At 43.4% G+C, this 1,153,433-nt stretch overlaps 1 protein-coding gene, 1 long non-coding RNA gene and 1 other non-coding gene across 3 annotated transcripts; 1 reads left to right on the forward strand and 2 right to left on the reverse strand.

Annotated features, from left to right (window-relative positions):
• Positions 1-21,839: 21,839 nt before the first annotated feature.
• LOC126175698 (uncharacterized) lies at positions 21,840-430,124 on the reverse strand. The gene is made up of 3 exons (XR_007535604.1): positions 426,063-430,124; positions 223,504-223,750; positions 21,840-27,058 (listed from the first exon to the last, which is right to left on the reverse strand). It is a non-coding gene; the product is annotated as an uncharacterized LOC126175698 (long non-coding RNA).
• Positions 430,125-434,611: 4,487 nt separating this feature from the next.
• Positions 434,612-844,886, reverse strand: LOC126178891 (protein doublesex-like). Its single transcript, XM_049924570.1, has 4 exons — positions 844,700-844,886; positions 715,476-715,511; positions 439,195-439,338; positions 434,612-439,075 (listed from the first exon to the last, which is right to left on the reverse strand). Exons 1-4 carry the CDS (start codon positions 844,884-844,886, stop codon positions 438,945-438,947), a joined length of 498 nt encoding a protein of 165 aa, XP_049780527.1. The 3' UTR covers positions 434,612-438,944.
• On the forward strand, positions 442,793-442,876 carry Trnas-gga (transfer RNA serine (anticodon GGA)). Its single transcript is given in 2 exon segments — positions 442,793-442,832; positions 442,842-442,876. It is a non-coding gene; the product is annotated as a tRNA-Ser (tRNA).
• Positions 844,887-1,153,433: the final 308,547 nt, after the last annotated feature.

Here is a 1,153,433-nt window from a genome sequence, read left to right on the forward strand (position 1 = left end):
TGATCCAGGGAGCACTGTCTGTGGCTCACTCCGTTTTATTTGAACAAGTTGTCATAATTGTTTAAAATTTACCCTATTGTTTTAACATGTTATTGCCTTCCCCACTTGTAATTCCGGCCTTCAGCCGTTAATTGTTTGTAACACTGCTTGTGGCCTTCAGCCGACAAATTATTTTCAATTTTCTCTTAATAAGGCCTGCAGCCGTCACTATGGCCTGTTATAATTCGTTAAGAGTGTTTTGAAAAGGTTTTAGTATTTTAACATGCAACTGCCTTCCTTACTTGTAATTCAGGCCTTCAGGCGTTGAGTATTCTGAAAATTGCTTGTAGCCTTCAGCCCCCAATAATTTTGAATCCTTTCTTAATCAGGCCTTCAGCTGTCAATTGTTTGTAACATCGCTTGTGGCCTTACCCCGACAAATAATTTTCAATCCTGTTTTAGTGAGGCCTTCAGCCGTCACTATAGCTTGTCACAAGTTATTAAGATTATTAGAAAGGGTTTTAGTATTTTTAAGGTGTAATTGTCCACCTTATTTGTAATTCAGGTCTTCAACCCTTGTGTATTCTGAAATTGCTTGTGGCCTTCAGCCCACGGAATAATTTTCAACCTCATCACACACATCCATGCCCGAGGCAGGATTCGAACCTGCGACCGTAGCAATCACGCGGTTCCAGACTGAAGCGTCTAGAACCGCACGGCCTCCCCGGCCGGCGTGTGTGATGTCCTTAGGTTAGTTAGGTTTAAGTAGTTCTAAGTTCTAGGGGACTGATGACCACAGATGTTAAGTCCCATAGCGCTCAGAGCCATTTGAACCATTTTTTTGAACATCACACACATCCATGCACGAGCCTGTGACCGTAGCAGCCGCGTGGTTCCGAACTGAAGCGCCTAGAACTGCTCGGTCACAACGGCCGGCTCGTTTCTTTAGTTATACGGTGTTGAAAAATGTATGACAGTGAAATGTTTGTGAAAAAGTGAAGTTTAATGTACCTTCATGATAGAATAAATTAAATACTAAACAAAATCAAGGGCGGGAAAGACTCTGGTGTACTGAGACAGCTCACAAGAAGAGTTTGCGACTGTTGGTACCAGACGTGTCGCGGACGCCCGTCCTCAGCAGGAACGTCGCTGTTAGCAAACCAGTCACGCTGCCCCCAGGAGCGGCAGCGCCATCACGAAGAGAGATGCGCCCTTACGTAAGCGTGCACCAGCAGAATTTGTCAGTTGCAAGTTGTAAATCAGTCCGAGTCTTGCTAAGGGAGTTCCCACAGAACGTTCGTCGTGTCTTCAAGTCGTCGAGTGAGAAACAAACGCCGGCCGTATACGATTTTCTGTGCTTTCTCGAACGTCTAGCGGTTATATTATATATATTCACCGAGTATATGCATTATAAAGGCGTACCTTTGACCATATCAGTTTCACATATCTTATGCTTTACGGTTTTATTCATCGACGGGAACAAAAAAAAGACAAAACGTAAAGAACAGATGCACATCACTAGAGGATGATATCTGGTGCCTGCACATAGCCTGCTCCTACCGAGTAGCATCAGGAAGCCATGTTAACATCTTGGTCCAAGGGACAGACCGTCATCAACAGTGCTGTACCTCTTCACTTCATGAGTGACTGCACAGGGGAACTCTGCAAGCGGAAACGTCTTTCTCCTAGCCCACTAATTCCCACTGATCAAAGATTGTTCTTAACCCGAGGTTCAAATCGACCACCTACATGACACATGTCATCCCTCACCTTCATCTAGTAGTGACCCTCTACAGGAGTGACTCACAGTCTGCTACAGTAAACTGCCAAATTATTTGTTTTTTTTCTGAGCTAATAGAAATGACAAGGAGCTCTCTTATGGAGCTGATAGAATACCTCAATTGATTTATTATAAATAAATTAAGAGAAAACTTTATTTTTACTGGTATTGCACTTACGGACGCCCTCTTAGTTTGTGAATACTATTTTCATTCCTTATTCAATTCCTGGACACCAGCTTCTGACGCGGTCCTCCCAGTATAGAGCCTTAATTCTACCTAATCAGGTAAATTACAGTGCATGCAATGCCGTTGGGACAAGACTTGAACAACTTTAAAATAATATAGTACTGCATTAATGTATATACAGTCCTACGGGTTACAGAGAGAAGGAAAAAAATTTTTATCTATTTGTCGAAGTGGTATTTGTTCATTTCTCTGTGCAGGATTTACGCACAGTCCATATTTTTCTTTCTTTCTGATTTCAATTCTTCATTAATATTTACAGTAAAAGAAATGTAGTGAAATACATCCTCTGTGGTTTCTTGTCAAGAAATTTGCACTAGAGAAGTTAAGTACACCTGCAAAAATTTAAACTTTTTTCCTAAATTTTATTAATTGGTTAATTAAAACTCTTGTTACAGAACATTATTCCACAGATATGTTCAGGTCTCCTTTATTTTGCACTATATTCCAACGACAACAGCAGATTCCTCGAGAAGCATCCGTTTTACAATCGTGGTTCTTTTCAGTCGGTTACCAGGCGATCTCGTAGTGGAATTCGGGAAAGTATTTGCATGGACATGAACTTAAAAAACGAGTTATTAGGGACTCTGGGGAACGCAAAAAAGGCGTACCGTAATTAGACAATAAAACACGGAGAAATCCTGGAGAAACGGAGTGTCTGGTAACCCTAGTGTCGATTTGCGAGCCATTATTTGCAGATTTTCATATTAACAATGTCGAACCTCGCAGTCTATATTTGTTTCATGAAATCCGATTAATGTTTTTATAGTGTAATACAAAAAATTTTACTGCAATATACGACATGTTGACACTGTGCACCGCCAACAAACGTATGTGCTCGCCAACAAAGGCTCTGGGCCGGAAGACAACTAACGCAGGTAACCAAATGCGTTTTTTTTATTTTTTTTTTTACTGTAGCAGACTAATATAATAAAGATGAGAATATATTAATACGTATTTCAATTTTCTGCTCTTGTTATGGACGTTATAATGCTGCCTCAAATTCTGATTTAATTACTTCTCAGAAGAACGCAACACCAGTACTTCAATTTAATTTCTGTTCCTCCTTTTATTTCATAGAGACGAAATTGCACTATATCATCTAAAAATTATATTTACCTACCCTTTTATCTGTGTATCTTGTACATTATTCTCCTTCCACTTTGCTAAACTGAAAACTTGTTTGTCGATAATTCTTGATGTGAAGATACTTAATTTCAGTCATTCTTATTCAAAAGGTGCTCATATTTCACCAAGTAGTTTTCGGTGTTTTAGGGATTTAATTTAATTTGTTGATAGTCAGTACCCTAACATACTATCCTCTAAATTCATGCATGGATATACTACCACGTAAAATAGCGCTACAAAATACAGTCAACGGCTACCTTCATATGAAAAATATGTGCTTGGTTCATCAGGCAGCTTCAAATTTCAGTACCAGCATACAGGACAGTTGAGGCTGGAAATTCAGGAGCATACTGATTAACCAACTTCCTATTAATGCCACCAGAGCTCTAGCTCTGTTAATAGATTTTTATGCATACTTGACGTTTACTGCAGTATCCTCCTGTCTACCACTTTTGTTTCCCGTAGTCAAAGTCCGATTAAAAGATTTTGCAATGAATGATTGAGATAATGTATGTAATCTTTCAACAGATATACTTTGCTAGCCAACATTACTGTTCTCCTGTTATACTTCTTCTAAATTTTGAACGGCCAGTGTCGGTTGGTCACAGTCAGTGTGCTCCCTGCCGCCGTTGGATAAGCAGCTGCAGCAGCAAGTCGTATACTCCTAGCTCACTCATTTGTTACATAGTTTAATTCTTAATTTCTTTGCGTGTTTTTGGTACTTGCATAGTTTAATTCATAAATTTTGGGCGTATTATAGTATTTGATAGTTGTAGCATGGTGTTTTAGTACCTGAATAGTGTAAAATCACGTAGTCTCCTTCCGCCGCCGAGCAGTGTGTCAGCAGTGCGCAAGTAACAGCATTACTGCATTTACTAGGCAATCTTGTATTTTAATAACCGTTTAAATTTTGTGTCGATTTGTTTGCGCTCTCTGTAGATTAGTTCATACGGTCTTTGCACAACAGTTTTTAGCATGGATAGGAACTGCAACTGCTGTGCTCGGATGCAGGCTGAGTTGGCATCCCTTCGCTCCCAGCTTTAGGCAGTGTTGGCTTCGGTCACACAGCATGAGGCTGTTGCCAATGGGCATCACTGTGGGGGTCAGGATGGGGGTTTGTGGGGGACGGCCAGCTCGTCCCACGCATCCCCCGATCGAACTACGACTGTGGTTGCCCGGGATACTGCTCGCATTGAGGCTGATCCCTCACCTGTGGTAGAGTGGGAGGTCGTCTCAAGGTGTGGCAGGGGGCGAAAGACATTCCGGAGGGCTGAACGGAAGGCCTCTCCAGTTTGTCTGACGAATCAGTTTCAGGCTCTGTCTCGGGCTGATACTGATCTTCGGCCTGACATGGCTGCTTGTCCTGTTCCAGAGGTTGCCCCTCGGTCTGCAAGATCCGGGCGGTCGCAGAGGGTGGACTTACTGGTAGTTGGGAGCTCCAACGTCAGGCGCCTAATGGGGCCCCTTAGGGATATGGCAGCAAGAGAGGGGAAGAAAACCAATGTGCACTCCGTGTGCATACCGGGGGGAGTCATGCCAGATGTGGAAAGGGTCTTTCCGGATGCCATGAAGGGTACAGGGTGCACCCATCTGCAGGTGGTCGCTCATGTCGGCACCAATGATGTGTGTCGCTATGGATCGGAGGAAATCCTCTCTGGCTTCCGGTGGCTATCTGATTTGGTGAAGACTGCCAGTCTCGCTAGCGGGATGAAAGCAGAGCTCACCATCTGCAGCATCGTCGACAGGACTGACTGTGGACCTTTGGTACAGAGCCGAGTGGAGGGTCTGAATCAGAGGCTGAGATGGTTCTGCGACCGTGTGGGCTGCAGATTCCTCGACTTGCGTCATAGGGTGGTGGGGTTTCGGGTTGCGCTGGATAATTCAGGAGTCCACTACACGCAACAAGCGGCTACACGGGTAGCAGGGGTTGTGTGGCGTGGGCTGGGCGGTTTTTTAGGTTAGATGGCCTTGGGAAAGTACAGAAAGGGCAACAGCCTCAACGGGTGCGGGGCAAAGTCAGGACATGCGGGGACCAAGCAGCAATCGGTATTGTAATTGTAAACTGTCGAAGCTGAGTTGGTAAAGTACCGGAACTTCAAGCGCTGATAGAAAGCACCGAAGCTGAAATCGTTATAGGTACAGAAAGCTGGCTGAAGCCAGAGATAAATTCTGCCGAAATTTTTACAAAGGTACAGACTGTGTTTGGAAAGGATAGATTGCATGCAACCGGTGGTGGAGTGTTCGTCGCTGTTAGTAGTAGTTTATCCTGTAGTGAAGTAGAAGTGGATAGTTCCTGTGAATTATTATGTGTGGAAGTTACTCTCAACAACCGAGCTAGGTTAATAATTGTCTCCTTTTACCGACCTCCCGACTCAGCAGCATTAGTGGCATAACAACTGAGAGAAAATTTGGAATACATTTCACATAAATTTTCTCAGCATGTTATAGTCTTAGGTGGAGATTTCAATTTACCAGATATAGACTGGGACACTCAGATGTTTAGGACGGGTGGTAGGGACAGAGCATCGAGTGACATTATACTGAGTGCACTATCCGAAAATTACCTCGAGCAATTAAATAGAGAACCGACTCGTGGAGATAACATCTTGGACCTACTGATAACAAACAGACCCGAACTTTTCGACTCTGTATGTGCAGAACAGGGAATCAGTGATCATAAGGCCGTTGCAGCATCCCTGAATATGGAAGTTAATAGGAATATAAAAAAGGGAGGAAGGTTTATCCGTTTAGCAAGAGTAATAGAAGGCAGATTTCAGGCTACCTAACAGATCAAAACGAAAATTTCTGTTCCGACACTGACAATGTTGAGTGTTTATGGAAAAAGTTCAAGGCAATCGTAAAATGCGTTTTAGACAGGTACGTGCCGAGTAAAACTGCGAGGGACGGGAAAAACCCACCGTGGTACAACAACAAAGTTAGGAAACTACTGCAAAAGCAAAGAGAGCTTCACTCCAAATTTAAACGCAGCCAAAACCTCTCAGACAAACAGAAGCTAAACGATGTCAAAGTTAGCGTAAGGAGGGCTATGCGTGAAGCGTTCAGTGAATTCGAAAGTAAAATTCTATGTACCGACTTGACAGAAAATCCTAGGAAGTTCTGGTCTTACGTTAAATCAGTAAGTGGCTCGAAACAGCATATCCAGACACTCCGGGATGATGAAGGCATTGAAACAGAGGATGACACGCGTAAAGCTGAAATACTAAACACCTTTTTCCAAAGCTGTTTCACAGAGGAAGACCGCACTGCAGTTCCTTCTCTGAATCCTCGCACAAGCGAAAAAATGGCTGACATCTAAATAAGTGTCCAAGGAATAGAGAAGCAACTGGAATCACTCAACAGAGGAAAGTCCACTGGACCTGACGGGATACCAATTCGATTCTACACAGAGTACGCGAAAGAACTTGCCCCCCTTCTAACAGTCGTGTACCGCAAGTCTCTAGAGGAACGGAAGGTTCCAAATGATTGGAAAAGAGCACAGGTAGTCCCAGTCTTCAAGAAGGGTCGTCGAGCAGATGCGCAAAACTATAGACCTATATCTCTGACGTCGATCTGTTGTAGAATTTTAGAACATGTTTTTTGCTCGAGTATCATGTCGGTTTTGGAAACCCAGAATCTACTATGTAGGAATCAACATGGATTCCGGAAACAGCGATCGTGTGAGACCCAACTCGCGTTATTTGTTCATGAGACCCAGAAAATATTAGATACAGGCTCCCAGGTAGATGCTATTTTCCTTGACTTCCGGAAGGCGTTCGATACAGTTCCGCACTGTCGCCTGATAAACAAAGTAAGAGCCTACGGAATATCAGACCAGCTGTGTGGCTGGATTGAAGAGTTTTTAGCAAACAGAACACAGCATGTTGTTATCAATGGAGAGACGTCTACAGACGTTAAAGTAACCTCTGGCGTGCCACAGGGGAGTGTTATGGGACCATTGCTTTTCACGATATATATAAATGACCTAGTAGATAGTGTCGGAAGTTCCATGCGGCTTTTCGCGGATGATGCTGTAGTATACAGAGAAGTTGCAGCATTAGAAAATTGTAGCGAAATGCAGGAAGATCTGCAGCGGATAGACGCTTGGTGCAGGGAGTGGCAACTGACCCTTAACATAGACAAATGTAATGTATTGCGAATACATAGAAAGAAGGATCCTTTATTGTATGATTATATGATAGCGGAACAAACACTGGTAGCAGTTACTTCTGTAAAATATCTGGGAGTATGCGTGCGGAACGATTTGAAGTGGAATGATCATATAAAATTAATTGTTGGTAAGGTGGGTACCAGGTTGAGATTCATTGGGAGAGTCCTTAGAAAATGTAGTCCATCAACAAAGGAGGTGGCTTACAAAACACTCGTTCGACCTATACTTGAGTATTGCTCATCAGTGTGGGATCCGTACCAGATCGGGTTGACGGAGGAGATAGAGAAGATCCAAAGAAGAGCGGCGGGTTTCGTCACAGGGTTATTTGGTAACCGTGATAGCGTTACGGAGATGTTTAACAAACTCGAGTGGCAGACTCTGCAAGAGAGGCGCTCTGCATCGCGGTGTAGCTTGCTCGCCAGGTTTCGAGAGGGTGCGTTTCTGGATGAGGTATCGAATATATTGCTTCCCCCTACTTATACCTCCCGAGGAGATCACGAATGTAAAATTAGAGAGATTAGAGCGCGCACGGAGGCTTTCAGACAGTCGTTCTTCCCGCGAACCATACGCGACTGGAACAGGAAAGGGAGGTAATGACAGTGGCACGTAAAGTGCCCTCCGCCACACACCGTTGGGTGGCTTGCGGAGTATAAATGTAGATGTAGATGTAGATGTACTTTGCCGTTTCGATATATCTTCTTCTTATTTTACCTTGAAAGCGAAGTCTTTTTCCACTTCACTTTCCTCTTTGCCAGACGATTTTTTTTTTCTTTTTTGCCCCAGAACTTCTCAGTTTTAAGTCTCTTGCCTCAGTATTCTATCAGGCACTTATTTCTCAAATGCAATTTTTTTATTATTTCCGTGCTTTCCTTCCACTTTATGAACTCTATTATTTTTCTGAATAAGTCAACACCCACAGCCGGCCGCGGTGGTCTAGCGGTTCTAGGCGCTCAGTCCGGAACCGCGCGACTGCTACGGTCGCAGGTTGGAATCCTGCCTCGGGCATGGATGTGTGTGATGTCCTTACGTTAGTTAGGTTTAAGTAGTTCTAAGTTCTAGTGGACTGATGACCACAGCTGTTTAGTCCCATAGTGCTCAGAGCCATTTGATCCATTTTTTCAACACCCAAAACTGTAGTACAGTCAGCTCATATACAGCCAGGTGAAAAAACACTGCTTATTTCTCAATTGTAGTAGACTATAAAAATATACGCTGACTGGCCAGAACATTATGACCACTGCCCACCCCGAAACTGAACGCCGTCTGTTTGAACTGCGGTCACGTGACGCGTTAAGGAACGTATATAAGCGGGCAGATTGGAATGCGGAAGCATTGCAGTGACAAAAGTGGAAATCTACTGACAAGAGCGACTTCCATAAAGCGAAGGAGCCCACTGCTCGTGGTCTAATGGCTAGCGTTGCTACCTCTGGATCGTGGGGCCCCGAGTTCGATTCCCGGCTGGATTGGGGATTTTCTCTGCCCAGGTACTAGGTGTTTGTGTTGTCCTCATCATTTCATCACCATCATTATTCATGAATGTGGCTAGATCGGACTGTGTAAAAAAAATTGGTCTGTGTAAAATTTGGGACTTCGTACGGGCGCTGACGACCGCGCATTTGAGTGCTCCACAAACCAAACATCATCATCGTCAAAAAATGTTGTTGGCCTTGCGCCTGTGGACGAGCATTTCGGAAACGGCGTAGGTGATCGCCTGTTCATGTGCATCTGCCGCGGGCGACTAGGTGTTGGACATCAACGCCTCATCACAGATCTTGGAGATTGCAGATTTCTAGGAGCGTGACAGTGACTTCTGAAATCTTGGCCACCAAAGTCGCCTTATCTGTACTTGATGAAGCACATCTGCGGTGATACCGGGCGCTAGCTTCGCATACAGAAACCACCAGCCCATAATTTATGGGCACTGCGTGATCTGTGCACAGATACTTAGGACCACACATCCTCGGATTCGTGTCAAAGAGTTGTTGTTTTCAAGCCATGCAGAATTGCTGCTGTGTTGCGCTCCAAAGGTGGGGCAACACGCTATCAAGCGGGTGGTTGTCAAGCTTTGGCTCACCGGCGTATGCTGTCTTATAGTCTTCATTATCTTCCGTGGAACCTGCTATCCTTTCCACAGTCTAAAGAATTGTTTACACTCCGCTCATTTCATTACTTCGTCTTTTAAAACTTGAATGCGAACACGTTTTGTGGTATTTTGTTGAAAATTTACATGGTGAGACGCCGACTGTGTGAAAATACAGGTTAGTTCTTGCAATGAAGTAAACACTAGATCATCGATGGTAAAACCACCTCACTTTTACACAAAGAAAATCAGTCAACATCACATGTTTACCACGAAATATGTTTAATTTTTAACGTGACTAATGCATTATTAACAGTGGCTGAGTGCTGTCTTTACTTGAGGGCAATATTTAACCTGTGTGAACACCTTGCATGGTACAGTCCTTTACCTTGGCTGCCACCTAAAAGGCGAAAATCAATTTTCTGCAGATTGTTCAATGTGTGTCCTTATAAGGTACATAACGACAGTATTCTTTATATATAAGTCTAATAAAAAGCAAAATAATCTCAGAATTTCCTCGCGAACCTGCATTATTTGCTGATATTAGCTCTCCTTGTGCTCCCACACCTCATTTTCAGTCAAATAAAAATATCTCAATAATATCTTCCTCATTTTCGTTTATATTTTCAAGGTCTACGTAATTTGTCTAACTTTCCTCTTCGACTCCCACAGGGTGACAGTTATTTATCTATACAAAAAAACGAAATTGGTTATAAACTACGGCGTCCACAAACTTTATTCAGTATGCAAACGTCACTACAGATATTCAGATTAAGGTTACGACATGTTCGATATTGCTGCCATCATTGACGATGATTTGGCACAGATGAATAGCGAAATTCTGCATGACCCGCTGAAGTGTCGGTACATCGATGCAGCCGATAACCTCCTCAGGGGTTGTTTTCAGCTGGGGTACCCCAGAGCCAGAATGCGGTACCCAGAGTGGTCCTCCAGTACATAAAACACTCTCCTGCTTCGATGGGGTCGAGTTCCGTCTTCCATGAACCACATATTGTCGATATGAGGGTCACTTTGGATGATGGGAATGAGATCATCTTCCAAAACCTTCACATACTGTTCGTTGGTCACCGTGCCGTCAAGGAATATCGCACCGATTACTCCGTGAGTCCCAATTGCACACCACACAGTCATCCGTTTGATGGTGAAAAGACTTCTCGATCGCGAAATGCGGACTCTCAGTTCCATAAATGCGCCAATTTCGCTTATTGACGAACCCATCCAAATGACAGTGGGCTTCGTCACTAAACCAATCCATATCACGCATACTAATTCCTATACTGCCCCGCGGCCGCAGTCTTAATGCAAACCGTTCAGAATTTCCGACGATTTTATTTCATACAGTTGAATGATGGCCGGGGTAAAATACAGGGAGCGAAAGGCTATTTACAATTTTTACCGAAACCAGATGGCAATTATAAGAGTCGAGGGGAGTGAAAGGAATGTTGTGGTTGGGAAGGGATTGAGACAGGGTTGTAGCCTATCCATGATGTTATTCAATCTGGATACTGAGCAAGCAGTAAAGGAAACAAAAGAAAAATTCGGAGTAGGAATTAAAATACATGGAGAAGAAATAAAAACTTTGAGGCACGCCGATGACATTGTAATTCTGTCAGAGACAACAAAGGACCTGGAAGAGCAGCTGAACGGAATGGACAGTGTCTTGAAAGGAGGATATAAGATGAACATCAACAAAAGCAAAACGAGGATAATGGAGTGTAGTCGAATTAAGTCGGGTCATGCTGAGGGAATTAGATTAGGAAATGACACACTTAAAGTAGTAGATGAATTTTTTCTATTTGGGGAGCAAAATAACTGATGATGATCGAAGTAGAGAGGATATATAATGTAAAGTGGCAATGGCAAGGAAAGTGTTTCTGAGGAAGAGAAATTGGTTAACATCGAGTATAGATTTAAGTGTCAGGAAGTCGTTTCTGAAAGTATTTGTATGGAGTATAGCGATGTATGGAAGTGAAACGTGGACGATAAATAGTTTAGACAAGAAGAGAATAGAAGCCTTCGAAATGTGGTGCTACAGAAGAGTATTGAAGATTAGATGGGTAGATCACATAACTAATGAGGAGGTATTGAACAGAATTGGGGAGAAGAGAAATTTGTGGCGCAACTTGACTAGAAGAAGGAATCGATTGGTAGGACATATTCTGAGGCATCAAGGGATCACCAATTTAATATTGGAGGGCAACGTGGAGGGTAAAAATCGTAGAGGGAGACCAAGAGGTGAATACACTAAGCAGATTCAGAAGGAAGTAGGTTGCAGTAGGTACTGGGAGATGAAGAAGCTTGCACAGAGTAGAGTAGCATGGAGAGCTGCATCAAACTAGTTTCTGGACTGAAGACCACAACAGCAACAGTTCAATAATTGTCACCCTGTGTACACCCCTATTTATTGCTTCATTATCTTCACAGACCCACAGTGCGATCTAGTAAATCTCTTCACTCTAATCTTGAAACGCTCCCACAGCCCCTTCTCTGTCTCTTTGAACCGGTCAATATCCGGGTTTCCCATTCAGGCTATACTTACAAAGCAGCTCTTCTCAAGCTTAGGCGCTCATTTGGTTTCTCAATTTCGCCTCAGACCGAAGCTCAGATGCAACACTCGAGAAGTTTACTTCTGCATGCACTGCCTATCCATTGTCTTTTTGGAAACTTCCACCTCTTATTCGACCTCGAAAACAGCCTCTACTTTGTAAATAGGCATTCATATTCTATTGTTTCCTTTTTGTTTTCATTTTGGTGTCTCTACATATACTTTATGCTCTTTACATTCCACAACCTTCCCTGCTGTCAGAACTTCTTTTGCCTCTTTATTATTTTCCTAATAGTGCTTCAGGTTCCGATGCATTAGCAGCTACTCTTTCCAGTCGCATTAATGCGACCACCCGTCAAAACCCTGAATAACCAACCGTATACCGCAGCGAGGACCGCTGCGAGATGTGCAGAAAGAGAACTGATGAGATTCTGAAAGGCACCGACAGGGATGTGCAGCCATATCGACTCCAGCCAGCTGCGCTACGTTTCTCGGTTGGGGATCGATGGCGCGTAGAGCACGATCGAGTTCGTCCCACAAATTCTCGATAGGTTGTAAATCTGCTGAGTTTGGTGGCCAGGGGAGCACGGTAAACTCATCTCAGTACTCTTCGAACCAACGACTGCAACCTATGTGACAGGTTGCATTGTGTTGCTGGAAGATGTCACCGTGACGAAGGAAAACAAACAGCATGTAGGGTCCCCAAGGATAGATGCATACTTATGTTGATCTATTGTGCCTTCCAGAATGACGAGATCCTCAGGCAAAGCCACGAATACATTCCCCAGGCCATAACACTCTCTCCTCCAACCGGTACCCTTTCGACGATTGCTGTAGGGTGTTTTCTTTCAGTCCGATCAAGCATAAAACGAGCTTCATCTGAAAATGACATCTACCGGCACTCAGTGGACGTTCAGTTGCCGATGAACAGCGTGCCCTGTTGGTAGCCCCTTGGTTCATCTGGGCGTTCAGTTGCTAAATAGTAGCACGACTGTTCACCTATACACATCTCTGCATCCCATCGCTCGCCTGCGTGATTCGTGGCCCGTGGTGCAACAGAATTGCCTCGGCACCAGTTTTGGATAGCAGCATTTTGCCATGCACGTTATACTTTAACCATGTCGGCACACGAACAGTTTACATCCTTAGCCGTTTCGGAAATGCTACCACTCTTGATCCGAAAGCCAATGTTAACGACCTTTTGGACGTCAGATACACTCATGCTCATAAATTAAGGATAATGCTGATACATGGTGAAACAACACTCTGGTGGGTGGTTTGCGGGTGTAAATAACCTCGAGGTATGACCATGCGGTGCATTTGACCTGTGGTCGTCGCACGGTGGCGCTGACAGCAGTCCACTTATGCAGAGGTGTGTTGGTGCATGCCACAGTACGGTGCAGCGAGTAAGTGTGCAGACGTTTTCAGTCGTGCTAATGGTGACTGTGTGCTGAAAATGGCTCAAAGAACCCATATTGATGACGTTATGAGGGGTAGAATACTAGGGCGACTGGAGGCTGGTCAGACACAGCAGGTCGTAGCACGGACCCTCCGTGTGCCACAAAGTGTGATCTCAAGATTATGGCAACGATTCCAGCAGACAGGAAACGTGTCCAGGCGCTACACTACGGGACGTCCACAATATACAACACCACAAGAAGACCGATATCTCACCATCAGTGCTCACAGACGGCCAAGGAGAACTGCCGGTAGCCTTGCTCGGGACCTTATCGCTGCCATTGGAACAGTTGTATCCAGACACACAGTCTACAGACGACTGAACAGACATGGTTTATTCGCCCAGAGACCTGCAAGGTGCATTCCACAGACCTCTGGTCTCAGGAGAGCCCGTAAAGCCTGGTGTCAAGAACACAGCACATGGTCATTGGAACATTGGTCCCAAGTTATGTTCACGGACGAGTCCAATAGTAGTCTGAACGGTGATCCTCGCCGGGTTTTCATCTGGCGTGAACCAGGAACCAGATATCAACCCCTAAATGTCCTTGAAAGATACCTGTACGGAGATCGTGGTTTGATGGTGTGGGGTGGGATAAAGATTGGTGCACGTACACCCCTGCATGTCTTTGACAGAGGAACTGTAACAAAAAATTCAAATGGCTCTGAGCACTATGGGACTTAACATCTGAGGTCATCAGTCCCCTAGAACTTAGAACTACTTAAACCTAACTAACCTAACGACATCACACACATCCATGCCCGAGGCAGGATTCGAACCTGCGACCGTAGCGGTTGCGCGGTTCCAGACTGAAGCGCCTAGAAACGCTCGGCCACATCGGCCGGCGGAACTGTAACAGGCCAGGTGTATCGGGACGTCATTTTGCACCACTATGTCCGACTTTTCAGTGGTGCAGTGGGTCCCACCTTGCTCCTGACCGATGATAAAGCACGGCCCCACCGAACTGCCATCGTGGAGGAGTACCTTGAAACAGAAGATATCAGGCGAATAGAGTGGCCTGCCCGTTCTCCAGACCTAAACCCCATCGAGCACGTCTGGGATGCTCTCGGTCGACGTATCGCTGCATGTCTTCAAACCCCTAGGACACTCCAGGAGCTCCGACAGAAACTGGTGCAAGAATGGGAGGCTATACCCCAGTAGCTGCTCGAGCACCTGATCCAGAGTATGCCAACCTGTTGTGCGGCCTGTATACGTGTGCATAGTGATCATATCCCATATTGATGTCGGGGTACATGCACAGGGAACTGTCGCGTTTTGTAGCACATGTGTTTCGGGACGGTTTTCTCAACTCATCACTAATCTGTGTCGTATGTGTTCCCTATGTGCTTATGCTATTAGCGCCAGTTTTGTGTAGTGCCACACTGTGTGGCACCACATTCTGCAATTATGCTTAATTTATGAGCATGAGTGTAGATCGCTTCGTTTTCGCATTACGACAACGACTGTATTGTTTCCCACGTCCCCCTGTCACGCTTTGTGCACCCTCCACTGCTAGTGCTGCCACTCGCCGTCTGTGACGTTTATTGTACATTGACGTCGAACGTAATCCGTGGTCACATTAATGTGACTGGTCTTTGTAGATGGCAGTGACACTAGCAGCAGCCATAGCTTAAGGTTTGTGCTTTGCGCTTAATTTAGTGTTTCTTAAGTGCTTTTGTTGGGAAATAGCCAGCGAATAGCTTTTGTTCGTTCCAGTTTGAGTCAGCAGAGTATTTAGAAGCACCATAAGCCCCACTATCGGCCGATTCATTATGAAACAGCTGTATTTAGATTCCGAATCATCAGCACTAGTTGGCAGCGACAACTGCAGCAAATGCGACTAGAATGTTCGTGCCATGCGCTTAGCTTAGTTTTGATGTACACGCAATCTTGTTTTGGACTTAATATGAGGGGCAGTCAAATGAAAATGAGACATGGAAAAAAGTGAGTTAACTATTCATTATTTCAAAAGTGTTGGGCGTAACTGTTAATACATTTTTTCCCACTGTGAGACAAGACCGTAAACGCCTTCATGGATAAATGTTTGCGGTTACCTACGGAACCGTGATTGTACCCAGGCGTGGACCTTTTCCTCCTAAGCAAAACAACAGCTGTAAATGTATCTCTTCAGGACTCTTAAATTATGAAAATCGCATGGGAAGAGGTTGGAGCTATACGGAAGATATGTAAGGGCTTCTCAGCGAAACTTCTGCAGCGTACTCGAAACGAGAGAGAAAATTTTATGCAACGGAATGAGGCCCTCTGTCAACAACGGGCATTTGGACTGTATGCTTCAATTTTTGCAAAGCGTCCACGTACAGCTTGCATTAATTTTGGTTCCGTGTTCCGAGAAGTCAGTGAGCAATGGGTTGACAGACGACATCGTTCTGTTATAGGATAATGCCCGCTGACATGTTGTCGAGGTTGCTTCGACTACGTTGCAAAAGTTTCACTGGGAAGCCGTAACACATCTTAGAGTCCCGTCTTTCTCCATCCGATTTCCATATTTTCGGAGCCCTGAGGAAATACATTCGTAGCCATCGATTTGCTTCGGACGAAGAGGTGCACGCCTAGATACGATCAGGGTTCCTTAGGGAACAGCAAACCTTTTCTCATAAAGGTGTTCACCATCTTGTCCCACACTGACCTAAATGTATTAACGGTTATGGGGATTACTTTTGAGCTAATGAACAGTTTACTTACTTTTTTCCATCTGTATCATTTTCATTTGACGGCTCCATGTACTATGTCTTTTAGTCTTTGAAACAGATATGTTTGGCAGGATATAGGGCTAGGGACTGTGGCTGTAGCGGGTTAAAAAAATGGGTCAAATGGCTCTGAGCACTATGGGACTTAACAGCTGAGATCATCAGTCCTCAGAACTTAGAACTACTTAAACTTAACTAACCTAAGGACATTATACACATTCATGCCCGAGGCAGGGCTCGAACCTGCGACCGTGGCGGTCGCGCGGTTCCGGACTGAAGCGCCTAGAACCGCTCGGCCACTCTGTAGCGGGTTATTTAATTAGTTTATTAGTTAGTTAGTTACTTGTTCCATGGATCATTTTGTACGATAGATCGTAATGATGTGGAACGAGTCATTTTACATTCACATCGCAAAATTAGTTTGTTCACACGGTTACATTCCGAACATTTCTAATATTTTTGTTTCTTTTGCTTTTTTTAAAAAAACAGAAAAACGATATACAGATGTGAGTTAATATTTCCTACCCACCACCTTTTACACCTTACGGTGGCAGAAATTGTTGTACGGAATACAAGGAGCTGTCAAGAAGGAACTTTCTCAGTTTGGTTTAAAATTTTTCTTTGCTGTCTCTCAGACATTTTATATCACTGAATAATGATCAAATTTTTTTGTTGCAGCATTCTGCGCCCTTTTTTGTGCTAAAGATAACATTAAAGTGGAGTAATGAACGTCGTTTTTCCTTCGGGTATTGTAATTACGTACATCATTGTTCACTCTGGACTGTAGTGGATTATTTATAACAAATTTCATGAGGAACTAAATATTCTGTGAAGCAGTAGTCAGAACGTCCAACTCCTTAAAAAGATGTCTATCGTGATGAAAACGGCAGATTCCGTTAAGCACTGGCAACTTCCGACCCGCGTCATATACTGCAGTTGCTAGGTATTGCGAGGGTAATGGAGTGACAGAACGTCCTGTGTTGCACATACGCCTCGGACCTTGCTGGCTGTCCTAGTTGCTCGCATGTTCCACAGAGAGCCCTGCTCTCGCACCAAGCAGTGACACGACACTGGCTGGAAGGCCGTTCCCGGATATGGAGACGTTTTGTTTGGAAGGCTGTATGTGGCCCATATGTAGTATCTTCGCAGATATGCGACTGCCTCGACGAATATTATAATAACAGAACCCTGTAAGGCGAACGATCAACAGAAACGAAAGTAACATCAAGTGTTTGCGAAGGAACATCGTAACGAAATGCATACTGACAAGTACAAAAGTTCGATTGTTGGCAATGAGTCGGCAAATTTCTTTAAATTTAGATAAATATAACTCCCACGACAAAGAGAGAGAACTTGATAGCATCTGATTATTTGATCAGTGGCGAACGTTTGGAACATGCTTCATCAAATACACATAAATGGGTAATAGTAAGAAGTGGCATGAAATGGAACGAACACGTAAAATAAATTAGGGGAAGCGAATTGAAGACTTGGATTTGGCGTAGGATTCGGAGAAAGCGCAGGGCGTCTAGAAGACGAAACGTGTACCAGGCGCTAGTGCGACTTATTCTGGAGTAATGTTCAAAAATGTGTGTGAAATCTTATGGGACTTAACTGCTAAGGCCATCAGTCCCTAAGCTTACACACTACTTAACCTAAATTATCCTAAGGACAAATACACACACCCATGCACGAGGGAGGACTCGAACCTCCGCCGGGACGAGCCGCACAGTCCATTCATTACTGCAGCGCCTAGACCGCTCGGCTAATCCCGCGCGGCCTGGAGTAATCATCCAACATTTGGAGTCCTTATCGTCGTGGTGGCAACAAACGTGGAACTTATGTAGAGTCACATTGCTATAATGTTAACAAGTCTTTATAGCCTACACAAAACTGTAGTCGAGATATTCGCAAAACTTCAATGGGAATCTTTGAAAGAAAAACGACGTGGTTCTAGCAAGACCCTGTATGGTAAATTTGGAGAACAGCGCCGCCATCCTGCTGTGGCCACTGTATGTCTCACGTATAAATCATGAAAAGAAAGTTTAGGGCACGTACAGAGTCATTTAGACAGCCATTTTTTTCTCAGTACGTGAGTGGAATAGGATATGAGATGGTTAATACTGATGCAAAGTGCCCTCCGCCAAGCAGAGCACAGTGGCCTTAGGAGTAAATACACTAAAAAATAAAGTCCGACGCACCGCGAAGGAATCTGAAAGGGACGGAAGTCGGTAGAAATGATGTACATGTGCATACAAACAAATTATTACAATGTGAGAAGAATTGGACGATTTGTTCAAGAGAAAGAGCGTCACAAATTGAGCAAGTAAACAACACGCTGGTCCACCCTGGCAGTTATTAGACTTGGCATTGATTGACAGAGTTGTTGAATGTCCCCCTAAGGGATATCGTGCCAAATTCCGTCCAATGACGCGTTGGTTCGACAAAATCCCGAGCTGGTAGGAGGGCACTGCCCGTGATGCTCCAAACTTCCTCAATTGGGGAGTGGTCGGTCGATGGCCAACATTGCATTTGGAAAGCACGAAGACAAGCAGTAGCAACTCTCACCTTGCCCGGGCGAGCGTTATCTTGCTGAAATATAAACCCAGGATGGCTTCCCATTTTCAAACATGTCTCGCTGGTCATAGGTACGCATTTCGAAGCAGGACTAATCACTGAAGACAATTATACTCCAATCAATCGGATTCCAGGCCGAGATGCGTCTGGAGAAGTCCCATACGGCGGTTGGATACCAACCTGAGTGTCGCCCGCCATACGGCCCGATAACCACAAGTGACGGTCTGAAGTACTATTTCTTTTCATAGCTCACCCCTTTGATTGTCATCCGAGCCACCCTCACAGCTCCGCGTACGTAGACGATATTCTACGCCGCCTTTTGTTGCCCTTCATGGCAAGCCATCCTGAGCTTACATTTCAGCAAAATAATACCCGCTCGCACACGGCGAGAGTTCCTACTCCTTATCTTCGTGTTTGCCAAACCCTGCCTTGGCCAGCAAGGTCGCTACATCTCTCCTCAACCAAGAATATTGTAGCATTATGAGCAGGGTCCTCTAATCGTCTCGGTAGTTCGAGGATCTAACACGCCTGCTGTACAAAATCTGCCACAGTATCCCTCAGGAAGACATCCGACAACTTTGTCAATTAGTGCCAAGCCGAATAACTGCCAAGGTGCACCGACGCATTATTTACTTGCTCAATTTGTAGCGCTCTTTCTCTTGAATAAATCGCCCAATTTTTCTAAAGTTGTACTCATTTGTTTGCCTGTACATGTACATCACACCTACTGATTTCCGTCCTATTCGGATGATTCCTTTGTGGTGCTTCGTCTTTTTTTGTTTTTGTTTTAGAGTGTATGTATGTAGAACCAAATGATGAAACTATCTACAATCCTCCTACAAAATCGAGGGCAGCTACATCATAGTATGTAAATGAAACGAAAAATTTTATTTTTGGAGTTTTTTTACATTCAGTATGGAATCATGGAAACTATTTCCCAAATCATTTGTTTTCCCAAAATTATTCTAGGTACCTCCCTCCAGATTCCAGTACACTGCCCCATATGTACATGATTTCATGGATCTCCTAATGTGGTCCCTGTAACAAATGGCTGCTAACAATAAGATTATTTTTCTTTGTATGATCAGTAGGGGAACACACCTCAGACATACACTGATAAATTATAGTTTTGTATGTCCATGTTGATAAAATTTACAGTACTTCTTATAACTGATTAATGTACCATCATGTATTTATATGCATTGGCATATGTTTCATGTTTGTGATCTGTTACATTATCTTTTAAAATGCTATGTTCAGTTTTCATTCTCCTTTACAAACCACCCCTTTTATAAAGCTGATAAGCTAACTTGTTTTCACCATCAAAAATGTGACACTATATGCACTACCATCTTAATGGAAGACTTCTTAACTGCAACTCAGATTCTGTTGGAACATTACTTGGTGTTACCTTCCCTAAGACTAGTTCATCCTATAATAGTCTATTTATTTTGTATTAAGTTGCTCCTTTTACATCCTGCCCCCAAAATACTATATTTTACTTTCTAGCAGTACTTTATTATTGATTAATAAGTGAAATTTTGATAATAACCACCAATCTTTAATCTAATAAATCACAATTTAGTTTCTACGCTGTATGATTTACTGATAGTTTGTTCTTTTATGCAACAATTTTTCAGTCAAACTGCACTGAAAAAACTTATTTTGTTGCAGACCTGAATAACCTCTATCTTAAAAGCTTGTTTCTGTTCATATTCCCATTCTTATTCAACCAATTTGTGGCACTTAATTTAAAGTGGATTTATTTCATTGTAGCATAAAATTTATATTTAAAATTTATTTCACATTTTATGGATACCTTTTCATTGATACAACCCTTGTCCCAGTATTCTTCTGAAATTTATGCTTAAAATATCTGTTGAATATAAACTACAAGAATAAGGCATCTAAATTCACTGTTTCTGACCCTCATCATCACTGCCATTTACACTAGCATTAGTGCCTTATTCATCAATGTCCATTTTCCTGAAAATTTTCGCTACTTCAGTTTTAATATAGAATCCTTGGAACTTCTGTCATCAATGGGCCTTGACAAATATCCATTGACAGACATGCTAAATATCAAGGATACTATTCCTGAAAATTACATTCCTCCATTTTCATTACTGCCTAATCCTTTAGTCATCAGTACTCAGCATATCAGTATGCATTTTACATGTGAGAGGTGTCCATCCCACAGGTTACTGATATCTACATATCCATACTGGTTTGGACTAAAGGATAAAACATTATTCAGTGAAATCGATAGCCAGTTGGAGCAGGAAAGCAAATTTGAAAGAATGTAAGTCAGTAAGAAGAATTTGAAACAACAAGTGCTCACTAAATTATTACTACATCGAGAGAAATCCGGCCATAGGCGCATATATACTCCGTTAGTTTATGTAAAACGATTTCTCACTATTTTAGGATGGCTTGTAGGTACTAGGAATATGCTGCCTGATTCAGCAACTGTCCACACTTCTGTTATTAAAAATGCTGTTGTAGTCAAAAGATATTAACATTTACATTAGAATGGTCTTTTGGGCACAAATGTGGAGGACAGAAGAATTCTTCTAAATGCCAAGAAATTTGAGTTGTGCCATATATGAAGGACTGCATGACCAGTATCTAGTACCACAGTTTTTTGTGCACTCATTGGCGCCAACAATGTTGTTGTTTATCTAAGCTGAGTGAAATTATCTCTGAAACTGACTTTGATTCTTGTCACTAGAAAATTATGTGTGAAAATAGTGCAGCATCGTCTTTTATCACCTTGACTGACATTCTGTTTCACCATATATGACCCTTATTGAAATTTCTTGGGAAGTGACACTGAGTCACTCAGCATGGTGATCACATGTAGCACTAGACATATTCTATGGTTCATTAAAATTCATCAGGTAAATGCTGTATGTGTGCTGAAATGAGTATGGTAGACTGTCATGATCCAGTAATTATTCACATACTTTACTGCCACAGTTATCAGAGAAACTCAGTGTACTACATGGTTATTACTCAAAATATCTTATAAGATGATACTTAAATTAAGTCACTTCCTTCATTTTTGATTCTCTGTTCAAATCTCAGTGATAAGCACTGTTACTATTATGTATAGTCAATGGACATATACAATGTTATTAAAACATATTCATGACAATGTAACTGCTGCTATCTACTTGTAATGTACATGGGCTAAAGGACAGGTATGCACAATCCTATTCTTGGTGCTTATGTATACTGCTATTAGTCAAAGAAAAATTTAGTACTCATTATGATGAAAGGACTGTCATTTTTATAGTTCTCAAGTTATCATTAATGCTTTTATTATGAGGGTGTTCCTTATTGCAGAATTATGAATAGCCTGACATCCGTTGTTACTTTTAGTGTGACACTGTTTCTTTACAGAACTTCATGAACAATGTTTTATTGAAGTAAGAATATGGCTAGAAGATATAATTCTAAAAACATAAAGTAACAGCGTGTCACTACTTACACCAAGCTGTTTGTAGTACTTTACTCTGTACGTAACTCACACATTGTTTTCCCTGAGTTTTTAGATACTTGCAGACAACAGTTATTGATGGTCAAATTTAAAATTAAGAACAAAAATACAGTCAAAATGTTATTATATATAATGTTAGACAACACTCTCATTTCTTTGCTTGTTGTGTAAATATTTGACGATTTTTTTTATTTCACAATGTAAAGAGTATAAAGTACCTTTCAAAAACTGGTAACGGTTCTGTTTGCTACTCTTTCTGCTCAGTGGAAAGTATGGGCCTAGTTTCATTTTTTAAATGGCAAATATTGAAGTATTTCCAGTTTAAAATGTGTGCTGGACCTAGTTTTGCTGCTAAGATGTTTAGATTATAAATCTCACGTGCCATGAATACTAAAATTCTTTAGTATACTTGTCTTTATTTATTGTGCATGAATGTATGACACTTCTCTGCCTAAATTTGTGACTGGACCAACTACGATAGTGACTGCTATTATTTGCATCATTAAAAAATCACTTCATTTCTTAATTACTGTTGTAATCTTGTATGTATTAGGCAACAATACTCACAGTGATTTTGGGCTCACTCTGTTGCTAGTAGTGATACCTTAAGTTCTTGTGCTGCATAATACATATGCTGCAACAAAAGTGAGATAATATATGGCTCTTGGTGAAGGATCCACATGATCCATATAATTTTACTCTTTTGTAAGGGTTCTGGATGTCATTTGCTGTTCAAGTAAGAATGAATAACCCATGAAAAAGGGAAGCCCCAACAACACATGTTGACCAATCAGTTTCCCATAACTTTCTGTTACAGTGCTCCAACAATGTGTTGTGTGCAACATAAATTAAAGCCCAAACATTATAAATAACTAAACCATTGAAGTATAACGATTTAAGCATTCCTTTTTTCTGCAGATATTTTTTGTCTCTTGTAAAAGAAAGTTGTCATTTCTACAGTTGGACAGATATAAGTCTTAACCATATCTCTCATGAGAGTTGTTTTGAAAACTATTTCTAACTTCTTCTGTATAGATTTTGTTAATTATTTGATTCATCAGGATAATAAGCTAAGTCAGTTGTAGTTACTCTATTGTTATACTTAGTGTTTTATGTCATTTGCACATGACCTCCCACATCATGTTATACTACTGAAAATAGCATTTAGAAATAGAAACCATTAACAATTTGAACTGTTTAAACAGTGATATTAGACTTTAAGAAGCTAAGCAGTATTTCTTACTAACTATTATTTGGTTATTATTCATAACTAAAATAAAACTCCATCTTTTGTTGGTATGTCGTAAAGTGTCTAAATGATGTAACAAATATCATAGTAATTTTGTTTGCAATGGGCCCGCAGCTTGATATAAGTACTAACATTAATAAATATCTTTCTTTGGTGGAAAATAGATGTAAAAGCTCAAAGCAATCGTATTTTCATTCTCTTTTATGTTTCATTCCTCAAAAACTCTCTATGCTCTGAGAGTATGCTTTATGAATTGTAATTTATGAGTGGTTCAATTATGGAATGGTATCTCTTAGTATTATTTGATGAAGAGTTTGAGAATTATAAAGATAATTATCACTTACTTTACCTCTCTATTATTCAAGTATTCATTACAAAGTATTTTATATCACATTCTTACAGATTTGTCATTTAAGTATTTTGTACTGGTATGGCAGGTCACAGTAATGGGGTAGTGTAAAATGAAATCGATTATTAATAAAAGAAGCTAAATAATATATTTGAAAATATTTTAATTAATAGCTACTAGTTTCATTAATATTACAACTGTAATAGCAGTTACAAAATATGTAGGAGGTCATAGCACATAAATAGGAGGGAATAAGATATCACAAATCCTCCAAGCAATCTGTGTTAAAACAAACATTCATTCCCAACTAAGACTTTTCAACATAAAGTTGGTTTTGAACCAGACAACAACACTATATATTTTGAATTAGGTAGGTAATACTACATGCACAAATTTGAAGCATTTACATACAACTTAGCCTTTTACACACTGCATCAGCGTACATATTAATATTTCACACTACCACATATACCATTGACATATAACATTAATAAGTACATTATAATAATTAATTCGGATGGGTGTTCTGATGTGTCATTGACAATTTTGGTTTTAATGGAAGGTCCTCTTCATCATTACTTTGTGAATACTTTTAAATTCTTATAGCTATTGGCTTCAAGAAACTATAATATTTTTCAAAAGTTTGCGTTTCTAAAGTACAACAGTACAAAAATCAATTCTTTTAAAAAAGTATAAGGACCATGATTGGCATGCTGTGTACATTATAAAAAATATTCTGATAATATTTTTACAGCAAATGGACGCAATAGAAGAATTGAAGTCTTGTGAACAGAAAGAGAATGGTACTCAATGCTTTAGAAACTTCTTTGATTTGATCATAATGGCTATTATGGTTATAGCCTCTCATTACATTTTTCATAAAAGCATTCACATTTTATTTCCCTCAATTAAAACATCTAGAAAACATAATTGTTTATATAAATATCTCTGAAGATTCAATTATTAATTTATATTTGATTCTGATAGATAACCATCTTCTTCCATTAAATGTGCCATTCAAAGCCTGTGTGAATAATTTAGGGAAATATTATACACACACAGAAGTTTATTAGTAACTGTGTTGTTACTAAAATAGTAGATTTTCGGCGATATAATACTAATTACATAATTATATATAGAATATAATTTTATTATAAAACACTGAAGCTAAATTTCTTCTTTAAACATTGACATCAATAGAAATTTCATATTAAAGAGTGTTGTATACACCAGTATATAAAGTGACTGCTAAATATGGACAAATACGATCTATTTATATTGAATTTGTGGGAAATATATTTATGAATTCATTATATGTCATCAAAACTATGTGTTTTCTACACCTAATTTAACATCATTACATCTAACATCAAGTAAACGTACTTCTTTATGTAGTTGAAAGTAAAACTGTTTTACATGCTCACACAGTTTTATATTGATGTAGATGATCTATATATTGAGAAACAGTAAATGTATATCAACTTGGAGTAAGTCATATTTAAATTTGTGTACATATGTGGAGGAATTTTGATGAAGTAGACTACAAAACACAATCATTTTTGTTTTACTTTCTCACAAGTGAACATCAAAAAGAAACTCAATGGGCAGTCATTACCAATTTGTTATGTAAATCAGGGAGAATTTTGAGTACAGAAAAGAATATTTCGAAATGTGCCTTTAGACCTTAGTATTAATCCAACACATGTGATGAACACCCCTTTGCAGAGAGGTTAATTATCTTTTTCTGCTCTTGCAGATCACTAAAATTACTTTATTTGCTTTATAGGAGCTGTTCAGTACCAAATAATTTACAACTGCAGGCTGGCTGGCTATAAAAATTAACAAAAAGTTATTTATTAATTTCTGATTTTGGAACAAGTAAAACACATTGGCACCTGCCCTCTATATATTCTCTCTCTTGGTTTACTGTATCAAGTCTATGCAGTGTTTTGAGATGTCAAACATAAAGCTCCTAAAGAGATGAGAAAATATAATTGTTTTAAAGGTCCATTTACAGCACCAGTTTCTGTTCTCAGTTAATAACAATGACAGTATAGCCATATTAATGTATATAGGACAGCTGTAGTAACAATAGAAAAACTCTCAACAATCTAGAATAATAATAGCAGATGACAACAATAAATTATATACATGAGTTCACATCATAGTTTGTCCAAAGTAAACAATCACATATTAACATACAGAGTGGCAAATAGATATGAATAATAATGTGTCCAAACGAAAAAGTGATTGACACTTATTTTTCGATTGAATTTCCAGTTGAAACTATTACCACCATAAAAAGTTAGAAATAAGGATGATGTTCCATATTTTTATCCTGTTCCAAATTTCAAAAATGTCATTATTTAATATTACAAAATATTCTTTTTATAGGAAAAATAAACAGGTATAGTTCAGGCTCTCCAATAAACATTCATTCCAAACTATTTCACAATATCATATTGTTTTAAAACTGCATAAAAATGCCTGACACTATAGGAAGTTTACAAGGTGGCTATACAAACACATTTAACTTTTTCCTCTGTGGGTATGTGTGTGTGTGAGTGTGTGTGTGTGTGCACTGAAATTACAGCATGTACTGCTCCTTCCATGAACTCCAAGATGACGCTGGAAGTGTCTATTAAGGATATTTTTCCACTGAATATGCTGAAGAAACTGAATGTAGTGCGCATCCCAGAGATTAGAAGCATTTTGTTTTCATTTCAGACATGACAGCAGAAGTCACATGTTGGTTGCATTCACATCGACACAGCTGCGCCAAATTTGTAGATCTGGAGACCTAATTTCTACCATCATTATGAGATCTTTGGATTATTAGCACTTTACTTCATACACAGCACAATATTTACTTATTACTGCTACATCAAAAAAGTCATTTGTGGCACCCTTAACATGGTGGAAGCTGCACAGCACCTTACTACATCTTACCACTAGTCTGGTACAGTTCGGTTATATTTTTTATCTTTAGTCTCTTACTCCTTACACAACCATGTTTTCACTTTTCCTCCTGCGTAACATATTACATATTAAAATTTGAATGATCACGAAAATAGCAAGTTCATAATGCTCACTACCAATATCCACTCTCCATCTTCTTCCAGGATATGTCGCCCCACACGACCGACAGAGGGCAGGCGGACCGGACGCCTGGGCTGTCCCCAAGACCTCGCGACGCCTCGATGGTGGTGATCACTCAGCAAGTCGTCGGCTCCAGAGCACTTACTGGCTGGCAACATTCGGTCGACGACAACCTAAAAGGAATCAAGCACATGTTCGTTATATAGTGTCACGCTTTGGTAACATTTGACGATTCACCGCTCCAGCAGAAGCAGTGACGTTAGAGGATGAGCGTTTTGACAAGATGGGTTGGAAATCATATCAAAGAAATTTGGCTTAAGCAGCATGACAAGATCAAGTGACGTAAGAGCAATATGAGAAGTTTACAGTCTCTTAATAACTAGAATTTTCTGTTGCTCCTGATGAGAGCTTCCACACAGCATGAAACATACACAGATGTATATGTAATGTTTAAACTAACCTTAGCAATTCACTGAGCTCTAATAAATGTAGGGAAGAGTTTTCCCTGCGTTCTCTTAGATACTGAACACAATTAAAAATGACGGACAGGAGTGCGCAGGACGTTATATTCTAGTGAGAACGAAAATAAAAATTCTGAAGATTTAAACAGACGATTACATCTGATCGACCAAACATTAAGTAATAAACAGATATTTCCCTAGTCTGGCTATAAGTTCATTTTATCAGTAAGAAGAAAAACTAGTCCCTATACTCCTCTAGGATCTGGACTGTCACTTTTTTAGTTCTAACACAGATATTTTTTCAGTTAATACGCTGTCGAAACAAATTTCGTTTTCTGTTCAATATTTCAGCAGGTAATGTAGTTCTCTTCGCCAGAAGCTGCGACCGATCATTGCAAGCGCGTTTGCTGTCTGGAATTCAGCGTTAATATAAGTACCTTTGGCCAATGTACCGCTATTAACCCTTGATCTTGGCGCCCGCAACATCATTTGTTTTACGTTTATTCTCTCGCATCTGCTGCACCGACCAGAAAAATGTACATTACATTTTTTCTGTATTATGTGGAGTCAGATACTTTAGCATGAGTTCAACGAAATAGATGCGATTGTCCAAAGGCTCCCTTATACAGGCAGGTCTGTCCCTTTCAGTTACGTTTTCCAATACAGTTATTTCCTGGTCTGCTTGATTACTTGATCCTAGACTGTTGGATCTTCCGTCACGATACCCGTGATGTTCGTAGCCCATTTTACGATCATACTCTACTGGTAACACCGGAAGAGGATTTAGTCTGTCGTATCCTTCCAAGCAAACAGTGGGCATGTCCTTCACCTCCATCTCAGTAATACCACTCATAAAGACTGAAAACGCATCGAGCGAGGTGTCGCGATGGCACTCAACTAACATTCGAGAGGGAAGGAGTTTCATCCGGCCTTTCACATTCAGGTTTTTCTTGGTTTCCCTTATGAGCGTAAGACAAATGACGAGTTAGTGGCTTATAAAGGAGACGGTCGATTTCCTTTCGCATTCTTCTCCAACCCGATGTCGTGTGCGGATAATCCCGTCGTCGGCGGGACGATAGACTATTTTCTTCCTTCCTTTCCTTCCGTCACAACGCAAAGCAATTTCCTGGAAAAAATACCTGGTATTTGACCGCGTCGTTACGTTGCATTATAGGCTAAAGTAACGTCCACTTGCAACAGGGGCCGAAAGAGTGTTGTCTTCAGGGCGAGCCCAAACTCAACCGACAGAATTTCAGATTTTGGTCAGAAATCTTTTCTGAGTATTTTGGTATAACGGAGCAGTGGTCTCTGCTGGCTCGTCTAATTTAAGTAAGGTCATTATGATTCATTCGGCTTGTTCACCCAGGTGAAGGTGATTAAAGGTTACTGCGGAAACAGCTCATAATACCGTTATTGCATCGCTCGTCCAATCCATTCATTGAACCTATACACGAGGTGCACTTTGGCCAACTTTTCGCCAGTAAAGATATCGATAATTGCTGTGTACCGCTGCTGAGACACAACTAACGCAAGTAGGAAAACAAACTCGAGACAGTACTGAATACAAACTTGAGGGCAAAGCGTACAGTCAACAGCAATTACTGCGAACGAATGGGACAGATTTGCTTCCAAACGGGGTTGGATAGTTGATTTGGAGGAGGGTACAAAACAGCGAGGTCATCGGTCCCATCGGATTAGGGAAGGATGGGGAAGGAAGTCGGCCGTATCCTTTTCAAAGCAACCCCCCCGGTATTTCCCTGAAGCGATTTAGGGAAATCACGGAAAACCCGACACTTTCTGTCTACTATAATATTCAGTGATGAAGTGAAGTTTACCAGGAACACAGTGCAGAATTTTCACAACACTTACGTGTGAGCGGAAGAGTATAGTTTTGGAAACAAGACATCAACAGCAGTTTAGCAGTAGTATCACAGGAGACAGGTTAATTGGATGCTCTTTCTCCATGGCACATCACTAGTGACAAAGCACAAAAAGCTTTTCTGGACTGAAAACATTTTTTAATAAGACCTTGCACCCTCTGAACATGGTATGGATGAAACAGTTGACTCTTGACACTTTCTGTACTGTCACGTGCCTAACATTCACCGTTTATGCGGTTTCTCTGGTGTTGCTGGCGCTGTTGTTCGCTAAACTAAACTCCGTCCGAAAAGACCATGAAGGTCCAACGGTCCCGACCGGCCGCCGTATCTGCCTCAGCGCACAGGCGTCACTGGATGCGGATATGGAGAGGCATGTGGTCAGCATACCGCTCTCCCGGCCGTATGCGAATTTATGATACCGGAGCCGCTACTTCCCGATCAAGTGGCTCCTCAGTTTGCCTCACGAGGGCGCAGTGCAGCCCGCTGGCCAATAGCTTTCGGCAGACAGGACGGTTACCCATCCAACTGCTAGCCCAGCCCGACAGCGCGTAACTTCGGTGATCTGGCGGGAACCAGTGTTATCACTGCGGCATTGCTCTCACTATAACGAATTACTCGACCTTCTAAATCAGGTGTTCTAGTCTTCCACAATGAAATTACTTTTTTTCAATAGAGCCTTTTCTCCACAAGACATTCATATGTTGTTGGAAAGGTCTTATTGTTTGGTATACGTCTATTAGGAAATCTTTCAGTATGCAAACATGTGGTTTCAGATGCATTCCAATGTCCAAATCAATACATCAGGTACTTGTCCGTCTTGGGCTGATTACGATACATTTCAGCCGAAAATATACACCACACACTAGCGCAATAAGAATATGGTCGAGTAGGCGTCACGCCCGTTGCTGGAAGTCAGAAGCAAGACGTCGCTCTCCAGCTGAAGTCGCTAATGCATGTTTGTTCGTTGGTGACCATTTCGGAAATAGCCGATTCGATACATGGTGAAGACAGAATGTTCAGTACACACTGAACACCAGTCCAATAAGAACTGTAGCGTAATCTTCCACTACAGATTTTGTTCTCAATACCAAAAGGATTTGTTTCATTATTAGCACTGTGGCAACTAAGATACGTATACGAAGTCTTTGACTTAACAGTCCCGAAAATTAAAAAAAAAACATTTATAACGATAAAAGATACCTGTAGAACCAAGCTGGAAACCTGGAAACAAAAACACAGGAACGAAGCAAACATGTAACAACGAAGTGATTGTAACTAATAAAATTTAAAAAAAAATACTTGATCGTATGTGTACTGAAACTTTTTGCATGTTTTTGAGTCTGCTATGTATTCCCCACAGGTGACGCACATATTAGTTAAAACATGTATAAAAGCACAAAGCAGTCATAAGAAGTCACCAGTTACTGGTAAGATCGTGTTTTTACTTGTATTTTAAAGGGATGGTTGCGGATACACCCTAATAAATATGTGTACGTCTTACCCTAACTATTGCTTCCTTTTTTCTGCCTATTATTACTGCGCCAACTATACTTTGTTATTATCTTCACTAGGAGAAGTGGTCTGAAGCAGCTCTCCATGCCACTCTATCTTGTGCAAGCCTCTTCATCTCTCGGTAACTACTGCAACGCACATACATTTGAACCTGCTCGCTACACTCAGTAGGTAGTCTTTAGTCAAGCCTTGATCTCCTTCTACAGTTTTTATGCTCCACGTTTCGCTTCATTACCAAAATGACAATTTCTTGATGCCTTAGGGTGCGGCCTATCAATCGATCTGTTCTTGTAGGCGAATTAAGATATAAATTTTTCGAGCGACCTTGCTGCAGTGTATAGTGTAACATGGTGTGAGTTTATGTCAGTCCTTTTGTTAGGAGAACTTAATGAAGGTTCAAGTATTACAGAACGCGATATAAGCAGCGGTACCAATGCCAATATACCAATTTACCCAAAAAATCTAGGAGAAATTCCCCATATTTGGGAAGGAAAACTTCCCGATTCCCTGCAAATTCCCCACATAATAGGATATTTGAGTTTTTTCTGGTAGTCGTCTTGAATTAATTACTGATTACATTATTTCACTCTCATAATAGGCTTTTATTCTCCATAAATTTAAGTATTTAAACGAAAAGCAGAATTTCAAGTATTTCGAGAGGCCACAAAAACGTTTTTTATATGGCGTGATGCTTCGCTCTATGCGTGCACTCAACAGCTTTTTCTCGCGTGCGCTCAGCTATTGTTTGTTCAGCCTCGCTTAAGTAATATCTATGTATAAAAGAGTATTTATCTACCTTTTTATATTTTATTGCCTGAAATCTTATCTATGAAACTCATTCCGAACTTAAAGTCTTGAAAATCATTAGAACAACACCAGCAACAAACGCACCAATCATCAAATTGTCGATGTATCAACTACGTGATATTAATAACCAGTAAATCGTTAAAATCCCTACATATTCCCCGTATAATGCCAATCGCACAAAATCCCCAACTGAATTGACATTCCCCACAGTTTAGGGGCTTCCCCACAAATTGGCAACTCTGGATGTAAGATCTAATTTATTTGTTCAACGGACTTTGTTGAACTGACTACGAAAAGTTTTTCAGACTGCGAGAGCGAGGTAGATGTCCTGTAGCCGTAGTATCACTTTCCTTTGGAGAGCAAATCTCGAAATGAACATACGAGCACGCAACAATGTGGTTCGATGACTCAACGAGTACGGTCGTGTGTATTGATTAGCAGCAGTTTGCACTATGCCATTACTACCTGTCGTCATTCAATGCCAGTTTTTCGGGACAGTATCTGGTCAGTGATATTTCTGTTTAAATCAGTGTAATGTTTTCAAGAAAACAGAGCAGCAAAAGTTTAAGGTACATAGAGCATTTTTTACTCATCCGCAAGTGACGGATATGAATGTGCACATCAATGTGCCATTGGATATTCGATTTCTGAATATTTCCCGGCGAGTCTGCAAGCACCGTCACTTCATTGGGAGAATTAATAACCCATTGATATTTTGTGGAAATCACATCCGTGAGTCAGTTCAGTACTATAACTGTACCAGTACAGGCTCCGAAGATTCTGTGTGTGAGGGTAAATGCAATGCGGAGTTTCAGACGATCGTACTACAATATTTAGTGGAGCTAATCGACAAGATCTTCAAGGACAGAGCAGCCACTTCTGGAAATTCTCCGAAATTTTGTGAGCTATACAGAATCCACTGAATTCACGGCATTGCTAATAAGTTAAATTAACAACAGATAAATAACAGGAAAACTTGCACTTGACGAAATAAGGTTGTTGATAATAATAAGATTACCCAAACAAAAATTATGAACTAAAAATCAATTTCTTAGTTAAAAAACGTAAGGTGACAAATGATAAAACCAGTTCCCGTCAGATGATAGAAATTAAGCGCTGTCGGGTTCGGCTAGCACGTGGATGGGTGACCGCCCGGGTCTGCCGAGGGCTGTTGCCAAGCGACGTACACTCAGCCCTTGCGAGGGCAGTTGAAGAGCTACTTGACTGTGAAGCAGCGGTTCCGGTCACGAAAACTGACGACATGCAGTAATACTGTACCAACAGCCATTAGTGTGACTGTTTTGTTAGGCAACCGATTCGACGTTCGAACCACGCCACCTTGAGGCCTGTCGCAAGAATGACACGAAGTAAGACTGGTGCAACTTTCTGTCACTTGTGTGGCGGTGTGACGATCACACAGGTTTATAAAGTTCGGAGATCTAGGTCAGGGATATCCAAACTACGGCCCGCGGGCCGAAACCGGCCCGCGAGGGCCGGCAAACCGGCCTGCGTTAGTTGGCCGGACATCCCCGGTATCCGGCCCGTAAATTATTTGAGGTGGTACCTATACTGCCAACAATTGAGTTTCGAAGCCTATCGGGACCAATACACCGCGACATTGGCTCTGCTACTCGCTACAAGACTACATAACTAAACTTATTGTTGCACCGCTTGAAATAGCAATGCGTTGACATACTCTACCTCTGTTACGTCTTGCAGTAATAGTGTTGCTAACAATGATTTTGAGATTGCGTTAACTTTGCAGGACGCTTTCATGAAGAATGTGCAGTGACATACTTTTTTGTCGGTGAAATTCGCCAGAATAAAATACGCCAGAATTTCGGCCAATTACGTCCACCAATCAAAATTATGTGATTAAATAAAAATCGTAGTTCGTTTCAGCACTAGCTATTCCAACAACCTTAGATTTTTGTGATTTCATCTTTCCTTTAGCTTACATTACGGTGATCGTGGAGTGCTAGCGTACTTTAATCCCACTAGGAAGATTTTGGCCCTTATGACTTCGTAGACAAGTCAATGTGGCCTGAGGACTAAAAAGTTTGGAGACCCCTGATCTAGAGAACCAGATACGATTATTGGTGCCTTGTCGTGTACATACACGAGTGGTTCTTAGTGTCACTCATGCGACAGGTCTGACGATGACGTGACTGGAACGTCGAAACTGGTAGCCAAATAAAACAATCAAAATGGCGCCTGTTGGTACAGTGTTATTACATTTGATCGACGAGCTACTGTCCCATACTCCTGACCCCAGGATGGAGTTACTTTACAAAACTGATAATGGCCGGAAGGGCGGTCTGCCGACCACGCACCCCCCCCCCCCCCCCATCCTATCGCCTAAGACACGGCGATCGGTCGGTACCGTTGGGATTTCAGAGGCCTATTCGGCCGTAATGACGTAAACTCCTTTACTGTCCAATTTGATTTTCTACTTCTTCACCAATAATCCGATCTATCCACTTAATCTTCAGCACTCATCTTACTACCATTACTGCACCAACTATTCCAGGAACAGTTCTCCCTATTCATTGCGGGTAAATTATAATGCGTTGGCAGTACTGGGTGATCAAAAAGTCAGTATAAATTTGAAAACTTAATAAACCACGGAATAATGTAGACAGAGAGGTAAAAATTGACACACATGCTTGGAATGACATGGGATTTTATTACAACAAAAAAAAAGTTCACAAAATGTTCGACAGATGGCGCTGGACTGCTACCGTGATGGGTGAGAGGTACGCCGATATGCTACAGGATCGCATCATCCCCAGCCTGGCTGATAAACACCTGCTGGAACGTACGATGTTTATGCAGGATGGCGCTCCACCCCACATTGCTAGACGCGTGAAAGATCTCTCGCGCGCGTCGTTTGGTGATGATCGTGTGCTCAGCCGCCACTTTCGTCATGCTTGGCCTCCCAGGTTCCCAGACCTCAGTCCGTGCGATTATTGGCTTTGGGGTTCCTGAAGTCGCAAGTGTATCGTGATCGACCGACATCTCTAGGGATGCTGAAAGACAACATCCGACGCCAATGCCTCACCATAACTCCGGACATGCTTTACAGTGCTGTTCACAACATTATTCCTCGACTACAGCTATTGTTGAGGAATGATGGAGGCCATATTGAGCATTTCCTGTAAAGAACATTATCTTTGCTTTGTCTTACTTTGTTGTGCTAATTATTGTTATTCTGATTAGATGAAGCGCCATCTGTCGGACATTTTTTGAACTTTTGTATTTTTTTGGTTCTAATAAAACCTCATGTCATTCCAAGCATGTGTGTGAATTTGTACCTCTCTATCTACATTATTCCGTGATTTGTTCAGTTTTCAAATTTATACTGACTTTTTGATCACCCGGTATATCAGAATTTTGGATACGGCCTCGGAAATGCCCTTTCTCTTTCATTGCAGGAGATTTCTTCTGTGATGAAAGGATGCGTTTACTCGTCCTCATAACGATACGCTGGTCGTTGCCGTTCCGATCGACTCGCGTTCTCAGATGGAGATGAATAAGAAGCGTCTTAGAGACGAGCGCAGTATGCTGCTTCGTGCTACGTTAATTCTCTCCCAAAAAAAAAAGTCGCATGGCTTGCGCGACAGGACAGTAAGGGAAGTTGATGAGGGGAAGAGGTGTGGAGGGGCGAGGGCGGAAGGGGCAGAAAACGTCGGGAGGAGGGGAAGGAGAGAGAGGAGGGGAGATAGAGGGGGGGGGGGCGAGCCTTCCGTTTTCCTCTTTCATCTTAACATAGAGGATGTTCCTTTGGCTGGGCAAGAGCGAGAGTAATGCCAGCGACGACGGTTGGTGGAGGGGGGCAGGGAGGGGAAAGGAGTGAGGGGGAGAGAAAGAGTTGAACCCCGCCCAATTGCCCCCTCCTGGCTGCCGCCCCTCCCGGCTCTCGGTACACATAACTCCGGCCAACTAGCCCCGAGCACTTCAAAGTGCCCCTCGGACGGAAAAATCGATGCAGCAGCAGCAGCAGCTACGGAGCGGCGGGTGGGCGCTGCAGATGAATCAGCCGCGGGCTGGCGGCCTAATTCGCTTATCTCGGGCCCAGGCGGGCTCCGGTCCCGGCCGGGACTCGCTGCGGGCCCGCTGCGCCCGGGACGCCGCCGCCAGGGGGAGCGGGCGGTGGGGGTGGCGCGGAGAGGCGTTCAGAAACTGCCGCGGGGCGCGCGCGCTCAATTGCGATGACCAGCTGGAGAAGAAGTTGGTATCGACGCTGCTTTTACACACTGCTCGCAGCGCAGCGCCGGAATATGCAAGCGTAGCTCACTCGCAGCTGCGCTGACAGCCGAAGGGCGGCCGTTTGCTCTCTCGAATGACGCGCAAATGACGCCTTTGAAACGAGGGCGCTCTGCCCGCTGCGATCCAGTCTCCTATCCTCCCGCCTCACACACGTGATCCAAAAATAAAATTACGACTTCAGGACTCTGGCATAATATGCGGTAGACTGTACAATGGCGAACCTGTCTTTCTACTCCATCCGGCATGCGGTTAACGGCACATGTTGGCGAAAATCGGAACTAAACTTTTTCCAGCGTAAATAGATACCTCATTAACATATCTACCTAGTTTTGCTGCCATAAGATAATTACAGCAACACTGGACTGCCTTGGGTAGCGGCACTTTAATTATAAACACCCAGTATAACAGCTATTCAGCTGAATCCTTATTTCCTTGCCGCAGTGGATACACCGGTTCCCGTCAGATCACCGAAGTTAAGCGCTGTCGGGCGTGGCCGGCACTTGGATGGGTGGCCATCCACGCCGCCATGCGCTGTTGCCATTTTTCGGGGTGCACTCAGCCTCGTGATGGCAAATGAGGAGCTACTCGACCGAATAGTAGCGGCTCCGGTCAAAGAAATCTGTCACAACGACGGCGAGTGCGGTGTGCTAACCACACGCCCCTCCTATCCGCATCCTCCTCTGAGGATGACACGGCGGTCGGATGGTCCCGGTAGGCCACTCGTGCCCTGAAGACGGAGTGCTTTATTTCCTAATAATTTATTGAGTCACGTTGGCTTTTCTGTATTGCTGCTGTAATCAAATTATTAGTTTTATATATAAATGATTGGATACAGTCGCTGTTTTGTTCGGGTATTCTACATGAACAAAAAACATGTGGATTAAAAAAAATTGCCATTCTGGAAGCGGTGTCAGATGGGGTGTATACAGCCTTTCGAGGCATTAAGAAAGGAATGGCGCCTAGGGATGATGGTGTTTCAATACAAATAATTGAAGCTGGTGGCAAACTAACGCAAACGGAACGTGCAACATCGCTTACGAAGTGTTCAAATGGTTCAAATGGCTCTGAGCACTATGGGACTTAACTTCTGAGGTCATCAGACCCCTAGAACTTAGAACTACTTAAAGCTAACTAACCCAAGGACATCACACTCACCCATGCCCGAGGCAGGATTCGAATCTGCGACCGTAGCGGCCGCGCGGTTCCAGACTGTAGCGCCTATAATCCATCGGCCACCTCGGCCGGCGCTTACGAAGTGTACGGGGAGGACAACAATTACCGGAAAGTTCATATACGTTGTATTTAACTTCACAAAAAGGAGACAAACGAGACAAACTGTAGGCGTCTCCGCCTCTCCTCCGTAATGTATAAGGTATTCATTAATAACAACCACTAACCGTATTGTGCCGGTAGAGAAACGGCGCCCAGTCCTCCGCCGCAATATCTCGATTGCAGGTGTGCAGGTGCCCTGGTCCCCGACAACCACCTATCTCGGGGTCCAGATGGACCACAAGTTGCTCTTCCACTGTCATGCGGAGTATGTCACCAACAAGGGGCAAAAGCTAACCAGGGCTTTGTATCCGCTCTTTCGCAGTAGGGAACTTAACCTACATACCAAGCTCCGCATTTACCGAACAGTTATCCTGCCTGCCCTCACGTATGGATCTGCTGCATGGGCCACGATTAGTGTCACCAGGATGCGGACATTGCAGCGCCTACAGAACAAGGTGCTCAGGTGGAGTCTGCACGCCCCGACACTCACGAGAATTGTCACTCTCCACGAGGAAGCTGATATCGTCCCCCTAAAGACGACCATACGCAACAACGCGCGGCGGCTCTATGAGAAAGTGGATGCCTTGCGGGACACTGTCCATGGGTTACGCCACGTTGGGACCACACTTCCACGCCGCTGGCATCGACATCCGGTTCCCCTAACCATCCTAGAGGAATCGGATTCCGACCATGGCTAACGATAGGTCTGGCACGCCCATCACGGACGCATCATTTGGCGGGACTAGCCCCCCTTCTACGTCCAATACTTTCCAATCATACCTGCCCACGTTAGGCTAAATTTTTCTGCCTGACTCATGTAGTACTGTCACCGTCAGAGGGTGGTACGGGACTACAAGTCCCACCGCCACACCTCCAAAGTGAATTGCAGTGACGCAGTCACTGCCCTGTGGATAAATTTACTGCCTCACCAACACAGTTAGACCGCAATAGACCGGTGATGCTGTATTGTAACATATCACTATATATATATATATATATATATATATATATCAATTCATCATTCTAATAAAAATAATATAAACATTGCACTTCCCTGTAAGTGCAGTTTCACCGTTAACTCATCATAACACAGCCTATATTCCGATTAAAATTACTTGATAGTTGACGTCTGTCACTTGTCGCTGCAGTGTTGCTGCCACACTGCCGCCGGATACCCCTCGACCATAGGCGACGCTCAAAACATAGCGAGTCACTTAACAAACGCTGTTAATGTCTAACGCGCAGCAATGTTGGAAGCGGCCGTCAGGACATACAGGTGTCACGGACATGGGACATGCTCTGTCGGTAGTTGATTTTAAGTGACCAGTGACAGAACTGCGGCGCACGACGCGTTCTGTAGCCCTGAATTTAAACTCAAGTCCTAAGTTACCAACAAATTCGTGATTTACAATGTGTCCGGGAAATCGGCGATCAACAATGTGCGGCAGAACTGAAGTCACGATAGCTTTGTTCACGGCGTTTAAGGCTAACATATACGACAAACTCAAGACAGAAAAATTTCATAATATGTTTGTTGGCATAGCAATCTTCAGCAGCAAAATTTCAGTTTCAGCGGTGTAAGCAAACTCTAATTTCTCGGCTGTCGTTGGTTACCTGATATTGTCCCGATACTGACTGCACGGAATGCCGCGTTATTAACCAATGAGCAGTCCTGGTTGGCACTTGATTGCAGATTATAGACGACACAAGCAGATTCCAAACGAAAAAAAGAATGATAAGAAAGATAATAAGAGCAAATAAAAACATGTTGAAATGACACGGTACAGTATTTTAAATAGAAAAATTACCTTTAAACCAGTTAACTGAATAAAAATGATTATCAAAGTCTTTTAATTAGATATGGAAAAACAATAATTTCGTTTCACTTGATGAAATTCGAACCTCCACCCTTCTAAACTCCACGTTTATACGTTAACCACTACGCTCTGCCGCTACAGCACAAAATGCGTTGTATTTACGACGGTCATTGAATAATTGAAGAGACAAATTGATCTAGGGAAAAACTGTTAGTAGGACAAGTTTGGTACTTTTATGGCCTTAAGTTGGCATCACTGGGATGAGCCCTGATCAGTTGATGTATCAACATTATTTTATTTATAACCTCAAAAATACATTTCAAGATGGCGAGTCCGCTTGGAGCGTCCACGTTAGTTGAACAACATTCTGTTATTCGTTTTTTACTTGCTGAAGGCGAGAAACCAGTGTACTGTAAAATGTCTAAAGTTTATGGTGAAGGTTGTATGAATAGTGCAAATTTTTACAAGTGGGTAGAGCAGTTCAAAAATGGACGCGACTCAGTGACTGACAAACACTGTTCTGGCCGACCAGTTGCAGTTTCAACTCCCTCACTTGGAAGTCTAATCGATGACATTATTCGTGCCGACCACCGTGTGACTGTGGAAATGATATTTGATAAGGTTCAAGTTAGTACTGGTACAGTTTGTAACATTACCTGTAACAAGCTGAAGTAGCGCAAAAGATGTGCAAGATGGGTCCCAAAGGAGTTGACGCGGCTACACAAGGAAAGAAGGTTGAGAGTGTGCACAGAGCTAAAGGAACGTTATGCAAAATGTGAGCAATTCCTCAACAAAATTTCAACTTGTGATGAAACTTGGGTTCACTCTTATGAGCCAGAATCAAAAAGACAAAGCATGGAGTGGAAGCACACCAACTCAGCTCTCAAGAAAAAATTCAAAACCCAAGTATCAGCAGGAAAAGTCAGGTTGACGGTGTTTGGGATGCTGAAGGTCCAGTTTTTTGTGATTATCTCGAAGAGCAGCGTACAATGAACAGCCAACACTACTCGCATTTGCTTTTAAACATGGCAAAGTCAGCCATGAGAGAGAGACGCCGTGGATCTCAGAGGAGAGGTGTGATCCTCCAGCAAGACAACGCACGTCCTCATATTGCTCAACTAACCCGTGGAACCATCGACAAAATGGGCTCGGAAGTACTGTCTCATCCCCCTTGCAATCATGATTTAGCACCTAGTGATTTGCATTTGTTTGGTGCACTGAAGGAGGCATTACATGGGATGAGGTTCCAGGACAACTAGGAAGTGAAAATGTTTGTGGGAAATTGGTTCAAACATCGAGGTAAAGAGTTCTTTGCAGCCGGAATGAAAAAGTTTGTAGCCCGTTGCAATAAGTGCATAAATGTTCAAGGGGATTATGTTGAAAAGTGGAAAAAGTATTGTTTTATAAAAATAAACGCTTTCTTCTCCAGACCACTTTGTCTCTAATTGTTGAATGACTCTCGTATGACTCTGATACCCCAGTCGCAACGATTAACTGGCAGCAGTCAAAAATTCGGCGTGACACAATGTCGTCCGAAGCTTATCTAATGTAAGCGATCAAGCAGATCTATGTGATTATTGCGCGGAAGGGTTCAGTAGTGCTTGGTTAGCCTATGTATGAAACGTGTGTATTTCGTTAGCATAGTTTTGTGTGTGCGTGTGTGTGTGTGTGTGTGTGTGTGTGTGTGTGTGTGTGTGTGTTGTTATCATGGATGATGAAAAATGAAATACAAGGGTCAGACACAGGATTCGGGATCCCGACACATCACGAAAGAAAGCCGGACAAGGAATTGGAAGCGTGGCAATATGGCATCGGCGTTGAGCGCTCTGACTGGAGGAAACCAGTGCAGAGTCAACTATCAAACATTTTTAATCGAACTACAATAATGCAGGGTGTCCCAGGTGGAATGTTCAGTGTTCAAGGATATGACAGGCACATTCATTTAAAGCAAAAAGCTTCACATAGACGTAAGCCCTATCCGAATGATTTCCGAGATAGAACACGTTTAAAATATTACACATTTGTTTCTGGGCTAGCGGCGTGCATTTATGCGTCCTACGTACGCACCACTTCGACGTTTTTTTCTTCATCCCTACTTACCTCTTTGCTTTCAACCCCTTTGATCGGGTTGTCTTTCTGTCATTCAAAATGGTTCAAATGGCTCTGAGCACTATGGGACTTAACATCTTAGGTCATCAGTCCCCTAGAACGTAGAACTACGTAAACCTAACTAACCTAAGGACATCACACACATCCATGCCCGAGGCAGGATTCGAACCTGCGACCGTAGCAGTCCCGCGGCTCCGGACTGAAGCGCCTAGAACCGCACGACCACCGCGGCCGGCTTTCTATCATTAAAACAGCCCTTTGGACGTGCAGTTGTCCACCGTGTATCGCGAGATGAAGTAGTGTAGAGGTTGAAAAGTGTACCAGAAAGAAGCATCGCTTAACAGTGCTTGCACACGTGCTACCTAAAATACCACACAGCTACAGTAATGAAGAATATGCAGGGCGCTGATACCCTCGCAGCTGAGCGTCCCTCAAACCAAATATCATCATCATCGTCAGAAGATTATGCAGATATGGTGTATACTTACGGTTCCTGCGACGCTTGTGCTTCTTCCGCAGTTAAAGAATAAGGTCGGCGCTTTCCTACATGTCGAATTCCTACTCGTAGAGTGTTTACCAGAGCTTTCAGCACATTACATGAAACTTGTATTCTTCCAAGTTCCCATTTTTCTTTTGAACGTGTAGTTCAGCAACCTGTCCAGAAACAGTAGCACCGTGCCGAAATGGTGCAGTGTAGTCCTACAGCCAGCACACAACTGACACTTTTTATAATGCTTGTTTACTAATGGTTGCACGCGGGTAGACGTGTAAACCTGAATATACATTGCATAATACAGAAAATAAATAACAATTTATATTAAACGTCTTCATATGTGCATATGAATATTTTGCTTCATGTGAACTTTCCTGTCATATCCTTCAATATTGACCCTTCTTCCTGGGACACCCGGGTATACTGAAGGAGTCGGAGGCGGCGTTCTGCGTAACCCTAGACAAGGGTGCGAGAAGATTAGGATCTTACACGAAATGTTGAACTTGCCGATACTATCCGTCCACTTGACCCATAGCGTCATAAGCAAGCGGAAATACACCACTCATCTAAATCCAACACACGCCCTGCGTACTATAAGAAGAAATATGGTTACTCTCATAACACTACCAATGTTAGTTTCGTCAACTCACAATCTTGCATTGCAGAATGGTTGGTCACAATAAATTATAACACGAAAAATAATACAGAAGCAAAATAATTAAACTTCCTGGGAGATTAAAACTATAAGCCGGGTCGTGGGACTCGGACGTGAGAGCTGCCCACGAAAGACAAAGTCCTAGGTTCGAGACCTAAAAGTTTATCATTGGTTAAATCGACATTACAGATTTGTAAAAGGGCAGGTGGATGACCGTGATTGCAACCCTCGGTATTTGATTAGTATGATCAGAAGCAAGGGAAGTGTATTCTGCAGTCGCTTCGTTGCTCTCTTAGTAGGAAAGGAACGATTAATAGATAGAATCCGAGACTTGATACATAACTCCCGGTATAGTAGCTTAATAGAAGCAAAAAATCTATTATTTGCTTTGGCTTCCACGCGAAGAATCAAGTAAGTGACGAATATAATGGGTGGACTTTAAATTCAAGCGATTTCGTACGTTCTTCATTCAACTCTTAGAAAAGGACAAACAAAAAACACTTCCCTCATTCGATCTGGATACAGTTCAGTACCTTGATAAATAGTAAATGTTATCGCCAAGCAAAATTTTGTGTATTTTTACTCTCAAGAACGGATTAAGAATCCCAAACCTCATTCTGTGGCACAACACGAGAAGGTGTCTTGTATGAGGATATCATAATTCACAATGTGTATTACACAGTTTTCGATATCTACTTAGAGGGAGTTTTCTCGTTCTGTTCTATAGGAAGCATTTTAGAATGATAGAATGAAGTTTAAAATCTCTAAACCAGTCATGTGAGTAAAACTATGCTAAATGAAAAACATTAGTCGCCAACAAGCACTGTTCTGACGAACAGGACCTTGAAGTCCAAGACTTGTTGTTCTGGCAGCCTTAAAGTGAGCTCGATGAAAACCGCAAAAAGGGAAAATCTCTTCACTTGTGCTTCCGGCATGCCTCGAAAATCATTCTGGACTCTGTTGACAGTTGAACCACTTTAGTCGGAAACAATAGTAAAAGTCAGATGCTCCTAACGAGGACTAACCCGGAAAACATAATTCACACCCTTTCGGGATCATGGAAAGGATAGCAAACTTTAACGTTGTCATTCATCTGTCTGACAACACTGTACGTGCCCTGTAACCACGACACACCAAGGAGAGTTTGACGTTCAACTCTGAAGTCTGGCGCTTAGTTCGGTGAGTAGAGAATGTGAAAAGAAAGACCGTGAAGGAGAAAATCACCGATAGACAAAAGTGTGAAATACAATGACCGGCTGCTGTGACCGAGCGGTTCTAGGCGCTTCCGTCTGGAACCGCGCCACCGCTACGGTCACAGGTTCGAATCCTGCCTCGGGCATGGATGTGTGTGATATCCTTAGGTTAGTTAGGTTTAAGTAGTTCTAAGTTCTAGGGGACTGATGACCTCAGAAGTTAAGTCCCATAGTGCTCAGAGCCATTTGAACCATTTGTTAAGTCCCCTAGTGCTCAGAGCCATTTGAACCATTTGAAATAAATGCTGTTGACGACACTAGAAAGCAAGCAGAACTGAAACGATTATCACTGGACAGCAAGAAGTGGCCCACAGAATGAAACCACTATTACTTACAAACTTGTTGAAACAAACACTCAACTTTTGAACCCTCTTCGACTTCACTGAGGCCATCACGATTACTGTTTGAAGCATCGTAGTGTTTTATGAAAGTCTGGAAAGAGGGGGAGGCGTCACGTACAAGAAAAAGTGGAATGCACTCTTTGAAATTCTGAAAGTAATAGGGATAAAATACAGGAAGCAAAATGTTATTTAAAACTTGTACAGGAATCAAACTGCAGTTATATGAGCGGGAGGACACGAAATAAAAGCAGTTGTTGAGAAGGAAGTGGGGGAGGGTTGTGACATATCACTCTTGTTATTCCATCTATACGTTGAGCAAGCAGCAAAGGAAATCACAGAGAAATATTGAAAGGAAAAAAAGTTCAGGAGGTAAAAATAAAAATTTTAAGACTAGTCGATTAAATTATAATAGTGGAAGAGGTGACAAAGGAATTAGATCAGTTGAGTGGCATGGATAGTATCTTGAAATGAGGTTATAAGATGAATATCAACGAAGAAGAATAAGCGTAATGGAATGTAGTCGAATCAAATGAGGTGATGCGGGAATTTGACAAGGAAATGAAACAGTTAAAGTAGTAGATGAGTTTTCCCATTTGAGCAGTAAAATCAGCGACGATGATTTACGTACACAGCGTATAAAATGGATTCTTTTTGTCATTGGACATTAATTTAAATGTTGTCCACCCCCGGTAGCTGAATGGTCAGCATGACGGATTGTCAGTCCTCTGGGCCCGGGTTCGATTCCCAGCTGGGTCGGGGAATTTTCTCTGCCAGGGACTGGGTGTTGTGCTGTCCTCATCATCATCCTAACATCCTCGTCGACTGCCGGTCGCCGAAGTGGCGTCAAATTGAAAGACCGGCACCCGGCGAACGGTCTGCCTGACGCGGGGGCCCTAGCCATACGAGTAAATAAATAAAATAAATTTAAATGTTACGAATTCTTGAATTTATTTATCTTGAATATAGCAGTTACGGAAGCGAAACGTGGATGATAAATTTTTCAGACAAGAAGAGAACAAAAGATTTTAAAATGTGGTGCTCGAGAAGAAAACTGAAGGTCAGATAGGTTGATCGAATAACGAATGACGAGATGCTCAATCAATTATGGAGAAAAGAAACGTGTAATCGAGATTGACTACAAAGGTATCGATTGAGGCATGAAGGAATGAACAGTTTGATAACGCTAGGAAGTGGGGAGGACGTAAAAAGTGTAAAGGAAGACCAAGTCTCGAATACAGTAAACAGGTTAAAATGGATGTTGGTTGCAGTAGCAACCCAAGTAAGAAGAGAGTTTCACAGGCGTCAGAGCTGCATCGAACCAGTCTTCGTACTGAAGACCACAACAGCAGCTCGAGGAAACAATTACAAACGCGCTAATGGGAATCGCAAGAACTAATGGAGATGAAGCTCTCCTGGCTGCGATTCGCGTGCAGAGCCAGCTTCCCACACGTGGTGTTCGCGGCCGAGCGTGTCGCGAGCGGTATTCGCAACGCGTCCCGCAGTAAAACAGTTCGGTGCGAGACGCCAGCTATCCGGGCGGACAGGCCGTCGTAAACAGGGCGCACGTGCGCCATTAGCATAGCTCTGTCCGACTCCCACACCAGCTGTGCCGTAGCCGACTGGTGCCGTGCCTGCTCTGCGCGGGAAGCCCTTCCAGCCGCCTTCGCAGTGCTGTTCATCTCGCCCTAAGCTCTCCTTTACGGACGATTTAACTCTGCTCCTTTGCCCGTGACGCTATGAAGGGCTAGCCACCGGTGACGTATGAGCAGAACATGAGCCGTACATGAATATGGCCACAAAGTCTTTCGTGATGGATAAAAGGTTCTCGGTTAACTTGCTGTGCCAAATCTGGATAAAATCCCAAGTTTTCGACGACAGCCTCCATTATCGTATTTGGAGACTATGTCTGATTTGGAACTGAGAAGGCTTCCACTTAAAGAAGGTATCTGAATGGCTGGCTTACGTCATCAGGTCGTCATGGAGATGGTGATTGCTGAGATTATCCATACAGTACCGCATGTACGCTAATTATCGATCGTGTGGCCTATCAAGCGACGTTTGTGACTGGATCTACATCTAAATCTACATCTGTATCTGCATGAATATTCTGCAGTGCACACTTAAGTTCCTGGCAGAGAGTTCTTCGAACCACTTTCAGACTATTTCTCTACCATTCCACTCTCTGACAGCGCTTGGGAAAAATGAACACTTAAATCTTTCTGTACGAGCTCTGATTTCTATTATTGTATTGTGATGATCCTTTCTCTGTATGTAAGTTGACGACAGTAAAATATTTTCACACGCAGATGAGAAAGTTGGTAACTGAAATTGATGGAAAAAATATCGTCGCAACGAAAAACACCTTTGCTTCAACTTGCTTATCATATCTGAGACACTCTCTCAGCTATTTCGCGATAATACTAATCGAGCTGCCCTTTTTGAGCTATTTTGATATCCTCCGTCAGTTTTATCCGGTAAAGATTCCATACATCATAGCAATACTCTAGCAGAGAATGAACAAGCGTAGTTTCTTTAGTTCAAATGGTTCAAATGGCTCTGAGCACTATGGGACTCATCTGCTGTGGTCATCAGTCGCCTAGAACTTAGAACTACTTAAACCTAACTAACCTAAGGACATCACACACACCCATGCCCGAGGCAGGATTCGAACCTGCGACCGTAGCAGCAGCGCGGCTCCGGACTGGAGCGCCTAGAACCGCACGGCCACCGCGGCCGGCTTTCTTTAGTACATCTGTTGCATCTTCTAAGTGTTCTGCCAATAAAACTTAAGCTTTGGGTAGCCTCCCCATAACATTATCTATGTGATGGTTCCAACTTAAGTTGATCGTAATTGCAATTAGTAGGCATTTAGTCGAATTGATAACACTTAACTCCTGCCGGAGGTTCGAGTCCTCCCTCGGACATGGGTGTTTGTGTTGTTCTTAGCATAAGTTAGTTTAAGTAGCGTGTAAGTCTAGGGAGCGATGACCTAAGTAGTTTGGTCCCTTAGGAAGTCACTCACGTTTGAACACTTGATAGCCCTCAAATTTGTGTGACTTGGCGTGTAATCGAAATTGAACGGACTTCTTTTTTGACTCATGTAGATGAGTTCATACGTTTCATTGGTTCAAATGGCTCTGAGCACTATGGGACTTAACATCTGAGGTCATCAGTCACCTAGACTTAGAACTACTTAAACCTAACTAAACTAAGGACATCACATACATCCATGCCCGAGGCAGGATTCGAACCTGCGACCGTAGCAGCAGCGCGGTTCCGGACTGAAGCGTCTAGAACCGCTCGGCCACAGCAGCCGACTAAATTTCATTATTGAGACAAAATTGCCACTTTTGGCACCATTCACATCCCGTATCTGAGACATTTCGCAATTGGTTTTAATCTTCTGATGACTTTCCAGAATGAGATTTTCACTCTGCAACGGAGTGTGCGCTGATAGGAAACTTTTCTGATGACTTTATTAGACAGTAAACGTCAGCATTATTAGCAAATAATCTAAGTGGGCTGGTCAGATTATCTCCTAAATCCTTGATGTAGACTGGGAACAGCAGACGGTCTATAACATTTTGTTAGGGGACGGCGGATATCGTTTCCATTTCACTCGATGATTTTCCGTCGGTTATTACGTACTGTGACCTTTCTGAGAGGAAATCACGGATCCAGTCGCACAACTGAAGCGATAGGCACGTAATTCGATTAGAAGTCTCTTGCGAGCAACAGTGTGAAAAGTTTCCTCGAAATCTGCAAATACTGAATCAGTTTTGATGTTCTTACGATTTCTTCCTAAGGGGGACGCAGCACCTCGTATTGGATGGACTGTCATTGACAAATGTACAAATAACATCGGGTTTGCCCCAGTCAAGAGTGTTGGGAATCTTGCTGTTCACGTCGTTTATTAATGATCTGACAGCAGTATTATAATAGTCTCGGGCTTCTCCCAGATTCCTTGCAGCCAGTCATTTATCTGCGGCGTTCGCACAACAAGCTATGTCGGTAGGCTATAATGCATTTGCTTTTAGTGCGTTCGACACTAGTCACTTTTCTAGTCTTCCACCAATCACTTGCATCGCTACAACGAAGAATCCCATTTTGTATGATCAATCCATTCAAGGCGAGCACCGTTTACCGTGATAATGATACCGCCGATCTGAACAAAGTTGTGTCAATCTTGCGAGGTATACGCATTACTTTATCAAGTCGGAGATGCCCTGAAGCGATTGCCAAGTGCTTCTACGTTGTTGCAGGGACAGAGAGAAAAATCATCTCGTGAATATTGCATTACTTTTGACTGCCCGCTACTCCACCGGCATTCGTGCTTATGTTGAAATACGCATGGTTATCGTCAAAAATTATTTATGAACTGCCATTCTTTTTAAACGTTAATGTGGCGTGTTTTCCTCTATCATTATTAAAAATCAAATGTACTGTCAGCAAGTGGCGTTGATAAAGTGTGCTTCGTGCAATCATGTAACACGTTTCTGAAGTTTTTAAGGTCGATAATCCCCTTACCCGGCCGGATAACGGCCCGCGTTAACGCTCCGCATCCGGGATTCGGGGAGACGCGCCGGCCCCGGGTCGAATCCACCTGGCGGATTAACTATGAAGGCGGCTGTGCAGGCTAGGCTCGATGTGGTTTTCAAGTTTTTGTCACATCCAGGTAGATGAGTACTGGACTGCTACCTATGCTCTTGCCCAGGTTACACGATTAGGAAATATTTCGAAAATGTTCTCACTCATGGAGACACTGGACGCATACAGATGGGATAAGGAAATTCCTTCCCACAGGGGAAGGGGTGATAACAGGAAGAGCAACATTACCAAATCGAGATTAATATTCCATGAACACACGGGGTAAGGCCACGAAAAAGAATAACTTCACAGATACCACCATAAATGCTGTCGATCTCCAATGACGACGAAAAATCGTTAGTCTTTCATATGTGCATGAATGTCATGATTCTGTATTATGCCTCGACACCAATATATCACTTTGATTATCATTACTATTATCATTAACATTATTCTCTTCCGACGAAACATGACTCGTTGTAACTATTTGTTTTGCTGCAAGATTACAAATGCAGTACCGCAAAACCTCTGGATCACGGGGTCCGCGGTTCGATTCCCGGCCGGATTGGAGATTTTCTCTGCCCGAGGACTGGGTTTTTGTGTTCTTCTCATCCTTTCATTATCATCCTCATCATTTGTGACAGTGTCTAGGTTGGACTGTGAAAAAAAATGGACACTGAAAAAATTGGGACTTTGTACGGGCGCTGATGACCTCGCAGTTGAGCGCCCCAAAAGCCAAACATCATCATCATCAGTACCGCAGACAGCCAGTTATACGAACAGCGTTGTTTGATGGTTGGCGTTCTTGTACCACACTCAACAGGCAGCTATAACTTTGAACCTTCATTTCTCAAAAACGCTTAAGAAGTGCATCGAACTGGAGCAGCTCTTGCTGCATCTAACAACGAAAGGTCACTATGGGTGGGATCGACCTTGTGAAACAGTCTATAAGGTTACGTGTTTGGGGTTCCAGATATCACATCCTGCGACCATTCAGAAAGTGGGACCTGGTTTGCGAGTAATAGCCGAAAAAGGATTTCGCGTAATACTTTGTATTACAAGTATTATTTTACAGAGCAGTGGTGTTGGATAGTGGTCAAGATACGTTTCTGACGAACAGAAGGGTTGGGTCCAAGTCCTGATGGGTGTTTTCAATTTTTATTTTCAAATATTTTCGAAATTATTTTAATTTATTATATTTATTCAATTAAGTGCTTTAAATGAAATTCTTTTATTTTTAATCTTTTTCATGATCGTATTAACATTCTCATTTGCTCTAATTTTTCTTCCTACCCTTTTTAAATGTGGAATCTTCGTGGTTTTAATTATTTTTATTCATAGAATTCGATTTAAGTTCCTCCGTTTTTTATCATTTTATATTTTCGTCCATGTTATTAGATTCATTATTTATATATCTCATTTTGCTTTAATTTAGTTTTATTTATAATCCCTTCTTTCGTTTAAATCTTCATCTGCGTTGTCTTGTCCATTGCCCAACAAGAATTTAAGTTTTTAATGTTTGTATGACGATTACTGTACAAAAAAGTACATTTTATAACGAAAAATACATTTTTGACACCATTGCACAGCCGATATAAATAGATTGTTTCGTCTTTTTTTTCTTTAACCGTAGATTGGTATTTTCAAATATTTAAATATTGTGATAGATAAATAAAAATAAATAAAATTACATGCAGAAAGATTCCAGATGAGATAAGAATGAGAGGAAGAAAAAATTATAACAAATATAAAAGTCAACATGATGATCAAAATGACGCAGCAAAGGATTAGAAGCCGGCCGTGGTGGCCGAGCGGTTCTAGGCGCTTCAGTCCGGAACCGCGAAACCGCTGCGGTCGCAGGTTTGAATCCTGCCTCGGGCATGGATGTGTGTGATGTCCTTAGGTTAGTTAGGTTTAAGTAATTCTAAGTTCTAGGGGACTGATGACCTCAGATGTTAAGTCCCATAGTGCTCAGAGCTAAGGAATTAGAAACATAAAAGAATACATTGAAACCAATTAAGAGAATTAAAATAATTATCAAAGTCATTTCAATGGAATTTCAACGAAAATTATAAGTACCTGACGAGTTTCGAAAAACCGATGCACATTAGAGATGCATTCTAACCATTACATTACATAACCACTCCACTATGCTTAAGAGAGGTCACTGGGAAATCTCTTTTGGCGATTACCCGTAAACTGGGACCAATTTTGATAGATGACTGCCTGATGTGATTCCTGACATCCTAGCCTACACCACCTTGTATATAGTTTCAAAGTATCGATCCAACCTTGGGGGTCTCCCCTTGTAAGCACGTGTGGATGATGAGCAACGTCGGTGATCCGTTGGACGAATGGTTCCCGTGTAAACGCCTTTTAACAGTGTGTCAATTGTGTCGCGCTTCATACCATTTGTTTTCCGCGCCGGAATCTCAGGTAGGCAGGCCGCGGTGTATTGTGTTTTTGGTCAGCGAGGGGGCAGCGATCCTCGACTGGCGACCGCGGGTCGTGCGGGAGTCGCCGCAGCGGTGTCACCACGTCCGTTGTTTGCGCTGGCGAGTGGAGCGCAGAGGCACGTTTTCCGGCGATTATCGCGGGCGTTGGGCGTTCGCTTTGCGGCAAGGCCGGCGCGCTCTGCAACCCCCCACCTCCACCAGCGACGCACAATACGCTGAGTACCGCTTCCGGCTTGATCTGCAAAGCGCTTGCACGGCGGCTGCAAACAAAACAGTATCCGAGCGACCGCTATCGCCTTTCCCGCGTCTGGCGTGGTGCCTGCGGTCCAACACGAGACCATCCCCTGTCACTTGTACAAGCGATCTTTCGCAGGAGAAAGCCGTGCAGGATCGTACGGTCATGCCTTGAGTCAGGAAACGGGCTTATTTCGAAACTAATTAAGTATTAGTTAGATCCCTTTTTCGCTATCGCTATTAAAAATCAAATGCATGCTATCAGAAAGTGTCATTCACAAGGTTTTGGGCGTGCGGGGTAGTCGTGCGGTCTAAGGCGTCTTGTCACGGCAGGCGAAATACCCTCAGACTTCAAGAAGAATATAATAATTCCAATCCCAAAGAAAGCAGGTGTTGACAGATGTGAAAATTACCGAACAATCAGTTTAATAAGCCACAGCTGCGAAATACTAACACGAATTCTTTACAGACGAATGGAAAAACTAGTAGAAGCTGACCTCGGGGATGATCAGTTTGGATTCCGTAGAAATGTTGGAACACGTGAGGCAATACTGACCTTACGACTTATCTTAGAACAAAGATTAAGGAAAGGCAAATCTACGTTTCTAGCATTTGTAGGCTTAGCGAAAGCTTTTGACAATGTTGACTGGAATACTCTCTTTCAAATTCTAAAGGTGGCAGGGGTAAAATACAGGGAGCGAAAGGCTATTTACAATTTGTACAGAAACCAGATGGCAGTTATAAGAGTCGAGGGACATGAAAGGGAAGCAGTGGTTGGGAAGGGAGTAAGACAGGGTTGTAGCCTATCCCCGATGTTATTCAATCTGTATATTGAGCAAGCAGTAAAGGAGACAAAAGAAAAATTCGGAGTAGGTATTAAAATCCATGGAGAAGAAATAAAAACGTTCAGGTTCGCCGATGACATTGTAATTCTGTCAGAGACAGCAAAGGACTTGGAAGAGCCGTTGAACGTTATGGATGGTGTCTTGAAGGGAGGATATAAGATGAACATCAACAAAGCAAAACGAGGATAATGGAATGTAGTCGAATTACGTCGGGTGATGTTGAGGGTATTAGATTAGGAAATGAGACACTTAAAGTAGTAAAGGAGTTTTGCTTTTTGGGGACCAAAATAACTGATGATGGTCGAAGTAGAGAGGATATAAAATGTAGACTGGCAATGGCAAGGAAAGCGTGTCTGAAGAAGAGAAATTTGTTAACATCGAGTATAGATTTAAGTGTCAGGAAGTCATTTCTGAAAGTATTTGTATGGAGTGTAGCCATGTATGGAAGTGAAACATGGATGGTAAATAGTTTGGACAAGAAGAGAATAGAAGCTTTCGAAATGTGGTACTACAGAAGAATGCTGAAGATTAGATGGGTAGAACACATAACTAACGAGGAAGTATTGAATAGGATTGGGGAGAAGAGAAGTTTGTGGCACAACTTGACCAGAAGAAGGGATCGGTTGGTAGGACATGTTCTGAGGCATGAAGGGATCACCAATTTAGTATTGGAGGGCAGCGTGGAAGGTAAAAATCGTAGGGGGAGACCAAGAGATGAATACACTAAGCAGATTCAGAAGGAAGTAGGTTGCAGTAGGTACTGGGGGATGAAGAAGCTTGCACAGGATAGAGTAGCATGGAGAGCTGCATCAAACCAGTCTCAGGACTGAAGACCACAACAACAACATTGACGTCTGCCGGGTCACTCATGGTTCGCATATCGAATGTTTGTAAAAAAACTTCCAGAGTATCTCTTAAAAAGGCAATATGTATGACATCTGTACAATGTTTAGTTCTTGTGCAATAAATAATTGGAAGTGTTACTTCCCGCAGTTTCTCAAGGAGTGTGGACATGCGAAACCGTTGTGGTGATCTGTCTGTCGGATGGTAACGTTAAGGACGGCGGCACACTTGGTGTTATCCGAGAAGAGACATCGGGTTTCACCCTGCATTATTTCTTTCTCGTTACTTCCAACGACTCAAACACGATACTGTACTCTTGTCTCCTTTGATCAAGGGCTCCCGCACGAGGTAGTTAATACACGAAAGGAAGGTGCTAATGTGTACAAAGGAAATATAGAAATCCGAGTTAGATAGCTATCGGATTCAATTTGCTTTTATCTGTAGCAAGCATGTCAATTTTATGTCCACTAAGTTAGCTTTAACTACTGCTTAGACTTCTTCCTTTTTTAACTTGCGTCATTTGCGATTCTTCTTCGTTGTTGATGTCCGTTTTTTACGGCACCAATAATATATTGTTTCAGAAAAGACGGAAATATCATTGCTGCCAGAGTGCGAAACACTCGAAACAGTTGAACGGTAAAACGTTCCGGGAGATTATCTGTACAGATGTAAACGGTGGCAGTTGCTGTACTGACGCTTTGGGGGCATTAGTCATGGTAATAACAGGCGGCTATACTTATACTTATACTACACGCAAATGACATTATCATACACATTTCCTAGGCTATACGCGGAATACACGTGAATGAAGAAGTGGAAGTTACTGCTTGGTTCGCCTTGGAGGCAGATGGAAAGAAAGCGTTTCCTTGATTCCCTTGAACTGGAGGTTTCATATGTTTCAGAAAATTAGTTTCAGTTTTCATCTAAGTTTCAAAAAATTTGTTCTTAATTCTCACTATTATTGTACATTTTATATCAAAACATTTCATGTTATCGACTGCCTGGTCTCTTGGTGGGCAGTATCAAGACATGCACAACAATCATATTTCACTTCCATTAAGTACACGTAATTCGTCAGAGGCAGCAAAGGACCTGGAAGAGCAGTTGAACGGAATGGACAGTGCATTGAAAGGAGGACGTAAGATGATCACCAACAAAAGAAAAACGAGGATAATGGAATGTAGTCGAATTAAATCAGGTGGTGATGAGGGAACTAGGTTAGCAAATGAGAAACATCTGGTAGTAGATGTGTTTTGCTCTTTTGGGAGTAAAATAACAGATGATTGTCGAAGTAGAGAGGACATAAAATTTAGACTGTCTATTGGAAAGGAAAGCGTTTCTGAAGAAGAGAATTTTTTTAACATGGAGTATAGATTTAAGTGTCAGGAAGCCTTTTCTGAAAGTGTTTGTATGGAGTGTAGCCATGTATGGAAGTGAAACATGGACGATAAATAGTATAGAGAAGAAGAGAATAGAAGCTTTCGAAATGTGGTGCTACAGAAGAATTCTGAATATTATATGGGTAGATAACGTAACTGATGAGGAGGTACTGAAAAGAATTAGGAACAAGGGGAATTTATGACACAACTTGACTCGAAGAAGGGATCTGCTGGTAAGACATGTTCTGAGGCATCAAAGGATCACAAAGTTAGTATTGGAGGGCAGCGTGGAGGGTAAAAATCCTAGAGGATGACCAAGAGACAGATTCAGAAGGATACAGGTTGCAATAGATACTTGGAGATGAAGAAGCTTGCACAGGGTAGAGTAGCATAGAGAGCTGCATCAAACCAGCCTCTGGACTGAAAACCACAATAAAAACAAGACTGTTTGAATTTCATTGTTGTTATTGTTGCTATTATGGCCGATATAGAGTTCGTTGTGACGCTTTCCTAAACCACATATTTTTACTGATTTTGTTCTTCCTCTAATTTCATATTCGAAAACATCATCGATTTCACATAACTACATCTTAATATGTCGTTTGTCCAAAGACTTTCAGCAACATCATTCAACTTTCCCTCTTGTTAGGAGCACAATGATTAGAAACGCAAAAGTAATTGACTAACGGAAGTAGAAAAAAGAAGAGAAGATGCAAAAGATAGTTAAAAACATTTGCAGATGGCCTGAAGATAATTCTGAAACAACAAGTTTCCATATATTGATGGAATACCAGCGGAACTTTTAAGAACCTCACAACAACTGCACGTGCTCGAAAATGAAATTAATGAAACAGTCAGTTTCATATCACGTTAAAAATACTTTCAAGAGTACTCCACCGAAGAATGGAGTGAAAGTAGATTCGGAGAGAACCTCTTAGGGTTTACGTGAAGCAGGGGAATCCGAATAGCAATTTGAGCTCTGCGGTTAATAATAGAGGGTAGATTTAGGAGAAGCAAGGAAATATATAGTGCATTTGCAGAACGTTGTTAACAATTTGGACAGGGTTAAAATGTTCTTATGACATTTGGCATCAGTTACTGGGGGAGAAGGGTAATCCATTTTCTTTAGGCAAAGCAGATCAAAACAGTCAGCACGGAGGAAATAGCACAAGAAACCGAAATCAAGAAAAACGTAACGCCAAATATAATGTTTTTACCTCTTGTATTCTGAAAAGCAGTAAAAAGCAAAGGACTAGTTCAATCTTACAGGAATCAAAACTCGTTTTTACCGACGTCGGCTTCTATCAGTTTTTTCTTTCTTCTGTAGGGAATTCGTGTTAGTATATTGCAACTGTGATTTATTAAACAGATAGTTCGGTAGTTTTCACACCAGTCATCACTTAATTTGTTTGGAATTGGAATTATTATATTCTTCTTGAAGTCAAGTTATTTCTTCTGTCTCATACATCTTGTACAGCAGATATAAGAGTTTTACCATGACTGGCTTCCCCAAGGCTATCAGCAATTCTAACGGGATGTCGCCTACTCCCGTGGCCTTGAATCAACAAAGGTCTTTCAGTGTTCTGTCAAATTTCTCTCACAGTATTATATCTCTCGTCTCACAGTCATTTACGTCCTCTCCCATTTTTATATACTGCTTTTCAGTTCATCTCCGTTGAATAGACCCTTTATATACTCCTTGAATCTTTCAGTTTTCCCTTCTATATCCTATGGATGCAATATCGACGAGCCACTGAAACTGGTCAGCTGACACAAATAACAAGATGTAATAATTGGTACGGAAGTGGAACGGAACGATGACATAGGCTCAGTCGTACGTAAAGCAAGTGGCAGATTTCGGTTCATTTGTAGAGTACTAGGTCAATGCAGTCAGTTTACAAAGGAGATTGCTAACACAAAACGTGTGCGATCTATTGCTCAACTGTATGGGACCCATACCAAACAGAACTAACAGGGGATATTGAAGGATAGAGATAACTAATAGAGATAACTAAAGTACAAATGGCCACAGGTTTGTCTGGCTCATAGTAGGGTACCATGGATTTGAAAAAACTGAAATGGCAGCCGTTTGATGACAGAGGCAATCTATCCGGGAGAAAGCTTACTTACAGAGTTTCAGGAACCAGCTTCAAGTGACGAACCTAGGGATATACTAAAACCACTTAAGTATCGCTCCCATACGGATCACAATAAATAACTTTCCAGCCGATTAACAGACGGCATAACTATATACGATTGCATTAAGGCAGTGATAGTTGTTCTTGATACAACTCTCTTGGTACCTCAAATTTCCAAAGATCTTTTCATACGCTTTTCCTCTTTAAATCCCGGTAGTTGAAAACAGATTCCTCGTAGTTGAAAACAAATTCTTCACTAAGCGTTGGGATATGTTTTTTTATGCCATCTATGAATTTTTGGGCCGATTCCGCATCGTCAAGTTGACGCTTTGTTTGAAATATTGTATTACGTCTTCCAATTCTGTAGCGCTGTTTGGAGTTACGCAACCGTCCACTGCTTCCCCTGATGTCATTGTAATCTATGTCGCGCGCAATTTGATGCGCATGACGCAGTAGGTCACTACTATGCATACCCTGTAAACTGAAACCAGTTTTTGTAATAAGTGCGCGTCGTTCTCCCTTGAATATCTGTAGTTTTTCTTACGAACAATACCGTCATATTGCTGCGGACTTATTCGAAATCTGTTCATACCTTTTTTTTTTTTTTGCTGCTGATGGTCCCCGGATGATCTTCCACGTACGTAAATATATAATAGTACCCGCTCCTTGGACAACGATAGTCCATTACTACGTTTCACTTGAGACGGGATTTGCGGCTCCCTGTCTCACAAGGATGATGAACTACACGGCTCGACGCCTGTTTCAGTATTACTTTCACTGTTAAGGATGTGACATCGTCATCGTACTCCTCATGTACATTGTCCGCACACTCGAGCGTCTACGACACTACACATCCCACTGACTCAGCTCGCAGAAACGCTAATATTTCATCTGCCAATCCTTTCTCGCTCTGCGAAATTCCTTGGGTTCCTTTTTGACGAAATGTCAAATTCTGTAACTGCTATTGTATATATAACTCAATAACTGCTTTGTTTATCTTGACCATGGCTCTGCCCTGTATCAGCACCACTAGCAATGTCAACTTAGCACCTCAACTACGCTCCGTAGCTTCATGCTGTGCTCAACGCTGGATACATTCAGTCCCGCTCCCTGCTGCCATTAGCAGCCAACATTGTGGTTACATGGTAGACAATATGTGGGGCATGGAAAGCCGTAAACATCATTGGCCGTAGCACCCACGCACTCAAGGGGTTCCTTGTAAGAAAAGTATAACAACACCTTGGTCCTCTGGACGCATTCGGTACGAGTGTCGCTGTAGTTCATGTTGCCACATTTACCGCACGCACTTCCGCAAGACACGAAAGCCACACTGATTCCTTGCCTCCATGGAGGCACTGATATACCCGCACAGATTTCATTTATTCATTCATGTAAGGAAACAAAAGTAATTAATTCTAGTTGTCCAAACTTCGCAGCATGATCAGTTGAATCTACTAACTGAGCCACAGAAAGAAAGCACTTCTTTGTTTCCTACCCTCGTTTCAGACTGCTTGGATAATGGTTTGTTGATATTATGGTATCGGACGGTAACAGGACAACAATAACAGGGGCTGACATTTTCCTTATTATTTTCTAAACTTCCAGATTGTTTGTATTCTTTTTGAACCGCATGACAAGTGACTTTCAATTCAGAAAACAAAAATTACACATTACATAGTTCGTTTCTAGGAAGGCTATTGTATTTATAATACTGTATTAATAATAGTTTGTTAGCTTAGTCATATTATATAAACCTAGCAAACGAAATAATCCGAAACTTACCATCGCATGAACTATTACTGCTCAATTTACTACATGAATTTCTGCATGTAATTCCAATGTCGACCCCTTCCCACGAGTACCACGTTTGTTACGCTTTTAATGACAGACTGGAAAACCGTAGATCAAACATGAAGTCTTAGTTAATCCTAATTCCACTTCGTTACTCAAATCAACTATCTGTGCTAGTAACAAGATTATTCGAAAAATAAAATATAAATGTACAAATAAACAGAAAATGCGTTGCATTCTACCGATTCATATACGTTGAAAACAAGTGGTGGTAATGAAAATGGCATGAACATCATTCACCGATCACGTGCACTGACAAGTTATGGATTTTCTCCTTTAACCATAAGCCCGGTCATCACGTATAAAGTTAAACTTGCAATGAATTCGAGCACATGACCGTTCTTTACTTTCTTTCCAGCGACTGAACGCAAAGGCTTAAGAGAAACAAATATCAGTGAACGCCATCACGGGATGACTCTCTGGGTATTTTCATCATTTCCCACAGTCGTTTTGTCTAAAGCTTACAACTGCTGTGTGGAAACCCTTTTAACGTTATATGGAGCACTAGTAAATACGATATTTTATGCATGCGTTCTTCAGTAGTTCGTTCTCTGGGTTCATCGCGAATAAATTACGTACAAGCGATACAGAACTTAATTTCAAGCAACGAGAAAGATATTTATTGCTGGTGAAATCGCTAAGTACAACGCGATTAGTAATCAGAAACAGTACGTCAAGCATCACGAAGTATTTAATGATCACATAAATCAATATGATCACAGTATACTAATTTTACATTGCTTAATATTTGCGTACATTTCGATAAAAGGAAAGTACCCTCTTAATCTCAAATCAGCTAATTAAAATTAATAGCATTAGCATCCCTGCAGTTAGTCAAACGCTGCATCAGGTTCGCGAGCTGTCCGCAGGCAGCAGCACCATCGGCAGCGCGATGCGTTTCAGCTAATACCCGGCAGAGCGCAGAACGCTACCACCGGTACATTTGGCGCATCTGTTGAATCTTATGCACTCAACAGCGATTTGCTCACCGCTTTCTTCGTGGATTCTGATAATCTTTGACAGTCTTTATTTTCATATTTAGGGGTTATCTCTTTTTTTATGCGTAACATTATTTATTTCTGCTAGTAGTACGCGATTTTGTCAAACACTTCTTGATAATCGTCTCCCACAAAGAATGTCGTTAGTGAAAGAAGTGCAAGGGGGAGATGTTTTAAATAAGTATGCCCCTGTCCCACTGTAGGGGATATCAACATTTTCTATTCAACTGTCATCTGGTCAGTCCCCTAAAGATTAGTTCTCTTTAAGAAAAAGCGAAGCTGTGCTCTCCAAACTATGCGTGGTGCTTGGAAGGCACTACTCGTGGTGGTCGGAAAATACTCGATATACGTAAGGAAGATTGGTTTAATGCCTCGTCCACGTCGAGGTCATTAGAGACGGAGCACAAGCTCGGATTATGTCAAAGACGGGGAAGGAAATCGGCCGTACCCTTTCAAAGCAACCATCGCCTGAGGCGATTCAGGGAAATCATGGAAAACCTAAATCTGGATGGCTCGATGCGGGTTTAAACCGTCGTCTTCCCGAATGCGAGTCCAGTGTGCTAGCCACTGCGTCACCTCGCTCGGTCCGACTTACGTAACTAGTAAGTATTGCGGGGGTACATATTGGCTGAAAACAGTCAGAACAGTGACGGTGAGAAACTTCTTAGGGGAGGAAATACAGATGTGCAAAGTGGATTCACGGCAAAATAGAGTGGTACAAATACGAAAAATCCAGTAGGGTATATATCTTCTTTTCCAACATCACGCAGCGACGGATGATGAAATTGTCAGTCTCACCGGGGCATAATTAATTTCTTAACCGGCCATGGGCCATACGCCACGCATTTGCATGAAAATCTCACGTCAACTTTTCAATTCAGAGAATATACACAATTATAAGGGGTAACATTTTGTGTTACATACATAATCCCGAGTATAGACACTATTAACGCGTCCACGAATCTTCATGACCACTCTAAAATGAACTGAGCTGAAACACACAGGATTCACCAGTTTGGAACAAGTGTTCTCTACGCACATGTCGAAATCTCTGCAACACCTATAAAGTTGATATTATTGCCTTGAATACGTATCTATATAAAAACTTTCACACGCACGAGCGAGCAAGAAATTAATCGTTTGCGGAATGAAGCTAACAAGCTGAAGTTAACCGACAGGAGTTCTCTTAGCGATCGCATAAATCAAGAGGCTGTTCAAAGGAAAGTACAAACAATGTCGTCTTTCGTCTGCAGTATAAGTGAAGATTGAGTGACATTTAATGTATACAATATACCAATAAAATGTCATTTTTTTCACGATCCGTCAAAACGTTAATACTATTTTCGTGTAGACTTTTTATCTGTCTGTCTGTCCGTCCGTCCCTCTGAAGACTACACAAGCTTGGCATATTTATGATTAAAATAAAGTGTTTTTAACCATTTAGTTAAATACACTTTACACATAAAACATAATTTTATTAAAGTGTTTTTAATCAATGTTTAACATAAATTAATAAAAACATCATTTTACGTATTTTTGCCAGACTAGGGGTAAATGTCACGTGAGTGGGAAGGGGGTCCCACCACATCTCACCAACGGTGAAGGGGGGGGGGAGAGGACCAGATTTTAAAGAAAAGCCCTCACGTGTTTAATGGACGTCCCCTAACTTCGGTCAGGAAGCTGACTGTGCCTCTGGAGAGGGACTCCACAACACGTACTTCCATATTGTGACCGTTGGTCGCAGGAAGTAAGGACGTCTAGCACACACGAAGACATAACACAATCACTTAGTAACCAGACCTTGTGGACCGATCTCAACGACTACTCAGACAAAATATCTCAGTTCGGTTAAATTACATGATAGCTGACTCTCCGCACGTTGTAGCTGCTTTCCTCCGATAAGAGCGCTCAACGTCACGTCCCCATCGTTCGCCATTGCGAAGTTGCCACAGCAGTTACTTCACTTCCAATTCCTTGTCCGGTTTTCTTTCTTGATGTGTTTGGATCCCGAATCCTAGGTCTGGCCCTTTTATTTCGTATTTCACCCCATTTTTCCTTATTTCTAATAATAATGATTATTATTATTACAGGATTAATAAATACAAAGATTAATTAATAACAACATCTTCTTGTATTCCTGTTATTCTCTGCCAAGCCTCTTTATCAAGCGCATTTTTCTTGTCGGTGCTACGATGTTTCATTACTCCATTTATGTGGCCTGTCCAAGAACGTCGTGATCTTCCGCGACTACGCTTGCCGGATGTTTTCCGTTCACAAACCTTCTCTGGCCACCGATGATCTGGCATTCTCATCATATGTCCGTACCATTTTAATGATTTTATTTCAATTCCATCCATCACGGTATCTAGCTCTTACTTCCTCATTAGTTTTTCTTTCGGTTCTTGATATTCTGGCACTCCCATGCAAATAATTCATTTCCACAGCTATTAGACTTCTTTTGAGATAAGCATTTATGATCCATAGTTCTGACCCATAGCATAGCACTGATTCAATCATTATATTACCTACTCTTTTCTTATTGCCGTTGAAAATATTCTTATCCCACCAAAGAGAATTGGTTCAAATGGCTCTGAGCACTATGGGACTTAACAGCTATGGTCATCAGTCCCCTGGAACTTAGAACTACTTAAACCTAACTAACCTAAGGACATCACACAACACCCAGTCATCACGAGGCAGAGAAAATCCCTGACCCCGGCGGGAATCAAACCCGGCAACCCGGGCGTGGGAAGCGAGAACGCTACCGCACGACCACGAGCTGCGGACCCCAAAGAGAGTTCATATACCCTAACACTTTTCTGCTTTGCTGTATTCTACGTTTTATTTCTGTATGGCCCAATCCATTTTTATCAATATGTGCCCCGAGATATTTAAATTTCTCTACCTGTCTCATAACTGCTTTGTCATTGATGTGTACTTCAAATTTAGCATGACTATTCAAAAATGGCTCTGAGCACTATGGGACTTAACATCTATGGTCATCAGTCCCCTAGAACTTAGAACTACTTAAACCTAACTAACCTAAGGACATCACACAACACCCAGTCATCACGAGGCAGAGAAAATCCCTGACCCCGGCGGGAATCGAACCCGGCAACCCGGGCGTGGGAAGCGAGAACGCTACCGCACGACCATGAGCTGCGGACTAGCATTACTCTTCACCACAACATACTCTGTCTTTGTTACAGTTATTTGTAGTCCCCATCTGTTGTAATCCTGATATAAGCGTTGTATCGTGAAGTTAAAGTCATAATCATCTTCTGCTATAATAGCTTGATCGTCAGCAAAACTTAATGAAAATATCTGTAAATCGTTGACAGTGACTCCTATTTCTCTGCAGCTGCTCTTCCAATTTCGGAGAGCCACTTCTACACATAAATTGGACAAGATGGGTGATATACTGCAACCTATTTCTAAAACTTTTCCGCTTTATTTTCATCATTGTATTGACTCTTTTTATTTGCTGTTATTTTTCTCCCAATCATTCTTTTTCGGTTGGAATCTACTTGCGTCACCTGTAATCTGCAACCAAGTGCCAATGAGCACTGTTCATCGGCTGGTAACCAAGTGAGGAAAGTTTCTGGTAACCAGTGACAACGACAAATATTTTGAGCTGCAACTATGTTAAGCTTTACTAAGTAGAAAAAGAACTTCTTAGCCGAGATAGCTACAAATTTTTTTTATTGTAGATAACCGGTTTTGGTAAAACTAAGATACCATCTTCAGATATGTATTAAAATTTCAAGAAGTCCTGCAAACTGTTATACGAATAATGCAACATTAGCTTAGAAGAACCAAATGATAACACATCTTCATAAACGTTATTACAAACATTTTTTGGTAGCTACACACAAAATCTTTCCATTGAATTTCCAGGTACATAGAACATGAGATGAGCGATGCGTTGGCACGTCAAAATTAAAATTGCTATTCGCCAAAGCATCGTTCACGTATCATAACACGTCAAGCCTATCAGAGTGACACTAGACTGTCAACAGCCGACGCATGAAACGAGCTGACCACAATTTCTGACAGAATTTATTATATTTGTGCATTTGGACCCATGATTTAAATTACATAATTGACTTTTATTGACAGAATTTATGTACCGCAGCGACATCTGATGCGCTTGAGACATACATAGTAATTTTAATATCGACGTGCCAACGCATCACTCATTTCATGTTTTATGTACCTGTGATTTCAATAGAAAGATTTTGTGTGTAGCTGGCACAGGATGTTTGTAATAACCTTTATGAAGGTATTTTGTCATTTGTTTCGTCTATGGGTTAAAGTTGTTTTATTTGTATGACAGTCTGTTCACTTCGTGTCATTTTATTACAGATGTGAAGGTGATAACATAGTTTTATCGAAAACCAGTCATCTACATAAAGTTTTTATAGTGTTCCTGGCTAAGAATTTCTTACTCTCACAAGTAATCACTACAGATTGCCCCTTCGTGATCAAGTAAACTAATAAGTTGTCAAGATTTGTTAACTCATTATATTCCAGAATTTCATTGTTTTATTTTTCCAGCCTTTTTTGACGTTAGCTTGATACTCTGATTCATAAACGAATGAAAAATCTGTTTTGAAAAAAAAAAATGCGGTATATTAGCACAAAAACTTTAGACGGTGCCATTTTTGGGACATTGGCGACATTAGCTACCAAAATAAACAGTGTCAATGCCAATACAGAAAACTATAAGAAACGTCGTGAACAAAATAAAAACACTGTTTTAGCATTATTGAGTGTCTATTCAGTATGAAATCAAACAAGCCACTTATCAAGTACACCAATCTTGCACCTATCACACATTTGTCTTTTTTTCTTGCAGTATACACATCTCTTCTGTGTTTTATTCAGCACAAAGCAGTTTCCTGGATCGAATCATACATCTTTACTCACCCGTCCTCCCAACGCTTTGCTTCTTGGTGGTCCTGTATTTCGGTGTTTATCTTGTTTTCTTCGAAAGGCACATCAGTATTCTCCTCCGCACATACAAACGTAAGAGCTTCTCAGTTGCTCTTACCTGGTTCATTATTGTTTGCTTAGGTTGATTTATATTTCTGGCTTTTACATTTGTGTTGCTTTTTTGTGTCCATGTCCTAATGCTTTCCTTCGCTTAGCTTCTGGAGGTAAAACCATAACATCAGCTTCATCCCCTCTGTTATAAGTTCTAAAGTATCTGAAACTTCCTGACAGATTAAAACTGTGTGCCGGACCGAAACTCGAATTCGGGACCTTTGCCTTTTGCAGGCAAGTGCTCAACCATCTGAGCCACCCTAGCACGAATCACGCCCCGTCCTCACAGATTTACTTCTGCCAGTACCTCGTCTCTTACCTTCCAAACTTTCTAAAGTATCTGTTACATCTTGTGCAATATAGCCATTTTCAATGCATTTTCTTCAATGTATTCTTCATCTATTATTCCATCTACATTGGGTGGAGTAACCACAATTTTACGTCATCAGCATTGTCTTCACTCATTGTATAACTCTTCAGTTCTTCAATTGTAAGTCCACGAGACATATTTTTTCCAACTGGAATCGTAAAATTTGATAGGGAATATTTCATTCTACTACCTACCCTGGAGAAACTCTCAAACGACGCAAAGAAAGAAGAACTCAACAACTGAAATAGAACTTTTTGTGTACAAGATGAGTACAAACAGGCACAAGGAAAGAGAGTGGTAATGTAAAATGCCATTGTCCCTTTATTGGGACGCATAAAATAATTTGATATTGCACTTACTTCAGGAAATTTCAAATACACAGAATGTTATATGGACATCCGTATATTTATAACAGACACACCCAGACACTAAATCACAATTCATTGTTGTGCAGAAATTACCATCCCGCATACAGTGCACCCATTTGCGAAAACAGAAAATAGGAATATTAACTCCTTCACTAAAATAAGCTAATTGGAAAAAAAATTCTTTTCAGTTGGCAGGCTTTACAGCAGTCAGTTCAACCTTTAGGTACAATAATCAAAAAGTTCCATTGCTTAAGGAGAAATAAATAATATATTTACATCTCAAAAAAGTTACCTAGAAAGGGACAATTGTAAATAATGGTTTAAAATAGTAAGAAATCAAAGGAGATTCATATTCTATATATGCGTAATTTAATATTGCAAAAACATAACACGTCCTAGTAACTAGTGGGCATGTCATTCATCTGTAAATGGCAGCAAATAAAATAAAAAAAATATAATTAATGTACTCTCCAAATCACTCAAAAATTAGCAGCATTATGTGCATTTTACTATAAATCGTGTTAAGATTTCTTGCAGTATTATTCACAGATTTTCTGTGGAAAGACAATTATCTGTATGACTTTGTGCGGGCTATTTGCCTTATTTTATCTTCACTGTCAAAATGCCAGCGATTTTAGGTGCTTACAGAAGATTCATAGGATCTTCTCTGTAGAACGGTTCATGAAATTTTTTAAGGTCGTTTTTCACGGGGTAGTAAACGTCTTTCTCCAAATGCCTGGATGTCTGCCAGTTCTGACTTAAATGCCTGGACATACGCCAGTTCTGACTTGGCTACATTTACACAGACCCCCGATAAGCAAATTATATTAGTAGATTGTTACTCAAAAATGGCTCTAAGCAAAATGTTCAAATGTGTGTGAAATCTTATGGGACTTAACTCCTAAGGTCATCAGTCCCTAAGTTTTCACACTACTTAACCTAAATTATCCTAAGGACAAACACACACACCCATGCCCGAGGGAGGACTCGAATCGCCGCCGGGACCAGCCGCACAGTCCATGACTGCAGCGCCTGAGACCGCTCGGCTAATCCCGCGCGGCTCGCTCTGAGCACTATGGGACTTAACATCTGAGGTCATAAGTCCCCTAGATTTAGAACTACTTAAACCTAATTAACCTAAGGACATCACACACATCCATGCCCGAGGCAGGATTCGAACCTGCGACCGCAGCGGTCGCGCGGTTCCCGACTGAAGCGCCTAGAACCGCTCGGCCAGCACGGCCGGTGCGATTTGAAATGGAACGATGCCATAAAATTAATTACGAGTAAGGCAGATGCCAGACTCACGGGAAGAATTCTCAGGAAATGTAACCGATCAATGAAGGAAGTAGCTTATAATGCACACGGTCGATCAGTACTTGAATATTTTTCGTCAGGATGGGTTCCTAACAGACGGTAGTAATAGAGAAAATGGAGAAGATCCTAAGAACAACAGCACGTTTCGTTACAGGTTCATTTTATAAACGAGAAAGCGTCACTGATATTCTCACTTAACTTCATTGGCAGACGCTGTAAGAGAGGCGTTATGCGTCACGTAATGGCCTACCGAGAGTAGGGTCAACCAACATATTGTTTACTCCTTTCTCGCGGAAAGACCATCAAGACAAAATTAGAGAGATTAGAACCAACACGGAGGGTTATACCAGCAATCGTTCTTCCTGCGAACCATACGCGACTGAAACAGAGAAAAGGGGGAAGTAACACTGGTAAGGTGGCTTGCGGAGTATAGGTGTATATGTCAATGAAAATGAGACCACTACCACGTATGGCCTCGCGTATAAATAGAGTGACTTTCTTGTAGGTGATGGCGCCTAACTGAGGAGACAGAACCGAAGCTCTCGTTAGGTTAGTTAGGTTTAAGTAGTTCTAAGTTCTAGGGGCTGATGACCTCAGATGTTAAGTCCCATAGTGCTCAGAGCCATTTCAACCATTTTTTTTCCGAGTCCCTCCGTACGAATATTCCAAGGAATTTTATGGGAGTAACTACTTCCAGAGATTGTTCTGCAAGATTGTAGTCATACAATAAAGGGACTTTCTTTCTGTGTATTCCCAATATGTTCAATTTGTTTATATTGAGAGCCAGCTGTCACTCCCTGCACCAAGCGTCGACCCTTTGCACGACCGACTTCTCTGGATACAACAGCATCGATATCCCGGCCAATAAATGCCACACGATCATTTCATTTCATCCGCGAAATGCCTCATGGATTACCGACGTTATCTGTTACGTTGTTCATATATATTATGAAAAGTAATGCTCATATAAAACTGCCCCTGGGCACGCGCGCAGTTACTTTGCGGCTAAAGACATTTCTGCAAGAGCAGCACTCAAATCATCGTCTGAAGATCAAAATGGCTCAAATGGCTCTCAGCACTATGGGACTTAACATCTGAGGTCATCAGTCCCCTAGAACTTAGAACTACTTAAACCTAACTAACCTAAGGACATCACACACATCCATGCCCAAGGCAGGATTCGAACCTGCGACCGTAGCAGTCGCGCGGTTCCGGACTGAAGCGCCTAGAACCGCTCGGCCACCGCGGCCGCCATCGTCTGAAGACTGGGAATTAGATTTTTGTGGTTTGCTAAAGCAATGTACGAAAATGAGGGGATGGGTTATCTACAAAACGATGTAGATGTGGTTCTTCCATTCATAGTTATCCATTTGGTCCCTAGATTTCCGTGATTTCCCTAAATCGCTTCAGGAAAAGGTCGGGATGGTTCCTGCGAAAGGGCACTTCTGATTTCCTTCCCCATCCTTCCCTAATCCAAGCTTGTGCTCCGTCTCTAATGACCTAGTTGTTGACGGGACGTTAAACACTAATCTCCTCCTCCTCCTCCCCCTCCTCCTCCGGTATCGATGTCGGCGGATCGATAAATTCCCACTTCAATTTTCTTTAAATTTCTGATTTTTCTGTCTATCAAGATTCCCCTTACCTCCTTTGATTATATTACCACAATTGTATATTTTCACTACATCCTCTCACTGTTTGCCTTCAACATAGCCGATCACCTGTACTTTGCTTATTAAATGCGTATGTATATTCACATATCTCTATGTATGTTTTTCACGTATTAAGCTGAGAGATCTTACACCATTGTAAAATCCTTGACGAGTAATTTACCACCATTACTATATCTTATTTTGCATCCAGTTCTGGTACTATAAACGTATTACGAACGTTTTGTAGCTCACAAATTTAAGTGAATCTCAAGGGAATATCCAGTCATTATGCGATGAGTTTCTGTTGCACGTGCATATTTCCTTTCTTTTTATGAACGTGGTTAAAATATCTAATTTCATTTTCATTTATTCAACTCCCGCTTACATTCACACTCATTCGTTCAATACTCTAATTGTTTGCCAAACCTTGTGCACTATAAGAATCCAATTAGACTAAAACACTAACAACTAAAAAGGGAAAATTGGGTTTAATGTGCGGTGGACTAGATCCTTAGAAACGGAACGTAGTCTCAGGGTGGAGAACTACAGGGAAGAAAATTGGCCGTAGGTTTTTCAGTGGGACCGTCTCACCATTCTCATTAGCTGATTTCAAGAATCTTCGGAAAGTTTGTTCCTTCCATGGTGCTTGCTTATGGGGATTTTAGGTGCATTTTTTAAATTTTTTTCTGGAGCGCAGGGGTTGTTTTCATAGTAATCTTCCATTCTGCTGTGTTTGTAGTTCACTTTATTTGCCATCGAGAACGAAGCCTTTTATGGTTTCACCTTCCTGTATTTAGGCACATTTATCGAAATCTAATGTGCTTGCAAGCTTATTTTGTCGTTGTAGCCGGCCGCTGTGGCCGAGCTGTTCTAGGCGCTTCAGTCCGGAACCGCGCGACTGCTACGGTCGCAGGTTCGAACGTGCCCCGGTCGTGGATGTGTGTCATGTCCTTAGGTTAGTTAGGTTTAAGTAGTTCTAAGTTCTAGGGGACTGATGACCTCAGATGTTAAGTCCCATAGTGCTCACAGCCATTTGAAACATTTGTTGCTTTAACACAGTATGCTTTAATGTTGTAAACATGTTCTTATTGCGATAACTTACAACTAGCCTGTGTACACATAAATAAGATCTCGGTAAACGTAAATCAGGATAGCTGAACGGGTTTTTGAATCCATCTAAAACAAGTGCATCAGAAAACTTTGCCTGTCTGATAAAACGCTTAAAAGTGTAGATGAGGGCTGGACACTCTGTTGCTAGAGTAAGGATTATCAAGTTCTAACATTTTCTTCCATATCTGTCTATGTACCTCCCTACCTACATAATTATCTATCCACCTATCTGTCTACCTATAGTTATCTCTGTCTATATCTATTTACGTCTACCTTTAATACGAAACTTCATCATGTGCTACCCTAAATCTATTTTTAGGCACCCGTATCTGTGGACCTTCTGAAACCGCTCGATTAATTCACCTCGAAGGAAGCTAACATCAACTATTTTCTGCACAAACCGTCCGAGACGTCTATTTAACATAAGTAATGTGGACGCAAGGTTGTTGCAAGCAATAATGTGATACATCGTTTTTATTTACCTAAGTACACGTTGGCTTAATGCGGCGTGCGGTAAATTTGCGGTAAACAGCTGCACGCAGAGAAGTATTGGCAAAACGATTTGCAAGATCTGCTACGAAAAGTGAAATTTCGCAAGCGCGCTAGAAAACCGGCCTGCGGTTTCACACAGGCCAGCTTTCTCTACGCTCAGTTCTAGGACACTTCTCCAGCTGCCTAGGCGAGAGGAGTACCCGCATCGCCTATCGAATAATGAATATAAAATGAGGTGCTGCGTCGCTGTAAATCGTAAGTATTTTCAAAATTATCTTTCAATTTGTTCACATTTTGTCCCTCATGTTTTTCTGTTTTGCTCGATAGCTGCAGTTTTCCGACGTTAATATAACTGAGGCAAACGAGAGAGTGGTAAATGTGTTACCGTAGGCGTCCGCAACGGAATTAGTGGGGGGGGGGGGGGAAGGATGGGAGTAAGAGAGTATCTTGGCGAGCGATGGTGGGTAGGGGGGAGGGGGAGAGGGAAGGGACAGACTGTTCATTCATTTCCGTATTCTGGCGTATTCCTAGAAATTACAATGATTCTAAAACAACATATTTAGCAGTGGCGAGCGCCAAGCAAATGATGTTCGACCGGTTGTCACGCTGTTGAGGGGCAATTTCCTCCTCCCCTTGCTCGTGCAGCCTTGTCGGGCTGCGGGAAAGGATCGGTCAGACACGCAGCACAGGGCCCGTCGCCGGTTGTTGACACACATCCATAACACCACCGATGCGCACACACAGCTGTAATATGCTTCACTGACAGCTATCCCCAAAGGGCACCCGCTTCGCGTTCTGCACAACTTAATCACGACAGTAGTTAACTTTTATCCACGGACAACCAATAGCCCTGACGGCTTGCTGAAACTGCATCTACTTTTATAGTTTAGAGGAGCTGCAATAAGCAGGCAAGCAGGCAAAGCTCCGCGTCCTGGTCGTGATGGGTCAATCGGGACCGACCAACCGCCCTGCCATCCTCTGCCAGTGGAGTTATTGGATGCGGTCTGGAGGGGCGTTGAGTCAGCACACCGATCTGCTGACCTTTGTCGGCTTTTTTCACCTCGTAGCCGCTGCTTCTCACTCAAGTGGCTTCTCAGTCGGCACTAAAGAAGTTGAGTGCATATTGATCCAGTTCTCACAACATGGAAAATTCCCTGGTGGTAACGGGAATCGAACCAAGGTTCTCCGCATAGTAGCTAGGTATGCTAGGTATTTAGGTATTTACAGTAGCGAGACAATTGTAGTAAGTCCCGAAAAAAAATTGTCTCCCTACTGTAAAGCAGTGTCCAGCATACCTGGCTACTATGCGGAGGACCCTGGTTCGATTCCCGTTATCGCCAGGGATTTTTCCATGTTGTGATAACTGGAACGATATGTACTCAACTTCTTTTGTGCTGACTGAGAAGCCACTTGAGTGACTAGTAGCGTCTACGAGGTGAGAAAAAAAAGCCGACAACGATATATACAGGGCGATCAAAAAGTCAGTATAAATTTGAAAACTTAATAAACCACAGAATAATGTAGATAGAGAGGTAAAAATTGACACACATGCTTGGAATGACATGGGGTTTTATTACAACAAAAAATGAAAATAAAGTTTACAAAATGTCCGACAGATGGCGCGTGAAAGATCTCTTGCGCGCGTGGTTTGGTGATGATCGTGTGCTCAGCCGCCACTTTCGTCGTGCTTGGCCTCCCAGGTCCCCAGACATCAGTCCGTGCTATTATTGGCTTTGGGGTTACCTGAAGTCGCAGGTGTATCGTGATCGACCGACATTTCTGGGGATGCTGAAAGACAACATCCGACGCCAATGCCTCACCATAACTCCGGACATGCTTTACAGCGCTGTTCACAACATTATTCCTCGACTACATCTATGGTTGAGGAATGATCGTGGACATATTGAGCATTTCCTGTAACGAACATTATCTTTGCTTTGTCTTACTTTGTTATGCTAATTATTGCTATTCTGATCAGATGAAGCGCCATTTCTCGGACATTTTTTGAACTTTTGTATTTTTTTTTTTTTGGTTCTAATAAAACCCCATGTCATTCCAAGCATGTGTGTCAATTTTTACCTCACTATCTACATTATTCCGTGATTTATTCAAATTTATACTGACTTTTTGATCACCCGGTATATACTTCGTTCATCTCGGCAATCAAGAATTTCGACGATTTCCACTGTCGCCGATTACGATATTGGCAGGGTATCAAAGCATGTGACACAAAAGGCCGTATCGTTTGATTCAATTGTCTTAGAAGCTTCAGGATTTTTCACCGCCATAGGACCGTAGAACTTAGTATGCTACATAAATTTCAACTTGATAACTTAGTATGCTACATAAATTTCAACTTGATAAGTTTGCCCGCACCTGAGGAAAAGGGTTTTTAACAATCGAACACACAGGCAGACAGACGGATGGTCAAAAAAGTTATCCTATAAGGGTCCCTTTTTTACGATTGAGATACAGAATCCTAAAAATGGCCTTAGTTCTACTCATAAATGCTTTATCTGTCGAAATAAATGCAAAACATGAAAAGAGACAATGCTGTTTTCTGCTTTATGAAAGATTAAAAAGCGTAATATTTTGAGATAAAAATGATGTTGTTACGGAGCTACGTAGTCCACAACCAAGTTGGCTCGATGCTTACTTATGCTTACTTATGCTTCCAGGTGGGGAGGCGGAACTCTTAGGATCCTAGGCTGTTCCATTCTGTTCTACAGTCTAACCTGAAACTAATTGAGTCGGATTTCCACATTCATCAACTTGAATGTTAAGCCTGGGATGCACTTTTCACGAACAAATCTAAATAATGCAGCTTCCTTTAACTTCAATTATCTCCGTCGATATTAAAAAAGACAAGTACGAAAGTAATGCAAAAAGAAACGCATTGAAATGGTCAGGTGTGAAGCTTCATAAGCGAACAATATTATAGATGGTATCAAACTAAATAAGGTATTTTTTTATTATTCTTAAAGGTTATATGCTGTAGCTCTACTTTGAGAAGTTTTGCTGAATGGTATTTTTTCTTTGTTATATGTATTGAATTTCTCACTTTTGCTTTTTTCAGTTTCAGTTTTTTGACTTTCACTGACAACCTAACATTACTGATACATTGTGAATACTTATTTTGAATCTTTATCTTGTAACTCGTCCGATGCAACTGACTTACTCATAAATGGATGTAATTTAGGACCATAGCTCAAAAATAAAAATGGGATCCATAATGAAATTAATAACATAGAAATATGCAGTTTGTGCACTCTAATGAAACATGCATAGGTGGTAGAAACGAAGCCAACGGCCTTGCCGCAGTGGTAACACCAGTTCCTATCAGATCACCGAAATTTAGCGTGGTCGGGTTTGGCAAGCACTTGGATAGGTGACCGTCCGGGTTTGCCGAGCGCTGTTGGCAAGCAAGGTTCACCCAGCCCTTGTGAGACATATCGAGGAGCTACTTGATTGAGAAGTAGCAGCTCTGGTCTTGAAAACTGACGTACGGCCGGGAGAGCGGTGTGCTGACCACATGCCCCTACATATCCGCATGCAGTTATGTTGAGGATGACACGGCGGTCGGTCGGTTCCGTTGAGCCTTCAAGCCCCGTTAAGATTTTAATTTATTGGGAATGACAGCAGTCTATCTTCAAAAAAGAAAGTATGGACACCTATAACTGCTTCCATACACAAAACGACGTCTTCAAATTAGCGGAATCAGCTATATCAATAACAGCAATTTTAGAATCTTGCCCTCTCCTGGATAAGTTTTTGCGGACGCCCGCGAATGTTACCCCAAACTACCGCGAATGAAATACTGACATAAACAGATGGCCTGACTGAATTGAAATTAAGAATTGGTATTTGCATAGAAAACCCAAAAAGATTCTGGTCATACATAAATCACACCAGTGGCAAGACGTAATCATTACATCAACTGCGCGATAACAACGGTGAAGTCACTGATGGCAGTGCCACTAAAGCAGAGTCATTAAACACGGCTTTCCGAAACTCCTTCACCAAAGAAGACGAAGTAAATATTCCTGAATTCCAATCAAGAGCAACTGCCAAGATGAGAAACATAGCAGCGTAGCAGTGGATATCCTCGGTGTAGCAAAGCAGCTTAAATTACTTAATAAAGGCAAGGTCTCCGGCGCAGACTGTATACCAGTCACGTTACCTTCAGAGTATGCTGATACAATAGCTCCATATTTAGCAATTATATACAATCTCTCGCTCACCGAAAGATCCGTACCTAAAGATTGGAAAGTTGCTCAAGTCACACCAATACCCAAAAAAGGAAGTAGGTGCAATCCGCTGAATTACAGGCCCATACCACTAAGGTCGATTTGCAGTAGGGTTTTGGAATATATACTGTGTTCGAACATTATGAAGTACCTCGAAGTAAATGATTTACTGTCACATAGCACGGATTCAGAAAATATCGTTCTTGCGAAACACAACTAGCTACTCCTGAAGCAATGAGTGCTATCGACAGGGGATGTCAAATTGATTCCATATTTTTAGATTTCCAGAAGGCTTTCGACACTGTTCCTCACAAGCGTCTTCTAACCAAACTGCTTGCCTGTGGAGTATCGCCTCAGTTGTGCGACTGGATTCGTGATTTCCTGTCAGAAAGGTCACAGTTCGTAGTAATAGACGAAAACTCATCGAGTGAAACAGAAGTAATCTCCGGTGTTCCCCAAGGAATTGTTACAGGCCCTCTATTGTTCCTGATCTGTATTAAAGACATAGGAGACAATGTCAGTAGCCCTCTTAAATTGTTTGCAGATGCCTCTTAATGTCTTCAGATGACCAAAACGAATTGCAAAATGATTTAGATAAGATAGCTGTATGGTGCGAAAGTGGCAATTGACTCTGAATACAGAGAAGTGTGAAGTTATTCACATGAGAACTAAAAGAAATTCGCTAAATTTCGATTATGCGATAAGTCACACAAATCTGATGGCTGTAAATTCAACTAAATACTTAGGGATTATAATTACAAATAAACTAAACTGGAACGATCACATAGATATTATTGTGGGTAGAACAAACCAAAGACTGCGATTCAGTGGCAGAATACTTAGAAGGTGCAACAGGTCTACTAAAGAGACTGCTTAGTCCGCCCTAGTCTGGAGTGATGCTGTGCGGTGTGGGATCCGCATCAGATGGGACTGATGAATGACATTGAAAAAGTTCAAAGAAGGGCAGCACGTTTTGTATTATCGTGAAATAGGGGAGATAGCGCCACAGACATGATACGTGAATTGGAGTGGCAATCATTAAAACAAAGACGTTTTTCGTTGCGACGGGATCTTCTCATGAAATTTCAATCACCAGTTTTCTCCTCTGATTACGAAAATATTCTGCTGGCACCCACCTACATAGGGAGAAATGATCATCACGATGAAACAAGAGAAATCAGGACTCGCATAGAAAAATTTAACTGCTCGTTTTCCCCACGCGCCTTTCGAGAGTGGAACGGTAGAGAGACAGCTTGAAGGTGGTTCATTGAGCCCTCTGCCAGGCACTTAATAAAGTGAATAGCACAGTAATCACGTAGATATAGTAGATGTAACTAACAAGAGGCAAATACGGGTGAAAACCAAACTGAATCCGCCGCCAGTAATTAATGATCATATTAATATTTTGCCACTTTTTGAAGTTTTTGGCCCTAGTCTTCAGGTAATTTAAGTCTGAAATTACAAAATGTCAGTATTTTTAAAATTCAGAGCGATCAAGGTGGCTCCAAAGCCAAAATTCTAACATAAACAGTTGTCTTTCATTGCGAGACGCGCCCAGACGCCCAATAAGCCAACTTTTTGCTTCCACTTTCCCACTCTTCTGAAAAAATCGCGTCGCCCTTAAGTGAAAGTGTAATGAACTGCTACAAAGGGCAGCAAGAATCTCCGCTTAACCGATGTATGTCAACACAACCACTTTATGGTATGGGTTAAAACTCCGAAACTAGTCGTACTATAGAAAGAAAATCATTTGTCATAGGTTGGTGATTTTATAGTCTCGTTTTACTTTGTCATTGTAGGTAGAACCTCAAAATGTTTGCTTTCAAAGAAACAAATGAATAAATTAACTTCGTCCTATAAGACGTTATGCAGCCACGTATGAAAATAGTGGAAGCGAATCTTTTATCCTAAAAAGAGCTTTCTAGGAAAAAAATATAAATAAGTATTTTCAGAGATTTTTATTATTCTAGCTATGGGCGCCTTGCTAAGGTACTTATTAATGGTCATTTATCATTCAAACAGAATTTATACTATTAAAACAACAAATATAAGTTTTCAGGGTGTGTCTCTCTCCAATATGTAGTTTAAGGCGCTAACTTCAAAAGTAATTCGCAGTAGAGGCTTTCCAAGTGAGTCAAATACCGTAAGGAACTATTCGAATCGATTAGAATAATTGTACAGTCATAACGTGATTCACGAAGCTCACCTTTTCTTGCTCTTTGTATGATTTGCGTTAATTACACTAACTTCTCATGTACCACGTCTCAAAAATGAATGAAAATGATAGATTAGATTCTGTAACTAGACTGAAGTTAGTTATTTGCTTACACAACGTTTATTTTACCGAAACTCTGACTTTTAATAAAAGTACACTACTATTTAGAACACCAAGATATTGTCTGCAGAGGTAAATAAAGCTGCGATCTAACTTTGGCTGTTGGATCAGACATAATGGGTGATTATCTTTAAGGCAAGTACAGCATGACATAGTTGGCTTTCACTTTATATGGCCGTGGTAATGTGAAACAGGTTACCGATCGTAATTAAAAAACGTTACTTGTAATTGGTTGCAACAACTTCCCTCATTGTTACAAATAACAGCTAAGTGCTTCTCGTAAATCACGTTTAATAAACTTAGTAGAAGAAAGAGCGGTGAAATATTTGATATTTGTCCGACGTGTTTTCCCTGCGATTGTACACAATGACTTTACCTGAGTTTTCGTTGTTATTGCAACACCTATTCCGCTTAACGTGTTTGTGATGTACCTAACATATGAAAACACCTGTGCCACACCAGTCCGAAACTTGTCCGCAACATGCCTTCTTTATTTTGGTACTACAGGTCGATATTAACCTTGGCTTTTCATAAGCATGTCGTATTAACCACTGGTCTTGTAGTGAATAATTTTAGTGAAGCTATATAAAGGCTTTGAAGAAAGTTGGTTTATTACTATAAAATAATCCTTGCTATTGTCAAAAGTCTTTGCTTAATTTCATGAGAGTCATCGTTGTAATGGGTCTTGATCGATCCCAGATATTTAAACAGTTCAGTCTTCTTAAATTCCGAACCATGTATAGTTACTGACATCAGCATGTTCCCGTATGTATTCTGTCAGAAGACACGTATTTAGCCTTATTGATACTCAATCCCATATTCCTACTGACCTGGTTTTATATAATAAAGAACTTCTTCATTGTTATGACTGTAATGTCGAATCTTTTGTTAATCCTATGCTATATCTTGCCATGGCACGATTTCAAATAATGTCTACCAATAACTGTCGAAAGCAATTGCAATATAACATTTCCTGTGTATGAATGACTGTATGGGACATTTTGAAAACAAATAAATAAATAAAAAACCTCCTTCGTTGCCCTCTGAAATCTTGGAACTAAATCCGTGTACTACGCGCAGGTTAATATTTGTGCATTATCACCCCATGCTGAGCAGAATGGCTTCCCTTACCACACTGCCAAGAACGTAGCCAGGATTTTGCAAAAGCGGGGGTCGGATTTGTTGAAGAGGACCTTACAAAGATTCATGTTTTTCATTCATTCTGAAAATTTCCATAAAGGACCATAAACCGTTTTATTCGAAAATGATCTCAGAGTTTTCACCATGCGGAAATATAATATCGTTATTTAGGAGTACTGTATCTTGACTAAGAAGCAGTCATGTTCCAATTTCCCTTCAGCCTCCAAGATCGTTTTACATTTTCTTCTTTGAGTCTGAATCTGAGCTGAAGAAGTGTCCAGGAATGAACGAGTGCTAATTTTTTCGGACGCTGCGGTTATTACCAGCAGGGCTTTTGGAATAAAGAAATCTCTGTTCTGCACAGAAGCTAGAATGATTTTTGAGGTGGCGAAAATGCAAAGGAACTGGAATTATTCATCTTAAACTTCTCCAGATTCTCTCATTTAAGTATGCATTTGTCACTTCTTGCATTGTAAGAAAGAACATTGTCTGCATGAAGAAATGTCCCAGCAGACAAACGCATGAGCCTGCGGCTTAAGACGCAGAGCTACCCCAAGCCAGTGGAGAAGCTGGAGAAACTGGTTGTTGTACGTTGTTTTAAAACGTACAGTGGAACGACTTTGTGCTCTAAAATCATGAGAGCTGAAACATGTGCTATACAATATGGACGTGGCCTCATATGGCTTTTGCGTGTATGGACATGTGAATGAAAATTCGTGTTGTGCGAAGTTGGTAGATCACTTAGAGATAAAACAGATGGAGAAATCTGCTTAGATGTGGAACTGGAAAAGTTTTCAGCAGAGGCTGTCAACGAGAATATGGGCATTTGGACTAAGTGAATCTTTAGGTTGTGGGTCAATATAAGAAAAAGAAACGAAGAATCCATGAATTCCATAAGCACTCTTGTAAAAATTTCTACAGTAAAATTAATTTTACTTAACTGATTTTTCTGCTATGTAAAGTGCGGTGTTTTGTCTTGTTATTCGCTCTGTCTTGAACCTTGTGGCGGTGGTTAGCACACTGGACTTGCATTCGGGAGGACGACGGTTCAAATTCGTGTCCGGCCATCCAGATTTAGGTTTTCTGTGATTTTCCTAAATTACTTAAGGCAAATTCCGGGATGGTTTCTTCGAAAGGACACGGCCGAGTCCTTCACACATCCTTGACACAATTCTTGCTTGTGCTCCGTCCCTAATGACCTCGATATCGATGGGACGTTAAACCCAATATTCCTTCCTTCCTTTGAACTGTGTAACTCATTTTCGTGCGATACAGTGATGTAGTATGGGGGCCACCTCTCCTAGCAATAGTTTAGTGTGCGTCTGTAGTGTGGATGACGGCGGTGAGTGTTTTGCAACGTATTGTTCTCTTCGTGTTGGTATGGATTCATATGAAAATGGAGGATAGGCAAAGTGAAGGTCGATGTTGGCACTTTAACTCCCCGAATAGCAACTAAAAAATAAACGGATGAGGTAAATGACGGAAGTCACGTTTTTGCATGATTTATTTATATGCAAAAGTACACTGGAATATAATTATCAGATTGAAGTGGCTTTTTCTGTGAGTTTCAAAGGATTTTCAACGGGTAACCGGCTGGTAACATGATGTTAAATGTCGCTTGAGGTGCCGTGGAATGAAAACGTATTGTCTGGATGAAAAGCGTGGCTTGCCATAATTGCAGGGGAGGTATTCCAATGGGGGAAGAAGAAATTTATCGTCCTGGATGATGAGATTTAAATTGGCCACGGAGATGCCATTAAAATACGCAACGTCGTTGTCAACACGACAGCAATCCAGCTAAGTTCGACAGTGTTTTGTGAAGTGCAGTTTCTCTATCACTCTTTGCGATCATATTTTGGAATCTGAAACTTAAATAAGATGTAGATAACTTGCTTTTTGTATTGACTGTTTTACAGTTCATGACCATATAGTTATATCGATTCTTAGTTGAAGTTTGGTACTAAAATAAAAAGTCGCTTCATAAACGTCCTTCACAGCCATCGCTGCATCGTTTAATTATGTTAACATCAACGATTTTTAGTGTATGATAAGTAATGTAGTTGCAAGAATGTGCATGAGTGAGTTTTTAAATTATTATGACGCCATATTACGAGATCCGTGCTGAAAAGTAATGCCTCTTTATTTTTTTGTGAAAATACTTTAAGCTTTTTAAATAAAACAAACGTTATTGACATTTTACATCTTTATTTTTCACCTCTACATATTCGCAGCCTTGTGCCACTAGAGAGCTCCGAACCGTACCGTCTAAGACGACAGTGTGTAACATAACTATGTCGCTGGATAAGAAACAACATGCTGTAATTGAATTTCGACTTTGAAGAGTTCGTCCATAGCTCCAAGACAACGCCAGACCACACACGAGTGGCTGTCATCGATCATCCTCCATACGGTCCCAACTTGGCTCCACCTGATTTTCATCTGTTTCCAAAATTTAAAGAACACCTACGAAGACATCACTTTGATAGCGATGAAGCGGTGCAAGCAAATGTGAGGTTGTGGCTCCGTCAGCAAAGTCAAACATTCTACTGTGACGGTATCGACAAACTGGACTTTCGTTGGGAGAAATGTGTTCGTTGGCAGCGTGACTATTTTGAGAAATAACTATATCGACATGAAGAATAAAGATGTAGAATGTTAGTAACGTTTGTTTTATTTAAAAGGCTTAGAGTTTTCACATAAAAGATTCGGAGGCATTACTTTTCAGCACGCCCTTGTGTTAATGATTCAGTCGTTCAGTATATTACATCATTAGCAATGCCTACACCAACCTTCCAATTATCGTCAACATTTTCTATCTTTTTTTTAATTTCAAGTTATCAGTTCGTGGAGGTGAAAGTAAAATATTATACCGGTCGTGCTTAAACTTTTCTTATAACATGGCGTTGGTTAGTCCGACGCATTCACAATCAGATTTCGTAATGAAGCAAGATAATTAAATAATAATTTCAGACGGCCGCCTTACAAGTTCCACTGGAAATAGTAACGTGGAAGAAAGCTGGAGACAGATTTGAATCTGTGACGCCGATTCCTCTAGTCTTGCAGCTGGACAACCACGTCAGCAGAGCAATGCAAAAGTAACGATCTGTGAACGAATGCCGTTTCGGTGCACTGTGGGTTCAAAACTGACGCATTCCTTTGCAGAGTAAAAGAGGTAGTCTTGATAGGATTTACTCATTCATGGCGTAAGTTTAAGTAAATTAGATTGTTAAAACACCGCTCTTCCTCAGTGGTGTAATGAGCTCGTAAATCAGTGAGTGTGAAATAGCCGTATTAACAATAAAATGTTTTGAGATTATGTATTTGTATACCTGAAGATGAGCAGAGAGCTCAGTAACGTGTAGGGTCATATAAGCAAATGGTACAGTAGTTACTGGATGTGATTCATTTCGTCCATCTTTTGATCTTTTACTCTCCCCTCATTTGAAAAACACTGCTACACCTCGAGCAGTGGAAAGCCATTTGACACCCCATTTATCAGGCGAAGTTGTTGTCGACCATCTTAATGTGTCATTGTCTGGCAATTAGTCTCACTGAAGCGAATGCGTCGCTCCGCTCGCGTTGTGTCACTGAGAGTTGCTGGGATGGGGAGGGAGATGGGAGTGGGGGAGGGAGAGGGAGGGGGGGAGAGAAGAGGAGTGGGCGGTCGACGCCCCCTCCACTCCCCCTCCGCCGCTGGCCTGTTGCCTGAGCCGCCAAGATATTTCCAGATCTGCCTTTATCTCCGTCCTCTTCTAGCCGACACGTGTGCATTTTTACAGACTGCCTCTCGACCGCGGCGGATAAAAAAAAATTGGCGTTTATAGGTACAAAGTATAAGTTGGCAAGCGTGATACAGCCAGCTAAGCCGTACAGCTCTCTCCATAGGCCGCTGGCACACGGTGCAGCATTCCCGCCTTGTCTCGCAACAAGAGCTGTTGCGTTCCTTGCACGCTCCGCTGTACGTGTTATCAGCACAGGATGCTCTCGTTACAAGGAGCTGTTTGCTTCCGTAGCCAAGCCGTTGCTGTGGCAACAACTATATTGACATATCATTTACTTTGGCAGCTTTAACTACACAGAGCACTGACGTCAACTTTGCTCCTGTGGTGTTATTTCTCGTGAAATGTGATACATATCGCAAGCTTGTACGACACTAGCTGAGACTGAAATAAGCACGTCTGCGAAGGTCGACACACTGATGGATGGGCAGAAAGAGGAAGGGGAAAGGTAATCTTCAGTTCCGAGTTTCAGAAGGAAATGATCCCGCCTTTTAACATACAACTGTTGTCGGCTGACTTTGTGATCCATATGTATTGCGAGGAATGATTCGGGCTCCAGACGAACTATCAAGCAATGGCCGACCGACCGAGAAATGTTCTGGGTTCTTCACTTCGTACAAGAGCCGGAACTGCTACTTCTTCAGTTCTTGAATTTTATTTGAGCGGCTACAGAAATGATTTTGTATACATAACGAGTGTCTTTTCACTATGTACTGTCAAATTTTAAGATGCTGTTCTAATTTAGAAACTAAATAGGATATCTAGGCTCTTACGAGCAAATATGAATCTGGGGTTAGGTGGGATGTTGCCAGTGGGCTTCAATAAGTGCTTGGAACGAAGTATTTCATTTTGTGTAAACGTTATTCGCCCGTCTCTTCTATCCTGTGGAAAATTTTGCATATTTAAAGCTCAGTGCAAACAAGTTGCGAATGAATCTATATCGATTCATTTCGATCTCCCCAGCTTTTGTACCTGATATTGACGACCAAATTTCAGAACTGTATATAATTACTTGGAAATTAAATTGACAGGTAATAAGTTTAGTCTTGATATTTAAGCTTTTTGTCTCTTATTTGATATACTAGACTAGCTCCTTTACAGCGAATATACTCAATGTGTTTCTTAAACGTTAGTTCTAAGACTAATAATGGAGACCAAAGCGTGTTTGTTATTTTTACAGCAAGATCTATCATTTTACAGTCCGCCCCCGGTAGCTCAATGGTCAGCGTGACGGATTGTCAGTCCTCTGGGCCCGGGTTCGATTCCCGGCTGGGTGAGGCAATTTTCTCCGCCCAGGGAGTGGGTGTTGTGCTGTTCTCATCATCATCCTATCATCCTCATCGACTGCAGGTCGCCGAAATGGCGTCAAATTGAATGACCGGTACCCGGCGAACGGTCTGCCCGACGGGGGAAAAGGGGGGGGGGGGGGGAGAGGGACCGTAGCCATACGAATAAATATAATTTTACACATTTTTATTAGGTCACTTTTTTTGTCTATCTGTCCGTTCAGTACAAATTTTGAAATTGGTTTTAAACAAACTTCCCGATGAGCTACGGATTTGAAACTTTCAAAACAGCTCAGGATTGGATGGCAATGCAATAGTAACTCATTTTCATGTCTGTTGTATGGCGGATGGTACTTTGCGTACCACTGTCACTGCCCCCTTTTCCTGTTCGCGAGTGTTTCGCTGCAAGAACGTTTGCTGATAAGCCTCCGTGTGTGTTCGATTCTTTCTAATTTTTACCTTCACGGTCTTTTCTCACAATATCTCAAATTTTTTCTTTCTCTTCTTGAGTCACCAGTCTTCTGTGCCAACCTTTCCATCTCAGAGTAGCACTTGCAACTTGCATCCTTAAATATTTGGTGGATATATACCAATCTCCGTCTTCCTCTACAGTTTTTACTCTCTACAGCTTCCGTGGAATTTACTCCCTGATGTCTTAACCCATGTCCCATCATTCTGTCCCTTTGTCTTGTCAGTGTTTTCCATATATTCCTTTCCTCGTCAATTCTACGAAGAACCTCTCCATTCCTAACCCTGTCTACATGATTTTCAACATTATTTTGTAGTATCACATCTCAAATCCTTCGACTCTCTTCCGTTCCGGTTTTCCCACTGTCCGTGATATATTTACGAAGAAGCAATATCTCGGATGACTCAAGTAAAGAGAAACTGAGATAAATCAAAAATTTTGCACGCCTCTCTATTGTAATCTTTGCAAATCGTTCAAAATCGCTGAAAATTTTCAGAGACACGTGGCTAAAAAGCAGAAAAAATTATGTAAATAAAAAACTTTTTAATATAATACGACTTTAAAATGGACTAAAAAGTATACGGTAATTTCTCCAAGTTCTATTCAGATTCCAAACCCATACAGATGGCCCTGAAACTGTGTGCGTTTCTAGTAGCTATGACAATACTTGTAAAATTTAAGCCGAAAAACGTGAGACGCGTGCAATGGAGAATAGTAAGTAATAGAAGAATTTTGGAGAGTGGCTGCGGTTGAGAAAAAGCATATCATTTGCAGTCCAATAAAATAGTTCGTGAGAACTATTCAAGTATCAAGTGTCTATTGCATGCTCCCCGCGTTTTTCGTGGACTACAACCCACGATGAGAAGATCTTTAGAACAGACTTCTACGATAAGAGGCAGGCAGGCCCTAGGAATACCCAACGCAAGAATCACTAGACAATTCGTAAGGTCTGGGTGGAGTAGTAATGTTGGGCAATGGAAGACAACACGGTAGAACCGGAGGTTATATAGCTAAACAGTGGGACATTTATATCCGCGGTAATTTCATGTGTGCAAAATGTTGAATAGTAAAAGAATTCCGCTCTCTTAAACATTGGAACAAGAATAAACTGAACCGGTTGCCAGTATAATTATGATCTTCAGTCATCTTCTAAAAATATTTTCTTGTACAAAAATATTATCTTGCATAATTCGTTGTAGCTTCCGTGAAAACGTTACTGGAGTCACCGAACTGTAACCTGTATAAGGAATTAACTTCTTATGGCGCAAGCAGATCCTAATCTTTTATTTGAACGCTCCTTGAAGATGTCCACACCTTGTCTATTCTGACGAGGCACACTGTGCTGTGACACAATGCTGAAACTTATTCTGAGTATATCATTCTGGGGATTATGTTGTCTTTATTGTGTGAGTGTATGCATGGTGTAATGGGTACAAGTGCAGACATTTTTAGATGTGTTAGCTTAATGTGTACACAAGTCAGTATGTTAGTCGTTCCTTCTCTACGTCAAACAGTCTTCCCACAAACACTTGACGAAGTTAATGACTTGATGTTTTCTGCACAGTTGCAACTGCACCACTAAGTGGACTACAATTGTCAGTATGGAGTTAGGGTTTTGTATCCACTCCAGACTTCAAAAAAATGGTTCAAATGGATCTGAACACTTTGGGACTTAACTGCTGAGGTCATCAGTCCCCTAGAACTTAGAACTACTTAAACCTAACCAACCTAAGGACATCACAAACATCCATGCCCGAGGCAGGATTCGAACCTGCGACCGTAGCGGTCGCGTGGTTCCAGACTGTAGCGCCTAGAACCGCGAGGCCACACCGGCCGACCGTCCAGACTTCGATACATGACCTGCCGCCCAGGGGAAATCAACATTAATGGCGTGCTCTTCCCACATGTGAAAGGTGCTAATCGACCTAAAAACATACTAGTCCTAATAGCTACAATTATCTGTCTGTAAATGAAGTAAATACTGATGTAATGTTGTTCAGTATACTGTCCTCAGACATTTAAAATAACTGTCTTTATACCTGTTAAACCCTGTATGATAGTGATGGTCCACCTGAAATTTACTTCAACGCAGATTTACACTCCAAGCATTTGTATCATTTTGCTACATTCGTTTCCCGGTAACCGTTCTTCTTGCTGATATGCTACATTCGTTTAGTCGGCCTGTCTTTCGCTGTCGCCGATATACCACACGCCTTTTTATGAGTTGGTGATCACTCACGGACCATCGGATAGAATCCTGCTGGCGGATGAATCACTCATCGCCAATATCTGGCCGGCAAGAGGACGCTAGGAGGCAGCACATACGCCATCGGCAACAGCATTTGCGCCAGTAACGTAGGTTCAGTTCGAAACAGCACCTCAGTGTCTCTATGAGGTCAAGTGACAGTAGGCAAGTGATCTGTCTCCCTTGTTGCTACTGGAAAGAAGTAGGCCATGCGTCAGGATTAGGTTTCAACCTCTCCCTCCTATCTCACTTTCATGATGAATATAAATTTGTCACTTCATTCTACACGCAAACATCACAGTCAGCTATACTGGACAGATGCACTCCAAGACATAGCTCTCCCACACTATGAAGGAAAGGTACTGTTGTGTTCGTAGAAGAAAAACCTGTCCAATTACGCAACTGACCCTTCCCCTCGTTGTCTGCTAACAAACAGTGCCGTGCGACTTTACTTTCACTGAGAGGATGGAGCGACGCCATGGTTAAGCGGAATTCGAGAAGCGATCTTTTTAAAATTATTTCGGTTGAATGTGTAGGTGCTGGTCGTTACACGTGGTTGGGTTTTGGTAAAAGAAATGGCTGTGAGATAAATTAAACTGCCTGCCCTTGATTTCCAACTAGCTAGAACACTTGGTCTTACCTGCTGATCGGCCGGTCGGGGTGGCCGAGTGGTTCTAGGCGCTACAGTCTGGAACCGCGCTACCGCTGCGGTCGCAGGTTCGAATCCTGCCTCGGGAATGGATGTGTGTGATGTCCTTAGGTTAGTTAGGTTTAAGTAGTTCTAGGGGACTGATGAGCTCAGATGTTAAGTCCCATAGTGCTCAGAGCCATTTGAACCATTTTTTTATCTGCTGATCTGCTGTTGTCTCGCAGAGGTTTCTGATAGCTAAACAGAACTTTTTACACGAGCCAATAGGGGAATACTACAGACTAGAAGAAAGACATATATGACAAAAACTCGAATATATTGATCTAAAACACAAGAAATGCGAGGTAACCTGTTACATTCTAATAACGACTTAACCTCCTGCAACTAAGCTAATGTTGCGCCTCTGATTACTCTGAGGTCATTGCGACATTAAACCCCTTTCTTCGATCTCCTGTGTTCCAGTCGAATTCAGTTATTGATTTATTTTATGCGTCCAGTGGTGCACACAGTAAACAAAATGGAAGGAGAACAGCAGGCAGCAGAAGCAGGAAGACGTGGCTTATAAAAAGCTCTATTTGGTACTAGAAAAGAATGTTACACACACGGAAAAGTCGAGATACACTGAAACTTTTACGGGTATAATGATTGCAGCAATCTCTGATTGCTAACGGTATGGAGACATGCATCATAGAGTGACACATTCAACAACGAACTGTGACAGAGGTTGTACCCAAAAACTATGATGGAATGTATCCTAAGAGTATGAACTGGTGCTAATATACGGACGCTATTCGTAATACACCCCATGAATGGTTACGTAACAGTTTACACAATTTATCAAAAACTACGTTAACGCAATTAATGATTTTATTATATATATCGCACTGAAACAAACCAAATACTGAAAATTTGTAGGACGAATATAAGTATAATCTTTGCTTGATACTTACTTGCTTTTTTTTCGTAATCACTTAAATTATTTCAGAAAACGTTATATATAAACTATAACTGCTGTATTGTCCACTCTTTAGCCACAATATAAAAACGTTGTGTACAGGGTTATTACAAATGATTGAACCGATTTCATAAATTCATTGTAGCTCCATTCATTGACATATGGTCACGACACACTACAGATACGTAGAAAAACTCATAAAGTTTTGTTCGGTTGAAGCCGCACTTCAGGTTTCTGCCGCCAGAGCGCTCGAGAGCGCAGTGAGACAAAATGGCGACAGGAACCGAGAAAGCGTATGTCGTGCTTGAAATGCACTCACATCAGTCAGTCATAACAGTGCAACGACACTTCAGGACGAAGTTCAACAAAGATCCACCAACTGCTAACTCCATTCGGCGATGGTATGCGCAGTGTAAAGCTTCTGGATGCCTCTGTAAGGGGAAATCAACGGGTCGGCCTGCAGTGAGCGAAGAAACGGTTGAACGCGTGCGGGCAAGTTTCACGCGTAGCCCGCGGAAGTCGACGAATAAAGCAAGCAGGGAGCTAAACGTACCACAGCCGACGGTTTGGAAAATCTTACGGAAAAGGCTAAAGCAGAAGCCTTACCGTTTACAATTGCTACAAACCGATGGTGGAGATCATGATCAGCAATTCATTTCATGGCCTCCACGCTCTCCCGACTTAACCCCATGCGGTTGCTTTCTGTGGAGTTATGTGAAAGATTCAGTGTTTAAACCTCCTCTACCAAGAAACGTGCCAGAACTGCGAGCTTGCATCAACGATGCTTTCGAACTCATTGATGGGGACATGCTGCGCCGAGTGTGGGAGGAACTTGATTATCGGCTTGATGTCTGCCGAATCACTAAAGGGGCACATATCGAACATTTGTGAATGCCTAAAAAACTTTTTTGAGTTTTTGTATGTGTGTGCAAAGCATTGTGAAAATATCTCAAACAATAAAGTTATTGTAGAGCTGTGAAATCGCTTCAGTCATTTGTAATAACCCTGTATATCTTCTGTGCGTCACACCTTTATCTGGCAATTTAATTCTCTCGAATTGTCAAATTACAACGGTGACTTCACTTCCATCAGGCTATAGACAAAATTAAAATTTTTTCTTCTCTCCAGAGTCAGTGTTCCACTGTCCCCCTCAAGAGCCCAGACGATATCGTGAATCCAGCAGCATTTCCGTTTCGGAAAACTGCTGCACGCTACAACTACTGTATTAATTATACGATACCTGTCATTCCGTGAAGGCGTCTCACTCCGGAGCGCCGTCAGCTTACTCGTGTTTAAGTGGCAGCTGTTAGAATGGCTCTGTGTGGTTTGCAGTGTTACTACTCTCTTCTGTGAGAGGCGGTGGTGCTCAGGCACTCAGACCCGTCTTCGGCAGAGCGGTTAAGAGCCGCGATTTCTAGGCAGACTACCGGTTACCTCGTATGTCTAGTGTCTCACAGTAGGTGCAACACGACTTCAACGGCTGACTAGCCAGAGCCCGTAATGTACAGTAGAAGTAAGCAGTTCCTGGGCGCTGTCGTCGCCGGGTACAATATATTGCGGAACGAACGGACATGCATTAATCTCGCCACCGTTCACGTTGAGGATGTTTACTGGGGGGGGGGGGGGGGGGGGACCGAAAGAAAAGTTGAAACTGTCGGAAATCTGGAACGAGGCCTCTGCTGTGACTTGACACGGTACACCCTTGAGTCGCGGTATCTATAAGAAGATTACGAAGCGCATATACACTACTGGCCATTAAAATTGCTACACGACGAAGATGACGTGCTACGGCCGTGAAATTTAACCGACAGGAAGAAGATGCTGTGATATGTAAATGATTAGCTTTTCAGAGCATTCACACAAGGTTGGCGCCGGTGGCGACACCTTCAACGTGCTGACATGAGGAAATTTTCCAACCGATTTCTCATACACAAACAGCAGTTGACCGGCGTTGCCTGGTGAAACGTTGTTGTGTTGCCTTGTGTAAGGAGGAGAAATGCGTACCATCACGTTTCCGGCTTTCATAAAGGTCGGATTGCAGCCTATCATGATTGCGGTTTATCGTATCGCGACATTGCTGCTCGCGTTGGTCGAGATCCAATGACTGTTAGCAGAATATGGAATCGGTGGGTCCTGGAGGGTAATACGGAACGCCGTGCTGGATCCCAGCGGCCTCGTATCACTACAAGTCGAGATGACAGGCATCTTATCCGCATGGCTGTAACGGATCGTGCAGCCACATATCGATCCCTGAGTCAACAGATGGGGACGTTTGCAAGACAACAACTATCTGCACGAACAGTTCTACGACGCTAGCAGCAGCATGGACTACCAGCCCGGAGACCATGGCTGCGGTTACCCTTGACGCTGCGTCACAGACAGGAGCGCCTGCGGTGGTGTACTCAACGACGAACCTGGGTGCACGAATGGTAAAACGTCATTTTTTCGGATGAATCCAGGTTCTGTTTACAGTATCGTGATGGTCGCATCCGTGTCTGGCGACATCGCGGTGAACGCACATTGGAAGCGTGTATTCGTCATCGCCATACCGCCGTATCACCCGGCGTGATGGTACTGGGTGCCATTGGTTACACGACTCGGTCACCTCTTGTTCGCACTGACGGCACTTTGAACAGTGGACGTTACATTTCAGATGTGTTACGACCCGTGACTACCCTTCATTCGATCCCTGCGGAATCCTACATTTCTGCAGGATAATGCACGACCGCATTTTGCAGGTCTTGTACGGGCATTTCTGGATACCGAAAATGTTCGACTGCTGCCCTGGCCAGCACATTCTCCAGATCTCTCACCAATTGAAAACGCTTGTTCAAAGGTGGCCAAGCAACTGGCTCGTGACAATACGCCTGTCACTACTCTTGAACTGTGGTATCGTGTTGAAGCTGCATGGGCAGCTGTACCTGTACACGCCATCCAAGCTCTGTTTGACTCAATGCCCAGGCGTATCGAGGCCGTTATTACGGCCGAGATGGTTGTTCTGGGTACTGATTTCTCAGGATCTATGCACCCAAATTGCGTGAAAATGTAATCGCATATCAGTTCTAGTATAATTATATTTGTCCAATGAATACCCGTTTATCATCTACATTTCTTCTTGGTGTAGCAATTTAAAGGCCAGTAGTGTACATTCCTCTACGTTTCCGTTTCCGTTTCGTAACTACCAAATAATTCCATTATTGAATAGACAATGTGTAAGTAACTTCCTGGCAGATTAAAACTGTGTGCCCGACCGAGACTCGAAATCGGGACCTTTGCCTTTCGCGGGCAAGTGCTCTACCAACTGAGCTACCGAAGCACGACTCACGCCCGGTACTCACAGCTTTACTTCTGCCAGTACCTCGTCTCCTACCTTCTCGGTCGGGCACACAGTTTTAATCTGCCAGGAAGTTTCATATCAGCGCACACTCCGCTGCAGAGTGAAAATCTCATTCTGGAATGTGTAAGTAGTTGTAATAAGAAAAAAATCATAGGCAAGTGTGAGACTGTCTATTTTCGGCATCTTCGAATCAGTGACAGTACTACCACACAGACAGACCACCTATTTTAAGCACACTTAAATGTGTCGTAGGACTTCTCGCAAGCAAGGAGCAGATGGAACTATCAACAACAGTGTAAAGTTCATAGGAACAATTATAAGCGTGACAGCAGAACTGGAATTCAGCGGAAGTGTTGGCAGAGAAATAAACCAGTCAGCACAAGGAGCAGACTCAGATTCGATCGGGTTTATATTGCTACCATTCTGCAACTATTTTTCAATTGTTATTTTAATTCTGCCTTTATTAAAACTAAATGACACATCCAATCGAAGGTTGCTCGGATAACACAGTGCATTATGAGGCATGGCCGTATTGGAGATGGCAGTCCATTGCCTCTCCCTTATCATCTACACTTTAACGGGTAAATCGTACTAGAAAGAAAGGTATCGTATTTACTTAGGCGTAATATTTCTAAAGAAGGAATTTTCATTTTCTAGTGTTATTGTGACATTTTCATTGTAACAGGTTCAACTTTCCATCGATATTGGCTTAATGCAAGGTTACCTTTAGTCGGAAGTGATGTCAAATGGCTGATGGTGATGATGATTTACGAACACAGGATCATATTAGGTTATTTCGTGCAGTAATTTCTGTATTTTAATTGAGGAGAAAAGTAATTTGTGACATAGCTTGTCTAATCAAATCAGTCTTCGGAGTTGAGACGACAACAACAGCTTTTCATTCCGTAATTTCTATAGCACAGAATTACCCAAGTTTCGCTAAACTAGGATTGGAAATATTATTCGAAAATAAATTTACGTGTGACGAAAATATTGATGATGTGAGGGCATAATTGAGAGAATAATTACTAAAATGCTTGCCCAAGACGAACTATTAATTAGCTGCCACTGAAAGTCCTATCATGGGCCGAAACATTGTAATATTGACAGTAATATCTTTTCAGGTTACCGAATTATTAACTTCCGTCCAGTTTCGCGGTGCTACCTCCCACTTTCCTGTGGGACAGCACAACATGCCCGACCGTCAAGCCCATTAGAACTTTTAGCACCACATTTTCAAAATCGTGTAGGCCCCGCTAATCCGTATGCATACTATCTCTCCAAAGATTTGAAGCATCGTCTCAAACGCGAAGTGCACCTGTGTGATGGAGAATATAAATGTCATGATGATGAATTATTCTAAACAGTTATGATAAGGTTCATGTTGGTATTTATTTATTTATTTATTTATGCATTTATTTTACCTGGCAAGATTAGGGCCTTCAGGCCCTCTCTTACACCTAACCAGGCATACTCAGATTCAACAAATTTCAATTTCTACAGAACATTAAGGGCATATAACGTGTTATACAGTATTAATGTTAAAGAAAAAAATAGAGATTATAAAAGTAGTACAATGATAATTATAACAATCAAAAAAATAATTATAACAATCAAGAATAATAATAATAATAATAATGACTATGTATATGAAAGTAAACATATTTTTCTTTTATGAATGTCAGTCCTATTGCTAGTTGGGAATTTTCTCGTTATATTCTCGCAGCTTGTGAGTTATTCTCATCAAGCAGAGACATAAGACGATAGAATGGGGTGAAAGAGATATAGAAGAGGTAGATAGGTTAGAGGAAGAGAAATAGAATGGTAAAATTCGAAGCTATGATGGAGAGGAGAAAGAAAAAGATGAGAGGGGCACAACAATGGTGGCTATACCGTCCCTAATATGTAAGTCTTGAGTTCCCTCTTGAATGTTAAGTGGTTCTGAATAAGACGCAGATCACAGGGGAGCGCGTTCCATAGTCGTATGGCTGAGATGGAAAATGACATGGAGAAAGATTTTGTGTTATGTAAAGGTACAGCCAAGATGCTAGACGTATCCGATCTGGTATTGCGGTTGTGGAATGATGATAGGTGTTTAATGTGAGAAGATAAGTATTGGGGGCACCAGTGGCTAAGAAATCGATGAAGTAAGCACATCGTGTGGAGATCGCGTGCCTTATGTGGGCGTATCCAACCTAGCTGGGAGTATGAAGGACTGATATGACCATACAACCGTATATTGCATACGTATCTAACGCAAGCATTCATCACTAGCTCCCTTTCCTCGAACTTTAACTCAATAAATAACATCACTGTCACGTTTTAAAATGATACACGTTCTAATTTAGCAAAAGATGAACGGAAAAGATTATGAACGAGACTAATTATGCCCATTAGAACTTTTAGCACCACATTTTCAAAATCGTGTAGGCCCCGCTAATCCGTATGCATACTATCTCTCCAAAGATTTGAAGCATCGTCTCAAACGCGAAGTGCACCTGTGTGATGGAGAATATAAATGTCATGACGATGAATTATTCTAAACAGTTATGATAAGGGTCATGTTGGGATTCCCTTTCCTCGAAGATTAATAAAGGAACTGCAGTTTTTGATCATGCGAACTTTAACTCAATAAATAACATCTCTGTCACGTTTTAAAATGACACACGATCTAATTTAGCAAAAGATGTACGGAAAAGATTATGAACGAGACTAATGAAACGTGAAAATTACGACAGAAACTAGTAACATGAACTACGATTAGGATCCAAGACTTACGGAAATTATTATCGTTTCGTAAAGAGAAAATCTACGCTGAGAACAATGAGAAGAATTTTATAGGATGATCTTGAAGTGAAAGAAAAGTCTTAGAACAGCTCACGGTTACAATAATATATCTACATCAGATGTTTAAAGGAGCTGGTAATCGACATAATGTGGATGCCCTACACCAGGGGTTTACAGACATACTAACATCACGGGCAGCGAACTGCTCATTGTGATTATGTAAGGGCCACAAGGGAGAAACAAATTAGTTCGTATAATTTGTTTCACAAATAGTCATGTTATTGAACAAATGTAATTACAAAACGTGACACTACATTCCTTTCAAAATTGCTTTGATGTCTGACTCAATTTTCGTCGTAGACAAGCGAAAAGTTGACTAAATTATCATTCGTCAAGTGGTTCCTATTTTTCTGATATTTTCATTTTCATTATGGGAAAAGTTTTCACATGAATAAGTTGACCCAAAGAGGCTACTGCATTTTAATGCATTATCTACCAATAACTTGAAATTGTTTCTATTGTTACAATGATAGAAAATCGACAGATTTGCTTAATCGACTTTAATTCACAATGTCTCACAGTTCTGCACTGCGTTGCGTTCCAGTTGCACCCTTTCTGGTGCATTTTTAGACGAAATGGCAAAAGGGAATAAGAACCAGTGAGGGACTAACAGTGGCGGGCCTCGGTTTGTGCATCCCTGACATACGCTAATGACTAACGATATTCCTTACATCACAAACCACAATGAACTGTGAATCCAATGTGAATAAAACTCGGGAGCACTGGCACGCAGAGCTTGTCCCAAGCTGCACAAGAGCAGCCTTCATTTTTCTCACGTATTGCCCTTGAAGATGGGGAGGATGATTCCTTCCGCAGGGAAGCGTTCGATTCCCTTACCCATCTTACAGAAACTGAGTTACTGCTCCATCTCTAGTTACTTGAGGTCTTCCCTCAAAAGAAAAGGAAGCATCTACGACACAACGTCGTCTTCCTACTAAATTCTATTGCTTTGATACCGTCGATACATGTTAGCCGCTTGCTAATAGTTACGAACAGACCTGTCCATTATGCACTATTTTTTAATCTAGTATAATTACTGGCATAAAAGTTTCTTTCTACTTTACGCGCGTTGGTAAAAATAGTGTTCTTGTAAACAAGACTTCTAGTTGCCACACCATCTTGCCAGTCCTTACTTCTCTGTATAAAGGATTACTTGAAGTGTATCATACGCGGTGGACTGGCGCTTATTTCTTGGCTGAGCGCTCAAGAATTCGTCAGATGTTGGCGGCGGCCCAGTGGAATTTAGCTAGGAAGCTTATGTTGGCCTGTGTACACGAACGATATCTCTTTTCAGAGAAGAACAGCTGTATCTCGTGTCCAGACCCACAATTAATTATGTTAGGGAGGGGTCTGTGATGTAGATTTAGTTCTTCTCTCCTGCATTTACCTCCTGCAAGCAGAGACGTGCCTATTTAGGTTTTGACATTGAAAGAGCTACTTAAAGCTCTGTCTTCTTAAATGTTTCGCGTTTTTCGTCTCAGTATATAGCAAGTCCTCTTCACAGTCAGGGTACCTCTCGAAGTTAACGTTTATCTTGTAAAATTTTCTGTGCTCTATAAAATAGACATATCTGCATCAAAAAGCTTCTGTAAAAAACACCACTAACCGCATACAATGACAAACAATACACAACTGTATAGTATTGGACATAAACGGGGAGAAAGACCCATAATTTTATAACTACACGATTGCAGAAGGATCACTGGAATCAGTTACCTCCAAAAATAGACAGAAGCTTCTGCGTGCTCACGGGGGCCCTAAACCATATTAGGCAAGTGTGTCAATTTCTTTGGCTCTTCAGTGTATGATGGGCTTCCTGTTTGGGAACTTGCCCGTGGGCTGAGCGAGCGGGATGGGAAGGCAATCGACGTCTGACCGGGCTCATCTCCGTCCGGCCGTAGCTTGCCCCGCATGAAATCCGAGGCGTCCTCGGTGAAAATAGGTGTCAGTGGAATTACTCCCACGCACCTGTGAAGAAAGAGGCATGCAACTGCAAGAGCGTCTCTCTACTTGCGTGTGGGGCAAAATACCGCCGCACGGCGAGACTAGCCGCTAGGCGCACAGGTAAACGCTGAGGCGTTGCGGTGCCTACCTGTGTCTGAAAACGTCAGAGGGCATTATACTGCTCATATTTTGCAGACACGCTGGTGGACGCCTTTTCTTTAGAAACAGGGAGCGAACAATGCAGAAAGACCCTCTAGGTAATAAATTTGAGCCTTCAACAGCGCTCAGAAGGCCGAAAGGACGCGGAAACTTTCTTCGCTCCTTAGAAATGGTGTTTCGGGACTGATAACGTCTTTCCCTGAGTCTTGCGAAAGCATAGAGCGCTTGGAATTAGATATTTGGCTTTTGACTTGCACTGTTGTGGGGAGGTACTTGGCACCTCCGTGAGAGGCTGGGGGCGTTAGTTCGGACACGCATATGCTTCAGATGGGAGTATGTTCGATTGGCTCTTACGTACCGACTATGCTTGTGGGAGCTAAATATCATTGTCAGTTCTTTTGACTGATAGCTGTGTCTCACGTCTGCCTCACGACAGGTCGTGGGGACGGGAAGGGCGCACTGCTCTGATCTCAGGTGGCGAGCCACGGAGAGCAACACAGTCTTATTCCGTGGTGAGATGTCTGAGAGTACTTTCTGGTTTACAGAGAGCAGTGGCTCGTAATGGAAGCTAGGAAGTTTTCGGTGAGCAACAGCTTGCTTTGATTCTAAACAATCTTCCATCCTGCACTGGACGTTGCCTAGGACTTGGACCATCAGCGTTGATGACTTGCGGAGGTATTCTAGGGTGGCAGCTTCTCTGTGCACGTCAGTCACAAACGAAGCGAGGATGCGACTGGCGGCAGCGCTGTGTCATCTGCAGCCATAATCACCGAACCAGCTGTGGTGAGAACAGCGTGCAATGTAAAGTTTTGAGTGAACATCGAGTTAGTTTTCGGGTTAGGCAACGTGGGCATTAGATTAATAGCAATATGTGTCGGCACGGACCGCAGAACTAAAGCCGGGTAGATAATTAACATTTGATCTTTTGTACTGTTTGAATCGAATTATCACTCACCTTAATACACTACTGGCCACAAAATTGCTACACCAAGAAGAAATGCAAATGATAAACGGGTATTCATTGCACAAATATATTATACTAGAACTGACATGTGATTACATTTTCACGTAATTTCGGTGCATAGATCCTGAGAAATCAGTACCCAGAACAAGCACCTCTGGCCGTAATAACGGCCTTGATACGCCTGGGCATTGAGTCAAACAGAGCTTGGATAGCGTGTACACGTACAGCTGCCAATGCAGCTTCAACACGATGCCACAGTTCAAGAGTAGTGACAGGCGTATTGACACGAGCCAGTTGCTTGGCCACCTTTGAACAAGCGTTTTCAATTGGTGAGAGATCTGGAGAACGTGCTGGTCAGGGCAGCAGTCGATCATTTTCTGTATCCAGGAAGGCCCGTACAGGACCTGCAACATGCGGTCGTGCATTATCCTGCTAAAATGTAGGGTTTCGCAGGGATCGAATGAAGGGTAGAGCCACGGGTCGTAACACGTCTGAAATGTAAGTGCCGTCAATGCGGACAAGAGGTGACCGAGACGTGTAACCAGGGGCACCCCATACCATCACGCCGGGTGATACGCCAGTATGGCGATGACGAATACACGCTTCCAATGTGCGTTCACCGCAATGTCGCCAAACACGGATGCAACCATCATGATGCTGTAAACAGAACCTGGATTCATCCGAAAAAATGACTTTTTGCCATTCTGGCACCCAGGTTCGTTGCTGAGTACACCATCGCAGGCGCTCCTGTCTGTGATGCAGCGTCAGGGGTAACCGCAGCCATGGTCTCCGAGCTGATGATAGTCCATGCTGCTGCAAACGCCGTCGAACTGTTTGTGCAGATGGTTGTTGTCTTGCAAACGTCCCCATCTGTTGACTCAGGGATCGATATGTGGCTGCACGATCCGTTACAGCCATGCGGATAAGATGCCTATAATCTCGACTGCTAGTCATACGAGGCCGTTGGGATCCAGCACGGCGTTCTGTATTACCCTCCTGAACCCACCGATTCCATATTCTGATAACATTCGTTGGACCAATGCGAGCAACAATGTCGCGATACGGTAAACCGCAATCATGATAGGCTACAATCCGACCTTTATCAAAGTCGGAAACGTGATGGTAAGCACTTCTCCTCCTTACACGAGACATCACAACAACGTTTCACTAGGCAACGCCGGTCAACTGCTGTTTGTGTATGGGAAATCGGTTGCCAACCTTGTGTGAATGCTCTGAAAAGCTAATCATTTGCATATCACAGCATCTTCTTCTGTCAGTTAAATTTCGCGTCTGTAACACGTCATGTTCGTGGTGTAGGAATTTAAATGGCCAGTAGTGTAGATAAACTCGAGGGGATACATGTTGTTGAATCATGAGAGAGATAATTATATTCGTGTCCTTCACCATAACCGCCATGATCTTTCCACAGATTTCAGATAAATATTGAGTTACCTGTTACTCGTTATTAATACTGTGTCATTACTTACATTAGAGAGTACAACATAGTTATTCTTTTCAAGCTTGTTTGATACATGTGGTGACTATTTTTCTAGTACTTGTATAAATGAATTAATATTACTGGATCTTTAATTTTCATTTAGTAAATTGTGTGACTACCTTAATTAGTGTATTAGCGAAGCCACGACCACAGTTGTTATGCCCCTTTCTTAAATTGTTTATTGTTTGTCAAGCAGCGATATAGTAGCGTTTCATAATCTTGTGCTGCAGTTTTGTAACGACTATTTTCACGGAGCTTCCTGCAGCACTAGGTCCAGATTGTCAGGGACCAATATGAATTTTGAAAACTGCCATATTACCTTGAAGTGGTGGTAAAATTCTTTATTTGCACATACAGTTTCAGACGTCTGAAAATCATCAGGTTCATAAAAGTATACACCGCATCATGATAGATGACATATAAAATAATTATCATCAGACGATGATACCACGAATTATACACTGTTATCATTCACGAGCACCGAGACAGGTGGCGCAGTGGTTAGCACACTGGACTCCTATTCGGGAGGACGTAAGTTCAAACCTGCGTCCTGCCATCCTGATTTAGGTTTTCCGTAATTTCGCTAAATCGCTTCAGGCAAATGGTTCATTTGAAAGGTCACGGCTAATTTCTTTCCCCATCCTTCCCTAATCTGACGGGACCGATGAGTTCACCATTAGATACCCTCCCCCAAATCAACCAGTCAAGCAACCATTCATGGGTACACTACCTAGCACAGTTTATGTTTTGTTTTGTAGATTCACGATGTAATTCATATTACGATATTATAACAGTGTACTCGTATAATTCGTGGTTGTATGTTGTAAATACTTTTAAGAGCCTCATGATGTGCACGTAAAGAATTTTACCAACAGCTCGAGGTAGTAGTACGACACTTTTAAAATGTACCGACTGTTTCAACTGCCCTAAAGCCGTCATTTTATGCAGACCACAATGTTGCAGTAGAGTATAGCTAACTACGTCGTTAACATTACTGAAGTAGACGAGCCCATGTGGGTAATAAACGAAAAAACAACTTGTCTAAACGTTACACTGAAAGTAATTACATTGACAGTTCGATTCAAACTTAACCCTTGCAAGCACTGGAGTTTCGTTGTCTGCTGTTAAAATTCACAAAATTGCTAGGTAAAATTTACATAAACGTCACTTTCACAATCTGAAAGTGTTCGACTAACTCGGTAGTGTATTATGGCCAACTGATGAAGACCAAAAGAGATCGAATATGGGAAACAATTCGTGCAGTCGTAAACATTTTTACAGTGGTAGAAGAGAGTGCCATGAACAACATACCAGAAATCCTCACTGGAGGGGCCTGAGTATGGTGATTTTCTTCAAAAAGGTCCTTTTCAATTTTTCTGTAGAACTAATGGTTTGCTCGTAGCGAGCGAGAGAATATGAAAATTTCACGTGTGGTTTATGATGACCAGTATAGAACATTGTGGGTTGCGACAGCGGTAGGGGCAGCTGTAGCTGGGGCACCACCTCCTGAAAACATACTGGGTGTTCAAAAAATGGTTCTGAGCAATATGGGACTTAACATCTGTGGTCATCAGTCCCCTAGAACTTAGAACTACTTAAACCTAACTAACCTAAGGACATCACACACATCCATGCCCGAGGCAGGATTCGAACCGGCGACCGTAACGGTTGCGCGGTTCCAGACTGAAGCGCCTAGAACCGCTCGGCCACACCGGCCGGCTTGTGGTCAATACCTCCTCCACCAAAACTATAGAAATCAAGGACCTTGTAGTAGAAGATATCTTCTTCACAGTGTTAAACATGAAGAACTGCGCGTATCTCTTAAGATTTGTGCTTTAGTGCCCTTGTTTTTATAGATTTTTTTTCTTGTGTTGACGTAATGAACCTATATGTATTTTTGGGACACCCTGTACTACGAACTTTGCTTCGTCAGACCAGGTGAGATTCTCGCACGATATATTACGTAATGTGTAACTCGTCTCGGTGTCGGTAGCCTATGTGTATCTTCTTGGTGGTCCACCCACTGCCAGAGAATAAGCCGAGAAACGGACTCAAACAAATGGCGTGACGGACCTACAGCAATAGCAAAGAGCCCAAGAGCTGCACTAAATGTTTGCCATCGCTCAGCCCTTTGGCTAGCTGGAAGAACTGCAGCGGCCATGCCAGTCGCTGGCCTTCTGGAAATCGGAAACAGCGGCGCAGTTGCATGCCCGTTAATGACCAGAGGGCCGAGCAGAAATTTTTACTGCCCCCGTTAATCACGTGTTCCGCAGGCACTTTAATGCGCCGCTGCGGAAGGTGGACGTCGTAAAGCACCGCTCGCGAGATTACTTGTTGCGGTTTATGGGCGACCAGCGGTCCCGCCGGCGGCGCCTGCGCCGGAGCGGAATGTCCAGCTGCCGCGAGCTGGCGAGGCCCAGGGCGTAACGTCAGTGCTGTTGTGCCGCACTTAAGAAGGACTGCGCCGCGAAACTGCCGCTCACTCGCCGCCTGCTCTACTTAAGGGGTGCCTGCACGTTCCTTCCTCGTGGCTCATTAGTGACACTTTGCGGGGTAGACGGCTAATAATCCCGAAGTACTACAGGAGAAATTCTTCCTCGCAGCGCTAATGACCCGACTTTGCCAATTATATGGGTTAGCACTCAGTAACCTGTGACACGAAGCGTAAGCACACCAGACAAAACATTTGCCACTCAAGGAGACGTTACGCTAACAGCGCGTAACGTCGCTTCTAGGTTCGATAATGGCCCAAAATCAGCAAGGAAGAAACGTCAACGGGAAAATGGATCAGCGGGTCCAACTCATCGTACGATAAACATCCCTTAAAGCGTCACAGAATCACCTCTGGCCTCATGTACACCCTCCACGCCCTTACTGAGTCATCGGCGTTCTTGACTCCTTGCACCAGTTAAAAAGAGGCAAATTCGCGACTCACCTGCTCTTCAGTTGCTGTGTTATTTGGTCCCCTGAAGACGCACAGCTTTATGCGCAGCTGTAAGTAATGGCCTTTAGCCAGGTATTCGATTTCAAATGTTCACTTCATGCACTTAACATCGTAATGGCCGGCCGGAATCGCCGAGCGGTTCTGGGCGCTACAGTCTGGAAGCGCGCGACCGCTACGGTCGCAGGTTCGAACCCTGCCTCGGGCATGGATCTGTGTGACGTCCTTAGGTTAGATAGGTTTAAGTAGTTATAAGGGACTGACGACCTCAGAAGTTAAGTCCCATAGTGCTCAGAGCCATTTGAACCATTTGAACATCGTAATGTTCGCTCCGAAACTGTATAAGATGGATCTGCATTCAATGATGAAAGTAATCCATTGTGGTTTTAAACAAATTGTCCCTGACAAAGCGTGACGCCCGTTCCCGGTCTCTGTCTGTTTGGATCTTTTTACGACCTGTGTTTCAACAACACGTTACGTGGCTGGGAGTGGTACAGCACTACTTGTAAACACAATGGACAATCCGCGTTGATAAACCAACAAATCGGGCCACTTCATTTACGGTGTGATCATGAGCACGGCCAAGTTCGAAATCTTATTTATGCCACTATCGCGTCTCCACGTCGCCAACGTTACTGCGATGATCCCATATACGACTGACACATGCACAGTGTAAGGTGCCAGGACAGGGACACTTACACGTTAGCTTACCAACATTAGTATTAATAATAAAGGGACTGGCAAGAGCATCAGATCATGACTCTATTGGATTACGATAAATTTCAGGCACTCTCGAGCAGTATTCCCTGTATGTCTGCATGATTAAGTCACTAACTTAAAGTGTTGGTGAAAAGTGTTGGAAGTTGAGAATTGTGGAATATAAAGTCTGCAGCTGGCCGTAGGTCGCCTGGCCGCCGTGGGCGGCAGGTAGCGGTCACCGGAAACGCGGGGCAATACGGCGCTTTTGGGGGTAGCCCGGCATCCGGAGACACCTGTGCTGGGCAACACGTGGCGAAGACAGGATTTTCGTTTGGCTAGGAGCGGTATGACCTACTCGATCATTGGCTTGATCTCAGAAATGTCGTTGGAGGGATTTCGGCGATGATAGAGCGTTCGACATTGGCCGAAACCGGGTATTCTTCCGCCGCGTTTTCGTACCCGTGTGAGACGGGAGAATTGTGGAGAGGTAGACTTCGCTTTCAGCCATCGAGAGGTACTGACTTGCAGACGGCGTCTTGGCTATCTTCTTCGAAGGGAGATATACGGTCTGTATCGCAGCACTGCACCAACGAGTGTTCCGTGCAAAGTTCTGCGGTTAGAGCTCTTTGTGTGCTCAGAAGCGAGATTTTCACCAACGCCTAACCACTTTCAACAACTTAACTAATATTTTCGATCTAGAAGTTATCCTTGCGAGGACCGGAATATTTATCAACGTAGCTGCCGGTAATAGGGGCGCGTAATTGCAAATTGTTAATGTGCCACTCTCAGAAGTGTGTAGGTGGACAAAGAAATTCACATTTTTATTGTAAATTTTGTCAGTTGTAGGGAATATCAAATTACAATCGAATTATCGACCTCATTGTAGCTAGCATTTTCCCTGTCCCAATAAGCTTTACATGTACTCTCGTCACTGCACAGATTGCCCAGACGGGAAGGAAAGAAGGTTTGCCGTCTTCTATGTCAGCGACGGACAAATAAGCATACAACAGCACTTCACTGCCATCACTTACGTCACATGCGGAGGGTCGCATGATCGCCTAATATCAGTTCTACACCGTTCACATAGCTCCCAAGCGACGAGTTATTTTAAGGGCTGATTAACAGTGTGTCTGGTGTTTTTATTTTGTGGTGTTAGTGGGTTTGGTGATTTCATTTTTATGCGTAAAAAGAACAAAATCATTTAACTGTGAGAACGCCACATGAACCATAAACTCAATCAGCTGGAGTACGGCGAGGTACTGAAAAAGAAGAAGTAGCTTTTAATATTTTAGCCCCCATAAAGTACAAATAATTTCAATATAGTTTCAAGGTTACTGCATGGACGTAACTACACTACTGGCCATTAAAATTGCTGCACCAATAAGAAATGCAGATGATAAACGGGTATTCATTGGACAAATATATTATACTAGAACTGACATGTGATTACATTTTCACGTAATTTGGGTATATAGATCATGAGAAATCAGTACCCAGAACAAGCACCTCTGGCCGTAATAACGGCCTTGATATGCCTGGGCATTGAGTCAAACAGAGCTTGGATGGCGTGTACAAGTACAGCTGTCCATGCAGCTTCAACACGATACCACAGTTCATCAAGAGTAGTGACTGGCGTATTGTGACGAGCCAGTTGCTCGGCCACCACTGACCAGACGTTTTCAATTGATGAGAGATCTGGAGAACGTGCTGGCCAGGACAGCAGGCGAACATTTTCTGTATCCAGAATGGCCCGTACAGGACCTGCAACATGCGGTCGTGCACTATCCTGCTGAAATGTAGGGTTTCGCAGGGATCGAATGAAGGGTAGAGCCACGGGTTTAACACATCTGAAATGTAACGTCCAATGTTCAAAGTGCCGTCAGTGCGAACAAGAGGTGACCAATGGCACCCCATACCCTCACGCCGGGTGATACGCCAGTATGGCGATGACGAATACACGCTTCCAATGTGCGTTCACCGCGATGTCGCCAAACACGGATGCAACCATCATGATACTGTAAACAGAACCTGGATTCATCCGAAAAAATGACGTTTTGCCATTCCTGCACCCAGTTTCGTCGTTGAGTACACCATCGCAGGCGCTCCTGTCTGTGATGCAGCGTCAAGGGTAACCGCAGCCATGGTCTCCGAGCTGATAGTCCACGCTGCCGGAAACGTCGTCGAACTGTTCGTGCAGATAGTCGTTGTCTTGCAAACGTCCCCATCTGTTGACTCAGGGATCGAGATGTGGCTTCACGATCCGTTCCAGCCATGCGGATAAGATGCCTATCATCTCGACTGCTAGTGATACGAGGCGTTCCGTATTACCCTCCTGAACCCACCGATTCCATATTCTGCTAACAGTCATTGGATCTGGACCAACATGAGCAGCATTGTCGCGATACGATAAACCGAAATCGCGATAGGCTACAATCCGACCTTTATCGAAGTCGGAAACGTGATGGTACGCGTTTCTGCTCCTTACACGGGGTATCACAACAACGTTTCACCAGGCAACGCCGGTCAACTGCTGTTTGTGTGTGAGAAATCGGTTGGAAACTTTCCTCATGTCAGCACATAGTAGGTGTCGCCACCGGCTCCAACCTTGTGTGAATGCTCTGAAAAGGTAATCATTTACATATCACAGCAACTTCTTCCTGTCGGTTGAATTTCGCGTCTGTAGCACGTGATCTTCGTGGTGTAGTAATTTTAATGGCCAGTAGTGTAGAATGTTTGATGCGCTCAGTATAACTTACGTGTAACAGACGAAACGTATCAGGACGATATGACTCTTCAGCCTTTCCAGCATATCTGCCACCACATCATAGTACTTACTCGTCACAACAATTGCCTTCATCCAGGTATTTGCTGCTGGTTAGTGCCGCTGAAGGAAACTCAGTGGCAGGTCTCTGTTTTGAACGCACCTCCATTACAGACACCTTTTTGGAGGCTACGTATAGCGCTGTCACCTGTCGGAACTTACGAAACAACGGAGGGACATTCCACGACGTCCCACAACAAATTCCAAATTTTTTCTATCGAAACTGGCCGAGAGAAGCAGTGTGTACATTACGCAATGAACGCCCTTCGCACATTTGTATAAGTATACGCTAAACCTCGAAATAATCAAATGAGAACCAACCCGTGAGCTCCCGAAAACACCTCATCTCTGTGCTACGCCCGCGTAGCGTGAACGCAAACCATTTTCGGCCAGTCACCATTCAACGGTGCCGAGCGTGGGAGTGGCGGCCAGGTTGCGGTGGTCAGTGTTTGCGGGCTCTTAGGCGCTGCTGGAGGCGCCCGCGCCGCCGCTGCCATTAGCACGGCCCGCGGCCTTGGCGCGCCCAACTGCAGACGGCCTCGCTGGCGGCTGGACGCGCCACACTGTCGTGGGCGCCAGACGCCGTGGCTGCCGCTGCGACTACAGCCGACACCGACTCAAAGGAAGGCCTCGGCGCTTGTTGGTGACGTCACGTCAGCTAGGCACGGCGAACGCTAGATCTCTTGCAGGCATACTCATAATGGTGGTGTCTCCCTCTCTGACACAGGGAAATGTGAAACTATTGGCAGTAGTTGACCAACACACATTGTTCTGAGATATTTCTGCAATCAATTAATCGTACAATTCATTACACTCCTTAACAAATAGTGTACTCCTGAACTTAAATTTCCACCTGTTTTAAGGATTGACATACAAAAACAACTTCATGGTCCAGCAACAACAGAATTCGTGCTTCTTTACCTTATTTGTAAATCTGAGAAAGTTACGTTTGTACTGGGTTACTTTTACAAGAAACTGTGAACATATTGGTGCTCTTCTTTAGGTATTTTGGTTGACTATGGGGTGAGGAGCACTGAATGTCAATGAAATATCTTGCGATTGTACACGTTGGGGGAGGGGGTGGGGGATAGAAGACGAGGCAAAAGAGAGATACTCGTTTTATTAAATAAAATTTTTTTATCTTATAAAGTTTCTCCTTTCAGTTGCAAGAGAGGAATATTTATCTTTTCTAATGTGCATGTTTAAAAAAGTTTAAGCTTAGCAGTATTTTCGATACATGAAGCTATTTTGTCTCCTGTTTAGAATCCTTTCGTTGAAAACGACTGTAATCTAATGACTGGCAACAGTTGGACATTTACACATCTAAATTAGTTCACATTTCCAGTGACGATGTCAAGCGAAAATAAATAAATAATTAAAAGAAACGAGTTCATTGGAAGACGGTTGGGGTAAATTTTGATAGCAAAATGGATCAAGTGAATATAGTTACTTGAATGTAAAATTTCCGAAGCTTGAAATGGGGCAGAGCATCTTCTCATATTGATTTACGTTTGTTTCGACAGGATTAAGTAATACAGAACTATGATCTTCATTTCTAGCTTTACGATAGTAAGAAAATCTTTCATCTAAATAAAACTGCAGAATCCAAAACAATACCATACATTTTGTCCAAAAATAAGAGATTTATAGTGATACGCACGCCCAGGCGTTTCTGCCTGCTACAGACCTGGCGTTCGCCGTGCCTAGCTGACGTGACGTCACCGACAAGCGCCGAGGCCTTCCTTTGAGTCGGTGTTGCTACAGCCGCCCGCGCCTGCGTAAGCGCTGTAGCGTTCCAGACAGCCCGCATCTACGATATTTCCGAAACAGAGCAAAAGCTTGATTGTGGCGAGCACCCCCTATAAAAAACACTGATTTTTCAAAAGTATGTTTATTTTGCAACACACCTCTTTCTGAAGGGCCTGATACATACACACTGAAGAACCAAAGAAACTGGTACACCTGCCTAATATCGTGTAGAGCCGCCGCGAGCACGCAGAAGTGCCGCAACACGACGTGACATGGATTCTACTAATGTCTGAAGCAGTACTGGGGCGTATTGATACCATGAATCATGCAGGGCTGTCCATAAATCCGTAAGAGTACGATGGAGTGGAGATCTGCTGAATAGCACGTTGCAAGGCATACCAGATAGGCTCAATAACCAAAATGAGATTTTCACTCTGCAGCGGAGTGTGCGCTGATATGAAACTTCCTGACAGATTAAAACTGTGTGCCGGGCCGAGACTCGAACTCGGGACCTTTGCCTTTTGCGGGCAAGTGCTCTACCAACTGAGCTATCCAAGCACGACTCACGCCCCGTCCACACAGCCTCACTTCTGCCAGTACCTCGTCTCCTACCTTCCAAACTTTACAGAAGCTCTCCTGCCAACCTTGCAGAACCAGCACTCCTGAAAGAAAGCATATTGCGGAGACATGAAAGTTTCATATCAGCGCACACTCCGCTGCAGAGTGGAAATCTCGTTCTGGAAACATCCCCCAGGCTGTGGCTAAGCCATGTCTCCGCAATATCCTTTCTTTCAGGAGTGCTAGTTCTGCATGGTTCGCAGGAGAGCTTCTGTAAAGTTTGGAAGGTAAGAGACGAGGTACTGGCAGAAGTAAAGCTGTGAGGACGGGGCGTGAGTCGTGCTTGGGTAGCTCAGATAGTAGAGCACTTGCCGGCGAAAGGCAAAGGTCTCGAGTTCGAGTTTCGGTCCGGCACACAATTTTAATCTGCCAGGAAGTTTCATCAGAAGAGAGTTCCTGGAGCCACTCTGTGTCAATTGTGGACGCGTCGGGTGTCGAATTGTCCTGCTGGATTTTCCCAAGTCCGTCGGAACGCACAATGGACATGAATGGACGCAGGTGATCAGAAAGGGCTCTTACGTATGTGTTACCTGTCAGAGTCGTACCTAGACGTATCAGAGGTCCCATATCACTCCTACTGCACACGTCCCACACTATTACAGAGCCTCCGCCAGCTTGAACAGTTCCCTGCTGACATGCAGCGTCCATGGATTCATGAGGTTGTCTCCTTACCCGTACACGTCCATCCGCTCGATACAATTTGAAACGAGACTTGTCCGACCAGGCAACATGTTTCCGGTCATCTACAGTCCAATTTCGGTGTTGACGGGCCCAGGAGAGGCGTAAAGCTGTGTGTTGTGCAGTCATCAAGACTACACGAGTGGGTCTTCGGATCCGAAAGCCCATATCGATGATGATTCGTTGAATGGCCCAGCATTGAAATCTGCAGCAATTTGCGGAAAGGTTGCACTTGTGTCACGTTGAACGATTCTTTCCAGTCGTTGGTGGTCCCGTTCTTGGAGGATGTTTTACCGGATTCCTGATGTTCAAGGAGACTCGTGAAACGATTGTATGGGAAAATCCGCACTTCATCGGCACGTCCGAGAAAATTAAAATGTTTGGTGATGCTTCTCTTGCTCCCAGTTGGCCGGCTTGACATCCTACCCTACTTAAAATTACTTATTTGTAACTCGCAGGATAAGAACTCTCCAGAAAATTTGCACTTTTTATTGTCTATTGGCTAATAACTTTCTCTTTAATGCAACAAAACTAAATATAGGAAACATAAAACCAGTGAAGACAAGAGACAAGCAAGACAGTACACATTTCTTCAGTCGTCAGCCCTTTTGTCTCTCTAATTTTGCTTCAGCTTTAACGGCGTGCTTTCTTTTATGCGAAAGAATCTATTACCTCATCAAATTTCGACAAACGTTTTACTACACAAAAAATCAAAATGTCGTTGTGTAATACTGAGAAAGCTGTTAATATGAATAGTACCCGAGTTTGGTGTGGTTTCTCGATTAGATTACATCTGTTTTGTCATTGTCTGCTAGATAAAAGGAAACAGGCCTTCATAATATAGCAGTAGTTGTAACACACGCCAAATACGCGAGACTGTTTTGTCACATATGGTCATTTCTGCCCATCACATTTACATAAATAACATGACAAAATGTAATTCACTAAGTACCAATATCGAATGCCTATTAGGTATACTAAAAGCAGAAAGTTTTATGTTAGGAAATAGTTTCACATTTCATTCATACGCTACAGTTTCTCAAGCATGACACTGAAAACTAGTAGTACGAAATCGTCATAGTCTTCCATTAATTTGTGTGATGTCCATGTTTCTTCACCTTTCTCGTTCTAAGAAACAATCTTGTCATCACTAATTCTTTATCTATTCCTACCATTGTCAAAACTTATTCTCTGGTTAACTTCAATGACCCTACCAGAATCAACAGTTTAGTTATCCCGCGTTTATTCTTCTATTAAGACTTATTCCGTGTTCGTACAACGTGTTTTCCGCGCTATTCCGAGAACAGAACTTAAAGTGGCTTCTAACTGAGGTCTGTAAAACTGGCAGAGTAGCGATCTGGCAAAAATTTCCTGTCATGATTTCATTTTCTTGGATACGCCGAGAGCATAATACGTAATCTTTCTTCTCTGTTATTCGTGTTAGTCGTTTATTTCCACTTCGGTAGTCCTAATCTAAGGATTTCGCTGATAATTATAACAACGCTTATCGTTCGCATATCCAATCAACCACATAAACAAACAGCGATTGGCATTCATCCGTTCGAGTTTATTCGGCTCAGCTCGGATAGCCCCGTTCCCTCTTGTCTGCGGGAAAGTTTTTTGTTTGTAGATGTGTCGGGAATTCCCGTGGCAGAGATATCACGTGCACTACTCACACATTAAAAAATCAGCTTGTGATTCGTTCAGAAACCAACTTAGAATGTGTTAAAAATGTTCAAAAGCCAGTGGAGCTGCATTTAAAAATCAAATGAATAATCGATAGATCATGGTACGCTGGATGCTAGGCGCTTTGTGAAACAAGGTTTCTTTCTTCAAGAATATGAATTGGCACCCCCTAAAATTGCCGCCCTAGATCCGGGCCTGATTCCAGACGCTGCAATTTACTGGCGAAATTAAACAGCAGCAACGACGCCACCGGTACTACACTTTCACATCATGCTATTACATGCTTATTCAAGTGGCTACATACACGATGTGCTATAATCTTCTTGCGGGCTTACGGTGATGTATATAGATGCTATTTACGCATATTTCCCGGCGAAAATATAGCCACGCAGCAATGGTGAAGTTTCAGAACCTGACGAATGCCGGTGTTACGTGCTCACTGTATGAAGCAGTAATGAACCCGATGTCTGGCCTCAACGCTGGTATCAGCCGTGTAGTTCGAGCTGTCCTATTGGACGCGACATGCCTGTGACTTCTTCTGAACTGAGGACCTATTGTTGCACCGAACCACTGCGAAACTTTGTATTTTGAAATACACAAGGAGTCGGCAGGATGTCATTTTCAGTGAGAGAAAGAAAAAAAAATGGAGAATTTTTTGGTTTCTATTCCTGGACTTCGGACTTCGATACGCAAATGTGGAGTCTCCAAGTCACACTTGTTGAACATAGCTAGCAACGAAAGAGGCTTCAGAGAAACATACATCAGTGAGGAAACTTCTGCGTTTCAATGGCCGTTACGCAAATGTAACAATGGTCTCAGATATATATCGGTTTACACAACACAAAAATTTTACAGCGTCCACAATTATACATATAAACATAGCAATAACTTTTAACGCATATAATCTCTGGCTCCGAATGACTTATCATGCCGGTGAAGCCTTGTAGACTAAAAGGCGATAATCATATGGGAAGAGGAAACAGCTGTACTACTCGTAATTCGGATCCTTTCTTTTTTCTTCATTTTTCTCTTCAAGCCTCCGTCTGCAGACTGGGGGCTCATCTGCACGCCTTGATAAAGCAGTTAGGAGATCATATTAAAAGAGAAAATAAAGTTTTACTATATGGTGTCCTAGGATGAATCGTGAGTATTCAGGGATATGCCAGGAACGATCATTCGAAGCAAAAACGTGTAGAGCCATAGGTTCTAAAATGCGTACCTTAGGTCTATCAGCACTTCTTCTTCAGAGCTGCGACCACTTGTTCATCTTTCATAATATGAAACACACCTCTTCAGCTGCACAAGTACTCATAGCTCGCACGTTATGCATTGTAGAACCCAAGTTAACTGGACAATTTTTTCTTGCTTAGGTCGATACTATCTCCTTTAAACATATTTAAATCAAAGCGCATCCAGCAGATGAGTGTTGTCTCATAGAGTCGAAGATGAAGGAGTGTTCGTACCTCTTAAGGTATCCATTTTAGACCCCATGTTAGTAGTATTTTTTTACTTCGAATAATCGTTTCTGTCCTATCCCTGCATACTAACCATTCCACATGGGACGCTCTGTATCTGGGACGGAAAAATTGTGTGCCAAATCGGGAATCAAACTAGGATCCCCGCCTTTGGCCGACAGTGCGCTATGAATTGCGACATCCGAACTCGCCTCACTCGTCGACATCGGCTGTTCTCCCTGCCAGAGTCGCACGAACTCTCCCACCGTAGCAGCCAAGACCTCGCAGAGGAAGGATGTAGCAGGGAGTGTAGCTCATCCATACGCTGATCGCTTTCGCCAAGAAAGAAATCTTTCACTCCATCGAGAGCATTTATCTACAACGGTACGGCACTAGCTGTTTGGTTACGACCATTGCATTGCTCAATATCCACAGAGCAAACGATATCATTCTCAAAAAGTTTTAAAATTAATTGACATCATAAATATGAGAATATACCTCCAGAAAAGGAGGGGGATATACCTCAAGAAAAGGATAGGAATGTTTAACGAGCGTCCGATGACGGAGTCGTCAGAGACTGATGACAAGTTTGGGTGGGACAATACAATGATGGACTTGGAAGTAGGTCGCTTCCTTCTCAATGGTATCAAATACCCATTAGCTTTCATCGATTTTCTAGGTTAAGGGGAGCGCATGCTGAAAATTTCACAGGTTTAGCTTTTAGCTTTGGGAATGAAAAGTGAATTAGCCGGCCTCGGTGGCCGAGCGGTTCTAGGGGCTTCAGTCCGGAACCGCGCGACTGCTACGGTCGCAGGTTCGAATCCTGCCTCGGGCATGGATGTATGTGATGTCCTTAGGTTAGTTAGGTTTAAGTAGTTTTAAGATCTAGGGGACTGATGACTTCAGATGTTAAGTCCCATAGTGCTCAGAGCCATTTAAACCATTTGAAAAGCGAATTTTGTACCATGTGGAATTTTAATATATTGTTATGCAACTGTGCAAACATCATGTTTCGTATTCTTGTAACAATTTTTATTTTCAGGTAGAACGTGAGACGACAGAGGCGTGAGATGAGAGAGGAACTAATGCCTTCCACGTCTGTAGACTTACTGGAGGATATGAAGCGTTTGTTTCTCCAGAGAATATCTTCAAGGCACATTCACATTGACAGGTCACTAACACGGTGAAAGAAGTGTCCGCTCCTACAGCTCTATCGAAACCTGGGTGTCTCAAGACTTGTCTTTTCGTCGTTGAAAACGAACTCGCACTAGCCGACCACAATGTCAACAGATTCGACAAGTGGTGATGTGCAGCAACTGTCGAATTTCCACCAAGAGGACACCTAACATACTGCCTATCTCCCAGGAGCGTGTTGGTTTCATTACTAACAGTACACTAGACAGAGGAAGCTCTCAACGAAGTGGGTGCAGGAAAGTTAGAAAATTGAACAGAAAAATGCACCCTTTGAGTCACGTAGATTTGTTTTCATCCATTTTGATGCTACTGTATTACTGAATGAAGACTGAGGATGGAACCTCAGGAAACATTCATAATACCGAAAAACGAGGACAGCAAAAGAATGGTCCCACAGTAGCCCCGATCTAAGAAATTTCGCACCTGTTTTCTGGGGCAAATGCGGTATTGTCTTGATGGACCACCTGTCTAATGTCTGCACTGAAACTGGGGAGCATTACACCACTCTCGTAGATCAACTGAAGGAAAACGAACACTATGGACAGTTGACCAAAGGGAGTCTTACGTAGGAGGAAACTGATCCTTCGCACGGTTCCTAAGCTGTGGCTGCTAAGTTGAAGATAGTGTGTTTGCAGTTGATCGACTATCCCCCTGTCACGACCCTTTCAGGCTGTCGCTACTGAAGAACAAAACACAATGCAGAGACTTATTGGGCTGAGCAAAGATTGGATAATTGTACGGGCGCTGATAACCACGCAGTTGAGCGCCCCACAAACCAAACATCATCATCACAATGCAGAGACCTGTTTTAACGATCGATTATATGATTTACTTTTAATTTGCTAAAAGATCTTCTAGGTCGATGTATCTGACGTATAAGTTATTTCCTTTTTTGTAGGGGGGGATGGAGGATATTATGTTGATTAACCGTATACTTTCAGTGGAAATCCAGGGAGTACTCAAATCCCCTCTCCCCATTCCTTCATGTGGAAGTCCAGCAACAGTAGTACTTCTACTGTAATGGATCACATTATGACAACCACAAATCTGAAGATCGTGGAATAGAACGAATTTGGTTATATTTTACTTGAAGTGCAGCCGTGTTGGAAAATAATCCATTCTTAAACATGAAATGTTACGAATTTCTGCAGCAACGTGTGTTTCTAATGAAACCTTAGTCTGTTTGATGGGATGGGGTTTGAACACCCACGCTTTTGAATGTCCAGTGTCTTAAATAATATGAAACCTCAGCGGCGTATAGTGCCTCTGAAAGGAATATCAGACCTTAAGGTCTGTTCGTCTTCGAGGTTATTACATGCAGAGCAGGAGATCACAAAGAGAAAATTAAGTATACAATCGGTCATACTCTCGTTAAAGGAAATATTCCAACATGATCTAAAACCACTTACGAAAACCGTGAAGTTTAAATCATGATTTCAGAATAAATCTTTAAAGCGGAGTAGGTGCTATTTTGAAACTTACTGGCAGATTAAAAGTATATGCCGAACCGAGACTCGAACGCGGAACCTTGGCTTTGCAAAGTCGGAGAGAGATACTGGTAGGAATAAATCTGTGAAGGTTGGTCGTGAGTCGTTCCCGAATGCTCAGACGGTAAGCGAAATACCCTGAAAAGGTAGGTTCTTGGTTCGAGCCAGCACACAGTTTTAATCTTTCAGGATGTTTTTCAAATCACGCTAATTGGTCAGTGATTTTAGGGCTACACTTCATAAATACAAGCGGAATGTCTGAAATAGGTACAGTATTGTATACTAGACTCTTACCTCGTCACGAAACATACGAGACTATTCGTTTATCTAAGGAACTATTTATTGTGGAATTAAACTCCGCAACTGTTTCTCTAAGTTGAACTATATGCTTTTCCATGGGACTGGTTTCCTTAAAGCCGATCAAGTAAGCGGAAGAGGATTGGCAGTTTACTGTAGGCAATTGCTTACGTACCGATAGAGGTCTGACAATAAATAAACGAAACTAAAACTCCAAAGTTTTTGGACTTTCCAGATGTGCGCAATTAGTGCTGGTCACCTTCAAATTGGGATCCCATTTGATTCCACAAACAGCTGTCCATTACATTTATGAACATCTTCTCCCATGAGGTTGCGCAAGAGATCCACCGTTCTTGCCTTCCAGGACAGCGTAGGACCTTGTCCGTTGTAAACACTTCAGTTCATGAAGCAAGCTCAAACTCGTTAGAGCCTAACAACTTAGTTCATGGTCGAAAAACAATCGTACATCAATGCACCACATCAGATAGTATCTTTATGTACATTGCTCATGACATTAGACAATTGTTTTTACACCGTGGAATAGCTCATAAATAAGTCAGACAACCTGCGATACAGCGTGTGCTCAGCGCTAACATTAGTTTTCCGTGCCGAGGTATGGAGTAGAATTAACGAAATTACTGCTGATAATTCCTTTTTTTGAGTTGGAAGGCTGTGTCATACTCATCTTCAAAACTGTAGAAGATGTTCGACTCTTCAGCTCGAATCTTGTCCACGCTTCGTCGATTGTCCCAGAGCGGCTGAACGTTGAAGGTTTCAACCATCTAGGGACACAACAAGAATCCTGAAGAAGAACACAGCAGAGGGGCCGAAAGGGTCGAGTATTCTAAAGTTCTGAAGCGGAATATGACACTGCCTAGCAACTCAGAAGCTAAACCACCAATGACGGCATCCACGAAAGGACTTAAACAATGAGATTATTGGCCAATTCTTGAAAGACATTTTGCCATTCGGCAATTCAAGTAATCTCTATCCTAGGAATAGGGATGTGAGCTGTGGGCCAAGCCGCAGGACGACATCAAAGCGTATCTCAGAAAAGTTCAACGTACTCGATGATGTTTCGGGATTGCAGCTGGTGCTCGTTCACTATCACGTATTATATCTCGTACTTGCCCTTGCCAGGCACATTCAAGTGGGCAATTTGTATTCGACAGTTCACCTGAAGATGTGCGGCAGGTGCTCAGATAAAATATCATACGCGATAGAGAAGGAAGCGTGGCTACAATCCCGAAACATTGCCGAGTATTCAGTACACTGGAAGAACTTCAAGATTCGAAATACAAGTAATTCAGACATGTACAGTAAGGGAGCGGTTTAGGAGGGGGCACTGACGCCTGTTGTTGTTGTTGTTGTTGTTGTTGTTGTTGTTGTGGTCATCAGTCCTGAGACTGGTTTGATGCAGCTCTCCATGCTAATGTATCTTGTGCAAGCTTCTTCATCTCCCAGTACCTACTGCAACCTACATCCTTCTGAATCTGCTTAGTGTATTCATCTCTTGGTCTCCCTCTACGAGTTTTAACCTCCACGCTGCCCTCCAATGCTAAATTTGTGATCCCTTGATGCCTCAGGACATGTTCTACCAACCGATCCCTTCATCTAGTCAAGTTGTACCACAAACTTCTCTTCTCCCCAATCCTATTCAATACCTCCTCATTAGTTACGTGATCTACCCACCTAATCTTCAGTATTCTTCTGTAGCACAACATTTCAAAAGCTTCTATTCTCTTCTTGTCCAAACTAGTTATCGTCCATGTTTCACTTCGATACATGGGTACACTCCATACAAATACTTTCAGAAATGACTTCCTGACACTTAAATCTATACTCGATGTTAACAAATTTCTCTTCTTCAGAAACTCTTTCCTTGCCATTGCCAGTCTACATTTTATATCCTGTCTACTTCGACCATCATCGGTTATTTTGCTCCCCAAATAGCAAAACTCCTTTACTACTTTAAGTGTCTCATTTCCTAATCTAATTCTCTCAGCATCACCCGACTTAATTCGACTACATTCCATTATCCTTGTTTTGCTTTTGTTGATGTTCATCTTATATCCTCCCTTCAAGACACTGTCCATTCCGTTCAACTGCTCTTCATAGTCCTTTGCTGTCTCTGACAGAATTACAATGTCATCGGCGAACCTCAAAGTTTTTATTTCTTCTCCCTGGATTTTAATACCTACTCACAATTTTTCTTTTGTTTCCTTTACTGCTTGCTCAATAAACAGATTGAATAACATCGGGGACAGGCTACAACCCTGTCTCAGTCCCTTCCCAACCACTGCTTCCCTTTCATGCCCCTCGACTCTTATAACTGCCATCTGGTTTCTGCACAAATTGTAAATAGCCTTTCGCTCCCTGTATTTTACCCCTGCCACCTTTAGAATTTGAAGGAGAGTATTCCAGTCAACATTGTCAAAAGCTTTCTCTAAGTCTTCAAATGCTAGAAACGTAGATTTGCCTTTCCTTAATCTTTCTTCTAAGGTAAGCCGTAGGGTCAGTATTGCCTCACGTGTTCCAACATTTCTACGGAATCCAAACTGATCATCCCCGAGGTCGGCTTCTACCAGTTTTTCCATTCGTCTGTAACTAATTCGTGTTAGTATTTTGCAGCTGTGGCTTATTAAACTGATAGTTCGGTAATTTTCACATCTGTCCACACCTGCTTTCTTTGGGATTGCAATTATTATATTCTTCTTGAAGTCTGAGGGTATTTCGCCTGTTTCATGCATCTTGCTCACCAGATGGTAGAGTTTTGTCAGGACTGGCTCTCCCAAAGCCGTCAGTAGTTCCAATGGAATGTTGTCTACTCCGGGGGCCTTGTTTCGACTCAGGTCTTTCAGTGCTCTGTCAAACTCTTCACGCAGTATCGTATCACCCATTTCATCTTCATCTACATCTTCTTCCATTTCCAGAATATTGTCCTCAAGTACATCGCCCTTGTATTTGATTAGAACTGGGTTTCCATCTAAGCTCTTGATATTCATTGAAGTGGTTCTCTTTTCTCCAAAGATCTCATTAATTTTCCTGTAGGCAGTATCTATCTTACCCCTAGTGAGATAAGCCTCTACATCCTTACATTCGTCCTCTAGCCATCCCTGCTTAGCCATTTTGCACTTCCTGTTGATCTCATTTTTGAGACGTTTGTATTCCTTTTTGACTTCTTCACTTGCTGCATTTTTGTATTTTCTCCTTTCATCAATTAAATTCAGTATCTCTTCTGTTACCCAAGGATTTATACTAGCCCTCAACTTTTTACCTACTTGACCGTCTGCTGCCTTCACTATTTCATTCCTCAAAGCTACCCATTCTTCTTCTACTGTATTTCTTTCTCCCATTTGTGACAATTATTCCCTTATGCTCTGCCTGAAACTCTGTACAACCTCTGGTTTAATCAGTTTGTCCAGGTCCCATCTCCTTAAATTCCCACCTTTCTGCAGTTTCTTCAGTTTTAATCTACAGTTCATAACCAATAGATTGTGGTCAGAGTCCACATCTGCCCCTGGAAATGTCTTACAATTTAATACCTGGTTGCTAAGTCCCTGTCTTACCATTATATAATCTATCTGATACCTTTTAGTATCTCCAGGGTTCTTCCATGTGTACAACCTCCTTTTATGATTCTTGAACCAAGTGTTAGCTATGATTAAGTTATGCTCTGTGCAAAATTCTACCAGACGGCTTCCTCTTTCATTTCTTTCCCCCAATCCATATTCACCTTCTATGTTTCCTTCTCTCCCTTTTCCTACTCTCGAATTCCAGTCACCCATGACTATTAAATTTTCGTCTCCTTTCACTATCTGAATAATTTCTTTTATCTCATCATACATTTCATCAATTTCTTCATCATCTGCAGAGCTAGTTGGCATATAAACTTGTACTACTGTAGTAGGTGTGGGATTCGTGTCTATCTTGGCCACAATATTGCGTTCACTATACTATTTGTAGTAGCTTACCCGCACTCCTATTTTTTATTCATTATTAAACCTACTCCTGCATTGCCCCTATTTGATTTTGTATTTATAACCCTGTATTCACCTGACCAGAAGTCTTGTTCCTCCTGCCACCGAAGTTCACTAATTCCCACTATATCTAACTTTAACCTATCCATTTCCCTTTTTAAATTTTCTAACCTACCTGCCCGATTAAGGGATCTGACATTCCACGCTCCGATCCGTAGAATGCCAGTTTTCTTTCTCCTGATGACGACGTCCTCTTGAGTTTTAGCCCCGCCCGGAGATCCGAATGGGGGACTATTTTACCTACGGAATGTTTTACCCAAGAGGACGCCATCATAATTTAACCATACAGTAAAGCTGCATGCTCTCGGGAAAAATTACGGCTGTAGTTTCCCCTTGCTTTCAGCCGTTCGCAGTACCACAACAGCAAGGCCGTTTTGATTAATGTTACAAGGCCAGATCAGTCAATCATCCAGACTGTTGCCCCTGCAACTACTGAAGAGGCTGCTGCCCCTCTTCAGGAACCACACGTTTGTCTGGCCTCTCAACAGATACCCTCCGTTGTGGTTGCACCTGCGGTACGGCTATCTGTATCGTTGAGGCACGTAAGCCTCCCCACCACGGGAAGGTCCATGGTTCATGAGGGGCACTGACACCTATGCGACGGAAAGAACCGGCAATGGTTCTGGAATAGATCAGAAGATTGGGGCATTTCGACCATATGCCTGCGACCCATTAAAGAATCGTTTCTGATGATGCAAAAAGGATCCTATGTCAGCAGATATTAATAGTTGCCCACACTATCCATTGCAATATGGTAAACTCATCTACCAGCCAGAGCAGACTAAATTAAGTTTCAAGGATCTATTTGAAGCGACGAGACTAAAATAAAAAGTCGACTATCAGATCTCCGACACCTTAAATCTCGAGACAGCAAGGAACTGTAGCAAAGGTACGTAATCCGCCACAGAGACAGTCAGCATAATAAACAGCTGCTCTCGTAAGCATAGTTTTATTTTCCTTAGCAAGTTTCGTAACATTCATCCGTGAAGTAGTCTCTATTAACGTAGCTTACATTGTTGGACGTTTGTAGTCGACCTTGCCTCGTGTCTGCACTTTCGAGGACAGGTAAAGAAAAACATCTTTTACGGGTTCAGATCACAGAGAAAGCGATTAAAATCTGCGAGTCATGTTTATCTCCTGTTACCCTGTGTTTTTAGGTAGAGGTCTCAGGTTGATTAACTGCACTGAGGTTTTTTTATAGAATTAATTGATTATCATTGTTGTCTTCACCATTGGTTCTTGGAGATATTATATATCCAACTATGGAAGTTGTTAGTACTGGTTATTACTGCTACTGCGCGCCTCTGTAGCAACCTACAGTAAGCCGCTAGTTAAGTTCACGCTGCCGGGTGTCGTGAAGTTACAGTCTGGTTATGTTTGCAGAATAATGAGTAAATCGTCCTTTTGAGTTTCCAAGAGGCGCTGAATTAAGCAATTATTATCTGTGCTTCAGTTTGTAACCATTACAACTGATGCTGAGATTAATCACTAACATGTACGACAGTGTCTGAAACCAACACTTGTCGAAACGACTGCATTTACAGTAACACACTATATCTCAGTTTGCCGGCATTACTTATCTTTAATTGCTGTAACGCTGTACTTCCTCAGTAGACGTTCTGGTTTATCGCAAGGGGTGTGAAGGTCGAGAAGAACGCATATTTCATCTGAGAGAGGGTATTTTATTGAGAGAACAGTTAACCGATGATTTCGTCATGAAGGCAGATGGGTACGATGAGGTTTTAATGAGAACAAACTGTGACTAACAGTTTATATTTGTACGTCAGGTGTCAAGCGGAATATTCGTGAAATTCTCGGAATTACTCTGGTCAGAATGGTTCTGCATACAGCTTACATGATAGGACATTCGATAACCTCCAGTATAAAACATTCTCTAATTCCGACGCAGAGCAAAAACCAGTAATTGTCTTCCATAAGTTTCCTGACTTGTTTGAGTCGGTCCCCACGAATTCCTCTTCTATGCTAACCTTTTCATCTCAGAGTAGCTCTTGCACGCTATGTCCTCAATTATTTGTTGTATGTATTCCAATCTCTGTCTTCTCGTAGAGTTTTTAACCCCTACAAATCCCTCTAGTACCATGGAAATAAGCACATGGCCCATCATCCTGTCCTTTCTTATTGTCAATGTTTTCCACATATCTCTACCCTCACCGGCTCTAAGTGTTTAATCTTATCAGTACACGTAATTTTCTCCTTCTATTGAACCACATAGGATAAGCTTCGATTCTCTTGCTCTCAGTTTATGCACGGTCCATAGTACACTACCATAGAATGCTGTGCTCCAGACGCACATTCTCAGACGTTTCTTCCTCGAATTAAGGCCTATATTTGATACTATTACACAGGACCCGGCAATAAAACCTCGCGCGTTTCACGTAGCCGGCGTGCGAGCTGTAGTGAGGATATTAATGTGGAGCCTATTTATTTTGAAAGCGGTGTACGTGCCATTTCAGTGTGTCATGCCGTGTCTTGGTGAGCATCTTGCGTTTCTTGTGGAGGAATTTATGCGCAATGGTGGTTCTGTGATTAGTACTCAGCGAGCGTTTTGGAAACGATTCGTACTCTGACGACATGCTCGTGTCCCTGATAAAAAAAGCTGTTTACCTGTGGGTGTTAAACTTTAGAAAGACAGGTTCAGCACTGAAAAGAAAACCTTCGGTCCGTCCTCGGACTGCAACAACGCCAGAAAATTTAGCGCGTGTGAAAGTGTTCGTGCAACAGTCACCAGTGCGTTCAGCACTTAAGCATGCAGGTGCCCTGGGATTATCCGATAGGAGTGTGAGAAAAATTCTTCATAGAGAACTTCACATGCACCTCTTCAAAATATTGGTTAATCAGGAATTAAGTGAAAAAGAGTTTGAAACTCGCAGAGCTGCGTGTGAGGAAGTTCTTCAAAACATTCAACCTGGCGCTTTGTTATTTCTTCGGATGAAGCCCATTTCCACTTATCAGGAACTGTAAGCAAACAGAATTTCCGCTACTGGGCTGCAGAAAACTCTCGTGAAAGCCATCAGCTACCACTATACAGCCCTCATGTGACAGTTTGGTGCGCCGTTGCTGAATGTTTTTTGTGGGGACCGTATTTTTTCGAAGAAAGTGTCCACACGGTAGGATTAATTCAAACCGTTATTGTCACATGCTAGAGACCTTCCTCCAACCTAGGCTAAACCAGTTTATTGAAGATCATGAAGATCAAAAGTGTGGTTCCAGCAATCCGGAGCAACATCCCACACCTCTCGGCGTTCTATGAAAATGTTGCACGAGATAGTTCCTGGGCATCTTGTCTCTTTGCGGGGAGACATAGAGTGGCCCTCAAGGTTGCCTGATTTATCGCCTTGCGATTCTGTTTTCTTTGGGGACACGTAAAGGCTCTAGTGTACAGACATCGTCCCACAACATTGCAAGCACTTAAAGAGGCCATTACCCAAGAAGCGGCAGCCATTCCAAGAGAAATGACGCGAATATGTATGGAGAACTTTCGGGATAGACTTCGTCGATGTGTCATCAATGGAGGACGTCATTTAGCAAATATAATTTTTAAAACAAAATAACCCTAAATGGCAAGGTATTTATTTTTCATAAATAAAAGTTCAAAAAATGTTCAAATGTGTGTGAAATCTTATGGGACTTAACTGCTAAGGTCATCAGTCCCTAAGCTTACACACTAATTAACCTAAATTATCCTAAGGACAAACACACACACCCATGCCAGAGGGAGGACTCGAACCTCCGCCGGGACCAGCCGCTAAGTAAAAGTAATTTTTCTCTGTCATATTTAGTTTTTGTGCGACAACTTATTAAAATGAGGGAGGTTTTATTGCCGGACACTGTTCTTCTTTCGACCAGGAACGCCCTCTATGTGCTAGTTTGCTTTTCATGTCCTCCCTACTTCATATGTCATATATTATTTTTCTTCTAAGGCAGCACAATTTCTTCACTTCGCCTACTTCGTGATCTCCAGTTTGGATGTTTATTTTATCACTACTTTCTCTTCTGCTACTACTCCTCATTGTTGTCTTTCTTCAGTTTACTCTGTCCATACTCTGTGCTCAGCATACTGTTTCTTTCGTTCGGCATGACTGTAATTCTTTCTTTCTTCCACTGAGGATCAGCGAATCTTATCGTTGATATTTTTTCACCCTGAATTTTAATACTATTCCTGAACCTGTTATTCCCGGCTTTGCTCTCTAAGTGTACAAACTGAACAGTGAGCGGGAAAGGTTGCATCCTTGTCTACACCTTTTCTAAGGTAAGAACATTATTCTTGGTCTTCCATTCACAATCTTTCGTAATCGTTCTCGCTTCTTATACATGTTCTGTATTGTCCTAGAGCTTACATCTGTTTTTCGAGAATTTCATCATGTTACATGATCGAATGTTTTCAGTAGGTCCTGCCCAATGCAGGTGTTTTGCTTTTTCTTAATCTTCTTTCCATAAACTAGCCTCTCTTGTGCTTTTTACCTTTCCTAAAGCCAAAGTGCCCGTTACCTTACAGCTTCTCCGTTTACTTTTCCACTCTTCTGTATATTATTCGTGTCAGCACTTTCATACATAGCTAAGTTGATAGTACGATAGTCTTCGTACTTACATGCCTTTTCTAACTTCGGGAGTGTGTGGAACATATTTTCGCGAAATTTGGGTGGTTTACCTCCAGTTTCACATAATCTACACATTATGCTGAAAAGTCGTTTGGTTGTCGCTTCCCCAAGTGATTTCAGAAGTTCTGAAAGAATGTTATCTATTACTTCCGGCTTATTTGTTTGCAAGTCTTCCAAAGCTCTGTTAAACTTCGATACTAATACTGTATCTCCATGTTTCCCATATATACTCCCATTCCTTCTTATACCATTTCGTAAGACCTTTCCACCCCATAGAAAAGGCCTACAACGAACTCTTTCCACCTCTCTGCTCTCTCTTCTGCATTTAACAATGGAATTCCTCTTGTACGCTTTATGTTGACGCCTTTGCTTTTAATTTGATAGAAATTTGTTTTGGCTGTTCTATATTCTGAATCAGTTCTTCCGACGACCATTTCTTTTATGATTTATTTGCATTTTTCCTGCAGACATTTCGCCTTGACTTCCCCACAATTCTTACTTATTCTATTCCTAAGTAATTCATACTGTTGTATTCCTCTCTTTTTCTGAATATTTTTGTACTTTCTTCATTTATAGCTAAATTGAATAATTTCTGTTACCAAAGTTTCTTCGCTTTTATATTTCTTGTTAAAAATGGTTCAAATGGCTCTGAGCACTATGGGACTTAACATCTGTGGTCATCAGTCCCCTAGAACTTAGAACTACTTAAACCTAACTAACCTAAGGACATCACACACATCCATGCCCGAGGCAGGATTCGAACCTGCGACCGTAGCAGGCGCGCGGTTCCGGACTGAGCGCCTAGAACCGCTAGACCACCGCGACCGGCTATATTTCTTGTACTTAATTTTGTCTATCCACCTTCTGTGATTTCCTTTTTTAGATACGGCCAGTTCTCTTCAACTGAACTGCCGATTGTGGTATTCATCATCACAGTATCAACAACATTAGGAAACTTCAGACGCTGCTCGTCATTCCTCAGTACTTCTTTCTATATGGATTCTTTCGGACGAGTCTCTTAAGTACATTTTTCATCATTACTAAATTGTGACCTCAGTCTATATCTGCTCCTGGGCAGACCTCACTTCAATATCTGGTTTTGGAATCCCCTGCTGACCGTGATGTAATCCAGTTGAATTTCTAAGTATACTTGCTCTTGTTGTTTTTGCACAGTTTATTCCATACTGGAAGCTGAAATTTATTGCAGGACTCGGTTAATCTTTCTACTCTGTTATTCCTGCTACCGGAGCCCATATTCTCACGTCCTCTGTTCCTTGCCCTACTATAGTGTTCCAGTAAACCATTATAATTACATTTTCATCTCCCTTTGCGTACTGTATTACACGTTGCATATATTAATATACTCTGTCTCTTCATCTTTCGTTTATGGTGTGCACTTGAATTATTGTTGCCACATTCGGTGGATAAGTAGTACTCCTACCGATGTGCTATGCTTATTATTTCGGACCTCACATAATATAACGTCACAACGTTACTCATTTAACCCCAGTGAAATCTCGCTTAACATTGTTAGTTGTCTTGCGTTATTCTGTAGAAACACTTTTGCTGTCGATTCTGATGAGAAAAGTCCTACCACTAAACTATTCACAGTAACTAACTCTCTGCCCTACCACCCTATTCATGACGATTTTACCTGGTATTCGTATGGCCAGAAATCCTTCTACTTCACTTCACTGACCCACATTATATCTAGACGGCCTTTGTATCTCCCTTTTCAGACTTTCTAACTTACCTTCCACATTCAGACTTCTAACTCTCCATGCTCCGATTCTTAGAAAGTTAAATTTTTCACTGATTATCCAGTCTTTCTCATGGTCACGTTTCCCTTGGACACCCGAATGTTGTACCAGTCCGAAATCTTTTAACACTGGACAGGTCACGAAACACTTTTCCCATTGCAGCCTCCACGTCCTGTGGGCACACATTATATGTGTTCAATGCAGTGGATTTCCACAGCCTTCTGCTGGTTCATGCATTTGACCATTGCTGATTCTTCTGCCTGTGAGGGAAACCAATGACAAGGATGTGCCCCGAACTTCTGTCTCCTACACTGTCCTCTTTTTACAACGCCGTTGGCAGCACGAGGGTGACCTCCTATAAAGGAAATGATTGGCGGCCTTTACTGATGATTTTTATTCATAATTTAAGCCGTTTCTGGGGTCGAATTCTAGATCCAGGACGCTATCCCATGGTAAATTACGGTGACTACAAAACAATAAAATAACAATTCAGAGACTACAACGTGGCCATGGTATTCTCAACAGTCCCACATTGTAGGAGCTGGTGGGTACTGTATCGCCATCACCACGTATACTGCAGACGAAGTTAACCTATTGCGCTATGCTTGCTGTCTCCACCACAACAACAAGTCCTTTGTGCTTGCACCTCACATCGTTCGGTGAATATGTGGTACTCTCGCCGGCCGGTGTGGCCGTGCGGTTCTAAGCGCGTCAGTTTGGAACCGCGTGACCGCTACGGTCGCAGGTTCGAATCCTGCCTCGGGCATGTATGTGTGTGATGTCCTTAGGTTAGTTAGGTTTAAGTAGTTGTAAGTTCTAGGGGCCTGATGACCTCAGTAGTTAAGTCCCATAGTGCTCAGAGCCATTTGAACCATTTTTTGTGGTACTCTCACCTGAGTGCCGCACTTGCTACTGCGCACCTCACAAACTATAACGACACAGTGCTATCTATATAATCGTTGTGAACTGTCACTATATAGTCTTGCTGTTAGTCTTTTTGCGTTATGGTACAAAACCATTGTCGGTACCATTATGAAAACAGAAATACACTTGGTGATGCAGTGATGGCAGTAACTGTTGAATTACTGCTGAATTTACTCAGCCAAATCGGTTTCGAGAACAATTTAAATTATGTAAAACTTGTAGCAACCAGACGGAATGACGAGCCTATGGTCACTACGATTATTACAATGATATTACGTGGACGAAGATCACTTATTTCAATAGGAGAAGAGGTGCCGAAGAAACAGTTCTGGCATTGCGTTTCGTAATCGAAGGAAGACTGAAGAAAAATAAGAGTATCTTTCTAGTATTTGTAGACATAGATGAAACCGTCGACAAAATAGATTAAATAAGACGGGGTTGAACAATAGGAAGAGGTGAGTAATATACAACATCTGCAAAATCTGTGTATAAGTAATTAAAGTGGTAGATTAAGAAAGGTAAGTTCGTGTTAAGAAATATGTAAAAGCAGAGTGGTATCTTGTCACCGCTGTAGGACAACCTGAAAGTCTTAGAAGCTACGAAGGAAAAATATCGATGTGGGAATGAAAGTCCATGGAGAACGTATACCAACGCTAGGGCTCGAGGATGTCATGGCCGGATGCAATGTACACTCACGGGACCTGCTCAAAGGAGTATACAGCACATTCAGGCGTAGAATATGGGTTAAGTATAAACAAAGCAAAGACGAAACTCACTAGGAGTGACGTAACATAAGGGGAAATAACGACATTCATAACATTCAAATTGGAAATGGAAAAAGTAAAAGAAGGGAATGAGATCTTCTACTAGACGTAAGATTTCGCTGGATGGCTGAATGCAGGAAGACGTCAGATGTAGTGTGACACCAAAGAAGAAAGCTTCCTTCATGAAATAGTTCTGCTGGTATGAGAAGTGGATACAGAAATGAAAAAGTTTTCGGAAGTGTACGACTAAAGCACGACACTGAATAAAAGCGAAACGCCACCATCGGCAATCCAAAGAACAAGAATTGTAGCCGTTTAACGTGTAGTTCTATCGAAAAATGTTAAACACTAAGTGGACAGGATAAAGGACGAAATGAAGAAGTTTTAAAAGCAGAGCCGGCCGAGACAGAAATCTAGGAAGATATAAGGGACAGTATCCGGGAAAAGTTAACTTGGAACTGTAATAAATAACAGACTGAAAAAAAGCAATAGGGACACAAAAAATCTAGAAAATGCAAAACAGATTACAGATGATATTGATGTACTAGGTTCGTAGAGACGAAAAGGTTAGCCCAAGAAAGGAAGAGATAGGGGACAGCATGAATCCAGTGAAGAGACTGATGACTTAAAAAAATTGCATGATATCTGTCTCTGATTTAATTATAGAATGGCGCAAGAACGTGATCCAGACCGTTAGTATGCATTCTCTACGATCGAAAAAACGCTAGGAAACGTGCGTGCCATTGAAGATCGGTGTTGAGTCTGAAACAGGTTTGTCAAGACAAAACCATCAATACCTGCTGTCAGTAACGTAATCAAAACACAGCTGCTGAGTTTTACCTGTTCATCACGGATTAATTAATAATTACGTTAGGCAGCGAGATTTCGTATCAGATCGACGGAGCAGAGGCGGATGAACAACCAGACCCATTTACTTCCTTCAACGTCTGAGAAGTTCAAGACACTACGAGTTACTGCATTCGCGTGTCAAATGAGATTTGTAACCGCCATTCGCTGCACACTCGCAACAGTAAATCTTCCAGCCGGCAATTCCGCAGCTGTATTCATTAAGGTAGGCGCAATGCTCACGTGTTAGCAGAGGCCTGCGAAACCCGGCCTCTCTGTCACGCCACTCAGGTTACAGGGTGGGGCAAATAAAAGTGGTCTGGAGAACAGAGTTCCAAAGTACAAAGAAACACAGCAGGGAAAGGAAATAAAGTATACTAACCGGACTATAGAAGATGTTGAAAGTCACCACCATTCTTGTCTTGGCACTTTTGGGCCCTGGTCAGCAAGTTGCTGAAGACGGATCGAAGCTGGACTGCCGGAATTGCTACAGTCTCTTCCGAAATGTGCTACAGTTCTTGAAGACTATTAGGGTTGTTGCGGTACACCCAAGACTTGAGGGCTCCCCACACAAAGTAGTCGCACACTGACAGATCACGTGACCTAGATGGCCAATCAGAGCCGCGACCAGACTGACCTCTGCTAACGAATCTGTCAGGCGTGAAGATTGTGTAAATGCTCTCCAGTGCTCGGACGGCTGTATAGGCAGTTGCTTCAACCTGTTGGGAGTAACTGTAGGTGTTTTCCTTCAGCTGTAATGCATACGTTCACGTCCAATCATATCCTCTCTTCCGGGCCACTTTAAAAAAAAAATGGTTCAAATGGCTCTAAGCACTATGGGACTTGACATCTGAGGTAATCAGTCTCCTAGACTCAGAACTACTTAAACCTAGCTAACCTAAGGACATCACGCACATCCATGCCCGAGGCAGGATTCGAACCTGCGACCGTAACAGGCGCGCGGTTCCGGACTGAAGCGCCTAGAACCACTCGGCCACAACGGGCGGCTTTTATTTGCCCTGCCCTGTATAATCACGCAGCTTAAGTCACTGGTTATTCTGTAGTAGTGGCTGTGTAGCACGCGTATTAATCTTTCTCCGGAGCGGATCGGAATATCTAAAGGAAACATGAACTAGAAATTTTTGACTACGAAGGAGCAGCGACGTCCCATGGCTTCTTATGTTGAAGTACGCGTTTTTTTAGATATCCGGTTAAAAGACTTTCCAGCATGCCTTTATTTGTATCTGATTTAAAAAATTAAATTTAGCTTTTCCTGCTTACTGAATATTTCTCCGATGAGAAAACGTGAGGCTAACACGCAATTTTGCTCTTGGTTGGTGTGGTAGAAAGCTGAATAACCGCAAAGTGGTACAAAAAATCAAAATTCTCGCAAGATCGAATCTGTGGTGCTGTCAAAATTAGGGGAACTGTATTTTAACATTATTTTGTACAGTTATATACGATGTGGACGATTGTATATGGTCATAGGAGTAAAATATGGCACCAAGACACTCTTGTTTACGTTCACTGCTACAAATTTTAAACCTCTAACACTAAGTTAGAGTTATCAAAAAGCTTTCACGACTTGAACTACACACACTTTTCGTAAAAAGAAAGGACTTAACCACATATCATGCAGTACGACATGCGATACACAGAAAACTAACTTATAATGTTCAATAATGCACATCTGAAAATGAGAAATACTAGCTCTGAATCGGCAACGAAACACTGAATAAAAATAAATAACACAAGATGATATTCACTTGTATGCACATGTCTGCTCTTGATCGAATGTCTGTTTCTGTTAAAGTTGCTGTATACACCAATTTTCTGTATTTTACAGGCATCGGTATCCAGGAACGTGCAGTCTGCGGAGAAGTTGCAAGCTGTAAGAACACTACTGTTCCTGAATGCCAGACGGCAGATGAAACTCCTGGTGTATGTGTGTGTGGGGGGGGGGGGGGCGGGGATGAACCGTGTATTCCAAATCACGCCGTAAATCTAACACTGTTATTGAACTTTGATGGACTTGAGTACCTCGATTCGGAAAATCCACAGCCATCAGTCAAGTGCAATGGCCAACGTCATATTGGTAACAGAAGTAACCGCCACCTAATGAGGGTTGTAAGAGCGAGTAGTTGGACAACAAATCACTCTACAATTCAACGGTGGGCAACAAAAATTTGAGAAGCCATATCTCCCAAAACCATCTCCACGCTATGGGTACGAAAGCCCCCTCTCCAGATGTGCACCTCTATTCAGTGTACGGCACAGAGATTACCATGGCTGCAGGAATACCATAATGTGGAAAAAAGAACACCTGGTCTGATGAGGTGAAACATCCTGCTTACCATGAGGGCACATTTCAGTCTGTTGATGAGGGTACTGTATGGGAGCATTTACTGGGGATAAACAATCCTGCCTGAAGAGTATTCCCAACTGAGCATTACAGCAGAGGTTGAAAATACTGCTTCGGTTGTAAGGTTATTTTTATTTTTCGTGTTCTAACCAATGAAAAATAAAAAGAACCTTACAGCTGAAGTGGTATTTTGAACCTCTGCTACTCGGGATGAAATGGGATCGCTGGTATGACTGCGTGCGTCTCTCAGCCGTGGCCGACACACTAAACAACTGTCCGATCACACGCATCCCACAAACAGTGCAACACGCCGTCACTCACGAACTCTGTCAGAAAGGTTAGGCGTTCGCTCACGGACGTGGTGGTTCCAGCGCGACTTCCCACGTTCACCGACGCCAGTACAGCTGAACACACCTACAGCGCTATCGGGTGTCGCGTGAGTGCCTTGGACGCGGCTCCAGTCTCCGTGATTTACGGTGGACATCTGCGGGCTCACAGACTAGACTGAAGTTGCTCACAAAAATAATATGCAAAATAACTGAACAAATGTGCAAATAATTGTGTAAAACCTCCTTTAAATTTCTTTGCTTAATGCAGTTTAGTTCTTTTCCTTTTTTTCATTCTTATTTTGTTTCATGAGGACACACCAGTAATTACTTGGACTTGAAGAAAATTAGAAAAATAAATCTCACCGTTTTGACAAACTTTGTGGTTCAAACGGCTCTGAGCACTATGGGACTTAACATCTATGGTTATCAGTCCCCTAGAACTTAGAACTACTTAAACCTAACTAACCTAAGGACAGCACACAACACCCAGCCATCACGAGGCAGAGAAAATCCCTGACCCCCGCCGGGAATCGAACCCGGGAACCCGGGCGTGGGAAGCGAGAATGCTACCGCACGACCGCGAGATGCGGGCACAAACTTTGTGACAGATGTTTTTCTATGTGAGTATAGAACAAAACTCTTAAAAGTGGACAGATTTGTAACAAAGATATAACTGCGTGTGTCAAAGCAACAATATGTCAGCCCATCCTTCTAAAAGATGAATTTTACTTTCCCTTAGACATGCCACAATGTTGTCCTGAGATGGGGTTTAATTTTGTAATAATTCTCTATTCTCAGTATCTAATTTGACATAAGAACTTTATTGCTGTCGAAATTAAGAGACAGAAGCTGTAGAATTTAATAAATGTGGACATTAAATATCACAGTACAGATATGAATAAGGTTCTGTTACAAAAAGTGGTAACAGTGTCACAAAGTTGCTCAGTTTTACAATACCATAACCGCCAATCAACTGTGCTCTAGATTCATGCAGTAATAGCACAATGTACACCGCATAACAACACTGCAGCTCATAGTAGTTGTTCAAAGTGACTACCAAAGTAACGACCGCCATGGCAACGGTGCATGAACTCTCTCAAAGATCCCTGGTGTCTGTTGTACCAGGAGACACCCTGCCACCTAACTGTACAGCAGTTGAATTATCATGTCTGCTTTTAATGAATCCTTCAAAACACCAATGGTTGTCTGATATTTCACTTATTTCATTTACTTACCTTGTGTGCAACACTCTGCTTTAAATCCGGAATGAATCTCTCACTTTGCATCGGAATGTGCGCTGTTTGGACTATCCCGTTAGACTAAAGCTGTGTGCCGTAATTAACTTTCACGAAAAATGGTGTTATCGACTGGGTATACTAGGCATGACTCGTCCTCACAACTTTAATCCTGTCAGTGCCATTCTCCTACTTTCCAAACTCCACAAAAGCTGTTATGCGTATTTCGGTAAAGTAGCACATCCATAAGAAAGGAAGAATTCAAATGACCGACCTTATGACAAGAGTGGGGCACGCGTTGCCTTCCCATTTCTCACCAGCTCAGATCGTAGCGGAATCCACTAATAAAGATTTCTGTACCCAGGTCTTGTCTGCAGTGAAACATGCCTGTGTTCTGGCCGTTCACTTTGTCGCTATCCACACCCCAGCAGACAAAGTTGCGACGCCGACCATCGAGAACCCGGAAGTCTATTCGCGGCGCTGATCCGTAAGCAGCAGTAGCCCACGCTTGAATTTCCAAGTCAGCCTCTGCACTCTCCGCCCACGGCCTCTAAATAACGTTAGAAACATAGAAGCCACTGTGGGCCGCTGTCAGATGTCAGCAAAAAGTTTATCATCCGCACGTTTTGCTGCGCTGCTGTCTGTACATACATCAGGTACACATTTATCAGAGGCAAGAAAGGTTACTAATTTCCATACCCGCCAGACGATAAAGGTGTGTCTCACAATTAATTCTGTCCATCTGATTCCATATACACTCCTGGAAATGGAAAAAAGAACACATTGACACCGGTGTGTCAGACCCACCATACTTGCTCCGGACACTGCGAGAGGGCTGTACAAGCAATGATCACACGCACGGCACAGCGGACACACCAGGAACCGCGGTGTTGGCCGTCGAATGGCGCTAGCTGCGCAGCATTTGTGCACCGCCGCCGTCAGTGTCAGCCAGTTTGCCGTGGCATACGGAGCTCCATCGCAGTCTTTAACACTGGTAGCATGCCGCGACAGCGTGGACGTGAACCGTATGTGCAGTTGACGGACTTTGAGCGAGGGCGTATAGTGGGCATGCGGGAGGCCGGGTGGACGTACCGCCGAATTGCTCAACACGTGGGGCGTGAGGTCTCCACAGTACATCGATGTTGTCGCCAGTGGTCGGCGGAAGGTGCACGTGCCCGTCGACCTGGGACCGGACCGCAGCGACGCACGGATGCACGCCAAGACCGTAGGATCCTACGCAGTGCCGTAGGGGACCGCACCGCCACTTCCCAGCAAATTAGGGACACTGTTGCTCCTGGGGTATCGGCGAGGACCATTCGCAACCGTCTCCATGAAGCTGGGCTACGGTCACGCACACCGTTAGGCCGTCTTCCGCTCACGCCCCAACATCGTGCAGCCCGCCTCCAGTGGTGTCGCGACAGGCGTGAATGGAGGGACGAATGGAGACGTGTCGTCTTCAGCGATGAGAGTCGCTTCTGCCTTGGTGCCAATGATGGTCGTATGCGTGTTTGGCGCCGTGCAGGTGAGCGCCACAATCAGGACTGCATACGACCGAGGCACACAGGGCCAACACCCGGCATCATGGTGTGGAGAGCGATCTCCTACACTGGCCGTACACCACTGGTGATCGTCGAGGGGACACTGAATAGTGCACGGTACATCCAAACCGTCATCGAACCCATCGTTCTACCATTCCTAGACCGGCAAGGGAACTTGCTGTTCCAACAGGACAATGCACGTCCGCATGTATCCCGTGCCACCCAACGTGCTCTAGAAGGTGTAAGTCAACTACCCTGGCCAGCAAGATCTCCGGATCTGTCCCCCATTGAGCATGTTTGGGACTGGATGAAGCGTCGTCTCACGCGGTCTGCACGTCCAGCACGAACGCTGGTCCAACTGAGGCGCCAGGTGGAAATGGCATGGCAAGCCGTTCCACAGGACTACATCCAGCATCTCTACGATCGTCTCCATGGGAGAATAGCAGCCTGCGTTGCTGCGAAAGGTGGATATACACTGTACTAGTGCCGACATTGTGCATGCTCTGTTGCCTGTGTCTATGTGCCTGTGGTTCTGTCAGTGTGATCATGTGATGTATCTGACCCCAGGAATGTGTCAATAAAGTTTCCCCTTCCTGGGACAATGAATTCACGGTGTTCTTAATTCAATTTCCAGGAGTGTATTTCGGAAATGAATTTGTTACGAAACCAGACAGATACGATCAAGACTGTGTCCTCTCAACACTAAAGAGTTCCTTCTATTTTTTCTGCGTATAGTCACGCGCGCTGTAATTGGGAATGGACCAGAAAAGGCAGAAAATTCTTTTGTGTGCGAGGAGACGGGAATAAAAAGCTCACTCGCTTAATGTATACCACACTGTATTCAGCCCTCATTTTATAAGTACAAATTGTTCGCAGTTCGAGCTATTGATGGAGTGAGCTAGTCAGTGTGACTAAACCAGTCATCTAACGCCTCACACCTGGCTTACATGCAGCCCGCTTGATGGAATTTTACGGACTAAACCATCTTTAACAAAAATATATGTATGTGTGTACACATGCTTGTATGCATGTTCCACACCTACTCCGAAATCAGTGGATCGATATCAACCACACTTGAAACACGTATCGTTTACTAATCTCCAGAGAAGCACTGTGTGACTAAGAACAACCGATCGTCCATAAGGGCGGAGATGGGGTGACAAAGGGGTAATATAGAAGCATAACTAAGGACTGTGTGTAGCAATTTCAACGAAATTTTGTATGAAAATGAATTATTATTTGCGTTAGTCAAATATAAATCATGAATGGGTAATATATCGCAACCTACCACTGCAAGCGGTGGGTGTAGGAATGAGAAGCCGTCACATGTAATAAAATTAGACAGCCACCAACATTAGTATAGAATGCATAGTTTTTGGAGTCGTTATGCTCAATGGTAACAGTTCTAATGACGTCTCGTCTCTAGGAGGTGTGTGTGTGGGGCGGGGGGGGGGGGGGGGGAGGAGTGCAGAGAGACTGACATAACAGCATCTCTGTAATGCCTGAATCAATTTCTACCAAACTGGGCAACTGGGCAAGCGCATCATTTGCAACCTGGAAAAAATTGCTGTAGCACTAAGCCCGACCTACCACGCGTAGGGCTGAAAGCGGGAATGGAAAAAAGGATAACTCAGGGACGTCAATGAAATTTAGTGCATACATGACTCATTTTTTATATACCCCTACTACCCCTTGGAATAGAGATGAGAGCGGAGTGACTTGTAGTAATCTTCGAAAATGACTTGTCGGTATTTCTTTCCTATATTCAGTTACCTTAGAATAGTTTAAAAATGCGATTTGTCTCTTATTCATGCTGCTCACTGAATGAGGCAGGTCTCAAGAACGAGCCCAGCAGCGAGCCAATAATTTTGTCAGCATGTTTCGAGACCCAAGATGACGTGACACGGCTGAATGTGACAGATAAATTTAACGTCCTCTCTGGAATCATGTAGTGTAAAACAGCAGAGAATCAGATACATACGTACGCAATACATGCCACATGCGCATACATGGTCAAAGCAACGGGAAAGAAGCTAGTCATTAGTAACTGCCGCTTTTCCAGAATGCCGGCCACGGTGGCCGAGCGGTTCTCGGCGCTTCAGTCCGGAACCGCGTGACTGCTACGGTCGCAGGTTCGGATCCTGCCTCGGGCATGGATGTGTGTGATGTCCTTAGGTTAATTAGGTTTAAGTAGTTCTAAGTTCTAGGTGACTTATGACCTCAGCTGTTGAGTCCCATAGTGCTCAGAGCCATTCGAACCATTTTTTTTTCCCAGAACGCAGCCCTTTAAAACAGGAACTGTATTCGTACGACTTGCACTTGAGTTCTGATGTCGATATATAGTCATTGTGAACACTTGAACAGTCAGTAACGAGTAATGTTCTGAAATAATGCGCCGTAAGGAACGCTGGGCGCTACCAAACACCTACTTATTGATTGTCAAGAAGATAAAAGACATCTTCGATCCGCGATTCATCGAAGTTTAGTACCGGTGCAATAAGCAAATGTCGCCTGAGGATGCCTCAGGAAGGTGCCACTGAAGTTAATCAGCGCCGCAGAAGTAGTTACTCATGGTCTATCACCGTAAGTTAATGGACGGCAGGGTGCTTCGGTAGATGGCAAGAGTTATTCTCGTAAGATATATGAATGTCTATCAATGTCTGAATGAAGTAGTCATTGCTGCGTGCGCTGTTGTTACTGCTTCAGTATGGAGGGAGGGGAGAGAGAGAGAGAGAGAGAGAGAGAGAGAAATGTTCGTCGTAAGTGGAAATGAGCATCGGCAATAATGTGTGACGGGCAGAATACAAATATGAATATAACGCGGGTGCTGTAATAAGTGGCCGTTGCTCTACACCGAATGGAGTTTTTAAGTAGTATCCGACATCAATATAGAAAATACGTGATCGAGTTCCCATCTCCGCCTTAGAAACGCATTACACAAAACAGTGAAATTGTAAATCACACGGGAAAACTTTCCTTTCTAGCTTAAGTTAAAGTGAAGCTGTGACGACAGAAATGGTGAGGCAGTAATCATCGCTGAATCTTTCCTGCTTCATTCTCCAGTCTGATCTCGATTTCGCATTAATCAGAACTCGTGTTTATATGAACACTACCAAAATTCTCGAAACCTACAGCGATCCTTGGGATGAATCTAACAAGGCAAAGCCACTACACTCCTATACACATATGCAACTAAACTGGTGTTATCTTAGCGACTTCGTTAAACCCTAGTTCAAAAATGTTCAAATGTGTGTGAAATCTTACGGGACTTAACTGCTAAGGTAATCAGTCCCTAAGCTTACACACTACTTAGCCTAAATTATCCTAAGAACAAACACACACACCCATGCCCGAGGGAGGACTCGAACCTCCGCCGGTACCAACCGCACAGTCCATGACTGCAGCGCCTTAGACCGTTCGGTAAACATTAGTGTTCGGTCCTTCTTCCTTAGTAGCAGCCGGCTGTTACTTGTCCACTTTTAAAACGGCAACGCGTATCACTACTGTTGTGAAACTGATTCCTCCTAAATCAGGCACATCGATTAAGGATCAATAATCTCTCCCTTAGTTCTCGTCGTCTCACGTAATTGTTTCCGTCTAGAACGCTCCCTTCACTTCCAGGTCAACAAAAACTACGACGGTTTAGCAATTCTATACGTCATTATTCTTTCTTTAATAAAATTTTTCAACATTTTTCTTCATCTAATATAGCAAATCCTGATTTAATACTTCATCTCTACACCCTTTTAATGCCCTTCATAACAATACATTGACTTTAAAGCTTCAACTTTTCAATTTTTCTACTACAACCATTCCATTATATTCGTTATCCTGCAGGGCTTACTCAATTTTACGCCAATTTCTATATTCCTATCATTGTCAGTCTGAGGACGATCTGAAGTGTATGACAAATGAAGAAATATTAAAAATCCAAGATCGCTAAAAATGCATTTTATTAGATGATCATCTGATCTTATGTTTATAATTTATTACAACATATTGTCCAACAATGTTGCATGATGCTTCACAGTGTACAAACACTTCACGTTTCATGAAGATCACTGAACGTCGGCACGTCAAGTATTAATATATTTTGCACAAATATAAACATAATTATACTGCGCCCATTAGAAGTGTTTATGTTCACCATCGGCCTGCAACTCCATTTGCCACCTGGTTCGTGGATTCCCGTCAGAGAGGTCACAATTCGTAGTAACTGACGGAAAGCAAAATAGGAGTGATATCCGGTATTCTGCAAGGAAGTGATATGGCCTCTCAGCCGTCCCTGAGCTATATAAATGACTTAGCGAATGATATGAGCATTACTCTATGACTGTTTGCTGATGGTGGCGTTATTCACCGCGTAGTAAAGTTATCAGAAGATCAAAACTAATTGCGAAATGATTTAGACGAAATATCTGTATGATGCGAAATCTGCCAGTTGAGCGTAAATAATGAAAAATATGAATTCATCTACGTCGAAACTAAAAAGGGAAAAAAAACATTAAATTTTGACTGCACAATAAAACACACAAGTATATAGGCTTTCAATTCAAGAAAATACCTAGAATTACGAACACCTTAAATTGGAACGATCATATAGATAATGTTGTGGGGAAGGTGAACCAAAGACTGCATATTATTGGCAGAATACTTACAACATGAAACAAACAGCCAGGATACGGCACTGCGATCGGCAACGCCGATACAAGACAATAAGTGTCTGGCACAGTTATTAGATCGGTTACTGCTGCTACAATTACGGGCTATCAAGATTTAAATGAGTTTGAACGTGGTGTTATAGTCGGCACACGAGCGATGAGATACAGCATCTCCGAGGTAACGATGAAGTGGGTATTTTCCCTTACGACCATTTCACAAGTGTATTGTGAATGTCAGGAATCCTGTAAAACATCACATCTCCGACATATCTGCGGCCAGAAAAGATCCTGCAAGAACGGTACCAACGGCGACTGAAGAGAATCGTTCAGCGTGAAAGAAGGGCAACCCTTCCAGAAATTGCTGTAGGTTTCAATGCTGGGCCAGCAACAAGCGTCAGTGTGCGAAGCATTCAACGAAACATCACCGATATGGGCTTTCGAAGCCGAAGACCCACTCGGGTACCGTTGATGACTGCACGATACCCAAAGAATCCATGGACCTTGCATGTCAGCAGGGGACTGTTCAAGCTGGTGAAGGCTCTGTAATGGCATGGGGCGTGTGAAGCTGGAGTGATATGGATCCCTGATAGATCTAGATACGACTCTGACAGGTACCACGTGCGGAAGTATCCTGTCTGATCACCTGCATCCAATAATTTTCGTTGTGCATTCCGAGGGATTTGGGCGATTCCAGCAGGACTATGCGACACCCCACACGCCCAGAATTATTACAGAGTGGCGGATGCCTTGCAACGTGCTGTTCAGAAGATATCTCCGTCCCTTCGTATTCTTAAGGATTTAAGGACAACCCTGCAGGATTCATTATGCCAATTCCTTCGAGAACTATTTCAGACATTAGTCGAGTCCATGTCATGTCATGCTGCAGCACTTTTGCGTGCTCGCGGTGGCCCTACTCGATATTAGGCAGGTGTACCAGACGTAGAAACAAAGGCATTTTTAGTTGCGACGAAATATTTTCGCGAAATTTCAATCATCAACTGCTTTCTGTTGACACCCGCCTACATAGGGAGAAATGACCACCAGAACTCAACGCTCGAACGGAAAGATACTGTGTGTTCGCTTTTCGAGCGCGGTGTTCGACAGTGGAACGATAGAGAAATAGGGTGAAAGTGATTTGGTAAACCGTCTACTAGGTACTTCTGTGTGAATTGTAGACTAGTCATATAGGCATAATAAGTTTCGAGAATGACAAAATAGCAACGGCTCAAACTACAGAATAGTTTATAAGCAAAACAATGCTCGAAAACCAAAGATATACAGAGGAAAACATAAGGGCCACTCAAAACGTTTCTTCTAACATGGTTGCCACTCGAAAAACAGTTGTATATCTTTGTCGAACGTGAGTCTGATGACACTATTGGAGATGAGAAAACACCGGAAACGAAAGTGTGGTCACACACCGAGAGATCTTTCAATTGGTTTTAGATAGTTCAAACAAGTTCAAGTTTTAGATAGCTCTCGATGACAGATCCAATTCTTTTAACCACTGTAAACTCTCTAAACACCGATTTAACATAAAAAACAAAAATCAGTTTCATGAAGCAGATTCCCCGGTAAGTTGTCTTAAAAAGCCCCGGGATGGCTTCTTACGGAAGGATGCAGCCGTCTTCCTCCTCCACCCTTCCCTTCCCTAATCCATCTCTAAAATACCTCACCATTGACGGGGCGTTGAACCTTGATCTTTTTATTTTATCACTTCACTGAAACCTTATTTTGATTCCCTTAATTGTTTATGAGTAGTGTAGGCGTCTATTTTACTAGGACATCCTTAAAAAGGCTGTAGTAGAAACAACCAGACAAACTTCGAGGAGTTGTAGAGAGTTTTTTGAGGACAGGAAGGCATGTCAGAAAACGTCTTCCAAAGACGCTATGGAGCGACGAGGTTATGGGGGTTAGGCCACTCCTTCGGCAGAAAACGTGAGTTTTCACTCTGACAGATCGCACTCGTAACTTGTTAACTGGCTCTTTCAGAACGTCAGACTGTATCGAGCGCGTCCACACCTGTCACAGTTATGTAGGAACCGCTAATCGCAATCAGCGTACAGGCTCAATATTTTTCTATCGGAACGGTGGCTTAGTGTCAGGCGTTGGTCCATATAACTTAGAAGTTTCCAGAGATGCGAATCTACTTTCAGTTTGTTGCTGAAGACACCCTCTAGAACCACACGAAGTTTATCCGCACGACTTTGTTGTATATACATTAACTGATCAAAAGTAACCGGGCGAAACTGATCACTAGGTGTCGCGGGACACACCCCCGCCAGTATAAAAGGAGGCAGGGAGTAGCTGTGTTGTTGGCAGAGAAGCAGTAACTGCACAATGGGTCGGTCAGGAGAGTTCAGTGAATTCGAATGTGAACTAGTCATAGTCATATAATAAAAGCTTCGAATGTGAACTAGTCACTGTCATATAATAATAGCTTTGAATGTGAGGTAGTCACTGTCATATAATAATAACTTCCAATGTGAACTAGTCACTGTCATATAATAATAGCTTTGAATGTGAACTAGTCACTGTCACATAATAATAACTTCGAACGTGAACTAGTCACTGTCATATAATAATAACTTTGAACATGAACTACTCACTGTCATATAATAATAACTTTGAACATGAACTACTCACTGTCATATAATAATAACTTCGAATGTGGACTAGTCACTGTCATATAATAATACCTTTGAATGTGAACTAGTCACTGTCACATAATAGTAACTTCGAACGGGAACTAGTCACTGTCTTATAATAATAACTTTGAACATGAACTAGTCACGGTCATATAATAATAGCTTCGAATGTGAACTAGTCACTGTCATGTAATAATAGCTTCAAATGTGAACTAGTCACTGTCATATAATAATAACTTCGAATATGAACTAGTCCCTGTCATATAGCACTAGCTTCGAACGTGAACTAGTCACTGTCATATAATGATAGCTTCGAACATGAACTACTCACTGTCATATAATAATAACTTCGAGTATGAACTACTCACTATCATATAATAATAGCTTCGAACATGAACTAGTCAATGTCATATAGCATTAGCTTCGAATGTGAACTAGTCATTGTCATATAATAATAACTTTGAATGTGAACTAGTCACTGTCATGTAATAATAACTACCCACAAAATACTTTACGTTAACATTCCTGAAATAGCTGGCTTGTCCAGAGTCCCGACCTGAACCAGTAGAATACCTTTGGGATGAATCAGAACGTCGATCTCGCTACAGACCCCGTCATCCGACATCACTAGTTTATCTGATTTCGGCTCTTTAGGAAGAGTGGGCTGCCTTTCCTACACTGACATTCAAAAACTAAGAACAAATTCAAGCCATTGTGAATACGAACGGTTGACGCATTCCAGTTAATGTCCACTAGTAGGTGCTAGGATACCACTGATCACATAGTGTATCAGGAATCACGCGACAAGATCGAGCGGGAAAACGAAAAGGGGAAAACTAGTAGCCAAATTAATAAATGAAAAAATAGGAGATTACAGAAGTAAATGGAAAGAGCAAATCAGTAGATTGGAGGACTACTACGAAAAATAGTGTACAGCTAGGAAGCGACAAAAAGAAGAAACACAGGGAGACCCAAAACCAGGTGGGAGTGCTTAATATCTATAAGCAGACGTAACATCCAAAGCCTAATGCATACAGAAGAAGATTATGAATACCGTTTAACTACTTACTAACTTCAAAAAACGATAATCTTATCTTCCAAATGCTTGGTGACTAGCGTCTTGACATCTTCTTCGAATTCTGCTGCTCCTTATCTTATAAGGTTTATATGAGAATATTCACTTAACGCGTCACTCTGTTTGTTAATTAAGAAGAAATTTAATAATTTTAATAACCATTGTTGTTGTAGTCGCCAGTTGGAAGATGGATCTGACGCAGCTCCCCACGCTATTTATCCTGTGCTGGTCTGTGTAACAACTGTAACTTACATCCATTACTACTTGCTTACTGTATTCTAGCCTTAATCCCCTCTACAAGTTCTCCTCCCTTCCTACTCCCTCCCTGCACATGCTCACATACGTACACTTCCCTCCATTATGAAATTAAAGATTCCTTGATGCCTCAGAATGTCTCATTACTTTTTCCTTGTACTCATTTAAACTTCAGCACTCGTCTATTGTATCCCATTTCAAGTTTTCGTGTCTTTTCTTGTTTAAAAAGCCTATTGTCCAGGTTTCACTTCCTTAGAAGGCTATGCTCGAGACAAACGCCTTCATAAAAGACTTGTAAACATTTCAGTTTATATTCGACGTTGGTAACTCTGTTTATTTAAAAAAAATACTTTGTCGCTGTTGTCAGTCTGCATTTTGCATTCTCCCTACTTCGGCCACCATCAGGTATTTTTCTGCCCAAATAGCAAAACTCATCAGCCTCTATCAACGTATCGTTTCCTAATCTAATTCCCTCAGCATCGCCTGGTTTAACTGGACTGCATTCCATTATGCTTGTTTTCCTTTTGTTGGCTTTTAAATATGCTATCTATCCAGTTCAGCTTCTGTTTCAAGCCAAAGAAGAAAGAATTATTGCATACGTATTTGAAATGTTCTGAAGGTGTAACTGTAGTGGAAAGGCACTGGACAGGTATTGGGGAGGAGGGCATTTCTAGCCCTTGTCGGGCATGTAACGTTTCTCGTGATTTCTCTTAATAGCTTAAACCGAATGCCTGGATGGTTCCCTCGAAAAGGTTCGCCCTAATTCTTCCTCTATCCCGAACTTGTGTTCCGTTTCTAATAACGTCGCCATCGATGACACGTTAAACCCTAATCTTCCTTCCTTTTTACGTCTTCCCACACAAGCAAAAAACGCAAATATATACGCTATGTGCTCAAAAGTATCCGGACACCTGGCTGAAAATTCGTGGCGCCCACCATCGGTAATGTTGGAATTCAGTATGATGTTGGCCCACCCTTAGCCATGATGACAGCTTCCACTGTCGCAGGCATACGTTCAATGAGGTTTCTTGGGGAATGGCAGTCCATTCTTCTCGGAATGCTCCACTGAGGAGAGGTATCGATGTCTGTCGGTGAGGCCTGGCACGTCGTGCAACCACTCCGCTACAGGCCGTGCATTATGAACAGGTGCTCGATCGTGTTGAAAAAATGCAATCGCCATCTCCGAATTGCTCTTCAACAGTGGGAAGAAAGGTGCTTAAAACATCAATGTAGGGCCTGTGTTGTGATAGTTCCACGCAAAACAAAAAGAAGTGCAGGCCCCCTCCATGAAAAACACGACCACACCACCGTCCACCGCCTTCGAATTTTACTGTTGGCACTACACAAGCTGGCAGATGACATTCCCCAGGCATCTGCCATACCCACACCCTGCCATCGGATCGCTACATTGTGTACCATGATTTGTCACTCCGCACAACGTTTTTCCACTGTTCAATCGTCCAATGTTTAGGCTCCTTACACCAAGCGAGGCGTGATGTGTGGCTTATGACCAGCCGCTCGACCATGAAATCCAAGTTTTCTCCCCTCCCGCCTAACTGTCATACTACTTGCAGTGGATCCTGATGCCGTTTACAATGTCTGTATGATGGTCTGGATAGATGTCTGCCTATTACACATTACGACCCTCTTCAACTGTCGTCCGTCTCCGTCAGTGAACAGACGAAATCGGCCTGTACGCTTTTGTGCTGTACGTGTCCCTTCACGTTTCCACTTCATTATCACATCGGAAACCAGTGGAGCTACGGATGTTTAGGAGTGTGGAAATCTCGCGTACAGACGTATGACACAGTGACATCAAATCATACCTGGCAGTAGGTGGCAGCACAATGCGCGTGACATGAAAAATGTATGTTTTTGGGGGTGTCCGGATACTTTTAATCACACAGTGTATGTAAGAAATGCTAGAATCAGCAACAATAGAAGCTGTAGTAGCTTGCGTCAGTGACAATTGTGAGGAGACGGGTGGAGACGTTGCCATTAACTGCTGTAAAGGGCAATCTCGCGGCAGAGTCCGCCTGCCAGCAAGTGCACGTGCGGCGACGAAACGCCGCAAACGCGCTACTTGTAAGCGTGAAATGGACGCTCCGCGGGGACACCTGTTCCCGGCGGTAGACAGAAATAGGAGAGGCGCACCGAGACTGCTCCGCGCACGGGAGTCCCGAATAGCGGCTGCCGGTAATGGCTTCCCCTAGTGCGCTGCCAAGTGCTGCGTCGCTAGTGTTTCGTTATACCCTGCACTGTCCGCCGCTGACGCTAATTACTGCCGAGACTTCAGTTGTCGTTAAAAAGGGCACAGTACTTAGTTCCATCAACTTACTTTTGATGCGAATACGGTCCAGGGAACGTCTTCGTGTAGTCTCTAAAGGAGTGGAAGGAAAAGGAAAACGTATGAATAGAGGCGCGGTGAAATGGGTGGGGAGGGGAGAAGAAGGGGAGGGGTATGTGAGGGGCCGAAGGAGGGAGAGCAGTAGTGAGTCAGTCATTACGCGCGAAATGAAGGGAACACGGCTTCGCCAAGCAGCAGAAGTCGAGGAGGCGAACGTTAAAATCGTTGAGCGAGATAGGACACTACCGTAAATTTATTTACGGAGACAGGCGAACCTCTTGTTGCATCGTATAACAAAAGAGACGCGCGCAGGGACAAGGCGAGCTGTACACGAGGAGGGCAAAAAGAAACAAAGGCGGGGGGAAGAAGCGGGCAGCTGGCGGCGAAGGGCGCGCCGTTTATGATTTACAGCCAGCCTTCGCGCATTTTATAGTCCATCAGGACGCGCGGATAATGCCGCCTTAACGACGGGGTGGCGCGATCGTAAAGCGTCGTGGCCGGCCGGCCATCCTCTGCTGTATTCAACTGCGAACGGAACGCGGCGCAGCAGCGCTGGACACTAGCCGTGCCCGTACCGTATAGCAGCAGCGCCTGTGACCGGAAACCAGTAGGCGGAGCAGCACCCTTCGGTTATCGGTCGACAACCAGTTCCATCAAAGTGCGCCAGTGGTTCCTGCAGAAACGGGTCCGCGGAAACGTGGGAAGGCAAAATTTAGGTGGTACACATCGTCAAATGCAAAGTTTCTTTCTTCGAGCGCAGTCGGTCCACATCTGTGGTGCAGTCTCCCCGACTGACACTTCTCTGCCGCTGCCATGTGTAGACCCTATGAAGAATGATTTCTCTCTCTCTCTCTTGATCTAAACCCATACAGGTTCAAGGCGATTCAGTCTGGAGCCGCACGACCGCTACGGTCGCAGGTTAGAATCCTGCCTCGGGCATGGATGTGTGTGATGTCCTTAGGTTAGTTAGGTTTAAGTAGTTCTAAGTTCTAGGGGACTGATGACCTCAGATTTTGAGTCCCATAGTGCTCAGAGCCATTTTTAACCCTATACAGGGGTGACGACCGGTCTCCACGCAGCTCTGCCTTGCGGATGGAGACTAGCTTTCCAAGCTCATACCGATCAAGTTTTTAATCTAGTCCAGAGGTGCTCAACCCGCCCATCGCGATCGACGGTTCGATCACCATGGCTTTAACTTTCGAAACCTTTGTCCGAAATCTTTTTCACTAACCTGTTTTTGTAAAATACCAGTTTGTTGACAACGATTGATTTGCACGGTAGTTGTAGGTGGTAAATCTAGCAACACTGTCTCCACCTCTTTCGTCTCCATTTGCATTTCACTGTCTATAATGCTGGCGCCAAGGAACAGTATTTTTTCCTGCGTGGTGGTTCAAATGGTTCAAATGGTTCAAATGGCTCTGAGCACTATGGGACTTAACATCTGAGGTCATCAGTCCCGTAGAACTTAGAATTACTTAAACCTAACTAACCTAAGGACATCACACACATCGATGCCCGAGGCAGCATTCGAACCTGCGACCGTAGCAGTCGTACGGTTCCGAACTGAAGCGCCTAGAACCGCTCGGCCACCCCGACCGGCGGTTACATTAGGTGTTTGTGAAAAATGAGTATAGATAAACACAGGAAAACATACTACTTCTTTGGTGAATGGAAAGGACACAACAGATATTCGGATTTCGAGGCATTGGAACCGGTTCTTGACTTCACGGCTGATCCCTTCCAAAAAGTGGTAGTGGAACATATTTCAAGTGACATGAGTACTCCTTTCTCTTTTTGTGAGACTGACGTTGAAGAGGAAATAATTCGATTTTAAAATGACATTTCCTTCGTGTCACTGTACCATGAAGATAACTTTCAGAAATCAGCTTGTGTAAAAACCACTCTAACATTGTAAAAATAGCATCGTATATTTTATCGTTTTTTGGATCAAATTATCTACTCTCGGCAGCGTTTGCAACGGTGAACATCGTGAAATCTAAGTATAGAAACAAACTTACTGATCCCACTCTTTCAGACTGTGTAAGACTGGCTCTGACAAATTGTAATAAACAAAGTACAATAAACTTGCCAAAGCCAAGAAACTTCTTTCAACTTTTACGATTATATATGTTAAACTTTCTCACATGTGTAATATCTTGAGAACTGAGTAGTAGGCCTACAACTTTTGATGGAGAGAAAGCTACGTTTTATGTATTTTGTGTAATTTCAGTGGTTGATTTTGGCTACATTATTGTTCCGTACTTAAACCTTTATGAATTTTTAAGGCAGTAGGTTACAGAATTGTATAAATTGCTTGTAGTAGGTGTCATGCTCAAATGGTTTAAACACCCTCTAGCCCCTCCACCGCAAGGGTGCGCGTCCGCTGGATCTTCGGCCATCGACTTTTCCCTCTATCATAATTCTTTCGATAGCGTCTTGGCTTCTGGCGATGTGACCAAAATACACTGACGAGCCAAAGAGACTGGTATACTTGCCCAATATCTTGTAGGGCCCCCGCGACCACGCAGAATTCCCGCAACACGACGTGGCATGGACTCGACTAATGTCTGAAATAGAGCTGGAGGGAATTCTGCAGGCCTGTCCTTAAATCTGTAAGAATACGAGGGGGTGGAGATATCTCCTGAACAGCACGTTGCAAGCCGCCCAAGATATGCTCAACAATGTTTATGTCTGAGGAGTTTGGTGGCCAGCGGAAGTGTTTAAACTGAGGAGAGTGTTCCTGGAGCCACTCTATAACAATTCTGGACGTGTGGGGTGTCGCATCGTCCTGCTGGAATTGCCCATGTCCGTCGGGGTGCACAATGGACATGAATGGATGCGGGTGATCAGATAGGATGCATACGGACGTGTCACTTGCCAGAGTCGCATCTAGACGTATCATCGGTCCCATACCGCTTCAACTAACCACGCCCTAATCATTACAGAGTTTTATATAAGCGTTGCTGACCGCAGCGCCGTATTCTGCCCGTGTACGTATCTCTGTATTTGAATACGCATGTCTATACCAGTTTCTTTGGCGCTTCAGTGTATTTCAACTGATTTTGCTTGACAAGCGTCGAGAGTCTTGCTCTAATGCCCAGCTGCCTCAGTATCAATTCATTAGTTCGAAGTGCTGTCCATGATATTCGAAGTAGTCTTCTGTGCACCACATTTTCAGACCGTCAATCCCTCCGAAGATCCGTCGTCTATACCGACTTAGTTTCTGCCGCATAGGTCGCTGTAGGGAAGACTGGAGTTTGGACGAGTCTGAGCTTTGCATTCGCAGTAATGGAGCTGTTCTTCCAGATGCGAGCCCTGCAGGATTCATGATGCCAATTCCTCCGGATCCTAAATACACGAAGTGACTGACGACCTCGTAACCAGGAATATCTGCGATGTCAGGTCTGTTGTCATCTGGTATCATTAGGGCGATCTACAGTCACGTGTTTGACCTTTGTATTGTTGGTTTCAAGACCATATTCTCTGCTTCGCTCGGCTAACCTTCGCTTGACGGTTTCCAGTTGATGCTCGTCTATTGCAATTATCGAAGTATCATCTCTTCTCTGTACAGATCATCCAACTGCTTGATTTAAACGAATAACCTTCTTCGCTCTCCCTCTCAGGCTGTTCGGTTAACTGTACGCGATAACAATCGACTGCGAGAACACGCGATTACGGTCGACCTAAGTCGTATGACGTTCACGGTAAGCGCTACCGCGCGAATTTCACTTTGTGACTGGCATCTGTAGGTAGACGATCAAATCGTTACTTTGAGTTACTCATTTGAGTCTGTAGATGTGACATACTTTTTGAACACTCCATGCCTGTCATGTTGCACAAAGGTGGTTTTGCGTGCAAGCTATACTGATGAATTTTTCACAATCTGCAACCTTGACGAGGTGTTGGTTGCAACTAGTAAAAAAAAGTGGGCAATGGGCGAATTCAGTATTAGTTAAAAGGAAGCGTATGTGAGAATTCTACCACCTTGACTAAAATCTTCCAGTATTACAGGATGTCTGACAGATGTTTCACTGAAGTTCTTTCTGAAGCAGAGGCAAACGTCACGAAAACGTCTAATTTCAGAGAGACGCAAGTTTTTTTAATTCATCCTCTTAAAAAGTACCTAATGAAGCCATTCTGAATCAAAAGTTGTGCCGTCAAAAACAACATCTAATAATATACTTTGTTATTGAGTGTGCCTTCGGCGTGATGACTAGCAAATGGTGAGTGCTTCAAACACGTTTTGAGACCAACCCCGATTTCACTGATACCATTTGTTAAATGTGTGTACTTGTTGAACAGCATTGCCATGAAAGCAATTAAAGAAGTGAAGCTTCCATTATACAGAGTGTCCCATTAGGAATCACCGAGTGAGGTGACGCAGAACACTGGACTCGCATTCGGTTCAATCGGCTCAATCCCACGTCCGGCCACCCTGCTTTAGGTTTTCCGTGATTCCCCTAAATTGTTCCAGGCAAATGCCGAGATGGTTCCTTTGAAATGGCACGGTCGACTTCCTTCCCCGTCATTCCATAATCCGATGAAACCGATGACCTCGTTGTTTGGTCTCCTCCCCAAGAAACACAACCCAGAAAAAAAAGGTTCAAATGGCTCTGAGCACTATGGGACTTAACAGCTGTGGTCATCAGTCCCCTAGAACTTAGAACTACTTAAACCTAACTAACCTAAGGACATCACACACATCCATGCCCGAGGCAGGATTCGAACCTGCGACCGTAGCAGTCACACGGTCCCTGACTGCGCGCCTAGAACCGCAAGACCACCGCGACCGCACAACCCAGAAAGAATGGTCACTATTTAGGGATATGACAGGAACTATCATTCGAAGTCTAGTCAATATGGGCTCTGAAATGCTCATCTTCGCGTTTCTGAAACACATCTCTTCTAGTGAACAAGTACTTGAAGCTCTTAAAGTATGCGGTGGTACAGAAAAACGCAGAAGATTACATGGGTATGTCGAAAAACTAATGAGGAGGTATTGAGTCGAATTGAAGAAGAAATAAATTTGTGGCACAGCTAGACTAAAACAAAAGATCAGTTGATTGGGAACATCCTAAGGCTTCAGGGAACTGTCTATGATTTGGTAATGGATGGAAGTGTGTGTGTGTGTGTGTGTGTGTGTGTGTGGCGGGGGGTGGGGAGAGGGGAGGAGGAGGAGGAGGGGTAAAACCTGTAAAGAAAGACCTAGGCATGAATACAGTTTGCTATACTTTTTCTGAAATGGATGGGATAGACCAGTGTGGAGAACAGCATCAATGCAGACTGCAGACCACAACAACCACAAAAGCCAGGTGATTGGATGGGAGACAGACTAAGACAGACGGTTCCTGGATTTCAAGAAAGAAGAACAGACCGTGACGACGGCCTAATGGCAGGTGGCCAGATGACAGAAGACATGCTCGAACAACACGGACACGCGTGTCTGACGACGTTAACGCGCGGAGAACTCCAGTGGAAGAGATCTCTATTCAACAGTGGATTACAAATGGTTGAAGATACTAATGTTGACGGAAGGCATGGTGATGAAGCAGCGCATGACTGTGTCTCATAACTCAGCATGCAAATACCAACTGTTACAGTCACAATATGTTTCTCTTAACTGGATTGCTGTTGTGATGCGATTAGAATTACGTATACGTGGGTGTTGAAGCAGACGACTTTATGGATTGGTGGGCGAAGCTTTGCATCGTTTATTTCTAACTAATTTAGTGCCCGCTGCTTTGCTCGCTTAATTGTAAATTTGTGGTAGGTTCTATGGGACCAAACTGTTGAGGCCATCGGTCCCTAAGTTACACACTCCTTAATCTAACTTAAACTAACTTACGCTAAGAACAACACACACACCCATGCTCGAGGGAGGATTCGCTCGCGTAAGCTGTATGGCTTTCAGAGATTATTTAATCGATTTTTTATGCTGTTCACAAATTGTAACGCCTTCTAAGTTTTTCACGTTAATGAAGGCTGGATCATCATGATCGTTTCAGAATGTACCTCTGATCAAAAAGCGATTCTGGTAGCTGGACTCCAAATGTTTTGTTAATCATGCCTTTTGCGCTCTTGTGGAGATGTTTCCATAGCAACTTTTATTCCCTAACAAATGTTTCTTTACATCTAACGGATAATTAAAATACCAATTTTCATAAATTATTTTTTTAATGCAATAAAATATTTTCTTAAAAATTTTCATCCTGTATTGCACTCCCTTAGCGGTTGATTTTTCAGAATCATTGAAACACGTATTTTTGTGTTTCTAACCGAGAAGTCAAATACCAGATGTAGCCTTAAAATCCTTTAGTAGTTTTTTAGCAATTATTTATTAAAAAAAGAAAAACTTTCACCCACAATTTTACTGCCTTAGTGTTTGAATTTCCAAAGGTGCTGAAACACGCATTTTTAATTTTCTGACTGAGGAATCAAATACCAGTTTTCTTAGTTCTAGCTTCAAAATTTCCTCAATAATGGCATACTTTCATAAAGCCTTTCATCTCCTATTTCATCCCCTTAGGGTGGAATTTCGGACAATCCCTTCTTAAACAAAGCCCACAGTAGTATCCATAGCGTCTCCAAACTTCAAGTTCCTGTCCTTAGTGGTCTGGGCTGGGCGATGATGAGTCAGTGAATCAGTCTGACCCTGTTTCACCTCCTTAGGGGTTGACTTCCCAAAAACAGTGAAGCACGTATTTTTTTTATTTGTAACTGAGAAGGCAAATTTAAATTTTGATAGCTTTAGTTTTTAAATGTTTTCATAATAAAATATTTTCATAGAAAGCCTCATCCTCTGTTTCACCCCTTTAGGGGTTCAGTTTCCAAAAACACTGAAACACGTAGCTTTTTATTGGTAACCGGGAAGTCAAATATCATTGTTCACAGCTGGAGCTTTAAATATATTTTAGTAGTTGTTTAATAATAATATTTTATCAGAAAAAGCTTTCACCCGCTGTTTCACACCCACATGGTTAAGTTCCCAAAAATACTGAAATATGTATTTCTTTATTTCCGGCCGTGAAACCAAATACCAGTTTTCGTAAGTCTAGCTTCGAAATTCGCTTACTATTGACATAAAAAAATTTCGAAAAATCTATGTGTAAATGAGGACTGCAGAATGAGGTCCACACCATCTCCAAATTTCAAGCTCCTATCCTTAGCGGTATGGGCTGGGAGATGATCAGACAGTCAGAACATTGTCTTTTATAATGGCTCTGAGCACTATGGGACTTAACATCTCAGGTCATCAGTCCCCTAGAGCTTAGAACTACTTCAACCTAACTAACCTAAGGACATCACACACATCCCTGCCCGAGGCAGGATTCGAACCTGCGTCGCGCGGTTCCAGACTGAAGCGACTAGAACCGCTCGGCCACCAGCGGCCGGCTGTCTTTTATACATAGAGATTAATTTCAATCACATCTCATGACTGAAGTCTGTAATTTGAATGTACAGAAACCAATGCAATTCCTTTTTTCATTTTTAACACACACAGACATATAAATTCCTCGTTAGATTGTTAGATGAGAGCGGAACACAAATCCAGAACCCATGTAAAGATGGCACAGATGGGGCAGTGCTTGCCTTCACCTGGTTTTCTGTGTTTCTTGTGTGTTTCAGCAGAAACGGAGCACCATCGCCAACATGCGATGCTCTTTTCGACACAAAGCTAAGGTAAAAATCTTGAACATTTTTGCAATCCAGTTACAAATCAACGTATGACCGATTTACAGTGCCAAGTCAGATGGCTGAAAAATCCCAAACTCCCCAAAAAAAGTACACAAAAATGTAGGAATACAAAAAAAAAAAAGATTAACTCGTAAGCAGCTACAAAAGAAATTAATTGATAATACGAGATACATATATCTAGCTTAGAACACGGGTATAGAATATAGTTAGTTTACCAATAAGCATTACTGGCGCTGGGAGATATCTTGTGTTCCAGTTAGATATTAGATCATCATAGTCTAGTATTACAATGGAATTTCCTAGTTGTACTCTGTAAACTCTCGATAAATTTAAAAAATTTTCGATAGTTGTATGTTCTTCGTTTCTTAGTTACAGTATAAGACATGAACAACGTCTTTCTAATTGAATGAAACCAGCAAATGTGTTTGGAATCAGAAGACCAGGTCGTGTGAAAACAAAAACATAGACGGAAGTGCATTATCGTAACCAGCAATTACTATGTTTCACCGTGAATATAAACCCAAGTTAATTAAAATGCCTCGAAGCACTATGGGACTTAACATCTGAAGTCATCAGTCCTCTAGACTTAGAACTACTTAAACCTAACTAATCTACGGACATCACACACATCCATGCCCGAAGCAGGGTTCGAACCTGCGACCGTAGCAGCAGCGCGGTTCCGGACTGAAGCGCCTAGAACCGCTCGGCCACAGCGTCAGGCCGTTAATTAAAACTTACAGTTTCTACACGGATGGAAATGGAAACTGTTACCACTCTGAACACCTTGGGCGATGGCTAAAAAGCTAGTACTCGATCGTTTCCAAGACTGTGGGGTATGTTGACTAAAATTATGCCAGCTTGTTTTTAGTACAGACAAAAGGCATTCCTACACATTGTAATGCTACAAGCAATTGGCCATACACGTATAATGTTTATGGTATGGAAGGCTTGATTGAACAGTATGTGGGTGCCTAGCTGCAGCATACTGGCCGGGCAGACCAGAAAGGGAGCGGCAATTGTGGTGAGAGGAAGGTAGAGCAGTGAGCGAATGTCGCCTGGATTTTCCCACTTGGGAGAGGGATAGAACTATGCCACCGCACGGCTATGGAGACCAGCATCCAAGGTTCTGAATGTATCTGGAATTCAAATACATACAACACAAAGAAAGCGTCGAAATGGCAAAAAAGTTTCGATTGCTATAAAATTGCCACCATGTTTCTATCATGCATATTAAATAAGTCATTAACATTTGTATGTGAAGTTGTTTGTAACAACAGTAACAAGAGCTACAGCCCGCATTTCGTGGTCGTGCGGTAGCGTTCTCGCTTCCCACGCCCGGGTTCCCGGGTTCGATTCCCGGCGGGGTCAGGGATTTTCTCTGCCTCGTGATGGCTGGGTGTTGTGTGCTGTCCTTGGGTTAGTTAGGTTTAAGTAGTTCTAAGTTCTAGGGGACTTATGACCACAGCAGTTGAGTCCCACAGTGCTCAAAGCCATTTGAACCACGCTACAGACACGCTACAGACGCGTGCGGAACATCATCTGTTAGCGCTTGAGTCTGCTACAAAATGAGCGGATTTGACCGACACCTGAAGAGACTATTTATTTGATATAAATAATAGTATATGTTAAGCTTTCTGAGTGCCAAAACAGTTCTCCATAGTTACACGAAAAGGTTAGCGACAGCATGAATTGTTTACGGCTTTATACTATTGTTTTTAATATGCGTGTTTATTAAATTAGTAATTTATTAAAAAAACGGAAGCGAGGGTGAGCTTCCGTTAGTAACTGACAATAATTATGAAACATGTTTTTATACTCTTCATGACCTAGGGAATTAATTACGATATTCCAGTAGCATAATGCAAGACACCGCAACGCAGATCACACCAGAAACGCCTTGACTGGTCTGTTCAGTCCACTGATTTATAAATCACCGAGCATGTATGGACTGTGACGGGAAGACGTGTACTTTCATATCAAACCTTCAGCCGGCAGTATTCACGAACTGACACAAATTGGCCGGCCGCGGTGCCCGAGCGGTTGTAGGCGCTTCAGTCCGGAACCGCGCTGCTGCTACGGTCGCAGGTTCGAATCCTGCTTCGGGCATGGATGTGTGTGATGTCCTTAGGTTAGTTAGATTTAAGTAGTTCTAAGTCTAGGGGACTGATGACCTCAGATGTTAAGTCCCATAGTGCTTAGACCCATTTGAACCATTTGACACAAATTGCGTTTGAGATATGGCAAGAAACTGATCTAGATAATAACAAAAATTTCGGCTAGCTCACTGTCCTGGTGCAAGTCCTTCAATTGGACGCCACTTCGGCGATTTGCGTGTCCCTGACCCACCTCAGTTATCTAGTCCCACGTTGTTGAGAGATGAATGCTATATTAAGGCGCATACTGAAAAATGCACAATCCATGGTCCGACCGGGATTCGACCCCGCGACCTCTCTTTCTTTGGTTTGAAACCAAGAACTGTACTGCGCGGCTTTTTTACTATTTGCCGGACTGAGACTCGAACTCGGGACATTCGCCTTTCGCGGGCAAGTGTTCTATTAATATCTTTCGCCCACTTCGTTCCCCAGTGTTCTTGAATATGGTGTGGGCGGAAGTCACATGACACGCCTTTAATCTCATCGTCGAATACTTCGATCAATTTTTTTTTTTTTTTTTCAGAGTTCTCTGACGGAACTCGCTGAGCTAGTGCCGGCAGCGCTAGACCACCCGACCTGATTGTTGATCAACAGGGCATTCGGAGACTGTTTGCGTCCAGGTCATAATGAGTTAGAAGAGTTATTGGTGTCGGTGTTGATGACGGACATCTATTGCCAATGGGCTGAAAGTCTGATCAATTAATATCCGTTGTGCGATGGACATCTTCAGAAATTTCGATAAATATTGGACTGGTGCTTCACGATATAGCGCTTTCCATTGCTGTCAGTGTATTTATTTGACAGAGAAGACTAAAAGGCGAGATATTTCTCAGCAAGGAAGAGTAAGAGCAAGGATAAAAAACAGGTCACTAAAGTTGTACACTTCGCCAATTATCTCGTTAATCTCTCTTCGCCCGCCGAGCGCGCCAAAACGCCGCACTTGAGACTTTCTGTGAGGCCCGGCAGTGACTGACAACGCAGAGACCGTTGGGCCGGCGGGCGGCCAGCAGTGCGTCATGTTTTGTGCAGCGCATTCAGCGAAAGGCATTGGCGGGAGCGCCATAATATCTGGCAGTCGTATGAAAGCTGCGCGGCGTGGTGCGTGCACTGCGCGCTCGGTGCTCTTTGGCCACAGCCTTTGCACAGTGGAGGCTGTGATCCGCGCCAGCCTGGCGGAGTGGTTGGGTCGGGGCGCTAGCCGAGGTTCGCCGAGTGCATTTCCTGAAAGGCCGCCCCGGCTCGCCGCCGCCGCCGCCGCCGCCGCCGCCGCCGCTCGTAAACCGGCCTTCTCATTGGCCGGCCCGCCACGCTTCCGTGACAGCGGCTGCACCTCCTGCACTATTGACGGCCGTCACTCCCGCCAGCCATCTTCCGTTTCCACGCACAAGCCCATTATCTGCGCAAAACATTCCCACTCACCTCTAGTCGAGCAACAGGTTCGTATTTTCACAGAAACTTTCATGGCACAAATAAAAGTATTTTTGCAGAGCAGAAACTTGAACTTCTGTCTGTTGACACCTCACAGCCTCCAAGACTCATCGATTAGTTCTAGCACACTAAATTCCAAGGTAGAGAGATCAGTCTCATAAAGGCAGATCAAAAACTTGTTTGCATAACTAACATATAAGACACCGGAGGAAGCGTCACCCCGCTGTCCACAAAAAAAAAAAAAAAAAAAGATAGCAGCGCCTCCACTACTCCACAAATCGTCAACAGGTTGCACCAAGTGTCTCTTTGGTGACGTAGAGTATCGAGTGCAACCGTTTGGGCTAAGCATTTAGGCTAAGACACTCAGTGATCACTCTCCACAATTCACATCTCCGTAGCCCAGATCGATTCGAGACATGGTCGATAAACAAATTATCACCAACGGTGTCTACAGGATGAGCCATTAGTTTGAGAGCTAAAAGGACTAATGGTCTCCACTGGCTCGTTGCAGAATAATTACATTCCATTTGAATTCTTGCGCCCATTTATCTTTCTGTCTGTATTGCTCTGAAAATATCTGCAAGCAGTGCATATACCGACATTTTGTGCTGTGCTGTGTATCTACACTCCTGCTCATAAATTAAGGATAATTGAAGAATGTGGTGCAAAACAACGTGGTACTATACAAAACTTGCGCTAATAGCATAGGCACATAGGGAAAGCACACGACACAGATCTGTAAGTCCACGGCATTGGTGATAAGTTGAGAAAACCTTCCCGAAACACATGTGCTACAAAACGTCACTGTTTCCTGCGCATGTACCCCTACATCAATATGGGATATGATCACCATGCAAACGTACACAGGCCGCACAACGGGTTGGCGTGCTCTGGATCAGGTGGTCGAGCAGCTGCTGGGGTATAGTCTCCCATTCTTGCACCAGTGCCTGTCGGAGCTCCTGAAGTGTCCTAGCGGTTTGAAGACGTGCACCGATACGTCGACCGATAGCATCCCAGACGTGCTCGATGGGGTTTAGGTCTGGAGAACAAGCAGGACACTCCATTCGCCTCATATCTTCTGTTTCAAGGTACTCCTCCACGATGGCAGCTCGGTTGGGGCCGTGCGTCATCATCGATCAGCAGGAAGGTGGGACCACTGCACCCCTTAAGGGTGCAAAATAACGTCCCGATACGACCGCTACGGTCGCAGGTTCGAATCCTACCTAGGGCATGGATGTGTGTGATGTCCTTAGGTTAGTTAGGTTTAAGTAGTTCTAATTTCTAGGGGACTGATGATCTCAGATGTTGAGTCCCATAGTGCTCAGAGCCATTTGAACCATTTCTTTGTTTATGGAATGAACATCTTGCCATGTTCGAGAGGAGTCCTTTCAGTTAGTTATCGCACTATCAGTAATAATGTACACAACTGACACGTTGAAGATAGTGGCATGACGAATGTAAACAAATCTCCATGGCAACAGAACTTCATCTAGGATACGACGAGTCAAACGGGTGCATAGGAAATTGAAGTTGTTGGGTTGTACGTGGAAGGGCGCTAAACGTAAACTTTCATTCACAACACCAAAACTAAGGATGTTCGGATATACACTCCTGGAAATGGAAAAAAGAACACATTGACACCGGTGTGTCAGACCCACCATACTTGCTCCGGACACTGCGAGAGGGCTGTACAAGCAATGATCACACGCACGGTACAGCGGACACACCAGGAACCGCGGTGTTGGCCGTCGAATGGCGCTAGCTGCGCAGCATTTGTGCACCGCCGCCGTCAGTGTCAGCCAGTTTGCCGTGGCATACGGAGCTCCATCGCAGTCTTTTACACTGGTAGCATGCCGCGACAGCGTGGACGTGAACCGTATGTGCAGTTGACGGACTTTGAGCGAGGGCGTATAGTGGGCATGCGGGAGGCCGGGTGGACGTACCGCCGAATTGCTCAACACGTGGGGCGTGAGGTCTCCACAGTACATCGATGTTGTCGCCAGTGGTCGGCGGAAGGTGCACGTGCCCGTCGACCTGGGACCGGACCGCAGCGACGCACGGATGCACGCCAAGACCGTAGGATCCTACGCAGTGCCGTAGGGGACCGCACCGCCAGTTCCCAGCAAATTAGGGACACTGTTGCTCCTGGGGTATCGGCGAGGACCATTCGCAACCGTCTCCATGAAGCTGGGCTACGGTCCCGCACACCGTTAGGCCGTCTTCCGCTCACGCCCCAACATCGTGCAGCCCGCCTCCAGTGGTGTCGTGACAGGCGCCGTGCAGGTGAGCGCCACAATCAGGACTGCATACGACCGAGGCACACAGGGCCAACACCCGGCATCATGGTGTGGGGAACGATCTCCTACACTGGCCGTACACCACTGGTGATCGTCGAGGGGACACTGAATAGTGCACGGTACATCCAAACCGTCATCGAACCCATCGTTCTACCATTCCTAGACCGGCAAGGGAACTTGCTGTTCCAACAGGACAATGCACGTCCGCATGTATCCCGTGCCACCCAACGTGCTCTAGAAGGTGTAAGTCAACTACCCTGGCCAGCAAGATCTCCGGATCTGTCCCCCATTGAGCATGTTTGGGACTGGATGAAGCGTCGTCTCACGCGGTCTGCACGACCAGCACGAACGCTGGTCCAACTGAGGCGCCAGGTGGAAATGGCATGGCAATCCGTTCCACAGGACTACATCCAGCATCTCTACGATCGTCTCCATGGGAAAATAGCAGCCTGCATTGCTGCGAAAGGTGGATATACACTGTACTAGTGCTGACATTGTGTATGCTCTGTTGCCTGTGTCTATGTGCCTGTGGTTCTGTCAGTGTGATCATGTGATGTATCTGACCCCAGGAATGTGTCAATAAAGTTTCCCCTTCCTGGGACAATGAATTCACGGTGTTCTTATTTCAATTTCGAGGAGTGTATTTGTGCATATGAACTTCTTCTTGTTTTGATGTGAGGAACCTGTCACCAAAGTTTGTAAAAGTATATTAGAAACATACTGTATAATAATAAAATCTTTATTATAATGTTTTTAGTTAAAATAAGTAGTGAGACTTGTATGGCTGACGGCTTGCAAATACATTTCATCTGTCGCCATTTCACTGATGGGTAAGTCAGTTTCAGGTGGTGCGGACAGCAGTAATCTGACCGGGCACACCCGTGTGAAAAGCGTGAACGCTATAATTCACTTAAGAAGGGGGATAATTACGTAGGAACTTCAGAAAGTGAATTTTAAATGTCGTCCCGTGCTAGGATGATAACGCAAGACGAGTGGCGCATCGTTAGAAGTGAGTGCATGCTCCGGCTTTCTTGCAGAGACAGTTGTGCTGTGGCTCTGTTAACAGGGGAATCAGAGTGTGGGAATGAAATGGCGCCACAGCTGGAAACATACTGCAGAGCTGAAGTACGCTGGACAGTACGATTCTTATGGGAAAATCGTCTAAGTTGCGCACAGGTTGACAGCGAAATTCTGGCGTTATATGGACCAAATGTAGTGTTGCGCCCAGCTGTCGTGAAATGGTGCCGACAATTTAACCAAGGCTGCACACACGTGGGTGATCCCAATAGGAAAGGCAGGCCATCAATATCGACCACGGAGGACAATGTCCAGGCAACCGAGGAACTGATTCGCAGCAGTCACAGATTTTCCGACGAAGAGCAAACAGCTGTTCTTCAATGCCTCCGTGACGGAGGAGTGGATTTCTGTCTCCGAGGAATTCAGTGACTGGTAGGACGTTCCGACCGTTGTTTGCAGATACTTGGTGACCGTGTTCAAGAACAGTGTCAAGCGTCTGACTCGCTTTCAGGTATCGTGCAGCATTCAATAAAAGTTACGTGGCCTGCCTTCATAATGGGTAACATACTTTTTGAAGTCCTCCTGTACATTTACGACGTGATTTGGTACATCGCCTAGTTCACTCTGGGGGATACTTCACGAGCAACCTGTGTAGGGCCTTACGCCTGACGATTACCCACCGTGGGTAAACTTTTGCCGAAAGCCTGTTGGACAAACTCCCTATCCGTCGTTCGTTTCTTCAGTTTCGTTTAACACGAAGCAACGTTTGGAAAAAACAGTATAACAAATTTACGCAACTAAAAATAACGCAATCTTTAAAAGTTGGTGACTACAAGAAAATGTCAACAGAAAACGGAAAGAACCCGGTAGTATCCTGTTGCCATATCAGTGGTAAAACTTTTGGAGTCTGCTACGTCTCCTAAAAATGGTCAGGTAATGCTAATGAATGATATGGAAAGATCACGACGTATCAGTTGTAGAGACGTGTAATTGAAGACTTACATTCCGGAGTTCAGAGACTCCAGGGAGCGTAATACGTTTACACGTTGGTATGGCCCATATAAGAGAGATACTCAGACAATTTGAATGGAAACATTAATAAGAAAGGTGGTGTTGTCTTGCAAATTGCTCTTGGCTCAAATTAGGTAATCAGTGTTGGCGGAAAGCTATGCTAGAATTTATTTGCATATTGTATAGGGATAATGAACATAAGATAGAGTGGTTCAGGGCGCATGCGGACACATTCAGACTGTCATGAAAGTAGGCCGAGGCGTGGCCAGTACTAGAATCTACATCTACATCTACATTTATACTCCGCAAGCCACCCAACGGTGTTTGGCGGAAGGCACTTTACGTGCCACTGTCATTACCTCCCTTTCCTGTTCCAGCCGCGTATGGTTCGCGGGAAGAACGACTGCCGGAAAGCCTCCGTGCGCGCTCGAATCTCTCTAATTTTACATTCGTGATCTCCTCTGGAGGTATGAGGAAGCAATATATTCGATACCTCATCCGGAAACGGACCCTCTCGAAACCTGGACAGCAAGCTACACCGCGATGCAGAGCGCCTCTCTTGCAGTCTGCCACTTGAGTTTGCTAAACATCTCCGTAACGCTATCAAGCTTACCAAATAACCCTGTGACGAAACGCGCCGCTCTTCTTTGGATCTTCTCTATCTCCTCTGTCAACCCGACCTGGTACGGATACCACACTGATGAGAAATACTCAAGTATAGGTCAAACGAGTGTTTTGTAAGCCACCTCCTTTGTTGATGGACTACGTTTTCTAAGGACTCTCCCAATGAATCTCAACCTGGCACCCGGCTTACCAACAATTAATTTTATATGATTATTCCACTTCAAATCGTTCCGTAATCATACTCCCAGATATTTTACAGAAGTAACTGCTACCAGTGTTTGTTCCGCTATCATATAATCATACAATAAAGGATCATTGTGCCATGCACTTCGTAATTGTTCTTAAAGTACATGTGTACACAAAAATTTCTGTAACAACATGACATTCCTGTCACAATATTTTCGCTACATCATGACTCTCGGTGGAACGGTGGAGGAAGGAGAGATGCTATCCGATTTGTTTGAGTTGGAGAGTCGACGCGTCTTTTCCTTGGACGGGATTACGGTGCACTCACGCTGGGCAGGGTACTAGGCATTCGGTTGATCATTAATGCGGACCTAGGATGGTTCAAATGACTCTGAGCACTATGCGACTTTACTTCTGAGGTCATCAGTCGCCTAGAACTTAGAACTAATTAAACCTAACTAACCTAAGGACATCACACACATCCATGCCCGAGGCAGGATTAGAACCTGCGACCGTAGCGGTCGCTCGGTTCCAGACTGTAGCGCGGACCTAGGAAGATGAGGATCATCACCTTGTACCACAAACTTGTGCAGTATGTACTATGCTACGGGAAGAAGTTGTATGGAAAATGTAAATGAGGTTATTTGTTTTCTAAGTAATTAATCAGACTGCGTCACAAACGTCTGCGCAAGCTGCGACGCGAAGAAGTACTAACAACTGGGCGGAACAAGAAACATATCTTTATGATTTTGGCGTTTCAAAACGAATCTATAAAAAGTTTTATGGTTAGATTTAAATACAGCAGAAGACAAATAATTGCAACAGAGGTACTTCAAGACCAAAAGTTTTTTCTTTTTTTTTTGCGACTTAGCTATGGTGGCAGCGGGATAGGAAGCGGTGAAGTGCCTGTGGTTTAACCTATCTTTTTATCACTGGGTACTCCGCAAGGTTTTAACGTCTCGGTAATGTGGAGTCATAAAGCGCTCCCACTGACAGTCCTGCGTTTCGACGTAGGTTTATATTACCAGCATTACGGCCTTGTTTTCTTGCCGATCAGTCCAGGTGCAGGAAAACGTGCGCTTTTTGTTTCGCTTTAGTACTTATGGAATCCTTGATGTGCCAGTGGCTGGGAGCGCTGACGACGGTTGCAGCGACCCGTGGCACGCAGCACGGCCCCTGACACTCACGCAGCGGCACGAACGTCAGAGACCGGCCTGCGTACTTGTAATAAAATTTAAATAAGATGGCTTCCACTTAGAGCTTCAGCGAAGTTGTTGCACCGAGTCGTTTTATGCACCACGAATGCAAATTTATTTCACTATAAAACGAGGCACACAGAAAAAAAACGAGTCGGATGCATCCAGCCTTGAACGTATCAAGGAAATAACGACAAACAGATTAAAATAGAAACGGTAGCAAGTTAGTTTCAGAACGAGTTACAAATTTACATAGGGAGTAACTTGAAATGAAAAGCTGTTAGAACTGAAAACACTGTAGTCGACATGCTTTAAACTGCTTGGCTAACTCCATGGTTGATTCCAAAAGAAGTCTGCCTAATACGGTCAAATGTTCTAATGTGAGTGTAAAGCACGGTGGGTGCCTCGCTGAATGCATTCTTTGTAGCGTCAGGTTATGCTGTGTGTTTCAGAGAAGATGATACAAATTTCCGAGGACGGAGGACGGCGACGACTGAATGGAAAGTCACGAAGCCAAATGTGTCGCGACAAAACTTTGCTAGTGCAATACGAGAATCATCCAATCATCACTCGTACGATGCGATACATTGATTTTTTTATGTACGTAGAGGGTATATGAAACAAGTGAAATATGCTCCGCATTCAGGAAGAATGTAATAATCCCATGGTAGATGCTAATAGATGAGAGTACTACCGAACCATCTGTTCAATGAATAATTGCAGCAAAATACTAACGCGAAGTACCTACAGGAGGATGGAACGAGTGACCAGCGGGAACATCGGTTTGGATACCAAGTGCGAGTGTGCAAGGGAAGTAGTAAAGGAAACTGTGAATAAAAATTGAAAGGGCATTAAAATTCAGGGAGAAGAAGTAGAAATTTTAAAACTTTGCACTGACGTTGTATGTCTGACAGATACAATAAAAGTTTTGTAAGATAAGTTAAATGGAATCAGGCCATACAATGAATAGCAACGAAAGTTAATCGAGGTGACGGAGTGTTGTTGTTGTTGTTGTTGTGGTCTTCAGTCCAGAGACTGGTTTGATGCAGCTCTCCATGCTACTCTATGTAGTGAGTGATGTGTATGGAGTGATGTGTATATGCGTGTGGGGAGGGGTGGGGGGGGGGGGGGTGCGGGGAAAGTAAAAAGATACAGGCGACGGCCAAGGCTTCGCTATAACAGACAGATTAAAGTAAGTATAAGTTGCAGCAATTATTCAGAGATGAAGAGTTTGCACAGGGCAGATAAGCGTTTAGAGCTGCATCAAACCAATATCCCGACTGAAGACCACAGCAATAACTACACTTCATAACTTTGCAGGTAAGGCAAACATATCCAACATATGGGGTCACTTAACGAGGGTTAGTATCAGGAAACTTCACTAATGCATTACAGATGACAAAATGTGAACAGTAGTTAGTCACGATATAAAGATCTGCTATTAGACTGTGTGTTCGTGGTAGGATTGCTCGTGCAGCCATCACCAAGGCACATTACTCAGTGACAGAGATATCAGTGAAAGGAATGCGATACAGATCAAACACTGATAGACTATGTAACAGAATTATAGGGCTACGTATCACACCCGCTGGTGTTTCTTTTAAAGTCAACAATGAGCATTCAACAGCCCACGTGTCTCATGGTTCAAATGTGGCTGAATAGTTTGTTAGTTTGGTGCCTTCCTTCTGGATACGAGCTGTTTTTGTTGTAATAAGCGTAGCGGAACTAAAAAAAAATTGTTCAAGTGTGTGTGAATTCCTAAGGGACCAAACTCCTGAGGTCATCTGTCCCTAGACTTACGCGCTACTTAAACTAACTTATCCTAAGAACAACACACACACTCATCCCCGAGGGAGGACTCGAACCTCCGCCGGGACCAACCGCACAGTCCATGACTGCAGCGCCTTACACCGCTCGGCTAATCCCGCGCGGCTACATCGGTTATTAATGTACCAGCATTTCACATTTGGAATGTTTTATCTTGCGCTTACATTAACCTATGATCTTGCAATGTTAATCACTTAAATGTGCTACCTAGACAAATGTAGTCCCGAAATTCCATTACTCTACATTAGCTATTTTTTGATACTGCGTAGTTTCTTATTAATACCAGAAGTGAGAAGATAAAACGTACAACGCACCCACAGGCCCCGATCAGTCCATCGGTACCGACCGACCGCCGTGTCATCGTCTACCAATGGCGTCTTAGTTTGCCCAATGGAGGGGCGTGGGGTTGACACACAGTTTTCCCGAGTGCGGCTGGTACCGGCTGAGGTTCGTGTCCTCCCTCGGGCATGGGTGTGTGTGTTTGTCCTTAGGATCATTTAGGTTAAGTAGTGTGTAAGCTTATGGACTGATGACCTTAGCAGTCCCATAAGATTTCACACACATTTGAACATTTTTGAACAGTTTTCCCGGCCATTGTCAGTTTTCGTGAGCTGGAACCATTACTATTCTGTCAAGCAACTCCTCAGTTGGCCTCACGAGCCTGAGAACACCCAGTTCCAGTCCTCCATGAAGGACCGGTAATCGAACCCGCCTCTCCGACGAGGCAGTCATCAGCGCTGACCACTCAGCTACGGAGGTGGACGCAATGCGGAGGTAGAGTGGCGAAACATTGCGTTTTTCCCCTCACCAAGGCAACGAGTCCATCTACAGCGTAAGTTCCGCCAGAAGTGCGTAAACCTGAGAAACTATCTAGCCAGGTAAGATTTTATTCCATTACCGTGTTTGGCGCCCGTGTCACACCGATATTCTTATTATGGTGCCACAAGAACTAATACCGAAGAACCTCGTAAATCAGTTAGTTCGATGACTTGTTTCAGGGGCGACGCTCATAACTGCCACGCTTTACTGCTTTTTCTGATAAGACAAAGTCGTAAAAGTTCCAATAGAGCGAAGCGAGTTCTTGGCACCACCTCCTTGTATTTTAAACTTCCCAGAGCACGTTCTCGTTAATATCTCACTGGACCGTAACTCAATGCGGCCGCTGCGCCGCTGACGAGGTGCATTCGAAACTACCAGTTAACCAGTTCTTAAGTCTGTGTCCGCGTGCTTCCTACGAAGAGACACTGTCAGTTTCATCCGTCTTTAAGACCCTGTTGTTTACTGGTATCAGTGGTGTGATCTGTTTTGTGCTGTCGCTCTGTCCTCTTAGGTCCTGAGTCCACTCTTCTTCTTTATTACGGCAGTAGTATCGCGTACACAGGAAATAAAAGGGCAGTCCATTGGCGGAGCTTTCATTTGCGCTCAGGCGATTCGACGTGATTATAACCGCACGACGGGAATTAACAGATTTTGAACGCGGAATGGTAGTTGGAGCTAGACGCATGGAAAATTTCATTTCGGTAATGGTTCGGGAATTCAGTATTTCGAGATCCACAGTGTCAAGACTGTACCGAGAATACCAAATTTCAGACATTACTTCTCACTTCGGCCTTCACTTAACGACCGAGAGCAGCGGTGTTTTGCGTAGAATTGTTAGTGCTAACAGACAAGCAACACTGCATGAAACAACCGCAGAAATCAATGTGGAACGTACAACGAAGGTATCCGTTAGAACAGTGTGGTGAAATTTGGCGTGACCGTACCGGTAGGACCCTAGAGCCCTGGAAAACAGCGGTCTTGTCGGATGACCCTCTGTTTCAGTTGGTAAGAGATGATGATAGGTTTCGAGTGTGGCGCAGGCCTCACCAAGCCATGAACCCAAGTTGTCAACAAGGCACTGTGCAAGCTGGTGGTGGTTACGTAATGGTGAGGGCTGTGTTTACATGCAACGGACTGGGTCCTGGCTATTTTCAGCTACTTGGAGACCAGTTGCAGCCATTCATGGACTTCATGTTCTCAAACAAGGTGGGATTTTTGTGGACGACAGCGCCATGTTACCGGGCCACAATTGTTCGCTATTGGTTTGAAGAACATTCTGCAAGGTTCGAGTGAATGATTTGGCCGCCCAGATTTCCCAACATGAATCCCATCGAACCTTTATGGGACGTAATCGAGAGGTGAGTTCATCCAAAAATTGCGACGCCGGCAACACTTTCGCTGTTATGGACGACTATAGAGGCAGCATGGCTCAATATTTCTGCAGGGGACTTCCAACTACATGTTACGCCAGGCAAAATGAGGTCCGACACGATGTTAGGAGGTATCCCACTGTTTATTTTTATTTTTATTTTATTTTTATTTTTTTTTACATCTGTGTACATCGCCTTACTTTGTTGGTGGAGCTACAAACCTCAACTCTGCTAGCACCGCTTCACCACTATCAGAGTGAAGTTCTGGAAGTTATGCTTTAAGTTTTGGAAACGGATTAAAACGGGATGGGGCTATGCCGAGACTGTAAGGAGGATGATCAGTGACAGTGAAACCAAGGCGTTGGATTGTTGCAGGTATCACAGGGCTCGTGTGTGATCTGGCAGTGTCGTGCTGAAAGAGAGGGTGCTCCATGTGTTGACGAACTCTTCGAATTCGCCGGCCGGGGTGGCCGAGCGGTTGTAGGCGCTACAGTCTGGAACCGCACGACCGCTACGGTCGCAGGTTCGAATCCTGCCTCGGGCATGGGTGTGTGTGATGTCCTTAGGTTAGTTAGGTTTAAGTAGTACTAAGTTCTAGGGGACTGATGACCTCAGAAGTTAAGTCCCATAGTGCTCAGAGCCATTTGAAACATTTTTTTCTTCGAATTCGTGCTTTGAGTTTTCTCGATTCCAGCAAGCTGTTTCTCATTCACCGACACAGTTACGTTACACACCGCCGTGTTAAACGATAGTTCTAAGCCCTCTAGTGGCAGAGGGTTGCAACTTGGCGTCAGCGAAGCGGGAAAGCCGACAGAGTAATAAGCAAGACACGTAAAGCCTCAGCTGATACTGAGGAGAGAATAAAAAAATTGGACCTTAATTTTCAGCACGCCTTCGTAAAATCTTCTTCAGTTCGTCCATCATAGGTCTGTCATCACATCAAGACCAATGTTGCAGGTTACGTCACAACAACGGCACTGAAAGGGAGACTTTCATTCAATGGGTCTATTATTTTGGCTAGTTTCGTCCGGATTGGATATTTGCCTCTAAAGGCCATAGTTTTGTTCTTTTGTGTCATGCCCCAAGCAGATGTGTTGAAGTTAACACACAGGTATCTGAAGGTCATCATCAGTTTGTTGAAACAGCATTGTATTTAGGTAAATTCTTTCATTTACTTTAATTCAAAAAAATGTTCAAATGTGTGTGAAATCTTATGGGACTTAACTGCTAAGTTCATCAGTCCCTAAGCTTACACACTACTTAGCCTAAATTATCCTAAGGACAAACACACACAGCCATGGCCGAGGGTGGACTCGAACCTCCGCCGGGACCAGCCGCACAGTCCATGACTGCAGCGCCTTAGACCGCTCGGCTTACTTTAATTCCTGGCCTTGCTTTGAAGTTTCATTTTCTAATTATATTATCTGTGTAAACAGCAAAAACTGTAAGGGATAAATTACAACCCCGACGTTGTTGCTCTTAGTTTATCTAAATTTCTTCAGAAAGCAAGCTTCCTGTCCGCATTATTATTTGTATGCTGTCGCGACAGAGATGCGTTTGGGTCTACATCTCCTAGTATTCTCGTTCAGGAATTCCAGCGACAAAATGTTAGTAATATACATAGGTCGGATAGCCACAAGATCTACCATAAGCGAGAAAGAGAATGAAATAAGGGGCAGGTCGTAGACGCTCAGTTGCATCCATTTGGATCAGCTGATAACTATGTAGACCAACCATTAGGAACAATAGACGACGGACTAAAGCTTGTTCGTGTCGACGTATCTGCCAATGATGAAGATAACTTACAAAGAGCAATGTTCGTTTTAGCTGAATTGTACAGGAAAACACAAACGTTTAGATTATTAAAGAGGAAGAAGAGAGCGGATTAACTATCGTTAACTGACATTTTTGAAATAGCTTGGAGCTGGCCACTTAAAAAAAGTAAGAAAACTCAACGCCAATTTTTGAAAGTAACTGGCAAAACTGCGAGGAATAAATTGTAAGAAACAAATGCATCCCTCTGTTCTACTACAAAAAAAGTGTTCGAAACACATTGAGGTACAGATCGACTACCTACCCAGGCAACCGACCTATGATTGGGTTACAAAGGAGACATCCGAGGGGATACGAGTAGCTGGCTGGTAAACGAAAATGCCATGAATTGTAGACAGAAATGGAAAGAGAGGAGCGCGATCAGAGATACCCACCAGCATTTCGTGTCGGTCGAGCCTATCGACACAACGGACCAGGTGGATAATACCAGTTCTGCAGCTAACAATAAGCCGATTACGTCAACAAGCTGAAAACTGGAGATACAAAAAGGATAAGATAATAGTTACGGACGAAACATTAGTTCACCTGCAGAAGGAACCCATCGTAGGTGCTTAAGGAACCATGCAAGTATTCAGCAACATTGATTCAGGGGTACCATGAAAAACACGTGCTAGGATAATCGTTCGAAGAATGGAAATACTGTTTTTTTAAAGCATGATTGTGCTACCCTAACGAACTAGCCCTACCCCACTCTACTTGTTTAATGAGGAACGAGATTTTATAGCGCCCGATTACAGGTTCAGAGTTGTTCAATCAATTGGCCGGAAACGCAGTTGTAATACTTACAGGACTGCCTACGTGACACACACACTCTCTCTCTCTCTCTCTCTCTCTCTCTCTCTCTCTCTCACACACACACACACACACACACACACACACACACACACACACATACATACCGTTAGCAGAGCCTCTTCTGTTGATGATGCGAATGGTGCGGTCTAAAGTTATGGTGATTCTCGTGTACGACTGTGATGGTGTTATCCTAATGCATTACGTTCCTCCACGGCAGACCGTCAATCCACAATATTACTGTTCGTTTTTGGAGCATCACCTGTGATCAGCTTTGCGAAAGAAACGGCGACACTTTCTGCACAACCCACCCATCGTTTTGCACGACAATGCGCGGGCGCATATAGCGCAAGCTATGACTGCTCTGTTCGGTCGATGGGGCTGGAAAGTACTGTACCAGAGATGTTACAGAGATTCGACGGGCAGTAGACCACTCCGTTCGCACCATCAACACAACAGGCTCTGCTAACGATATACTACGCATTCCACATCACTGGCAACGGGTTCTACACAACGCTGGAAACTACTTTGAAGGACAATAACAGGTGCAAACATGTAACTGTTTTGTATCGGTTGTGAATAAATAGCTGCCACTATTTAAGTTCAAAAAATGGTTCAAATGGCTCTGAGCACTATAGGACTTAACATCTGAGGTCATCAGTCCCCTAGACTTAGAACTACTTAAACCTAACTAACCTAAGGACACACATCAATGCCCGAGGCAGGATTCGAACCTGCGAGCGTTGCAGCAGCGCGGTTCCGGACAGAAGCGCCTAGAACCGCTTGGTCACAACAGTCGGCGCATAGAGACAACAATATTATGCGCCACCTGCATCCCTCCGAGGTTGATACATTGCCCGCCGGCGATTGCATTTAAGGCGCTGCAGTCATGCACCGTGCGGCTAGTCCCGGCGGAGGTTCGAGTCCTCCCTCGGGCATGGGTGTGTGTGTTTGTCCTTAGGATAATTTAGGTTAAGTAGTGTGTAAGCTTAGGGACTCATGACCTTAGCAGTTAAGTCCCACAAGATTCCACACACATTTGAACACTTTGGCGATAGCATCTTCCAACAGGATAACTGTCCGTGTCATACAGACAGAATCGTGGGACTGCAGTTTGGGAAGCACAACAGCGAACGCACGCTGATGTCTGGGAACACCGGATTCGTCCGATGAGAACGCAATGGGACATTGAACCATTTCTCTATGCCAGAGCTGTCATGATTACAACCACAGGTGGATGTCCACCACAAATTAAGACTGCCCCCATTGGCCTGCGTCAGTAGCGTGGTGCCTGTTTCGAGCAGCCGTTTTGTTTGGATGACGGCGTATCTGGACAGGGCCATCGACCTGGTGCATCAAGAGACGCGATTCATGCGACCAGACAAGTTTCCATTGCTCCACGGTTCAGCCATGATGATCCCGTATCCACTACAACCGTAACTCAGGATGGTGTTGGGTCCACATGGGAACATGTAGGGGTCATCTGCTGCGGAGCTCTATGTACGATGAACAGTGTGCACCGAGACTTTCGTGCCTGCGCCACCACTGTACTCAGATCGTCAGATTTGCCACAGATCTGGCTTTACAGAGAAGCCCCGACCTCCACATTCTATAATGAGGTTTGGACGACGAACATCTTGCCGCCTTCCACGGTTTCACCGTCGTTCAGCAACTTCCAACAGTTGCTCACGATAGTACGGGGTAAAATTAGCCTGCCTCCCCTTTGAGTGCGAATGTAGTATTTTGACTTTTGTAGAGTAAACAGCTACAACAATAAGTAGTCTTATCCAATAATCGATTGCTAGCATTCATTTTTCAGAATTTCAGTATATTTCATCAGTAGAGTGAGATGTTTCTCTTTGTCTGCAAAATGACTTTCCCGATGAAAGGAAGAAGTGAAATTGTGGCAGCATATGTGAAAATAGATTCGATTAAGGAAAATCGATAAATTTTCGGAATTAAGTATTCAGGAGAGGACTAACAGCAAAGAGAGCAATATATAGTCTGTATAAAAATTGGTGCACCTACGGATCTGTGCAAAATGTAAAATGACATAGATTTCCTGCAGTTCGCAGCCAGAAGTTATTGCAGACATTCGCCGAGGAATTTTTCACACCCCAAAGAAGTCTGAGGTAAATTAATCCTACAGTAGGAGGAGTTGCCATTGGATATAGAAAAGTATTAATTTGAAGCCATATCGTGTGACGGTTCTGCAGCAATTACGGGGACATGACAGCCAGAAATAATGAGTTTGTTATAACATTGGGCAAGGGAGGACCCTGTGTGTCAGCCATCACTCAATCGGCGTTTGGTGCGGTGTAACAGGAAGGCGCATCATTGGACCGATATTTTTTGACACTGCCCTCAACACGGTTTCACATATGGAAAGTTGTGATCAATTTTGTGCTCAACTCGCTCAATATGAAAGACATTACCGCTTCTTCCAGGAAGATGCGACAAATGCCAGTCGTCTAACATATCCCTGGAACGTGTCCATGGTGTCTTCACTAAGGAACGAACTGTCAGCAAACATTTAGGCCACCTCGTTCGCCGCCGGATCTAACATGTGGCTTTTTCCCTGTCGGGACGCTTGAGAGCAAGGTTCATAATAATCTGCCCTTTGTGAAAGTCGCTTATGTCAATGTATGTCCCCATTTACGGTCCTTATCGTCGCTACAATAATTGCCTGATGTATACACACTTCTGTTCGTGTTATGGTGTGGATGTGTTGTGGCATCTACGACTGTCGATCTGGTCGAAAGCAGGATTCACAGAACTTGCGGCTTTCTTACTGAAAAGTGTATGAATTACAGACGGCATTGTTAAACAGTGTGTTTTAAGAAATAGGGGAGTGCTGTTAGATAACAATTTGGACAGCTATAACCATTGTGATACCTTCAGCTTTGTCAATGTTTGTACTGTTTGTGTGTGATGCGATGGGCACCAGTGGTTTCATAACAAAGACAGTGTGGGCCATGTGGTGATCAACAGTACCTAACAGGAACGATTTAATGTAGCAACCAGCGCTCTTCGCTTATAGCTACGTTGTATGTCCACTCAAGGCACATATCAGTTACTATTTTTATCTTTTGTTTATTTTCAAACATTTTGAATTAACTTTATCCATCACACAAAATTTGACTTACAACTGTGTGTGACTGAAGTTGTGGAGGTTTAGTGTGTGGTAGCATTCAGTCTTAGATTAAGTGTAGCATAACCAATCCACCAACAGTTCGTAAAGTCGTTTCATGTGTCTGCCAACGCCAGAGACTAAAACACTAGTTTTAATTAGGAGAGTTTGATTACTGTTTAACTATTACAATACCATTACAGTAGAGAGACTTTCCTTTACGAAACAGCCATCGAATTTCCTCAAGACGAAGTTGTACTGTTAATTTATATTTAGTCGTCTATTACATAATAAACGCCAGGGTAATAGTGTAAAAATATATAACTATCTAGTCATTACGATATGTATCTTTGGCGGATGCCTTCACGAAATAATCGATAATTGCGCATTTCTGACGATTAAAGCTTGCATGTTTTTCCGCAGCCCTGACTCCATAATCATATATCATTGCCGACCAGTTGGTTGATTTGTAAATTTTGAGTTTTTCGGTCTCACGGGGCTCTTCTGAATGTGCGCCATTATTGAATGTCGTGTATGTTCGGCCGATATTGCATGTATGGCTTCAAATTCTGTTGTTACAGACAAAAAGGTATAAGAATTTGCAAAGTCTTGGTAATTTGAAACCATTAGCTAGTTGTCTTCATTGGGCAGGTAGAGTACATCATTGGCATACAAAAGTTTCCGGGAGGTGAGTTTCCGTATTTTGGCTACCATATAACCCATAAAAATGCGAACAGGGTTGGGAAAGAACTCTGCCTTTGCAGATGCCATTGTATGTACAAAATTCCAATTACGTGCGTGACGTAAACCTCTCTAAAAACCGCAAGAAATGTCTAAACTTGCGGGAAACTGTTTCTCTGGTTAAAATTGGCTAGAATTCTGTGTGATGATCAGCGCTGAAGCAACAGAGCTAATAATACTTGTAGGTACAGCTCTAGTGGCATCGTGAATCATAAGGCCCAATTTCACTGCGGCCTCCGCTTGTTTCATAAATAACAATATAAAGGCGGATGATGTTGACGGTACTGCACAAAAATTTAGTGTGTTTGCTGTTCCGTAAACAATATGAAGCGTGATGCATATATTGCTACTAGAGAGCATCGTACTTCGGGCGTTAAGAGCACTCACAAGCCGACAGTAAACTGGGATAAAGCTTTGAAGTAATTTTTGATGGCCTACTTTACGGATAATATTATCGCTTGCAACGACTCTTAAAATATTTAAGTATTAGTTATTTATGTGAAAACTGAGCATCATCATCATCATCATCATCATCATTTAAGACTGATTATGCCTTTCGGCGTTCAGTCTGGAGCATAGTCCCCCTTATAAAATTCCTCCATGATCCCCCATTCAGAGCTAACATTGGTGCCTCTTCTGATGTAAAGCCTATTATTTCAAAATCATTCTTAACCGAATCCAGGTACCTTCTCCTCGGTCTGCCCCGACTCCTCCTACCCTCTACTGCTGAACCCATGAGTCTCTTGGGTAACCTTGCTTCTCCCATGCGTGTAACATGACCCCACCATCTAAGCCTGTTCGCCCTGACTGCTACATCTATAGAGTTCATTCCCAGTTTTTCTTTGATTTCCTCCTGCCATTGTTCCCATCTACTAGTGCCTGCAATCATCCTATCTACTTTCATATCCGTAACCTCAACCTTGTTGATAAGGTACCCTGAATCCACCCAGCTTTCGCTCCCATACAACAAAGTTGGTCGAAAGATTGAACAATGCACAGATAACTTAATCTTGGTACTGACTTCCTTCTTGCATAAGAGAGTAGATCGTAGCTGAGCACTCACTGCATTAGCTTTGCTACACGTCGCTTCCAGTTCTTTCACTATGTTGCCATCCTGTGAGTATATGCATCCTAAGTACTTGAAACCGTCCACCTGTTCTAACTTTGTTCCTCCTATTTGGCACTCAATGCCTTTATATCTCTTTCCCACTGACATTACTTTCGTTTTGGAGATGCTAATCTTCATACCATAGTCCTTACATTTCTGATCTAGCTCAGAAATATTACTTTGCAAACTTTCAATCGAATCTGCCATCACAACCAAGTCATCCGCATACGCAAGACTGCTTATTTTGTGTTCACATATCTTAATCTCACCCAGCCAGTCTATTGTTTTCAACATATGATCCATAAATAATATGAACAACAGTGGAGACAGGTTGCAGCCTTGTCTTACCCCTGAAACTACTCTGAACCATGAACTCAATTTACCGTCAACTCTAACTGCTGCCTGACTATCCATGTAAAGACCTTTAATTGCTTGCAAAAGTTTGCCTCCTATTCCATAACCTCGTAGAACAGACAATAACTTCCTCCTAGGAACCCGGTCATATGCCTTTTCTAGATCTATAAAGCATAGATACAATTCCCTGTTCCACTCATAACACTTCTCCGTTGTTTGCCGTAAGCTAAAGATCTGATCCTGACAACTTCTAAGAGGCCTTAACCCACACTGACTTTCATCCAATTGGTCCTCAACTAATACTCGCACTTTCCTTTCAACAATAACAGAGAAGATTTTACCCACAACACTGATTAAAGAGATACCTCTGTAGTTGTTACAATCTTTTCTGTCTCCATGTTTAAAGATTGGTGTGATTACTGCTTTTGTCCAGTCTGAAGGAACCTGTCCCGACTCCCAGGCCATTTCATTTATCCTGTGTAGCCATTTAAGACCTGACATTCCACTGTATTTGATGAGTTCCGACTTAATTTCATCCACCCCAGCTGCTTTATTGCCCTGCAATCTATTGACCATTTTCTCCACTTCCTCAATAGTGATCCTATTTCCATCATCATTCCTATCCCATTGTACATCTAAATCTGACACGTTACTGATCATATATTCACCTACATTGAGCAACTCTTCAAAATATTCCCTCCATCTGCCCAAGGAACCCACAGGATTCACCAGCAGTTTTCCTGACCTGTCCAAAATACTTGTCATTTCCTTCTTATCTCCCTTTCGAAGACTGCCAATTACACTCCAGAATGGTTTTCCAGCAGCTTGACCCAAAGTGTCCAACCTGTTTCCAAAGTCTTCCCAAGATTTCTTCTTGGATGCTGCGATTATCCGTTTGGCTTTGTTTCTTTCTTCAACATAACTTTCTGAGTTCTAGTATGCAGCCATTTTTGATACGCCTTCTTTTTCCTTTTACAGGCTGCCTTGACTGTGTCATTCCACCAAGCTGTTTGCTTCATCCTACCTTTACACACTACTGTTCCAAGACATTCTTTAGCTACTTCTAGTACTGTGTCCCTGTACCTTGTCCATTCCTTTTCCAATGACTGTAATTGACTACATTCAACTATCCGGTACCTTTATGAGAACACTGTTATATACTTGTGCCTGATTTCCTTATCCTGAAGTTTCTCCACTCTTATCCTACAACATTTGGACCTGACCTCCTGCACTTTCGGCCTCACAATACCAATTTCACTGCAGTTTAAATAATGATCAGTGTCATCAAAGAAACCCCTGAATACACGTGTGTCCCTCACAGCCTTCCTGAATTCCTGATCTGTTATTATATAGTCAATGACATATCTGGTTCCCCTGATTTCCCGAGTATACCTGTGAATGTTCTTATGTTTAAAAAAGGAGTTTGTGATTACTAAGCCCATACTGGCACAGAAATCCAAGAGTTGTTTCCCGTTCCTGTTGGCCTCCATATCCTCTCCAAATTTACCCATAACCTTTTCATACCCTTCTGTTCGATTTCCAATCCTGGCATTAAAATCACCCATGAGCAGAACACTGTCCTTGTTCTTTACTCTAACAACTACATCACTGAGTGCATCATAAAAACTATCCATCTTATCTTGATCTGTCCCTTCACAATGCGAATACACTAACACGATCCTAATTTTCTTGCTAGACACTGTCAAATCTATCCACATCAGTCGTTCGTTTACATACCTTATTGCAAGTACGCTGGGTTCCATTTCTTTCCTGATGTAAAGCCCTACACCCCATTGTGCTATTCCTGCTTTGACTCCTGACAGGTAGACCTTGTATTCTCCCACTTCCTCTTCTTTCTCACCCCTTACCCGAATGTCACTAATAGCTAAAACGTCCAGCCCCATATTACTTCCAGCCTCTGCCAGCTCTACCTTCTTCCCAGAGTAGCCCCCATTGATATTAATAGCTCCCTATCTCATTACCATTTGTTTGCCAAGTTGTATCTTAGGAGTCACTGGTTTGTCAGTTAGACGTGGTACTCCGGCTCCTCCAAAGGTCCGAGGCATTTTGCTCTGATTGTTGCCAGCATCATATTTAAAGTACCAGGGAAGCAGGTTGCTAGCCTTACTTGCCCCGAGTCCCATTGAGTTTTACCCCTACGGTTGAGGGACTAACCGGTGGATTTGGTAGTCTTTGCCGTATGAGCACGAAGGTGACCACGACTCAGAATATGTCCGAGATGCCCAACCTTATTCCAAAGTAACTGGTATCCCGACTGTCGGAACCACTTACTTGGCCACTCATACGTTGCCCGTGGTTCATGAACTGGGCCATGACTACAGGAAGCCACACCGAAAACTGAGCAAGGAATAAATAACCCGTTTATCACCAGAACAGTGATTACGAGTTTGCGCTATACCGAGCAAAATGAATATGTTTAGCGACAGGATAAAAATCATGGAATAATACTGATAAACTGATCCGATTTTTGAAGGCAGAGACATCACAAGCTACGGTCTCCGGAGGAATGTCGTGGCGTTTATGTAAAACGGGTCGGGAAGCTCCATCTCCCAAGCTGTATGTCCAATTATTCCGGTGAACTACCGGGAATACTGCACTAAAGTCTTTACAACTCGTCAGCCATCGGCCTTAGCCTCATGACATGACCGTCGATGAATAATTTCTTAATCCAAGGACTAGACATAAGGAGATGAGGATCTCATTACCAGAAATGCACTTGCATCTAACCCGGCATCCTCAAATAACGCGTTATAGTTACAGAGGACTATAGAGATCTGGACTGACCAGGTAAGTCGCATATCCAGAAGGCTAGAGAAGGGCTCATTTTTCCCATGGACGCGCGGTCCCAAAATCCATGCCTGGGATCGCACAATCCTGCACTGTAAACATTTGGACTTAGGGAAAAGGCAACGTTACTGACCGTCCAGATCTTAAATATAGGCCATTTGGCTGTCATTGTCAATAAGATTTGGGTAGGCTGCTTCACTATGTGTAAGCGTTGCTCTCTCGTGGCACAGTATCTGTTACTGATCTTCCTTTGGAGAAACAAGCTTGGGTGCCAGTTAGGCACTACACATAGCCTGTTTATGGGATAACGAAATAGGTTGGAACACATAGGGCAAATAGCACTTTAATTTGGATTTATAAATATTTTTTGCAAATTTCAGGTAACGACGTGGCGAAATACTTCTCCTGAAATGAACCTAACAGATCATGCACAGGTAACGTATGAAACAACCTTTTCATTCCCAACGTCTGACACCATCTACTTCACAAGATTCTCAGTTTACTTCTTGAGCACACCTATTACTGCCCTTCGTACAACTAGATGAGGTGCAATATTTACCTATAGCATGCCTTTAGTACTGCTACTTTCCTTTTCTGTCTTTCTCTTCAAAGCTTCAGCTATACTTTTTATAGCTTCGCATATCTACTACCCCGAATATCGTCGATTATCAATTCCACATATTCTAATCTCTCTCTACCCCGACTTTTCCAATCAGGGTCGCTTTAAATGCTCATGTTTGCCTCACTCTATCTCCAAAAAATCTTACAAATTTTTGATAATAAGGTTTACAGAGATCTCTCTCCCCCCCCTCCCCCCTCCAACAAAAAATCTCTCTCTCTCTCTCTCTCTCTCTTTCACTCTCCCTCCCTTTGCCCCTCCCCTTTTGCATCTCGTCACGTGGTACTTTGTGCATTTTTACAACCTTACGGAGGACCAAATTCCGAAAAATTTTAGTTTATAATGCTTCCCACTTTCCGAGTTTCATATGCATCTTCTGACATTTGATTTCAAAAAAATTAAGAGCTTTATCTCAGTAGACACTAGTGAGTTGTGTTATTGAAGATATCTTTCCTCAGTTGTAATAAATTTCTTCTGTTGTTTCATTTATATTACCGAGTGACGCGATGCACAGTAATAAAGACACTGTACTTGCATAAAGGAGAACCAAGTTTCATATCACTATCCGGCGATGGAAGTTTTGCTTTTCCATGGTTTTTGTAAATAGATTGAGGTGAATTCCAGGGTGGTTCCTTATCTGAGAATGTACAGCATTGTGTGATAACGAATCATGGACTGTGGAAAAACCGGAATAAAATAATCGAAGCGTTTGACTCGTGGTACTATAGAAGGTTGTAGAAAATTATGTGGACTGATAAGATAAAGAATGAGAAACGTCTCCACAGAATCGGCCACGAAAGTAATATACGGAAAACATTAACAAGAAGAAGGGACATGACGACAGGACGTAAGTTAAGAAATCAGGGATTACCTTCTATGGTACCAGATGGAGCTGCAGAGGATAAAAACTGTAGAGCAAGACATCCAAGAAATAACTGACGATTTAGGGTACAAATGCTACTCTGAGATGAAGAGGTTGGCTCAGAAGAGGAATGCGTGGCGGGCCACAGCAGAGCAATCAGAAGACTGATCACTCAGAAAAAAAAGTAATCAAAATTCTGTGATCCTTATATTGTCAACCCCAATCAAAAATTCTTCTAAGATATCGTAATTTTCCGCTAATTAGTGGTGGGAAATATTTTGAATCTCATGAACAATTTCTTCTCTCTTCTACTTAATGCTGCAAAATTGAACACATTTCTAACCTAATGACCTCCTCTTCCAGGCCTCGAAGGCCCAAGGGATGTCGACCAGCAGCTGTGTCACCCTCTGTCTTGTGGCGTCATGGGAACACGGTGTGGAGACGCATTTGGGCAGCACACCGCTCGCTCGGCCATTTTGCCGACTGGCCGCCACTTCTGGGATCACACCCTGTACCAGTTCTCCCACCAACGAAAAATGCTTGGCCGTGTGGGGAATCGAATCCGTGTCCTCCGCATGGCAGCCATCTACGCTGAGCACTTAGCTATGGAGGCGGATAATGAATAATTGTGCTGCCCTCATCATTTCATCGTCATTCGTGAAAGTGGTGAGTCTGGACTGCGTAAAGATCGCGAAATTTTACGGGCGCTGATAACCGCGCAGTTGAGCACCCCACAAACCAAATGTCATCGTCATCCAAAATGACTGTCGGCAATTTTAACCGCTGCTTCATTCTGGTGCAGACGTTACTTCCTTCGTTTGTCGTATGCTCGCTTTCCACAGTATCTGTCATCGTGCTAATGGCTTATATAGCCTTGTCTTTCTTACATAACTATAGACACACAAAGAAACACAGGTGTCCATGCCTATGTGGACATCAACATCTACAGTCGCCATCTGTAACACAGGAGATAACACCGAGAATTAACTGTAATCGCATAAAGTATAGCAGCGGGAATGGAACCAGCAACTTGTTGGAAACCTGCCACAGTCTTTGCGCTGTTGCTAATAGCGCCTGATAGCAGTTTTCCCTTGGCACACAAACCAACGTCTACCGTCTCAGTACTGTCGTTTCTGCTATAAAGTTTCTAGTCCACTTTCCATTTCGACACTTGTCTGCTCACGTTGCGAGAGAGTAGAGAAAAATTCTCTAGGCTCCCACGCTTTGTTTCCTAAGAGCATAATGGAATGTGCTCAGGTGGTCCTGAGTAAACTAAGTAATTATAAGTTGAAACACGCTATATGTTGATTCACAGAAATAAACCTACTGAAGCAGCAGCAGCAGTGGAGTCTAAGCCTCGGTTGTGGGGTATTGTGTGATCAGAGTTGTATGAAATTGTAGAACAGTCAAATACGGCTGAATTCCTCTAACGGGTGATGATGACGTCTCAATGTCTTCAATTCACCCATTTAGAAGAGACAAATACGATGGTCACCGATGGGCAGACTGACCGTAGAATGAGTTCGCAAATCATCGAAGGAACTAGAAAAGAATGCAAAACCGGAATACGAACATTGATGCCAGAGAAGAAACTACATTTTTCGTCAGATGCACCTACCTCCAGCCAGCTACTGTGACCGAGCGGTTCTAGGCGCTTCAGTCTGGAACCCGTGCCTGTTGCAGTCGCAGGTTCGAATCCTGCCTCGGGCATGGGTGTGTGTGATGTCTTTAGGTTAGTTAGGTTTAAGTAGTTCTAAGTTCTAGGGGACTGACGACATCAGATGTTAAGTCCCATAGTGCTCAGAACCATTTGAACCACCTACCCCCACCTCTCCCCAACGTACGGGTCAGAATTACAGTCCCAATACACCGAAGTTATATTCAACTGGAATTCGTGAGACTTCCGTCAGAAAATGTGTAAGTATTGCGTTTATTTTGTTAATGATTCAAGGGCAAAATCAAAGATTAAATTCGGTGCAAACATTCAGTTTTCTAGCCTTTGCATGACGGTAATTGAAGCTGACTGAACGGAGATGTGAGGACTGGGGGGATTGACTGGGGGGGGGGGGGGGGTTCTGAAGATGACTAATGCGAGTGGAAGTCACCGATTATACTCTTACGCCATTAAGAGACAGACTGCATCCACGTAAAAACACGGATAGACATGACAGCGTGCGACGCGCCTGCAATCCCTCAAGTAGCGACGTATATTCTCAGGAGCTGTTTTGTACTGAGATACAATTATTTGAAATTAACTCTGTGGTGTCACCGCCAGACACCACACTTGCTAGGTGGTAGCTTTAAATCGGCCGCGGTCCATTAGTACATGTCGGACCCGCGTGTCGCCACTGTCAGTACTTGCAGACCTAGCGCCACCACATGGCAGGTCTAGAAAGACGGACTAGCACTCGCCCCAGTTGTACGACGACTTTGCTAGCGACTACACTGACGAAGCCTTTCTCTCATTTGCCGAGAGACAGTTAGAATAGCCTTCAGCTAAGTCCATGGCTACGACCTAGCAAGGCGCCATTAACCCTATCTGGAGAGAGTCTAATTTGTATTATCAAGAGAGATGTACCACAAGGATGGAATAAAGTTAAGTATTCGAGGAGCTGCATACTTTTCTTATTAGCATTTACTACTTATCCTGTTCCAGAATTCACGCCCGTCTGCGTTAGATAGCGTGCATTTCGGCCTCCTCTATCTACAAGGTGTTGGCACATTTGCCAACACATCAAACTCTTCGCAAAATTTCACAAAAGAGCACCTATACGATACCGAGATACAAAACGTCTGTGGAGATAATAGGAGGTAATAATTAAGGTATTGCTCGTCGACGGTTTGCGTAATCTCATCATAATTCCTTATCTTACTGAACCTGATGGGAGGCAGTAAGATTAATGTTTCACATCTCGTGGAACGGAACGCAATCTCATATGGGGAAAGCAAGTCAGATGTGTCTCCTTTTCGAAGGAACCATCCGAGCATTTGTCTTAAGCCGTTTAAGGAAAACACGGTAGATCTAAATTTGAATGGCAGGATGAGCATTCGAATAACGCTTCTGAGAAGTAGAAGTCCTCTACCTTCATCAACACTTCGGCCGAGCATTGACTTTAAACTGTATAGACAGCAGTAATAATGGATCAAGACAGTTTGTAGCAAACCATTATCACGGGGTCGATGACATAACCTGTATCAAGCATGAAACAGGCACCGCTTATTGAAATAGTAATCTTAGAAACAAGATACAATACAAAATTACGAACACAGTTCAGATTTCTAACCTCTTACGTTTTCCTTAGGAAAAAGTTTCATTTTGATAGCTATCAGTTTTTCTACATTTCAGTAATAGAATTCGAAATACTGCAGAACTTCGTAAAGTCTACAAATTATGGAGATACTCTGTTCTCAGTTTACAACCTGACATTTTATTATTGTTATGGGTATTTTTTTCGGCAATTAACGAATTCTAAAGTTACGTGAATATACATAAAAAATATACAGTTGGTTACCGACTTGTTGGTAGTGTAAATATCAATAGTAGCGAACTCCCGAAATTATTAATGGTGGAAGTCGTCGAAAACTCGGCATTTTACTCAACTTTAACGCGGCAAGAATACCTATAACATTATATTTAACATAAGTAATATTGATTCAAATGATTCGTCTTAGTAGCCCGCATCTCGTGGTCGTGCGGTAGCGTTCTCGCTTCCCACGCCCGGGTTCCCGGGTTCGATTCCCGGCGGGGTCAGGGATTTTCTCTGCCTCGTGATGGCTGGGTGTTGTGTGCTGTCCTTAGGTTAGTTAGGTTTACGTAGTTCTAAGTTCTAGGGGACTTATGACCACAGCAGTTGAGTCCCATAGTGCTCAGAGCCATTTGAACCTTTTTTTTTTGATTCGTCTTAGTAAATAAAATAATCGACGTATAGTAATTAAACAGTTTACGAAAATTTCGTAGCTCTACACCTAACATGGGCGTTGCAAAGAAGGATGAAATCTACGGAAGACTGGGTTGCCTTGGTTGACTACGTGAAATTAGTTGCTCCGAAAAGTAATTCAGCTTCCGGCAGCCTTCATATTCCGTCTGCTGCGCAGATCGGATTACTATCAACAGAGTCGCGCGCAATCACTTGCTAAGGAAGTACCAACCTGCGAATGACTCGAAAACGTCGTCGAACATTCCGTAGATCAGATTCTGTACGTCAGCCTCTCAGCTAGATTCGTGCAAAGACAAAAGTTTTCAATTACTGAGCGGTCTAACTAATTCCGACAGTCCGCAGACCAACACAACCAGGTCGCTTCGTAAGAACGCTTTCATAGAAGTCACACTGTCACTACACGATTGTGTAGCTACTGACTGTCCCCAGCTGCCTTCTACGCGACGTAACATTCATATCTTCTCTTCATATCATCGGGCAAAAGCTTTTTCACACTAGCTCTGTACTGTATGTGTAAACGTCCCCCGGGTTCCCGGGTTCGATTCCCGGCGGAGTCAGGGATTTTCTCTGCCTCGTGATGACTGGGTGTTGTGTGTGATGTCCTTAGGTTGGTTTGGGTTTTAGTAGTTCAAAGTTCTAGGGGATTGATGACCGTAGATGTTAAGTCCCATAGTGCTCAGAGGCATTTGAACCATTTGTAAACGTCCAGTTGCCTTGTCTCGTTCGACTACGCGATTGACATTGCCGTATCAGTTGAAGAAATGTTAGTGACAGTGTCTGGTCGTGTGCCCTTCCTAAACGCCACCCCTTCCCCAGGGACAAAACTCGTGTTCCTCTCTGACTGAGCCTAGAGTAGGGAAGATGTCTAAATGTTCACAAATCGCGTGTCTGAAGCGGAACGTGTGAATCAGCCCGGTACTTATCTAGTTGGGTGTGGGAAACAGTCAAAAGACAAGATGCAGGGTGGCCGGCGCACCGACGTTCGTCGTTAAACCGGAGGGCGGACACGATCGGCGACCGGCGCAGCTATTCCGAAATAGGCGCGTTAACGCACTCGCCTATCCCTCGCGGGTATACAGGAAGCGTCTCCTAATGAACTGTGATTAAACCTCCAGGCTCAGCACTACCTACAACTCTTTCAGCAGAAATTAATTGTTAATAGCATAAGATTATAATTTTCGCCCACACCGTAAAGAGGACCAAAGCCCAGCAAAGCAACAGCGCCACATACTCGTTCTTTGTTTGCAGCTTGTTGCGAAGCCGTCTAATGACTTTACCGCGGTAATCCGAGATTAGGAGCCGCTGTTGGACTTTGTCTCGTGTTTTAACACGGGAACTCCGGTGGACGTCCGAGCGCCTTCGGCGGACAGCAGCAACAATACGTGCTCGATAAGCAGTAAGTCTGGCAAGATCAAAGTGCTGCGCTGCGGGGCGGAGCGGCGTGTTTACATGCCGGCCGTGAGCGGCCAGTGGCGCAGCAAAGCCCGCTAATAAAACGCGCCGCGCCGGACACTGGCCGGAAGGCAAGTGCCGTCAAACAAGGACACAGCCACCAGGACGGACTCCTGCTTCAAGAACCGCAGACAGTTCGACTGTGGGTGAAATTGCCATACAGTGCCATATGCTACGGGACTGTCTCCTACGGCGAGGACTGTAAGGAGAAAAAAATATCCACGACGTAATTAGACTTAGGTCAGGCGCACATTGAGGCACACACGATACAAGGCAGAGCAGTAAAAATGTAAATGTCGTGTGACTAGGGCCTCCCGTCGGGTAGACCGTTCGCCGGGTGCGAGTCTTTCGATTTGACTTGCGCGTCGATGGGAATGAAATGATGATGGTTAGGACAACACAACACCCAGTCCCTGAGCGGAGAAGATCTCCGACCCAGCCGGGAATCGAACCTGGGTCCTTAAAATTGACATTCTGTCGCGTTGTCCACGCAGCTACCGGGGGCGGACGGCACAGCAGTGCGGCGCGTGTTGTTGAGATTCTATAAGACGCCTTCTGGTGTATGGTCGACGGTATCATTTTCCTGTCTATTCACAAATGGTGCGTGGGAACATGGGAAGAACGGCTGTCGGTAGAGCTTGATATGATATCCAGTTTCTCTAATTTGCTCGTCGTGATCATGTCGCGAAACGTCTGCGGGAAGAAGCGGTATGTTGTCGACTCTTTCTCGAACGTATGCTCTCGAAATTTCAGCAGCAGACCTCTCCGTGATACGGACGCCTCTCCTGTAGCGTCTAACGCTGTAACGTCTTGAAAATTTTCACTCGAGTCGAGTGAAAGTTCTCAAGATGTAAGGCGCCGCCTTTCGTTGAATCTTCCCGTTATCTTCTATTAAACTTATTCACAGGCTGATAATCAGTACTCAGGAATCAATCTAACAAGTCTTTTGTACACCACTTCTTTCAAGGATATTTTTTTTTTTTTTTACGGCAGATCTTGTCATTGGAGAATCCTCGTCAGAGAGATCCACCACATGAGCGTCTAGGGAAGTGTTTCCAGTGGTGGTTTCCCGTTACCTTCCACCGCTGATGATGAAATGACTATGAGGACAAACACAGCACCCGGTCCCTGAGCGGAGAATATCTCCGACCCGGCCGGGAATCGAACCCGGTCCCCTTGGCATGACGCGTGAGAGACCACAGCACTGACCACTCACCTATCGGGGCGGACGAGTTAACATTGCCTTAAGATTCTCCCAGTGTGTCTTATCCTGGCATCTGCTATTCCTACTATTTGTTTTATGTACATATTTCACTTTAGGTCACCCCATTTGGTTTCTCCTAGGTACCTGTCTCCAGTGATTTGTCACTTATAGTGTAATCGAACAGTAGTGGATTTCTTCGCCTATTTGTAAGCTCCTAGTTTTTGAGAAAAGAAGTGCTTCGGAAGATCTTCGGTCCGGTTTCTGGATGCAGACTCAGGGGAATGGAGGATCAGACATAAACAAGAGCTTGAGGAACTATACCAGTAGCCCAACATAGCAGGAACTCTCAAAGCCAAACGAATGCAGTGAGCTGGCCATGTGGCCCGGATGGAATATCACAGATGGCCTCGGAACCTCTGGATTTCACACCTACAGGAAAGTAACCACCAGGGAGACCCTAGAAGCGTTGGAGGGATGGCCTCCATGAAGATTTAAACCAAGCATTAACAGATGTAAACAGAAGGCGGATAGCAGCACTGGACAGAATACAATGGAGGAGGAAACTTGTAGCAGCCTGAAGTCTTTTGGGCCTGATCACTTTGAAGAAGAAATGAAGGAGAATAAGAAGAAGAAGAAATTTGTAAGCAATACGTTACATTTATTTTCTTTACTGTTCAACTGACAATCCGTGCACGAATCGTCGATCCTCCGCAGGTCTTCCTGTTTTTCGGTACAGACTTCCGGTGTTGCAACCTTTCTAGAGACATCAGCATCTTCGTGATCAGCCACATTGACCCCCAGTGTTATACACTAGATCAGTGGTTCCCCTCTTTCGTGAGAGTGTTACCACTCACTGCAGTCAGGTATTAGCACTCCACCTCCTTCCCCGACCAGCATCAACATTAGCGTTTAACCTAAATGTAGTATAAAAAAATTATTTTCTTTGAACACTCATTGTTAAAATGACTGTAGATAATGATATTTATTTTTTGTACGTGTTTTGTTAGACCACGAACTAATGAATCAATGAGATAACCAGTACGCATTATTTCTAACAAACTTTTTTATAGAATGATGAATTAATCTTTAGTGCATCTCTTGTTAGAAAATAAGCTAACTGTCCACTTTGAAGGCAGGCACTTGAAACAGGACATGCTTTCACTGCAACACCCCCGCCCCCTCTCTAGCGGCACATCCTATACCCACACCCCATTTAAAATCAACCAAATTAATATGTATGCACTATACTTACGCCAACTGTTTGTAAACCGTTTGATTCCTGAACTCCTTACTTCCAAAATGGCAGAAATTGGAATACAGGTTCTTAATACTTTCTGTCTTACCACTGCCACTAATACAAACCGGAACACCAAAAAAAAAGTAACGTAGAGTAACGAAACTTTGGTAATACATTTGTCTAGGTTGCAAATTCAAGTGACTAACATTGCAAGACCACTGGTTAATGTAAGCCCAAGATAAGCTATTGCAAATGTGAAATACTGTTGGATTAGTAACTGGTATAACCAGCAAACTGTTGAATACAAGGCTGAAAACGTGCATGTATTGTGTTGTATAGGTGTCTGCTATCAGTTTGGGATGAAACTCCATGCCTGTTGCATTTAGTCGGTCAATGCAGGGACGGTTAATGCTGTTTGCGGATGAAAGTGGAGTTATCGTCTGATGATATTCCTTGTGTGCTCGACTGGACGCAGATCTGATGATCGAACAGGCCAAGGAAGCATGACAATGTTGGGTTACAACAGCGGTATATGGGCGAGCGTTATCCTGTTCGAAAACATCCCCTGGTATGCTGTTCATGAATAACAGCACAACAGGTCGAATCACGAGACTGTCGTACCGGGCTCCTTCTGTCATACGAAATCACAACTCCGACCATCACTGGCACCGAGACAGAATCAGCTTTCATCAGGCCTCAACTCCACCCTCCAATGAGCTCTCGCTTGACACCACTGAAGTCGCGAATGGGGTCAGTGGGACGCACACGGGCAACTGGCTCGGAGCTGTCCTTGAAGTGACCGATATGCAACAGTTCGTTGTGTCACTGTGGTGCTATCTGCTACTCATATTGCTGCTGCAGATGCAGGTCGACGCGCCATATGCAGAGGGGGTGACCATCGCTGCCAGCAATCAAGTACAGTGGCTACATTCCTGCCCGCCTTTCTGCAGTATCACAGAAGAAACGTACAGCTTCTCGTCGTCCTATTACACGACTTCATTCATACTCAATGAGGTGTTGATAATGGCGTCTTTGTCGCCTAAAAGGCCTTCTTGACTAACATCAGCTCACCATGTCCAACATCAAATGTAACTAACGCTGACTACCGTTACAGCGTGTATTCAAGTAAACCTGATTCGTATCCTCACAGTGGTGCTACTGGCGCTACTCTTTTACAAATGGCGTGAAATTTGAATAGCATCATCTTTCAGATGTAGACAGTCGGCTACCAACTTTGGCTTATGTCGAACACTTCATTCTTGGTGTTGCGAGTTCTTTCCGTCAGTGTAACGATGTTCAAAATATTAATGATAATACAGTGTGGTTACTGTTGTGTTGTCAATCAGTTAATTTACAATTGCATAGTGAATAATGAAACAGTTTGTAGTCCATTGTGGGATCTACTAACAACTCATAGAAACCATTTTCATGAGATATGTAAGCATGTATGACGTATATGTCGCACGTTTATTGTCACTGATGATTGGTTGAAAGTGCAAAGAATGTGTGTAGCGGGTGGACAACGTGCGGTAGATCTTGTTCATACATTCATTTCACAAGTTTCAGCCTCCGCAACAATGTGTCAGGCGCTAATGTTAGCATTTGAAAAAGTTATAATTGTTGGTAACTTATGTAATTAGTATTACAGTCTTACGAAATAGTGGTAACCATCATGATCTTTAAAATATATTTAGTGTCTGACCGAGGCACAACAGAACCTATTTGATTTTACCCTTCCGAAAGTTACATTTTGCCCCTCAGAGGAGTAATTACGCGCTGGTTGGAAACCACTCCATTAGATCGGTAATACTAATTGCAAATAGTAGAGGCACTATCGCACCTCCTTTTGGTACTCCAGAAACTATCTTTACTCATTTTCCGATTTGGTTCATGGGTTTTTACTTTCGATACAGAACGCGAGTTGGGAAGCAGGGCAAGGCTGCAGAGTACTGCGACTCACGAGGAGAGGAGAACACGGCAAGTAGCGTAACCCGATTTCCCAGGAATTTCGCTCAGTGGAAGAGAGGTCAAAATAAGCGAACACGTGTGTCAACATATCTGTAGATGATCGACCATTTCTGAAAAAACGATGATCAAAGTTTTCGAGGTATCTTCGAGGTACTTCATGTGCCTTTTACCGCATGGTATCTTTAGACGGAATGGTGGCACAATGATAAGCGTGGCGGCTTCTTAATCTTACGCCCCGTATACGAAAACCGATTATTACTTTTATTTTTGTTTTCGGTTATACATCGTTATCAGTAGAAGATTACTACAAGAATGTTTTCCAATGTATATTGACATAACGTTTCCCCTAGTCGTCTACTAACTGTATGTCAGATGAAAAAACAAAAAAAAAAAAAAAAAACAAAAAAAACAGAATGAGAAAATTATTTGAATTTTTTTCGATAGAATTCGCGTTTTGTTTCAAGCGCCAGTTCCCAGAAAAATGATCCTTTATGCATAGATGGCCGCGACATTATTGCCAAAGCACGAAATCCTCAGCAATGTTAACAATACTCCTTTTTCTTTATCCTTTTTTTTTGTCCGTGAGAGATCCATAAGAAGAAATGCCACTGTCGCAAACTTGTCTTGCGTGATGCTTGCAGTGTTCGGAATATCTGTGTTTAGAATGTCTCTACGATCGGTATCATCCAAGGATACGCACCAAATCTTTCTGATGAACAAATGCATGAATGAAGTATTAGAATTAATATAAGAATTGATCTGCGAATGAAATATCAGAATATGAAAATTTAAAGAGATTGTAACCCCTCAACATATCATACACACATATATTATGTAATAAATGTATGACACTTATTGTGAAATCTAGTCGTAATTTTACAATTAATAGAACGCTCTTGTATCCCCTAATCAGGTAAGAAACATTCGTGCTGTAACCTTCTACGAACATGGGTACATAAATGTAAATAATAAAAATAAAATAAAATAAATGAAAACAATCATTGAATTTCGAACATGGGCCAAAGTTAAAAAGCCTCGATGCTAATCACTGAGCCAAGATAGTGTCTGAGCGTGTCGCCCATTAAAAAGCCACATGGAGAACTTTGACTCTACTTCGAAAACTTGGACCGTTGTTTTTCTCGGAAACGAGTATCGACAGATTAACGGAAACACGTGTTCGCTTATTTTGACTCCTCTTCCATTGAGCAAAGTCCCTGAGAAATGGAGTGGTGGCACGTGCCGTTTTCCCCTCGTCACTGTCGGAGATCCAGATTACTGCTTGCATGTCACGTACTTCCGCGTACACAGAGCCTCTCCCCTGGACATTTATAGTTCTCTGGCTCAACTATCCGGAACACTCCGGTTTTACTGCGATATAATTCACTGATACGTCACAAAGTTTTGTTTGACCCACGAAAGATTGTCACTGAGATGCTGAAAGAAATAAAACTGCCAGACTCTTCAAGATAGACTGAAACTATCCCCAGAAAGTCTGCTAATAAAGTTTCAAAAACTGACTTTCAATAACGACTCTAGGAATATACTACGACCCCACATAACGCTTCCACAAGGATCGTGAGGATAAGATTAGAATAATTACAGCACACACAGAGGCATTTAAGTAATAATTTTTTCTCATGCTCCATATGTGAATGCACCGAGGAAATGTCCTAATAATTTGTACAATAGGATGTATGTTCTGCCATGCACTTCACAGTAGTTCGCAAAGTATAGATGTAGGAGACAACGTCCATCCTTGACTCCATGGATATGCCTTCGAATTCAGTTGCTAAACCCCATGCTCAACACATGAACACTGTCAACTGCCCGGGTATGAGAATGACTAAATTTACATTTAGCAAGAAATATGAATAAAACTTACCTAAAGAAAATAGCTAGTTTTTCTTCAGTTCCAAGTGGTATTTGGGCGTTACAAGCTTCCACTCAGGCTCACGAACCTCGTCGAACTGACTTCGATTCAAACAGAAGGTGATAGTAAACTACTTATCAGAAAATTTAGACGTAAAAAAACGAATTCACCGTCAGTTTTCTCTTGATGACATGTCTTCTTTTTTTCATTCTGATTTTTAAGTGTCATGCAATAATATTAGTATGTTCGCTTCCTCATCAGAAACCAGCTCCGAAATACGATCCATGAGGTCTTTCGTTGTTTTGCAAGGAAATATTGCGCGATACCGACTTCTCAGTGGGCGTTCGCACTGCGTCAGCGAAGCTTTTCCTCTGCTGCTCGCTGCTGCCCTGCACTGCGCCTAGATCACACACGACCGTCGACTTTTGCAGTCATTGTCGATAATGTAAAGAGTTATTTGATTCTGTAACCGCGTAGTTCTTGCCAGGATCTTCACCTCCCACGTTTTGGCCTCTTCCTGATGCCTTCTTCTGTGAACTGGCAGCACACAGTGACACCGAAAAGTAAGGAGATTGTATCCCGTGTTTATTATTCTAAACGATCATGATTGGCCATTTAATGAGGTTGTAGCGATTTTTTGAAGTGTTCACTGATGTGCTACTGACTGGACGACGGGGCGCAAGTTGCTTGTATGTTTGCGTACGCCGGTGGAGACATCCCTGAACTGAGAGCAAGCAACCGTGACGTCTCCAGCCCAAAGCCGCTGTCATGATTAAAAGTGTTCGACTACCTCTCTGACTTTCCTCTTACTCGGTCCAATCACATTAGCGTGACCACCTGTCAAATGCTAAAACCTGGACCGCTGAGAGACGTGAAGGAAAAATAAGGTTCTGGAAGGTGCCGACAAAGAAGTCGAGCCGTGACGACTTCACTGCCACGACCAATTGCGCTAGCTTTCTCGTCTGGCGCGAACATCCCGATCGAGGTGATTCCACAGATTCTCAGTTGGATTTAAATCCGAGGAGCTGTGTGGCCAGGGAAGTACGGTAAAATAATCTTGGTGTTCTTCGAATCAAGCACGTACACTGCAAGCTATGTGACACGTTGCATTGTCGTGCTGGTAGATGTCGTCGTGTCGAGGAAAAACAAATTGCATGTGAGGATAATATCCATAACTGTGTTGATAAATAGTCGTTTTAAGAATGATGAGATTACCCAGGAAACACAACGAAAATATTCTCCCAGACAATAATGCACACAGTGTGTTTGGTTTCAGTCTTTTCACAGCATACATCCCAACGACCCTCTGTTTAATGGTGCATAAAAGAGATCGACAGGAATTGCAAAATTGTTAAGCAGGCATGGCTAGAGGACAAATGTAAGGATGTAGAGGTTTATCTCACTACGGGGAAGATAGATACCGCCTACAGGAAAATTAAAGAGACCTTTCGAGAAAAGAGAACCACTTGTATGAATATCAAGAGCTCAGATGGAAACCCAGTTCTAAGTAAAGAAGGGAAAGCAGAAAGGTGGAAGGAGCATATAGAGAGACTATACAAGAGCGATGTACTTGAGGGCAATGTTATAGAAAGGGAAGAGGATGTAGATGAAGATGAAATGGGAGATATGATACTGCGTGAAGAGTTTGATAGAGCATTGAAAGACCTAAGTCGAAACAAGGCCCCGGGAGTAGACAACATTCCATTAGAACTAATGTCAGCCTTGGAAGAGCCAGTCCTGACAAAACTCTACCACCTGGTGAGCAAAATGCATCAGACAGGCGAAATACCCTCAGACTTCAAGGACAGTATAATAATTCCAATCCCAAAAAAAGCAGGCGTTGACAGATGTGAAAATTACCGAACTATCAGTTTAATAAGTCACGGCTGCAAAATACTAACACGAATTCTTAACGAAAGAATGGAAAAACTGGTAGACGCCGACCTCGGGGAAGATCAGTTTGGATTCCGTAGAAATATGGGAACACGTGAGGCAATATTGACCCTACGACTTATTTTAGAAGAAAGATTAAGAAAAGGCAAACATACATTTCTAGCATTTGTACACTTGGAGAAAGCTTTTGACAATGTTGACTGGAACACTCACTTTCAAATTCTGAAGGTGGCAGGCTATTTACAATTTGTATAGAAACCAGATGGCAGTTATAAGAGTCGAGGGACATGAAAGGGAAGCAGTGGTTGGGAAGGGACTGAGACAGGGTTGTAGCCTCTCCCCGATGTTATTCAATCTGTATATTGAGCAAGCAGTAAAGGAAACAAAAGAAAAATTCGGAGTAGGTATTAAAATCCACGGAGAAGAAATAAAAACTTTCAGGTTCGCCGATGACATTGTAATTCTGTCAGAGACAGCAAAGGACTTGGAAGAGCAGTTGAACGGAATGGACAGTGTCTTGAAGGGAGGATATAAGATGAACTTCAACAAAAGCAAAACGAGGATAATGGAATGTAGTCGAGTTAAGTCGGGCGAGGCTGAGGCAATTAGATTAGGAAATGAGACACTGAAAGTAGTAAAGGAGTTTTGCTATTTGGGGAGCAAAGTAACTGATGATGGTCGAAGTAGACAGGATATAAAATGTAGACTGGCAATGGCAAGGAAAGAGTTTCTGAAGAAGAGAAATTTGTTAACATCGAGTATAGATTTAAGTGTCAGGAAGTCGTTTCTGAAAGTATTTGTATGGAGTGTAGCCATGTATGGAAGTGAAACATGGACGATAAATAGTTTGGACAGGAAGAGAATAGAAGCTTTAGAAATGTGGTGCTACAGAAGAATGCTGAAGATTAGATGGGTAGATCACATAACTAATGAGGAGGTACTGAATAGGATTAGGGAGTAGAGGAGTTTGTGGCACAAATTGACTAGAAGAAGGGGTCGGTTGGTGGGACATGTTCTGAGGCATCAAGGGATCACCAATTTAGTATTGGAGGGCAGCGTGGAGGGTAAAAGTTGTGGAGGGAGACCAAGAGATGAATACACTAAGCAGATTCAGAAGGATGTAGGCTGCAGTAAGTACTGGGAGATGAAGAAGCTTACACAGGATAGAATAGCATGGCGATCCGCATCAAACCAGTCTCAGGACTGAAGACCACAACAACAACAACTCGTAAATCATGATTTATCTGAAAACGCCACCTGTCGCCTTTCACTGGATGTCCAGTTGAAGTATTGGTGTGAAAATTCCAGCCTTCGTCGCCGATGAACAGCAGTCAGCATGGGTGCATGAACAAGACGCCCGCTGTGGATGCCCATATAAAGCAACGTTCACAGAACGGTCCTTGAAGAGACACTGTTGGTAACCCCTAGGTTCATCTGGGCAATCAGCTGCTCAACGATTACACGTCTATTCGCCTGTACAGGTCTCCGCAGCCATCTTTCACCTCTGTCATCTATGACTTGTGGTAGACCACACTTGATTCAGCACTGGTTTTGAACAGCGCCATTTTGCCACGCACAGTTTACCCTAACGATGGCGGCACGCGAAAAGTTAACATTCTTGGACGTTTTTGAAATGCTTCCACCCTTCGCCTGGAAACCAGTCATTATGCCTTTCTGGTCGTCAGATAAATCGCTCCGTTTCCGCATTACGACAACGACTACACTGCCTTCCGCGTCCCGTCGACACGCTTTATGTACCCTCCACAGCTAGTGCTGCCATCTTCCGTCTGTGAGTGGTTACTGTATTTCGACGTAGAACATAGGCAGTGGTCACGATAATATGATGGCATTGTGTATATTTATGAGATGCTGTCGTACTCCGTATCTGTTAAGTGATGGAACACTGAAAATAATTAATGAAATGATGATTATAAAATAAATGAAAAACAAGGGTTAAAGTCTTGTCTACGACGAGGTTGTCAGAGGTTCGATTCGTACGAGGGAAGGATAGGGATAGAAATTAAGCGTGTTCTGTTAGAAGCTATTTAGGGAAACCACGGAAAACGTAAATCTGGATGGATGGACAACCATTTGAACCCTGGTACCTCTGAGTGTGAGACCATTTCATTGTAAGCTAAGTGAAAAATAGTAACCGAAGTAGAGAAAAGAAATTCCTGTGGATCAGACAAGGGATCAGTACTAAATAACTGCAGTGATTTGGATCACACACCGCTTATTGAAGAATGACGGACACTACAATATACATAATATCAGCGACGCTCTCTTATGGCTAATATGATGCGACTTGTCATGACGTGACAGAAATGCAGCAGGATGAAGCTACACAGTATGATCGATCTGGCATGTGAAGTACTGATAAACGACTTTCCATCTTTGAAGAATAAATTGTTTATCATTATATGTGTAGCCACTGACTGAAGCTGTAGCCTACTTTACAACGACGTGCTTAAGTAATGTTTCTGCTCGTTGCTGCTTAACAGACGTACCAGCAGTTGAATTAGTCACCTATCTAGTAAGCACGCAGCACCATCACTCGTCCTAATCATGACTGCCGCCAATCACGGTATGGGCTGTACGAGAAGCGGAAAGCGCTGGGGCGCCATCCTCAAACATAGTCGCTCAAGCGCCGCGCTAGGATACCCATGGTGGTTTCTGTGCCATGGAGCATGCGTACACAGATGAGGCGGCAGGTTCTACGCGCCTCGGCGTTTTCAGTGATTTAACTAACCACTCTGTTAGCCATTTAGAAAGATTTCTATCAGTAAGAGAAACATTGGTTTCGAACACAGGTTACCGGCTACCAACCCCTGCTCTGACCACCAAGTTATCTAACCACGTTTGGAACCGAGATCACTTTGATATTTACATTATGAAGATAAAACGTATGTACTCCTACGTGTTTTGGCCGTGCGGTTTTAGGCGCGTCAGTCTGGAACCGCGAGACCGATACGGTCGCAGGTTCAAATCCTGCCTCGGGCATGGATGTGTGTGATGTCCTTAGGTTAGTTAGGTTTAAGTAGTTCTAAGTTCTAGGGGACTGATGACCTCAGCTGTTAAGTCCTATAGTGCTCAGAGCCATTTGAACCAATGGAACCTACATGTTTTACATAAGATAAAGTAGTTCCATAACATTCACACGAACATATATTTTAAGGCTATCAACTTGCTTGCAATCATGTTCAGCAGATCTGCCTTCATAGTTTTATCGCTATACTCTATGTATTCAAGTTCGTTAATTTTGCCGTTTTTATGATGTTTTGATTATAACTATCAGGATTTTTTATTCCTCTTTTATGGTATTCAGGGATTATTTCCTCTTGAAAGTCAGATTCAGAATTCATCTTTTCAGAAAGATGTAACTAAAGTAAAAATATCAACAACGTTACCTGCAAGGAATTGTAGGACTGATAAGAGTTTCGCCATTGATCACATAAGAGCGTTAGTGTAGTTGTTTTGAATAAGGCATTAGTCTGGCCTGATGCCTCTGTTCAAACCATACGGAATTTTCGAAACAGAGTAAATATGACAATATGCAATGGACTGGTGCCCTTTGCAATAAACATTGGTAGATACAACCGTAAAGAACGAGTTCGGCTTCTAACCTCGTTTTCTTAAAAAATGTGACTGATGCGCTTTTCAAAACCACTTATTCATTTCATATACAGGATGATGATTCAATTGCTGGCGCCGATGGGTTTTATGCAAAGCGCAACACCTTCAAATACTGTGCGGAAGATTTTCGAGTTCTCTCGCTCACTACACCAAAAATGAACGGAACTCTGGAATGCTAATGTAACCTATCTTTGTACTGGGATACATTTTGGCTAGAGGCTGCAGTTTTCGAATTATTCATGAAAGACGCACAAAAGTGACCTTCAAACTCGTTTTTCTTGACTAGCTCTAAAACCGTCGCCTCTAGCGAAAACTTAACCCAGCACAAAATTTAATTGCATTAAAACTCTTACAAAAAGGTCGCGTTCATTTTGTCTGAAGAATTAATAGTTTGCACATAGGGAGCAAAAGAACATGAACATCAAGTGCGTGGTTTTCGAAGGCACTGCGGTTTGCATAAAACCCATCTGCAGGGCCGCCTCAATCACTCTGTATAAATGGTTAAGGTCATTGGTTCTTAGGATTCATTAGCTTAGCTGTAGCAGATTTATTCAACAGCAAATAATAATTGCATGAATGCATGCTTTAACATTTTTACAATTACAGTTCGTGTTATGCAGTCCACATTAGATAACGCGACTGTAGGTTTAGTTCGTTAACAACAATAAATAAATAAAAACCACGTAAATTGAACGTCCCATGCATGAGGCACCTACGCTGTGGCCGCGGTCAGATTCTCTAATAACGCCTGTTGAGCCTATTCCTCGTGTGACTGCCATACCGACGTCCATTATTATTCCATACGCCGTGGTGACTAGAACGCCTTCTCTTCAACGCAGCAAGATGCTGCTTTGCTCTTGAGTATTATCTCTTACTGCGTAGAAATACGTTTCGCTTCTTGATCGACTTCATCAGCTGGCAGTAGTCCTACGCGAAGCCAGTGTTATACATTCACTGGCGTACTTACACAACATTGTCTAATCCATGAACTGTTTCTACTAGAATACGAGAATGAAATTTATTCTTTGAACAGTTTTGCAGTGCGGCACTTCTGACGACATTGTGAAACGAAAAGTGTCTGGTGATAGTAAATTGATAATTATTTTTTTACGTATAGTCGATTTACCTACACCCTTCAAAAACTATTACCCTCCCGTCCTCGAAGTACATTGATAAGACAGTGCCTTGGCAGTCAAGTTCAAGTACGTACCTTGTATCAAATACTTCTAGTTGTAACCATAATCGTGTAAGTGGTACAAAGGTTTATAAGATCTTGCTATTGATTATACGGTAGGTAGGAAGTCATCGAAAGAGCGACGTGACAAAACTACCGATAATATTTAATGTACTCGTAACAGGAAACGTAGGTTCGACGGTAGTAGACAGATAACAACCAAATAAATAACTATAATTTCAGGGTGCCAGATTCAAAAATCAGCGTTGTAGCGTGTCAGAAAGGAGTACGATCTGGGGTACAATAAGTCACAGTGAAAGATTACGGATTGGAATCCAAAACAAAATCTGCATTCAGCTTGGCCGTGCGGTGCACTGTTTTCTAATTTTAGGGTGCGTGTAAAGAATTTTACAGGTCCTTCTCATCGCTCTAGACCTCGTCATTCTCTAATAGGAAATTTAAATTTGGTCCGTGATGTTAATTGCTTAAATCTTCGGTAACGTTGGCAAGATAAATATGTGGCCATTATCAAAAACTGATTATACTTATTAATGGAATATTTTCCGCCCTGTTCTTCAACGTTTCCGACTTTAACAGTAGGCTCCAACGCTCCGGTTACGAGTATTTTTTTCTTCCTTTTCTTTCCTGCTACAAACATTAGAGTTACTGAGAATAGGTTAGTACTTGTTGCAGAAACAATCGCTGAGATTATTACACGCAGTACGAAAAAATTAATTTGCTACGTTTACTATTGAAGTCCCGTTCTAGCGGACATGCACGCGATGCGAACACGCACGGCTCAGCAACTTGTTGCAGCCGGGAAGGCAGACTGTGGGAACGTGGACAGCGATATGGAAATATTTGCACAGTGTCGACCGACCGGTTTAAGCTTTCGCAGATCATCCCCTTCCTGTTGGACAACACATACTAAAAAAAAAGAAGTGAAAACTTGATAGGTCTGATGTTCTACGCCGTTACAGTTTATTTCGGTGTACAAACCAAAAGAATTTTCTTTGATAGGTCGTGGTGTTCTCTCTTTACTGTGTTTAATCCGTCCTCGCTACATTGTATGACTATCGCTCATCATTAAATTCCATAACTCATCTGGTAATTATACGACTTAAGGAAAGGCGAAGAGGTAAGTTACAGAAAGGCCAGATTTATTCCTTCTCTCCTAGACAGATGTCAAGCCCACGACCCTTCTAGCTGTGTGTATGTTTCTTGTTTTTTACTCATATTCATTTTGTTCCCAGACTAACCATCACACTGACTACAAGTATTTTCGATCGCGTCGCAAGCAGCCAACCCAGAATTTGCCTTAAGCAAGTTAGGGAACCCAGTGAAAACCTAAATCGGGACTGCGTATTTTGCGTTATAGGTGTTATCGGCCATACGCGAAAAAAGCATAACAAATGCCTTAATTGTGTTACAATAGACGACAAAAAAAATCAGAATGGTTTGGAACAGAAAGAGGGCGTTCACATGCGCTCTTCAGCACACTCATGGACTATGGTTCAAATGGCTCTGAGCACTATGGGACTTAACTTCTGTGGTCTTCAGTCCCCTAGAACTTAGAACTACTTAAACCTAACTAACCTAAGGGCATCACACACATCCATGGACGAGGCAGGATTCGAACCTGCGACCGTAGCGGTCGCGCGGTTCCAGACTTTAGCGCCTAGAACCGCTCGGCCACCCCGGCCGGCACACTCATGGACTATTTTGTAATGAAAATTCGCCAATGGTCAACAAAAGGTGATATGAAAATCATAGCATATGCAGACGATGTGATAATTTGGGAAGACAATGAGCAGAAGTTGAAAAAAAAAACCAACAATACGAAACACGCTTCAGATCAGTCCTCTAAAAGAAACTACGGGCAGAATCAGGCTGAAATGATCTGGTCACCTCAAAAGAACTGATGAAGAAACACAACCAAGAAGAGATCTAGAATGGATAGAGTCTGGGAGAAGACCAACTGAAAGACTACGAAGCAGACTGAGAGACCAAGTGGAGGATGGTGTGAACCGAAGAGGTCGACAGTTGGGGGAAATGCAAACGATAGCTGTAGGGCAAAATAGAAGTTGCAAGAGGCTCTGTAAACGGCCTGCATTAGCTGAAACGTTTCAGGAAGAAGAAGAGAAAGAAGAACTGAGAGCTTGCAGTAAATAAAAAAGAACGGATCATTCCACGCACATTCAGCCCCACCCCGCTCCTCCCACTGTTGACCGAGTCCGGAGTATGAGCAGCGTGAATCCGCACTGCCGTATCCCAGTCTGCCGTTAGACGACTTTACGAGCGACGTTTCAGAATCCGGCAGCCGATAGAAATATTCAATCAACAATATACGTCCACAGTGCACTTAGTTTTCTTCTGGCAGTATTCCAGTGCCGGGGATGGGAATTGCCGGACAGAAAGCCCCACAACTTTCCGCGACCCACTAAAAACCGGCTGACGAGGTGGGACTGGTTCCAGCAGCAAACAGCGGCGCGCCACAAGGACACGTCCGCCATTTGGAGCGTCACGGCGCCCGCTACTTTGTATCAACATTCAGACTGGAACTGCACGGTCCACTAAAAATGTTGTGGAGCAAGCCGCTTTTTTTTCCGCTTTTACTTTTCATTAAAAAAAAATTTGAGAAGCAAGGACGAGGCTTCTTCTTTTTTTTTCTTCTTTAAATGTTGCCTCGAGACTGGCTACAGATCACGAAACAAGGCCCACCGTGGGGAGACGCTGTAAACGGTACAGTCAGGCTGAGTGGCTTCGGGTCCCCTAAAATAGCGGGGCGCGGATGACGGAGCGAAATACGGCCGGACCGATCGCCTGGCAGCCAAGAGCAGCTCCACGACGCGTAAACGTCTCGCGGAACGCCTCTCTTCGCGCCCGGTCCTGCCAGCGGCGTGGGACGCGGGATCCGCGCCGCCAAATAACGCCTCGCCGAGGCAGTCGGTCGCGCTGGACGGCTGGCGGGCCGTAAACTCGGCTGCTTTATGGGGCGGCGGCGACGGGTCCCGCCGTCTCCCACAGTGTCCACTTTTTAACAGCGGCTCGAGTGTGACGCGGACGCCAACAGCGTTCCACAGCCGCGAACGTCACCTCCCAAACACTGCGACAACTACTACGCTTGTCTCTTCTCTCAGCTTAGCACGTTCTCGGAGTATTTCTGCTTTCACCTTCATAAGAGACAGTATCGTCTCACAAGAGGCAGACGGAAGTGTGGCGAGATTCAAAATCAAATGCCTCCAAGCACTATGGGACTTAACATCTGAGGTCATCAGTACCCAAGACTTAGAACTACTTAAACCTAACTAACCTAAGGACATCAAACACATCCGTGCCCGAGGCAGGATTCGAACATGCGACCGTAGCAGCAGCGCGCGGTTCCAGACTGAAGCGCCTAGAACCGCTCGGCCACAGCGGCCGGCTGGTGAGATTCCAACAGATGACAAAAACATATCCCTTACATGGTGACGGAAGAGTAGTACACCATGAACACCTTGATCGTACGCTACCAAACTGAAACTCGAGCTTCCAGCAACGTCTGTTCGTTAAAAACATACGAGCTTTAAACCGAGCACACGTCTGCCATTGTCAAGTGGTGAATGTCGGGTGGTTGCCGCTCCTCTTGTATAGCCTCAGTACTGCAATTGTCCGCAGCTCGTGGTCTAGTGGCTAGCGTTGCTCCCTCTGGATCACGGGGTCGATTCCCGGCTGGTTTGGGGATTTTCTGTCTGGGAACTGGGTGTTTGTGTTACTCTCATCATTCCATCATCATTCATCAAAGTGGCTAGATAGGACCCTGTAAGGATTGGGAATGTGTACGGGCGCTGATGAGAGCGTAGTTGAGCGCCCCACAAACCAAACATCATCATCATCATTTATCTTAGTTTTCCTAGTAGCTTTGGTCAGTTAAGACCGTGTTACCTCTACGTTAGGCGTTACCTTATTTCGTTCGCTTAGTTTGCGTATGCGATAAGTGTCTCACTCTCCCCTTGAAATTGGCAACGGTGAACCGCCCAGAAACTGACTGAAGATTTATGAAGGTCCGCGTAACGTACGGAATATTTTTGTTCTATATACTCATCCTCATATCTGTTACTTAAAAATAAACAGTACTTATAGTAAAATTGAAACTGTCAATGTTTCATTTAGGTTTTTATCGAAAACTGTTCATCTGTAACGTGGACCAGAGGAATGCTGCAGTAAAAATAATAATAATAAAAAAACAGATTTATCAAATTGCAGTACAAAATGGTATTTTCTAAAAAAATTAACGGAAAAGATAGAACAAAATCATAACAAATATCATTTCAGTACTTCGTCGAGCATACATGAAACGTGCTTCTGTTCTTCATAACCGAGCGGTCTGAAGCGCTGCAGTCATGGACTGAGCGGCTGGTACCGGCGGAGGTTCGAGTCCTCCCTCGGGCATGGGTGTGTGTGTTTGTCCTTAGAATAGTTTAGGTTAAGTATTGTGTAAGCTTAGGGACTGATGACCTTAGCAGTTAAGTCCCATAAGATTTCATACACATTTGAACATTTTTTGTTGTTGTTCATAAACAACTTCCGCATTGGCAAGCATAACAGGAGTCTATTGTCTTTCATCATGATGAAAAACGTTCTATAGAGTGCAAAACAACAACATTTTTATATAGGTTTCTTTATCTTTATGCACGTAAATTGCACCTGCGTCAAAAGTAATTGCTTTGGTTACATAAAGCGCACAGGTTACGTGATCAACTAACTTTTATTCCTTATAAATGCAACTTGTGTTTTGCAAGAATCCAAAATACACAATGAACTAACACTGGGCGATGTGCGGTTCTAATTATGTGAAAAACAAATACACAAGAAACAAAGAGAAGTCGGAGGCTCCCAGTTTATGTCACCGATTTATTTGTTTCTTTCCCTGGCAGTGCCCATATTACCCGTAATCTTACCATTTATATGTCATTTATGTCCTGGGCCAAAACCACTAGACAGTAGTTTTGGTAGAGTGCAAGCCTACACTTTACCGTCTGTGACGTCACTGCTATCGGGCAAAGTGCCATTTAAGGGAATGTTTTCGTTGTACTAGAGGAGAGAGAATTGTCAGAGCATGTACTTTAACAAGTGCCGACGTGATAACGAATACCGCTCAATCCGTGATAAGAAGATTTCAGCACTGCATTGATACCAATGGTCATCATTTCGAACACCTTCTGTAAGCGGACGTTCATGCCACCTTTGTGACCTTCGTTGACCTTCAAAGACCTTGCTGTTACACATCATTGGATTCGTCTCAATAGCCCCTATAAGAAAATAAGTACCAAAATATTGCATCCCATTAAAAAAAAGTTGACCTTCATATCTCTGACGCGACTCCACCTAGCAACAAAAAAAAAAAAAAAACGTCATATTATGACCTCCGTTGTCCCATGCAACTTTTGTCCCACAAAGTTTTCAGCTACTATCATACTTTCGGAGTTATTCTTGGTGGCAATAGTTAGTGATTCACCCTGTATACTGGCTTGCCTATAAGCTGCATCTTAATATACAACCAAACATTTCGATCGGATTTGCATCCGGAGACATTCTAGGCTAATCCATCGTGGACACCGCATTGTCTTGTTTCCACGCTGTACAGAGACAGCTGCGATATTTCGGATCATTATCCTATTGAAGCACCCAGTTTGCCTCGTTGAACCAAATAGCTTCTTAACGGACCTGAAGAGACATTTTTGATAAATATCACACAATCTTTCAGTGTTTAAATATTTTGCACTCATTCTGAACTTCGACCGACAACATAAAATATCCAATTCAGCCCGCATCTCGTGGTCGTGCGGTAGCGTTCTCGCTTCCCACGCCCGGGTTCCCGGGTTCGATTCCCGGCGGGGTCAGGGATTTTCTCTGCCTCGTGATGGCTGGGTGTTGTGTGCTGTCCTTAGGTTAGTTAGGTTTAAGTAGTTCTAAGTTCTAGGGGACTGATGACCATAGATGTTAAGTCCCATAGTGCTCAGAGCCATTTGAACCATTTATCCAATTCACGCTGTTTATCTACACACCGTGCAAAAGCGCATTGATTCCAGACCAATACCATAGATGTCGCGGCGGACGTTACATTTAAAATTATCGTGTACACTTTCTTGTGGAAGAGAATATACCAAATCGTAACTTATGTCACGTGTTAAGGTCTATAGTCACTTGGCGTTGTAATAAATGTAACCTTCTAAGTCCATTCAACCAAAAGATACGGCCATTTACGTCAGATAATTTGATATTCCTAAACTCAGCCTTCAAAACCTACAGAGTACTTCCCCGACGCAGTATTAGGAAATTTGGCAAGAAACTACATTTCACTCCACAACCAAGGGAAAAAAATCCGTAAAAGAGTTAATTTGTAATTATATCACGCGAAAAAAACTCCCATTGTCATCAGAATGTCTGACTGCCCGTTTGTCTATTAGCATCCCTGTTTCTTAGGAATGGGTAAACGTATCGATATGAAACTGACGTCACATACTATGGTCTCTTCGCAGTATAATAAATGTTAGCTTCGAAGTAAATGCAACCAAAAGACACGGCCATTTATGTCACATGTTTTGATGCTCTCAAACTTACTCATCAAAACTTACATGCTTGGTCTAGTATCAGGAAACATGGAAAGAAGCAAAGTTTGACACGACAACCACAGGAGGAAATACGAAAATTGTTAATCCGTAATTATATCACACGAAAAAATATTTCTTTTGTCTTCTCTTATCCGACATGAAACTTGAAATTAAAACATTGTCGAAAGTCTCGGAATCCCTGGGGTCGATATCTTGCCAGTATCAAAATCGACAATAGACAAAAATCATCGAGATCCTCGATTTCCGGAATGGAAAAATTGCCTATACACGTAATTAAGGTTGTGCGGAACCCTCAGAGCGCGAATTCCACTTGCACCGGGCCAGTACTTTTCCGAATCTGTGCTTATTTTTTGGAGGAAGCTTGCTTCCTTGTGTGTCCGCGATGGTCACGGAAAATAAAATCAGCGAAAACAAATGAAGAGTTTCCTGTTGAATGTATTTTTGATGAACATGTGAAAGACTTAAGAAAATGGCTCTGAGCACTTTGCGACTTAACTTCCGAGGTCATCAGTCGTCTAGAACTTAGAACTAATTAAACCTAACTAACCTAAGGACATCACACACAACCATGCCCGAGGCAGGATTCGAACCTGCGACCGTAGCGGTCGCTCGGTTCCAGACTGTGGCGCCTAGAGCCGCACGGCCACTCCGGCCGGCCAAGACTTAAGACTATGACATAATAATGTGGGGAAGGATGCAGCACTTGGAGTAGTTGATAGTTTCATGGTCAGCACAGTAACGATGTTGATGTTGACTAAATTGAAGCTCTCACTAATAAACGTAGGTCTGTCTCTGAATCAGAAGATAATTAACCATTGGAATTGGAGCAATGTAAGAAATGAGGAAGAGGGTTCAGTTTTCAGCATGCCACAATTATACACTGAGGTTACAAAAATCATGGGATACCTCCAGTATCGTGTCGGACCTGCTTTTACCCGGCATAGTGCAGAAAATCGACGTGATATAGGCTCAGCAAGATCTCTTGCAGAAAATTGAGCCGTGCAGCCTCTATAGCCGTTTGTAATTGCGGAAATTTTGCCAGTGCAGGATTTTGTGCACAAACTGAGCTCTCGATTATGATTCATAAACGTTCAATGGGATTCATGTCGGGCGATATGGATGGCCAAATCATTCGCTCGAACTGTACAGAATATTCTTCAGACCTATCGCAAGGAACTGTGGCACGGTAGCTGTCATCCATATAAATTCCATCGCTTTTTGGGAACGTAAAGTCCGTGAAACTTCCTGGCAGATTAAAACTGTGTGCCGGACCGGGACTCGAACTCGGCACCATTGCCTTTTGCGGGCAAGTGCTCTACCAATTGAGCTACTCAAGCACGAGTCACGACCAGCCCCCCAGTTTTACTTCCGCCAGTACCTCGTCTCCTACCTTCCAAACTTCACGCAAAATCTCCTGAGAAACTTGCAGAACTAGCATGCCTGGAAGAAAGGATATAGCGAAGACGTGGCTTTGCCACGGCCTTTGGGATGTTTCCAGAATGAGGTAAAGGTCTCGAGTTCGAGTCTCGGTCAGGCACACAGTTTTAATCTGCCAGGAAGTTTCATATCAGCGCACACTCCACTGCAGAGTGAAAATTTCATTCTGGAAACATCCCCCTGGCTGTAGCAAAGCCATGTGTCCGCAATATCCTTTCTTCCAGGAATGCTAGTTCTGCAACTTTCGCAGCAAAGCTTCAGTGAAGTTTGCAGGGTAGGAGACGAGGTACTGGCGGAAGTAAACCTGTGGGAACGGATCGTGACTCGTGCTTGGATGGCTTAGGTGCCGGCACGGTAGCTCAGCGTGTTCGGTCAGAGGGCTGATTGTCCTCAGTAATAAAAAAACCAGAGTGAAGAAATCAACGACTGACTTGAATGAATGTCATGTGACGTCCGCCCAGCACATACAAAACGAACAATGCGGAAAAAGGTGTAAAAAAAAGAAGAAAGGTGGTAGAGCGCTTGCCCGTGAAAGGCAGAGGTCCCGTGTTCGAGTCTCGGTCAGGCCCACTGTTTTAATCGGTCAGGAAGTTTCATATCAGCTCACACTCCGCTGCAAAGTGAAAATTTCATTCTGGATAAAGTCCATGAACTGCTGCAAATTGTACCTAAGTAACGGAAAATAACCATTTCCATATCAACAATAGGTTCAGTTGGACCAGAGGACCCAGTCCAGTGCATGTAAACACAGCCGACACCATTATGTAGGCGCCACCAGCTTGCACAGTGCCTTGTTGATAACTTGGATCCATGGCTTCGTGGCGTCTGCATCACACTCGATTCCTACCATCAGCTCTTACCAACTGAAATCGCGATTCATATGACGAGATCTCGGTTTTTCAGTCGTCTAGGATCAAACTGATGTCGTCACGAGCCCAGGAGAGGCGCTGCAGGCGATGTCGTGCTGTCAGGAAAGGCACTCGCGTCAGTAGTCTGCTGCCATAGCCTATAAACGCCAGATTTCGCCGCACTGTCCGAACGCAAACTTCCGTCGTACGTCGAACATTGATTTCTGCGGTTATTTCACTCCATGTTGCTAGTCTGATAGCACAGACAACTCTACGGGATCGCCGTTGCTCTCGGTCGTTAAGTGAAGACAGCCAGCCACTGCGTTGTTTGCAGCGAGAGGTAATGCCTGCAATTTGTTGTTGTCAGCATACTCTTGACGTTGTAAATCTCAGAATACTTAATTCCCTAACGATTCGAAAAGGAACATCCCATGCGTCTAGCTGCAACTACCATGACGCGTTCAAAGTCTGTTAATTTTTTGAAAGACAACACATTTACGCCAGTGACTGTTAAACTTTTTATTTCCAATACTGCAATTTCAGCCTTAGGCCATTATCAAGTGCAGATGTTTCGGCTTTAAGCCATGTCAACTTTATACACGCTGACACATTTATATGTCGTTGTCATTTGCTGTTATGTACAGTAACGAAAATGACAACAACCAATGGCGACTATTCAGTCTCTACATCTAACCGCCTTACATGTATTTTCGTTTACCGTTAAATGTGTCAGAATCTGGCAACCGCCTCGGTATTCGCCAAATAAAAATTCTAGTAAAATCCTCTACTCTAACTAAAGTTCCATAATTTCAAGTAAATGAAGCTGAACCTCTTCCTCGGTTTACAACTCCGCACTTTTGTGTTCTTAAGTTTGAAATTGCTGACACTTACATTCTTAACTTGGTCGCAGCTAAATAAAACAGGATCTTCTGTCGAAGAAGGCGTTTTATGCGTGTGCAAGGCTGGTTTTTATTGCTTCCAGGCCCCGCCTATCTGTTGTAGTGTATGTCTTGATTTTACGCACTCGGTGTGTCCACTTGTCTCTCGTAAATCACTTGTTCAAGCCTGCGCTTGGTTCTATTTTTCTCGAAGCTTTGTCCTACTGCCCTGTGAGATGCTGTCTGGGCTCATGACTGCATAAATAATACAGTTGTTTCTTCATTTGCCATACTGTTACGAAACCCAAGTACAACTAAATCTTCACAGACAATTTAATGATAAGGTTAAGAAACCTACGCAGAGAAAGATTATGTCGATCCTGCACAACACTAGAATATAAGCATTTGCACTGTTTCGAATGAAGTCGTTACTTCTTTGTTCAACATTCAGCTTTTTGAGCGGCCACTGCACAACGCTAGAAGGTCTTTAGTGCCATTCGACCACTGGACATTTTTAACAGCATGTGGCTAGATAAACACTCAGAAGAATTTCTGTGACACTGTGGAGCTTGTGAGAATTATTTCCCAACTACTGAGCTTATCTCCTCATGGTATAACTGATTTTCAGATAGCGCTAAATATAAAAATTCCTTAACAGCGAAAATAAATCATTCGCGGTCAGTGTTTAGATGAGACGATTTTAGGCACTGAGTGCGTGTCTTCGAAGGAAGGCTGGTAACTAGGGTAATTTGCGGAGCATAGAGCTGGAATAGCAGTAGGTACACAACATCATTAATTCAAACACATTAAGCGCGTAACCATGACAGGCTTAACTGACAAGTGTCTATTTTTTCCTTATGACGTATCGAATCGTGCCCAAAACAACTGTCAGTCTCTTCAGTGTTTTCTCTGCGATACGCATGCGGTAAACGCTGATGCGTAACGCCCCTCTAAAAGATGAGATTTCTTTTTCTTTGTTAATTAGTGGGCATCGCTAATTACGAAAAAGTTCAGAGCCAAGCTCCTTTGCCTCGTCATTTCCCACTTCTCGACGGCCTCGGAGAAGCTAATGGGCATAAACATTCATTAGCACTGTTACTGCAGTGAAGAAAAGTCGTTCTTATCAGACCAACTGATGAGAGAAGATATAATGAGTATCACTAAATACGCCTTTTATGATTCCCCAGCTTTATCCGGCTACCAAAGTACGTCAGGGTTATCCAAGGAGTGCACTGCATACTGGTGAGAAGGTCAGTAAATTTGTAAACTTGAGTATTTCATGATACGAAAAAACTGTAATAGTACTGATTACAGAATGGATGAAATTTAAAATACATCCTACGAACAGCTGGGAGTAACAATTCTTAGGGAAAATTATGTGGAACGCTCATACAGACTCCGTTTCATCAAACCCATTAAACTACGGTTTAGCTTCGATAGAGATTGCTTACAAAGCACTTTTACCGCCTTTACTGTAATACTCTTTAAGTCATTGAATCGACACCAGGTTGGACTATGTTGCTGCATCGAGTGTGTGTAAAGGATGGGATGGCGATGGGTGGTATGCTTCTTTGAAGTGCCGGAAAGCGTGACAGAAATTGTGTAAAATCAGAACCAGTAAGACACTAGGGAAAGTCTAATATTTCGTGAATATATAAGTATAAATGACACAGAAGTTTTCTGAGCTCAGTCTGCAAAGATTTTTCACCTGCATACGGGCTGCATCGAAGGAACCCGTGAAAAAATTACATGAGTAAGAGGTGCACGATGCCGCAACTAAAATTTTTGATCGCTAACCCGGGGAAATAAAATGTCTGACGGACAGAAAAGTAAAATCTCAAAACAAACTGAAAAAGTTTCTCCTTGACAACTCCTTCTATTCCGCAGAAGAATTTCTATTATTGCAATGTGTAAAAGGTGGTGAGTAGGAATATATTCTTTAAAAACCACATAAAAATGTTCAGCATATAGTCATAATCACTAATTACTTTGCGATGTGAATGTAAAGTGACTCGTTCGGGATGGTGCAGCTCGCCGCAGTGATACATCAGTATCACCGCGAGGATCGACTGCGCAGCCGCAGATCTAATTCCATGCATATGACATACCTCTTTGCCGCCGATCAACGTCTCTGGCGCCTTGTGTATCTGTGGCCGCATGCGCAGTGGTTCGGCCGCGGGTTTAAAACGACGGAGCAAGTGCTGGAGCGTCAGTCACCTCGTCTCACTCTGAAGATGGCTGGACGGTATTCAGTCGAAATATTAGAGGAATAAGTTGAATTTATGCGGCTGCACTACCGAAATTTTATGGAACAATTCGAGCATCAGTTGGTAGTACAGCGACACAACGAAGTGTTACAAATCGGTTACTTCAAAGACAGCTCCGAGAGAGGCGTCCTGTAGCGTGGATTCCACTGACCCCAAAGCATCGCTATTTGCGATTTCGGGGGTGTCAAGATAGAGCTCATTGAAGGTCAGGGTGGAGGTCTGCCTAATTTTCTGGTTAGAGATGGTTCTGCCTAGTGCCAGTGATGGCCGTGTGTTGGTTAGAAGGCGGCAGTTAAGGACCAGCAACCGACCTGTCTGCATGCTAGACGCTGCACCTACACCTGGAGTTACGGTGTGGGGTGCGATTTCGTATGACAGAAGGAGCACTCTCGTGGTTATCCCAAGCCCCCTGACTGCAAATCTGTTCGTCAGTCTGGTGATTTGACTTGTTTTGCCGCTATTCATGAACAGCGTTCCAGATGGTATTTTCCAACTGGATAACGCTCACCCATGTATCGCTGTTGTAACCCAACATGCTCTGCAGAGTGTTGACATGTTGTCTTGAGCTGCTCGATCACCAGATCTGTCTCCAGTCGAGCGTACTGGGGACATAGTCGGAGAACAACTCCGACGGCATCTACAAACAGCACTAACCGTCCCTGTATTGACCAACCAAGCACAACAGACGCGGAACTCCATCCCACAAACCGACATCCGGCACGTGTACAACATAATGCATTCAACGTTCTGGCGGTTACACCAGCTGTTAATGTACCAGTATTTCACATTTGTAATAGCTTATCTCACGCTTAGGTTAACCTGCGATCTTGCGATGTTGATTACTTAAATACGTTAGCTAGGCTCTAAATTAATTATTTTTTGGTGTTGCGATTTTTGGCCCGTCGGCACACACTTAAGTAGTTGGCAGTGTAGTTGGTTTGAACATGTCTAGACAGTTTTTCAACCAAATACTTGTCCAGTCCAAAAGTTTGGTGCGTCACAACTTCAAGGCCATTGTCTAAAGGACGATAAACCCTAATTTTCTTTCCTTCCTAGCAAACTTTTATGCCTTGCCGTACTTGCGAGTACAGTGAAGAAGACGTTTAATGTATGACACATTAAGGAAATACCTTCAGCTAAGTGTTTTCACCTATTGTACAGCCTTCTAGCTCTCACCAGGTAGATACATTTCTCCCTGGGAATGCTCGAATGTGTTTCATATACCGTCAGTCACGCCATACAGACTGCACGAAGGCTGCACAATATTCGCGGAATGTCGTACGGAAGTTGGGGACAAGACGACACATTGTGATCCACACCCTCTGGGCGACAGCGATAAAAATGTATAATTAATTAAAGTGAAGCACTTGAGGCTCAATATTAATTTAGACACTACTGTATTTAAAGGTTGGGCAAAACTGTACGTGAGTTTTATGTGCGATAGGAGGGCGAATGAGACATAACTGTATAGAGAGTTCTAGGTACAGAGGCACAGTTCCCCAATTTCAGCGGATAATTAACTAGCTACATTTAAAAGCTGACAATAGCCGAGACAGCGACTTCCATTAAGACTAATAAAACTAAGCTTCTGTACGAACTTGAACGATTTCACGTGCAGGGATACACGTGCAAGATGACGTTAGCCATTAGGCGACGCCAGTGAAGTGAAACTTATCTACATCTTCATCTACGTGATTAGTTTGCAATTCACACTTAAGTGCTGGCAGAAAGTTCAAGGAAACACCTTTCACACTATTTCTCCAGCATTTCGCTCTCAAACAGCGCGCGATAAAAACGAACGCTTAAATCGCTAGGTGCGAGCTCAGGCTTATTACGATGATCATATCCCCGTAAGTAGGTGGGCGTTAGTAAAATATTTTCATATTCTGAGGAGAAAGTAGGAGCTAGAAATTTCGTGAAAAGGTCTAGCAGCATCGACAAACTTTTTTTAATGACTTCCAGGCCAGATCATATATCATATCAGTGACATTATCTCCCCTATTTCGCAACTGCAAAAACTAGCTGTCCGTCTTTGAACTCTTTGGACGTCCACAGTCAGTCGTGTCTGGTGAGTATCCCACAATCCACGGCAACACTCTAGCAGAGGGTGGACAAGCGTAATGTACGCAGTTTTTTTAGTCGATTTGTTCCATCATCTAAGTGATCTGACAATAAAACTCAAACTTTGATTCGCCTTCCACATAACATTATCTATGTGATATTTCCAATTTAAAGCGTTCGTAGTTGTTAACCCTAGGTACTTAATACCATGGGAGTTATTCCTTGATTTCGTAACACATATCCTATCATCAAGTTCCTTCTTCGTGTAACTGTTTTCCATGTGTTCCTTACCTCGCCAGTTTGGCTGGCCATACAAAGTAGTGTCTCTTTGGTTTGTCGTCCGTTTTCCTTCAGAGAAGAGCTTTTACATCGTACCCAAGGTGAGTAGTGGCCTACAACTTCTGGAGAGCTTTGAAGAATTCGATACACACCTGCACCATGTGTAAAATCAGCCTCCGAGTCAGATGAACCATTATTACAGCTGCCATGCTGTAGCAGGATTAGTGAGCACTAGATGTTTACGGAAGGCTGGAGGTTTTAGACGTGCAAACTGTTTAAGCGTCTTGTCATTCGGTAGTAGCAACGACCCAATTAATAAATATTACCATAATGGTTCGAAAGCTCGAAAGTATGACAACAACTGAAGTGCTGAGTCATTCATGATGCCGCTCAGGTAAACCTAATTTCTCGTGCTTACCGAGCAGTAATTGCCGCTACAAAGCTGAACGGTTTAAGCATGCTTTTCTGCTCATTACTGTTATATCACATTAATTGAACTTCTTGTATTTGTAATTGAGGACTTTATTCAATGTATCGGTTTATTTTAGTCCATTTAGGGGTCTTACTCATATTGCTTTGTAATCTCGTCACCTGTCGTTAATTTCTATTACTACCTTGATCACAATCATCAAGAGATACTACACCAATAATAAGTATAAACCATCGCGAGGAAATAATAAATAGGTTGCAAACTACAAGATTTAGGTTTCCGTACTGATTAGAGACATTTTGAAACTCCTAGAAGAACTTAGTACAGCCACGTTTGCACTTAGAACCATTGCAAATCTTGTGGAGAAACAAATCAATAAGTTGACGTATTTTGCATAATTTCATTCAATATTATCAAATGGGATACTGTTATGGTACAACTCATATATTTAGGGAAGAAAGTCTTCAATGCTCACTGATCTGTTGTAAGAAAAATATGTGATGCTCGCCCACGATTATCCTGTAGACATCTGTTTAAGGAGTCAAGCATTTTGACTTCTGTTTCTATGTACATTCAATCTCCCACAAAGTTTATTCTAAATAATCCACTGCAGTTCAAAGCGAACAATTATGTACATAATTACAATACCAGAAGAAATAATGACATTCATTACTCCACATTAAGTTTGTCTATAGCACCAAATGCGATGCACAATGTAGCTACCAAAATTCTTGATAACTTTCCCAGTGATATAAAATGTCCTACAGACAGAAAATTAAATTTAAAAAAAACTGAAAAAGTTTCACCTTGACAATTTCTTCTATTGCGCACAAGAATTTCTGGTACTGTAACGTGTAAAAACAGGTGCATGGGAATTAGTAAGTCACATCTGTGTATTCAAAATAAATAAGAAAACATTGGGCAGTATGTAACCATACTTAAAATGAAATTTGTTATTTCAATTTAGAATAACTCGTTCCACATCATTGCGATTTATCGTGCAAATTATCAGTGGATCATGAAACTAGCAAACTAAACAGACGAGACCATAATCAAAGTGATTAAATAGAGTCCAAGGGCAATTACGCTTTTTTAAGAGGAGGATGATGCTTAGGTCACAAAACAAGAAGCAGTAAGGCAAGCGCCTATTTTAGTATCGGGTAGAGACCCATTACCTCGTAGTTACCATACAAATCAAACAATATTATCAATGTCTTTTCTGTCAGAAGTGTAACTGTTTGTAAAATGATTACCTCATCCAGATTATTTTTACTTTGCAATGTTTAAAAGAACCACTTATTATACGGTACCAACTCGGTAAATTAGTAAATGGGGACTGTCGCATAAGTCGCAATGGCGTAAAAACTATCGAGACGTCTTTCTCGATTGACGTCATGTGACGACCTGTGTATAATGCTTTATTCGTGCTGTACTGTACAGCAGGTCCCTGTTTTATTCACACCGGTGCGAAAGTCGTGCCGTATCTTCAGCTCATCTGCTTTTCCAGGAGAGGAGGCTCCATCCAGCCCGTCCACGCGGCCACGTAGCGACCACCTGTGGCTTACCACGCAAGCGACCCGTGGGAGGGCTTGCCACGCCTTTGGACAAGCGACGCGCTCCGCCTGTTCGCACCGGAAGCCCCAACTCTCAAGTAATTCGTCCAGCCAGTTCTAATTAGTATCCTACTGTGTTTCAAGCTACTACAGTGTTTGTCCATGGGCTGAAAATTACAGTGTGTTCTGAAGCTACTCTTTCACTCTAACACAGGAGGTACAGGACACCAAAACTAATATACACAGGGGTCCAAAAAATGCATCCACTGTTTAAAAGTCCGTAACTTGCAAACTAATTGACGGAGTTGCCTCATTTTTGGTGAAAGTGTAGCTTAAAGTCCAACTTAAAGATATCCCTGTATGTGTTCGAAATGGTCACCATTAACATCCACACACAAACGATGCCGCCGAACTGCAGCACGAACTACTGACTGCAATGTGTTCAATTGGATATTTGGGCAGGAATGTTCGATGGATTCTCGAAGTTCATCCAATGTGCGTGGCTTTTCTCGATAAACGACGTCCTTTAGTGTTCCCCACAGGTAAAAGTCCAGAGGAGCTAGGTCTGGGGAACTTGGTGGATACTCCACAGCACCTCTACGGCCTATCCATCTTCCTGGTAGATTTTCGTCGAGATACGCCCTAACACGATTTTGGTAGTGGGCTGGGGCACCTTCTTGTTGAAAGTAAACTCTTCCGTCCCCATAGAAGTCTCGGATGGGAGGTAAAATGCAAGTCAGAAGCTTCTGAAGGTACACCTCATCGGTAACTGTGCCGTCAAAGAAGAATGGCCCAATCAAGCAACGGTAAGACAACCCACACCACACATTTACTCCTGGCAAATTCACGGCTTTGTATACATGGACGCTCAGATTTCCGGCGGCTCAGTAGACGCAATTGTGGCGATTTACTGTACCACTGAGTTTGAACTGTACCTCAGCAGACCACACAATCAACTCTGCAAACTCTTCATCGTTGTGCAGCATGTTAGTAAACCACTCCATTCTACGATCCGGATCGTCCTCGTTCACTGCGTGTAACAGTCGAGGGATGTAGCACTTCCACCTTGCCGTCTTAAAAAATTTACCGAACACTTGAGCGACTCACTCCAGTTTCACGGGCACACTGTCTCACACATTTCTGTGGTGAGCGAGTGAATTGTTGTAACACACGACGGGAGTTAGCTGGACTTGTTACTGTTACAGGTCATCCAGATCGTTGTTTGTGTACATCTTTAACACAGCCTTCGGTTTCAAATTTGTCTCGAATGCGACGAATCGTTAAACGTGTCGGTGGCTGTTTGATACTCATTTCGCCATTGCCGTTGAACCTCATTAATGTTTTCGTACTTAAAATGCCACTTCAGAACTGACTACCTTTCATCGAATGTAAGCCATGCACCAGCCATGTTTACTCGAGTAACTAGATGCAATTAAGAACAAACCACTGACTATCTGGCGACTGTCATCTGACAAAACAAAACAACGAAATACAACGCTTGTGTGGCGATTGCCGGAACTACAGACTAATACACTACCAAAGATGAGACAACTCCGTCAATTAGTTTGCCAGTTATGGACTTTTAAACAGTGGATACATTGTTTTGGACCCCTCTGTACGAACGTGTGGTCTCTGAAGTCTACTTGTAACATTAGGCAACATTTCGCTAGTCGTGATGACGTAAACTGTTCTGACGGTGTTGTCACTGACTGGGAATGTGTACTGATATTCAAAGCTGCTCTGTGTGCGGATGGCTGGCTCTGCTCTGAGGTGTGCTTGGAAATACGCAGATTCATTTGACAACAACAGTGAACATGGAGCGGTTTACTTGTGGTGAAATGGCTGACATGCACCGGTATACGGGTCTGTGAATGGAAACTGAAGAGCTGCAGTGAGGGAGTATCGACAGCGTTTTGACAGTCGACGGGTTCCACAGCACCAAACATTCGGACATCTGCATAATCTGCTACGTGAAGCAGGCACTTCCTGTGCAAGTATGCATGGTACAGGTCGGAAACGAACAGTGCGAACTGGAAGACGAGATTCTGCCGCATGTTGAATACACTCCATCTACAAGTAACCGACGTACTGCACACATCCTTGGCGTCAGACATAGCCTTGTATGAAATGTGTTACATGACGAACAGCTTCAGCGTGTGGCAAGACTGGTAGAATTTCTCCAACGCGTGCATTTCGCACAGTCGTTTATTACAACAGACTTCCCTGCATCATTTGTTCCCGCCCGTGGTCCCGTACATCGACGAGGCTATGTTTACTAGTGAAGGCTGTTTCAGTATCCGCAATTCGCATGGTTGTGTTCCTGTGAATCCAAGAGGTACTCGGCCTCGTGATCATCAGCAGCAATTCAGTTTTAATGTGTAGACCGACATTCTCTGTGATAGGTTGACTGAACCACGCATTCTTCCATTCCGCCTCAATGGACGGAGATTTCACAGCTTCGTGGAATATCTGTTGCCAGAGCTGTTGAAGGATGTACCTCCGAATGTTAGATATAGGATGTACCTCCAACACGATGGGACGCCAGCGCATTTCAGCATTGCTGTGAGGAATTATTTGACAACCGCTTTCTGGAAACTATGGATCGGCCATGGTGGTCTGGACACCATTATGGAAACAGAAGAAGATATCGTAGCTACAATTGCCGCCGCCACTGGTACCGTTGGAAACATGCCAGGAATCTTCGAACGGACACGATGATGTAGTGCGTGCACGCAGGCCGATGGTGAATGCCATTACTGTAATTAGCATGCTAAACTACCTTCAGTGCAAATCATTCCTAGCATCAGAAACTGCCGTCAGGGAACATGTTTAACATATCTAAATATATTTATTTTGATGTTCTCTACCTCCTGCACTAATTTGAACGAAGAGAATTGGAACACCCTGTATAGTACCGTTTATCCATGATTTGGGTATGATTTTTACGCTTATTTTGTGTCTAAATATCTTTTTTGTTGTCACAGTCTTCTCCTACCAAAAGAGAGCAAAGTCTTTTGCGCTGATTGCGAATTATGTCAGCGCATCCTCTATGTGGTGACACTACATCCTCTTAGTATTGTATTGTTCCATAAAAAACGCACTATTTTTTCCTCCCCCCCCCCCCACCACAGGTTATCACTCTCTCTTTCTCTCTCTCTCTCTCTCTCTCTCTCTCTTTCCCACACACACACTCTCACACACACACACATACTCATTCACACACACACACACACACACACACACACACACACACACACACAAACACAAACACGAGAGACTACAAAGAAAAAAATGTATATTCACAATCGGCAACAGCCGGCCGCTGTGGCCGAGCGGTTCTAGGCACTTCAGTCCGGAACAGCGCTGCTGCTAAGGTCGTAGGTTCGACTCCTGCCTCGGGCATGGATGTGTGTGATGTCCTTAGGTTCGTTAGGTTTAAGTAGTCCTAAGTCTAGGGGAATGATGACCTCAGATGTTAAGTCCCACAGTGCTTAGAGTAATTTGAACCATTTGAATCGGCAACAATCAGAGTATATACAGGAAACAAACGAACAATGATAAAACACTGTGCTGAGCGCGCAACACGTAAAACTGCTGTAGTATTTCTCTAGCGAAGTCTAGCAAAAGGAAGGTGAAGTGGAAAAAACACACGTATGCAGTGGAAGAAAAAGTAACTTCAAAAAATGGCGAAAAACTGCCAAAAGTAAACGTACAACCAAGTTTCTTTCGACCTCAATCCCTTCTAACAACCAAGAGAAAAGCAAAGGTGTGCAGAATATGTAAATCAGAGACAAAAACATCAAAAGTAATTTATTTGCCAGTTTTATAAGGTTTTTAATCCGCGAGGTAAGGTTCCAAAATACGAGCCCTCTTTTTATTATCACTTGTAAATTCATCAAGTTGCTATAAGAAAAACAACTGAAAGTGTCATTATACACCCAAGTATGCTTTCTATATGTGCCAGGGTCAACTTTTGTAATAACTTCATGAAGAATGTAAAAAATAATGATAATACAAAAAAGTGGCATTGATTTATTTATGAGAAAGGTGATTCAAATATGGCCCGTATCTATAAAAGGCACACGAAACTTAGACAGTTGGTAATCAAATCGCAAAACACATAAGAACTTACAAAAATAAGTTAATTCTAGAAAACTAACGAGTATTAAAATTAAAGTATCAAACGAGGAGTGCAAATAAACGCAGTTTTACGTGCGATTCGTCCACCGCATTTTTCACGGCTCCACAAAAAGCACTGTACACACCGAATCCATTTTTGTCCTTGGTTGTACTGCGAATATAGTTTGTAGCACGCTGGGCATTTCATATCTTCACCGCCGTCATTTTCGTCACTGACATCTACTTAATCAGAATTTGAATCTAAATCTTCATCAGCAACAGAATCTTCAGAGGATTCAAAGGAAGAAACTTTTCTTTCCCCCTTCGGTTTATTCAACCTGTCTTCTTTCTCGCAGCTGATTCCTCCTTGTCTTGCTTCCTTTGATGTGCCTCCACAGTAATATTTTTGTGAGGTGAGCTTGTGGTAAGGGTAGCTGAACCTCGACGGGTGGCAGTGCTTGGTTGATGGCAGCCACAGATCGAATTGCTTTAAGTTTTTGTGTGACCAACCTTTTGGCAAGAGTTCTTTGGGACGACGGCCGTTTACTGTCGTGAGAAAATAAAACGCCTACAGCCGTCCTTGTAATTTTATTTATTTTGTTGCAACCAGTTTCGGCGCTTCATACGCCATCCTCACGCGGAACAGGTTGATACGATCGCTATATATATCACATCAGTGGGCAGCATAACTGGATACGTAGACAACCTGAAAACTTATGTATCAACACTATAACCACCAACTCCATAACCTTACGTGACATGATCCGATTATCAACTTCTGGAGCAGGGTCTGGTTCCATAAAATGTAAGTCGAAGATATTTTCATCAATGGGGGAAATTCCTGCCATTGACAGCCATTGACATATTTGCAGCTCTTATGTAAGCACGCCCAGTCAGAGCAGCTGTTTGGTAATGGGTAACAACTCTGTTTTCGTGAGCATCCAACCATTTTCAAATTCTAGGGCATAGTATGATTTCAATGGCAACATAAAAGAAACTTCCAATGGTTGCATTTTATCAGTGCAGTGCGGCGGGAGGCAAACTATGGAAACATCATTATCTCGGCCAAGCAGAATAACGTCGATGCTACGAGTGTGCGTGATGTGGCCATCTAAAATCAGGAGTACTGGATCGTCTTTGGATCGATTGACAATGTTGATGAAGTGCTGGAACCATTTCGTGAACAAGTCCAGCTGTATACATCCAGAAGAATGAGTTGCCCCGATTGTACCTGGAGGAGTTCCGTCTAGTAGTTCAGCTCTGAAGTTCTTGCGTGGGAAGCTCACCAGTACCCTCTGAAGAAGTTTACAGTAATAGCGCATGATTGCGCCATTTGTTGGAGAGTTTATATAGGGTGGCCATATTTAGATAAGGAGCGTTATTCGGTTACCTTACCTGAAAGACCAAAACGTAGGTATATATTATGTCTCTATATTTCCAGCACAACCACAGAAAATGCTTTATCAATAAAAGCGAAACTCTCCTGGTAAAAATATTCTTTAACTGCCACGTGTTCAACAGGCAAAAAAAGAAAAAAAAGCTGACCATAACAGCTGCTGCGTAAGATTGCCACAAAAACAAATATTCGTATATCACTGTGCTCTATGTGTATGGGTAGTAATGATTTAACTGTTCATGTTTCTGTTTTGAGAAGGAAAGAGCCATAACAATGGAATAAACGTTGGCGACTTTATTATACCACAGTAACATTATCCATAGACAAAATTATAAGTGAAAATTCTGATGATGACGATGATACCTTGCTAAGTGGTCTCGGACTGTCCATTTTCATGTTGACGAGGACACTCCTAATTAATTGGTCTCGTGCTGCTTCCCGAAGATATTTAATGATGAGACCAATTGCTTCCCTACTTCCTTCAATTCATCTCGTTCTCGGCCGTTCTATCTCCTTTTGTTCATCGACAGCTTCAAATGTGCATCCTTCCACCAATGGTTTTTATAATGAAAATGGAGAGAGTATAGGTCCGTATCTCCTTTTTTGTCTAGACCTTTCAAAATCATTTTCAGCCAGCTCTTGCGACTCTTGTTCGTCTGGCTACTGGGTCTACATATGCTGCAAACAGAGGGTACTGAGTCCTAGCACTGATCTCACAAGTATCTATAATGCTTGTCTGAAACTTATTTACTTCTCCTCGACGTGGAAAACCGCGGAACGTATTTCTCCTGAGGAAAAAAAATGGTTCAAATGGCTCTGAGCACTATGGGACTCAACTGCTGTGGTCATAAGTCCCCTAGAACTTAGAACTACTTAAACCTAACTAACCTAAGGACATCACACACATCCATGCCCGAGGCAGGATTCGAACCTGCGACCGTAGCGGTCGTGCGGTTCCAGACTGTAGCGCCTTTAACCGCTCGGCCACTCCGGCCGGCTTCTCCTGAGGAAAACTATCAGCCTATCTCCCTGCTTACAGGCCGTAACAAAATCCCGGAACTAACAGACCTCATCACCCAACCCGTAAATTCCTCTCAGACAGAACATCTTGATGTCGAAGCTGTTTGGTTTCAGCGTAGAGAATTCTATAGTTCAGCAATCCTGCTCTTGGATGAGATTATCTGATTGACGAGGGCAAAGAAAGAAAAAGCAGCAGGGGTGTTGCTGGGTACAGAAAAAATATTTGACCGAAGGCTGGTTTTATTTACAAACTAGATCAACCTGGGGGCCCAGAGCACATGATCTGCAGAGTATACTTCTTTCTCACGACGTGTCACTTCTTCGCTGGTGTCATAATAACGAGACTCAAGAACGGAAACGTTCGTCTTACAATTTTGTGTAAACGACTGACGATCGAAAGTAGTAAGGCATCACACATAAGAAAACGTTTTGTATCATCTCGGTTCCGTGAGTTCTGAAACCTGTACAGAAAATTGGGATAGAGCTCAACATAAACATCATTTCCGCCCTTTTTATTGCTCACGAAGACCACACAATGCATGTTGTATCACCATAAAGCAAGACCTTCAAAGGTGGTGGTCCAGATTGCTGTACGCACCGGTACCTCTAATGCCCAGTAGCACGTCCTCTTGCATTGATGCTTGGCTGTGTCCGTCGTGGCATACTATCCATAAGTTCGTCAAGGCACAGTTGGTCCAGATTGTCCCACTCCTAAGCGACGATTTGGCGTAGATCCCTCAGAGAGGTTGGTGGGTCAAGTCGTCTATAAATAGCCCTTTTCAATCCATCCCATGCCTGTTCGATGGTGTTCTTGTCTGAAGAACTTGCTGGCCACCCTAGTCGAGCGATGTCGTTATGCTGAAGGAAGTCATTCACAAGGTGTGCACGATGGGGACGCGTATCGTTAACCATGAAGAAGAATACCTCGCAAATATGCTGCCGATATGGTTGCACTATCGGTCGAAGGATGGCATTCACGTATTGTACAGCCATTACGACGCCTTCCATGATCACCAGCGGCGTACGTCTGCCCCACATAATGCCACCCCAAAACAGCAAGGAACCTGCACCTTGCTGCACTCGCTTGGCATGTGTCTAAGGCGTTCAGCCTGACCAGGTCGCCTTCAAACACGTCTCCGACGTTTGTCTGGTTGAAGGTATACGCGATGCTCATCGGTGAAAAGAACGTGATGCCAATCCTGAGCGGTCGATTTGGCGTGTTGTTGGGCCTATATGTACCGCGCTGCATGGTGTCGTGGTTGCAAAGATGGACCTCGCCATGGACGTCGGGAGTGAAGCTGTCCATCATGCAGCCTCTTGCGCACAGTTTGAGTCGTAACACGACGTCCTATGGCTACACGAAAAGCATTATTCAACGTGGTGGCGTTGCTGTCAGGGCCCCTCAGAGCCATAATCCGTTGTTAGCGGTCATCCACTGCAGTATTAGCCCTTGGGCGGCCTGAGCGAGGCATGTCATCGACAGTTCCTGTCTCTGTGTATCTCCTCCAGTTTCGAACAACATCGCTTTGGTTCACTCCGAGACGCCTGGCGACCGTCCTCGTTGAGAGGCCTTCCTGACACAAAGTAACAATGCGGACGCGATCGAACCGCGGTATTGACCATCTAGACACGAAACTTCACGAAGTTTGGAAGGTAGGAGACGTACTGGCAGATGTAAATCTGTGAGTACCGGGCGTGAGTCGTGCTTCGGTAGCTCAGTTGGTAGAGCACTTGCCCGCGAAAGGCACAGGTCCCGAGTTCGAGTCTCGGTCGGGCACACAGTTTTAATCTGCCAGGAAGTTTTATATCAGCGCACACTCCGCTGCAGAGTGAAAATCTCATTCTGGCATCTAGACACGGTTGAACTACAGACATTTTGAGCCGTGTACCTCCTTCCTGGTGGAATGACTGGAAATGATCGGTTGTCGGACCCTCTCCATCTAATGGACGCTGCTCATGCATGGTTGTTTCCATCTTTGGGCGGGTTTCGTGACATCTCTGAACAGTCAAAAGGGACTGTGTCTGTGATACAATGTCCACAGTCAACGTCTATCTTCAGGAGTTCTCGGAAGCAGAGTGATACAAAACTTTTTTTGATGTGTGTATATGGATGATGTCATTCCAACTTAAGTCGTCCTGCTGTAGTCAGGAAACAAGTGATTCTGACCACGCAGCTAAGAATGGATCTAGAAAGAGCCTCTTTATCACCGTGCAATGACTTTGCTGAGGAGCTGCCGCCGTGTCAGCTAATGCGACTGCAACTGATGGCGCTGCGGGCTACAGCGAGGCCAGATGTTATTTCGCCCAGCTCGGCATCTCCCTCGCATTACCGCTATCTGCCGTCAATCTTAGCCGTAAAGCGACCTGCCGTGCCATAAAACAACCCGCCTAACGATTATCTGCTGCCTAACTGCGCTTCGTGAGAATCGAAAGCCTAATGTACGTTTTATACATTCATTACAGCCACAAAGCTGTTTGTTGGTGGCGCTGTTAACATCACAATATGCACGGTGAAGGTGCAGAGAACGAAAGAAAGTAGGAAAGAGAAATATTTTATTTGTCACAATCAGTCTTGCTCGAAAAGTAATGCCTCCTGTTTTACTGTCTACGAACACGAAATTGCAACTCGAGTGTCATCAAGTAGCTCAAGAGTCTAAACTTTTCCAGCACGAGCTTTCATAGCGATTGCTATCAGAATAAAGAAGGATCGATAAAATGGACTGTGGCACTTAAGCGAATATGACGTCCCATATCGACTTCCCATTCGACCCAAATTCTCTGTCATGTGCAAGTGGCACCCCCATCCGCTAGTTCCACTGCCCATAGCATTCATTACGTTCCAAAGGCGTTCAGAAGACACTGTGCATTTCCACTGAAAGTACCTAGAGCCGTCCTCGCTCATACATATACGAGGGTTATTCGGAAATTAAGGAACGATCGGTCGCGAAATGGAAACCATAGTGAAAATCCGATGACGTTTTGCTCAGGTGTGTTGGGCAGTGTCTCTAGTATGCCCGACGATCGCGTTATGTCGTTTCTTTTAGTTCTGAGCACACAGGGAGCGCATAAAGGTACCTAGAACAATAGTGTCTCCCGCGAAGTACGAGGGCCTGTAGCTATGCAGCCAGCATTACATAACTGTCACGCGGTTTCTTCTTCAAGACAATTCTCAGTCGCATTCTGCAGGGGCAATGAAGATGCTCCTGCATCGTTTTCAATTGGAAATGTTTGATTAGCCACAACACAGCCCGTAATTGCCTCCCTCTGAGTTTAATCTCTGCTCACATGAACCGCTGGCTATGAAGACAACATTTTGGCAGAGACAACGAGCTGTAGGCCAGCGTACAGAATTGACGGAAAGCACTGGCGGGTGCCTTCTATAACTGAGGTATCGGAAAGTTGGTACAACTCTACGACAAACGTCTAAGTCGGATCGGCGACTAGGAAGGTAGCTGGAAGTTGTAGCTAACTATAGCAAATAAAACAGGTTTGATTTTCACTGTGGTTTCCATTTCGCGACCTATCGTTTCTTACTGTCCGGATAGCCTTCGTATATTGATTGTGGTGTCTGTTCTCACAGACATGTCCGATAGAGCAGACATCGCATACCAATATCAATGCGACAGAGAATGTTCCAGGGAGTCTATTACTTGTTCTCGGATGACAGGAGCAGTTGCGAAGGGGTTACAGTGTGCTTGGTGCACAACACAACACGGGGTGGCTCCCTTGTAATGGTCAGACGTGGTCCACCCTAAGCTTCACGATGATACGCCTGCCCTGACGTTCCCACGCAGTCCACCATCACGCCACTGTCACATCAGTTCCTCCACGCATCCCTATAGTGCACGGCATCACCGCATCGTTAACAGTGATCATTCAGCATGTGACGCTGATCACGCCCTTTAAATACCCTATCAGGCATGGTAACGACACTAAAGACGAGCAACACTAATCCATTCTCGTGGCTGGAGGTGTAATGATTCATATACCAGTCAATGGTGCGTATCTACATGTAGATCACCATCATACTCTGCAAGCCACCTAACGGTGTGTGGCGGAGGGTACTCCTGGTACCACTAACTGATCTCCCCCTGCTCTGTTCATTCGCGAATGACGCCTGGGGATAATGATTGTCGGTAAACCTTTTTTCTAGCTCTAATTTCCCGAATATTCTTTTCGTGGTCATTAAATGAGATGTACATGGGAAGAGTAATATTTTGTCCCACTCTTCCTGGAAAATTCTCTTTCGAAATTTCAGCACCAAACCTCTCTAGTGCACAACGCTCCTCTTATAACGACTGCCATTGGAGTTTGCTGAACATCTCTGTAACGCTCTCGCGCTGACTAAACGATTCCGTGACGAAACGTCCCACTCTTAATTGGGTCTTGTCTACCTCTTCTGTTAGTGCAACCCGATAAAGATTCCATATTGATGAACAATACTCTAGAATAGGACGAACAAGCGCCTTATAAGCGACTTCCATCGTGGATGAGTAACAATTCCGTAGGATTCTCCCTACGAATCTCAGTCTGGGTTCTGCTTTTCTTACTATGAGGGCTATTCGGAAAGGAAGGTCCAATGGGGTGCGAAATAGAAGCCATAGTGAAATCCGATGAAGCTTTGCACAGATGCAGTGCCTCTAGTATGCCCGTCGATCGCGTCATGTTCTGAGCCCACAGTGACCACGTAAAGATGCTTAGAACAATAGTATCCACCGCCAAGTACGTGGGCCTGGAGTCAGATTTCGCCTGATGTCATGCAGCTCACAAAACATGGCTGTCATGCGTTTCCTCCAGCATGACAATTCTCGGCCGCACTCTGAAGCGACAATGAAGATGCTGCTGCAGCGTTTTCGATGGGAAGTGTTTGATCAACTACAATAGGTCTCTTTATAGGCTCTCCCAGAGTTTCATCTCTTCTCACATGAACCACTGGCTATGAAGACAATGTTCTGGCACAGACAACGAGCTGTACACCAGCGTACAGAATTGGCAGCAAGCACAGGATGCTGACTTCTATGACGAGGGTATTGGAAAATTGGTACAACGCTACGACATATGTCAAAATCGGAGAGGCAACTATGTAGAGAAGTAGTTGCAAAGTGTAGCTAACTGTTGCAAATAAAACATTTTTGATTTTCACGGTGGTTTCTATTTTGCGACCTATCCGACCTTTCTTTCCGAATAGGCCTCGAATTTGTTGTATATGGTCATTTCACTTAAGATCTCGTAGATTTTTTACGCTAGATACTGTTTCCAGCAAATTGTCATCAGTAGTGTAGCTGTACACTACTGGTTTTCACTTCTATGTACTCACAATACGTTACATTTATTTAGGTTCAGTGTCAACTGCCAGAGCCTGCACCATCAGCGGTGCTCTACAGGTCATTCTGCAAATACGTATTGTCTTCTGGCGTAGACAACTACGTCACCTGCGAAAAGAGTTACAGAGCATACGACTCTTTCTGCTACATCGTTTATATACATCGTAAACAATAACGGTCCTACACAACCTTCCTTGGGTAACTGCGCTAATTACTTTTACAACTGTCGATTTTATTCCGTCAAGAGCGATTCGTCGAGTTCTATCTGCCAGAAAATCTTAAATCCAGTACAAACCTGGTCCGATACTCCATAAGCTTGTAACAGCAGTGCTGGATGGTGTCAAACGCCTTCTTGAAGGAACACGGCATCAGCCTACGGCTCTATGGATCTCATGGAGAAACAGAGAGAGCTGACTTTCGCAGAGTCTCTGTTTGTAGAATCCATGCTGATTTTTACTTATACGAAATAGTATTGACATCCAAGCATGTCCAATGTGTTTGGGAACTACCTCCGTCAGGCAGAGTAGTTCCAGAACCTAGGTTGGGAGCATGATTTTTTGACGATTTCCTTGATTGTCTGATGGACAGTCCTGGAAACCATTCCCCGATTTTCCCCATTGGGAACCACACAGCGCCAGAGCTAGAACGCTGGAATTTGGCTGGGAAGAGCCGAGATCTGTCGTGCACGAAAAGTGGTATAAGTACAGAGTGGGTACTCACTGTGCTGCGCCGGCTGGCTACATGGTGGGCGGTCGCGACTGCGGCGGAGACTCGGGCGACGGCGGCACGGTGAAGGGCAGCGGCGGCCCCATGTGCAGCGGCGGCGGGAAGACGGCGGGCGGCGTGTGCGCCGGGTACATGGCCGTGTGCGGCAGGTACGGGCCCGCCGACAGGTAGTACGACGACGGGTGGTGCAGGTACATGCGCGCCGCCTCGCGGATCGCCATCGAGCGCAGCTCCTCCTGCGCTGTGGGCACGCGGCAGTCAGGGCGCGCTACTCGCGAGTGGCTGAGGCGAGCGTACCTACCGTGGCTCGAGTCCACCTGCTGTCTGGCCGGAACGTGACTTTTGTACTCGAATGTGTGGCGTACCAGAATAGATGTCAGCTGCTCCTTCGTCTGTGCATGTTTTAAGGGCAGCTCTGTACCAAAGTAGCTGTGCAACCGCACCTGTTACGGGTGGTAAAACCTTACGAGTCATCAGGGAGCGACGTACTCCTCTTCAGACTTCTACAGTACTCTACGTTGCGATCCCTCTGCTGATGTCTTCTTTGGGACTCGACTGATGTCCTTTGAAGGCTGAACACTGTCTAAAGACTGTCCTGCGTTTACTTGCGAAAGGCTATTTCACAATGATTTTGCAGAGAAGGGAGTACTGAATAAAAATTTTCAGTCTGTTATTGGTGGGTCGTAACTGGGTAAATATTGGAAGCAGGTACTGAAAGAGAGGGGGAAACCAAAATATATTGTTTTTGTATCAACCAAGGTTATTTCCTGTGGTTGTCTATCTTCCTCTCTCGCCGCGGATAGCTGTTGACTTTCGTGGTAGCAGATACAACTGAGATCACTGGAGGTAAATTTGCTCGAGATATATGCGTCTCCATCGAACTATGCGTGCAGTCGAGTTAATTTAAAACCGAAAAAAAAAATATCCGTACACAGTTACGCAATGCGGAACCTATCACAAGGAGTTACGAAAGTGGGACAGCCCATTATACACTAAGGAGCCAAAGAAATTGGTACACATGCACAATATCGTGTAAGGCCCCCGCGAGCACGCGGAAGTGCCTCAACACGACGTGGCATGGACTCGACTAATACCTGAAGTAGTGCTGGAGGGAACTGACACCATGACTCTTGCAGCGCTGTCCATACATCCGTAACAGTACGACGGGATGGAAATCTCTTCTGAACAGCACGCTGCTAGGCATCCCAGATATGCTCAGTAATGTTCATGTCTAGGGAGTTTGATGGCCAGCGGAAGTGTTTAAATTCAGAAGAGAGCTTCTGGAGCTACTCTGTAGCAATTCTGAAGGTGAGGGGTTTCGCATTGTCCTCCTGGAATTGCCCAAGTCCGTCGGAATGCACAATGGACATGAATGGATGCAGCTGATCACACGGGATGCTTACGTACGAGTCACCTGTCAGAGTCGTATTTAGACGTGTCAGAGCTCCCATATCACTCCTACTGCACACATCCCACGTCATTACAGAGCCTCCACCAGCTTGAACAGCCCCGGCTAGCATGCAGGGTTCATGGATTAATGAAGTTGTCTCCATATGCATACACGTCCGTCCGCATGATACAATTCGAAACGAGACTCGTCCGATCAGGCAACATGTTTCCAGTCACCAACAGGCCATTGTCGTTGTTGACGGGCCCAGGCGAGGCGAAAAGCTTTGAGTCGTGTAGTCATCAAAGGCTCACGACTGGGCCTTCGGCTCCGGAAGCCCATATCGATGATGTTTCGCTTAATGGTTCGCACGCTGACACTTGTTGATGGCCCAGCAATAAAATCTGAAGCAATTTCCTGAAGGGTTGCGGTTCCGTCACGTTGCACGATTCTCGTCGATAGTCTTTGGTCCCGTTCTTGCAGGATCTTTTTTCTGCCGCAACGATGTTGGAGGTGTGATGTTTTACCGGATTCCTGATATCCACGGTACAGTCGTGAAATGGTCGCACGGGAAAATCTCCACTTCGTCGCTAGCTATGAGATTCTGTGTCCCATCGCTCGTGCGCCGATTATAGCACCACGTTCAAACTCACTTAAATCATGATAACCTGCCATTGTAGCAGCAGTAACCGATCTAACAACTGCACCAGACATTTGTTGTCTTACATAGGTGTTGCCGACCGCAGCGCCGTATTCTGCCTGTTTACATATCTCCGTGATTAAATACGCACGTCTATACCACTTTCTTTGGCGCTTCTGTGTAAATGGAGGCGGCGAGCATTAGGGAGAAGTAGCAATAGCAGACTGCGTGGGTCAAGAGAGCTTCGAACGTGGGATAGTCACTGGATGTCAAATGGTTCAAATGGTTCAAATGGCTCTGAGCACTATGGGACTTAACATCTATGGTCATCAGTCCCCTAGAACTTAGAACTACTTAAACCTAACTAACCTAAGGACATCACACTGGATGTCACCTGAGTAACAATCACATAGAGGCACTTCAACGATTCCAAACCTATCAAAGTCCACAGTTTGACGGTGGAATGAATACTTGAAGTATCTAACATAGGTAAACGAAGCCTTATGTCTGGCGTACAGAGACCGTGGAGCACTGCGCAGGCTGGTTGCAAAACATTGCATGAAATCAGTGGAAATAATTACTGGTGAGCTCTAAAGTGCTACCAACAGTCTAGGTAGCACAGTCACTGTGCGTAGGAACTTAGAAAGAATAAGGTACAATGCTTGAGCAGCTCCTTATAAGTCACACATATCTGTAGTAAGTGCGAAACGACGCTTGAAGCACTGTTAGGAGCGACGCCACCCAGTGGGTGACTGCAATGAGCGATTTGGAGCTATGAATCACGCTATACACTGCGGCAATCCGATGGAAGGGTTTGGGTTCGCGAGTTTCTGCAGAACGTTACCTGCCATCTTGTGTAGGGCCAACAGTGACCTACGGAGGACATGGTGTTACGGAATAGAGGTTAGGGTGTGGTCCCCGTATTGCACTTAAGAAGACGCTAAGTGCGGAAGGATATGAATCCATTTTAGAGCATTGTGCAATGCTTACAACAGAGGAACAATTCTGAGTCGATGATGGTTTGTATCAGCATGACAACACACTCGGTCTTAAACAAAATTCTGCCTGGCAGCCGTTTGTGGACTGGCCTGCCCAGAGTCTCGACCGGTACCGTGTGGTAGATATGTAGGATGAGTGGTGCTATAGCTGGCGCACGAGCGATAGGATACATTATGTTCAAGCTAGCGACAAAGTGGGGACTTTTCCGTACGACCATTTCACGAGTGTACCGTGGATATCAGGAATACGGTAAAACATCACATGTCCAACATCGCTGCGGCAGGAAAAAGATCCTGCAAGAGAGGGACCAACAATGATTAAAGAGAATCGTTCAATGTGACAGAAGTGCAACCCTTCCGGAAATTGCTGCAAATTTCAATGCAGGACCATCAACAAGTGTCAGCGTGCGAACTATTCAACAAAACATCATCGATATGGGCTTTCGGAGCCGAAGGCGCACTCGTGTACCCTTGATGATTGCACGACACAAAGCTTTATGTTTCGCCTGGGACCGTCAACACCGACATTGGACTGTTGACGACCAGAAACATGTTGCCTGGTCGGACGAGTCTCGTTTCAGACTGTATCGAGTGGATGGACGTGTACGGGTATGCAGACAACCTCATGAATCCATGAACCCTGCATGTCAGCGGGGGACTGTTCAAGCTGGTGGAGACTCTGTAATTGTGTGCGGCGTGTGCAGTTGGAATGATATGGGAACTCTGACACGTCTAAATACGACTCTGACAGGTGACTCGTACGTAAGCATCCCGTGTGATCAGCTGCATCCATTCATGTCCACTGTGCATTCCGACAGATTTGGGCAATTCCAGCAGGACAATGCGACACCCCACACGTCCAGAATTGCTACAGATTGGCTCTAGAAACACTATTCTTAGTATAAAACACTTCCGCTGGCCATAAAACTCCCTAGGATTGAACATTATTGAGCATATCTGCGATGCATAGCAGCTTGCTGTTCAGAAGAGATCTCCGTCCCCTCGTACTCTTACGGAATTATGGACGGCGCTGCAGACTCCAGAGTCCAACATCACTATCTTTCCTGGTTTCTGCTCTTGCGGAAGAATCGGTTGTAGTTCGTTTACAGACATTCAAACAGCTCGTTGAAACTGTCTCCAGCATAGTAAAGGCGAAGCGTGGACACACTCCATATTTATGTCCACTAATAGGTTTCCGAACCAACGGCCTTGCCGCGGTTGTATCACCGGTTCCCGTCAGATCACCGATGTTAAGCACCCTCGGGCTGGGCTGGCACTTGTATGGGTGACCATTCGGTCTGTCGAGCGCTGTCGGCAAGTGGGGAGCACTCAGCCCTTGTGAGGCAAACTGAGGAGCTACTTGACTGAGAAGTAGCTGCACCGATCACGAAAACTGACGACGCAGGGAGAGCGGTGTGCTGACCACATGGCCCTCCGTATCCATAACCAGTGACGCCCCTTGGCTGTGAGGATGACACGGCGGTGGGTCGGTACCGTTGGGTCTTTAAATGCCTGTCCGGACGGAGAATAGGTGTACAAACAAGAATTTCATGAACGATGTGAGTGGGTTGTTTCGGGCTCTCATTTGTAGCGTGTAACAGCTGACACATTTAGGGAACATTCGAACGAAAGGCATTAAGTATTGCGGAACTAAAAGCCTGTTTCTGGCTTCGCTATATGGATGACACGTTCGTTGTATGGCCACACACTAGGGAGAAACTACATAAAGTTTACTGTTTTCTGTATGTTGATCCGGAAATCAACTTCAGCGTGGAAATGAAGATTGAAGCCGGCCTCATGTTCTCGGTACTGTTGATCTGCAAAAGAGCTGGCAGTAACGTACGGCGGAGAGTTAATATGAAGCCTACCAACACAAATAGGTATTCAAATGCCACCTCGCACCACTGCCAAGCCGAGAAGTACGACAGTCTTAATACCCTTGTATCCGCGACATCAGTGATAATGAGAGTTTGCCATCAGAACTAGATTTTTTTAGGGAAACTCTTGTAGCCAACGGCTATGTTGAGCTATCCATAAACAAAGCTTTCTAACGAGGAGGTAATAACAATACTTTAAACAAGAGTAACGAGGGACCTCTGTAAGGTTATTTTTTGTCACTATAGTAACCAATTGCATAGGCAGAAACCTTCGGAAAAATGATATACAGATTACTTGTTTTAGTCAACAAAAGGTAAAAGACTTCTTCCGGCCTGCGATGGACGTGCGAAGTAACCCTCACGCTGTGGAGGTACATGAAGCGACGTGTGGTTATGCAATGTATAGGCGAAACTCGAAAGTCAACAGAATTACACACTACCTAACACGAATTCCGCACATGTTAAGGACAAAACGTAAAACCAGTGCTAGCAGAGCGCCAGTGAGAATGTGATCAGGTCATGGATATTAAGTACATACGATTGCTACCCATAGAAAGTAATATTTATAGAAAGGCACTCCTTACACGTTGAAATATCGAAGAACAAGTACAATTTCAATACAGTTGACATCTACACGCTTCCGTCCTTGTGGCTTCTTACTATCATAAAAATAAATAACCAGCCACGGAGAGCGGGAAATATCAGAAAGCAACCTAGGTGGTACAGGAACAGTAATATTTTGGTTTCCCCGTCTTTTTCATATCTGCTTTCACTATTTACCCAATGATGACGGCCAGTCAGCAGCAGCCTAAAGGTTTTTTGCCCTGTACAACCACTTCACCGGAAAAAGCGCTGGAAAATAGCATTTTTAATTGGACGTGTTACTGCCTTTCGACCGTGTTCAGTCATCCATTGACTCCAGTGGAGGGGTTGAAATATAGAACATTGAATAAATCTAAAGAGGATTATGACGCGGGTTAATGAGTCAGAAGATTTTATCGTCAATGATAAAGAGTCACGGGAGCCTGTGTTGTTGGGCTCCCGTAACGTCTGCGAAACTTCATGAACACTAGTGCTTACACTGTCTTTGTTTATCTTCAACTCTTCTGCCCTCATACTAGAAGACAGCCGCCTATCATCCGCAAGCATCTGTCGCACTCGTGTCACTGTAAAATAGAGCGCAAAATGGAGGAACGAGTTAATACGAAATTTTGCTTCCAGATAGGAAAAACGACGACGGAGACTCCTGGCATGTTAATGCAAGAGTACGGTGTTGAAGTAGCGAGTAAAAATGTGAGTGTGTTTGTGAAGCTTAAAAGCTTTCGTGACGGAAAGGAAGGTGGCGGGGATCAGCCGTGTTCGTGTCATCATGCACAATCCCAGATGCTTGTAGATAATCGGCGAATAACCTTGAGAATGAGAGCCGAAGAGTTGAAGACCAATAAGGACAGTGTCCACACTATTGTTCACGAACATTCGCAGGCGTTGCACTTATCCAACAACGCGTGACTACGGTGCTTCGAATGATTCCACAAGAAGCGTTTGCTGACAGTTACCAGCAGCCTTACAGCCGATGACAGGATTGTGTTAATGGTGATAACGTTGAAAGCCGGTAAAGGTATTTTGTTTGTAGCTCTTGTTTCCCGTTGCGTGATACGTTTACGTTGTCGTTTTCTTTTGAAACACGTCGTGGAACAAGGCTTTTCGGTTTCCATGTAAAAATGGCGATCAGTTCAATATATTAGGTTAAAATCGAGTGGTTTAAATATTTCATCAGTATAGTGGTTGATAGCTGCTTCGAAATATATCTCACGGCACCCTAAACATGTGCCCTGGCCGGCCGTTGTGGCCGAGTGGTTCTAGGCGCTTCAGTCTGGAACCGCGTGACCGCTACGGTCGCAGATTCGAATCCTGCCTCGGGCATCGCTGTGTGTGATGTCCTTAGGTTAGTTAGGTTTAAGTAGTTCTAAGTTCTAGGGGACTGATGACCTCAGAAGTTAAGTCCCATAGTGCCCAGAGCCATTTGCTCAGAGCCATGTGCCCTGTTCACAAAATATTTTAAAATAAAAAATTTCTTTCAGTCGCTATTTTCTGTAGATTACCGACATATTTAATAATCTAGCAGAATTCCTGAAAACATAGGAAAGAACGTTGACGACTTACTAGAGGTTATTTCAATCCACTGAAGGATTTAGGTCTTTTGTTGTAACGCTGCCACACCACGAAATGAGGAAGTACTTAGTGTTTCCTTCTAAAAAAGTCCTCAGTTGCTATTTATCTGGGGATAGTGAGGATATTTTCAATAATGGGCAACGACTGATTTTGGAGTGTTTCTGCGTCGTCCAGATTCAACTAGAAACACCGTTTTGGTTTTATTTTCCCAAAATGATGTCAAAATAATAATCTGAAGTGATAACTCGACACAGTAGTGTGAAGTTAGTCTGGCACGATATTGAGTTAGGTGAATTAATTGACAGTGCTAGTAAAATACGAAGAAAACTCAGTCCTTAGAACAGCGACTTAGTACTTGTGCTATTTCATGCCGCTCTCTCTTCATGTTTCCACCAGACTGCATCTTTTCACTCACTGTGATGTAATGAACTATCATAGTTGAAAAGAAACCATCAATGTATCTACGAATAACTAAATGAGTTACAGCAAAATTATAACGTAACAGAAAAACAAGCCATTAATTTAATAGCAATGAGACATATTATTCACTACTAAAGAGGAGGACCCGGCAAGTGCCATCACACGATTTCCCAGAAAATTTGCTCAGTGAAAGAGGGGTGAAAACAAGTGACACGTGTCTCGGCTTATCAGCAGATACTCGACCGTTTCTGAGAAAACGACAGTCAAAGTTTTCGAGGTACTTTATCTGTCTTTTAGTGCAAGTTTAACCGAAGCGGTGGTACAGTGACTAGCTTCACGGCATTAGACGCCTGCGCCCCATGTTCGAAACTCGATTACTGTACTGATTTTCTGTTTTCAATTATCTACCCATGTCGCACAAGATTACTATACGAATGTTTTCCAGTGTATGATGAAACACTGTTGTAGTTATTAGTCTACTAATTGTCTGTCTGCTGAACAAATTTAAAAGCTGTAAATGAACGAGAAAATCATTTTAAAGTGTTTACGATGATATCCCTGTAGTGTATCTTGATTCACAATCAAGTACAAGCGCCAGTTTTCGGAAAAATGATCCGTTATGCATGGTTTGCAGGGAAACTATTGTTAAACGTGAAATCTTCAACAACGTTAACGATATTTCTTTCCCGAGTGAGATTCACACGAAGAAATGTCACTGTAAGAAATTTAACTTCGCGCGATACTCATGATGTTAGCAATTTCTGTTTCGAATGTTTGTACGTTCGGTATCAGGGGACACACCAAATCTTCCTGAAGAATAAACATAATAATAATATGTAAGAATTAATATAAGAATTGATATAAGCTTGAACTGTAAGAATATGTGAATTCAAATGCCTTGGACCTTTGGAGGTGACGGAGTCCCACCTCTAACTGACAAACCAGGGACTCCTAAGATACGACTCGGCAAACAAATGGTAATGAGATGGGGAGCTATTAATATCAATGGGGGCTACTCTGGGATGAAGGTAGAGCTGGCAGAGGCTGCAAGTAAGATGGGGCTGGATGTTTTAGCTGTTAGTGACATTCGGGTAAGGGGTGAGAAAGAAGAGGAAGTGGGAGAATACAAGGTCTACGTGTCAGGAGTCAAAGCAGGAATAGCACAATGGGGTGTAGGGCTTTGGCCGGCCGGTGTGGCCGTGCGGTTAAAGGCGCTTCAGTCTGGAACCGCGTGACCGCTACGGTCGCAGGTTCGAATCCTGCCTCGGGCATGGATGTGTGTGATTTCCTTAGGTTAGTTAGGTTTAAGTAGTTCTAAGTTTTTGGGAATGATGACCACAGATGTTAAGTCCCATAGTGCTCAGAGCACCGAATTGGTATTGTGAGGCCGAAAGTGGAGGAGGTTAGGTCCATATGTAGGAGGATAAGAGTGGAGAAACTTCAGGATAAGGAAATCAGGCACAAGTACATAACAGCGATCTCAGAAAGGTACCAGTTAGTTGAATGTATTCAATTGCAGTCATTGGAAAAGGAATGGACAAGGTACAGGGACACAGTACTAGAAGTGGCTAAAGAATGTCTTGGAACAGTAGTGTATAAAGGTAGGATGAAGCAAACAGCTTGGTGTAATGACACAGTCAAGGCAGCCTGTAAAAGGAAGAAGAAGGCGTATCAAAAATGGCTACATACTAGAACTCAGGTGGACAGAGAAAGTTATGTTGAAGAAAAAAACAAAGCCAAACAGATAATTGCAGCATCCAAGAAGATATCTTGGGAAGACTTTGGAAACAGGTTGGTGACGTTGGGTCAAGCTGCTGGAAAACCATTCTGGAGTGTAATTAGCAGTCTTCGAAAGGGAAGTAAGAAGGAAATGTCAAGTATTTTGGACAGGTCAGGAAATCTGCTTGTGAATAATGTGGATTCCTTGGGCAGATGGAGGGAATATTTTGAAGAGTTGCTCAATGTAGGTGAAAATATGATCAGTAATGTTTCAGATTTCGATGTTCAATGGGATAGGAATGAGGATGGAAATAGGATCACATTTGAGGAAGTGGTGAAAATGGTCAATAGATTGCAGTGCAACAAAGCAGCTGGGGTGGATGAAATTAAGTCGGAACTCATCAAATACAGTGGAATGTCAGGTCTTAAATGGCTACACAGGATAATTGAAATGGCCTGGGGATCGGGACAGGTTCCATCAGACTGGACAAAAGCAGAAATCACACCAATCTTTAAACATGGAAACAGAAAAGATTGTAACAACTACAGAGGTATCTCTTTAATCAGTGTTGTGGATAAAATCTTCTCAGGTATTGTTGAAAGGAAATTGCGAGTATTAGCTGAGGACCAATTGGATGAAAATCAGTGTGGGTTAAGGCCTCTTAAAGGTTGTCAGGACCAGATCTTTAGCTTACGGCAATTAGTGGAGAAGTGTTATGAATGGAACAGGGAATTGTATCTATGCTTTATAGATCTAGAAAAGGCATATCACCGGGTTCCTAGGAGGAAGTTATTGTCTGTTCTACGAGATTATGGAATAGGAGGCAAACTTTTGCAAGCAATTAAAGGTAGCAGTTAGAGTTGACGGTAAACTGAGTTCATGGTTCGGAGTAGTTTCAGGGGTAAGACAAGGCTGCAACCTGTCTCCACTGTTGTTCATATTATTTATGGATCATATGTTGAAAACAATAGACTGGCTGGGTGAGATTATGACATGTGAACACAAAATAAGCAGTCTTGCATATGCGGATGACTTAGTTGTGATGGCAGATTCGATTGAAAGTTTGCAAAGTAATATTTCAGAGTTAGATCAGAAATGTAAGGACTATGGTATGATGATTAGCATCTCCAAAACGAAAGTAATGTCAGTGGGAAAGAGATATAAACGGATTGAGTGCCAAATAGGAGGAACAAAGTTAGAACAGGTGGACAGTTTCAAGTACTTAGTATGCATATTCTCACAGGATGGCAACATAGTGAAAGAACTGGAAGCAAGGTGTAGCAAAGCTAATGCAGTGAGTGCTCAGCTACGATCTACTCTCTTCTGCAAGAAGGAAGTCAGTACTAAGACTAAGTTATCTGTGCACCGTTCAATCTTTCGAGCAACTTTGTTGTATGGGAGCGAAAGCTGGGTGGATTCAGGTTACCTTATCAACAAGGTTGAGGTTACGGATATGCAAGTAGCTAGGATGATTGCAGGTACTAGTAGATGGGAACAATGGCAGGAGGGTATCCACAATGAGGAAATCAAAGAAAAACTGGGAATGAACTTTATAGATGTAGCAGTCAGGGCGAACAGGCTTAGATGGTGGGATCATGTTACACGCATGGGAGAAGCAAGGTTACCCAAGAGACTCATGGGTTCAGCAGTACAGGATAGGAGGAGTCGGGTTAGGCCAAGGAGAACGAACCGCTCAGGATTGGCATTACGTTCTCTTCACCGATGAGCGTCGCATATGGTTTCCACCAGACAAACGTCGGAGACGTGTTTGGAGGCAACCCGGTCAGGCTGAACGCCTTAGATGCACTGTCCAGCGAGTGTAGCAAGGTGGAGGTTCCTTGCTGTTTTGGGGTGGCATTATGTGGGGCAGACGTACGCCGCTGGTGATCATGGAAGGCGCCGTGTCGGCTGTACAATACGTGAATTTCATCCTCCGACCGATAGTGCAGCCATATCGGCAGCATATTGGCGAGGCATTCTTCTGCATGGACAACAATTCGCGCCCCCATCGTGCACATCTTGTGAATGACTACCTTCAGGATAACGACATCGCTCGACTAGAGTTGCCACAATGTTCTCCAGACATGAATCCTATCAGACATGCCTGGGATAGATTGAAAAGGGCTATTTATAGACGACGTGACCCACCAACCACTCTGACGGATCTACGCCGAATCGCCGTTGAGGAATGGGACAATCGGGATCAACAGTGCGTTGATGAACTTGTGGATAGTATGCCACGACGAATATAGGCACGCATCATTGCAAGAGGACGTGCTACTGGGTATTAGAGGTACCAGTGTGTTCAGCAATCTGGACCACCACCTCTGAAGGTCTCGCTGTATGGTGGTACGACATTGAATGTGCGGTTTTCATGAGAAATAAAAAGGGTGGAAATGATGTTCTCTATTCCAATTTTCGGTACAGGTTCCGGAACTCTCGGAACCGAGTCGACGCAAAACTTTTTTTGATGTGTTTAGTAGCGTCAAATCGACCAACTTATCAAAGGTAATAGTTGCACCGACTCAGAAATGAATTTACAAATACCTATGAATAACGGGATTAAATTTTTAACGTTATTATTATTGTTCAATGGTTCAAATGGCTCTGAGCACTATGGGACTTAACAGCTATGGTCATCAGTCCCCTAGAACTTAGAACTACTTAAACCTAACTAACCTAAGGACATCACACAACACCCAGTCATCACGAGGCAGAGAAAATCCCTGACCCCGCCGGGAATCGAACCCGGGAACACGGGCGTGGGAAGCGAGAACGCTACCGCATGACCACGAGCTGCGGACTATTGTTATTGTTATGAAACGTTCCACAATACTACTTTTTTTAGGATCTATCATTTCTGTCCTGGTTTATTTACTTTAGTTTTATAAAACTTCTCCTGTCCTGATCCTTTTTTTTTTCTTCCCATAAGATGAAATAGTAACGAAACTAATTCGACCCACATAAAAAAAAATGCTAAGTTTACTCATTTTGATGAACAACTCACGCTTGACCAAAAAGTTGATTATGGCAAAATTGTTTTAACAAGAAAGCACCGAAGATTCTAAGAAAGTTTCCCTGTATCTCCTATGGATTCTCATGTCCCCGTACTGATCCAATTAAAGAAAACAGCCTTTATATTTAGGTTACTCAGGTTCCTGGCCGCGTATCAAGATGAAACGTGTACAAGATCTTAAGTCATACCTCCAAAAATAATGCTGTGAAAGCCACATGCAGTTTCGTGCAGTAGTTTTTGGGTTGTGTGTGCAAACATACGAACAAACAGACAGACAAATATACAAAAATTCTGAAAATAATATTTTGGCTTCTATTGCTGTTATGAAGACCCCTCATATTAAGTTTTCCTAAATATCCCCTATGTGCAGACATCTGACAGTACAATTTTATTGTATGTATAGATGTATGGCACTTATTTTGAAACCGAGCTGTAATTTTACTATAGCACCTTTGCATCACCTGACATGATAAAAAAACATTCGAATAGTAATCTTCTACTGACATGATAGATAAACGAAAAATATAAAGAAATAAATAAAATCAATAATCTAATTCGAACACTGAACGCACAACTGTGAAGCCGCGAAGCTATCCACGTGTACCACCGCTTCAGCTGACCTCGGCGCGTGCTAAAACGCATATAAATTACGGCAGAAACTTTGACCCTCAATTTCTCAGAAACGGCCGAGTATCTACAGATAAGCCGAGACACGTGTTCGCTTATTTTGACCCCTCTTTCTGAGGAATCGGCTGATGGCACTTACCCTGTTCTCCTCGTAAGTCAAGGGCAGAACATTTACTTGTAGAGTGTGGAATTCCTCACCGGCTGCGCCTCTGGTCGGCCTTGTCCATGAAATGTCAGGTTGAGAGGACTTACCCGAGTAGCAGGCTGTAACGTGGCTCACATTCACTTACCTTCCTCCTGTCTCATGTCCACTTACCTCCTTCCCACGACTTCTCGGTCTGTTGGACGTTGGTAGCCATTACCCTCGCGCAGCTACGAGCAGCAGGACGCTTCGCTAGCAGCACAGTGCCTCGAGATCGCGAGCTGACCACTGACTGGCAACAAGCCACAGACGGCGCCGCTCCACTGACGCCAGTAACGACGGCACGAAGCCGGAATAACGAATCACAACTATTTTGGTGACACGCTCGTGATGCAAGTACGGTGACCAACCTTTTTCGAAAACACTGAACTTTGCTAACCGTTAAAACTACAAGACTATAAGGACGGCATGCAGTAAATGACAAACCAGCGTTTGTACTATATGCATAGCTATGCAAATTGTGTGTATTTCAGCGCTACGGCTAAAAGTAAACAGAAATAATGCCGTCCACAGAGAAAGAGTACTCAGAGTGCTGCACGTTAAGAAATCGTGCTTGAGTGTTGGTTTTTTGTGAGATGTCCTCTTACGTCTCGTGTAGGAAGGATAAATATTTTCCAGCACGTTTAGGATCTCAACAGTGGCAGGATAGTTGCCTGCAGGGGCAGCGGTTTATCTTGCAAGGGTGAAACAACTATTAGAGAAAGTCATGCTAGTCTTTTGGACCAAGGAAGTGAAAACATGCGGGAGAAAGGGCCTGGATTTCACAAGAAAAAAGGAAACCTTCGATGCCGTCTCACATTCATACTAAATTAAAAATATTTCAAATTTTTATATACGTAAATAAATACAGGGCTATTACAAATGATTGAAGCGATTTCATAAATTCACCGTAGCTCCATTCATTGACATATGGTCACGGCACACTACAGATACGTAGAAAAACTCATAAAGTTTTGTTCGGCTGAAGCCGCACTTCAGGTTTCTGCCGTCAGAGCGCTCGAGGGCGCAGTGAGACAAAATCGTGACAGGAGCCGAGAAAGCGTATGTCGTGCTTGAAATGCACTCATATCAGTCAATCATAACAGTGCAACGACAATTCAGGACGAAGTTCAACAAAGATCCACCAACTGCTAACTCCATTCGGCGATGGTATGCGCAGTTTAAAGCTTCTGGATGCCTCTGTAAGGGGAAATCAACGGGTCGGCCTGCAGTGAGCGAAGAAACGGTTGAACGCGTGCGGGCAAGTTTCACGCGTAGCCCGCGGAAAATTGGCTCATGCCAGAACTGGAGACCGACAGCGCCGACTTCATCTTTCAACAGGATGGTGCTCCACCGCACTTCCATCATGGTGTTCGGCATTTCTTAAACAGGAGATTGGAAAACCGATGGATCGGTCGTGGTGGAGATCATGATCAGCAATTCATGTCATGGCCTCCACGCTCTCCCGACTTAACCCCATGCGATTTCTTTCTGTGGGGTTATGTGAAAGATTCACTGTTTAAACCTCCTCTACCAAGAAACGTGCCAGAACTGCGAGCTCGCATCAACGATGCTTTCGAACTCATTGATGGGGACATGCTGCGCCGAGTGTGGGAGGAACTTGATTATCGGCTTGATGTCTGCCGAATCACTAAAGGGGCACATATCGAACATTTGTGAATGCCTAAAAAAACTTTTTGAGTTTTTGTATGTGTGTGCAAAGCATTGTGAAAATATCTCAAATAATAAAGTTATTGTAGAGCTGTGAAATCGCTTCAATCATTTGTAATAACCCTGTAGTTAAATACGCCCTGAACTCAGATAAAATTTTATGTAGATGTCTGATAAGAGGAACTGGTACGGAAAAAAAATGTTTGGAAGAATATTGGTATCATCAAGCCACGTAGTCTGTTACACAAACCTTTTTCCCAAAACTGCCCCCATAACTAATGTGAAATCAGAGTTGAAAAGTGTAATCATATCAGAATATTTCATCCCCACTAACTAATGAGATACACATCAGCACCGGTGATTGCAAGTAGCTAATAAACGTAAGCTGCATTTTTATACTATACTGCATGGTTCATATAAGTAAGACGCCACTCTGGAAACATATTTTGTTGAGCTGCGAGTGAGCAGGCGTGATGTTGGCAGATGGAGAGCTCAATCCTCAGACGAGTTCCCGGAAGGACAGATTATGCGCGTGTGTTGCAGAATACTTCCTCAGAGTAGAAGATTCATCAAAACACTGTTTCACTATGAAGACTGGGGACCGAGGTTGAAGTTTGCATGTTGCAAATTCTCTCAAAAAAATTCGTATTGCCGTCAGATTATGCCAGACGAACAGACATAAAGACCATTTCGCAAATAAACATGTAAAAATTAATACTTAAAAGTCCAAAATCAGTAAAAACACAAAATCAGACACGTCATACTTGGCGTCTTATGACGGGATTCTAACCAACAGAAACAGTATGAACAGTTGTAACGTTCCGACGCATCTGCTCTGCAAGGTGTCTTGGGACTGCGAAGGGCGACTAGTTTATAACGGTTCTTAACATCGATCCTATTCATCCGATTCTACGTCATCTCAATTTCTCCTATTGCTGCAACAACATTTCATTGACCTACATCAACTTTCACCTAGCAAACGAAGGTTTTCACCGCCAAGTCAAGAAATTTTTGTTAGGTAAAAGGAAAAAATTAATTTTTATACTACAGTCAATTACGGTGTTATTTTCTGCTAAACTCGGTGCACGTTTTTGAGATCTCGTTGTTATTTACTTGCGACCTGTTTTTAACATAACTGATTTATTTTTGTCTTTATTAGCTGTTTTTCAATCTTATGTTGAAAATAATGACTACTCTCTACATTATATTTATTAATATGACACATTACATTCATTTCCCTCATTAAAATATATAAAATATGTTAAATTAAAGAAAAAATAGTTCCACTACTAAACATTGTACAAAGTTTTCAAAAGAAAGATTTTTCTTAAGTTCTGATCCGAGAGATGCTGCCTCTAAACTTTCAACAACTATACTGTGAATATAGCCGCACAGAAATTATATCGGCTCACGGAGTCAAGCTTCCTTCAGTGAAACATCAACAAATTGTGTGTTACCAAGTTTCGTTGCCCGCAGAAATTTGTCAATGCCCACATTTCGTGTTGACAGGGAAAGTGTTTTTCTATTTATGCAAATTTTAAATGAGTTTAGTTTCATCCCTTTGGAATATTCACACTGCAGAGACAGTCTCCTACGGATATACGTAACAACCGATTGACATTTTAGCACTGATAAAGTAGGTCACTACCAAGCTAGGTCTTCTACTCTGAAATTCAACGGTGATTTTAAGCAAATACGCGAACTTCGGAAAAAAGTCAATATCCCATATGAACATTAAGTTAATTTCAGCCAAAGAGTTTCTACATTTTCGCATTCGAGAGCAGGATTTCGCAGACACCGTCGATTTCGTGTTATGTCTTGAAAGCCCAGCCGCTTTGTGTTATTTTTCGAGTTACCGTTTAGCCGAAATTGTCAAGTGTAACGATACAACCCTCTCGTCCAGCTGATAAAAACACGTTAAAGAAGATAGGCCACTGAATTCTGTGCTTTGGGTTTTGTGTGCTGGGCAGGGAGAGTGCCGCGAACGACTAGCTGTGCAACTTGGAGATCACAGACCACGTATTCCCGGAGATGACCACGCTGAAAGCCAGAACATTGGCGCAGATGGGTTTCCGCGAGTAGAAAGGACACCTAACGATCCTACCAAAGCGAAGATATATTTCAGCAAATCACAGATTACTAGAGAAATACAACAATAATTAAAACTAATGTTTACAAGAGAAAAACTTATGATAGAGAAAAGCCTGACTGAGACAACAAAACCAGAATTTAATACAACCAAGGATTAAAGAGTAACAGCAAAAGTAGACAGAGTGCAGAGTGGGAGTTGTATGGCCAACCCGTGTGTTTGATTGACCCTTCTAAAGAGTACTGACCTACGTATCATCTGCCTACATCTACATCTACATGGATACTCTGCAAATCACATTTAAGTGCCTGGCAGAGCGTTCATCGAACAACCTTCACAATTCTCTATTATTCCAATCTCGTATAGCGCGCGGAAGGAACGAACACCTATATTTTTCCGTACGAGATCTGATTTCCCTTATTTTATCGTGGTGATCGTTTCTCCCTATGTACGTCGGTGTCAATAAAATATTTTCGCATTCGGAGGACAAAGTTGGTGATTGGAATTGCGTGAGAAGATCCCGTCGCAACGAAAAACGCCTTTCTTTTAATGATGTCAAGCACAAATCCTGTATCATTTCAGTGAGACTCCTTCTCATATTTCGCGATAATACAAAACGTTATGTCCTTCTTGAACTTTTTCAAAGTACTCCGTCAGTTGTATCTGGTAAGGATCCCACACCGCGCAGTGTTCTAAAAGAGGACGGACAAGCGTCGTCTAGGCAGTCTCTCTAGTAGATCTGTTACATTTTCTAAGTGTCCTGCAATAAAATATCATCTTTGGTTAGCCTTCCCCGCAACATTTTCTATGTGTTCCTTCCAATTTAAGTTGTTCGTAATTGTAATTCCTAGGTATTTAGTTGAATTTACGACCTCCAGATTTGAGTCACTTATCGTAACCGAAATTTAACGAATTCCTTTAAGCACGCGTGTGACGACCTGACATTTTTCGTTATTTAGGGTCAACTGCCGATTTTCGCACCATTCAGATATGTTTTCTAAATAGTTTTGCAATTTGTTTTGGTCTTCTGATGACTCTATTAGTCGATAAACGACAGCGTCATCTGCAAACAGCCTAAGAGGGCTGCTCAGTTGTCTCCCAAATCGTTTGTATAGATAAGAAACAGCAAAGGGCCTATAACACTACCTTAGGGAACACCATAAATCACTTCTGTTTTACTCAATGACTTTCCATCGGTTACTACGAACTGTGACCTCTCTGACACTAAATCACAAATCCAGTCACATAACTGAGACGATATTCCATAAGCACGCAATTTCACTACAAGCCACTTGTGTCGCACAGTGTCAGAAACATCTCGGAAATCCAGAAATACGGAATCGATTATCTGAAAACCCTTGTCAATAGCACTCAACACTTCATGCGAATAAAGAGCTAGTTGTGATTCACAAGAACGATGTTTCCTAAGCCCATGTCGACTGTGTGTCAACAGATCGTTTTCTTCGAGGTAATTCAAAATGTTCGAAAACAATATATGTTCCAAAATCCTCCTGCATATTGACGTTAATGGTATGGGCCGGTAGTGAAGTGAATTACTCCTAATACCTTTCTTGAATATTGGTGTAGCCTGTGCAACTTTCCAGTCTTTGGGTAAGGATCTTTCGTCGAGCGAACGATTGTATATGATTGTTAAGTATGGAGCTAATGCAACAGCATACTCTGAAAGGAACCTAACTGGCATACAGTGTGGACCAGAAGACCTGCATTTATTAAATGATTCAAGTTGCTTCACTACTTCGAGGATATTTACTTCTACGTTACCCATTTTGGCAGCTGTTCTCGATTCGAATTCTGGAATATTAACTTCTCCTACGTTTCGTCCGCAGCTCGTGGTCTAGTGGCTGGCGTTGCTGCCTCTGGATCACAGGGACCCGAGTTCAATTCCCGACCGGGTTGGGTATTTTCTCTGCCAAAACACTGAGTGTTTGTGTTGTCCACATCAATTCATCGTCATCATTTGTGATAATGGCTAGATCGGATTGCGTAAAAAACTGGACTGTGCAAAAATTGGGACTTTGTACGGGCGCTGATGACCACGCAGTTGAGCGCCCCACCAACCAAACATCATCATCATCATCTACCTAGGTTTTTCTCCCACTTTCCAGGAATTCCAGGTAAAGTTCATAATTGGTGGAGACTTGGGGCTTTGACTTCTCATGTGAATCTGATGGCGTGAGGAAGGCGAATCAGTGTTGAAACTCGTTTCCGTCCTCTAAAACTAAGATACATTGTATGTTTCTGTTACTAGTGTGAAATATTTGTATGTGTAATTTCTTTGAGTCATGTATTAAAACCAGCGACATGTTAGGCGTGTTGACATTTCGAGCGCTACGCTGATGCTTTTCTAAAGGCGTCAGTAACGGGGATGTAATAAACGTTAATGTCTGTAATCAGATGTTTTAAAACGTTTGACAGTCCTGGTGACTCGGTCATAATAGGATTTTTAATGCAAAGCTCACACTTTCAACCAACTTATCACGTTGCGTGTCTGCTTGTGGGGAGAATGGGAAATTGGCGGGGGGAGGGGGGGGGGGGCAAGTAAGATACGCTGATGTGTAAAAGTTAAGGACGAAAGTAGTTTTCCCATGACGTGTCACTGCTAAGTAGCGTAGCTCGATGAAACTTGGACCATACATACGTAATGATATAGTATAGTTCAGAAGGTAACTAAAATAAAAACTGAATGAGTGAAACGAACAGAAATGACACTTTTATTCAAAGACGATAATAGCACAGAAGTCATCGCGACTTACGAAGCTCTCATTGACACTGCAAACGACGGGATATGATTCTTAACAGGGTGTGTGATCGACACGGACGGCAATGGATAGTTTGCAACGTGCTCGTATGCTGGCCACAAGGTTGGTGTTCTTGTGATAGGGCGTTCCATTCCTCCACCACCGAGGGGTACAACAGCCGTACGGTCGCTGGTGCATGTGGACTGGCTGCAGTAAGTCTCCCCAAGGGATCCTATATGTGCTCGATGGGATTTAAGGGAACCCGCGGGACAGTCCATTTGTCAAATATCCTGGTGATGCAAGTGCTCCTCCAGCTGTACTGTTCGATTCGGTCGCACATTATCACACTCAGGATGGCCAGATATAGGCTAAAAAGGTTGCAAGAGTGTTCCAGAGCGGGTTGTGCTGAGTAATAACTGTTTTGAAAAAATCCGTAAGTTACGCCGTTTCCGAGTTAATTAGCATTTAAGTTAGTCAATCAGACCGTTGCGCGTGGAGATTCAAGCGGCCTGCCAGATACAGTTAGTGTCAGTTGAGAACATAGAGTAGATGATAGCGTACGAGACTGCTCAGCCTTACTGCCGTCCCATGTCGAATTTTTGTATCGCATTTTTTGTTCGGTTCTAGGAAACCAAAGGAAAGACACGTTTGGTGACACCGTCTCTGGCGGGTCAATTGTTTTTCGGGCGCAACGGCCTGATTGGCTAACTTCAATTCTGATTAAATCAGAAACGGCGCAAAGTATCAAGTTTATTTTTTAACAATTTTTTCTCAGCACAACCTACCCTGCAACACCCTTACGAAGTATTCACACTGTTTCCGACCACCCTGTATAAACATCAAGCCAAGACTGATAGCATGCCCACCCGAGGTGGCCGAGCGGTTCTAGGCGCTTCAGTATGGAACCTCACGACCGCAACGCTCGCAGGTTCGAATCGTGCCCCGGGCATGGATGTGTGTGATGTTCTTAGGTTAGTTAGGTTTAAGTAGTTCTACGTTCTAGGGGCTGGTAACCTCAGATGTTAAGTCCCATAGTGCTCAGAGCCATTTGAACCATTTTGAACCGATAGCATCGTTTAGGAGACGCACTTAGGGAACGAGTAGAGTGCACATTTATTTCACCGTATTGGTAATATGTTTTTTCACTTTAGCTAACTTGCCCTTAAGTTTTGCAGAGCAGTAAGTAGATGTACTATAGGTTTTCGCCACAAGCTACGTTCTTTTCTACAAGTCACTGCTTTTTAACTTTCATCCCCACAACACACTATTAAAACGTGATTTCGAATACAGGCCGAAGCAATGTTATACAATGGCCAGGATCCGAGGGCGGGGTCTCCTGCTCGCTAGACATTGCGGTGACCACTGAGTTAGCTGCAGCGCGTGGGGTGGCGTAGTGGTTAGAGTGCATTTGGTTAGTGGGCTGGAGGCTCGGGGATTCGCATCCTGGCCTTGGAATAAAATTTAATTCATTGCTTCGGCCTGTACTCATTAGCATAGATAAATTTTAGACTTAATATGTCTCTCGAACATACACTGAAGAGCCAAAGAAACCGGTACACCTGCCTAATATCGTGTAGGGCCCCCGCGAGCAGGCAGAAGCGCCGCAACACAACATGGCATGGACTCCGCTAATGTCTGAAGTAGTGGTGGAGCGAACTGACACCATCAATCCTGCAGGGCTGTCTATAAATCCGTAAGGGTGCGAGGGGTTGGTGATCTCTTCTGAACAGCACGTTGCAAGGCATCCCAGATATGCTTCATAATGTTCATGTCTGGGGAGTTTGCTGGCCAGCGGAAGTGTTTAAACACAGAAGAGTGTTCCTGGAGACACTCTGTAGCAATTGTTGAAGTGTGGGGTGTCGCATTGTCATGCTGGAATTGCCCAAGTCGTCACAATGCTCAATGGACATGAATGGATGCAGGTGATCAGACAGGATTCTTACGTATGTGTGACCTGTCTCAGTCGTATCCAGACATACTACGGGTCCCATATCACTCCAGCTGCACACACCCCACACCATTACGGAGCATCCACCAGCTTGGACAGTCCCCTGCTGACATGCAGGGTCCATGGATTGAGGTTGTTTCCATATCCGCACACGTCCATCCGCTTGATACAGTTTGAAAAGAGACTCGTCCGACCAGACAACATGTTTCCAGTCATCAACAGTCCAATGTCGGTGCTGACGGGCCCAGGCGAGGCGTAAAGCTTTGTGTCGTGCAGTCATCAAGGGTACGCGAGTGGCCTTCGGCTCCGAAAGCCCACATCGGCGATGTTTCGTTCAATGATTCGCACCCTAAAACTTGCTGATGGCCTGGCCTTGAAATCTGCTGCAGTTTGCGGAAGGGTTGCATTTCTGTCACGTTGAACGACTCTCTTCAGTCGTCGCTGAACCCGTTCTTGGAGGATCTTTTTCCGACCGCAGCGATATCGGAGATGTGATGTTTTACCGGATACCTGATATTCGCGGTACTCTCGCGAAATGATCGTACGGGAAAATCTACACTTCATCGCTAACTCGGAAATGCTGTGTCCCATCGCTCGTGCGCCGACTATAACACCACGTTCAGACTTACATAAACCTTGATAACCTGCCATTGGAGCAGCAGTAACCGATCTAACAACTGCGCCAGACACTTGTTTTCTTATATAGGCATTTCCGACGGCAGCGCCGTATTCTTCGTGTTTACATATCTCTGTATTTGCCTACAGCAGTTTCTTTGGCGCTTCAGTCTAAAATATCATATGATTAATAAGGGGTGTTCAAAAAGCCGTATGACTGTTAGGCGCGCGTGCCGTATGATTGTTCGCCTGCCTGCCAGACAAGTCAGTAAGAAAACTCGCCCAGGAAATCGACGTTAGTGTCGGAACTGCCCACAAAGCTGTAAGGAAAAAATTAGAACTTTTCCCATACAATGTGACACTCGTGCAAGAACTGAACATTACTGATCATGGCAAGAGACTGCATTATTGTCAATGGTTCAAAAATTTCGTTCAACAAAATGGAAGGGATATTCTTAATGAAACGTTTTTCACAGATGAGGCGTGGTTTCATTCATCCGGGTGCATGAACTCGCAAAATTCTCGCATGTGGAGCACTGCAAATCCATTGTGTATTCATGAGAAGCCATTTCATTCTGTGAAAATAGGAGTTTGGATTGCAATTTCTAGACGTCGGATTGTGGATCCCATATTTTTGAACGAAACAATAAACTCACAACGATATTGCAGTGATATTCTGTACCCATTCATAGGAGTACTTGTTTTAAGTGAAATACTGAACGGTTATTTTCAACAAGATGGTGCAACTGCGCATACAGCTGGCGTTTCAATGTCACTGCTTGCTGATGTTTTCGGTGATCGCATAATTTCACAGGGACGTTGGCCTTCACGATCGCCTGACCTCATTTTTTTCTTCTGGGGTGCAGTGAAATCAACTGTCTATAAAATCCGTCCAAAATCCATCGATGAATTCTGTTACAGAATAAAATTTACAGCTTGTGTTTGGATACATGATTAGCCGTACTGAATTGTGTATTGAACAACAGCGGGGACACTTTCAACACTTAATGTGAAACTTTGTAAGCAAAAATGGATATTCAATAAAGTGATAACTTAATAAATTTTTCTCGGGCTTCCTGCCGCATCAGGTGGTTAAAATCCCACGAGCTTTCGACCGATCTCTCCTCATCAGTGTCATGTGGTAAGAATGACTGCTGTGTCGCCGTGTCCACGTCCTTATATAGCCGCACTGCTGGCTGTGACGTCACTAGTGCTCTGTTCCTCGCCATATATGGCAATGTTTTCATCCCGCGTCCGTCGCACCCGTTTTAACCTCGCGATGGCCGGATCCCAGGCTGTGCTGAGCTGCAAACCGCCGTCCTTGTTGATGGTGTTTTCAGAGGTTTTTATTTCAATAGCTTCTTTTATGACGCTATCGCAAAACCCCTTCGTCCTCATGACAGATGTTTCGTCGAATAGAATTCGGTGTCTATTTTCTATGGCGTGTTCTGCCACGGCTGATTTTTCTGGATAGCGTAGGCGTAAGCACCTCTCGTGTTCCGTCCGGCGTTGCTCCACAGTGCGTACTGTTTGGCCGACGTAGTGCAAATGGTTCAAATGGCTCTGAGCACTATGGGACTTAACTGCTGAGGTCATCAGTCCCCTAGAACTTAGAACTACGTAAACGTAACTAAACTAAGGACATCACACACCTTCATGCCCGAGGCAGGATTCGAACCGTAGCGGTCGCGCGGTTCCAGACTGTAGCGCCTAGAACCGCTCGGCCACTCAGGCTGGCTGGCCGACGTAGCAACAGCCACACTGACGTGATATCTTGTACACTCCAGGCTTTCTAAGCCCTAGATCATCCTTCACAGACCTCATGAGTTGTCGAATTTTTGATGGGTGCCCGAATACCGATTAAATATCTCTTCAGGAGCTGGCTAATCTTTCCCGACACTGTACCACAGAAAGGCAAAAACACAAGTTTCTTGCTTTCTTCTTCGGTGGTGTTCTCTTCTCTGTTGGTGTGTTTCTTGCGTGTCACACCAGATATAGCCTGTGACACCTGTCCGTGACTGTACCCGTTTTCCCGGAAGACATTTCGGAGGTGGTTCAGTTCTAGTGGCCGACTTTCAGCATCTGAGACGACTTTAGAACGATGGACGAGGGTAACACCACCAACAAGGACGGCGGTCTGCATCTCAGTACAGCCTGGGATCCGGCCATAGCGAAGTTAAAACGCGCGTCATGGCCGCGAGATGAAACATTGAAACGTCTCCTTAGAAAAATTATAAATGACTGTGCTTAAACTGACACACAATATTTTTAGCGCAACGCAATCTGGCTTTCAAAAATCCCTACAAAATAATGGCCCTGACTAACTTTAACCTATACCTTTCACGAATCACTTACCTCACAAAAATCTTCGTTACTCAAACTACTGGAATACAGCGAGCGCCAATACTGCCAGCTGAATAAATGATTCTAACTACTGAAGGCACTAACTACTGATAAGCATAGTTAGCAAATGTAAGATTTTGATACAGAACAAACAATGTATTTAGCCGACCGTGGTGGCCGTGTGGTTCTAGGCGCTGCAGTCCGGAACCGCGAGACTGCTAAAGTCGCAGGTTCGAATCCTGCCTCGGGCATGGATGTGTGTGATGTCCTTAGGTTTGTTAGGTTTAAGTAGTTCTATGTTCTATCTGGGCCCACTAATCATATAAGGTAGTGCGTTAAAATTGTATAATTATTAAGATTTGGAAATAAAAATTTTAAAAACAAATTCTAGTGAGCTGATGACCTCAGATGTTAAGTCTCTTAGTGCTCATAGCCATTTGAAACCAACAGTGTATTTACCTTAATAGTGTCCAAAAGATAATATACTGTGCTGTGTGCAATCTGTGGTTGGTTTGCATTGTTGGGATTTGCTATTGAAGTGTTGGGCAGTTGGCTGTTAACAGCGCGTAGCGTTGCGCAATTGGAGGTGAGCTGCCAGCAGTGGTGGATATGGGGAGAGAGATGGCAGAATTTTAAGAGCGGACGATCTGGACGTGTGTCCGCCAGAAAGAGTAAATTTGTAACACTGGATTTCATGAACTGATATATATATATATATATATATATATATATATATATATAAACAGTATTAAGGTAAATAGATTGTTTGTTCTCTATCAAAATCTTTCATTTGCTTAGTATGCCTATCAGTAGTTAGGGCCTTCAGTAGTTAGAATCTTTTATTTAGCTGGCAGTATTGGCTCTCGCTGTTTTGCAGTATTTCGAGTAACGAAGATTTCTCTGAGATAAGTGATTCATGAAAGGTATAGGTTATTGTTAGTCAGGGCCATTCTTTTGTAGGGACTATTGAAAGCCAGATAGCGTTGCGCTAAAAATATTGTGTGTCAGTTTAGTGATGACCAGAATAAGTAAAGAGAGTAATGTCTGAGTACCTTCAGTTTTGCTCAGCTGTTCGAAAATCAAATAATACGAGAGGTTTACCAGCACAGTAATTCATAAATTTTTCTAAGGGGACGTTTCAACATTACCATATATGGCGAGGAAGGGAGCACCAGTGACGTCACAGCCAGCAGCGCGGCTATATAGCGATGCGGCCACGGCGACACAACAGTCATTCTTACCACTTGAGAATGACTTAGGAGAGCTCGGTCGAAAGCTCGTGGGATTTTAACCAACTGACGCGGCTAGAAGCCCGAGAAAATTGTATTAATTCATATCGCCACGAAACCATGCATTCAAAATTAATATTTTGTATTTCACTGAGTTACATTTCGGTATATTCACTGCGGCGTGCGGCACGCGCGGCTAACAATCATACGGCACTGCGCAGAGACTTTCTGAACACCCCGTATAACGCTATTAAACATTAAGCAAACGTTCTAACCGCAAAAGAAGGAATGAAAATACGGGTGGCTGTTCGGACGCGGCGAGCTTTTCCGTAACGATTGTTGTGCCTTTGCGTCGGCAGAGACGGTTCCTTGGCGATGACGGTGTGCTGACAGCAGCTGGCAATGCCGTGCGATCGCGCGGTATGAATATGCATGCGCCTGACAGCGCGCAGCACTCGGAGGCCCTGCGGCCAGCCTACCCCGGGAGGCACAGCCCCGGGGGGCCGCCTCCGGCCCGCGTCTCTGGCCGTCAGCGCACGCCGCTGGGCAGCCGGGTTCGACAGGTGGTAGATAATACAAGCAGCGGAACAGCGCTCACCGGAGCACGTCCTCTTCTCCAGTTCAACCGCGCTACCACCCACGACACACCAGCTTACATCACTCTTCCCTTATCCATCTACAAAACCAGGTTATTTCAGGAGGTCGGTGACACTCTACATCTGCACTGATGAGCCAAAACATGATGACCACAATCCGGAGATAAGCTCAACCCAACACTTTATAAAAGGATCTAATAGTGTAGGCGGCCTCTTCTTTGCTGATAGAAGTAGTCTCACATAGAGTGGAATTAAACTACATTAAACTACATAGTTAGTGTGGGTAACGTTATATTCAACAACCGAATTGATTCCTTTTATCGACCGCCGATTCATATGACACAGTTGCCGAAAGGTTCGAGGAAAATTCGAGTCACATTTCGAGTAAGTAACAGACTAATACAATTATAGTTGCTAGGGAGTTGAATGTACCTTAAATATGTTACCGAAAATGTGTTTAATTTCTGTGATTGTATTAAATGCTTTCTCAAAAATATATTTTAAAGAATTAGTTAAAGAGACCACACGAAGTGGAAAGGGCTGCGATAACATACTACACCTCTTGATGGTAAACAATTCTGAGCAAACACAGAGCCTCGTCGCGAATACGAGAATTAGTGTCGACAAGGTCCATGTAGCATTACTGGAGAACGTAGCATCCAACGCCACCAAAAATAAACGCAAAATATATCCATTTTAAAAAATCGGATAAAATTTCACGTAACGCCTTCCTAACGGGCAGTCTTCATTCCTTCTATACTATGTAGATAAGCATCGATCTCACATCAATCAAAATCAAAGAAATTGTGTTACGGCAATTGAGTGTTTAACAGAAACTAAATTAATACGAGTCAGGACAGATGCCTCACTGTACACTAAACAGATCAGGATACTTTGCAGAAGCAACGAAGGAACAGTTCCAAATTCAAACAGAACGTAAAACCTAGGTTGGCGCTGGTTTACAGATGGTCAAAAACTAATGAGAAATTCATTGCGAGATGTAAATAGTTTCCACAAGTAAACCGTATAGTAATCCTCAAGAAAATGGAAAGAGGTTCCGGTTGTCTAAAGTTTATCAGCAGCATGACACAATCAATACATTCACTGCGCGGTACTAACGGTGAGGTTACCAACGAGGCCGCCACTAAAGCTAAGTTACGAAACACGTTTTTTCGTAATTCTTTCACCAAAGAAGATACAGCGAATATTACAGAATTCGAAACAAGAACAAATGGCAATATGAGTAACTTGTCACAGATAACCGTGACGTAGCGATGCATTTTAAGGAACATTTCCTAGCAATCATATACAGCCTCTCGCTCAGCGAAAGACTGAGAAGTTGCACAGGTCACACCACGCGTAAATAACAACAATATGTCCAAAATAGCTTTGCAAGTAATATTTTGGAACATATTCAATGTTACAACAGTACGAAATATCTCGAAGGAAATAATCCGGTGACACATAAGCGACACGGATTCAGAAAAATTCATTCTTGTGTAATATAACTAGCCACTAAGTCGTACGAAGTAAAGGGTGCTTTCGACAGGAAGCTCAAGTTGATTCCATACGTAAGTATTTCGAGACAGCTTTTAACACAGTACCATACGAGCAGCTTCTGAAGAAATTGCGTGCCAAGGATTGTCGTCTTAACTGTACGACTGGATTATTGAGGTTCTTAATCGATTTAATAATCTGAGCAGGACTCTTACTCGCAGATTGTTGGCAGATGATATGGTCGTTTACCATCTAGAAAAGTCATCAGATGTTCCAAACGAACTGCAAAAGATTTAGACAAGATATAGGCACACTGCGAAAAGTAGACACTGATCCCGAACATAAAAAGTAGAAGTTCCTCTACATGAATGTTAAAAAATTCCGTTAAAATTCGGTTACACTATAAATCTGATTTAGCTAAATGCTTAGGAATTGTAATTACAAACAACTTCATCATTTCTCGGATGCTGTAGCCCTTCTTACTTTCTGTGCTTGCTAACAAAAATTGGAGGGAAATTCCGCCTTATGTAAGATACTGTTTGATTACTTTTGTTTTACCCAAACATGATTCTGAACTGTTTGTGTTGTCGTGGTTAAAGCAAAAGTGACCAAACGGAGTCTTGCATGAGGTGGAATTTCTCTGCAGCTAACTACTTAAATTAGAACCATCGCATAGCAGAACAGGGAAGACGAGCCAAAGGCTGCGTTTTATTGACAAAACACTTAAAAAATGCAACAAATCTATCAAACAGACTCCAGACACTTGACTCGTTTATCATCTTCTGAAGTGTTGCTGCATGGTATGGTATGCTTACCGGATAAGAATTGATGGAGTTCAAAGAAGAGCAGCTCATCTTTGCATTATCATGAAACACAGAAAAAAGTGTCACGATGATAATCGAGTTGAGGTAGCATTCATTAAAATAAAGGTTTTCCATTGAGGCGAGCTCTAACATTCTCCTAAGTTTCTTCCCGCATATACAACGTTCAAATAACTTGCGGGAATGCAGCCGGATGACGTCATCGACAACCACCGATATTTCGACAGGAGCACACCCTATCATTGTAAAAGAGCTATGCCTGCATTCCCGAAAATTATTTGAACCAAATTTCCCCTTCTAATGCCAAAAGAAATTTTTACTCATTATAATAGGAAGAAATGACCATCTTAATAAAATAAGATAAATCACAACACTCAGGAAAAATGTATGAGTTCTTTTTTCTCATGCTCTCTTCAGGAGTGGAAAGGTTGGGAAATAGCCTCAAAATTATTATAAACACTCCTTGCTAAATACATAGGAAACACTTAAGTGTGACTTGCACAGAAATATCTAGATGAAGACGTACGAGGGACATTTCACAAATAATGTACACTAATTTTTTTTACTTACACTTTTTTTTCAATATATCTTTACAGTCCTTCAGTATAATTTCCCTGCTTCTCCACGACTGGATCCCAAAGTCACGAAAGCTCTATTATTCCATCCACGACAACACTGCTGTTCATCTGTCGAATGGGTCGGGTAACGGTGGCAGAAAGCTCTTACAATGAAAGATAACACACAGGTTTTCTCAATTTCGGGAACAAGTCGAAGTCTGAAGGACTCATTTCCTCACTGTAGGGAGGATGCAGCAACACTTGCCGTCCGTATTCACGCAATTTTTGGCCTACAATATCGCCGATATGCGGGCGAGCATTGCCGTGGAGAATGAGTGAGCCAGTCTCCAGCAACTGAGGTCGTGATTTGTGCATTTTTCTGAGAAGGTTTTGCTTGAAGTTACGATAATACACTGCTGTGACACATGTTCCACATGATGATTTTTTGCTGATAATAAGATAAAACCATCATCTGCTTGAGCTTTGATTGAACGCATCGAAATTTTTTTGGACGTGTAGAATCTGAAGCTCTCTACTCATTGGACTGTGATTTCAACTCCGGTTCAAATCTCTAACCCACGTTTAATGACAACAATGCGACATAAGAATCTTTGGCCTTCACGGTCGAATCGTTGTTTGAGCAAGTTTCTAATGTTCAGGAGTTTCAGCAGTCAAACAGTGTGCAACCCTTCCCGAAGAAATTTTTCTTTTCTTCAAATCATTTTTAAGAGTACGTAATACTGATGTTGGGGGAATTATAGTTGCTTCAGAGAGTTCCTCACAAGTTGCACTGCGATCTTCTTCAAGACCCTCTTCCATAAGTTTCACACTTCGGTCATTTGTTGACGTTTTTGGCCTTTTGTGTCTTACATTATCGTCTGTGCTCATACGATCACCACGAAAACGATTAATTTAAGGTGAAACTGTGTTACAGTCCACTGTAAACTCAGCACAAACTTCGCTTAACGCACTGTGGATTTCTGTCGGTTAATTGCCGCATGAAGTTTCGATCTTCTCGCCAATTTTGTGTTACAGTACACAGCGAAAAAATAAAAGCACGTGCTTCGTCTTCAAGCTCCCCGCTACTCTGCCCGGTACTTGAGTCCGATTTGCGGAGTATCCACGTAGATGTAGATGTACATCAGAACTGATTTTCATTGTTGTTGCATTAAACAATGCACAGAAATACCAACCTGTGCATTACTTATGAATTGTCTCTCATTGATGGCTGCTTTAGAAAAGTCACAGTCGATTTCCTTCCCAAATCCACGGTCAAAGCGGTGTGGTACTCAATCTCCTATGATTTCGACTTCGGCGGTTGGTTAATCTCCAATGTATCTGTCTTAGTTTCTCCAGTCACTTTTCCCGAAAGTGTAGAGTTTTCGTTCGTGATGGTCACTCGGTCATTTAGTGCTGTTTTATTACCCCAATTATACGCTATTCATGTGATTTGTTTGTGTGCACCCTTATGTTTCAGTTCTTTCTGCTCTATGAAAATGAAAAGGATACGAGGTCTATACAAATGGAAAGGATACGAGGAAATAGCAGGAAATACGTATGTTTACACGTCGCCAATTCAGTACGGGTTTTCTTCACGTCTTTGTGTCACAATTTAGTATATTAAGCTGTGCGAACAGATCCCACGAGAATAAGCAAAGCAAGGACATTTTAAATAGATTATTACTGCATTATTTGCTCTACGTAAACTAATGTGAGTTAGTATTATGACCATCAGTTGTTAGGCTGAATTTTACATGGCGTTTCTCTGGGAGAAACAACTATAGACCAAATAAATTTCATGTTGTTTTATCATCTGAAGTCAGAAATATTCTGGGGCTAAGCTATAAATAAGGAAGGCTTCCAAATTAAATTAGAAACAAGAATTCGGGTACTTAAAAGCACGTCCGGACCAGGTGGTTTGAAAAGATGCCAACTTGTTCGATATCTTGTTTCTGCCATCTACAAAGCTCCTTTTTGGAAAAAGGATTCGCAGTTCTGACGATTGCATTAAACAGTCCTAGAAGCTTCTCTGAAGTAGTGACGTAGAGACTTTGGAACCACCGACGCTATTAAATCAACGAGTGGACGCCTGTCGGGAGGTTAATGAACGGATTCATGAGCACACGTCACCACCGTTTGTTGAAAGGCCAATCAGTGAGACGAAAAAGTTTACTTAAGGGAATCATCAACTACCGAGACATAAGGAGACAACTTATAAGTGAGCGAAATATATGAAATCTGTTCATTATAAAATGAGCAACCCATAAAAAAGGTTTGTCGCTGATGCAGTAGAAGTGAGCCTCGTGTATCAATTCACAGATTTACGAACTTGATCTACAGTGTTGTTGGCTGTCAGACAGTTACCGAAGGCTGTAATTTCCCTTCCTTCATAAGCAGAGATTTAGCAGACGAAATGAAACAATGCAGGAAACCTATTTTGTTAATTGACCTAATATTAAATAGTTTTCTTCGGAATAACAATGAATCATTTGACAAATCTACAAAACCAGTAGTTACTTCTGTCGGAAGTACATTCATAATCAAGGAAACATCTTCATGGAGGAGGAACGAACAGAGTAAACATTAAAGATTGAAATTTGTTAGAAACTCATTCCATACGCTGTATTAACGATGAACTGTCCTTTAACTGCTACATTATTTTTGTGCTTATGCAGGCTATATGCGAGCATAACACTATTAAATTAAACAGGATGCTTTGGTGCAGGAGCTGTTTCCTCCGTTACACGAAGTAGCTATTCATCTACTAGTGTTGGAACAATGCACGACTGCAGTGACAAGTGTCACATTCACGCTTCGTGACAATAGCGGCATGTCTACAAAGAACATGCTCGTAACACGAGTTTTAAGTCACTGAATCTAGATAAGAGTGTAATTTGCAGGTTCAAAAGGCGATTATTTTCTACTCTTGCCGACGAGTCCGACGAATTTTGCAGGGTGTGGCGGTGAGCAAGCAGTTAAAAATGTACTGATAATATGTAGTACGAAACTTTTTAATTACCTTCATTCATGATATTTATATACCAATACATCAACAACTATAAAAAAAACAGCCGATTTATGAGGGAATAGACAGATCATTTACACGTTTTACGACTGATTACTCATGTTTATCTGTTTATCTTACTTGACGCAGTAACAGCCTGCATTGTGTATTATTACCACACAATGTTACAATCTAGTACAACTCCCATGCTCAGTGTCAGAATGACACTTATTTTTAGCTTTCGTTATCATTTCCCCGTACTTCTTTTGTCAGCACCACACACTCTTTTTCACTGAACAGCGAAATAAACTGTTACTCCTGCCTAATATCGTGTAGGGCTCCCGCGAGCACGCAGAAGTGTAGCAACACGATCCGGCATGGACTCGACTAATGTCTGAAGTAGTGTGGAGGGAATTGACTCAGTGAATCCTGCAGCGCTGCCCATGAACCCGTAAGAGTACGAGGGGGTGGAAATCTCTTTTGAGCAGCACGTTGCAAGGCATTCCAGATACGCTCAATATTATTCATGTCTAGGGAGTTTGGTGGCCAGCAGAAGTGTTTAAACTCAGAAGAGTGTGTTCCTGGAGCCACTCTGTAGCAATTCTTGATGTGTGGGGTGTTGCATTGCCCCGCTGGAATTGCCCAAGTGCGTAGGAATGCACAAGGGACATGAATGGATGCAGGTGATTAGACACGATGCTTACGTACGTGTCACCTGTCAGATTCGTATCTAGACGTATCAGGAATCACATCTCACTCCAACTGCACACGCCCCACGAAACTGCAGAGCGTCCACTAGCTTGAACAGTCCCCTTCTGTCATGCAGTGTCCATGAATTCATGAGGTTGTCTCCGTACCGGCGCACCTGCATCCACTCGATACAATCTGAAACGGGACTCGTCCGACCTGTCAACATGTTTCCAGTCACCAGCAGTCCAATGTCTGTGTTGACGGACCCAGGCGAAGCGTAACACTTTGTGTCGTGCAGTCATCAAGAGTACACGAGTGGGCCATCGGCTCCGAAAGCCCATATCGATGATGTTTTGTTGAATGGTTCGCACGCTGACACTTGTTGACGGCCCTGCATTGAAATCTGCAGTTATCTGCGGAAGGTTTGCACTTCTGTCACGTTCAACGAATCTCCTCAGTCGTCGTTGGTCCCGTTCTTGCAAGATCTTTTTCCGGCCGCAGCGATGTCGGACATACGATGTTTCACAGGGTTCGTGATATTTGCGGTACACTGGTGAAATGGTCGTACGGGAAAATCCCCACTTCATCGCTACCTGGGAGATGCTGTATCCCATAGCTCGTGCGCCGGCTATAACACCACGTTCAGACTCACTTAAATCTTGATGATGATGATGATGATGTTTGGTTTGTGGGGCGCTCAACTGCGTGGTTATCAGCGCCCGTACAATTACCCAATCTTTGCTCAGTCCAAATTCGCCACTTTCCTGGATGATGATGAAATGATGAGGACAACACAAACACCCAGTCATCTCGAGGCACTTAAATCTTGATAACCTGCCATTGTAGCAGCAGTAACCGATCTAACAACTGCGATAGAGACTTGTTGTCTTATATAGGCATTGCGATCGCAGCGGCTTATTCTGCCTGTTTACATATCTCTGTATTTGAATACGCATGCCAACACCAGTTTCTTTGACGCTTCAGTGTATCTGAGAAATCCGTCAATATATTAAATAGCATATCAATACGACGTTCAAAGTTACACTTCCGGGAAATAAATCATACGTACCCAGAATATTTAGCGTAGTAGGAATGAGCAAAGAATTAGTTGAGTGTCAGTGAACGAATAATGACATGACATACGTGAGTACGCAGACGCTTATTTTACGACACTAAGGAGAACATGAAAAACCAGTTACTGCTGACATGAGACAGTCTATTCACGAATGACGATTAAAGGAGTACGTGTAATCTATTCATTTGACAGTGAGCGACATAAAAAGTTCACCTCCCATACACGGTCGCACTCTGCATCGTGTATCAATCAACGCACAGGTTACGAACTGGGAGGATCGCGCCGTTCGCTGTCACTGATTCCCCGATTTTAAGTGTTTTAATTTCCTGCCGACACTATTCTCCTACCCGACCTTACTTAATGGCTCGAGTGCCAAAATACGTCCACATCTATAAACATGGAGTCATCCGGGCCGTTCGTCGACTGCATGAAGGGCATTTCACAGAAGTATAAAAAGTGTCTCCCATATAATTTACTGCTCGTGCCGGGATTTACAGTTTACGACACGAGTTTTCTTTTCTTTCCTCGTGCTGTTCTCTCTCTGTCCAACTTTTTTTCCCCCCCTCTCCCGATCTCTCCGTCGTCTTCTTTTGTCGGGCAGTAAAATCGTCGAGTTGCAAGGTTTTGACCTTTTAGAACAGTCTAATCTTCTGAACGCGCTTTGTTGTCCGGTGAAATGTGAGGCGGCGAAAATGAGAATCCGAACAGAGCGAGAACGATCCCGAGGCCGGTCGAGGTTGGAGGCAAAAAGGTAAAAATGAAAGAAGAAAATGGAAGATCAGCAGGCCGCGGCCATCATTCCGTGTGGCTGACGGTTGATCATTAGGCCGTTTTAGTGGCGGCAGCGCGGGCCGGGGCGACGCGCCTTTGTGCGGCGGACTTTCCCTCCCAGGTCATTCGGCGGGCCGGCCAGCCCGGCGAGCAGTCATCCCCATTCGGGCGCGCGGACGCGCACCGCGCTATTAAAATATAATTTACGAGCCAAAGCCGGAAGAATGGTAATAATGTTTTAGTGTTGCGGCGATGAGCGCGGTTCGGGCGGCCAACCCGCGCAGTGCGAACAAAGGCAGCAGCGCGCCGGGGCGCCTTTTACGGCCGCCGCGGCCTCAGCGCCACGAAATTTTGTAAACCAGCCGACTTGACACCTGCATCTCCGCACCGGAATCAGATTTCTATCCACGAAAACGTTCATCGACGGCTGTGTTACGAGGCCACGGTCAGAAAGACCGCGGCCGGGGACCCACCTGCCCTTAAAATCATAGAAATTATGTACTCTGAGGTGGCATACTTCCCATTACAGTGCCCGACCTCATTTTGCCCGGTGTGGTGCGTCAGTTCGACATGGCACGGAGTCAACCAATCGCTGGAAGTCTCCCGGCCGGCCGACGTGGCCGAGTGGTTCTAGGCGCTTCAGTCCGGAACCGCTCCATTCCTACGGTCGCAGGTTCGAATCCCGCCTCGGGCATTGGAGTGTGTGATGTCCTTGGGTTATTTAGGCGTAAGTTCTAGGGGACTGATGACCTCAGATGTTAAGTCCCGTAGTGCTCAGAGCCATTTGAACCATTTGAAGTCTCCTGCAAAAACAATGAGCTATGCTGCCTCGATTGCCATCCATAACCTTGAAAGTCTTGCCGGTGCAGCATTTCAATGGGCTTAATGTCGGGCGATCTCTGTGGCCCATCATTGACTCGAATTACACAGAATCTTCTTCAAACCAGTTGCGAACGACTGTGGCCCGGTGACAGGGCGCATAAATGAAGTCCATGAATGACTGCAAATGGTCTCCAAGTAGCCTAACAGAATCGTTTTCAATCAATGATCGACTCAGTTGTGTAGTGACGGTACTCACGACTCCTGAGAGTACAGCTCGAAACACTCGTAGCGCAGCAGCTGTATGGGTTGGCACTACGAACTGTACCGAGGTCCGCCAGGGCCGCAGCTCCCAACCCACGAACATCATGAGTGTGGATAGCGACTGGTCGACGCCTCTTTGAATACCGGAGCTCTGAACTAACGCGGACAGTTCTTTTCAGTGCGCCAAGTCGTGTACAGTGTCCAGTTACCGCCGAGTCTACAAGCTGCAGTGTTAGGCTCCGCAGGCATCGTAGGCCAACTGTGGACTCAACGTAGGCATCCCTCACAGCCACAATGGCAGGACTTTGATACTTTAGAGGACTTGTAATAGTTTCAAACATCTACACTACTGGCCATTAAAACTGCTACAGCAAGAAGAAATGCGGTTGACAAACGGGTATTCATTGGACAAATATATTATACTAGAATTGACATGTGGTTACATTTTCACGCAATTTGGGTGCATAGATCCTGAGAAATCAGTACCCAGAACAACCACCTCTGGCCGAATCGCCGCTGAGGAGTGGGGGAATTTGGACCATCGGTACCCTGATTAACTTGTGGATAGTATGCCACGACGAATACAGGCATGCATCAATGCAAGAGGACGTGCTACTGGGTATTAGAGGTACCGCTGTGTACAGCAGTCTGGACCACCACCTCTGAAGGTCTCGCTGTATGGTGGTACAACATGCAGATTGTGGTTTTTATGAGCAATAAAAAGGGCGGAAAATGATGTTTATGTCGATCTCAATTCCAATTTTCGGTACAGGTTCCGGTACTCTCGGATGCAAAACTTTTTTAGATGCGTGTATAAGAGACAATATTTTGTCAGACATTGGTATACGTTATTTTGCAGTCAGCAAGATAACGTTAGCAGTAGGGAGATAGAGGTATCATCTCAATTTTGATATCAAACTGATATGCAAATTAATTAAATTGGTCAGTTAATTACCTCCACCCCCTGATGTGTTTCTGGGCTACGATAAGACAGCTGGAATAGACTGTCTAATGGGGTTAACCTCCTACTGTAGAGTAAAGATATATAACAAATTTATATGTCAAATCAGAAGTCCTAGAGTGAACAGAGATTTTGGTAACCACATTGTAGATTTTATAAAGTGTTCTGAGATGCGACTGTGAAAATCTTTCAGCTCTTCCTTGGTTAGCACCATGGTATTATCAGGCTGGATGCTACAATACGCAACTACAGAATGGTTCGTGTATTCGACCCTATGCAAGAGTGTTTACTTGTGTTAGACTGCAGCAAACAGGATTTACAGCGTGCTCCACTTTACTCTGTGACAACTGCGTCCATGTGGCGTCAGTTAACAGATAACCCACGGAAAAGTTGCTGTGTTGTATTTAATACCGTTCTACAATTCGTGTGCTGGGACAATAAGAAAATTCGAAAACTGACCGTTGTACAAGTAAGTCTTCCAGATACTCAAGACCGAGAAAAGCTTGTCAGCTGTGTTCCGTCTGCAAACAGTTTTAATTATTTACCAGTAAACTTCGTGGAGATTCATAATTCTGATTCCAACACAGACGATATACGCATTATAAAGAGGGAAAACTTTCTTAGTGTAGAACTGATGAGTTGGCAAATGTGCCAACACCTTGTAGATAGAGGAGGCCGAAATGCACGCTATCTAAGGCAGACGGGCGTGAATTCTGGAACAGGATACGTAAATTAATGCTATATTGAAAAGTACGTAGCTGAGGTTATACTTAACTTTTATTCCATCATTGTGGTACATCGCTCTTGGTTATACAAATGAGACTCTCTCCAGATATGGTTAATGGCGCCTTGCTAGGTCGTAGTCATGGACTTAGCTGAAGGCTATTCTAACTGTCTCTCGGCAAATGAGAGAAAGGCGTCGTCAGTGTAGTCGCTAGCAAAGTCGTCGTACAACTGGGGCGAGTGCTAGTCCGCCTCTCTAGACTTGCCGTGTGGTGGCGCTCGGTCTGCAAATACTGACAGTGGCGACACGCGGGTCCGACATGTACTAATGGACCGCGGCCGATTTAAAGCTACCACCTAGCAAGTGTGGTGTCTGACGGTGACACCACAAGAACAGTGTTCTGAACAGTACTGTCCGATATAGATATTGCAGAATTAGTTCTGGTTGACACAGACATTGTTATAGCACAAATCCTAAGAAAAGAATCACTGTGTCGAACGGACTTAAACCATTCCCCACTAAAGAACTTACACCTTTAAGTACAGTTAATGTGTTATGCACATGGGAAAGGAAACTGGATATGGAGAATGTGAAAGTAAAGAAAAGAAAACTGGAGTATATGGAGAAGGAAGAATATAAGCTGTAAATCCAAAAGGAAGATGCTATTATGAATGCGAAGGCCAGCTTTAGATATGGATTTAAACATACTGTATGGAGAAGTCTGTCTACGGCTGGAGAACACAATATAGCAACATTTACTGTAAAGATTAGTGGTAAGTTGCCATGGTTGCCCATGGTTGGAGTACTCGCCGAAAACGGCGGACTGGAGCACGTTTACTATATTAAAGAGCACACGAAAAGTCTATTGATCAAAGTCCATTCGTCCTTGGATCTGCTTAAGAAGGATGGTTACAACAGTGTTATTCAAGAAATAACGGGAAAAATTAAAATTACCGAATTCTCTCGTCTAGAAGAACTGCTGGAAAGAACGGAACTAATTTTTGAAACTATAAAACAGGTAGTTTACAGGAAAAACTTAGATACATACGGCAAATCAAGAACATACCTTTTCTGTATTTGTCAAATTAGTGGCTGGAGAAAGATGATTCAGATGTGGATTTAAATTGTAAAATAAAAATTAAATTGGGCATTATTAAAACTACACCTAACAAAAATAAAGAAAGAGTTGTTTTCTACATATAAATGGACATGTAAAAGTTAATAAAGACTTTTTACTAGAATATTTGCTTGTCTTATTCGTTAAGCTAACAAAAATCCTAGAATATTTCCTCTATACAGTGACTGATGTGCATGTATTTCGAATGGGAAGAAGGTGTAGTTGGTGACTTTGAAAAGTAGTTGGAACTTGGTAGCTGCTAGTATAGTAACCCCCTTTTCTTACCTATATTAGAGCCTGTCTTGTAATAGTTTGCTGCGTCTCTGTTTCATTACATAGAAATCAACTATTGTCTGTACGCTTACATTTGACATTTTTTAACTATAATTCCCCTCAAACGACCTCCGTGTAAAATTTCTGTCATACAACATACATTCAGTCACAATAGCAGCAGATTCTTGTGTTCTAGTTTTGTAAGCAATTTGATCAACATAGCACGTTTCACACAATCTACTCACATTTAAGGCGAAAACACTTTATTTCTAGGTTCCACAATGAGCTACAATTCAAGTCGTGATTACTTTATGTTTAGAGCTTATGAAGTATGAAATAACACTGGACTTCTGGTAAAATCCATATTTAAACACACAATGGTGACGATAATAATAAAAAAGTCATTATTCCACAAGAACAGACACAGCTGATTTGTATTAGTTTTGTGGGCAAAATTGGTGTAGTTTTAAGAGCGCTATCTGCATCCAAACTTTAACCAATTATACTACCCCATGTAACAGAATCTCCTATAAGATTGTAAGTGTCTCTCTCTCTCTATTCCGATACATCGAACAACAAATGTGGTCTGCGTGTTGACTTCAAGCACATTACATATACACGTATCACTCCATTAGAGCAGGTGCTCAGTGCTCGAAGCTGCTTGTACAGACCTGCGTGAAGGTTTGTTGACTGTACTGGCAAAAGACCATATCCAACAGACTGTCAGTCACAAGAGAGGGTACCTGTATTTTTCTTTCATAAGCAGTTTAACACACTGTTTTTTTTCGCTGTAAACACATTTAAGCAGTGTATCAGTACAGCTTTGTACACTTTGTTATTCTACCATGACTTCAAGGTCTGTGTCAGGTGCTAAAGTGACATTAACATGTTTCGATCAATTGGCTCTCACAGAAAGCTGAAGATAATATGATGTAAATTGTGGAACTCCCATAACACACAGGTTGGTAGAAATAAAACACAGAGGTGATGTTTCTCATTGACAAAAGTGTGAAAGACATCGCAACATGTGGCAGCTGGAAGAGTTTGCAGAATTGCAGAGCATTTCCAGCAGCTTTCCAAAGGTGACGACCTATACCGTTAATCTCATCTTCCACAGTGATGGGGTAGCAGATGTCTCAGTGTTCCATTTCGAAGAACATTGTTTTCCTATTATACAGTCATGTATATGATAACTGTTCCGGTGTTGACAGTCGTTGGAAGGTGCTGTTCACAACACGCATGAGGTAGTAGATATAAAGAGGGTTACTATTATTTTATTAGTGAAAAAAATATGTGGATGGCATCACAGAAAGAGGTAATAGGAAGAGCCTGGAGCATTGGGAAATGCTTCCAAACAACTGTCTGAAGGCGATGACCTCTACATTTAATCCCGTGCTCTACAGTGAGAAGTAGCAGACATCCAGTGTTCTGCCAAGGCTCTCTCCATCTCAGCCAACTGGTTTCAGTCAATCATTATGTGGTAATCAACAGTGTACCAGTGGACAGATGGGATGGGAATGACACCATTGATATGGGAAAATGTGCTGTAATATGCAACCAAGTTGATACTTGCAAAGTCGTAGATGGGTGGTTTAGCGATGATGCAGAAATTGGCTCAGAATTCTGCTGTGTCTTTTGCTGGTGTTGAAATTACAGAACAACTGGTATAATATGATATATATGACCAAATGGACATACTGTACAGTCATCTATCTGCATTTGCAATCTAGTATAAGGTACTTGCAAAGTAGTGGAGGAGTGATTTAGTAATGATACAGAAAATGGGAAGCAATCTGCTGTGTCATTGGCTGCAGTTGAAACTGTGGAAAAATTGGAAAAATTACTAAAATTGATTATGCTATCAATTGTGGTGAATATTACAGTACATCATCCCATATCAATGGTATCTTTCCCATCCCATCTGTCCACTGGTATGCTCTTAATTACTACATAATGATTGATTCAAACCACTTGGTTGAGTTGGAGAGAGCCTTGGTGGAACACTGGATATCTGCTGCTTCTCACTGTGGAGCATGGGATTAAATGTAGAGGTCATCACCTTCAGACAGATGTTTGGAAGCATTTCTCAGTGCTGCAGACTCATCCTATTACTGTACGCTGTGATGTCCTCCACATGTTTTTTTTTTTCACTAGTAAAATAACAGTAATACTTCTTGTATCTACTACCGCGCATGTCTTGTGAACAGTCCTTTCCGGCAACTGTCAGTACTGGAATAGTAATCATGTACATGACTGGAAAATGAGAAAACAATGCTCTTTGGAATGTAACACAGGGAGATCCACTACCCCGTTGATGTGGAAGAAGAGATTAACTGTATCAGTCATCACCTTAGGATGGCTTTTGGAGATGCCCTACAATGCTGCAAATTCTTCTGGTTTCCATAAGTTGTGATGTATTCCATATTTTTGTCAATGAGAAACATGTTTTATTTCTACACAGTTTACACCATGTGATCTTGAGCTATCTCTCAGTTTAGCACCAGACACAGACCTTGAAATCGTGGTGGAATAACAAAAATGTATAGCAGTGTACAAAGCTGTACTCATACACTGCTTGGATGTGGTTACAGTGGAAAAAAACAATGTATTAAATTGCTTATGAAGGAACAGTACAGGAACCCTCTCTTGTTATTGATAGTCTGTTGGATATGGTCTTCTGCCGGTACAGTCAACAAAACTTCACACAGATCTGTATAAGCAATTTCGACCAATGGCCACCTTGTCCAATGGAGCAATACATGTATATGTAATATGCTCGATGTCAACATGCAAACACTATTTGTTTTCCAATATATCGGAAGAGAGAGAGAAATGTGGTATAATCTTATAGGAGGTCCTATTACAAGGGATGATATAACTAGTTAAAGTTTGGATGCAGACAGATCTCTCAAAACTACACCGATTTTGCCTATAAAACTAATAGAAATCCGGTGTATCTATTCTTATGGAATAATGAATGTTTCTACTATTACCATCACGACTGTGTGTTTAAAAATGGGTTTTACCACAAGTCCTGTGTTATTTCATGCTTCATATCCTCTAATTATAAAGAAGACACCACTTGAATTGTGGTTCATCGTGGAACCTAGAAATAATGAGTGTTTCTTCCCGACATGAGAGTAGATTGCGTGAAGCAGGCTGCAGTGATCAAATTATTTACAAAGCTAAAACACAATAATCTGCTGCTACTGCAACTGAATATCTGTTACATGACAGAAATTTTACGTGCAAGTTGGTACAGGCTATTTACGGATCAAAAATTTGAAATGTAAGCTCACAGACGGTATTTGATTTAGATGTCATGGAAAAGAGAGAGAGAGATGCAGCAAAACCTTATAGGAGGTTCTGTTACAAGATAGACTCTCACGATTTGTTTCGTAAACACAGGTGTAATATAGTTTTGCATCGGTAACACAAAACCTGCGATAGTGTACAAAACAGCAACAGCCTCTTGAATTATAGCTTGTTGTCAAACGTAAAATGATTGCGCTTTTTCCGACATGTGAACAAATGACATGAAAGATTGTATTCCCTAATGTCATTTCACGTGTCTGAAATGTTTGTATAGACACGTGCACGACAATCTACAGACACTGATCTGAATGCAAGAGAATGCTCTCAGAGAGTCTAACTTGTACATCAAGCTGTAAGAAATTGCTTGACATGAACGTTTTTTCTTCAGAGTTTAAATTCCCGCTTTCTCTTTACTCTGATGACGGTTTCGAAATAATGAGCACATTCTGAGGTTTTTGCAGAAAAATAGTGAAGTTCTTTTTTACCAGTTTTATTCAGGGTGAACGTGGTCAACTGTAATTGGCGGTGGTGTACTTCACTGGATGTTGCTAAATAATGAGATGCAAATCGTACCCTGCAGTCAAAGGTGAAAACTATACTGACTTTGCTCACAAAACAAAAAGAAAATGTACTATTCCTGTTTTCATGAAGAGAAGACATTTATTATCGTCATGTATATGTTTCGCTCTTTAGTAGATGCTTGATTATAGGAGATGCATTGACATTAAGTACAATTGTTACTATGCAATATTTTCATGGCAGGCACTTGCAGGGTCAGTGTGGTGAGGGTTCAGTGCATGTATGGGATCACTGTGCCTCAACAAGGGCGCGGCGTGTGGAGCATGCTGGCCCTTATTTATCTTGTATTTGGTTGCCTTTACATCATTCTGTGTTGGCCCAGGACCTGCCAGAGGAAGGGCGGTAGGCCGCAGAAAAAACTGTGAGGCACTTGGTAGAAGTTGACAATTGAAAAGGCCCGTGTCCTAACCATAGGTGGAGGGAGGGCAGGAGGGTGGGAGGGAGGGAGGGAGGGAGGGGCAGGGATGATGGGAGGGGTGGGTCCTTATAATTCGCTAGTGTTTGGTCGTACATCGAGGAGAATGCGAGTTCAACTGCCATCAATCTGCAATTTTTGGGCGACAGTTATCCCCAGTACATGACCTGTTTATTATGAGTGCTGGTTTCTTTTTCATGACAACTTCGATGTGTAATGAGAGCAGTTGCGGTAGCATGTATTGGTTTCGATTACCTGGGCTGCAGGGTGAGGCATCTCTAGCGAACTCTGAAATCAAACATCAATAGAGACAGTCCTCAGCTACATACTTAAAGGTAAAACACGCATTAAACTCCTCTCTCTCCAGCACAAGCATCTTGTCAGTTGAGCATATTTCCCACCAAAAGCAAATAAAGATAGTACCTTACACCCCAGCCTTTTTCCTGCCAGTTTATAGGTCAAGGATAGAGTTTGAGTATGTCTGCCGCTAGTATCGAGTCGTATCGTGAAATTTTCTCCCAGCAGGATAACACCAGTTGTATGGCATCGTCAATTTTTGAGTTGTATTGGGGTTTTAGGCTCTCCTTGTGTAGCGCTATGCATATGGTTGTGTAATTAGGATAGAGCTTTATGATTAATTACATAATTAAGGCCGATTTTTTCTTCAGTTTCCCAACCAAAATAAATAAAGTACAGTAGCCTAACCTTTCTCTCCTGCATCTGGTCAGTTTACATGTGATGGAAGGCGCACTTGGACTTTCTGTCCAGAAGGACCAGGGTTGGAGTCCCGGAAAAGTCACCACCATTTTTAATTTCCCGCCAATTTCCGGGGGTGGGGGGTGGGGTGTGACGTCAACACAGCCCTGGGACAAAGTAATTCCCGCCAATAGGGAAGGTGGGGGAGGAGGAGAGGCAGGGGGAGGGGTGGGTAGTGGGGAAGGGGCACAGACCGACGTGCCAGCTGAGAAAAGCACATGACTTCATCTGGGTATAGGGGTGGGTGAGTAGTGGTGGTGGTGGGGTGCAAGGTGAGGGTAATCAATTGATCAATTTAATTAATTTCCATTTGATATCAAAATTGCGCTGATACCGCCATCTCCCTACTGCTAACGTTTAGATAAACGCGAATGCTGTGTACGTTCACACTTCAGCAGTTCTTCACATCACCTGGTAACATGAGCAAAAAGATCGCGAGCTGGAAGTACAACGCAACTGGATACTTTTCGAACACAGAGCATATTCAGTTGCAAGGAGGATAGCGGAAAACGACGAAACTATTTCTAGGTTTCACGACAAATTACACTGGGTGAATTTTCTGTTAGTCAGTAACCGTTATATGTTCTGGCTTTCTTCAGACTTGTACTGAATTCAATGTCTGTTTACGTAGCGGGTCTGTATACGAGTTCGGTTTGCGAAAATAATATTTTTTAATTGGGTGAGGCTGATGAGAGGAGCAGGTCTTCCATGTTCCTCCTCTGAGTGTGTCCTTGGTTACAATTAATGTTTTCTAGGATGCAAATGGCTTAAGTCTTGTTTATTATCTTGCAAAGGCTCACACGATAGTTTACCAACACTACGCGCATTTTCGGTCACTTGGCACAGAAAATACATAATAAGAAGAAAAGACTAATACTGCAGCGTCACGAAAGTGCATTGGAGATGGAATAACGGAAGGATTCGAAATAAGTACTGCACAAGCATCCTCTCTGTTCGTCAGATCTGGCAGTTTCTGGCTTTTACCTTCCACTGCATCTAAAAATGTAAATGTCGTGTGACTAGGGCCTGCCGTCGGGTAGACCGTTCGCCGAGTGCAAGTCTTTGGATTTGGCGCCATTTCGGCGAACTGCGCGTCGATAGCGATGAAATGATTAGGACAATACAACACCCAGACCCTGAAGGGAGAAAGTCTCCGACCCAGCCGGGAATCTAACCCGGGCTCTTAGGATTGACATTCTGTCGCGCTGACCACTTATTTATTTATTTGTTTTTTGCATTTTGTTCGTTGTTGATCGTTGTGTTTGGTCGTTGCGGACGTTATAATGACATCCGTTCAAGTTCGTTTGTTGATCCTTCCACTCAGATTTTTTATTACAGAGGCCAACCGGCTCTCTGACCAAACTCGCTGAGCTATCATGCCGGCTACCACTCAGCTACTGGGGGCGGACTCACCGCATCTGAAGTAATTTGTGGTTCGCGGCTCTTGGGATACGATACATGAAGGACTGGCGACAAATTTTTCGTGATAGGCGTTTTATAAATATATGTAGATTGCTACACAATGACCGTTTTGCCCCAAGGTAGATTATTATATTTACGAGTAAATTTAAAACACATTCTGAAACTGTATTAGAAATAAAGAGGTAAAGAGAACTAGGACTACTTATTTCGACTTATTCTACTGCCCATTTCGTGGAATGGATAGAATCGGTTATCATTTCGTGGAATTTGTTGTAAACAATGATAAGGGCGGAAGCAAATTTAGGTGCAAGGTATAAAATCTCCGTTGGGTTCCTGCGCCATGTTCCGTTTTAGCGACGTTGGATCTGTGTACGCACTGTGTACCATAGGAATACGATTGTTCAAAAATGTTGTTGTCGTCTTTGTGATGTTGTGGTGGAAGCTTTGAGTCGGTCAGTAAGGAGAGGTACGATAGGATAGCGAGTCTGGAGATGACACGCAAAAGGCAGATACCGAGCTCCATTCGGATCTCAGCTTTCACGCGATGAGCATGCTGGGTGCAGTTGCTACGCTACGGGTTCGTTGTCCTGATCGCCTGCATAAGCGCTGGCCAACAGTTGCATCTGACACAACATCTCATGAATAAAATTTACATGTTCACACTTCTCAGGTACAGACAGGGGGTCATAAAGGCTCACAGTAACACCAGGAACAATTATGGATGGAAACAGGAGGCAAATGTTTCCATGTTACAGATTTGTCACAAGCGGTAGCGGTATGCTAGAGCGACCCTCGGTGCGTCGCAGTCTATCTCGGACAGGCATCTGCTGCAGCACGCACAGGAACCGAGCAGAGGGGTCGTCGAGGGTCACGCGTGGAGGGCGTTCGTTCAACTCGGTCGACATGGTCTTACTCCTCCGTGTGGCAGCAGGCGTGGCGACAGTTCCACGACTGTTCCCGTTGACTCAACCATTCAGATGTTAAACTCATTCGCTATTTTAAAATGTTCGTGCTGTGAAGAGTTATTCTTTTCTGTTCTGACACCATATTCGCACATTCGTTAGCCACAGCTGAAGTGAACACGACCACCCCAAGAAAAATTACGTGAGCCACACCGCTCCAGTCATATTCTGTTCTCGAAGGGAGGTTTGGAACCACTACTTCGTGAGTCATCATTCTGTGGTCTCAAAAAGCCCAGATTTTTGGTCATAGTTTTTATTTGCAATCACCTCCGGTCGTCACGGATGTTTGGTACCATTCGTTTTCTAAATGTGGTATTTTATATTGCATAGTATAAGGGGCGATCAAAAAATTTCCATTTGAGGGCGTTGATGTAGATCAAGTTAAATAAATAAAAATCAGAAAATCTATGTATCACAGCGCGACTCCAATGCGGGTATATAAGCAAACACATGCAGGCAAGAGGTCCGTGCGGCATTGGTGTCTTTCCAACGCGCATGCGGTGAATCCGGAAACGGTATCAATAAATGCGTCCAAACAGGACCAACGTGCTGTTGGCCTTTTCTTCACTGCCGAAGGACAACCACCGGTAGACATATGTTGTTGTTATGGTCTTCAGTCCAGAGACTGGTTTGATGCAGCTCTCCATGCTACTCTATCTTGTGCAAGCTTCTTCATCTCCCAGTACCTACTGCAACCTACATCCTTCTGAATCTGCTTACTGTATACATCTCTTGGTCTCCCTCTACGATTTTTACCTTCCACGCTCCCCTCCAATACTAAATTGGTGATCCCTTGATATCTCATAATATGCCCTACCAACCGATCCCTTCTTCTAGTCAAGTTGTGCCACAAACTCCTCTCCAATTCTGTTCAATACCTCCTCATTAGTTATGTGATCTACCCATCTAATCTTCAGCATCCTTCTGTAGCACCACATTTCGAAAGCTTCTATTCTCTTCTTGTCCAAACTATTTATCGTCCATGTTTCACTTCCATACAAGGATACACTCCATACAAATACTTTCAGAAACGACTTCCTGACACTTAAATCTATACTCGATGTTAACAAATTTCTCTTCTTCAGAAACGCTTTCCTTGCCATTGCCAGTCTACATTTTATATCCTCTCTACTTCGACCATCATCAGTTATTTTGCTCCCCAAATAGCAAAACTCATTTACTACTTTAAGCGTCTCATTTCCTAATCTAATTCCCGCAGCCTCACCCGATTTAATTCGACTACATTCCATTATCCTCGTTTTGCTTTTGTTGATGTTCTTCTTATATCCTCCTTTGAAGACACTGTCCATTCCGTTCAACTGCTCTTCCAGGTCCTTTGCTGTCTCTGAGAGAATTACAATGTCATCGGCGAAAGTCAAAGTTTAGTTTCTTCTGCATGGATTTTAATCCCTACTCCGAATTTTTCTTTTTTTTCCTTCACTGCTTGCTCAATATACGGATTGAATAACATCGGGGAGAGGCTAGAACCCTGTCTCATTCCCTTCCCAACCACTGCTTCCCTTTCATGCCCCTCGACTCTTATAACTGCCACCTGGTTTCTGTACAAATTGTAAATAGCCTTTCGTTCCCTGTATTTTACCCCTGCCACCTTCAGAATTTGAAAGAGAGTATTCGTCAACGTTGTCAAAAGCTTTCTCTAAGTCTACAAATGCCAGAAGAATAATGAGTGTGGGACAGCATGTCTATCGAGAACCACCGTTGTGGAATGGTATGCCAGGTGCTGTTACTTCATAATAAAGCACGTTCCCATACCGCAAATGTCGTAACGCAGAAGTTACACAAGCTGACGTGGAAGACACTCAAGCACACCCCATTGTCCTTATCTTTCCCCATGCGATTATCAAGCCTCCCGTCCCTTATAAAAGGCCTTGATGAGTCGACAATTCCTGTCGGACAAGGATATGCAGCAGGCAGTTACGAAATTCTGTCTCTTACCAGCCGGGGTACCGTCAACCTGGTGCGTACGCTGGATGATTGCCTGAATGCTCACGACGATTTTGAATCATTGGCATACATATTCTGGACTGCACGGCCATCGAATGAAAAGTTTTTGACTTTCTGGAGTACACTCTTCGAAATGTTGAACGTATCATGGATAAAATACAGCGAGCAAAAAATTACCTACGATTTGTACCAAACCCGACTGCAGTTGTAAGAGTCGAAGGACATGGGAATGAAACAGTATTTGAGGACAGGATGGAACTGATTGTCGGGTATCCCTGATGTTATTCAATCTGTACATTGAGTAAACAAAGGAAAACAAGGAGAAATATGGGAAGCAGATTAAAGTTGAGGTAGAAGAAATTAAATCTTTGAAGTTGTATTGTAATTCCGCCAGTGGCGCCAAAGACTCGAAAAAGCTTTTGAACGAATGGATAGTGTTTTGATTCAAATGGTTCTAAGCACTATGGGATTTAACATCTGAGGTCATCAGTCCCCTAGACTTAGAACTACTTAAACCCAACTAACATCAAACACACCCATGCCGGAGGCAGGATTCGAACCTGCGACCGTAGCAGCAGCGCGGTTCCGGACAGAAGCGCCTAGAACCGCTCGGCCACACCGGCCGGTGATAGTGTTTTGAAAGGAGTTTATAAGATGATTGTAATCAAAAGTAACATAGGGGAAATGGAATGTAAACGTAAACGTAAACTCCGTCCACAGGCCTTAGCGAGTCCATCGGTATCGACGAACCGCCGAATCATCACAAGCCAGTGGCGTCACTGGATGTGATATAGGAGGGTGTGGGGCAGCACACAGCTCTTCATGTCGTTATCAGATTTCATGATCTGGAGCCACTACTATTCAGTCAAGTAGCTCCTCAGTTGGTATACGAGCATGAGTAAGGGTTCCCCACCTTCTGCCAAGGAAAACTTCCTGGCAGCACTGGGAGTTGAATCCGAGCCCCCCGATAAAGGAATGAAGTCGAAATAAATAAGGCGAAGCTGAGGTAATTGTATTAGGCAAAGAAACACTAACACTAATAGATAAGTGTTTATTTTATATGAACGCGTGGTGTCTTTTGGGCACGCCGCACAAAATCCTGATGTAGCTGATAGCCGGCCGCAGTTGCCGAGCCGTTCTAGGTACTTCAGTCCGGAACCGAGCTGCTGCTACGGTCGCAGGTTCGAATCCTGCCTCGGGCATGGATGTGTGTGATGTCCTTAGGTTAGTTAGGTTTAAGTAGTTCCAAGTCTAGGAGACTGATGATCTCAGGTGGTAAGTCCCACAGTGCTTAGAGCCATTCGCCCCCTCTTTTTTGTAGCTGGTATGAATAATCTCTTCTTTCCTTTTCTTTCCTTTCTCCCCCCCCCCCCCCGCCCCCCCCCCCAAAAAAAACAAAAACCCCGTAACTGACGACGCCCAATGTAAATAAAATACGTTACGTCGACTGTCCACAGGAAGAAAACTGTTCCTGAAAAATATGAATTTACTGAAATCGAATATAAATTAAGTTTTATTGTTTATGTGGAGTGTCGTGTTATATGCAAGTAAAACGTGAATGATAAGCAGCACAGACAAGAGGTGTACAGAAGCTTTTTAGTGTGGTGTCAAGGAAAAATGCTGACGACTGAATGAGTAAATCGAGTAACTAATGAAGAGATACTACAGCGAATTGGGGAAAAGTGTCTTACAGAACGACCTAACTAAATGAAGGGATCGTTTGATAGAACATATCTTGAGTTGTCAAGGAATGAATTGGTAATGAAGCGAAGTGTAGAGGGTAAGAATTGCAAAAGGGGAGAGGCTTGTCTGCACTAAATAAGTTCAAGTAAGGCCGTTTTTTTTAAAAGAAAGAAAAGGAAAAAAGTAAGTGATTACACAGCGTGTAGAGCAGAATTTTGAGACAGGTAGCCGCCATCACCGTCGCTCGGTACAGCAGGTGTGGAGTGACACTCTGTGCCATGACATAGCCTACAGGCAACCGGAAAGACTTGGAAGTAACATCGAGCGGCATAAATCAGGCATCAGTCGTTGATTTATTGTTGGCAGAGTACACCTCGTATTTGGGTCCTGGTGAGGTACGTTAGCCAGATTGGTATAACGGGATAGGCCTATGGTCAGCTACGAAAACTGACGCTGTGGGGTCGCTCGAACGCTCACTCAACGTATATATTGCAATTTGTTATTTGAACACAGTACAATGCCGGCTCGAATTTTAATAAACTGCTTTGACGGCGTCCTACAGAGTTTACGGAATCACCGGCTAACGTCCACCTATGGTTTTCAAAACAATGGTCGTAGGGTCGACAGAATTCGAGCCTCAGTCATTATGCGCTGGCAGAAGTGGAAAACACACCAAGCAAAGGGACTGCGAGAGACATTGATCAGAATTAGGTGTTCACGACACAACTTGCCGGGGCAAAGTTCCCGTTCAGCTTATCGAACTATGATAAAGATCGAATCATTGGAATGAATGACATGCGAGTGATATCCCAAAACATCACAGAGAGTCGGGTGTAATGATATGTCGCAGAACAAGTGGCAACGAGGTGTGGCAAGAACAGTAGACACAGTTCCTTCCAGAAGATCTACCCAACGAGATGACGGATGATAACAGCTGAAATTCAGGAAGAATGACATCATGAACACTCGTGCAAAGATTACTTGAAAGCAGAGTTGGAATATCAAATTGCCGTGTATGGTTTACCACTGACATCATACCACAGACAACACAAACTTGCGTGACATCCAGCCAAAGTCAACGGAGACACTGAGTCGCATTGGTGGCGGTCAAGTCCACATGAAAGTTGACTGGTTGAAGGGATGCTGGATATTCCCCAATATGTACCGTACTAAAAATGTAAATGTCGTGGGTGCAAGTCTTTCGATTTGACGCCACTTCAGCGACTTGCGCATCGATGGGGATGAAATGATGATGGTTAGGACAACCCAACACCCAGTCCCTGAGCGGAGAAAATCTGCGACCCAGCCGGGAATCGAGCCCGGGCCCTGAGGATTGACATTCTGTCGCGCTGACCACTCAGCTACTAAACCCTACTGTCATATCCATATAATCAGGGTACCAAATGGCATATTCCAACAGAATAATGCAAGACTAAGCTGCAGTCCATAGCAGAAACGCTTCAAGGAATGTACAAATTTTTTATTAGCCGCCGGCCGGGGTAGCCGAGCGGTTCTAGACGCTTCAGTCTGGAACCACGCGACCGCTACGGTCGCAGGTTCGAATCCTGCCTCGGGCATGGACATGTGTGATGTCCTTAGGTTAGTTAGGTTTAAGTAGTTCTAAGTTCTAGGGGACTGATGACCTCAGATGTTAAGTCCCATAGTGCTCAGAGCCATTTTTTTGATTAGCCGCCTCGTTCCCTGATGTATCACTCATCGTGCATTTCTAAGGTACAATGGAAATAGTACATCTTCATGCCAATTATCAAACAGCAGAACTGATGAACTGGCATAGCGTGTATTTCAGACTTTCCAAGATATACCTCAAGATGGTATTAGGATGCTGATTGCATCAATGTTACAACAAATAAAATAGTGTAGTCATATCCTAGCTTCATACTGATGCTGATGATCAGTTCCGAAGAGAATGGTAGTTTAATGATTTAATATCAATAATGTGACGGACACCTCCACAGCGTCTTAAATATATCAGACTGGCTTTCATGACGCACACTTTCCATTTCGCCGGTGTGTTTACTGAACGTGTGGAGACAGAGCTCCGCACAGGAGGCTCTTTTAAACAGATCTACGCGACTGGTGAGACGGAGGTGCGGTTGCAGTCATCCTCGGATCTAAAATCTTCATACCGGAGGCGCCCCAGCAGACGTTCGCAACAACTGTCACTCCGAATGTAATTTTCGCTGTGCATTTGAGTGTGCACTGATATGAAACATCCTGGCAGAGCTAAACTGTGTACTGGACCGTGACTCGAACTCATGACCTTTGCCTTTCGCTGGCAATACGCTAACGACTGAGTTACCCAAGCGCGACTCACAACCATCCTAACGCTATGATCAAGGATGATCGACCTATTTATATGGGTCACGTGCAGTGCCCAATTGTGATGTGGCCATCTTTCTTCGACAGCATCGACGCGGTAGCGTATGACTGACGCTGTTGTAATTTGAACATAGAGACACAACACAAACACAGACACTATAACCATTAATAGTCTAGAATAGGATCACCAGCCTCGCTACTAGAAGAACCTGGTATTAAAATGTAAGACATTTCCAGGGGCAGATGTGGACTCTGACCACAATCTATTGGTTATGAGCTGTAGATTAAAACTGAAGAAACTGCAAAAAGGTGGGAATTTAAGGAGATGGGATCTGGACAAACTGATTAAACCAGAGGTTGTACAGAGTTTCAGGGAGAGCATAAGGGAACAATTGTCACAAATGGGGGAAAGAAATACAGTAGAAGAAGAATGGGTAGCTCTGAGGGATGAAATAGTGAAGGCAGCAGAGGACCAAGTAGGTAAAAAGACGAGGGCTAGTAGAAATCCTTGGGTAACAGAAGAAATATTGAATTTAATTGATGAAAGGAGAAAATATAAAAATGCGGTAAATGGAGCAGGCAAAAAGGAATACAAACGTCTCAAAAATGAGATCGACAGGAAGTGCAAAATGGCTAAGCAGGGATGGCTAGAGGACAAATGTAAGGATGTAGAGGCTTACCTCACTAGGGGTAAGATAGATACTGCCTACAGCAAAATTAGAGAGACCTTCGGAGAAAAGAGAACCACTCATATGAATATCAAGAGCTCAGATGGAAACCCAGTTTTAAGCAAAGAAGGGAAAACAGAAAGGTGGAAGGAGTATATAGAGGGTCTATAGAAGGGCCACCTACTTGAGGACAATATTCTGGAAATGGAAGAGGATGTAGATGAAGACGAAATGGGAGATACAACACTGCGTGAAGAGTTTGACAGAGCACTGAAAGACCTGAGTCGAAACAAGGCCCCGGGAGTAGACAACATTCCATTAGAACTACTGACGGCCTTGGGAGAGCCAGTCCTGACAAAACTCTACCATCTGGTGAGCAAGATGTATGAGACAGGCGAAATACCCTTAGACTTCAAGAAGTATATAATTATTCCAAACCCAAAGAAAGCAGGTGTTGACAGATGTGAAAATTACCGAACAATCAGTTTAATAAGTCACAGCTGCAAAATACTAACGCGAATTCTTTACAGACGAATGGAAAAACTAGTAGAAGCCAACCTTGGGGAAGATCAGTTTGGATTCCGTAGAAATATTGGAACACGTGAGGTAATACTGACCTTACGACTTATCTTGGAAGAAAGATTAAGGAAAGGCAAACCTACGTTTCGAGCATTTGTAGACTTTGAGAAAGCTTTTGACAATGTTGACTGGAATATTCTCTTTCAAATTCTAAAGGTGGCAGGGGTAAAATACAGGGAGCGAAAGGCTATTTACAATTTGTACAGAAGCCAGATGGCAGTTATACGAGTCGAGGGACATGAATGGGAAGCAGCAGTTGGGAAGGGAGTGATACAGGGTTGTAGCCTCTCCCCGATGTTATTCAATCTGTATATTGAGCAAGCAGTAAAGGAAACAAAAGAAAAATTCGGAGTAGGAATTAAAATCCATGGAGAAGAAATAAAAACTTTGTGGTTCGCCGATGACATTGTAATTCTGTCAGAGACAACAAAGGACCTGGAAGAGCAGTTGAATGGAATGGACAGTGTCTTGAAAGGAGGATATAAGAAGAACATCAACAAAAGCAAAACGAGGATAATGGAATGTAGCCGAATTAAGTCGGGTGATGCTGAGGGAATTAGATTAGGAAATGAGACACTTACAGTAGTAAAGGAGTTTTGCTATTTGGGCAGCAAAATAACTGATGATGGTCGAAATAGAGAGGATATAAAATGTAGACTGGCAATGGCAAGAAAAGAGTTTCTGAAGAAGAGAAATTTGTTAACATCGAGTATAGATTTAAGTGTCAGGAAGTCGTTTCTGCAAGTATTTGTATGGAGTGTAGCCATGTATGGAAGTGAAACATGGACGATAAATAGTTTGGACAAGAAGAAAATAGAAGCTTTCGAAATGTGGTGCTACAGAAGAATGCTGAAGATTAGATGGGTAGATCACATAACTAATGAGGAGGTATTGAATAGAATTGGGGAGAAGAGTAGTTAGTGGCACAACGTGACAAGAAGAAGGAACCGGTTGGTAGGACATGCTCTGAGGCATCAAGGGATGACAAATTTAGCATTGGAGGGCAGCGTGGAGGGTAAAAATCATAGAGGGTGACCAAGAGATGAATATACTAAGCAGATTCAGAAGGACGTAGGTTGCAGCAAGTACTGGGAGATGAAGATGCTTGCACAGGATAGAGTAGCATGGAGAGCTGCATCAAACGAGTCTCAGGACTGAAGACCACAACAACAACAACAGACTCGCTTTTACCCGTCTCAGAAACAAAAGTCCTCTGACAATCCGTCCAATTTCAGAAAGATTGCCAGATCCAATCAGTGGTCTGGTATACTCTCCGCAACAGCCCAAACACCAGTAACTTTGAAAAAAAAAAATTATCGTGGAGAAAATCTGCGGTCCATCTGAAACGCTTTAAAGATGGATTAGAAACAGTCTTGACCGCAATGAAATACTTATTTGTAATGATAACCGGTTTTGGTCAGAAAGTGACGTCTTCAGACCTTTTATACCACGATGGTAGGCGCTTGCGCTGAACGGAGCAGTTGACGTTCGTTGAGCCACGACACTTGCTCCGTTTACCCCCCGCCTACCACAATGGTATAAATGGTCTAAAGACAGTCACATTCGGACTTGAACCGGTTACAATTACAAATAAACATTTTATTGTGGACAAGACTGTTTTTAATCCATTTTTTAAAGTTAAAGAATCACCTCCAGCTGGTTCCTAAGCAGTTCCACTGATAGTAGCCGCTTGACGAAACAAGAATACAATTCAACGCCAACAAAGGAAAAAGTCCACGGAAACAAATACAATTTATTGGCCTCTATTAATGCTCCCGAAGTTCGTCTTTTAAAATGAAACGCCACCGTCCAGCTAACTACTGGCTCAGCGATATGACGAAGGGCTCTACCTATTTAGCGGCGCATACACTGTTCGAGGCAACTGTCGCCTAGACAGCCGACAAGGTTCAATCCACAATCCACGGTGGCGCTCAGGAAAGAATTTCCGGAGTCTCGCAGTTTTCGGTATTACAAAAAAATAGCTCGGTTGACGGCAAAGGATCGCCTTCTCCCCGTTTCAGAAAAACAGAGACTGTGCTGCCGTGCCACCTAAGCTGAAGACATTCGGATGTGGCTGTAGGGGTCTCAGGAAATATATTCGGGTCGTCTCCGAGGCTAATTTCCGCGCTGCTTCCAGGAGATTGTTGGAGGATATTCTGCTGTGATTCGCCTTGTTGCCATGATGTGTGTATGGTCTCTTCTTGACTGTCTCTCGGCCATTTAGTCTTGCAGTTCGTAAGCTGATATTTTGGCCGTCAGCAAGCTCAGTTTTTGCTAAAGCTTCTCATTCATTACTTTGTTCAAAAATGGTTCAAATGGCTCTAAGCACTATGGGACTTAACAGCTGAGGTCATCAGTCCCCTAACCTTACAACTACTTAAACCTAACTAACCTAAGGACATCACACACATCTATGCCCAAGGCAGGATTCGAACCTGCGACCGTAGCAGCAGCGCGGTTACGCACTGAAGCGTCTAGAACCACTCGGCCACAGCGGCCGGCCACTATTTTGTCATGGACTGTTATGTTGCCAAAGATGATCCTATCCTGGTCGGTAACATCTTGTGTCGTGGTACACCCCCAGACGATGTGGTCCGGAATGCCGATTACTCCACATTCACAAGTATCTGTGTCTTTTTTCAGTAAAGAGCTGGGATATTGACAATATCCCGATAGTCAGTGTATAGCTCCCCTGGTCACAAAGAACAACGTGATTATTGATTATTCTTTTACGCTAGGAAGGAACTAGTAGGTTATCCTCCCTGTTTCTGCCCTGTCCCAGATTTCGTGCAATTCTCTATGAACGCTTTCCTTATTTTTTGTGGTTCTTGTGGCCAATATCTCCTTTACCCTAATATTTTCGCCCTATATGAGCTAATATTGTGCACCTCACTTTATTAGTGCTAGGTCAAAAAAAATGGTTCAAATGGCTCTGAGCACTATGGGACTTAACTTATGAGGTCATCAGACCCCCAGAGCTCAGAACTACTTAAACCTCACTAGCCTAAGGACATCACACACATCCATGCCCGAGGCAGGATTCGAACCTACAACCGCAGCGGTTGCGCGGTTCCAGACTGCAGCGCCTAGAACAGCTCGGCCACTCCGGCCGGCACGTCCTAGGTCAATCGGTAGTAAATCTTGTACCACAAGCAGCGCCTCCTGCCAACCGCAGAAGTACACTGCTCTGTGCTCGCCGTAGAGCCTTTGCTATCCTCATCTTTCTATTTCTACGAGCCCATACGCTCACCTTAGCCCATCGTAGTGATTAAGATCGCTTTGTGGTACCTTCTTATAGCATTTAGAGACACCTGAAGGATTCTTCGGCTAATTGTTACTATTTTGTGCAAAATTTTAACACCTCTCTGGTAAACGATTTCTACGTAAGCATAAAAATTCTGATTTTCGTCGATGTTTATGTCCAGGTACCTGTACACTCATCCTCTCTAAACAGATTGGTCGTTTATTCGGAGTGTGGGGCTTCTCGGTCTTGATAATGTTCCTTTTAGTCAAATGTAAACTATTTTGTGTGTTGCTATCATTAATTTATTTCCTACACACAAATTACAAAGTGTTCCAAGAATTTCCCTAATATTTCCCTCCAACATAGCCCTTGTGTTTGCAGTACTATAATTAGCAGATCGTTTGCGGAGGTGATGCAACCTATAGTGCAGTGTTTCTCGACCTGGGGGTAATTACCTCCTGAGGAGTAAAGTGAAATTTTCTGAGGAGTAAAAACCAAACGATTCGATTTTGTTTAGTCACGAAACTAAATTATTTTCAGAAGGTCGCTGCTGTTATCAATTTTGTAATATTCTAATGATGATTATATAAGTTCTCAATAAGTAGCATTAATGCGATGGATGTTACAGGTTCCTCATATAATCCACCCACTAACGTTGTGCTTTGTCCCATACATCACTGGTGATAAAAGTGAGACATATATGTAACATGCTAAATATCTCAAGAAAATGTCTTCATCAGGTTGTGGATAGTACCTGCAGGAGTCCAGAAATTGCTTCATTGTTCGCTTCGAAACAGATAAGTGAACTGACTCCATGAAACAGCAGCAACTACGTAAGGGCTATTATAGTGCTGTACACAGTATTATTACTATTACTGTTAGTGGCTGATTAACACGTTAAAGTCTTCCAATTTCTGCCTGGTCAGAAGTAAGGAGTCCAGCAATCAAGAGACTGACGAACAGTAAGTATAGTGCACACAGTTGAACTTGGATGATTTTAAACGGGTTGCGGTGCGCAGGTCAAGCAAGTGCTGCAATGGAGAGGAGGGGAGTGCAGGGGAATAATGTTTTGTAACAAGTGTCTGCTTATTAACTTTCGTAGCTGAGAAGGAGTTGTGAGTAGCACTTGTGATGCACCACGAATTCCTTCGTCAATCTAACACACACACACACACACACACACACACACACACACACACACACACAAACGAAATATCATTTTTCTTTCGTCATTTTAAAACTAAAAGTGTTCTAAGAAAAGTCTTTCATACTACAGTTTAGTAAGGTGCTTAAGTTGGTGATAATGTTTGGGGTAGGGGGAGGGGAGGGGGGTACTAGCATATGTCCAATAGCACTCAAGGCTAATTGTCTAAGAAAGGTTGGAAACCACTGTTCTAGTGTTTGGCACCGTCTATACCAATATCCCAGAACTCTGGATCGTAAACATAACCCTGCGGCCAATCTCTGGCAGAACTTTTCACATTTTTCTTTCTGGGATTCTTATCTGTGCAGTAATCTGCTAGACTGTTTCAGAGGCACCTGGGATAGTCCATCACCGCAGCCTCTGAACAGGGCAGACCACGGTAAGTTATCGAATGACCCAGAAATAATATTTATATCTGTAACGTACATCTCATCTGATGTTCATAATATGCAGTACGTGACTTACCGCGTCCTCGGTGGATTTCCCTTTCCTGAAACGTACTACAGGGGGCCTCTGTCAGTTACCTGTCTGTGATCCCTCAGGTGACAGCACTGAAACTTTTTCTGTCTTTTCTTCGTTCTCCTTCTTCTCACTTTCTTAGTAAAGTGATATCCGAGATTTTCCAGATTCTAAGTGCCCTTCCTGCGAAAGACATTCGTTTAATAACACTGTTGGACTACTAGATGATGCAAGACTTCCGCCATAATACTATCTGGCCCAGGTGTTTTATTTTTCTATAACTTCACTGTAGCCAGCATCATTTCTCGTGCGAATGAAATCACAATTCTGTTATTCACTTGCTGCTCTAGTAATCGAAGATGCTTATGGAACTCTTCAAAATAGTTCAAATGGCTCAGAGCGCTATGGGACTTGACATCTGACGTCATCAGTCCCCTAGAACTTAGAACTAGTTAAACCTAACTAACCTAAGGACATCACACACATCCATGCCCGTGGCAGGATTCGAACCTGCGACCGTAGCAGTCGCACGGTTCCGGACTGAAGCGTCTAGAACCGCTGGGCCACCGCGGCCGGCTCTTATGGTACTCTGTGTCTTCCAACATCGTATCGTCATGGAACAGCGCTCTTGTAAGGTTCTACACTGATGTATCCCAGTCAATCGTCATCGTGCTATCGGATCGTTTCAATGCCGATAACACTAGATGATCGAACCTTGTTTCCTCTAAATTTGTATGGAAAACTCCAATTATCTCTAACCATTTGATCCTTGACGTACGCCTCCCACTTTTCTAATCTTTATTTATTTTTCTCTTGTACACTGATTTTAGAGGGTTCCAGAAGAAATACAAAATGCGGACGGAAACTAGTGAGCGAAACCGTCAAGCGCCAAGGCAATCAGCTGCGATCACTGAACAACAAACAACATTGCGAGACATTCCGTAAACGGAATGGTCGCTCAGCGTAAAAAGTCTTGTATGCTGCCGAAGGCATGGCCTAGCGGCGTCCGCAGGCGCCTATAAGCTCTGTGGCGTCATTGGATGACGTTCACACACACGGGTTGTACACCCTCTAGAGCCTCTCGAAGTCCGTCGGTATCGTTTTGTAACACCTTGTATCTGCAGACTTGCGCCGTATTGCCTTAGGAATCTGATACACGTGCACTGTACTTGAAATCCTTTAAGGCCCAAACGGTAAGTCCACCATTGTGAGGAGGATCGGCGAACGAACCCCGGCGCCCTGGATCAGCAGGGCAGCGCTTGCTTCCCGAGCTCAACAATGTGGACAGTAGGGACTCCCTCACGCGGCTGGCGTGCAACCTGTGTGGTCAGGCGAGCCGGCAGCGGCCGCGCAGTGCAGAGTGGTCCAGTGCGGCCAAACTCGCAAAAAGCGACCCGCGGGGTTGGGCAGAGGGCAGCCGCCGGCGGGTCCGGCCGCGCTCGGCTTTTTGCGCGTCTCCGTCTCACTTGTCAGACACGGCTGCCCGCGGCTCTGCCCGCCGGTTTATGAGCGCTCACGCGGCGTTTGAGCCTCGTTGGTTTTTCGCATTTCGATCATAAAATAAGTCCGACCTCACCTGTTTAAGGCCCATAACAGGGCCGCTCTAAAATTTACGCATCTTTTTTATCGCCGTCCCACACTTTGCCCACTGCGGACCCAGAACCATTTACCCGAGTTATTTTCAGTAGTCTGAGACCCGTAAACCTTTCTTCACCGACCGGACTTTTTTTTTTTACCCCTTGCACAGTCTTCTTGGACTTAGTGAATGTTTTAACTACAACGTCACAACACGTTGTGCAATTACTGCACCGAGTCGTCCTCGCGGACGGTTGTGGCGAAATTACGAAATATTATTTTACAATGCTGACATATAAAATACGGTAATTCGCATCTGACACAATGTCGTTCATAAAAAGCATCACAGAGATAGTAGTAAGATTTAAATAAAGTCTTATTAAAAGAACTCAGTTTCTACACACATCCGAAAGCCTCAAACGCAACATGCTTCTGTCTTCATGGATCTGATAGTGGATAAATGACCCCACTTTAATTTTCGTGTTTGGAGGAAACATCTGCATATACGGAACTAAAAAAAAATTAAAAAAATACATGCAAATTGCGATCGAATTTTCCAAAATCCATCTTGAACAAAATTAGAAAAAAGTGTTACTTTATAATCGATAGGAGATCATAAGCCCTTCTAGTCTGCAGTGCATTTCAGTATTTTATAGTACGTTCCCTCCCAAGGAATCCTGATTGTTTCTTAACGAACAAATTCGTCACTGGGGCCGGCCGGAGTGGCCGAGCGGTTCTACGCGCTTCAGTCTGGAACCGCGCGACCCCTACGGTCGCAGGTTCGAATCCTGCCTCGGGCATGGACATATGTGATGTCCTTAGGTTAGTTAGGTTTAACTAGTTCCAAGTTCTAGGGCACTGATAACCTCAGATGTTAAGTCCCATAGTGCTCACAGCCATTTGAACTATTTTTCGTCACTGGGATAGAGAAACTATTTAAGATTCATCATTTAAAGAAATCTGCTTTGCTCACGCAGACTTCCTGCTTTTATTAAGTAGTAATAAAAATGCGAATGTTCGTTTGAACAAAAATGTAAATCTCCGGAAGTTCTTCACCGACACTACGTTGTCAGCAAAAATCTCATGTTCTTCGTGCAAAATCTTATATCTCCGAAAGTTCTTCAGCAATTCCATTGAAATTTGACACAACGCTGTACTCAAATACGCTTGTCTTTTTGTATGCCCACTGAAGTGCCATGTAGTATATGTACACCATAAGGAGCTCCTGTAGTTATATAAAAAGACGCCCGTATCTGAAAGCAAGGTCGTGTAAAGATGACGCTCCAGTAGATATATAAAAACACAGTCACATTCGAATGCGACGTTGAGTCAAAATCTGAAAGCATTCGATGAAGAGCTTTCAGAGATATGTAGGATTTTCAACTAACGAACATTGACGAGCACATTTTTACTGATGCAGATTTACACTAACAGATAACTACGTCACTTCTGTCACAAGCTTTCGCTTACTTGCAGATCTCTTCCAATGCAACCGCACTGCCCGTAGTGTCTTCAGGAATACTTCGTTATGTAACGGAAAATGAATTTTCTCTTTCATAGCAAGCACTATTTGAATTTATGTATAAGTCCACAATTGCTTGTGAGACGGCTGATTTGTCGAAACGATCTACAGCGATAGGTTTCTTGACAGAGTTCCTACGTTCTTTTTTGCTTAGTGTTTTTTTAATGTTCCTTTCTGAAAAACTTTTTGTTGAAAGGATGACTATCAATTATATTGCGTCCACTTCAATAACAGTCCCAATATTACCTAATGGTATTTTCGTAGCGCCTCTATAACAGAGGAACTAATCACGTCATCAAAGACCTGCACTTCAGATTTTGCACATCAACTTAATTGAATCAGTGTGTAAGTAGAAGTGGTCATGACGATGATGATAATACAATTATTTGGGCTCACGACACCGAAGCCTTTACCGCCCACAAAAGTCTGGGGAGACTACTGTGATGTACAAGGTGATTCTTATTAATGTTTCAAAAACCATGAAGCGGCGTAGACGACGCTATGTATGTCCGAAAAAGCCAAATATGAAAACGGGATTATTCCGGGGTTCATACTTCGCATTCTATTGATGATAGAAAGATAGGGTCAAGTGTTTGTATAGTCCTTGGCCTAGGGACTTTTTTATACCCAACAGAAGAATCGTCTTAGTGGCACTATCTTACACTACAGGGGGTCAAAGTATGAATATTAGACACTGCCTCTTGCTTATCTAAATGGAAAAAATGTGTTGTTTCTCTTTGCATTTAGTGTGGTCTACGGTGAGCCTTAAGAGACTTATGGAGGCACCATTAGTTCACGGACAGTTCCTTAGAAACCACCCAAAATTGTTTTTTCCCATGTTTTTCATATCAAAACCGATCCCCGGATTCCAAGACGGCTATCCACAACTAATGGCTGAAATTTTTATGATATATTCCTAAGATCCAAATCTCGAAAAACGTTTTTGTTATCTTCATCCGTTTCCGATATACAGACGTCAAAGTTAACTTACTCGTACACGTAAAATTCGGTGTGAGAAGAAGACATAGTTCATAAAGAGACGTAGCACGGACAAATACACTGTGAAGTGTCGCTGTTATCATTAGAGGGTTCTGGGAACACCATGTTTTAGTGCTGAAGCACATAGAAAATTTTTGTGCCCGTAAAATCTGGTCCGAGGTGCAAAATTTGTTTTGCGTTATTTCTATTTCACCTAAGTAAAGAATCAAAATTTTCTTGACCCATAAAGTTCTTCTCATTTGACTGATATGCTCTGCTGTGGAAGGGAATGGAAGGGAACCAGCAGAAAATACTCTTATCGGAGAGCAATGAAGAAAACTCCCGTTTAAAAGACTGACCGAAAAGTGGGGTACGTGCTACCTCATTCTATCTTTCTCAGTGCCTTTAAAATTATTTCCGAAACTTTTGGTATACAAATATAGTAGCACTTTTTACGCTGAGAGAGGAGGAGACAACGGAAGCCAGAAGGAAACGGAAAAGCAATAAATACTGGATGGTAGCGGACAGCGGTTGCGGTGCAGAAAGAGCGAAGAAGACAATAGCAGTGAGAGAGAAAGAGAGGGACACAGTGACAGTGGAAGAGGAGAGGAGTAAAGAGAAGGAGAAAGTGGAAGTGGGTGAGAGCCAGTGATGATGAGAGACAGTGTGTATGTCAATGACAACGAGGAAGGGAGAGGTAGTGAAGAGAGAAGAAATAGAATGACTGAGATAGTGGCTGTAAGTGAGAGCAAGAGGTAGGCAGTGAGAGTGAGAGGAGACTGTAGTAGTAGGACAGAAGGAAGGGAACTGTGGCTGTGACACAGGAGGTAATGGCAGAAAGATACAAAAGGATAAAGACAATGAGTTGGGCTGAATGAGTGAGTTAGGAAGGGCGACTGGGAGTGGATGGATATGAGCGAATTAAGGCGATGGAATAGTGAGTGTGAATGAGTTACAGTTAGGGGAGCTTATGGTAGTTAGAGATGAGTAGTACGTTAAAAAGAGTGCGAGTATGTTCGCATGCCAGTATCTTTGGGAAAACTTTTACAGGTGCTGAGGAAGGTAGAATGAGGCAGCTGGTACCATACTTTTCAGTCATAGTCTTTTAAACAGGGACATATTCGCCTTTCTTGTCCTCCGATAGAAGCAGTGGTCCGCTACTGTTAAATTACTTTTCTAAGCGTCATCTTCATCATTTGGGTTTTTTTCTTAATGTTAGTAAGTCACCCAGTATAAATATATGTAAACTGGTGCTAATGACCATTCTAAAGTAGTAAACAATGACACACGAGAAGATGGTGAGAATGTTAATAACGTTGGTTTGAGTAGACGACAGCGAGGCGTTTAGCTGCCGTACAGAATTTTTTTTAAGTGATGAGCGGAATTAGAACAGGTGAAAGAGTTAAGTAAGAACTGAAATACAGTACTGGCCACTGAAACTGCAGAGCCAGGAAGGGTAGCAAATAACGAAAATTTACTTATTGCATGTATGTATGGAGAAGAATAAATAGTTAAATATGTAGCTAAATATTTTCAACATTTAATTTTAATTTTAAAAACCAACAGGCTTAGTTGCAAAGTTACCTAGATTTACCTAGGTTTCAGTCGGGATAACCCAACCTTCTTCAGAATAAAAGTAACTACCGTTTGTCCATAGTGGACATCATCAAGCTATCAAGCTAAAACTACAAATCCATAAATTATCATCAGACTGTAAAAAAAAGGTAGCTAATTAGCTAATTTTGGGGTGTATACGGTGCGAAATTTAGTTCACGGAGCTGTCACCTCTGGAAGTAAGAACGTCTGAAGTCAGGCTAAGCAACGAGCCGAACAAAGCTCGGATGACGTCATTCCATGCAGCCTCAGCTCTATGCCAGAGCTCATCAGTTCCTCGGACACCCGTGACCAGATATATTCATTTAATAACAGATGTGGAGCACTTTCTGATCAGGGATACAGTCGATCACCCTCCGTATCAAGGTTGGTTATGATAACTCGGTCTACACGACTCTTGCGTTATCGTGTGCAGCTCTTGGTCTAGTGGCTAGCGTTGCTGCCTCTGGATCACGGGGCCCCTGTCGGGAATTTTCTCCGCCCGGGGACTGGGAGTTTGCGTCCGCCTCATAATTTCATAATCATTCGGGAAAAGTGGCGGGACTGGACTGTGAAAATATTGAGAATTTGTACGGGTGCTGATAACCACGCAGTTGAACGGTCCACAAACCGAATATCATCATGATCACCTTTCGATATTGTGTTAAAAAAAAATAGCCACGGTGACCTCGAAAAAGGCGCACGGCCACCGCCCTTAACACGTCAGAAGTGTAATACCTGCTGCCGAAATTAATGGTTACGTGGAACTCAGGCGATCATGGCACCTAGTACCATCACACCTGGTGCTCGGCCCGTATAACGACGTCGAATGAAATCTGGCAACGTTTGTCCTCTTCGGATCTTCTACAACGGATTCTTTCGAAAGGTACTGTACGTAGTACGCGGACATTCTTGATAGGACTACTGTGTCCAATATTGTTGTTGGGCACACCATTGTCAGTGTCAAAATAACAATGGTTCCAGTGCTGACAGCCCGTGGTGATCCAGACGTCGTCGCACTATCCTAGTGGATACTTGTCTTACTGCAAACTAACCCATTTTATGTCTCAAGGCACGTGACGTGACTGTTCTATGGTGCAACGCCGAGCGGACAATAGTAGTGCGTCTGCCCTCTCGGGCGGTAGTCTCTCCGGGGCATTAGAACCGATAATGGTGTTGAATATGCCCCTTCTGACTCTATCGATTTCATTTTCGCTTGACACTGAAGCACCGCGACCAACTGGAGCAGCAATGTCACAAGACAGTAAGCCCAATATACAGGATAATTCCGAGATGTTACCAACTTTCATGAATGATGAGGAAGGGCAAGCACATCAATCTGAGGCAAGAGGCCCAGATTCGGAAACTAGCGAAACTAGTTGTGATACCTTTGACAGTGGAACACATGAACCGGCATTGTTGTTGCTAAGATCGCAGTGTAGGCAATGCCGACGCGCAGGTTCCTGGAACATAGCCTACTTTTTACTGGTCAACGATAGTCGCTCCGACCTCACTCGCGGCATTCGGATCAGACAGAGGCAGTGGCAGAGGAGGTCCTGTTACTTGACCAGCACGTTCACCTGATCTCACATCACCTGATTTTTTTTCTTGTGGAGCCGTTAGAAAAGTCTTGTGTGCGAGTCGCCTGTTGAGACTGAAGAGGCTCTCCTCGCAAGAATTCTCGCTGCCTGCGACGCTCTTCAAACGACACGGGGGATGTTAGAACGGGAACGGCAGAACTTCGTGCGAAGATGCTATGCCTGCACTGGCGCTAGTGGACGCCATTTTGAACAACTGTTGTCAATATAGCAGATTCTGAAAATTTGTAACGTAAAATGAATTCACTATTGTATTGTTTATTAAACCGCAGACCTAGAAACGACGGAGAGGCTTCGTGGTTCACAATCCCACAACGGGCCACAGCAGTCCACCCACCCTACCGCCGCCCCACACCGAACCCAGGGTTATTGTAGACCCCCCTGAGAACGTCTCATACCACACGAGCGTATCCAAAATGTTTCTGCGTGATAGAGTAATTATGGTGTGCGAGTACGTAGAGATGCTGTTTGCGCAGTAATCGCCGACATTAGTGTAACTGAGGCGGAATAATGGGAACCAGCCCGCATTCGCCGAGGTAGATGGAAAACCGCCTTAGAAACCATCCACAGGCTGGCCGGCACGCCGGACCTCGACACTAATCCGCAGGGTGGATTCGTGCCGGGGATCGACACACCTTTCCGTTCGGGAAGCTGCGCGCTAGACCGCGCGGCTAGCCGGGCGGGCAATTCACTATTACTGTACTGTAGACTTACGAACTTCGGTGTCTCTGACAACAAGTTTCGTGTGCAGCTACTAGTCGATCAACACGGGAAATAATTCAGTGGGAGTTTCATAGCCCCGATCAAGGTTCGGAATTTGGGTTCAAAATGGCTCTGAGCACTATGGGACTTAACTTCTGAGGTCATCAGTCCCCTAGAACATAGAACTACTTAAACCTACCTAACCTAAGGACGTCACACACATCCATGCCCAAGGCAGGTTTCGAACCTGCAACCGTAGCAGTCGCGCGGTTCCAGACTGATGCGCCTAGAACCGCTCGGCCACTCCGGCCGGCTCGGAATTTGGGGCCCTTAATTTGAGTGCTGTAGAACGTGAGTAGATTTTCGATATTACTGTTCGTCTCCGTCGTTCCCTTGATATGGCCCTATGCCTCAAATTTATACATTTAACCTTCTCATCACTCCTGAAAGTTCGTAACATGATCACGAAAACATCCTGTAGACAGGTCATGACTGTTCTCTTCCCTTATTAAACGATCTTCCCACAAATAAACTACGTTGACAAATGTCTGAATCAGACTTCCGCTGCATAGTCTTCCCCCGTATACAGAATGTAGATGCCGTTGCTCGTCGCTACTTCTAGCAGTTGCGTTGAAAGGCTAATGACTTGCATATTCAAGCGTGCATCACACTTCACGCCAATTTGACGTTTTTTGCACGTTACGTGTATGGTGCTGGAATTTCAGTGGCCAGCAGTGTTTAAAAATACCCAAAAACTATATACATACTTGCAAACACGCAGAAATAATGTTTAGTCAATTCCAAAACACTTCCCTGAAAGAGTAATTCGATGGAATGATAAAAAATGCAACAGACATATCTGCCCAACTGACGAATGGAGTAAAAGAAGGATAAGCTAACGTTGTGCAACGCAGTAAGACCTCCAGCCAAAAAGTTTACGCTGGAACCCAGACACTACATTAATTTTGATACAGGGCTACGACAAGTGGTTCATTTGTTTCATAAACTCTATACTTCCCAAAGTATTACGTGTACAAATATTACTGATGCATGAAAAGAGCCGTAAGCTCACCAAGATTGCACTTTGTACTCTAAAAACATTCTATGAATGCCTCTCTAATCACGCTCACGCGTCCAAGCGGAAGTCTGATTCGTTCCATACCATGAAAACATCGTTTCAATGATCATCACAGCAGCACTGACGCGTGTTCTGAGCAGTTCAAGTGTTCTTGGCAGTGGGGGTACCGCACGCAAACACGAACCTTGAAATGTCCATATTCGCAAAAGTCACAAGGAGTTAGACCAGGCCATCTGAGGGGGCAAGGGAACAGAGCCATATCATCTTCACTTGGGTGCGGGCAGAATCTGCTTCCATTGCTGCAGGCCAAGGCACAACATTCCATCTTCCAAGTGATCTTCTGACAACACCAGTCGATCCGTGCACGTAGATGCTGTTGCGCGAGTAGGAGACGAAAATGGTTCAAATGGCTCTGAGCACTATGGGACTTAACTTTTAAGGTCATCAGTCCCCTAGAACTTAGAACTACTTAAACCTAACTAACCTAAGGACATCACACACATCCATGCCCGAGGCAGGATGCGAACCTGAGACCGCAGCGGTCGCGCGGTTCCAGACTGTAGCGCCTAGAACCGCTCGGTCACCCCGGCCGGCGAGTAGGAAACGAGCTAGAGGTGTGCGTGCCCATAAACCCAGGCTAACAACCGGTTAGCAATACGTCATGTTAACACGTCTCTGCTCGCAAGCCCTTCTATCTGTGCTGTACGACCTGCCTGCCACGGCTACCCTTACAATACGACGATCCTGGACGGCGTCTGTGCTGCGTAGAAGTCCAGAATTTCGCCTATGGATGTGAGAATGTTCACATGACAACGGATACCGGCATCGTAGGAACACTGACGCAGCACGTCCAACTTGGGTGGCAATTCTGCAAAAGGGCTATCCCGCCACTCGGGAGGCTTCAGTTCGACCCCTTTCAGACACGCTCAGCTGGTTGCAGGAAGCACGTGTACATCTCTGTGGCATGGCCGCCTGCCTGCCTCACACGTTTGCGCCACACTGAGCCTTCTGGTTGTGGGCATTCCCTATTAAACTGTAGGCACAGATGGCATGCCACTACGCTGTGGCTAGCGGACGGCGTTGAAACCGTGATCAGTATTTCCACAATCCGCCAGGTGGCACATGCCGTCATTAGATCAAGGTCGCCTTTCCACGTGTACTAATTTTCTTCCGATATTAGCTACGGGGCAGTTCTGGACTAAAATAGTCTCATAACAGAGGCTAGGCTTCAAATTAGATGATGAATGTATTGAAGAGTTGTCGAAATTTAGCTCTGACATCAAAATGAAGTTTCCAGATCTATAGGCATATAACACATTTTCTTCTTCTACATCTACATCTACATGACTACTCTGCAATTCACATTTAAGTGCTTGGCAGAGGGTTCATCGAACCACAATCATACTATCTCTCTACCATTCGACTCCCGAAGAGCGCGGGAAAAACGAACACCTAAACCATTCTGTTCGAGCTCTGATTTCTCTTATTTTATTTTGATGATCATTCCTACCTATGTAGGTTGAGCTCAACAAAATATTTTCGCATTCGGAAGAGAAAGTTGGTGACTGAAATTTCGTAAATAGATCTCGCCTCGACGAGAAACGTCTTTGCTTTAATGACTTCCATCCCAACTCGCGTATCATATCTGCCACACTCTCTCCCCTATTACGTGATAATACAAAACGAGCTGCCCTTTTTCGCACCCTTTCGATGTCCTCCGTCAATCCCACCTGGTAAGGATCCCACACCGCGCAGCAATATTCTAACAGAGGACGAACGAGTGTAGTGTAAGCCGTCTCTTTAGTAGACTTGTTGCATCTTCTAAGTGTCCTGCCAATGAAACGCAACCTTTGGCTCGCCTTCCCCACAATATTATCTATGTGGTCTTTCCAACTGAAGTTGTTCGTAATTTTTACACCCAGGTATTTAGTTGAATTGACAGCCTTGAGAATTGTACTATTTATCGAGTAATCGAATTCCAACGAATTTCTTTTGGAACTCATGTGGATCACCTCACACTTTTCGTTATTTAGCGTCAACTGCCGCCTGCCACACCATACAGCAATCTTTTCTAAATCGCTTTGGAGCTGATACTGGTCTTCGGATGACCTTACTAGACGGTAAATTACAGCATCATCTGCGAACAACCTAAGAGAACTGCTCAGATTGTCACCCAAGTCATTTATACAGATGAGGAACAGCAGAGGTCCCAGGACGCTTCCCTGGGGAACACCTGATATCACTTCAGTTTTACTCGATGATTTTCCGTCTATTACTACGAACTGCGACCTTCCTGACAGGAAATCACGAATCCAGTCGCACAACTGAGACGATACCCCATAGGCCCGCAGCTTGATTAGAAGTCGCTTCACAGCTAGAAGTCCTTCTAGATGTGAAGGATTTTCCTGAAAGTTTGGCAGTAAGTACCCTTTCGTTACACCTTGTATTATTTATGAGGATTACAGTGGATTTTGTTAGCGTGACAGTAATCGTTAGCAAATTGGGACAAGCGTTCAGCATCGGATGGTCGCCGGTTTGAAGCTTCACTTCTCTCTCAGCATACAAATTTCTCGTGCGTCGCGGGACCCGGCAGAGTTCGTGGTGGTCAGTTTCCGCGGCGTCGGCGTCGCGTCCCTCCTCCCTCCTCCAACCCCCCCCCCTCAACCTTCAGCCAAACCCCCCACCCCCCGCCCCCCGCGCTTTGTCTGCGGCCGGTCGCGCTCCATGCAAAACGAAGTGCACGCTCGCACGGATTTTACAGCCCACGCATAAAATGCTGTGCTAAATGCCAAGGCGCAGCGAGACGAAACGAGCGTCGCCTCCAATATTTCCTTGTACGACACACGATAAAACAAAAACAAGTGAGATAGTGCCGAATTGGAGAAACGGCCGACATCGGTGTAGTTTGGTGATCGTCTGCTGTCTTTTGTCTTATCGATTTGCAAGTGAGTTTTTATGTGGGCGTGTAGTGTCTTGCTGGCGACTGATGCCTTTGGTTCAAATTTCGTCAAGCACAAGTACCTTCCATTGCCTGACAAGAAATAACAAGCCGGCCGGAGTGGCCGAGCGGTTCTAGGCGCTTCAGTCTGGAACCGCGCGACCTCTACGGTAGCAGGTTCGAATCCTGCCTAGGCCATGGATGTGTGTGCTGTCCTTAGGTTAGTTAGGTTTAAGTAGTTCTAAGTTCTAGGGGACTGATGACCTTAGCAGTTAAGTCCCATAGTGCTCAGAGCGATTTGAATTTCCGTGTAATACGGCAACATGTCTGGGACACAGCATTTAAGTGCTTACGATCGTGGAAGAGCAGTTGGATGGCTCGTAGCCAGTCAAAGTGTCACTAACTGTGGCGTCAGTAATGGATGTGTTTAATGCGTTATTTGCAGGCATTACGCAAAATGGCTGCATATCTTTAAGCAACGTACAATTACAGCACAGTAGTATTGCGGGGTGAATATTTGCATCATGTCCGCCTGTTTAGGAGCGCTGTAGGTCCTGACTTCCTGTTTATGGACGACAATGCCCGCCGAAAAACCACCGCAGAAGCTTAGGACACACTGGAATATGAAGATACTGAACGTATGGAATGGCCTGCGTATTCCCTAGACCTAAACCCTATAGAGCGTACCTGGGATGCTCTTGCCACACGTATTTCCCAACGAACACCCTCTCCCTGAACCGTGCAAGAACAATATGCACAATGTGCATTAGTTTTCGAGGACGACATATTTCTTACTGGGAGTCCGATATCGACGTTTATGCTAAGAGTCTGACATGTGTCAAAAATGAACGTTATCCATGCCTGTTGTCCTGCTTTCGCGTGTGGTGAAATCTGTAGCATTGTTCGTTATAAATATACCACTCCACCACGTACGTACTGTGCTTCCTTTCGTCCATCATTCCCTATGATCATTCCTGTCCAACAGTGTCTCTGTTCCTTAGCAACTGTCAAGCCGTTTTACCATGACAGGGTAATAATTTATTACAAGAACTACGTAATATGTATGTCTGCTATTGAGTGAGTATGTAGCGTCAGGAAAAATTCTAGAACCAAACGAAGTCATGTGGCCTAATGGTCAAGACACTGGAATCGAATTCCAAAGGACTGGGGTTTCAGTTCCCAGTCGGAACACTCATATTTCGATTTTCCGTTGTTTCCCTAAATCGAGTAAGAGAGACATTAGGACGGTTACTTTTAAAAGGAACCTGTGCTACGCCTCCATCTCTAATGATCTCTTCGTCGACTGGCCGTCAAACATCAGTCTTCTCGATTCAATAGCAGTAATTTGTGGTAATCTTCGAAAAATCTATGTAAGACGATGTATGATGAGGTAATTGATCAGTTCAAATATTCGCAGGCCGGTGTTGGAGTTTTTAAGGCAGTTAACGTGACGTTACATTTTCAGTGTCTCTCATATGAGAAAATAAAAACTGCGTAGTAATTCGGATTCCATTTTAAACAGCAGCGTCCTACCTTGTGGCAGTGAAAGCTCGCTCTCCGCTGAGAGAAAGGACTGCGCAGACGATGTCCAACAGAACGATGTCTCGTAAAGTTCTGTGCTGTTGGAGCCAACCTCGGTTAACGACAGCTTTACTTTTTTTGTGCTGAGAAAGCGTCTCTGCATGCTGAGATCCAAGAGAATCCCGTCGAGATATTTGACAAGGCTGGACACAGAGAGTGACGAAGTATAACTGAGCCGCAACGATTTCCTCTCTTCTCCTAAGAATAATTTCACACACGAATAAAATGGGAATTCGCATAGAACAAAGTTTACACGATTTACAGACAGTTGGTGTGCATGGCTTCCCTTCTTTACTATTAACTGGCGTTCGGGACGACAGCGAGGCACTCGGCGACACAATAAAAACAGAACAGTCGTGTGCGGAGATTTGCCCATTAGTAGCAAGTTCGCAAATTCCAGGGAAAAATGAAGGGAATGTTCCTGGGTTAGTGTCGCCTGTCAGCACTAGACTCACAACACACAAATTATGCATAACAAAACACGGAATAGAGTTTCCATAAATTGCGGAGAGATGATGAACACGATAGTCCTAAACTTGAGATGAAATTGTTGTTGTCATGTCATTGAGAGTGTCCGGCCACAAAAAAAAAGTCATGTCCAATGATTAACATTGGACTCGGCAAAGCGGAAGAATAGCACTAGAGAAAAAAATGAAATCAAATCTGTTTCTCACGAAATTTTTTATTTACTACTTCTTCGCCTTTGTTTAGACCGCATGTACGAAGGCATGCGGAAAACTTATGCATCCCAGTTACTCATGTGAAAATTCTGAAATATCTTCAAACAAAAACAAGGTTTACTGACTTCTACGTCTTCGTTCTTAATGTCTACAAATTTATTTTTCAACATTGTCAGCCTGGCGACGAACACGTTTGTCCCAACGAGAGAGCACTTTGTTGACCCCCGTCGCTGTACAATGTTTGATTTCGTTGACGGAGCCACTACTTCATCCTTGCTTGCACCGCTTCATCACTATCAAAGCGAAGTCCTTGAAGGCGTTCTTTAAGTTTGAAAAACAGATGAAAATCGGCTAGTGCCAAGTAGGGACTGTATCAAGGATGATCGATGACAGTGAACCCAATCGTTGCAAATGACACAGCGCTGGTGTGTGGTCTGGCATCGTACTGCTGAAGGAGAGTGTGGTCAGTATGCGGACGATCTCTACGAATTCGAAAGTCGATTACAGCACGCTGCTTCGCACAAATCGACGTAGTTACATTACATACCGCCTTGTTAAACGCTACAGTTCGGAAGCCTTCAGCGGCACAGCGCTGTGTAAACATGAAGAATAAATATGAACTATGTTAATACCGTTGTTTTATTTGAAAAGCTTAAAAAGTTTTCACATAAAAAGTTGCCGCTAGGGATTATCCGAGCGGTCTAAGGCACTGCAGTCGTGGACTGTGCGGCTGGTCCCCCGGGCATGGGTGTGTGTGCTTGTCCTTAGGATAATTTAGGTTAAGTAGTGTGTAAGCTTAGGGACTCTTGACCTTAGTTAAATCCCATAAGATTTCACACACATTTGAACATTTGAAAATAAAATTAAAACCCGTTAAATCTTTGATAACTGTAAACTATTAGCGCGCTGTAGCATCTTAATTGAACGGTTAGCATAATTTATCAAGTTCGCGGAAAGTCTACTCAACCAATTAGATAATTCGTACTTTACCTGTACATGTGAAGCAAAAACTTTACCCGCCAGGGTAGCCGAGAGCGCTAACGCGCTGCTTCCTGGACTCGGGTAGGCGCGCCGGCCCCGGATCGAATCCGCCCGGCGGATTAATGACGACGGCCGATGTGCCGGCCAGCCTGGATGTGGTTTTTAGGCGCTTTTCCACATCCCGCTAGGTGAATACCGCGCTGGTCCCCATGTTCCGCCTCAGTTACACGGCTCGCAGTCATCTGAACACATTCGCACTATTCCATGGATTACACTAGACGCAGACAGTCGGGGTACACTGATTCCATCCCTGGGGGTACAGGGTGGCGGCAGTAAGGGCACCCGGCCACCCCTTAAACATTAACATGCCAAATCCGATTAACGATGGATGACCCTGCGTAACTGCGGGACAAGGCTCGAGCGATAGATAGAATGTGAGGCAAACACTTTCTTATCGTACAAATTTCTATTGAGATAATTGTGAGACTGTCTGGAATCGGAGGGCACATATACAACCTAAAGATTTGAGCGCATATATTCTTAAGATATGGGTGCTGCAGAAGAGATAAACTCCGTATAAAGACTTTATTTAACAGTGCTAATTGTATTACTGTTTGTACAACTATAACCGATTTCTACATAGTTGTTTTGATCATCAGTCCAAAGACGTGTTTAATGCAGTTCTCGATACTATTCCATCCTGCGCAAGCATCTTCATCTCTGTATTATAATTACTACAGCCTAGGTCTATTTGAACTTGCTTGCATTCGAGTATTGGTCTCACTCTACAATTTTATGTCTCTCCCCCTCGCCAAACAAACACATACCTTCCTCCAGTATCAAATGTACCATTCCCTGATGTCTGATGATGTGTTCTATCAATAGATCCCTTTTTTTATTTACGTTGTGCCATAAGTTTCTTTTTCCCCTGTTCAGTTCAGTATCTCCTCGATTTGCCCATTTAATGTGCAGCATTCCTCTACAGCAACACATTTCAAAAAGCTTCTACTCTCTTCTTGCCTGAACTATTATCGTCCACATTTCACTTCTGTAGAACAATACACTCGATAGAAAGAAGTTCTTCCAGAAAACACTTTCTAACATTTAAATTTAAATCTTTGCTGAGAAATGCTCTTTTCCACAAATGCTTTTCTTGTTATTGCCAGTCTCAATTTTCTATACACTCCAGCCATCATAAGTTGTTTTGCTGCACAACTAGCAAAATTCATCTATTTCTGCTAGAGTCTAATTTTCTAATATAATTCCTTTAGCATTTCCTGATTTAAGTCGATACCATTTTGGTAAACTTGTTTGTTTTACCGTTGTTGATTCTCATCTTAGCCACTTCGAGTACTTCTGTAACAAATCCTTTGCCGCCTGTGACAGAATTATAAGGGACGATCAGAAGGTTTCGGTTTGAGGATGTGCTGCAATGTATACGCAACCCAGCGAAACCCAGATGCGGGTATATAAGCATCGACATGTTGATAAGGCGTTACTGTGGCCTTCGGAGGTAAACTTCTTGATCGCCCCTTATACAATGCCATTAAGAAACATCAAAGTTTTAATTTTTCATTCCTGAGCTTTAATTCCCTTTCCAAGTTTCTCTTTGATTTCCTTGACAGTTTCGTCAACGTACAGGCTGGATAACATCGAGGAGCGGATACAAACCTGTCTCACTCCATTATCAACTTCACTCCGTCTCTGGTATCCGGAGTCTAATTTCTCTACAAATCATAGATAAAGTTTCGCTCGCTGTATTTTACCCGTAGTGCCTCCAGAATTTCAAAGACTGTATTCCAGTCGACACTGTCGAAAATGTACAAAAATTATAAACCTAAGTTTGCCTTTTACTTCTGCCTGAGGGTGGCCTCTACCAGTTTTTCCATTCTTTGAAATGTTAGCACTGGAAAATATAGTACCTATGTCCATACTAAGAAATCGCTTCACATAGTGCAATATATGAAATAATTATTTTAGGAATAAATATAAATGTTTAATCATACAAAACGTCACATTTTGGAAAAACGGGGATGGGGGTGGCGAATCGGCATCACCACACTCTAACGCTTTTATCTATCACTGATACACAACCCACCTTGAGAAGTACACGTGGGACCATGAAGTGTTCTGTCCTATGATTTTAAATACTACATGACTGTAGACTTAAATTTTACAACTAAATTTTTCTGTCTGGTTGGGAAGAACCCGTCTTACAGAACAACAGTAAACCTTGGAACCTGTCCGTATGAAGCGATATTATATGGGTCGAAAATTCTTCTATAGTCTTTTCTTGAATACTGCTCGTTCGTTTGGGCACATCACCATGTTAAGTTAATGGATCGACTCGAAGGAATTCAGAGAAACTCCATTCGAGAAGTGCAGGTCTTGGATTATTAGTTAACTCTGCATGCCGCGCTAGTGATTGTTTTTGCATGTCGTCGATCTCACGATCAGTTCTGTTCGTAGTTTGCGTCACTGGACTCCTGTCCACAAGTGGTTTGCGTAAGTAATTTAATTTTGTTTCTATTTCTGCGAACTGCTATTGTTTAACCTACACAACACCTGTACAAGCATGCGGATATAGAGATCAGTGGCCACGGATTACATATGAGAGATAGCTCCCGGTTTGTACACATTCAAAAGTTTAGCTGCTATTAGTGATGCAGTTTTCGAAATATTCCCACTCCGAAGCTGAAATTGAATGCATTCAGGTGCTGCCTAAAGACAAGCCACCGTATGCGGTGACACTGTACGGTAGCCAAACAAGCCAGGGCGCAGATGCCAGTTTCTTTCTCGTCTTAACTGTAACCTAGAGCCCCAGCCTACAGTTACTGTTTCTCAGAAACTATATGTGAAATTTATGGAATCTAAAAAGAGTATATGCGGAGTAGAGTTATAACATCCATGATGAATTATACACTGAAGTGCCAAAGAAGCTGGTACAACTGCCTAATATCCTGTAGGGCCCCCGCGACCCGCAGAAGCGCCGCAACAGGACCTGTCATGGACTCGACTAATGTCTGAAGTAGTGCTGGAGGGAGCTGACACCATGAATCCTGCAGGGATGTCCATAAATCCGTAACAGAACGAGGGGGTGGAGATCTCTTCTGAACGGCACGTTGCAAGGCATCCCAGATATGCTCAATAATGTTCATGTCTAGGGAATTCGGCTGCCAGGGAAGTGTTTAAACTCAGAAGAGTGTTCCTGGAGCCACTCTGTACCAATTCTGGACGTGTGGGGTGTCGCATTATCCTGCTGAAATTGCCAAGCGCTTCATAATGAACAATGGACACGAATGGATGCAGGTGATCAGACAGGATGCTTACGTACATGTCACCTGTCTGAGTTGTATCAACTGCCACGCCAATCTGGTCAACAAGGGACTGAATGGAAGCGTTACACCCGCTTAGCGATTTTGCATACTACCAGAAGTTTCTCGGGTTCTTTGCCAGATCTTTTGCTAATGTGTGTGACGGTGGTAGTTGCTTCACGCATAGCTCTTTTCACAGACGCACGAATCTCTACCAACCTTCGTTTGTCGTCATTTATGCCTTCCGTTTTCAACCGAGTGTGCCACAACCTCTGCTTCCTCAGCATCCGCCGAAAGTCGTTATTAAACCATTGTGGATCTTATACATCCTTTATCCACTTACTAGGCACATAATCCTGCAGACCAAGATTTTTCAATCTGCTACTTTGCCCATAATTCCTCTACATCCATCTTACTGGAACTAAGTGATGCCAATTCACCGTCTAAGTGAGATGTTAATGACTGCTTATCTGCTCTGTCTAGCAGAAAGACTCTCCTAGCGTTCTTGACTGATTTATTAACTTTCGTAATCACAGTTGCTATAATGACATCACGATCGCTAATTCCCGTTTCTATACTGACATTGTCGATGAGGTACTGCCTATTTGTAGGTACAAGGTCTAAGGTATTTCCACTGCGTGTGGGCTTCCGAGCCAGCTGCTCAAGACAATTTTCGTAGAACGCGTTCAGAAGTATTTCATATGACTGTCTGTCTGTACCCCCTATAGTGAATGCATGGAAATCCCTGTCTACACTCAGCAAGTTAAAGTCGCCTCCAACTAGTACTACATGATCTGGCTATTTACACGCTATTGACCGTAGACTTTCTTTGAATGACTGTAAAAATGTCACGGCAGTATCAGGTGGTCGGTAAAAACATACAACAATTAACTTGGTTTCACCTACACCTGTTACAGGCGACCAGATGACTTCACTGTCACACTCAACTTCGACCTCAATAGAGACAATATTTTTGTCGACTGCAGTAAACACTTCCCCGCCTATGATCTCTAATCTGTCTCCCCGATATACGTTCCACGACTCGCTAAATACACTCCTGGAAATTGAAATAAGAACACCGTGAATTCATTGTCCCAGGAAGGGGAAACTTTATTGACACATTCCTGTGGTCAGATACATCACATGATCACACTGACAGAACCACAGGCACATAGACACAGGCAACAGAGCATGCACAATGTCGGCACTAGTACAGTGTATATCCACCTTTCGCAGCAATGCAGGCTGCTATTCCCCCATGGAGACGATCGTAGAGATGCTGGATGTAGTCCTGTGGAACGGCTTGCCATGCCATTTCCACCTGGCGCCTCAGTTGGACCAGCGTTCGTGCTGGACGTGCAGACCGCGTGAGACGACGCTTCATCCAGTCGCAAACATGCTCAATGGGGGACAGATCCGGAGATCTTGCTGGCCAGGGTAGTTGACTTACACCTTCTAGCGCACGTTGGGGGGCACGGGATACATGCGGACGTGCATTGTCCTGTTGGAACAGCACGTTCCCTTGCCGGTCTAGGAATGGTAGAACGATGGGTTCGATGACGGTTTGGATGTACCGTGCACTATTCAGTGTCCCCTCGACGATCACCAGTGGTGTACGGCCAGTGTAGGAGATCGCTCCCCACACCATGATGCCGTGTGTTGGCCCTGTGTGCCTCGGTCGTATGCAGTCCTGATTGTGGCGCTCACCTGCACGGCGCCAAACACGCATACGACCATCATTGGCACCAAGGCAGAAGCGACTCTCATCGCTGAAGACGACACGTCTCCATTCGTCCCTCCATTCACGCCTGTCGCGACACCACTGGGGCGGGCTGCACGATGTTGGGGCGTGAGCGGAAGACGGCCTAACGGTGTGCGGGACCGTAGCCCAGCTTCATGGAGACGGTTGCGAATGGTCCTCGCTGATACCCCAGGAGCAACAGTGTCCCTAATTTGCTGGGAAGTGGCGGTGCGGTCCCCTACGGCACTGCGTAGGATCCTACGGTCTTGGCGTGCATCCGTGCGTCGCTGCGGTCCGGTCCCAGGTCGACGGGCACGTGCACCTTCCGCCGACCACTGGCAACAACATCGATGTACTGTGGAGACCTCACGCCCCACGTGTTGAGCAATTCGGCGGTACGTCCACCCGGCCTCCCGCATGCCCACTATACGCCCTCGCTCAAAGTCCGTCAACTGCACATACGGTTCACGTCCACGCTGTCGCGGCATGCTACCAGTGTTAAAGACTGCGATGGAGCTCCGTATGCCACGGCAAACTGGCTGACACTGACGGCGGCGGTGCACAAATGCTGCGCAGCTAGCGCCATTCGACGGCCAACACCGCGGTTCCTGGTGTGTCCGCTGTGCCGTGCGTGTGATCATTGCTTGTACAGCCCTCTCGCAGTGTCCGGAGCAAGTATGGTGGGTCTGACACACCGGTGTCAATGTGTTCTTTTTTCCATTTCCAGGAGTGTATCTCAGAGCTTTCCACTTCAGGTTTCAGCCAGCTGTTGGTCCCAAGAATAATTTCGGAGCGAGAATTTTCCTGCAGGACAGTAAATGCGAGAACTTTATTACAAATACTTCTACAGTTTATTATAATATTGTGTCAATCGAAGTGTCTTTATTCTGAAGGCCGTCTGAATTCCCTTGCTGCATATCGACTGACGAGTGTTCATCAGAGCACCTCAAACTACTGCCTGGCCTAAAAAACCTTCATGTGCATTCCAGAAGTACTCTGCTAACCGAGTAGCTGCTTCCTTTGTGTAGGGCACCCCTTATCAATCAAGGGGAGTCGTACAAATCCCTACACGATAGCGCAGGTCCAGAAATCTTCAGCCAAGACCATCACATCGACGAAACTTGTGGTTGAAGCCCTCCACTCGGCTCCAAACTAAAGGATCCCGATCAACTCTGGGGATAATGCTGCAAATTGCGAGATATGCTCGAAACTCCGCCTGTGCGAACTGAGGATCGCCTCAGAACCCATGCGATACGCGTTATTTGAGTCGACGCGAGCTACAGCATGCAGACGACTGCAGCCTGCACGCTCGATAGCCACAGGCAACGCCGCCTCCATATCTCTGTTGAGGCCCTACGGCTGACATACCGAGTGCACACTGGCTTTCTTTCCAGCCCTGAACTCTATCTGCCTAAAGGACTCCACAAGGCGCCTAACATTGGGCTCCCAATAAGTAGCAGTTCCGCCCCCCCTCCCCCCCTCACCCGTGTGCCTTCACGAACCTTGCTGAAGGAAGGGCCATCTTTCTACTCACATGGTGAATGGGCGAGGCCAGGCGGCCAGTCTCCACATAAATTATTTTTTCTTGTGATATATTTACAAATTAACATTTTTTTCCTTTACTTGTACTGTGAAACCCTGCTTGTTGCCAAGTTTCACGTTTGTAGGGAACTAACCTATCGGTTTTGATGATTGAGTTTGCGGGAATCAAAATATGTGACATAAACCGCCGTATCCTTTGATTGCACTGACTTAGAAGCTACATTTATTACACCGCTAAGAGACTATAGATCTTAGACAACCGGACAACAAGTGACAAAAGAAATACTTTTTCGTGTGATATAATTATAAACTGACGATTCTCGGATATTCTCGTTTACGTGCAATGTGAAACCTTGTCCTTAAACAAATTTCATGATTGTAGGTAAACGCGAAGCAACCTACAGGTTTTGATGAATGAGGTTGCGAGTATCAAAATATGTGACATAAATGGAGGTAGCTTTTGACAGCATTGACTTAGAAGCTTCAAATTTTTGCACCGCCAGGACACCGTAGACCTTAGTATGTGACATAAATTTCAACTTAATATGTCTACCTGTTCCTGAAAAATAGTGTTTTTAACAGTCGGACAAACAGACAGACAACGAAGTGATCCGACAACGGTTTCGTTTCTACCGGTTAAGGTACGGGCCTCTCACTAATAGTAAATGACCTAGCAGACCATCACTTTAATGTACAGGGCTATTACAAATGATTGAAGCAATTTCATAAAATCACTGTAGCTCCATTCATTGACATATGGTCACGACACACTACAGATACGTAGAAAAACTCACAAAGTTTTGTTCGGCTGAAGCCGCACTTCAGGTTTCTGCCGCCAGAGCGCTCGAGAGCGCAGTGAGAGAAAATGGCGACAGGAGCCGAGAAAGAGTATGTCGTGCTTGAAATGCACTTACATCAGTCAGTCATAACAGTGCAACGACACTTCAGGACGAAGTTCAACAAAGATCCACCAACTGCTAACTCCATTCGGCGATGGTATCCGCAGTTTAAAGCTTCTGGATGCCTCTGTAAGGGGAAATCAACGGGTCGGCCTGCAGTGAGCGAAGAAACGGTTGAACGCGTGCGGGCAAGTTTCACGCGTAGCCCGCGAAAGTCGACGAATAAAGCAAGCAGGGAGCTAAACGTACCACAGCCGACGGTTTGGAAAATCTTACGGAAAAGGCTAAAGCAGAAGCCTTACCGTTTACAATTGCTACAAGCCCTGACACCCGATGACAAAGTCAAACGCTTTGAATTTTCGGCGCGGTTGCAACAGCTCATGGAAGAGGATGCGTTCAGGGCGAAACTTGTTTTCAGTGATGAAGCAACATTTTTTCTTAATGGTGAAGTGAACAGACACAATGTGCGAATCTGGGTGGTAGAGAATCCTCACGCATTCGTGCAGCAAATTCGCAATTCACCAGAATTTAACGTGTTTTGTGCAATCTCACGGTTTAAAGTTTACGGTCCCTTTTTCTTCTGCGAAAAAACGTTACGGGACACGTGTATCTGGACATGCTGGAAAATTGGCTCATGCCACAACTGGAGACCGACAGCGCCGACTTCATCTTTCAACAGGATGGTGCTCCACCGCACTTCCATCATGACGTTCGGCATTTCTTAAACAGGAGATTGGAAAACCGATAGATCGGTCGTGGTGGAGATCATGATCAGCAATTAATGTCATGGCCTCCACGCTCTCCCGATTTAACCCCATGCGATTTCCTTCTGTGGGCTTATGTGAAAGATTCAGTGTTTAAACCTCCTCTACCAAGAAACGTGCCAGAACTGCGAGCTCGCATCAACGATGCTTTCGAACTCATTGATGGGGACATGCTGCGCCGAGTGTGGGAGGAACTTGATTATCGGCTTGATGTCTGCCGAATCACTAAAGGGACACATATCGAACATTTGTGAATGCCTAAAAAAACTTTTTGACTTTTTGTATGTGTGTGCAAAGCATTGTGAAAATATCTCAAATAATAAAGTTATTGTAGAGCTGTGAAATCGCTTCAATCATTTGTAATAACCCTGTATGATGCACAGCCTTTGAAGCATTGAGAAACTGCACTGACCTCTACGCCAAGACTGGACGAAAAAGTGATGAAATCTTCTCGCTGAACTTCCCGTCAGAACTCATTAGATGCAGAAAAAGATAAGTTTGAATTAACCTTCAGCACGTGGCAGACCGAGAGTTTCAGATGACTGCAACTGTTACGCAACCGCAGTACGTTTTGTTAACGTGCCACGTAACCTTACGACAGAATTCGAACAAATCGACTGTAGAGTCAGACTGGGTGCTCGTCGCAAGGTGAAGCAAAAAAGTTGTCATGGATATTTGCCACACTCATCAATGAGAGCGCCATCCTACTTGTCACGAAAGAATTAGGAAACAGATCGTCCAAGTGTCTAAATGTTTGTGAATGCTAATGTTGAACCTTGCTGTTCTCTATTTCTGTCAGTGTCAGGTCAAAGACGCTCGTCTATTCCGAGCCGTGCTCTACGCCACTTGCTCTATGATATCTACCGCAATGCACGTTGAAATGACGGTTCCCTTTCTATCCAGAAAGCTTCTGGCCATATCGTAAACACTTGTTCTGCACCTAGCTTCTATTCCAGACACTTGCATCATCAGATGGGTGTCCGTTGTCGTTTATCGCAACAATTTACAACATGCGTTATTTTAATGTGCTAAGGCACGATTTCTTAGTCCCTTCTCAACATATAACTTCAAGTGCGTATGTATAGAATTTTTAACTTGTTTCGATTTGTACTTCATTCATTATTTTGTTCAATACTTTTTTCGTTTTGCACATATGGTATCTACAACGATTCATAACAATTTGCATAAATCACAGCTCCTTCAACAAAAATATCTTCGCCATGACTAGTTTCAGCCTCTAGGCCATTTTCATGTGTATAGGTAATATCTAACAAAAATGTGTTGCCTTGTTTGTTACTTAATCGGTGTTAGGGCACAAAGCTTAAGAAGAAACTGGTCGTGGCTAAACATATTGATGCAACTAAAGCAGTCATTTATTCAAATTTATACAGCAGTCCATTTATCAAACATTTTAGATGCACTTCGTGTTTTGTTGAGTAATGAAGTAAACTGGATGGTTCCTTACTTCTTTGGGAAGATCGTAGAATTTTGCAGGAATATGACAGAATAACATTTAGCCACAAACACGATCTTACTGCAGAGCTGGAAACTCCCAAGGGGGCTAAAGCACTCACAAGGGGCACCTTTGACCTCGAACGCTCGGAACCGCACTAAACCGTGATTAGACTAACACTCTCAAAATAAAATTAAAAAAAAAACTCAGCACTTGTTTGCTAGCGCCATCATATAGTGGCACATTGTAAACAGTGTATATTGATATTGTTAAAAGAATAAATCCTATGACTGTAGTCCAAATGTTACGGACAAATTTGCGATTTGCTGGATAAGGAAATGAAATCGGGGTCGAGGAGAGAGAGTTCACAGATATAACATAATAAGTCAGATATATGATGGGGCTAACACAAAAATGCATGATGTTGCACTGGTTTTTAAGAACAGGAAGAACGTGAACGTGAAGGTGGCTGTTGAAGCAGTACACGACGTTCAACTCCACAGCAAGAGGAAAGGTCCAGTCAAAGTGAGTACAAACTATCTCTACCCAAACAGTCGAGACCCTGTGTGTTAGAAGATAATGATGACAGGGTATTAGAGAAAATTTATGAAGTTTGTTACAGTCGTGGCTTCAGTTCCTACAGAAAACTAATGAAACGCTATAAGTGCATTAACAGTTAATCGAATTGCAGATTAATTCTAAATTATGTGTCCAGCAAATGGCGAGCAGGAGCTCGTTTCAAAGGAAATAGATTGTCTCAATTACGAACTATAAAAGATCATGTAACATAGGAATTAGAAAGAGCAAGGCCATGTGGATCTGCAGTTCACCATTGGCATCTGAAAATATTGGCACTAAAGCGTCTAAAATGGTTGGCCTGGACTACTTCAAAGCTTTAGTTTCTTTCATCGACAGTCTTAAGGCTGAATATGGCATTTCATCCAGGCATATTACTACATTTTTCGCACCTAAGGGCATAGAAGACCGTAATAGTACGTCAGAAGGCACAACAGTTTGTGGAGGAAGTGAACATGTTTACGACATAGCAGGGTGTGGGGAAATCAAATTTTTGGAACAGTGACCAGAGTCAATTCCAGTATGAAATGTGTTCATCATCTACACTGTCTCTCAGAGGAGAGAAAACTACAGCTAGTGCGTTGCAGTCTCTACAAAGCTCTATCCACAGCTACGCTTTTGATGTGGCTGTGTCAGTGACAGGCGGACTAGCAAACAAGTTGTTCTTCTGTTTCCAAGAGACACAAGACCCATATATTTCAAAGAAACTTGAAACAATCTACCCACGAAACATCTATTTCGAGGCAAGTAAAAGTGGAAAAATGGCTAAAGAAGACATGAAATGTTTCCTAACTTGAATCCTTGACGAACATGTAAAAAGTGAAAAGAATTTATTGCTGTGTGATTCCTGGTCAGGTTATACAGATAGTTCCTCTCTTGATGCAAGTTTTCCAAACAAAGACGTTATGCTGAAGGTATTGACACCGAAAACAACAAAGTATTGCCAACCAGTTGATGTTTACTTCTTTCGGAAATATTTCAGAGGGACTGCTGATTTTTGCTGATTTTGTACGACTACAATGTGCCAAACCACAAGCGAAGATGCAGGATCGTTATTTCATCATCAGACTTCACTCTGTAATTTACAATCAGTTTTCTGTACCAAAGTATACGCCTACGTAGCAATATGCTTGGAGAAAGGTAGGTTATGACATTGACAAACACATGTCATCATTTGAAAATGTAATTAGTGAGGCGTTTGATACTGGACTGCTTGAATACGAAAGTGATTTTGGATGTAAAAATGTGGCTTTAGTGAGGTGTGCACGTTGTTCTCTTCCACCTGGTTCAAACCACCCAGTATGAAGGCCTGGTTCATACCGGAGCGAACACAAGCAAGCACCAGCGGACGAGAATTTTCTCTTCCGTAAACGGTAGCCGAACGCGAGCGGACACAATTCAATCGTGTTCGGTTCGAATTTCTCGATGCTCTATCGTGTTCCCCGGTTCTGGTCTTTTAGCGAACCATCAAACAAAGTTCGCCCCTTCTCCGCTTTGGTGCTACCAGCAAGGAGAGTATTCGTCCACTGTGTTTGCGAGTGAACTTCGGTTATTGATATGAACTGCGTCAGCAATGAAGTGATCTGAAAAGAAGTAATGTTTCTGATAGCAAAATAAAGATGCCATGGGCGCTTCTGAGGGCCACAGAACGTAAGGCGAACAAAAAGAGGAATGATTGGCAGAAAACTGTCGAAGAGCTGATAAGATCTTACAGGGGATGTGAGAAAGACAATAAATTATGTATTAAATAGCAACAGCTCAATAAATTTCATTGACAGTAAACAAGCACGAATACGTGCGGGAGTTGGACGAAACTATGGATCTTAAATTTATCCGTATTATATGGAAATTGTTTGAGGTCTGCGACGCATTGTAAGGTTTTCTGAAATAATATGTTCTGCTGCAGTCACTTGTTACTAATATTTTATAAGCACGAACCGTTTTGGCAGCATGCTGCCATCTTCACTTTCATTTACAGTTACTTTTACATTGTAATTAAAATGAAATTAGCTTAGTTTCCCTTGCTCGCTGACACACAAAGCAAAGGAAACTAACCTCACTCCGTATTAATTACAACGTAGAAGTGACTGTAAATGCACCTGATGATGGCAGCATGCTGCAGAAACGTACCTTGCTAATAAAATATTAGTAACCAACCAGTGACTCTTGCAGCATATATAATTTCACAAAAAAACATGGAAACACCAAAGGACAACATATTACCACGTCAAATACGGTGTTAAAAATCAGATTGCATTCCGAACAGCATGCTATCATCTCGGGGTGGAGAAATATAGGTCCCGTACTGTTTTCAAGGAAATCTTATACCATTTTTCTTGTAAAAAAGTGGCAAGCCCAGGTAACAGTGATGGAAGTGCATAGCGCTCACGAACCACTCTCTCTAAAGCAGATCACAAACGCACAACAATACTGATATCTGTTGACAGCGGTGGCGAGAGAGATGCTGCAGTTCACCCTTGTGCCCACAAAACCAGTTATGGACGATGCGAGCTTTCTGACCAGGGACCCTATTGTCTTGCAACGCAGCACCACCATTGAAGAAACAAACATTATACCACGTGATCGATATGATCAGGCAAAATGGTTATACAGTGGTCAAAATAAATGTGTCGTATTGGTTTATTGTCAATAGTGGACATTTCCACTTGATAAACCAAAAAGAAAAAAAGAATCCTTACAAAAGATTCCACTACAAACGCCACGATTAACAATTTATTCTCACTGCCATCTAGCATAATACATTGCTTATTAACCAACTGACCCTCGCCTTAGATGGAGGCTCTTTTGAATGCTATTAGGCATACTCTTTACCAAACTGTCGAAATAAGTAATTCCTTCACAGCGGCCTGTAAAGTATCTGGCGGGACAGGATGGTTGCAGACTGTTCGTTTCAGTGTGGTTCAAATGGCTCTGAGCACTATGGGACTTAACATCTGAGGTCATCAGTCCCCTAGAACTTAGAACTACTTAAACCTAACTAACCCAAGGACATCACACACATCCATGCCCGAAGCAGCATTCGAACCAGCGACCGTAGCAGTCACGCGGTTCCAGACTGAAGCGCCTAGAACCGCTCGGCCACAACGGCCGGCTCCCCAGCAGCTAAACGTAAACAGATACTTAATCTTTTTGCGAGAAACTCCGTCAGATTGAGACAACGACTGCAGCAGCAACACGATGGTGCAACTGCGCACTTCGCACACGCACTGCTAACGTATTTGGATGAATCCTTTGGTGAGAGGTGGACAGGACGCCGTAGGCCGGTGGTATGGCCGACATGTTTCCCCCGACTGGACGTCCACTGATTTTATATTCTGGCGCCACCTGAATCTCTTGTCAATGAAACACCCATTGAGACTGATGAAGAGCTGACACCGCGCATTATGGCAACCTCTGATGCAATTTCCACTTTGCCAGGAATGTTCGAAAGAAAGCGACAGTCACTCCAGCTTCATTGCACAGCTTGCATTCAAACAGGAGGACGTAATTTCGAGCAGTTTTCGTAATTGTTTTCAAATAAATGTTGTAAAACTTCACCCCAGCTTCTCCTTCACCTTGGCGTTACAAATAAATTGAAAACATTGCCCTGCAGACCTGCTACCACGTCGGATCGGATGGTATGTCGTGTGTTTATCCTCATGACGTTGGGGGGGGGGGGGGGGGGGAACGGAGGACGCTGTTCAACGACGCCCAGCGCCATACCCATAAGTTAAGGGATCCGGACGTGGGTTGCTATGTTAAATTTCCTTACAATGACCCACCCTACCAACCTTCTCATTTTCTACATGCATCTTAGGTACACCCCGTATACACACATTTCATTAATCTTACGTTGTTTACATTATACTCGTTGTATGCGCTTTATTTAAATTCTACAAATGCTTCGCGTATGTCACTGCAGACATCAGGAATTATTTGAGATATAGCAGCTATTCACATAACAAACAATTTAAACTTACATGTCGCCAGCTGCTAATAACCGTGCCGTAATTGCTAGCCTTTCTTCAAGTTACTTTCTCGCCGGTTATTAGTGTTCTGATTTTAAACTTCCGCCTCAGCTGTAATGAGAAACCAGCTGCAAAAATCAACCGAGATATCTACGCAGTTCAGTGTTAAGTGTACTACCTGCAGCTTGCGTATAAATTCTACTTCTCGTATAAAATTCTCCTTAATTCGTCAAAATGAACGTGCGTGTCGTGCTAACTAATCCTGCTTGAATACTGTAGTTTTGCATCGTGGCTCTACAGTTGTACCGAGTGAAACCTATGTGGTAATTATTAGCCCCAAAAAGACAAGAATAGTGCGTCTCTAGGGTTGGCACACTATGCTCGTTCTTTCGTGTTAAATTCTGCCCCCCCCCCTCCCCCGTGTAAACGCTGCTTGTTCACGGGTGCAAGAAAATGGTAGCAAACACTGGCGTCTTGTCTGCGAATGGATGTCCGTCTGCGTTCGTTTCCACTCGCTGCTGTGTGGAGGAGACTTAATACACAGCGGAAACGGTAACTCGTTTGCGCCCCCTGCAACAGACCCAAGAGCGTCTAGAGTAACGCGTCCTTTGTCAATTGCTTATAATTATTATTTAATAACATATGGAAGAGGTGGGTTGAGTTAGTAGAACTGATAGTTTTGGACCTGCCTCGAATAAATAAGGATATTAAGTCAGCCCTTAGTTAACTGCTTGGATATAAAATCATTAGTAGAGTCTCTCCTCCATACAGTAAACGCGAGACTGTGGACTATATTGCTTTACGTGCTTCATTCCTTTAGCACTGAAGCGTCTCAGAATAAGATTTCCTAGTCAAACCATTGTCCACCCAGAGACCTCTACTGGCCCTAGGAGATTGTGTGCAAGCGTGCGGCACCCGTGGGGTTGCAGCAATACTATCTTTGTGTGGGGCAACTTACCGGAGCCAAGTGATCGGTTGCAGTAACAAGCATTTTCTCCGCCACATACCAGCCACTGCCTTGCACTCAAGTGATATACAGGCAGTCAGGTTCCTTTACCAGTGGCACACATAACACTACAGAACAATACTATACCACGTCACTTGGTCGCTCTTGTGAAATATGAGGGCTGGTACTTTTCAAGTGGCAAGCTCTCCTCGGCTAAAAGGAGGCTTATAAATGATTACATGCAAATTAATGAACGCTATTGTCGGATTTGAAGCATACGTACCGTGCTCTGGCAAAGTGCCTCGAAACCCACGTTCGCTATAAATAGGCGAGATGTAAAAGCTATCGCCTCCGGATTTCTGTTAGTGCATATGGCAATCGCGCGCAACAGCAAGAGTCATGGCTCCACAGAGAGAAAACTCAGAACAACATGAGACTTCAGTTTATAGATATCTTTTGAGTGTCCCTCTCAAGTGAACAACATCAAAAATCGAGTATGGGTCAGCGCTTGCAGGTTCACCGAGCGAGGTGACGCAGTGGTTAGACACTGGACTCGCATTCGGGAAGACGACGGTTCAATCCCGCGTCCGGCCATCCTGATTTAGGTTTTCCGTGATTTCCCTAAATGACTCCAGGCAAATGCCGGGTTGGTTCCTCTGAAAGGGCACGGCCGACTTCCTTCCCCATCCTTCCCTAATCCCATGAGATCGATGACCTCGCTCTCTGGTCTCCTTCCCCAAACAACCCAACCCAACCCCTTGCAGGTTCAAGCTGGCAGGGTAAATATTTCACAGGTTTGCTCATACAATGTATGTATCACTTGACAGTTATATCTTGTTAGTATTTTTAGACATTACTCATTGTTTCCATATTTTACCATATTGTCTTTTCAGTCACACGTTGTACGGAGGAGAAGCTGCTATGATTAGACAACCTGGAAACAGCGACCAAAGATAACTAAACGGTCGATGGTTCACGTCTCGCCGGAAATTTTGCACACGTGAGCAACTGAATAGGAGATAGCTGCTACAAAGAAGAGGCAGCTATCCTATTGCCACAGTGAAGTACATAGCCCCCCCCCCTTAAAACTGCAACACCAAGGAGGATACCAAATAAAGAACTTTACTCAGCCGGACGGTGTGCCCGAGCGGTTCTAGGCACTTCAATCTGGAACCGCTAGACCGCTACGATCGCAGGTTCGAATCCTGCCTTGGGCATGGATGTGTGTGACGTCCTTAGGTTAGTTAGGTTTAAGTATTTCTAAGCTCTAGGGGACTGATTACCTCAGATGTTAAGTCCCATAGTGCTCAGAGCCGTTTGAACCATTTTGAACTTTACTCATAGTACTCATAGTATGGTGGTAGTAGGAATCTATCTGGTCAAAAATATTTGGACATTGATTAACCGACATTAATATGGAGCGTGTCCATCTTTCGCCTTTATAGTGGCTTGAACTCCGCTCGGGACACCTTCAATGAGGAGTCTGAATCTCTGTCGACGGGTGGCAGCCCATTCCTCCTCAAGAGCCGAAACCTGAGAAGGTAGTGATTTTGGACCCTGGCATCTGGAGTGCAATCGACGTTATAACTCGTCCGAAAGGTATTCAGTTGGATTCAGAAAGGTATCTGGTCATTCAATTTCAAAAATATTACCGTCCACAACCCATTATCTCACAGGTGCCACTACATGACAGGGCACTCTGTCGTGCTGATACATTGTGTCCGAACTGTTCCTCTACTGTACGCAGAATAGAATGCTGTAAAGTATGTTGATATCCTTCCTCATCTAGCGTTTCCTTAAGCGCTGTAAAGGACCACACCCTAACCACGACAAAAAAGTGCGGACCCTGACTCCACCATCTCCGTACGTCACTGTTGGTGCTAAACGTGATGGCAGCTAACGTTCTCCACGGCTTCTTCTTTCTCTTCTCCTTGTTTTTATTCTGCCTTTGTCTTTTATCAGTGCAGTCTCAACATGGTTACGAACGGATTTAGCGTGGTTAATTCAAGCGGTAGACCGATGCCCTTCCAGTCGCCACCGACTTCCTCCCGAGGATGGAATATGTGTGTACCTGAAGTATATGATTGTAGTGTGAAACTGGGTGTCAGTTTTCTAAGGGTTTGCGACTCTTGTAACTGAGGCGGGACTTGGATATTCACCCAGTGGGATACGGGAGACCGCGTAAAAATCACGTCCAGCCAGGCTGGCATAAGGACCCTCGTCGTTAATCCGCACCGAGCGAGGTGACGCAGTGGTTAGCACACTGGACTCGCATTCGGGAGGACAACGGTTCAATCCCGCGTCCGGCCATCCTGATATAGGTTTTCCGAGATTTCCCTGAATCGCTCCAGGCAAATGCCGGGATGGTTCCCTTGAAAGGGCACGGCCGACTGCCTCCCCCGTCCTTTGCTAATCCGATGAGACCGATGACCTCGCTGTCTGGTCCCCCCCCCCTCAAAAGAACCCAACGTTAATCCGCCGGGCGAATTCGATCTGGGACGCTCGCACCTCCCTGTCTCGGAATCAGCGCTTCAATACGCGCGGCCATCATGTCGTGTCAACGATCTTACCCCATTCGCCAAACCTATAACGTACATATGATTTCCACAGGATATAGTGTGACCAGTCACTCCAAATCATTCATGTCCAGCCATCTACTGACCAGTGGCGTCGCTCATAAACCACATCAAGTTTTACTTAGATCTGACTATAGAAATTCGTGACCTATGAGGAGCCTCTTGACCATTGTTCCCCATTCTTCGCAACTCCCACACACAGCCATTGTATTCTGGTAGTTATTTGGAACGGACGAGTGATTCCTTCCGCTGATATCAGGTGATTTTTTACGAACAACTTTCGCAATGCTCGACGGTCCATTTATGTCAGTACATGAGGTCTGCTTGCTCTAGATTTAGCTGCGCTTGTCACCAGCAGTCGGTTAGTAATGGTAACGTTCTGTTGACTGCTGCTATTGAAAGAGCTGGTAGTACTGCTTCTGCTGCTGCTGGGCTGGAGAGTTTTGGTCCTCGTAATGTAGCAGTCAGCTGGCAACGCAGACATTGAGAGTTCTGGGGAAAGCGCTGGCCAGGGCAAATACGTAACTTCATCACTTCAAAAACTCAACTAAATCCCGTCCGAAGAAGCCTTGAAAGGCGCACTGGTACCGACCGACCGCCGTGTCATTCTCATCCGATAGGCGTCACTAGATGCGGATGCGGAGCGGTACGTTGACCCCACCGCTATTTCGACCGTTGTTAACTTTAGTGACCGGAGCCGCTACTTCTCAGTCCAGTAGCTCCTCAATTGGCCTCACAAGGGCAGAGTGCATCCCGCTTGCCAACAGCACTCTTCTGCTGCGGACGGTCACCCATCCAAGGGCTAGACAAGCTCGACAGCGCTTAACTTCACTGGTCTGACGGGAACCAGTTTTACCACTGTGGCAAGGCCGTTGGCCCCTCACTTGAAACTCGACAGAAACAACTAACACAACAAAATGACGCGTATAATAAAATTTTGAGGAAAGATCCAAAGCAATGTAACTCTTATTATATGACGGTTCGTATCTAATTACTGTAAAATAATTAATACATTGTGTATTAAATTGCTGCTCCCGCTGGTTACGGTATGCCCTACACAGGATAGTCATTCTATTTTATAGCCATAAGTTTTCCACGAATTTGAAAACGTTTCTAGAAAGAAGGCCCTCTACGACAATTCATCACTTATGGCTCGTTTTCACACACAAAAATAATTTTCCAAATTTCGCTTTATTCGCTCGATTACGCAAAATGTAAACGTAAGTAGGAACAAAACTAAAAGTCAATGATTGATGTTCATTGAGGAATCAGAGAAAAAGATCTCCAAAAAACTGGAACGAACGGAAAGTTTTCGCCGAAAGCAAGCTGGAAAATTGGTTCACGTACTGAGATATAATTACGGACAAAATGAGAAAAAAATTTAATTCCCCCAGGAGAGTGGCCGGAAATGGGCACCGTATACAGTATTTTAATAATCAAGTAGTCATTTTACTCAGTTTGTAATTTACCGCCGCAGATGCACGTTACCACCATCATTTAGAGGATGTAGAATCAGATCGAAATACAAGTGGTAGACCACTAATAATGAACAACAGAAACAACGAGAAGGATTGTAGAATTGTAAAATTTGATTACAAAATTAGACATTTGTTTTTAGGTAGTTAATGAGAATGAAACTGCATCTATGTAATGCACATAGTTTGCACGGTCTGTAAAATCTGCAGGATAAAGTACTGGCTATCAACTGCTAAATTCAGTCCCGTCACTTTTCCGAATATTGCTAGCAACCTGGAGCAACATGGCAACGTTAAGGTATTTTAGACCCTTGAAGGCAGACAGCAAATGTTTACCTAATAGCACTGACATTGTACGTTTCTGCTGAGAGATCACATACCATATTAACACTAGTACATTAACTTCACTTATATACTGCAACTAGTGTATTACATACAAACTACGAAGTGATGGACCAAGTGTTTTCTCAAAGAGTAGACCGACGTCGTAATTACGTGCACACAATTTTTAAGTTATCCAGTCACCATCAGATGGCAGCTGCATTTTTTATAGGTGGAAATTAAAGCTTTGAGTAAGCGCAAATAAACATGTCATTTTTGACACATGTACGTTAATTAGGCGTGGATGAATTATGCGTCCTACTCATTAGGTGGCGTAACAGGTAGTCGCACCACGGCGCACGTGGAAACAGGTTCCATAAAAACAGCCCGATTGCGCTCTCTGTAAGCAGAGACGCAGAAACAAATCGGCTGACGTGTCGCTTGGATCAAGTAACAGAAGAATCGCTTGTCGTTCCTCTCACCTGTGGTTGCCTTCTTCGACTCGCACCCTATTGATGAAAACAGAGATATAAAACTGCTTACAAATGTCACTCGGAAGCTGCTGTTTATTTTCTCTACGATAAAACTAGGCTAACACTATGTTTTTTTGCCTTCCACTTCGATACATGAAGGTAATAACTGAAAACTCATAAACTGAGTGAGCATCAGTACAACTTGGAACTAAAGTGATGTAGCACAGTATGCTACTCCATAAAATCATTTGATTTCTGACTTTCGTTAATAATGGCCACATTTTTCTCGGTCGATCAAATCTGGCCCGTGTATCATGGACTAGACGGAAATGCACAATTGAAAGTATCGAGATCTTACTTAGCTTCCACATAGTACGGTAGGGACAGTATCACATTCACGAGGCTTCTGTTGTATCTGTCCTCCTACTCCCATCAATCTTTTATTGAGCAGTCTCTTGATGTCGTTCGTATGTTACTTGAAATATTAGTACTCAGCGCGACATAAATGCACCAATTTAAATAATGAAACCATTCTGACGAAGAAACATTAATAGTGCGAAAAAGACTAATACATTACAGATGATCCCCAGGCAACTTATTTACTCTCCTTCGATTTCTTTAAACGACAGTCGTATTCTTGTGCTTCAAAGTGATCTACCCTCATGGAATAATTAAGACACTAAAGACGTAATCGGAAGAAAATATATTAGAGCCCTTGTCCAATACGATAGATGAAGGTTTGTTGTAAGATGCCTGAGAACGTTTAATTCACACACGAAAGAGATCGCTTGTTCGATCAGTTCGAGACTATTGTTGATCAGCCTGGAACCTTCACCTAGCGGGTTTAACGGAGAAGGCGTAAAAGATTGAAAGAAGAAATGCACGATTCGTCACGGGTTTGTTTAATCAGAGTGAGTGCGTGACATAAATGTTCAACAAATTTCTGTGGAATGCGTCACAAGAGACACAATAAGCAGCATGAAGAGGAACCATTGCAAAATATCGGTTTCTGGAGCAATGGATGTAATCAGAAAGTTTAAATCTAGGAAAGTAAAAACATAATTTTATGTGCTGAACACTGTCGGACACTTTTTGGCCTATGGTAAAGACAGCACTCCAGCTTTGGAATAGGGTGTAATATACAAAATTACTTGTAATTGTGGCAAATTCTACTGAGGTTAGTCTGGCAGGGCAATATGCACCCGCTTGAAGGAACACCACGGAAGTTGGAAACTTAGAAAAGGAGACCCTACTTTTGCAGACCACCTGGTTAAAGAGTTTCACAGCTACAAGGTGAAACATGAAGTATTACATCAGTCCGTAATGAAAGGAAGATGAAAATAGCGTTTGGCGTCATTGGCCGGCAGGCCCCTTACGGGGCAGGTCCGGCTGCCTTGGTGCAGGTCTTATTACATTCGACACCACATTGGGCGACCTGCGCGCCGGATGGGGATGAAATGATCATGAAGACAACACAACACCCAGTCCCTGAGCGGAGAAAATGCCCGACCCAGCCGGTAATCAAACCCGGGCCCCTTAGGAGGGCAGTCCGTCACGCTGACCATTCAGCTATCGGGGTGGACAAAGGAAAATGAACTACCTTGAAGCCGGCCGCGGTGGCCGTGCGTTTCTAGGCGCTGCAGTCCGGAACCGCGGGACTGCTACGGTCGCAGGTTCGAATCCTGCCACGGGCATGGATGTGTGTGATGTCCTTAGGTGAGTTATGTTTAAGTAGTTCTAAGTTCTAGGGGACTGATGACCTCAGATGTTAAGTCCCATAGTGCTCAGAGCCATTTGAGCCATTTGAACCATTTTAACTACCTTGAAATAATAGAAATTAATAAACATGTGGCAATCAGCCCAAGCTCGGTACTGAACAACAGGCACAGTTCCCCTACTCGCCACTTCTGATTGCAAGTACTAGTCGTAATCCCATCCAGGCCATGTTGTAAATTACCCCTCTTACTCACATGCCCCATTTTCCTTTAGTTTAGTTGCTATAATTTTTCTAGTTGTGTTAAGAAATTTACTTTGTATAATCACAGCTGGGCCACTTACCTGCCTGATCTTTCTAGCTTATCTTATCTGTTTGTAATTTAGGACCCATTAAAGACAAGATTATGTCGTTCAGCCACGCCTTTGTATCATATCCCCAACGTTTATTGTTCAATTTTATTTTCTTCTATGAATAACTGTTGTAATTTGTATATAGGGTGTCCCATTTATCTTACAACTACTTAAACCTAACTAACCTAAGGACATCACACACATCCATGCCCGAGGCAGGATTAGAACCTGCGACTGTAGCAGTCAGGCGGTTCCAGACTGAAGCGCCTAGAACCGCTCGGCCACAAGGTCGGCGGACCTGAACCTAATGGAACACCTTTGGGATAAGTTAGACCGTCGACTTCGCTCCAGACCTCAGCGTTCATCTAGTTTCTACACTTGAGGCGGACTGGGCTGCAATTCTGCCACAGACATCTCGTCGAAAGTGTTGCCGTCAGAGATGTAGTTGTCATAAACGCGAAGGGTCGACACACTCAATATTTATGTCCACTAATAGGTGTCCGAATACTTTTTATGAGCCAACGTACTTCCTCCTAAATCATATGCATCAAACTCTAATCACGACACTAAAAACAGAGGAATACGGGGCCGTAATGAACCTTACTGATAGTCTTTACTCTCACGTACCACCATGCTATGGAATATAATGGGGCAGAACGGTACAGATATGCTATGTACCATGCGGCACGCACCGTAAGGTAACTTGTCGAGTATAGACGCAGATGAAGAATATGTTACAGAAAACCTTCAGAATACTATTACAGTGAAAGCTATCCCGAATGGGACCCTATGCTGAGAATTGAGAACAATCCCTTCATTCCCCAAAGCCTGCCAACAAACAGGATGTTTGTTTCTTATCTTATGGGTGAGCACACCATGAAGGAAGATTTGGAAGATTAATTTCTAACTTTTTCTTGACGGGGCTATTAGAGATGGAGCAGGGGGGAATGTTTGTACCACCACGGCACACTTTTCAGACTTTCGCGTCTAGAATAGATTTTCTTATTCTACTTTGAAATGACAGGATTCGCTTTATATGTCCTGCAGTCTCATTCCAAAATTACAAAAATTACTCCACAAAAATAAGGTTTTTCCGGAAGTGAAAAACTATTCCCAAGTACAACATGGTCATTTACTCGTGTTCCTGTACAAATATTCTTTTCAAATTTAAAAATGTTGCAATCGGCAAAATCTTGTAAGTACCGTATTTAATAGTCTCTGTGTTACATAATTACTGTACTACACGCCGATAAGCAGTAACTGAAGCCAAACTGAGAAGGAGTAGCATCAAAAACTAGTTAAATGTCGAAACAGTTTTAAATAGAAGCTAGTGACAGCTAATACAAATTTCCGTTTTCAGTGCAAAGAAATTTCTTAAGACGCCAGAGAAAGTTCATTTGCAAATATACGTGATCCGCGATAGATTGGCTTCTTCCGTTTCAAGCTACAATATGGATGAACTGTTTACACATTATATTTGTTCGGTGTAAAAGATTGTAACTGAATAATTAAAAATAACTTCCAAATAGCCTTAACGTGTTATATAGCACTTCAGTATGTATACCTCATAATATTTACAAACGCTACACAAAGCACAACCTCATCTCTCACAAGAATAACTGTAGTGGAAAACGACGGAAACGGTTAATGGTGGTCTCTAGTGCGCATTCCTTCATGTGATTCTATCGGTCACTAGATTCCAACAACGACCAGGAAACGGCTTCCAGCTACAACACTCTCTCCCACTAATTCATATTTGGCAACGGTGGTTGGTAAATTGGCGGTGTACTTTTTTAACGACATTGCCGCGGCATGAGGGAAGGGACTTGATATTCACTAACAGAAGTGCTCCACTTCGCTCTGTCCGCAGCTCGTGGTCGTGCGGTAGTCTCCAGTAACTTATAAGCAACAGCTAACGAGCCGGCAAACGATCGACTAACATATTACGTCCGTACAACCAATAATTCAACCAATATTTACGGTTAGAGTCAATAGTTCTTCACAAGAGTACCGCAAAAGAAACAAATCATAACAAGTTCGACTGTGCACTGCCAGAAGGAAATCTCATAAAAGAAAAACGGGGGAAAATGTACTGCAGCAGTCAACGTCACTTAATACGACATTGGCAATGTAATACCTAGGTATTATAATTACGAACAACTTAAATTGGAAGGAACACATAGAAAATGTTGTGGGGAAGGCTAACCAAAGACTACGTTTTATTGGCAGGACTCTTAGAAAATGTAACAGACCTACTAAGGAGACTGCCTACACTACGCTTGTCCGTCCTCTTTTAGAATACTGCTGCGCGGTGTGGGATCCTTACCAGATAGGACTGACGGAGTACATCGAAAAAGTTCAAAGAAAGGCAGCACGTTTTGTAATATCGCGAAATATGGGAGAGAGTGTCACAGAAATGATACAGGATTTGGGATGGACATCATTAAAAGAAAGGCGTTTTTCGTTGCGACAGAATCTTCTCACGAAATTCCAGTCACCAACTTTCTCCTCCGAATGCGAAAATATTTTGTTGACACCGACTTACATAGGGAGGAACGATCACCAAGATAAAATAAGGGAAATCAGAGCTCGTACGGAAATATATAGGTGTCCATTCTTTCCTTGCGCTGTACGAGATTGGAATAATAGAGAATTGTGAAGGTGGTTCGATGAACACTCTGCCATGCACTTAAATGTGTTTTACAGAGTATCCATGTAGATGTAGATGTAAAGTAAAGAACACGAGTCACGTGGAAATTATGTCTCATTCCCCTGATAAGCTTTTTGGCGCTTTATCCACAAATGAACTTTTTCTCCTTCTTTCCGAAACCCTGGGAAGTACTTGTCGCCACATTATTTTATGCATGCTGGATCTCGTAATCTACAAGGTCGTTTAGGATTGTTGGTGAGTAACGCAACTAGTCACAAATATCTTAAAAATGCTTTATTTCAGTGCTATCAAGGACAGTGAAATAAATAATTTTTAAAAGTATTTTTTGGGGTTGCGTTATTCATCAATAACTTTTATTCATTTTCTCCTTCTTTCTTTATTCTCTTTATTGAACGACTGGAATAACTAGCCAATGTTGGCACCTTCTCAAACACAGTTTCTAACGAGATTTTTGCTTGCTGACTTGTTTTTTCGAAAAAGATTTTAAGGCACTGCATGTAATGACACGTGCCTGATTATCCGCACCTACGTCGGGCGAAGACTGCGATGTCATGTTATGTAGTAAAGAGGTGGAAACGAGAATGCTCTAAGTGTCCAGATCGGCAGAAGACAGCCAATTGAGCCGTCCCTACGGAAAGGATAGATGGGGCCGTCCAGCTCTCACGATGAGAATGTTTCTGCGCCGGTGCCACGTTATTTTGCGCGAGCTGTATCACAAAACATATTGTGAAATGTAACCTATAAGGGTGTGCTGCAAGCAACAAATTGTCAAGGTGCTCAAATTGTGCACAGTGTTTGCTGTCGTAAGGAGAACGAGGTCTCATGCAAAAGTTAGTATCGCAAGACAGTCGCTGCAAGACGCAGCAAAGAATCAGAGACGTCAGGGTACACACGCCCTCAACTGTTTCGTTACACCGCCGTAGCATGGGAAGTTATTTATGTCCGAGCGCAGTGCCATTCACTCCTCTCTCTAGATAATCAGCCATCACCTGTGATTATAGCTTGCGACGTCACTATCGTCGTAGTACAGATCGGTTGCGTGCGACTAGAACAGTTATACTGAAAATTATGTTCTGTTAAAGACAATTGTCCTCTGTTGTGAAACCATCATTCTGTAACTGAGTGCTAGATATTATGTCAGCGACAGCATCAATTACATGTTATCTGAGTGAACACTGCTTGTTTTCAAAGTTAAATATTTAGCACGTTCAAGTTCTAATACACTACTTATAATTTGTGTGCCCGCCCTCCTCCCGAACTAGATTTGCTACAATACGCCACACAGTGCCTTACCAGCTCGACAGACAGCCCCTGTAAGAATCTGAAACTCATTTGGTTGCAAGGTAATTTGAGTCACTTCTCTTCTAAATAGGAGTAAAATTTCTTAAAACACTAGGCCATATCACTTGATAGAGAAAGATGCTCTGGCATGAGTCGTGGTCGTCCACATGTTCTAACTTGTCGTAAATGTTATATTAAACGTACACCAATAGATGTTGGGAGTGAGAACATTTGTGGTCTATTCTTACAGTGCTCGGCGTTCCTGACTGCAATGCTCGAATTATTCAAAACGACTATTTTTATTTCCCTTCTGACACAGATATTTAATAGTATCATGAGTGTGATTGATAGCTGTAGTTTAGTTTAAGGTTTCACTCGACTCCTATGTGGGACGCATGTGCAAACAAACCCACCGTTCTTTGTCTGCAGCGATGCATTACCAGAAAAATGTGTTGGGAGCTGGTCGTAATGTTGTCACACAGGCACTTTTATGCGCTGTCGTAACTGTCGAGCTATATTTTACAGGTAATCCGTGGCGAGGAAAGTATCCGATGGTTCGTGGAACTAACACCTTGGAGGTCACCAGCTCTAGTAGAGGACAATCGTTCCCTTCTGCAGTTCAGGTAAACGTAAGACATCCCGTGTAGGTATAGGAAGAATGCAACTCTTGCAGCTACTTGAAATACAAAGCTTAGTTGTCTGGATTAGGATTGGCCGAGAGCGCACAATCCTGCAAGTAAATAAAGAAAAAACGAAAAATATTGATTATGTTGGATTGCGTTTACTGAAAAGATGGACAGTGACCAGTCACACGTAATCTTCAACAATGATTGGCCTTTTATTCCACAAATGAAGGGCCGAGAAGCGATTTTATATCCCTAATCGGCAGAAACAGTAATCTTGGAGCCCATTTCCCCATTATGCACCGCACGCAAAAAATAAGCGTTTTCAGTCCAGGTTAGGAGAGAATTAGTGGCCACGATCCAGGCAAACATTATTATCATTGTTATCATTACCGTCCCTTTTTCGTAGACGTTTTATTTAATCAAAGTATGGTGCGAACAGCGTGCTTTATGCCGACGTAAAACTGGCTCCTTTGCGATAAGGCAAACGAGAGTTCTTTGATAATTCACACCGCAGGGACTAGGTCCAACCAGAATGTTTGGTCGATCGTAAAAAGTCACTAGAAAATGACAAAGTACTCAGTGAGATTTTACATCACTTCATGTTTAGCAAGAAGCCGTCAACACTTTTCCGAATTTTTGGATCTTCTTTTTCATGCCGTCAGTAGAATGACTAAGAGGCTAAGTGAGTGAGTATAAGATCATAAAACTATCGATTCTGGGTGGAGTTCTTATTCAGTTCTCGTAGAAAGTACTCTAATTACTTAACTCAGTAACAGCTGCAGTTTAATATGGGCGATTACCGGGCTCGGCTGCTGACAAACAACTTCAGATCTTTCAAACTTTAATGTCGAGGAAACTATGCACAGCGACAAAGGCGATATGTTACATCGTAAAAAAAAAGAAGATGAAAATATCTGAAGCAGGCGACAAAGACTCAAACCGAGAATAAACCCATATGAAGTCATCACTATGATTGAAATTATCAGTAATAACTTTCCGACAGTTGCTGCATACCACAACACACATTAAACAAGAGGCAAATCTACCTTTATACCATTTCTAGATTTAGAGAAAGTTTCTCGTAATGTTGAGTGGAGCACGCTCTTGGAAACTCTTGACCCAAACTGGGCTAGAAGATGGAAACAGTGTGGAACAATACTCAACCACTCAAATGACTTTCGTCCATTGCTTGGTGGCCCAGGTTTTGTGGCTTCGGCACCACTTCTTCCTGTTGTGCGTATTTGTATCTCTGAACAGTGGTTTTGGAATTGCAGCTCACCTTGTAAATCCTTGCTTATGGAGTTCCCGTCATGTTGTTTTGGTGCTGACAGGATTGGCGAATGAGGCATTAGGTGTTTCGTTACTCTTGCAGCTGTCGTCCTCTTATATATCGTTACAATCCTCTTAAATGATAGTTTGTCACGATTACTCGACACTCACTTTCGTTACAGTTGTGACTTAGTGGATGATGTTTTTCCGCTTTCCGTGTGATCGGTATAAATCTTCCATACGGTGCCTCTTGAGACAGCAAAAACTTCGGCTGCCTTGATTACGGCAGCACCCTCCAAGTGAACACCAACCGTTTGCCTACGTTCGAATTATCTTATAAGGAAAGCTACCCAACTGTTGTCTCTCACATTTTGTATCTACATAGTGCGTTGAATAACCAATATCGATATATGCATACCATGAAAATTACGGCTGCTATGGGTATGAGACATAGGAAATACGAACAGCCAAATATAGACTATGAGTATACATAAGGACAGGAATCCTCGTACAGATTAGTCCAAAGCAACAGAATGTTGTATATGAACGACCAAACCCATTCAGTAATGTTTAAATAATGGAAATGAACTAAATTTCGGAACCATAGACCTTCAGCTGCAGTAGACATGAAGGTCGATAAGTAATCCGTGGTCTAGAAATAAACATCTTTTACAGTAAGCACATCGAATGAAGGCAAGCGGAATAGTTCATCTTTGAAACATTCTTCTTGTAAATCATTCTCGAAACAGTATTCGGAAGGTGCCAGAAATGGTCCTTGATGAACATCGGTGTAACCAGATGTCAAGAAAACAAGTCGGATCAATAGTTTTAATCTATTTCCACAAACGACGAATGAGGAGAAACTGTTATCTCTACAATCCTTTAACTGTATACGATGAGACTACCGTATCTTTGATGTACTTTTGAATGGATGGAGAAAGGAAACCTCTGCTCTTTGTACCAATCCAGCCCTCAGCTTCTCGTGAAATTCAACATCTCCTTGAACTGTCTCATTGTTTAGAGCATCATCTTTATTTGCTGTCCTAGAATCACTCAAAAGAAGAATTTTGTCTCTGCCGTGGAAATCCGACCAAGACACCCGTTCCATCATCAACATTTCAAATCCATTTTTGTCATGTTTGGTTCCTACGATATGCTATTACATTCGGTAATGTAATGTAATGATTGCTGTAAATTTCCCACTGGGTTCCGACACAAGAAGATACACGTGGTGGATGAAGGGTGCCAGCCATTACAAGAACAGGCATTATGATGATGATGATGATGATGATGATGTTTGGTTTGTGGGGCGCTCAACTGCGCGGTCATTAGCGCCCGCACAAAGGCCCAATTTTTTTCACACTCCACCCTTTCGTATGAATCAGTTGCACAACGATTGGGATTCACGGTATCCAGTTTTATGGCGCTATACGATAAGCTGGTTGTTTCAAAAAAAGCGTATGGGGCCTGAAGATGGCAAAATAAATTGCCGAAACTGGCTGTGTTCGAAATAAAATAAAATAACCTCAAGTATACGGCTGTAGGTAAAGTTTATTGAACTGAGAAGTACGTACCAGCCGATCTGCCCTGGCCATAATGGACCGGCAGAGACCTATCCACTTGGTCAGTCAATACAGGGACGATAAAGCTGTTTTTGTGGATAACACTGGAGTTGCCGTACGATGATGTGCCATATGTGCGCGATTGGAGACAGATCTGGTGATCGAACAGACCAAGGCAATATGTCGACATTCTGTACAGCATGTTGGATCACCACAGCGGTATGTCGATGAGCGTTAACCTGTTGGAAAAATCCCCTGGAATACTGTTCATACCACGCGGTATTAGTCGAGCAGTCTGAGGCGCTGCAGTCATGGGCTGTGCGGCTGACCGCGGCGAAGGTTCGAGTCCTCCCTCGGGCATGGGTGTGTGTGTTTGTCCTTAGGATAATTCAGGTTAAGTAGTGTGTAAGCTTAGGTACTGATGACCTTAGCAGTTAAGTCCTATAAGATTTCACACACATCATCATACTCTTCATGTATGGTGGCACAACAGATCGAATTACCATATTGATGTACAGATTTGCAGTCACGGTGCGTGGGGTAACCACGACAGCACTCCTGCCGCGTACAATATCGCACAGTCCAGGTATACGTCCAGGCGTCTAGTACGCAGACAGGTTGGTTGCAGGCCCTCAAATGGCCTCCTTCTAACCATGATACGGCCATACTGGCACCGGGAAAGGACTAGGTTTCTTCAGAAAACACAAGAAACCTCAATCCTACCCTCCAGAGAGCTCACTCTTGACACCACTTACGTCGCAAATGGCGGTGGTCTGGGGTGAGTAGAATGCACGCTAAAGGGCGTCAGACCCGGAGCTGTCTTTGAAGTAAGTGATTTGCAACAGTTTATTGTGTCACTATGGTGCCAACTGCTGCTCAAAATCCCGCTGCAGATGCAGTACCATAAGCCAGAGCCACACGCCAAACACGATGGTCTACCGTCCCGCCGGCCGTGGTGGCCGAGCGGTTCTAGGCGCTTCAGTCTGGAACCGCGCGACCGCTACGGTCACAGGTTCGAATCCTGCTTCGGGCATGGATGTGTGTGATGTCCTTAGGTTAGTTAGGTTTAAGTAGTTCTAAGTTCTAGGGGACTGATGACCTCAGATGTTAAGTCCCATAGTGCTCAGAGCCATTTGAACCATCTACCGTCCCGGTAGAGCCACGTGACCGTCCGCAGCCCTGTTTTTCTGTGACTGTACATTCCATTGACCAATGCTGCCAGCAGTTATGTACAGTGGCTGCATTCCTGCCAAGTCTTTCTGCAGTATCGCAGCTTCTCGTAGCCCTATTACGCGATCTCTTTCAAACTCGGTGAGTTGTTGATAATGCAGTCTTTGTTGCCTTAAAGGCATTTTTGACTAACATTAATTCACCACACCCAATCTCAAAGGCAGCTAACGCTCGCGACCGTTACAGTGTACAGGGTGTAGGTCCCGAGTTCGAGTCTCGGCCCGGCACACAGTTTACATTTACATTTACATTTACATTTACATTTATACTCCGCAAGCCACCCAACGGTGTGTGGAGGAGGGCACATTTACGTGCCACTGTCATTACCTCCCTTTCCTGTTCCAGTAGCGTATGGTTCGCGGGAAGAACGACTGTCTGAAAGCCTCTGTGCGCGCTCTAATCTCTCTAATTTTACATTCGTGATCTCCTCGGGAGGTATAAGTAGGGGGAGCAATATATTCGATACCTCATCCAGAAACGCACCCTCTGGAAACCTGGCGAGCAAGCTACACCGCGATGCAGAGCGCCTCTCTTGCAGAGTCTGCCACTTGAGTTTGCTAAACATCTCCGTAACGCTATCACGGTTACCAAATAACCCTGTGACGAAACGCGCCGCTCTTCTTTGGATCTTCTCTATATCCTCCGTCAACCCGATCTGGTACGGATCCCACACTGATGAGCAATACTCAAGTATAGGTCGAACGAGTGTTTTGTAAGCCACCTCCTTTGTTGATGGACTACATTTTCTAAGGACTCTCCCAATGAACCTCAACCTGGTACCCGCCTAACCAACAATTAAGTTTATATGATCATTCCACTTCAAATCGTTCCGCACGCAGACTCACAGATATTCTACAGAAGTAACTGCTACCAGTGTTTGTTCCGCTATCATATAATCATACAATAAAGGATCCTTCTTTCTATGTATTCGCAATACATTACATTTGTCTATGTTAAGGGTCAGTTGCCACTCCCTGCACCAAGTGCCTATCCGCTGCAGATCTTCCTGCATTTCGCTACAATTTTCTAATGCTGCAACTTCTCTGTATACTACAGCATCATCCGCGAAAAGCCGCATGGAACTTCCGACAGTATCTACTACGTCATTTATATATATTGTGAAAAGCAATGGTCCCATGACACTCCCCTGTGGCACGCCAGAGTTTTAATCTGCCAGGAAGTTTCAGTGTACAGGGCGTTTATAAATAAATATCGGGGTTTTAACGGTTTATAATATTTATTGTACTAAACTTACAGTTATAAATGATATGTCAATAGAAAGAGCAACTCAACCAATTTTACCAAGAACCTTATAAATGTTCAATGTCAGCACCACTTGCCACACGGCACACATCACGTCTACAGCCGAATTCTTCCCAAACGTTGATAAGTATGTCTTCAGTGATTGTAGCAACAGCTGCTTCAATCCGGTTCCTTAATTCAGGGAGGTCTGCTGGTAGCGGAGGCGCTTTCACACGATCCTTGATGAAGCCCAAAGGAAAAAATCGCATGGCGTTAGGTCGGGTGAAATTGCAGGCCATGAAAAACAAGCCCTATCATTGGGCCCCTTGCGGCCTATCCAGCGCTTGGGTACAATTTCTAGCGGCTGAAACACTCCGTGCTGCGCATGCGCACTGGTGCCAAACACAACTGTGAGTTGCTCTTTCATATGACGTATCATATATAACTGTAAGTTTATAAAGCGTTAAATCCCCTTTATTGATTTATAAACACCCTGTATATTTAAAGCGTCATACATGATTAATGCGGTGTCCACTGCTCAAAATAATCTGAACATGCGCTTACAGCCCAAAACGCATAGTTATTAATAAAACATTAGCAACAGAGACTGTATTCTATATTAGGGACGTAACCAGTAACTGCTTGGCTGAAGATTTAGGGTTACGAGACGACATTGACAAAGGGAAACTGGAATGATCGTTATTCACTCACAGTACATTTCACAATTATTTGCCATCCTTTTCAAATCGAATAATGGTTTTTGTGGTACACTGTGGAAGTATTCATCTTGCACACTTTACAGGCGAGAACATACCACATCCGTTGCATTGACACAGTTCATTTGTTCAAATGGCTCTGAGCACTATGGGACTTAACTTCTGAGATCATCAGTCCCCTAGAACTTAGCACTACTTAAACCTAACTAACCTAAGGAAATCGCACACATCCATGCCCGAGGCAGGATTCGAACCTGCGACCGTAGCGCCTAGAACCGCTCGGCCACATCTGCCGGCATTGACACAGTTCACGTGGCGAGATATATGAGGGGCGTTCAATAAGTAATTTTCTGAAAACAGTTTTGTTTTATTCAGGAATCGAACTCACCGTATTATTCCCCATTCTTATCGCTAAAATAACCTGTTGCTCAACATAATCTCCGATCAATGTGACTGCCTTACGCCACCTTACCGGGAGGGACTTAACTTCTGAGATCATCAGTCCCCTAGAACTTAGCACTACTTAAACCTAACCAACCTAAGGAAATCACACACATCCATGCCCGAGGCAGGATTCGAACCTGCGACCGTAGCGCCTAGAACCGCTCGGCCACACCGCCCGCATGGTACCACTGTACTAGTCAACGTCGAAGCTAACGCTTTGCTGCATCAATAACTTCCCCATCATCCACGCACTGCTTCCCGCGGAGCGCACCCCTCATTGGACCAAACAGATGGAAGTCGGAAGAGTCGAGATCCGAGCTGTAGGATGGATGAGAAGAACGCTCCAGTGAAGTTTTGTGAGCTGCTCTCTGGTGCGCGGACTAGTCTGATAGCTTTCATTGACACGGTTAAGAAATTCGTTTGCATTTTTGTGCCGACGAAGACGCTGTAATCGTTTCTTCTACCTGAGGGTAGCACAATACACCTCACACTTAATCGTTAAACCACGAGGCAGGGCATCAAACAGAATAACCCCTGCACAGTCTCAGAAGACTGTCGCCGTGGTTTTACCTGCTGATTGTGCGGCTTTGAACGTTTTCTTCGGATCAGAGGCGGTGGAGCGGCACTCCATGGATAGATGTTTCGTTTCCGGTTAGAAGTTCAAATGGTTCAAATGGCTCTGAGCACTATGGGACTTAACATCTGTGTTCATCAGTTCCCTAGAACCTAGAACTACTTAAACCTAACTAACCTAAGGACAGCACACAACACCCAGTCATCACGAGGCAGATAAAATCCCTGACCCCGCCGGGAATCGAGCCTGGGAACCCGGGCGCGGGAAGCGAGAACGCTACCGCACGACCACGAGCTGCGGACATCCGGTTAGAAGTGATGAACCCATGTTTTATAGTCTGTAACGATGTTCGACAAGGTCACGGTCAGCCTCGTAACGTGCAAGCAATTCCGCTCGGATGGCTCTTCGTTGCACTTTATAACCTTGTGCTAGGCGGCGAGGAACCCAATGGGAACACACTTTTGACTACCCTAACTGGTGGACAACTGTATGAGCACTACCAACAGAGTGTTCAGCAAGGTGCCTGATTGTGCTCCGCCGATTACGTCGAATGAGGGTGTCCGCACGTTCCAATATTGCAGTCGTCAGAGCTTCGTGCAGCCGGTCGGCACGCGGAAGATCGGACAGGTTTGCGCAACCTTGTTGCGAAGATGACAGTCACCTCGCCCAGCTACTCACCGTGCTTTTGTTCACTGTCAGGTCTCCGTAGACATACGAGGGGCGTTTGAAAAGTCCGTGCAAAGTCCGAGAGATGGCACCACCGACGCGTATCATGTTTGGTTAGTAGCATCTTTGGAATGAACGCACTCCAATTTTCAGCCATATTTGTCAATTTATTTGTGTTTGTCATTCGTGTGAATCAAGGAAGTAGAGTGATTGTCAAAAAATGGACGAAAAAGAATTTCGTGTCGTGATTAAACGTTACTTTATGGAAGGTAAAACGCCTCAGGAGACTAAAGAGAAGCTTGATAAACGTTACAGTGACTCTGAACATTCGATTAGAACAGGTTATAAGTGGTTTCAAAATTTTCGCAGTGGCCATATGGGCACAAGCGATGCTGAACGTTGTGGCCGCCCTGTGGAGGTTACGACTCCAGAAATCATTGGTAAAATCCATGATATGGTGATGGATGACAGAAGAGTTAAGGTGCGTGAGATTGCTAGAGCTGTGGGCGTCTCGAATGAAAGGGTAAATAATATTTTGCATAATCATTTGGACGTGAGAAAGCGATTGCTCGCGCTTGACCAGAAACGGAATCGTGTGAAGTGCTGCAAGGATAGTTTGCAGCTGTTCATGAAGAATCCACAGGACTTGAAGCGTCGTTTCGTCACTTTGGATGTAACATGGATACATTACTATACTCCTGAGACTAAACAACAATCTAAACAATGGGTTACCAAGGGAGAATGTGTACCAAAAAAGGCGAAGACCATTCCTTCAGCCGGAAAGGTTAGGGCGACTGTCTTTTGGGATTCACAAGGGATAATCCCCATCGACTATCTGGAAAATGGTAAAACTATTACAGGTGCATATTATTCATCGTTGTTGAACCGTTTGAAAACCGTGCTGCAAGAAAAACGCCAGCGATGGGGCCGCAAAAAAGTGCTTTTTTATCACGACAATGCACCAGCACACACCTCAGCAGTTGTGGTCGCAATATTAATGGAAATAGGATTCCAACTCGTTTCACATCCCCTCTATTCTCCAGACTTGGCTCCCTTGGAATACTACTTGTTCCCCAATTTGAAGAAACGGCTGGCGGGACATAGATTTTATTCAAACGAGGAGGTGATTGCAGCAACTAACAGCTATTTTGCAGACTTGGACATTTCCTATTATTCGTAAGGGATCAACAAATTAGAACAGCGTTGGACAAAGTGTGTAAGTCTAAAAGGAGACTATGTCGAAAAATAAAAAAGGTTTACCCCAAACGCGTAAGTAGTTTTTATTTTTGCACGGACTTTTCAAACGCCCCTCGTACTGCAACCGCCTATAAATATCTGCGATGCTCTGATTTTCCGCTGGTTTGAACGCACCTCCGTTACGGACGCCATATTGAAGGCTACTTATAGCACTGCCACCTATCGGAACGTCACTGAACTACACTACTGGCCATTAAAATTGCTACACCAAGAAGAAATGCAGATGATACACGGGTATTCATTGGACAAATATACTATACTAGAACTGACATGTGATTACATTTTCACTCAATTTGGGTGCATAGATCCTGAGAAATCAGTACCCAGAACAACCACCTCTGGCCGTAATAACGGCCTCGATACGCTTGGGCATTGAGTCAGAGCTTGTATGGCGTGTACAGGTACAGCTGCCCATGCAGCTTCAACACGATACCACAGTTCATCAAGAGTAGTGACTGGCGTATTGTGACGAGCCACCATTGCTCGGCCACCACTGACCAGACGTTTTCAGTTGGTGAGAGATCTGGAGAATGTGCTGGCCAGGGAAGCAGTCGAACATTTACTGTGTCCAGAAAGCCCCGTACAGGACCTGCAACATGCGGTTGTGTATTATCCTGCTGAAATATAGGGTTTCGCAGGGATTGAATGAAGGGTAGAGCCACGGGTCGTAACACATCTGAAATGTAACGTCCACTGTTCAAAGTGCCGTCAATGCGAACAAGAGGTGACCGAGACGTATAACCAATGGCACTCCATACCATCACGCCAGGTGATACGCCAGTAGGGCGATGACGAATACTCGCTTTCAATGTGCGTTCACCGCGATGTCGCCAAACGCGGATGCGACCATCATGATGCTGTAAATAGAACCTGGATTCATCCGAAAAAATGACTTTTTGCCATTCGTGTACCCAGGTTCGTCGTTGAGTACACCATCGCAGGCGCTCCTGTCTGTGATGCAGCGTCAAGGGTAACCGCAGCCATGGTCTCCGAGCTGATAGTCCATGCTGCTGCAAACGTCGGCGAACTGTTGGTGCAGATGGTTTTTGTCTTGCAAACGTCCCCATCTGTTGACTGAGGGTTCGAGACGTGGCTGCACGATCCGTTGCAGCCATGCGGATAAGATGCCTGTCATCTCGACTGCTAGTGATACGAGGACGTTGGGATCACCCTCCTGAACCTACCGATTCCATATTCCGCTAAACGTCATTGGATCTCGACCAACGCGAGCAGCAATGTCGCGATACGATAAACCGCAATCGCGATAGGATACAATCCGACCTTTATCAAAGTCGGAAACGTGATGGTACGCAGTTGTCCTGCTTACACGAGGCCCCACAACAACGTTTCACCAGGCAACGCCGATCAACTGCTCTTTGTGTATGAGAAATCGGTTGCAAACGTTCCTCATGTCAGCACGTTGTAGGTGTCGCCATCGGCGTCAACCTTATGTGAGTGCTCTGAAAAGATAATCATTTGCATATCACAGCATCTTCTTCCTGTCGGTTAAATTTCGCGTCTGTAGCTCGTCATCTTCGTGGTGTAGCAATTTTCATGGCCAGTAGTGTATAAAGTGAGAAACCGCAGTTACCGATTCGTAGCAATCACAGAAATCAACAGTATTGGGAAGTCACGGTTTAGGCCGTCCCCAGTGACTAATAAGAGAGGGAACACAATGTTCGGGAACTAGCTGGAGTTCAGCACAGTGGCAGTGGAAGGGCAGCGCTCTTTCACTGCGCGGCAGGCGGCGCGCAGTGTGGCGCTGGTGCGCTGGCCCGCTATCCGGCCGCCTTACGTAACTCCTGCAGGCGCAGCGGGGCGCCCCTCAACACAAGTGTTGGGCCTGGCCTGAGGATGCGGCCAGCCGCCTTCCGCGCTCTGAGCTGCCTTGGGCTCCGCGACTGCCGCGCCGCGCCAGAAGCTCGCAGCAACGCTCTTCCATTCGCTTTGCGAGAACAAGTGTGGACGACGGCCACTCTTTCTAATCCGTCTCTCCAGTGTGTTCAATTTTAAGGCATCGCAATTGAAATACATTGACGTGACAAAGTCATGGAATAACTCCTAATGTGACGGACTTGCCTGGCGTTAGTACAGCAACTCGACATGGAATGGACTCCAAAAGTTGCTGGAAGCCCCTGTAGAAATAGTGAGCCATGCTGCCTTTATAGCTGCCCCTAACTGCGGAAGTGTTCCCGGTGCAGAGTTTTGTGCTCGAACTGACCATCTCTTGATAATGTCACATAAATGTTCTTACAATGAAATGAACGCCCTTAGCTGCTTACAGGCTTTGACATACGTCAACGGGGACAGATGAAAATGTGTGCCCCAACCGGGAATCGAACCCGGGATCTCCTGCTTACATGTTACATGGCAGACGCTCTATCCATTTTTTTAAATGCATTTTGATCTATATTGTTCGTTGAATTTTTTCGGGGCGGACATCCGATGACACTCGTTTAGGTTCTACGTTGATCCATTCACCCAGTTTTTTTGTTACAGAGGGTAGCTAACACACTGACCGAACACGCTGAGCTACCGTGCCAGAGGATAGCGCGACTGCAGGGATTTATCTCTGGCACGTCTCCCGCGAAACCCACATTCTCAACGTATTGTCCCGCACTACATTCGTAGTGCCCCCGCACATTATATTTATTACTCGCGGCGCGTTGCCGATTCCCGTAAGAGTTCGGGCACTGTTTGTGCATTCTCACAGAAGAAGAAGATGGTCAATTGGCCGGTGACCCTTAACTATATATTTACTAAGATGGTGTCTGTTCTTTCCGACATGTCCGAAAGAACAGATCCCATCTTAGTAAATACATAAATGTTCACCGAGCGAGGTGGCGCAGTGGTTAGCACACTGGACTCGCATTCGGAAGGACGACGGTTCAATCCCGTCTCCGGCCATCCTGATTTAGGTTTTCCGTTATTTCCATAAATCGTTTCAGGCAAATGCCGGGACGGTTCCTTTGAAAGGGCACGGCCGATTTCCTTCCCAATCCTTCCCTAACCCGAACTTGCGCTCCGTCTCTAATGACCACGTTGTCGACGAGACGTTAAACACTGACTACCACCACCACATAAATGTTCGTTGGGATTTACGTCGTGCAAATTGGGTAGCTAAATCATTCTCTCGAATTGTCCAGAATGTTCTTCAAAACAATCGTGGACAATTGTAGCACGGTGACAAAGAGTACTGTCACGGATAAATATTCCATCGTTGCTTGAGATGGACGAAGATATGGAGAACAAATGGAAAAAAATCAAAGGCATCGTTCAATATGCCCTAGACAACTATGTTCCGAGTAAGGTCTTAAGGGATGGGAAAGATCGACCATAGTTTAATAGCCGCGTTAGAAGAGCGCTACGTAAACAAAGAGCACTTCACCTCAGTTTCAAGAGAAGTAAAAACCTAGCTGACAAACAAAGCTGAACGAAGCGAAAATGAGTGTAAGCAGAGTAATGAGAGAAGCGTTCAAAGATTTAGAAAGTAATACCTGAGTAGAAACCCTAAGAGGTTTGCCAGCCGGAGTGGCCGAGCGCTTCTAGGCGCTACAGTCTGGACCGCTACGGTCGCAGGTTACAATCCTGCCTCGGGCATGGATGTGTGTGATGTCCTTAGTTTAGTTAGGATTAAGTAGTTCTAAGTTCTAGGGGTCTGATGACCTCAGAAGTTAAGTCCCATAGTGCCCAGAGCCATTTGAACCTAAGAGGTTTTGGTCGTATCTAAAATCGGTAAGTATGTCAAAATCATGTATTCATTCTCTCTGCGACCACGCCGGCATCGAAACGGAAGATTACAAAGAGAAGGCCGAAATACTGAATTCGTTCTCCCGAAGTTGTTTCACCGTGGAAGATAGTAACACTGGCTTTCCTTTCAATAGTCGTTCTAACGCCGAGATGGCAGATATAGAGATAACCGGTCGCAAAACTGAAAAGCAGTTACAATCTCTTAGTAGTGGAAAGGCGTCAGCACCATGTGAGGTACGTATAAGATTCTATAAAGATTATGCGAAAGAACTTGCTCCCCTTCTAGTAGTAATTTATCATAGATCGCTTGAGCAACGAAAGGTACCCAAAGAGTGGAAAAGAAACGCAGGTCATTCCCGTTTTCAAGAAAGACCATAAGACAGATTCACACAATTATAGACCTGTATCGTTGACGTCAAACTGTTGAAGAATTGTGGAACATGTTTTATGCTCAAGAATTATGACTTTTTTTTTGTTTTTTGTTTTTTTTTTTTTGTTTTGGAAAATGAACATCTCCTCTATAAAAATGATCATGGATTCCGCAAACAGAGATTCTGCGATACGCAGCTCGCTCTGTTTCTCCATGAGATCCACAGCGCAGTGGACAACGGCGCTCAGGTTGATGCCGTGTTCCTTGATTTCAGTAAGGCATTTGACACCGTCCCGCATTTCCGTTTAATGAAAAAAATACAGGCTTACGAAGTATCGGAGCAGACTTGCGATTGGATTCAAGACTTTCTTGCAGATAGAACTCAACACGTCGCTCTTAGCGGAAAAAAATCGACAGATGTAAAGGTAATATCCAGAGTACGACAGGGAAGTGTGATAGGACCACTGTTGTTTACAATATACAGTATATAAATGATCTATTAGAAAGCGTCTGGTGCTCTTTAAGGCTTATCGCAGATGATGCAGTTGTCTATACCAAAGCAGCAACGTCTGAGCGTAAGTAAATGTAACATATTGCGCATACATGGGAAAAGAAATCCACTGCTGTATAGCTACGCTATTGATGACAAACAACTGGAGACAGCGTCTGCCGTAAAATTTCAAGGCGTAACTGTCCAGAGCGACCTTATGTGGAATGACCGTATAAAACAGATAGCGGGAAAAACAGGCACTAGACTCAAATTCATCGGAAGAATCTTAAGGAAATGTAACTCATCCACGAAAGAAGTGGCTTATAAGGCGCTTGTTCGCCTAATTCTTGAGTACTGTTCATCTGCCTGGGATCCCTATCAGGTAATACTGATAGAGGACATAGAGAAGATCCAACGAAGAGCGGCGCGTTTCGTCACGGGCTCGTTTATGCTGGCGAGGGAGCGTTACGGAGATGCTAAAAAAATTCCACTGGCAGACGTTACAAGAGAGGCGTTGTGCATCACGGAGAGATTTTCGGGACAGCACTTCTCACGAGGAGTCGGACAACATATTACTTCCCCCCAAAAACAACTCACGTATTGACCACGAGGAGAAAATTCGAGAAACAAGAGCCAGTACAGAAGCTCACCGACAATCATTCTTCCCACGCACTATTCGCGAGTGGAGAAAGGTTGGAGGGCTCAGATAGTGGTATCAAAAGTACCCTCTGCCACACACCATAATGTGGCTTGCGGAGTATGATGCAGATGTAGAAAATCCACAATAGGCAGACTGCTAACCAGTCGAACATGGGAATTAAATCCTAAGATCATCATACATAAATGAAAGATCCTGGTCCGCTACACCTTCACCTATCCAAAAGCAGCATGAACCTTGACTTCACAAAAGATTTACTATTTCCAAAGACATGCACTCCATGTTGCTTTCAGTATCCAACTATATTCTCCCATCCACACCGTGTACCAGTTCATAATGTTCCCACACCTCCACCTCTTCAAATCTCCTACTGAGACCTACCCACCCGTCAGCCGTAAATTACCCCATCTGCCCCATTCCTTGTGAAATCTCCCTTCTGTGCAGCTGAAATCGTACTGATCATCTGTTCCTACATCCAACTATCAACTGTTTTCTCCAATACGCATCCCCCATGCTCTTTCACACAACATCTTGTCCGATTTCTTCGCCGGCCAGTGTGGCCGAGCGGTTCTAGGCGCTACAGTCTGGAACCGCGCGACGCTACGGTCGTAGGTTCGAATCCTGCCTCGGGCATGGATGTGTGTGATGTCCTTAGGTTAGTTAGGTTTAATTAGTTCTAAGTTCTAGGGGACTGATGACCTCAGATGTTAAGTCCCATAGTGCTCAGAGCCATTTGAACCGATTTCTTCCTCATCAAAATGGTTCAAATGGCTCTGAGCACTATGGGACTTAACATCTGTGGTCATCAGTTTCCTAGAACTTAGAACTACTTAAACCTAACTAACCTAAGGACATCACACACATCCATGCCCGAGGCAGGATTCGAACCTGCGACCGTAGCAGTCGCGCGGTTCCGGACTGAGCGCCTAGAACCACGAGACCACCGCGGCCGGCTCTTCCTCATCCAACTCCTTGTTAGCATACAGTGGCCAGAAGCTCCCACCATTATAATCAGCCTACGGAGAAACGCTCATCACGTTATGCATATCACCACTGTTATTATCATTCTTTTTAATTTCAAATGTAGGTTGGAAGAGCGGTAGCTTGGTCGCTGCCAGTCCGGCAACTATTCTGCATAATACTGTTCGCCACTAGGAGAAACCGTTCACATTTTCCTTACTGTATCATTACGAATTTTGATGTTTCTCAAGGTCTGTTTATCATTAATCCATATTCTGTGCTAAGTATGCTATCCACATGTCTAAGACTGTATTACCTTAGGCTACACGACCTGTCGATTCTTTTATGGTATCACAGGATACCTCCTAAATCGTGTCGGACCACGTTTTGCCCAGCGCAGTGGAGCAGCTCAAATGGTTCAAATGGCTCTGAGCACTATGGGACTTAACATCTGTGTTCATCAGTCCCCTAGAACTTAGAACTACTTAAACCTAACTAACCTAAGGACAGCACACAACACCCAGCTATCACGAGGCAGAGAAAATCCCTGACTCCGCCGGGAATCGAACCCGGGAACCCGAGCGTGGGAAGCGAGAACGCTACCGCACGACCACGAGATGCGGGCAGTGGAGCAGCTCAATTTGGCATGGACTCAACAAGTAGTTGGAAGTCTCCTGGAGAAATATTGACCCATGCTGCATCTGTAGCCGTCCATAATGGCGAAAATGTTGGCGATGCAGGATTTTGTGCACGAACTGTCCTCTCAGTTATTTCCCACAAATATTCGATGGGATTCACGTTGGGCGATCTGGATGGCCAAATCATTCGCTCGACCTGCCCAGAATGTTCTTCAAACCAAACGCGAGCTATTGCGGCCCGGTGAATGGATAACTGTCGTGCAAAAATATTCCTTCGTTGTTTGGGAACTTTAAGTCCATGAATGACTGCGAGTAAACATTTCCAATCGATGATCGGTTCAGTCAGACCCCACACCATTATGGAGCCACCACCAGCTTGCACAGTGTCTTGCTGACAACGTGGGTATATAGCTTCGTGCGGTCTGCAGCACACTCGAATCCTACTATCAGCTCCTACCATGTGAAATCGGGACTCATATGACCAGGCTACGGTTTTTCAGTCGGTCTCTGGTCCAACTGAGTGGTCACAAGGCCAGGAGAACCGCGTCATGCGATGTTGTGCTGTTTGCGAAGACACTCGCGTCGATCGTTTGCTACCACAGTCTATTAATGGCAAATTTCGGCGTACTGTGAAAACGGATTCGTTCGTCATACGTCCTCCACTGATTTCTGCGGTTATTTCACGCAGTGTTGTTTGTCTGTTATCACTGAAAACTCTAAACAGCAGCCGCTGCTCTCGGTCGTTAAGTGAAGGCCGTCGGCCACTGTGTGTCGGTGGTGAGAGGTAATGCCTGAAACGTGTTATTCTCCGCACACTCTATACACTGTGGATCTCGGAATATTGAATTCCCTAACTATTTCCGAAATCGAATGTCCCATGCATGTAGCATTCCGGGTTTAATGTCTGTTAATTACCGTCGTGCTGCCGCAATGGCATCGGAAACCTTTTCAAATGAATCACCTGAGTACAAATGACAGTTCCGCCAATGCATTGCCCTTTAATGCCTTGTGTACGCGATAATAACGCCATCTGCATACGAGCATATCGGATGCTATTTTTGTCACCTCATTGTAGAAAAGTTAACCGGAAAGGAAGACAGAGGATGGAGTCCGAGGAGGGAGACATCAATGCATACGCTATAAAGGTACGAATACTGCCTTACTTACTACTGTGCAAGTGAGTTGCCGTTATTCTCTAATGATTTCAGCGTCAATCGGAACATACCAGTATCGTCTTCGTTATGTGACGTCAACACGGCAATCTGAGTAATATTTCTTTTTGGTTCTACCACAACAGTATTTTTGTGAAAAGTTCCATTTCATACACTGAGGTGCACTCGATCGCAGTACCTAACTTTGAAAGTCTCTCAATATGCTAAAAATGTACATAGCTCTATTTAAAAGAAAAATGTATTACTTCAATTTACTGTCAAGTATTGTAGTTTCTTAGCGGTAGTGTATAATGAATGCCAGTATAAAGTAGATCATCACGAAAGATTTACTTTTAGCGTTTAAATTCTGACCTTTAGCTCTGCAAGTAGTCGTTAAACACACCTTCCATTGGGCCACAACGTGAACGCGAGATGACAGAAGCGATGTAGAAATGTAACAACAAAAGCGTCTGCAGTTTGTGACTAAACGTTCGCTTTCACACGAGAAAAGTGCAATGGTTGTGACTGATGACCTCAGCAGTTAAGTCCCATAGTGCTCAGAGCCATTTGAACCATTTGCAATGGTTGTAAAGAAATCTGTACTGTACATGTTTCTCACGAAAACAAAGCGGGGCGGACGTATGCTGTACGTTATGACTTTAATGAAGTTAGAACAAGTTTGCATCGTGAGCAATAGTTACACTATTACTTGCTAACACAGAGCAGTTAGTGACACAAGACAAGAAGCTGTTTTCCTGACATGGTTTTAACAAAATGTTTTGTGCAAATATATCTCGTTAAATTTATTTAAAATTCCGAGTTTTCAGTAACATACAGCATTGTCTGAAATAAAACTTTTGTTCATCTTAGGAGCGTCAACGTGTTGTGCAAATCGCGGGATACAGTCATTACTGATCAACCACTCTCGGATGAATTAATCATGTCTCTACAGCTCCAGATTTATTAACATCGAACAGTGCGTGTAGAGCGATGAGATAGAGAAGAGAATGACAGGAGGTACCCGTATCAAGATGAACGATGTAAGCGCAAATCAGTTTCCAGACTGCGGTGGAATCGTAGCAAGTTGGGGGGAGCTGTAGCCAGCAGAAGAGAGGAAGAGAAGCCTGCAGAAAGGAAGGGGTGTTTTTCGCGTGACTGACGCGGAGCGGCGCTGCAGTTTCGGCGGCGCGGCGCAGTGCTGCCATCTGCGCGCGGTCGCGTTGCAACTGCGCGGTTGAGTGCAGCGAAGGACGTGACGAGCCGGGCAGTCACAGCCACACGTGTACGCCGGTTGGCCTTGACGCCCCTAGCCGCTCTGCCGCCTGCAATTTGCGACGGCTGCACGGTGCGCGCCGCACTTCGCAAGAAATTCTGCCCGCATCTGCATACTTTACTGTCCGAGGTCGCACACCACGGCGCGGCAATAAGCTGCGCCGCGTTTCCATTTTGCCCGAACTCCTTTCATGACTACACTATGTACGCTAGCACACTTGTCGCTGCTCCGGGTACGCGTTAGTCCTGAAGTTAGTAAACAACAATAGGTGTCGGTCGCGGCAATGTTCTTTTGGGTGTGTGGCCGCTTCGCACTGCAGGCCTACTATAAATAATTCATTAGTTTTCAGAGTTCTATATTTAGAGAAGCATTACATGCAGAAACTTCACTGACGCATGAACTGAACCGTAAACTCACCGACTCTGCATTCTGCCCACTAGTTGGCGTTAAGAGTGCAATACCTTCACAGAATGGCGACAAAGCAAGGAAAGAGTTTTAGCACGTTGGAATATGCGAGATGTACAACAGTGCAGAGAGTATTCAGAAGGAATTATGGAAAGAACCACCACGCAAACACAGCATTGTGCGTTGGTTTCGAACACTGGATTGTGTCTGTGAACAGAAAAGTACCATTCGACCGAGTGTACCAGATGCAGTTGTGCAGAGGGTGAGGGAAAGTTTAGTACGCAGTCCAAAAAAATTAACGGTCCGCGCAAGGTACGAATCAATGTACCACAGCAAACTGTGAAGAAGGTTTTTCGACGACGGCTACACTTCAAACTGTACCGTCCGCAGCTCGTACAAGAACTGAAACCGGAAGATTAAGGCCGGCGCCCTCAGTTTTGCATCAGAATGCAAAGGATGAACATTACGCCGCCAGGCTCATATTCAGAGACGAAGGAAACTTCCGTTTATCTGGAAAGGTTAATTACTTCAGTGTTAGAGAGTGGGGCACTGAAAATCCTCATGAAATTGTGGGGAACGACCGAGATTTGCCTAAGGTTAACGTTTTCCTTATAGTGTCACAGACGAAGCTGTATGGGCCGTTTTTCCTCTGTGAGAAGACTGTGACGGTCTTACCTCCATACGTTGCGGTCGTGATTGTTTCCACAACTGGCTGCGGATTCTGAGCATTGCATCTTCCAAAGAGACGGGGCAGCCCGTCCTTAGGGCGTCGATGTTCGTCACTGTCTATGCGATTAACATCCACATCGCTGGATTGGGCGCAGTGGTGAAGATGATGTGGCTCTGTTCCCTTGGTCCTCCAGATCGCCTGACTTAACGCTTTGTTTCTTTTTCCTTTGAGGGTACATTAGGGTCCGGGTTTACACACCCCCACTGCTAACAACACTGGAACAGCTCAAAGAATGCATCAGCGCTGCTGTGGTGACCATGGCGGTATATTGGTATGCAAGGTATGGAACAATCTAGACTTCTGCTAGGGTGTGTGTCATGTGACCAGAGGGGCACTCATAAAACGTTGTGTAGAGTGCAAAATGCATAGTTGGTGAGTTTACGGTTCTATTCATGCAACAATCATATATGTACATGTAATACTTCGGAAAGTACAGAGCTGTGAAAATGAATGTATTATTTGTAGTAGTCCTGAATAAAACGTTGCAACGTACATCTCTTCAGCCTGATGACGGATAGCTGCGTTTATTTACTTATTGAATAAATATTGTGTAGTTCGGAATATTTTGGAAAGGAAGGCTTGGTCGTCGGGAAGCTGCAGTATGACTTCACTTTATTCAACAAATATTTTCGATATCCCCCCCATGAACCATGGACCTTGCCGTTGGTGGGGAGGCTTGTGTGCCTCAGCGATACAGATTGCCGTACCGTAGGTACAACCACAATGGAGGGATATCTGTTGAGAGGCCAGACAAACGTGTGGTTCCTGAAGAGGGGCAGCAGCCATTTCAGTAGTTGCAAGGGCAACAGTCTGGATGATTGACTGATATGGCCTTGTAACAATAACCAAAACGGCCTTGCTGTGCTGGTACTGCGAACGGCTGAAAGCAAGGGGAAACTACGGCCGTAATTTTTCCCGAGGGCATGCAGCTTTGCTGTATGATTAAATGACGATGGCGTCCTCTTGGGTAAAATATTCCGGAGGTGAAATAGTCCCCCATTCGGATCTCCGGGCGGGGACTACTCAAGAGGATGTCGTTATCAGGAGAAAGAAAACTGGCGTTCTACGGATCGGAGCGTGGAATGTCAGATCCCTTAATCGGGCAGGTAGGTTAGAAAATTTAAAAAGAGAAATGGATAGGTTAAAGTTAGATATAGTGGGAATTAGTGAAGTTCGGTGGCAGGAGGAACAAGACTTCTGGTCAGGTGACTACAGAGCTATAAACACAAAGTCAAACAGGGGTAATGCAGGAGTAGGTTTAATAATGAATAGGAAAATAGGAATGCGGGTAAGCTACTACAAACAGCATAGTGAACGCATTATTTTGGCCAAGATAGATACGAAGCCCACACCTACTACAGTAGTACAAGTTTATATGCCAACTAGCTCTGCAGATGACGAAGAAATAGAAGACATGTATGATGAAATAAAAGAAATTTATTCAGACTGTGAAGGGAGACGAAAATTTAATAGTCATGGGTGACTGGAATTCGAGTGTAGGAAAAGGGAGAGAAGGAAACGTAGTAGGTGAATATGGATTGGAGGTAAGAAATGAAAGAGGAAGCCGCCTGGTAGAATTTTGCACAGAGCACAACTTAATCATAGCTAACATTTGGTTTAAGAATCATGATAGAAGGTTGTATACATGGAAGAAGCCTGGAGATACTAAAAGGTATCAGATAGATTATATAATGGTAAGACAGAGATTTAGGAACCAGGTTTTAAATTGTAATACATTTCCAGGGGCAGATGTGGACTCTGACCACAATCTATTGGTTATGACCTGTAGATTAAAACTGAAGAAACTGCAAAAAGGTGGGAATTTAAGGAGATGGGACCTGGATAAACTAAAAGAACCAGAGGTTGTACAGAGTTTCAGGGAGAGCATAAGAGAACAATTGACAGGAATGGGGGAAACAAAAACAGTAGAAGAAGAATGGGTAGCTTTGAGGGATAAAGTAGTGAAGGCAGCAGAGGATCAAGTAGGTAAAAAGACGAGGGCTAGTAGAAATCCTTGGGTAACAGAAGAAATATTGAATTTAATTGATGAAAGGAGAAAATATAAAAATGCAGTAAATGAAGCAGGCAAAAAGGAATACAAACGTCGCAAAAATGAGATCGACAGGAAGTGCAAAATGGCTAAGCAGGGATAGATAGAGGACAAATGTAAGGATGTAGAGGCTTATCTCACTAGGGGTAAGATAGATACTGCGTACAGGAAAATTAAAGAGACCTTTGGAGATAAGAGAACCACTTGTATGAACATCAAGAGCTCAGATGGAAACCCAGTTCTAAGCAAAGAAGGGAAAGCAGAAAGGTGGAAGGAGTATATAGAGGGTCTATACAAGGGCGATGTACTTGAGGACAATATTATGGAAATGGAAGAGGATGTAGATGAAGATGAAATGGGAGATACGATACTGCGTGAAGAGTTTGACAGAGCACTGAAAGACCTGAGTCGAAACAAGGCCCCCGGAGTAGACAACATTCCATTGGAACTACTGACGGCCTTGGGAGAGCCAGTCCTGACAAAACTCTACCATCTGGTGAGCAAGATGTATGAAACAGGTGAAATACCGTCAGACTTCAAGAAGAACATTATAATTCCAATCCCAAAGAAAGCAGGTGTTGACAGATGTGAAAATTACCGAACAATCAGTTTAATAAGCCACATCTGCAAAATACTAACACAAATTCTTTACAGACGAATGGAAAAACTAGTAGAAGCCGACCTCGGGGAAGATCAGTTTGGATTCCGTAGAAATACTGGAACACGTGAGGCAATACTGACCTTACGGCTTATCTTAGAAGAAAGATTAAGGAAAGGCAAACCTACGTTTCTAGCATTTGTAGACTTAGACACTTTCAAGAATTGTCATTTCTTCGTTATTGTCAGCTAAACATTTGATACATCTTGATAAGCTGGAACTAGTTGTAGGACGAAAAAGAAGCTCAACTAAATACAGCCTAAATGAAAAAGAATGTTGCCTTCATTTAATAAATCTATGGCTGCATTTCCCGCAATGAAAGATGTGTACTGACACCTTCTGGTCAGGTTAAGTGCATTACTCTGACCTCTGAATTGACTTGTCATACCGGTTATAGAAAAACCTACACTATAATGTGGACTCTGAAGCATAGGGCAAATTTTTTTTTTCACCAACGAAACACAGTCACAGGTGTTGTTGCTGCTGTGATCCTCATTCCAAAGTGTCTGGTTCAGTGCAGCCCACCACGCTAGTCTGTCCTGCACAGACATCTTGATCTCTGATCTAACTACTGCAACCTACTTCCACCTGAACCTGCTTGCTGTCCCTTCTTGGCCCCCTTCTGCAGTATTTACGAGCCACACTTCCCCGCAGTACTAAAGTGGCGATTCCTCCATGCCTCAGGATGTGTGCTGTCAACCGATCCTTTCTTTCAGACTAGTTGTGCCGTAAGTTTCATCCCCCCCCCCCCCCCTCCATTCGACTGAGTACCGCTTCATTAGTTACTCGTTCCATCTATCTAATGTTCAATATTTTTCTGTAACACGGCATTTCAGAAGCTTCTATCCTATTCCGGTTTGAACTGCATATCGTCCACGTTTAATGCCTCCATACAAGGCTACATTCCAGACAGACAAATACCTTCAGAAAAAGCTTTCTAACATTTAAGTTTACATTTTATATATCAATAGGTTTCTCTTGTTCAGAAAAGCTTTTCTTGCGATTAGCATTCTACATTTAATATGCTCTCTATTTCGGACATCACCAGTTATTCTGCTACCTAGAAAGTAAAACTCTTCCTCTACTTTTAGAGTTTCGTATCCTAATATAATTCCCTCACCATCATCTGATTTGATTCGTCTATATTCCCTTACTATTATTTTACCTTTTTTCATATTCATCTCATAAACTTTTTCCAAGCCACTATTCATTCCGTTCAACTGCTCTTCAAAGGCCGTTTCCATCTCAGAATTTCAATATCGTTGCAAACTTCAAAATCTGATGTCTTCTCCCTGGATTTTAATTCCCTTTGCCAATTGCTCGTATGGTTTCCTTTATAGCTGACTCATTGTCTAAATAGAATAACATCGGCAATAGGGTTCAGCCCTCTCTCACTACTGTCTCACACAGCTGTGCTTTTTGGGATTTCCGGAAAGAAATCGTCACTATTTCACTGCAGTTAAATATAGGGCTCTTTTTAAGTAGGCTGTTTAGATTTTTATATTGGTAATGCCACGTAGCGCTCTGTATGAAAATCACTGGCTGTGCTGTGTGCAGTCTGTGGCTAGTTTGCATTGTTGTCTGCCATTGTAGTGTTGGGCAGCGGCAGCTGGATGTGAACAGCGCGTAGCGTTGCGCAGTTGGAGGTGAGCCGCCAGCAGTGGTGGATGTGGGGAGAGAGATGGCGGAGTTTTGTAATTGATCATGAACTGCTATATATATTATGACTATTAAGGTAAATACATTGTTTGTTCTCTATTAATATCTTTCATTTGCTAACTATCCCTATCAGTAGTTAGTGCCTTCCGTAGTTTGAATCTTTTATTTAGCTGGCAGTAGTGGCGCTCACTGTATTGCAGTAGTTCGAGTAATGAAGATTTTTGTGAGGTAAGTGATTTCTGAAAGGTATAGTTTAATGTTACTCAGGGCCATTCTTTTGCAGGGATCTTTGATAGTCAGATTGCGTTGCGCTAAAAACATTGTGTGTCAGTTTAAGCACAGTCTTATATAAATTGTTCTGAGGGGACGTTTCATATGGCGACCTATATTCACTATGATGAGGAATACTGTTATCCTCAAATATAATTGGCATTAATAATATGTTATTTACTTTGCAAAGATGTTAGACATTATTTATTCTGTTTTGTTGCTCATGTGTGAAGTTGATGTTTCGAAAGTTATTCTGATCTTTTATGTATGTACTTATGTCATAATTCCTGTAACACTGATGTATATGTTTATTTCTATTCTTTTGTAAAGCCCCTATTACTACAGACGTTATCTGTATTGTTATGTTCTTTAATGATGTATTTTGTACCTTTGTTATTGTATTTTTATGTTATAAAATTGTAATTGACACCAGTTCATCTGCCGGCCGCGGTGGTCTAGCGGTTCTGGCGCTGCAGTCCGGAACCGCGGGACTGCTACGGTCTCAGGTTCGAATCCTGCCTCGGGCATGGGTGTGTGTGATGTCCTTAGGTTAGTTAGGTTTAAGTAGTTCTAAGTTCTAGGGGACTTATGACCTAAGATGTTGAGTCCCATAGTGCTCAGAGCCATTTTTGAACCAGTTCATCTAATTAAGTAACTTGTACGTTACATTTCACTGCACACGTTTCTGTTGGTCATAGTATATGGACAATATGTGAGAAGTAGGGACTGTTAGTGCTTGCACGTGTGTTAATAATTCAGCAAGGGACTGGATAACAGCATTGCTGGTTCTAAGGACACTTCCAAAAAACTTTGTGAGTGCACAAGTGGTGGTTATGGACTTTCTCTATTATCCGCAAGACTCTTCAATGGTGATTGTGCACCTGCACAGTCGCAACGGATGGCTGCTAGCCATCTCTACAAGGACTACAGTGGGTCTACACCTTTGATGACTCACCAATACCATTATTTCTACAAGGACTGCAGTGGGTCTACACCTCTGGTGGCCCACCAATACCGTAATCTCTACCAGGACTACAGTGGATCTGCTCTGTGATGACCTACCTACCAATCTTCTTCAAAACGTCGAATGACTCTGCTGTGGGTTTGCTCTGTTGTGGCCCATTACCTGTCTGCATGTGAAGAGTCAGCACAGTCTTTCCGTTGGAAGGACAACACTACTTCTTCATGACTGCATGGAAATCCACTACTTCCGTGTGCATTGTCTTTTACTGCTCAGACTTTGAGAAAACAAACTGCAGGGTTACTCTTATGATGGATGATCAGGACTGTCTTTATGGACTGTGAGAAAATTTTAGCTTTTGACCAACATAGTATCAATAAGTGTGTGCATTTGATTTCTTTGTTATTGTATTTATGAAAAATTTTATCAAATCATTATTGGCCACTGGCCAAAACAATTTGTAAAATTTTTTGTGGGGAGCATGGGGGCTATGTAAGTAGGCTGTTTAGATTTTTATATTGGTAATGCCACGTAGCGCTCTGTATGAAAATCACTGGCTGTGCTGTGTGCAGTCTGTGGCTAGTTTGCATTGTGTGTCAGTTTAAGCACAGTCTTATATATATATTGTTCTAAGGGGACGTTTCAGCTTCTTTACGGCATTAAATAAACTAATCTGAAGTAAAGGTAGAAATAAAAGTTTCTTCTTAATATCTAAGTCGCTTTCATTGCAGTGGTTGTCATTCGTCACTAAATATACCAGGGCACGCTGAAAACTAATGCTTCCAATTTTTTTGTGAAAAACCTTATACCTTTTTCAATAAAACTAACAGTGATTTAAATAATGAAACCTGCACCAGTTACTTATTTTTTTATGCTTAGCACGACTTGTTTCGAGAATTAATCACACTTGTGGGTTTTTACATGAATATGTTTGGTGATGTTTGCAAGTGTGATTTTCTGCCCCTGTTGTGTCGTTTTGAAGTTAGTCTGCAATCAGAAAATCAGTGACAAACAGCTTACTTTAAATTTGAATCATATTTTTGATCCACCTGCAGGTTCTCTGGTTTTTTTAAAAAATGAGGGTATTTCTATTATAGTTGAGCTTTATAATTATCGTGTGTTGTACCAGCTATGAAATTCATACACTTTGAAATGTTATAACTGAAATAAAATTATTTCAGTGTGAAGGCAGAATTTACGACAGTCAACATATGTACAGATGAATGTATATATAATCTGGAAACATAACTTGACTAAAAGTTTGTCGGTATAACAGAATTAGGCAAAATAAAGCTTACTGTCTTGACGCCGGAGTTAAAGTTCGTGCTCTCTAAGTTTATGAGTACCATTTGTACCAATTGTAGAAATTTTGTGCTATTGCGCAGTAACTACAGAGAAAACACTGCCACTTTACATTTCTTTACAGGTCTAACGATGTCGCTATCACAGGAATCGTCCTCAGAGCCATAAAAGATTCTTTCACACAGTCACCCATGCCTTCATTATCACTAGGACATCTGAATAATCATCACCAAGAACTACCGAAAGCATTTTATATTCCTTCATTTCCTTCCGTTTTATGAATAGGGCCGTTTCTAAAAAGAGGAACATGAAGACGAAATTTATAGTAGAAAAATCCAAATACGATCATAATGGTAAATAAGGGAAAAGTACATAAAGCAATCTAGTTTGATGCATTGACTGCTGGTGTGAACACCTTAATAGACGAGGTAGTTAAAATACATGACAGCAGGTGGCATCTACAGTGTGTAGAAAACATGGTTTATCTCGAGATCCATCCGTAACGGATGGCACACGAAACATGAGAAAACTCGAGATCCGTCGTGAGTGTATTAATGGGCGCACTGTGCTGCACAGTGAAGGATCCATTCACAAAGCTCAGGTTGTCTCATTTTCTGATTCTGGGTTGGGAATTTGGTTTCCTTCTCGTGTACGATTGCCTTTCTGGATGATCAGAACCAGAAATTGTGTAGAAAGACGACACCATCTGGAAAAGCGTGAGAGGAATGAGCCGGACACTACTCGTCCGCTTTATTGTAGCGACCGCTCCGCCGGAGGTCACACGCAAGAGTTCGCGCAGTCATTAATGACCAGTTGTGGATAGCGGGCTGTAAAGCCCATGTCAAGGTGGAATAGTTTTATTTGTCGCAGTGGATCAAAATTGTTCAAGTCACAGTTGTTTGTCCATAGGTATGTTGGACGAAAGTACTATGTATACGAACACATGGCACAAATTAGCTTTTCGGAATAGTTGATTACTGAAGACCTAAGGAGTGTCAGGTTTTTTCGATAATTTCTTTTTGCAAAAGTCCTGTAGGTTTCAAAGTCAAGTTACGTAGGGTCCACTATTGAAGATTTTCTGCATTGGTGCTGAAATATTGAAGGAGGAATTGATTAATATGCGTGAGAGGAGTTGAAAGCAAATTCACTATTTTTCTAAAGGAAATCGATATCTGATCCGAATTTCAATTGGTATTGGAATTGGGAGGGGGATACAGTGACTGACTGCGGAAATCGTAGAATCGTCGGGAAGGTCTGGTAACTTTTTGCCGGAATATCGCTGAGGCGTAGCTGCAAAGCGGCTGCAGCAAGAGCAACGTTTTCCAACAGCTGTACGTCTGCCGTTCAGAAACGTGCTGAATCCCGTCAACAGGACGTTCAGCTATGAGTTGACTTTTAATATACATTACTCTCTTATTAGTCACTAGGGATGGCCTAAACCGTGACTTTCCAATACTACTGATTTCTGTGAATGCTACGTATCGGTAACTGCGGTTTCTCACTTTATACACTACTGGCCATTAAAATTGCTACACTACGAATATGACGTGCTACAGATGCGAAATTTAACCGACAGGGAGAAGATGATGTGATATGCAAATGATTGGCTTTTCAGAGTATCCACACAAGGTTGGCGCTGGTGGCGACACCTACAACGTGCTGACATGAGGAAAGTTTCCAACCGATTTCTCATACACAAACAGCAACTGACCGGCGTTGCCTGATGAAACGTTGTTGTGATGCTTCGTGTAATGAGGAGAAATGCGTACCATCACGTTTCCGACTTTGATAAAAGTCGGATTGTAGCCCATCGCGATTGCGGTTTATCGTATCGCGACATTGCTGCTCGCGTTGGTCGAGATCCAATGACTGTTAGCAGGATATGGAATCGGTGGGTTCAGGAGGGTAATACGGAACGCCTTGCTGGATCCCAACTGCCTCGCATCACTAGCAGTCGAGTTGACAGGCATTTTATCCGCATGGCTGCAACGGATCGTGCAGCCACGTCTCGAACCCTGAGTCAACAGATGGGGACGTTTGCAAGACAACCACCATCTGCACGAATAGTTCGACGACATTTGCAGCAGCATGAACTATCAGCTCGGAGACCATGGCTGCGGTTACCCTTGACGGTGCATCACAGACGGGAGTGCCTGCGATGGTGTACTCAACTACGAACCTGGGTGCACTAATGTCAAAACGTCATTTTTTCGGATGAATCCAGGTTCTGTTTACAGCATCATGATGGCCGCATCCGTGTTTGGCGACAGCGCGGTGAACACACATTGGAAGCGTATCACCCAGCGTGATGGTATGGGGTGCCATTGGTTACACGTCTCGGTCACCTCTTGTTCGCGTTGACGGTCCTTTGAACAGTGGAAGTTACATTTCAGATGTGTTACGACCCGTGGCTCTGCCCTTCAAAACCCTATATTTCAAAAATGGTTCAAATGGCTCTGAGCATTATGGGACCTGTACATTGTGGGTAATAAATGAATAGGTTAAGTTTGAGTTGCCTTTGTCAGGGAATATTCTGTAGGTCAGTGTTTAATAAAAGAAGATAATTAAAGGAGTAGTTTCAACAGACATTTTTGTAGTGAAATTATAATGAAATGTAGACCTTTGCCTGCTTACAGGCGTTGATAAATATCAACGGGGACAGCTGAAAATGTGTGCCCCGACCGGGACTCGAACCCGAGATTTCCAGCTTACATGGCAGACGCTCTATCCGACTGTAAGCAGCTAAAGGTCTAGATTTCATTATAATTTCATTCTTCTAGAGCTGCAAGATCACCAATGATATCTGTACAGATACCAGCTTCATATTTCTCTAGTGGGCTTCCGATGGAACTCGCGCAATATACCTAGAATATCTGACAAAAAGTATGTGGACACATAGTAGTCGCTAGTATGGGGTGTGTCCACCCTTTACCTTTATGGAAGGTTTAACTCTGCTGGGGACACTTTCAATGGGATGTCTGAAAGTTTGTGGAGGAATGGCAGACCATTCTTCATCGACAGCCGAAACCAGAGAGGCTGGTGATGTTGGACGCTAGGGTGTGGAGCGGAGTCGACGTTCCAGCTCGTTCCAAAAGTTTGCTATTGTGTTCAGGTCGGGACTCTGGGCGGGAAAGTCCGTTTCGGGGATGTTATTTTCCACAGACCATTGCTCCACAGATGCTACCTTATGACAGGGTGCACTGTTATACTGTTACAAACGATCGACGATCCGAGCTGTACCTCTGCTATACGCATTACACAATGCCGTGTAGGCTATTTTCACCCTTCCGTATTTACCGTGTTTCTAGCTCAATAAGGGACCCTCACACGACGAAAAATGCTCCCTTACCGTAACGCAGGCTCTTCCGTATTTCACTCTTGGCGTTACGCATGATGGCAGGTAATGTGCTCCAGGCACCATAAACGAACCCTACTGTCGGATTGCCACAGGACGGAGTGTGATTCACCACTCCAAATCAACCGTTTACAGTCATTCTATGGATCTTTAAATACCTCAAGGGTTGCTCAACACTGGCTATAGAAATGAGTGGTTTATAATAATCTGCTCGACCACTGTATGCCAGTGTCTTTAACTCCCAACGCACGACCATTGTGCTAACTGGCCTGCTGGTTGCACTTCGGCACTCATCGGTAATTTCTTGTGCTGATTTAATGTGATTTTTTAGAACGAACCTCCGCAATGCTTGACGGTTCCTGTCCGTCGGTACGTGAGATATGTTCGGTACTAGTTTAGCTGTGGTTGTTCCTATGCGTTTTCATTTCCCAGTCACATCGCCAACAGTCGTTGGGTAGGTTTAGAAGGGCTGGATTTGTTTCTCAGGTCACATCAAATGTCTAATCCGCGTTCGAGGTCACTGAGCTCCCCTGACCGATCCATTCTGTCGTTACTGCTTCTTTTGCAGCAAGACGATACCCCCCCCCCCTCTCAAGGCTACTTTTAGAGGGGGGGGGGTCCGCCTCTCGTGACACCTAGTGGTAAATTCCGCGTTACATTGGTGTGATCAAGATAACTGCCATCAGAGAGTGAATACTACGGATAGCTCCATATCTAAAGTTGCTATAACAGGAATACAGGCAAATATCGGAGACGTCGATGTCGGGATTATTGGTTTGCCAGGACCTATTGGGTTGTGGGAATAAATTATGGGATTTCTCTAAATGGTGTAGCAGATATTCAGACAGAAACTACGTAGTGGGTATACACTATGAAGAACAGTCTAACGAAATCAACCCCGTGTGTTTTCACCCCTCTTCGCCACCGAATTTGTTGATCTAACGGAGCAGCTACAATGGCAACAACTGCAACAGAATGTAAGTGGGGTAAAGAGAGGATCGCCGGGTGATGCAAGCGTCTGTTAACATAATGACCTGGACGCGTCACACTTGGTCATAAACGTAATGGAGTAAGCAAAATATATACCGGATGATGACGCCACAAGGGAGTACGGCTGTCAGTAAACATGAGGTTAAAACTGATTCGAGCGTCTGGAAGGAAGATAGCCGCGTTCGACGGCTGCTGGTCTCTCTCCCACAGTTTATTCACATTTTGCAGGCTATATGCTAGGGTGAAAAAATTCAAATGCTGCGGAAGGAGGCGATAATGCTATGCATGTGAAAGGGAATCCAAAACAAAATTCTTGTTAATACCAGCGTCCCACGCGAATCACTCACACATATTGACAACTCAGCTATAGAAGTGAACAAATGCAAATGACATCAACAGCTCTTTTGTACCTTTCGATCTCCGTTTCATTAAACAAAGTCGGAAATGACATCAACGGCAGTTTCTTACCTTTCGTTTTCCGTTTCATTAGTCATACCAAAAAGATCGTTTTATCGAATTCGTACTATGAGAACAAGTTGCGAAATTCTCGGTCTGGCAGTGAAAGACTGTTATTTTGATGAAAATGTAGTCTGTCTGTCACATAAAGCTTTTCGTCAGTGCTTTTCGTCCAGTGTTTCCCTTGACGAGTAGCTCGATCTACGGCTACAGTAATCCCTCCGTTGAACTCATTTCCTGGTCATAAATTTTCGAGGATGTGGAAATAGGCAGGACCTACAACGTGCCAAATCCGACAAATCTCTCGATATTTTGAGTGCCAGAGTTGTTAGAATACTCGGCACCAAAGCACTTTCGTGAGCGGGTGTGTTGCTCCCCAATTTAGTTCGTGTATTGTGTAGCTGGAGACAGCCCAAAGAAATACTGCTTATTATGTTCTACATCTACTTCTACATTTATACTCCGCAAGCCACCCAACGGTGGGTGGCGGAGGGCACTTTACGAGGCACTGTCATTACCTCCCTTTTCTGTTCCAGTCGCGTATGGTTCGTGGGAAGAACGACTGTCTGAAAGCCTCCGTGCGCGCTCGAATCTCTCTAATTTTACATTCGTGATCTCCTCGGGAGGTATAAGTAGGGGGAAGCAATATATTCGATACCTCATCCAGAAACGCACCCTCTGGAAACCTGGCGAGCAAGCTACACCGCGATGCAGAGCGCCTCTCTTGCAGAGTCTGCCACTTGAGCTTGCTAAACATCTCCGTAACGCTATCACGGTTACCAAATAACCCTGTGACGAAACACGCCGCTCTTCATTGGATCTTCTCTTCTCCTCTGTCAACCCGATCTGGTATGGATCCCACACTGATGAGCAATACTTTGTATAGGTCGAACGAGTGTTTTGTAAGCCACCTCCTTTGTTGATGGACTACATTTTCTAAGGACTCTCCCAATGAATCTCAACCTGGTACCCGCCTTACCAACAAATAATTTTATATGATCATTCCACTTCCAATCGTTCCGCACGCATACTCCCAGAAGTAACTGCTACCAGTGTTTGTTCCGCTATCATATAATCATACAATAAAGGATCCTTCTTTCTATGTATTCGCAATACATTCCATTTGTCTATGTTAAGGGCCAGTTGCCACTCCCTGCACCAAGTGCCTATCCGCTGCAGATCTTCCTGCATTTCGCTACAATTTTCTAATGCTGCAACTTCTCTGTATACTAGAGCATCATCCGCAAAAAGCCGCATGGAACTTCCGACACTATCTACTAGGTCATTTATATATATTCTTTAAAGCAATGGTCCCATAACACTCCCCTGTGGCACGCCAGAGGTTACTTTAACGTCTGTAGACGTCTCTCCATTGATAACAACATGCTGTGTTCTGTTTGCTAAAAACTCTTCAATCCAGCCACACAGCTGGTCTGATATTCCGTAGGCTCTTACTTTGTTTATCAGGCGACAGTGCGGAACTGTATCGAACGCCTTCCGGAAGTCAAGGAAAATAGCATCTACCTGGGAGCCTGAGTCTAATATTTTCTGGGTCTCATGAACAAATAAAGCGAGTTGGGTTTCACACGATAGCTATTTCCAGAATCCATGTTGATTCCTACAGAGTATATTCTGGGTTTCCAAAAACGACATGATACTCGAGCAAAAAACATGTTCTAAAATTCTACAACAGATCGACGTCAGAGATATAGGCCTATAGTTTTGCGCATCTGCTCGACGACCCTTCTTAAAGACTGGGACTACCTGTGCTCTTTTCCAATCATTTGGAACCTTCCGTTCCTCTAGAGACTTGCGGTACACGGCTGTTAGAAGGGGGGCAAGTTCTTTCGCGTACTCTGAGTAGAATCGAATTGGTATCCCGTCAGGCCCAGTGGACTTTCCTCTGTTGAGTGATTCCAGTTGCTTTTCTATTCCTTGGACACTTATTTCGATGTCAGCAATTTTTTCGTTTGTGCGAGGATTTAGAGAAGGAACTGCAGTGCCGTCTTCCTCTGGTAAACAGCTTTGGAAAAAGGTGTTTAGTATTTCAGCTTGACGCGTGTCATCCTCTGTTTCAATGCTATCATCATCCCGGAGTGTCTGGATATGCTGTTTCGAGCCACTTACTGATTTAACGTAAGACCAGAACTTTCTAGGATTTTCTGTCAAGTCGGTACATAGAATTTTACTTTCGAATTCACTGAACGCTTCACGCATAGTCCTCCTTATGGTAACTTTGACATCGTTTAACTTCTGTTTGTCTGAGAGGTTTTGGCTGCGTTTAAACTTGCAGTGAAGCTCTCTTTGCTTTCGCAGTAGTTTCCCAACTTTGTTGTTGAACCACGGTTGGTTTTTCCCGTCCCTCACAGCTTTACTCGGCACGTACCTGTCTAAAACGCATTTTACGATTGCCTTGAACTTTTTCCATAAACACTCAACATTCTCAGTGTCGGAACAGAAATTTTCGTTTTGATCTGTTAGGTAGTCTGAAATATGCCTTCTATTACTCTTGCTAAACAGATAAACCGTCCTCCCTTTTTTATATTCCTATTAACTTCCATATTCAGGGATGCTGCAACGGCCTTATGATCACTGATTCCCTGTTCTGCACTTACAGAGTTGAAAAGTTCGGGTCTGTTTGTTATCAGTAGGTCCAAGATGTTATCTCCACGAGTCGATTTTCTGTTTAATTGCTCGAGGTAATTTTCGGATAGTGCACTCAGTATAATGTCACTCGATGCTCTGTCCCTACCACCCGTCCTAAATATCTGAGTGTCCCAGTCTATATCTGGTAAATTGAAATCTCCACCTAAGACTATAACATGCTGAGAAAATTTATGTGAAATGTATTCCAAATTTTCTCTCAGTTGTTCTGCTACTAATGCTGCTGAGTCGGGAGGTCGGTAAAAGGAGCCAATTATTAACCTGTTTCGGTTGTTGAGTGTAACCTCCACCCATAATAATTCACAGGAACTATCCACTTCTACTTCCCTACAGGATAAACGTCTACTAACAGCGACAAACACGCCACCACCGGTTGCATGCACTCTATCCTTTCTAAACGCCGTCTGTGCCTTTGTAAAAATTTTGGCAGAATTTATCTCTGGCTTCAGCCAGCTTTCTGTACCTATAACGATTTCAGCTTCGGTGCTTTCTATCAGCGCTCGAAGTTCCGGTACTTTACCAGTGCAGCTTCGACAGTTTACAATTACAATACCGATTGCTGCTTGGCCCCCGCATGTCCTCACTTTTCCCCGCACCCTTTGAGGCTGCTGCCCTTTCTGTACTTGCCCGAGGCCATCTAACCTAAAAAACCGCCCAGTCCACGCCACACAACCCCTGCTACCCGTGTAGCCGCTTGCAGCTCATGCAGCGACCAGTTTCGACGGAAACCGTCGGTTTGTTCCCCGTTACGAACAAAATCATTTTTAAAGCGGAATTTTTACATGGCCATTCGACAGCAGGGCCTCAAATTAGGCTAGTGCTACATTCGTTTTATACTAACAGGAGAAGTAAAACAGTATGAATAATGAGTACCACAGCGCACAGCGGCGACAGCACCACCCTATCCCACGTTGACTGCTATCGTCATGCAGAAGCACTTCTCAATCGCTGCTGGAATATTATTTTATTCTTCGCGTTTTACAGTCCCTCTTGATACATATCGATAAAACGAATATCGCACTATCTCCGTCGAATGGACTTGTAAAATTCCGATTTAAAAATAATTTTGTTTGTAATGGGAAACAAATCGACGCTTTCTATCGAAACTGGGCGTTGCATGAGAAACATAACGAACAGTGCTTGTTTCGGCTGACTCCAGATACAGAATGCAAGAACGAAATTGCAAGTATCTGCTAAAACACCAAAGAAAATGCACCTGACAGCCCTTAGGAGAAACGTTCGGTATAATACTGCTCTCATTTAGAGAAAAAGTACCAAGTCAAATGTAACGAGCTCTTTCCTCTCATACGCCTATTTTGCTACCTATTTCATATGTGTGTTATCACCAAATGCCCAACGCCATATCACGCACTCCAGGTTTCTTAACCTGTAATTGCTGGTTTGTAACATCCTTTACGTCCATTACTTCTACATCTATTCTCACTACGCACCTTGCATGTGTCTCGCGAAATGTTCGCTACGAGAAAATTAGATATCACACTTTATCGACAGTCATTTTCCCACACGCCTTTCATGAATGGAACAAGGGAGGAGGGAAGAGTTAGTGGTGCCCGAAGTACCCGAAATTAGCTTTTTTGCATTTTGTCAAGTTAAGAACGATGTGTTGAATTCTATCTGCAAGGAAATCCTGTAGCCAAATATGGGCCGAGACTCGGTAAGATAGCGAAACATGTGACATTCGCATACAGCCGTCCAATTTTCAAATGCCAAAAATGAAGGAGTGGGCATCTTACAAGCTTTTGCCAAATTAGGAAGAATTTCTGTTGCCTATAAAACGTCTAAAGTAAATAATTTTAGAATGACACGATATTTCAGTTTTACATTTGAATGAAACACACGATTACTTTAAAAATTCGTACAAACGAAAATCCTCCAAGGAGAAAAGTGAAACTTGACGCAGGGTATTGCACAGCCTATACTAACATCATAGAAATGAATGCTGTTTATATCATCAGGAAGTAAAAACAAAGCTTCAGCTAATGATCACGCTTTGCCACATTCTCACCTTGATCATCCTCTCGAAGTCTGCTTTGCGAAATTCCACAATTCCCTTGAAGACATAAATGAGCGACGTCGTCTGGTAGATGCATTGCTTACGATATGGCCTCCAGGTCCCTCAACGCACACGGAATCAAAAGGAACCAATCAGCTGAACGTGACGCTCATGGAAATGGTGGAAACGATATTCTGATCCACATTTTGAAAATTTTATTGTTATTAGCGGACACAATTTTTAAGAGTGATCAAGCACATTTCATTTATCTTGAAAAGACAACAGGCATCATACCAAAGTACCACAATCGAAGAAAAATTCCGCAACTACTGAAATCTTAAGACCAACTAAATAAACATTGAGCATGTCTAGTGCTGTATCTAGACGACGTACGTTTAACCATAAATCTGATGACATAACACTGTGTAACACGCTAGTTCATGATAGACTAAAAGGGGCAGTGCTTCGTTGCACAATAAAAGTAGGCTCACTACATTATTCACACGAACTCATAAACATGAAACCTGGCAAGCCTTTGGGTTGGCTGTGGAACCCATCTTTTGTAGGTGGACGGCAGGATCGCCAGATTCAACAGCGTGTGAGGTCTTCTTGTGGCGCTTCGTTGACAACGTGTAAGTCCTTTCACATCCAGAGCTGCTACAGAATCTAAAAAGTGCATTGCCAATGGCATCAATACCACAACAAGGAACGTGTTTGATGGGGCTTAGTGAGAAAGGGCGTTCCCTTCTGAACATCTTGCAGAATTACAGGAGATTAGTGATGCCAGAGTAGAAGAAATACTAGCATGTATAAATGAAGAAATTTGTGAGGCTATAAGGGAGAGGCAGGAAAATGGTGACCAAAATGGGGATCAGCCAACTAATTGTAGAAAAAAGGGAAGAGAGGGACGAAAGGTAGAATGGCGAATTGCCGGAAAAAATTTTTTGAGCTGTCATTAGTGGACAGAACATTTAGTACGGGGGAGAAAAGTGATGTGGGTAAATCTGCAAAAATCTGTGTAATTTCTGGAAACAGAGAAGGTTTCAATAGAAGGGAGGTGATGAATGATTCGTTGGAGGAGCGTTCTGACACTAACAATGAAAGGAAGGTTCTGAGTCAGCCAATAATTCGTCTGCAAGAGTGTAACGAAGAAGTACAATGTTTCGCAGATAGTGGCAGTGATTTATGTGCTGTGAGTAAAAGTTGGTTGGAATCGTTGCCAAACAGAAATGAACTTATAATAATGCCAGTAATCGGGGTGCAGATAATTGTGGCTACAAGAAAAGTTAAAAGACCTGTTAAACACGAAGTTCTGTTGCCAGTAAAAATAAATGGTGTGCAAGTACACTGTAACTTCCTTATAATCCCTGACCTAAGTATAAAAATGCCAATTGGTGTAGATTTCATTAACCAGTACAAAGGGAGATTAAATTTTGATGAAAATGTATTAATATTTGAAATAAATGGGAAAGATTTGGTTGTATCATGTTTTCAGAAAAATAAGTTGACCAAAGAAGAAGTAGCCAGTAGACCAATTAGGTATTGTAGAAGGATGGAGGATTTAGAGGGCTACAATGAGTATGGGGATGGTGTGGGGGTGGACCCTGAGGAAATGAAACCATTGGGCTTAAGAAATGTTATCGATTCGAAAAGATACATTGGACCAGAATTAGTTGTGAGCTGAAGGTGTTGCAGCCTATTCTATGACAAACGCCAGGTGCTCGAGTTACTAATGATGTATTTCAGTTTCTTTTTGTATTGCCAATCTTCCTCTTCTGTCATTCGGAGCTGAATCTATCATCGTTAATTTTTTTCTCTATCAGTGTATCAGTGTATGTAAAGTGTTTGAGACCCTCAGAGGGTGTTATGGTGTCTTATGACGAAATAAGTTTTATGGTGAGAGAAATGGGGTTCAAATTGTAAGGAGTGAAGTGACGACATACGTATGTTAATGTAGGGAAATGAAAGTAAACCGATTTGACAAGTGCTGTTAATAAAAGAGATTTTGGTGATGAACAGTCAGAAAAAGGCGTGTTGTAATGATGAAAAGGTGTATACAGTGGCCACATAGGTAAAGAAAGTTTAATAAATATGACGAAAAATGTACTTAGATAAAGCTGGAGAACATTTATTATGAAAGGAATATAAATACTGTAAATAAAAATTTTTGGTTTCTGTTCAATAGTGGTAAAAAAATATGAAGAAGAAGCGACGCAAAGAGACACTGCATAAAAGTGGTAACTATGTACCATAAAATGTTTGTAAATAATAGCTTGATGTGAAATGTGTTTTTACACATGTAAAATTTCTCCGGTTGAGTTAAAGTAAATAAAAAGTTCAAGTTTTGCTTTCAATAGCAACTAGTTTTTTTGAACTCATTAAGTATTCTAAAGGAAATAAATTCTTGAAAAAAATTTCTAGTTGATTTGATCTTACTAAAATAAAGAAGCAACACACTGTTAATTTACTTGCATTTGAAATCAAGTTAAACGAAATATAAAATTTGTAAATAATTTCTTGTAATAATAAGTGATTGTGTATTCGGATGCATATAAAGAAAGTAGTGTTAAAGGGAAGTATGGTTTCAGGGACAACGATGCATATGAACCCTGGAAGGACAGGTATGTGGAGAATAAAGGAATGTTACGGATGGTATAATTCAAAGGTGCCATAATTTCCGTGTGTCGGGCGCAACACATGTTCAATATGCTGTCCACCGTTAACTGCAACAAGCTGAAATCGAGGAACAGCATGTTCCACAACTGATCGAAATGTTTCCAGGATGACGTTCAGAATGGGTTGCGCAATGCGTGCCTTCAATGCAGCTAAGTTTGCAATAGGAACACTGAACACAACATCTTTCAGACGGCCCCACAGCCAGAAGTCAGACGGATTAAGATCAGGTGATCGGGACGGCCAGGCTGTAGCGAAATGGCAGCTGATATTTCTAGCATTTCCAAAACGGCGCTTTAGCAGCTGCTTAACTGGATTCGCAATGTGCGGAGGTGCGCCATCTTGGATAAAAATGATCCCATCCACACATCCACGTTGTTGGAGAGCCGGAATGACGTGGTTGCGCAAAAGACACTCATAGCGCTTACCAGTGACGGTACAGGTAACAGGACCGGAAGCACGTGTCTCCTCGAAAAAACATGGCCCTCTGATAAATGAGGCCGTAAACCCGCACCGCACAGTGACGTTTTCAGGATTTTCCGTTGCCCATACTCGACAATTGTGTGTATTGACATATCCTGTCAGGTGGAAGTGGGCTTCATCTGTCCACAAAATCTTCCGCGGCCAATCATTGTCCACTTCCATGCGAGCAAGAAATTCTGAAGTAAAGGTCTCTCTTGCTGGCAGGTCAATAGGAAGCAACTCGTGTATATACGTGATTTTGAATGGATAGCAAAGAAGGGTGTTTATAGGATTTTACCCACCATGTTCACGGGTATGTCCAATGTCAGGGCGATTCTCCGTGCACTACACGTTTGCACACCACCACTCGTCTCCTGCATTGCTCTGGCCACTGCTTCCACTGACGTCGAATCAATTCGTTTCCTCCCTCTCCCAGGTTGCACACCAAAAGAACCTGTCTTTTCAAATTTCAGAACCATTTTCGCTAGACCCACGGCAGTCACCGGACCAACGCCTTTTTTTAAACACTTCAGTGTCCGGAACTTCTGCAGAGCGACGTGCGCACAGTCATGATCCTTGTAATACAGCTTTACAAGCAGAGCGCGATCCTGCATTGAGACAGTCATGGCGAACGTCGGAGATGCGAAAGGAGGTAAAGCCATGCACCCGGCGTGTTTGCAGCAACTTCAATGGGTTTTGCTCATGACAGGTGTTTTCATTTACGTTTTCTGACACATACAGCTCCATCTATTGATCAATTTTCACACTATTTTTTTCTTCCATGCGTTTTCCCCCTTCTCCGATAATATTCCGTTGCCGTTTGACGTCATTCTGATCACTGGTGTTATTTCTACAGCGTTTCGAAAGTTTAACTTCAATTATAATCACCCTGTATATTTTAATAGACGTAAAGTGCACTTGCAAGGTGGTATTCGTTTCCGGCCCTTCTAATGTCCCCGTGTATTGTTCTGTAGGTACTAGATGTACGCAGTACAGGTTTCCCATTTGTAGTACAAATTGACACATTTTACTACACATAAACTTTCCTGTTGCACACTGCACATGGTCTTGCTCGCATTCTAGACGGCTGACAGGGAGATCGTAGGAACTGTAGAGGTTGAGAGGGCACTGGGGTTTTTGGGGAGGTATGGGAGAGATGGTGGAGGTGAGAGCACTGTGCGTGCGTTCGCGCATGCGCACGCTTGTGTGTGTGCGTGTAGTATTTGTTTTTGCTCTTTTATTTATATTTTATTTTTCTTCTAAATTATTGATTAATGAGAATACTGTCCTACTGCTAGATTTTTTTTTTACATTTAGTGTATTTTCATTTTTGTTTATTAGTCTTCCGCCAATAATATTCTTCCTGTAGAATGAGCATTATCTTTGTTTTGTTGTTGTGGCACAAGATTTCCATATTCAGATAAAAACAGACACGGGAAGCTTATGTCATAACAGCAAGTGCTCAATCTACAGGAAGAATATTTAATGCAGAAGGATGTAAATGAAAATAAAAACATGCTAAGTGAAAAAAGGCAAAAAAGGACAATAGTTTCACTAGTTCGTAACTTAACAAACATATAAAAATAATAAAAAAGTAAAAATATACACAAAACCCAATTCCACTCTTATCCCCTAGAGCTGCTGTGATCTCCAGTCAGCCTGCTGGCATGTCAACAAGGAAGATCACATGCAATGTGTAACAGAAAAGGTTACGTATAATGAACTGTTTATATATGACCTACCAATTGGATATCTGTACTACGTACAGCTACACGAAAAATGAATGCAAGAGAAAAATCACAACCATATATTTGAAAATAATAATATAATTTAAGTGCTTCAAATGTATTCGCAATTGCGTATCTGGGCAACCACTAGTTGTATAATGGAATGACGACAATTGAAATTTGTGCCGGTCCGGGACTCGAAACCGGATTTCCCACTTATCTCGAGCGGTCGCCTTGACATTAGGCTACCCGAGCACGATTCACGGCCACACCCAATATTCCATTGCTTCATACTTCTTAACAGCACAAGCACTGCAATAATGAGCTGCCAAGACTCACGACAGATCTAATAAAATAGGTGTAATTAGATAATTTTCTTTATATTGTTGCCCATTGGTTCGTTTTTTAAAAAAATTGGTTTGTAATCTTATGGGACTTAACTGCTAAGGTCGTCAGTCCCTAAGCTTACACAGTACTTAACTTAAATTATCCTAAGGACAAACACACACACACCCATGCTCGACGGAGGACTCGAACCTCCGCCGGGACCAGCCGCACAGTCCATGACTGCAGCGCCTTAATCCGCTTGGCTAATCCCGCGCGGCTCGCTCATTGGTAATGCCTATCATGAATAGGCGTAACATGTTTGGTGCACACAACTAAAATGTTCAGTTACGAAAAACGAAATTTTCCTTATCTACGTGATATACATAACCGAAGTGTAGAAACCTGAGGGAGAATTGTTCCAAACATTAACAACATTACTACAAGAATATCTGAAAACATCCAGACAGCACGTGATATGAGTGTCACGCCTCGCGTTACATTAAGCTGATTTCTATCTAGACGAATATAACGTGTTTTGTCGATTGTCTTCCTTGATTCTCACACACGTATATGTTGATATAAAACATGTAGGATCTAACGCGAGCACCCATAACATTTCCAGTTCGATTCGAGATATGGAAACATCGTTTTCGATAATGGGTAGTATGCAAAGAGGCGTGTAGGGCGTGGCATGATCAGTGCTCTTTAACACTTGCACTTACCGACGTACTAAGGCGGCGGTGTTTTCTTCTTCTTTTCCTAGACAGAATGACAAACAGTACTACTTTTAACGCCGTCCGTATCGCCTGGAAAGATAAGTACAGTAATATAAGGCTTACTTATGTTACTTGTCAAAACTGTCACAAAAATAGCCGGCAAGTTCGTTAAATGTAGGGCTCAATGCCGCAGGGTTCTGCGCGGATGCGGATATGCGCCAAAATACCCAAGGATGTCTGCAGTAATAATTATTTTGCGAATAAAAGCCTGCGCCGATAAGGATCTCTGCGAGCATCTCAGAGGACATTCGCTATAATAATACCTTGCGGATTAAAGTTAGGAGATAGTATCATTATCAGGATTTTCGACTATTTTCGGTACAAGCGATCGTCCCATTCGAGACGACGTGCCACTACATTGCCTTGAATGCGCCATGTCTTCCGGAGGACATATGCGTTGTTGACACCTCCACAGGCTAAAATTGGTGACACCAGCCGCTATCTTACGTCTGAGGCATCCTTGTTTCGTTTGCAGTAACAAAGGTCGCGTATGCAGTTTCTGAAAGCTGCCGCTAAGTGAACTGAAGGATGTTCTACGACACTCCATCCACTAAAGTCTTCGCTTCAGGATCTGGCTCCTGTTAGTGTGTTACATACGACACGTACAAAGTACATAACTGCATGCCTCGCCCAGTTAATATTTTACCTTATGTACACAATGTGATCAAAAGCATGTGGACGCTTACCAGTGGACAGTAATACGAACTGTGTCCAACCTTTGCCTTTATCACGGCTTTAACTATGCTGTGGTCACTTTTAAGGAGGCGTCTGGATGTTCAAATGGTTCAAATGCCTCTGAGCACCATGGGACTTAACATCTGAGGTCATCAGTCCTCTAGACTTAGAACTACTGAAACCTAACTAACCTAAGGACATCACACACAGCCATGCCCGAAGAAGGATTCGAACCTGCGACCGTAGCAGCAGCGCGGTTCCGTACTGAAGCGCCTAGAACCGCACGGCCACAACGGCAGCCTGTCTGGATGTCTGTGGAGAAATTGCAGCCCATTTTTCCTCACGAGCCGAAATCAGACAAGATAGTGATGCTGGACGATGGGAACTGGAGCGAAATCAACATTCTAACTTATCCCAAAGTGTTCTACTGGCCTTAGATAGCGACTGTGGTCATGTCAGTCCATTTCAGGAATGTTATTGTTCACAAGCATTGCCTCACAGATGCTACTTTATGACAGTGTTCATTGACGTATTCATACTGTCATACTCTCCGAACTGTTCCTCTACTGTCTGCAGTACACCATTCTGTAAAACGTGGCCGGCCGATGTGACCGAGCGGTTCTAGGCGCTTCAGTCCGGAACCGCGCTACTGCTACGGTCGCAGGTTCGAATCCTTTTTCCGGGCATGGCTGTGTGTGACGTCCTTAGGTTAGTTAGGTTTAAGTAGTTCTAAGTTCTAGGGGACTGATGACCTCAGATGTTAAGACCCATAGTGCTCAGAGCCATTTGAACGATTTGAATTTTGTAAAACGTGTTCTTATCTTTTCAGATATAGCGTTTTCCTAAGAGCATTAAGGAATCACACCCTGACTACGAAAAATACCCGCTTACCGTAACATAAACTACTCCGTACTTAAGTGCTGACACTACATATGACGGTAGCTAGCGTTCTCTAGGCATTCGCCAAACGCAAACTGTTCATCGTATTGCTACAGGGTACAACGTGATTTATCAGTCCGAATCACTCGCTTCCAGATATCTACTGGCGTCGCTCTTTAGTCCACCTCAATCGTCACTTAGCTCTGACTTCAGAAATGTGTGACTTATTAGGAGCTGTTCTTTTTTTTTTTTTTTTTTTTTTTCAACCGTTTGGTCTTGGTTTAGTGGCGATTTTTCTCTCGCATTTCCACTTCAAAATCACATCATCAACGGTCGACTAGAGCAACTTTGCCCGCATATCGTGGTCGTGCGGTAGCGTTCTCGCTTCCCACGCCCGGGTTCCCGGGTTCGATTCCCGGCGGGGTCAGGGATTTTCTCTGCCTCGTGATGGCTGGGTGTTGTGTGATGTTCTTAGGTTAGTTAGGTTTAAGTAGTTCTAAGTTCTAGGGGACTGATGACCATAGATGTTAAGTAAGTCCCATAGTGCTCAGAGTCATTTGAACCATTTTTTTGAGCAGCTTTACAGGGATTGAGATGTCCCTGATGGATTTGTTACTTAGATGATACCGAGGGAGTCGTCCACGTGAGAAGTCACAGAGCTCTCATGGCTGATCCACTCGTTTGCTTTATTGAGTACACAATACCCCTGCCTTATTTTGCACTGAAGAGCCCTCTTCTTGCAGCAACTTTTGGTCAATTCCGCATTACATTGGGGTGTCCGGATAATTTTTATGAGACAAAATATGAATCAACATCTACAATTTTGATGTGTAACACTGATCTTAACACCAGTGATCATATCTGAGCACATGTCCCGTAATTAATGTCGGTTATTTTTACCTGAACATTACCTGTTGTTGGCCGAAACCGGGAGATTTAATAAATCGACATCAATCTAATTTGCCAAATTACGAATCTTCAACAAACGCTTTAAATCGTTACACAACAAACTTATACATTATCGCGATATATATCTTACGAGGGTACTTTCCCAAATGTAAATAAACGATCTTGATGAAACTTGGCGGGTGTGTAGAGGGGCAAAATAGAACGTATTTTGTTTTTTTGTTTGTGACTAATTTCATTTCTAAGGGGTATAACATGCCCCAAAAGATAATTTGGTATTTTATTATTAGAGAGAATATCTTCTAAACGAGGATACATAAAAAAGTTGATATGTAATTAATGTTCTTGAAAACGGTGTAATTAACTTTGGTAATAGTTTGAAATTTTGCAGAATACCTCACCACCATTAATTAACTTTGAGAAATGAATATTTTTGTTTCAACATAAATTAAAGAACCTTTCAAGCCGCATAAATCCCTTTGTAATAAATTGAATCCTGAAATACCATTTTTGGCAAATGAGCTGTACGCACTGTGCTTCGGAGTACTTTCAACATGCCTAATTAAGATATCTAAACATTCATTACTATTGTAATTATTTTATGATTTAAATTATTTTACGTTTTATTTTCACGTTTATTTAAATTTACTATTTCACATACTGCTATTCTGTTAGTAAAAATAATTAGTAATTCATTATTATGATAGAAAGTAATGATAATCTCCAAAGAAAAGCTTAAAATATAAAAAAATTACATTTTTTACACGATGCACCCAAACCGAATGAAATTTCTCCATGTAATATACGCTACGGAGCAGACAATATAAAACAAAATTCAGCAGGATTTCAGATAGTCACGTGTGACCGTCTAAATACCCTGATTTGTGTCAGGCATATTTCAGTACACTGGTAAGTCTTGGCGAAGAGACTAGTGACTACTTCTTAATTGTATTGTCTCTCATTTGGAGACTGACATCATAATCATTCGATAGAATTATATATGGAAATCACCAGTCCTTCCAAAGTTCCACAGTTGTACCTGTTTCATCGAGCCCTTTGGGTCATTTCGAAGAGATTCCCTCTAAATTTAGACTGCCAAATTATCTTTCGGTGTGTGTTTTACGCCTGAAAAGGGAAACTGGCCACAAACAAAAAAATACTTCTTACACTATTTTGCCCCTTCTACAGACGCACCAAGTTTCGATAAGATCGTTTATTGACACTTTGGGAACGCTCCCTTGTTAGTAAACACCTTAGAAATAAGTACTAGTTTACAAAAGACGGAGAATGTCATAAAATCAGTAAAAAATGTGTTGCGTGGTTTCAAAAATAAATAATGCGAAAGCAGGTTTCGTAATGAAACAAAATGGACAGCTTGTGAGACGTCAGCGATATGCAAAGCATTAATGCGCCGTCTGCAGAGCTGCAGTAACACGTGTTGTTTATCACCGGCATTGCTTGCCACGCGGTTGGCATAATAGGGGTCGCGGAATACGGGAGGTGCCCTTCACTCAGTTATCGCGTTATCTGTAACCCTGTTACCAACTGCTTACCTGCACGCTTGGCGTTCGCGATAAGACGTACGAAGACACCGGCTGACTCGTTTCCGCGCGCATGACTGCGGAAGACACGCAATCAGTGCCTTGCTTTCCCAACGAATTATCCCCTTTCCGGTTTTCAGTGATCTGTCGCACCAGCGATGAATAACCGTCAGTGTTGCCTGATTGCCACAGTCGCCTAAAACTGAGGTAAAATTGAGGCGTTTCCATAGAAACATAAACAACACCGCGTTACATGATTGGTTGTGGTACGAGCGCGAAGCAGCCACGTCACACCCAATTCAGCTTTAATGAGTTTTCTTTCGCCATAAGTAATTAGTACAGGTACGTCATTACAATACTTATGTAGCTTTATTGAAGAACCCTTTTCGTATCATGTACTAAAGCAATAGCTGACAAATGTTGCACATATGCCTTGAACATAGAGCCATTAATAAAATGCGGATTACTTAAGTTTCGTTAAAAGGATTGCTAGATAAATATCATCCAGCATTAGTATTTTCTGAAGGTACCCTGAGACTCAACTGATTGCCCACACAGTTTTGTGACACACAAAAAAACTCATTTATCATAAAAGTTAATGTTAAATGATTTTATTCCAGGTGTAGAATTTCTCTTATCTTCAGGGTATAGAATTTCTCTTATCTTCAGAACTAATTTCTATTTCTAATCATGAAGAAGAGTAATACTTCATTAGTAGAGATATTCCTACATTATTAGTAAATATACACTCGCATTTCCCTAATATTTCATAGGTCGTTTATTTTTTGAAAACAGAATCTTCCAAATGCATGCTACCATTTGGTTGATACAGATAACTTTTTTTCTGGAGAGATATTGAGACAATTGTTGTTGTTGGTATTGTTTTTGTGGTCTTCAGTCTGAGGGCTGGTTTGATGCAGTATAAGTTGTAGATAACTTACTGTATTTTACTCCTGCTGCCTTCAGAATTTCAATGAGTGCATTCCAATCGACACTAGTAAAAGCCGTCTGTAAATCACAAATGCTATAGCCGTGGTTTACCTTCCTTCACTCCATCTTCTCTGATAAATCGTAGAGCATCATTACCTCGCATGTTCTACCGTACATTCTTCCGGGTCGCAAACTGATCTTCCCGAGGTTTTTTTAGTTGGTGCGAATTGTCTTTTGTAATATTCTTACCGAATAGCTAAAAAGAAAAGTAAATTATACAACTTTTTTATTGATTACAGTGTCATTTTTGCGGAAATTGTAGCTAATTTTTCGTTCTGTGTAGGCCAAAGCATTGGCATAAGTCATATTATCAAACAGATATGTGGCAGTCTAGAGGAATCTGCACGTGTGATCACTACCTTTTCCATCACATTAATGCAGTTACTAGACTGTATTTAAGAAAAGTTTCATTGCAAACAAGACTAACAACGCTCTGGTAGTATTTCCAAGAGCCACCGAATGCAGTGGATGTACCATACACACACTTCGCGTTGCGACTGCGAGGACCATGCGATGCCGACCTGTCACCACATCATTCCAAGCCAATTTAGAGGCGATGTGGAGCGTGTGACGTCAGCGTAGCGTTCTCTCGGCCATTGTCAGCTACTTATCGTTTAGGCACCTCCTCAGCTGGCGTGACGAGACTGAGTGGGCCCCGTCGTGTGTGCATCGCACTAAGTCAAAATCCCCGTCACTGCCAGGAGCTGAACGCAGGCCCCAGCACTGCAGTCAGACGCGCTGATCATTCAGCTACGGAGGCCGACTTTTAATAAACCGCAGTTGACTCAGTATCTCCGCACATAAAAAGTCGTGACTATGAAGAACAGACAAAAAGACTCAAAGTTATCGTCGTTTGTTCAAACATTGTTTCTGTATACTAAAGCGTTTATGTTAAGCACTTATCCCGAAAATTCACGAAGTTGTTAGTTGACCTAAAGTATCATACCGCAATATGTTCTCGTTCTTTCCCCGAAATTTCGAAATTAATTTGTGGGGTAGCTTCTGACTTCAAACAAAGTTAAAGATATGATGTCTATTGTGTTAGAACACATGCTGTGCTCAACAGCCGATGATGAAGGACGTCGTCATCTTTCGCGGGTTAGGGATGGTTGTTTTCGTAACAAAATTGTGATTTTTCTGAATGGTTGTGATGAATGTCGATTCAGTGCAATTCTATATTTCTGTTGTTGTTGTTGTGATCTTCAGTCCAGAGACTGGTTTGATGCAGCTCTCCATGTTACACTATCCTGTGCAAGCTTCTTCATCTCCCAGTACCTACTGCAGCCTACATCCTTTTGAATTTGCTTAGTGTATTCATCTCTTGGTCTCCCTCTACGATTCTTACCCTCCACGTTGCCCTCCAATACTAAATTGGTGATTCCTTGATGCCTGAGAAACCGTCCTTCCAACCGATCCCTTCTTCTAGTCAAGTTGTGCCACAAATTTCTCTTATTTGTTCTTGAAAGCAAAGTTAAGGCGGAAGAAGACGAAAAACTGCGTCGAAGTATAACCTACCTCTGTGTAAAAGCGTCAACTCTATTAGCTGGTTCAACGTTACTGTCCGGCAGAAATCCCTTGTCAGCAACTAACAGTCGAAGGTGCATTAAAGTCTGAGACCGAACTCACTCATAGGAGGAGACTCATATTGCAAGGGTAGCGCGATTTAAGGCCAAGCGTCTGCCTCATTTCGTACATTGAATCATTTCGAGAAAAGTTTAGAATGATTCCTCGTCTAGCCAGCATTATTCCGATCACTTCGAATGAATATAGTAACAGGAAAAGACTTGGGATCAAATCGCTAGTAGAAGTATGGAAGCTTGGTCCGGCACATCGCAGGAGAAAAATATAGTTTGTATGACGTTTTCTCTACTTCCACATGCATTTGTAGAGATGCTACCTGAAGTAATATGGCGCTCCAAGCTAGCACAGTTACACTGAAACCTACATCGATTATCAGAAATAGTTATGTTACAATATAAACGGCTAGATCCTTAAGCTGTAGCTACACAACGCTAATACTTCTGTAAATTTTTATCTTTCTGTCATTGTTATTAACTGCTTCTTTACAGACCTCCAAAATGATATCCTATATGTGGATTTAAAAGTTTGGTGGTAATTAATGGCCCCACTATAAATCGGCGACGGGCTTGCAGGGTCAGTGTTTTCCTCCTGGTAGATGCGCAAATGCGACGCCAGCTCCACCAGAGCTGTTGTTTTAACACGCTATGTGTAGCTTTTTCAGTGAGTCAGACTTACAGCCAAATCTGTTGTCTATAGTTTAGACTCTAAACAGCCTACCGGCCATAAATAATCGTCTTGTGGGACGCACAGAATCGCTTGTTCAAGATTCGGGGCTTACCACATTTAAAGTTATGATAAATTGAATATTTTCCATTTGAAACTCTCTTACTCTCTCTTTATCGCTTTGGTTTTTATTTTTTGTTTCTGTTTTGCTCGGTGATAAATGTTCAGTATATTATTTGCGGTCAAAAAATACTCGTCTTCTTTCATTGTGACCCAGGCAAGCTAAAAGGTTGAATACCACAGCTGTTGAGGGAGACACGGGCTTGATTACGATAAGGAAGCCAAGATCGCTCTCTAATGAGCACAAAAGAAATTTTAAACGTGTTTCTCCCGTGTTCACAGGTTTTGGCTGTAGACTTGGTCCATGGCCAACGCTACAAAAATAATCTAATAGAAACGCGCCGAGCGAGCCTGATGGCCGACGCTCTGGGCAGGCTTCAGTGAGGTGGTGTAGTAACATGTACAAGGAGAGTATGCAAAGGCTGTCGACCGTGTTGTCAAAGGCGCGTCCTTCAAACACTCCACAACAGATTTTGCAGAAACTGTAGGAACTGCGAACCATTTAAAGCGCTGTTTATTGCGGTTAAACTGGAAAACCAGACGACTTACGTTATATCTAAGACAAAAACGATCAGTGAAAGTGAGAGGGGAAAGAATCAACTGGACAGAACAAGAAGCAAGGCTACTGTCTGGCTCCTACCCTTTTCCATCTGCACTTAGAAAATACGATTGATCATTGCCCACTATATGACAACGGGATAAACATTGGAGGTTTGCTGACGACCTGATACTCCTAGCGACAGGTCAAAAAGAAGTACAGGATATCGTGGATGCCACTGAAGCTAAAGGAAAGATCTATAGAATGAAAACAAACACAAAGAAAATAAAAGTAATAAAACTGGGAGAAAATAAAAAGGCAAAGATAATGCTAGATAGAAAACTATTAGAACATGTGCAAAGCTTTAAATACCTCGGAAGCAGCACAGAAACCGACTGCAAGAGCAGTACAGAAATTACAACCAGAATAGCAATGGCGAAAGAGGAGTTTTATATAAAAAAAGAGAAATACGGATATAGATTTAAGGGAAAAGCTAATAATATGTTATGTATGGAGTGTCCTCACGTACGGTGCTGAAACGTGAACACGGAGGAAGATAGCTGGAGCAAGGCTGGAGCCTTTGAAATGTGGACATGGCGGAGGATGGAAAGAATGAGATGGATGCATAAAGTGAAAAATGAAGAGGTACTGAGAAGTCATAGATCAAAGACAATTACTGGATGTAATAAAAAGAAGGAATCGAGAATGGGTTTGGTCATATAATAGGAATGAAGGAGGGGCTTATATAAAGCCTCTTAGAAGGTTATGTGGAAGGGAAGAGGAGGCAATGGAGGAAGAGATTTCAGATGCTGGGTCATGTGATGGAGGGCAGCACACGGGTATTAAGAAGGAAGCAATGGATCGCATGAAATGAAGACGCATAGGAACTGCTAACAGAAAACTGATGATGATGATTGTGGTTGGACTAACGAATTCTTTAGCAATGATACCGAGGTACACGTTAGCTGAGAAACAACGCTAAAAGTTACGTTACGAGTGTGACAAGTTGGTACTGTGAAAGGTATTATTTCTGTCGCGAATAGATGTTGATTCATCATTAGACAAAATCTCTATGTTCAATTCGTTATTGGTAGTTACTGATCCACAAGGTTCGAACCGCCTGGCATTGTCACCTTTTGCAATCTTCAGTGCGCACTGTTGGCGGTAGGTATATAAGAACAGGTGATCCAGACTACTATGTGTGAATCTATGCACCATTAATTTATTGTTCGATCACGGTTTCAGTATTTTTTAAACTGCTTTGCGACATAAATTAATAGACATGAGGCAAATAACATCATCATGTGAAAACGGTAATAATAGTTTTTTAAGGACATCTTATTCGACATTGACTGCAGAAATTATTTATTTCGCAATTGCTATTTCGGTCTTAACGCCACTATAAGTTGTAATTTTGTTTCACAACGCGTCAGACTTTAAAATCTTCATCTACATATATACTCAGGAAACCACCGTGAGGTGCATGGCGGGGGCTGCGTGCCATTATGCCACTCATTAGGGTTTCTTTGCGTTCCGTTCACCTACGGAGCGCGGCAAGAATGATTGAAAGTATCTGTGCGTGCAGTAATGATTCTAATTTTATCCTCACGATCTCTATGTGAGCGATGCATAGAGGATTCCTAGATTCATCGTTTAAAGCCGGTTCTTGAAACTTTGTTTGCAGACTTTCTCGGGATAGTTTGCGTCTATCTTGAAGAGTCTTCCAATTCAATTCCTTCACTGTGACTGTGACACTCTCCCACAGGTCAAACAAACATGTGCCCATTCGTGCTTCCTTTCTGCGTATACGTTCAGTATACCCCTGTTAGCCCTATCTGGTACGGATCCCACAGTAATGAGCAATATTCTAGAACAGTTCGCATGAATGAGCAATTTTCTTTGTTGACTGACTGCACTTCGTCAATGACCTACCAATAGCGCTGCAGTCATGGACTGTGCGCCTGGTCCCGGCGGAGGTTCGAGTCCTCCCTCGGGCATGGGTGTGTGTGTTTGTTCAAATGGTTCAAATGGCTCTGAGCACTATGGGACTTAACGTCTGAGATCATCAGTCCCTAGAACTTAGAACTACTTAAACCTAACTAACCTAAGGACATCACACACATCCATGCCCCAGGCAGGATTCGAACCTGCGAACGTAGCGGTCTCACGATTCCAGACTGTAGCGCCTAGAACCGCTCGGCCACCCCGGCCGGCGTGTGTGTTTGTCCTTAGGATAAATTATGTAGGTTAAGTAGCGTGTAAGCTTAGGGACTGATGACCTTCGCACTTAAGTCCCATAAGATTTCAGACACTATTTTTTTGTCCTACCAATAAACCGAAGTGTACCCCCTGGTTTACCCACGCCCTGAGCCTACGTTGTCATTCCATTTCATATCCGTACCCAGGTATTTGTATGAGTTGGCCAATTCTAACTGTGACTCACTGATATTATCGTCATGTCGTGAGGTGCACAATTTTACATTTCTGAACATTTAAATCTAGTTGCCAGTCTTTGCACCACTTTCAAATCTTATGAAGATCTGACTGGATATTTATGCAGCTTCTTTCAGACAATGCTTCATCATAGATAACTGCATCATCTGCAAAAAGTGTGAGGTTATTGTTAATATTGTCTGCAAGACTATTAACGTACAACGTGAACAGTATGGGTCCCAAAAATTTCCCTGGGGCGCACCTGAATTTACTTCTACGTCTGACCATGACGCTCCGTCCAAAATAACACGCTGCGTCCCCCCTACGACAAAGCCCTGTATCCGGTCACAAATTTCACTTGATACCACACATGATCGTACTTTCGACAATAAACTTAGGTGTGGTACTTCTACATCTACATGGATACTCTGCAAATCACATTTAAGTGCCTGGAAGAGGGTTCATCGAACCACCTTCACAATTCTCTATTATTCCAATCTCGTATAGCGCACGGGAAGAATGAACACCCATATCTTTCCGTACGAGCTCTAATTTCCCTTATTTTATCTTGATGATCTTTCCTCCCTATGTAGATCGATGTCAACAAAATATTTTCGCATTCGGAGGAGAAGGTTGGTGATTGGAATTTCGTGAGAAGATTCCATCGCAACGAAAAACGCATTTCTTTTAATGATGTCCATCCCAAATCCTGTATCATTTCTGTGACACTCTCTCCCATATTTCGCGCTAATACAAAACGTGATGCCTTTCTTTGAACTTTTTCGATGTACTCCGTCAGTCCTATCTGGTAAGGATCCCACACCGCGCAACAGTATTCTAAAAGACGGACAAGCGAGTGTAGACAGTCTTCTTAGTAGGTCTGTTACATTTTCTTAGAGTCCTGCCAATAAAACGCAGTCTTTGGTTTGCCTTCCCCACTACATTTTCTATGTGTTCCTTCCAATTTAAATTGTTCGTAATTGTAATACCTAGGTATTTAGTTGAATTTACGGCTTTTAGATTAGACTGATTTATCGTGTAACCGAAGTTTAACGCATTCGTTTTAGCACTCGTGTGGATGACCTGACACTGTTCGTTATTTAAGGTCAACTGCCACTTTTCGCACCATTCCGGTATTTCTTCTAAATCGTTTTGCAGTTTGTTTTGATCTTCTGATGACTTTACTAGTCGATAAACGACAGGGTCATCTGCAAACAACCGAAGACGGCTGCTCGGATTGTCTCCCAAATCGTTTATATAGATAAGGAACAGCAAAGGGTCTGTAACACTACCTTGGAAAACGCCAGAAATCACTTCTGTTTTACTCGATGACTTTCCGTCAATTACAACGAACTATGACCTCTCTGACAGGAAATCGCAAGTCCAGTCACATAGCTGAGACGATATTCCATAAGCACGCAATTTCACTACGAGCCGCTTGTGTGGTACAGTGCCAAAAGCCTTCCGGAAATCCAGAAATACGGAATCGATCTGAAATCCCCTGTCAGTAGCACTCAGCACTTCATGTGAATAAAGAGTAGTTGTGTTTCACAAGAACGATGTTTTCTAAACCCATGTTGTGTCAATAGACAGTTTTCTTCGAGGTAATTCATTATGTTCGAACACAATATATGTTCTAAAATCCTGCTGCATACCGACGTTAGCGATATGGGCCTGTAATTTAGTGGATTACTCCTACTACATTTCTTGAATATTGGTGTGACCTGTGCAACTTTCCAGTCTTTGGGTACGGATCTTACGTCGAGTCAAATGTTTCTCGGAAATCAAGGTATACTGCATGTGCCTGACAGCCTTGATGCTAAGCTTTCAGTATGGCTTGTGAGAAAAGAGCGAGCTGGCTTTCACGTGATCGATGTTTGCAGAATTCACGCTTTTGGCGTTGAGGAGGTCATTCTGTTCAAAATCCAGAATTATGTTTGAGCTCAGAATAAATCTGGCGACATGTAGAATATCATCGTCAGAACTGAGCCTTTCCACTATAAGAATACCGCAAGTTTAAACGAGCGAGAAGCTGCTTAAAATATGACTGTGAATCCCAACCGTGGGAAGTAACTCGGCAATAGCGATGTACAAGTGGTACGACCGTCACTAGGTAATAACAGCGCAAAAAATGCGAAATTCGCGTCGGGTCTGACGCCAGGTTACGTAAGTCTCGAGCAAGATTGAAGTATCCAGACGGTGAGGTGGAGGGGGGGCGGGGGGAAGTGAGCCGAACATCCAGTGGAGCTGGCAGTCGGCGTGTCACGGGCAGTTGGCTGTAAGAATGGTGCAGGCCGCTCTGGACCTCACCCAATGCCGCGCTCGCCGGCCACAGTATTTGGCTTTGCCCGAGGTGTAGTCGGGAGTGGGGAGAGCGCGCCGAGGAGGCGGAGTAGGGGCCGCTCATTGTCAGCTGTGCGCTGACGTCACGGTGCGTCACGTCCGCCAACCTCTGGGGGGCGCACGCGCCGCCGGCCGCCACGTGGCCGCCTCAAGGCCAAGGTCGGGAGCTGGCTGCGCCGGGCAGACGGATACGTACTCGTGCACCTCGCCTGCCTGCGCAGTTGGCGGCCTCGGCGGCGCAGCTGCAGGTACTGCCCCCAATAAAGAGGCTCCTCACCCACCAGTGCCGCTACCTTTACGACCAAAACAGCGCGCCGTACCGCACTCGCCCCACGTTTGAATCCGTTGTGCAGAGCCAAATACACGTATCGGCACAGTGGGACAGACGAGAAAGAGAGGAATATCTGTCTAAAATATCCTTTCGACGATAAAGTGAGCGGTGACGAAGTAAAAGGGAAAGAAACCGGCCGCGTTTTTGTGCTGTCGTTCATCGTCTAGTAAAGTCATCAGAGGAAGCTAAAGCCATCGGCACACGGACCGTGCTGTAAAACGTTAACGTTGAGCGTGCCAAGTTCAACGTACTGCTGAACGTTCAAGAATGGCGCGACAAGAATGGCGTGCCTACGGTACGTGGGCCCCAACGTGGTATACGCGATCGTAAAGCCGTCGGCACACGGACCTTGCTGCCGAACGTTAACGTTGAGCGTGCCAACTTCAACGTGCTGCTGAACGCTCAGGAACGGTGCGAATTTTGCATACGGTACGTGGGCCTCAGCGTGATATACGGAATCGCGACGCACTCTAGCGGCAGTTGTGGGATGTTTCCAGTTCGTAAATCACACTGTTTACTTAACGGGCGCGCGTAAGATTCCCACGTTAGCTCTATTAAAACGCACATTTCCTGCATCGCCCACGAAAAGGAAAGTACAATGTCCAATAAATAAGGACACAGGCTTATAAAGGTTCCATTACAAACAGTGCGGTACTAATTTGGTTCTTGGTTATTTCATCATTCCCACATTTTAGTAAAACCCCAAGGTCAGTCTTACGTGAGGACTGTTCCTACCCCCCAGTTGCAGAATCTTTGCAACATGTGAATTACGAAGCGTAAAAAAAAAAGAGCTAAATATCTTTATATAAGTAGGGCAAGCTGCCCTGTAAATTAAGCCAATCGAATAAAGTCACCCCTCAAAAAATGGTTTACATAACATCAAATATTATAATATATACTTATATTAAACTAATAATAAAGTATCAGAACCCAATTAAATCACGAATGTTAAGAAAAAAAAATTATGCAGGCGTCGAGACTCGAACCGCCGCCGCAATTAACACCTCAGCACACGACACTGACGCTACCCATTACGCTACACAAAGAACATACGAGAGACCTCCAATTATTTTACGTTAACCGTTGCTGACAACCTTAATCGTAGATATGTTACTAACTGAAATTTAATTATAGGAAGTTGTACCAAGAACAATGCGTTTTGGGTGGATCTTCTGTGCATCGCTGCCTTCAAATAGCCTACTCTCATAATAGCAAATTACAATACGAATATGATGTTTGTCATTATTTTATTGGAACGAATCACACAGTTAACAACGGGTTTTCCAGTGATTCTCAATTTGCTGGTGCCCAGAAACGGCATATATACATATAGGCTTGAAATGAATACCAATATGGCACCTCACAACTCTGTACTGAAGGGAGACGGCGTACGTGTGACGTAGGTGACGTTGTGACATCTCGTTGGTCAACGCTCAGACGCACGCTCAGAATATCTGACATGTCAGATATTGCTCTGCACGTTCAGAAAGACTCCCGAACGTGCTATTCCACGCTATGAAGTCAGAAACTCGGCACGCTCAACGCTCAACGTTCGGATGCTCGGTCCCTGTGCCGACGCCTTGGCGCACTCCAGCGGCAGTTGAGGGATGTTTCTAGTTCGTAAATCACACTGTTTACTCAACGGGCGCGCGTAAAATTCCCACGTTAGCTCTATTAAAACGCACATTTCCTCCATCGTCCACGAAAAGGAAAGTACCACGTCCAATCAGTAAGGACAGAGACATATAATAGTTCCATTACAAACAGTGCGGTACAAATTTGGAATACTTCTCCGCATAAGATAAACATTATTTCATCATTCCCACATTTTAGTACAACCCCAAGGTCAGTCTCACTCGATCACTGTTCCTACCCAGTAGCAGAATCTTTGCAACGCGTGAATTACGAAGCGTAAAAGAAAAAGGAGCAAAATAGCTTTACATAAGTAGCGCTAGGTGTCCAGTAGATCAAGTCAATCGAACAAAGTCACCTCTCAAAAAAAGGTGAACTTGTATTTACATAACATCAAATATTATAGTCATTACTTAAACTAATAATAAAGTATCAGATCCTAATAAACACGCGATTGATAAGAAAAAAAATTGGTTATGTCAGAACGCGAACCACCGCCCCAACAAATAAACTTTATACAGGACAGAGACGCTATTCATTACGCTAAACCGACATCGGGTCTTTTTGGTGCAAATCACAGTGTCTTGCCACTTGCTAAAAACCTTAATCGTAGATATGTTACTGACATTTACTTATAACAAATTGTACCAAGAACAATGCGTTTTGGGTGGATCTTCAGTGTGTTGCTGCCTTCAAATAGCCTACTGTCATTATAAGCAAGTTACAATAATTCTTTTGCCACAAATATGATGTTTTTCATTATTTTATGGGAACGAATCACACAGTTAACAACATGTTTTCCAGTGATTCTCAATTTGCTGGTGCCCAGAAACGGCATATATACATATAGGCTTGAAATGAATACCAATATGGCGCCTCACAACTCTGTACTGAAGGGAGACGGCTACGTGTGACGTAGGTGACGTTGTGACATCTCATTGGTCAACGCTCAGACGCACGCTCAGAATATCTGACATGTCAGATATTGCTCTGCACGTTCAGAAAGACTCCCGAACGTGCTATTCCACGTCATGACGTCATAAACTCGGCACGCTCAACGCTCAACGTTCGGATGCACGGTCCGTGTGCCGACGGCTTAAACGATGTCAAAGTTAGCGTAAGGAGGGCTATGCGTGAAGCGTTCAGTGAATTCGAAAGTAAAATTCTATGTACCGACTTGACAGAAATTCCTAGGAAGTTCTGGTCTTACGTTAAATCAGTAAGTGGCTCGAAACAGCATATCCAGACACTCCGGGATGATGATGGCATTGAAACAGAGGATGACACGCGTCAAGCTGAAATACTAAACACCTTTTTCGAAAGCTGTTTCACAGAGGAAGACCGCACTGCAGTTCCTTCTCTAAATCCTCGCACGAACGAAAGAAATGGCTGACATCGAAATAAGTGTCCAAGGAATAGTAAAGCAAATGAAATTACTCAACAGAGGAAAGTCCACTGGACCTGACGGGATACCAGTTCGATTCTACACAAAGTATGCGAAAGAACTTGTCCCCCTTCTAACAGCCGTGTTCTGCAAGTCTCTAGGGGAACGGAAGGTTCCAAATGATTGGAAAAGAGTACAGGTAGTTCCAGTTTTCAAGAAGGGTCGTCGAGCAGATGCGCAAAACTACAGGCCTACATCTCTGACATCGATCTGTTGTAGAATTTTAGAACAAGTTTTTTGCTCGCGTATCATGCCATTTCTGGAAACCCAGAATCTACTCTGTAGGAATCAACATGGATTCCGGAAACAGCGATCGTGTGAGACCCAACTCGCTTTATTTGTTCATGAGACCCAGAAAGTATTAGATACAGGCTCTCAGGTAGATGCCATTTGCTTTGACTTTCGAAAGGCGTTCGATACAGTTTCGCACTGTCGCCCGATAAACAAAGTAAGAGACTACGGAATATCAGACCAGCTGTGTGGCTGGATTGAAGAGTTTTTAGCAAACACAACACAGCATGTTGTTCTCAATGGAGAGACGTCTACAGACGTTAAAGTGACCTCTGGCGTGCCACAGGGGAGTGTTATGGGTCCATTGCTTTTCACAATATATATAAATGACCTAGTAGATAGTGTCGGAAGTTCCATGCGGCTTTTCGCGGATGATGCTGTAGTATACAGAGAAGTTGCAGCATTAGAAAATCACAGCGAAATGCAGGAAGATCTGCAGCGGATAGGTACTTGGTGTAGGGAGTGGCAACTGATCCTTAACATAGACAAATGTAATGTATTGCGCATACACAGAAAGAAAGATCCTTTATTGTGTGATTATATGATAGCGGAACAAACACTGGTATCAGTTACTTCTGTAAAATATCTGGGAGTATGCGTACGGAACGATTTGAAGTGGAATGATCATATAAAATTAATTGTTGGTAAGGCGGGTACCAGGTTGAGATTCATTGGGAGAGTCCTTAGAAAATGTAGTCCATCAACAAAGGAGGTGGCTTACAAAACACTCGTTCGACCTATACTTCAGTATTGCTCATCAGTGTGGGTTGACAGAGAAGATAGAGAAGATTCAAAGAAGAGCGGCGCGTTTCGTCACAGGGTTATTTGGTAAGCGTGATAGCGTTACGGAGATGTTTAGCAAACTCAAGTGGCAGACCCTGCGAGACAGGCGCTCTGCACCGCGGTGTAGCTTGCTGTCCAGGTTTCGAGAGGGTGCGTTTCTGGATGTGGTATCGAATATATTGCTTCCCCCTACTTATACCTCCCGAGGAGATCACGATTGTAAAATTAGAGAGAGAGAGATTCGAGCGCGCACGGAGGATTTCCGGCAGTCGATCTTCCCGCGAACCATACGCGACTGGAACAGGAAAGGGGGGTAATGACAGTGGCACGTAAAGTGTCCTCCGCCACACACCGTTGGGTGGCTTGCGGAGTATAAATGAAGATTTATAAAAATATAAAGAAAGTATAAATGTAGATCACAACCAATTGCGAAACGATTTAGATAACACATCTGTATGATGTGAAAATTAGCGATTGCCCCCAGGTAAACAAAAGTGTGAGGTCATCCACATGAGTGCTTAGGTATTCGTTAAACTTCGGTTACACGATCAATCAATCAAATCTAAAAGCCGTGAATTCAACTAAATACCTAGACATTACAATTAGAACAACTACATTGGAAAGACCACATAGAAACTATCGTGGGGAAGGCGAACCAAAGACTGCGTTTTATTGGCAGAATACTGGGGAGATGCTAGAGATGTACTGAGGAGACTGCCTACACTACGCTTGTTCGTCCTCTTGCATAGTACTGCTCGCTGTGTGAGGTCCTTACCAGGTAGGATTAACGGAGTACACCGAGAGAGATCAAAGAAGGGCGGCACGTTTTGTATTATCGAGAATAGGGGAGAGAATGTCACGCACATGACAGTATTTGGCAGTGGAAATCATTCAAAGAATGGCGTTTCTCGTTGCGGCAGTATCTTCTCACTACATTTCAATCTCCAGCTTTCTCCTCCGAATGTGAAAATATTTTTTTGACGCCGACCTACTGTATACAGGGAGAAGCGATCACCATAACGAAATAAGGAAAATCGGAGCCCGCAGGTAAAAGATATGTGTGTCCTTTTCTCAGCGCGCTGTTCTAGAGTGGGAGAATAGAGAATTGGGGTGATGGTGGTTCGATGAATCCTGTGCCAGCCACTTACGCGTGATTTAAAAAGCAGCCATGTAGATGTATCTAAGCAACTACACCGGCATTTGCCTCGCGCGAGATAAGGAAACTGCGGAGGGTTACAACCACAATGGTCGAGCACAGATTTGCACTCAGGTCATTTGGCACACTGTGTCTTAACTGCTACGTCACTTTGCTCGGTCGTTACGTAAGGTGTATCTGAAGGATTCAGCAAAAAATTATCAAAATCAAGGGACCAGTCTTACCTTCTCCGTCCTGATGTGGAGACTCCTCTGATCGTGGCATCAGTAAATGGAAACACACTGTCGGAAACGGAAAGAGTAACACCATAAACATCTTGACTAAACACTGCCAAAAACTGACACTCCAGTATTTCCACAGTTATGCGATATGTTGATTACAATTTCATCCTCATGTGAGCTCGTTATCTGCATTTTCAATACAGGAAAATGTCCCTCCTACAGATGAAGAAAGATGTAAGCACAAGGTGACCGATACTAGAATGTAGACTTTCACGGCCGGAAATGTCATGTCCATTATAATTACCCGGGCTGTTATGCCGTGGTCGGTTGATGAATTCTGTGTCAATTCCCAACGCCAGCCGGAATGGCCGCGCGGTTAAAGGCGCTACAGTCTGGGACCGCACGACCGCTACGGTCGCAGGTTCGAATCCTGCCTCGGGCATGGATGTGTGTGATGTCCTTAGGTTAGTTAGGTTTAAGTAGTTCTAAGCTCTAGGGAACTTATGACCACAGCAGTTGAGTCCCATAGTGCTCAGAGCCATTTTTTCAATTCCCAACGTTCCGTCCCCGTCTGTGGAGGACATCCTCAAGGGGGCCTGTAGCTCGATGGAAGGTCCAACACACCCACTGGATGTCAGTAGCGAGCCAGTCGGTGTGTTGGACCTTCCATCAAGCTACAGACCCCCTTGAAGATGTCCTCCGCAGACGGGGACGAAAGGTTGGGAATTGACACAGAATTCATCAACCGACCAAGGCATAACAGCTCCGATAATTATAACGGACATCACATGGTGACCATTGATTGGATCTAAAATTACTGTAACTTTTCAAGCAGAGATTGCAACATAACATGCCCGCAGACAGTGCACGTGCAGCTTATCACCATCTTTGACAATTTCAGAAAGTCGGAATCACTGGCATGAGGAGCATAAGAGAAACATACTGATACACAGCACAGGATTTTGGTTCTTGTGCAATGACAGCGGAAGTGGCGGTGATAAGATAACTCATGACAACATTGTCGCAGGAAGCGTAGACATAGGTCGTTCCAGAAGGGCTACACCACTAGGACTGTTGGACCGGCTCTGACGATTAGAAGGATGACAACAACCTAACTTCGGGGGGGGGGGGGGGAGGCTACAGGCAGAGAGTCACCCCGAACGGTTGTGAACCGATAAGTGATTTCTGGATATCGAGACGTCACGCGTCGTTTACCCCTGACGCTATACCACCGACAACAGAGATCCGCGTAATAAAGATACAGTGACATGTGACACTGAGTGGCACTTTGTCGTGCTCAACAATGAACCTAGTTTCTGTTCATGCCAGTTGGTTGGTTTCTACGTGTGGGGTGAAGGGTTACCGGACGAAGCGATTCAGGGTACTCATACTCATCAACTCTTGGAATTATAGTTTGGGGAGCTATTGGATGTCACAACAGAACTGTTTAAGTAATTATTGAAAGGAGGCTGAATGATCGCCAGAATGTGGCAGGAACAGCAAACCCTGTTGCCATACCTTCATCGGTCAGTGTACCAAATGGCATATTCCAGCGGAACCTCGCAAAACCTCACACTGCAGTACAGAACACAAACACCGTGAGGTACATGCCAAGTGTGTGACAAAAGTAATGAGACGGACAAAAATTCTAGCTGACTGGGAATGCCGTGTTGTAGTTGTGTAGACAGGTGTGTTCATTCCTTCCAGATGCTCAGTCCGATTTTCAGGTCCGTACAGCCATCATATGATACTTGAGAGACCTATCAGTGAAGCTGTTTTTTGTTGTGTGTTACGAAAGTGGAACAGCGGAATTTAGAGCAACGCTAAGCAATATAGTTTTGAGTTAGACGTGAGTAATCCACGTGTGTGGTCTTCGAAAAGTTGCAATAGGACTACGGGGAACATTTCTTATGGAGAGCGCAAATTTTTCGCTGGCGCAAATCATTTTTGGAAGGACGAGGATACGTTGAAGGTGAACCTCACTCAGGCAGATCAAATGTGTGTGAAATCTTATGGGACTTAACTGCTAAAGTCATCAGTCCCTAAGCTTACTCACTACTTAACCTAAATTAACCTAAGGACAAACACACACACCCATGCCCGAGGGAGGACTCGAACCTCCGCCGGGACCAGCAGCAAAGTCCATGACTGCATCGCCTGAGACCGCTCGGCTAATCCCGCGCATCACTCAGGCAGACCCTTAACTTATAAAACCGATGCAAACGCCGAATGTGTGGTTGCTCTTGTGTGATTTTGTTCCTCAACAACAAACTGTCAATCACGTGTTTTACGAAGATGTCCTTGAAGGGCTCAGGAGAAGTGTGAATCGAATGAGACTGGATGTTACAGACAAATGGATGCTCCACCAAGACAACGCCCCATCGTCACACAGCCACTTCCCTCAAGGAATCTTTGACCTCAAAATCATTTCTGTTGTTCCAAAGCCTCACTACCAAGCTGATCTGAGTCCTTGTTACTTTTTTCTTTTTTTGAGATTGAAAAATATCCTAGAAGGACGTCATTTTGGCTCCGCTAGTGTATAGCTGCCGAAGGGAATTTCTTTGAAGGGGGCAATATCGTTGTTTGAAAAAAAATATTAAAAAAAAGACTTTGGTAGATACAAAATCAGTCTTATTACTTTTTTCACACACTTCGTACGCAGCCCTGACTGGCCTGGCCGTCATTTGATTTGTTACCCACAGAGTATGCGTGGGATGCGATAGGAAGACGTTTACTTTCGTACCATGCTCCAGTTAGTTCATGAATTGACACCACGAGTTTCACGCATGGTCAGAAATTCCTCAAGATGACAATTCGTGGTTTTTTACTTCCGTGCCACAGTGAATACAACAGTTTATTCTTGCCTGTGGGAACCACATACAGAATTTTGTGGTGACGATGGTCATCTGTTCCGACTGAAATAAAAATTTGACCATTTAAAACCCATTATGAGAGTAGCATCTGCACGAACTTAAACATACACTACCCGATAATAAGCTCCTAGACACAAATATGTAATGCGGAATTGAGCATTAGATGTCACGAGATGCTGGGTCTCCAGTTTAAAAGAAGGTGGGGAGTATTGTGTTGTCAGCAGATAAGCAGTAACAGAAGAACTGGTCGGCCAGAAGAGTTCAGTGGCTTGGAGCGTTGACTAGTAATTGGGTGTCACCTGAGTAATAAATCCATTCCAGGCATTTCAGTCCTTGAAATGGTGTCCAAGTCCGCTGTTGGTGATGCAGTTGTGAAGTGGAGACGCGAAGCACAGCTAAACCACGACCAGATGGTCCTCAGGTAACGACGGACAGAGATCGTCGAGAATTGCGGAGCATGGTTGTGAAAAATCGCCAGAAATCAGTGGAGGATTCGCTTGTGAGTTCCAAAGTGATAGTAGCCTTCCATATAGCACAATAACTGTGCGTAGGGACTTAAGAATGCGATACAGTACCTCATCATAAGCTATACAAATGCGACGCTTGAGGTGATGTAAAGAGTGAGGTCTCTACACAGTGGACAACTGGAAATGAATCACGCCATATCGCGTACCCATCCGGGGGAAGGGTTTGGGTTTCGCGAATATCAAGAGAATATTATCTGCCGTCATGTGTAGTGCCAACAGTGAAGTATGATGAAGTTGCTATTACAGTATATACACTATGTGATCAAAAGTATCCGGACACCCCCAAAAACATACGTTTTACATTAGGTACATTGCGCTGCCACCTACTGCCTGGTACTCCATATCAGCGACCTCGGTAGTCATTAGGCATCGTGAGAGAGCAGAATGGGGCGCTTCGCAGGACTCACGGACTTCGAACGTGCTCAGGTGATTGGGTGTCTCTTACGTCATAGTGTGTACGTGAGATTTCCACACTCCTAAACATCCCTAAGTCCACTGTTTCTGATGTGGTAGTGAAGTGGAAACGTGAAGGGACACGTACAGCACAAAAGCGTACAGGCCGACCTCGTCTATTGACTGACAGAGACCACCGACAGTTGAAGATGGTCGTAATGTGGAATAGGTAGACATTTATCCAGACCATCACACAGGAATTCCAAACCATATCCACTGCAAGTACTATGACAGTTGGGCGGGATGTGAGAAAACTTGGATTTCATGGTCGAGCGGCTGTTCATAAGCCACACATCACGCTGGCAAATGCTAAACGACGCCTCGCCTGGTGTAAGAAGCGTAAACATTGGACGATTGAACAGTGTATAAACGTTGTGTGGAGTGACTAATCACAGCACTCAATGTGGCGACCCGATCGCAGGATGTGGGTATTGCGAATGCCCGGTGAAAGTCATCTGCCAACGTGTGAAGTGCCAACAGTAAAATTCGGAGGCGGTGGTGTTATGATGTGGTCGTGTTTCTCATGGAGAGAGCTTGCACCCCTTGTTGTTTTGTGTGACACTATCACAGCACGGGCTACAGTGATGTTTCAAGCACCTTCTTACTTCCTACTGTTGAAGAGCAAATGCGGGGATGGAGATTACATCTTCCAACATGATCGAGCACCTGCTCATAATGCACGGCCTGTGGTGGAGTGATTGCATGACAGTAACATCCCTATAATGGATGGCCTGCACAGAGTCCTGACCTGAATCCTATAGAATACCCCTGGGATGTTTTGGAACGCCGACTTCGTGCCAGGTCTCACCGACCGACATCGATACATCTCCTAGTGCGGCACTGCATGGAGAATGGGCTGCCATTCCCCAAGAAAACTCCCACTACCTGATTGAACATATGCCTGCGAGAGTAGAAGCTGCCATCAAGGCTAAGGGTGGGCCAACACCATGCTGAATTCCTGTGTTACAGATGGAGGGCGCTATGAACTTGTAAGTCATTTACAGCCATCCGGATGCTTTTGATCACATAGTGTAGATGTTTTTCGTGGGTTAAGGTGTGATCCCCTTACTGCGTTTAAAAATACGTCAAATCTGGAATTATAGAAACTCATTTTACACCATTACGTTCTCCATACATTACAAGAACAGTTCGTAGGCGATGAATGTATCAACACAACAGTGCACCCTGTCATAAAAGAGCACATGTGAGGCAATGATCTGTGGACAATAACATTCCTGAAATGGACTGGCCCACCCACAATCACGACCTAAACCCAATACAACACGTTTGGTATGAATTAGTATGAGTTAGCACGTCGCCTTCGTTCCACAGCCCAGCTTCCAACGTCACTCTCCTTCTCTGGTTTCGTCTCTTTGAGGAATAATGGGCTGCCATGCCTCCAACGACATTTAGACAAATCATTAAAAGCCCCCCCCCCAGCAGATGATGATGATGATGATGATGTTTGGTTTGTGGGGCGCTCAACTGTGAGGTCATCAGGGCCCGTACAAAGCCCAATCTTTACACGGTCCAATTTAGCCACTTTCACGAATGATGATGGTGATGAAATGATGAGGACAACACTAACACCCAGTCCCGGGGCAGAGAAAATCTCCAAATCGGCCGTGAATCAAACCCGGGACCCCTTGATCCAGAGGCAGCAACGATAACCACTAGACCACGAGCGTCCCCAGCAGTGCTCAAACCGTCATAAAGGCCAAATAGCACAAAACCCATATTAGTGTCCACTAGTAGTTATATGTATACTTTCATCAGATTTTGAATGCGGAACTAGTGCTTCATGGCCCAATACTTTTCACTTACATTTCCAATTTTTTTTTTTTCAGTATGTGTTTCGAGGGCACGCCCAGAGCCGAAGGTGAAACTTGAGATTGTGTAACGACGTCTTTATGCACAGCTTTGTCTTCAAAACTACAATGTGCAATCAAAAGTTGCACACGGCTATATAAAAACTGAAAGTACCGAAATCTGGAGCTATCCGAGTCCAACTCACTGACAGATTCAGAGTTCCAGTTTGAAACTAGTTCCTCTCCATAACCTCTGCCACACAGCTTCAATTTGTCACAAATCTTTATTGCAGCACAGACTCAGCGAAAGAAGTAAAATATTTCAAGTCAGTAGCATTACTGAGACTATGATAACATCGAGTTCGCCACAACATCCAATTTCCAAGATGTGTTAAGCCCAAAACTTTGCGGGAGATCGTCATGAGAGTTTGTAAGCTATGGGAAGAAGCTAGCTTCAGGATGAAGCTTTTGGTGTGTACGTTAGTGCCCGCGAGATGCAGGCGTTTTGGTCTGAGTCAAGACCGGCACACTATCTTCAATCTAAGTAATGCACATAGAGATCTTCATGTACCGCCAAATAAGGACCGTTGAGTACGCAATCAGTGGTAAACATTCTGATTATTTTGCAATAGCAATAATATCGAGTCTCCTTCTACGGGCTGTTTCAGAAACAGCTTGAACGAACATGCAGCCGAGTTGAGACGTAATGCGCTACACGAAAGTCAAATCGCAAGACCTGAGCCAGTCTATGATTCATACCACACGCCTAATGGATATAAACCGAGCATTTTGGTTACGTAAGAGGCAATATTTAAGAACTACGAAGAGTAAAACACTGTTGCAAAACTAGAAAATATTTTCCTGTTTTTCGTGCCAGCTTTTGTGCTACCGCGAACGTTACCACCCTTTTATTTTTTGCCGAAATATTTTTTATTGCTAGAAAAAAAAACGTAGCAACAAATACACAGTTAAATTCACACATTTCGCAGTTATATGACTAAGATATGTGAACACAAAATAAGCAGTCTTGCATACGCGGATGACTTAGTTGTGATGGCAGATTCGATTGAAAGTTTGCAAAGTAATATTTCAGAGCTAGATCAGAAATGTAAGGACTATGGCATGAAGATTAGCATCTCCAAAACGAAAGTAATGTCAGTGGGAAAGAAATATAAACGGATGGAGTGCCAAATAGGAGGAACAAAGTTAGAACAGGTGGACGGTTTCAAGTACTTGGGATGCATATTCTCACAGGATAGCAACATAGTGAAAGAACTGGAAGCAAGGTGTAGCAAAGCTAATGCAGTGAGCGCTCAGCTACGATCTACTCTCTTCTGCAAGAAGGAAGTCAGTACCAAGACTAAGTTATCTGTGCACCGTTCAATCTTTCGACCAACTTTGTTGTATGGGAGCGAAAGCTGGGTGGATTCAGGCTACCTTATCAACAAGGTTGAGGTTACGGATATGAAAATAGCTAGGATGATTGCAGGTACTAGTAGATGGGAACAATGGCAGGAGGGTGTCCACAATGAAGAAATCAAAGAAAAATTGGGAATGAACTCTATAGATGTAGCAGTCAGGGCGAACAGGCTTAGATGGTGGGGTCATGTTACACGCATGGGAGAAGCAAGGTTACCCAAGGGACTCATCGATTCAGCAGTAGAGGGTAGGAGGAGTCGGGGCAGACCGAGGAGAAGGTACCTGGATTCGGTTAAGAATGATTTTGAAGTAATAGGTTTAACATCAGAAGAGGCACCAAAGTTAGCACTGAATAGGGGATCATGGAGGAACTGTATAAGGGGGGCTATGCTCCAGACTGAACGCTGAAAGGCATAATCAGTCTTAAATGATGATGATGATGATGATGATGTTTATACCCGTATGAGACAAACATTTGTTTTCGGGCATCCGCGTAACATCATTGAGAGCGGTATCTGGTTTTCGTTAACTTACGTTTGTCTTCTCAAAAATATGAACGTTAGCTATGGTTTAACGACAGACTGGCATTAGGTCGCTATAGCCATATCAGAAACTTGTATTCGACAAGAACGGAGCGGGAAATCGGCCTTGAGTGACTCCGTCATTAATCTAATTACGATATTGCGGTGGCTGTGTTAGTCTGATTACGATTCCAAAGTTCCTTTGGACATGCATGCATCTCCAAAAGAACTTTGCATCGTAATTTGAATAACACAGGCACTGCAGTATCGTATTCACCTGCCGATACCGGGCAAGCGACTTCCAAGTACAACGTCTAACCTGAACGGGGTTATACACTACAAGTCGTAGATGTATGGTTGATGACATGTGGAAGTCTGGGTCTGGCTGTGAATCGTGCACGGATAGCCAAATGGTTAAAAAAAAAATGGTAAGGCGACCGCTCGCGATAAGCCGGAAATCCAGGATCGAGTCCCGGTGCAGTACAGATTTTCTTTGTCGTTATTCCATTCTACAGCTGACGGTTGTCCTTATTCGCAACTGCGAATAAATATATATGTATTAATCTAACTTAGTTTCAAGAAATCCACGTAAAAAAGGGTGAGTGGAAATTTGCATCCCTCTCCTCCCAAATACGAAGCTGTCTTTCCTATTTCGCTTGCGACGTTTGTGTGAATTCATTCTCACCAATTCCAAACGCACGAGAGATTCATATTGCGAAAGAAAAGAGCAATGCCATCTGCTTAGCTTCATCAGAAAGATAAACTTAGTCGATCAGTTTTTTCGTAACTTTCATTTTATCAATAAAATCATCTGACCTGACCCGAAATCGACAAACCAGGTTTCATTCTGTTTTTCTCATTTTATTAAACTTAACTGGAGAAGAAACCAGTTTATGTGGGCCATAATGGGCCGCAGGCTAAGGAAAACTGACTGGGACTCGTGAACACTTACCGCAACCGAAAATTGAAAGGTTGTCTTAGACTGCGAGGCACTTGTAAATTGGTGTAATGGCCAGCTGTTCGGGCAGTGAGGTAATGTCTGGTTGTTACGAGAATGAAACACTACGTTATTTTTTGAACTTGTCGAGCTAGGAAACTGCAGTAATTATCGCTTGATTGTACGTAGCGCAGTGAATATAGGTACATTCAGCAGAGAAAAGGACAACCCTGATGGTTAATTGTTCCTTAGGATGTTATTCGTCGTGGATGAACTCATTTTTCATGTTACGCTATTCGTAACATTCTTCTTAATCGGCAGGCGTGATGAATCAAAACGATTCAACGGTCTAGTAAATCATTTATTTCTCCAAGATTCCTTTAGAAGACCGTACTATCATCTTCATGTAGGATTAAATTGTTGTTATAGCCGATGTTTTTGTTCGTTGGACTCAGAACTCTCCGCAAAGCGATTCCTATGGTAAATACAATAATATTTATAATTTGTTAGCAACTATTATTACCTAGTGAATTAAATCAAATCGAAAACACCCCAGGGTCCCTTTCTCTACAGTATCACTCGAATCACCAGAATCTCATATGAGAAGGCAGTTTCCAACAGTACTTGGTAGTATACTAGTGGAAACCCAAATAAAAACGTGTGCTGGAATTGGCGTCGTGCTCTCTACTGAAGGCCGTCGAAGTTTCGCATTCAGAGCTCGTAAATACGTCCTTGTTATTTAATACGTAGGTCCAGAAAGTATTGGAAATGATGAGGTAACTTAATACTGAAGCTGATGGAGGCACTAGGTGCTAGATGGGTTAGGGGACACGCGTCACTCCCTTTACGATACAGCAGGGCTGACAGAATGAGAAGAAAATAAGCATCCGGTATAGAAAACATGACAACTCTTCTAGAAGATCAGTACAACATGATAATGAAGGAGTCGAGAGCCGAAGTCTTAGCCGTGAGCACTTTAAGCAAGCAGACTAATGTTTCGACGAACAAACAAAACCTAAATAGAAGACATCTGCCCTGCTAGGCAATAGCTTCCAATGGATGGAGTAGATGCAGAACTGTAATCCGTTGAAGTGTAGCAAAGACAGTGCCTTATGAAAGAGAAGGTGAGGCCAATTGGAGAGAATGAAAGGGAGACTTCCAGAAGAATTTTAAATGTGCTTTGATCTACATCAATCCTAAAATTCACCGTGAATTTCTGGTTCGGTGAAGTAGAGGAATACCACTAAAGGAAGGTGTGTCACCTGGGTGGGAAACTTTTGACGCACACAGGTCTAGTAAACACGATATTAGAAGTTTCTGTAGAACGGGAAATGACTGAGGGTGAGCAGTGGCGGAGTACATCCAACAGATGGTCCAAGAAACTGCACACTATTGAAGAGACTGGCTGGCGAACTAAGATACTGGACTCTGCTGTCAATCAATTCCAAAACTGCTGACCAGAGGAAGGTGGAGGAGAAGAGGACTAGGCATGCCGAAAAGAAATAGTAGGCAGCAGAATTAAGAGATATCTCCGATCGACCTCCTACACAGTGGAAAGATAGCACTGCCATTTGGACACAGATAGCAAAAAGAATCGTGGGTTGGAATAATCAACCCACCATTTGCGATTATTAAAAGCTTACCATATCCAGATGAAAATAGAAGGAAAGACGTTTTTACTCTCACTCACTGCCAGACAACAATTTTCGTCGCCGCATTTGAACGCTATCCCTCTTCTCTCCTAATAAGCAGTGTACTTTCTTAAGGTGTAATGTAGCAGACTTCAAAACTTGGAACGATTTCTACCATGAGTGCAGTCTTCAAGATTTAGTTGCTTTATACACAATACCCATTCCTATAGATGGGTCGAAACTATGTGAAAGGCAATTTAGTGTAATGTCTTAACTGTAAGCTCATTGATGGTTTGTGACAGCATTACATGTACTCTTACACCAGTGAGCCCGAACATTATGACCACTTCCCTAATAGCCAGTATGACCACCTTTGGCACGGATAATATCGGAGACACGTCGTGACATAGAAGCAATGGGTCCTTGGTGGGTCGCCGGAGGGAACTGCCACCACATCTGCACACACAAGTCACCCAAGTCCCATAAATTATAGGAGGGCGGCGACGAGCTCTGACGCCACTTTCAATCACGTCCCAGATGTGTTCGATCGGGTTCGGATCTGGCGAGTTCGGGGGCCAGCACATCAATTGGAACTCGCCACTGTGTTCCTCAAATCACTCCATCACACTCCTGGCCTTGTGACACGGCGCATTATCGTGCTGAAAAATGCCACTGTCACCGGGAAACAAGATCGTCATGAAGGAGTGTACGTTGTCTGTAACCAGCTTACGATACTCCTTTACCATCACGGTGCCTTGCACGAGCTCTACTGAACACTGGACTCATTGATGCACTCGTGAATGTTCCTCAGAGCATTACGGAGCCTCCGCTAGCTTGTCTCCGTCCCGCAGAACAGGTGTCAAGGAACTGTTCCCCAGGAAGATGCCGGCGGTTGGGCCGAGCTGTTCTAGACGCTTCAGTCTGGAGCCGCGCGACCGCTACGATCACAGGTTCGAATCCTGCCTCGGGCATGGATGTGTGTGATGTCCTTAGGTTAGTTAGGTTTAAGTAGTTCTAAGTTGTAGGGGACTGATGACCTCAGAAGTTAAGTCCCATAGTGCTCAGAGCCATTTGAACCATTTGAACCCTGGAAGATGACGGAATCGCGCCCTCTCATTGGCATGATGAAGAAGGTATCAGCATTCATCAGACCATGCAAAGATCTGCCACTATGCCAACGTCCAGCGTCGATGGTCATGTGCCCATTTCAGTCGTAGTTGCCGAGGTCGTGGTTTTAACACTGGTGCATGCATGGGTCGTCGGCTGCTGAGGCCCATCGTTACGGGTGTTCGGTGCACTATGTGTTCAGACACACTTGTACTCTTCCATAAATTTTTTCTGGATTTGTGACCGTGTTGTCAATACGTATAAAACTACCGATGTTTTGGTCCCTGTTACAAGCGACCTTCTTCAGGTTTAAAAAGACACCCTGAAGAAGGTCGCTTGCAACAGGGACCGAAACGTAGGTAGTTTTATAAGTATTGACAATGCGGTCACAAAGCCAGAAAAATGTTATTGAATGTGACAATGGCCGCGAAAGCCTACGTTTATACTCTTGTACTCTGCCCAGCATTAAAGTCTGATGTTAGTTCAGCCACAGTTTTTCGCCTGTCCTGTTTCATCAGTCTGCCCACAGTTTTCCGCCTGTCCTGTATCACCAGTCTGCCCAGTTCACGACGTCCGGCGTGTGTAATGAGAGTGGCCGCCCAACCCCACGACGTCTGGACGCGGTTTAACCTTGGTTTCGCCATGTGTTGAAGACACTCACCACAGCACTCCTCGAGCACCCGACAAGTCATGCAGTTTCCGAAATGCTCGTCCCGAACCTTCAAAATCTGCCCTCGGCGTAATTGAGATAGATCGTGCGCCTTCCCCATTCTACAGACAGACACCACTTTCATAGATACTACATACACTGTGCGTGTGTCTGACTAGTAGCCATTCCTCGACAGCTGACACTGCTATCCCCTGGACGAGTTTATGTCGATATTAGGTCGGAGGTCACAGTTAGTCTCTGTGTACCTCCGGCTTGTATTTCGTACGATACCACATTCCTTGTGCCAGTTTCCAAATACAAGTTTGTAACAATTATGTTGAATTTGTTTCGAAAAAAAGCTTCCAAATATCAGTCCTCAAAGACAGATTATTTTGAGTCTGCACGTACGTGATAGGTGCTACTTAGAAATAATGCACACTGTGATTTCACGAGCACTGTATCGTTACAGTTGCCTATGAAAATGTACAGTATTGCTATGTAGTGAAATTATTCAGCCGGCCGCGGTGGCCGAACGGTTCTAGGCTCTCAGCCCGGAACCGCACGACTGCTACGGTCGCAGGTTTGAATCGTGCCTCGGGCATGGATGTGTGTGATGTCCTTAGGTTAGTTAGGTTTAAGCAGTTCTAAGTTCTAGGGGACTGATGACCACAGATGTTGTCCCATAGTGCTCAGAGCCATTTGAACCATTTTGAAATTATTCTGCCAATGAATCTCTATTCTGGAAAAGTGCTGATCTCGTAAAAATTACAGGAGTTAAGTAACACATACATAACAAATCTGATTTTTCTTGTAATACAGTTCCTTGATACCGGCAACATGTTGTACAAGCATGTGTGTCATGAGACATTCGTCACGAAACCGGATACAGTTAATAATGAACAACGCCAGGGATCAGTTTCTTGCTGACTGCTTTTATCCGGTTCTAAAACAGTTTTCGTAATTGTCAGAGCAGATATACATGAGGCGCTAAGTCTATCCTGAGTCGTCCATTAAATCTACCCTGTTTAATACATTTAATTTATTTTTTATTGAGGTGGCTCAGCCACTGCGAAGCCATCATCCGCAGGATGCACAGAACATTTGTAAATAAAAACCACTTTTTTTTTTGGATAAATGGAAATGAAGTCCCATGCTTCTTGACAGAGCGTAGGGGAACGATGCGGAAGATCCGCACCGCCCTACTAGGCAAGGTCCTAATAGAGGTGGTTTGCCGTTGCCTTCCTCCGACCGTAATGGGGATGAATGATGATGATGAAGACAATAGAACAACACCCATCCACCTCGGGGCATGTGAAAATCCCCGGCGGGAATCGAACCCAGGACCCCGTGCTCGGGAAGAGATAACGCTGCTGCCAGACTACGACCTGCCGACACTCTTGTCCTACCGAAATAAATTATTCTATACATATACTCTCTCTCTTTCTCTCTCTCTCTCTCAACAACTACTTCGTTAGGCTGGAAACATGTACGTAAACAAATCAAATAGAAAGAAATAATAGTTACGGTTTTAATTCACAATTTTCGGTCAAATATCTACAACTAGTGACAGAAGAATAGTAGTGCTCGACAGCAATTAGCGCAAAGAACACGAAAATTGTGAAGAGAAAAGTTCGTAACGTATAAATATGCTTATGTTTCGTAAGTGAAGTTATAGTGCGACCTTCAGCGTGTGGCCAGATGACAGAAAACGCAGATGCCAACCAAAAACTCGAAAAATTGTCAGTAAACACTTATTTACGTAAAAAACAAGACATTAAATGTTTTATAATCATAAAATATCGCATATTAAAACAAAAGTGTATCACTCTAGATTCCACTGAAGATGCCTTAAAGAATAAGGTGAAACGCGTCTGAAACAAATAAAATACATTGCATCACGAAAAAGGCAGTTTTGGTTTGGAAAATTAATAACAATATACCGTTGGTAACGTATTATTCACCTGATATGGCTCGTCACAAAATTATATAACATGATGAAAGTCCATCCCCCATGAACCATGGACCTTGCCGTTGGTGGGGAGGCTTGCGTGCCTCAGCGATACAGATGGCCGTACCGTAGGTGCAACCACAACGGAGGGGTATCTGTTGAGAGGCCAGACGAACATGTGGTTCCTGAAGAGGGGCAGCAGCCTTTTCAGTAGTTGCAGGGGCAACAGTCTGGATGATTGACTGATCTGGCCTTCTAACATTAACCAAAACGGCCTTGCTGTGCTGGTACTGCGAACGGCTGAAAGCAACGGGAAACTACAGCCGTAATTTTTCCCGAGGACATGCAGCTCTTCTGTATGATTAAATGATGATGGCGTCCTCTTGGGTAAAATATTCCGGAGGTGAAATAGTCCCCCATTCGGATCTCCGGGCGGGGACTACTCAGGAGGACGTCGTTATCAGGAGAAAGAAAACTGACGTTCTACGGATCGGAGCGTGGAATGTCAGATCCCTTAATCGGGCAGGTACGTTAGAAAATTTGAAAAGGGAAATGGATAGGTTAAAGTTAGATATAGTGGGAATTAGTGAAGTTCGGTGGCAGGAGGAACAAGACTTTTGGTCAGGTGATTACAGGGTTATAAATACAAAATCAAATAGGGGTAATGCAGGAGTAGGTTTAATAATGAATAAAAAAATAGGAGTGCGGGTTAGCTACTACAAACAGCATAGTGAACACATTATTGTGGCCAAGATAGACACAAAGCCTACACCTACTACAGTAGTACAAGTTTATATGCCAACTAGCTCTGCAGATGACGAAGAAATAGATGAAATGTATGACGAGATAAAAGAAATTATTCAGGTAGTGAAGGGAGACGAAAATTTAATAGTCATGGGTGACTGGAATTCGTCGGTAGGAAAAGGGAGAGAAGGAAACATAGTAGGTGAATATGGATTGGGGGGAAGGAATGAAAGAGGAAGCCGCCTTGTAGAATTTTGCACAGAGCACAACTTAATCATAGCCAACACTTGGTTCAAGAATCATAAAAGAAGGTTGTATACCTGGAAGAATCCTGGAGATACTAAAAGGTATCAGATAGATTATATAATGGTAAGACAGAGATTTAGGAACCAGGTTTTAAATTGTAAGACATTTCCTGGGGCAGATGTGGATTCTGACCACAATCTATTGGTTATGAACTGCAGATTGAAACTGAAGAAACTTCAAAAAGGTGGGAATTTAAGGAGATGGGACCTGGATAAACTGACTAAACCAGAGGTTGTAGAGAGTTTCAGGAAGAGCATAAGGGAACAATTGACAGGAATGGGGGAAAGAAATACAGTAGAAGAAGAATGGGTAGCTCTGAGGGATGAAGTAGTGAAGGCAGCAGAGGATCAAGTAGGTAAAAAGACGAGGGCTAATAGAAATCCTTGGGTAACAGAAGAAATATTGAATTTAATTGATGAAAGGAGAAAATATAAAAATGCAGTAAATGAAGCAGCCAAAAAGGAATACAAACGTCTCAAAAATGATATCGACAGGAAGTGCAAAATGGCTAAGCAGGGATGGCTAGAGGACAAATGTAAGGATGTAGAGGCTTGTCTCACTAGGGGTAAGATAGATACTGCCTACAGGAAAATTAAAGAGACCTTTGTAGAAAAGAGAACCACTTGTATGAATATCAAGAGCTCAGATGGCAACCCAGTTCTAAGCAAAGAAGGGAAGGCAGAAAGGTGGAAGGAGTATATAGAGGGTTTATACAAGGGCGATGTACTTGAGGACAATATTATGGAAATGGAAGAGGATGTAGATGAAGACGAAATGGGAGATAAGATACTGCGTGAAGAGTTTGACAGAGCACTGAAAGACCTGAGTAGAAACAAGGCCCCCGGAGTAGACAACATTCCATTTGAACTACTGATGGCCTCGGGAGAGCCAGTCATGACAAAACTCTACCATCTGGTGAGCACGATGTATGAGACAGGAGAAATACCCTCAGACTTCAAGAAGAATATAATAATTCCAATCCCAAAGAAATCAGGTGTTGACAGATGTGAAAATTACCGAACAATCAGTTTAATAAGTCACAGCTGCAAAATACTAACGTGAATTCTTTACAGACGAATGGAAAAACTGGTAGAAGCCGACCTCGGGGAAGATCAGTTTGGATTCCGTAGAAATGTTGGAACACGTGAGGCAATACTGACCTTACGACTTATCTTAGAAGAAAGATTAAGAAAAGGCAAACCTACATTTCTAGCATTTGTAGACTTAGAGAAAGCTTTTGACAATGTTAACTGGAATACTCTCTTTCAAATTCTGAAGGTGGCAGGGGTAAAATACAGGGAGCGAAAGGCTATTTACAGTTTGTACAGAAACCAGATGGCAGTTATAAGAGTCGAGGGGCATGAAAGGGAAGCAGTGGTTGGGAAAGGAGTAAGACAGGGTTGTAGCCTCTCCCCGATGTTATTCAATCTGTATATTGAGCAAGCAGTAAAGGAAACAAAATAAAAATTCGGAGTAGGTATTAAAATTCATGGAGAAGAAGTAAAAACTTTGAGGTTCGCCGATGACATTGTAATTCTGTCAGAAACAGCAAAGGACTTGGAAGAGCAGTTGAACGGAATGGACAGTGTCTTGAAAGGAGGATATAAGATGAACATCAACAAAAGCAAAACGAGGATAATGGAATGTAGTCAAATTAAGTCAGGTGATGCTGAGGGAATTAGATTAGGAAATGAGACACTTAAAGTAGTAAAGGAGTTTTGCTATTTAGGGAGTAAAATAACCGATGATGGTCGAAGTAGAGAGGATATAAAATGTAGACTAGCAATGGCAAGGAAAGCGTTTCTGAAGAAGAGGAATTTGTTAACATCGAGTATAGATTTAAGTGTCAGGAAGTTATTTCTGAAAGTATTTGTATGGAGTGTAGCCATGTATGGAAGTGAAACATGGACGATAACTAGTTTGGACAAGAAGAGAATAGAAGCTTTCGAAATGTGGTGCTACAGAAGAATGCTGAAGATAAGGTGGGTAGATCACGTAACTAATGAGAGGTATTGAATAGGATTGGGGAGAAGAGAAGTTTGTGGCACAACTTGACTAGAAGAAGGGATCGGTTGGTAGGACATGTTTTGAGGCATCAAGGGATCACAAATTTAGCATTGGAGGGCAGTGTGGAGGGTAAAAATCGTACAGGGAGTCAAGAGATGACTACACTAAGCAGATTCAGAAGGATGTAGGTTGTAGTAGATACTGGGAGATGAAGAAGCTTGCACAGGATAGAGTAGCATGGAGAGCTGCATCAAACCAGTCTCAGGACTGAAGACCACAACAACAACATGATGAAAGTGCTTGTAGATTAATTATCTCAACTGTAGATGGAAATACAGCGCCGAAAGCGGTTATATGAGTACAGTAGTAATTACGCGACCTTGACGTAGTAAATTACTACATAAATATTGACCTATTTTTTCCATATTTTTTCTGTTCTCTTACAGAAAAGACAAATAGCTACAAAGGCTCTCAAATATGAAAGCCACATCTGAGGAATTGTGGTAGATTGCTGTACATGCAGGGTGTTTAAAGAAGAATTACTTGACTTTGGACGGTAATAATTGCGCAAAATGGGACGTCCCGGCAAGGAAATCCGTGTTGTTTGAAACGGAGTGGCCTAGAGTTTCAGAAAAACGTCGTTAGATGTCAATGCGTCTTTTCAGTTTGCAGCCAGTCGGAAGTAAGGTGACGTCCTATCAACAGAAGGCGCTTTGCGTGCTGCAGATTGCAAAGAGTGAGTCAGTGATTTCGGTAGAGCGTACGTTTCGTCGGCGTTTTGGCACCGATCCGGCAGCACCGAAAAAACATTCGTCTTTGTATCGCCAATTTGAAGAGATAGGATGCTTGTGCAAAGATAAAACGCCAACTCGACCTTGCACTTCTGATGACATGGTGGAAAGAATTCGGCAAACGTTTGAGCGGAGTCCACGGAAGTCTATTCATGGCGCAAGCAGAGAACTGCAATTCCTCATACGGCTTTCTGGCGAGTGTTAAGACTCGTTTTGTCTGTAAACCATAAAGGCTGCAATTACTGCGAGCTCTTTGGATTGGTGATAAAAGGAAACAGATTGACTTCAGCAACGCTCTGCTAGAGGACATGGAAGACGATACAATTTTACCACGGTTAATTTTCAATGATGACGCGACATTTCATGTAGGCGGTAAAGTAAACCGACATAGCGTGTGCAAATGCAGGCTCCAGAATCCTCGAGGCACTACTGAGCACGAGACTCACCTAAAGTGAACTTTTTTGTGCCGTTTATAGTGAAAAAGTGTAAGATCGTTTCTGTTTTGGGTAAACCACAGTGACTGGAATAAGGTGTCTTCAAATGCTGAAGAATTGACTTTTTCCACAACTTCAAGAGGACTCCGATGTCTTCTTTTTCCAACAGGATGGAGCTCCACCACACTGGCACAGTAATGTACGTCAGTTTCTCAATGACACTGCCTCAACGCGTTGGCATGGAAGCCCGAGACACTGCCCTGCATTCTTGGCGTCCAAGATCGCGAGACATGACTCCATGCGACTTTTTACGTCGTGGCATGAAAGTAGCGAAGAATAGAATAATAGCCGCCATAACTTCTGTAAAATCAGATACATTGTGAAAAGTTTATGACGAATGTAGCTATGGTGTAGTTGGTGTTCGTACTGCTGCTGATGGACATACAGAGCATTTGTAATAGCATAGCTAGAAGTTTAAGATTTTATGAGTATTTTGCAATCCCTCCCATGTTTGTACCGCGTTTTTATAAAACAAAATACGGAGTTTTAAAATCAGGTCATTCTTTTTGAAACACTCTGTATAAAAAGGCACATTTTTGTCAGAAAGATTTAAAATTTTGTTCTTGTCGAACTTCTGGACTGTACTGCAAGTTCTGCGATCGATGATCTATTATTGAGACGACTTATTAACAGCGGTAAAGAAAGTACACTAGAGAGAGATGGGAAATAAATTTATGGTAAAAGGATGCCTCACATACGATTGCATGTTTTAGGGGCTAGAGTGTAAGATCTTCGCAAACGATGCTAAATAATGGTTTACACTTCGTCTCTTCTTCTAATCACAATATCTGGGCTAACTGCTGTACTTGAATGAGAAGATTAGTTCACTGTTTGCTGATAATACTGGAATAACAAATGCCAATTTATTTGTTTTGTATGTAAAACCCACCTTTTCTTGCTGAACTGTATTTTATTTCTCCCAGACGCGTTTCACCTTTTTCTACTTTAAGGCATATTCATCCACATGCTGGAGGTCACACCACGACCAGACGAGGGGAAACGCAGATGCCAACCAAAAAACGCGAACTGTAACTAATCACTTATTCACATAATGAATGAGAAGTGAACTGTTTTATAATCTACGAATAACACATACCAAAACAAAACTGTATTTTTCTAGTCCCCCTGAGATGCCCTAAAGCACAAAAGGCGAAACGCTGGGAGAAATAATACACACATAAAAAAAAAGTTTTTCATCACTTCGGTTCCGAGAGTTCCCGAACCTGTACAGAAAATTGGAATAGAGGTCAACATAAACATCATTTTCGCCCTTTCTATTGCTCATGAAAGTCCCCCTTTGCGTGTTGTATCGCCATACAGACCTTCAGAGATGGTGGCACAGATTGCTGTACACACCGGTACCTCTAATACCCTGTAGCACGTCCTCTTGCACTGATTCATGTCTGTATTCGTCGTGAGATACTATTCACAAGTTCATCAAGGCACTGTTGATCCAGATTGTCACACTTCTCAACGGCGATTCGGCGTGGATCCCTAAGAGTGGTTGGTGGTACACGTCGTCCATAAACAGCCCTTTTCAATTTATCCCAGGCATCTTCGATAGGGTTAATGTCTGGAGAACATGCTGGCCACTCTAGTAGAACGATGTCTTTATCCTGAAGGAAGTCATTCACAAGTTGTACATGATGGGAGCGTGAATTGTTGACCATGAAGACGAATGCCTCGCCAATATACAGCCGATATTGTTGCACTATCGGTAGGAGGATGGCGTTCACGTATCGTATAGCCGCTACGGCGCTTTCCATGACCACCAGCGGCGTACGTCCGCCCCACATAATGCCACCCCAAAACAGCAGGGAAGCTCCACCTTACTGCACTCGATGGACAGTGTATCTAAAACGTTCGGCCTGAGCGGGTTGCCTCTGACGATTGTCTGCTTGAAAGCATATGCGTCGCTCATCGGTGAAGAGCACGTGATGACAATCCTGAGCGGTCTATTCTGCATGTTGTTGGGCCCACCTGTACTGCGCTCCATGGTGTCGTGGTTGCAAAGATGGACGTCGGGAGTGAAGTTGCGCATCATGCAGCCTATTGTGCACAGTTTGAGTCGTAACACGACGTCCTGTGGCTGCACGAAAAGCTTTATTCAACATTGTGGCGTTACTACCACGGTTCCTCCGAGCCATAATCGGTAGGTAGCTATCATCCGCTGCAGTAGTAGCCCTTGGGCGGCCGGAGCGAGGCATGTCACCGACAGTTCCTGTCTCTCTGTATCTCCTCCATGTCCGAACAACTTCTCTTTGGTTCTCTCCGAGACGCCTAGACATTTCCCTTGTTGAGAGCCCTTCCTGGCACAAAGTAACAATGCTGACGCGATCGAACCGCGGTATTTACCGTTTAGGTGTGGTTGAACTACAGACAACACGAGCCATGTACGTCCTTCCTGGTGGAATGACTGGAACTGATCGACTGTCGGAACCCCTCCGTCTAATAGTTGCTGCTCATGCATGGTTGTTTACATTTTTGGACGGGTCTAGTGACATCCCTGAACAGTCAAAGAACTGTGTCTGTAATAAAATATTCACAGTCAACGTCTATCTTCAGGTATTCTGGGAACCGGGGTGACGCAAAACTTTTTTTTATGTGTTTATAAAGTGCAGCAAGAAAAATCGGTTTTTGTTTATAAAAACAAATATGTCCGTGCTTGCTGGGGAGAACGGCCACACAAACAGACTTGTCAGTGCCAATTTAGTTTTTAAACATCAGACTGAAAAACATAAATTTTTTTATACTTAGTAGATATTCCATCTGTTGTGAAACAATTTGGGAGGGAGGAGGGGCTTGATTAAGGTCGTTTATTAAGGTGAGCCATCAGATCCACATAATGAATAAACGCCACAATCATAGAAAACATATTGTTTAAGACATCAGTTCAAATAATATAGTACACGTTGAAAAGTTTATATTTCTACCATGTATAGCTACTTTTTGGGTTTGCTTCCACATCTGTAATCATTGTACAGGGCCATACTTCGCATGAATACTAGCCATTACTTATCCTATTCGAGTAGGTTGTGGACAAGAGGAAAATCATACACTGTTTCTATAAGAGGCCTCATGTCTCCTATTTCATTCTCACGAAACCTAAAAGAAGTTTACGATGGAGGCAGTAGATTCGATACTCTGTATACACCGATCACGGGAGCTTTACATCAATTCAACAGAAATTTTTCACCTTACTTCCAACATACGAAGAAAGCCAGTGTTGTGGTGCAGACAGTCTCCGACGTTGACAAATTTTGCCTCCTTTTGCATACCCTCGGTTTCACAGCCCGACGTCATAAGGAATGGCTTCAGTGGGATAAACAGAGATATAATTTGCACCTGATCGTTTAATGAAAGAACATTTCGATGTATGGCACCAAAATCTTATTTAAGACTGAATCTTCAGATTATTTTAGAAACACACTGCCAAAATTATAACAGTTCAGAATAGGCCAGAGAAAAATCTAACATGATGAGGGAACTTAACTAGAATCGTTGTAAGATGAGTTACGTTTTGAATCCTCTTGGCAGATTGGAACTGTTTGCCGTACGGGAACTCGAACCTGAAACCCTTCCTTTCGAGAGCAACACTGTAAACTCCTTAGCCATCTAAGCGTAGCTCATGGCCCCCGTACAGCTCCAACTCTGCCAGTTCCTTCTTCTTCCTCTCGAAACTTACCAGAAATTCCACTCGATATTTTTTATGGAGGGGTGCTCCGGGAAGAAACGATGTTGGACAGAAATCTCTTAGCCACAGCCTGTCTCCCAGAGGTGCTGGTACAGAGTAGAGAGCTTCTGTTGCAAGGGCAGTTCGTGAGCTGCGCTTCGATAGCTCAATCGATAAGAGGTTTTCCAGCGAACAGCCGGTTTTTGGTTACGTACACACTTTAAATTTGTTAGGAAGTTTCAGAAAACAGCGCTTCTGGTGGGCGTTTCATTCAGGTGCCGCTTTACTCACGAAGTCCCGATGTGTCAAATTATAGACGTAGTTTGCGGAACAATTCTGCTACCTGTATTATATATCTCATGTATGCACCATGAGAATACGGTACTATAGGTTACGGCACGTGCAGCGGCATAAAGTCATTTTTTTCTGTCGCTCGTTACACACGTAGCTGGTGTAAGATAGCTCCGTCATGCACTGTGCTGCCTGTTGAGGAGGGACTGTTCGTAAATATATAGTTATGTCTGACGGTAATGGATCCACTTCGTCACGCTTCTGTTATTATCGCGCTTCCAGGCGGGGCTTCCTCGTTTGCTAGACAGCACATTAACGGCAATGGCAAAGGTCGAACACATGGCGTGCAGGACGAGTTTAATCAGGACAACAAGGTCGCAATTCCCCCCCACCATAGCCAAGTGCTGGGTATCCTTCGCTTTTCTTATAGGCTCGTTTCAGTACCAGTTTTTCTGCGGTTTTCTCCAGACTTTGCAAAAGAAGGGACGGCGATTTGAAATGCTTATACGAGTGTGATTAGTCGAGATGGAGCTTCTCTGCTTGCAGGCAAGGTTTAAGAACCAATAAATAAGTATCTGCTGCACAAGTTTAATCTATCATCCCCTGTATGCATGTTAGAGAAATGCGATGTAGACATGGTATCAGCACTTAGCCAAATTCCATCCGTTGTAGCCAGTAACGGAGTGAAGTGCCGTTGCCTGCTCCTTCAGTGCCATGACAGTGTGGGTTATTTAATTCTTCGCATGGTAGAACAACAGCTATCTAGACTTACGTCCACATTCCGCAAATCACTGTGAAGTGCTTGTATGAAGGTACATTCCATTTTACCAGCTATTAGATCTTCTTCCAGTTCCTTTCACGTACGGGGCGCGGGAAGAATGACTACTTAAACGCCTCTGCGCACGCTGTAATAACACTGATCGAATAAAGATCACAACACCAAGAAAGAGATGTGCGACATAAACCAAAGACGATAGCCACTTTTCTACATCTGAAAGATGGTGTCTATTCAAATTCCGCGCCAATCGCATAAAAGTGGCGCTATTAGCACCACTACGAGGATGGAAATCAGGTGTGATGTAAATACACGTTGTTGTTGTTGTTGTTGTGGTCCTCAGTCCTGAGACTGGTTTGATGCAGCTCTCCATACTACTCTATCATGTGAAAGCTTCTTCATCTCCCAGTACCTACTGCAACCTACATCCTTTTGAATCTGCTTAGTGTATTCACCTCTTGGTCTCCCTCTACGATTTTTACCCTGAACTCTGCCCTACAATACTAAATTGGTGATACCTTGATGCCTCAGACCATGTCCTACCTACCTATCCCTTCTTCTAGTCAAGTTGTGCCACAAACTTCTCTTTTCCCCAATCCTATTCAATACCTCCTCCCCATCTAATCTTCAGCATTCTTCTGTAGCACCACATTTCGAAAGATTCTATTCTCTTCTTGTCCAAACTATTTATCGTCCATGTTTCACTTCCATACATGGCTACACTCCATACAAATACTTTCAGAAACGTGTTCCTGACCCTTAAATCTATACTCGATGTTAACAAATTTCTCTTCTTCAGAATCGCTTTCCTTGCCATTGCCAGTCTACATTTTATATCCTCTCTACTTCGACCATCATCAGTTATTTTGCTCCCAAATAGCAAAACTCCTTTACTACTTTAAGTGTCTCATTTCCTAATCTAATTCCCTCAGCATCATCCGACTTAATTCGACTACATTCCATAATCCTTGTTTTGCTTTTGTTGAAATTCATCTTATATCCTCCTTTCAAGACACTGTCCATTCCGTTCAACTGCTCTTCCAAGTCCTTTGCTGTCCCTGACAGAATTACAATGTCTTCGGCGAACCTCAAAGTTTTTATTTCTTCTCCATGTTAACGCCTACTCCGGACTTTTCTTTTGTTTCCTTTACTGTTTGCTCAATATACAGATTGAATAACATCGGGGATCGGCTACAACCCTGTCTTACTCCCTTCCCAACCACTGCTTCCCTTTCGTGCCCCTCGACTCTTATAACTGCCATCTGGTTTCTGTAAAAATTGAAAATAGCCTTTCGCTCCCTGTATTTTACCCCTGCCACCTTCAGAATTTGAAAGAGAGTATTCCACTCAACATTGTCAAAAGCTTTCTCTAAGTCTACAAATGCTAGAAATGTAGGTTTGCCTTTCCTTAATCTAGCTTCTAAGAGAAGTCGTAGGATCAGTATTGCTTCACGTGTTCCAGTATTTCTACGGAATCCAAACTGATCTTCCCCGAGGTCGACTTTAACTAGGTTTTCCATTCGTCAGTAAAGAATTCGCGTTAGTATTTTGCAGCTATGGCTTATTAAACTGATTGTTCGGTAATTTTCACATCTGTCAACACCTGCTTTCTTTGGGATTGGAATTATTATATTCTTCTTGAAATCTGAGGGTATTTGTCTTGTCTCATACATCTTGCTCACCAGATGGTAGAGTTTTGTCAGGACTGGCTCTCCCAAGGCTGTCAGTAATTCTAATGGAATGTTGTCTACTCCCGGGGCCTTGTTTCGACTCAGGTCTTTCAGTGCTCTGTCGAACTCTTCAGGCAGTATCATATCTCCCATTTCACCTTTATCTACATCCTCTTCCATTTCCATAATATTGTCTTCAAGTACATCGCTCTTGTATAGACCCTGTATATACTCCTACCACCTTTTGCTTTCCCTTCTTTGCTTAGAACTGGGTTTCCACCTGAGCTCTTGATATTCATACAAGTGGTTCTCTTTTCTCCAAAGGTCTCTTTAATTTTCCTGTAGGCTTCATATATCTTACCCCTAGTGAGATAAGCCTCGTCGTCCTTACACGTTCTAACAGTCGTGAATGTCAGTTACCTTTGAGGCTGGTCGTGGTGAGTTCATGCTAGTCAAGAACGCCTTTAAGGCGACAAAGAAGCCGTTATCAACACCTCACTGAATTTTCACGAAGTCTTGTTATAGGGCTACGAGTAGCTGGATGTACCATTCGCGATACTGCAGAAAGACTGGGCCGGAACGTAGCCACTGTACATAACTGCTGGCAGCGGTGTTCCCAGAAATGTATAGTCACAGGAAGACCGGTTTCCGGACGGTCACGTGGCATTACCGAGAGGGTAGGCCATCGTGTTCGGCGTATGGCTCTGGCGCTTAGTACTGCATCTGCAGCAGCAATCAGAGCAGCAGTTGGCACCACAATGACATAATGGACTGTTGCATATCGGTTACTTCAAGGACAGGTTCTGTAGCGTGCATCCCACTGGCCTCAATCACCGCCGTTTGCGACTTCAGTTGCGTCCAGCGCGAGAGTGCAGTAGAGGGCAGGGTGGAGGTCTTGTGTATTCTGATGAAAGCTGGTTCTGCCTCGGTACCAGTGATGGCCGTGTGCTGGTTAGGAGGAGGGCAGTCGAGATCTAGCAACCAATCTGTCTGCGTGCTACAAACACTGGACCTACACATGGAATTATGGTCTGGGGTGAGATTTCGTATGACAGCAGTAGCACTCCCGTAGTTATCCCGCGCACCACTACAAGTTTGTACGCACTCTGGTGATTCGACTTGTTGTGCAACCATTCATGAACAACATTCCAGGGAATGTTTCGCAACAGGATAACGCTAGCCCACATACCACTGTTCTAACCCAACATGCTCTACAGAGTCCCGACATATTGCAAGGCCTGTTCGGTCACCACATCTGTCTCGAGGATCGCATACATGGGACATCACAGGGCGACAATTCCAGTGCCGTCCACAACCAACTTTAACGGTACCTGTATTGACTGACCAAGTTCAACTGGCATGGAAGTCCATCCCACAAATTGACATACGGAACCTGTACGACACAATGCACGCATGTCTGCACGCCTGCATTCAACATTCTGGCGGTTACATCGATTATTAATGTACCAACGTATCACATTTGCAATGGTTTAGCCGTTGTGGTCGAGCGGTTCTAGGCGCTTCAGTCTGGAATCGCGCTACCGCTACGGTCGCAGGTTCGAATCCTGTCTCGGGCATGGATGTGTGATGTCCTTAGGTTAGTTAGGTTTAAGTAGTTCTGTGTTCTAGGGGACTGATGACGTCAGATGTTAAGTCCCATAGTGCTCAGAGCCATTTGAAGCATTTTGTAATGGTTTACCTCACGCTTACATTAAACTGTGATCTTGCAATGTTAATTAATTAAATATGTTACCTAGACAAATGTATTCCATGTCATTACACCACATTTATTATACTTTGGTGTTGTGATTTTTATCCGTCAGTATAGTCTAATCTTGAAACTTCCTGGCTGATTAAAACTGTGTGCCAGACCGAGACTCGAACTCGGGACCTTTGCCTTGCGCGGGCAAGTGCTCTACCAACTGAGCTACCCAAGCACGACTCACGCCCCGTCCTCACAGCTTTACTTCTGCCAGTACCTCGTCTCCTACCTTCCACTTGCCCGCGTAAGGCAAAGGTCCCGAGTTCGAGTTTCGGTCCGGCACACAGTTTTAATCTGTCAGGAAGTTTCATATCAGCGCACACTCCGCTGTAGAGTGAAAATTTCATTCTAGTCTAATCTTGTCCTCGACTATAAGCCATCTTAATACAAAGATTTCTGGCCTCTTGTACTGGTAACGTGAACTAATACCTCTCGGTATCTCAATTTTTAATTATCTCAAGAAATATTCGAAAAGTTCGCTGTCGGGTATTTGAGGTATCAGTTCATCCGTGAGCAGGCCAGAGTTTCGTGATGTTTCGTCGCTGAACTCTGCAATTAACGAGTGAGGCCGCGGGAGCTCCTATCATGGCATGCAAGCTGCTTCGTGCGGCACGTGTGCATTGTTTTCGCTCATGTGTCCACAGTCGTGAATAGCGCTTCCTGTTTTGCACCCTTCACACGTAAGTGGTTCAGTTGTGTATAATATGTCGCTTTTCACCGCAGATATCACGATCGCCCGTTGATGTATTCTACCTCACAACCCTTCTTCCTTCCTTCCTTCCTCTAGATGCCATCATGTTGTGACACACATGAAATGGCAAGACCATATTTCGTACTTTCGCTTACCAAAGCTCTGGTCGATAGACAGGGGTGATGAATGATCAGGTCCCGTACTCCGAGGAGCGCAGGGGACGACGCGGGAGACCCGCACCGCAGTACTAGGAAAGGTCATAGAGGAGGTGATTTGCCATTGCCATCCTCCGACCGTAATGGGGATGAATGATAATGATGAAGACGACGCAACAACACCCAGTCATCTCTAGGCAGGCGAGCGGTTCTAGGCGCTTCAGTCTGGAACCGCGCGACCGCTACGGTCGCAGATTCGAATCCTGCCTCGGGCATGGACATGTGTGATGTCCTTAGGTTAGTTAGGTTTAAGTAGTTCTAACTTCCAGGGGACTGATGAACTCAGATGTTAAGTCCGATAGTGCTCAGAGCCATCTCGAGGCAGGAAAAAGCCCTGACTCCGCCGGGAATCGAACCCGGGACCCCGTGCACGGGAAGCGAGAACGCTACCGCAAGACCACGAGCTGCAGACAGGGCTAGGACAGAAATATGGAAACACCGCAAGAAATGCATGTTTGAACATAAATGCGCATGCTAGGCAAGCCTACAGATTGCGCTATTGTATCTGACCACGAAAGGCAATACGCCGTAAGTGTAAGTCGTGATGAGAACAGTGTTCTGTGTAGTTGTGAGTGTATTTTTCAGAGTGAATTCGAGCGTGGGCGGGTTGTTGGTACTCGTATAGTGATAGCTTCCGTAACCAATGTAGCAGATGCGTTGGTGTTTTGTAAGTAGGCTGTTTATGTTTTATTATTGGCAACGTTACGTAGCGCTCTGTATGAAGATCACTGGCTGTGCTGTGTGCAGTCCGTGGCTAGTTTGCATTGTTGTCTGCCATTGTAGTGTTGGGCAGCTGGATGTGAACAGCGCGTAGCGTTGCGCAGTTGGAGGTGAGCCGCCAGCAGTGGCGGATGTGGGGAGAGAAATGGCGCAGTTTTGAAATTTGTAAAAATGGATGTCATTAACTGCTATATATATTATGATTATTAAGGTAAATACATTGTTTGTTCTCTATTAAAATCTTTCATTTGCTAACTATGCCTATCAGTAGTTAGTGCCTTCCGTAGTTTGAATCTTTTATTTAGCTGGCAGTAGTGGCGCTCGCTGTATTGCAGTACTTCGAGTAATGAAGATTTTTGTGAGGTAAGTGATTTGTGAAAGGTATAGGTTAATGTTAATCAGGGACATTCTTTTGTAGAGATTTTTGAAAGTCAGATTGCGTTGCGCTAAAAATATTGTATGTCAGTTTAAGCACAGTCTTGTATAATTTTTCTAAGGGGACGTTTCAGTTTCAAGAGGCACTACATCGTGTATTTATAATCCCGAACATTGGTTAAGTCACAAAGCGATGGAAAGTGTGTGTCGAATAATCGTGACGGACGGTCACTGCAGAGGATTCTGACGAAAAATAACAGGACGACAGCTGCAGAACTGAAGGCCGCACTCGTGAACCCTGACAGCATCGAAACAACGCGAAGGGAGCACCATAAACGAGGAATTGTAGGGAGATCTGGAACTCCAACACCTCTCGTCAGTGATGCAAATGGACGTAACAGGAAAACGTAGTGCCGAAGCCACAGCACCTAAGCTGTGGAGCAATTCAAGAAAGTCGTTTGGTCAGACGAGTCTTGTTTCACACTGTTTCCAAACTCTGGACGAGTTTTCGTCCCTAGAGTGAAATATGTCATGGGTTCGGAGATGATTCGGGGAGCCTGTCGTGGTGTTCCGTTGGAGCCACGGGTAGTCTGCAAGGTCGGCTCACTGCCAGGGGTTACGTGACCATTTTGGCTGATCAGGTCTGTCCTATGGCAAAATATTTGTTCCTCTCCGGTGATCCTGTATTTCAAGACGATGGGGTCCCTGTCCATAAAGTTTGTATCGTCGACGACTGGTCTTGTAAGCACGAGGATAAATTGCCGCATCTCTCCTGTCCCCCACAGTCACCAGTTCTCAAAATTAGTGATCGTCTATGGTACAATTCGGAGAGCAGGTTGCGCGGTCGCTATCCACCTCCATCGTCGTTACCTGTACCTTCCACTATTTTTGGAAGAAGTATGGTATAATATTCTCCTGAAAACCATACGTAAACCGTATATATCCATTCCGAGACGGCTGAAAACGGTTTTGAATGGCAACGGTTTCCCTAAACCGTATCAGGCGTGGTAATGTGTTTTTGGTTCAAATGCTAAAACGTGTGTGAAATCTTATGGGACTTAACTGCTAAGGTCATCAGTCCCTCAGCTTTACACACTACTTAACCTAAATTATCCTAAGGACAAACACACACACCCATGCCCGAGGGAGGACTCGAACTTGCGCCGGGACCAGCCGCTCAGTCCATGACTGCAGCGCCTAAGACCGCTCGGCTAATCCCGCGCGGCTGTGCTTTTGGTGTTTCTATACTTTTGTCCACCCTCTGCAAATATTAGTGTTAAGTAGTCTATGAAATAAAGAATAGGACTGGAAGCTTTACAACACTGGATTCATTTGTCCGAGATGCATGTTACTACATGGACAACTGTCGCAGCACCTCAGTAATCCCGGTAGACCCGTCTGCCACGCTGTGTTCTGGTCGGGAAACGAATTTTGTTCCTCGATTTCTTTTGTGTAGGGACAACAAATAGCAATGCAGCGATACGCTGGGCAGTTTGAAAGCCACTGTCGACAAATGAGAGCGGAACTATTGTCGTTTAAGTTCAAAACTGGCTCTGAGCACTATGGGACTTAACATCTATGGTCATCAGTCCCCTAGAACTTAGAACTACTTAAACCTAACTAACCTAAGGACATCACACACATCCATGCCCGAGGCAGGATTCGAACCTGCGACCGTAGCAGTCGCGCGGCACCGGACTGAGCGCCTAGAACCGCTAGACCACCGCGGCCGGCTATTGTCGTTTAAGTGATGAGTTTTCTCATGCCAACGAAAGTCGGCAGCCGCGCGGTATTAGCCCAGCGGTCTTATGCGCTGCAGTCATGGACTGTGGGGCTGGTCCCGGCGGAGGTTCGAGTCATCCCTCGGGCATGGGTGTGTGTGTTTGTCCTTAGGATAATTTAGGTTAAGTAGGGTGTTGGCTTAAGGACCGATGGCCTCAGCAGTTAAGTCCCATAAGATTTCACACACATTTGGACATTTTGAAAGTCGGCAGCTTTCTGGGCGGCTTCGTTGGAAAAACAGGAATCAACTTGTCTAGTCACTATCTCGCGCCAATTACTTGCTGTTTCTTCCTAGTTTTAAGACCGCTGATCATCGAAGACGTATGCTTCTCAAATGAGATATGCGAAAGCGGTAATATCTCGGCTGTAGGATGGGAAACCGGAGCGTTTCAATAGAAACTGTAGCAGAAGTTGTTATTTCTGGCTATTAACATGAGTTTCGGCACTTTTGTCGAGGGGCTCGATTACAGAAGAGGCCAATTTTCAACACCGATTATGCAGACTGAGCCATAATTTCTGTAGATTTGTGCGTGTTATTGCTTGTCACAACTGCCTGTAATAAAGCAGGTCTCTGGTTTTTCCCCACAGCCCATATCGGGTTTTTCTAAGGTAGTATGCTCTAGAACACCGCTCAACCAAGGACCACAGTCTTACAAATAGGTAATTAATTTCGATCTTTGATAACCATCTTCAAGACCTGAGTACAAACACTTTCTCTACCACATACAGAGTGTATCTTAATTAATGTTGGAAACGCTTACAATTGAAATTACTCGATACTAGAAGCAAAAAGTTCTCAGTAAACATAGGTCCGCAAACGAACCGTTTGCGAGATAACTCCTACTTTCTGGTACCAGCCACCAATGGCTTGATACTGTGTAAACAGCACAGTCCGGTCCGTTGTGTGGTCTTTGTTTACATTTTCGAGACTTTGGGATGTAAACAGAATGGATACGACAGTATAGTACACAGCCAGAGTGCAACTCACGTCAATTGTTTGCGGAGCGTCAGTTGTGTTGCACGCGTGTTGGCGGTAACGTGGAACATTACAGTAATGAGGAGTACGGTATGACTGACAGCAAGTCAGTCACGCTCTGGTATCAAGAAGCATATCCTACTCGAAAGCACCCCGAGTCGAATGCTGACAAGGGTGCAGACGTCCGAGAAATTGGGAGCTTTGTATGTGATAGGGGAGCTGGTAGGGTACGAATTACACCTGTGCTTGAAGATGTGGTCCTGGAAATAACCGAACAGTCTCCATGAATCTCGAGAAGGACCTTCTAAGGTGTTCAATGAATCGGTCATTATGCCATCGGCTTAGTCGGTCATTTCGTTAACATTATTAATTTAAACATTCCCGTGAGTGTTTTAAAGAGAAAAAAGACTTTTGTAACAGTTATACATAATTATGTTTAAAATTAGATTTTAAATTAACCCCTACGAGCCCAGTAATTTTGTAGTAAGAAGGCCAGACAAACAAAATTATATAATTGTTAATTTTATGCATTTATAATAAAACTGTAAAATATCTTTGCACAGTGGTAGGAGAGAGTGCCATGAACAAGATACTAAAAAATCTGACCCGGGTGCATAGGACGTTTGTAGGGGAGAGATGCATCTGATGACCACTTCTGTAAGTTTTTCATGAATAACTCGCTGTACCAAATTTTTGGCTGAGTTATCTCCTCTTCCAACCATAATCTACCGTAAAACCCTGGAGCAAAAGCACATGACCAATATTTGGAAAAAATCACAGGTCTCGCCAGCCTACACGAAGTGTAGTAGGCGTGATCCACAAAAATACCGTCCAAAATCCATGACACCATTGTGCTTTAGAGTCATTGAACATATTCTGAGCTCAAACGTAATGAGGTATATCGAAAAGAAGGATATCCTCCATGCCAGCCAGCATGGATTCCGCAGAAAATTAGCATGTGGAAACGAGCTCACGGTTTTCTCTAAAGGCGTCCTAAACGCAGCGTTACTGCTATCCCCTAAGCCTCGGAAAAACATCGTGCTGCGCGGAGTGGCCGCGCGGTTTGAGGCGCCATATCACGGATTCCGCGACCCTTCCTGCCGGAGGTTCGAGTCCTCCCTCGGGCATGGGTGTGTGTTTGTTATTCTTAGCATAAGCTGGTTTAATTTAGTTTAAGCAGTGTCTCAGTCTAGGGACCGATGACCTCAGAAATTTGGTCCCTTAGGAATTCACTAATATTTGAACATTTTGAAAAACTTCGCTTTGCCAGCAAACTATAAACTAATAGCACTTTTAAGCGTTTGATTCAAGATACTTACTTGAAAGAATACTTTATGCGCGTCTAATACGCTTCGTAAACAATAGCATACCAATAGAGCAAACTCGTTTTATGCCGGAAAGAAGCTGTTGTGATCAGGCCCTCTCGTTCACAATCCACATAGAAATAGAGTTCCAACAACAACTCAAAACATTCGCTGCATTGATTGATTTAAGTACAGCTCATGACACAGTTTGGCGAAAATTACAACTAGGACTATTATTCGAGGTGTACCAGCTTGAAATTTAATGGCAGATTAAAACTGTACGCCGGACCGAGACTCGAACTCGGGACCTTCGCCTTTCGCGGGCAAGTGGTCTACCATCTGATCTTGGCTCAAATGGCTCTGAGCACTATGGGACTTAACATCTGTGGTCATCAGTCCCCTAGAACTTAGAACTACTTAAACCTAACTAACCTAAGGACATCACACACATCCATGCCCGAGGCACGATTCGAACCTGCGAACGTAGTGGTCGCGCGGTTCCAGACTGAAACGCCTAGAACCGCTCGGCCACTCTGGCCGGCCGTAGAATACTACTCAAATGTTTGGGTCCGATACCAAACAGGACTCAGAGGGGATATTGAACATATACAGAGGAAGACAGCAAAAACGGTATCAGATTTGTTTGACCCGTGGAAGAGCGTCAAGGAGATGTTGAAGAAATTGAACTGATAGACACTAGACGTCTTCGTACAGTGTTTCAAGAACGAGCAACCCCCTGTGTATCTCTCCCGTAGGGATCGCGAGCACAGGATCAGACTAACTACAGTGCACACAGAGGGGTTTAAATGTTCATTCATCCCGCGCTCGATTTGTGTATGGGACGGGAATAAGTCATAATAGCTGATATGGGGAAATTCCCTCTGCCATGCAGCTCACAGTGATAGTGTCTGTAGATGGAGATGCGGTCAGTATTTTTCTTATCCGCGCGGAACTGTACCTGGGGCCTCGGCGTGCCACGCGCGTTGCGCTGCCGACCCGTGCCTCACGCAGCACTTGCTACTCTGTCGCCACAGGCATTCCTGCGCCGAGCACTTGCTGCATGCCAGCCGTTACATAACCGCTACACTGTCGGCCCACAGCGCCGGCGTACGCGCTGGGTCGCGCCGGCTTCACGCTGACAACAAACTGCTTCCTGTCACACGTACCACACTGCGGAACTTGCGGTTGATTTCCACATCAGAGGTACATGAAATGCACGAGAACATGATGTGAATGGAATGATGTGAATACACTTGCAATGACGTACGTGGATATGAATACTTTGAGAGACATCATGCTATTTACTTACCAAAGATAAGAGCTGCTGCATCCACTTCATCCCTTTTGTCACTAATCTTATAGCAGACGAAAATGTTTCACCACCTACTCGCATCTATATCTTCCCTGTCTGTGTCGACTACCCGTGGCAAGTGAGCCTACTACAGTATCCCGTACTGGTTAGGAGCGGCTGATCCCGGCGTAGGTTCGAGTCCTCCCTCGGGCATGGGTGTGTGTGTTTGTGCTTAGGATAAATAAGGTTAAGTAGTGTGTAAGCTTAGGGACTGACGACCTTAGCAGTTAAGTCCCATAAGATTTCACACACATTACATTACTGGTGAGGAGAGCGCGACAAGTGCCATAACCCGATATCCTAGACTCTTCACTCTGTGGAAGAGGGGTCAAATAAAGCGAACACGTGTCTCAGCTTATCCATAGATACCTGACCGACAGTTTCTGCAAAAATGGCCGTCAAAGTTTTCGTTGTATTTTGAACATACACTATGTGCCTTTTACCACGTGATGCCCTCAGACGAAATGGTGGCGCAATGGTTAGCGTCGCGGATTTTTTTTCTCTTTTTTAGAAATATAACGTTGTCTTTATTCAACCCGCCAGGGTAGCCGAGAGCGCTAACGCGCTGCTTCCTGGACTCGGGTAGGCGCGCCGGCCCTGGATGGAATCCGCCCGGCAGATTAACGACGAGGGTCGGTGTGCCGGCCAGTCTGGATGTGGTTTTTAGGAGGTTTTCCACATCGCACTAGGTGAATACGGGGCTGGTCCCCACGTTTCGCCTCATTTACACGTGTCGCAGACATTTGAAACACGTCCTCACTATTTCACGATTTACACTAGATGCAGACAGCTGGGGTACACTGATTTCCATCCCTGAGTGTGGAGGGTGGCGGCAGGAAGGGCATCCGGCCACCTCTAAAACTAACCTTGCCAAATCCGTTGTAACCACGCCGACCCTGCGATCGCTGCAGGACTATGGCGTAAGCGAAAGAAAGAAAGAGCGTTATCTTTATTCGTCTACCAATTGTATGTCAGATGAATAAATTTAAAAAATGAGAAAATTACCGGAAATTGTTTTAGGTAAAATTACTGTAGTATATATTGTTTTATAATCACCTGCAAGCGCGTTTTCCGAAAAGTGATCCTTTATGCATGGTTTGCCGCGAAATTATTGTCAACACGCGATACCTTCAGCAATGTTAACGACGTTTCTCTCCCGACTGAGATTCATACGAAGAAACGTCACTGTGGCAAACCTGCATCCGCTCAATGCTCGTGATGTTCGAAATATGTTTAAAATGTTTCTGCGATCGGTATCATACGAAGGAATGTACCAAATCTACCTGAAGAATAAAATATATCAGAATAAAATATCAGAATATTAGAAATTAAAAAAGATTGTAACACCTCAACATACCATACATACACACACACACACACACACACACACACACACACATATATATATATATATATATATATATATATATATATATATATATATATATTTCATAATAAATTTCTTATACTTATTGTGAAATCCAGTTGTAATTTTACAATTAACATGATGCCCTTGCATCTCTTGATTTGTTAAGAAACATTCGTGTAATAACCTTCTACTGACAGGGATGGATAAATGAAAATAATAAAAATAAAATAAACAAAAAGAATAATCGGGTTTCGAACGTGGGACGCAAAGTTAAGAAAGTGTGACCCTAACCACTGAGCCAACATTTAGTCTGAGGTTCCCGCACGGTAAAAGACATGTACAGTACCTCAAAAATACCTCGAAAACTTGGAGCGTCGTTTTTTCAGAAACGGTCGAGTATCTACGGATAAGCTAAAATACGTGTCCGATTGTTTTCTGACTCCGCTTCGACTGAGCGAAGTTCGTGGGAAATCGGGTGATGGCACTTGCCGTGTTCTCCTCGCAAGTCTCGCCTGCCACGCGCTCTCGTTTTCGTTTAAACATCGGCGCCAAAATTGAGTATGATGTGAGAGCTGTGTGCTGTGCAGTTTGGCAACCGAACGGTGAAAGTGATGCTGTGACAGAGCAAACGCTCTACAAAAGAATCGAAATATAGTACCGACATGTAGGACAAACAATGATAACAGACTTTATTAATGGCCAGAGCAAAAATCATGTAGATTTAGTTGTAGACCATTTGGTGGTCTTCAGTCCGATTGGTTTGATGCAGCTCTCCACACTATTTTCTTTTGTCCCGTGCAAGCTTTATCATCTCCGAGTAACTACTGCAACACCCCTTCCAGTTGTACGTTGGTGATCCCTTTTGTTTCAGAATGTGTCCTATCAAATGGTTCAAATGGCTCTGAGCACTATGGGACTTAACATCTGTAGTCATCAGTCCCCTAGAACTTAGAACTACTTAAACCTAACTAACCTAAGGACATCACACACATCCATGCCCGAGGCAGGAATCGAACCTGCGACCGTAGCAGTCGCGCGGTTCCGGACTGCGCGCCTAGAACCGCGAGACCACCGCGGCCGGCCAATGTGTCCTATCAACCGATCCCTTCTTTTAGTTAGTTATAGTCAAGTTATGCCACATATTTCATTTCTCCCCAGTTTCATTCAGTACCTACTCATTAATTACCAAATCTACCCATCCAACCTTCAGAATTCTTATGATGCATCGCATTTCAAAAGTTTCTATCCTGCTCTTGTCTCCACTGTTTATCGTCGACGTTTCAGTTGCGTACAAGGCTACACCCCAGACAAATATCTTCAGAAAAGACTTCCTAATACTTAAATTTACAGTCAATGTTAACAAATTTCTGTTCTTCAGGGAAGTTTTTCTTGGAATTGCCTTTCTATGTTTTATATCCTGTCTATTTGAGCCACCATAAATCATTTTCCTGCCCAAAGGGGCAGAAGCCATCTACTACTTTTAACATCCCATTTCCTAATCTAATTAGATGTTAAGTCCCATTGTGCTCAGAGCCATTTGAACCATTTTTGAACCTAATCTAATTCCTGCAGTGCGAGGTAACGCTGAGAGAAAACAGGGTCACCCTGTAATATAGTGCGAGCAAAAGGGAGATTTTACACCAGGACAAACGGAGATTTGCGCCACTCATGGAACCGTGCTCTGATACCCGACTTTTACTCACTGGAATATGAACCCCATATTATTTCATGGTTATCGAGTACAGAAGACTGCTTTTATTCAGTCAGTGGAAAGTTATTTTTCTTTTTTTTTTAGTGGAGATACAGTCCCTCTCCTCCGTATCGTCCAGAAAAAAGGCTTCATATTCTTTTCAAATGTGAAGAAATACTGTTTCTTCATCAAGAGTAATAAGTGCATAAGTTTAGTTAATCATTTTTCTTTACTTACGGACTTTTCTTAATTTATGAAGTGGGAAGAACAACAAAATTACATTTATTATTGTATTATTTCATTATTTGAGTATTATTGTCATGAGGACATGCACCTATACAAACAAAGACACTGAAGCCTGGACGAAGTACACACATTTGTTGATAGCAAGGAAGGGATATAAAGGGAGATAGAGGCCCCATTAAAAATAATACGGCGTGGTTGAGGCGACCCCTCGCACCAAGCAGGTAATCCAGGTTTGAATTCCGGTTCGGCACAAATTTTCGTTTGTTCTGAAATATTCTACAGCTGATGCGGAACCACAGCCGAAGTTTATGAGTTAATTATAATTTAATTCCTCAGCCTCGCCTAATTTAATTCGACATTTTTTGCTTGTGGTAACGTTCATCTTATATTCTCCTGTCAATACATTATCTATTCCGTGCAAGTGCACTACCAAGTCTTTTGCTGTCTCTGACGGAATTACGTCACTGGCAAACCGAGATATTATTTTTTACTTCTCCCTAAACTTTAATTACCTTTCCAAATTTCTCCTTGCTTTTTTTCACACCTTTCTCAATATACAGATGGGAACCACGCTACAACCTCAGTCCCTATTTAGCTATTGCTTTCCATCCATGCTCTTCGGCTCTGCCGTCTAGTTTCTGTACAAGTTGTAAATAAACTTTCGGTCCGTGTATTTTACCCCGATTACTTTCAGAAATTTACTCTGTGTCTGTTTCAACCCCTTCACGTTTTGTAATCGACACAATCATCGTGATCAATTCGACACCACATTTGATGATCAGTTAGGTACTTCGCGAGTTTATTACCAGAGCTTTTTTTCCCCATTCTTTCCTGTGGTATTCTTTGTGATCTCATATCATAAGAGGCTAATTTTCAAGGATTCGGATTCCATCCTGCACTGGTCTCCAGTTTGTGAGACAGTAACATTTGTAATTTCACGTCCTATGTTACTTTACCTACGGTCAAACTTCGTTAATAAATCACGATCTTAATGATTCCACTTTAAATTTAGTTGTTGAGCGTGCCCTCAACTAACACACAATTATTAATTTAATACGAGACCCACAGCTACGATTCATTCGTCAGGGCGATTCACCTCTTCCATCTCCACCTCATTATCATATACCTGAATTATAGTGGGACGATCTGTATTTCGAAAGGGGATACTCGATACACATCACTGATCTAACACGTACATGTATTCCTAGAAACACAATGATAGTTTGCAGTTTTAATTTTTTTCCTGGTGTAAACAAAAGGCTCGAAGTAATACACTTTGTGCCGCTGGCCCACTACATTTCCGTACTTGAGACATATCCTGCACAATATCTGAACATAACTGGCAAGAAAGCAACGACAATCTGTGACTGTGGCATAACAGCGCACCGGGTTGTATCCTATGAGAGGCGCCCTAGTTGACAACATAGCAAGGACTGCTAAGCAGGCTTTAAAAGCTAAAACTATTTACAACACAATTATAGTAAAGGAAGACTTTGCTACCCTAATCTTCGAGTTGAGGTTGTCTCAGAAAAAGTAAGGCCAACAGACACCACAGCAAAGTCGATTAATGCCTGTAGATGACCGTAGGAAACGAGAACGAAGCCAGACAGTTCTACGAACGCTTGGTCCAATAACGGAAAAGTGAAGGAAAGTGGGCACAACCGTGCCTAAGAAGAACGAGAAGTATCAGTGAAAGTTATGTGATGGACTCTGATCCACTACCGTCCTGTCTGCAGGCAGTTAAGATACTACTTGAGTCGACAGAGTCTGGTATGGAACGTATAGAGAGACAACAGTAAGTGCATGTTTGTGTGTGTGTGTGTATTTGTCCATCTCAGACTAGGGCGACGAGAAACAGTCAAACTTACTTAACTGCTGCCTGAGAGTAAATGACCCTCACATAATGATGAGTAGTCAGAGGAGAAGGGTTAGTCGGAGGAGAAGGGTTAATTAATAATGTAAGTTTCAGTACTTGTAGTTGTTGTAGAAAAGTCGAGGCGGTGGTAACAGTAAAAGGGCCTCTTTATGATTGTAAAAATTATATTGTTTCTTATTGTAACAGTAGCATGTGCTTTTGGATTAGTACTAACAGCAGCAACCGATAAAAATAACTGTAAAATTAGTCAAAATACATTGAAATAACGAAAACCATGGTTCTTTTTTAGTTACATTACGGTAGTACCCAACTGACAGTGGAAAAAGACGCCACTGGGATACACGTAGAATAGCGTACAGGGAGCCGCCTAAATGTTAGAGCTAGAGCAGTAGGAAGAAATAAAGATAAGGAAAAATAGTATAACAGACACTGTAAACTTAGTTCATTAAGCAGAATGGGGAAAAAAGAAAAAGAAATACATTATCACACAGATTCACATAAATGTAATTGTCTATGTAAACATCCAATGTTGTCATGAAGAAGGTTGACCACAATAAAAAATAAATAAAATTAGCACCAGGTATTTTCAAACGAGTTCCAATTGTACGTACAGCATCACCGTGGACGCATCCATGTGTGGAGGCTCCGAGGAGAACGGACATCCTCAGTTGCTTTCGTCATCCTCATCATCAGCACCTGCGTAAAGTTGCGGCGTGCCGGTGGCTACGAAACACGATCGCTTCTGGTTCGCAGAGCCGAAAATTTGGACAGCACCGTTATGTTTCTGCCGTGTTAACGGCAGTGGCAGTGCCCTCTCTTTGAGGATCTAGTATTTCCCATACTATGATCTTTGGTTATCTTAGTAAGTGGCATAATCAACGGTTCTTATTTACGTTACTTATGTATCTTTTCTTTTATTTCTGTGGTATATTCATTTCTTATTATATCGTTTTCTGTTTGCGGTATAGGTCGTTTTTCATTAGTCAGTTGTTGTGATTTTGATTGAGCTTTGTGTCCGTGTTCATAATCAATTCGACAGTTGTTTTCAACAGTCGTATGTTGTGAAAATAGATGTGGCATCTCGAATCTACAGCGAGGTTTTCACAAAACCCCTCTCAGGACTCCCGTTTTACTGCATTTATTAGTTTCTATCTATCGAAACTTGCCACATTTCCGCGGTTCTCCCGTTAGGTTGTGTAATCGTAAGATATGTATTGAAACGAAAAGGCGCGACCATTGCGATGGGAATTGTTCTCATAAAAACGCTGTTATTTTTGTTGTACACATATCGTATGGTAATGATTTGGTGAGTTGATTGTTGCATACGCTAGAGCCTGCGATTTTCGGAATATCATTTGAGTTACAGCTTACGAGAAAAAAATAAATAACGGTGCTACCCGTCAGCTCGGCAAACTTGTATCACGGACTGCAGTCCGCTTAAGTACGTTATCAATCACAGAGGAAAAAAAAGAGAAAAAAAAAACAAAAGCGTATGCATAAAATAAAGATTAATATTGGCTTTAAAAATTCAAATTAATATTGAAATAAAATAATTCAATGGTATTTTATTAAAGTTTGTATACACGTTTAGAAACGCCACATTAAAGTGCACTGTACATAATTATTAAAAACAATTACTTTAAATCAGCTTGTCATGCTGTACAACGCAATAAACCCACCGCCAGATAAACAGCTTACCAAGGAATGCTTAACAAAAGTTCACTATCTACATTAGTTTCCCACTGTGCGTTTAACTGCGCTGTCTTCTTTTTGGGTGGAAACTAAAAGTAAATCATGCTACCTTTACTTGTTTTGTGGGTCTCTGTGTGATCGAAAATTTCCTTCTTGACTACATCTGGACTTCTAAATTGGGCTGTCCTCGAAAACAAGGTCTGAAGCGCTGGGAACACAGAAGAATTACCGTGGTCTGGGCGTCAATCCAGCTAGCTCGATTATTCTTTTCCGCAGTTCCTCCTAATCAGTCCAAGCCACTGGCAGGATATTATCCACGTATACGAGCAGATACTTCTGAATAGTGTGCTTGGTTTGAACTCTTAGCAGACATACCGTACGATAATGTGGAGCTATGAACGGACAAATAACATGGCACTCAGTGTACCATTGTGGAATATGTTTTCGCCTCTTAAGGCGTTAAAAGCAGTAATGAAATTGCGTGTAGATGACCTGACTTGAAAATCTATATTTTTCTTTTTTGTTTCGAAATCAGTAGGCAACAGTTCCTGTGTGGTGGTCCTGTCTCTGCCATATTTTTTTCAGGACTATGAACGACGGACATACGCTGTAAGACAAAATGTTTTTCTCCTCCACCCTCTCTCTAAAGAGCTATGTGATAGCCTTGTGTTGCATATTTATTTTATTACATAGATAAAATATACTTAAATATGTCCCTACGGACAAAAAGCAGAATTTTAGTAGATACTGAGTATGCAATGATGTCTACGAACTCAACACAGAAAACCTGTTTCGTGCCCACTAACAACGCAGTATCTGGGCTTCATTAACAGATAACATATTTCTTACAGCATTTCTGCTATAAATATTTATGATGTGCGATTTCAAGCCGACTCTGCTGCTAGCGAAACGTCACATAATAGTCTGCATTTTCCATGCGTGAGTCATTGCAGTGGTTTCACCCTTGCAGCAAACTATCTGAAGATCTTAGCCAGTTCTATGACAAATTTAGGAAAGATTGTCTCAGACACAAATCTAGCTTTACATATGAATGCCAAGGTTACAAAACACAATAAAAATGGTTGATTACAATACCACTCCTTTATTTTTAAGATATGAATACCAAATGACTTGATGTATAATACTGTTAATCACTGGAAAAGGACTATCCAGCACCGTTCGCTTGCTTTGAAAGGTGAAACCACTGTGAAGCAACATATTATTCTAAAAACAGATAGTAATTTATTACTTACCACTCGATGCTTACGGCCAGGCGGCATGTTGAGAAACATCACTGCGTCAAGATGAGAGGACATGTAAACTTCATCTTCCACATTCGAAGAGCTTTGAAAGGCGAATACTCATGCAACAGCCGTATTGGTGTTTCACTACGTACAGCAACAAGTTTTGATTTCATGCTCTTTGATACTGTTGATACTTGCTCACTCTTCACTCTAACATCTCCTGTTCCTTACGACGCTGTACATACGGAACTGTGATCACTGAAGTGACATGCAGATCCTTGCATTAACAGAACATGTTATTACATTGTAACATCATCCACTCATTGTAATTTCTTCCACCTTGTTTATTTCTGATCTGTATCATTGTACTGAACAGGGCCAAAAGAATTAATTACATTTTTTTAAAATTCTTTTTTACAGTCAGCTATGAATTCAGTTCATGACAACAACTAAGTTCAAATTTTCCTCTGAAGCATGTCCTTGTAAATCGTGTTGATAAATAATTGCATTCATGAGCTGCAACTTCATATCCACCAAACTGGCAAACGCTGTGGGAGAATTGATGGTATCACTGAAGTTTAGACTTTCAGTGCAGGATCCAAGAGTAAATACAAAAATACCTTTGTTATCAAGGAAGACTTAATAATCTTTCTGAATGCATTTTTACTTGTAAAAAAAACGAAAAAGTGTTTATATCCAGAATACAATGATGCTGTTTCTTTATATTCTGTAGTTTTACTGTATACGAATGTTTCACAAAAAACCTCACAATTATTTCTAGACGAACTTCAACGATAACTTCAGTTTCAGTATTTAAATTTCAAACGCATTGCATCAAAAGAATACTGTCCTTAGCAGACGTAATATTCTTCAAACTTTAAATTAAATTTTTTGTTCCTTTATTATTATTCTCTTCATTGCAGCACCAATGTAGTATACTGGAGCTTGTTGAGAAACTACAAAAGTTCTACTACATTCATAATGTTATTGATAAAAATTATCAACAGAAAAATGATTTGTCATATATACTCACTAATTATGGAAAAGAACTGCAATATCATTACTGTAATAAAACATTCAACATAAACTTTGAGTAAATCCTCCACAAGAGACTAACTTTTCATGTAGTTTCGAGGTATTCTGTCTGATTTTTAGCAATTCCGAGTCGTCTTTTTCCACTCTTGTTCACGTAAGTGGCTGTAACGTTTTCATCAGAATGCTTTTTGTTTTTTACTGCAATAGGTACAACCTTTTACCAGCATCTGGAATCGAATGATACTTTTCCTTTTTCACAACTGGAATAATTCTCGTCATGCGTTTTTGTATTAACTGTCTAATATCTGCTCAGCACCACAAAAGCACAACTTTGATCTACAGCTATTTAAATTTCGGTAGCTTGACTGCATATTATAAGCGTAAGTCTTCTGGACTATTCCTTGAACTCTGTGCTTGCATTTTCGACTACTTATAGTAAGCGTCATTGTCATGTTGCGTCAACGTTTCATATACTTTCTTTTAGTATAACAGTTCTCATCTAAGTTTATATACACAAAACAACATATACACCGTATAAACCCATTACATCACACTTTTACCTACAAATCTTTTGTAGTTGGATCGGTGACTGGTAGGCTGCAATCCACTTACCTCCTCTCGAAACGCCACAGTGATCTCTTATTTTATTTAACATTACTTTGTCTGTTATCTCGTTTTTACTTAATATTATTCTCAGATTATATATAAAGTATACAATACCTCATCCTATAGATATTTATTATCTTAGTACTTGTCATTTAGCACCGCACTGTTAGAAATCACAACGTAAAAATTATAAAGTAAAAAAACTTTCTGAATATTGCAAAGTCTAAAATAATGGATGATATTCAACCACTCCTTTAGAAATGAACACAATTGATTCCTGAAAATTAGGTATTCGTATTGAAAGTAGTGAAAACAACATATTTTCATTAACTGTTTAACAACGTGTGATTTTTTTCTACTCGAGCTCTGTCGCTGTTACTAATTACTGTTACCAAAGCAGATCTTAATTTCAATTTTCAATAACCTAATATAACTGCTTATGAATGTTCCCATTCTTTTTAGCACGTCTGTCATTGTCATTTGCTATGCAATATCTGAAGAAATGATATCGGAGTGTAGTTTGAAAGCTGACCTGAAGTTTGTACACGGACTACCACCATCTCGTTGAATGCACAGTAAATCATTCGTATTCTGTGGATACATTCCTTTTTCACTGGAACGTTTAAAGAGGCAGGACGAATTCTTCAGGCAGACGCACAGAAAACATACATGACGACGAATCCTTTATGGGCTCACTATCTGTTCCTCAAGTGTGTGACTACTGAATTCAATAAATTTTCAAGTACAATAGCGTCGCCACTTAAAGGTATCATTAACTCCTTAACTGTGGAATTGACAGAAATCTTGTTCGTGCCCTCACTTTTATTCCCTTTTTCATGGCAACTCTTCAGTCACCACTTACATGCAAACGAACTGTTTATATGTTCACCATATTTACTCAGTACATTGTGCATCGCTAATACTTCACAGCGAAGGTCAGTAGAATCAGTGGCGCAATTTATTATCAAGATACATCGTACCTTCGCTGATGGTTTCGTGCCTTGCCTAGGCTTCTTCTCTCCCTACCTTCCTGCAGCTGTCACAAAGATTCTGCTGTAAGTTGGTGATGGTCTTATCTTGTAGTTACCGAACTTATAGTGTCAACAACAATCCATATTGCGTAAGGTATCAGTTTACTGACTCATTTGTTATTAATTCTCATTGCTCCAACTTTAGTCAACATCTTCACCTCTGTAAATATTGCTTTTTCTTTTATTCCTTGTAATATTATTTTCTGTGGTTATTTCTATTTCTAGTTTAATTACTTCTGCGCTGTCAGAAATTTCGTCTAGTTTTTCTTTCCTTTCGTACAAGCATTTGATGATACACGGGTTTAAATTTCCTCACTCTTATTTCACCAGTATCCTTCTTCCTTTCATCTTCCTTTCGTGATACAATAGGACTGCTTCAACACTTTCTGCATTCTTCTTACGGACGTCACATAGTATTCCGCTGTAAACAACTAATTAACAGAAGTCTTGTTTCCGTAATACCAAACACAGTAAATTTATTTCACGTTAACATATTTTCAGCACTTCTCGTCCTTCGTGCATTCTATGAAACTGTACATCGAAATTGCTGATATTTCTTCCCTTTCTCTCCTCGTGGATCTCTCCTTCCTCGTTAATTTCGAGGTATTAGTCCTGTTTGTTAATGTTAAATCACATTTCCCCCAACAGTAATTTTCATTCTGTGCAGCTACACTGAATACGTACACATTATTCGTTGTTTTCTCTTCATAATAGCAACCATAACCGAAGGATGCTTCGCTGTTTCAGTAGTTCATTAATACTGAAATTTCCGATTACACTTTTCAGTCGATGTTTGACTATCCTGCACACGATTTCCATTTCCTAACACAGCTACAGTCTTTTCCTGTCTCTTCACTTTTATTGCTGAATCCATTTCTTAAGTTTATCTCTGTTGCCTGCATCCCTTGTACACTGCAGTTTTCGTACGTTAGTGTTTTATAAATAGACTATTAGTGATTTTAGTAAATTACATTTTTTGTTCTCTTTTCGTTTGCGTTGTCGTTTGCTTTCCTTACTACTGCGCTATATCTTTCTGAAGTCCGCTTTCTCTGAATCTTGTTAATTCATTCTAGGAACAGTCTGTTTGACAATTCAGACAAAAATATAAGTGAACTGCAGTTTTCCTCCTACCAGCCCTACTAACGACGAAACAGTCGACGCTGCGTATTCTATGTTATATCTGTTTTCTTCTTTCTCATTTCTGTATCCAAAGTCATTTCGCTTGAGAATTCACACAGACATAACTTCAGGACTTCTTGTATCAGTTTTGATACCGACTTTCAAATGGTGAGACTGCATACTTTGAGGCATCTTCTGTCCCCAGCTATATATTAGACGTAGATGCTTGGTGTCGTGTAGTGATTTTCAACAACTGAGTTTCAGTTTTGTACACCCTGACTTATTTATCCCCATAACAGTAACTCCATACGAAATTAAGTTGGACAGTGATGGTAGCTTTTAGGTAAGGCAGTTTAAGCAGAATGTCGCAGTGATTGCAATAGAGATTTTAAAAAGTTACATGAATGCCATACAATCTCACGTAGAAAAAAAAGCACTCCGTCTTCAGGCTACAAGTGGCCCAACGGGACCATCCGACCGCCGTGTCATCCTCAGTTGAGGATGCGGATAGGAGGGGCGTGTGGTCAGCACACCGCTCTCACGGTCACGTAGAAAGCAAACTGATAAATTCTAAATTGCAACATATGAAGATCTTCTACCCCGCTTGGAAATCAAGTGAGCTCTCAAGAACTCTGAATCTCCCACCTTTCATTGTTGTTGAATTTGTATCGTCTGTTGAAAGCCAAATGATGTTTCGTATAACTTCAGGAAGCTCCGTCTTTATTTTCCACTTCCTTTTACATTTTAACTCTCTAGTGCCTCATATCTTGCCACGTGTTACCCTCCGGTAAGGGGCTGTTGACATTTCACTTCCGGTGTAAAATCCTCGACGACTGTCATATAGAATCATGTAGAGTCCATCAATTCTGAGGAGCAGTATACAACGTGATTCAGCTGCCCTCTAATTATGGGTTTTATGCAACCCGCAACACCTTTAAATACCACGCATAAGATTTTCATATTCTCTCGCCCGCTACACGCAGACTATTAGTCCTACCGAGAAAACGAGCGGGACCTTTCACTGGAGGCTGTAACTTTCTAATTATTCAAGGAAAACGTACAAGATTGACCTTAAAAACGCGCTTTTCGCGAGTAAAATTTTCTTTAATCTGGGAGGGATCGTGGGTGAGCAGTAGTCTCACTTTACAATACGATTGTAGTAAATAATGTGCTGCTCGAACACTGCAAGCGCTGAAACAGTAACTGTTTTGGAAGACAGCCATTGGTTTCCGTTAGTGCTGAACAATGTCTGGATAGTGAAAACGTGATAACGATACGGCAGAATATGGAAATAATGCAAAAAACTCGGGCCATTGATTTGGTGCTGAATTTTCACACATATTACTATGATTAAAGTACAATTTACTACAATATTTTAATTACGGTTTTGCAATGAATTTTTGTTTGGTAAGAACTCTAATACATTAGTGTTTAGGAGGGACATTTCATAAACAATGCACACTATATTTTTTACTTGCACGTTCTTTTTTTTCTATATCTCTTTACACTCCTTCACTACAGTCTCTTTGCTTCTCTATTACTGAATCCTAACATCTTAGAAACTCTATTACACCATCCAGGACATCACTTCCGTTAACGTGTCGAATGGCTCGGGTAACGGTTGTAGAAAGCTCTTCCAGAGAAAGGTAACGACATCCACGCTTATTTTTTTCAATTTCAGGAACAAGTCGACGGATGGTTGACTAATTCCAAGCTGTAGGGAGGGTGTGGCAACACTTCCCATCCACATTCGCGCAGTTTTTGGGCTACAACGTTGCCGATGTGAAGGTAAGCATTGTCGTGGAGAACGAGTGGCGGAGCCTTGACAACTGAGGTCGGGTGTTATGCATTTTTCTGCTCAGGTTTTGCATGCAGTTACGATAATACACTGCTGTGACACTTGTTTCTCATGGGGCTCTATCTGTCGTGATGATTACTGGGTGATCATAAACAAAAATCGTCATTAGCTTGAGCTTTATCTGAGCACATCGAAATTCTTTCTGTACGTGGATAATCTGAAGCTCTTCAGTCATTGGACTACAATTTCAGCTCTGGCTCAACGTCTCTAAACCATGTTTCATCAATAGCAACAATTCCACATAAGAATCCCTGATCTCCACCGTCGAATAGTTGTTCGAACAAGGTTGCAACGCCCAGGCGTTTCCGCTTCACATCAGCAGTCAAACGTATCTCGTGAAAATTTTTATCTTCTTCAAATCATTTGTGAGAACACGGAATACTGATGTTGGGGGAATTCCCGTGGCTTCAGATAGCTCCTCACAAGTCGCACTGCGATCTTAAAGAATATCTGCCATAAGTTTCACACTTCATTCATCTACTGACCTTTACGGCTTTCTGGTCTTGGATTAACGTCTACGCTCACACCTCGACCACGAAAACGATTAACTCAACGTGCAACTGTAATATGGTCCATTGTAAACTCATCACATACTTCACTTACTGCACTGTGAATATCTGTCGGCTTTTTGAGCGCTTTGAGGCGCCATGTCACAGATTGCGCCGTTGCTCCCGCCGGAGGTTCGAGTCCTCCTTCGGGCATAGGGGTGTGTGCTGTTCTTAGCATAAATTAGTTTAAGTAGTGTGTAAATCTAGGGACCGACAACCTCAGCAGTTTAGTCCCTTAGGAATTCATACACAAACGCTTCTCCTACCCACATTTCACCCTTTCTTTTGACGTCTAGTTTAATTTAGTTTAAGTAGTGTGCAAGTATAGGGACCGATAACCTCAGCAGTTTGCTCCCTTAGGAATTCACAAACATTTGAAGATTTTTCGGATTTTTTCTGAGTAAAGTTTCGATCTTGATGTACGATCTCCGGTCTTCCAACAGTTACAGTATCTGAGACCCCCGCAGGGTCCATTTCTACCTCTCACCGATTTTATGTTAGAGTACATAGTGAAAAATCAAGAACACATGATTTTTCCTCAAGCTCCCAACCATATCTGACGCAATTTTCATTGTCGTTCTGTTCAAACAATCCACTGCAATGCCAACCTGTGCATTATTTATGAAATGTCCCTCGTAATGCGGTTATCTGTGGAGTCCTTTCTCTTTGCGCTAATAGTTTGCGCGTAGTGGGCGAGAGAATACGAAAGTTTCGCACGTGGTTTTTTGAAGGTGTTGCGGGTTGCATAAAACCTATCGGTAGGTGCAGCTGATTCACTATGTATATGAAGATATTCTGACCGGATCGGATACCGAATGGCCTGTTACTAACTCTGAATCTCGTACCTTTCAACCTTTCATAGTAGCAAAGTTTGAATAATTTGTTGGGAGACGAGATGGCATTTCGTCTAGCTCCAGGATGCTCCATCTTTTCTGTCCACTGCACTTCGACTGTCTCGCCACGTGGGCGATCGTCGATCCACTTGTGCGGAGCCGGTACGGTGACGGCCGGGCGGTGGCCGCGGCTGCGCAGCCGCCGGCTCCCCCGGCGCAATTGCAATCTGGGCGCGGCGCCGCAGCGCGCCGTGCAACAAGTCAGCGCGAGGCCCGCGGGTGCCCGCAATTATTCAGGCGCCGGCGGTCCCCAGATGCGGCTGCCATCACTCATTCCGTTTGCCGGCGCGGCGCGTAACACATATATTTCGGATGCGGCCGCGGTCGCGCGCCTTCATTATGCATCGCCGCACAGTGGCCGCTCGGCGTCCTTGTTTTGTTGCGCGGCGACGCGGTGTGTCGGACGCCCCGGCTTCTGCTTCTGCCGCTACTGGGGATTGAGCCGGACTTACAAGGCGAGTGCGGCTGTCCTCCTGCTCTGTCCACGTGTTTGCTCAGCCTCGCGGGCTGCACGTTACTCCCCTCTCAGCGTAGCACTGCAGTGGTCCATAAACACGATCCGTCCAGTGTTCAACTCTCTGTCACTGTACACATCTGCTGAAACAATGCTTCAGGTTCCACTTCTTCCTGTTTGGCGTATTTTACAGGGTGAGTCAAAAAAGGACTGTACAGTTTTGGAGCGATACACACTGATGAGCCAAAACATTATGACCATCTGCTTAATAGCTTGTTTGTCCGTCTTTGGAAAGAAATACGAGCTTTAATCGGAAGGTGAGGAACGATCGGTCGCGAAATGGAAAATACAGTGAAAATCTGATGAAGCTTTGCACAGATGCTTTGAGCACTGTGTATAGTTAGCCCGTCAATCGCATCATGTCTCTCTTTTCAGTTCTGAGCTCACAGTGACAACGTAAAGATGGCTACAAATTAGCGTCTCCCTCCAAGTATGAGATCCTGGAGAAAGATTTCGCCTGAAGCTATGCAATCCACATAACATGACTGTCATGCCGTTCGTTCTTCACGTCTATTCTCGGCCACACTCTGCAGGTGCAATGAAGATGCTCCTGCAGCGTTTTCGATGGGAAGTGTTTGGTCACCCACAATACAGCCCGTAATTGGCTATCCCTGAGGTTCATCTCTGCTCAAATGTTCCGCTGGCTATGAAGACAATATTTTGACACAGACCACGAGCTGCAGTCCAGAGTAGAAAATTGTCGAAAAACACTGGCAGCTGTCTTCTATAATGAGGGAATTGGAAGGTTGGTACAATGCTACGACAGATGTCTATGTCTGAGCGGCGACTGTGTAGAGAAGTAGCTGGAAGATGTAGCTAACCGTTGCAAATAAAACAGTTTTGGTTTTCACTGTGGTTGCCATTTCGCGACCTATAGTTCCTTACTTTCCGAATAGCCCTCGTACATCACTGATTCTGCGTGTTAGGGGTAGCTTGCAGGTGGGTTTTTGGAGGTTTGTGGCATTAGATATCTGCGCACAGATCATGTAATTCGCGTAAATAACGGGATGCTAATTTGCATACGCGGTGATTGCTTCCGATAGCAACCCAGATGGGCTCCACAGGATTTGCTTACATCAGGCGAATTTCGTCGCCGAGACATCAACGTGAGTTCACTACAGTGTTCATTCCGTTTGCCGGCGTGGCTCATTGTAGCACGAGTCTGGCTCCGGGAATGGACAATTATACTGCTGAAAGGTGACATCGTCGCCGGGGAGGACATCAAGCATGAAGTGATGCACGTTTTCCGCAGCTGTCAGCGTGTCTTCGATTACAATAGCAGGTCCCGTGCAATCGCAGGACAATGTCTCTCAGAGCATAATACTGTTCCCACCAGTCTGCATCTATGGCACGCTATAGGTTTAGGGCCGCCGTTCACCTCGATGACGGCATTTGTGGAGACGACCATCGACGTAGCGTAGCAAAAATATGATTCACTCGAAGAGCCGGTACGTTTACAAGGATCTAACGTCGAATCCCGATGGTCCCGTGCCAACTGCAGTCGTAAGTGACGATGTCGTTACGTCAACATGTGAACACGCAGTGTGGTCTACTGCGGAGCTCCGTGTTCAACAATATACAATGAACGGTGTGTTTCGAAACACTTGTGTGTTCACCAGCATTGTGCTCTTCCGGCAGAGATGCCACAGATCACCATCTGTCCTACTTTACAGAGCAGACAAATCTCCGAACACCACGTTCAATGAAGAGTCGTTGACGTCCAACCACTTAGCGCCTAGCGGTACATTGTCCTTCTACCTGTTTTCGTAGATACTCACGACAGTAGCACGTGAGCATTCGACCGTTTTGAGATACTCTTTCACAGGCTCTGTCCTTTGTCAAGGTCGTTTATCGCAATGGATTTCCCCAGTTTCAGCTCATATCTTCGCTAGGGTGATCCCCCGTCCGGTCTGTTCCGCTTACAAATTTTTTCTACCACGTCACGTGGCCGCAACGCCACCCGCCGGCAACCAATTTCGCTGTGGGCGGTAGGCATAATTTTCTGACTTACCAGTGTAGAAATTTATTGCGGTAAATTACGCAATCGCTAGAAGTGTCATTTTTTAACAAACAACCTCTAGTTTTACATAATACTGTCAAGTGTCATTCTGGTTGGATGTCTCTACCATTTCTGATGCGGCAAAGATCCCAACGGTAACCAGTTTCTTCCCCCATTCGTTGCACTAAGTAGGGCTTAACTTGTGCAACGGCAGCGTAGATATGATCTTTCAGGTCGTCTGCATTGTTTGGTAGGGGAGAAACATACACACGATCATTAATGAAACCTCAGAGAAAGAAATCCAGATATGTGAAGTCTGGGGAGCGAGGTGACCATGCGACTGGCCCTTCAGGACCATTCCACCGATCTGTGAAGCGTTTATCTACGAAACCTTGAACTACTTCCGTGAAGAAATGACACGGTGCACCGCCTTGCTGGTAGTAAAGCATTCCGTCACGGTCATCGTCATCGATATGTGGAATTAAGAAGTTTTCAAGCATAGCCAGGTACACAGTACCAGTGACAGTTTTCTCGATGGAGAAGAAATGGCTGTACACTTTCAATTTGCTAAGGTCAGCAAACACAACAAAGTTCTTGTGCCAAGAGTAAAATGTAGCTTGAAGGTTCTCTAGCGTATTCAGTGCGAAATTAAGCCGAACAGTTGTTGCAGAATACTTTTCATGAAACGAAAATACACAGCGAGTACGCTCTGCACCAGTGAAAGTATCAGTTTTAAGTGTGTACCACACTGGCGCTCCTGGTGGTGGACTGGGGGACTGATGGATTATGTGAATCAAACGTGAGGTTGTTTGCTTCAGAATTACATATTACCGATTCTTTAACCTATCTCAATAAATCTTTTTATCATTCCAAAGTTGTAATGTCCTTTTTGACTCACCCTGTATAAGACTTTTTTCCCACTCGACATTCAATATTTTCTGTATTTCCACTGTCAAAAATACCTTTACATTTTTTAATATCTTGTAAAATTAGCAATTTTTTTATTCTTCTTCCAAAACATCTCAAGCATAACTGTCATTGACATCGTCGCATTTTTTCCCCCACAGTCCAACAACACTTACGTCTTTTCTAGTCCATAACTCCACACCTTCCATGTACCGTAGCTCTCCTCTTATACATACTTTCCATGAGTGTAGCTTCAGAGAAATAAATGAAAAAATAGCAAACACTGCTTTTAAAACAGTTCCTAAATCGCTTCTATTAACTTGAAAACAAATAAGCAATGTCAATAATCTACATGAATCAATTACAGGTGCTATCAGTAAAATCCATCTCATCCTTTTCTGTTTTCAGTGTGGCATATGGTCTCATACTGCGTCTTATTTTCCAGGTGAAAACACGGAGGTTCTTCGGGAATCAATCCAGGCTATTCTGGACACATTCCGGTTCCCAGTGGAGCTCATTATTAGTCTTTAACTCTTATTTTCTGGCTGTTTTAAGAAATCTGTCGAAAGTACCTCTCACTGAAAAGGTATAATTTTTCTTCATTCACTTGCTTAAAGCCACTGTCATTTGGTCGACGTTTGCTATCAAGAAAGAGTCATCTAATTCTTCATGACCTAAAGCAATAATTTTCAAACTAAATCGTCGAAATTTTTCTTCACTCTTCGGCAGTATAAAAAGACTTTTCTCTTCACTCTTCGGCAGTATAAAAAGACTGTAACTGGCACCCACCATGAATCTCCTTGTATAAACAATACAAATATTTGTGTATAGTTACGTAAGAACACTAGGAAATAATATAAAACAGTTTATTAAATCAGCTTTGTAAACCTAATAACGTTCTCTTTATAAGACTTTCAGCTCATTAGCCTTTAGCGCTTATTTTTAGCCAATTTTAAGAAATCTGTATCTCTCACTCTAATTGTTGAATTTTTTCTTTCTCGTTATTGTCAAAGGCACTGTATCCAGTCCACTAACAGCACCACTTTTATTTCCATACACGTGAACACAAGGTATAACATTTCATTATTCTGTAAATACTGTTTGTCATATTTCATAACAAAAGGGTGTTGAATCATTTGTACACACACAATGTTCTCTTCTTACATGTTCCTTTATATGCTGACATCCTGTAGTGGAGTACTCCCATGAAAAATTTTCTTGCTTCCTTGGTTGTCTCTTGTACGTCATATTATTTTCACAGTGCAGAGGCGTTGCGCTAATACAACCTTCTCAAAATTATTTCCTGCTGTCACCTCCAAACTTTCATACATAAACTAAAATTTATTCATTAACACTCTTCTGTACGCGTCACTATTTGCCTATAACAACAATTATATGTTCTGGGATACAGATGAAAATTTAGAAGTAAATGAGGCATGAAAAATCTCCTTTTGAAATTCGTAATATTGTTTCCTTCCTTCTTGTCTTCTTATTGTTCGATTTCTTGAGTTCTGCTAGTCGCATACATCTATTTTAATATACACATTTACATATTTGAAATTTTTTCAGTAATTACTATCTATGAATTTTTCTGTGCTGCTCACTCTGTTTTAACTGATGAAAAGTACATTTTTTAAAGACGAAATAGTATTATTAAGCTTCAAAATGTGAAATTCATATTTTCTCTCGCTCTAGCGCCATATTTTTGCCTACCTTCCATAACTGCGAATTCATGCTTTGTAATTTCAAACTATTATTTCCTTAATCAACTCAATCAAATACTATTATTTTATAGATATTCTCGAGGATGGAAAAAGTTGTCATTATCACGTTGTCTTACTGTAATTTATGCTCCTCCTTCGAGCACGTAAATATGTATACGTACTGCATATTTACGAAAAAATCCATAATTCGATTTCTAACTGAAGGAAAACAACGTAGTTTTCTCTCTCCTAGTGCTGGGTACCTGAGTAAGAAATTGATATTCGTTAAAATATTTACTACAGAAAATTCTCACCATTTGCAGTTACTCAAAGTCTAAAACTTTTCTGATATTTGATGGTACCTCTGACACAACATGGTCATTCTATTAACCGGCTTCCTTTTAAGTTACCTTTGAGTGAATAACACGAATTACATAAACCCTAACTCAACCTGAGGGTCTCACTACACAACAAAACTGATGCCATATCTCTTGCTGTTTTCTATCCATGCCGGTCCTCTAACTGCAAACATATTTTCTGCTGGCGCTTACTGAGACCGTACGCACACTTGCAAGACTCCTAATTCGCTTTATTGTTTCCCTCTTTTTCTCTTGGAGACAAATAAGCAATGTCAATAATCTACATGAATCAATTTCAGGTGCTATCAGTAAAATCTATCTCATCCTTTGCCACTGATTAAGACTGACGTTATAGTATCCCGAACGTTTTTATAAAAACCAAAACATATTTTTCCGGAACAGAGAATAACAAACAACGTCCACACTTCCAAGAAGCTAGCGTCCGACGGGCCTATGAGGTGAAAATAAAAATGAAAATGATTAGATTCGGAATAAATTGCATGAGATAGGTTAAAAACTTATTCGTGTATAATAGTCGACAAAGATTTAATAATGATGATAGTAACCAACCTTCCAGAATGCGGTTGTACGCTTCTTTGACGTCGGACTTGGCGTCCTTGAGAACAACGTAGATGAGAGGTAACGTCTCCACTGGGAACCGGAATGTGTCCAGAATAGCCTGGATTGATTCCCGAAGAACCTCCGTGTTTTCACCTGGAAAATAAGAGGCAGTATGAGACCATATGCCACACTGAAAACAACAATGTTTTTCGTAATTTTAGTAGAAGGTATGGGCCGACTATTTATAGTAGTAATTATGACTGTGGAAGGCAACTTTTGTTTACGATTTTGTCTTGGATTTATTTATTCTCGATCAAAATGCAAATTTCAGTAAAGTGAGGGTTCTGCTATGATTAAATATTTATAACAATGCACAGCGCTGAGAAGAAATTTATGTCACTTTCGAAATGCAGCACAATAGTAAACTGATGGAATTTTACTGTTTTAATTTATTTCAGCATACTGTCAATTGGAACCAATCTACTGGCATAATAATCCAAATAAAAGTCCAGGTTACAATTAGTGATTTTGGTTCACTGTCACCATAATACCTTATCCTGAAAATCCACCAGCATAAAGCAACAGCAGAATGGGATATTAATGCCTAACCGGTACATGACATATAACTACAGAGATTTCTAGGAAGATAAAGCTGAAATTATGTTACATGCATCCATTAAATACATCTCGTGCAGTAGCTGAGTCATGCCGATGGATGTCTAAGAAGATATCTGATTACGGTCAGTGCAGCGAGACCCATGACCTATTAATAAAAAAATGAAACATGGACTGCTATTTTATTTTTATCATTTAAATATTTACTGGAACGCAATGAAATTCTTTGACCATATGGTGCCCTTTTTAAAGTGGGCTTGAGAGTTAGAAGTATAAACATCGCATGTTGGCATTCCGGATATGACCCTCCACAGAAATGGGTGGATAGTTAGAAATGTGTTTTTAAAGGTGAGGAAAATAATCTCTACATTTCTCGATAGTTACGAAAAATTAAGATCTTACGACAAAATTTTTGCCATCTTGTAAAACGACTGATTGCATTCTTAGTGTGTTGTTCAAGTCGGAGACTGTTGGACGCAAATCACTTCAGGCATGTGAACGTATAGTTCTTTTAAAACCGCTAACGATGTTATTGAGTACAGTTGTTCAACAGAGAGATCCGCTTCGATTCTAATGTCCTGCCGTCGACTCTGCATTGAAATCTAGTCTTCCTTCCAATCAAATACTACTAATGAATTGTTCTTGTGTGTTCCAGAGCAAAGTCAGGAGAACAGAATTTACCATTGAAAAATCGTTCTTAGAATCTCATTTGCCCCGTAATCAGCCAAAAATTAATCATTTTCGAAACGGTAGTGCGTGAAACGAGTCTGTACCATTCTGTCACCTGATCGCTAGTACCTGACGATACTTCTCTTTTTAATGAATCGTTGGATACTGTTCAGATTTTGATTATGTTTCTCTGAAAATTAGGTATCTTACTTTCCTTCTGGGAGATTTCGGGATCATTATGTTGTTTGGCGACTAATATTTGAAATTCCATTTATCTTTTTATATTTTTTGTGTTATATTTTGAAAATTCATAACTTCCCCTTTCACGTTGTTTATGAGAATGTTAATTATTCTTTGAAACTGGATTTGGTTCTTCATCAATAGCTTCAAGATACTTATATATTTAACATTATCCAAATCACAAAATTTCATTACCAAAAATTATATTTGTTTTTTGTCCTTAAAATACTTTTGTGTACTGATTTTTACGTCCTTTACAATTGCCAGTTGAGACCTGCTGTAACGGTACCTCACAAACTCTTTGCGGCGACTAGGTTTTCTGTCTTTGTTTACTGCATTATAACTTTTTGAGGAGAGTCTCTGTGGTTTGTTCAAGGTGGACGACGTGGGAAGCCAAGTCTGTAACTTCCTTCCAGGTTGAACAGTGCGAAGTTTTGTACCGTGAAATATCTACGGCAAAATGAGACTGTATCAAGAATGTCATTGTTCATATAACATCAGAGAGAGAAGGAAATATAAAACCAGTGGCTCTTAAAAACAGTGTTTAATTGGAAAGTCTGCATTTTTAACTAGTATTATTTGGTACGTACATAAAGAATGAACTCTATAGATGTAGCAGTCAGGGCGAACAGGCTTGGATGGTGGGGTCATGTTACACGCATGGGAGAAGCAAGGTTACCCAAGAGACTCATGGATTCAGCAGTAGAGGGTAGGAGGAGTCGGGGCAGACCGAGGAGAAGGTACCTGTATTCGGTTAAGAATGATTTTGAAGTAATAGGTTTAACATCAGAAGAGGCACCAATGTTTGCACTGAATAGGGGATCATGGAGGAATTGTATAAGGGGGGCTATGCTCCAGACTGAACGCTGAAAGGCATAATCAGTCTTAAATGATGATGATGATGATGATGATAAAGAGGAGCATGGTATTGTCCAAGTCGATTTCAAGAACATGCTATGATCCATTCAACGTTGACAAGGTAATGTTCTTTTCGTAAACATGTCGAGTGCAGGTCCTATGAAGGAATCGTACTCCGAATTTCACAGGACAACTAGCCGAGCCAATAATTTCTTAGAGGAATCCAGATGAGTATATTTATTGCCTGGTAATTACTGCTACGATTACTTTAGGATTAACCTATCTACAAGTCCGTTTTCCTACTTAAAGTATTATAGTTTCTATGTTAGTTGATGCTGATAGAAATGTTGAAACTTAACTATCCTCATTTAATTACTATCGTGATTGCTGAACTGGGGGAACGGGGTTGTTAGACGCACCACAAGTTTAACTGGAGATAGAATTTCCTATAGAGTCAGGAGGACAACGGCGGATCAGGAGAAATCTGAGACAACAACAGCGCCAGTTAAATTTGGGAGAGTGCAGCTTCAACCTTGGGACTGGTACTGCAGTTTCATCCGCTGCCCCACAACGGGTGATTCAGTGCAGGAAGGGCAGGGAAATGGAGATGGTGTAGGGGGTGGGGATAGGTCGGAGTGCGTGTGTGTGTGGGGGGGGGGCGGGGGGGGGGGGGGAGACGATACGCGCCTGCCTAACGGCCAGCCTGGCTGCGCAGAGATCTCGGTGGGCGCAGAGAGATTGAGGGTCAGCCTCCCACGCACCAATTGCTGCAGCCGCTTCTGGTCCACAACTCGTTCCTTCCTGTCTGTTTCTGTTCACGGCCACACAGCGACGACAAAGATGTGACGCCGCGAAGATCGCCTGGCTCTGCGTGTCGACGGTGGCATTTAATCAGTAGGCGCCCTGCTCGAATCCTGCCGGTCGAAAAAAGTTTTCGTAGCCAGAAGCAAACCAGCCAGCAGTACACTAGTACAGGGAAAAGAGAGGGGTTGAGCAGCTTCTGATCAAAAGAATGTAGAAAGAGCACCAGTGGTCTGGGCTGAATTCTCATCTTCTCCACAGGGTCCATTATCTCATCAACATTACATCAGTCCACGAAGTTTCGACGCTGGATTGATAAAAGTAGACATAACTTACGATGGTGGTTTTAATGCCTTAGGTGTTCCACATAGCCCCCCACTCTTGAGTACATCATACAGAACTTGAAACTGCCACAAATGTGTCGGCCCGTGTGGCCGAGCGGTTCTAGGCGCTTCAGTCTGGAAACGCGCGACCGCTGTGGTCGCAGGTTCGAATCCTGCCTCGGGCATGGATGTATGTGACGTCCTTAGGTTAGTTAGGCTTAAGTAGTTCTAAGTTCTAGGGGACTGATAACCTCAGATGTTAAGTCCCATAGTGCTCAGAGCCATTTGAACCATTTGTCACAAATGTCCTACTTTGGGATGCCGATCAAATCGCGCGTTGCACTTGCTTCATTGTCAATTATGTCGTCAAAGGGTTGACGCTTCAAGTGAATTTTTGCACGCTGTCGCTTTGTGGAAGGTTCGTATTGATAACACCAAGTCTCGTCACCCGTCATAATTGTTTTGCCGAAAAAAATATCTATGTCAATCAAGTTGCGGCTGCTGTTCACGCGTCGTTGTTTTTGTTCGGGGGTCAAAGCGTGAGGGGCAGACTTTGCACACACTTTTCTCTTCTTAATTCCGGAGAATATCCTGAACACTTGATTCAGAGATGTTACTCTATTGTGATCTGAGACGCAACAACGTTGGCGCATTATGGTCACATGCCCATTACTCAATATTGTCTGCTCACATGTGACTGGTCGAAACACATCTGTTGTTTAGAGTTGTTACTTCAGTCTGCCACAGGAGACACTGCGCTTACGTCGCTTATACGACAGGAATAACATCAGACTCGTAAGTTTTTCGATGGGTGGTGTACTCTACCTGTCGTGATGGTTGATGTCAAAGATTATGAGCAAGAAAAAAACATCACTTATAACCAGCATGGCGAAGGGCACCATGGACTTCTCCTAGTCATTCCCTTGCCTATCCCAGTCGCAAATGAACCAAGGGGAAAAACAACTGTCTGTCTACACACTTCCGTACAAGCCTTATTGCTCTTATCTTGTCACTGTGGCCCTTATGCGAGATGTATGTTGGTGGTAGTAATATCGTTCTGCAGTCTGTCGCAAATTCCAATTCTCTATACCTTCCCAGTAACATTTCGCGAATAGAATGTCTTCTTCCCACCAGGTACTTTCATTTGAGCTCCGTAATACTCTTCCGTAATACGCTTCCGTAATACTTTCGTGTTGCTAGAAGCTACCGGTAATAGATCTAGCAGCACACCTCTGAATAAAGTCTTTCTTTATTCCGGCCTTGTAGGGGTCCCAATTACTGAAGCCGTACTCATGAATTGGTTGCCCAAGGGTTCGGTAAGCGGTCGTCTTTATACAAGAGCTAAACGTTCCTGGAATTCTGAATAAACATAACTCTAAAATTCGCCTTCCCTACAACCGACCTTTCGTGCTCGTTCCTTTTTATGTCGACTTCCAACGTTACGCCTGAATATTTAATCGATCTGATGTGTCAGGCTGCACACCACTAATACTGTATTTGAACATTACGAGATTATTTCTCCTACTCATCTGCATTAACTCGTATATTTCTACATTTAGAGAAATCTACATGAAGGCTCTTTGAACGTGCTAAGAAACTGATAAATGACGAAAAACTCAGACAGCTCTCACTCTACACTCAGAGCTGACAACCGCCGCTGACTAATTGAAGGCAGTCCCGCAAAACACCTAGAAAATGTGTGGACGGGTTCTTTATGAAGAAGTAAGTAAAAAAGTGTAGTCTACATGGGATCTAAAGTGCGTAACTTAAGAGGTATGAGCACTTGTTTAGCTTCAATGCTGTGAAACAGACCTCTTCTACTGCAAAGTCTTTGTTTCCGTATTTTGGGAGGAAGACGTATTGAGCAAAATAAGAACAAAATGTCTGGTAAACACGGGGCCTAAAATGCATATTTTAAGAGCTATGAACACTTGATCATCTTCACAATTGTGAGATATATCTCTTCTACTGAAAACGTACTCTTAAGGTACACATTTTACAGCAGATGTTTACTAGACTTTTTTTGTTACTACCTTCTCCAAAAAAATGAGAGCCCTCGTTTACTAGACCTTTTTTCTTGTTTTTGTGTAAGGAATTTATCCCTAAAGTTTGTCGGTACCTGTACGCGTTGACCCTCCAACATGATAAGCAACCCAGACACCGTGCATAGTGAGCAGCTTCAGCACTGGTATGACTGCGTGCAAGTAGTTACAACAAAATAAGCAGGCCAGCTACTAATCCAAACTCTGCACAGCATCGCGTCATGGCACGTCGGGGCAGCAAAAAGGGCGGCGCGTGGCGAACCACGGCCAGACGGAGCTGTAGCAGCGGCCGGCCTTGGCTGGTCGCAGCAGGCATTGTGCAACTGGCGGTGCTGCACGTTTTGCCGAGGAAATTGCGAAATGGTATCACTTAGGCTAACAGGCGCGCATAAAATTTCAAGACTGACTGCAAGGTACTGTTTAAAAGCGGGAAGGCGAATGGCATAACCCACTGATAATGGACGCTTGCGGTCGCATAAATTACATAGTGGTTGCATTGTTGTATCTTACATGTATAACACACGCAGTTATTACGGTGTAAAACAAGCTGCCATTTTCTTATAATTCAAGCCTACGCCATTGCCTACGTGCTAAAATATTACTTGCTGCTACTCGGTGTGGATATTATTTCTCTCTCTATATTTGTGTGCATAGACACTACAAAGAGAGATCGAGAGACGGAGACGGAGAGAAGAAGAAGGGAAAGAGGGAAAGAGAGAGAGAGAGAGAGAGAGAGAGAGAACTAAACGAAGAGTATAGAGCGTTTTCGTTCGTACGGCACGTATAAATCATCAATGTATGGTGGTAATTTTCGGTCCAGTTGTCCGTTTTCGTTTTTATGCTAGCCCGTTTTGTTTAAACACAAAGTTAGAAGCTCTATTGCGACTTTTAATCATCATCATCATCATCATCATTTAAGACTGCTTATGCCTTTCAGCGTTCAGTCTGGAGCATAGTCCCCCTTATAAAATTCCTCCATGATCCCCTATTCAGTGCAAACACTGGTGCCTCTTCTGATGTTAAGCCTATTACTTCAAAATCATTCTTAACCAAATCCAGGTACCTTCTCCTTGGTCTGCCCCGACTCCTCCTACCCTCTACTGCTGAACCCATGAGTCTCTTGGGTAACTTTGCTTCCCCCATGCGTGTAACATGACCCCACCATCTAAGCCTGTTCACCCTGACTGCTACATCTATAGAGTTCATTCCCAGTTTTTCTTTGATTTCCTCATTGTGGACACCCTCCTGCAATTGTTCTCATCTACTAGTACCTGCAATCATCCTACCTATTTTCATATCCGTAACCTGAACCTTATTGATAAGGTAACCTGAATCCACCCAGCTTTCGCACCCATACAACAAAGTTGGTCGAAAGATTTAACGGTGCACAGATAACTTAGTCTTGGTACTGACTTCCTTCTTGCAGAAGAGAGTAGATTGTAGCTGAGCGCTCACTGCATTAGCTTTGCTACACGTCGCTTCCAGTTCTTTCACTATTTTGCCATCCTGTGAGAATATGCATCCTAAGTACTTGAAACCGTCCACCTGTTCTAACTTTGTTCCTCCTATTTGGCACTCAATCCATTTATATCTCTTTCCCACCGACATTACTTTCGTTTTGGAGATGCTAATCTTCATACCATAGTCCTTACACTTCTGATTTTAATGTCGCAAAAAAATCAACTTAGCATTGCCAAACTCATAATTGTTGTCATAATATAAACAACAATGTGGGAAATACTGTACCCAGCCACAAGTTTTTTAGAAAACATTTTATGGTATCGTTACTGGTTTCGGGTCTGAACCCATCGTCAGGCAGTAGCATTGATTTCTTGGCTAGTTTAACGTTTGTGTCCTAAAACATAAAAGTTTGGTGATAACACACTTTAAAGTAAAAATCACCAAAAAATTGTTATACTTTACGATAAAAATGTAAAATTTGCCAAGAAATGAACGTTACTGCCTGACGATGGCCTCAGACCCGAAACTAGCAACGGTACCACAAAATCATTTCCAAACAACTTGTGGCTGCTTACAGTATTTCCTACAGTGCAGTTTACGTTAACAGGTGCGGTGTTCTCTAACCATTACTGATAAGATTCTGTCATAATGCTCTGGGCCGGAGCACGGTCTTGTATGTTACCAAGCACTCTCATTTTGTCTTCTACACTTAACATTTTTATTCATTCCTAACTGTCTGTTCGTGTATTGTACTGTACGATATTTTAACACACTTTCATCCTATCACAGAGATTGAATTTAACACAACTTGTCATGTGGGCTTCAGCAAGCGGACGAAGCAGGCTCTGACTTCGTTGGGTGCTTGTGACCAATGGGAATGGAGAGGATGCGTTCAGCATGTTACAGTAAATGAGTTAGGAAAGGATGCTGTTCAGTCCGGTAACGTAGTGTTTCACTTTGCGATAAAAATCAATCCGAATTATTGCGAACTCAGAATTACTGAAGTCGAAATTAGTGAGAGTTTCTATACTTCTAACAAGCATTGTTTACAGACAGTTACACATTTTATCTCACAACGTGCATTATTGATAAAGACTCCTGTAATGATATGTTTAACTATTTCCCAAGCTGAAGACAATTTAAAAGGTAACGCACTACGAAACAGTTTGCCTCCTTCTAGACTTATGACGAGTCTAACGGCAATCACGATTTAATGATGTTTCTGATTTCTGACCCACAACTTCTTAATATTTCTATTTATTTTCTTTGCAACTCCCACTCAATCAGTGCGTTGCTTCACTCTTCCGGAAAAGCACTTCTGTATAAGTGTTCCAACAAATACGCTACTGAGCACAAAACTTACGTTGTGGAAGTCATCGCAGTATTTTATTCCAAATTTGTTTCACTGAATGAAAGGAAAACAGGACAGAAAATTTGCGTAGAAACCAGAGGCGATGTAGATTGTAGTTATTTGTGTCTGTCGGTTTGGCAAAGGTGGAATGAAGAATGTTGTGTAATTGTACTTTGTGTTTTTGCGCTAGGGACGTACCTTTTCCCATGTAGGAATTTTCTATGAAGGATTTAATAATGTTAACTTTGTATGCGTTGCCATTATCTTCAGCAATTACACAAATATTAGTTTCACAAATTCATTTGCTTTTTTTTTTCTACAGCCTATATTTATGTTCCAAAAGTGTTTCTCCTTTTACATTATGGCATCTTCGATGGATTTAATCTGGAACAATACAGTTATGTTTTTATATGCGATGCACAGAGATTAGAAAACAGTTCATGTCAATTTTTATTAAAAAAATCTAATTACGTTCATTCGTTTTTCCAGATCACAACTGCATTTCCTCCCATCTGGTCATCTCGGTAGGAAAACCGAATAATTTATAAAAATTATGGTGTGAACTGTTTTATGACCCTTAAGTATCGCACATAAAAACAAAACTTTATTGTTCCAGATGAAATACACTGAAGATGTCTCAATTAAAGGGTAAAACGCGTCTGGAACTGTAAGTAGGCTGTTTAGGTTTTTATGTTGGTAACGCCACGTAGCGCTCTGTATGAAAATCACTGACTGTGTTGTGTGCAGTCTGTGGCTGGTTGGCATTGTTGGAATATTCGCTATTGTGGTGTTGGGCAGTTGGATGTGAACAGCGCGTAGCGTTGCACAGTTGGAGGTGAGCCGCCAGCAGTGGTGGATGTGAGGAGAGAGATGGCAGAGCTTTGAGAGCGGACGATCTGGACGTGTGTCCGTCAGAAAAAGGACATTTGTAAGACTGGATGCCATGAACTGAACACTATTAAGGTAAATACGTTGTTTATTCTCTGTCAAAATCTGGTGGATGTGAGGAGAGAGATGGCAGAGCTTTGAGAGCGGACGATCTGGACGTGTGTCCGTCAGAAAAAGGACATTTGTAAGACTGGATGCCATGAACTGAACACTATTAAGGTAAATACGTTGTTTATTCTCTGTCAAAATCTTTCATTTGCTAACTATGCCTATCAGTAGTTAGTACCTTCAGTAATTAGAATCTTTTATTTAGCTGGCAGTATTGGCGCTCGCTCTGTTGCAGTAGCTCGAGTAACGAAGATTTTTGTGAGGTAAGTGATTCATGAAAGGTATAGGTTATTGTCAGTCAGGGCCATTCTTTCGTAGGGATTATTGAAAGTCAGATTGCTATATATATATATATATATATATATAGTAGTTCAGTTTAGTGATGATCGGAATAAGTAAAGAGAGAAATGTCTGAGTACGTTCAGTTTTGCTCAGAAAATCAAATAACGTAAGACGTTTATCAGCACAGTCATTTCATAATTATTCTAAGGGGACGTATCAGAACATAAGGAAAGACAGACTGCAGCAATAAAAAGCGTTTGAATTTACAAAACGAATATTTAATGTGTGATGTTTAAAAGACATTTTGCTTACTTCGAGTGGAAGATATTTTGAGGTCTACGGCGTTTTCCTGCGCCTTTTTTGTGTATTTTCTACCGTTTACAGTGTTTAGAGATATATTTCTCTTGTGCCATGGTATTTTTCAGCTTCTATCTAGTAAATCTACTATAGATGTAGCGTTACAGTAAGATTCCTTAACTTCGAACATAGGCTTCGTACTAGTAGCATATTTTATGTTGCTTGCGATTTACATCACGCATACATTGCCTTTGTGATAGAATATTTTGTCTGGTGAATTACAATCTTTTTACAAGACATTTGACTGAAATACATAGAAAATTAAGTAATGGAAGGCGCTGTGACATGGGAATCTTAATCAGGTGATACAGCATCAGGAAGGGTTTTGACGAAACGGACATCAATAATAAGATTTTATTTGATCGAACTATAATACTCCTCATCAGGGACTATCGATCGATACACAGCATATAAAAATGACTTTATAGATGGAAATGGGCGCTCTCAGAAAGCTCAGATCTACCGAGGCACAAATTCCACATTGTAGATTGAATAGGAGCTGGACTTATTCGCGAATAAATACAAGAAAATATTTAGAAAGGGTTTCATAGTATCTGACTCCTAGAGCTCTACGATACAGATAAATACTAAGACATATACTCACAATCTGATAAACATAGAAATACCACATAAATTATTTGTCAAGCTTTGAAGGTGAGACTGAGACCTGCTTGGAGGCTTCAGGAGAACACACAGAATTTACACAAGCTGTTGTTGGTAACAGCGAGCAAGGCGACGCACTGCGCTGGACCCACATGCGGGAAGAGTGCAGTTCATATTCTCGTCTGGCCACACAGATTTGGGTTCCCGTCTCGAAGTCGCTTGAGGTGATTGATGGGGATGGTTGCTTTGGAAAGAACACGACCGATTTTATCCCTCGTCCAGTCTCAATCTACAGTTATGCATAGTCTCTAATGGCCTCGTTCTCAACAGGATATAATCTTCCAGTTCTTAAATCGGTATACATGAGACAGCATGCTTACCTAATATGTTCCAAAACCCCGCGCATAAAAACGGGATTTTCTGGTGCTCATACCTCTGGTTCTATTGGTGATAAAAAAGTAGCGTCAAGTGATTTGGATAAGCCTTGCACTAGGGGCCATTCGTATACCCAACAGAAGGATCGTCTTGCTGTCACTATCCTACGTACGGGTATCAGACACTTTCTCCTGCTTAAGAGAAAACCGGTTGGTTCTTTTTGCATTTGATCTGGTTTACAATGGGCTTGATGGAACCATTAGTTCATGGGCGGTTCCTCGGTAAACTCCACAAAAAGGTTTTTTTTTACTGTATTTTCACCATTACCAACAGACCAAAACCCAGCCGAGGATCCAAGCTGGCTATACACAGCAAATGGATGAAGTTTTTACTTACTGGTCTCACGCAACCTTGAAAATTTTCGTGATACCTTCTCCAGTTTCCGAGATACACAGGTTAAAAGTTACCCTACTTCTACACGTAAAATCCGGTATTAAGCGAAATCCAAATAATAAATAACAGCAGCAAATTGCTCAAATTTTAACTGTTTATTCTCTACGCATTTATGTGGAAGAACCATCTCTCCGTTTTCAAAAATCTGTATCCATCACCGAGAAACACCCCAAAAACCTTTTTTCTTTTTCAGTACCAAAATCCAGCCGCGGATTTCGAGACGGCTATGCACATCAAATGGCTGTAATTTTTACGATGTATTCTTAAGATCTCGATCTCGAACAGCCTTGAGAATTTTCTTGGTATCTTTGTCCGTTTACGAGATGTAATGGTTGGAAGTTACTATACTTGTATACGTCAAATTCACACGTAAAATCTCAATTGAGGCGAGAATATAGTTTATAGAGTGACGTAGCGTGAAGAAAAATACTGTAAAGTGTCCTCATTATAATCTGGAAACCCCATGTTGCAGTACTGAAGCACATATAAATTTCTGTTGTCCGTGCACACCGGTGTGAAGTCTAAAGTTAGTTTCGCATTACATCAGTTGCGCATAAGTAAATTATCTAAATTTTAATGACCATAACATTTCTTTTCATATGAGTTACATGCCCTGTTACAGAAAGGAAAAAAAGGGAATCACTGGAAAAATGCTCCTGTCGGAGAAAAAAAAATTGGAATATGTTCCCGTTTATTTAAAGGATTGAAAAGTGGGGCACCAGCTGCCTCATTCTACCTTCCTCGGCACCTTTAAAAATTTCCCAAATTATTGAGATGCGAACTTATTTGTGTTTTACTATGCTGAAAGAGGAGGAGACAGTGGCAGTGGTAGAGTGACGGAAAAGTAATAAGTACTGAAAGATAGTAGACACTGGTTGTGTTAGAGAAAGAACGTAGGACACCACGACGGGCGTGAGAGAGAGAGAGAGGGACACAGTGGCAGCGGAACATCGTTGACAGGTACAGAACAGTGCTAGGGAAAGAATGAAGGAGACAGTACCAGCGGAGGGGTAGGAATAAAGAGAAAGAGAAAGTGGGCGAGAGCCACTGTTCATGAGAGACAGAGTATATGACAATGATAACGAGGAAGAGAGAGAAAGTGAGAGTGAGAAGAAACAGCAGTTGTAGGAAGGAAGTAATGAGATATTAGCAGTAAGAGAGAGCAGTGACAGTTGAGAGAAGATCGCAGCAGTAGGACAAAACGAAGGGGAATGTTACTGTGAGACAGGAGACAATGACAGAGACACACAAAGAGATGATGACAGTGAGATGGGCTGAATGATTGAGTGACAAAGGGCAACTGGGATTGGATGGATATGAGTGACTTAGAGCGATGGACTAGTGTGTGTGAGCGAGTTACACTTGGGGGAGGATGTAGGGACTTGAGGTAGGTTGCATGTGAAGAATAGCGCGAATATGTTCTCCTGCCAAAATTTTTGGGAAAATTTTGAAGGTGCTGAGGAAGGCAGAAAGAGGCAGCTGGTAAGCGACTTTTCAGTCAGAGTGCTTTAAATAAACAGGAACATATTCGTATTGTTTGTGCTCCGATAGCAGCATTTTTCCTCTGGTATATTCACGCTTTAGCGAATTTGTTGAGGCCTGCGACAGTATTACAAAATTTATAAAATAATTTTCGAGCTTCCGTGACTTTCATTTGCCAATAGTATTGGCACGAGGCGTTGCGGCTGCGGCTGCCTCCATCAGGTGCCTCACAGTTAAATTTTCGTTAAATTTTGGGGATAAATTCTCTTGGAGTATGATAAAGTCTATTTGCTCGGTGTGCGAGCGAACTTATATACCGAAATTTGTCCCCGTCGAGAACGACTCATTTATTTCATTGTGGACCGTTACGTGTCTTGTATGCTCAAATAATCTCACCTATGGCATTACTTCCATTTTTGCTGAAAAAATATCTTTTTCTGACACACAGAGCACATGAACAAACACAAACTATTACCTTACACTTTCGCCTACGGTTGTTTATGTTCGAAAGAATTCAAATAGCCCAGATTGGAGCACTTTTTGAAGTATTTACGTTAGTACTTTCTAGCCCGACGATTAGTAACTCTTTGCCAAGTACTACGTCATGAATGCAAATTTTTTGCGGTATCTTGGAATGGCTGGCCAGTATCCTTAATGCGAATGGCTATGTTCGCTGTATATTCTTTGGAAAATTGTCTTAAAAATCCTACTCTTCTTTATTGCTGATACTATTCGGAGTGTTCGTAGCTCTTGTCACGGCTGATAACAGAAGTCACAGACGCTCCGATATCGCTTTAACGTGTCACATTAGTCAACAGCAAAGAGATGGAGTATACGTGGAGAGGCTGTGACACGTTTTAACATGTGACATTCGTCCGTACCAAAGCGACAGAGTATACGTAAAGAGGCTGTGGAACGTTGTAGTATCATCCACGATATTTCGGAAGTCAATTTGTGCTTGATTTGAGAACTAATTTGTAAGAGAAGCAATTTCCGAATTTCTTTTTTAAATCGTCCAGCGTGTAACTGAACACACAGAAGCAGTAAAGCTACGAATATTCCTTATTTCAAGTGCCTATTTCTTTACCAGCCGTCTGCAATTACTGCAATTCTATTAAAGCTACTGACACTGTCGGTAGACGATGAATATAGAGTGTTAGTACGCTGTATTCAGAGGTAATATTGTTTGTGGCCATAGTTGCTAAGGACTAACAGTTGCAATTTCCCGAGCGGTTCTAGGCGCTCTAGTCCGGAACCGCGCCACTGCTACGGTTGCAGGTTCGAATCCTGCCTCGGACATGGATGTGTGTGATGTCCTTAGGTTAGTTAGGTTTAAGCAGTTCTAAGTTTTAAGGGACTGATGACCTCAGATGTTAAGTCCCATAGTGCTCAGAGCCATTTGAACCATTTTTAGCTGCAATTTCGTAATTTCCTTATGCTCTATCATGTACCAGGCCCCTTTCTTAACTTCCGAAATCATGGCGGAGGTTTGTTGAGTTTGCTTCTCTCTGTTCACTGTGTTGCCTCTCTTCGGTATTCTGTCTCCTTCCGTCCACAGCAGTGTTATGTGATGACTCTCGCGGAATGAGAAGAGAATTATTGGAAAAGACCTACCATGCTTTCACCTGATGCTGTCAGGTAAATTTAGAAAACATATATATCAGGCAAACTGTAAAACAATTAGTCTTGACTCCTATTTTCCGCATAATGATCGTAATGACAAGATACGGGATATTAAGTACCGTATAGAGTTTGTTGTTCCATCCTGGCTTACGTGTAGATGGAACGTGAAAGGAGGCGGCTAATAATAACCGTATACTATTCCTTTTTGAAAGGTGAAACTGATGTGCACTGGAGGTAATAAGTTAATGTAAACGCAAAGGAAGTACGTCATCATTATATCCATTTGTGGTAGGACAGGCAACTGGCTGACCCAGAAATGTCATTTACTTGACACCAACGCCGTTTTCTTGATGCTATCGAGAAGGTAGTATTTATTATCATCCCTACCACTAATAGATGATTTTTGTGACCACGATCTTATTATGAATGCATCTGCGCCAACAAAAGTATGTCCGTGAGAAAATCTTTTTCGCCAAAAATATCAATCATTAATTACCACATGGAATTTCAATATGGACAGGAATATTGTAAAACGATTTTGGTTCAATTTCACGGCATCAGTAATCAACAGTAGGAATGCCACTCTTACAGAACTGGTATAAATTTTCGCTTTCTGCCGGACTTGCAAAGAAAACCACGGTAATCTTCTGGAGAGTTTGTCTGTGTTTTGAATCACTGACCTTCGCTAACACGTCTCATATTTTCCCGACGCTCTGTGTGGCTTTTTATTTTTCCGAGAACAATGACCAAGCAGTTCGTGAATGAATAATGCTGCGTCATCCTACTTCCTTGGCTGCCAGCGGTATCTGAAACCGTTACATTTAGCAAACCTGTATCATTGTTTATGTAAATAACGTGACTCACATAGCGTAAGTGCCACCATATCGCTCGTCAGTGATGAATGCCATTTCCCTCTCATAGGTAAACAGAGTTTGTGGATGTTGACGTATTATTCTACGGTAATGGACATAACTCATGAGAGTACAACCAACTACAATGGTTTAAGACGAGAGCTTTGCCAGTCAGCGCCATTGTGATAATCTGCAGCGTGAAATCTTCGTTTACAAAGGAAGATCCGCGCATAATTTTTTGTTCTTTCTTTTATCTAAATACGTTACAATAGTTCAGCAGTTTAAATAGCGTAAGTCCAAACGAATCCACAAAAAAGACCTTACTAAAAGCTAACGTTTCTTAGATATGATTTAACTTATTTTTATATTTTGTAGCAATTACTGCTGAGTTAATTTGGTAACAACAACTAGATCTTTCAATTCGAGATCGTCCTGAAATTCAAGCCATAAATAAATAAATGATGTCAGGAAGCCTAGATCAGAGTGGGGGCGCATGAACTGGAACATCATTCAGTAGTCTGACACAAGTACATACATTAAATACAGCAGGAAACGTGTCAATAACTTTGCAGAAATTCATGAGCTTTGCGTATTTGAAGAAAATGTGAGCCACTGTACATGCCTACAAGTAACAGGGGAAAGATTTCGATTACGTACGTGTGGTAAGACTTTTGGAGCCCCGAGTTGGAAAGAGAGTATAGAGACAAACAGTATATTGTTACTTCAAGGTGCCCCTCACTAATTAATTTTACCTGCATCTTCTTAACCATTCCGCTGTATTTCTTCCTGCAGATATTCAGTACTGTAGCACAGGCATAGTATCATTACAGCGCAGAATCGCGGTTTGGGGAGAATAGGGGTTGGCTTGGTGCTCGGTTCCTATTTGAACTCCGAAAATTGGGTGAAAAGTTTTTAGTTTAGTCCGGATCACCGGCCATTTTTATATAATTCGAACATCTGGGCTTACTGTAGCAATATTACAGTAAATTAATTTAGGTTTGAGCGACGGACCGGAGTTGGCGCCCAGGCAAGACAAATTGTTCGAATCCATTGATTCCTTTCGCAAAATATTTTAATTGTACTGAAATTAATGCTCAGCTTACGGCACCATTTGTATGGGCGTCGTATAGATTTTACGTGCACAAACTTTTTTCGGGGAGTTTCTTGAAGCGCGTCACTTCTGCAATTGTAGATTGTACGAATCGGTTCAAACTTTGCACGAAAGTAGGTATATTGATAAGGTCAAACAGAATTTTTAAAATCCTGTTATCTTCACCCGCTGTCAAAGAGTTTCAAAGTAGAGCTAAATGTCGTACACATTCTTCTGGGAGGTTTGTGAAACGCTCCACTTATACGCTTTAAACTTGTACGAGTCGGTTCAAACTTAGCAAGAAGGCAGAGTGAAAAGGAATCTTTTTTTATCCAGTAATCTTAACGTGTTGTCAAGATACGATGGTTTAAAATCAAGCTAATTTGTAGCTTGTAAAATTCGTTCCTACGTGACTTAAATGAGCGGAAAAGATTTAAAGAGAAACAAATAAAAAATGCGTTCTTAGGATAAAATTGAAAACTTGTTTTCAGCAGTCTGGCTTCATTCGGATTCTAAGTGCAAGAAACATTTTCATGTTTCAAACTGGTGCGAATCGGTTCAAATTTTGTAAGATGGTGGACAAATAAATATAAATAAAGGTCGTCCAATTGTTTTGTGAAAGCCACGATACAAGCAACATGCTTCGAAAGACGATAAAAAAGATCTATACGGAATCAATTTGTTGATTTCTGAGTGGGGAAGTGGGTTGGTTTTTTGCCGGGGGGCACCATTTGTCCCCATAACCCGTCCCTACCACATGTATTGTGAAGGATGTAACAACAAATAGAGAGTGGTATGCATGTATAACAGAAAGTACCCTAAAGGGAGGAGGGTGTATCTATAGTAGGAAGTATACCAGAGTGGGGATACATGTATCCTACGCTTTAATGCCACGTTGTGTCGTATTGCACGACATGACAAATGCCATAATCGATGACAGGATGGTATATGTCAAGATATAAGAGATGACGTTATGTACCGTATTACTGTGTTTGACATGATTCATTAGATTACGTGACATAGATACTAATGCTAACAAATAAAAAAGGGCGTATATGTCAAGATGTTTTGATTTAAATGTATTTGAAGCTGCCAGTAAGTCGAAAAACTAGTTCCCTTCCTTAACATCCCTAACTCTGCCCATGACATATTTGCCTTTTTGTGCTGGGATAGGAGTATATTTCATTCTGATTAAGTATTTATCGTGCGCCTCAGTTTTCGGACAGTTCTAGGGAAGTGCATTATCTAAATCAAAGGTTTAAACCACTGTAGAGATGAAAATCATAAAAGTGAGGGTGAAAGCGATCAAGAAGTACTGACTCGCTCAAGAATGGCTTCCACTTGCAGTAAAGATCCTGTACAACGCCTCAAAATCATGCCACAAACCAAAATGCTTCCCGAACAAAAGCTGATAGTTACAGAATGTTTCAATATCCAGCTTCTGTCACCAAGCTCGAAAATGTGACTAATCGAAGAAAACTGTCTGTCAGCAGTCAGTTAAAATGTAATTTCGACAAGGTGTAGCTAATACAAGCTATTCCTTCCATTAATCGTTAGCACTGATGCAGACACCATATGCCTAATTTGAAGCGCCGTACCTTGTTTTGTGTGGCTACAGCAGTGGCGCGCCAGCCATCGTATCTACCGTTTAGCCGACGGGAAGACGTTGCCTGCACCGACGGCCATTCTTGGCGAATCACTTCGGCTGTTGGGTCCACATAAAACCAGCTGCTGCCGCCACCCACAGTTCGATTCTGCCCAGCAGGACGCTGTTTAGATTGCTCTCTTCCCTACAACGGGCCGGCCGCGGTGGTCTAGCGGTTCAGGCGCTCAGTCCGGAACCGCGCGACTACTACGGTCGCAGGTTCGAATCCTGCCTCGGGCATGGATGTGTGTGATGTCCTTAGGTTAGTTAGGTTTAAGTAGTTCTAAGTTCTAGGGGACTGATGACCACAGATGTTAAGTCCCATAGTGCTCAGAGCCATTCCCTACAACGGAGCTATCGACGCCTTGATTTTATTTCGACCTCGCATTTGGACTACTCGTGACACTGTTTCAACGTTAGCTAATGACGAACACGACTCTGATACAGATTTGCCTTCCAGTTCATCTTAATAGAGTTATTTACAGCTGTTGTGACTATTCACGAATTCGGTCATGTACAAGCCAAGTGCGACCATTGATATTGTTTACGTGTTGCATAAACGATGCTCGGCTCTGCGAATGAAGCGTAAACTGTTGACATATCCAGCAATCACCAACGATTGCTCAACTGTTCTGATAGTGATGAGCCCCCTTCCTTTTTGTTTATTTTGGCGTTGAGGTATACCTCCGTGGCGCCTTAGTAGCCTTCAGACACTGTCATAATCAACATTCGTATCCGATGTAAATTGTGTAAGCAACTAGAGCATCGCGTCGGCCGCGGTGGCCGAGCGGTTCTAGGCGCTCCAGTCCGGAACCGCGTGACTGCTACGGTCCATGCCTCGGGCGTGGATGTGTGCGATGTCCTTAGGTCAGTTAGGTTTAAGTAGTTCTATGTTCTAGGGGACTTATGACCTCCGATGTTAAAGTCCCATAGTGCTGATCAGAACCATTTGAACCAAGTAGAGCATCCACACTTTTACGCGACGGCTATTCATGATGGTACCAGCGCACATACAATAACACTTCTGTAAATTTATGTATATACAGGGTGATTCCGTGATGATGCTACAAACCTTCAAGGCTAATTGAGAAGGATCAATGTATCAATTTGAGGTAAGGGTCCCTGTACCGGAAACGAACGATTCGGACAATCGAATACACTTATTTGTACTTTTGTTGCTAAGATTGTAGAGTAGGCAACTTTCAGAAAAGGTAATATGGACGAAATCAAGAAGAAATGTCTAGTAAAAATGAGCTCTAAAATGCTTACCTTAAGAGCTATGAGCATTTGTTCAATAGAGGAGACGTGTTTTCACACTAGCGAAGGTGAGCAAGTTCTCATTCCTCCGCAGGTGTGTATTTTAGAGCCCGTGTTTACTGTCCATTTTTTACTTGTTTTGGCGTCCTCCCCCGGTAGGTGAGTGGACGGCCGTCACGGTAGCTCAGCGTGTTCTTACTCAGCTGAGTAAAGGAATCAACGATCATCTCTAACGGATATCTTCTGACGTCCGCCTAGACCAAACGCAACGAACAATACAAAAAAAAGTGGTCAGTGTGACAGAATGTCAATACTAAGGGCCCGTGTTCGAATCTCGGCTGGGTCGGAGATTTTCGCCGCTCAGGGACTGGGTGTTGTGTTGACCTGATCATCATCATTTCATCCCCATCGACGCGCAAGTCGCCGAAGTGGCGTCAAATCGAAAGACTTGCACCCGGCGAACGGTCTACCCGAAGGTAGGCCCTGGTCACACGACATTTGCGTTTTTACTTGTTTTGGTGCCTACTACCACCTCTGATTGTTGTATATCCTGGATGCTTAGCAAGAACAGTACAAGTACGTGTATTCGACCATCAGAGGTATCAGAACGGTTTTCGATTATAGCTTCTAAACCTTCGTTTCCGGTAGAAGGACTCTTAGGCCGGCCGGTGTGGCCGAGCGGTTCTAGGTGCTTCAGTCTGGAACTGCACGACTGTTACGGTCGCAGGTTCGAATCCTGCCTGGGGCATGGATGTCTGTGATGTCCTTAGCTTAGTTAGGTTTAAGTAGTTCTAAGTTCTAGGGGACTGATGAACTCAGATGTAGAGTCCCATAGTGCTCAGAGCCATTTGAACCATTTGAACTCTTACGTCAAAGTGATACAGTGATCCTTCTCCATCATCGTCACGGAATCACCGTGTGTACATATAAATTTTCAGGCGCCGGCGCCAGTAACTTTGACGCTCAGTAGCTCCGTTGGATGACGTTTCCGGACGTGGATTCCTACTCAAAATATTACACACTCACTCGCCTCTACAATTCCTGGTTTGTAATGGGATTTACGGACACCCTGTATATTGGAAACATTAGTTGGTTTGGGTTGGGTTGGGTTGTTTGGGGAAGGAGACCAGACAGCGAGGTCATCGGTCTCATCGGATTAGGGAAGGACGGGGAAGGAAGTCGGCCGTGCCCTTTCAAAGGAACCATCCCGGCATTTGCCTGGAGCGATTTAGGGAAATCACGGAAAACCTAAATCAGGATGGCCGGGCGCGGGATTGAACCGTCGTCCTCCCGAATGCGAGTCCAGTGTCCAACCACTGCGCCACCTCGCTCGGGTGGAAACATTAGTGGTCGTACTACGCGTCCAGCGGGCACGCCCAGAAGTCTCTCCTTCTTTCGTTTTTGGGGAAGTCATAACGCGATATGACATACAATGCATGGGATGGACGCAGATAAAAAAAAAATGGATGGATGGGTCGATAATTCTGCTATAGCGCACGGGACTGTGTCGCGTACCCCAAACGCGGAAGCGATAAGGCTAGTGCAGCAGGTCGCAGGCGGAAACCGTGTAAGTTCTCAGTGTGGGAGCGATTAGCCAGAGGCCCCGGCGCACACGCTGCCGGCTGCGCCGTGGGCGGCGCGGCCGCTCCTCTGGAACACTCGCTAATCGCGCGCGCTGCGTTATAAATACCGGTCTCGCTGCACCGCGGTCGCCGTTACTCCTTCTCAGCCGACGCGCCCCGCCTGACAAACGACCCGAGCGCGCGCCGGAGACGCAATACATTTGCCGCTCGCCTCCCGGTCGGCAGTCCGCTGCTGACGCCGAGTGTGTACACGCCTCCGGCCGCGCCAGCGAACCATCTGCTCAATTGTTCCCTCGGCCTGGCGACCCGTCAACTTACACTGGTCAGTCAGAACATTACGACCACATAACTAATAGCCGGTATGTCCACCTTTGGCATAGATAACAGGGCGACGCGTCTTGGCATGGAAGCTATGAGACCTTGGTTGGTAGCTGGAGGGAGTTTGCTCTACATCTGCAAACACAAGTCATCTAATTCCCGTAAATTCCGGGGAGGGGGGGGGGCGATGATTTCTGACGCCGCGTTCAATCACATCCAAGTCGTGTTCGATCGGATTCATGTCTTGTGAGTTGGGGGACCAGCACATCAATTGCCACTCGCCATTGTGTTCCTCGAATCACTCCATCACAGTGCGGCCCTTGTGACGTGGCGCATTATCTTCTTGATAATTGCCACTGGCATCGGGACGCATGATCGTCGTTATTCTGTGTATGTAGTCTGCAACCAGTCTACGATATTCCTTAACCGTCATCGTGCCTTGACAAGGCTCCACTGGACCGTTGGATGCCCACGTGAATGTTCCCCGGAGAATAATGGAGCCGTCGCCAGCTTTCCTCCGTCTCGCGGTACAGGTGTCAAAGAACTGTGCCTCTGGAAGACGACGGATTCGCGCCATCGCATCGGCATGACGAAGAAAGTATCGGGATTCATCAGACCGTGTAACGCTCTGTGCCGTGCGGGGTAGCCGCGCGGTCTAAGCCTCTTTGCCGAGGTTCATGCGGCTCCCCCCTCGGAGGTTCGGGTCCTCCCTCGGGTATGGGTGGGTGTGTGTGTTGTCCTTTGCGTACGTTAGTTTAAGTTGGATTAAGTAGTGTGTAAGCTAGGGACCGATCACCTCAGCAGTTTGGTTCCAATGTTCAAATGTGTGTGAAATGTTACGGGACTTAACTGCTAAGGTCATTAGTCCCCAAGCTTACACACTATTTCAGTCCGGAACCGCGCGACTGGTACGGTCGCAGGTTCGAATCCTGCCTCGGGGCATGGATGTGTGTGATGTCCTTAGGTTAGTTTGGTTTAAGTAGTTTTAAGTTCTAGGGGACTGATGGCCATAGATGTTAAGTCCAGCCGACCGGGGTGGCCATGGGGTTCTAGGCGCTTCAGTCCGGAACAGCGCGACTGCTACGGTCGCAGGTTCGAATCCAGCCTCGGGCATGGATGTGTGTGATGTCCTTAGGTTAGTTTGGTTTAAGTAGTTTTAAGTTCTAGGGGACTGATGGCCATAGATGGTGAGTCCAGCCGGCCGCGGTGGCCATGCGGTTCTAGGCGCCTCAGTCCGGAACAGCGCTACTGCTACGGTCGCAGGTTCGAATCCAGCCTCGGGCATGGATGTGTGTGATGTCCTTAGGTTAGTTAGGTTTAAGTAGTTCTAAGTTCTAGGGGAGTGATGACCTCATATGTTAAGTCCCATAGTGCTCAGAGCCATTTGAACCATTTTTTTGTTAAGTCCCATAGTGCTCAGAGCCATTTGAACCATTTTTTTGTTAAGACCCAAAGTGCTCAGAGCCATTTGAACCATTTGAACAAACACACACACCCTTGCCCGAGGGAGGACTCGAACCTCCACCGGGACCATCCGCACAGTCCATAACTGCAGCGCCCAAGACCGGTCGGCTAATCCCGCGCGGCTCAGCAGTCCCATAGGAGCTCACCACCAATATTCAGTTCACCGTGTAACGCTCTGCCTTGGCGCCAACGTCCAGTACCGACGCCCATGCGCCCATATCAGTCGTAGTTGCCTATGCTGTGGTGTCAACATTGGATCACGCATGGTTCGTCGGCTGCGGTGGCCCGTCGTTAGGAGTGTTCGGCGCAATGTGTGTTTAGAGACACTTGCTCTCTGCCCAACATTAAAGTCTGATGTTAGTTTCGCCACAGTTCGTCGCATGTCCTGTTTTATCAGTCCGCCCAGGCTACGACGTCCGACATCTGCAATTAAGGATGACCGCTCAAACCAACGACGTCTGGACGTGGTTTCACCTGGGTTTCGCCACGTGTTGAACACGCTCACCACAGCTTTCTTCGATCCCGACAAGTCGTGCAGGTTCAGAAATGCTAGGGACGAGCCTCCGGGGCGTCGTAGTCTGCCCTTGGTAGAACTCAGATAGATCGCGCGCCCTCCCTATTTTACAAAAATGATTCAAATGGATTCAAATGGCTCTAAGCACCATGGGACTTAACATCTGAGGTCATCAGTCGCCTAGACTTGGAACTACTTAAACCTAACTAACCTAAGGACATCACACACATCCATGCCCGAGGCAGGATTCGAACCTGCGACCGTGGCAGCCGCGTGGTTCCGGACTGAAGCGCCTAGAACCGCTCAACCACAACGACCGGCATCCCTATTCTACACAAGGGCAGCACGCTCACTGATACTACATGCATCGTGCATGTGTATCGGTTAATAAAAGGATAGCTGACTGGAGTCTAGCTTCGGTCTTCTTTTTTTTCGTTCATTTCGGATCCCTACATCATTTAATATAAAATTCACAAAATATGCGTTTAACACATAATTAATCTTAAGGAAAATGCACTTCTTCTTGTTTCTAATTGCATATTACACACAGCATTATTGAAATTTAAGAACATTTTAAATTTATTAACAACCTTTTATAAAATATCGATAATTAAGCATTTATATTTGCAAAGAAAACTGTTATTTTGTGCTCGATATGTAATTAGAAACAGGAATACTTGCACTTCTCATAAAAACCACGGTATATAAAATGAATACAAGACCATAGTCAGGCTCGAACCATCGATCCATTGGTTACCTGATTACCGTACTCCGGCGTTACTGTGTAGGACCCAATACCTGTCGTAAAAACAGCCCTATTTTTAGAGGGTTAAATTTCCTGAAGTTCCTTGGAAAAATTCAAAGTAGATTTCTTCGGCAATTTTTTATACTTGCATCGAACTCCTTTGGCATATTGGTATTTGAGTTTTGAGCTTCACGAACAATACAAACAAAAAATTACTGAAATCTGGTTGCCGGGAGGTCTCTTTGTGAGTCTGTTTTATATTATGACCAGACGGCAGGCGTAAAGTTAAGTGGGGATCTGCTGTCTATTTTAACTGGTGCCGAAGACGAGTGCGGATCAACTTTTAACATTTGTGTAGGTATTCAGTTGTTTTTAGTGCTTTGCGGACGCAAGCTTTTTTTTCCAGTGTTACAGCAGCCAAATTTATGTATGACAAAAAAACCAAAAATTAGGGTTTAAGCCCCTATCAGTTTATCTGTTGTCCATCATTATCATCATCATCATCATCATCATCTTCTTCTTCTTCTTCTTCTCCTTCTCATTCTTCTTATCCTTCGTCAATGAGTTGACAGTTGATGGTTGGAGAGACGGCATCACAGTTACAGGTAGTCTGCGTAAACCAGTTGTTGGCCACTGACGCATCGTGTATGTGGTTCGTGATGACCCCTTCAGCATCAACTAAGGCCTGAGGATGGCGCAGTCAAGCGCCGAAACTGGTAGCTATGCAATAAATGACAACTTAAGGACATCTGTACGTGTTTCATTTTCGTACAATAGTATCAGTAATTATTTCATAAACAGCTGAAGATCACCAAACAGGTACTACATATACTTTTTATTCTCGTGCTAAACTCAGAATCCCATTCAGTACGAAGGTTTCTTTCCTGACCGACATATGGAAATGCATGCCTGGTGTGAATGGCAATACAGTGATGCCATCGCGATCCTGGTTTGAAGTATAAGTAGTGCTGTATCGTCTCAGTTTTGAGAAGCTGACAGTTACTAAAGGCTTTATACGTTCTGCATATATGATGATAAACTTATATTCGACCACTGTGCTACACTCTGTAATACTCTTGAAATTTGTTTAATTTATTTATCCTAGATATATATTTTTTGTGTTTTTAATTAAGAACGAGTTATTAAGATGCGGATTTAGCGCCCCATGGACAAGGTGCTTAGCCCGAGCTAAAGGAAACTGTTCGCGTGCTTTTCGATGGAATCATTGCGGCATGTAACTTAAACGATTTAGAGTAACTATAGAAAACATAAGTACGCCTCAGGACTTAAGCCCTTAGCGGAGAACAAGGTTTGAATTCCCGGTACTACCAGGGAATTATCCGTAGTGGAAGCAATGCAACAGGGTATACTCAGCCACGAGAAGACAGCTGAGTGGCAAATACTGGCTCCAAAGTATGGAAAGCCGGAACAGTAAGACCATTAGAGAACTGTGTGGGTTGCTAATCGACAAGAATTAAACGAAGAAAGTAATAAGAACAAAGGAGATCAGCACCATTTGTTCAAGAATATTTTTATCACTGTTACAGAGTTTTAAATATGCTAAATAAGGTTCACTCGCTGACACTAAGAGAGAACTACTTTTAAAAATCCCAGAAGCAATATTCCATATGATAATATGATCGCGGATGCCAACAACAAGAAATTTCTGTATTTTTTACATTTCGATTTTTCAGTATGCACAAAGTCTGCTAAGCAAGCTGGTGAAACCAAAGTACTGTATTAATGCGGGGGGAGGAGTCTGGTCCAAATTTCTGTCCAGATTTCTTAATTTGACATATTCTTGAGTTACACATATCATTCTAGATTTGTATCACAGGATGCCTTACACTAAGTGACTGTTACCCCTTGTTATATACCTGCGCATCTGCGTCATTGCTTAAACAAAGCCACGGCCGATTCTATTCGACCGTCTTCCTTTCTCCTTGGCCTACTGAGCAAGTACTCTATTGCTAGTGACCTCGAGCGCGACGGATGACTTCGTCACCAACCCGACGAGGTTGATAAAGGCGCTGTAAGCTCAGTCGAGACTAACGGCTGGTATCTCAGTTGTTCTTTTTACTAAGGAAGCTGAATTCCGCCAGGGCTCCCTGGAAGCTGAATTCCTGCCGAATTATTGTGCATTCCAGGCTTTTGCTCCGTCTCTAACGACATCTAAAGCGACCAGGCTTAGGTACCACTTTGATTTCCCTCTTGTTTCCTTCCTAAATTTGAAGCATTTTACAGGGATATGGTAGGAATTCACATGATCTCATTATAGTTGTAACATCCATAAATATTCTGAAAAAATTGCTAATAATAAACTCCATTTGACTTTGATAGTAGTTTTCAGTTGTGTCAACTCTTTGAAAATGAAAGCCGGCTTGTGTGGCCGAGCGGTTCTAGGCGCTACAGTCTGGAAACGCGCGACCGCTACGGTCGCAGATTCGAATCCTGCCTCGGGCATCGATGTGCGTGATGTCCTTAGGTTAGTTAGGTTTAAGTAGTTCTAAGTTCTAGGGGACTGATGACCCCAGATGTTAAGTCCCATAGTGCTCAGATCCATTTTTTTTAAATGAAAAAAAATATTCGTTCCATAGTGATCAGTTCAGCACATTCTTAGTTCCTAGTATGCTAATATCGGTAACTCGTCTAGCAGTAAATGTACGCCGGAAGAGCTGCTTCGAGGACGATACGGAAGCCATTAGAGCGACAAGTTCTAGGAGAGCCGGCGAACGTAACGGTTCAGTCGCGCTACCCGTTGCAGGAGAGGCTCGCATAGCAAAAACTAGGTGCAGGACCGGGCGGACAGGCAGGAAGTTCAACGAAGAACTAGTCGCGGAAAGCTATCCGAGGGCTTAGCAGTACCTAATTTCCAGGTGTAACAGACATACAGGGTGGTTATAAACAAACTTTCACAACTCGAGCCAGTGTAGGCGGAAAACTTTATACGAAAAAAAGTTCAGACTGTGTGCTTCAGGATTTGCTTTGTTAGTTGTGTTAATGTCATGACTTGTCGTTAGTCGCCAGTACCGGTACGGCGACGTAGAGTTGAAGCACAAGCCTGAGTGTGTATTGCAGTTGCAAAGAGTCAACATGGTCCTGGACAAGGTGAGCAGGGTTTTATTACCCCACCGTGATATTACTGCACGTGGCCTCCCGTAGTCGTTACTGGAAACACACGGTGACGTTAGAGTAAACAAGTACAGCAGTGACTAAGGAAAACGCATCGCATTGTGAGTGGTTTCAAGACAGCTGAGCATATACGACGGGTATTCGAAAAGTAAGGTCCGATAGAAGGCTCTTCTCAGTTCTGAGCACACAGTGAGCACGTAAAGGTGACAAGAGCAACAGTTTCTCCCGCCAAGTATGGGTGCCCGCTGCAAGATTTCGTCTGATTTCAGGTAACCCCATACAATGAACCAGTCATGCATTTCCTTCCTCAGAACAATTCTCGGCCGTATATACGAGTAAAAGGGCAATGGGGACTCCTTGCAGCGTTTCGGATGGGAAGTGCTTGCACACCCACCATACAGCCCGGACTTGGGCCCTATTGATGTTCGTCTCTGCTCACAAGAACCAATGGTTATGAAGACTTCGTTTTGGCACAGATAACAAACTGTAGTCCAGCATATAAAGTGGCGGAAACATAAGCGGCTGCCTTCTATGACGAGGGTATTGGAAATTCGGTACAATACTGCGACAAATGTCTTCAAATCAAATGACTCTAAGCACTATGGGACTTAACATCTGATGTCATCAGTCCCCTAGACTTAGAACTACTTAAACCTAACTAACCTAAGGACACCACACACATCGATGCTTGAGGCAGGATTCGAACCTGCGACCGTAGCAGCCGCGCGGTTCCGGACTGAAGCGCCTAGAACCGCTCGGTCACAACGGCCGGCTAACAAATGTCTTAAGTCGGAGCAGCAACCAGGTAGAAAAGCAGCTGCAAGGTGTAGAAAACTCTTGCAAATAAAATATTTTTGATTTTCACTGTGGTTTCCACTTCGCGACCGATCGGACCTTACTATCTGAATAGCTCTCTCACTACCAAGTGTGCCCGTAAAATATCACGATAAAAACTCACGATAAGCCGAGCGAAGCTCCCTCACTGCTAGGTGTAATAACATTGCGGTCAACTGATACTCGTAAAACTGTTTTGTCAAAACAACAATAATAACGCTGCTGCTCTTCGCTAGTACCGCCGTATTAAAGGAATATGGACTGTTTCTCTTTCTGCACTGGGGTAGAACAACATGATTCGGAAGTTCTAATTGCTGATCGTTCCAAACTGCATGGCCCAGAAGATCACAAGATTTGAACCTTGTGATTTCTGGCTGTGGGATTACCTCAATGACATGGTTTAGCATCGGGAGACTAACACAGGTTGGGGCTTGAAGATGAGCGTAACGAGCGACGTAGCCAAAATCCCACCTGAAATGTTTCGGGCAGTAGTACAGCAATCTGTGGTGCGATACCTGACTGTCGTGAATGCAGATGGACTCATACTGGGCAACGTTTGTAGCCTGAAACCTGAACATAGTACGCAATTAACAAATGTTGTCCCCTCATGTGGAACTCAGAATGTGTTTCTTTCAATGGTACATTCTTTATTTTTCTTCCTTACAAATTATTCCACTACGTTTCATTTTCTCACGACAAATCGTTTCTCACGGGGCCCTCTCAAGTACCCGGAAGTTCAATAATAACGACGTTATTGCACAGGAAAAGTAACGCCAGAAAAGTACGGCGTCATTAGGAAACAGTTCATTTAAATAAAGAAATCCGCTTTTTGAAAACTTCATCAGGACAATAAGGTAGGCAAAATTTAGTGGAAGGGACGAAATGTAGCGGTTAATGTCCCGTCGACGACGATGTCATTAAAGGTAGAGATAGGACCAGGATAAGCAAACTGATGATGGTTTTATTTAAGAAACCATTCAATTCAACGCCTCTAGTGACTGAGAAAAACATGAAAAGATTAATCCTCCTCTGTAATACGAGCTCTGTGCCTTAACCACGGCAACATCATACTATTTTTTTTATATATGTTCATCAAATGACTATTGAAACTGACTGTGTCAACACGACTTCTACTGTCATTGCAAATATAAGTCATAGATACATTTGTAGATCAGTTTATTTGATTAAGCAGACTGACTTTTATAGCCTAATCTTATACAAAGGTGACGGGTCTCCTCCGCAGTTCCGAACGCGGAGCTCTTCAAAGCAAGAAATATCGCCTGTTGCGCTACATTCGAAGATTAAATTAGGTACAACATCCAGTCTCAGTTGTTTGACAAAGACGAAAGTTATGCGCATCAAGAAGCTCTTCTCAAAAGCTGCAGAATCTCTCATCCCTACGTGTTGTGGGCTTCAGTCCAGAGACAGGTTTGATGCAGCTCTCCATGCTTCTCTATCCTGTGCAAGGTTCTTCATCTCCCAGTACCTACTGCAACCTACATCCTTCTGAATCTGTTTAGTGTATTAATCTCTTGGTCTCCCTCTACGATTTTTACCCTACACGCTGCCCTTCAATACTAAATTGGTGCTCCCTTGATGCCAACCGATCCCTTCTTCTCGTCAAGTTGTGCCTCAAATTTCTTTCCTCTCCAATTCTATTCAATACTTCCTCATTAGTTATGTGATCTACCTATCTAATCCTCAGCATTCTTCTGTAGCACCACATTTCGAAAGCTTCTATTCTTGTCTTGTCTAAACTATTTATCGTCCACGTTTCACTTCCATACATGGGTACACTCCACACAAATACTTTCAGAAACGACTTCCTGACACTTAAATCTATACTCGATGTTAACAAATTTCTCTTCTTCAGGAACGCTTTCCTTTCCATTGCCAGTCTACATTTTATATCCTCTCTATTTCGACAATCATCAGTTATTTCGCTCCCTAAATAGCAAAACCCATTTACTACTTTAAGCGTCTCATTTCCTAATCTAATTCCCACAGCATCATCCGATTTAATTCGACTACATTCCATTATCTTCGTTTTGCTTTTGTTGATGTTCATCTTATATCCTCCTTTCAAGACAATGTCCATTCCGTTCAGCTGCTCTTCCAGGTCCTTTGCTGTCTCTGGCAGAATTACAATGTCATCGGCGAACCGCAAAGATTTTATTTCTTCTGCATGGATTTTAATTCCTACTCCGAATTTTTCTTTTGGTTCCTTTACCGCTTGCTCAATATACAGATTGAATAACATCGGAGATAGGCTACAACCCTGTCTCACTCCCTTCCCAACCACTGCTTCCCTTTCGTGCCCCTCGAATCTTATAATTCATCCCTACGTAGTGCTGTATATAACTCCGACGCCTTTATCACCAGTGACAAAAGAACTAGTAAGTGAACTGAAGCAGTAATTTCGATATTGAACTTGCGTTCGCGTGATCCTTGTTTAAGCTCTCTTTGGTTTGTACAAATCACTTTAGGAATGTGCCCAAAGCGTCTCTAATGCCCTTGATATCTGCAAGACGTTAAGCAATGGATATCCTTCATGTACTGTGGTCAATCTTCAGGAATGATTTCTATCTCAATGGAAATCGTACGTTACGATACTGAATTTTAAGTGCAAGTGAGCAAAGTCCAATTTGTAACTCCGTTAATAACGGAAGTTTTGCCTACACAGATGTGTAAACGCCACAATCAGATAGGCCACAGGGTCAGGCTCGCTGGTTACAAACGCCGATCGGATCGGCAAGTGTCTGAATCAACTACACCTCCAACAATCCACTATTCCCTGTCTTTTACTAATATTTGGGTCGCGTCCTGCCTTTCTCGAAGTGAGTAAAGAGAATAACGACACGGTGCAATTTACGGCCTAGTGCTCTCCGTGACGGCACTGCGCATGTGAGCCAGAGCCAAAGACACTGCTGAGCGGCACGTACGTACCTCTTCGTCTTGTTCAAAAAAATTAGGATCCACCACTGCCCCCCTCCCCACCCCTCTGCGGACCCCCTTCACAATAGTGCCCTGACATTAGAATCCCTATCAGAAATCCCTATCACATTCTACACTGAATTAGCCCCTTTTCTAAGCACAATCTATCGTAGATCCATCGAAAAAAAAAGTGCTCAGTTCTTGGAAAAAAGCAAAGATGACTCCCATCTAAAAGAAATGTAGTAGAAGTGATCCACAAAACTACTGTCCAGTATCTTTGACAGCGATTTGTTGTAGAATCTTATAATGTATTCTGAGCTCAAACGTAATGAGGCATCTTGAACAGAATCATCTCCTCAATGCCAACCAGCATGGATTCCGAAAACATCGATCATGTGAAACCCAACACGCACTTTTCTCATGTGACATACCGAAAGCTTTTTATCAAGGCAGTCAGGTAGTGTCAATATTTCTTGATTTCCGAAAAGCATTTGACTCAGTAGCACACCTAATCTTATTGTCAGAAGTATGATCATATGGGGTATCAAGTGAAATTTGTGCTGGATTCAGCGCTTTGTGGTAGGAAGAACGCAGCGTGTCATTTTGGATGGAGAGTCATCGTCATATGTAGAAGTAAATTCAGGTGTGACCCAGGGAAGTGAATGGAACCCATGCTGTTCATGTTGTGTATTAATGACCTTGCAGACAATATTAACAGTAATCTCACACTTTTTGCGCACGATGCTGGTATCTGCGATGAAGTACTGCCTGAAAGAAGCTGCATAAATATTCAGTGAGATCTTGAAAAGATTTCAAAGATGTGCAAAGGTTGGAAACTTGCTTTAAATGTTCAGGAACATTAAATTGTGCACTTCACAGAACGAAAAAAACCTAGTATCCCATGAAGATAATATCAGTGAGTCACACCTGGAATTGGCCAACTCATACAGATACCTGGGTACGGATATAAAATGGAATAATCACGTAGGCACAGCTTTGAGACTTTGGTTTATTGGTAGAATACTGGGAAAGTGCAGGTAGTCTACGAAATAGATTGCTTACCAATCGCTCGTGCAACCGTTTCCAGAAAATTGCTCAAGTGTACCAAATAGGACTATCAGGGGATATTGAACGTGTACAGAGAAGGGCAGCACGAATTGTCACAGGTTTGTTTGATCCGTACATCTAAACCATTCAGTACGAACTGTGGCGTAAGACAAGGCTGTGTGTTGGCACCTACACTTTTTGGAATTTTCCTTTCGGGCTTTCGAGAATTGCAATGTTGGAGTACGTGTGCATACTAGGAAAGATGGAAGGCTTTTCAATGTCAGTCTTCTGAAGAGTAAGACAAAGCGCTACGAGATAGTCGCTCGTGAATTCCTGTGTACTGATGATGCTGCAATTGTTGCGAACTCCGCAGAAGAGCTGCAAGAGCTAGTATCAATATTTAGTCACACATGCCACCTATTCTCGATGAGTGTAAACAGCAGTAAGACCGTAATTATGGTTCAGGGTGCTAACACAAAGCCGAGTATCACACTAGATGGCACTACTCTGAAAGTCGTAGATAACTTCTACTATCTTGGATCTACTATAGAATCAAACATGTCTGTTGACAAGGAAATTGATGCTCGCATTGGAAGAGCTGCGACAACTTTTGGCAGACTCTCTACACGTCTTTGGAAAATCAACAAACTCTCTTTGACCACCAAAATTCTTGTATATCAAACTTGCGTCCTCAGCATCCTTTTCATCGGAAACATGGACTGCCTACGCCAAACAAGAACGTCGCCTTAATGCTTTCCACATGCGGTGCCTGAGATTCATCCACGGAGTAACGTGGAAGGACCGAGTGACCAACGAAGCAGTGCTATCTAAAACTAACTGCAACAGTATTTCAGCTATCTTGAAGCAGAGACGACTCCGCTGGCTGGGACACGTCCACCGTATGGATCCTGACAGATTACCTCGTGAAGTGATGCTTGGAGAGATCTCTATAGCCAAAAGACCTGTAGGGCGTTCTGTATTGAGGTTCCTGTAAACGAGATATGGAGAGCTTAGGAATCGACACAAACAGATGGGAGGCACGGACTAGCATGAGACCAAAGTGGCGTGATGATATATCATCTGGAATGTCGAAGCATGATGAAGGCTTGATAGACAGATTAAGGCAGAAAAAGCTTCGCAATGCTACCACTGCTCCTGCCTCAGCAGCCAGATACACTTGTGACAATTGCGGCAAGAGATGCCGTGCTGCCATTGGCTTAACAAGTCATATGAAAAAATGCAACCATAGACACACAGACACTGCAACAATCATCTACCAAGATGTCGTGGCCAATATATACGAGAGCGTCGCATAGATACTGAAGGAACGGAACTGGAAGAGTCTTGAAGATAGACAAGTCTGTTAACAACGTTTCAAGAACCGGCTTTAAATGGTGACTATAAGAATATACCACGACCCCCTGTGTATTGCTCACGTAGGGATCGTGAGAATAAAATTAGAATAATTACTGCATGCACAGAGGCAGAGCCATTCTTCCCACGCTTTATACGTGAATGGGAAGGGAAGAAACCCAAAATAACTGGTGCAATGGGATGTACCCTCTGCCATACACTTCGCGGTGGTTCGCGGAGTATAGATGTAGATTGTTTCGCCGCTGTGGCGTTTCTCTGGAGGCGACTCCCGCAGGTGCTTGAGGGCTGTGTGTATCAAGGGGCGGCGGCGGAAGTAGCGGAAGTGTCGGGGGCGTCAGATGGGGCGAGAGGGAGGAGGCGGGACCTGTTGCTGGCATTCCTAGCGGCGAGCGTGCGGTATGTTAATGGCCGGCGTTCCTCGGCGGCCAGCAGCCTTAATTAATGCGCATGCGCTGCCGTGTGCACTGTCGGACGGCCACAATCAATTAAACTTGCCTCCTTCCGCCTGTCCGTCGCAATCTCCCAGTCCCTTGCCAACCACCACCCCATTCAACGCGACACTGAATTCGCACGTCCTGGGGGAAAACGGGCCCACCGGTATATCTCGCCGAACAGTTTCCAAGTATCGGTTACAGGAGATAATTGGAATTCTTGAGTCCAAGACGGCGCGCTTCGTCTGACTGATCTACATACAAGGCGCACTACGGAATTGTCATTTAAATAATGGGGAACGCAAGAAGCACGCTGTTGAAAGAAGTGGTCCAGTGGTGATACCGGGGAGGAGTGACTTCTTTTGCATCCCAACTAGTTACACTACTGGCCATTGAAATTGCTACACCACGAAGATGACGTGCTACAGATGCGAAATTTAACCGACAGGAAGAAGATGCTGTGATATGCAGATGATTAGCTTTTCGCAGCATTCACACAAGGTTGGCGCCGGTGGCGACACCTACAACGTGCTGACATGAGGAAAGTTTCCAACCGATTTCTCATACACAAACAGCAGTTGACCGGCGTTGCCTGGTGAAACGTTGTTGTGATGCCTCGTGTAAAGAGGAGAAATGCGTACCATTACGTTTCCGACTTTGATAAAGATCGGATTGTAGCCTATCACGATTTTGGTTTATCGTATCGCGACATTGCTGCTCGCATTGTTCGAGATCCAATGACGGTTAGCAGAATATGGAATTGGTGGGTTCAGGAGGGTAATACTGAACGCCGTGCTGGATCCCAACGGCCTCGTATCACTAGCAGTCGAGATGACAGGCATCTTATCTGCATGGCTGTAACGGATCGTGCAGCCACATCTCGATCCCTGAATCAACAGATGGGGACGTTTGCAAGACAACAACCATCTGCACGAACAGTTCGACGACGTTTGCAGCAGCATGGACTATCAGCTCGGAGACCATGGCTGCGGTTACCCTTGACGCTGCATCACAGACAGGAGCGCCTGTGATGGTGTACTCAACGACGAACCTGGGTGCACGAATGGTAAAACGTCATTTTTTCGGATGAATCCAGTTTCTGTTTACAGCATCATGATGGTCGCATCCGTGTTTGGCGACATCGTGGTGAACGCAGATTGGAAGCGTGTATTCGTCATCGCCATACTGGCGTATCACCCGGCGTGATGGTATGGAGTGCCATTGGTTACACGTGTCGGACACCTCTTGTTCGCACTGACGGCACTTTGAACAGTGGACGTTACATTTCAGATGTGTTACGACCCGTGGCTCTACCCTTCATTCGATCCCTGCAAAACCCTACATTTCAGCAGGATATTGCACGACCGCATGTTGCAGGTTCTGTAAGGGCCTTTCTGGATACAGAAAATGTTCGACTGCTTCCCTGGCCAGCACATTCTCCAGATCCCTTACCAACTGAAAACGTCTGGTCAATGGTGGCCGAGGAACTGGCTCGTCACAATACGCCAGTCACTACTCTTGATGAACTGTGGTATCGTTATGAAGCTGCATGGGCAGCTGTAACTGTACACGCCATCCAAGCTCTGTTTGACCCAATGCCCAGGCGTATCAAGGCCGTTATTACGGCCAGAGGTGGTTGTTCTGGGTACTGATTTCTCAGGATCTGTGCACCCAAATTGGGTGAAAATGTATGCACATGTTAGTTCTAGTATAATATATTTGGCCAATGAATACCCGTTTATCATCTGTATTTCTTCTTGGTGTAGCAATTTTAGTGGCCAGTAGTTTATTTAAGAAATATTTTTGGAGCCTTCAGTTTTGCAGTCTTCCGCCTGTCCCTTCTCCGAAATCTCGAAATTTTTTGTTTTTATCGTCTGTAAATCGACTGGGTCTTTTTTATTTTAATGCCCCGTGGGTACACCAAGAGGCACAGCCAGTACAAACTTACTGGGCTGCCTTTCCTTCGAAAATATCAATCTACCGTTTTAACAACTTCTAAGATACGAGTATTTAAAACATAAATTTAGTTTACGTGGTTAATAACACATAACTAAAGACACAGGCGCCTTAGGTTAACCTACAGGTTTTCAACAAGTCGTAATAAACAGTTACACACACACACACACACACACACACACACACACACACACACAAATTGAACCGTTATCAAAATTAACTACAAAGTGCAGATTTCAGTAATTCTATTTTGTGTGATACGTTTCAAAATATGTAATAACACACAATTCAAAGTCGAAATGCTTGCAACAGTAAGTTATTCATTTATTCATTGTGTCATTGCCGATCACTGCAAGGAAGAAACAAATAAAACAACAATCGCAAAATATACTCTTTACACTTTCGTTTTGTTGGCTCACTTGACATAATGACAGTAGTTCCATATAGTAGTCGGAATCAAAGTATCTGCAGCAGTGAAGGTAAGTTTTATGGAATTTGCCTGACAAAGACCTTAAGATTTCCTTTCATACAGGACGTTTCCGTACGACGGTGCAAAAATGTAACAGGAAGTAGAGAATGCTCCTCTGAACAAATTGAGATAGGGGACCTGTTGTCGGAGAAACCAGCTTAAGGAGATATGGAAGTAAATTTGTCTACCGCTTTGTCTAGCATTACAGTTTTCCAACTTATTTACAACTAAGATGCGTAAATGTGTACACGTACTGTGCTGTTTATTTACAAGTACATCCCTTATTTCCTACAAGGAAACAAGGAGGACGAGCCTGATCATTAGGAAGTCATGATGAGGGTTTTGGCTACTTTATTTGTCCATAAAAAAGTGTCGTGTGACTAGGGCCTCCCGTCGGGTAGACCGTTCGCCGGGTGCAATTCTGTAGATTTGACGCCACTTTGGCGACTTGCGCGTCGATGGGGATGAAATGATGATGATTAGGACAACACAACACCCAGTCCCTGAGCGGAGAAAATCTCCGACCCAGCCGGGAATCGAACCCGGGCCCTTAGGATTGACATTCTGTCGCGCTGACCACTTTTTTTTTAATCTCATTTTTGTTCGTTGTATCTGCTCTGGGCGGACGTCGAAAGACACCCGTTTCAGTTCGTTGTTGATTCGTTAACTGAGTTTTTTTTTATTACAGACGGCAGATAGCCCTCTGACCGAACACGCTGAGCTACCGTGCCGGAATCACTCAGCTACCGGGGGCGGACTATTTGTCCATAAAGTGACTCTGTTGTATTGTATTTACATGGTATCGTGACAGAATGTGCTTTGAATCAATGACAGACTCATTCATTACCCAGTGCTATTCAGAGACGTACAGTACAGTACGATGGAGCAGTACCGGTACAGTATTTCCTAGTCGCTGGATTGGAAGGGGAGCTCCTATTCCATAGCCAGCGAGGTCATCTGATCTGAACCCCCTTGATTATTTCCTAAGGGGATACCTAAAGTCAATTGTTTGTGAGGCCCCAGTGGATACGGAGTTGGAAGTAGCTGCCAGAATTTTAGCTGCCTGTGATGTGATTTGGAACACACCAGGGACGTTTCTCAGGGTGCATCGGAATCTTGTTCGGCAATGTCATGTTTGCATTGAGGTTGATAACCGTTAACATCAGTACATTTTGTAAGATGAAGTATAAATGGAACGTTCGTCGTGTAAATGATGGTATTTGCAGTTAACTAATGTAAATAAAAAATTAAGCAGTATTGTTATTTTATTCCTGTTACCTCCTTAAGCGTGCCTCTCCGACCCCAGGTTACCTGTCTCATATTTTTCGATAAAGCATCCTCTATGTCCTGCTAAATTTTTGCACGCTCTTACGGAAACATTCTGTATATTATGTATATTATATAGTGCCCTTCAGTCCATTTGCCTCTTCTTCTTTTTACAATGGCATTGCTTCTTCCCTCTCGCTCTTGCCTTTCCTTGTGCTCATCACTTTTCTACGCATCCTTGTAAACGGCACCCCTACTTGTCATGCTTTAGTTACGCCACTGTCCGAAGAACGCTGAATCGGTAGAGATAGTGTTACCTTCTAGCGTCATGTCCAAAGCAATACAGCTTTAATGTAATTAAATGGCTGAAGTACATGGGCATCTAATAGGAATCACAATTTGTTGAAAAAGTAAGTGGTTAATTCATGTGTTCACAACATCGCATAAAATTTTTCTGTTTGTCGCTGAGAGAAGAGAATGGTGGTGATATTTGTCAGTCCGTTGCTTGGCTCGCATGTTCTATCCTCGTTAATTAGTGAATATTTAATGCTGGTAATAACTGCCTGAATTAAGCCATCTACATTTATATTAACTCGTCACGTTTCCAGCTATTATTTTTGCATGTGACATTCTCTGTAGCTAAGCTGGGTCCAGGATTTCAGTTCTTCACGTAATGTTCCCTGTGCAGTATGGGGTCTTGGTCTCTGTCCAAAAGTTGTATAACGTGGGGTGATTTGCTGGCACCGCTTTACATGGGGTGAGCATCCCCTTGTCTAAAAAGTTGTAAGAGTGCTCTTCACTAGTTAATCTTAAAAAAAAAATAATAGAGAAGCGGAAATGAAATCGCCAGTTTCCAAGAAATTCGGATGTGGTGACTAGCGTATTGGCTGAAATGGAAAACTTAACTGAAAAGTGGGAGTGTAACACAGAATTGCTTAAGATCTGCGAATATCGGAGTTGTACGACTGGTTACAACAAAATAATTGGCCAGCACTTCGCAGGGTTTTTCATTGGCATTGGCTATCTACGTGGAATTGTAGGAGAGACAGAGGGAACTCTGTTTGGGTAGAGATCGCTTGATCTGGGGATTCTGAAGAGAAGAAATCACCTGGAGATCTTGAGGGAGGCATTGGCGATGTACTTCGTCCGGAGACGAAGAGGTAGGACGTTCCCGCAGTTGACAGCTGATGCGCTGCGGACTGCAGCAGATCACGGTGCTGGCAACTTCCCACAGTACTGAACGCAGAACACGATAAAAAATTGCAGCTTAGGTATGAGACCTACCGAGCGTATGTAGCAGCGTTTTAGGGGCCACGTAGGATTCTTATGATTTCTGCGAGTGAGTGAAGGCCCATTCATGGCTCCATCAGTTACATTTCCATAATGAGAGATGCTATTTGCATGTCGTAGTTTTTCATTCTTGTGTCGAAATCAGGCAACCACTGTGTGTCCACCATGAATATGTCTTTCCATAGCTCATTTGCAGAATCCCAGTTTTTTACCATTGATCTAGTCTAGCCAGCCTTTGCCAGCTCACTTGGTGTTAAATTACAACTATTTCATGACAAAAATTATCAGTTTTCGTGTTCTCTACATTTCTCAAGATCGTATTGATCCTGCGATTATTTCTTGTACATTTATAATTTTATGAGAAATAGGAGTTAATTTGGACCAGTGTTTCATTTCTTAGTCAGATGACTCCTTGTTAATTATCTTTTGTGTCATGCAACACCGATCTCTCATGTTTGCCAGGGCTACCACTATCCTGTTCGTTATCAGTGCGCTACGGTTTCATTAAAGCATATGGACCCATGGGGAGCGATCTGACTTTCGGCCAGTCCGACCGACGCAAATCACCCTAACAACCAAAGGGGTATGTCGAAAGCTGAATTAACCGTCCACAATGGGAATTACAAAATATTATTCTCGTCAGATTTGGAACCATTCATAGACGACGATAATTTTAATGCTCTTTTTTCTCAACTTGTAATTATTGATGTTCATTAAGATGGCTCAGGCTATTTCATTTCTTCCTCTGTTCAAGAATGGAAGACACTACGACCACCAGCAAATGTCTGCTGGGGAGGTAACAGCGGTCAGGAGCAGACAGTAAACGGCAACCTAACAGATCCGTACAGGTTCCCTGAGAGCTTTTTTGTAAACGTGATATACATTTTTACAGTAGCATCCGTTTAGGATGGGAGCCGAAAATGGTGCCAATCACTGTCTTTCTGGGACCGAGTCATAAAATAGGATCCAGCGAAATCATTGAGTCTTATTTTTCTCTGTTCTTGTAAAGCGGCAAAAGAGAATTGTCCACGTTGTGTAGTCAGTGTCCACCACAACGTGCCACGTTGCCTAAAGTCCTTTACTGAAACCACACGTACTCAGGTGAGTAGCAAGATCCCTAACACAGAACGTGAAGTTCACCGTTCGAGAGGCGCAAATTACCTTCAGAATTTGCGCGATGGCACCAACAGCAGCCTGCAGCTCCACGCGGATATGTTCCACACGGATATGTTACCAACAAAAGGCTGGTAACACTCCGTTATGATCTACTGTCGCTTCACATTTCTCTCATTTGTCTCTCTCATTCATCTCAACCTTATAGAGCTTTTGTAAATATCATAAGATATTCAATTTGGAAATCATCATTTATTTTTAAAGTGATGACCCTGATCTCCGACACCTTCCCGGCAGCCTAGAAGCAGGGGCTCATTAAACCATTACCTAAGAAGGAAGCGGCGAAACAGCCCTCCGACTACCCACCCATTTGCTTTCTACCAGCGTTATATAAGGCCTTAGAATACATAGTTAAAGATAGGCTTACCTGTTACTTAACCTCAGCTAACCTTTAAGACGAATAACAGTCGGGTTTCTAAATACAATTGCAGAACTATTGCTCTTATAGAAGTGACTGACGAATTGAAGTAAACTATGGACAAAAAAGAGACGACGATTAAGTGCCTTTTGGTCTCCAGGAAAGCTTTCGTCATTGTCGAGTTTGTCAGTCTACTTGCAAACTCCCACAAGTCTAATTTTTGGTTCAATTGTACAACGGTTTCACTAATATCTTACGTCCCGCTAATAGTGGGTAATGATCGAAAAAAAAGGTCACAGTGGAGTCATGAAGTATCAGACATCTGAAAAGGATCAGTATTGGGTCCATTGCTAATCCGATTATCTGTTAATGATGTGTCGACTAGTCTGTCCCATTGGAAATATCGCTTGTACGCTGACGGCCTTCAGTTAAACCTAAGTGGAAGCCAAAAAACCTGTGCATAGGCATCCACTAGGTAAATGCTGAATTCTTTGCCTTATCAGAATGGACGTAGAACAAATGTTTGAAACTTAACCCATTTAAAACTAAGGCGATCTTATTTGCTCACAAAAGTCTTATTACCCATCATTTTAGAGAATCTCTACCACCCTTAACGGTAAATAGGACATAGGTAAGATTTCCTCTTTCTGCAATGAACTTAGGGGTAGTTCTGGACCATCATTAACGTTGGACTGAACACACAACTGCAGTCTGTAAGAAGGTATCAGAATTACTTCAGTTGTACGGAAATATGAAAAATATTTTCTGTAGAGCTTAAAAGGAAACTCGTAGAATTACTAATACTCCCCATACTTGAATATAGTGACCCCCGTATTTAAGGGCTTTCGTATGAGAATCTACGCCCGCTTTAGCTCGAGTTTAGTGCTTGTGTGCGATATAAATCTCTGAAGATCGCTGTTTCGACCACAGTACTCTTGCCTACAAACGATTATTATGGGTACATGCCAATAAGCGAGGACACTACCATACACCGTGCTTTCTCTACTGTCTTCTCAGTCGCTCTTGCTTATCTTCAACTCGCACACCCCTATCTGAACAACACAGCGCAAATACTCGTTGTCACCAAAGTAAAATCCTCTCTATACCACTACACATCACCTCCAGCCGCTCAAAATCATTTTCTGTGTCAGAAGCCTGAGTTTGGAATAATCTTTCACAAGAATCAGAGAAATTAAATTCCTCTCGAACTTCAAAAGACAGCTAGTGATACATCTCCTATCACAATAGTTATCGCTCCCATACACTTATCCGCAGCTCACTCCTGTCAACATACCTCTCCCCCCTCCCCCTTCCCCCTCTCGCCACGCCTTTTACATCTACTTTGCTATTATAATAAAATTTTGGAAATTTGTGGTAAAGACTCAGGGGACCAAACTAATGAGGTCATCGGTCCCAAAGCTTGCATACTACTTAATCTAACTTAAACCAACTTACGCTATGGACAACACACACACACCCGTGCCCGAGGGAGGACTCGAGCCTCCGACGGGAGGAGCCACGCGGACCGTGACAAGACGCCCTTAGACCGCTCGGCTACTCCGCTCGGCCATTATAATTAGGCAACTATTTTCCCCCGGATTCAAAGAAAACATTCATTTTCTGAAATACACATAAATGTTTGGTGTACAACATACTTAATTATAGAGAGGCACTTAGTATCTTCCTGAATTTCCGCCGGCCGTGGTGGCCAAGCGGTTAAAGGCGCTACAGTCTGGAACCGCGCTACTGTTACGGTCGCAGGTTCGAATCCTGCCTCGGGCATGGATGTGTGTGATGTCCTTAGGTTAGTTAGGTTTAAGTAGTTCTACGTTCTAGGGGACTGATGACCTCAGAAGTTAAGTCCCATAGTGCTCAGAGCCATTTGAACCATTTTTTTTAAGTCCCATAGTGCTTAGAGCCATTTGAACAATTTTTTCGACTGTCGAAGTGGAAAATCGCTATCAAGAAACGGATTTCCAGAACCGATTTTGGAGTGGTTACATGACCAAACAGAAACGGGATTGGTGATCGATTCATGGTGGTCGTATGAGCATAGATGATAATTGAAGACCCGGAGACCAAAAAGTCAACAGATGAAAGAAACGTGAAACTTGTGGCAGATGCCCTTGAAGAAGATCGCAGTGCGACTTGTGAAACCACGAGAATTCCCTCAACATCAGTATTTTGTATTCCGATAAATGATTTGAAGAAGAGAAAAATTTTTGCGACATGGGTCCCACACTGTTCGACTGCTGAAGAGAAGCAGAAACGCCTGGACATTGCAACCTTGTGCAAGGTCACGGATTCTTGTGTCGAATTGTCGCTACTGACGAAACGTGGATTAGAGACTTTGAACCGGAGTTGAAATCACAGACCAATGAGTGGTGAGCTTCAGATTCTTCACGCCCAAAAAAATTTCGATGCCGTCAATCAAAGCTCAAGTTAATGGTGATTTTTGCTTGCGATCATCATGGAATCATCGTGAACGAGAGAGTCGCATGTGTAACAAGTGTCACAGCAGTGTATTATCGTAACTACGTGCAAACCCTGCTCAGAAAAAAACACAGAACCCGACCTCAGTTGCTCCAGGCTGGACCACTTATTCTCCACGAAATGCTCGCCCGCGTATCGGCAGTATAGTAGCCCAGAAACTGCTCGAATACGGACGGCAAGTGTTATAGAATCCTCCCTACAGGCCGGACATGAGTACACCAGACACTGGTTTATTCCGGAAGTTGAAAAAAACTACGGCATGGACGTCGTTACTTTTCTCTGGAAGAGCTTTCAACCACGGTTACCCGACCATTCCCCAGGTGAACAGAAGAGATGTCCTGGATGAAATAATAGAGCTTTCGAGACGTCGGGATTCATTTATAAAGAAGCAGGGAGACTATACTGAAGGACCTGAAAGAGATACTGAAAAAAAGCGTGTAAGTAAAAAAAAAATAGTGCGTATTATTTTTGAAATATGCCTCGGATTCCATATAACTTTCATATATTATACAGCATTTGAAGCGAAATACTTACAAATGCTTCACAAAATAAATCTCATGTATAGCAACAATAAAAACAGTAGAATATGGTGAAAACTGATTACGGCGGCCTCTAGTGCACATTCCTTCATTTCATTCCAATACCAGCCACTCCACTGACGTACCGACAAAAAAAAAAGTGTACACTATCTTCTGGGCACAGCATTCTCCCCTACTAACCGATACTGTGTCGTTACAACATAGCAGAATGGAAGCCCCTTTGAGAATATAACTTTTGGAGTAAGTCTGATGCATGTGTCGTGGGATGGTGGCTACTAATTGCTGAGATGTATGAGCGGAGATATACAAAGTAACAGGACGCTACATAAATCTCTCTGAGCAGCGCGGGCCAACTTTAGTGAACTCAGTCACACAACATCGTAACTTGAATGAATAGGGAGCAAGCGAGGTAGCGAAGCGGTTAGGACAATGGACTCTCTTTCGTGAGAACCGGTGTTCAGATTCCTGTCTGCCATCAATCGTTTCTGCAAATCGCTTCTGTTGTTTACATGTTTTTTTCCGTTGTCTTTAGGCAGACGCTCAAGTGCGCTATAGATGCGTACCAAAATAAGCGCTTGGGAATGTAATGACATGCCTTTTACGCGCATCTGAAAGTAAGTAACAATAAATTGCATTGCTTAGGAAGTATTTCATCCTCAACGACCAAGTTTTTTTTATGACTGTGACAGCCCTATGTACATGTTGTTATAAACCTGAAAACGTACGATGGAGATTCATTATACAGAGAGGGCAAAATGAAACTGGCCTGGAAAATATCTTGTGCACCTTAAGATAGGCAATACAACTTACACAATCCTTTCTGGGATAGTATGATTTAAGTCAGGTTGCCTATCTTAAGGTGTACGAAGTTAACTGGCTGACAAAAAAAGTGAAATATCCTGAAGAGATGAGGAAGAGAAAGGAAACTTATGTTGATGAGATGGTATGTGATATTATTTCAAAGATTAGAAAATCGAGAAAAATTTACAAAGAACTTGGCAGTAGGGCCCCCTTAACAGTACACCACTGCACTGTCTCAGGTCTATATGCATGCACTGTTTCTTAACAGCCGTTGTATCCTCTTCTGAGGCAAGCTGGTCCACAGCTATTGTATCTGGTCCTCAATGTCATGGATACTGGACCTCCGAGCTGGTTCCACATGCATTGTCTATCGGAGACAGATCTGCGGATCTTCCTGGCCTCGGGACTACCTCAACATCGTGCATACAGTTCAAGAGACACGTGTCCTGTCGAAAAATGGCGCCATGATTCTGTCTCATGAAAGATAACACTTGAGGATTTTATTTGGTTTTGATTTTATTCTATTTATTGGCCACAGATGATGATGATGATGATGTTTGGTTCGTGGGTCGCTCAAATGCGCGGTCATCAGCGCCAGTACCAAGTTCGAATTTTTTCACAGTCCAATTTTTTGCACAGTGCAGTCGAGCCACTGTCACGAATGATGATGATGAGGATGAAATGATGAGGACAACACAAACACCCAGTCCCCGGGCAGCGAAAATCCCCAATCCGGCAGGCGCTCATTTAGAGACATGATGCCTTACATTTTATAACAGGTCGTTCATTTTCCAGCTTTGCGTGTAGATTACAAAACATTCCATATTATAAAAAGCAATTATTGTTTTCAGAAATTAAAATGGAAGTAATAATAATTAAAAATACATTTGGAATTGGAAGAAAAAACACAAAAATATTCAGATTTTAAGAAGATATTATGAAGGCGACAGGAAAGACTTGGATAGAAAGGGAGAGAGAGAAATGTTACCCTATTTGAGCAAGCCTGGTTTGAAAGCCACGAAACCACTTCGAGCCTTGCAGTACCGGTACGCTACAGTTTAATTTAAGGATTAATGCTTCTAAGTGCTGTTTACAAAAACACTGTAACTATTGTATACACTGTGGCAAGCGCCGTGGCGTGTGAGTGAAAAGTATGTTATTTGTTGGGGCTATTATCTAACCTTCAGCTCCTATACTATGTGTCTTGAATTTTACCTATTATGTTGCTTATATGTTAAGTGTTCAGTTATAAGTGTTACATCCCAACAGCGGTATAATGACCGCGGGATGGATGTTTACCGGGTTGATTGCGTTACACTGTTTATTCTAATACAGTTTAACTATTACAGATGTATAAAGTTGCCTGTAGTACGTGTTGATGAAAGTGTTCGCTGTTTGAGTGAGTGTGTGTTTCAGTGCTGCTGTCTGTGTTGGTGTGCGAACTGGAGTTTCTGTCTTACGTGCTTCGTGTGTGTTGCTGTGTCCTGCAATACGGGCGTGTTTGTCCCACTCGTCTTTGTCTCTTATTACCGTATCACGTCATTGTCGTGTTGTGTCGATGTCTGGTGTGCTGCTCTGTATCGGTGACAGTGAAAAAATTTGTGTTCTGGGGAATCATGTTCCCCGTATGTCAAGTGCCACTATGGCTGTGAACTACGCGGTGTTAGTGCGCAGGGTAAGGGCCGTGACCTGTCAGAAACTGAACCATACCCCGGCATGGATTGATATGTGTCAGTCTCAGACGTTCCCTGTCCGGGAAGAAATGATGTATCCTATGCCCCCTATCACTCAACTCCCATTCCTTCTGTCAGATATCCCCGTGCCATTTAACGAGTTAGCACTTCTCGGTGACATCTGGTAATCTCAATTACCTTATCCTGTTTCCCCCTCTTCAGCCAGGACATTGCAGACCTAAAACGAATGGTTATGTCGACACGCAGAGTGATTCCACTGAAGCCGTGTTGCAAGTTCCTGACAGCCTCATCAGGGCACTTCTCTGCCCTCGCCACACGATGATCCTATTCGACACCAGACGTACTCGCTGGGCCCATGCACTGTCTACAAAACAGACCACAGACTCAAAATGCGCACAACGGTAAGTTCTCAATGTGTGTAATGGTACCATGAAGTGTGTTATGTTGAGTCTAGCCAGCTGGTGCATGATTTTGGCAGCCCTGTCAATGGTTGTTCTGATGTGTTCTTGAAAGGACGGTCGTTCCTGGAGTTTCACACCGAGATATCGTGTTTTCCGTCGTCTGTGTAACCTAATGTCATGTAGTTTCATGGTTGGATTACTTCGTAGTATTCTAGTATACAAACTGTTTTGTGCAAAGCCATCTGAAGTTTATTTTCCTTGTACCGCTGGCTGATGCTTGTGAGTGGCTGTGTTGACCAGAAGATCAGCTTCTATGCTGTCGCTCCGGTTACCCGCATGCAGTTGATACAGGAAGGGTTCAAAGGCGATATCCCAAAAGACGTGGCCGCGGATTGAACCTTTTGGGCAATCTTTGGTGATTCTTTTCGTCAGTGTTTGACTTCCCCTGCGCCATTCAATCACCCTGTTCCTACAGTAGTCCAAGAGCCTGTCGTAGAGAGCCTTAGATTACCTGCATCTCTCTGAGTCTTGCAAACATTGCAGGCCACCAGATATTGCCGCAGGCGCCCGAAACGCCAACTGCGTATTTGCTTCCTATGTTATTAACAATGGTTAGTATCTTATTTAGTGAGTCATCTATAGATTTTCCCACCCTGAAACCGAACTGAAGTGGACTGAGGCCAAGGAGATCCCTGTGCGATTCCAAGCGATCCCGTAGAAGTCGTTACTGGCTCTTGGCCAAGGTGTTGATCAAGCATATGGGATCTGAGGAATTCTTGACCCATGGCTTTTTAATTACGATGGCATTTGCTGTTTTGCAGACCGCAGGTATCCGTACCAGCCGAAGCGCTTCGTTGAATAGATCGTCAGGTATGGAACAATCTGCGGAACGACAATTTTCAGTGTCTCGGAGTGGATGCCATCTGGCCTGGGCAATCGTAAGCGCGACTTCCTAACATGCAAATGGAATAATGACGGTACCATTTTCGTACCAACAGTTCATCAAGGTTCGCTATCCAGCATGAATCTGTGCATCCGACTGCTGCTCGTCAGAGATGAGGGGTTCGTTTAGCAGGAATTTCGCAGAACTTCTTCGTCCCCCTGTTACGGTACCGTTTTCGCATCTCAGCGTTGCTAAGACTAGAGTCGTCTTCAGGCGCTCCGCTTGTATGTTGAGGACGCAGGATCCCCATCATACACTCCTGGAAATGGAAAAAAGAACACATTGACACCGGTGTGTCAGACCCACCATACTTGCTCCGGACACTGCGAGAGGGCTGTACAAGCAATGATCACACGCACGGCACAGCGGACACATCAGGAACCGCGGTGTTGGCCGTCGAATGGCGCTAGCTGCGCAGCATTTGTGCACCGCCGCCGTCAGTGTCAGCCAGTTTGCCGTGGCATACGCAGCTCCATCGCAGTCTTTAACACTGGTAGCATGCCGCGACAGCGTGGACGTGAACCGTATGTGCAGTTGACGGACTTTGAGCGAGGGCGTATAGTGGGCAAGCGGGAGGCCGGGTGGACGTACCGCAGAATTGCTCAACACCTGGGGCGTGAGGTCTCCACAGTACATCGATGTTGTCGCCAGTGGTCGGCGGAAGGTGCACGTGCCCGTCGACCTGGGACCGGACCGCAGCGACGCACGGATGCACGCCAAGACCGTAGGATCCTACGCAGTGCCGTAGGGGACCGCACCGCCACTTCCCAGCAAATTAGGGACACTGTTGCTCCTGGGGTATCGGCGAGGACCATTCGCAACCGTCTCCATGAAGCTGGGCTACGGTCCCGCACACCGTTAGGCCGTCTTCCGCTCACGCCCCAACATCGTGCAGCCCGCCTCCAGTGGTGTCGCGACAGGCGTGAATGGAGGGACGAATGGAGACGTGTCGTCTTCAGCGATGAGAGTCGCTTCTGCCTTGGTGCCAATGATGGTCGTATGCGTGTTTGGCGCCGTGCAGGTGAGCGCCACAATCAGGACTGCATACGACCGAGGCTCACAGGGCCAACACCCGGCATCATGGTGTGGGGAGCGATCTCCTACACTGGCCGTACACCACTGGTGATCGTCGAGGGGACACTGAATAGTGCACGGTACATCCAAACCGTCATCGAACCCATCGTTCTACCATTCCTAGACCGGCAAGGGAACTTGCTGTTCCAACAGGACAATGCACGTCCGCATGTATCCCGTGCCACCCAACGTGCTCTAGAAGGTGTAAGTCAACTACCCTGGCCAGCAAGATCTCCGGATCTGTCCCCCATTGAGCATGTTTGGGACTGGATGAAGCGTCGTCTCACGCGGTCTGCACGTCCAGCACGAACGCTGGTCCAACTGAGGCGCCAGGTGGAAATGGCATGGCAAGCCGTTCCACAGGACTACATCCAGCATCTCTACGATCGTCTCCATGGGAGAATAGCAGCCTGCATTGCTGCGAAAGGTGGATATACACTGTACTAGTGCCGACATTGTGCATGCTCTGTTGCCTGTGTGTATGTGCCTGTGGTTCTGTCAGTGTGATCATGTGATGTATCTGACCCCAGGAATGTGTCAATAAAGTTTCCCCTTCCTGGGACAATGAATTCACGGTGTTCTTATTTCAATTTCCAGGTGTGTATATCTTTGTACCACCAGATTTCCCTCAGTCATGCCAGCCGTGACTTGAAGTCACACCTGATGGCTCCCCACACCATGACGCCAAGAGGAGCTCCACTGTGCCCCTCCAAAACATTCAGAACATTGCAGAAACGGGATCTTTCTCCAGGCAGCCATCATACTCGCCAACGATGATTATCCGGAGTAGTTTGGAAACGCGATTCATCGCTGGACACGTAGCGACGCTATTCATCAGCAGTCCATGCTTTCCGATAACGGCAGCCGTTCGTGTCGTGGTGTTCAAATGGTTCAAATGGCTCTAAGCACTATGGGACTAAACAGCTGAGGTCATCAGTCCCGTAAACTTAGAACTACTTAAGCCTAACTAACCTAAGGACATCACACACATCCGTGCCCGAGGTAGGATTCGAACCTGCGACCGTAGCAGTCACATGGTTCCGGACTGAAGCGCCTAGAATCGCTCGGCCACCGCTGCCGGCTGTCGTCGTGTTAACGGCAACCTACGCATGGGACGGTAATTCCTCAGTTCAGATGCCACCAGTCCACAGCTAATCGTGCGGGCCCCAACAGAATGTTGCTGGAGTCCATCACTTACTCTCGGATGGCAGGCGCAGGTGTGAAGTGGTACGATGTAGTTGATATACAATTCGGCGATGATCCCTTATGATCGACAGACGTGATATGACAGAATGCTGATGACAAATATTCGCATACAGTCCAACGTCGGTCCACTGTCACGTCAGAACTTCCCACAAATCCGAATACTCTACGATTCGACCTGGCGGCAAAATGGAGACCCACGAAGACGGCCCTTTCACGGTTGTGATAACGCTGTCTCACTCGTGTGCTCACTCTGTGTTCTTTATGGTGATCATTTAACATCTGGCGCTGGTCGCTTCCCTTACACCTCCACTAGTCCTGGTAACATGATTAAACTCGAACAGCACTATGCACAATACGGGCCGTTCTAGTGGAAACTCTTATAATCATTTACAATGGTGCCGATGGTGTGTATGTGTACAAAGTTGAAATGACAGACCGATTGTTTTTGCCAGGCAGTGTATTCTCGGGGCAGTTTTATTTACATTGTCTACATTTGAGGTATTACCTGGCAATGGCGTACCAGCTGAAATACGCCTGTAGCGAACAATAATCAATTAATTAAATTTCTGATGACAACTTTGACAAATTGTTAGCCACTTTGGAACATATAATGACTGCCGTCCTTCTAAGATTCTGAAAGCATACGTCATCTACAGTACATCTACATCGATACTCTAGAAATCACGTTTAAGTGCCTGGTAGAGGGTTCATCGAACCACCTACACAATTCTCCATTATTCCAATCTCGTACAGCCCACGGAAAGAATGAACACCTATGTCTTTCTGTACGAGCTCTGATTTTTCTTATATTATCTTGGTCATCGTTCCTCCCTACGTAGGTCTGTGTCGACAAAATATTTTCGCATTCGGAGGAGAAGGTTGGTGATTGGAATTTCGTGAGAAGATTCCGTCGCAACGAAAAACGCCTTTCTTTTAATGACGTCCAGCCCAAATCCAGTATCATTTCTGTGACACTCTCCCCCATATTTCGCGATAATACAAAACGTGCAGCCTTTCTTTGAACTTTTTCGGTGTACTCCGTCAGTCCTACCTGGTAAGGATCCCACACCGCGCAGCAGTATTCTAAAAGAGGACGAACAAGCGTAGTGTAGGCAGTCTCCTTAGTAGGTCTGTTGCATTTTCTAAGTGTCCTGCTAATAAAACGCAGTCTTTGGTTAGCCTTCCCCACAACATTTTCTGTGTGTTCCTTCCAATTTAAGTCCCAAAGAGAGTCAAGAAACAAGTCATGACTTATTACACAAGTCACCCATAATGCTCGTATGAGAAAATATAGAGAATTGCTGTAGCCCATCAGTCTTAGGTTTCCTCATGCAACATCCACACCTAGGACGAGGAGGGCAGATGAGATTCACTGTAGGTGTTGAGCCATGCACCGTACAGTGTCACGCGGAGAATTAAAACGAAGATGTAGGTTTTACATCTTTATAAAGCCACTTCTGGACAGCTCGGGAGACAGCTGACTGACTTTTACGGGGTAAGCAAGCGCCGCCGGGACGGAAGTGGGGCAGCCTGGCAGAAGATTGGTGCTTGGCCGCGCGGTCCGTCAGATGGTCCACAGCTGTGCCCGGAGCATACAATGGTCCCCAGATAGCGGGCTAACGCCGGAATGACGACCAACTCCCTCCCCGCCGCCGGCGGCCTCCATTCGATACCAATTAATGGACGGCGCCCGGACTAACTCGCATTCTCCGGATTTAATTAGTTCCTCAGACTCTCCCAACGCGCCTGCACTCGCTTACTCGCACACAAAAAGCTGTCGTTTCTGTACTTCGTATTTAGAACTGTACGTCGTTCTTCCTACAAAAGGAAAAAAAAACTTCATATCGGTTGTCTGAATTATCAGATTTCGATCCCTCTCTCGGGGGGAATGGAGTGTCATTGTCCAGCCGATAGAAGAAAGAAAGAAGAAAGCGGGTCGTGAGAGTTGCATTCGCAGAGTGCAACTTGACGGCCGTCGCTGGACGGGACAAATCGATAGCTCATCCAAGTTGGTACTCGGCCGCCCAGCGGCTGGGTTACCGGCTCGAGAAATCAGCTGGCTGTCCCTTTAGGTCGGCACTTATTGTGCGGCTGGAATTGCTGGGCGTCAGCCTCTGATGCTAAGAATCCAACACTAAATTGTCTCCGACGTGATTGTAGAATGGAAGCCATTATCAAGGCAGGAGACTGTACAGCCGGTGTTAGCCTGATGTGATTAACCCCTTATACACTCTTGCATGCACATATATCTTGTTGGGATTTGGCCGATATTCTACAGTTAACAGATTTCGACCCCAATGAGCCACCATCAGAACTAAAAATCTACAGAAGACAAAAATGTAAAGTTTCTACTAAATGTAAACAACTCTAAAAATAATAAGAAGATCAAACTAAACAGAGAAATAAAGATAAATCCGTTATCTACTTCGACAAATAACACATCAAAGATTAAATAAAAATGCACCCGGTATCTTGTTCCGGAAGTAACACGTCAAAGACGATGGGAATATTTTTATTTTGCTCTTTAGTTTGTGCATTTCAATGATTTATTTAATAGTAATTTTTTATTTTCGTCTTTTCTAGGCTTCAGCTCTGATGATGATTCATTAGAGTCAAAACTTGAAGAAATCGGCGGAAGAAAGGGCTAAACCTCTGGTTTGTAAGATATAGTCTGATCACATACGCAATATGTTGTTTTCAGGTGGACCACTTTCTAATAACAAGTAGTTCCCTATGTACCGCTAGAAAATCCTGCCTATTGTATAAACTGTTTTGTCTTACAGTATTTGCGTTTTTGTTTTTTAATTTAATCAAACCTGTAACATGCAATACTTCAAAGTGCTCTCTCAAGGATTAGCCCATTTTTCCACCAACGCCTGATATCTGCCAAACGCAATAAAGGCATTTGCGAATTAACGAGTCTATCTCAAATAGATAGATCGCATCCTACAATCTGTCAGCGTCAAGTTTCATTGATTAATTGTTGCCTGGTGTGCTTACGTACCCTACTACGAACTCAGACCAAACGCTCGCGTTCCACTGGTACTGATGCTCAAACTGCCTCGACCAGTGTTGACTCTCAGCGGCATAATAATGAATATTTCTCACATTCAATTTTCCATTACTTTATAGACTATTTCACTGGTAAAGGGAATTGTACTGATGTTGCATCAGAGCCAAGCGACAGAATTCCATGTGTCTTCTGCAGTGTCGCTGATGAATCTCCTGGCGAAGTGACGCATGATACACAGTCTCAACATTAAAACGACGTTGGACTGAATTATTCCAGACGCATTCATCATTGCTCTGGAGCTAATCCTGTCACTGAGGGGATAGACGAGGTGATGAGGACACGAGTAATCATTTATTTATTTCTCACATTGTAGCCCGTTACCTGCAACCTTTAAACCCTGCTTGCACCCACTCTTACTAAAATTATTACTATCCAAAATTAATATACATCGGCAATAATGGAACTACATATACTAGCACATCTAATATACTGCTAACTGCCATATCCAAAGCTATTTCTGCTGGTAATTAAGACTACAGCATAAACACAACTACCTACACGTATCATTAATGCTGCACTACAAACACTATATGTCACTATTGTACACTGTACCTAATTACACTGTAAATGGTATTATTATCAACAGTTTTAGAATTGTAAATTCCGCAGCTAGTAGGTAAGAATAATTTTTAGTGACAACATTTTCGCCAGATAAGACTCGAAAAGTTTATTTTCGCTGATGACTATTTCCGACAAAATCGAAATGGAACAGATAATCTTAGTGCCAACGTTCACTTCATCTTCACATAACGCACAACATGGGGAAACAATAAATAACTGATCCAACAGAAATGGTTATTGTCAGTTTCAGAGTCATATTCAAATACATCTACACCTATACTCTGCAAGATACCTGATGATGTGTTACTCTTCTAGGAACTTACTCTCTCAGAGTTTTATTATAAACCACAACGCAGAGCTGTACCAAGAGGAACCTAAGCCGCTGGTGGCGCTTCCAAATTTGCCTGCTCCTCCCACCGCCGCGTATTTTCCCCACTCATATACATGAAATTCCAACATCCTGTAAGTAGTTTAATGAAAGTGAAGCACTGTTGCAAAGTGTTTGTTGAATAAGCTATAATGATGAAAAATATTGCACCCAACAGATTAAATGTATCGTTGTAATAATAAATTACAAATCGTACAATTTTTTAAAAAATGAAAATGAAACAAAATCTATATCTTACTGTTTATGGCAGCTGCTGTATTGTACTGTGCTACTGGCTTCAAATAATATTTGTCAGAGTTTCATTCGTGCCTGAATAACAATAAAATACCGAATATTCAGAGGGGTCGGAAACAGTCTGAAAAGCTTGTAAGAGTGCTGCAGGGTGGATTGTGCTGAGAAATGAATGTTAAGGAGAAATTTCGATACGTTGGGCCGTTTACGACTTAATTATCATTGAAGTTAGCCAGTCAGGCCATTGCGCACGCGATCTGAAGAGGGGCGCCTGAAACGGTGTCGCCAAACGCGTTTGTTTTCCCAAAACCGAAAAATAGAGCGATACAAAAATTGGACATGGGACGGTAGTAAGGGTCGAATCCGATTCAAAGGCTGAGCAGTTTTGGACGTTATAATTTAAGCTATGAGAAAGACTAATACTAACTGTATCAGGTGGGCCACTTGAAATTGCGTGCCCAACGGCCTGACAAGCTATCTTCAGTGCTACTTAACTCTGAAACGGAGTGACGTATCGAATTAACAAGTATTTATCAAGACAACCTGCCCTACAACACCCTTACAAGCTTTTCAGGCTGTTTGTGACCACCCAGCATAAGGCCTACTGCCAGTGATCATACGACATCAGATCCTTCAGCAATGTGTCCAATGACCAATAGCAGAGCATCTGTCTGCTTACACGAGGGTTTAACTTAGATGCACAGATTGCGGCTGTCTATAGGCATAAGAAACAACTACTATAATACTATATTACCGAGCGAGGTGACGCCACGGTTAGCCCACTGGACTCGCATTCGAGAGGAAGACGGTTCAAACCCGAGTCCCGCCATCTACCTTTAGGTTTTCCGTGATTTCCCTAAATCGCTCCAGGAAAACACCTGGATAGTTCTTTTGAAAGGCACTGCCGATTTCCTTCCCCATCCCTATTCCAAGCTTGTGCTCCATCTCTGATAGTCTCGTTATCGACGGGACTTTAAACAGTAATCTCCTACTCACCCTCCTCCTCCTCGTCCTCCTCCTTAAAATTATATTACTAAACAGCCACAGAAGGATTATTGTCAAAGTGTTTTTCTAATTTAAAAAAAAAGAATGTATTACACGGCAGATCGCACCAACCGACTGCGCGGCCCCTACCGCCGGAGGTTCGAGTCCTCCCTCGGGCATGGGTGTGTATGTGTGTGTGTTGTTCTTCGCATAAATTTGTTTAAGTTAGTTTAAGTAGTGTGTAAGTCTAGGGACCGATGACCTAAGCAGTTCGGTCCCTTAGGAATTCATACACACACACACACACGCGCGCACCAGCCGAAACTTGGGAGCAGCAAAGTAGAGACTGGAGGAGCAAACAAATTATACATCATCTCCTTCTTTCCTGTTTGTTTCCTCCATTGTCACGTTGCAGTCCTGTCCTCAGTCAGCAGATGGCAAAAGTAAGGAGACTTCCGTCAGACAGCATATTTGCTGCAGCTCCCTCTCGCCGATTTTTGAGACCCCGTAGCAAAGCAGAGGCAAGAATTCCATTTCTGAATATGAGCGGGTGGCAACTGTGTCACCCAAGAGCACTGTTGCACATAGACCATGTCAGCGACAGAGAGTATGATCGTTCCTTTATGAATCACATGGATACAGTGACACTGCAGAAATGGCACCGTAACAACGGCGTGTGTTTACAGCCGCTGCCTGAGGGAAAGCCTTTTTCTCGTAGGCACAAGTTAAGAACTCGAGAAGTAGAACTAACGTACCTCTCCGCACCAGTTCCGGAAGTCTTTCTTTCTGTTTTTTTTTTTTTATCTGGTTGCCTTCAGCGCCCTCTCTTTCCTATGTCCTTGGCGGAGACCTAACTCGCCTGCCACAACGCCTCTCTTCTAGCGTCCACTATTGGAGTTGTATGAGCGTCTTCCCGCGTTCGCGCTTTACTGAACAAACTTGTGAGGAAATGCGTTGCTCTTCTTTTGACCTTGTGTGTTTTCTTGTAATGGTTCCAGAATGACGAGCATTACTCGCGTGTCAGTCGAACGGGGATTTTGTAAACTAATACCTTCGTGGTTGGATACACTTCCTGAGGATTTTTCCAACGAGACTCAGTCTGGCTTCTTCCTTCCGTACAATTAATTTTATGTGGCCGTTCCACTTTAAACCGATCCCTGCCCTTACTCCTAGGTATTTAATGGAAGTAGCTGCTTCATTTTAGACAACTGTGCACTCTTACAATAACGCGTTTCTCCATCTTTTCATGAGCAATACGCTACATTTGTTTATGATGTTGATGCTCAACTGCAAATCTCGGCACTAAACAGGTCTTCTTGCATTTAGCTACATTTTTTCTAGTTTAACGATTTCCCTATACACGACTGACAACAGCATCATCCTCCAAACCCGTCAAGGAGCTTCCGACGTCATCCACTACGTTAGCACAATAAGCACGGCTAGGCCATACGATCATTAATTTCCTTAAGTTTCGAACCACAGTCGCAAGTAAATCTTTCAAGTTTCACCATACACCGTTAAACAACTTTATTTCCAAGTGTGCGAAAATGCCTCAAATTCCAGGGTCCACACAAAGACACTGCGTGGTTCGACCGATGCATCTTATTCACCACGTGTGGAGATGTGTACTGTTCACAGATGATTCATGGTTTAGCATGGAGCATGATTTTACTCAGCGCGACCAGGGCAATATCACAGACCTGCTGATATTATGGGCAGGGATTTACACAGACGCGTCAGCGTCCTTCACTATGATGTCACACTATGTGAAGAACGTATACCACTTCATCATCGAGTGAGTTGTTGAAGCTGAGAGACACTTGACTTGTCTTCGAGAAGAAGGGGGCTTCAAATTTCCGTCTAGTACTTCACACGCAGGTTTTCCGTGGTTTCCGTCAACTGGTTGAGATTAACACCACGGTGATTCCTTTGAAAGCACACGCCCAGTTTTTTTACCCTAACCTTCCCCAAGACGATCTTTTCCTGCGTCTGTAATCTCGTCGTCGACGGCATGTTAAATACTGATCTTTCTTCCTTATGACCTGCGTTACCACTGGGTAGATGACGTTCCCCAATCTTAAACAGCTGCTCAGGCGGACGAGTGTCTGCAAGGCCAGGACATTCCGTGTCTAGAGCGGACAGCCTGCTCCGCAAACACCTATGCGACTGCACGTGCATGGGACGCCGTGAGACGAAAGAATGCACAATGCTTTGCTGACCTTCGGTGGACACTTGTATAGCCGTGGAAAGCAATAGCGAAAGCCATGATGGACGGTCTGATGCGGTGATGTCTCCTAGGCGAGGGCATCGGTCTGATGAGATTAGAACCTTGAGGCCCCTTTCTTAAATCGAACCACGGATTTACACAGGCAATGGTGTTAACGTCACGATTACTTAAAGTACAATAATAATTTTACTGTGATACATAGTAATGAAATACTAATATAATTAAAAATAGCTTGAAAACGTTTGAATTAATGTGACATTTTGAATGATAGTATTGACTAAGAATTAAGTGCAATAATTCGATGCTAGCAGTACGTCTACAATTGCTATTAGTAAGTATCTCTAAAGCTCTGGTCCCAGATTCCTTCAGGAATCAAACTCTCGTATATAAAACAGCTTCAAAAATCTGATTAACTTACAAACGAGTTAAGGTTTTAAACATTTCATGCTAAAAATGCAAGTGATAAAAAGTTTAGAAAAGGTTTTAAATTATGTTTAAAGTTTGTTGGAGATCGCCAAGTGCTGTCAGTCTCAAATACTGGCTGAATATAGTCTGGGTAATATGTCGGTCGTGAGCCACGCTGCCCCAGGACACATATGCAGTTTCTAACTGTAATAATCGTATTCATGTGTTAAATCTTTAACGCAAGATTGTACCTCTTAATGAGAATATCATCACAGCACCTTATATTTCTAAATTCGGTGAATAATTATATGAGGTACTGAAAACGAAAATTTTGTGGCCCTAGAAGCCGCTAGGTAGGCAACCCGCAGTCTAAACTGTGCACCATTAACCGAATTACTGGGGTTACCAATGGTTACAGTAGAAGATACACAATATGTTTATGTGCGTAGAAATACAACACAGGGAGTTCTGAGGGAGAGGAATTCGGACAGACTGCACCAGCTATACGCTTGGGAAATGAGGACTGACTGAGCGGAGAGAAAGGTGCTTGCTTGTAAGAAGCTAAGGGATACGTACAGAAAAAATGCACACATTTTGACAGACATGTCAATGGCTCTCTTTTACAGCAGGAGATGTTATTTACTTCGCTAATATAGTGAAGAAGATCGTTGCAGGATGGGTTCCTAATACCGAAAGGACTTAGAAGAGGAGGATAAGTGATGGAGCCAAATATGCAGTACCAGGACGTATTATCGCACGTTATCATGGTGCTTCATGGTATTTCGTGAGCCTAGAAAATCACTGAACCTATGCAAAGTAATGTACATAGATGACTCATCAGTCTCTATTTTTTGGACAAGCGGTTCTAGGCGCTACAGTCTGAAACCGCGCTACCGCTATGGTCGCAGGTTCGAATCCTGCCTCGGGCATGGACATGTGTGATGTCCTTAGGTTAGTTAGGTTTAAGTAGTTCTGAGTTCTAGGGGACTGATGACCTCAGAATATTTTGTAACCATTATTCTTCCAAGTACAACAAATGTAGAGCGAACATTACAGATTTGTCCCGTCAGCTGATCAGTCGCCTTCAATTGCTGTTGCTAATGGTCGTTCCGAGGAGGAAACCAAGATTCTTCATATAGTTCATCGATTCGCATTATTAGAATAGCGGTCTAAACGAAGTGCAGTGTTCCCCACAAGATGGAGCTAGTTCTTCGCGTGAGTGCGTGTATCTTGAGATGTTATCGTGCAAGTGGAACAGGCAGGATGTTGAAATACAGGTAAGAACAGGAAAACTGATATTGTAGTAGCGAGACGCACCTCCGATCGGGTGGATAGGAGAGGGGGTCGGGTTATTTAATCGCGGGGAAGGAGAGCGCTGCGGGGTGAGGCGAGACGTTTTTAGTGCCGGCGTGGGGGCGGGCGGCAGGGGTGGGAGGCGGCGACCACCGCCGCAGCGACTTTACGGCCGCGTAAAGTGCGCGCCGTTAACGCCGCACCTCGCCACTCCCCGCTCCGGCCTGTCTGGGCCGCCGTCTGCCCCCGACTAGAGGGGGGAGGGGATAGAGGGGAGGGTTCGGGAAACCCTAGGCCACCGGGGCAAGCCCTGCAGCCCTGCCCCGATCTGCTCCGGTTTGCACTTTCCGAGCCGACTGCAGTTCCCTCCACGCCGCTCTCATCCACTGATTTATCTCATTCCGCATAAGGACGTTCACATAGATTGCTCGAAAAAAGTTTCGCGCCTCCTGCATATCTGCGAACGTAGGCTGAAGAAGAGCAGAGAATGAAAGAATAAGCACCATGGAACGAACAAAGGAATTACTGTAATGTGATATATACCGGCTGATCAAAAAATCAGTATAAAATTGAAAACGTAATAAAGCACGGAATAATGTAGATAGAGAGGTAAAAATTGACACACATGCTTAGAATGACATGGGGTTTTATTAGAACCACCCCATATTGCTAGAAGCGTGAAAGATCTCTTGCGCGCGTCGTTTGGTCATGATCGTGTGCTCAGCCGCCACTTTCGTCATGCTTGGCCTCCCAGGTTCCCATACCTCAGTCCGTGCGATTATTGGCTTTGGGGTTACCTGAAGTCGCAAGTGTATCGTGATCGGCCGACATCTCTAGTGAAGCTGAAAGACAACATCCGACGCCAATGCCTCACCATAACTGCGGACATGCTTTACAGTGCTGTTCACAACATTATTCCTCGACTACAGCAATTGTTGAGGAATGATGGTGGACATATTGAGCATTTCCTGCAAAGAACATCATCTTTGCTTTGTCTTACTTTGTTACGCTAATAATTGCTATTCTGATCAGATGAAACGCCATCTGTCGGACATTTTTTGAACTTTTGTATTTTTTCTGTTCTAATAAAACCCCATGTCATTCCAAGCATGTGTGTCAATTTGTACCTCTCTATCTACGTTATTCCGTGATTTATTCAGTTTTCAAATTTATCCTGACTTTTTGATCACCCGGTAAATAAAAGTGCACAGCTTTACAAATCCGTTGAAAGATACGTGCCACCATGTCAGCTTCTCAAATTATTCCTTCTTCACTGTAGTCTGAATTGCGAGCACACTGTAAAGATGTTCTGCACCAAGATGTCGATTTCTGAAGCTGTGTTATCGTGCAAAGATCGTGGCCCCAGACAACAGTCGGCAACGTGCACCGATATTACAGACTTTAGCGATGTCTCGCTGTAATTGGCAACAACGAATAGGAGGGCTGAAGACGACATTCCCTCTCTGAGCACTACAGCCGCCTTACATGTAGATCAATGTAGAGCCGAGCATCGAAATGCTCTGCCCACTTGGTGCCTTCAGCTGAAGCAGTCAACATAATTCAGTAGGAGTAAAGAGTTATTCAAGTTTCATATGGAAATGCACCTTTGTAAATGTTGAACATTGGGCGTCAGGAGAACAGTCTGTTAATTTGTGCTTCAGGTGACACTTTAAATAGTCATAAACAGTTATAAATTATCAAGTCTCCCTGTGCAAAGAATTGTATAAAGTTAAGTATATCTCAATTTTTTTCGTGGAGTTATGTTCCGTTTATGCAACTAAATGAAAGGTAGTTTGTTTTCTGCCATATGTATTTCGTCTCTTTTATTTAAAAAGCATCTTCAGTGGCCTGTAATACATGTTTCTTTTTTTGTTACAAAAGTTGTTTATAATCTGAAAAACAAGAGAAAATATGACAAAATGTAACATATGGTAAGTACTACATTATGTGCAAATAGAAACATATATTACAAGCCACTGAAGGTACTTCATAAATAAAAGAAGCGAAACCAGTATGGCAAAAAACAAACTGCATTTCATTTAGCTGCTTAAACGAAACACACCTCCATGACATTCTGAAGCAACCAAGCAACGATCATAATGGAAAAAATGATGGTACGTTAATCTATTTCATTCATATAATAAAATGAACTAATATTCCATGTGTTATAGTTCCCATGCGCCATCTCTCAGCGCAGTCAAGGAACTCACAGTTATGGCTGGTTGAATGTAGTTTCATCTGGTCGTAACAGAAAGTGTCACTGTCTTGACCGAGTTGAGAAGACATGTCTGACAAGAGCTACTTTTCTGAGTAGAGGAACGACTTAATATCAAGCGAATGCGCCCATGTGACCTCAGCGTTGTGTCCTGTTTGAGCAATACAAAGCATTCCAGTCTGTTCCTGTTTGTCTTCCCACCTTATATACTGCTGATGGCTCTGGGTCTAGCTTCCATACTTCTGTATGGACCACCAATGCAGTAGATTTATTTGCACTTGCTTCCTGATGGTCATTCTTAAGCAACAAGCTATTGAAGTATGATGAGACTGCAGCTTGCATTCTGACAGGTTGGTGTAATATTTGCTTGCAGCATTTTCAGGCCCTTGATTTTCCTTTAATTGTCTTCAAATGATCATTGTCCAGTGAAGTTCGTTACATGGTCAGTTTGGTTTTCATAAATCCATTCAAATAGTGGGCACATTGAATGCCTCACACTCTTAGTTATTTAAATCATTGCAGGGCCTGGAAAACCATTTCTTGCCCCTGATATGCGGGTTGCTTTGCAAGGCAGACTGATTTGGCAGTCTGATACTTTTCCCACACAACACACCTGACATACAGGACAGCCTATACGCCAGGGGCTGGAATACCAAGTGTTCACCCATATATATATATATATATATATATATATATATATATATATATATATATATATATATATATATATATATACTAAGAACAAATAAAGTAATTGAACAGTACATCAATATTTATTCAAATATGAAGAAATACATGCTAAAATTCTATGGGCATATTAAAAGAAAAGAATAAAATCAAGTAGATTAATATAGGAATTGTAAAAATGTACCTAAAATTGAAGCAGTAAAATGGATAGGTGTAGCAAAAGAAGACCTGAAGGAAGTAGAAACGTAACACCGTGATATATCAAACAGAAAAACCCAACAAGACCATAACAGCTTGGTCTAACGATGGGAAAAGAAAGGTAATAATATGGGCGCAAAAAATATATAACAAGGCTCCATACATGCCTTTTGTCACATATTACTTGTTTCCTGCTGGCTATACCAGATCGTCTAAATTATATTAGAGGAAAAGTTCTGGAGAAAAATGTCGTCTCCACATTGTCAATCCTGAAGAAAGAGCATTTAACCAAGTGAGAATTTTAGCATGTCCTTCTTCATATCTGAATAAATGTTGATGTTCTGTTCATTTAATTAAGAGAGAAAAATTCAGACTGGAGCAAATTGTATTGAGGAGCAAGGAGATGAACGGCAATATGTGTAATGTCAGAACATTAAAGTTACATTTACGTAGTTTATGCATTCAGAAGAGTAAGATTACGAGTAACAGTAATAATTAAACTGTTACTCCAGATGAAGACATTAAACTTACAATCTAGATAGAAATGTTAAACTGCATCATATGTAGTCTGACAGCGTAAGGATAAAACTGACCTCATATTCTTCAAATTGTATTTGTAAATAAGAGTAATAATATAATTTTAGCTATCAAAAAAGGAAACTTTTTGAGTTGCAGGAACTGTTCGCTTCATTTTGCAAAATTTGTAATATGTTATCTTTTAAATCTTTTTAACTTACTTCCACGTTCTTTGAAATTCAAAAGTTTGTGTGCGTCGATCGTTCCTTTAGGTACTAAACCGAATGGCGGTACGTCACATTAATGTTCGTATGTAAACGTTCTGCCACTACAAAAACGACTTCGGCAAAAGCATTTTCATAGGCTGTAATTTATTTGCCGAAGCCCAATATTAAGAGTAATGGCGTGGAGCAAGGATACAATTACGCATCCATTAGAACACGTTTCGCCGATTACTAGTACCGTGTACGGTTCTCTTGTTGAATCTTTTTGAACGCAAACGGCCCACTGACGTTCCCTGCACGTCGTAAACTGTTTTTTGTAGACAATCGCAGGCCTGCAAGGGCGCTGCAGGTGCACCTCTGAACTTGGAAACCACTCATTATTGAAAAACTCCACTTGGAGCTTCGTTAAGATATGAGTAAAAGAAAAAGAAAAAAGGCGAAGTATCTGCGAGCGATAAATGACGCGACCTGGACAGCCGCCATTGCGTCCAGGGGCCTGCATTGAGGAGGTGTCGGTGCCTTTCCTCCCACGTCTAATAAAGGAAGGAGAGCAAGAGCGGCGGGTTTGTACATGCAGGTGTGGTTGGACGCAGTCCGCCGCTAATTACGCAGCGGAAAGACGGCGCCGGCGGCTTCCTACGCGTGCGCCGTAAATGTGCGGATTTTACTCTCAGGGAGGCCGTAAAACGGTGGTTCCGGTGGCAACACGCGCCGTCCCTGTCGGGAGAATTGGGATGGCTCTTCGCGGCGGCTTACCCCGTCTTTCTGCAGCCGGTGCGGAGCTGCCTGCGGCGCCGGTTCAGCAGTGTGAGTGAAACCCTTTGTTTTGCGCGACTCTCATTATTTCTCGTTTGTTTCATTAAGATGAATTACCTCGAAGACAGCGGTCTACTGACGCATAGTCAACGCGGATTTAGGAAACATCGTTATTATGAAACACAACTAGCTCGTTATTCACGCAAAGTGTTGACTGCTATGGACAAGGGATTTCAATTTTATTCCGTATTTCTAGATTTCCAGAAATCTTTTGACACAGTACCCTACAAGCTCCTTGTAATCAAATTGCGTGCTTATGGCATACCGTTTTGTTGTGCGAATGGATTAGTGATTTCCTATCAGAGAGGTAGTAATTGACGGGAAGTTATCGAGTGAAACAGAAGTGATTTATGGCGTCCCCAAGATAGAGTTATAGGCCCTCTGCTGTTCCTTATACATACCGGGTGATCAAAAAGTCAGTATAAATTTGAAAACTGAATAAATCACGGAATAATATAGACAGAGAGGTACAAATTGACACACATGCTTGAAATGACATGGGGTTTTATTAGAACCAAAAAAATACAAACGTTCAAAAAATGTCCAACAGATGGCGCTTCATCTGATCAGAATAGCAATTATTAGCATAACAATGTAAGACAAAGCAAAGATGATGTTATTTACAGGAAATGCTCAATATTTTCACCATCATTCCTCAACAATAACTGTAGTCGAGGAATAATGTTGTGAACAGCACTGTAAAGCATGTCCGGAGTTATGGTGAGGCATTGGCGTCAGATGTTGTCTTTCAGCATCACTAGAGATGTCGGTCGATCACGATAGACTTGAGACTTCAGGTAACCCCAAAGCCAATAATCGCACGGACTGAGGTCTGGGGACCTGGGAGATCAAGCACGTCGAAAGTGGCGGCTGAGCACACGATCGTCACTAAACGACGTGCGCAAGAGATGTTTCACGCGTCTAGCAATACATCGTCTTTTTTTTTTGTTCTAATAAAACCCCATGTCATTTCAAGCATGTGTGTCAATTTGTACGTCTCTGTCTAAATTATTCCGTGATTTATCCAGTTTTCAAATTTATACTGACTTTTTGATCACCCGGAATCTACATTATTCCGTGGTTTATTACGTTTTCAAATTTATACTGACTTTTTGATCACCCGGTATCTACATTATTCCGTGGTTTATTACATTTTCAAATTTATACTGACTTTTTGATTACCCGGTATATAAGAAATCCATTAAACGTCGCTTACAAGATGAAGTAATCAATTCGAAAGGCCGTCAATTCAACTAAATATCTTGGAATTACGATTATTACTTTAATTTGAAGGATTACATGGAGCCGGCCGTTGTGACCGACCGGTTCTAGGCGCTTCAGCCCGGAACCGCGCTGCTGCTACGGTCGTAGGTTCGAATCCTGCCTCGGGCATGGATGTGTGTGATGTCCTTAGGTTAGTTACGTTTAAGTAGTTCTAAGTTCTAGGGGACTGATGACCTCAGATGTTATGTCCCATAGTGCTCAGAGCCATTTTTTGGATCACATCGAAAATGGTGTGTGGAAGGCGAACCATTTTATTGGCAGAACACTTAGAAGATGCAACAGATCTACTAAAGAGACTGCCTCTCTTTTAGAGTACTGCTGCGCAGAGTGGGATCCTCAACAGATAGTATTAACGGAGTCCATCGAGAAAATTTAAAGAAAGGCTAAAACAGTTTGTATTATCGACAAATAGGGAGAGAGTCTCAAGGACATGATACAGGATTTGGGGTGGACATCATTAAAACAAAGACGTTTCTCATTGCGGCGGGATCTTCTCACGAAATTTCCGTCACCAACTTTCTGCTCCGAATTCGAGGACATTTTGCTGACACCGACTTACACAGGGAGAAGCGATCATTATAATAAAATAATGGAAATGAAATCTCGGACGGAAAGATACAGGTGTTCGTTTTTTCCGCTCGCTCTTGTAGAGCGGAATAACAAGATTTATTGTGAAAGTGGTTCCAGGAACCTTCTGCCAGGAACTTAAGTGTGATTTGCAGATTAGCTGTGTAGATGTAGGTGTAGACGTAGAATGAAATGAGCACGTTATAGACCACGCGACCTGAATGTCCCATATAAATTTCAATTACTTTTATCACAAGGTACAAATTTCATGCTATACCCCGATTAAAATAACTTGATAGTTGACGCTTCACATTTTGTAGCTGGTTTTCTCCGGTCAGAGCGCTCAAAGTCATGCCCGAACCGTTCGCCGTTACCAGACTGCCATAAAAATTGATCAGTTCTCTTCTGATTGCTTGTCCGGCAATCTTTCTTGCAGTGTTTAGATCCCGAATCACAGGTCTACTACATTTCTTTCATATTACATCACACATAATAGCCCCAGCAAAAAGAACACACCACACACACACATACACACACACACACACACACACACACACACACACACACACACACAAATGGATGCTAAGGAAAGATTTTACAAATATTAGATAATAACATAGCGTAGCGCCGTTTAGTAGTTTTTGCGACATCTATAAGGCATTTGACTGTGTGAATCAAAGTATTCTTCTAAATAAAGTGTCGTTTTATGGGGTTGATGGTATGGACAATACAAAAAGTCGTATTTAATAATTCTAAGCAATATAGTCTAGGGATCTAATTCTGACTGGTGAAGTATCACGTATGGGGTTCCCCAATGTTCAAATACGTAAACGATCTTCCGCCTGGTACACAACAAACAGAATTAGTTCTTTTTGGAGACGATACTAATATCGTAATCAGTCCAAGCATACGTACAGAAACAGAAGAAACGGTAAACAATGTTCTTAAGAGTATCATTGACTGGTTTTCTCCGAATGGACTCACCTTCAGGTATAAGAAGACACAACATATTTCGTTTGAACATCTAGGGGTACTACACCAATGACAAGTGTCACAAATAATGAGGACGTAATGAATAGGATTGAAACTTCAAAATTCTTGGAGGCGTCTATATTGATGAGAATTTAAATTGGAAAAAACATATTTTGAAACTCCTTAAACAACTTGGTTCTCTCACATTTGTGCTAGGATAATTGCAAATCTTGGGGAGACGCAAATCAATAAGTCGACATATGCTTTATATATTGACTCAGTAATATTATATGGAATAATGTTTTGGGGTAACCCATTCATAAGAAAGGAAGTCTTCATTGCGCAAACACGTGCTGTAATAATAATATGTGTTGCTCGCCCACGATCACTTTCTAGACATGTGTTTAAATAACTGGACATTCTGACTACTGCTTTAAGGTACATTTATTCCCTCGTGAAGTTTATTGTAAATAATCCACTACAGTTCAAACGAAACAATGATGTACATGATTACAATACCAGCAGGAAAAATGACATTTATTACTCCACATTAAGGTTGTCTTTAGAAGAAAAAGCGATGCAAAACGCTGCAACAAATATTACCCAGTGATATAAAATGTTTGAAAAACAGAAAACTGACGTTTGAAAACAACTTGAGAAAGTTTCTCCTTGACAGCTCCTACTATTGTGTAGCCCAATTTCTGTTAGTGTAATGCGTAGAAGGTGGTGGGTAAAAATTACGAGGGTTGCCCAGAAATTAATGTACCGCATCTTTTTCTTCAATAGTTCTTTATTGAACATAATGAGAATTACACACACGAATGAACAGTGTTTTATCTACGCATCCTATTTTTCCGCGTGATCTCCATCCCGTTCTAAGGCCTTCCTACAGAGTGAAACAAGGGCATGATCCAGCACATTATCATGATGCAACATCCAAACCTGGTTTTCCCACAATTCAGGACTCTTCCTCCATACAGTATCCCTCAGGCGTGTTAGAATTCCGCGGTAGACTTACTCGCTATCATCTGGCTACGTGGTACAAACTCTTCATGGACGATGCCTCTGTAGTAAAAAAACACATCCAACACCACCTTGATCTTTGACCGACTCATGCACGCTTTCATGGAGGAGGAGACCTCTTGCCTACCCACTGCGACAACTGCTGCTTTGTTTTAGTATCATAACCATAACCCCAAGTCTCATCGCCTGTTATGATGTTCTTACGGAAATTTCATTGGTGCTGGCAGTGGCAAGCAGTTCCTCCCTGATGTCAACACGGGTATGTTTCTGACCTCCAGTTCAACAAACGCAGCACGAATTTGGCCCTGACAAAAGGCATCTCAAGTTTGTTACTCAAAATTTGACATCACGACCCCTCTGCTGATGCCCACTTCATCAGCACATTCTCAGACTTAAACGACGATTCCGCGAATCGCACCATGACTGCTCTCCACATGATTATTGTCTGTTGATGTGGAAGATCGTCCAGGACTGGCGTCGTCGGCTGATACTCTGCCCTGTTGAAAACGCTTAAACCACTCATAACACTGTGAGCGACTCATACAGTCCTCCCGTATTCTTGGATAAGCGGTTGCATGTGTCTCTGTGAAAAGTTTGCCAAATTTGTAGCAGACACTCTTTTCTTCTTTATTGGATTTCAATTCCCCCCCCCCCCTATCAGAGGGAGGGGTGGGGGGGGGGGGGCGGGCTGGCAGTAGCGTCACATGCTGCTCTACAGCCTACAGAAAAGTTAAAAAACACAACGAGAATAGAAACAAACAAGAAAAACAGGCGATAAAACGGTAACATTGTAAAAAACTGTAAAATGGCGGTGAGTTGTGGAATTTAAAATATAAAAACATTGTGGTGATGATGCGGATGAAGATGTAGACAGTATGGCGGCTGTTCGCAACGTGGGACACACAACACTGAACACTCACTTATAACAGTACTGTACAGGTGACACGGCGGCAGATGGGGTAGGGGGGGAACTGGTACTATGATTGAGGAAAGGGGGGAGGAGAGGAAAAGAAAAAAAGGGGGAACCGATGGAGGGAGGGGACATTGAAAAGGGGGGGGGGGTGGCTGGGCGGACGCGAGAAGGAGTGGGAAACACAGTGGAGGGGAGAGCAGAAAGGACTCAGGGGATAGAAGGGAGGCAGAATGAGGATAGATGGGGAAAAACATGATGGAAGGGGGGGGGGAAGAGGGAGCCTGGGGAAAGGATAGAGGAAAGGAGGGGGAGGTGAGGATCAGGGTTGATAGGAGGGGTAAATGGAGGGAGAGTGGGCATCATCTGGGAGGGGGAGTTGACTGAAGCCATCTTGGGAAGGGAGATAAAGGGTGTAGAGATGGAGGGTAGGGGGGAAACAACAGTGAAGGTGCAGCAGAGGGCTGAGGTTGGAGAGGAGTGGAGCAACCAGCGGATGAGGGGGATCAAGGTGGCGGGAGGTGTGGAGTATGCGTATATATATTTGAGGAACAGGAGCAGATTGGGGAAAGGAGTCTGGTCATAGAGGATCCACATGGGCAGCGGGAGGTATATACGGAAGTCAAGGTGGAGTGCATGGTGCTCGAGGATCTGGAGGGACTTATAGAATTTGTGGGGAAGTGGATGTCCAGGCGGGACTGCCATAACAGAGGATGGGATGGATTAAGGATTTGTAGAATGGAGGATGGTAGAGGGGCTCAACCTCCTTGTCCAGCCAGAGAGGAGTTTGAAGATTTGGAGGCGGTTGTGGGCTTTGTGTTGGATAGAGCGAAGATGAGGGATCCAGGTGAGGTGACGGTCAATGATGAGGTCAAGGTAGGTGAGGGTGGGGGAGAGGCAGACAGGGCAGGCGCAAATTGTAAAGGAGAAATCAAGGAGCCGGAAGGAGAGAGTGGTATGATCTACGATGATTGCCTTGGTCGTGGAAGGATTGATTTTCAAGGGTCACTGGCTCTTCAAGCTCTTTTTTTTTTGGTCACTTTGACACTTATCCAACGAGAAGCTAGTGCACTTGCTCACTTCCGCGGTTGTAGCACGCTTAATTAGCGGTGACAGCGATATGCGGCAGATGACAGTTTGTTGTCTAACCCTTAGTATGAATGAGTGGTGTCTGCTGGCTTTGATGGGCAATGAATCCACAACCTTCACAACGGATGTACATTTACGCTCGACCTCCAGCGGGATTCTAAAATTAGAGAATATGGACGGGGACTGAAGATAGATGGCGCTAGATGGGAATGTGGGTCGGCTGTGGAACGTGCCGAGGTAGTCTGAGCGTTTGCGGCGTCTGGGTGGCGCTGTTGTTTACGCAACTGCCCACTAAGCCGGAGATCCCGGGTTCGAGGCCCGACTAGGTACACATTTTCACTCGACGCTGCTGATTCCGCACAAAGTCCCGATGCAGTTGTTATCATTAAATCTTTCCTTTTCCTTCACCTCCCTCCCACTGCAGTTTACGCAGTTTGTCTAAACCTGCTGCTATATGCGCCCAGAAGCCGCAGCTCGCTCCCTATTCCATTTGGCGAGCTTTTTCAAACCTTCGGATTCTTTTTGAATATGCCTCTTATAATAAGAAGACAGAACACGCAAAAAAGAATTTATACGAAACGGCTACGATACTTTCTTGGCTTAAGTTCCGGTGCATATGCAACCCTTGCCAAGAGACTGAACGTCAGCTTTCTTCGACAGCCGCGAAGGACATTAGCGGTGGACAGAGGGTGAAGGAGACGACAGAAGGCAGAGGCAGCGGCAGCGGCGTCCACAAAGACGGCCGGAAGGAGCGCCCGGTAACGACGTAATGGCTGCGGAAGCGGGCTGAGTGGAGTGGCCGGCCTTTGTGGGCGGCTCTGCGCGGCCAGGGGCTCTGCGCGCGCCAGACGCGGCATCCATCATCGTCGCCGTCGAGCCCGTTTGCCGGATGACCCCTGTCCTGTCCTCGCCACGCCGCTGGCTTCCTGGCCGCCGCCCGCCGCCCAACTCGACCGCACCGCGTTTTACGACGCGCCCTCCGGCCGTCGCAAAGTCCACAGCGCCGTCATGTGTTGCAGCTCGCTTCATAGTGGCCCTCCTTCCCTCCCTCAGGGCGCCCCACAGGACCCCCCCCCCCTCCCCGTTCAGAAGCACCGCGAGATGAGTCAAATCTGGTTGAAAAACTCTGACTCGAACCTAGTGGTGACTGAAATTATTGCCATTGATCAACCAGATCATAATGAGCACTTACCTAACAGCTGATATGTCCCACCTTCGGGACGGGTAACAGGAACGACGCGTCGTGGCATGTTAGCCATGAGGCCTTGGTAGGTCACTGGAGGTAAGTGGCACAACATCTGCACACAGAAGGCACCTCATTTCCGTAAATTCCGCGGAGGGGGGCACGAGCTCTGACGCCCCGTTCAATCACATCACAGATGTGTTCCATCGGATTCAGATCTCGCGAACATAGGGGCAAGCACATCAATTGGAACTCGCTGCTGCGTTCCTCGAAACACTCTATCACATCCCTGGTCTCGTGACACGGCGTATTATCTTGTTGAAAAATGCCACTGCCGTCGAGAAACATGATCGTCATGAAGGGGTGAAGGGGTGGACGCGGTCCGCAACCAGTGTGCGGAACTCCTTGACCGTCATGGTGCCTTCCACGACTTCCACTGGACCAATGGACGCCCACGTGAATGTTCCCTACAGCACAGTGGAGCGGCCAACAGCTTATCTCCGTCCCACAGTACAGGTGTCAAGGAGCTGTTCCTCTGGAAGACCGTGAATTCGCACCGTCCCATCGGCATGATGGAAAAGGTATCAGGATTCGTCAGACCATTCAGCGCTCTGTCACTGCACCAACGTCCAGTACCGATGATGAAGTATGCATTTCAGTCGTAGTTACTGATGTCGTGGTGTTAACATTGGCACATAAAAGACATGGGTCGTCGGCTGCGGAAGCCCACCGTTAAGAGTGTTTGGTGCACTGTGATTTCAGATACACCTGTAGTCTGCCCAACATTAAAGTATGATGTTAGTTCCGCCACAGTTCGCCGCCTCTCCCGTTTTATCAGCCTGCCCAGCCTACGACGTGTGACATGCATAAAGAGGGATGGCCGCCCATCCCCATGACGTCTGGACGTGGTTTACCTTGGTTTCTCCACGTGTTGGAGATAATCATTACAGCACTCCTCGAACACGCGATAAGTCTTGCAGTTTCCCCAAGGCTCGCACCCGTTGTATGTTTCAACGACAGAAGGGGCGCCTGCGCATGAGGACTGACGCAAGGGCTGAGCCCCGAAGAAGAGAAAGTGGCAACAGACCGGCGCGCCTGATGTTATTGCAGTACAAATCACGATGGCAGACGGACGTACACTGAAACGTGGTAACCAGTGAAAGTGCGTGATGTTATCCAGTATGTGCGAGTCTAGTGTGTCCGGAACACATACAGAACGTGTATAACGAAGATGTCCTGTCTCGACAAATGGTTGCTAGCTGGCACTGCACTGCCTACAGTTCCAATCTTGCTCCATCGGACTTTCGTCTGTTCCCCCGCATTGAAAGCCACACACTCGGAACATCACCTTCAAACCAATGTAGATGCGGAGCAGGCTGTGCGGCAACTTCTGGCATCGCAGTACACTAAGTTTTACCAGAGTGGTTTCTTCAGACTGATTGCACGCTACGATAAATGTATCAATGTCGGTGGCATTTAAGTCAGAAAATAGTGCATTTCTTTTGGGTAATAAAATTTCCGTGTGGGAAACAATGACGAAATCTGAATGAGATTTTCACTCTGCAGCGTAGTGTGCGCTGATATGAAACTTCCTGGCAGATTAAAATTGTGTGCCGGGCCGAGACTCGAACTCGGAAGATAGGAGACGAGGTACTGGCAGAAGTAAAGCTGTGAGGACGGGGAGTGAGTCGTGCTTGGGTAGCTCAGTTGGTAGAGCACTTGCCCGCGAAAGGCAAAGGTCCCGAGTTCGAGTCACAGCCCGGCACGCAGTTTTAATCTGCCAGGAAGTTTCAATGATGAAACCTACTTTCGGAATGTCTCTCGTAGTATCTCCTGCTGGGTATTCAGAAATCAGCACCACTTCACTACAACATTAAACACAAGAAGCTTAAGGAATTATTTGTGGATTCCTCTTTTTTAGGTTCAAAAAATGGTTCAAATGGCTCTGAGCACTATGGGACTTAACATCTATGGTCATCAGTCCCCTAGAACTTAGAACTACTTAAACCTAACTAACCTAAGGACATCACACAACACCCAGCCATCACGAGGCAGAGAAAATCCCTGACCCCGCCGGGAATCGAACCCGGGAACCCGGGCGTCGGAAGCGAGAACGCTACCGCACGACCACGAGATGTGGGCTCTTTTTTAGGGAGTCACAGACAATCTACATCAGAGAGACTGAAACATGCTTTGTTTCCCTGTCCACCCGAATGGAGGAAAAACGTGCTTCTCGCCAAGCCGTGAAGGCCCAAGAGAAGTCGACCGGGCGCCATGTCTTCCTCTGCCTAGCGGCGTCGTGCGAATGCGGTATTGAGGGGCATGTGGTCGGCATATCATCCATCCGGGAAGTTTTCCAGACTATCCAGGCCGTGGAGCCGCTACTATTCGCTCAAGAGGTCCTCCATCGTTAACACGAGACTGAGTGCATCCCGAACCCGTCCTTCCACCAAGGAAAAATCCTTGGCAGTAATGAGAATCGAAGCCAATCCTCCGCATGGCAGCCATCTACACTAACCAGTCAGGTACTGAGGCGAACTGAATATGGGAAAGATGTTCTAAAATATTCTTCCTACCTCAAATCCAAAGCACAGGGTAGAAGGGATAGTATACTAGAGTTATGAAGGTATTCTAACATTCTGCGTTTTATTGTATGAAATGGGAAGAAAGAGATGAAGAATAAAACTTTTGAATGGTTAGTGTTAGCGGACGGAATTTCCAAATGTAAACCAACTGTACAGAAATCCGTGGAACTGCTCCTTCAACTTTACGCCATGTGGCCAGATTGCGATAGTAAAGCGACGGATTTCGACGATCACGCAAAACTGTGGATGCGACGAACATGACTGCATCTTCTGCTGTAAATCTGAGAGCGCCTAAAATAAATAAACAGGCAGAGTGCATTCCTGTGTAGAGTGTGGGGACGTGCAGAAGCCGGCCGCTCGGAACGTCATCCGTCAGGTATGCACGGGGTGGCCAGCTGAGTGTGGAAAAGCGCTCCCGCGAGCTCATCTCGTGTTTATCGCCTCTCCGGCGGCGGAATTGCTGCCCTCCACAGGAGCACTAAAAATTTTAATGAATCGTATTTCCCACAGCTTTATTTTATCCGCGAACAAAAATAACAGTTTTCGTGTTAATTGTACGCGTCTTACGGCTTCGACCCAAGTATCCCACTGCGCTCTAACCCCGGAGGCGTAACGATCTCTCCCAGTCGCGCCTCTGGCAATGAACTCGATTGTCTGGCCCCCTGGAGAAGAGGGTTGGGAAGGGGGGGGGGAGGGGGTGTAGTACGGCCAAGACAGTGGATGCCGGCGCTCTCCGCAGATTGACGTGCTCAGCAGGGGTGGAGTTAAGTGTGTGGCGCTGCGAGGACAAGCTTGTACACCCTGCGACAGAGTACAATATGAACAGTAAAACGTCGGAGTACTGTCGTCAGGCTCTTAAACGGGGCTTAATAACGTAATAGATGGGCTTAACAGTTGTCACTTCAGCCAGAGAAGTCATACACATCTAGGGAAAAAGAGTGTTAGACTACGAAAATGCCATATCGATTGCAACGAACCGGTTAACATTCAGCCGTGTGGATGCGGGCGGTCTTTTTACACTGAGACCAAGATGCTCAGTCCTCTCTGCAATTAGTTTGAACAAATGTACCTTCCTGCCTCCTTAATATATAAATCGTTGATTTTATACATTTCCGTTTCACAGTTACTGTAAGTGCGAGATCATAATCATCATTGTCTTTGGGCCTTTGTACCCCTTAAACGTGGGGTCAGCCTCGTTACTATGGAATTGGCTATGTTAGTTTCAGAGGGTGGCGAGATGCCCTTCCTGTCGCCACCCTAGACCCCCTATACACCCCCTCCCCCTCTGGGACCGAAATAGTGTACCCCAGCTGTCTGCGTCTAGTGTAAGCCATGAAATAGTGCGAACGTTTTCAAATGTCAGTAGGTCGTGTAACTGAGGCGGGACGTGGAGACCAACCCAGTATTCACCTAGTGGGATGTGGAAAACCACCTAAAAACCACATCCAGGCTGGCCTGCACACCGGCCCTCGCCGTTAATCCGCCGGGTGGATTCGATCCGGGGACGTGCCGCCTACCCGATTAATGTCAGCTCGAGATAAATCGCAAATGTGAAATACTGGTACATTAATAACTGTGTAACCACCAGAATGTTGAATGCAAGCTTGCAAACGTGCATGCACTGTGTCATGCAGGTGCTGGACGTCGGTTTGTGGGATGGAGTTCCAGGCCTGTCGCACTTGGTCGGTCATTGGACGGTTCATACTGTTTGTCGGTGACACTGGAATTATCGTGCGGTGTTGCCCCGTGTCTGCTCGATTGGAGAGAGATTTGGTGATCGAACAGGCCAAAGCAACATGTCGACACTCTATAGAGCATGATGGATTGCAACTTGGATATGTGGGCGAGCGTTATTCTGTTGGAAAACACCTCCTGGAGCGCTGTTCGTGAATGACAGCACAACAGGTCGAGTCACCAGACTGATGTACAAATTTATGCTCAGGTTACGTGTGATAACAGCGAGAGTCCCCCTGTTGACATATAAAATCGCACCCCCGATCATAACTTTAGGTGTAGGTCCAGTGTGTCCAGTACGCAAAAATGTTAGTTGCAGGCCGTCAACTGGCTTCTTTCTAATCGAGATACGGCCGTCACTGGCATCGAGGCAGAACCAGATTTTATCAGAAAACACTACAGACTTCCATGCTGCCCTCCGATGAACTCTCGCACGACACCACTGAAGTCGCAAAGGGCAGTGGTTTGGGGTCGATGGAATGCACGCTACAGGGTGTCTGGCTCGGAGCGTTCCTTGAAGTAACAGATTTGTAGCAGTTCGTTATTTCATAGTGGTACCAATTGCTGCTCAAATTGCTACTGCAGGTGCAGTACGATGGTCCAGACCCACACACTGAACACGATGGTTTCCCTCTCTGCAGTAGCACGTGAGCTTCCAGAGCCCTTTCCTCTTGCGACTGTACTTTCTCGTGACCACTTCTGCCAGCATTCATGTGCAGTGGCTACATTCCAGTCATGTACAGTGGCTACGTTCCTACCTAGTCTTCCTGTAACACCGTCGAAGGAACATTCAGCTTCTCATAGCCGTATTACACAACCTCGTTCAAATTCGGTGATGTGCTGATAATGTCTTCCCTATCGCCTTAAAGACATTCTTGACTAACATCAACTCACCATGTCCAGTTTCAAAGTTAACTAACGCTCACGACGACTAAGCCTCAGGAAATAACCCTGGGTTCGGTGTGGGATACACCAATAAGACATGGTGCTTAAAAATGTATCTGCTGGTCTAAGCTCAGCGTAAATCCGGAGTTAGGCCACGTGTCCTTTCAGCCTTAAGAATAAGTGGCAACCAAATAAAATAACTTGACAAAAGTGACGTGAATCGGCTACATTGTTTTGACATCAATTATACAACTTGAATAAGAGTGATTTTAAATACTGCAGGCAATGGTGTGCGTGAAATTCTCCCTCTCTTGCTCTATGTGGCCCTGAACATGCCAAAGTTAACATATAGTGCACTTAGTCCCTCCTTGGTCTATTTAACGAATTTTAGGAAAGAACAAAATGAACAGAGTAAATCAGCTTTGCGCACGATACCTGCAACTCCATTCCTCTCTATAGATCTGCAAGTCAAACGAGGAATCTTTTAAGGTCCCGGAAGACGAATGGCAGTATCTGACTTACCCAGTCAGCCGCAGCCGGAAACCTGTCGCAAGAGAGAATACTAGTGCGACTCGCACCTCAAAGAAGATATGCACACACCATCGAGACCAACGATATAATTTAAACACAGCTCAGTGATGAAGAACCTATCAACCACTAATTCATGTCTACAGTAAATTCGTCGGTTATAACGAAAGAAGTGATGAACTGGCTTGATTCCTTTCAACAATAAAGAAAGTCATAACTTCAAAAGAAGAAAAGCTCGTGATTGGGTAAAGCTCTGTAGTAATTTTCCGGTTATCCTGATATAAGTTGTTCGTTATTTCCAGCCCCACACTAGCTTGAGAGCCCTAGTAGGCCTAACGCTCATGGTATCGCCACCATGCTAAATCTTTATCTCGTAATTCATAGTAACAAAAGAATAACTATAATACGAAGAAATGTCGCTTGAATGAAGTAATATCCTTATTTTCAATTATTTTCTTGAGAAATTAAAATATATTTACATAAATTTAGATAAAGGTCTAATTTAGTGTATGAAAACCAAAAGAAACACAGGTTCGTGGCAGTAACGTTAGTAACTGCTAAACAGAACAAATTTTGTCAAATTTTAACTCCTAAATAAGATAATGTCTTATACATTTTACATTTTTTATTAAATTTATGAAGCAATTTTATAAGTGTGTATCACATCATAGTGGTATCCTTAGGTTGCGAGTCCAATGTACTAAGAGTAGCTGTTTAACATGGATGTCTGGTATTGCAGTGGTGTACAAATAAGGCAGCAGCTGCGTTATGCGTTCAGCGCAGAGAGAGGGACGGAGATTATTCTGCGGCGGCGTCAGAGTGCTGCCTCTCTCTGTCCCACCCCTCACGCACCGGCCGGTATCTACCCTGATAAATGGCAACGCTGGAGTGAGCGCCGAATTGGGCCTCTATTTCTATTTCTGACTCTCCGTAGAACAATTTGTATGCTCAGGAAATTTCCGCTGTTGGTTCTTGAGGTAACACTTGTCGTGTTTGCTTCTTGCCAACCATAAATAACATTACATTGGCTCTGTACCATCGGTGTACTTGAACCAATATGAAAATGAGTGCTAAATGTTCTACGCGCACCATGGAGCACATGCTACGGACAAGGGCGGCTATTTTGTGTGGAGCTTCAAGTGGTACACTGAAAAATGGTTCAAATGGATCTGAGCACTATGGGACTTAACATCTGAGGTCATTAGTCCCCTAGAACTTAGAATTACTTAAACCTAACTAACCTAAGAACATCGCACGCGTCCATGCCTGAGGCAGGATTCGAACCTGCGACGGTATCAGTCGTGCAGTTCCGGACTGATGCGCCTAGAACCGCTCGGTCACTCGGGCCGGCTCCTGGTTACTATGTATGCACCGACCCTCCACACACATTTCTTAGATTCACACCACTATAGTGAATATGGAGTTCAATTCGTGTGCACATTGTTGACGCTTTTTTTGTATTTATTCTTGATGTAACTTATGACAGAGAGAAGGGAAATGATGAAACGTGTCTAAAAGAACGAAACGTAGCGACAAACGCAATGTACCGGACAGACTAAATCAACATGGTAATATGCCATCTCTCCGTAAGATACTGCGGACAGATTTTCAAATTTAACTCAGGTAATGGCTCAAAGCATGGTGATCGAAAACTTTACGTCACCACTTCTTTTCGCCTTGCTAGCCAAATGCTGTTGATTAGAAATCTTGATCATTGTTTCATTTAACAGTCAGGATTACTGGGCTCCTTCCGAGACTATCAAATCAAATTGTTCTCCTATGACAAAAAGTAAAAATATATCTTTCATAAAATCTGCAACCAGCAATTTACGAGAGTGAAGAGGCGAATATAGAAATTTAAATTCACTATGGGTGAAGGTGGAATCTGCATTTCCGTTCTATAAATTTTCTATAGCACAGATCATTCAATAAGTAACGAAAATATTGCATTATGATGGATATGACATTTTAGCTTCCTGTTTGACCATCTTCATTCAGACATTTCGTAGTTTTTACCTCGCTGCCACTGGACGGTTAGCAAGATGGATAAAATTCAGTTGGATCCAACACAAGGCTGAGTTTACCCCGGTCCAGCCCTCCCGTATAGGAAAAGATCCGTGCCAGTACCGGGAAATCGAGAATTGTCCATGGGTCCTCCACATGCAGGTCAGACGTACAGGTAGTTCAGCTGCTGAAGCAGATTACATATCACGCACTGTACCACTTCTGTCATTATTATCCTAACCAGCAGTACTTATAAACGAATTGGTAACTTGGGACATCCGTATCTGTGAGATTTTTCATTGCATGTCATTGTAGAGCGTTTCAATATCAGCGATTTTCATCTTTGGTCCTTTAGTACCTTATTGGAGCACTCACTCCGTCTTCAGGCCCCGAGTGGCCTACCGGGACAATCCGACGGCCGTGTCATCCTCAGTGGAGGATGCGGATAGGAGGGGCGTGGGGTCAGCACACCACTCTCCCGGTCGTTATGATGGTACTCTTGACCGAAGCCGCTACTATTCGGTCAAGTAGCTCCTCAATTGGCATCACGAGGCTGAGTGTACCCCGAAAAATGGCAACAGCGCATGGCGGCCTGGATGGTCACCCATCCAAGTGCCGACCACGCCAAACAGCGCTTAACTTCGGTAATCTCAAGGGAACCGGTGTATCCACTGCGGCAAGGCCGCTGCCAGTACCATATTGGAGAGTCAGTGAATTTCGAATTATCGTGACATGCTACATAATAAAACTTTTTTTTAACATGATATCATTTTGTCCTTCCCTTTTGGACAGCAGTTACCTCTAGTTTAAAGCGGATTGAAGTGAGGTCTTGGTAAAAGCGTATTTTTCGTCTCAACTTTTCTGTGTATCTTACATGGGCGCTAAGGACAGTTCACGAGATGAGACTAACGGCTGCATCCTGAATCCTCTGTGATTTTGTTTACGCATAGAAGCCCAGGACAGAATAAATTCTAGTTGTTGTTACATTGGAATTCTGTCGCAGCTGTGTACCTGTTACTTACATTAACTGCTGTATGAATAACGGGCACACTCAGTGCAAGTTTCACATCAGCGAGTTAGCTCAAGTGAATGTGTTCTGTAATCGTACCACTGAGTGCTTGCTTGTGAGTTAGGTGGCGGTGGTAAGTTCCAATGGGACCAAACTGCTGAGGTTATTGGTCCCTGGGCTTATAAACTACTTAATCTAACTTAAACTGACTCACGCACAATACACACACACCCACGCCCGAGGGAGGCTACACCGCGCGGCCTGTGAGGTAGGGATATTTTACAGGGATTACTAAAAAAAAAATCTAATGCGGATACTCTGATAGTATTTATTTTCGTACGAGGTACATAAAATCGACAACTGTTAGTTCTACAGGTAATAAACTGAGACTTAATAATTGCAAATGATAAGCCAAAACATGTCGAGTAGGTGTCTGATTCCTTTGTTTCTAAGAAAGAAATGTCGATGACTATGTAAGACTGTGTGTAAATTACAGTCAAGCTAACCTCTGTTTCGAATTAAGGGACTCCTCAAGTTCTTTTATAGCTGACAGATGAAGTGATTAATTCCTGAGTCATATCTGATGTTTAAGCAAGACCTGAAAACGACAGTAGTGACTTCCTCGCTCTCGCGGAATTTGAATAATTATTTAAACGGAGACGAGCAAGGTAAACGGCCTCTGCCACAAGGATACCGTACAAGTGCCTTCTTGGAAGTATGTTGTAAGCAGCTGTATGCTTCTTTCACTGTATTGTCCCATTTTAACAGTGCACTGTGGAACTCTTAACTAAGCGGTACCCATTCAAAATCACTTGGAAATATCTGCATGGAGAATCGCTGCTTGCTGTAGCAGGAGACAACTAGAACAGAAGTGAAGGAAAAATGCCCTTTGCAACTCGCAGATGAAAGCTATTATTGCGCTGATTGGAATCGGCATTGTCTTCCAGGAGTCACGGAGAGCAACGTCCTTCAAGAAAATAGAAATTCGGCTGATGTCCGCTCTCCGTGGGATAGCTTTTACATGTAAAGGAACGCGTAATATATGTCACGCCATGGTTGAAAAGCAGCTTACCGGCGGTGAACGTCACGCAGAGTACCAAATACTCGTAGATTATCCGTTCTTAGACGTCTGCCAAAGAAACTGCAGTGAAAACACTTTGTTTGCTCCGACGTCTCGTTTAATTTATATGTAGTGCAACGTTTATAGCTAATTGTATCAGCACAGTAGGGCATATGGGCTAGTAAAAAGAAGTTTTGTTTTTGTACAGTTGTACAAGAAACTATGAAGTGTACGTGCTTGTAGATTCTGATCTGAGCTTAGAGGTGAAGAGATGTGTTAAAGATCAATACCTCGCATATAATTAACGAAGAAGAACACTTTTTTATGAATCTTCAATATGCCGATTCAGTGAAATGGTATACTTTCAGAACACGCAACTTCGTGTTATGATATCCAAATAAGTGCTGACATCGAAGTAAGTGACCATGGGATAGAAAAGCATCCAAAATCTCTGGTCAGAGGGATGGCCACTGGACATTATGGGATACCAATACGATTCTACATAGTGTATGTGAATTTCTAGCAGCAGTGTTCCGTAGATCTTACAAGGGAACCTCCCCATCGCACCCCCCTCAGATTTAGTTATAAGTTGGCACAGTGGATAGGCCTTGAAAAACTGAACACAGATCAATCGAGAAAACAGGAAGAAGTTGTGTGGAACTATGAAAAAAATTAGTAAAATATACAAACTGAGTAGTCCATGCGAAGATAGGCAACATCAAGGACAGTGGGAGTCAAGGAGCGCCGTGGTCCCGTGGTTAGCGAGAGTAGCTACGGAACGAGAGGTCCTAGGTTCAAGTCTTCCCTCTAGTGAAAAGTTTAATTTTTTATTTTCAGTTTATGTGACAAACTCTTATGTTTTCATCACTTATTTGGGAGTGATTATCACATCCACAAGAAAACCTAAATCGGGCAAGGCAGCAGAATCTTTTTACCCATTCACCAAGTGTACAAGTTAGGTGGATCGACAACATATTCCTGTCATGTGACGCACATGCCGTCACCAGTGTCGTATGGAATATATCAGACGTGTTTTCCCGTGGAGGAAACGGTTGACCTATGACCTTGCGATCAAATGTTTTCGGTTCCCATTGGAGAGGCACGTCCTTTCGTCTACTAATCGCACGGTTTTGCGGTGCGGTCGCAAAACACAGACACTAAACTTATTGCAGTGAATAGAGACGTCAGTGAACGAACGGACAGATCATAACTTTGGGAAAATAAAGAAAGTAAAATTTTCAGTCGAAGGAAGACTTGAACCAAAGCCCTCTCGTTCTGCAGCTACTCATGCTACCTACGAGACAACGGCGCTCCTGAGCTCACGTTCTCCTTGATGTAGCCTATCTTGTGCACGGACTACTCAGTTTGTATATTTTACTAATTTTTTTCACTGTTCCACACAGCTTCTTCCTATTTTCTCGATTAATATCCACTGTGCCAACTTATAACTAAATCTGAGGGAGGTGCGATGGGGAGGTTCCCTTGTTAGGAGGACCGAAGCGTTCCTCGTGATTGGAAGAAAGCACACCTCATTCGAACGGACGCGCAAAACTATAGACCTCTATCTGTGACGCCCGTCAGTTGTAGAAGTTTGGAACATTTTTTTTTTTATGCTGGCGTATCATGAAATTTCTTGAGAGCTCAGGAGGACGCCGCACTCTTCACTTCCGTGAGGCATTCGATACATTTCCGCACTACCGTCTGTTGTACAAAGTAGGAGGGTACGGAATATCAGACGATCTGTCTAATTAGTCCGAACAGTTTCTAGCAAACAAAATGCAGCATGTCATTCTCAGCTGGCAGTTGCCCCTCAACATAAACAAGAGTAACGTATCGCGAGTACATGGTCAGAAAGACGCAGAACAGTCAGTGGAAATCCTTCCTTCCACATAATACCTAGGAGTAAGCGAAGGGAGCAATTTGAAGTGGAATGACCACATAAAATTTATCGTGAGCAGGCCTGATGCCAGAGACTGGAAGAACCCTCAGGAAATGTAATCCATTAGCAAAGGCTGTTCCTTACAAAAAACTTGTTCGGTCAATACTTGCTAGTCTGTATGGGATCCGCACTAGGTAGGACTGGTAGAGGAAACAGAGAAGATCCAAAGAACAGCGGCGCGTTTCGTTACAGGTTAATTTAGTAAGCACGAGACTGTCACAGGGATGATCAACAAACTCCAGCGGCACTCGCTGCAAGAGAGGTGCTCTGAATCATAGTGTGGTTTATTGGTAAAATTCCAAGAGCGTACGTTCCTAGAAAAGTCAACAACTATAGTGCTTCGTGCTAGGTATATCTCGCAGAAAGACCATGAAGATAAAGTCACAGAGATTGGAGCCCACACGGAGGCTCACTGGCAATCGTTCATCCCGAGGGCTATTCGCGACTGCAACAACAAAAGGAGGAAGTGTGAGTGGTATACAAAGTACTCTTTGCTACACATCACAGGTAGCTTGCGGAGTATAGACGTAGATATTATAAAATGAATACTTTTAACTAACAATAAGACGTTTCCCGTCGTTTTACTACAGCAAATAGAAAAAAAATAACGACTCGTTTCGAGAGATCCTCAGTGGTCTGGTGCTTTGAAACGGCGTATATTCATAGGACGTAATTTATAATGTAAGACCCACCACATAAGGGCTTGAACTAAAATGCAATATGGCGCAAGACAACTGCCCAGTCTCTACTGAAAAGAGAGACGTCCAGCATATGACATGGATGGCGCCGTTCCATCTCACTGGTATACGTTCAAATGCACTTTCACAATATGACGTCAGAAACTCGACACGCTCGACGTTTATGTTCGAATGCATGATCCGTGTGACGACGGCTTTAACCTTCTGCGCAAACACCGCTGCCCGGCGGCTACCGTTCTCGTACGGTTTCCAGCAGGTTCGTAAACCTTTGAACCTCGATTTCTCGATAACGCCTGAGAAGCACATCGTATCAGAACAGCATTGCTGCATCTAAATATGTACGAGAGGTGTTCAGTAAGTAATTCAACATTAGCAATGCGGAATTTCTTGTTGGACATCGTAGAGTATTCCCGCCTCAGCTCCTATATTTACATGAACTTCCGATAGATAGCGTTCAAATGGGGTCTGTGACACAGGTGCGTTCCAAGCAGAGAGCTGTCTCTGTTGTTCTTTTTGCGGAAAACCAGAGAACCGTAGATATGCACAGGCACTTACTAGACCTCGTAGTGAACAAAAGCACGGTGAGTCGTTGGGCGAGGCGTCTGTGATCATCGCAACAAGGCTGCGCAGCCGCGCGGGGTAGTCGCGCTGTCTAGGGCGCTTTGTCATGGCCCGCGCAGCTCCCCCCGTCGGAGGTTCGAGTCCTCCCTCAGGCAAGGGTGTTTTTGTTATCCTTAGCGTAAGTTAGATTAAGTAGTGCGTAAGCTTAGGGACCGATGACCTCAGCAGTTTGGTCCCATAAGACCGTACAACAAAAAGGCTGTGCAAACCTCTGCTGTGACTCCTGCAATGTTGGAACGTGCGGACACTCTCATTCGAGGTTATGGACGGATCATAATCAAACACCTCGCTTCTCAACTGGGCAACTCTGTTGGTGGTGTTGACACACTTGACCAACCGCTGGGTTTCTCCCCGCCTAATAGAAGAGCATAAAGAGCAACAAAGGGCCATCCGTACGGAACTACTTGCGCGTTACGGCTCCGATAGTGATAATTCTTTGTTGGAAACCGTCACAGGCGATGAAACATGCCTTCATCACTTCGAACCGGAAACAAAACGGCAATCCATAGAGTGACGTTCCATTATCTCCCACCTCCCGACTTCCATTTGTTTGGCTCAATGAAGGATGCACTCCGCATGAAGCAGTACGTGGATGATTGGTACAGCAAGGCGTTGGCTCTGACGTCAACCACTGGAATCGTACAATGTGAGCGTACAGGCCTTTCGAATAAGGTGGCGGGAGGGCGTCACACTGAACGGGGATTACGGTGAAAAACAGGGTTTTGCAGCCAAAAGAGTGGCGAATAATGTGGTGTACTGGAATCTTGAATAAAACCAATCTAATTTCAGAAAAAAAGTGTTGCATTACTCACTGAACTCTCCTCGCACTACAGTAGTGCAATGTTGTTGTTGTGGTCTTCAGTCCTGAGACTGGTTTGATGCAGCTCTCCGTGCTCCTCTATCCCGTGCAAGCTGCTTCATCTCCCAGTACGTACTGCAGCCTACATCCTTCTGAATCTGCTTAGTTTATTCATCTCTAGGTCTCCCTCTACAATTTTTACCCTCCACGCTGCCCTCCAATACTGAATTGGTGACCCCTTGATGCCTCAGAACATGTCTTACGAACCGATCCCTTCTTCTAGTCAAGTTGTGCCACAAATTTCTCTTGTCCCCAATTCTAGTGAACACCTCCTCATTACTTATGTGATCTACCCATCTAATCTTCAGCATTCTTCTGTAGCACCACATTTCTAAAGCTTCTATTCTCTTCTTCTCCAAACTATTTATCGTACATGTTTCACTTCCATACATGGCTACACTCCATACAAATACTTTCAGAAACGACTTCCTGACACTTAACTCTATACACTATGTTAACAAATTTCTCTTCTTCAGAAACAATTTCCTTCTCATTGCCAGTCTACATTTTATATCCTCTTTACTTCGACCATCATCAGTTATTTTACTTCCAAAATAGCAAAATTCCTTTACTTCTTTAAGTGTCTCATTTCCTAATCTAATTCCCTCAACATCACCCTACTTAATTCGTTTACATTCCATTACCTTCGTTTTGCTTTTGTTGATGTTCATCTTGTATCCTCCTTTGAAGACACTGTCCATTCCTTTCAACTGCTCTTCCAGGTCCTTTGTTGTCTCTGAAAGAATTACAATGTCATCGGTGACCCTCAAACGGCCTTGCTGTGCTGGTACTGCGAACGGCTGAAAGAAAGGGGAAACTACAGCCGTAATTTTTCCTCGAGGGCATGCAGCTTTACAAATGTGCATAAGATGAGCAAAATCGGTGCGGCCACTAGGTGTATGCTTCCTTTGTGGATGTCACGTCGTCGCGTTTGCACAGCTCCCGGTGCGCCCCGCGGCGGTTTCGAGGCCCTCGGTGAGTGTCTGGAGATGTGGACTCGGGCGCTGCGCGGACAGCCGACTGCAGCCGAGCTTCTGCAGCGAGCTGTTGGTCTGTTGGTACTTTCGAGGTCGCGACGCCCGCCGCTGCGCTCTGACCTTTGGCAACCTGTCTCGTTCTAACCGGCCACGCATACTGCTCTATCGCCGAGTAGCTGCAGCGCAAGCTGGCACGCCGTAAAAGAGTCGTTACGTGAGACGAACTGACAGTAAAGAGCCCGAGTGATTCTCACGATATATGTGGCACTTCCCGCCGACTGTGCAGTTGTCGAGAGCCTCGGGAATAAAATCAGCAACGGGCATTACACACAAGGCGCTGCATTAATCGACATATACACTGCCCGCTCGTGACAGTTACCTCCTTACAAGAAACGCACGGCGATAAAAATGACAGGAAAAAGCTATGTGTGATAATGTAGCAAGTAACGGTGCTTACTGCATTTCACTTGGACATAAAGAACATTGTTCGACAGCTGTTATATAGACGACGGATCTTTACTTTTGCGTCTAAATTAGAAAACAGGGACGAGACGTTTATGTTGCAACAGTGTACCTGCTGAAAATGAACTTTTCTGACAGAGTAACAATCACTGGTACTGGGGCTGGTGATCTTTGATTATCCCCGACAGGACTGTACCAACTACGCTTTAAAAAACTTAATCTCATTTAAAAATTACCATTATTAACTATCACAGTTCACTTGAAGATGTCTCCATGTCAGGTGGTGCAGCAGTTGCTTCAGCATATTTTTCCCTGCTCTTATCTACGATCAGTCAATCCATCATTTGATTTCCTGTCTATTGTCTTTTCTCGGTCCTTCTCTGTCTCAAGCACCTCAGTGACTGTGTTTGATTGATGTATTTCTACACAGAAACTTGCACAATTGACTTTTTCTCCCAGAGTCTTTTCAATGTACACTACATTTTCGTATCCTCTACACTATACACATTTTCCTGAAAATTGCTTAATGCACTTTGTGTTCCAGTAATGAATTCGTATGGTAATCAGTTATGTATTTCAAATATATTTAATAATGCACTTAACTAGAACTTTCTGAAATCTGAGAAGTGCTGTCATTGTTGCTAAGGAAATCACTGCACACAGTTTGCAGAATTTAATTAATTATCAGTATTAAATGTCTGGGGATCTTCCTTTTTCCATGGTACATAGGGTGTAAGTATAAGGTATAGGTATAGTTATAGGAAAATGTAGTGTATACGTATAGGAAAATGTGTATGGACTTTCCTGCCTATTGTCCTTTGCAATGGACTCGCATTACCTGAACTCGGTAGTTCCTGTAAACTGGCGCTGTACGTTGACACTTCTGAAGCAACTTCTTTGATAATGGCTCAGATACCAAATATTTTCGCTGTGGCCAAGCGGTTCTAGGCGCTTCAGTCTGGAACCACGCTACTGGACCCAGTCATCACGAGGCAGAGAAAATCCCCGCCGGGGATCGAACCCGGGAACCCGGGCTCGGGAAGCGAGAACGCTTACCGCACGACCACGAGCTGCGGACAAGTAAATAGGAAATTTGTGATAAGGTCTTATGGGACCAAACTGTTGACGTCATCGGTCCCTAAGCTTACACACTGCTTAACCTAACTTACGCTGAGGACGATACATATACCCATGTCCACGCCGTTGACCGCGCAGCTATCCCTTGCGGCTATTCTTTAATGTATTTCGGGTGTGACTGCGTTCCTGTTTAAAATCTGTAGCATAAAAATACATAATTAATACTTAGCGTAAAAGAGCAGGACTTTTCTATTCACTCCTCATGGGAGTCGTTCACTTCATATACCGCACACACAACTTACAATACGTTCTGTTCTCTTAGGGGGTTCAGTAGCGCATGAACATGGCGACGGCTAGCTGCAGCACTTAACCTAGTATGAAAGCCACGTTTCTCTCAGCCTTGACCTAAAGAAGGCGAACTCTCCATCTGGTTAAGTACTGTCTGCACTGCGCACCCGACTGGGCCTCCGGCACGTGGCGCTAGCAGGAACACTGCTCCTGGTTCTAGGCGCTTCAGTCTGGAACCCCGCGACCGCAACGGTCGCAGGTTCGAATTCTGTATCGGACATGGGTGTTTGTGATGTCCTTAGGTTAGTTAGGTTTAAGTAGTTCTAAGCTCTAGGGGAGTGATGACCTCAGATGTTAAGTCCCATAGTGCGCAGAGCCATTTGAACCATTTTTGAACACTGCTCCTCTTATTTATCGGTAATAGACGGTATTAGCGCTATGTCCAGCGAGCCAACCATCACGAGTTGGTTTATGATCGTCAGCAGGTTTCATACATCCAAGTGGTCGTCCAAGAGTGTGCTCAGCGAGACACAGGGGAGGAGAGCTGCCATTTGTAATTAACGGTAGCTCCGTTTACTGGCTAACTATCGTTAACTGCCAATCATCTACCGTAAGACTGTAATATCTTGCTACGTACGTATCAGTGACATCAACGATACAGCTGTCGACCCAGATACCTTTGAACGTCTTTATATCTACGTCAAATTAAAACCTAAAAGCATCTTACGCCTATGTTACAATGTTTGCGTCTGTTAAGATCTGACAGAACATATTACTGACTGATATTTCATGAACGTCCTGCAATGATATGTACTAGTATCTCCTGTGGTCGAAATTCGATCAGTTGTGCTTATAACGTGACGAATGTCCGATTTATTTATGTAATTAACTGGATTTTATACGAATTTTAATTCTTACCTCAACGTTATAAGGAAAAGAGTAAGAAAGGGCGAAGATCAAGGAGTGTCAATGTCATAAAAATATAACTGCACATAATATGGTGAACGATCATAAGCAGAAGTATTTGGACCTGGTCTGTGATAAAAAATGTTGTGATACACTCATGTAAAATGTGTCTGAAATTTTAGCCTTAGAACTGCCCATGGCATTTGCTATATTGTATCTACAAATATTATTGAAATAATTCTTTGGTTTCTCTTTAATTGTTCCATCATTTCTAGTGAGTCTTCGATACAGTCCGCTGAAAAATTTTGGTCAACGGCGACAGCTAAGCTGTTCCCTTATGACAATACTTTGTGAACGCTGTTGTATCACCCAAAGTAACCCCAGATGCAAATTGTTTTGCATTGCAAAACCTACACCGCAAATACACCAAACTGCATTTATGAGTCTCAAAATTATTTGCAATTACGGTCAGTGAACATTTAAATGTATCTTTCAAAACAACAATAGAATTACCGTTATCAATGCCAAAATTATTACTGTTACTTCATCTACGCAAAAATTCTCTCTCTCTCTCTCTCTCTCTGACTCTTTGCCTTTCAGTTCGAGCAATCAGCATTCTCCTTGTAGGCAATAGTTTCCATACAATAAGGGAAGTCGGATGTTGTAGTTATTCAAAATTCAGAAATTAAAAATTAGGAACTTATTTCAAATTTTCTGGTAACAGCGGCGAATGATCACATGTACTCTTGCAGAAAAATAAGCGAAATAACAACGCCAATATACAACGTTGTTTACAGACTTCGTTACTATAATATTTTCATTTCCACTGCTGACCTTGCACTTGTCGGATTTTAGCTACCTTGTATGCGTGTGTTATTGCAAATGAACCATCTGAGACTTGAACGTTCCTAGAAAGTGATTTCACGAAATGTTGTTACTTTCGGGTGTCATTTCTACCACAGAATCTAATTAGTATGCAGGGCAGAACTTGGTAGCGCTTAAATTTTCGATGTCCACATACTGGAGATTTTAATGCGTGATGCAAAAGGTATCATCAGAGAAACATCTACTTCCTTTTACCACTCTTAACGGCTACATACACACATGACATATTTTTCTTTGTGCATATCTGTGGCAAAGTACTTTTCGAATTATATAAGTTTCATCGGCCTCTTTAATAAATAGTTCAAATGGCTCTGAGCACTATCGTACTTAACATCTTAGGTCATCAGTTCCCTAGAACTTAGAACTACTTAAACCTGACTAACCTAAGGACATCACACACATCCATGCCCGAGGCAGGATTCGAACCTGCGACCGTAGCAGTCCCGCGGTTTCGGACTGCAGCGCCTAGAACCGTACGGCCACGGCGGCTGGCCCTCTTTAATAATTAATAGTAAAAATCTGTACTTTAATTTCATGTTCAAAAATTAATATTACGATAATCGTGAGTCTTATATGTTTGACAATGCATATTTGCCGCTTGTTTATTTGTGACTGCGCATAATGGCATAACACTTTAAAGACACCCAATACTACGTCGATAATGAGGCAGTCTGGTACTGTCTCCAGTGCGATGGATCGATTTTCACCAGTTCTGAACTTTTTCGCCGGCCAACACCCGTTGCATCGCCCACCTAGTAGGCGTGGCGATGAAGCTCAGAGACGACTCATCGTTTTAAGGGCGGCATCTGGTGGTCTTTCTGAGTCTCGCCCGGCAGTCAGTTATATATGTCTGACCCGCTGTGACTTAAGACTGTTATCGAATGTCAGTGGATGTTCATCGGTGCCACACCGACACTACATGTCTGCAAATGGCGAAGTGACGATTTTGATTGGCATTGCCACACGTCTGTCAGATGTCGTGGTCAAGTTCTCCAAGCTACTACCTTCACGGTCGTTTCCGGGTCAGTGTGAAGTGACTTGACACCATTTGCAATCTACAGAATGTTGGCCGTTGATGACTGGCACGGTTTTTGCAACTGATCCAAGCAAGCAGAAGAAGTCACTCCGCTGCTCTTATGAAAGGTCAGCATCGCCTGTGTTCGATGCATCGCCGTGTTAGTACTATAACTGAAGGTTAATGCTTTGCCGATCAAGATTGCTTTAACGTGTTTCTCGGACAGGATTTCTCTTACAAGGAGTCATAGGGCTGTACATTTTTGTTAACCGTGTACTGCACATTCAACAGCTTTTACGTTGCCTGTTGTGCTCCCTGTTGTGCTAAACAAACAGAAAGAATGTATAAATCAGATCTGTACCCTCGACTATCACTTAGTTTTACTACTTTTATTGCAAATGTTTTAACAGTTCTGCTACTGATCTACAATGGTTTCAGTTTCCTAACGTTTTCACCTATTTCTTTCAAGGTTTACGGTTAGTCACTTACTGATTGTTACTATGTTTCTTTAACTCGTTTTAGGATGTCATTCCTAACGGAAAGAAGTCTTCAGACGTAGAAGTAACTTCAGGCGTACTACGAACGAAGTGTCACTTTTCACAGTGTATGCCAGTGGCTTAGTGTATAACGTCGGAAGTTCCATGAGCCTGTCCGCGGATGATGCTGTTGTATACAGAGAACTCGCAACGCTAAAAAATCGTAGACATGCAGGAACACCTACATAGGACTGACATTAGCAAATGTAACTCATCGAGCCTTTATTGTATGATTACACGACTGCAGAACCATCGCTGGAAACAGCGACAACCATAAAATATCTAGGAGAATGCTTACGGAGTGGTTAAAAGAGGAACGACCACATAAAACTAGTCTCAGGAAAGGCAGGTTCAGTGGAAGAAGCCGCGCGGGGCAGCCCGGCGGTCTGAGGCCCATTGTCGTGTACCGTGCGGCTTCCCCCGTCGAAGGTTCGAGTTCTCCCTCGGGTATGGGTGTTTGTGTTGTCCTTAGCGTAAGTTAGTTTAAGTTAGATTAAGTAGTGCGTAAGCTTAGGGGCCGATGACCTCAACAGTTTGGTCCCATAAGACCTTACCACAAATTTCCACAAATTTTCAAAATTTAGTGAAAGAATACTTAGAAAGTGGAGTTCGCCGACAAAGGGGCTATCTTACAAACCCTCTTTCGACCAATCCTTCAATATTGTTCATCCGTCTGGGATCCATTCCAGATGGGATTGACAGAGGAAGTAAAGAACATCTAAAGAAGGGCAGCACGTTTCGTTACGGGTTCATTTAATGTGCTCGAAAGTGTCACGGAGATGCTCACCCAACTCCAGTGGCAGACGCTGCATGACTGAGCGGTTCACTGTTAACCCATTACTTGCCAAAACTTTTTATTGCTTTATTTTCTGCAACCATTTTACATTAGTATGGTTTGAGTGACAAATGAAAAAAAGCAGTTTTAAAAAATTTCGGAATATTAGAACAAAAACTACAAACCGTCCCATTTTTGAGATATTGGCAAATTGAGCTATAAAAATGCACCACATTATTGTCTATGCATAAAACTGTTAGAAACAACGTGAACGAAATAAAAGCAGTGTGTGTAATGTCATTGAATGTTTATTCAGTAAGAAATGAAACAAAACACTTTTCATGTACCCAACATTGCACCTATCACAAATTTTTTGTCGTTTTTTTCTTGCAGTACGCACTCTCTTCCATGTTCTACTTGGCACAACGAAGTAGCTAACTGGATCTTGTCGTACACTTATCCTCACCTGCCCTCCCATGCTTCCTTGTGGTCCTCTGCGTTTTGAAGTTGATCCTGTTGCGTTCGAAAGGTACATCACTATTCACCGTCGGACATCCAAAAGCGAAAGCTTGTCATTTGGATTAGCAATCTGGTATGTGCGCTATGTGTTTATCACGCAGATATCAGTCATCGGTGTCGATAATGGCCGCCACCACCACATCTTTGATCTCACCCTCGTACTATAAAGTGACATCTCCTTGGCCAGTAGATCAGCGTTTCATCCATATGGGCAATCTATTCTTCAATGACATGTGGCACTGTAACAGATATTTTCTTTTTCTTTACCCGTGAGTATCTTTCGGCAGAACTCAGAGGAGCAACAGTGGCGTAATTTGTAGCTACATATACTGGTTTATTGCCCTCCATTCCGCTACCAGAAATTTATTCTCTTTGTGAAACTTATAGTCATAGAATCCTCCTTCATTTTCTTTCGCTCTTTTTTCGTATCAACCAAGGGACGCGCATTAGTTTGCATTCCTCTTATTCCAGTAGCTTTCATTTTTCTTTTTCTCTATGTGATGAGTGTGTCAACACTGCTAGAAAGTTATCAAAGAAAAGCTTCTGATTCGGATACTTTGATTCTGGAATCGTGCAGCTTAGTCCATTTATTACCCACGCACGTAAAGGCTCCTGTTTCTTGCAGTCTTGCCACAGTATGGTGAAAAATAATGAAGAAAGTTATTGGAACTCGTAAGACACCAAATTTTATATTCAAGTTCGATAGACTTTCGCATGAAAAACATCTTAGCTGAAAATATTTGCCACAGTAACCTACCATCATTTCATCAAAGGAGATATCTGAATGAAATACTCCAAACTTACCAAATTCCTTTTTCACCATTCTTAAGTACAACCTCAGTTTGTACGTCTTGCCATTTTTAGTTATTCTGGAGTTGTCTTCCAGGTGGAAAAATCTTTTTATTTCCCGAAAGCTATTTTTTGGCATGGAGTTGAAGACTAAAGGAACATCAACATCTGGAACCCGTTCCCAGTACTCTCGTGGGGAAGCTTATGATATCCATTCAGAAGTTTGTCAATAAAGAATTTTAGTTCTGTATTGGCAGGTGTAGATTTTTCTTCGCTCAGTAATAGTATTCACCAGTTTCTTAGAAAAAGTCCTCAAACACCTAGGGCGCTGTATTATTTGCTAGATATTTTGCAACATAATTTTCATTGCTCTTACCTCATTCATTAGTGTTTGTATACGTTGGTACACGTTTATACTACTTACATTTATGTGTTTTTGTGGATAGCGCACCACTTTCCACTCCCTCTCCTAATGCTTTTCTTGTCTTTGGTTTCGAAGGTAAATCGATAACGTTAGCTTCATCCCTGCTGGTTATAAGTTCTAACGTACCGGTTACATCATGTACAATAGAGTTATTGTTCAGAGCAGTTTCGTCAGTGTCTTCTTCATCTGTTTCTTCATCTGCATCGGTGGGAGTAATCACCATTTCTAAGTCATCAGCTTCATCTTCACTCACTTCATGGTTCTCCTATTCCACTAGAATTTCTTCAACTGTAAATCCACGGCCGGCCGTGGTGGCCTAGCGGTTCTAGGCACTCAGTCCGGAACCGCGCGACTGCTATGGTCGCAGGTTCGAATCCTGCCTCGGGCATGGATGTGTGTGATGTCCGTAGGTTAGTTAGGTTTAAGTAGTTCTAAGTTCAAGGGGACTGATGACCACAGAAGTTAAGTCCCATAGTGCTCAGAGCCATTTTTGTAAATCCACGTGGCATATTTTTTTTTGTTAGAATTATAAAACGCGAAAGAGGGAAAATCTCATACAGTGTAAAGAAAACAAATGACGATAATGTAAATAATTATTTCTGTGTATAAGACATGTATACGATAATAGAGCACATTAACGAAAGATTGATTCTGTAACGCGCCCTTGTCCTCTTATTGAGACGCAAAAAGTAAATTGATGGCGCACTTACTTCAGGAAAATTGAAAAATACAAAACGTTATGTGGACATCGGTATGTTCATAACACACCCAGACAAGTAAATCGCAGTCGTTGTTGTACAGAAACTACCATCAGGCATTCCATGCAGCAGGAAAGGGGAAAACTAACAACGGTACACCAACTACTCTGCGTCTTACACATTATTGCGGTTTGCAGAATATAGATATAAGTGTAGAGCAAGGCGTATGTCAGAAATTTAATGTATTGTTTATGGTTTACTAAAAACACAGTTGTACAGTCTCCTGTTAACTTTACGTACTTATTCTTGTCGTAAAACTAGCGTTCAGTGTGCGCACAGGCAGTATATTCGCAGGACAGATAGGTGTACGCTTGCTCGTGTGATGGGCAAGTAACCTTAGCATTTAATGACTCCGTTTTACGAGACTTCGTTAGCTAAGGTAATAATAGCTTGCCCACCGAGGCACTTGCGACATGTGTCACAGTTGAGTCTTCTGTGTACGACCCTGTATGAATCTTTCAAGAATAACTGTGGCTGTAGAAGCTTAGTTCGAATCTAGCGCCTTATACGCTGACGCGTACTCATCGGAACCTAACAGGAAAACACTGATACATGGGAAACACAGGGCAACCTGTCAGGTTAAACAGCGTCCGTTGACTCTAAGAAAGTTTTGTGTTACCGTATGATTCCAGTAGCATGTTAATCTCTTATATTGGCTTATAGAGATATTTTTCACACTTCATTCTTCAAGAATCTTGAGCCTGTTTATTTTTCTCGACAGATTAGTTTCCTAGAACTTCTCCTACCTAACGGTTTCCTTATTTTAAAACTGCTGTGAAGATTTATCTATTTTACATTATTAACCTACCATTGGTTTTATGAGAAAATATGAAACTTCTCGATTGCAATTAAGTATTTAACAGAACCATAAGACTAGGAAATACACTGTTCAAATATTTCGGCTGTCTAACAGAACTGATTCGAAAATGCCTCTTTCACATGATGGACAGGACACTTCTAGCAAACAAGATACAACGACCGTTGTCTTGGTTTTGGAGCTGCTGTCGATTATAAGAGATGGCAATGGACCAAGTTTAGATTCGACTTGTATATTTTGGTTATCTGTTTAATTACTTAATCTCTATTGCATAGATGACTTCGTCTAATGCCTCTTCATCGCCTATTTTCGTACAAACACACTTAATATTCTCTTACTAATAACCAACATATAGAATAGGAACGCAGTTCTGCAGAACAATGCTGAAGATAAGATGGCGCGAACGGATAACTAGTGAAGAAATGCTGTATAGAACTGGAGAGGAAAGAAAAATACGTTACAACTTGACCAAAAGGAGGGATCGGTTATTAAGAAGCAGCCTGAGGCGTCAAGGAATAATTCAGTTAATTCAGTTGTAAATTGAAGGAATTGTGTATGTAGGTGGGAAGCGGTGGTCTGGCGTAGGGAGGAGGGAGATGTAGAGATAGACCAAAGCCTGAATACAGCGAGCAGTTTCAAATGGATGTATGCTGCAACATTTATGCAGTGGTGAAAAGGTTTGTACGTGATAGGCTAGCGTGGAAGGCAGCATCAATCCAGTCGGTGGACTGAATACTACAGCATAAGTCCGAAATGTTCAGTGGTCACATAACAGACCCTAGATATGACGTGGACAGTACGTATTCGAGAAAATTTTGTACATCCAGAGGAACGTTGAAAATTTTTCTTTGTTCGAGACGCTGCCAAGCTCTTTAATCCTCTGTTTGCTTCAAGAGAAACAGCAGAAATATACACTGGTGTGCAAAACTTAGCGACGGAAGTAGCTTCCGCATTATGTATCACTGCCAAATAACATAGCTCGATGAAACTAGGAGCACAGATAGAAAGAACCGGTATAGTAGAGCACGAAAGGTAGCTGAAAGATAAAACGTAATGGCACTTTTACCCTAGGACAGTAATTACACTGGAAAAGCCGCGATTTATGGTGACCCCCTGTACATTATGAGGTGGGACATGGTTCTTAAATGGGTGTGTGGTCACCATGGATGGGAATACATGCTCTGCAACGTGCTCCCATACTGGGCACAAGGTTTTTAAGGAGTGTTTTTATGGAGTGCTTGCGTTAGGGCGTTCCATTCCTTCATCAGCGGAGGAGGTCGTTGGCTCAGTGGAAGTTCAAAATGGTTCAAATGGCTCTGAGCACTATGGGACTTAACTTCTGAGGTCATCAATCCCCTAGAACTTAGAACTACTTAAACCTAACTAACCTAAGGACATCACACACACCCATGCCCAGAGGCAGGAGTCGAACCTCCGATCGTAGCGGTCGCGCGGTTCCAGAATGTAGCGCCTAGAACCGCTCGGCCACCCCGGCCGGCTCAGTGGAAGTGCCATAATACGTCTCCCAAACGCATTCCACACGCGATCTATGTGATTTAAGTCGGTGAATCATGCAGGCCAGTCCTTTCGACGAATATCCTCCGTTTCATGAGCTCTTCCATCCATGCAGTTCGACGCCCCACGTCCGCAGTCGTTACGCAGACAAACTGCTCTCATGCGAGAGAAGCATGCGAACTGACTCTTTCTTGGGTCACACCCTTCGCTCTTGACATCACTGCAATTGCTCGAACACTGGACACATACCGGTGTTGGTGGAGAATGGAACGCCCTACCACAAAAACTTACCAACCTTGTGGTCAGCATAGGAGCACGTTGCAGAGCATGCATTACTGTCCGAGGGAATCACACACCTTATTTGTAATGTGCAGGGGACCGTCATAAATGGCAAGTGACTTCAGTGTAATTATCATCTTTGGATAAAACTGTTATTTCTGTTCTTCTCACCTCGTAGTTATTTCAGTTGCCTTCTGTAATATACTGCATCAGTTCTTTGTGTGTATGTTCTATGTTTCATCGAGCTGTTTTACTTGGCAGTGACACACAGTGCGAAAGTTTCTTTCGTCTTTAAGTTTTGCTCACCAGTATACGCGTGAATTAACAGTAAAAGTGCAACACTTCTTTTTATGAATCACAACTGCTGAGAACTGTTTACCTTTATTGATCAAACCCGTAGTTTGAATGTGAGGCGGTTTACTTCAAAGAGAAATTTCTGAAATTCGGATGTACGGCGTTTTTCAAAGTGTAATGCCTATTAGCCACCAAGCTCATCAAGTCGTTGCTACAAAACAGAGTTTCCAACAGATCAGAGATTGCGAGACAATCCGAATATTTATGACCACTGAACAATTCTCTTTCGCTCGGTAATAGCCAACTCCGCGTCCAGAGCAATGTATTACTTGTGTAAATCATTGACGGATGCAGAAAAACCTCAAGGAGGGGGCGCTAAAGATATCTTGAGTTACCTTTACTTTTACCGTAATAAGAAATAATCAAGTCACATGCAAAGTTTAAGAAAGTTTTATTTAAACTGGTTATACACATATACAAGACAATGCCATCTTATGACATAAAAAAGTTACAATTTTGGTTTTCTTATTTAAATGATGAATTCTATCCGCCTATTCTTCCTGGCAAGTTGGTTAATTACATCGTCAACTGGACAATCAATGTCAGAGCGAGTGTTCAACAGAGCTACGCCATTAAGTCGATCCTCCTTCACTGTCGACCTCATCCATGTCTTTGTACGCCGCAGTGTTGGAAAACTTCATTCTACTGTAGCAATAGATGCAGGTAGGCAAGCAAATAATTTGTACAGCTTGTGCAAAGTTGGATAGTCAGATCTAGGACACACAGACAACGCTTGCAAAACAGAATCACGACCATTATAGGGCGTTTATGCTCTTTTGCTTTTATTGAAGAATCTCTCCTATTAGTCTCTTTCTAATCACAAAACAGTAGAATATTCGTAACTTTTCTCGAACAAATGCCAGACAGAATAACGTATCGAGATCACTAGAATGGCCGCGACTTTTCTCGTAGGTATGTGTTAGCTATCTATGTGCCAAACAGAAACAAATGAAATACGATGATACGGACGCGCATGCTACATAGGAAAGTATAGCTACTCGATAACTCGAATCAGTCGAGTCGACTGACGAAAGAAACAATCGAGTAGCGTGCGGACTGACTGGCGGGGGCGGCTCGGGTGGCAATGTAGGCGGCCCAGCAAGGGAGTGGGGGGAGCGGAGGGCGCCACAACATCATGTAATATACTTTCGGAACGATACATCTTGAGTCAAAGTCTTTGTCCGTGCTCTTTGGTTGGATTCATAGAATTTCAGCCTTAACTCCTTGACGTTGCCACCCTCAGGATTCAATGAGTATATAGGGAGTTGGACCATACCTGAGGAAACATCTTCCTCTTGCTGTTATCAGCAGATCCAACAAGAGAACAAATCATGTCGCTAGCGGTTCTACCAGGTCTGGCTAACGTGTGTGTGTGAAATCTTATGGGACTTAAGTGCTAAGGTCATCAGTCCATAAGCTTACACACTACTTAATCTAAATTATCCTGGCGACAAACACACACACCCATGCCCGAGGGAGGACTCGAACCTCCGCCGGGGCCAGCCGCACAGTCCACGACTGCAGCGCTTTAGACCGCTCGGCTAATCCCGCGCGGCTGTCTGGCTAATACGTAATCCAATTGCCTTATAGGATAACGCGGGTAGGTGCTACCTCGGATCGAAAGAGTGTATCGGATCGGCTGTCGTAAACTTGGGTGTGGCTTCGAACCGGCTTTTCACACCTATACAGCCAAATCCGGCGCTTGCGACCACATTCCGCACCATACCCCTCGCCCACAAACGCATCAGTTTTCTCTTTCACTGTTTTGCGCGGCAGTCTGACTAACCGGGCCACAATGTGATCGACACAGTTACTTGAATTAGTGAAATGCTGGTATTCGGATGAAGCATAGTTTACTGAGAGTCAATCTGCAGCGGAGTGTAGGTTGTACTGACATCTTCCAACAGGTTAAACAGAGTAATGGCCGGACAGAAAATATTTCAGCATAAGTTGAAAAATGATAAGTAACAAATATCTGCTAGGTAGGCCTTGCTTTTTGAAGGAACTGGTCCTACCCGCTAATCTATCCAAGCTTGGTTCGTAAACCGATTCTCACCTCTGTTAGCACTTCTAACATTCAGACCCAACAGACTACTGTACATATCTCTCTGTAGCAGCATTCCAGGAAGAAACAGTTGGTCAAAAAGTTGTCTCCAACCTAAAGGTTACTGCCAGATTAACTCTTTTACTGTGCACCAGAATACACAGGGCGTTTGAAATTCCTAATACATGTCTCTAGGAATTGTAGAAGTGGCTTATTAAATAAAGTTTTAATAGAGATATAAAGTAAGTTTTAAAATTTGATCACTTTCAAATATCCCGCTTAACGATACGCCCATAGTCTGAAAGTTACGCAATCTTCGAAATTGTTTTAAATCCAAAGGGTCTATTTTCGGACTTGGGCACCTTATCAAAAATTTATCTACTAACTCCTGTTTACAAGTCCTAGACGTCTGTAACAGGAGTTGTGGGGGTTATCTTAGCCGCATCTCTATCAATCTTATTGTTAAATGGTACCCTACATAAATCAGTATGCTACGAGCTCCCAATAGACTAGCTATACTATGGGCGATATAAGTAGTCCGAAGGGTCTCCAGACATAATCGTTAAAATTCGGCACCATTCGCAACAATTAGTGTTGACAGTTCTCTGTTTCAGCGTAATGGTCTGGCAGAGAATTGTTGTGTTGTCTGCGTCACAATAAATAATGATAATAAAACAGTGCACACGTCCAGTTGAGTCCATTCCACCTAACTCCTGCGAAAAAAACGGTTCACCTGTCATGCCTAGGCTTACAACGTTCACATCACATGACAGGTGCACAGGATCGGCGCAGGAAAGAAAGGAGATCATCAGTAATTTAATCTTTTTTAGTCTCTAACATAAACGAATCGGGAAACAGAGCATTTTGTCCCTGAAATTGACTTCAAAGTACTTTCGCGCTAGATCAGGCAGTAGCGCAATTAAAAAATTCCGTTACATTATTCATACGGCCACATAAACTTTATTCTAATGTCATTAATGCCATTCGAAATAACAAAAAGCCTGTGAGCCCCTTCATTTCCGCTACCTTTCACGTACCATGTCTATGTAAAAGAATCTGCAGGTTCGTTCTCGAACCTGGATTTTTAATATCATTAACTGGAATGTTAATTAATGAGATTGTTAATATTGTATGATTCAGACATTTATATTTCACGTAGTTCGTCTTTGTAAACGAAGCTTCAAAAAGGTGCGTTGAAGGAAACTAACTTAGAATAAACTGTGCGCAGTACTATAAATTTTTATAATTGGTAGGCACACACCTACAAACCTCAGTGTACTCCTGCTTTTCAAGACAATTTGTAAATGGGGCTTTAAGCTGTGAATCGTGTTGGATTATTTTATTTACCAATGGAGTTTCATGAGACTCAGAATGGCAGAATAACTTGAGCTCATTATGATCAACATGCCAAGGGTTCTTTCTCAGAATGAAACAACCACGCATATTTCTGACACCTTCAAATTTACTTTTCATTCTTCCGAATATTCCTACAAATATGACGCCATATCTTGGTAAATACTTTCAGCAATAGTTAAGTCTGATAGGAGGATAACAAGAATTGGAAAAAATAGATCGTTGCATTTCCAAATCAAGTTTTTTGAATTACTGTGTAATATCAGACAAAAAACGTGTACGTGCGCACCACTCATCATTATCAAGTTCAGCTAATTTTTATCGCTGTGTTATAACAATAAAATAATTTCAGATTTCAAACTAACAAACGGTTCCGGCATTTTCTTCTGCTTAGCCATCTGCCAGAAGGATGTAACACATCTTTGTAACAAGCCTGTAAGTTCTCCTGTTGCTCTTTAAATTTTCGGTGATTAAGTTCACGCACACGAATGAAATTTATGATGGTTTTCATAACAGTCTTCAATTTGTTATTTGAAATTTGATACGTCAAACTTTCTCGATGCAGTAAGCAGTGAATGGACAGTAAATTTGGTAAATCCCATTTCCTCTTAATCAGTGAACTGACATTAAATTGCTCATAGGTAAGCCACTTTTTTCCGACAAAATCTTTAATTGCATCCACAAAATCTTAACCTTCTATGAGAGCTCTCGTGCTTATAATTGCTAGAAAGTCTTCCTCTACCATCCCGTCATTTGTGCAGTAACGTACAAATAATGAAAATTGAACCATCGAATTATCTTTACTGGAATAAGACTAAAGAACTTCCCTGTTTATAATTTATTAAACGTGTTGAAACATGTTCTACGCTGGAGTGACAGGTAGATTCCGAAAGTTTAAGTTTATTTGTTTCAGCCAATATTTGTTTACTGTTTGAGGGACGTTGAAACAATGTTTAAGTTATGACGCATTGTTTGACTAATTCAGCGTCAGTTAAAGGTTTAATAATTCTTGGAAGAATGTGGCGTACTTCGTATAATGCTTTCGTAGCAGCCTCATATATTTTCCCTAGCTGCTACTGTTGTTGACGACTGGTTGGTTGGTTGAATCGGGGGGAGGGGACCAAGCAACGAGGTCATCGGTCCCATCGAATTAGGGAAGCAAGTCGGCCGTGTCCTTTCCAAGGAACCAGACCGGCATTTGCCTGAAGCGATTTAGGAAAATCACGGACAGCGTAAATCAGGATGGCCGGATGCGGGTTTCAACCGTTGTCCATCCGAAAGAAGCAAGTCCACTGTGCTAACCACTGCGCCACCTCACTTGGTTTGTGACAACTCTGAGTTGATTTTAGATGAGCAATTTTTCCCTTTCTTTCGTTTCAACCTAATGGGAAAGCTAGTGTAAATGAGGTATATTCACTTGTGTAGTAGTGAAATAAATTATATCTCTCCATTCCCACAACCGTTTTCCAGCATTTTAAGCAAATAGCACTATCTTATTTCGTCCACTGTAAAAAAACATTCTCCTTGCCATTTTTCTTGGAAAATTTTATTATATTCTCTTCACTTCTCTTCCTCTTAATAACTATTTTAGGTGTTACACCTACTCACAAAACGAAAAAGTGCAAATACACTTCAACTTGAAGAGCGCTCAGGAGCACCGAAAATTTGAGCGCGACTGACTGACACTGAGAGACATGGCGAAGCTGAGGGGGCGGTGGACTGGACGCACGGACTGTGCGCCCCCTTTCTCGGCGTTTCCCTCGCGGCGCACTTCGCCCTAGGTATGCCTGTAATGTTAACGTGCTTTTGTGATGGGGATTCGAACGCAGGTCCCGATAATGAGACCATTCTTGTCACGATAAGAGCTTACGTAAAATCGTGGAAGATACCTTTCAAGCTATTCAGTTCTTTGTAAAAATGACAATACGTTCAGAGTAACAATTTCGTAATGCTCGATAAACATAGAAGCTGAAGTAATGAATTAAAATTTGTGCCAAAACTGGGACTCGAACCCTGGTCTCCTGCTTACGTGGAGGATGTGCTGGCCACTACACGACGCTAGCATGGTGCCTAACACCTCTTCGTAGCCTACTCTTGTTTAGTGCCTCAGTCCATCTAGATTTCCCCTTGTTAAATCGTCAGCACTGCCGAGAGTTTCCAATAATGAGATAGCTCACCAACCTTGTAAGTGGTTCAAATGGCTCCGAGCACTATGCGACTTAACTTCTGAGGTCATCAGTCGCCTAGAACTTAGAACTAATTAAATCTAACTAATCTAAGGACATCACACACAATCATGCCCGAGGCAGGATTCGAACCTGCTACCGTAGCGGTCGCTCGGCTCCAGTCTGTAGCGCCTAGAACCGCACGGCCACTCCGGCCGGCAACCTTGTAAGTAATGGAGAAATCCTGCAGGTAAGTGGGATGCTATTTCAGTATCGGAGAGCCTCGGCAATACTGACGATATAAGAAAGGGAAAATAAAACTGGGCTGATCGATGAACTGCATACTGTGTTACGGAAGGCTTTGGACAAAGACAATGCTTGCAGGTGCGTTAGTCACATCCGGGCGTGGTGTAGTGTACGGGACATATGCTGTAGTAAGCAGTATACCAGGGTTGAAGTCCTAAAATTAACCCAAAATTTAATTCATTACTTCAGCTTGTATCGTTATCGAAGACAAATATGAGATTCAATTTTTCTCCAGGAAAAGACAGTTATCAGATCAATTACATAATTGATAAAGTTAGGATCCAGACGTCAAGATCCGAATTATAATGGTTCAAATGGCTCTGAGCACTGTGGGACTTAACATCTGAGGTCATTAGTCCCCTAGACTAAGAACTACTTAAACCTAACTAACCTAAGGACAGCACACACATCCATGCCCGAGGCAAGATTCGAACCTGCGACCATAGCAGAAGCGCGGTTCCGGACTGAAGTGCCTAGAACCGCTCGGTCACAATGGCCGGTTCCGGATTATATAGTTTAGGTCAAGAGTTCATGAAAGAAAAATGGTAGAATAAAGGTACTTAATAATTCTCACGCATTTTAGCATTGTTTTGGAAATATTTAAAAATTGCAGAATCACGTCTCGTTTAAGGTGAATTTAAAGTTATATAAAAGCAGAGAAATGAAGGAACAAGGTAAAAGAAGAATGGCTGATGGAGATTGGCGAAAAGAGTGGTGTCTTTAGTTTCTACAGGGATAGGGTCTAAGCAGTTACAGGTTAAATGGCAAAAACTGCTATAGTCCCTTCTGTTCTGATATTCTTCGTATGTGAATGGCTTTGTAATGGTCTTGAATCTATATATTTTCTAAAATTGCGAACTAAGTTATTATGTCTAATACTAGGATAACTAAAGCTGCAATAAAATATAATTCATCAGGAAAGAGAAGGGTTGGACGACCCTTAAAGAGAAGGGTTGGACGACCCTTAAAGAGATGGCATGAACACTTCTGAGGCTGAACAGATCAAAAAACCTGATCCTTGAAGACGATGATGATGACGACGACAAACTAAATTTAAGTATAAAAATGTTTAATTAATGTACCTGTGATGTACCTCTTTGGTATCTCGTCCATATTTTCGCCTATTCGATGGCATTCGATCCTCATTGCGTCTTATACACGCGCGATACCTTTGACTGTCATGTGAGACAGTATTCTCATTACACCGCGATTAAAGCCACTTTGCACATGACAGCCGACGGAGCAGTCGCGCCGCGTTACTGTCGGTCCCGGCGCACCGACAACTGCAACAGAGTGTGTGTCGGGCAGACGGCCAAGTATGCAGAGTACGCACAGTGTGTTACCTTCAAGCAGGCCGATCGCTCCCTAGTCTTCAATCTGTTGAAGTCTGTAGAAGTGGGCCGGCTTCAGCCGTTAGTCATTTCCTTTTGGCTGCGGCCAACATTAGCTTGTTGACTGTATTTCGTAGTGTTTCCTTTTCTTGCGATAAGTGTACGCAGTTGCTGCAGTTAATATCTTTATTACTTATGCAAGCATACAAGACGATTTCAGCATCGTTTCTGAGGAACCTTTATGCGGACTTTTACTTCCGTGCGTGACTTCTTTTTTTTTTGAAAAATGAAGCTCATTCTACGGTGCCACCACTGCAGGGTCCAAACGTGGCGTATTCCCTTCGCAAAGCTCCTAAGCTCCTCACACCGCAGTGGTTTATGTGAGGGCCAGGCTTGCTACTTCCCATCCTCCCCCCCCCCCCTCCCCGCTCTCCTCTTCTGAAATCACACAATTGACAAAAGTCTGGGACAGCGATATTCACATATAGAGATGGCATTCGTTTCTCGTACACAGGCTATAAAAGGGTACTCAGGTGATTCGGGTAAAAAGGTTTCCGACGTGATTATGGCCGCACGGCGGGAATTACCAGACTTCGAACACGGAATGGTAGTTGGAGCTAGACGCGTGGAGAATTCAGTGTTCTGCGATCCACAGTGTCAAGAGCGTGTCGAGAATACAATATTTTAGTGATTTCCCCTCACCGTGGACAACGCAGTGGCCGACGCTCTCTATTAACGACAGGGAGAGACGGCATTTGCGTGGAGTTTTCAGTGCTAACAGACAAACAACACTGCATGAAATGCCCACAGAAATCAAAGTGGGAGGCACGACGAACGTATTCGTTAGGATAGTGTGGCTAAATTTGGCGTTTATGGGCTGTGGAGGCAGATGACCGACGCGGAAGTCTTTGCTGTAGCACCTTTCCTGGGCTCGTAACCACATCGGTTGGACCCTAGATGGCTGGAAATCCGTGGCTTGGTCAGCCGAGTCCCGATTTCAGTTGGTAAGAACTGGTCCGGGTGTGGCACAGACCCCACGAAGCCATGGAACCAAATTACCAAAAAGGCACCGTGCACGCCGGTGGAGGCTCCATAATGATGTGGGCTGTGTTTACATGGAATGGACTGGGTCCTTTGGTCCAACTAAAAAAAAAAAAAATGGTTCAAATGGCTCTGAGCACTATGGGACTTAACATCTGTGGTCATCAGTCCCCTAGAACTTAGAACTACTTAAACCTAACTAACGTAAGGACATCACACACATCCATGCCCGAGGCAGAATTCGAACCTGCGACCTTAGCAGTCGCGTGGTTACGGACTGAGCGCCTAGAACCGCTAGACCACCGCGGCCGGCTTGGTCCAACTGAATGGATTATTGTCTGGAAATAATTATCTTCGGCTACTTGGAGATCATTTGCAGCCGTTCGTGGACTTCATTTTCCCAAACAACGATGTCATGTCACTGGACCACAATTGTTCGCGATTGGCAAGAAGGACATTCTGGGTATTTCGAGCGAATGATTTGACCACCCATATCGCCCGACATGAATCCCATAGAACATTTGTAGAACATAGTCAAGCGGTCAGTTCGTGCACAAAATCTTGCACGGGCAACACTGTGGCAATTATGGACGGCTATAGAGGCAGCAGGGCTCCATATTTCTTCAGGGGACTTCCAACGATCTGTTGTCACGTCGAGCTGCTGCACCATTCCTGGCAAAAGGAGATCCGACACGATATTAGGAGATCAAATTCAAATGCCTCTGAGCACTATGGGACTTATTATCTGTGGTCATCAGTCCCCTAGAACTTAGAACTACTTAAACCTAACTATCCTTAGGACAGCACATCACATCCATGCCCGAGACAGGATTCGAACCTGCGACCGTAGCAGCAGCGTGCTTCCAGACTGAAGCGCCTAAACCCGCTCGGCCACAGATGCCGGCTATTAGGAGGTATCCCTTGACTTTTGTCACCTCACTGTACACTAGACTGCAAGACGTGACTGGCCCAGTCAGATACCACTGAAAACGTGAGCTGAACTATCAAGCGCACCGACCTTAAAGATTTTTGTTTCTATAATTTGAAGATCGCTCACAAAATTCCGCGTCTGGGTAATTTATGTTATTGAAAGTATCGTTCTATAGTATAGGCGTGAAAAGTTGGCCGGCGGCCTCGATCGCTATATGTCGGCACCATTTGGAACACTTCGTGCTGACTGTGGTTTCAGACTGCCGACAACATCTGCAACCTAACACTTGTGATAGACAGTACAGTTGCGTGGTAAAGTGTCGCTTTTACTATTTGCGAGAATGATTTTGATTAATAATAGTAATTTATTTGCACCTAGATTTGAAGGCACTATTGAATACGACATTCTGTCACAAAAAGTTTGATAAATGATTTGAATGTCAGTTTTTTCTGCTCACTATGCGTTGTATTACAAAAGCCTTAATTAATTTAATGTTACTTGCTACAAAGAAGTATTGAATTTTAAGATGACCCTCTCTGTAATGTGCATTAATGAATCTATGGTACTTTCGTGTCAAAATATATAATATCTAATCGGTACGAGTCACGTATGCCCATTTGTTGTCAATAATAGAAGACAAGCAATTAAACATGCTTCCTCTCACATCCTCTTAACTGCACAGTGGTTGCGTTACATTTTCTCCTCTCTGCCGCTGAGGCAAGCGGTCAACTGTACTCAGCTCATGCCGAATTCACCAACGTAAATTAAAATTAAACACATCTTAAAATGTTACTGTTTCTGTATTTATGTTTCTTACTAACCACGAAAACTATACCCTTAGGAAGCTCTTAACGTTAGGTTGCGTTCTTGGTTTCGGCTGTTTCTTGTTAGCTGCAGATTACTATAAAATACTGCTGGGAAGCGGGCAGCACGAATGCTAAATTCGGGCCGCAAAATCACAGTTTGACGACCACTGCTTTAGATGCTCCATGCCGCAGTAATTACCAAGTCAGATTTTGCTCCTGTTGCTGTTATTACCACGACACCATAATTGCTGTAACCTTTTTTCCACTTGTTTGTGCGATCTCCTACGATTTATACGTAAGTCCATCCGTCTACTATGATTTTTAGTTTTTATTACTCACGATATACTTCGAAAATATTTGCCAACTAAAGTGAACTGAAAGATGATCACCTTTCTTTATGCATTTCTAACGTTGTCTTGGTGTAAAGATCAGCAACTTAATTTATTAATAATTTATTAAGGTTTCCCTCACAGTTGCATATAATGGTTTTTATTAGTGACTTGTTTCGAAGCGTTTCGGCAATTTTCAAACCATTACCTGATTCTAAAATGTTGAGTGATTTATACCAAAGAAATTAACAAACGACGGATCTGATCCCCCTTGATACACAAAAAAGATCAGAGTATTGTAGCAAGAAACAACAAACAACGAAAAAAGCATGCCAAATTTAATGGGACTCAGAACCCCCAAGTTTAGTGATCTTTTACAAAGGCTCGAAATTTTTCGCGGACTTCAGTGAGAGATGCTTATAATAGTTTCCGCAACGAAACTTTGTCTCGAAACCTGACAGTAAAACCAAAGAGATTCTGGTCGTATGTAAAGTATGTTAGCGGAAAGACACAATCAATGCCTCCTCTGCGCGGTAGCAATAAAAACACTATCGATGACAGTACTGCTAAGGCAGAGTTACTATACACAGCCTTCCGAAATTTCTTCACCAAAGAAGACGAAGTAAATACTCCAGGATTCGAATCAAGAACAACTGCCAGCATGAGTAACTTGGAAGTAGATTCGATTAACCCTTTGTCAGGCACTTATGTGTGATACGCAGAGTAGCCATGTAGATGTAGAGGTAGATGTAGATGGGCCTGCAGATCATTACTCAAACTACTACCGCCGGATGTCCTCTGCACTCACCAGCACTGGTTACCTGTCTGATTAAAAGTTATGTTGAAGAGGAACATACAATCGGACCGTGCCCTTTGGCGGCTAAAAGCCTTGACAAACTGATTTATCCAAAAACGCCTCATGGATCAACTCAAGGCTTTAATCTGCTATTACTATCATTAAGTGTAAGAACTAATAATCTTGAAATTTCCCTTCCCCTTACAGATTCAGTAACCGGGAAAATAAGTAACTGAGCGAGTAGTGTTGCACGAAGCATATTAACTTTGTTTGCTGTATGCCCGCATCTGTATATTATCAGACAGTATTCATGTATTCATTCTGTGTCATCAGCCTCCTGTTAGATTCCGCCTGCTGTGATTTCCTCTCCTGTACCATTCTTTCCATCACAGAGTAGCGTTTACACCCTATGCCCTCAATTATTTCTTATACATATTCCGATCTGTTTCTTTTCCTTACTCTTTTTCACTTTATATAACCCCCTTTAGTAGCATGGAAGCTTTGAATGGTACTAAAGGGGCCCGTACAAGGTATTAGATTGTGGAGAAAAACTTGGACTGCAATACGTATACCAAATAGTTAGGCACGTTGACTGTAAGAGCTACTCTGAAATGAAGGGAATGGGGAACGAGAGGAAATCATAGCTTACGCAGTCAAACCAGACCTGTATATACAAGATGGTCAGAAACAATCTGAAAAGCTTATAGTGTGTTTCAGCAGAGGCCGCTAAGAAATAAATTCGATACGTTACGCCGTTTCAGAGTTATTTAGCGTTAAAGTTAGCCAATCCCTCCGCTGTGCGCACAAATTCAATCAACCTGCCAGAGTCAGTGTCGCCACATGCGTCCTCTGTTTGGTTTTCTAACTTAAATTTATCACTTCCGAAAAAGGCACATTACAAATGGTAAAGAGCAGCGGAACAAGTGGAAACTCACGGACCCATAAATGTCCGTGCATTACCGCATTTTAGTACGTACAAGTAAGTAAGTAATAATGTTGCCATATTTAACCAAAATATTGGTGGATTAAAGAAAAAAGTAGATTCTCACAAAAGTAAAGTATAAATAATGTTACCATTTTTCACCAAAATATCCCGGGACTGAAGAATAAAGTAGATAAGCTCCTGGTTTGTTTAGATGACATTGAAACTTATAGGTGAAAGGAGGAGTTGCCATATATGTCAAAAGTTATCACCGTGTAGAAAGCTTAGATACAAAAAAGTTTTGTCTAGAGCAACATATAGAAGCATGTGCCTGTCAACTTAAACTGAAGGAGGGCTCTTTTATAACTGTTACAGTACATAGGTCCCCTTCAGGAAACTTTCATTCATTCCTGGAAAATCTGAATGCCTTATTGTGCTATCTGTCGGTAGGGGTAAGCAAATTATTATTTGTGGGGACGTCAATGTTGATTCACTAAAAGAGTGTAATAGGAAGAATGACCTAGAAGTGTTGCTCGGTTCTTTCAATTTGACATCTGTAATTAATTTTCCAACTCGGGTAGTAAAGGACAGCAGCACATTGATAGATAACACTTTTATAGACCAAGATAGGTTTAAAAACATAAATTCTTGTCCTGTTGAGAATGGCCATTCTGATCATGATGCTCAGCTAGTTACAGTATATGACATAGCTCCATTCAGTAATTCAAAACTACCCTCCAAAGTTGTGCGTTCAATTAATGACTCAACAATTAGAAATTTCAAAGAAAATCTTCAGCAGTTAGACTGGGATGAGGTGTACAAGGAACCCGATGCTAATTTAAAATATAACTTATTTCATGATACACTTGTAAGAGAATTTGAAAACTGTTTCCCCAAGAAAGCAGTAAAATCAAATTATAAGAAACCATGCAAAAAACCTTGGCTTACTAAAGGAATAAAAATATCTTGCAACCACAAAATGGAACTGTATCTAACAACAAGAAAAAGTAATGACCCAGAAACAGCCAAATATTATAAAAACTACTCTGCTACATTAAGAAAGGTTATTAAAAAGTCCAGAAGTCTGTGCATCATGTCTGAGATTAATACCTCTGATAACAAAATCAAAACAATTTGGAATATCATTACAAGGGGGACAGGGCAACCAAGAGTACAGGGTGATGGCATGACCATCAAAGCGAATGGAAACTTGATAAACAACAAGCTGGAAGTCGAAAACATTTCGAATAATCATTTTTTAAATGTTGTAGAGAAAATAGGGTCTAAATGTTCATTAGAAGAAGCAAGGCAGTTAATGGAAGAGGCCTTACCCACACCATTTGATGCAATTGAAATTCCACCCACTTCTCCTGCTGAAATTAGGAAGATAATAAACTCTCTCAAGAATAAAAGCTCACATGGAATTGATGGCATTTCCAACAGGATAATAAAAGCTTGTTCCCAAGAAATAAGTGGGATTCTTACCCACATATGTAATAGCTCTCTGAAGCAGGGTATGTTCCCAGATAGATTGAAGTATGCCATTGTTAAACCACTGCATAAAAAAGGGGACACATCTGATATCAACAACTACCGTCCAGTCTCTCTTCTGACTGACTTACCCGAAATTTTTGAAAAAGTAATGCATAGTAGTGTAGCTTCACGCCTTTGTAAAAATAAAGTTTTAACAAAATGTCAGTTTGGTTTCCAAAAGGGGTTTTCAACGGAAAATGCTATATATACGTTCACTAACGAAATATTAAATGCTCTGAGTAACCAAAGTCACCCGTTGGGATTTTTTGTGATCTATCAAAGGCTTTTGATTGTGTAAGTCATGGAATACTTCTAGATAAGTTCAAGTACTGTGGCATGAATGGGACAGTGCTCCAATGGTTTAAATCATACCTAACTGGAACAGTGCAGAAAGTTGAAATAAGCAGTTCACATAATATGCAAAAAATATATGATTTCTCAAACTGGGGAACAATCAAGAATGGCGTGCCGCAAGGTTCGGTCTTAGGTCCTCTGCTGTTCTTAGTATAAATTAATGACTTGCCATCCTATATTCACGAAGATGCAAAGCTGGTACTTTTTGCCCATGGTACAAGTATAGCTATCACACCCAACAGACAATAATTAACTGGTGAAATTGTAAACGATGTTTTTCAGAAAATCATTAAGTGGTTCTCTGCAAATGGGCTCTCATGAAACTTTGACAAAACACAGTATATACAGTTCCACACAGTAAATGGAATGACACCATTGATAAATGTAGACTTCGATCAGAAATCGGTAGCTAAGGTAGAATATTCAGAATTTCTAGGTGTATGTATTGATGAGGGGTTGAACTGGAAAAAACACACTGCGGATCTGCTGAAACATTTGAGTTCAGCTACTTGTGCTATTAGGGTAATTGCAAATTTTGGCGATATACATCTGAGTAAATTAGCTTACCACGCCTATTTTCATTCTCTGCTTTCGTATGGCATCATGTTCTGGGGTAACTCATCAATGAGTAAAAGAGTGTTCATTGCACAAAAGCTTGTAATCAGAATAATTGCTGGAGTTCATCCAAGATCATCCTGCAGACACTTATTTAAAGAGCTAGAGATCTTCACTGTAGCCTCACAATATATATATTCACTTACGAAATTTGTTATTAACAATCCGAACGAATTCAAAAGTAATAGCAGTGTACATGGCTACAACACTAGGAGAAAGGATGATCTTCACTACTCAAGGTTAAATCTAACTTTGGCTCAGAAGGGGGTAAATTATGCTGCCACGAAAGTCTTTGGCCACTTACCTAATAGCATCAAAAGTCTGACAGATAGCCATATAGCATTTAAAAGGAAATTAAAAGAATTTCTTAATGGCAACTCCTTCTACTCATTAGATGAATTTTTGGATATAGTAAGTGGGTAACTTCCCTAACCCCCCACACACACAAAAAACAAAAGCAAAAATTAAAAATATTAAGCGTCATGTAATATTTTGTGTAATGTACTATCTTGTATAGACACCTTTTATTAACCTGACGCGTTCCACATCATTACAAAGTGTCGTATTCATGATCTATGGAACAAGTACTAATCTAATCTAATCTGTAATCTACTTGAATTTGTGCGCGCGACCACCTGATTCGCTAACTTCAATGCTAAATAATTCGGACACGGGGCAATGTGTCGGATTTTTTTCTTAACAGTAATTACTCAGCACAACCCCCCCGTGTCTATTACGCAGGCCACTGTACAGGGCGGGGGTACTTTGTACCAATATGGCGATTTTCTATCGATTCGAAACCCTGTCTGATGTATTAATACATGCAACATACAGTCTATCGCGTGCTTTCTGCTTGTTAGTGTTTTCCATGTTACTTTTCTCGTTGATTCGGTACAGAACCTGCTCAATTCTTAAACTCCAGTCCACTTCATTTTCACCATACTTCTGGATCGCCACATCTCAAACGCTTGTATTCTCTTTTTACGTTTTCTATCAATCCATTTGTATACTACCTGTCGAAATAATATGTAGTTTAGTGACTTCTTTCTCCTTTTTTCAGAATATCTGAAAGACTAGCTATAGGAACCTGTTTCTCTCATACATAACAATAGTCTTTTCCAACTGAATGTCATGTAACTCAGTGAACATTAGAGTAGATGTGTTAAGTTCTGTACTAGGTGTTTCTATTGTCCTTATCTAATAACACAGACCATCCTCTTTTATGCTGTCTTTAGTTCAATTCCCGTTTACATTCTCTGAACCGAATGTAAGGCAGTAGCACATTTTACAACTTGTCTGTTTTGTATCGTCAACTCTGTACTGCCACACCACTGTTATTTTCAAACGTGCTTAACTCGTTCCCCTTGCACACAGCCACGGTAACTTCGTTCCACCCGTTCACCTTGAGTTTCTTCATTTGTTTTACAAATACACTGATCTTTCAGTCGTTCATCACAGTCGCACATAGTTAATGAACAACTTCTTATCTTTTCCTGCCGCTCACATTGCCAACTATATGCATCAATTGTGTTCATTCTTTCCGTCTTGTCTCATTAACATTTCTTTTGCTACTCAAGAGAAGGTAAATAATTCATTGTTATTGCTGCCTGCTCTGGGCACTTTGTATCCAATCTTTTTTATCAAGTGCATCTCTTCTACTGTTTCGCAACAAAATATATCACCAATGACCAGTATTCAATGTTACCTAGTACTAGAGATCACGTTAGTTGTCTCTTTATTTTCTGCTGTAACGGTTCATGTATTGAAAGCCCGTAGCTTGATTGTCTCTTTTGTATTCCACCCCATACAACACACAGCCTCCGTGCTTATTGCTGATCCTGTCACTGTCTCATTTGCAAGGGCAAGGGAAAGAAGTCATGAACGAAAGACCTCTCTTCAGCATTCCATGCTGTCACTTTAAGAGCCTTATTTCACTGTATGAATTACGACCACAACTTCATAACATTATGTAAACTGAGTATACACGCTCTGTCACTTACGACCTTAATATCAGCAATGGGTTATCCAACACCAGCGGAAAAATTTAATATCTTGTGTGCCATTTCCTATCATATTTTAAGCAACTACTATGCTGATTCGACATTTCAGCTTCGATACCCAATACGGATTCCACTAAAGCAGTAGTACTATGAAGACAACAATTAATCCTAATAAGTGTCAAGACAACGTTAGACTCAAGACACAGTTCTCCAACAGAATGACGAATCTACCACATGTAAAATCATCTGAAGCCTTGTGCAACCACGAGAAAAAAGTAAAGCAACGTACAAGGATTGAGATACATAACAAAAGTTTTACTGCTTTTGTGGAGAAGTTTCTCCACTCCATAACGAGTTGTGCAACAAAGAACCACAATTTTAAGTAAGTACGAATGGGTTGTACTACAAATCATACTTTAATTACGTTGCTCCAACTAATGCATAGTAACTACGCATAAATCGGTGAAGATATTTTATGTCTTTTTCTCCCCCCATCCCATGAACCATGGACCTTATCGTTGGTGGGGAGGCTTGCGTGCCTCAGCGATACGGGTAGCCTTGCCGTAGGTGCAGCAACAGCGAAGGGGTATCTATTGAGAGGCCAGACAAACGTGCGATTCCTGAAGATGGGCAGCAGCCTTTTCAGTACTTACATGGGCAACAGTCTCGATGATTGATTATTCTGGCCTTGTGATATCAACCAAACCGGCTTTGCTGTGCTGGTACTGCGGACGGCTGAAAGCAAGGAGAAACTACAGCCGTAATTTTCCCGAGGGTATAGCTTCACTTCAACCTTTTTTGTGCAGTTAAACTGATAAACTAATAATTTGCATATCAAAGCTTGTAGAATATTTAATGCCAACTTCACGTTTATTGTATGCCGCCTTTACGGTGTTGCGGCTTTAATAGCCAACAGTGTAGCTTCGGGTCTTGAAGACGGATTGTAGAGGAGATGATGGACGTATGATAAAGAAGGGTCTTGAAAAAAAATTTGCAATAGGAATTTAGGCTATGTTTTAAATGTTTGTATGAAGATCACCATCCAAAAAAGTGCCTATCTTTTAATCAAAAGTACATTTTTGACACTATTGCACAGACAGTATAAATACATTATGCAGCCTTTTCTTTTTTAAACAATAGGTCGTCATTTTCAAATATTTAAATACTGTAATAAATAAGTATAATTAAATTCACACTCACAAAAATTCCGAGCGCAAAAAGAATGACAAAAATAAACAACGAGAACAAATAAAAAAGTTCGTTTAAAACGACGTGACACAGAAAGTGAAAAAAATTACAATTAAAGCAATACATTGAACAAAAATAATGATCAAAGTCATTTTGATAAAGATTTGAAAAAGAAAAGAATTTGAGACACTTCACGAGATTTCTTTTTTTTTTTATTCGGTATTGTTCGTTGCGTTTAGTCTAGGCGGACGTCACATGACATCCTTTCAAGATGATCGTTGATTACTCAGTTTTCTTATTACAGAGGGCGAGTAGCCCTCTGACCGAACACGCTGAGTTACCTTGCCTGCAGATTCGAACTCACAGTCCTCTGCACAAGAAAGTCTTGCCCTATATATTACACCACACAATCATCCTGCAAAACGGTTTTTTTTTTTATTCTATTGAACGTCACTTGAAATTTCCGATTTTTTTAACCCAGTACTCTAAAAGGAGTGGCTACCAGGGTGAATGGTTGCAAGGTAAGACACCTGGGATCTTAATCTGTATCAGCGTATAGATGGTTTCAAAAAGTCAATACCAGCGCTGGGGGATCTCTCCTTATAAGCTAAGGGATGTGTGGTACGAATATAGAGATGACTGAGGAATGTGACGAGCGATTGACAAGTTAGTAAGGGATTGTGTGCAATTCGTCTACGTCTACGTGATTACTCTGTTGTTCACAATAAAGTGTCTGGCAGAGGGTTCAATGAACCACCTTCAAGCTGACTCTCTACCGTTCCACACTCGAACGGCACGCGGGAAAAACGAACACTTAAATTTTTCCGTTCGAGCCCTGATTTCTCTTATTTTATCGCGATGATCATTTCTCCCTATGTAGGTGCAAACAGAATGCTTTCGCAATCTGAGGAGAAAACTGGTGATTGAAATTTCATGAGAAGATCCCGTCGCAACGAAAAACGCCTTTGTTTTAATGATTGCCACTCCAATTCACGTATCATGTCTGTGACACTATCTCCCCTATTTCACGATAATATAAAACGAGCTGCCCTTCTTTGTACTTTTTCGATGTCATCTGTCAGTCCCACCTGATGCGGATCCCACACTGCACAACAATACTCCAGAATAGGGTGGACAAGCGTAGTGTAAGCAGTCTCTTTGGTAGACTTGTTGCACCTTCTAAGTGTTCTGCCAATGCATCGCAGTCTTTGGTTTGCTCTACCCACAATATTTTCTATGTGATCGTTCCAATTTAGGTTATTTGTAATTGTAATCCGTAAGTATTTAGTTGAATTTACAGACCTCAGATTTGTGTGACTTTTCGCGTAATCGAAATTTAGCTGATTTCTTTTACTACTCATGTGAATAACTTCGCACTTTTCTTTATTCACAGTCAATTGCCACTTTTCACACCATACAGAAATCTTATCTAAATCATTTTGCAGGTCGTTTTGATCATCTGATGACTTTACAAGACGGTAAATGACAGTGTCATCTGCAAACAATCTAAGACGGCTACTCAGATTGTCTCCTATGTCGTAAATACATATCAGGAACAATAGAGGGCCTATAACACTTCCTTGGGGAACGTCGGATATTACATCTGTTTTACCCGATGACTTTCCGTCTATTACTACGAGCTGTGACCTTTCTGACAGGAAATCACGAATCCAGTCGCACAACAGAGGCGATATTCCGCAGGCACTCAGTTTGATTAGAAGACGCTTGTGAGGAACGGTGTCGAAAGCCTTCTGGAAATCTAAAAATATGGAATCAATTTGACATCCCCTATATGTCAATAAATCGTTTTCTTCGAGGTATTTCATAATGTTCGAATACAGTATAGCTTCTAAAACCCTACTGCAAATCGACGTTAGTGTTATAGGCCTGTAATTCAGCGGATTAGTCCTACTTCCCTTTTTGGGTATTGGTGTGACTTGAGCAATTTTCCAGTCATTAGGTACGTATCTTTCTGTGAGCGAGTGGTTATGTATAATTGCTAAATGTGGAGCTATTTTATCAGCATACTCTGACAGCTGCAAAATACTAACGCGAATTCTTGACAGACAGATGGAAAAACTGGTAGAAGCCGACCTCGGGGAAGATCAGTTTGGATTCCGTAGAATTGTTGGAACACGTGAGGCAATATTGACCCTACGACTTATCTTAGAAAATAGATTAAGAAAAGGCAAACCTACGTTTGTAGTATTTGTAGACTTGGAGAAAGCTTTTGACAGTGTTGACTGGAATACTCTCATTCAAATTCTGAAGATGGCAGGGGTAAAATACAGGGAGCGAAAGGCTATTTACAATTTGTACAGAAAGCAGATGGCAGTTGTAAGAGTCGAGGGACATGAAAGGGAAGCAGTGGTTGGAAAGGGAGTGAGACAGGGTTATAGCCTCTTCCCGATGTTATTCAATCTGTATATTGAGCAAGCAGTAAAGGAAACAAAAGAAAAATTCGGAGTAGGTATTAAAATCCATGGAGAAGAAATAAAAACTTTGAGGTTCGCCGATGACATTGTAATTCTGTCAGAGACAGTAAAGGACTTGGAGGAGCAGCTGAATGGAATGGACAGTGTCTTGAAAGGAGGATATAAGATGAACATCGACAAAAGCAAAACGAGGATAATGGAATGTATTCGAATTAAGTCGGGTGATGCTGTGGGAATTAGATTTGGAAATGAGACACTTAAAGTAGTAAAGGAGTTTTGCTATTTGGGGAGCAAAATAACTGATGATGGTCGACGTAGAGAGGACAAAAAATGTAGACTGGCAATGGCTAGGAAAGCGTTTCTGAAGAAGAGAAATTTGTTAACATCGTGTAGAGATTGAAGTATAAAAAAGTCGTTTCTGGAAGTATTTGTATGGAGTGTAGCCATGTATGGAAGTAAATCATGGACGATAAATAGTTTAGACAAGGCGAGAATAGAAGCTTTCGAAATGTGGTGCTGCAGAAGAATGCTGAAGATCAGATGGGTAGATCACACAACTAATGAGGAGGTATTGAATAGGATTGGGGAGAAGAGGAGTTTGTGGCACAACTTGACTAGAAGAAGGGATTGGTTGGTAGGACAAGTTCTGAGGCATCAAGGGATGACCAATTTAGTATTGGAGGGCAGCGTGGAGGGTAAAAATTGTAGAGGGAGACCAAGAGATGAATACACTAAGCAGATTCAGAAGGATGTAGGCTGCAGTACGTACTGGGAGATGAAGAAGGTTGCACAGGATAGAGTAGCATGGAGAGCTGCATCAAACCAGTCTCAGGACTGAAGACCACAACAACAACTCTGAGAGGAAACTGACTGGTATACAATCTGGACCGGAGGCCTTGCCTTTATTAAGCGATTTAAGCTGTTTTGTTACACCGAGGATATCTACTTCTATGTTTCTCATTTTGGCAGTTGTTCTTGATTGGAATTCAGGAATATTTACTTCGTCCTCTTTGATGAAGGAGTTTCAGAAAATCGTGTTTAATAACTCTGCTTTAGCGGCGCTGGCATCAGTGACTTCAGTGTTGTTATCGCGCAATGATTGTATTGATTGTGTCTTGCCACTGGTGTGCTTTATGTATGGCCAGAATCTCTTTGGGTTTTCTGCCAGATTTAGAGACAGTGTTTCGTTGTGGAAATTATTAAAAGCATCTCGCACTGAAGTACACGCCATATTTCGAACTTCTGTAATACCTTGCCAGTCTTGGGGATTTTGCGTTCTTTGGTGGCGTGGGGAGGTTATCGGATCAGTACGCGAAATGTGCTGTACTACTGACTGCTCACTCATGCACAGTGTTTAAACAGCAGTGCACAGACGTCTACAGTGTAGACGGGTGGACAGGAAAGATTACAGCGAGGTGTCGGCATTGCGTGCCTGCGACTCCCTGCGGCGTGTGGTGTGACATTCTCGATGCAGACAGGTAACGGTAGATTAGCGCCTCGGCGGCTCACGTAACTGGAAGCCGCGGTTACCCGACCCCGGGAGCGGCGCGGCGCTTTCGCGCGGACCGCCGTCGCTATCTGGCGCAGCATCGGCCGCTCGGCGCTGCAGCTAGCCGATGATAAACGTCTACCAGACGGCGCGGCCGCTGCCGGCACACTGCAGTTACGACACACCGAGTCTGGGTTCCAGTTTCCTTAAGCAATTAGCGACACGCTACTTCACTTAGCAGCACAATGTAGCCGCAGCTGCCGAGCCGCACTTGCACTCGTGTGTGAAATGAGATAGTTGTACCGGGCTGCAAGAACACCCTTGTTTCTCGTCAGACACGCGCAATAGCTCAACGCCAACGCAGAATAGTGGACTTTCAAGATACTTGAATGGGGCGATGATACTCGTGTTTTGGTTGTGCTGGGGAGACGTGGACATGATAGCAGATTGTAAGAAACGACGTAGTTGTTGCAATGAAACTGTGTTCCAACGAGCGGCACTTCGCCACTTTATTATACGGGAAATCAATGTTTAGCGTTATCTCTTAAGAACAGAAGATCTCCTATCCTTTAATGTTGGGACGAGACTATATACTACAAGTGGTAGCCGCTTCACTGTAGATGTTTCTTATCTTTATGGAGTGATTCATATGTTCCTCCTGCAATTCCAAACGTAAAATGAGTGTTCTCGCAAAATGACAGCTGTTTTTCATAACCGAAGCCAATCATCTTTCAGCATCTCTGCATCATCATCATTAGGCCATAACCTCTGACATCCCAATGAAAAGAGGGAAACATTTTACATCAAACAAAGGTGCACAAGATCGTGTGAATAAAAACATTACACTTCTTTAAGCTAGTTTCGTATATATCTGAACAGACAGTCATCGACAGTAAGACGAGTACAGTGATTTTTTTGGCGGGCCGGGGTGGCCGAGCGGTTCTAGGTGCTACAGTGTGGAACCGCGCGACCGCTACGGTCGCAGGTTCGAATCCTGCCTCGGGAATGGATGTGTGTGATGTCCTTAGGTTAGTTAGGCTTAAGTGGTTCTAAGTTCCAAGGGTCTGATGACCTCAGACGTTAAGTCCCATAGTGCTCAGAGCTATTTCAAGCGTTTTTTGGAAGAAGTAAAAAATTAGCCACGAATGAGGAATCGCTTTATTCTGTTGAGGACAGATCTGTTGTGACTCCTCTCTCTTCGACCACAGAATATAACCAAAGCAACCGCACTGTCCGTTGCGCCACGGACGTTTGTACCGTACATATAGCGAGAGGGCCGCCCCTGCTTAGAGCCGAATCGGAGTGGAGGGCAGGATTACCCGTCGGACCCTGCCTGTGCATCTGCTGCTCGTGCTGCTGCTGGAGGCTGTGGCTGCGGCCGTGTTGCCTCCCGCAGAGAGCACCTGTTGCGGCTACCTTTTTGCAGACGAGGCGTCAGCTCGTGGATTACGCGGCTACCGTTACCTGTCGCCTGCAGCCCCACGCGAGGATGTAACCCTGTCCGGCCTCGCTGTATGCACCGCCACCTCCTTCGACCGCTCATTATGTTGGCTACTGCCTCCGTCCAAACACACGTGTTGCACTCTTATCTCCGACACAGCCCCATGTAAAACAAGTTGAGCGACCGATCGTGCCTGCATAGCTCAGTGAGTAAGAGCACCGCCTGCGAAAGGAAAAGTTCCTGATTCGAATCCCTGTCGGACACAAAGCTCTAATCTGAAGATTGAAAACAGCACACATTCATCGTGCAGTGGAAGATTCATTCTGGATTTCGAGAAAATTCTACATGATGAAGCACCAGGCAGATACTTATCCAATTTTGCGGATATCTTCATCACATAATTGATATTACGATTTCTGTTCATAAATTAACCACCGATCGGCAATTAAAGTTCAGCAAATGCTCCTGGGTTCGTGGCGTTTTGTGGGAAAGGAGACTTTGAACGTCATCTTGTGTCAGTTAGCTCTCTGATGCATTCGTCGCTTTGTAATTAGCTACCAAATGAAACGGACAGCATTATTATGCCTTCCAACAATTGCGAGGTACAGGGACCATATAAAAAATATGGAAACACCGCCAAATATGCACGCCTGAACATAAACACAGATGCTAGCCAAGATGCGCTGTTGTATACGACCACGAACCACACCTGCTCAACGTTCTCGATACGTTGCAGGTGTCAGTCATGGTCACAATAGCGTTGCATGTAGTTGTCAGTATTTTATGCCTGAGTTAACTGAATTCGAAAGTGGGTAAATTGTTGGGACGCCGTAAGTAAGGCAACGGCCTTGCCGCAGTGGATACACCGGTTACCGTGACATCACCGAAGTTAAGCGCTGTCGGGCGTGGTCGGCGCTTGGATGGGTGACCATCCAGGCCGCCATGCGCTGTTGCCATTTTTCGTGGTGCACTCAGCCTCGTGATGCCAATTGTGGAGCTACTCGACCGAATAGTCGCGGCTTCGGTCAAGAATACCATCTTACGACCGGGAGAGCGGTGTGCTGACCCCACGCCCCTCCTATCTGCATCCTCAGCTGAGGATGACACGGCTGTCGGATGGTCTCGGTAGGCCACTCGGGCCTGAAGACGGAGTGCTAAGTGCTCCGTAAGTAAACGAGCCGAAACTCTACTGACACACCAGTATTTAGGAAGAAAAGTGTCGAAGAAGATTTACATCGCACGCAAGAAGGGAGATGGGATTTAGCGTTCTGTCCACATCGATGTCAATGGAGACGTAGCACAAGCTCGGATGTGTCAAGAACGCGGAAGGAGATTGGAAGTGCCCTTTCAAAGGTACCATCCGGGCATTTGCCTGGAGAGATGTAGTTAGGGAAATCACGGGAAACCTAAATCTGGATGTCTGGAAGCGGGTTTGAGCTATCATCCTCCCGAATGTAAGACTAGTGTGCTAACCATTGCGCCACTTCGCTCGGTATGCCGCATGCAGGGAAGCAGAAGAACATATCCGCCACGTCACAGCGCAGACGAAAGTGGATGTTGAGTGATGCAGATGGTCATTGAGATGTTTGTGACGAAAAATCAGAGTACGACAGCTGCAAAAGTCACTGCAGAATGGAATGTTGCACTCCCAAACACTGTCAGCACCAAATCAACGTGAACGGGGAACTGAAGGGTGAGCTGGAATTCCAAAACCACTCATCAGTGATGCAAATGCCGGTAACAGGAAAGCTTCGTGCCGAAACCATGAAACCTGGGCTGTGTAGACCTGTAAGAATGTTATTTGGTCGGATGAGTCTTCTTGCACACTATTCACAGCTTCTGGTCAAGCTCACGTTTTCAGTGTGAAAAGAGGGGAATGGTGGGGGGGGGACGTTTGTACGATAAGGGCAGTTATATCGTGGGGGGGGATGTTGGTATGATAAGGGCAACCATATCGCGGTGGGGGGGTGTTGGTATGATAAGGGCAGCCACATCACAGGGGGGGGGGGCGGGTGTTGGTATGATAAGGGCAGCAATATCGCGGGGGGGGGGTGTTGATATTATAAGGGCAACCATATTGCAGGGGGGGTGTTGATATGATAAGGGCAGCCATATCGCAGGGGGGTGTTGTTATGATAAGGTTCAAATGGTTCAAATGGCTCTGAGCACTATGCGACTTAACTTCTGAGGTCATCAGTCGCCTAGAACTTAGAACTAATTAAACCTAACTAACCTAAGGACATCACACACATCCATGCCCGAGGCAGGATTCGAACCTGCGACCGTAGCGGTCGCTCGGTTCCAGACTGTAGCGCCTAGAACCGCACGGCCACTCAGCCGGCGTTATGATAAGGGCAGCCATATCGCAAGGGGGGGTGTTGGTATGATGAGGGCAGCCATATCGCAAGGGGAGTGTGTGTTGTTATGATAAGGGCAGCCATATCGCGGGGGGAGGGGGGTGTTGGTATGATAAGGGCAGCCATATCGTGAGGGGGGTGGGGTGTTGGTATGATAAGGGCAGCCATATCGCGGTATCCCATGGGCCCCATGGTTCCTTTGCAAGGTCGCATTACGGCCAAGTATTATGTAACCATTTTGGCTGATCAGGTCCATCCCATTGTACAGTGTCTGTCCTCCAATGATGATGCTGTACTCGAAGACGACAGGACCCCTTTTCACACAGCTCGCGTCGCCTGGACTGGTTTTGTGAGCACCAGAATGCATTTTCGCATATCCCGTGGCCACCACAGTCACCATATCTCAGTATTATCGAGCCTCTGTGGTCTATTTTGAGCCCGCATCTCGTGGTCGTGCGGTTGCGTTCTCGCTTCCCACGCCCGGGTTCCCGGGTTCGATTCCCGGCGGGGTCAGGGATTTTCTCTGCCTCGTGATGGCTGGGTGTTGTGTGCTGTCCTTAGGTTAGTTAGGTTTAAGTAGTTCTAAGTTCTAGGGGACTTATGACCACAGCAGGTGAGTCCCATAGTGCTCAGAGCCATTTGAACCATTTTTTTGGTCTATTTTGAACAGAAGGGTGTGAGATCACTATCCCCTTCCGTCATAGACACCTGAACTTACCAGTATTTTTAGGAACAATGGTGTAACATTACTTTGAAAAAAAGTACGGGATCTGTATTTATCTCTTCCGCAAAGACTCGAAGCTGTTTTGAATGCCAACGGGCTTTTACACCGCACTAGGCTGGTAATTTGTTTTTCGTCTTCCTATATTTCTGTTCAACCTCTGTTCACTTCCTGCAGGCAGAAGGAGTTAATTCCCCCGTTATTCATCATCGATTCTATCGTATTTATAGTGACTGGACAATGAGTAGTGATGTATGTTGTGAGGGTGTGCTCCAGAAAAGCCTGATCGTAGCGCCGGCCGATGTGGCCGTGCGGTTCTAGGCGCTCGAGTCTGGAACTGAGCGACCGCTCCGGTCGCAGGTTCGAATCCTGCCTCGGGCATGGATGTGTGTGATGTCCTTCGGTTAGTTAGGTTTAATTAGTTCTAAGTTCTAGGCGACTGATGACCTCAGAAGTTAAGTCGCATAGTGCTCAGAGCCAGAGCCTGATCGCAGCGATGGCCATCTTGAAAGTCGTTGTAGAAGAATTGCAAATGTGTCTAATAAACTCGTTCATCATGCTGATGTAATTGTGCGCCTGAGGCGTCGATTCACAATTTCCAAACTTTCTGAAGTTTAACGCTGTCATGGAGAGTTCGAGGTTATGCTAAATTTTGTGCAAGGGGGGGGGGGGGTCAAAATGTCGTCTTAGCGATGTTCATAAAAGTGAAAAAATGATTTCGGGCTTGACATTCCTTCAGCACTACCATGAAGACGGGATTATTTACAAACAGAATAGATACTATGGGGAGAGACATGGGTACAGTACGCGAAAACTGAAATTAAGGCTCCCTTCAAAAAGTCAGTGCACACTCGTTCTCTAGAAAGCCCTAAAAACTTAATTAGACGCCGAAAACGACAAAATGATGGTTACGGTTTTTTGGGATCGATTTCATGAAGGTAATATGTGAGAATATTGTGACATCAAAAGTTTACTGAGAAGGTCAGTCCAGAAGGAAGAGCACGACCCATACTTCGAATTCAACGAAGCAAAAATTCAGACTTTCTGGCTGGGAGATCTTTCAGTATCCTCTTTATAATCTCAACTTGCCACCGAGCGACTCCCGTGTCTTCTCCAAGGTTAAGGCGTGGCTGAGTCCTCAGCACTTTATGACCGACGATGAGCTCAAGTATGTTATTGACAATTGCTCGAAGCACCTGGCTACAGCATTGCTTGATAGAAGCGGTAAGTTATCTGGAGTGACAGTACGGCAAATGCTTAAATTTGCATGATGACTATGTGCAGAAGTAATGTGAACATGTTGAAAGGGTACAGTACCGCCCGACATTGAAAATAGGTACAACATTCTTCGTTATTCTTGTCAGAACAACATATTTTTTCTAATAATAACTCAATTTCAATTAATACAGCGAAGCCGGATACCAGTGCAGGAAAGAATGACAATTTATTTATTTAATTGATTACATGTGCACTTCCACAAAATAAATCCCTACATCCAATTTGGTGAGATCTGCGAAATGAATGAATGTATGGTCGTCTGCTAACCACAGATAGTGAATGTGCAATATATGATCATCTTTGAGACGGTCCACCTTTGGTGGAACCAAAGAGATGAAATTTACCTGAGCTTTGAGCGCCTGAAATGTGGCTGACCAATCGGTAGCATGGTCTTCCCCCACCTCGACGGAGGTGCGAGATAACCTGAAGAACGGCCATGTTTCAGCGCTCTGCCGCTGGATCCAGAGTTGGTAAGACCTGTCTTAGGTTTGCTCCGTAAAGACAAAAGAGTGGAGACATAGTACGCATGTGAACAACTTAAGAGTAGTTTGGAATAATAATTTCTCTATTTCAGGAACTTTTGTGCTGAGAATTAAATTTCAGGCAGGTAATATTAAGGGGATCGTAGTAATCTTCGGAAGTGACCAACGGTCACAATGAAACCACGTGTAGCAATAAGTTGAAATACTTCCGAGTGCTGAACTTAAGCTGAATTACTAGCGTGTGTACTATAAGTTGGAAATATTTAAGAAATGGCGGGTGCCGGACTTGAAATTAGAGACGAGTACTTCCACATGGTGAGTACTGTGTGAGTCTCAATCTGTGTATGAGACAAAGGATAAAGAGAAGTACTCGTCCGTGGTATCAGTTGAGGACTCGCGTGTGTGATGAATATGTTCTTAATATTACTTTGCGTGTTATGTTTCCGTGTGACGCTTGATTCAAACTATAATACTCTGAGAGAGAAGCAAGGTGAGTCAGCCATCTATCCAGCAACGCCACTTGGCTTGCATTGCACAGGAAGACGTGCATTTATCCTTCAGAGTTCATAGTAGGAAAGAAAAGTTACGAAGTGGGGCAGCCGGCCGCGGTGGTCTTGCGGTTCTAGGCGCTCAGTCAGGAACCGTGCGACTGCTACGGTCGCAGGTTCGAATCCTGCCTCGAGCATGGATGTGTGTGATGTCCTTAGGTTAGTTAGGTTTAAGTAGTTCTCAGTTCTAGGGGACTGATGACCTAAAATGTTAAGCCCCATAGTGCTCAGAACCGAACCGAAGTGGGGCAGTGTCGTGTGAAACTGGGCTAAATACTAATTGAAGTGGGAAAGCTGACAGTAATGTGATTATAACGTTGTGACTATTCTTTGTATTGTATGTTGCCAGTGTGATGTATTTCATGAAATTTAAGTATGTGTGGTTGGCATGGGAGAGTAACAAGATAGTTTCAGAGGCAGTGGATTATACATGTTCCTTTTTGTACCACTCGGTCTGGAGGAAATTTTCGTGATGATGGGTGTGAGAGTCGAAGTGTGAGATATAGCAAGAGATCCACCATCCTATCCAGAAAGTGCACTGTAGCGTTAAATAATTACGAGACCATAAGATAGAGAATCACCAATGTAAAGCCATGCCCACTGGGCGGAATTTCTCATGTGTTATTGTTGTAGGTTATAGAATTCGTGTGTCTAGGTTATAGAATTTATCGGAATAAATAAGATAGTGAAAAGAAAAAGATTGGTGGCCTTTTCCTTCGAATAGTATGTTGTCATGATACCCAGGATTTATAATGTGTGCGCCATTCATATTCAGTGCGATGGCCACGTGTTGATCAAAGCCGTTAAATAAGAAAGAAAATGTGGTATTGCCAGTGTGTAGTGAACAGTCAGAATTGTGTAAATTACTAACAGCCAGATGTGCGTTTCCGTTTCCGTTGCATAATATTCAAACAGGAGAATAACTTGTAACTTAATTGTGAGTACTAGAGTTCATGTTACTCGATAAATAAGAGCCGGCCGCAGTGGCCGTGCGGTTCTAGGCGCTGCAGTCCGGAACCGCGGGACTGCTACGGTCGCAGGTTCGAATCCTACCTCGGGCATTGATGTGTGTGATGTCGTTAGGTTAGTTAGGTTTAAGTAGTTCTAAGTTCTAGGAGACTGATGACCTAAGATGTTAAGTCCCATAGTGCTCAGAGCCATTTGAACCATTTGATAAATAAGGATGAGTCCACTCGCTTGGCAGACCACTCATCTTGCAGGCTTGACTGCTTGATACCACAGTATGAGCAAGGCATGTGGGTGCCTCTCATAATTTCGACCCTGCCAGGATTGTGCTGTTAGGGTTTGCTGTTAAGATTTTTTTTTTTTTGAAGGGATGTATTGTGATAGCGCTAAGAAGTAAAATATTTTGTTTGCAATTTCTTTCTGGATTGGTGAGGATCTTTTATTTTTTTATGTAATTAATTGCTATATCGTCCAAGGCTGGAAGATCGTTGTATAAAACTTTTTTTGCGTAATGTCCGTAGTAACTAGGTCGCAGTCGGAAAGTGTAGTCACCATGGAGGAGAGTGATTCTGGGGTGAACGTAGCAGTGGAACAGGAAGTAGGTGTCGACCTTGGGTTAATGAGCGAGAACGGCAAACACTCGGAAGGGGCTGAATTGGTCAGCGGACCGCGGCTAGGTGATCCTTTAGGCGGCGGGCTTTGTCCACAATCGGGGGCTTTTCCCAACGACGCGGGCGAGCCGGGACTAGGTCAGGTATGCAGTGAAAGTGTAGCTACCCTTAGCGAAGCTACGGTTTCTCAGACGAACGAGGTGAGCGCACCGAAAGTAGCAAATGACAATGTGCTATTTCAGTTTTTACAGAGGATGGATAAAGATAATAAGGAGAGAGATAGGGAGACTAAGGAAAGATTGGAAGCGAATAAAGAAAGATTGGAAGCGATGGGTAATGATAGCAAGGGAAGATTGGAGGCAATGGATAAGGCAAATAAAGAGGCAATGAGGAAGCTACACTGAGTTATCAAGGAGCGTCTGCCCGCAGTTAATGATCAGTTAGATGAGCGGGAGAAGAATCTGGGTGCGTTGAAGCAAGTATGTGACGCCGTGAAAGAAAAAGCCAATAATTTGGAGGTACGAATAATTGCAATAGAGACTGATATTACAGACCCTAGGGATGTGTTGCCAGATGAGCGAATCAAAGAGGTAGTGGAGGACCTACTTGCAGAAAAGAAGGGGCATTAGACAGCGTGGAAGCTCAAGTCACCCAGCAGGAAGTGGCGCTAAATGAACAAAAAGATGAAATTGCGGAGGTAGTGGTCAGGATGAATACGATTAGTACAGATTTAGACAAGATCAGTATAAGAGGCGAGACAGGCTCTGACAGTACGCAGCGAGAGGTTTATGCCAACCAGGAGGAAATACAATCACTATTACAGCTTAAAGAGGCGGAATTAGAAATAAATAGGAAACATAGGGAAGACCTAGCACAGTTGCAATTAGCGTGCAGTAGTGAAGGTGACCCACCACCAGGTAGATTTCAGAGGGAGAGGGAGATAAATTCAAATAAAGAAAATAGGCAGAAAGAGGAAGACGAACTCAGAGAGTTAGAAGAACGGTTGTGTCGGATAAAACCGGTGGCAAACCCAACTGGGTATAGTCCAAGGCTGTCTCAATTTCAAGATTCATTACCTTCATCGTGAGGACCGCTCCTCAAAATGAAGTTTGTGTGTAACCATTTGAGGGACGAGACTAGAGCGAAAATGCAGGAAGTTATTAAAGACTGTAGTAGCTACAAGAAATTTTGTGACAAGTTTTTAAATGAATTCTGGTCGAAAAGTAAGCAGGACCACGTTAAGCAAAGCATATTGATGATGCCAAATTGTAACGAAGTTGGTATAATAGATCCAGTGGCGTGCTATCAGGAAATGCTGAGACGAAATAGATATTTGGATGTGCCATACGAACCTGGGGAGGTCATTAGGATCTGTATAACAAAGTTGCCAGTGAAATTACGCAGAGATATAGCAATGCAGTCAGAGGCTTACACGATTCTGCGTCATTTCAGCACTTGTTGCAAGAATTGGCTAATGAAAGCAACATCGTGAACGGAGACACGACTCATAGGTCAGACAGAGTCGAGGATAGGAACGGCAGAAACTATCAGAATGACAGGAGAGCATGGAATACTGGCATTTCTTTCTTGTTGTAATAGATTGATGGATAGGAGAAACTAATTCAACATATCAGCCCTTAGCATGTTGCCTTAGAACACTTGGCGCTGGCACTGAAAATTGTCTGTGTAGCAGACATACTCTACTAATATGTAGGAATGCAAATACCATACTTCTGATCATAGAATAAAACACCAGTAATGGCAACTGTTAGGCTGGTCTCTCAGAGCAAAATTTGCAAATTTTTATTTGGAACACTAAAGTAAAAGGACTGTTTCCTCAAAAACCAGTTGCTAAATATGTTATGTAATAATGCCAATGAGTCCAGTTTAATTAGTGCGATTTGACTATTGCAGGTACTTAACACGTAATGTAAAAAGTCAACAGTGTGATCTGTATGGCATGGGGTACATTTATACTGCTGTTACAGGTAACACCAGCAATGTGGTCGAAGTTTTTAAATTAGATGCCATCTGATCTATAGTATGTCATTGTCGTGGTGACAGTTATAATAAAGTGATGCGTATGGATGATCGGAATCTGGTGTTAGGGAAAGAAGCCACTAGCACCAAAATTTCACTCTAAGTACAGACTGTATATAAAAAAACTACTTCTTTCATTTTAATAGCAGTTGGAGGTTAATATACATAGAGCCATCATAAGTAATTAAACTCTCCTTCCGCTCAGAACCAGTGTTCAGCCTCATTACAATGAGGTGTGACCACATGAGTACGAATGCATTCTTGAATTCACTCTGGAGTGGAAGCATACAGCCTCCTCAAGTGATGACGAATCTTTTGGCATGCCTGAAACACATGTTGTGTCAGTGCTTGTAAATTGCTGGCAGAATTCTTGTATGAGAGAATACGTCGTCTCGTAGTATCTCAGAGTGATCTATTGGGGACAAATAGAGAACTGAGTGGGCAGTGAAGGATCTGCACATTCCTCAGGGCGTTTGTGACGCGAACTGCAGTTTTGAGTCTTGCATCATCCTGCTGGAATATGCTGGTTCGTATCCCTGCCATGAAGGGTACGACTGTAGGGTTATCATTCTAGTCACATACTGAGGAACATTAACCTTCCTTCACCGATTGCCAAACTAGTCCTCGATATATGTTCATACCAGTAATCTCGAAAATCGCTGCTTTCAGTAGGTCGTATATGGACAATTTAGCGCCGATATGACCTCCTGAAACAGGAACGAGACTCACCGCTCAACAGCACAATAGTCACTCGTGTTCCCAGTTGGCTCTTATACGATTCAAATACACTGTACAACACGATTAAAGGGCCACTTTTTCGAAAACCCGTAGTCGACTCCCTTTTGCGACGTATAAATTTGGAATTTGGCTCAAATGTGCCTACAGTCTTCCCCTGTAATGGCAGACAAGCGTGGCGTCCTGCGACATCATCCTCGGGATCGACGACGCTTCAAACACCAAGACGTCGACAAATACGACAAAAGGCCACAGCTCAGTAGTTCATGTGACGTGTAACGTGGGTTAAAGATGCCACATTGGCACCAAATTCCAGCGCAATTCTGCCCATCGCCGCCGTGGACGTGACACACGCTGTGAAGGTCGTGAGACCCCCTCTCACCCACATTTCACCTTCTTTTTTTGACACCTTTGCCACTGAGGCCAGAACTGCGACATCCAGCGTTGAAATCGCGCGGTTTCCTTATGGGTTGCCGAGGAAAGGATTCAGACGAACCGCCGCTCAGACTCGACACGAAAAGGCCTCAGAGGATTGCATAAAGGGCGTCACTGAAACCACCAGCCCTTCCCTAGGGGCACTGATTCACGCACATTTGGTGGTTCTCACTGCGATGAGCAACTGGTCGACGTTCTTGCCATCCTTTGACGCTGCTGACACCCGCGGACGGTTCAAACCCTCCCTAACGACACTGTGAAGCTGCATCCCAATTCAGCACCCCTTGGAGTGCAGGGCAATCGCTATTTTTGCTCGTCTCAGCGGTTTGGAACCACTGGTCTTCGTTCAAAACAGTTCGACGAATTTAGAGAACGATCTGGAGTAGCAAAGAGTACTTGTGATTTTTCAGCCTTCCTGTTTTGCATTCTCGTGTGCAGGATCACAGTGGTGTGTGGCATTGACACATGCATGAATACACGGATAAGAGTCTCTCTAACAACCCCTAGTTCGACAAAACCTTGGGTGGCACCCGCCCACATTTACTGAGAATTTTAAAAATGTATCTTTACAGAGAAAACCTGCGAAGTAGCCCTATGCGCCTGCAGGCAGGCAACCACTTGACACCCTTCCGATGCCAGTTAACGTGGGATCGTTAACCCACGTCAATCCTCGCATGAACTTCTGAGCTTTGGCCTTGCTGTTTAAAGCGTCGTCACGACCGAGGGCGACGTCGCAGGGCGCCGCACTTTCGTACCATTACACCGGAAGGTAATAAGGCTCTTTTGAACCAAAGTTCAAGCTTGTAGATCGCAATGGGGGACAATTACAGGTTTTCTAAAAGTGGTCATTTAATTGTTTTGCGCAATTTATATGTTGTCTCCGGTATGGCGTCCAAGGTAAACGACGCATTGCAACTCGAGATCTCAACCCAATTTACTGTAATCTGTTCTCAACGGTTCGTGGTGATACTCTTCCTGTAACCTCTGTCTGGATATTATCTGTTCTCATCGATTTACTCGTCAGAAACTGTCGAACAATCCTACGATATTTTTAAAAGAACCGAGCCAGCTTTTCTTGCAAAACTGCTGTCGTAAGTCCGTCTCGCCACGACTAGTTCTGCAGTCATTGCAGCACAGCCAATTTTCTACGCTAACTGTCCGTAAGACATCTCCCATTCCAGTGATTCGACCTTTATCAAAGTTGAAAGATGACGATAATCTACACAAGTACGTCCTCTGAGCACGTCGTGTTGCGATTACCAAATTTCGATAAAAGTTAGACACATCGAACAGCCATCATGTGCTCACGCCATTCTTCATTTGTATGAATAGCTAAATTCTGTACTGAAAATAAGCTTTCATCAGGATGAAATTTTAAACAACGTATCGTACATTCATGGTAACACTGAGGGTATCACTTTGATAGCGTTCGGTCTTGGTGTTACGGTGTAATACTTGCAATTTCCACCAAAAAATTCACTGAAAGGGCATAAATGTCGCTAAATAAGCCTCCTTCGCCGGCCGTTGTGGCCGTCCGGTTCTAGGCGCTTCAGTCTGGAACCGCGTGACCGCTACGGTCGCAGGTTCGAATCCTGCCTCGGGCATGGATGTGTGTGACGTCCTTCTGTTAGTTAGGTTTAAGTAGTTCTAAGTTCTAGGGGACTGATGCCCATAGATGTTAAGTCCCATAGTGCTCAGAGCCATTTTGAAATAAGTCGCCTTCCAAATCGGTGCATAATACAGTCTCGTTCCAAGAAGTCTTCCCCGTGTATATTACAAGTCGTTACCAAATAATGAAACCTGATATAACACGAATTTACTGTTGACTCTCGAAGTTCGTGGTTTGTTTGTGTCAGCAGTACTGGGCGTACTTAACAGATAGCCCAGATTTCCCTGCTTCCTTGCCGTCAACCAGAGACTAGCTGAAGTGGGAGCCGTCAGACCGGTTCATCGACTTTCCAACAGTCAGTGCCAACCAAGCAGCAAAGACAACAACAGTACTTGACATTCAAGGAAAGATTACGTTCACCCCAAGAAATCGCTTCGACACGTACATGGCACAGTTCCACGATAAAGCACCGCTAGAGTGCTTAAAATGTGGGGTGAGTGATCATACATGAGACATGAATTTTTATTCATCCCTGTTGAAGACGTCGGGACGATACTTTCTGAGTTTAAGACTGCTAATATTCGTCGTAAAAGAAAGAGAAAACTCACTCACAAATCAGTGCCACTAATCTACTCGTGCAGTCGCTTTAGTTGCGTAATATGTTTTATTTTTTTGTAGATTAATGGAATCATTCGTGTTCGGTAGGTATATCATTTTATTCTACTATTCTCAATCAGAAGAGTGATTGGTAGCATATCTCGTTTACCATTTCTCCCTATATTATGCAAAATTCGTCAGTGTACAGTAGTACGTCATGCGGCGAAACAAACCCGTAATCGTTAATAAATGAAATGCCACATTAGCTGTAAAACAAATTCTCCATCACGTCTGCGACTGTATAAACAAGATGCGTATTGTTATGTGGTAAACTGACAAAATCGGTAAGCATTTTGAATGCTGTAACTTGACTATAAGCAGTAAATATCATTTAGTTTCCATTAAAATTCAAAATGTATAAAAATTGGACTTCGTTCAAGTTATTAGGAATCTAATTCCTCAACATACACTGTAGCGCTGAAGAAACTGGTATGCGCATGTGTAATGAACGGCGCTGCCGTCGGTAACGCCTATATAAAACGACAAGTGTCTGAGCAGTTTTTAGACCGGTTACTGCTGCTACAATTGTAGGTTATCAAGAGTCTGACGTGGTGTTTTAGTCTGCGCACGAGCGATGGGACACAGCATCTCAGAGGTAGCGATGAAGTGGGGATTTTCCCCTACGACAGTTTTCACGAGTGCACCGTGAATATCAGGAATCCGGTAAAACATCGAATCTCCGACATCGCTGCTGTCGGAAAAAGATCCTGTAAGAACGGAACCAGCGACGACTGAAGAGAATTGTTCAACGAGACAGAAATGCAGTCCTTCCGCAAATTGCTGCAGATTACAATGCTGGGCCATCAACAGGTGTCAGCGTGCGAATCATTCAACGGAACATTATCGATGTGGGCTCTCGGGGCCGAAGGCCCACTCGTCCACCCTTGATGCCTGCGCGATGCAAAGCCTCGGCTGGACCCGTCCGTACGGTCACTACCTTCTGCTCTAGGCACTTCTCCAACCGGAGACGTTAGTGTCCGTAGCTAACGGCAGCTGCGCATGGAGCGGTAATTCCGTGGCCGGCTGCTGCTAGTTTCCGACCATTGGCGCAGGATGACAGACTGTTGGAGGGAGTACATTACTCGTTCTCGGATGCCAGCCGTAGATGTGGAGGCGCTGTGGTGTGCTCGGCGCACAATTCGACGCTCCTCCCTTTCTCGTCGTCAGATACGGTCGACCGGCACCTTGACGTGTTTGCCTGCAGCTATGCCCCCACGCAGTCCAGTATCGGACCGTAGTCGCAAATCTGTATGATGCGTGATTCGACCAGCCGGCCAAATGGAGAATCTTGACGAAGCCCATTTCAAACTTCGTCGAGTGCCGATAGCGCTGTCTCACACCAGCACGCGGCATCTCTGTCTTTCTCACAATCATCACTCAATATCTGACGCTTTCTACGCCCCTTATATTCACATACCCTAACAGGCCTGGTAAGAACACTAAACACGAACGAGACTAATGGATTATGGTGGCTATTCTACCTGCCACAGAGAACTGCACTTCGAATCATTCAGATACTCGCAGATGTGCGAAGTTACATTTACATCCGGCTATGTCTTCTAGGCGCTTTACACTTTTTGCCAGGCAAGGTATCTGTTACTTACTAGATGCTGCCTAAACTGCGTGTCGGTCATGCGACTCACTACTTGGCAAGCCTCCGTGTACCTCGGTGTTCGTATTGCTGATTCTCATATCAGTACAACAGGATGCTGATTAGTTTGCATATGCTCAAACTGGGAATCCCCTTCCTAAATATTCCCAACTGAAACTCCCTTTACTGAATGAATCGACCTTTGCAATCGGCTGGTTATTAAACGGTCTTCCCTTTCCATTGCAACAAGAAATGAAAAGCTATTAAACAATTTATCAATAAATCTCTGGCGCCCAAACATAATGTGAGGTGCAGAGGATGTGATTTCTGGGAAATTGTGCATAAACGACTCTATCTTAAAAACTTACTATTTCATCAAATTTTCTCTATCTCAAAAGCTTCGAGAGTTGTATTAGCGATGGAAACTACTTTTAACGAGCAGACGATGATGATGTTTGGTTTTCGAGGCGTTCACCTGCGCGATCATCAACGCCCGTACCAACACCCAAATTTGACACAGTCCAGTATTTACACACTCCAATCCAGCCACTGTCACGAATGATGATGATGATGAAATGATGAGGGCAACACAAACACCCAGTCCCCGGGGTTAATGAGCACTCCTTGTAAATTTCTTCTATACATCAAGCTTTCACAACAGAAATGTTTTCTGTTAACAGATGCAGGGAAACATCCGCACTCGCAGACTTCAAATTTTCCTTCAGTTAATGATCAATTGTTTCCGCATCACATTGACAATTGGAAAACTCACACCCCCCACCGACAGACTAAATTAATCTTTCAAGAGTATAGATACTAACACAGACTCATGAAAATTTTATTTTCATGTGTCGGCTTACAGCTTCCTCTTAGTTATTATCCACGAAGCGATATTCCTCGTAAACTGTAGAAGGAATGCAACGTCATATTAGATCTTCTCAGAGAGCTGCCATTGTAGTTTAATCTGCAATATCTGCTCATGTATCATATGCACCATGATGTCCAGCGGTGTGAGGCTGTCATATAGCGACTGGGAAAACATAAGAAAATTTACACTGAAATTCATGCAAAGTAGAGACTAAATTTTTCCCATAACTATTTCTTTGACTTCTGCATTTTGCATTACGTCGTAACCTAATTTGTTGGTCATATTTACAGACTGAACAATAATACTGAGCCCATCTTTTGACTCTGTAATCTAGAAATTATCGGCAGTTCTGTGAAAAAATACTGGCAATATCACTGTGTTATCAGGCGCTGAGCAGATGACCATAAAAGCCAACGTTGTAGATCTGAAGAGAGGGTATGGGTTACGAAAAAAATGGTGCACAAAAACTAAAGAAACAGTAACCGACTACAATTTTATTACCTTCTATATGCCACGGATGTACCTGCCAATTACAGCAGTGCCATACTAGTGCCATATATTAAAAGATAACTTTTTTTTTCACAAAACCGGAATACACTCCTGGAAATTGAAATAAGATCACCGTGAATTCATTGTCCCAGGAAGGGGAAACTTTATTGACACATTCCTGGGGTCAGATACATCACATGATCACACTGACAGAACCACAGGCACATAGACACAGGCAACAGAGCATGCACAATGTCGGCACTAGTACAGTGTATATCCACCTTTCGCAGCAATGCAGGCTGCTATTCTCCCATGGAGACGATCGTAGAGTTCCTGTGGAACGGCTTGCCATGCCATTTCCACCTGGCGCCTCAGTTGGACCAGCTTTCGTGCTGGACGTGCAGACCGCGTGAGACGACGCTTCATCCAGTCCCAAACATGCTCAATGGGGGACAGATCCGGAGATCGTGCTGGCCAGGGTAGTTGACTTACACCTTCTAGAGCACGTTGGGTGGCACGGGATACATGCGGACGTGCATTGTCCTGTTGGAACAGCAAGTTCCCTTGCCGGTCTAGGAATGGTAGAACGATGGGTTCGATGACGGTTTGGATGTACCGTGCACTATTAAGTGTCCCCTCGACGATCACCAGTGGTGTACGGCCAGTGTAGGAGATCGCTCTCCACACCATGATGCCGGGTGTTGGCCCTGTGTGCCTCGGTCGTATGCAGTCCTGATTGTGGCGCTCACCTGCACGGCGCCAAACACGCATACGACCATCATTGGCACCAAGGCAGAAGCTACTCTCATCGCTGAAGACGACACGTCTCCATTCGTCCCTCCATTCACGCCTGTCGCGACACCACTGGAGGCGGGCTGCACGATGTTGGGGCGTGAGCGGAAGACGGCCTAACGGTGTGCTGGACCGTAGCCCAGCTTCATGGAGATGGTTGCGAATGGTCCTCGCCGATACCCCAGGAGCAACAGTGTCCCTAATTTGCTGGGAAGTGGCGGTGCGGTCCCCTACGGCACTGTGTAGGATCCTACGGTCTTGGCGTGCATCCGTGCGTCGCTGCGGTCCGGTCCCAGGTCGACGGGCACGTGCACCTTCCGCCGACCACTGGCGACAACATCGATGTACTGTGGAGACCTCACGCCCCACGTGTTGAGCAATTCGGCGGTACGTCCACCCGGCCTCCCGCATGCCCACTATACGCCCTCGCTCAAAGTCCGTCGACTGCACATACGGTTCACGTCCACGCTGTCGCGGCATGCTACCAGTGTTAAAGACTGCGATGGAGCTCCGTATGCCACGGCAAACTTGCTGACACTGAAGGCGGCGGTGCACAAATGCTGCGCAGCTAGCGCCATTCGACGGCCAACACCGCGGTTCCTGGTGTGTCCGCTGTGCCGTGCGTGTGATCATTGCTTGTACAGCCCTCTCGCAGTGTCCGGAGCAAGTATGGTGGGTCTGACACACCGGTGTCAATGTGTTCTTTTTTCCATTTCCAGGAGTGTATGTTGGAATTTCCAGCACATATCTAAAAAAAAATCATTTACTTTTTCTGACTACGATGATTATGATTAGTTCCTACCGTATTAGCCTTAGTATTCTGAGGCCGAGCGGTTCTAGGCGCTTCTGTCGGGAACCCCGCTGCTGCTCCGGTCGCAGGTTCGAATCCTGCCTCGGGCATGGGTTTTTTGTGATGTCCTTATGTTAGTTAGGTTTAAGTAGTTCTAAGCGTAGGGGACTGATGACCTCAGATGTTAAGTCCCATAGTGCTTAGAGCCATTTGATCAGAAAGAGAGTGAGCCAGGAGATTATTTTCAATGGAAGAAAATAACGCTTGAAAACAGTCAGCACACAAAGTTATTATTCGTGACGTACAGTAGGCAACGTTCCCTTTTCGTGATATTGTATTCAGAACTTAGCGGCATTAAATAACGAACCACACTACTGCCGGACCTGCGGCATTGGTGCGAAGCACTGTAATTTGTGCGAGTGTGCGTGTGTGTGTGTGTGTGTGTGTGTGTGTGTGTGTGTGAGTGAGTGTGTGTAACTCTTCATACACGAGGGACTATTATTCCGTGGGAATAGTTTCTGCTCTAATCTGAATCTCATAGCACCGGTACTTGTGTGAGTAACACAGTCCGGGAAGATTGTTGTGGGCGCCATTAAAAGAGTGCAGGTGGCCTTGCCTTCCCACACGCAGAGGGAGCGCAGTATAACAACTGCTCCACAGTGCTTCGTGACAGAAAAGCAGCAACTGCCTCATTCTTCAGTATTTCATCCTGACTCAGTTTCTAAGTACATTTTTACACGAACTGATTTCTTCTATTTTCCTCTCCCATCAGCGCACTGCAATTTTATGGGACCGCCTTGGTTCGATGCGGTGTTTTTTCTTAGGTTTTGCTTTTCCCACAGGATCTTGTAGCGCAAACAACAAACACGGTAAAGATATGTATTAGAAACTGTAGTTTTCATTATATTTATTTTCCAGCTGGATTGGGGAAAACTTTATGAACATGTGCCCCATTCTGTTTCGTTTCCGAGCTACCATTTGTAACCTGTTTGTTGTGTGAACCAGAGCGTGAAAAGCGTGCCTGATACCCACCTCATAGAACTTTGTGTTCTATCTGCAGCTCCTTTTTACAGCTTATCATGGGGTTCTTATAAGGTAATACCAGTCAGACTTACCGCGTTTGCTACAGACGTCTTAGTCCATGTTTTATTCCTTTAAAATGTGGCTGCTAACGTAAGCTCCTCAAAGGTAGCCGGAAAATCTTTGCATCGACTGTCACAGTTTAATCGATGATCCATTGTTTTATCCTTCCCATGTATAAGCAGATAGACGACACTGATCTGCACGGCAACTGTGTTTCGTTTTTCGTCATCAAGCTGGTCGGCCAAAGTAGCCAGTGCTTTGCAGATTCGTTGGCATCATCTCTATGCTAACGAAGTATATGGATAATAAAACGGATCCTGAATATGTAATTTACTCCATATAGTTGTTACTCGTGGCTGCGCTTGCTCAGCAGTAGGTTTGTTGTGATGAGTTATGATGAGTAAATAAGCTATAGTACGTGCAGTAGCACAATGTACCATCGCTGCCTGTTCGGGTGAGCATAGCTCGTGATGTGCACCCTGCTCTCCCCCCCCCCCCCATCCTAGAATTGTGTTCCTGAAGTAGCTATACATTGTACAATGTGTACGTTATGCAACAAATAGTGAGAAAGTATGGATTAAACACATTGAAGATTGTATAAGCATTATATTCATTACTTTGAATCGTATCACATAGCACATACCAACCAGTAAAAGCAATTTCACAAATGTGATAAAGATCAAAAGTTAAACAGTAAACAGTTTTTTCAAGGAGATCATATTTTTCCCTAATCTGTGTAATATACCTGAAATTAGTAAGTACGTACACATTTTCTAAAGTAGGCTATGTTCTTCTTTAGTATTGAAGCTATCTCCGTTCCGAATGTCATCGAAATCGGTTCAGTGGCTTAGTTGTAAAAATGTACCAAACAGAATCACTTTCACATTTATGTATGATACTAGTACAGATGAAAATTTAAATTACGATATATCTTCTGCCGGGATTCGATCATGATCAACTAAAACCTATACGGTGCTCCACGCTATGCTCAAGTTACTTGCGAAAACCCCATGGAAATTAGTCTAGTGGTTTTGAAGAAGCGTGTTCAAACAAACAGATTGACACGACAGTTTTACAGAATTGTTATTAGTGTAGACATATAATACTAGTAATAATAATCTGAGGGAGCTAAGCTTAGTAAATGCTTCTGTTGTCCTTAAAGTACAGTAGGACCCATTCGTTTGTTACGAAGTGTTTCTCTCATAGCTGGTATAGCGTCTTGACTGGAAAAAGTTCTGTCTTCATCAAGAATATGGCTGTATAGAGTAGTTTCTGCAATACTTACACACACTGCAGTGAATTCAGCAGAATAAGACTGATAACTGAATAAACAACAGCTACGGCGAGCATGCAATACTGGTTTTCCCTGTTTTCTTTGGCGTCTGATTGCAAACGTATTCATCGACTGGCTGGAATCAGACTTCGTGTGGAGCGTTTCCGGAAAGCCACACTAGCAGATCCTCGCATCGGTTCTGGAAGGGGAGGGTCTCCTCCATGTTACTGGCTCTTCCCTCTCCCCCTCCCCCAAATAAAGCTTCGGGCCACCCGTACTTAAAACATGTCACAGATCTGTACTGTTTTAAAAACACTAATATAAATAAAACATTTTAATATAATAATAATAATAATAATAAAGGGGAATACAAGGGGACCTTCAAGGATTTCTTTCAACAGTCGAACAGATCCGTAACCTTAAAAGCATCGTCAGATGAAACTTCCTGGCAGATTAAAAATGTGTGCCCGACCGAGACTCGAACTCGGGACCTTTGCCTTTCGCGGGCAGTTTTAATCTGCCAGGAAGTTTCATATCAGCGCACACTCCGCTGCAGAGTGAAAATCTCATTCTGGAAACATCGTCAGATATTCTAATCAAAGGTTCAAACGATACGTGTCAGTCTTAGCGGATTTCAAAAAAGCCTACCGTCAGACCAGGAAGTCTTGTTAAATATCCTTAATGAATCCGACGTTAACATTAAAATTACAGCCAACCTGAAGGACGCATGGTCGTGCGGTAGCGTTCTCGCTTCCCGCGCCCGGGTTCCCGGGTTCGATTTCCGGCGGGGTCAGGGATTTTCTCTGCCTCGTGATGAATGGGTGTTGTGTGATGTCCTTAGGTTAGTTAGGTTTAAGTAGTTCTAAGTTCTAGGGGACTAATGACCATAGATGTTAAGTTCCATAGTGCTCAGAGCCATTTGAACCATTTTTTTTAAGGACGCATACTCCACTATGGAGTTCTTAGGATGCCTCTCAGATTCCTCTGAGATCAAAACTGGAAGCAGACAAGGTGATGGGCTGTCTCCAGTGTTTTGAAAATCGTCAGGGCCTGAGCGATGACAACGGTAACTAAATGGTAGGGATTCATGGTGGACTCTAGCTGTTGCGAGTTATGTAGCCATTCTGCGAAGCGACGCGGAAACGGCTAGGATTCAAATCGGAATGTTAAAGAATACTGCCGAGCAAACTGACCTGCAGGTATCATCGGAGAAAATAGAAGTAGTGACTGACACCAAAGAGACACGCGTCTACCGCAAAGTTCCGTACGAAATATGGAAACATCAGTAGTGCAGAAATATTTAACTACTTAGATGAGCTCATTCTGAAAAACAGACTGGACAAGGAAGCACTTAAGAAACGAATACGTGCACTTGAAATGACCTAACAAACCTCGCACAAGATCTGCAATAAAAAATGCCTTTTACACAACACGAAGATTTATCCCTACGAAACGATTGTGAAACCAATACTTATGTATGCACCCGAAACCCCATCCCCATATGCCTCATCGAAGAGCTACAGAAATAATAATCAGTAATACAACTACGGAATCAAATTACAAGAATGGAATCCACCCAAAAAATATTCCATGTAAGACCACAGCAAAATAGGGAAAATTATACAGACAATCCGCAAAATACGTGTACCTAGAACGAACGAAGGGAACAGGTCGACAAAGAAGTTTTTCACTTCTTAGATTCAGACCTCTAAACCACAATGCCCTGGTTTAGATGTACCAAAGAAGACGTCCAACTCTTGTAAGTCAAACCCAAAGACGCCTTCCGCAAGAAGAAAAGTGCTACATCGAGATGGGCAACCAAAAAGAAGACGCGGTGTTCCTTGGGCAGATGAGCGTGAGCACCTATTAAGAATGAAGTAAATCTGGGCATCAAAGAAACCAAAGTTCACTGTCGAATGTAACAAGACTTCACATGGTGTTAGATCGCTTCAGCCAAATAATAATAATAATAATAATAATAATAATAATTTGGGTAGATTAATGCTTAACACATCGGTGTAACATAATTCCCGAGGAACTGTAGCTCAGAGAAATACATATCTTTAGAAACAGTCGTCCGAAAAATTGAAATTTTAAAGTTTCATGCAACTGATTTAAAAACTGTAATGGCAGAAAACTCTTACAATTTTGACAATTTCGTAATTAGCACGATATAAAATCAGACTGTGCACTATCCATTATCAGTATTTTACTTAGGTTTATGACTGTGAACACAGATCTGCAGACTATAGCTCTGTGGACATGTAAATGGTGGGGAAAGCCGTGACTTTCAGCTCTTTTCGCTACATGCGGGAAAAGTTAGTCTCTCTCTCTCTCTCTCTCTCTCTATCTATCTATCTATCTCTCTCTCTGTCTCTCCCTCTTTTCTTCTTGTTCTTCTTACTGGACGGTCTTTCCTTTCTTGTCTTTCTCAACGCCAGGTAGTTTGCCAATTTTGCTTGCAGACTGACGAATCTTGCCAGACTGACAGCAGCCAAGGTCACCCTGTCTATGGGCGTCTTTTCCTGGTCGAAATGGTTCTTTTTCTTCTTTTTCCAGGCGGTCAGTTGACAAAGCCATCCACGTAGACTAACCTTCACGTAAGCGACTGGAAAAGTATCCTTCCTTAAACACAATTTTTTATTAGTCAGAACTCCCGAGTTCGAGTATCGGCCCGGGACACAGTTTTAATCTGCCAGGAAGTTTCATATCAGGACACATTCCGCTACAGAGTGAAAAAACTCATTCTGGAAATAATTTTTAATGTTCTAGAATATTTGCCATATTGGGATTCCTGGTTTCTCGCGCTACTCTGTTCTCCGAAAGTTGACCGTGAAATTTGTAAACTCATATACAGGATGCTTAAAATTAAACTTCAGCTACTTCAAAGAGGCCCCAACGAGTGATCGTAAGACAATGAAACTTCTCGGAAATATTTTTAAGAACATAGGAAGAGAAATAACAAATAAACGGCTGAAAGCAACACGTTTTAATTTCCACATGAGAGGGTAGCATTTGTTAATTGCATACCATGTTTTCATTAGAGGTTACAAAAACTGCTCAATGTGACGACCGCCTGCATCCACAAGCCTGGAACCGCATCAGAGACACCATTCCACAAGTCTTCGTAGCACTCTTCGAACGGTCGACCACGGACGGTTCAGCGGTCGTGACACAGCTAGTATACTGCTTGGAGATCGCACGATGCGTCCAGCATTCTCAGCCATGCCAACAGTAACTTCTTCAGCAACCTGCAGCGCAATTTGTTGTCGGTATCTCCCATGAGCAATTCCCCAGTTGCCAGCTAATTCGAAATTCCGAATCATGTTTTTTAACCCAAGTGAGGAAAGACCACCTCTCAGTCGATAGTCGCGAAGAGCGGCAGCACTGTCTCTGTTGTTTTCATCGAAGAGCTTTATGAGTAAAGCCCTGCTCACCTTGTCCAGACCGACGATAACTGCCTGCAACCGTATTACACACTGGTACTTGTGTTTCAGTTACAGTTGCTCTCTACCAACACTGCGGTTCCGTAGTTTTGGTACAATACATAAATGACGTAGTAAATAGTAGGATTACAGATATTACTGGTATAGAAGGGAACATAAATGAATGGGTAAGGAGAGAAATTGGAAGCCAACGACTTCTGTCTCTCTCTCTCTCTCTCTCTCTCTCTCTCTCTCTCTCTTTCACATATTGCGTTTTATAATTAATGAAAGTTGTTCGAACGCGTAGCTTCTGCACTTTTACGTAACCAATTACAGTTTTCATGCACAAACAATATATACAATTATTGTTGTTATTTTGTGCTCAACGAAACGTTCTTCATCGTGATCGAAGCCAAGAGTTTCTTGTTATTATGAATAAATGCGAAAGTTGCTTATCAATGACTGAAACATGTTTTATGTAAGTTCTACGAAGTATTGAAGCGATGTTTGATGTGTCTCGTGTTTTTTATTTTACCTGTTTTTTGAGGAAATTGCGTTTTCTAGCCCTATGTGATATATCTGTATTGTTTTTCTTTATTTTTACTACATCTCTCTCTGTTTCACGGTACAGATCAAAACTTTTCGAGCAAAACCTCTATTCAACATTGACAATTTCAGTGTTGCTATAAATGCTCTTTTATTTTTACGTAACAGACTGGAGGCTAGAACAAAAATGTTCCGAAGGTTAGGCGGCCCTTTGTACATATTCACTCGATTTCTAGACGGTTCCCTGCTTCCGTTTTCCAATAAGACACTGATAGCTTACGTAAAGCAGCACGGTTTTAGGAAACGGCGGTCATGCGAGACACAGCTGGCCCTCTTTGTGCATAATATACAACAGGCTCTAGATACTGGCTTCCAGGTTGATGCCATATTTCTCGACTTTCGAAAGGCGTTCGACTCAGTTCCGCACCGTCGCTTGCTACAAAAAGTGCGCGCTTACGGTCTATCCGATGACATATGCGGTTGGATAGAATGTTGTCTAACAGACAGGGAGCAGTATGTCGTTCTGAACGGAATGACTTCAACAGAAACAAGCGTAACTTCAGTTTTGCCCCAGGGCAGCGTAATAGGTCCTCTGCGTATTTACATAAACGATCTGGTTGATGGTATTGACAGCGGCCTTAGACTGTTTGCCGATGATGCTGTAGTCTACAGGAAAGTAGTATCACACGAAAATTGTGAACAAATCAATAAGGATTTGCAGAGAATAAATGCCTGGTGTAATGACTGACAGTTATTTCTCACTATTACTGTAGTAAGTGTAACCTACTGCGTATAACAAGGCGAAAATCCCCATTAATGTACGAGTACAAAGTAAATACCCAGTCTCTGGAAGCGGTAACGTCCGTCAAGTATCTGGGTGTGACTATTCGAAATGATCTCAAATGCAATGATCAGATTACACAAGTAACGGGTAAGGCGAACTCTAGATTGTGGTTTGTTGGTAGAATTCTGAAGCGATGCACTCTTTCAACAAAGGAAATAGCTTACAATACGTTAGTTCGTTCAGTCTTGGAGTATTGTTCGTCTGTATGGGTCCCTTACCAGTTGGGTCTGATTGAAGAGATTGAGAAGGTCCAAAGAAGAGCGGCAATATTCGTGACTGGTACATTTAGCAATCGCGAGAGCGTTACAAATGTCATAGATAATTTGAAGTGGGACACACTTGCAGATATACGAAGCACTAAACGGAAGGGGCTGCTCACTAAATTCCGAAATCCGACCTTGACCGAGGATGTAGAGCATATATTACTACCACAAACTTTCAAATCGCGTAATGATCACCATTCAAAGATAAGGAAAATAAGAGCTCGTACTGAGGCATTGAGACAGTTGTTTTTCCCTCGCGCGATCCGCGAGTGGAACAGAAGGGGGGAAATACGACTTTGGCGTGTATTGTAACCTCCACCACACACCGCTTGGTGACTAGCGGAGTATATATGTAGATGTATGTAGATGTAGATGTAGGAGAAAGCGATCGTTATGAGCTGACGGCCGATAAGCAACACACCTAAAGTATTGGTAAAGCGGGTGCGACCTTAACTGATTACGCTTATTTATGACAGTCAACACCATGCTACGGTAGTTTTACAACTCCAGCTTCAGCTATACGTCACCACACCAGTATCGGCGCCAAATACCAAGACGTGACACGAAAACTACCAGTAACGTAAATCTTTCAGTGCGCAATCTGAACACCATTCCTTTCCCTCCTTTAGAGTTAGGTACCCATACGATAAATAGTTTACCGTCACCACTGCATCAAGTGTCGAAAATGTAATTATAACCACCCTGTATTTAAAAACATTTTAAAAATATAAATGCCTTTGTTTAAAAGGTTATCTGGGGGGGGGGGGGGGGAGATGTCGTGAGACTCCCTCTGCTCAGGATCCGCGCTTGGTCCACTGCAGACACAACGAATGACGCGGATTATTATTCTCCCGTCTTTCTTGCCTTCAAACGGTGACCTTGTTAAGGCGCCGAGGGTTGGAGCTCGCTGCCCCCAACGGTTGTGCAGCAAATGAAAGGGCGGCGAGGGTAGAGGGTAGGGGCGTAACGATAGGTGAGCTGGCGGCGCTCGTAAAGGGGTGCTAACCCTGGCAGGCGGCCACGTGCGAGCAGTAAAGCGTCTACCTGCCGGCTCAGAATCCCAGGCCCGTTGCTTTGTCTCGTCGCACTGACCTCTTTTCTGCGAAACGTGCTTTCCACTTTGACAAGCTCAGACAGAAGCCGTGCTGCCCCCACCCCGGCATTCTTGCTTCAAATTAGTTTAAACGGCACGACTAGCGCTGCAAAGAATAATGCACACATTGTGTGTACTACTTACGAATTAATATTATGTTTTCTACATATACATCTACATGGCTACTTTGCAAATCGCAGTTCAGTGCCTGGCAGAGGGTTCACCGAACCACCTTCACAATAACTCTCTGTTATTCCGCTCTGGAGTAGCAGTCGGAAGAAGTGTACACCTATACGTTTACGTGTGATTTCTGATTTCCCTGATTTTATTGTGATGATCGTTTCTCCCTATGTAGACCGGCGTCGACAAAATATTTTCGCATTCGGTGGAGAAAGACTGTGATTGAAATTTTTGAAATTTCGTGAGAAGATTCCGCCGTAAAGAGAAACGCCTTTGTTTTAATGATGTCCACCCCAAATCCTTTGTCACGTCCGACACTCTCTTCCCTATTTCTCGATAATGCAAAACGTGCTGCCTTCTTTGAACATCCTCGATTTATAGCGTTAATCCTCTCTGGTAAGCATAGCAGTACTTCAAAGGAGGGTAAACAAGTTTACCTAGGGTATGCAGTCTCTTCAGTAGAACTGTTGCATCTTCCAAGTGTTCTACCAATAAATCGCAGTCTTCGGTTCGTCTTCCCCACAGCATTTTCTGGGCGTTCTTTCCAACTAATATTGTTCATAATTGTGATTCCTTGATATTTAGTTGAGCTTACGGTCTTTAGATTTGACTGATTTTCTCGTATCGTGTAACCGAACTTTAACGAATTTCAGTTAGCACTCACACGGATGGCCTCCCAGTTTTCATTATTTAGGGTGAATTGCCAATTTTCTGTCCATGTAGATATTTTATCTAAATCTTTTGCAATTGGGTTTCAACTTCTGATAACTTTATTACACAATAACAACATAAGATGGCTGCTCAGATTGTTTCCTAAATCGTTTATGCAGATAAGGAACGACAGAGGGTCTGTAACACTACCTTGAGGTACGCCAGAAATCACTTGATGACTTTCCGTCAGTTACTACGAACTGTGACCTCTCTGACAGGAAATGACGAATCCAGTCGCCTAACTGAGATGATATTCCATCCGCACGCAATTTGGCAATTTGATTTCAAGCCGCTTTTGAGGTACGGTGTCAAAAGCTGTCTGGAAATACGGAATCAATTTTAAATCCTTCGTCGAGAGCACTCAACACTTCGTGTGAGTAAATATGTGTTGACTATGATGATAAGATTTAAGTCCTCCTATATTGAGCTGGTCAAAACTATTTCTAAGAGGACGACTGCTAATTGGCCAGTTCTTCCCATGGTTTCTTCTCGTGTGCTTCCCCACAGCAGTCAACAGACTCTGTTCTTCGACGAGTGTTATTGCTTGTGAAATCCTATACGCTGGGGATTTGAGAGCGCCTGTATTCGTACACTGCTTGACAATAGCCAAGGAACATAGGGCACTTGCTAAGGAACAACAGCCAATTGCTACGGAACAACCGACAATTGTTACAGAACAACCAACCATTGATAGCAAATGGAAATGTAGACGGCGAGACGTGTTATCTGCAGCGAAGCATTAAACAGTTCATGCAGTACGGTGTTTGACGAAGGTTGTTGTGAAACCGGTTAGTGCGACATTCCGTGTGGTGCAGTAATATGTCTGCGAGACGCCATTTGCGTGGTTACGATCGTGGATGAGCATTTGGACGCCCCAAAGTCGGTCAAAGTATCACTACTGTGGCCACAGTAACGGGTGCGTCCAACACTGCACTCACGCGACTAAAAAAGTCAGTTGAAGGTGAGAATGCTATCCGAAAGCACGCCGATGTTCGTAAACGCACCACCACGCCGCAAGAGGATCGGTGTTTAGCAGTAGTGCCAAAAAGAAACAGAACTCCTCGGCAGATCGCTGCAGATCTTGAACCGACACCGTACACCTGTCTGTGCCAGAATTATTTCGCGGCCGTTATATCAGACTGGTTTATATGCTCGAAAGCCACTCAATGCAACCTACTTCAACCACACCATCGTTGCGAATGAGTTCGTTGGTGTAGGGAATATGTCAGTTGGGGTCAACGACAGTGGTCCAGAGTTATGTTCTCCGACGAATACCGCTTCACTGTGGCAAGTGATTCTATTCTGATCATCAGTTAATGTGGGGAGAGAGGGGAACACGTGACACACTACAGAATCCTCTTGAACGTCACCGGTATGGCCTAAGTTTTAGGTTGAGCAGGCTCTATGTACAATGGCCGAACACCGCTGCATATCTTCGCGAGAGGTACCGTTACAGCACAGCGGTATTGCAGGGGCATTATTCTGATTGATGTCCGTCTGTTTTGGGAGTGCGGTAGGTGCCAACGATCTGTTTCAGGACAACAATGCTCGCCCGCACAGGGCCGCTGAGGTATCGAACACAGTGGAAAGTGAAGGAATTGAACCTATGGAGCATGGCAGTGTGGCTCTCAACGAACACCATTCCCCGAGCAGTGCAAGAACTGTAAAACGCCTTGAGAAAGGAGTGAGAAGTATCGCCCAAGGATTCCTCAACAGTTTGGTAGCCAGCATGAATAACATGCGCAAAATACGCATCAGTGCCCGTGGAGCCCATACCTTACCGAGAGTTCCATATCGACCACTATGTTGGGAGTCTGACCTCTTTCAAACATGAACGTTATCTATGTCTGTTATCCTTCTTTCTCATACGAGGAATCTGTACCATTTTTGTTACAACCTCTTTTACGAATGCACTGTTTTCCACAACGACAATCATTGCCCGTGATTATCCCTTTCCAACAATGTCTCTGCTCCTTAGCAAGTGTCAAGCAGTATATCCCATTGCCAATTCTGGTGCTACGCCGATATTCGATAGAATGTAATAACACTGTACCAACAACCGTTATTTTGATATTGTTTTATTAGGCAATCAGTTTAGACGTTATAGTCATCTTCAGCCTCGTTGCGTGAATAACACCAAGTATCACTCACGCACGTACAAGACAAGGCACCAATATCCGGAATTCCTGACCATGTGTGTTCTTCACATATGTCACAGTTGCTGTCACATGTGTGAAGAGTATACATGCTCACGAAGTTTCGGATATCTACGGAACCGGGTACGAATATTGGTGCCTTGTCTTATACATGCACGAGTGGCACTTGGTGTTATTCACGTGAAAGCCCTAAAACGACGTGACTGGAACGCCTATACCGGCTGCCTAGTAAAACAATATCAAAGTATCGGCTGCTGGTACAGTATCATTACATTTCACTGACCCGCCTCTGCTCAAAGCTCCTGAACCCCGGATGGAGTTATGTCTACTGCTTTACGATAACGGTAACGTTGTCTTTAAACCTCATCTTTTGACTAACATACCAGCCGCCCTCTGATGAACCAGAGAAACCAATCTGCACCTAAATATACACTCTGCGTGGCGGAGGACACTTAGTGCATGACTGTCGATTCTCCAGTTCCGTGTTACAATCTCGGGATGAAGGGCTGTTCCTAAGCCGCTGAAGGAGCTCGAATGGTTCTAATTTTACTTGTGCGATCTTTTCGTGAGATGTACTTATTAGGAAGCAATAAATTTTGTTCACTCTTGTACGAACCTACGCACCCTTCACATGTACCGTCTGCCGCTATAATTGGATAAGCATCTCGTAACGCTTTCTCTTTTACTGAACGAATCCGTGACGAAACGTGCTGCTCTTCTTTGGATGCTCTCTGTTTCCTGTACCAATGCTACCACGTAAATGTCCCGGACTGAGGAGAAGATGCTCTTTTCGATCGAAGGAAGTTTTTGTTAGCTGTCTCCTCTGTGCGTGAACTACCCTTCCTGTTCTTTCAATGAATCTCAGTCGTGCATCTGCCTTACCTGCGGTTAATTTTGCGTTGTAGTTTACTTTAAATCACTCCGTATGCATACTCGTAGATACAGTACGGATGAGACTGCATCCAGTGACTGTTCTGCAATCGTGAAATCATACCATAAAGAGCCTTTCTTCTTAGTTCTGTGGAATAGTTTACATTTCTTTATGATGAGAGTCAACTGCCAATGTGTGAACCAAGCGTCGGTCCTCTGCAGGTCGTTCTGCATTTCGGTACAGTTCTCTAGGGTCGCTACTTGTCTGTACGTAATAACACCACGCGAAACGACCTCATTGTACTTCCGACTTTGAGAACGGTGCACACATTTGGGGCACGTCCCAAGCTAGTATTATGCCTACAGACTTCTTTCCTTTAACAACTACATGCTGTGTTCCATTTGCTACACACATTGCAATCTAATCACAAATAAGCTATGATATTCTATACAGGCACATTTTAAAGATTGACTTCTTTTACACCAAGCTGTTCTTTTAACTTAAAATAAGCACTATTCGCTGGTTTCGAGCTACACAAAGGATGTGGGTACATCATCCCCGTAAACAGCATAAAACAGACATCAGGTACGCATGTCATGGTGCTGAACATATTTGATCTTGGAATACACTGTCCGGTCAAAACTATCCAGACACTCTAACTGATGCAGAATTGACCACTATATGTAAAAGAGGTGGAACAGTCATTAGAGAGGCAGTAACAGCAAAATGGTTCGGTCACTAGAGAGCAGGCACTTCGAACGTGGACTAGTCAGAGTATGTCACAATAGATGTCCATAAGGAGGGGCATTTGGCCCTCCTGGAGTCTCATAGAACAGCCCACATTCTTGTTACAAAACTAGCATTTCTAGCGGTTATTGTCTAAGATCCCACTAAACCACAAGTTTAGGAACAGGGAACGCGATTGGATTACTGTGATTTTTAAAGTTTTATTCTCTTTCTGTTTCTGAGGCGGTGTAAAGAGGGGCGCAACTGCGCAGTGGATGAATGGAAACGAGTGATTTCGAGCGATGAGTGACGGTATACTTCGCGCAATCCAATGGGATGGTTGGGATTTGGTGATGGCCTGGAGAATATGGTTTTCGTGATAAAGCTACGGTCCCCTATTGCGCTTAAGAAAACGGTTACTGCACTAGTGTATGAAGACATTTTACATTACTGTGTACTGCGTGCAGTAGAGGAACAGTTCGGAGTTGATGACTGTTTGAATCAGCGTGGCAATGCGTCCTGTGCTACGGCAGCATCTACGAGGCAATGGTCTGCGACAATAGCATTGCTGAAATGGATTGGTCTGCCCAGAGTTCCGGCTTGAACCCAGTGTCGTATCCTTGGAGCGAATTAGAGCGTCGACTTCTCTCTAATTTCCTTTTGAACAGGTAGTGTATTCTGCAGCTCCTCCAGACAGTTCCTACAAGGCAACGGATAAATCTGAAAACCTCGATTCGGAAGTCTCAGACCGCTCCTCGATTATTCCACAACTAGGGTAGACATGAGAACATCATGTCCCCTAACATGTTTTCTCGTCAGTGTACGAAGAAATATATTAATTATGGTAGTAAATATTTTTAGAGGTCTACAAAAAAGGATTACATCAAAGTTCATTAACATCAAATTACTTTCCATTAGGAAAGTAGAAAGGGCTCCGCAACTGTGACAAAACTTTCAAAATGGTGAAGAGTAGCAATCAGCCGCCGTTTCCACTCTAGATCCAGATTTCGGCTAATAATTAGCCATTATCAATGCAGCAAACACACACGTCACTCCGGTTTCCAAAACTCCTGACGATAGACGTTGACTGTAGTTATTGTATCACAGACACAGTCCCTCTGACTCCTCAGAGGTGTCACTAAACTCACCCAAAAATGTAAACAACCATGCATGAGCAGAGCCCATTACACGGAGGGGGTCCGATAGCCGACCAGTTTCAGTCATTCCACCGGGAAGGAGGTACACGGCTCTTGTTGACTGTAGTTCAATCATGCCTAGACGGTCAATACCGCGGTCCGATCGCGTCCGCATTGTTCCTTTGTCCCAGGAAGGTCTCTCAACAAGGGAATTGTCCAGGAGTCTCGGAGTGAACCAAACCTTTGTTGTTCGGACGTGGAGGAGATACAGAGAGACAGGAACTGTCGATGACATGCCTCGCTCAGGCCGCCCAAGGGCTACTACTACAGTGGATGACCGCTACCTACGGATTACGGCTCGGAGGAACCCTGACAGCCCGGCCGCGGTGGTCTAGCGGTTCTGGCGCTGCAGTCCGGAACCGCGGGACTGCTACGGTCGCAGGTTCGAATCCTGCCTCGGGCATGGGTGTGTGTGATGTCCTTAGATTAGTTAGGTTTAAGTAGTTCTAAGTTCTAGGGGACTTATGACCTAAGATGTTGAGTCCCATAGTGCTCAGAGCCATTTGAACCCTGACAGCAATGCCACCGTGTTGAATAATGCTTTTCGTGCAGTCACAGGACGTCGTGTCACGACTCAAACTGTGCGCAATAGGCTGCATGATGCGCAACTTCACTCCTGACATCCACCGCGAGGTCCATCTTTGAAACCACGACACCATGCAGTGCTGTACAGATGGGCCCAACAACATGCAGAATGGACCGCTCAGGATTGACATCACGTTCTCTTCACCGATGAGTGTCGCATATGCCCTCAACCACACAAACGTCGGAGGCGTGTTTGGAGACAACCCGGTCAGGCTGAACGCCTTAGACACACTGTCCAGCGAGTGCAGCAAGGTGGAGGTTCCCTGCTATTTTGGGGTGGCATTATGTGGGGCCGACGTACCCCGTTGGTGGTCCTGGAAGGCGCCGTAACGGCTGTACGATACGTGACTGCCATCCTGCGACCGATAGTGCAACCATATCGGCAGCATATTGGCGAAGCAATCGTCTTCATGAACGACAATTCGCGCCTCCTTCGTGCACATCTTGTGAATGACTTCCTTCAGGATAACGACAGCGCTCGACTAGAGTGACCTGCATGTTCTCCAGACATGAACCCTATCGAAGATGCCTGGGATAGATTGAAAAGGGCTGTTTATGGACGACGTGACCCACCAACCACTCTGAGGGATCTACGCCGCATCGCCATTGAGGAGTGGGACAATCTCGACCAACAGTACCTTGATGAACTTGTGGATATGCCACGAAGAATACAGGCTTGCATCAATGCAAGAGGACGTCCTGCTGGGTATTAGAGGTACCGATGTGTGCAGCAATCTGGACCACCACCTCTGAAGGTCTCGGAGAATGGTGGTACAACATGCAACGTATGGTTTTCATGATTAATAAAAAGGGCAGAAATGATGTTTATGTTGATCTCTATTCCAATTTTCCGTACAGGTTCCGGAACCCTCGGAACCGAGGTGATGCAAAACTTTTTTTTGGTTTGCGTAGAAGAAGTACATAGCTGAGCATTGTACCCAAAAATTACAGCTGATGACATAACTTATATCGCTTGTACACAAAATTACATACCAGTATTTCGGAGTTGTTATATACGCCCTACTAGGCCCTACATCTATATCTGTTGTTCAGGCTCTTGTCACAGTTCATTAAAATCTACTGTGTAATGAAGGTAAGCTTCGTGGAGAACAGATCAGTTGGCTGTATGTCATGAGTTGTGATTTTTGTGTTATGATGCTCTGGCTATGTGCTTCTTGTATTTTTGGCACTGATAATGGCTAGTTACTAACCGCAATCTGGATCTGCTCTAATAAACCGAGATCATAAACGACGGCTGATTGCTGCTCTTTACCATTTTGAAAGTTGATGTCTGTCTCATGGCAAATGAAATATCGGACGTGTTTGTACGAGCCAATAGCTTCTGGAACAGTAGTCTCGTTATGGCCCACTCTCTCGCCTCAGTGTTCACGCTGCTGCCAGTGCAACTCTTACCGATGGTTTGTTACTTTTCTGAAAATGGCTTGCGCCTAATGAATATTAACACCTGACCTAATTAACGACACAGACACGGACGTAAACTCACAGCAGGCCCGTAAAGTCACAGTAACGACTTTGGAACAATGCTCCAAAACATAAAGCAAACTGTTGAACGCCCAAAAGTGTATTTACAATTAAATTACTGCAATTTTGCAGAAATTGGATTCGCCAGGGAAGAAGGATATAACGTGGCTTTTTACAGCCCTGTCCGAGCGCTGTAAAGAAGCGTTTCGCAATTACGCAGGTGGCGTCTCCTCAGCACAATGGCTCATTACCGCTATGCGGCATCGTGCCGATGCGTTTCCGTGCTAATGCATTCGCAGGAAGTCGTAAATGTGGCCAACTTCTCAAACACCTTGCAGGCACGCCTCGTCTCACGGCTTTAGTTACTGCGAACCCCGTGCTGTCTCCTTGCACATCCACACGTTTCCTTCCCCACCAGTTACTAACTTCGCTGACGACTTGCGTGTCCCCACTCGACTACAGTCTTAGCTGCAGCTATTGCTACGATTCCGCTGTATCGGAAAAATTTGTCAATTCGAATAAAGTTTTTTTCTGTAATAAGCGTTTCCGTCCCATTTCAATGACAATCTCCGAGAGTCACTGTTCTGCTTTGCAGAGGTCAGTTGGCATTTTAAAAACAGAGAAATTTGCACAAATAACAAAAAAAAATTACTATCCACATCCGGAAAGTCTGTTATTCATATCCGTATCGAAGTGTATTAAAATTTCGTAAACCGCCATGGATTGGAGGAAAACCGAGTAGGATGTGGTGCTACAGAAGGGTGTGGAAAATTAGGTGGACTGATGATACAAAAAGTGAAGAGGTTCTTCACAGAATCGGCGAGGAAAGGAACATATGGGAAACACTGACAAATGTATAGGACACGGTGATAGGTCACCTATTAACACATCAAGACATAACTTCCATTGTACTTGACGAAGCTGCAGAGGACAAAAACTGGAGGGGAAGAGAGAGATGGGCTGCAAATGCTACCTTAGATGGAGAGATTGGCACGAGAGAGGTTCAAATGGTTCAAATGGCTCTGAGCACTATGGGACTCAACTGCTGTGGTCATAAGTCCCCTAGAACTGAGAACTACTTAAACCTAACTAACCTAAGGACATCACACACATCCATGCCCGAGGCAGGATTCGAACCTGCGACCGTAGCGGTCGCGCGGTTCCAGACTGTAGCGCCTTTAACCGCGCGGCCACTCCGGCCGGCCACGAGAGAGGGATTTGTGACAGACCACATCAAACCAGTTAGAAGGCCACCGAAAAAAAAAAAAAAACTTTAACACATTACCTGTGGCGGTGCTGTGGTTGTCGCTGAATTTTGGCATGCTGCAGTTGCGCTTTGTAATTTACATTCTCTTACTAAGAACGCAAAAGCGAATCATTACCGGTAGTTTATTTTGTCTTCCTTTAAATGGTGTTAGATGAAGTAGCAATTCCTTAAAGCTCAGCACCAGCTTGGTCCCACATCAATCACAAACAGTGTCGTTTTGACGAAACTATCTCCAGATGCAAACTCGAAAGCTTATAAAGTGTTTTCTGGCAAGACTGATGAGTTCGTTTTTTGCTGTGCTGCCTTTGTATCTGGTTGAATTCCAAGAGTCTTAGCATAAACTGATACTATTCTGTCAAACCTCACAAGTCGGTGTCTGCTGTGAGAATTAACTATTTTAAATGCAAAACAAGCACTTATAGCTTTGAAATACACATTGTGGAATTCACCTTAATGATCAGATTGAAGGTTGTCTAGGCCATGATTCGTCCCTGTCTGCAGCAACTGTACAAAGAATCCTGCAACTTACTTACCAGTCTTCATAGATAGGGCACAGGCGAAATTGGAATAGGTGTCCACAACCTTTAAAATATTCTTGAAACCTTTATTCACTTGCGACCATTGCCTCATATCGATTAGATCTTTCTGCCATAAATAAGCCAACCCACACATAATAACACACCTGCATGTGAACGTTTTCCGCGATGATTTATGAAGCTGTTGGGCGACCGCTGCTGTAATTATTCAAAAATGCTTCTTACGCAAAACTCTGAATTGATTAATATGCTATGTGAGCAGTATACACTGCGGCAGACGATGCTGCGAGCACGAATAACTGTTCCATGATTTCGCTAGGGTCATTGGAATGCACGTACTTCACAGTTCGATTGTTCATTCTCTTATGGTGGATGTCTTTGTCTTTATCCACACCATGTACAGCTTCTAATTTCTTCTCGTTGCCGTGAAAAACGTAGCCGAATTTCTGGGAAATCGTCGATTTCAGTTTGGTGCTGCACTTCCATTCATGGCTACACTCCAAACACCTTAAAAAAAGACTTCCTAAAACATTGACTTTTGTTCAATGTCAACAAATTTCTCTCTTTCAGAAACGATTTTCTTGCTATTTTATACTCTCTCTAGCCGCGTCGACGTAGGTTATATCGCAGCTCAAATAGTAAAGCGGACCGGCTACTTTTAGAATGTCATTTCCTAATCTAACTTCCTGAACATCGGCCGACTTCATTCGACTACATTCCATTGCCCTTTGTTGATATTTGTTTTATAATCTCTTTCCTAGATACTATTCACTCAACTCAGTTGGCTTTCCAAGTCCTTTGTCATCTGAGAAAGAGCTGCAATGTCACCTATATAACACAAAGATGTACGCTGCACAACGATATAAATTTTGTTGCTTGGAGAGTGAAGAGAACTGTTTAACGTCGACAGCTGTAAGAAACAAGTAGAGTATTTCATGATGTCCCTGTTATTTGCAGTCAATATTGCTCCAATACAGAGAACTACTTTTGGTTGGCATCAGTTTACGAGATAAGTGATACGAACAACACGGCAACAAAGAAAGGAGCAAAGGTTAGTTGCAGCAGTAACGAAAAGAAACAGTCGCATGTTGACTGCATTCCGCCAAACCAGTTTTTGGCATGATGCCCATCTACAGTGGCTTAAACCGTTTCTTTTATATTTATTTTATGGTCGGAAAAGTGTGGAGACGGTCTGGAGGGACGTTTGAATAAAAGATAAAAATTACTAAACTGAAACTGCGTCATGACGAAAGGTAGTGAAGTAAGGTTGGAGGAACGTCATTTAAACCAATTTTCATTGCGACGTTTACTAAATACCAAACGCGCTCTCACACTATTGCATGATTTATAGCGTAACCAAAACGTACTGCACGTATAACGAATGAGAAAAACATTCGTTCACGGCCGTTTAATTGACAATGGATTCGTTTCAGGGCACTGTAATATCTCCATCTCTCGTACACTCTCTGAAGCGGAGTGCTAAGGGAAAATATGTTAGACAGACTGTCCGTCTGTGACGAATGAGTGGCAAAAACACGAACTCGGTGTGCAACTGCGCACGACATTTAAGAATCAGCAGCTGGCAACGCATGTCATATGATTTGAGCCGATGGCTTCTATTCTGTGGAAATGTGACATGCCTTTCCACCATGCTACAAGAAACTAGGATGGGAGCGTGTTCTTAGGACATAAACAACCACTGCTTTATGCGCTATAAGTGTTTAAAGTGAGCGATGAGCCCGTCTTGTGTTCCAGCAGAGAAAAACTGTAATATGGATACATATATACGGTTAATTATGGCCAGACGATAAAGAATTTAAGTTAAAGTTAGTCTTTAAAGTTTCATCATCAGGCTTCAGTAGTATGCATGGTCTTAATTCGTCTTACAAGTTTCTTTGCAGTATTCTTAGACGTTCTCCAACGCATGTATTGTGCAAATGTACGCCCTTAACTAATACACGTGGTCTGAGCATGATACATGGTGTGTATCTGTTTCTAGCAATAATCTTCTTCTTTTTCATGGCAGACATACTTACTGTGTGAAATAAGGTATTTATCTCGGTCATACGATGCGTTCCAAACATTTAACTATCCTCTTCATGTAGTTTTGGTCTACGTTTGGTCCACCGCATCTGGGCTGGCACACATCTGGAATACATGCTCTTCAGACTGCTATTTATCTTTACTGATAATACTTTGGGTAATACTAGGGTCACTCCAAAAGAAATGCACACTATTTTTTTTTAAATCCATCTTTTATTCTACATGTTTGAAAGTTTTACAGTGTGTAGATACATACTTTAGGAACAATATTTTCATTTCTTCATGTAATTTCCATGCCTCTCAACTGCCTTACGCCATCTTGGAACCAGCGCCTGTATACCCGCACGGTAAAATTTTGGACCAATCTGTTGGAGCCACTGTTTGGCAGCGTGCACAAGGGAGTCATCATCTTCAAACCTTGTTCCACGAAGAGAGTCTTTCAGTTTCCCAGCGAGATGATAGTCACATGGAGCCAGGTCAGGACTGTAAGGCGGGTGTTTCAGTGTTGTCCATCCGAGTTTAGTGAGCGCTTCCATGGTTTTTTGACTGACATGTGGCCGTGCATTGTCGTGCAACAGCAAAACATCCTGCTTTAGCCGATGTGGTCGAACACGACTCAGTCGAGCTTGAAGTTTCTTCAGTGTCGTCTGTCAGCAGTTACAAGTTCGTTAACTCTCTGCACACTGTCTGGAGTGTGTGCAGTACGAGGCCTGCCGCTGAGAGGACAGTCCTCAATATTGCCGTGTCCGCTTTCATCACGTAACGTGCTTGCTCACCGACTAACTGTACAGCAGCATCTCCATACACTTTTTTCAACCTCTTGTGGATGTCTCCCATTTTCTCGTTTTCACATCACAGGAATTCTATGACAGCACGTTGCTTCTGACGAACGCCAAGTGTAGCAACCATCTTGAAGACATGCTGTGATGGCGCCACTCACGGGAACAGGTTGAACTAAGTTTGAAAACAAGTGGGAAGGATGTATCTACACACTGTAAAACTTTCACACATGCAGAATGAAAACTGTATTGTTACAAAAATAGTGTGCACTTCTTTTGGGGTGACCCTCGTACAATGCAATCTTTAATCGTAGTGAGGAAGACTGTCACTTCGTTCGCAATGAGGTTTTATCTTACATTTAGTAACTTCAACATGTCCTTGGCCAGCGCCGCAACAGAATCACACAGATGAACAGCAAGGCAAAAGCTATAGACTAGTCTGACTTTACGTCAAAAGTACCTGAAGAGGAGGTTAAAACCTTGAGAGTCGTCAGATGCATTTGTAGCTGATTATGAATTTCAATTTATTCTTTCCAGAAGGTCAAGTGCGGTAAAACTAAACACAAAAATGTGATGCATCTATTAGTTCTAGAATTTGACAGTTCTGCCACTTTCTTACAGATAAAATTCATTTGGCAGGTTGTGTAGATGCAAAAGAAGAATGGTCTGTTTCCCTGCAGGCTGAACGTACAGGAGAACACACCATTCTTCTTCGCATCTTCACTGTGAGCACGAGGGCGTCATGAGGGGGCTCAACTCTACAAAGAGCCGTAGTGTCTCACGGAGAGGTTTGCAACTATAATTCCGTGAGCGTGCTATCCGAGAAGAGTCACACCATTACTTCGTGTAACATCACACAACGATTGTAAAATCAGAGAAATTCTAAACTCTTCGCGCGCGAAGGGAATGGAAGTGGGCGAAATAACACAAAATATGCTCCACCATAGACGGTAAAGTGGCTAGCGACGCACAGATGTAGATGAAGACGTAGGTCCGGCTTACACGATACAAAGTAGGACCTCCTATAAGGGGCTGAGAAAATCGGTCCTAGTGGCAGACAGGCGACGGCATGTATTATATCCTCAAAAAGGGTCACGTACTGTATACTACACCACTAAATCCGATCTTCAAGTTGACAGCCGCTTTATTTAACTTTTGAGTCGCTAAAAATTGACAAGAAATATGATTCAGTATATAAAGACCAGCATCTTATAGCCCAACCAAATATTTGCTGCGCAGCTTTATTAGTTGCACACTGTTACAGTGCTTTGAACACAATAAAAAAACTGAAGTTTTTTTTTCGTATTACAAGCGCTCCAGATGTGTCCCCCTACTAATTTTGCAGATTTCTAGTCGATAATCAAGTTCTTCTCACGTTCGGCGTAGCATGTCCCTATCAGCACTATCGATACCATGTCGCAGTTCTGGTAGGTTTGGTGGCCGAGCGGCTCTAGGCGCTACAGTCTGGAACCGCGCGACCACTACAGTCGCAGGTTCGAATCCTGCCTCGGGCATGGATGTGTGTGATGTCTTTAGGTTAGTTAGGTTTAAGTAGTTCTAAGTTCTAGAGGACTGATGACCTTAGAAGTTAAGTCCCATAGTGCTCAGAGCCATTTGAACCATTTGAACCTGGTAGGTTTGTCGGTAGAATCTTTCTTGTAAACACCACGCACAAAAAAGTACATTGGTTTATATCAGTAGAGCACGGAGGACATGACATGAACTGCTAATCATCAATCCCAGTTTCCTGCTTAAGAATTCACGAATATCATGATGGAAGTGGGCGGAGCACCATCCTGTTGGTACATGAATTCCACACTGTCAGCCTCCATTGTGACATGAGCCACATTTCCAGCATCTCCAGATAAACGTGTCCTGTAACGATTATTTCGCAGAAGAAAAACAGATCGTAAACTTTAATTCGCAAGACTGCACAAATGGTTCAAAGGGCTCTGAGCACTATGTGACTTACCATCTGAGGTCATCAGTCCCCTAGAACTTAGAACTACTTAAATCTAACTAACCTAAGGACATCACACACATCCATGCCCGAGGCAAGATACGAACCTGCGACCGTAGCGGTCGCGTGGTTCCAGACTGAAGCGCCTAGAACCGCTCGGCCACCACGGCCGGCGAGACTGCACAGAACATATTAACTTTCGCTGAATTTTGAATGTGCTGCACAATAGCGTGATGATTCTCTCGCCCCCAGAATCCCACATCGTGCCTGTTCACTAAGCCATTAACAAAAAATGATGTGAAAGTATTTCAAACACAACATACACTTTCTCGGTACCTGACGCCATCTTGCCTAATTACTCACTCTCGTGGCGGAAATATGAGGTGTGACTGCTGACAAAACGTCAGTCAGTGTAGATACAGTGTATTTATGGAATTGCTTCGGTCATTTATACTATCTTGTGTAATGTCCTCACAGGGGTCCTGCCGGATAGTTGTGCCTTCGTGGCACAATATTTCGGCAACGTTGCTTATCATAATCAAGTACTCCTTGGTGTACACAAAGCGTGAGGAAACTGTTATTTCTTCCATACAAGCGGACTATCTCTTCCCTTCCCCTATCCTGGTTTCTGTGTACCGTATTCACTTCGCTTCCAAGCACTCCACGCTTTCCGAGGCGTTTCATACTGAATACGGAATTCAGAAGCCAGGACCATGGCAGACAATTGTTGTCCTAATCATTGTGTAAAGAAAGAAGAGCAACCTCTTCTGTGTTTCAAAGGACCCTACTGTGGACTGCCTGAAAGGTGAAAATCAGTCCTAACCGGAGCCAAGCAATTTTATTCACACCAAGCTCAAGATCCCCAACAACCAACTCACAACCGACGCGATGGATCTGACTTGGTCTAACTCAGTGAAATACCTTGGACCTACCCCAAACAGGAGATTTACTTGAGGATCGCACATAACCATTGCGGTCAACGAGTGCTGTGGCCTATTTTATCAGCGGTGACCGCTCTTTGATGGACTACCAGCAAGCGCATACCTGACTCCCTGGCACGCCATCGTATTGCCATCCAGCTTGTATGATTGGGAAGTAGTGTAAGTGGCGGCCGACACACACCTGAAACAGCTCCGAATCCTTTCAATCGACGTATCTCGGGTTGTTATGAATCCTCCGCATTATATTCTCAACATTTGCATTAGGTGATATTTAGAACAACCATGGGTCTACCAAACGATACAGAGAAAGCCCATTAAATTTTATATGAAAACAAATTTTCTGCGCCATAATCTCTAAAATTCACTAGAGCAAGAACGCTCAAATTCTCTCCATAAAAGGGTGATAATGACCCTTAGGCGACACTTAGACTATACGAACAGTAAAACTGTACTCAAATTATATTTGGTATTTTTTTTTCTAATCACCTGTAGCAGAGTAAGAGGTCAAGGGCACGAAGGCCTGTGAAGCTTCTACTGTCATAGTGGTATGGAACTATGGAGATGACTATGTGATCCGTTCTACGAGAAAGGGATGGAGAATACCTTGCTGTCTGTCTCTGTCCCACACGTCACACTCCAGCCGTTGCTCTACCTTGGTAATTGGCAATGCTGGAGTGAACGCCAAAGCAAGCCACTGTTTCTGCTTCCGACTCTTCCTAGAAGAGTTTATATACTGGGAAAGCTGCCTCCGTTCCTTCTTAGCGTAAAACTTGTATTTGTTTCCTGACACCCATGACAAACAGTACAATAGCTAAGTACGCTGACCGTAACTAAAGTAACATGAAAATCAGCGCTTAAGCTGTCCCCATACGCGATAAGAAGTGTTCGTAGACGAGCATGTGGTCGAGTTTAGTGACCTCATAGCGTGGAATTTCACGTTCCAAGGCATTATGCAGCGTGTAAGACTAAAGAAGACAAATCAGTTTTGCATTACGGAGAGAAACATGGCCAATGAGGCCAATGAGATATAAGATCGCGTTCTAAATCACACGTTGCTTGGGAGACAACGTACTGGATATTGTTGTTTCCAATTGAAGCCTAATATTGGTTTAATTATAGCTCTCCATGCTACTCTCTCCTGTGCACGTCTCTTCATCTCCGAATAACTACTGCGATCTACATTCTTCTCCACCTGTTTACTAGATGTTTTTCCTGCCATTGACAGTCTACAGTGTACATCCTTTCTAGTTCGGCCGTCATCTACTACTTTTAGTTTCTCGCTTCTTAATCCAATTCCTTCAACATCGCCTGACTTAATTTACCTACATTCCATTATCTTTGTTTTGCTTTTGTTGATGTTCATCGTACGCCCGCATCTCGTGGTCGTGCGGTAGCGTTCTCGCTTCCCACACCCGGGTTCCCGGGTTCGATTCCCGGCGGGGTCAGGGATTTTCTCTGCCTCGTGATGGCTGGGTGTTGTGTGCTGTCCTTAGGTTAGTTAGGTTTAAGTAGTTCTAAGTTCTAGGGGACTGATGACCATAGATGTTAAGTCCCATAGTGCTAAGAGCCATTTGAACCATTTTTGATGTTCATCTTATATCCTTCTTTCAAGACACTGTCCATTCCAGTCAACTGTTCTTTCAAGTCCTTTGCTCAGTCTGACAGAATTATGATGTCACGCATATCTCGAAGTTTTTATTTCTTCTGTCAAACTTTAATAATTTCTCCAAATTTTTATTTGGTTTCCTTTACTGTTTGCTCAAAGTATAGATTCAATAAGATTGGTGATAGGCTGCAACCCTGCCTCACTCCCTTCTCAACGACTTTACCAGTCGTACATAATCTTTCGCTTCCTGTACTTTACCCCTGTTACCTACAGAATTTCAAAGAGTGTATTCGAGTCGACATTCTCCTATGAATAGATGCTGTTTCAAAGCTTCAACACATTGAGAGAATCTCGAAACCTCACTGTTACTGGTATTATTTGTTGTAATAAAATAACGGTAACCATCACACTAGTGGTTAAAGACTCTCTCGTATTATTACTTGTATGTTATAAAAGTATACGTTTGAATGCAGAGGTACATTGTGATTCATAAAAAACGAGATGGTCTTGATATGATTTCTTATAATTAAAAGTCAGTTAAAGACATGTCAGCAGTTACAGTCTTCAGGAAGCCATAACATAAAAGACGTGACTCTACGTTGCACAAGTTCAGTATTGTCTAGTGGACAGAGCTGCAGAGTTATGAAGAAAAGTGAAGTTGGTTTATGTCCTGCTGTACACAAAAACCTTTTTATTCACAGTTGTATTTTCTAAAAGGTTCTAGGACTTTCTTGTTAATTTAAAGGATTCTGTTCTGTAGTAATCGAAGACACACTTTCTCAGGAGTGAGTTTGTTCGATTTTGCAAACATGCCAAAGAAAATGGACCAACAAACTGCAAGACTGCTTTCTACATCACTGCCTGATTCTGTTGCAGTGTGGTAAGATTTTTGTCGTACATAATCCCTTTATAAATATAACATCTCTCTCTCTGTCTCTCTCTCTCTCTCTCTCTCTCTCTCTCTCACACACACACACACACACACAAAGTACAGATAGCAGCACTGCCGAAAATAAATGACTTTTTGGCTTAATCTACAAGGAGAGTTCGCTGCTAGCAATAGAATATTTTAGACTTCTTGTTATAAATCTTATGTTTCACATGTTCTAAAAATACTGCTACTGATTAAAAACAATGATCCAGGAAGAATGACATGATGGTTTTGCTATGAAGTGAGAAAGATGAAACAGTATTTATCTGATGTGGAAGAGAGTTGTAAATTTGGATCGCACAGCCTGTAATGGAATATTTATGAGCTGATGTCGTTACTGACTGGACAAGGAACTTTCCTTTTTGGCTTATAAAATGTCCATGTATATTGAAGTTTTTATTCGTGTGTAATAGGCACAGAACAACATGACTAGCATATGGACGAGGGGGGAAACGAGCGTTTTAATACAGCTAATGTAGGAATTTTACATCCGACTATTTTCGTAAACAAACTGTGTTGTGGGGCAGAAACAGGCGGCAGCAGACGCTGGAGATGTTGTAGTCACTAATCACGATGAACAGCTCTTCCTATGCGATGCACCAGCTCGTTTCTAAGTTTGCACCAACTACGATGTCAACCGCGTCTGGTGCGCCTTACGATTAGAAACACGTCGCTAGTGAGGACGGCTTTAGTGATCTACGCGCATCCTGAAGCGCAGGATACGGACGGACGCGCCAGAATGACGCTATTGGCTAGAATGTCACGTGGTACAAAGCTCCTTGGCACTGCCCATCGCCCCGCAATCCGTTTTCTTATGTTCAGGCTAAAGATGGGACATTGAAACATAAATAACGATATTCGATGTAGTCTAATTTCACGTTACTAAACATCGATATCGACAACTAATCGATTCAAAAATATTTACATTTCGGTATAAAGGGTCCAAGATTCCAGGTTATAAGTTATGTTTGCATGTCTTATTTATAAATGTGCGTTTTAAGAACTAATAAAAAATTTTGGAAAGCTAAATTTAATTATACATTATTTTACATATAAATAGAGAAACCATAGGAAACACAAAACAGGTTATAATACAAAATATGAAGAAACAGGCAGAAAAAAGCACTCAAAATGCAGATAATATAAACGTAAAAATTATCAGATGGGAAATTTATTTTCTAAATAGCTTAAAAATTAATTTATCGACATTTTCTGTTTTTAATTTACTCCTTTCAGCAGAAATCACTTCATGAGCTTTTAAAAATAGTTTTTCTGCTCGAACTTAAGTCCCAACAATACATAAATATTTCCTAGTTATCTAATAAAGAGTAGAAATAGATCGAGACATTTCCGTCCAGAGTGTGAATGGGTTACCTCCTAACTGTCCAGTGGGTGGCATTCTTAAATGTATTGGTAATTCAAGAGAAGTGTCTTCAATTTCTGCAGTTATTCTCTTTCCTTTTTAGCTTCTACGTTTCAAATATTTCTAGAAACCTTAATTCCGAGTGAGATGAGGTTACACAAATACGCAACTGACAACAGTGAAAATTTCTCCCAGATTTTCAAAGTAAATACCTGTAGTTACCGTTCTCACATTGTAAACATTTCAATACTAAAGAGGAAATAGAGTTGAGTTTTCTGTGTTATGAGTTAGATGATGATGATGATGGTAGCAGTAGTAACCGATATATCGGAACAAAATATCGATTTTACCGAAGTATTGGCTGGACAGACATCGATGAAAAATATCGCAACCTTATTACAATGCATACAGTCGCGTTTAAGTTGTTTGTTTTTATTTTTAGATGATCGGTTTCGATATTCTAAGAGATCATATTCGTGAGTTATATTTCTTGATGACCGTAGGAACTGTTGACGCGGAGCAGGTCGATCTGTGCAGTGCTCTCCATGCCTGCAGAGATGGTCCTGCTCCACGCCAACAGTTCCTGCGGTCATCAAGGAATGTACGATCTGAAGAGCATCTCTTCGAAGATCGAAACAGAACATCTAAAAATAAAAAAGTAAAAAACTTAAATACGATCTTGGCTTTGTGCATTGAAATAAGTTATAATAATATAAGTACCACATTTTTTTTCCTGGAACAGTGTTCCAAAACTTTTAGTCTCATTATTGATTACCATATATCGCTGCTTCGATGTGTCGCTGTCCGTTATCCCAATCTTAGTTCAGACAACTAAGATAGGACCATATCGCTAGTAAGGTAGGTGTTTGATGCTTCAGTACACTGTGCAAATATTGTGTCAAGAAGACACAATAACCCTAGCATACAGGCGAGAACATTAAACACCATCAACGCGGACCAGACATGAAATTCTAGAGAAAAATCACTTTGCCTCACGCCTTGTACGTAACTTTTATGACGTGCTGCAAACAGGAGGAAACATGCGCACGTATCTCGAATAAAACGCAAATACACTACTGGCGATTAAAATTGCTACACCACGAAGATGACGTGCTACAGATGCGAAATTTAACTGACAGGAAGAAGATGCTGCGATATGCAAACGATTAGCTTTTCAGAGCATTCACACAAGGTTGGCGCCGGTGGCGACACCTAGAACGTACTGACATGAGGAAAGTTTCCAACCGATTTCTCATACACAAACAGCAGTTGACCAACGTTCCCTGAAGAAACGTTGTTGTGATGCCTCGTGTAAGGAGGAGAAATGCGTACCATCACGTTTCCGACTTTGATAAAGGTCGGATTGTAGCCTATCGCGATTGCTGTTTATCGTATCGCGACATTGCTGCTCGTGTTGGTCGAGATCCAATGACTGTTAGCATAATGTGGAATCGGTGGGTTCAGGAGGGTGATACGGAACGCCGTGCTGAGTCCCAACGGCCTCGTATCACTAGCAGTCGTGATGACAGGCATTTTATCCGCATGGCTGTAACGGATCGTGCAACCACGTCTCGATCCCTGAGTCAACAGATGGGGACGTTTGGAAGACAACAACTATCTGCACGAACAGTTCGACGACGTTTGCAGCAGCATGGACTATCAGCTCGGAGACCATGGCTGCAGTTACCCTGGACGCTGCATCACAGACAGGAGCGCCTGCGATGGTGTACTCAACGACGAACCTGGTTGCACGAATGGCAAAACTTCATTTTTTTCGGATGAAGCCAGGTTCTGTTTACAGCATGATGATGGTCGCATCCGTGTTTCGCGACATCGCAGTGAACGCACATTGGAAGCGTGTATTCGTCATCGCCAGACTGGCGTATCACCCGGCGTGATTGTATGGGGTGCCATTGGTTACACTTCTCGGTCACCTCTTGTTCGCATTTTGAACAGTGGACGTAACGTTTCAGATGTGTTACGACCCGTGGGTCTAATCTTCATTCGATCCCTGCGAAACCCTACATTTCAGTAGGATAATGCACGACCGCATATTACAGGTCCTGTACGCGCCTTTCTGGACACAGAAAATGTTCGACTGCTGCCCTGGCTCCAGATCTCTCACCAATTGAAAACGTCTGGTCAATGGTGGCCGAGCAACTGACTCGTCACAATACGTCAGTCACTACTCTTGATGAACTGTGGTATCATGTTGAAGCTGCATGGGCAGCTGTACCCGTACACGCCATCCAAGCTCTGTTTGACTCAATGCCCAGGCGGTCATGGCCAGAGGTGGTTGTTCTGGGTACTGATTTCTCAGGATGTATGCACCCAAATTACGGGAAAATGTAATCACATGTCAGTTCTAGTATAATATATTTGTCCAATGAATATCCGTATATCATCTGAATTTCTTCTTGGTGTAGCAATTTTAATAGCCAGCAGTGTAGGTAAGCGTGACGATAACTGCCTGTTCGCCAATTATAATTTTGAAGCCGAGTCGCCGTTTCAGTAAGGCTCCACGACACTTCGGAGGTCGTCCGGATGAAAGGCTACCGTGAGGAGCACAATAGGAAGCCGTGCACCCGCTGATGAATACACAGTGTGGTGAAGCCGCGTCGACCGGACAAAGGCGCTACACGTGTGCGGGGTGCGTATTGACAAAGCAGTGCGTAGCACGCACCGTGACGGCGGCTTCGGCGTCGACTGCGGCATTTATTCGCAGCGGCACGCCGGCGGGGGCCGTGATGGGCAGGAGCCGGTCGCGTCGCGTCGCGTCGCGTCGCGTGAGGCCGTAAAGGCGTAAAGGAGTGGCGGCGCGGTGAGTCACCGCCGCCGCTGTAAACCTTATCCCGACCCCGGATCTCCGACACTTTGTGCTCTTTGCATCGATCGCCGTTACTGACCTCCGCTAAAAGCAGAACTCGGCAATAAAAGCGCGGCTGTACTTTAATTCTGTCTTTTTGCCCGTGTGTTTACGAGACGTCGTTAGAGGTTTTATTTGCATATAATTACACGACACTCGACCAACAGTCCGGCTGCATGGCAAACCCTGTATTATTTGAGCTGGAGGGTAAAAATGGGCCGTCCGAGTCACCGGCGTGCAGATACCTCCTACGGCATTTCTACAAAAATTTAGTTCGAAATGGTTCAAATGGCTCTAAGCACTATGCGACTTAACTTCTGAGGTCATCAGTCGCCTAGAACTTAGAACTAATTAAACCTAACTAACCTAAGGACATCACACACATCCATGCGTGAGGCAGGATTCGAAAAATTTAGTTATCTAGGCATGTCTTCCGGTGAATCTCTCACCTAGTGGAAAGTCCCTGGCGATTGGAAAAAAACGCGGGCGACTCCAGTATATAAGAAGGGCCAAGCAACAGACCAGCAAAATTACAGACCAATACTCTCCACGAGGGCCTGCTGCAGAATTCATGAGTGTATTCTAAGTTCGAATATATTTAGTTTCCTATGCTGAAAACATGGTTTTAGAAAACATCGTTCGTCAAAAACTTAGCTTGTCCTTTCTCGCGTGGAAATCACACGAACTTAGGATGAAATCACAAGAGCCTTGGATGAAGTGTAACAAGCAGATTCTATATTAAATTTATTCCCATTTGCGAATATGGACAACCATCAGCTGTGTAATGGAATAAGACAATGAAAATTTGCGCTGGACCGTAAGTTCACATCATCTGGAAAAGCTAGGAGAAAAAATAGTTACATAGTTTAAAATTTACTTGCGCAAAAAAAGATGGAGTACAACCGCATACTATCCAATTTTGCTCTGTCCCATTCCGCCACAAGACTGCTTTCCAGATTAACAATTTTTATAGGGTGTAAATAACTGACAGACTTAAGCGTGTTATACTGGCTGTAACCGGTGTACCGGCCCTGGTGGCCGAGCGGTTCTAGGCGCTACAGTCTGGAACCGCGCGACCGCTACGGTCGCAGGTTCGAATCCTGCCTCGGACACGGATGTGTGAGATGTCCTTAGGTTAGTTAGCTTTAAGTAGTTCTAAGTTCTAGGGGACTGATGACCTCAGAAATTAAGTACCCTAGTGTTCAGAGCCATATGTAACGGGTGTAGGTATAGATTTTCTGTTGGTCACTAAATAACTTTACGTCACTATTTACGTCATTTGCACAATAATCATTATAGGCATTGCAAGTTGTATGTTTTTAGGTTGTTTAAAGAGAAAGCCATTAAGGCTTATTTTCGCCTGGCCATCAGGTCAGGTGTTGAAGTGTAGACAAGTGGACGCAAAACTGTTAGTCTATACTTACAGGTATGCACGTAGTCTAGTTTTTGCTGCGGTACGATCGTGCAGAAAACATCGGGTAGTTAAGTTTGTGATGTGTGTATGGGAAGACTGACGCAGAGAAAGAACAGCTGTGTGTATATATTTACGTACAACACATGTAAAAAATATCTGTACTTACACTCGTTACACCCTTTATAAGTGATGTAAGGCAAGAGGCATTCACTTTAAGATTGCATGATATTTAAGGGTTTGTAATTAACAATCAACGGCTTAACTTCCGTTGAAATTAGCCCAAAGTTACAAAAACGCAACTGTAAACGGTAAGGGCAACCGATCACCGTGAAGTCTCACTCGAAACTAAATTAAAATTGCTGACACTCCTTCCGTTTCATTCAGAGATATTGTTACATGTCGCTACAATTGATTGCGGCACCCTTCAGTCTAGAAAATTGCACAACTCATTGTATACCGCTATTCCGTTCTGTCCAGAGCACCCATAAACACTTTATTTCACCTATAATCTAAAAAGAAAAAACATATTTATCCGCTTTACTTCTAATAACGAGGATACACAGGGACTCAGTCTTGTTCCATCCCTCAAGCAACTTAATTATTTCAGTGTTCAGCGAAGCAGTGATAGGAGTTGCCCGATCTGTATGTACCTGTGATGTATCTGTGGCCTAAGGACATTTCACAGCACGGCATGATCACTGTCGTGTTTGTATGGCATAACAGACGGCCCAGTCTCACCCACACTCAACGCTGTACCTCGCCAAAGGTGCGGGTCCATGTGTAGCGACTGCTGCGGTGTACTGGATCTTGATCTGAAGCGCCTGACGTCTTCGCACCGCACTCTCTCAGGTTTGGAGACTATGTACAGTTCTGCAATCCTAGTCTTGTGTGGACCGCCGTGTACCAAATTCGTGATATCAAGTTCAGTTAAGTCGCGGACAGTGATCGCGGTGCTGCAGTTTTCGCTAGCATGAGTGTATTATTTGGTCCAATCTCTTCACCCCATGGGATAAATAATTTCAGGAATGATGGAGAAGGGAGAATATATATTTTGGAGATGGAAACTATTGAATCGATGTTAGAAGCCTACGATGATACATAACTTTGCCAGGAAGTACAGCAACGAAGTAAAGAGAAATACTGTGGATGAATACAAAACATTTGTGTGTCACTGTCGCTTCATCCCTTTCCAGTTCGAGTCGCGAGGTTGTTGGTACGCTTCCGAGGGAGTTCTAGTCTCTCTAATTTTACCTTCGTAGTCTTTTCGTGGGACGTACTTCAGGGAACGCAATATATTGGTTGACTCTTCAAGGAACTCTCGACATTTTAGCAGGAAACTACACAATTAATCTGCAATTCAGAGCCGGAGTTTCGTAGAACCACCACCAAGCTTTTTCTGCACTGTTCCACTGTCGAAAAGCGCGCGGGGAAAAGGAACAATTAAATCTTTCCGCGCGGGCCCTCATTTCTCTTATTTTATGATGATGATCATATCTCCCTACGCCAACAAAATATTTTCGCATTCTTCGGAGAAAGATGGTAACAGTAATTACATGAGAATTTCCTGCCGCAAGGATAAACCACGAATTCACAATCGTATTCATGGCACTCTCTTTCCTGTTTCGCGACAATACAAAACGAGCTGCCGTTCTCTGAACATTTTCGATGCCTTCCATCAATCCTATCTGATGTGGATCCCAAATGGCGCATCAATACTCCAGAATAGAGCTGAGAAGCGTAGTGTAGGAAGTCTCTTTACTAGACCTGTTGCACTTTCTAGATGTTCTGCCAATAAATCCCACGGAGTCTTTGGTTCGCTTTCCTCACTATACTATTTATGTGAGCGCTGAAATTTAAGTTATTAGTGATTGTAATCTCTATTTAGCTGAATTCACATCCTTTAGATTTTGCGTGATTTCTCTCGCAACCATAATTTAGAGGATTCCTTTCGGTACTCACGTGGATGACTTCACATTTTTCACTATTTAGGGTCAACTGCCACTTATCGCACCATACAGATACCTTACTTAAATCGTTTTGCAATTTGTTCTGATCATCTGACGACCTCATATGAAATTAAATATCAGCATCATCTGCCAACAGTCCAAGAGGCTTACTCAGGTCGTCTCCTAAATACTTTATGCTGATGAGGAACAACAAGCAGAGGGGCCAAGAACGCAGGATATTACTTATGTTTTGCTCGATGACTTTCTGTCAGTTACTATGAAGTGTGACCCTTGTGATGGGAAATCAGAAATCCACTAGCACAACTGAGACGTACGTACAGGTACAAAATAACAACTGGAAATTTAGACTGCTGAAGGTGCTGTGATTCGACATTTTACAACACATAACGGTCTAATCTTTACTGATTTGACGATTAGCATTTTCTGCTGCCAGCCGTCTCTCTTTACCAGCACGTCTTGAGTTTAGGAAACAGTTTTTACATTAAACAGGAGATCCATGATTTAAATGCGCGGATGCGTTCGTTGACTCAGTTTTTGGCAGATTTTTTAAGCGAACAAGGCCGTGTTGGCTTCCATCCTAGAGCGATCAACGGTTTGGCTGGTGTCATCCCGTTCCCAACGCCCCTCTAACTCGCAAGCTTCATTCCACAGGGCCACGTAAAATGAGCAGTTGTAGCTCTCATAATCAATCATTTGTCGGGTACAGGGAGTAACGTTAATATTCGGACACCATGAGATTTTTTTTCTTTGTAGCATCATAACTTTATTCTTAACAAAAAAAACCAAAAAAATGTAACCATGTATTATATGAGTTATATCTCTTGTAAATAATACTACAAACTTTATTAACACGGGTTAGGAACGTTCATTAATAATACGATTTAAATAAAACTCGATCCTGTTTCACTCTACTTTAATATTCGGACGCTTTTCAGAACTAATTATTTCAAGTTTCTGTGAAAAATATATTTTTCAGTATCTTGTCGGGTAGCAATTCTGTTGTATCACTCCTTTCAAAACCTGAAACACGCTGTTAATCATCTTTTTTTAATAGTAAATGCACAGATCTTCCTGTTCTTTTAATCGACGCTTCATAGCTCCTTTGGAAAATATTGGTGTTTTTTTTTCTAATACGCTGCTCTAGGTCTTCCCACACATTCTCAAAAGAGTTGAGGTCTGGTGACTGAGTTGGAGGTTGAAAGATTTTGAGGCTGTTGTACAACAAATATTCCTGCATAACACGAGCCTTATGTTTCGGTTCATTGGCCAGGTAAACTTGAACGTTTTTAATATCCACATTTTTCGTCACCATTGTGACAATATTTCTTTTAATACGTTCAGATAGACATATTTTCCCATATTATTGGTGATGAACACTAATTCCAAATGTGTATAAAGAGTCGCAGACAAGAACGCTGCACCTCTGTGCTTTACAGTCGGCTTAAAATAGGTGATTTTAGTTTATTCATTCTTCTTATGCCACACCATAATTCGTCCATCCAACCCAAAAATGTTAAATTTACTTTCGTCGGCTCCATGGCCTCCCATTTTGTTTCCGGTTCAAAGCGATGAACGCATGTTTCATTGCCTGTTACGTGTTCGACAAAAAATTGTCACGACCAATATCGTAACGCGCAAGAAATTCCGCACAGATGTTGCTTCGTTGCCATTTATGGTATTGCGTTACGCGGCGAGTAATCCAGCGGGCACACTCCTTTGAGTACGCATGCTCGTGGAGGAGTGTGTCAGCATTACCAACAGATACGTCCAGTTGGCATCGAGGTGTTTGACTGTGATCCGTCGAATGACAATGCCCTCAGGTCCAAACACTGCAGGAGTCACAGCCGTGTGCTGCCGGCTGCCACGCGAGAGATCGGTCAGATTTGTGCGACCTCGTTGCGATGTTGGCAGACGCCTCGCCCAGCGACTCGCCGTGCTTTTGTTGACTGTCAGGTCTCTGTAGACACTCTGCTAGCGCCTATGAATATCTGCGATGCTCTGGTTTTTAGAAGAAAGAAACTCATGACAGCTCTCTGCTTGTGAAGCACTTCTACATCTACATCTACATCCATACTCCGCAAGCCACCTGAGGGTGTGTGGCGGAGGGTACTTTGAGTACCTCTATTGGTTCTTCCGTTACAGACGCCACTTTGAAGGCTACGTATAGCGCCGACAACAAACAAATCTTCATGAAACTGTAGAGCCTGAAACGGGGATAATCCTCGATGTCCCACAACAAATTCTGCATCTTTTCAAACGAAACTGGCCGAGAAAAAACAGGGTTGCACTACTCACTGGATGCCCTTGATATTGTTGACTGGACGTCTACATATAATACTTGATTACTTCTTAGTTTTGTTTTCTTAAGAACAAAGCCATGGTGCTACAGAGTAAATATCTGATAATGGCCGAATATTATCTTACTCACTGTACCTCTCTGTCACTTGATTTCCACTTCTGCGTCAGACTCACTATGAGCGCAACCTAACAATAAACTTGTTGTCACTTTGATATATGTTCCATTCCATTATATTGGTGAGCTTATTACCTTCACTATCACTAGATTTGTTTTTGGAGAGGATCCGCCTTGAGAAAAACACAATGGCCGCGCGGGGTACCCGCGCGGTCTCAGGCGCCTTGTCACGGTCCGCGCGGCTTCCCCCGTCGAAGGTTCGAGTCCTCCCTCGAGCAGAGGTGTGTGTGTTGTCCTTAGCGTAGGTTTGTTTAAGTTAGATTAAGTAGTGTGTAAGCTTAGGGACTGATGACCAAAGCCGTTTGGTAAAATAGAATCTTACCACAACATTCCAGATTTCCAAAAAACAAAAGTTCTATTTCTTCTTGTCTTTCCCAGACATGTTTCTCTGAAGCTTCAGCATCATCAGTCCGCTTTTACAATCTCTCTTGTTGCCACATTCTGTGATTTTCCTGGATTTTTATATTTTATTATTGCAGTCTGTCATTTTTATGCAACTAGTGGCAATGTTGTTGTGGTCTTCAGTCCCGAGACTGGTTTGATGCAACTCTCCATGCTTCTCTATCCTGTGCAAGCTTCTTCATCTCCCAGTACATACTGCAACCTACATCCTTCTGAATCTGCTAAGTATATTCATCTCTTGGTCTCCCTCTACGAATTTTACTCTTCACGCTGCCCTCCAATACTAAATTGGTGATCCCTTGATGCCTCAGAACATGTCCTACCAACCGATCCCTTCTTCTAGTCAAGCTGTGCCACAAACTGCTCTTCTCCCCAATTCTGTTCAATACCTCCTCATTAGTTGTGTGATCTACCCATCTAATCTTCAGCATTCTTCTGTAGGACCACATTTCGAAAGCTTCTATTCTCTTCTTGTCCAAACTATTTATCGTCCATGTTTCAGTGCCATACATGGCTACACTCCATAGAAACACTTTCAGAAACGGCTTCCTGACACTTAAATCTATACTCGATGTTAACAAATTTCCCTTCTTCAGAAATGCTTTCCTTGGAACGGCAATAAAAACAAAACAAAAACAAAAAAATAAGAAAAGCATAAAATGCAGGAAATGTGCTAACAAGAGAGTTAATAAAAGCCCACTGGTGACGTTGAAACTTCAGCGAAACATGTCTGTGAAATAAAGGAAAAGATAATGATTGTGTTTGGGTTGATGGGTTGGGTTGTGTGAGAGAAGAGAACAAAGATCGAGGTCATCCGTCTCATCGGATTAGGGTAGGACGGGGAAGGAAGTCGGCCGTGCCCTTTCAAAGGAACCATCCCGGTATTTGCCTGGAGCGATTTAGGGAAATCACGGAAAACCTAAATCAGGATGAATCGTAGTCCCCCCTAATCCAAGTCCAGTGAGCTAACCACAGCGCCACCTCGCTCGGTGATAACGATTGTGTTTTGCTCAAAGCGGACCCTCGCCAAAAACAAATCTATTTGTAACACGGACAGAAGAGCTTCAACCTCGAGGCTATTGATATTGCTGTGAGTACGGTATCACTTTTAGCTGCTCGAACTAAGATGCGACAAATGGTCCGGGAGGTGCCAGTGACCCCTCGGTGAGAGGCCGCACGCGGCGCACTTACGCACTCGCGCGCTGGCAGCCAATGTAAGCAGCGTGCAACTGGAATGCCGTGGGCGGATTTCGGCGGCGCTAGGCGCAGCGCGGCGCGGCGCGGAGTGTGGTGCGCGTGGGCCCGCGAGGTCATCGCCCCCCGCGCAGCCGCGCCGCAGAGAGCTCTGGCAGGGCCCGCGTGCGGCAGGTCAGGATCCGGGCCGCCGCCGCCGCCGCCGCCTCGGCCTTCGCCACTCCACGCCGCGTCTCCCTGGGCCGCCCGGCTATTTGCGTCATACTTTCTGGCCGCCTGCCGCCGACAGCTGCAAAAATCCCCTCCCACGCCGCACCGCCTCGCCGCCCGCATTGTCTCGCGGTACTCAGCTCTCTCTCCGTACGCGTCTCGTCCTCTGAATACGCAGCCTCTGCGAAGAAAACGGCTGCTGCTAAGCTTCTCCGGCGACTCGGTTTAGGTGGCGGTCGTGTTTGGCGGATATACTACGCGTTGAGTTCGTCAACTAGATCCCATGCTTCCAGGAATATTTAGCTCGTTCGCGTCTGTTTGTCTTTACTTAGTGGCGACTTTCATACACAAACTGGGCACGGTAACATTACAAGTTATTAATAACACGTTCAGCCACCTCTTGCTCTTACTGCATTTTGCGTTTGCGACGGAGTGTACAGGATGTACACTACTGGCCACTACAATTGCTACACCAGCGTTGGCCCAGATCCAATTACTGTTAGCAGAATACGGCATCGGTGTGTTCAGGAGGGTAATACGGAACGCCGTGCTGGATCCCAACGGCCTCGTATCACTAGAAGGCGAGATGACAGGCATCTTATCCGCATGGCTGTAACGGATCGTGCAGCCACGTCTCGATCCCTGAATCAACAGATGGGGACGTTTGCAAGAAAACAACCATCTGCACGAACAGTTCGACGACGTTTGCAGCAGCGTGGGCTATCACCTCGCAGACCATGGCTACGGTTACCCTTGACGCCGCATCACAGACAGGAGCGCCTGCGATGGTGTACTCAACGACGAACCTGGGTGCACGAATGGCAAAACTTCATTTTTTCGGATGAAGCCAGGTTCTGTTTACAGCATGATGATGGTCCCATCCGTGTTTGGCGAGATCGCGGTTAAAGCACATTGGAAGCGTGTATTCGACATCGCCATACTGGCGTATCACCCGGCGTGATGGTATGGGGTGCCATTGGTTACACTTCTCGGTCACCTCTTGTTCGCACTTTCAACAGTGGACGTAACATTTTAGGTGTGTTACGACCCGTGGCTCTAGCCTTCATTCGATCCCTGTGAAACCCTACATTTCAGCAGGATAATGCACGACCGCATGTTGCAGGCCCTGTACGGGCCTTTCTGGATACAGAAAATGTTCGACTGCTGTCCTGGCCAGCACATTCTCCAGATCTCTCACCCATTGAAAACGTCTGGTCAATGGTGGCCGAGCAACTGGCTCGTCACAATACGGCAGTCACTACTCTTCATGAACTGTGGTATCGTGTTGAAGCTGCGTGGGCAGCTGTACCTGTACTCGCCATCCAAGCTCTGTTTGACTCAATGCCCAAACGTATCAAGGCCGTTCGTTATTATGGCCAGAGGTGGTTGTTCTGGGTACTGATTTCTCAGGATCTATGCACCCAAATTGCGTGAAAATGTAACCACATGTCAGTTCTAGTATAATATATTTGTCCAATAAATACCCGTTTATCATCTGCATTTATTCTTGGTGTAGCAATTTTAATGGCCAGTAGTGCACTACGAGCTGAGTCCGTCAACTAGATCCCCTGCTTCCAGGAATATCTACCTCGTTCACGTCTGTTTGTCTTTACTTAGTGGTGACTTTCATACACACGCTGGGCACGGTAACGTGGCACTTTATTTATAAAACGCTCTTACCGCAGTTTGCATTTGCGACGGAGTGTACGGGATGTAACTTAATTAATAAGGAAAACTGACGCGAGTGAAAATTACAGACGCTACAGCAGAGGCGCTCTCCAAATAACGGTTTCCACAACAAAATTCTGTCTCGAAATCTGGCATAAGACCCAAACACTAACTGTTCTAATTTAAAGCACACCAGCGGAGAGACTCAGTCTGTACTTTCACTGCACGACAACAATGGTAATCTTACTATTGACAGTATCACTACAGCAGGGTTACTAAACTCAGCCTTCAGAAACCTCTTCATCAAACAAGAAGAAGTAAATATTTCAGAAATTGAATCAGAACAATTGGCAACATGAGCCAATTAGGATATGCTCGGTAAAGCGAACTAGCTTATATCACTTAATAAAGACAAGACCTCCGGTCCAGATTGCACACAAGTTACATGCCTTCCAGAGTATGCTGATACAATAGTTTAACACTTAGCAGTCATACACACCCAGTCGCAAGTCGAAAGATCGTAAAAACTGGAGAGTTGCGCAGATCACAATAGCCCAGAAATGAAATAGGAGTAATCAGCTGAATTACAAATCCATATCACTAACGATTTGCAGTAAGATTCTGGAACGTATACTGTGTTCAGACGTTATGATTTACCTCGAAGAAAACGATTTGTTGACAAAGAGCCGACACGGATTCAGAAAATATTGTTCTTGTGAAACACAACCAACTCTTTATTCTCGCAAAGTAATGAGTGCTATTGACAGGGGATGAAAAATTGGTTCAGTATTTTTTGATTTCCGATAGGCTTTCGACACCGTTCCTCACACCGACTTCTAATAAAATTTCGCTCTCAAATAAAGTAGCAACTGGAAGTTTAGACGGCTGAAAGTTTTTATGCAACATTTCTCAATGAACAGCTGACGCCCCGGAATCATCTCTATAAAGACGGGCTTATAGAGGTTATCTGTTGTAGTTTGGAATTTACCACATTCCGATAGGAAGCAGTTCACATGTAAGGTTTGAATCCAGTATCTACTATATAAACTGTTCTGTCTTATTGAACTTGTATCCTTGTTTTCAAACTTAATCAAATATGTGACATGTAATAGCTCAAAATATGCTCTTATGCGGTAGTGCTTTCTTTCATCGACACCTTCAATTTCTTTCAAGGCCGCAGTAAATATAAAGCTACACTAAAAGCTAGTGTGGACGCAAGAATAGGCTCCTAAATGGCTGGCAGAAGACAATATGAAAGGCCAAAGCACTTCGTCCTAGACATTAGAGAGATATTATTGCATAACGTAGGTAAGACGTTTGTCAGATACTTTTGATCCAATGCTGTTTGTTTTTCCTACCCAGGAAAAATTTGTGGCCTAGCCGTTTTAGTGCAAATAGTGGCAGCATAAAACGTAAATAGCGATTTTGCAAAGCCGTTCAGAAATGTATTATACGTGGGGTGCCACAATTGTAATGAAAATCGGTAGCCGGCCGCGGTGTTCTCGCGGTTCTAGGCGCGCAGTCCGGAACCGCGCGACTGCTACGGTCGCAGGTTCGAATCCTGCCTCGGGCATGGATGTGTGTAATGTCCTTAGGTTAGTTAGGTTTAAGTAGTTCTAAGTTCTAGGGGACTGATGACCACAGCTGTTAAGTCCCATAGTGCTCAGAGCCATTTTTTTTTGAAAATCGGTCCTATCCTGTCTTAGGTCTGTTTATTCCGTGTTCGAAAACCGCCAGCGACCTTGATGTTGTTACACATTCTGTACGCAGGGTGTTGGATGTGCAGGCAGGGTACACACGTCCAGGTATAGGTGAAGGGTCAATTGTGTTTGAGTATTACAAAGCAGATTTCGGTCCCTTGCTTTCCGCAGCTCATGGAATCAGCATGGGCAAGCACAATACAGCAATATCATTTTAAACCTCTAATGTACACACCTGATGCCATCGCACCTGACAAAATACAGAGTGTTTCAAAAAGAATATACGCATTACAATGTATTACGTTGTCAAAACTTTCGATCGCTGCGCCAGTACTCGGTAATTGGAAGAACAATACATTGTCTCATTTATATATGTTGCCAACAGCTGTCGGTTGTCCACTGTTTACTTGGTTACCGCCACATATTGCAAAATGGCTACTCCGCAGCAGAAATCATTCTGTGTAGTCGAGTTTGTGAAGCGTAATTCCATGAGTACAGTGCAAAGACGTTTCATATTGAGGGATGAGACTGATTCTCCGAATGGCTGGAACACCCGGAGGTGGTATCGAAAGTTTGAGGACACAAGGTGTAAATTTAAAGGAAAGAGACCTGACCGCCTTCGTGTTACCAACGAAAACGTCGCATGGATGCAAACCGCTTTACTTCTACAAAATCAACTCGTCGGGTGTTATAACTACCTACGGCAACAGTCGGGCATGTTTAGAGACGTCGGTTGGTTATGAAGCCGTACAAGTTACAAGTTACAGCTGATATAGATCTTACATCATGACGACAAACGTAAATGTGTGGCATTTTCTGACGAGCTTCAGAATGCTGTTGACAACGGTTACACCTCACCACACGGCATCGTGTGGGAAAGTAAACAAAGACAATGTTCCAATTTGGTGCCTAAAAACCCACATGCACACAATGAACTTGTAGAGATTCACCCAAAGACAGTGCGATATCGCATTCAACTGCTTTTGGTCAATTCTTATTTGATGGAAACATGGTTAACCGTCAGCAATATCTTGCTATGTTAACAAATTGTTGTTCCCGTGGAGGGTTGACAAGGAGAACTTCATTTTTCAACAAGATTGGCCACACCCTCACTGGGCTTGTCAAGGGCGTGAACATTCCAATGAAACCCTAAAGAGCCGTTGGACTGGTCGTCTAAGGGCCGGCGACTTAGCACTGGCCTCCATGGTCATCGCATTTGACGCCCTGTGCGACTTTTTTCGGTGCGGTATTATTAAGGACAACGTTTACGCTCCAGCACTACCACAAAACCTAGAATAGTTGAAGAAACGGATCCGTACGGCCGCAACATCAGTAACGATGGGCGTGCTTATCGGAGTATGGGAGGAATTCGAGTATCGATGTGATACTGTTCCTGTCGCTGGTGGGGGTCATACAAAACATCTGTAATCTAGAGGGATTCGTAAATATAGCTTTAGTATTCTATACAGAAAGAGCGCCTGTCGATGTGACCGAGCGGTTGCAGGCGCTTCAGTCTGGAACCGCGTGACCGCTACGGTCGCAGATTTGAATCCTGCCTCGGGCATGGATGTGTGCGATGTCCTTAGGTTAGTTAGGTTTAAGTAGTTCTAAGTCTAGGGGACTGATGACCTCAGAAGTTAAGTCCCATAGTGCTGAGAGCCATTTGAACCATTTGAATATATGTCTCAAGTTTCATAGCTGTATGTATAACAGTGTAATAAATTTATGCGTTCGAAATACTTATTTTATCATACCCTGTAGTAGTAATCCATGTTTTAGTATCAGCGCAGGCGTCCCAACAGTGCTGCATTACAACGTCGGCGCGGGCACTGCACGGGTGGACGGTGGCTCGATAATAACTGGGGAAGCAGAAAGAAACGAAATTCGCCGTGCGAGTCAACCTGCGAGCAGCAGAAAGTCCAAAACCGCATAGAGACGCGCACTGGGCTAAACTCAGCACCCGGTTGGCGCGGGTGGCTGGAAATTGAGCCCTCGGCGAGGTGCATGGTGGTTCAACCGAGACCCACGAGGACAGATCGTGGCGCATACGTCACAGAAAGCGACACTGCATGTCTTACGAGTGCTAGCAGCCGTCTACGGCGATAGCGTGTAACTATTTCAGACGAGAATGAAACTTTCACTCTGCAGCGGAGTGTGCGCTGGTAGGAAACACGGGGAGGGGGGGGGGGTGACAGATTAAAACTGTGTGCCGGACCGAGACTCGAACCTTTCGCGGGCAGGTGCTCCACTCAAGCACGACTCACGACCAGTCCTCATCACAGCTTCAGTTCCGCCAGTACCTTGTTTGCTCGCATGGTGAGAGATAAGAACTACAGGGCGGGTGCTCGAATGTCTCCCATTTGTGATGGTCCGTAGTGGATGAGGCTGGCCTCCCAGATCGATTGGCGTCTTCCGTCGAATCGCGATCAGCACGCAACTTGGCGTACCATTCCATAGTGGTGGATTTCGACTGATATGCAGCCCCATACACATTGATCGTTCTCCAATGGATGCCTACCGGTGTTTGTTCTACGGTGGCCTAGAAAAGAGTAACAGCATATTGATCCCGTTTGGACACATGTGATAATAACACCATCATAGTTCACGTTTCCACATTAACCGCGCGCACTTCAAAAAGACAGGACTGACTGCCACAGTAATTCCTTGCCTACATGCCAGTGTTTTTGTAGCCGCATCGGAGTCGCACTACGCTGCATGTATGTTGCAGCAGGGTCCTCAAACGGAAATTCTTCGATCGCCCCCTATAGAAAGCTTACTACTTCTGCGCCATGGGAATTGTATTCGATGATGTGCTCAACGCGTCTGAATACTTTAAGTCGTTCCTGGTACCAGTAGAGCTTAAAAAGATAGTAGAGGGTATGTACTGAGCCTCTGGCTTTTGTTTCCTGTTCAGTAAATTATCATTTCTGTTCCTGAAGATAATGGATAGGGTCTCTTCAGCCATCTCAATGAGCCATAGGTGCAGTTTATAGTTTTGGGTTAGAATCTACGCTTTTATCATTCATTTAGAAGCGTCATGTTACTACTGGATTAACTGGATGCTTGATGGAGGTCTTCCAACATATTATTTCAATTTAAATGCTACTCATAGTAACACCATGACGGTTTCTGTTCTCAGTTTGCCGCCCTTCTCCCATTTCAAAGATTTCTAACGTCAAGGCATCAGTACCGTATTTTCGTGAATGGTTACTGATCTCAGCCATCTTTATCACTTTCGAATACTGTCGACGTCAGACGTCCCAATTAAGCCGTGCACACACATCTACCATTTCTTCTCCCCAGCCGGTCCTTGGTCTATCCACTTCATGAATCTTCTAGCTTACGTCGCACAGATCTCTCTCTTCTTCCGGATCGGATGCTTTACAGAAAACGTCTTTTTCACATTTGTCTAACACAGGGGTTCCCAACAAAATTTTCTCGAGGACCCCCTTATCGAGCATGACTGATACCTTGTCCTATCACAGTATCAAGTACCTAAAAAAGCCAAATTAAGAGTCTTTTTATACGTTTTCTATCTTTGGTACTTAGAAAAAACATGGACATATTCCTTATTGAAAAAAATATTGTGGTTAAAACTTTTCCAATTTAGCCACCATTGTTATTGTTAAATTTTTGATTATTGCTCAAAATCTTTGTCTTCAAATCTGGGTGTTTACTATAACAAACTCCTTAAAAAAATAAAAATTGAGTATGAACTGAAAATGAAAGGAAAAATAAATAAAACTGAGTGTATTGGTCTTTCAAGTGTACTACATTTGAGATTGCATTGAGTAGACATGTGCGAAAAATAAGAAAACACTAATTTCATACAAGGTATTATTTATTTGAAAAACTACAGTTACAACAGAGTACTCCATCAGAAGCGACCAAAACAAAAAAAATCTGTTATCATACGAAATATATTTAATATATTTTTTATTCTAGTAGCATCTTGCGGACCCCTCTGGCATAGCTCGCGGACCACCTGTTGGGAACCACTGGTCTAACATATGCTCGTTCACTTCACTTCCAACACTGCTCTGTGTCAACACACCTCAAACTCCTACTTTCTAGGTCTTCCCACGCTTTGTTTCTCAGGTCCAGACAGTCCTATACGTCAAACATCAGACTGCACAAGCATCTCGATCGGGAGTCGAATGAAATTTTCAGTATTTCAGGTAAAGGATAAACGTTTTTCGGAAGACGATAGGAAACGAAAAAAAGGAAAAAAGAACGTTACAAGCCATACCTGTACGGAAGTGTATCATATCAAATATATTCAAGTCAGTACTTATTTCCATCAAAGGAACAACTAACTCTATGAGTGGTCGCAATCAAGCGTTTTCAGGAATCAAACAGTCCACCGAGATAATAAAATATGTTATTCCCAAATGAAAGCATGTACTGTACGGTGCTCCATTCTAGCAGACTTGGAAACGGGAGCAGAATGGGGTGACGCATGTTAACGTTAATGGTGAAACTTAGAAAAGATGTGAGCTTTGTAAATATTGGATTGTAGCGTGAAACTTCGTTGTAGCAGAGTTTCGGCCTCCACAGTTAGTACTTTGTGGAAACAGCGTTAACTTTTTCAAGTCACATAACACTGTGCATCTCTTTAAACGGAACTTCAGTGACCTGAAAAACTGCACATTTAATTAAAAAAACATCTTCTGCAGTATCTCTTTAGGTTTAAAAGTTTTAGAGTTTTAATCAAAATGCCAAATGTTCTATATGCAGTATTACATGTTGCAATCCTCGTTCAATTATCGTGATTTATTGATACACTTATAACGCCACGCAAGTTACGTGTACGATGGTTATACTGAGGTTATCAAAGACCAGCAGTAGGACCAAGCATTTTGGATTGCAAAGACTTTCATATGTCTTCCTTTCTATGTTTGGTTCTTTCTTGTATTAAACATAAAACATCCAAGATAGTGAACCACAGGATAAAAGTACAGTTCGCATCGTTGGGAATCCGAGCTGAATTTACAATGAATTTTATGTCCTCGCTGGTCGGATCTGGAGGGCTGAACTAGTGCATGAATTTTTACACTTTCTCTAAACACTGAACTGAACCGAAAGGTGACAAATAAACGACAAAACTAACGCTTTTGCCATAAAATACTCGGATCTTCCTTTTAGATGGAGAAATAATTAGTGAACATTAAGCGTAAACTAGGAAGAAAGCTGCTGCAATGGTCCAGTAAGACTGAACCTGTGTTAAGAGCGCCCGAGTGGTTAGCCTTATAGTGCCAAGTACAGCAACAGTGAAATACTTAACGACCAACGTGCTTTTGAAACTCTTGCAACGGTGTGCCATTACCCGTTGCGAGAGATATAAACCACGACACAGGACTGCAAGAGAGACGTAAACGGCGCACAACTAGTTCTGGCAGGAATTACGGATAGACTCTAGCTCGCGACACAGCGCAGCCGCTAGCTCACTTGTTGGCTAGACGACCAGCCAGTCCTAAGGCACTGTCGATGTGATAAGTAGCCGATACAGTTACAACTAACGGACGGCGAGACCCACATGGGACGGGAAGGCGTTTGTCACTTAAGGTATTTTAATTAACGCCACCTTGACACTTTGCTTGAGTACGAACAACAAGGCATACGGGCGAGTGTGGGGAATCACACATTACTCTTGCAGATATTACACTTGAACACGTTTAAACTTTGTATCTCATATTTACACTTCTGTTAACGTCTTAGTAATGTCATTAACAGCAAACCAGTTAACCACGTCCATACCATATGAAAATAGACCTGCTGTGCGATGTGGAGTGCGAAGCGTAAAGCGCAAGCATACCAACCAACAGTACTAACTGTACTACTGCAACGCGTACCGGAGACGGAAACGAATGTAGACAGACCACCAAAATAACTTTTTGTCCAGAATCAAAACAAAAAAGTGTACCAAGAAAATGTTTGTCCTGCAGAGTCTAACAACCCTACCACAACAAAGGTCAAAATTTTAATAACAACTGTTGTGTTGCTCACGCTACTAAATACAGCATTTTCGGGCAACATCAGTCATATTATGTGGCAGGTGTCATTAGAACACAGTTAATATTCATTTCATGTAATAATAAAAAAAACTAGGCACTAATCTTTTTGTGTTTGCCACGCAGGTCTCGTCGAAAAATCATGGCTCAATCGTTGAAAATCTCGGTGGTTACGATTCCAAGCTCGGATGCAAAGAGGCCTAGGTTTTATTCTGCTATATTCAAAAGTTTTTGTAGATACGCTTCACAAACCATCCTTGAAGATTACACTTTTGCTGGACAATGGTGATGTAAAAAAATAATCAACACTCCGAATTTAAGTTACACTTCCTTTTAATTGCAATATCACGTAACACACAAAACATCACTTCACAATACAAAACATACTTGAAAACATCTTCATCACAATCACTGTTAAAGTTCACATTTCATAAGCTGACTACGTTATGCGTCTTTCCAACATGACGTCCAACACTTGACTTGCTCGAGGTCCGATTCTCTAACAAGTTAACAACCAACTAACTAATAATCGCTTACGCGCCCAAAAATCAGAGTTACAAGTACGTCGAAGATCATAGTGACGAAAGAAAGAATACACATAACAAAAATATCATTGCAATATAAACATATCGATGTATCACAAATGAAATCAAATCTGAATGTTGTCTCAGAAATATGTTAACTACTTCACAGAAGCACAGTAGAATATAGCTGGTATCGAGAGGTTCAGATGAGGTGCCGTAATGGTTACGTAATTCAAGTACCATTACAAGGGGGACATTAACCAGCATGATTACCTTTGTTGTAACTTGGTTAGTTACGAAGATATGAACAACAGCACGTCTTTTTAGGGTTCCATAGCTCAGTCTCTGAAACCGAATCCTTAAAGGATCACTTTATTGTACGTCCGTCCTTCTGTCTGTCTCTTTTTACGACCCTTAAGGAATGGGTTGATGTATCAAGTTGACATTTATGTAAGCTACTAAGGTCGTCGATCTCTTGTCGCTGCAACAAATTTAAATAAACTTATAGATCAACGCTATCAGAAGAAACGGCCACTTATGTCACATAATTTTGACAGTCGGAAACTCATTCATCAAAATCTGTAGAGTACTTTGACCTAGAATAATGAAATTTGGCAAGAAGCAAGCTGTCACAGCACAAATAAAGGAAAAAATCCCAAAATGTTTAATTTCTACTAACACCACACGAAAAATTTATTTGTCGTTTGTTATCGGTCCGTCTCTTAAGGCAGGTGGATGTGTCAAGTTGAGATTTATGGCACAGACTTAGGCTACAGTCCCTTGGCGGTGTAGAAAATTTAAACTTCTAAGTCAGTGCAGTCAAAAGCTATAGCCATTTATGTCCCATAATTTGACAGTCGCAAACTCACTCATAAAAACCTGTAGTGTACCTCCCGTTGATCTGGAATCACGAAATGTGAAGTATGGCAAGAAGAAAGGTTTCACAGAACAAGTAAGGAAGACAAAATCTGAAAATTGTTAATTTGCACTTATAATACGAAAACCTATTTTTTTTCTTTTGTTGTCCGACTGTCGGTCTGTCCGTCCGTTAAGACCCCCTTTTCTCTGGAATTACAGTAGCAATTGCGAAATTACAGAAATATTTAAAATTAAGGTATTCTTGAAAGTCTTGGAATTACGGGGACCCAAATCTTGCCAGTATCGATTCGATGACAGGCAAAAATCGTGGAGAATCTCGATTCCCGCGTCGGATGAACTACCTATATAATTAAGTTTGACAAACTGCCTGTTGGCTTCTTTCTCGAGTTCATCGTTCGACGATCGTCTGATGATTTTTCTGACGTTTCGCCAGCACGGGTGTCTGGCATTGTCAAAGCTTCACACTCCATTGCTGGTGGTGGTCTGGACCCGTGCTCGCGGCCGCAGACTATAATCACTTGGCGCGCCAACGTCGAAGGGCTTCTCCGCGGACATTTTCCGCGCGGTTCTCCTCTCGCTACCTGCCACGGTCGTTCGCTGCAGCATGGGAAGCCAGGATCCTTTTATCTTGAGGCTTCCTTCTTTCTTGTTGAAGCTACTCTCGTGTTTGTGTATTTCTATAGCTTATCTGAACAAGCGGGTGTGGTAGCTCTTCTCTACAGCCGGAACTTGTGTGTCGGCGAATTTTACTATGTGGCCGGTCACATCTCACAATATTGCCCCAGAAGTTGGACCATTACGGAATAAGGGGAGTAGCTCACAATTGGTTCACCTCTTACTTTAGCAACAGGCAGCAAAAGGTCATTATTCACAATGTTGATAACGGCTGTGATGTGGGATCTGAGTGGAGTACTGTCAAGTGGGGGGTGCCCCAGGGATCAGTGTTAGGGCCGCTCCTGTTACTTAATTATATAAATGATATGCCCTCTCGTATTATGGGTAACTCTAAAATATTTCTGTTTGCTGATGACACTAGCTTGATAGTAAAGGATGTTGTGTACAACATTGACTCGGTTTCAAGTAGTGCAGTACATGACCTCAGTTCATGGCTTGTAGAAAGTAAACTAACGTTAAATCACAGTAAGACTCAGTTTTTACAGTTTCTAACACACAATTCAACAAAACCTGACGTTTTAATCTCACAGAACGGGCATATGATTAGTGAAACTGAACAGTTCAAATTCCTAGGTGTTCAGATAGATAGTAAGCTGTCGTGGAAAGCCCACGTTCAGGATCTTGTTCAAAGACTTAATACTGCCATTTTCACTATTCGAACGGTATCGAAAGTGAGTGATACTTCGACACATAAATTAGTCTACTTTGCTTATTTTCATTCACTTATGTCGTGTGGTATTATGTTTTGGGGTAACTCTCCCCATTCTAGAAGGATATTTTTGGTTCAGAAACGGGCGGCTCGGGCAATAAGTGGTGTGAGTTCACGAACCTCTTGTCGGCCTCTGTTCACGAGTCTGGGTATTTTGACATTGGCCTCTCGATATGTATATTCCTTACTGTCGTTTCTTGTTACCAATATTAGTTTATTTCCAACAATAAGCAGCTTTCACTCGGCTAATACTCGGCAGAAATCAAACCTCCATTTGGATCGGACTTCCTTCATTCTTGTGCAAAAAGGTGTGCAGTATATTGCTGCATCCATTTTCAATAAGCTGCCACTCGAATTCAAAAATCTTAGCAGTGATCCACGCGCTTTCAAATCGAAACTGAAGAGTTTCCTCTTGGGTCACTCCTTCTATTCTGTCGAGGAGTTCCTTGAAAAATTAAGCTGATTCTCATTGTATTGCTGATAGCGTTTGCTTAAACTTATGGACTGATTTTCTTTCAGGTTCATGAACATTTATTTTTATCTGTTATTACTTTTATGTTGTAAATTCATGTACTGACACGTTCCATGACCTTGGAGATTTGCTCCTCAATTTGGTCTTACGGAACTTGACATGTAAATAAATAAATAAATAAATAAACAAACACAGCGCGTACTCTGCTACGGCCGATTTCACAAACTGTGTCTTTCCCCATAGTTTTCTTCCTCTACGGCTCCCTCCAGCACAATGCAGGTTATGTCATATAATTATGTACCTTCTTTTAGGCAGTTTTCCGCGAAGTCATTTCCTCGCCGATTTCTTTTCAGTATCTGCTTAACTTCCAACATCCTTCTGTAACACAGCACCTCAAACGCTCTGATTTCTTCTCTTCCGGCTATTGATGCAGTCCATGATTCATTTTCATACAATGCTGTGCTCCAGAGGAAAAGTTTTCACAAATGCATTCTTTAAATAAGAGAAGTCCGATCGTTTACTATGCAAGCGACGTTGTAAACGATGTGTGCATCTTAAATTAAGGTCTATGCATGACAGAATTAAGCTTCTTTTAGCGAGGAATGTCATCTTTGCCTATGTTACTCTGCTTCCTACATATTCCCTGCTTCGTTCAATCTTACGTTCGTTTGCTTCCAAAGTAACAGAATTCCTACATTTAGTCCATCACGTAGTCCCCAATTTTGATGATTTTATCGCTTATCTCATTTCTGGTACACGTGATCACTTACGCCCTTCTTTCGTTTATTCTCAGTAGATGCTATGTGCTAATTCGACTGTTCTTTCTACTCTGCATATCTGTAATTCTTCCTCACTTTCACTAAGGGTAGCACTGTTCCACGATACGGACAGTAGAACCAAAATCCATTTTGTATCATGTGAAATCTTCTGGGAATGCTCCTTTTCAGTGTTCTTCAGAAGTCGACGTTTCGACGCCTTTGCTGGGACTTTATTCAGGGCTCTTGAGGTGTCTTCGACTGCCTGAATACAAGCCAACAGGGAACGCCACGAGAGTCTTCGCAGAGAGGGCGAAATGTCGACCACTCAAGAACTTTGAAAAATTACATGATGCGGTCTAATAATCCGTGAAGATGTACTTACAGGTTACGCTGTATCATTCACGTGCTTGTCCGAGAAGACCCCACAGACACATGTGGCAAAACAACGTTAGTGGCTGAAGCATCACATGGCACACCAGCCCTTGCTACCACCTGCCTTCTTATATGCACATCACAGTCAATAACTAACTAACTTTTTTCCTCGAAAAACGGGCATCTCTCTCTTCCCACTGCCTTCCCCCACCCGGAAACCCCCCCCCCTCCAGTCCCCTCACCACAAACCTCGAGAGGAAGGAGACTCTGAACGAAGAGAAAATCTGCGGGAAGAGAATGTGGCGGGAAGTAGTGCTTCATTACGAATTATTGTACAGGGTTATTACAAATGATTGAAGCGATTTCACAGCTCTACAATAACTTTATTATTTGAGATATTTTCACAATGCTTTGCACACACATACAAAAACTCAAAAAGTTTTTTTAGGCATTCACAAATGTTCGATATGTGCCCCTTTAGTGATTCGGCAGACATCAAGCCGATAATCAAGTTCCTCCCACACTCGGCGCAGCATGTCCCCATCAATGAGTTCGAAACGGTGAGGCTTCTGCTTTAGCCTTTTCCGTAAGATTTTCCAAACCGTCGGCTGTGGTACGTTTAGCTCCCCGCTTGCTTTATTCGTCGACTTCCGCGGGCTACGCGTGAAACTTGCCCGCACGCGTTCAACCGTTTCTTCGCTCACTGCAGGCCGACCCGTTGATTTCCCCTTACAGTGGCATCCAGAAGCTTTAAACTGCGCATACGATCGCCGAATGGAGTTAGCAGTTGGTGGATCTTTGTTGAACTTCGTCCTGAAGTGTCGTTGCACTGTTATGACTGACTGATCTGAGTGCATTTCAAGCACGACATACGCTTTCTCGGCTCCTGTCGCCATTTTGTCACACTGCGCTCTCGAGCGCTCTGGCGGCAGAAACCTGAAGTGCGGCTTCAGCCGAACAAAACTTTATGAGTTTTTCTACGTATCTGTAGTGTGTCGTGACCATATGTCAATGAATGGAGCTACAGTGAATTTATGAAATCGCTTCAATCATTTGTAATAGCCCTGTAGTCTGAACAAGGGTATATGCCCCGACATATTGTGGCAAATCTGGCGAAAGTGGATTGGCTCAGTTCACAATCGTGCACTCGGGTGCAACGCTGAGGCCAGCCCGCATAAGCCGCTGGGGATTCTTGGTTGCGATTTGATAGGAGGTGCTCCGCGAGATGGAGTGCAGACAAAGATGAGCAACGATTCCCCGTAGGTGTGGTACCACACTTGGATGAGTACCTACGATTAGATATGTAGATAGTTTGCTGGCATTTACTTGCTTGTTTAATATTTCTAAGGTGTATTTGTAAATACTTCGTAGTAAATTTACTTACATTAAACATTAACGAATGTTTGTTGTGCCTCACTTTACAAAAAAATCATCTCAACTAGGCAGCAGATACAATATGCCTGGAGGAAGCTTCATTCGCTGCTCTGACCAGGGCATGGAGTGCAGTAGCACTTACTGATTTCTTTTCTTGGTGTGAAAACCTAATGGCAGCCCTCTTAATGTGCTGTTTAATTTAGTAGTATTCGAGAGTTACCAGTTGTGTAAGACGTCTTGGTCTCCTGACCTTCATTGCTTACATATTCTGCCCTCACAATCATATGCCCCACATCAAGACACTTCATTCGAACCCAAACTCGATAAGATAAAGTCATTGTTGTATGAATTCATGTAAACGATATACAAATAACTAGTAAATCGCAAGTGCACACCGTGGTTGAAATAGTCGAGGCTGGCGTACACACACACATTCAAGACACGACGGTCACAAAAGCTTTTAGTTCAGGAGAAGCAAACTGCACGCCAGGAGGCCGGTCCCTTCAGAGGACGAGTCAATGTCAAACGCCAAGGCGACCGCCCATAGAGCAGAGAGTGTTTGCCTGAGTGAAAGGAAGAACGACCCCGTGTTCGGCTTAAAAGCAAATTCCGCTACATTGTGTGAGAGCACCCAACCTACACATTCTTTACAAACATAGCACGCAGTTTCAGAGGTTTTCACAGGGAGACAGCAAACGCCAAACGCCGATACTACAGATTTCCGGATTGGTCGCCTTAAACGAAACGTCATTCTCCGGTTTTAGAAGAGCAATGCTTATTGACAGACGATATTTCTGACGCCTTGAGCTGAAGGAGTAATGGAAGAGACTGAAAGATATACCCCTTCACGTCTGGCCTGGAGAGGGGCCGTTCTGTTGTCGCTCTTGGAGCGAGAACACATAACGAGAGCGTGTGCGCTCGTACGTGTACTCAAAGAGCGAGGAACAAGTCTCTCCTCAGTACTTCACTGGGAGAGCACCTCTGTCGAGAGCGAATCGGAGTGCGACTCTGTATTGAGTCCTTGCGATTAAGCGTTGTTCACTGTGTTGGCCGCCACACTTATTGTGTGGTGTGAACTGACAGAGTTACAGTTAAATGCTTGTGAGCGAATTTTTGAGTGGCATCGCGGTGGACTGGTTATCTGACCGGTGTACCACTCCAATAGTTAGACTAGGGGCGAATAGGAGTCCTTGACTTCATCAAGACATAGGGAGAGTTTGATTGGCGAAGATCAAGCCAGATAGAACGAGAGTTATTTTATTTGTCAACAGAGAGCGGCGGAGACAGCAGTCATCGCAGCTTACGGTATTGTGCACTACAGCTCTTGCGAACCCCATATTTCCTCCACAACAGTACACTTCACTGCATTTCACAAGCGACAGCCTCGACCATACCTAGCAACATTCTAGCGCATAATTATTCAAGTTGAATAGGCACAGCTCCAGCCATTCTGCCAAGTCAATAACAATCTTAAACTTTGTATAGAAATTTCATTAGCGAATCCTATCCTTAAGACAGGACTTAACAACTGGCCGGTTTTGCGCGCGAGCACTCGCGTCTGCTCAGGCACGTGCTCGCGAGCAGGTGCAAGGACGCGGAGTAGGGAGGGATGGGAGGGAGGGGAAATGCGCGCGCACGTTTGAATAGGGCCGCAGCGTGCCTATTGAATTCGCGCCGACTGTGTAACGTTTAAAGTACTACGATCAGCTCAGATAACAGTCACTTCGCTGGCTAAGAATCATGTCAAGTCGCCGTTGTGTAACCCCAACCATGCTTTCGCAGTTCAACCCCCATTGGGATGAATTTTATCGGTTTACAGAAAAAGATGGTGTTGCAAAATGTTTAGTATGTCTCAAAACGCTGAATTCTTTTAGGAAATTTAATTTGCAGCGACATTATATATCGTACTACGCGAAAGACTACGGAAGTGGAAAATGTGATGGACCAGATCGTGCACAGGAAGTTATTAAACTTAAAAGGAAGCTATCCGAAGAAGATGTGGACGACGAAAAAAAATCAACTGAGGCAGCTCTCAGAGTGAGTTACAAAATTGCTTTGCTTTTAGCAAAATCCCTGCGCCCCTTCACTGATGGCGATTTAATAAAAGAATGTTTGATGGTTGCAGTGGAACATTTGTGTCCATCTCAAGTTGAACAGTTTCGGATTGTGCCATTATCTAACATGACCATTATGCGTCGCATACAGGACATGGCAGACGACGTCCAGAGCCAGCTTGCAAATATCTGTAAAGATTTTATGCCGTATTCTCTAGCTCTGGACGAAAGTGTTGATATCACTGGAACAGCTCAGCTTCCCATATTTATTAGAGGTGTTAATAGGGATCTTCAGGTGAGGGAGGAGCTCCTCGATGTGGTAGCCATGAAGAACAGTACAACCGGAGGTGATATTTTAAGTAGTGTTGTAGAAAGTGTTGAAAATATAGGACTGTCGTGGGATTCTTTAGTTTCAGTGTCTACAGACGGTGCACCAGCGATGACGGGGAAAAACTCAGGTTTCGTTGCGCTGTTGAAGGAGAAAATGCAAAAACTGACTCTGCCGAATGAAATAAGGGGCGTTCACTGTGTGATCCACCAGGAAAACTTATGTGCAAAGAGTATCACTCTAAAAAATGTGATGAGTGTTGTTGTTCGTGCAACCAATTATATAAGGAAGCATGGGCTACAACACAGGCAATTAAAAGCTTTCTTGAGGATGTGGAAAGCCAGTATGGTAGCCTGCCTTATTACAGCGAGGTCCGCTGGCTTAGTCGTGGCGAACTATTAAATCGATTTTTTTGCCTATTAGATGAGATAAATATGTTCATGGAAATAAATAACATGTGTGTTCCTGAATTGAAAGAGCCTTCATGGAAATGTGATCTCGCTTTCTTAGCAGATTTAACTAGCCATCTGAATGCTTTGAACATTTCACTACAAAGTAAAGATATGCTAATTACTCATTTCATAGATCGAATACGAGCTTTTAAAATGAAATTGACACTTTGGGTGAGTCAGCTGGAAACAGGAAATCTAGCTCATTTTCCTAAATTATCATCCATGCAAGATGTTCACAAAGACTGTGAACGTTATTCACATAGTTTAGTTGCCCTTAAGGAAGAATTTGATCAACGCTTTCAAGATCTGACAGCATTAGACAGTGATTCTGATCTGTTCTCCTCTCCATGCTCAGCGAATATTGAAGAGATTCGTCCTGAGCTGCAACTAGAAATTATTGACCTGCAGTGTGACAGAGAATACAGAGACAAATTTCAGAACAAGAAAAACATTTTGGAATTTTACAGACACTTCCCTAAGGATAGATTTCCTCATTTGCACAAACTGGCGGCTACAATAATATCAATGTTCAGTTCCATGTATGTTTGTGAATAACTGTTCTCTGCAATGAAATGTAAGAAGATGTACCTGAGAAACGCATTGTCTGATCGAAATTTAAACTGCACGCTGCGCCTACAACGAACAAGAACAATTACTCCGAACATAGACGCAAGTGTAAAGGACAAAAAGTACAAGATAACCGAGAATCCCACTTCAGTGACACCTTTTATTGTGTAACAGCTCACAAATTAATACGAATGTAGAGGCATACACTAAGCTAATAAAATTATGTGGCACGTGTATATTCTCCTTTATTTGTTTCATTTGTCGCAGTAGTAATTCGTGAGTGATATCCCTGCAGGTGGCCGCGGATTTACATTGACTGGCGGCAGCTGTTGTGTGCCCCACGTGACTCTTCCCACTCTTCGCTCTGGTCCGGTAGTGGGGGCAGCGTGCTCGCGCTGCTCCGTGCTCGCGCCTTGGTGCTCACAGCTTGCTCCGCGAGCACGTATGTTGTGAAGCCCTGCCTTAAGAGGTAACTTCACATTGCAAAAAGAACCCGGAAATAACTTGTTCAGTTCATAACTAAAAGTGCCGTTGTGATTTCTCAGAATTTTTGCTAAATAAATAATAATTTTCGTTAGTTTCACGTTTTTCTTACACTAACTAGCACTGCTCCAGTACCCAAGTATCCCACTAGTTACGTAAGAAATTTTGTGAATTTTTGTGTCATTTCCTTACAGCAGCGACTCCAGAAGATATTTATTGCTGGAAGTTTTTCAGGCATTTCTCTTTAGAACGTTAGGAGCGTCTGTCTGACTTCTGTAGTAGGGGGGTGGGGTGGGGGGGGTGGAAATTGCATCTTGCAGGAGCCACAGGGTAAAGGGTACATCTCAGATTAATCAAAATGGTTCTGAGCACTATGGGACTCAACATCTTAGGTCATAAGTCCCCTAGAACTTACAACTACTTAAACCTAACTAACCTAAGGACATCACACACACCCATGCCCGAGGCAGGATTCGAACCTGCGACCGTAGCAGTCCCGCGGTTCCGGACTGCAGCGCCAGAACCGCTAGACCACCGCGGCCGGCTCAGATTAATCCGTTGCGCAGAATGACAGAATAGCACCCACAGGCTCACAGTTGACTTGCATCGGGCCTGAGTTAAAACCTAACGAGCGGAAGAGAAGAGGTGCCAAGGCAAAAAAGAGCTGGTGCTGAGAAAGATAAAGACATAACCAATCCCCAATGTTCGCGTAACCCCACAACGCAAGCCTTCGTAGTGCAACACGGACGAGACTGGAAACCGCGGCGCCGCCACGTCAGAGCAGGAGCGGCGGCGTGGGCGGGCCGAGCGAGGCGTGCGTGAGGTTTTGAATGTCTGTGAGGCGAGACGCCAAGGCCGCGCCGCAGTCACGGCCGTTCGGCGACTCGCGCCGCGTCGGCCCACTGGCCTCGCGCCTGCCTCACGTGGCCCGCTCCGAGCAAGTCACCCGCCGGCGGGCGGAGGCGAAGCGAAGCGAAGCGGGCCACCACAGACCGTGCACCGCAGCCGCCTCACTGCACGAGCGCAGCGCGGATGACGCGGCTGTTTCTGACGGCCGGCGGCGGGAAAAGCGTGGCTGGCGATAGCAAACACACTGCAGGGAGGCGCCTCTACGGGTAAACAAACATGCAAGCCACTCGACAGTACAATTCGGAGGATATACCGCACCAGTGGTAGCGCACCCCGTCCTGTTCTATTCATGCACGAAGCGAAGGAACAGTAATTGTGCACAGGAATTTCCTAGCATTGAAAGAATAGTTCAGATTTTCGCTCGTCTTCGACTTAGTACCCTTTCGGGTCAACACGCGTTTCCACTCCCAAAGTGCGAAGCTGGAATGTCACATACGAGGCGTGTTTTTTTTAAGTAAGTACCGTTTTGCCACACCGCGGCCGCAGCGCTGCGGTCGGTGTTCTGCGCATGCGCACTGGGTACCTACATCTGTTGTCTACGCGCTAACGCCATTACAGTCTGATTCTTCCTTGTATATGTTGTGTACTGAGTGTTTAAGATGCCTCCGATAATCGTGAGTCCCGCCGACTGTGAAGTACGGGCTGTTATAAGACTCCTTAGTGCTAAAGGCCTAAAAGCGATCGATACTCATCGTGAGATTTGTGCAGTTTATGGAGAAAACATTATGGGTGATGGAATGGTAAGAAAGTGGGTGAGAGCATTTAAAGACGGCCGCACAAATGTGCATGAGGAACAATGGAGTGGGCGTACTTCGGTCGTTAATGAAAGTTTGGTTCAGGAAGTGGACAATAAGGTGAGAATAACAGATACTTTACGATTTCCTACTTTCCTAATGTTTCTCGTAGTGTTGTGTATGGCATTGTGACCGAGCACTTGAATTACCGAAAATTGTGTGCACGTTGGGTACCGAAAATGTTGACGGATGTGCACAAAACCAAACGTTTAGACAGTGCACTGACTTTCCTTGAGCAGTACCACAATGTCGGTGATGGTTTCTTAAGCCAAATTGTTACAGGCGATGAAACATGGGTGGCCTACGTCACACCAGAATCAAAGCAAGTCCATGGAATGGCGACATACAGATTCACCCAGAAAAGTGAAGTTTAAGCAAACAATTTCTGCCTGGAAAATTTGTGTACAGTTTTTTGGGACAGAAAAGGAGTATTGCTTGTGGAATTTCTGCCTCATAATGAGACAATCAATGCAGCAGCTTACTGTAAGACATTGCACAATCTGCGCCGGTAAGTTGAGCAAGGACATCGTTTTGCTGCAAGACAATGCCCGTCGCATGTGGCGAATCAGACCAAAGATCTCATCACAACTTTTCGATGGGAAACTCTAGATCATCCTTCGTACAGCCCCAATTGTGGTGTCACCGCCAGACACCACACTTGCTAGGTGGTAGCTTTTAAATCGGCCGCGGTCCGCTAGTATACGTCGGACCCGCGTGTCGCCACTGTCAGTGATGGCAGACAGAGCGCCGCCACACGGCAGGTCTAGTGAGACGTACTAGCACTCGCCCCAGTTGTACAGCCGACGTTGCTAGCCATGGTTCACTGAGAATTACGCTCTCATTTGCCGAGACGATAGTTAGCATAGCCTTCAGCTACATTTGCTACGACCTAGCAAGGCGCCGTATTCAATTGATATTGAGATTCTATTAATGTATCATCAAGAGCGATGTTCTACAAATGTGGATTAAAGTTACGTCCAGAAGCTACATACTTTTCTTTATAGCATTCATTACGTATCCTGTTTCAGACCTCACGCCAGCCTGCGTGAGTTTAAGCGCGTGCCTTTCGGCTTCTTCTCATTGTGTCTAGGCTGTCTTGTCTAGACACAACACCAATATTGCCACCAGTGACTACCATCTGTTCCTGCACTTGAAGAAACACCTGGGTGGTCAGCATCTTCAAGACGATGACGAAGTCAAAACAGTGGTGATTCAGTGGTTAACAAGTCAGGCGGCAGACTTCTATGAGGAGGGTATTCCAAAACTGGTATAATGTTATGATAAGTGCCTCAATATTGACAGAAATTATGTACAAAAGTAGATTAAGGTACAGGCTTTCATGTAAAAATAAAATTATTGAGGTATCTTAACACGTCCTTTTTTAATTTCAAAACAGTACTTACTTAAAAAACACGCCTCGTATGTACAGACAACTATTAAACAGCTACAGCAATAACTCCTCCATTCCACCATAATTTTCTTCAGATTCAGATGGAGATGGTGTCATAAGGTGCCACATGTAATTGGTATGCATGCGACAACATACACTACCTAATATATTCCAAAACGCCACACATAAAAACGGAATCTTCCCGGGGCTCATATCTCGGCTTCTGTTGGCGATAGAAGGGTGGGATCAACTGTTTTGGATAGCCCTTGGGCTAGTACGACTTAAACACCCAAAAGAGGCGTCGTCTTACAGCATCCATCCCACAGCACAAAGTTTGAATATCACACACTTCCTCCAGCTGAGGCAAATGGAGAAAATCGGCTGGTTCTTTTTCTCATTGGGTATGTTCTACAGTGCTCCTTACGTGGCTTACTGAGGCATCATTTAGTTCTACGTAGTTCTTGAGAAAACCCAGAAAACATGATGTTTGAATACCAAAAGCAAACATCAGATCCAAGACGACGGTGCACAGCAAAAGGCTTAAATTTTTGCTATAAACTTCTGACATCCCGATCTCGAGCAACCTTACAAATTTTCTTGATAGCTTTATCCCTTTCCGAAATACAGAGTTTCAAAGCTGCACTTCCTATAAAGGTAAAATCCAGTGTGAGGCCACTCAGGGTAGCCATGGAGTCTGAGATAGCTTGTCAGTGTCCATGAGGCTCGCCCCGTCGGAGGTTCGAGTCCTCCGTCCGGCATGGGTGTATGTGTCATCCTTACCATAAGTTAGTTTAAGGTAGGTTAAGCAGTGTGTAAGCTAAGGGACCGATGACTTCAGCAGTCTGGTCCCATGAGCCCTTACCATAAATTACCAAAAACATTTCCAATATGAGGAGAAAATGTAGCATATTCAGTGATGTAACATGGAGAAATGTGTCTCCGTTATCACCAGAAGGGTTCTGGAAACCCCATGTTGTTGTAGTACAGATGCACATGCAGAACTTTCGTATAAGTAATAAATAAGTTTATTAAAGTACTCCGATTGACAAGTGGGGCACCAGCTGCAACATTCTACCTACTTCAGCAACCTTAAAAATTTTCCCACTTTGCCCATCTCCTCTCTCTCTCTACTCACTTCCTCCTTCCCCTCTCTCTTTCCGCCTCCCTGTCTCTGTCCATCTCCACCGTCTCTCTCTGTCAATCTCTCCTCCACCCTGTGCCCATAGGGGACTGATGATCTCAGATGGTAAGTCCCATAGTGCTTAGAGCCATTTAAACCATTTGAACCCTCTGCCCATCTCATCCCTCATCTGTGTGTCCATGTCCTCCTCTCAATGCTCTGTCCATCTCCTTCCCCTCCTGCTCCTCCTCTTCTCCTCCCCCCTCCCTCCCCATCTCCTCCCTCCCTCTCTGCCTCTCCCCTCATTCCCACTCTGTTTCTCCACCTCCTCCTCCGCACATAAAAGCGGGAGTTTGGCGGTTTTTACCCCCACAGTATTTCTTTCCAGATAGTAAGTAATAAATGTACTAAGTTAGGTTGAAATCAAAAATGGTTCAGATGGCTCTGAGCACTATGGGACTTAACTTCTGAGGTCATCAGTCCCCTAGAATTTAGAACGACTGAAACCAACTAACCTAAGGACATCACATACATCCATGCCGCAGGCAGGATTCGAACCTGCGACCGTAGCAGTCGATCAGTTCCAGACTGTAGCGCCTAGAACCGCTCGGCCACCCCAGCCGGCAGGTTGAAATCGAAAGAGGGGTTAGGAAGACACGTAGAATATACACTGATCAGCCATAACAATGTGACCATCGACCTACTATCGATATAAATCCGCCCAAACGATAGCAGCGTCACTTGGCGAGAAATGACTGCTAGTCAGACACACACATGGTGCATGAGTTTCAGAGAGTGTGATGTCCCTGTGTAGAAGGGGCAAAGTGCATGATCTATCTGAGTTTGGCCGAGTGCAGATTTTGAATGGTCCGGAGCCTCGGCACGAGCATTTCAGAAACTGGACGACTCGTCGGGTGTTCGAGGAGTGCTGTGATGAGTATCTTCAACACGTGGCGAAACGGAATTGAAGCCACGTCCAGACGTCCTGGGGTCGGGCGGCCACACGCCTTTAGAGAAGTCGTTGGTGCTCATTACACATGTCGGACGTCATAGGCTGGACACACTGGTAAAACACGACAGGTGGCGAATTGTGGCCGTTCTAACATCAGACTTTAATGCTGGGCAGAGTACGAGTGTGTCTAAACACGCAATGCACTGTGCAAAGACACTCTAGTGTTATATAACAACGCTCATTGGCTGTGCCTGACGTCCTATTCCCCCATCTAAAGGAGCGATATGACACTATCAGGATTTTAGGCGTATAGTATACATAATGTGATCATTAATATCTTAATATAACCAGTTCGCTGTCTCAGTTGTCTTTTCTCTGCGTTTAACAATCTTACCACAACCAAATCATATATTTGGCCATCTGATGTTCTCTGTACCGTCATAACTGCACTGCAAAATGGAGTACGTGTGTCAGTATAGATTTCCCTTTTTGCATCCACGTTTCATATTACAACACTTGACCTCCTGCCCAGCGGACCATAAATTTTAATGGCTGTACTTGGAAGTTTTAACCAACCAGGAAAACAAACTACTCGTAATAGCTATAATTAATAGTCTGCAAAAGAGCTAAATACTGATGTAAGGGTTTTCAGTAGACTGTCGTCAGTCATCAACAGAAGTATCTGCACTGATACCCCTAGCACCCTGTGTGTTATAAAAATGCGTCATGTTCCACATCTTCCACACCACTGGATGGATTTCAACCAATCTTGATACATACATTACTTACTATCTGGAAAGAAGCACAGTGAGGGTGGGAACCACTTAACCATACAACGGCTGGGGTCGAGGTTGGAAGAGAAGCGTAAATCACTGCGTGAAAATACATTTGAGAATGGGAGCACTTCGCAACTTGCAACAAACTTTAAACATAATTTAAATACTTGCTAAATTTCTTTTCGCTTTACAGCTTTAAGTGAAATATTCAGCCGGCCGGTGTGGCCGAGCGGTTCTAGACGCTTCAGTCTGGAACCGCGCGACCGCTACGGTCGCAGGTTCGAATCCTGCCTCGGGCATGGATGTGTGTGATGTTCGTAGGTTAGTTAGGTTTAAGTAGTTCTAAGTTCTAGGGGACTGATGACCTCAGATGTTAAGTCCCATAGTGCTCAGAGCCATTTGAACCGTTTTTTTGAAATATTCAACGCGTTAACTCATTTGTAAAGTAAACAGAAGTTTGAAGCTGTTTCATAGAGCGTAAGCCGATTTTTTGAAGATTGGGGGTTTACTGGTTACTTACTTTCTGGAAAGATGTGCTGTAGGATTAAGGACCACATGCATCCACTACCCCTTCCGAACAGGCCATGAAAGCCCAATGGTACCGTCCGGCCACCGTGTCCTCCTCAGCCCATAGGCGTCACTGGATGCAGATATGGAGGGGCATGTGGTCAGCACACCGCTCTCCCCTCCGTATGTCAGTTTCCGAGACCGGAGCCGCTACTTAATCAAGTAGCTCCTCAGTTTGCCTCACAAGGGCTGAGTGCACCCCAAGTGCCAACAGCGTTCGGCAGACCGGATGGTAGCGCATCCAAGTACTAGCCCAGCCCGACAGCGCTTAACTTCGATAATCTGACGGGAACCGGTGTTACCACTGCGGCAAGGGTTGTACGAAAATATTGTGAGTGTAAGATTATCTACTACCACTACGTAGGATGAGGTTTCTGGATGAGGTATCGAATATATTGCTTCCCCCTACTTATACCTCCCGAGGAGATCACGAATGTAAAATTAGAGAGATTAGAGCGCGCACGGAGGCTTTCAGACAGTCGTTCTCACCGCGAACCATACGCGAATGGAACAGGAAAGGGAGGTAATGACAGTGGCACGTAAAGTGCTCTCCGCCACACACCGTTGGGTGGCTTGCGGAGTGTAGATGTAGATGTAGATGTGTTGGTGGCGGTGTCGATAAGAAAGGGCGACGTAAAATGTTCAAAACGACCGGATGGCATTTAGATTCTGCATTTGAATGCTTTTAAAAATTTGGAATGCAAAATGTCTCTTATTTGTGCTGTTCATTGCGTCAACGAAGTTACGAGAATGAGTACTGTAGCGAGAGAACAATTTCGTCAACGCGTTAAGGAACCTAAGATCAAGCCACAGGGATGACTACCACAATAAAGTTAATATTCTCTATGGAGTAGTATGGTGTAAAATCAGATGTATAGGTGTGATATGTATGTCACATATCCTCGAACTAATCAGCCAGAAATATGACCACCTACCTAGTGGCCGGTATGATGTGTGTTCAGTGCACTTTTCTCGTCACAGATCTACAGCTGCAGTTCGTGGGAGTCCTGCATACCCTAAACAGAAGAGTTTTAGAACTTTCATTCAGTAAGGAATAGCTTACGGAAGTGTTCCGAGGCGAACACGCCTCTCGGAGATGTAATGTACATATTTTGTGAATTTGGGCTAGCACTGTAATATTTCTCTATTCCAAGACCCTAGTTTTATTTTGTCCAAGATATACTACACGATATTTCTCGATGATTAATGTGAAAGGCCTCTTTCCAATTTCTGCCAAATTTTGGCTCGCTCGTTTCAGATTTCTAAAGATTTAAACTTCCACCGTGCCGAAAAGTGAGTAAAAGTAGAAAAAAGAAATAGAAATAACTGGTATCTGCTGGCAAATAGCCCATCCATTCTGCCTCTTCCTCTCAGTTTGAGGTAGTAACAGTTATGACAATGAGTGAACGACTTTCAAAAAATCCCGCCACTTAGCAATGCCGAGAGCTTTGTTTCGGTGTAAGCAGAGAGATCACTGACTCTTCGTCTGAAGAGCAAAGATTGTCAGCGTTCACGTGTTTTGCGATGATCGTTGTGAAATTGGCGCCCTGTTGAGTTAGAAAAAGAACGGGCGCTATCTCTTCACGCTTGGTTGAGGTAGGAGCAAGTGGGTAGGTAAGCTGCTGCTCCGCTGTAAACGTTCGTTGGACTAGGGAATCTTAGGATGAGTGGTTCGATAGATGCAGTCAATTATTTCGTAGTCTTCTGCACTTTAAACCTGGTTAACAACTGTTTCTGCGTTATTTTTCGGTATTTGGTGATTTTTAATTCTCAGGATTTTCCACTGTGTCTTTCTGATTGTAACCGAGCATGGCCAGGTTGGCTTGGTGGTGTGGTAGTTTTAACTGGGCCTATAGAGTGTGTCGCACCCGACATACTCATTTTAGTAACGTTTCTACAACATTTGTGATACTTCCCGTTCTACAATTTCTGCATTCTGGGGCTAGCCAGAGTCTTGCGTAATTCAGACGAGTTAAATCATCCCACCGTACTCCTTCATGAATTGAAATTATTTCAATGGTGCGTTCTAAAAAGAATTCTTGAAATTAGACGTATTTTCTTTGTGATCAGCTACACATGGATTAGATAGTATTCCAAATCGCTTACAATACCAAGTAGATGCCGAATTGTTGAGTTTGATCCCTTTCTCAATATTGATCGGAATGTGAGAGATCGTGCGCGATCAATCGCTGTTAAAATTGGTCCGATTTATTTGGTGTTTCCTTTAGATGGTCACTCACGTGGAACAAGATGAAGCCTGCTAGCCAACCGATTGCTATTAATTTGTCCTGCACGTCACGACTGCCCAGAATAATTATTCCTACGTAAATGTGTGAGCAGTCAAGCCAAATAAGGCGCCTGTTGCCACCTGCAGTCCTCTGACGTACTATCCGTGAACGATTAATAGCTCTATTGTGTTAAGCCTGATGTTTCCTTGTACAGTGAATAAGGAGTTGGGAAATTGTAATATTGCGAATGAGATTTAGCGTACGTAACCTGCACTTGAATAGATGTCGAATGATTTGGGCTTCCACACTTTCATTAAGTTACAGACGGCGTTCTCACTTCACTTGCTTTGGTGAATAAATTGAGTACGTGTAGAGGCGGATCTGTTATTCTCGTAAGTTAGGGCCACTTTTTAAAGTAGAACAGGTTCTTAGTTGTTGCGTAATGGAGTGGCAGAGAGTGTACTAGTTACTGCACAATCCAACAAGCATTGTGCCCAAAGTGGCAGTATGGCCAAGTCACAACCGACCCCTCGCAACTGCTCTTACTGATTTGTCAGAAAAGCGACCTGCTCGCAAAGTGTGGCGCACCGCGCGCTAACTTGTGAGTGAACAACAAGCACGCCGAATCTGCTCAATGGATAATACCTCGCCTGAGAGTGATTTTTAGGCGGTCTCCCAAGCTCGTTTACGGAAATACTGGGCTGCTCCAGAAATCTCGTCTCAGAAAATACGATACAAGAACAGTGGTTCAAAATGGCTCCGAGCACTATGGGACTCAACTTCTGAGGTCATTAGTCCCCTAGAACTTAGAACTAGTCAAACTTAACTAATCTAAGGACATCACACTCATGCATGCCCGAGGAAGGATTCGAACCTGCGACCGGAGCGGTCTCGCGGTTCCAGACTGCAGCGCCTAGAATCGCACGGCCACTTCGGCCGGCTACAAGAACAGTGAAAATACAACGACGCACACTACGACCTTTAAGGGCGTTAGACGGGTGGGGCACACGACTTCCCTCCTTTACTTTACCTTCATGACTGTGTCGTCGGGAAGTGCTTCCGGGTACGAAGTTAATTTTGTATAAGTAAAAATGTCATAGATGTCATTTGTTCAAATCACGAATCAGCGAAAGTTTTTCACCATTTTCTTTGAAATTTTGACACACCTTTGCATTCGAATACACGTGTGTTTTTATACACCTACTGAGGCGTCGTATGCAACGCTTGTAGGGATGCTGCAGGGCAGACAGGGCAGACTGTACTGAGACAAAAACGCTAAGGAAAAAATTATATTGCTGTTTCCGAGTTACTAGCATTGAAGTTAAGAGATTAGGTCGCCAGCGGGCAAATTCGAGTTTCTGTTAACGAAACAAAGCATTCTTTCGGCAACACCGCCCCTGATATGCTTGAATGTGGGCGCGCAACGCCCCTATTGGCTAATCTCAATTCTAAATAACTAGGAAACGGCGCAACGTGCCAATTTTTTTCTTAACATTTATCTCTCAGTACAGCCTGCCCTGCAACATCCCTACAAGGGATTCGTTTTCTGACCAGCCTGTGACGACATGCCGCTCCAGTACGCATATAAAAACATGCAGCTGTTCGAATGCAATGTTTTAGTCAAAATTTCAAAGCATTCGATAAACAACTTTCAGAGATTTAGGAATCTGTACAAACAAACATCCGCATCAAATGTGTGTGTGTGTGTGTGTGTGTGTGTGTGTGTGTGTGTATGTGTGTGTGGGTGTGTGCGTGCGTGCGCGCTCTTAAGACCTTAAATCTCGCAAAATTCTTCATCGATGGCTCTGAAATTTTGACAAAACGTTCATTTGTACAGGCGAGTGTTTATATATGCCTGCTAAAACGTTACATGTAATAGGGGAAACAAAAAAAATGCAAATTTTAGTTTGCACAATATCATAAATCTCTGGAAGTTCTTTATCAATCGCTTTGTAATTTTGACACGATGTTGCATTCGAATATGCATGTGTTGTATGTGCCCATTTATTAATATATATAATAGATAAATAAATATGTACCATATAAAGTAGAAGGGCACTTACCAAAAATCTGGACCAATATTCTAATGAAAATTCTCACGGACATAGACTATATGCAACAGAAAATGTGGAGGAGATGATGGACAGATAGAGAGGAAAGCAGAAAGAAATGGACAACGAGATTGTGAGGAGGAAATGGACAGAGACAGGGAGAGGAGATGGTTAGGATGTACACATAGTTCCCATAGACTGAGCCACAGAAACGTGTGGCGGGAACAGCTAGTAATAAAACAAAATTTGAGAAATCCTTAAAACGCAGAATCCTCTTTTAGACGAGGTAAATGGTAGGGAAAAGAACGAAGAAATGCTATGATTATAGCAGTAACAGTGCCCATAAAATCTATTGGTTTTATTTCTACGTCATATTAGAGAAATTACTCACACATCTGATCAGTATCAAAGTTCTTTGTTAGGAGTTACAAGAACGATAGTTCGTCGCGAGCCAACGACAAAAATACAAACAAATTTACTGTCTCGTAATTCCAGTTATTGATTTCTTGATACCAAGATCCAAGAAATGTTGCAAATTTAAGTTCCTTTTCACTCAGTGCTATCTGCCAGACCATGATGTAACAACATAACGCTGTAGAATGTTGCGTTGTGGCTTCAAATAACTCTAGTGGTCCAGTTCCGTCCCACCAGAGGATAAAGCTGTGTAAGCGCTCTCACCTGTCTCATTTATCTTGGCGCAATTAAATTCACTACATTTAAGCGAGCGTTACCAGTTTCAGAGCCATTTTACGCATGATGCAGTCAGCCGTAAAGAATACCACGGGACGAGATTACAACCTTATCCTCCCACTACGGTGAGATAAAGCCCTGTCCCACAAGTACTGGTAGCAAAGCCTGCGCACGGAAGTGTTTACACGTAAACACTCGTGAATAGATTCCTTGACTAATAAAATATAATGCATACTTCATTTCTAGCGTACACTTAAGTTTTACTACGTGTTGGCAGAGAAAAGGGAATTCATGCGTCATCTCGTACTGAGGTCACAGTTGACGCTAAAGCAGGCAGTAACAAGCCGGACGGGGCAGCTGTTGCTAGATGCATGATATTTAGAGAATCCCGGGAAAAACTCCCGGAAATACCCCTACCAAGAGTATAGCTTTATATGGGATAGCCTGACGGTTTCCGTGCCGCTAACGTTTCGCATCTGCAGATATAACGGGCGTTCTACATCGGCGACATCGGCCGCGTAGATTCCTTTAGACCGCCGATAGGCATGGACTACGTTGTGTAGAGCTACAGAAGAACAAGACGCTAACGGGAACGCGAACGTCAAGTACCGAAACTGTCCTCCTTAGGTAGCTGTGCGGTCATCACAGCGAATTAATAAGCGGTGGGGCCCAGGTGGCATTCCCGACTGGGTCGGAGATTCTCTCCGCTTCTGCACTGGATGTTGTGTGGCCAAAAATGGTTCAAATGGCTCTGAGCACTATGCGACTTAACTTCTGAGGTCATCGGTCGCCTAGAACTTAGAACTAATTAAACCTAACTAACCTAAGGACATCACACACATCCATGGCCGAGGCAGGATTCGAGCCTGCGACCGTAGCGGTCGCTCGGCTCCAGACTGTAGCGCCTAGAACCGCACGGCCACTCCGGCCGGCGTTGTGTTGTCCTTACATCCGAATCGTCAATAGATGGATTCATGCCGCATAAGTTAATAAGAGACGAGACTGATCCACCATGGTACACTAAACACGTCAGAACACTGTTGCAGAAGCAACGAAAAAAGCATGCCACATTCAGAAGAACCCAAAATCCCCAAGACTGGATAAGTTTCACGGAAGCTCGAAATTTAGTGCGGGCGTCAATGCGAGATGCTTTTAATAGTTTCCACGATGAAAAATTGTCTCAAAATATGGCAGAAAACCCAAAGAGATTCTGGTCGTATGTAAAGTACACCAGTCGCAATAAACAGTCAATACCGTCACTGCGCGATAACGATGGAAATCTTACCTATGATGGCGCCACTAAAACAGAGTTACTACAGTTTTCCGTAATTCCTTCACCAAAAAAGATGAAGTAAATAATCCAGAATTCGAAACCAGAACAGCTGTTAGCATGAGTGACATAAAAGTAGATATCTTACGTGTTGCGAAACAACTTAAATCACTTAAGAAAGACAAGTCTTCCGGTCCAGATGGTATACCAATCAGATTCCTTTCAGAGTATGCAGTCACAATAGCGCCTTTCTTAGCAATCATATACAACCGCTCACTTGACGAAAGGTCTGTTCCTAAACACTGGAAAGTAGCACAGGTCACATCAATATTCAAGAAATGAAATAGGAGTAGCCCATTGAATTACAGACGCATATCACTGACCTCAATTTGCAGTAGGATTTTGGAGCATATACTGTACTCGAACATTATGAATCACCTTGAAGAAAATTTATTGATACATAACCAACACGGATTCAGAAAATATCGTTCTTGTGCAACACTGCTATCTCTTTATTCCTATGAAGTAATGAGTGCTGTCGACAAGGGATCTCAGATCGATTCCATATTCCTAGATTTCCAGAAGGCTTTTGGTACCGTTCCTCACAAGGGACTATTAATCAAATTTCTGGCATATGGAGTATCGTCTCAGTTGTGTGACTGGATTCGTGATTTCCTCTCAGAGAGGTCACAGTTCGTAGTAATAGACGGTAAGTCATCGAGTAGAACAGAAGTGATATCAGGCGTTCCGCATGGTAATGTCATAGGCCCTCTGCTGTTCCTGATTTACATAACTGATCTAGGTCGTAATCTGAGCATCCCCATTACATTGTTTGCAGATGATGCTGTAATTTACCGCATAGTAAAATCATCAATTCCAATTACAAAATAATCTAGAGAGAATTTCTGTATGGTGCGAAAAGTGGCAATTGGCACTAAACAAAGAAAAGTGCGATGTCATCCACATGGGTACTAAAAGAAATCCGATAAATTTTGGGTATACGATAAATCGCACAAATCTAGGGGCTGTCAATTCGACTAAATACCTAAGAATTACAATTACGAGCAACTTAAATCGGAAAGACCACACGGATAATATTGAGGAGAAGGTGAAACAAAAAGTGCGCTTTGTTGGCAGAACACTTACAAGATGCGACAAACGCACTAAAGAGACAGCCTACATTACACTTCTTCGTCTTCTGCTGGAATATTGCTGTGCGGTGTGGGATCCTTACCAGATAGGATTGAAGGAGGACATCGAAAAAGTGCAAAGAGGGGCAACCTGTTTCGTGTTATCGCGCAACAGGGGTGAGAGTGTCACTGATATGATACGCAAGTTGGGGTGGCAGTCACTGAAACAAAGGCGGTTTTCTTTGCGGCGGGATCTATTTACGAAATTTCAATCACAAATTTTCTGTTCCGAATGCGAAAATATTTTGTTGACACCCATCTACGTAGGGAGAAATGATCATCATAATAAAATAAGAGAAATCAGAGCTCGAACGAAAGCTTTAGGTGTTCCTTTTTCCCACGCACCATTCGAGAGTGGAATGGTTGAGAAGTAGTATGAAAATGGTTCGATGAACACTCTGCCAGGCACTTAAGTGTGAATTGCAGAGAAAACATGCAGATGTAGATAATGGACAGTACAATTGAGGTGGATCACTGGACAAGGCTCGAAAGCCAATAAATTGGAAAACGGTATCGAAACTAAATATGACCGAATAGAGCCAAAAGTTTCCTTGAGGTCCCTGGTCCACATGGTTAAAGTGAATAAAATTGTTTGTAAATTCCACAAGTCACCAAGCGATTTAATCAAGGATCATTCCCCAGTCGTCTCCACGGATACGTTGAAGAAATTATCCTTATTGTGAATATGACAATAAGAGATTAAAACAAAGTTTTTTAGCATACACATCAGTCAAACTTGATTACTTAGAGCATTTAGCCAGATACCATCAATTATTACTCACTAATATGGAAATTCTCCCTCATCAAAATAATATACTAATTTCAGAAATAGTTATCAGTATCGACGTAATTTGTTCAATAAGTATGGTCTTACCCTGCACAGCTGTAAAGAAATCCTACAACACAGAGATTTCTGCATGACCTGCCTTAAAAAGAAATTAACTCCGTATCGGCTGTTGTATGGAGCCGTCGAAGAGTCACTTGCGCTTGCCCGCCTAAAGGCGGTGTTACAGTCATTTTTGACTTTCTGTTATTGTCCCACATCGCAACAGAAGCGAATAAACCATCTCAGACATGAAAAAATTTGGACCAATGTACAGTAACGATACTGAGATTGCGATGTTGTATTGCTTGCACAAGAATTAGGGAAGAAGCACGGAATACTTTTCGCACTTTCGCCTCTGGAAGTTCAATATATTTTCTTATTCCATTTGTAAACAATGACGTTTAGGCTTTGTCTGTTGCAATATTTTTTTCTGAAATTACAAAAATTTCTCCGGAAAGGTAAGTTTCTGTAAATGTGAAAAAAATTCAAAGGTACAACAGCGATATCGGAGATTTGATGTTTTACCGGATTCCTGATGTCTACGGTGCATTCCTGAAATGGTAGTACTGGAAAATCCCCACCTAATCGCTACCTCGGAGATGCTGTGTCCCATCACTTGTGAGCCGACTATAACACCACGTTCAGACTCACTTAAATCTTGATAACCTGCCATTGTAGCAGCAGTAGCCGATCTAACAACTGTGCCAGAGACTTGTCTTATATAAGCGTTGCCGACCGCAGTGCCGCATTCTGCATGTTTACGTATCTCTGTATTTGAATACGCCGACCGCTGTGGCCTAGCGGTTCTAAGCGCTTCAGTCCGGAACCGCGCTGCTGCTGCGGTCGCAGGTTCGAATCCTGGCTCGGGCCTGGATGTGTGTGATGTCCTTGGTTAGTCAGGTTTAAGTAGTTCTAAGTTTAGGGGACTGATGACCTCAGATGTTAAGTCCCATAGTGCTTAGAGTCATTTTGTGTTTGAATAAGCATGCCCATACCAGTTCCTTTCACGCTTCAGTGTAAAAATATATAGAATGTAACTTGTCGTAAAATTCTGTAAAGAAGAACTAGCAACGCCTTCCTTTCGCTGCTAGACACGTGCTCTACGCATTCCATGCCGAGTGCCGCTTTGTTGTGGTTGTACTGCTCACCACATGCTGATTACTTGAACCGAGGAGGGGCGTTTTGGCCACTACGACATGTCCATCATCCGATTCTAAGAAAACTATTAGCTTAAAATGTTTGATTTTTTTCACATCTTACAGTCTGATATGTTGCTTGAAAAAGGACCTTTTTTTTCGTTATACGTCATAGTTACTGCGTTACTTCAAACGAAGTAAAATTTTTAAGGAGTTTGCTGTGGTAGAAACGCGCTTCCTAAACTTTGTGAATTGTTGATTTTAGCTCAAACATTGCATTATATAAAATGTATATAAGATATGGAAATTGTATTTAAAATTAAGAGCGGAATGTTACCCCACTTCGCTCCCGAGTTACTGATTCATTATCTCCTCACTAGCTATTCTTCAGTATTCTTATGTAACATCACATTACAAGAGGTTCTATTATCTTCTTGTCTGAACATGTCATTTCTGTAGAAGGCTGCACTCCAGACCCATTCAGAAAAGATTTTCAAACACTTGCATTTGTATTAAATAACAAATTACTCTTTCTCACAAAAGCTTATCTTGTTACTGCCAGTCTACATTTTACATCCTCTCTACTTCGGCTATCACGTGTTATTTTACTGCCCAAGTATCAAAACTTATCACTTGTTTTAGTGTCTCATTTCCTAATTTAATTCCTCAACATCGCCTCATTTAATATGACCATATTCAAATATCCTGGTTTTGCTTTTGTTAATATTCATCTTATTTTCTCTTTTCAAGACACTGTCCATTCTGTTACAGATCCTCTGCTATCTCTGAGAAAATTGCATTGTCATCGATAAACCTCAAAGTTTTTATTTCTTGATGCGGAACTCCAATTCCTTCTCCAATTTTTTCTTTGGCTTCCTCTACTGATTGCTTAGTGTATAGGTCGAACAACATCGGAGATAGGATGCAGCCCTGTTACACACCCTTTTCAACCATTGCTGCTCCTTCAGGTCCATCGACTTTTAAGTGTATAGAACTAAAAATGTTGACAAATTGCGCGCAAATAGCAACAACAAAAAAACAACAGAAAATGACTGATACTGCTTTTGGCGGTGTCTAGTGCTTATGAAATCACTCACTAGATTGACTCATGTCTTCGTAGTTACTATATTCTGAAGGTACAACGGACTCCCCAACTTTCTCATCTTTTTCTCCATGCGGTGTTCTTTCTTCCTACATAAACAAAGAGTTTTGAGGTAATACAGCACAGATTAGTAACCTGTTCCGTCGTGACTCCTCGAACCGGCTATTATGTTCATGTCTCCTCTGGAAAGCAATTAACTGTCAACCTACAAATGGAGCCATGCTCCCAGCTGGTCAACCGGAACATGTGATGCCCGCAGAGCTGAACAGCGCGGCACGCCATCAGCTGCGGACCACAGAGTAGTGTGCACCCAGACTCTAAAGAGAATTCTCGATCAAGTTGACACCGGCCGCGCCGGACACTGAGCCCCTTTTGCCAGACGCGCTCTGCAACCCCAAGTTTCAACCACGACAGCTTCACAAACGGATAGGCGGTGACAACCGCCGACAGCGCACCAATTAACCCAATGAAGGTGGGCGAGATGGAGAAGTGCAGGGAGCTACCGCTGTGGACGGCCTCTGCTGACGCCCGGCTAAGCTATCCACATGGTACCGAGCTTCCAACTGGTAAACAGCCTCGTTCGCAATCGAAGGTTTGCGCTTTTTAGATTTCGCCAACCCACTTCATTAGATTCCTCTGATATTCCTTTGTATGGATATTTATACGTAATTTATATGCCATTACTGAAGTGGTTATCTGTGTCAACCGTATACAGGTAGCCTACTGCTTGACATTACATTTAACACGGATTATGTGGTGCATACGGAACGTAAATGGCATTTGATTATTAAGAATCTGTTAACATATGTTGCGAATTTTCACTAAATACAGATTAGTCAGCTACTTACTTTACTTTAGTACATCTTTTTTTTTTGGATACACTCATATTCCTAGTATCCCTTCGAAGACTCGTGAATCTCGTATTCTCCAATGTTTTGGCAGGTATGTGTCATTTCGTTCTTGCGTTTTGTAGCTGGAAAATTGCTCGTCATGTCGTCCACGCGTCGAGCGATATCGACGGAAAACATCGGTTTGTTCCCCTTTACAAACAAAGTGATTTTTTATAAAGTAATTTTACTTAGTCATTAGACAAGGTGGTCCCAGATTAGTCTAGTGCGATATTCGTTTTATGGATATGCATTAAGAGGGACAGAATCTCCGATATCGCTGTTGTACCTTTGAATTTTTTTCACATTTACAGAAACTTACCTTTCCGGAGAAATTTTTGTAATTTCAGAAAAAAATATTGCAACAGACAAAGTCTAAACGTCATTGTTTACAAATGGAATAAGAAAATATATTGAACTTCCAGAGGTGAAAGTGCGAAAAGTATTCCGTGCTTCTTCCCTAATTCTTGTGCAAGCAATACAACATCGCAATCTCAATATCATTACTGTGCATTGGTCCAAATTTTTTCATGTCTGAAGAATAACCAGTACTCCAACACCGATTGAGCAGCGCTTCTGTATGGCGATAGCAGTTAGCGCGGGTCAGGACGGTAATGTCACTGCTGGAGTACTGGTTATTCTTCGTGTTTGTAACGGGACAACAAACCGACGCTTTCGTCGACAATGGGCGTCGCATGAAAGACGTGAACTGCAGTTTTTGTTCGGGATGATTCCAGCTACATATCGCAAATACGAAATTTGACATACCTGTCGAAACACCAAAGAAAATGCACCTGACGATTCTTACGACTGAAAGCCTAAACACAGGGTTCCAGGAACGGTCAAGATTCAGGGATATGACACAAACGTTCTTTACCATGGTTTCGAAGTTCATAAAAACATCATCTTCAGAAAGAAATAGTGACAACCTAATAAGGTTAACAGTGAACACTTGTTATGATATATATGTACAGTTACAAGATATGTCTTTACAAATTATTTAAACTATGAGAAAGAGCAAAGAGAAACCAATAGCAAAAATACCATGGGGCAGAAGGGGTAGAGGGAAAGAGGGGGGAAAAGAGGAAATGACGGATAGAGGGAGAGGGGGATAGGGCCGTGGAAGAATGGTGAAACGTGTATAACTCATACATATACCATATCTGAAGAACTGTGAACAATAAAACATCGAGATACACATTCACATCATAACAAAGAAGAAATACAAGTACCACCCTCTTTCTATCCCGCCATCCCCCCTACCCCACCCTTCCTTCTGCCACCTGTTATTTTTGCTACTGTTTCCTATTTGCACTATAATTTACTTTGTTTTTTTAGGACTATGACTTTTTATAGAAGGTAACTTTTTACTTGTCATTTTGCTGATTCAAAATGTGTATGCAGCTAAACATTATCTTTTTTTTAATGTCATAATTTTAATTTTAACGTTTTAAGCGAGTTTAGCATAATAATGTTCATTCAGCATCCGCACACTCCTCGCGCATACTACTTGCGCCCTCTCTTGCCGGAAGCTTTCCTTAGACCAGACGGTTCGTGTACGACGATAGTGACCTGCCTGTAGCTTGCTAACTTAATACTGAACGACAATCCGCATGCTTTAATTATTATGGTGAAGAAATTTTAGATTTGACGCCTTTCAGCTGTATTTTAACATACTTCCTGCACAACATGTAACCCAGTAAATTCTAATAATGTTTTGTATTTGAAAAGAGATATTATTGTACTTTATATACATCTTAACGTTTTGACAACCTATTTAGCTGTCACTATTTCTTCTAAAGATTGCTTCTTATAAACCAAGATACAATGGAATTAAAGACATTAGCTGCCAGTGGGCACCGATTTGCAAGACAGAGACTCGAACTCGGGACCTTTGCCTTTCGCAGATAGGTGGTCTACCGACTTTTTTTTCCACGGTAGACGCTCTATCCGACTGGGCCACTTTTTTAAATAGTTACATGTGAAGAAAAAAATAAGTGTAGGCATAACTATTCGATACGATTTTTTTTTATTTTTACACCTTCTGCACGAGTAAAATATTTTAGACAATGATAAAGCAGATGAAAATCTCTAGTGTTCTAAAATAAAAGAAGGTCTTCTTCATTAAAAAATATATTTCCTGAAAACATAAATAACTATACTTTTTCAGCATCAGTTTTTTTTCCAGATCGTGTATCATATCAAATATTTTTTGTTTTTGTTTTTTTACTTGTTTAGGTTACATAGGACGCCCTTCAGGCTAAAAATAATGATGTGTAATTAGCCTCAATAACCAATAAACACATAAAAGAAATTAAAGAAAACGCCTTCCTGACAGAACAAACAAAATGGCAGCCGCATCTCGCCAGCTTGTGAGTAGACGCACTCTGAATCCCAAGGCAGTCAGGCATGTTCCAGGCACGTCTTCGCGCGAAGAATATTCCATTTTGGCGGTACATTGGACCGAGTCCTGAAATCATCTTCTCATACCTGGGAAACCCCGGCTGCAGGGGAGATCGAAGAAGGAACTACCGAAAAAGTTGGCATGGTACTGACGGTATTGCGGATGCTGCACGAGAAAAGTGAAGTGATCTTGCACGAGCGTCCAAAAATCAAGAACACTCGTATAGCCCCCATGGAATAAATAAGTGATCGAGAGGTCTTTTATCCAGATCAAAGGGCTGGTCTTCGTACGTGGGAAGTAAGTCTCATCTGGGAACAGAAGAGATTTAGGTGTAACGGCATGGGGAGCCGTACGTTGAAGAAAGGCAAGCATCTTCTGAATTAGCTGCCACACCTCTGCAGAAGATCCACACATCGGTCGATGTTCGTCCGCACCAAGAGTGTGGCAACGAGGGCACAGCGGTGAATCTGTCATGTTTATAGCATGCGGACGAAGTTGTGTCATGTATTTTCCATTAACGACCAGATACCAGGTCGCACGAGCGCTCATGTCGAGGTGGACAGGGTGCACAGAACGCCAAACCACGGGCCATGCGATCGTAGGGCATCGGCTTTCCGCAACATTCCGAGTATGATTTCTCATCATTAGCTGGTAAAAAACACTTGCCGTGGGGTTCCTGGTACTAGGAAAGTAAGCATGGACATTAATTGTATTCGATGAAAAAGGTCCTGACATGTGAGAGAGAGGAAGAGATACGGGCTACTGTAGAGGGTGCCACTCGAGAGGCAGGGGCCAGTTCGTCACTCAGGCTTCCCGATAAACCGGTTCGGTGGCGGGTCCATGATTTAACCATCGGACTTACATAAAGAGCAGCTGCTTTCACTTGAACGTTGACAAAGCGGAGGTCGCCATCTCGAGGAGGAAGTGTCAGCTTGTCGTAGCAGACTTTGGAAATTAGACCCTCGCTTACAAAGTAGCGTAATCTGTGTGCCATTTCCTTTGGCGTTGGTAAAATGTGTGCTAAATGGGGTGGTTAACAAAATTCACGCGTTGTAACATGTCCAATGCTCTCAGGTGGTTGCCACGAACGATCGTGCGGATAGCTCGAAACAGGCGTTAATAGTTAAATGAAATCTCGCGCTGTGTATCACGCGTGAAGTTTCACCCCCAAACATTTGAGCTTATCCACTAATGGCAACGGAGCCACTGTCTCTGCTGGAGGACCTCTACCGACGAACATAGTACTGGATTTCATCAGGTTCACACGGCTGCCCGCAGCAGACCCTTACTGGTTGATCCACGTCAGTGCCTCTCGCACTTCATCCTCCGATAGAAACAATAGCGCCACGTCATCTGCATAGGCGCGGCAGATGGAACCATGCCCCCTCATTGTTATCCCTGTCAACCGGCTCCTCAAACCGTGTAACAGTGGCTCAAGGGCGATGGCGTAAAGGAGCATCGACAGTGGTCATCCTTGGCGGACCGATATTAATAGGGCCCGCCACACTGCCATTGACCAGTACTCGCAATGTGACACCTCGGAGGAGCCATAAGACGATGTGTATAAACCTGTGGGGAAAGGCCATGGGTTGGAGTACGTTTTCTAGAAAGGCATGACTCACTCTATCAAAGGCGTGGTCGAGGTCCACTGTCACTAAGGCGCCGTTACTGCGACAGGCTATGACGTCATGGTAATCACTGATTGCCGTCTGAATGTTACTGTAACCACCAAAGCACGTTTGATCCAGAGAAATGACTTGAGGGATGACGCGACGAAGGCGAGCGGCAAGAATCCGGGTAAAAATCTTGCAGTCACAATTTAACGTGGTCAACGGCCGATAATGTGCAACTCTCCGACCTCCCGATGGCTTCGGGACCAGAATAAGCAAGCCTTCTACGAATTCTGGTGGGAGGAAGGACAGGGATCGTCAGTTCTTCATATATCGCAGTTCAGTGTGAACCCATCATGTCGTGGATTGTGCGGTAAAACTCCAGCTGAAACTCGTCGGGACCTGGGGCTTTGTTCGACACATGAAGAGCATCTGCGAAGTCATCAGCCGCATTTGTCGCTGTGAGAATTTCCGCAGCAGCTCCTTCGAGGGTACGTGTCAAGGAACGGAGGACATCAGTCGTTATCTCCATGTTCTGGTCCTCTGCTGCATAGAACTGTTTGCAGCGATCCACAAAGGTGTTTAAGATATCATTCTGAGACGTCAATCGGCTACCATCTGGCATGTCGAGGGCGTTGACCAGCTGTCTCCGAAAAATGTTGAAATGTGTGTGAATTCCCAAGGGACCAAACTGCTGAGGTCATCGGTCCCTGGACTTACACACCACTTTAACTTAAACCAACTTACGCTAAGGACAACACACACACACACGCACACACATACTAGGGAGGACTCGAACCTCCGGTGGGAGGGGCCGTGCAATCCGTGACATGGCGCCTCAAACCATGCGGCCGCTCAGCGCGGTAGCTGTCTCCGACACCGCTGCTTCTCTCGGATAATATGATACGTGGACGGGGGTTCTCCTAGTACACAATCGTGACGTCTTTCCACATGGACGGAATGCAGATACCACCACCTCTGAAGGCACCTCAAAAGGGAGTTCAAACACACGTATCGTCCACAGTCCAAGTCCCGCATGTTACACAGTTACGTCACCGACGTGTCCATCAAAGTCACGGAACTTAAGACCGCTTGAGTTGCACTTAGAATTTTGTCACAAATGTCTTCGTTAACCAATTTCACGTATACCACACTGCTCATTATAGACAAGTTGATGCCAACAAGATTGTTGCAACCAGTCTTGACTTCATCTCTGATAAACTGTTCGATTTCAAGTGCTTTTGGTCGAGCATAAGCTAATCTTCAGTGTCGATTTCCTGTGGGCATAAGCCATTCTCTTTCGAAGGAAATACAACGCGCTGAGGTGGCTGAGTCAGGCAAACAACTCCGCGAGCGGGCTGCGCGACGAGGAAGTAAACACGACGTTCGTGCCGCTAGTGTGGCGAAAGGCGACTGTTCATTAGGTAGAAGCGCTGACCACTACGCCACCTGGACACCTTGAAAGCATGGTAAATGGGATTAAATAAACCTTTCATTTTGCAAGTGACTGGTTGTTCATTAATTCTACAAGAAGATTTCATTCTACAGTTGCTACTGCAGCTATACACAAAATATTAAAATTATGTTTCTGTTACCTTCTGTCCACACCACTGTGTTCCCGTTTGTAGCTTAAAGCCAAAACTAGTTCTCACACAAACGGAAAGTTAAAAAAAAAATATTTGCGCAGGTGGAAAAGTGCCGTATTCATTTAATTAATTTAAGACATTAGTACCCACAGAAAAAAGTATACCCCCAAGAAGGGTTCCCCAGTGGTCAGATCGACTTTTGAAACAATCTGTACGGTACTGCAGGCTAAGGCCCCAGGTATTACACACTGCCGTCATTCACCCTGTTGGGCCTTCGTTTCCGGGTAATCGACGGAAGTTAAATTTCAAAATTTCGCATCATACTCAGTAGCTTTAAAAAAGAAAAGTTATGCAGATCTGTTGCGTAGTGCAATGGTTTTGGTACAAGTCTCATATCATAGAAGTGGTTTTTTTATTTTTTGTTTTTAAATCTTTATCAAAATGACTTCGATAGTTATTTTTAATGTATTACTGATTTTAAATGTGTTGTTTTTATTTCTGTTCCTTCGTCAGATTATTTTAATCACCGTATTATCTTTTTCAATTGCTTTCATTTTTCTTCATACAATTTTTTTACCATTTGAAACCTTTGTCCGTGTCACCTTAATTATTTCCGCGCATTAACATCGATTTAATTTCTTCCGTTTCATCATCCTGTATTTTGATCCATGTTATTACATTCACTATTCATTATGTCTTTTCGTCATTTTGCTGGAATTTCCTTTTAAATTATAATACCTTGTTTGGTTTATGTCTTCATCTGCGTTATTTTGTCGATAGTGCAGCGAGAATTTGTGTTTTAAACGTTACCACCCAAGATAATGTTCATTTTGTGACGAAAATTGAATTCTTGACACCACTGCACGTATAATAAAATTATTTGCCTTTTTTTAACCAATAGAATTCCATTTTGAAATGTTTAAATATTATTATAGAGGAACAAAAATAATTATATAATTAAATTCACGTTCACAAAGATTCCAGATGGAAAAACAACGATGTGAAGAAAAATTGAGAGCAACTTAAAAAATTAATACGATGGTTAAAATGACGTGTCAAAGGTGTAGCAATACAAAAATTACATTTAAACCCATTAACTGAATAAGACAAATGATCAAAGTCATTTCGATAACGATTTGAAAAATAAAAAAATGTCATAACACCTAACGAGAATCGAACTCATGATCTCTTCCATCTGTGTCTCGAACTATTACCGTTATGCTACACAACTAGTCTCCATAAGCTTATTTTTTTTTAAGCTGTTAAGTGCCATGCGAACTCTTAACGTTTTTTTGTCCATTAATTAAGACTTCCGGGCTGAATTGCCGTGGTCGATACATAAAACTGCTTCTCCTTCCTGACGTTTCGTTGCCTACTGCGGGCAACATCTTCTGAGGTGAGTCAAAAAAAATGGTTCAAATGGCTCTGACCACTATGGGACTTAACATCTGTGGTCATCAGTCCCCTAGAACTTAGAACTACTTAAACCTAACTAACCTAAGGACATCACACACATCCATGCCCGAGGCAGGATTCGAACCTGCGACCGTAGCAGTCGCGCGGTTCCTGACGGCCCGCCTAGAACCGCTAGACCACCGCGGCCGGCTGAGGTGAGTCGGTGACTGGCTGCTAGGCCATGGAGGTACCGCTTATATAGAGGGCTTAGATGGCGCCACCACTCATCACGTGCTTTCGACTTCAAAACTATCTTTGGCTAGTGCCATCTCTCTCGATTATACGTAATCGATAGTCACTTCGTTTGTACAGAATCGACCGCCATATCTTGTCTAGTTTTAATCCTTCTTCTTTTTTATTAAAATTATTTTCTTGCTTGTAGATCTCTATAGCTTCTCTATACAAGCGGGTATAATACTGTGAGGTCCTAGCTATCACGTATGTCTCACTAAATTTTATTTCGTGATCACCATCTTTGAAAACGTGTTCTGCTACAGCTGATTTGTCAATTTGTCCCAATCTACAGTTCCTTTTGCGTTCCGTCAGGAAGGAGAAGCAGTTTTATATATGGACCACGGCAATTCAGCCGGGAAGTTTTAATTAATGAAGACGCCGGCCGTGAAAGCTTACATATTATGATTTTTTTGTCCATTGTTCGGAAATGTAGGCCCATTAGAGTGAGTGGCTACAGGATGTGATACATGGGATCTTAACCTACAATAGCGCGTAGATAGTTTTAAAAAGTCGATCCCACCACTCGGAATTGTCGGCACCGTGTATTAATATCTGTCAGTGTCAGTACTTGTCATGCAGAGAACAGTGCGTATGACGTGCGGGTGTAGATACGAAGAGGAGATGCGAACAGAATACATAGAAGCCGTGCTCGAATAGGAGTAAGAAATCCGAACTGGAAATGAAGCGACTCGCCGAAAGACGGGTTTTCGGCGAGACGGAAAGAAGTGGCCGGGCAGCGGGTGCGCGCACTGGCCGCCCTCAAGGATCTCGGATTTACGACCTGCATTCCATTCGCGTGTGCATTCCCACCCCCGCCGAGGGGGGCCCTCGTAGCGCAGCGGAGGCACTTTTACGAGAGCGGCCGGGCGCTGGGCGCCGTCTGGGCTGGGGCGCGCCTAACCCCGGCTATCGGATGCTGCAGGGGCCACGTGTAGTGGAACACATAAACCAAGTTTGTCCGCAGTCGCTGTCCCAGGCGCTTCCCCAGATTATACGAGCGCTTCCGCTGCCCCCGTTACCACGTCCTGCCCCCCCAGCCCTCCGCCGCCCCTAATCTCCCACGAGGGACCGGCCGCGCGTATCGTCTCTGGCCGACTGATTGCTCTGACACAGTCTTCAAATTAATCCCGCCCTACTTTCCGGCGCTCGCGAACTGATTAAGGTCCTGGCGATCGGAGGGCAGGTCGGGATGCGTCTGCCGCTGTCTGCGATGGACGGGGGATACTTTTAAGGCTTTAAACAAAATATACGGGGTGAGTTGGTTCAATAGCTAAGAAATTGGGACTCGGAGGTGAGTACTGCAAAACTCCGCCCTGCAGTCCTGAGTTCTCTGGCCTCCTCAAAGCCGCGAAGGTGTCTTGAACAAGACTCTGGTCGACTACTTCTTCGAGCTCTTGCCCAGTCCAACTCTCTGTTTCGTCTTTAATTACCTCAAGCAAGTGTAACAAAAATCAAATTGCTCTGAGCACTTAACATCTGAGGTCACCAGTCCCCTAGACTTAGAACTACTTAAACCTAACTAACCTAAGGACATCACACACATCCATGACCGAGGCAGGATTCGAACCTGCGACCGTAGCAGCAGCGCGGTTCCGGACTGAAGCGCCTAGAACCGCTCAGCCACAACGGCAAGTGTAACATTTCTAGCTCTCGGAGCCATGGTTTTATTCCCACATACCGGGTGGCTATAATTAACGTGCAACTACTCATGGAGGTTCAGCGTGGGCTGTAACTGTGGCATGGCAGCGAAACTTCGCAGATATGCTAATGCGTTAATGAGGATCCGATTTACTCTGAAAAAATTAGTACCAATGTTGGCTTCCAGGTGCATATCTGGCTCTGTACAGTATTTCGTGGACGTCTTCGGGACTCATAGTGGATAAATTGCGTAAGTAGTCTTTTTCATTTGATTGGCCTTTTCTGCCCACGTCCGTTCCTTATCTATTACATATAAATACATTTATGTACGTCTTCTTTACGTTCACAGCGCCAGATTTCCATATGATAGCCCAAATTGGAACTAACTTTTTTCCAGCTTAATTCGATTCCCATAGCTGGGCTGTTCCTATCATGAAGACCTGAACCCCGTCTGTTCCACGCTTAGAACCGATATATTCTTCGGTCATCGGAATGTTCTTCTCGGAAAAACTATACGTCGGTAGTCTTAATGAATCTGACGTCTTGCTGCGCCCTCCTCCTCGCGAAGCCCCTATCCCACTATTCCCGATGGTAGAAAAAAAACAAAAACGAAACGATGTTCATTGTACCTCTGCTCCATGTTCCCTTCGCTTTCCTTCGTTTCTTGAGGGTGGGAATGGGACATGGTGGTCAGGTCTCGGATTGCGACCCCTGCCCACTTTGCACCCAACCGTCCCTTTTGGAGCCGGGAAAGTTACTAAACAACAAAAACAAAAACAAGAAAAAGGAAAAAAAGTGATGTAGGGGATAGCAATTCCCACTAGCAATCAGGAGACTAGGGGTCAAGTCCCGATCGTGACACAAATTTTAATTTATTACATCGGCTTCTACACTTATCTAAGGTAAAGCTCATACTCAATATGTCTCCATGAAAATGTAATTCCATCAGATCAGTTGTCTACCTGATATGCGCTACATGGCAAGTAATTGTTACGAAAGTTTCAAGCACACTTTTAACATGCGATAAAATGTGAGGAAATATTTTTCTTTTTCTAACTGTACTTAAAACGTTTTATGTGGTGTATATTGCCAGGGCGAGCTTCTCCACACTGTACTACGTTAGTTCCAGTACCAAGAATTTAAAAATTGAGTTTCAAAGGAGTATGAGTTGTGGTTGTTAGTTTTAATTGCTCAGACCGTTTTCAGTCTTTTTTGTTTTGTTTCTCACAGTCTCCTGGCTCTCCTCTATTCCGCCGAACGTCGAACCTTTCAACTGCATTTTCCGTTCCGAGAACAGTAGAAAGTCTTGAGGCGACAAATCTGCAGAATTAGGTGAATGGTGAACGATAACAGTAACATTATTTGTAGGCGATTGTCAACAGCTATAAATATTTTTTTGAAATTGCCAAGCAGCTGTTTATATGTCATTATTTACATAAATGAACTTTCATACACTAATGAAGGCAATTAAATGAAACCGGTAGTGAAAATAAAACACATACGGGCAACGATGAGAGGTGCAGTTCAGTGAAGAACTGGTGTGTCGTTGTTGCCGAATAATCTGGGGCGTTTCCGTGCAGTTGAAAAAATCGTGGAAGAGGACCAAGCAAAATCACCGGTCTCATATTAGGTAGCGTTTGAATACTTTCTCACAGAATTCCACATTTGCAGTTCCAACTGGAGGCATGAATTGTCTGTAAACAACGTTTAGATTTCAGGATGTGATCCTGTTGTCCGTCGGGATGTTTCACAGCCAAATTTTCGGTCTTTGTAGCTGAAAGATCAAATCTGTAAAGAAAACTTTATTACTGTCCTCTATTTCTTTCTGCTTGTTCCTCTCCCAAGCATCCCCCTTCTCTCTCTCTCTCTCTGCGTACTTCAATATCATCTACAGATGTCACTGAGACGGCTGCGAAAACGCATAGACCAACCTCCGTACCTTTGTAGTAAGGTTATTCAAGCTACATAGTTTACAACCATGCCCCAACCTTTCCGAAGAGAAAAGTTTCGTGTTCGTCGATATGAATAAAAACTAAAACGCTTTCGTCTTACGTCAAGGTTCCTACATCGGTAACCAAATATGTACCAGTGTAAGTACGTAAAAATTATTGGAGAATAAGAAAAGTGGAAACGCAAAAATAAAGTTTTCATATTTTATAATCCAAAAAAGTATCTGACGCAACTGAATATACTGACCCAGCTGCGTAATTGATAGCACTGTTCATAGCTTACAACTTAATATCGTTATCTGGTACAATCTTTGCTTACTTTCCATTGTAGATCGAGTTCATGGTGCACATGTCTTTCGCTTCCGGGGTGGAATCGAACTTGGTATTACCTTCTGGATTTATACTCTCAGTGATATGAATTAGAGTACTACATGTCATCAAGCAGTAAGAATAGCAAAGTTTATTCCCCACTACCCGAACACAGAGTGGCCCATATCCCATGTGTTGTTAAGCGGAAATTTACGAGTAGACACATAAACTGTTGCGTGCTGAATTGAGTATATGTTTCAACAAGAACCCTTGATGTAAGCGAAAAAAGCAATTTTGGCAATTAACACATTTTATGTAGCTACTGCCGATAATGACTTCACCAAAAGTCTCGAAACACAAAACCATTTAGGAGTTAAATTGTGGCCTGCCTTCTCATAAGAAAGCTACATACCTGAAAGACAGTTGTACATTAAATACAACAGTTTCGCACGTCTCCCATATCAACACAGACTTTCGTTTACAAAGTATCGTTGAAATTGATCTGTAGCGCGTCTTGTTGCAGTGAATACTAAGTTTCAAGTTTGAAACCAGATGACTCATTTAAAAGACCATACTGTAATAAACGTACACACGCCGCTCCGTCATGTACCGCGTACGATTATAATTAATCTGCAACCGGTTATGTAAGCAATATGTATTCAAATCAAAGTTCAAATTAATAACGGATACCACTGTTTATTACCCATAGCCTCCGTGCCTGTTCTGAAATCACGGGTAATAATCTGACTTCAGCTACGACAGCCAAAGTAATTACTTTAAAGGGTACGTGTCCTTTGTAGTATTATGAAACACACTTCGTATTTTGGTGCGCCAGATAGATCACCTATTTTTCTTTTTTTTATGAAGAGTGAATCAACTTTATTGGGAAGACAATGAATACATTTGTAGAAACTCCAGCAGAGGTGTGGAACACCTGCAGCAACTGTAATCAAACTACGTGCAAGTAAACCTTTATGCCAAGACTAAGGAACCTGTTTTACTCATATTTGTGAATGTAGAGTTCCTCGTGATGTGGAAGTGTAACTCTAAGGCGCATGTGACAGTGTCAAGCTGCGTCTAGATTATTTCCTGCAAGCTACGATAGGGTATATGGGCCGGCCAGTGTGGCCGAGCGGTTCTAGGCACTTCAGTCTGGAACCGCGCGACTGCTACGGTCGCAGGTTCGAATCCTGCCTCGGGCATGGATGTGAGTGATGTCCTTAAGTTAGTTAGGTTTAAGTAGTTGTAAGTTCTAGGGGACTTATGACCTCAGATGTTATGTCCCATAGTGCTCAGAGCCATTTGAACCAAGGGTGTAGGAGGGTACTTCGCGAACCATAGTCACTGACACCCGACCCCGTTTCGTTTTTCAATCGCAAATGGTAGGAGGGGAGAACGATTGTTGGTTAGCCTTCTCATGGACTCGAATCTCTTTAATTTTACCTTCACGGTCTTGTCGTGAGGGGCACGTAGGGGGAAGAATTATACTGGTTGACTCTTCTAGGCACATACGCTCCCGGAATGTTAACAGTTAAGTAAATTTCGTACATGCAGGAGATATTATCTGGAAAATGTGCTGTTGTGGTAGGGCACCCCTATCACCTTTAGGAGTGGATGCGGCGTATACGGATTGAAATTAAAAAATTATAGAAAAGGAATTATATTAGATTTGTATTAATAGTTTGCTGTCTTGCTGGAGTGGTTGGTGTGGTCGAGGCGATTAGAGGAAAGGGGTGACATACAAACCAAAACTCTGGAAGGCTTCAAACAGTTTTAACTGAACTTCATGCACATATATACAGGGTGAGTCATCTAACATTACCGCTGGATATATTTCGTAAACCACATCAAATACTGACGAATCGAATCCACAGACCGAACGTGAGGAGAGGGGCTAGTGTAATTGGTTAATACGAACCATAAAAAAATGCACGGAAGTATGTTTTTTAACACAAACCTACGTTTTTTTAAATGGAACCCCGTTAGTTTTACTAGCACATCTGAACATATAAACAAATACGTAATCAGTGCCGTTTGTTGCATTGTAAATGTTAATTACATCCGGAGATATTGTAACCTAAAGTTGACGATTGAGTACCAATCCTCCGCTGTTCGATCGTGTGTATCGGAGAGCATCGAATTACGTAGGCATCCAAAGGGAACGGTGATGGACCTTAGGTACAGAAGAGACTGGATCAGCAGATTATGTCCACATGCTAATACCTTTTTATAGGTCTTTTTCACTGACGTACATGTACATTACCATGAGGGGTGAGATACACGTACACACTTGGTTTCCGTTTTCAGTTACGGAGTGGAATAGAGTGTGTCCCGACATGTCAGACCAATAGATGTTCAATGTGGTGGCCATCATTTGCTGCACACAATTGCGATCTCTGGCGTAATGAATGTCGTACACGCCGCAGTACATCTGGTGTAATGTCGCCGCAGGCTGCCACAATACGTTGTTTCATATCCTCTGGGGTTGTAGGCACATCACGGTACACATTCTCCTTGAACGTACCCCACAGAAAGAAGTCCAGAGGTGTAAGATCAGGAGAAGGGGCTGGCCAATTTATGCGTCCTCCACGTCCTATGAAACGCCCGTCTAACATCCTGTCAAGGGTCAGCCTAGTGTTAATTGCAGAATGTGCAGGTGCACCATCATGCTGATACCACATACGTCGACGCGTTTCCAGTGGGACATTTCCAAACAACGTTGGCAGATCATTCTGTAGAAACGAGATGTATGTTGCAGTTGTTTGTTACAACACGCAACTGAACGTCGGAGGTTTCAAGCGTCAACTTCAGGTTACAATATCTCCGGATGTAATTAACATTTTACAATGCAACAAACGGCACTGATTACGTATTTGTTTATATGTTCAGATGTGCTAACAAAACTAACGTGGTTCCATTTAAAAAAAACATAGGTTTGTGTTAAAAAACTTACTTCCGTGCATTTTTTATGGTTTGTATGAAACAGTTACACTAGCCCCTCTCCTCACGTTCGGTCTGTGGAATCGGTTCGTCAGTATTTGATGTGGTCTACGAAATATATCCAGCGGTAACGTTCGGTGACTCACCCTATATATAGCTGATAGAAAATATACTATGGGACTAGAAAGCCCCTAGTACTAAATGGGACAGGGGGTGGGGAGAAGGATACAAGAACGAAGGTGACATGTTAGCACAGCTCTAGGGCGACTGAAGAATAAAAGAAAGAATTTTAAGGGTTTGACGTCTTGTCGACGACGAGGGAACAAGCACAATCTCGAATTTGGGAAGGGAGACGGAGGAAATCGGCCGTGCCGATTCATAGGAATCATTCTGGCATTCGCCTTAAGCCATTAAAGAAAATCACGAGAAATTTAAACCTGGATGCTGGACGGTGATTTGAAACTCCGCGCTCTCGAACACGAGGGCAGTGTTCTGCAATCGCCTCTCATCGCTCAGTGGCACGCCTGCAGGCATTCGACCAGGCACGCTATAAATACTGTGGGATTGTGCGAATTTTGGCATCAGTTTTGGCTTTCACAGCACCAGTTCCTTTATTATCTTAGCAAAAAATGGTTCAAATGGCTCCGAGCACTATGGGACTTAACATCTGTGGTCATCAGTCCCCTAGAACTCAGAACTATTTAAACCTAACTAACCTAAGGACATCACACACATCCATGCCCGAGGCAGGATTCGAACCTGCGACCGTAGCAGTCGCGCGGTTCCGGACTGAGCGCCTAGAACCGCTAGACCACCGCAGCCGGCTATTATCTTAGCATCTCCATATAATTTTTACACAGTTTCCTAGATTATTGTTTTACAGTTTGACTAAGACACGGTTGCAAGTTGACGAGAAACTCGGGAATATGACAAAAATAAATGTTCTATAAGAGGGTTAGCACTAGGCTGTACTACCCAGAAAAGAAAGAAGTAAGTTCTGCTGCTCTTCACGTCTGAGCTGAGAATCGCCTTCCCTAGCCATAGACAGGGTGAACATTAATAAAACAGACAAATCGCAGGGACTGATTCCTGCCTGGAAATAGAGGAAAAAAGGTCCAATGAACATGTGTGCGGAAATGCATCGCTGACACGATAGACGGCGCTGACAAATGACAGTTCTTCCGGCCAAGTGTCGTGTGTTCCTTGTGCGTTGCGGGCTGTGAGATTGACGCAGTACACTGCAGGCAGCAGAATGGGGAAAAAGTCGTGATGGTGTTTGTGTACAGCCAAGCAGATGGAAACGGTCGAGAAACAGCACAGCTGTATCAAAATAAGTGCCCTCACAGGCACCAACCACATCGCACAACATATCAAGTTCTTTTTGGGCGTCTGCGTGATCGTGGGTCAGACGGATGTGTAGGGAGGCAGCAGGCTGTGTTTACAACAGATCTGGAGGCCTGATTTCTACAAGACATTGAGACGAACCCTAAAACAAGCTCCAGGCAAGTGCCCCGCCGACATGGTGTAAGCCAAAGTACAATTATTTGTATCCCCCATGGCAACGCTACTATCACTGTCACCTGCAACGAGTGCAAAGATTATGAGCAGCGGATTTCCCTCTATGTGAAGGATTTTGTCGATGGCTTTTGCACCAGACCAACAAAATCGTATGCCAATTCCGTGAAATTAAAACAGGTTTTGTTGAATTGTGTGTTAGAAACAGTAAAAACTGAGTCTTACTGTGATTTAGGGTTAGTTTATTTTCTACAAGCCATGAACTTACGTCAAATAAGGGACAGGAGTGGCCCCAACACTGATCCTTGGGGCACCCCCCACTTGACTGTACCCAACTCAGACCCCACAACACAGCCATTCTCAACATTGTGAATAATGACCTTTTGCTGTCTGTTGCTAAAGAAAGAGGTGAGCCAATTGTGAGCTATTCCCCGTATTCCATAATGGTCCAACTGCCAGAGTAATATCTTGTGCTCAACAGAATCAAACGCCTTAGTTAAATCAAAAAATATGCCTAGCGTTCGAAACCTTTCGTTCAACCCTTCCAGTACCTCACAGAGAAAAGAGAATATAGCATTTTCAGTTGTTAAACGACTTCTAAAACCGAACTGTATATTTGATAGCAAATCGTGTAATATAAAATGATCAATAATCCTTACATACACAACCTGTTCAATAACTTTAGCAAACCCTGATGGCACAGAAATAAGTCTAAAATTGTCTACATTATTCTTTTCTCCCATGTTATAAAGCGGCTTTTATACTGAGTACTTTAATCGTTCACGAAACTGACCATTCCCAAAGAAAAAAATTACAAATATGGCTAAATACAGGGCTAACATGTGCGGCACAGTATTTTAACATTCTGCTAGGCACTCCATTATATCCATAAGAGTCCTTAGTCTTCAGTGATTTAATTATTGACTCAATCTCCCATTTGTCAGTGTCACAGAGGAGTGTTTCAGACATCAATCTCGGAAAGGCATTTACCAAGAAAGTGATATGATTCCCTGCAGAACCTAAATTTTTATTTAATTCACCAGTAATTCTCAGAAAATGATTGTCAGATACTGTAAATATATCTGATTTATCAGTAACAGAAATATTTTTACTACGAACAGACTTTATATCGTCGACCTTGTGCTGCTGACCAGACACTTTCTTCACAACTGACCATATGGTTTTAATCTTATCCTGTGAATTAGCTATTCTATCTGCGTACCACATACTCTTCCCTTTATAATAATATTTTAAGCACTTTACAATACTGTTTTTAATGGGCTATTGTAGCTTGATTGTGACTATTTCTAACATTTTGATATAATTCCCGCTTTGTTCTACATGATATCCTTATCCCACTAGTCAGCCACCCAGGCTGCCTATTACTGCTAGTACCCTGTTTAGTACGTTCTAATGGAAAGCAACTCTCAAAGAGCATGAGAAATGTGTTAAGGAAAGCATTATATTTATCATCTGTGTTATCGGCGCTATAAACGTCCTGCCACTCTTGTTCCTTGACAAGGTTAAAAAACTCTCTACTGCTGTTGGATTAACTTTCCTACATAGTTTGTAAGTATTTGTGACATTTGTTTGAGTACAAAAGCTTCCTTTAATCAGATATACCTATAAGCTGACGTCAGCCTGAAAAAGGTGCAGCTATAACACCAACTACTAGAGGAATTTTTCCATGAGTGATCCCACCACCACCCTCTACACTGTCACCTATAACCTTTGTCAGCCTCCCCTCACAGTGAAGGCCACTTCGAAAATCTGCTGTGTTGAGGATGCGATGCAGCTCTGTACTTTGTTCCTGGACGATTTGTTGTCGTTGCACGCACGCTATGCATTTACGGACACATTGTTTCCTCCATTTTCAGTCAGGAATCCGTTGTTGCAGTTTTTCGGTTTTTACGAATGTCGATCCTGTATTATCATCTGGAATAACGCACTTACAAATTATGATGACACTTTAGTACCACGAGGCACAACAAACATTCATCGATGTTTAATTTAATAAATTTAATATCAAGTACTGACAAAATATTTTAGAAGTCTTAAAACAGGTAAATAAATAGCTGCGGACTGTCTACACAGCTACTCCTAGCTACTCATCCATGTGTGCTACTACAGTTTCACGGACTTTTCATTTAGTCTCAGTGCAGCAACTTGGACTTGCACTGCCTCTGTCAGACAGGAGTGACGATTGAGGGCCTGCCCTGCAGCTGTAACGGATTAGCGTCCGCCTTGGACTTATCTGCATGATGGTTTTATGCAACACATGTAAAATGTGCATCTATCTTTATTAAAGTCTTTATTTTTGGAACTTCTCTTACTTCAGATCGTTCACTGTGGTGCTAATCCGTAATTTGGGATTCACCATGCTCTCTTACCAAAGTGGTGTTTTCATTCGAAATCTCCCTCCTGTCGAGGATGGAAATGGAGGGGGAGAGAGGAGGGGGAGGAGCAGGACGCCCGTTCTGAAACGACTCCTTCGAGGAGGAAAGCACCTCATAATTGTTGGAACGTACCTGTCGAGGGGTGCAGTTTCCTGTGGCCAACCAAAGGATACCTTCTCCCTGAGCCAAGATGACTATGTCCACTCAAAGATCAGCCTGAGCTTGCAGTGTCGTTTCCTTCTAATACACCTTACTGTGTAAAAAATAATGCTGTCGGAGTAAGACACTCCCAGGACTGAAATGACTGACTGTGACATGGAGATGGGAGGTAGAAGACACGTAAAAGTAATCGAAAACGATAGATACTGGTAGACACCGGTGTCAAAACAACAGTTTTCGGTGTTGGTAAGCTGAATTGTGCTAGTCGTGTCGACATTTCACCCCTGGAATTGCGGTCAGGGGTAAGAAGGGAGTGAAACGTAAATAAACTGACTGTTTTGTGATATTGTCCAGAGACTGTACTGCCACACCAAAGTCGGCTACGCGAATCGATGCCGCAGACATCAGCGAGGGCTCGCTGCAATCGGCAGTGATGTACGGGAGGCGTTTCAGAAAACCACACCTCTCCTCTCAGCAACAGCAGCGCACTCGCATCGATGTCAACATAGCGACGAACATGCAAGAGCTCAGACCAGTCTGCGACCTCAGCTTCAGCGGCCAACATCATCATGACAGTGGAAATTGGACAGGTATTCCACCTTATGCAAGGCACCTTTGTTGTTTAGTTTTCCAGCCAGACATGTTTCAGCACTTTCTGTGCTATCTTCAGGGGTCTGTTCGTTTATTTTCCTTCTGAAAAACTGTTAAATGTTAATCTTTAATGAAACGTTTGGTAAAAAATATTTACATTTGTAAAATGAGGGATTATTGTCAAATATTTTTACATATGTCGAATAAAATATAGAGTTTTTGCATCAAAAGTTCCTTTAAAGGTCTACCTGTAACGAATTTGCAGAAGGAAAATAAACAAATAAACCCACTGAAGGTAGCTCAAAAAGTGCTGAAACATGTCTGGGTGGAAATGAAACAACAAATGTGTTTTGCACAAGGTGTAATTCCTCTCCAGTTTTCTTAGCAAGCAATGAAAGAAGAACTGCAACATTCACAAGATGATTATTGATCGTGAAGGTTCAGATGAACACGCGCTTTGGTTGAAGTTGAACAGTGAACTTCAAGAGAGCAGTTTGTGATTCTATGCTTCAAGTGACGCTTTCATAGTCAATGACTGTTGTAAATATTCTATGCTCTCCTCTGCCGAACAGCAGTTTCAAGTTGATAAAACCTTTTTGTACATTTGCCTAATAAAGTGAACTAATATTTCATCTATTGTAGTTGAAAATGTACCGTCCTGCTCACACAGCACTCAAAGAACTCTCAGTTATGGCCGAACGATAGTAGTTTCTTCTGGTCACAACCGTTTTTATACTGTAGATAAATTTCATTCATTTTTCTATAAAAGAAAAAAAAATTGTTCTGTGGTTACAGTATAACAAATCACAGTTGGAATCCGTACACTTATACAAATATCTGCCTGTGACACTTCGTAGGGACATGAACTGATACAATATTATGGTGAGGTCCCACACTCAGAGGAGCGTAGGGGACGATGACGATGCGGGAGACCCGCACCGCTGTACTAGGAAAGGTCCTAGTGGAGGTGGTTTGCCATTGCCTTCCTCCGACCGCAATGGGGATGAATGATGACGATGATGATGATGATGACGACGACACAAAACCCAGTCATCTCAAGGATGAAAAAATCCCTGACCCCTCTGCGAATCGAACCCGTGACCCCTTGCGCCGGAAGCGAGAAGGCTACCGAAAGACCACGAGCTGCGGACGATAAAATACTAAGACATTGCTTACAAATCACTTGTGCGACTCATCGTGGAACATTTCTCAAATGTGTGGGACCCCTGCCCCATAGGACGAACAGGGGATGTTGAACTTATACACATAAGAGTACCACGAATGATCACAGCTTTGTATTTCCCGCGGAAGAGTCTCACAGTGACCTGAGAGACACTTGAAGATAGACGTAAACCATCCCGAGAAAGCCTACTTAAAACGTTTCAAGAACCAGCTTTAAATTGTGACTTTTGGAGTACTACATAACCTTCTGCATTTCACCCCCAATAAGGATCATGATGACAAGACTGGATTAAGAACAACACAGAAAGGGGCATTCAAACAGTCAATTTCCCGCACTCCATTAATCAGTGGGACGGGAAGAAACACAACTGGTTACAACGGGAGGTACCCTGTGCTATGCACTTCTCACGTGTCTGCAGGATGTACAGTGACTGAAATTAAAATCCGAACACTAAGAACTAATTCGTCAGGAGTAATGAAATTTCGAGAGTACATGCATCTAGGTGACGTTTTTATGTGATTAACGGTTACAAGTTCACAGGTTAATGTAAGCGGCAGAAAAGCCAACGCAAATGGTAAATACTGGTGTAACTGCCAGAGTGTTAAATGCAAGCATGTCCCATAAATGCTCGATTGGAGACGGATCTGGTGAACTAGTAGGCCAAGGAAACATATCGGTACTCCGTAGGCCATCTTGGCGATATGTGGCGGACTTTATCCTGTTGGAAAACATCCTCTGGAATAATGCTCATGAATGCCAGATCAACAGGTGGACTTATCAGACTGATGTACAAATTTGCTGTTAGGAAGCTTGGGATAACTAGGAGAATGCTCCTACTGTCATACGAAATCACGCCCAGACCATAACTCCAGATGCATGTCCAGTGTGTCTAGGTCTTTGATCGGCGGGTTGCAGTTATTCACCTTGCCTCCTAACAAACACACGGCCTTCGCTGGCACCGAGAAAGAACCGGCTTTCATCATAAAACACACTAGACCTCAACTCCGCTCTCTAATTAGCTCTCGCTTGACACCACCGAAGTCGTAAAAGGCGGCGGCTTTGAGCCACTGGAACGCACGCTACAGGGCGACTGAGTCGGAGCTGTCCTTGAAGAAACCTATATCTAACAGATAGTTGCATCACTGTGGTGTCAACTGCTGCCCAAATTGCTGCTGCAGATGCAGTGCGATGCGGCAGAGCCATACCTCGAACACGATGGTCTTCTCTCTCGGCAGTGCCACGTGGCAGTGACCGGCCGTCTTGCGACAGCACATTCTACACATACATCTACATCCATACTCCGCAAGCCACCTGACGGTGTGTGCCGGAGGGTACTTTGAGTACCTCTATCGGTTCTCCCTTCTATTCCAGTCTCGTATTGTTCGTGGAAAGAAAGATTGTCGGTATGCCTCTGTGTGGGCTCTAATCTCTCTGATGTTATCCTCATGGTCTCTTCGCGAGATATACGTAGGAGGGAGAAATATACTGATTGACTCCTCGGTGAAGGTATGTTCTCGAAACTTCAACAAAAGCCCGAACCGAGGTAATGAGCGTCTCTCTTGCAGAGTCTTCCGCTGGAGTCTATCTACCATCTCCGTAACGCTTTCTCGATTACTAAATGTTCCTGTAACGAAGCGCGCTGCTCTCCGTTGGATCTTCTCTATCTCTTTTATCAACCCTCTCTGGTACGGATCCCACCCTGCTGAGCAGTATTCAAGCAGTGGGCGAACAAGCGTACTGTAACCTACTTCCTTTGTTTTCGGATTGCATTTCCTTACGATTCTTCCAATGAATCTCAGTCTGGCATCTGCTTTACGGACGATCAACTTTATATGATCGTTCCATTTTAAATCACTTCTAATGCCTTCTCCCAGATAATTTATGAAATTAACTGCTTCCAGTTGGTGACCTGCTATATTGTAGCTAAATAATAAAGGATCTTTCTTTCTACGTATTCGCAGCACATTACACTTGTCTACATTGAGATTAAATTGCCATTCCCTGCACCATGCGTCAATTCGTTGCAGATCCTCCTGCATTTCAGTACAATTTTCCATTGTTACAACCTCTCGATGTACTACAGCATCATCCGCAAAAAGCCTCAGTGAACACCCGATGGTATCCACAAGGTCATTTATGTATATTGTGAATAGCAACGGCACACCCGAAGTCACTCTTACTTCGGAAGACTACTCTCCATTGAGAACGACGAGTTGCGTTCTGTTATCTAGGAACTCTTCAATCCAATCACACAATTGGTCTGATAGTCCATTTGCTCTTACTTTGTTCATTAAACGACTGTGGTTAACACTCTTGTGACCACCGCTGCAAGCAATCATGTACAGTGGCTAGAATGCTGCCATGTCTTTCTGCGTTATCGGGGGAGGAACGCCCAGCTTCTTGCAGTCCTGTCAAACGATCTCGTTCAAACTCAGTGAGTTGTAAATAATGGCGTCTTTATAGTCTTAAAGGCGTTCTTCACTAAGCTCAACTCACAATTCCAAAGGCAAGATGGTGACGCTGCTAGCGATGCTCTTATGCAACTGGTTCGGAATTTGAACAGACGCCATCTTTCAGATGTAGAAACGCGCTTACCTATTTCCGTTTATAATGCACTGCTCCTTCTTAGTGTGGTTTTTTCCCGACAGTCTACATGTGAATCTACATTACTGGCCATTAAAATTGCTACACCACGAAGATGATGTGCTACAGACCCGTAATTTAACCGACAGGAAGATGCTGTGATATGCAAATGATTAGCTTTTCAGAGCATTCACACAAGGTTGGCGCCGGTGGCGACACCTACAACGTGCTGACACGAGGAAAATTTCCAACCGATTTCTCATGCACAAACAGCAGTTTACCGGCGTTGCCTGGAGGAACGTTCTTGTGATGCCTCGTGTAAGGAGGAGAAATGCGTATCATCACGTTTCCGACCTTGATAAAGGTCAGATTGTAGCCTATCGCGATCGCGGTTTGTCGTATCGCGACATTGCTGCTCGCGTTGGTCGAAATCCAATGACTGTTCACAGAATATGGAAACGGTGTGTTCAAGAGGGTAATACAGGACGTGCAGCCACGTCTCGATCCCTGAGTCAACAGATGGGGACGTTAACAAGACAACAACTATCTGCACGAACAGTTCTACGACGTTTGCAGCAGCATGGACTATCAGCTCGGAGACCATGGCTGCGGTTACCCTCGACGCTGCATCACAGACAGGAGCGCCTGCGATGGTGTACTCAACGACGAACCTGGGTGCACGAATGGCAAAAGGTCATTTTTTCGGATGAATCCAGGTTCTGTTTACAGCATCATGATGGTCGCATCCGTGTTTGGCGACATCGCGGTGAACGCACATTGAAAGCGTGTATTCGTCATCGCCATACTGGCGTATCACCCGGCGTGATGGTATGGGGTGCCATTGGTTACACGTCTCGGTCACCTCTTGTTCGCGTTGACGGCACTTTGAACAGTGAACGTTACATTTCAGATGTGTTACGAGCTTTGGCTCTACCCTTCATTCGATCCCTGCGAAACCCTACATTTCAGCAGGTTAATGCACGACCGGATGTTGCAGGTCCTGTAAGGCCCTTTCTGGATACAGAAAATGTTCGACTGCTGCCGTGGCCAGCGCATTCTCCAGATCTGCCACCAATTGAAAACGTCTGGTCAATGGTGGGCGAGCAACTGGTTCGCCACCATACTCCAGTCACTACTCTTGATGAACTGTGGTATCGTGTTGAAGCTGCATGGGTAGCTGTACCTGTGGACGCCATTCAAGCTCTGTGTGACTCAATGCCCATGCGTATCAAGGCCGTTATTACAGCCTGAGGTGGTTATTCTGGGTACTGATTTCTCAGGATCTATGCACCCAAATTGCGTGAAAAAGTAATCACATGTCAGTTCTAGTATAATATATTTGTCCAATGAATACCCGTTTATCATCTGCATTTCTTCTTGGTGTAGCAATTTTAATGGCCAGTAGTGTAACATAAGACGTGAAAGTAAATAGTCGATAAATACTGGGCGATCGACTTGTAGCTACACAGACAGCCACTTCTCGGCAACGACTGCGGTGTGGCGGCCGCTCTGAGACAGGCCAGCAGACAGATACAAGAGGAAGACAGGCAGTCCCGTGGGGCCGCGCCGCGCCTGGCGCCCTGGAGTGCCGTGTAGCGCATTATGCTACAAGCAAGCCGCATCAGCATGCAAATATACGGCCGGGCCCGCGTCGCTGACCGCCGCGTGCTAAGTGCGGCTAACGGGCGGCCACGCGCCTCTCTCGTCCACAGTGGCAGCTTCTGCCGCGCTCAGCTCTGGCGACAAGCATCAGCCACCACTGACCCGTAACCACAGAACACCAAAATATCGTAAGTGCAAGGCCCATGTTAGGATATGCAAACGGAGACCGACTGTGGCGCTCCTAGTGACCTAGCAGTGAACTTTGAATTCGTGACAATATGGCGCGATCATCTGTATTCTTACTTTCTGAAATGCGAAGACAATGCGGTAACTTCTTTTTGTTTATACGAGAGAGCATCGGGGAGTATCGCACAATATTTTTTGCCTATACGAGAGAGGATCGGAGAGTATCGCACAATATTTTTTGCTTGTACGAGAGAGTATCGCACAATATTTTTATTTTCTCCACTGGTATTGCTGCTGGAGTGTTGAAATTTCACGATAATATAACACATCAAAAATGTTTTGCATCACCTCGGTTGCGAGAGTTCCGCAACCTGTACAGAAAATTGGAATAGAGATCAACATAAACACCATTTCCCCCCTTTTTAATCCTCATGAAAACCACACACTGCTTGTTGCACCACCATACAACGAGACCTTCAGAGGTGGTGGTCCAAATTGCTTTTCACACCGGTACCTCTAATAACCAATAGCACGTCCTCTTGCATTGATGCGTGCCTGTATTCGTCGTGGCATACTATCCTCAAGTTCATTAAGGCACTGTTGGTCCAGATTGTCCCACTCCTCAACGGCGATTCGACGTACCGGGTGATAAAAAAGTAGTATAAATTTGAAAACTGAATAAATCACGGAATAATGTAGATAGAGAGGTACAAATTGACACATATGCTTGGAATGACATGGGGTTTTATTAGAACAAAAAAAAATACAAAAGATCAAAAAATGTCCGAGAGATGGCACTTCATCTGATCAGAATATCAATAATTAGCATAACAAAGTAAGACAAAGCAAAGATAATGTTCTTTGCAGGAAATGTTCAATATGTCCATCATCATTCCTCAACAACAGCTGTAGTCGAGGAATAATGTTGTGAACAGCACTGTAAAGCATGTCCGGAGTTATGGTGAGGCATTGGTGTTGGATGTTCTCTTTCAGCATCTCTAGACATGTCGGTCGATGACGATACACTTGCAACTTCAGGTAACCCCAAAGCCAATAATCGCACGGACTGAGATCTGGGGACCTGGGAGGCCAAGAATGACGAAAGTGGCGGCTGAGCACACGATCATCACCAAACGACGCGCTCAAGAGATCTGTCGGACATTTTGTGAACTTAGTTTTTTTTTTGTTCTAATAAAACCCCATGTCATTCCAAGCATGTGTGTCAATTTTCACCTCTCTATCTACATTATTCCGTGGTTTATTAAGTTTTCAAATTTATACTGACTGTTTTGATCACCTGGTATATCTCTCAGAGTGGTTGGTGGGTCACGTCGTCCATAAACAGTCCTTTTCAATCTATTCCAGGCATGTTCGGCAGGGTTTATGTCTGGAGAACATGCTGGCCACTCTAGTCGAGCGATGTCGTTATCCTGGACGAAGTCATTCACAAGATGTGCACGATGGGGCGCAAATTGTCGTCCACGAAGACGAACGCCCCGCCAATATGCTGCCGATATGGTTGCACAATCGGTCGGAGGATGGTATTCACGTATCGTACATTTGTTAAGGCACCTTCCATGGCCACCAGCGGCGTACGTTAGTCCGACATAATGCCACCCCAAAACAGCACGGAACCTCCATCTTGCTGTACCGCTGGAAAATGTGTCTAAGGCGTTCAGCCTGACCGGGTTGTAGCCTATTTACCGCATATTCTATAATGCTATGTAGGGATAGCTAGTAAAGAGGAGAGAAACCCCCGTTTTCTGCTTCGTTGCCGCCGTGTTGCAAGTCATTTTGTCTTTTATGGATATCTACAGTTGCTGACACTGCTGACCACAAGCTGTGTGCGATGAACAGAGTTCTTGTTTAATTAGCTGTTAAAATAACAATATGGCTTGTCATTCCTAACGGGAGATAGTTTTGTATATGAAAAAATTGTAGTTGGCATGCGACTAGGATTCCAGAGTTAACTGAATATACACTGTAACTGTTCGCACGACCTTATTTTCCGGTCAAGGAAGGCATGAGCATGTCAGGTTTTTAAGGGCAATGCTTGATGAAGCAGTGTTCTGATGACAATGATTTGTATACATGAGCCTTCAATGTCTGTAAGACATTTTCCTAGTTTCTTGCCTACAGTCCCATTATCTTTCAGTGGAGCTCAGAAACTATTCAGTCATTCCATCGGATAAACCACTATCGTCAGTAGCAATAAGATTTTCGCAACGCGACGTAGCCATCTTTTATTTACAAGATAAACATCTTAGGCGAAAGGCAGAAACAATGTTACACGTGTTCCTTTCCACCGTGCTACATCTGCTTGTGTAATGGGGCGATGAGTTATCAAAATTTAGTAGCGGTTGTTCAATAGCAATATTTTCTCTGCACTGTAAAAGATGTCAGCAGTCCAGGAACGATTTTTAATACTTAACATTTCAGTAGACTTTCTGCAGTCATTTCTACGCAGACTTTGTCGTCGTGCATCAATTGCTACACTACAGTTGGTTATTGTAACAGGAGAACACACGACTAGCGTGAAGTAATCGGAAGCTAATAAGTGAACAATTAAGAGGTACTAAGAAAAAGCTGAAAGACTACTGAATAATCTTCAAAATGGTTCAAATGGCTCTGAGCACTATGGGACTTAACATGTATGGTCAACAGTCCCCTAGAACTTAGAACTACTTAAACCCAACTAACCTAAGGACGTCACACAACACCCAGTCATCACGAGGCAGAGAAAAGAATAATCTTCCACACTGGTTTGAGTTGTCTCACAAACACAGGGCAGGTAATGGAAATAGTGACACAACGAGAATTGCTGCCTACAAGACACTTCTACAGAATGCAATGGCAATAAGAACGTGACTATTCCAGCGGTGGCTTGTCGTGCAATAGACTGCTTCATAGTACTTTCCAGTTGTCATTATTTTGTGAAATTCATTACGCTCCCTGTTCTTCAGCAGAGCATCGTTATTTCCAGTGAAAGGAACAGTTGCTGGGACCGGCACGTACTGGTAATAGGCTGGTTGTGCGGGCCCCGCTATGCGATTACCGTTCTTAGCGCGTATTTGCGCCTTGCATAAAGAAGCCGTCGGTGACTTCATGAGCGTGAACCTTTGCGAGAGGGCACGATGTATGACAGCGAGACTTGCCGTGCGTTAGTGAAAGTTTCACATTTTTCAAAGATCTGTTGGAACAAAAGATCGACATGATAATTCATGTCACTAATAAGTAGTCTGAAAAATCGCAATTCTCTTTCTTCACACCGCATTATTGTGAACCATCTATGTGGCTTTTCAGGGCGGGCAGCTGAAATCAGTGAACTTGCCTGGAGAAGCTGACTGTCTGGAGGCTGGTGTGGTATTAATGGTGAGCTTTTCAGTGTGTAGCCGAGCTGTCGATTCCATTTTATGCGCAGTATTTCGACAACCAGTCCAGCAGTCTTGCAAGTTGCGTTGTGTGCACAAAATAACTTGGGCTACATCTGTGCACATGGCACACACAGGGGTGGCGCAAAGGTAGTGGTGGGGGTTCCACTGCAAGAGGTCACTGCACGATGGGGAAGCCTACTCACATGCGGAACTCTTTAGATACAATTAAGCAGTCTGCAGACGATCGCATTAACAAGTTATGTCAGTAGGACCAGTAATTCGACAAGTCAGTAATCTTTGACTATTGTACCAAATGAGATAATCAGCACATAAATAACTAAGATGACCGCATATCTGGAATCCAACCAGACTGGGATTGAGTACAGGCATGTAGAAAGCATAACGACGCAACTTGCAGCACTTGACAAAGACTGCTGGTGAGACATAGAAACATTTCGCATATAACGTATGATTTATAGGCCTTATGAGATCAAACATACATAGCGAAGCCAGTGAAAAAAGACAAAGACGGGGTGAAATTTTCGAATCTATGAGACGAGTGAGCGTATCAGTTGAATTGTTCTTAACTTCTCCAAACCACCTCTAGCTGAGATACTTCCATAGTCGGCGATACTTAGTTGATGAACTTGGGTCTCGTTGGCTGGCCGCAGTTGGTACGTTGTGTACAAAATAACTTGGCACGACGGGGTTGGGGAGGGAACAATGGTGGCAGTCGCGGCCCTGTTGTGAACGATAACCGCGCAGTAGGCAACTGCAGTTCGACAGCTGAAGCCTATACATAACCGCCTGTACATAAGATGTTATATCAGTACGAAAAGCAATTCGATAAATATAGAAGTTCAAGGTCAACAGTTTCTCACTTGAGTATCGAAAAAGAAATAGTCACACTTACAAAGGATCAACCAAAGCATAACACAATCGATCAAATGCTGGCAGAAGGAAATTGTATAAGTTAAAAAAGGGATGTAAAATTTGCGTAGCTGACAATGTTGCTTATTAGGTTATTGACAATCCATACTAATATTACAAATGCGAAAGTAGCTCTGTTACATTTATGAGACTAAACCGGAGAACGGGTTTCTTTTAAATTTGGCGTGAAGATAGCTTGAACCCTGAGGAAGAACACAAGCTGTATTATCTTTTTGAATATTATTAATATTTTTGAATATGATGTACTAGAGTGGGATGCAGACAACGCTTGTGCAGAGTTGGTGGGTGCGAGTATTTATAGATTACTTGTTGACAGTGGAATCGAATGTTCATTCAAGCATTCGGTTTCCCAAATTTAAAATACAACTTCTACGTCACCTTGCAAAATATTGTGGGGTACAATAATAAAATTCGATGGTTAAGCCTGGGAACCGCATTCAAAATGGTTACATAGGGAAAGATTTAAGAAACGTGTTATTAATATTTTTGTTTTATGCCTCGCAAAATGTCTCATTTAGTGCATAGCTCTAAGAGAGCTCGATCTGCGAGTGTTACGCGAACCCAACAAACCTCAGAGCATTTTCAGATCTGGCGGACCTTAGATCCCTAATGTGATGCGTCCTTAAGAGCTAGAGAGATATTAGAACAGTCACAAGCCCATCGCATTTTAGACGCTGGGCATGACGCACCTCTTACAGCTTCTGAGACGCTTGAAGACTCTCAACGCCGGCGTCATTGAAATGCTGTACGATAAAGAGACGTTTGTATACATGCAGAACGTGGGAGGCATTTAGAGAGGCTGAATTTGAATATGATCTGCGTCTTCACCACTATATATTCAGTTTAACAGGAAAGAAGAAGAACTGAACAGGTTGTGAGCCTTAGTGGTAAGTAATGCAGACCTGCAGTACCAGCTCAGTTTCACACGGTGGCGGTATTCCGTCATCTGCCAGCGGACAGATGACACCACCTAATGGTTGGCCGGCCGCGGTGGTCTCGCGGTTCTAGGCGCTCAGTCCGGAACCGCGCGACTGCTACGGTCGCAGGTTCGAATCCTGCCTCGGGCATGGATGTGTGTGATGTCCTTAGGTTAGTTAGGTTTAAGTAGTTCTAAGTTCTAGGGTCCAATAGTGCTCAGAGCCATTTGAACCATTTGAACCAATGGTTGCTCGGTTACGTATAAACTTTTCTTTTTACTGAGTTTACTTCAGTTTGATAATTAAGTAACTACGTCTGTATACTATCTGAGAATGTCTCCTGCCTTCAAGTGACTGACACTGCAACATGCCTTAGACCACGACCTTATAAATACGAAACGGAAATCGCCAGTGCGATTCACTTGTTGTTCAGAAACTTTTACCGCAGCGTTTCACGAAAGCTCCTTTGATTTGATACATATCACAAATGATGTACACTGATAAGCCAAAACATTATGACCACCTGCTTAATAGCTCGTTCGTCCATCTTTGGAACGAAATACACCACGGATTCTACGTATCAGGTATCCAACGGTTTGTTGGTAGGTTTGTAGCACTAGACGTCTATGCTCAGGTCATACCGTTAGTGTAAATAACTCGCCGATGATTTGCGTAAGCGGTGATGGCGCCCTATAGCCACCTAGATGGGTTCCATAGGATTTACCTCGTGCGAATTGCATCACCGTGACATCAAGGTGAGTTCACTATAGTGCTCCTCAAACCACTGTAACAGGGTTCTGGCTCCGAGACACCCGATCAGTTACACTGCTGAATTATGACATCGCCATCGGGGAAGACATCAAGCATGAATGGATTCAGGTGGTTCGCAGCTGCTAGTGTGTCTTCAATTACTACCGCAGGTCCCATGCAAGCGCAGGAACATGTCTCCCATAGCATAATACTGCACCCACCAGCCTGCATCCATGACTCGCCGTACGCTTCGAGCCGCTTACCACCGCGATGGCTCCGTTTGTGGAGACGATCATCGGTCTAGTGTAGTAAAAATGTGGTTCACTCAATGAGCCGACACGTCTCCATTGATCGACCGTCAAGTCCCTACGGTTCCGTGCCCACTGCAGTCGTAACTGATGGTGTCGTTGGGTCAGCTAGGGGTGGTCTGCTGCGGAGCTCCATGTTCAACAATATACAATGAACTATGCGCTCCGATACAATTGCACCAGCATTGCCCTCTTTCGGAAGAGATGCCGCAGATCACCATCTATCCTACATTACCGAGCAGGTAGGCCTCGGAACACCACGATCTGTGAATGAGTCGTGGAAGTCCAACAATTTAGCGTCTAGTGGGTTTCGCTGTTCCTCTGCCTCTTTCCGTAGGTGCTTACGACAGTAGCACGTGAACATTCGACCAGCTCCGCCGTTCTTGAGATATTCGTTGACAGGTTCTGCGTAGTAATAATCTGCCATTTGTCAAAGTCGTTTATCTCAATGAATTTTCCCATTTGCAGCCCTAATCCTCGCTAGGGCGATCCTCCGTCTGTGTCTGCCAAGCTTACCTACTTTTGTTACCACGTCATGTGTCCGCAACGCCACCAGGCGGCATCCAACGTCGCGGTCACAAGGTTTTGGCGTATCAGTGTTTCATCTTTCTTCCCTATTAGATACTTGTTATAAACAACTACCTGCAGTGTGAAATAAGGTTACATCGGTGCAGATGTCTTCTGAACTGTTGTAAGGAATGACTGAAATGTAATGTAATGGATAAAATGATGGGCATACATTTGAATAGAACAGTATTCCTATGGCTGACCCACATTATTTAAGGTGAAGGCTTGGATGTTTCTTTCGATAGGAGTATTACGCCTTCACCCACCTGCCCTAACTGTAGCAAGCTCTCACTCTACCTCTAACAACTTCGACATCGACAGACCAGTAGTCCGCCACTCGTGGTCTAATGGTTAGCGTTGCTGCCTCTGGATCACGGGAGCCCCGGGTTCGACTCCCGGCCGGGTCGCGAATTCTCTCCGCCTGGAGACTGGGTGTTTGTGTTGTTCTCATTATTTTATCATCATCAGGGAAGTGGCGAGACTGGACTGTGTAACGGCTGGGAATTCGTAGGGGTGCTGATAACCGCGTAGTTGAACGACCCACAAACTTGCTTCCCTCATTTTCACGATTGGACTGCAGAAACGCATTCTAACAGCCCAGTGGGCCACCAAGCGTCGAACACATTGCTAGCGAGAGCGTTTCCACATGTTCGCCTTATTTCAACGCAGGCCACGCCGCGGCCAAATGAAAGGGTCCGGCGCACGGCTCACCGAGGTAATCGACCTGTGGGCCTCAATTTTCAGTTTCAAGGACACCAGACGCACCTTGAATTATGAAGTACACGGTTTCCTCCGTCACCGAGCCTTGCGTAAAATGATTATATTTCCATCCGCCGTTGCCTTTCAGACCAATTCATCTAATTGTCCAAAATAAAAATCTCACTCTCTGTTTCTGAGGACAATTCGAGAAACATCTAATTCACTGTAACTGTAATTTAGTACATGTACAGATGCAGTCTTCTGGAAAAATAAATCTAAAGTATAATGCAGAATTTCATGTTTTCATAACGAGAGAATGTACTGTCGCTTCGAGAAATATGGTAGGAACCATCTCATCTTCGCAGACTCACATTATTCTACACAGGCCCTATCTATTCACGTGGTGTTTCGGACTTGTTTATAGACGGAGGTCTCAGCTTTCCTAGAACAGATATGGATCACGTATACTTAACCGGCGTAGTAATTGATTGTATTTATGTCGGATCTCCAGCGGTAACATATAGTCATCTGGACACAATATCGCGTGTCTGCTTTCAGTTCCAGCGATATAGTGAGACGACCTACTCACCTGAAGGTAGCGGGCAGGTGGACAGCCGAAATATTGTGTCTAGATGACGGTATGTTCCGGCTGGAGACCAGATTCGAATACAAACAGAAAAACATTCCCAATATTTTCATCTATTGTGGCACCGGCTGTTCAACTACTGCTTTCTGTGTATGAAGGACAACGCAATGCATGTTGTACAGGGTGATTTCGTGATGATGTTACTAACTTTCAGGGATGGTGGAAAAAGATAAATTTATCAATTTGAGGCAAGGGACCCTGGTCCGGAAACGACAGAGTCGATAGTTATAAACGAAAGTAGTTATGAAACTTCTGACAGTGGAATACATGTATGTCCCGCCGAAGGTTCGAGTCCTCCCTCGGAGGAGTTTGGTCCCTTAGGAATTCACACACATTTGATGTTTTTTTTTTTAAATACATGTAATGGTACCGTGCTGCTAAGATTACACGGTAGGTATCTTTCAGAGGCGGTAGTACTGACCGAAACAAGAAAAAAATTTCTAGTAAACATGGGCTATAAAGTGCACACCTATCAACCATGAACACCTATTTATCTTCGGTAATGTGAATGTTCTTTAATGGCACGTCTTAGATTTCCATATTTTTGAGGAGGTAGTATGAACCAAAAGATGAAAAAAAATCCTGTAAATATGGGCTGTAAATTGCATACCTTGAGAGCTATCAGCCACCAGTTAGCCTTCGCTACTGTGAAAACATCTCTCCTATTGAACAAGTGCCCACAGCTCTTAAGCTATGCATTTTAGAGCGCACTTTTACTGGACTTTTTCCTTGTTTTGGCCCGTAGTACCTTCTCCCAAAATACTGAAAGGAGAGAGCTTGCAGTTTCACACTATCGAAGATGAACATGTGCTGGATATGGATTTTAGAGTCCGTGTTTAGTAGAAATGTTTTTCCTTGTTTTGCTCCATACTACCACAGCTGAAAGCTTCCTACGCTTAAATCGTAGCTATAACACTACTGCTACGTGTATTCCACTGTCAGATGTATCAGAATGATTTTCGCTTATAGCTTTTCGACTGTGTCGTTTCCGAATCAAGGTCCCTTACCTCATATTGATACATTTACTCTTCTCTATCATCCCTTAAAGTTTGGGACTCCATCAAGGAACCACCTTGCCCTATAACTGTAATTGTTTGTTGCCTTTTCAGTGATGTTCCAATCAACGTTGATTTGACACTCTAGAAAAACTGAAAAAATGTTGGTTTTCTTACTAATCCCGTACGTATCTTAAAGATTTAAGCCAGGACTGACATGAAGCATCATATGTGCTGCACCCGGGGTGTAGGGCAGATGAACTACCTATAGCCCGCTCCACACGGGAATCTAAAAGGCGACCGCGGTCTCGCAACGTGTGAGGAGGGCGATCTTCCGCGTTCTACATGCATACTATGCTGCGGCATTGGCTGGGGGCCACACCGTCTTTAACATGCAGTCTCTTGGATATCCTCCGACCAGTTTCTTTCCAGCCACCAATCGATATAGCGCACAACTCCTCATTATTGTACAACATTGTAGCTCATTTTGTCCAACTCAGTTACGTTCAGAACGATCTCCCAGTCACCCGACGGGCTTTTATCGTTTTTTTTTTTTTGTATTGTCCATCCCTCGCAACCCAACTGAGGTACAGCACCCAGACGTTAACTAGCTCACGGTTTGGATCTATGGTCAAGCACCCTTTTTACCGTCGACCGCATCTGCAGTCTGGTATGTCGTTGTCATCCCGACCAATCGTCGACTTCATCATATAGGACTGGCTACTTTACCACTTTGCTCTGACTACCAACTCGACGACATCGACGAGTATCATCTTATGTGCCCCCCCCCCTCCCCATGAAACGGGACGTTTGCCTCCTCATCCAATCCATAGTGGTACCTCCGTGCTCCGACAACGAGGGTTACCAAGCAATTCCTACTGGTACCCCAGACTTCACACTACCTATTTTCGAAACACTCAATTGGTTTCGAGGACAAGTTTTAGAATGCCTGTTTCACAACTATCCACAAACGGTCCTCGACTTCTGGAATCGGGTTGTGATCGCGCACAGTGCTCTCGCCCTATCGCCCCATTACCGAAAATTTTCGCAGGATATGTCCACAGCATCTTTCTTGACCCCTCCCCCCGGCTCACCACCACCGCATTTCATGACGCATCTGTGCTCACGTTCCACGATACGACGTAGGCCAATAAACGGATAGAATACAAAAGGAAAACAAAACAGTGTTTTGTGATTATTGGGATCTCCTATCCCTTATTCAGATCGACCTTAAGGATTGACGCTCGAACGATCACCCTTTTTAGTTACTTTAGGTGGGTGAGGAGGCGGGGAGGAAGTTTAGATATAATTAGGATTCAGTCTATTTTTGTTTGGTAGCATCACAAGTGGCGGTGCCCCATAGGTGGAGTATCTCTCGTTTAGGTACTCTTAACGAACCAGTCTTTTTAAAAAAAGAAAAAACTCTAAGTTCATGGATCGAAAAAAAAATTGGTAGAGCATTACCCGCAAGAGGCAGAGGTCCCTACTTGGTGTCTCCGTCCCGCACACAGTTTTTATGTACCAGAAAGTATCAATAGATTGTTGTGACCTGTATTTATCACGTTCATACAACAGCTGACATTAAAAAAGGTGGGTAACGTCTTTGACTAATAATCAACACATCCTGGAACCCGAGTTCGAAACTCGTCACTGCTTAACTTTTGAAGAAAATTTATCAGTAATGGCGGCCGAAGACTACCACCATAAGAAGTCACCCTTGTTCTGCCAATGGCGGGATTTGTCGTGAATAGGAAGGCAGAACACAAATTGAGTTACTGTGAAGACTTCACTGACAGAATTGTTCTCATCAGAACCAACAACAAACCAACACCGACAACAATAGTTCCAGTATACATGCCGACGTCAGAACAAGAGGATGGAGAGAGAGAGAGAGAGAGAGAGAGAGAGAAATTGAGGACATTGAACTGGTAATTCTGCACTAAATGGAGACGGAAGTCTAGTAGTCATGGGAGATTGGAATGCCGTTGTAGGGAAAGCAGAAGAGGGAAGGGTTACTTGAGAATATGGGCTTGGTAGTAAGAATGAGAGAGGAAAAAGGTTAATTGAGTTCTGCAATATATTTGAACTGGTATAGCGAATACTCTATTCAAGAACCACAAGAGGAAGAGGAAGTGTACTTGGAAAGGGCTGGGAGTTATAGAAAGATTCCAGCTGGATCACACCATGGTCAGACGGAGTTCCCAAAATCAGATATTGGATTGTAAGGCTTGGGTGGGAGCATATATAGACTCAGATCACAATCTAGCAATGACGAAGAGTAGGCTGAAATTTAAGACTAGAAGTGGGACTACAGATGTACCAAGGAATGAAGAGATACGTTTGAAGTTCTCTGAGCCTATAGTTGCTGCGATAGTTAATAGTTCATTAGGCAGACTGTTTTAAGAGAAATTAACATCTCTAGAAAGGGCAATCCCAGAAGTTGGAAAGTAAAAGATAGGCACAGAGAAGGTAACTGCGAAGATGCCTTGGGTAACATAAGAAATACTTCAGTTGAGAAACGAAAGAAAGGAGTATAAAAGTGTTCAGGGGTATTCACGAATAAGGGAATACAAATGACTTAAAAATGAAATACATAGGAAGAGCGCGAAGTCTAAAGCGAAATGACTGCATGAAAAACTTGAAGGAATATTAAAAGAAATGATTGTCGAAAGGACTTAATCAGGACATATAAAAGTTAAACAACATTCTGTGAAATAAAAAGCAAGCGCGGTAACATCAAAAGTGCAGTGGTAATTCTACTGTTCAATGTACAGGAGAGAACGGATAGGTAGGAAGACTACGCTGAAGGCCTCTGTGAGGGAGAGAGCTTGTCTGATGACGTGACAAAACAAGAAACAACGGTTGACAGGGAAGAGATAGCGAGTCCGGTATTCGAATTCGAATTTAGAATACCTTTAGATGACTTTAAGACCAAACAGGGTACAAGGGGTAGATAACATTCTATCGGAATTTCTAAAACCACCTGGGATGTGGCAAAAAAAAACCGCTATTCAGAGTGCTGTGTAGAAAGTATGAGAGTGGTGTTACAGACTCAGACTTAAGAAAAAACATCATTCACACAATTCCGAAGACAGCGAAAGCCGACAAGTGCGAGAATTATCGCACAGACAGGTTAACAGCCCATGTATCCAAGCTGCAGACCTGAATAATACACAGAAGAGCGGAAGAGAAAAACGATGATCTGTTCGATGACGATCAATTTGGCTTTAGTAAAGGTAAAGGCACCAGAGAGGCGGTTCTGAAGTTGCGATTAATAATGGAAGCAAGACTGAAGAAAACTCAATATACACTCCTGGAAATGGAAAAAAAGAACACATTGACACCGGTGTGTCAGACCCACCATACTTGCTCCGGATACTGCGAGAGGGCTGTACAAGCAATGATCACACGCACGGCACAGCGGACACACCAGAAACCGCGGTGTTGGCCGTCGAATGGCGCTAGCTGCGCAGCATTTGTGCACCGCCGCCGTCAGTGTCAGCCAGTTTGCCGTGGCATACGGAGCTCCATCGCAGTCTTTAACACTGGTAGCATGCAGCGACAGCGTGGACGTGAACCGTATGTGCAGTTGACGGACTTTGAGCGAGGGCGTATAGTGGGCATGCGGGAGGCCGGGTGGACGTACCGCCGAATTGCTCAACACGTCGGGCGTGAGGTCTCCACAGTACATCGAGGTTGTTGCCAGTGGTCGGCGGAAGATGCACGTGCCCGTCGACCTGGGACCGGACCGCAGCGACGCACGGATGCACGCCAAGACCGTAGGATCCTACGCAGTGCCGTAGGGGACCGCACCGCCACTTCCCAGCAAATTAGGGACACTGTTGCTCCCGGGGTATCGGCGAGGACCATTCGCAACCGTCTCCATGAAGCTGGGCTACGGTCCCGCACACCGTTAGGCTGTCTTCCGCTCACGCCCCAACATCGTGCAGCCCGCCTCCAGTGGTGTCGCGACAGGCGTGAATGGAGGGACGAATGGAGACGTGTCGTCTTTAGCGCTGAGAGTCGCTTCTGCCTTGGTGCCAATGATGGTCGTATGCGTGTTTGGCGCCGTGCAGGTGAGCGCCACAATCAGGACTGCATACGACCGAGGCACACAGGGCCAACACCCGGCATCATGGTGTGGGGAGCGATCTCCTACACTGGCCGTACACCACTGGTGATCGTCGAGGGGACACTGAATAGTGCACGGTACATCCAAACCGTCATCGAACCCATCGTTCTACCATTCCTAGACCGGCAAGGGAACTTGCTGTTCCAACAGGACAAGGCACGTCCGCATGTATCCCGTGTCACCCAACGTGCTCTAGAAGGTGTATGTCAACTACCCTGGCCAGCAAGATCTCCGGATCTGTCCCCCATTGAGCATGTTTGGGACTGGATGAAGCGTCGTCTCACGCGGTCTGCACGTCCAGCACGAACGCTGGTCCAACTGAGGCGCCAGGTGGAAATGGCATGGCAAGCCGTTCCACAGGACTACATCCAGCATCTCTACGATCGTCTCCATGGGAGAATAGCAGCCTGCATTGCTGCGAAAGGTGGATATACACTGTACTAGTGCCGACATTGTGCATGCTCTGTTGCCTGTGTCTATGTGCCTGTGGTTCTGTCAGTGTGATCATGTGATGTATCTGACCCCAGGCATGTGTCAATAAAGTTTCCCCTTCCTGGGACAATGAATTCACGGTGTTCTTATTTCAATTTCCAGGAGTGTACATTCATAGGAGTTGTCGACTTGGAAGAAGCATTCAACAGTGTAAAATGTGGCAAGGTGTACGAGATTCTGAGGAAAATAGCGATAATCTGTAGGGAAATACGAATAATATAAAATATCTACAAGAACACAGAGGCAATAATACGAATGGAAGAACAACAACGAAATGCTCGGATTAAAAATGTTTTAGAGTAGGGTTGTAGTCTTTCACCCCTGCCGTTCAATCCAAACATTGAAGAAATAATGACGGAAATAAAAGACGGGTTCAAAATTGAGATTAACATTCAGCTTGAAAGGATATCAATGATAAGATTTACTGATGACATTGCTATCCTCAGTGAAATTGAAGAAGAATTTCATGACCTGCTGAATGGAATGAACAGTCTAATGAGTACAGAATATGGATTGAGAGTGAAACGAAGAAAGGCGAAAGTAATGTGAAGTATCAGAAATGGGAACATCGAGAAACTTAACATCGAAATCGAGGATCACGAACTAGACGAGATCTCGTAATTCTGCTATCTGGACAGCAAAAATAACATACGATGGACAGAGCAAGAAGGACATAAAAACAGACTAGTATTGGCAAAAAGAGCATTCCGGACAAGAGAATTCTAATAGTATCAAAAATAGCCCTTAATTTGAGAAATATATTTCTAAGGATGTAAATTTTGAGCACAGCATCGCACGGAAGTGAAACATGGACAGTGGAAAAACAAAAACAGAAGAAAATCAAAGCATTTGAGATGTGGTGCTACAGAAAGAAGTTCAAAATTAAGTCGCCTGTTGAGGTAAGGAGGTTTCCCGCAGAATCGTCGACGAAAGGAAAACGTGCTGATGATGTCTGATTTGTGGAGCTCTCAAGTGAGCGGTCATCGGTGCCCGTACAAAGTCGCAATTTTTACGCGGTCTAGGTTTTTCATAACCCAACGTAACCACTGTTACAAATAATGACGACGACGGAGAAATGATGACAACACAAACACCGAGTCCCTGAGCAGAGAAAAATACCCAACCCAACCGGGAATCGAACTTGGGACCCCATGATCCAGAGGCAGTGACGCTAGCCACCACACCACGAGCTGCAAACAAGGAATACAGAGAAAACACTGAAAATAAGAAGGGACAGAATGTTGGGACATCTGTTACAAAATCAGGGAATAACTTCCATAGTACTAGAGGGAGGTGTGAAGGGTGAAAGCTGTACAGGAAGACGGCGATTGTGACACATACAGTAAAAAACTGAGGACATAAGTTGCAAGTGATACTCTGAGACGAAAAGGTAGGCACAGGAGTATAATTCGTGATGGGCTGCGTCAAACACGTCAGGAAACTGACAACTCAAAAGAAAAATTGCCTGATTTTATCAAGTTAGAGCTGCATGGGAACGTTCGACCTTTGAAAGATTGCGCGGTTGAATTGGTTCTCGTCTCAGGGAGGAAAGTTGCAACTATGTATTTTTTTTCACCAATCACAGGCATGAGTGACGTCAAAAAGACCTTAATTTTTCTGAAATGCGACTAGATATCCTTGAGATTTACCGCGGTCTGTTGTCAGAGGGGCCGACGACCGCGAAGCACACGCCGCTGGCGAGTTTAACCGGCTTTTCGCTCACTTGTTTATCGTTCGAATGTATAATTTTCCATTACCGTTAACGATGCGATCAGTAACAGTTTGTGACACTGAGTTCTAGATCAGCCTTAGCGCATGATGTGGAAAGCGAAATCGAGTTAATTAGTAACTAATAATCGGCGTTGCTCGGGTTTGTTTTTGTTCCAATTTTGTTAGTCCACCTTCTCCTTGCCCATCCCCTTCTCCGTCCGTCTCTTCCGCCCCCTCTCTCTCTGCTCACCTCCCTCACCCCTCACTCTCTGTTCATTGTTGTTGTTGTGGTCTTCAGTCCAGAGACTGGTTTGATGCAGCTCTCCATGCTACTCTATTCTGTGCAAGGTTCTTCATCTCCCAGTACCTACTGCAACCTACATCCTTCTGAATATGTTTAGTGTATTCACCTCTTGGTCTCCCTCTGCGATTTTTACCCTCCACGCTGCCCTCTACTAAATTGGTGATCCCTTGATGCCTCAGAATATGCCCTACCAACCGATCCCTTCCTCTAGTCAAGTTGTACCACAAATTTCTCTTCTCCCCAATTTTATTCAATACCTCCTCATTATTTATGTGATCTACCCATCTAATCTTCGGCATTCTTCTGAAGCACCACATTTCGAAAGGTTCTATTTTCTTATTGTCTAAACTATTTATCGTCCATCTTTCAGTTCCATACATGCCTACACTCCATACAAATACTTTCAGAAACGACTTCCTGACACTTAAATCTATACTCGATGTTAACAAATTTCTCTTCTTCAGAAATTCTTTTCTTGCCATTGCCAGTCTACATTTTATATCCTCTCTACTTCGACCATCATCAGTTATTTTGCTGCCCAAGTAGCAATACTCATTTACTACTTTAAGCGTCTCGTTTCCCTATCTAATTCCAACAGCATCACCCGATTTAATTCGACTACATTTCATTTTCCTCGTTTTGCTTTTGTTGATGTTCATCTTATATCCTGCTTTCAAGAACATGTCCATCCGTTCGTGTGCTCCTCCAGGTCCTTTGCTGTCTCTGACAGAATTACAGTGTCATTGGCGAACCTCAAAGTTTTTATTTCTTATCCGTGGATTTTAATTCGTACTCCAAATTTTTCTTTTGTTTCTTTTACTGCTTACTCAATATACAGATTGAATAACATCGGGGAGAGGCTACAACCCTGTCTCATTTCCTTCCCAACCACTGCTTCCCTTTCATGTCCCTCGACTGTTACAACTGCCATCTGGTTTCTGTACAAGTTGTAAATAGCCTTTCGCTCCCTGTATTTTGCCCCTCCCACCTTCAGAATTTGAAACAGAGTATTCCAATCTCTGTTCATATCCTCCTGTTATTCTCTATGCCCCTCTGCTTCTCCCACAGTCTAGCTGCTCCTCCCCATTCTCTCCACCCATCTGTTCATTTACCCTCCTCCCACTTCTATTTCCCGCTGCCCCCTGCCTCCTCCTTACCTCTTCTAACTCCTCCTCCCTCGTCTCTGCCATCTCCTCCGCCCCCTATATTAATCCACATCTTCCTCCCCCTCTCTCCATCTCCTCTTCCATTTCAAAAGTGTCGAATATGAAACCGGTGACGCCAGCGAATGTATTTGAAGTTTATGGATCCATACCGTTCTACGGATATGGTATTTCAGTGGTTCAGATAATTCAGGAACAAAGTCAAGTCTCTTGGAGCACAGAGGTCGTTCGGACGTCCTCCAGTAAGTACCATCAAAAGAAGTACACTTAGCATTAGGATTGTGATTAGGGAAGACGTACTCCTTCTGCCATCGCATTCTGTGCTCTTCCAACTGTCTCTAAGGTCAGCCGTAAGTAATTTCTAGTTAGGAATGTTTTCAGTCGCAGGATTAAATTTTCAGCACTTCTTACAACTTTTAATAGCTTCGTGGCATCGATGAGCACCACTGCACTTCGGTCGAAATAACGGATTTTGTTCTAAAACTGAGAATTCACTTTTCAAAATGAGGTGACCTAATGCACAGTAGGATATTGTAAGATATTTATAAGCTTAATTCCGTCATTTTTAAGTCTATATTCGGCACTAACCTTAACTTGCGAGGCAACGGCCTTGCCACAGTGGATACACCGGTTCCCGTGAGATCACCGAAATTAATCGCTGTCGGGGATGGCTGGTAGTTGGATGGGTGACCATACAGCCGCCATGCGCTGTTGCCATTTTTCGGGGTGCACTCAGCCTCGTGATGCCAATTGAGGGGCTACTCGACCTAATAATAGCAGCTCCGGTCAAAGAAACCATCATAACGACCGGGAGAGCTGTGTGCTGACTACATGCCCCTCCTCTCCGCATCCTCAACTGAGGATGACACGGCGGTCGGATGGTCTTGTGGCCTGAAGACAGAGTGCTTTTTTAGCTTGCGAGATAGGTCTGTATTTACACTGTTTTACCAAAAGTTCACGAAGACCTCAATGTAATTGACTGCTAGGTGCCACTAGAGGCCTACCCACCAATATAAAAGCAGGTGGAGAGTATTGTGTAGTCAGCAGAGAAGCAATAACAGCAGAATTGTGTGACTTCGAACATACACTAGTCATTGCATGTCATATGATAAACAAAGCCATCTGGGACATCTGAATCCTTGTAAAGCTGTCCAAGGCGGATGTTGGTGATGTGATTGTGAAGTGAAACGCGAAGGAACAACCACAGCTAACCAAGAACAGGCAGGTCTCATGTACTGATGGGGAGGGGCGGTCGAGCAAGAAACTGTAAAAAATCACACGGAATCAGCGCAAGTAGTCACTCGTGGGTTCAAAAGTGCTGCCAGCAGTCCAACGAAAACAATGTGGGTAGCGGTTTAAAAAGAATGGAGTAGAATGGTCGAGGAATTCCTCTTAAGCTACAAATTTCCGTAGTCAGTGCATAGTGACACTAGGGATGCTGTAAAGAGCAACGCCACAGGGCAATGAATGGCTGGAGTCGAGTGGTTTGATGGTTCACGCTATATCCTGTGGCAATTCTTCAGAAAGATTTGGGTATGGCGAAAGCATGGAGAACATCGCTTGACCTTGTGTGGAGTTGCAACAGAGAAGCAGGAAGGAGATGCGGCTACGGTAAGAGATGATAGGATGTGGTCCCCTTTTTGCGACTAAGGAAACGCCAAATCGAAGAAGATCAGTGCTGGAATGGTTTGTAGGTAATAACATTCCTGAAACCTATCTCCTGAGAGTACCGACCTGGAACCAGTGGAACACGTTGGGATAAGTTAGAAGTTGTACTTTTCTTGAGACCTGAGCATCCAGCATCACCTCATTCCTTGGTTTCTTCTCTTGGGAAACTGTGGGCTGCTTTTCCTCCACAGCCATTCAGGCATGATAGTGTCCTCCTAAGACTTCGAGCCGTACAGAGATGAAAAGTGGACGCACCCCATACTGCCTACTAACAGGTGTCCGGATACTTGTGATAAGACAGGCTAGCTTTAACCAGACGCATAGCTGCCCTTGTTTCTATACTGGAGACTGCGTCTCCACCGGCCTATAGGAACGATATTCCTGGTGTCTGTTTTATGGATCAAAATGGTTCAAATGGCTCTGAGCACTATGTGACTTAACTTCTGAGGTCATCAGTCCCCTAGAACTTAGAACTAATTAAACCTAACTAATCTAAGGACATCACACACATCCATCCCCGAGGTAGGATTCGAACCTGCGACCGTAGTGGCCGCGCGGCTCCAGACTATAGCACCTAGGCCCGCTCTGCCACCCCGGCCGGCGTGTCTGTTTTATCCCTTCCGCCAAGTAAACATGAAGATTTCATTCCATATTCATCCCACATTAATGTCCGGATACATATGATCAGTCAGTGTTCTCCGATGACGTTAACGCAACTGGAATAAGGAGTACTTTCATCGATTCTGATATCCATATTATCAAAATAATGTTTGGAGATGGACGGAATTTATTATTATCTACCATTTTTACGTAAGTGATAATTTGTGTTAAAGCGATCATATGGATTGGTGAAAAAAAAGCTACAAGACATTCTGTTCGAGTATTTAGTGTGAAATTTGATACAACACACTGAATGATTTTGATCTTCCGTCAGCCCTTGACGCTCTGTTCCTGATGGTCTATTAATGACCCGTTACTGTCGACGAATGTTTGGCAGCGAAAAACAGACACGTATTTTCCAACTTAGCTGTCACGACACTTGCTACTGACAACTACCTCTGATGGTAAAAACATGAACATGTAATAGGGCGTCTGCCAGTCCCACGATTAAATTGTACTTATCTGATCGTTTAGCTAGCCGTCGCAGTCCCGATCCTTGGTCAGTAGGTTCCCCCAGATCTACATCTTGATACGTTCTCCGCAAGCCACCGTACGGTCGGTGGCGGAGGGTACCCTGTACCACTACTAGGAGTATGATCAGATATCAAGACTATATATTTTTTTCTACAGGTTTGACTGCAGAGTATGATTTTCGTAATCTTGAAGAATCAACTTCATGGACATCTTGCTCACACAACACGTGATCTTATCCGAATAAGATTTTTGCGCTCTGACATGACTCTGGAGTGATCTACTGTGAACATTAATTTTTTTCTGAATTTTTTGAAGGAGAGTTATTGATTCTGCATATAATGTCTTTGTTTAGAAGTGAGTAAAGAAGTTATCTCTTGGGACAGTTGAAAGTATGAGCCAGAGCGGAATACGAAAAAAGGTTTCCTGCTTTTCTCACGCAGTCGCTTTCACCATTAAGATTAGACAACCTGAGAACCCCACAAGGCTTCATTCAGCCTTTCATTCTCAGCGATGCTCCCACCTATAATAACTGCATGTGACTCTATGGTCAGGTGCAAGTCTATCGACAGGACACCACTTCAACGAGTTGTGCGACCCCAATCCACCCCATTTATCCAACTTAAAAAAGTAGAGCTACGCTTTAACGTGGAATACGGAACTCATGTCGTTTCTGGCAGTACTGCCGTACAGAAAAAGTGATTATAGGTAATTATTTATATAAAATTAATTGAATAATTAATAAAACTGATCAGTTAATTACCCCCTACCACTCTGTAAATCCCCAGTCTCCCCCTTTCCCTCGCCACCCTCCCCTCTCCTCTTCCCACGCCTTATTCTCCCCTCCTCCCCCCCACCTACCAATGGAAAAAAAATTCGTGGGAAAAATCGCTTGGTCTGTGCTGAGTCGCTGTGGTGGAGAGACCTCATGACACAAAATTTAAATAAATGTCAACTGCATTGCAGGTTTATGACCTCTGCAATGTAATTGTGCACTCCCCCAGAGGAGATAGGGTTATTAATTGATCAATTTAATTAAATAGTCAATTTGATATCAGATGTGCCCCAGAATCACTTTTGCTATACTACTCCTGGCTACTCATACTGAGAGGAGTAGGTTAGATCAAAGCAGACTCAAAACTTCTGTGATCCAAGCAGGATTCGTTCCTGCGCCCTCTCGTATTCAAAACACATGTTTTGCCGCTAGAACACAAGGCCCAGCTTGCAATCTATGATTTTCGACAACTACTACCAAGGGCTATAACATAGGGTATGAAAATTACGCTGCTCACGAAACGGAAACAGTGGGAGATGATGGCTTACGTTCCCACACGAAACGATACAGGCGCAAACTGTTTACATATGTTGAACCTACAATGCGAATAAGAAGTTGTACCATACCAAGGCGTGGGCCAGAAACGGGATATCCTGCTTTCCGCAATCAGTCATTTTATCCATACCTGCCATGAATTTTCAGCTGTCATTACAGATTCACTAGTGAACCCGGCACTACTTCGCAGTTATGGGAATTGGATCTACGTTGTAATCACCTTCTCTCCTCCTCACCCCTCTCTCTGTCCGTACCCTCCTACTCCCTCTCTTTGTCCATCTCTTCCTCCTCCCCCCCTCTCTCTCTTTGCATCACCTCCGTCCCTCCCTCTCTGTCCACCACCTCTATCCGACCTCTTCTCTCTCTCTCTCCATCTCCTCGTCCTCCATCTATCTCCATATACTCTTCCCGCCCACTCTGTCCATTTTCTTTTAGTCCCTCTCTCTGATCTTCAGCCTAGTTTACTGTTATTCAACGGAGCCTTGATTCGGATTTGAAGTCACTTAAAATGAATGAGTGAACCGGCTGGGATCAGGATAGGATTACAAAGTTTTGGGAGATTCAGATTCCGTAGTAGTAAAAAAAATAGTTCAAATGGCTCTGAGCACTATGGGACTTAACTACTGTGGTCATCAGTCCCCTAGAACTTAGAACTACTTAAACCTAACTAACCTAAGGACATCACACACATCCATGCCCGAGGCAGGATTCGAACCTGCGACCGTAGCGGTCACGCGGTTCCAGACTGTAGCGCCTATAACCGCACGGCCACTCCGGCCGGCTCCGTAGTAGTATCCCAATCGTAAGTCGATAAGCAGTAAATAGAACTTTCATGTTTTCCGTTAAAACCGACTGCGAGGAAGAAAACGAAACTGCTCGTAGTTTATTTACAGTTATTGTTTAAAAGAGTATACAACGAGAAAGAATATACGGGATGTTAGCTGTAAACGTGCAGATATTTTTACTGGTGATTGACGCTACAACAGTATTTACTTCATTTGCGGACTGATAATTATAGCTACTAGAAGTGGTATGTTTTTAGACTGGATAGTATCTCCAAGGATACGTTGTAATCATCTTCTCCCCATTATTGTGTATTTTCCGCTGGGCAGCCGGTCGGATGTTGAAAAGTGGACATGTAGAATTAAAAGGGCGCTTTCTGAAACTATAGGGGCTGAAACGAGGATATTCGACAATGTCCCACAACAATTTCCGCATATTTTTCAATCGAAGTTGGCCGAGAAAAAAATGTGCTACATTACTTACCGAACGACCCTTATATTTTTATTTTTCCATGGTCCCAATCGTCAATGACATCCTCACTATGGATGTACAGTCACCCTTTCAGCGCGGGTTCGACATTAATACATTAGTACGACAGCTAATAAGCATCCTCTGAATCTGAAGCGTGCTGCTGCAAGTGCATTAGCCGACCAGTCCACACGCGACATTGGCGCAGCTCAATGTTGACGCGAACTTACGTAAGGCGGCCTAAGATAGCAACGGGGCTCACTGTTTGCTTACATAATCGCTTTACTTCACAAAGCACTCAACTGTCATCCATCCGGAGAGGATGCGCTTCTTTCCGAGCGCTCTCGGCCTGCTGTGCATCGTCTGGACCGATCACACAGTTCCCTCACAGTTCTCTCTGAGGACACGTAGCTACAGGGCCTGCACGCAGCACTATTTGCGAGGAATGCGGCCAACACAACTCAAGGCCGCGGTTAACGCTCCCCCTAAGATAAAAAGGAGTGGTTTGTCTGCGGAGACTAGAACAAGACACCTCCTCGCAGGATGATGGCCAGGAAGTTACAGCGTCCTCCGTGGGAAAAATCAGCTGCATTGTTAAGGTTCTGCTCTGTGCGGTGAGTGGGCCACGAGATGAGATAGCAGGCGCCGGTACTCCCTGCGAGGCCCGGCAGCCGTCTGCTGTTTGTTCAAGTTATCGCTGGACGCGCCACTCTTCGAGATGCATTCTGCTCCATTTCCGTCGCTGCTCGCCGGATATCTCTTTCAGCAGAGCCCTACAAATTGCTTCTCTCAGTTCTAGTTCAAATGTGTGTGACTTCTTAAGGGACCAAACTGCTGGTGTCATCGGTCCCTGGACTTACACATTACTTAAACTAACTTAAAGTGACTTGTGCTAAAACAACACACACTCCCATGCCCGAGTAAGGACTCGAACTTCCGGCGGGAGGGACCGCGCAATTCGTGACATGGCGCCTCAAACCACGCGGCCACTCTGCGCGGCGTCATTTCTAGTTTGTGCAGCGTGAAGACCAGCGTGACTGTAAAAGGGTGCAGGTCATTTCTACGTCTAGATCTACGTACATATTCTCTGTGAAGTGCATGGCAGAAGGTATTTAGGTTTGCATCACATAACGGGTTTTCTTTCCTCTCCAATCGCGGTAGATCATTTCTACGTCTGCATCTACATACATATTTCGCACCTCCCTCCCCCCCCCCCCCCCCCGGTGAAGTTCATGGCAGAGGGTACATAGCGCAATAGCAGTTATTGGGGTTTCTTCCTCTTCCAATCGCGTGTGGAGCGCGGAAAAAATTACTGCTTAGAAGGCCCTGTGCATGCTGTAATGAGTCCAATCTTGTCCAGCGATGTGTAAGCGGACGAGTAACATCTCTAGCTTCTTCGGTCAACACTGTTCTTCAAACTTTGTAAGTGAAACACTGTCTTCAAACGTCAGCCAGTTCAGGTTTTGGAAAATTGTCGTGAAGCTCTCCCGTGAGTGAAACAAACCTGTGACCATTCGTCTCGCCTTCTTTGTATACGTTCACTATCCCCTGTTCTTATTTATATTGTGCATTAGGGTCGCAGCGGCGCAAGTTCGGCATGGCAGATTTGGCATGGTAAATTTAGAGGGATGGCCGAGCCCTTCCTGTCACCATCGCTTTACCCCTCTTCTCAGAACGGAACTGTGTAACCCAGTTGTCTGCGAGTAGTGTTGTACATACGAAATTGAGCGAAAGTTTTCGAAATGTTTGCGAAGCGTGTAACTCAGACGGGACTTGGGAAACAGGCCAGTGTTCACATATTGGGATTGTGCTATCGATAGCTACGATGTCACGGCGTAGGTACAAGTTCTTAGGTTGGCACTACCACGAGACACCGACGACAGCGCCCTCTAGCCGGCGCTGTGCAGCTCTACGAGCTCCGCTCCATATTCTACACATGATTCCGAGTAGACGACCATAATTATTATTTCATAGTGGGCGAGCCACTAGACGGATTTTGCCTTTGTAACTTATAGCCGATGTTAGATTTGACTGATGTACAGCTTTGCACTTACGTTCTCATCTTTACCAAAAGTTACGTATACATCATTGACTAATATTCTCGATAAAATGTACTTTTACTTAAAAAGTTGTACCGAGAGTTCTACCCCACCTGCTCTTCCTAGCTTCCTACATTCCGCCTACCCTTCAGTTACAGGAGCAGACCCACGCGCCGCCTTCCAGGCGGGATACAAAGGGGATGAGGGAAACCGTCTAAAAACCACATCCAGGCTGGCCACCATACCGACCCTCGTAGTTAATCGCCACGCGGGGTAGCCGTGCGGTCTCAGGCATCATGTCACGGTTCGCGCTGCTCCCCCCGTCGGAGGTTCGAGTCCTCCCTCGGGCATGGGTGTGTGTGTTGTCCTTAGCGTAACTTAGTTTAAGTTAGATTAAGTAGTGTGTAAGCCTAGAGACCGATGACCTCAACAGTTTGGTCCCATAGTTCTTACCACAAATTTCCAATTTTTCCGTAGTTAATCCCCCGGGTGGATTCGATTCGGCATAGGCGCACCTCCCAGTACCGGGGGCAACTGGACGGTGATCACAACCCGAGGCCTAGTCACCATGTCCCGTTCTCACCCTCCAGTAACAAAGGAAAGCCTAGGGAACGTGGAGTAGAGGTAAAATGAACATCAATAGTTTATTTACTTATTTTCCTCTGTCTATAATGAACATGAATACCACTGAGAATTGCAGGAAACCGGCGTCGCGGGGAGGAGGGCGCAGCAAGACGTCAGACTCACTGAGACTATCGACGATATCTGGGCCGATATACTTTCAGCAATCCATGTTAGGGGTATTTGTTGTAGGTCCAACAGACTCCAACATGCAAGTGATTTATAAGCAGTCTCCTTTGTAGACGGACTGCATTTTCCCAGTGTCCTGACAGTGAACCTAATTCTGCCACCTACCTGACCTACGACTGACGAGGAGAACACGGCAAGTGCCATAATTAGATTTCCCAGTCGAAGAAGAGCCAAAATAAGTAAACAAATGTCTCGGATTATCAGTAGATACTCGACCATTTCCCAGAAAAAACCAAAGTTTTCGAGGTACTTTACGTGCCTTTTAGCGAGTAGGTCCTCCAGCCGAAGAGGTGGCACAGTTTCTAGCTCCGAAGCTCCATAGTTTTGCGCCACGTGTTCGAAACCCGATTATTATTTTTATTGTTGTTCTTCATTTATCTAGCCCCGTCCGTAGAATATTACTAGACGAATGTTTCTGATGTATATTGAAACAATGTTGTCCTTATTCGGCTACCATTCGTATATCTGGCGAATGAATTTAAAAATTAAACAGAGGAATGAGAAAATTATTTGAAATTGTTTTCGCTAAAATTTCTGTAGTGTATCTTGATTCATAATCATTTGCAAGCGCCAGTTGTCAGTAAAGTGATTCGTTATGCGTGGCTCCCCACGAAATTATTATCAATGCCTGAAATCATCAGCAGTGTTAACGACAATTCTTTCTCGTCTGAGATTCATACGGAGAAATGTCACTGTGGCAAACTTGCTTTCGCTCTGTGCCCGAGGCGATCGGAATTTCTATGATCTGAATGTTTCTACAATTGGTGTCATCCAGGGGAATGTACCAAATATTCCTTACGAATAAACTTAAGAATCAAATATAAGAATTAAAATAAGAATTGATACAAGAATGAAGTATGAGAACTTAGAAAAATAGTGACTCTTGAAAATATCACACACACACACACAAAATATATATATATATATATATATATATATATATATATATATATATATATATATATATATCTGAGTGTGTACGTGTCATGCATTTATTATATTATGTATATATTATATAATAAATGTATGACAGTATTGTGAAACCAAATCGTAATTTTACAATTAATATGACGCTCCGGCAATCTCTAACTTAATAGGAAACATTCGTGTAGTAACCTTCTCCGGACATGGCCAGGTAAATAAAAAATAAAACAAAAAATGAAAGCAATAATCAGGTTTCGAACACGGGACGCAAAAACGAGGGTCGCGATGCTAGCCAGCGTACAACAACAATGCTCATAAAGTAACTCCGTAACTTTGACCGAAGTTCTCTTCTAAACGGTGGTGTTTCTAGAGATAAGTCGTGATATGTGTTCACTTACTCTGACTCCTCTTCCACTGAGCTAAGTTGCTGGGAAATCGTGTTGTGGCACTTGCCGAGTTCTCCTCGTGAGCCTATGTGATTATTCCATTTCATATCCTTACACCCAGTTATACGTCTGTGTCGATTGATTCAATTTGCGACTGATTTGTATTGTAGTCATAGATTTTGCCTTTTGTGAAGCGTACAGTTTTACATTTCTCAATATCTACAATAGTTGCAAATAGATAGTACTTTACTCTTGGTAACCTCCGCTACAAAAAGTGTTAGAGATCGTAGGCACAGAATTACAGACAAGTATCAGTGGCGTTTTTTGTTGCAGAATTCTAGATTATATTCTAAGCTCAAACTTAATGAATTTGCTGGAGATAAATAGGCTTCTCTCAAAGAATTAACATCTTGTAACCAACAGATGCAGATGAACATGTCAGTTACTGGAAGACATTCAAAGCCGTCACATCATCGACCAATAAACAAAATACCACCAACCATATGTTACTGCTCTATGACTATTTGACTAACAGAACCTAGAATGTTACACTGGACGCTGAATGGTCTACAGAAACTAAAGTAATATTTGGTGTGTTCCAAGGAAGCGTAATAGGACGTCTAATATTATAGATATAGGTAAACAATTTATCAGATAGAATCAGTAGCTCCACAACATTGCTTATTGTTGACGATGTTGCTGTCTACACGGAAGTAGCATCGTTGGATGATCGTAATGGAAATGGAGATAGACTTGAAACGGTACAGATACCGATCCTGGGATCACGGCTCGAATTTACCCTTACTCGACTTTGATCCAGCAGAGTAGCGTCTATGACGGAAATGACCCGAGGTGCAAGCAGTGCCGGATTCTGGCGCGTGCTTATCTTTGGCGTGAGACTATGCAGGGAAGGTCAACGATACTCCCGCTCCGTGTGATCGTGCGTAAAAATGAAATTGTTTCGTGGAACGATTAATACTGGTGACGTAATACCATTTCCGTGTAATCGAGGCATTTCTGAATACTATCAGTGCGGCCTGGGCCGTCATAACGAGGGAGTCACGGTGTACGCACTATGATAAAGTCCCGTATAAAAGTATGTAATTGGAAGAACGGGTTGAATTTCATGGCGAGGAAAGCACATTCAATTAATGGGCATTCGTAGATACCCATTAGCAATGACAGACCCTGAAGAACTACAATTGTGGAGCGACTGTGTTCCGGCCAACTAGGGACATTCTGCTTGTACTTAAAGAAGAATAAATTAAAATCGTTGCTTTAAATGTTCTTAGTGAAAACAATTCCATCGTTATTTCACTATTTTGGTGGAAATTGATAACACAAAGAATGGAGATTTAGATAGGACACGTGTCAGTAGGCTCACGGTTATGAACTACAGTAACTTGGCACGTGTACCTGGGGGGGTAAGTCAGCGCTGCTAAGAAGGTATAGTGTACAAGTCTGATGCCCATAAAATCAAACAGCATAGTTACACAACATAAATCGAAAGGAGGAGCGCTTACAGACTTGGACAAAAGTTCCCTGCAGTAGAACGATTGGCAGCTCTCTTTAAAAAGGAATAAATGCAAGATAATAAAAACTGCCTCGAGATGACTGGGTGTTGTGTCGGCTTTATCATCATCGTTCATCCCCATTACGGTCGGAGGAAGGCAATGGCAAACCACCTCCACTAGAACCTTGCCTAGTACAGTGGTGCGGGTCTCCCGCATCGTTCCCCTACGCTCCTCGGAGTATGGGACCTCATCATCGTCAATAAAAACTAAATTCCGCCCGAACAGGCCATGAAGGCCAAACAGTAGCGACCGGCCGCCGTGTCATCCTCAGCCCACAGGCGTCAGTGGATGCGGATATGGAGGTGCATGTGGTCAGCACACCGTCCTCCCGGCCGTGTGTCAGTTTACGAGACCGGAGCCGCTACTTCTCAGTCAAGTAGCTCCTCAGTTTGCCTCACAAGGGCAGAGTGCACACCGCTTGCCAAGAGCTCGGAGCTTGCTAACCCAGCCCGACAGCGTTTAACTTCGGTGATCTGACAGGAACCGGTGTTACCACGGCGGCAAGAATGCAAGGTAATGGCTACAACGAAAAGAAAGAACCCGATAGTATGTGAACCAGTATGTGATCAGTGGTGAACATGTTGAGCACGTCACACCGTGTAAGTATTTTGGGGTAGTGCAAGTACTAAGAATCAACATAAAACGGGACGAGCACTTAAAATCAGAATCAAGGAAGGCACATGAAATGAACGGTCCTGTGACAGTGCAGTACATTTGTAAAACAACTTCCACGCAAGACGCTAGTACGACCAATGCTGCTGTTCCAGCGTTTGGAGTGCTTATCAAGAAGTCACTGAATAGTGATCATGATACTCTAGTAGAAATGCCCATGTATCCCAAATGAGAATTTTTGAAAGAGAAACGGCATGCTCTCACTGAACTCTGTTGAGTAAATTTAGAGAGCCTCTTAGGAGAAAAACTGTACGACCATTCCGCTGCCACCAGAAGATTAAGAGAGATTGAGACGCGTACAGAGAAATACATAGTCATTTCTCCCTCGCCCAGTACGAGAATGGAATAGAAAAGAAAATCGGTAATACTGTTACGAAGTATTATCAGTCATGCACTGTACGGTGGCATCTGATTTTGATATATAGATGTGGGCCTACTACTGAAATCTGTGAAACCTGAGTGCTCTATTCCCACAAGCGTCATGAACTAGCTTGCAACTAATAACATTGTACGCAGGGTGATTTTGCTGCATGGTGACAAGCTACAGGAAATGACCCCCGAGAGGATAACTTGCGAGAAAGGTCATATGGACATATGGCCGGAAAGGCGGCCCAAGGGAGGTGGATATCAAAGACAGTACGCGGTATCCATCACAGATAGGAACGTATCAATCACTGATAGCGCACTTGAGAACACACTAAACAAGTGGGATTTTCTGTTTGTGCTAGTGTAATATCTCATCACGTTAAGTCGTTTTGCTGCATTTGGCCTAAATAAAATGTACATTCTCGACTTCTTGACACGGGTAGATTGTCAAGGAGCTATATAACTTAGTGACAAGCTCTCAATGGAAATGAAGTGTCTGACAGATAGCAGAACTACTTTCACATTTAGTTTAAAATTTTTTCTGCTGACCGGTTCAATTAAGATACAGCTCAAGAAGGGGCTAAACTATCCCCCTTTAGGAGTGCCATCAACGAAATATAGGCCAATGATGTGTTGTCATACAATACCACACCATACATTGACACTCGACTGACGCAGTACGTCAATCACATCTCGATTACCGGCAGCGTGAGGTGCACGCTTGAGTCTCAGGACGTGCGCTAGTAGTGCACTCCTTTTATTTCAAGCGTCAACTTCGCTTTGCAATTTCTCGGGATGAAATTGACGTGTGCAATGCAACCCACGCCATTATTTTTGTGAATTTTCGTGCTGTTGATTACATACTAAATGATAGGGGTGTCTATTTAAAAATACACAAGTTTGAGTTGAAAATGTATTTGTTTACGTTTTAAAATTTCGTGTAGTATTTGGTTTCCTCAGCCCCTGCCGTACGCTCATGCTGGTGAAAACCGTTTTTGAATATCTATTGTTGTTCCAGAGGTACTCGAGGTGCCAGAGTTAGGTGAGAACCCTATATACAGGGTGAAAAGTATTTAAACCGACAAACTCTGGGAGGTTGTAGGGGACATCAAAACAAATATTTTCCCTAATGTAATGTTTTCCTACGAGGATTACTTAAACCGTTGGAGGCCGTATTACGCTCTTCAGTTGATAGAGGGCGTATTACGCTCTTCAGTTGTAGGCAACTGCTGTTCACCAGTATAGTAGTGCATTGTCTCTAATGGAGCGATACACCTGGAGTGAGTACACTGGTATGGTTGGTGCGTACTACATAGTGCACCACAACGGACGAGCTGCACAGCGGGTTTATCAACAACAATATCCTAATTGCCGTATCCCGCATCATACGACCTTTGATGCTGTGTACCAACGTCTGCGTGAGACCAGGTCATTTAGCAGATCACCTGGACAGGGATGCTGTCGCACGGTAAGAACGCTGCAATTTGAGGAAGCTGTCTTGCAGCATGTGGAGCGGGATCCTTGAATCAGTGCTCGTGAATTGCACGTCACATGGGGACGAATCAGACGAATGTAAGAACAGTCCTTCGAGATCAATTGTTACGCCCATTTCACTTACAGCGTGTCCACAACCTGGAACCAGCTGATTATCCACCCAGAGCACAGTTTTCGCAGTGGTACCTGGAACAGTGTCAAATGCATCCTACATTTCCATCCTCTGTGTTGTTTACCGCCGAAGCAACGTTCGGGCGTGATGGAGTCTTCAAGATGCACAATTCGCATGTTTGTAGTGAGGATAACCCACATGCCACAGTTACTAGCGCTCATCGAGTGCGGTTCTTCGTTAATGTGTGGGTCGGTGTTGAAATCTTCCTCTACCGGCTGAAATACTCCTCATAGGAAAAAATGGCACTAGGGAAAAATATTTGTTTTGATGTCCCCTACAACCTCCCAGAGTTTGTCGGTTTAAATACTTTTCACCCTGGATATGTGTGTATCTGTGTATTCTGATGACACTCTGACACGTCATAACGTCTATCGCGAATACAGCCTTTGGACAAGCAAAGACCTTACTAATAAATTAGCGCCTGCGGACGGTACTGGAGCAAATGAACCTCGTAAAAGGCCGTCACTGCGCGGGTACGCCACACACGCTGGAAGGCGCCTGCGGGTTGGCACGGCCGCCTTGCGTCGCCCCCTTGCATAAGGCTGCCGCTTCCTCCAGGAGGTTGCTGACCGTCTACAAGATGTCCGTCTGACCGCCCCTGACCCCTTCACCCTGCAGCACAGAGCAATAATTCGGTACGGTTGTATTATCTGATGCAGGAGTGACCTCTCTGGCACTCATTTCGAGTCATCGCTATTCCATCAAATTTACATAGCCTGTCTAGCGGAGCACCCTCTGCTCACTCCCGCATACGTAATTGTTAGTCATTTCGTGATGCCTCGCGGAGTGGCCGCGCGGTCTGGGGAACCATGTCACGGATTGCACTACCCCTCCCGTCGGAGGTTCGAGTCCTCCGTCGGACCTGGGTGTGTGTATGTTGTCCTTAGCGAAAGTTACTTTAAGTAGTGTGTAAGTCTAGGGACCGATGACGTCAGTCCTTTGGTCCCTTAGGAATTCACACACATTTGAACATTACCTGCTTTCTTTCGCTTCAGGTTGATAACTAAGCAACTGGATAACTTTAATTTCTTTTTACAGTCAGGATCAGTAGTTGTAAAATAGACGCCACGGAGCCCGTGGAAGTTGAAACTCGTGAGTGTAGTGGCGTTCGCCAAAGCAAAATCGAATCCTGGAGGGGGGGGGGGGGCAATTTTTGTCTCCAGTATTTGGTCGGAATGAAACGGGGTGATTACCAGATCGTGTACCATTGTTCTGTCTTAAATTCGAAACCTGACAGCAGTTCCCCGTACAGCGACAATGATGATGGTAATCCATACGTCAGATATGGACATTAGTATCGGCGGCCGATTAACTAAGCTCCGATGCCGCCCAACCACTTCTCCTCTTTTGTTAACCAAAATACGACTCTACGGGGATGGATTCATCAGTCAACTGCAGAAAACAGTTACATATAAGACGCTTCACAAAGGAAAGGTGATACTGAAAACGAAGAAAGAAAGCGTTTCCTATCGGGCATCTGAATCTACCTCCCAAGGAACCGCAATCAGCAAGACAATACAGTTTTAACCTTTATATGTAGAGTTTGCTACTTTTATGTCTTTCCTTTCAGTGTTTTGAACAAGCGTGAAAATTTTCTGAGTATGAATTTAAGTAACTCTTCCAGGAAACATCGCATCTGAGGATTTTTTGAGTTATCAATCTTTCGACTAGTCTGCTGCGGCCCCGCCATGAATCCTGTGCCAACCTGTTCATCTCAGTGTTGCAATAGCAGTCTACGCCTTCAATTATTTGCTCGATGTATCCCAATCCCTGTCTTCTTTTTCTGTTTTCACACTCTACAGCTCCCTCTAATAGGACGTAAGTCATTCCCTGGTGTCTTTACAGATGTCCTACCATCCGGCCCCTTCTTCTAGTCGCTGTTCACCATACATTCCATTCCTCGACGATTCTACGGAGTATCGCCTCATTCCTTACCTTATCAGTCCGCCTAATTTTAACATTCTTATGTAGATCCTCCTATTCTCTTCTGTTCCGCATTGTGTGCTCCAAACGTACATTCCCAGAAATTTCGCCTTCGAATTAAGAGCCATGTTACACTCTTGTAGACTTCTCTTGGCCAAAAATGTCCTTTTTCTTCAGCGCTGCTCTGTTTTTTACGTTCTCTTTGCTCTGTCCATCATGAGTTATTTAGCTGCCTCGATAGCAAAATTCTTTAACTTCATCTACTACTTCGTGATCACCGATTCTGATGTAAAGTTTCTCGCTGTTCTCAGCTGTGCTGATGATCACCATTTTCTTCTTTCTTCGATTTACTCTCGATTCGTATTCTGTACTCATTAGACCGTTCAGTCCATTCAACAGGTCCTGTAATTCTTCTTCACTTTCACTGAGGATAGCAGTGCCATCGGTAAACTTTAATATCTACGGATACGGTAGCTAAAATATGTAACCAAACTCAGCGACCAGACCTGAAGGAACGCTGCGATGTGAACCGGCGACCGTGTCGTCCTCTGCCGTTCGGATGCGGTATGGACGCTCTCGCGATTAGCACACCGCTCTTCCGGCTGTTGTCGGCCTTCCAGACCTTGGAGATGCTACTTCGTATTCCTGTAGTTTCTCAACTAGCATCACGACTCTGGCTGGACCCTGTTCCAGTCGTCCCACCAAGGCCACCACCAGTAATTGAACCCGGATCCTCTGCATGGCGGTCAAACGCGTTGGACAGTATAATTTTTTTTGTCTTCTCTCTTTCGATCGATTCCTTCGCGGTTTATCGTCTGTGGTTCCGTGCCGATGTCGCACATCTTTCCCATTCCATCAACGAGAGATTCGCTTTGCTTTTTATTACGGGGGTGTCCAGTCCCCTGATCGAACAAATGTTCAAATGTGTGTGAATTTCTAAAGGACCAAACTGCGTAGGTCATCTGTCCCTAGACTGACGCACTACTTAAGCTAACTTATGCTAAGAACAACACATACACACCCATGCCCGAGGCAGGACTCGAACCTCCGCCGCCGGATCGAACACGCTGGCCACTGAGCCGCCTCCACTCTCCTACGGCAGAGGACTGAGTGTTGACTGAAAGTAATACCACTGTAATATAATTCTTAATTTAGACTGCCAAATGTGCAGCTACCACCGACTCAGCATTCAGGTGCTTATATGAATGCATGCTGTCTGATACAGAATAGACACCGCGTGGGATCCTCAGCTGTGATACATACAGGGTTATTACAAATGATTGAAGCGATTTCACAGCTCTACAATAACTTTATTATTTGAGATATTTTCACAATGCTTTGCACACACATACAAAAACTCAAAAAGTTTTTTTAGGCATTCACAAATGTTCGATATGTGCCCCTTTAGTGATTCGGGAGACATCAAGCCGATAATCAAGTTCCTCCCACACTCGGCGCAGCATGAGTCTTTCACATAACCCCACAGAAAGAAATCGCATGGGGTTAAGTCGGGAGAGCATGGAGGCCATGACATGAATTGCTGATCATGATCTCCACCACGACCGATCCATCGGTTTTCCAATCTCCTGTTTAAGAAATGCTTCTGCTTTAGCCTTTTCCATAAGATTTTCCAAACCGTCGGCTGTGGTACGTTTAGCTCCCTGCTTGCTTTATTCGTCGACTTCCGCGGGCTACGCGTGAAACTTGCCCGCACGCGTTCAACCGTTTCTTCGCTCGCTGCAGGCCGACCCGTTGATTTCCCCTTACACAGGCATCCAGAAGCTTTAAACTGCGCATACCATCGCCGAATGGAGTTAGCAGGTGGTGGATCTTTGTTGAACTTCGTCCTGAAGTGTCGTTGCACTGTTATGATTGACGGTTGTGAGTGCATTTCAAGCACGACATACAGTTTCTCGGCTCCTGTCGGCATTTTGTCCCACTGCGCTCTCGAGCGCTCTGGCGGCAGAAACCTGAAGTGCGGCTTCAGCCGAACAAAACCTTATGAGTTTTTCTACGTATCTGTAGTGTGTCGTGACCATATGTCAATGAATTGAGCTACAGTGAATTTATGAAATCGCTTCAATCATTTGTAATAGCCCTGTATTATGTAAACTGAAGAGGGAGGGGGAAAGAAAGTAATAGTGTCAGCTGCATCAATATTTCGTGTGGAATCAGAGACGAAGAGTGAAAATGTGTACTGGACTTGGACTCGTACCAAGGATATCCTGAGTACGAGGCGGTTGCTTTAACCACTGCGCCACGCAGACACACTATTTATCGCGCATGCGCGGAGTGTCTCGGTGCGCTCCCTGGCCGGCTCACACGCCCATCTAACGTCACGTGTCCACATTCCCCGTCCATGCACTCCATCTTCACTAAGTTTAGATTCCCGTTGGTGGCCGAGCGTAAATGTGCATCTGCACTGAAGTTTGTGGAATTTATTGCCCATCGAGGGAAACCAGTTACATAAATGAAATGAATACCCCTAGCTGCATACAGACGTTGATATTAGTCGACGGGGACGCTTGAAAATGTGTGCCCCGACCGGGACTCGAACCCGGGGTTCCTGCTTACATGGAAGATGCTCTATCCATCTGAGCCGCCGAGAACATAGAGGATTGTGCGACTGCAGGACTTATCTCTGGCACGCCTCCCGTGAGACCCACATTCGCAACTTATTGTCCCGCACTATATTCATAGTGCCCCTCCCCATTGTACTCATTACTCGCGGCTTTACTGCCGATTCCCCTAAGAGTTCGGGCTCACCGGCTATTTCACCATCTTCTTCTGCGCAGATGCACAAACAGTGCCCGAACTCTTAGGGAATCGGCAGTAAAGCCGCAAATAATGAGTATAACGGGCAGGGGCACTATGAATATAGTACGGGACAGTAAGTTGCGAATATGGGTCTCACGGGAGACGTGCCAGAGATAAGTTCCTGTAGTCGCACTGTCCTCAGTGTCCTCGCTGGCTCAGATGGATAGAGCGTCTGCCATGTAAGCAGGAGATCCCAGGTTCGAGTTCCAGTCGGGGTACACATTCTCAAGTGTCCCCCTTGACTTATATCAACGCCTGTGTTCAGCTAGGGGTATTCATTTCATTGTAATTTCAATTAACGAGCTGCGTGGTCACCGACGGTATCTGTTCTGTTCTTTCGGACATGTCCATCTTTATATATATATTCTCTCGGACATGATTCCGCATGAAGTCCCAATGCAGCTGATATCATTATTGACTTCCCTTTCCGTTCTCTCCCCTCCGCCTTCAATTTATATTCAGGTGCTTGTCTGTGTGTTTATCTACTCATTTAAGCCAGCAACTCATCAAAAGTCTGGCATGCACGTCCCTTTCCATAGCATCACAAATGCGAATATTATGATGGTGCCAGCTGTCAGTCTCGTTCGGTTCCGACGATCTAATCACTATCTTGTCCAATGATAATTTGGCCGTTCCTCACGAGTCTTGTGGCCGCGCGGTTTGAGGCACCATGACACGGAACGCGCGGCCCCTCCCGCCGGAGGTTCGAGTCCTCCCCCGTGCATGGGTGGGTGTGTTGTTCTTAGCGTCCTCCCTCGGGCATGGGTGTGTGTGTTTGTCCTTAGGATAATTTAGGTTAAGTAGTGTGTAAGCTTTGTGTACATGCTTTGGTTTTTGTTGTTTTTTCTTTCTTGTCATACAATATCTTAGACTTGTTTTCTCGGAGACTTCATGTAAGTAATCCAGTGCTGGAAATTAATATTCATAAGTAAGTTTTTATTGAGGGCAGGTGGTGTCAAGACATCCTCACGCGTTCCTGCCCAATTGTGTCACCACCTGCACAACAATTGGAGAGACAGGTTCCCCACATCCCACCGTATCCCACGCAGGCATCCTTCCGAGCTACGTACTGTAAACGGCTGGTACAGTATAACGAGCGGCGCTAATATGATACGTGCTGACCAGTCACTTGCGACGCACTTGTGATGTGGGGCGAGGCAGCTTCAGAGTTCGCGTTGGCGGGCAGCGAAGCAGCAGTTGGCCAACTTGGCACGGTTACCTTATCCTATCCTATCCTATCGTGTACTTGAGCTGCAGCAGGGCCGCCGCCGGCCACCGGTCACTCTCCGTGGTAAGGGAGGGCGGTAATTAACAAGTAAAGGCGCCGGGCGGCGCGGCCGCAGCAAATTGCCTCCTCACTTATTAATTTACGGGGCTTCTTGCGAGAGCTCAAGTTCCACGCATGGCTCCAGCCAGACCCCACCCCCTCGCCGCAGCCAGCCTTCGGAGCGTGGACTTTCCTTGACACTGCGCAATTTCCCGATACACTACAAGGGGTGTTCACGAGGGTGCAGTGGGGGGATGGGGCGGTCTAGGGTAGTCAGGCGGAAACGTGAGCTGGAGTATTTTTTATGAAAACTTCACCATTATTCTTTATCGACGAAAATTTGTACTTCGTTTAGGACTCATATAATGTAAGTTCTTAAGTCACTCTTCAGCAAAACAGACATTTCCACTGCGTAGTTTATGTAGGTTAAGCGCCATTTTCCCTTGCTATTTCGACAAACATTCCGTCTGATTCCGATTTCTCACAAAACTCGCTGCAGAATGTTGGGCGTTTATTTCTTCAAGAGCGGCGTAGATACTTGTTCTGAACGCCGCGAGTGTGTCCGTTGAGGATAGTACACGAATTCTGCTCGTAATTAAACCCAAGAACATAAGACAGAGTCTGTCGGGACTGTCGAATACGTGGCCGTGCAACGAGCCGCGTTAGATCTATGCACTGACTTGTATACGATCACTGAGGAAACTTCGGGCTTCATTAAGATGTAGGGGAAACGGCCTTGCAGCAGTGGATACACCGGTTCCCGTGAGATCACCGAAGTTAAGCGCTGTCGGGCATGGCCGGTACTTGGATGGGTGACCATCCAGCCGCCATGCGCTGTTGCCGTTTTTCTGCGTGCACTCAGTCTCGTGATGCCAATTGAGGAGCTACTCGACCGAACAGCAGCGGCTCCGGTCAAAGAAAACCATCATAGCGACCGGGAGAGCGGTGTGCTGACCACACGTCCCTCCTATCCGCATCCTCAACTGAGGATGACACGGCGGTCGGATGGGCCCGATGGGCCACTTGTGGCCTGAAGACGGAGTGCTTTTTTTTCATTAAGATATAGCTGCTGGTAAACCTTTCGGGATTTGAGGTCGTGGTCCAAGAAACTCTTCTGTTCCTGACGTTTCGTCCAGGACTGCACTGAACATCCTCAGAGGCGCTCCTCCGCTGAGTCTTCGCGACTCCTTTATGCTCTCGCACCGACTAAACGATCCCGTGACAAAACGTGCTGCTCTTCGTACGATCTCCCCTACTTCTTCTATCAGACCTACCTGGGAAGGACGCCAAATAGATGAACAATACTCGTGAATCGGCCAAACAAGCCCCTTGGATGCCACTGCCTTCGTGGATGAGTGACATTTTCTTAAGATTCTTTCAATGAATCTCAGTCTGGCATGTGCTTTTCCTACTATTTGTTTTATGTGGACATTCCACTTAAGGTCGCTCCGGATAGTTAGTCCTAAATATTTTACGGCAGATACCGCACAACGTGAGGTTGTGCAGTAGTGGATTTCTCTTCCTATGTCTGCGCATTATGTCACCTTTGTTTGCGTTGAGGTTCAACTGCCAGAGCGTGCACCATTTAACAATCTTCTGCAGGTCATTCCGCAAATCGATACTATCTTCTGGCGTTGCTACCTTCCCGTATATCCGCGAACAGTCTTAAAGAGCTTCCGAAGCTTTCTACAAAATCATTTATCTACTCTGAAAGCAGCAACTGTCCTATCGCACTCCTTTTATGTACTCTGAAAATTACCTTTATATCAGTCAATTTTGTTCAGTTAAGGGCGGTATGTTGAGTCCTATCTGCAAGCAGGTCTTGAATACAGTCACAGATCTGGTCTGATACTTAGCAGGTCGTATTTTTTTTTTCACTAAACGGCAGTATTGAATGGTGTCAAATGCATTCATGACGTCAAAGAACATGGCATCAACTTGAGCGCCGTTGTCTCAGCACTAGGGTTCTCATGGAGGAACAGAGCGATCTGAGATTCGCAACATTACTATTTGCGGAATCCGTGTTGATTTTTACTGTGGAGATTGTCATTCTTCAAAAGCTTCATAATTCCTGAGCATAATAAATGTTCCATAACGCAATTCCAATGGAGTCGCGGGTATTTGAAAGAGTGCGTGATTCACTGCGAAGAAAAAATGAGGGGCATTTCAGGATGAGTGGTAGCGACATGCAGTAGTTCCTATAGTGTCTACTTCTACGCAGCAGACTTTTTCCGAGCATATCATTTCTTCTAGTTGTGACCAGTACCGTCTCCCGTATGAATACGTGCCGCTTTATTAAATTATTCTCTTTTCTTCAATACACCGTCATACGTTGAATTACTGCTCTGTTCGTGAAAGGCTATCAGTAAAAACGTAGTTGACTCAAAAGCTATCTCGAAATCTATGACAGGAAAAGTGGTAATTGATAGTCGTCTCTCCATTCTGTTATTTCCTTGAAGTCTTTCCAAATGGCCCGTTGTGATCCACTTCTGCATCTGGCTAGTTCCTTTACATAATTAAAATCTATTGGCGTTTGCAGGTAATGGTGACAATGTTAATGAACGTCTTGAATTTAAGGAATAGGATCACTCTAATAAAACAGTGAAATAAAAAGTTTTCCTGCGTATCAAGCTACGTTTCGCCCTCCTTGCTCTGCGACGACTTCTCGAGGATGGCATGAGAATCTGATATGTGGCACTGGATAGACAGTATCAGGAAAACATTTGGGACTCTCAAAAATGGTAGGTCCACTGAGAAGATAGCTGTCGTATGTTCTACGAAGCTCTATTACACTTTCGTCATAGAACTCGAATCTTCGAAACCTTACACTTAACGAGCACATTAGGGGCTTTACCAAGAGAGGAGACACAATAAAGCAAGCAGTGGACTCACATTCTGAATGATCTGTGTACGAGAACAAACAGGTTTACATTGTCCTAGGTTTCCCTATAGCCGCTTACGGAAAATGGCGGACTCGTTCTCTTCGAAAAGACAACACCTATGTATTTTTTATACGCGTAAAGCATTACATGCTTTTTAATTAGAAGCTGACCTACTATCCATATAAACGTGCCGAAATGTGAACTGATAGTTCTTATTTATTACTATTTTCATTCTGCGTAACTATTGCTTAAATTTAATCCGAAGCAGAGTTATAATCCAGAAATGACTTTGTAGTACTTGCGGGTATTTACATAGTCGTTTACTACTTACCGTAAGTTCTACTCCCTTCCGTTGGTCGTGATCCATCTGAAAACAGAGGTTGCGAAAATTAATGAAGAATATTCGTAGAGGTCCAGCGGGAAAACTATTTTAACAAAAAAATTAGACAGAAACAGTCTTGTCCCATTACTGTTTCGAAAAGAAAAAGAATATATGAATAAAAATACGACTGACGTACCTTGCACCGACGTAAAATTAAACGGAAATAACAGATTTCTCAGTGTGAATTAACATGCTAAGACCAAGACGCAGACCTAAAATATTCGACACAAACAACTTAAATATGTATTCTGAGAATGGTAATCACGTTTGCGAGAAATATTCATGGAAATAGAATGTAGACATATTATTTCACCAAAAATCAAACTTATGTACTTATCGCCTTAAACGTCCTACGGGAGCTAGTACTCGTAGAGTCAGAAAAGGTAATACTATTCCCAACCCTTAGCTAGTTACGTGAAACCTATTGTGCTTTATGAAGACATAAAAAATACTGCACTTATCTGCTACCTTATACTTTTCGTAGATTATGGGCAACGATTCTGTAAGTTACAACGTGCGTAGTCGAGTCGAAATGTGCACCTTCAGGCTGTACCTAAGGCGATGTCCGACACCGCAGTCTGCAACATGAATGACAGTGAACAATGTTTCACTTGTTATTCGGCGCAACTGAAGCAATTCAACATTCGGAAGACCAACTCTCGTTTCCTGCACGCTACAGTCATGAATTACAAACGACGAATGCGCCAGAAACCAGTTTTGCTATCTTCTGGAATTTATGTAGCTCCTGATGAAAGCCTTCGCGCATTATGATTGCAAAGACCGAAGCGGCTACGCGAAAATGATACACCAGTCCCTTCACTAAAGTTAAAATGAGCCTCCCGGCAGCTGGTGAAAACTATTGCTATAATCGTTGGGTGATGTTACGTCTGATATATACGCTTCGGGAATAAGTCAATTTGGGCACTCTGTAAATTATTTCGTATCTCCAGCATTTGACAAAATGTTGCTAATAAGCTTTCCTGTCCTACGGGCATCAGTTATTCACACGTGTCGAGCAAGTAAATATGCAGTGAGTAGCGTGCGCCAGATGAAACGCATCAGGGACGTGATGGAATTCAACGCCAATTGCCACAAGGCCTCTGGCGGCAGTCTTGTTCGTTCGCCGCTGTGCAGAAACCACACAAAGGTCACTCCCGCCAGCACGAAATGCGCTGTGGCTGCATCCTTGCTTTCAGTTCCGAGAAAATAACAACGGAGCGGACGGAGAGTAAAGGTAGCAGCAAAACGGCAACTCGAATTGTATCCCAGCTTCCGGTGCCGTGCTGTTTCTTTGTTGAAGAGCGTACTTCTTGTGTGATTCGACTCTTACGTTGAACAAAACGTTCGATTTCCTTGAGCAACATATGGTGTACGCTGCGTGCTGCACCTTTACAAGGTGACCTGCCAGAAAAATTGTGGCACAACTTGACTAAGAGATCTGGTGACAGAACGCATCCTAAGGTATCAAGGAATCAGGAATAATCAGTTTGGTAAAGGCAACTGTAGGGCGTAAAAATGGTAGGGGACGATCTAGGCATGAACACAATAAGTAGATTGAAGTGGATGTACTAGAGCGTGCAGAACCGTAATGCCTCCCAATTTTTTATGTGAAACTCTTCAACCTTTTTAAATAAGACCACAGTTATTATTATTATTTATTTTATGGCCTTCATTGGACCACTCTAGTCAAAAATACAAAGTTGTAAACAAGTTGTTACACAGGGATACAATTTGGTTCAACAAGAACTTAATATAATATTTAGATAATATAATTATTAGAGTCTATTCTTGTATGAAAGGTGTTTTGCTCTTCTGTCTGCCCAATATTTCTTCATTCTTTCAGATATTTTCTTTCTTTCTTCATCTGAGACCACTCTTCCTGTACTCCTTTTATTGATTTTCATTTGTAGTCTGGTTTGCGGGTCTTGCAGTATTCTGGTTTTCTCTGTCTTGTTTTTTAGGTCATCTACTGTAATTTGAAGTTCTTTTATATCTTCCTTAATTTCTGTGATCCATTTAATGTCGCTCTTGCTATTCCACAAGTTTTGTATTATTTTTTTACTAATTCTGTTTTCTGGAGTTCTCATCAGATGTCCAAAGAATGAGATGCGTTTATTCCTGATCGTACTCATGACTGGTTCTATTTTCTTATAGACTGTTTCATTTGCTGCTATTCTCCAATGTCCATTTATTTTAGTGTTCATTTATACATGTCCTAATCATTCTTCTTTCTATTTTTAGTATTCTATCAATTTCTGCTGTGTTAGTTGTTTTCAAAGTTTCAGCTGCATACGTTATTTCTGGTTGTGTAACTGTTTTATAGTGTTTTAATTTTGCATCTATAGATAGGCTTTTTCTCTTGTATGTAGTTTTGGTAATGTAATTTGCAAAGTTCAGTTTTATTACTCTGTTCTGCCATCATGGCTTCTCATTTAGATTGTATGTTATTATTTCGCCTAAATATTTAAATTTATCAACAATTTTGATTTCCTGTTCTCCTATTGTAATTTTGTTTGCAAGTGGTGGATCAGTTAGAATAATCTCCGTTTTTTCAAATGATATTCTAAGGCCTACTTTCTCTGCTATTTCTTGTAGTGATTTCACGTGTTGCCTAGCTTCTTGAACGGTGTTGGCTAGGAGAGCAAGATCATCAGCGAATCCCATGCAGTTTAAGCTAATATCATCCCTTGCACTTCCAATTCTTATCATCTTTGGATTGTCCCTGTGCCATTCTCTCATTATGTATTCCAGACCAAAGTTACTAACATTCTACGTCTTAATTCTTCATGTCTGCATATTTGCAACACTTTGCCGCAAGGAGTCTCCGAATAGTAGCGTGTAAGATGCGGTGTGCAACGTAACTACTTCGGTGGGTGAAAAACAGCGTGCTGTTGTCAAGTTTCGAATTTGAAGAATTCGTTCACTCATAGAGCTCCCCCCTCCCCTTTTGGCACGACAATGACAGACCACACACGACCTCCGCGACATCTGCAACGATCCGACGCCTTGAGTTCACTGTCATCGATCATCGTCCATATAATCCTGAATTGACAGCATTCGATTATCATCTATTTCCAGAACTCAAAAATACACCTTCGTGGACTTGACTTTGATAGTGATGAAGCGCTGCAAGCAGAGGTGAGGTTGCTGCTCCGTCAACAAAGTCAAACATTCTACAGTGACGTTATCATCAAACTGCCCTCTCTTTGGATGAAATGTGGTCGTCGGTCCGGCGACTATGTTGAGAAAGAAATATGTAGATATGAAGAATGAACGCGAATAATATTAATAACGTTCTTCTGTTTTTTAAAAAGAAAGCTTTGAGTTTTCACATAAAAAATGCGGAGGCTTTAAATTTCAGCACGCCCTTGTAGGTTGCAGTAGTTAATAAAAGACTTAAACAGCATACACTAGCGTTATATCATACCAATCTTGGAACTTAAGACCACAACAACAACAACCTTATTAATAACGAGTTGTGAAAAGACCAAATCTTTTTTGGACAAAAACTCAATCATAAATTGTAAAGTAAGAATAATAGCGCAATATCAGATTTGGAACACCATGTAAGTAGGCTGTTTAGGTTTTTATGTTGGTAACGCCACCTAGCGCTCTGTATGAAAATCACTGACTGTGCTGTGTGCAGTGTGTGGCTGGTTTGCATTGTTGGAATATTGCTATTGTAGTGTTGGGCAGTTGGATGTGAACAGAGCGTAGCATTGGGCAGTTGGAAGTGAGCCGCCAGCAGTGGTGGATGTGGGAAGAGGGATGGCAGAGTTCTGAGAGCGGACGATATGGACGTGTGTCCGTCAGAAAAACGAAATTTGTAAGACTGAATGTCATGAACTGATATATATATATATATATATATATATATATATATATATATATATATATATATATATATATATATATATATATATAAAATGAGTTTTCAACACTATTAAGGTAAATACATTGTTTGTTCTCTATCAAAATCTTTCATTTGCTAACTATGCCTAACAGTAGTTAGTGCCTTCAGTAGTTAGAATCCTTTATTTAGCTGGCAATATTGGCGGTCGCTGTATTGCAGTAGTTCGAGTAACGAAGATTTTTGTCAGGTAAGTGATTCATGAAAGGTATAGGTTATTGTTAGTCACGGCCATTCTTTTGTAGGGATTCTTGAAAGTCAGACTGCATTGCGCTAAAAATATTGTGTGTCAGTTTAGTGATGATGAGAATAAGTAAAGAGAGAAATGTCTGAGTACGTTCAGTTTTGCACAGCTGTTTGAAAATCAAATAACGTAAGTGGTTTACCAGCACAGTAATTCATACATTTTTCCAAGGGGATATTTCAACCATTCACTGGTATCCAGCAATTACTAATTCAATTCTGTGGTGGAAAGATTCACAGTTCCATGTGTCAGGGATGATACGTAGAAAAGTGGGGAGGGGGCAGAAGCACGGGGGGCAATGGGAGGGAGAGTGGCAAATTACAACTGGGCTTCAGACTAACACACTGACGAAAACCAAATAGCAACACCAAATAATAATTAATGTAGAGTACGAAATTTTGGGAATACATTTGTCTAGGAAACATGTTTAAGTGGTTAACACTGCTAGATCACAGGTTAATGTAAGCGCGAGATAAGCCTTTGCAAATGTGAAATTCTGATGTAACTGCCAGACAGTTGAATGCAAGCGGGACATGTACATTAGTATGTTCCGCAGAAATTATTAGCATTTCAGTCAGCTCGGTTCGGCATGTTCCTTGTTGTCTAGTACGTACAGCATCCGCCATGGATCCTGACAGCTTGTTCCACTGATGGTATGTGAATGGCGTATTGTGCTATAGCTATCCAAGCTACGTTCACCTGGTTCCCAAGTCCATCTTCGGGGGTTGGCACTGGGACACAGCGCTACACCCATCATTTTCGATTGGCGACAAGTCTGGTGATCTGGCGGGCCGGAGCAAAAGACTAAAACCTGTTACGCCAAGAAGGCACTTGTTCGTGCAGCAACATGTGGTCGTGCATTGTCTTGCTGAAAAATGGCGTCCGGGGAGTTGTGCAGAAAAGATATGGCTATGAGTCGCTGGATGTCATTCGCTTAGTGCCATGGACACGCACCACCTGCGATTTGTGGTTGTACCCAATAGCACCCCGCATCATAAGGCCGTGCGTTGGCCCTGTATGTCTTGTGCGAATGCAGGCACCGTGATGGCGCTCCACCTGTCTGCGGCGAACCAGAATGCGGCCATATTTTCAAATAAACAGAACCTGGATTCATCTGAAAACTCCATCTGATGTCATTTCAGTCCCCAGCGATGTCTTTCCTTACACCACTGCCGTCTAGCACGTTTGTGCACATTCGCCAAAGGTAGTCGAAGATGTGGACGGCGCGGAGTATACAGACCTCCTGCTATACCATTCGGATGAGGTGTCTTATCTTCTCAGGGGGAGCTTGGGTGGTGCGAACTGACCCGTTTCGTCGTGTTATACGGCCTCCCGTGAACCATTCTGCACACACCCGTGAACTGGTGAAACACTTAGGCCCACAAGAGCAATAAAGTTCCGGATTGATGCATCACATTCTCTCATGCCAATAATGCTCCTTCTTTCAAATTCACTGGTTTGCCTGTACAGTTCGCGCATTCGTCTGCGAAACTTCCTGCACGTCTGCTCAAGTCACATAGCGTCAACGAGAGCCGCATGCACATTTTACCGGTAGGTGGTGTTGTGCCTCGATATCGAGATCGACATGCTTCAAATGCTAATCACTTCCGCAGAACATACTAATATACGTATTCTGTGAGTATGAACGTCCACTCTCTATTCGTTCAAGGTGTTCTGTTTTTTGCGAACATGAGTGATATATACACTCCTGGAAATTGAAATAAGAACACCGTGAATTCATTGTCCCAGGAAGGGGAAACTTTATTGACACATTCCTGGGGTCAGATACATCACATGATCACACTGACAGAACCACAGGCACATAGACACAGGCAACAGAGCATGCACAATGTCGGCACTAGTACAGTGTATATCCACCTTTCGCAGCAATGCAGGCTGCTATTCTCCCATGGAGACGATCGTAGAGATGCTGGATGTAGTCCTGTGGAACGGCTTGCCATGCCATTTCCACCTGGCGCCTCAGTTGGACCAGCGTTCGTGCTGGACGTGCAGACCGCGTGAGACGACGCTTCATCCAGTCCCAAACATGCTCAATGGGGGACAGATCCGGAGATCTTGCTGGCCAGGGTAGTTGACTTACACCTTCTAGAGCACGTTGGGTGGCACGGGATACATGCGGACGTGCATTGTCCTGTTGGAACAGCAAGTTCCCTTGCCGGTCTAGGAATGGTAGAACGATGGGTTCGATGACGGTTTGGATGTACCGTGCACTATTCAGTGTCCCCTCGACGATCACCAGTGGTGTACGGCCAGTGTAGGAGATCGCTCCCCACACCATGATGCCGGGTGTTGGCCCTGTGTGCCTCGGTCGTATGCAGTCCTGATTGTGGCGCTCACCTGCACGGCGACAAACACGCATACGACCATCATTGGCACCAAGGCAGAAGCGACTCTCATCGCTGAAGACGAAACGTCTCCATTCGTCCCTCCATTCACGCCTGTCGCGACACCACTGGAGGCGGGCTGCACGATGTTGGGGCGTGAGCGGAAGACGGCCTAACGGTGTGCGGGACCGTAGCCCAGCTTCATGGAGACGGTTGCGAATGGTCCTCGCCGATATCCCAGGAGCAACAGTGTCCCTAATTTGCTGGGAAGTGGCGGTGCAGTCCCCTACGGCACTGCGTAGGATCCTACGGTCTTGGCGTGCATCCGTGCGTCGCTGCGGTCCGGTCCCAGGTCGACGGGCACGTGCACCTTCCGCCGACCACTGGCGACAACATCGATGTACTGTGGAGACCTCACGCCCCACGTGTTGAGCAATTCGGCGGTACGACCACCCGGCCTCTTGCATGCCCACTATACGCCCTCGCTCAAAGTCCGTCAACTGCACATACGGTTCACGTCCACGCTGTCGCGGCATGCTACCAGTGTTAAAGACTGCGATGGAGCTCTGTATGCCACGGCAAACTGGCTGACACTGACGGCGGCGGTGCACAAATGCTGCGCAGCTAGCGCCATTCGACGGCCAACACCGCGGTTCCTGGTGTGTCCGCTGTGCCGTGCGTGTGATCATTGCTTGTACAGCCCTCTCGCAGTGTCCGGAGCAAGTATGGTGGGTCTGACACACCGGTGTCAATGTGTTCTTTTTTCCATTTCCAGGAGTGTATATATATAACAGTCCCCTGATAATTCAATAACCAAAGGAATTAAGACACCGAGCTTATTGGCCAATTTTGACTATCTGATTTCTTGAAGTAAAGTGTCTCAGCAGCTAACTAGTTGGTTAGCTTATTACAGTGTTTTTCTTTTTTAATATTAATGTCCAAGTTTACTCCCACTGCCGGTTCACATGTAGATCATCTGATCCGTTTAATGTATGCATTGTTATAATGATAGAGAAACAAGTAGAATTTTTAAAATGTGCACCTTAGTAGTGTTATTATATTATCACCCACATTCAGCCTTTATGTAATGCAGAGAGCCGAGTCTAATAGTTGGTGTGGTGCTCACAGTTCCTCAGCAGGTCACTAGCAGCGTGCTTATCTCGTCTCACGTGCTGCCTGCGTTAGTTGATTTCCTTAACCGTCTCAGTGCTCGGTTGGCAGCCACCGCATACGCTCCGTCAACACACAGGACGCCATGTAGCTTGGGTGTCAGCTACTACGATAATTATTATGTTGTAGACAAACACGCATAACCGTGTCAGCTTTCTTGACCATCAGCATAGTTTTCACTACTAACTTTTATTTTATTCTTCAATCAGTCCCGGACCCAACATTTTCCAGGAATCATTTACGAAGAGCGTTGTCTGTTTCTTAACATAGGCCGATAGGAACATATTTTAATCGCTAAAGTGAGGATAGTTCGTGGTTTTAACACAGTTCAGTCCAGTTTGTGGCAGTTGTTCCACGTTACATAGGGACTGTTCCCATATCTTTTTCATTTTGGTTACTGCTTCACTGTTTTCTAATCGAGGATCAGTTTCTGATTCCTAGTTCTATTCCTTCGTTTTTTAGACTGTACATTCAGACCTGATGACCGTTTTCATCACTTGAGGAGGGCTGAGAACTTTGTCTAGCCACACCAACTGTTACGCTGCAGCATTATGTAACTCTCTGTTCCGTATGACATGCCATTTGTAAGTAATCTTCTTTTGGTATGAAATTACAAATCTTATTTATTAAATAAGTATGCGCCCTTTCTTTCTAGGGAGTATGTGATGTACACTTAGTTTCCTAACTAGATCCGTAATATCGTCTTCCTTCTTTACGTATTTTTACTCAGTACTTTAAGACATCGCAGATAACTTCAATTCAACATCATCAAAGCATTAATTTCTAAAATTTTCTGTAGAGATATACACCAAAAACGCACCTTAAAATTTGCGAAAGCTGTTTTGACGATCTTTAACCGACTTAAAAAAATTCAGTTCTAGCGAACTATTTGACTTTTCATTCAGTTTTATATTTTAATATTTTTAACATATGTATTTAAACATCTGTTGTACTGCATGAATAGTCAATCAATTATGTATTTCAACAAAAAATTTTGTCACCTTTGGATCCTGTTTGTCGTCTTTTTCTTTTTATGATCAACGAGATAGTCACCTTGTAGTAACCAAACTGCACGCAACATACTTAACGAAATTCGTTCTCAAGAAGTCTTTTCTAATACTTACAACCTCCTGCCGAAAGTTAATTTTGAATGGTGCATCTACTCCAACTTTTCCTTTCACTTTTCCCATCATATGTTGTCCTACTTCATAGCTGGGTAAATCCCTCCTACATTTTTCAACAATACACAAATCGGTTATGAATGTAAGGCACTGGACTCGCATTCGGAAAGATGGTGGTTCAGTTATCCCTCCGGTCTCTCAGATATCGGCTTTCCATGGTTTCCCTAAATCGCTTAGGCAAATTGAGAGTTGGTTCCTTCGAAAATGACACGGCAAGCTTCGTTCCCAAATCCCAGATTATGCCTGTGAATGCGGCGATGACACATGTCATAAGATTGTGACCCACCCATTCTGTTAGCAAGACCTCGAATATTGTAATGAGTTTGCTGTTACAGAACAATAACGACAAGCTGTTCATTCATCAATTTCCGTGAAGGCAGACTGTAAAATTTTTTTCGTGTTATACCTAAGCCTGTGTCGACATCGATCCAGAAACAAAGAATCGGCCGGGAAAAGACAATTGTGTGATTTCAGTTAATATGAAATGTTAGCACTGTTTCGGCTTAGATATCTTTATTTTTTGTTTCCTCCGGTTACATTGTGCGTGCATCAATATAAAAATTCCCACGTAATTTCCAATACTATTTGCATAACGACTGGTATGTTTTGCAGATAACCCAAAGAAGTAGTGTAAGTAGGCTGTTTAGGTTTTCTTATTGGTAACGCCACGTAGCGCTCTGTATGAAAATCACTGGCTGTGCTGTGTGCAGTCTGTGGCTAGTTTGCATTGTTGTCTGCCATTGTAGTGTTGGGCAGCTGGATGTTAACAGCGCGTAGCGTTGCGCAGTTGGAGGTGAGCCGCCAGCAGTGGTGGAAGTGGGGAGAGAAATGGCGGAGTTTTGAAATTTGTAAGACTGGATGTCATGAACTGCTATATATATTATGACTTTTGATGATATTAAGGTAAATACATTGTTTGTTCTCTATAAAAATCTTTCATTTGCTAACTATGCCTATCAGTAGTTAGTGCCTTCCGTAGTTTGAATCTTTTATTTAGCTGGCAGTAGTGGCGCTCGCTGTATTGCAGTAGTTCGAGTAACCAAGATTTTTGTGAGGTAAGTGATTTGTGAAACGTATAGGTTAATGTTAGTCAGGGTCATTCTTTTGTAGGGATTTTTGAAAGTCAGATTGCGTTGCGCTAAAAATATTGTGTGTCAGTTTAAGCACAGTCATGTACAATTTTTCTAAGGGGACGTTTCAGTAGAACCTGTTAAATTGTCGAGTCGCTACGTGCCTTCGCTGGAGCTACACAGACCTCAATAATTGAGGGAGGAGCTCTTGACGATCATTTGTTGTTCATGAAAACTACATCGTGAGAAAAAATAAAATGTTTAATTTTGTAGGTGGCACGAACATGTTCATTGACAGCATATTGGAAGTTAATCCTTAATACAGGGATGCAACGAGAAGTTTAATGTGCCTTAGTTGCTAGCGACGTCTGCGATGTATGTATAGCGTGGACGAACATTTAAAGGAATAATGGGTATAGGAAGTCCCTAGTCACAATGAGTTACTGTCTGCGAAACACGGAGTGTTTTGTCCTTGCGACGCAAGTGGCGCACATTCGCTTGTTGTCTGGTGCTTGCTAGATAACAGCCACTCCGTCTGATGCCACCCGAGATGGTACTTGGCCTGAGTGCTAACGAGGTTGTCCACGCCAAGTTTGTACATCAACTTAGGCGCCTCGCTGGCATGAAACTATTAACTCTGCTTGGACACCTCATCTTCTGTATCACCCCGTCCTCCATATCGCCTTCTGTTGATATGGGTAGAAGATAAGGCATAAAGCACAAAGGTATTTAAATACTATCCACGTTGACGATTTTTCAGAGAATCCTGGAGTGATATTAGCCATTTTTCTTTGTACAGAGCCAGACAAATGCTCACTTTACAAACTTGCGAAAAGACCTTCGACAAGTTATAAACAGCCTTCTTTACACAAACACTCCACAACGCATTATATTAAATAAGTTATCTCCCCTCTAAGTACCTTAAACATCGATTCGTGAAAATTCCACGTCGTCAAGTGTTAGTACCTATTATAGAATCAGCATCGTAGACAGAAAAGATAGAACCGTAAGCAAGTATGAAATTTCGTTGCTAATGTAGCCCTTTACACCTTGTCTTGGTATACAGGTGTTTAATTTTTAGCTAATCTATCACTGGCACAGAGAGAGACTTTCGGAAAACCAAGCGCGTTGACAACTATTAGCATCGTTTTAATTAGAAACATAAAAAAGCAAGCAAAAAATATAAGCTAAAGTGTCTTCTAGAAATCTGAAATAAAAGTGAGTTTGGTTGTTCGTCACAGTTTATAAGCAGAAGGAACCTGTAACATTCCAAGCTCTAGTTTATCTTCATCCTAGGTTTCTTGTAGTAGAAATGGTTCAAATGGCTCTGAACACTATGGGACTTAACATCTGAGCTATAAGTCCCGTAGAACGTAGAACTACTTAAACCTAACGAACCTAAGGACATCACACACAACCATGCCCGAGGCACGATTCGAACCTGAGACCGTAGCGGAGTCGACTGTAACACACGATACAACAACTAACTTTCACCTGTTAAGAACCATGCTGATAGGTTGTCAGCTAATTTGTGAGGTGTTATCGGTGTTTTTGTCCTTTATCACAAAACTCGTAACATACAAATGTGTATCAGTGTAAGATAATTGCATTACTGGATGAATCATATTCAACTTACAGAGGAGGATTGTAAATATATTTGTATTTGGCGAAAAGTTGAGTCCCGCAATCATTCATCGAACGTCAGTGAAAGCGGAAACTACGGACATAACCTGTGTCTTTGTCGTATCACATATACCATCTGATCAAAAATATCCGTACAACCATTAGCAATGCGCAACTGGCCACTAGATGTCACGACATTATAAAAAGGAGAGGGGGAGTAGAGCGTAGTCAGTAGAGAAACAGAAACAGCATACTAGGTTGGTCAGAAAGCTGAGGCTTCCTAGTTATTGGATCTATCTCATCAAAAGTATCCGGATACCTAGTTGTAGCGAGTGTAGGGTATGTTGGCCAGTCTTCGCTTTTATGGAGGCTTGAACTCTGGTTATAGGATTTCATCTGAGTAAGAAATCCGTCACGAACGTTCCAGACCTTCTAAAGCTACCGAAGTCGGCTGTTCCTAATACGATTGTGAAGTGGAAACGCGAAGGAACATCTACAGATCAAGCAGAGCTGATGTACTGACGGAGAGGGTCCGTCGGGCACTGCGGAAGGCAGTTGTAAAATTTCCCATGAAAACGGTGGAAGGAATCACTCATGAGTTCCAAAGTATTACCAGCCATCGAGCTAGCACAATAACTGTGCACAGAGAATTGAAAATAATGGTGTACAACGATCGAGCTGCTCCTCTCACGTTTCTACAGGCAGTGCCGAGCGGCACTTGAGGTCGCCTAAAGTGCACCACTGGACGTCGGATGACTGGAAACTAGTGATCTGGAGTGATGAATCGTGCCATGCTCTGTGGCAATCCGGTGGAAGGGTTCGGGTTTGGCGAATGCTTGGAAAACTTTACCTGCCATCAACTGTAGCGTCAACGTGAAATATGGAGGAGATGGTTTTACCGTATAAGGTGTTTTATGAGGTTAGGGTGTGGTACCCTTATTAAAATTAAAAAAAAACACTAAATGCGTAAAGATACGGGCATTTTTACAGCATTGCATATTGCGCACAGTAGATGAATAATTCTGATACGATGTTTGTTTTACCGTCATCACAATGCATCCTGTCATAAAGAAGAGCCTGTGAGGCAATAACACTCCTGAAATGTATTGGTCTGCCCAGCGTCCGTCCCAGAGCACAGTGGAACATCTTTGGGAGGAGTTAGAACGTCGACTTCGCTCCAGACCCAGCGTCCAACATCGCTTCATATTCTAGTCTCGGCTCTTGAGGACGAACGAGCTGCCATTCCTCCACAGACACTCAGACACTTCATGAAAAGTGTCCCCAGCAGAATTCAAGCCTCCGTAGATACGAAGGGTGGTCAACATACCCTGCACTCCCTACTAGTAGGTATCGGGATACTTTTGATTAGATAGATTTTACTACACCCATAGGTGTCCTTTTTTTACACAGGGAACTCCGTTTGCACCGGCCTATAGAAATGATGCCTACTTCGACTCTTCTGCCAAGTAAAGACACGATGCTAGTTTCGTCTCGTTGCCGAGTTCCTTCACCAGTACAGAACTCAATCAGACAAGTGACCTTTCCTACCTAATTGCATAATGTGAGTTTGTAATATCTCTAAGAGATATGTTAGCGTTCGCATACGTCTTCCTCGACAATTGCCATAGTGAGGGCTATTCTGAAGAAAGACTGCATTCACTTAATATCTAGCGCACAGAAACCATTATTATCTGTATTACACGCCACGCGTTGTTTCTGTGGCGTTTCATGCGCTCTGCTGAGTTTATCAGTTAAGGTATCGCTGCTTTTCCCTGGTTTATCGAAACCAGTGTAAAATTTTTTGGCGATTCCTTGAAGGTGTTGCGCTTACATTGACTAGCAATGCATAACAAATGGATTTGTTACGGAAACAATTAACGAAATGAATAAATCAGAAGAGTAGTTTTCAGGACTGACTTGAGAATCAGGGACGAACAGCATTGTTCTTCAATGCCCAAAACTGTGTGTGCAAACAGGAACTTACTCACGGTCATAGTTTCGTTCAATTTACCATTTTTTTACATTAAATTTTACAATTTATTGTGTGGCCATCGTCAGATAACCTAAGAATATGTAGAGGGCATATATGTATATAACAGACGAATTAAGAGCGACTTTGGAAAGAACTCAGATCAAACTGTTGGGACATTTAGCACCTCAAATCGGTGTGCCAGCTGTTTCTGCTCACTTGAGATACGCACGAACTCAAACTGAGACCTTACAAGGTGACAATTGTGTATCGACTGATCAACTAGGACACTATAGTTCAGTATGAGTACTGTAACTGGGTACTGCAGTCTATGCATGATAACGAGGTTGGTCCTAATACGCTAAATAGACACTGGAGCTCTTAAAATTCTCGTATGTTAAACCAAGACTTGCATACAGAAGGCAGGTTTACTATTAGTGAAATTCGAACATTCGGCCAGGTTTTTTTCCACCAAACCATTACTTCTGACAGGTATGTGAACAATACAATTAATTTTTTTTTTCGAAGAATAAAATACTGACATAAAATCTACTGTTATTAATCTACTGTTGTTTCATGCAACACTGCAAGAGCACACATCGTCAATGCGTCTACGACTGTATGACGAGATGTTTCTGATGATAGGATAGTTATTTTTTTCCGAGCCGCTAGTAACTAGACTTTTTTTTTTCTTAAACCCGTTACACCACTTACAACGGCCCACAGCGGCAGACGGTGGCCGCAGCCTTCCTGGAGTGGTGTTCGCTGCCGTACAACTCTGGAAACTGTTGAGGCGTGCGTCAAAATGACTCTAAATATAAAAGTATGAAGTCTGGAGGAACAGAAAAATTACGAGGGCCATTCAAAAAGTAATGTAACACATTTTGTCTCGGACAATTTCGGTCGAAAAAGGACGGAATTTTTTGTGGGGCGTCGTGGGGTACTCCCACTTCAGCCCCTATAGTTTCATGAAGTTGGCTGGTGCGAGCACTATCCATAGCCTTCAAAATGGCCTCTGTAACAGAGGTCGTTCCAAGTTTAGAAGTGTGATTGTGTTTCTTTTGGCGGTAAATCAGAGCATCACCGATATTCAAAGGCGCTTGTAGAATGTCTACAGAGACCTGGCAGTGAACAGAAGCACAGTGAGTCACAGGGCGAGGCGACTGTAACCACCATAACAAGGTCGCACTAACCTGTCCGATTTCCTGCTTGCAGCTGGCCTTGCATAGCTGTGACTCCTGTAATGTTGGAACACTCTCCATACCCTTGCTCAAGGTGGCTTCCACCAACTCCCTCTCCCTGATGACGTACTCGTTCCTTCTATATACCCCTCCTACCAGATCTAATACTCCCCTTCCCTTCCCCCTTCCCCCCCTTTCCACTAGGGCTCCCTCTCTCTTCTTTCTCACCATCCTTTCTTCCTGCCCCCTCCCCTCTCCCCGTTTTCCCACTTCCTCCCCCCTCCTCCCTGGGCTTCTACACATAACCCTCCCCTCCCCTCACCCCTCCCCTATCCACTCCCATCTCCCACCCCTCCCCCTCCCCCATGCCCTCTCCCCTCCCCTCCCCTCCCCTCCCCCTCTCCTCTCTTGTCCCCCACCTCTCCCCACCTCCACTCCACTCACCCCACCCATCTCCCCTCCCCTCTCCCCACTCCTCTCCCCACCCCTCTCCACATCCCTCTCCCCACCCCCTCTCCCCTCTCCCCTGTCACCACTGCCCTCTCCCCTCTGCTCTCTCCCCTCTTCCCTCTCTTCTCCCATCCCCTCGCCCTTCTCTTCTCCCACTGGCTTTTCCCCCCTTCCTTCCCCCCTGCCTGTCCCCTACACCAGGTGGCAGCCCCCCCCCCCCCATCTCATTAAGTGTGTTCAGTGTTTTCTGGGCCAAAGATCGTCACCAGTGTTTAGTGCAATGGTGTTTTCTTCATTTCTGTGGGTCGGTGTTATTTTTTGTGTGCTCCTTCGTTCGAGTGTAAAACTGATTAACTTAGTTTGTATGCACTGTGGACCTTGTTTCTGAAACCAGTGCCTTCCGACGAATGCCTTCATTACTATTCTTCTGTGTGTCTTCTGTTTTTATCATTTATGTATTTCTGTTTCTATGTCTACACGTTCACTTTATGTTTTTTCTGTTGGCCAAAGAGTGGCATCTGTACGCTGCTGTCAGCGCACATTTATATAAAGAGAAAATACAATAAAGAAAAAAAAAAATGTTGGAACGTGTGGACACCCTCATTCGCGATGATCGACAGATCACAATCAACCACTTCACTGCACTATTGGACGTCTATGTTGCTAGCTCTGAAACACTTGTCCACCAGTTGGGATACTCAATGGTGTGTGTCCACTGGGTTCCTAGCCGCCTAACAGAAGACCATAAAGAGCAACAAAGGACCACCTGTGTGGCATCGCTTGCGCATTACGAGGCTCATCGGCACAATTTGCTGTCGAACACCGCCACAGATGATGAAACATGAGTTTTAGGAGTTCTCCTCCGAAGATAAAATTCAAAGCCGCACCCTCAGCAGGCAAAGTCATGTAGTGACCATGTTCGGGGACTCTGAACGGATTATTCTGTTTGATGTCCTCCATTATGGTACAACGGTAAACTCCGTACTGTATTGTGCTATCCTCAGGAAATTGAAGAAACGACTCTAGCGTGTTCGTCGCCAAAAAAATGCAAACGAACTTCTCCAAGATAACGCAAGGTCTCACATACGTCTGCGCACCTTATCCACCCTGTATATTGAATCTCGCACGTTCCGACTTGCATCTTTTTGGTCCAGTGAGGGATGCACTCCGCAGGGAGCAGTACGTGGATGACGGGGAGGTTACTGATGACGCAAGACGTTGGCTCCGACGTCGACCAGTAGAGCTGTAGCATGCGGGCATACGGGCCCTCCCTGTAAGGTGGTGAAGACAGCCGAAATGGAGGCTATGTTGAAAATTAGTTTTTTGTAGCCAAAAGAGTTGGGAATAATGTGATGTATTGGGATGCGAATGAAACCAACCTACTTTCAGAAAAAGACGCGTTGCATTAGTTACTGAACGCCCCTCGTACTTCTCCGAATTACATAGGTACGATAACGGATCTCTTAGTTCCGCTCACTGCTAGTACTTTGCCTGTTACACTCGGACTAGTTTCGGCCGGAATATCACCGTTCTCAGTAAACTTTAATTTTGATTTTTTTTCTGTATTCTTAAAGTAAGATTTGGAAATTGCCACCTAAATTAATTCCACTATAGTCTATTTCACAAATTTTGCTTTCGTTCACAGTCACCTTACAACCTCTCTTTTGAAGAGATAATTCACTTCATGACTTGTGCTAAAAGTAAAATATACAGCCGAAAGGCTACGGTACAGTTGTGGCATAGAAGCTAAAAATCTCCCTGGTGATCTGGTTTGTGAAGGAGGGAGATGGGGAGGCCCGTGGCCAGAATTAGAGAGTTAATGAGTGGAGGGGGAGGATAAGGGAGGCGGAGCAGCGGCGCAGTGCTTGGGGCTGAGGCGACGCCCGGCTGGTTGTGGCCTGTGGCGTGTGGCGCGCTACAGTTGGTGCCGTCGCGTCGCCCTCCGGCGGGCGAGTCGAGACTCTTCATAAAGAGCGGCCGCCGTGACGTTTACGAGCGCTTCCTTTGGCCGACGATTGCCGTCCTGGCGGCGGCGCCGAGCTGTCGCTGCCGGGGGCAGACGGCACACAGCAGACGAGCCTCGCCCCGTCCCGATTTGTTTACGTCTCCCCGCATACCGTGCTGGCGGCGCTCGCAACAGTTTCACGCACACCACAACCTCGTCGAAATGTATCCCAGATGTCCATTGTGACCAGGCGGTACAGTGTTAAGACAGCAACAAAGGATGTTTCACTCCCTACAATAGCAGCGAATCTGAACGCGGACATTATACACTGAGGTGAAAAAAGTCAGGGGGCAGCGATACGAACATATGCAGATCGCAGTAATATCGCGCGCATTAGCGGATCTCTCATCCGTGTAAGTAGGCTGTTTAGGTGTAAGTAGGCTTTTTATGTTGGTAACGCCACGTAGCGCTCTGTATGAAAATCACTGACTGTGCTGTGTGCAGTCTGTGGCTGGTTTGCATTGTTGGAATATTCGCTATTGTAGTGTTGGGCAGTTGGATGTGAACAGCGCGTAGCGTTGTGTAGTTGGAGGTGAGCCGCCAGCAGTGGTGGATGTGGGGAGAAAGATGGCAGAATTTTGAGAGCGGACGATTTGGACGTGTGTCCATCAGAAAGAGTAAATTTGAAATAGATGACTTTTGAATATTATTAAGGTAAATACATTGTTTGTTCTCTATCAAAATCTTCCATTTGCTAACTATGCCTATCAGTAGTTAGTGCCTTCAGTAGTTAGAATCTTTTATTTTCCTGGCAGTGTTGGCGCTCGCTGTATTGCAGTAGTTCGAGTAACGAAGATTTTTGTAAGGTAAGTGATTCATGAAAGGTATAGGTTATTGTTACTCAGGGCCATTGTTTTGTAGAGATTATGAAAGTCAGACTGCGTTGCGCTAAAAATATTGTGTGTCAGTTTAGTGTTGATCAGAATAAGTAAAGAGCGAAATGTCTGAGTGCGTTCAGTTCTGCTCAGCTGTTTGAAAATCAAATAATGTAAGACGTTTATCAGCACAGTCATTCATAAATTTTTCTAAGGGGGATGGGGGGAGGGGTTCATCTGTAATGGCGCGATTCATGTGAAAAGGCGTTCGAAGTGATTATGGTCGCACGACGGTAATTAATAGACTCCGAACGCGGAGCGGTAGTTGGAAGTAGACGCATGGCATATTCCATTTCGAAAATCGTTAGGCAATTCAGTATTCCAACATCCACAGTGTCTACAGTGTCCCGAGAAGAGACCTTCACTTAACGACCGAGAGCAGCGGAATTTACGGAGAACTGTCAGTGCTAACAGAGCAGTACTGTGTGAAATAACCGCAGAAAACAATGTGGGAAGTAGGACAAACGTATCCGCTAGGGAAGTGCAGCCAAACTTGGTTGGTTCAAATGGCTCTGAGCACTATGGGACTCAACTTCTGAGGTCATCAGTCCCCTGGAACTTAGAACTACTTAAATCTAACTAACCTAAGGACAACACACACATCCATGCCCGAGGCAGGATTCGAACCTGCGACCGTAGCGGTCTCGCGGTTCCATACTGTTGCGCCTAGAACCGCACGGCCACTCCGGCCGGCAGCGAAATTTGGCTTCAATGGGCTATGGAAGCAGAGACCGACACGAGGGCCTTTGCTAACAGCACGATTTCGCCTACAGTGCCTCTCCTGGGATGGTGACCACATCCGTTGGACCCTAGACGGCACGAAAACCATGGCTTGTCCAAATGCGTCCCCATTTCAGTTGGTAAGAGCTGATGTTAGAGCTCGAGTGTGGCGCAAACCCCACGAAGCCACGGATCCTGGTTTGAACGAGGCACTGTGCGAAGTGGTGAGGCCTCCACAATAGTGTGGGTTGAGATTACATGGGATGGGCCGGCTCCTCTGATGCAACAGAACCGTTCATTGACTGCCAGTTGTTATGTTCGGCTATTTGGAAACCATTTCTAACTATTCATGGACTTCATATTCCCAAGCAATGAGGGAATTTTTATGGATGACAATGCGCTGTATCACTGGGTCACAATTGCTCGCGACTGGTTTGGAGAACATTCTGGACAACTCGAAATAATGATCTGGTGACCTACCGTCCATTTACGGGACATAAGCAACGGATCAGTTCGTGCAAAAAATCTTACACCGGCAACACTTTCGCAAATACGGACAGCAATAAAGGCGGCAGGAAACTTCCAGTAAATTGATGAGTTCATGTCACTTCAAGATGCTGCAGTACGCTGGGCAAAAGGAAGTCCGACCGATATTAGGACGTATACTATGACTTTTCTCCCCTCAGTGTAAGCTAGGTGCGCAAAAGATTAATCACCACGTTAAAACAGCACACTGATAGTTTTGTGGAGCTGTAGATGGTGTACATCTGTTACCAGGTGGTCATGCTACCTGCAATGCTGACGTAGGTCATGGCTGAGAAGTGGTGCGTATGTGGCCCTCGGTAAAATGGAAACAGAACACTAAGATGCGTGGACGCGGAGACGTGGGAGAAATACAGAAAGGTAGGAAGGGAGGCATGTTGAGAGAGAGAGAGAGAGAGAGAGAGAGATTAGCTTGGATTATATATATATATATATATATATATATATATATATATATATATATATACACACACAACGAAACTTATTGCATCCACAAAGTTGGCAATACCCTATACAGAAATTAAGTGAATAAACACAAACAGTTTGCTGAGTACGGCACACATGAAAACTACAGTACTATTTCTCTTGTGAAGTTTACAGAAGTTAGGTGAAGTGGAAGCGACACAAGTACAGCGTAAAAATTGCGGTTTCACAAACGGTAGAAGATGGTAGAATGGCGGGAAGAGATACTACACAGAAGCAAAGAGTATTGTACAACTTTTGTCACAGGTACCAACACGACATACGATCTCTTACTACTGCTAACTGTCACAAAATAAAAAAGGATTACTTGGAAACATGAAGACATGTTAACATCAACATAATTCACTGAAAACTTATTCAGTTAAATAAATAAATAAATCTCGTCAGCCGAAATATTATGGCGATCCTGTACGGTGTCCGTTGATATCTCACTAGCAAAGCGGATAAATTATCCACTAGAGTCACAAAACTAACATAACTAAGGGGACGCTTCCAGGATAATAGGCGACTGACCAGAATACTTCTCCTTTCTACTCTGTGGAAGCCGCATCGTTACCGACCTGTTTTGCAATATTCAGTACTAGTGGACAGGTCGCGAATATAAACCGTGATCCAGGTACGCCGCGCGGAGTGGCCGCGCGGTTTAGGGCGTCATGTCGCGGACTGCGCGGCCCCTCCCGCCGGAGGTTCGAGTCCTCCCTCGGGCACGGGTGTTTGTGTTGTTCTTAGCATACGTTAGTTTAAGTAGTGTGTAAGTCGAGGGACCGATGACCTAAACAGTTTGGCCCCATAGGAATTCACACACATTTGAACATTTTTTGATCCCGGTACTGTCAAATGTTTTTTATTCCAGTCTTTGATCACAATATAAATTCCTTCGACGATGACCGGTTTCAGTCAGTAATGACCATCTTAAAGATCTGTTCCAGCTGGCCGCTGTGACCGAGCGGTTCTAGGCGCTACAGTCTGGAACCACGCGACCGATACGGTCACAGGTTCGAATCCTGCCCCGGGCATGGATGTGTGTGATGTCCGTTAGTTAGGTTTAAGTAGTTCTATGTTCTAGGGGACTGATGACCTCAGATGTTAAGTCCCATAGTGCTCAGAGCCATTTGAACCTTTCTTTCTTTTTTTTTTTCACACATGTCCTAATGTGATAAAGCCGTATTGGCATCGTCAAAACATATAAATACACTCATCCAAGCATCGTCACGTAGAACTCACATATGGTGTGAAATAGGCCACATCGTCCACACAGTCATTTTGCAATTAGCGTCACTGTTCAAAACCTACTTAGGTCATGGTGTAGAAGAGATCTGAAGATGGTCATGACTGACTGACAACGGTCATCGTCGAAGGAATTTATATTGTGATGAAAGACTGGAATAAAAAAAAATCATCTGATAGAAATTCATCCAAAATTTACGGTCTCGGTAGCACGTGAAAAGCTTACAGCAAGCCGTGAAACAAATACGCTTCAGCTCCCAATTACTTTGCGGTGTACATGTCGGGCTCATTGTTCCCACGTATTAACACCGCTACAATCCAATCACGTTAATGAGTCCACTGCCTGTGTTCGACTTCGACGTGCAATAGCGACACGCTTACGGCAGGCGGCAGCACTAGCTGTGTAAACAGTGTCGGGGAATGTGGAAAACACTGCAGTTGACTTCGTAATGTAGAAACGGAGCAATAAATTGATCTGACTCCCAAAATACATGACCATTGACTTTAGGGCCAAGGGTGGAAACATTCCTGAAACGTCTAAGTTTGTAAATTGTTGACGTGCCGCGGTAGTTAAAGTATATAGTGTACGAAAATAGGCGTTATCCAAAACCAGCGCCGAGGCCACTGTGGTGTATCACGGGTCATGTCTGACAGGAGTGAACGACGGCTGTGGTGATGTGTACGGGCGAATGGACACGTAATTATTGAGCAACTGGGCCATACAGATGAACCAAGGAGGTACCAACAGTGACATTTCAACGACCGTTCAGCGAACGTTGCAGCGAATAGACCTGCGCAGCTGGCGCCTGGTTCATTACCCGTGCTGACTTCATCGGCGACGAAGGCTGGAATCAGCTTTCCAGTACCGAAACTAGACGTCCATTGAGCGGTAACAGGTGGCCTCTGCAGCTGACAGACGGCCGGTGGCGTGTACGGCTTGAAACCGAAAGCAAATATCCACACAAATCGTCGGTGGAGGGAGCGTCGTGATCTGGGAAACGTTTTCCTGGCATTTCCTGGGTGATCTTTTCATTCAGGAAGGCACACTGGATCACAAGTATGCATCTAACCTTTCTGATGATGTCCACCCCTACATGAAGCCTGTTTTTTCCCAGCTTGATGGCATCTACCAGCAGGATAATGCAACTTGCCACATAGCGTGGTTTTGAAAAGCAGCAGGATGAGTTCACGTACTCCGTTGGCCAACACTCCCAGGATTTAAACCCATTCGACAGTCCTTGGGACCACGTGGATCCGGCAGTTCGCGCCATGAATCCTGAACAGAGAAACCTCGTGCAACTGGCCACGGCTTTGGAGCTGGCATGGCTCCACACGCCTGTTGGTACATACCGGAACCTCACTCTCTTCTGAATACGTCAGCACTGCAAAATTGGTTATTCAGGCTTTTTACAGGTGGTAACAGTAATGTGACTGGGCAATGTGTTCTCCCTGTAAGTAGGCTGTTTAGGTTTTTATGTTGGTAACGCCATGTAGCGCTCCATATGAAAATCACTGACTGTGCTGTGTGCAGTCTGTGGCTGGTTTGCATTGTTGGAATTTGCTATTGTAGTGTTGGGCAGTTGGCTGTTCAACAGCGCGTAGCGTTGGGCAGTTGGAGGTGAGCAGCCAGCAGTGGTGAATGTGGGGAGAGAGATGGCGGAGTTTTGAGAGCGGATGATCTGGACGTGTGTCCATCAGGGACGGTAAATTTGTAAGACTGGATGTCATGAACTGATATATATATATATATATATATATATATATATATATATATATATATATATATATATATATATATATATATAATGGCTTTTGAACACTATTAAGGTAAATGCATTGTTTGTTCTTTATCAAATTCTTTCATTTGCTAACTATGCCTATCAGTAGTTAGTGCATTCAGTAGTTAGAATATTTTAATAAGCTGGCAGTAGTGGCGCTCGCTGTATTTCAGTAGTTCGACTAACGAAGATTTTTGTGAGGTAAGTGATTCATGAAAGGTATAGGTTATTGTTAGTCAGAGCCATTCTTTTGTAGGGATTATTGAAAGTCAGATTGCGTTGCGCTGAAAATATTGTGTGTTATTTTATTGATGATCAGAATAAATAAAGAGAGAAATGTCTGAACACGTTCAGTTTTGCTCAGCTGTTTGAAAATCAAATAATGTAAGGGGTTTACCAGCACAGTCATTCAATAATTTTTCTAAGGGGACGTTTCATCCCAGCTGACAACCAGCAAAAACAACAGCGTGATACAATGGATATTATTAGCGAAAATTTTGAGTGGCAAAGGAAGGAAATTGTTTGTAACGTCCCGTTGACATCAATGTCATTATAGACGGTGCACAAGCTCGGATTGTGCCAAGGATGGGGAAGAAAATGGGCCCTGCATTTGCCTGGTGTGATTTAGGAAAATAATGGAAAAAACTAAATCTGGATGGCCGGACGCGGGTTTAAACCGTCGTCCTCCCGAACGCGACTCGAGTGAGCTATCCATTGCACCACAATTCTGAGTGGGCTTGAAATACATAGGAATATTATTCCAACTAAAATATGCGGGACACTGTCATGAGAAAATAACAGCTACAGAAACTAGAAAAATGTAAGAAAATAGACGAATGTTTTGATATACACGAATAAAAGCGCATGTGTTCTAACATAACAGACGTCATTCTGAAAAAAATATATCTGTAAAAGCAGTCCTTCAATTTTTACGGCATCAACAGCTACGTCACAGTCAACTGCACTAGAATATTTTGCTATTACTTGCATTTTTAGAGTGACCAGGCAGTATTCCTAGGTAACCGTAAGTGTATACGGCATCGGTCCAGCACTGCTTGGAAATGAATTTTCCCGGTATATTCTTGCGGCTCGAAAGCTAGAACCGTGGCAATGCGGTTTAAGGCACCATTGGACGACGGTATTGGAGAGGCATGTGGTTAGCACACCGCTTTCCCGTCTGTAGGTGTCGGATTTCGAAACTAGAGCCGCTACGTCGTCTTCATGCATCTCCTCAGATGTCCTCACCAGCCGAGTGCGTCCATTTCCAGTCCTTCCACAGTAGAGCAACACATGGTAGTACCGGACGTCGTATTCAAAGCCTCCCTGTGGCACCCAGAGAGCTACGATTGAATGCTCTTCATGCATGGCTGAATCAAAATAGAACCTAATGCCAAAGCACGAGTCACGTAGTTCCCGATGACTACTAAAACGAAACTGGTGACCTATGATTCGAATTCTGTCTGGTAGGGTTCGTACCTGGTGAGTTAATGAAGAAAAAGATCGGCCGCAATTCATGGTCACAATCGTCAGACTTATGTAACCCGGTTCTGATGCCGTGACGTGGCCAGTTCTGGAAAATGATGGTACGAGTTGGGTCAGTAGTTAGGGCATGGTAGTAAAATTTACGTTGTTTTCCAGTGAAACTCACGACGTGAGGACACAGCACGACAATAACGAACGATATGGGGTAGAAACCCTCAGAAGTGGTCCCACTGCGGAAAAGGACAAGTGCCACCGTCAAATCATCTGGCCATACAATTGCGCGGCAGCTTCGTTTGGAAAGTACTCGATGGTAGCAGATCTCGCCTGGAGCAAAATCTAGACGGTTCGGGCGATGAATGATAGTAGGATAGAGCACTGTTTCTGGTGTGATCTATGTGTGCTTTACTATGTGACAGTTTTGAGTTTATACTGAATGACAAGGATGTAGTCAGTCATAGAAGTTTTCCGATAGGTAAGGTGAGCAACTAATAGGGAAACCAAGAGGAATTTCGGAAAGAAAATTGAAATTCAAGGAGAAGAAAGAAGCAATGTGAGGTTTGCTAATGACACTGTAATTCTATCAGAGACAGCAAAAGGACTTTGAAAAGAAGTTGAATAGTGCCATGAAAAGAGAATATAAGGTGAACATCAACAAAAATTGTTGTTGTTGTGGTCTTCAGTCCTGAGACTGGTTTGATGCAGCTCTCCATGCTACTCTATCCTGTGCAAGCTTCTTCATCTCCTAGTACCTACTGCAACCTACATCCTTCTGTATCTGTTTAGTGTATTGTTCTCTTAGTCTCCCTCTAAGATTTTTACCATCCACGCTGCCCTCCAATACTAAATTGGTGATCCCTTGATGCCTCAGAACATGTCCTACCAACCGATCCCTTCTTCTAGTCAAGTTGTGCAACAAACTTCTCTTCTCCCCAGTCCTATTCAGTACCTCCTCATTAGTTATATGATCTACCCATCTAATCTTCAGCATTCTTCTGTAGCACCACACTTCGAAAGCTTCTAATCTCTACTGGTCCAAACTAGTTGTTGTCCATGTTTCACTTCCATACATGGCTACACTCCATACAAATACTTTCAGAAACGACTTTCTGACACTTAAATCTGTACTCGATGTTAACAAGTTTCTCTTCTTCAGAAACGCTTTTCCTTGCCATTGCCAGTCTACATTTTATATCCTCTCCGACCATCATAAGTTATTTTGCTCCCCAAATAGCAAAACTCCTTTACTACTTTAAGTGCCTCATTTCCTAATTTATTTCCCTCAGCATCACCCGACTTAATTCGACTACATTCCATTATCCTCGTTTTGCTTTTGTTGATGTTCATCTTATATCCTCCTTTCAAGACACTATCCATTCCGTTCAACTACTCTTCTAAGTTCTTTGCTGTCTCTGACAGAATTACAATGTCATCGGCGAACCTCAAAGTTTTTATTTCTTCTCCGTGGATTTTAATACCTACTCCGAATTTTTCTTTTGTTTCCTTCACTGCTTGCTCAATATACAGATTGAATAACTTCGGGGAGAGGCTACAACCCTGTCTCACTCCCTTCCCAACCACTGCATCCCTTTATGTCCCACGACTCTTATAACTGCCATCTGGTTTCTGTAAAAATTGTAAATAGCCTTTCGCTCCCTGTATTTTACCCCTGCCACCTTCAGAATTTGAAAGGGAGTATTCCAATCAACATTGTCAAAAGCTTTCTCCAAGTCTACAAATGCTAGAAACATAGGTTTGCCTTTCCTTAATCTAGCTTCTAAGATAAGTCGTAGGGACAGTAAACCATAGGAAACAGAATGTTGCTGATTTAAATCATGCGGTGCTGAAGGAATTAGGTTAGGAAATGATTCACCAAAAGCAGAAGATGAGTTTTGCTGTTTGGGCAGAAAGCTAACTAATTACGGCCGATGTAGAGAGGACATAAAATGCAGACTGGTTGTAGCAAGTAAAGTTTTTCTGAAAAAGGGTTATTTGTTAACACATACCATAAATTTACAAATTTATGTATTATACAAAGTGAGTCACTAACTAAACTATTTCCACGAAGAAAATTCTGAAAGAATGATAGGCGCTGAAAAGTTTGTGGAACAAAAGTTGCATGGAACAACGGAAGCCATATCATGACTTTTTTTTTTTACTAGGTCGTGTCAACTTTTTTTTTATGGCTGCTGTAGTTTGGTACTTATTTTCTGATAGCAGCTATCGAGACGAATCTAATGATTTGTAACTGTAAGGTCTTTGAAGGTCAACGAAAGTCAAAAAGGTGGCATGAACGTCCATTTACAGATGGTGTTCGAAGTGATGACCATTGGTATCAAGCAGTGCTGCAATCTTCTTATCATGGATTGAGTGGTATTCCTTATCACATCGGCTCTTATTGAAGCAATTCTCTCTCGCATATCTTCAGGTGTAGTTGGAACGTCTTTATAAACAATGCCTTTTACGAATCCCCAAAAGAAAAAATCCAGAAGCGTCAAGTCTGGCGAAAGAGCCGGCCATGACACCTCTCCTCCGCGTCCAATCCAACGATTTGGGACTTGCCTCTGCAACTAATTTCCAGCCATCGGCGAAAAATGTGCCGGACACCCATCGTGTTGATACCACATTCTGTCCCTTGTTCCTCAAGGTATTTCTCCCAATAACAGACCTAAAGTTTCTTGAAGGAATGAGGTGTACTTCCTAGCATTAAGATTTCCTTCAATGAAATAGGGGCCTATAATTCTGTCCTCCAGAATCCCACACCAGCCATTCACCGACCACGGCTTTTGGAGTGCAACTTGCCGCAGCCAACATGGATGCAAATTAACATTTCCATGGTTCGTGAATGTAGCCTCGTCGGCAATGAAAATCAAATTAATAAAAGTGTCATCCCTCTGAATCTGAAGTTGAGTCCATCGGCAGGATTCAATACGACGCAAAAAAATCCATACCAGTTAATTCTTGCTGGAGACTGGTATGCGATGCAGGACACAAACAGCACTACTTTGGCTCATGCCCGATTCCCTTGCGATTTGACGCGAACTAACACAAGGATCTTGAACCACAGGGGAAGAGTACCAATTTACGTTTCCTCGTTAGCAACTTTCCTTTTCCGGATTTGTTTCCGATGCGTTAAAGGTCCATTAGTTCTCAATTTATCATACACATATTTAAATGTACGACGTGTAGGGTGAGTACGTTGAGGATATCTTTCAGCGTATAAGTCTCTAGCTCTCCGTAAATGAGAAGCATACCGACTTGTTCTTCGAAGGAATACATCATTCACATTCGCTTGATACTAGCCTTACCGTTCCTATTAGTGTTGTATTGTGAAACCGTAGAATGGTGTTTGCATGTCAACGGCACGTTAGATGGATACGCCGTATTCGGCCAATATTTACTTTCTTTCTTTCTTTTGGTACTGCCTTTATCCCGCATTGTGCGCAGGATCGGCAGGGTTACGTACGGATTTGTCATGGTTAATTTTAAGGGGTGGCCGCATGCCCTTCCTGCCGCCACCCCATACACCCCGGGACGGAATTAGTGTACTCCAGCTGTCTGCGTCTAGTGTAAATTGTGAAATAGTGTGAATGTGTGTCAAATGTCTGCGAGTCGTGTAACTGAAGCGGGACGTGGGGACCAGCCCGGTATTCACCTAGGAGGATGTGGAAAATCGGCGAATATTTACTATTTGCACGATATACGAGAGAGAACTGTCAGAGTATGTGCTCCGATAAGAGCCGATGTGATAAGGAATACCACTCAATCCATCATGAGAAGATTGCAGCACTGCACTGATACCAATGGTCATCACTTCGAACACCTTCTGTAAATGGACGTTCATGCCACCTTTTTGACCTTCGTTGACCTTCAAAGACCTTACAGTCAAATCATTGGATTCGTCTCGATAGCCACTATCAGAAAATAAATACCAAACTACAGAATACCGTTTAAAAAAACGAAGTTGCCCTTCATATCACTGACGCGACCCCACCTAGCAATAAAAAACCAACGTCATATTATGGCCCCCAATGTCCCTGCAACATTTGTCCCAGAAACTTTTCAGGTGCTATCATACTTTCGGAGTCATTCTAGGTGGCAATAGTTAGTGACTCACCCTTTATATATGCAGACTGAAGGGACAAATGAAAATTAGCACCAAAGCCGGAATTCGAACCTAGGTCTCCTGTTCACTGGGCAGATGCGTTAACCACTACGCCACCCTGGCACAGTGGCTTCGCACAACTGCACAGTCTATCCTAGCACGCCTCCCTCCTCAATCCAAATTCGATTCATGCCTCAGCCCACTTGGTACGCCCCTAAACACGAAAAGCATTGCAGATGCTCTCCAACTGTATTGGCGTTGCACCTCAGCGTCGAACTAAATGGAGGATCCTGGACATTGAAACCGAGGCATAGGTGCTTTAATCAAATTAAACTACCATGTAGTTGCATTTGATTTGATAAATTTAAGTGTAAAGAAATATTTTCTGAAGGTATTTGTCTGGAGTGAAGCCTTGTGAGACGCGGACGATAAGCAGTTTAGACAAGAAGAAGATTAAAGCTTTTGAAAAGTCGTGCTATAGAAGAATGCTGAGGATTAGCTAGTCAGACGGAGTAATTAATGAAGACGTACTGAACTGAACTAAGGAAAAAAAAGTATGTATGACACAGCCTGTCTAAAATGAGATATCAGTTGATAAGACACGTCCTGAGGTATCAAGGAACTCTGTTTGGTAACGGAGGGAAGTGCGACGAGGGGGGGCTGGAGGGAGTGAGGTACAGAATGGTACAGGGGGACCAAGGCGTGAATACAATAACCAGGTCCAAATGGATATAGATCGCAATAGCCACACCGAGGCGAAGAAGGCTGCACAGGATAGACTTCTGTGGAGAGCTACACCCTTCTGTGGAGAGCTACATGAAATTATTCTTTGGATTGAACATCACAAATGGCCACGGTCGTTAGTAATCAATCAGGACTTTCGCTAATGGGTGTGTAACTTACGGAGAGCGCAAAGTCTGCAAGCGATTGTCAACCTCCAACCGTCATAATGGACTCCTATTACCGCGAGGACCTCGTAAATTTTGCAGTAGACCACGACCAACGTCAGTTAGAGAGACCGAAATGTATGACAGAAAGGTGTTGAGAGTGATACGTATATATAATGGATGCGCGTATGGCAACTGCTAAATCGTTGAAGACGTCATTTTCGAAGGAAAAGGGTTAGACTTAAGCGGCTCAGTGACATCGAGGAAAATGGGTGGAAGAAAACTCTAAACATCTGAAACATGCAGCAGAAGATGACGGTTCAAATTATGTTGACAGATACAGCTCTAAATGAGGATTTACTGGAAAGAATAACTGAAGGATAAAGAAGTCTGTACGAAACAGTTACGAAAACGAGGAAAAGGTTGATGACACGCGTGATACGCCATGTAGTGAAGTTCGTAACAGGGAAGAGTAGATGACGGGGTGGGGGGTGGGAGGGGGGGAGGGAATTGCAGAGTAGAGAATATAAGGTCATGTGGGCAACCGAAAATTTTTCCACAAGTTATGAGTAGCAGAGCACGGAGCTATTATATCTGCAACTTTACATCCGACGTTTTTTCTCTAAGTTCGAGGCTTTATTGTCAAATGTTACAAAACATTTTCGATTCAAAGTACTGGTCATCACTGGCCACTATTTTCTCCCATCTTTATGGCAGCATACGAGCCCTACGGTAGAAGAACTGGGAGTCGTTCGAGGAGACCCATGAATCGATCCGATTTTGCACTTGATCACGTGACCGGAAGTGGTGATCAGCGAAGCCGTGCGCCACTGAACGAAAAAGGTCTTAGTCAGAGGGAGCAATGTCTGGAGAATACGGCGGACGGGGTAGGACTTCCCTTTTCACCGTTTCCAAGCATCTGGACAAAACTTAATGGCCAAGATCGCATTCAGTATTATTCATTTCTGGTTACCGGTTTCAACAGTTAAGACTATCATTTTCACATCTTTAAAAAATTTGTTGTTATACGTCCTGTTCCATTACGACATTATCGCACATACCATGCTGATTCTACTGGATATTATGCAGAACATTCCATACAGGTTTGTTAAAAATAAAAATTAACAGCAGTTTGTCACAAATAAAAACAATACAGTTGAAAACACGTTGTGTAGCTATGGATGTTCGTACATGTAAGTATGGGCCAAATGTGTCTGAGCACTATGGGACTTAACATCTGAGGTCATCAGTCCCCTAGAACTTAGAACTACTTAAACCTAACTAACCTAAGGACATCACACACATCCATGCCCGAGGCAGGATTGGAACCTGCGACCGTAGCGGTCACGCGGTTTCAGACTGAAGCGCCTAGAATCGCTCGGCCACAACTCGTAAGTATGCTTTGACAGGTTTTGCGACATGAGGTCGATCACTGTCATGCTGCAAAATCATCTTTCCATGTCTATCGTTGTACTGTGCCAGTTTGTATTTCAGTGCTCGGCTCAAACACGTCAACTCGTTCCACTAACGATCTTCTGTGATTGTTTGCGTCGGCTTCAGTAGCTTTGAAAACCTCTCTTCCATCGCCATGCCGGTCTTACACGTCAAAACCACCGTTCTTGAAGTGTTGAAACCATTCTCTGCTCGTTCTTTCACTAATAAGTGCCTCACCATAGGTCTTACGCAGCGTTTTATGAACCTCAGACGCAGATTTGTATTTTTATGTTAAGAGAGAAAATTAAAATTTCTCACAAAAGACGATAACTGGGATCGTGAGTTGATATCTTCAGTGGAGAATAGCTTCATGATGCAATCACAAATAGACTAATATTTTGATGGTGATATGTTTACTATGCCTAAGCTTATTGTATGGCACTTACAACCTACCATCTGCAGTACCGCTTGCCGCGACTGGCATCTATTGCAAAACGGCGGAAGGAAACTTGTGGACCTAATACTGTAAAGACTACTCACTGAAAGCAACTAAACTTAACAGCTACGAATTACGCTAGAGTCCGGCTCCGTGGAGGCAGCAATACAAGGATTTTCTTTGGTAAACGTTGTCCACCCACTTTCGAAAACTACCGATTTCTAAACGGCAAGTGTTAAACTCGAGTACATTCAAGATGTATGTGACAGAGTCATTCTGAGCATCATTTATTGCCAAAACATTTATGAAAAAAAGCAGAAGTGGGAGAGGCGCGTAAAACCGCTCGCCTCGTCACAACGACGGATTTAAAGCCAATAAAGCTGCTCCTCCTCTTTCATAAAAATGTACAGCGTACAAAGGCTTCGGATGACGAGCGAGACGTTCTGAAAGGCCCATCGTTAAATCCGAGCGAGTGTTAAGACCTCTTTAAAATATATTATTTCTCGAGCGTTCGAGGTCGTAAATTATCCTCCCCGTAAGAGAAAAGAACGTAAACTTCTCGTAAGGGAAGTGCGCGACACAAAGACGGAGAAATAAGGAGCAGGTCGAGCGAGGCCAGAGGCGAGTGACGGCCAAGGTGGCGTCTGGGTCTAATAATATGGCGTGGCGGTGGCGCTGGCGCTGGCGGTGCAGGCTTCGGCGGCGCGCCGTACCGCGCCATAAAGTGACTGCGAGAGCCGTCGGCGGCCGTTTCCGTAGGACGCCTCTATCCGGCACCGGGGGGCAGCCACGCACAGCACACCGCACCGTGCCGAGTAGACAGCGCCGTTACAGGCGCACAAAAGATTCTACTTTCGAAAACAGGAACCTGCTTACTCGATCGCTGTTCACAATGACAAATACCGCTACCTCTAAAGGCGCGTACACACTAGACCAACGACGGTCAACGAACGACATCCAACGCTTTGTTGGCCGATATTTGCTCAGTACGTACGGGAGGCAAGTCGGACGCTACGAAGCGGTTGACCTCACCCGAGTGTTCATTGGAAGGCAGTTTGGGACAACATAAGTTTAACCGTCCACACTGCTGAGGTGGCGTCCACGTGGTATAAAGTGGTAAACGATGCTATACCCACTAATGAAAGGTTTCATAGAATCGGCTTATGTAACAGTGATAAATGCGTCCGCTGTCGTCTGGTCGACACCTTACGCCATCGCTTCACTTGTGGCGGTCATCTCATTAAGGGGCTCCGGAAAGGCTCAAAATCATGAAAAGTTCAATTTTTACTTTTTTGCGTTTTCTGAATCTGCAGACTATTACCTTTTAATAGATATATAATTTATTCAATTCCGAAGACTACAACTATTTTTAAATTTTTTTTTGAAATGTGTTCTGCATGGGCGTGACCCACTGTGGCGCTGTTAAACTGCTGTCAAATGGTGTTATTATTAACGTCCGTGTTCATCAGGTACATTTTAGTGATGTGAGATAAAGTATGTGTTGTGGCTAAACTGTGATGGTTCAATATATATCGCTGGTGGGATTGTCGATTGTTTCATGTTTATTTACTCTGCCGTTATCTCGAAAATATTCGTAATTAATTCTGTTTCTTGAGTCTCTGTTTTGTTGAAGTATAATAATGAGTAAAAGTAAAGTTATTAGAAATCCTCTGAAGGCTTTTAAGAAAAGGAGAAATGTTGGAAAGCCAAAGGTATGTGTTATTACTGTAAATAATAACATTCTAACATGGTACGAGCGATGCTTGCTTTAGACAAGGAACGCCTTCGGGCTGCAGACAGGGCTGTAAAGAGTCTAGAAATACAAGCAAGAGTAAACAGGAGGAGGAACAAGAGGAAGCTGGAGGAGGAGTTTGCTGAGGATGAAGATAATCCATCCTATGGACCTGGAATGCACTAAAAAGTTAATCCAATCTTTGTCGCTCGATTCCCAAAACTTTTATTTTCTCATACTAATTACATGTTTTCTAAGGATCTTCCAAACATATTTGTTTCAAACTTTCAGTAAATGTTACACAGTACCTTCTGCATAATTTAACACAGACTTTTCCCAAAAAACTGTATATTATTGAATATATAAATAAAAAATTGCAAAAAAAAATGTGAATTTTCATTACAATTGAAAAAAAAATCATCTTTAATAACTGAACTAAAATTTTGTAAAATCCCTGTGTTAAGTTGTAGCCCATATTCCAATAAATAATCTGTAAAAAATTCAACTTCCTACCTCAAATACTTTGTGAAGAAAGATGTAATTTATAAGCGTTATTTTAACATTGCAAGTATAGGGCGTTCCGGAGCCTCTTAAGTGGAAATGGGTGCAGCAGAGGCTGCGCCTGATTACCCGCAGCAGCCCAGCCAGCCACTGCACCGACATCCTGCTCTGGCCGGACGCGAAACATTTTCCCGCTACCAAGAACAACACCGTGATGTGGCTGTTAGGACAGTTTGTGACATACATCATCATCCACAATAGTGAAGATAATCTCATTAGTTTCGAGGCTTATATGAGAACGGCACGTTGGAAGGTGAAACGTTACCCAAATTTCAGGAAGATGTTTGCTAACATGTTAGACATAATTTTTGAAAAACAAGGCGTAGGGTAATTCTCGACGCTGGTGAGGACACAAATCACATGCATGACTATGTACCCAACAAAATACACAACGAATAAGGGGTTACACCTGTTCCTAGGACTGCTCCCGATTTCTCAATGGTGTTATTAACTTCATTATAACGTTTTCATTAATTTATGTTGCCTGTGCATGTCTTTGTTATCCGTTTATGTGCTGCAAATGACTTTCTGTGAAGAGTTTGGACGTTTGCGTTTTGGTTCTATGTCTCTGTTTGTACTGAAGGTGCTATTGTCAGTTTCATATTTTTGTTCTGTTTTGTAAGCTTACAAATGGCACTATATTGAAATTTGTTCTTCAGTCTATTGTAGGATACAATTCGTGTTGAAACAGTTCCAGCACTTCATTATTTTGTTTTTGCGCTTATGTGATTATATTGTTGTTTTAATAAAGAAGAAAAAAAAAAAGATTGCGGTTCAGTCTGCTGGCCGTAGCAACAAAGCGTTGGCGGTTGGTTGGCGTTGGGACCCCTGTCATCGTGCGTACGTCGGGTTGAATGTTCGTTGGTTCAATAATGATTTGCTGCCTGTGGAACGGGTGTGCATTTAAGTTTTTAAGAACGGCCAAAAGTGGCACATGGTATGTTTCATTAACATGTTTCGCTCTTTAATTTAACAAGATTATCATTAGAAACTCTGGACTTCACAGTTTAAAGCACAGTAGTTGGCTGTTAAATTAAAGAGTGAAACCAGTCGATAAAATGTACTCAGTGCTGGCTATTCTGAAAAACGTAATTTCCACAGTAGCTGTTTCCCATGCAGGCAGTGCCTGCTCTTGCTAAGGATATCTAAGTATTTATTGTGTTTAAAAATACTAAAGCATAGAGTGGAACCTGGAGAGAGCATTAAAGGTGGTAGGGTTTTATCGTGAAAGGAAATTTTCATGACCACCTACGAACTACGACTACACTACTGGCCATTAAAATTGCTACACCAAGACCAAATGTAGATGATAAACGGGTGGTATTCATTGGACGAATATATTATACTAGAACTGACATGTGATTACATTTTCACGCAGTTTTGGTGCATAGATCCTGAGAAGTCAGTACCCACAACAACCACCTCAGGCTGTAATAACGGCCTTGATACGCATGGGCATTGAGTCACACAGAGTTTGAATGGCGTCTACAGGTACAGCTGCCCATGCAGCTTCAACACGATACCACAGTTCATCAAGAGTAACGCCTGGCGTATTGTGACGAGCCAGTTGGTCGGATACCATTGACCAAACGTTTTGAATCGGTGAGAGATCAGGAGAGTGTGCTGGCCAGGGCAGCAGTCGAACATTTTCTGTATCCAGAAAGGCCCGTACAGAACCTCCAACATGCGGTTGTGCATTATCCTGCTGAAATGTAGGGTTTCGCAGGGATCGAATGAAGGATAGAGCCACGGGTCGTAACACATCTGAAATGTAACGTCCACTGCTCAAAGTGCTGTCAATTCGAACAAGAGGTGAGCGAGACGTGTAACCAATGGCACCCCATACCATCACGCCGGGTGATACGCCAGTATGGCGATGACGAATACACGCTTCCAATGTGCGTTCACCGCGATGTCGCCAAAAACGGATGCGACCATCATGATGCTGTAAACAGAACCTGAATTCATCCAAAAAAATGACGTTTTGGCATTCGTGCACCCAGTTTCGTCGTTGAGTACACCATCGCAGACGCTCCTGTCTGTGATGCAGCGTCAAGGGTAACCGCAGCCATGGTCTCAGAAATGATAGTCCATGCTGCTACATTGCGTCGTCGAACTGTTCGTGCAGATCGTTGTCGTCTTGCAAATGTCCCCATCTGTTGACTCAGGGATCGAGACGTGGCGGCACGATCCGTTACAACCATGCAGATAAGATGCCTGTCATGTCGACTGTTAGTGATATGAGGCCGTTGGGATCCAGGGATCCGTATTACCCTCCTGAACCCACAGATTCCATATTCTGCTAACAGTCATTGGATCTCGACCAATACAGCAGAAATGTCGCGATACGATATACGGTAATCGCGATAGGCTACAATCCGACCTTTATCAATGCCGGAAACGTGATGGTACGCATTTCTCCTCCTTACACGAGGCATCACAACAACGTTTCACCACGCAACGCCGGTCAACTGCTGTCTGCGTATGAGAATTCGGTTAGAAACTTTCCTCATGTCAGCAAGTTGTAGGTGTCGCCACCGGCGCCAGCCTTGTGTGAATGGTCTGAAAAGCTAATCATTTGCATATCACAGCACCTTCTTCCTGTCAGTTAAATTTCGCGTCTGTAGCACGTCATCTTCGTGGTGTAGCAATGGCCAGTAGTGTATAAAAACAAACTGAAAAGACTACACGCTTGGAAGCAAATAATTCAGCTATTAGATAGTGATACGCACAATTGGATAAAGACAATGGTGGTTTTATGGACATGCTTTCACCGTGAACGACAAAGTGAAAAAAGCAAAACTGGAGTGACTACTAACTTGCTGTTTCAGGTACAGTTCCCCCAAAAGAGGTGGTATCTTTGGAAATTTTAGGGCCTGCACAATTAAATAATAATTCAGTGGCTATAGCTTTCATCATGCAAAAAATTATTGAACTGCGCATATTCCGATCCCTTTTTAAAGTACACATTACTTTTGTACTACCACACAGATCCTACTTTTTAAAAGAGAGGTCGTCTTTCTTCTTCATTTTCTGATGATCAGCTTCTTGCAGTGAAATAAATGCTGTACATGCAACGACTTCTGAATCGTCTTCTTCCTTCATGATATCGACCACTGAAACTGTTATGAAAACGCTATTTTATAACAATATAAAAACGAAAGAATGTCGGCAAGAACCAACTGATTCCACATATCCGAATCCCTTGGCCCCAAATCCTTCATTTGGCGAGGATCAGGAGTCGAGCGCCAAAGCGTTGGCAACCAACGTTCTGCCGAATCCAGTCGTTCATTGACGTTAGTTGGGTAGTGTAGTGTGTACGTGCCTTAAAAAGGTGAAGGCTCTAGACACGGCCGAATGATTCGGTCGTATTGTGGCTCCCTTATCTGCTTCCGGTCTGGGAGCAATAGCGCGCCCGAAGCTAAGTAAAACTAGTAGCATCGCGCTAGAACGCCCATTGGGCAATGCAAGGTACCTAGAACGCCGCACATAGTACACTAGCATATCGCAGCAACTGGCAGCAAATGAATGTTTATATATATAATCAAAGATGGGAGCGCAGCTACCCCCATCGCCATGGTTCCCCCCTCTTAGATGTCAGTGTCTGTTGGTGAACCAGTATCTGGATGACTTGGGATTGGCCATTTACCATGACCCAATAGGTTTCTTTTTTCCTGTCGTGTAATATTTATTATTTTTTTAGGAAACTACCTCTAAAATTCATAGCACGCAATTGTCTGAAAACAGTCGGGACTGACAGATAATTGAAAAATGAGCCTTTTTCTTCATCATACGTGGGGAGTTCAATAAGTAATGCAATACATTTATTTTTTCTGGAAGCATGTTCGTTTTATTCAGGATTCCAATACGCCATATTATTTCGCACACTTCTGGCTACAAAACTCTGTTTTTCAACATGACCTCCGTTCAATCCGACGGCCTTACGCCACCCTACTCGGAGGGCCTGTATGCCCGCATCGTACAATTCTACTGGTCGACGTCGGACTCAACATCTTGCTCCATCGCCCACGTAGCCTACTGCTTCCAGCTGAGTGAATCCTTCATTGGCGCAAGAAAATGGAAATACAATGGATCGAGGTCCGGCTGTAGGGTACATAAGAAGAACAGTCCAATGAAGTTTTGTAAGCTCCTCTCGGATCCGCGAACTTATGTGAGGGCTTGCGTTGTCGTGGCGAGGGAGACGTTTTCTTCCAGTTTTGTGATGACAAACACGCTGAAGTCGTTTCTTCAGTTTCCTGAGGGGAGCACAGTACACTCCAGAGTTGATCGTTGCACTGTGAGGGAGGACATCAAACGGAATAACTCCTTCAGAGCCCCAGAAGACAGTCGCCATGACTTTACCAGCAGAGGCTACGGCTTTGAACTTTTTCTTCGCAAGACTGTTGGTGTGGCGCAACACCATGCATTGCCATTTTGTTTCCGGTTCAAAGTAATGAACCCGTAATTCATCGTGTGTGACGAGGTTCGACAAAAACCTGTCATAACCATAAAAAGCCTCATAACGTGCAAGCAGTTCCGCACACATGGTCTTCCGTCACTCTTTACGGTCTTCTGTTACGCAGCTAGGGACCCAGCGGTCACATAACCTTTGAGTACGCCAACTGGTGGACGAGTGTGTCAGAACTACTAGCAGACACGTCCAGTTGAGCAGAGAAGTGTTTGTTTATGAGCCGTCGATCACCTCGAATGAGAGTGTTGCACGTTCCAACGTTGCAGGAGTCACTGTTATGTGCGGCCGGCAGACAGTTGCGAGATGGACAGGTTTGCGTGACCCTGTTGCCCAACGACTCACCGTGCTTTTGTCACTGCCATTTCTCCGTAGTCATTCTGCTAGCACCTATGAATATCTGCTATGCTCTAGTTTTGCGCCAAAAGAATCTCAATGACAGCTCTCTGTTTGGAACAGACTGAAGACTAGGTACAGCGCCGCCACCAGTCGGAACTTCAGGAAACTACAGAGGGTAAAGCAGGAATATGCCACTATGTCCCACAACAAACGACGCATTTTTTAAATCGAAAGAGGCCGAGAAAAAAATGTGCTGCTTTACTCATTGAACGCCCATCGTATTCGGGGCCCACATACCGATATATTTACGAGGGACATTCCGAAAATAAGTCTCGTCACTGTTTTTGAAACAGTAGATGGTACACCAGATGACATAAAGAAACACCATATGAATCCGCACCCGTTGCTGGTTCAACGACGGAAGAGGCGTCAGCGGAGGAGGAATGACTCATGGGTTGAGCGCCAAAGAAGAGAAAGTAGCAGCAGACCGGTGTGGTCTACGTTGTTCCAGTACACGTTACGATGATACGGGATGTGTAATGACAACGTTCAAATTTCTAAAATCATCGCGGGAAGTGGCAAAAAAAAAGACTATTCCCGTTGGTGTGTGGATGTCATGAGTTCAGCGACACCATCTGGCTTCCGGAAAAATATCATCAACACAATTCCGAAGGCTGCAAGAGCTGACAACTGCGAGAATGATCGCACAATCAGCTTAACAGCTCATGGGTCCAAGTTTCTGACGAGCATAATATACAGAAGAATGAAAAAGAAAATCGAGAATGTGTTAGATGACGATCGGTTTGGCTTTAGGAAAGGTAAATGCACCAGGGAGGCAATTCAGGCGTTGCGGTTGGTAATGGAAGCAAGACTAAAGAAAAGTCAAGACACGTTCATAGAATTTGTCGATCTGGAAAAAGCGCTCGACAACGTAAAATGGTGCAAGAAGTTTGAAATTCGGAATCAAATAGGGGTAAGCTATAGGGAGAGACGGGTAATACACAATACGTAAAAGAGTCCAGAAGGAATAGTAAGATGGACGACCAAGAACGAAGTGCTCGGATTAAAAAGGCTGTAAGACAGGGATATATTCTTTCACCCCTACTGTTCAATTTGTACACAGAAGAAGAAATGAGTGAAACATAAGAAAGGTTCAGAACTGGAATTCAAGATGAAAGAATATCAATGATATGGTTCACTGATGACATTGCTACCCTGAGTGAAACCGAAGAAGAATTATATGATCTGCTGAATGAAATGTAGTCTAATGAATACAGAATATGGTTCGAGAGAAAATACGAAATGAGAACAGTGAGAAAATATCAGGATTGATGGCCGCGAAGAAGATGAAGTTAAGAAATTCTACTACCTAGGCAGCAAAATAACTAGTGACGGACGGAGCAAGGAGGACATCGAAAGCAGACTAGCACTGGCCAAAAGGGTATTCCTGTCCAAGAGAAGGCTACTGGTATCAAACATAGGACTTAATTTAAGGAAGTAATTTCTGAGAATTTCCGTTTGGAGCACAACATTGTATGGTAGTGAAATATGGACTGTGGGGAAACCGGAACACAAGAAAATTGAAGCATTTGAGACGTGGTGATATAGATGGATTTTGAAAATTAGGTTGACTGGTAAGGTGAGCAATGAGGCGATTCTGTGCAGGATCGGAGACGAATAGAATATGTGGAAAACACTGACAAGGAGCAGGGACAGGATGATAGGACATCTCTTAAGACACCAGGGAATAACTTCCATTGTACTAGAGGGAGCTTTAGACGGTGAAAACTATAGAGGAAGAAAGAGGTTGGAATACTTCCAGCAAATAACTGAGGACGTAGGTTGCAGTTCGCTTCTGGAAAGCCAGCTGGATATACTGCAGAGCTGGTGATCAACTCTCAGTACCGGTCTTTCAGGCAATGTTGATGTATGGTACACAGCAAAATTACTTCCAGAAAAACAAATATTTTTAAATGTAAACAAGATCTGTTTTCCTCCGTATCTTCGAAAAGAACCATGTAACTGAGGGAAGTTTGCATTCATTAGACGTTCTGATGCCGCGAGTATATTTGCTTCGAATGTTTATATGATAAGTACCGTCCATCCACCTGTTCGAAAGGAATGGAGTAGGTGTAACACAGTGAGTGAAAGAGCCTTTGTAAAGCGACCAGCGTTAAATTTTTAATTCTTTACCAATCCAAATCGCTTGATACATTTATTTGACTATCTTGTTATTATTCGTTGCTGTTTTACTTACGTTAATAATCCTCCTATTCCTACCAATTTCGAAACGGAAACAATTACAATGAAGAAAATGAATGCACTGGGAATCGAACACAGGTTCTCTGCTACCAGCTACATGCCACAATCATTGCTGCAGCACCGCTTTCGTTGCATAGCCTTTACCTTATGGATAATAAACGGCAATCGTTTATTTCCTCGATTTCTAGGAAAAAAGGTGTTTGCAGAGTCCATATATCATCACGAGAAATGCTCTGTTTTCAATTATCTACCGATCCTGACAATTTTGAGTCGATTGCGCATTAAACGTCAGGGATATAAATATTAGAAAATGGATATCACCCACTTTAGGGCTACGTGGATTTTTCACCTCATCTTTCACAGTTCACCGTTCCGACGACGTCGTCGCAAGCAACAGCACTGCTGAAAGAGGAGTTAATAATAACGAATTCTGCTTTCGTTACTTTAATGCGACAGAGTTTCAGACGCAACCCAATAAATACTTGATTTTACTTCGTGAAAATGTGGTCTGTTGTTTCAGTCAACATACTGGATCAGCAAACAACAAAGACTTGGAAAGACAGCTTCAACGAATACAATTCGTGCCACGGATTCAGTATAGGCGAGGTCGTATTGAGGGTACGCTGTACGATTTTCCCATATGACGTCTCGAAACCACTAATCAAGGCTCTCAGGTAAATGCGCTATTTCTTGATTTTCGAAAAGGATGTGAGTACCACATCGACTCTTTTTGTCGAAAGTACAGTCAAATAGAATTGAAACTGAAATCTGAGATTCGCTTGAGGGTTTCTTAGTACTGAAGATTCAACGTATTGTCTTCGATATCGAACGCCACGGTCGCAGGTTCGAATCCTGCCTCGGGCATGGATATGTGTGTGATGTCCTTAGGTTAGTTGGGTTTAATTAGTTATAAGTTCTAGGCGACTGATGACCTCAAAAGTTAAGTCGCATAGTGCTCAGAGCCATTTGAACCATCTTCGATATCGGCATATCTAGAAGGAACTTGAGATATAGCCCAGGGGAATTGTGTTATGGCCATTGCTGCACATGTTTTATATTGATACCCTGGCAGACAGCAGTAAAATTAACCTGCGATTTTACATATGATGCAGTTATTTGAAGTGAGATACTGCCTGAAAGAAAGCTGCGCAAATATTCAGTTACACATATTGATAAGATTTCAATTTGGCGTAAATACTGGTAGCTTACTTTGAATGCTGAGAAATGTAAACCTGTGTACCTCACAAGTGTTTAACTTCGTTGTAAGTGAGTAACTGTTGGTTCAGATAATCCATAGATGGGTCTAGTTTTTAGGTATGTGAAATAAAATGGTCACAAGGGCGCAGTCGCTTGCGAGGCAGATGGTAGGCGCCGGTTCGTTAGTATAGTACTGGGAAATTGCAATAAGTCTATAAAGCAGGCTGTTTACAATATACTTCTGCGATCATTATGGAACATGGCCCGAGTGTGTGGGACCCGTATCAGATAGAACAAATAGAGGAGTAGTATAATATGAATGGTCATAAGCTGAATGGTCATAGGTTGTAAAACCTAAACTAGCAGTTACTAGAACATAAGTCGTTGATTATCCAGCGAAACCCTATTTACAAAGTTTGAAGTACAAAATTAAGTGATCAATCTGCGAATATAGTACAGTCCTCTAGGTATCTCTCCAGATTTTTTAATTACAACGGGCGTTGACGCATTAAATGAATCAAACTTCGCGCGCTCGATATGCGAATGGAATACGTGACACAATGGGAAATACCGTTTGCCATGCGCTTCACGGTGACTTGTGGAGTGTGGCTTACAGTGTATGTATGCTAATGTAGATGGTTTACAGATTCATTCTTTGGCGTCAGCACTAGAAAAGAAACCAATTCCGACAGCGCGATTAACGGCGCCCCGTCTAACCTGTGGTCCTCCCAACGTCACGGAACCATTCGTGTTGACAGATAAAACTACCTCGGGATATTAATTCTCAAAACTGTATATTATTTTATAACGTCCTTGCTGCATAAAGGAGGGATCAACTGGACTTACTTGCTATGCAACGTATTGAAACTGATTCCCAAGAATATCTATCAACTGGTTTACGATCCTCTGATTTTGATCGTGAATGAGGGCCCTATACAATCTGTACACGTTCATTCAAAAGGGAAGAACAGATTGGAATGGTAAATTATAGAAAAACTGCAAAAGATAGAAACACATTGCTCACGTCACTGCATAGAGGAAGGTTCAGGGTTTTATGTACGTATAGACTCTACTATACACTCAACAAGAGCGCCATGTGTTGCTCGAGAGATCTGGAAACGATAATCCATTTCATTCTACACACGAATCAACAGGTCCCTGTTCATTGAATCGACAGCTTGAGCAGTTCGATTTCTCAGATCCTGAAGAGTAGCTCATAACGGTCGCTTTCTTTATGTAGTCAACCAGTGTCTTACTAGATTCCCCTAAAAGCCAGCAGCGAGGAACCGTCTAGAAACAGAGTAAGGACATACGAAGGGCAGGGTAACCTATCGAACATTTTTGTTCTACATAGCTATCCTCCCGTCTGTCACTTAAAAGTAAACAGTACCCTACTCATAGCAAATTGAAACTGTCAGTGTTTAATTCAGGTTTTATTCGAATAGTGTTAATTTGTAACGCGAAGCAGAGGGATGTTACAGTAAAAATAACAAAACAACCATACAGATTTACCATACATCGCTAGAAAACCCAATTTCCTCAACAAAAAAAGATGCAAAAAAAAAATGTCAAACATGGCTTCAATACTTCGTCGACCTTACATAAAACAGGTTTCTGTTATTTGAAAACAACTTCCACATTAATCAAAAATAACAGGGAACTGTTGCCTTTGATCTTGATGAGGAAATGTTCTATGAGTACAAAATAACAACAATAATTATATACATAATTTTTATATTTGTGCACATTAAATGTACTTGCATAAATTTAAAAAAAGGCGCAGAAGTTAGCGACCAATTAATTTTTATTAGTTATGAAATGTAATTTATATTCTGTAAGGGTATAAATACATAATGGACTAACACTGAATGATGTGGGGTTACGTGAAAAAAAAAAAAAAAGAGAGAGAGAGAGAAAGAGAAGTTGCTGGCTCCCAGTTTCTCTCTTAAATATTAATTTATGTTTCTTCCACTACCAGTGCTACCGGTAATCCTACTATTTATTGCGTCATTTATGTAGTGTAGCAAAACTACCGAACCGTAGTTTTGGTAGTGCGCAACCCTGGATCTGTAGCTTTCCCGGGGTATATGCTGGCTACTACCGATTTAAATTTTGGGATTGCATTTTCGACGAAGCAATTCAAATTCATGTGACCGATAATTTTTTCAACAGGACAAGAGCTACCAACTGAGCAGTGGATGGGAACCAATACCAAGCTCCATCCGGAAGCGAGATGCGACACAAATGGCGGGCGGAAGGCAACTGGGACTCTCTCTCACCCATCCCCCACCATCAACTGCTTGCACGCCGCCCCCACTCCCCCACCAGCGAGCACATCGCTGGGCTGGCGAGGCTCGAACTCTGGACCGGCAGGTATAAATACCGCCAGCACATAGCACATACATCCTTACTTCAGCACCACCTGATGATGGCGGAGCGGTTGTTCGCCGTAGTATCGTGGAAGGAAAGAAGATTGGGTTTAAATGCCCCGTCGACATCGAGATCATTAGTGACGGAACGTAAGCTCAGACTGTGTCAAGGATGGGGAAGGGAATCCGCCGTACCCTTTCAATGGAACCATCCCGGCATTTGTCTGGAGCGATTTAGGGAAATCACGGAAAACTAAACCTGGAGGGTTAGACGCGGGTTTGCGGTGTGAGCCGTCGTCCTCCCGAATGCGAGTCCAGCGTGCTACCTACTGGGCCACCTCGCTCGGTAGACATCGTGGATCTTCGACGACTGGAACCGGAAGAACAACCGAGAACCTTGGAAGCAAAGAGGGAATGGTTTACCAGAGGTGGGCTTATTGTGTTTGGTGGTGTAAATCGAAAGTCCGAAGCGTAACTCCGGGAAATAAATGTTAGCGCCGAAAACTAATTCTGCCACAACACTAACATTTCTTGGGTTGACTCATAACAGTGCACCTGGAAACGGAGCAAGTTTCATGTCCTCTTGCAGTCGGAATAGAGAGGCAAGCTCGATGGGAAGGACATGAAGCCGAACAGTTGGGCCGTAAACCAACAGCAGGAAGGCGAACGGGTAATTGCTGCGCCGAGCACTCGCAGTAAAGTCATCCGCGATTGACGCGCCCTTGCCCGATCTCGTTAAGCAAGGACATAAAGTACAGGTACATGCATCTCCTCTCACAAAGGAATTTCCGAAATCAGAACGACAAATATTTACGATGGAGCCTTTTCTTCGCAACGCGAACAAATACGCAACGCAGTTACCGTGAAATTTTTCAAAACGCTCGCCGGGTCGCCGTCGTCAGACCTGTCGGCAAGGACAGTGTCTGGAGAGCGGATTGGATGCCACACCGTACTGGAATTGTAACGAGTCACTGTGACTCGGCTTTACCCGTAACTGAATGTTAAGCGCGTACTACGTGTACGCGATCGTTATAGCGTATCTGGAAGTAAAGATTCATGAGTAGCGTCTTTTGTATCTGCCATGATAATAAATGTGCCCGACATTCAGCGCTAAACGATACCATCAAGATTTTTATTCGATTCTCCTGTATGGATAGTCAATATTTACTGCCCCCTCGGCGCTGGCAGTAAAGATATTTGATTGCCAATAACGGCGTATCTCACAAACTAGGAGGCTACTTACACACTTAATGTTTTAATTGCCGTACTTCAGCTTCAGCCGAATCTTACATCTCCACTAAGTACCACATATTAAGTCACGGCACCGATACTCAAGCGAACCTGCTGTTCCTTGGTTCACAAATCACGAGTAAATGCAGTGGATTCGTTCGGTTTATAGGTCTGTTTTATTAAAATGGTGCCTTCAGAACTTCAAACGACGAAAGAAGATAGTTGCAGAAAAAAATTATGCCGACGTGTCAGCTGCACCATTGTAGCTATAATCACCAATTTAGTATCATTTTCTTCCTTGAAGACAACCTTGGTGCCACAGGGAACCCCAAATAGTCCAAAACAGCACAACAAATCTATGAGATTCGCTGTCCAGAAAATATTATTTGATGTTTCATTATTCTGAGAAAACAAATGTTCAATACAGACAGTGCTAACAGGGTGGCATTAAAGTCTTCATTTGTGTGGCCATAGTGTTGCTTTATAATTCATGATTGTATTTTTGACAACGACGTGCTAGCAGACGGCATTTCCCGATGTAAGCTAGAAAACAGCCGAAAAATCACAACTGATGATGCTTTACCTCAATAAAGCGAAACGCGTCTGGTGAAAAAATCACGCATTTTTGTAGTTGCAACGACGGATCAAAAATACCTTCATGAAATGTTGAAAAATTCGTATAATTCACAGCCATGTTCCATGTACTGTTCTTGAAGTTTAACGAATAGCGTTTTAGTCTGTAATACAGGGAGGTGAACAACATCAATATCGAATCAACGCGCTAGGTTAACTACTGTTGGTGTGTTGCATAAGCCAGTTCAGCTTGACTGACAAGAGATTTCACACAACCCTTGATGCGGATCTTGTTCGTTCACCACTTCACCTTCAGAAACTTAGCAAAATGGTTCAAATGGTTCTGAGCACTATGCGACTCAACATCTGAGGTCATCAGTCGCCTAGAACTTAGAACTACTTAAACCTAACTAACCTAAGGACATCACACACATCCATGCCCGAGGCAGGATTCGAACCTGCGACCGTAGCGGTCGCGCGGTTCCAGATTGAAGCGCCTAGAACCACTCGGCCACACCGGCTGGCAGAAACTTAGCATACAAGTTGTTAAGCCCCAAGACACATAGAACGGACCTGACAATTCGCAAGAAGGTGGGCTGCTCAGCATTCCTCCAATTTTATTAAGAGCATCGAGAAGGAAATCTAGTTACGGATATGCATGAACATTCACGATGAGCAAAGAACGATCAAGCCCGATTACTCCAGGGGGAAAAAAATCAGAGGTTTCGTCCTGGCATATATCTCTCTTTATGCTTTACCTAAAAATGATCAGATTGCTAGTCATCTAGATAGCGTGGACGAAAATCTCGATCACAAATAGTGAGTCAAAAACTTAGCTGCAGCCCTCAAATAAATTCGAAGAGATCTCGTATTTTGTCTCAACAACAATTGGCCAATTGCATGTACGAATGCGAAAACAGCTTACTAGCATCCTGTAGGCTAACCCGTTTTAATGTAATAATAGACACTTACAGCAAATTATTAATCAGCGTAAAGACGAAAAATACTCTTACCTAAATATGGTTGTAACGATTTTGTAGCTATGTAGATACAGCCGCCATTTTTTTTCTAACTCTGTGTGTAGACGTAGAAAAAACCTTAATAGAGGTGCATATTATGTTCCTGATAAACAGATGCAGTGTAAATTAGACTGAAACATTCTGATCAGTTAGTATCTGACTTGTACCTTAGACTTCTTTTGTGTGCCGTTTTGTCAGTGGTGTCTCAGAGATAGTATGTTGTTCCACCTAAGTTCACGTTTTTGAATTTTTCGCACATAGTTTCCTCTCCAGTTCCTCGCTTCGCTTTTTACATCAAAAGGGTCGATCTGTATTGGTAAAGTGATAACTACCATGCATGGAATCTACGAGGTTTGGAACTTTAATAGTGGCAACTATTTATTTACAGCTCGTACAAAATAGATACGTGTTTCAAAGTTTTACTGACCTTCAAAGTAGTCACCAGCATTGTGTATAACCCGTTGTCAGAGATGTGGAAGTCGTAGGATACTCTTAGCAGTGCCAGTTGTGTTGACAGTTCGAGCGGCGCGGTCTACTGCACGACGTATTTGTAGCATTTCTGAAGCGAATGCCATGAAGTGTTTCCTTCAGTTTAGGAAGTGCAGTAGGTGGTACAGCACTTAGCAGCCCCATCGGCTGGTCGTAGGTTGTGTTCCAAAAATGAACAGCATAGAGACAGAAGTGATGACACTTTCTGCAGGACCCGACCATCATTTTGCAGGACAATGCTCAAGGACGTACAGTGCAAGCTGTTACTGATTTGTTTGACTGATGGGGCTGCTAAGTGCTATACCACCTACTGCAGTCCCCTGACTTAAGCCCTCGTGAGTTCAACTCGATTCCTAAACTGGAGGAAACACTTCACAGCATTCGCTTCAGAACTGTTACAAATTCGTCGTGCAACAGACCTCGCCGCTCGAACTGTCAACAGAACTGGTACTGCTAAGAGTATCCTACGACTTCCACATCGCTGGCAACCGGCTATACACAATTCTGGCCGGCCGTGGTGGCCAAGCGGTTGAAGGCGCTACAGTCTGGAACCGCGCGGCCGCTACGGTCGCAGGTTCGAATCCTGCCTCGGGCATGGATGTGTTTGATGTCCTTAGGTTAGTTAGGTTTAAGTAGTTCTAAGTTCTAGGGGACTGATGACCTTAGAAGTTAAGTCCCATAGTGCTCAGAGCCATTTGAACCACAATTATGGTCACTACTTTAAAGGTCAGTAAAACTTCGAAACACGTATCTATTTTGTACGAGCTGAACAGATAGTTGTCACTATTAAAGTTCCAACCCTCGTATTTCAGCTTCAGTTCTTGTGCATGAACTTCAAACGAATAGTCCTGACTGCAGTTATTCTCGAACGGGAAATCTCTTGATGTTGTTCTCGATGGATCGATGCACGGCAAAAGAATATGCTCTTCAACCATGACTTCACAAACAATAGATTGTATATATGTGTGGAAGGTCTTCTAAGCTGTTTCAACTCTGCAACGTTTTGTGGAACAATAACCAAGATATTTTTCTCACAGACCAGCAGTCATTGCATTCCTTTTTAATTACATAGCAGTTAACGTAAAGGAACAACGGTCGTCTACATAACGTAGGTTACTGACTTATTTTTACTGCCCTAAATTCTTTTACGTTCAACACTGCTACTCAAAACCTGAAATACCGAGATTTTCTCTTATACATTTTTTTCTAAAATTAGAAATAAGATATGTGACTGTTGTAGTGGTTTGTTTTACAGACATCCACGTTACGCGAGCATTAGGTTGTTGCATTCCAAAGTGAAGTATTTTATGACAACGACTTCTAAATACGGCAGCTAAGGATGTTCAGCTTGCGATTTTAAAAGGAACGAACCTACTAGTGCTGGAAGCAAAAGCAGTATCATAGAACCCCTACGTATAGATATATAATGGGGAGCACAAAATACTGTAGCTTTGGGAAAATACTTTTATGTGACTCATAACGTCACAAAAAACCATGACGACTTATGGAGAATTTGCAAACTGTCGCACAGGAGAACGAGCAGCCGAGCATCAGCAAAACCTAATCTCTATTGCTGAAATCAACGTTTGTGCTTTGTATCTACCAGACGCTGTTACAGGCGAAGTGAAAGCGCTTATATTGGATAGGAAAGAAGCGTGTTGTTGACCTACTCTTCAGTAAATGACTTTCCAAACGTCGGCGAGGTTACATCAGGCAGATCTAACACGACCGTACTATGTGCCTCTAAGAACACTATACGAGTATTCACATCTAGCCTGCATGAAGTCTTCAACAAGTGTTCTTGTGTAGACGAAAAACAGAAAGTTTTTCTACGCAACTTGTCTGTAACAACAGTAACTCTTTTTGACTTAATAACATTGTTTGCGCAAGTAATCACTCTCCTTGTCGGTCAAAACAAGACATTTATGTTTGTAAAGGGATAATAAAATTCGCCGCTTGTAATTGACAAGGCGCTCAGTTCAGACGCGATTGTTCTAGAAATTAAATTAATGATAGGCAAATGATGGTCTTTTTTCCCTGTTTACCTATCAGTTTGACGCTAATTCTCATAGCTCAATTCTTTATACCAGTCTGCTTTACTCCTGGTACCTGGTCGACTAGAAGTAGCAGTTATCAGTAAAAGCTGCAACCTTCGTTGTCTTATTCAAGCTGCAGTTTCCTCATTACGTTCTTGTCGAATGTAAGCAATGAAATGTAATATAAATGTATGGTTGTAGCACAGAGGGAAGGGAGGGAATCAGATGAGATGAAGAAACTGACGAAGAAAGAAAATAGAAACTCACAGGCGCGAGAAAAGCATGTGCAGTCGTGACAGTATGAAAAAGATTCTAATTCACTGTTGGACAGAGAGAGAATATACTATTTTACGGTGTGTCTGTTTTATGGTTTATTACGCCTTGTCCTTCAGACATGTATGCATGTCTGAAGGAACATACACTGCTACGATCCACAACTGTACGAAACGGAAGAAATATATTTACATTTGCGATTATGAGTAGACTTCGCCTGCACAATTTATTGGCGGCATACAAGAGTTTGTGCCAAACCAGAAGTCGGACCCGGCTATCCCGCTTTACTCGAGCGATCGCCTTAACAATTTCGTCTATCCAGGTACGCCTCCTGGACCGACCCAAACCCCATATGTCACCACGTGTCCACCTCCAGCACTCGCGCAGTTTATGCTATTCCTGCACAAGGAGAGATTATATTTATTATTGTCGCTGCTTGTTATGTACGTAATACTATTTTGTTGTGTCTGTGTTTTACAGTGTATTATGCAGAGCCCTTCAGACAAGCAAACGCCTAGTACTTCCTAGCTTGCACGGAAATACAGCATCTTTCTTGTGTTCTTAGCTTCTTGAAATATTCACTTCCTCTATCGTCGGACACACTGTTTTTCGGTAGCCAGTAGTACTTGTGTTCTTCGCTTCTTGAAATATTCGCTTCCTCTATCGTCTAACACTACGTTTTTCAGTAGCCAGTAATACTTATCACAAAATGCTTTCAGGGTCAATGGAGAAGTATTAACACAAACTCAACTGATGAGTGTTCTGACAAGTTTCGTGACTCTGTTATAGATTAGATTCAGTGAAGTATCTCTCATTTGAAAGAAACCTAATAAACTTAAGCACGTACGTGTGCTTGCACAAGCAAACATAATTATGTTTTGGTAGTTTTGTTTTTTGCTAATTTAATAATATTCTTGTAATCCAAAGAACTTATAAATTTGCTTTGGTGCTGAAGTGTGAAGAGAGAGTATTTTTCTGCAGCTGATCTTCGTTCTAGAAGTCTCCCTTTAGCTGGTTCTAATGTCAACCATCTGGGGGCAACATGTTTCATAAACCGACGACCCGGTAGTTTCATATTAGATTGTATTTTCTCAAAGTCTTCCCAATCAGATGTTTGGCCATTAAAATGAATTATACAAAAACAAGATAGTGTCCAAAATATTTTCACTAGTCTTATAAATTTTTTTGCTGCTTTGAGGATGGCGTGTGTACTACATGTGTCAACAACAACCAACTGTTTTCTTCCTAACACTATCACAGAGTCGGTCATTAGACGATGCTGAGTTTTGTTAACATTGGATCCATCACCACCTACCATCAATAGATTTTAAAGAGAAAGGTTGACATTTTCCATTGTTTCAGTCAACCTGCAATAAATATCGCTAGAAGTGGCTTTACCAGTGAAAAAAGTCTGTACATGTCGGGCCACAATCACTTGTTTCGAAGCAGGTCAGTATTTAATTACAGTTTAAAACACTTTCTTTGAAGGTGCATTTAAAGTTTCATGAAAATGAAGAGAGCAATGTGCTCGTCCATTACCCATGAAATGTTTCTTAAAAAAATAGAGCTAAAGCGTCACATACTAATTATGTTGCCTTTGCACTAGATAGGATGAATTCAAAAGTAACACTTTCAGGAAACATCGCCTCGTAGGCGTTTTTGGCACGTTCACGAGTTGGATGGTCAGCAAAGATCCCGCCAGCTATTTTCACATGCCATATTAACTCTTCTCTTGAAGCAGCTTGTCTAGCAGAATAAAACTGAATCGATGGTTTAGTTCCAGGGGGGTGAAATTATAGCATCACTGCTACATACAGGACTGGCGGAAGGCAAATGTAGTTGCGTAGAATCCAGTTTCACTTTTCATTGTTCTCTGTGCTTCCGAGAAGAAGCATGCTCATCTACAGCATCGAAGCCCCAAAATCAGAAAATTTCTGACTTATCTTGAGGTTTTCCGAACATCTCCAAGTTTTCAGTAACTTCACGTCACTTGGATAACATTCCCAACATAGACATCAAGGTTGTTAATACTCAGAGCGATCTAGAAGGGCTTTTCTAATTTTCCAATCCATCTGCAACATAAAACATTACTTTACCGGTTACAAACCGTTTTAACAACACGTAAATCTTCATTGGTACAGTCATCATATGAAACTGACTTCACAGACCAAAACTGAAAAATATACGTGAAACTAGCCAATCTGAAAAATAATGACTTACTGATTTTACGGAGCATTTTCCCATCCGTGCAGATGTGTTCGATCAGACTCAGGTTAAACGTATTTGGTGGCCAATATGTCAGCTTGAGTTCACTGTAATGCTCCTCACACGATGATTATGGCCATGAGGCATGGACTGTTACACTGCTGGAAGATGCCATTGCCCTCAGGTGAGACATCAAGCATGAAGGGATGCAGGTGATCCATAATAAAATCCACATGGTCATGGTGCCATCGGTTATTACAACAGGTCCCTTGGAAGCGCTGGTGAATGTACCTCACAGCGTAATATTGTTCCCAGCGGCTAGCCCGCATTGTCAAGGTGTCATCAGTTATTGCTACAGGTGCAGTGGAAGCCCAGGTACACGTTCTCTACAGAGAAATATTGTATCCAGCGGCTAGTGCGCATGGTCATGGTGCCATCGGATATTGTCATAGCCGGCCGGGGTGGCCAAGAGGTTGAAGGCGCTACAGTGTGGAACCGCGCGACCGCTACGTCGCAGGGTCGAATCCTGCCTCGGGCATGGATGTGCGTCATGTCCTTAGGTTAGTTAGGTTTAAGTAGTTCTAAGTTCTAGGGGACTGATGACCTTAGAAGTTAAGTCCCATAGTGCTCAGAGCCATTTAACCATTATTTTTTTTATATTGTCATAGGTACCGCGGAAGCGCAGATTAATGTACCTCGCAGTGTAATGTTGTTCCCAGTGGCCAGTCCTGAAGTTCATGGTGCCATCGGTTATTTCCACAGATCCTGTGAAAACCCAGGTGAACGTTCCCCACGGCATAATGTAGTCCCCAGCGTACAGTCTCGTAGGTCATGGTGCCATCGGGTACTACCACAGGTCCCGTGAAAGCTCAAGTGAATGTTCCTCACACTGTTCTTCAACCACTTTCCATAGATGATCACGACAGTAGCACATGAACAGCCGATCACCTTCATCCACATCTACATCCACTTGATTACTTCACAGTTCACACTTAAGTGCCTGGCATATGGTTTTTCGAAACACCTTAAGACTATTTCTAAAGACTTTCAGACACTCTCTAACATATGTGAGAAAAATGGACACTTAAATCTTTCTGTATGAGCTTTGATTACTCTTATTTTATGACGGTGATCATTTCTCCCTGTGTAGATTAGCGTCAGTAAAAATATTTTCACATACAGAGGAGAAAAACAGTGACTGAAATTTCATGAAAAGATATCGAAAAACGTCTTTGTTTTAATGATTTCCATCCCAGCCCGCTTATCACATCTGTGATACTCTCTTCCCTGTTTCTTAGTAACACAAAACGAGCCACCCTTCTTTGGACATTTTCGATGTCCTCTGTCAATTCTATCTGGTTAGGGGACCATTCCGCATTGCAGTACTCTGGCAGGGCACGGACAAGTGTAGTGTATGTAGTTTCTTTAGTAGACCTCTTGCATGTTCTAAGTCAGGGGTGTCAAACGCGCGGCCCGCCAAAGCGATTATCAAAGCGGCCCAAGAAGTGAGCGTATATCACACTATCGGTAAATAAATAATACCTATGTTATCATTCTAATATAAGTTTTTCGTGATTGTAATTCCTGGGTATTTATTCGAATTAACAGGTTTTGAAATTGCGCTGTTTGTCGTGTAACCGAAATTTAACGGTTTTTTTCTGTACCTATGTGGATGACCTGACCATTTTCGTTATTTAGAGTCAGTCACCACTTTTAGGATCATTTTGTAATTTTTGATCTTCTGATGACGTTACGAAACAGAAAGCGGCTATTTCATATGCAAAGGTACCCCGCAGTGTAATGTTGTTCCCAGTGGCCAGTCCTGAAGGTCATGGTGCATCGGTTATTACCACAGATCCTGCGAAAACCCAGGTGAACGTTCCCCACAGCGTAATACAGTCCCCAGCGTACAGTCTCGAAGGTCATGGTGCCATCGGTTACTACCACAGGTCCTGTGGAAGCTCAGGTGAATGTTCCCCACACTGTTCTTCAACCACTTTCCGTAGATGATCACGACAGTAGCACATGAACAGCCGATCACCTTCATCCACATCTACATCCACTTGATTACTTCACAGTTCACACTTAAGTGCCTGGCATATGGTTTTTCGAAACACCTTAAGACTATTTATGAAGACTTTCAGACACTCTCTAACATATGTGAGAAAAATGAACACTTAAATCTTTCTGTATGAGCTTTGATTACTCTTATTTTATGAAGGTGATAATTTCTCCCTGTGTAGGTTGGCGTCAGAAAAAATATTTTCACATACAGAGGAGAAAGACAGTGACTCAAATTTCGTGAAAAGATATCGAAAAATGCCTTTGTTTTAATGATTGTCATCCCAGCCACATATGACATCTGTGATACCCTCTTCCCTGTTTCTTGGTAAAACAAAACGAGCCGCGTAATACAAAACGTACCGCCGTTCTTTGGACATTTTTGGTATCCTCTGTCAGTTCTATCTGATTAGGAGCCCATTCCGCATTGCAGTACTCTCGTAGGGGACGGACGAGTGTAGTGTATGTAGTGTCTTTAGTAGACCTCTTGCATGTTCTAAGTCAGGGGTGTCAAACGCACGGCCCGCCAAAGCGATTACCAAAGCGGCCCAAGAAGTGAGGGTCTATCACACTATCGGTAAAGAAATATTATCTATGTTATTCTAATATAAGTTTTTCGTGATTGTAATTCCTGGGTATTTATTCGAATTAACAGCTTTTAAAATTGCGCTGTTTGTCGTGTAACTGAAATTTAACGGTTTTTTTCTGTACCTGTGTGGATGACCTGACACTTTCCTTATTTAGACCGAGCGGTTCTAGGCGCTACAGTCTGGAACCACTCGACCGCTACGGTGGCTGGTTCGAATCCTGCCTCGGGCATGGATGTGTGTGATGTCCTTAGGTTAGCTATGTTTAAGTAGTTCTAAGTTCTAGGGGACTGATGACCTCAGAAGTTGAGTCCCATAGTGCTCAGAGCCATTTGAACCTTATTTAGAGTCAGTCGCCACCTTTAGGATCATTTTGCAAATTTTTCTTATCTTCTGATGACGCTAGGAAACGCAATGTCATATGCAAAAAATCTAAGGGAGCTTCTCAGATTGTTTCTTCAGTCATTTGTGTATGTCAGGAGCAGCAGAGAATCTGTAACAGTTCATTGGGTTACGCCAGATATTACTTCTGTTGTACTCGATGACTTTCCGTCAGTTACTACGAGGATCGACTTTTCTGACAGGAAATCAGGACTTCTGCCCCACAACTGAGACGATACTCCATAGGCACGCGGTTTGATTAGTAGTTTCTTGTGAGGAACGTTATCGAAACCCTTCTGGTAACTTAGAAATGTGGAATCAGTTTGACATACCCTGTCACTAGAATGATTCCTCGTTCGTCTCTTTTGCTTATAGACTTTCCTCACCACGTAACATGCACAAAACGCCACCACGCTGCGTTTATTCACTCGGTGGTTTGCGATTATAATGTTCCAGCCAAGAGTCCAAGATCGACAGGCCGAGGAAGTCAGTCCAAGTTCGGTGGGTCAAGGAAGCTGTTGGCTGGAACGCATAAGCGACCTAATGGAAGTTGGGTAGATAGATTTAGAAAACATGCAGGAACATCGTAGATGGTCACTGCACAGAAAAGTCTAGGGAGGTTCTTTTCTAGCAGCGGATGAGAACTAGTTGAAGTCCTTTGTTATGCCAGTCCCACCTGGATATCCGCCCCCCACCCTTCCCCCAAATTCTATGTCCCTCCAGACCCTCGAGCGCCATGCACTCCGCCCGCCTTTCGTAAACGCCTCCCTTCCCCCACGCGGATCCTCTACGACCTCATTTCTTTCTCCTATCTGCTCCTATTCCTCGAACATATCCGCATACTCTACATCTCCCGCCGCCTTGATCCCCCTCATCCCCTGGTTGCTCCTTTCCTCTCTTCTCCTCTCAAACCTCCGCCCTCTGCCACGCCTTCACTGTTGTCCCCCCTACCCTCCATCTCTACACCCTTCATCTCCTTTCCCAAGGTGGCTTCCGTCAACTCCTCCTCCCAGATGATGCCCTCTCTCCCTCCATTTATCTCTCCTATCAACTCTGATCCTCATCTCCCCCTCCTTTCCTCTGTCCTTTCCCCAGGCTCCCTCTCCCCCCCTTCCATCCTGTTTTCTCCCAACCAAACCTCTCTCTGCCTTCCATCTCCCCCCCCCCCCGAGTCCTTTTGTGTTCCCCTCCTCTGCCTTTCTCCACTCCCTGTCGCATCTGCCCCCCCCCCTCTTATGGGTTCTCGTCCTCCATCGGCTCCTTCACCCCCCTCCCTCCAACTTCGTTTTTTCCTCTCCTTCTCCCTTTCCTTTCCCATCATCTGTCCAAGTTCCCCCCGTCTGCCCACGGCTTTGGTGTGTCATATTTGTGCCAAGTTTTTAGTGCAGTGTTCAAGTGCGTGTTCAGTGTTGTGCGTCTTTCCAAAGTGTTGCGAACAGGAATCATGCTGTCGCTGGGTGTGAACTTTATATCTCTTGCCAAGAGAAACCAGACTGTCGCAGTGTTTTTTTTTATTTTCTGTCTATTATTTTTCTGCTACCTGTGTATTTTGTTAGCATGTCAACCCTTAGTCTTGCGTTTTAAGTTCCACAATTTTCCGCCATTTTACCATTTAAGTCACCGATTTTATCGCCAGCTTTTATTATTTATTATCTTCATATTTTTAAAACAAATTCTGTAGGCTGAAGAGCGGCGTACTAAGCTGCTTCCAGCCGACCCCCTTCGGGGGGAATCTAAACTCAAAAAAGAAAAAAAAAAAAACTAGTTGAAGGTGCTGCTAAGGGAGATGATTACAATGCAGCATGCGTTGTTCGCACAGGAGATGGCCTCTAATAAGATAGCGCCGGTGCAGAGCAGATGCGAGGACGCCAGTGTGTGGCTGCGCGAGCTGGCTGGGGCCCACGCTGCTCGCACTGCCCGCTGGATCGGTTCCAGCGCCGTGGCTGCGGCTGCCGCTGTAGCTGCGGCTGGCCACACGTGCTCTGCCTCGCCAGAACGGCTGGCGCGTCTTGGAACTCGTTTTATCGCCGCTGTCTGCGCTGCATGCCAGTTCGCTTTACCAGTCTCCACACACGGTTAAGGTGGTCGTCGTGCAGTTGTACGCCATATCCTCCGCAGGCCGTCAGCAACCTAATGAGTTTTTATCCCCGCGGTTTTTGATCTCTCCTGCAAGCTAAGCTGTACACTCCAGCACTAGCGTCACGAGCTGGTTCCAAGTAACAGCATTCGTCAGCTCCTCATCCGCCATCCTCCTCCTTTCGTCTACATCTGTCTGCGATATATGCGACGATTCCTTTACGTGAGAGAAAAATTAAGGAAAGAGCAATATATTCGAGAAGTACTGTACTTGGCAAACAGCAGCGTCTTTCCGGTCTGAAATTTTCACTCTTCTGCTGATTGTGTGCTAATAACAAACTTCCTTGCAGATTAAAACTGTGTGCCTGACAAAGGCAAGGACTGAGTTCGAGTCTGGGCCCTACACACAGTTTTTATCTGAGATGGAGTTTACACAGTTGGTTCTGCGTCGGCGCCAGAAGACGTCTGGGTTACTCATCTTGGTTGAATGGTGCAGAGGCAATGTTCACCGAACGGACTACGATGACGTACCACTGCCACACTGGTTAGACTCAAACAGAATGACCAGCACGTTAAGTCTTCACCCTCGTGTACACTTAAGGTGACAAAAGTATCCAACCACCGGCCGGGCATCGCTTTCCGAGTAGTAGACCTAAAATTCTCATACTGTGTGATAAGGTCCAACTGTGTAATACAGTACAGCCTTTCATTTTCCCCGAAAACGTAATTTTAGCTTCAGCTTATCTATAAGTTATCCATTCATACTAGTTACCAATATAGCGAGTAAAATTTTGCTTGTCTGAAAAAAATGGTTCAAATGGCTCTGAGCACTATGAGACTTAACATCTGAGGTCATTAGTCCCCTAGAACTTAGAACTACTTAAACCTATCTAACCTAAGGACAACACACACATCCATGCCCGAGGCAGGATCCGAACCTGCGACCGTAGCGGTCGCGCGGTTCCAGACTGAAGCGCCTAGAACCGCTCGGTCATACCGGCCGGCTTGCTTGTCTGACGATATTCCTTATTGAAGGTTGCCTTTTTTCGGTAGGTTAACATTTTTTAGCTTTTGAACGAGGACAATTATAGCTACATGGCGTTCACTTACCAACCCCTAAGTATATGGATCACGGCACCAGCAAAACCATTATGAGATCGTACAACAGGCATATGTCACAAAATGTGCCATGTTCCTATGGATGTCCACGAACTATTGCCTGAAGATGAGGCTGATCTTCCGAAGCAGTAGGACGCTGACGTAGAGGTGAATTTCAAGTATATGGTATTAGATGACTGTGTATGTCATTTTTGCTTTTGCTAGTTTCCACAACGTTGTAGCATTGTAGACTTTACTACTGTCTCATAATTATCTGTCTGCACGCACTTTTACTGATAAAATACAACGCTATAGACAGAACTAGAGGCACGGACGATTAATTCAAATGGTTCAAATGGCTCTGAGCACTATGGGACTTAACATCCGAGGTCATCAGTCCCCTAGAACTTAGAACTACTTAAACCTAACTAACCTAAAGACATCACAAACATCCATGCCCGAGGCAGGATTCGAACCTGCGACCGTAGAGGTCGCGCGGTTCCAGACTGAAGCGCCTAGAACCGCTCGGTCACAGCGGCCGGCCACGATTAATTAAACGAATAATACATCACCCAATGGGAGAGAGCAGATGATACATTCAGTAGTCGGCTATTTACTCCATGAAGTAGAAAACGAGAATCTTGTTGCTTCCATAACGTTGGGAGCGTCAGTTAGTAAATATTTTACTATAAATTTTTGTTTGTGGGACATCCACAACTGTTCTGCAACATCTTCGTGGTAAAAAAATCCACCACAGTTGTAAAACTCTTTTGTTGACCGAAGTCTTACACGGCAGAAGTCGCTATACACACCACGGTTGCGGTCTTAGCCGCATCACCAGCCGTATCTGGAATCTGTTGCAGCAGTCACACAGAGCACACAGACGCTCTGTATCACCGTTCGACTGCATGCTTCTCCGGCGGCAATTTTGGGGGGCTAGAGGCATTTTCCCAGTCCACGCTTGAAAGTTGTCACTCTTTCCAGCCACAATTTGAGATGCTATTGTGATGGTAGCTGTTTACTCATTAGTTGTACGGGTGAGTGAGTACATAACTCCTACTACTGCTAGATTTCACATGGGGCTAAGACCCCGAAACCGTGTTGGTGCACAGAAACTTCTGTCGTGTAAGACGTCGGTCAATAAAAGCATATCACAACTGTGATGTATTTGTTCATCACTGAAATATTTTCCTACTGAGAACAATATTTATGTATTGTTTATATTATGTCTCCAGACAGCTGTATTCATTGTTTTTCTAATGTTTCCGATCGATTTAAAAGTAGAAAATGAAGCCTCAGTGGCATAAAATAGTTAACAAACAGAAAAAAGGGGAAGAAACAAAAAACTAAGGAAATCCCCGTCAGGCGAATACTGTGTTGGTTTTTGAAACGGCACGTCTCATTTTCATTCCAGTCCTCCACCTAACTGGACTTCTACTCCGCCTCTAATGACCGCATTGTCGACAGGACGTTAAACACTAATGCCCTTTCCGAAGGTAAGTACTTGGCACGTCAGTACCGCCAGTGCGAAGGTGTTAAGTTGATGTTATGGTTACACTCGGTATTAAATGGCAATATTTGACAATAAGACTAAAAGTTTTTCACAAAACCGTGCTGGGTGAATTCAGAGAATCGGTATACAAGGATTCCCATGGGCAGGCACTATAATTATCATTTTACGTTTTTGCAACTAGAAGAACCTTGCTTTTAGGCAATTCTCAAACCACCGTACCATAGATTTCCCACACCATCGTGTTGATTTGCTCATCGCATAAGTCCGCTGCTAGTGTTTTTCTCTCAGACTTTGTACTCTGTAACTCCCAAGCATGTTGGTCCCTTTTTTCCTATTCTAAAGCAATTTTGTAAGTTTAGTGATGCAGTTCCAGTTGAGAAGGACTGGCGTACTTCCAAATGTCAATATTCAAACGTTTCCTTTACGATTGAAAGGAAACGGTCATAAGTATGCAGGCGTCATTCAGTGTGCCTTTTATGCCTCTCACACTACTTGGCGACACGTGAGGCACTTCATGGGCTACGCGCTGCCAGCGTCAAATGCAGCACTGTGCTGCGACTCACCTGTAATTACTAGCAGCAGCCTCTGTTAAATCTTTAACACATATGCGAAGCAGGTAAAACGACCGCTTCTGAAACGAGTACGAAAAATTTTCATCGGCGTCAGCACCATAGATAAATAGTTTCCTGTTATGCAGCCAAAAGTCTTGGTTAAACTTTGTCTCCTTCATTTGCCTAGGTACCCTTCTTCCGTATTTTGGCTAATAGTTTATCTCTGTCTATTCTACTTTTGTTTTCTTTCTGTTAATATGTCTTTAGTTGGCCAGCCGGGGTGGCCGAGCGGTTCTAGGCGCTACAATCTGGAACCGCGCGACCGCTACGGTCGCAGGTTCGAATCCTGCCTCGGGCATGGATGAGTGTGATGTCCTTAGGTTAGTTAGGTTTAAGTAGTTCTAAGTTCTAGGGGACTGATGACCTCAGAAGCTAAGTACCATTGTGATCAGAGCCATTTCAACTATTAGTCTTTAGCTTTCATCTGACACATTCGTTTCATGCATGCCGTTGCACATGCGGTATGACTAGTTACCATAAGATCGTAATGAATTGCTTAAAAATGGCTGTAGAACTGAAATTCTAATACTGACCAAAAGCAAATAAACAACAGTCAAATGGCGCAATTGTATAATTCGGACTAAAGGATGTTGTTCATTTACCAACGCTGACCTCATGGGATGATATGAAAAGTTGCATAAGAACAGTTTACGTACATTTCTTATCAAATACTACGCATCACTCTGTGCTCCATGCTCACAAGACTGGACACGTTCACCAAGTCGAAAACATTTGGTACGCAGTCACAAACAGCTGCGGTAGTTTAGAATAAGTGTCAGTGGTAGTTCCGAGACAAACAACGTTTATATTTCAGATGGCGATACCTCTACAACCTCTTGCACTATAATTCTCTATGAACTACATTGCAATTCAAAACATCTCTGCTATCAGTAATAATTGGCACTGCTGCATTTAATAAATGTACATTTGATCTTGTTAAACATGTCTTACACCAATATTGCAATCCAACTATAGACTAACTGTATGTACCTCCGTTCAGTGAGAATGGTACAATCGCAGTTTTGGGTGGTCATCCTTCTATTCGTCAATTTTCAAAGTGTCTGTAGTGTCACACGAAAAGTACATATACGTATTTAATGTAAATACAGATACCTGCAACCAGTCATTCCTCGAATTACTCTTTCGTTCAATAAACTAGTTTTCGAACCCCTTCAGGTTCTTCTTCAGATGGCACATGATGCAGGATACTGGCTTGTGACAGTATGAGCGGCTTTTGTAAGTGCTATCCATCTCGCAGCTTCCACTGTGGTTTCCACTTGTTTACAGTTATCAGTTGCTTATCAGTTGTTCGGCACATTCTGGATGCTGGCGGTCTATTGTAGAGTGAGTGATCTGTAACCAAGAGGAAATCACAATGGAAGCTGCCAGGTGGATACCACCTACAGAAGCCGCTTATACTGTCGCAGGCCAGTATCCTGCGTCACGTTGTGAAACAGTCATGAAACTTCCATGTGCACTATCGGAACATGAACCTGTAAAGGTGCTAGAACTAATTTATGAAATAAAAGAGTAATCCGAAAAAGTAATTAACTGCAATTTCCTGTATTGCCATTAAATAAAACAGTACTAGCTTCTAAAACATCTATTAAAGGTAAGGTACATTCAGTTAAAATCTCAGTGTCCAAACAAGAGGGATGATACAGGATACAAAAGAGAATAGGTTTCGCAAACTATGCATCGGAAATCCGTATTGCGCGTGCACTGAGCAGATGTAGGTAACACACGAGTGTAGCAGGTAAAAGTCGTTGTGTCTAGCGTTGTTACACCAAATGTTAGTTTGAGGTATGTGATATTTTGTGACGTTTGCTCTTCGACACTGAGATAGTACACAGCGGGCAGCACTAGTGCCTGTATGACAGCTGCAATGTCAACATGGAGCGCTACAGATAGGGGAGAACTGCGAGACCTGCGGACCTCACCCCATTAGACGTCTTTCTCTGGGGCTGCATGAAAGCCAGCGTGTATTCTGCCCCTGTTGACTGGGAAGCGGATTTGGTTGCGGGAATTCTTGCAGCGGTCACACAAATACAGAAATGTTTAAATGTGTGTGAATTCGTAAGGAACCAAATTGCTGAGGTCAGCGGTCTCTAGACTTACACACTACTGAAACTAACTTACGCTAATCACAACATACACACCCATACACGAGGGAGGACTCGAACCTCCGGCGGAAAGGGCCGCTCAATTCGTGACATGGCGCCTCTAACTGCGCTGCCACTACTCGCGGCACACAAATACAGATCACCCACGCATTACCCAGCGAACATGGGACTGCCTGCTACGTCGATAACGGTTCTGCGCTGATGTTAATGGAGCGTATTTTGAACATTTATTGTAACGTAACAGTCATCAGAAAAATAAAGCGACGAAAACAATTGTTGTTATGGTCTTCAGTCCAGAGACTGGTTTGATGCAGCTCTCCATGCTACTCTATCCTGTGCAAGCTTCTTCATCTCCCAGTACCTATTGCAACCTACATCCTTCTAAATCTGCTTAGTGTATTCGTCTCTTGGTCTCCCTCTGCGATTTTTACCCTCCACACTGCCCTCCAATACTAAATTGGTGATCCCTTGATGCTTCAGAATATGCCCCACCAACCGATCCCTTCTTCTAGTCAAGTTGTGCCACAAATTTCTCTTCTCCCCAATTCTGTTCAATACTTCCTCATTAGTTATGTGATCTACCCATCTAATCTTCAGCATTCTTCTGTAGCACCACATTTCGAAAGCTTCTATTCTCTTCTTGTCCAAACTATTTATCGTCCATTTTTCACTTCCATACATGACTACACTCCATACAAATACTTTCAGAAACGACTTCCTGACACTTAAATCTATACTCGATGTTAACAAATTTCTCTTCTTCACAAATGCTTTCCTTGCCATTGCCAGTCTACATTAAGTAATTAACACTGTTTATTTCTCAGTCACACACAATATCCTCCTGTATACCCAGTACTGCAATAATATTGTTTCCGTAATATGGTTACCTTAAGAAATATATTTATTTTGGTCTCCGTCATCATTTCTTTTAGGTTTGCCACAAAATTTTTGAACGCTGTGTACAGTTCCTTCACAAAATTACGAATGTTAACCAAATACTTCCTCCCACGACTTCCGGACTGTCGACTTACGCCCGTGTAGAGGCTTACAAGTTTTGTGTTAATTAGTGACACAGGAGGTCTGTATGTTCAACACAAATCTGTATGATAAAACCACAAGAGAAAAAGAAATAAAAAATATGAAGTACGCTGCTGCTGAATGCTGTTAGAAGTTAGAGGAATAAAGTGTGAGATAAGGCACAAGCCGAAGAGAGGACTATGTGGTGAATTTGTGCCAGAAGAAGGAAGAATGTAATGGCGTATGAGAAGACGTATACAGAACTGAAGTGTATGAAGACACTGGTCCAAGATAGAAGTGGAGTGTGGTCTTGAATATAAGGTTAATGCGTAGATTGTAGTGTGTCGTCTAGTCGCCGTTGATGTCATTAAAGGTTGAGCAGAAACTCATTTTGACACGGATAGGGAAGGAAATCGATGGTAGACTTGTTGGAGGAATCGTTTAGGAAACAAAAGATACGAAAACCCTAAATCAGTTTGAACCACGTTCCTAGTACAAGTCCTGTGTCTTAATCGCAGCGTCGTCTAGAACGGTGGATAACCATTTATTCTTGTTGTGGTGCCACGCCGAATCGGTACATGGCTGAGGAAGGGACAGCGCCTCCTGTTGCGCCACAACAAAATAATTCGTAAGCACGCTTAGCTTACGATCATTATCAGTGCAGTGAAATGCCCGCAAAAATATGCACCATATTCGTATGAGAGACTCCGAAGCATAACCTGATCTCGAGTTATTTGGCGGGTCACGATGCCGGCTGTAATGCGAATTAGAAACTATGGCAACTTGTTGATCGCTCCAGTCGCAGGTTCGAATCCTGCCTCGGGCATAGATGTGTGTGATGTCCTTAGCTTAGTTAGGTTTAAGTAGTTCTAAGTTCTAGGGGACTGATGGCCTCAGCTGTTAAGTCCCTTAGTGCTCAGAGCAATTTGAACCATTTTGAACTCGTTGATCAGGCAGTTCAAAATGTCAACGCCATTGACACTGATGACGACAACTTCAAGGGGCCTTTGTTATGCTCTCCCGACAATCCAGCCTAAAGGCAACAGTATTTTAGGTGATCACTCCTGTATTTATTTCCGTATCAAACATGTCTTCTTATTGGCCAGTAGACAACAGTTTGCTTCGTTTGCAGCTCCACCAACGCGACATCTTCACATCGGCGTGCTGAAGCTATTTTCGACGTCTTAAAGACTTGGAAGACGTTTCCAAGTTTTACGACGCTGTCTAGCCTCAGGTCAGGAATTCTAACGAAGAACTTACTTTTGTCAGAGAGGCTTCGCTCCAGCATACACTCAATCTAAAAAAAAGAAGAACGCGCAGAGCACGCTTAGCTGCCGTTTTACGACTCCATCTCGACATGGACAACGAAACTCCCGTTCGCCCTAACCTCCTCCCGCCCACCCTTTCCTGGATGTCTCCACAGAAGAGACGTGCGACGGACGGGGACAAAACAAATCTTTATAGAGCTGGCTCGGGGTCTATAGCCCAGATACGTGCTGTCACAGTGCTAACAATGTTACGTACAGAAAACAATAAATTAAATTCCAATAATCAGATGTAGGCTACAACTAGTCGTTTAATTATATAGTCATTAAGACTAAGCTGGTTTATTTTTCTTTACCTCGGAGATAACATACGCATTTAATCCTGATGTTTTCATTTCTGTCTCACGTTTAAAAATTTGTATACCCAGCGGAAGACTTCCCATTTATGAATTACTGTAATTATGCCGGATTCTGAACTATGGAATATATTAATTATCACATTATTAAGATGAATTGCTACAGTAATATTATTATTGACTTCTAATGTATGGCTCAGTTTGTGACAACGAAACCCATATAACATATTATCTCCTGCTTGTTTTTCTTGATTTACTTTCTTCCTTTTTGTTTTTACTTACATTTTCTAAGTAATAATTATAACTGGTTATACAAGAATGTACATGTTTACAATTTAAACAATGAGTTGGACTGTGATAGCAGTGTGAATGTAGAGAAAGAAATATTCTCCTTACTATTGTTTGTGAGGTATTGTTCAAAAACATATATTTGGTTACAATGTGTGTTTATTACAGAGCTCTGCTGAAGGGAAATCAACACTATTCGTGCAGACGACACTCTTTCACATCAGTTAATTGAGTTTAATGAGCTGAAAACATCATACGTTATTTTCATATCGTTAAGCTATCCTCTACGAGTAAGCAACAACATAATCGAAGAACATATTGCTTAAAAATCGTAAATCTCGATCAAAAATTTGTTTAAAAAAGAATATTATGAGTCTGTTCACTCCTTACGACTGACTAAATGGATTACTGGGCATACAAGTACGTAAACATGGAACTATGATTAAATATTATAACGTTAAGTGTTTGTGTCAGCACTGGGGAAGAGCCAATGGAACCTGAGTACCTACGACCATGTATGTATGTGTAAAAATAGAAGTAACTGTTTAATAATTTTTGAGAACGTCTCTTGTAGCAACACTGAGGTCAGTTGTTTGTACCACACACCCAGTACATCAAAAAACTTTTGCCAATAACGATACATATCAGGCAGTATGCGCTTGATTGTGGACCCGCCAGTAAAATCTTCATATGGTAGCCGAATTCGTAAATTACGCACTGAGGAATGCATCATCAGTAACCGGTGGTTCCGAAGCCCGAAAACAACTGCTAATCCTCGGTCGAAACGTCGATGTTTACTTTCTTTTCCCTTTTCTGCTATATGACGCATTATTATACTAAAAGAGATCTTGTTTAAGTATTTAGATATGTCAGTGATCTTCCACTTTACTGGTATCGGTACTTTGTATAGACGGTACAAATGACATAATACATACCGTTAGATAGAAAGCAAGAGTAGAAATCGTTAACCAAGCTTTTCAAAGAATTGCTCTCTGAATATGGTTTCTCCTTTAATTTTGAGAAAACACACATATTCAGTTCTGTACAGTATATAGTAGTAACAGCAAACGGTGTAAGATAGGAGTCAGAAAACAGAACAGAATGCTCCAAATTCTTTTTGTCTACATGTTGATGGAAACGTAAACAGAAAGAAACATACTACTGAGCTACTAAAATAATTAAGTTCAGCTACTTCTGCTCTTCGCAAAAATTGTAGCCCTGGAAGAAGATGAACCAACCTCCTAAAATATTTTGCGTATTTCTACTCTTATGGAAAAAATTTCTGGGGTGACTTATCACTTAGAATGAAAATACTGATTACACAAAATCGATCAATAGCAATAATATGTAGTGCTCACCCGTAATCATCTTTCAGGCATTTTTTTCTGCACTTTCACAACAAAAATATGTTTTAATGAAATTGGTCACAAATACTTCTTCACAATTTATTATTATTATTGTTGTTTTGAGGTTTTCCTCATTACAGAGGCTTATCTCCAACATAATAATTTACTTGAAAATTACAATACAAACAATAAACGTTCTTAAACTATATTTTCAAAATATTCCTCCAGGTGTTTCGATCTTGTGTGTCCTCTTCCTCTGCGCCCATTCTCCTCATTGTGTGCTGTACATTCTGGAGCCAGGTGGTCATAGGTCGTCCTCTTCTTCTTCTCCCCTCCGGTTCCCACTCCAGTATCAATTTTGGTATTCTGGCTCCCTCCATTCGTCGTACATGCCCGTAACACTGTAATTTCTTCCTATCCATTACGTCATATATGCTTTCTTTTATTTCCATTCTCCTTATTATTTTGGTGTTCCTTATCTTTTCTTTCCTGGAGATTCTTGCCGATCTTCTCAGAAGTCCATCTCTAGAGCTTGTAATTTTTTAATGTGCTTCATGTTAATTGTCCAGGTCTCCGTTCCATACAGAACCATACTCTCTAATATTTTTTAGTTCTGCTCATTACATTCCTGCTCCATAAGACTGAGTTAAGCATCCCAATGACCCTCCGTCCGCTACTAATTCTTTTATTGATTTCTGACTCTGATTTTCCCTCGATTTCTAAAATGGATCCCAAATAACAGAAAGTGTTTATCTTTTTGATTTTCTTTCCTTCAATGTATAGCTCATCTGAATCATTAGTCAAGTATTCTGTTTTTTTGTAATTAATCTTCAAACCCCAAGTTTTGTATGCTACTGCTAGTTGACTGCACATATAGTTAGCATCCACCCCATCTTGTGCTACGACTATTTGAACATCAGCAAACAATAAATGATGTAGGTAAACTCCACCTCTTATTTCTAATCCCGTCTCTACCTACAACTCTAGAAGAAAAAAGTCTTTCTCTACTAATTGTAAAAGGTGTCAGGAGCTCAGAGCGACGTCAATTTGTATTAAAAAAAATTTAACGTTCACTCAACAGCTCCTAACTTAATATGTCTTACAGGCAACGAAGCAAGTCTTAAATCTAACCTAAAATCTTTTCGTACGGACAGCTAATGGTTCTAATGGCTCTAAGCACTATGGGACTTAACATCTGAGGTCGTCAGTCCCCTAGACTTGGAACTACTTAAACCTAACTAACCAAAGGACATCACACACGTCCATGACCGAGGCAGGATTCGAACCTGCGACGGTAGCAGCAGCGCGGTTCCAGACTGACGAGCTTAGAACTGCTCGGCCACAGCGGCCGGCTACGGACAGCTACTACCACGGACGAATTTGTATTTAAAAATTTTTAGCCTGTAAAAAAATAGCTAGTTTTAAATGTAGTTGCATGAGAAGGGTGGAAAAATGTTATGTTAATTAATATTAAAACTAATTATGTATACATCTCCCATAATCTGAATCGATCCACGTCGTTTGGAAACAGCAATCCTTCAAATGATATGTGGGATAGGTAACTAACTAACTAAGTAAGTAACAACAGAAAGTTACGTTTGATCGGATTATCTTTTATAATTCCGGGCTTTATCGTGTCCGTTATGTAATTACGTTGCAGGGTTTTATTTCTTCTAAGTAAATTCTGTATCTACATCTATACTTTGCAACCTATACTAAGTGAATGCTAGTAGCTGTTGCGTAACTCGGTCGTGATGGCGAAAGGGAAGTACACTGGCTGCAGTTGCAAGACGTGGGGACAGCGCCGAGGCGGAACACAGTGGGCGGGGGGGTGGGGGGGGGGGCGGCGGCGGCAGATGCAGTGTAGGTACCGACCTAGTGCAATGAGGAACGTTTAACTCCACGTTCATCTCTTCAGTCATAGCTTATTACAGTACTACAGTAACGCTTGGCGGAAGCATTAAAGTGTGCTAATGCTGTGGCGACTGTGATATGTGTGCGCTTCGCTTCTCCTTACTGCCATTAGCACCATAAGTGCCTGGCTCGAACGGCTTGTGGCTCGTAAGAGACTCTTGTCTTCAACTGTAGTGCACGTTTTAGTATTTCCAACGCTGTCTCTCCGTATTTCGCAGTGTTTACAAACTTAGCTGTCAACACTCAAATCCGCATGCTTTCATCTGACATCTCGCGGACTCGCGTTTAGACCAGTATTGTTGCTAGCAGAATTTGGTAGTTCAGCTCCATACTAAAACAATCACTATTTTAACTAGCGTGAATCACCAAAGCTTGCTTATGACCGTTAAAAACTGCATAGTAAACGTTCTTGGAACTGTATGTCTCTATGAACTACAGAATATGTACTCGTATGTATAGGAAGAGGGGAGAATGTCCTAAGTAACGTCCTGTCCTAGATACAACACATCATACATTGTTTCGGTCAACTGATGGTAAGTAAAGGAGGCAGGAATTAATTTATCCGGTTAACAAAAGTGAGCAATTCTCTGAAGGTGAACTTCAAAACTACAGCAGCTTCTGTCTACCAGTAGTATTGTACTCTGCATTGAGCACGTATCCCATCAACTATTTTGTTGACTGTTTCATTACTTACACTGTGGGTTCAACATGCTTCGGGACTGAATTTCTGCAGGAGAAACATATTACGCGGAGAAATACGGAATTGTGCAGACTTAAATCTGTACTGTTTTTTTTGTGGTGGTTGGCACGAGACGTACTGCGATTGTGCAAGTTTATTTTTTGTTATTTGTCAAAACAGAGCAACTACTGGTTTAAACCTACTAAATGATGCAACAGTCGCATGAAAATGATGATCTAAGTCGTAGCAAGGTGCTGGAATGGTTCAAAATGGTTCAAATGGCTCTGAGCGCTATGCGACTTAACTTCTGAGGTCATCAGTCGCCTGGAACTTAGAACTAATTAAACCTAACTAACCTAAGGACATCACACACATCCATGTCCGAGGCAGGATTCGAACCTGCGACCGTAGCGGTCACCCGCTTCCAGACTGCAGCGCCTAGAACCGCACGGCCACTTCGGCCGGCTTGCTGGAATAGTTTTCGGGTTTCATAAATGGTTATGAGCCCCTAAAGGTGATCCTCGCGCGGTTAGACAAGTAAACAGCCGGGAAATGCGCAAGCTGATTTCGTCACGGTGACCGACGGGCTAACGTCAAAAACATAGCTGAAAACTCCGTATTACTGTAGCCATGGTTCACAGTGTAAAGCTTGACAATTTAGGCCTACAGCAAATGCGTGTTATTTGTTCCACAATAGTTGATGCCTCAGGAAAACAAGGGCGTGGAGGCGTGACCACAACATTGTTACGACAACCGTCATGCACGCGGATTTTTTGTTGAACATTGCTACGGAAGATGAAACATGGTGTTCTGTATACGATCCGTTGACGAAGATCCGGTCAACCGAACGGTGGTCACCGCAGTAGGGTCGGCCGATCAAAGTTCGTGCGTGACAATCAGAGGTGAAGAACATCTACACTGCATTAATAAAGAGCTAACGCGATGCCCGGTGCTCTGTCTCTGTTGCAGGCTGTCTGTCTAACCGCTTCCCGGGGCCAGAAAAATATCATTTTCACTATTTCTTATAATTATTGACCGAATTTAAAAATATAAAATATTACCATAATCAACTCATTAAGTGGTATAAACTTACGTTATAGGTTTGAACACGCCTGTCTCTCAGCAACTGTGTATAACTTTCACCATAGGAATCACACAGCCAACCGGTTGCAAATAACTGTTTCATACATTGACCCATGTTTCGACACCTCTAAGAATGTCTTCACCAGAAAAAAATAAATAAATTTGGGAACTGTAGAGATACAATGCGAGAAGGCAATGGTCAGAGTTGAGATCAGATATACTCAAGTCAAAAATTAATATTAAACACGTTCCAGCCTTTGGCATCGGACTGATGTTATTTCTAGTACGGCATACGTACCAAAGCCTAGAACGTTTTTAATTTTAATTTTTGACTTGAGCATATCTGCTCTAAACTTTGACAGAAGCCTCCTCGCAATGCAACTTTACGGTTTCTTAAAATCCTCCTAAGAATTCATGTTCTGTATCCATCGGTGGTTTTGGGAGAAACAGTCTTATACCACATGTTTCGTTAACCACCTAATACCATCATTCCTTTGAGAACCAATTTTGGAAGATCCCTTCCAAAAAATAATCAACGTTAGATTTAAGTTTCAGAGTCGAGAACCGTACAACCAAATGGTCTTTGTTGTTGAGTCTTCGCTTCACTATTTTCTGAAGTCATCTTGGTCTTCTAGCTATCGAATTAAACGGAGCTATCACAGACACAATCAGTGGATTTCTGATGGTTTACTCGTACTATAATTTACTATCGGCCAAACGAAAATGGCGGAATGTAAGACGCATGACGTAAGAGAGGATAGGATTTGACATACTGTCGACAACGTAGTATTTAAAGATAAAGCAGTAGGTAGCATTGGACGAGGAAGAGGAAGGAACCGGGGCGTTTCATTTTAGAAAGAGCCATCATGCCGTTTTAGTTAAGCAGTTGAGCGAACCAACAGAAAATCTCTATTTGGTTTGCCGGATGGTATTTTGAACCAACTCCTCTCGCTTATTAGTTCGGTGCTCTTTGGTAAGTAAGGATGTAATGATTTCCGACCGCGCACAATCTCCCTTAAAGCATGGAGGTACATGGAGGAAAGACTCATATCAGATAAGGTTACCTGAGGCATACGCAATCTATTTCTGTCTATATGAAAATGGGACATCGTGTAGTAGATGTTATGTTTGCCGTAGTCATCTTCGTCACATGCTTCGGGTCGCTTTCCAGGCAGTGACTGTATCTGTAATCATTGCGCGCGATACTAAAGAAAGACAATTTGGTTACTCTCCGAAATTCAAGGCAAAAAATGCTATCGACAACTCGGCTGCTCATTAAAAAATGTATTATTTATCGATAACAGTGGAAAAAGTTTTGAGACAAATCACAACGTCCTCTGAGGTTTGTACGACCATTTAAATTACGTAAGTATGTAAAAGAAATTACCGCATTTTTGTTTCTTTCTGTGGGATCTTGGATGCAATGAAATTTCCGGGACAGACTGAAATTATTTGACATCAAGACTAGGAATCAGTCTATTGTCTTTCGCAGGCAATGCCCATGCCAACCGGACTGTCCGCGAAAGAGTAGCAGGATTATTCGTGTGGAAGCTGAAAAAATAAAATGACCACAAAATAAGGGATAAACTGAAAATAAATCATTTGAAGTTATAATGAGATATGGCATTTGCAACAGTAGAACGGTATGGCTTCTTATCCACAGTTACATTCTTCTTTCAACATTAATTTTCAGTTGTCATCAGCTCTTCTGTCAATGTTTGTTTGCAAATAAATTTGTTTTTGGAAGGGTATCGGCTTTGATCAAAACAAAGTTTCTTGCGTTTTGCTAAGGGTGGACCCCTTCCAAAAACAAATTAATTTCCAGGTTAGAAATATGTGTTTCTGAGGCAGACAATAGGTTCAATTACTATACTGCAGCACGTATCAGATGCCCTGGTGGTACGCAACAATGTCAACATTTTGACGGAATATGTTTTGTTACACTTTCCCATTTCCAGCTACTAGAGTAAGTACTGAAAGAGCTTCAGACACGCTTGATACCCCAAATACACTTTCGATACCTGGTCATGGCTGACTACTCACTGCGCGTTAGCGTTTTACACCCTGACTGCCTTGTGCTCAAAACAAAATTGTTCATTAAATTACGGGAATCCGTATTACTCGGCTTTCGATAGCTACCCCCGCTTTCGTGGAGCTTTTATACCGGACGGCTCCTCAGGAGTGACGCCATGAATATATCAGCACAGAGATTTCCTTCCATCAGCGGGCTGGCGTTTTATTCCACGCCGTTAGATTGACAGTCCGTCGAAGTCGGCCCTATTACTTCGGAATTGTTGCCATAAATTCTCGAAGAGTTCGCTTGAGTGCTATTGAGATTTCTGTTCCCAAACTGTATCGTCGCGAATAAAAAGAAAGCCATAAAACTGTCCACGTAGCTCTGTCGGCCCACGGGTGTTCACGCGAAAGCAAGTGGTGCGACGTGAAACTAAACTACTTCTTCAGCGTTTCTCCACACTAACGTATATATTTTTAGACTTCCTACACAACAAGCGTTTACAACTAATTTCTGCTACACTCAAATTTTGTGATATTGGCTTGGAATTAAATTATTACTAAAAACTCGTAGAGAGTTATCATGCATTAACAACTTAACACTACAAAGTTATAGATTAAAAAGAGAAATGGGACGATAAAGTACGATCAGTCGTGAATAAAGCAAATGGCCGTGTTTGATTCCTTACTTGTGTGATGAAGAACATCATTTTCTTTGAGAGCTGTGATGGAGTTTGTTGGTTGTACAAGAGATCGTAATACTTTGTTACATCGTACAGTTACAAAGGACGACGAGAATTGTATTGATATGAGACTATCAGAAAAATGTGTACTGCATTGTGAATGCCTACTTTAGTGTCTAAGGAAATCCTACAGCCCCCCACATACCGTCTGTCCACCCATGATACGAAAAATAACTTCTAGCACATACGAAGCACCGTCTACATCTACACGACTACTCTGCAGTCCGCACTTCAGTGCCTCTATCGTTACATTCTGGAACAGCGAGCGAGAAGACGAACAATTAAATCTCTCCGTGCAAGCACTGTTTTCTCATATCTTATTGCAATATCACTCCTCCCTATGTACGTGGGAGTCAACAAAATATTATCGCGTTCACGGCAGAAAGTTAGAGTGTAAATTTCGTGAAAACTCCCCGCAGCGTAGCAAGCATCTACTTTAACGATTCCCACCACAAATCGCGTATCATATCCGTGACACAAATGCTGTCGGTTGGAACAGCGTCCAATAAAATGACATAAATTTACTTGCCTTAGTCTATAGCCGCACTTTTATCGAGTTTAATACAGCAAAGTCATTCGCCATTGTCGACAGGGAGACCCCCCACGGACAGATTCAGCCACCTAATTGGAAAACATGTTCTGTCCTTTGCACAGTGGCACCCGTTCTTCAAGAAGTGTAAGAGATATTTGCTTCATAATATCTGATACGTATAGGTGAGTATAAAGGGTATGTCAAGGTTAGTGTCCAAGTTTGAAGTCCATAAGAAGTTTCCTCAAGACCACTTCAGTCCTGCAAACGACAGCAGCTACAGCAAGAAAACAGGTGTGGATTTCTCGACTTGTGAATACTACCTTGCCTCTCTCTTGGGAAACCCTCCCACCTGGACAAGAACAGATTTGGCCCGGGTGGATGTCACTCGATCGCATACTTGACGTAACATAGCAAGGAATGCAGTTAGTAAAATATGAACTATCCAAAATATATGGGAGTATGGATCGTGCTGTGACGCACAATCTGGAAGATCCAGGAGTAAGCTACAGAAAGTCACTGCTCTGTGTATACCACCAACTGCCTCTGTGCGGAACCACAGACCATGGAGCACTACTCGACTGCCAACTATGCCCTGTATCTTGTACAGAAGAAGATCTTCTGTATGCGACTCTGAGAGCAAGTGACGTTACTAGATTTTGGTCAATACTGGTGTAGCTTAATAATTGTTTCTTGCTCTGGATGATGATGAGGGAAGGGAGATGACGGTGCCGGTATGTAGCTTACTCCTCGCGAATAATACCAAGAGGACACCGCACTTAAAGTCACCATCAGCGGTGTCCCTGTTCTCACTTCATGAGACACTGCGGAAAGAACTGGAATTTAATCCAGGACATTGACGCAAATTCTGGTGATCAGGAATCTGACGTGAGCACCTCTCCTCTTTTCTGACGCAAGGACGAAGAGAAAGCAGCCAACAGCAGGTAGTAGTGTAACCATGCGGTTACCCACCCAAGTACTGACTACGCCCAGTGTCGCTTAACTTCGATGATCTGACGAGAAGCAGTGTAGTCAGCGAGGCAACCAGTAGACATATGTGTGGCTACAGACTACGGCAGATACATTTTTCACAGTAGTCTCTTCAGTCTCGCTTCTTCCACTGCATCGATCAATTGAAGATTGAAAATAGAAAACGTTCAAGTGCCATTGTTTCGCAAAACACATCTGCAGTTCTGTTGTCTTTTCGGTACCCTCTTGCGTGTCCCTAGACTTGTTCCGGAAATTTACGGAGAAAATGTTTCACACATTCATTACTAAAAGGCGCGTCGTCTTTATGCCTAGCAACTTAAGGAAACTTCCTCTGGACCTCAAACTTGCGGCTACTGGAATGTGCTCATGAAATGAATGGGTTTCCTGCTGGGCATGATTTGTTCTCTCTGCCTTGGCAGGTGCTTCACGATGAATATCTGGCGTCTCTGTGTCACAGAATTTCGAGAATATTGGAAGTAGCGTTGGTTTCAAACAATTTGTAATAAGCCTATTTCGTTTAGCGCCTTATCAACTATGTTCGTGTGAGTGGATTTTTGTCAGACTAGGCACTCATTCTCTGCAGCAATGTGTAGCATCTTGCTAGTGCTGTCGTTTGAGAGTTTGCGGTCGAGGGCCCCACATGCTACCAGTGATTTTGCGAAGGATATTATTTCTGGCTTCTATCTTCATTCTTGAATTCTCACAACGCTGCTGGTACGTCAAAGTACGACTCAGAGTGACTCCTAAAGATTTTGGGTGGGCCTTGTTTACTAGCTGTCTCCTATGCCATGTGATCTTAAGTTTGTGATGTGCCTTATTGTGGTGAAGACGAAACGCACAGGGTTGTTTTCGTTGCTCTAAATGCTTCTGTAAGGTGGCCTTCAACATCTTCAAAAGATTTCCCTTGACCCACAAATGCTATATCATCGGCATAAAGCAAATTCCTTATGCCCGCAGGAAGTGGTTGGTCACTGGTACAGATGGATGAAGCTGATTCCTGCACGTGGAGCCCGTGCATAAGTACCTGGCTTAGAAATTCAGGTACTGAGCTTAACATCAGCACTCCAGTTTCGTGTGGTAACAGCGATGCCCCGAATAGCGGAGATTTTCCTCCCGCGCTCGCTGGCCAGTGGCTGTGGACCAACCGTTAGTCAGATACGCGTTTGCTCTGCTGGAGGCCAGCACTAAGTGGCCGGCCCAAGGCGCCACGTGATCTGCGAGCCCAGACTAAACAGCGTCGGCGGCTATTCGTGCAGAAACACTGCAACAGTGTGTCCGTGCGCACCAAAAAATTACGCGTGAGTATCAGCAAAGGAGCTGTGACTAGTTTCATCTGCCTAAAACCGAGGTCTGAGTCCTGTTTGTCCTACTGTCCTGGAGCACTGTGTGTTCACGTCTGAAGGTCAAGGTCAACTACCGTGGTAGGGCGACAAGGAGTAAGAACGTCAAGACTACGAGGCAGCTTATAGTCCGATTGAAGCTACACTGGTGTCCAAAATTGAAGCGCCAAACCGCTATTTCCCCGCCCTGTGTCTAATTCATGATATAGTCATACAAACTGTCAACAGCTGTCCGTAGGATCGTGTTCTGCACGGAAGATGGCGTTCCGGTCAACGGACAACCAAGTCAACAGTGACGTCAGGGCACCTATCAATCGGGGTCGTATTGGCCGCGTAGTCCCACATCCACAATCACTGTGTGCGCAGTCACAGACGGTGCAGTATGGCGCAGAGCAGACGTCTACCAGTCACTCTGCAGTGGAGGGCCGTAGGAAGTGTGGAAGCTGGACAGTTGCGAACTGATGTGGCACGATAGTTTAATATGAATCTTTCTGTTGTTTCTCGGACGTTGCGACAGTTTATAGAGACCGAAACTGTATCCTGAAAACCAGGGCAGAGCCGATGACGTGTGACATTAGGAAAAGAGGACCGTTATGCGTTTGAAAGGGCCTTAGTACTGCACTGCAGCATCTGACCTCGCAGCATCCACTGGACGTATCGCACCGAGGCAGATGGTGTACAGAAGGCTTCTGCAGAATGGCCTTCACTGTCGCAGATTCGCTGTATGTTTAGGTCTGACGCGTCGACACAGAAGGGAACGTCAAGGGTCGGCCGGTGTGGCCGAGCAGTTCTAGGCACTTCAATCTGGAACCGCGCGACCGCTACGGTCGCAGGTTCGAATCCTGCCTCGGGAATGGATGTGTGTGATGTCCTTAGGTTAGTTAGGTTTAAGTAGTTCTAAGTTCTAGGGGACTGATGACCTCAGATGTTAAGTCCCATAGTGCTCAGAGCCATTTGCACCATTTTTGGAACGTTAAGATACAACGTAGACGATTGAATAGAGGGACAATGTTCTTTTTAAAGATGAGGTCCGATTTGGTCTGGAGAGTGATTCTCGACGGATTCGCATCTGTATGGCACGCGGAACACGATTTCAGGACACAGAGATTTTGGGAAGAGACCGATATCGAGGGTGGTTGATGTTTTCTTGGAAACGGAAGATACTCCACGTATGGCAGCCCCTGCTGGCTCTCCCGATTTGAATTCCATAGGGCACGTCTGTGGTGCATTAGGAAGACGGGTTCCAACACGTCAGCATCCACCAAACCACTCTTCAAGACCTGCGTGCAGCTCTGCAAGAAGAATGGGCATTATTGCCTCGACATGAGGTTGATGACATCATTCACGGCATACCCCATCGTTGTCAGGCCTGTATTGCTGCCAGAGGTGGTAGTACCCCATACTGAGCACATTAACCAGTTGTCGGAATGTCTGCGCAAACAACTCAAGTTGGAATAAACGAAGAACATTTTTTTTCTACCGTTACGCTTGTTGAAGTTGTTTACGTTCTGTATTCTACGCATTATTCCTACTTTACTTTCAATTGTTTGGAGTTTTCTTTTGGCTAAATAAACACAGTCTTGCAAATTTCCGTTTGTTACTTTATTTTTGGACTTAACAATTCACAGTTAACGGGCTAGCGTTCTTCCTGCTTGCAATAAAGGAACGGGAGTCTGGAACTGTCGGCTACCTTTGTGTTGCTGCTTCCGCCACACAAAGCATGATAGGTACACATATTGTGAGAAATGGTAGTAAAAAATTTAATTAGCTTGAGAAATATCAGTTTTTTTCGGAATGTTCACCACTTTGACCATCTTCGCATGCCTGAACACATGGATGACATATTCCTTGGCTACCAGAGGTTGTACTACTGCGTAGAGCTCGGGCGAGCTAAGTTGTAGGTGTTAGCAGTAGTCGCATTGTGGAGAGTGAGAGAGTGTTGTGTCATGACAGAGTAAGAAGTTTGGAGGCGGATGTGCCGCACCGAGATTTTTATTTAAGACGTTCTGTGAGGCATAACTGAGGACTGAGAATGATTTGGTATGATTGTGTAAAGAGACGGCTCATTTGGAAAAATAGTAACTGCACTGAGTTTATTTTGCTGAGTGCGCTACTTCAGTAATTCTTGAAGTGTAAAAGTTTCATTGTGTCTGACAATATCTACACGATGGTACCAGAGTTAATTATTAGTCATGTGTTAAGTATTCTAATTATCTTACTCTCTCCATTGTTTCATTAGGAAGGCAAAGAGTGAATTGTAATGCAAAGTTTTTATTATGTACAATAGTATCTACGTGTTGGCAACCAAGGAGAATAACCAGATTTATTTGTAGTATTTTAATTAGTTTTCTCACTCGACTGGTAGTTAAAGTATTTCATTAAAAAGGACGAGAGTGAATCTGATGTAATCTAAAGATCGTGCACAAAAGTAGTATTTTCTGATGAGTGACAACACTAAGGAGAAATAGTATTTTACGTTGGTACGAGTCATTTTTGTGTCATCGAAACGGTTCAGCATAATCTCAAAATGCTTTCCGATTTATTTATTAACATCTCATGCAGGTTATCGCAGCTTTTAAGAGAAAGATAAATTTGGCGAATCCTGTACTGTTACGTCTTGCAGTACTGGGTGGACAGTAAATCGTATTTTGAGAAGAGGAACAAAAGTTTAATTTGCTGATGCAGCATCAAATAAAATAAGATAAAAAGGCAAACTGCCGCGCAATAATTTATTAAAGCTCATCATTGAGCTCATCATTTCGCAATACAGGCAGAGCAGAGTCGAGTTATCCGTTGCAGAGTAAGACTGTTGTGGGGCCTAAATGAACCTCCTGAGAGAATATTCAAATTTCATGTAAATTCGACAGACGCTTTTTTGTGGCATGGCATATTCAGATTACGTAGCAGTTAGTCATTGTTTCATGACATAGTTATGCTGAGTATTTTTGTGAACCAGTATTCATATACAGTCTAATTTATAGATAGTCAGATGCGTTTTAGATTAATCAGGATCTCACACATAAAAAAGGTAATATACACTGACAGATCTGTTCGTGTCCAAAAGTATGGTAGCAAAGGAGATTTTAGATAATTGCAACTGGAATCTTAGATCAACTCTTTAAGATTATTAGCGAGATGTTTAGCTACGCTCATAGTTTCCCACTTACCATCCCAAAACCTATTTAAAAGTTTCAAGGACTGTTTTTGCCAGTTCTCAGTGAGCCATTCGTGTGACGTCAAGTCTTGCGTGCCTTACAATGTGTGATAAAAATAGTCGAAAGAGGGGACGAGAGAAGACTCTATAGCGATAGAGACTATAAAAACTGAATTTTAGAATGTTCACATGACTTTTGTAGGAGACAAAGACTTTAAGCTAGCTGCTAGTTAAATATTGTGAAAACAGCGAAAAAAAATTAAAAAATCGAAACTTATACATGACAAGGGTACCTTTAGTGGCAGTGGGTGGAGCACTAAACTTAGAGCATTACACTCTGGGCCTGTATGGTTCAAAATGGTTCAAATGGCTCTGAGCACTATGGGACTCAACTTCTGAGGTCATCAGTTCCCTAGAACTTAGAACTACTTAAACCTAACTAACCTAAGGACATCACACACATCCATGCCCGAGGGCCTGTATGCCCCGGTTTCAGTCTAAGTTAAGGGCGGGGATTTTTTCTTGTTGAGGTCGCTCCAGAAGTGTCCAAGAATCACTCTGCCTGCTGTCAAAATGAGTACCGGAGATTTTTCCCCTGGGTAAAAGGCGTCCTTCTCTGACCTTGTGCCACAACCATGAAAGGCTGTGTCGTACTTACAGTGAGGCCACCTGCCGGGTCACGAGCTGTGCGCCACATACGTTTTACTTTTGTTACACATGACCAACTGAATGCGAGACGAAACTATACTAAGATCCGTTGCGTTGCGAAACACATGGTGCAGTATCATTAATGTGAGCATCACCTGTTCAAAAATGGTTCAAATGGCTCTGAGCACTATGGGACTCTACTTCTGAGGTTATTAGTCCCCTAGAACTTAGAACTAGTTAAACCTAACTAACCTAAGGACATCACACACATCCATGCCCGAGGCAGGATTCGAACCTGCGACCGTAGCGGTCTCGCGGTTCCAGACTGCAGCGCCTAGAACCGCACGGCCACTTAGGCCGGCTGAGCATCACCTGTGTTCGACGTCAATGTGCAATATCCACTTACAGACGACAGGTGGCATCACTAGCAGTGGAGGGTGTCTTGGGGGACGCAGGAAACAGTAATGCGGAAACGGAGCGACTTATCTCAGTCCAATGATCATTGGCTTCTGGGTCAAGGATGCCTAAGTTTGTAAACAGTGCGCGCGCCGCCGTGGTTAAGTTATACCGTGCACGGCAGATGGCGCTATCCAAAACCGGCGTCGAGCCGACTGTGATGCCATGGATGACAGGGGTGAATGACACCTGCGGAGACGTGTGCGGGCGAACGGACGTGCAACTCTTGAGCAACTGACCGCGCACATGAAACAAGGGGCCACTAACAGTATCTCCTCAACGACCGTCCAGCGAACGTTGCTGCATGTGGCCATTCGTAGCAGGCGCCTGTTTCATGCATCCATACTGACTACTGTTCATCGGAAGCAGCATGCCAGTACCGGAACTGGAGGCCCACTGAGGGGCTAGACATGACATTTTCTGATGAATCACGTTTTAAAGCTGCAGCGTCTGATGGCGTGCACGGCGTCAAACAACTGAAAGCAAACGCCCTGCGACAGTCATCCAGTCGTCGGATGAGACGGGCGAGACGCAGTGGCCGAGCGGTTGTAGGCGCTTCAGACAGGAACCGCGCGACCGCTATGGTCGCAGGTTCAAATCCTACCTCGAGCATGGGTGTGTGTGATGTCATTAGGTTAGTTAGGTTTAAGTAGTTCTAAGTTCTAGGGGACTGATGATCTCAGATGTTAAGTCCCATAGTGATCGGAACCATCTGAACCATTTTTAATAACATGGAATACCTACTGATGTCCTTACAATGTCATTTATTATATGGCTACCAGTTTCGGTACTTGAGTGCACCATCTTCAGGCCATAGCTGACGCTGAGTGGCCAACATCTGTAACTGGTTTTCGCAGACTGTGTGTAACGGCGATGTTGTCTCTCAAACCATCAACTATTAGTTGATAGTTGATGGACGTTGAGACAACATTACTGTTGCAAGTAGTCTGCGGAAACCGGTTATAGACGTTGGCCACTGATGAATCATGTATACGGATGGTGTTAACACGCTCAGCATGAGCTAAGGCCTCAAGCTGGTGCACTAAACCACCAAAACTGTTAACCAAGTAGTAAATGACACCGTGATTTCCTGTCAGTAAGGTCGCAGTTCGTAGCAATAGACGGCAAATCATTGAGTAAAATTGAAGTGATATCAGGTGTTCCCCAGGGAAGCGTCCTGGGACCTCTGCTGTTCCTGATCTATATATATGACCTGGGTGACAATCTGAGCAGTCCTCTTAGGTTGTTCGCAGATGATGCTGTAATTTACCATCTAGTAAGGTCGTCCGAAGACCAGTATGAGTTGCAAAGCGATTTAGAAAAGATTGCTGTATCGTGTGGCAGGTGGCAATTGGCGCTAAATAACGAAGAGATGATCCACATGAGTTCCAAAAGAAATTCGTCGGAATTCGGTTACTCGATAAATAGTACAATTCTCAAGGCTGTCAATTCAACTAAGTACCTGGGTGTTAAAATTACGAACAACTTCAGTTGGAAAGACCACATAGATAATATTGTGGGGATGGCGAGCCAAAGGTTGCGTTTCATTGGCAGGACACTTAGAAGATGCAACAAGTCCACTAAAGAGACGGCTTACACTACACTCGTTCGTCCTCTGTTAGAATATTGCTGCGCGGTGTGGGATCCTTACCAGGTGGGATTGACGGAGGACATCGAAAGGGTGCAAAAAAGGGCAGCTCGTATTGTATTATCACGTAATAGGGGAGAGAGTGTGGCAGATATGATACGCGCATTGGGATGGAAGTCATTAAAGCAAAGACGTCTTTCGTCGCGGCGATATCTATTTACGAAATTTCAGTCACCATTTTTCTCTTCCGAATGCGAAAATATTTTGTTGAGCTCAACCTACATAGGTAGGAATGATCATCAAAATAAAATAGGAGAAATCAGAGCTCGAACAGAAAGAGTTAGGTGTTCGTTTTTCCCACGCGCTGTTCGGGAGTGGAATGGTAGAAAGATAGTGTGATTGTGGTTCGATGAACCCTCTGCCAAGCACTTAAATGTGAATTGCAGAGTAATCATGTAGATATAGATGTAGATGTAAGGACGGATGTAGTGTATGATTTTATTACGTAAGTGAGCCGCCGAAGTTCCTCAGACCTCCAATCACAAGGTTAGACATCCAAAAAAATGTCGGAAAGGTCCAGGTCTGAGGAGGGAGCGTTATCGTTGAGGGAATGTTTTCGTGTATTGCCTGGGTAATCTCTTCATTGCAGCTGCGCGGAGTGGCCGCGTGGTTTGAGGCGTCATGTCACGGACTGCATGGCCTCTCCTGTCGGAGGTTCACTTCCTCCATCGGGCATGGTTGTGTGTATTGCTCTTAGCGCAGGTTAGTTTAAGTAAGGTGTAAGTCTACGAACCGATGACCTAAGCAGTTTGGTCCCTTAGGAATTCACACACATTTGAACATTTTTTTCTCCATTGCAGAAAGTACGCTGGATGAACACAAGTATGCGTCTACCCTTGGGGACCAGCTCCACCCTTACATGCAGTTCGTTTTTCCTCGGCACGATGAGGTACCAGTAGGACAATGTGTACGCACGGCTTTTGAAGAGCACCAGGATGGGTGTACCGTACTCACTTGGCACCAAACTCACCGGTTTTAAGCCCAATCGAGAATCTGTGGGACCACCTGGATCGGGCTGTTTTCGCCATGAATCCCCAACTGAGAAGCCAAGTGCAGTTAGCCTCCGCACTGCAGTCGGCACGGCTGCACATCCCTGTCGATACCTCCCAGAATCTCAGTGACGTTCTACCTGCACGTCACGAAGCGATTGGCGCTGCAAAAGGTGGTTACTCAGGCTTTTGACAGGTGTCACATTAATGTGACTGGACACTGTATTATAGTAATCAGTGTAAAAAAGTATTTCGGTACGTGCATTAGTTTTCGAGATATGACACCTCAAGTTTCAAGCTGTTCCACGGACGTTGTAATTTCATCCGTTTCCAGAAAATTGACGTTACTGTAGGTCCAATTAAAATTAAGATTTTTGATATACTTCGAGAGTCAACAGAGATCTGCACCATATGTCACTTTCAAATTTTTCACATGATTTTTTGTAAATGGTAATGACTTTAAAGTAACATTGTATCGTCGCAGAGAGTGAAACGCCGTGGCGGCTGCCTTTTTCTCGTTGGAGCTCTCGCCACTACGGCCCTTTATTGTGACATGCCATTTAAATCAGAGTACAGGCCTCCTCTATAGTCCGTCTTGCCGTAGGATTTGTTTGTAGTGGATTTCATTGCATGCTTACGGTGCGGAAGACAGCTGTAGATAAGCGAAATGGCGGAGAGGAGACCCCTTGACTTTATTTCCTACCACTCCGTCACTGGTGGTTCGTAGATGACCACAATCAATACAAAAATGGTTCAAATGGCTCTGAGCACTATGGGACTTAACTTCTGTGGTCATCAGTCCCCTATAACTTAGAACTACTTAAACCTAACTAACCTAAGGACATCACACTCATCCATGCCCGAGGCAGGATTCGAACCTGCGACCGTAGCAGTCGCGCGGTTCCGGACTGAAGCGCCTAGAACCGCTCGGCCACCGTAGCCGGCTCACAATCAGTACAAGGAGAATTGGAAGCTCAGTGTCATCTGTAACGTCATTTCATGCCTACGATTCAAGCTTGGACAATTCACTCTCCGACAGCACGGGTGTGGTCGACTTCGTTCTGCAGTCTGGGACCGGGATTATTACGTTCTCTTTAAGGCCCTAACAAGGGGACTGTGCCTGCTTGTCATCACCGTTTTCATACAAATACACGCTACGTACAGGGCTTGGTCAGAAATGAGACTTTTTCCAGAATGAGATTTTCACTCTGCAGCGGAGTGTGCGCTGATATGAAACTTTCTGGCAGATTAAAACTGTATGCCGGAGCGAGACTCGAACTCGACACCTTTGCCTTTCGCGGGCAAGTGCTCTACCAACTGAGCTACCCAAGCACGACTCACGCCCCGTCATCACAGCTTTACTTCTGCCAGTACCTCGTCTCCTACCTTCCAAACTTCACAGAAGCTCTCCTGCGAACCTTGCAGAACTAGCTCTCCTGAAAGAAAGGATATTGCGGAGACATGGCTTAGCCACAGCCTGAGGGATGTTTCCAGAATGAGAAGGTAGGAGACGAGGTACTGGCAGAAGTAAAGCTGCGATGACGGGACGTGAGTCGTGCTTGGGTAGCTCAGATGGTAGAGCACTTGCCTGCGAAAGGCAAGGTCCCAAGTTAGAGTCCCGGTCCGGCACACAGTTTTAATCTGCCAGGAAGTTTCAGAAATGAGACTGACAGGAATGAGGGCTCCAGATAGTGAGCGTTTAGAAAAAAAAAATAGCATTTCGAGCGCGGATCGGGTGAGGCATGAGCCATTTACATTAGCTCTGTTTTCAGCCAGCGGTTGGCGCAGCGGAAAGATTATAGAACGGTTATCCAAGGGTCGTGGGGTCGAATCGCTATGCAGACGTTTTTTATCTCCAATTTTTACGTTGCTTGTACTGCAATAAACAGAAATAATACTCAATATTTTCAGAAAATACATGAAAAGGGAAACGCAAAGGAAAAACTGGGAATTGCAAATAATTTTCCAGGAAGAGACTGTAGAGCGCACAGGAAAACTTTGTACACAAAATTACTTTTATCATTTTATATTTGATGCAATACGTGCTGCGTTGATACTCATCGTAAAACAGGGGAAGCAGTAATTTCCTCGGTTTCTTGCACACGCTGTCAACGCTGCATAATTATAATTACATGTTTGTTTTAAAGTTTCTTTAGAAAAACAGACGTGGTTTATGTTCATAAAAGGTTCTCTCTCACTGGACTATACTGAAGGAAATCACAGGTAACGATTTACAGCTATTCCTTTTCATATCGTTTATGAAAATATTAATAAATACCATATACTGAGCATTATTTCGATTTATGTGCAAGGTAAGTAGCGCAAGAAATGAAACAGAAGAGAATTTTACCATGCAGCGAGTCGGCCCCACGACCCTCTGATTACCATTCTGTACTCTTCGCGCTGAGCCTACAGCTGCGTGGAAACTAAGTGACTCATGTCTCTCCCGGTCCGCGCCAGAAACGCTACTGTTTGTAGAGGCTTTACCATCTGGCGTTCCCACGACGCTCACTACCATCTCTGATCAAGCCCTGCAAATGTTATAAGTCTGGACGAAAGCGGTTATGATGAAGCAGGCGCGGTCGTATTGTAACACAAAGCGTCTCTCGCGGCTAAGGGCCTCGTTGCCTCTGTAACACATTCAAGCATCTCTCGTCAGGTGGGGTATTGTCGCCTTCGAGAGGTTTCTCTGTAACCTCGACGACCTGTTAAATGTATTCTCTTCACATAATGGCACAACGCGGCTTGGCGTTTGTCGTTTCTTGGACACTGTGAATGGACGCATAGTTATCATTCATAGAATAGTCATATGCTCGAGAGTGATTTTCGACGCTTGTTCACTTGTCACGCGCATCGGACACGTTTCAGCGCTGCTCAACCAACACACGTAAACAATCCTTCCCCCCTGTCCGCCAGGTGTCAGAGTTCACTGAAAACAGAACAGCTCATTTAAGAGTCAACAAACCACACAAATACCTGAAATAGCAATATTTAGTTAAAAGCTGTTTCATGTAACTTGGCGTTTCTAGCTCTAGCTCAGACGGCTACTTCCCTCGCTTCTGGCTGTTCGTAAGGCTGATAAGTGCTGTTTTCAGTGCGTTGCGGTGGAAACATGTTGGGAGCGAGTAGCAATTGTTTCCAGAGCTATAGCTACCAATATTCTCCTCCGCAGAGTGTAAACCAGTGGGAGACACTCTTCGCCGACGCAGCTTGCGGCGTTTCATAAAAGGAGTCATTAAAACGGCGTTACCCCGTTTACGACGGCTTGTTCGTGGCCTCAGAAGTTTGTTCTCACGGCCGTTTTGCGAATGCTGTACTCGCAGGCATTTTTTTCCCATCGCTATTCGTAGGGCGGTTTACTGCCGGCATTATGAAGCGGCGCGTGGGGACTCCCATAAACAACCGCGACGTCCCGGGCAGCGATCGTGTTATTGGCGCATTCAGCGTGCCATGCCACGCCACGCCACGCCATCACAGACCCAGGTGGCAGCCACCGCGCCCACCACCGACGCCCCGCCTCCCCTGTTCTAGCAAACAGAACACAGCGCGTCATTCTGGACGGAGACAAATCTTCGAAATTTGAAGTAGCTTCGGACATGCCCCAAGGGCATTGCTTTTTACTATATGCACGGTGTCGCAGAAATGCCGCGACAGACTTCGAGGGGTCGTAGAGGGTGTCTTGAGGATCAAATCAATGACAGAAACCTGTGCCCGGAAGCATCATACAACGATACTACAGAGCGTCGAAGTTATAGGTACAGACTCCCTGCCACTGGACCGCCACTTCGGCAGCAAACGTGAGTTTTTAGGCTGACGGATCGTAGGCGGAATGTCTCCGGAATGATGTTTGTTATTCAGTGATCTGCAGTTAAATTTTGTCCTGGGATCCTCTAAGATATCCAATGTTTTTCGATATATAGGAGAAAAATGACCTTACGACTTATCCTAGAAGAAAGATTAAGGAAAGGCAAACCTACGTTTCTAGCATTTGCAGACTTACAGAAAGGAAACAAAAGAAAAGTTCGGAGTAGGTATTAAAGTCCAAGGAGAAGAAATAAAAACTTTGAGGTTCGCCGATGACATTGTGATTCTGTCAGAGACAGCAAAGGACTTGAAAGAGCAGTTGAACGGAATGGACAGTGTCTTGAAAGGAGTATATAAGATGAACATCAACAAAAGCAAAACGAGGATAATGGAATGTAGTCGAATTAAGTCGGGTGATGCTGAGGGAATTGGATTAGGAAATGAGGCGCTTAAGGTAGTAAAGGAGTTTTGCTATTTGGAGAGCAAAATAACTAACGATGGTCGAAGTAGAGAGGATATAAAATATAGACAGGCAATGGCAAGGAAAGCGTTTCTAAAGAAGAGAAATTTTTTAACATCGAGTATAGACTTAAGTGTCAGGAAGTCGTTTCTGAAAGTACTTGAATGGAGTCTAGCCATGTATGGAAGTGATACATGGACGATAAGTAGTTTGGACAAGAAGAGAATAGAAGCTTTCGAAATGTGGTGCTACAGAAGAATGCTAAAGATTAGATGGGTAGATCACATAACTAATGAGGAGGTATTGAACAGAATTGGTGAGAAGAGTAGTTTGTGGCACAACTTGACTAGAAGAAGGGACCGGTTGGTAGGACATATTCTGAGGCATCAAGGGATCACAAATTTAGCATTGGAGGGCAGCGTGTAGGGTAAAAATCGTAGAGGCAGACCAAGAGATGAATACACCAGATTCAGAAGGATGTAGGTTGCAGTAAGTACTGGGAGATGAAGAAGCTTGCACAGGATAGAGTAGTATGGAGAGTTGCATCAAACCAGTCTCAGGACTGAAGACCACGACAACAACAGGAAAAAAATAAACTGCAGACGGAAACTCGTGTCCGAAACCGGCATCCAACGAGGTAACAGAGCGTCGCATTCATGAGAGACATAGCCTGTCTACGTAGCAACTAGCCCCGTCTTCTCCGCTGGCGATCGTGCTAATCAGCCGCTATCACCGTATAACAAATCACATCATTGTGAGACACCCCGACTTCGGTCCGTCTCCGTACAGAGTCACGTTTGCTGCCGAATGAATGGCGCAGTGGCAGGAGCCGGCGCCTAAGACTTCGACACTCTGTAGCATCGTTGCATGACGTTTAGGGTCATTTGTTTCTGCCGTGGATTTGTTTCTCACAACACCTTTTACAACTCCACGAAGTCTGTCGCAACATTTCTTGGACACCCAGTATAGAGGGTGATGTCATGATGACGTTACCGACTTTTAGGAATGATGGAGAAGGGTAAATGTATCAATTTGGGGTAAGGGATCGGGCTCTGGAAACGATCGAGTCGAAAGCTATAAGCGAAAATTCTTCTGATAGCCCTGCCAACGGAATACATGTACTGGTACCGTTGTTGCCAAGGTTGCAAATGCCCTGTGGCGAGGGCCTCCCGTCGGGTAGACCGTTCGCCTGGTGTAAGTCTTTCGAGTTGATGCCACTTCGGCAACTTGCGGGTAGGCCTTTTAGAACCCATATTTACAGGACATTTTTTCTTGTTTAGGTCCATAGTAACGCCTCCAAAAATACGGCAACCAACGAGTTTGCACTATAAGAGATGTGTTTCACAATACCGAAGATGAACAAGCGTTCATTGTTCTTAAGGAGTGCATCTTAGAGTCCACGTTTACCATACAATTTTTTCGTGATTTGGTTCATACTATCACCTCTGAAAGCTGCTTACAGTCGTAGCAACAACATTACCGGGATTCGTATTCTACTGTCAGAGGTATCGGAATGTTTTTAACTTATCCGATTCGGCCTTTCCCGTGCCAGGCTCTCTTACCTCAAATTTGATACATTTACCCTCCTCCATCATCCATGACAGTTTGCAACATCATCACGAAGACGCCCTGTGTAATTGACGTACTAGGCAACGTCGAAAGTTCCATGAGGCTTCCCGCGGATGAAGCTGTTATGTACATGAAAGTCGCAACACTAGGAAACTGTAGCTAAATGCTGGAACATCTGCAGAGGACACGAGTGGTGCAGGGAGTGGTAATTTATCCTCAGCGTAAACAGACGTAAAGCACTGCATATACGTAGACAGAAAGACCCTCACTTTACGATTATAGGATTGCAGAAAAATCACTGGAAGCAGTTATTTCCTTAAAATGTCTAGGCGTAGAAGTCCGTCAACACAGGGGTAGCTCACAAAATCCACGTTCGACCATTACTTCAGTACTGCTCGTCAGTATTTGATGCTTGCTAGATAGGACTGATAGTGGAAATAGAGCAGATCAAAAGAATACCTGCGCGTTCCCCATCACTGTGTGGTTTACTGTGAAAGTTGCGAGAGCGTACTTTCCTAGAAGAGTCGACAAATATATTACTTCCTCCTACGTATATATCACGAAAGGACCGAGAAGATAAATTTTGAGAGATTCGAGTGTGCACATACCCTTGTCGGCAATATTTCTTCCTGCTAATTATTCGCGACTGGAACAGCAAAGAGCAGAACTGATACTGTACACAAAGTACGCTCCGCCACAGAACGCAAGTTGGTTTGCGGAGTGATGACTGAGATGAAGATGTAGATGAAACAGAGTAGAGGTGCAGTCTGCCGTTTCTTTCTCACGTGATACAAAATAAAGGAAAGTTGGAAGTTATTTCTGCAGCCATTCCACCACTCGTATCCTACCTATGAAGGACATAGCGGAAGTTATTTTGTGTAGACCAACTATCCCCCAGGACAAGAAACATTTGTGTTCTCTGTGTTTCCGTACACACGCGAGTCGAAAATGGGATATCAGCTTGATGTCTTACAAGAAAACTTTAGAAGAAAACAGTCTGAAAAACACATGCAGCTCGTTACTGAACAGTACTCGTTAACTTGCACATGAAGCTAATCTACGTTTGTCGCATCCTGCTGTCTCGTGCGTTAGTGTCCCTCAATTTATCAGGAACAGCTTACCCACTCGGTCGTGAGATACCTGTTATGTACTCGAACCACGTCGTACATGACATTTTTAACATACATAAAACCCTGCATAAGGTAATTTCTCGTCCGGGAACAACTGTGGATAATAATATTTGCAATGCGATAACCGTAGGACAAAAATCCAATGGCAATAACTCTAAAATCAATGGTGGATGCAAACACCTGTCGCGTTGACAAACATCAGGTGCGAGGGTTGCGTCAGCCATAGTGCTAAGGTGGTGTAGTGGATAAAGAGTATGTAACTATCAGATATAGTTTCCAGATGTAAACGACCTCATAACTGTGCTAGCGAAGTGGCTTATTGTAAATACATTTCGCTAAAGGAGTACTTGGGGCCCACGTTTCTCCCACGCATCTTGATTCAAACGTGAAATGGCGTTTCTCGCCGGTTCACTTACGTTTTGTTCACATTTAGAAACTCCACACTGACTTTCACAGAAATCAGAGTTATCTTTCCAAAATGCATCGTAACTGATCGACACTGTGGCCGAGCGGTTCTAGGCACCTCAGTCCGGAATCGCGCGACTGCTACGGTCGCAGGTTCAAATCTCGCCTTGAGCATGGATGTGTGTGATGTCCTTAGGTTAGTTAGGTTTAAGTAGTTCTAAGTTCTAGGGCACTGATGACCTCAGATGTTAAGTCCCATATTGCTCAGAACCATCTGAACCATTTTTGATCAACACTTAGTTACGTTAATGACTCGTCGCTACTGTCTTACGTTGGTATAGCAAACAAAAAAGGCTCTAATTTCTTCTTCCTACAGCCATGTGCTGATGATTATGATTCTTGTTGAACTCGTACAGCAGACGAGGCATTAGCGCTTAGCAAGAGAATTCATTTATACGATACAGTTTCTTTGCTCCTGCTACCCGTTGTGATGCAGGATTCCAGCCCAGCGGCTTGGCTGATGACGTAGTATTGCTTGCCTACGGGGCTGCGGACCCGAGAATAGTCGAAAAGAAAGAAAGACACATAAATAAACTAGAAAAGTCTAGTTTTCGAAAGTCTATTCCTAAACAAATATCTTTATGAACTACGGGCTCGCCAGCGAAATTCTCCTTCAAAAGTAATACAAGTAATTGGTCAACCCTTCTTCGACTACAATTTTTCCTATGTTGTTCGTTGAGCGTGACAAAAAAAATTACTAGGTTCAATTATTCATACACATGGGTGGCTACAGCAAACTTTCGGAGCACCCTCTTACAAGGAACTCCTGGAGTGCGAGGTCGCAAAAGGGCAATGACGTTTACGGCATCCAACCACACTACTGGCTGATAATGGCAACAGGGGACGGGTTGAGGATGTCTAATGGTGAGCACAGCGTGAGGCTACGGGGTGAATTGCTTAATCGACGAGTAACTCACAACAATGCTACAGTGCCAGTGGTGTTGATATAAAGCAGAGAAATGCCAATGATAAACAAAGCAAACATTGTATTATATCTACAACAACAGTTGCCAAAGTTGACATTTCCTCAGAAAGGAACCCAAGGAATTTTGCATAGTAAGAAAGAAATGGCAGATCAAATACTAGCGTTTGTGCAAGATGAGAGAGTGGAATATGTGGTGTCGTATATGCTCCATAGTGCGGAAAATGTACATGAGAAATACAGTGATGACGATACGTGCTTAATAAAAGTGATTTTGAAAGAGGTGTCCTGCCATTCACTTCATCACCCTTGTGGACAGGGAGCCACAAATCCTGTCCCCAGTGAAACACAGTAAAAGACAATCGTTGTCCAAGGAGCGGTTACTAAATATGATAGCGTACATGGAAGATCATTCGCAGCACAGTAAAATAGAAAATTATGAACAGATTTAGAATGAGTCTTCAGCAATATGACCCTGTAGCGCATAAGAAAAGCCACGGATATTCAAGGGAGGACAAGGTGCACTTGGTGAAAAACTGGAATCTGCACCTGTCAAGGATTCTCGATACAATTTGCAGGATGTGGATAATAGTGACCTATTGCGTTATGCACATAAAACTGCGCGTGACATATTTTACAGCAATTTCAAGGGAGAAAATCGATGGCTGCAGAACTTTAAACAGTACTACAGAATTGGAGACGTAAGGTAACGAAATTTCAAACAAAATGTCAGCTTGACGACGCACAGCAAAATGCGCAATCGGCCGAAAATTTGTAAATGAGGTAAACAAACTTATCCCATCCTTCAGTATGGAATTTGTTTTCAACTACGACCAATCGGGATTAGAAGAGGAAATTCATTTGAAAGTAACCCTGGATATTGTTGGTACCAAGGGAGTTGTATCAAGATCGGCCAACTTCAATGCCTTAACGCATTCGTATACAGTTATGTGGACTGTTAATCAGGATGGTAAATTGGCTGGAAAGTTAATGATTGTGCTGTGAGGAAGTTGGAGATGCTCTGGGCTCTATGACTCTTACTCGTGTGCGTGATCTTGCATTGGCAGTAGGGAATATTTAGGTCACAGCAAGCAAGAGTGGGAAAACGGGCGTAAGAGAACTAGAACAATGGTATGAACACTGCTTTTGGCCAATAGCTGGTCAAAATAACTTGCTTTTGCTTGAATCCTGATCTGCATATAAAAATCATACTGGTGTAAAGCAAATTATCTCTCCTGAAACCACCTGGAACCACTGGACAAATTCGGCCTTTGTATTTTTATTTTTTCAGTGCCTATAAAACATTATCGCACCATCTGCAGCAACACCTGAAATGATAACCAGTTTCACCATAAGCTCCATGACAGACAGTTTCGCATTCGGATGCATGCCACCACATTCCATCAGTTCTCCTCACCCCGTTACACCAATATGATTCTATATGCGTTCTGTATGATGAAGAGTAGGCTGAAGTTTAAAACATTAGTTAGGAAGAATCAATACGCAAAGATGTGGGGTACGGAAGTACTATGGAAAGACGAGATACGCTTGAAGTTCTCTATAGATCCAGCAATAAGGAATAGCTTAGTAGGCAGTACACTTGAAGAGGAATGAAGATCTCTAAAAATGGCCATTACAGAAGTTGGAAAGGAAAACATAGGTACAAAGAAGGTAACTGCGAAGAAACCTTGTGTAACAAGAAATACTTCAGTTTATGGATAAAATCAGGGATTACAAAAAAAAAAACGTTGCGGGAAACTGAGGACTATACAAATACAAGTCGCTGAGGAATGAAATAAATAGGAAGTGCACCGAAGCTGAGACGAAATGGATGCATGAAATATGTGAAGAAATTGAAAAAGAAATGATTGTTGGAAGGACAGACTCAGCATAAGAAAGTCAAAACAAGCAAGGGTGATAATATTAAGAGTGCAACGGGAATTACACTGTTAAATGCATAGGAGAGAGCGGAAAGGGGGAAAGAGTACACTGAAGACCTCTTTGAGAGGAAGATTTGTCTGATGTGATAGAAGAAGAAACAAGAGTCGCTTTAGAAGAGATAGGAGATCAAGTATTAGAATTTAAAACAGCTTTGGAGGACTGCAGATCAAATAAGGCAGGAGGACATAGCATGTGACTTTCGGAAAAATATCATCCATCCAGTTCCGAAGACTGCGAGAGATTACAAGTGCGAGAATTATCGCACAATTATCTTAACAGTTCATGCATCCAAGTTGTTGGCAAGAATAATATACAGAAGAATGGAAATGAAAATTGAGGCTGTGCTAGATGACGATCAGTTTGGCTTTAGAAAAGGAAAAGGCACGAGAGAGGCAATTCTGACATTGCGATTGATAATGGAAGCACGATTGAAGAAAAGTCAAAACACGTTCATAGGATTTGTTGACCCAAAAAAAGCGTTCGACAATGTAAAACGGTCCAAGATGTTCGAAGTTCTGAGAAAAGAAGGATTAAGCACTAGGGAGAGACGGGTAACATACAATATGTACGAGACCCAAGAGGGGATAATAAGAGTGGACGACCAAGAACGAAATGCTCGGATTAAAATGGTTATAAGACAGGGATGTAGTCTTTCGCCCATACAGTTCAATCTGTACATCGAAGAAGCAATGATGAAAATAAAAGAAAGGTCCAGGAGCAGAATTAAAATTGAAGGTGAAGGGGTATCAATGATAGGATTAGCTGATGACATTGCTATCCTGAGTAAAAGTGAAGATGAATTTCACGATCTGCTGAATGGAATGAACAATCTAATTATTACAGATTATGGATTGAGAGTAAATCGAAGGAAGACGAAAGTAATGAGAAGTAGCAGAAATGAGAACAGCGAGAAAATTAACATCAGGATTGAAGGTCACGAAGTAGATGAAGTTAAGGAATTCTGCTACCTAGACAGTAAAGTAACCAATGATAGACGGATAGATAGGCCTTAAGTTTCAGGAACACATTTCTGAAAATATACGTCTGGAATACAGCATTGTATGGTAGTGAAACATGGACTGTGGGAAAACCAGAACACAAGAGAATCTAAGCACCTGAGATGTGGTACTACAGACGAATGTGGAAAATTTGGTGTACTGCTAAGGTAAGGAATGAAGAGGTTCTTCGCAGAATCGGAGAGGAAAGGAATGTATGGAAAATACTGACAAGAAGCGACAGGATGATAGGACATTTTTAAGCCATCGGGGAATCAGTTCCCTGGTACTAGAGGGAGATGTACCCGTAGATGGGGAAAACTGTAGAGGAAGACAGAGATTGGAATACATCCAGCAAATAATAGAGGTTGGCACAGGGGAGGAATTCGTGGTTGGCCGCATCAAACCGCTCAGAAGACTGATGAAAAATAAATAACTAAATAAATAATTTATTCTACAAGAGTGGATACCTAGCTGAACGTCTGCACGGTTTGTAACTCAAGGATTTCGCCTTCGATCTTAATGGTGCTATCGTTTGTGACCGCTGTATCACGCCATTTTTCGTTCGATGATCATGGTGCAAGTCAATGTCTTATTTTGAGCATCCACTGAATGTCGACGATCTCTGTTTCGTGAAGCGTAATACATACGCCCCATAGAAGGTTGATCTCTACCCCTCCCGAACACTCATTTTTTGTCGCCCTTCTGATGTACAAGTAGCTGACACCTTTCCTGTCAGCCGTGCGGGGTAGCCGTGCTGTCCGAGGCGCCTTCCCACGGTTCGCGCGGCTTTCCCCGTCGGAGGTTCTAGCCCGTGAGTGTGTTGTCTTCAGCGTAAGTTTGTTTAAGTTAGATTAAGTAGTGTGTAAGCCTAGGGACCGATGACGTCAGCAGTTTGATCCCATACGAACTTACCACAAATTTCCAAAATTTCCCTGTCATAATTGTTAACACAACCCTTTAAAATGAGCCTCACTAAAGTTGTGACCTCGCACTCAAGGGGTTCCTTATTAGACCGTTTTTTGAATAACTGAATGAGTCGAATGCTACCTTTCTGTTTCAGATTCTTAATAGCTGGTCGTGCACAAGTGATATGGATTCGCATCTGAGATTTATAGCGAAGCAAAACTAAGTTACTAAGAAAGTAAATTTGCGAATACAACAAAGTAATTATTAGTCCCGTGGATTTCAAAAATGAGAGTCGCCTGCTCTACAACAGTCATAGATTGACCAGTTTAAAAAAAAAATCTGGAAAAAGCAATTACACTCATTTCATAAAATTATTTTAGTAGGAAACTTTTCTGTTGTGTACATTTATGGATAAATTAATATATCTTAACAGTGTGAAACGTTAAAAAATTCTTTGCCACTTAATCGAAAATATTAAGGAGAATTATTACGCTTCATTCTGTTAGAAAAAGAAGCTTTGTGTTGATGATAGGAGCAGTTGTGATGTTTTTGAGGTGTTCAAGGATAACACGATGCGGACGACGGAGAGGAATAAAGTCCTCGGAGCGCACTTGTTAAACAAACTGCTGGACTAGACTCAACCTGCATAAATAACAGGTAGTTAAATCGATGTAGATAATCTGTTATGTGGCAGTAGACAATAGGTAATCTTACATCTCAAGAAATGTACGGATTCTGTTAACACAGTGAAGAAGGCCAGATGCGGCTCAGAATTTACATTCAAATTTTACTTTTACGAGGGCTGAGAGTGATGACAATCCAATTTCTTATCATTCTCTGCCTGCGCACGTCTTTCAATTTTGTGATGAGTGTAGCCAAAGAAGAAGCAATTTGAAAATTTTTATTAATTCTTCGACATTACTGTCTCCTAAGATAGGTGTCTTGAGTGTGGTCAAAAAAGAAGCAATTTCACAAAATTTTAGTTATTTCCCAACGCGATATGACGGCATTATTCTCTCTTGAGGTAACGGTACAGACTATGAAAGGGTAATCATTGCAGTTTTTAATGTATTTTATAGTGCAATTGCGCCTATAATTGTTGATGCGATAGTCATAAAATTCTAAATTTCCGTTAGTAAATAGAAACTTTCATTAATTCACACGGTTAAAATATCAGTTTTGTCGTGTTTTAGCGTGTACTGCACAAGCTTCCCACGAATATTCAGTGTTGTCAATTGTTACGCAGAAAGCGGTTGCCATCAGCAGAGACTAATTACGCTTAGTGAAGTACTACAAAAGTCTGTTACATGGAGTGGTAAATTCCGTCTTGCAGCAAGTAGATTACACAGACATAATTTAGCGCTCTAGAGTTGCAAGTAAAGAAACAGAGGACTGAAGTACGATGGAATTGTTTCTACGTAGATTTCTCTCAGCTTGCACGTAAGTGAAAATCTGAGCCACTACCTATAGTCTAGACGTCTGAAATTCGTGTTTAGATCGTGACACCAAATTTGGAAGAAATAGTAAAACTGGAAATTTGTGGTAAGTTCTGTGGGACGAAACTGCTGAGGTCATCGGTCCCTAGGCTTACACACTACTTAATCTAACTTACACTAACAACACAGACACTCATGGTCAAGGGAGGACTCGAACCTCCGACGGAGGCAGCCGCGCGGATGGTGGCAAGGCGCCCTAGACCGCACGGTTACCACGCGCGGCAAGAAATAGTAAAAGTTAACAGGCTTCATTACTTGTTTCTTATTCGCCACCTACGTGCCACAATTGTAAAAATATACAACACTCGTGAAAGAGACCACGAGAGATCGTCGTATGGAATGCTGCGCAGAAGCTTCACATTTTCAATTTTCATTTTTATTACGATCACGTTGAAATCAGTTAAAAAATTTTTCTTAATATACTTGGAAGCTACACATAAGGAGACCCGATCAAATATAAAAAGCAAGGAATTAATGGCACAAGAAAATATAGTCTTATTATTAGATGAGATCATATATTTTGGTAGAAAATATGTTACATAGCACGTCGATTAAATGTCAGTTCGATATTCCCCTACGCAGATTTTTGGTAATCGAGAAAATACCGAACTATATCAAGTCCAGGCAGTATATTCTGTAGCAGATTCTAACACCAGTGTCTGGACACAGACCACTTCAACCTCGGTTTTACAAATGTTATAACTACTGAATATTAGTTTTAAAAGATTAGTAAGGGCTTTCAATTAACATTGCCTTTTTTCTCACGGTTCAGGGCTGTACATTATTCATATTTGGTTGGCTTCAGCATGAGCGAAAGAATTTATTTAAAATTAGCACTCTAACATTCTTGTCAAGACCGCAACAAATGATAATGCTCAAGTAGGTGTTTTAGCTGCTGTCGCGGCTAATCCGCACATCAGTAGCAGACAAATTGCGCGAAGTTCGGGAATCTCAAAAACGTCGGTGTTGAGAACGCAACATCAACATCTATTGCACCCGTACCATCAGGGAACTTGGCGGGTTAATGTATGGTGCGGCATTATGGGAGGAAGATTAATTGGCCCCCATTTTATCGATGGCAATCTAAATGGTGCAATGTATTCTGATTTCCTACATAATGTTCTACCGATGTTACTACAAGATGTTTCACTGCACGACAGAATGGCGATGTACTTCCAACATGATGGATGTCCGGCACATAGCTCGCGTGCGGTTGAAGCGGTGTTGAATAGCATATTTCATGACAGGTGGATTAGTCGTCGAAGCACGTTCACCGGATCTGACGTTCCCGGATTTCTTTCTGTGGGAAAGTTGAAGGATAATTGCTATCGTGATCCACCGGCAACGCCTGACAACATGCGTGAGCGCATTGTCAATGCATGTGCAAACATTACTGAAGGCGCACTACTCGCTGTTGAGAGGAATGTCGTTACACGTATTGCCAAATGCATTGAGGTTGACGGACATCATTTTGAGCATTTTTTGCAGTAATGTGGTATTTACAGGTAATCACGCTGTAACAGTATGCATTCTCAGAAATGATAAGTTCACAAAGGTACATGTATCACATTGGAACAACCGAAATAAAATTTTCAAACGTACCTACGTTCGGTATTTTAATTTAAAAAACCTACCTGTTACCAACTGTTCGTCTAAAATTGTGAGCCATATGTTGTGACTATTACAGCGCCATTTATCACAAAGTGAAAAATGTGGTCAGACTAAAACATTCATATTTCTTTACGTACTACACGAATATGTAATAAAAAAATGGGGGTTTCTATTTTAAAAAACCGCAGCTGATATCCGTTTGACCTATGGCAGCGGCATCTAGCGGGCCAACCATAGCGCCATCTGGTTTCCCCGTTCAAGCTAGACAAGTTTCGTTCTTTGTTGTTTTTTTTTTCATTTGACGCTTATTTCGTGAGATATTTGGCCCGGGCACGATCAGTGGACCACCCTGAATAGTTTCATTTGATCTTGTGTAAAGATATGTAATGATGCAGGCGCGACGTTGAAGCCCGTAGCGCGTTTGAGACAGAGCAGCTAACTTCGCAGAAAGGCCTTTTTCACTGAGTTTTTTTTTCAGTTTTTTTACAGGTAGGTTTGAACAACATACAGATATTACGGAGATGCTTCGGGAAATCGAACGGAAACCCCTGGAGGGAAGCTGCCATTCTTTTCCAGGAACACTACTGAGAAAATTCAGAGAAATGGCATTTGAAGCTGCCTCCAGAACGAATCTATTGCCACTAGCATACATTTCGAGTGAAGACCACGAACAGATGATAAGAGAAACCGGGGCTCATACGGAGGCATGTACACTCCTGGAAATTGAAATAAGAACACCGTGAATTCATTGTCCCAGGAAGGGGAAACTTTATTGACACATTCCTGGGGTCAGATACATCACATGATCACACTGACAGAACCACAGGCACATATACACAGGCAACAGAGCATGCACAATGTCGGCACTAGTACAGTGTATATCCACCTTTCGCAGCAATGCAGGCTGCTACTCTCCCATGGAGACGATCGTAGAGATGCTGGATGTAGTCCTGTGGAACGGCTTGCCATGCCATTTCCACCTGGCGCCTCAGTTGGACCAGCGTTCGTGCTGGACGTGCAGACCGCGTGAGACGACGCTTCATCCAGTCCCAAACATGCTCAATGGGGGACAGATCCGGAGATCTTGCTGGCCAGGGTAGTTGACTTACACCTTCTAGAGCACGTTGGGTGGCACGGGATACATGCGGACGTTCATTGTCCTGTTGGAACAGCAAGTTCCCTTGCCGGTCTAGGAATGGTAGAACGATGGGTTCGATGACGGTTTGGATGTACCGTGCACTATTCAGTGTCCCCTCGACGATCACCAGTGGTGTACGGCCAGTGTAGGAGATCGCTCCCCACACCATGATGCCGGGTGTTGGCCCTGTGTGCCTCGGTCGTATGCAGTCCTGATTGTGGCGCTCACCTGCACGGCGCCAAACACGCATACGACCATCATTGACACCAAGGCAAAAGCGACTCTAATCGCTGAAGACGACACGTCTCCATTCGTCCCTCCATTCACGCCTGTCGCGACACCACTGGAGGCGGGCTGCACGATGTTGGGGTGTGAGCGGAAGACGGCCTAACGGTGTGCGGGACCGTAGCCCAGCTTCATGGAGACGGTTGCGAATGGTCCTCGCCGATACCCCAGGAGCAACAGTGTCCCTAATTTGCTGGGAAGTGGCGGTGCGGTCCCCTACGGCACTGCGTAGGATCCTACGGTCTTGGCGTGCATCCGTGCGTCGCTGCGGTCCGGTCCCAGGTCGACGGGCACGTGCACCTTCCGCCGACCACTGGCGACAACATCGATGTACTGTGGAGACCTCACGCCCCACGTGTTGAGCAATTCGGCGGTACGTCCACCCGGCCTCCCGCATGCCCACCATACGCCCTCGCTCAAAATCCGTCAACTGCACATACGGTTCACGTCCACGCTGTCGCGGCATGCTACCAGTGTTAAAGACTGCGATGGAGCTCCGTATGCCACGGCAAACTGGCTGACACTGACGGCGGCGGTGCACAAATGCTGCGCAGCTAGCGCCATTCGACGGCCAACACCGCGGTTCCTGGTGTGTCCGCTGTGCCGTGCGTGTGATCATTGCTTGTACAGCCCTCTCGCAGTGTCCGGAGCAAGTATGGTGGGTCTGACACACCGGTGTCAATGTGTTCTTTTTTCCATTTCCAGGAGTGTAGATAGCCGTTTTTTCCTCGCTCTGTTTGCAAGTGGTACAGAAAAGGAAATGACTAGTGGCTGTACAGGGCGGCCTCCGCCACGCACCGTACGTCGACTTGTGGAGTGTGGCTATAAATGTAGATGTAGATTGTTCTGGGTAGCAAATTGTTACTTCTTACTACATTTCGACGGAGCGCTCGGATTAAAGTCAATCTGCATATCCACTAATTTCTTGTCATCAACTACGTTGCAGCTATCCGTGTACGGAGTGCAGAAGTATCCTTTCACCAAGTGCTTTTACTAGCCAGAATAAGTCGCTTTACGGAAAGCCGCTTATTAATTGTATTATCTTCTATTGTTTCTTTGAATCACAGAGCGAGAAAAAATCCAATCGATTAGGAGTGAAGGTCGTAAAAAATGCTATCTTACTGATATGAGGCTCTGCAATTACAAAGTAGTGCGGCTGATAGCAAATGCAGCTAGTAGTTTCTCAGCGCCTTTATCTACAGAATGTGTGGATAAGGTTGCACGTGCCAGCGAAGTGTCGTGTTTCCTTAGCGTCTAATTCTTACTTACCTAGCACAGATAATAAGGAACTATTTTTGTTACCGGGTAGGAAGTTCACCTTTTGTCGTATGCTGTCACAAGTAGAGTTAGCTGTTACAAACGCGTGCCGTGGACTATCTTCGAACTACGACTGTCTGTTGGTATCTCAGAGACAGCGATTTATCCCCGTCATTTCAGTGTTCTGTCTTTCGTCCTCTGTACATGAATCTGTCGTTCTCCACCAACTGGGAAGATACTGTCACAACGGGTCATGATATGCACCGGAGAACCAAAACCTTTGGGGACGGAAAGTTTCAAATTAAATCGCGATATATGATCGATCTCGGGCACCATTAACAAGCTAAATTTTAATTTTTCTGAAGGGAATGTAAAGAGCATGAAACGATATTTGGGCATACATATTTATTCACAAGATCCAGAATTTCTCTTCCGAGAAAACTTAGTTTTATTACGTTTATTGCGTTACGTGTAAAAAGATTTATCGTTCGAGTCAGTTATTGAGGAAGACAGGTGCGTCACTGAGAAAAATATTTGCACGTAATTAAGATAACACGTGTGTGGCAGCAAATAAAAAAATGAAAAAAAATGAAGTTACGTAAATAAATGTAACTTTCAATTCTTTTTCTAATACCTTTTCATAATGTAAACAAGGAGACAGTCATTTTTCCATTTATTTTTTTTTTTGTATTCTGCATCAAACTTTCTTCAGTCCTCAAAAACAGTTTGTGTTGTTCTAATGGCCTATCAGTATATTCCACCAATCACCCTAATCCTCTATACCTACAACACCTCAAAACATCATGTAAAATTCATTGGACATCTCAGACGCTGTTGTTCGCTGAAACATAGCAAAGTGCGCCGTATTTAAACAAAATCAAAAATATTTGTCAGACTGGTATCTACAAATGTATCCCCGAACGTAACAAAAAATTAAATTTTTAGGCGCTGTTCACCGTTAACAATCTGCAAATGTTATTGTTATTATTATTATTTCCATCAGTACTTGCAAAACGTTCTCTGTTGGATTTTGAAAATAATTTCCTACTATTATGCACTGAACCATGTGCTGTGTAGTGATATGACAAAAAACGACCATTTCTGCTCGTGTCACAGGACCCTGCCACCACAGGCAGACTTTTGTGTGTGTGTGTGTGTTGCCTGCGGTTCTGGACGACGCAGACAAAACTACAGTTCGGAAATTCATCGTTGTATTTATTCCACGATTAAGCGACGGTTTTCTAGTGAACCAGTCTTTTACCGTGAAAAAGACAAAATACGGAAGAACAGAAGAGAGAGAAATTATTCTTCCAATTCAAGAATAACAAAATAATTATCTACATTTCAATATGCCTACTACGGAAATGCTGGATGTAGTGATAAAAAACTCTGCTGACACGTGTTACATTACCTAAAATTACAAACAAATATAGTATTGCTATTACATCCACTTACTTGCGGAGCGACGCCTATTTCGACACAGCTTATGCCAAATGAAAAAAAATTGCCGTTCTCATTCAAACAGCATATATTTATGACTTCTTCAACTATCGAAAATTCATACACAGTCCATCCAGAAATTTCCGTATCTGATTTTATTGCTGGCGTGTATGCGACGCCAGCGCAATAACTACGTTCGCAACTTGAAGTAATAACTATAAATACATATACATTACACCAGTCCGGTGTGAGCGCGCAGTGTTTTAAGTAGTGGACGTGCCACCGTAGCGGTTAACGTCGTTGTGTCACAAATCACAATGGAGCAACATGTCTGAATCAACTGATCAAGATATTCTCCACAATTTTTATAAAAGACAGAAGGGTGTGCAAGGTTTATAGTTTGACTCCTGAACAAAAATGACGGAGCATTGATGCTTGACAGTACTTGATTGAAACGCTAAAGGCAGATAATTATCCATTGGAAAAAATCATAAAGGGTGACAAGAATTGGTGTTACCAATCCTAACCTATGACAAAAAGAAAAATGCACAAATTCGCACGAAGGGTCAACGCTTTAGCGACGTGCCGACATTAAATAGGGAGTTGAACAACATCACTTAGAATGAGTTTTCTGACAGTTTCACACTATTTTATGGACGTTCAGTGCGTTGTGCTCGAGGGGAAAGAGACTATGTAACACACCTGAAGCATTAAAACACTATCTTGACGTTACTCCATTTTTTGTGGATCCAGTCTCTAATCTTTTTGGCCTGACGGTGATATACCCCACGTTTAAACAAAATATTGCATACTGGCCCTTGCGTCCAGATATATTTATCAAAAATAAGGACCGCACATCATTATCTGCAGTAATAACTAACTCTTTGCCTACAGCCTAAACTATGAACTACATCTAAATAAGTCTAACGAAGATTTCAGATAAACTGCAAGAAAATTCCTCTTAGAGAATAATGTGCTAAAAACTACTATTCCGTTGAAATAACCTACTTCTTTTACACAGTTTTTCTTCGTCATTTAGATCAGTACACCGAAAGCGCAACAAGTAATTTTAGAAACTTGGTCACAGCTACACGATTAAGAAATGGGGTCGCAAATTGCGAATAGAGTTTGACGTCAGCTGTGTATTTTATTTGTGACACATGCAAAGCAGGGCCGGACTCGGACACGAACCCAGATTTCCTGCTTATCATAAGCGGTCGCCTTAACCACTTTTGCTATCTGTACACGCCTCCCTGACAGACCCAAAATTCCACATGTCATATATTATTCCTAAACCCTACGCTTGCACTTTATGATTCCCGCTCAGTGATTCCACATGTCAAGTATTGTACGTATACCCAACGGTTGCACTTTATGATTTCCTCTCAGTGAGAGACAAAATTTCGTTATTATTCCCATTTTAGCTCATCGGGACATAAATACCAATGATTTACTCAATGTCTGCGTTTATACAGTGTCTGGCCGCGCGGAGTGGCCGCGTGGTTTGAGGAGCCATGTCCCGGATTGCACGGCCGCTTCCGCCGGAGGTTCGAGTCCTCCCTCGGGCGTGGGTGTGTATGTTCTTCTTAGCCTAAGTTAGTTCAAGTAGTGTGTAAGTCTAGGGACCGATGACCCCAGCAGTTTGGTCCCTTAGGACTTCACACAGATTTTAACATTTGATTTTACACAGTGTCTATATATTACGAGGGTTATTCGGAAAGTAAGGAACGATGGGTCGCGAAATTGAAACCACAGTGAAAATCCGATGAAGTTTTGCACAGGTGTGTTGGGCAGTGTCTCTAGTATGCCCGTCGATCGCATTACGTCGTTCTTTTTAGTTCTGAGCACACTGGGAGCACATAAAGATACCTAGAACAATAGTGCCTCCCGCCAAGTACGAGGGCCTAGTGAGAAATTTCGCCTGAAGCTATGCAGCCAACATTACGTAACTGTCGTGCGTTTTCTTCTTCAAGACAATTCTCAGCCGCATTTTGCAGGGGCAATGAAGATGCTCCTGCATCGTTTTCAACTGGAAACGTTTGATTACCCACAATACAGCCCGTGATTGTCTCCATCTGAGTTTCATCTCTGCTCACATGAACCGCTGGCTATAAGGACAACATATTGGCAGAGGCAACGAGCTGTAGGCCAGCGTAGAGAATTAGCGGAAAGCACTGGCGGCTGCCTTCTATAACGAGGGTATTGGAAAGTTGGTACGCTACGACAAACGTCTAAGTCGGATCGGTGACTATGGAGATAAGTAGCTGGAAGTTGTAGCCAACTGTTGCAAATAAAACAGTTTTGATTTTCACTGTGGTTTCCATTTCGCGACCTATGGTTCCTTACTTTCCGAATAGCCCTCGTACGTTGCAATGTACTTTAGACATGCATGCTTACAGTGTCTACGTCTTACATTACAATGTGTGAACGATTTTGTGAGGTAAAATAGAAACACTATATACACAGAGTCCGTCTATTATACACTCCTGGGAATTGAAATAAGAACACCGTGGATTCATTGTCCCAGGAAGGGGAAACTTTATTGACACATTCCGGGGGTCAGATACATCACATGATCACACTGACAGAACCACAGGCACATAGACACAGGCAACAGAGCATGCACAATGTCGGCACTAGTACAGTGTATATCCACCTTTCGCAGCAATGCAGGCTGCTATTCTCCCATGGAGACGATCGTAGAGATGCTGGATGTAGTCCTGTGGAACGGCTTGCCATGCCATTTCCACCTGGCGCCTCAGTTTGACCAGCGTTCGTGCTGGACGTGCAGACAGCGTGAGACGACGCTTCATCCAGTCCCAAACATGCTCAATGGGGGACAGATCCGGAGATCTTGCTGGCCAGGGTAGTTGACTTACACCTTCTAGAGCACGTTGGGTGGCACGAGATACATGCGGACGTGCATTGTCATGTTGGAACAGCAAGTTCCCTTGCCGGTCTAGGAATGGTAGAACGATGGGTTCGATGACGGTTTGGATGTACCGTGCACTATTCAGTGTCCCCTCGACGATCACCAGTGGTGTACGGCCAGTGTAGGAGATCGCTCCCCACACCATGATGCCGGGTGTTGGCCCTGTGTGCCTCGGTCGTATGCAGTCCTGATTGTGGCGCTCACCTGCACGGCACCAAACACGCATACGACCATCATTGGCACCAAGGCAGAAGCGACTCTCATCGCTGAAGACGACACGTCTCCATTCGTCCCTCCATTCACGCCTGTCGCGACACCACTGGAGGCGGGCTGCACGATGTTGGGGCGTGAGCGGAAGACGGCCTAACGGTGTGCGGGACCGTAGCCCAGCTTCATGGAGACGGTTGCGAATGGTCCTCGCCGATACCCCAGGAGCAACAGTGTCCCTAATTTGCTGGGAAGTGGCGGTGCGGTCCCCTACGGCACTGCGTAGGATCCTGCGGTCTTGGCGTGCATCCGCGCGTCGCTGCGGTCCGGTCCCAGGTCGACGGGCACGTGCACCTTCCGCCGACCACTGGCGACAACATCGATGTACTGTGGAGACCTCACGCCCCACGTGTTGAGCAATTCGGCGGTACGTCCACCCGGCCTCCCGCATGCCCACTATACGCCCTCGCTCAAAGTCCGTCAACTGCACATACGGTTCACGTCCACGCTGTCGCGGCATGCTACCAGTGTTAAAGACTGCGATGGAGCTCCGTATGCCACGGCAAACTGGCTGACACTGACGGCGGCGGTGCACAAATGCTGCGCAGCTAGCGCCATTCGACGGCCAACACCGCGGTTCCTGGTGTGTTCGTTGTGCCGTGCGTGTGATCATTGCTTGTACAGCCCTCTCGCAGTGTCCGGAGCAAGTATGGTGGGTCTGACACACCGGTGTCAATGTGTTCTTTTTTCCACTTCCAGGAGTGTATTACAAAGCTCTTCAGTCACTGTAATGTAATGTAATATTTAGACGCTGTATAAACACAGACACGGTTTAAATCATTGGTATTTATGTACCTGCGCCGGAATAAAAACGAACGGGCTTAGGGTATGTGGGCAATATACGACACGGAAGTTAGAGTCGGTTCGGAAGGCGTGCACAGGTAGCCGAGGCTGTTACGGCGACCGTTCGCGATAAGCGGGGAATCCGGGCTAAAGTTCCGATACGGCACAGATTTTCATGTATCACGAATAAAATATACAGCTTACGTCAAACTGTGTTCGCCATTTGCGAATCCATTTCGTAATAATTACAACAGCTGTGAATCGTCAAACATTGTCTGTTTCTCCAGACACGCGTGTTTGTTTGAAGGACATTGTAGTGTAATATACAAGCATTGTATAAACACAGACGTTTTGAATAATTAGCTACCGGGTTATTCCATCTGCAGTGACTCTTTTCACTCAGCCTAATCTTCTTGTTATTATGAGGTTCCACTCAGCTCTAGTCGCTGCATTTAACTTTTGCACCCTATAGATCTCTACTGATTCCAAAGCGTTACAGTTCAATTATCGTCAATGGTATCACCTTCAGTGAGCAGTTGACAGTAAAAAATTGTAGCAATTTGTTTTATTTCAGATACGTGTATGTACCATCTGCATTGCTGCTCAGAACCGTAATTTATTCGCTGCAAGAGCCGTGTTTCTCAACTATTTTTCCTTTGGGGCACACCAAAGTGCGTCTCTAACTTTAGCGAAAGCTCTGCTCGTGGTTTTTTTTTCCTAGGTGCTAAAACGGATGCACATAAAGTAGATAAAACATTTTTACTGTGGAACGACTGTGTGTTGCAAATTTATTACTCCAAGACACGATTTAGCGGTAATTTTTTTATGTTCTAGATATTTTGTCTCCAGAAGATTAGAAGAAATTAAAAATTTCGCGACACAGTTGACATGTATTCGCGACGATGGTTGAGAAACGCTGAGCTACAGCATATTTTGCACACACATGTAATAACTTCCCCAAAACAACAGAAAGACGAAAGAAACTGTAGACGAACATTTTGGACTAAAAAATTATAAAATGGGAATGGTTTTCTACGTCGTGATACCAAAGTGATTTTTGTGCGTGAAAGAGTGGTCAGTGATGACGGCATGAGTCAGAATGTAGTCGAGAAATATGATTTGTTGCACTCACTTTCAGTTAATTACTTCTATTTATTTTATTTGCGTTTTGTGCACTTGCAACTTCAAGTAACTGACATAAAATTGCAGAATATTTCCAAACATTATCCAAAATTATTAACGTAAAAAATCAGAATAACAAAGGAATGCATTATAAAACACCCATAATAATGAAAAGACAATAATAATAGCATACGTGCAACATACAAATTTAATTTATGTAACAAATCTCCCGCGTCGTTTCCCTACGCTCTGTCAAGGAGTATGGGACTTCATCATCATCAACAAATGTTAATAACGAGCACGAAGGGAGTGACAAGGGATCACGGGAGCTTAGTAGGAATTATCCCATCATTGTTTGAAATGATTTGAGAATAAGTAAAAAACTAAACAAACATGATCACGTACACAGGTGCATATTCTCCTTACGTGATCGGTTTTCTTGTACTTTTCTGTGTATTTCAGTGACTGAAAACTTAATAGATGAAGAAATGAACAGTAGGTACTCATACTTGAACAGTATTGTCCTTTAGTCCACTCGTTTCACCCTCACAACAGAAGTAAGTGGACTATGTTATTTCTGCAGGGGCAGAAAGAGTTCATTCAAATTGAAACCTGTTAAAAGTAAGTATTACAGAGCGCTGTGCCCTTTCTGAACATTACTTCATGGTGTTTTTCCTTCATAAAGATCGTTACAGTGTCTTCTATTGGCTGAATATAAAAGCGAGTAGTGGGATTACGATCTTAGAGTAAAAATCCTGATCTCGTGCCGATCGGCGTGACCGAGCGGTTCTAGGCGCATCAGTCTGGAGCCGTGCGACCGATACGGTCGCAGGTTCGAATCCTGCCTCGGGCATGGGTGTGTCTGATGTCCTTAGGTTAGTTAGGTTTAAGTAGTTCTAAGTTCTAGGGGACTGATGACTTCAGATGTTAAGTCCCATAGTGCTCAGAGCCATTTGAACGATTTGGACCTGATCTCGTTAAACACAGGCATTCTGAGCATTTTCTACACCTCTACTTCGCAATGGGTATGGCGGGTGGGTACTACGCATACCACTTTCAATAGTTACGCTACATATTCCCTGTGGATATAGTGCGTGGAAAGAAAGACTGTCGGTAAGAATTCGCATGGACATGAATTTCTCTAATTTTCCCTTCATAGTCTTTCCGACATGTAATGGAAGGAAAATAATATATAGCCTGACTCATGTCGGGACTTGGATTCGAAGAATTCTAGCAGTGAATCTCTTCGCGACGTACAATTCATCTCTGTAACCGTACATGTGGCCCTGATGGCTTACTTCAGGTAAAAAATGAGTGCTGCGATGGTTTCTTTAGATAAGGTTTCTACGATTTACTACGTTACGAATTGCGCGGTTTCATTCTGTCTCTGATGAACACGCTAACCACTATCTTGATTCAGTATAATTACCCGTGATGAGTGCACGAGTGTCAGGGATACGAGTAATTACAGAGGTGCTCTATCCGTGGCTGTCTCACAGATCGTTCCTTGATTTGCGGTCACCGTGATTTAGATTATTTATGACTGCTGCCAGTTGCTTAACGTGGAATCTGAACTTAGGTAGGACATGACATTTTTCACATACATATGAGGCTGACGATGTCATATTAAAAGGGGTCAGGTTAAGAATCTGAAACGTAGATTCTTTCAACACTATGCTGACGCGGCGTATATAAAATGGTCTCAAATAAAATTACAATAGGTCTCATTTTTTTCATTCGTTCTCGTTCAGTGTATTGGGATACGAAAGCAGAAAAAATTAAAAAATTTTAAGAAAATATTTCCTTTACCTTCTTCTCAGTAACCCTGTGATTCTGCTTTTAAAAGTAAAGTAATTTGCCATCAACGCAATTATTGGTTGGAATAATTGAAAAAAACTCAAGTGGAAGGAATAAAAGTTTATTCGATAGACTTACCGACACATATCAAAGGTATTATAGTTATCAGTTTTTATTTATTTATTTATCTATTTATTTATTTTTTTGAGTCACCAGTAGTAGCACTCGCCATCTACGTCCTCAACTATCCGCTAGAGGTATTCCAATCTCTGTCTTGCCGTGCAGTTTTTACCCTCTGCATCTCCCCCTAGTATCATGTAAGTGATTCCCTGTTGCCTTAACACATGTGCTGTCATCCTATCCCTTCTCCCTGCCAGTGTTTTCCATATATTCCTTTCCTCGCCAGTTGCCCGGAGAATTTCCTCATTCCTTACCTTATCAGTTCACCTAATTTTCAACATTCTTCAGTAACACCACGTTTCAAATTCCTAGATTCTCTTCTGCTATGGTTTTCTCAGTGTCCATGTTTGACTACCATACAATGTGCTGCTCCAAACACACATTCTCAGAAATTTCTTCCTCAAATTAAGGCCTACATTTGATACCAGTAAACTACTCTTGGCCAGGAATGTCCTTTTTGCCATTTCTAGCCTGCTTTTTAAGTCTTCCTTGCTTCGACCGTCGTGGGTTATTTTGCTGCTTAGGTAATAGAATTCCTTAACTTCACATACTTCGTGATCACCACCTCTAATGTTAAATTTCTCGCTCTTGTCATTTCTGCTAATTCTCATTACTGTCGTCTTCCTTCGATTTACTCTCAGTCCATATTCTGTACCGATTCATTTTATTCATGAGATCCTGTTATCCATCTTGACTTTCTTTCGGGATAGCAACGTCATCAACGAATCTTATCATTTATATCCTTTCACAAAAATGGTTCAAATGGCTCTGAGCACTATGGGACTTAACTACTGAGGTCATCAGTCCCCTAGAACTTAGAACTACTGAAACCTAACTAACCTAAGGACATCACACACATCCATGCCCGAGGCAGGATTCGAACCTGCGACCGTAGCGGTCACGCGGTTCCAAACTGACGCGCTTAGAACCGCACGGCCACACCGGCCGGCTATATATCCTTTCACCTTGAATTTTAATTCCACTCCTGAGCCTTTCTTTTATTTCAATCATTGCTTCTTTGACGTACAGACTGAACAGTAAGGGCGAAAGGATACATCCCTGTTTTACACCCATTTTAATCCGAGCACTTCATTCGGGTCGTCCACTCTCATTATTCCATCTTGGCTTTCGTGCATATTGTACGTATATTACCCACCTCTCCCTATAGCTTACCCCTGTTTTTCTCAGAACATCGATCACCTTGCACTATTTTACACTGTCAAACGCTTTCTTCAGGACGGAATATCCTATGAAGGTGTCTTGATTTTTCTTCAGTCTGGCTTGCATTATCTATCAACCGCAACCACAAAATTGCCTCTCTGGTGCCTTCACCTTTTCTGAAGCCAAACTGACCGTCATCTAAGATATCCTCAATTTTCTTTCCCATTCTTCTGTATATTAAGCGTGGCACCAACTTGGACGTATGAGCTGTTAAGCTGATTGTGCGATAATTCTCGCACCTTACAAAGAAGCGTTACATAGAAAACAATTATCGGGAGTAACAGACGTTGACAGGAACAGGTCGTTACGATGTGGACCTATATGGAAAGGGAGAATCTAAAAAAAAAAAAAAAAAAAAAAAAAAAAAAAATTTGAGTGAGCGTGATCAAAACTTCTTTAATTTATCTTCCAATCCATCTCTGGCATACAGCAAACCAGTACTTAACAGTATTTGTTAAAAACAGTCTTGGTTACAATTTTAGATTTTATTTTTCAACTACGCGTTTGCCGGCCGCGGTGGCCGAGCGGTTCTAGGCGCTTCAGTCCGGAACCGCGCCACTGCTACGGTCGCAGGTTCGAATCCTGCCTCGGGCATGGATGTGTGTGATGTCCTTAGGTTAGTTAGGTTTAAGTAGTTCTAGGGGACTGATGACCTCAGATGTTAAGTCCCATAGTGGTCAGACCCATTTTAACCATTTTTTGAACTACGCGTTTTGCCTTATTTAGGCATCTTAAGGTTGATCTTAATTTGGTATTTCTTAGAACGATCCTATAGAAAGTGTAGCCAAAGGGCATCGTCAAATACATCAGGCTAACATCGCCTTCGTTAAACTATGGCCAACGTCGCCTTCGTTAAACTGAGTAAAAACTTTTACTGTGTTTAACGAAGGCGATGTTGGCCTGATGGTATTTGACGATGTCCTTTGGCTACACTTTCTAAAGGATCGTTCTAAGAAATACCAAATTAAGATCAACCTGAAGGTGCCTAAATAAGGCGAAACGCATAGTTGAAAAATAAAAACCTAAAATTGCAACCAAGACTGTTTTTAACCAATATCTTTAATTTATAGGAAAATTGCCCATATGTTGACTAGTAGTAGGACAGTTTAGAGAAAACGCCTGTGTGAAACGACTGAATAAGCTCTTCCATATACAAATATTGAATGTAATGTCAGATTTTGGAAATAAATCCTCTGGGAAAGTTATAAAGTAGCCAACTAATCAGCCGGAAGAAGTCAGCCAAAGTTATATCTACAATAGTACACTACTGGCCATTACAATTGCTACACCAAGAAGAAATGCATATGATAAACGGGTATTCATTGGACAAATATATTATACTAGAACTGACATGTGATTGCATTTTCACGCAGTTTGGGTGCATAGATCCTGAGAAATCAGTACCCAGAACAACCAACTGTGGCCGTATAACGGCCTTAATACACCTGCGCATTGAGTCAAACAGAGCTTGGATGGCGTGTACAGGTACAGCTGCCCATGCAGCTTCAACACGATACCACAGTTCATCAAGAGTAATGCCTGGCGTATTGTGACGAGCCAGTTACTCGGACACCATTGACCAGACGTTTCCAATTCGTGAGAGGAGTGGAGAATATGCTGTCCATGGCAGCAGTCGAACATTTTCTGTATGCAGAAAGGCCAGTACAGGACCTGCAACATGCTGTCGTGCATTATCCTGCTGAAATGTAGGGTTTCTCTGGGATCGAATGAAGGGGAGAGCCACGGGTCGTAACATATCTGAAATGTAGCGTCCACTGTTCAAAGTGCCGTCAATGCGAACAAGAGGTGACGGAGACGTGTAACCTATGGGAACCCATACCATCACGCCGGATGACACGCCAGTATGACGATGACGAATACACGCGTCCAATTTGCGTTCACCGTGATGTCGCCGAACACGGATGCAACTATCATGATGCTGTAAACAGAACCTGGATTCATCCGAAAAATGACGTTTTGCCATTCGCGGATCCAGGTTCGTCGTTGAGTACACCATGGCAGGCGCTCCTGTCTGTGATGCAGCGTCAAGGGTAACCGCAGCCGTGGTCTCCGAGCTGATAGTCCATGCTGCTGCAAACGTCGTCGAACTGTTTATGCAGATGGTTATTGTCTTGCAAACGTCCCCATATGTTGACTCAGGGATCGAGACGTGGCTGCACGATCCGTTACAGCCACGCGGATAAGATGCCTGTCATCTCGACTGCTAGTGATACGAGGCCGTTGGCATCCAGCACAGCGTTCCGTCTTACCCTCCTGAACCCACAGATTCCATATTCTGCCAACAGTAATTGGATCTCGACCAACGCGAGCAGTAACGTCGCGATACGATAAACCGTAATGGCGATAGGCTACAATCCGACTTTTATCAAATCGGAAACGTGATGGTACACATTTCTCCTCCTTACACGAGGCATCACAACAACGTTTCACCAGGCAACGCCGGTCAACTGCTGTTTGTGTATGAGAAATCGGTTGGAAATTTCCTCATGTCAGCACGTTGTAGGTGTCACCACCGGCGCCAACCTTGCGTGAATGCTCTGAAAAGCTAATCATTTGCATATCACAGCATCTTCTTCCTGTCGGTTAAATTTCGGGTCTATAGCATGTAATCTTCGTGTTGTAGCAATTTTAATGTCCAGTAGTGTAAATAGCTGAAGGGAGGAGGTGTGTATCCGCAAGGTAGTCGATTGTGGCTAACTTCATTATGACTCGTCGTTCGACCGTTAAATCGTCTGGAATGTGCAATCCTGAGATTCTGTGTCGAGGATTTCTACGAGTACACGAGACACTGTCTATCACGATGTCCCACGAAACCGCGTTGTTACTTTGCGCCGTTTTCCGAGGAACCGTTAGAGGACCCTTCGGCACCGAGACGAACGACATCTCTCCGAGTGGCTGTCGCGCGCCTCTGCTGACCGACTGGGGGCGGTTACAGCCAACGCCGTTCTGCACAGAGGGGCCGCAATCGGTTGCCAAAAGGGCTAGGCAGCTACGAGAGGCGTCAAATTGAAAGTAGCGCTTCGGGGCCAGGGCGGCGGCGGCGGTTGCGGCGCGGAGGCGGAGGACGTGCGGACGCCACGCCGGTCCGGCGCGCGAGCAGGTCGCGTCCCGGCTGTTAAGCTAAACGCGCAGTAAACGTGCAGTTCGGAGCTTGCAGCGGGCACGTCTGGGCAGAAAGGCGGCGCGGCGCAGGCGCGGCCCTGTTAAACAATTTTACTGTCGCCGTAAACCAAAGGCGGGGTGGCACGGGAGACGAGGGGCGGCACCCGCGCCTGCCCTAGTGGGGGTAGGTTCGGTTTTTATTGCGTCATAAATATGTAACGTGACGTGGCGGCGGTGGCGCTGTTTGGTACTCGGCCAAACCGCCGCCGGCGGCGACGCCACGGTCTGCGCATGCGCGGCGCCCTGCCGCCTAAACGGTTCGCGCCGACGCGACGCCGAGCCGCCGATAGCCCGACTCCAGGGGGCTAATTACGCCCACGCTCATCTGCCGTTCAACCTGGCGAGACAGCTTATTCGTGTGGAGAACAGGAAGTATCTCTTCCGCGAGTATCGGGAACGGCACGTAAAAGGGAAGTCGTGTTGTTTCGAAGAACCCCGTAGTGTGTGTACAGCTGACTAATTGGCAATGTTTTCGTTTCTTCATCCAGGCTGGCACTTCGCAAAATCTTTTATCTCGTAAGTGTACATGTTGACTGTAAGCGATTGCTATCAGCGCCAAAAATAAAGAAGAGAAAAAGGATATATCTAGGAGTAACTATCCAGCGTGACCTTAACTGGAATAGTTGTATGGAGATAAACAGCGATTAAATTACTTATAATCAATTACTCAAAATGACAGTCACAATCGCATTATTTATTTTGCCGCCAACCGGTCTCAACCCGCGACCGGGTCGTCTTCAGGGCAATTTGCATCACTTGGTCTCTCGGTGGAGTCGTCACTCTGCCTGTGCACGGTTGGTAACTATTTTGGTAGTTACCAACCGTGCACAGGCAGCGAGGAAGGGTGGCGACTCCAGCGAGCGACCAAATGGTGTAAATTGCCCTGAAGATCACCCTATCACGGGTTGAGACCGGTTGGCGGCAAAATAAATAATGCGGTTGTGACTGTCATTTTGAATAATTGAAATGAAATAATCGTATGTCATTGATCGCCGGGAGTCCCCCCACTCGAGAAGTTCGACAGTCGAGTTGCAAGTCTTTTCAGTCGACGCCATTTTGGGCGACCTTCAGATGATGATGAAATGATGATGAGGACTCAGTAGCCGACCGGAGACCATCTCCGCCCCCCCCCCCTCCCCGCCTTTCCCACTCCCCCCTCCGGAAATCGAACGCGAATCCACTACATGACAGACGTGTTGACCACTCAGCAACGGGGCGGACTTTAAGTGGGAGGGCCACATAAACAGCAGGAAAAGAACATGCGAGACTGAGATTCATAGGAAGAATCTGAAGGAAATGTAACTCATCCACGAAAGAAGTTGCTTACAAGGTACTTGTGTTCGACCTCTTCTTGAGACTTCTTCTCCAGTCTAGGATGCTTACCAGGTACGAGTAGTGGAAAAATAGAGGAGAACCAACGAAGAGCAGCGCGTTTCGTCACTGGATCGTTTAGTCTATGAGTGGGCGTTACAGAGATGCTCAACGAACTCTGGTGGCAGAAGTTGTAAAACAGGCCTTGGACAACACGGGGAGGTTCACTACCAAAATCTGGAGAGAGCACTTTCCGGGAGAAGTCAGACAACATATTATTCCTACCCACATGTCTCTCGCGAAATGATCACGACGAGAAAATTCGGAAAATTAGAGCAAATACAGAAGCTTACCTACAATCGTTCTTCCCACGCGCTATTACCGACTGGATCAGGGAATGGGGGATCAATTAGTGGTATCAGAAGCACCCTCCACCACACACTTTAGGTAGCTGCCTGAATATGTTGTAGACGTGCTTGTATGAAAGAGAAAGAGGCAGACAGCGAAGTACGTGGGGACGAAGAACAAGGAGAAAAGAAAAGATACAAGAAGAAAGACGGAAAGCATAGAGGGGCAGTAAATTGAGAAGGAGGTAGAGATATGTGTAAGGGAATCAAAAGAAGGTACGGATTGTTGCTGGGTAAAAATTCCATAAGACCTGCCTTCCCTCGGTAAGGAGACACTTTTTTATTACATTCGGCAGCTAGATGGAACCACACTCTTTACGCCAAGTGTGCCAATGCCACGAGAGTGTCAAGACTGCTAATCAACAGTTTAAACTACCTGAAGAAGGCTGTTCAAGACTGTATCAGACAGTGGTACATCTGCTGGAAGTTAGACACTTAACTAAACTATGTTCTAGAGAAAATAATTCACAATAAAACCGAACAAAGGGAAGATGGCCGTCATCTCCTTTGATCAAGGACGATTGAGGGCGGCAGGAAATTTCGGGGATCGTTCGAAGAAAGTGCCGACCATCAATTTACAAACAATTGTGTTTTCGAATGCGCCAGATTCTTTTTCCATATGTACCTCTAGAAAGAGGTGTCTGCTTTGTAGTTTGTTTTGTGTTACGTTATTTATGCTTTTATTTTTTCAATTTAACCGCCGCGCGGGATTAGCCGAGCGGTCTAGGGGGCTGCAGTCATGGACTGTGCGGCTGGTCCCGGAGGAGGTTCGAGTCCTCCCTCGGGCATGGGTGTGTGTGTTTGTCCTTAGGATAATTCAGGTTAAGTAGTGTGTGCGCTTAGGGACTGATGACCTTAGCAGTTAAGTCCCATAAGATTTCACACACATTTGAACATTTTAATTTAACCGAACATATAACACGCAGCAACTCAAAAAACGCTTTTGTGTTTGAGCACTGTATTCGGCCGACGCATTCTGTTAGTATCCGACTGGCAACAAGTTTTGTCCACTGCCGCAAATACAAGTACCATCTTCCCTCTATGATCACTCGTTAACTCAGCGACCTACTGCCTCTTGGTGGGAGCTTCGTAATGTCGTGTCTCGACAGAGTGCCCCATTCCACTGCATAATCACTACCTTCGCCTAACATCAACGGCCTCAGCTGCTCGTCAGTTACTGAACTGTTCTCTTGAAGTGTATGTACCCGTTTAGTCAATCACGTGGTAATAATTACGGCAAATGAACAGCCGAGGAACACTATATTCTAGCCCCGGTAACAACCTATGACTTTTGTAAATATTCCATTTTACAAACTACTGTGAATAAGCCAATTTGCACGCATTGATGTTCCACTAAGTTATAACTAACCGAAATGAGATATAATAAACACTTTTACGTTGCCTGAAAAGTGCTTTTGTACTTTGTTTGGTGTAAGCTACCCCTTCTCCCACCCATTAAAAGACGTAATTGTACAGTATTCTTCAATTTAGAAGTTACTTGGTTTTATTAGTCTTGTAGCTCTCTTTTAAACTATTAATTGTAGTATTTTTCTTCCGCTTGAAATTCGCTGTAAAAACCATGGGTGACTTTGTAAGCACTGAGTACACAAAGCTTATGTTCTCGTCATGTAGCGTAGGCTATTGGGGGCTTGGTCTCAACGTCGAGTGGACCATAGAAGACGCAGTGAGAAGGAGGAAGAGGGAAATTAGTCAGGGTGAAAATTTTTGCTGTTTCTGGAAGGCTAGTGAACATCATTCATTGTTTTCCCCATGCTGATATTCCGAGAAAGACACATACCTGCTTCCCCGCAATAAAAATAGTTCTGGGAGAGAAGAGTCTCGTGGAGGGCAAATTTTTCGGACGGGCCAGGCATTTACAGAGTAGTCATGCTGGAAACAGCATATGGCTTTGCCTCAGACTATCAGTCGGAGGTTCGAACGTTCTGTATGTTGACACCAGTCAGCTGTATTACAGGACTGCATGAATGATTAGTGTTCACATAGTTTCGATAACTGCTTCTGCGTGTGACACGACGTTAAGTTGCAGTGCAGCGTTCCGACCGGACAGTAGTGACCGAAACACAAGTATTTTACTCCATAATGTGGTCGTATATCCAGAATTTAGTGGAAAATGGTTCTAATCATAAAAGTCTAGGCACGTAAATTGTCTAGATGTCATGCAGCTTAGCAACACGCAGGCACTGTTATTGCCAACTTCTCTTCACTACATTGGCTGAGAAAAAATTCGTATATCCTTTCAGAAGGTAGAACTGATCGAAACTAGAAGAAAATTTTCTATAATCAAATGTCGGAAATCAATTCCTGTTGAGTTATAGGCCAATCAGTTCTCCCTTTCCCATCTGTGTGTTACATAGAAGTACACACTACAGGCAGTGCTGCCGTGGTTACCATGCTTCCTGACGCACCCTTCAGCCCTCCTTCTCAGTGAATCACGCACTATTTCGAATATATCTGGCTCCATTTCGATTGTGTCACGTGCATAGATCTCAAGCTCCCGTGATGTCTGCACATTGTCAATGTATTGGGCGTACACCAGTGCCTTTAAATATCATCGTTGCCAGAAAGACAACGGTTTCAGGTCCGTTGAAATTAGAAGCAATACTGCTGAACGATCTCGTCGAATTCATTGCCCATGAAACACTGCTGTGAGGTCTGTCGCACGATCGTTAGAAAATACTGTGGTGTCCCTTCTTGCATACACCACAGTCGTTGTCTTGCCACATGGGTGACGTTCTGCAATAGCGTCGGTAATTCATCGCACAGAAATCGGTGATAGCACCCTTCAATCTGTTTGGTCGTATGGCGTTATAAGTCTGTTGCTGACAATTCCAGCCCACACACTGATACCGAAGCGATCCTGGTACCCCTTCTTGCATACACCACAGTCGTTGTCTTGCCACATGGGTGACGTTCTGCAATAGCGTCGGTAATTCATCGCACAGAAATCGGTGATAGCACCCTTCAATCTGTTTGGTCGTATGGCGTTATAAGTCTGTTGCTGACAATTCCAGCCCACACACTGATACCGAAGCGATCCTGGTACCTCACATCCATGATTTCTCGAGGATTTGCATCTGACCACACGGGCGTCTTCTGGTAATTTAATGTGCCGTCACTTGTGAGTGGCTTCACCACCGAATACTACATATTCGTCACAATCAAAACGGCTCATATCTGACAGGTATTGGTTTCCTAATATACAATTACAGAAATTTTTTGTGTATGCGGTCATTCTACCGTCAGTAGGAATGTGTGACATCCTGTAATCTCTGCAGGAGTTGTCCGACACACTCTGCAGAGTGCACTCAACACAGGAACATGGAACCTGAATGCAGTCTGGGTATTAAAATAATTTTAACTGTATTAAAGCTCTTTACTACTGATGACAGTAGAGTGGGTATTTTTTTATATTTTTTTTTACTAACGAAAACATACAGGATGAGTCGGATCATGTGTCTGATAGAAACTGCTGGAGAATGAAGGTTTCTGCCATCAGCAGTTATTGGAGGTTCAAAAGCGAGACTTACTTCGAATAGCTTCTAAGGAGATGAAAGCAACACGTCAGATATTCCCAGAAACATCCAGTGTGCCCTCTCAAAGCGTACGAAAAGCGGAAGAGTTGCCTGGCATTTACAGAAAGAATATTCTGCGCTAGTAATGTAAAATGTTCGAGAGTATTATTTTATATTTCTTGACTATTTTTCTCGTTATCTACTGTGCTTCACTGTGCCCATTTTTTAAAAAAATAGTACGTTGCCATTTTAAAACTCACACATTTCTTTGGCACTTCTTGCATGGATCAGCTGAAAAAACGGGAAAATAAGAATTTCACTTGTTTGTTGTCGCTCCAAAATTATTATTTGACGTCACTGACAACATCCAAATTCTAATTAAGCAAGCGCGTTCCGGTGCCAATGTGTCCGTGACAGAGTCGATCGATGACCTCAGATGTTAAGTCCCATAGTGCTTAGAGCAATTTGAATCATTTTTTGAACAGATTCGATCACGTATCCAAATATGCAGGGACTTCAGAAAGTATATTACACGTTTCATTCCAAGCTAATACCATAGTTCAACAACAGTGGCAAATTTTCGGAAGACAGTAAAAGTTCCCGGTTTCCTTCAGACACAGTTCCGCTGCGGTGCGGGTAACGTGTAGATCACAGTGTGCGATGAAACGGGGGGCAGCTGAAAACGTCCACCGAAGTTCATTTACGGCGGACAGTACGATTCGGTGGGCAACATATCTAAATTTCACACAGGTTCACCGTGAAACTCTGGCGCTGTATGGACCAGCTGCAATGAGCGGTAGAGCCATAGTGAAATGGTGGCAACAATTTGGCCAAGGCCGCACAGACGTGGGTGATAGTGATCGTAAAGGAAGGCCATCGAGATTGACCAAAGACGACAATGCGCAGATAGTCGAGGAACTACCTAGTAGATAGTGTCGGAAGTTCCATGCGGCTTTTTGCGGATGATGCTGTAGTATACAGAGAAGTTGCAGCATTAGAAAATTGTAGCGAAATGCAGGAAGATCTGCAGCGGATAGGCACTTGGTGCAGGGAGTGGCAACTGACCCTTAACATAGACAAATGTAATGTATTGAGAATACATAGAAAGAAGGATCCTTTATTGTATGATTATATGATAGCGGAACAAACACTGGTAGCAGTTACTTCTGTAAAATATCTGGGAGTATGCGTGCGGAACGATTTGAAGTGGAATGATCATATAAAATTAATTGTTGGTAAGGCGGGTACCAGGTTGAGATTGATTGGGAGAGTCCTTAGAAAATGTAGTCCATCAACAAAGGAGGTGGCTTACAAAACAATCGTTCGACCTATACTTGAGTATTGTTCATCAGTGTGGGATCCGTACCAGATCGGGTTGACGGAGGAGATAGAGAAGATCCAAAGAAGAGCGGCGCGTTTCGTCACAGGGTTATTTGGTAACCATGATAGCGTTACGGAGATGTTTAACAAACTCAAGTGGCAGACTCTGCAAGAGAGGCGCTCTGCATCGCGGTGTAGCTTGCTCGCCAGGTCTCGAGAGGGTGCGTTTCTGGATGAGGTATCGAATATATTGCTTCCCCCTACTTATACCTCCCGAGGAGATCACGAATGTAAAATTAGAGAGATTAGAGCGCGCACAGAGGCTTTCAGACAGTCGTTCTTCCCGCGAACCATACGCGACTGGAACAGGAAAGGGAGGTAATGACAGTGGCACGTAAAGTGCCCTCCGCCACACACCGTTGGGTGGCTTGCGGAGTATAAATGTAGATGTAGATGTAGAACTGACTCTCATCAATCGCAGATTGACTACCGCGTACATTCCTCGGCAGGCGCGCTTCTCAATAGCCAATGTTCATTCCATCGTCCGGATTCGTCACCAGTATCGGGGAATTGTGCTCACATTGCACCCACGATCTTACTCCAGACAGTTTCAATCCTTTCGGCATTTGAAAGAACATGTGACGGGAAAGTGACTTTCCAAGATGAGAAAGTCCACATAGCGGTTGTCGAATAGTTCCGTGATCAGGGAGGGGATTTCTGTGGTCGAAAAATTGAACGACTGATAGAAATATCTGTGTCATTTTGACGTGCTGTCAGTGTTCAATAGGAGGTACTTGGCCTGCCATAATAATGTGTAACTTACTTTTTGAAGTCCCATCGTATATCCAAAATCATCTTCCCATGTAAATGATACACCAAAATACATGAAAAGTAAGACCACTCTCTTTCTCTTGACGCTTTTCTTATTCCTGAGTCTTTTTTTTTTTTTTCAAATTCAGTTATCAATTGTGCTCATTATTACTACTAATCTTTCTGGAGAAGTATTCTTCTGTATAATTTTATTTTTCATCATCATCCATGCGGCGTTTACTGTTGGCCTGAGACCGCCATCAGACTATTCCATGCTCTACAGTTTTCAGTTATTCTGACATATGTTGTTCCTGCACGCATTCAAACGTCATATAACCACCTCCGATTAGGTCGTCGTCTCTATATCGTCTGGCCTCGTGGAATCCATCAAGTAACTTCCTTAGTCCATCTTCCGTTCTTTCACCTTAACTTCCATCTTAACTACATTTTCGTTACAGTCATAATTACATCATCTATCAATAGTATGTCACCTTTGCTGTTTGTTTGTTTTCTTGTCTCTCCAAATAATTTCCGACATACGTCACTTCGTTTCTCGCTTAGTAACCATTAGATTTGGAAGTTCTCATATTACAGTTTGGAACATGGCTGTTATTCAGCAGCCGTATAGGCTACTAGTTTCAAGACAGGATTAAACAGCCAACCGATTGCCTATAAACGGTGGGTACGTTGACCTAGGTTTCGACACCTACTAGAGGTGTCTTCATCAGAATGAAATGTTGCTGAATTGTAAAATTATATTGCTAAAAAGCAATAGCCAGAATTTGGACCAGTTACGCTCATGTCAAAAGTAAACTATAACATTCTCACCTTTGCAACGTGTGCCTAGTTGGGAAAAACATCAGACTAATTTTACGATTTAGCAACACTTCATTCTGAATGAAATCTAGGTTAATGTACCTACCGTCTATGTGCAACCGGTTGGCTGTTGAAAGTTCTCATATTGAAGGTTTCAAAGTTCATGACACGTTGCGAACAGTAACAACTGGTAATACACACTTTTCGTAATGTTTGTGCTACAGACAGCTTAGGTTTCAAAAGTCTAGTTTACCGAAAGCTTCCCAGGATATCTTCACTCATCTGGTTATACCTTTTTCTGTATATGTAAACATTGTCTTCAGCTACCCTCAGCACAATTGTTCATTAATTTATTCCGCTGCTTGACAATTTGTACATATTTTTTTCGTTTTAAGCTGTTGATTATACATTATTTATTCTTATCAAATTTATTTTCAAGACTACATCCAAAAATTTACTGCTGAAATTTATTTTATGACACGATGATTATCAACACCTACCTACTGGCATCTTTGTCGAGTGCCATAATCCAAACCATGATATTTTATTTTTATGGCTATGTATTTCTCAACTCTTGGAGTCACAGGCCAAAACAACAATAACAACTGGCCTGTTTGAGAAAGGTAACAAGTGATAACTCTTCAATAGCAGTTATGTCACAGTGCAGTGCAATGGGTAAGGTCTTAGCTTGTCCTTGCTTGTATAGTGCTTGTTCTCAGAAAATATTAAGAATGACAGACAGAACTGACGAAAGCTAAAGCAAATTGCTTTGTAATTTGACAGAAGCCATTAATAATACAGACACCATTAATAATACACGAAACGCAAAGGAAAAATTCCAGGGATAATGAAGCATATGAACCAAAACAACTTCATGCAAGAGAAACGAATTGTAAAATGGTGTTTTCCTTCTGTAAGCCAAAGTGGTAAAACGATGCGTAATAATAACGCTGTCCGCAATATTGTAAGTACTTCAGGCTACTAAAGTACTGTCACGACAGAAAAATCTGTTCAGGAATGACTGTCGGATTGGTCCTAAGATTTCCATTATTTGGCTGACATTTTCAGAAGCTCGAGATCTTCCAGCACCTGCTCGGTTCACAGGCATTCCAAATTTCTTACATGATCGAACGGCAGGCAACTTATTCACGTCAAGTCGCGTGGTCTTGATGGCTAGCCAACAGTACCTCCTCTGTATTAAGATGGTCTCAAAGTTACCAGAGTAACAATTAGCTGTCATTTGTGTGAACCGCAGTTAAATATACCTATACTTCTGGCAGTCCTAACAACAAAATACTACGCTACTTATGACAAAATTAAACATTTCTCTCCTACATTTTCTCATACAAAGTGGTTGGCTTGGTGCACTATGTCATCACTCTACGTTTGTAAAATATTGTGGCATACAAGGTCTTCGTGGTAGTCTTCAACGTCCATAAGAAAGAACTACTGAATTGCCGTAGTGCATAATTCCTACTGATTTCAAACAACAGGAGTCAATATGCGATACGAATACGCAAAAACATTAATTGTCGTTAGTAAAGGTTCTTTTTTCTGTAAACTTTTGTTTCAACAATATAAATTTAAGTTTTCAAAAAAATAGAAAATTTAAAAATTATGGAGAGATCTGCCAATGGTGCTGTGCTATGTTACTGAGATAAAGTATTGTTTGACCAAGAAAAGGTTGGAGGTTGAGAACGTAGATAGAATGTGTCTCTTACAATGGAAAACTGTGCTGCAGTCGGGCAAAGAAAAGCAAACGAATAATGCAAGTTGTTGCAATTTATGCAAAACTATACTGCCGGCGGTAAAAAATAGACGTGGTTTAATATTTTACATACAGTTTTCGCTGTCGGTAGGGCACCGTAAGATATAGTGGTATCTGCAGTAATAAACAACTCACGATAAATGTGGCTAAATGCAAAAAGTGTACATAAATGATGATCATATTCCATTGTTTATGAAGACAGTGACACAATTCAAACTTCGAGGAATAAGCAAACAAAAGCAGCAAAGAGAATATGTTACGTACATTTACACTGGGTGCCTGGGCATAGATTACCGGCAGCAATGGTGTACTATGCTCCAAAAAGGTAAAGAGTTGGAAGACCAAAAAGGGATGGCCACCGGAACAGACTTTGCCCTCTCCTAGTTCTCGGAGAGAAGAAGACGGATAATGGTGTCAGTTAATATGAAGTGTACAAAAATATCGGTTTTATGACACACTCGTGGCAGATCTCAGTTGCTGATGAGACTGTTTATTAAGATATCACTTACTGAATATCGTTGCAACTTTTTGGTCCCCGACGAGTTCATTTTTCTTGATGAGATAAAAGTATTTTAAGTTGGACTGCTAAGTCAGACATAACCATTACGGGAAGATCACGGAAAGAAATAAGCCAATGGTCTCTTAATGAAAAACTAACGAAATAATCTGAATACGGCGTTACAGGTTCTACCATGATTATGCTGCTTCCAACGTATCTTTCTCTACAAAGTCTGTAACAAAAAGAGTAAATATCCATTTTTTTGCTGTCACAATAGCGAATGGGGAGAAAGAAGGAAACGGCATCCTGGTAACACGCGGTGAACTCCATGCGGTATTTTTTCGATGGATAACAGTAATTATGTGTCTGTTTTCTTTCCCTCTTAAGCGTGGTTTTTTTTCAGGTTGCCTTTATTTCAGGTATTGTGATAAAATGGATACCAAAATGAAATTAAAGGTATTCGATAATTAGTATATTACTGCGGGGAAATACTAAAACAGACCATAAATGTCAACGAGAAAGGGACTGATTGCGCAGAATGGGCATTCAAGCCAGATCCAAACACTTCATATTCTGGTTAGACATATTTGCAAACGCTAAAATTGCTGAGTGTTACTGACTTCCTTACTTCAGGAGTCTTAGGTAAATAGCTGGCGAATAATTTATCGTAAAGAGTTCCCAAGTACAACAATGCATTTTATTATGTGTCGTAGTGTTTGTATTTACATGACTTCCTGAAAGCTGGAAATTAAATTACAGATTGGGCATTACTTTTCCCACTTATCTCTACATGTTGAGGCACAGATAAAGAAGCTAGGATGAAACTGTTCTAAGCCTACTTGGAAGAGAGGGTAAGTTAAGAGTGATCAACAGTTGTGAGGGGTAGGATAGCAATACAAACACAAGTTACGAGTCAGCAGCTATCGTAAGCAAAATAAAAATGATTCAGGTATGTTTTGAATTAACTGAGTCATAGTTTTTGAAAAAGTAAAAACAAAAAGGGAAATGTAAATGAACCATTACATTAACGCAGTTCGCTCAGGTAAGATCTACATACTTTTGGAAAACCATAAATTACGGAATTGCGAATTTAGTATGGCTTGTTTTCTACAGATGTTGTTTTAGTTGCAGTTGTTGTTGTAGTTGTTGTTGTTGTTGTGATTTTCAGTACGAAGACTGGTATGATGCAGCTCTCTAGGCTAGTATATCCTATGTAAGTCTTTTCATGTCTCCACATCGATTTCAACCTACTTACTTTATTCATTCCTTGGTCTCCCTCTACAGGTTTCATTTCAGACACTTTCTTCCACTACTAACTTGACAATTTCTTGATGTCTCAGGACGTGTCCTGTCAAACGATCTCAGCATTTACTCAAGCTGCTCCATCAATTTATTCTCCCCTCAGTTCGATTCAGTTATTCATCAGTTGCTCGATTTACTCGTTTACTCTTCAACAACTACTGTAGTACCATATTTCAAAAGCGTCTATTGTGTTCTCGTCTGAACTGCTTATCATCCACATCTCAGTTCCTTACAAGGCTACACTCGAGACAAATACCTTCAGAAAACAGTTCGTTCCATTTAAATTTATATTCCTTGTTAACAACTTATATGAAAACTACTTTTGTCTAAAAAGGTAAATAACGTTTCAACATACAGGAAATACCAGTATAAACAAACACGCAACTGAAAAAGTAATACATTTCTGGAAGATTCTAGTGACAGACTAATGGCAAAAACTATAAAGGGACACAGTTTTCTTCTACAAATTATTATTCTCCCTTACGAATGTATGCTCATTTTTTCAGTAATGGTATCACGTTAAACTAAATCAGAACTGGCCCAACTTTATTATCAGAAACTTATGCAGTGTGTTTTGAGTTAGTGTTGTTATCAGAAATTACTGAAATTTGGATTACACTCCGTTTACGTTATTGACAGATTTTTATCTTCATTCAAGCGCCAACTGTTGGTTCTGAATTGTGCGTACCTGGCGATGAGGTCTTTGTCAATGAAAAATGAAACATACAATCAGAAAAGTTACGTTAACTGTATATGGCTGTCAGTGTTGACAGTCTACTTTTACACCAGTGTCTTAAAAGTCATGGCTGCTTCTATCACAACATGTTTCAAATAGAATACAGGGCTCGGAATTGTAGCGTGTGACATCGTGTTGTGTGATCTGCGAGAGAAACAGCATGCAGTAACCGAGTTTCGATTTCGAAGAGTTCGTCTACACATAGAGCACCCTCTACGTCAGTGTGACAATAGCAGAAAACACACGAGCTCTACGGCATCTGCAACAATCCGACGCCTTTGGTTCACTGTCTGTCATCGATCGTCTTCCATACAGTCCCGACTTGGCCCCATCCGATTTTCAGTCCTGGCTTGGCTCCAACCGATTTTCATCTGTTTCCAAAACTTAAAGAAGACCATCGAGCACTTCATTTTTATAGTGATGAAGCGGTAAATCAGAGGTGAGTTTGTGGCTCCGTCACTGAAGTAGAACATTCTACAAAGACGGTATCAACAAACTGATCTCTCATTGGGAGAAATGTGTCCATTGCCAGGGTTACTATGTTGAGAAATAAATACGTAGACATGAAGAATACAAATGAAGCATGTTAATAACGTTTTGTTTTATTTAAAAAGCTTTAAAAGTATTCACATGAAAAATTCGGAGGCATTACGTTTCAGCATCCCTTCGTCATCTTGACTGTAGTGCATTCTATTATCGACAAATGCTTGTGAATTTCGGTAGCTTGACGATAACGAAGAAGAAGAATGAAAAATAAACAGGGATTATCACAGAAAAATTATTTATACCACCAGCTAATGGCCAAAATGAAGTGCAGACCCAATAACAATATTAAGTGAATCAATATGTATCTTTCAGGAAGCTGATAGCTGTGTCTGAAATAAATAGATGAGTTTTGGCGCAGTGACACAATGGAATGCTTCAAACTCTCTACCTCTAATCAAGGAAAATGCACACGTTATGCGAATGAGTTTTTTTTTACTAGTAAAATGCACTAAAACGTGGAGAGGAACACTGCAATACAGATAAAGGGGCATTAGTGTCCAAATCCTAGGCTAGCCATGACTGTTATTCGGACACTCGTGGCCGCAGATCGTCTCATTGCAGTCATCTCGAGCTGTCGAAGATCGAACTGCTGTTATACTGTTCGCATTGTTGAATGCTTTCCAGTATGGTGCGACAGAAGCGGGAAATTCGTGCATTTTACGATGATTAGCTACATGTGGAAGAGCTAATTTTGGTTCGTCAGGTGATAAAACTGCACTGGCGAAATGTGGGATAAATGAGGGCCACATGTAGCAACAAAGCCAGGTATGCACATGGTAGAGGTTTCATCCAGACATAATTATTGCACCCTCAAAGCAATGTTGACGTTACAGACGCAGAAATTACATCAGTAATTGTGAGCAGCCAATTACAAAGTTGTTCTTTATGTGAGACACGACCATTATCAGAGGACAGTCTTAGTACTCCAATCCGTCTATTACAAGAAGTATATAATTTCATCTTCCAACGTCTCTGATACCCTCGTAAATTCGCCACTTACTCTTGCGCTTGGCACCAATAATCGGCTTTTGATAAAAACGAACCGCAGGCAGGAATTTAGTTTTTAGGAGATAAAAATAAAAAGCTCTTGTAACTGTTAAAACAGCGAGATGAAAAAAATAAGAGATTTAACATGTCTAAAGCAACAGTAAACAAGATGTCAGCACAGGGAAACTTGTGAAGCGGATTAGAGCATGATAGGTAAACGCTACCAGCATGAAACAAATGACATCGTCAAGTGATACAAATTTAATAAAATATAAATAAAATTAAAAAACCACTGAAGGTAGCACGTAAGGTGCAAAACACGTGTGGAAAATGAAAAATGAATGCTCTTTGTATCTCACATGCCGACAATGTTCTTTATTGGCACAAATTATATCCTCAGCTGTATCACTGTTTCTCGCATTTAATTTTTGTTCATAAAGTTTCTCCACGTGCATACCGAATTGCGAGCACAACTGAAGAAAATTGAGATAACTATGTCGAAGATCCACTGTATGAACTACGAATAAATGTTTCACTTCGGTGCTAACATTCTTTCAATATTTTTACAGTTTTCGCGAATCACGCATGGAGATTGTATTAGAACAAATGAGCCCTCGGTCACAAATATTAAGTCAAAATTGAACAGGTTTCGAAGCTACTATGAGCGTCGTCTTCAGAATTAAACTAACTGTTCTAAAACATAATAGGTATATAAGACATTAATAAACTAAAGTGTGTACTGACTGGGAAGAGATGCAGTACGTACAAGTCACATTCTAAAAAAATCTAAGCTGGAAAGGCGACGTCACGAAAAGTTGTAAATAAGATGGCGAGCCGCTAAGGGTTGCTCGTACCTGAGTGAACACGGATTACAACAAAACTCATTGTCATAAACCAGTCGTGGGGCATTCAAAAATAAGCTCGCAGGCTTCGATCGAAGCGGAGTTGTGACGGTTATCCGGATGCTATCTGCATTTCAGAATGTTGATACACCACTGATAATTTGGCAACAAATAGTGATTGAAGAGTTGAGTTGATGCAGGTATGAAATTCAATGTTGACGATCCAGTTCAGCGGGAAAACTGTCTCAGATATTGCACGAGGAATGAGCATTACGTTGGCACTTTCCAAAAATGTTGTCACTTCCAGTGTTTCGTTGCCGTAGGAAAATAATGAATAGCAAATAGATCAAATCTTAGAAAGTCTTGAGGCACGTCACGTTCGAAAAAGGGTCGTGACAGTTGCTCCGAAGGCACCTGCATTTCACACGGTGGCTGAAGGAACTTTCACCTTACGTGTAACTAGTTAGTGCGGAAGGTGAGGAATGCCAGAAGAGCTCGTCGGCCGCGGCAGTTTGAAATCGGCGCGCGGAGGCGGCCGGCCGGAGCACGTGGCAGTGCGCCTCGGCGGCGGGGGTCGGTGGGCGGGGGGCGGAGGGCGGAGGGCGTTACTCACCGGACGGCGTCTGGTGGTGCATCAGCGGCAGGGGGTGCTGCGACGGCGACTCTCCGCGACGGCCTCCGGGCGGCGGCGGCGAACACGACGAGTCGCAGCTGCCGTCGGCCAGGTGGCGCGGGGGCACCGCCGCCACGGGACGCAAGTGTTCCTCTCCGGGCACCACGATGGCGGCGGCGGCGCCCATTTCGGCGGGGGGCACGGTGCCCGCGGCGAGCGGCGGGGGCGGCGGCGGGGGCGGCGGCGACGGCGACGGCGGCTTCTTGAGGCCCATGGCCTCGTCCTGCGCCTGGGCGCGCCGCAGCGCCGTCTGCATCGCCATGACGCGCTGGCGCTCGGCCGTCAGCAGGCACTTGTCGCACGTGTGGTAGCGGTACTTGCAGTAGCGCTTGTGCCCCTTCAGCGGGATCTTGTAGCCGTGGTTACGGCAGCGCGCGCAGTTGGGCGGCGTGCGCTGGCTCGTGGTCGTGGTGGCAACCGACGACGCCGACGCCATGGGCACCGTTGCTGCTGCTGCTGCTGCTGCACGCTGCGCCGGCGACTGCACTGGCGCGCCAGAGCGCCTCTGCGAGCGCCTCCTTGAGCCCCGGCGCTGGCGGTGGGGGCAGCCGCCGGCCGGGAGGAGGAGCGCGGTCTGGCCGCGCCACGCGGAGGGGGGACTTTTACGACTCGCAGTCTCATTCGAACTTTACGTCATAAACTGCACCGTCTTATCGCTCGACGCGGACGCCGCTGCAGCTATAACTCTGCTTTGATTGTTCGACCTGTTCCTCTCTTCTATAACATTGTTTAATGAACAAGTACAAAAAAAAAAATAGAAATACGCGCGTGTGTTGTCCTCGCGCGTGCTTGCTTGCATGCTCCGTGTGCCCCTCTTGCCCCCGTGGCGTCCCCGCGCCGCGACCGAACCTTTTTAAGCCGCTGCAGTTTGCCATTATTCGCACTCTCCGGTGCGGTATTATTTTTCAGCCCGGCGCAGCCAACCTGGCTGATGTGCACCGGTCGTAAAACGTTCGCGACGCGCTGGCCGGTCCAATGAAATTTTGTAGTCTCCCCCTCCAGACCCCCATTTTATGCCCGTCCCCACCACCTGTCCCTCTGCTGCGCTTCTCTCTCTCTTTCTCTCTCTCTCTCTCTCTCCCTCCCGCGTTCCTTCGTCCACGGACTTCGCTCTCCTTTCGCGGCGTCCGCCGCCAGTGACCCGCAGCCGCGATGCACCGGCTGCCGCCCCCGGTATTAGGGCAGTCGCGGCCGCCCTCGGCTGCAGCTGGCAGAGCGGCGAGTCTTTATTTTTGGACTGTTTCGCGAATCTAAGCAGCGCGGCGCCCATGTCCGTGCTGGCGGCGGATGCGCTGGCCAGTACAAAATAGCCGCGGCCGCACGTGCCACATTGTATCTCAATCCGGCGACGCGGCGGCGGCCGCCGGGGCTGCGATCCGTCGCCAGAGCTCGCGCCACACCCCTGGCCGCAGGCCAACTGCCACAGATCCACTGCACGGCTCGATCCGATCACTCTGCTGTTCCCATGTCGCGTCCACACGTGCCACTGACCCGCTAACGTATCACAACACATCGCCCTCTTCTTAAAATCCCTATCTGTAGATTGGTGGTCAGTAATTTTCATCCTCCACATACTCTTGTCATCTGCAAATCGCTCCGATTGGATCGCAGCCAAGCAATCTTCTTGTCTGGGGAAGTCGACAGCACAGATCTGTGTTTGGCTGCGTAGCAAGAGAAAGAGAGCTGAAGTTAAAATTTTCTGGGTTGTTAGGTCGCCCCATATTACTCCAAACAATCGACGTTTAGACTCCTCTGCTGGGATCTTCTTCAGTGTCCACTGCAGATTGGGCTCAAGATCCTGAAGATCCCAGCAGAGAGGTAGAAACGTAGGTTGTTGAAGAAATATGACGCGGCCTAACAGCCCAGAAGACTTCAATGACAACGGCCACGAAAGCCTGAAGACTTACAAGAAAGAAAGCTACTCGGACCTCCTCCTTCAGCCTCTAGTTATCCACTACAGAGGATATGTCTCTTCCGAAAATTTCCACGTCGGTGTTTGCTGGCCTGTCTGGATCCCGTTTTGTCCCGCATGTCCTCGGATGTCGTCTCTCCACGTCCTCAGACTTTGACTATCCCTGTTGATCCATCGTGATTACGGGACAGCAAAAATGGTTCAAATGGCTCTGAGCACTATGGGATTTAACACTGGAGGTCATCAGTCCCCAATAACTTAGAACTACTTAAACCTAACTAACATAAGGCCATCACACGCAACCATGCCCAAGGGAGGATTCGAACCTGCGACCGTAGCGGTCGGGCGGTTCCAGGCTGAAGCGCCTAGAACCGCTCCGCCACTCCGCGCGGCACGGGACAGCAGCCGTTCAGATATTTACCAAAAAGAATCACCAAGCTGCCGTATGTTTTCGAAAGTTATTGTTTCGGCATCTCATTTACACCATCTTCAGACCCGAATGCACTCTAATGTATAGAGAACCAGATACCTCGATGCACGCATAACTGGAGCCATCAATATCTCGATTCCGTGAATTTTTTGTGGAGTGTGTGCTTCGTTGTCAAGTTTACGAAGTGCACACTCCACTAATACACTCCTGGTCATTAAAATTGCTACACCACGAAGATGACGTCCTACAGACGCGAAATTTAACCGACAGGAAGAAAATACTGTGATATGCAAATGATTAGGTTTTCAGAGCGTTCACACAAGGTTGGCGCCGGTGGCGACACCTACAACGTGCTGACATGAGGACAGTTTCCAACAGATTTCTCATACACAAACAGCAGTTGACCGGCATTGCCTGGTGAAACGTTGTTGTGATGCCTCGTGGAAGGAGGAGAAATGCGTACCATCACGTTTCCGACTTTGATAAAGGTCGGATTGCAGCCTGTCGCGATTGTGGTTTATCGTATCGCGACATTGCTGCTCGCGTTGGTCGAGATCCAATGACTGTTAGCAGAATATGGAATCGGTGGGTTCAGGAGGGTAGGAACGCCGTGCTGGATCCTAACGGCCTCGTATCACTAGCAGTCGAAATGACAGGCATCTTACCCGCATGGCTGTAACGGATCGTGTAGCCACGTCTCGATCCCTGAGTCAACAGATGGGGTCCTGTACGGGCCTTTCTGGATACAGAAAATGTTCGACTGCTGCCCTGGCCAGCACATTCTCCAGATCTCTCACCAATTGAAAACGTCTGGTCAATGGTGGCCGAGCAACTGTCTCGTCACAATACGCCAGTCACTACTCTTGATGAATTGTGCTATCGTGTTGAAGCTGCATGGACAACAGTACCTGTACACGCCATCCAAGCTCTGTTTGACTCAATGCCCAGGCGTATCGAGGCCGCTATTACGGCCAGAGGTGGTTGTTCTGGGTACTGATTTCTCAGGATCTATGCAGTCAAATTGCGTGAAAATGTAATCACATGTAAGTTCTAGTATAATATATTTGTCCAATGAATACCCGTGTATCACCTACATTTCTTCTCGGTGTAGCAATTTTAATGACCAGTAGCGTAATTCACGGAATCCAGGCTTTGGTTGCTCCAGTTATGCATGCATTGACGTATCTGATTCTCTATACATGGACGGCGTAGAGGCCTGAAGATGGCATTAATAAGATGCCGAAACTGGTCGTCTAAATAAAATAATAGCTTCTGGAAACATATGGCAGTATGGAGATATTTCTTTGTTATATCTGACTACGTCGGACGCCACTCCATCAGCATGCCGCGCGATGTAGCCGCGCGGTCCGAGGCGCCATGTCACGGTCCGCGCGGCTCCCCCCCCCCCCCCCCCGTCCCCCCCCCCGACGGAGGTTCGAGTCCTCCCTCGGGCATGGGTGTGTGTGTTGTCCTTAACGTAAGTTAGTTTAAGTTAGCTTCAGTAGTGCCTAAGCTTAGGGACCGATGACGTCAGCAGTTTGGTCCCATAAGGCCTTACTACAAATTTCCAAATTTTTTTCCATCAGCGTTTTAGTCCTCTTGAACTTGTCCTGCCCAGCACCGCCTCATCACGCTACCTCTCAATCACCTCACAGACACCCGTTCTTCTCATTATCTCTTTGTTTCTGATTCTCTCAAACTCACTCCTAGCAGTGTCCCTTCCGTTCCCCTTTGACAGACCCGGGGCCGATTGCCGCTGTTTGTTGTGTAATTGTGTGTTGTTACTGGGAGGATACGTGTCTAACAAACCTTTCTTTCTAAGTTTATATAGACAGTCACTATACTTAATATGTAACCTGAAACGCGTACGTTTCAACCAGCGATGGCGAGGCATGACAGAATCTCTGACCAGAGAGTTATTTATTTATCGTTGCTAGTCTGCGCTTGACCGCGCGAGAGTACAGTTCCGAGTTGGACGCAGTTGCGAGAAAGTAGTTGTGCGTAGCGAGTCGCGAAAGCATGTAGTTCAGTTGCGAGTTGCCTGTCGGAGTTGTGTGTGAGGAGTCGGCGGGCGTCGACATGGGTCTCTGGTCACGATTCAGGACGAGGTATTTTGTTATAGAAGGTAATGAAGCAGCATTGCGCTCAGCTAATAATGTATGGTAATTGTAATTAATTTGTTCAAGAAATGCCCCAATAATAATTTCGTTTTCAAAGCAATCGTTTTTAAGAAAAGAATCATCACAATTGAAATAATATTTCCTTTGCTTTTCCTCCCTGAATCAACTTATCAGATCAAATATTGCACAGGGCCTAAGGTCAGCGCAGCTGGCCTTATAAAAGTTATCAGGTTCACCTTAACGTTAATTTTGTGGGGACTTAACATTTTTGCACATTTTTATTATCATTGAGTTTTATTACTGTGGGAAGCTAACATTTGGCACTATTTGCAATTTAATTCCATTCTTTTCATTTTCATATTTTTGTGGGAAGGTTACACTTAGCACGATGTCTATTCACATTTAAATATTATCATTTTTTATTTTTACGGGAAGGTTACACTTGGCTCCATTTATATTTAATTAATATAAATAATTTCTGCGGGGAGGTTACACTTGGCAACATCCGGTCCAGGATCGTATTTCTTTGAGAATCTTCTGAAAAGTAGCCAGATATCTGCTCTTATTTACTAAAATATAATTAGCATTTGGCGCAACGCTTTTACTAATTTTATGACTTTCTTTCTTCAGATCATCGGCAATTCGTTGCTCTGTTGTATTTTGTTTGTTGCTTTTTGCATTGTGCTTATTTCACTTGTGAATAATTGTGACTATTGTAAAAATGCCGCGAAAGACTGTGAATGTGCATCGCGAAGTATAATGAATGAAATTACTGATTTAAACAACTTCACCGATAGTACTTGTGACACGCAGTGTAATGATGACAATCCTGCGTTCACTGACAATCAGTGCGTTCCAACCACCAATAATGATGTAGATCTTAATGACGAACAAGCGAACTTAATTGTGTCCTCCGTTAATTTGACGACAATTGATGACGCGGGGAGCTCTATTGTAATGAGCGCTGCCCAGCTTAACACACCCGGTTTGGAAAATTCAAGTAACGTACAGACAATTTTTTCTAATGAAAATGGACAGTGTACTGAAAGTACGACGGATTTATTTAATTCCGAAATAGTGACTGACAGTATAAATTTGACTGGCAAACCTTTTTGTAAATCTCAGAATGACCAAATGGTCACACAAAACGCGACAATTGCAGGTACGCAATCAAACAGCACAGATAATAAAGTAGATAATGTTACATTAGGTCAAATTATGGCAATATTGCTACAAAATAGGGAAGATTACAAACAACAGAGTGAAAAATTAGACAACCTTAAGGAAGATAACAAACAACTTAGGGAAGATTTCAGACAACAGAGTAAAAAACAAGACAAACTTAGTGAAAAATTAGACAACAATTCGAGACAGTTAAATGAAAAATTAGACAACAATTCCAAACAGCTTAGTGAACAGATTAAAGCCGTTGCCGCACAGCGTCATGACACTAAGGAACAATTACGCGAGGAAATTGAGGCTTGTGCTAGGAAAAGCAGCGAAGAAATTAGATCTGTTGCGCAAGAATTAAGGGACATGCAAACAGCTGCAACAGACTCACTCAGAGACGAAATTAGTACAGTCGGTAAACAATGCTCTGAAAAGGCTACACAATTACGCGACGAGTTTAAACTAATGACAGCAGAACTTTCGCGCACAATGGATGCAAAGATAGATGCGATGTGAGCGGGCGAGACTGGCAGGAACGGCCGTTGTGAACAACCGGTTCTAGGCGCTTCAATCCGGAACCGCGCTGCTGCTACGGTCGCAGATCCGAATCCTGCCTCGGGCATGGCTGTGAGTGATGTCCTTAGGTTAGTTAGGTTTAAGTAGTTCTAAGTTATAGGGGACTCATGACGTCAAATGTTAAGTCCCATAGTGCTCAGAGCCATCTGAACCCATTTTATGAAGCCCAATCCGACCCATCGTCTGCTGTGTCAATTTGGCACGGACTTCTGCTCCTTCCTCCTTTTATCACGCCCTACAGATCGTCGACCGCCATGCAACCCGCCAAGCCTTTCGGTTCCATTTAGCCTCCCACATCTGCATTCTCTCCCAACTTATAAAATTCCCTACGTTACCCGTGAACTCGTCATTATCCACCCCTTAATTTTCCTCCTGCTCACTGATCCTAGCACTCTGCTGCGCATCTACCACCACATTCTCCCAACACTGCACCTCTGCACACTTCATATCCTCTCCCAACGAAATTTTAATTGCTTTCCCATACCTGCCCATAAAACCCACCCTGATATATACCTATCATAACGGATCCAAACATAAACCATCCCACCTTCGGTATATTAATAATTTTTACTTATGGACCGTCTGACAGCAAATTAATATAACACAATTTTAGAGCCATACGTGTTTCGCCTTTATTTTCTGAAAGGCTTCATCAGTGGCCTGGAATACGTACATAAGTTTGCTATTTAATTTACATTTTTGTCACTGTACCTATAGGTTATAAACAGTTCTGGTGGTTGGTATTTCCTATTAAGTAGTAATGTTTTGAACTGTACTTACAGGTTGCGTGGACAATTTCTTACAAATTACGCTCCTGTTGCATTTTGGGTGTTGTTCTTAATCTTATAAATGCCAATTTGCGGTTTTTTCCCACATTCCACAACACTACGAACTGAACGCTTGTTTCAATGCAATATTCCAGGCCACTGGTGATGCCTTGCAGAAAGTAAAGGCGAAACGCGTATGGCACTAAAACTGTGTTTTATTCAGTTGATGTCAGACGCTCCATAAGTAAAAATTATCAGTATACCGCAATATTACACACAACTGAGGAAGACAGGACTACAAAAGTTGAAGATGTCATCCCACCATCCGTTCCACTCCTCTGCCCACATCCTAGAGATGGTCCGGAACGGCATCCCCCTCCACTCTTTCGAATTCCTCTTCCAAACAACCACCCACAAAAACACCCTCTCACGAACTACCCCAACTGCTACGTTTCTGTGACACCCCTCTTCTGGGTAGTCTAGGCCCACTCATCACTTCACTCACGTATGTTTCTATCTTAGTCAACACACCGATTTTTTACTTTTTAACGTAACTGTCCCTCCGTTTGCAGTCTTTTGTGAAAGGCTTATTAGCCATTTCATCTGTGTCAGTTTTTTTTCGTAATCGACAAATCTGCATTTTATATATTGAACTATGCAGTGGAATCTATGTCTTTTGATTATGTCAAACATTCGTTTTGTTAACTGCTATGTCCAAATTTTATAATGTGTTTTCAACTTTTTACTCTCATATGTATGAAAAGCGGCGACTTGTATCTGTCGACAGCCCACACCCCGCCCATGTGGGGAGAGGGCTTTCAAATGACATTAAAGGAAAAAAAGTATAAAACATAGACACCTGTAAATACAATTTTATTCTGTTCGTTGTAAACTATTAGTTTTGTAAGTCAATAAACCAAACTCATACCTGTTATTTTGATCTGTTCCTCTGTAGACGGCTCTTCAAAATGGCCTGTAAAATCAAAATTGCCCAATCGTGCAAGATAATTGAATGCCTGTGAAAAAACAGCAGATATGGAATGCTTCAAAGTATCGTTAACAAATGTACGGTTGTGGTGTCCCTCGTGAAGAAAAATTTCCCAAGCTGGATTTAATGACACAAATAAATGTTTTCATTTACTACATCCAGAGCACAGTTTTCGATGGAAACCGTGATACAAACTTATGACGTTGGCTCTCTTAAAGCTAACTTTGGGGTCTATAGCTTGGGGAGCATCTTGGAGTTGTAAGATCATTATCGATAGTTGGTTTGTGTCGCTGTGTCAATACCTTTCTATCCTCAGGACAGATGAACATTTCCTCCACAGCCAAACTGAATAACTTTCCAGTGATACAGTGTTCCTTTATTTTCAAAAGGAGAGTGGAATTCTCGTAAATGCACCGGCTTAATCTGGTCTATCTGTAGTCATTTCGGGCTGTTTCATCGCCCTCTATACTGCCCAGGTTTCGATTATGTCGAACGATTTATGGTGGTCCATGAGGGCTACGTAAAGTGGTACGTTACACACATTTCTTTGTCACAATGAGTTCTTCTTATGGGGCAGCTGCAACTGCGTAAGTCAATTTTGTAAATTGAAGAAACCGCACGACACTTGCTTAATCCACAATCCTTTATTGTGAACATGGCCGGTTTCGGAACACTTAAAGTTCCGTCCGCTGGCATACTGTAATAAAGAAAACACTGTGTACATGGCCATCGGAGGAGATCATCAAGTCTGAAATGTCAGATAAGGAACTACGAAGCTAAAATTCTAAAAATGAATTAAAATAAATTAAAGAGACAACAGGACGTTTCTTACAAATACACTGACTTAAGGTTAGATCAGGCCCTCTATGCCACCGATGATAAATTCTTTCAACTTTTAACCCATTATTTCTAAAACTATTGAAGATATCACCACCAAATTTTTAACATTTGGTTATGTGAATGTATTTAGTTCACTGATCTAGAATGGAAAAAGTACACGTAGTGGAAATTGAGACACAGTTTTTTATAAATATGCCTGTTTATCTCAACAAATTATTGTATTTTATACAATACCACTTCAGTTATATAACTCTCAAAACACTGATTGCAGACCGATATAATCATCTCCTCTACATAAACAATCCCCATAAATTTTATATTTATACACTCCTGGAAATGGAAAAAAGAACACATTGACACCGGTGTGTCAGACCCACCATACTTGCTCCGGACACTGCGAGAGGGCTGTACAAGCAATGATCACACGCACGGCACAGCGGGCACACCAGGAACCGCGGTGTTGGCCGTCGAATGGCGCTAGCTGCGCAGCATTTGTGCACCGCCGCCGTCAGTGTCAGCCAGTTTGCCGCGGCATACGGAGCTCCATCGCAGTCTTTAACACTGGTAGCATGCCGCGACAGCGTGGACGTGAACCGCATGTGCAGTTGACGGACTTTGAGCGAGGGCGTATAGTGGGCATGCGGGAGGCCGGGTGGACGTACCGCCGAATTGCTCAACACGTGGGGCGTGAGGTCTCCACAGTACATCGATGTTGTCGCCAGTGGTCGGCGGAAGGTGCACGTGCCCGTCGACCTGGGACCGGACCGCAGCGACGCACGGATGCACGCCAAGACCGTAGGATCCTACGCAGTGCCGTAGGGGACCGCACCGCCACTTCCCAGCAAATTAGGGACACTGTTGCTCCTGGGGTATCGGCGAGGACCATTCGCAACCGTCTCCATGAAGCTGGGCTACGGTCCCGCACACCGTTAGGCCGTCTTCCGCTCACGCCCCAACATCGTGCAGCCCGCCTCCAGTGGTGTCGCGACAGGCGTGAATGGAGGGACGAATGGAGACGTGTCGTCTTCAGCGATGAGAGTCGCTTCTCCTTGGTGCCAAAGATGGTCGTATGCGTGTTTGGCGCCGTGCAGGTGAGCGCCACAATCAGGACTGCATACGACCGAGGCACACAGGCCCAACACCCGGCATCATGGTGTGGGGAGCGATCTCCTACACTGGCCGTACACCACTGGTGATCGTCGAGGGGACACTGAATAGTGCGCGGTACATCCAAACCATCATCGAACCCATCGTTCTACCATTCCTAGACCGGCAAGGGAACTTGCTGTTCCAACAGGACAATGCACGTCCGCATGTATCCCGTGCCACCCAACGTGCTCTAGAAGATATAAGTCAACTACCCTGGCCAGCAAGATCTCCGGATCTGTCCCCCATTGAGCATGTTTGGGACTGGATGAAGCGTTCGTGCTGGTCTGCACGTCCAGCACGAACGCTGGTCCAACTGAGGCGCCAGGTGGAAATGGCATGGCAAGCCGTTCCACAGGACTACATCCAGCATCTCTACGATCGTCTCCATGGGAGAATAGCAGCCTGCATTGCTGCGAAAGGTGGATATACACTGTACTAGTGCCGACATTGTGCATGCTCTGTTGCCTGTGTCTATGTGCCTGTGGTTCTGTCAGTGTGATCATGTGATGTGTCTGACCCCAGGAATGTGTCAATAAAGTTTCCCCTTCCTGGGACAATGAATTCACGGTGTTCTTATTTCAATTTCCAGGAGTGTATGTTTACTGGTTCATGAGAAAATGGGTATTTTGCATGAAAATTTACAGTTTTGAGAAAATTCAAGTTTAAGTAAGAAGTCTACAGAAAGACACCTTTCTCCTTAAAAACAAAACTGGCTAAAGGCAGCCTGCTCCATAATGTGATCCTTCTTCTTCACCTAAATTCTTAATCCTTCTCTTCTTTCTTGCCTCCTTGGTCATTCGCTGAGCAGAAATTTCAGCTTTACGTACTCTTTTATCGGTCTATGGCTTCCAATGTATTTGCTGTATTCTGCCCTATATTTATTCCCAGCTGATACAGGACTTTTACTCTCCAATATTTCCCATCATTGAAAGAAATAACTGCATCAAACACACCTAATCTTAAAGTTTTTGTGCCTACAAACACAATTTTTGTAATTCTTGTCCACAAAATATTGTTAAATGCCTCATTAACATTCTGTGTCTTACCATGGAGGCATTTCTTTAGCAAGTATGGATGTGCTAAGTCTCTGAATATAGGCTTAATGGCCTCCATTACTGCTTCAGGTACTGAATGTTTATGTTCAAATGCATCTAATTTTCCTGATGCCTCTACTTTTCTAAACTTGCACCACGTATCTGGTGCAGGCAGGCACAAGCTATGTACAGGGTTAGTGCCTGTGGATAGCCTGTGAAAGCATGTTCGCCACACTGCTCTTTTCATGTTTCCCAAATCATGGGTGTTTTCTCTTATAGCTTAGCCATAGTATTCCTGAAATAGATCAATAACTTTATCAGAGAGCGTTCCAGCATACTATATTCTTTTACCATCTGACAATTTGGTGGTGCCAAGTTTCTTTTTCAGCTGCCGAAGGCGGGCTCCGATCCATTCCATGGCCTACTCTTCAAGTTTTGTAATAGGTTCATCGTAGGGTATGCTTTTTAAAACAGTGTTGAAGGATTTGCAGTCTCCATCTCCCAGATATTTCATACATCGAACGCCTCCGTCTGATTGTGATCGATGAAAAATAGCCATAGCTGCTGCGACCACCATGCTACCACTTGATCCCTTGTACTATGGGTTTGACTCTAGCATCACTGACAAAATTCCGAGTAGAGAGATGAATAAGCACGCCAAGCCCCCACTGCCCCGATGAACAACACAGATAAACTGGAAAAGAACTGGTGCACATTACCTCCATGCTACCATTTGATCCCTTATAGTTCTTCGTACGCAAAGGCCCATTGACACTCTTTTTCTCCTCATTATCACCAACTAAGGTGCAACTCTGGCGATATTTGGTAAGAACTTCAAAGTCTAGAACATTACCAGTATCAACACTTATTGCAGTAGTAAATCCATTTTTGAAAGTGTAGCCCCTCTTTTGCCATGACCCATCAAATGCTACAATAATGTCTGTTAAACCATCATTATCACTGACTGCTTCTACAGCCGCAGTTTTCATGGATTCTGTTGCAACAGAATCTGTGCAATTGCCAATAATTTCTGTGTGCTTCTCACTTTGTGTGGGAGGGTTCGGTAGATTCAGGAGAGCGTAAAGTAGTTTACCACTGCTACTACTTTTCCCAATACACCTAAGCCCATAGACTAACCGCACATTGGCTTCATATAGTTCATTGTTTGAGCATTTGGCGTAAGTTAGAAATGATTTTTCAACACCATAATTTTTCTTATAATTTTAAGTTTACACATTATTCCATTCCTAGCAGTCACATCTTCTGAAAGCACTATATCTCCACCACATAACTTGCATGCTAAAGTCTCTTTCAACACTGCTGTTAAAACATTCAAATTTATTATTATATTCACACCACTGCATTCATGAACAGGTAACGCATCTCCTTCACACCTGAAGCGTAAAATTACTACTGGTTCACCAAAGGTTATTAATCACAATTAATACACAAAATGTAAAGTGGAAGTAGGTGCCAAGGAATAACTGGTGAAATTACACACAATTTTCAGTAACACTCTTAATTCAAATTTGGTGCAAGACTTTACGATATTTTTTTTAAGAAAACCATCAATCATTTAACGAATAAGTCACAATTTACGATAGGAAAGGACTCTAAAATTATTAAATTATTATAAAAAAATTTCACGCCAGTAAAAGGCAAATACAGGCAAGCAATTTAACGTATACAACGCGACGCTGTATATTATTTCAAGCTCAGATAAATTACAGGTGAATTTCACTCCATTAATAAATGAATACAATTTGAATATATGACTTCACTTTTGGGCAGACAAATTTCCCATTTGGTTACAACAGCCGTAGCTACGCCCGCCCACAACAGCCTCACTCAGGCTCATTAAATGGTGCAGAATCTAACTTCTCTGCAACACATAAAGACAATCATGTTTACAAAAGTTCTCAAAATAGAAAAACCAAAACGCATGAGTACAAGGGGGGGGGGGGAGACGCTCACAGTTAATAACATAAACATTTCGAAAATATATAAAAAAACAGATTTTACAAATTTCTGCCAGTTAACTTACGGCAAACACACACGCTCGCAAGGTAGGACTTGAGAACTTTTGCAACATTCTCATTTCAAGGCAATAATTTCTACCCGTACTGAAATGGCAAACTTTTGCATGGCAGGAAAACACCCTAACAACCAACTACCTGTATTAAACACACAAGCACGTTGAGTAAAAACCTTAAAAGATATTGAATTAGTTTTTGCTGAGTAGAAGCAATATAAAAATACACTACCTTCCTTGATTGTAGCCAAATGTAAATAAACACAAATTTACGTAAGTTACAGCTTCCAGATGAGCAGGAATTCATTACGCAATTGACTAGTTCTTACCACGAGGCAGAAGGAATTTTTCTTCTTTCCTAGAGTACCTTTCACGTGAGTCTAGTAATACTACACTCCTGGAAATTGAAATAAGAACACCGTGAATTCATTGTCCCAGGAAGGGGAAACTTTATTGACACATTCCTGGGGTCAGATACATCACATGATCACACTGACAGAACCACAGGCACATAGACACAGGCAACAGAGCATGCACAATGTCGGCACTAGTACAGTGTATATCCACCTTTCGCAGCAATGCAGGCTGCTATTCTCCCATGGAGACGATCGTAGAGATGCTGGATGTAGTCCTGTGGAACGGCTTACCATGCCATTTCCACCTGGCGCCTCAGTTGGACCAGCGTTCGTGCTGGACGTGCAGACCGCGTGAGACGACGCTTCATCCAGTCCCAAACATGCTCAATGGGGGACAGATCCGGAGATCTTGCTGGCCAGGGTAGTTGACTTACATCTTCTAGAGCACGTTGGGTGGCACGGGATACATGCGGACGTGCATTGTCCTGTTGGAACAGCAAGTTCCCTTGCCGGTCTAGGAATGGTAGAACGATGGGTTCGATGACGGTTTGGATGTACCGTGCACTATTCAGTGTCCCCTCGACGATCACCAGTGGTGTACGGCCAGTGTAGGAGATCGCTCCCCACACCATGATGCCGGGTGTTGGCCCTGTGTGCCTCGGTCGTATGCAGTCCTGATTGTGGCGCTCACCTGCACGGCGCCAAACACGCATACGACCATTATTGGCACCAAGGCAGAAGCGACTCTCATCGCTGAAGACGACACGTCTCCATTCGTCCCTCCATTCACGCCTGTCGCGACACCACTGGAGGCGGGCTGCACGATGTTGGGGCGTGAGCGGAAGACGGCCTAACGGTGTGCGGGACCGTAGCCCAGCTTCATGGAGACGGTTGCGAATGGTCCTCGCCGATACCCCAGGAGCAACAGTGTCCCTAATTTGCTGGGAAGTGGCGGTGCGGCCCCTACGGCACTGCGTAGGATCCTACGGTCTTGGCGTGCATCCGTGCGTCGCTGTGGTCCGGTCCCAGGTCGACGGGCACGTGCACCTTCCGCCGACCACTGGCGACAACATCGATGTACTGTGGAGACCTCACGCCCCACGTGTTGAGCAATTCGGCGGTACGTCCACCCGGCCTCCCGCATGCCCACTATACGCCCTCGCTCAAAGTCCGTCAACTGCACATACGGTTCACGTCCACGCTGTCGCGGCATGCTACCAGTGTTAAAGACTGCGATGGAGCTCCGTATCCCACGGCAAACTGGCTGACACTGACGGCGGCGGTGCACAAATGCTGCGCAGCTAGCGCCATTCGACGGCCAACACCGCGGTTCCTGGTGTGTCCGCTGTGCCGTGCGTGTGATCATTGCTTGTACAGCCTTCTCGCAGTGTCCGGAGCAAGTATGGTGGGTCTGACACACCGGTGTCAATGTGTTCTTTTTTCCATTTCCAGGAGTGTAGTTATGACAGGCGAGAGAATGGATCAGGTCTTAGTGCCTTGCATTTTAAACAGTACAGCCATTGGTGCCTTAGACTTTCACAGACATGGCAGAGGCTAACAGTCGAATAACCCTTAGGAAATCTGGGAGGGGAAAGAAGCAATCCGAACCACAGATTTACTCTGACTCCCCCTCCAGCCCCCTTTCGTCCTCGAAAGGGGACAAACGGACCACCCTTCCTAATATTACCAGCTTCCCGCGGGTGGGCAGACGAGAATGAATGGCGGAAAACCCCCAAAATATACGGCTGGTATAATTAATAAGAATAAGTAAATTGAATTCAGTTAAACTTCACAAAATCTGTTAACAATCAATACTCAACTTCTGGTGCGTTAAAACTCCTAGGACTGAACCAACGCAGCACCTACAAGTGCTCCGCCGAGCCGCCCGCTGCCAGCCGTTTCAACGGAGGCAGGAAAGCGCGCCGATTTTCAGAACCTCCTCGCCGGGTGACAGCATACGGCCGAACTGCAAATTAGGCCCCTTGCGGACCCACACTCAGGAAGATTCCTTTCGCGACGAGCAGTTAACGCCCCATACCACGGAGCCGCTGCTCGCGTCGCTTACGCTGATGCCGCGGTCTGCGTGCTGTCCCCCTAGCACCGGCAGAGAAGTCGCTTCTTCTTGATGACCCGACTGGCAACTCTCCACGAGAGCCCATACAGCCACTTCTTAAACCCACGCGAACAACTCACTTTCCCCCTTTCCCGCTAGAGGGAGACACCGAAGCCTTCAATTGCGACAACGGCGCCACCGCCAGAAAACGGAGGGCGACTGCTTCACGCTACGCGCTGCGGCGCGCTTTTCAAAGCTAACTTTACTGCGGCTCAACCCTAAGCTTGCAATTTTCTTTTCGATGCACTGGGAGGAGTGCCAACAGCTATTACTTTGTGTCAATTCAGCACGTTCCACACATGTAAACATTTCCTTTATTTTCAAAGATATACAAGTGTATGGGCAAAGAATATTAAATAATCAGTGCAGTCAACCCATGGTAAACAATCACAAAGAGAAAGAAGAAAAACCACAGCCTTCAGGACATGTAGCTTCTGAGATTTGAATACAAATATGAGAGAACGACAGAATCTATGTGTTGTTGTTGTGGTCTTCAGTCCTGAGACTGGTTTGATGCAGCTCTCCATGCTACTCTATCCTGTGCAAGCTTCTTCATCTCCCAGTACCTACTGCAACCTACATCTTTCTGAATCTGCTTAGTGTAGCTTCTATGTAGACATCGCGATATGTCAAGAAAATGTTTTAAAAATATATTAAAAAACATTAAAAATACATTTAAACGGAATTCTTTCAAAAATCGTGAACCAACATGTCCAGGAATGTCTAAATACACTCCTGGAAATGGAAAAACGAACACATTGACACCGGTGTGTCAGACCCACCATACTTGCTCCGGACACTGCGAGAGGGCAGTACAAGCAATGATCAGACGCACGGCACAGCGGACACACCAGGAACCGCGGTGTTGGCCGTCGAATGGCGCTAGCTGCGCAGCATTTGTGCACCGCCGCCGTCAGTGTCAGCCAGTTTGCCGTGGCATACGGAACCGTATGTGCAGTTGACGGAATTTGAGCGAGGGCGTATAGTGGGCATGCGGGAGGCCGGGTGGACGTACCGCCGAATTGCTCAACACGTGGGGCGTGCGGTCTCCACAGTACATCGATGTTGTCGCCAGTGGTCGGCGGAAGGTGCACGTGCCCGTCGACCTGGGACCGGACCGCAGCGACGCACGGATGCACGCCAAGACCGTAGGATCCTACGCAGTGCCGTAGGGGACCGCACCGCCACTTCCCAGCAAATTAGGGACACTGTTGCTCCTGGGGTATGTCTTCCGCTCACGCCCCAACATCGTGCAGCCCGCCTCCAGTGGTGTCGCGACAGGCGTGAATGGAGGGACGAATGGAGACGTGTCGTCTTCAGCGATGAGAGTCGCTTCTGCCTTGGTGCCAATGATGGTCGTATGCGTGTTTGGCGCCGTGCAGGTGAGCGCCACAATCAGGACTGCATACGACCGAGGCACACAGGGCCAACACCCGGCATCATGGTGTGGGGAGCGATCTCCTACACTGGCCGTACACCACTGGTGATCGTCGAGGGGACACTGAATAGTGCACGGTACATCCAAACCGTCATCGAACCCATCGTTCTACCATTCCTAGACCGGCAAGGGAACTTGCTGTTCCAACAGGACAATGCACGTCCGCATGTATCCCGTGCCACCCAACGTGCTCTAGAAGGTGTAAGTCAACTACCCTGGCCAGCAAGATCTCCGGATCTGTCCCCCATTGAGCATGTTTGGGACTGGATGAAGCGTCGTCTCACGCGGTCTGCACGTCCAGCACGAACGCTGGTCCAACTGAGGCGCCAGGTGGAAATGGCATGGCAAGCCGTTCCACAGGACTACATTCAGCATCTCTACGATCGTCTCCATGGGAGAATAGCAGCCTGCATTGCTGCGAAAGGTGGATATACACTGTACTAGTGCCGACATTGTGCCTGTGTCTATGTGCCTGTGGTTCTGTCAGTGTGATCATGTGATGTATCTGACCCCAGGAATGTGTCAATAAAGTTTCCCCTTCCTGGGACAATGAATTCACGGTGTTCTTATTTCAATTTCCAGGAGTGTATTTATACAGCATAAAAAAAAGATTTTTTTTTTTTTAATTTGGGTTCCAATCTCACCTTAACTGCGGTCACGCCCACCGCATTGTATTGTCATGGAACTAAAGGTTCCGTGTCAGAAGGATAAAACGGACATTAAAAAAAATCCGAATAAGCGGACATGACGATCGGACAGAAGTTACTAGAATCTTGAAACATGTAAAATGCAGCAGACATTTTTCCGTTCCTCGAGTCATTTATTTAACAGAATTAGGAGTGCATCTTCATGTCTCGCCCCTCTAATTTTTAGCATCTCGCTCGTGATATGCTCTTCTATGGCGCCTTTCAGTTGTTGAGTGTTTCACAGCTGTTTTCATTTCGTTTTTATCGATGCGTTCCATTTCTTCCGATCCCACTACACAGATTCTCAGCGCAAGTGGAGAATGAATCAGTAGCCGTCTTATGCAAATCCCTTCAATGTGGACTACGTCCCAGCGCATATATGAGTCTGACAACGACGGCAGCACGTTGCCATGTTGGTGTGTGCCGCAAGAGAATGCCAGCTACTCAGATAAATAGTCCGGGAAATAGGCCGTAATAGTGATGACTTTCAGCGTACGTGATGTTAGTCTCCGCAAGGGAGAAATACAGATGTGAAAGCAATAAGAAAGTGAATTTTTCAAATTTATTGCTTCACACCATCTTGTGATGCGAAGACACAATTTGAAACGTTCCACACAACTGTACGTAGTAGCCACATAGTTACAGTCAGCTGTGTAATGTGCTATTTTAACTCGAAGCTATTTTAACTCGAAGCAACTTCGCTTGGTTACGCCACATGTTGTTTGATTTTAAATCACCTGTAAGCGGGTCGTTACAAACAACCCAGCGTTTATTACTTAGCACGGTACTGCAATCACGGTATTCCTGCCCATTTTCGTAATACACTGCGACAGAAGCGCTCTAAGCGGATATAAATGAAAACTTATGAATACGGTATTGGATGACTGCGAATAGTGTAGTGTATATTCATTTGTCATACCGTTTGTACAATGGGGAGCGTAAGTATGGAGACAAAAATTGGCACTACGCCACATTTGTCTTTCTTTAGTTTCCTATTGACACTGGGGGGTATGAAAAGATACATTACAGAGCAATCTATTAACGATTCTCTTGTGAGCCAAACATTATTTACTGAAGAAAGTTGTTTTCTTTTAAGAACAAAACTATGCCGACTAAACAGCCGAAGACCCTACTTTTATTCAGAAATGCCTCCTATATCTATTCAACAACGTAAACTTTTCTTCACTACGCGTCCAGCTAAACCAGTGAATATGGAACGTAACAAACTTCTGTAGAATGCAATATCTATATTGTTTAACGTATCAAATAACCCGCGAAAACTCGAGTGGAGGGGCAAATCACACAGACATCATAATAAAAGGTCGAAAGCAATAAAACTTTTTCCCAACACAGAGAACACAAAGTCCACAATTATTGCTACATTTGCGCCACAAACAGCAAGACTCTTCAACATATTCACTTTCGAAGCAGAAGTAATTAAATTTACTAAAATATTCGTGTCTTACAAAGTGATACGCGAATCATTACACTCCATACAAAAGTGTTACGTGTCAAGGAAAACGCCTGCCGTAATTAGAACAGACAACAACAGAAATATATGCTTATCATGCATGAACTATATTTCTATATTCTTTTGCTTTCACCGGAGTAAGTTGCAATTATTAACATACTAGCTGACAAACACGGGATTGCTCCACCGTTCATTTTGCCAATTTTCTATTAGAAACGGAAACAAAAAATAAATAGTGTTTGCAGTGTAGTAACCTCCCCACTGTGTATGGTTTCTGTATGGAATTTAGTCCAACTTTACCTCCCACTCTATGAAAGTCTGTTGTCATACTTAAAATCGTATGCTAATCTTTCACTAAACAGAACCTAATCTGAACTGAATTGTCGTCTGAATGCAATTTGCCTTTATGTTAAATGAAAACTGAAGTAAAACAATTATCTGGCCCCAATCAAAATTTCCACTTATCTCGCATTTTTACAACATTGTTGCAGATTTCTACAAAAAATGCTTAATAATAAAAATTGGGGGTGGAGAGAGTAACTACTCCCATGAAATTATATTCCAAGACAACGATTTTAGAGTGAAGTACGTTTTCAAAAAGACAGAGTAAAACTCCGTGAGATCTTCACACACAACATACAACTGAACAATACTATGCTTAACAAATTGAACAATGATTTAAAAAGGGTACAATTTTAACAGAGAATTTCTATAAAATCCAAAACGTTTAATCAACTAGTATTGTAATGCATGACTCAGAGAAGTGGGTTGTCTTCCTCTCAGCTCTGTGCAAGTTAGCTAGCTGATAATAATCATTCCTAGCTGTACAGTGCTGCAGACTTACGTTAAACTTCTTTTCTTCCAAAATAATAACGTTATTCAAAATTTATATCCTTTTCGCTTTCTAATATACATACACTACTGGCCATTAAAATTGCTACACCAAAAACAAATGCAGATGATAAACGGGTATTCATTGGACAAATATGTTATACTAGAACTGACATGTGATTACATTTTCACGCAGTTTGGGTGCATAGTTCCTGAGAAATCAGAACCCAGAACACTCACCTCTGGCCGTAATAACGGCCTTGATACGCCTGGGCATTGAGTCAAACAGAGCTTGGATGGCGTGTACTGGTACAGCTGCCCATGCAGCATCAACACGATACCACTGTTCATTAAGAGTAGTGACTAGCGTATTGTGACGAGCCAGTTGGTCGGCCACCATTGACGAGACGTTTTCAGTTGGTGAGAGATCTGGAATATGTGCTGGCGGAGGGTAGCAGTCGAACATTTTCTGTATCTAGAAAGGCCCGTACAGGACCTGCAACATGCGGTCGTGCATTATCCTGCCAAAATGTAGGGTTTCGCAGAGATCGAATGAAACATGATGGTAGCACATTTCTCCTCCTTGCACGAGGCATCACAAAAACGTTTAATCAGGCGGTCAACTGCTGTTTGTGTATGAGAAATCGGTTGGAAACTTTCCTCACGTCAGCACGTTGTAGGTGTTGCCACCGGCGCCAACCTTGTGTGAATGCTCTGAAAAGCTAATCAGTTGCATATCACTGTATCTTCTTCCTGTCGGTTAAATGTCGCGTCTGTAGCACGTCATCTTCGTGGTGTAACAATTTTAATAGCCAGTAGTGTATCTTATTCATCCTTGCTATCCTTTACAATCAATCTTTCATCTAACAGATATAAGCACAAGTCAACACAGCACTAGTGAATACGTCCATCACCTACCACGCTTCAACTAAGAATGTAGAAGACTGCGCAGAGGCAAAGACTGTGCCACGACAAGACCAAAGATGGCTTCACAGCAATGTAAATTGCTGTCTCTCTGACGTGCACATCGATAACATACTAAAACCAAAATGATAGGACCACCTTACAGAGTAACATCGAAAAATAATTAATTTCCAAGCATTCGCCACCTTTGATAATACGTAACAGTCGTGCTAAGAGAAATGCATAACATTCAAATGCGTAAGTGCAATATTCAACTTAAGAAACATAGTATGCAAACTACAATTTCTCTGTAATATTTATTTAACTCAGAACTTGATTATAAACAATATTTCTAGTTACATGTCCAGGAGATATAATGCGATTTTGTAAAAGTCTCAAGGCAACGCCTCTTCATAGAACTCTAGACGTCTGCTGTTTTTGCCTACAGCCGTTTGCGCTTCGAAGTTGAAAGTTGACAAAAGCGCTGCCAGGTGACAGAGATCTCCTTGACTCGACTGTAGGTATGTCGTAGTAGTAAAGTGTAAACGTATTAAAACTTCATGCGTGATGCGGCATTTTTCCCCGCTTCTCGGTGTTTAGGACATCATATCTCTCGAATTAAGTGTCGCATAATGATATATTCGTGTAGGTACACTCAGCGGCATATGTGATGGCTGTAGCGAAATATGTTGCCAATTGAGTTAGTGGGAAATAAGTAATAAATCTAAATGTCATGTATGATGCGGAAGTTTTTCACTCACCTCTGTGTTTATGACGTCATTTCTCCTAATCTATGATAGGTAGATGGTTCTTACCTATACAGTGATATATACATCCATTTTTATAACATGTATGGGTTCCAAAGAATTTCTTCGTGAATAAGTTGCATCTCAAGTCACTGAATCAGTGAGATACGATTGTTTCTACATTTAATTCACGGCAGTTCATGTCTCTTGGTAATTTTCTAACGTTTGCAACGCAAAATTATAGAAACTACTTCGCTAAGTATGTAGAAAAATAATTAAAAAGAAACAATGATCTTACCGATGGCTCTCTCGCCGCTAGGGGTGCTAGAGTCATTCCAACTGTTAGATGGTTAGAGGGTGTAAGATTTCTATGAAAACTGTTGCCTGTTTGTGAGAAAACTGAATACATTGATTTCAAAAACTTTCTCCTCATGTAACACGTACTTTAGATAACGTATTCAATTGTTGAGCTTGGCCCTGCGTTGAGAATGTGATATGTCGTGAAATAAACCTTTAAATTTCATGAAATGCAAGGTATGAAATACAGCAAATGAATCTAATCATATGCCAGTGGGACATATGTCCTGAAATAAAAGTGACTTATCGTTTGCTCAGCATGCTGTTTTTGTATCTGATGTACCACATTCTCGAAAGCAAATACAAGTCAGCAGATGCAGTAGCTAAATACAAATAAACTACTCCCTACTAATTTCTTTCATTTTGCTTGTCAGAAACAATCACTGACTTGTTGCGGCGTAAGGTGCAATGCAAACTTGATAAAATTTTCTAAACTAATTTACTATACATCATGGAGGTGGATTTTACTTTAAAGAAAATCGTTTTTGAGAAATCAGACTCTGATTATTGACAAAAACAAGTAAGAAGAGTCTAACAATTATAAAATTCTCTCATTACAAAAATTACACGCATACCTTTAAATTTCCTGCAAAATTTTTGTTTGTCAGTATAAAGAACAAGAGTGTGTTATAAATTAGTTTCTATCTCCCTAATAAAGTAATCCAGATAGTTTCTCCCAGATTCACAAATACAGATCTCATTCTCTGAAAAACTCAACTGCTGGTAAGTATTCCTGAATAAAAATGCCCTAGATCTGCACAACAGACTGACCAGTAAGTCAACCACACATAAAACTAAACCGAGTCAAGGAACTTATTCTCTACTCATACAGTGAGTTCATTCATGTTTGTCCTATATGAGAACCTTAGAAGTTTTCACAGCAGTGACTATCGGTAGTCTACACGTTAGACTATAACGGTACCAAATGTGGCAGTAACTTCTCTTTACAATCATGTACGGAATGCGGAAAGAACCAGTGCTTAAATCAGGGCCGGCCAAACTCTGCAAAGTGTGCAGACGTGCGGAAGTGCTGCACATGTGCGCACGTGTGCGACAGCGACCGACAGCGACATCTGTTATTAGACATGTTTCCTAAATGAACGGCGGCGGCTCCACTTCCCTGTGGTACAATCAAGAGCGCAACATATCCAGTCTCGTTTACCCCTGGTGACCGCAAGCTTAACAGAGAAGTACTGAGAAGTGGCAAGTACGGTGAAAAAGCAAAGGACGGGAGATCTATGTCCTCAGTCGTTTAAAAATGACTGGGAACTGCAATTCTTTTTTGTAGCCGTTGGTGAAAACTCACAGTGTTTGCTGTGCCGCCGAATAATAGGCGTCCAGCGTAAGTTTTCAATTGAAAGACATTACAATACATATCACAAAGACGAGTGTAGTGTACTCAACAGTGAAGAATGGTAAGCAAGATTAAATGTCCTTAAGAAAATGGATGAGACACATCAACTCGATTTTACTCTAAGTCAAAGTAACTGATACTTCTTGAAAGCTTAGTTTCTTGTGTTACATTTATGTCTGTTTTACTGTACGCTGTAGAATGTACTGTTTTCAATTTTCCAGAATGACAACCACACTAAATGTTCACTGCGAGCAAGTTTTAAAATCGTATTAAGAATTGCACAATCTGGGAAACCATTTTCAGAAGGGGAGTTAGTGAAAGGGTGTCTGATTGATGCTGCAGAACTTGTGTCTCCCACGAACGTTAGCAGGTTTCAAGAAATCAATCTATCCAAACAAACAGTGACAAGACGTGTCAGTGCTATGGCCGGCGATCGGCACAGGCAGCTAATAAATAAGGCTAAAGACTTTGTTGCTTTCTCTGATGCGCTCGATGAAGCAACAGATCTTACAGATACAGCCCAGGTTGTGATATACATACGAGGTGTCGATAACGCACTTTGTGTAACAGAGGAGCGACATCTGTGCGTAGAAACATGCACTACATGAACGCTGACGGCTGCGGCGTGCACGCTGTGACCCGGAAGTTGCCCATGTGCAAGAGCACCGCACGCGTGCAGAATTTCTGGCCGGCCCTGGCTTAAATGGTTCTGAGCGTGTTGCGATTCGTCTGATCCCGTGGTCACGGTCCCTGCGGGAGCGACACGTCGGCGGTTGAATGATGTCTCTAGATTATTGCTTAATACTGTTTCTTGAAACTTCGTAAGTAGGATTTCACAGAATAATTTGCGTCTATTTTCAAAAATATACCGATTCACGTTTTTCAACATTTCCATGATGCTCACTCCTCAGTCAAACGAGCCTATGATCATTCGTGCTGCCCTTCTCTGTATATGTTCAGTATCTCATGTCAGTCCTATTTGGTACCGCACACACTTGACCAATATTCTAGCATAGGACGCACAGATGTTTTTGTAAGCAGTCACCTTCGTAGACAGCATTTTCGCAGTATCGTTTGTTACAGATACCTGTACCATCTGCAAAAAAATCTGAGGACACTATTACCAAACAACACGAGCAAGGTCCCCAGCAGCCTTGCTGAAGGGACACCTGAAGTAACTTTTACGTCTGCCGATGATTCTGCATCCAAGGAAACATGCTGCGCACTACCAACCAAGAAACCCTTAATCTTTGTGCCGGACACAGGTGCAAACCCTTAACTTTCCCTTTCGCGATCTCCTGGCTTACCTAAAGAGCTATCCATGTACGACTCTACCTGTGGTCACATCTTCACATTTGCCAGTATTTCTGTCTCATTTTTCTGTCTTCACATAAGCACTCCTGCATACCTTTGTGAACTAGCACCCTTGGTACAAAGGATACTGCTCAGAAATGGTTCAGTCACAAGCTAGGAGATGGCCTCTCGATTTTGTTTCGCCGTGCGCCACACAGCCTTAATCCTTCAATAAGTTTCAGAGCGGACTACATCCTGCTGCACAATGGAAAATTCATCCTGGTACTTTCTTAAATTTTCCATCCGTAGATTGGCCCGTAGCAGTTTTCATCCTCCACGTATCGCCGTCTTCCGGATATTCCTTCAGTTTGGGCCACGGCCAGGTGATCTTCGCCTGTTGTGATGACGACTGCACAGAGCCATATTGGGTGGTAGCGGAAACTATTTAGTGCAAATGTACGATAGAGAGCAAAAGCAATCACCCTGAATTTTCCCACTCTTATCGTTTTTCACCTTCTTATTTTACTCCTTGTGCCCACGAAATTACAATGAAATGAATACCCCTAGCTGCATACAGGCGTTGATATACGTCAACGGGGACAGTTGAAAATGTGTGCCCCGACCAGGACTCGAACTCGGGATCTCCTGCTTGCATGGCAGACGCTCTATCCATCTGAGCCACACAGAGGATGGTGCGACTGCAGGGACTTACCTGAAACCCAGATTCGCAAGTATGCTTGGTGTCGTTATGTGCTTTGAATTTTAAACAACTTGTAGCTGGGTAGACGTAACCAGCCCAGCGTTTTCCCTCAACGAAATATTTTATTACAGCGTAAGATCTATTAAGAAGTACGAGGAGACCTCAAAAAGTGAGCTACACATCTCGTCCGACGCTAAGACCATTGCGCAAAAAAAGTGCTGTATAGTCAGAAGAGAGTACACGTTCCGGGTTTCCTACAGACATAGTTCTACTGCGGTACGAGTAACAGGTGCATCACGATGTGGGAGTGAAATGGCACGGAAGCTGGAAACGTACTCCCAAGTTGAAGTAAGCGTAACAGTACGATTCTTGCGGGCCAAAAGACTAAATTGCACACAGATTCACTGCGAAATTCGGGGGGGGGGGGGGGGGGGGTATATGCACCAAATGCAGTGTCGTATCCAGCCGTTATAATATGGTGCCAACAATTTGACAAAGGCCGCATAGACGTGTGTGCTGCTCGCGAAAGAAGCCAATGGAGAAATCAATTCGCAGAAATCGCAGATTTTCCGGTGACGAGCACGTTCACAGAGTGGTTCTCGGTTGGCTCTGTGACGAAACAACGATTTCTGACGTCGAGCAACTAAACGACTGGTTCAAATGGCTCTGAGCACTATGGGACTTACCTTATGAGGTCATTAGTCCCCTAGAACTTAGAACTACTTAAATCCAACTAACTTAAGGACATCACACACATCCACGCCCGAGGCAGGATTCGAACCTACGACCGCAGCAGCAGCGCGGTTCTGGACTGCATGGTCTCTGAGGGAACGTCACGTCTATATCTGTCAATGATTCCCCATCCAAGACAAAATGCTGTGCCTTACAATGAAACCCCCAACCAAAATAAGATTAGATTAGATGTTGACACATTGTCAACGACGAATTGGAGGCCGGCCTCTGTGGCCCAGCGGTTCTAGGCGCTTCAGTCCGAAACCGCGCTGCTGCTACGGTCGCAGGTTCGATTCCTGCCTCGGGTATGGGTGTGTGTGATCTTCTTAGGTTAGTTAGGTTTAAGTAGTTCTAATTCTAAGGGACTGATGACCTCAGATGTTAAGTCCAGAAGGAAATGAGTGGTGCTCTTTTCAAAGTAACCATTTAGAAATTGCCTTAAGTGGACTACAGAAACCACAAAAACCTTAATCTGAATGGCTGGACGAGGATCTGAACTACCGTGCTCTTCCGTCGAATTCTCAATCCAGCAGCAATTTTCAAACAAAAAAAAAAATATTCAAATGTGTGTGAAAACTTATGGGAATTAACTGCTAAGGTCATCAGTCCCTAAGCTTACACACTACTTAACCTAAATTATCCTAAGGATAAACACACCCACACCCATGCCCGTGGGAGGACTCGAACCTCCGCCGGGACCAGCCGCACCGTCCATGACTGCAGCGCCTTAGACCACTTTTTTTTTTTTAATCTCATTTTGTTCGCTTTCATTCGTTGCATCTGCTCGGGGCGGACGTCGTGACATCCGTTTTAAGTTCGTAGTTGATCCATTAACTCATTTTTTTTATTACAGAGGGCAACTAACCCTCTGACCGAACACGCTGAGCTAATCCTGCACGGCCAGCAATTTTCATTTGGTCCTCTATTTGACTATACTTCTGTTAACAAGTTTTGCTGTGGTACTGAGATGAATAAATGCTTTTCGGTTGTCAAGAAATACTGTACCCACTTGACGGTATCGATCCATGGCTTCGAGGTTGTCACGTGAGAAGGGCAAGAGTTGAGTTTCTCGGGGTTAGTGTCTTCGGTATCTAAGCTGACTGGCGAGGAGTTATACTGTTAGAGTTATACTCCTAGAGTTACCTCATTGATTTTGTGCTCAGAATATTTCCTTGGGTTCTAAGACAGATGGATGTCAATAATGGTGAACGGTTCTTTTGTGCGCCATTTCTGCCATATTTCTTGCAAACATGTGTGGTACACGTTACGCACTTACGCTTAAGTTAAATGCCAGCTTGGTCTGAGGTATAGCTTTATTTATATCGAGTTGTTTCTTTATTTCCAACTGTTAGGGTGTAGTTATCTGAAATGACATAGAACTTCGTTGTAATTCTCTTGAAAACGAGTAATGTGAGGTTGGTTCCAACACAGCAAACACAGACGAAAAAAATCGAGAACGGGTGATTAAACGGGTATGAAATAATCGAGGACGTAGACATATTAGAAGGAAGAATGCAACGTATTTTACTTGAAAAGTTTACTGTGAGATGGCTTTGTGCAAGATATTTGCAGCATCTGTTGCTTCCTGAAAACAAAATCGCTCCACGATGTCGGGAAAATTATCAAAATAATCCAACTGATTCTCAGTGCCGATTATTTCTGTTTATATAGCGCGGATCCACCACTCCATGCAGGACTTAGACAGCAATAAAATCAATGGATGGAAACTGGCGACTCTGCACAAAGAACGACGTAAGCAGTTTTATCAGCTGGGTGGGACTGCAAAAGGATTTTTTATTGTTTACCGTATGGCAAAGCGTAAAACATTAGGTGGCGAGGATTACAAAAATTTTCTGGTACACTTGTATGACAAAAAATGAGACAAGGCCTGGGTTTTAGAAAGAAGATGGTATTTCAAAAGGTCGATCTATAGGTCCAGAACGTGCACTGAACGTGGGAAAACTGATCAGCTAAACGAACAGTTATAACTTACAGACTATTTGTCAGATTTAACTGCCTCTGGATGCCAGCAACTGCCTAATCTGAACAAATCTGTGGTTAGGGAGAATTATTTTAGGTCCAATGAAGAAATTTATGCAGCCACTGGTGGAATTTCGTAGATGAGGTATCTCGAACAGAACGACCTCCTCCATACCAACAAGCATGCATACCGGAAACATTGGTCATGTGAAAGTCAACTCGTGCTTATCTCACACGGCATCCTGTAAACCACTGATCAAGGCAATCAGGTAGATGCAAAATCTTTTGACTTCCGGAAAGCATTTTACTCACCACCACACCGACGCTTATTAACGAAAGTAAGGTCATATGGCGTTGGCAGGGAGAACGTAGCAGGCCGTCTTGGACAGAGAGTCATCGACACTTCTAGAAGAAACTTCAGGTTTGACAAAGGAAAGTTTGTTGGTAACTTTGCTGCTCCTGTAGTATATGAATGACCTGGAAGACAATACTGATTGTAGGCCTAATCTCAGATATTTTACAAATGATGTAGATATCTATAATTAAGTACTGTTTGAAAAAAGCTGCACATATATTCCGTAAGCTCTTGATAAGATTTCAATAAGGTGCAAGTACCACCTGCATGTTGAAAATGTTAAGAAATGTAAAACTGTCCACTTCACAAAACGCCTGCAATATTAGTGAGTCACTGTCAGTATCAGTCAAATTATACAAATAACTGCTTGTAACGATTTGTAGGAACGTGAAATGGAATGATCACTTGGGCTCAGTCGTAGCTAAGGCAGATGGTGAGTTCGGTTTCTTGGCAGAATACTGGGAAGTACAGTAAGTCTACAATGGAGACTGAAAAATTGTTCAAGTGTCCAGTGGACCCATCTCAAATAGGACTTACAGTGGGCATGGAACATACACAAATTAGGGTAGTACGACCGGACACTGATTTGTGTGATTACTCAGAGGAAAATGGATTATTTCAGGAAAGAACAGGGCAGGCCTCGTATTTATTGCCTATGAACTAGGTGACGCTAAGCATGATGCTGTAGATACAAACTAATCGGTCAACTTACGAAATATCCACGCTCATGAAATTATTGGTATCTGTAAAAATATCAGTGACAGTTTAAGCTTTAAACGCGTAAGTGGTTCTTGACATATTGTGTTCTGGTTTATAAATTACAATTATGTATTGTGTAATGACAATGAAATAAGTTTATTTTATTGGTTGTTGCGAATGTAGCTTCAGTGAAGAACAGCAATATTTCCAAGAAGCTATTCTTTCCCGCATTGCTATTGTTTGGTTTTTCAGTCGAAGCTCAACTTAAACTCAAATAATATTTTTCTTCGAATTAATTAAATACAATCACAACAGCACAGGCTTAGCCTCGCTATTGATATAGTACGACGCCCATAGATCAGTATGTATATAGCTTCGTTTTTCTAGAGCAGCTGGAACAATATTCTAATGCTTTTGTACTTCATATTGTAACATTGTCTAGAAATTGGCATTTCGCGACGGAAGAGCACTTTCTCTGGGTCATTCGGTATCAACGATCCAAACAAAGTTAGAAACTGTTACCTGCTCCTTAAGTTAAAACTGATCAATTTTGGTAGTTTATACTCCTTATTTCCTGTAGATTTAATCTGAGCAATTTCAGCTGCAGATACATGTGAGATACGATCAAATTCGGATGATAATCCTAGAAGAAACAGCAACCAGTAGAACTCTTTCTCACAAGTTATTTATTTGTCCCTTAGCTGGATTTTTAAGTCACAACAGGCTCATAATCAGGTGATGACATTTGTAGGAGTTTACAGTGTAATCACCTGGAAAGTTGCAATGATACTGAACATAGCCGTTACTAAACGTTAATTGCTACTACACAGACACGGAAATCCTGTATTTGGCTTGTCAGTAATAGTCTCCAGACCACCCATGCCATGGTTCTACAGTTAATCAGCTGTAGAAAACATTCATCTTTAAAGCCTCTGTAACGTAAACTGAAAGCATTTATGTAATCTCGCAGTAATTTACATATGCGCACGCAGGTGCAATTCCAATGACATCATGAGTGAAAATTTATGTCTGCTTTAAGTTTGCACCTCCAGTTGATCATTAACTCGTCCTTGCTCCTTTTCTGTTTTTTTTTTTTGTTTTTATAATATCGCGTAATGCAATGAAATCGTTCATTATACTTGTATTAAACAGTTTTTCCTGGAACGCTGATATTTCTTGTCACACTTATTTGAATAATTTTATCTGCGTATTTCATAACGTTACAAAGACCGCTTCACCTATTTATTTGTGCCGACATATCGAGGAAGATGGTGCAGTCGATGGCACATCGCAGTCGCATGTGGAAGGAATGATGGACAATCGCAATATTTTAAAGAGGAACTAAAACAACGATCGCCGCAGCTGGTTTTCTTTCCTTTCACACAAACACCCTGTCGACATAAAAGTCAATCGAGCCGGCCGCTGTGGCCGAGCGGTTCTAAGCGCTTTAGTCCAGAACCGCGCTGCTGCTATAGTCGCAGGTTCTAATCCTGCCTCGGGCATGGATGTGTGTGATGTCGTTAGGTTTAAGTAGTTCTAAATGTAGGGGACTGATGACCTCAGATGTTAAGTCCCACAGTGCTTAGAGCCATTTGAACCTGTCAATAGAGATGGAGCAAAAGTTTCGTTGAACGAGAATTGGGCACTATTGAAAGAACCTGTACTGCACTCACCTAATGATGGGTTTTCAAATGGATTTGCAATATAACCTTTTCTAAAAATTACTTAAAACTGGGCCACACATACGGTGTGCAACATATGGCTATAATTAGCCTGGCTTTAGGAAGAGAGAGGCAGATGACACTGAAACAGCGGAAGATCACTTTTTTCGCATGTCCGCTAGGAACATTCACTTGTCATGCACTTCGCTGTATTTACAGTCTATGAGAGGTGCAAAACACGCTAACGTAGGTTCATTTCGTCAAACGAAGCGGCCAGGAAAGGTTTATCTGAACGGACAGTGAACGACACTGTCATTAGAAACCAACCAGTCATGTTCGTACAGTTGAGCATCGATGGAGACGAAAATTAGCAGTTATGATGGACTCATTCGACTGAAGTGGTTAAGAGGAAAGTTAAATTTTGATGCCCAGATCAGAATTTGAACTATACTCGCAAATGAGTCATGTGATTAATCACTGTTTCCTCTCATTCGAATCTGTTATTGGATACACGAGAGAGACGCTATTTTTTAAAATTTATTGATGGGAGTTTGCCGTTACTATTTATGATTATTTTTAACCTTTTGTTGAGGTCTAGACGTGTTTCAAAGGAGACGTCTCATCTTTGGTGGATGCTGCTTATTTAATAATTCGTAATTAAGACACACAACGTTTGTTACGCTCTCTACACTGCATAACACCTTTCTTTTCATTACATCCGATAGTCTGCAATAGATTGGAAGTGACATCTTAAGGAGAAGTGACTGCGTTTAAATAGTAGTGTGATTCCATTCTTCTAAGTTCGTTGTTAGCTTTCAGTACAGACACGGAAGTATGTTTCCCTGTTATAGCATTCTATTGCGAAATTACAGAACACTCACTTTTTGGTCTGTTTTATGAAAACGTATAATCTAATGTATGTTACCTCCTAGTCAACAAATTTTCCGTCGTAGTTAAATGTGATTCGTAATACCTTTTTTGTATCATTTTCTGCGACCATATTTCGATATACGGCTGTTATGGGTACCCTAAATTAAATTGCAATAGCACGAATTGATTGTACGATAATTGGAAAGGAAAGTAACTGTGTTTCAAATTTACTTGCTTCATATCGCAGCCATTTCTTTGAGGAATGACTGAGATATCAGATGTGTTCAAATGAAGTATATATTTAATAATATCCTATTTAGTTTTATTTTTGCTACTCACAACGTTTTTTCTTGTTTAAAACTCAGAAGTATATTATTTCTTCTGCGTGTAAACACGGAAGTTTTTTGGAGAATTATTGTAGCAAGGGTAGGTTGCAATTAATTCTCTTGAAAAAGTTTTTTTTCTTTTGTTAATTGATGCTTCCATCGATGCTTGTTACAAGAATTTCATATTTGTAAATGGTTCAAATGGCTCTGAGCACAATGGGTCTTAACATCTGAGGCCATCAGTCCCCTAGAACTTAGAAGTACTTTAACCTAACTAAACTAAGGACATCACACACAGCCATGCCCGAGGCAGGACTCGAACCTGCGACGGTAGCGGTCACGCGCTTCCAGGCTGAAGCGCCTAGAACCGCTCGGCCACCACGGCCGGCATTTGTAAATTAAAAAGCACAAAATCTTGATGTTCTACAATATTTACTTCATAAATATCTATTTTTTAACAAGATACCATTCAGGCGTCATTACATTCAGCTGGTGGGCATCTGCAGAAAAACAAGCGACGATCGTCACTGAAACTGTGGACGTCTACTAGAGAAGAAATAATTTAGGAAGTTCGCGAAGATATCGGATGAGCAGACAACAGGAAAGCATCCATTTGGAACCAATTTGGTTAAAAAGTGTCCAAAAATCACGTGATTTAAGCCAAACTGCAAGACCGTTGTTCATCTGCACCTAGATCCACAGTGTGCGAGACACTGCCTGCAGAATATCTACCACAACTCTCTGTAAAATCAATTAGTAGTTACGACGGGAAATACCTTTTGGTTGAACATTTATTTGTGGCTGTTAATCTCTCCAAATTTATATATGTGCTTCAGTGCAAGAAAGTAATTCAGAACAAGTACAAACTGAAATATCTACTCTTGCAACGCCACAATTTGAGTAATGGTTTGGTACACTCGAAATTTGGAAATTTGTGGTAAGGTCTTATGGGACCAAACTGCTGAGGACATCGGTCCCTAAGCTTACGCACTGCTGAAGCTAACTTAAACTAACTTACGCTAAGGACGACACACACACACGCGCGCGCGCGCGCCCGATGGAGGACTCGAACCTCCGACGGAGGGAGCCACGTAGTCTGTGACAAGACGCCTTAGGCCGCACGGTTACTCCGCGATGTGGTTAAAGTTAGATATGGTGGGCATTAGTGAAATTCGGTGTAGGGAGGAACAAGACTTGTGGTCAGGTGAACACTGGGTTATAAATACAAAATCAAATAGGGATAATGCAGGAGTAGGTTTAGTAATGAACAAAAAAAAAGGAGTGCGGCCAAGCTACGACGCACAGCAACGTGAACGCACTATTGTAGCCAAAATAGACACCAAACCCACGCCTACCGCAGTAATACAAGTTTATATGTCAATTAGCTCCCAAGATGACTAAGAGACTGAAGAAATGTATGATGAAATAAAATGGCTCTGAACACTATGGGACTCAACATCTTAGGTAATAAGTCCCCTAGAACTTAGAACTACTTAAACCTAACTAACCTAAGGACATCACACACACCCATGCCCGAGGCAGGATTCGAACCTGCGACCGTAGCAGCCTCGCGGTTCCGGACTGCAGCGCCAGAACCGCACGGCCACCGCGGCCGGCATGAAATAAAAGAAATTATTCAGATAGTGAAGGGAGACGAAAATTTAATAGCCATGAGGGACTGGAATTCAATAGTAGGAAAAGGAAGAAAAGGAAAAGTAGTAGGTGAATATGGAATGGGGATAAGGAATGAAAGAGGAAGCCACCTGGTAGAATTTTGCTCAGAGAGAAATTTAATCATAGCTAACACTTGGTTTAACAATCATGAAAGAAGGTTGTATACGTGGAAGAGGCCTAGAGACACTGGAAGGTTTCAAATAGATTATATAATTGTAAGACAGAGATAGGGGAACCAGGTTTAAAATTGTAAGACCTTTCCAGGGGCAGTTGTGGACTCTGACCACAATCTATTGGTTAATAACTGTAGATTAAAACTGAAGAAACTGCAAAAACGTGGGAATGTAAGGAAATAGGATCTGGATAAACTGAAAGAACCAGAGTTTGTACAGAGTTGGAGACAGAGCATTAGGCAACGATTGACAAGAACGGGGGAAAGAAATACAGTAGAAGAAGAATGGGTAGCATTGAGAGATGAAATAATTAAGGCAGCAGAAGGTCAGCTAGGTACAAAGACGGGTGCTAGTAGGAGTCCTTAGGTAACAGAAGAGATATTGAATTAAATTGATGATAGGTGAAAATATAAAAATGCAGTAAATGGAGGAGGCAAAAAGGAAAACAAACGTCTCAAAAATGAGATCTACAGGAAGTGCAAAATGACTAAGCAGAGATGGCTAGAGGACAAATGTAAGGATGTAGAGGCACATTTCACTAGGAATAAGATAGATATTGCCTACAGGAAAATTCAAGAGTCCTTTGGAGAAAAGAGAACCACTTCTATGAATATCAAAAGCTCACATGGAAAACCTGTTCTAAGCAAAGAAGGGAAAGCAGAAAGGTTGATGGAGTATATAGAGGGTCAATACAAGGGCGATGTACTTGGGAGCGATATTATGGAGATGGAAGAGGACGTAGATGAAGATAAAATGGAAGACATGATACTGCGTGAAGAATTTGACAGAGCACTGAAAGACCTAAGTCGAAACAAGGCCCCGGAAGTAGACAACATTCCATTAGAACTACTGATAGCCTTGGAAGAACCAGCCCTGACAAAGCTCAACCATCTGGTGAGCAATATGTATGAGACAGGTGAAATACCCTCAGACTTCAAGAAGAATATAATAATTCCAATGCCGAAGAAAGCAGGTGTTGACAGGTGGGAAAATTACCAAACTATCAGTTTAATATGTCACGGCTGCAAAATACTAACACGATTTATTTACAAGTGAACAGAAAAACTGGTAGAAGCCGACCTCGTGGAGGATCAGTTTGGATTCCGCAGAAATTTTGGAATACGTGAGGAAATACTGAACCTACGACTCATCTTGGAAGATAGGCTGGGGCAAAAACAAGGAGCGAAAGCCTGTTTACAATTTGTACAGACACCAGATAGCATTTAGTAGATTCGAAGGGCATGAAAGGGAAGCAATGGTTGGGAAGGGAGTGAGACAGGGTGGTAGCCTATCCCCAGTATTGTTCAACCTGTATATTGAGCAAGCAGTAAAGCAAACAATAGAAAAATTTTGAGAAGGAATTAAAATCCAAGGAGAAGAAATAAAAACTTTTCAGTTTGCCGATGACATTGTAATTCTGTCAAAGATAGTAAAAGACCTGGAAGAGCAATTGAACGGAATGGACAGTGTCTTGAAAGGAGGATACGAGATGAACGTCAAGAAAAGCAATACAAGCGTAAAGGAATGTAGTCGTATTAAATCAGATGATGCTGAGGGAATTAGATTAGGAAATGAGACACTTAAAGTAGTAGATGAGTTCTGCTATTTTGGGGGCAAAATAAATCATGATGGTCGAAGTAGAGAGGATATAAAATGTAGACTCGCTATGGCAAGGAAAGCGTTTCTTAAAAAGAGAAATTTGTTAACATCGAGTGTAGATTTAAATGTCAAAAGTCATTTCTGAAAATATTTGTATGGAGTGTAGACATAATGGAAGCGAAACATGGACGAAACTAGTTTAGACAAGAAGAGAATAGAAGCTTTCCAAATGTGGTGCTACAGAAGAACGCTGAAGATTAGATGGGTAGATTACATAACTAATGAGGAGGTACTGAATAGAACTGGGGAGAAGAGGAATTTATGGCACAACTTGACTAGAAGAAGGGATCGGTAGGTAGGACACGTTCTGAGGCATCAAGGTATCACCGGTTTAGTACTGTAGGCAGCGTGGAGAGTAAAAACATAGAGGGAGACCAAGAGATGAATACGCTAAGCAGATTCAGAAGGATGTAGGTTGCAGTAGTTACTTGGAGATGAAGCAGCTTGCTCAGGACAGAGTAGCATGGAGGGCTGCATCAGTTCCTGTACTGAAGACCACAACAATCACAACACGCGATACTACCGCCATCTGTATGTGTGCGCATCGCTGTATTGTGACTTTTGTCACCTCAATGCATGAGACAAAGGCTTCCCGCAATGCTTGACGCCTTCTTTTTAGCATTCCCGATGGAAGTTTGTTCACCATATCTCTGACACCCTTGCGGTGGATAAACAAATCGGAGACGGAACAGATATTTATTCGTTTAACTCCTGTCTTTCTATTCCGTTTATCCAAGTTTGCCAGAGATCATCGAGTGAGGTGGAACAACAGTTAAGGCATTCAGCTCGCTTTCGATGGAGTCATATAGATTTAGGTATTCCAAGGTATCCCTATGGCATTTAAAGTGAAGATCGAGGCCAGTTCTTTCAACAGTACACGCACTACTTATTTTACATATTCTATGCACTAACGCACTGTCAAAGCGTGACTTGACGGAGCACCGTGCATATCCGACAGTTTTAAATTGGTAGCTGCGGCCTATTGAGCGTACTGTTTCAGTGATGAAAAGCATCACAGGCGACGGAGAGTGTGGTGGCCGGAGGGAAACACAGTTCATCTTCCGAAGCTAGCTATCGACAACAGAAGAGCAGAGAAGAGCACCATAAAAATACGGCTTGCACAGTTTGGAGACAACGTCGGGCTGTAGCGAATCAGCGGGAAAGCTGCACAAGTCGCCGCCAAAACTTTACTACTTCCAGAACAGTGGGCTAAGGCAAACTGATGAGGTGCCGCCCAGGTTGGTGCCGCACGGGGGAGACAGTGCGTCACCGGATTTATACAGAACTTAAGAGCGTTTAATCGGATAAACTCGGACTGCATCTTTAAAATAAGTCGGTGGTTTAGAGCTCGCAGCTTGGCAATCTACCAGGGACGAATGTTATGGAACATAGAGACAGGTGACTAACCATTTTCGCGTAACAACTACGTCTGTCAGTGTAGAGAGAATATGAATCGTGACATTAGTCTGCTCAATTGAATATTTAACTTTACAACAGTGCATCCGGGTTATATTTCCGCCTTCAAGTGCAGACTCTGCCAAGGCCACAAACCGGAATGATCTTAACTCCTGGCAGCAACGCAGGAGCTGAATTCGACCAATCACGAGGAGTGATAGCTACGCCTTTCACAGGAAATCATGAAACTGTGAAGTTCGTTGAGGCACGGGCACAATAGAATAATTACTGTCACAGAATACAAAACTCAAACAGTAAAACACTTTAAGAAATGTAGTTGGATTGTAACAGATGAACCGATAAATAGCTGTAAGATCTGCAGATGGATTGAATGGCTAAATTTCTCTGTATCTGACAGCTGTGATAGACAACATTTCCATGTGGAGAGAATGTGTCTTTGCTCCTTTACTCTCCACAGTGTTGCGATGTCTAAGAGAAGTCACCTGGTCTTTTTAATAGGTTGCAGTCATTTCACATGCACACGCACACACACACACACACACACACACACACACACACACACACACACACACACAATTTCAGTAAATATTCGAGAGACGAATTTAAAATAGGTTGCGATCGAGGTTTTCAGGAGGTTTCTCTAGGTCATTACGCGAAGTCGGATCTGGAAAACCCCTCCCAAATATTCCTTCTGCCCCACTGTACAATTACACACACACTGCGCAAGCTACCGTACCGTGTGTGGCGCCCAGTACCACATACCACTACTACTAGTCATTTCCTTTCCTGTTCCACTCGCAAGTAGAGCGAGGGAAAAACGACCTTCTAAAAGCCTCAGTACGAGCTCTAATTTCTCGTATCTTGTCTTTGTGATCCCTACGCGAGCGAAATGTACTTTGGCGGTAGGAAAATCGTTCTGGAGTTGGCCTCAAATGATTGTTCTTTAGGTTTTTCTTCATTAAGAGCAAGCTGTCTTTCATCACACCAAGCAGAAATTCTGTCTAAGTCATGTCGTATACTCTTACAGTCACTCGACGAGCCGGCCGGGGTGGCCGAGCGGTTCTAGGCACTACGGTCTGGAACCGCGCGACCGCTACGGTCGCACGTTCCAATCCTGCCTCGGGCGTGGATGTGTGTGATGCCCTTAGGTTAGTTAGGTTCAAGTAGTTCTAAGTTCTAGGGGACTGATGATCTCAGAAGTTAAGTCCCATAGTGCTCAGAGCCATTTGAAACATTTTTTTCACTCGACGACGATACCATCCGGCACACAACAGCTTCAGAAAACGGCCGTAAATTGTTGCTCACTCACTCCGTCACATCAATTATGTACACACAGAATAACAGCGGCCATATTACACTTTACTGACGATACCCTTGTCTCTGATGAACACTCGCCCTCGAGGATAACATAATGGGTTCTATTACTTAAAAAGTCTTCGAGCCACTCACATATGTGGGAACCTATGTCGTGTGCTCGAACATTAGGTCAACAGTCTAGAGGGGCAACGTGGCAAACACTTTCCAGAAGTGTAGGAAAACGGACTCTGCCTGTTGCCCTCCGTCCATGGTACGTAACGTGTGTGAGAAAAGGGCAAGCTGTGTCGCATGAGCGATGCTTTCTAAATCATTCGTAATATTCCGACAGAAGTTTTTCTGTCTCAATGAAATTTATTACATTCGAACTCAGAATATGTGCAAGAATTCTGCGGAAAACCGATGTTAAGGAGATTTGTCTGTAATGATGCGGGTCCGTTCTTTCACCTTTCTTGTATACACGAGTCAATGGTGCTTTTCCTCCATTCGCTTGTGACTTTTCGCTAGTATATTGCAAGTTCTAAAACACCCTACACGTTCTTCGTGAGTAGGAAATGAAAGCTGTACATAGAAAATTTAAAAAATGTTAATCTAATAAGGAAAATTGACTGCTACCTCAGCGTGGCTGAGCGGTTCTAGGTGCTTCAGTCTGGAACTGCGCGACCGCTACGGTCGCAGGTTCGAATCCTGCCTCGGCCATGGATGTGTGTGATGTCCTTAGGTTAGTTAGGTTTAAGTAGTTCTAAGTTCTAGCGGACTGATGACCTCAGATGTTAAGTCCCATAGTGCTCAGAGCCATTTGAACCATTTGACTGTTACCTCATAGTGTATCCTTATGCCATTTTACCCTTCGCTTACGCCATATACTAAATGTAAGATGAAAGCAGAAGATCCTTCTCTGACCATACGCGAATAACATTTCGCGGAATCTGGATCTATTAGCGTCAAACTAGTCTGCACGTCCACGCACGTTTATAAACTTCTCGCATCCAGAAACAAAAATAACGCGTTATTAGCAAATCGGTCAGCTGCAAACGTGGCTATCTTATGGAATGGTCTAAGTGTAGTGGTCACACTGTATTGACAGGACTATCCATCTCCATGCAGCGGTACTAAATTGATTCAAATGGCTCTGAGCACTATGGGACTTAATATCTGGACACACACATCCATGCCCGAGGCAGGATTCGAGCCTGCGACCGCAGCAGACGCGCGGTTCCAGACTGTAGCGCCTAGAACCGCTCGGCCACCGCGGCCGGCGCGGCATCAAATTTTGGATACAAAGCACGTCAGTGAAACTGCTAAAGGACGGTTGGAGACTCTTAGAGCAGGAACTGAATTACCTTAACCACACTACGTGTGGTAGACTGCTGGCAACCACACTGCAAAGTGGCCATGGTAGATATCTAAGGACTTGGGAACCCCAGTTTCTGACGACAAATTATCAGGAAAGACTGCGGTCTGTTAAAGAAAACATTACATCATTTTCAGATGAACGCAGAAGCTGTAATTAATCAGAAGGTAAATGACAGAGACCAACTTGGGTGTTAAAAGCTACATACCTACATGGCTGGTGAGCTGGGAAATGTACAAGACCTTTTACTATGAAACAGACTACAAGTAAATGTAGACGTACATGCCACATTAACCAAAGACAATTCGTATTCAGGTACGAAGAATCAACAGACAGCGTTGTAAACAATCCTCAGAAATTGCAAGCATTACGGACAAGAAATATGCGACAGAGATAATTGTGTATACATTGCGGACCCCTATGACAGATTGCGTTGGCTAGCGATGTTCTCCCTTCCAGGACATTTTCAAGTCCCACTAAGTGATCCTACTTGATTCTTACGGAGGGCGGATAGTTCGTGGGATCAATGTTACATTCAACGTAGGTAGGCGAATTACTGAAAGTTATCCCCAACGCTCCATACAAGGGCCAGTATTGTACGGTTTAAGCCCTGAACCGCCGATAATACTCCTGTATGGTGATCAGCTAGTGGCTAAATGTACACTCGGACTAACATTCATATTTAGGTTCTCCGTGGTCTCCTTGTGTAGCTAAAGGACTATGCTGGGATAATACCTCTGATAACGGCACGGCTGATTTCCTTCCCCAGTCGAAGGCTATGGAAAAATTCGTGAGGACTACCTTCCTGCGTTAGCGACTACAAGAAAAGCAGTTATTTGAGTATATCCGTATTTTTTTAGGAAGATAACATGCAAACCACAGCTTTAAAAAAGAGAGCATAAGTAAAAACGATTGAAGGACTGCCGGAATGAGATTTTCACTCTGCAGAGGAGTGTGCGCTGATATGAAACTTCCTGGCAGATTAAAACTGTGTGCCAGACCGAGACTCGAACTCGGAAGGTTTCGCAGGAGAACTTCTGTAAAGTCTGGAAGGTAGGAGACGAGATACTGGCAGAAGTAAAGCTGTGAGTACCGGCCGTGAGTCGTGCTTCGGTAGCTCAGATGGTAGAGCACTTGCCAGCGAAAGGCAAAGGTCCCGAGTTCGAGTCTCGGCCGGGCACACAGTTTTAATCTGCCAGGAAGTTGCGATTGAAGGACTGTGTTACATCACCGCAAAGTCAGAAGAAAGAAATTGCAGAGGAACGCTATATGAGAGTTAGTTAGTTAGGTAATTAGGGTCATGTTCCATGGATTAGTTGTACGTTTTTTAAATATAGATGTATATTATTAATTCCTGCAGACAACTTTTTGACACATTACAGAAATGTAACTGATCAAAAATTCTGGTGCCAGCATTGTGCACTCCATTTCATACTAAAGTTGGCTTAATGGATGACTTTTTTTCTTTTTGTTTTGTAATTGTGTGCATCACTTTTCCTTTTGAACTGGAACGGGTTATTTGCAAGAAAACTATATGAGAGAATAAATACATCATGAAGCAGTTAGACAGTTGTCTACAAGATGATCTTGTGAGAGCATCGCTTATTATTGTTAGAGAACCTTCTCGAGCAATGAAGAATTTCTTTCTTAAAGATGGGCCACCTCTGAAAATTATTCCATACAACATTATTGAGCAAAAATATGCAACTGCGCTAACTTACTGATTTGTCTCAATGTTTCAGTGATTCGCAAAGTAAATGTGACTGAACTAAGTTGCTTTAGGAGTGTCTGTCTGTGGTATGTTGTCACGTCTATTGTTTCACTACATACCAAATAGACTTAAGATTGTTGTCAGAATTATTAGCTTCTGACATTCATGTTCTCTGATTTTCTTATAATTTTTCATCAAAATTTCGAGTGGTTTTCGTAGTCGGCCACTGCTGTGTGGTCTTTAATTGATCTCACCAGCAGAGATATTTCCCTTTTCCTTTCACAAAGTACATTAATCCCACTAGTGATACATGGCTTTTTGCATGGCTGTTTAATGTCCTTTCTGATTACTTTAAGAAGAAGCAATTTTCAAATAATAATATGAATTTATCACGGAATAGATCAAATTTTACGTCAGCATTTGGTTCATTATAAATCTAATCACATTTCGTCTCTTTTAAACTATGCTCAAAACCCTTTGTCCTGGGGTCAGTTACTCTGGCTTTTACTAAAGAGAATCTATTCAGTAAGCCCTTATTTACCCTAACTAACTGTGCATCATGATCAGAGACAAAGTTTTTACTGGGTATACTGTTTTATTCTCTGAGTTTCATCAAAGACGACATTAACTATTAGATTCCTGCTGTCTTTATCCACCTGTTCTGGAAATTTAATTACTGAGACCAACTTACAGAAATCAAATAAAGTTTCCAGGTTATTTACCCTACCAGAATCCTTTAGTACATCTACACTGAAATCACCACAGAGTATTAACTGCTCGTTGCTATATGACAGCACAGTCATAATCTACGAGCACACGCTGAAAAGTAATGCCTCCGAATTCTAGAATGAAATTTTCACTCTGCAGCGGAGTGTACGCTGATATGGAAGATAGGAGACGAGATACTGGCAGAAGTAAAGCTGTGAGGACGGGGCGTTAGTCATGCTAGGGTATTTCTGATGGTAGAGCACTTGCCCGCGAAAGGCAAACGTTTCCGAGTTCGAGTCTCGGTCCTGCATTCAGTTTTAATCTGCCAGGAAGTTTCAGCGCCTCCGAATTATGTATGCGAAAACGGTTACAGTTTTTAAATCAAGCAAACATTATTAACATCGCACAATTTTCAAATGTTCAGATGTGTGTGAAATCTGATGGGACTTAACTGCTAAGGTCATCAGTCCTAAGCTTACACAATACCTAACCTAAATTATCCTGAAGCCAAACACACACACCCATGGCCGAGGGAGGACTCGAACCTCCGCCGGGACCAGCCGCACAGTGCATGACTGCAGCGCCTTAGACCGCTAATCGGCTCATCTTTATTCTTCATGTCTACATATTTACTTCCCAATATAGTCACCCTGGGAACGAACACATTTCTCCCAACGAGAGGTCAATTTGTTGATACCATCACTGTAGAATCTCTGACATTTTCTACATAGCCACAATCTCATCTCTGTTTACAACACTTCGTCACTATTAAAGTAAAGTCCTCGAATAAATTCTGTAATACTGGAACAGATGAAAATCGGATGGTGTCAAGTCGGGACGGTATGGAGGATGATCGATGGCAGTGAACGCATGGCGTCGGATTGTTGCAGATGTCGGAGTGCTAGTGTGTGGTCAAGGTCTGTCATGCTGAAGGAGATGGTGCCGGACGTGTGAACAAACTCTTAGAATTCGTGTTTTCTGCTTTCTAAGCGTTTCTCACGCACCGACACAGTTACATAACACAGCGCCATGTCACTCGCCACAACTCGGAGCCCACTAGCGGCAGAGTGTTGGAACTTGCGTCAGCGAAGCGGGAAAGTTGACCGAGTAATATGCATGACATGTAATACCTCAACTGATACTGAGAACAGAATAAAAAATTCGGAGGCATTACTTTTCAGTACGCCCTCGTAGATATAGTTATAATTTAGAGCAAACTATTTTTCAGAAATAATTCACAAGTATCTATAAAATGTTTTTGGTCTTAATGAATTTGACAGTCTCTCCCTCCCTTTTTTTAATTTCGCACGAAGTAGATGCTGGAGTGGAATGTTTTAGGTTTAACTTCTCTAACCATGTGATTGTGTGGTGCTCAGATAGGCACACATTTCTCCCAACGAGCCAGCAGTTTGTTGAAACTGTCACAGTAAATTTTACAAACGGGCAAAAAGCTCTTCTGCTTTATTTTTCAGTCCTCTGACATTCGTATGAAATAAGCTAACTTCGCTTTCCTGTGCATTCTTAAGCCTTTTGTGGGACTCTTCTGCTGTTTTGTCCGCCCCAATAGCTAAGTGGTCAGCGTGACGGATTGCTGTCCTACGGGCCCGTGTTCGATTCTCGGCTGAGTCGGGGATTTTCTCCGCTCAGGGACTGAGTGTTGTGTTGTCTTCATCATCATTTCATCCGCATTCGGCGCGCAGGTCGCCCAAAGTGGCGTCAAATGTAATAAGACCTGCACCAAGGCGGCCGGACCTGCCCCGCAAGGGGCCTTCCGGCCGATGAAGCCTAACGCTCATTTCCATTTTTTTCTGATATTTTAACTTCGTCCATAACACGGTGCCTGGATCTTGACTCCAACATAAAGAAGCTGACCGTCTGGAACCGGTACCTTCTAGATGTTTTTATTTGCTCCTACGGATGCTATTTTTTTTAAGTTTCTTTGCCCTTTATTTCACTTGTGATTGTAGTTGAACGATTGTATGGGAGAATTAATGTGGCATGGTGGCAGAGGATGGAATGGGATAGAACAGGCGGGAAAGTTTGGGTTCAAATTCGGTGAAATTTTCCTCGCTACTGTAAACAAAACGTCACCTGGGAGGTGGTAGAGGGGCAGGGAGCCTGAGTACGACCGAAAAACGCAAAATCTCAAACGAGAGTATGATCTGGTGAAAGGGTCCCGTAGCCACCTTTCATTAGTCCGGTAGCCCAATTTCAGAAGTATTTCTCTTTCTTTTCCTTGTTGCTCTTTTCTCTTTACTCTCATAGTGGCGTGATTGAATGAATGTGGTTGTGTGTCACGTTGCTAGACGGTGGCGTAGTCTGCTGCAGAAAGTCTGCGATAGTCGTAGAGATTCAGCAGCACTGGTACAGAATAGCCAACTCTCGTAGTGGTCAAGTAGGTAAAGAGGTTTGCACTACTTGTGAGAAATCCACCTGCGTTAGGTTGGTGGCGGAAATGGCATCTTTGGGCTTTCCGGTCCACGCGGAGCGTGGAGGAGGCTGGAGAGCAAAGAGGGGGCAGTCTGCCGCCGGTACGGGAAGCGTCCACAGTTGTGCTCCAGTCGAAGAAGGGTGAGTTAGACTGACCGCGTGGCGCGTTGTTACTTCGCGAGGGGAGAGCTGTTAGCTTTTGGTCTCGCTTTTGAAATCTGGAAGATTGCTTTGCCTTGTCGCAGCAAGGAATGCTGAACTTTGGCAGATTTTTCTTTTAGCAAATTTCTGCAGCAGACTTGGATCCGCCGGAAGAGCGCCACACAAAGGTGTCGATAAGAAGTGAGCACTCGCTTCTGTATGAATGCCTGTTTGCCTTCAGCTGTGCCTGCATAAGCTTTCACCTTTCTAAATATTTAGAGCTTTGCCTTCTCGTAAATTTTCCTTGGTTTATGTGTCTTTCGTCCGTGGGGAGCCAACCACGTGGTAGAACATTATAGTTGTTGAGCTACCGGCATCACTAACTGTCCGATCGCATGTTTGTTTTCGATAATGTTAACATGATTGTGTGATGTGATATTGTTGGAATTTGGGCACTATACCTAGAAATTGTGTCTCCACAAACCACGTGTTATCAGGAATCGTATATATGCCTCACATCCTTATCTTAGGAATAAATGATTTTACCTACAATTTTCTCTTGTGTTCCTAGATTACGTTTTTGCACCTTAGCCACTCACCTCGTAGCTTTCCCGTTAGCACATCCAATGCGTTTCCTTATGCACAGATCCAGTGATTAGTCTCCTCTTGTATTTTATAACAAATGCTTTAGATTAAGTCATATTTTCAGGTGTGTTGCTGGGAGCTGATCTTATGCAGTGTTCATGCATTTTCTATTTTATTTTAAATGTTTGATTGTCGTGAACAGTGCACAGGCAATACTATTAATTACATCGTATCCGCTGTGAGCGACCTCACAACGTATGCATTTTTGTGAGTATTTGGCCTGTGATCAAATTAATTTATTTTCCGACTCGACCAAACCTTCGATTAGTTGTATGGTTAGAGTCGGTGGCGACCCTAATCTTCTCAAGTTAACTTCACAAGCAATAAGCATTTCCATTCCCAATAATAACGTAATAACCCGTAGTATTCGGTTAGTTACACTGGTTGATCAAACTTAACGGACGTCTCCCACCATAACTAGGAACTGAGCGCTGTCTTGGATGCGCCAGAGAGGACCAGAAGCTGAACGAAACAGAAAACTCGCAGAGTCTCGAGCGAGAGAGCGATGGGATGTTTGTAAAAACTCCCCTCACCCCTTTGAATAAAACAGATGTCCACGGCAAAGTGCAGGGGTGGAGACAACTGGGGCAGCGGTAGTTTCAGGAAGGCTGAAAAAGTTACGTTGTGTGGCAGAGAGGTAGATCACTCGTTTACAAGTTCAACGAATCTTGCCTTCCACCACTCCTAAGGACAGTGGAATGACTTGTGAGAGTGCTTTCGGTCCTGTCTTAGTGAACAAGCTGAGTGCATAAACTCGCCGGATTTCTTCTGCTCCCCTTTGGAAGGAAGGTGTTGAGTTTTGTTAGGGTTGTGATTCTTTCGCGTTCGTTTATGCTTATTTAGCTCAGTTGTGGTAGGTAGGCATTAGGTGTCGTTCTTACTTCTAACTACACTTTTGGTTTGGCCTCAAGTGCGGCAGGCTTTCAGTTCCACATTAGGCCGTGTTTCTTTCTCACTCTGTCATCAGTGTTTATGATAGTGAACTGTAGTCACAAGGGGCGATCAAAAAGTTTCCGAATCGAAGGCCATACAGTTCAGAATCGGGATGCCAATCGGCCAACATCGCCTTGAGTACTGACGCAATCACCAGGTTCAATATACCCGTTAGGCAAAAAACCGTGTCGTGCTGGATGAAGAAGTTCGCAACTGCCTGCTGCATATCCTCGTCCGACAGGAACCGTCGACTCAACAAGGCCTTCTTTAATGGAACGAATGTGTGATAATTATACGGGGAGAGATGAGGACTACAGGGTGGGGGCTCGAGTCGCTTACACTTGAGTTGGTGTAACTTTCACGTACGGCATTTGCGGTATGGGGACGCACGTTATCATGAATCAGCCGCATCCTTGTTGCAGTTTTCCCAGTTTTCAACAGACGTGCTGTCCCATTGTAATATTTCTGGCTTAAGTAGCTATCATGTCTAGCTCCAAGGTTCTCTCCTCAGAGCAGCTGAGGTTCCAAAATTAAGCAGATGACTTAACAAGTAGTGTGAGGTACCAGATGCCAAGATCGGTACCCCTTTCGTGGGAAGGACTGCTCAACTGTAGTCCATCACTGTGACTGGTTACTGTGCTCGGAGGTGCGCGCCAAAATGCTAACTTTTTATTATTAATATTATAAAAAACTATATAATAAATTTCCTTGACATTCGAATACAAGCATCACTAAGTTGTAAGATAGCGCCCATTAATTTCAAAAGTCGTAATAATAATCAAAGCTAAAAACAAAAGTTAAACGGAAAGGCAGACAAAGCACCTTAACAGTCCGCCCAAGCAGAGTGGACTACGTTGCCTAGCTATTCCGGAACGAGCAGTCATTAGGCACACACACGTTGTCTGGTGCGATCGGTTGTATTTTAAATCTGTAAATGAATGTTAATCTTAGAGCAGTCGAAACAATAAGTAAAAGTATGATAAATTACCAGTATTTAGAGAGAACTCGTGAAATTATTAATAACGGCGAATTATTAAATAGACGGTGGATAATGATTGTAATTCGTAGGATCTGGTGTTTCCCTAGAACAAACACGACTGGCTTCCAAAAAGAGTTAAAAATCAGTCATTTAAGTGTTATCAGTTCCTCGCTAACAGTTTATTACAGGGTAAGACAAAGGATCTACGACCTACGTACTGTTTCCTGCGCAGGGGACATCTATAGAAGATTACAAGTTGGTGTACTTCTTCAGAAACCCCATTCATTTCGCTCAGAGCAGTGATGGCATCATACAAAGTCTTTCTCAGAGTAAAATTCTTTTACGCCGTACCACAGACATTCTTCATTCTCCAACGGATGTCTACTGCTGTTTGTCCTTCGGCAACCAAGAGAAGAATAGCAGCATGTTGGTCCTTTCTGGACGCATTTGACAATAAAGTCGCCACAGTTCACGTTTCCGAATTTACTGCATGCACGATGAAAAAACGCGAACGCCGTTCTAATCCCTTGTCTACATGCTAGCACGTGTATACCCGCATTGGAGTCGCGCTACAGTGCGTATACGTTGCAGAAACGACCTCAAACGGTAATCTTTTGATTGAGCCTTATAGGAGAGAGATATGTTCTCATCTGTATCAGCAAGGAAAGCGAGTGAGCATTTATATTCTGACTTATCACCAATGATTTCCCTAGTTTCCTCCAGAAATGAGTGCACCCCTAATAGGCGAGCTTATTCTACACTGTCCACCCACATTAATGTGACCACGTCTCAAAAACTGAATGACGATATTACCCAGGAAATTCCACAAAAAAAAATTCCCCAAACCTTTTGCAGCAGTGACCGCTGCGAGACGTTCAAGAAGAGAGTCAGGCCCTGGGCTGTACCGACAGGGATGTGGCGCCACGCCGAAGATCCGTGGCGCGAACAGCCCGACTGAGATGGTACCATAGATTATAGATTAGGTTTAAATCTGGGCAGTTTGGTGACCAGGGGAATTCCGCAAACTAGTGCTCTTCGAAGCACGCACATACACGTTGCACTGTGCTGCTGCTGGCAGATGCCATCGTACCGCAAACAGCATGTAGCGGTGGACATGATCCACAAGGATAGATGAATACTCGTGTTGATCCACTGTGACTCCCAGAGTGACGAGATCACCCACAGGACGCCACAAAATAGTCCCCAGACCATAACGCTTCCTCCGCTGGCCTGGACCCTTCCGACGATTGTTGCAGCGCCGTGCACGCCCAATGGAGCATAAAACGCCATTCATATGAAAAGGCCACCTGTCGTAGACGTCCGGTTGCGGTCCTGACGCGCAAATTCCAGCCTTCATCGCCGATGAGCAGCAGTTAGGATGGGTGCATGAACCAGGCGCTGCTGCACAGCCCAAGGCATTGCGATGGTCGTTGCACGGTCGTTGAGGAGCCGGTGTTGGTAGCCCTTTGATTCATCCGGGCGCGTGCGGTAAGCTGGTCAACACTTTCACGGCTATTCGCCAGGGTAGACATCTCCGCAGCCGTTATTCACCTCTGTAATCTATGGCTCTACGTGTACCATAGTTTCTTCAGAGTCGAGTTTCGGATGGTGGCATTTTGCCATGCACGGTATACTTTAACTATGGCGTCACACCAACACTTTACACACTACGACAACACTGTTTTCCACATCCCCCCCCTTCCCCCTTGCCACTGCTAGTGCTGCCACGCGCCGGCTGTGAGTGGTTATTGCACGTTGATGTGAGACATTGTTGGTGGTCACAAAATATGACTGGGCCATGTATATCTTCCTTACGCCATTTCATCAAGCGGTACCTTTCTTTATTCCTCATGTTAAGACCAACTAGTCAACATGGACTGTCTAGCTACACACAGTTCTCTTCCGAAAGTAATCGAGAAGACGAGTAAATCGTCTCCTCAAATATCATCAAACCCTCTATTCTGAAAGCTATACATCTCGCTTCCCACGCCCGGGTTCCCGGGTTCGATTCCCGGCGGGGTCAGGGATTTTCTCTGCCTCGTGTTGGCTGGGTGTTGTGTGATGTCCTTAGGTTAGTTAGGTTTAAGTAGTTCTAAGTTCTAGGGGACTGATTACCATAGATGTTAAGTCCCATAGTGCTCAGAGCCATTTGAACCATTTTTTTTTTTTTTTGAAAGCTATACAACCAGTTTTACGTCGAACAACTTCATATATATCATGTCATTATCCAAGAATGTTGCAGTTATACAGGTTTGCTTATAAGCATCTCTGGGGTTCAGAATATCACTGCTTGAAAACTATAGGACGTACAGAAAAATAACAAATAACGATTTACAGCTTCTCTCTAGGTTTAGATTCGTAGTACGCACCGTGGCGTGTTTCCAGAGCGCACCACTAGCGGGTGTGTCGCAACATGGCATGTAATGACGCGACGCGTTCGTTTTGTGTCCTTGAATCCGCTAATGTTTGTCAATTTCAGCGAAGATTTCGTACCAAGTATTAGATGAAAGCTCCAACAGACAAAATCTGCGGGTTGTACAACATATTCCGTGAGACTGGTTGCTCATGTGGTGTGAAAAAAAAACGGGCCGTTCGGGACCACCAGCAAAGGAGGAGCAGCGCGTGTAGGAATCGTTCGTCAGGCACCGGAAGAAATCAAAGACACGTGCGAGCAGAGAACTCCAGACATCTTAGTCAGGTGTCTGGAGCTTTCTGCGCAAACTATGCCGGGTGCAGTTGTTACATGTGCTGACTACGCAGGACAACGAGCTTCGTTCTGACTTTTGTAGTGATTGCATCGACTACTCGGGGAAAACGGCTTTTGACAGAAATTGGTTTTCAGTGACGAAGCCGCTTAGCGTTTCATGCGTCTGGAAAGGTGAACCGTCATAACGTGCGTATTTGTGGCACAGAACATCTACATCGACGTGACTACACTGCAATTAAAATTTAAGTGACTGGAAGAGGGTTCACTGGATCACTTTCACACTATTTCTCTACAGTTCTGCTCTTCAACAGCGCATAGGAAAAAACGGAAACCTAAATCTTTCCGTACGAGCACTCATTTTATTTTATCACGATGATAATTTTCCCCTTTGTAGGTGGGCGCCAACAAAATTTTTTCGAATTCAGCGGAGAGAGTTGGTGACTGAAGTTTCCTGAAAAGATCTCGCGGCAACGAATAACGCTTTTGTTTCAATGATTGCTACTATAACTCATATCCGTCCCATTCCCTCCTAAATTTCCCCTTCTGTATGACTTCGCCAGTCCTGGGCATTTTGAATGCTTCTAAATTTGGCATGCTTTTCTCGTTGGTTCTCCAATGAATTCTGATCTGTTTTGTGTACCATGGGAGATCCATCTCTTATTATTTTATTTCATGTAAATCACTCAATTGTTGTCGACATTATTTCTTTTAATTCAAGCCACATCAGGGATACGCTAACGAAGTTAGTTCTGAAGGGATGGGTACCGTATTTCAGGAAGGCGTGCAGCTAATTTTTATCTCATTTTTTAAATAGATACATTTTGCGTTTACTTTTGATGTGTTTGAATGCTGCGGTATTCAGTCTCGCTACAACGAGCTTGTCGTCACTAATCCGTGTTACTGTTATGATGGCCCCTATTTTCTCAGGATGATTTATTGCTGAGAGGTCAAATTTGTTTTGACAACCTCTTATACCTCGAGTGGTCTCCTGAACTAATTGCTCATAAACATTCACACGAGGTTGTGTGACACATTTGTGATTCTCCCAAATTTAACATCTTTTGTGCCTTGTCCTCTTCGAAAGTTTATAGATAATTTTCTTTTCGGAGAAAGCTGTTCAAATGGCTCTGAGCACTATGGGAGTTAACAGCTGACGTCATCAGTCCCCTAGAACTTAGAACTACTTAAACCTAACTAACCTAGGGACATCACACACATCCATGCCCGAGGCAGGATTCGAACCTGCGACCGTAGCGGTCGTGCGGTTCTAGGCTGAAGTGGCTAGAGCCGCTCGGCCACAGCCGCCGGCTGAATAACTTCGAAACGTGTGCAGTACTGCAAAGTGATTATCCGTTTAAATTTATTAAGCAACCGTTTTATTTGTACCCCATCAACCAATAGAGTTCCAGAAGGACAGGAACTATGGCCCTGTTGACAGACCGTCAATCACAAGCCAATTCGCAGCCCACCACAAATGCCCCCTTTGTGGCGGTCTCGCTCGGCGGCCCGCGTTGCAGAAAACAGCGGAGTTCTAGTCACGTACCGCTCCAGCGAATGGAAAGCTACGATCTTGCGGTTGCTGTGGCGAGCCGCCACTTTCCCATGGGCGAGCCCTCCGTGCAGCAGGAAAATGAGTAGGTAACACTATCTTTTTGCAGCTAGAATACTATTCAGAACTTAAATGAAACTTCAGATTGCTGTATTTCTCCCTTGCACGCTTGTGTCGAACACAACCACAAAGACCCTTATTTTAAATCCTTTCTTCCCATGATCTCTGCAGAATGCTGCATTAGAGAGTGCGCGACCCGCACAAAATCTATGCCTCGCTTTGAAATTATACATCATATTGTATACTCCTAACCAATTAAAAAATCTTGTGGTTCGAACAATGTATACGTAATTTATTTATGTCTTTCTTACGTCACCGAGCGCAGTAGTTAGCACACTGGACTCGCATTCGGAACGACGGCGATTCAAACCCATGTCCGGGCATCTTGATTTAGGTTTTCGGTGATTTCCCTAAATCGATTCGGGCAAATGCCGGGAGTGGTTCCTTTGAAGGGGCACGGCCGATTGCCTTTCACATCCTCCCCAATCGAAGCTTTTGCTCCGCCACTAATGACCACGATGTTGACGGGACGTTAAATACTAATCTCCTCCTCCTTTCTTACGTCGCTGTAACTGACATGTTTCAATGTCGCGACCACGATCTGTCATTAACTCGTATAATGCCCAAGTGGAGCAACTGAATAGCACACCCAGTAGGGAACACTGCCCTCCTTTTAAAAATGACAGCACTGTTCTGGCTACCACTATCAAAAAATTGTTTCTTTGTTCACTAACTGCCAAACTCAACTGTTGTCAAGTGGAAGCTGACGTTATCCAGCTATCAGTATATGACAGGCAAATGTCAATGTTTTAAAATTGAATTAAAAACGGTCCTGACCGCAGCAATATATTTATTAGCAATGGTAACCTGTTTTGGTCTAAATGCGACCATCTTCAGACGACATCACACTGAAACATACATATAGAACAGATTTAGAGGGAAATCTGATAGTAAAACATAAAATACATGAAATATAACCGAAGTTAAAATAAAGAAATTATACGTATGATGGCAGGTGGTGGTAGTGAACGGAGCAGGTATTGTGGATCCACGAACGTCAACTGCTTAAGGGAACATCGAACTTGTTGCTTAAATATGCGATGCTCCACCATCTGAGACCGCATGAAGTCAGTAATAGCCAATCAGGCACACAAGACTTAAAACTCTCATTACAATAATATATACACAGAATAGTTTTACAAAAGTTAATAATAAATGCTGAAACAGATATGTTACATTATACTGTGCAAAATAACTGCTGTAAAAACATTTCCTCAAAATGTGATACAAATATATAGAAGAGACACAACGAACGATAATCGGCTATGAGAATACAGACTGCCATATTTATGGATTTGCAGAAAACTCGTAGATCGTATGCGAGCAAAGATAACGCTTGAGTGCAGCGGGGGCATGCTGACCTTGTTTACTTCCTTCGTCCAACACAACCGCGACGTCGTACCGCAACAAGATAATGGCGAATCAATACCGAAAATCAACAATGAGATTCACTTTTAGAAGCGACTTTGCTAGACCAAAACCACTGGACGTCGAGCGCTATTTGAACGAAGAGGCTGACGTCGTCGGCGTCCACTTTTCGATCGTAAGTAACACGGTTTGTGTAAAAGTTGTTAACGACGCTACATGCGACAGAGTTCTTCGAGACGTGAAACAAGGACTACGCTTCTGCCACACAGACGGAAATGTTGGTAACGTCGTGGCTGCTCATGCCGGATTTTTTTGTTTTGTTTTTAGAGGTGGAGCCCCTCCACGCCCACACCGGCATGATGGCCAACACAAAAGGTCTACTGCCGTCTCTGCATAAGGGTTAGTATTCACTAAAGTGAGGTGTCGCAGGATGTGGGTACTGCGATGTTTGCGTACGTCTGGTTAGGGTTAACCATTAATACGCGCTCATCTGGAGATTGATTGGTCGACATCGGACGAAGTGTTGCCAAGGCAAGAGCCAAGGGAAAAAAACCTCTGCGATAGTTAGGTCGGGTGGTAAGAGCAGTAGCGGTTGTCTTGCTACTTGCGATAGGTCGTGCAAGGATAGGCTTTGTTAGTAGTGGGTATCATGCATGTCGATACCTTGACGTTGTGCGTTTGTACTGCTCGGCGGCTGGCGCTGGGTGCTGGTACAGAGTCCTCGTTCAGCGTCAGCAACCTGCAACAGTTAGGTTTGTTATCGATCTTGTGTCCGATAGGTCATATACCGGAAGCACAGTGTGAGGAAATGTTCGCAGATTGTTTGTGCGTCTGTGGGCGAGCTCGTCGATGTCCCTGCTGTGACCTGTCAGTCGGCTCTAATAGCAGCTGGTAGTTCCCAGTCAGTGTTGCTGATATGCAGGGGATTACCGACGTTTGTCGCTGTTTGTGTATGTTAGTTTACCATAGGTGGCTATGCCCTAGCTAGCAGTGTCTTTGGCCGCTTGTGCTTCCACCTGTGGTTGTGATGCTCATGCCGGACTGGGACTGTAGTATACACTCCTGGAAATGGAAAAAAGAACACATTGACACCGGTGTGTCAGACCCACCATACTTGCTCCGGACACTGCGAGAGGGCTGTACAAGCAATGATCACACGCACGGCACAGCGGACACACCAGGAACCGCGGTGTTGGCCGTCGAATGGCGCTAGCTGCGCAGCATTTGTGCACCGCCGCCGTCAGTGTCAGCCAGTTTGCCGTAGCATACGGAGCTCCATCGCAGTCTTTAACACTGGTAGCATGCCGCGACAGCGTGGACGTGAACCGTATGTGCAGTTGACGGACTTTGAGCTAGGGCGTATAGTGGGCATGCGGGAGGCCGGGTGGACGTACCGCCGAATTGCTCAACACGTGGGGCGTGAGGTCTCCACAGTACATCGATGTTGTCGCCAGTGGTCGGCGGAAGGTGCACGTGCCCGTCGACCTGGGACCGGACCGCAGCGACGCACGGATGCACGCCAAGACCGTAGGATCCTACGCAGTGTCGTAGGGGACCGCACCGCCACTTCCCAGCAAATTAGGGACACTGTTGCTCCTGGGGTATCGGCGAGGACCATTCGCAACCGTCTCCATGAAGCTGGGCTACGGTCCCGCACACCGTTAGGCCGTCTTCCGCTCACGCCCCAACATCGTGCAGCCCGCCTCCAGTGGTGTCGCGACAGGCATGAATGGAGGGACGAATGGAGACGTGTCGTCTTCAGCGATGAGAGTCGCTTCTGCCTTGGTGCCAATGATGGTCGTATGCGTGTTTGGCGCCGTGCAGGTGAGCGCCACAATCAGGACTGCATACGACCGAGGCACACAGGGCCAACACCCGGCATCATGGTGTGGGGAGCGATCTCATACACTGGCCGTACACCACTGGTGATCGTCGAGGGGACACTGAATAGTGCACGGTACATCCAAACCGTCATCGAACCCATCGTTCTACCATTCCTAGACCGGCAAGGGAACTTGCTGTTCCAACAGGACAATGCACGTCCGCATGTATCCCGTGCCACCCAACGTGCTCTAGAGGGTGTAAGTCAACTACCCTTGCCAGCAAGATCTCCGGCTCTGTCCCCCATTGAGCATGTTTGGGACTGGATGAAGCGTCGTCTCACGCGGTCTGCACGTCCAGCACGAACGCTGGTCCAACTGAGGCGCCAGGTGGAAATGGCATGGCAAGCCGTTCCACAGGACTACATCCAGCATCTCTACGATCGTCTACATGGGATAATAGCAGCCTTCATTGCTGCGAAAGGTGGATATACACTGTACTAGTGCCGACATTGTGCATGCTCTGTTGCCTGTGTCTATGTGCCTGTGGTTCTGTCAGTGTGATCATGTGATGTATCTGACCCCAGGAATGTGTCAATAAAGTTTCCCCTTCCTGGGACAATGAATTCACGGTGTTCTTATTTAAATTTCCAGGAGTGTATAAGCCTACGCACGTGTTCAAAACTTTTCTAACTATCCTTCGAACTACCGGCGTTAGACATCGTGGCTGCTGTCCGCTCCTACGCTACAGTACACGAACACGTAACAGAAAAGTAGACCATAACTAAAACTTATGCGATCCTCAGGTGCACATTGAACTCTGACTGCATGTACCACCATAATTCCTAATGGGAGGCAGCCGGGTCATAGTTATTTATGACTGCCAGCCTAAAACGTGTTCCGTATGCGGAAAGGAAGGTATCTTACGTTCTGAGTGGCTCCAACGTCGTATCGCACGACTTCCATCCACACCGACGCCGATAATTCTCTCAGCGGCAGCGCTGATGACGCCTCCGCCCGTCCAGGCGCAACAGACCGACGATGCAGTACCGGAACCGACAGCTGGTCAGACTTGCCAGTGGAAGAACTCCGTCCAATGCCATCTACACCACCTGACACTAGACACTGCCGCCATCATGATGGCAATCGATGCACTTACGGTACCCTTGTGCCGGCGAGGTATGAGTCAGTCCCATCGTCCGACACGAAGGCTACATACGGAAACTGTACTCTCCAAAACGCCAAAAATATCGCCATAGGACCACGTCAGAACACGGCAGTTCCCACTCGCAGGAGGAAGATGAATTGATGCTGCAGAACGCCGACCATGAGACTGACAACATTCCCCTGCAGAACACACGGGGGCGAGTCCTCAGTCCTCAGTGCTCAACAGGAAGGTTCTGAATCAGGTCGCTCAGTTCCTCCCTGTCAACTACACCCCGACCCCGGGCCCGCTAAGATCTGAACAATAAAGGGAGGGCCGCGGTCTGCGGGGTGTGACGTCACTCGCAACGCCTGCTCCTCTGCACCATCACCACGGATAACCCTGCCCAACGACCGCACAACCAGGCTTAGCGCCTGGCCACGATGAATATCAACATGAATAGCTCTGCTGCAGAGATCCAACTTCTAATAGAAACAATACCTGCCACAAGAGTCGATTTTGCATATCTGCAAGAAATGCAAACAACAACATGACGGAATTTTTATGGCTACGCAACGTACGTGACACCCGGTATTCCCTCATGGTAATTTTAGTGCGGTCACTGCATTTGACACCAGATTCATGTTTATGTACCGCCGGGCACCATCAAACGTCGTGACCAGGCCAGGTCCTACTCCACTGACATTGTCCCTCATTTTCTAGGATAGTACGAACACAACGTCTTCGCAAGAGATTTTAATTGCTTCCTGCACCCCAAGAACCAAATCCCACACTACATGGCTGGCCCGGAAATGGGTATGGTGATTCACGATCTTCACTTGTGCGACACAAGCATCTTACCAGTCATTCGGTGACCCAGCTGGATTGCATACATGTGTCACAAGGTCTTACGCAGCGAGTGGTGGCCGCCGAATGATGGCCTCTGGGCTCCTCTGATCACAGTGGCTACATCTGTTTTGACGCATCTCCACCCGCAACAAGTCTGAAATAGTAACTGACTTTGGAAGATGAATGTAAGACACCTCCAGGACCCGGACTACAGTCGCAAGTCGCCGCAACATGGGTCAGATGTGAACGACGTGACTCCCAATACCGCTAGAGTTCGGCGAGGTGGCTTCTCTGTGCCAAACCGGCAATTCGCAAGAAACCTGTGCAGTTTGGCGGGGACACGGCAACTTGACACCGGCAGACCCTGCACTGTTGCTATGCGGCGCTCAGGCAGCTCGATGCTCTACCTCAGTCGTCGGACAGAAAACGAGAATGGCACCGAATCAAGGCTCACGTATTATCGTTGACGAAGCGCCACCCAGAAGGCGCCGTAGTCCGCTCGCGACAACATGACCGAACAGCTGCAGAGGTCTCCACCATGAACTACATTGCAGTGGATATTCGTCGACACCGCTTACTGCGCAAGAAGGTCGTTCCTGCATGACTCAAGCCATGGAGGATCATTTTCGTCAACTTTGCATGGAAAGAGCCATAGACGACGAGGCCACTTGTGAAGCGTTACAGCAGGTGACACGCACTATCTACAGATCAACGCCGACGGCAATAATGGAGAAAATCTCGTCTGAGGAGGTGGGGGCACCTTGAGCAAGGGTGTGGTCTGTTGTCTCCAAGACCAGATAGGTTATCAGTCGAGTTTACCGAATTTTCCGTGACATCATGATCCCTCACTGAGTTACAATGTTCTGAGAAGTCGTGTCCCTGGATCCGAGAACTCATGTCCCCAGGCTGCACAATAGCACCTTCCTTTGTCGAAGGACTTCGTACCAGTACACAAGCCAGCAGGAGGGTAATCGGTCAGTGACTATCGTCCACTTACAAGATTTTTTACAACACTCTTCTGCGGAGAGTTCCGCATAACGTGGTAGAAGCCAAGTAGCCAACTGTCAACGGGCCAAGAATGTGGAAAACGATACATCAGCACTTTCTGCCAACCACCGTGCGAGTGACTTGGCATCAAGTCACCAACAAAAAATATGCGACGAGACGCCATTGGATTAACGGACTCACACTTTATGCCAACTGTCACCTCCTGAGCACCCATGAGCATCATTCCACGTGTGTGTTGTCGTCCGGCGTTTGGCGACTGACACAGAAGGTCTTAGCTTGTTACCTCCGTTCCCACCCGACGTTGTCGAGCCTCGGTCCCTTTTATGTCCGGATGACTACTTCTTTTCCCTCGCCAAATATCATGCACTGACATGGTTCAAGGGAATAAAAATCGACTACATCTTCTGCGAAGAGTTGACAGTGGAGCTTGATTATCGGTGGTACCTGCAAAACGCTCACAACGCTTAGAACGCATTTTGTAAATTATTTACGCAGTTCTTTCGTTAATCCCCAGCTTGTTGATGAGTGACAGGCTATGTGTAAAGTACCGCGCAGCATCATATCGAAGATGACTTGAACTGCAAGCAGTGCGAAAGGAAAGCGACCGGTTGATTCAAGAAACGCTGCATTCATTGAGGCATGAGCAATGCAGCATGAGTCTGTTGCAGATATCTTATAAAGCATTATAGGAAGCAGAAAACGCCAGTGACAGTGGTCAAGAAAACTCCAGTTGCACCATTTCGTGAAGAAAAATTTTTTTAGCCGAAGTAGCGGAAACAGTGTACAGAGCTGTGACGGTTCGATTACGGCGCCAGCTGCCGCCAGTTCGAATTCCCGCCGAGTAGCGCCTCCGGTGGTCTTAATGACTGAGAGGGCGCTCCGGTGTTGGTCACGCCCGTGCTGCTGGCAGCGGTGCTGGCGGAACAAAAATGTGTCGGAGCAGTGGAGTGATGGTGCTGGGGTTTACAGGCATACATAATTACATCCGAATGGACCAAGTTACATACTTTTATTATACACAAATACACTCCTGGAAATGGAAAAAAGAACACATTGACACCGGTGTGTCAGACCCACCATACTTGCTCCGGACACTGCGAGAGGGCTGTACAAGCAATGATCACACGCACGGCACAGCGGACACACCAGGAACCGCGGTGTTGGCCGTCGAATGGCGCTAGCTGCGCAGCATTTGTGCACCGCCGCCGCCAGTGTCAGCCAGTTTGACGTGGCATACGGAGCTCCATCGCAGTCTTTAACACTGGTAGCATGCCGCGACAGCGTGGACGTGAACCGTATGTGCAGTTGACGGACTTTGAGCGAGGGCGTATAGTGGGCATGCGGGAGGCCGGGTGGACGTACCGCCGAATTGCTCAACACGTGGGGCGTGAGGTCTCCACAGTACATCGATGTTGTCGCCAGTGGTCGACAGAAGGTGCACGTGCCCGTCGACCTGGGACCGGACCGCAGCGACGCACGGATGCACGCCAAGACCGTAGGATCCTACGCAGTGCCGTAGGGGACCGCACCGCCACTTCCCAGCAAATTAGGGACACTGTTGCTCCTGGGGTATCGGCGAGGACCATTCGCAACCGTCTCCATGAAGCTGGGCTACGGTCCCGCACACCGTTAGGCCGTCTTCCGCTCACGCCCCAACATCGTGCAGCCCGCCTCCAGTGGTGTCGCGACAGGCGTGAATGGAGGGACGAATGGAGACGTGTCGTCTTCAGCGATGAGAGTCGCTTCTGCCTTGGTGCCAATGATGGTCGTATGCGTGTTTGGCGCCGTGCAGGTGAGCGCCACAATCAGGACTGCATACGACCGAGGCACACAGGGCCAACACCCGGCATCATGGTGTGGGGAGCGATCTCCTACACTGGCCGTACACCACTGGTGATCGTCGAGGGGACACTGAATAGTGCACGGTACATCCAAACCGTCATCGAACCCATCGTTCTACCATTCCTAGACCGGCAAGGGAACTAGCTGTTCCAACAGGACAATGCACGTCCGCATGTATCCCGTGCCACCCAACGTGCTCTAGAAGGTGTAAGTCAACTACCCTGGCCAGCAAGATCTCCGGATCTGTCCCCCATTGAGCATGTTTGGGACTGGATGAAGCGTCGTCTCACGCGGTCTGCACGTCCAGCACGAACGCTGGTCCAACTGAGGCGCCAGGTGGAAATGGCATGGCAAGCCGTTCCACAGGACTACATCCAGCATCTCTACGATCGTCTCCATGGGGGAATAGCAGCCTGCATTGCTGCGAAAGGTGGATATACACTGTACTAGTGCCGACATTGTGCATGCTCTGTTGCCTGTGTCTATGTGCCTGTGGTTCTGTCAGTGTGATCATGTGATGTATCTGACCCCAGGAATGTGTCAATAAAGTTTCCCCTTCCTGGGACAATGAATTCACGGTGTTCTTATTTCAATTTCCAGGAGTGTACTTAACAGAAAATTCTTTCAATATGTGAAACCCCAGTTAGCCTACTAGAGAATCGATAAAACAATTTTATCACACAATGTTTTTTAAATACAACTTTTAAGATTAATAAACCGTGAAAATTTCAATTTAAACTTACATTAACCATTTTCCTTGAAAGCTTCTACTTATGTTTGTAATCTAGACTGTAATAATAGAATGTGAAGGAACTCAGGGAGAACTTGTGATTTAAATAACACTAGATCTATTCATTCTTAACATTACAAGACAACCAAAATGTCGAAAGAAACATTACACAAACATTTTTTATTTATAAAACTTGTAACCTCCCCACAGAAATTATATTATAAGAAACCATGAACCAAGTGTAACCTCCCACGGAATTAATAACTAAATGAATTTTAAATATTGTAACCTCTGAACAAAATTGATTTTAATGTAACCTCTGAACAAAATTGGCTCCCATTTATGATCTCTATGCTGAAATGCATTCACATTTAATGTAACCACAAAATTCAATTCCTAAACCCAGAAATAATAAAAAAATTCACTAACCTGGTAAATTTTATGACAACAGCAGTGCTGCGCCTCGGCCCTGTATTCTGAATAAAAAAAGGAAAAATTCTTACCTCAATAAAAACTGCGAATATATCTGCTCTTACGTAAAAACTTTTCGGCACAACTTCGTGCAATGTTGGCCTATTTTTTTTTATTCTTGGAAGGAATGATCATGCATTGGAAATTTTCTTTAAATTGAAATGAATGCTTTTCTTTAAAAAAATACTTTATATTAAAAAATTATTATTGGGGCATTTTTTTAAAAGAAATTAATGAAAGTTAATACACATTACTAGATATGCGCAAGGCAGCTTCTTTACCTTCTACAATAATACTCATCCTCCTAAGTCCCGACCAGAGCAGACTGCCGACATGCGCAGGCACGCGCCGACTACTGTCGACTACAGCAGACTACTGCAGACTACTGAAGACTCACGCAGACTAATGCCGACTAGCGACAAGCAACAACTAACTACATACTACTCGCCCATCGCCGGCAACGCATACGTCTTACATAACCCTCCACTGGGGGGGCAAAAATTTGGCAGCGATGGTGAGTCAATTGGACTTGCCATGAGACACAAATTTTTCTTAATTAACTAAGTTTACAATCCACAATATATACATATATATAAGTGCAGAACATGAAATAAAATATAGTGCACATGTACTGAGTACAGAACATATTAAGCAAAGACAACAGGTATACACAATGAGTACAAATCATATTAACAAATGACAAAAAGTGCACACGCATTGTAGTTCAGAACATATCAGCAAATCACAAAATGTATATGCAATGAATACAAATCATGTTAACAAAATGACAAAAGTGCACACGCACTGTATATACCTTTTTTTTTACTATTTTACAAGAACTAGGATAGGAAAGGGAAGGATTGCATCATGGTTGTAGCACTTTAGGTTGCACGCAGCTGCACTGAAAGTCCATATCTTTCTACAGAAGCACAACACCAAGTGAGACACTCTGAAGTTCTTTTCCTTGAAGTATTAATCAGTGTAGCCCAGACACTGAAATGTCGTAGTAATATTCCATGTTATCATTTTGGTAGTACATTAGGTACACCAAACAGTGGGACCATAATAACATCTCCATCGCTCAAGGTGGTGGACAGCATGTCTTGTCAACACCACGTTCTTGTAAGGTACACCAACGTAGAATTAGTGCAAAAACCAAATATAGTGCTCCATGATCATGAGGATAGTCAGGACAAACGGATATTGCAGTAATTTCTGGTAATTAGGTCAGAAGGTGAAGGACATTAAGTCACATACTAGTCTTCATTGAGAATTACACTAGTCTAACAACTGATTTGAGTAATTGGTGCCACTCATCGCCCAGTTACTAAACATTTCTGTACCATGTATGAAGTATTACTGAATAATGTTCATAAATCATCTGATTACAGTGAACATTGGCACTCATTGGCCAGTTACAAACCATCAGAAGTCATCATTCAAAACAGGAGCTAATGAATGGCATGTTATTAACATAATTCACTTAGTTATAGTCATCATTGGCACTCATTGGCCAGTTACAAAACATATAGCATGTACTGAATAGTACAAAACATTTTTCATCATTCAAGTGACATACGACATATTTAAAATAATTATTGGCACTCATTGGCCAGTTACAAATTATTCTTATATTTTTATAAAACCTTATTCAGTATTATTCAGAAGTTATCATTCAAAATGAGAGTCAATTATTGGCATAGCATTTATAGAGTATAACAAAATATTATATACAGAAATTATTGGCATAGTATTTATGCATTATTACAAAATATCATTCACTATTACTCAGAACTCATCATTCAAGTGACATAAGACATATTTAAAATGTAACACACTGTAACTATTACTCAAGGTCTGTGGTTAGAAAACATTACTCAGAACTCATCATTCAAGTGACATAGGACATAGTGAAAATGTAACATACTGTAACTATTACTCAAGGTCTGTGACTAGAAAACATTATTCAGTATTACTCAGAATTCATCATTCAAATGACATATTACTCAGAACTGATCATTCCAGTGACATAGGACATATTGAAAATGTAACATACTGTAACTATTATTCAAGGTCTGTGACTAGAAAACATTATTCAGTATTACTCAGAACTCTCTTAAACTGGTAGCATTATTTGGGACTGGTAATACATTTTTCTTTTGTGCTAGCAATGCAATGCGTTGGGATCGATAATTAATTACTGGGGCATAACAATATTTGGTTTTGATGTATTGCTGCAAATGAAGATGTGTAACGTCATTCGTCATGAGTCAGCTGCAGCAAGGTTATGAAACAAATAGAGTATATGTGATCACATTCATGAATAATACAGGTTTAATGACCAACTGCTTATAGCACATTAATTTCATGAATAATTTCTCCTGCAAAAAATACAAAATGGATTATTAAACTGAAAGAAGAAATGCATATTATGCTGAAAAGTAGTGAACTTCGAATTAACAGGTAGTGAAATGTGTATAAAAATATATATGTGCTCTAGCTGTCCTTTCCAAAACCTTCAGTCATCATACCATGCGACATAAGACATACTGTCAAAACGAACTGCAACAAATACCTAAATAACTACATAGCATTTCTTAACTAACAGTAAATATATAAACTTCATCATTATTTTCATCTGCAAAGAAAAACTTCATTATCATTATTATCATCACCTGTAAAGAAAAACTTCATTATCCATATCATCATAACTCCATTATTATCATCATCTGTAAAGAAAAACTTCATTAACCATATTAACATATTCTTCATCATTATTGATCACCATTCATTATCATCTGCAAAAAAGTCACTTCATTATTCATTATACAACTATTCCTTATTTCTAGCATATATCATCACTAAAACTAAGATGTGTAGTTCTGTCTGACAGCCTGCATCAATCGCCTCGTATTCTGAAAGAAAAAAATTAGTTAAGACTGCTATTATACGATGTATGTAGTATATTCTCGTTAATGCTTGTTAATTCTGATCCATTTACTCTTCGTGACGAGGTATTGCATCATCTTTCGTTCATTCCGAAGGTGAAATTCCCATTTCGTAGTAATCCACTGTGGTTTGTTTCATTTATTTCTTTTATACGTTATTGCTTTCTGAAAATGATGAACAATGATTAACGTCTTGCATTTAAATCATATACCCATTAAATAAAAACTGCTTTCTAGTGATATAATTGAGCATACAGCATAGCATGACAGAAAACGTAATATGTCAAAAACATAGACAGTGTGCAGGTGCAAAAATGTACACAGAGTATCACAATGTAGCAAAAAAAAAAAAAAAAAAATGTAAAAATAGTCACGATGAAACGCGTATGTATTCAGTACAGCGATGGCGAGCCATGAGAGAATCTCTGACCAGAGAGTTATTTATCGTGCTAGTCTGCGCTTGACCGCGCGAGTGTTCAGTTGGAGTGCTAGTAGCGCGCGAGAGACAGTTCAGTTGCATGTAGGCAGTCAGTGCTAGTAGCGCGCGAGAGACAGTCGGAGTTGTGTGTGAGGAGTCGGCGGGCGCCGACATGGAACTCTGGTCAAGATTCAGGACGAGGTATATTGTTAAATAAGGTAATGAAGCAGCATTGCGCTCATCTGATAATGTAATGGATCTTAAGTGTAATTAATTTGTTCAAGAATCGCCCCAATAATAATTCTGTTTTCAAAACAATCGTTATTAAAAAGAAAAAGTCATTACAGTTGAATGTTCATTTCCCAATTTTCGTGTCGAGTTTACATTGGGCCATTATTTTTCAATATTTTTGTAGCGAAGGTACGGTCGCTTTTATTTCAATTAACGATGTTTTGTGGGAGCTCAACAACATTAGGGTCATTATTATTCAGTAATTTTGTGGGGAAATAACTTTTGGCACGTTTTCATTATCATAGGCTTTTCTTTTATTTTTGTTGGGAGGTTACGTTGAGCACGATTCCCCTTAACATTTAATTATTGTCTTGTGAACATTTTTGTGGGGAGGTTACACTTGGCGACATCCGGTCCAGGATCGTATTTCTTTGAGAATCTTCTGAAAAGTAGTCAGATATCTGCTCTTATTTACTTAAATATAATTAGCATTTGGCGCAACGCTTTTACTAATTTTATGACTTTCTTTCCTCAGATCATCGGCAATTCGTTGCTCTGTTGTATTTTTGTTTGTTGCTTTTTGTATTGTCTTTGTTTCATTTGTGAGTAATTGTGATTAGTGTAAAAATGCCGCTAAAGACTATTAATATTGCATCGCGAGGTATAGTGAGTGAAATAACCGAATTAAATAACTTCACCGATAGTACTTGTGACACGCAATATAATGATGACAATTCACCGTTTACTGACAATCATCCTAATGATAAACAAGCGAACTCAATTGTGTCCTCTGTTAATTTGACGACAATTGATGACGCGGGGCGCTCTGTTGCAATGAGTGCTGCCCAGCTTAACACACCCGGTTTGGAAAATTCAAGTAACGTACAGACATATTTGTCTAATGAAAATGAAAAGTGTAATCAGAGTGCGTCGGATTTATTTAATTCCGAGATAGGGACTAACAGTGCACATCCGATTAATAAACCTTTTCAATTGTCACAAAATATCCAGATGGATACACAAAACGTGACAATTTTAGATACACCATCACACAGCACAGTGAATAGAAATATTAATTTTGGCTCGGATCAAATTATGGCAGTGTTGCTACAATTTAGGGAAGAATTCAAACAACAGAGTGAAAAACAAGACAACCTTAGTAAAAAATTAAACAACCTTGATGAAAATTCCAAACAACCTAAAGAAGATCTCAAACAACAGAGATCATGTGAAACTCAGCTCGCCCTATTTGCCCAAGAAATTCACAGTGCCGTAGACACTGGCGAGCAGATTGATGCCGTATTCCTGGACTTCAGGAAGGCATTTGATACGGTTCCGCACTTACGTTTAGTGAAAAAAATACGAGCTTACGGAATATCGGACCAGGTTTGTGATTGGATTCAGGATTTCCTAGAAGAAAGAACACAACATGTCATTCTTAACGGTTCAAAATCTGCAGATGTAGAGGTAATTTCGGGAGTACCGCAAGGAAGCGTGATAGGACCTTTATTGTTTACAATATACATAAATGACTTAGTTGACAACATCGGTAGCTCCGTGAGGCTATTTGCAGATGACACGGTTGTCTACAAGAAAGTAGCAACATCAGAAGACTCGTACGTACTCCAGGAAGACCTGCAGAGGATTAATGCATGGTGCGACAGCTGGCAGCTTTCCCTAAACGTAGATAAATGTAATATAATGCGCATACATAGGGGCAGAAATCCATTCCAGTACGATTATGCCATAGGTGGTAAATCATTGGAAGCGGTAACGACCGTAAAATACTTAGGAGTTACTATCCGGAGCGATCTGAAGTGGAATGATCACATAAAACAAATAGTGGGAAAAGCAGGCGCCAGGTTGAGATTCATAGGAAGAATTCTAAGAAAATGTGACTCATCGACGAAAGAAGTAGCTTACAAAACGCTTGTTCGTCCGATTCTTGAGTATTGCTCATCAGTATGGGACCCTTACCAGGTTGGATTAATAGAAGAGATAGACATGATCCAGCGAAAAGCAGCGCGATTCGTCATGGGGACATTTAGTCAGCGCGAGAGCGTTACGGAGATGCTGAACAAGCTCCAGTGGCGGACACTTCAAGAAAGGCGTTACGCAATACGGAGAGGTTTATTATCGAGATTACGAGAGAGCACGTTCCGGGAAGAGATGGGCAACATATTACTACCGCCCACATATATCTCGCGTAATGATCACAACGAAAAGATCCGAGAAATTAGAGCAAATACGGAGACTTACAAGCAGTCGTTCTTCCCACGCACAATTCGTGAATGGAACAGGGAAGGGGGGATCAGATAGTGGTACAATAAGTACCCTCCGCCACACACCGTAAGGTGGCTCGCGGAGTATAGATGTAGATGTAGATGTAGAATGAAAATAACGAAAATCTCAAACAACAGTTAAATGAAAAATTAGACAACAATTCCAGACAGTGAACAAATTAGAGACATTGCCACGCAGTGTCATGATACTAAAGAACAGTTACGCGAGGAAATTGAGGCTTGTTCAAAGAAAAGTAGCGAAGAAATTAGGTCTGTTGCTCAGGAATTAAGGGATATGCAAACAGCTACAACAGAAACACTTAGAGACGAAAGAAGTGCAGTCGGTAAACAATGCTCTGAAAAAGCTACACAATTACGCGACGAGTTTAAATTGATGACAGCAGAACTTTCGCGCACAATGGACGCAAAGATAGACGCGAAATTCAAACAACAGAACACTCAAACTGACGAGCGTTTTAATCACCACATAGAAAACAGTAATACGCGTTTCCGTAAATTTATACAGGATCAAAATAAAGTAAAACGACAAGTAATGGAAACTATCACTGCACAGAGACAAGAAGATAAACGTAAAATGTTTGCGAAGGCAAAAACGTACGTAGATAACACTATTGCTACAGTGTCCGACAAAGTTAATACCATCGTACAATTGAACACCGAATTACGTGATGAGATTTCTGATCTTAAATCAAAAACAGACACACACACAGCAGATATTCAGTCAGTTACAGACGGATTCGAACAATTAGCACTAACACAGGATTCCGATGTCGTCAAAGCTGACGTTAAAAAATTGAACGAAACCACACGTAAACTACAAAAACAGATTAATGCTTCTGACAGTAAGAACGATGATCAGGTAAAAATACTGACTGAAAAATATGATGAATTGGCCAGTCTTATTGACGTTATTGCAAGTAATAATGACAACAAATCAGACGACACTGCACCGATTTCATTTAATCAAACACCTGAATTTCAAAATTTACAGCAGACAGTTAATGAGATCGATTCATCTAATAACACCTTACGTAGAAAATTGTCATGTTTACAGCAAGAGGTAACAGAGATGAAAAATATTTCAGTTAATAACACATCACAGCAGACGCCACTATTCGAACATTTGTCAGACTCACGCAGCGGGTATAATTTGGGTAATCTACAGAGAGTACGAGACTTAGATTCCGAACAGACACAGACAAATAGATTCTCTTACAATCATAAACCTGTTCCATCATACAAAGACGATAAATTTGATTACAAACATTTTCTGTCAGTGAGAAAATTTAAAGTGTTTAAAAATGACAGAACACAGATTCACCCACTGGATTGGATACAACAATTTAGCTTTGCTTTTCCACCGACTTGGCCGGTTACGCATAAATTTGAATTTATTTGCAGTTTTTTGGAAGGCGAACCGGCAACTCGTATGAGACCGATCGCGAGACAACGCTATTCGGTAGAAGAGTTTCAGAATGCTTTTCTATCAGCGTATTGGTCGAAGACGACACAGCGCGGAATTAAAGATCAATTAATTAGTTTACCAAATTATGAGAACTCAAATTTTTCTACTGTGACGCAATTTTTTGAGCACATGGTGCAACAAAACCAGTACTTAAGTGAACCATATAGTGAATCTGCACTCATACAATTATGTATCTCTAAATTACCACGATCATTAAGAGTGTCACTTCTAACGGGTCAGCAAAAGGAAAACATTTCGGAATTCAGAGATCTGTTACAGCTTCTGGAAGTACAGCAATCGGATTATTCATTTATAAACAAAAAATTTTCATATTACAACCAAGGCCAACAAACTTACAGTAATTACGGTCTACCACGTAATTTCAATAGCAAAGGTAACAGACGCTTTAGGAACGACAACTACCGGAACTTTAATAGCAGACAAAATTTTGATTATCAGTATCGAGAAAATTATCAGCAAGAAGAACCAATTTTAGTAACAATAGACGCTTTCCACCACAACAGCATCAAAACCAACCGGCTTGAATACCTAACCAACAATGTAATGCACAAGATCAACCTAACTTTAATGTTTCGCCGCGTGGACGTATAGTCCCTGGTACAACAAATGGTAACGCACGGCAGCAAAGGAACAACTACGTGCAGAAAACACAATACTTCAATTCCTATCGAAATGCACCGTATAGGAATGACTATTACGACAGACGTAAAAATAATGAAGACAATTTTCAGCGTACATCTAACAACAGTCGGTCTTACCAACAGCAAAATTATCCACAAGAAAATATTCTCGTGAATGAACCCGACAGTAGGTATCATCCAGAGCGTAATACGTCTGGAAGAAATAATAGAACAGTTAAAATAGTCGAAATGCCACAGAATCGTCCTGAAAATAATAACACGTCACATAGAATCTGACTAGATACTGTACAGATCGCATCTTCCAATAACACAAGCACTTCTTTTGACAAGCAGAATGTTGTTCACGAAAATGTAATTACTTTTGACGATATCAGAGACACTCTTTTACAGGAAAGACCAGTTGTTCAGAAAACCATTTCACATCCTGTCATCGAAATTAAAATTGGTTCATCGAAATTTTCAGCAGTAATCGATTCCGGATCACCTATGTCAGTAATAAATGAAGAAACTTTCAACGAGTGTAACAAAGAGAATACATATCCTACATTACCAGTAGGCAAAACGAAAGTAAAAGGAGCAGTATCGAGTAAAGGAGTAGACGTTAAATTACAGACACACTTATCATTTTGTATTGCAGGTCACACGTTTCACTCAAATTTTTGGATTGTTCCTTTATTGACAACAGTCGTTATTTTAGGCACGAACTTTCTGGTACAACACGACGCAGTTATTGATTTTCAAAATTCCTATTTAATGTTGAAGGATGAAAATGTACAATTGGCTTTAGAATTTCAGCACTCTTTATCTGCGGAAGAACAGACAATTACTCGCACAGAGGTCATTTCCGTATCACGTAACATAGACAGTATTTCCACATTGTTCACAGATACGTATGTGCATAACTATAACACTCCAAACGAAGCTGACTATGATGTAATGCAGATGATTTCTGATAAGGTTAAACAGAGTTGTGCAAATACAGACGACGAACGCACGCAACTACACAAAATTATTTTACAGCAAGCTCCAGTTTTCGACAACATTCCTGGTATTATGTCCGGTTTTATGTATGAATTTCAAGTCAAACAGCACGACACATTTAAAGCCAAGCATTATCCCATTCCATATGTTCATAGAGAACAGGTTAAGAAAGAATTGCAGGATATGCTTGATCAAGGAATTATTGAACCAGCAGTTAGTCCGTACATAAACCCGCTACATATTGTTAAGAAAAAGGATGGCTCACTTCGCCTCGTACTTGATTCACGTCACATCAATGACATAATTATTAATGAAACAGATCGACCACAGACACTAGAGGAACTACTACAGAAATTTCATGGTACGGCTATTTATTCTACATTAGGTTTAAAATCGGGATTTTGGCAAATTCAGCTTCATCCGAATTGCAGAAAATATACAGCTTTTCTCTGTATTGGCGACTGTTATCAATTTTGTAAATTACCATTCGGCTTAACTATTTCTTCTGCAGCTTTTATTCGCGGTTTGAACACAATACTTCCGACAGAACTTAAGGACAGAATTACGACGTACGTAGATGACGTTCTTATTGCAGAAGCTAACTGGTCTGAACACAATATGATTCTTGAACGTCTGTTACAAACTTTTCATGCACAAGGACTTACAGTTAATCTTAGTAAATCGCACTTTGGCAAAACTTCTATAAAATTTCTTGGACACGTAATTTCAGCAGAAGGCATAGCGCCTGATCCGGAAAAACTTCAAGCTCTACGTGACATTACTGTTCCTACGACAAAGAAACAATTACGCAGCTTTTTGGTTTAATTAACTTTTTCGTAAATTTATTCATCACTCTGCTTTAGACACACCTAGATTATGCCAATTAACAGGTAAGAACACTATTTGGTCTTGGGATAAGCAAGCACATTCTGAATTTGTGAACCTGAAAGAAGCCTTGTTGAATGCTCCACTTTTATCGCACCCAGATCTTACCAGAAATTTTTCCATTGCCACCGACAGTTTCAACACCGCTTTAGGCGTACACATTTTTCAGGAAATTGAAGAAGATGGTTATACAGTAATTAAAAACATCGCATTTGCAAGTCGCATTCTATCACCTGCTGAACGTAATTATTCCGTTACAGAACTGGAAACGTTATGTGTTGTTTGGGCTTTCACGAGATTTCGGCACTTTCTTTATGGCAGACATACCACCGTATACACAGACCATAGAGCTATACAATTTTTACTCGGCTAAATTTACTCACGACAGGTTAAGCAGATGGAAGCTTTATTTGCAGGAATTTAATTTTACAATAGTTCACATTCCAGGCACACAAAATGTTGTATCAGACGCACTATCTCGTTCTCTCAGCAACAATCAGCAAGACGTCGCAACCAACTTCTGCAAAGCAAATTTCAGCGTCATGTACATTCAGCAAGTTGCATTTGAAAATTTTATTTCGTCGTCATTACAGGACATAGCAAAAGAGCAAAGTAAAGACAATGTGTGGAAAGAAATTAAACACCTTTGGCAAGATAAGAATAATGTTACGATTAGGAACCATTACACTGTACGCAATGACATTCTGTTTCGCCGCTCTCACCCTGACAGCAACATTTGGTTATTATGCATTCCTGACGAACTGGTTAACAAATTGATCTGGTACACTCATTTAAGTTAGGCACATTACGGAGCGAGAAAATGTTTTCTTATACTGAGAGAGAACTGTTATTTTGACAACATGGAAGACGTATACGACGAGTTTTAGTGACATGTAAAATTTGCCAGAAAGCTAAGTCAGACACCACTTTACATATTCCTCCATTATATCCCATTGTACCTGTTAAATTAAGACATATGGCCGCAGTAGACATTTTTGGTCCAATTCCAAGGAACTAACAGAGGTTTTTGCTACATTTTTGTCGCTGTTGAACTCACTTCAAAATTTGTTACTTTCACTCCGTTACGTAAAGCTACTGCCAAAACTGTTTCGAAAGCATTTGTAAAACATTTTCTATTTCATGTAAGGCATGTGATGAAAGTAATTTCTGACAATGGATCACAATTTCGTTCTGCTATATGGACACGCATGTTACGAGCTAGAAACATTTCACCGATCTATATATCCAAGTACCATGTTTCTTCGAACCCTTGTGAACGATTAATGAAAGAAATTGGTAAACTGTGTAGAACATACTGCCACAAAAGACATATTGATTGGGACACACACATATACTCTTTCCAGGATGTAATTAACTCCATACCAAATGAATCCACTATGTTATCTCCGTCTGTTATACTGAAAAATATTGAACCACATAACAAAATTAAAGAATTAGTAAACTTTCCTACATCTCGTCGATTACGACACCATGAAATAATTGACATTGCACTGAACAACATCAAACGTGCCGCAGAGCGCCGGAGAAGACAGCAAAAACAGGTTTGTACACGCCGAGACTTTCACGTGGGACGGAAGATATTAGTACGTACACACCATTTAACCAGCAGAATAAAAGGTAAGTGCAGTAAATTTGAACTTCTATACGTAGGTCCATATCGGATTCGCAGCATTCCTCACCCCAATGTTGTACACGTCGAAACTTTGAGAACCAGAAAATCCAAAGGAAACCACCACGTCTCCAACATCAAACCCTGTATTGAATGAAGATACTTTATAATTTAACACGCTGTAATGCCATTTCCTAATTTTTTTATGACCACTTATGCAATTATATTCACATGACTAATTACTGATGATTATCATATTTTTTCTTGGCAAGTGCCCGGCAAGGTAAGGTTAGCAGGTCGCTCTTCTTGTCGTTACACATCAGACCGTGCATATTTTTCCAGATGAACTTACATTTTTTTTGGACCACTTATGCAATTATATTTATGTGACTACTTACTGATGATTGTCGTATTTTTTCTTGGCAAGTGCCCAGCAAGGTAAGGCTAGCAAGTCGCTCTTCTTGTCGTCACACATCAGACCGTGCATATTTTTTCCAGACGAACTTACACATTTTATGACCATTTATGCAATTATATTTATGTGATTACCTACTGATGACTATCGTATTTTTTCTTGGCAAGTGCTCGGCAAGATAAGGTTAGCAGGTCGCTTTACTTGTCGTTACACATCAGACCGTACACATTTTTCATTTTTTTTTCGTATGTATGATTGTTTTTCCTGTTTTGTTTGTATGCACTATGAATTAGTTAAGATATAGCAAACACCAGTTGACTTTGACATTTTTTGCCCTATGATATCTCAACATCGTGACTACTTTACTTTTGTTTTTTGCTGCTGCATTGTGATATTCTGTGTACATTTTTGCCTTTGAACACTGTCTATGCTTTTGACATATTACGTTTCTTGTCATGTTATGCTGTATGCATAATTATGTCACCATAAACCAGTCATTATTTAATGGGTATATGATTTAAATGCAAGACATTAATCTTTGATCATCAATATCAGAAGGAAATGATGCGTGTAAAGGAAATAAATTAAACAGAAATGGGAATTTCACCTACGGAATAAACGAAAAAAGATGCAAAAACTTTATGAGGAAGAGTAAATGGATCAGGATTAACAAGCTTTAACAAGAATATACAATATATATAGCAGAATAGCAGTCTTAACTAATTTTTTCTTTCAGAATACGAAGCGATTGATGCAGGCTGTCAGACAGAACTACACATCTTAGTGTTAGTGATGAAATATGCCAGAGATAAGGAATAGTTGTATAATGAATAATGAGGTGATTTTTTTTTTGCAGATGATAATGAGTGATGATGAATAATGATGAAGAATATGATAATATGGATAATGAAGTTTTTCTTTACAGGTGATGATAATGATGGAGTTATGGGTAATGAAGTGATGGATAATGAAGTTATTTTCTTTACAGATGAGGATATTGTTGGAGTTATGTATTTATGCTACGTAGTTATTTAAGTATTTGTTGCAGTTTGCTTTAACAGCAGGTGTTATATTGCATAGTAGGATGACGGAAGGTTTTGGAAAGGACAGCTATGGAACACATTTTTTATACACATTTCACTACCTGTTAATTCGAAGTTCACTACTTTTCAGCATAGTATGCGTTTCTTCTTTCAGCTCAATAATCCATTTTGTATTTTTTTCCAGGAGAAGCTTTTCATGATACTTACTAAACCTGTTACTTATTAAACCTGTACTAGTACTTGCATTTTTTTTACCCAGTTATGTCTATCATTTATAAATGTGATCACATATACTTCCTTGTTTCATAACCTTGCTACAGCTGACTCATGACGAATGACGTTACACATTTTTCATTTACAGGAACAACCCAGAACCAAATTTTTTTTCTTTTTCTCTTCTTGCTTTCCCTTATAATTACCCAAAGCAATGCATTGCTAGCACAAAAAAAATGTATCACCAGTTCCAAATAATGCTACCCATTTAAGAGAGTTCTGAGTAATACTGAAAAATGTTTTCTAGTCACAGACCTTGAATAATAGTTACAGTATGTTACATTTTGAATATGTTCTATGTCACTTGAATAATTAGTTCTGAAAAATACTGAATAATGTCTTCTAACCACAGACCTTGAGTAACAGTTACAATATGTTACATTTTCACTATGTCATATGTTACTTGAATGATAGAAAGTGTTTTGTAATATTCAATACTTGCTATACGTTTAGTAACTGGCCAATGAGTGCCAATAATTACCGAAAGCAGATGAGTTATGAAAAGTGTTTTGTAATATTCAATACTTGCTGGCCAATGAATGCCACAGTTTCTTATATTTTAAATATCTTATTATGTCACTTTTATGCTATATATATGAATACTAGTAGCTTGATGCTACACTCATTAGCTCTTGTTTTGAATATTGACTTCTGTTGGTTTGTAACCGGCCATTGATTGCCACTCTTGTCTGTAAATCAATTAATGAACATTTTTCTGTAATACTATATACATGGTACAGAAATGTTCAATAACTGGGCTATGAACGCCGCAAAATACTAATGTAATTCCTAATGAAGACTAGTATGTGACTTGATGTCCTTCACCTTTTGACCTGACTACCCTGAATTACTGCAATATCCATTTGTCCTGTATATCCTCTTGATCATGGAGCACTATATTTGGTTTTGCACTAATTCTACGTTGGTGTGCCTTGTAAGAGCGTGATGTTGACACGACATGCTGTCCACCACCGTGAGCAATCGAGACGTTATTATGGCCCCACTGCTTGGTGTACCTGATGTACTGCCAAAAGGATAACATGGAATATTACTACGACATTTCGGTGTCTTGTCTTCGCTGATAAACACTTATGGGAAAAGAACTTCAGATTGTCTCACTTGGTGTTGTACTTCTGTGGAAAGATATGGACTTTCAGTGCAGCTGCATGCAACCTAAGTGCTACAACCATGACGCAATCCTTCCTATTCCTTCCCTAATTCTTGTAAAATGAAAAAGTCATATACATTGCGTGTGCACTCCCTTTCATTTGTTAATAAGATCAGTTATCCTGAAATTACTAAAGACTTCTATAGTGCATGTGCGCTTTATTACACTCCTTGATTTGTTTGTTCGTTGTAGAAAAATACTAGAGATTACTACAGTGTGTGTGCGCTTTTGTCATTATTTCAATATGATTTGTACTCATTAGGTTTATTTGTCGTAAAAAATATGAGAGAGTTTTTCAGTGCGTGTGCACTTTATGCCATTTGTACTCATTACATATATATTTTGTGGTTTTCTGATATGTTCAATACTTCAGTGCGTATGCACTTATGGCATTTGTTACTCATTCTATATACATTTCCTCATTTGCTGATATGTTCTGAACTACAGTACATGTGAATTTATGTCATTTGTCAAGAGATTTGTACTAATTATGTCCATTTGTTGTGAAGACTTTGAAGAACTTTTCAGTGCATGTGCACTCATGTCACTTGTCAACATGATTTTTTTTTGCCATTATGTTTATTTGTTGTGAAAATGCTAAAGAATTTTTCAGTGCATATGCACTTATGTCATGTGTTAATATGTTTTCTACTGAACTTCAGTGCCTGTGCACTTTTCTCATTTTTCAATATGATTTGTACTCGTTGCCAATACATTTGAGATTTCCTGATGTTCAATATTTCAGTGCGTATACACTTACGTCATTTGTTACTCATTGTATATACATTTACTTATATATTTTGTATGTGCACTTATGCCATTTGTGAATATGTTTTGTACTCATTGTAGATATTTTGCCATTGTCTGAAATGTTTTGTACTCGGTGAATGTGCACCACATTTAATTCATGTACTACATCTGAATATCCTGTAAATTGTGAAAGTTAATTAATTAAGAAAAAAATTGTTGCTCATGGTAAGTCCAAATGACTCACCATCGCTGCCAAATTTTTGCCCCCCAGTGGAGGGTTATGAAACGCGTATGTATTAAGTACAGCGATGGCGAGCCATGAGAGAATCTCTGACCAGAGAGTTATTTATCGTGCTGGTCTGCGCTTGACCGCGCGAGTGTTCAGTTGGAGTGCTAGTAGCGCGCGAGAGACAGTTCAGTGCATGTAGGCAGTCAGTGCTAGTAGCGCGCGAGAGACAGTCGGAGTTGTGTGTGAGGAGTCGGCGGGCGCCGACATGGAACTCTGGTCAAGATTCAGGACGAGGTATATTGTTAAATAAGGTAATGAAGCAGCATTGCGCTCATCTGATAATGTAATGGATCTTAAGTGTAATTAATTTGTTCAAGAATCGCCCCAATAATAATTCTGTTTTCAAAACAATCGTTATTAAAAAGAAAAAGTCATTACAGTTGAATGTTCATTTCTCAATTTTTGTGTCGAGTTTACATTGGGCCATTATTTTTCAATATTTTTGTAGCGAAGGTACGGTCGCTTTTATTTCAATTAACGATGTTTTGTGGGAGCTCAACAACATTAGGGTCATTATTATTCAGTAATTTTGTGGGGAAATAACGTTTGGCACGTTTTCATTATCATAGGCTTTTCTTTTATTTTTGTTGGGAGGTTACGTTGAGCACGATTACCATTAACATTCAAAATAAATTTAATCTTTCATTTTTGTGGGGAGGTTACAACGATGTTGAGATATCATAAGGCAAAAATGTCAAAGTCAACTGGTGTTTGTTATCTCTTAAATATTTCATAATGCATACAAACAAAACAGTAAAACAATCATACATACATGAAAAATGGAAAATGTGCACAGTCTGATGTGTAACGACAAGAAGAGCGACCTGTTAACCTTACCTTGCCGGGCACTTGCCAAGAAAAGATACGATAATCATTAGTAAGTAGTCACATAAATATAATTGCATAAGTGGTCATAAAAAAAATTAGGAAATGGCATTACAGTGTGATTAATCATAAAGTATGTTCATTCAATAAAGGGTTTGATGTTGGAGACATGGTGATTGCCCTTGCTTTTTTTGGTTCTCAAAGTTTCGACGTGTACTACATTGGGGTGAGGAATGCTGCGAATTCGATATGGACCTGCGTATAGAAGCTCAAATTTACTGCATCTACTCTTTCCTCTGTTGGATAAATAGTATGTCCAATGTGAAAGTCACGGCGTGTACAAACCTGTTTTTGCTGTCTTCTCCGGCGCTCTGCGGCACGTTTGATGTTGTTCAGCGCAATGTCAATTATTTCATGGTGTCGTAGTCGACGAGATGTAGGAAAGGTTACTAATTCTTTAATTTTGTTAGGTGGTTCAACATTTTTCAGTATAACAGACGGAGATAGCATAGTGGATTCATTTGGTATCGAATTAATTACATCCTGGAATGAGAGTATATGTGTGTCCCAATCAGTATGTTTTTTATGGCAGTATATTCTACACAGTTTACCAATTTCTTTCATTAATCGTTCACAAGGGTTCGAAGAAGCATGGTACCTGGATATAAATATCGGAGAAATGTTTCTAGCTCGTAACATACGTGTCCATATAGCAGATCGAAACTGTGGTCCATTGTCGGAAATTACTTTCAATACATGCCCTACATGAAATAGAAAATGTTTTACAAATGCTTTGGAAACAGTTTTAGCAGTAGCTTTGCGTTACGGAGTGAAGGTAACAAATTTTGAAGTGAGTCCAACAGCGACAAAGATGTAGCAAAAACCTCTATTAGTTCTGGGAGTCGGACCAAAAATGTCTACAGCGGCCATATGTCTCAATTTAACAGGTACAATGGGATGTAATGGAGGAATATGTGAAGTCGTGTCTGATTTAGCTTTCTGGCAGATTTTACATGACGCTAAAACTCGTCGAATACGTTTCTCCATGTTGGTAAAATAACAGTTCTGTCTCAGTATAAGAAAACATTTTCTGGCTCCGTAATGTACGTAACTTAAATGAGTATACCAGATTAATTTGTTAACAAGTTCGTCAGGAATGCATAATAACCAATTGTTGCTGTCAGGGTGAGAGCGGCGAAACAGAATGTCATTTTGTACAGTGTAATGGTTTCTAATGGTAACATTATTCCTATCTTACCAAAGGTGTTTAATTTCTTTCCACACGTTGTCTTTACTCTGCTCTTGTGCTATGTCTTGTAATGACGACGAAATGAAATTTTCAAATGCAACTTGTTGAATGTATATGACGCTGAAATTTGCTTTGCAGAAGTTGGTTGCGATGTCTTGCTGATTGTTGCTGAGAGAACGGGATAGTGCGTCTGCTACAATATTTTGTGTACCGGGAATGTGAACAATTGTAAAATTAAATTATTGTAAACAAAGTTTCCATCTACTTAATCTGTCGTGTGTAAATTTAGCCGAAAGTAAAAACTGTATAGCTCTATGGTAAGTGTAAACGGTGGTATGTCTTCCATAAAGACAATGCCGAAATCTCGTAAATGCCCATACAACACATAATGTTTCAAGTTCTGTAATAGAATAATTGCGTTCAGCAGGTGACAGAATGCGACTCGCAAAGGCTATGTTTTTAATTACTGTAGTGCCATCTTCTTCAATTTCCTGAAAAATGTGTACGCCTAAAGCGGTGTTAGAACTGTCGGTGGCAATGGAAAAATTTCTAGTAAGATCTGGATGTGATAAAAGTGGTGCATTCAACAAACCATGTTTCAGGTTCATACATATATTCAGAATGTGCTTGCTTATCCCAGGACCAAATAGTGTTTTTACCTGTCAATTAACATAATCTAGGGGTGTCTAAAGCAGAGTAATGAATAAATTTACGAAAAAAGTTAATTAAACCCAAAAAGCTGCGTAGTTGTTTCTTCGTCGTAGGAACAGTAATGTCACGTAAAGCTTGAAGTTTTTCCGGGTCAGGCGTAATGCCCTCTACTGAAATTACATGTCCAAGAAATTTTATAGAAGTTTTACCAAAGTGCGATTTACTGAGATTAACTGTGAGTCCTTGTGCACGAAAAGTTTGCAACAGTTGTTCAAGAATCAGATTGTGTTCAGACCAGTTAGCTTCTGCAATAAGAATGTCGTCTACGTACGCTGTGATTCTGTCTTAAGTTCTGCCGGAAGTATTGTATTCAAACCGCGAATAAATGCTGCTGAAGAAATAGTTAAACCGAACGGTAATTTACAAAATTGATAACAGTCGCCAATACAGAGAAAAGCTGTATATTTTCTGCAATTCGGATGAAGCTGAATTTGCCAAAATCCCGATTTTAAACCTAATGTAGAATAAATAGCCGTACCATGAAATTTCTGTAGTAGTTCCTCTAGTGTCTGTGGTCGATCTGTTTCATTAATAATAATGTCATTGATGTGACGCGAATCAAGTACGAGGCGAAGTGAACCATCCTTTTTCGTAAGAATATGGAGCGGGTTTATGTACGGACTAACTGCCGGTTCAATAATTCCTTGGTCAAGCACAGCTTGCAATTCTTTCTTAACTTGTTCTCTGTGAATTTACGGAATGGGATAATGCTTGGCTTTAAATGTGTCGTGCTGTTTAACTTGAAATTCATACATAAAACCTGACATAGTACCAGGAACGTTGTCAAAAACTGGAGCTTGCTGTAAAAGAATTTTGCGTAGTTGCGTGTTTCGTCGTCTGTATTTGCACTGCTCTGTTTAACTTTATCAGAAATCATCTGTATAACGTCATAGTTGGCTTCGTCTGGAGTATTATAGTTGTGTACGTACGTATCTGTGAACAATGTGGAATGTCAGTCTAAGTTACGTGATGCGGAAATGACCTCAGTACGATTAATTGTTTGTTCTTCTGCAGATAAAGAGTGCTGAAATTCTAAAGCCAGTTGTACATTTTCATCCTTTAACATTAAATAGGAATTTTGAAAGTCAATAATTGCGTCGTGTTGTACCAGAAAATTTGTACCTAAAATAACGTCTGCGGTCAATAAGGGAACAATCCAAAAATTTGAGTGAAATGTATGACCTGCAATACAAAATGATAAATGTGTCTGTAATTTAATATCTACTCCTTTAGCAGATACTGCTCCTTTTACTTTAGTTTTGCCTAATGGTAACGTAGGATAAGTCTTCTCTTTGTTACATTCGTTGAAAGTTTCCTCATTTATGACTGACATAGGAGATCCAGAATCGATTACTGCTGAAAATTTCGATGATCCAATTTTTACTTCAATGACAGGGTGTGAAATCGTTTTTTGAATAACTGGTCTTTCCTGCAAAAGAGTGTCTCGGATAATAACATTTTCGTGAACAAGATTCTGCGTGTCAAAAGTATTGCTTGCGTTACTAGAAGATGCAACCTGTATTGTATTTAGTCAAATTCTATCTGACGCGCTATTAATTTCAGGAGGATGCTGTGGCATTTCAACTATTTGTTCTGTTCTGTTATTTCTTCCTGACGTATTACGTTCGGGATGATATCTACTGTCTGGTTCATTCATGATAATATGTTGTTGCGGATGATTTTGCTGTTGGTAAGACCGACTGTTATTAAACGTACGCTGAAAATTGTGCTCACTACTACGTCTGTCATGATAGTCATTTCTATACGGTGCATTGCGATAGGAATTGAAATGGTGTGTTTTCTGTACATACTGATTTCCTTTTTGCTGTGCGTTACTATTTGTTGGAGCCGACGCTATACGTGTAGGTGGCGAAACATTAAAGCTTGGTTGACCTTGCAGACTACATTGTTGGTTAGGTATGCTAACCGGTTGGCTTTGATGCTGTTGTGGCAACCTCTATTGTTACCAAAATGTGGTTGCTGATAATTTTTGACAATTGCTAAAAATGTTCTACATACTGATGATTACAGTTTCATCTGTTATTAAAATTACGGCGGTAGTTGTGGAGTGCCTAATGAAAATTGTCACTTTCGGTAAAATTTGTCATATCGGGTTTTTCTTTACACGTTTCTTAATTATAGATAGATCGATAGTTGAAGAGCTGTTTTAATAGATATAAAGGATAGTAGAAGAGAAGGCAGCAGTGCAGAAAACTAAAGATGAAATACCACTACTACGGCTCGGGGCCTTGTGCACGCTACGGCACATATTCATTAAAGCGTAATGAATCCCCTGAGGTCTATTTCGCACTGCAAATAAATTTTAGTTTTTGCGTTACAAGCAATGTCGGTGACAATTCAAAAGTAAATTGTAGTATCCAGTCGAATGCTAGTTTCTGCATTACAGTCCAAGCTGATAAAAATACAAAGGCAAATTGTCGCATCCAGTTCAAAGCGTGTACCTGTGCTCTGTCATTTTTAAATACTTTATTTTTTTTATGGATAAAAATTGCTTATAATCAACGTTATCGTCTCTGAATTTGTGAACAGGTTCAGGGTTGTATGAGAATCTATTTGTCTGTGATTGTTCGGAATCTAAGTCACTTACTCTCTGTAAATTACCTAAATTATACTGGCTGTGTGAGTCCGATAAATGTTCGCTAAGTGGCGTCTGCTGTAATGTGTTAAAGGCTGAAATATTTTTCATTTGTGTCACTTCTTGCTGTAGAGTTGACAATTTTCTACGTAATGTGTTATTGGACGAATCTATCTCACTGATCGTCTGCTGTAAATTTTGGAATTCGGGTGTTTGATTAAACGTAACCGGTGAAGTATCGTCTGATTTGCTGTCATTATTACTTTCAATAACGTCAATACGACTGGCCAATTCATCATATTTTTCAGTCAGTATTTTTACCTGATCACCGTTTTTATTATCACAAGCATTGATTTGTTTTTGTATTTTACGTGTGGTTTCGTTCAACTTTTTAACGTCTGCTTTGATAACATTGGAATCCTGTATTAGTTCTAATGGTTCGAGTCTGTCGGTCACTGTCTGAAAGTCTACTATGTGTGTATCTGTTTTTTATTTAAGATCGGAAATTTCATCACGCAATTCGATGTTCAATTGTTTGATAGTATTAATTTCGTCTGATACTGTAGCAATATTGTTGTCTACGTATGTTTTTGATTTCGTAAACAATTTGCGTTTATCTTCCTGTCTCTGTGCGGTAATTGTTTCCATGACTTGTCGTTTTACTTTATTTTGTTCCTGTATGAATCTACGGTAACGCGTTTCACTGTTTTGTAGGTGGTGATTAAAACGTTCGTCAATTTGACTGTTCTGTTGGTCAAATTTCGCGTCTACTTTTGCATCCAGTGTGCGTGAAAGTTCTGCTGACATTAATTTAAACTCGTCGCGTAACTGTGTTGCGTTTTCAGAGCATTGTTTACCGACCGCACTAATTTCGTCTCTAAGTGATTCTGTTGCAGCTGTTTGCGTATTCCTTAATTCTTGAGCAACAGATCTAATTTCTTCACTACTTTTCCTAGCACAAGCCTTAATTTCTTCACGTAATTGTTCTTTAGTATCATGACATTGCACGGCAACGGCTGCAATCTGTTCACTAAGTTGTTTGTCCTGTTCATTTAGGTGGTCGTGCTTTTCATTCAACTGTTTGAAATTTTCATTAAGGTTGTCTTGTTTTTCATTCAACTGTTTGTAATTGTTGTCTAGTTTTTCATTAAGTTGTTTGTGATTGTTGTCTTGTCTTTCATTCTGTTGTTTGGAATTTTCATTAAGTAGCTGTTTAACATTTTCACCAAATTGTTGTTTGAGATTCTCGTTAAGTTGTATCATTAATGCTATGACTCGATCCATGCCAAAATTAGCTACTGTATTCTCTGTGCTGTGTGATGGTGTATGTGCATTTGTCACGTTTTCTGTAACCATTTGGTCATTCTGTAATTCTTGAAAGGGTTTGCCAAACGGATGTGCACTGTTAGTCACTAAATCGGAATTAAATAAATCTGCCGTACTTTGAGTCAACTGTTAATTTTCGTTAGAAAAATTTATCTGTTCACAATTCAAATTTTGCAAATCGGGTGTGTTAAGCTGGGCAGCGTTCATTGTAACAGAACGTGCCGCGTCATCAATTGTCGTTAAATTAACAGAGGACACAATTGAATTTGTTTGTTCATCATTAGGATCAAAATCAATATTAGTGGTCGGTACGCAATGATTGTCTACAATTAGGGGATTATCATCATTACACTGAGTGTCGCAAACACTATCGGTCAAATTATTCGAGTCGGCTATTTCACTCATTACACATCGCGATGTACTGTTAACAGTTTTTCGCGGCATTTTTCACAAATCAAAATTAAGCACAAACGAAACAAGGAAATTGCAAAATGCAACAAACACAAATACAAGAAAGAGCAACAAATTGCCGATGATCTCTGAAAGTAAGAGTGACAAATTAGAAAATGCGTTGCGCCAGATGCAAGCTACATTTAAGTAAATAAGAGCAGGTATATAACTACTTAACACAAGATTCACAAAGAAATACGATCCTGGCAGGGTCGCCAAGTGTAACCTCCCCACAGAAATTATTTTATAAGAAACCATGAACCAAGTGTAACCTCCCACGGAAGTAATAACTAAATGAATTTTAAATATTGTAACCTCTGAACAAAACTGATTTTAATGCAACCTCTGAACAAAATTGGCTCCCATTTATGATCTCTATGCTGAAATGCATTCACATTTAATGCAACCACAAAATTCAATTCCTAAACCCAGAAATAATAAAAAAATTCAGTAACCTGGTAAATTTAATGACGACAGTAGCGCTGCGCCTCGGCCCTGTATTCTGAATAAAAAAAGGAAAAATTCTTACCTCAATAAAAACTGCGAATATATCTGCTCTTACGTAAAAACTTTTCGGCACAGCTTCGTGCAATGCTGGCCTATATTTTTGTTTTATTCTTGGAAGGAATGATCATGCATTGGAAATTTTCTTTAAACTGAAATGAATGCTTTTCTTTAAAAAATTACTTTATATTGTAAAAATTATTGTTGGGGCATTTTTTTAAAAGAAATTAATGACAGTTAATATACATTACTTGATATGCGCAAGGCAGCTTCTTTACCTTCTACAATAATACTCATCCTCCAAAGTCCCGACCAGAGCAGACTGCCGACACGCGCAGGCACGCGCCGACTACTGTCGACTACAGCAGACTGCTGCAGACTAACGCAGACTAATGCCGACTAGCGACAAGCAACAACTAACTACACACTACTCTCTGGTCAGAGACTCTGCCATGACTCGCCCATCGCCGGCAACGCATACGTGGTTCAAATGGTTCAAATGGCTCTGAGCACTATGGGACTTAACTTCTGTGGTCATCAGTCCCCTAGAACTTAGAACTACTTAAACCTAACTAACCTAAGGACATCAAACACATCCATGCCCGAGGCAGGATTCGAACCTACGACCGTAGCGGCCGCGCGGTTCCAGACTGTAGCGCCTTTAACCGCTTGGCCACCACGGCCGGCAAAGCATACGTCTTACAAACTCTTTCACTAACATGGGGTCTATGGTGAACAAAGTCATCACTTGGGGATCGACACACGACACTAACCAGAACACTAATCGCTTTATCTGACTTCATACACGTGAATCCGGGTTATGGCACATAACTACGCCACCACCAACCAGCTATACTCTACTATTCAAAAAAAGAAAAATATGGTTCGAAAGAACAGGGTGCTGAGAAACATACATTAAGAGGCCTACGCCGTAGCAGCGAATACTTTACTCTCCTGCTGGTCGAGGCGTCACACCACGATGCGTTTGGCGACTGAAGTCGTGGACGACGGAAATATGTTATCAATGGCGCGTTCCCGAAAAATGTAAGTACGCTGTCTCGCATTCGGTTAATTCAGAACGCAGGTACTTCCCTAAGAGCCTCTGAAACCCCAATGGATTCCAGAGTGCAGGTGGACCCGTTTGCTGGTCTGCTAAACCAATTTGACTCCGTGCCACGACTGTGCTTGTCGGAATACGTCTAACGTTTAGACGGCCGACCCAAGACAAATAAGTACACCCACGCGTCACTCGTTGTGTGCGTGATGCTATAAGCAGTACCTCCGACAGTACAGAAAGTGACTGGCACAGGCTGTAAGTGGCACACTAGTAAAGGACGCAAGTCTCATAATTTAGGTAGAGACCTGCAGTTCTTTACTAGCGAACCGGCGGTACAAGAGTGAGACTTCTTCCTTTCTGCTCGCTTCCTCCTCAGCTCGGTACCAAAAGCACATTCACATTTTAGACTCGCCTCACTTTCACACAAGCCAATCACGAGCTGGATCCCAGCATTCTTAGCTGGGAGCGCGGCCTTTGCTCTGCAAACACCAACACCGATTTGACCAATCAGAGACTTTAACGTTAATTGTGAGAAAAAGAAAAAAAAATATTCAGCTTCGCAGCCTCTTTCCCACGCGTTTGCTGTGTCTTTTGCTAACAAAATGCTCAGGATGGAAGCACAGCCCTCCATAAACAGCTTGTTATCTCCCCATTTCAAAAGTTCCAAAGAACGGCCATGAAACCACCAAAAGCCTCGTGCTTTCATAAATATGTTTTGAAACACAGTCTCGACTTCTGGGTGCCAGTCGCCCTGTCCCATGCCAATTCACAGAACGTTCACAGTTCGTTTTGTCGGCTTCCTCCGTAACAAGGGCCCATCCTCTGCTTTATTGCCGGCCTACAGTGCACTAGCCAGTGCGGGGGAGACTTCTCGGCGATAGTCTGTATAACTGGACACGCCCGCCTCCCGTCCGGCATCAGCTAAATGTGTCTTCACAATGAGACCGCAGAACTCGGGCGTCCGGATATGTCTCCACATGTTCCGCAGAAAAAACGCGCTTTTTCTGGGTCCACCATCGCCGCAGCGTTCACCGCAGTCGTTTAAATCGGCACCCTATTCCTTTGAACGCAGGCAAAGCTCACCGACATTCCTTCCCTCGAGCAAGCGAACAAGACCATTAACTACTGTCACCATTTCATCATAATGTATGAAGTCAAATCGCAGTAAAGATCATATTCCATAAGAACATGAAGCAGCATAACACCGAATCAGAAGTGAGAATGCCCTGCAATCTGTCCACCTTTAAGAAACAACTAATATTAAGACAGCAGCTAATGAACCAGCATGACATCGGCGTCCTTAGAACCAACCAATAGATTATGTACTGAGTTCATCTTCCTGCATTTAGAATAAACAATTTTAAAAGGATCCACAGATATTATTCACATGAAAAATAACTCCCTTCAACTAACGTGGCAGAGAGAAATCACACAGATCGCACAAGCAATTAACAAGAAACCAGCATGACATAAGCGTACTTGGAATCAACCAAAATAACTTTCAAATTAAGTACTAGGTTCACCTTCCTGCATTTAGAGTAAACAACTTTAAAGCACCCACAGATAATCTTTACGCAAACAAATTCCGTTAAATAACATGGCAGACAGCAATCGCATAGATCTCACTAACAACGAGAAATATTCAAATTTATGCACTGAGTTCACCGTCCTGCATTTCAGAGTAAATAATATTAAAATGACCACAGTAATCTATACACAATTGACATGTCCATTTTTTTTTTTTTGGTCATCAGTCTACTGACTGGTTTGATGCTGCCTGCCACGAATTCCTTTCCTGTGCTAACCTCTCCATCTCAGAGTAGCACTTGCAACCTACGTCCTCAATTATTTGCTTGACGTATTCCAATCTCTGTCTTCCTCTACAGTTTTTGCCCTCTACAGCTCCCTCTAGTACCATGGAAGTCATTCCCTCATGTCCTAGCAGATGTCCTATCATCCTGTCCCTTCTCCTTATCAGTGTTTTCCACATTTTTCTTTCCTCTCCGATTCTGCGTAGAACCTCCTCATTCCTTACCTTATCAGTCCAACTAATTTTCAACATTCGTCTATAGCACCACATCTCAAATGCTTCGATTCTCTTCTGTTCCGGTTTTCCCCCAGTCCATGTTTCACTACCATACAATGCTGTACTCCAGACGTACATCCTCAGAAATTTCTTCCTCGAATTAAGGTCGGTATTTGATATTAGTAGACTTCTCTTGGCCAGAAATGCCTTTTTTGCCATAGCGAGTCTGCTTTAGATGTCCTCCTTGCTCCGTCCGTCATTGGTTATTTTACTGCCTAGGTAGCAGAATTCCTTAACTTCATTGACTTCGTGACCATCAATCCTGATGTTAAGTTTCTCGCTGTTCACATTTCTACTACTTCTCATTACCTTCGTCTTTCTCCGATTTACTCTCAAACCACACTGTGTACTCATTAGACTGTTCATTCCGTTCAGCAGATCATTTAATTCTTCTTCACTTTCACTCAGGATAGCAATGTCATCAGCGAATCGTATCATTGATATCCTTTCACATTGTCTTTTAATTCCACTCCTGAACCTTTCTTTTATTTCCATCATTGCTTCCTCGATGTACAGATTGAAGAGTAGGGGCGAAAGGCTACAGCCTTGTCTTACACCCTTCTTAATACGAGCACTTCGTTCATGATCGTCCACTCTTGTTATTCCCTCTTGGTTGTTGTACATATTGTATATGACCCGTCTCTCCCTGTAGCTTACCCCTACCTTTTTTTAGAATCTCGAACAGCTTGCACCATTTTATATTGTCGAACGCTTTTTCCAGGTCGACAAATCCTATGAAAGTGTCATGGTTTTTCTTTAGCCTTGCTTCCATTATTAGCCGTAACGTCAGAATTGCCTCTCTCGTCCCTTTACTTTTCCTAAAGCCAAACTGATCGGCACCTAGCGCATTCTCAATTTTCTGTTCCATTCTTCTGTATGTTATTCTTGTAAGCAGCTTCGATGCATGAGCTGTTAAGCTGATTGTGCGATAATTCTCGCACTTGTCAGCTCTTGCCGTCTTCGGAATTGTGTGGATGATGCTTTTCCGAAAGTCAGATGGTACATCGCCGGACATATATTCTACACACCAACGTGAATAGTCGTTTTGTTGCCTTCTGCCTTATTTGACCGTAAGTCCTCCAAAGCTCTTTTAAATTCCGATTCTAATACTGGATCACCTATCTCTTCTAAATCGACTCCTGTTTCTTCTTCTATCACATCAGACAAATCTTCACCCTCATAGAGGCTTTCAATGTATTCTTTCCACCTATCTGCTCTCTCCTCTGCATTTAACAGTGGAATTCCCGTTGCACTCTTAATGTTACCACCGTTGCTTTTAATGTCACCAAAGGTTGTTTTGACTTTCCTGTATGCCGAGTCTGTCCTTCCGACAATCATATCTTTTTCGATGTCTTCACATTTTTCCTGTAGCCATTTCGTCTTAGCTTCCCTGCACTTCCTATTTATTTCATTCCTCAGCGACTTGTATTTCTGTATTCCTGATTTTCCCGGAACATGTTTGTACTTCCTCCTTTCATTAATCAACTGAAGTATTTCTTCTGTTAACCATGGTTTCTTCGCAGCTACCTTCTTTGTACCTATGTTTTCCTTCCCAACTTCTGTGATGGCCCTTTTTAGAGATGTCCATTCCTCTTCAACTGTACTGCCTACTGAGCTATTCCTTATTGCTGTATCTATAGCGTTAGAGAACTTCAAACGTATCTCGTCATTCCTTAGTACTTCCGTGTCCCACTAGTTTGCGTATTGATTCTTCCTGACTAATGTCTTGAACTTACTCAGATCACTACCATATTGTGATCTGAGTCTATATCTGCTCCTGGGTACGCCTTACAATCCAGTATCTGATTTCGGAATCTCTGTCTGACCATGATGTAATCTAATTGAAATCTTCCCGTATCTCCCGGCCTTTTCCAAGTATACCTCCTCCTCTTGTGATTCTTGAACAGGGTATTCGCTATTACTAGCTGAAACTTGTTACAGAAGTCAATTAGTATTTCTCCTCTTTCATTCCTTGTCCCAAGCCTATATTCTCATGTAACCTTTTCTTCTACTGCTTCCCCAACAACTGCATTCCAGTCACCCATGACTATTAGATTTTCGTCCCCTTTACATGCTGCATTACCCTTTCAATATCCTCGTACACTTTCTCTATCTGTTCATCTTCAGCTTGCGACGTCGGCATGTATACCTGAACTATCGTTGTCGGTGTTAGTCTGCTGTCGATTCTGATTAGAACAACCCGGTTACTGAACTGTTCACAGTAACACACCCTCTGCCCTACCTTCCTATTCATAACGAATCCTACACCTGTTATACCATATTCTGCTGCTGTTGATATTACCCGATATTACGCCTGAAGAGGGATAGTTCATATTTTTCTTTTTTCTTTGGTAGGGTTTTAATGTGGCGGTGCTTAGTAGGGGCAGATTTGATTTTCGTTTCTTTATTTTTAGAATCCAAATTAGTTAGATAAGGAGATGGGTCCACGACACAACCCCACCCCCCCAAAAGAAAATTAACTTAGCCTTAAAAAAAGTGGTTAACACACCTATCTAGTAATCAGTAGACGCGGGTTCGATTCCCGGCCGTGGTACAAATAGTCGCTCGCCACTTCACTCTATATACATAAAAAAAGTTGTTGACTTCATCTACTGACTCCCAAGCAACTTGAATTCCCCGCTGTTTTTGTACGAAATTCAACAGTTTTGGAACAAATTTTGCTGCACACGTTTCATACCCAAAACACTGAAAAAAAAAGTTCACGCGTTGGACCAGGTGACATGACAACATTGTCAGCAACTTTCATGACTGTGATTCGGTGAACATTATTTTCCACGGATTGATTGGCTGATGACGTGCTGGGCCTCCAGGGCACTCTTCTTCTTCAACGTCTTCACGATATTTTTTAACATGCTTTTACCACTCGCAAAACCGTTGTATTACTCACGGCAATTTCACCGAAAGCAGTATTTAATAGTTCAAAAACTTTGCTGCACTTTTTTTTCCTGTCTTAAGGAAATTTCAATACCATTTCTGTGATGCGTTTATATAGAATATAAATAATCTTCGATACTACCAAAACACATGTAATCCTTCTGACAGCTCAAGAAAAGCTAAATATCCATTACGGGTACCGCTGTACAGATACTTTCCAGACGTGTTCAGCAAAACAGCGAAAAATTCGCGCAAATCGGCTTAACGGAACACACGAAATTACAAAATTACCGTTGCTTTTTGAACACACTTTGAAGAGTGTACAATGGGAATCATTGTGGAATGTATGTCAGTTGTGGTGCGGAAACAATGGGAAACGGGAACCTAGATAACCATAAGGGATTTTGAATCTCGCTGTGCCCGAATGTGTATGTGCTTAGAACTGCACGACTTCATGGTCTCTTACATCTGAATAGGCAGCGAAGTTTTATTGGAGAAGGCGCATGAATCTTAGGTAGACAATATGTATCTGAACTACAAAACCAGTAATATTTGTTAATCATTATGATGCCAGTTCTATTACCGAATACGGATTTCTTTCTATGGATTGAAAAACAATGATCGCCCGCAATTCTAGAGAGTGACTCAGCTAAGAAAGGCAGCCCAAGATCTATCCAAAAGGAGTAAATAAATCGAGATGCGGTTTCCGCTTAGTTGTAGGGTGCAATGTGGCGAGTTTTCTCATGCACGGAAGTACCTTATAAGAACTATATGATAATAACCTTGTTTTTTATTTAACTCCACACTTCTTTTATGACACCATAAAGACCCTTCAGGCAGCCCTTCGTAGGTATAAGGTGCAGAACTTGAAAAGGTCGCAAACCAGTGTCCCAGTATCAGAAGTGGAGACCCCACAAACGTTTCCGCCAGTGTGCAGAACGTAAGCAAACACATAAAACAGGTACGGTTCGTGTGTTTGTTAATACAAATATGATATCTTGTGCTCAGAATGTCGAGCATTGCTACATGATGTAAAGCGATTCCATACAGACAGAACTGCCCGGACACAACTTCAGCAGAGGCCAGTATTATACGAGATGTCATATCTTCGGGAGTCGTTGGTATTCCCTTGTAGATCTCATGTTTTCGTTTTCTCCAGAGATAAAAGTCCAGATGTGTCAAGTCTGGTGAACGTGCAGGCCATTTTCTGTTTCCCGAATGATCGGTTCAACGATCTCCAAACAGGCCTGGAGGGGGGAAGGGGGGGGGGGGGAGCAAACCGCGGTATCTGCCACAAGCGGCAGTTTCAGGGGGCGCCAAATTCATATTCTTGAGGAAAAAAACCTGGTTTCACAAAGCGCGTAGCATCCAGCACACGTTGTTTATCGATTATTCGTATGATATTGAAACGCATCGCTGATGGTTTCTGAAATTTTTGAACACATTCTAATTGATTTATGAACGGAATCATAAACTGATATTTGAATGCGAGCATAAGGTGCGTGGTGTCTCTGACAATGGAATCCCTATCGCATCAAAAAATAGAAAAAATTTCAGCAGACAAAGGGGACGGGGCTACACGAGCTGAGCCGAATAAACCCGAAGGGTGAATGCCAATCACTGTTTATGTGCTTGATTGTGTGTGCGAATGTTCAGCGTTGTTCCAGTTATCAGCAAAATCCATAGATTCAGAGTAACAGTAAATTTCGTGCTCTAATTGAACTGTCCATATTTAACAAGCTATAACACGGAAACTAACTACCGTACGAGTACCAGACTAGGTAGCATTAATGCCAAGGACTCGCAGAACCAGTTCAATTGAAACAATTTTAATGTGCTGCTACGATACTTCATACCATTACATACCGGTACCATTGCTGCTACAAAAGGGGCTCAATATGACACACATCACTGTCCAGAAGAGTCTGAGAACGCAGGATTGCATTCTGCACAGCAGAACGAAGCATGTCCGTAAGTATGCTTGCTACGTCTCGTGATATGTTGCGCTTCAGATCAGCACATGTGCGATTGTTCCCCTGGTAAACCTTGATAGGTGTCATGTATGATTTTGGTATTTGAATAGATTATGAGCGAGCAGCGATGTTGTAAAGCTGTATCGCAGAGGTAAGGAGTATCTCTCACGTGCGCGACGGCGCAGTGGAGCAGACAATGTTAAGCTGTGTTAGAGTGAGGAAGCAAAGGCAGTGCTATGTTGAACATGATTATATCAAGATTGTAACGGAGACTTATTCGTAAAGGACGAAGTCTAATGGAACATCAAAGGTAAATATTAAAATGACGTTTTTTTTTCACTATTGCTGCGCCGTCGGACTAATTTGTTTATTTTTTGATTGATCATGGAAGCAAGTGTGTTCGGAAAGTACTTCGATTTGCAAGTTACAGAGAACTCGTTGCACTCTCGAGTATCTCTGGGTAGATACAGTAACCCGCAGCTTTAGCATAGCGGTGTGCAAGACAGAGCACTACCGCAAGGCGTTGTCCAGATTTTCGCAGAACAGAGGTAAGGACTAAATATCTTGATGTTCTTCTTGTATTTACTCAATCGAGGCCAACTTACGTCTTTCAGAGACAGTTCTTGTGATCAGTTTTGCAAAACTAATTATTGAAGGTTTCTTGTCAAAGTTCATTATTCAGGCAGTTTACACTGTTTCAAAATTCTTGCAATCAGATTGCTAACTTTTACAGTATGAAATACTTACCTTTTCATTACGACAATTAATTATTGTTACAGTACAGCTTTGCTTTCACGTTACGACAGTAGAAGTTTCATTACGACAGTTCATTTATTATTACAGCTCAATTGTTACAATCAGAAACAGAACTTTCAACCTGTCCTCCAGGTAGCCCCACAACCAGAAATCACAGGAACTGGGATCAGGTGATCGTGCCGGCCAAGCATTTGGAAACGATCAGCTGATAATTCGATCGTTTCCAAATGTGTTTCGGAGAAGCAGATGGACTTCACGAGCGATGTGCGGTGGAGCCCCGTCTTGAACGAAAACTGTTGAGTTCAATGCGTCTCTGTCCTGTAGGGCGGGTATGACATGCTGGCGAAGCATATCGCAGTAACCCTGGCCAGTCACACTCCACGTCTTTGATCCTTGAGCTCCAAACTGTTGAAAAACGAATATGCGAATTTTGCAAAAACAGACATAATGTCTTATGGGATAATAGCAATCAGTGATTTTATAATGTTACTTAAAATCCGTCTTGATTGCAAAAAAATTTTTTTTTTTATTATTCATATGACCGGTTTCGGTTCATTCAGAACCATCTTCAGATCTGATATTTCAGTTACAGGAGTAACCCGTCCAAATCCAGCAACTTTCACATGCTATGTCACATCCTGTAACTGAAATATCAGATCTGAAGATGGTTCTGAATGAACCGAAACCGGTCATATGAATAATAAAAAAAAAAAAAATTTTGCAATCAAGACGGATTTTAAGTAACATTATAGAATATGCGAATGATCAACGTAGCTGTGAAGCCCCACTGTACGGTGACACGTTCACCATACAGAGGGACTTCATTCACAGTGACTGGAGGTGAAAATCCCCACACGTCAAAGGCAAATGAGCTTCGTCTGTTCATTGCTCCAGGGTCAGCCCTCGTCAGCTTTAACCCTTGCGAGAAAGTGACGAGCAAGGTCAACACGTCGTTGTGCGTCCTGTGGTGCAAGCTGCTGCACGATAGGGTCCTGTACGGATGCCATCTGACAACGATTCGAAGCACCTTCCGTACGGTGGACCACGGGATGTTCAACTGTCGTGACACAGCACGCGCACTCCGTCTATCGGGGATTGCGCGCAGCGTCTGCCCTGCGACAGCGATTTCATCAACCACCTGTGGTGCAATCGGTCGTCGGCCTCTTTCCGGAGAGATCCCCAGTTCTCCAGTTGATTCGAACTTCTTCATCATGCTCCGCACAGCAGGTGGAGAAAGAAGACCCTTCCGTAACCCTTTCAGCCGGCGATATACTCGGAGTGCATTACTGTTTTGATAACAGAGCTTCATCAATAATGCCCTGCTCTTTCCGTGCAAGCTCATGCTGACACGTCAACAAGTGCACTGCGACTGGCCAGGTGTGTGAGACTACGAGTCACGATGACTGATCTAGGCACTTGGTGGCCATAGTTGGAACTGGACGGTGGCGCCGTGAAGCATGGAAATCATGCACCCCATACTCTGGAAATTAATGCTACCATCCTTGGTACTCTTAAAGTAATTACTTTTCGTGTTATAAAGTGTTCAACAGTGATCTCATGCTTGAGAAACTGGAGCGTGTGAACGACATGTGAAACTATTTCTTAACATAAAACTTTTTCCTTGTAATAGGCGTAGTAGGCATTTGATATTGTAACTTAGTCAATCAGCCCGCATCTCGTGGTCGTGCGGTAGCGTTCTCGCTTCCCACGCCCGGGTTCCCGGGTTCGATTCCCGGCGGGGTCAGGGATTTTCTCTGCCTCGTGATGGCTGGGTGTTGTGTGCTGTCCTTAGGTTAGTTAGGTTTAAGTAGTTCTAAGTTCTAGGGGACTGATGACCATAGCTGTTAAGTCCCATAGTGCTCAGAGCCATTTGAACCATTTTGAACTTAGTCAATCATATTCTGTCAAGTTATTTATGAAAATGAGAAAGATAAAAATGGCTATTTGTGCCAAAAAAGTTTCCCTCATTTGGCGTGTGTTACAACTACTGCAATATTAGGAAGGCCTGTTTCGTTTTATCGAGCAGACAGTGACAAAATAGCCGGCCGCGGTGGTCTAGCGGTTATGGCGCTGCAGTCCGGAACCGCGGGACTGCTACGGTCGCAGGTTCGAATCCTGCCTCGGGCATGGGTGTGTGTGATGTCCTTAGGTTAGTTAGGTTTAAGTAGTTCTAAGTTCTAGGGGACTTATGACCTAAGATGTTGAGTCCCATAGTGCTCAGAGCCATTTGAACAGTTACAAAATAGATGTAATCAAATCGACAAACCACGCCACTCTTTGGTACTATTCGTATTAACAGCTTTTTCAATACTAAACAAGGACATTTTGATACATGGAGCAAAAAGTTTGACGAACCTTGCTGAGGTAATACATTCTTTTGCAGAAAGGAAAGCACGCCATATAGAACTGTAGCAAGATTAGAGAGAAAAAAATGCTTGAACCTAAGGATTGAAGAAACGTGTACCGTCTTGCTTGTCTCTTACCATTGCTGGTTTTATGTTCCCTATATTTAATTTTATGTTACGAAAAAGAGAATGTTATTAGCTAGTAGCCAATAAAAAGAGTACAAATTTTCTGAAGAGTTCTTATTCTCCCGGTCACAAACAATCGCATCCAGTATTAATTGTGAGGTTTTTTTTTAAGGGAAGTAGGATGTCAAACTAACCGGCCTGAAGCAGGAGAGGCACAACAGGACATTTTAATACCCAGTGTCAGATATATAGGCATGATGGTGTTCATTACAAAATATGCACGTTCGAATTCCACAGAGCGAAGCACAGTGAGGTGCGATAGAAGAATGCTGTGTGAAGAGGCGTGGCACAACACTTTGGCATTAAGACCAAATAACATGTCTTACATTTCCTCAAAATATATATATTATTATATTTGATGTGTTATTATTATTGTATTATATTGATACATATTTGTATATCAACCTCTTCAGAAAGATGTGGGTACAGAATGAACATATTTTTGAAAAATCGATTAAAAAAAGAGAGCACCGTCGTGTGGGAGGGGGGGTGGGTGGGGTTGCGCCGCTACCAAATTTTTGCTCCGGTTCGGAAATATCGTAGATCCGAGGCTGTCTCCAAATGTTCTGTAAGGATAACATGGAATTACCTGTGTGGAACTGTTGAGATATCTACTTCATACCATATGGATTACCTTACGTCGCCTTGGATGTCTTCCAACAACTGCGGCAGCCTATTTGTTAGGAGCAGTAGATAACTATAGTTAAATTCAGAGTATAGTCAATAAAACAGCGACCAATGATGCGCTTGCTCCACCACACAGTGATGGACCTAGGTCGCCGTTTATTCAGTGCCTAAATTAAGTGGCGAAGTTCATCTCTCCAGGCCAAAGCAATATTCTCCATAAAAAAGTGACAGCGTACAAATTATGAAATTCTTTCTTTCAGCTTGAAAAGTAAAATAAGTATCAAATTGCAGCATAAATTGAAAGTTCTCTGCTTTCTTTGGATGTATTTAGTCTTAACAGTAACAGATATTGACAGATATTTAAATGCATTTCACGCTATTTGAATTTGAAAACACAAGAAATGATAAAAGTATGGTCTAGTGCATTGTCTAAAGAGTAGATAAACAGTCGATACACTTCATTTGCTGCACAGGACTTCGAGCAACGTCTAAAGACTCCTCAAGTGATTCTCTAATGTAGTTTATTTTGTACTTTTAGACAAATCATTTCACAAAACATTTGAAAACTTTTCTCCAAAACATTTTTTTATGTCTTGAAAGACAGAATTTGAAGGTTTGGCAGGATCAGGATACCTTTGAACACTTAACTGCATAGCTGCTTTAAAAGATTGATGACATTCGCCGTAAACGAAAATCATATAAATTTTTTCGACTTTCGTATATATAGTGAAAATCTCAATAGTCCTGCGAGCAAGTAGTTTGATCACAGAGCACAATCTGATGAGGTTCAAGCGCTCGGGTAAACACACAAAACGTACTTGAGTTACGTATTTCTTTGCGTTTGGTATAGGAGAGCAGACGCTTGTGGCACCTCTTCTCCTGTTTACTTGTTACTATTTGATAAATTTCTACACTTGTTACGTCGTCGAAGTCGTCTTCCAAAGCTCTCTCCAATAACAAATCTATCTCGGCAGCTAGAAATGTTAAACATTATTTGATTACGTCAGAACAGTCGCCGCATTTTCTGCTGTAGCGTTTCGGAAACTACTCAATGCCAAATTTACTCGTACTGTGTGGTTCTCACGGTGCTGAGTTTCCAGCGGTACGCTCGAGAATGCTTCCCCAGGGGAGAAAAAATAACTGCATTTTATTTATATTAAAAGACAGAAAAATCATTCATCAATGACACTATCAGCAAAAGCATGTAATGACTTCCGATTTCGTCTATATCTGGGACATTTGTAAGTGGTGCGTTAGTATTCCTTTTAGGTGCCATGGCAGTCAATCTCACAGCTTCCGAAACATGACTAGAATATCTAAGTGCGCAATCTTGTTGAAATCTTTCCACATGTGAATGTTAAAAAAATGGTTCAAATGGGTCTGACCACTATGGGACTTAACATCTGAGGTCATTAGTCCCCTAGAACTACTTTAACCTTACTAGCCTAAGGGCATCACACACATCCATGCCCGAGGCAGGATTCGAACCTGCGACCGCAGCAGCAGCGCGGTTCCGGACTGAAGCGCCTAGAACCGCTCGGCCACAGCGGCCGACTGTGAATGTTAAGCCAGAGTTATAACTAGTAGTCTTATGCTGTTAGATTTTATAATATATTGCGAGAAGGCAGGTTTTCAGTGTTAGGCAGTCACGGCGTAGTATCTTTTTTTCACTTCCGGATTCAGTGTTGAAGAAGTTGAGGCGAAGTGGGGAATTCTGTAAGAGTTTCAGCGTTGAAGTGAATCATAAGATTATGCGGTATTCCTCATTCACAGCGAATAAGATGGCTAAGTTCTTCGTTAGTGATATGAAAATGGCACAGGTGACGAAAGCAAGGAAAATGGAAACGAAACCACGTACACTGAATAAGTGCTATTCACTTGCGGGCCTACTTCTGTAAAGTGTCGACTGTGGTCTTCCCAACTATTGGACAATGGAACAGAAAGAAGTCTGTAGAAGAATGAGTGCTCATATCTAAAAACAAGAAATCGGAATGCAAAAGTTGTAGGAAAGTTGGGACATTAGGGCCAGAAAGAAGCAAACAAGGATTGAAAATTTCGTTGCAGTTTTCGGTAATTTCGCTGTCATGCTTTGAAGAAACCAAAACAGATCAGACAACAGTTCTCCGAAAGAAAATTTTTAAACGCCAAGAAAGGTCAGCCCATAAAGCTGCTTTGAAAATATTGTCTGCAGCAAGTGAAAAATCTTTGGAGTCCATCGGTGTTACAGAGGTGGAGAATGACGAGTCAGGAACAGCTAAAGTTTTCTCAACCGCCTCAAAAGCTACTAAAAAGAATGAATTGTTAAATGATGATGAGTCAGAAGTGGATGTTCAGAAATTAAATGCAATGGATATTGGTCGTATTCTTCATTCCAGGCTTGCATGTGCCAACATAGAAATAAAAGCCAGAGTCAACAAAAATATAATTGAATTACAAAGAAAAATTTCCTCGATACTTGATGGAAGTTCAACGATCAGCCAGTTGTCTTAATTGATGGTTTGTATTCGAACAATGCTACAGGATATGACAGTACAAACTAATACTATCCTATGTTTGATTGCAATAAAATGAACGATAGCTGTAGGTATATTCAATGCTGCGAAGAATAACTGAAAGGTTTCAGGTTTTAACCAAGTGTTATTGAATAAAAATTTTGTTTCAAGTACAAGTGATAGCGCGGCAGTTATGTTGCGGGAAAAGAAAGGTACAGTTGCATTGCTTTCTCACAAATTTTAAGTAGGCTCTGTACCAATCATAAGCTATTGCTATTTACTGGTGATTTATAAGAGAAGAGCTCCTTTCGGAAAATAGACATTTTAAGTCTGTCCTGGGTAGTGGTGCATGCAGTACCATCAGTCGCACGAAAATGCCAGAGAACTAAGAAGACATGCAGAAAAATTTGAAACCCAAATTCTGAAAATTGACAGTCTTGTGTACTCGGCAGGTTACCTCTGGTTTCAGAAGTACTTCAGCAGCGTAGAGAAATTATGAGGTACTAGTTTCATCTTTTACAAGTGTTAAGAGTGAAATGGCCGGAGATAAGCATGACAGGGAAAGGAATGAAGATCTTCTAGAAAATCGCCAGTATTGACTTTATTTTGGATGTGGGTTTAATATGTAATGCACTGCAGGAGTTGTTTGACCAGTTTAACTGCTATCAAAGAAATAAAAACGCAACTTAGAGTGTTTCAAGAGAGAAAGGTAAATAGAGGTACATATTATAACTAAGCTCTAAGAGCAAAGGAACATTTACAGGACGGGGGATTCCTTTTCCGAAAGAAAATGAAAAGAGTTGTACTTCTAGGCCTAGTTACATTGATCCAGCATCACTCTATGAAAGGTTCTGCAAGTGAATGGAAGTCAAACTTTTAAGCAATGAAGATGATATATCTTCCTGAGGGTATTTTCGTTCCGTTGTTACAACAACAAGAATATGCGTGTTTTCTTTACCAAATGCGTTTCGGTTTATTGAGGTAAAGCTTCATCACTCGTCTGTATTTAAAGATATTTATAATTTGATTTATTTTTAAGATCCAAAAACAGCTCGTTAACAATTTGTTGGTTTTTAACTACGGTGATCTCTGTTTGGTTGCTCGCCTGCATCAAGAAATGCTGTCCGATAGGACATCTTTATCTGGAGACCGGGTTCTGAAAGGAAAACACCTGGCTACCGACAGCAAAAGTAACGAGCGGAAGCTGGAGATATCTCGTAGTGGTGTCCTGAGGCCGATTTTTAACAACCAGGTTCATCTGCAAAACACCTCTTTTACTTTAATTGTAGATAGGGCTGTTATACATAAATCTGAATTATTTGCTTACTTGAACATGTGTGTCAAAACTATGTTATAATTTCTTACAGCAATAATTTCTAAACGTTAGATATTAAGAAGAGGTCACTCAGAGCACCATTTAACGTATTTCGGGTGGCCCCGTCTTACTTACTTCATCCTGTTGACACAGGAGTAACGAAAATGTCAATAAAAATGTGTGTTCTCCTGTGTAGGTATCTGTTACTGTCTACTTCCCCAGCAGTCGGCACGACGGGTAGACCGCAGTTACGCGTATCTGCTCGCTGTCTTACTGCAGCCTGTCTCGCTCATAGACCCATAACGCGTTACAGCTCCATTAAGAGTAATCTCCTTCCCTAAACATATGCCATTGTCCCTCTTAATATTTAGACATGAGCGTTGTAAAGCAGGAAAGCAGGTGACCCAAGTGCTTGCACGCATATTTAGCTTGCTTAGCCGGCGCTGAATGGTCACTTCAGAGCAACATGATATGTTGATTAGTTCTGTCCGCATCTTACGTAGTGTGAGAGGAACATTCTGTGGGAAGCGACTAGTGCAGAGAACAAAGCTACCGCCTTGCGTTCTTTACTCCCCTGCCACGTTTAACTGTGTGAACACTGAAGCTAATCTGCAGCTTTTAGCCGTAATAGTACCTTCCTATAAACGGCTGAAAATATTTTTTTCTATATTACTGACGCAGCTTCTGTATTAGACTCAGAGTATTTCGTCTTAATTTTCAGCCAGCATCACGATTTACAATCAGTCCAGTTAAGTTCATTAGTTTGCGAAAAGTTTATTAGCGTGACGAATGCTAAGAGATAACTCGAAAGTATTCGGTGTAAAACTGTATCGCTTTTGGCATACAGGATAGGAAAGAAGAAAGCTTCATAGGTACCACTGTGAAACAATGCTGAAGTTGCTCGAGTGCGATTTCTGCTTTTTAACATTCTCTGCCGAGAGAGCGAGAGAACTTACTTGACGCTCGTCAGATTCATTTTAAAATCACAGAAAGGGGGCATTATTATGTTAATACTATTACTTGCACTAGTATTCGATCAGCCGAGTGGAAAAAACCTAACTAAACCTTTGGGAATTCGTTGTACTGATACTCTTTTCTGCCATGAATACAGGCAGACGACGTCCATCGTTTTTCTCGTTATAAGCCTGAATACACATTATTCCAGATACCTTCATAGCACCTAAGAAAAGCTTCCGACAGTGTAAAATAGTGCAAGATGTTCGAAATTCACAAACAAATCGGAGTAAGCGATAGAACAGGTAGGTAGAGTAGGGTTGTGCGGCCCGTCGACATCGAGGTCATTAGAGACGGAGCGCAAGGTTCAAATGGTTCAAGTGGCTCTGAGCACTATGGGACTTAACTTCTGAGATCATCGGTCCCCTAGAACTTAGAACTACTTAAACCTAACTAACCTAAGGACATCACACACATCCATGTCCGAAGCAGGATTCGAACCTGCGACCGTAGTGGTCGCGCGCTTCCAGACTGTAGCGCCTAGAACCGCTCAGCCACCCAGGCCGGCCGGAGCGCAAGTCGGGGTTGTTTCATGGATAGCCCGCGCCCTTTTAAAGGAATGTCACGGCAGTTGCCTGGAGGGATGACGGAAAACTAAAATCAGGGTAATTACTATTAAAAACAGTCTTGATCACGATTTATTTAACAAGGTGACCGCTTTCGACCACTACTGTGGTCATCTTCAGACCATTGAGTAGGAACCTCTTTCTGTTGGAGAATCTCCAACAGAAAGAGGTTCCTACTCAATGGTCTGAAGATGACCACAGTAGTGGTCGAAAGCGGTCACCTTGTTAAATAAATCGTGATCAAGACTGTTTTTAATAGTAATTATTTACAAGACATTGATCACTGCTGTTCCCGTAATGCTTTCAAAAATGAAATCAGGGTGATCGGACGGGGAATTGAACCTCCCTCTTCCCGCATGTGAATCTAGTGTGCTAACCACCTGTGCCATCTCACTCGGTAGTAAGCTACATAGAAAGACGGATAATATACGCTACGTAAAAGAACCAATATGAGTATATAAGAATGGGAGGCCAAAAGCGAAGTGCTACTGTTCCATCTATACATCGAAGAAACAATGAGGAAATAAAAGAAAGCTTCAGCAGTGGGATTAAAAGACAGGAGGAAACGATATCAATGATACAATTCGCTGTCGACATTGTTATCTTCGGTGAAAATGAAGAGGAAAGAACAGCGTAATAAGCATAGGAGTGAGAATAAACCGAAGAGAGACAAAAGTAACGGGGAGTAACAGAAATGAGATTAGCAATAAACTTAACACCAAACGAGACGAGGTGAAGAAATTCAGCTATGCTGGCAGTAAAATTACTCATGACGCTCGGAAAAAAGAGGATATAAAGAGCAGTCTGTCAAAGGCAAGAAGATCTTTCTAGGTAAAAAGAAGTCTACTAATATCAAACATAGAACTTAATTTGGGGAAGAAATTGCTGATGATGTACCTTTGGAGCACAGAATTGCATAGAAATGAATTACGGACTATTGGAAAAACCGAAAAGAAGAAAATTTAAGCGTTTGACATGTGGTGCTGCAGAAGGTTGTTGAATCATTGGTGTGGTAATAAGGTAAGGAATGAGGAGGTTCAATGCAGAATCGACGAAAAGAGGAACACACAGAAAAATCTGAAGGGAGAAGGGGCAGGATACAAAGGAATAATTTCCATGGTACAAGAGGGAGCCGTAGCGAGAAAAAACTGTAGGGGAAGACAGAGATTGGAATATATCAAGCGAATAACTGAAGACATTGGACACAAGTGCTATTCTGAGGTGATTGATGACAAACAGATTTTGCACCAACGTTTGATTCTATGTCTAACCGTCAGTGTGGTGTCCGCGTTCCAGTAGGCTCTTTTTTTCGTCTACGTTATCGATGGTGGCGATGACGATGATGATGATGATGATGATGATGATGATGATGATGATGATGATGTTCCCGTTGATCGTAATAGGTACTATGGTGCCATAGCAACAGAAAGTGTTAGGCAGGGGCAGGGGTGATGGCACGAGTGCTGTCGCAGGAGACAGTAAGCTATGCCCCTGCGCCCGGGCTACAGCACATTATCAGACGCATAACTGGGTAGACCACCTGCAGTGTCTATTTCAGATGCAGTGCCAGTTTCGCAGCGACAAGCAGTTACTCGGGTTTTTGACTAACCTAGAGGTGAACCATGTCACAAAGGCAATTCAGAATATGAGTATCTTGAAATAGTATTATCGTGAGATAGTCCGCTGTACATTTGAAATTCTGCCACAGAACTGGGTCGGTAATACTGAAGGACGCCTTCCGTTCTCAACATTTGGTACCTTTGACTTTGAAACACGATATGTTCATCTGTTGCAAACACTTCACAATCCCATGGTCTTTGCTGGCTTTGGTGCAGATGTTGGGGACAGGTAACGTGCCCAGTCATGAAGTGAATCACATTCCGGCCTTGAGAGATAAGAATCATTTCTAATCTTTCCCAGGTCCGTGGGAAGACTTCGTATACTCGACGATCCGCATAAGATATACATCTCTCTGCCAAGCATCCACTCTACAGCGTTTCAGCTGTATTTTGTTCAAAATTCTACAGTCAGCTACTCCGCCAACTACAATTAAATCTACATCCATACTCTTCAAACCACTGGGAAGTGCATGGCAGAGGGTATTTTCCACTACACCAGTTAACGGACTTCTCTACGTTCCATTAACGTGTGGAACACGGAAAGGGTGGTTGCTTAAACGCCTCTGTGCGTATTTAATTAGTCTAATCTTGTTGTAATGTGTGCTTCATATAGGTCTAGTATTGGTTTTTAGAATTTGCTGGACTTGAGACACGATGTTCAAAGATATTTCGGTACACAGTAGTATAGTTGGGGGCTGTGACACATGCGTTATAAGATAGTACTGTCTTTGATAGATGAAGGTAGCTGCCTTTTTTTTACCATTGACTCTTATGAGAGTATGATTCGCAATTATGAGGTGTTCTAAAAGAGTTTTGTTTTTAACAACGCATGTTTGTTACTGACACTTTACTTTTGAAGGTGCCTAGTGACAGAAGATTTAAGGTATGTTGTGCTGTACGACGATATAAACGTATGTTCAGTTGTCAGTATTTGTAGAATTGCGACGTACTAATTCTTTTCCTTGTTTTATAGCACTCGATAATGGGATAATGTAGTTCTGAAACATCTTGTGGTAAATATCTGACACGGTTGACAATTGGTGCGTAACATTCTCAGCACTGATTCATGAGACATCTGTACGAAGGCTTCATAGTAGCTAAAGCTTATATGCAACGGACAAGATATTACAGCAATCAGAGTGCATGAGCTATTAAGCTGAGCGTGCGATACTTCTCGCATTTAGTAGCTCTTGCTTTTTACAGAATTGAATAGATGACATTTTTTCGAAAGTCTGGTGGTATGTCGCCAGTCTCATAAGTTTTACACACCAACTTGAATGACGGTCTGGTTGTCACCTGCCCCAAAGATTTTGGAAATTTCGATGAAATGTTATCTATACTTGGTGCTCTATTTGATGTCATTGCTTCCAGAGCTCTTTGAAATTCTGGCTCTTATACTCGATCCCCTGTCTCTCATTATCGAGACGAATTTCTTCTTGTGAAATTTCGTTGTAAGTCTCCTCCCTCCCCCTCATAGGTGCCTTCAGTGTACTCTTTCTATCTGTCCACTCTCCCATTGTACTGCAAATGCTACCACCCTTAATTTCACCAAAGGCTGTTTTGACTTTTCCGTATGCTGATTCAGTCCTTCCGGCGATCATTCCTTTTTAGATTTCTGCAGTTGTTTCGCCTTGGCTTACCTGCACTTCCTGTTTATTTCATTCCTAGATGATTTATATTGCTGTCTTCTTCCGTTTTCCTGAAAATTTTTTATTTCTTTTTGTCAATCAGTTGAAGTATTTCGTGTGTTATCCAATATTTTTTTTGCATTTATTTCTATAATACCTATATCTGTCTCTCAAATGTTTGTGATTGCTCTTTTTATATACGTCCACTCTCTTCAACTTAAGTGTTCTGTTCCTTATCGCAGTTTCCACATGTTTAGCGAATTTCAAGCGCGTGTTATCCTTGCCGAGTACTTCATCATCCCTTTCTCACTGAGTCTTCATTACGATTGTCTTAAACTTCAGTCTACTTGTCATCATCACTTACATTAAAAAAAAAAAAAAAAGACATTTGCAACACCCCGGTTCACAGAACACCTGAAGACAGACGTTGACTGTGGGTATTGTATCACAGACACAGTCCCTCTGACTATTCAGAGATGTTACTAAATCCTCCCAAAGATGTAAACAACCATGCATGAGCAGCGCCAATTAGACGGAGGGGGGTCCGACAGCCGATCAGTTCCAGTCATTCCACCAAAAAGGAGGTACACGGCTCGTATTGTCTGTAGTTCAAGTATGCGTAGACGGTCAATACCGAAGTTCGATTGCGTCCGCATTGTTACTTTGTGTCAGGAAAGGCTCTCAACAAGGAAAGTGTCCAGGCGTCTCGGAGTGAACAAAAGCGATGTTGTTCGGACATAGAGGAGATACAGAGAGACAGGAACTGTTGATGACATGCCTCGCTTCGGCCGCTCAAGGGCTACTACTACAGTGGATGACTGCTACCTACGGATTATGGCTCGGAGGAACCCATGTTTAATAAAGCTTTCCGTGCAACCACAGGGCGTCGTGCTACGACTCAAACTGTGCGCAATAGGCTGTATGATGCGCAGCTTGACTCCCTACGTCCATCTTTGCAACCACGACACCAAGCAGCGAGGTACAGATGGGCTCACGACGGATACAGGCATGCGTCAATGCAAACGGACGTGCTACTGGGTATTAGAGGTACCGGTGTGTACAGCATTCTGGACCACCACCTCTGAAGGTCTCACTGTATGGTGGTACAACATGCAATGTGTGGTTTTCATGAGCAATAAAAATGGCGGAAATGATGTTTATGTTGATCTCTATTCCAATTTTCTGTTTCCGAAACTCTCGGAACCGAGATGATGAAAAAGTTTTTTGAGATGTGTTTTAGTGATCTGAGTCTATATCCGCACCTGAGAGAGCATTCTAATCCAATATCTTATTTCGGAATCTGGTTCTGACGGTTACATAATCCGGCTGGAATCTTCCACTGTCTCAGGGCCTCTTCCACGTATACTTCCTCCTCTCGTGATTACTGAACAGAGGATCCGCTTTTACTGCTACCTCTGTGCTACTGGGCTGTACCCTCCACTGCAAAGACAGGGCTTTTGGAGAGGTACCTGAGTTTTTCAATATCCCACACACGACTCCAATGTGGTTTTTCTAGTTACTAACCTGCAAGTAGTTGTATTTCATGTGGGCCAAAACATTATTAAGTTCACTGTATTTGCCTCCACAAGAAGCGATAGATTCTGAGGCTCCCATGATTCTTATAGACCAACTCTACCTACCATTTCTCCTCCTGGGAAGCTTCAGTAGCCATAAGGTAATCGTATTATGGAGCACACATTCTGATTGCCTCACGAGCTGTACTTTAGAGAGCCTTGTGATGTTTCAGTAGCTGTGCATGCTCCACACGGGCAGTCCCACTCATTTCAGTACTACTACTGGCTCATCATCAGCAACAGACCTCTTTCTGCTTTTCCCTATGTAGGATCTTCATTTCAATGACCATTTATCACTCTGGATTCACCAACATGTAGACCAGTACTTGTAAGACAGGCTACAGGATGGTTCATCGACAGATCTAAGTGGACGCTGTTATCCCATTTGGCTGTATCTGAAGTTAGTGGTAGCGTTCCGGAGTGGGTGGAGCACATCACACAAGTGATCCACAGTGCCACCTACTTATGCATCCTGAAGGCATCTCGTGATCTTCGACGGCAGCCTGTACCTTGGTAGATTGCTTCATGTCACTCGTCAACACGGATCGGGTATGCGGCTCTCCGACGGTTCAAGTACAGCCAAAGAGCAGAAAACCTCGACGCATAATCAACGAGAGTAGGCAGAGGGCGTGGCACGCGTTCATGAACTGTCAGTCGCTCCACTTGTTCTACGAAAGTATGAAGAGCCATCAGGAGGGTTTCTGTTAGATGCATCGTTTGCCTACAGAAGTGGAGCTGGTATCTCCAAACAATGCCCAGAGGAATGGCCCAGACAATGGCGGTGCGTTTTTCGACGACCACTGTCTCAGCCAGCCAGGATCCAGCGTTCCGCCTTTATAATATGACCACGAGACGGGTGAATTGGATGTCAGATCCAACAATTTTCAATCCTACAACTGCCCTTTCTCCATGCTGGAGCTGGATTCGGTACTGCCTGATCTCGTGATAGTGAGCTCGGTCACGACCCAATCCTATAAAGCATGCTGCGAAACTTACAAACGCCGTAAAAGGAAATCTTCTTAGGATAGGAATACACGTGAGAATTTTTCACTCTCAGGGGGCTTTTGCGGGTAATGCACGCCGTGTAAACGGCGCTCAGTCAGCTCGCTGGCAGTGTTGGAGAGTGGGGTAAGATCTGTGATAGTCGTGCCCTGTGAATTTAGATCTCTCATGTAGATGGCAGCTTCCATCCCTCGAGAGCTGTGAGACAAGGGGAACTGTATCGGCATTGTCGGGAGGGGTGACGGTACTCGGTGAATAATGAGCGGCCGTATTTCGTCCAGGATTTGTGCCGTATTTCAGAGTTTTTACGCTACCACATCTTGGTAGCCTATTTTGCTGTACTCATGCAAACATTAAATGAAATTACTCAAGGAACTGCTTGTTTTGGGCCGTCCGTGTTTCTGAGCGAAAAAAATTTCAGTTTTGCCTTCTACAGGAACAGCACGAGCAGTTAGACTATTTCGAAAGTTCTAGAGATAAACAATGCAACCTACATGTATTCAATACAATTATAAACAAAAAAATAATCACTGAGAACGTTTCACCCTACGTTAATATGAGGGAACAAGTAGCGGGATATATATTGCACCTTACCGTTCTATTAACACGTACCGGCATCGTCGGGACACTGAAGAGTAATGCCGCGATGCATACGCACAGTGAAGCGAATGGCAACGATGTGAGGGCAAAAAAAGTGGTGAAGGAAGTTGCCAGGAAGTGGATTCGTGACAAAGATGGGTATGTAATTAGTCTGTACGTGGATAGGTCAACGTTATGGAATGTACAGCTACTCGACTGCACGAACCAAGACAAGAAGTAAAGTTTGTCGGTTAATATGGCTACAGTTTTTAACACCTCCACAGAACAAATTTACCAGAATATACACAATTTAAGGACTACGGAAAGTAGTTATGTAACATATATAAATTAACATAGAGAAGCCACGTTTGAAAGTAACCGTTTTCGGACTCGGAAAATTTATATTTAACTTCAAGTAAAACAGCTACATCTATAACATTTTATGATGTGTTAATTATTGATTATATAATTATATTGTGTATTGTAGAACAGACCTCCTGGAATTCACTAGTGTTTACTTAAGTCAAGGTATAAGAAATTTGGTGTAATGTTATTTCGTCGTACTTGATACTTTACCAAATATAAGGGGCGATCAAAAAGGTTTCCGTTTGAGGGTGTTGCTGCAGCGTATATGCAGTGCAACACGACTCCGATGCGGGTACATAAGCACCGATGTGTAGGCAAGGAATTACTGTGGCATTCGTGGGGAATGTGGCAATGTGAACTACGGCGATGTTGTTACCACATGCGTCCGAACAGGACCACGGTGCTGCTATTCTTTTCTTGGCTGCCGAAGGCCAGACAGCTGAACACATACATTGGAGAATGAAGGGTGTCCATGGGACACCACGTCTGTCGAAAAGCGCCGTTGTGGCGTGGTGTGCCAGGAGGGGTTGTTTCTTCATGATAATGCACGTCTCTATATCGCAAATGTCGTTACGGCCAAATTAGGCAAAATTGAAGTGAGCGACACTCGAGCACCCACCCCTAAAGTCCCGATCCCTCCCCATGCGATTATCACGCCTTCGGTCTCTCAAAAAAAGGCCTTCGTGAGTCGACCATTCCTGTCGGACGAGGATGTGCACCAGGCAGTTACGGAATTCTTCAGGCAGCAGGAGACGGTCTTTTACAAAACGACTATCTTTAGGTTCGTTTACGCTGCGGAAACATCTTACAACTTTGCGGTGTGCTACGGAAATGTGGCGTGAGTCGTCTTGTAGTATGCTGCAAAAGGCAACATCTTGCGGCCTATGTTGCATGCGGCAAGTTAATTTGTATCAAAGCAACAGATTTTGTGCCACACTATGTCGGTCTTGCAGGAGAATGGCTGAAGTGTGTGCACTACTGACACTTTATACAGATGAAATGTCAACTCTTCATAAAGAATTCGTCACACTGCAGGTTCAGAAATTGCAAAAGGCAGGTGCACGTTTGCGTGCAAATCGCTTGGGGGAATTCAAAATCGACATACTTACCTTCTCGATGTTTTCAGGCTTTCTGGTGGTTCTCGAAGGTACTGGTTTCTTTTTCTGCCCACAGTCAGTATCCATAAAGGTGTCTGCCCACATAACAATTGATTTCCCGTCAAGAACACGGCCTGCAGGTGCGATGTTGAACTGTTTCCTGTATACACGCTGAGTTCTGATGACCGAACGTCCACTCGAAAAGTAGGCCGCAACGGCGAACGCGCTCTCCTCTCTTGCCCGCTGCATGATCGCTACTAAATTAACCTTTAAAGCCGGCAGCGGAGGTCTAGCGGTTCTGGCGCTGCAGTCCGGCACCGCGGGACTGCTACGGTCGCAGGTTCGAATCCTGCCTCGGGCATGGGTGTGTGTGATGTCCTTAGGTTAGTTAGGTTTAAGTAGTTCTAAGTTCTAGGGGACTTATGACCTAAGATGTTGAGTCCCATAGTGTTCAGAGCCATTTGAACCATAACCTTTAAAAAAACGTTAAGTCTCGCACTTTTGATTGCACTGAAATCCACACGACAATGAATGGCAGCCGCTGTGCACCGCGCGTTCCAAATAAGGAAGTTTCCGCGCCGCACCCTGTACTTTTTAGAGATTTGGTTAGGGTACTGGGCCTCATATTTTATTCCAAACTGTCGTGGTTACCACACCTGGCGAACCCAAGAGAAAGGACCCAGAAAACATCTTAAAGTGGTTCAAATGGTTCCAATGGCTCTGAGCACTATGGGACTTAAACTGCTGAGGTCATCAGTCCCCTAGAACTTAGAACTACTTAAACCTAACTAACCTGAGGACATCACACACAATCATGCCCGAGGCAGGATTCCAACCTGCAACCGTAGCGGTTGCGCGGTGCCAGACTGTAGCGCCTAGAACCCCTCGGCCACTGCGGCCGGCTCTTAAAGTGGCTTAGCCACAAGTCGTAAAGAGCGGACAGAACACATCTACTTCAGTTTTATAGGCCCTTCGTGCAACCGCGGCTAGACTATGGGTGCATAGTGTGCGGATCAGCGAGACCTTCTTACCTGAAATCATTGACGCTACCCACCAAAGAGGGGATCAGGCAAGCCACGAGGGCTTACAGGAACAGCCCCATACCTAGTCCCTGTCCTGAGGCTGGGGAACTGCAATTCATCAACATTTGGCAACTCTTCATGGTAATTTTATAATATCCTCACTTTTCCCATTCCACCACTATACCACACTGTTGCTCCAATCGCCCACGAGCAACCTGGACGTTAGGGATGCCCATATAGCATGTGCTGGGATTTCGTGGTATGGGGAAGTACACACACAAGTCCAGGGTTGTAATCGATTGCAATCCTGGTTACTACAGAGACCCAGAGCAATTTTCGATTTTTCATACAATATTTTATGACGTATTAGATGATCACCAAAACTACGTTCTCAGATGGCACTAAATAGAGGGACTCCGTTGGTTGCTCTGCTGTTTTCACTGATTTCGTTTCCAAGATCAGATTATCTCAAGAATTCACTGTGTTTGATGCAGAACTGTGTGGAACACTGGAGCAGGTCACATGTGTATCGATTGCTAAATTCCTCATCTGTTACGACTCCGTGAGTGCCCACCACTCTCTATCCAGCAGATAAAGTGGTCCAGAGTATCCAGGAGGCCCTTCTCCACCTGCAAAGATTTGGGAAGAAGATGTCTTTCTGCTGGAACCCAGGGCACATTGTTATTAAGGGAAACGAACTGGTGCATGGGAAGAAGAGTGACAGGAAGCGTCAGAGAACAAGCAGCACCTCGTAAAATATATGAAATCTATTCGCAGTTGCGAATATGGACAACCATCAGCTGTATAATGAAATGAAAACCGAGAAAATTTGCGACCGACCGAGACTCGAACCTGGATTTCCCGTTTATCACGATTGGTCGCCTTCCGACTTGGCTATCTGAGAACGCTTCACGGCCAAACATCCATATGGCGTCAACCATGACTCTACAACTTGCACTCTTACATCCATTACCTATATTACCGCGCAGGGGAGTCCTTTTAATTGTAAGTCGCTTGTCCGGTATCGGAGGATGAATTCCTTACTGCAGTGCCTGTGTTGTTCAGAAGTACGATACAAGGCATTTCTATATCGCATCTAGTAAAGTCTGCAACATGGTCATGACGCACCTCCTTCCAGGCACGCAGACGGGATGAGGTCCTCCTTATTTATCTTCGCCTAGGACTTTTAATACACTCCTGGAAATGGAAAAAAGAACACATTGACACCGGTGTGTCAGACCCACCATACTTGCTCCGGACACTGCGAGAGGGCTGTACAAGCAATGATCACACGCACGGCACAGCGGACACACCAGGAACCGCGGTGTTGGCCGTCGAATGGCGCTAGCTGCGCAGCATTTGTGCACCGCCGCCGTCAGTGTCAGCCAGTTTGCCGTGGCATACGGAGTTCCATCGCAGTCTTTAACACTGGTAGCATGCCGCGACAGCGTGGACGTGAACCGTATGTGCAGTTGACGGACTTTGAGCGAGGGCGTATAGTGGGCATGCGGGAGGCCGGGTGGACGTAACGCCGAATTGCTCAACACGTGGGGCGTGAGGTCTCCACAGTACATCGATGTTGTCGCCAGTGGTCGGCGGAAGGTGCACGTGCCCGTCGACCTGGGACCGGACCGCAGCGACGCACGGATGCACGCCAAGACCGTAGGATCCTACGCAGTGTCGTAGGGGACCGCACCGTCACTTCCCAGCAAATTAGGGACACTGTTGCTCCTGGTGTATCGGCGAGGACCTTTCGCAACCGTCTCCATGAAGCTGGGCTACGGTCCCGCACACCGTTAGGCCGTCTTCCGCTCACACCCCAACATCGTGCAGCCCGCCTCCAGTGGTGTCGCGACAGGCGTGAATGGAGGGACGAATGGAGACGTGTCGTCTTCAGCGATGAGAGTCGCTTCTGCCTTGGTGCCAATGATGGTCGTATGCGTGTTTGGCGCCGTGCAGGTGAGCGCCACAATCAGGACTGCATACGACCGAGGCACACAGGGCCAACACCCGGCATCATGGTGTGGGGAGCGATCTCCTACACTGGCCGTACACCACTGGTGGTCGTCGAGGGGACACTGAATAGTGCACGGTACATCCAAACCGTCATCGAACCCATCGTTCTACCATTCCTAGACCGGCGAGGGAACTTGCTGTTCCAACAGGACAATGCACGTCCGCATGTATCCCGTGCCACTCAACGTGCTCTAGAAGGTGTAAGTCAACTACCCTGGCCAGCAAGATCTCCGGATCTGTCCCCCATTGAGCATGTTTGGGACTGGATGAAGCGTCGTCTCACGCGGTCTGCACGTCCTGCACGAACGCTGGTCCAACTGAGGCGCCAGGTGGAAATGGCATGGCAAGCCGTTCCACAGGACTACATCCAGCATCTCTACGATCGTCTCCATGGGAGAATAGCAGCCTGCATTGCTGCGAAAGGTGGATATACACTGTACTAGTGCCGACATTGTGCATGCTCTGTTGCCTGTATCTATGTGCCTGTGGTTCTGTCAGTGTGATCATGTGATGTATCTGACCCCAGGAATGTGTCAATAAAGTTTCCCCTTCCTGGGACAATGAATTCACGGTGTTCTTATTTCAATTTCCAGGAGTGTATTTTTTCGCTTGTCTTTCTTGTATTTTAATTATCAGGTTTAGAACATTTCACCGCTTTTACGTTGTCTTGAAGGAAGTGAGATAACGTGATTTTACATGGGTTTGAGAGCGTTTGTCATTCTGTAGGACTGCCCATTCTTCTTGTATGACATTTTTAGCCTTTTTAATCGCATTAGTTCCTACTAATTTTCGAAAGGGCGCTGATAACCTCTCAGTTGAGCGCCCATGACACACACACACACACACACACTTAACTGAGTCTACAGGCCTCCGACTACAGCTCTTTAGGCTCCAGGATACACAGTGTCCAAATCCACCAGATACTGCTTCCTGGCTCTTGCGCCCTTACAATCAAGAGGTCACCCCCACGCCGTGGCTGGGAAAGATATGTTAGAAACGTTTCTGAATATTTGAGGAAACAAGCGGTTTTGTAACATTTGTAGGTAATGAGAGACACAGTTTTCTCGACGAAGAAGAAAGGCGCAGGTCAATTAGTGAAAGCCTCCACAATAAAGATAATTCTGATTGTTAATTGATGTGGTGGTTGCCAGATCTACTACAGTTTTCCAGGTACCTCTTTTCTCATTTTTCAGATTTTCAAACTGAGTAAAAACACTCGTGAGGAAGTAAGAACGTATCGTTTCTACCCTCAAAAATTTTACACATTGCAATTTATCTGTTCCTCCGGGTCATTTATTTAAACTACCAGAAGTTCGTTCTACATACTTAATTGTTATTTAAAAGCGCCGAAGCGGAAACAACGTTCATTTTATCGTAATTTCCTGGTCTTACTACGTTTTCTGATCGGTTTCAGGCAATATTCAATTTTTCTCTTTGTCAAAATTATACAGTTTTACAACAGGCTCAATAGAGACAGATGTAAATACGAGGGCTATCCACAAAGTACATTACGTTTTGGAATTAAAAATAAATAAGGTATTGCAAAAAAAAAATTTATTATATACAGATGAAAGCCACACTTAAATACTACTTGTCTACATAGTTGCCATTTAAATTAAGGCACTTATCGTAGCGATGGACGAGCTTGGAAATTCCTTCGTCGTAAAATTCGGCCGCCTGCGCCTTCAACCACGTGGTTACCTCTTCTTGAAGCTGTGCGTGGTCATCAAAACGCTGCGTAGCCAACCACTTCTTCATTGCTGGGAATAAGTGGAAGTCGCTCGGTGCCAGGTTGGGACTGTACGGCGGATGAGGCAACAACTCCCACTTAAAAGATTCGAGAACTTCACGAGTGGCATTTGCCGTGTGGGCCCGGGCGTTGTCGTGAATCAGCAAGATCTTTGAGGCCAACTTTCCCCTGCGCTGGTTTTGTATTGCTCTTCTGAGGTTGTGCAGAGTTTGGCAATACCTTTGAGAGTTTATTGTAGTGCCTCTTTCCAGGAAATCTACAAAAATCACACCTTTTCTGTCCCAAAAGACAGTCGCCATCACCTTCCTTGCCGACATTGTCTGCATGCATTTCTTGGGTTTTTGGGGGGAATTTGTGTGCCCCACTGGGTTGACTGCAATTTTGTCTCGCAGTTCACATGCTTAACCCATGTATCGTCACCAGTAACGAGAGAGCGGCCTGAGCTGGCGAGGCGAGCGCATCGCTGCCGTTGCGCGCTCCACTTACTCGGCCGTTGAGAGCTCGTGAAGAGGTTTCGGTGCTGTGGGCGCCGCGGAGAACAAATTGTTATGCGTTGTTTTAACAACGCGTGCAGATTGTCGTGTTCCGCGCCTCGCAGCATGGGAAAGAAGGGTGCGCAGAGGATACCTGCCGCTACGAAGGGTCCTTCGGTTGTGCAACTCACTGAGTCTGCAGACCATGCAAGGAACTCCCGAGAAGACGAGTCGCGGCCTGTCCCCCCTTTGTACGTCAAGTACAAAGGCGGGTGGACAGCGCTGTTCGACACCATCACGAATTGCGCTCGGAACGAGGTGGTCTACTAGTCTGTCGATACAGACTCGCTGATCCGCGTTCGAGCTGCAAACGTGGCCGACCACAGGGCGATCGAGGTCGCAGTGGCCGACCACATCGTCGACGCGCCGCCGGCGCGTGAGAAGGCACCTTCCGTAGGAAGGATGAAGACGACCGAGGCACTCCTCAGGGGGTTACCTTGGTGCTGTGACGAGGCAGCGGTCCGGGAAGGGCTGCTGCGAGCCGGGTTTGGTAATGCAACCGCAAGGTTGCACAACCGGACCAACAGGAAGAGGGCGCCGCTCCATGCCGTGACCGTGCAAACGGTCGACGGCGGGAGCGACATCTTCGACTTGCGGAAGTTGCTGGGCTTCCCGGTTACGACAGAGGTTCTCCCGACCGCCATGGACCCTCAGCCCCAGTGCTTCAGGTGCCAGGGTGAGGGCCATGTCGCGAAGTATTGCCGCAACGCGGCGCGGTGCGTCAAGTGCTCAGACGAGCACGACAGCCGCGCCTGCGACCGCGGCAGCAATGTTCTGCCGACTTGTGTCCGGTGTAGCGGCCCGTACGTCACCAGTTGGCGCGGTTGTGCAGCTTTCTCAAGCCGCAACCGTGCCGGGGGCGGCGAGGCGGCCGCGGCCGCACCGACGCAGTGGCAGAAGCGAAGACGACGTCGGAAACGGCGTAGGAACAGTCCGGCGCAGCTGAGGGACGGCGCAGTATCAGATCCACCTGCCGGAGCCAGGGACGACCGCTCGGAAACGGGCAGCCAGGACGCAGCTCGCTCTCCCGTGAAGAAGTGTGACCTCGAACTCGGCACCGCCGTGAAGGAGGCCACAAAAATGGTTCAAATGGCTCTGAGCACTATGGGACTCAACATCTTAGGTCATAAGTCCCCTAGAACTTTGAACTACTTAAACTTAACTAACCTAAGGACATCACACACACCCATGCCCGAGGCAGGATTCGAACCTGCGACCGTAGCAGTCCCGCGGTTCCGGACTGCAGCGCCAGAACCGCTAGAAGGAGGCCACAGCGGCCCTCAAAGCCGTCATGGCGGCGGAGAGGGCTGCCTTCGTGCCGCCGTGGCTGCAGAGAAGGAAGAGGCCTTGAGGCAATTGCGAGCAGTCTTCGCCCAAGGCCTCAGCGCAGTCGTACCTGCGAACACTCCTGCGCTCACAGAAGGACGTTCGCGCGCCTATCCCAGCGGCCGCCCCAGCAGCACCGCAGGTGAAAGGTGCAAAGAAGAAATCGGTGGTGACGCCGACCTCTGCGGGAGCGGTCTCTCCAAGGGACCGAGAAGACAAAAAGGCAGCCATCATCGCGCAAGCGCGAGCGAACGGCGTGCATTTCTCCGACGCTCAAGCGGCGCAGCTCACTGGACATGCGGAGCTGCTCGAAGCTACACTGCAGAAGGTCTGCGGCGTGCAGTAGAGGAGGACGCTGAACGGTAGCCGATCGCCGCCGTTCTGCACCAGCCTGATGAAGCTGCACCAAGTCACTGACGACAAGGCGCAGCAGAGGGCCTAACAGCAGCGCATGCGTTGCCGCGCCGAGCTCTTATGTTACAGAGAGGAAGCCACTGCGGCCGGCCCAGGAGACTACAAGCGAGCCCAGCCGCAGCACCCGGACTGACCCAGTAACGAACATGCAGCACATAGGTAACGATGCACGATACCTCTCGCTAACCTTACCTCACCTTGCATGCTCTGTCGCAGCTAGCAAGCCGCTACTGCCCTTACTACCCGTCCTACTGTCGCAGAGGTTTCTTTCCCTTGGCGCTGGCCTTGGCACTTTTTTTTCCTCTGCCCTTACAACCGCTACCCTTCAATCGGTTTCGACCACTTCTATCTCCTGATGGACCATGTTAATGAGTAATCTTACCCAGACGCATGGATAACATCGCAGCCCGCATCCTGTGACGCCTGATTAAAAAACTAACATGTTTACGGAGGTGACAGTAGAACTTTTGGTTTGGTCACCACGTTGGTGTGGGCGTGGAGGGGCCCCATCCTTAATTTAAAAAAAAACCAGTAACGATGCGATCGAGTAATGAGTCGCCATCTTTCTCGTAAGCGTCCAAAAACGTTAACGCTGCAGCCATTCGCTGATTTTTGTGAATCTCTGTCAAGATTTTTGGTATCCATCTTGCACAAAACTTGTGGTAACCAAGCTTTTCGGTAATGATTTCGTGCAACAAACTTCGTGAAATTTGTGGAAAACTCATATGGAGTTCCGTTACTGTGAAATTATGGTTTTCACGGACCGCAGCATCGACTTTTTCGACAGGTTCGGCAGTCACTATGCTGGGTCTTCCACTTCGCTCTTCGTCGTGAACGTTAGTTCGGCCATTTTTAAATTTGATGACCCACTGATGCACTCCACCTTCAGTGATTATGTTGTCCCCATACACTTCACAAAGCTGCCGATAGATTTCTATCGGTGTACAGTTTTTTGCAGTCAGAAACCTTATTACAGCACGCACTTCACACTTCGCGGCATTTTCAGTTAACGCTGACACTTCAAACTGTCACAGTAACTCAACGGAGTACAGCACGAACCTCTCACTGGCACGGCAGGATGCCGACTGAGCGGCGGAATGCCATGACACCAAGATGGCCGCGCTAGCCCCGCCCCTAACGGACACAAACGAAAATGTAATGTGCTTTATGGATAGCCCTCGTAGCAAATTTTGATTTTATAATTATTTTACGTTTTGTATTAAGATTCTTGGTTTAATTTATTAAACTTTGGAAATAGCAACGACTTGTCTGAAAAGAATAATTTGGTAGGAAATTCTTAAATAACTTCTCAGTTTCTTCCTACATCTACCTACATCAGGCTTGAAATTCAGTTTCTCCAAACCATCCTTATGATTCATTTCAAGTAAATCAGGTGTAAAATGAAGGCATGAAATGAAAATAGATATTAAAATGTAATGTGATATATGATGGTTGCCCAGAAAGTAATGCACCGCATTATTTTTCTTCAACAGTTCTTTATTGAACATACTGAGAAATACACTCACGTAAGAATGGTGTTTTATCTACACACACTATTTTTCCACGAAATTTCCATCCCGTTCTATGGCCTTCCTCCTGCGCGAAATAAGGGTGTGTATGCCCTGTCGGTACCAATCATTGTCCTGGTGGCGGATCCAGTGCTGCACTGTGTGAATCACCTCCTCATCGTCCTCAAAATGTCTTCCAAGAATGGCATCCTTTAATAGCCCATACAAGTGGAAGCCCCCCGAAACATGTAAGATATGACAGCCGTGGATGGTCTTCCCGACCTCTGAAAATCCTGGACCTCCGCCGAACTGCCTTCTGATGACCTCATCCTCCGTGCCCAGTGACTAACTGTACTTCTAGAATGAGATTTTAACTCTGCAGTGGAGAGGGCGCTGATATGAAACTTCCTGGCAGATTAAAACTGTGTGCCGGACCGAGACTCGAACTCGGGACCTTTGCTTTTGGCGGGCAAGTGCTCTTGCCCCCAGAAGGCAAAGGTCCCCAGTTCGAGTCTCGGTCCGGCAAACAGTTTTAATCTTCTAGGAAGTTTAACTGTACTTATGTCGACAGAAGATGCTCCATAGACTTTGCACAAGTGTTTGTGAATATTCCCCACAGTTTCTTTCTCTGGTGTTAAAAATTCAATGACAGCACGTCGCTTGTAACGTACGTCACCTACAGACGCCATTTTGAAACTGTCCTGTTAAGCTATCTGTCTGAAGTGACGAAAACTTGGCCCACTTACTCAGGAAACTTCAAATAATACTTAAGTAGCGTTCCGAAATCGTAGCATTGTTTTCGGCTGAGAAAAAAATTGCGGTGCATTTATTTCTGGGCAACTATCGTACAATGATGGAAAGATATCACAACACAAGAAGGAGTTGTGCGACATAAATGAACGTTGGTAGGCATGTTTCTACATGATGTCTCTTCAAGTTGCCCCCCTTCTTCGTGTTTGTTTTGAATACAGTCAGAGAGAGTCCCTTTAGCCAGCCATAGTCAGTGTCAGTGTCGTCGTAACTGCCGTCTGCTTCACGTCTGCTGTGCAGCGAGCTACCTTAATTTAAGTATTAACTGTATTTTTCTTACTTGTCACTTCTTCTTCCGTGTGTATTTGCTTTTAGGAAGCTTTAATTTTCGAGTGCTCTTAATAGTGTTCCATAGATTTCGTGTTTGGTTTGAATACAGTCAGAGAGAGTCCCTTTAGTCAGCCATAGTCAGTGTCAGTGTCGTCGTAACTGCTGTCTGCTTCACGTCTGCTGTGCAGCGAGCTACCTTAATTTAAGTATTAACTGTATTTTTCTTACTTGTCACTTCTTCTTCCGTGTGTATTTGCTTTTAGGAAGCTTTACTTTTCGAGTGCTCTTAATAGTGTTCCATAGATTTCGTGTTTGTTTTGAATACAGTCAGAGAGAGTCCCTGTAGTCAACCATAGTGCCAGTAGTGCTAGTGTTTGTTTTCAATACAGTCCAGAGACAGGTAGTGCTATTTTCATTGTTTTCTACAAGAAGTGGCTAGCAACCACAGTTTAGTGAATAAGCAGCCGCCTTTAGTGAATTAGCAGTCTAGTTAAAGGTTGATTAACTCTCTTCAGTAAATTGTTTCCTTAGGATGGATAGGATGTGTGACTGCTGTGTACGGACGCAGGAGGAGCTGGCCACTGTTCGCGAACAGCTGAGCGTGTTGATGGCCGCGGTCAGCCGTCTTCAGGCTGCTGCCTCGGAGTGTAGCGGCAGTGGGGAGTCTGGTGCGTCGCAAGGTACACCCCAGGTATTACATGCTTCACCCACTGTCCCTGCTGTCGAGACATCTTCGCGGGTACCGGGCGCGGTTGGGCCACCCTCTCCCCAAGGGGAGTGGCGGGTTCAGCGGCGTTCGCGGCGCACGAGGCGGAAGGTCAATGTGGAGGCTGGCCGTGTGGCATCGCCCGCTCTGCCTGTGAGGGACATGTGGCTGCTCCTTCAGCAAGGTCCGAGCAGGCACACGGGGGGAGGGGTTTATTAGTTATTGGGAGCTCCAACGTTAGGCGGGTGATGGAGCCCCTTAGGGAAATAGCGAGAAGGTCGGGGAAGAAGGCCAGTGTTCACTCTGTCTGCTTGCCGGGGGGTCTCATCCGAGATGTGGAGGAGGCCCTACCGGCGGCGATAGAGAGCACTGGGTGCACCCGACTGCAAATTGTTACTCATGTCGGCACCAATGACTCCTGCCGTCTGGGTGCAGAGGTCATCCTCAGTTCGTACAGGCGGTTGGCGGAATTGGTGAAGGCGGAAAGCCTCGCTCGCGGGGTGGAATCAGAGCTAACTATTTGTAGTATCGTTCCCAGAACCGATCGCGGTTCTCTGGTTTGGAGCCGAGTGGAAGGCTTAAACCAGAGGCTCAGACGATTCTGCGGAGATCTGGGGTGCAAATTTCTCGACCTCCGCTATCGGGTGTAGAAATGTATTGTCCCCCTGAATAGGTCAGGCGTGCACTACACGCCGGAAGCGGCTACAAGGGTAGCGGAGTACGTGTGGAGTGCACATGGGGGTTTTTTAGGTTAGAGAATCCCCTCCCTAGGCCCGACAAGACGCCTCCTGAGACGCGACAAGGTGGTAGTAGGCAAAATGCAACAGGGAATAACAATATTAATGTGCTAATAGTAAACTGCAGGAGCGTCTATAGAAAGGTCCCAGAACTGCTCTCATTAATAAACGATCACAACGCCCATATAGTACTAGGGACAGAAAGTTGGCTGAAACCAGACGTAAACAGTAACGAAATCCTAAACTCAGATTGGAATGTATACCGCAGAGACAGGCTGAACAGTGAAGGGGGAGGCGTGTTTATAGCGATAAGAAGTGCAATACTATCGAAGGAAATTGACGGAGATCCGAAATGTGAAATGATTTGGGTGAAGGTCACGGTTAAAGCAGGCTCAGACATGGTAATTGGATGTCTCTATAGGCCCCCTGGCTCAGCAGCTGTTGTGGCTGAGCACCTGAAGGATAATTTGGAAAATATTTCGAGTAGATTTCCCCACCATGATATAGTTCTGGGTGGAGATTTTAATTTGCCGGATATAGACTGGGAGACTCAGACGTTCATAACGGGTGGCAGGGACAAAGAATCCAGTGAAATTTTTTTAAGTGCTTTATCTGAAAACTACCTTGAGCAGTTAAACAGAGAACCGACTCGTGGCGATAACATATTAGACCTTCTGGTGACAAACAGACCCGAACTATTTGAAAAAGTTAACGCAGAACAGGGAATCAGCGATCATAAAGCGGTTACGGCATCGATGATTTCAGCCGTAAATAGGAATATTAAAAAGGGTAGGAAGATTTTTCTGTTTAGAAAAAGTGACAAAAAGCAGATTTCAGAGTACCTGTTGGCTCAACACAAAAGTTTTGTCTCTAGTACAGATAGTGTTGAGGATCAGTGGACAAAGTTCAAAACCATCGTACAATATGCGTTAGATGAGTATGTGCCAAGCAAGATCGTAAGAGATGGAAAAGAGCCACCGTGGTACAACAACCGAGTTAGAAAACTGCTGCGGAAGCAAAGGGAACTTCACAGCAAACATAAACATAGCCAAAGCCTTGCAGACAAACAAAAATTACGCGAAGCGAAATGTAGTGTGAAGAGAGCTATGCGAGAGGCGTTCAATGATTTCGAAAGTAATGTTCTGTGTACTGACTTGGCAGAAAATCCTAAGAAATTTTGGTCTTATGTCAAAGCGGTAGGTGGATCAAAACAAAATGTCCAGACACTCTGTGACCAAAATGGTACTGAAACAGAGGATGACAGACTAAAGGCCGAAATACTAAATGTCTTTTTCCAAAGTTGTTTCACAGAGGAAGATTGCACTGTAGTTCCTTCTCTAGATTGTCGCACAGATGAGAAAATGGTAGATATCGAAATAGACGACAGAGGGATAGAGAAACAATTGAAATCGCTCAAAAGAGGAAAGGCCTCTGGACCTGATGGGATACCAGTTCAATTTTACACAGAGTACGCGAAGGAACTTGCCCCCCTTCTAGCAGCGGTGTACCGTAGGTCTCTAGAAGAGCGTAGCGTTCCAAAGGATTGGAAAAGGGCACAGGTCATCCCCGTTTTCAAGCAGGGACGTCGAACAGATGTGCAGAACTATAGACCTATATCTCTAACGTCGATCAGTTGTAGAATTTTGGAACACGTATTGTGTTCGAGTATAATGACTTTTCTGGAGACTAGAAATCTACTCTGTAGGAATCAGCATGGGTTTCGAAAAAGACGGTCATGTGAAACCCAGCTCGCGCTATTCGTCCACGAGACTCAGATGGCCATAGACACGGGTTCACAGGTAGATGCCGTGTTTCTTGACTTCCGCAAGGCGTTCGATACAGTTCCCCACAGTCGTTTAATGAACAAAGTAAGAGCATATGGACTATCAGACTAACTGTGTGATTGGATTGAGGAGTTCCTAGATAACAGGACGCAGCATGTTATTCTCAATGGAGAGAAGTCTTCCGAAGTAAGAGTGATTTCAGGTGTGCCGCAGGGGAGTGTCATAGGACCGTTGCTATTCACAATATACATAAATGACCTGGTGGATGACATCGGAAGTTCACTGAGGCTTTTTGCAGATGATGCTGTGCTGTATCGAGAGGTTGTAACAATGGAAAATTGTACTGAAATGCAGGAGGATCTGCAGCGAATTGACGCATGGTGCAGGGAATGGCAACTGAATCTCAATGTAGACAAGTGTAATGTGCTGCGAATACACAGAAAGATAGATCCTTTATCATTTAGCTACAAAATAGCAGGTCAGCAACTGGAAGCAGTTAATACCATAAATTATCTGGGAGTACGCATTATGAGTGATTTAAAATGGAATGATCATATAATGTTGATTGTCGGTAAAGCAGATGCCAGACTGAGATTCATTGGAAGAATCCTAAGGAAATGCAACCCGAAAACAAAGGAAGTAGGTTACAGTACGCTTGTTCGCCCACTGCTTGAATACTGCTCAGCAGTGTGGGATCCGTACCAGATAGGGTTGATACAAGACATAGAGAAGATCCAACTGAGAGCAGCGCGCTTCGTTACAGGATCATTTAGTAATCGCGAAAGCGTTACGGAGATGATAGATAAACTCCAGTGGAAGACTCTGCAGGAGAGACGCTCAGTAGCTCGGTACGGGCTTTTGTCAAAGTTTCGAGAACATACCTTCACCGAAGAGTCAAGCAGTATATTGCTCCCTCCTACGTATATCTCGCGAAGAGACCATGAGGATAAAATCAGAGAGATTAGAGCCCACACAGAGGCATACCGACAATCCTTCTTTCCACGAACAATACGAGACTGGAATAGAAGGGAGAACCGATAGAGGTACTGAAGGTACCCTCCGCCACACACCGTCAGGTGGCTTGCGGAGTATGGATGTAGATGTAGATGTAGAAGTTGCGCGTTTGTCGGATAAGAGTAGCGCTAGTGACGAAACTGTGAGGATGGAAATATGCAAATCAGGTTTGCTTTAAATATACGCTGTAATGGTCGTGAGCGTTAGTTACCTTTGAGATTGAAAGTGGTGAATTGATATTCATCAAGAATGGATTCAAAGAGACAAAGACGCCATTGTCAGCACCTTACTAGTTTGAAGGAGATTTTGTAATACCGCTACAGGAGCCTGGATACTTCTTCCGCGATATTAGAGGACTTGCCAGGAATGTAGCCATTGTACATGGAAGTGTGTTGATTATGAGGAGGCCAGCTGAGGCCTGCAACCAAGCTTTCTGCGTGCTAGACACACTGGACCTACAACTGGGGTTACGGTCTGGGGTGCGATTTCTTACGACAGTACCTAACACCACATTTGTGTGCTAATCTTGTGATTCGACCTGCTGAACTGCTATTCATGAACATGATTCCAGGTGTTCTGTGTAACACCCCAGTTATAGAACGCATAATGAACACCCTTTTGTTGCAAAAATAAATAGGAAAATCAGTCATCCTGACAGTGGTGATAGCTACTGACAACAAAATTTACAATCTTGACAGTTTGATTAATGCTGATCATAAAAAAAGGTATGAATGAAAGAATACTATATTATACGAAACAGAAACTTTAAAGAAAGAATTCAGAAAATTGTTATGTACGAAGGTTAAAGTCCAGACCATAAATCGACCAAAGATAACATTTATCCTAGAAGAGAGTTGTAGCCGCATCGAGCTGTTAAGTTCGCTGTGACTACAATATAACTCGGCGATGGAAATGTTAACTTCTCTTCTCTCTTGTACTCTTACAGTAGTAGTACGCATGTTAAGAGCTACTAGATTGTTTTAAAACCGATCTGAAGTTTAAAAGTTTTACGGTTGCAAGTATCAGTCAGAAGTCGGACTGAAGTAAAATCATCTTTACCGTTAAGACAGATAACGGGATAGTTGATACATGTGAGAGAAAAACAGCTCGTGTGATTGCTGATTTGTGATGGGACTTAGCCTTCGTGATACTTAATAGTCACGAACATCAAAGAACACAGAAAGAGACTGATCGCCGACATAAACTCAATTATTAGACTTGAGGAGGCAGCAGATAAACGCAGTCACGAAGAACTTACAATTGGGCCGTGTTGTCAGAAGCTTCCGTCGAAGTCAGAATTGCTGATGCTAACAGACGCAATTCCCTGAATGAAAAATCGGTGTGTAAGTGCTCAGTGTAGGGACAAATAATTAAAAAGAACAATAAACTTTAATTCACCTTTAATTCTTCGTATCGCATACATCATTTAATGGACACTTATAGTGTATTTGTGGAATTAACTGATTCTTCGGATAACATAAAAGTGAAAGGTGATTTAGTGAAAATTTTACTGTAAACAGCGATAAGTTTACCCCGAAATACGATGCATTCTGTGCATTGCTCAAGGATATATTATGTCTAGAATTACGTCGTGTAGTTTTTGAATACGCGATGTAGTGTCGCCTTGATGACGGATTAATAATTAACAACTCAATATCCTCGCTAAAATCATGATGTGACATCGGCTTGGGTGATAGATTGATGATTCAAGACATTATATTTTCAACGTTTGAATACCCATTCTCAAGCCGGGCATAAGAACTACAGTCAGCAAGTTCGCGTGAACTGAAAAGTCTGTCGCGAACACCCAAAGGACTTTTGGGTATCATTTCAGATCAAGGGAGTCATCGCGTTATCGAGTGGTGCAGTCGCTATATTTAGAAGTGGAGAAGATCGATAGACATCGAACACCATTGCTTTAATTACAACCAAGGGCGACGCGCACCCTCCGCCGTGCTGCTCCATGGAGACGTTGATATCAGTTTTGAGGGACACTATCTGAAAAATAGCCAAGCCACGCGAGGAGTTTGTTTTTATAATAGTTACAGATTGGCGCTGTCGTGATCGACGGACGCCGTTCCACGTCATATCGACTGGGACAATCATCACCATCGAGGCGAGACAAAAAGAGACATCACATCTCCAACAGGATAACGTTCACCCAAGTACCTCTGTTTTAATCCAACACGCTCTACAGAGCGACGACACGTTACCTTGGCCTGCTCTGTAACCATATCTGTCCCAAATCGTCTATATATGGGACATCATCGAATGGCAACTTCTGTCATCCACTACCATCGTTAGCCGTCGCTGCATTGACCGACCAAGTGCAACAGGGACGGAGCTCCAGCCACAAACTGACATCCGGCACCTGTACAACCGAATGCATACACATTTGCATTACTTGCATCGCGGTTACATTAACCTGTGATCATGCAATGTTAATCACTTAAGTACGTTACCTAGACAAATTTATTCCCGAAATTTGATTACTCCACATTAATTATATTTTGGTGTTACGATATTTTTCCGTCAATGTGGAATTTAATGGTCTTGCGTAACTGTATTTCGAACAAAGGTAACTGTATTTCGAACAAAGTAACCTTAAGAAGACAGTGGCATCAGGAGCCAAAAAAAAAAAAAAAAAAAAAAAAAAAAAAAAAAAAAAAAAATTAACTCTGAATGAGGATTGATTTTGCAAACATTGCATTAAGGAGTCCAGCACGCTATCTTTTACACTACAAGAGCACTCAGCACTCAGCACTCAGCACTCCGTCTTCAGGCCACAAGTGGCCCATCGGGACCATCCGGCCGCCGTGTCATCCTCAGTTGAGGATGCGGATAGGAGGGGCGTGTGGTCAGCACACCGCTCTCCCGGTCGTCATGATGGTTTTCTGTGACCGGAGCCGCTACTATTCGGTCGAGTAGCTCCTCAATTGGCATCACGAGGCTGAGTGCACCCCGAAATATGGCAACAGGCAACAGCGCACGGTGACCTGGATGGTCACCCATCCTAGTGCCAGCCACGCCCGACGGCGCCTAACTTCGGTGATCTCACGGGAACCGGAACGCTACAAGAGACAACGTGTTTATTGGAAGTGTTTTCACACTGATAAGCCAAAACATTATGACCACTGCCCACCAAGACTTTCGATGCCACCTGATGGCACGGCGAGTGCGTGACGCGGTAACTAAAGTATGTAAGCGGAGTAAACACTGACAGGGGATCACCCCAACGAAGATAGGGGCTGCAAATGGGGAATCCGTTGAGATAAGAGACTTGGACAAGGGGCAGATTATTATTACGCAGAGCCTGTGAACGAGTGTCTTGTAAATGGCGAAGCTGATCGAATGTTCACGTGCTACTGACGTGAGCATCTACGGAAAGAGGCGAAGGATAGTGAAACTATCACTAGGCGCTAAATGATTGAATGTCCACGGGGTTCGGAGCCTTGTCTGCTCTGTAAAGATGGCGATCTATGGCAACTCTGGCGAAAGAGCACAATGCTGGTGCAGGCACAAGTGTTTCGGAGCACAACGTTCATCGTCCATTGTTGAATACGGAGCTCTGCAGCAGACCACCCCTTACGTGTTCACATGTTGACGCAACGACATGGTGACCGAAAGACATCGTCAATTACGACTGCAGCGGGCACGGGGCTGCCGTGATTCGACCGTCGATCAATGGAAACGTATCGGCTCCTCGTCTGAATCACATTTTTGGTTCACGTCAGTGGTCGGCTCCACAAACGAGGTGGACGACGCCTCGAAACTTTCAGCGCACCACGGACGCAGGCTGGTGGGAGCAGTATTGCGCTATGGAAGACATTCCCCTGTGCTTGCGTACGACCTCTGGTATTAATCGAAGATAAGCTGACAGCAAAGAACCAGCTGCATCTCTTCATGCTCGATGTCTTCCCCTGACAGCGAAGCCATCTTCCAGCAGTGCAATTACCGGTGTCTCGGAGCCAGAACCGAGCTACAGTGATTTGAAAGGCATATAGTGAACTGACGTTGATGTCTCGCCGAATAAATTCGCCTGATGTAAATCCTATGACACCTATCTGGGTCGCTGTCGGACGCCATCACCGCCTACGCAAATCAGCGGCCCGTTATTTAAGCGAATTACACGACCTGTGCGTAGGCATCTAATGCCGCGTACCTCCAGAAACCTACCAACAAACTATCGGGTCCCTGATATGCAGAATCAAAGATGTATTTAGTTTCAAAGACGGACAAACGAGCTATTAAGCAGGTGGTCACAATGTTTTGGCTCGTCGGTGTGTATCACAACGATCTGCACAAAAATAAACAAAGTCAGTGACCATTATCTTATTTAGATCTCTAGGAGCGAACTTAAACCACATTTAAGCAGCTTCTCATTCTTTGGAACACAAAAAAATAATTTTAAGAGTTTTTATAGAGGTATTTGTACAATGTAATACTACGCATCATTTGTAACCCACTGTCCGAAAAGTAAATTCGAAAACACTGCGAATGAGCTTTTCAACAGTAGGAGAAACGTGCTAGCTAGTGACGTCATAGGTATTAAGTGACTCAAACGGAGCGCTTTAGCGGGCTTTCAAATGATTTGAATTTCATTTACGTTTTCTTTATTTTGTAATACTGAATTTGGTGAGGGGAAAAGCATACTATGAGCATAAAGTGACATTAAGACTATTTGCAGAAAACAGTAAAATATCCTACTACTAAGGCCGAGGACGAATCAGTTTGTGCACTAGCGCAGCAAGGGTGTATAAATGTGGCAGTAATTTATGTGCATACTCTTGGAGTGGATGCTCGCACGCCCAATATATGGTCCGTTGTTAAGGCACCGCCCACAACTGGATTTATTACAAGTTTCGTCGACGTTTTCCTTTGAGTTCCATTGGCTGCAGGTTCATGTTCTTTTAAATATGAGCACCCTATCAAAATTTATTTCAGTAAGCGAATTCCGTCGTTGCTAAGAATTACTGGCACGTACTTTTTTTTCATACGGTTCCAAACATGCATTAATCACTACCACTAGTAAACATTCTAATGTTACGTAAGTCGGAGGTAAGTCATTCTTCTCAAGTTGTGTCCCAGTAGCAAAAGTATTCCACCTACGAAACCATTTTTAATATTTCTCTACATCTACATCCATACTCCGCAAGCCACCTGACGGTGTGTGGCGGAGGGTACCTTGAGTACCTCTATCGGTTCTCCCTTCTATTCCAGTCGAAACTTTGACAAAAGCCCGTACCGAGCTACTGAGCGTCTCTCCTGCAGAGTCTTCCACTGGAGTTTATCTATCATCTCCGTAACGCTTTCGCGATTAATAAATGATCCTGTAACGAAGCGCGCTGCTCTCCGTTGGATCTTCTCTATATCTTCTATCAACCCTATCTGGTACGGATCCCACACTGCTGAGCAGTATTCAAGCAGTGGGCGAACAAGCGTACTGTAACCTACTTCCTTTGTTTTCGGATTGCATTTCCTTAGGATTCTTCCAATGAATCTCAGTCTGGCATCTGCTTTACCGACGATCAACATTATATGATCATTCCATTTTAAATCACTCCTAATGCGTACTCCCAGATAATTTATGGTATTAACTGCTTCCAGTTGCTGACCTGCTATTTTGTAGCTAAATGATAAAGGATCTATCTTTCTGTGTATTCGCAGCACATTACACTTGTCTACATTGAGATTCAATTGCCATTCCCTGCACCATGCGTCAATCCGCTGCAGATCCTCCTGCATTTCAGTACGTGCGTTTCGAGGGTTTTTGTAGCTGCTTTTATAAATTCACTATTACAAACTCATTTTAAGAAACACGGTAGCATTGCTACTTCTTGCCTAAGATCTTAGGGACGTTATAATAGGTTCAGAGTAACAGCCACATTTCCCGCGTGCCTGCTGATATTTACATTTTATTGTGGCTAGTACGCACGCCGGGCTCTTAATAATTATTCTGCAAAGCTGAGCGGCCACTTGAGGACGCAGTGATCGTACCACGTCTGCTGCTGTTCCTTCTGCTGGACTCCTTACATTTTTCCCTTTTGGTGTAATCCCCGTCATTTGCTCGTACATGCATGGCTTTAGGGCTCCTCAAACTGCCGCCTTGATGGCTCAGTCCTGTATCATCTTTGCCTTCGTCATGACCGTGCAGAATGCCTAAATTACTGTAATTTTGCTTTGTTCATATTATGTTTGTGACTTAACTCCATAGAATATTATTTCTCCAAGTATTTCTTCATCAAGACCAGCAGAGTTGTACCACTGCTGTGTGTACTCCTACTACTTTAAAAATGTTACACACTAATAGCTCTAAAACAAACGTTAAGAAAGCTAGCATCCTCCTAAGTCAATGGCAGAAAAACTAGCTATAGCTGTTGCATTGTTCAAGACAGTAAAACTGCTTTATTAGCACTCACTTGGAAACTGTTTTTGGATACTACATTGAGTTCAAATTGGTACTTCTGTACTCCAAAGCGAAAAATGGTCGCCGTTTACACATCGAATGATATTCTCCATACCCACAGAACAGACTATCAGTTAGGGAAAAGAAAGATATCCCTATATAATATGTTATTATGACGAAGATGGACGAAATGTTTTGTCCGAGATGTCACTATGTATTGAAAATTATGCTTCATTATATATTGCTGCTTTATTAGTACTCACTTGGAAACTGTTTTTGGATACTGTATTGAGTTTGTAAGTAGGCTGTTTAGGTTTTTTATATTGGTAACGCGTAGCGTTGTTCACATCCAACTGCCCAACACTACAATGGCGAGTATTACAACAATGCCAACCATCCACTGACTGCACCAAAGACCTTGTAAAAAATAACTAGACTCACTGATGGCGCTGCAGTCGCGGGATAATTTGAACCTTCGGCTGGACGCCATTATAGTGGTTGTAGTCTGATGTGTTGTGTAGTACTGTTGTTTATGAAGACCCTGATTCAACGTTGTATATTTGTTGGGGCGTACATACAGTATTTGTTACTCGTAAGTCTACTGTCTGTACGTTCCAATCAAAAGAAGTACAATGGTGATGAGTTGTGCAGCGATGAATTGTACAAATAAATTCGAGAAAGCAACGAATATTACATTTCACAGGTATGTGGATATTTTAAGTTGTTTTGTATGTCAGTGCACTTGCTTAGTAAATGTTTTTGTAACACGGTATTAGCATAATGTCTGTGCATATATTTGCAGGTTTCCTTTCTCAAAACCACAGCTGTTATAAAAATGGTTACACGCTGTCAGGAGGCAAGATTTCCGACCGACAGAATACCATTTTATATGTTCCGATCACTTTGAAGAAAGTTGATTCCTTGAAAATTACGTAAATTGCAGAAAGCTGAAAGATGATGCTGTTCCATCCATCTTTCGTTTTCCAGACCATATACAGCAGAAGACAAATTTTTCTTTGTGAACCACATTTTATTTTAACTATAAAAGTTGAGTTGCAAGTAACACGAAATTTGAGTTAGCAGGCTTTTTATCGTTATAAAATGCAACTGAATGCGTGTAATTGTAATCTGATTTCACAACTTCTCTCGATGGAACAGTTCAAAATGGTTCAAATGGCTCTGAGCACTATGGGACTCAACTGCCGAGGTCATTAGTCCCCTAGAACTTAGAACTAGTTAAACCTAACTAACCTAAGGACATCACAAACATCCATGCCCGAGGCAGGATTCGAACCTGCGACCGTAGCGGTCTTGCGGTTCCAGACTGCAGCGCCTTTAACCGCACGGCCACTTCGGCCGGCGATGGAACAGTTGTTGAGTTTTATTTATTATATGAAAAAACCACATATATAAACTGAAGTGTACATCTTCGAAAGTAAATATTGTGACTAATGCGATACTGGATGCCTGCCTGAAGTCTTGTTTCTTGTAACTGGCTGATCGGTAGTGTTTTCATGGTCTAGGTTAGGTTAAAACTTGATAATTTGGTCGTGAGTAGCCAAAGCACTACGCCATATATAACGCACTTTTCGTCATAAAATCTAAAGCAAGGTAGAGTCAGAAAATATCTATTAACATAGTGGGCAAATCTTAGAGTATTTTGATGTGTTTTGCGTACATCTATCGTAAATGAACTACGAAAAATGCTAGGGGTCCAGTGCATAACTTTTAGCTACGGCAGATTCCATGTACTACGTAACATAAATTCATAAACAGTGACTAGTTGCTGTTTGTTCATAAATTAAAAACTATATTGTAGTAACGTATTTAAATGAGGCATTATGTTTGTGACCTAACTCTAGGGAAGGCATTTTATAACCAAAAGCGATGTATAAACATTCGAAATCCGCGCGTCAGTTTACCACTCTAATGGCCGCCAGGCAGCTATTCAATTTGTCCGCTCTTCACAGTCGACCACTAGTGCGGTTGTGGGGGCCTGGACTGCACACAGCACAGCCAGTGACTTTCATCAGAGCGCTACGTGGCGTTACCAATATAAAAAACCTAAACAGCCTACTTACATAGTAATATTTTTTCTGCTTGAGCTTTGTCATATTTAGATATACACTCCTGGAAATTGAAATAAGAACACCGTGAATTCATTGTCCCAGGAAGGGGAAACTTTATTGACACATTCCTGGGGTCAGATACATCACATGATCACACTGACAGAACCACAGGCACATAGACACAGGCAACAGAGCATGCACAATGTCGGCACTAGTACAGTGTATATCCACCTTTCGCAGCAATGCAGGCTGCTATTCTCCCATGGAGACGATCGTAGAGATGCTGGATGTAGTCCTGTGGAACGGCTTGCCATGCCATTTCCACCTGGCGCCTCAGTTGGACCAGCATTCGTGCTGGACGTGCAGACCGCGTGAGACGACGCTTCATCCAGTCCCAAACATGCTCAATGGGGGACAGATCCGGAGATCTTGCTGGCCAGGGTAGTTGACTTACACCTTCTAGAGCACGTTGGGTGGCACGGGATACATGCGGACGTGCATTGTCCTGTTGGAACAGCAAGTTCCCTTGCGGGTCTAGGAATGGTAGAACGATGGGTTCGATGACGGTTTGGATGTACCGTGCACTATTCAGTGTCCCCTCGACGATCACCAGTGGTGTACGGCCAGTGTAGGAGATCGCTCCCCACACCATGATGCCGGGTGTTGGCCCTGTGTGCCTCGGTCGTATGCAGTCCTGATTGTGGCGCTCACCTGCACGGCGCCAAACACGCATACGACCATCATTGGCACCAAGGCAGAAGCGACTCTCATCGCTGAAGACGACACGTCTCCATTCGTCCCTCCATTCACGCCTGTCGCGACACCACTGGAGGCGGGCTGCACGATGTTGGGGCGTGAGCGGAAGACGGCCTAACGGTGTGCGGGACCGTAGCCCAGCTTCATGGAGACGGATGCGAATGGTCCCCGCCGATACCCCAGGAGCAACAGTGTCCCTAATTTGCTTGGAAGTGGCGGTGCGGTCCCCTACGGCACTGCGTAGGATCCTACGGTCTTGGCGTGCATCCGTGCGTCGCTGCGGTCCGGTCCCAGGTCGACGGGCACGTGCACCTTCCGCCGACCACTGGCGACAACATCGATGTACTGTGGAGACCTCACGCCCCACGTGTTGAGCAATTCGGCGGTACGTCCACCCGGCCTCCCGCATGCCCACTATACGCCCTCGCTCAAAGTCCGTCAACTGCACATACGGTTCACGTCCACGCTGTCGCGGCATGCTACCAGTGTTAAAGACTGCGATGGAGCTCCGTATGCCACGGCAAACTGGCTGACACTGACGGCGGCGGTGCACAAATGCTGCGCAGCTAGCGCCATTCGACGGCCAACACCGCGGTTCCTGGTGTGTCCGCTGTGCCGTGCGTGTGATCATTGCTTGTACAGCCCTCTCGCAGTGTCCGGAGCAAGTATGGTGGGTCTGACACACCGGTGTCAATGTGTTCTTTTTTCCATTTCCAGGAGTGTAAGTTATTTCATTTGCTGCTGCTGTTTGCCATGCATAATGCTACTAAATTTCACTTTGTATTACTCTGTTAAGCTAGTTTTACTACTGATTTATTTCTCCTGTTGCTGCACATTGGCTCATATTAGTTGTTATGTTGCATTGATTGGTAATTTAGATTTACTGTAGCTTGCTTTGCCAATTTCCTTTTTTTTGTCATTGCTGATTGTGTTAATTGTTTTGTGCTGCTGCATTGCCTCGTCCCTTAGTTTAGCATCTGAGCTCAGTAAATTTAAGTTAGTTTAAGATGGGGTGGGCTATATAAGAGGACGAGTTGTGATGAATGGAAAGAAATGCATTGAGAAGCTATAAGAAAATGGTTTGGCCAAAAAAAGTAGTGTACAGTGGAGAAAAACTATTTTTGAAAGAGGATGTGAACAGAATACAGAAAGCAGGCTTAGATATGACTTTTTGGGAATAATGATGAACGAAGGGAGAGCTCCATGCAAAATATTGCAGTAGAACAAACCCCGTCCTTTCCTTTTTTGTTACCCCTCTATGTGTTTGTGTTCCCTTGTGTATTTGTGTTTTTCCTGTCTGCATGTGTCTATCTAATAAGATTTATGTTGTTGAATTTTTCTGATAATATGTTATTTACCTTGTAAATATGCTTAGACATTATTTATTCTGTTTTGTTTTAATGCTCATGTGTAAAGTTGATGTTTCAAAAGTTATTCTGATCTTTTATGTATTTACTTACGTCATAATTCCTGTAACACAGATGTAGATGTTAGTTCTATTCTTTTGTAAAGCCTGTTTTACTACAAATGTTATCTGTATTGTTATGTTGTTTAATGATGTATTTTGTACCTTTGTTATTGTATTCTTATGTTATAAAATTGTAATTGGCACCAGTTCATCGAATTAAGTATCTTGTAAGTTACATTTCACTGCACACGTTTCTGTTGGTCATAGTATGGACAATATGTGAGAAGTAGGGACTGATAGTGTTTGCACGTGTGTTAATAATTCAGCAAGGGACTGGATAACAGCATTGCTGGTTCTAAGGACAATTCCAAAAACTTCGTGAGTGTACAAGTGGTGGTTTATGGACTTGCTATATTGTCTGCAAGACTTCTAAGGACAATTCCAAAAACTTTGTGCGTGCACAAGTGGTGGTTTATGGAGTTGCTATCTTCTCTGCAAGACTCTTCGATGGTGATTGTGCACCTGCACAGTCGCAGCAGATGGCTGCTGGCCGTCTCTACAAGGACTACAGTGGGTCTGCATCTTTGATGGCCCACCAATACCATTATTTCTACAAGGTCTGCAGTGGGTCTGCACCTCTGGTGGCCCACCAATACCATACTCTCTACCAGGACTACAGTGGGTCTGCTCTGTGATGACCTACCTACCAATATTCTTCAAAACTTCGAATGACTCTGCTGTGGGTTTGCTCTGTGGTGGACCATTACCTGTCTGCATGTCAAGAGTGAGCACTGTCTTTCCGTTGGAAGGACAACACTACTTCTTCAAGACTGCATGGAAATCCACTACTTCCACGTGCATTTTCTTTTACTGCTCAGACTTTGAGAAAAACACTGCAATTTTACTGTGATGAACGATCAGGACTGTCTTTATGGACTGTGAGAAAATTATAGCTTTTGACCAACATTGTCTCGATAAGTGTGTGCATTTCATTTCTTTGTTATTGTAATTATGAAAATTTTTTTTCGAATCTGTATTGGCCACTGCCCAAAACAATTTGTAAAATTTTTTGTGGGGAGCACGGGGGCTATGTAAGTAGGCTGTTCAGGTTTTTTTATATTGGTAACGCCACGTAGCGCTCTGATGAAAATCACTGGCTGTGCTGTGTGCAGTCAGTGGCTGGTTGGCATTGTTTTAATACTCGCCGTTGTAGTGTTGGGCAGTTGGATGTGAACAGCGCATAGCGTTGCGCAGTTGGAGGCGAGCCGCCAGCAGTGGTGGATGTGAGGAGAGAAATGCGGGAGTTTTGAAATTTGTAAGACTGGATGTCATGAACTGCTATATATATTATGACTTTTGAACACTATTAAGGTAAATACATTGTTTCTTCTCTATCAAAATCTTTCATTTGCTAACTATGCCTGTCAGTAGTTAGTGCCTTCAGTAGTTTGAATCTTTTATTTAGCTGGAAGTAGTGGCGCTCGCTGTATTGCAGTAGTTCGAGTAACGAAGATTTTTGGTGAGGTAAGTGATTTGCGAAAGGTATAGGTTAATGTTAATCAGGGCCATTCGTTTGTAGGGATTTTTGAAAGTCAGATTGCGTTGCGCTAAAAAAAATATTGTGTGTCAGTGTAAGCACAGTCATGTATAATTTTTCTAAGGGGACGTTTCAAGTTGATATTGGTACTTTTGTACTCCAAAGCGAAAAATGGTCGCCGTTTACACATCGAATAATACTCTCCATACCCACAGAACAGACTATCAGTTAGGGAAAAGAAAGATATCCCTATATAATTTGTTATTATGACGAAGATGGACGAAATGTTTTATCCGAAATGTCACTATGTATTGAAAATTATGCTTCATTATATATTGCCGATTACATTAAATCAAAAGTTGGTCACGACGTTGTTTGTCTGACAACGTAACACACAGCTGCACATTTTTGTAAGTTTTCAAGAATGTATCAAGTGGTCGGTGACGAATAAATTGCGGTAAGGAATTGTCTTCTTTATGGAACCACGTTCTGGCTTTACGTTTAACGTCCAGACAACAGCGAGACCATGCGTATTGCCTCGGTTGGACGATATTGAAATAATGAAAATTGCTGATTCGGTGGTACAGTGTAACCGTGGGGGAGGGAGAGGGGCAGGTTCGCGAAATCAGTGATGTGGGACTATGAAACTGCAAAGGTTTGTTCATCACACCGACACTTGTGATGCTCCGAGGTTGAAATTTTCAGGAAGATAAAGGAACATCTCTCCACAGATGCCGCGCGGGATTAGCCGATCGGTCTGAGGCGCTGCAGTCATGGACTGTGCGGCTGGTCCCGGCGGAGGTTCGAGTCCTTCCTCGGGCATGGGTGTGTGTGTTTGCCCTTAGGATAATTTAGGTTAAGTAGTGTGTAAGCTTAGGGACTGATGACCTTGGAAGTTCAGTCCCATAAGATTTCACACACATTTGAACATTTTTTTTCTCCACAGATACTGTTCGCATATTGTTGCTTACGTTACTGACTTCGATTTTTTAGCTGCAATTCTCAAATGCTTAGTAGATCGTAATATAAAAATTATCTACGAAACATATGAGCATAGATTTAACTACTGAAAACCGGACACGTGAATAAATATATCGGGCAATGGCTTGCAAATATTCATTAGTATTATCCTGAATTCCTCCAACGGTTGTTATGATTTGGAGAAACAACAAAAAATACGAATCAGTAGCGGTGACATTAGATTTCCATCTCTAGGTCTCTCCGACGATTTTCCGTGTTTTTTTTTTTTAACCAATACAACTGAACCGCGAATAGGTCTCATTCTAAACTGATAACTGTAACCTCGTTTAGCGAATTCGAATAAGAAACTGTCTCAGTAATATGATGAGTGAGCGACTCATCACTAACCACCATTTCACTGGAACCGGTATGTTCAGCAGCAGTTTGCTGCTGTCCATCTTGGCGACCAATGCTGATGTCTGTCTTGGTGAACAACACCGGCTAAGAAGTTGGGACATCAGACGATGCGTCTTTCTAATGGTTACCTTTCCTCGGCGCAAGCCACTATATTGTGTTCTCCACTGTGGTAACTGTATCAGAATAGCCCGTTGCCACCAATACTTGAAAAGTCAACAACGCCCGCTTGACATCTCGGCAAAAACTCGCTCGAGAAAATCATAGGAAGAAGGAACGGTACACAGGTGTGCTTGTGTCCTGGTGATCTCTCTTTCAGCCCAGTGATCCACACAAAAGCATTCAGTTGCCAAGAAATATGGAGGTCTCTCGAGATTACGATCAAATTTATGTTGTGAGTTGCGGTTTAAGACTAGCCCACTACACTGGTGTTCAATCAGCATTATGTTTGAGTTAAGACTCGAGTTTTTGCAAATTTTTGGCGTCTTGTTTAGGAGCTGATATGCTGCCTAGACCGATGTGTCTACAAACAGTAGAGTTATGGCTTTCTGTCGATGGAGTGGCGCCACCTGGGACTGGATTTGCATTTGTTAACGGTAGGACAATGGAAGGGGAAGACTGTAAAAACTCCCCACCCCTTCACGATTCCCTCGAGCCAGAAATAGCAGAACGGTCACCAGCCGTGCACTGCCACTTCTCATTGAAGTTAAATTTTTAATTTTGGTTCTTTGTGAGCGCTCCGTTTCTAGTCTTGCATCCTAGTTTCCATTAATGTTATACGCATATATTTACTAGTATGTGTTCGAATTTCTGTACCTTCTTTTATTACGGAGTCGCAGTTCACAGACACCGCTTACGAAATCCCGAATCTCCTAACGACGTTTAAAGTAATTGCAGTACCTTGTATATCTCAGAATTCCTTACAACGTTATCTTCACTTCAAAGGAGTTGTTATTTTTAGAAACATAATTTCATTTTCTCGAGACCAGTAAATGCTGTTTACCTAGAATGCCTCACATTGTATGCGCAGTGACTCGGAGTGTGAAATGAAACAACAGTGCAGCCCTAGCCTTTTACATTATTAACACCTTTGTAAACTATGTCGGGGATGTCGGTTGGACGCTCTAATCTTCATTATTTACGTCTACAAGATATCTCTGCTATTCACTTTAAGTACCTGGTAGAGGGTTCATCGAACCACCTTCATGCTGTTTCTCTTCCGTTCCACTCTCGAACAGCGCACGAGAAAATGAACACGTTGTAAGTAGCCTGTTTATATGTTTGTATGTTGGCAGCAGTAAAGACTGTAATTAATATCGCCGACAGCGCTCTGCGCCCTGGGTAAGAGGCTCTGCGGTTGGACGGACTAGCAGTTATCAGTTAGCAGCGGACGGCTTGGACGTGTGTCCCTCGTGGAGACTCAGTGTTGGTAGGTCGTTGTGAGTTAACGAGCATTTCGCTCTCATTTAAGCATACGGTCGAACGAGTCAGGCTACAGGAACTGTGAAATGATCCCTTTCGTCCAGGACTGGGTGCCACAATGGGCGCAGATTTACCACGAGATGGGGAAATTCATAGGCGTCTGTTGTCTATTGAGGCCTATGCGCTGTAGTGTGGCCAAGGAGACGTAGCAGTGTTAAATATGGCGGACCCAAGACCGGCCATAAAGGGAAACATTTATGAAAACTATTTAATTCTGTAGTAGTGCAGGGAATCAAGCCACAGTAATTTTAATCTGCCATCCTCCATAAATTTTCATGGTGATCCCAGTAAAACTTGAATATTGATCATGTCTATAATAGTTTAGGATTTACTGTTAAAGTGAAATTAACAAGTTTTGTAACAAATACCTGAATGCTAAAATCTGACGCTTTGGTCGATCTTAACGATCGACTTTTCATATAGAAGCGCATCGTTGAAATGACAAACGTTGTAAATATCAACTCTGTAACTTTATTTGCTTAAAAGATATAGTAAATTTAAATTATCAGTATTTTCAGTTAAACATCAGATCATCATTTCCACCACACAAAACACATAACGATGACAGCATGACACCTTACTGAATCATTAGGTAACAGAATACTTGTTTAAAGTTTAGTGCATAATAGTTACTTTTGTTCCTTATTTATTTATCAGAAAGCACTTTGGTGCAAGGCTACTGGCCGTGACATTCAAAGTTAATAACAAAATTGTATTGGTTTTATGTAAAAGAATTTGACGTTTATTATGTTACGGATATTATTGTCACTTAATTTAGAATGTGAAAATGGTCAATTTAAATATGTTAAAATGTAAAGTAATGTAGACTAAGCTATAGCCAATCAGATGGACGGCTTCAGGAAAGGGAACTGCGCTAGTCAGTTGAGCGAAGATGATGGGTGCGCGGGAAACGCGGTCGGAGACGGGCAGAGGGCAGTTCTGGTCTAGACACCAAAGAGTACAGTTTGGCTGGAGACGCGAAAGCGAACAGTCGGTCATTAGGTAGCTAGGAAGGGAAACGACTTAGGAAACTTCGCGTTGTGTGGTATCGTGGGACGTGGTCTCTGAGCAGTGAGCAGCAGCACGCCTGGTGTGAACTCTTAACTTTTCGCGTAGTTAACGAGGTGGAGTGTTGGATTTTCAATTCACGATGAGATTGTGAATGATCGAACTGTATCAAATGACTATGCGCTCGAGTGTAACAGTAACTCTGAATACGACTACTTTCGCTATTAGTTTGCTTACTGCATAAACATTATTGTAACCAAATAGCATCTGTATGGCCGGCTTCATTTGTGGGTCGTTAATAGAGTTCCCTATATTATTATTACTGTCATTATATGTTATGTTAACTTTGTTTTTCGCAAACTTGCCATCAGCCAGACAATTTAATCAAAGAGTCACAAGCGTCTAATTTATGGCATGTAATGCGACACACGCGGTTCAACACCTAGACGAGTTTGAACCAAGACATTTCGGCGAAGAGGAACCGCATGTGAGCCCGAACATCTTTGGGATGTTAGCTCGCAACATGCATTGCAAAATGACGATGGATGTAGTTAGTAATGTTTGAGTAGTAGAATTATTGACGACTACATAATTTTTGGAACTAAATGTCACATGAATCAGGTAAAATCTGCTAAATACATTGTTAGCTCTTCAACAAAATCATTCTTTTGCTAACCACATGCCTCCTAGTAGTTAGAGCCTATAGTAGCCAGTCTCTTTTTATTTAGCTGGCTGTAGTTGCTGCTTGCTATAATTACTGTAGTTCGTGTTATGAAGATTTTTTGTGAGGTAAGTGATTTATCGAAAAGTATGGGTTATTGTTAGGATTTCTTCCAATTTAGTCCATTCTTTTGTGTTAATTATTTGAGGTCATGTTGTCATTGCAGAGCAGTCAGATTGCGTTGGGCTTGTATATTGTGGATAATAAAGGAGTGGGGTAAGTTTGTGTTGTCTTTGTCAGCGGAAATTCCGTAGGTCAGTGATGAAATGATAAAAATGAGTAATGAGACAGTAGGTTTAGTGCACTCAGCAGTTTTAGTAAACACAAAGAAGTTTTACATACTCAGTTATTTCAGTCGACACACACAAAGAAGTTTCACTTACTCGTTTGCTGCATATTGCCTTATATTAGTTGTAAATTTGCATTTGTTTTGCTAATTTCGACATGCTGCTGCTTGCTTTGCCCCTTTGCATTTTTGTCATTGTTGGTAGTGCTAACTGTTTTGTGCTGCTGTATTGCCTCGTTCTCTAGTTTATGTATTTGAGCTCAGTAGATTTAAATTGGCTTAAAAGGTGGGCATGCTATATATGAAAATGAGTTATGATGAGTTGGGAAGAAATGCATTGAGGAGCTATAAGAAAAAGGTCTATCCAAAACGTATTGTATAACGAGGAATAATTATTTTGCAAGAGTAAATGAAGTAGTTTTGGTTAAATACAGCTAGACAGGATTTTTTTTTGTGGAAACAAATGTTGAAGTAAGAGAGGTTGGCGAGAATTAAACGAAGTTTTAGTTAGAAATGAAGTAGTTTTGGTTGAAAATAAAACAGGTATGAGCATAAAGTAGGTATAAAATGCTCACCACAAGTACTGCATTACCAAATCTTACACTTACACTTTGGCACATTTACACTTGAAAACAGACCCTGTCGTTTCCTTTTGTGCTATTCCGCAATGTATATGTGGACACTTGTGTGTCTGTGTTCTTCTTATTTCTATATGTTCACCTGATAAGGTAAATTTGGTAGAATTTTTTTTTCCTTCTAATACTAAGCTGCATTCACTATGATGAGGAATACTGTTATCCTTAAATCTAATCTCTGTTTTTGTACCACGTTCATTACATTCGGAAGATCTTTAAACATTATTTATTCTTTTATGCTTCTACTGATATTCTCATTTTTCATTTATTTATGTCGTAATCCCTGCAATACTCGTATATGTGCTTACTTTTATTCTTTTTGTAAAGCCTGTATTACTGCAAATGTTATTTGTATTAGCATGTTCTTTACTATAATGCTGTTTTCTTAACATTTGTGATTGTATCTGTATAATGTTAAACTGTAATATTATAGATACCAGTTCTTAGAGTTAGGTAAATAGCAGGGATTCATTTTACTGCACACATTTGTCTGGCTATACTGTATGTATCAAATCAGAGATTATATGTATGTGTTAGTGCTTACACGTGTGTTGATAATTCAGCAAGGGAGTTGTTAACAGCATTGTTGGGCCTAAGGATATTGCAAAAAAAAAAGCGAGTGCACAAGTGGTGATTCATGGACATGTTACATTACCTCAAGACCCTTCAGTTGCGTTTGTGCACCCGCACAGTCGCAACGGTTGGCTGTTGGCCCCCTCTACAAGGACTACAGTGCGTCTGCACCTTTTGTGGCCCATTACTTCCATAACCTCAAAGGACTACAGGGGGTCTGCACCTTTGGTGCCCCATTACTTCCATAATCTCTACGAGGACTACTGTGGGTCTGTTCGGTGGTGACTCACAAATTCTACCAATATTCTTCAAGACTTCGATGACTCTGCTACGGGTCTGCTCTGTTGTGGCCCATTACCAATCTTCTCAACTGAAATCTTCATATCAACAGTCAGCACTGTGTTTCCGTGGGGAGGACAACACTACTTCTTCAAGACTGCATGGTGGCCCACTACTTACATGTGCATTTTCTTTTACTGCTCATCCTTTGTGCATAAAACTGGGATAGACTTCTCTTCTGCTGAATTAGAACTGTCTTCAGAGACTGGGAGGAGAATTTTTACTTTATTGACCAACAGCATATTTATTAACCTTTGTGTGCATCTGATCTATTTGATATTGTTAATATAAAAAAATTAACAACTTAGTCGTGGCCACTGCCCAAAACACTTTGTAAAATTTTTTGAGGAAAGCAGGTGCTATGCATGCAGCCTGTTTATTTGTTTGTATGTTGGCAGAACTATAGACAGTAATTAATATCGCTGACTGCGCTTTGTGCCCTCGGTAAGAGACTCTGGGGTTGGGCGGACTAGCAGTTAACAGTTAGTAGGCGGACGGTTTGGACGTGGGTCCTTCGTGGAGACTCAGTGTTGGTAGAACAAGCACTGTAAAATGATGATGGATGTAGTTGGTGATGTTTGGGTTGTGGAATTATTGACGTCTATATAATTTTTGGAACTGGATGTCACATGAATAAGGTAAAATCTGCTAAATACATTGTTAGGTCTTCAACCAACTCATTCTTTTGCGAACCATATGCCTCCTATTAGTTAGAGCCTACAGTAATTAGAATCTTCTTATGTAGCTGGCTGTAGTTGCTGCTTGCTGTAATTGCTGTAGTTCGTGTTATGAAGATTTTCTGTGAGGTAAGTGTCTTATGAAAAAATATGGGTTGTTGTTAGAATTTCTTCCAATTTAGGCCATTCTTTTGTGTTAATTATTTGAAGTCATGTTGTCATTGCAGAGTACTCAAGATTGAGTTGGGCTTATGTATTGTGGGTAATAAATGAATAGACTAAGTTTGTGTTGTCTTTGTCAGGGAAAATTCCGTAGGTCAGTGCTGAAATGATAAAAACGAGTAACGAGACAGTAAGTTCAGTCCATTCAATAGTTTAAGTAAACACAAAGAAGTTTCAACATATCTTTCCGTGAGAGCTGAGGTTTCACTTATTTTTTATGATGATCATTTCTCACTATGGAGGTGGACGTCAGAAAAATATTTTGAGATTCTGAGGAGAAAGTTGGCAACTGAAATTTTACGAGACGATTCTGCCGCAAGGAAAAACGTCTTTGTTTTAATGACTGCAGCCCAAATTCACATAACATATCTGTGCCACACTCTCCATGCTTCGCGATAGTACAAAACGATCTACTCTTCTTCCTCAGACGATCCTAGCCGAGTCCAATCCCACATGACACAGTAATACTCCAGAAGAGGGCGGACAAAAGTAGTGTAAGCAGTCTCATTAGCAGACCTGTTGTATTTTCTGCCAATATATCGCAGCCTTTGGTTTGAATTCCCCACATCATCTATGTGATCGTCCAGGTTTCAGTCATTCGTAATTGTAATCTCTAAGTGTTTAATTCAACTTGCAGCCTTTAGATTCGTATGAGTTATCGTGTAACCGAAATTTGTCGGATTCCTTTTATTACTCACATTACTTCACGATTTTCATTATTTAGAGTCGATAGCCACTTTTCGCACGAATTACATAATTTGTCTAAATAATTTTGCGGTTGGTTTAGACCACTTGCCAACTTTACGAGAAGATAGCTAACAGCATTATCGTTCCTTACGCAAACTCTAGGGTCACTTTGGATTGGCTACTGAAATGTATCCTGAGGTGACAACAGTCATGAGATACCTCACACTTCGTGTCGGACATGTTCTGCCAAGTGTAGTGCAGCAACTCAACACGGCATGGACTCAACAAGTCGCTGGAACTCCCTTGCGGAAATATTGAGCCATACTGTCTTAAATAGCCGTCCATAACTGCGGAACTGTTGCCCGTGCAGGATTTTGTGCACGAACTGACCTCTCGCTTATGACTGATAAATGTTGTATGGGAATTATGTCAGGCGATGTGGGTGACCTTCGCTTGAATTGTCCAGAATGTTCTTCAAACCAGTCGCGAATTACTGTGGCCCGATGAAATGGCGCATTGTAATTCATAAAAATTCCGTCGTAGTCTGTGAACGTGAAATCCATGAATGGCTGAAAATGGTCTCCAAATAGCCAAACATTCAGTTCAGTCCAAGTAAAGGCAGCCTACACCATTAAGGAGCCACCAGCAGCTTGCACAGCACGGTAGTAGGAGTAATCCACTAAATTACCGGCCCATATCGTTAACGTCGATATGCAGCAGGATTTTGGAACATACACTCCTGGAAATGGAAAAAAGAACACATTGACACCGGTGTGTCAGACCCACCATACTTGCTCCGGACACTGCGAGAGGGCTGTACAAGCAATGATCACACGCACGGCACAGCGGACACACCAGGAACCGCGGTGTTGGCCGTCGAATGGCGCTAGCTGCGCAGCATTTGTGCACCGCCGCCGTCAGTGTCAGCCAGTTTGCCGTGGCATACGGAGCTCCATCGCAGTCTTTAACACTGGTAGCATGCCGCGACAGCGTGGACGTGAACCGTATGTGCACTTGACGGACTTTGAGCGAGGGCGTATAGTGGGCATGCGGGAGGCCGGGTGGACGTACCGCCGAATTGCTCAACACGTGGGGCGTGAGGTCTCCACAGTACATCGATGTTGTCGCCAGTGGTCGGCGGAAGGTGCACGTGCCCGTCGACCTGGGACCGGACAGCAGCGACGCACGGATGCACGCCACGACCGTAGGATCCTACGCAGTGCCGTAGGGGACCGCACCGCCACTTCCCAGCAAATTAGGGACACTGTTGCTCCTGGGGTATCGGCGAGGACCATTCGCATCCGTCTCCATGAAGCTGGGCTACGGTCCCGCACACCGTTAGGCCGTCTTCCGCTCACGCCCCAACATCGTGCAGCCCGCCTCCAGTGGTGTCGCGACAGGCGTGAATGGAGGGACGAATGGAGACGTGTCGTCTTCAGCGATGAGAGTCGCTTCTGCCTTGGTGCCAATGATGGTCGTATGCGTGTTTGGCGCCGTGCAGGTGAGCGCCACAATCAGGACTGCATACGACCGAGGCACACAGGGCCAACATCATGGTGTGGGGAGCGATCTCCTACACTGGCCGTACACCACTGGTGATCGTCGAGGAGACACTGAATAGTGCACGGTACATCGAAACCGGCATCGAACCCATCGTTCTACCATTCCTAGACCGGCAAGGGAACTTGCTGTTCCAACAGGACAATGCACGTCCGCATGTATCCCGTGCCACCCAACGTGCTCTAGAAGGTGTAAGTCAACTACCCTGGCCAGCAAGATCTCCGGATCTGTCCCCCATTGAGCATGTTTGGGACTGGATGAAGCGTCGTCTCACGCGGTCTGCACGTCCAGCACGAACGCTGGTCCAACTGAGGCGCCAGGTGGAAATGGCATGGCAAGCCGTTCCACAGGACAACATCCAGCATCTCTACGATCGTCTCCATGGGAGAATAGCAGCCTGCATTGCTGCGAAAGGTGGATATACACTGTACTAGTGCCGACATTGTGCATGCTCTGTTGCCTGTGTCTACGTGCCTGTGGTTCTGTCAGTGTGATCATGTGATGTATCTGACCCCAGGAATGTGTCAATAAAGTTTCCCCTTCCTGGGACAATGAATTCACGGTGTTCTTATTTCAATTTCCAGGAGTGTATATTCTGTTTGAACATTATGAATTACCTCGACGAAAACGGTCCACTTAGAAAACATCGTTCCTGTGAAACACAACCAGCTCTTTATTCACATGAAGTTTTGAGTGCTACTGACAAGGGATTTCAGATCGGTTCCGTATTTCTGGATTTCCAGAAGGCTTTTGACACTGTAGCACACAAGCGGCTCGTAGTGAAATTGCGTGCTTATGGAATATCGTCTCAGTTATGTGATTGGATTTGTGATTTCCTGTCAGAGAGGTCACAGTTCGTAGTAATTGACGGAAAGTCATCGAGTAAAACAGAAGTGATTTCTGGCGTTCCCCAAGGTAGTAATATAGGCCCTTTGCTGTTCCTTATCTACACTCCTGGAAATTGAAATAAGAACACCGTGAATTCATTGTCCCAGGAAGGGGAAACTTTATTGACACATTCCTGGGGTCAGATACATCACATGATCACACTGACAGAACCACAGGCACATAGACACAGGCAACAGAGCATGCACAATGTCGGCACTAGTACAGTGTATATCCACCTTTCGCAGCAATGCAGGCTGCTATTCTCCCATGGAGACGATCGTAGAGATGCTGGATATAGTCCTGTGGAACGGCTTGCCATGCCATTTCCACCTGGCGCCTCAGCTGGACCAGCGTTCGTGCTGGACGTGCAGACCGCGTGAGACGACGCTTCATCCAGTCCCAAACATGCTCAATGGGGGACAGATCCGGAGATCTTGCTGGCCAGGGTAGTTGACTTACACCTTCTAGAGCACGTTGGGTGGCACGGGATACATGCAGACGTGCATTGTCCTGTTGGAACAGCAAGTTCCCTTGCCGGTCTAGGAATGGTAGAACGATGAGTTCGATGACGGTTTGGATGTACCGTGCACTATTCAGTGTCCCCTCGACGATCACCAGTGGTGTACGGCCAGTGTAGGAGATCGCTCCCCACACCATGATGCCGGGTGTTGGCCCTGTGTGCCTCGGTCGTATGCAGTCCTGATTGTGGCGCTCACCTGCACGGCGCCAAACACGCATACGACCATCATTGGCACCAAGGCAGAAGCGACTCTCATCGCTGAAGACGACACGTCTCCATTCGTCCCTCCATTCACGCCTGTCGCGACACCACTGGAGGCGGGCTGCACGATGTTGGGGCGTGAGCGGAAGACGGCCTAACGGTGTGCGGGACCGTAGCCCAGCTTCATGGAGACGGATGCGAATGGTCCTCGCCGATACCCCAGGAGCAACAGTGTCCCTAATTTGCTGGGAAGTGGCGGTGCGGTCCCCTACGGCACTGCGTAGGATCCTACGGTCTTGGCGTGCATCCGTGCGTCGCTGCGGTCCGGTCCCAGGTCGACGGGCACGTGCACCTTCCGCCGACCACTGGCGACAACATCGATGTACTGTGGAGACCTCACGCCCCACGTGTTGAGCAATTCGGCGGTACGTCCACCCGGCCTCCCGCATGCCCACTATACGCCCTCGCTCAAAGTCCGTCAAGTGCACATACGGTTCACGTCCACGCTGTCGCGGCATGCTACCAGTGTTAAAGACTGCGATGGAGCTCCGTATGCCACGGCAAACTGGCTGACACTGACGGCGGCGGTGCACAAATGCTGCGCAGCTAGCGCCATTGGACGGCCAACACCGCGGTTCCTGGTGTGTCCGCTGTGCCGTGCGTGTGATCATTGCTTGTACAGCCCTCTCGCAGTGTCCGGAGCAAGTATGGTGGGTGTGACACACCGGTGTCAATGTGTTCTGTTTTCCATTTCCAGGAGTGTATATAAACGATTTGGGAGACAATGTGAGCAGCCGTCTTCGGTTGTTTGCAGATGACCCTGTAGTTTATCGACTAATGAAGTCATCAGAAGATCAAAACAAACTGCAAAACGATTTAGAAAAGATATCTGAATGTTGCGAAAATTGGCAGTTGACGCTAAATAACGAAAAGTGTGAGGTCATCCACATGAGTGCTAAGAGGAACTCGTTGAACTTCAGTTACACGATAAATCAGTCTAATCTAAATCCGTATATTCAACTACATACCTAGGTATTGCAATTACGAACAACTTAAGTTGGAAGGAACACATAGAAAATGTTGTCGGGAAGGCTAACCAGAGACTGCGTTTTATTGGCAGGACACTTAGAAAATGTAACAGGTCTACTAAGGAGACTGCCTGCACTACGCTTGTCCGTCCTCTTTTAGAATACTGCTGCGCGGTGTGGGGTCCTTACCAGATAGGACTGACGGAGTACATCGAAAAAGTTCAAAGAAATACAGCTCGTTTTGTAAATATGGGAGAGAATGTCACAGAAATGATACAGGATTTGGGCTGGACATGATTAAAAGAAGGCGTTTTTCGTTGCGACGGAATCTTCTCACGAAATAGCAATCACCAACTTTCTCCTCCGAATGCGAAAATATTTTGTTGACACCTACCTACACAGGTAGGGAAGATCACCGCGACAAAATAAGGGGAATCAGAGCTCGTACGGAAAGATATAGGTGTTTATTCTTTCCGCGCGCTATACGAGATTGTAATAATAGAAAATTGTGAAGGTGGTTCGATGAACCCTCTGCCAGGCACTTGAATGTGATTTTCAGAGTATCCATGTAGATGTACCTTGTTGACAACTTGGGTTCGTCGCTTCGTGGGATGTGCGCCGCATTCGAACCCTATCACCACCTCTTACAAACTGAAATCGGAATTAATCTGATCAGGCCTCGGTTTTCCAGACGTCTAGGATCCAATCGATATGGTCACGAGCCCAGGAGAGCCGCTGCAGGCGATGTGCTGTTTGCAAAGGCACTCGCGTCTGTCGTCTACTGTCATAGCCCATTAACATCAGATTTCACCGCACTGTCCTAACGGTTACAACGAACTGTTCGTCGTATGACCCACATTGATTTCTGCTATCAAATGGTTCAAATGGCTCTGAACACTATGGGACTTAACATGTGAGGTCATCAGTCCCCTAGAACTTAAGAACTACTTAAACCTAACTAACCTAAGGACATCACACACATCCATGCCCGAGGCAGGATTTGAACCTGCGACCGTAGCAGTCGCGCGGTTCCACACTGAAGCGCCTAGAACCGCTCGGCCATACCGGCCGGCTTTCTGCTATCACTTCACGCAGTGTTGCAAGTCTGTTATCACTGACAACTCTACGCTGCTGTTGGTCGTTAAGTAAAGGCCGTCGGCCACTGCGTTGTCCTTGGTGAATTTCCTAACGATTTCCGAAATGGAATGTCTCCTGCGTCTAGCTCCAACTACGATTCCATGTCCAAAATCTGTTAACCCTGTCATGCGGTCATAATCACCTCGAGAACCTTTTCACGTGACTCACCTGAGTACAAATGACAGTTCCGCGTATGCACTGCCCTTTTTTACGTTGAGTGCGTGATAGTACCTACACCTGTGTATGTGCATATCGCTGTCCCACGACTTCCACCACCTCATTGTACGCCTTATGAGGAGCTGTTCGACCATTGTGTCCCATTCTTTTTAACTTACTAAACTGAGTCATTGTGCTACCTGAGCAACTGGTAGCCCTATGGAACCCACGAGTGATTCCTTTGACTGATTTCATATGGTTTCTTACAACCAGCCTACGCAATGGTCGACAGCCTCTGTCCGCCAGTACATGTGGGTTTAATTGTGGTTGTAGCTTCGTGTTTCCATTCCTCAATCAAATCGCCATCAGTCAACGTGGAAAGGTTTACAAGCGTTCAAATGTCCCTGATGGATCTGTTACCCAGGTGACACGCAGTGACTGGTCCACGATCGAAATCACTGAGCTCTTCTGACAGATTCGTTCTGCTGTTCCTGCTTCTCTATCGACGACAGAATATTCCCGTCTCCTTTTATGCTTGTGGATCCGCCACTCGTGGCATCAAGTTGTCATTTCTGCATTACATAGGGCGTCCAGATGCTTTTGCTTAGATAGTGTACTTCGCAGATGAGGCGTCAAAGTCATTCTACCAAAGTACCTCAAATACGTAGTTGTTTGCCGTGTACTGACGAAATCCGATTTACACCGTCGCTGGTTTACATGTGACCGTTCCGTGCTGTGCTCTTTTTCCTTCTTATTTTTGTTTCTTCTTTTACTGTCAACTCTGAATTCTTGCATACACACAGTGAATGTTTCGATAAGTCCATAGCTCGTTTCACTAATTGCCTACGTTTCAGTGTGGTTTATTTTAATTTACATACTTGGTGCATTCCAACTACACCAAACGTAAAGCTAGTGAAACATCGAGCACTTCTGCTGCTAGTATATAGGACACGCTTTTTCCTGTTTCTGCCAAAGTGGAGAGTACTGGAACTTGAAAGTGGAAATATGTATTTGTGGTAGATACAAAGCCAGTTGGGTAAAACTGAGTGCTATTGCTGTATGGGATCCTTATCGAGTTGTAAGAAATTCGGAGAGAATGAGATTCATCAAAGCACAAAGAAGTACGATGATCTAATATACTATAGCAGATGACTGAATGTGCCTGTATGGACGAAGAAAGGATATTAGCCCACTCTGGAGCTCAGCATTTCGCACAACAGTCTCGTGAAACATAGAGCATTCAGTTGAAGAATTTAGTTAGATACTTTTTTTCTGGCTTTCGTATAGGCATAAATGAATAGCGTTGCGCTTAAAAGCTCTTTTCAGCCTGTGATAATCAATAACTTCATAGAAAACTGTTCGCAATTGGTTTACAATATTTCGGCGTTGCGCAACGTAATTGAAGAGGATCGGCGTTTGACCCAACGTGAGCTAATGGCGCATTTTCGGACGAACTTCAGCTGTGAAGAATATCTGTTCCCGAGGGATTCCGTACAACTCAAAAACAGGTTTGTCTCAATTGCTGTAGTCAAATTCAAAATCCGTACACAACATCGTAACGGGATACGACATTCGGATATATTCGTACGAGCCGGAACCTAAGCCGCAAGCAATTGTTTGCGTATTCCAAAATTTACAGAAGCCAGCAAAAGTGGCTCGTTCGCGAAACGCTTCCAAGAAAAGGATCGCTTGTTTCTTTGGTTACACTAGATGTGTCGCAACAATTTCTTCAGCAAATCGAAGAACAGTTAATACTGATCGGTGTAACACAATATTTTTGCCACAAAGCATCCATGTTTTTGCAGAAACTTAAAACTTCGTACTCGTACATAAAATATTAGAATAAGAGCTGTTGTATTTTCTTCCTCTTCGTTTACTCTTTTTATAATGCTTCTGACTTCAGTTACACCTTGCATTTTCTAGCTCTTCGTTTACTCTTTTTTATAATATTTGTGACTTCAATCACACGACAATTTTTCCAATCTTATTGCAGCTCTTTGGTGCGGAAGTGCATTTTGTCCACGAAGCTGACTTTCTCTCTACTCCTTTTAGCGCTGTGTGTAGCTCTGTAATTACGGCGTACTCTCCTAGCGATTTAGCGTTTAACAACTTGCTTATTTGAGCGACCCGTACTCGGTGATTCAACTAGAAGAGCACCATTTAAAACATTTTAGTGACTCCGCAAGTTTCTGCAATGTTTTGTTCAAGTGGAAAAGCGACAAGTCATTCACTTATTTTATTAGCAATTAACACATTCTTTGTCAATGATCGTACCCAGTTACTACAGTTGTTTACACAAGTGTGAAGACCTTTCTGGCGGAATAGCTGCACGAGTGGTCTTGTTTTCCAGTGTGTTATTACTGCACCACGGACTGCTTGTACGGTTGGGAGAGTTTATCGTTGTTGTACGTGCCACTGACGACTCACTAGCGCTCCCTATGACACACAACCTTCCTCTGACGCGCCGCAAGGTAGTTGCTGAAACATACGCAGAGACTACACTTACGGAGGACACAGGGCGCTCACCAGCCCCCAGTCCTGGAATCCCAAATTTGCCAAGGTTCAACTCAACTATGGAGGGCTGAATTCCATGATGTGGTCGCTGTTTGCGTTAACCCAAATTGCACGTGTGGCTTATGCAACGCGACGGATGTGGCGAGCATCATCTCTGAAGCACAGGATGCTGCAAGAGAGATTTAATTTGTCACTGAAAGATTTTGTCTTAAAATTTTGAAATCGCACGTTCGTCGCCGAATTACGAAGTAGTTGTCTTATCCTCATACACAATAGTGTGCAAAACATCCGGACGGAAGTAACTTCGACATTATATGTAACTGCCAGGTAGCATATCTCCATAAAACTTGGACCATGTGTGGAAATAACTGTTACAGCGTTGTATATAAGGTACCTGAAAGAAATACGCACTGAGACGCACAGAAATGACACTTTTATTCAAAGACAATAATTAAGCGGAAGTCATGTTTATAATGGTCGCCTAGGAACTGCAAAAGGTGGGATATGGTTCTTAACACTTTGCCATCCGCACGTCTCGAACAGATTTATTCTCTTGGCGCCGGCAACGCTAATTCCGATTACTTGACTTGTTGCCGGCCGTTCTTGACATTATCAGCAGATTATAAATTGTTACGTTTTACTAATCTCATCGTTAGTTCTCATAAGTTCTCAACCCTGTTCCCCTACTTTCATGAAATATCGAAGATATATATACGTAAATAAATACAAAATTTGTTTATTTGCATTGTCTTTGGTAGTTACTAATTCTCTTTCATATGATATGCAGAAAAACAGTCTCCAAGATGTAACGCAACTCCACAACACTTGCACATTAAGTTTGTTGTTTTTGTTTCTTTGTTTTGTTTTTGGAACTGCATGGCAGGTTCTTCGTTTTCGTTTGTTCGTTTAGGAAATATGTAGGCCTATTAGTTGGTGTTGCTTTATGTGACCGGAAAGTCTGTCAAGCGGATCATGATGAGACCTACGCGATGTAGTGGCAAGCTCCATGCTTTGCTGCGCCCATTCATCGTAAATAACCGTATCGTCTCTTTCGTCTGCCATGATGAAAGGGCACAAGTACTTATAAAAACAAAACAAAAAACTTGTTGCTGTCTGTAACTTAATCTCACCTAAAGAAAAAACGAACAGAATGCAAAAGATAGTTGAGGCGTGCTGCGGCTCGCGTTGGTGCCGTTGCTAGGGTGGCATCGTTTAGTTTGTATAGTTACGGTTTGTCGTCTTCTTCTTGTGTTCATTGGCGCCACTCCGTTTGCAAGCGTGGTCTGTCCGCTACTGGCAACAGCGGCCGTTATCGATATCTAGTAACGGTGATACTACCTTTGGGGCGACGTTGTGGTGTTTCCATGTCGTGTGAGTTGGCAGTTAGGTGGGGACGGACGAGCAGCCAGGTCCGCTTAGTGCAGCAACATGCCAGGAGCACTGGCGGCACGCGAAGTCGCGAAGGGTACAACCTCGTTGTCAACCGGACCCTGGAAGTTTAAGTTGAGGGGGCCTTAATTCAGGTAGTGGAACCCCCACCATTGTTCGATCTCGACATTTGCTCGCGTGCTCCTGCTCGCAGTGTCGAGACGAAGAGCAGCGAGTGGAGCGTTTGAGAAAGGCGACCCTAATTAGCCTTCCTGCACTTCTTATTATTAATTTTTGCATTCTATATGTTACTATTTGTGAAGTCCAACCACTGGTATTTTTCCTGCACAGTTACCTGCCCAAGAGCTTAGTGTATGTTACGGCGGTTTACTTTTCCTCGCCTTGCCGCTGCTGTCTGGTAAGGCGTGTACTTCGACAGCTTCCTTGATTTTCGGCCGGCCGCGGTGGTCTAGCGGCTCTAGGCGCGCAGTCCGGAACCGCGCGGCTGCTACGGTCGTAGGTTCGAATCCTGCCTCGGGCATGGATGTGTGTGATGTCCTTAGGTTAGTTAGGTTTACGTAGTTCTAAGTTCTAGGGGACTGATGACCACAGATGTTAAGTCCCATAGTGCTCAGAGCCATTTCAACCAGCTTCCTTGATTTGTGGCCGGTGGTATTTTTTTTTTCCTATTCTGGTAGTAGTTGTTCCTTTGTGCTTCCGGATGCTCTATACACCGAAGTGTGAAGACGTAGTGCTGACCACCGGTTCAGGCTTGGGTGTGTTATTGCATCGTTGCATTGGTCATCGCATGTTAGGTAGATTTGGCAAATGATTATTCGTCATGCGTTTAAACTGCCATTACTCTTGAGTTACCATCTCGTGAATTGAATGAAACCTTTGGCTTGCCAAATTTTTAGTGACTTTCCCAGGTCGATCTATGAAGCAACGTCTGCGGCCCCTCTCCCCCTTGGTTTGGTCAGATTGTAAGTAGGCTGTTTAGTTTTTTATATTGGTAACGCCACGTAGCGCTCTGTATGAAAATCAATGGCTGTGCTGTGTGCAGTCTGTGGCTGGTTTTCATTGTTGGAAGTCGCTATTGTAGTGTTGGGCAGTTCGCTGTTAACAGCGCGTAGCGTTGCGCAGTTGGAGGTGAGCCGCCAGCAGTGGTGGATGTGGGGAGAGAGATGGTGGAGTTTTGAGAGCAGATGATCTGGAGGTGTGTCCATCAGAGACAGTAACTTTTGAACACTATTAATTTAAATACACTCCTGGAAATTGAAATAAGAACACCGTGAATTCATTGTCCCAGGAAGGGGAAACTTTATTGACACATTCCTGGGGTCAGATACATCACATGATCACACTGACAGAACCACAGGCACATAGACACAGGCAACAGAGCATGCACAATGTCGGCACTAGTACAGTGTATATCCACCTTTCGCAGCAATGCAGGCTGCTATTCTCCCATGGAGACGATCGTAGAGATGCTGGATGTAGTCCTGTGGAACGGCTTGCCATGCCATTTCCACCTGGCGCCTCAGTTGGACCAGCGTTCGTGCTGGACGTGCAGACCGCGTGAGACGACGCTTCATCCAGTCCCAAACATGCTCAATGGGGGACAGATCCGGAGATCTTGCTGGCCAGGGTAGTTGACTTACACCTTCTAGAGCACGTTGGGTGGCACGGGATACATGCGGACGTGCATTGTCCTGTTGGAACAGCAAGTTCCCTTGCCGGTCTAGGAATGGTAGAACGATGGGTTCGATGACGGTTTGGATGTACCGTGCACTGTTCAGTGTCCCCTCGACGATCACCAGTGGTGTACGGCCAGTGTAGGAGATCGCTCCCCACACCATGATGCCGGGTGTTGGCCCTGTGTGCCTCGGTCGTATGCAGTCCTGATTGAGGCGCTCACCTGCACGGCGCCAAACACGCATACGACTATCATTGGCACCAAGGCAGAAGCGACTCTAATCGCTGAAGACGACACGTCTCCATTCGTCCCTCCATTCACGCCTGTCGCGACACCACTGGAGGCGGGCTGCACGATGTTGGGGCGTGAGCGGAAGACGGCCTAACGGTGTGCGGGACCGTAGCCCAGCTTCATGGAGACGGTTGCGAATGGTCCTCGCCGATACCCCAGGAGCAACAGTGTCCCTAATTTGCTGGGAAGTGGCGGTGCGGTCCCCTACGGCACTGCGTAGGATCCTACGGTCTTGGCGTGCATCCGTGCGTCGCTGCGGTCCGGTGGTCCCAGGTCGACGAGCACGTGCACCTTCCGCCGACCACTGGCGACAACATCGATGTACTGTGGAGACCTCACGCCCCACGTGTTGAGCAATTCGGCGGTACGTCCACCCGGCCTCCCGCATGCCCACTATACGCCCTCGCTCAAAGTCCGTCAACTGCACATACGGTTCACGTCCACGCTGTCGCGGCATGCTACCAGTGTTAAAGACTGCGATGGAGCTCCGTATGCCACGGCAAACTGGCTGACACTGACGGCGGCGGTACACAAATGCTGCGCAGCTAGCGCCATTCGACGGCCAACACCGCGGTTCCTGGTGTGTCCGCTGTGCCGTGCGTGTGATCATTGCTTGTACAGCCCTCTCGCAGTGTCCGGAGCAAGTATGGTGGGTCTGACACACCGGTGTCAATGTGTTCTTTTTTCCATTTCCAGGAGTGTACATTGTTTGTTCTTTATCAAAATCTTTCATTTGCTAACTATGCCTATCAGTAGTTAGTGACTTCAGTAGTTAGAATCTTTTATTTAGCTGGCAGTATTGGCGCTCGCTGTATTGCAGTAGTTCGAGTAACGAAGATTTTTGTGAGGTAAGTGATTCATGAAAGATATAGGTTAATGTTAGTCAAGGCCATTCTTTTGTAGGGATTATTAAAAGTCAGATTGCTTTGCGCTAAAAATATTGTGTGTCAGTTTAGTGATGATCAGAATAAGTAAAGAGAGAAATGTCTGAGTACGTTCAGTTTTGCTCAGCTGTTTGAAAATCAAATAACGTAAGGGGTTTACCAGCACAGTAATTCACTAATTTTTCTAAGGGGACGTTTCAAGATATGATGATTGTTTTTCCAAAAAAATATTTTAATGACCGTAATTTCAAGTTTGAAGATGTTTAACTGGTTCTTAAAGGGATTACTAGTCAGGCCTTCAGCTGTGAAGCAGTTTTCAATTATTACTACTGGAGCCTTCAGTTGAGAAGTAGTTTGAATTTGTTGTCATTAAGGCCTTCAGCCGTGAGTGTTACTTGTCTTAAAATTTTAATTAGGTAATTGCATTCTAGCAGTGAGATTTTGATAATTGTTCTTTAAACATATTTTAATAACTGCAATTGCAAGTTGAAGTTTAACTGGTTCTTAAGACTGCTATTCAGGCCTTCAGCGTGAAACTGTTTTAAATTATTACTATTGGGGCCTTCTGCCGAGAAATAGTTTGAATTTGTTGTCATTACGGCGTTCAGCCGTGGAACACTTACTAATTTATTGTCACCTTTTATTTGTTGTTGTTTCCAAATAACGTGGACGTGATTAAAAAATAAACTAACCAACATGGGCAGCCGGTCCACGTCTCTTTCCAAAAGTTCCTCCACCTGTGCTGTTCGATGTGTGTGTGCAGATGGGAGGGAGATGGAGGAGGTGTTTATACCGCTACGGTTGACTGCAGATAGCAGGTCAGCAACTGGAAGCAGTTAATTCCATAAATTATCTGGGAGTGCGCATTAGGAGTGATTTAAAATGGAATGATCATATAAAGTTGATCGTCGGTAAAGCAGATGCCAGACTGAGATTCATTGGAAGAATCCTAAGGAAATGCAATCCGAAAACAAAGGAAGTAGGTTACAGTACGCTTGTTCGCCCACTGCTTAAAGACTCTGCTGGAGAGACGCTCAGTAGCTCGGTACGGGCTTTTGTTCAAGTTTCGAGAACATACCTTCACCGAGGAGTCAAGCAGTATATTGCTCCCTCCTACGTATATCTCGGGAAGAGACCATGAGGATAAAATCAGAGAGATTAGAGCCCACACAGAGGCATACCGACAATCCTTCTTTCCACGAACAATACGAGACTGGAATAGAAGGGAGAACTGATAGAGGTACTCAAGGTACCCTCCACCACACACCGTCAGGTGGCTTGCGGAGTATGGATGTAGATGTAGATGTAGATATTCAGCTTTATTCATCATGTAAGAATATATTGCTGGATACATGGCTTGCTTTACTTCTTGCGCGATTTTTAAATAAATGCTGTCAGTATTGTTATATTAGACGCACCAAATGGTGCCTATAATAAATAATCTTTATTCACGACAAACTGTTTCCAGCTTATCGCCATTTTCAGGTACCTGCTATTATAATTTTGGTAAGAACATGTATGAAAGTGAGTGTCATTTATATTAAAGTAGCTGAGTTGCACTCTCATCTAGATTGATGTGACGTCCTATTACGTCGTTAGTGGACTCTCGTATAACTGTCGCTGTTTTAATAAGATGGTAAATTATGTCAGTATGTTGAAAATAAAATGTTAATTACAATGTGACGGTAAGTTGTCAGTACCACTCTTATGACGCTATGTGTTTGCAAAGATTGTACAGATGAACAGCGACATTATTTTATCAAATATAATTTGTTACGATTGTCTTTGGTTGTTGCATATGTTACTTCCGATTTATCCATTTGCGTGTCCTAAAAGTTAATCAAAGTTTTTGAAGTAGTACTTGTGTCTAAACTCTCTTTGTTCGTTTAATATTTCCTGTGTGTATTTTCTCGTGTACATGTAGATTTCTAAGCCTTCAAGAATGTTCATTGCGAAACCTTTTGGTATTGTGTGCAGAATCTGGAGTGTATTTTCGATCGTATCAGCAACGTGATTTTGATTTTTAAGTCTGGAAAGAAGCTCGACTGATTATATTCGATCTCTCTAATGTGACTTTTGTATCTCACGTTAAGATTTCTTCCTGTCTGGCCAATGTAAAAGCTATTACAGCTGCCTATGTGATTTTATATATGCCTTAGTTATCATATTTCGATGTTCTAGTGGTGGCGGAATGTAATTTTACTGAAATGTTGTTATTGGTTCAAAAGACTACTTGGATATATGTAGCTTTAAAAAAATGTTCAAATGTGTGTGTAATATTATGGGACTTAACTGCTAAGGTCATCAGTCCCTAAGCTTACACACTACTTAACCTAAATTATCCTAAGAACAAACACACACACACACCCATGCCCGAGGGAGGGATCGAACCTCCACCGGGACCAGCCGCACAGTCCATGACTGCAGGGCCTGAGACCGCTCGGCTAATCCCGCGCGGCTGTAGCTTTAAAAAGTGCATTAGTTCTGTTGGAGATTGTACCAAGGTAGACTGCTGGTACGTATCTTATTTTCTGTGTCGGTGATGTTTCTCGAATTAGGCATATCTAGCTATCTATTGTGTTCTGATTTGGTGTTTTACATTTGTAGTTTAATTCTGTGATTATGTTGCGGTCAAAATCATTTGCATAGGCTGTATATTTTTAAATTGCTGGTTGTTCTAATGGTAGGTTATTTAATCTATTAATTATTGGATGAAAATATGCTAGTTTCTGAGCCACTGGATGACCGGAATTGGCATTTTTAATATTGTCAGAAGTGGTATTCTTTCTACAGACAACAAACGTGTGTCGATTATTATTTTTGCCGCTTGTGAGGTCTAGATAGTTAATAGTATTGTCTTTCTCAATTTTCATAGTGAATTTAATTTTAGGGTGTACTTGGTTTGTGAAAATTTTTTTGAGCGTACTAAGAGCTTCCCCTCTCAAATTCAGTGCTGAATACCAAGATGTGGAGCACTAATGGGAAAAATTTGAAAGCATCGGTCAATATGCCTTAGTCGAGTATGTTCCGAGCAAGATCTTAGGGAGTGAGAAACACCCACCATCGTTTTAATAGCAGTGTTAGAAAACTGCTACGTAAACAAAGACAGCTTCTTCACAGATTCAAGGGAATCAGAAACTAACTGACAAACAAAAACCGAACTAAGGAAAATGAGCGTATATTGGCATCGAAACGGAAGACGAGAGAGAAAAGCCGAAAAACTGAATTCAGTCTTCCGAAATAGTTTCGATGCGGTAAACCGTAACACAGTCCCTCCTTTCAATCATCTCACGAGCTTGGCAGGGGCAGATACAGAGATAACCTATCGCGGAATAGAAAAGCAACTGCAGTCGCTCGGTGGTGGAAAGGCTTCAGGACCGAGCTAGATACCTATAACATTGTACAAAGATTATGCAAAAGAACTTGCCCCCCTTATAGTAGCAGTTTATCGTAGGTAGCGGGAGCAACGAAGGGTACCTAGCGACCGGGAAAAAAAAAACGCAGGTCATTCCCATTTTCAAGAAGCGTCGAAGGACAGTTGCATGTAATTATGTGCCTTTATCGTTGACGTCAATCTGTTGTATAATTATGGTACATGTTTTGTGCTCGCGTATGATGACGTTTTTGGAGAATGAAAATCTTCTCTATAAGAATCAACATGCATTCTGCAAACAGAGATCTTGCGGAACTCAGATCGCTCTCTTCCTCGACACCGAGCGAGATGGCGCAGTGGTTAGCAGACTGGACTTGCATTCGGGAGGACGATGGTTCAACCCCGCGTCCGGCCGTCCTGATTAAGGTTTTCCGTGATTTCCCTAAATCACTCCAGGCAAATGCCAACCCCTCGACTAGATTCACAGTGCTGTAGACAGTGTCGCTCAGGTTGATGCCATGATACTTGAATTGAGAAAGGCACAATGACACCGTCTCGCATAGCCGTTGGATTTCCGAGTATAGCAGCACGTTTGCGACTTCCTTGTAGACAGAACTCAACATATCACTCATAAGAGAACAAAACTGGCAGATATATAGCCAATTTCCGGAATACCCCAAGGATGTGTTACAGCACAATCATTGATTACAAAGTGTATAAATGATCGGAAGCTCTTTAAGACTGTTCGCAGATGATACGGTTGTCTACAAGAAAGTGCTAATGCTAGAAGACAGTATCGATTTTCAGAATCACCTGCGAAGGATTTATGGTGCAGGCTCTGGCAGTTGCCCCCTGAACGTAGATAAATGTAACACATTGCGCGTACATAGAAAAAGAAATCCACTTATGTACAGTTACACAACTGATGACAAATTGCTGCAACAGTATTTACCATACAGTGTCTGAGACCAACTTAGAGCTGACACAGAGGGTTATCCGCAATAGTTCTTCCCACGCGCCATTCGCGAGTTAAACAGGGAAGGGGGCATCAGTAACTGGTACTAGAACTACCCTCCGCCACACGCCTTTAGGTGGTTTGCTAGGTACGAGGTAGAAGCAGAAAATCACATCTGCTTTTTTATTATTTAATCTTAAAAATTCCAAAAACAGATACAAACACAAGGCTGCAGTTGTCATTATTTCCAAGTTATAACAAAATGAACCTAACAGTTTGTCTCTAACACCAAACATTTCACATAATATCGTGGCCTGTAACTCCAAACACCGATCGCAGACTCAGCGACTGACAGTAATTTTTCTGTCAGTGGAGGAGGTATTTCTAACTGTCTGGGTATTCAGTTGTTCCAATCAGCGAATACTAGTTAGACAATTTTAACATATTAAATGACACTTATGCTTCAAAAACATTTACCATCTTGCTGATGTTTGCTCATGTAACATTTCTTATAGTTTCTCGCCTACTGCTTGTTCTGAGAGAAGTCGCCAACAGTAACGCACGTCAAATCTGCCTATCAACAGCTAGTTAGTTAGTTAATTACAAGTTCGACGGACAATTTGAAAAATTTTTATCAAAGTGGTGTGGAATGAGTCGCTTTACAGAATATGTATACATTATGTTTCAATTGCTTCCTCCATGTTCCCAAAAGGCATACTAGTCAAAATTTATCATCAATGAACATCTTACTCACGCAACTACATATAAAAGTTGGGTATGTTTCCTTCAATTCTTTTGACAGGTTACCGGTTTGTAGATAATAATTCGTCTATAGAATAGAAGGAATTTATTAGAAAAAAATGATTATATGTTAGATTTAAAACTTGTCTTGCTACCTGTCACATTTTACGTTATTTGGCAAATAAAAAAAATGTTGATGCATGTTGCAATCCTTTCTGTGCCCCTGACAGCTTTAATGAAGAGTAATCAAGGTCATTTTTTTCTTTTACTTTTGTAGGTGTTACTGTTGTTCTCAAATTATGTTTGATTATTATTTATGACGAATTTAGTTCAACGAATAATTATAAGCTAAAAAACTTGACTCTTTTAAAAGGTACCTGCAACATGATTCCGAGTGAGCACCACATATCGTTCTTACAGATAGCTTTCGTGCAATCAGTACTTTCTTTCTAAGTGATGAGTCAACTCAGAAACTAATTCCATAAGATGTTACTGAGTAGAAAACGCAAATATGATAGGGGCAGATTTGTTTGTTTCCAAGACTAGCACTTACACAAAGAGCAAACATAGCTTCACTAATTCCTTGAGTACATTTCCCCCAGTTCAGGTTTTCATCAGAATGTACAGTACAGTCATAAATCTAGAATATTCTATCATTTTCACTGACTCCAGTTCATCATTGATTACTATGGCTATCACGATAAGTAACAAATCTGTTATGTCAGACAAGTTATCTCCAGCCACGGCGTACCAATGCGTGGAGCGTGTGCGTGCCGCAGGCGAACCAAGGCTCGGCTTTGATCGGACCTCCTCTAAAGTAGCCGGGAAAGCGCGCATTTCACTTAGCATTGCGATGGGGCATTGTTCGGTCCACACAAGTTTCTGAGGTCGTCATAGGCGTGCTGTTTAACTTTCACTATTCTATCCCGCTATGAAGGACGATCAAGGGCCCGGTGGCTGTTTGCACGAAAAGAGGCAGTCTAGAGATCTATCGTCGCAGTCCTGAATGGGAATGACAGAGGAGAGGCCCAGTGGCTGTTTGCACGAAAAGAGGCAGTCTAGAGATCTATCGTCGCAGTCCTGAATGGGAATGACAGAGGAGAGCCCCAGTGGCTGTTTGCACAAAAAGAGGCAGCCTAGAGATCTATCGTCGCAGTCCTGAATGGGAATGACAGAGGAGAGGCCCAGTGGCTGTTTGCACAAAAAGAGGCTGTCTAGTGATCTATCGTCGCAGTCCTGAATGGGAATGACAGAGGAGAGGCCCAGTGGCTGTTTGCACAAAAACAGGCAGTCTAGAGATCTATCATCGCAGTCCTGAATGGGAATGACAGAGGAGAGGCCCAGTGGCTGTTTGCACAAAAACAGGCAGTCTAGAGATCTATCATCGCAGTCCTGAATGGGAATGACAGAGGAGAGGCCCAGTGGCTGTTTGCACGAAAAGAGGCATCTAGAGATCTATCGTCGCAGTCCTGAATGGGAATGACAGAGGAGAGGCCCAGTGGCTGTTTGCACGAAAAGAGGCATCTAGAGATCTATCGTCGCGGTCCAGAATGGGAATGACAGAGGAGAGGCCCAGTGGCTGTTTGCACGAAAAGAGGCAGTCTAGAGATCTATCGTCGCAGTCCTGAATGGGAATGACAGAGGAGAGGCCCAGTGGCTGTTTGCACAAAAACAGGCAGTCTAGAGATCTATCATCGCAGTCCTGAATGGGAATGACAGAGGAGAGGCCCAGTGGCTGTTTGCACAAAAACAGGCAGTCTAGAGATCTATCGTCGCAGTCCTGAATGGGAATGACAGAGGAGAGGCCCAGTGGCTGTTTGCACGAAAAGAGGCAGTCTAGAGATCTATCGTCGCAGTCCTGAATGGGAATGACAGAGGAGAGCCCCAGTGGCTGTTTGCACAAAAAGAGGCAGCCTAGAGATCTATCGTCGCAGTCCTGAATGGGAATGACAGAGGAGAGGCCCAGTGGCTGTTTGCACAAAAAGAGGCTGTCTAGTGATCTATCGTCGCAGTCCTGAATGGGAATGACAGAGGAGAGGCCCAGTGGCTGTTTGCACGAAAAGAGGCAGTCTAGAGATCTATCGTCGCAGTCCTGAATGGAAATGACAGAGGAGAGGCCCAGTGGCTGTTTGCACAAAAACAGGCAGTCTAGAGATCTATCATCGCAGTCCTGAATGGGAATGACAGAGGAGAGGCCCAGTGGCTGTTTGCACGAAAAGAGGCATCTAGAGATCTATCATCGCGGTCCAGAATGGGAATGACAGAGGAGAGGCCCAGTGGCTGTTTGCACGAAAAGAGGCAGCCTAGAGATCTATCGTCGCAGTCCTGAATGGGAATGACAGAGGAGAGGCCCAGTGGCTGTTTGCACAAAAAGAGGCTGTCTAGTGATCTATCGTCGCAGTCCTGAATGGGAATGACAGAGGAGAGGCCCAGTGGCTGTTTGCACGAAAAGAGGCAGTCTAGAGATCTATCGTCGCAGTCCTGAATGGGAATGACAGAGGAGAGCCCCAGTGGCTGTTTGCACAAAAAGAGGCAGCCTAGAGATCTATCGTCGCAGTCCTGAATGGGAATGACAGAGGAGAGGCCCAGTGGCTGTTTGCACGAAAAGAGGCAGTCTAGAGATCTATCGTCGCAGTCCTGAATGGGAATGACAGAGGAGAGCCCCAGTGGCTGTTTGCACAAAAAGAGGCAGCCTAGAGATCTATCGTCGCAGTCCTGAATGGGAATGACAGAGGAGAGGCCCAGTGGCTGTTTGCACAAAAAGAGGCTGTCTAGTGATCTATCGTCGCAGTCCTGAATGGGAATGACAGAGGAGAGGCCCAGTGGCTGTTTGCACGAAAAGAGGCAGTCTAGAGATCTATCGTCGCAGTCCTGAATGGAAATGACAGAGGAGAGGCCCAGTGGCTGTTTGCACAAAAACAGGCAGTCTAGAGATCTATCATCGCAGTCCTGAATGGGAATGACAGAGGAGAGGCCCAGTGGCTGTTTGCACGAAAAGAGGCATCTAGAGATCTATCGTCGCGGTCCAGAATGGGAATGGCAGAGGAGAGGCCCAGTGGCTGTTTGCACGAAAAGAGGCAGTCTAGAGATCTATCGACGCAGTCCTGAATGGGAATGACAGAGGAGAGAGATCATAATTCTCAGTACGCCTAAACGACAGTTGCTGCATATTTGCTATGAAACGACATTACAGTTCCACGCAGAAAGTGTTTAAAGATTTAGCTCGTGATGAGAGAGCAAAAAATTACAATAATCAACACTCAGGATTCTTTATTCTGTACATAAAAAAGCACTTTGTGCTAAATTTGCAAGCCTGGAGCACATGAAGAAATCGGTGGTACGAGTAGTAAAGTTTGTGAAGGCGTTCACGTTATTGTATTGGCAGTTGCAACCGTTTCCAATGGAACTGCACAAAAAAATATGGAGACTTCATACATCACTACAGGGGACGCTAGTTAAGTCATGGAAGAAGACTAGAACCGTTTTTCGATTTAAGACTCCCTGTTATTGAATTTATGAAGGAAAAAGTAGTGGAGGAACGAAAATACATCATCTGGAATTGATTGCAGGCTGTGCATTTTCAGTGGACTTGACTGTTCACTGCCCACAGCAAGATGGGCAACTTATTTCTGATTTGATGGGGATGGATTTAAAAAGAATATCGCGTTGTACAAGGGACATGTTCTGACAAAAACAGATCAGTTCCCTAAGCTCACTGGCGTTAAGGAAAACGTGAGGTTTGAAGAATTCATTGGGTTTTGCAAGAATTACGAGGATAGTTTTATAAAGATTTTGAGGACACTGTCAGTCTTACGTCTGTTTCAGTACTGTTTTCAAGACCGTTTGCCGTTTCAATTGAAATCATTCCTGTGCATGTGCCGATGTAACTGATTAACCTTCTTGGAAATTCCTGATTTATTGACAAACTTTTTCACTTTAAAAGTGTTCAGAATGTCAACATTGCTTTCCTCAGATAGAGTTTCCAAGTCTCCATAATGAGACTGCGAAGGTGCTACAATATTTCGATCGACATATTTGTATGAAAAACCTTTTTGTGATTATGAAACGGAATAAGTTTCGATTACGTGGCAACATGTATGCGAAACTCTGTGAAATTGTCCATATGCCGACAATTTATACCAGGTAAAAATGATATTATGGCTTCAGTGAGCAAAAATAATTAAATAATACTGCCATTTAAATACGGCACGTTGGCCGTTTTTTCCCTCTTCTCCCTCCTCGCGCTCTGACAGCGCTGCTTGGCGGTGGGGGAAATCTGAAGCAAAGCTGAGTGCTTTGGCACTCGGGCAGGGGCACGGACCGTGAGCCGAAATCTTGGCCGCCCTGCTACAGAGTATTCGAAAAATCAGTGTTATTTTAGTTCTTCACATTAACAAATTATTGCCAAAGCTGAAAAAAACCTGCCTGGCAGAAAAAGATCCCAGGAGATGCTGGGGAAATTAAGAGATTTTTTTTCGGTAATGCTTCATAGCTACTTCGTCTGTCAAAAAGTTTCTTTGTTTAACCTGACCTTAAAGGAACAGCATCCGTCCTTGGCGTCAGCAGTAAGATTTTTCGATGTAGAAGCCACTGATTAGTGTAAAGAATCTTCGTATTGAAACCAATACGCTAATGAGGCGTTCCACACAACTCTATGCAACACGTAACAAGTGGAAGAAAGAATGTACGGCGACACGGGAAGCTATTAACCGCAAACTGATGGAGACATTTAAGAGCTACAGCTGGTCTAGCCCAGAGATATTACTAAACGATACTACGAAAGATGGCCTCTACCCTCGACAGGATGTAGCTGGGAGAACACTCTTTCACTTCCCATCACATCGTCTCTTCATTACGGCATTACAAATTTCTGAATGTGTTAGTGCCACACATTATTTTGTCTAATCCTATATTTGCCATTATCTGCCACCATTGCTCTTCTTCTTCTGCTTTTTATTATTATTATTATCAGCATTGTTCCTATGTTTGAGCCTCGAGATAACTGTTGTCTAAAATTTAATAAACACTGTGAGTCACTGTAGACGTAAAACCTCTTATATTTCGTGAATAGTTCGAATTACGGAAACGAGGATTTTGGAACATGATTGCAGGCTGTGGGGCATTTAATTGTATTGTGTGGTAGATCCACTAAACTTCTGTGTCAACCAAGATACTGATGCAAGTATGTTACTTTTAAATGGAGCACAGTAATTTAATAGCATTCGACAGCTCTTGAAAAGAAGACGTTCGTCATTAATACTTAAAATTATATTTCAGCATAGACCTTCGTGAGATGCCTGCTTCAAATAGCTTTTTTTAATGATGTTGCATTTTCTAAAACCGTTCTTATGCTTAGACTGGAATTTCCTCTGTACTTTTTCTATCCAGCTACGCATTTTAAATCAGATTCATTAATCCTGTTACTAAAGACAACCGAATTTGTATTCCTTTTAACCCCAGAACACTAAACGGCAGAAAATGTTACATGGTTATAACACCACCATATATTTTACTATTGCACATGTATGTAAGGGAAGTAATAATTTATAGTTCATACATTAGTTAATTACATTTATTAGGTCTCCAACGGTATGTCACATACAAGAAAGTAAAAAGTTCTGTTGTACTCTATATACAGGCTATACGTAAAGTCTGGGAACACTTCCAATTATCTATTGAACATGAACAAAACATTGTACAGATGTCATACATACAAGTATAGCGTTTTGAAGAGGAACTCTGGAAGTTTTTTTTTTTTTTTTTTTTTTTTTTAATGAGCATTCAACAACGCCATCCCAATCTTCATTCAATTGTTGCAACTGCGAACAGCACTCAAAACGCTTGTCTTTGTCGTCTTCATTGAGCTCCTGCACTAGCTCCAATCTGGATGATTTCATAGACAGCTTCTGTCGCAGGACCTCCCACACTATCAATGGAGCCATTTCAAGATCACGAGATGCACGACGCACCGATTTCTTTGGATTCCTTATGATTGTCTCTCATACATGCTGCACATTCACTTCACTCACACCGAGGCGTCCGCTTCTCTTTGCCAGACACAAGTAACCCGTCGTAAAGAATTTGTTGTGTCAGTGGTAAATGGCCTTCCTTGTTGGTGCCTTCTTCCCGTACTTGGTTCTTAACATCTGTTGAACAGCTATAGCACACTTGCTTTTGTCGAACTCCAACACACAAAATGCTCGCTCCGCACCTGAACTCGCCACATTTGCGGCTAGCGTTGACTATCAGCAAATTACCAAACTACGCTGTGGTGCTATACACGAAAAAAAACTTTCAGGATTTCTCTTCAAAGTGATGTCTGTACAATGTTTGGTTCTTGTGCAATAAATAATTGAAAGTGTTGCGGACTTTATTTACACCCTGTACTGACAATATCAGATTAGCCGGAACTGCGAACTGGTCGCTACTGCAATCGTAAACTTTATCAGGGCTACTGATCTGCGGTTAATAGTTTGATCACATGGCGTGCAAAAAATTTGGTGATTACAAACGTTCATTTTAAAAGCATAAATTATCGTTATTGCAGAGGAAGATTGTTGAACAACAGGAAACTTTCAATCTATAACTCACAGTGAAGAGAATACCAATAATCATAAATATTTAATTTTATTTTAAATTTTTGTCTGTTTACCAATACATCTCTGGAGTTTAGGTACACACTGAAATTCCCATTCTATAGTACCGCAGCACGCAGCTGAGGAGCCAACCAAAACAAAATGGCGCATAGCATTAACAATGCGGACAATCGTACGGTAAACCATCTTCGCCGCCAACGGAAATGCTGCACCTGTTTCAGGCCAATCCAGAATTTTTCTTTATCCTTCTGAATTGGTGTGGTATAGCGTTTCCGCTGATGCCGAAAACGAATTACTGCACGATACTAATCTTAATCAAGAATGTACATTTTTATTTTTTTCTCCTCTAGCAGCTTGCCACGGTATTACGGGAAGGGTTTTTCAATGTGTTCCTGGACTGCAGACCTGTCCTGCAAACAAACCAGAAATTACTTAAGGAACTTTATTTTTTACGAAGTGATAAGTAAACTGCATCACTCGTGCACAGCTAATGGGAATAGCAACAGTTTGGGAGCAAGGTAGTCGACAGGCCACAAGGCCAGTTAAGCACTTCCGTTAACACAGCGTCCAGAAAGGACTAATGCAAGGTTAGACACCTATCTGAGTCTCACCGACTGAGTTCCACCTCACTTTACGTGGTCAGTGTCGCGTGAGAACTCGAGGCTGCATCAGGTCCCTAGGCCGACCGCTAATGCATCCTACCGCGCCGTTTTCGGTCAAACAAATAAATCATGCTCCAACTGCAACGCTCTCGACTTGGAACAGAGGGTGGCTGTGTCAGCCGGCTGGATGTCAGCACGAGCGCTCTCCCAACAAAGCAGCCAAGTGTTCGGCGACGGCGCGTGGGCTGTTTGGACAGGGGCCCAAGACGGTATGCAGGCTTGCTTATGCAGTAAATTGTCTGCCGTCACTATAGGGCGCAAGCGCTGCGGAAGCACGCCGTCACCTCGGAATGCTTAACTAGCGAAAGCTGCTCTATCGACATTTACCGACGCTGCAATAGCTTTTTCATTTGTTGTTGTTGTTATGGTATTCAGTACCAAGACTGGCTTGATGCAACTCTTCAGCTCGTCTGTTCTTCGCAAATACCTTCATCTCTGCATAACTACTGTAACCTGGCCCGCCTGCCTAGCTGAGTATATGCCAAAAACCTGGAGCCACTCATCGGAAGTCTGACGACCCACCTTTGCGACAGCACACTTTTCGGTATCGTACGTATGCGGGCGACCTCTTTCTCTTGGTCGGCTCACGGAATGAAACACATCTGGTTCTTGATATGATATCAACGTACGGAACTGCAGCAGGCAGTACCATGAATGTGATAAATCCTCGTCGAAGCCCATTGGATGCGGTCACTCACACGACGACTGCTCACACGACAACTTAGCGCCTCTCGCTTGCGTACAGAAAAGCTGTTGTACCTTGGAATCATCTTCACCTCCACCGTACGCCGCTCCGCTGCCATCAATTTTCGGCGTACTCGCCACATTTTCTACATGGCAGCTCAACAAAATCTCCTGCGCCGACTCGATTTTTTACAATGTGTCCCATACCTCAATCAACAAAGTGGCGTCCAAAGTGGTCCACATCGCACAGGTACTCCCACCGCCATACTTTCGGACGCAGCATCCAAGCCGCGTTCGACTGGTATCTCTTTTGGTCCGTTACGAAACGCTCACCCTCCCCCCGCGAGCAGGGGCCCTCGGTCTTGTCAATATGCGACTCCGAGCGGCATCTTCGTACATGTTCACCATGCGCAAGCAATGGAATGGGGACGCCTCCCTCATGCGCAGTTTGTTGGACATTCTTACGCCCGCACTCATATCGTCGCCAGTACCAGTAGGACACATCACGCACCATCTGACGCACATTTTTGCAAAAACGACATAATGTCTTATGGGATAACAGCAATCAGTGATTTAATAATGTTGCTTAAAATCCGTCTTGATTGCAAAAATTTTTTTTATTATTCATATAACCGGTTTCGGTTCATTCAGAACCATCTTCAGATCTGATATTTCAGTTACAGGAGTAACCCGTCCAAATCCAGCAACTTTAACATGCTACGTGTGACGTGTAACTGAAATATCAGATCTGAAGATGGTTCTGAATGAACCGAAACCGGTCATATGAATAATAAAAAATTTTTTGCAATCAAGACGGATTTTAAGCAACATGACGCACATTTCTCACTTCATCGTCAACTTCAGTGATGTATGAATGCTAAGTCTCGCGGCGATAACATTGAATAAAATGTTCTCGGGTTTCCAACCATGTCAATTGCTTAAAACTACACGAGCTTTCGGCCAAGCACTCGTAGACCACTGTCAAGTGGTACGACTGCCAGTGGGCAGTTGGTGCGCCCTTATATACGCTAGCTGCCGATTGTGTCGCGACTGGTGCCCGTGACATTATTGCCATATATTGGCATGTTTTGAGTCGGCGTTCGATGTGCCCTCTTCAACCGCGTGATCGCTGGATCCCACACAGCGCTGAGCTGCAAGCTACCGTCTCTATTCAGGGTGTTTCCGGTAATTTTTATTTCAATAGCTTCCTTTATTAAACTGTCCCAGAAGCCATTAGTGCGAGCCACGACAGAGGTATCGCCAAATTTTATGTGGTGGCCGTTTTCTAACTGAAGCTCAGCCAACGCAGATTTCTCTGGATAGCTTTGTTTTGTTTTGGTTTGGTTTTAGCGTGGGCGATAATGCCTCTCATGTTCTTTCCTGCGTTGTTCCACAGTGTGCATTGTTTGTCCGATGTACTTCTGGCCGCACTCACGAAATATTTCGTAGACTCCAGGTGTGCTAAGACCTACTGCGTCTTTAACTGGTCTCAGTAATTGACGGATTTTCGTTGGAGGCCTGAAGACTGATTTTATCTTGTGTCTTTTGAACAGGCGGCTTATCTTGGCCGACACAGAGTCACAGAGTGGCAGCAGAGCAAGTTTCTTTTCCTGCGCTGCCCCATGAACTGAGCCACCTACGCAAGGTTTTCAGGAATAACGGCTACAGCGCCCGTCAAGTGAAAGAAGTGATTTCTGGGAAATATCAGAATAAGATCACCGACGAAGAGCAGGAAAAGACTTGCTTTGCTGCCATCCTGTGGCTCTGTGTCGGCCAAGATAAGCCGCTTGTTGAAAAGACCTCCAACGAAAATCCGTCAATTACTCGCAAGGGAATGGTCAGACTTGTCATGCCGAAACATGTATTGCTTTTTTTAGCACTGGTATTTAACTGTGCAAAAGGTCCGTATGCAAAATTGTAGCTGCTGAGATGAACTGGAAGTCACCTTAAAAAAATCACGAACATGGCTGTGTTTCCTGCTTGGCGCCAGCAGTGACGGCTGGTCACCCCTGGAAATGGCGAGTCGCGAGCGTTGTGCGCGTGGTCGGGAAGTGTGGCCGTCTCATCGCGGCGTTCATTAAAAAGGAATATCGCTGCACGGTTTTGGTGGAAAGGGGAAACGAATATTCGTTTCTGTGGCATGCACGTCCTTTTAATTTCTGGTACGTATTTCGAAACATACCGTCCTGAAACTGGTTAGAGATGTGAAAGATGTTCTGTACATGTTCATCTATACTCCACAAGCCACTTTACGGTGAACATTCAATCTCCCCTCACAGGTGATGGCGAACCCTGTAAATGTTTTGCTGCTTGCCGTGGAGATATACCACAGACCCCAACTAAAGCAATCAACAGAAAACACGCGTGAAAATTATGTGTTGTGCGACATGGTTGTTAAACTTGTAGACGAGCATGTAAATGGCGCAGCATGTGGCTAGAAACAACTGAAACACTCGATATTGCAGACTGTGAATCTACAGACGGCGAAGACACCGACGCAAGTTGCACTCATGAAGACTCTTCGAGTGATAGTGCCACGTACCATCATCAGTTATCTCCGAAAGTAGCACCGGCAACTACAATTACCTTATCAGACAAAGAAAAAGCGGTGACGTATTGGTTGAACGAAAGTGGTAAGAAACGCCTACGTGTCAGTACTGTTCAAAATAAGTATCGCTTTGTGCGTTCTGAACGTGAATTGTATAGATGGAAAAAGGAAGTCGCTGGACGACGTAAGAGTCGACTGGAAATTACGACGGAGATAAGTGCGCGACTTTTTGAGCTATTTACCGATGCCAGACAACAGTCATTTAGTGTCAGCGATACAACTTTGCGTGATTGGGCGTTAGAGATTGCCAACGCGATAGGCGCTAAAGAATTTACAGCTTCTCAAAGTTGGATTAGTCGCTTCAAAAGATCACATAAAATTGTGGCAAGAAAAATAACGAAATTTGTATCGAGAAACAGGTCGGAAAATGAAGTTACACAAATCGAAATGATAGAAGCTTTTCTTACGAAAGCAAAAAATAAGATCGCTAGTTTTAGTGAATCGCACGTGTACAATGCAGATCAGTCAGGTTTTCAAAAAGAAATGCGTGCGAAAAGAACACTGTCATTCAAAGGGGAAAAACATATTGAGGCGATTGCGCAGTCCACGACTGCACTCACCCATTGATACACTATAATGCCCATAGTTAGTCTGGATGGTTCATTGCTGCCTAAACTACATGTGTGTCTTCAAGAACTGGACGTTTTGGACCACGTGTCAAAAGAACAATGTTCTACACAAACAATCTTCTCCAGACGCATCGAAGTCTGGAAAAATGGGAAGTGAAAACGTTACACTTTTCATGCGTCATGCTTTTCTTCCGTTCTGCGAGAACAAATCTCTTCTCCTTCTAGATTCGTGGTCAGGTCATGAAAGGTCTGATTCATTAAAAGCTGTATTTCGAGCCCACCCTGACAAAGAAGTAGAGATACTTCAGATTCCAACCGGCACGACGAACGTAATTCAACCTTTAGACAGAGAATAGTTCCGTCTGTGAAAGGCATTTTACAGAAAACTAACAGAGAAAATTATTGTGTGCAGGTCACTGCAATTTCCTGTCTATCACCGTGACAATATTCTCAAGCTGCAATCAGTAGTACATTATCAATTTTCCTCCCCACGTTTCCAGAATTTGATTAAATATGCGTGCACTCCTCGAAATATACTCATACTAGGCCTGATTCATTCCTAACACCAGCCCAGTTTTGTCTACGGACATCTAACAACGTCTGTGATTCGCAGAGCTGTCATATGTCGTCTTTGCTTGTATGTTCCTGTTGCACAAAAAACCTATGTTTTGAACATTGTATCAATTTTCGCATTTTTGCGGTAATTACAAGAAATAAAATTTGGACGTGTTCTAAACCGTATATTTATTTGTGTCTATTTCATAGCTATTTGGAAAGAATGTTGTAGATAACATATCAGCCATATTTGTCAACGAATGTTTAATTATCATACGATCGCTTTCACTGGGGGAATCAGCTCTCTCACTGCTGTGGCAAGAGAGCGGCGCGTAGCTAACGCCACCTTGTCCCTAGATGGCGTTGGTATAACGTGGCGAGAGAGGTCAGGGTTGTACAAGAGGCAGTTGTAAGCGCGAAAACCATGCGGCAATAATGTCTTACTTCATAAAATTGTTTACAGACTTCCAAGTCATGTCAGCAGCTAAAATTCTGCGTACATTCTTCTTGCAATGTTAACTCACAGTGGTAAAAAAAGCAGCACAGGTTTCGACATGACAAGTCTGACCATTCCCTTGTCAGACCAGTTAAAGACGCAGTAGTTTCAAAATGGTTCAAATGGCTCTGAGCACTATGGGACTCAACATCTTAGGTCATAAGTCCCCTAGAACTTAGAACGACTTAAACCTAACTAACCTAAGGACATCACACACACCCATGCCCGAGGCAGGATTCGAACCTGCGACCGTAGCAGTCCCGCGGTTCCGGACTGCAGAGCCAGAACCGCTAGACCACCGCGGCCGGCAGACGCAGTAGGTCTGAGAACACATGGAGTCTGCGAAACATCTTGTGAGTGTGGTCAGAAGTACATCGCACAAACAATGCGCACTGTGGAACAACGCAGGAAAGAACATGAGATGTATTATCGCCTTCGCTATCCAGAGAACTCTGCGTTAGCTGAGCATGCGCTAGAAAACGCTCACCACATAAAATTTCACAATACCTCTGTCGTGGCTCGCACTAACGGCTTCTGGGACAGTTTAATAAAGGACGCTATTGAAATATAAGTTACCGCAAACACCCTGAATAGAGTCGGTGGCTTGCAGCTCAGCGCTGCGTGGGATACAGCGATCGCGCGGTTGAAGAGGGCACATCGAACGCCGACTCAAAAAATGTCCATATATGGCAATGTCACGAGCACCAGTGACGTCACAGCCGGCAGCTGGCGTATATGAGGGCGCACCAACAGCCCACTGACAGTCGTACCACTCGACAATGGCCAAGGAGTGCTTGGCCGAAAGCTCGTGTAGTTTTAAGCAACTGACATGGTTGGAAACCCGACAACATTTTATTAGACTTCAGTTATGCTCATACTTACCGAGCACTGGCCTTCCTCGGCCCCAAGATTTCTACATTCCATTGCTTCATTATATACCCTGCAATACCGTCGAACTCAAACATCCAGCGACCCAGTGGCCCACGGTTTGGCATCATGTCCACCAGCATTTCCTTCCCTCCACCGTTCGGGCAACATGGTACCACGTCGCATGTGGAAAACTCGACACAAATCAACTCTTCAAGCAATCGGACTTTGCGCTTTGCCCAATTTGCGTTATACCAGAGCATATTGATCCTTACACCAACTCTACTGTCGCCTCCTCTTCGCTTCTTCCCTCCTTTCGGGTGCTTCTTCCCGGTAGTGGTGTCAGAGACACCGTGGCCGGGCCTCACATGTCAACCGCTGACCACTCTGCCTCCATGCTCCATCTGCCGAGCAGGGGATGCCTGCAAGCCTTATCTTACCCCCTCCCCACACCTTCCCTCTTTCTCTACGGCCTCACACTCTTAGTTTACTTTCAGTATTATCATTATTTTTCTCCACACCTTGTCAACAAAGACTTTTGCACGCCTTCAAATGGTTCAAATGGCTCTGAGCACTATGCGACTTAACATCTTAGGTCATCAGTCCCCTAGAACTACTTAAACCTAACTAACCTAAGGACATCACAAACATCCATGCCCGAGGCAGGATTCGAACCTGCGACCGTAGCAGTCCCGCGGTTCCGAACTGCAGCGCCTAGAACCGCACGGCCACCGCGGCCGGCTTTTGCACGCCTTGTTCGAGTGTAATATCTTATATCGGTTCCACCGGAAGGATGGCTTTTCTGTTGTATTTACGGTTGTACAAATAAAAAAGAATGATAACATCTTTGCCTACCATCATCACCAACAGGCAAGCCGCCCAATGTAGCATCACCTGAAATAAGACTTGCAACTCAAAGGTCGAGCTTCCCCAGATGGGGCCTCCCGGTCATCAATACCACTCGATCATTTTCATTTTAGTGTAACCTATGTAAGACGTGTATGTTTCTATTGTCTATTGTCAAACCACAATTTATGAAATATGTTTATATTTTATTAATAGGATTAAGTAGGAATAATTAATATTTGTCATGTTGGAAATAATTGTAGTAGCAAGGAATGTCTGCACCATAGTACTGTTGGCAGGAGAGACCGCACATTGATATAATTTTAAAAAGGGCTGGAGTGACCGCGTATGGAAACATTTTAAGAAAAGAGCGGGAAAGACGGCGCATTGATACATTTCGTAATGGTAGCAGGGATTGTCTGCACCAGCAAGCATTGTTGGCGGGAGAGACCGAACTTTAGCGTTCGTAGGAAGTCAGTAGTAAACGAGATGTGAAGCGAGTCTGTAGCAGGTACGAAGCGAGAGGTTGAGAGGAACGGCTTAAAATAAGAACACCGTGAATTCATCGTCCCAGGAAGGGGAAACTTTATTGACACATTCCTGGGGTCAGATACATCACATGATCACACTGACAGAACCACAGGCACATAGACACAGGCAACAGAGCATGCACAATGTCGGCACTAGTACAGTGTATATCCACCTTTCGCAGCAATGCAGGCTGCTATTCTCCCATGGAGACGATCGTAGAGATGCTGGATGTAGTCCTGTGGAACGGCTTGCCATGCCATTTCCACCTGGCGCCTCAGTTGGACCAGCGTTCGTGCTGGACGTGCAGACCGCGTGAGACGACGCTTCATCCAGTCCCAAACATGCTCAATGGGGGACAGATCCGGAGATCTTGCTGGCCAGGGTAGTTGACTTACACCTTCTAGAGCACGTTGGGTGGCACGGGATACATGCGGACGTGCATTGTCCTGTTGGAACAGCAAGTTCCCTTGCCGGTCTAGGAATGGTAGAACGATGGGTTCGATGACGGTTTGGATGTACCGTGCAATATTCAGTGTCCCCTCGACGATCACCAGTGGTGTACGGCCAGTGTAGGAGATCGCTCCCCACACCATGATGCCGGGTGTTGGCCCTGTGTGCCTCGGTCGTATGCAGTTCTGATTGTGGCGCTCACCTGCACGGCGCCAAACACGCATACGACCATCATTGGCACCAAGGCAGAAGCGACTCTCATCGCTGAAGACGACACGTCTCCATTCGTCCCTCCATTCACGCCTGTCGCGACACCACTGGAGGCGGGCTGCACGATGTTGGGGCGTGAGCGGAAGACGGCCTAACGGTGTGCGGGACCGTAGCCCAGCTTCATGGAGACGGTTGCGAATGGTCCTCGCCGATACCCCAGGAGCAACAGTGTCCCTAATTTGCTGGGAAGTGGCGGTGCGGTCCCCTACGGCACTGCGTAGGATCCTACGGTCTTGGCGTGCATCCGTGCGTCGCTGCGGTCCGGTCCCAGGTCGACGGGCACGTGCACCTTCCGCCGACCACTGGCGACAACATCGATGTACTGTGGAGACCTCACGCCCCACGTGTTGAGCAATTCGGCGGCACGTCCACCCGGCCTCCCGCATGCCCACTATACGCCCTCGCTCAAAGTCCGTCAACTGCACATACGGTTCACGTCCACGCTGTCGCGGCATGCTACCAGTGTTAAAGACTGCGATGGAGCTCCGTATGCCACGGCAAAGTGGCTGACACTGACGGCGGCGGTGCACAAATGCTGCGCAGCTAGCGCCATTCGACGGCCAATACCGCGGTTCCTGGTGTGTCCGTTGTGCCGTGCGTGTGATCATTGCTTGTACAGCCCTCTCGCAGTGTCCGGAGCAAGTATGGTGGGTCTGACACACCGGTGTCAATGTGTTCTTTTTTCCATTTCCTGGAGTGTATTATCATAAGAGGAACTAATATTATTGAATTATTTTTTGAGAAACTCAAGACTACTGAAGGTATGTTTACGCAATGCTAGTCGTAAGATTATTGTAAAAAGTAAGTCCCATTTGAACGTTTGTAAAATCATTTCATTACCAGCAGTAAATATTTTGAAAAAATGTTTTCAGAATATAATTAATTTTTGCCAGCAATGTTGCATTACTGATTATAATCCATCCCAAAAACCATCAACGTAACTCTTTGCAAAAATTTTATTGTTGTCAAGAAAAAGTGTAACTATGAATTACGTAACTTCAGTCAAATTAATTAAAGAATAACGTCAGCTTTGCTATTAAAGAATAACGTCAGCTTTCGTAATAATTATAGCCACTTATTATGACAGCCCACCAGCAGCTAATAGAGTATAGTAAAACAGAGTAAGTATATTCAAGTCGCAGTTCGATGTAGCAGTCAGATGGCGATCCAGTAACAGTAAAAAAGGTAAAAACAGTTTTGGGTTATTGCAGGTAACTGCTGAGGGCCACGACGACGACACATTCTATGCTTCGTCGAAATAATCAGAAAATCACTTTTAATAAGCAGCATTTAAATTCGTATGCGAAGATTGAGAAAGAGAATTAATTTCAAGGGGAAGATTTCATTTGTTAAGTAAGAGATAGAAATCCTGAAACGTCCCCTTAGAACTATTTATACATATGAAACGTCCCCTTAGAACATTTTATACAAAACTGTGCTTAACCTGGCACACAATAATTTTAGCGCAACGCAATCTGACTATCAAAAATCCCTGCAAAAGAATGGCCCTGAGTAACATTAAACTATACCTTTCAGAAATCACTTACCTCACCAAAAATCTTCGTTGCTCGAACTACTGCAATACAGCGAGCGCCTCTACTGCCAGCTAAATAAAAGATTCAAACTACTGAAGGCACTAACTACTGATAGGGATAGTTAGCAAATGAAAGATATTAATAGAGAACAAACAATGTATTTACCTTAATATTCATAATTGACATTCAGTCTTACAGATTATCAAAAATCCGCCATCTCTCTCCCCACATCCACCACTGCTGGCGGCTCACCTCCAAGTGTGCAACGCTACGCGCTGTTAACATCCAGCTATAGCAGTTCATGACAACAATGGTAGACAACAATGCAAACCAGCCACATACTGCACACAGCACAGCCAGCGACCCTCATACAGAGCGCTACGTGGCATTACCCATATAAAAATCTAAACAGCCTACTTACATAGCCCCCATGCTCCCCACAAAAATTTTACAAAATATTTTTGGGCAGTGGCCAATAAAGATTTGATAAAATTTTTCATAATTACAATAACAAAGATATCAAATGCACACACTTATTGATACAATGTTGGTCAACAGCTAAAATTTTTTCACAGTCAATAAAGACAGTCCTGATCATTCATCATAAGAGTAAACCTGCAGTTTGTTTGCTCAAAGTCTGAGCAGTAAAATACAATGCACACGGAAGTAGTGGATTTCCATGCAGTCTTGATGATGTAGTATTGTCCTTCCAACGGTAAGACAGTGCTGACTCTTGACATGCTGACAGGTAATGGGCCACAACAGAGCAAACCCACAGCAGAGTCAGTCGACGTTTCGAAGAATATTGGTAGGTAGGTCATCACAGAGTAGACCCACTGTAGTCCTGGTAGAGATTGTGGTATTGGTGGGCCACCAGAGGTGCAGACCCACTGTTGTCCTTGTAGAAATTGTGGACAGGCCCACTGTAGTCCTGGTAGAGAGTATGGTATTGGTGGGCCACCAGAGGTGCAGACCCACTGCAGTCCTTGTAGAAATAATGGTATTGGTGGGTCATCAGAGATGCAGACCCACTGTAGTCCTTGTAGAAATTGTGGACAGGCCCACTGTAGTCCTGGTAGAGAGTATGGTATTGGTGGGCCACCAGAGGTGCAGACCCACTGTAGTCCTTGTAGAAATAATGGTATTGGTGGGTCATCAGAGATGCAGACCCACTGTAGTCCTTTGGCCAGCAGCCATCTGTTGCGACTGTGCAGGTGCACAATCACCATTGAAGTGTCTTGCGGATAATAGAGCAAGTCCATAACCACCACTTGTGCACTCACAAAGTTTTTGGAATTGTCCTTAGAACCTGCAATGCTGTTATCCAGTCCCTTGCTGAATTATTAACACACATGCAAACACTAACAGTCCCTACTTCTCACATAGTGTCCATATAGTATGACCAACAGAAACGTGTGCAGTGAAATGGAACTTACAAGTTACTTGATGAACTGCTGTCAATTACAATTTTATAACATAAGAATACGATTACAAAGGTACAAAATACATCATTAAAAACATAACAATACAGATAACATTTGTAGTACAGGCTTTACAACAGAATAGAAATAAACATATACATCAGTGTTACAGGAATGATGACATGAGTACAAAAATAAAAGATCAGAATCACTTTTAAAACGTCAACTTTACACATGAGCATTAAAACAAAACAGAATACATAATGTCTAAACATCTTTACAAAGAAAATACCATATTATTAATGCAAAGTATATTTGAGGATAACAGTATTCCTCATCATAGTGAATGTAGCTTAATATTAAAAGAAGAAAAAATTCTATGAAACTACACAGAGACAGGAAGAAAACAAATACACAAGGGTACACAAACACATAGTGGGATAACAACAAAGGAAAGGACAGGGTTTGTTTTACTGCAGTATTTTGCATGGAGATCTCCCTTCGTTCATCATTATTCCCAAAAGTCCTATCTAAGCCTGCTTTCTGTATTCTGTTCACCTCCTCTGTCAAAAATAGTTTTTCTCCACTGTACAGTATCCTTTTTTTTTTTTTTTTGGCCAAACCATTTTCTTATAGCTTCTTAATGCATTTCGTCCAATTCATCATAGTTAGTTTCTTATATAGTCTACCCCCTCTTAAGCTAACTTAAATCTACTGAGCTCAGATATATATACCAAGGGACGAGGCAATGCAGCATCACATAACACAGTTAATATAAACAGCAATGAAAAAAAAACGCAGATTTGCGAAGCAAGCAGCATTAAGAAATTAGCAAAAGTCAAATTCAATAACACTATGCCTGGCAAACAGCAGCAACTTATACCTAGACATGACATAGCTCAAGCAGAAAAAATATTACAGTAAAAACAACAATGCAGACAAGGGAAATGTCTATTCACATCTTAATGTCTATGTAATTAAAGTGGTGCACCATAACAACTGATTGTAAAAAAATATTACCATGTACTTGAAAAGAAAATTATGTGTTACTGTTACTAGTTTCTTCTTATTGTTCTTTCCTTTCCAAGTGCTCCTTTCTTAAAGAATGTGGATTACAAAATTATCATTTAATAGATCTGTTGACAGAAAGAGTTCACATTAGCAAATGCATCTCATTTTATAAAAGCAATGCTGCAACACAGCTGGAAACCAGATATCAAATGAAATAAGCAATTACGCAAACCAAAGCATAAAAATATCATTCAGTAGTCATGTGACATTTCATTTCATTAGTTAATTGCTCTCAACTCTCGTACAAAGACTCTTGTCATAATCAGGTGTGCAGATGTAAAAATATTTCTTGTCATTTTGTTAGGCATTTCAGTAAATATCATAAATTTTTAAGTAACGAGGGTGTCGCATTAGCGATGAAAGGCACATCCTAATGGCTTATTCTCCAGGTGTTTGACACAGCTGTGTGCCCACAACGCATTACAAAAATCATATGTTGTCAAGTAACGAGCGTGTCGCATTAGCGATGCCCTCTACAAAGGAATGTCATAAACAGGGGTATAGGCCTCTCTTTGTCCCTCTCTTCCACCTGTGCCTCTGGCACACCCTAATGGCTTTCTTTTCTACCTGAGCGTCTGAAAAGGCTTGTTCTCCAGGTGTCTGACACACCTGGGTGCCCACGTCGCATTATGTGCAGGTGGTCACTTAACTTTCTTACGGAAACATTTACGACAGCAGTTTCCGCTACAGTGACAGTCTCATATAAAAACATATCACAGGTCAAGAATGTGCGTTGCAAATGTGTAGAAACAAAATCCTATGAATATAACCGTGTCCAAAAAATTTTCGCCGGCATTGTGATACATTCACGCATTTACACACCTTTCATAACTCTTAAAGTACGATTCTTGGTTTCCAACATCCTTTTTCACAAGTTCGCGTCCCTAACCACTATTCATTACTCCTTACCTTATTCGTCGACACTTCTTCAATATTGCATCATAACAGATAAGTAGCATAATCAAATAACTCATATAGCATCAGCCTATTAATCATAAACATACCTCAGCAGCATAATACTCATTGTCATCGTAATAATAACATCATAACACCTCAGTCAAATCTCAAAATCGTCGTAGCTTCCTCCAATAATTTCAAAACCTAACAAAATTCTCTGCTCATGTCAAAAGTGTCATCTGCCTCAAACGTACTTTAAAATCATGCTCCCTTACCAAATACATCATTCAAAGCCCTCATAGTATCACAATGGTACCAAAAAAAATATGAACAGTGCAAAAAGTACAGACAAAATACAATTTCTTAAGTGTGAAGTAATCCAACTCTGTAATTGCGTAAACATGTGTCACTGACGTAGTAAAAAAGATGTTTGTTTCTCTGTTAAATGATCAGATAGCTGTGTAATTTATGTGTTAGAGAAATATGGTACCGATGTGTTAAATTGTATAAGCAAATACCATATTAGCTAGGGCTTCTTGTGCTTGCCAGACACATGGTACACAAAGTAAACGTGTACCCCCCTGAGGTTTATTGTAAATATACCCTCAGGTGTTACAGATTACAGCAATGGAATGAAATGTATCACGAAAAACTTTCTTTGTAATTCAAAAATCTTTAAAAATAAATGTTTTAAGTACAAAATTAATCACTTAAATACGTGTCCTGTAGCGCTAAATGTGCGTCTTGCTGTAAGATAATCTCTGGGAAGTGTCGTAGTTATTGTCCTCCGAAAGCTAAGTTCTGCAGAAGTCAATGTACTTACCTCATGATACACAAAAGTGAAATGCTTTGCGTATAGATATCTTAGTTATTACGCTTATTGCCGTGATGAGGAAAGTACTGTGCTGTAACGTATTGTTGTCCTACGGAAAAGGCTGTCTCCTTGTAGCAATAGCACAAAAGTCACCACTAAAACATGTCTCACTTTATAGAAGAATTCAGAAAAAAACTGTGCAGATATAAAACAGATACACCGCAAAAGCAACATTGTAAATTGTCACGCATTAGTAACGTCGTGATATAATCGTGTAGCTGTCACACAAACCAACCACTGTGTCATCTGGCATTTCACATAAAGCACCTCAAATCCAGAATCCACTCTCAAGCAAACGAAAATGTTGCATGAAAATTTCATTAGCAGGGCTGGTAAATGTTCTAATCGTGCAACTAACAAGGAGGAATGTATAAATAACAACACTGTGTCGTCTGTTCGCAATAACAATGCATTCGCAATTACTTGTCTAAGTTACCTATGTTCTTGACTGGATGGTTAGTTAGCTTTAAACATAGTTGCATGTTAACAGTTTCTCAGTGTGACAAATTGTACAAGTGGTGTGAAGTGAAAATTGCAAAGACTAAGTTAAAAAGCAGATTATCTGTCAATAAATGGTTTTACATGAGAAATGTGGTGTAAACCTTTACTCTTCCTAGTACGCAGAGTTTCAACTTCAACGCAATTATCATGTGGTATACGTCGGATTCTGTAAGGTCCATTGTAAACTAGAAAGAATTTGTGACTCAAGTGTTTCTTCTTATGTGACAGTGAATGAGCTTTAATGAGAACTTTCTGACCAATATATAATTTCTTTGCATTTGCTTTCCCGTGTAGTTTTCTCCTTTTGTCTGCTGCAGATTTTATATTTTTAAGAGCCAAATCAATTATGTCTTTGTGTCGAAGTTTACGTGTATTCGGGAAAGGTACAAGCTCTCTGATTCTGTTCGGAGGTTCTACATTCTTCAGTACAAGAGTAGGTGGTAAAGCAGTGGAATCATGAGGCATTTCATTCAGCACATTTTGAAATAAGTGTAAATATCTGTCCCAATTCTGATGCTTTCTGTGACAATAAAGTCTGCAAAGCTTATTGATTTCTTTCATAATCCGTTCAGACGGGTTACAATGTGGTGAATACAATGAAATAAAAACAGGTTTGATTTTATGATTCCGAAGCATGCGTGACCAAACAGCAGATCTGAATTGCGGTCCGTTATCTGAAATGACTTTACTAACGTGTCCAACTTCACGTAAGAAATTTTTAACAAAGGCGTTGGATACAGACCGTCCAGTGGCTTTGGCAAAAGAATTCTAAATTGGTTTGTTGGCGTACATCTACACTTTTTCCAAAGATTGCACCTTGTAATTTAATCTTACGTAACGGAAGTGTGGGGCAATTGTTCGATTTGTTGCATTTGCTAAAAGCTGTTTCACTAATTACTGAAATAGGACTGCCAGAGTCAAGTACTGCCGTAAATTTTACGTCATTTACAGTAATGTGAATCACAGGATATGCAATGTTGTTATGTTTTACGTCGTGTTCCTGGAGTAAGATGTCCCTAATGTCTTCCATTTTTACGTAATTACTAGCTACGGCAGCTCCGTCGTCAGTTTCATAAGTACATATTGTGGCTGCCAGCGGTGTGAGTCATCGCCTATTGTCTCTTTGTTGGCGCGCGTCGTTATTGGGATTTGGAGACGTAACTTCTACAAATTCATTGTGACGAGAGTGCTCTGCTCTATTTAAATCTCGCCAGTTCTGATGCAATTCAGGTCTGTCGTTACGATCATATCGTCTGTCGTCATGTCGGTAGGTTCGATAGTTTCTTTCTTGTCGGTCATGTGGTGGAGAATTTCTCCCAGAATCGTAACTACGCGCTGGACCATTGCGTCTAAAGTTATTCTGTCTCCCTTGATAATAGTTATTTTGGTTCCCATATTGTCTGTTTCTCTGATTGTCTCTGTGATAGTCATTACCGCGGAAAGGTGATCTTTCCCTGTAACTATTACTCTGCCAGTGGTTATCATATGGGTGGTGTCTGTTTTGGTCACGATTTACGTTATAAGAATAGGTTTGTCGTGGCCATTTATTGTTTCTGTCGTCACGGAATTGTGACGGATGTGACCTGTAGTGATTGTTTTCCTGTTTTCGCATCCCGCGACTGTCTGTGTCAATTTCCAGTTCTTGTAACAATCCCTGAAAAGCTTCAATGTCGTCTTTGCAACGTCCTGCCAAAATAATATGTCGTAAATGTTCAGGCAGTTTGATTAAGCAAATGCGGATGAGTTCTGAGGGGCTGTATGGGTTTGATAGGTACTGATTCTTGTGCAACATGTCTTCAAAATATTTGACAAGACTGGAAAATTCAGATTGTTCAAAGTGTTTCATCATCATGATGCTATGTTTTACGCGATCTTGTGTAGCTTGTGACCAATATGCTGAGAGGAACGCATGGTAAAATTCTCCTTCACTGTGACAATCGTGAATGACCGATCGCATTCTTACAGCTGGTTCATTCTCCAAGTAGCCACACATAAATTCTAATCTGTGTTCTAATGACCAGTTGGGAGGAAAACAATGAGAGAATTGATGGAGCCACGCTTGTGGATGAATGTCATTGGCAGAATTCTTGAATGTTTTGAATTTACGTGTAGTAATGAACAGCTTATAGTCAAAGTCATCGTGTCGGCGAGTAGCATATCGGTCATTGTTACGTCGTGCCGGCGGTTCCATCTCAAAATTCGGTGTACCTTGCCAATTTCTTTCATAATTACCGAAATGCCCTGTGTTATTATTTTGTGGCTTTTCCGTATTTCTAAGTTCCTCTTCCCGTGTTGGAGTGCGAGTGTCCTCTGAAATATGTAATTCTTGTATCACCTGTGTCAACTGATCTTGTACTTCCCGGATTTCTCTTTTGTACTGTGTATTGATTTGATTTTGATTTTGTCTGAATTTTCTAATTTGTTCATACTCTTCTGTGTCAGTGAAGGCTACGGGTCTTGTGTCATTCAGATCATCATCTACCTTTGTAGATAAGTTAGTGACCTGATCCGAAAGTTCAGCTACTTTCTCCGATAGTGAACACATTTCCTCAGTGTGTTTTTCTGAACCAAGTTTCAGAGTGTCCATTTGTGTTGAAATCGAATCTACTGTGTTCTTTAAGTTTTCCTGAGTTTTTGCCAGTTGCGTAACCGAATCGGTAGATGCAACTGAGTCAATTTTAGCCCACAAGGTCTCATGATTTTCATGAACAATGGTTTGCAGCTCTTTTATGGCTGCTTCGTGATTCTGTAATGCATTTTCATGCCGCGAAAAAATAGGTTGAAAATGCTCACAAATTTGTGTTTTTACATCATTACAGACTTTTTGACATTTCGATTCAATGTTATGTAACTCAGCAGTTAAATCTTCACGTGTTTGTTCGAGAGTTTGTTCCAATGAGTCTAACTTTTGAAGATTTTGTTCCATTGTGTCTAACTTTTTAAGATTTTGTTCCACTGTGTCTAACTTTTTAAGATTTTGTTCCACTGCGTCTAACTGTTGCTGTGTTTGTCTCTGGTGTTGTTCCATTGTGTCTAACTTCTGAAGCTTTTCTCCCATTTGTTGCATTAATTGTAATAACAATGCATTGGTGTCTGAAACACTTTCCTCAGTGCTTTTCGACAGTGAATTTGCACCGGCAACATTCACATTTTGACAAGCTGAAAATGTGTCTTGACTTACTTGAGAAAACGGTGAGGACGCAAAACCTGAATCTACAGTATTTGCAAAATTGTGTCCTATCATTTCGGATTCCTGAGGCGAGCTGTTGCCGACCGATCGATCAATAATGCTTCCCTGTTCACTACCTGTTTCACTGCCTACGCCATTGTTTGACGCCCGCTCCATTTCCCTATGCACAGTTACCAAATTACTACTTTGAACATTAGTAAATTCATTACTCGGCGGCGCTGATAAGCTACGCTCGTCGTCACTATTATTTCTCAATTTAGTTTGGAGCCTAGTGTTACGTTTTTCACACGCCATTATTGTCACGATATTTCACTCGATAACACAGAAAAGCACAATTTGAAGTGCAAAAATAGGAGAACACATTAACATTGCACTGAAAATAATATCTAGTTAATTGCAAGCGTAGCTGCGATATACTTGGTGCAAATCTATATGCATGCCACAACTGTTTTACTGTACAACAATGAAAGGCTACAACTACAAAGGAGATTCTCTTTACAATTACGCGCTAGCAATAAACAAAAGCTACACTAATTACACAAACTACAAGAAAAAAATCAGAAGATTCCAGTGAGGTATCCTAGGCTAAGGGTCGACATATGAAACGTCCCCTTAGAACTATTTATACATATGAAACGTCCCCTTAGAACATTTTATACAAAACTGTGCTTAACCTGGCACACAATAATTTTAGCGCAACGCAATCTGACTATCAAAAATCCCTGCAAAAGAATGGCCCTGAGTAACATTAAACTATACCTTTCAGAAATCACTTACCTCACCAAAAATCTTCGTTGCTCGAACTACTGCAATACAGCGAGCGCCTCTACTGCCAGCTAAATAAAAGATTCAAACTACTGAAGGCACTAACTACTGATAGGGATAGTTAGCAAATGAAAGATATTAATAGAGAACAAACAATGTATTTACCTTAATATTCATAATTGACATTCAGTCTTACAGATTATCAAAAATCCGCCATCTCTCTCCCCACATCCACCACTGCTGGCGGCTCACCTCCAAGTGTGCAACGCTACGCGCTGTTAACATCCAGCTATAGCAGTTCATGACAACAATGGTAGACAACAATGCAAACCAGCCACATACTGCACACAGCACAGCCAGCGACCCTCATACAGAGCGCTACGTGGCATTACCCATATAAAAATCTAAACAGCCTACTTACAATCCTAAGGGAAGGTTTCATATGTTGTTGTAGAAGGGACGGTTGCGTAACAAAAGAGATATAGAGGAGACGGGAAGGTTTCACCTAAAGCCATTTGAAACTGCATACTGTACTTTTCTCCACAATTTCTACCCTCCACATTTCCCTTCCTCGCCAAACTGACAGTACCTGGATGACTCAGGAAGTGTCCTATCAATAAAAAAAAAGGCTCTGAGCACTATGGGACTTAACTTCTGAGGTCATCAGTCCCCTAGAACTTAGAACTACTTAAACCTAACTAACCTAAGGACATCACACACATCCATTCCCGAGGCAGGATTCGAACCTGCGACCGTAGCGGTCGTGCGGTTCCAGACTGTAGAGCCCAAAACCGCTCTGCCACACCGGCCGGCTCCTATCAATCGATACCTTCTTTTAATCGGGTTGTGACTATAATGCTCTTTTGTCCACTGTTCGATACAGCAACTCTTCAATAGTTATTCGTTCAATCCGTCTGTTTTTCAGTGTTCTTCCGTATCGCAGCATTTCAAAAGTTTCTATGCGCTTCTTGTTCCAAATGTTTGTCGTCCAAATTTCACTTCCACAAAGGGTTACAATCCACATAAATACCTTCAGTAACGGCTTCCTAACATTTACATTTAGATGATATCCTCGCAAATTTCTTTTTTTTCAGAGTTGGTTGTCTTACTACTGTACCCTGCGTTTATAACATTTCTACTGCAGTCAATTATTTTACAGCCCAAACAGAAAAACTCACAGACCGCTTTTAGAGTCTCATTTACTAATCTAATTCTGTCAGCATCACGTGATTTAATTCGACTGACTTCCATTACCACTGTTTTATTTTTGACGATCTTCATCATATAATCCTTTCAAAAAACAGTCTATTCCGTTTAAGTATTAGTCCAAGTCCTTTGCCGACTCACAAACAATTGCAATATCATCGCTAAACCTCAAAGCTTTCATTTCTTGCTCCTCAACTGTAATTTCCTTTCCAAATTTCTCCTTGCTTTCCTTCACAGCTTGCTCAATGTAACAGATTAAATGACATTAGCGACAGGCTACAGACGTGTCTTACTCTCATCTGAAGTACTGCTTCCCATTCACGTCCTTCTTCTCTTATAACTGCAGTCTAGTTTCTTTACAAGATAGATTTACTGCTGTCTGTATTTTATCCCCACTGGCTTCAGAATTTCAAAGAGTGTTTCTCAGTTCCTTTTTATTTATGAACAGTAAATTATTGTTTGTACAGAATCTGTGCACAATTGTTTTCCATTTCACGATTAAAATACTTTCTTAAGCTTTCTTTGGTTAAGCTTATCTATTACAGATATTGTAGAACGTTTTGACTGCGTCGTATATCAGTTGAATATAAATACAAATTACTGTAGTCAGTTGCTTACGGACTTTTGTTTATTTCCGTAAACTTGTTTTCGAACCTTTCCAGGCCCATCTTCCGACAAAGAATATAGAAGATAAATATTTAGGTTTTTACCCAACCTCACTCTATAGACGTGAAAAAAATTAATTCCTGCAGTCTGCAGCTGGAGATGTATGTGAAAAGCCTGGAAACTGGTTTATGGAAATTACGAAATATTTCAAATGTGACTGACCCCAGATATCTGTATTTCCAATCAGTCCTATGTTTAGCCACAGTGACTAGAAGTTCTTTTCTGTCGAAATTTATTAGCACACATCGTAACTGAATAACGTGTATGCTGCGATAGCTGGCACGCTGTATCCATCGTTGTAGGAATACGAACTAACTTTCTGCTTTCCGCCATTTCAGGCTTTTTCTAATTATCGAGGCGACACTTACGTGAGTATAAGAAACAGTTTCACGCTACAGTTAGGGTATGGTATGGATAGTCAAGAAATGATGCTGAGTATTGCTTACAACGCTCCATGTCGACAGTGAAAATTGGTGATGTGCTGTGATTCTAACTTGGAGACTAATACGTACTTTAAGGCCTGTAACTTAATGCATGTATGCGCTAGAAGAGTGTTAGTGCCGAAATAAGCAAAGAAATGCGTCTAAGAACAGAATGGCTCTGAGTACTATGGGACTTAACATCTGAGGTCATCAGTCCCCTAGAACTTAGAACTACTTAAACCTAACTAACCTAAGGACATCATACACATCCATGCCCGAGGCAGGATTCGAACCTGAGACCGTCGCGGTTACGCGGTTCCAGACTGAAGCGCCTAGAACCGCTCGGCCACACGTCTAAGAACATCACATTTGACGACTCATACAAGAACGTGAACGAATACACCGTCGATAAAACAAAATATTCATTTTTTTTTCTTTCCTGCCGTACAGATGGTAAGAAATCTCTAGGCGACCGACAAGCATTATTTGTAAAAACAGCGCAAAACGCCGCTCTTATACAGTAACAATATTTCTGTACTGTATTGGTACTGGGTTAAGTATTATTTTTTGTTCCTTATACTAGAATTGAATGTAGCGCTTGAAGATGCGCTGCCATGAGCTCTGTTAAAAGAGACAGTGTGACGGGTGGGTAACAAGTGAATTATAATTCACTTGAAACAGATTAAACACTACTGGAAAGAAGGAGCATTAGAGTTTAACGTCCAGTCGATGACATGGTCATTAGAAACAGACCAAAACCTCGTACTGGGAATGACAGGGAAAGGAAACATAACATGTTATTTTCAAAATAAAAATCCCGACATTACTTCTAATAGATTTAGGGAAACTATGAAAAATCTAAGTCTGTAACAGCGGACAGAGATCTGAACTGACCCCAATGCGGGCATAAACTCATACTACTGCACGCCTCACTCGATACACCCATTTAACCGTCCCACTTCTTTCGGCTTAATTTAACTGACCGTGATTACATCTTAACAAAGAGTTAAGTAAAAGGATTTCAAGTAGAGTTAAGATTGGTTACCTAGAAGCAGGTTGCTTAATATTCATGTTGCAGTGAAATACTATATTATAAAGGATTTTGACCGCCTGCCCTTAAGCGGGCGGTTTTCATTTGAACTAGCTTCTTGTGATTATTCTTGAATTCATGTAACAATCATTCATACTCGTACCGGTGACACCAGTCACTACTGACACGGAAGTAAGTTCGGTACTTAGTGGACTGAAAAATTTGTTTTCCTTAGATATCAGAGTCATGAATGTAAGCCCACTAAATGTGGTAAATAATAGAATAACAAATGAATCAGTAACTGCTGAACGCAACGTGGTAATAATGATGACCTCACTGAAACTCTTTCTAATGCAAATTCTAACAGACAAATATTTTTAAATACCAAAATATTTTTCTTGGTTGTCCTTCAATGAAATATTAATACCTTGAAATAAGCAAAAACCGCTCTTTAGAAGTTAGAGTACAAGAGCAAAAACATCGATACATGTAACACAATAGGCCCAAAAATTAATCAGTATACTTAAATAAAAAGGAAATTATTGAAGTTTACCAGATTGTAGTCTTTTCAATAATTCCTGCTGAAATTAATTTTAGAATATCAATTGCATGATTGGTTATTTAGAAATTACCTGAAATATGAAAAAATGATTTTAGTCTGCGGGAAAGTTATTAACTTTTATAAATTATAAAAGTAATCATTCTAGCGTAACATTCGGAATATAGGACAGTAATACTTCTGATCCAGGCAATAACAGGCGGAGGATGTGTTGAACAATGTCTACATTTACACCTCATACAAAAATTATATTGGTAGCCCTGATTACAGAAAACACTGGAAAGCTTTTTACACGGTTAGAAGCCCATAATAGTTCGCTCTTAACTGCTGTTACTGCTGTGCACGCGGTGTATTAGCGCTGAGGCAACAACTATCCCGCCTTCCATTACACGTTTCTAGTACTTGCAGTGGCCAATAGACTGCCACTGCTCGGTGGCACTCTTCCTTCCGCGCATCTCGGAGTCTCACAATTAGTAGCCAATATACAGCGCCGCTGGTTTCCTGCAGGGCAATTCGCAAATACAAAAACGCGTTGTTCTCGCCCCCGCCACGCCAGAACCGCCGACTCCTGCCTTTTCACTGAGCGAGTGGCGCAGTGATTACCACACTGGCCAGATTCTGATTTTCCGTAGTTGCCCTAATTCGTTTAAGGCAAATGCTGGGGTGGTTCCATTGAAAAGTGCACGACTGATTTCCTTCCACATCCTTCCATAATACTACGTCTCTGATGACTTCACTGTCGACTGGACGTTAAACAATAACCTTCCTTCCTTCCTACCTCTCTTCCTTCCGTGTTGCGTCCTCTGTGTCGCAGCTACACCGCCAGTTCCATCAATGGCGGCCACTAAACTTATTCTCAAAAGATTGCTGCTAAGATCATATACCTGCTTTACGTAAATTTTCCATTATTTATGCAAATTAGGGTTTATCCGTCACGACAAATAATAACTTAATTACATACATATAAAATGAAATAATTCAATATTCCAGCAGCGGTAACTGTCTTTAACTGTCAGAAACATTTTTCCTGTTTGATTAACAGTCCATTGGTAAGACTGGAAACCGAAAATACACTGATGGAAAGAAATAGTAACAGTCAGAAGGAGTTATGCGACGTAAACGAAAGTTTGTAGGCGTGTTCCTACACCTGAGAGATGACGTCTGTTCAAATGTCGCGCCTGTCGCATAGCAGTGGCGCGAGTAGCACGACTATGAGGACGCAAGTCAGGTTGGTTTCAAACATACGCCGTAACGGTCGTGAGCGTTAGTTAAATTTAAGATTGGACTCGGTGAGTTGAGGTTAATAAGAATGCCATTAAGGCTACAAAGACACTGCTAACGACACGCCACTTAGTTTGAATGGGGTCGTGTAATAGGGCTACGAGAAGCTGGATATTCCTTCTGCTTTTGCAGAAATAGTTGGCAGGAATGTAGCCACTGTACATTATCGCTGGCAGCGGTGGTCGCGAGAATGTAGGGATCGCAAGAAAACCGGTCTCCGGATAGCCACGTGGCACTACCGACAGGAAAGACCATTGTGTAAGGCGTGTGGCTTTGGCGCATCGTACTGCATCCGCAGCTGCAATGTGAGTAACAATTCGCACCACAGTGACACAAAGAACTGTCACAAATAGGTTGCCTCAAGGACAGCTCCGAACCAGTTACTCTATAGCGTGCATTCCATTCACCCTAAACCACCTCCACACTGGACTCGCACTCGGAGGACGACGTTTCAATCCCGCGTCCCGCCATCCTCATTTAGGTTTTCCGTGATTTCCCTAAATCGCTCCAGACAATTGCCGGTATGGTCCCTTTGAAAGGGCACGACCGACTTCCTTCCTTGTCCTTCTCTAATCCGATGAGACCGATGATTTCGCTGTCTGGTCTCCTCCCCAAACAACCCAACCCCAACCCAAACCACCTCCTGTTGCGACTCCACTGGGATCACACGACAGCTCTTAGGAGGGCACAGTGGTTAAATTTTCGACGCTATATTCTAATTGTACCGCAAACTGGAACAGCCTAAAAGCAGCATACAGTTCCTTGAGCGACGTTAGCCAAAAAGCTTCTATTATGTCGTCAAGAGCAACTTGGGGTTTCGGGAAGACACGTAAAGAACACAACGCATTTTTTTGAATATCTGTTGACTCTGCAGCTCACAAAAGGAAGCAGAAAGTGTCTGTCATGTGCATACATCTTTTTTCCCCCCATAAGATAAAGACCAAAAGGCATTAAGGTTGAAACATGATGCTGCTAGCCTAAGCTTAAATTTATTATACACCAATTCTCGCAGTGGTTCCGTTTTGGGTGTATTTTCTTCCTAATTATAATCACAACATTTAAACTTACGTATTTGTTTTCAGCGTTGTAGAAATTGAAGTACCGATTGTACAACACAACTACATGTACAACCAGCTCTGACAAACGCTGTTGTTCGCCGCGGTGGTCTAGCGTTTCTAGGCGCTCAGTCCGGAACCGCGCGACTGCTACGGTCGCAGGTTCGATTCCTGCCTCGGGCATGGATGTGTGTGATGTCCTTAGGTTAGTTAGATTTAAGTAGTTCTAAGTTCTAGGGGACTGATGACCACAGATGTTAAGTCCCATGGTGCTCAGAGCCATTTGAACCATTTGAACAAACGCTGTCAAGTGCATGATTGAGAGAACGTCCCATTCTACCATGCATTAAAGTTTCTTCCCGTTTCATTCATGTATGGAGCCCGATAAGAATGATGAGTTTTATATCTGTGCACGCTGTAATTAGCCTAACCCTGTCTTTGTGAACTCTACGGAAGTGATTTTTGGGGGCTGTAGTATATTCCTGAACATCTCACTTAACACAAAAAAGTATTGAATTTTTAACACGTTATGTCCCCACAGACGAATAGAAAAACTGGTAGAAGCTGACCTCGGGGAAGAACAGTTTTGATTCCGTAGAAATTTTGGAACACGTGAGGCAATACTGACCCTACGACTTATCTTGGAGGAAAGATTGAGGAAAGGCAAACCCACGTTTCTAGCATCTGTAGACTTAGAGAAAGCTTTCGACAATGTTGAATGGAATACTCTCTTTCTAATTCTGAAGGTGTCAGGGGTAAAATACAGGGAGCGAAAGACTATTTACAATTTGTACAGAAACCAGATGGCAGTTATAAGAATCGAGGAGCATGAAAGGGGAGCAGTGATTGGGAAGGGAGTAAGACAGGGTTGTACCCTATCCCCGATGTTATTCAATCTGTATATTGAGCAAGCAGTAAAGGAAACAAAAGAAAAATTCGGAGTAGGAATTAAAATCCATGGAGAAGAAATTAAAACTTTGAGGTTCGCCGATGACATTGTAATTCTATCAGAGACAGCAAAGGACTTGGAAGAGCAGTTGAATGGAATGGACAGTGTATTGAAAGGAGGATTTGAGATGAACATCAACAAAAGCAAAACGAGGATAATGGAATGTAGTCGAATTAAGTCGGGTGATGCTGAGGGAATTAGATTAGGAAATGAGACACTTAAAGTAGTAAAGGAGTTTTGCTATTTGGGGAGCAAAATAACTGATCATGGTCGAAGTAGAGAAGATATAAAATGTAGACTGGCAATGGCAAGGAAAGCGAAGAAGAGAAATTTGTTAACATCGAGTATAGATTTGAGTGTCAGAAAGCCTTTTCTGAAAGTATTTGTATGGAGCATAGTCCTGTATGGAAGTGAAACGTGAACGATAAATAGTTAAACAAAAAGAGAATAGAAGCTTTCGAAATGTGGTGCTACAGAAGAATGCTGAAGATTAGGTGGGTAGATCACGTAACTAATGAGGAGGTATTGACTAGAATTGGGGAGAAGAGAAAATCTGTGGTACAACTTGACTAGAAGAAGGGATCGATCGGTAGGACATGTTCTGAGGCAGCAAGGAATCACCAATTTAGTATGTGAGGGCAGTGCGGAGGGTAAAAATCGTAGAGGGAGACCAAGAGATGAATACACTAAACAGATTCTGAAAGATGTAGGTTGCAGTAAGTACTGAGAGATGAAGAAGCTTGCACAGGATAGAGTAGCATGGAGAGCTGCATCAAAGCAGTCTCAGGACTGAAGACCACAACAACAACAACAAGTCCCTAGAGCATCGTCAGCTCCCATCCTCAAGGAATCAAGTTAGTATTCCGAATCATTTTAAATGCATATCAACATAACGGAGAACCTGAAAGAACTGCAATCCACAACTTTCAGTTCCTGCGTACCGGAATATAATTTTGAGTAGAAAAAGGAGTTGCAGACCATATCAACAAAGTCGTCCAATGACCGTATCAATAGAGTCGTCCAGTCAGAACTTGATTTTTACTTACGGTGCAACACGAGATTCGAATTAATGACAAACATTCATATCAAAAAATTGTGTGAATTCCTAAGGGACGATACTCCTGAGGTCATCGGTCCCTAGACTTACACACTACTTAAACTAACGTGCTAAGAACAACACCCACACCCACGCCCCAGGGAGGACTCGAACCTCCGGCGGGAAGAGGCCGCGCAATCCGTGACATGGGGCCTCACAGCGCGCGACCACTGATATCAATCTTACGAGAAAATTAATAAGATCTCCCACTAAGAAATTATTAAAACTTGTCAACATGAGAGTTAGAGCCGAGGCAGTAAAGTTTAGACTACCCTGACTGTTAAGAAAAGCGAACTGTTGCCAAGTACATTTTGACAGAACAGATAGTGATAATTCGTATGGTGCCCAACCTACATTATAGATCGGTTTCAAGATTGGATGTCACCATAGTTACAGCTGTAACCGGAGTAATCTGAATCTTATGACCTTCACACTTGCTGGCCAACATCTATGAAACAAACGCTAAAGCAGGGGATATACTGGTAACTTCTCATACGTTTCCCCGTAAGACGAGATCTCAGAACGCAATGTGTGTGTGTGTGTGTGTGTGTGTGTGTGTGTGTGTGTGTGTGTGTGTGTGCGTGTGAGTTGTATGTGGCGGCTAGAAGCACTCTGCGAAATTAATCAAGAGGAAGAGAGGAAGTCGTAAGACAATCTGTACACCGGTTACGAACCAAAGAAATTTTACTGCCGCAGTTTGAAGAGGCATAGATATACGTAGTCATAAACGCGTGGTCACGAACTCTAAGGTGTTCTTGTCATAAAGAGACATTACGTTGCAATATTTTGTATCGTAAAAAAGCTTGAACGGCCTCAAATCCCCCCCCCCCCCCTCGCCATTCGCATCCATTTCTCGCGGTAGTAAAATATTTGTATCATGGGTACTGCACAGTGTTCGGAAAATTACACACTAATTCAATTTAAGCAATATGACAGTATGCAAAATGGCCGTCCTGTTGATTTCTATGCGCATGTAATAGACTAAAATCTGCTCAGAGAATCGGAATTACGTGGCTGGAGTAGACTCGACCACACAAGATCAAGTTTAGTAAAGTAATTCACAACAATCTAAGGTGACTATCAGTATGGTTCCTACATCCAGTCACGTCGTTTCTACAGTAGTGTCAAAACTAGGAGACGGCATCTGATATTTATATGGGCAGGTTGTAACATGCTTTTATGATGCCACTGTACAACAAAGCTACTAAGACTGATATTGGATACTACCAGCCACATCAACTGATTATCTATTTTCCTAAAGTCATCATGAACTGAACTGCCTTACGAAATAAAAATGGTGAAGCACTCACATATTGGATTTTAGTAAGAACTACCCAATGTATATACCGTAAATCACTTCTCCGAACGCATAATGACACACCATATTACACAATAATTGATCAGAATTCTGTAGGGCGGGTCAGAGACAATTGATGGTGCAAACCACAACATGCGCCTGACAGACTTGTGATATACGCGTTGAATCTCCGAGTAATAACTGATTTAACTAGAAGTTAACGAATGGAAACCAACTTTGACATTATGTATATTTATCAGTTTACATAAGAAATCGTCATCTCCTAAGTTAAAAAAGTCGCCTACTGCGATTTCAGTACTGGATTGAGCGCTTTTCGTGATTACGCATAAATGGTTTCCATCTCACAAAGATAAAAAAAGCAATTTTTACCCATTTTGTAAGCATCATAATAAGCCCTGCATAGATCAATCAATCAACTTAACACAAAAAGCATGTTAAGTGGTTTTTGGAAAGACAGTATCATTGAAAAACACATCAAAACACAGTTAACAGCCTCTGTTCAGAAGCAACGGCTCGCGACTGCACTTACGGCTTCAGTCGAAAATACGGACACAGTGTCCAACTTTCCTTGGACTGGTTTCCTTACGTGGATCTCTACAAATGCTTACGTAGAGCAACTTCACATCTCGAATGACTGCTGGTTTACAATATGAAAATCTAAGAAAGTCAATGAATTTTGATTCTCTCCAAGGTTTTCTCGACACGATTGATTACTAGTGTGTTTTTTTTCCATGTAGACCGCCACAGCGTAGTTTGGTAATTAGCCGATAGTGAGCTCATGGTGAGTTCAGGTTGCGGCGCTACAGAAGGGGACAGCTGTTTCATGAAATGGCCTCCCCGATCACCAGATCTCACTCCGTGTGACTTTTTTCTGTGGGGACACATTAAGGATCTGGTGTATGTACCGCCTCTACCACGTGACGCAGCAGAGCTCCGGGAGAGAATACGGGAAGCGACTGCCACAGTCGACGATGCCATACTGGGACGGGTATGGCTAGAATGCAATTACCGTATTGGCGTCTGCAGGGTCACACATGCTTCGCATATCGAATGTTTCTAAAACAAACTTTCGGAGTACCTCTTCAAAATACAATATGTGTGACATCTGTACAATGTTTAGTTCGTGTGTAATAAGTAATTGAAAGTGATCCCGAACTTTATGTACACCCTGAATTTTGACAGCTGCTTTCATTTATACAATGTCTTCACAGTAAGTATATGACTGCGAATGCGTGTGTGTGTGTGTGTGTGTATTTTAGACAATAAATAGTTAAGAAATTGTTCCAATCCATATGTGGTATACAGCAAACCAGTACTTAACAGTATTGGTTAAAAACGGTCTTGGTTGCAATTTTAGTTTTTTATTTTTCAACGACGCGTTTCGCCTTATTTAAGCAGCTTCAGGTTATCTTTTCTAGATGGACGCGAGAGACACCAAGATATGCATAACGCGTTCCCGTTCACAGGAGCGAGTAACAGAATAAGATGTGGGCTCAGATAGTAAGCATAATGCACCACAGCGTGGTACTGTATTACTGATTGTGAATAACGTCATTGGCATAATTATTTATCGAGGTTTGACTTTGGCTTTCCAAGCCTGTCCCTCGTCCTTGAAAATTTAATTACAAATAGTAGTAAATAGTCAAATAACATTTGAAATTCATAACTTCATGAAAATGGTTGTGGTTTTTTTGATTATATTACTTCTCAATTGACAGGAATGGGGGAAAGAAATACAGTAGACTGGCAATGGCAACGAAAGCGTTTCTGAAGAAGAGAAATTTGTTAACATCGAGTATAGATTTAAGTGTCAGGAAGTCATTTCTGAAAGTATTTGTATGGAGTGTAGCCATGTATGGAAGTGAAACATGGACGATAAATAGTTTAGACAAGAAGAGAATAGAAGCTTTTGAAATGTGGTGCTAAAGAAGAATGCTGAAGATTAGATGGGTAGATCACATAACTAATGAGGAAGTATTGAATAGGATTGGGGAGAAGAGAAGTTTGTGGCACAACTTGACCAGAAGAAGGGATCGGTTGGTAGGACATGTTCTGAGGCGTCAAGGGATCACCAATTTAGTATTGGAGGGCAGCATGGAGGGTATAAATCGTAGATGAATACACTAAGCAGATTCAGAAGGATATAGGCTGCAGTAGGTACTGGGAGATGAAGAAGCTTGCACAGGATAGAGTAGCATGGAGAGCTGCATCAAACCAGTCTCAGGACTGAAGACCACAACAAAACAAACTTCTCAAATGTCATCTAAATACAATTATGGGATCAGTGATGAAAAAATATAGATTAGAAAATAAGTGTTAATGATATTCGAGCCGTCGCCTCTTCTACGACCCTCTTGCCATGAGCGAACGCTAACCTATAGCCACAATGAATGCGTGCAGGCAGCCTCTTTGCTCAGATACATGATGTAAATAATAGACCCGTAAAAGTACTCTTCCGATTTTCTCGGAATTGTCAGAGTAGTGCACTTTACTATATTCACATTATGTTGTTTCAATGGCCTACTAAAGGTGTACAAAGTCTGAGGTAAATCCGTTATCCCACCGTCGTGGCCTCCTATTGTAAGGTGAAAAGAAAATTTATAAAACTGATCGCGCTCGAATGTACTGCCACGTACCTCTTATAACGAAGCCCGCATCTCGTGGTCGTGCGGTAGCGTTCTCGCTTCCCACGCCCGGGTTCCCGGGTTCGATTCCCGGCGGGGTCAGGGATTTTCTCTGCCTCGTGATGGCTGGGTGTTGTGTGCTGTCCTTAGGTTAGTTAGGTTTAAGTAGTTCTAAGTTCTAGGGCACTGATGACCATAGATGTTAAGTCACATAGTGCTCAGAGCTATTTGAACCATCTTACAACGAAACAAATTTATATACCCACCAACATAACTGTGAGAAACGAATAAATAAAACCATTTGTTTTCAGAGAAATAGTCGACAGTAGTTATTTAAGAACTTTCAAAATTGATTGCCGTTTCGCCTTTACTACCCGTTTCTTCTTTTTTTTTTCAGTAACAGGAATGCTATTTGAGCTGAGAGAAGTAAACGCTGTGTGGATTATGTGCGAAAAGTTGAAATATATTCTAGTACTACCGGAAATCAAACGCGCACACCTCTCTCCCACGAAATGTGTCAGTTGAGCACACGTCACAGATCGACTCGGAGTCTTGACTTGTCACTGGAGCCTTTTGTTGGTCCCAAAGTCCCTCTCTCCGTTAATCCTGAGGGGCCTGCACCTATGTGAGGGAGTACAGAGCAGATTTTGACTTAATCTACCTTCAAGTCTTTCTGTTTTAGACGGATAAGTGATATTGTCTTCTCTCTAATGCCGTCTTTTTGCTACAATCAGTACGAACAGGTATGTATCACTTGATGATGTGTGAATGGTCTTATTGTTAATATTATTTTTTATGTTTTGGATCATGCTGTAAGTTTCACATCAGTCTCTTGATAACAGTGAAGCTGCGATATATTCACCCAGGTGCACGCTGACCAAATTTCAGGATTAGGTTTGCCGCTGGAAGGAGAAAGGTGTTGGAAATGTTATTGAGCAAGGGAAGGGAGAATGTGGGATAGGAAAGCTCGAATCAGCTGGAGTAGCGAATGTGCTGATGTTTTGTTCGTAGAACGTGGGTTGCTCTGATAGGAGTTTGCACAGAATGTAGCGGTTCCTCACGCGTTTGAACACATTGTGGACGGAACCTGAGGAACAAGAAGGAGTTTGCAACAGCAGTAGCAGGGACTGTGTTGCATGGACTGGGTGGTTTTTTTTTGTTAAAGGGTCTCGGGGAAATACAAAAAGGGCTTCAGTCTCAAAGGATGCAGGTCGAACATAGGGAGAACGTAGATGCAGGAACCATCAGTATAACAGTTATAAATTGTCACAGCTGTGTTGGGAAAGTGTCAGAGCTCCAAGCGCAGACAGAAAGCACTGATGTACAAATCGTTGTAGGTACTGAAAGCTGGCTAAGGTCGGAAATAAGTTCAACCGAAATTTTTGCGAAGAACCTATCGGTGTACGTGGGAAACACGAGTTTGGTGTTACGGTTTGGAAGCAGCCAGCATGACTTACGCAAAATAGATAGCCCTGTGAGCTCGCTTCTTGGTAGACGCAGCGCAAGAGCTGATACCAAGACTTGATAGACCACATATGTGGTCTGAGATTTATTCCGTACCACAATAACTAAATACAAGAAAGTAAAAATTATAGACCAAGAGCATATCTGCTACAAGATGGCAGGTAGAGCACCTGCGAATCAGAAGTATGTGTCAGGATAAAGCTACATCATTATGTGATAAAGCTACGTTCCGGCTACCCACCACGATGCAACAGAGGCCGAAATAATTTTTAACACTTATACTTGAGTTATAAACCTATTCGTTTTATGTCATTCTGCTACAAATAGTGCAAATGTTGAATCGAAGACGTTAAAAACTGATTTTTATTGACTTATTTATTTCAGATCGCCTAATGCCATGTGTACTGTATGATTAATTTTTAGACGGCAAAAGTATAGAGAGCTATACTCTTACTAAAATACCTTCCTACGAGGCCTTAACCGGTTCTAAAGAACACTACGACTATTTCTTCTCGAATCATCCATGCCTGACTTCGCAACTGCCTGTGGGAACGTAGCTATAAGACCTTAAGTCATGAGTCACACCAATTTTCCTTGCAATCACAGTAGAACCTACTGAAAACAATTGATCTGATGCTAATGACCTATTATGTGTTTGTAGGTTTACAAGAGACATAATTTTTAGACGACTCAATTCTATTCGCTGCGAAACAATAACATTTACGAGGAGATGGAGTTCGGAAAATAGTGTTGCTATACGCGAACATCAAATGTTATATCATATATATCATATATATACATATATATATATATATATATATATGATTTTAATATAAATGTTCTTTATAACTCTTCCTTTAACAGTTTACTGCAATCAATAAAATCAATAAAATTACCAAATTTAATTCCTCATGTGAACTTCCCAGCTAGGGAAGCTAGCAGCTCAAAAGCAGTTATAATAGTACATGGACTCTCAGAACACGACATGCAGTTCCGTATGTTAAATCTTAATTCCGATCAGGATATAAAGTTCACTAAATTTGAGTTCAGAAGGGAAGTCAGTAAGCCAGAAATTGATTATATGAGGGTTATCCCGAAAATAAGGTCTCCTATTTCTTTATAAGTACAGAACTCTGTTTGTGTGGCAGTTGGTCACACTGTTATGAAGAGTGCTTCACGCGCTGTGTGTAAACATGCGCACGCCGCGCTGAGGCGCCAAGTCTCGGCTTGGCAGCCGTTGAGAATGGGGCTCCCGTTGTATGTTACCGCCAAGTGCGAATTTCGGGCAGATATTCGGTTTTTGAACGCAAAGGACACTGCGCCGATTGAAGTCCATAGCCAATTGACGGAAGTGTAGGGTGAGTCGAGCATGGGTGTCAAAAATGTTCGTAAAGTGGTGTAGACAGTTTGCAGCTGGTCGGACCGAAATTCACGACGAACAAAGGAGCGGGAGACCGTCAATTTCTGAGGAGATAGTGTTGAAGGTTGAGCAAAGCATGCGTGAAGATCGGCGGATCATCCTGGATGATCTCTGCACGTTGGTTCCTGAGGTTTCCCGAAGCACCGCTCACAGAATTTTAACGGAAACATTGAACTACCGGAAGGTGTGCGCAAGATGGGTGCCACGCATGCTGACTGACGACCACATGCGTCAACGAGTTGATGCTTCCCGCGCATTTCTTCACCGCCTTGCAGCCGAACACGACAACTTTCTGGACTCAGTTGTCACGGGTGGCGAAACCTGTGCATACCAATTTACACCTGAGACCAAGCAACAATCACGCCAGTGGCGGCATCCTTCTTCGACAAAGCCGCGGATATTCAAACAAATAGTCTGCCGGTAGTCATGACAACCGTTTTTTGGGTTCTGAAAGGGGTATTGTTGACCGACTTTATGCCCTCTGGGACCACAATTAACGTTGACAGGTACTGTGAGGCTCTGAAAAAACTCAAACGGGCTATTCAGAACCGGAGAAGAGGAATGTTGAGCAAGGGCGTACACATGACAACGCTCACCCACACATCGTTCGGCAAACCGTTGCTCTCCTGCAACAGTTTCAGTGGAACACCATCACCCACCCACCCTATAGTTCTGACTTGGCACCCAGTGACTATCATTTGTTCCCTAGGTTAAAAGAACATTTGGCCAGAAAGCGATGCAGCTCCGACGGCGAGGTGAAAGAAGAGGTTCATAACTTTCAGAACAGCATGGCGGCGAGCTGGTATGACATGGGCATACAAAAACTGCCACAGAGTCTACAAATATGCGTCGACAGAAATAGTGATTATGTCCAAAAATAGCTGATGTTCAAGCTGTAAACTGATGTAAACCATCGTAGAAATAAACAGGACTCTGTACTTATAAAAAATAGGAGACCTTACTTTCGGAATTACCCTCATATCTGGAAACTCCTCAGTGGCAAGAACTAGGAGATGTGTACAGCGCTCATGTCATGGATAAAACTACAACACTTATGATAATAAAGTCCTTACCTTATTTCAAATTTGTTTCTCCCCCAAACGTAACCTAGATTAGACAAAAGTTATTAAAAAAAGACATGGATTACTCACGGAGTACTGTATCTCGTGTAAGTAGGCTGTTTAGATTTTTATGTTGGTAACGCCACGTAGCGCTCTGTATGAATATCAGTGACTGTGCTGTGTGTAGTCTGTGGCTGGTTGGAATATTTGCTATTGTAGTGTTGCGCTGTTGTGTGTTAACAGTGCGTAGCGATGCGCAATTGGAAGTGAGCCGCCAGCAGTGGTGGATGTGGGGAGAGAGATAACAGGGTTTTGAGAGAGGACGATCTGGACGTGTGTACGTCAGAAATAGGAAATTTGTAAGACTGGATGTTATGAACTGAACACTATTAAGGTAAATACATTGTTTGTTCTATATCAAAATCTTTCATTTGCTAACTATGCCTATCAGTAGTTAGTGACTTCAGTAATTAGAATCTTTTATTTAGCTGGCAGTATTGGCGCTCGCTGTATTGCAGTAGTTCGAGTAATGAAGATTTTTGTGAGGTAAGTGATTCATGAAAGGTATAGGTTATTTTTAGTCAGGGCCATTCTTTTGTAGGGATTATTGAAAGTCAGATTGCGTTGCGCTAAAAATATTGTATGCAACTTTAGTGATGATCAGAATAAGTAAAGAGAGAAATGTCTGAGCACATTCAGTTTTGCTCAGCTGTTTGAAAATCAAATAACGTAAGAGGTTTATCAGCTCAGTAATTCACTGATTTTTCTGAGTGGACGTTTCACTCGTAGCATAAAAAGGAAATTGCACTCGTCAGTCAGAAAGAGCTCTGGTGTTAATGCTGTAACTGATTGCAAGGTATCCTACAAAACATGGAGTTCCTAAATTTAATTGTATACATAACTCAACGTATCGTGTGTGTGTGTGTGTGTGTGTGTGTGTGTGTGTGTGTGTGTGTGTGTGTGTGTCACTTTCATCTGTCTCAGAGGGTGGCACAGAGCTTCACTGAAAAAAATCTTTGAGTGTACCTCCAAAATCCTGCCCTGGTCCTCCATCACGCTTACGATTTCGCGAGTTTGGAGTTATTACGCGTCTCAAAGCGGGGATCAGGGGACACTTATCGTGGTGTGCAGTTGTCATGGAAACCGAATAAACGCGAAATGAATGCATAATTCAATGAGCAAATGACGGCCGGGCCCGGGTTATGGGCGAGCGCGTCCGTCGGAACGCCCCGCCCATTCTTATTTTATGGCGTCATCAAACCGCGATTCTCTGGGCGAGCCGACCCAGGAGAGCGTTTTGTGCGCGCGCATGCGCCGCGTGCGAGGGGATAAGGACAGGGATTTACGACGGCACGATAATTTATTCCCGTATCCCAGTTGCGCGAACTAGTTACGGCCCAGGCAGTCGCCGTTTTATTTTACTATTAAATATTACAAAAGTCGTTTCATTTTCTCACAGTGAAACAGAAATCTCCCTCGCGACAGCAGATAAATACTACAGAAAATTATAAACTGTGCTTCACCGACGAATAAAACAACACAATTAACATCGTTCTGGTAGTGCCATGAGAAAATTTACAGTTTTATACAAATTCAGCGCTTCTTCTTTTTTCTAATCACAGCAAATAAAACTTAAAGAAGCGCTGTTTACACCGTTCTAGTGGTATTTATTAAATATCTAGTTGCACTCACAGACATTTTTGAAAAAAGAATGATTTATGATTGGCATTCGGTGTAATTCCTTGATATTTTAGCATAAGCAGAGCCAAGCGACACAGGTGATTAATTGTGGTGCCAAACTGAGGCGGGGGCCAGGATTCAAATTTCTTTGTTGTACAAATGTCTGGTATGAAAAATGTTTAGGATCAAACAGGTCACCAAAGCTCTCGAAAGTGTTACCGTAAACCTACAGAGTACTGTAGAGCTAGCTGAACATGTTGGCAGTGTTTTGAAGATGAGATCAGAAGAGGGATTTAACAGTCTGATAACGAATGCAAAAGCGGCTGCTGACAAACGTGGATCTCTTCAGACTTCGGAGAAGACGAGAAAATTTGTCCCAGGACAGTGCCGAAACAAGTTACATGTGAGTCTAGAGTTGAACTTGTTGACGAAGATGAAGCAGAACGCGTCTTAAATGTTATTATTTTTTACTTTACTATCGATACAGCTGTCTGCTCACTAAGTATAGATTTGGGCTTACGTACGTAGTAAGAACTTCAGCTTTCTATACGAGATTCATGATATACAGACGTAGGATGGTTGAAAACTAAAAGCCGCATGGATGGCTCTTGAGGCTGTGTTAAGATGGTGATGAATACGACAGCATTAAGGCGGAACTTAACGATGACATTTTTATTTTAGCCCTCACTCTGCCTGCTGGAAGCTCTCCACATACATCATTATCTTTTGTTATAAAAATAAATTTTATTGGTATTCTCTCCTTTTGATAGCTGTCGATTCCTCCCGACTTTACTTTTACCTGTAACTAGTGGTGAAACACGTTTTTCAAAATTCAAATCGATAAACACATGTAATAGGTCAACACTTTCTCAAGAACCATCGAAAGAAATATCCTGAAGTCATTGGAATAAGACTTCATTTTCAAAGATTTTCCTAAGTTAAAGTTTAGAAGAATTTCAATATTATGTTTTTATCCTAGGAGGAAAAGTTGTATTTACTTACACGGTACTGAATAACTGTGTGAATTATACAAGACTTTATTTACATAATCATATAAAAATTTGTTTTCCTTTCTAGCTGCATACAGAAAAATTTTTACTATGTCGATCAGTTTTCAACTAGTTTCATTAAAAATTCTATAAAATTTAACTATTGAATCTTTTTTCACTTGTAAAATACAACTTATGCAGTTAAATAGCGTCTTAAGTTTAACACATCAATACACAATTAGATGCCATTTTTTGTTTTAGCACCTCTATTTCAAGTGGAAGGAAATAATTAAAAAGTTCCATCACTAAAGAAAAAATAACATGTTTGATAATTTAATTCTTTCCATAGATTAATAGATAGTACATTTTTCTTGACGTTAGGACACTGTAACCGGTCCATTTATCTCTGTTTTCACTAAAAGGTTTAAAAAAATCTAAGAAATTGCCAAATGATACGATTTGCAGGTAGAGAAGTTGTTCCAGCGATATTCAGGGTATAAAATCTACATATATAACGACATTTTAGAATGTTAGGATGAGATAACACGTAATAAATTTTTGATATGATAAAAACTTTACAGGTGCATCTTTTCCACGCTAAGGGCCCATGAAGGTTTTTAAGATAGTGATGTTCAGAAGTGGTGCCAAAGTACCAAGTGATGAATATTGTTCTAGCGATGGTGCTGAAAATGTCGTCCGTTTACGTTAATGCACAACGGATGTCTGCATGCTAATAGTTATTAACCACGCTCAAAACGACAAGGTGTTTTACGAATGGCTGCAACTTTAGACAAATGGACAACCATATCTCTTGGAGCGTCTGATGATGTCTTGCCTTTGGTGTACAAGACACAAGACGCTTTATCTCCCTCCATAAAAAGAAATCCATAAGAGTGAGGTCAGGATTACTTGGTGGCTACTAAATCGGCCGAACTATCTCAGTCCAACAATTCGGCGAGATATAGTCTAAATGTTCTCTTGTACCAATGGCTAAGTGTGGTGTGGCCCCGTCTGCAGTAACTATAATCATTGCTAACTGCTATAGAGACGTACTTCACACAGAAAGATACGGTAGTTTGTTCCATCGAGAGTGTCAGGTAGAAGAAACGACCCAATGATTTGAAAGTGAACAAACCAACCCACATTTATGTTAAATCTCTGTTGATTTTGGAGCACACGAGTTGCCTTAGGACTCCCAAATCCCCAGACGTGGTTACTGCAGCTGTCGAATATTGTTTCCCTCAGTAACACCATAGCCAGTAAACAAAAGACACGATTGTAGGTCAAGGATGTTTACAATTTGGTGCAGATACTATTTGCAGAATTCCACGCACTGAGGAAAGTTATCAGCTGATAGGTCTTGTACCATCTGATACTTGAATGGATGCATGTCCGTCTCATGCAGAACATTCCACACATTGGCGTTGGAAGTATTTAGTTCCTTATTTATGAAACCTTGTGCTACTGTTGGGTTCGCTGTAACACATATTTCTAAAACTGAACGTCTGACACACTGTGGTGAGGTCTACGTGGTTCCTGTCAGTCTAGTCTGTGGGATCTTGTTTCATCAAATGGCCGTCAAGTCAGTGACCTGATTTGTTAACCTCATCTCTGTGTATCGGTTTTCGTGAAGTTCCTTAATGATCGACAGTTGCATAGTGCCTTCCCCAGAACGATATGCATCTCATATAACTCAGAGTGTAATCAGCCATCAGCCATCACAAACCTGCAAAGACCAGTAGAAGCTTTTTTGTAAGCTCAAAGTATCATAGAGTATGATTGTTTATCCAGGGACGTGGACACAGAAGTAATGAAATCCATTGTCACCATATTGCATACGAAGCAGTGAAAACAACGGTGAACTTCGGCCGATGTCCAGTGTCAAACCTTTCAAGGACAGCCAGTGAGGAAGCTGTGCACTTGTGTCATGTATCAAAGATGTTTCTTTTTATTTCTTCTAATAACTCTACAAAATCGTATACTTTGTTTGTTCACACCCAGTACATTTGCATTACCTGCCAAAAGGCATCTGCTCGAAGTGATTGACATTCTAAAGGATCATCTTGTTCAGTCTGAGATGGATACGATTCTTGGAATAAATGAATTGAAACACCATTTCGTACCAGTCTGTCTTTCACAGAATACAATGAAAAGAGTCTCTCGGAAACATATTGAAACTTCCACTTTGAAAATTAAGAATGACTGTGCTGGTAAACGTATACGATATTTGATTTTCAAACAGCTGAGCAAAACTGAACGTACTCAGAAAGTTCTCTCTTTACTTATTCTGATCATCACTAAACTGACATACAATATTTTTTAGCGCAACGCAGCCTGATTTCCAATAATCCCTACAAAAGAATGACCCTGATTAACAATAACCTAAACCTTTCACGAATCACTTATCTCCCAAAAATCTTCGTTACTCGAACTACTGCAATACAGCAAGCGCCAATACTGCCAGCTAAATAAAAGATTCTAACTTCTGAAGACGCTAACTACTGATAGGCATAGTTAGCAAATGAAAGATTTTGATAGAGAACAAACAATGTATTTACCTTAATAGTGTTCAGTTCATAACATCCAGTATTACAAATTTCCTATTTCTGATGGACACGCGTCCAGATTGTCCTCTCTCAAAACTCTGACATCTCTCTCCCCACATCCACCACTGCTGGCGGCTCACTTCCAACTGCCCAACGTTACACGCTGTTCACATCCAACTGTCCAACACTACACAAGCGAATATTCCAACAATGAGTCCAACCAGCCACAGACTGCACACAGCACAGTCAGCGATTTTCATACAGAGCACTACGTGGCGTCACCAACATAAAAACCTAAACAGCCTACTTGCAATATTTCAGGTCATGGAGTAAAACGGGTTATGAATTACCAGCACCAGTACTGTTCATTACATCTTGTCTAATTAAAAGTAATGCAACATGTCGTTTGCTTTAATCATAAATATTTGTCTGAGTAATGCTACATATCATTATATTTAAAAAAGAAAAGTGCAATGGAGTATTTGAGACCAGTCCTTAAAACCAACTTCAGTAAAATGGAAATGACACTCCTGTCTTCCGAAGAAGTAGCATCCGTCATAAAATCCTTAAAATCTGAGTATTCTAGTTGGTATGATAACATATAAATGAAGTTAATCAAAGAGTGCTCATGCTAGTTGAGTTCTGTCTTAAGTTATTTGTGTAATCAATCTCTTATCAGCCAAACGTTTCCAGACTGACTAAAATATGCTGAAGTTAAGCCTCTTTACAAGAAGGGGGATAAAGAGACACCATCAAACTATCAATCAGTTTCACTTTTGCCAGCTTTCTCAAAAATATTTGAAAGGGTTGTGTTCAAGCATTTCCTTAACCATCTAACTGCAAATAACATATTGTCCAAGTTTGGTTTTCTTAAGGGTTCTGATATATAGAAAACTATTTACACTTACAGTAAGAATGTACTTAATTCATTAGATAATAAATTAGAAGATACTGACATTTTCTGGGACCTGTCAAAAGTCTTTGACTGTGTGGCCCACAGCATTCTCTTAAGTAAATTAGAATATTATGGTGTCACCGGCAATGCTGTGAGATGGTTTGACTCACATCTATCTAACAGGAAACAAAGGGTGTCGTTGTGAAATACCTGTGCAGTAAGCAGTCAGTCTTCATCTGACTGGGAATTAATTACATGTGGTGTTCCTCAAGGCTCCATCTTGGGTCCATTACTTTTTCTTGTGTAGATTAATGACCTCTCATTTGTTACATCACCAGATGTTAAGTTTCTTTTGTTTACAGATAATACAAACATTGTAACAAGTAGCAAGTCAAGTACAGATTTAGAAATAGCTGATAACCAAATTTTCAATGACATTAATAAATGGTTTAAAGATAATTCACTGTCATTAAACTTTGAGAAGACAAACTATATACAGTTCAGAACCTGTAAGATATATACTTCCAGCATGTGTAATATATGAAGACACACAGACCGAATAGGTTGACAGTGTTAAATTTCTTGGATTACAACTCGATAATAAATTCAGTTGGGAAGCACATACCATAGAATTGCTTAAGCGCCTCAGCAAGTCTGTATTTGCTACGAGAACGATGTCGGATGTAGGAGATATAAATATAAAAAAAACTTGCATACTTCGCTTACTTTCATTTTGTTACGTCATATGGGATCATATTCTGGGGCAACTCTTCAAACCGAGCAGAAGTTTTTGTTGTGCAAAAGTGCATAATAAGAATCACTTGTGGTGTAAATTCAAGAACACCATGTAGAAACCTAATCAAGGAACTTTCTATTCTAACCACTGCTTCTCAGTATATTTATTCCTCAATGAAATTTGTAGCAAGTAATACATCTCTATTTCCAACCAATAGCTCAATACATTGTATCAATACTAGGAATAAGAACAATCTACGTAAAGACCGAAAATCACTTACCGTGGTCAAAAAGGAGTCCAATATTCAGAAACAGACATTTTCAGTAAATTGACAGCATCCACCAAAACTTAGTTTCAAATAAAGCACGGTCTAAATGGAGTTTGAAAGTCTTTTTGATATGCAACTCCTTCTACTCTATAGATGAATATCTTAACAGAGACTGTTAAGCCAGCTTAAGTAAGAATTTCTGTTAAATTTCGGATTTGAAAGGACTTGCTCACAACAGTTAAGATTAGGTATTTTCTGTATCATAAGTTTATTAATAGTGCTTAACAATCTTTCATTCTGACAGCATATTAATTCTGGAAATATTAGCTGTCCCAGTTTACCACGTCGTATTCACCTATTTCGACAATATCCTGACAAATGATCAGGATAGTGAGTATTATAGTCAAATGTTTTATGTTTTTATGTTATACTTTTTGACATGTTCCACACCCACGAGAAACATCTCATTTTTTGGGTCTATGGAAGAAAACTGAATCTTATCTAATCTATTACCTTCTGAATTACCTTCAAATCGTGAGCGGCACCGATAATTTTTATACATGAAATTAGTGAATTTAAGGTTGGAACTTTTGTTGCCTAAGCCAGCAATCACTCTCTGAACTCAAATTAATAATCAAATTAATTAATTTAATAAGACTGAAACTTGAATTGCAGGTGTTCCCGTGTACCGCCACGATAAAATAAAAACAGTGAATGGTTGAGGGAGTATGAATAGATACAATGGCGTATTTAAGTTTAAAAACTAATGGCAATTTGTATTAATCCTTTTATAACTACAATGAGCTGATAAATCTGTCACAAAACATGACAGACACAATTCAGAAAATGAAAAGTGTTTGATTGGCAAAGCATACACTGGGACTGAAGCTACACAAATTCTACTGAATTAATCCGTTTTACAACACACTCTGACTTTCCAGAATGAGATTTTCACTCTGCAGCGGAGTGTACGCTGATATGAAACTTCCTGACAAATTAAAACTGTGAGCCGGACCGAGACTCGAACTCGGGACCTAGTTCGAATCTCGGTCCGGCACACAGTTTTAATCTGTCAGGAAGTTTTACACTCTGACTTTGTTTACGTGAACTCACTGTGAGGCCCAACTCTCTTCAGATGGAATGGAATACGACCAAGTATACCACAAACTATAGTTCACCCGAGAACAGGGAGCTGTGAATATCATTTAACAACTCTACGAAAGTGCAGCAATATTTTACCCTTTCACCTTCATTCAGGCCGCAGCAGAAAATGGTACGCTGTGGGCGAGGAGCTGCGCCAGCTGCAACGATCTGACACGTCCGTGAAAATTTGTAAACGACACGGTCTGGCATTCTGATTATTAGCATATGACAAACTTCCCTATCAGAGTCCTGAAATACTGGTAGATTTCAGTGTGAGGTACATCCATTCGCTCGTCTGGCCAAACCAATTTGACTAACAGGCACGATGGTGTATACTGGAATTATCAAATGGTGGCCGACACAGACCGAGTAAGTTGACCTTCGTGACATACGATACGTCGAAAATGATTTGTAGTTTCACTGTCTGTGCGTTTGGAAACTACCACTGACTCTTAGTCCACCACAAGATATAGATCACAAGCCTCACCCACTACGGAAAGACCTGAAGTTTTCCAATACGGGAGGACCAGAAGATGAAGGTAAAGAATCACAACCTCTTTCCATCAAGCCTCGGTACAGCAGCCGAATTAGCAAGAGCGAAATCGTCCCCACATTGCACAAACCAATCGAACTCAAGCAAAACCATAGCAACATACATCCATGCTTACTGGTGTGAAGCTCTAGCCTCCCTCTATAATCTCGCACTCCACACCTCCCTCCACAGCAGAGATGGGTAAACTGAAACATCTGACTGTTTTGAAACATTTGAAACAGTTTGTGTTCCTCTATTCATTGAATCTCCCCTCTCGACTGTTCTGTTGACCTGGTAGCCAATCCAGACACAGAACTGGGGTTCCCACGCTGGGGGAGAAACCTCCACTTTGCGCATCTTGAGAGGGGCTAATTATCGAGTACAAATCTGTCTTGTCTCCAACAGAAGAATTCAGACTAGAGAGCGTCGTTCTCATGGTAAGCATGGCCATGTTTGTGCAAAAAGCGCATCTACCTAGATGTGGCCACAGTCCCTCATTTGCGGATAGATGTTATCTCTCCTGCCTGACCATTTCCAATTTCTGAAAGAAGGCTGTTAAGCTACCCAGCCAGTCGTGCCCGTGAAATATGTTTTTTGCTGTTCACTAAAAGAACCTGGCGACTTCATGGCATCAGGGGAGTAGCAGTCTTTCCTCCACAAAACACATGCACCAGCCTCTCTGTACATATCGTTCCAGCTTCTAACATGAGAATTCGCAGAGTTTTACGGTCTTCCCACCGTCTGCACAAAGGCTCAGTTTATAGCCGTCTCTCTTAAACGGCTTCCTCCACCCACTTCCCGCAAGTGGCCGCCGTCGCGACCGACTGCTGGTTCGCCCAGGTAAAATGTTTTGCCAACAGGCGCCCTCTGGTCCAGCGCTGTGTGAAGGCAGGCGAGAGCTGCTGCCTGAAGTCACTCTGCAGGTAGGGTCCACTGAGTGCTGCTTCCCAGAATCACTCACATAGACCTATCGCTGCACTCTGAATTTATGTCCTCAATTCATCTCTGTCCCTGTTTTCCGTTGTGTCCACTACAGCTCCTCAGATACAAGTTATCTACAGGTTATACATGCAGTTATAACAATAGTCTGTCCACAAATTCCTTATGTGAAAGAGTCATAAACCGCATATACCAAATGTAGTGCTGGGGAACACGGAGATCATGACCTAAAATATGAAGATTTATCTGACTCACAATGTTGTTAAAGTGAGAGAGTGGCGTGCCATCTCTCAGTAATACCCAAACCAATAACAACAAAAATGTTGAAGGGTGTGTTAACTTCCTTGGAACAGTTTCTTTTTAACCGTGAAAGAATACGTTTCACTGAGATTGAAATTACATACCAGCCAAAGAAGTGATGAAGTGCTGTCTTGGGAAGTAAGCATTAGAAAGTTCTGTGTTGTACAGTTGTTTTTCTAAATTTTTATTAAAGTTATACCGGCTCTATCGAAGGCACTGGAACAGATTATGAGCCCTCCCATACTGATGTACGTTATAACCGGCGTGAAAATTTTCATTGTTATGTTCAGATTTCAACTGGCGAAATTTTAAGATATTCGAGAATTAGTGAGTCCTCAAAAGGAAAAAAGAGGATTCGTATCGTATATGAACTATAAAGTAGAACATACTATGGTTCAAGGTCACATCGTTGAAGATAAAAGAGCTAAGTTTTGAAGCCTTTTACAGAAAGTCATTCTTATTGAGCACAACGCCGATATTCTTGTTGGCAACTGTGTGTCAGCAAATCTTCTGCCCTAAAAGTTGATAAGGAGACTTCCTGGAAACCGCCAGTGGTCTGTCATTTGCGCTACTCATACATAACCTAGGAGAAGGCATTATCCTGTGGAGTCAAAAAGTGTACATTGCAAGTGAATTATGTGTATGTTACATCATTTTGCAGGTAATAGGCATACCACACTATGATAAACGTAATAGACGCGTCTGTAATAGGAGTTTGAGTTCATTGTTTTTCTATCAGACCGGAAAAAAAATCGGAATGTGATTTTGGTGAATGGTGACTATTGCACCATTCTACACAGAACAACCGTTCTATAGTACTAAAACAGCGGAAAATATTGTAAATAATGCACAAGTTTAAGTTGTAACTTCGATTATTTTAGAGGTATTACGTGGAAAAATGTTGCAGGCGGCAAACAGATTGCAAGCATCTTAAATAATTGTCTCGTCGTTCTCTGCAGTGTCATTAATGTAACAAGGAGCATAGTATTCTACAGTTACTGCAGCACTGCAAAAGCTCTGTAGGTAGTGTACTGCTGTCAGAGAGAGGATTTTAAGAGTTCCTTTGCACCCAGTTGCTGGTACGGAGACCTGCTGGTTCAGAGTATGTGTCACTTGTATAATTAGTACAAGTACAATCCCAGGCAGCACCTGTCAAAGACAAGAAGTGACGTTGTCGAAATATTGTGCACGGGCGATACTGATATCCGCCAGAACACCCGATATCTCAGGAAGTGCGAGAGTAGTTTAGTGACCAAACCGTTCGCCTATGTTTTACATTATTTAGAGGCCCTGTCGCGTTTTATCGTCTCCTCACTGCTCTCTGTAATCGCTGCATTTCACCTCCAGTTGTCTGTTAAAAAAACGGGGCAGTAAACTCGTTATAAATACACTCCTGGAAATTGAAATAAGAACACCGTGAATTCATTGTCCCAGGAAGGGGAAACTTTATTGACACATTCCTGGGGTCAGATACATCACATGATCACACTGACAGAACCACAGGCACATAGACACAGGCAACAGAGCATGCACAATGTCGGCACTAGTACAGTGTACATCCACCTTTCGCAGCAATGCAGGCTGCTATTCTCCCACGGAGATGATCGTAGAGATGCTGGATGTAGTCCTGTGGAACGGCTTGCCATGCCATTTCCACCTGGCGCCTCAGTTGGACCAGCGTTCGTGCTGGACGTGCAGACCGCGTGAGACGACGCTTCATCCAGTCCCAAACATGCTCAATGGAGGACAGATCCGGAGATCTTGCTGGCCAGGGTAGTTGACTTACACCTTCTAGAGCACGTTGGGTGGCACGGGATACATGCGGACGTGCATTGTCCTGTTGGAACAGCAAGTTCCCTTGCCGGTCTAGGAATGGTAGAACGATGGGTTCGATGACGGTTTGGATGTACCGTGCACTATTGAGTGTCCCCTCGACGATCACCAGTGGTCTACGGCCAGTGTAGGAGATCGCTCCCCACACCATGATGCCGGGTGTTGGGCCTGTGTGCCTCGGTCGTATGCAGTCCTGATTGTGGCGCTCACCTGCACGGCGCCAAACACGCATACGACCATCATTGGCACCAAGGCAGAAGCGACTCTCATCGCTGAAGACGACACGTCTCCATTCGTCCCTCCATTCACGCCTGTCGCGACACCACTGGAGGCGGGCTGCACGATGTTGGGGCGTGAGCGGAAGACGGCCTAACGGTGTGTGGGACCGTAGCCCAGCTTCATGGAGACGGTTGCGAATGGTCCTCGCCGATACCCCAGGAGCAACAGTGTCCCTAATTTACTGGGAAGTGGCGGTGCGGTCCCCTACGGCACTGCGTAGGATCCTACGGTCTTGGCGTGCATCCGTGCGTCGCTGCGGTCCGGTCCCAGGTCGACGGGCACGTGCACCTTCCGCCGACCACTGGCGACAACATCGATGTACTGTGGAGACCTCACGCCCCACGTGTTGAGCAATTCGGCGGTACGTCCACCTGGCCTCCCGCATGCCCACTATACGCCCTCGCTCAAAGTCCGTCAACTGCACATACGGTTCACGTCCACGCTGTCGCGGCATGCTACCAGTGTTAAAGACTGCGATGGAGCTCCGTATGCCACGGCAAACTGGCTGACACTGACGGCGGCGGTGCCCAAATGCTTCACAGCTAGCGCCATTCGACGGCCAACACCGCGGTTCCTGGTGTGTCCGCTGTGCCGTGCGTGTGATCATTGCTTGTACAGCCCTCTCGCAGTGTCCGGAGCAAGTATGGTGGGTCTGACACACCGGTGTCAATGTGTTCTTTTTTCCATTTCCAGGAGTGTAATTTGAAATTTGATAGACGCCGGGCATCTACTCTAATAACAGTGAAACGGTTCTAGAGGCACTGCTCGCAAGCAAATGTTCTACACAATAGTGACAGAGTCCTTCATTGTTCTCACGCTATCGTCAGGGTACAGACGCTCAGCTATTCTTATTCAAAGCCGTTTACATGAAGCTCTAAGTAACTCAGATGATACTGGAGTGTCTATCGTTGCCACTTGTAATGGTACTGGTATTCACCGATAGCAGTTACATTCACCGGTAATCGTAACTTTAATTTCAGGTGACTGACTGATGTTACAGACGACTATTTTCGCCCATGGATGCAGGTGTCAAGTATTTAATGCTGTCAGTAGCACACATTACATTAAACAGAATAACAAGAGGAATGATAAATAAAATGCCTACAGCTCAACACAGGAAATAGGTAAAACGGTATATTTCAGATGGTCCTTGAGAACGAAGTTTTTCGCGGCGGCGCTTATGTATAAAATATTCGCGGTATTCTTGCCGCGTCAGTTCTAGATAAAATCTCGAGCTTTCGACGATTACCTCCATCGTCATCGTCAGGAGCTGACTGTCTCCACTGCTGCTGTGGTAGCCTCTATATAGCCCGAAGACGGCTTCTGATTGGTCGGCTGTGCAGAACACCAACGCCATATTAAAAATAGAGAGCTGGAGAAATCGGCAATTGCAGATCACAGCCTCACGAACAAACACAAAATATTGTTCGATGAAACTAAAATTCTGTCCCATGCCTCCACGTACTGGGATTCTCTTATAAAGGAGGCTGTTGAAACAAGAATGAGCCAAAAGAACTTTAACCGCGATAGCGAATACCATCTGAGCTGTGCGTGGAAACGAGCGCTTGATGCAGAGAAGCAGCAGAGACGTTCCTTCCAAGCTTTACGTTCAAACGGAAGCGGTGGCGCCACCGGCGCACACAGTGACACCGTCTGAGACAGCAGCACGTAATCGCCGACCAATCATAAGCCGACCAATCAGAAGCCGTCTTCGGGCTATATAGAGGCTACCATAGCAGCAGTGGAGACAGTCAGCTCCTGACAATGACGATGGAGGTAATCGTCGAAAGCTCGAGATTTTATCTAGAACTGACGCGGCAAGATTACCGAGAATATTTTATACATCAGATGGTCCTTTATATTTAAATTTTACAAAATGCAAGAATAAGACAGACAGTACATGCCACAATACCAGCGCAAAAAAATAAACCATGGACACACGTCATCAGACATGAAAATAAGCTTGTTATTTATTACTATTTGATTGAAGTTCCTCATTTTGACAGTACTGATGGAGCGATCTGTTTACTAGCCAAAAGACACTCAACAGCGTAGACTGGAAGAAATATTTATTTAAGAAAACCGTTTTAGACAGACTTTTCTGTGATCTTCAGGTCTCAAAAAAAAAAAAAAAAATGGTTCAAATGGCTCTGAGCACTATGGGACTCAACATCTTAGGTCATAAGTCCCCTAGAACTTAGAACTACTTAAACCTAACTAACCTAAGGACATCACACACACCCATGCCCGAGGCAGGATTCGAACCTGCGACCGTAGCAGTCCCGCGGTTCCGGACTGCAGCGCCAGAACCGCACGGCCACCGCGGCCGGCCAGGTCTCAAAAATTTTCTGTTGCGAAACGTGTTCATTTTACGTTGTACCTCACGCCGAGTTGTCAAGTGGATAAGAATCAGCACACGAAAGTGGATTTTCACTGTTTAGAATATGTCCAGCTTATGTAAACGTATGTGCCACTCTATACCGTATTTTTGTGATGTAACAAGCGTCTGTGAGCTATATATACAGTATATTTGTGATGTAACAAGCGCCTGTGAGCGTATGTATAATGAACTGTTGTTGGATTGGTTTTAAATCGCATAAATATGACATGTGCATTGCAGAAGAAAAGCTTTCAGCAGGGTATCACTTAAATGACCATATTGCTCCTTTACTAAATCTTCTGTGTTGACAGCTATTACTAAGGTATGATCTTTGTACAATGTTTGTAATTTCGTTCAGTTCAGATTTTTCGTCTTAAATTACTGTAAAAATATCCGGTAAGTGAATTGTATAATGAACCTAATGTAAATGCAAGAGTAACATATGTTATGACGGCCCGACCTAACGGATGTCAGATGTAGATGGCCTGTCACAGCGCCCGATTCAGCAGAGCTCCAGACGTGCATGTGTGTGGTCGGACGAAATCGGCGAAAGTTGCATGCTGATCGGTTGTAATCTACCTACTGATAGTGCTTATACACTCCTGGAAATGGAAAAAAGAACACATTGACACCGGTGTGTCAGACCCACCATACTTGCTCCGGACACTGCGAGAGGGCTGTACAAGCAATGATCACACGCACGGCACAGCGGACACACCAGGAACCGCGGTGTTGGCCGTCGAATGGCGCTAGCTGCGCAGCATTTGTGCACCGCCGCCGTCAGTGTCAGCCAGTTTGCCGTGGCATACGGAGCTCCATCGCAGTCTTTAACACTGGTAGCATGCCGCGACAGCCTGGACGTGAACCGTATGTGCAGTTGACGGACTTTGAGCGAGGGCGTATAGTGGGCATGCGGGATGCCGGGTGGACGTACCGCCGAATTGCTCAACACGTGGGGCGTGAGGTCTCCACAGTACATCGATGTTGTCGCCAGTGGTCGGCGGAAGGTGCACGTGCCCGTCGACCTGGGACCGGACCGCAGCGACGCACGGATGCACGCCAAGACCGTAGAATCCTACGCAGTGCCGTAGGGGACCGCACCGCCACTTCCCAGCAAATTAGGGACACTGTTGCTCCTGGGGTATCGGCGAGGACCATTCGCAACCGTCTCCATGAAGCTGGGCTACGGTCCCGCACACCGTTAGGCCGTCTTCCGCTCACGCCCCAACATCGTGCAGCCCGCCTCCTGTGGTGTCGCGACAGGCGTGAATGGAGGGACGAATGGAGACGTGTCGTCTTCAGCGATGAGAGTCGCTTCTGCCTTGGTGCCAATGATGGTCGTATGCGTGTTTGGCGCCGTGCAGGTGAGCGCCACAATCAGGACTGCATACGACCGAGGCACACAGGGCCAACACCCGGCATCATGGTGTGGGGAGCGATCTCCTACACTGGCCGTACACCACTGGTGATCGTCGAGGGGACACTGAATAGTGCACGGTACATCCAAACCGTCATCGAACCCATCGTTCTACCATTCCTAGACCGGCAAGGGAACTTGCTGTTCCAACAGGACAATGCACGTCTGCATGTATCCCGTGCCACCCAACGTGCTCTAGAAGGTGTAAGTCAACTACCCTGGCCAGCAAGATCTCCGGATCTGTCCCCCATTGAGCATGTTTGGGACTGGCTGAAGCGTCGTCTCACGCGGTCTGCACGTCCCGCACGAACGCTGGTCCAACTGAGGCGCCAGGTGGAAATGGCATGGCAAGCCGTTCCACAGGACTACATCCAGCATCTCTACGATCGTCTCCATGGGAGAATAGCAGCCTGCATTGCTGCGAAAGGTGGATATACACTGTACTAGTGCCGACATTGTGCATGCTCTGTTGCCTGTGTCTATGTGCCTGTGGTTCTGTCAGTGTGATCATGTGATGTATCTGACCCCAGGAATGTGTCAATAAAGTTTCCCCTTCCTGGGACAATGAATTCACGGTGTTCTTATTTCAATTTCCAGGAGTGTATTTCCTAACAACTTGAAGTTTCAACATTCTCAAAATATGTGGCATAATTTTGGAAACGATGAGGTATGTTAGCTAAATGTAAAACATTATACTTACGTATGTACTACTGACATAGAAAATACATTCGGAAATGCAGTATGTGTTATAAGTAGGCTGTTTAGGTTTTTATGTTGGTGACGCCACGTAGTGCTCTCTAGGAAAATCGCTGACTGCGCTGCGTGCAATCTGTGGCTGGTCGGACTCATTGATGGATTATTCGCTAGTGTAGTGTTGGGCAGTTGGATGTGAACAGCGCGTAGCGTTGAGAAGTTGAAGGTAAGCCGCCAGCTGTGGAGGATGTGGGGAGAGAGATTCCAGAGTTTTGAGAGGTTACTATGAGCGGACGATCTGGACATGTGTCCGTCAGAAAAAGGAAATTTGTAAGACTGGATGTCATGAACTGATATATATATATATATATTATGACTTTTGAACACTATTAAGGTAAATACATTGTTTGTTCTCTATCAAAATCTTTCATTTGCTAGCTATACCTGTCAGTGGTTCGTGTCTTCAGTAGTTAGAATCTTTTATTTAGCTGGCAGTATTGGCGCTCGATGTACTACAGTAGTTCGAGTAACGAAGATTTTTGTGAGGTAAGTGATTCTTAAAAGGTATTCTTTTGTAGGGATTATTGAAAGTCAGATTGAGTTGCGCTAAAAATATTGTGTGTCAGTTAGTGACGATCAGAATAACTAAAGATAAAACTGTCTGAGTTTTACTCAGCTGTTTCTGTGTGAAATAACGTAGTTTACCAGCACAGTCATTCTTAATTTTTCTAAGGGGTCGTTTCAGAGTCTATGTCGTATTACAGATCCTAAAATGACAGCAAAGTACTGCTGAAACCGATCGTCAGTTCAAAATAAAAATTTAAATACGGACGTTGGCTCTTATTACAAAATATATATGAAAAAGTAGCAACAGCAAAAAACAAGCTGCGCAGAGTAGCGAAATTTAAGGAATATATTTTTCTAGGAATAATATTTAGACGATTAACATCGCAGGATCACAGGTTAACGTAAGTGCGAGATAAGCCATTGCAAATGTGAAATGTGGGTACATTAATAGCAGTTGTAGCCGCCAGAATGTTGAATGAAGCAAAAAAAAAGTGCATGCATCTTCTTGTGCAACTGCCGTATGTGAGTTTGTTGGATGTAGTTCAATGCGTGTTGCACGTGGTCTGCCAATACAGGGACGATTAATGCCGGTTGTGGATGGCGCTGGAGTTATCATCCCGTGACGTCCCATTTGTGCTCTATTGGAGACAGACCTGGCGATCGAGCAGGCAAAGGCCACAAGTCGACAATCTGTAGAGCGTGTTGGGCTTCAACATTGGTACGTGGGGCAAGTGTTATCCTGTCGGAAACCATCCTGGAATGCTGTTCATGAATGGCAGCACAGCTGGTCGAATCCCAGATTGACGAACAGATTTGCAGTCAGGGTACGTGGGATAGCCCCAAGAGAGCTCTTCCTGTCATAGGAAATCGCACCCTAGACCATACCTCGAGGTATAGGTCCAGAGCGTCTAGCACGGAGACAAGTTAGTTGCAGGTCCTCAACACACAGCTGGCACCGAGGCAGAAACAGCTTACACAAGAAAACGCAATAGACCTCCACACTGCCCTCCAGTGAGATTTCGTTTGATACCACTGAAGTCGCAAATGACAGTGGTTTGGGGTTAGTAGAATGACCGCGACGGGGCGCATGGGTCGGAGCTGTCCTTGAAGTAACAGATTTGTGTTAGTACATTGTGTCACTGTTGTGCCAACTGCTGCTCGAATTCCTGCAGCAGATGCTGTAGGAGGCCCGGAGCCATACACCGAATACGATGTTTTTCCCTTGCGGTAGTGCCACGTGGCGGTTGTGTCACTTGACCGTGCGGAACCGGTGTTCTTGTTGCCGTACATTCTCGTGACTATCCCAGTCAGCAATCACGTGCAGTCGCTACATTCCTGCCATGTCTTTCTGCAATATCGCAGAAGGAACATTCAGCTTCTGGTACCCCTATTACACGACGCCGTTCAAACCCAATGCGGTGGTGATAATTTAGTCTTCGTCGCCTTAAAAGCATTTTTGACTAACTTCAATTCAACAAACTCTATCTCAAATGTATCTTAACGCTCAGGTCCGTTACAGAGTGTACGGGATGTTCAAAAAGTCTCTCAGCAGTGCCGTATGATTGTTTGCCGCGCGTGCCGTATGCCGCAGTGAATATACCTAAATGAAACTCAGTGAAACACAAGTTATTGATTTATTGAATATTCATTTTTACTTACAAATTTTCACATTAAATGTTGAAAGTGTCCCCCCTGTTGTTTAATACACAATTCAAATTGTCTGATCATGTTTCCAAACACAAGCTGTTGGTTGGTTGGCAGTATCGTTGTGCGTTTATTGTTTCGTTGAAAAATATGGGACCCACAATCCGACGCCTAGAAATTGCAAACCAAACTCCTATTTTCACAGAATGAAGTGGTTCCTCGTGAATACACAATGGATTAGCAGTACTCCACATACGAGAATTTTGCGAGTTCATGTACCCGGATAAATGACACCACGCCTCATCAGTGAAAAATGTTTCATTAAGAATATTCCTTCCATTTTGTTGAACGAAATTTTTGAACCATTGACAATAATGCAGTCTCTTGCCATGATCAGTATTTTTCAGTTCTTGCACGACTGTCACTTTGTATGCGAAAAGTTCTAATGTTTTCATTACAGCTGTGTGGGCCGTTCCGACACTAACATCGATTTCGTCGGCGTGTTTTCTTACTGACTTGTTCGGACTCATGGTCATTTTATCGGAAATATCGAGTAGTTTATCCTCAGACAAAACGCTAGGACGACCACTTCTCGGTGCATTTGTTACTGAACCCGTACTTCGAAATCTGTTAATCAAATCTCCCAGAGTATCGCGATGTGGGAGTGTTGTCTCCGGGAAAACTGAATTAAATGTTTGACGAACTGAACCTGTGTATTGTATTTACCGCTAGCTTTGAACATTTGTTCCACTGAGAACGCACGTTCTTCAATAGTTAGCATTTTAACAGTGACAAAAATGAAACAAATGAACAAAAGAACTAAACACGTAACGACACACACGAACGATACTACCGACGATGGCTGAGATAAACGAAACAGTGGAATGCTGGGAGAAACCCACTTGAAGGGAAGTAACCCAGGCAGGAGAACAATCATAAGGCACGCGCGGCCCTTATGTAGAGCAAACCTGATTTTCATTCTTTTAGAGGCGCTACTAGCGACAGTTTTATGCGATGGACCCGAAATTTTAATAGATATCATCTTTCAGATGTGTATATGTATACAGGATGGTCAGAAATAGTGTGAAAAGCTTGCAAGGATGTTGAAGGGCAGATTGTGCTGAGGAATAATTATTAAGAAAAAATTCTATACTTTTTATCGTTTCCCTGTTAATTAGTATTGTAGTTAGCCAGTCAGGTCGTTGAGCTCCCAAATTCAAGAGGCCCGCTAGGTGCGATTAGTATCAGTTGTTGTCACAGCGTAAATTATACTTCACGAGACTGCTCAGCCTTTGGCTCGGGTTCGATCCTTACTACCGTCTCATGTCCAGTTTTTGTAACACTCTCTCGTTCGGTCTTAATCCGTCGGCACACGGACCGTGCATCCGAACACTGAGTGCTGAGCGTGCAAAGTTTCTGACGTCATAGCGTGGAATAGAACGTTCGGGAGTCTTCCCGAACGTGCTGGGTAATATCCAGCAGGTGAGATATTCTGAGCGTGCGTCTGAGCGTTGACCAATGAGATGGCACAACGCCACCTACGTCACATGCACGCCATCTCCCTTTAGCACAGAGTTGCGACGCGTCAGTTGACTGTTGAACTGAGATATCGCCACATCGATCCCTATAAGAAAATTTTACGTCGTTTCGCAGTCGAAGATAATGGATTTAAGATCAGAACTGATACTGGAGATGAAAACTGGGCGCACTGTCACCAAACTGAAACGAAAGGATCGAGCAAGTAGTGGCGTCACAGCTCTTCGCCAAAACCAAAAGAAATTCCGCTCTCTATCAGAGACAGGATATGTCATGACCACTCTCTTTCGGGGTGTAAGAGCTGTAATTCGGGACCAATATGCAGTAAATGAAGCAGGCAAAAAGGAATACAAACGTCTCAAAAATGAGATCGACGGGAAGAGCAAAATGGCTAAGCAGGGATAGCTAGAGGACAAATGTAAGGATGTAGAGGAGCATATCACTAGTGGTAAGATAGATACTGCCTACAGGAAAATTAAAGAGACCTTTGGAGAAAAGAGAACCACTTGAATGAATATCAAGAGCTCAGATGGAAACAAAATTCTAAGCAAAGAAGGGAAAGCATAAAGGTGGAAGGAGTATATAGAGGGTCTATACAAGGGCGATGTTCTTGAGGAGAATATTACAGAAATGGAAGAGAATGGAGATGAAGATGAAATAAGAGATATGATACTGCGTGAAGAGTTTAACGGAGCACTGAAAGACCTAAGTCGAAACAAGGTCCCTGGAGTACACAACATTCCATTAGAACTACTGACAGCCGTGGGAGAGCCAGGCCTAACAAAACTCTACCATCTACATCTACATCTACATCTACATTTATACTCCGCAAGCCACCCAACGGTGTGTGGCGGAGGGCACTTTACGTGCCACTGTCATTATCTCCCTTTCCTGTTCCAGTCGCGTATGGTTCGCGGGAAGAACGACTGTCTGAAAGCCTCTGTGCACGCTCTAATCTCTCTAATTTTACATTCGTGATCTCCTCGGGAGGTATAAGTAGGGGGAAGCAATATATATATATATCTAGAGAGCAAGATGTGTGAGACAGGCAAAATACCCTCAGACTTCAAGAGGAATATAATAATTCCAATCCCAAAGAAAGCAGGTGTTGACCGATGTGAAAATTAGCGAACTATCAGTTCAATAAGCCACGGCTGCAAAGTACTAACACGAATTCCTTACAGATGAATGGAATAACTGGTAAAAGCCGACCTCGGGGAAGATCAGTTTGAATTCCGCAGAAATGTTGGAACACGTGAGGCAATACTGACCCTACGACTTACCTAAGAAAATACACTCCTGGAAATGGAAAAAAGAACACATTGACACCGGTGTGTCAGACCCACCATACTTGCTCCGGACACTGCGAGAGGGCTGTACAAGCAATGATCACACGCACGGCACAGCGGACACACCAGGAACCGCGGTGTTGGCCGTCGAATGGCTCTAGCTGCGCAGCATTTGTGCACCGCCGCCGTCAGTGTCAGCCAGTTTGCCGTGGCATACGCAGCTCCATCGCAGTCTTTAACACTGGTAGCATGCCGCGACAGCGTGGACGTGAACCGTATGTGCAGTTGACGGACTTTGAGCGAGGGCGTATAGTGGGCATGCGGGAGGCCGGGTGGACGTACCGCCGAATTGCTCAACACGTGGGGCGTGAGGTCTCCACAGTACATCGATGTTGTCGCCAGTGGTCGGCGGAAGGTGCACGTGCCCGTCGACCTGGGACCGGACCGCAGCGACGCACGGATGCACGCCAAGACCGTAGGATCCTACGCAGTGCCGTAGGGGACCGCACCGCCAATTCCCAGCAAATTAGGGACACTGTTGCTCCTGGGGTATCGGCGAGGACCATTCGCAACCGTATCCATGAAGCTGGGCTACGGTCCCGCACACCGTTAGGCCGTCTTCCGCTCACGCCCCAACATCGTGCAGCCCGCCTCCAGTGGTGTCGCGACAGGCGTGAATGGAGGGACGAATGGAGACGTGTCGTCTTCAGCGATGAGAGTCGCTTCTGCCTTGGTGCCAATGATGGTCGTATGCGTGTTTGGCGCCGTGCAGGTGAGCGCCACAATCAGGACTGCATACGACCGAGGCACACAGGGCCAACACCCGGCATCATGGTGTGGGGAGCGATCTCCTACACTGGCCGTACACCACTGGTGATCGTCGAGGGGACACTGAATAGTGCACGGTACATCCAAACCGTCATCGAACCCATCGTTATACCATTCCTAGACCGGCAAGGGAACTTGCTGTTCCAACAGGACATGTATCTCGTGCCACCCAACGTGCTCTAGAAGGTGTAAGTCAACTACCCTGGCCAGCAAGATCTCCGGATCTGTCCCCCATTGAGCATGTTTGGGACTGGATGAAGCGTCGTCTCACGCGGTCTGCACGTCCAGCACGAACGCTGGTCCAACTGAGGCGCCAGGTGGAAATGGCATGGCAAGCCGTTCCACAGGACTACATCCAGCATCTCTACGATCGTCTCCATGGGAGAATAGCAGCCTGCATTGCTGCGAAAGGTGGATATACACTGTACTAGTGCCGACATTGTGCATGCTCTGTTGCCTGTGTCTATGTGCCTGTGGTTCTGTCAGTGTGATCATGTGATGTATCTGACCCCAGGAATGTGTCAATAAAGTTTCCCCTTCCTGGGACAATGAATTCACGGTGTTCTTATTTCAATTTCCAGGAGTGTAGATTAAGGAAAGGCAAGCCTACGTTTCTAGCATTTGTAGACTTCAATCTGTATACTGAGCAAGCAGTAAAGGAAACAAAAGAAAAATTCGGAGTAGGAAATAAAATCCATGGAGAAGAAATAAAAACTTTGAGGTTCGCCGATGACATTGTAAATCTGTCAGACAGCAAAGGATCTGGAAGAGCAGCTGAACGGAATGGACAATGTCTTGAAAGGAGGATATAAGATGAACGTCAACAAAACCAAACGAGGATAATGGAATGTAGTCAAATTAAATCGGGTGATGTTGCGGGAATTAGATTAGGATATGAGACACTTAAAGTAGTAAATGAGTTTTGCTATTTGGGGATCAAAATAACTGATGATGGTCGAAGTAGAGAGGATATAACATGTAGATTGGCAATGGCAAGGAGCGTTCCTCAAGAAGATAAATTTGTTGACATCGAGTACAGATTTAAGTGTCAGGAAGTCGTTTTTGAAAGTATTTGTATGGAGTGTAGCCATGTATGGAAGTTAAACGTGGACGATAAATAGTTTAGACAAGAAGAGAATAAAATCTTTCGAAATGTGGTGCTACAGAAGAATGCTGAAGATTAGATGGGTGTATCACGTAACTAATGAGGAGGTATTGAATAGAATTGGAGAGAAGAGAAATCTGTGACACAACTTGACTAGAAGAAGGGATCTGTTGGTAGGGTATATTCTGAGGCATCAAGGGATCACGAGTTTAGTACTGGAGGACAGCGTGGAAGGTAAAAACCCTAGAGGGAGATAAAGAGATGAATACACTAAACAGACTCAGAAGGATGTAGGTTGCTGTAGGTACTGGGAGATGAAGAAGCTTGTACAGGATAGAGTAGCATGGAGAGCTGCATCAAACCAATCTCTGGACTGAAGACCACAACAACAACATGGAAACGGGTTCAACAGTGACCAGTAATTGTTATTCATATTCGTACCTGCTAAGAAATCGTTTTCGTCCTTCAATCAGGAGTAAACGACAAGGACATCTGAGTGCAGGTATTTTGTTGCAACGTGACCCCCGCATATCGTCCGTTCAACTATTGCAAGTACACAGGAGAAGAAATTTGACAACACCCACCTCACTCATTACACCTCACTCATATTGTGTTCGGAAGTCTCAAAGAAGAGCTGGGAACCAAGCATTTAAGAAACGACGGAGACGTGAAATCCGCTATGTACCAGTGGCTGCATTCACAACCAAAAAAATCCTTCTCCCAACTTGTGTCCGAAGCGGTGGTATACGTGCGTAACCCGTCTTCGGGACTAAGTCGAAAAATGATATTTCTGTAATTTTTCTGTATTATTTCTTGTGCCAAATAATAATTTAAATTTTCATTTCAATCACCATGTATAATTAATCATGAATTCAAGTGGGGTTATGCGCGTAACATACTTAGAAGCATACCAGACAAGATTACTGAATAGTCCATAATATCAAATTTGTGCGTACAGACTCTCAGAAACAGTTATTTGAATTGCAATAGCAAAAAAAATCAGTATATTTTAGGTATCTCTATACTTGTCCGAAGCTCTCATTGTAACGTCAAGGACATATATCATGCATTCCCACCATTTCTACGCTTTAGCTTTGGTAGTCTGCATAAACCTGAATTACACAAAGTTAATATGCAGAAACTCAACCGTAAGTAAGGCTGATGATAAAAATATTTATTACGTCCTATAGTCCCTACCTAAGTAATACTCGTAACTAAATGTAAACCACAGACATCCTCCTTTAGCAGTAAATTTCTAATAAACGTAAGTGCACGTTTACTTTAGTGACTCAATAATGCTAGGTGTACACGAGAAAAAAAGATGTGCGTGCATTTGATAGAAAGGTAGATTACATGTTTAAACAGACGTTGCTGTGCTTTGATGGTTAGCAGTAGCGACTGTCCATCTGTCTTCAAGTGGTGAACTTGCAGGATCGCTCATAAACAACGAAGTGGATCGTAAAGCGAGTTTATATGTGACTGCAGTTAGTCTCTACACAACATGTCACTCCGCTTGTTCTTCGTCCAGGTTTACAGTCGCCATACAATCCATCCACCTTAACCCTCCTCTTGCTAATTGCAGCTGACGCTATTCTATAAAATTTATTTTATCTGCAAGATTACATGTTAGAGTCTTATGGACGTTACATTCCTGCGAACAAAAGAAAACTAAAAGCCGCCGTTGTGGCTTCGCTGTACCGTCGCTGCCTCGCGATACAGTGGACAAGATTCGATTCTAGTGAGTGACATTAATGTGGGTTTTAAATTAGCCGTTCAATTCGTCTCCTTCGTACACGTAATGGAATGAAATCACTTGTTCAACAAATGCATCATTACTGTAGGAGCTTAGTAAAAAAAGACTTAATCTAATAAGCACATACAAGATAAAAAAGCTAAAACTGTCGTCAACAGGAGGTTAATTTGGAACCAAATTTTTTTTTCAAGATGTATATGTTTATTCAGGGCAATATGCCATTGCCTTCCTCCAGCCTCCTAGCTAATGTCCAGCAAGTTACAGCGGGACTTACACACTGCCGGGAAAAAAATAATACACCTGGAAAGACGACGTTGATTTTGATGGTCTGTGGATAATGTAACCTAGTTGAGAATGCCCATACTGATGGGTGTTGCTCTCGGGAAAAGCTATTGGTGGAATGGAATGTCACGAAACCGCAGTAGCCTAACATGCGTCCTGCCTTTTTTTAAATAGTGGGACTAGTGGAAACGAAACAAATCAGCCATTCGAAAACAATATACGTTTGTCCTATGTTCACTGGAGCTTCATTTCTGTTGTAGGCCTCTTTCTGTGGCCCCTGTGATGGCATTTCAGTTTCGTACTATTGAATGAAACGTTCTGTTTGAGACTCACCTGGAGATATTGGTCCTGAACGGTAATGAGATGGTATTTACTACGAGGGTAATCCCAAATGAAAGGTCTCGTATTTTTTTATAAGTACATAGACCTGTTTATTTTTACAGTGGTTTACATCAGTTTACAGGTTGAACAATTAACTATTTTTCGACATAATCACAATTTCTGTCGAGGCATTTTTGTAGATACTGTGGCAGTTTTTGTATGCCCATGTCATACCTGCTCGCCGCCATACTGTTCAGAAAGTTATGAACCTCTTCTTTCACCTTATCGTCGGAGCTGAATCGCTGGGACCACAATTAACGCTAACAGGTTCTGTGATACTCTGAAAAAACTCAAACGACCAATTCAGAACCGGAGAAGAGGAACGTTGAGGAAGGGAGTACGCATTCTCCATGACAACGCTCGCCCACACATCGTTCAGCAAACCGTTGCTCTCCTGCAACCGTTTCAGTGGAACACAATCACCCACCCACCCTATAGTCCTGACTTGGCGCCCAGTGTTCCCTAGGTTAAAAGAACATTTGGCCGGAAAGCAATTCAGCTCCGACGGCGAGGTGAAAGAAGAGGTCCATAACTATCTGAACGGCAAGGCGGCGAGTTGGTGTGACATGGGCGTACAAAAACTGCCACAGCGTCTACAAAAATGGTGATTATGTCGAAAAATAGCAAAATGTTCAAGCTGTAAACTGATGTAAACCATTTGTAAGAAGGCTGGTTAGGTTTTTATATTGGTAACGCCACGTGGCGCTCTGTATGAAAATCACTGGCTGTGCTGTGTGCAGTCTGTGGCTGGTTAGCATTGTTGTAATATTCGCCATTGTAGTGTTGGGCAGCTGGATGTGAACAGCGCGTAGCGTTGCGCCGTTGGAGGTGAGCCGCCAGCAGTGGTGGATGTGGGCTGAGAGATGGCGGAGTTTTGAGAGCGGATGATCTGGACGTGTGTCCATCAGAGACAGTAAATTTGTAAGACTGGATGTCATGAACTGATATATATATTATGACTTTTGAACACTATTAATTGTTTGTTCTTTATCAAAATCTTTCATTTGCTAACTATGCCTATCAGTAGTTAGTCCCTTCAGTAGTTAGGACCTTTTATTTAGCTGCATTGGTGGCGCTCGCTGTATTGCAGTAGTTCGAGTAACGAAGATTTTTGTGAGGTAAGTGATTCATGAAAGGTAAGGTTATTGTTAGTCAGGTCCATTCTTTTGTAGGGATTTTTCAAAGTCAGATTGCGTTGCGCTAAAAATATTGTGTGTCAGTTTAGTGTTGATCAGAATAGGTAAAGAGCGAAATGTCTGAGTACGTTCAATTCTGCTCAGCTGTTTGAAAAGAAAATAACGTAAGGGGTTTACCAGCTCAGTAATTCACTAATTTTTCTAAGGGGACGTTTCACAGTGTAGAAATAAACAGGTCCATGTATACTTATAAAAAGTAGGAGACCTTACTTTTGGGATTACCCTCGTAGAAGATACTGCTAAAATGTACTATGATGAATGAGTAAGGATCTGTCCGTCAATGTAACGAGTTTTTTGACAGCCATACAGATCTAATATCTAGAAAAAACAAGACTGAGAACATAAATACAAAAGGAATTACTCGTAGAAAAAAACAAAATACACACAAATACACACAAAAGGTCAAGGTGTATGGAACCACTGTGAGCAGGCAGGTGGAGGCTACCAGATACGTGAAATGAATATAGCATTTCTAGCAGATACAGTGACCAACAAAAGGTATATTGCTATGGTGTCGGGCTACCATTTTCGCGAATGCACAAATCCAGATGTAGAGACAGTACCTTGTAAAGGTCGCGAATGGCGTCCTGTTCAAATGACTCTGAGCACTATGGGACTTAACATCTGTGGTCATCAGTCCCCTAGAACTTAGAACTACTTAAACCTAACTAACCTAAGGACATCACACACATCCATGCCCGAGGCAGCATTCGAACCTGCGACCGTAGCAGTCCCGCGGTTCCGGACTGAGCGCCTAGAATGGCGTCCTGTAATGGTCACGTCCACGCACTCGTTGTTTGCACCTGAGTACCCTTCACACGTCCTCCATCGGGCAGAGATTAGTCGACACGACGATCCACGGCGGATTACCCACAGTTGCAAGACACGCTGGGGAGGTGCAGCGAAATAAGAATTCGTCTTGCTGAAACTGGACACAGCGGAGGTTAGGGGGGAGGGGGGGGGGACGCTGACGAACGGCAACGCTAGCGGTTGTAGACCTCCCACCAACGCCATGCGGTTACCACGGTGTTCGTAAATATGTGGATGGTGGTAGCACCATTTAGTACACATGTCCGGCCGTAATACCAGACTGGCACCAAGTTTGATGAGATACAACAAATCGCTTGTCGTGACACTGCCACTTGGCCTCCATATATTGTCCCGGTGGTTATCGCCACCTAAGCAGAAGCTTAGACCTGCTGCTATTATCGAGTCTCTGAAGGCGCTGCTGGTGTGTCAGTGGCGGGTGTCGTTAAGATCTGCTTGCAGAAAGCATTGCGTTGTGCTACCTGTGCCAAACGTACTGGTCCCTAGAAGCCAAATGACATCTGTTGTTGTCTTTGGGTCTGTTCCCAGGTGACAGTCAATCCGTTCGTCCTCTTTCCTCTTGGTGTTGGCGGACATCCAGACCCTGCCTGTTGTGTGTGTGTGCCTTCTCCTACCAAACGCTGCCAATAACGGACAACAAGTGGCGACCATCCGACCAGTGTAACATCGTGGCAGGACCGCCTACCCACGTAATGCGGCTCCTCTTGTAAACTTCTTGTGAGGCGAACGGAGATTAGACCACTCAGGGAGAGTTTAGGTAGGGCATGCTTTTGACACGATGCAATACTTAGAAATGGCCGGCACAGGTCGTAGGTGATTCTTTTACTTTGGCTGTCGAGAGTGCACCTGAGGATGTAAATAGAATCAAATGCGTGGCTGGTGCTGTGAAACATAACTGTTAAGCTTGACGTTGGTTTTTTTTCCCCTTCGTTGGGTAAATTGCTAAAAATGGTGATTCCGAAATACACTCCTGGAAATTGAAATAAGAACACCGTGAATTCATTGTCCCAGGAAGGGGAAACTTTATTGACACATTCCTGGGGTCAGATACATCACATGATCACACTGACAGAACCACAGGCACATAGACACAGGCAACAGAGCATGCACAATGTCGGCACTAGTACAGTGTATATCCACCTTTCGCAGCAATGCAGGCTGTTATTCTCCCATGGAGACGATCGTAGAGATGCTGGATGTAGTCCTGTGGAACGGCTTGCCATGCCATTTCCACCTGGCGCCTCAGTTGGACCAGCGTTCGTGCTGGACGTGCAGACCGCGTGAGACGACGCTTCATCCAGTCCCAAACATGCTCAATGGGGGACAGATCCGGAGATCTTGCTGGCCAGGGTAGTTGACTTACACCTTCTAGAGCACGTTGGGTGGCACGGGATACATGCGGACGTGCATTGTCCTGTTGGAACAGCAAGTTCCCTTGCCGGTCTAGGAATGGTAGAACGATGGGTTCGATGACGGTTTGGATGTACCGTGCACTATTCAGTGTCCCCTCGACGATCACCAGTGGTGTACGGCCAGTGTAGGAGATCGCTCCCCACACCATGCTGCCGGGTGTTGGCCCTGTGTGCCTCGGTCGTATGCAGTCCTGATTGTGGCGCTCACCTGCACGGCGCCAAACACGCATACGACCATCATTGGCACCAAGGCAGAAGCGACTCTCATCGCTGAAGACGACACGTCTCCATTCGTCCCTCCATTCACGCCTGTCGCGACACCACTGGAGGCGGGCTGCACGATGTTGGGGCGTGAGGGGAAGACGGCCTAACGGTGTGCGGGACCGTAGCCCAGCTTCATGGAGACGGTTGCGAATGGTCCTCGCCGATACCCAAGGAGCAACAGTGTCCCTAATTTGCTGGGAAGTGGCGATGCGGTCCCCTACGGCACTGCGTAGGATCCTACGGTCTTGGCGTGCATCCGTGCGTCGCTGCGGTCCGGTCCCAGGTCGACGGGCACGTGCACCTTCCGCCGACCACTGGCGACAACATCGATGTACTGTGGAGACCTCACGCCCCACGTGTTGAGCAATTCGGCGGTACGTCCACCCGGCCTCCCGCATGCCCACTATACGCCCTCGCTCAAAGTCCGTCAACTGCACATACGGTTCACGTCCACGCTGTCGCGGCATGCTACCAGTGTTAAAGACTGCGATGGAGCTCCGTATGCCACGGCAAACTGGCTGACACTGACGACGGCGGCGCACAAATCATGCGCAGCTAGTGCCATTCGACGGCCAACACCGCGGTTCCTGGTGTGTCCGCTGTGCCGTGCGTGTGATCATTGCTTGTACAGCCCTCTCGCAGTGTCCGGAGCAAGTATGGTGGGTCTGACACACCGGTGTCAATGTGTTCTTTTTTCCAATTCCAGGAGTGTATTTTAGTTAACTCGTTTAGCATGCTTGCTTTCATTAATATTCTCAGAATTTATTTATGAGTAAGATAGGATAACGTCAACTTCGTCCATACCGACATAGGTTTTCTACCATACCTTGTAACCTCCCCACAAAATTTATAATTGAAATTAAAAATAATTATTATGGATAGCGATTCTCATTTTTGTGTGACCTCAGAACAAAACTGGTTCCCATTTAATGTACCCACAAAATTCTTTTCTCATTTAATGTAAGCACGAAACAGAAAAATTCCTAAGCCTCATAATAAAAAATAAAAAAATTCAGTAACCTGTTAAAATTTGGACGACAGCAGTGCTGCGTCGTGGCCCTGTAAGATCGTTCTGAATAAAAAGCAAAAATTCTTACCTCAATAAAAAAACGGCGAATATATCTGCTCTTACCTAAAAATTTGTTCGGCACAGCTCCGTGCAATGCTGGCTTATACATTTGTGATTTGTGAAAGGAAGCAACTGATTTTTTTGAAATGAATGCTTTTTTTTTAAAAATAACTTTATATTACCAAAATTATTATTAGGACATTTTTAAAACATTTGGATGACAGTTCAGATAGATTACTAGATATGCGCGACGCTGCTTCTTTACCTTATACAATAATACTCCATCTCCAGATTCCCGACCAGAGCAGACTGCAGACAAGCGCAGACAACCTCAGACAAGCGACTAGCAACAATTAACTGCTACAGTTACACAGTTCGTACTGCAGTCAACACTGCTCTCTGGTCAGCGATTCTCATATCGCAGACAGCGCATACCTCTTACATAACCCTCCACTTTGGGGGGGGGGGGCAAAAATTTGGCAGCGATGGTGAGTCAATTGGACTTCCCATGAGCAACAAATTTTTCTTAATTAACTAAGTTTACAGTCACATAATATATACATATATATAAGTGCAGAACATGAAATAAAATATAGTGCACATACACAGAGTACAGAACATATCAATCAATGACAAAATGTATACGCAATGAGTACAAAACATATTAATAAATGACAAAAGTGCATACGCACTGTAGTACAGAACGTATCAGGAAATCACAAAATGTATACGCAATGAGTACAAATCATATTAACAAATGACATAAAGTGCACACACACTGTAATACAGAACATATCAGGAAATCACAAAATGTATACGCAATGAGTACAAATCATATTAACAAATGACATAAAGTGCACACACACTGTAGTACAGAACACATCAGGAAATCACAAAATGTATACGCAATGAGTACAAATCATATTAACAAATGACATAAAGTGCACACGCACTGTAGTATTTTTTTTTACCAATTTACAAGAACTAGGATAGGAAAGGGAAGGATTGCATCATGGTTGTAGCACAGTAGGTTGCACGTAGCTGCACTGAAAGTCCATATCTTTCTACAGAAGCACAACACCAAGTGAGACAATCTGAAGTTCTCTTCCCTGAGGAATTAATCAGTGTAGCCAATACACTGAAAAGTCGTATTAGTATTCAATGTTATCATTTTGGTAGTACATGAGGTACACCAAACAGTGGGACCATAATAACATCTCCATCGCTCAAGGTTGTGGACAGCATGTCGTGTCAACTCCACGTTCTTGTAAGGTACACCAACGTAGAATTAGTGCAAAAACCAAATATAGTGCTCCATGATCATGAGGATAGACAGGACAAACGGATATTGCAGTAATTCCTGGTAATTAGGTCAGAAGGTGAAGGACATTAAGTCTTATGCCAATCATCATTGAGAGTTACACTAGTCTATCAACTGATTTGAGTAATTGGTGGCACTCATCGCCTAGTTACTAAACATTTGTGTACTATGTATGAAGTATTACAGAATAATGTTCATAAGTCATTTGATTATAGTGAACATTGGCACTCATTGCCCAGTTACAAACCATTTCATGCATTATTCAAAAGTGATCATTCAACAAGAGTTAATTAATGGCATACTATTTACATAATTCAGATAGTTATAGTAATCATTGGCACTCATTGGCCAGTTACTAAACATATAGCAAGTATTGAATATTACAAAACATTTTTCATCATTCAAGTGACATACGACATATTTAAAATAATTATTGGCACTCATTGGCCAGTTACAAAACATCAGAAGTCATCCTTCAAAACAGGGGTTAAAGAGTGTAGCATCAAGCTACTAGTATTCATATATATATATAGCATATAAGTGATGTAATACAAATATAAGAAACAGTGGCATTCATTGGCCAGTTACTAAACATATAGCAAGTATTGAATATTACAAAACATTTTTCATCATTCAAGTGACATATGACATATTTAAAATAATTATTGGCACTCATTGGCCAGTTACAAAACATCAGAAGTCATCCTTCAAAACAGGAGTTAAAGAGTGTAGAGCATGTATGCATTATTACAAAATATCATTCAAGTGACATATGACATATTTAAAATGTAACACACTGTAACTATTACTCAAGGTCTGTGATTAGAAAAACATCATTCAGTATTACTCAGAACTCTCTTAAACTGGTAGCATTATTTGGGACTGTTTATACTTTTTTTTAAATACTAGCAGTGCATTGCCTTGGGATCGATAATTAATTGCTGGGTCATAACAATATTTACTCTTGACTTATTGCTGCAAATGAGGATAGGTAACGTCATTCGTCATGAGTCAGCTGTAGCAAGGTTATGAAACAAATAAAATATATGTGATCACATTCATGAATGATACACACAAATGGGTAAAAAATGCAAGTACTAGAACAGGTTTAATGACCAACTGCTTATAGCACATTAATTTCATGAGTAGCTTCTACTGGAAAAAAATACAAAATGGACTATTAAGCTGAAAGAAGAAACGCATATTATGCTGAAAAGTAGTGAACTTCGAATTAACAGGTAATGAAATGTGTATTAAATATATATGTTCTCTACCTGTCCCTTTCAAAAGCTTCAGTCATCATACCATGCGACATAAGACATACTGTCAAAACGAACTGCAACAAATACTTAAATAACTATATAGCATAAATACATAAACTTCAACATTATCCTCATCTGCAAAGAAAAACTTAAAAGCGGTGCGTTTAGTGGCCATATAAAGTTTATCACTATCAACACCTGTAAACAAAAACATCATTATTCATATCACCATAACTCCATTATTATCATCACCTGTAAAGAAAAACTTCATTATTCATATTACTATATTCTTCATCACTATTCATCACAATTCATTACAATCTGCAAAAAGACACTTCATCATACAACTATTCATAGTATAGAGTTCCTTATTTCTAGCATATTTCATCACTAAAACTAATATGTGTATTTCTGTCTGACAGCCTGCATCAATCGCCACGTATTCTGAAAGAAAAAATTAGTTAAGACCGCTATCATACGATGTGTATAGTATATTCTTGTTAATGCTTGTTAATTCTGGTCCATTTACTCTTCGAGACGAGGTACTGCATCTTCTTTCGTTCATTCCGAAGGTGAAATTCCCATTTCACACCAATCCACTGTGGTTTGTTTAATTTATTTCTTTTACACGTTATTGCTTTCTGAAAATGATGAACAATGATTAATGTCTTGCATTTAAATCATATACCCATTAAATAAAAACTGGTTTCTAGTGATATAATTGAGCATACAGCATAGCATGACAGAAAACGTAATATGTCAAAAACATAGACAGTGTGCAGGTGCAAAAAATGTACACAGAGTATCACAATGTAGCAGCAAAAAAAAATGTAAAATAGACACGATGTTGAGATATCATAAGGCAAAATGTCAAAGTCATCTGGTGTTTGTTATATCTTAAAGATTTCATAGTGCATACAAACAAAACAGGAAAACAATCATACATACATGAAGAATGGAAAATGTGCACGGTCTGATGTGTAACGACAAGAAATGCCGTTCTTTGTTCAGCTTGTATGTTGTGTAGTTGATAGAGGCGAGAGTTGAAGACTTTAATGGAGAAAGAATTTGATAAAATTAATATGTCACTAGATAGAATTGCATAATTGGTCATAAAATATGTAAGCTTATCTGGAAAAATGTGCACGGTCTGATGTGTAACGACAAGAAAAGCTACCTGCTAACCTTACCTTGCCGGGCACTTGCCAAGAAAAAATACGATAATCATCAGGAAGTGTTCATGTAAATATAATTGCATAAGTAGTCATAAAATATGTAAGTTTATCTGGAAAAATGTGCACGGTCTGATGTGTAACGACAAAAAAGCGACCTGCTAACCTTACCTTGCCAGGCACTTGCCAAGAAATAATACGATAATCATCAGTAAGAAGTCACATAAATATAATTGCATCATTGGTCATATAAAAATCAGGAAATGGCATTACAGTGTGATAAATCATAAAGTATATTTATTTAATAAAGAGTTTAATATTGGAGACATGGTGATTGCCTTTACTTTTTCTGGTTCTCAAAGTGTCGACGTGTACTACATTGGGGTGAGGAATGCTGCGAATTCGATATGAACCTGCGTATAGAAGCTCAAATTTACTACACCTATTCTTTCCTCTGTTGGATAAATAATGTGTGCGTACTAATATCTTCTGTCCAATATGAAAGTCACGGCGTGTACAAACCTGTTTTTGCTGTCTTCTCCGGCGCTCTGCGGCACGTTTGATGTTGTTCAGCGCAATGTCAAATATTTCATGGTATCGTAGTCGACGAGATGTGGGAAAGGTTACTAATTCTTTAATTTTGTTACGTGGTTCAACATTTTTCAGTATAGCAGTAGGAGATAGCATAGTAGATTCATTTGGTATGGAATTAATTACATCCTGGAATGAGATATGTGTGTGTCCCAATCAATATGTTTTTTATGGCAGTATATTCTTCACAGTTTACCAATTTCTTTCATTAATCGTTCACAAGGGTTCGAAGAAGCATGGTACCTGGATATATAGATCGGAGAAATGTTTCTAGCTCGTAACATACGTGTCCATATAGCAGATCGAAACTGTGATCCATTATCGGAAATTGCTTTCAATACATGCCCTACATGGAACAGAAAATGTTTTACAAATGCTTTCGAAACAGTTTTAGCAGTAGCCTTGCGTAACGGAGTGAAGGTAACAAATTTTGAATTGAATTCAACAGCGACAAAGATGTAGCAAAAACCTGTATTAGTTCTGGGAATCGGACCAAAAATATCTACATCAGCCATGTGTCTCAATTTAACAGGTACAATGGGATGTAACGGACGAATATGTGAAGTCGTGTCAGACTTAGCTTTCTGGCAGATTTTACATGACGCTAAAACTCGTCGAATACGTGTCTCCATGTTGGTAAAATAACAGTTCTGTCTCAGTATTAGAAAACATTTTCTGGCTCCATAATATTCGTAACTTAAATGAGTATACCAAATTAATTTGTTAACAAACTCGTCAGGAATGCATAGTAAACAGTTGTTGCTGTCAGGGTGAGAGCGGCGAAACAGAATATTATTGCGTACAGTGTAATGGTTTCTAATGCTAACATTATTCCTATCTTGCCAAAGGTGTTTTATTTCTTTCCATATGTTGTCTTTACTCTGCTCTTGTGCTGTGTCTCGTAATGACGACGAAATGAAATTTTCAAGTGCAACTTGTTGAATATACATGACGCTGAAATTTGCTTTGCAGAAGTTGGTTGCGATGTCTTGCTGATTGTTGCTGAGAGAACGGGATAGTGCGTCTGCTACAATATTTTGTGTGCCGGGAATTTGAACAATTGTCAAATTAAATTCCTGTAAATAAAGTTTCCATCTGCTTAATCTGTCGTGTGTAAATTTAGCGGAAAGTAAAAACTGTATAGCTCTATGATCTGTGTAAACGGTAGTGTGTCTTCCATAAAGAAAATGCCGAAATCTCCTAAATGCCCAAACAACACATAGTGTTTCAAGTTTTGTAACAGAATAATTGCGTTCAGCAGGTGACTGAATGCGACTTGCAAAGGCGATGTTTTTAATTACTGTAATGCCATCTTCTTCAATTTCCTGAAAAATTTGTACGCCTAAAGCGGTGTTAGAACTGTCGGTGGCAATGGAAAAATTTCTAGTAAGATCTAGATGTGATAAAAGTGGTGCATTCAACAAAGCTTCTTTCAGGTTCATAAATTCAGAATGTGCTTGGCTATCCCAGGACCAAATAGTGTTTTTACCTGTCAATTGACATAATCTAGGGGTGTCTAAAGCAGACTAATGAATAAATTTAGGAAATAAGTTAATTAAGCCTAAAAAGCTGCGTAGTTTTTTCTTCGTCGTAGGAACAGTAATGTCACGTAAAGCTTGAAGTTTTTCCGGGTCAGGCGCAATGCCTTCTGCTGAAATTACATGTCCAAGAAATTTTATAGAAGTTTTTGCCAAAGTGCGATTTACTGAGATTAACTGTGAGTCCTTGTGCACGAAAAGTTCGTAACAGTTGTTCAAGAATCAGATTGTGTTCAGACCAGTTAGCTTCTGCAATAAGAATGTCGTCTACATACGTTGTGATTCTGTCTTTCATGCAAAAGTGTGTCTCGGATGTCGTCAAAAGTAATAACATTTTCGTGAACATGATTCTGCGTGTCAAAAGCATTGCTTGCGTTGCTGGAAGATGCAACCTGTACTGTATCTAGTCAAATTCTTTCTGATGTGCTATCATTTGCAGGAGGATGCTGTGGCATTTCCACTATTTGTACTGTTCTGTTATTTCTTCCTGACGTATTACGTTCGGGATGATATCTACTGTCTGGTTCATTCATGATAATTTGTTGTTGCGGATTATATTGCTGCTGGTAAGGCCGACTGTTATTAAACGTACGCTGAAAATTGAGCTCATTACTTTTACGTCTGTCATGATAGTCATTTCTATGCGGTGCATTGCGATAGAAATTGAAATGGTGTGTTTTCTGTACGTACTGATTCCCTTGTTGCTGTGCGTTACTATTTGTTGGAGCTGACGCTATACATGCAGGCGGCGAAACATTAAAGCTTGGTTGACCTTGCAGACTGTATTGTTGGTTAGGTATGCTAACCGGCTGGGGCTTTCATGCTATTGCGGTGAAAAACGTCTATTGTTACCAAAATGTGGTTCCTGTTGCTGATAATTTTGACGATTGCTGAAAATGTTGTACATACTGATGATTACAATTTCATCTGTTATTAAAATTACGTCGGTAGTTGTCATTTTGGGAGTGTCTAAAGAGAACTGTCACTTTCGGTAAAATTTGTCATATCAGGTTTTCTTTACACATTCTTAATCATAGATCGATCGATAGTTGAAGAGCTGTTTTGATAGATATAAAGGATAGTAAAAGAGAAGGCAGCAGTGTAGAAAACTAAAGATGAAATAGCACTACTACGGCTCGGGGCCCTGTGCACGCTACGGCACATATTCATCGAAGTGTAATGAATCCCCTGAGGTTTCTTACGCGCTGCAAATAAATTTTAGTTTCTGCATTACAGGCAATGCCGGTGAAAATTCAAAAGCAAATTGTTGTATCCAATCCAGTGCTAGTTTCTGCATTACAGGCCAAACTGATGAAAATACAAAAGCAAATTGTCGTATCCACTCCAAAGCGTGACTCTATGTTCTGTCATTATTAAGTACCTTAGATTTTTTTACGGATAAAAATTGCTTATAATCAACGTTATCGTCTCTGAATGTGTGAACAGGTTCAGGTTTGCATGAGAATCTGTTTGTCTGTGTCACTTCGGATTCTAAGTCGCGTGGTCTCTATAAATTACCTAAATTATACTGGCTGTGTGACTGTGAGAAATGTTCGGAATGTGGCGTATCCTGTGACGTGTTAGTGACTGAAACATTTTTCATTTCTGTCACTTTAAAGTGTTGGTCAATTTGGCTGTTCTATTGTTCAAATTTTTTATCGACTTCCGTATCCCGAGTGCGTGAAACTTCTGCTGACATTAATTAAAACTCGTCGCGTATCTGTGTTGCGTTTTCTGAACTTTGTTCAATGACTGCATTAATTCATCTCTAAGTGATTCTGTTGTGGCTGTATATGTATTACTTAATTCTTGTGCAACAAATCTAATTTCTTCACTACTGTTACTAGCACAAGCCTTAATTTCCTCACATAATTGTTCTTTAGTATTACGACGTTGCACGGTAACGGCTGTAATCTGTTCACTAAGTTGTTTGTTCTGTTCATTAAGGTTGTCGTGTTTTTCGTTCGACTGTTTGAAACTTTCATTAAATTGTTTGCACGATTCATTAAGTTGTTTGAAATTGTCGTCTTGTTCTTTCTTAAACTGTAGCAATACTGCCATAATTTGATCCAAGCCAAAATTAGCGACTCTATTCTCTGTGCCGTGTGATGGTGTATCTGTATGTGTCACGTTTTGTATAACCATTTGGTCATTCTGTGATTCACAAAAAGGTTTGCCAATCGGATGTGCACTGTTGGTCATTACAACGGAATCAAATAAATCTGACGTATTCTGATTACACTGTTCATTTTCGTTAGAAAAATTTATCTGTTCGTTACGTATATTTTGCAAACCGGGTGTGTCAAATTGGGCACCGTTCATTATAATGGAACGTGCCGCGTCATCAATTGTCGTTAAATTAACAGAGGACACAATTGAATTTGTTTGTTCATCATTAGCATTAAAATCATTACTAGTGGTCGGTATGCACTGATTGTCTGTATTTGAAGGATTATCATCGTATTTTTCATTGAGTTGTTTGCACGATTCATTAAGTTGTTTAAAATGGTTGTCGTGTTTTTCATTCAGCTGTTTGGAATTTTCATTAAAGTTGTCTTGTTTTTCATTAAGTTGTTTGAAATTGTTGTTTAGTTTTTCATTCCACTGTCCGAGATTTTCATTACATTGTTTGTACGATTCATTAATTCGTTTGAGATTTTCATCAAGTTGTTTGTGCTCATTGTCTAGTTTTTCATTGAGTGGTTGCAATAATGCCATGACTTGATCCCAGCCAAAATCATCGGCTCTATTCTCTGTACTGTTTGATGGTGCATCTGTATGTGTCTCGTTTTGTGTAACCATTTGGTTATTCTGTGATTCTTGAAAATGTTTGCTAATCGGATGTGCACTGTTGGTCACTACACCGGAATTAAATAAATCTGACGTATTCTGACTACACTGTTCATTTTCGTTGGAAACATTTATCTGTTCGTTACGTAAATTTTGCAAACCGAGTGCGTCAAACTGAGCAGCGTTCATTGTATCGGAACGTGCCGCGTCATCAATTGTCGTTAAATTAACAGAGGACACAACTGAATTTGTTTGTTCATCATTAGGATCAAAATCAATGTTAGTGGTCGGTACGCACTGATTGTCTGTAAATGGAGGATTATCATTAAGACACTGAGTGTCGCAAATATTATCGGTCAAATTATTCGAGTCGGCTATTTCACTCATTGCACATCACGATGTACTGTTAACAGTTTTTAGCGGCATTTTCCACAAATTAAAATTAAGCACAAAAATGAAACAAAGACAAAGCAAAAAAATGGAACAAACACAATTACAACAAAGAGCAATAAATTGCCGATGATCTGTGAAAGAAAGAGTGACAAATTAGTAAATGCGTTGCGCCAGATGCAAACTACATTTAAGTAAATAAGAGCAGATATATGACTACTTCTCAGAGATTCACAAAGAAATACGATCCTGGCCGGATGTCGCCAAGTGTAACCTCCCCCCAAAATTTATTAAATTGAAATTAAAAATAATTATTATGGATAGCGATTCTCATTTTTGTGTGACCTCAGAACAAAAGTGGTTCCCATTTAATGTACCCACAAAATTCTTTTCTCATTTAATGTAAGCACAAAACAGAAAAATTCCTAAGCCTCATAATAAAAAAAAAAATTCAATAACCTGTTAAAATTTGGACGACAGCAGTGCTGCGTCGTGACCCTGTAAGATCATTCTGAATAAAAAGCAAAAATTCTTACCTTTAAAAAAAAAAACGGCGAATATATCTGCTCTTACCTAAAAATTTGTTCGGCACTGCTCCGTGCAATGCTGGCTTATACATTTGTGATTTGCGAAAGGAAGCAACTGATTTTTTTGAAATGAATGCTTTTTTTAAAAAAAATAACTTTATATTACCAAAATTATTATTAGGACACTTTTAAAACATTTGGATGACAGTTCAGATAGATTACTAGATATGCGCGACGCTGCTTCTTTACCTTATACAATAATACTCCATCTCCAGATTCCCGACCAGAGCAGACTGCAGACAAGCGCAGACAACCTCAGACAAGCGACTAGCAACAACTAACTGCTACAGTTACACAGTTCGTACTGCAGCCAACACTGCTCTCTGGTCAGCGATTCTCATATCGCAGACAGCGCATACCTCTTACAACCTTTTACTGAAAATTTATCAATAGTCATTGGCGCTTATAAGGTGTTGCGAAAATTAGCTTTAGTTGTTATACATTTTACGTTTTTCTTCAAGTTGTGCTCTACAGCGATAAAAGATATATTTCTTGATAAATACCAAGAAAAGATGTTATTCAATAAAAATTTATTTTGCTACAACTAGTTTCACAGTTTCGTAATTATTGGCAGGCTCTGAGCTGTCACTAAAAGTTGACACTAGTCGCGTCAAAATATTTTATGTAAGAGCAGGTTTGGTGGTAGTCATAAAAATGGTAAACGCCTTCTTAATTCATCATTCTCTCTTCCAATTTGATTCCTTCCTCTGTCTCTTCCGTCAAGTTTATGTCAAGGCTCGGTATTAGTCCCACTGCTTTTCAGCCTGTACATTGTTGACGTGCCAGAAACAGCTTGTGCGGAAATTGGCTACGCTGATGACTGGGCCATTGCAACAAGGCATACCGATTTTGATACAATAGAAGAAACCCTGATATCCAATCTGTCTGCCCTGACAGCATACTTCCGTAAACTGAGGCTTAGACATAAGTCACTTGCTTCCATCTCAATAACAGAGAAGCCTACAGAGCTCTGGAAGTATACTTTGACGACACACGCCTCAATCACAACAAGGAGCCAAGGTACCTAGGGATCACGTTAGACAGAACCGCGTCATTTAAATCACACCTTACAGAAACAGCTGCTAAGGTGAAAACAAGAAGCAACCTCATCCATGGACTCTGCGGAACAACCTGGGGATCAACGGCTGCGCTGAGCCTGGTAAACTCTGCGGCGGAGCACTCTGCACTGGTATGGCTAAACAGCAGGCGTGTGAGCAAACTCGATGTTGAACTTAACAACACCATGCCCATTATTTCAGAAACCGTTAAGTCTACACCTAGATATGGCTACCTGTCCTTAGTCACAGACCACCCCCAAAAACGCGACGAGAAGCAGCCTTGGCCAGGGAATACAAGAAGATCGAGGCAAACCCTGAACTACCCGTAAATATCTATATACCTGACCTGAGTATCAAGAGGCTTCGTTCAAGACATCCTCCTCTTGCTCTCGACAGCCTCATTTGGGCTGACATGAAGTCTTGAAGAAGAGAATGGCTCCAAAATGCCAGAACAACTTGTCACCTAATCCTCGTATTACTGAAGCCGTTCCAGGGTTTGATCAGCCCCGCAAGATGTGGTCAACTCTGAACCGACTAAGAATTGGGCATGGAAGATGTGCTGACTCATTCTTCAAACGGGTGCTGCTGCCTTCGCCAGCATGTGACTGCGGCGAGCCTAAGCAGCCCATCCAACACATCAGAGAAGAATGCAGTGCCAGAGCGTTCAATGGGGACTTGAAGATTTCCTCATGGCATCCTAAACTATCCACTGAATATATACAACTACTAGATGTTTGTCTGTCAATATATGTAATGTTACGTAATGTAGAATAACCTGATCCAATACTTAAATGTACTTAAATGCCATACGCTAAACAAATAAAATCTGTCGAGTGCATCTCACTATTCTTCTCATTGTTGACTATACGAGTTCTCTTACGCTAGCTGTCTATTGCTACTTTTCTTTCTTTGCTCTGACACTCGTGGCTACTAAACGAATGATGTCACATTCAGAGCTAGACTCATTTTAATGCAGACGCAGCTATTCAAGAAATATTACGGGGACCGAAAAGCAATGTCGTTTATTAGCACGCCGATATTCGTTTGTCATTTATCAGCTCATTGTGTACTTCAAATTCGTGGCAAAGGTAATTGAAGGTTAGAGTGACTTGCTTACTCGTAATTTTACTTTCTTTGACGTTTATGGCGAAATGACGAGCCAAGTGCCAGAAGAGGAACATACCGGGCATCGTTAACTATTTGAGTTTCGCGAGGATAGTAACGTGACAGCTGCTACCAAAAACATTTGCTATGTTTATCCAAGTGCATTATACGTTCGTAAATGCTAAAGGTGGTTTTCTAGATTCAAATCCAGTAATTATCTTTCCGAGTTGAATCGATCAGGAAGACCAACAACTTTAGACAGTGACATGTTAAAGGCGGAAGTGGAAGCAAATCATTATCAGACAATCGAGGAACTGTCAAACACCCTTAACCAAAATTGGTCGATCATGCAAGAACATATGTAGCAGGTCGGTAAAAACGAACAAAGCTAACCGATCTGCCACATGCAACTTTTTGCTTCAGCGACACAATTCAGAAACGTTTTTTGATACTTTGATCACTGGACATGTCAAATGGCTTCTCTATGATAATCAAAAACGCAAAAAGCTGTGGCTCTCTCCGAATGAATTGCCACAAACTACACCTAAGCAAGGCTTCCACCCATAAAAGGCGCTTTTGTGTATTCGATAGAGTATTCGCTGGGTCTTTCATTTAGATGTGCTGAAACCTGGATAAACGGTGGGTGGAGAACTTTACTGTGAACTGGATCGAGTAAATCAATGTTTAATTGAAAAGTGCCCAGCGATTGTTAACATAAATGGCATTAACCTGCAGCGCGATAATGCAAGGCCGCACTATGCGAGATGAGCGCTGAAAAAAATGATTTGGGTGAGAGGTATTGCCTTACTCACCATACTCACCCGACATTGCTGATTTCCTTTTATTCCATTTATTAAAATTATGGGAAATCATTGGCATGCCACTGTGATGACTATCATTTTTTCTCAGGAGCGTAATGAGCCACTCACGTTTCATTTCCAGTCATAATAGAGCTCATAAAGTCTTCACCTTCCACTTCAAATCGTTCAAGAAACTCACGGGCTGTATTGACCCGATTTTTCTTGTACTGCTCTGTCTGCTGTTTTGGGACCCGTCTTGCGCACAGTTTCCAGTATCCCAGCGTTTCTGTGAGTGTCCCGTATAAGAAAGTTCTGGAAACAGAAATTTCAACCCCTGGCAATCGGCGGTCTTCACGAATAGTATCCTCGATTTTTTGCACCAATTCTTCAGTCAAAATGTAAGGCCTTCCACTCCTCTGTTAGTTATGAACATTTACTCTGCCTCCATTTAACTCCCTATACTATTTGAACATACTCGTTCTGTTTATAATATATTTACGGTAAACCGTTTTAATTGGCGGGATTTCATACCGACATCTTTCACGCATCGGTACAGTAGTATCTGAGTTTATGTATTACTGTGTTCCTGAGGTCAGGAATTCCCCTATACACTCAGTGTTGCCACCTCTCAAATAACACAAAACCACAACCCGTTGGCATAGTACACTAACTTTCTGAACATGCCTCATACATCGTATTCTGTTGCTGGTTTCACAGGATCTTGGCGATGCTCTCCTCAAATGCAGTTATTCACTGCCTTATCTAATACGCTTCGTTTTGGCTGACACTTGCGGCGTGCAGAACGGCACGGTCGATTTTCCCCAACAGCGGAGATTCTTTCCGAGTGGACTGTCGCACGTGCGTCGCGAGAGGCCGGGCGCTGGAGGCAACTGATGGATGTCAGCACCGCCGCGGCCGGCCAGAAGACAGGCACGAACGGCGGTAAGCAGTCAGCTGCAGCGACTGGAATTAGTGCAAAATCTTCGCAGACCGGTTCCGTCGCAGCGATCTCGGTGGACAACCTTGCGGCGCATTGCTTGGCGTCGTTTTGACACGGCGGCCTAGATGTCACGGAATGGGCCCGAAGTTGTCGGAGCTTGTTAGTTGCTGCAGTGACACGAAGAAGGCAGTTCCGAGCGCAGCTAAGCCCAAGGGCTTCCAGAAGGCCGTGTGCCGGACGGTTACCGGACAAGATGACGGTCAGCACGGGAGCGGCTGCCGTGTGGACAACAGCCTGGTGGAAATGTTACCGTATTCCCCAGCCGGACGCACAGCGTTTCCAGTGGAGAAGAAGGAACGGCTTCTGGACGTCACAAGGAGCACCACCAGAGAGGTTTCGCAGCTGTGGCGGCGTCCCGGTGGTACTGTGGTTGAGGCGAACCGTGCACTGTGTGTAACCATTTCTAAATGACTTTCTGCACGGAATCCGTGGGTGATGTGTTACTACACTGAGGTGACTAGGGTCATGGTGCAGCGATCTGCGCATATACAACTGGCGGTAGTAACGCGTTGACAAGCTACAAAAGGCCGGTGCACTGGCGGAACTGTCATTTGTACTTACGTGATTCATGTGAAAAGCTTTCCGACTTGATTATGGCCGCACAGCTGGAATTAACAGATTTTTGAAGGCAATTGGGGCTAGCCGCATGGAACATTCCATTTCAGATATGTAGTGTGGAGAGTTAAATAGCCGCACGGAATGACCGCGCCGTTAGAGGCGCCACGTCAGTGACTACGCAGCCCCTCCCGCCGGAGGTTCGAGTCGTCCCTCGGTCATGGGTGTGTGCGTTGTTCTTAGCATAAGTTAGTTTAAGTAGTGTGTAAGTCTAGGGGCCGATGAACTCAGAAGTTTGGTCCCTTATGTAGTGTAACGACGTAAGTCCTTTATAAATGATTTTCTTTTGACATATGACCATGTGTAGACTTCGTCACCTACGTCAGTTACAACATACTTCAAAATTATTTATATTCTTTTTAATTTTTGTCAGAATGGTTCTTGAACCAAACTGTAAAACATCATTTGAATCGTATGCGCAGAATTACGTCACTCCGTCCAATTGGTTTGCGCAAACTTTTTCAATTTAGATGTCATTTGTTTCTCCTCAGAAATTATATTAATGCACGTTATCTGATTTAATAAATATTAGAACCACATTGAATAAACTTTCGAGATTCAAACTCGCGATGGACGTTGTCAAAAATTAATAATCTTGTCAAATATATTATTAATTCATTCACATAATTCTTCATAAATAAATTCTCGGAACACTTATTTCAACTTTAGTAGCATCCACTAATTTACTATCTTATTACATATAGACGTGAACCTGAGCCTTGACAAGACAGAACTGAACATTTACAACATGATTAAACTTTCTATGGCGTTATTGTTGTAGAAAACATTACAAATTCCTATTTTTCGATTTTTAGAAGCACGACGCAACAACTCGGTTTCAGGATCTTCTGTTGCTCTTTGGCTGTCGACCCGCGACGTATAGTGGCCAGCAATTTTCTCTCTGGTCCCGGCAGTGAAGATGCTGTCTCCGTTCGTTGCGCCGCCCTCTCCGTACATGAAACATAAAAAATAAATATAAAACTTTAGATAATTCACAGCCATTACAAATATTACAAAAATACATAAACAAAACACTAAATTAAACTTATATTCACCTGCAAATAGGGCTGACACTGGTGGACGGGTGACGCTTCAATTTCACGTCCCACTACACTTAGAAATTCACACACATTTGAACATTTTAGAGTTCAATATTCTGGGGTTCACAGTGTCAAGGTCTAAGCGTATTGTCATATCGACACATTGTGGACCATACATGAGTTACCCACAATGATAGAAACATAAAGAACAGTAAATAAACAGTTGTCAAATACAGAAAGAACATAACAAATGAACCCTACCTACAGTGAAACCTGTATAAATGGCTCTAAGCACTATGGGACCTAACATGTGAAGTCATCAGTCCCCTAGACTTACAACTACATAAACCTAACTAACCTAAGGATATCACCCACATCCATGCCCGAGGCAGGATTCGAATCTGAGACTGTAGCAGCCACGCGATTCCAGATTGAAGCACCTAGAACCGCTCGTCCACCGCTGCTGGCGCAACCTGTATAGCAAATCACATTTACAATACAGTGGATACACAAAGAGTTAATATAATAAGACGCAAGAATATTAAGTCCATGAAAGAAAAAGGTTTACAAATAAAAATGGCTAGACATGATATACAGGTTCCTGAAAGAACGAGAGAAAAAAAAAATGTGCAAGCGATATTGTCATATCGCTGGTTTAGTTGCGCAGTATCTTTGCTAGCGGCTACAATGCAGAGTCGAGCATGGGACACAGGACTGCTATCTTATGTTCTGGGTAGCTCTGCATGGGAAAGGCATTATTATTATTATGGAAGTTCAAGTGTTGCTGCAAGTACCATTACTGTGAAGTAATGAGATATGGAAGTGCATTCAGAGAAAGGTGCTTAAAGAAGTAATTAAGTATGAGCAGTGCCGCCGATAATGTATTTGAGTATCCGCCCGTTCAGGTGTCTTACCGTACAACATCAATCATCCGCGTCGTGTTTGGCCATGCAGAACGAAAATGATGTGAATCATTACAATAGTTTACCGCAAAGAAGAGCAATCATGTGCCAGTGTCTGGGAGCGAGATTGAGAACATCGCGTTTCCGCATAATCAACAATCAGCCGCGTAGCGGCGGTTACTCGCACGCTCGTACAAGTGAGAACTGTGAACTGTAAATTAACTCTTATGAACGGTTTTATACACTACTGGCCATTAAAATTGCTACACCATGAAGATGACGTGCTTTTACAGACGCGAAATTTAACCGACATGAAGAAGATGCTGTGATATGCAATGACGTGCTTTTACAGACGCGAAATTTAACCGACATGAAGAAGATGCTGTGATATGCAACTGATTAGCTTTTCAGAGCATTCACACAAGGTTGGCGCCGGTGGCGACACCTACAACATGCTGACATGAGGAACGTTTCCAACCGATTTCTCATACACAAACAGCAGTTGACCGACGTTGCCTGATGATACGTTGTTGTGATGCCTCGTGTGAGGCGGAGAAATGCGTACCATCACGTTTCCGACTTTGATAAAGGTCGGATTGTAGCCTATCGCGATTGCGGTTTATCGTATCGCGACATTGCTGCTCGCGTTGTCCGAGATCCAATGACTGTTAGCAGAACATGCAATCGGTGGGTTCAGGAGGGTAATACGGAACGCCGTGCTGGATCCCATCGGCCTCGTATCACTAGCAGTTGAGATGACAGACATCTTATCCGCATGGCTGTAACTGATCGTGCAGCCACGTCTCGATCCCTGAGTCAACAGATTGGGACGTTTGCAAGACAACAACCATCTGCACGAACAGTTCGACGACGTTTGCAGCAGCATGGACTATCAGCTCGGAGACCATGGCTGCGGTTACCCCTGACGCTGCATCATAGACAGGAGCGCCTGCGATGGTGTACTCAACGACGAACCTGGGTGCACGAATGGCAAAGCGTCATTTTCTCGGATGAATCCAGGTCCTGTTTACAGCATCATGATGGTCGCATCCGTGTTTGACGACATCGCGGTGAACGCACATTGGAAGCGTGTATTCGTCATCGCCATACTGGCGTATCACCCGGCGTGATGGTGTGGGGTGCCATTGGTTACACGTCTCGGTCACCTCTTGTTCGCATTGACGGCACTTTGAACAGTGGACGTTACATTTCAGATGTGTTACGACCCGTGGCTCCACCCTTCATTCGATCCCTGCGAAACCCTACATTTCAGCAGGATAATGCACGAAGGCATGTTGCAGGTCCTGTACGAGCCTTTTTGGATGCAGAAAATGTCCGACTGCTGCCCTGGCCAGCACATTCTCCAGATCTCTCACCAATTGAAAACGTCTGGTCAATGGTGGCTGAGCAACTGGCTCGTCACAATACGCCAGTCACTACTCTTGATGAACTGTGGTATCGTGTTGAAGCTGCATGGGCAGCTGTACCTGTACACGCCATCCAAGCTCTACTTGATTCAATGCCCAGGCTATCAAGGCCGTTATTACAGCCACAGGTGGTTGTTCTGGGTACTGATTTCTCAGGATCTATCCACCCAAATTGCGTGAAAATGTGATCACATGTCAGTTCTAGTGTAATACATTTGTCCAATGAATACCTGTTTATCATCGGAATTTCTTCTTGGTGTAGCAGTTTTAATGGCCATTAGTGTATTATTACAAGTGTCAAGAAGGTACCAGCTATCAGTGTGTACGTGACGAGTGAAAGAACTTTGCTTCGACCATTCCACTTCCGCATAATCAACAATCACACGCGTCGTGTCGGTTACGTGTACGCTTGTCCAAGTGATAACTGTAGACAGATAATCATCATCACTGCCTGTGTGTATATCACCGAAAGTTCTACTAGAGTAAGACTGTGAAATACGTGTGACGGCGTGAAGTACAATAGTGACAGACATTAACATCGTCAAGAATATTTTACAGTAACAAGGGAATGATAATTATGACCTCTCATCAAAATAGCAAATAGTGGCAATAGAAATAGTGGCATCAGCACTTACGACTTAGTGTGTAAACAGTGCAACCTGCGATTTTCTTATCGTCTCCGGATATAACTGTTCGTACCAGACGCAGAACAGTACTGTCTTTAGTGATGAGTGGCACCCATAACCCCGCTCACATATTTATATACATAGTTTCAGGCAAGCCGGCAGCAGTGTGGAGCTGAAATGATACGACCGCCGCGGATTAACAGGTACGTGGCGTGGCTAGGGCGCACGGTCTAAGAGATAATAGTTTAAGGTTCCCCTACTATTGGTACTCCCAGGCGTGTTACAAAGAGTGTGACGAGAATACCACAATTCAGGTTATTATCTCTCACCACGGACAACGCAGTGGCCGACGGCCTTCACCGAGAGCAGCGGCGTCTGCGTATAATTGGTGGTGCTAACAAACAAGGAACTCTGCGGGAAATAACTTCAGAAATCAATGTGGGATGTACGACAAACGTGTGCTTTAGGACACTGTGGCGAAATTTGGCTTCAATGAGCTACGGCAGCAGACGACCGACGCCAGCGCATTTGCTAACAGCACGACATCGCCTGCGGAGCCTCTGCTCGACTCCTGGCCACATCGGTTGATACTTAGGCGACTGAAAAACTATGGCCTGGTCACATGAGTCCCGATTTCTGTTGGTAGGGTTCGAGTGTGGCGCAGGCCGCTCGAAGCCATGGATGCAAGTTGTCAACAAGGAACTTTGCAAGATGTTGGTGGCTACACAATGGTGTGGGCTGCGTTTACATGAAATAGACTGTGTCCCCTGGTCCAACTAAATCAATCATTCACTAGAAGTGGTTATATTCGGCTACTTGGAGACCATTTGCAGCCATTCACGGACTTCATGTTTCCAAACAACGATGGCTTTTTTATGAATGACAATGCGCCATGTCACTCGGCCACAGTTGTTCGCGGTTGAACTGAAGAACACTCTGGAGAATTCGAGCCAATGATTTGGCCACTCAAACGGCCCTACATGAATCCCACCAGGCGCACATTATCGAGAGGTCAGTTCGTGCATGACTCCCTGAACCGGCAACACTTTCACAGTTATGGACGGTTGTAGACGCAACATGGCTCAATATTTCTGCAAGGTACTTCCAGCTACTTGTTGAGTCCATGCCAGCTCGAAGTGCTGCACTACAGCTTCCAAAAGGAGGTCCGACACGACATTAGGGGATATCTCACGACTTTTGTCACATTAGAGTTGTTGCCTGTTGTTAAAGACATGCGTGGTGTGCGGCAGTGTGTGCTGTGAGGCAAAGCAAGCATAACTGTGTTATTACATGATATGGGTGTGATTTTGTGTATCGCACAGAAACTGATTGTTTACTACTATGAGAATAAACGAATTGGTTTCTCCAATGGTTTTAAGAGTTAATTGTGATTTTGATTTTATGTGATTGCGCCTGTTGCTCAACCGTATTGAATTGACATTTTGTTATTAATTCAGAGGTAAGCGTGGTTAGCTTGATGGTGCTGTGGGTAGCTGGTGAATTAGTTGTCTGGTGGTGGTAGAAATAGTAGGTATAGTTAGAGGTTATAGTTCTGATCCTAGCTAAGGTTAAATATTCTTTTGCGTTGAACTCTTTATATGGCCTTGTGCCAGAAATGGTAAATAGTTGTTTGGTGTCCAGTTGCCTCTGTAGATCAAGACTGAATTTGTTCTGAATTTGAATTTGTTTTGTTGTTGTTACAGGATTATTGTAAAATTGGTTAATTTAGCCGCGCTCAAAGTTCTTCTGGGCCACATAAATATATTTTTTGTTTAACAGTAAGTGGTTTACAACTTTGTTAATTTCAGTGTGAATGCTTAAGAAAATTGTTAAATTGACCCCAGGTCTGCACAACCCCCAGCTAGGACCTCACTCCACCTAAAACCGACGCTACACGTTATAAACCAAATTTCTGAATAAAATCTATGTGCCCAATCGATAGAGTGACCTCATCTGTGGCACAGAATTCATAGTAAACTCCGATAGCAAAAAGATAAGTAACTCCAGCAAAGAGTAGTCAGACCACATCACAGCATGCCTTACCTATCGCCTACTGGAAACAATGATCATTCATCGCCTACTTCTGTCCTCATCGCTAGATATTATTAAACGAATAACGCTCATAAATATAACCGTCTTCTACTGACCGGACACATAATGTAACACTTGATACAACTCTCCACCCTGGTCTATCCTGTGCATGTTTTATCATGTCTGTGGAAGTATTGCAACCTACAATAAAGTGACAAAAGTCATGGAATCCCTCACAACATCGTGTTGGATCTCCGTTTGTCTGGCATAGCGCAGCAACTCTACGTGGATATAGACTCAACAAGTAGTTGTTAGTCCCCTGTAGAAATATTGAACCATACTGCTTCTGTAGCCTTCCATTATTGCGAAAGTGTTGCCGGTACAGTATTTTGTGCACAAACTGACATACCCATTCATCATCATTGCTTTGAGGCCTTAGGCTCACAGCAGTGTGGAATCGGTCTGGTTACTATTGATTTGACAGTTTTAGTTGCAGTGGGTGGTAAGATGTCCTTCCTGCTACCGCCCAAAAGCCCCCCCCCCACCCCACCCTGGAACAGAATTAGTGTACCCCAGCTGTCTGCGTCTAGTGTAAGCCATGGAGTAGTGCGAACGTGTTGCAAATGTCTGAAAGTCGTAGAACTGAGGCGGAACATGGGGACCAGCCCGGCGTTCACCTCACGGGGTGTGAAAAACCGCCTAAAAACCACATCCAGGGTGGCCGGCATACCGGCTATCGTCGTTAATCCGCCAGGAAAATTCGACCCGGGGCCAGTGTGCCTACCTGAGTCCAGCAAGCAGCACATTAGTGCTCTTGGCTATCCTGGTGTGTACAAACTGACATATCCATTATGTCCTATAAATTTTCGACAAGATTCATGTCAGGCGATCTAGGTGACGAAACAAATCACTCGAACAGTCGAGAATGTTCTTCAAACCAATTCCGAACAATTGTGGTCCAGTAACATGGCGCATTGCCGTTCAAAAATATTCCATGGTTGCTTGGGAAAATGACGTACATGAATGGCTGAAAATGGTCTCCAGGTTGCCGAACATAACCAATTCCAATCACTGATCACTTCACTTGGACCAGAGGATCCAGTCCATTCATTGTAAACACAGCCCACCCCATTATGAAGAAACCATCGGATTGCACTTTTGACACTCAAACGCTACTATAAGCTATCACCAACTGAAATCGGGACTCATTTGACCAGGTCAGGCATCAACCGATATAGTCAGGAGTGCAGGAGAGCCGCTGCAGGCGACGACGTGCTGTCAGCAAAGGCACTCTCGTCGGTCGTCTGCTGCCGTACCTCATTAAAGCCAAATTTCGCCGCACTGTTCTAATGGATACGTTCGTCGTACGTCACACATTTATTTCTGAGGTCATTTTCCGCAGTACTGCTTGTCTGTAAGCACTGAATCTCCACACAAACGCCGCTGCTCTCGGTCGCTAAGTATAGGTCATCGGCCACTGCGTTGTCCGTGGCGAGAAGTAATGCCTGAAATGTGGTATTCTCGGCATCCTCTTGACACTGTGAATCGCCGAATATTGAGTTCTCTAACGATATCCGAAATGGAATGTCCTATGCCTCTAGCTCCAACTACCATCCCGCATTCATGGTCTGTTAATTCCAGTTGTGTGGTCTTAATCATGGCGGAAACCTTTTCACATTAAATCAGCTGAATACAAAAGACAGCCCCGCTAATGCACTGGTGTCTTATAGCTTGTGTACACGATACAACCGCCATCTTTATATCGTCGCTAGGCAATGAAAACCTCGTAACTCCATCTGACAATGAAATCCACGTAACTGCATTACCAAATGTAGAAAATTATGCCACATAGGCTGTTGAAACCTTCCATCTTCGAGTTGAACGGTGTTGCCAACTAGCGGCAATAATTAAAACCTCACATCTCCAGCGATATGTAGTTTGTGCTGTAAACCTCGCATCTCCGATAATCGCCATTGTTAGTGTTCAGGGCGAACACATACTCCGAGATTTAAACGTTTTTTGACGTGATAGTAATTTTTTTGACTGACAGACCCAACACTGCTTTATTGCTACAGGTACGTGTTAGTATTTCTAGGTATTTATGTATTGTATTTTAATATACAGAATTAATAATGACCTCGTTAAATACAATGTTGACTTACGAGTTTTTCATCGCGCGTAAAGCAGACTGCGCTCGGTACATAGGAGGTTCTAATTTTAGAACTGAACAGAATCCTATACATTCTACAGTAACTACTTTGTTTTCAGCTATGGGTAAAAAGAGTAAATTCGCTCTTCACCTTGTGAAACAAGCCAACAACAGATCATATCGTATAAAATCACCGGAAGAAGATTCTAGTCAGGTTGTTCCTCCTTGTCCTGCACCAAAAGAAAGGGTAGACCTACAAAATGAAGGTAAACCGTAGTTTATATTGTTGTAACTGGAAGTAAGATCCTTGTTTGGAAGTCGAGCTGATTAAATTATTTAAATGTTATTGATGACGTTATGGTTTACACTACAGATAGTGCGGAAAAAGAAGCCAATACAGAGGCGAATTCCACTTCTGAGTTTGAAAGTCTTTTCGAACACAGCAGCGAGGATGATATCTCCAGTGGCAGTAGTGATGCGTACGATCCAGATAAAAACAAAAATGACCATAGCAGTAACAATAGCAAGGAAGACGACGATGACGAAGTTGATGTGGGAGTGAAGGGTACTAAGCAGCGCCGTAAAAGAAAAAACCAATCAATCACTTCAAAGTTTGCAGAAAGAAAAACGTATGAGGGGACAGGATTATTTAGGAATGCAAAAAGATGAGTTTGGCAAAAAGAGACCAACAATGAGCAGGAGCAGGAGGGAAAAAAAACCACGATGTACTTGTAAACATTCTTCCTTAAATCGGAACAGGAATTGCAAGGATATTACAGAAGAGCAGAGACAGCGAATATTTAATCATTTGTGGCAGGATATGTCTTGGGGTGAAAGAAAAATTTTTTTTAGAAGCCATGTCTACTACGGTCCACTTAAAAGACGCAGAAATAATTCAGAATCTAATAAATCTCACCGTTCTAACACACTATATTACAATTTTGTAGTAGAAGGACAGAGAAAACTGTCTGCAAGACTATGTTTCTGAATAATTTGTGCTTAGGCGAATGGAGTGTCAGAACATGGGTATCTAGCGCATCAGGAAGAACGCTTGCAGAAGGTCCTCAAATGCAGGAGAGACCAACGAAAGTTTCAGGTGGACGACAATCAGCACCAGATTTTTTTGCAGAGTTGCCGAAACTGGAATCGCATTACTGCCCTCGTTCTTCCACAAAACTCTACTTGGAACCTAACTGGCAGAGTAAATCAGAACTACATAGGGAATATACACAATTTTGCAAGAAAAGAGGACAAATCCCAGCTGCTTACAAACAGTTCTGCTAGGTATTCGATGAAAATAATCTTAACTTATTTTCGCCTAAAAAGGACCAGTGCGATCTTTGTTGTTCTTACCAGACAGGCAATCTCTCAGACAATGAATACTCTTTGCATATGGCCCGAAAAACTGAGGCAAGAGAAGCGAAAAATAGTGATAAATTAGGATCAGCTAGAGTGTTTACAATGGACCTTCAAGCACTTCTCCTTTCTCTCAGACTAAAAGCATCTGCACTGTACTATAAAAGCAAACTGAAGGTCCACAACTTTACCATCTATGATTTAAAAAGTAACGATGGTTATTGTTACCTTTGGCACGAGAGTGAAGGTGGACTAACAGCTTCGGAATTTGCCAGTATACTCGTGCATTTTATAGAAACGTACGTCCAAAATGATTCAGAAGCTATTTTCTATAGCGACGGATGCACGTACCAGCATCGAAACTCAGTCATGAGTAATGCACTGGCTTATCTCGCCAATCAGAAAGGCATTACAATAGTGCAAAGATTTCTGGAGAAAGGTCACACTCAAATGGAGTGTGATTCTATGCACTCCACCATAGAAAGGAAGTTAAAAAACAGACACATTTATACTCCTGCTGGCTATGTAGAAGTTTGTGCTACCGCAAGACAAAGTCCTAGACCTTATGTTGTCAATTATTTGGACCACACGTTTTTCAAGTCCTATGATAAACTCTCGTTGTATTCATCTATTCGGCCAGGATCCAAAATTGGGGATCCAACAGTGACTGATATCCGGTGTCTAAAGTATGATCCCTCCGGAAAAATGGAATATAAATTGAAATTCAGCGATACATGGGAACCACTTCCAAGAAGGATGTCAAACATACCCAGCTCACTTACAGTGCACCCTCTCTACAGTTCACCACTAAAGATCAGCGCAGAAAAGTTTACGCATTTGCAACAACTAAAGCTGGTCCTTCCTAAGGATGTGCATTCATTTTATGACACACTGCCTCACATTTGTAATGAGAGAACATGTCCGTGCATAAAAAAATGCAGCCGAAATTAAACTTGTTTACAGCCACCTATGACTGTCAGTGTAGCAGCAATAGTAACAATAATAAATCTTAATAAACTGCACAAATGTTTACAGTAAGAAAAGGTTAATTAAAGCTAACAACATTGTTTCTATGTTTTTTAAACACTGCAATTTATTAACATCCAGATTCCAATATTTTGATCAAAGTGAAATTATTCATTTAACTTTATATCTGTAACAATGTATCGTTACAGACGTTTCATAATACACTAACAATGTAAAATTTAAGTAAGTTTTTTTAAAACAAATTCATTTCAGTTCTTAACCGTGCACTCGTTACATGCCTCTTATCTCCATCACTACCAAAAAAATAACTGTGAAAACCTCGTAACTCCAAAACCCAGCAGACAATTTGAAGTGCATAATAAAGTCTTATGTACCAATGACCGGATCCATATGGTGTAGCAGAAACCACTACATTTAACTAATCAGGTCCTCATGTGATTTCTATAATTAGTTTTTTGTTTCTCCTGTAAAATTTGACCAATTTGAGTTACGAGGTTTTCATTGCCTAGCGACAATATGTGCATATCGCTATCACATGACTTCTGACACTTCAGTGTACATCCACTTGAACTTGCTTACTCTTGTCAAGCCTTTGCCTCCTGCACGGTCTTTTAGGAATGCTTGGTAGTACAGCTGCATAATGTCTTCCCAAATGTTGGTACGGTAGCCGCCACTTACTGTTCTTACGTTCCGCCTCACGACACGCTGGAAGTCTATTTGAGGAACTTGTTGGTAGCGTTTTGATCTAAGGTGGATAACACTCTTAGTGTCGGCAGTTTAACTGCACCTTTAACTGACTTTTTTCAGTCTCTTCTGTTATTACACAACAGCCTATCGTCAGTTTAATATCTAACAGTATTGTAAACTTGTTTTATGCTAATCTTTCTAATTTCCTTTATTTTAAGACTGTATGTAAATGAAACTTTAAATAAAATTATGTATGAGTTTCTAATCTTCTTCTGTCAGTACGGTTATATATAGCCTCTGTCTGTTTTGGCGCTTTGGTTAAAGGAGGAAAGTTTTATCTATAAAAAGATATGTCAGCGCGGAAGTAACAAGTGAAGTAGAGCCATTCTAAGATGGGACTTAGAGAGTTAAGATGGACAAAAGTGACGTGTCTGATTACACTGTTCGACATGGGTTCTACTTCTGATATTAAAGTATGTGCTTCTAGACCATTTTACCCTGGGAAATTCAAATGTGTAAACAAAATATCGTTGTCAGGGATACTTTTTATGTAATATGTATATATATATGTATATTCACAATTAATGGCAAACACACAGACGTTATAGAGAAATACGGGTATGTTGCCGCATCCAGTAGTGATAGAACGTGATAATTTCTTGTGCAACAGCAGGTGGGAAGAATCAGACATCATTAGGTTATCCCCCGCCACACCTATGTCATTAAGACCACCTGAAACATCTCATTAACTCGAACGGCGACAGCCGGTCGCTGCCTTGGCAGTAAAGCTTCACGCCTCCTAGGGGCAGGTGCATCGAGTTTACAACAGTGGTGTTAGCCGCAATTTGTGTCAGTCTTAACGAGTGGGTGTTTTGGCTGACAAGTAACTGTCTGTCATATTTCCAAGCACGGTTGAGTTTTTTGGTTCCTGTGTGTAAACTGATTGAGCCTGGTGATGAAGGTAAAACGACTGCTTCTTTTTACACATCAGCGTTCCTCTAGTTCCCTACTATTAATTTAATACAAGTGTATTACCAAAGTGGCATTTTTAAATTTGCAGAAATGCAACGTCGTCGTGGATGACGATATAAGCCGGACAGCTTCTGCTACATCTGTGGGAAGTTCACTTTTTCCAGAAATAGGAAGAAAATTTCTTCAGTCATAAAGAAAGCATACAAACATTACTTTGGAGCAGAGGTAGGAGACCAAGATAAAGAATGGGCACCACATTTCTGTTGTGCTACATGTTACTGCAAACTAATTCAGTGGTGGAAAGGTAAAGAGAATGTGGCTTTGTTTGCTGTTCTCATGGTGTGGAGGGAGCCTAAGGACCATGTTAATGATTGTTATTTCTGTCTAACAAAAATTCAGGGTTTTACAAACAAAAAGTGGCTGAGGCACATTGTTTACCCAGTTCTGCCTTCAGCGAGAATGCCAGTGCAGCATTCCGACAACCTTCCAGTACCTTCAAGAGCTCGAGGTCAAATTCCGAATGACAGTGAAATAAGTAGTACTGAAGAAATGACAGATGATGATTCTTTATAACACTGCACAAGTGAGTCATCGCCACATTTGTTAACACAGGTAGATTTAAATGACTTAGTACGTGATCTAGGACTAAGTAAACAAAAGGCGCAGCTGCTTGGTTCAAGATTACAAGAATATAATCTACTGCACCAAAGTAATAAAATCAGTGTGTTCAGGCACAGAGAACATGCCTTTATTTCTCATTTTTCAGCTGACGAAGCACTGACATTTTGCAATGACGTTGCTGGTCTGATAAAAGTGCTGAACTTCACTTATATTTCATAGGAGTGGAGACTTTTCATAGATGCATCGAAAACAAGTCTGAAGGGTGTTTTGCTCCATAAAATACCCTATGTTCCAGTAGTTTACGCTAGTTTGACAAAAGAGAATTACGAATTCGTACAAATGATGCTAAATTCATTAAAATACAATGAACACAAATGGAAAATATGTGCAGATTTCAAGGTAATTGCTATGGTACTGGGAATGCAACAAGGCTACACAAAGTATGGCTGTTTTCTTTGCGAGTGGGATAGTCGAGACCGAAATTCTCACTACATGAAAAAGAAATGGCCTAGGCGAAGATGGAAAGTTGGCGAAAAGAATGTACAACGTGAAAGTCTGGTAGCTCCTGAATATACACTACTTCCACCGCTTCACATCAAACTTGGCCTGATGAAACAATTGGCGAAGGCCATGGATCCAACAGGCTGTGGGTTTGCATATCTAGCTACCAAATTCCCCCGTCTTTCAGCTGCAAAAACAAATGAAGGTGCATTTGTGGGCCCACAAATCAGGGAGCTGCAGAAAAATGCAAATTTTAAAAGCATGTTTAACTGATAAAGAAAAAACCGCTTGGGACCGTTTCAAGATGGTGTCGGAAAACATCCTCGGAAGAAGAAGAGCTACTAACTACAAAGCCATGGCGAAGGATATGATCAAAGCATATCAGGATTTGGGGTGCAATATGTCTTTGAAGGTACATATGATGGACTCTCATCTGGACTACTTCACAGAGAGTTGTAGTGACGTATTGGATGTATATGGGGAAAGATTCCATAAAGACATTTCTACCATAGAAAGGCGCTATGAAGGGAAGTGGGTACCTTCTATGTTAGCAGATTATTGCTGGAATAACATTCGAGAGAAGAAAGATTCACAATACAAGAGAAAAAAGTGATGTGCATTACAACGCAGTGGCTCATTTTTTGTCAGTTTTCTGTAATTTTTCATGTCAAATAAATGCTTCAAAGTGTATACACAAAGGTTACTGTGTTATATGTTAGATCCCACCATCCATTAATGTGATGAACTTATAACATCATAAAGATGTACATTTGTTTGTCGAATTTCACCTCACGTTTGCTGCACTATATCAGAAACTGAAAAGAGAAATAAAATTGCAATTACTCATAAACTATCCCTGGCAGAAAGAAATCAAAAACAGTTTTCAATTCAGCACTCAAAATACAACTAGGATCACAATATTTTTTTATCAGAAATAGAAAAAAAGGTTTTTTTTTGTAGAACAGTGTTATTAGTGAAAAGACAGATATATTTTGTAGGAAGTAGACGTTTTCTTAATAGTAATGAGGAGAAGATGAAATTTGGGGCAGGGAATTCAAGGTACTGCGATGCTGCCAATCTGAGACTCAGATGTGTGTGTACGGATGGGGAAGAGCAATGGTCTTAATTACGGGAAAAATTATTAATTTTGTGGAAGGCAGAACAGTATGGTAATGGTCAAAATTGGATGAGCTTAAGAAGATCACACTGTCAGTACGTGGAGAAGGAGACTGCGGGAATAACCTGAAACAACCAGATGAACTCTTAACTATCAAGAATACATTTGCTTCTCTATTGTTGCAATAGCTCACCGTTATTTCGAGAAGCAGATTAGTTCAGAAATTCGAAGCAGAAAAGCATTTTGCAAAACGCACGTTGTAATGTTTACTAACTGCTATACATGTGTAAACATGACAATGTACTGAATAATAATGAAGAAAATAAATAACAATGTACATTAAAAACGTTCTGTCTCGGAAATCAACTGAACGTTCCTCTCATATCACCGAATATTGACCATTCCTCATGGGAAATCCCGTATAATTTAGGATTTGTATAAGAAAAGAATCACTAAAAGCTTATATTACATCAAAATTACAAACCTAGGCCATAAATGAGGCAAAAATGAACACAGAAGCGATTTACGTTAATGACAGAGGAGAAAATCTTCTTCACAATATGTCGATTTCATTTGGGAAAGGTGCCTCCCGAGGCCTCTAATTTCATTCTAATCACAGCGTCACACAATCAACTGACGTCCTACTCTCACAAATATAGTTGTCTACTACACATGTATGACGCAAGTGGAATACACCGTCAGTTATTCGAACGTGGTATCTAAATGTGGGATTTCAGAGGTTACAACATATTCGACAAGCATGTCAACTTTTTTCTGTTTTTCCCAAGTTATTGTTCTCTGACTTGTCTTTCCTAACAAGTTGTTTACGCAAGCAGTACATGCAACACTGGTATCGAGTCCACTTATCAGGGCAACTGTTGCAGTCGATATATACGCCACGTGCATAGTAGACAGTCTCATGCGTTCTGTGACTGTTCCACAAGCTGTTCAGGGCTGAAGCTTCTGTTTCGTTTCATCCTCGAATATTTCGCTTGCTAACGCTTAGACGAGCTGTTGGAACGATTTCCTCTTATATGAAAAAGTAATGAAACAGTGTGTTAAATAGGTGGTGCAACTTGATTGCAGCCTTAGTGCAGCTGACAGATTATATTACGTAATAGCGTAGCTGCTTTTCTGTTTCTCTTTCTTTCTCGTGGTGAAATGATACATACAGATTCTGTACCTAGCTGTATTTCAGTAATTTTATTTGAACCAAAATAATGAGATGTTTAAATTATTTTGTCAAGGATTTTTTTCTGACAGTAATACAGGTAATCCGTAGTGACATTCACAACAGTCTCTGTCAGACTTTATACAAACAAAGGAAAAGTTCTAGGATTGCTTTCTCTACATAAATTATTCAAATGAACCTTCCAAAAACCGTCCAAAAAAAAGGAAAGATCCGCAGATTTTTAATATCTCGTGGATTACGAGGTCGTTAGTGACAGAGAAATTTGGATTGGAGGAGGATGAGTGAATAAATCGGCCTTATCCTTTTCAAACAAATTATCCAGGAATCAGCCTCTATCGATTTAAGTAAGCTATGAAAAAACTAAACCTCGATGCCTACACGAGAATCTGAACCAAATGCTTGTTCGCGGTCTTACTACTGCTCAAACTTGCTTCGTAAGTACCTAGAAACAACAGGTTCATTTTTTAAACTTCCTGGCAGATTAAAACTGTGTGCCGGACCGAGACTCGAACTCGGGACCTTTGCCTTTCGCAGAAAAGTGTTCTACCATGTGACCTATCCAAGCACGACTAGCGCCCCGTCCTCACAGCTTTACTTCTGCCAATACCTAGTCTCCTACCTTCCAAACTTTCCAGAAGCTCTCCTGCGAACCTTGCAGAACTAGAACTCCCGAAAGAAAGGATATTGCGGAGATATGGCTTAGCGACAGCCTGGGGGATGTTTCCAGAATGAGATTTTCAATCTGCAGCGGAGTGTGCGCTGATATGAAACTTCCTTGCCCGCGAAAGGCAACGGTCCTGAGTTAGAATCTCGGTCCGGCACACAGTTTTAATCAGCCAGGAAGTTTCATATCAGCGCACACTCCGCTGCAGAGTGAAAATCTCATTCAGGTTCATTTTTGATAATTAAGTTATTATACTCTTTAACAGTGTTGTAAGTGAGGACCATGGTTCTGAAATCAACTCGCGTACCACAGGCTTCCTATAGCCGAGACATACACCAGTGGTTTCTGCTCTCTGTCACTAAAGCGGAGAACTGACTGTGCGATTATGTTTCAGGGCGAAAATACTCAGTATAAATGCATTGGAGAAAGGAAGGTGGTGCTATTAGAAATGAACAATATGCGACAAGTTTAGCAAATAGTAAGCACGAATAACAGAAAATGAGAAAATATTGTGGTCGGTACAGAAATTCCGCCGTAATTGCAACAGGAGAAATATTATCAGTTATAAACAGAACAAAAAATGGCAACCTGAACATAAAACTATTTGTTAGCTGGATACATCAGTGCAAGGAAGTATCTTGGTCTCCACAGAAATCATGTTTGTTTGATATACGAAATGCTGTAAATACGTTTCAAAATTATAGGTTGCCAGGTTACAAATAAGTGCAGAGATTTTCTAGTGCTACGTGCAACACCATATTTGTGCAGCCTAAGCTGTACTTATTCGCTTGGTACCAGTCCAATTGGTCATGGCTGTAGGAATACTGTACTCGAAACTCACAAGACCTGCAGTGGAAACGCAATGGTTCACAATTAGTAACGGCCGCTTTGGACGCCAAGCTGACAACGAGTGCAAGATTTGTGTACAGTGTTCATCACAATTAGAAGCGAAAACTTACATAGGTGAAAGTGTACGGAGGAAAACGGTGGTGGGAGGAGGGAGAGGTGGTGGACAGAGTCAAATGGTAAGTCGTTTGTCTGGCGAAATGTTCTTCAACCGACCCTGTTCACTCCCATCATAAGGGACGTTTTGTTTTCTGCTGTGTTACTAGGTTCGTTCTTACTTCTGTTGCCGCTGTCTTCCGTCATATGAACGAACCATTTCTCTTACAAGCTGAAAGCACTAGTTCCCTTATGAATCGAGGTTTATCCTTGAAGAGTAATTTAGTGCTGTCTCCCAAATCACTGTTTTCTTCCGTATTCATAATTTCTATGCGTCTTTGCATGGCGTCAAACAGTTCATGGAATATCAGACTACACTCTGCTACTGCATCATATACAAGCTCTGTCGTTTCCTCAGCGTATGTAGTTTTGCCAGTCCTTTACTATACAAGTTGGTGATAAAGTATCGATACATTGCTAAGAAATAATTGATGCATTTAGATGAAACTATGTTATTGTCAATCTATGTATACATTTTCAAAGCATTTTAACATGGATTCCGTCCGTTAGAGTTGAACTGAACACATTCTAAAGCTTATGTTGTCAAACAGCCGACACTACATCCCGGATTCGAGCTCTTAGATCACGTAAATTCCTTGCCTTTGTTTTGAACACTTTTGACTTTATTTACCGCCAAGTAAAGATACCCAAGGGTGTCAAATCAGGTGAACGCGATCGCTACAGTCTTGCTGAACCTACACCTATTCATCTGTTGGCTAATCTTCGGTTTAGGTATCGGTACTCCCTTCTTCTAAGAGTAAAATGATGGTATGCTCCATCCCGTTGGAATGTCAGCAATGCCATCTAATTGACATGTGGTGCCAGGAAACTACTCTAGCATGTCAAGATAAATGTGTCCTGCAGTTGTTTTTCTGTAGAAATAAAGAGTTCAGATACTGTAGCCTTTTTGAATCAAAGCTACTTATTAATTTTGATGTGTCTCTTCGCGACTCAGTGGTAGCGTGAGGTGGATCGTAGCTCCATATGCAGCAGTTACGTTTGTTGACTTGCACTTGCTCATAAGGTGTTCTTCTTGTGCAGCTACACGCAGCTTGCTGCCCTGCGTGATCACCGTTGTCCTAATTTGTGAAGCACTGGATGTGATACGCCATTTTATTTAGCGCAAATTCTAAAAGTTTCACTATCTTTGATTTTGGCTCGTTAAACCCTTTGCTTAATCCTCAATTCCCCAGGTATGGTCTATCAAACATCATAGGTTCGTAGTTCTCTTTGTTTTAAGGTAACCGAGCTACATAGCTGCGCGGACACGTAGTCCTTCATTGTTGTCGACTAGTGACTGCGTTTATTTCGTTGCTGTTTTCATATTGGATGTAACTTTGTGGCTTGCGACTGTTTTTTTTGCGCGGTCTAAGAGACGACACCTGGGTAGCAGCTATGTCATCGGCGGCCGGTCCTTACCGAGGGATTAAGCTGGATGATCCAGATTTTGATCTTTCAGTATTGCAGTGGTTAAAGGAAGAATTAAGTGACTGTGATGAAAAATTTGTAATAGACACTAATCATGATTCGGCATCTGAACTGGAGACATGAGGTGATGAGAGAGAACATAATGAAGAGGTCTGGCAAACTTACATTGATGAGGTATGTGAACCCAGTGGAATCGCAAGAAACTTGTATGGGAAACGTCGATTCAAGTGGTCAGCTAAAAGAGGCGCTCCTTCATCTAGAACAATGCAACTGATTATTGTGTAGTTTCCTGGTTTACGTCACCAAGCACGATGAGAGTTGAAGCTATTCCAAGCAAGGATGGAATTTTCTCCTTGCAGATTCCCTGTTCCAAGATGCAGTAGAAAGGACAAATATAAAAATTAAAACTGAAAGACAGAAATACAAGGATATTTACTATTACCAGAAAACCGATTTAGTAGAAAAAAATGGTTCAAATGGCTCTGATCAGTATGGGAGTTAACTTCTGAGGTCATCAGTCCGCTAGAACTTAGAGCTACTTAAACCTAACTAACCTAAGGACATCACACACATCCATGCCCGAGGCAGGTTTCGAACCTGCGACCGTAGGGGTCGCGCGGTTCCAGACTGTAGCGCCTAGAACCGCTCGGCCACCACGGCCGGCCGATTTAGTAGAAATTAAGGCTTTCGCTGGTCTTCTCCTGTATACTGCAGTGTTCAAATCTAATCATGAAGATTTGGGCTTCTGTCTACTACAGATGGAAACGGCAGAGATATATCCTGGTGGGCATCATCCAAGAACAGATTTGTATTTCTACTGGCGTGACTCAGATTTGACAAACCATGTTACAGAGAAGAGAGGAAAAAAATATCTCCGTCAGCTTCGACTGCAGGTCTCTTTTCTCAGTTTATAGAACTGTCCATTATAGGGGCTGTGCTACTGGGGACGAAATATTGATAGATTTGCCTGCAGGATGCAGATTTAAAATGTATTTCCCTAAGAAGCCAGCCAAATATGGAATTACGATCATGTGCCTGGTTGATGCAAGGCATGGTTATCTTCACAATGCTTACTTATATAACGGCTGACAAATCATCTTCGGAATTCCAGCTGGTAAATGATCTGATTCCACTGAACTGGTGAAAATACTGATGGTAAGAGGTCTGACATTTGTGGGTATTGCCAAGAAAAACAAGAAGGAGAAACCACATTAGTGTCTACGACATAAAACTAGATAAGTGGATTCAGAGCTCTATAGATTCACTTATAACAAGACGCTGATTTCCCATGTACCGAAGAAGAATAAAGCAGTAGCGTTGGTATCTTCCATGCGTGATTCTAGGGGCACTGACGGTGAAAGTAGTAAACCAGAAATCATTGCCTACTACAATGAAATCGAGGCTGGTGTTGATTCCATGGATGCAAAATGTGCGCGGTATAGCAGTGTCAGTGATTCTGCAAAAAATGGCCAAAGACCACAGTGCAGTCATAGTCGCAGTTGTTTGCATTTTTGTTGAATAAAGGTACAGGGGATATGCAAACTAGTGTGAACAGTGGTAGTAATGGGAAGGTTGTGTTTGGAGGTCAACAACGCAGGTAAGGCACGTGTCGCGCTGGACTGTGCGTGTTCAGTACGGACTAGGCATCAGTGCAGGTTGTTTAGGAATAGTGCACACTTCGTATTTGCATTGAGAGGCTCAGGGCGACGAGCAATGGATGATCAAACAGAGTTCGAAAAATGACAGATTGTGGGGGCCCGATTAGCTGGAGCATCAGTAGCCGAGACAGACAAGTTATTGAATGTGTCAAGAGCAACAGTAATGACAGCCTACATAAAACATGGAAATACATCATTGTGTAAACGTAATAGTGGACGCAAATCAAAACTAGATGACAGACATCGTCGTACGCTAACACGAATTGTGTCAATACAACACAAAACTGCTATTCATGGACGAGCTGCTATACCGAAACGATTAGTGACGACATCCAAAGCAAAGAAGCGTAAAACACGGTGTCAGGAGCATAAATCCTGGACGGCTGATCTGTGGAAACACGTCATATGGTCCGACGAGTCAACGATTTCGTAATTCCAACATCGGGCTGGGTTTACATCTGGATAACAACCAAAGAAGCCTACAATCCTGAGTGCTTGATTTCAACGGCGGAGCATAGAGACGGAAGTGTGATGGTGTGGGTAGCCATATCATGGTATTCTGCTCGTCCCACCATTATTCTCAAAGATCGTGTTACAGCCACCGATTGTGTGGGTGAGCAGGTGCACCCCATGCTTTAAATGTAGTTCCCCAACAACGATGATATATTTCAGGACGATAATGCACCCATTCACACAGACAGGACAGTCCAATCGTCGTATGAGATGCATTCTACTGAACTGCAACGTCTTCCCTGGCTAGCACGGTCCTCGGACTCGAACATTCTCGAACCCTTGTGGGCAGTATTGGAGTGCAGACTCCGGAGCAGTTTTTCGCCTCCCTCGTCACTAAAGGAATTAGTAGAGGTTATGATAGAAGAGAGGCATAACATTCCACTGGAGACTATATGCCAGTATTATATGCTAGTATTCCAAGAAGAGTAGCAGCTGTATTACGGGCAAATGGGAGTCCAACCCATTACTAATAAACTATTCCCAAGTAAGTACAGATGTTCACATTGGTTTGCCTATCCCCTATATTTATTCTCAGATTGTATTTGAACTGCATAAATTTGTTCGAAACCGACAGTTACTGTGAATCTACATAAATAAAAATCAGTTGCCATATGTATGAAAGACTGTCACCTGCGAACGGGTTGATCGATTTGGTTGACTTGTTTGTTGGGTTCGTTATTGTCAGAACAAGGCTTGTATGAAAGAAAATGTTTGGAAAATACAATGCCCGCGAAAGGCAAAGGTCCCGAGTTCGAGTCTCGGTCGGGCACACAGTTTTAATCTGCCAGGAAGTTACAATGGAATAGTCGGAAATTAACATCAATTGCAGCGTTAATAAAATATCATCAGTTAAGAACGGCTCGACGTATTTGGTTGAGTTTTGTCTTTGTTGTCTTCGTAATTGTCAGGACAAAGCTAGCATGAAAGAAAATTTTTGGAAAATCCACCAGAAAAGTCGGAAACTGAAATCGATTGTGAAAGATCATCACCCGAATACGACTCGACCGATTTGGTTGATTTTGTTGTTGTTGTTGTTGTTGTGCTCGTAATTATGGATGGTAATTGTATTTGTGGGATGAAAAAGAAAATAAAAGAAAATTGCGTTCATTTAACAGTTCAACTGTCACATGTTTTGATACCAAAAAACATAATTTTAGAGTGAAGTAGGGTGAGAACATGGGCAGAGAGAGAGCGGAGGGGGAAGGTATTTAGGATGTATATGCAATTCCCACATATATTTGGTACTTGAGGGGCATTGCCAGGTTCGCTAGTGAAGAATAAAAAGCATAGACCATTTGTTTTTTTACATATGTACGAAACAAATTCTCAGTTTTTGTCACTTATGATTATTATTTTCAGTTATTCAGTTAACTATGTTTTCGAAGTTTCATTGTTATGATTCATGTTATATGTATCTGGAGGTTTTAATAAAAATATCAATAGGACCCTACGTTGCACGGCATTTATTTAATTTCTGTGTAATAACTACTTTTTGAAGTCTCGCAGATCACAGGTAGTTTCGTGAGTGACATTATACCTGGGCAATTAAAGGTTTTATTTGATTTTATCAAGCAATCACAAACAACATTGGTGAAGCCCACTGCTGCCCGCACCGAAACAGAGTTTATTGTGCGGTATCGTTCCCTGTGTCCCTATTAAAGCCAACCAGGGCCAGTTAAGGGTTAAAAGAGGTAATGATTCGGACTACTTTCCCGGAGCTTTATTCATCAGCAACGTTTCCACTGCCTTGGAATTTATTGCCTTGGAATTTATTGTCAAGTAACTGCGTGTTTCCTTTTGTTGGTGCTGACGTGAGCCGCGGGGGATTAGCCGACGTCCGGCTTTAGCTGCCGCAGCGGTCGCACGCTCCTCAAGTTTGCTCTGTGAACGTTCAGTGTTTACGCCAGTGTTTTCGTGTTTTGTGCTCGTTTATTGACGTTTTGCACGTGAATTAAGCGTTATCAATTGAGCATTTGGTCTTCTTTCGTGTCATCTTTCTACGAAGTGCCGTTGGGATTTCGGCGTTGTCCGAGATTTCTTCGCTGCAGAACACCATAGCAAACTCCGTGAGAAAAAACACCGTGATTTTCACCTTCGACAAGTACACCCGTCGAGTACAGCCCTCTGCACTTGAAATACACGACTGGATTACCGAGGTAATTGGCCTTCATTCTGAATCTGTTCATACCATGCAGCTGGACTCTGATGAATACTGCATTTTTATAAAGTTTAACGATTCCGTGAGTGTGGACCGCTTTCTGGCAAAATATGGTTATGAAACGCAATTTATACACCGTGATGGTACTAAAAGTACTGTGAAACTCCGGAATTCCGAGTCTGTAATTAGGAATGTTAGGGTTTTGAATATTCCCATAGAAGTAGACAATTCGAAAATTAAAGATGTCCTTTCAAAGTATGGGGTTGTCAGGCAAATAGTCAACGAAAGGTGGGCTTCACATTTCAAGCTGCAGTGCTTTAACGGCATTCGCTCCATGGAGATGGAAGTGAAAGCAAACATTCCCTCCCACATCTTTGTTGACGGGCATAAGACGCATGTTATGTACTCAGGGCAAACCCCTACATGTCATGGATGTAACGAGTCTGGTCACCTCCATCAGGACTGCCCTCGCCGTGTATTTGTGCTAACAAATAACCTTACGCAACGCCGGAAGTTAACACTCAACGATTTGTTGCCAGCCAGTAATACAACAGAGCCGGCGGCGGTCGTGGATCCTGTTACTACCTCTGAAAATGTTGCACTTAATGTTAATGACTTTCCGTCTTTAAAACCTGCATTAACTGCTGAAATTCCGTCCCGTGACAGCGAGATTCCCACAAAAAAGCGTCCTCTAGAGGAAACTGAAAAAAATGTTGATGAGGACTCTTCCTGTGAAACACCCGTTGCCAGGAGGCCGAAGCCCAGTCCTGAAGATCTGTTGGAAGTGGACAAAGGAGATGGAATAAAGGTCGATGTGGCTCCCACTTCCGCACAAGGACTTACGGCCGGTTCCCACTAGGGCTGCCGCGCGTCAAAACCGCGCGTCAGCGGCGTGGTTGCCATGGAAACGGCGTCAGTGGCACGGCGCGGCGGGCTCTGCGTCGCGGTTTGACCATGTCGAACCGCTTCCGCTGCCGCGTGACGCGACCCAGGTGCGCGCCGCCAATCACAGACCGTGCTGAGCGTGACGTCAGGTACGCAACCCCGGGCCACAAGAACTTTCGCCGAACCGCTGGCGCGGACGAAGCGGCAGCTATGAAATACTTATCATCCGATTCCAACGAAACTATTCGGTAGAAAAAATTGATTCTTGGGCATGTTACAGCCTGATATCTTCTCTCGATAAAGGGCCGAATTTCTTTTCGATATTCGTCGTGGTTACTTGCTATATCGCTTTTACGTAAACCTTTACACGAAATTTTAATGAGTGTGCAGAGGTAAAAACGCATTGCGTGGACTTTGCGTACAGTTCATTTTAGGTAATACATCATTGTGTATGAAATTTAGTCAACATATCGAAATTGCTTTTAAAGCTGAGAGCAGAACGATAGCTATCGCCGTTCTCGAGATATTGAATGATACGTCGGCGGAAGGACTGTGTGGTGACCGCGCGCGGGTCGCTCGCGACGCGACCGATACTTCGACCTGCTCGTTGTAAACCATGTGGTTGTATCAACTGCAAATTTCGTAAACGGTTCAAGAAATCTAAAAGCGTTTTTTTGCAAACGATAACTTGTAAAAAGTCATGTATTTCGTCGCATGATAAATATCCAAAATCTGTTTATCTACCGAGATATGAAACTACAGTTTTTCAGAAGGGATAGATGATTTTTTTTAAACAGCATTTAATAGCATGTGGAATGAGAAGTTAAACAGAAACTAATTTGCTGGTATGTCATAAGACGTAATTTGCTAAGTATCTACAGCTATTGATTATTTCCTTTGGTAAGTAACAAACGTTTTTTTTTTTCTTTATCGAGTGTACTTTATTGGTTCAAGACGCGTTTTGCCTTTTACTTTAAGGCATTTTCGGTAGAATCTAGAATGATTCAGTTTTGTTTTAAATGCATAACTGATTACTTACAGTGAATTGAGTTTTTGGCGGACATATACGTTTCCCCTCACCTGGTCACATGCTGGAGGTTGAACTAAAACTTAGATTATGGAACATAAGCACATTTTCATGTTCGCTCTTTTTTCTACTGTCACTAGCTGTAGACATTTTACCGAAAACACTGATTTGAAGTCGTAACTACAGTGTGTTCACCTCATGCCTCTTCCTGTTTGGTTTGTTTATGTACATGTTGCCAACCTAAAGAATTATATGCTGAAATTGTTTGTTTATTTCTGTTCTCCTTATATCTGTATATGTGTGGGGCTAGCCAGTGATAGTTATAGAAAGTTGAAAGTGAATGCAGTAGTTGTCAGACAGTAGTTGAAAAGTTTGGTGTTCAGCTGATTTCAGTTTTGGTTTAAATTTTTTGTGGAGGAGTGCATGGAAGACTAAATTCACTGCTTACATTAACAGATAAAATAGTAGAATAGCGTTTGAACAAATGATTATTATCAGAATACTATCACCCAACCCCTTTGTCCTCACTCTTTGACGCCTCATAATATGTCCTGTCAACTTACCCCTCTTGTAGTCAAAGTTGTGCCGTAATTTCCTCTTCCTACTCTATTTAATTCCGTACCTCTTCTTTAGTTACACGATCCTCATATCTAATCTTCAGCATTCTTATTGATCGCCACGTTTTGAAAGCGTCCATTGTCTCTTCCACAGAACTGTCCATCGCCCACGTTTCACTTACAAGGCTGCACTCCACACAAATACCTTCATAAAATGGTACCCAATCATTACAATTCATATTCCCTGTGAACAAATTTTCTTTTTCAGAACGCTTTTCTTGCTATTCACAGTCTCCATTTTATATCCTCTCTACTTCTGCCTTCTCAATTACTGCTTCCCTTTCAAGTCATTGAAGTCTTAGAAATGCAGTTTGGTTTCTGTACAAGTTGTAGATAATCTTGTGTCCCAGTGTTTTATCGATGACATCTCCAGAGCTTCAAAGAATGTTTTAATTAAGATTGTCAAAACCTTTCTCTAAACATGCAAATGCTATAAACACAGTTTCGCTGTTCTTCAGTGTGTCTACTTAGTTAAGTGGTAGGATCAGTATTGCCTTGCGTGTTCAGAGATCTCACAGGAATCTAACATTGTACTTATGTTAGTTTGTACAACCCCTCCCCCTCTCCTGTCTACATATTCCTTCCACTATCTAGCCTTCTCTTATTTGCTTAGTTCTGGCTTGCCAAATGAGTTCTTGACAGTTGCTTCTCCTTTGAGCAAAGTTTTCTTTGTTCTTTCTCATTTTCACTCACTTATGTTTTCCAAGTGCAAAATCACGTTGCAATTTTGGACTTTCTGTCAACGTCATGTTTAGACATTTCTATTTCCAATGGCCTACTTTATTTGCTGCATTTTTATATTTTTCCCTCTTGTCAGATTTAATATTTTACGTTTTATCTGACGATTTCTACTGTACCTTCTTCCTGTTCTCATACTCTGCTGCATTCACCACTTCTTCTCTCAAAGATATCCATTCTTATTCTAGCGGATTCCTTCCTCTGTTTCAGTCAGTCGTTGCATTACGCTAACTTTAAGATTATCGAAAAACTGTGGGTCTTGACTTATTCAAGTTCCATTTCCTTAATTTGCTGCCGTTTACTGTCTCTTTAGTTGTAAACTGCAGCTCGTAACTAATAAAGTATTGTAGGTTTGCGTCTGCACCGGGAAATGTCTTATAATTTAAAATCTGGTTTCGAAAACTTTGTTTCAAATATGTATTATTCTTTCATGATTCTTAAGCAATGTGCTAGATAGTGAACAATGATGAACGGTAGTCATGAAATCTGTTTATGGTGAAATGAGAAAACATGCATAATGGAATATGTGAAAGAGTACATTGTACAGAAAATGAAAAATTGGTATGTCTTCACCCAACTTCGTCTTTCCTCCATGTAGGTGTAAGATATACACTCCTGGAAATGGAAAAAAGAACACATTGACACCGGTGTGTCAGACCCACCATACTTGCTCCGGACACTGCGAGAGGGCTGTACAAGCAATGATCACACGCACAGCACAGCGGACACACCAGGAACCGCGGTGTTGGCCGTCGAATGGCGGTAGCTGCGCAGCATTTGTGAACCGCCGCCGTCAGTGTCAGCCAGTTTGCCGTGGCATACGGAGCTCCATCGCAGTCTTTAACACTGGTAGCATGCCGCGACAGCGTGGACGTGAACCGTATGTGCAGTTGACGGACTCTGAGCGAGGGCGTATAGTGGGCATGCGGGAGGCCGGATGGACGTACCGCCGAATTGCTCAACATGCGGGGCGTGAGGTCTCCACAGTACATCGATGTTGTCGCCAGTGGTCGGCGGAAGGTGCACGTGCCCGTCGACCTGGGACCGGACCGCAGCGACGCACGGATGCACGCCAAGACCGTAGGAGCCTACGCAGTGCCTTAGGGGACCGCACCGCCACTTCCCAGCAAATTAGGGACACTGTTGCTCCTGGGGTATCGGCGAGGACCATTCGCAACCGTCTCCATGAAGCTGGGCTACGGTCCCGCACACCGTTAGGCCGTCTTCCGCTCACGCCCCAACATCGTGCAGCCCGCCTCCAGTGGTGTCGCGACAGGCGTGAATGGAGGGACGAATGGAGACGTGTCGTCTTCAGCGATGAGAGTCGCTTCTGCCTTGGTGCCAATGATGGTCGTATGCGTGTTTGGCGCCGTGCAGGTGAGCGCCACAATCAGGACTGCATACGACCGAGGCACACAGGGCCAACACCCGGCATCATGGTGTGGGGAGCGATCTCCTACACTGGCCGTACACCACTGGTGATCGTCGAGGGGACACTGAATAGTGCACGGTACATCCAAACCGTCATAGAACCCATCGTTCTACCATTCCTAGACCGGCAAGGGAACTTGCTGTTCCAACAGGACAATGCACGTCCGCATGTATCCCGTGCCACCCAACGTGCTCTAGAAGGTGTAAGTCAACTACCCTGGCCAGCAAGATCTCCGGATCTGTCCCCCATTGAGCATGTTTGGGACTGGATGAAGCGTCGTCTCACGCGGTCTGCACGTCCAGCACGAACGCTGGTCCAACTGAGGCGCCAGGTGGAAATGGCATGGCAAGCCGTTCCACAGGACTACATCCAGCATCTCTACGATCGTCTCCATGGGAGAATAGCAGCCTGCATTGCTGCGAAAGGTGGATATACACTGTACTAGTGCCGACATTGTGCATGCTCTGTTGCCTGTGTCTATGTGCCTGTGGTTCTGTCAGTGTGATCATGTGATGTATCTGACCCCAGGAATGTGTCAATAAAGTTTCCCCTTCCTGGGACAATGAATTCACGGTGTTCTTATTTCAATTTCCAGGAGTGTAGTTTTTCAAACGTACCGGGAGTTTCAGTGGGTCCCGACCCGTACCTCAGTAGCTGTCCGTCATTGGCTACCGCTGCTGCTGCTTTGCACTTGAATTACTCTTCTTGAGGATGTTAAGGGGGAGTTTATTGTCGTTAGACATTTACTCCACTTAGATGGGTTGAAGTTACTGGGACGTTTGGGAATAACTGGGACGGTTGTGCACGTTTAGGTACATATGATTGCCGGTCAGAGACAGGCGATAGGTCACGTGAATTGACAAGTATGCGTCGGCTAGGGGCCTTTACTTGACTGGCCCTGTCGACGCCGGGGACTGTCAGTCAGCGACTGACAGAGCGGATATTAGATGATGATGGTGATGGATGATGGATGTCGGGCGCAGTGAGGAGGAGAGTCTTCTAAGTCCTCCTGGCGTCTGGGTACCTCTTCTTGTCCTTCTTCTTTTTCTTGTTGTGGTATGTGTCTGCAAATGACACTTTAGGATGTGTCACATCCTCCCAGTTGGCAGCTTCAGCGTCTTCGGCGGTCCTCGCCTCTTGTTGTTGGCTTGCGTTCTCTTCTTCTTGTTCTTGTTTTTCTATTGAGACGAAGAGAGCTTCCCACTGAACAGGCGTGAGAGGAGGGCGGGCGTTGTAGGACCTGAGAGTATCCAAGTGAATGGACACTACCTTCTGCAACTGCGTCTTTGAGAGGGGGCAAGGAGCCTCCTCGATGATGACTTGGGTTGCCATGTTCTTCGCCGCGATGATTGTCTGTGCGGCTGCGTCTTGTGTTCCCACACTTGTGGCTTCCTGTATTACTACAGGTTCCACGGGGGCGGCAGTCTGCGTGTCAGCATCCTTCTTCTGTGCTGTGTGGGGCTGGCTGGCCAATGCATCACGGAGACTGTGCACCAGCAGCCGAGCCTCGGCTAGTTCGGCTTGGAGTGTTGCCCTCTCTTCCGCCATTGCGGCTTTGAGGGCAGCAATTTCTTCATCGGCGGCGGCGCGGACCCTGGCGCACACCTCGCTGACTGCGTCTGGTGGTACAGCCACGTCATCGGCCACCACGGATCCGCCAGAGGCGGGGGGTGGCGAGGACGCAACGGCCTCGGCTGTATCCAAGTTCTTGGAGGTCTTGTGTCTCCATCTAGCTTTGTCGCCGCGACTCCAGTTCTTGATATAGCTGCACCCGCGGTAATTCGCCGCATGAGGGCCGCCACAATTGGCGCAGCAGCGTGTGGCGTCTTTCTTGGCGCAGTGGCGCGAATCGTGTGCTTGCGCACAGCGAAGGCACGCCACTGCATTACGGCAGTACTTGGCAACATGGCCACGTTTTTGGAAGCGATAGCACTGCTCCTTCCGCTCCGCCGTCTTCTTGCGTTCCCCGTCTTCTGATGCGCCGAGCACGAGGCTCAGCAATTGCAGCAGGGCAGCAGCTTTGCCTCCCTTTCCGCGTCGTCCATACATGCTGGGGAGCTAGCGCTAACATGCAGCGATCAGCTCACCTCCGCAGCCTGAGCGGGAATGAGGCTACCGCTAGCGTCTGCCGCTTCCAGATGGGAACGCCAATTCCGCGAGCCGTCGCGTCAAAGCGGAAAACGCTTGCCGCTGCCGTTGCCGCACGACGCGCTGCCGCGCTCTAGTGGGAACCGGCCTTTACACCGCCATGAACAGATAGTGACGCAGCGGGTAGTGACTTTTCACGGAAATGTGACCCTGAGCCTGAGGTCACGACTGAAATAACCGCATCAAGTGCACAACCCATACAGTGCGAACCGTACGAGGAAGTACCAAGTAAACAACCTGCTGACTCCGAAGCGCAACGCCGCGCCGAAGGAGGAAATAAACAAGCATCACCGCCTCGACAGCAAGACAACACAACAGACACCACGCCGGAACCAAACATTGACGACTCGGAAGCCACGGCCGTTGCCCCATTCAGCCACCGCCGGCGGCTGCGACCGACACCGGGTCTTGCTGTCACGCGTCATCAAGCGAAAGCCACACCAGAGAAGAAATACATCAAGAAAAAGAATATTAAACATGAAGTCATCAGGGCCAACACTGACGAGGAGAAAGAGAATGGCCACAGTGACTTATAGCAATGCATTGTCAGGATTTCAGGATACTTTTCTTCTCAAGCTCTTTGTTTAAAAGCAGTGCAAATTTTTCTACGAAGTTAGTACATGTAATGGGCACACAGCTTGTAAAGATCGTGCCTTGTAGGGAAGCACGTTTGCTGCTATAATCATACCGAACCTCATCCCATATAGCTTCTTCCGGTATGTCTGTGCTGCAAGCTTATAGCATTACTACTATTAACATTAATAAAATACAGTCACCCTTGAAATTGGCAGCACTAAAAGAATTCTTGTACCAGTCCGGAACAGATATCGCGTTGCTACAAGAAGTTGCGATAACGGAATTTGGGATCCCAGGCTTTTTTGAAATTGTTAATGTTTCTACGGAAGCCAATATCGGTACAGCCATTCTTATAAGGGAAGGCATTCCGGTGACTGAAATCGAACGACTAGAATCAGGAAGAGCCATAGGCATAAAAATTTTCGATGTGACAGTGCTTAACCTTTACGCCCCATCAGGAACTTCCCACAAATTGGATCGTGCGAAGTTTTTTCAAGATGAACTGATTTATTTATTGAGGAAAAATCCGTGTTCTCTTATACTAGGTGGAGATTTTAACTGTGTTTTAAACCAGAAAGATCAACAACCCAACTTCAACTACTCGCCACAGTTAAAAAAGTTAGTAAGTGATCTACACCTTAAGGATGTGTGCGAACTTCAGCACCCAACGTCAGTCGGGTTCACGTATATAACCAGCCACTCCCGCAGCAGACTAGATAGAATTTACGTGTCACAAAATTTGCAAAATTATTTATTAAACGTTGAGACTATTCCCGTGTATTTTAGCGATCACAGTACACTTTTAACTTGCTTTGATCTAAGTGTACAGCCAACCCGTCGATTCAGAGGCCAATGGAACTTAAATATCTCTGTTTTAACTGACGAAGAACTGGAACAGGACATAAGGTTTGCGTGGACTATGTTCCTCCGCACAGTAGACAAGCACCCAACAGTCATTGACTGGTGGACAAGGAGGGCTAAACCAAGGCTGCGGAAAGTTTGTCATGCAGTACAGTGCAGCGAGGCACAGGGAGTTGAGGAATACAATGGAGTTTTATTATAAAGTTTTAAGAGACTTATATCAACAAGCCCATGATGACGTAATTCGTCTAAATGATATCAAAAAAATAAGAGCCAAGTTATTAAGCATTAAACGGCAACAGATGGAGGGACTCAAAATTAAATCGAAAGCCACATCAGTCGTAGCAGATGAAACAGCTTCTCTGTATCTCTTGGTGCGGCATGCTAAAAACAGACGTCTAGCTTTAATTGATGAAGTCCAGACGCATACTGGTACGAGGCTCACATGCCAGAAACAAATACTGGACGAAGTCCACAGGTACTATGAAACCTTATATGCCCCTACCACAGTGGAAGATGCAGCTCTCGAGGACTTTCTCACTATTTTAGGTCAACAATTGTTGGGAACAGACAACGCTGACATCCTGTCACCTATTACTAAAGATGAAGTGCATGAGGCAGTGCGTAACTCACCTCTCAACAAATCTCCGGGACTTGATGGCCTCCCTGTGGAGTTTTATGCCCGCTACTGGTCTATAATTGGGGACAAGATCACTTTCATGGCAAATGAGGTCCTGAACGGAAAACCCGTCCCTGCAGAGTTTAAGGAAAGTAAAATAGTACTGATTCCTAAGAGTAAAGGCAAAACCAACTTAAACAATTTTCGGCCTCTTTCGCTACTAAATTCTGATTACAAAATAATTTCGCGTATTATCAACAAAAGACTCTCTGCCTTTTCCAACTAAATATTGAGTCATCACCAATCTTGTTCTCCGACCAGAACGATATTCGAAAGTCTATCTGCATACAGATACGTCATTGCAATTACCTCAGTGACAAGTATAAAATGTGCGTTAATCTTTATAGATTTCAACAAAGCTTTTGACCGCGTTAGTCATAGATACCTCTTTGCGACGCTGTCAAGAATGGCTTTCCACCCCCAGATTGTGAACATGCTAAGGAATATTGCAACAGGTATAAATGCGAAAATAGCAATCAGTGGCCAAACATCTAAACCCATACAGATAAGGCGAGGGGTTCCACAGGGCAGTCCCTTATCAATGTTTTTATTTTCCGTATCTTTGTAAGTAGGCTGTTTATGTTTTCTTATCGGCAACGTTACATAGCGCTCTGTGTGAAAATCACTGGCTGTGCTGTGTGCAGTCTGTGGCTAGTTTGCATTGTTGTCTGCCATTGTAGTGTTGGGCAGCGGCAGCTGGATGTGAACAGCGCGTAGCCTTTCGCAGTTGGAGGTGAGCCGCCAGCAGTGGTGGATGTGGGGAGAGAAATGGCGGAGTTTTGAAATTTGTAAAAATAGATGTCATGAACTGCTGTATATATTATGACTTTTGATGACTATTAAGGTAAATACATTGTTTGTTCTCTATCAAAATCTTTCATTTGCTAACTATGCCTATCAGTAGTTAGTGCCTTCCGTAGTTTAAATCTTTTATTTAGCTAGCAGTAGTGGCGCTCGTTGTATTGCAGTAGTTCGAGTAACCAAGATTTTTGTGAGGTAAGTGATTTGTGAAACGTATAGGTTAATGTTAGTCAGGGCCATTTGTTTGTAGGGATTTTTGAAAGTCAGATAGCGTTGCGCTAAAAATATTGTGTGTCAGTTTAAGGACAGTCATGTATAATTATTGTAAGGGGATGTTTCATCTTTAGAGCCCTTCCTCCGCACTGTCCACGCAAGATTAACAGGCATAACATTGAGTGGTGAGAAAACTGTCATACGAGCCTATGCTGATGACGTGGGCGTTGTAATAAGGAATAAGGAGGAGACAGTTACACTGGAAAGAGAAATCCAAAGGTATTGTCTAGCGTCGGGAGCGACAGGAAATGAAAACAAAAGTCAAATATTGAATCTACGGGGCCTAGATCACCTTCGACTGGCATGGGCAAAACAAGACAACAAACATAAAACTTTGGGAATAGCCTTAATGGCATGTCCGATGAGGATGGCTGCTTTTAACTGGACGGCAACTAGGAGGTAAGTTCATGGTGCTGTAATGGAGAACATCCATCGAACTATGGACCTGGTGCAAAAAGTCAGATTCATCAACTCCTGCGTTTTGTCTAAAGCGTATTTCACTGCGCAGGTATTTCCAATCCCTAAACTAGTAGCGAAAGGGATCATGTCCACTGTTACCAATTATTTATGGCGAGGAGACATATTCAGGGTTGGTGCGACTACGGTTATACTGGATGTCAGAAACGGGGGCCTCGGTTTGGTGGATATTCGCAATAAAGCGTCTGCTCTGTTCCTCAAACGGACTTTCCATATACTCAGAGAACTTCCACAATGTATAACCGCAAAGCTCTTTGAGGCTGTGACACCCCATAGCCTGCAAGCACCGATTGATGTGCGAAGGATTAATGCCCGTCTGTAGTATGTGAGGAACATTTTCTTCGAAGCACGTTATCTTAGTGACGAAATCAGAAGCAACACAGCGCGCGACATCATACTTGAAAGGAAGTTAAATGAGGGTAGAAACATAATTGAAACGAAATTCCCAAATTGTGACTGGAAAGCTGTATGGTGGAACATCAACTATGCCGGGCTATCTACAGACGCTATTTCCGCATGGTACAAATCAGTTAATAATGCCATCAGCACCAACGAGAGACTATATGGGATCGGTTTAAACCAGACACACCTTTGTGGAAAATGCAATCTGGTGGATACACTCAGCCACAGATTCACCTGTGGTGGCAATGTGCATAACTGGAATTGGATCAGGCAACAAATCGCCTTTCTCACCAGATCCTCTAGGCAATATATAACGCCGTCGCTCCTCCTGAGACCGGACATGACATACTTCCCGAGATTAAAAACCAACGCCATTAGCTGGTTACTGGGAAAATATGTTAGTTATGTCATCCACACACTTGAGTCGGACAACGAGATAGAATTCCGCGTTTACATGAAGTGTGAATATGCAAAAATCAGCACGTATCGCAACCACAAGAAGCACTATGGCAACATGCTGAAGATCAATTTTGAAAGAATGGGTGTTGGTTAAATATGTGAAACCACTACAACACCTTGAACGAGAACGAACAGAAGAAAAATAAAAGTCACTTGGTTCCTTATTTTTTTTTTACTTTTACCTTGCTTCCGGAACTTTTTTTTTTATCAGTGTTCACTTTCTACTCAGAGAAGACGTTTCTTTGTCTTTCTTACATCGGAGAATGGGAATATTGTGTTACGATTTCTCCACACTTAGTGCTATGACCCAACAGGGAACATGAAAAAGGGGTGGGAGGGGTTTGGGCCTCGACGCACTGGCAGTGCCGTGAACAGACCCCACTGCTAGTGCGGCGTGTACCACGCTCTGACCGAGAGAAAATAAAAGTGGTTAATAAAAATTAGATTGCTGGAAGAAAAGGATGGATAAAAAAAGTTGATGGAGGAAAAAAAGTAAATAAAAAAAGGGGTGGAAAAAAAGCGGTCTTAGTCGCTGCAGTCATGGAGTGTGCGTCTGGTCCCGGCGGAGGTTCGAGTCCTCCCTCGGGCATGGGAGTGTGTGTTTGTCCTTAGGGTAATTTAGGTTAAGTAGTGTGCAAGCTTAGGGACTGATGACCTGAGCAGTTAAGTCCCATAAGATTTCACACATATTTGAACATTTTTTTTTTGCTGACGTGAGAAATTTCCAAGCAAATTTCTGTGCACCTCCAGATAAGATAAACCGTGCAATTTTCCACCAGCAACTGCCATACGTTCATCTGTCGTTTGCATTCTTTTTGATTAACACGGAAAAAAACATAGATCCTCGTAATGACAGAAATGGATTGTAATTATGTATTGTGCAAATATATTCATTATTCTTAGAAATGGATAGTCTTTATTACGTCTCTGTATTACCTAGTGGTACCTTTCTGATGTGAATACGTCCATTCGCTCGTCGGTCGAAGTTTCTAGTGTGAAAAAAAAATCGTTAGATTAGAATCGCTAATAACTACGAGATTAATAATGCGTAACAATGGTCGAGCCCACAATGGATACAACATGTCTGTACGTATTTTTCTCGTAGTATTTGCTTTGGCTGTAAAGTCTTCGTATCAGTATAGGCGCATGCGCCTTCTTGTTAAAGACCAGCATTGTGTCAAGTTGTGAAATGTTGTTGCTACAATAGTGTGTCACTTGGCCCTTAGCCGACGCTGACTGCATCTCATCGACTCGTCACCGAGTCCCACTGATTAGTACCGATGCTTGCTGCGAAGACGACGTGCCGAAAGCATCAGTAACAATGCCCACCAGCATGATACTGGAGCTTAAAAACTCGTGCCTGAAAACCATTAAATGTGAGATCGAATCCCGGTCGAGCCGCAGAAATTTTTCAGTTTGATTATAACGCACCCTCTACCTCTCAATGATGTGAACATTCGCTGGGATTGAGACGTCGGTCGCCTTACAGGCGTAGGTTTACGGACACGGAAGTCGCCGAAAAGATGTCCAATTGAAAACCTTGCCGCCACCCGAAATTGTTGTTGCGAAACACAGCTAAATTAAGGCGAAAAACTGACGGCGTACAGTCTATACGGCAGCATGAAGTCAGTCAGGTAAAATGAATCATGAATACGTAGCCTCTGAAGTGATTCTTTCTAGATTATTTCGATAGAAATTATGCCATTATTAAACATGGACTTACCTTATTGTCTTTAGTGCTTTATAGTAACAGCCAGGATACTAATTTGTAGGGGTAAAATTTCGTGACAACGAACTATCTTACAAGCACGAAGGTCAATGAATAAGTTCCAAATGAAAATTCCTATTTTGTCTGGGCGAACAAGGAAAAAGGGTTACGTAGTGCATTCGGAAGAGATTTGTTGAGTAGATAATTCCGACAGAGAAGTCACCTAATCACCCAATGTGAAGGCATGCAGTGCTGGACAGTTGCGCTCACGTCACGCGGAAGTTTCCTAGACGCCTAACTAGCTGCAAACCAGATATAGTTCACATTTTATCTAGGCAGCTTTATCTAAGCAGCGGTTTTGAAGCGGTTAACTGTGCAAATGAGACCACGTGGAGGCGTCCGTTGTTTCCGTATACCGGTACATGTATTTCCTCAGCACTACATCGAAATACGTCGCAAATAAACGAGTCTGAAACTGTTGTTGTATGTTTTTCATGTCACATATGGTATGTGCTTATCCAAGTTCGATTCTTGGTTTTTCGTCTGTTCAATGAAGCTAGGAGATTTCCTGCGCAGCGCAAAGAGGTTAATTGAACAGTCATCGAAGACGTGTGGAGAACTGTCATTCTTCTGGCCAAACTGAATTTACCATATCTTTCATCATCTTTGGTCCTACCGAAATCTCTAGCAAGTAAGCATTTGCATGGATTTGGTATGCGTAGTTTTACTTTCATATCTCCTGTATCTCCTGCTTTAACAGAATCCATAAAAACGGACAAGTGAAACGTCACTGTAGATGTAACTGTTTCCCAACGATTAAATTACCTTATGTATAGACTTCACATTCCTTTTTTGATTCCAACCAGGCGATATTGCTATATTTTTTGGGTCAAACTCACGACATATTTTTGAAATTAGTTAACCCTCTTAACAGTTTAACTGAAAAATTGGACTTTATTTGTTCAGTTGTATTTCTTAGCAGACATGATTTTTTGAGAAATGGTTTACTTGTTTTTATTTCGTCACAAAATTACAACAAGGAAGATGTGTTGCTGTCGCATGTTAACTTTAAATAAACACACTTTAGTTTTACCATTGCTTCACGATGGGGCAGAAAACGAATAGATAAACTGATCGAAAGACTAGCTACTTCCCACACGATAACACTATGTCGGTGTTATGCTGCTAAATGACTAACAAGTAAGTGTTCCGAAAGGATAGGCTAAACACGGTTGGCAGTGACGTGTTTGTTGCTGTCAGAAGTAGTTTAACTTGCCGCGAAATTGAAATAGATACTTCCTGTGAGTTAGTATGGCCAGGGGTCATTGTTAGCAACCGGAATAAAATAATAATTGGATCCTTTTACCGACCTTCCAAATCAGATGATACAGTGGCTGAAAGGTTATAAAAAAATTGAGTTTGATTTCAAACACGTACCCGACACATAACATAAGAGTTGGTAGTGACTTTAATTTACCCTCGATATGTTGGCGAAAATACATGTTTAATTTCGGAGGTACGCATAAAATATCATCCGAAATTGTGCTAAACGCATTCTCTGAAAATTATTTCGAGCAGTTAGTTCATGAGCCCACCACACGAGTAGTAAACGGTTGTGAAAACACACTTGACCTCTTAGCAACAAATAATCCTGAGTTAATAACGAGCATCAAAACCGATTCAGGGATTAGTGGACACAGGGTTGTCGTAGCAAGATTGAATTCACTTGACGCCTTCCTGAGAGACAATCTCCACTCATTCCAAATTAATAATATAAATGTAGACCAGATGTGGCTTAGATTCAAAGAAATAGTATCGGCAGCAATTGAGAGATTTATACCAAATAAATTAACAAACAACGGAGCTGATCCTCCTTGGTACGCAAAACGGGTTAGAACACTGTTGTAGAAACAACGAAACAAACATGCCACATTTAAACAGACGCAAAATCCCCAAGATTCGCGATCTTTTACAGAAGTTCGAAATTTAGCGCGGACTTCAATGCGAGATGCCTATTACAGTTTCCACAACGAATCTTTGTCTCGAAACATGGCAGAAAATCCAAAGAGAATCTGGTCGTAAGTGAAGTATGTTAGCGGTAAGAAACAATCAATGCCTTCTCTGCACGACAGCAATGGAGATACTATCGAAGACAGTGTTGCCAAAGCATAGTTACTAAACACAGCCTTCCGAAATGCCTTCACAAAAGAAGACGAAGTAAATATTCCAGAATTAGAATCGAGAACAGCTGCCAACATCAGTAACGTAGAAGTAAATATCCTCGGAGTAGTGAAGCAACTTAAATCACTTAATAAAAGCGAGTCTTCTGGTCCAGACTGTATACCAATTAGGTTCCTTTCGGAGTATGCTGATGCATTAGATCCACACTCAAAAATCATATACAACCGTTCGCTCGACGAAAGATCCGTACCCAAAGACTGGATAGTTGCACAGGTCACACCAATATTCAAGAAAGGTAGTAGGAGTAATCCACTACATTACAGGCCCATACCGTTAACGTCGATATGCAGCAGGATTTTAGAACATATAATGTGTTCGAACATTAAGAATTACCTCGAAGAAAACGGTCTATTGACACACAGTCAACATGGGTTTAGAAAACATCGTTCCTGTGAAACACAACTAGCTCTTTATTCACATGAAGTGTTGAGTGCTATTGACAAGGGATTTCAGATCGATTCCGTATTTCTGGATTTCCGGAAGGCTTTTCATACAGTACCACACAAGCGGCTCGTAGTGGTATTGCGTGCTTATGGAATATCATCTCAGTTATGTGACTGGATTTGTGATTTCCTGTCAGAGAGGTTACAGTTAATAGTAACTGACGGAAAGTCACAGAGTAAAACAGAAGTGATTTCTGGCGATCCCCAAGGTAGTGTTATAGCCCCTTTACTGTTCCTTATCTACACTCCTGGAAATGGAAAAAAGAACACATTGACACCGGTGTGTCAGACCCACCATACTTGCTCCGGACACTGCGAGAGGGCTGTACAAGCAATGATCACACGCACGGCACAGCGGACACACCAGGAACCGCGGTGTTGGCCGTCGAATGGCGCTAGCTGCGCAGCATTTGTGCACCGCCGCCGTCAGTGTCAGCCAGTTTGCCGTGGCATACGGAGCTCCATCGCAGTCTTTAACACTGGTAGCATGCCGCGACAGCGTGGACGTGAACCGTATGTGCAGTTGACGGACTTTGAGCGAGGGCGTATAGTGGGCATGCGGGAGGCCGGGTGGACGTACCGCCGATTTGCTCAACACGTGGGGCGTGAGGTCTCCACAGTACATCGATGTTGTCGCCAGTGGTCGGCGGAAGGTGCACATGCCCGTCGACCTGGGACCGGACCGCAGCGACGCACGGATGCACGCCAAGACCGTAGGATCTTACGCAGTGCCGTAGGGGACCGCACCGCCACTTCCCAGCAAATTAGGGACACTGTTGCTCCTGGGGTATCGGCGAGGACCATTCGCAACCGTCTCCATGAAGCTGGGCTACGGTCCCGCACACCGTTAGGCCGTCTTCCGCTCACGCCCCAACATCGTGCAGCCCGCCTCCAGTGGTGTCGCGACAGGCGTGAATGGAGGGACGAATGGAGACGTGTCGTCTTCAGCGATGAGAGTCGCTTCTGCCTTGGTGCCAATGATGGTCGTATGCGTGTTTGGCGCCGTGCAGGTGAGCGCCACAATCAGGACTGCATACGACCGAGGCACACAGGGCCAACACCCGGCATCATGGTGTGGGGAGCGATCTCCTACACTGGCCGTACACCACTGGTGATCGTCGAGGGGACACTGAATAGTGCACGGTACATCCAAACCGTCATCGAACCCATCGTTCTACCATTCCTAGACCGGCAAGGGAACTTGCTGTTCCAACAGGACAATGCACGTCCGCATGTATCCCGTGCCACCCAACGTGCTCTAGAAGGTGTAAGTCAACTACCCTGGCCAGCAAGATCTCCGGATCTGTCCCCCATTGAGCATGTTTGAGACTGGATGAAGCGTCGTCTCACGCGGTCTGCACGTCCAGCACGAACGCTGGTCCAACTGAGGCGCCAGGTGGAAATGGCATGGCAAGCCGTTCCACAGGACTACATCCAGCATCTCTACGATCGTCTCCATGGGAGAATAGCAGCCTGCATTGCTGCGAAAGGTGGATATACACTGTACTAGTGCCGACATTGTGCATGCTCTGTTGCCTGTGTCTATGTCAGTGTGATCATGTGATGTATCTGACCCCAGGAATGTGTCAATAAAGTTTCCCCTTCCTGGGACAATGAATTCACGGTGTTCTTATTTCAATTTCCAGGAGTGTATTTAGAACAGTGGCCCATCGGGACCATCTGACTCAGGTGAGGATGCGGACAGGAGGGGCGTGTGGTCAGCACACCGCTCTCCCGGTCGTTATGATGGTTTTCTTTGACCGGAGCCGCTACTATTCGGTCGAGTAGCTCCTCAAGCGGCATCACGAGGCTGAGTGCACCCTGAAAAATTGCATCAGTGCATGGCAGTCCGGATGGTCACTCATCCAAGTGCCGGCCACGCCCGACAGCGCTTAACATCGGTGATCTGACGGGAACTGGTGTTCCTCCTTGCCAGCAATCAACATCCACACAACTTATTAGCTCTTCGACATACAATCATCAATGAGTGCCTTCAGTCGGGTATGGCATACATAAAGCAACTTACGGCCAATCTTCCTCATCGAATTAAGGTCGTTATAAAGGAGAAAGACGGGAGTAAAGAAATTAGCAATGAGTTTGAAGCTAAACATGGTGAGCCCAAAATATTTGTAGCTAAGAAATTCTTTTACCTTGGAAGCAAAATAACACGTGATGGACCCAGCAAGTGTAACGTAACAGATTATCCCAATTCTTTATTTTCATTGCAGTAAAGAATGTGTCTTGCTATATAGCCCAGAGCGATATCAGCTTTTCTTTTCATATGGAAATGGACCAGCCTGTCCATAAGCTATGCACATACCCTATGAATTTAAAGAAATAGTATTAAATTTCATTAGATCTTATTCATACTACATATGCTGGCGTGTACTGATATTACAGCAATACTGTTGCGAGCTCAGTTCATTGTCTTCAGTACTTCAGATGATATAAAATGTTACCTAAATACCACAATAACTTTTCTTGTACTACAGGCATGTATTAAAACAATACTGTCTAAACCCCAGTTCATTATCTTCATTATTTCCAGGGATAAAAAATTAAACCTAAATATCATAATAACTTTTCTGTTACTGTATAACAGTACTGTGAATTTTAGTGCATTTATTTATAATCTCATTTGAAATTATGATCAAAAAGATCAGTTCATATACATTGTTTCTCTTCAATTTTCTTTGCTCTCCTATCAAAAGCTTATTGACTTAAAACAGTAATTCCATTTTGTTTTGTCAGTGTTGTGGAATAGTTGGGGGAGTTTATGGAGGCCATACGTAAAGTGTGGATGTTTTACTTGATTAAAGGCTATGTAAAAGTGTGTGTGGGAAAATTCTTGTGTAACCATGAGTCATATGACGTATGTCCGCTGTGCATGTCTATACTACTACACTCCTGGAAATTGAAATAAGAACACCGTGAATTCATTGTCCCAGGAAGGGGAAACTTTATTGACACATTCCTGGGGTCAGATACATCACATGATCACACTGACAGAACCATAGGCACATAGACACAGGCAACACAGCATGCACAATGTCGGCACTAGTACAGTGTATATCCACCTTTCGCAGCAATGCAGGCTGCTATTCTCCCATGGAGACGATCGTAGAGATGCTGGATGTAGTCCTGTGGAACGGCTTGCCATGCCATTTCCACCTGGCGCCTCAGCTGGACCAGCGTTCGTGCTGGACGTGCAGACCGCGTGAGACGACGCTTCATCCAGTCCCAAACATGCTCAATGGGGGACAGATCCGGAGATCTTGCTGGCCAGGGTAGTTGACTTACACCTTCTAGAGCACGTTGGGTGGCACGGGATACATGCGGACGTGCATTGTCCTGTTGGAACAGCAAGTTCCCTTGCCGGTCTAGGAATGGTAGAACGATGGGTTCGATGACGGTTTGGATGTACCGTGCACTATTCAGTGCCCCTCGACGATCACCAGTGGTGTACGGCCAGTGTAGGAGATCGCTCTCCACACCATGATGCCGGGTGTTGGCCCTGTGTGCCTCGGTCGTATGCAGTCCTGATTGTGGCGCTCACCTGCACGGCGCCAAACACGCATACGACCATCATTGGCACCAAGGCAGAAGCGACTCTCATCGCTGAAGACGACACGTCTCCATTCGTCCCTCCATTCACGCCTGTCGCGACACCACTGGAGGCGGGCTGCACGATGTTGGGGCGTGAGCGGAAGACGGCCTAACGGTGTGCGGGACCGTAGCCCAGCTTCATGGAGACGGTTGCGAATGGTCCTCGCCGATACCCCAGGAGCAACAGTGTCCCTAATTTGCTGGGAAGTGGCGGTGCGGTCCCCTACGGCACTGCGTAAGATCCTACGGTCTTGGCGTGCATCCGTGCGTCGCTGCGGTCCGGTCCCAGGTCGACGGGCACGTGCACCTTCCGCCGACCACTGACGACAACATCGATGTACTGTGGAGACCTCACGCCCCACGTGTTGAGCAATTCGGCGGTACGTCCACCCGGCCTCCCGCATGCCCACTATACGCCCTCGCTCAAAGTCCGTCAACTGCACATACGGTTCACGTCCACGCTGTCGCGGCATGCTACCAGTGTTACAGACTGCGATGGAGCTCCGTATGCCACGGGAAACTGGCTGACACTGACGGCGGCGGTGCACAAATGCTGCGCAGCTAGCGCCATTCGACGGCCAACACCGCGGTTCCTGGTGTGTCCGCTGTGCCGTGCGTGTGATCATTGCTTGTACAGCCCTCTCGCAGTCTCCGGAGCAAGTATGGTGGGTCTGACACACCGGTGTCAATGTGTTCTTTTTTCCATTTCCAGGAGTGTATATAAAGACAAGTAATAATTTAACGTTGTTATAAAAAATCTCGAAAAGTTCTTAACCGAGTTACTTTAAATGTAATACATACAGAGGAAACGTTGTGACCACAATCCTCGAACAGTTCTTGACCGATTTAGTTACAACGTGTACACAATACTATTATTACTCTGCTGTGAAACTGTGCGGCTTTGTTTTCTTTCTCACAATCAGACAAATTGTTATACCCATACGTATTCTTTCTCATTATATTAAAAAATGGTTCAAATGGCTCTGAGCACTATGAGACTTAACATCTATGGCCATCAGTCCCCTAGAACTTAGAACTACTTAAACCTAACTAACCTAAGGACATCACACAACACCCAGTCATCACGAGGCAGAGAAAATCCCTGACCCCGCATTATATTAAAATAATGTCTTTTTCTGCCTTGCACACGGTTTACACAGGAAAAGAAATGTTCTACTCATCGGCTCATGATTAGAACAGTACTATGGAATACGACTCTACAAAAACAATGAATGCGGCAGAAGGTCAGAGAGAGGAGGCAAGACGGGATGGACAGAGGGTGGGAGGGGGATGAACATAGAGAGGTGAGAAGGGAAAGAAGACGGATGAAGGGAGGTGGGAGCAGGACATGGATGCAGAGGAGACAATGGACAGAGAGATGGGGGAGGAGGACATTAGCATGTAGATCCAATTTTCACGTATATTTAGCAATTGCGAAGCGTTGTCGGATTCGCTAATTTTGTATAAAATCAGTCAGAAGAAAAATTAGGTGTTACACCAGTTAATATTTCTATTCTCGGAATAATTCGTACTTTGATTTGTTTTATTTAAATTTGGTTTCTAAAATTCAGAAGTTCTTTCGTAAATAGCTTTCTGTAGTAGTACTGGACGAGTTACGAATTACAGTGTGTATTTAAGGGCTGGAACGGTTCCGATCGGCTGCCAGTAGGAATTAAGCATTTCTGCGCTTTGTATAAGCTTTTTGCCTGTGTTCTGTGTCGACAAGGGTCGCTCGGGAATCGTCTGTGTAGAACAAGTTGAATGGCAATACACAAATTTCGGCTAAGCTGAAGAAAATTTTTTGTTCTTTTCGTTATTTTATGAATATGAAGTGTTTGAGTTTTAATCTTTTCAGTGAAGATCTGAGAACTGTAAGTGAATTTGTTTGGGAGTTACTTGTTTGTGAAATTTCTGCTCGTGCAACAACTCTATGTCACGTGTTTCGGTAACATTCTCAGAATATTATGGTGAGGACTTCTTTTTAAGAAGACCACTGAACGACTTAACTGTCAGAGACAGCAAAGGACTTGGAAGAGCAGTTGAACGGAATGGACAGTGTCTTGAAAGGAGGATATAAGATGCACATCAACAAGGATAATGGAATGTAGTCGAATTAAGTCGGGAGATGCTGAGGGAATTAGATTAGAAAATGAGACACTTAAAGTAGTAAATGAGTTTTGCTATTTGGGGAACAAAATAACTGATGACGGTCGAAGTAGAGAGGATATAAAATGTAGTCTGGCAATGGCAAGGAAAGTGTTTCTAAAGAAGAGAAAGTTGTTAACATCGAGTATAGATTTAAGTGTCAGGAAGTCGTTTCTGAAAGTATTTGTATGGAGTGTGGCCATGTATGGAAGGGAAACATGGACGATAAACAGTTTGGACAAGAAGAGAATAGAAGCTTTCGAAAAGGGTTGCTACAAGAATGCTGAAGATTAGATGGGTAGATCACATAACTAATGAGGAGGTATTGAATACAATTGGGGAGAAGAGAAGTTTGTCGCACAACTTGACAAGAAGAAGGGACCGGTTGGTAGGACATATTCTGAGGGATCAAGGGATCACAAATTTAGCATTGGAGGGCAGCGTGGAGGGTAGAAATCGTAGGGGAGACCAAGAGATGAATACACTAAGCAGATTCAGAAGGATATAGGTTGCAGTAAGTACTGGGAGATGAAGAAGCTTGCACAGGATAGAGTAGCATGGAGAGCTGCATCAAACCAGTCTCAGGACAGAAGACCACAACAACAAACACTGAACGACTTGATGTAGTAACTACGGAGTAGCAGAGGGTCAGTGACTGTTTACAACATGGTATTTATTTGGGTGGGACTGGTAAAATTCTGGCTGCTTTTCTTGTGATGACTCACAGTAATAACTTGCAACGATAATAGTTTCTACAGCAAATGCAAACTTGATAGTCATTAAAAATCTTGTTTCAGAAACTAACCTTTTTACTAACCTTTTTAATGTAAGCTAACAAAATCTCGAACGCCCGATATTTTCTTACGAACTTGCAGAAAACTGACTCCAAGCTTGAGTTATGGTAGCCTTTGTTTGGTAGGTATTTACTCGACGATTCTTCAACGATGCATTTCGTTGGTAGAACCAGTATGGATTCACAGTATGAACTTCAAGAAGTAGGCGGACTGAACATTCTGCACCGAAATGCCAAACACAGACTTCTAGGTCGACCTGTGATCTATGTTAGGTGTAGAAGGGTGAGGAGGTTAGAATCCACCCCGTTGCACAACGAAGGTATAAAACGTAGTACAGCACATGGAAAGAGGGCAATCCTTGTCAGAAGAAGTCTGCTAGTTTCAAACACAGGCCTTTTTTAGTAATAAATACATACAAGAAGAAGAAATAGGAAGATAGAACATGTGTTAATAAGACATCAGGGAATAGTTTCTGTGGTACAAGAGTTAGCTGTAGAAGCTAAAAGCTGTATATATGGGAAGACAGAGTATGGGATACATCCTACAGCTAAGAGGACGTGCGGGAGAAGTGCTACTCTGAGACGAACAGGTTGGTCGCATCAAACAGTCAGAAGAATAAACACGAGCTGGTCGCCAGCCCGTGGCCCTAGGGATGCCTACCGACCGTCGCGTCTTCCTCCGCCACGCAGCGTCATGAGAAAGCGGAACAGATGGGCATGTGGTCAGCACACCACTTTCCCGGCAGTCTTGCAGACTTTCCAGCTCGTGGAGTCGCTACTATTCTGTAGAGTAGCTCCTCCGTTGGCATAACGAGGCTTAGTGCATTCCGTGCCATCAAGGAAAAATCCTTGGCAGTACCCGAGAACCGAGCCTGGGTCCTGCGCATGGCAGCCACGTAAGCTGGCCACTCACCTACAGAGACGGACAGCTTGAAGAATGGTGACTAAAAAAAGATCAAATTCAGCACCATGTTTCCTGGGGGGTGACTAATTGTGCTTACATTCAGACTGATTAATGACAGTTTAGTCGTGTTGGGCGTTGTTACGATATGTTGGTCCCACGTTTCAAGATGTTTGATCAGTAGAGATAGCCAACCGAAATCTTTTCGATGTTTTATAGCCCAGTAGAAAAGACAAGCCGGCCGGGGTGGCCGAGCGGTTCTAGGCGCTACAGTCTGGAACCGCGCGACCGCTACGGTCGCAGGTTCGAATCTTGCCTCGGGCACGTATGTGTGTGATGTCCTTAGGTTAGTTAGGTTTAACTAGTTGTAAGTTCTAGGGGACTGATGACCTCAGAAGTTAAGTTCCATAGTGCTCAGAGCCATTTTAACCATTTTTTGAGAACAGACAAACAAGAATGCGGATTCTACTACAGTCCATCTACTCATACCTTCGGGACCCGTAAATCAACTGGTGTGCTACAGGATAGAAACTATTGCCATCACAATCTTATGTTACGTCACCAGAACTGATGCATTTAATACAGGTTTATAACATAGTGGTGCCGGGGGTGGTTTAGCCCAGAGGCCTGGACCATTGTCCCTGTCGTACACAACGTTCAACGGCGCACCGACAGGTGTTGTGATAGTGGAGACTCGCGACACTGGCCGATAGTTCTTGAAGTTGTCGCATTCACCACCACTAACTACCCTGAACACCAGCTGTTCGCTAAACCTGTACTCAGCCACTGATGATCAAGCGCTTTGACATAACTCAGGAGGAGACAGAGTGTGTCACAATAAACAGGCTAAACTGACACGTGTGAAAGTTACCCCCTGTAAAATTAAAGCTGTGTGGCAGACCTGGACTCGAACTCGGGAACTTCGCATTTCGCGGGCAAGTGCACACCGTTTTAGTCTGCCCGGAAGTCTTATATCAGAGCACACTCCGCTGCAGTGTGAAAATTTCATTCTGGAAACGAATGAAAGTATTCCTCTATTAAGCAAAACATCTTGTAAACATGGGTCTCCAAAGCCAATCGTTAGCGAGATATTTGGACAATGAGTGAACACGAGGAAACACTAACTTCATTCGTTATAAACATCATTATGCTCTGCATAATACGGACAAGGAGTGTTGCGCGATGTGATGTTGTTTAGAGAAATGCTGCCGATAGGTGGTAATCAAGACAATCGTACACCATAAATATAATAAATATAACGCACAGTCAAAGCAGTCACATCACTCGTCTGAGCAGTGTCAGGTGCAGTCACAGTGGCACCTTACAGCACAGACGAGTATACGGAGATGGGCTTCATGTACGGCAGGACAGCACAGTAAGCGGCACGCAGGTACCGACAAGAAATTCCCTGAAAGAAAACATCCCGAAAACAGTACAGCGAAAATAATCTATCTGTGTTTTCGACATCGCGGGAGTTTCGCACGTCGCAGAGGAGCAAGAAGGCCTGCACGCATTACATTCAACTATGAGGACATGGTTTTAGGAACTGTTCAGCTCTCTACAAGAACTTCGAAGAGGACCATAGCTGCGCAATTAAGTCACATTTGTATATGGGGAATTTTACATCGCACTTCACTGTTGAAAGGGTCCTATAGGCACCTTTCATTAGTCCGGTAGCCCATTTTCACTAGTATTTCTCATTCTTTTCCTTGTTTCTCTTTTCTCATAACTCTAATAGTGGTGTGATTGAATGAATGTGGTTGTGTATCACGTTGCTAGACTGTGGCGTAGTCTGCTGCAGAAAGCCTGCGATAGTCATACAGATTCAGCAGTAGTTGTACAGATTAGCCAACTCTCGTAGTGGTCAATTAGGCAAAGAGGTTTGCGCTACTTGTGAGAAATCCATCTGCGTTAGGTTGGTGGCGGAAATGGCATCTTTAGGTTTCCCGGGCCACGCACAGCGTGGAAGAGGCTGGAGAAGAAAAAGGGAGGCAGTCTGCCGCCGGTACGGGAAGCGTCCACAGCTGTGCTCCAATCGAAGAAGGGTGAGTTAGACTAACCGCTTGGCGCGTTGTTACTTGGCAAGAGGAGAGCTGTTAGCTTTTGGTCTCGCTTTTCAACTCTGAAAGATGCTTGGCCTTGTCGCAGCAAGGATTGCAAAACTTTGGCAGATTTTTCTTTTAGTAAATTTCTATAGCAGACGTGGATCCGCCGGAAGAGCGCCACACAAGGGTGTCGATAAGAAGTTAGCACTCGCTTCTGTATGAATTTCTGTTTGCTTTCAGCTGTGACTGTATAAGCTTTTACTTTTCTAAAAATTATAGCTTTGCCTTCTCGTAAATTTTCCTTGCTCTATGTATCTTTCGTCCGTGGGTAGCCAACCACATGGTTGAACATTAGAGTTTGTTGGGCTACCGTCATCACTAACTGTCCGATCTCATGTTTGTTTTAAAGAATGTTAACTGTTCATGATTGTGTGATGTGATATTGTTGCAACGTGGCCACGATACCTAGAAATTGCGTCTTCACAAACCACGTGGGCACGCGGGTGTACTGCGAAACGTGTACCGTTTCACGAGTTATTGCGATCAGTTATCAGGCAACAGCAGTTGTATGAATGGTTCACCCCAATAATTTTAGGTGTAGATTGTAACTGTGAATGTATCGATGCTTTCTTTAATGTTTTAGGAATTAATCTTATCAGGAATTGTGTACATGCCTCACATCCATATCTTAGGAATAAATGAACTTATCCACAATTTTCTCTTGTACTCCGAGGTTACGTTTTCGCACCTAAGCCACTCACCTCATAGCTTTCCCGTTATCACATCCAACACGTTTCCTTACGCACAGGTCTAGTGATTAGTTTCCCCTTTTATTTTAAAACAAATGCTTTAGATTAAGTCTTATTTTCAGGTGTGTTGCTGGGAGCTGATCTCATGTACAGTGTTCATGCATTTTCTATTTTATTTTAAATGTTTGATTCTCGTGAACAGTGCACGGGAATTACATCGCATCCCCTATGAGCGATATCACGACGTATGCATTTTTATGTATTTTTGGTCTGTGATCAAATAATTTATTTTCCGACTCGGCCAAACCTTTGATTAGTTGTATGGTTAGAGTCGGTGGCGCCCCAAATCTTAACGTAATAAACCGTAGAAACAGGTGAGTTACACTGTACACCTTCATCGAGTTCAATATCTCAGTGAATGGACTTTGGTCCTGAAGTCTGAAAATTACCTGCCTCGCGTAGCAAAGAAGAAGCGTATTAGCGTGTGATAAGCTGATTTACTGAATGTAGAAATTAAACGTGGAGTATACAAAATGTTCCTATAAGGGACACATGACACAATTAACATTAACAGTGACACAATTAGCAGACCTGGAAGAGGTCAAAGTGAGGCTCAATAGCTTGTGCATCAACTATTCCCGCAAATAAAATCATGTGTGTGACGTTTGTTACACGTCAGCATCTCTTACATATTTAAAAATAGTGTTTGGCGGCTGCACATAACAGAGACTCGTCGCAATGAAGCAAACATCTCAGAAATGCAGATGGTTATATTTGTCACTTAAGGCTTAAGGCTCACGTAACCATAGGAAAATTATAGAACATTAGGGATCTCGAAACATACGAAGGGCGTTCAATAAGTAATGCAACACTTTTTTTCTGGGAAAAATATGTTTTGGGACATCGTGGAATACTACCGCTTCATCTCCTATCGTTTCGTGAAGTTTCGATTGGTGGTGACGCTATACGTGACCTCCAAATTGACGTCTGTAACGGAGGTGCATTCCAAGAAGGGAGATGTCACTGAGATTGTTTCGTTGGAAAACCAGAGCATCGCAGATACTCTTAGGCGCTTGCAGAGTGTCTGCGGAGACCTGGCAGTGAACAAAAGCACAACGAGTCGTTGGTCGAAGCGTGTTTCACCATCGCAACAAGGTTGGGCAAACCTGTCCGATCTGCTGCGTGCCGGCCGGCCGCACACAGCCGTAACTTCTGCAATGTTGGAACGTGCGGACACTCTCATTCGAGGCGATCGGCGGATCACAGTCAGACACCTCGGTGCACAATTGGACGTCTCCGTTGGTAGTGCTGACACACTCATCCACCAGTCGAGGTACTCAAAGGTGTGTGCACGCTGGGTTCCTCGCTGTCTTACAGAAGACGCTAAAGAGCAACAAAGGCCAATATGTCCGGAATTTCTTGTGCGTTAGGAGGCTAATCGTGACCACTTTTTGCCGAACATCGTCACACGCAAGACATTGGCTCCGAAGTCGACCAGCAGATTGGCCCCGTGCGGACTTACAGGCCCTCCCAGTTAGGTGGCGTAACGCCGTCGCACTGAACGGAGATTATGTTTAAAAAATTGTGGGAATAATATGGTGAAAACCCTTCGTATGTCAGATCAAGAACAGAAAACCAGTCAACATCTGACAAAGAATAATACAGAGAAACATCCTGAGAAGTGTCGCAAACTAATCTAAAATTACTCTAAACTCCGTCGGACTTGCGGTTAGTTGAAATACTTCAGGAACTAGAAATGAATTTCAGTCTTCCGCATCTGGGCAGCTCACAAAAGCAAGCTGAATGAGACAAATAATTAATATAGATAACTGATCATTCAAAATGCATAACGAAATCAGTTAACTGTAAGCTGCTCTCAAGATTGATTATGCTACTGCCTGAATAGAAGTTACATTTGTCCTTTACAGAGAGAGGGTACCAGTCAGCACTAGACTAGAAGTGGGAAGGGAATCCTCACCAACTGAAGTACTCTCCTGAACTCCACATTCCCAAGCTTCACATGGGTGGGAGGCTGATTTCTGCGCCGGCCGGGGTGGCCGAACGGTTCTAGGCGCTAGAGTCTCGAACCGCGCGACCGCTACGGTCGCAGGTTCGAATCCTGCCTCGGGCATGGATGTGTGTGGTGTCCTTAGGTTAGTCAGGTTTAAGTAGTTCTAAGTTCTAGGGGACTGATGACCTCAGATGTTAAGTCCCATAGTGCTCAGAGCCATTTGAACGTTTTTTTTGAGAATCTGTGTGATCGTCTCGATGGGGTGTCCTGCTCAGCCGAGAAACCTAGCGCAGCTGACCACATCACTAGAGTCGGCAGGGTCCCACATGCTGTCGATACCTTCCAGAACCGCTATGTCTCTCTTCCTGCACGTCTCGCAGCAGTCTACGCTTCAAAAGGTGGTTACGCAGGCTTTTGACAGACCGTTACATTAATGTGACTGGACGTTGTAGATCAGCGAAATGTACGTTTTGTTAAGCTTTTCGAGAGGATCCTGCAATGTTTGAAAGAATTCGTTACTTACTACAAAGCAAAATTTCATCCAAATGAGAGGAAGACAAGTCGAATAGCGCATTTATCAGGTACGAGCGTACATTGAATTGTAACGTGTGATGTGTTGAAGTAAAACTGCTTGTTAATGTAAGCCATGGATGACGTTTGAACCGAACTAAACCGAAAAGTATACATCTTAAATGATTTTGTACTAACCTGGACAACGTTTTATACTGAAGTCTGTGGCGGCTCATAACGAGACATTCGCAGTTACCTGCAACGTGCTTGATTCTATTATACTACACCTTCACATGTCTCAGTTTACGCTGTTCATTATGATACACCACGTATGTACGAGAGTACTACAAAAGTATGATATACTGGTGTCCATAATTAAAGCAACATACTGAGATTTAAAAAGGTTGCGTTTATTTTGCCACAAAACAGTACAAACAGGTGATAGTAAAGTAGAAACAATGTAAAGAATACAGAACGTAAACAACTGCAAAGTACATAACGGTAGCCGTTTCGCAACCTGCACCATGCAAGTAACGAGCAGCCCTTAGTGGCTCGCCATCACAGTTTCCTTTACCTTAAATATCTTTGTGACTAATGCCCTTTTGGCGAATTTATTATTTTATAAATGACATATAAGTACTGCCAGTCTTTCACGACGATTCCGTACTTAGACCCTATCATACATTTTTCGTCATAATTCTGTGACCATGTTATAGAATATAGACCATTCTTTGTTTTAAATTCTGAGGAAGACACTCCTAGCAGTGTCGAAACCAGGTTAATTTGTTAAAAATAGTGACCGAGGGCTGATTTTCTTTCAATTGTATCTAATCTTTGTAGCATTGCTCCTACCGTCTAAGAAAAACCATACCTGTTGTGAAATAGGTATCAGGCACTGCAATGTCTGAGAAAACAGTTAAGGATGGGAGCGTCCGTGGCTACTGTAACGTGGAAGTTGAAACAGATTCAATGACATTCTAGGTTTCTTCAGGAAAGTCGCTGTCTTGCATAAGCTATTTTTATTTTGTAAATAAACACTTTATTTCATAATTTTGCGCTCTTAGCTAATTTAGTGCCCTTGGGCATTTTAAGCTACCTGGTATTGAAACAAATAACAGAAATTGTAGCAGTTTCAAGAATAGAAAGCCGGCCGGAGTGGCCGTGCGGCTCTAGGCGCTACAGTTTGGATCCGCGCGACCGCTACGGTCGCAGGTTCGAATCCTGCCTCGGGCATGGATGTGTGTGATGTCCTTAGGTTAGTTAGGTTTATGTAGTTCTAAGTTATAGGGGACTGATGACCACAACAGTTTAGTCCCATAGTGCTCAGAGCCAAGAATAGAAAAATAAAGTCAGAAACATACATAAGACTCTTCACACATGGAAATGTGCGCCAAATGCATAAGACAAAGTCCCACTTAAAGACGCTCGATAATAAACTGTTTTGCATTCAGATAAACTGCGTCACACAGATATTTTGTTGTATTTACAAATGTTAAAAGGCATGCAATTAAACATTACGTACATATGCTGGACGACGGAATGTGTTTTTATGTGCTATACAACATCGCTATGTTTGGCGTGGAAAACGAATTTACGAAATTTACACATTACCTTGCCACTTTTTTCAGGAACCTCTGTTAAACAGTCTTTAAATGAGGGATCGTTTAAACACTCTTTGAGAAAATCTGTCAGTAATGTGGCGATATTTTAAATTAAAACAAGCGTATTTTCTGCTTGAATGTATGTACCACAAAGAACGCTAAATAAATTAGTAGCACGTGACACCTAAGGGATCAGTGAATGGCTAATCGCTACTGGGAGAGAATAGCAAGAGATCTTTAACGAGTCACGAAGGGGAGAACTCAGCCCAAGTAACAGCACCTGTGTTACATTACTTCGAGAATTGGGGAAGTTCGCTGTGGTTTCTTTTCCAACGCGTTTTGATGCTATAAATATGGCAATGTATAACGATTATTTTCATTTGCTACTATATTCCATTCTTCTCATTACTGATTAGGCTGGGGTGACCAGACTTCCCGGAAAACGGGTATTATCCCGGTTTATTGTCATAACATACGGTGTCCCGAAAAATTGTTGCGAGACGCTCAAGAGACCTGGAATTCATTTTTTAAAAATATTTTATGAAGTTCTATAAATTTTTTACAGATTTTGATTAAACTGAATGCAACACTACGGGTTAATACATTTTAGCTTCCAGAATGAGATTTTCACTCTGCAGCGGAGTGTGCGCTGATATGAAACTTCCTGGCAGATTAAAACTGTGTGCCTGACCGAGACTCTAACTCGGGGTATCTCAGATGGTGGAGCACTTGCCCGGGAAGGGCAAAGGTTCCGAGTTCGACTCTCAGTCCGGCACACAGTTTTAATCTGCAGGAAGTTACATTTTAGCTTATTTTTCAAACCACCGTAGTCCCACAGTAATAACTGTAGCAACATTGATATAATGATTTATTTTAAGCGTTACTATGGCTGGGGAGACTAGTTGTGCCGTAGTAACAGTTTCAGGCGTACAACTTGAGAAGAGGTGTGAAAACTGTCTGATTGTCGCGCCACTTTAACACCGTCATTGTCAGAACAGCGTAGCTGCTGATGATATTTCAGACAAACTTTAAAGCTTGTTTCTCGTTTTAGACGTGTGGCGCATGTTAGAAATCTATTCTGTGACAAATCTAAAGTGTTCATTGAGAAAAATTTACTTGTGCAACGATAAGAATGCAGTGGGAATGTATTCACATCTGTTGGACGAAAACTATGAAAACAAACACTCCAAACCGACATTTCACGACAGTTAATCTGTAAAAAAACTCACCACATGTTCTAATGAAAGCATGAAAACCGTCTGAAGATGAATCGTAATGATTCGAAACCGGTAACAGTACCTTTCGCATAAAGGAACTGAAAATAAATTTATGGCTGGTTGCTGCCTCAACATCATCAACATCAGTCGTATTTGTTTGCAATACATCCAGTGGATTGAGGCAAGCAACAGACTGGAAGTGGAGTCTCTTGAAGCAATCCTACAGATCCTGGGCAACTACGGATTCCACCGTGTAGAATTTTAACACTACGTCTTAAAGAGCAAAGACATGATAAAGAAGGCTGGAAGCGGTGAAAAGTGCCCTTATATGCAAAGATAATCAACTCCATCAGCAAACGCGCAGCAATATTTAAAGCCTATGTTAATTTCACTTTATTAAAAATATTATTACCCAAACAGATATTGTAGACATAAAGCAGAATTAATTGTTTTATCATTTTTAATAATAGTTTATAAGCTATCATCGAGTTAACAAAATTCGTTGACAAAACCGTATTCAAAAATTAAAAATCTGGGTACATTTGGATAAGTCTATTGGAACGCGCCAATGAAGTAAGCGATATACAGCGATAAAAATTGCCAACATTGCTGTCGCGCGCTAGAAAACATTCAACCGTAAAAATCTTCGTAGAGGCCAGAGACGCTTAACTGCGTCTTGTCGCACCTCACATAGGTTACATTTATTCTCATATCGTTTGATAGGTAGCAATATAATCAATGACTCCATATATTCGTTTCCTTGCCGATTCTATAGAGGACCTCGTTGCCATAAGAGTGCTATTTCTGAAGAAATTTCCGATCATGCTGTCAAGTATCTTCGTGTAAATACACTCCTGGAAATGGAAAAAAGAACACATTGACACCGGTGTGTCAGACCCACCATACTTGCTCCGGACACTGCGAGAGGGCTGTACAAGCAATGATCACACGCACGGCACAGCGGACACACCAGGAACCGCGGTGTTGGCCGTCGAATGGCGCTAGCTGCGCAGCATTTGTGCACCGCCGCCGTCAGTGTCAGCCAGTTTGCCGTGGCATACGGAGCTCTATCGCAGTCTTTAACACTGGTAGCATGCCGCGACAGCGTGGACGTGATCCGTATGTGCAGTTGACGGACTTTGAGCGAGGGCGTATAGTGGGCATGCGGGAGGCCGGGTGGACGTACCGCCGAATTGCTCAACAAGTGGGGAGTGAGGTCTCCACAGTACATCGATGTTGTCGTCAGTGGTCGGCGGAAGGTGCACGTGCCCGTCGACCTGGGACCGGACCGCAGCGACGCACGGATGCACGCCAAGACCGTAGGATCCTACGCAGTGCCGTAGGGGACCGCACCGCCACTTCCCAGCAAATTAGGGACACTGTTGCTCCTGGGGTATCGGCGAGGACCATTCGCAACCGTCTCCATGAAGCTGGGCTACGGTCCCGCACACCGTTAGGCCGTCTTCCGCTCACGCCCCAACATCGTGCAGCCCGCCTCCAGTGGTGTCGCGACAGGCGTGAATGGAGGGACGAATGGAGACGTGTCGTCTTCAGCGATGAGAGTCGCTTCTGCCTTGGTGCCAATGATGGTCGTATGCGTGTTTGGAGCCGTGCAGGTGAGCGCCACAATCAGGACTGCATACGACCGAGGCACACAGGGCCAACACCCGGCATCATGGTGTGGGGAGCGATCTCCTACACTGGCCGTACACCACTGGTGATCGTCGAGGGGCACTGAATAGTGCACGGTACATCCAAACCGTCATCGAACCCATCGTTCTACCATTCCTAGACCGGCAAGGGAACTTGCTGTTCCAACAGGACAATGCACGTCCGCATGTATCCCGTGCCACCCAACGTGCTCTAGAAGTTGTAAGTCAACTACCCTGGCCAGCAAGATCTCGGGATCTGTCCCCCATTGAGCATGTTTGGGACTGGATGAAGCGTCGTCTCACGCGGTCTGCACGTCCAGCACGAACGCTGGTCCAACTGAGGCGCCAGGTGGAAATGGCATGGCAAGCCGTTCCACAGGACTACATCCAGCATCTCTACGATCGTCTCCATGGGAGAATAGCAGCCTGCATTGCTGCGAAAGGTGGATATATACTGTACTCGTGCCGACATTGTGCATGCTCTGTTGCCTGTGTCTATGTTCCTGTGGTTCTGTCAGTGTGATCATGTGATGTATCTGACCCCAGGAATGTGTCAATAAAGTTTCCCCTTCCTGGGACAATGAATTCACGGTGTTCTTATTTCAATTTCCAGGAGTGTACCTTACTAATGAGATTTCGAACATTTGCTCAAATAACACATAGCGCGCTACCGCTCAACACAGGGTGACCCACACCTGTATCGAATGATCATGTGGGATTCACGATCGTTGGTCTGATAGATGCGGTGTTAAGCACTGGCTCTTCCTATCTACCTCGAAAAATTAATATTCACTAGCACAAGCGAGCGCGCACGCACACACACACACACACACACACACACACACACACACACACACACACACGGGCACGCGCGCTCACGCTGTACATGGTAACACTTAGAATAAGAATTGCGTTTTTTTATATTCAGGATGATCAAAAATTCAGTATAAATATGAAAACTTAATAAACCATGGAATAATGTAGATAGAGAGGTAAAAATTGACACACATGCTTGGAATGACATGGGATTTCATTAGAACAAAAAAAAAAATAAAGTTCACAAAATGTCAGACAGATGGCGCGTGAAAGATCTCTTGCGCGCCTTTCGTCATGCTTGGCCTCCCTGGTCCCCAGACCATAGACCGTGCGATTATTGGCTTTGCGGTTACCTGAAGTCGCAAGTGTATCGTGATCGACCGACATCTCTAGGGATGCTGAAAGACAACATCCGACGCCAATGCCTCACCATAACTCCGGACATGCTTTACAGTGCTGTTCTCAACATTATTAACTCGACTACAGCTATTGTTGAGGAATGATGGTGGTCATATTGAGTCTTTCCCGTAAAGAACATCAACTTTGCTTTGTCTTACTTTGTTATGCTAATTATTGCTATTCTGATCAGATGAAGCGCCTTCTGTCGGACATTTTTTGAACTTTTGTATTTTTTTGGTTCTAATAAAACCCCATGTCATTCCAAACATGTGTGTCAATTTGTACCTTTCTATCTACATTATTCCGTGATTTATTCGGTTTTAAATTTTATACCGACTTTCGAACACCCGGTACAACGACTTGTATACTACGGTGCATATATGTGACACGACGATGTAGCGTACTGCCGACGGCCTCACACAGTAGTAACATCCCCTTCAGATCACTAAAGCCAAGTGCTGCCCGGCTTGGTTAGCACTAGAATGGGTGACCGCCGAGGTCTGCCGAGCCCTGTTGGCAAGTGGGATGCTCTCAGCCCTTGTGAGGCCACTTGAGGAGTTACGTGACTGAGGAGTAGCTCAGCTTCAGTCACGAAAGCTGACAACGGCCGGGAGAGCGGTGTGCTTACCACATGCCCCTCCATATCCGCATCCAGTGACGCCTATCGTCTGGGAAAGGCACGGCGGATGGTCTGTAACGTTGGGCCTTTCAACACCTGTTTGGAAGGAGCGTAGTTTAATACTGCGTACTAGAATGGCATTGGGTCCCTGTCTCTCGCTGGCAGCTCTGTCTACGAACTGCGCTATACGAGCTCACTTCGTGGCCGTACTCACGGCCTTAACTTGTCTTTAGTTTTTCCCAAAGGCCTCTAAAGAATAGAATTATGCCATCGCATTAACATCCCTGAACCGAATCCTCCGTTATACAGTTTCCCCACAAGTGCTGGCCTATCTGCACAGCGAAGGACCCACAGTGTCTCGGGTGCAAGGAACTGTACAGACCAGTTATTTCAAAGGACACACTATGAAACGTTCTATGGAACGTTTTCGGACAGCGCTATCGATAACCAATTTGTCTCGAAAGATACGGAGATACATGATTCACATTCAAACAGGGAAGGAAAAATACTCAAACATTCAAAAATACACTCCTGGAAATTGAAATAAGAACACCGTGAATTCATTGTCCCAGGAAGGGGAAACTTTATTGACACATTCCTGGGGTCAGATACATCACATGATCACACTGACAGAACCACAGGCACATAGACACAGGCAACAGAGCATGCACAGTGTCGGCACTAGTACAGTGTATATCCACCTTTCGCAGCAATGCAGGCTGCTATTCTCCCATGGAGACGATCGTAGCGATGCTAGATGTAGTCCTGTGGAACGGCTTGCCATGCCATTTCCACCTGGCGCCTCAGTTGGACCAGCGTTCGTGCTGGACGTGCAGACCGCGTGAGACGACGCTTCATCCAGTCCCAAACATGCTCGATGGGGGACAGATACGGAGATCTTGCTGGCCAGGGTAGTTGACTTACACCTTCTAGAGCACGTTCGGTGGCACGGGATACATGCGGACGTGCATTGTCCTGTTGGAACAGCAAGTTCCCTTGCCGGTCTAGGAATGGTAGAACGATGGGTTCGATGACGGTTTGGATGTACCGCGCACTATTCAGTGTCCCCTCGACGATCACCAGTGGTGTACGGCCAGTGTAGGAGATCGCTCCCCACACCATGATGCCGGGTGTTGGCCCTGTGTGCCTCGGTCGTATACAGTCCTGATTGTGGCGCTCACCTGCACGGCGCCAAACACGCATACGACCATCATTGGCACCAAGGCAGAAGCGACTCTCATCGCTGGAGACGACACGTGTCCATTCGTCCCTCTATTCACGCCTGTCGCGACACCACTGGAGGCGGGCTGCACGATGTTGGGGCGTGAGCGGAAGACGGCCTAACGGTGTGCGGGACCGTAGCCCAGCTTCGTGGAGACGGTTGCGAATGGTCCTCGCTGATACCCCAGGAGCAACAGTGTCCCTAATTTGCTGGGAAGTGGCGGTGCGGTCCCCTACGGCACTGCGTAGGATCCTACGGTCTTGGCGTGCATCCGTGCGTCGCTGCGGTCCGGTCCCAGGTCGACGGGCACGTGCACCTTCCGCCGACCACTGGCGACAACATCGATGTACTGTGGAGACCTCACGCCCCACATGTTGAGCAATTCGGCGGTACGTCCACCCGGCCTCCCGCATGCCCACTATACGCCCTCGCTCAAAGTCCGTCAACTGCACATACGGTTCACGTCCACGCTGTCGCGGCATGCTACCAGTGTTAAAGACTGCGATGGAGCTCCGTATGCCACGGCAAACTGGCTGACACTGACGGCGGCGGTGCACAAATGCTGCGCAGCTAGCGCCATTCGACGGCCAACACCGCGGTTCCTGGTGTTTCCGCTGTGCCGTGCGTGTGATCATTGCTTGTACAGCCCTCTCGCAGTGTCCGGAGCAAGTATGGTGGGTCTGACACACCGGTGTTAATGTGTTCTTTTTTCCATTTCCAGGAGTGTATCTTTTTGACCACTGGTTCTTTATTTTATCGGAATTGTTGGTCTCAGTAACGGCTGTTAGTATTTTCTCAAAGTTTCAATACAAGAAACTACAGCTGATTCTTCTAAGAGGAAGAGCAGTAGCTCGTTTTCAAGTAAGTAACGTTTCTGCTAGTAGACATCTAATATCCCGCCACTCAAGCAATATGGAGACGGGCTGAGTTAGCTGCAGCGATAATATCAAATAGTACCACTTTCGGCTGCCGCAACTCCAACGATAGAGCCAAACATATGATATGGAAACCTGTAATAATAATCAGTCTTGATCACAAGTTTTTTTATTGAAAATTAAAAATCACATGTCAGTAGTAACCGGTTTCGATTAAGGCAAGACGTTTATTGGTCCTTAAACATGGATCAAAGATTCTCGTTCGGAACAACAGTTTTAACTTGAGTCACAAAGAATGTTCATCTAGAACGCTGAAAATCATTTTCAATAAATTATTAGGCCTAAACGCACAAGTAAGCAACGTTCACACCATGAATTCCTGTCCATCAAACCAGAACATTAGACAATGTCGTCGAACCCATAGAACTATGGAAGTCAGTCATATGGCAATGCAAGCAATATGGTTGGTACTTACTCTAGCATCCAAGCCAGAATTGAAATACGCAACCTTTTTCGCGTGTGTGCCCTGTGTACAGCTTACTCACCCAATTTGGCAGAATAGTGTGCTGCAGAGCGTTGTCCTCAAGGTGCTTCATATTTCCGTTTCTTGTAACAAAATTACACTTTTATCTCTGCTCCAACGAATAGTTGCAAATATTTTGCAGTCAAAATTATACAGTTCACTCTCCGTAAAACGACCGTCAGAAAGACGATTGCCAGGGCGTCACGGTGCCTGGTAAAGTCCCAATATTAGCTGGGAAAAAATAATCAACTTTGGTTCGGCAATCAGAATGATTAAACTCGAAAGGCATCACTAGGGGCGAGGCAACTGGAATTCAGAGCAGTCGAGTGTGGAAACTGCGATAATGGCAACTTTTTGACCAGTGATGTTGAAGAGATTTAATGCTACAAATACTTTGTTGCAAAGTGTCGATACCCATATTGGAATCGACTGAAGTTGTACGATTATTTAATTCAATACGTTCGAAAGAGTTGTTCAATGTACGACACATATGAAAACGCTGGTATCGAAAAGAGTAAGATAAAAATGTACAAGAGAGCCACAAAAAGGGAAAAGTCAAGACAGCTGAAAGTGGATGAAACAATCCAGCTTCGTACTAATTTTGAAGGAAAAGAGGATTTCCTGGTGAATACATTTCTGGTTATTGTAGACAGATTGATATGCATTCGAGAAAGTGAAAAAGTTGTTGGAAGAGTTTTATTGCAAATTTTGAGTTCCGTGTTAATTTCCTGGATGAGACATCACTGAACTATTGAAATGTGCTATAAAACTGCAGCACGGTTATAAAGAGGACTTGGAAGCCTTTTTGAATGATGAGGTTTTTCATTTTAAAGCATACTTGAAAAGCAAGGAAGTAAAAATCTTCCCCCTAAGTACTTTGTATAGAGTGTTGCACGAAAACCACATTCAAGAAATATTTCCTAATTTTGAGAATTACTACGAACACTTTTGTTAACAGCTGCAATCGAATGTTCGGCCGAAGGCTCTTTCTCACTACTCGTAAGTATCAAGAATTATTTGCCAAAATCAGTGTCGCAGGATGAAGTCAAAAGCCATGCCGTCCATTGTATTAATTCCAACATAAAAAGGCAACTACAATATGAAGATGTGATCGACGAATTTTTCTAAAAAGAAAACACTCCTTAAACATTCTTGTCTGACTTGAGTGTTGTGACTTAAGTATGCAGATACTTGTTGTTATTATTATTATCAAGAGTAGTTATAGTATTCCGTCACGCATGTATGTAAGTTGCTTGGTGGTACATTTATTTCGAAATGAGAGGAGGAAGTATTTCACTGTTCACAGGAACCTAGTTAAATTCTCCT

Source organism: Schistocerca cancellata, chromosome 1 (assembly GCF_023864275.1).
Source record: "Schistocerca cancellata isolate TAMUIC-IGC-003103 chromosome 1, iqSchCanc2.1, whole genome shotgun sequence".
Classification (NCBI taxonomy): Eukaryota; Metazoa; Arthropoda; class Insecta; order Orthoptera; family Acrididae; genus Schistocerca; species Schistocerca cancellata.

Excerpts from the sequence above, each read along its gene's own strand:
- LOC126178891 (XM_049924570.1), bottom strand. The coding sequence starts at position 844,886 with ATGGGCGCCGCCGCCGCCATCGTGGTGCCCGGAGAGGAACACTTGCGT. Across the intron at positions 439,339-715,475 it reads GGAAGGGAGTAGAACTTACG|GTGAAAACACGGAGGTTCTT; the intron begins GTAAGTAGTAAA and ends CTTATTTTCCAG. Across the intron at positions 439,076-439,194 it reads GTACAACCGCATTCTGGAAG|GCCCGTCGGACGCTAGCTTC; the intron begins GTTGGTTACTAT and ends TTCACCTCATAG.